Below are 1,153,433 nucleotides of genomic sequence, written 5' to 3'. Positions count from 1 at the left end.
TACTGGACTCAAGTAATTAGTAATTCCTATAGATGTTTTGGAAGAAGCTCCTCTGGTGTTGCAAGAGAATGTGGGCGGCGGTGATCACTTAACACCAGGTGACACGCATTTGTCCTCGTTTTTCAGAAAAAAAAAAGAAGCAATGGACGACAAATTTAACGATAGGAGGGTAATCTTAGAACCCACATTCGAGTTTTAATACCCCTTATTACACAACAGTTGCATAAATAACTATTACCGTCATCATCGGGAAGTTCACCCGGACCAGCTTGATATTTTATTTATTTTTCTAAATATGTGATTTAATAATTTATTGCTAACACTATTTTGTAAGTTTGCAAATTGTACTAACAAATATGGATGTAATCTCATGTATGAATGAATCCGAAATAAATGATTATTATTATATATTTACTATGTTCATTTTAGATGAGATACTAAGCTGTAAGTTAGCGATTTGTTGGTGTGTCCGCAGGCCCCCCATCCACCGGCGACTGGGCGGATGGTGTGTGCCTTTCCCGGGCGCCGACAGATCCGTGGTGTATCACACGCAGCGCCACCTACTGGCCTCCACGGGGAAGCGGCCCGTGCAAGTCAAGACCTACGTGCGCCTCGAGTCTATCATGGCCGCCATCGGGCTCGTCTTCGGCGCTGTCATGCTCTTCATCATGACCAGGTGAGACTGTGCTAACAAGAAATTGATCTAATGTGGAGGCCCATTAGTTTTACGTTACACAAGTTGCCTGCAGAAATTTGAAAATTCCTTTGATCGTAATAAATTGCATTGCCTTTAGCTGCAAGATTCGGTAATTTTGCAAATTCAACATGGATTTTTCCCACTTACTTTACAAGAATTTACCACCCATTCGAAATGACATAGGTACCTTAAAAAATAGAGCGTACACCTTCCTTAAATGCCAGCAACGCTCTTGTGATTCCTCTGGTGTAGCAAGAGAATGTGGGCAGCGGTGATCTTTTACCACTAGGTGACCCGTACGCTCGTTTGTCCTTTTCCATAAAAAAAAAATATGCTTCAGCAGGTTTTAAATAGTACAACTTGTGCCCGGCCTTTTTGAAGATGTTATTGCATCATTTATATTATATTAAATACTATATCCTAAATTTTCAAGGTGTGGTATCGTTTGAAAATTCATTTACGTTTTGCCATTTTTTTTATAACAAATCTTATGAGTTTTTACTGACTTTTCCGACAGTAATTTGGTGTGATGAATCGGATTTCAGAATTGGCTTCATGCGAGATTGGCTGCTGAAGTATCCGTCGCAGTTCTCCCTGGGTTTCATCACCCGCGATGGTCCCAGCGAGGAGGTGATGAACAACTCCTCCTTCGAAGTAGTGCTGCTGGGGGAGGGATGGGCCGAAGGCGCTGATCTCAAAACCAAGCCAAATAAGAGGCTCGCTGCCAAGGTATGGTTGCGACGGGCCTAAGTCTAAAGCCTGATTTACACTTATTAAATTGATAAGTAGTTAACTTAATTTTGAGTAAATCTTAAGTGACAATTTTAAGTGCGCGTCCAAACGTATTTAAGTAGTTTACCTCATTAGTTCACTAAAGATGGCCGCTCAACGCCAGTAAGTCGTAAATTCTGTTCTTAGTTTTCTAATTAGTGAGGATTTGGACGATAAGATGAAATAAGTAGGGAAATAACAATACCAAAAAAGAGGCTCTGGGTGAGAACTTGGATTTTAAGAAGAGATCAATATATATAGTAGTATAGTAGCGGATGCTTTTTATTTTTGATTCTGCTTCCCTTACACCGAAATTGGCGATCGCCATAACAGAAACTATATCAGCAAGACCTCGTTCTTTCGCTTGTTTACTTCGGTAATTCACACTTCTTATGTTCCATAAACATTCATTAAATATATATGCTGCCACAAACAGCACTGTAGTATTTTCTGTCCACCTAGATATAATTTTACAAGGAAATAACCAAACGAACTCTTGAGCCGACACCGATTCGCGAATTTATGCATTTACCTAAATTGTACCTCTCCAAACGTGTCAAGTGATAAGCTCCGCCTACCAACTTACCCGAAAATAAGACAAAATTCTATTCTACTTGACGCAAGTGACACTAAATTTTAAGTGGCAACTTCTTACTAAATTCACTGTTTACACACGACAAGTCAGTTAAAATTTACTTAACTACTTAATACGTGTAAACCAGCCTTAACTCTCCGACTGGCCGATTGGGCGCTGGTTTCTCTAGACAACGTGGACGTGTCGGATAGATATCGTCAGTATGAACGTTGTGAACGATGCATGAACTAATAGATATGATATTTGTTGGGAATTACTTGATGTGGGCAAGTCTTATAGTATTTTATTTTACTATATAAAAAAAATGTTAAAACCGTAGTTTGATCGCATCAAACTACTACGAAGGACGCCACGAGCGTTGCATAAAATGCTATCAATTATTTCTTAAAATTAATAAAACTGTAAATAAATAAACTACATAAATAATCGTATATCGGATGCATCAAACTTAGAGCTTGACTTCATTGTTTGTGTAAGGATGCATAATATAAGTAAATGTAAATTTGACCACTGGCATGTAAAGTTGAACACTAAACCGGTTCCATTGTTTAATCGGCGTATTAGTGTGTTCGTTTGCAAACAAGAATTGAATTCATTTTAATAATACGTGGTTTAATATTGTATTATATAATACTTGGTTCGTGATTTTCTTTCTATTGCTTATATTTTGATACTAGCTGACCTGACAAACGTTGTTTTTCCATATAAATTATATATGTAAACCTTCCTTGAGCTTCAACGAATCTATTGCATATTTCATTGAGATCGGTCGAATAGTTTAGGAGTTATTAGGGAACATACATTCTCTTTTATATAATATATATTTTGTTATTTAGTATATTTTGTTTTTTCTATTGTTATTAATTAGTTTTTGTTGTAATTTATTTATTTATTTAGAAATACCAACATTTGTTGACATTGATGCATTAAATATTTATAATAAAGACTACATAATATAATGTACTTAATGTAACAAACAATTACAGGTATCTACCACATGCTTTAATAAGTTTCACGAAGTAAATATTAATTTAAGAGAAATAAAAACGAAACACTTATCAAGTAATAATGGTTAAATTATTTGGTAATAAAGTATTATTATATAAGACTAAGAAATATAATTATTATGACTAAATTTTACTCACGAAATTACATACAAATAATTTACGTCCTGTATGGACAGAAGACGTGAAATTAATATCTATGTAATCACTATATGTGTTTACCAAGAGAGGAGACTTCTCTCCAAACATACATCTTTGAACCGGTGGTACTAGCGGAACAATTTGCTTCCGGGGATACCTACTAGGGACACGAAAATTTATTTTATTGAGAAGTTGAGGACAGTCAATCTTGTCATTTAAAAGTTTTAATCTATACTAATATTATAAAGCTGCAGTGTTTGTTTGTTTGTTTAAACGCGCTAATCTCTGGTACTACTGGTCCGATTTCAATGATTCTTTCAGTGTTGGGTAGTCCATTTATCGAGGAAGGCTATAGGCTTTTTTTTTTTAAATTAGGGATCCGTAATAAAATTGCTATTTTGTAACACAAGGTGTAAAATCGTAAAACCTATTTTTGCGTGCGCTGCAAAAACTATTGACAATAGAACAAAATGATGTACAGGCTATAATATAGGCAATATTTTATTACTTATAAAACTATCGCGTGAATTATACTTTATATGGCAAAACAACGTTTGCCGGGTCAGCTAGTATAAAGATAAGATCGATTAGAGTTCGCCTGTCTTCTAAGGAAATCATTTTGAAAAATACGAGTCTATTAGAATAGGAAGACAGACTTTTTCTTGAAAGTCCGTTCGAATAAATTAAATGCCAAATAAATCTTTATGAATTCGCTCTATTCTTAACATGTGTGTCGCATAGTGAGGTCTCCAAACTACCGATCCACATTCCAATATGCTCCGTACCAATGAGATATAAAGTGAAATTTTAAATAGTTATTACGAAATACTTTTATGTTTCTAATTAAAAATCCTTACATTTAGATGCCCTAGAGGTAACATACTCTATATGGGGAACGAAAGTTAACTTAGTATCAAATACAATGCCCAGATCTTTAACTTGATTTAACTTATGAATAGAAGTACCATTAATGCCATAATTGTACGCTACGTTACTGCTTCTACGTGAAAAAGTAATAAAATAGCACTTTCTGAATTTAATACCATACTATTATAATGGCACGATAAAGAAATGCTCTCGAGATCTGATTGAAGTCTGGTACAGTTTTCGATTGAATTAATTTCTTTTAATATTTTCAAGTCATCGGCATGGAGTAAGGTTTTGATAATTTTATGGACGTGACGATATCGTTACTAAAAAAATTGAAAAGAAGGGGCCCTAAATGAGAGCCCTGCGGTACGCCAGATGTAATAAATTGTGGAGAGGACTTGAAACCATTCACCACCACAAAAAAGTGGCGACTAGACAAATATGATCTTAACCATTCCAAAAATATGTTGGATAAACCATAAGCTGATAATTTTGCGTTCAATACACTATGACACACTCGGTCAAAAGCCTTACTGAAGTCAGTATATACAACGTCAACCTGTTTCTGTGCATCCAGTAATTCGGTTATAGTTTCACAAAAATCTACGAGATTGGTTGTTGTTGATCTTGAAGGTACAAAGCCACGTTGGACTTCATGTAAGAACATTTTGAAGTGATTTTGTAGGAAAGGACCAATTTAAGGATCAATTTTCCATAATATCATTTCGGAACATCCTGTAAATAATCTAGTAGCCGCGCGTCAGCGTAGGTACTTCGTATTAGTAGGTTCCGTCGTATCCGTTCCGGCTGCTTAAATTTTTTCCTTAATATATAATTTCTTTGTTTGAAAATTTCAATTATTTACTCAAAATTTTAGTATTATTTTACGATTAAGGTGAGATAGCTCTTCCCGTGCGTTCATTAAATGTCTGTATAATTTTGAAAAAATATGAAGTCACAAATTTTGGGACCCCTCTACGCCCCTTGTCACAGTTCGTCTTACCTCCCCCTTAACGTGTGACGTAATTTATAGGTGGCCCCTATTGAGGCGCATCCATACTACTTTAATAACTGATAGTACAATCTAACTGCATGTGTATATTAGTTTTATTGACATGATACTTGTGGTCAGGTGTCGGGTGTCAACCCTGGCTACGGCGCCACGGTGGTAGCCCTGCTGTACTCCGCTATCACGCTGCTTCGGCAACGGGACAGGATGCCAGCGCAGTCAGTATATACTTACATACATTATTCATACATTTTACATAAATTATCTAGCTCCAAACTACGCATATCCTTTACCATGGGTGCCATGGGTGTGATAGTATGATATGATATATACGTGGGTAACACTGAAAATGTTTAGAACTGGCCAGTTCGAAAAACTGCTAATGAAAACTTTTTTTGACTTTCAATTTTACGAACACTTTCGTAACGTAATGTAGTATATTGCATTCATTTGTTTTTGTGAATTGTCGGCAAATCTAAAACTCTTGTTACACGTGAAAATGAACCTAACGCGAGAAAATTTTCGGTCAATGATTTATTATGACTTTCGTTGTGGATACTCAACAACAAAGCGATGATAGGCTGCGATTATCATTTCTTAATGAAGCCCCATCTCGTGCCATTATTTACAATTGGTTTAATGAGTTTAAGCGTGGACGTAAAATCTCAATGATGATCCGCGTGAGGGACGTCCTTTAACAGCGACTACTGAAGATTACATCAGTGCTGTGCGACGCATGATGGAGGAAGATAAGAGAGTGACCTATCAGCAGATACGGGCAACCCTAGGTATGAGTCAAGTTCAAAAAATATTACACGAACATTTAGGCGTCAGGTAGCTTTTTACCAGATGAATTCCCCATACTTTAACCGATGAACAAAAACACCTTCGCATGGACTGGTGTCGCCAAATGTTAGATAAGTTCAACGGCGGTGACTCTAATGCTGTCTGTATTTGACATCGTCACAGGTGATGAAAGCTGGATATGTTGCTACGAACCCGAAACCAAAAGACAATCACCTCAGTGGGTGTATCCTTTCGAGGATCAGCCAACGAAGGTAAAGAAAGGAAGAAGTAAAAAAAGAAGGAAAAAAGATGATTGCCTCATTATTTGGTCTGAAAGGTCATTTCGCGTGTGCTAGAAGATGGAAGGACAGCTACTGCAGACTGGTATGTCAATCGCTGTTTGTCTGTTGTCTTGGAAAAAATTCGACAGCAGCGCCCTCTAAGCAGGATACTCCTTCACCACGACAATGCTACAGCGCACTCCGCAAAACTGACTGTTGAATATTTGACTATGGCAGGTGTCGAGATGATGAGTCATCCGCCATACAGTCCTGACCTGGCGGCCTGCGAATTTTATTTATTCCCAAGAACTAAATATAAAATTCGAGGTATTCGCTTTACGAGCCCTGAAAATGCGGTGAAAGCGAAAATGCCATAGAAGAGCCCCTAAGGAAGAATGGGCCCACTGCTTTTCTTAGTGGTTCCATCGAATACGACGATGTGTAGAGTGGAACGGAGATACAAAGACAATAAAAGTATTGGCAACTTTCTACATTAAGCCGTTTTTCATCTAAACATTTTTAGTGCTACCTAGGTATTTGTTATACAAATGCTGGAACCTGTAATGAACAGTTTAGTTAAGAAATACTATAATGTAATGTTTGGTCTGGTATAGTTACAAGTTCTGGAAGATATTATACTGAAATACACGATATTTGCGCTTTTTTTTCACGTCCGCCGTTCCTATTACTACTAAATCTCTACTTACCCGCTGGTTGTCTGTTTATAGCCTGAACACATGATTGGATTTGGTACTGCCGAACGATCGCACGCGGTCCATATTCGATGGAATGTCACATTGTGCATCGCACAAAATTATCTGTAGTACCGTCCGTGTACGACACCGGATATCCGGTTTTGGTTAACCTATTGTGGTGTGAATTCGGACGGTTCCCAATAAACTATCTACAGATAGAGATAAATTACTACCTTCTACTTTCAGTAATTAGCTGTCAATAATCTGAAGCTGTCCCAATATACCCCATAAGTCATTCTTATCGCCTTATATTGGGACGCGTGAATTGCAATTTCCATACAAACTTCTATAGCTGGTAATTTAATCGTCGTCCCATTGACAGACAGCGTGTACGGATAAGGTGAGTTACCGTCGATAAGTTTATTGGGACAGAAAGTACAACGATATTTACGATTTTTATCTCAAGTAGGAGATAGACTGAATATTGGGAACGGCCGTTAGAGTATTTGACTTCAAGTATATGGAAGTTTAACCGTTTCAGAAGCGGTGTGGTGACGACAGGAGTCGCGTTCAGGAACACGGACATCATAGAGCGGCTACACGATAACCATCTGCATTTTGAAATTATTGACGACGAGAACTTGCATTAACGACCTTCAATATTGATGGCGTGGGTTGAATACTGCTTAGTCAGGTTTTTATTCAACCAATAGTAACGTTTTACTTTAGATAATTTATTCGTCTAGATAGATTGTGACAGCTGTGAAAACGTCGAAATAAAAAGCGGCGTACTATTTACGTCTATTATCAGCAACGTACGCACACTAAAACAAAGTGACACACACACACATAGCTAGAGGTTCTATCTAGACGTATTCATTATCTAAGCATTTTACAATCATATAACAAAGATTATTGAAACTTTTATTTATACATCTCCTCAACTTTTTTCGTCTATCTATCGCATGCCGCTTGACAACCGGCCACGGAGTAATATCACAAATTGAATCATTAATTTCAACTACTGCTATCAACTCAGGCGGGCCGAGTGGTCTAAGGCGCCAGTTGTAAGATCTTATTCCCGTGAGGAGTGTAAGTTCGGATCCCCCACCTGGTTTGTTATTACAATGTTTTTTCATTTTATGAATAAATAAAGCATAATATAATATTTAAAATTGTTTTTTTTTTCTTTCGGTTAGTATGCTGCTATTAATACGTTATTTTGTGAAAAAATTACATCGTGGTTTCAAAAAATGACACAATTGCTTTTTATTATATTATAAATATATCGCATCAGAGAAGTTATATTTGTCAAAATTTTGCGTGCCATTACAAAATGTGGACATTAGATGTATTACCTTTAAGTATCAGGTGTATGTAATTTATTACAATTGACGGACGCAGCTACATTACATTAGGGGATATTTTTGCTGTTGCAGATGAATTCAATTAACTTTTGATGTGATCGAGGAACCGAGGTTGTAAATGTTACCAAATATATTTAGTAAATTATTAACTTTATAAGTTACCAGCCAGCAGCATTTGAGGAGTTACTCTGTAAGCTACATTTTAATGTTTATGCCAGATTGTTTAGCCTATGCCTCAGAATACAGAAAATGAAACAAAATCGCTCCATAGTGTTGTTGCGGTTAATTTCGTTAAATTGAGTTCAATTCATTTAGCAATGGCCGACCCGCGCACTGTTTACGACAAAGAAAATTTTACCGGGTTGTCAGTTTTTAAATAATTACGCCGTTGTGTATCGATCTCACTAGCATATATGCTACCAGGCTTACGAAGAAACCGAATGGGATTACATTTCATGTGTAAGTAGCAAATTTTCAATTAATTTTATTGAATAACCCTAAAAGCGGTAATGTATTGACCGTTGGTAGCACTGAGCGGGGGATGAGGCGCGGGAAGGGAGCTGTCTTGGACACGATGTCCTGCGCACACTGACTTCTACTATATACCACTGGATTGGCGGCTGTCAAAGTGCTTTTGTAAATAGTTTCCCACCATCTATCGATGTTTGCTGAGGTTGTCATTACTAGTTTTAGTACCGCAGACTATCGCTGCATGACCAACAGCGCCAAAATGGCGAGTATCATACTGATATGGCGAATAACAAACTGATAATGGCGAATATCACATCTGCTGGCTATGAAGCGAGAGTCTGCGGTACTAAAACTAGTAATGACAACCTGTACTTTATTACGTTGATTCTTGAAGTCTAAGACACGGAAAACGAACCAAATTAATTCAAAATGCAAAAATACTTCAGAGTATTGTACGTTCCTTCGCAGCCATTTGTATTATACGTCAAAATTAGTTCTCTGGACGCTCGCGAGTGGCGCTTCAAATAGGCACAAAAAAGTTGCTGTCAAACATAATATGGAACAGCTTGTCCAGTGGTATTTATATATTATAGTTCAGTGCCTCCGTTGGAGATATGATGTATCTCTCGTTTTGGTTTGTTTTGTATTCTGAGGCCTTTGCCGAAACAATCTCGCCTTAGAACACCTACTGGTTACTACCTCTTCCAATAAAATAATATTAATATACATACTGTAGTCTATATAACAGGTATGTGCAAGTAATTGTTAGTGATTGATGCGTGCTCTGATGTGGAGTGTCCTTCAGTTAAGGTCAGCGCTGTTCAGAGAAGAAGAGCGACTAGTAGTTGCAGATTGTTCCATTGCATTTTATGTATTGTGAATACTACAAATATCTTAAGCGACCAGTTAGTTGAGTGACTATATATAGCAATAGCGATTTGTATTATTGTATTTATATATTTTGAAGTTTTAATACTAATTGAAGTATATAACAAAGACTAATTTATTAGAAAGTTTTTGTTTTAAACGTAGCGCCCACTGGATTTTTTTACACGGACGGTCCACTAAGTAAATAAATATTTTTCAATCAATTTGATTAGAATTGTATTTGAAATACTTAGTTCCTTTTTGTACATCAGTTAACATTCACAGAGTACGTGACCAGACTTCGATATAACATGAAGTCAAAATGAGTCAAGTAGTAGATATTATATAATTTTAGGTCGAAGGCTAATTCACACATTGAAAAATGAAAATTGTTCACGCATTATCGGGCTGTCAGATCGTCTATACACTAGTTTAATCTAAGTCTATCGGTTCGCCGACCTTCGTTAGAGTTGATCTATATAATATTATGTAGACAATATCTTAATGCAAGCTCAAAGAATATACCTATTGTTGTGAATGCTTATGTCAATATCCATGTTGATCACGCTGTTTTATTGTATTGGTTTCAAGTTTTAATATATTTTTTCTATTGTATACTTTTGTTTTATTCTAGCTTTATAATTGCCGAGCTTTATAATTTTACCATTTTATTAATAATTTTTAACAGCTCAGCGACTGACAAGTTATAGTGATGTCCTAATGAGGTAATAATCGATATGGCTTATTTTTTTTGTAAAAAATATAATAATTATTTTCAAATATTTTATTAATATGAAAATAAATATTATAATTGCAAAAATTATATATAATATGATGATATGATTTGATATTATATACGATATGATGTTGACATCAACCCACCGTCCGACTGGCCGCTATTTTGACATAGTCTCACTCGCAACAAACGCCCGTGCTAGTCGCACGCATTTTAAAATCAAAATAGCGGTCCGCTCATACTACACCAAGGCGGTCTTTCTTACTCCCTTTAAAGAATTTCCGTATTCGCTCACACACAACGCAACAAAGGAGGTGAGTCGCTTACCTACGTTTGCATCCACAAGTAAGAGGGTCTATTTGAATAACTCGTATCGAGAGCAATGATTCGTATGTTAATTTGTTAAGCAAAATATTATTATGAAATTAGAAAAAATAGATTGGTTGATATTGTAGTTTTTGCACAATTTTAAAATAAAGCGCCCAGATGTGCTAAAATACTGTAAAAAATAAATTTTCTCCCTTCCGCAATCACAAAAAAGAGTTATGTGCCAGCTTTTTATAGTATTAGAAAATAAGACCAACATTGAGCCCTACTACGTACATAGAACTTAAATCGCCGTTGTTTTACATATATAGGTAATTTTTTCTAAGATAAAAATAAAAGTAGAAGCAAACTGGTAGGGTTTTGGAATTGACCCCTTAGCATAATTTATATTTTCACGCGTTTAGCAAAACAGTAATAATTTCTCGTACAATCAAACGGCGATATCACAGCACGAATCTAACATAAATGACGTTTTTTGTTTACAATAAACAATCTTGTTTGTCTAGCAACCCGCAACATAAACCGCATAATGATTTATACGACTATTGTAAACACAAGTGGATATAGGCCCTTTTCACACCAAACGAATCCGAATCAATCTGGATCACTCCGAATCAAGTTGAATCTGATTCGTCATCTCCACTCTTTCATACCAGCTGAATCAACCTGAATCTATAAAAATCCTTTCATCTTCTTTTTGTTTTCCTTCTATTAGTTGCTTTTGAGCTATTATCATGGACGCAGTTGTTTTAAATGCAATAGTGTTTCGTAGGAGGCAACGGCGGAAACAGAAAACAAGAAAAGTGTGGATACATCACATAAATAGGAAAAGGCCGGATTTTGGTATGTTTCATCATTTACATCCTGACCTACAAAATGATGAGAAGAAATTCTATGACTTCTTCCGAATGATTGAGGAATTGTTCGTAATACTGCTGGATTTGGTGGAACCTGAAATCTCGAAACTGGATACAAATTATAGAAAGTCTATCACAGCCGAGGAACGACTCGCAAATTGTCTCAGGTAATAAACTGTCAATTAATTAAATCTGTATATATTTTTTATTTTAAAGAACAACATACACTCATCGTTTGAAACTTGAATTAGATATTTGTATAATTAATAAAATCAATTAATTAAATCTGTATATGTAGGCCCCAATAGCTGAGATCGTTAAAGCGTGAAAAACTTTACCGGTCTCTAATGGCAACCATCAATGGCCGAAAGTGCCGAGTTCAATCCCAAGCTCCCCGCACTATTTCCTAAATGGTTTCTTAACAGACATTGTAGGCTGTGGCTCGGATTCCACGTAAAATACGATAGGTCCCGTCTTATCATCCTGTCATCCTGACACAATAAAGGACGTAAAACTAAAAACAAAAAAAAAACAAAATTTGTATATATATTTTTATTTTAAAGAACAACATACGTATTACAATAATTTGAAAGTTGCATTAAATATTTGTATAATTATTGAAATGCTGTGGCGCTGAGGGTCTCCCATTTTCAGGATCAATGTAATGCATTGAGGTGGCAATAGAAGTTGATGAAGCGGGAGAAGTTGGATCGCTATGAGACTCAGACCATGCAATTTGAGTCGGCTGAGACTGCCAGGTGACATTGTGGCCAGATGACGTTGGATTCAGTTTTCCTTTCAAAAACTGTAATGAGTAAAGTTTGAAGTCCACGTTATCAGCAGGAGTCAGGTTTTTCACCAATGGTAGCAAACTTAACAAAAACATCCGGTCGGGGTCGTTGTCGTCCAGCCGAGATGAATAATTTTTTTTCAATTCACTCAAATACTGGGAATCGATATCATCTATTGCAGCTTGCCTTTCCCTCGTAAATTTCTTCTTCTTATTGACTGTAGGATTTGAAGTTTCTGGTTGTTCTGTATTTGCAGCCAAACTATTTTCAAAATTCTCCTCCGCTGTAAGTATGTCTTCGTGGGTTTGGGGTTTCATCCTAAAGTTCACTAACAAATTCTGGCTGGTTGGGTGATTCTTGTTGTACATTCCCAGAAGTGTCTCTTGATTCTGAAAATTGGTCCAAAAATGACATCAAATCATAGTAAGGCCATTTTGTTTTTGATTTTGCCGCAGATCCAGAGGGTTTGTGTTTTTCGTTTCTCTTGACACGCATGTAGTTGGAACGTAGTTGATGCCATTTTTCCTTCAGTTTGTCTCCTGCAAAAAAAATTATAAGGAGAATGTAACTTTATAAATTTACTGATTATTACATTTTATTTGTAAATAGTTTAACAGATTAACCAGGTTTTAATTAACATAAATTGTATTGTTTTTCTTTGTTTGCAGGCATGTCATTACTGGCCATTCGTACTCTTCTCTCAGTTTCTACTTCCGTGTTGGGTTGTCGACCATCCGCGAAATAGTAAAGGAAACAACGAAAGCTTTATGGGATGCTCTCCATCCCCGTTACATGTGTGTTCCTAGTCGTGATGAATGGATGAAAATAGCAAAAGACTATCACGAGAAGTGGAATATGCCGAACTGTATAGGAAGCATTGATGGCAAACATTGCCGTATACAACTCCCACCAAATGCTGGGTCACTTTTTTATTGCTACAAGGATTTTCATTCTGTTGTTTTGCTTGCTGTTGCTGATGCTAACGCTTGCTTTACAATGATCGAAGTTGGTGCTTATGGAAAGGAAAATGATAGTACGGTATTCACACAATCTGCAATGGGGAAAAGTTACAACGCTCGCCAATTGAACGTACCAGACGGCCAGTTCTCATTGCCAGGTTCTCAGTACGAAACAGAGATGTACCTAGTTGGCGATGAAGCTTTCCCTCTCCAAAAAAATTTAATGAGACCTTTTCCACAACGGGTTCTAGATTTCAGTAAAAGAAATTACAATTTCAGACTGTCTCGCGCTCGAAAATCTGTAGAATGTGCTTTTGGAATTCTTACAAAGAAGTTTGAAGTTCTGCAGGTATCCCTAAAAATTGATGTCATCCAAACAGATATGACTATAAAGTGTGCCTGCGTTTTGCATAATTTCATTAAAAAACAAAAGATGTTATGTTGGATCAAGAACTTTTCTCTTGGAATGAAGAAAATAGCCAATCCCTCCCACCTACCACTCAGAGAAGAGGAACAAATGAAGCAATCACAACAAGAAACCACCTGAAAGAGTATTTTCTTCAGCCTGCAGGATTTATACCTTGGCAAAATTGAAATTACCTACTGTATTTACTTGAAAACTATTTTTACTTACTCTACTTAATAAAAAAAAATGATTTTCTATTTATTCTATTAAAATATTTGTGATACACAGTGTGGTATTTGTTGTACAATTCCTATTCATTTATAGCCGACAAACTCAAACATTGCAAAATACAATCAATACGGGCATATGATCTAACATAGAAATAATGATTATTATTACTGAGTACAATATAATTCTTACCTGGAATGTTTAATTCTTCGCCAATTTTCCTCCATACAGAACATATGAGATTTCTATTGCTGTGATTTTTATCACTGGCGTCATAAATCGCACTATTTTCTTTAACTTTTAAAATTAATAACTCCAAGTCCATCTCGTATGGTTGTTCATTCAAGACTGACCGGACGAGGAATCTGACAGGTTGAATCAAGTGCGACCTCGAATCAAACTATTGATTGAACCAGATTCGTCCGGTCTGAAGGGGGGAAAAGAATCCCTTCACATTTAAACGGAGCGCTCGAAGCCGAATCTTGGTTAATCAGATTCAACTTGATTCGGAGTGATTCTGATTGATTCGGATTCGTTTGGTGTGAAAGGGCCCTTAGGTAGCTAGGTTCATACTGTTGTGTCGGAGTCGGAGAAGACTAGATTCACATTAGTAGGTTGTCTTGTGGCACGTTCTATCACGTATATATAAACCGCTCGACTATGAGTGGCCAAAGAGATTGCGCAAATTGAATGTCAATTCACGTCTGCTTAAACAAGAGAGGAGCCATCCGAGCTTAGCTTTTTATTGGCTGTTCCCTTGACATAATTAGCTATGTACAAGGAGTATGACGAAAATAATCTGATGCGCCACTTTAAGCTATTAGATCAAATTCAGCTTCTTTCGCGAAACGCTGGAAACTAGAATATTTACATCATCTTCAAACTAGCTCAAAATGGCATACGCAATCTAATCCAATGAAAATATAAATAATAGTAGTTATTGTAACCGACAATACTTCACCCCGTCACTGGCCGCTTGGCATTGTTGTGTCAACAAATTTATAGTGATGAGAAAGTCAGTCGAATGGTCTTCACCAGTCGTTCGGCTTTGTCCTTTACCTTCACAATAAATATTTTCATATTAACACCTCCCGCGCCATCCATTCCATCAATTAATTAATATTTCTCTCTTTAAAATCCATAGTTTTAAGGCCAGGGGTAATGTTAACGCCATAAATCTATCCTTGCCCTTCTCCTATCACGCCCAATCTCTTTTGCCACTTCGCTGCACCTTCCGCAGTGGCACTGCGCCATTTGCAAGGAGGAATCAGTCGTCCGAAGCCTTGACGCTTGACGTGAAGTCGCTCCACTCGTAACTCGCAAACCAAAGCACCGCGAAAAGAATTGCGAAACACTGAAGAAAATCGCTTGAACTCATTAGACAAAAAACAAGGACCGGATTGTCGCAAGCGGTGCAGCTTCATCATGTCAGTTCCTAGTCCCTTCCATACAGTCAGTTCTTCGCCAGAAGTCCTCTGAACTACGGCTATATTGCTAGCCTGACAATGGTTTTCATATGATAATTATATCATTTTGCCCATTTAACCATTTTGCCGTTATTTAGCTGGCTGGTTAAATTGACAGAAATCTGATAGCTGAATAAGTCCAGATTGGGCGCGAGAAATGTGATTGAACTCTGCTTCTGGTTTGATTTGTACAGTAGCACATAACTGAAGATTGGTTCTTTGTATGTATATTAAAAATATCAATTAAGAAGGTATAGCAAAAAACACGTTATCTATCAAATTACTAAGGTTTAATACATTTTTAAATTCAACCATTATGAAAAATTTTATGTACCATTTCTTAAAATGGAAATATTTTTATCGAATAAAAGTTTAAAATTTCGTCGACAATTCTATTTTCGGTATTATGTGATCTAAAGTTTGCTTTCCGTTGACGACATATTATTTATTTATATATATATATATATATATATATATAAATATATTTACATCATACAATCTTTATGGCGTCATGCACGTCGTGCATCATTACGACGTCCTCCAGTTCCCATTGCTTTTTTTAACATGTCTTAATGAATATTGCTTAGTTTTTCGATTGCCAGCTTCGTGAGATACATCATTTTCCGATAATTTTATTTTTCGCGATATTCTTGCGTTCGAGCCGCAACATTTTTGAACCCCGAACCATGGTCATAAATCATAGGCGTCCTGGATATATTGATCGTGATTTACCTATGGCATCGACTATTTATCGTCCTCATAGGATGAACGACATTTGTGAGTGCGACGTTGCCATCTTTATGTTTACTTTCTCTTTCTTTGATAATCGCTTGTCTGTACATTTATACCAATTTCGTCAAATCTATACATAATTTACGGATGCCTGATATTTTATATAATTTATTATTATCTATCTACACGTATTAGTAACAAGGGATTTTGATAAAGTTAAGTACACAAATAGTTTATAATAAGATAAAGAAAATTAAGCTCCTGTCTCTGAGATTTTTACATGAAAAATCGCATGTTGTAGCTAGAATAACAAGCATATAATATGTTTGTCTAGTCTATTTTTTATTATAAATTTAAGACAAGTAGGTACGTAATAACTTCATTTGTGGGTTTAATATAAATATAGGTATGATAAAATCGGGATTGTATCCTACCATGGCCTGAACCAATATTATATATTATGGATGTCCAATATTATACACGGACCCCAATATCTATATACGGACGCCTAATAGCTATATACGGACGTCCAATAACCTGGCTACTTTAATTATAAAAATACGGCACTATGTGAGGCAGTACTGTTTGGCTACAATCTACTGTATGGTGGAAATACTGTTGCCAATCGTGTTGCACCATATTGGATTATTCCCATTTGTCTCCACAGATTTCCCCGGGACAAATGAGAATTATTAGTAGGAAGAAATATATTTAATCAACTTCTCTTGACTATCCCACTAGATTTGAATTGGACATCCGTATATAGCAATTGAGCGTCCGTATATAGCTATTGGTCGTCCGTATAAAGCTATTGGGTGTCCGAACAGATTATCAACTACTACAACTAATCAATTTAACTAAAACTTCAAGACTTTCAGATCCTTAGAAATTAAAAAACCTGCTGATATATATATCTGTAAAAATAATAAGTTCTGTTATAGACGTCATAGCACCATATCTAGCACTAGTTTTTAATAGCTGAATTGAACATGGCGTGTTTCCTGACCTTCTGAAGTATAGTAAAATTACACCAATATTAAAATCGAGACTCAATTCTGACCCGAATAACTATCGCCCTGTTTCAGTGTTGCCGACCCTAAGTAAAATTTTTGAAAAAATTATTTTAAGCCAAATGCTTACTCACTTTAACACTTATAAGTTACTTCATATAAAACAATTTGGCTTTACTAGGGGACGCTCGACTACGGATGCAGGTGTTGAACTCATCAGGAATATTTTTGAGGCCTGGGAGTAATCACAGAATGCACTTGGTATCTTCTGTGATTTATCTAAGGCTTTTGATTGTGTTCAACATTCAAGGCTGGTCAGCAAGCTATGTCACTATGGTATATGAGGGTCTACACTCGATCTTCTGATCTCATATTTAAATAATAGGATTCAGGGGGTCGAGGTGAATGGCAGGAGATCTCCTGGGACTCCTCTCGGTATGGGGGTACCACAAGGGTCTATTCATGGACCCTTCCTCTTCCTAATTTATATAAATGATCTACCTAACCTTGTAGAAAAAAAACACAAGGTGGTATTGTTTGCGGATGACACTTCACTTATATTCAAAGTGAAACGAAGCCAAGTTTTATATGGCAAAGTAAACAATGCTCTATCTGACATCGTGTACTGGTTTAGCGCCAATAACTTATTGTTAAATAGTCATAAAACCAAATATATTAAATTCACCGCGCCAAATGTCAAAAATGTACATGCGAATATTTTATTAAATGGAGAGGTGGTAAAACCAGTGGAATCTGCTGTATTCCTTGGCATTACTCTTGATTCCAAATTGCAGTGGGACCCCCATATTGAAGGATTAGCGAATAGGCTTAGTTCTGCAGCATATGCGGTTAAGAAAATTAGACGGTTAACTGACATAGATACGGCGAGATTAGTATACCTTAGTTATTTTCATAGTATTATGTCCTATGGTATATTTTTATGGGGCAGTGCGGCCGATATTAATACCATCTTTGTGCTGCAGAAGAGGGCTATTCGCGCGATTTATAACCTAGGTCCTAAAGAATCATTAAGAGAAAAATTTAAAGAAATAAACATTTTGACTGTTGCTTCTCAGTACATTTTTGATGATGTTCTGTATGTTCATAAGCACATTGAGGAATTTTCTAGAAACTGTGACATTCATAATGTTAACACGAGGAACAAACATAAACTTGTTATGCCTACTACTCGGTTGGGTCGAGTTAGTAAGTCTATTGTTGGGCGATGTATATGCTTCTACAATATGATCCCAGAAAATGTACAAAACAAATGTGTTATGAAATTTAAAAGAATTGTTAAAAAACGTTTGTGTGGGAAAGGTTATTATAGCATAAACGATTTTCTTAATGACACCACGGACTGGGAATAAAGCGAACACCCTTAGGCTCTTTAGTTATAAATGTTTATTGTACGATATCACATTGTAATCCATATTTTATATTAAAAAAAAAAGCCCGCTGAGTTTCTTGCGCCCCTTCTTCTCAGGTCTGAGGCAGTCTCTTTTGAATGGGTTGTAGTTTTTGACATTCAATAAGTAATTTTAAATCCTATTTTGAATAAAAATATTTGAATTTGAATGTCAGAAATATTACTAAAATCACCTTATATGTCAGCACTTAGTGCTGGACGTGAATATTGCTTTAAGAACTTTAATAGCAGAATTTTCAGACTTTAGTTGTTATAATTAAGATCACAACAATTACAAATTGGTAATAAAATAACTTTATACAGGTGTATTTTTCAAGTGGAAGTGGATGGCCAAATCCGAAACTATGAGCGCGAAACGCTCGAGTCTCTAGCCCGATTTTGATGAATACTACTATAACATCATTGGATTTTCGAAATATCAATATTCCTAGCCAGAAATCGAACTTCGTTATTTTGAAAAAAAAAGATACACTTGTATTATTATACCATTCGATAGTGTCGGTAACAAGGAAGAAAAATACAGGACGTGTCTTTTTTTTCAGAATCACCGATTTCGATTTCTGGCTAGAAATATAGATATTATTGTTTTGATTAAATATCGTTTGATAATTGTGATCTACTGTTGCAAACGAGCTGGCAACGTCGCAGTTGTGGACGCCAAATACGCGGATCCATAGTCAGGAACTCCCCGAGATATGCAGCTGTCAATATACGCGCGACAGCAGTGCCACACCTGCGCTACGATTTCGTCGCGAACTTTTTAATATATTATTGCAGCCATTTAAGCGATATTTTGACTTCTATCGATATTTGTCCTACGGCTAGTCAGGACCAATGGGACGTAAATGCCACTGGCTATCAAAGTGGCGTCCAGTATGCGGACGCCAAAAGCAGGTGGACGCCAGTTTAAATGCATATTTCTCTTCAGAGGACGTCTAATTGCTTGGGGGATATATATATAAATATATATATATACATATATATATTAGTGTATATTAATGCTTTATAATTTAAACAATAATTATGTTAATATTTATAGATCAATAATTTATTGGCAAATTGTGTAGTGCAACTACAATTTAAGTAGGGTATTTTATTAGGTGTATGAAATAAATAAAACTTCTAAAAGGTTATTATTCTATAATCTTTATTTATACCAAAATATATACAAAGGCAATTTGTTTTATTTATAAATAAATATATATTACACATACCTACAAGTTAGTGTTGCCACTTTAAATGACTAGAGCACTTAATTAGATAACAATATAAGGGACAAGCCGGTCAAGCTAAGTTGGGACTTGAGTCGAGAAGCGACCATACTCCCTCTCCGCGTTCCCCACCCCGCCGTCGTCCTGCGTAGCGTTAGGAACTTAGCACACGTAGATTAATATTCATTATTATACTGTTAAGCTCATTTTCTAACATTCTAGCATATAATAATTACTTAATATTGTACGGAATTTATTAAAATGAAATATAAAAAAGTTCGTTACTATTGCAAGTAAGGAAAAAAGTATTAATTTGTAAGGACATCAAATCAAAGGAAATCAAACAATCGGAAAATTTTATTAATTTGTTTGTTGAATTTGTAACATTATGTTGTATGCGTAGGTACCTTGAAATTTTCGACTTTACGCCTGGTATTATGCAAACTCAACATGTACAAAGTGAGTGTTTTGTGTAGGAAAACTAATTTAATTATTGAAATAATAATAATGGATCATAAATAATAATGAGATTCAGTACATTTCACAGTACAGTGATGGTACAACCGATATCTATTAAATTAAAAAATCTAAAGTACTGACAAATGTACCCATTGACCTGTAAATACCACTGGACAAGCTGTTCCATAATGTTTGACAGCAATTTTTGTACCTATTCGAAGCGCCACTCGCGAGCGTTCAGAGAACTAATTTTGACGTATTTTGACTAAAATATAAATGTCTGCGAGAGAAGCGAACAATACTCTGAAGTATTTTTGCATTTTGAATTAATTTTAGTAGTTTTCCGTGCAATTTATACTTCAAGAATCAACGTAATAAAGTACACAAGTTTTCGTTGTAAATAGTTTTCTTATTTATGTTTGTTTAGCTAAGGTTGTCAATACTGGTTTTATTTCTGTCGCTACATGGCCAACAGCGTCAAAATGGCGAATATCAATCAGGCACAAAAACACTTTGAGAGCCGCCAGCCCAGTGGTATATAGTAGAGGTCAGTGAATGTACCTTAATATAGGTACTTAGAACTTAGCATTCGTGGGCCAACATCGACATCCGAAATAGGATGTCAATGACATTAACAACGACCATAGCTGTACAGAGTATATGACGCACTACCAACGACACAGCCTCCCTTTCTGGTCCAACTATTACCAAGAACCACCCCATCGAACAGAGGTCAAAATATTTTATATACGACAGGGACTCCCAATTACAACGGGGCGACGACCAAGAGCGGAGCAGGACAGCGGCCCGACACCCGCGCCCTGTCCCCACACAGGAAAATTCCCGAACCACTAGCCAATACTTTTTCAAAGTCAAATAAACTTTATTCAGATTCATTATATTAGAATGTTGACAAATATTACACGGATTCCGTACCGCAAGTACCAGTGACGTCGCGTACATATTTGTATATATTTCAAACATGAAACAGGAGAGCCACGCGATACCAAGTGGAGGCAGAACCGGGGACCGTCGAGGAACGGACCGAAAGTGGGCCGGTATATATACCACATTCGAGTGGCGTGTGTGCGAACTGGGTTCTAATTTATTTATAATCTAAGGATCAATGTTACATCACAAACACCGCTTCAAAAGCATACGGCGCTTTTAAAGCGAAAAAACAGAGCAATATAAAAATATTATCTACTAATATAACATTTACATGCGGGTCCATAAGTCCCGTGTAACATAGTCCCGGACTCTCTGATGTCGGAATCATAATAACTTTAAATAATGGCGTCCGCGTCGCACTCGAACGCGGACCGGTCGCTAGAGTTCCTTCTTGAGTTCAGTGGGCGTGTCTGTCGGCGGATCCGTCGGCAGGTCAGCGTGCGTGCGGCGCCGTATCGAGCGAGCGGCGAAGTAGCCGAGTGCTGAGCCGGCCACAAGTGCGGCGGCACCTACTTTGGCCCCGAGCACGGCGCCCAACGGCCCACCCACCATTGCCCCCGCTACCGCTCCGCACACGCCGTAAGCGCCCGCTCGCAACCTACCATACACAAACACACATGAAAACCGAGACACTCTCAAAGCCTCAAAGCCGAGGGTCAGTAGAAACAGTAAATGAAGATATTGAGAATATCCTTAGCACCTGGTTGGATGATACCAATGAATGGTGGAAAAGATTACGTTTTGTACGAGTGGTGAAAAATTGAGTGCAAATTGAAAGTAGGACTTCAAAGGTCTTCAATATCTCTCTGATATTAGTTCACACCAACAGTGACCATGTGGAGTTCACAAGGATATCAATTTAATGTCAGTTTGATCCATAATACACAGGTATAAACAAAAATTCAATCGCCTAAACAATCGATATAAAATATTTAAGTCTTCCGCCACGCATTTCAAATCTTGGTAGTACGTGGAAGACCGTTCCAGGAGTCTGAACAAAATCACAGGAACGTTGCCGGCCTTTAAGGAAGGTGCACGCATAATTTTTTTAAAGGTAGCCATGTCGTATCGCCCCGGATACCCCGCACAAGGAAGCTCTTTCGACAGCTTTGTAATTTGTGGAAGAAAGCTACTTGAAAGCCGCACTGTAGAGGAACGCCACACATCCAGATGGAGAATCACATATCCGTATTAGTGGCGAGTTGTGCGATGGTGGGATTCCTCGGCAGAAATCTGGTGAAACAGCTCTTCGGAACACTCCCCGTGAAAATACGGTAGAAGCCACACAATGAAGCAACGTCTCTTCGCAGCGCTAAGTGATCGTGCCGTTCACAGAGCACTGGGTCTCCGAGATATCGAGCAGCTCTGCGTTCCACGCGGTTACCGGTTTGTGCTGATACTAGGATTTACGAAACCAGAGACGAGAACAATACTCCATATGAGGCGAGACCTGCGCTTTGTAGAGCTCTAAAATGTGTTAATTTGGCTTTGCCTGCCATATGACCGCAGAATTGGCAAATGTATCGAGATTTTGAGACCAAGTATTCCAATTCTAGACGATACGATAAATTATGATTTTTTAGTGCTTAACACGTAAATTGAGTCTTCTGGGAGTTAAATTAAATATGGTTCATTTTACCCAATTCTGCTTTTCAGGAAAATACTCGATAGAAGACAAGTTTCTTTTCATACTTTGTATACGGCATTACCTGTAGGCTGAGGCGTCCATTATTGATATGCAGGTGAAATGCATGGTAGATATGCCAACACGCTCTTGGAGAAATTAAGTGTATATATTATAAGTAAGTATTATAAAGCATGTTTCATAACCTATTATTATATTACATTCTCCGCAAATATTTCTTAGAACATTGAACGTACCTCTCGGCGGCGGCCAGGTGCGAGCGAGCCACTTGAACGTTCTCGGCGGCAAGCTCCACGCCCTCCGACGTGCGAGTCACCTGAAACACACCCAGGGTACATATCATATAACATACAGTAATTCTTTATCTTAATATATATAAATTACGTGACACGTTGTTTGTCCGCGATCGACTCGTAAACTAATAAACGGATTTTAATGGGGATTACTTCATGGAGTGCAGTTTGGTCCAACTTGAGAGATAGGATAGTTTTATTTCGATTTGGGACCCATCATTATTTTTATTTTCAATATTTGTTTTGTATGGAAATATTTTCTATGAGAGAATTTCGTGACGCACGGTTTGACAGTTCCGCTGTGAAACAATTTCATTATAACAACAGGGAGCATTTTTAACGAAATAATTCTTGATGTTTTGAAATATTATTGGCAAATTCCTATAAAACAGTATTTTTTTTATTATCTACAGAACCACGTCTATCGGGTCAGCTAGCAGTGCAAATACACTGCTTGACATAAAGTCAATGTAAAAATCGAATAGATTTCTCATTTCGTGATGGCAAAACTTTAGATCTGAATTTCAATTACAACGGCTCCAAATCTAGAAACACTGGGTGGGAAAAAAAGAGAGGAAAAAATGTTGAAGAGAAAACATCTTCTGACAGGTTGGCCACTTTTTGTATGGGGAAAGAATGATGAATTAGCGTCACGCCGAAGAGATTAAAGAATAGATTTCTCATTTCGTGATGGCAAAACTTTAGATCTGAATTTCAATTACAACGGCTCCAAATGTAGAAGCACTATGTGTGAAAAAAAAGGGATAAAAACTGTTGAAGAGATCACATCTTCAGACAGGTTGGCCACTTTTTGTATGGGGAAAGAATGATGAATTAGCGTCACGACGAAGAGATTTAACCCCTTATTCATAATAGTCTGCTAACTTAAAGCATTGCTAATTCTCTCTCTGTCTTCTTCTATTGACCTAAGTCAGAATGAGATAAAACACTCCTTAGCGGCTGTTTAAAGTTAGCGGACCCATTATAAATAAGGGGGTAAAAATACACATCGCTCCTTTTTAATTAAGCAGGTCGAAATTGTGTAGGCATTCCTAATACGGAAGTTCGATTTTGATGTCTTGTTCAATGTTGACGAATTTTTCCTTAAAAACAGGAGTCTTGTTGCAAAAAAGTGGCTTTTTTTAAAAGTTTCCTTGGCATGTATACAAACTGCTTCATGTGCTTGTGAACTTCCTACAATCAAGGAGCACCACACTAGGCTTGAGTATTTTAGGTGAAGTCTGAATAATCATAGTAGGATTTTAAATCATTTATTGATCTAAACAATATGTTATGTTTTTAAAATGATAACCCTCACTTCTAGGATTAATACACAAATAAAATTAGAAAAACAAAATTTTATGAACGATGCGGGATTTGAACTCCTGAAGCCACAACCTGAGAGTTGAACAAAGCAAACAGAATTTTATAACGAGGCGGTACTCGAACGGTTAGCTCAGTTGGCTAGAGCACCGGCACGGAACGCCGGAGGTCGTGGGTTCGAATCCTGCATCGTACATAAAATTTTGTTTTTCAAATTTTATTTGTGCTTTTTTGATCCACAAATATATGCCACCATCCGACAATATATGGCTCAAACCTGAGAAGAACGCAAGAAACTCAGCGGGCTTATTATTATTAAATAAAATTACAATACAATAAAAGGCAAATGGGCATTTTGTTCGGAGTGTGACTCACCAGCGACCAGTAAGGTGAGTCGCATTTCTGAAAAGTGTTTTTGAAAAAATGGGAAAGATTTTCTGGTTAAATGAGTCTCATTTCTCAAAAGTATCGGAAGGTAAAAAGAAAAGTAGCATATCAAGAATTGATCAGAAAACCAATTTTTGTATATTCGTGTCCTTCTAAATATACAAAATGCTTACAAAACATGCACAAAGATCTATCTACCTAAAAAAATTTTCTCTCAACGTTCTGCGTTGAACCACATAATTTTTCCCCGTACTATAAAATAAATATATTCCGTGAAAAGTTAACCCTAAACCTTAAAAACAAACCTCATTTAAATAATGAACCCGTACCTACTTCGAGAAGCCAGATCAAAAATGACCAACCTTAAGAAATTAAATAGCCTTAAGGCGGTCTCTCCATTGTGGTATAATTAAGAAATGTCTTTTAAAAATTCTTTTTTTTTAAATGAAAATACGGGATGAGAGGAGCAGGACGTTCAAATGATGGTAATTGATCCGCCCTGCCCATTACAATCCAGTGCCGCTCACGATTCTTGAAAAGACCAAAAATTCTGAGCGGCACTACAATTGCGCTAGTCACCTTGAGACGTAAGATGTTATGTCTCATTTGCCCAGTAATTTCACTAGCTACGGGGCCCTTCGGACTGAACTTCAGACCGAAACACAGTAATGTTTACACATTACTGCTTCACGGCAGAAATAGGAGCCATTGTGGTACCCATAATCTAGCCGGCATCCTGCAAAAGAACCTCCCAATGGTGGTACTTTCTTTTCTTTAAATTCTTCTTCGTGGCACAATAGCTATGTATATTTCCGGGATCATGTTGTCACTTCACCTGGTCGCGCTGCGCCAGCGCTGCTGCCTGCACGTGCTGCCAGGCGTCGTGCAAGGCGCGCACCTCACTCTGCAGCGCGCTCCATCCGGCCAAGACCTCCTCGCGCTCCCGGATCGATATCTCCTGCACACCACAACAAACGTTAATGCTACCGTTAAACAACAACAGCCGTTTACAAAATATAAAGTTAACTTGCTCTTCGCTGTCTAGCTATCTTCACACTCGCGAACTCCTCGATTTTTTTTATGGAATAGGACAAACGAGCGTACGGGTCACCTGGCGTTAAGTGATTACCGCCGCCCACACTCTCTTGCAACACCAGAGGAATCACAAGAGCGTTGCCGGCCTTTAAGGTATGTATGCGCTTTTTTTGAAGGTACCCATGTCGTATCGTCCCGGAAATACCGCACAAGGAAGCTCATTCCACAGCTTTGTAGTACGAGGGAGAAAGCTCCTTGAAAACCGCACTGTGGAGAACCGCCACACATCCAGATGGTGGGGATGAAATCCTAACTTGTGGCGTGTCGTGCGAAGGTGGAATTCGGCGGCAGGAATCAGGTTAAACAGCTCTTCGGAACACTCCCCGTGATAAATGCGGTAGAAGACACACAATCAAGCGACGTCTCTACGCTATGCCAAGAGATCCAGCCGTTCACAGAGCACTGAGTCCCCGACTATTCGAGCTGCTCTACGTTGCACGCGGTCAAATGGATCGAGCAGATACTGGGGTGCGCCAGACCAGAGATAACAGCAATACTCCATGTATGGCCGGACCTGCGCTTTGTAGAGCGCTAGAATGTGGGCCGGCTTGAAGTATTGCCGTGCTCTATTGATGACGCCCAGCTTCTTCGAAACCAATTTGGCTTTATCCTCCAAATGGCCACGGAATTGGCAATCGCTCGAGATTTCGAGACCCAGTATTCCGATACTAGGCGCGGCTTTAAGAGAAGTGTTCTCGAAGAGCGGTGATACGACAAATGTTGTTTTTTTAGTGGTAAACGCGCAAACTTGTTTCTTCTGTGGGTTAAATTGGAGAAGGTTCAATTTACCCCATTCCGCGACCTTCTCGAGAGAGGACTCGATAGAAGACAAGTTTCTCCCGGCACTGGTCGACGATTTCCCGAGAGAGACCTGCATGGCCCGTGTATATGGCATCACCAGTGCTGTCGTCTGCATAACAATGTATGTTAGAGGTGTCCAACATATCATTGATATGCAGAAGAAACAGCGTAGGAGATAGCACACAGCCTTGGGGCACTCCAGCATTCACGGGCTTCGGGTTCGAGCAATATCCGTCGACAACGACCTGTATGCTACGCCCAGTGAGGAAGCTGGAGGTCAACTCGCACAAGCTCTCGGGAAGCTCAAATGATAGAAGTTTTGAGAGGAGCGCCTTGTGCCATACACGATCAAAGGCCTTCGTTATATCCAGGCTAACTGCCAGGCCTTCCCCCTTGCTTTGAATAGCCGCCGCCCATCTATGTGTTAGGTATACCAGAAGATCACCTGCCGACCATCCATGGCGAAAGCCGTACTGTCGGTCGTTGATCAACTGCTGACCCTCTAGGTATACTAAAAGCTGGCGGCTAATTATGCACTCCATGATTTTAGAGAGCAGGGAGGTGATAGCAATAGGCCTGTAGTTCACCGGATCCGAACTGTCTCCTTTTTTTTGGATTTTTTGGACAAGGGCTGACTTCCATGAGTCAGGGACTACGCCTTTGGAATAAGAGTGCCGGAATAAACGCGTTAGCACCGGCGTAAACTCAGGGGCACACGTTCTAAGCACGATTGGAAAAATGCCATCCGGCCCGCTCGACTTCCTTACGTTCAACGAAAACAGAGCTAGCCTAACAGTTTTCTGTCTGGACTGTACTTCAGGCATAGAGCTCTGACACCGCGGCATGGTCGACGGTGTTTTTCCGTTGTCGTCAAGAGTCGAGTTGGAGGCAAAAAGAGCGCACAGGAGATCGGCTTTCTCTTTTGCCGTATGGGCCAGGGTGTCATTCCTCATGTGCAACGGCGGCATGGACGGCTGGTTGAAGTTACCGAGAGCAACTTTCGACAACGACCAGAACTTGCGTGTTCCGGTCGGGTAACTGGAAAGCTGCTCGCCGATTTAGACGACGTGCTTAGACTTCGCACGGGCGATTTGCCGCTTAAAAAATCTGGAGGTACGGTTATATTTCCTCTTAAGAACTTTGCAGTTCGGATCCTTTGTGCCCAGCGCCGCAACCCAAGTTCGATACGCCTGTTTTTTGCAGTCAGATGCTGGTTGAACTGACGCATCGAACCAGGGCTGTGATCTGCCACCGATCGGTACTACAGAGCTTGGTATAAAAATATCCATGCCCTGCAGTATTACATCGACTACTGCAATGGCGCAGGCACTAGGAAGGGTAGGATGCAAAAAAGGAACGCATCCTATCCCAATCTGCTGACTTGTAGTGCCAAACGCGGCGGGTCGCTGGTGGTCTGCGACGTTGGCGTCGGATAGGCACTACACTCCTGACCAGGCAATGGTCGGACGTTCCGAGAGGGGCGTCGACAAAGACCTGGTAACCATTGGGATGTGTAGTCAGCAGAAGATCTAATAAGGACGGCATGTGGCTATCCACATCCGGGAGCCGCGTTGGCGACTCAACCAATTGGGACAGACCATACGCCAATGCAAAATTATGCACAGATCGGCCTGCGTAGTCTGTGGTACGTGATCCAAGCCATTCGGTATTGTGCCCGTTGAAATCACCCAAGACTACTATTTCAGCGGAGGGTCTGTGCAAGCACGTCGTCAATTGCCGCTTGAACGCAGCCCTTGAGATTATCGGTTTCTGCGTTACCACTATGGGACCTGTAGACACACGCATAGATGCGGACGCGGTCCTCTAAATCTACGCGGAGCTATAGAGTAGACAGGTCCCTACCCTCAAAATTGCCGAGACGGCGACAGCAGATATCCTCCCTAACGTACACACATACCCCGGCATGAGGTAAAAAATTGTGCTCAAGTTTGTACCCGGGGTACGTTAAATATGACGTATCGCTAGGTCGAGATATCTGTGTCTCCGTAAGGAAACACAATGCCGGCTGCGCCGTCTCAAGGTGGTGGTGGACGGCGTTTAAATTGGAGTGAATTCCCCTGATATTGCAAAAGTCCACGTTGAGCGTGGAGCGGGGTGCCGTGGTGATACTGCCTCGTTTGTCCTCGGTCATGCGCGGTTCTGTGCCCACCCCAGAATACGAATGGCAGCCCGAGCGAGAGTGCTCGGGGAGGGATTCTCCAGCTCTGGTAGAGCCGGTACCCTCCTGGGGTAATATCTTTTTATGGACCGCTCTCATATTTTGTTGGGGGGGGGGAGCGGGGGGGGGATGGCCTACGGTCCTCGACACTAACCTATGCGAAACATAGCGGCACTAGGCCGCTACTTCACGCCGGTATTCTGTGCGAGTGTGGGATTAACCCGGACCAGTCTGGCCCGATTGTGCTGACGTCATAAGACCGCAGCGTGACTCTCCCACTTCTAAAAAGCCCTTAGTCGCCTCTTACGACACCCATGGGCCTGGGACTCCCCAATTCTTTTTACGCCCCGGTGAAAGTACAGGGCAATATGGCGCAACGGATTTTGATGCAGTTTACCCCATCAGTTCTATAATTTTTCACGGTTTATATATCTTAATCTAATATACAGTATGTATTTTACATTTATGAATTAAATGTAGCCACATACTTTTTATAGCATTTGCTGACGATATACAAAACATGAACGAAATCAGTGCACTAATTAGGTCAAAATGTAATTTTGAGCGAATATTAACATGCTGTACATTGTAAAATCGGGTCACGGGGTTACTGGGTCAACACTCAATGATTCAATGAACTTTAATCTTTGCACATCAAAATGCGACGTCGCCATTCCGTGCTCTTCAAGTTCAAAGACACTGGTCGTTTGTCGGATAGAACACAAGCGATGTTGCCTGTTCGCTCCTCGCGGTGACTTCAAACGCGTCGGATCGTCCTACAGCGAAAACACGCGAACAGGCTTAGGGTAGGGCACAATCTATCGATAAAAAGCTTCTTTTAAAGGAAATAATACCCGATTCAAAAAGCTATTAAAATTTAAATACTTAGCGCACAGTGTTTATAGAAATATCATAAAAAACCTTAAAACACTATGCTTACTAAAATACTTAGTGTATTTAATGAAATAAAATGAAAATGAATTTATTTACATTATTTTTTTTGCTTAAGTACAAAACAGATAGTAATTATAAACAAAGGAGTAATAGTTAATAACAATAACGTTTTTAAGCAGTCGTTCGGAAAACTCCCAGCAGCGCCAAATGATCTAGCCGTTCACAGAGCACTGGATCCCCGACAATTCGAGCAGCTATGCGTTGCACGCGGGCGATAGGTTCTAGCTGATACTAGGGTGCGTCCGACCAGAGATGACAACAATACAGGCAGTATCTGGTGTTCCTGCGCTTTTGGAGAGCGCTAGTATCTAGGTCAGCTTGAAGTATTACCGTGATCTTTTAATGACCCCCAGCTTCTTTAAAGCCAATTTGGCTTCCTTGACACCTTCCAGAAAGTGTTCGTAAGAATGAACATTTTATTAATAAGAATTTTTATTTCGTCGTCGCAATTATTCAAACAAATCAAAGGTGAAGCCGACAATCTAGAGGTCAATGTACGTCGTCCCAACAGTACTGCTATCTCTTAGTATATTTATTTAAATATTTATTTTGTTTGAAAATTTCACTTTTTCAATTTAAAGTTTTTAATTAAATAATTAATTTTGCCATAGTTCTGTGGACTAGCATTACTTATATTTTTATTTATTTCATAGGTATGCAGACCATACTGTATATAAATTACGTGACACGTTGTTTGTCCGCGATGGACTCCTAAACTAAAAATTTTTAACATAAAAACAACCGCCTTCAAAAACACTATCCAAAAATAATAGATATAATGTGCACTAAAAAGTGTAAAAATAATTGCGTATTTTTATACAATCTAATTAATAAATCTAATTCTAGTTACGATTATTGTTATTTTTGGAATCGGTGTCCTTCCGCCGCAACCCGCTTTCGCCTCTCGCCTCCTCACGACTCAAGCACATCTCACCTATAACTATGTATGTAGTAACAAACCTATCTTGGATGACACCCACTCCAAAAATTACAATAATCGTAACTAGAATAAGAATAATTAAATAGATTGTATAAAAGTATGCAATTCTTTTTATACTTTTTAGTGCACATTACATATATTGTTTTGGAGTAGTGTTTTTAAGGCGGTTGTTTTTTTGTTAATTTTTTTTTAAGCTATTGCATAGCTTTTATCGCGGGCCTTGAGCGTGGGGACCGAATCCAGAAATTCCGTAACGAAAATAACCTAACACCAAAATTTAAGACTTTTATGGTTTTCTCATGGATTCCAATGTCAGATCTGGACCAAATTACAATAAGACTACTCGGGAAGCACCAGTTTTCAAATAAAAAAAGAATTATCAAAATCGGTTCACCCAGTCGAAAGTTTTGAGGCAACAAACATAAAAAAAAAATTACCGACGAATTGAGACCCTGCTCCTTTTTTGAAGTCGGTTAATAAACAGATTTAAATGGAGATTACTTCATGGAGTCCAATTTAGTCCAACTTGAGAGATAGGATAGTTTTTATTTCGATTTGGGACTTATAATTATTTTTGTTTCCAATATTTGATTTGTATGGACATATTTTCTATGAGAGAATTAATTGACGCACGCTTTGACAGTATTGCTGTGAAACAATTACATAACAACAACAGGGAGCATATTTACGAAATATTTTTTGATATTATGAAATATTATTGGCAAATTTATAAAAAACAGTATTTTATTTATTATGTACAGTACAACGTCTGTCGGGTCAACTAGTAATGTAATAACGTAAGTAATGTAATAGTTATTTATGCAACTGTTGTGTAAAAAGGGGTATTAGAACACGAATGTGAATTTATCTCACGAGGCGAAGCCGAGTGTGATAATAGTATCACATGAGTGTTTTAATACCTAATTATCAACAGTTGCATACAAGACTTTATCTACACCCAGAATATGAATCCTCTAAAAGATTCTGAAAAAGTTAGCTTACTGCTAACATTTAAACACCAGTCCTAGTACTCGTAGTAACCTACTATCATTCATTACTGATTATATACAAATAAACTAAGTATTAATGAAACAATTATTTATTTAAGTAGTAATTTACATTTTGTATAGTGCAATGATTAAAATTCACTCGAATATAATGTTCTTTTGCAGCGTTTAAAATGAATCGCTCATTTTTTGTAAACAAAACAATAAGAAAATATCGAAAAAAAAATGGCGGGGATTCGAATAACCTATTTTTTTTACGGCGCGCGATGTATTGGTAGTGTGGAACGCGCATAAACGAAAAGGTTCTTTTTTTGAAATTCATACAGATACCACGCATCGAGCAATAAAAATATGGCTATCTGTTGAAACTCTTTGCGCATGAAAGGATCGAAAAAAAAACATAGGAGTGTTATTACGAAATTCAGTACAACATTACAACACTCGTTTACATGATGTAATGGTTATAAGAACATTGGGTGTTTTAATGTTGGCTATAAGCTAACTGTTTCAGAATCTTTAATAGAGGATTTATAGCATGGGTGTAGATAAAAACCTTATTAAGCTTTTATGAAAACGCTTACGTAAGCTATACTTGTTAGATCCAGCAGTACGTATTATCAGTTTTTGTTGGTCCAATACCATAATATGTATGTGACGTATTAGCACCGTTTCGGATCAATAATTGCTCGTAAAAACTCTGTGAAAGTGATTATTAAGAAATATTTTCTACGGTGAGATGACTAGATTAAATTGGGTTTAGGTCGCCTTAAGACTAGATTTTTTTTTGCGAAATCTTGCAGCTTGATTGGTTGCGCCAAACTTGCATAACACAGAATCTAATCAGCTTTTTGTAGTATTTTGTATTTATCCCAGTCTTCAATAGTTCAGCAGGGCTAGCACGAGTAAACTATATCTATCTATTTTTCCGTCTTATTTCTACGTCTCTATTGAAGCTAACATTACACACTTATTTCGTATCGTTACGTCAAAAAGAGAATCACAAGTAATTTTGACATATCTGTGGTACGAACTTCAACATGGCAACATAATTTTCTCAGATTTTACTGAATGACAATTAAAATAGAGTGATTTGTCGTCCTACAATATTGTATCGGCGCGTCTCAACAAGTTTTCACATCAAAAAGCAAACCCAAAATAAATTCAGATAAGAAGTGAGTTTTGTCATATTACAAATTTTAATCCAAATCATTACATTAGTTTTCGAGAGTTCATTTAATTCACTGACCTGCAGGTCCACCTGCAGCTGCACTGTGTCGGGCACAATGCCCACGGAGTCCGTCGAGCGCACACTGGCTGCGATCTGGTCGGTAGAGGGCGCGCGGTTGATGGACAGCGGGCTTGTGTCTACAACGGATACACGAGGCGTTACTCACAGCTCAAGAAAGTTAGCTCCCCAGATTTCATCGGCACTATGGGTCTTATAGATTATGTCTTGTGAAATAACGTCACGTGAGTAACGGCTCACCAAACCCCCCAAAAAAATTTTTTTTCTATTTTTGAATTTTCAATACCGCATATCGTTAGTTCGTAGTTTGTTCTTAATTGTTTGCTATAAACATTTGTTTGTTCTCGTTTTTTTTTTATAAATTTGCATTTCATTAAAATTGGTTAGGTTAGGTTATGTTAGAACAGTTAAAACTACTCAGAACTACTGCCAGAACCATTTCCCCCCATTTTTAATTAATTGTTTTTAAATAAACAACAAAAGAACAAACAATTATTTATAGCGAACAATTAAGAACAAACTACGAACTAACGATATACGATACTGAAAATTCAAAAATAGAAAAAAAATTTTTTTTGGGGGGCTAAGTTTGATGAGCCGTTACTCACGTGACGTTATTTCACAAGACATAATCATTATAATAATTACAAAGAGGACATTGTGAGTACATTTTGTGAACATTAAAAATTCTGACGCAATAGTCTCAACTCTCTCAGTTCTTCCGTGCCCGCCATCACTGTCGGCGAACCCCGCGCTCCCCGCCATATCCAGCCGCGCACTGCGAAGAGTGATCCCCAGTTTGAGACGGGACATCATACTCTCACGCTGCCCGGACCTCCGAATGGTCCGAAACTAGCAAAGCCGTTGTAGACAAATAAATATATATGTAAGTAATGATGTCCCCACAAAAATACCTCACATTAGTTATAGGACTGCACGGGACAACATGTTTAATAAATCATATAAAATCAGATTAATTCGATTATGTTAGAAATGTGAAAATAAAAAGGGACGGCAAGAAACTAATTGCCACTCTTGTAAATCAATATTGATTACAGATTCATCGTTTTACAAATAATTTTAATACCAATATATTATATGAAGTGATACAACAATAGTTTTAGTATTTTCACTGTTACAGCTGATGTAAGTCATGATTTACATATGTAAGAAGAGAAAAAGAGTTATTGATTAAGTATACTTATACATATTATTATGCAATGGTTACTAAATTACTGAGCTCACAGATACCAAACAAAGTTTACACACACACCGATCGATATCACGTCATAACTATAGGTAATACTAAGAAATGGTAATTAGTGAGTGAGTATAACATGTTAGGGTGCGTACACACGGGCGGCTCACCAGTACGGAGAGGACGCGGGTGCGTAGACGGCCTGCTCGAGTCCACGAGCGCTATGCAACTGCGCTCTATCACACCTATAATACGTATATAAACTATCATCAGGGCCGCATGCAGAGTTGTTATGTAACCCACGTAACCTTCCAAGTTGCAACAAAGAGTTTAAATTATATATTTCTGTTTATTTCCTAGAATTTCAATGTTTTTCTGCCCTAGAAGCACTAGTTTGGTAATGGGTGGAAGACAGCTCGTTGAAAACAGCACTGTAGAGGAACGCTACACAACCAGATGGTAGGGATGACAGCCAATATCTTTAAAGCGGCTTGCGCCGTGATAAATGAAGCGAGTCTCTACGCAACACTATGTGCCACAAAGCACTGACAATCTGTCAAGTGTTCGAGCTGAGACGGTGATGCGCCAACCAGAGATGACAGCAATACTCCTTATGTGGCCGGACCTGTGCTTTGTAGAGCGCTAGATGTGGACCGGCTTGAAGTATTGCCTGATTGATAAATTATTATTTATAACTAGCTGACCCGGCAGACTTCGTACTGCCTAAATCGATAAATAAAAGACCTAAACTTTTTTAAGTGTTATTACCCGTGTTTTAAGGAAGTTTATTTTACCTCCTTAGAAAGTTAGAAATATATGAAAAATTCTAATTAGTTTTGATTTCTGAACGACGGGGAACACGTCAAAGGAAAATCAAAATTGTTGTTTTTATTTAAATCCGAGAATTTTCATATTTATTCAAACCTTTTAAACCTTCCCTGGACTTCCACAAATAATTCAAGACCAAAATTAGCCAAATCGTTTCAGCCGTTCTCGAGTTTTAGCAAGACTAACGAACAGCAATTCATATATATATATATATATATATATATATATATATATATATATATATAGATTATATTGACACGCAGACGAAGTCGCAGGCCAATCGTAATGAGGACACATTGTATCAACAGGCGTACCGAGGTAGTCCATGATGGCCGCCAGCGTACGTTCCCGCGAGCCCTGCGTGAGCGCGTCGAAGCGCGCGCGGTCTGGCGGCCGCACGCCACGTCGCAACGCCTCCAGCTCTCCGAGCAACGACCGCAGCTGCGACGCCACACGCCGCGCGTGCGTCTGCTCCGAGCGCACGCGTGCATACTGCCCCAGCTCCTCGTACTGGAAAACAATAACATCAAACCTCATGAAGTGGACGTGAAAAAATTACACCTATGAATGTCAATGTTGTAAATATTTTAAGTGATATTTTAAGTTAACACTTCAAAACAGTTGAGCTTTAATTATAAGAAATTACCAAGAATCTTATTGCCACTCTTACACCACAGTACAGCTACAGTTCGTGCAAAGTGACACAACCGAATAACTTTTTTAGTACTTAAAGCTTTCGGTGACGCCGATTATGAAAAGGTGCTGATTAAATGATGCGTGACCCATTAGTAGTCATGTAGGGTTATCAAAAAGTTCGGCATCTGTGATTCTTTTTATGGAAAAGGAGGAAAAACGAGCGTATGGGTCACGTGGTGTTAAGTGATCACCGCCGCCCACATTCTCTGCAAACCCAGAGTAATCACAGTACTGTTGCGTGTACGCACTTTTTTTGAAGGTACCCCTGTTGTATCATCCCGGAAATGCCACACAAGAAAGCTCATTGCAGAGCTTTGTACTACGAGGAAAAAAGCTCCATGAAAACCGCACTGTGGATAACTGCCACACATCCAGATGGTGGGGATGATATCCTTATTTGTGGCATGTTATGTGAAGGTGGAATTCTACTATCAGCTGTGCTGTGAGAGATTGTACATGGTCAATCGCATATGATCAATCTCAATATCATTTTGAAAAATAATTTATATTGATAATTACTTATTTTACTGGAAACAACATTTTGTTGAAACTTTTTCAATATTTGAGTCTAACAGAATTTAAGACCAAGAGATTCCCAATAGATATGTTTTTTAATGATTTATTACGATTATTTTAAATAATATAATATATTTATAATAGGTGATTTGAAAGTTAATTATTATTCATTATAACATGACTTATATTAACCATATATGTTATATACAAAACATTGTAATACTCTCATTAAATGACTAAATAATAATATTTATTTTAAATCAATTATAAAAAAGAACTTGAGACAACCCTATATGCTGCGGAGTATGCCATGTGTTGTCTGCTTTTCATCAAACGTCAAAGGTGATGGCCCACTGTTAATTTTGAATTTATTGAAACAAAAATTGCCCATATCTGATGGTACAGATAACAATATCAAATCTCTATCATATCAATATAATTTCACAGGAAGAGATTTATAAGTCACACAAACACAAACTTTCCAACATCACTAAGAACAAACATGAATTATGAGTGTAGAGTAACTAGCAGCTTAACGGAGATTCTAAAATCTTAATAATCTGTGGTTTCTTAATATTTGTCAACAGTCAATAATTGTTGTTTAGTACTAATCGGATAACTGACTAACTAGACATTTTGAAACAAATTAGACAAATATGAATGATTGGTGAACATATTACTACCTATCAATACCATACTAACGCACTTCCTACCTTGGCGTCAACGAGCCAGACGAGTAGAGAGCACACCTCTTGTTTTTCTTGTTTTATTTTTTATAAATACTATACAGAAAAGCCCTCTGACATGAATTAGAATTCTAGACGTTAGCAGGGAGAAATATGTGATTTTAGATAAACTTTTATCTGCAAATGAAGATCGGGAATACCAAACTCAGAAATGTGTCATTTGATCCAAAAAAAATGAGTCAAGTAGTTATTATTTACAAGTCCTTGAACCACCGAATTCACGTGTTTAACTATTAAAAATAGAACAGTAACGACGTAAGATATTCTACGCGCTATTACAATTGTTGTGAATGAAAAACAGCAAATTAAAAGGGTTTACATATTTAACCACACACCTTTAATATGTTGGCCTTATGCTGGCGCAGCAGGTCTAAGTGATGAGGTATAGCAACATCGTTAAACTTTGTTAGTGATAGTTCAACCCTCTTCAAGGGTAACTTTCCATCTTCTTGCATACTAAATCCTAAACATATATTAACAAAACAAACTTGTAGACCTCGATACTTTGTTCTATTACAGTTTGAATCTCACTTAATTTTATAAACTCACTAAACAATGTTTATTTATGTTACAATTTTTTAACATAATTCGTGTATGTATTACGTTTTACAAAGTGACAACAATAGTCAATAAATTAGTAACAAAGATATTTATACAGTTGTCATTACCCAGCTCACACTTCACAGCTATTGAGGTTTGGACTTTGGTTTGTTTGGGTGTCACAATCAGCTGTTTTGTGCTAAGTTTTGTGACATTGAAAAAAATAATTACAAATATAAGCTTTGTTTATAGTAGCACGAAAGTCTACTTTCTAATGTTTCTATACTGCAGTCTGCATTACACAGATGTTATAGTACCTTCATGTTACACGAGTAAATAAAATAGGTAATTATTTTTTACTCTGAGTTTGCAAGTAACAGCAGCTCGTGTCCCGTTATTTAATGGTATGGTATGGAAATCCCAAAGGAAAGGGTTTTCGACTATTTCGACATCCATACAGCAAAACAAATCATTTAGAAGTATATAAAGAGTACAATAATACCATATACATGGCGTTCATAGATTATGAAAAGGCATCCGTTAGTCAGAGTCATGAATTTATAGGGGAGACGCTCATTCCACCAATATTTAACAGTAGCATATGCAGATATCGTTAAATCCACCTATACCAACAGTAAAGCTAGAATTCAATTGGAATCATTGCGTAACGAATTTGAGTTAAAGAGAGGAGTGCGGGAGGGAGACCCACTGTCTGTTTCTGTTAAAACTGTTTTCCGGAGTTCAAGAAAACATTTATCGTGAATTGAACTGGCAAACATACAAACGGGTCAAAAGTTAACCACCTTCGATTTGCAAATGACTCGACATTATTTGAAGAAAATCCAATAAGCTATATCAAGTAAGAATAAAAATAGAAAATCAAATACCTTAACGACTTGACCTGTAAAAACGTAAGCCCTTATTTTTTAATCAACACCTAATATAAATGTAACATTAAATCATTCTTTGTAAGATATATGAAATCTCACTTGTTAAAATAATATAATTATAAAAGATTTTTCTCTCCAGCAATAGGTGAGTGTTTAGTTGGTCAGATTATATTGAAGAAATCTGGCATTTACAAGGATAAGGCAGGTAAGGCGTTGATCAGTGGCGTAATAATAGGGTGGCAGGGCTGGCAAAATGCCACGGGCCCTCGACCCAAGAGGGCTCCAGCCCAAGACGCCGCGACCTCAAAAAAAATGTTAAGGATCAAACTACCTTAGCAATGTCCAAGCAAATTATTAAATCCATAAATTACAAAAATATTCCTCTAAATAAGTGTCGAGGACAAGGATATGGTGGAGCTCAAAAACTCATAAAAGATGTCGAGCCAATTGCCATGTATGTTCACTGTGCTGCTCACAATTTAAATCTAGTACTCAATGATGCAGTGAGAGGTTATTGATATGCCAATTTTTTAGGGCATAGTATCAAAAGATGGAATATTTTATCAAGTTTTATTATTAAAAAAAGTGAGCTTTCAACTTCAATAACACTAAAAACATTAAGCCCTACTAGGAGGGTAGGGTAGGTTTTTGTTTTAAAAGTTCGGTTAGTTGAAGTCCAAAAAGCGCTATCGAAAACAATTCTGTTAAATTGCAAATCAGATGAAAGAAATGAAGCAATCTCACTCAAAAAGAAGATCGAAAACTACAATTTTATTATGTTATTAGTTTTCAATGAATTTGTATCAAATTTCAGTGTTTTACAGCCTTGATCTATTAAAAACTCTAGAATTTGTTGAGATATATAAAAAAGACAAATCTGAATCAATAGATGATGAATGCATTGAGATGTTATGTCCTATGGATGAATGTGAACTCTTCAATACGCATTTGGTTAGCGTGGGGACTACAGACCATTCCCTCTCGCCCAAGAGAGGAGGCCTATGGCTCTTAGTGGGACATATACAATAATAATTGTAATAATAATGTAATTGAGTACGCTGAAAATCTCGAACTTTATTAGAAATTAAACTGAGTACAACATGATGATTTTAACTGATAAGGCCCCATCAAAAGAACTTGCCACTGGCTGGCCCTAGGATTGACCCTTGGCTCACGCCAGACCTAGTGCCATCTGTGACTAGTATATCTGGGGGCACGGTAGTGCCACCTCCTAGTCAAGCAAAAACTAGCGACTCATTCGTACCATCCTTTTCTCGAAGCAGTTCATGCCATTTTCGAACCACCCTAACTTCGTTGTGGATTGAACTAGAAGTCTGGAAGCCCATTTTCAGTCAGCCCTAACAGGCATTGTATAAACATGGTATATTTAAAATTTCATTCAAAAAAACCAGTAGCTTATGCACTATAACTAGGCAAAGTTTCTTAATTTTGCCTGACTGACTGTCGGACAAAATTGAGAAACCTCGCTCCAGGTGAAGCCCCTTCCTTTCCCCTATCACTCCTTCACAATCTCTCTGTTGTGTCGGTATGGTTTGCAGTTTCATTACCGTTATATATTCACTAGTTTATTAATAATAATAATATTCTAGTGAGGCTTGTTTTCCACACCGAAATAAAGCGACGATGCAGTGTGACGTTATCGTCGTCCAGGTCCAGAGATAATGTAACCGGGTAGTACATCAAATCCTGGCTTAATTAAACTTAACTTTATTGCAACTGACATGCAGACATATTTCAGCCTAATTATTTAATTTTGTTGTGCTTAATTACTATTTATTGTATTTAATTAATTTGCATGCCTAGTTAAACCTGGCGAAACATGTGAATCTGTAACATTGCACTATCGTAACATAGCATATTTATACGCAATTAAAGAATTTAATAGGTTGATTGATTTATATTCGACAATGTACCTACCTAACGGTAAGTCACATACTATTTTATTAGAAAAAGAGTGTAGGCAAATAATCAGTTTTAAAACGTATACGTATAATCAATGAGGTTCTATACATATGGACACATCATTTGCAGTCTGATTTCGGAACGGCAAAAGTGTGCTTAAAGACAATGAGAGCACACTTTTCTCCATAGTCGTTTGTCAACTGTATGACAATCAACAAGTCTAAGTGTGCTATAAAAAAGTGTCCAAATAATATATTCACGACGCAAAAAAAATGAAGGTGTGACCTATCACCGGTAAGTTTATTTTATTCGTATAAAATGGATCGGCAAAGAGCGTAAATAATTTAGTAAAATGAATATTTTTTCATTAAATATGGTACAATTATTGACAAGTATTCACATCCCTTTTTCTCCCGCTTGTCAGAATGAGACAAGGGCAAGGACGCGACAAGCCCACAGTCAGAAATGAAAACCCGTTCGTTCCGAGATAGTGAAAGAGAATTGGCGCTAGTTGATAGCAAGATGGAGATGTTATGAATTTTACAATTCAAATAAGTGGCATTTGCTCGAATCCTTTCCTCGAGGTTGATTTATATATCACCACTAAAAGATTTAATCGTTTAATAATTCATGCTCATAAAGCATGATAAAAGCCTTTTAACATTAAAAGTATCGAAATGTCTTTCGAAATTCAAAATATTTTGTCATTATGTCATATTGAAGCACATACAAAAGTCACAAGAGCTGTCATACCAAGATATGTTGGTGTCCGATTACTACAAATTTAAAAAGCTGTCTATGTCTCAAAGACCTAATTTAACAAAATAAATTTATTTCACATTTTAATAAGCAGTTTTACTTTTGCAGTAAAACTTATAGCAACCCTATTTTACGTCTGGGCTAAAAAAAATACCTATCAGCTACTAAACTGAACAAGTGCTTACATTGTTGCGTATTGACCAATAATATTTTAAACGACTGGAGTAATCGCAGAAATGAACAGAAAAGTTATTTTGGTATCATTTGTGGCATGTCTATATGTATATAACGTCATTGCGTATAATTGTATATACTCTATAAATCGGACAGCATGTCAAGTATTTACATCCTCTTTGTAGACAATTGAAAATTAAAAAAAATATATGCACTGTAGTCTGTATTTATCGTATTCGAATAATCTTCAAATTTTTATTTCATTTCATAATGCCAAGTATTGTTGAAATAAGTTGCAACTTGCAGTAATTAGCAAGCTGTTAAAGCATCAGTTCATTATATTGTATGCTTAATAGGAGCTCGTGTGCGTTATTTTGAATAAAATGGATGTTGATACAGGTAAGAAACTTTCACAGTAATTCTAACCTTAAGATGCAAACTAAAAAAAAATTATATTTTGTACACATTATGCACTTTAACTAGGTACAATTTTAACGTGTGTTAATATGTACATCACTGTATTAAAATTGCAATTTTTTTTTGCTAATGCTACAGACATTAGGTGGCTAATAGTCAATTCTCTGAAAGAGTTTAAATTTGTAATTTCAAGTTACAATTGCAGCATTATGCTTAGCCCATTTTAAATCAGAAGCCAGGTTCTTTGAAGGTTTTCCTTATGATATCTCCACCCAGGTTATAAGGTACTCTAGGATTATTATTACCTAAGTACAAAATATTGCAATTGGCAGGGTATAGTTAGATGATCCAGTCTTTGGTTTTCTTCTGAATGTGGTCATCTTGTGGTGGCCCTGGGTGTATGAGTGGGTTGGCTAAAAACTTACCACTATCAGTGAATAAAGCAGACTGGAAGTCTTATAAGTTCAATAAAATCAGTTATGTATATTTCTAATAGATGAGGTACAAGTACAGATCCTTGAGGTGCTCTGCTTACCAAGTTGTAACTATTTTTTTGCCTCTAATAAGTCTCTCTTTTGTCCTCATTATTGACATCTCTGAATGATTCATGGTCTTTATCCACCCTGAATGATCTTTATTTGTCCCAAAGTATTTTGTCTGTAATTAGTTCAACCATGCTCTCATCAATCAGCCCAGAGCTTATTTTTGCCATGATATGTTTCTGGGACATGTTTGTTGCTTGTAGTATTGATTGTTGTCAACATTTCTGTTCATAATTATTAGTCTTTGTCACATTGGGGGTTCATCTTTAATAAAGTAGTTGGTAAAGGTTAGAATTGGTAAACAGGGCTGCAGACCCAGTTAGGTGTTGATTGCCAAGTAATGGCCACTTTATGTATACATAATTAAAATCACCAGCTATTAATAAAGTATTACGTTATTCAAAAGAATTGTTAATTGAAACGTTTGTGTGGTAAAGGTTACTATAACACAAATGATATTCTTAATGATACCACAGATTGGGAATGGAGTGACCACCCTCAGGCTATTGAATAATAAGTTTAATTGTACAATATTACTTTTTAAACATATTTATTTGATGAAAAAAAAGTTCGCTGAGTTTGTTGCACCCATTCTTCTCAGGTGTAAGGCATTAATTTTGGAATGGGTGGTAGTTTTTGACTTTCAATAAGTGATCTCACATCCTATTTTGAATAAAAATATTTGAATTTGAATATGAAATTAACAGTGGGAGGCTCTTTTGCACAGGATGCCAACTAGATTATGGGTACCACAACGGCGCCTATTTCTCCAGTTAATCAATAATGCATAAGTATAATTGTGTTTTGGTCTGAAGAGTGCCGTAGCTAGTGAAATTACTGGGCAAATGAGACTTTACATCTTATGTCTCGAGGTCACGAGTACTTGTTGTATTGGCACTCAGAATTTCTTCGTTTTACATCAATCCTTAGCAACACCGCATTTTAATGGACAGGGTGTATCAAATACCATGAACTGAATGTCCTGCCCTATCTAAATCAAATTAACTTGTTTCAACATTATACCACAAATGTATCAATACAAATTACTTACTATACAATACTCCCTACCAATAAAAATGCTCCAGCGGGAGTGTTAGCTACTCATTCTGTACCTACTGAATATATATCAACTATGTGCTTCCACTTAGTACAGTAAACAGTACCAAGGACACTTTGTTACCAATATTATTGTAGATGGTTGAGAATGTTGTCTCACTGATGACAACATTGGAGCGCAGTGGTGACCAATCTTTAATACGCAAAATTTATTTTAGCAGAGTGTTGGTGGGCTATGTATGCAAAGAAGACATCTTAAATTTAACATTTTGTGTAATGACTATGACATTATCATTGCTATGGAAACCTGGCTTACAGATGGTTTTTATAATAGAGAATTATTTGATGACCATTATGACATTATTAGGTTTGATCAAATGCTAAGAAAACTAGCGGTGGCGTCCATGATTTTTTATAAAACTACTTGCTACTACTACTAGAAAATCTGAATGGTCTTGTCTTGGCATAGAATCAATTTGGATTACCATACAGAGTAGTACACTAGGATCCTGGAATCTCTGTAAGCTTCACGTTGGTGTTGTTTTATACCACCTGATAAAAACCAGGCCTCAAATACCGTGATGTTCACTACAGCACACTCTAATTATTTAGCTAATATTCAAAATGATAATGTACTTCAAAAAAGGTTCAATAGGTCTTCAAAATGCTGCCTTAGAATTTTCGGAAGAGACCAAAACAAGAAATCTGTTGGTGAATGGTCAAACTGATGGACACATTAAAGCCAGCGAGCCAAACGTTCTTTAATTTTGCTGAGTTGTTAAAAATGTGTGTCACCATTATTGTGACATTGTGTGGGCTAGATTATGGGTACTACAATGGTGCCTATTTCTGCCGTGAAGCAGTCATGTCTAAGTATTATTGTGTTACGGTCTGAAGGTCACCATAGCTAGTGAAATTACTAGATGAGATTTAACATCTTACATCGTAAGGTGACGGGTGCAATTGTAGTGCTGCTTAGAATTTTTGGGTTTATCAAGATACCTGAGCATACCTTGTAATGGGTAGGGCATATCAATAACCATCCCAACGTCCTGCTTGTCTCGTCCTTATTTCCATAAAAAAAAGACAATAGCACACAATTTTTTAAGATCTATTATTGCTGCTTTATCTCAACTTGTTGCTTTCAGCTTATCTGCAGTAGAGATCCCAATAGATGGTTCTTCAACATAGGTCTAAATCTCATAAAGAACAATTCAAAATCAAATATTATTATTCAAAAGAGGATTTAAAATCACTTATTGAAAGTCAAAAACAACCACCTCCTAATCCCTCCATACACACAGCATTACCTAATTGCGATATAATATTGACTCACTTTTTACACAAATTATCTTGCCCCAAGTTAAGCATATATAGCCTGTATTATGGGTTACAAGACAATGATATATTTAATACAATATAAACATAAATTCATATGAACATACATAAATACATTTAAACATCTATGACTCGGAAACAAACATCCATATTCATCATATAAATGCTTGCAACCTACCGAGATTCGAACCAGGGTCCTCTAGCTTAGTAGGTAGGATCCCTAACCACTCCGCTATACAGGTCATATATATATATCCTGTTTATTTCTTTTTAATGTGATATATTTTGTTTTATAAAATGTTTATTGTTGCATGGGAAAAACACTTGTCAAAATTTTATCTGTCTTCTATAATTATTATATTTATCTGTTATAATTATTATTTTTTATTTCAGACGGAAGGACATCGAGGTCCAGGAGCAGATCGGTAAGCTGTGCTCATACTGTTACTATGAAATCAGGAAACAAGCTGCATGAACCCTCAGGGATTCACAAAATTGCCTGCTTTGTCAAGCTGGTATTATTGGTGATAGGAATAAGATTAAAAATTTCGTGGTGGTGATTCAAGTGACCAAGTGATATTGAGTTTGTCCAATAGACTGGTGGATATGAGGAGGGTGATAATCATAGTCATTAAGATAATTTATTATATTTATTTATTATTATATAATATGTACTCGACTATTATACCAAGTAGTTGTTTATGGAAGAGGATCAAGCCATTGTTTGTGATGACCACTATTGCTAACGTCATACATCTTAACTAACGAACCTGCGCGTCATATGAAGTGATCACCACGTCGACACTCTTGCAACACCAACAGGAATCACAGGTGCGGTACCGGCCAGGTGACCCGTGTGGTGTCGTCTTGGAGACACGGCTCCAGGAAGCCTTATTCTTGTTGCATGGTTCAGTATATACTAAGTCATGCTGTACTGAAATCTACGGCTCATTCTGGTAGTAATTTAATTATATCTCGCTGCCGGCATTCTTTACAGCCTGGTATCTCACACGCTGCACGTCCAGGTGATGACACACCACAGAACATACTGGCGATGATAAACTGAATTACTTTGATAATAATTAATGATTGTTGATAATGGTACTACACTATGTGATGACGCGTCAGCGCCTTGCACGTACCTGTGATGCTACCGATTGCTTTCAGGTGGAGTCGAAGATGTCGCACGACGGCTCCAAGTCCCGGTCGCGCTCCAGATCTGGGTCCAAATCGTCGTCTCGCTCCCGGAGCGGGTCGCGCTCGTCTCGTTCGAGATCCGGTTCGGCACGATCTCGCAGCGGTTCGCCTCAAGCGATCTCTGGCGGCAGTCCGAGGAAGTCGAGGTCACGCAGTTCGTCGCGTCGCTCTCGTTCCGGGTCGGCGTCAGCTCGCTCCCGCAGCGGCTCAGCTTCAGTAAAGTCCCGCAGTGGCTCCCGCTCGCGGTCTCGCAGTCGAAGCCGCTCCGGCAGTGTCTCTCCGAGCAGAGCCCGATCTAGAAGCTCCAACAAATCTGTCGGTAAAAGCAGCAAGAACAATTCACCGGCTAGGAGTGTGTCGCCCGCTAACAGGAGCGGGTCTGTTGAGAAGATGGATGTCGATGCTGAAGAGAACGCGCCCTCCCGAACAGGTACCCCGGCATATACACATGTAAAAATGTCATGCAACTTATTTTTTATTTAGTTGTAGTTATTTATCAAGTAATGTTAATAACAAATAAGCTATTTAGTAGTTACTACCAAATTCAATGGCATGTGCAACAAAGCTGGGGCAACGCCATAAGCTGTAGCTTAGCCTTATAGGTATATAAGGCCCGGTTTCTCCTCCCCGCTACACATCTCCTCTCCGCTTTGGTGGAAATAACCCGACCGCTTCGCGGCTAATCTCCTCTCGTCTCCTCTCCTCTCGGCTTGATCCATTTCCACCGAAGCTAAGCGGAGAGATGTGGAAATATCGAAATTTGATTGGTTATCAAAAGATACATCCTCTCCTCCCCGCTTTGGTGGAAACCGGGCCTTAAGCTGTGTTGTGTGTGTGCTTAAGGTTTTCGTGACGAACTAATGTTTTATAATACATATTTGCAGGTTCCCGTGCAAGTCGTTCCCGGTCGGTGTCCAGGTCTCGTTCCCGCTCCGGCTCCAAACACAATTCGCCCGGTATGTGCGGTCTTTGTTAGACCTCTGTATCGTCTGTTTATACGCTTTAGGCACACTACTGGTCTGTATGACCAGTAGTGTGCCTGTGCCGATAGCAACAGATAATTAGTTACATCACATCTAGAACATTCTATATTGAAAGTGCATAAATCCATCCTCCGTTAGGTTTCTTTTACATTTTAAACGTTTCAAAGGATTCACCTTCCTTAAAGGCCGGCAACGCTCTTGTGATTCCTCTGGTGTTGCAGGAGAGTGTGGGTGGCGGTGATCACTTAACACCAGGTGACCCGTACGCTCGTTTGTCCTCCTATTCCATAAAAAAAAAAAAAAGGATTCTAAAATTACAATGACGCGTGTAAATATTTCAAATTAGACACTTGAGATAATAGAAGCCTACAAATGTATTGTCGAATGAAGTTTTATATATGAATTTAAATAAACACGACACAAGCAATTGTAAAATAGATAAACAAAACAGACAGACAAAAGGTAGTTTCGTATTTATGATGTCAGGTAAGGGTAAGTATGTATTCTAATATTATCAAAAAGGAAACCATGAAATTAATTTATAAAAATTATGGATACTGGTGGCAGTAGTGAAGAACCGATACGATGGTGGACTAGTACTAGAGGTGGACTAGTAGACCTTATATATCGTGAAGGTCGGTCACACTACTGGCGTTAAGACTATTTTAAGTGCCACAACAGAAGTTAACCGGCTCGTCTACGAAAGGACTGGCTACTTCCCCGCCCGAACACCACAGACCTGCCGCTTCCTTTTTCCACTCAAAACTCTCCTCTCCGAGTCCGAAAAAACTCTTGGACACTGCAAATCTGCAGTGTTTGATCGCTTCTACTTTTATAAGCTCGTGATTCTCAATGGGTTTCCAAGGAAGACCAGCGTTGTGGATTCTTTCGAAACCACAACTATGCTGAGTTGGGGGCCCATTGGCGTCATTAGATCATAATTAGATTAGTATAACTTTAAGAACTATTATAAGAATGTATAATGACGTCAATAAACATTTTTTCTTTCTTTCTTTAAAATACAGCTTTATCAAACACCTCCCACGTGTTTCTTGTTAATGATTTACGTCACTGTGTTAAAAATGGTTAAATTTTTCATTAACACGGCGATTTCATACTTTATGAGTGCGTATTCGATGTTGCGTAGGTACAATATGGAATTTAGTGAGACGCTCACGCTCTCGATGTTTGCAAGCAAAATATATTAGTTATTTAGAAAAATATAATATAATAGAATTGAATAGAAATTCAAATTCTGGTATATAATGTTACAGTGAATTGATTTTGTTTTTGTTAATAATACTGTTTTCATATATAATAGCCATATTTTTTGTTATTGATGCACTTTCAGACTATGTGTTCCCCTGCACAAATGGATAAACGCACTGCACAAAATATAACATTATTTTTATTCATCCTGAAAGATAATTATATTTTCGTGAAACGCTACAAAGGGATTGCATTCTCTTTAAAAATTGTAAAAGAAAAATTATATTTTTACCCTCTTGTTGCACTAAATCAACTCTTAATCGACTTAAACTCGATCGAATACGCGCTCTTAACCCCTTTTGGCTTATATTGTAGCGATACTACATAGCATTGGTCAAAGTAATTCTTAAAAGAGAACATTAATTTAATAGAACATTATTTAAGTTATTTATTAGATAATTATTGTTAACAATTCAGAGGTGTTCGCGATGTTAAAGACATGATCAAGTCGTCTGCAGGTGTATTTATACACTGAGTATGAAATTTGTTTCTAAAATACAATTATTTTTTTGCAGAAGACGCGCGAGCCAGCCGATCCCGTTCTAGATCCCGTTCTAAATCTGGATCTAGATCACCCATTAAGAGGTCTAAATCCAGATCACGATCAAAGTCAAGGTCTCGATCTAAATCAGGTTCCCGTTCTAAATCTCGATCACGATCCAAGTCTGGTTCCCGCTCTAAATCTAGATCAAGGTCAAAATCTGGATCAAGATCTAAATCTAGATCACGATCCAAATCTAGGTCAAGGTCCAAGTCAGGATCGCGCTCCAAATCACGGTCAAAGTCACGCTCTAAGTCAGGATCTCGCTCAAAGTCCCGGTCTCGCTCCAAGTCAAGATCTCGTTCCAAATCAAGATCACGCTCTAAATCAAGATCTCGGTCCAAATCAAGATCTCGCTCCAAATCGAGATCAAAATCCGCCTCCCGAGCGAAGTCAGGCTCACGATCCAAATCTAAATCAGTTTCCCGATCGCGGTCGCGGTCAAGGTCGCGCTCGAAGTCACGGTCGCGAGTCGGGTCACGCTCAGGATCGGCAAAGTCTGTTTCTAGGTGAGTTTAGTTAATATGCTATGCTGTCTTTAATTTGTTGCGTCCGCTCATACTCTCTTGCTACATCGGAGATAACGAAATATTATAAAGACTATTATTATTACCTTTGGGAAATATAATATAGTGAACTAACAGTGTCTTAGTCGTAATCTTTGGTGTTTGTACGTTCGAACCCCGCATCGTCCATTGAGACACAAATTAAAATTAATAAATACTAGATTAGTATAGGAACTGAAGGCGATTCACTTACATTGTGTGTGTGTGCAGGTCGCGCTCGGGCTCCAGGGCCGGCTCGCAGTCTCCCGCCAGGAAGGGTGAGTTATAATAAACAAATTAAAAAATTTTTTTGAACTCATGTGATCGAACCTGGACCAATAGTGCTTTTGTCACAGCTCTACATTTTGAACTGACTGGCATACATTTATGTCTCTAAAAGACGAATATAACGGCAGTATCTCTGATCCGATGAATACGAAGCCGACTTTACTCATCCGTTCTTCTCGATTCCCATCGGTGGAAGGTCTCAAACTTGGTATGACTGCTTCTGCAAAATGGCCTTTCGCCGAAACCAATAGTGCAGTCGGGTTTGGCTCAATGCTAGTATCTAAGGATGAATATATCAGCTAACTTAAAAAACACTACAACCATACTTCCTGGTCCCTCAAAAGAGTTTTTACTGAGGCGGAATCGAAGCACAGAGGCAGAGTGGACTTTCGCGCCTTCTCAGTACGCAAGACTTACCCACTCGTACGTTCTGGTTACTCGGTAAGGCAGTCCAAGGAAATTTTTGTTGATATTCCGCCACTGCATAGGGACGATGACTTGCTGGTCCATGACGCGAAAGGGAAAGTGATTGGCTTCTTTTCGCGTTTAACTTGAATCTGGATGAGCACGGTGGTAACACCAGCACCACCGCTTATTCTGCGGTGCGACTCAAATGCCGGAGGTATATATGTACTACGTTCGGTTCTAGATGCCAAGAAACGGCGCACAGTTCGGCTCGAGTCGGATGATGAGGGAGAAGCGCCCGCCGCCGAGGAAGCAGCGCCTGCGGACGAGCCACCGCCGCCGGCGGACGACTCGTCGGACGATGAAGTGGCACCCGACAGCAAAAGGTGCGGAACCTTTGAATGTGTTTTATGTAAACTGACAATAACGGACGTGTTCGAAGTAAATCCATCGAACAGCATTATATTACAAATATTGCTTGGTAGATAAAATTAGTAATTTTATAACCATGTGTTGCCTTCAGTAAGGCAGTACAAATTATTAAAGCATGAGGTAGATACCTGTAATTGTTTGTTACATTAAGTACATTATGTTTAGTCTGTATTATAAATATATAACGCATCAATGTTGGTATTTCTAAATAAATTACAGAGCTGGTCCCAGTAACCATTTTAACCAATAAATAGTAGAGATCCGCGTACTCACAAGTAGAACCATTAATTAAAGTAATTTAACGTGTCATAGATTAATTTAGTACCTTAAGTGAATAAATATTATTACCAAAAAAACCAATATATACAGGGTGTCCCAAAGTTTTGGGACATGAAGGGAAAGTACCTTAAATATCGAAGATAGGCTATTTTACTGAAAGAAGACTTTATGTTATTTTTAAAAGTTAGTAATTCTGCATTCAAAGATTTTCTAAAAATTACTTGCCTCGTCTGGGAATCGAACCGACTTAAATGTAAAAAAACACCCCTACTCTTATGATGCCAATCGAAAGAATGGCCAAAAACTAATAACTCTTCTTAAGTAACATAGTATTTTAAAAGAAAGTAGTCAATTAAGTGGGTATTTTTATGTAAATTAATTAATTTAATGCTCAAAATGTGATCCCTCTTGTCTTACGCAAATCGCCAATCTTTTAATGAGTCCGCTGCCTGTTGATTTTCTTATCATTTTATGGTGAATACTCGATATGATATGGCACAATTCTGTTTGTAACTCGCCCACGTTCTCGTATCGCTTTTTGTATAGCATATCTTTCACATATCCCCAAAAGAAGAAATCTAATGGCGTAAGATCCGGGGATCTGGCCGGCCATCTAATCAGTCCATTCGTACCAATCCAAGTAGGAAAACATTCATTTTACGTTGTTCATTTCTTTTAAAATACTATGTTACTTAAGAAGAATTATTAGTTTTTGGCCATTCTTTCGATTGGCATCATAAAAGTAGGGGTGTTTTTTTTTACATTTAAGTCGGTTCGATTCCCAGACGAGGCAAGTAATTTTTAGAAAATCTTTGAATGCAGAATTACTAACTTTTAAAAATAACATAAAGTCTTCTTTCAGTAAAATAGCCTATCTTCGATATTTAAGGTACTTTCCCTCCATGTCCCATAACTTTGGGACAACCTGTATATCTACCTCTAAGTGCACCCCTTTTCATGGTCCTTCGAGCTGGATTTTCAGGACGCTCTGTTAGTTTGACGGAAGAAATCAACAGAAGATACTATAAATTTAATTAAACTCAACTAATAATTTAATATTTAATGAAAGAAGAGGTGAGAGAGCCTTTCCTGATCTTTTGAAATACATAAAATTGTACCTTAGCGTAAATCAGCCGGTTCTTGATCCTGCCTGCTTGCGTGCTTGCTTTGGATTCTCTTTTTTTTGAATGATATTAATCTGTACAAAAAATGGAAAAAAGTGTCATAATTCGTTATCTATATCAATAATAACTTTACATTATGTATTGTAAAACTCATGTGATACTATAATCACACGAGGCGAAGCCGAGAGAACCTACATTCATATTTTAATAACCCTTATTACACAACAATTGCATAAATAACTATTACGCTCATATCTACGGGGTACTCTAAATGTTATTATGCAAAAGGGCTGGAAGGTCAATCACGTTATTGAGAATTTTGAAAAATAACATAGAATCAAAATAATTGCGACGAAGCTGTAAAGACATAATATTGTATTTTTTTTTACTGAAGTCTCATAGTGCACCATGACCAAAGCTATAATCCAGATATCTTACAAACTTTTTTTAAAACGTTATTAAATTAATTTAAATACTGACACACTCTTACACAAATTATCTTGCCCCAAATCCCCTAAGCATAGTATTCTGGGTACAAGACAACGTTTTAATTAATACAATATACTTACTTAAACATACATAAATACTTATAAACATCCATGACTCGGAAACAAACATTAATATTCATCATATAAATGTTTGCACCTACCGGGATTCGAAACTGGGATCTCTATCTCAGTAGGCAGGGTCACTAACCACTGGGTTATAGGGGTCGTCAGGTATTTTTTTTATGAAAATACGAGACGAGACGAGCAGGACAATCAGCTGATGGTAATTGATACGCCCTCTCCATTACAAAGCCGTGCCGCTCAGGATTCTTGAAAAACCCCAAACATTCTGAGCGGCACTACAACTGCGCTCCTCACCTTGAGACATAAGATGTGAAGTCTCATTTGCCTAGTAATTTCATTAGTTACGGCGCCCTTCAGACCGAAACACAGTAATGCTTACACATTACTGCTTCACGGCAGAAATAGGCACCGCTGTGGTACCCATAATCTAGCCGGCATCCTGTGCAAAGGATGCCTCCCACTATATATGTTTTAACAATATTCAAATAGGGTATATTTAGTTGAAATATTATTTTTTCTAATTTTCATCATTATTTATTTTATCTTAAATAGCAATTTTTATTAAATTTGTGCAGAGTAAAAAATATTAAATATACATATGTGCAATGAATACGTGTGAAATATAAAACATCGAAACGCAATATTATTGGTTGAAGCACAGTGTGACGTCAGAATCTATACCAACAATCTATATTGTACTAATAAATATATGGCCGGTTCTTTCCTTCGGTTATACTGCGAGAACTACTAAACAGATCAGAATAATTCTTGTACCATTAAATGCAGCGTGTTTCGGAGAAGATTTTAGTGTATAATATGTTGGTGATTTACTTATTTAGAATCTATTTTTTTTAGCCCGCGCAAAATGGCGCGTTTGAATAGCCGAAATATCTTGCCGGGAAATAATATTTATTTTTTCAATTGAATATGAATGTTTGTATCTATAATTTGATGTGTTTGATAATTTTGAGGATGTAAACAATCAAATTTGAGTATTTTTTAAAATGCATGCATATACCCTATTGTGGTCGACGACAGCCATTAATTGTTTAGTGATAATTGTTAGCGCGGAGATGGCGGGCGGCATGTCGGACTTCGAGATAATGTTGGCCCGCAAACGAGAGGAGCGTCGCGGACGGAGGCGGCGGCGCGATATTGACATCATCAACGACAATGACGACCTGATCGCTGGCCTGCTGCAGCGCATGCGCCAGGCCGCTGACGATGACCGTGAGCTCAACCGCCGCGGCCAGCCCGCCGTGCGCAAGGTGTCGCTGCTGAAGGCCGCCATGTCGCAGCTCATCAAGAAGGACCTGCAGCTGGCCTTCCTCGAGCACAACGCCCTCAACGTTCTGTGCGACTGGCTGGCGCCCATGCCCAACCGCGCGCTCCCCTGCCTGCTCATCCGGGACTCCATCCTCAAGCTGCTCATGGATGTAAGTGATACACCTTACTATTGGTCTAAGAGCCCGTGGACCCCAGACCTACGTTATTTTATAACAGCTGAAAGTTTGTCAGCGCATGCTCACAACACTGTGAGCTGTTTATGCGCTCCGAGCGCGCTCAATAGATATGGCGAACAAACGAATGCTTACCTAGTTCCTCGCCTAATTAATGAATTACCCACTGATGTACGGAACTGTATAAATCCTTGTAATATTAAGAAAAAACTGAAGTCATACTTTTTAAGTCACTTAAAATAAATATATTTACACAATTTATCTAACTGGCACTAATGTTCTGTAGTTAATGTACCTAGATTTAACTCATTGTTAGCATATATTACAAACCCGTGTGGTTTTCTGATGCTAGCTTTAAGTATTTTCTTTTGTAAATTTTAATGTAAATAAATAAATAAAAAAAAAAAAACAAGTGAGTACCCTGGACCATTTTGGAGTTTGGGTTACCGTGGCTTTGGCAGGTAAACGATACTAAAAGTGTATAAAATACCGATCTAAATACATCAAATAATAAAGTGCGATTTTTCGGTATTAACTCCAGAATATTATTAAAATCACGTTTTTCATTAACAGACACTAAACGTCGTGGAAACCCCTTACCAGACACCCTTAATGTTCATCAAATTATAATTTTACTTACGTCATAGTATAAAAGCTGATTTTTATATATAATACTTGGGTAATAAGTAGATGCTGTTTCCTCCTTAGCCAGACACTTGATAGTTCTCTCTGGCAATGAATAACGTGATTTTTAATAATATTCTGAAGGTAATTGAAAAATTGCACTTTATTATTTGATGTATTTAGATCCTCTGTTGGGAGCATGCACTGACAAGTTTTCAGCTTTTATAAAATAACGTAGGTCTGGAGTCCACGGGCTTTTGCTCTATATAATACTCTTTCAGATTTATTTATTTTTGGGAAACAAACAGTATTTAAAACATTTACAAAAATACATTATAAAATTGTACACACATCAATAAAATTTCCACTAATATACATATCATGTGAGCAGTCAAAAAAGAGGATAAACCAAATTAAAAACTTACAAAACTTTAGAAGAAAAAAAAACCAAAGTTTGATCGAACAAGTATGTAAATATATATTATTAAATTTTACTTTATACTTATTACAAGCCCGATATAAAAGTATTTTGAACATATTTAGTACTTGTTGATGGAACATAAAATAATGACTTATTTCTAGTGTCAACCTTAGGACATCTGTAGTGAATATTAACAAAAATGGAGAGTCCATAAAATTGTTAAGAATTTTGGACATAAATGTCATATCTCGCTCTGTTCTACGATTTTCAAATGAGTGTAGGTAAACTGTAGAGTGATCATGGTGAGGATATCTATATTTAAGATGCTTAGTGAACTTATTTTGTATTTTTTTTAAGATCCTTCACATGTATACCACAAAATGGATTCCAAATGATTCAACCATATTCCAATGTAGATTTTACAAGAGATTTATAAAAAAGAATCAAAGAATTAATATTTTTGAAATCTCTACTTGATGATGATGCGATTTTGAACAAAATTATTTTATTTATTAATACGGCTTTACTCACGTTTTATCGGTGTCGGTATCGACTAGTTTCGGACCATTCAGAGATCTTTCATCACGGTGAGTGGAGGGGTTCGCGATAACGTCCCACCTCTTACTGCGGACTTGGGCTCGTAGTGCGCGGCTTGACAGGGCAGGGTGCGCCGGTGATGTCGAGCACGGTATCACTGACACTGTGTCAGTATTGGTGTCCACGGGTGTACAGAATGTATTCACAATGTCCACTACGTGATCATCAGCACTATAGGTCTTATTACGAGACGCAATAAGACCCATAATGATCCGATGAAACGCGAGTAAAGCATAAGGGCCGGCAACGCATTTCTTGACACACCTGTTGTTGCGAATGTCCATGGGCGGTCGCCGCACCTCTCCCTATCCCGTGAGCCTCTTGCCCGTTTGCCCACTATTATATATAAAAAAAGTAACTGAAACGCTTTAGAGAAAACAAACAATGACGTCACCTAAAGCGCGCGTTTAATGTATCACATTTATTCAATGTCAATTCAATTTCACTGAAACATTATTTGACTATTTTCAAATGTATTTGTATTGTATTCTATTTTATAAAGATGTAAATGATTCATTTAAGAAATTTAAAAAATCATGCTGTTTCAATGTTCGAACTACGTTTCAAAAGATAAAAATCACTGCCACCACTTTATATATGGCAGAAACGTAACTCTGTTCGTCGGAGTGCTCATGTCGCCCTATATTTGTATGCAATTTCATTTTAATTGGGCGGTTCACGAGTTTTAGGTGAAAATCATACACACAAACATTTTCTTTTATATAAATAGATAACAAATTAATGGATTTTTTTAAGAAACCATGTAGTATTTCAGTTACTTAATCTTTATTTTGCAATGAGATAAAATAGAGTCATGATGATGCAAGAAGTACCAGTCGTGTAGTGGCCATACTGCCACTTGTGCTGTCTGTTTTTTAGGAGGAGCAGGCCAAAGAGCGTACGGGTCACCTAATGTTAAGTGATCACTTTTAGAAAGGTGTACGCGCGTTTATTGAATGTCGTGAACCCATGTCGTATCGTACCGGAAAAAATGAATAAGGAAGCTCATTCCACAGCTTTGTAGTACGTGGAAGTAAGTTGCTACATAATTGTACTGTGGAGGAACGCCACATCCAGATGGTGGGGATTGAATTGGGTGGGTGAACACACCCCTGAATATAATTCGGCACTCAAATCTGATTCTCGCCACTGTTTCTTACTTATTGTTGTCCCCTTGTTAGTGGATGTGACTTTTTTTTTTATGGAATAGGAGGACAAACGAGCGTACGGGTCACCTGGTGTTAAGTGATCACCGCCGCCTACAATCTCTTGCAACACCAGAGGAATCACAAGAGCGTTGCCGGCCTTTAAGGAAGGTGTACGCGCTTTTTTTGAAGGTATCCATGTCGTATCGTTCCGGAAACACCGCACAAGGAAGCTCATTCTACAGCGTTGTAGTACGAGGAAGAAAGCTCCTTGAAAACCGCACTGTGGAAAACCGCCACACATCCAGATGATGGGATGATATCCTAACTTGTGGCGTGTCGTGCGAAGGTGGAATTGTTATTATCTTATCTTATTCTTTGGAATACTTGATAGAGCCGCAATGATTTCAGTTCCCGTCCATCGACAAGTCGCTGCTGAAGCAGTCCGGCATCGGCAAGGCGGTCATGTACCTGTACAAGCACCCCAAGGAGACCAAGAGCAACAAGGAGCGCGCCGGCCGCTTGATTTCCGAGTGGGCCCGCCCTATCTTTAACCTCTCTACCGACTTCAAAGGTACTCAGGAGAGGGAGAATACACACATTACTTTTTTTTTTTGAAAATAAATTTCGAGACGAGCAGGACGTTCGGCTGATAGTAATTGATACACTCAGCCCATAACAATGCAGTCAACAAACCTGAGCGGCACTATAATTGCGCTCGTCACCTTGAGACTTAAGATGTCAAGTCTCATTTGCCCAGTAATTTCACTAGCTACGGCGCCCTTTAGACCGAAACACAGTAATGCTTACACATAATGCTTCACGGCAGAAATAGGCGCCGTTGTGATACCCATAATCTAGCCGGCATCCTGTGCAAAGGATGCCTCCGACTGGTATTATACATATATATGTGATGGAGGATCCAATGGAGCCTCCCACTGCTACTTGTGTGGTTGTGTATCCGAAAGCATACCAACGGTAACACTTTTACTTAAGACATTGCTGTCTTTTGGGTCGACTGCCAGCGGGCTGAATCTCATAGCCCTATCAAGCATTATGGACGCGACCGCAAACTCCTCTCATTTACTCTTAGAAAGAACCTCCGAGTGGTATGAGGATACTACTACTACCAACACCTCTTGTATGTGCCTGGAGCCGTTATAAATATATCTAGCTAACTAGCGGACCCGACAGACGTAGTTCTGTACACACTTCTTAAATTTTAAAAATCGGTCTAGCCGTTAGGTGGAGTTCACTACTATACACATGGACAGGAGAATTATAAATGGACTGAATTGTGTTGTATCTCATATTCACTGGAACACACGAAAGAAAACATCAAAATTTTGAACCGTTTTGGAATTAGTTGTGAATCTAAACCATCCTCGTATCTACCTGAAGACAAACAGAAACTTTCATTGAAATCGGCTCATCCATTTAGGTGGAGTTCACTATCAACACACGTACAGATGAATTATATATATAAAGATAATGTATCATAAAACATTCATACTCAATACAAACTAGTGTTCTCTCCATGGCTGGCCATAGATCTTTAGGAGAACGACAGTTATTGCTTGGCACGCCGGTGTTCCCCATATGTTGAGTGTGTCTAGTATGTAGTGTTGTGCAGGTGACAGGTGGCAGGGGACCACTGCCGGGTAAAACTCGCGGAATGTGGTAAAATAAACCTTGTTCAATTTCTCTTACGAATTATTTAGAAATGAATTAATTAAAAGAATCTATCTACACCCATGATTTAAATTCTTTGTTAAAGATTCTGAAACAGTAAGCTTATTACCAACATTAAAACACCCAATGTCGTAATAACCATTACATCATCCAAACGAGTGTTGTAATGTTGTACTGAATTTCATAACAACACTTCATGGTTTTTTTTTTCGATCCCTTCATGCGCAAAGAGTTTCAACAAACAGCCACATTCTTATTGCTCGATGCGTGGTATCTGTATGAATTTCAAAAAAAGAACATTTTCGTTTACGCGCGTTCCACACTACCAGAATATGGCGCGTCATAAAAAAACGTAGGTAATTCGAAACCCCGCCATTTTTCTTGAAAAAATGAGCGATTCAAACTTTGACAGCACACCGCCGGATATTTTAAACGCTGCAAAATAACATAATATTTAATTGAATTTTAATAACTGCACTATACGAAATGTAAATTACTACTAAAATTAATAATTCTTTCATTAATACTTAGTTTATTTGTATATAATAAGTAAGGGATGATATTAGGTTACTACTAGGGCTGGCTGTTTTAATGTTAGCAGTAAGCTAACTATTTCAAAATCTTTTATAGAGGATTCATATTATGGGTGTAGATAAAGTCTTGTATGCAGCTGTTGATAATTAGGTATTTAAATACTCATGTGGTACTATTAAACCCATATTCGTGTTTTAATACCCCTTATTACACAACAGTTGTATAAATAACTATAGTATCAGCTCCGCCGTTCTCTCACAGCGATGACCCGCGAGGAACGACAGGCGCGGGACGAGGCCATGGCAGGCGGGCGCCGGCGGGATGATGGACCTTCGGCCAAGCAGCCGCGGACGCTCACTGACTCGCAGCGGTAATGTGACACACACACACACACATTAGAATATAGGAAGGAGAAAACACAGTAATTACACGCACAGATATTACAACGCGCCAGTTTTGTCTTTCAGACTTAGACATCTCTTAGTAATAAGACCGGCACAGGTGAAATGGGCAATTAAATCGTTCCAACTCTATAAAGCAAGTGGGGATGATGGCATCCTTCCTGTCTTGCTGCAGAAAGGATTTGATATCTCCTTCCACATTAACTCAGGATCTACAGAGCGAGTTTTGCATGTGGACACATCCCAGTGGACTAAGGTCAAGGTACTGTTTATTTCCAAGGCTGGTAGAAAGGACTACTCAATTCCAAAGTCCTTCCCACCAATGAGCCTTACCTTATCCTTATTGAAAGGTATGGGGAAGGTGATAGGTACATCAGAGATATGGTTTTACCTGATACCCCATCCACGTTCATACCATACGTTCTATGGATAAGCGACACTGGCCTTACAGCGAACGATCGAGACTCGACTACTGTTCCGGCGCGGGCGCGGGTCGTTGAACTATATTATTTCTGCGCAGGCGCAATATTCACCGGTTGCCAGCGGTGGATTTCCACTGCACAATACTTAATATTTTATGTAAATATTATTCTACATGTTTGAGTGTAAGTCTGTAGTAATTAGTATGCTAGTTTTGGATATATAATTAAGTGTAAATATTAATATTGTTGTTATTATAATGAACATTTGAACATGTGAAGTAAACATTTAACCTAAATAATAATAATAAGTAGTAAGTATATAGTAATAAGTTATGTGTTGTGTAAGTGTATGAGTAGGCCACATACTCATTCGACCACTCAACATCATTCAACCGTCCAAGTACAATTACTGTTAAATGTTAGTTATTCCAAACCGCAATCGATTTGTGCAACTTTTGCCAACAATTTTGTTTCTGTGTGTTTGTGCACATCCTCACAATATACTAAACTTGCTTCAGCAACATTCAACCTTTACAGGTTCATGTGGCGTACAGAGATATTAGTTAGTTTCATAGAGTATGGCAAATATCAATCCTAAATGAATTAATTGATTCTGGCGTCTTCAAACTTCTTTGGTCTCACTTAGGTTTAATTTTATTTTAAGTAATAAATTATTAAAATATATATATATATATATATATATATTGAATTAGGCGTTACTTTGCGGAAATCCATAATTATACAAATGATTTAAGTTTTCTTTAGTGTTAATTCCGCCAATATTTGTTTTTAAAACAATTCGACACGTGTTTCACCTCTAAACGAGGCATCCTCAGGACTTGTTGTCTCGCCAAAATCTGGCACGAGACTGAATCAAATGAACCGGAAGCCGCTCTTTTATACCCTCGTCCCATGAAATGACGCGCTGTGATTGGTCGGCTGTTGTGACGTATTACCCCCGGAAGAGACACGTAACAAAGATGATGGGACTAAATTTGTTTGTTCATTCAACAATGTAAACATGTTATTTTTGTGTTTTATTATTTCTAATAGATCTCAATTAAAAACAAATATTGGCGGAATTAACACTAAGGAAAACTTAAATCATTTGTATAATTAATTATTGATTTTGGGCTACAAGTAAAACACTTAATATAATCATTTTTGGCAATAGTTATGAGAAGAATACTGCTTAGAGCGTTTGGACTCCTTAATATCATTTTCACATTTTTGAAAATGTTGAAAATTTATTAATATTTTCTTCACAGTTCACCCAAAAAGTCCCCGTACTTTGAGGTTACCATAATTGAAAAACTTATTTCAATATGAATTCTTTGGTGGTCGTTAGCCTTGCGTGCTTTGATCCCGGATGCATCTAATATCGTGTACAGAGAAGCATTGTTATAATTCTTTATGAATATCCGCATCCATATGGCCATCCACAACCAAATCCACTTGATACTACCAAGCTACCAGTATACATTTCTTTACGATGTTTAGTAACTCTAATTTAGACATTCCGTCCTCATGTAGCCCATGTTCAACTACATAATATATAATTGCTTTTCTTGTCTCTTTCTAAAAATTTTCTTTAGCAATAGGTTTCAATGTTTCCTCTATTTTTTCCATTATTGTATTGGCAATTCTGGTGTTTGTTTCTGAGTTTCATCTTATTGAATAATAGTTGAAATTGTATATATTAATCATAGATTTACCTGGTTTTAATTTGGTTGTCGCAGCACGGTGCGGCCGGGTGAGCCGGGTTGGGTCGCTCGTGCACGAGTGCCGCTGCCCTCCAACAAGGACTATGTGGTGCGGCCCAAGTCCACCTGCGAGACCGACATGTCGCGGGTGAGTGTCCCCCATGTGTAGGGCGGTGTGGAAGGAATGTAGCACCGACATCCCAAACACATTGAGTCAAAATTATTACTAAGCAACTCTTTTAAATAATCTCATAGAGTGCTGCAGTGGGGAGTGAAGATCAATATTAGTTAATAAAGAATTCACGATTAAAAAGCCTTGCTCCGGGCGGGGTAGTTTGAAATCAATTTATTGTAATATTTTTAGGATACTTGCGATACCGATACATAATTTAAATAAAAATAACAAGTTTTGAATACGACGACTTTATTTTCTAGAGATTTTAATTTAAAATATTTAGCGTTTGAGAAGGGGTACTTAGGAGTAGATATATATATATATATTGGTATAAATATTTTTTTACTTAAGGTACTAAATTAATCTATGACACTTGCTTAATAACTATAATTAATGGTTCTACTTGTGAGTACGCGGATCTCTACTATTAATTGATTATAATGGTAAAAAATGGTTACTCGGACCAGTCCTGTAATGGTTATAGACGAATGGTTAATGGTAACTAGGACCGGACCGATCAATGGTTACACGCGTACTGCCTTACTGAAGGCAACACATGGTTATAAATAATTAATTTTATCTACTAAGCAATATTTGTAATATAATACTGTTCGATGGATTTACTTCGAACAGGCTATATAATAAATATGAACCGCTATGTCTTGTGTCCTTGTGTACCAGAAATCGAGTAATAATATAATAATAATTTATTTATTTCGACCAACAAAGGATCGTAATGTGTTAGTAACAAATATGTTTTGGATAGCGTTGAGTTCATATTGTTTCTGCTGGCCTAGTCGCCAACAGCGTTAAAATCATGTAACAACGCTCAATCATTACGCTACTTAATGAATCTGTTCAACTTTAAATCATATACTAAAAAACTACAAACAGCAAAGGCCCTCGGAGAGATCCTTGGGGTATGCCAAAAAAAATGTGAAAAAAATTGTGTTACACGTGGAGGCACAATTATTTGTGATGACTTTTTTAAGACTTACCACCTAGGTAGGGGGTTAGAGATGCCGTAGTTGAAAAGCTTAATCCTAACTAAGTCTACTCCTAAGTAGATTATGGTCAACTTTATCAAACGCACTACTGAGGTCCGTGTAAACTGTAAATGATATCAGTTTGGATACCGTTATAGACGCTTTCAGCAAAAGTCATTAATAAAACTTATAAGATTTGCACAGCAGATTTGCCACTAACAAAACCATGCTGAGTGTTAATAATGAAGAAGTATGTTCTTTTAAATTCCAAATCATAAAATTCATTCAAAGACTTTCGGATATATAGAAGGCAGAGAAATGCGGCGATAATTATAAACATCAGATTTTTCTCCTTTTTAAAATATTGGTACGACATTAGCTAATTTACATTCAGTGGAAAAAGTAGATGTTAGCAAGCAGTGTGAGAATATAATTTTTAGTGGAATGGCGAGTTGTCCACCACGTTAGTATTTATCTGTGGAATGTGTAATTTTCAGGATTATTCTTAAGATTAACACCACACGCATTTAGCAACCATACTAACCAATAGGAATAATTGTCGCCGCAATCCTTATACAAAGTGTCCGTAGGGTGTTCTCGTAACTTCCTGCACATGACTTTGAGAAAGGCTCGTTAAGCTCTCTCTAAAATTATTAGATGCTATTTTGCAGGTCTTCTCCAGTCTCTTATGCAATACATGACGACTGACTCATAGGGTTGAGACTCTTTCAAATAATTATAATAAGGGGCTAATGCCAGCGTGGCTGATATTTAACGAACTGTCAATGAAAATTCGATTCAGGCAACAATAGAATTGCTTTTCAATCTTGCTGTATATCCGTTACAGATGTTCGTCTCTATCGAACGCTATGTTTGTCTACATTATGAGTGTATGAACAATATTGACTTCAAACATTCATTTTTTTTCTTATTGACAAATTACATATTATACATAAAATACTTATTGTACATACAAAAATTCATTCGAGTTTTACCGTGTACAAAAGGTCATCGGAATACATAATATTATTTAAATTTGAAGTGTAATACTCAATTAATTATAAAAGAAAAAGGAAACAACTTAAAACTACATACAAATATTAATTATGTAGAAAAAAAACAAAAGGTTAAACATTTAGGTGCTAAGACATTATATAAACAACATTAAAAACTAAATAATTTACAAATACCCTTAAAATTAATACTAAAAGTATTTTTGCTTTCTATACAGTGTGGTTATTTTATTAACAAACAATATAACACTATAAGAACGACGAACATATATCGACTAAAGTACAAGATAAATGTCTGTCGGTACAACATTGTAAGTCTTAGCTTCATGGCTCGACACCTTACTCGTCTTGTGATCTGTCAGTATAGCGCGCCATTGTCTCTGTCTTCAGGTGAGCAAGAAGAAGATGACTCGCTACGAGAAGCAGATGAAAAAGTTCATCGACCAGAAGCGGCTGAAGGGCGGGTCGCGACGCGCCGTCGAGATCTCCATCGAGGGCCGCAAGATGGCGCTGTGAAGGACGGAACGAACTGGACTCCTACTACTAAACTGACACTATGACAACGACAGTGTAGTATTAGGTCTCTCAATAGGTACTGGTGTGATGAACGATACGTGCCGACTAGCTGCTATAGTGTTTGGTTCCAGTGTACCACAAAAACACAACGGAACCACCAAAGTTGTGCTGCATTGAAAGCAACCGTCAACATCTCATTACATATTTTATGTCAATTATAAACAAAATCCCATGAAAAATTATATGAATTTGTTTCCTGCAAAAAGTCGGCTCATAGATATTAGGCTATTTGTTTCTATTTTAAGATAAGACTATCTTATATATATGTACATATTGTGTAGTTAATAATGACATCCTTGCTAATATATGAAATTAGTAAAAATAGGTATAAAGCTTAAAACTCAACTTTAAATAAATTTCATGAAATAAACTTACTGAAAGAATTACGGAATCTCGCTCCCGGTTTGAAGAGAAATTTCTCGCGCATGAAAAGAACGGGCGAATCAAACTAGAGAGACTTACTATTGGAGTACAATTAAATTTATTTCATGAAACGGCCTTGGCGGGTTTGTCGAATAAATCGTAAGGTGCGCTACCATATATAAAAGTCGTTTGTGATATTTTAACGTTTACAGATGTTTTATATTACTTAGCAGGCACAAGTTTATAATGTCATAAACATATTTTCATAAATTAAATTCGTGTGCCTATAACATAGTATTTCAAATATTTGCAAGGGAAAGGAAATGTAACCGTCAGCTTGCTTCTCGCGTCTCTTATAGCGGCCATATATATTGGTATCTGTTACACTATTGAACTCATGCAAGCACAGTTTTATTGAATGGCGCCCAATTGATTTTTACGATCATCAAATAAAATGTTACTGAATGGACAAAGGTATCAGCCCTGCCAACGGCAATATTAATGTAGACGGGCCTCGTTTATAGCTCTTTCTCGCTCACAATCAATTGCTGCATATAGCCATACACGCGGCAGCACTGCGTGCAACAAAATCAGTGATTAAAAAACATCTGACTAAGTACAAAATGTATAGTTAAAGTGAATCGCGGAATGTATACTATAGCAACTATCACTGTATATGCTGACTGTACTGTCGCACTACAAGCGGCCATCTTGTATCTCTCCTGTATCCACTAGACGTAATGTAACCTGCCAGGATAATAATATGGTGTGCCCGCTGTTCACATGTTTGTGTGGTGTAATGTAAAATAGATTATGTGAAGAAGAGATTGTGATTAGTTGAGGTTTATTATTAAAGGACTGAAACAGTAACTGTTGGTCTCACTTTAATATACGTTAGTCTTTTATTATCCTTTATGCGTGTATAGTCTAGGAGGAGTAGGGGAATGTATGGCGTTGTAATAAATAAATATATTGTGTTCTTGAAGTGACTCTGGTACAAAATTGACATGTTTTTTTATCTGTGTGTGTTTGAACTGAAGAAGAAAAAATGTTCAATTAAACTGATATATTTGATAGTTGATTTAAAATTTAACAGTTTTTTTTTAATTACTTTGCTAATGTTACTGACAGGCTAAATATAAAAAACAGGAAGCGCAATTGCCAACAAAATGAATGAGAAATTCTGTTCTAAACTGCACATTTATTTAATTATATTTTTTTATCAGTAATTATTACAATGTTAATATCTACTAGCCATTTAGTAGATTTCAAAAAATGTGATTCTATTTAGTTAAAAGATTACTAGAGAGTTCAATTTGCATTTACGTAAGTGCAATTCACAATGCGCATCTTCCTAGCATGAAAATCCCGATAGCAAACAAATTATTAAGTTAGCCTTTCTGACCCGGCTTATTTCGTCCAATTTTTAGAATCAATGCGTATGCCGAGGTACTCTACACAAGCAGAATTGAGAGAGGAGCAGTTACAGGTGAGACATGTTGAATGACGGGTTTGTATAGGTATAGATAATACTAGCCGTTCCCGTTGCCCGCTTCGCTGGGCTAATTTTAAAAGGAAATAATGGACTTTGGAATTCCAAAAATAAGTAGCCATCTAGAATAAATTTCGCATCGAATGGTGGTAGTTTCATGTCGATACGATCAGTGGTTTAGGTTTGATTGAGCTTCAAATAATGACCATTTTCATTATATATATATATATATAGATAGATTGGAGTTACCCAGTGGCACCGAGGAAGCAGACGTTAGGCAAAAAGGAACTATTTGTGTGTTCCAGGTATTTAAGTTTAGATCTATAGATCGTCCTCAGACTTACGTAAAACTCAGCTGAGTTCAAGCTGAGCGCAATCTTTAATTTGGTATTTATATTTATTTGACAGCTGACATTAGGCCGAGCTTAAGCTAATACAGCACAATAGAAAGGTCAAGCACGCCATTCATTATACACAGTACATTGTCGATTATTATTAAACAAACTTTTACAATAGAAATTATAACAGTATTTATCTGATTATTAGTTTTATTGACATAAGTGGAAATCGAAGAATGATGTATGCGAAATGCGGACGTAATAATTTATTTAGTATGAGAAAAGGTACGCATTTTTAGGCCGGTTTCAGTGCTCCACCGACCGTCGGTGCGTACGTCAGTCGCGCTTGTCATTTATATGAAAATTCATTAATCGTACAGTGCTGGACTGACTTTTGATCGACATTCTGAAGTAATTGAAAAAATTTCTTTTCCTTCGCGAAATAATTAATATAAAATGGTAAATGTAATTGTTGTAATGCTCTTTTAGGGACGATTGGGTGAGCATGATATTTACGTCTTCTGTTCCTAATATGTCTACGAAGATAATAAGCAGTAATTAAACTACTCGAAATTCGCGTCCATTTCGTGTACTGACTGTACCAGTCAGGTCAGTTTGTTGGTCAGGAGAGCTATCGGTGACAGCAGACAGTGTATTAAGCGACTTTACGGGAATTTATTTTTTTTTACGGAATAGGAGGAAAAACGAGCGTTGTGGCGTGTTGTGCGAAAGTGGAATTCGGCGGTAGGAATCAGGTTAAACGGCTCTTCGGAACACTCACCGTGATAAATGCGGTAGAAGACACACAATGAACCGACGTCTCTACGCAACGCCAAGTGATCCAGCCGTTCACAGAGCACTGAGTCCGCGACAATTCGAGCTGCTCTGTGTTGTATGCGGTCGAATGGATCAAGCTGATACTGGGGTGCGCCAGACCGGAGATGACAGCAATACTCCATGTGTCACCGGACCTGCGCTTTGTAGAGCGCTAGAATGTGGGCCAGTTTGAAGTATTGCCGTACTCTATTAATGACGCCCAGCTTCGAAGCCAATTTGGCTTTGCTCTCCAGATGGCCACGGAATTGGCAATCGCTCGAGATTTCGAGACCCAGTATTCCAATACTAGACGAGGCTTTAAGGGAAGTCTTGTCGAAGAGCGGTGATACGACAAATGGGGTTTTTGTAGTGGTAAACGCGCAAACTTGAGTCTATAAGACAGAAGTTTCTCCCGGCACTAGTCTACGATTTCCCGAGAGAGACCTGCATAGCCCGTGTATACGGCATCACCAGTGTTATCGTCTGAATAGCAATGTATGTTGTAGGTGTCCAACATATAATTGATATGCAGAAGAAACAGCGTGGGAGATAGCACACAGCCTTGGGGCACTCCAGCGTTCACGGGCTTCGAGTTCGAGCAATAACCGTCGACAACGAACTGTATGCTGCGCCCAGTGAGGAAACTGGAGGTCCACTTGCATAAGCTCTCAGGAAGCCCAAATTATGGAAGTTTTGATAGGAGCGCCTTGTGCCATACACGATCAAAGACCTTCGCTATATCCAGGCTAACGGCCTTCACCCTTGCTTTCAATAGCCGCCGCCCATCTATGTGTATACCAGAAGATCGCCTGCCGACCGACCATGGCGAAAGCCGTACTGTCAATCGTTGATCAACTGGTGACCTTCTAGGTATACCAAGAGCTGGCGGTTAATTATGCTCTCCATGATTTTGGAGAGCAGGGAGGTAATAGCAATAGGCCTGTAGTTTGCCGGATTCGAACAGTCTCCTTTTTTTGAATCGGATAGACAAGGGCTGACTTCCATGAGTCAGGGGCTACGCCTTTTAAACAAGAGTGCCGGAATAAACGCGTTAGGACCGGCGTCAACTAAGGGGCACACGTTCTAAGCACGATTGGAGAAATGCCGTCCGGCCCGCTCGACTTCAATAATATATTCTTTGGTCACTACTAAACTACGAGTCGCATTGTTTTCACAAGACTTCACAAGCAATTAGTTTTTTTCAAGTTAAAAATACAGTCTTGTAGCTTAAGACTAAAAGTTCTTCCTAAAAATAAAATAAAGAAGATATGAATATCATGTTTATTTTAAGTCACGGGATGAGGTATACGCCCATGGACGTCCGCAACAATAGGTGTCAAGAGATGCTTTGCCGGCCTTTAGCTTGTGCCGAAATGTAAGAAATTTAACAGTAAATATCCTATTTTTTACACCTTACAAATAAAAAAAGTTATTGAAAAGAAAAGATAAAAACCCTCTGCTTACACAAGTTTAAATTTGACTCTTTATGACGTAATCACGTCAATGAACTTATCAAAAAACTTATTCAAATAAGTAATATAATCGGCATTGAAAATTATATTGCAAAAAACCCATCATAAAATAAAATATTTTTTTCCTGGAAATGGCAGTGACGGTAATAAAGCTAAGGCCATCATATACTTTTTATATTGAGGAGCCTAGCGAAACTTACGAAAAAAGCAATTCACACGATCGTATGAACTAGAAGCGTGCAGTCATTGACAGATTGACAGTAGACGGCTTTGATCTTAGTATTTACATCCTCTTCGGTATTGAGGTTTTATATATATATATATAACCTCAAAATATGGTTATAATTTTCTATTGATATATAATCGTTGATTCGAATCGATGTTTTAGTATTTGAATCGATTTTGGCAAGATGAAAGTACTAGTCTCGTATAAGTATTTTTAAAGTAATCGAAACTAATTAAAAACAATTATCGTTATAAGCCCTTATTCCTTATATACTATTATATTATTAAATAAATTATAATATTAATAAAATTTTTCGGTATTACATAGTCTAAAGATGTGTTTAACATAATCTAAATCTACATACAAGTCAAAACATCTGTATAGTCAATTGTTCTATAGTTTATAATGTGTATATGCCAACAGATGAATTAGATAACCGTACCGACAGTTAAGTCGTTGCATCGCAATCCCGTATATTGTCAGCCGCATTTTTTGACGCAGTATTCAAATGAGCGTATTAAAATTTTCTAGTGCATTAAAAAAAACTGTTGTTGGAGTACTGTCATATTAAAATATTAGGCGTAAAAGTGGTTTATACTGATTACGAGATCAAAGTACTGCGAGAACCTTGTCTTGAAAACGCCAATGCTCTCAGTAGAATATGGCGGTGATTTATGACGTCATGTTTCCCTAGGGTACTGCGGCAGTATACTGACAGTCCATACCAGAACAAATTTTTCTACAGTGATAGCACAGTCACTGTGCAGTGCTCGCAGTGCTTACTGCATATCGGAACATACCCCATATTTATTACAAGTTGCTAGAATAATTAACGTTTCAGAGTTCATACATACAAACTTGTGTCTTCTATCGAGTCCACTCTCGAGATGGTGGCGGAATGGAGTAAATTGAACTTTCTCCAATTTCACCCCCAGAAGACTCAAGTTTGCACGTTTACCACTTTTAAAAACAACATTTGTCGTATTACCGCTATGTGACAACACTTCCCTTAAAGCCTCGCCTAGTATCGACCACATATAGAGTATTGCTGTCATCTCTGATCTGGCGCACCCCAGTATCAGTTCGATCCATTTGAGCACGTGCAACGCAGAGCAGCTAGAATTGTCGGGGACCCAGTGCTCTGTGAACGGCTGGATCACTTGGTGTTGCGTAGAGACGTCGCATCATTATGAGTCTTCTATGGCATTTATCACGGGGAGTGTTCCGAAGAGCTGTTTCACCTGTTTCTCAAAGCTCATCCTACTTCTAGTTTTGGCCAAGTTTTTGCGACGAGCAGTAATGGATATAGGCAGATATTGCACAATTAGGTATAAGATCGGACGCATTCACTTTTATATTTTCATGCTGGAAAGACGGGCATTCGCTACCCGTTAGGGATAACATCCAAATCGACAAATATTACAATTTGTGTAAAAATAATCTAGTCAATGTTAATGATAATTTTGAATGTATGGAATGCGAAACCTCTAAACACTGATAGTTTAGGTATTTTTTTTTATATAGATCCATTGTATAGTCAAATAGTTGAAATCATGCAACGAAGTGCAAAATCTTCATTAGGAAGAGCTTAAAATCGAGGTATATAATACCCAGAATAAGAAACAAGTGACGGGCTGGAATCTGCATGTTCAGAAAAGTCTTAAAATTTATAGATTAAATTTAAAAAAATTGGTTAATGGCAGGTAAACCTTCCACTGGAATAATATAATATGATCAAATGGTTATATCACGTAAGAACTTTAAAAATAGACTTTTTTATGGAATAGGAGGACAAACGAGCGTACGGGTCACCTGGTGTTAAGTGATCACCGCCGCCCACATTCTTTTGCAACACCAGAGGAATCACAAGAGCGTTGCCGGCCTTTAAGGAAGGTGTACGCGCTTTTTTTGAAGGTACCCATGTTGTATCGTCCCGGAAACACCGCACATTCCACAGCATCGTAGTACGAGGAAGAAAGCTCCTTGAAAACCGCACTGTGGAGGACCGCCACACATCCAGATGGTGGGGATGATATCCTAACTTGTGGCGTGTCGTGCGGTGGTGGAATTCGGCGGCAGGAATCAAGTTAAACAGCTCTTCGGAACACTCCCCGTGATAAATGGGGTAGAAGACACTAGTGTCAAAGAAATGAAGAGACTGTAAAACTAGACATATTGGCTATGCACAAAAAACAATGTAACTTTTCAAAATGTTTGTAAAGAAACCAAAAACTTTAATCACAGACAAAGACGGCCGTTAAAGATAAATGGGTAACAAAAACACGCACAGATAGTGAATATGTTTGCTAACGAGTTTAAAGTACTTCTTCGACCGATATATGCTGACTTAAGAGCTAAATACTGTCATCCTATAATTGCACCCGATAAACCTGTGGTGCAATTTACTCCTAACCAAGTGACTAAAATAGTTCGCGAAATGAAGCGTGCTAAGTCACCAGGTCATGATGAGCTTAGTTTATTACTCTATGGAGGTGAACTATTGCGCATTAAACTATGTAGGCTATACAATTTATGTATAAGATACTGTTACCTCCCACAAGACCTAATGAAGACAGTGGTAGTACCGATCGTCAAAAATAAAACCGGTGATTTGGGTTCAGCAAATAACTACTGCCTATCTCCCTGGCACCATCACTGGTAAATTTTTGGAGTGGTTGTTGCAACCTGATCTGCTGCAAAATATTGTGATTGATGATGCGCAAATTGGTTTCCGTACTGGTCTCTTGGCGGATTCAGCAATTCTTAGCTAAAAGTATGCCGTAGACTATTATGCAAGTCGAGAAACATCAGTGTACGCATGTTTTATGGACTTGAGTCAAGCTTTCGATCTGGTGAATTATGACATTCTCTGGGCGAAATTGTACCGTTCACAGGGTCCAAAAGATGTGGTGGGTCTCTTGACATACTAGTACGGAAACCAAATAAACGCACGTCTTATTCTTATAGACTGCGTAGTACGTCAAGGAGGAATCACCTCTCCGGATCTATTTCATTTGCATGTAAATGATTTGATAGAGGAGTTGAGAACTACAAATATCGGATTCACATCGGTAACACCTGTTTTAACAGTCTCAGTTACGCCGATCACATGTTGGTTTTCAGCCTGTCTATCAAGGGATTTAGGAAGTTGCTTTCATTCTGTGAGCAATATGCCAATGCTCACGGACTGAAACATAACGTTAATGAGTCAGTAATATTGGTATTTCCTGCGGGGAAAGGTCCGAAGGGAAACCTGAGGTTTTGTTGGATGGCTCAGCGGTTCGTGTTGTAACAATGTTTAAATACTTGGGAAATGTTTCTACAGAGTACCTGAAGGATGACTGTTGATGATGATGACAGAGGAGGACACTCTCGATTCATTTCGACATGTTAGCCCGAAGAATACAATAGATACTGCAGTGCCTCCGGTTTGTTGCTGAATCGAGGGTGCGTTATTTCTATTCCGTGATGAGAAAAAGATTTTCTTCTTTCTGAGATAGACTCCGCAAATCTCAGAACGGAATTCTCCAAACGGTTTGTGACGGGATGCCATGCAATATATTTTCATATTGTCTATCTGTAAAACAAAAATAGGAAATAAAAGAAGATGCTTTGACCAAGACGCCTGGCTAGGGCCTGGGAAGAGCTTTTTTAACCTTTCCCGATAGTTTATAAGTTTCATGTATATTTTACTTTTTATCTTTATCTAAATGTATTAGAATATCATTGTATCTATTTGTTTCATATGTAAACTGGGTTGCCATTAAAAAAACTTATTATTATTATAATACAAAAATTGTTGTTCCATAAACAATTTTGTCAGTAGTATCTCTTATTACGATTTACAGATAATATATTATCATCATTTTGTTAAAATGTAATGAGAATGTTAAAATTATAATATTTAAAACATTGTCATAATTTGATACGATACATCAATATTTTATAGTAGTACGGTATATCAAGCGTATATCTTTATATAGGTCAGAATATCGTACAGTACTGTACCGATATTACGATATATCCGAATCGGTTAACACTTATGACTTAGTAATCAAATCAATATATTATTACCTACTCTCGGTCACTAGCAGGCTATTTTAGTTTTTAGTCTTTAGAGTTTAGTTTAAAAAAAAATATGTCGGCTACTGAATTATGATATGACTATGGAGAGCGTATCGAGTTGTAGTTTTGTAATTTATACTATGTTAGTTCGTAGACAAATCATTAATGTAAATAATTTTTGTTTATAACTTCTCTCATTGTTAAATCGTAATAAATTCGTATATAGATATAAAAACATATTTATTACCCGACCCAGTGTTTTGAAGGTGTACGCGTCATTGGTGATCGGGCCTGTGTCTAGTTGGGTTATGTTTTATGTTGAATGATTTGGTGATAAATTGAAAAGTTATAACCATGTCATTTCCACCACGGCCGCCAATGGTTCCATACGGAATTGCACCAGGCATGGTCACCATGCCAATGGCTACTCACGTAAGTTTTTATTCGTCTTATATATTAGTATCATAATGCCTCGTATAGCAATTAATCACCTTTTTTCACGGTGTTGCTATCGACCAAACATTGTACATAGAAATTAGTTTAACACAACGCATATCTAGAGAAAACTGAGATTATTAATATACTGTTCATGTTTAGCTACAAATATTTTTAAACTTTATTTTTAGTCAACAATCTGCTAAAATATATCACATAAATAATATGCTCATCACCATACACATTGACAAACTTATAGGGTTGAGATGAACCTATGTATTGTAACAGATTCAATAAACCATTCATGGTTGTCATTTTTGAAAAGATATCAAAACATCAGAGGCAAGGTCTGATCACCAATCACTACCATTAAAATTAGAAAACAAATACTCTAAGCTTGGTGGTCTACTTTAACACATGGGCTAACTTGTGGTATACCTTCCACAGACCCCACAGTAGGAAGAATAGAATAGATGAAAAGGGCAGATCTGTACCTCAAGTATCAAGTAGAGTGTACTCTGGAGGATATACATAACCTTTGACTCAGTAGCTCCTTACCAAAACCTCTTTAGTATATTAAAGTGATAAAAAGTAGATTGTCCACTTTGAGAGCAACACTATTCAAGCCCAAGTAAAGTAATTTGATCTCTTGTTGCACTCGGGCTTGTAATCTAGACTTCTTTACACAACCCGGGATACAGAAAAACCCTCATCATTAATTGTTTGGTCTTTGGTTTTGATTGTTTTGGTTTGGAATTTTACTATTTGATATATCTGTGGTGTGTTAATTGTTGTTGGTCACTCTCCAGATGATGGTTGGCGCCTATGGAGCTAGCAGCATGACTGGTGGCCGGGGTGCACTGCTGCCTGCACCTCCCGCACCCCCAACCAGCCAAGCCAAACCCATGCGCCTCGTCAGACCACAAAATGGGGCAAATGAAGGACCCCCTGTTACTGTTTTTATTGGTAAGTTGCACATTGGCTGCGGTCTCACACATATATTACTTTCACAAGATCTAGACTGGTAATGAGTATTTATTGCAGAACATCCTTCAACCAATCATCATGAAACTTGTTAGAGAATGTGTCAGGCGAGCATACAGCATATTCAAATTCATAATTGTCTTCAAAGTCACGTACAAAATGGTTCAATATGAAGGTAGACATTATGTTATAAGACCCTACAAGGGCACAGTGTAAACAAAATAATATTAGGAAGTAAGTACCACTTATAATGCATAAGTACTTATATTTATTACTATAGTGTTATCTGTATTACATCTAGTTATAACAATAATAACTAATAATATTAAATTTAAATTAAATTTTTTAAGGTATATTTTCTATAAAATAGGCTTCTGTTTGAGATATGTGTACAATTTTTGTATAATTTATATTGATATGGCTGATGATATTTTATCTCAATATTATTAAGTTCTCCCGTGGGTATAAAGCTTTAAATTAAATTAAATTTAGAGGGAAAATGAACAGAAACTGAAATTTATTTTATCATGGTGATGATTTCTTGTTAAATACTACTCTTGTCTACAAAATTTTAACAATTTAAATCCTGAGGGATTAATATAAGTTAAAACATTAACATAAGTTCTGAGGAACTTGTAATAAGAAAGTAATTTATTTACATTATAATTTTAAACTTTATCATTATAATGCAAAATGGATTTTTGAATGAAACTTTAATTAAAAGCTATGATCCATGAAATGATTACATACTCACAAACACAAGTTGGACTTAACATTGTTCTACTGTTTTCAAATAAAGGCTTGTTTTCAATCAATAATAAATAAGTTGTAATACAATTTATTGCATTTTGTTTTATATTCAATAGATCTGTGATCATTAAAATTAGCATTTCTAACACTGTAAGTGGATGTAGTTACATAAAATAATGTTCACAACATCTGCCATCATTAGTACAAGATCTGACTGACTGAGAGACCACCACCTTTTTTTTTCAATATTTCCTTTAAAATTACATAAAATTGTTTAAACAAAATATACTTGCTCACGCTTAACTAGAGAGAGATTAATTTATTAAAGGCATGGCAACCTCTGCCCGAGGCCATTTTTAACAGGCAACTATAGGTTATTGTTAACAGTACCTGAATAAAATAAGCTTCAATTTTGTATTAAAATTTAAAAAAAAACAGATGACTGTAAATTATCAACACAGATTTACCTGTTTAAACTTGGCAACCCTAATGTTGCAGTGACTGAGGGCTGCCAAACATATTTTTTTCAATTATTTACATAATTTCTTCTAAAATTTTGTACAATTTATTCAAAAAAATATATCGTTGCATTAACACCAGAAAATTAATTATACTAAAGTAAATTACAGGCAATTGCGGCCATTTTTTTAAAGACAACCCTAATACATTGCACTCTAAAGGTTCTTTTAAAATTAGTTTTATCAAAAAAACCTGCAGAATAATCGAGTGGTGGGATCTTAGGCTATTAGGACTAAAATTAGGACAACAGTTTTCTTTGTTAAGTATGTACTTCATTTTAAGCTGCTTTTGATAGTTGTCACGGGACTATATAGACCCCTTCGGAGGGTGTGTGATGCTTCAATTGGATTTTTATTGCCAATACGGTGATGTCATTGGCAAGTGTAGCAACTAGCAATAGTGATATCCTCTGTTTTGAATAGGACAGATGTATGAAATGCGTACACAGGTCCAACCAAGCACTGAACCTTGGGGAACACCAGTAGTGAGAATATCGTCCTTATTTTGGAATATGAGTCAGGCTGAATAGAGCTAAGTAACATGAAGATATTGTGTGACAGCTGGCTTTAATATTCCAATGTCAAGGATGCTGAGGCACAGTTTGTTTTCCAATGTTTGTCTGTCACGCATGATGTACCTATGCAGTTGCAGAGTGGTGATGTGTATTTAAAATAAATAGTAATTTTTCAATTAGGTACTAATGATAAAGACTCATTTATTACAAAACAGTTTTCTCACAAATCAAATTATTAGTAATATTTACTAGGCAAGTTCAAATTCTAATTGTTTGATGAATTGTGTTTGAGTACAGGTTCTATAATGTCCTTTTTTTTTGTTTTATTTATCCAGTCTTTTCCTGCAATCTCTATTGTGCCATCAGTTCACCATTTGGTTGATCTTCCAATGCTTTTGCCTAGTATTGGTTCATTCCATCTTGTTTATTTTTATTTTTTTTTAATGCTCAAAGCTCTGAGCCTTTTGTCTTTGAGAGTTTTAATCATTCCCCAGAAAGCACTGTCTTCTATTGGAGTAGGAGAAGAAGACATGAACTGACTTCAATGACTTCAGCAATTTCTTCTGAGTAATTCAAGTGTTTATTCATTCCTCCATTCATTTAGCTTTGTTTTCAAGTTTGTTATATTTCTATTTAAAACTCCTTTTATCGTTGTCTGTGTTGCTTGGCAATAACTGAATTGGCATTTTGTGGTAAATTTTAGCCAGCCAGCCCCTGGGATTAGTTTAGTGAAACTTTCGTGGAATTTTTAATGTCGTCTAATTGTAGAACTGAGACATCAAAAAGAAAATGAGAAGATGTAATATAACTATAACAGTTAAAGCAACATCGTAATGAGTAATAATGCGTGACATCATTTACTATCATTGATTCTTGTCAGTAAACATGACCAATTTTCTAATAGACCAGTGTCGATAATTTTTGAAACCAAAAAAAGTAATAATTGGATGAAACCCATTGGAAATGGAAGAGAATATAACAAAAATGAAAGGAAAAATAAATTACGGGCGATCTGAGGTCCGGAAGTATTAAAGGTGGGGTATAAAACGGTTTATCTCGATTTCCGGCAAAACTACAAGTCCTATGGAAATAAGTCAAATGGCAATATTTTTTCTTTAATTTTTGTTATATTCTCTTACGTTTCCAATGGGTTTCATCCATCCTCAATTTATAATTTTATATCATTAGTGGTTCATTGGTCTTCTACCGAGGGTAGCCAAACGGAACTTGCGAGGAGTCCGTCCTTCTGCAGTCCGTCCGTCAGCGGGCTGCTAATCATTAACCGCAATAGTTAGTTGAACTATGTTCGGTCACGTGTCGCAGGCAACATCTCGGGGCGAGCGCCCGACGCCATGATCCGCGCGTTGCTGAGCGCCTGCGGGCCTCTGGCTAGCTGGAAGCGTGTGAGCACCTTCGGCTTCAGCGAGTTCCCCGGGCCCGAGGCCGCCTTGCGCTGCGTGAGGCTGCTGCACGACCGGCAGCTGGCTGACAAGAAGCTGGTGGCACGCGTCGACGGCAAGATGCAGGCGCTCGTAGACACCTACAAGAGTACGTATCTGTCAGGATACCTGTGTCAGGCAAAACATACAATCGTTACATCATTTTATTTTAATATATTTATTTATACTTTACTGTAAATAACAAACAATTTATAAACACATATTCCTCTCACAAAAACGCAAGCACTCTGTTGAAATCGTCTGCTGTCCATCCGCAAATAAATCACAAGCAGCGTTGGCTTCGAGAAGAGCGTTGGAGAAAGACCTTGGTATCGGTTGGTTGGTGCGCGCCACAATACGATGAGTCGGACTCGCGAACAATCTGTGCCTGCGCCTCGAACACTAATTGTCCGGTACAAAGATTCTACATAGCTGTTGAGCAAACTCGGTGCATCTATATCACCTAATAAATATAATATGTGCCTACAGCGGAGCAACGATCCCGCATCGACGCGGAGGAGGCGAGCGGGGGTGCGTCCGCGGGCGTAGGCGAGGGTTCCTACCTGGACGCCAAGCAGCGCGGCATGGACGAGAGCGCGGAGAAGAACATCGCGCAGATCTACCGCGACTACCAGGAGGATATCAACAACTACGAGATCCTGCAGAAGGGTGAGAGCAGCTGTGTGCAAATACGTTAATGTATATGACGGGACCGGGTTGTCCATTGATGTGGTAGGCGTTGAACACGACAGCTAGTAAAATTTAGGATATTGACTAGAGGACGTCGCTCTCTCAAATCTAAGTCTTTCAAATAGAGTCCAGTCATCGTCCATTAATTTTGGTCTAGGTCAAAAATCTTTAAATAGGTTATTAACGTCATTATTATCTTTCATTAAAACCGTTTTACTACCAAATAGTATGGACCTATTTTAACTTATATGCAAGTGGGACCACAGTAAAAAGGAACGTTGACGATCTTTAAGAAAGCCCATGTCTTACCGACTTGGAAACACCGAGCACGGAAGCACTCATTCCACAGTTTGGTTGTAAATAGACTGTGGAGGAACCGCACTGTGGAGGAACGCCAAAGATCCAGATGTGATATCCAAGCTATTGGCGTGCCTTGCGGTGGTTTAATTCGGCAGAAGGAATTGGAACATAGTATGTTTCCTTCCTTACGCCATACGCGTATACGCGAGATAGATTATTTTTGTTATAAACTAAAATTGTATTATTGGTCCAGTGTTGCCTATCCCCTGGGAAAAGCCTGTTCCAACCTCAAAATATCAATGCGTCTTAAATTTTTGAATTCATCTTACAATTTCTTCGGGGCTCTTACGGCGAAGGAAAATATCGCGAGGAAACAATCTGCGAAACACCAGCGAAAGGGATCAACGGTTGGTCGGCCAACTTGCACTGGGTTCAAAATGGCTTGACCCCAGGACGCTTTCACACACGATATTCGTGAAAAGTTGAGGTCAATTTAGTATTTAATATAAATATTTATGACAGTTAGTATTAATGTTTGTTTGTGGATGTGACAGAGGAGGCTATCTCCAAGACGGCCCGCGTGCTGGAGAGTGCCGACATATCGGAGGAGAAGCGTGACGTCATCCACCGTGAGATTGGCAAGTTCCGCGAGAGCATGAAGGTGAGCGAGAACGCACACACACACACGCACACATGTACGGGCGACCCGCCGCGACCGCACGCCGCTCGATCCAGACGCGCTCTCGACGCTAACTGCTTGATACGTCGCTATTTGAATAGTTTCGTCCCCAACGCGATCCTTGCTCGAATTTTAAACGATAAGCCGCAATGGCAAGTTATTGAAAGTTAAATGTTTGAAGTGGTTTGATAATAGGCAGTGCCAAGTTAATGGTTGGGATCAGGTCTGGTTGAGTAAAGGTAGCGCGTTCGCTGCGGGTCGCTGAGGTTGCGGTTTGCGGCAGGTCGGCGGCGGCTAGCTGCTGATACCGGTGAGTTAACGACGGCGGTGAGTTGTATTCGTCTTATATATACATATATATCTACCACTACCATCCACCTCACTGATAATCAAGTCCACACAATATATAGGAGGGGCGACACTCCTGCGACTGGCATCGCAAGAGGAATGGGCGCGGTGATCGTAACTATTAAATGACCCGCATGCTCGATTGTCTTTCCTACTTCATAATAAACTCTGATGTTTTGCATAAAAGCTTCTTAAATTTATCATGTTTCTTGTACCTCGAAGGTATTCAGAATTTTGTAACACAATATTGCGAATTAAAATACAACGTTGTAAGTAAAAACAGGACAATGATAATATGGCAATAAGTTTACCATGACCGAAGTAACATCTTTTTCAATTAATCCATTTAAACACTTGATACCTGTTTTTCACTTTTTAGCCATCTTCGAATACCGTGTCTTAATTGCAAACCTTCCATTCTCTATCTTCTCTTTCTTATAAGCAATTTGAGATTGTAGTTTCGTACGTTTGTGATTGAAACACAACAGCAATCTTAATTGTATTCGTATTATGAGTGATAGTCTATTGGTTGGCATGCTGTTAAGTTTACGCTTAATATAAGTAATTTCGACTAAACACTCCATATCGATATTAGATACGTTTGAAAAGTATATTCAGTACTAAAAAACCGTCGTTACGGTCCAAGTGCTTGAAGTTGTCTGTTTCTTAGCGTAAGAAATGTAGATGATAAGCGCGCAACGATGAAAAAGAATGAAACTCGATCTCGTCTGTAATACATAAAAATGTTGAAATTATCGAAAGCTATTATTAGTATAATACATTAACAATATATCAGTAAGAGACGCGTGCTCTTTTACAACCTACGCGTAGCTGACAGAATTTCGGTCAATGACCTTAGTGACCTCAGCCAATCAAAATTCAATCTAATTCAAAAAAGGTCATTGTTCGAAATTGTGGCCGGTTCGCGATCGTACGATGCTAAGTATTGTATCGATCTGGAGTGCGGTCGAGGGTCGCACGTCTACATTTGTAAGTTGCGGACGTGTGGCTCGCTCCCGTGCACTGCATTTTCGCACACTTCGCTTACTTCGTAGATAATCGTCAAATGTCACCGTGTCGTGGATAAATTGGATTTATGAAGTGGAACGTAATTCTTGAGTGCAGTAACGGTTATTATCGGTACATACGAAATGTAAGTGCGGAAATGTGTTGCGCGGGAGCACGTAACCTAACGCGGCGGCATCAGCGAGACAACGGCGCGTGACCAGCGCGGGGTGTGACCAAACCCCACCCGACGCGCCCGCGAGCCATGAGGCGCCCTGCGACGCGTAAGTTGAACCGTTCTGTGCGCGCGACTGAGACGAACCGCCGCTTGCAACTGACCAACACACAACACACTCACACACACACACACACACACACACACACACACACACACTGTTTAAATCGAGGTGGTCGTCAAAGACTTTTTCAATTTTCCGTCAAAGGCACAATTAGTATTGCCAAAGATAACGTTTGCTGTCCGTAGCGTTGGCCACGGATAGCTTTGCCAATTTAAGTGTTGCTGTTCGTATCCAATGATAGCATGTTTTCCGCAGTTTTGACCATTGATTGTGTATGAGATAACCTTTAATGATAAGTTCGAGAGAAGTAAAAGTCTTGTAAAAATGATATATTTATAAAACGATAAAATAAACTGATAAATTCGTAAATGATATGTTAATGAGTTACGCGCGGCGTGATTGATCACCGATGACGAACTGCCTGTTTAAATGACCTAAGTTAATGCTTGTGGAGTAAAAGTGCTGAAATAACAAATGTACGTGCGTTGGCCCGTACAGATTGAGATTATTATTCATTCTAATCGAGTTTTTTTTGATCAGTGGTGACAACTACCTCGAAGTGAACGGTATTTGGTAAGATGAGAACCCATGGCGTTATTTCCCTTCAAATTGATTCCTTTAGAATTCTTTTTGATGTCATTTCTAATATACTAGATACTACTACTCTACTTATTATTAGATATGGACAGGAAATTTAAACCAGCAATACCCGTTCTTAAATAAATAGATATTATTTTACATAGAACAAGAGCAAACTGTACAGAATTCATTTGAACCGTCATTTATAAAAATTAATCATGGAAAATCGTTGGTCGGGCTTTTTTGATTTATTCAGGTTCATTCAAAGATTGTATACTTAAGGATTTTTTTGCAGCCAAAATATATGATATCCGACCGCAAAGGATTTTCTCTCTTGATTCTTTCTTTTTTGGGAAATACTCACACATGTGTCAATAGATGTTGTTTTTATAAAAAAAGGGAACTACTTCCTCCATCTTGAACATGCTTTGCTTTTTTAAAGTTTTTTTTAAATACTGCACCGAACAATAATCCCTGCAAATAACAAACTATGTTTTTTTTTACCAATTACCTACATACACTGTGGATAACTTTATTGTAAAACGTCAGTCAATATCACAATACAATTAATTTTCAAATGACATAATTAACAATTCATAGGTTTTTAATACACCTACACTTTTCATTCACCAAGCTCCGTTCGTTGAAGCTCACACACACGTGTGTGCGGCTCTATATTGCTCGTCAGCACACAATCATCAAGTGAATCCTTCTGCCACTCTCTCACCACCTTCCTCTGGTTTCTCTATCACCTCGGCCGCGAACTAATGTCCGCAGAATAATTTCTATCTCAGATAAATATTTCTACCGATATACCATCGTTCGGTATGGGTAGTAGTCAACTTAAGTCTGCAAATTATTCTAAGTCCACTATATAACAGTTTAAATAAGATATTTTTTTTTTATATCTGTTAGTAAGTTTAAAAGTTGTTCTTCTATAATACAATTACAAAAGTTGTTTCAGTAGGGCTCCATATTGTTTTGTGGAGAATTAATCACACTGTGGGTGATAATGGCAGATGATATTGCATGCGGCAGGTTATTTTATAATTCATTTGAAATAAAAAATGATTTGAGCCGCGATAGTGTGAGAGCGTGGCAGATGATCATGTTTTGTTGATGAATTAATTATTAGTCGACGAGGGTGTGACCCGTGCGTATGAGAGGCCCGTACATTGAGCTGTTCTTGTGCAGGAAGAGGCCCACGTGGTGGGGGGGCGACGTAAGAAAGACTCGAAGGAGGACAAGACAGAGCGTGAGAGGGAGAAGGAGAAAGATAAAGACAGGGACAGGGAGCGAGACAAGGACAAGGAGAGAGACAAGGACAAGGAGAGGGACCGAGAACGTGAGCGCGATAGGGATCGGGAAAGAGAAAGGGACCGCGAGCGGGAACGGGAGCGGGAACGGGAGCGCGAGCGGGACCGCGACAAAGAGCGAGACAGAGATCGCGATAAGTCCGTATCTCGAAGACGGAGAAGTGTGTCCAGGTTGGTATTTCTCTTAACTTTTAACGTTCCATCGGTCCAGATGTACCAATTGAAAATTACAATAGAACTAGCTGACACAGCAACCGTTGTATTGCCATATAAAGTAAGGAAAAAAAATTCAATCATTAAAATTTTTGTGAAATAAAAAATAGATGACGACTGATTCTCAGACAGAGATATCGCACAAAGTTTATCGTACTACAATAATCATTATGTGGATGGAATAGAATAAGTATTAATATCGCGGTACAAAAATAGGTGTTGATCGTAGACGGGTGAAAATTTGAAAAGTTGTATGTGTTTTTTAATGCTGATTCATAATAAAATGAAAAAATAAAAAAAATGACAAATAATAAAAAAAAGTATTTCGGGGTAGGTGACCCTTATCATTTAGGGGTATGAAAAATAGATGTTGGCCGATTCTCAGACCTACCCAAATTTTCAAACAAATTGGTTAAGCCGTTTCGAAGGATGATAACATCGTTTGATAACAAACATCGGGACACGAGAATTTTATATATAAGATAAAAGTCTGTTAAATTCTGTACAAATAAAAAAAAGGACAATGGGATGTTGGCATACAAAAGTTAACGGAAAAAAGGGGCGGGGACTTCAGTCTCTATCAGCCGCCGACGTGATAGTGAAGTACGCAAAATTTTTGCCTTTTTTTTCGAAGTTTTACCCAAAATTTGGTAGATTCCTATTTTTATAATACATGTAGATAATATTTCCAAGACATTAAAATTGTATGAAATATAGTTTTTGCTGATATAAATTCGACTTGAAATAAGAGTCCATTTTAATTTAATAAGAACTTTATCATGCCGGACATTAAGGTTTGCCGCGTGTCCGTCACCAGCGTCCTTTAACGCTGTACATCTGAATCTTCGGTGAAACGCCTCTCCTTACTACTTACTCTTACTTCTCCCAGGTAATGCTCTGCGCTCTTTCTTCTATATCGCCGTCCTTCAGATCATCAGTGACAACATGGCCTACATATTTATTATATAATACATTCATAACAAGTATTTTATTAATTTTAAATACTTTTGATACGATAGTCTAGTAAATGTTTGTTGTTACAGAAGTAAAGATCGTGATCGGGAGCGGGAGCGAGAAAGAGAACGCGAGGAGAGGGAGAAGGAGCGTGAGAGAGAGAGGGAGAGGGAAAGAGAGAAGGAGCGGGAGCGGGAGAGGGAAAGGTAATGTATATTTATGTATATGTGTGATTGTCTATAACAACATCAAAATCCGATCTCTCTGTACAATGAAAGCACACATAGCAAAGATTTTAGGAATTGTTTTCCGTTTGTTTTTCTTTGTTTATTAGCGCACTGCTGTTCTTTTTATTTCAAAAAAGAATTTAAATCCATTTTTTGTCATTCGGACTGGTTTCTTTATTTTATTAATATTAAACTCTTACAGTATACATAACGCGATGATGATACTACGCAGTTTAAAAGCTTTATCGCTGTGTATCAACTGTACAATAAAGAGGATGGTAGACAAGATGCCAACCTACATGAAGAATATTGCCATATACTAACACGATTTTTTTTTCTAAAACATGTTTAGATTTTCTTATAGCTTTTGCTGTAATTAAGAACAATAAATAGACTATATTTAATTATAATCGTAATTCGAATAACAAACTTGAAGTAATTTTAAATTATTTTAAAACATTTCTTAGAATTTATAATTTTACATAGAAGTTATAAATTTATTTAATTAAAAATGTCAAATGAAAGAAGTGTTCTGTAACTGCTCGTACATTTAAACGTTTCTCTCGGGATCCAATGCGATATTGTACGCAGAAAAAGTCGCGGCCATAACCTAGTTATTAAATAAACCAAGTTGACAATTTGTATCATGATTGTTGGACTCTTTCCAGGTAGATACATTTTAATATAATGGGATTCTCATTTAACATTGATACCATAGCTGTGCTCGTATTAATATGTGTTTATAAACTCGTGACACTAATTTAGCCAACTTGCAGAGAGGCGCGCGAGAGAGAGCGGGAACGAGAGGCTCGCGAGAGGGAGAGAGAGAGGGAGCAGCGGGAGAGGGAGCGGTGAGTCACGAGTTTCAATGTTGCTGTGTAGTGAGTTAAATAAATGACACCGGGAAGAGATATTTGTGATTTTAACATCTGGATCCGGCCTACGCGTGCTGTTATTTGTAAGTGATAAGATAGAAATAGCAGCCAGCAGTCATTGACACTGAACAAACATTCCGGTCTGGTGATGGGCTACGTTCTGCTCTCTTACCCAGTTCCCCATCACCTACCGTGTCTGTTCATTACGATTATGCAAGTCGTAAGGAAATTACCTCAAAAAAGATACCAATACACGTTATTTGTCATTCTTTGTATATGCAGACATAAAATATGTATGTTCTTCTAATTGTAAGTTCGATTAATAATCTGGCCAAGAAAGACGATACACTAGGACCGAAGACAAAATTACCGACTTTGCCTGCCTTTTACCTTAAGAAATACTCCTTTATAATACTTCTACAAAGCGCAGGTCCGGCTTAATGGAGTGTTTCTGTCATCTCTGGTCTGGTGCGCACCAGTATCAGCTCGAACCACTTGACCGTGTGAATGTGTGTTTTGAATCGATAAATGTCCACAAATCGTTTCTATTTATTGGAATTAATTACACTCTATTTTACATTTTTTTTATATTTATTATTATACATTACATTCATTCGATAAAAAATGTTAATATGGAGAATTATTATTAGGTTGGACCAGGAGTATTTATTTTACATAATTCTTTATCCTCTATATATTCTAATCGTATAGTAGGCTTTTTGAATAAGGTGTCCTGTACTTTTCCCGGGGCGTAAAAAGAATAGGGGAGTCCCAGGCCCATGGGTGTCGTAAGAGGCGACTAAGGGCTTTTTAGAAGTGGGAGAGTCACGCTGCCGTCTTTTGACGTCAGCACAATCGGGCCAGACTCGTGTGGGTTAATTACCACACTCGCACAGAATACCGGCGTGAAGTAGCGGCCTAGTGCCTCTATGTTTCGCATAGGTTAATGTCGAGGACCGGTGGCCAAATCGCCCGTGCGAAGTCTAAGCACGTCGTCAAAATCGGCGAGCAGCTTTCCAGTCTATATATATTTTTTTTAATTTAGAAGGAGTTAGACATGTAATACTATTATATTATTTTAAAAGATAATCGATTAATTCTGTGATTGCCTGTCAATATTATTATCTAATGTTGTGTCGTCTGCGAAAACAACAATCTCACATTGGCAAATCATTAAAGTAGATGAGGAATAAGAAAGGTCCTAGGATTGAACCCTGAGGCACGCCCATCCGCATTGCAGCTCCTTGTGAATGCACATTATTACTTAGGTACTCATTTCTGAGTTTCTGAGAACAAAAGACACAGATTTTTATATGAGTTGACTTAATTGTAAGATGTATTGGCTTGTAAAAATCAAGATTTAGAAAAACGATTAATATATGACACCATATTAATATAAGTGTTATTTAAAATGTTTGTTTTTGTTTTTCTCGCAGTTCTCCGCTTGTTTTATGTTTTGTATAACTAGATTAGAAAGAGTTATAGCTATAAATGATGCAATATAATAATGAACATTCTAACAATCATATTATTCGACTAACCCGCCTCTTACTATCATTGTTCTTTGTTATTAGGCTGCATTTACTGTACGTCAGCGCTGACCGTCGGTTGAGCGTAGCGCGTACCATACACGCTGATCTTGTTGCGTTTAGTGCTCAGCTGACAGCAAACTTGATTGCGTGTGTACAGTTGCGAACAAAAAGGAATACTTTCTAAACCTCTTTGATATGTAATTTTTATAACGCAAACGATTACGGAATAAATGACGGAGAAGATATCATGTTTACCCAATTATTATAGAGCGACAAATTGAATAAAACAATTAAACAATATATTAGAAATTGTCAGAACACGATTTTTGATGACGATGTTACACACGCGCGTAGTCGGTCGCTCGGTTGCCATAGCGCTTCAGCGCACCGTCGGTTCTTCGTCAGCAATTCATTAGCTCTGGCTAGTGTTTTCGTTGTTATAGCTATGCTCGACCGACGTCAGCGCTGATCGTCGGTCGAGCACTAAATGCAGCATTAGACCAGGGCTGACCAGCCTTTGAAAATGGTAAAAAGTGAAAAAGAAATAATAGTAGGATGAAACCCATTGGAAAAGGAAAATAATATAATAAAAAATTTATGGAAAAATTATTTTCAACACACTTGGTCGTAAAGTGGGCCCTTACATATATAAGGGCCATAAACCGAACTATAACACACACGTACATAATAATGTTACGCAGATTTATCCCTATGAAGTTAAGTCAGTCCCTAACTGCAAATTATACGAGAGTAAATAGAGCATATTCAATTTAACCGGGTAATACAGATTTTTTGTAACATCAATGAGGTTTTATGCCGCTGAAAAACCATTTATATTTTTGGATTGAATAAATGTGTCCCAAGTTAAGACGAATATTAGTTTGGAAAACATATATAGCGCTATATATTATAGCTACTTCTGTGGCGTACATAGTGTGTGTCCCTGCATGAGTCACGCGGCATGGAGCTAACGAAAGAGTGTTTAACGTGACCGACGATATTAATGATACTAGTGTTGATTTAACACTTAATCCACTGTTAAAAGTGAGCTAACTGAATAACATAATCCATATTAGACTCTGTTACCGGTTCTAGATCTTTTATTTATTTTTTACTAGCTGACCCGACAGACGTTGTTCTGTATATAATAAATAAAATAATGTTTTTATATAAATTTGTCTATAATATATCATAACATAAAAAATTACTTCGTAAAATATGCACCCTGCTGTCGTAATGAAATTGTTTCACAGCAGAACTGTCAAACCGTGCGTCAATAAATTCTCTCATAGAAATTATGTATGGACACATCAAAGGAAAAACAAATTTGTTGTTTTTATTTAATTTAGCAGCATTTTCCTATTTATTCACCTTTTAAACCTTCTATGGACAAAAAATCCAAGACCTAAATTTGCCAAATCGGTCCAGCCGTTCTCGAGTTTTAGCGAGACTAACGAACAGCAATTCATTTTTATATAAATAGATTGTATTCTCGACTTTGAATTATTATAATTAAACGAAACATAGTAATACTAGGTTTATAACGCCAACCCTTAAATGGTTGTGAGTACACGCGAAAACACAAACTGAACGTGAACTGTGGGAGATTCATAAATTTTGACATCAGTTCAATTCGAACGAAGGCGGGGTGGATTTCTAGTAGCACCATAAAACTGTTGGCCATTTTGCTTATCGTAAAATATCGGTAAACCTACATCTTGTGCAGCGATAGTGGTCAGTAGTTGCGATCGTCGTGCGTCGTGCGTGCGGTGTTGTATGTGGTACATGTTTGTAGGCCAGTTTTGAATAAGAACATTCTGCAGAATAAAGACGGAATTCAATCAACGGCATTGAACTAACTACATTAACTATGAACAAGAACGATAAGGATCACATGCTGTTGTGTTATTAATAAGTCAGTTGTTAAAAAGTTAATACCTCTAGCGCTATGAACAGTTATATTATAATTTTCTGGTGCCCGCAATCAACATCCCTATCCCCAAGAAAAAACTGATAGTTGTGAGACTATGGTCCTACCGTTAGAAGTGAAAAGATAAAAGTTAGCTTCACAAATTGTAAATAATTTTTACTAAATTTTTATACTAATAATTTCATTTATTCCGTATTTACATGTAAAATAAAAAATATAAATTTTCATATTTTTGTTAAATACGTGACGTATTCCACGTTGGCTCGAGCCTACTTTAGCCGAACGAGCGTCACATAACCGAGCGGTATGGCTCACTCTCATTCAATCCACAAAATACCTCAGCGCACCTAAAGAGTCGCGCACAGCTGCTACATGTTAAAAGCTCTTTCTGTCTGTCATGTTGAAACAATTTGCTGATTCCTGAACGTTAGAAAGTGGTGCTTGTTGTGCTCGAAGTAGTGAAGTGTGGTGAGAGAGTGGCCCGTGGCGTACGGCACACTGAGAGGTGTATTGCGAGGCACAGGTGCACCAAGTGCCAACCTAGAACCGTGAACAGTTCAGCAGACAAATGCTATGTGCGGCTCCACGGACGCTACATCTGCACCCCTACATTCGCACGCGACACGAGATCGCGGCGGCTGCGCGGCCCACCGCGATCCGGTGAGTCACCACACCATGAACTGGAACACTGGCATATACTCCAGAACTACTTTAGGGTCATTGAGCATTTCATTCAACTTTAAAAGATTCTCGTTACTAGCTTTTGCTTCACTTTAACCTGAAGGTACTTGTTTTTTTTCAATAGCTTTTATAGTAAACATTGCAAATGATTTTAATGATTATTTTACAAATAAGACAAAGTTTTAGGTTAAAGAAACAAAATCGAACTATAAAATGATAAATTCGGTAAATTCCTCAATATTCTTAAAACCTTGTACGGAATAATAATAGCAAACAACTCTTAAAATAACACCAAGGTTGTAGGTCTTGATAACATAACAAACACGGTAATAAAAACATACAAAAATGCATTAGTTGCAGCGCTGATATATTTAATCATTTTATCATTTGAACACTTCATAAAAAGGATACGGAAGTTATTAAATAAAGACCAATAACTCTTCTATCTATTTCATCTAAAGTTATTTAAAAATAAACCGAACCCTTAACGGAACAATACGGATTTCAACAAAATATAATATCTACCACAATGGGCACACATAAATAAGTTATTAACCTAATAACAAAAATAGATCAAAAATTTTGAGTAACAGCAGTATTCTTCGATTCGACCCAAGCTTTTGACTGTTTTGACTTTGAAATTTTTATAATTAAATATAATTTATATGAGCTTAGAGGTGTCACTTCAAAATGCCTGGAAATACCTTAGGGCAGTGTACTTGGACCACTCTTTTTTTCTACTATATATTAACTAACGATCTACCGAATATCGCAGAAAATAAGTGCGTGATATGTGCTGATATTACAATAATTATCCCTAACACAAACTCAAAAAGACCAAAGACTCAGTTATAAATGACGACAAACAGGAGCTGACCATGAAAAAACAATTCTAAATTTACGTTAATTATAGATTTTTTTTTTGTTTCAATAATATCGATCCTGGTCTATTTATAATTGTTGCTTTAATTGACATCATTACCTAAATGACATTGCATTGCATAACCGAGGTTGACAAATGTTATGCAACATGATATTAACGGAACCAATTTTTAGTTGTAAATTATGAGGTTGTAATCCAGGTAATTACAGTGAATTTTCTCGTCATGAATATGGCAAAAATGTACTTTATAAATAATATTTATGTAACATAAATTTTACATATTTATGCAAATGAAAACTTTGACTTTAGATTAATATAGTAGAAAGCACTACGTACCGCTCGGGGGAACGTTCAATTCCACTACACTGATGTATTAAGGCAAATGCACCATCAGGAATCCATAACTTTCTAATCTTGGTGAACGATGTGATTCCGACAGCCTTAATGACTGCCGATGGCCCAATTAACTAAATAATTATGTATGTTGAAAATTACAGCGAACGAGAGCGAGAACGCGAAAGAGAACGCGAACGCGACCGAGATAGGGACAGAGATAGGGACAGAGAGCGGGACAGGGAAAGGGGCAAGGGTGAGACCGACGCGCGGCGAGAGAAGGAGATAGAGGAGGAGATCAGAGACAAAAAGAGATTGGAGAAGAAAGCTAGAGAGAAGGAAGCCGCTTATCAAGAGCGGTATGTTTGTTTGTTGTTCTTTAGTTTAGTAGGGAATAAAAAGTATTTAAAGAAGTCTCTCGCCAATTCCACCTATAGCTTGAGGCATGATTGTAGTGTTTTTAAGTTTGCTGGTATTTTCATCATAGGATACCATCGCAATGACCTATGCCTGATAGACACCTGCTTTAGGCGAGAAGCCATTTAGCAGGAGCGGTCAAACCAAAGTTGTAACCCGATACGCACCGAGGAGGGTGGAAGGAAGAGTTCTATACCATGCAGTGCCACATCAGCAACAGCGTCAGCAGCGGCATCTGGAAATTCAGCGAAAAACAGATCTGCCTCCACGGGTAGGATGTAAAAAATACCACATCTCAAAGCAGTCTGCTGACCTATAGTGCCAGGCGGCGCAGTTAAGCAGTTATTTAGTTTGTATCCCGGGTAGGAAGGAGAGGTAAAATATTTACAATCAATTGAATTTATTTCATGTGTCAGGTTACGCAACTGGGAGAGCCGTGAGCGACGAAAGGCGAAAGAGTACGAGAGGGAGACAGAGAGGGAGCGATGCCGGGAGGAGGAGAGAGAGAAGGAGGCAAAGAGACTCAAGCAGTTCCTCGAAGATTACGACGACGAGCGCGACGACCATAAATACTACAAGTGAGTGTTTCTCGTATTGGTATAAATAATGATTTGAAGTGAATACCTCTTCCACTTTTCTCATTAAAGTATTGAAATGACAAACAACTGAATACAATATGAGACCACACCGTAACAATTTTGGATTTTTTCTAATAAATACATATTATGGATTGGTCTTTCAGCTATTTTTTAAAATCTGCTTAAATTCAAATTCAAATATTTTTATTCAAAATAGGATTTAAAATCACTTATTGAACGTCAAAATCTACCACCCATTCAAAAGAGACTGCCTCAGACCTGAGAAGAATGGGCGCAAGAAACTCAGCGGGCTTTTTTTTAATATAAAATATGGATTACAATGTAATATCGTACAATAAACATTTATAATTAAAGAGCCTGAGGGTGTTCGCTTTATTCCCAGTCCGTGGTGTCATTAAGAAAATCGTTTATGCTATAATAACCTTTCCCACACAAACGTTTTTAAACAATTCTTTTAAATTTCGTAACACATTTGTTTTGTACATTTTTTGGGATCATATTGTAGAAGCATATACATCGCCCAACAAAAGACTTACTAACTCGACCCAACCGAGTAGTAGACATAACAAGTTTATGTTTGTTCCTCGTGTTAACATTATGAATGTCACAGTTTCTAGAAAATTCCTCAATGTGTTTATGAACATACAAAACATTATCGAAAATGTATTGAGAAGCAACAGTCAAAATGTTTATTTCTTTAAATTTTTCTCTTAATGATTCTTTAGGACCTAGGTATAAATCGCGCGAATAGCCCTCTTCTGCAGCGCAAAGATAGTATTAATATCGGCCGCACTGCCCCATAACAATATACCATAGGACATAATACTATGAAAATAAATAAAGTATACTAATCTCGCCGTATGTATGTCAGTTAACCGTCTAATTTTCTTAACCGCATATGCTGCAGAACTAAGCCTATTCGCCAATCCTTCAATATGTGGGCCCCACTGCAATTTGGAATCAAGAGTATTGCCAAGAAATATAGCAGATTCCACTGGTTTTACCACCTCTCCATTTAATAAAATATTCGCATCTACATTTTTGACATTTGGCGCAGTGAATTTAATATATTTGGTTTTATGATTATTTAACAATAAGTTATTGGCGCTAAACCAGTACACGATGTCAGATAGAGCATTGTTTACTTTGCCATATAAAACTTGGCTTCGTTTCACTTTGAATATAAGTGAAGTGTCATCCGCAAACAATACCACCTTGTGTTTTTTTTCTACAAGGTTAGGTAGATCATTTATATAAATTAGGAAGAGGAAGGGTCCAAGAATAGACCCTTGTGGTACCCCCATACCGAGAGGAGTCCCAGGAGATCTCCTGCCATTCACCTCGACCCTCTGAATCCTATTATTTAAATATGAGATCAGAAGATCGAGTGCAGATCTTCTTACACCATAGTGGCATAGCTTCCTGACCAGCGTTGAATGCTGAACACAATCAAAAGCCTTAGATAAATCACAGAAGATACCAAGTGCATTCTGTGATTCCTCCCAGGCCTCAAAAATATTCCTGATGAGTTCAACACCTGCATCCGTAGTCGAGCGTCCCCTAGTAAAGCCAAATTGCTTTATATGAAGTAACTTATAAGTGAGTAAGCATTTGGCTTAAATTAATTCTTTCAAAAATTTTACTAAGGGTCGGCAACACCGAGACAGGGCGATAGTTATTCGGGTCAGAAGTGAGTCCCGATTTAAATATTGGTGTAATTTTACTATACTTCAGAAGGCCAGGAAACACGCCATGTTCAATACAGCTATTAAAAACTAGTGCTAGATATGGTGCTATGACGTCAATAACAGAATTTATTATTTTTACAGATATGCCCCATATATCAGCAGTCTTTTTCATTTCTAAGGATCTGAAAGTTTTAATTATTTCTGCTGGGCTAACAACACTGAATTTAAAATTTTGTTTACATTCCTTAACATTTTCCAATAGAAGTGACTCGGCAACACTGGTGGAGGAGACAAATGCATTTAGAACCCTGTATAAAACTGTTTCACTGGCATCATCAGATTATTTCATAATTCTATGTAGCTTTTAGCATCATAACACTTTAAATATATAAGTAAAAAGTAGTTTCTGTCAATTTCGTTGGTATTAATGAAAAATTATCCCAGAGTCTAATCAGCTAGTTGCGTATCTATTCATTAAATAGAAAGCACGCTAAAAACTTAAGTTTTTTTAAACATAAAAATAAAAAGTAAAAGTTCAATATCGAGTGTGACTCCTTCTTGCTAAAATGACAGCTTGTATTCGTCTATATTTCTATTCTTAATTGTTTCTTGTGGAATACGCTCCCACTGCGCAACAATTACATTCCTTTAGTTCTCTGATGTTTTGCGGCGCGGGCTGCACTGATCTTAACTATTCGTTCTAGAACGTCCCAAATGTGCTCTATGGGATTGAGGTCGGGACTTCGAACTGGCCAGTCCAAACGACGAATCCTTACCTCTTGAATATACGCTTCCACGTCGCCAGAAAAGTGAGCTTGAGCGTTATCGTTCATAAAAGTCAAAATTTCTGCAAGAACCGTAATTGCGGGTTGTACGTAAACAGTTAGGACTTCTGATATGTACCGGTGTGCATTCAACGTGCCGTTTTCTATGAAGACTAACTCCGTACGGTCCAGTACATTAACCGTTGCCCAAAACATAAGGGGTTATTTCTTCAAAGCAAACAACTGTGCCCAACGGAACGTGCCCCTTCGCAGTACTCGCCGACTTCGGTCCTCTATACCATATAGTGAAGTACGGTACACAATTTTGAGCGAAGTTAAGTCTAGCAACTCTGTGCTCGTGGAGTAATATAGGACCACGGGCTGGACGGCGAATACACATCGCAGGCAGCGAGAAACCTCCGGTCCATAAACTTTGCACACTTCTCACTTCCTCTAAGAGTCTTTTTGAGGTCGACATAAGGAGATTTGCTATTTCTCAATGCCGGGTTCACTAGGAAGTGGTCAATTCAAAATACTGTGCACATTTGTGTGCAGTTTATAGACACACCTCTTCTAACAAAATCAGTCTTATGTAATAAATGTAATTTTCAGAACTAAAGAGCTTCAGCGTCGCTTGAGTGCGCGCGTTCGTGAGGCCGAGAGCGACGCGCGCGAGCGGCAGCGGGAGCGGGAAGAACTGGACGCGCTGCGGGACGAGATCTACGGCAGTCGGCCGGACGACGACCCCGCCGCACGCGCCGCCTTCGACCAGGTAATACCGGCCGCTGGCCGCCTGAGAGGTAGAGAGCGACGCGCGAGCGGCAGCGGGAGCGGGAAGAACTGGACGCGCTGCGGGACGAGATCTACGGCAGTCGGCCGGACGACGACCCCGCCGCACGCGCCGCCTTCGACCAGGTAATACCGGCCGCTGGCCGCCTGAGAGGTAGAGAGCGACGCGCGAGCGGCAGCGGGAGCGGGAAGAACTGGACGCGCTGCGGGACGAGATCTACGGCAGTCGGCCGGACGACGACTCCGCCGCACGCGCCGCCTTCGACCAGGTAATACCGGCCGCGGGCCGCCTGAGAGGTAGAGAGCGACGCGCGAGCGGCAGCGGGAGCGGGAAGAACTGGACGCGCTGCGGGACGAGATCTACGGCAGTCGGCCGGACGACGACTCCGCCGCACGCGCCGCCTTCGACCAGGTAATACCGGCCGCGGGCCGCCTGAGAGGTAGAGAGCGACGCGCGAGCGGCAGCGGGAGCGGGAAGAACTGGACGCGCTGCGGGACGAGATCTACGGCAGTCGGCCGGACGACGACCCCGCCGCACGCGCCGCCTTCGACCAGGTAATACCGGCCGCGGGCCGCCTGAGAGGTAGAGAGCGACGCGCGAGCGGCAGCGGAAGCGGGAAGAACTGGACGCGCTGCGGGACGAGATCTACGGCAGTCGGCCGGACGACGACTCCGCCGCACGCGCCGCCTTCGACCAGGTAATACCGGCCGCGGGCCGCCTGAGAGGTAGAGAGCGACGCGCGAGCGGCAGCGGGAGCGGGAAGAACTGGACGCGCTGCGGGACGAGATCTACGGCAGTCGGCCGGACGACGACCCCGCCGCACGCGCCGCCTTCGACCAGGTAATACCGGCCGCGGGCCGCCTGAGAGGTAGAGAGCGACGCGCGAGCGGCAGCGGGAGCGGGAAGAACTGGACGCGCTGCGGGACGAGATCTACGGCAGTCGGCCGGACGACGACCCCGCCGCACGCGCCGCCTTCGACCAGGTAATACCGGCCGCGGGCCGCCTGAGAGGTAGAGAGCGACGCGCGAGCGGCAGCGGGAGCGGGAAGAACTGGACGCGCTGCGGGACGAGATCTACGGCAGTCGGCCGGACGACGACCCCGCCGCACGCGCCGCCTTCGACCAGGTAATACCGGCCGCGGGCCGCCTGAGAGGTAGAGAGCGACGCGCGAGCGGCAGCGGGAGCGGGAAGAACTGGACGCGCTGCGGGACGAGATCTACGGCAGTCGGCCGGACGACGACCCCGCCGCACGCGCCGCCTTCGACCAAGTAATACCGGCCGCGGGCCGCCTGAGAGGTAGAGAGCGACGCGCGAGCGGCAGCGGGAGCGGGAAGAACTGGACGCGCTGCGGGACGAGATCTACGGCAGTCGGCCGGACGACGACCCCGCCGCACGCGCCGCCTTCGACCAAGTAATACCGGCCGCGGGCCGCCTGAGAGGTAGAGAGCGACGCGCGAGCGGCAGCGGGAGCGGGAAGAACTGGACGCGCTGCGGGACGAGATCTACGGCAGTCGGCCGGACGACGACCCCGCCGCACGCGCCGCCTTCGACCAGGTAATACCGGCCGCGGGCCGCCTGAGAGGTAGAGAGCGACGCGCGAGCGGCAGCGGGAGCGGGAAGAACTGGACGCGCTGCGGGACGAGATCTACGGCAGTCGGCCGGACGACGACCCCGCCGCACGCGCCGCCTTCGACCAGGTAATACCGGCCGCGGGCCGCCTGAGAGGTAGAGAGCGACGCGCGAGCGGGAGCGGGAACAACAATTATTTATATTATTTTTTAATCTCGACAAATTAATTTGTTTTGTATATTACAGTCATTGTAAGAAACTCTATTTTATTTAAATTTTATTTTATTTAATTTTGACTTTAAAGCCGCGAGTGCCGTGTTGCACTTTGACTTTTAAATACCTTTATATTTTTATATATCATATTTAATTACTAATGTGTTAGGAAATTACTATTTTATTATTATTATAAAATGTAATAATAATTCATAAATACCTGGTAAAGTAAAATAGTTACTTTAATTATTTTTTAAGTTTTGATCTCATTAGTAAAAGTTGCAAATTATGTATGTTTTCCAGAAAGAATAAATATAAAATAAAATAAAAATATCCCGCACCTTTAGCCATGACATCGCCGGGTTATAGCTAAAACATAAATAATGTAATGTAATGCTTCTGAAGAATTGTTACGCTATTTATTTTGATTCGGACTCAAAATAAAACAATTATTAAATCTGTAGTTATTTGTAACAGGCACGCAAGGAACGCGAAGAGTTATACAAACCGCGGCTGTTGGTCGACCTGACGCTAGACCAGGAGCTGCAGCAGGAGCGAGAGAAACAGCGTGCGTCGCAACGAGAGCGAGCGAGACAGCAAGCGCGAGAGCGCGCGGAGCGGGACAGAGAGAGGTATTTACGGACGCGCGCCGAGCGGGACCTGCCCACCGAGGCCGAGCCCATCGACAGTGACGACAGGTGAGAAAGACTGCGACTAATTCAAATTATTCTGCGGAACAAAAACAAATATAAAGTTTCGTACAATTTTAATAACCTTATATTGCGCTATTAGTTGTTAATTCTATTTAAACCCAAAACAAAATGGCTGACAGCATAAAGATTCAATTTATCAATACTATTTTGTCTGCTTGTCTTATCACTACTCTTCGACAGCACGTAATATTTACACATACGCATAATGCTATAGCGTACTGATCTTATGAAGCAACACACTACTATGTAAGAATACAGAGTTATATGGATTTTATAACTGGATATTTGAAAGGTTTTTGAAAAAGTGTCTTAAAATTTACAATTATTTATTGGATACTCCTTACACACATCAATATTTTTAGCAAAGAAGTATTGTTTTATCAAATAAATAAAATAACTAATATTTATTATGTATAATTTGACGTCATCAATCAAAAACTCAAACACGTGACATCTCTATACTACTAAAAAATAAGTAACAGATGATTGATATAATGTGACGTCACGCACAACGGACAACATGGTCATCGCGTTTAGTCAACAAATAAAAAATCGCTTTTTATATTTATATATTTAAAATTCTTGCAGTTGACAGTTTCGCAAAATAAATATTTTAAAATTAATGTCTAGTTATAAGGTATGTATGAGAGATAATTATGTATACAAATTACAATATATTTCCTGCCCATTTTATACTCAATTGCAACTCGCAAACATGTGTAGAACAATTACTGTACAAGTTGTGTAATATATTGCGCCACCCACGTTTTTGACCTCATACAACCGATGTATAAAATAAGTTTTCATACTTAATTTAAATTAATTAATTAATTGCTTAAAATATCCAATTGTTATATCACGCTTTAATTGCATTACTGGTGTGTAGATAATAATTTAAAAAATATTTAATTAGCGGAGGCGGAGCGGGCGACGCCGACGTAGAGATGGAGGAGGAGCCGGAGGAGGGGCGCTCGGGGGACGGGTCACTGACCCCGCCGCGCACGCCGCCGCGACACCGGCACAGGCACCGCAGGCATCGCCACCACGTACGTCCTATTATATTATCAGACTCCAAAAGCTGCCTTCAATCCATCCTCTCAAATCCATTACGCTCAAAAAGTAGGATTCCAATTACTTAAGATAAGGGAAAACTTGAAAGAGTGCTGTGATCTCAACATCAACATAGTTCTAGCATGGATACCAGGCCATGCAGGTATAATCGGCAATGAAAATGCTGATGCTTGTGCCAGGTCAGCTGCTGATACAGGTTCCCAACAACATTCTCAAATCTTCTCTCGTGACTTGTGCTCCACCTTGAAAATAAATATGTTTGAGAGGTGGTCAAACATCTGGCAGGTTTCCAAAACTTCTAAAGGCGTCTTTTATGGTGATATACAACCTGTAATCCCTTTAAAACCGTGGTTCTCAAAATTTAGATAGCCCAATAAATCAATAATATCAACAGTTTGTCGGTTACGCTTAAACCACTCTGCACTCCAGTATTCCTAGCCAAACTAAGAATTAGAGACCATTGTTTATATGACTGTGGACTTGATGAGGGAAATGTAGACCATTTATTCTTTAATTGCCCTTTAATGAAGTCTTCCTTGTACAACTTTATACCTCCTGAAATCCCCCGCCGCACCTCCATGAACCTCACCTTTGTTTTCACTCCTTTTGTAAATCTTTATGTAAATATATTAAATAAAATAATATTAAGTTATAACTAACACAATAAATGTTTTATATAAGTAATATTATCAGTGTTTGTCCATTATAATCTAACAGCATGTATATTTGTTTCAGGTGTAATATAAAAAGATTAATTGTCATAGAAGTAATTTGTATTGTATTGTGTGAATGTTGAGTTATTGACTGTTTGTTGCAGACCGCGTCAGGTGGCGCCACTCCTCCGCGCCCGCCTTCTCCCGACCTGAGCCCGCACGATAGATACGTACGTACACTCGCATTACTCATTCATTACCTACATAAAACTCTATTTAATGATACAAATCGAATGAAATCATTAAATTTAATGTTTTTTTTACTCTTACACAACCAATGTAAATATCGAGCTTGCAAAAATTCTGGAAGAAATGTTAACAATTATAGTTGTTGACTTTCTGTTGTTTTCGATTGAAGTACTAACTGAACATTCCGGTGACTTCGTTCGATTGACAGATTAAACATTTGGTTCGAGAAGTATTTCACTTAAGTAGGCTTTATGAAGAAAAAACTAATAATTCTAGAACTTTAGAAGATATCAATTCCCTTTCAAAACGAGCATTTTAACTCATTCCAAGAAATGCTAGAAACCTAACCGCCGCAGAGTCTAGAAACTATTCACTCTGGGAAATAGCCATTGCTTTTAACCACCTTTTAATTGCAATGAAGGATGGCTGAGGCTCCTCATTCACACATGCGATGTTCTCAGGGCGAGGGTGTGAGTGGATCAACATCGGCCGCACCGGTGGGCGTGTCCGTAGGCGGGGCGTCGGTTGGCAGCTCGCCAATCTCCATCAGCTTCCGCAACAAGTCACCTGCCAACACACCCAACGGTAAACAACTATCATTTATTTATTTATTCAGGAACAAAACAATCTTTTACAATAGTAAGGTTACAAATATACATAAACTAGAAGACAAAACAGTTCCATACATTAAATAATAATTATGTTTACAGTGGACACTAATGAAAAAGAAAACAACATAAATATTTTGAACCAAAAGTGAAAATTACAGAATTACAACAAATAAAACGAAAATTTAAACAGTTATAAGAGTATTGTGAAAAACAGAGAGCCTACCATCAACTTTTAATAAGCGATGCGATTCCGATGCAGTTCAGTTTAGGTACCTAAACTGAATCACTAAAATTCGTACCATGCATTGCTTTTTATTGAATGGCGTTTGGATCGCTTAAGAAAGATGAACGAAATAAATTTGTCTGTGGTCTGCGGTGTGAGAAAGAGATGACGCTCTACAGTCGTTGCATAAGTTTATCTCTCTTGCTCGAACCATATACGTTGCGTTCAAATCAAATCAAACCTAAAATGATATGCTTTTAGCGGTTTTTTTGCGTAGAAAATCCTAAAATACATTTTAAAATTGCGCTTTATAGCGTCAAATTATAAACCATTAAGCCCTTTTTTGTACTTATTAAATAATAGTAATATAAATAAATATAGTTCTTTGAATTACAAATTAAATGTTTGCTTCGGTGTTTTCGTAAAAATAACGAGTTATGAACCATTGATGTCTGATTTGACAGGACCACAGAGTACATTTTTTTTAATTCGTTCTTGCGAACAGGCTATAACCCGGGCCCTTACAGCCTCGTCCTTAGTATTTTCATTTTTGATATTTATTTTCAGTATTTTGTTTTCTTTATTATTATTGTTGTTTTCTTTGTTATTTTTATCATTCATTAATAAAATTTTCCTATTCTGTATGCTTTCACTATTTTTTAAAAGTTATTAACCCACACAATTCACTTTCCTCTAAGGAAGTAGCAACTTTTTTCGAATCGCTCACTTTGACACAAGCTATCCAGTTTAGGTTGAAATATTACCTCATGGTACGAATGAATGAACGAACTAGTTCTGTTTGCGATTCAGTTGATATCATTTTTGACATTTAATTGACATCATCGCGATCTTATCAGTTGATTTGACGTTAACCTAAATTAGATAGCTCTAAGCTAAGCTCTCAAAGTTTTCTGGCAAAGCAACACATCATAAAATTCTTCACACACCTGCGAAGTAATTGAAAGTTTGTCTTGTTGTAAAACTGAATATAAAAAGGTTTGAAGATACTTTTAAAAATAAAAAAGAGTGGCACCCGGTAGTGATAAATGAATGATGTTTACATTAGTGCCTGAATAGATTTCAGTTAAGTCTTTCACGTTTTATTCCATAGACATTTGACCCTTATCTAAAAAAAGTAATGCGATTAAAACTTTATATTAAATGAAGATTCATTTAATATAAAGTTTTAAGAAACAACGTAGTTTTATCCGTGTTTTAATGAGAAACAGGTACAATAAAAGCAGAAGACCCCGGTTTAGTTTTTTTTTGTTCATGTTTAGTGTACATTCTTAAAAATCCGACCAAGGTTCGGTCGTCCAGGTATTATAATATAATTTGCAGTCCCAAGCTATGGATAATTCGTTTGTATGCATATCTTTATCTATTAAGGATTCCAAACAGCCATTGACATTAAATTCAGCATTTGTCACACGGATATTTTCGGTTTTATTTTATTTAGTCGAAAAACGCGACATGTCATGAAATATTTTCGATATTGATATGGTCATTATAGGGTGTTCTTAGGTTAGCTAATTACGTTATAGCTTAAGACAGAAGTACCTGTTCGAAGTAAATCCATCGAATAGCATTATATTACAAATATTGCTTAGTAGATAATATTAATTACTTATAACTATGTGTTGCCTTTAGTAAGGCAGTACGCGAGTAACCATTGATCGGTCCGGTCCTAGTTACCATTAACCATTTGTCTATAACCATTACAGGACTGGTCCGAGTAACAATTTTAACCAATTAATAGTAGAGATCCGCGTACTCACAAGTAGAACCAATAATTATAGTTATTTAGTAGGTGTCATAGATTAATTTAGTATCTTAAGTAAATAAATACTCTTACCATAAAACCAATATATATATATATATATATATATATATATATATATATATCTACCCCTAAGTGCACCCATTTTCAGTACCCTTAAGTAGAGACTAAATAGATTGACCGACTTGGTATTACATGGACCTCACAACTTTTTATGGTATAAGAACTGAGTTGCGAGACTTGGTTTGTTGCAAGTTATGTTATTGATTGAGTATTCGGTATAGTATTTGTAGTATCTTGTATTATCTAAGTCTTAGAATGGCACTCACAAATAGTTGTAAGGAGTTTAAAAAAATGTAAGAATCTTAAAAATATGTAAATAATTTTGTGTTACAGCGGAGATGGGTGGACCTGCGACGGGGGCTACGAGACGAGTGCACGCGGCCTTCGTCGACGACGACGACACGCTCCCGCCACGACACCGACACGGTACGTCACTGTCGCAGTTACTGTCTACAGAGAGAATAACATGACGACCGCACACCGTGTCCTCGTGTTGAACACAGTGTTCTACCTTTTGCCGCGGTGCGCGTCACGGATCGATATGAATTTGATTGAAGATAACTTAATATTTTTTTAAAAGTGGCAATTATTTAAAAAAAATGGCTGATATTTCTCCGCCAACAGCTGTAACAGTTACGCCTCGCGTATCGCAGCGCTGTGTGTCAAGTCCATAAGACCAAAGCTTTATCAGGTATACGGCCCGGTGATTATTCTGGAACAGCGTCCAAAGATCTTTGCTCTTTTTAGTTGGCTATAAACCTTATCTGGTCCATCCTGACTCACAAGACCAGGAAGTTACAAGAAAAATGCTCATCTAGATCATCTGTATGTCAATATCTTTATCACTTACTCCTCCCAACTACATTTATCGATAATGATAAATGGAGAGCCCTTTTTTCCTTCAGGTGTATTGCGAAACTGATAGAACTAGAAAATCGATCGGAATAATACTTATGTCATACATAAGTAGGTTTTAGTAATTTATGGTGATTACTTATCTGGAACCAATATTTTTTTAAGATATACCTAAATATTCCCAATACAAATAATGCAATCAATGACAATTCATACAAAGAACAAGTGTGGGGTACTTAATTTAAATGGCAAAACAACGTTTAGTGGATCATTTAAATTACAACTGTCAAGTACTAATAAATGATAGTTATAATTGTTATTGAATACCATAATTTTTATTATTTATATATTTATTCTATATTATATTTTACATATTTCTTCTTCTCAGAACTGTTTCTTGACTCCAAAGCTACTGAGCTAATGACTAACACTTAAATTTTTTAATATTAATTTTAAATAAAACAATAATTTAATGCAATGTAATGTAATATTTATATTAACAGGTAAAGATAAAAAGGAAAAACGAAAACGAGAAAGCAGCGAAAGCGGTGACAAAGAGAAAGAAGGAGGAAGTGGAAGCGAAAAGGAGAAAGAGAATAAGTCGGCGGAGGAGAAACGGAAACAAGTGAAGAGTCTGATCGATAAGATACCCACGCAGAAGGAACTGCTCTTCCAGTACAAGCTCGACACGGACCAGGTAAGACTGGAAATGAAATCCCTGATGGCCTTGTCCGTTGCTTAGTTGTTTGCTTGGTTTTATCCTCGAGAGGCTCGAATTTTAATGTGATTGTTAATTGTCTGACAGATCGATAACAATCTGATGGAGAAGAAGATCCGGCCGTGGATCAACAAGAAGATCATAGAATACATCGGCGAACCAGAACCCACTCTGGTGGACTTCATCTGCAGCAAGGTGCTCGCAGGCAGCGCGCCGCAGGGGATCCTCGACGATGTGCAGATGGTGACATATATTATATACCTTCATTCATTCATAGCTCACACTCTTTTTTATATATTTTAATCCTGAATGTGATCGGCCCTTCAAAAACTTATGTTGTCAACAGCTCTATGTACTTAAATCTCTGTGGTGAATAGATCAAATCAAATCAAAATCTCGGAGGTCACGGAAATTACACTTATTACTGTCAAAAATTACTTTTCTTGTTTAATTTACCGCCACTTCGTAAAGGTCGAGCTTTAATGATAAGAAGTGGCAAGAAACTCATTGCCTCTCTTTTTTTTTCATACATTCATTTTTTTCATCGTTTTACAAATCATTTATAATTACAATAATACTCAAACTTCAAAATATAGTCAATGCAAGTAATGTCAAAAAAGTATATGTAAATGAATACAAAAGTTATTGACAGTGCATCATCCAGACAAACCGTAAATAAATGAAGGTATTTTGCAAGCATTTTATTAGCTTTATATAAATTATATGATTGACAAATGAGTGTATTTCAGATACTTATGTAGATAGTTTTGCAATACTGAATGTTGACGAAGTGATCACTTGTGTCTCAGGTGCTAGACGAGGAGGCGGAGGTGTTCGTGGTCAAGATGTGGCGGCTACTCATCTACGAATTAGAAGCGAAGCGCGCCAACCTCTCAAAGTGATCACCTGCTCCGGTCGGTCACTACTAAATAACAAACGTACTGTAATTAGTTAATTATAGAATAACTGGTTCAAAATAATAAAGTCTGATTCGTTTCAACAGCCCGAGTTTTAGTCGAACGATCAATAGAAATCAAGGCGTTTGCCCGCTACATTGTACCACACCGGATCCGGATTGGGTCTTGTGAAGAATAAATTAAAATTTGGATTGAAAATTATATATTTCAATAGACCGTTCTGTAATCGATCACCGAGCGGCATCTATTGTGTGATTCCCTGGTGATACGTTCTGGTGGGCATAGTAGTCCTTATTGTGTTCCTACTACCCTGCTATGACCGCATCAATCGTCTCTGATACGGTCATAGCACGGTCATGGTGTGACACTATGCAGTGGGCAGACTGCTTAAAACACTGACCTGTATAAATACCACAGGACAGGCTGTTCCATATGTTTGACAGCAAATTTTTTGTGCCTATTTGAAGCGCCACTCGTGAGCGTCCAGAGAACTAATTTTAACGTGTAATACAAATGGCTGCGAAGGAACGTACAATACTCTGAAGTATTTTTGCATTTTGAATCAATTTCGTTCGTTTTCCGTGTTATTTATACTTCTGGACTCAACGTAATAAAGTACACAATTTTTTTTTGTAAATAGTTTCCCACCATCTATCGATGTTGCTGAGGTTGTCATCATTAGTTTTAGTACTGCAGGCTCTCGCTACATGGCCAACAGCGCCAAAATGGCGAATATCAAACAGGCACAAAACCACTTTGACATCTGCCAGTCCAGTGGTATATAGTAGAGGTCAGTAGCTTAAAACTATGACTGACAAATACTGTGATGTCACAATGATTTATCTGATTGTTTTTGAATTTGAAATATTCATTTTTATTAACTATTGTCGACATTAAACTCAATATTGACGTATAAAAAACATGGTATTTATACTGTAAATAACTCTGTATTTGCACTTTGACAGGTTTTTTGAGTTCCCTGACGAATTTCTACCTCGCTTTTCACGTGATTGGAAATGGGATACCGTATTACCGGATTAACAGTATTTGAAGGAACAGAAGAATTAAAATACAACTGTATAAAAATGGGAAGATCAAAATAATATCTACCAACTACTTATTAATGACTATTCGCCCATTACCACCACGTTGAAATATCAGTTATAAAATTAATATATTTTTTCAAAATTAATGTGGGTGTCTAATCACCACCACCAACCACTTAAAAACTTGGAAAATAAATGGTGTTCTGAGAGTTAACAGAAGGAATAAAAGGAAACTCAAAAATCCTTCAGACGCTTTTAAAATCCCGTTAATATGATAGTGCTATTTTTTATGTATGTATAAAGTATATTATGCAGTATGTATGTTTGGACATTTGCACAGCATACTGATTTGGGTAATCAACTGGGGTTTTGTGATGCTGTCTGTGTCTGGCGGTTATAAGTCTAAATCAATAGAGAAAATAATCTTAAATGGCGGTTTGTACTTCTAACTACAGCAGTACGGTTAGTAAAAAAGTAATTCGAATGTACTATCGCTATATATTTGTGCCATTACATTTTTTCGCGAGTTCAGATGGAAATAGGGTGTGCCAACATAATAAGTCCCGCCATTTTAAACATTTCTGTATTGACTCTTATACGAGTATTAATGTTTGTGTCGGATCGAGACAAGACTCAATGAATTTTCGAATTTATCTGTTAACCGGCGTGTAAATAATAAATAACTATAGACGCCTGCATCTATAATGCTGAATATTGAATTTCTTGGCAATAAATTTTAAGACAATATAATTTATTTCAATCACTGTTTATTGTACGTTTGAACAGATTGCCTTCATTGTGAATTTGACTTGAAAGTGTTGACGTAATTGACGAAATTACGGATTAACTTGGAGTTAGATATTTTTGTTATCATTATAATAAGCAACTTCCCAGTGCTACCTACCACCACGTAGAATTTACTTTGTTTAATTTGACTATTGAGACGTATAGACATTAGACGGAGACGCCTAATAAATTTAAAATGTCACGAAAAAATGTTTATTACAGTACAAGGAAAACTCTTGTCAAATCTTGAGTAACTTTGCTTCTTATAAATTTCAATTTTAATCTATTTACTGTAAAACGGCACCCTATGATGGCTGTTTTGACAATTACAATACAAACACACATAAAGAACAACAATTTACTTCCTTCTAGTGTAGTTATAAAAAAAATCCTTTTGTTCATCCTTAAACAAATAATTGGCTTACAAATTGACAAGTTTTATACATACATTCTAATTTTTTTTATGATTTTTTGAATATTTATCAAATTAAAAATTAAAATTCACTATTATATAAATTAAATGAGTTGTGTATGTAGGTAATATTTATTAATTAACCTTAAAATATAATATAATAATCATTAGATTAGAATGTCGTTTATAATTATTATTGTTTTTATTTTTATTTTAAGGATCTCAATGAGACCTCCTCCAGAGTTTTCCAAGTCTTCCTATCTAGAGTAGTTATCAGTTTAATAAACTTAACGAACGGATAATCGTTAAAACGGCCACCATAGCCCCTCATTAGTTTAATAATGATGTTCTCCTTAAAGAATGGGATTGTAAATAGCGTCATCTATTTCGCTCATAAATTATAATCACACGTGTTGGTATCGAGTGCAAAAATTTATGATTTACGTACATTACATAAGAGTTAATGAATAGATTGTTATCGTAAAATTGTTCATGTATTAATATGCTGACGGTACAAGCCAAATGAGCTGTCATGTCTATTCCCGTTGAGTATGAATACTACGCATAGTGTAATGCGCGGATATGCGATTGTGCGAGCGAGACAGATCTAGTTTTGAACGTGTTGTAACAACGCCTCTGTCGCTGCTGAGTGCATGAGTGAGAGAGACGTTACATGTTTTGTAAGTTCACGATAGTGTTACGGTAATAAAATATAAATATTATTGAATGTGCTGTTGTATTATTCATTTTTGATATTTCCACTAGGAACGCGCTACCAAAGAGGATGTAAATACTACGTAATAAGAGGCAGGACTGCCTAAGTAAAAATTTAAATTGAGTTTAGTATGAAACGTGCAGTTATTTGACATAAGTTTGAAATAGTAGTAATTACAGTATCGCGATTGGCCACGAAGTATAATCCGGCGAAGTTTGAAAGCTAACAGTTGTTTAAAGCGTAGTGGATTTCGGTTATCTCCGTTTTTATACAAGATTATAGCCGTCATCTGTCAATCTGTCAATGACTGCACGTTTCATACAATCGAGTGAATCGCTTTTTTCTTAGGGAGTTTCGCTAGCCTGCCCGCTACGGTTGTCTTTCGAAAATTTTAAATTAAAAAATATGTAGGATCATGAATCGAAATGAAAACTATCCTGTCCCACAAGAAGAAACTGCACAATGTGTACAAAAGTTGATGAAAATCCGCTCAGGAGTTTTGGACTTCATCGCAGACAAACAACGTGACAGGAAGTTTTAATATAAAAATAATTACTTGCCGAATCTGTCCGTCGGAGTAACTACTAGGTATTTATTAAAAAGGAAATTTTAAACACAAAATTATTGTGTTACATTTTATTATCATATCTTCATATTAACTGGTAAATCACCAGAAATTGAATTAGCAAATGTCGAAGGCAAAATAAGACTGAGAAAGATGTTTCATCAATTTTAATTTGAAGTAATAATAATAATTTAACAATATTTCATGACAATCACGAACTAGTAAAAAAAGGAGGACTCCGCGCCGTGATATTAGCAAGTGAAACCTTTATGCTAGTGTGTGTGCGGTTACGGGGTATACCAGGTACACAATTTTTTCTCCCTTAAATAATCATATATCCACAAATACTTTTATAGTATTGTTTTTAGACTTTATCACAACGCACGACGGCATTTTTTAAATATTTTATTGCGACGCAAACTGATATGTCACAGACGATGGCAAATCTCGTAATGGCTGCCGATCGGCTTGTATTACACGTTTACCGGCTTGGTGCCTCACTGTTATGTAAGGTGACACGGAGTCCTTCGTATTTTACTCGTCTGTGATGACAATACAATTTTTCATTACTGTGCTCTAACAACCCTTCAAAGATCAAGGATAGTCGACACACGCGCGTCTGAGCTGAAATAGAGCGTGTTTACTATAAGTAGGGATGAACTAGGATCCCACTTTTGATGATATTCTGAATTCTTAAATATAAATAATTTATTATTACAAAAAAGAGGCTTTATAATAAAAAATAAGCTATGCAACGAATTCTCGATATTTAAAAGTATTTCTCTATTTTAGTTTTTTTTTTTTTTTGAATTCATTAAATCTTTATTTAACCGCATGCCTAGAAGATATGTTCTTTACAATCGAAGTGTCCAGGGGTACTACATGCACCCCAGCACAGACTTCTTGCAGCAGTTGCAGCAGCGAGGCAGCAACAGGCGCGGGCGGCGCGTCACGTTGTAGGAGCGACGACCCTGTAGTGAATCAACACACGATAAGGACCCGTTCACACACTGGACTTCGCATATATTCGCAATACATTGTTATGTCATCAGTCAACGAACCCAACTGAGCTGGTGTGGGACAATTGTTGCTCGTTGGCCAGGTGATAATCACGTATTGAAAACAATCTTATCTTTACCAGTAGGAGGCTCCTTTTTACAGGATGCGGTTAGATTATAGGTACCACAACGGCGCCTATTTGTATCGTGAAGCAGTAATGTGTAAGCATTATTGTGTTTCGGTCTGAAGGGCGCCGTAGCTAGTTAAATTACTGGGCAAATGAGACGTAACATCTTATGTCTCAAGGTGACGAGCGGACTTGTAGTGCCGCTCAGAGTTTTTGGGTTTTTCAAGACTCCTGAGCGGCACTGCATTGTAATGAGCAGGGCGTATCAATTATCATCACCTGAACATCTTGCTCGTCTCATTTTTCTAGTGTATTTGAAAGAAATCGCCCTTTATAAGGTGTCTATGGGCTATAGATCGATGTCTAAGGCCGTATTCACATAAAGAATACAGATCTTCTTCGTCACTCGCCACACTACACACGTTTTCTCTTTCATTCGTTAACTAGTTAGTTATATTGTGTGCATGCGGCCTAATACAAACGTCGCTACCTATATAAAAATAAAACATAGAAAGGTGAGTGGGCATAGCATAGTACTCGTGCCAAAAGGCAGAAATATGTTGTGTGCCATGATTTTGTAAATGCTCACTGATTCCCATATTCGAACTGCAAACATAAGTGGTGAAGCAGAATTCTGAGATCTGGTAAGTGCGTGTCTCACGTCACACGAAGGGTACCAAGATATTTAACACTAAAAATACCTACTTTTTTTAAAAACACAATTTATTTGCTTGGCAGCCCTTTCGGAATTCCCATCAATGTTATATTTAAAATAATGTGAACGATTTTTTCGATACAATCTATTATGGAATACAACAGCCGTTACAGCCCAATTAATAATTAATACTCAGCGTTGGTAACTCCTCGCAAGTAACGTACCGCGTGCGCCGCGAGGTAGATCTCTCCCTTGCTGTCATACTTGGGTCCCTCCGGGATGAGCACGTGGCGGTGGCACAGACGGTTCTAAAACACACAATGCTTACTGTCATGACTTTTTCACGCAATCAGGATCCAGATCTCCGATTATGTATTGGTCTCGCCGCTTTAGTGTGCTTCTACTGTTTCACCTGATTCCTGGCGCCTAATTGGCAACCGTTTACAATATACACTGGTCTTCAAAAGTAAGTATCACACTTTTAAAATTGGGATAACGTTTTAAGTTCGCAAGATATACTTTCGAAATAAAAAGGGCTCCAAAGAGAATTTAATTTTGTACATAAAAACTTTATAGTCGGTAACCTTCTTTTAAGAATTGGCTGAAAAAAAACTTCAAAAACAAAACCATTCCTTTTTCAAAGTGGACGTTTCCGAATTACAAATTTACCATTCACATTTTTCTTTCTGTTTTAAATTTTTTTCAACATCGATGAGTCTTGTTTTAAAAATTTATGCTAAAAAGCACATAACATTTATTTATCATGCCTCTTTCAGTTGAATAATGTGCTAGGATCATGGCTTTTCTGGAACTAGGCATCAGTATGCGTCGCACTGCAAGAATGGTGGGTGTGACGGTACGAACGGTCCAGAAGGTAAAGCGAAGGTACGAAGAGACTGGACACCATCTAAGGAGACCTTGTAATGGCAGACCCAGGTGTATCAGTGCCCGAGAAGATCGTTATATTATTTCCACTGTGTTAAGAAATCGCCACCAAAATGCAGTTGAAGTCCAGCAACAGCTACTTCAGACCCGGAGGGACTACATTACTGACAGTACAGTGAGAAGAAGACTTGCTGAAGCAAATTTGAAACCCCGAAGACCAGCGAGTGGCCCAAAACTCGAGAGACAGCATCGAGTAGCGAGACTGCGATACGCCCGTGAACACATGCAGTGGGATGAAGAGGAATGGTCAAGAATTTTGTTTGCAGATGAGTCTCGATTCTCCCTTTACACTTCTGATGGAAGGCGAAGTGTTTACAGGCGACCTGGTGAGCCCTTCAAGCCTGCATCTCAGAAAGAGTCCAATACGGTGGAGGCAGTGTACATGTATGGGCTGGCATATCTTCAGAAGGTCGCACAGAGCTAGTAGCCATAGAAAATGGCACCCTCACTGGGCAAAGATATGCTCAAGAGATTCTCAATGAGTATGCAGGGCCGTATTTAGCAAATATGGTTGATGGATCGATGCTGATGCATGATAATGCCCGGCAACACACGGCTCATATCGTACAAGAGTATATTCAGGAGGTCAGTATCAGCGTGATGGCTTGGCCATCAAGAAGTCCTGATCTCAACTCGATTGAACACGCCTGGGATGAGCTTGGGAGGCTAGTCAGAAATCGCAGACCACCACCTACTACCCTCAGGGCACTAAAGCAGGCCCTGGTAGAAGAATGGGAGAATATTCCCCAACATCGGCTCCAAAACCTAGTGTTCAGTATGCCAAACCGGCTCGAAGCAGTAATCAGAACTCGATGAGGCAATACCAGTTATTAAAAATTAAATAACATGTAATACATTTTAGTTGAATTTTTTTACACTAAACTAAAAATGTCTATTTTCATTGTTTTATCTTTTTTAAGTTAAAAATGTTACTAATGTATAATTTTAGTTTCTAAGAATTAAAGCCTATAAAAATTGCAACAAAACGTTTTTAATCTTAAATCTCTACCTTCTATAGTTAAGAAAAAAATTTAATTTGAAAAGTGTGATACTTACTTTTGCAGGCCAGTGTAATATTGACACACTTTTTATACAAATTATCTTGCCCCAAGTTAAGCATATATAGCCTGTGTTATGGGTTACAAGATAATGATATATTTAATACAATACACTTACTTAAACATACATAAATTCATATAAACATTCATTTAAACATCCATGACTCGGAAAACAAACATCCATATTCAACATGTAAATGCTTGCACCTACCGGGATTCGAACCCGGGACCTCTAGCTTTGTAGGTAGGATCGCTAACCACTCCGCTATACAGGTCGTCGTTTATATTATGTGGATGGTGCAGAATTCTAGGAATTGGATCGACTCTAGGCAGCCAGTTTTAAATCATCACATTGTATGGATGAGAATATAATATTATTCTAATAATGCCACTTTAAAATAGTATCTGATGGTTTCAAAACCAGTCAAATGTTTTTCCTATTCCTTATTATTCTTACTATTTGAATAACTCGGTGAAAAAGTAAGAACGGGGTTCTTAAACTTATCGTTGAAAAGACAAGGAAATAATAAAAAGTCAAAGGATAGCAAAACTTGGTATGATAGCTCATCGAAAATAATTTTTAGTTGGTCACACGTCATTTGGATGTGTGATTTACCTACGCAATTTGTTTTCTAGGAACTGTCTTCTACGTTCAACCATAGCATTGAATGATCTTCCTTACATGGTGATTTATCTTTTAAAAAGCGCAAACCCAATATGTCTGCAACGCTCATGCTATTCCCCCACCTCAAGAGAGAAGTGAGCATAATACAGAGTGCCGTGGTGGAGTAGTAAACTTTAGTTCTATCATTTTCAGTTCAGTTCAGATCGATATGTTCGAACATATTGAATAGGGCACAGCTTAGACTGAACACAAGTCTGCCTTTAAAATGGGGTGCTAAAGAAAACAAAATTTCATTTTATTAAGATTACGTCTTATAAATATATTTTTTAACAGGACTTATACAGGCCAGACTAGGTTTAGGAAGGCAATTAATTCCCATGGCAATGGTTTCGTAAAAATCCCTTTCATAACTTTTTCCTAAACGTCCCATAAAAGGTGTAAGTTTAAAAAACATCTCACCCGTAGCCTCATGGCGTGAATGTGTCCTCCCTTAGCGTTCACCATGTCCAACGCGTCCGTCCTGTAAGTAACCGTCTCGTTAACGTCTCCCTCTTTCGCCGTCTTCGTGTTGCCGGCCAAAACAGACTCTATTTCCATTTTAAGCGAGCTCATATCCTTGCTGTCATCATTCGTTCTTGGAATCTTTTTCTCGCTCACATACTCTTTGAAAAGATCTTTATTTTTATTTATAAACGCTTTGAATTGTTGCATTCGGTTTTTGTTCGTTTGGGAGAACTTTTTAATAATTGGGGACGCATGAGTTGTTAGAACAGTACCTCTGGTTGTGGAAGATCGCCGCGTGTTTTGTTGGGACAGCTGCTTATTGACTCCAATTCTTAAGAGAATATTTTTGGTAGTTTGGATTAATTGTTTGCTGATATGTTCAGGAGTATAAGATGTGTCAATTACGTTATCAGTTGTATGATTTACTTTATTAGGTTTTTTGTCGCTTCTGTCCAAGAGGCTCTGACTCTGTATTCCACTATCATCTTCTAAAATAATATTAGCTTTTCTAGCTCCGTACAATTTGTTTATAAATTTAATGTCTTGTTGTTTTCCATACACAGGGAAGCCACGTGTCGATGGTGAAGCAGTTTGTACACTGTTGTGTTTTATTTGTTCTGCATAGTCATCGTTGTTTCTTCTTAAATTTAACTTAATTACTTCTAAGAAGTCAGAATTGCCTGAAATGAAATGATAACATTAATACTCTTCCTCCACGAAAAATAAGCTTTGTGACTTCTTGGATAAACCCTCCAGAGTGTGACTGTGCGTTATGATGACCGCGCTGCACCTTTTGTCCCCTGAGTATTTGACATTTTGCTTGATGTATTCATTTCATCGATGAGGAGGATATTGCTACTCATACGATTCATATTTGTTTTCTCCTCGACGACAATCTTTACTGACTGTCCGTCGAATTTGGCTTAAATACCTCTGGAATATGATGAGCTTCACTCAATCTAAGTTTACTTGCAAACGGTACGTGGCTATTGAAGTATCTGCCGGTAATCGGTATCCGATGATACTATGACGTTATTAAGATTGCGGCCCGTGATATCCCGGCGAGCGAACATGAACAGAATTTGGAAGAACCTATTATTAATTATTATTATGAGTTGGGGAGTTAGATGCACTTAAATCCTAGGATCCATTGTGGCCCCTGCTTGCGCTAGCGCGCCTACCCTCAACTTCCTATGTCTAAAAAACGAATGAGCTATGGGAAAATCGAGACTACTGACTAGGAAACGTGTGCCGGGATTTAAATCATATTCTCAAGACCTATTACTTTTAAGAAGCGTAGGATCCTCTGAGGGTCTAAGCTGGGAACTGGAAGAACCTAACGATATAGGTAGTTAAGTAAAATAACTAGGAACAACCTGCTGAAGTCTCCACCATACGCTTGGTGACAGCTAGATCGGCTTCTACTCCAGCTATCGATGTGCACAGCACTAGCACTGACACGTACCACACAATATCTGGCATGTTTATATGTTTTATATGAGTTACAATTGGTGCACGAGTTTATTGTCGCAAATAAATTTTATTGCATCTGTGATACAATTACAATATTCTTTAACAGAAATGTTTTTGTTTAACATTGTACCAACGGATTTCTTTAACATATTGAATTAAATGTAACGAGTGTTCATGTAATTATTATTAATATTTTTTTTTATAACAAGGGACGAGGTGTGCAGGATGTTCAGCTAATGGTAATTGATACGCCCTGCCCATTACAATGCAGTGCCGCTCAGGATTATTGGATAAAGCAAAAATTCTGGGCGGCACTAAAACTGCGCTTGTCACCTTGAGACAGAAAATGTCAAGCCTGATTTGCCCAGTAATTTCACTAGCTACGGTACCCTTCAGACCAAAACACAATAATGGTTACACATTACTGCTTCACGGCAGAAAAAGGCGCCATTGTGGTACCCATAATCTAGCCGGCATCCTGTGCAAAGGAGCCTCCCACTGGTGAACAACAAGTGAGGATCATACAACGTACTCTGTGATAGTTAACATGGAGTAGTTACTCTAGGAGCAGCTCGGATCATGGACGATTAAATCATCTCCGATCTGCTTGATTCTTTGGCGTTGGGTAGAGGTTATAGGTTCTCTCTGCATCTCCTACTACATGTGTCGCAGGAGTGCCCAGACGAGTTTTTGGGTTGACAGCAGCTGCAGTCGAATTCCACCACTTGCATTGAGGTACTGTAAGCAGCTAGACTCCATATTAAAAGATCGCCAAAAAAGTACAAGTGACGTTGCATATACCGATATACGTATGCATTAAAATATTCATTCAAATTAACACCTTATTTCGTGGCAGTAATGTTTAAAGTCTATTGTATGCGTCATAAGAAGATTATGGTACGAAATGTACGAAAGAGTTGTCTCTTTCGCACATGATGATGGATTTTGTTTTTGCAATATTTAGCAAAATAATTAAAAACGTCAAGTTAGTTACTTAATTTTGTTAATTTAAAGAGGCTTACCTGTAATACGACACTCCATTCTTTTAAGTTCAGATATGCTGTTATTTCGAACACATTGTCGTTGCGTGGCGTTGTATTCAAAGTACGATGAAAACACAACTGAACGAAAACTCTGCCTGATAGGACGCGTAGGCAGAGTTTTGCTTCAGACAATTTTCGTGATTGTACGTCATTAACAATGACAAACGTAATTACAAGTCAAAATGCGAAATTTCACTTGCATCATGTTGACGTCTGGCATTCTATAACCGCGTGTTTTGCGAGACATTTCTTGTCTCGCAGAGCCACCTTGTGGAATAAATTATTGGCTTAAGTTTTTTCAAACTGATTCGACTTGGGGTCCTTTAAGCTTAGAGCTTATCTACTCACATCTTAAAGACCAGCAATGCATCTCTTAAACCCTAATGTTGTGGATGTCCATGGGTAGCTACCTCATCCCTCCCCATCACGTGAGACTGTTGCTCTTTTGTCCCTGTTATCAAGTTTTGTAAATATATATTTATTCCAAAATATTTCTCTCAATCGCGTATATTTTTTTATATTATAGTGAGTCCTCAACGACTCGCGACTGACGGCGTAAAATAACTTAACAGTTTAAACGTAATTTTTTCCTACAAGCACTGAAGTAAATGAATAAAATATAATATATTAAAACTTAATCAATGCTATCTCCTGCTTTGAAAACATTCTTCTTCATGGAATCCGTATCCACTTTCACCTTGAAGTGTATGGTGGCATTTTGTTAAGGCGCGTGCCGTTATTACTGTTTGCGTATTACAATTCACTGTTCATTACCCACCGTCCGGTTCGTCGTTCAACGTCAGGCGATGTACTAACGCGCAGTGAATATTTCATGGTAAACGCGTGGACTTCATGTGGCTTACAAGTGGACATCGCGTGGTGTAGGGTTTGGGCATTGTTTAGTTCTGCTCTTTGAATTAATTATTGTTCCTAAGGGTTAACACATCACTAAGCATGCACCTTTTTAGACTGGGCGTAACGGGACAGTCCTAAGTGCAGAGGCTGTCTAGCCGAGGATGAAACGGTCACTCATGTAATCATGGAATGTGCTGGGATAGCCAACCAACGCGCAAAAACCTTAGTAAATATTAGGTCACTCCGGGAAGTGCGAATACTCCAGGAGTGTTCTGAACTTCTGTATCCTTCCAGTTGGGCTGATTGGAATGACTTGCCAACACTGCAACTTGATTGACTTGCAAGTGGACCCAACTTAATGGTCTAATTCCCGAAACAGGAGACCCTTTACCAAAATGCTCTTTGAATTGGGAAGTACGCGTAGGATCAGGGAGTAGCGTATCGGAAATTCATGAGTGTCATTTCCTTGACTAGCTGTCCGTTCAGTTAGGCTTTAAGAATAGCAACACTACATTTTGAAGTTGGTGGCCATGGACTCCATTAAACTACTTAAAAATTACGATATTCCACACTTACGAGTAAAAAAGGATGACTCCGTGTCACAGTGAAGCACCAAAACAAGCCGGTAAACGTGTAAGTACATAGCCCCATGCACACACTTATACTAATACAAGCCGATCGGCCGCCATTATGAGATTTCCCAGATCAGGTTGCGTCGCATTAAATTTTTTAAAAATGCCGCCTTACGTTGTGAAAAGGTGTAAAAACAATACTATAAAAGTATTTGTGGATATATAATTATTTAAGGAAAATTGTGTAACTGGTATACCCAGTAACCGCAAACACACTAGCATAAAGGTGCTTCATTTGCTATAATCACGGCGTAGAGTCCTTCTATTTTTACTTGTCCGTGGTGATATCAAGAACTAATTATACACTGTCGTCATATCTATGATGTAAGGATTACTGATTCTGGAAGTTGCACTAGAATCGGTAAACGCGGGAACATTTGCGTTTCCTTCCACGTCAACTGGATCTGTGGCCGCTCGGCTGTCGTCATGTTTCTCAGCTCCGAGTTCTCGGTCGAGGTCGCTAAGTTCGTGATTGTGGTCGTGCATGTATTGCCGCCGTGACTGTGGCAACCTGAACTGAGGCATCGGCCCTCCACCCAACTTCATGATGACCAGCGCTCCGTCTTTCTCCTCCTGGATGAGTGACTCGCTGAATTTTCGTCGCGATTTATGTTTTGACTGAAACAACGATGCGTTGTATGACTTGAGTTATGTTATATTATGGAAATAAATACTTAAACTATATCTAGCAAAGTTAGGAAACAGTTCCCTACACGTCATTCTTATAGTTTAAACGGTGAGCCTTAAGACTGTACGGCAGAAGTAAAAACAAGACAATGTAAATAATACGATATACAACTACATTTCAGTCTTCATTAGTTGACTTGAACCTAATGGAATGGATAGTTTCCTCGAGCGAAAACCTAAAAAATTTGCTAAACAGCACGCCAGGTGTGTAGGGTTTAACCTATGCGTATTATCCCTTAAAAAGTGTTTTATTTAAATGATTGTACTCTTTACAGTACTCGCAAAAACTTTTATCTATCAGCAATTCAACAATTTTAACAAAAAACAAATAATTTTGCTTTGGATTTTTTGAATCATACCTTTATTAGTTTATATTTGACACTAGTCGTCCCGTCTTTTTCATAATCCGGCTTAGCTTTGGCAAGGTGCTTATCATCAGTGCCAAATAACTGTTCTTTGTTATCTGGTGGTCCATCATGTGATTCAGTGTCTGCTTCGTACCACACTCCACTATTGTCGTCCTCATCAATTTGAGAATTTACATCTACGGTTGTTATTTGATAATCGTCGTGAAAGTCAGTTGTGCCAGAGTTTTGAGGTTTTGTTTCTCGCTGTGTTTCAGTATTTTCATTAGAGTCTGTGCGGAGGTGTATAGTTCCGTTGATCTCGAAGTAATCGTAGTTGTCATTCACTAACTTTTTTTGTAAACTAACGGCAAGAGGATCTGCAGTGGTTTCGAGTGTAGCGTATTCTGAAACTGAGGTATCAATGCTGTATTTTGATATTGCTATGTAAAGGAGTTTTCATTCACATTTATTTTGTCTTTGTCAGTGATTTTGATTTATGACATACGAACGGTCACTCACTACTTTGCCCGCATTGGAACTTTTTAAAGGTAAGTATTTCACTTGTAGTGACACGGTAATAACGCGACCAGAGGGCCTACCATCAACTTTTAATAAGCGATGCGATTCCGATGCAGTTCAGTTTGAGTACCTAAACTGACTCACTAAAATTCGTACCATGAAGTGCCTTTTACTGAATAGCGCTTGGATCTCTTATGAAGAATGAACGAAATAAATTTGTTTGTGGTCCGCGGTGTGCGAAAGAGATGACGCTCTACAATCGTTGTATAAGTTTGTCTCTGTTACTCGAACCATATGCGTTGCGTTTCGAAACCAAAAATGATATGATTTTAGCGGTTTTTTTGCGTAGAAAATACTAAAAATACATTTTAAAATTGTGCTTTATAGCGTCAAATTATAAACCATTAAGCCCTTTTATGTACTTATTAAATAATAGTACTATAAATAAATATAGTTCTTTGAATTACAAATTAAATATTTGCTTAGGTGTTTTCGTAAAAATAACGAGTTATGAACGCACCTCCATTGATGTTTGATTTGACAGGACCAAAGAGTACATTTTTTTTATAGTTCTTGCGAACAGGTTATAGCCCGGGCCCTTACTGCCTCGTCTATAGTATTTTAATTTTTGGTATTTATTTTCAGTATTTTGTTTTCCAAAAAGTCCAATAAAGTATTCTCATCTCATCTGTCATCAATAAAATTTTCCTTTTCTGTATGTTTTTACTATTTTTTAAAAGTTATTAACAACACGATTCACTTTCCTCTAAGGAAGTAGCAACTTTTTTCGAATCGCTCACTTTGACACGTAAGCTATCCAGTTTAGATTGAAATATTACCTCATGGTACGAATGAGTGAACGAACTAAATCAGTTTCTGATTCAATTGATATAATTTTTGACATTCAGTTGACATCATTGAGATTTAATCAGTTGATTTGACGCCAACCTAAATTAGATAGCTCTAATCACGTCGTGGTACGAAATAGCAAAGCAGTACATTTTAGGTTGTCAATTGAATCGCAATAAGAGTTCATGGTAGGCCCGCAGTACCAATAAAATTTAAAAACAACTCGTTTAATGATAAGATAAAGTGTAACAGTATTAATGACATGACATTATTAGGAGCTCACCTTTTGCACTGAGTACTGTGACGCACAAGTGAACAGCTAGGGTTGCTACACCAGCATACAAACTCATTGTTGACTACATCTTCCTGCCCATCTCCCCTTGCGTTGATGTCAGTTCAAATGTAATCCCACTATTCACAAGTCACAACACAAGAGAACTGGTGAATCATTAGAAACAAAGTTATGCTCTTCTATTAAAAAAACATGTGTTGCCCACGTTGTGTGTTTGTTTCGAATTTTTATTTTTAATATTTTGCAATATGAATATGCACAAAACAATGCTTTATAGCTTTGAACGGTAATGGGTTTCTGTATTTTATATTATATGAAAACAATAAACGTAGGTAGACTTGATATCGTTACAGCTATATTGTAGGGAACTAACAATTTTTTTTTATGGAATAGGAGGACAAACGAGCGTACGGGTCACCTGTTGTTAAGTGATCACCGCCGCCCACAATCTCTTGCAACACCAGAGGAATCACAGGAGCGTTGCCGGCCTTTAAGGAAGGTGTACGCGCTTACCCATGTTGTATCGTCCCGGAAACACCGCACAAGGAAGCTCATTCCACAGCTTTGTAGTACGGGGATGAAAGCTCCTTGAAAACCGCACTGTGGAGGACCGCGACACATCCAGATGGTGAGGATGATATCCTGACATGTGGCGAGTCGTGCGAAGGTGGAATTCGGCGGCAAAAATGTTGACTTTGGAAGTATCAAGGCGCAGGAATTCTCAATTTGTGCATACTAGACTAAGAAGTTTTTACAGTCCAGATTTGTGTAATTTTTTAACATCAAATCCTCCGATAAAAACCCATAGAGACATTGATGGGCTTTGAGAAAAACTGTACCTGAAGCTCAATAAGTAGTACGGGAAACAAAAAGACAGCTCATAAGACAATCAGTAGGCTTCAAGAAAATCCTGTCGTCGGTATTCAAGAAGTAGAAGGTACCAGAAATGAATAAAGTTGGATTATCTATAAAAAAGAAATCGATGCCATCAAAAACATAACTTGCAAAAAAAAAAAACAAGTCTCGCAACTCAGTTCTTGTGCCGTAAAATGTTATTAAATCCATGTAATACCAAGTCGATCAATTTGTTTAGTTCCTACTTAAGGGTCCTTCTGTCTTAATTTATTACATAATTAGCTTACCTAAAAACATCCTAAGTGACCATATAAATATTGAAATAATTATTTGCTTTAAATAAATACATTGTATTTTTAATATTAAATTCATACGTGTTTAATGCGATGGCCAAGTTAATCTATTTATTTAAAATATATACATTTACTGCAGATACTTATTGATTTAAAATTTCACTTCTTACGTGTTAACACTATTACACACTTCTTTTTTTTACGAAAACTGAAGATAAACTAAATATAACCGCTTGTATAGTCACTACATACAGCCACTTTGGGGCTGTGAATGCGTTCCAAATCAAGACGTCGCTCGCTCAGGAATACTATAATAACTATTTTACTGATTTGAGTTCCAAAAAATGCGAAAGTCAGTAATGCAGGATTGGAATAAAAATTAATATATCATAAACACGATAAGTGGCAGTATTAATTTTAATCCAGAAATTTGCCGTATAACCTAGGTGTCTATAGTAAAACTAGATCTAAATGTATGTTTGAACTAGATTCCCACCAACATCAAAACGTTGATTAAACTTTTCAGGTATCAAGGACTGATGACTGATGATCAGCATCAGGAGAATCCATTACCACTTAAGCACTATGAATACGTCTAGATATTAATGACCAACTCTACATCTACGTTACTGTGTATAGGTTCGCACAAATTCGCTCTGTTGACAATTCAAATTATTGATAGTGAAAAGTCTCCTAATACTACTGATTTTCATGATTTTCTTACGGTCTTTCCCAATATACTATCTACAGATAGAGATAAATGACTACCTTCTACTGTCAGTAATTAGCTGTCAATAATCTGAAGCTGTCCCAATATACCCGATAAGTCATTCTTATCGCCTTATATAGGGACGGGGGAATTGTAATTTCCATACAAACTTTAGAACTAGCTATACGTCGTCCCATTGACAGACAGCGTGCTCGGATAAGGTGAGTTACCGTCGATAAGTTTATTGGGACAGAGAAGTCAAGGATAGTTACGATTTTTATCTCAAGATAGACTGAATATTGGGAACGGCCGTTAATGATTTGTAACGCAGCATCGAATCGTCGTCGTGTCGGATGCTATAAGTGTGTATTTCACTCATCTCTCATTGTTCGCGCACTAAATTGAAATCTTGTGAAATTGAAATGACATTTATATTTGAACGAAGCGCGGGAGTCTCATTAGATTAGCTTCCTAATAAGTTTCCATTTCAACGCAGCTCTGAGATTCTGTCTGGGTCTCGTTGCCGGTTCAAATCTATTATTCGCTATCTCAATGTTGAGATAAGTGTCCTGAACTTACCAATAATAGTTTGACGAGCGCCTTATAATAAAATAAACGTTTGAGTGTATATTTCGAAATAAATAAATAAAATGGGTGTGTTACTTGTGCCAATAATCATTGGAAAGAAATAACAAACCTTTGCTCTCAAAAGATGTAATCCATGTTAGTCCTAAGTTTGTAATTCCCAAAGTTAAAAGTTAATCGAGTGACGTTGATTGATGATGTGTGGAAAAATATATATTGCTTAGCATAAAGCTATCCAGTTTAGATGTTCTGCGTAAGGAACTATATTTCCTTTGAAAGAACATGAGAAGTAACCCTATTGTACCCAATTTTAGATTTAAAGTCGAAAATCTTATTTAAATCCAAAAGTGATAAAGAAAAATTATAATTTTAATGTTGGGGCAGGCATGCGTTCCTCAAAATTGTATCACTACCATTTTTTTTGTATGAAAATAAGGAACGAGACGAGCAGGACTTTCAGCTGATGGTAATTGATACGCCCTGCCCATTACAATGCACTGCCGCTCAGAATTCTTAAAAATCCCAAAAATTGTGAGCGGCACTACAATTGCGCTCGTCGCCTTGAGACATAAGATGTTAAGTCTCATTTGCCCAGTAATTGCACAAGGCCTTCAGACGGTAATGCTTACACATTACTGCTTCACGGCAGAAATAGGCGCCGTTGTGGTACCCATAATCTAGCCGGCATCCTGTGCAAAGAAGCCTCCCACTGGTACTAGCTTTTGTAAATTCTCGATGAGTACTTCGATATTACATGTGGACGGTGGACACAGATGGATTATCGTGATTAGACACACTTGAAAATGGGTTATGTTCATATTTGCTGTGTTCATTGATCACGTTGCACGCAATCCACTACCGTGCGTTTAACTAGAAACTTCTTGCCACACGTGGAATCACCTGCCGGTCTTATACTTTGTGTAATCTTCTGCCGGTCTTATACTTTGTGTAATCACCTGCCGGTCTTATACTTTGTGTAATCACCTGCCGGTCTTATACTTTGTGTAATCATCTGCCGGTCTTATACTTTCTGTAATCACCTGCCGGTCTTATACTTTGTGTAATCATCTGCCGGTCTTATACTTTCTGTAATCACCTGCCGGTCTTATACTTTGTGTAATCATCTGCCGGTCTTATACTTTGTGTAATCATCTGCCGGTCTTATACTTTCTGTAATCATCTGCCGGTCTTATACTTTCTGTAATCATCTGCCGGTCTTATACTTTCTGTAATCATCTGCCGGTCTCATACTTTGTGTAATCATCTGTCGGTCTTATACTTTGTGTAATCATCTGCCGGTCTTATACTATGAAGAATCATCTGCCGGTCTTATACTTTGTGTAATCTTCTGCCGGTCTTATACTTTTAAGAATCATCTGCCAGTCTCATACTTTGAAGCATCACCTGCCGGTCTTATACTATGAAGAATCATCTGTCGGTCTTATACTTTGAAGAATCATCTGCCGGTCTCATACTTTGTGTAATAATCTGCCGGTCTTATACTGTGAAGAATCATCTGCCGGTCTTTTACTTTGTGTAATCATCTGCCGGTCTCATACTTTGAAGCATCACCTGCCGGTCTTATACTATGAAGAATCATCTGCCGCTCTTATACTTTGTGTAATCATCTGCCGGTCTTTTACTTTGTGTAATCATCTGCCGGTCTTATACTTTGTGTAATCATCTGCCGGTCTTATACTATGTAGAATCATCTGCCGGTCTTATACTTTTAAGAATCATCTGCCAGTCTCATACTTTGAAGCATCACCTGCCGGTCTTATACTATGAAGAATCATCTGCCGGTCTTATACTTTTAAGAATCATCTGCCAGTCTCATACTTTGAAGCATCACCTGCCGGTCTTATACTATGAAGGATCATCTGTCGGTCTTATACTTTGAAGAATCATCTGCCGGTCTCATACTTTGTGTAATCATCTGCCGGTCTTATACTTTGAGTAATCATCGGCCGGTCTTATACTTTGAAGAATCATCTGCCGGTCTTATACACTGTGTAATCATCTGTCGGTCTTATACTTTGTGGAATCATCTACCGGTCTTATACTCTGTGCATCATCTGAGTTTCTTTGTGGAATCATCATCTTCGAAGTGAAAACTCCTTAGACGCGCTGAACACTTTAGTTTGTTAGTATTATATAGGACTGAATCGAAATACTCACCAATTTTACTATAGAAGAGGTGGACAAACTTGCGTATGGGTCACCTGATGTTAGGTAATTACCACCGCCCACCGAACATTCGGCTTACCCGTTGCGTGTAGATGTAAAATATTTTAACAAAATATAATATTTAAGAATATATGAAGAATAAGTAATAATATATGCCATCAAAAAAATAACAGCTGTCTCGCAATTCAGATCTTCTACCGTAAAACACTGTGAGATCCAAGGGTCCTTCTGTATCAGGTTATGACGTAATAAGCTAACCTAACATCATTTTACAGTGACCATATCCATGTTTTTAAATAAATGGATTAACTTGGCCATCACATGACAACACAGTGTATCTTTTTTATTTTATTAAAACACAATAAATTTCACAAGTAATATATTAAATTAGATTATTGTTTAGTGCGATGGCCAGACAATCTATTTATTTAAAATGCGGGTTTTACTTGCACACGAATGGTTCCGTACTATTACTGAGACTTAAATTAACTATTAATTAATTCACAAAAAATATACATAATTAATTATAGTGTTCAAATTAATTAATTTGTGATACGATATATAGTAACGTAACATAGTTTCAATATAAGCTTTCTGTGATTGTTCATATATTGATTGTTGCACATTTACTCTCCCAGGAGTGCCTCGTTCACGTATAAGATAATTTATGATAGTCAGTACGCAGACAGACATACACGGGAAGGCTTTTACGATATGTATCGAGGAATCACTGTCATTCGTTGATCGGGGTCCAACTAGTATAAACTAGATATACTGAGTTCTGTCAAAGACAAAAACATTCTCGTACCGCGATCCAATATCGATTGTTCCGATAATCAAAATAAAGACTAACGGCTGTTCCTAATATTCAGTCTATCACTTACTTGAGATAAAAATCATAACTGTCGTTTACTTTTCTGTCCCAATAAACTTATCGACAGTAACTCACCTTATCCGTACACGCTGTCAGTCAATGAGACGACGTATAGCTTACCAGCAATAGAAGTTTGTATGGAAATATCAATTCACGCGTCCCAATATAAGGCGATAGATTCCTATCATTCGACTTATCGGGTATATTGGGACAGCTTCAGATTATTGACAGCAAATTACTGACAGTAGAAGGTAGTAATTTATCTCTATCTGTAGATAGTATATTGGGAAGGGCCGTTAACCTCCAGTTTATCATAGTTGGGCGAGTTACAAGAGCGACATCTCAAGACAATTTCCTAATATGCAAACATTGGGGTTGAGCAGGTTATCAACTGTAAAGTAGATTCTGTAGATGAAGCTACAACCTGAGAGTAGTGCAAAGCATACAAGATTTTAAGAATTCAGAGGGTCGACGTGAATGGCAGGACATCTCCTGGGACTCCTGGTATGGGGGTACCAAAAGGGTCTATTCTTGGACCGTTCCTCTTCCTTATCTATATAAATCATCTTCCTAATCTTATAGAGAAAAAACATAAGGTAGTATTGTTTACTGATGACACTTCACTGATTTTCAAAGTGAAAAGAAACCAAGCTATGTATGACGAAGTGAACGATATTTTATCTGACATCATGTACTCGTTAAGCGCTAATAACCTATTGTTAAATAGCAAGAAACCTAAATACATTAAATTTACCGTACCAAATGCCAAAAATGTAAATGCAAATGTTTTGTTAAACGGAGAGGTGATAGAACCGGCCGAATCTGCTATATTTCTTGGCATAACTCTATTCCAAATTACAATGGGGCCCCCATATTGAAGGATTAGCGAACAGACTTAGTTCTGCAGCATACGCGGTTAAAAATATTAGACAATTAACTGACATAGATACGGCGAGATTAGTATACTTTAGTTATTTTCATAGTATTATGTCCTATGGTATATTGTTATGGGGCAGTGCGGCCGATATTAATACCATCTTTGTGCTGCAGAAGAGGGCTATTCGCGCGATTTATAACCTAGGTCCGTAAATCATTAAGAGAAAAATTTTAAGAAATAAACATTTTGACTGTTGCTTGTCAATAAATTTTTGATAATGTTCTGTATGTTCATAAGCACATTGAGGAATTCTCTAGAAACTGTGACATTCATAATGTTAACATGAGGAACAGACATAAACTTGTCATGCCTCCTACTCGGTTGGGTCGAGTTAGTAAGTCTTTTGTTGGGCGATGTATATGATTCTACAATACGATCCCAGAAAATGTACAAATTCAAATGTGTTACGAAATTTAAAAGAATTGTTAAAAAACGTTTGTGTGGGAAAGGTTATTATAGCATAAACGACATTTTCTTAATGACACCACGGACTGGGAATAAAGCGAACACCCTCAGGCTCTTTAATTATAAATGTTTATTGTACGATATTACATTGTAATCCATATTTTACATTAAAAAAAAAAGCCCGCTGAATTTCTTGCGCCCATTCTTCTTAGGTCTGAGGCACTCTCTTTTGAATGGGTGGTAGTTTTTGACGTTCAATAAGTGATTTTAAATCCTATTTTGAATAAAAATATTTGGATTTGAATTTGAAGCTATAACCTGAGAGTTATGCAAAGTATACAAGATTTTATGACGATACGTCACTTGAACGGTGAACTCAGTTCGGAGAGAACTGGCACGGAACGTCGGTGGTTCGAGTCCCGCATCATTCATAAAATTTTGTTTTCAAATTTTATTTCTGTACAATATTTGACCTGTAATCAGACTCTTGAGTTGCTGATCACTGCTTTTTGAAACTTTACCGAATTTCACGAATGGTCTAATGGTCAACCTGGTGATGCTTGAGAAATGAGTTTTTGCCAGAAGCAGTAATGCTAGAATATCTCGAGTTGGACCTGCAGAAAAATAATATATTTTGCTACCAGACAATAGCACAAAATGTAACTATTAACCAACTAACTATAACATTTACCAGTGGGAGGTTCCTTTGCACAGGGTGCCATCATGGGTACCACAACGGTGCCTATTTCAGCCGTGAGGCAGTAATGTGTAAGCATTATTGTGTTTCGGTATGAAGGGCGCCGTAGCTAGTGAAACTACTGGGCAAACGAGACATAACATCTTATGTCTGAAAGGGGACGAGCGCAATTGTGTTGCCGATCAGAATTTTTGGGATATTCAAGAGTCCTGAGCGGTACTACATTGTAATGGGCAGGGCGTATCAATTACCACCAGATCAACGTCCTGCTCGTCTCGTTCGTTATTGTCATAAAAAAAACTATTGCACTCAAGCGGCCGGCAAGAAATAATGTCATCTAAACACAAACAGGAAATAATATATATTGAAAACTGAGTTTTTAAGTACGACACAACTTAATTTCATTTGCCCAGCGAGTGGCGTCTAGTCAGGTAGTGGAATGTTTTTTCTCAATTGCGTTTTGTGTGGTAGCGCCATAACATCTACGATTCTTCATCTAATTCCAATTATATTATTATGTTTCAATCAGGGGCGTGCATTGGTTTTCTAGGTTGGCACTGTAGATCTTACTAGTCGTAGTTGCGTTTTAGTCCGACAGTACGACATAAGTTGTATGAAACGCTGCTTGCTTCATATATGCAATCTGTAGACTGCCCACCGTAGGTAGTAAAATAACATTAACTAGTGCTAATCCAAATGTGTTGAGTTTTCTTTAGTATTCATTCCGCCAATATTTATTGTCTTTAAACAATTCGACACGTGTTTCACCTCTACACGAGGCATCTTCATTAGATGTTGACTAGCCGAACTCTGGCACGAGACTAGACTCAGTCAAAACATTTGGATAATTATGGATTTCTGCAAAGTACCGTCAACTTCAATAAATTTTCTTTAACTAGTGCTATATTTATTTATGCACTGGTAGACCAAAGCAGAGATGGGCAGATGACATCGTGCAGTCGGTGGGGAGAAACTGGATCGATCAGGCCAAGGATAGGGAAAAATGGAAAAAGTTGGGGGAGGCCTATACCCAAAATGGTGTCCATAACCAAAGTTATATAGAATAAATATTTAAACTGGTCACTTTAAATAAAATAACACTAGATTTTAAGAACTTTGAATGACTAACATTTGTATGTATATTATGGGTAATGGAATAAATGGCTTACTCTTATATTTATTTAGGTTCATAACAAGGTAGGCACTGCCTAATTGCTTATATGATATGCACGCCCCTGGGTTCAATTGTAAATAACTAAACAATTTGTTATGTTTTGTTCCATTCCATTCCAAAGTGATAATCCTCACTTCTGGAATTAATTACACAAATAACTGTTTGTAAACTACTGTTTTCAGAATAATCTACAGTCAGAATTTTGTAAACATTTATATCTAGTTCAAAATAAATCCGAACTTTTTAACAAATTGTCTTGTATACTATATCGGTTAATAATGAAAGTGTTTGAAATGTTCAATCAGCTGAGCAGGAGACGGTCCCAGAGGCCCGAAGGGTGGAAGGCGGGAGTTAATTTCAGCTGAACGTGTCGAGCTAATGATTTGAGTACACCCCTCTGGGGGTCACCTGGAGCCCGCGCCACTCTACCGCCGCGTCCATTGTCGCCGCAGATGGTTCAACACAATCATTTGGCAAATTGTCATTATCACTGATTGAAGTTTCTTATTGTAATTGATTTAATTACGGGAATAAGATGGACTAGCGGGAGTCGGACCCGCAGTGAGGATGACGTCCCTATACAAAAACAGGAACAATATTTACTCAATGTAATTGAAGTGCTTCTTAGAACATCTACGAAGACAAAATATCATTCTATAATATGAAGGCAGAAAGATATTTCAAATCTTTTCGGCAGCTTATGTTAAAGTACATTCACAATGGGGAAAAAATAAACAATACCAAACGGGGGTGTAATTTTTAGGCAAGAGACGAGGGCCTCCATACACCCGAGTTAGAAAATCGCATTTTCCCCCGAGTAATATATAGTGCTTTCCAATTTACCTAGGAGGAAAATAAAAACGATTAATATTTTAACAAATACATATACATTTCAAGCTAATAAAAGTGGGAAATAGTATTAAAATTATTTTATTGTAATGGGTCTTTGATAATATAATGCAGGTTCAAATAAATTCAAAGTCTTGAAGGGGTCGAAAAGAATATTACCTAGATATACCAAGCTTATAAGAGCATGTTAAAAACAAATAAAGAACGCGAAAACAATTGTTATATTCCGTATTTTTAATTTGGTTGATTTAAAAGCTTTAACTGGATAAAAATATATTAATTTTTTTTTTGTAGGAGTGGAGGACCAGCCATCGTGGGTTCACATGTTGGTCACCGCCGCGGCCGCCCATAGGTTCTCTCTTGTGAACTGTTATAGTTATTTATGCAACTGTTGTGTAATAAGGGGTATTAAAACACGAATGTGGGTTTAATAGTATCACATGAGTGTTTAAATACCTAATTATCAACAGTTGCATACAAGACTTTATCTACACCTATAATATGAATCCTTTAAAATATTCTGAAACAGTTAGCTTACTGCTAACATTAAAACAGCCAGCCCTAGTAGTAACCTAATATCATCCCTTACTGATTATATACAAATAAACTAAGTTCTAATGAAAGAATTATTAATTTTAGTAGTAATTTACATTTTGTATAGTGCAATTATTAGCGTTTAAAATATCCGGCGGTGTGCTGTCAAAACTTGAATCGCTCATTTTTTTCAAGAAAAATGGTGGGGTTTCGAATAACCTACTTTTTTTTACGGCGCGCCATGTTCTGGTAGTGTGGAACGCGCGTAAACGAAAATGTTCTTTTTTTGAAATTCATATAGATACCACGCATCGAGCAATAAGAATGTGGCTGTCTGTTGAAACTTTGCGCATGAAGGGATCGAAAAAAAAAACATAGGAGTGTTGTTATGAAATTCAGTACAACATTACAACACTCGTTTGGATGATGTAATGGTTATTAGAACATTGGGTGTTTTAATGTTGTCAATAAGCTAACTGTTTCAGAATCTTTAATAGAGGATTTAAAGCATGGGTGTAGATAAAGCTCTTTTTTAATGTATCAGGATAAATATTTCGCGAGGAAGCCCATTCTTTGAAGATATTTGACAAACATTTCGTAAATCTACAAATGATGAAAGTATGAGATGACCAGCAAATATCTAACTTGTCAGAATCTCTTAAAGATGACTGACTGATTCTAACTTTTTATTACTATAACATGGTATTTCAAAGTTTTGTTACACATATTTTTTTTCGTGAATTGAATTTAAATTGAGTATACCCTCCGAATCGATTCCATAGATAGAAATAAATCAAATCCAAAAATATTTTATTTCGTAGGTAAATTGCATTACACTTGTATTATGCAGCTCCTACGTAAAGCAGATTTCCATAGAGGTTGCTCTTTTCAAAACAGAATGGTATTACAAGTTCATATTAACAATTAAATTTACAAATCATTTCAATTACATAGTTATATTTTTTTTATAGAATAGGAGGACAAACGAGCGTACGGGTCACCTGTTGTTAAGTGATCACCGCCGCCCACAATCTCTTGCAACACCGGAGGAATCACATGAGCGCATTTTTGAAGGTAGTATCGTCCCGGAAACACCGCACAAGGAAGTTCATTCCACAGCTTTGTAGTACGTGGAAGAAAGCTCCTTGAAAACCGCACTGTGGAAGACCGCCACACATCCAGATGGTAGGGATGATATCCTAATTTGTGGCGTGTTGTTCGAAGGTGGGATTCGGCGGCAGGAATCAGGTTAAACAGCTCTTCGGAACACTTCCCGTGATAAATGCGGTAGAAGACTGTGTGTCTTGAAACGACATCTCTACGCAACTTATTAATGTAATTTCAATTTAATTTAATTAATAATTAATAACATTGCAATTAATTTAATTTCTAATTAATTACTTTTCAATTAATTTAAAGTGATGCAACAAAAATACTCAAACGTCAATTATTAAATTCCTTTAAATAAGAAATAGGTCTCGCAGGTTCTTATTTTTACTACGTACCTTCCGGGCTACTTACCAGAACACTCTGATATTATTCTCATTAGTGCCTTTAAATTTTGTTGTTTGCAGTCGCTTGAGCAATATCAACACACGTGGAATAGAAAGAGTCTGGTGGTTTCTTTATTAGTTCCACTTCACGAAGAGTTGCCTCAATTACTTCTTACGTTTGATTATCTCAACTGAACATTTTTGGGACCGATCCTTTAAAATGACCAAAAATATAAATCAAGCGACATAGTAAGTAATAAACACAAAAAATACATATTAAGTACAGCTTTAGAAGTTCCACTTTTTTAAGAGCCGGTAAATAAAATATTAGTCAAACAACGTCCCAATAAACTTCAAATCTAGGTTTATGATAATCATAATAATATTCAACAATTGACTCACAGGCAAACGTCAATAATTATGTTAATGAATTCAATATGCAGCTAAGTTCTTATCTAACTCTGTCTTCCGCATATTGGGCCAGTATTAATATACACAGTAGTACTTATTATATATGGTATTTTAGTATAAAAGAGCTTTATTTCTTATGTAGACGTTTGATGTTATATAAGTATACGCTTGTAAAGTTTAAGGTTATATCTGCGTCTTATAGTATTTGAGTATAAATGAGTTTGTTTGAGTATTAATTTAATTCTATATTTTATATAATTTTATTATAATTAAGGAACACCAGGAACAGACATAAGCTTATAATGCCTACTACTCGGCTAAGTCGAGTTAGTAAGTCTTTTGTGGGGCGATGTATATGCTTTTACAACAAGATCCCAGAAAATGTTCAAAACAAAAGTATTACGTTATTCAAAAGAATTGTTAAAAAACGTCTGTGTGGTAAAGGTTAGTATAGCATAAATGACTTTCTTAATTATACCACAGATTGGGAATGGAGCGACCGCCCTCAGCTTATTAAATAATAAGTTTAATTGTACAATATTACTTTGTAAACATATTTTTTGATGAAAAAAAAAGCTCGTTGAGTTTGTTGCGCCCATTCTTCTCAGGCCTGAGGCGTTCATTTTGGAATGGGTGGTAGTTTTTTTGTCTTTCAATAAGTGATGTCACAACCTATTTGGAATAAAAATATTTGAATTTGAATGGGCTTATCCCTTTTGTCTACGTCTTATAGTATTTAAGTATACATGAGCTTATATGTTATGTCTCATTTCAGAATCATGTTATATCATGTATGATGGTATGTACCCCTTGGCAGGACAAACAGGAGCCGCTGTGTCACCTACCACCACCTACTCATCTAGCCGGCGTCCTGTGAAGCCATCCACAAAACGTACATCTGTTTACATCATACATTGATTTACTTTTTATATGATAAGAAAACCAACAGCCATATAAACTTAAGATAGTTAACATAATTATAAATAGCCAATTAGTATTCGTATATATTTAGTATATTGTAAAACAATGATAATGTATGAGCATATACTAATTTAAGCTTATAAAATAATTTCTTATATAATTTATTTTCTATAGTTAAGTTTGATTCTGACAATGAACATTTAAGTATAATAAAATATTGACACACTTTTACACAAATTATCTTGCCCCAAACTAGGCATAGCCTGTAGGTACAACACAATGAAATATGTATTACAATATACTTACTTAAACATACATAAATACATATAAACAAACATCCATGACTCCGAAACAAACATACACATACAAATGTTTGAACGTACAGGGATTCGAACCCGGGACCTCTAGCTCAGTAGGCAGGGTAACTAATTGGCCTATATGGGTCGTCAAGTATTTTTTATGTTTTGAAATCGTTAAGGTATTTTGACGTTTGGTGAAGGGCTTCAAATGATTTTTTTTGTCAACTTGAGTATTAAAAAGTAACTTTAAATAGTATTGAACAACAAGTTTATGAATAACCTTTAAGCATATGGTAACACAATAACCATTCAATCAAATCAATCAATCAAAATCAGTTTATTCACGTAGGTCACGGAAACGACACTTATGAATGTCAAAAAAAAATCTTATTGAATCTACCGCTACTTCGTAAAGGGTTGAGCTAATGAGGAGAAGTAGCAAGAAACTCATTGCCACTCTTTTATATCAAGATTTACATTTACATTGATTTACAAATTATTTCAATTACAATATAATATGTAAAATGATGCAATAAACACACTCAAACGACAAATAGTCAATGTCTTACACGAGTAAGTCAAAAAAGTAAATGTAAATGAATACAAAAGTTATTGAGTACAGTAGCTGCATCATCCACATACACCATAAATAAATAAAGGTATTCTGTGAGCATTTAATAAGCGATTATAAATAAATAAATATGTATATTGATCATATTAACATTGATCAATGTTAACTTGTGAACATTAATAATTATGCAAATATCTACAGTCCGTTTACAGTTATGTTCCCACTACCATACTACCTTGACACAGATTAATTCATATAACCTATTGTTTTATTTATAATTCATTCACTAACAGAAAAAAATACGCCTAGTTAATCATGTCAAAAATGATGAAATATATAGCTCGCAATGTTCAAAGGGAAAATACTAATAAAGCTTCTCTGATTTCAATTGAAAATGTTTATCCACGTGTAGCGGCCATGACAGTTATGTCAAAAAGGGCTACGTCAAATTATTAGATACGTATCTATCGAAGATTATTTTTTTATGAAAATAAGGGACGAGACGAACAGGACGTTCAGCTGATGGAAATTGATACGCCCTGCCCATTACAATGCAGCGCCGCTCAAGATTATTGAAAATCCCAAAAATTCGAAGCGGCACTACAACTGCGCTAGTCACCTTGAGACATAAGATGTCAAGTCTCATTTGCCCAGTAATTTCACTTGATATGGCGCCCTACAGACCGAAACACAGTAATGCTTACACATTACTCCATCACGGCAGAAATAGGGGCCGTTGTGGTACCCATAATACAGCCGGCATCCAGTGCAAAGGAGCCTCCCACTGGTAAAGATACGTAAGATTGTTGGAATTGTTCAGATTCCAACTATATTCGTTAAAATATTAAATACTAGCTGCTACCCGCGTCGTCGTGGACACTAAAAAAAATGTCTGCACCGCTACGACGCATGAGGTCACCCAGAGGCGTGCATTGCTTTTCTATCAAGGTAGGCACATTATCTAGTCGTACATCTAACTAGTCGTAGTAACGGTTTATTCCGACAGTACGACATAAGTTATATGAAACGCTGCTTGCTTCGTATACGCAATCTGTAGTCTGCCTACCGTAGGTAGTATATTAAGGCGACACTAAATGCAAGCGACCTTGAGCGATATGACTTCACGGTTGCCGGCCCGTCATCTATGTAACAAAGCCAATATTTTCAAAATTCTTGGGTGGAAAACAGTTTATATGCTTACAATCCTCGTTATTCACTACTAATCTGAATAAATGAACCTACACAAAAAAGTACAAGCTATAAGAATAACTTTTCAGAGAGAAGTACCAAAAAAATGCGTCACGCCATGCCAAAAAACTTGTTTAATTACAAAGAAAAGTGGTTGTTCAAAAAGGCTCGGCAGTGTTAACTATAACCAACAGCAAACATTAGCAACCTACAAATAAGACTTAAGGATATGTGTAACAGGATTAAGTAGTGTTCATAGCTCGAAATGCTATACTTTCACCACAAAACTTGTCTAAAAACACCATGTTTGCGTGTTTTCTGCTTACTCTTCGCCTTAACTTTAACACGAGTGCGTAGAGTGAGGAGGTAGGCACTGCCTTATTGCTTATATGATATGCACGTCCCTGCCCACACCGTATTATAATATCATTGCATTATCTTTCTTAGATTTACATTTTTAATTTGTTATATCTTTTGAATGGAATGTCCGATTTTAATAATTTAAAAAGTATTTTACAAGTATGGAAATGGCCTTCAATAAAATAATAACATGGTTTGATTATTGTTGCCACTTTTATCAACTTTTAAAATGTTAAAAAAGTAGTAATTGCATAACTACAGTAGTTGGACATTATGGTATGGCAAAGTTTTTTTTGTAAATATTGATACGTTCTATAATATTTAGAAAATTATTTGTTCTATCCTCAATAGTTTCCGCAGCGCACGCGGTGACAGATTTTTTATGACAATTTTTTTCACACCTTTTGTTATTATTGCAATTTTATAAGGTATCCCTATGTTTTTTTTTAAAAAAAATATAGCCTATGTCACTCAGTGAAGTTGCAGGTTTCACTTTTTTGAAATCGGTCTCAAGTGTTTCTGCTTCTTCTAAAAAAAATCCAAATGTCAATGCTATCTACTTTTAAATGAACCCCTTGAATGAATGAATATTAATCACTAATTTAATCATTTGTGACATTACCATTTATAGAGCCCATTCCTAATTTCAAAACATCATTAATATTATCTGAATGTCAGTCAGCACAATACAATTACTAAAGATGGTGATGTTGTAGCAACACGGCACACACGCAACCAACAAAAAGAAATTCTTTAGAATATGATTTCGATCGCTGTGCCATAATGAAATCAGGATGTTATCATCAATACATGAATATAAATTAATAATCAAATTTGTGAAATGCTTATAGCATAAATTGATATCAAATTTACTTCTTAACAGCGTACCTAACAGCTAAAGCTTAGTTAACAACTAAGAGATATGCGATTTACAAGCCCTGAAGAGGCGGTGAATGCGTTCCACGATGCCCTCGAGGAACGCGTTCAAGACGTAGGTGTAGTAGAAAATTGGAAAAACTGTTTTAAATACAATAGTTCCAAATAATCCAAGAGTGTGTCAATAGTGAAGCAATATGCTTTAAAAAAACAGTAAATATGTCGTAAACATAACAAGTACCATTATTAGTGGCAATCCAGTAACTAACAGAACTATCTATAGAACCTAAGTAACAAGAACTCGTCGATTGTATCAAATGATTTCAAACAGACAGTAATGAGTTAATATCGAGCACAAATAAATAATAACGTTGCGGATTTAAGATGATGGAACGTGAAACAAAACAGAAGTAATTGTATAAAGCAGCGGGTACGGGCGGATTTACGGCCTACTTCCGGTAAGGTCGACGTGTTTGACACTCGCGAATGATTCGTAGTGTTAGTAACACGAGTCAATTGAGAATATATATATAAAATTTTAAACGTATATTTTGATTGTAACATTACTTACATTGTAGTCAATAATTTACTGATGTAATGTCACGAAAATATATTGGTCTTAGATTGGGCTTTATTCCTTATTAGATTCTACCGCCTGGCCAAATCATCGATTCAAATCTCTAATTTGACAGAAGCAGCCGGAATTGATCAATAGAAAAGTGTGGTTTTTCATGACGATAACACTAGACCACACTTTAGCTGTTAACAGCAAAAATTAAGAGAATTTTGTTATGATTGTCTTGCACAAAGTGGGCATGGATTCAGTTATTTTGAAGACACTGCAAAAGCAAGGTATCAGTCGTATATATTCATATATCGTACTATCGATAAATATACCGACACATCTTCTATAGAAGACCATAAAGGATCTATCGGTCGCGTGGTCTTAGGACTAAAAACAGTGCTGATGATGTTGAAGCTAGAATCCCCCGAAAAAATATTATAGCGAGAAATTAATTATAGCGAAAGACAATAACGTGTACGCTCATAGCTCAAAAATACATTTTTTTATTTGTAACAGAACTAATGGTTAGACTAATTACACGAAGCGCAAGAAGTAACTAGCCCGGTTTCTCGTACCGTTCGCACCAGACGTGAAACGAAGACGGTGAGATTTTATTGTTATTTGAATTATGCCGCATATATCAAGCAGGTTCATTAACGTTTCCTTTAAAATATATCATTTTTATTTTTATCAATGCAGATAGTTGATGGTCTCCTTCGCGTACAGAATGTGCCAACGCAAATCACACCAAATACAGTGTGAGTAGCGGGAGCACTCGACTCGTTCGCGGAACTCGATTGTAACAATTCACTTTGGTTCATTCAATTTCACCTCGCGCACTTCACTCTGCTATAGTTTTCTTAAAAATACGTTATTTATTAAATAACTTTAAGAGATTCTTATAATCCTTTTGTGATATTGCTATTTGAGTATTAAAAGTTGTAGTCAAACAATGGTTATGCTATTATAAGATTCTTAAGCACTTTTGCAATTCAATAATAACATTTTCTCATTTACGATTCGTAAATGTGGATGTTGAGAATAATGGCAAGAACTGCAATATAACATAGTTGTTGCTCTTCAAAGATCTCATTCTTCTTGTGTGTGTTAGGCCACGTGAATAAACAGAGGGCTTTTCAACCGACTTTATTAAGAGGAGGAGTTATTTTTTATTTAAGTTTGTTACTTCATGCCTTCGCCGTTAATAGACCGATTTGCATTTTTTAGAGGAAGTTAAACATTTTGTTTGAACCGGATTCTCATGAGCATTGACGAACCCGGTCGACTTTGAAGCGCTGTAACAGCGGTTTAAATGAATGAAATTAAAAAAAAATGTACGGAAAATTTTTCCGCAAAAGATCATCTACAAGATTGGTCTGAGGTATTTTTTTTTTGTAAAATGTATAAAAAAAAAGTAATAGAGCAAAAAAGTATAAAAAATTTCTCACTTTTATTTAACATATTTGTAGGCGTTACAAATTATGTCTTTACGAATTTTTTGTAAGACGCATAGTTTCCGAGATATCACGAAGAAAGTGTTTCACTCCTTTTTCTAAAATGGCGGCCGGGGGACAATGGTGGTGACCCCACAAACTTGAGGTTAAGCTTCTATTGACACATATCTCAAAAATAAAATTGCGTTCTCTAAAAAATGCAATATTCGGTCCTTAAATTGTATCATTTCAATGGCAAATTGACAAATACTGTCCAACCTTATTCCTGTGTCACTGTCTTCTTTTTTATGTTTTGTCTCCGAAAGGTAACTAAGATTCCGTTGATCATCCGAACATACTTCACAAACTGCGACAGTTAGCCAGCCAACATTGTAACAAGCGTGTATTGCTATAACGACAAGTAATGCTGCTGTAGAATTGGCGAATTACAAAATGGTTGCCATCATCATCATTTAAGCCAGGAGAAGTCCACTGCTGGACAAAGGCCTTCCCCAAAGATCGCCATGACGATCGATCCTGCGCTGCCCTCATCCAAACTGTTCCGGCAATCTTGACCAGATCGTTGGTGCATTTTGTGGGGAGCTTTGCCACGCTATCTAGAAAATATTAAAAAAATAATAATAGGAGGGACACACACGTTGATCAGAACGTTACTTGAAGAATCTAGAGGCTACTAATACTCTCAAATTCAATGTCCAAATCATTAGTCTTTTGGATAGGGGCTAAAACAAGGTCCACTTCACATTTTCATGTCTGACGTGGTAGAAAAAAAATCCTTTTCCTTTTTTCTACCCCTTCGTATGGTGTGTTGTGGCAAAAATAATAATATTTAGTTCAAAGAGATTACATACAATTGAGAAATGATATATACGTCACATGGTGACCATAATTGTTATCGCTCTCTCCAAATAAAGATTATTAAAATAAAATTATAATAAATAGAGGGCGTGTCGTGGTGCGGTAGGAAGCGTTGACACGGGAAGGGCGTGGGTATGATGGTCCAAAGGATGGGTCATACGCATTGCTTATTCAATTGATTTATTCTGTTGCCAAACAATCTTTACAATGCACTTTATATTATTATTATTTTTTGGGTAATAAGGGATGAGACGAGTAGGACGTTGATACGCCTTACCCATTACGATGCAGTCGTCTTCTGTCTCGTCACCTTCAGAGATAAGGTGTTTAGTCTCATTTGCCCAGGAATTTTACTAACTACTACAACATACTAATGTTTACACATAACTGCTTAGCGGCAGAAATAGGCGCCATTGTGGTGCCCGTAATCGAGCCGGCATCCTGTGCAAAGGAGCCTCCCAATCCATCTTTCCAAGACCCTACAAATGATGTGCGACTAAGATCTCAACTAGCGACCAATTCAAAGCCAGACGGAAAAAAATTACTGGTGGTGGCTAGTATAACTTTTACAGGTTAATTCTTAAAACGTCTGCTCTCTAAGAGATCGTAGACACAGCTGTGTCTCAAGCTACCGCCAATGGTCGTTGATAAATCATTATGGAGAGGATATGAAATATCAGGTTGTTACTTGTCAGTTTTAAAATACTGCCAACAATAAGGAAGCTCCTCTCAAAACATACGAAACGAAGCATACATAATATAGTTGAAAAAATTAGAATTATTCTACAATTAAATACCATTTTAACTGATGAAAATTATAATGTTGCTGACGTACTTATATTATATTGACACGAGAGTGGGTCAGGATGTGGAAAAAAATACTCCACTTGTTGGAACGAGTCTTTATTTGCGTTCACATATCTGAATATGCACTTCGCCGGTCTGCCCCTGTTTGATTTGATCCTGAACTTACTAGAAATTTCCATTAACTTTACAAAACCCAAAAAATCCATACACTGGTAGGTCTATGGAACCCGGGTCTACAGCGTTTGAAGTAAACACTTTTCCGCTGAGCTACGAGTATTGCTGACGGAGCTGTCGAAATTATCAATCCCTTGAAGTTTGACAACTCTCTTCATGTACCTCGATGCGTTGCTACGCGATAATATCTTTTTATTTTGGAATAGAAGGTGACAAGGATATGGTTCACCTGATGGCAAGTAATCACCGCCGCCCACGTTCTCCACGCAACACCGGGGGAATTACAGGAACGTTGCTTGTCGGCCTTTTAAGACGGGGTTTTTTAAGGTACCCATGTCGTATCGTCCTGGAACGCTGTATAAGGAAGCTCATTATAAAGTTTGATTGAACGTAGAAGAAAGCTCATGGACTGCAAAGAGCAATACAACACATCCAGATGGTGAGAATGAGGATTTTGAGATACTTTTTCTTGAGAATTACGTATTCTTAGTGAAATGACATTGATCTATTCCGTAGCTATCTGTATTATCGTGTCAAATCTTAGATTAAGGATTGGTTGTCGTTGCGCTCCAACTAGATACCGCACTATCTAAGAACAATAATAATATTTTACATTGAAATTAATAAAATTCAAATACTTACAGATGTGATGCGATCCCAGTGTCTTTTATTATTTTTACAAATTTTACTGCGCAATCCGGCGACTACGCCTGCAGTATCTACTTGGAGTCTTAGGGACTACGCGCACTTATTCAGCGCCCTTTCGCTGAACGAATTTGGTCACACTTATACAGCTCTGCTTCTATCAGCCGCGTACGGAACTTTAAATCACATCTGCACTCTTTAATCTTTTTGTGCATAATGATTACGTCAAATCAATGCAGGAACAATACAGGTCGCAACTTGTCGACAAGGAGTCGCGAACCATCCCTCTAAGGCCTTGGCCACACTAGACGGAAATTCCGTCGCCGAACTTTCGCGGCGGTCAATCCGTTCTATGCGATACCAGCCACACTTTATTTCAGTGGCAGATCATCAGTCGGCTGCCTGCGCTTATATGGTGTGGTCGTAATTCGTGATGGATCCGATAGAAGTGATAGCTATTTATGAGGCATTAGAAGAAGAAACCGTAAATATTGGGTTCATCCCCTAAATACTCTTCGACTAGAAATTGGGCAATTTCATACCCTGTATATGCAACTAAGACTTAATCCAGATAAAACATTCGAATATTATCGTATGTCCATACAATCATTTGATGTATTGCTGAATTTAACCAAGGACTACATTACCAAGGAAAATACAAAACTTAGAACAGCTGTACCTCCCGAAGAAAGGCTGACCGTTACATTAAGGTAAGATACATTTTAAGTAAATAACGCCCGATTTTTGAATTGTGTATTCCAGCTGAGAACAACTTAAGTATCGTTCTGTCGCATTGAAATCTTAACAACTGAATGAGACAAAACGATACTTAAGTCGTTCTCAGCTTGAATACTCAATTCAGAAATCGGGCGTAAGTATATGAAATGAAACAAATTATTGATTAACTACTTAACTTTTTATTGAATAAAATTTCAACTTTAAATTTTTTATTGAATTAAATTGCCGCAACATGTCCTGTATTATCTTAATTAAGTGAACCTTTTCTGAAATAGTTCACCTAATTCCTCCATTGAGTGTGCTGTTTCAGTTTCAGCTGATTCAATTTGACGTACTTGGATTTGGTCTGGTGGAGGAGGTGACTGTATGGTCGAATAGGAGCTTGCACTGTTTGTATTCGAAGTATATCCTTGGTACACCGGCGTTGACGCATATCTTGTAGGTGTATTATATGTTGTAGGTGATTGTTCGTGTGTACTATAGCCAGGATGGTTGTAAGAATACGTTTCATTATGTGACATGTTAAATGAGTTACGATATTTGACTTTATAAATCAAATTCATCACTTCGATTCTGAACTCAAAATTTTGTCTTTCATTTAGGCTCTTAATTTGAGGAAGTAAAGAAAGTAAAAATTTCGTATCGGCATCTTCTTCGGCTGCTTTAGGTGATTGTTGCTTTTTATTCATTGCTGTAATTAAACTCTGTTGAAAGGCTGTCATTTTAGGTTTTTTTTTCATTTGAGAGGTCCCTGAAACTTCAGTTTGAGGTGGAACAAAATTCTCAGTTACAGTTTCTTGTGCGTTTGCATTTCTTGGTTGAGTGTTTGTATTAGTTGATATTTCATCACAAGAATTTTCATTTTGGTCATTATCACCTTCCAGAGCGCTTATGTTCCCCGATGACGCCCGAGAGTCTTTCACCACATCCAAGAATCGCAGCAATTCAAAGTACGAGTTTTTACGTTTCTTAGGTGCTGCACTTCCACTTCTTGAATTATCTTGTTTTTTTTCTTTTACGTAATCTCTTAAGTGCTTCCATTTCTTTTGAAGTTCATCCACTGTAAAATTAAATAATACAAGTATCAACAAAATATCGAAATAACTTAGCTTAGGGTGATATAGATAGTGGCGCCCCTAATATAAAATAATTAATTATAAGTATAATTACTATATCAATACCACATAATATGGAAAATCCGCTTCGTTGACCCCCTCAATACTATATTTAACTATGGTTTCACATAGTGTATTAGCCACTTTTCTGTTTATACGCCGAAGGTGAAAGTTGGCATCACTAGTAAATTATGTAAATCGATGCGAAACATAGTTAAATGTAGTCTTGAGGAATTGACCGAAGCAAATTTTTCATAACTTTGTATATAAATGTTTATTAATTATTTTAGATTGGGGGAGCCACTGGGGAGAAAACGTGATGATGCTGAACGTTTTTTTTGTTACAGGTATTTGTCTACCGGAATGAATTTTAAAAGTTTATCTCACGATTTTTTGATGGGACGATCGACTATTGCAGAAATAATAAAAGAAACTTGTGAAGTAATTTGGAAAGTACTGCAACCACTTGAAATGTCTGAGCCAAATAAGGAATCGTGGTTAAAAGTGGCAGAAGAATTCCGTAAATACGCAAATTTTCCAAACTGTTTAGGAGCCGTGGATGGTAAACATATAAGAATAATTAATCCTGACAACAGCGGATCTACTATTTTAACTATAAAAAGTTTTTTTCAATTGTTCTTATGGCAGCCGCAGATTCTAATTATTGCTTCATTTTTATCGATGTTGGATCTTTTGGAAAAGAAGCTGATAGTAATGTATTTAGAAGTTCAAATTTCGGACAGAAACTTTACCATGACATGTTAGACCTACCCGAGGATAAAATACTCCCCGGTACTACCAGCCCAGCACTACCATTTGTACTGGTAGCTGACGAGGCTTTCGCTTTACATAAACATGTTATGCGACCCTACCGCAATAAAACAATAGACATAGAAAAACGTACGTTTAACTACCGCCTATCTCGTGCAAGGCGTTATGTGGAATGTGCTTTCGGCATATTGAGCAACAAGTGGAGAGTTCTTCACACGGCCATACTTGTTAACCCGGATTTTGCTACAAAGATAGTAAAAACAACATGTGTTCTTCACAACTTTGTACGGAGACGAGACGGTTTGAACTACAATGACGAATTGTTAACTTGTGATCTACCTACATTACCCAATTCTAATACATCTAGACCCTGTAATGCCATAAACGCGAGAGATTTATTTAAAAAGTATTTTATGGAAGAAGGTAAACTAGAGTGGCAACACAACTTCATTTAAGTAGGTAAGGTTACTGATATAATCATTGTTCAGTAGGTTTATATGAATGATAGTTTCAATAAGTACCTACATGCATACGAGTACTTATACTTAGATATACATAGGTATTCGAAAATTAATAAAGAGATAAACTCACCAAGTTCTTGCTGTTTTTTTTCTATTTCACTATCCCAATTGTCGTAAAATATTTTCGCAATCTCTTCCCATGCTCGTTTCTTTGCATTTCTATCCGGCTTTTCTCTAGAGTCCCAAAGGCAAATGTATTTTGCACTTCTATAATAAATCGTTCAGTGTCAAACATCCTGTGCGTGCGTCGTCACTGCGAGTTATCCGCTGAATGTGGCGCGTCGCATACAAATACCTGTAATGCGACGTTGCCGATCTTACGCTGACGGAAGATCGGTGCGCGACCGAGCAGACGCGAACGAGTGAGCAGTCCGCTATCGTCCGCGACGGAACGACCGATCTTCCGCATAGTGTGCCCGATATTTGTATTTTATATGCAATAACATGTATTGGCGTTCCGCCGCGGAAGTTCGGCGACGGCATTTCCGTCTAGTGTGGCCAAGGCTTAAAGAGCTGTTCCGCCGCATTCGACGGCGAATAGCGCTGTACGCGGCGGAACAGCGCCGAACGCTCTCTATAGCATTCGCATAATAAAAACACATTTATCCTCATTTTATGCTGGTTTGCCGCGAATGCTTTCCATTCTGCTGAATGGACGCGGAAAGCTGGATCGACGCGTACACGTCTCCATACAAAATTCTTGTTTTCTATGGACAAAAGCTGAAAAGAGCTGAATAACTGCGCGTAGTCCCTTAACCTAAGTGTCTAATATTATCTTATAAACATTTCATTAAACTGATAAAGCATAAGTTTCTGTCGTAAGTATCTAGTGAAGGCTCCAAACCGAAATACTAAATACAAACGTAACAGAAACTTATTTCCTTTCATACAGTTTCGTATTCACAAAACTGGCCGCAACTGGAAATCATATCACAAACTGGTGCATACGTTCCTCCGTAGACACGTATAATGAAAAAGTAATATGTTTCTCATTGAACGCTAAATTAAAAGTGAATGAAGCGTGGCCGGCGAGATGGTTTGATAAATAATGATACCTCACACACAGACTAGAAACATTCAGTTTAATAAATATATTAATAATAAAAGGCATAAAAGGCATTTATTTTCTCAAAATTGATTCCTTTAGAATTCTTTTTGATGTCATTTCTGATAACTACTAGATACAACTACCGCTTCGGAAACAAATGGTGCTCTGAGAGAGAAGAAGCGCTCGTTTCAATAAAAATATACAATATTGTACAGTCATTTCTATCGCTATAAAATAATCACAATCTAGTCCCAGGCTGTCCGATCATTAAGATATTCAGCAGTGGATTAATAGGATTTGCGACAGAGCCATTTTTGTATAAAACATTTAAATTTATTTATAGATAATGCCTGAACAGTGGCTGGGACTTTATTATAGAAGTGTATACATTTACCCTGAAAGCTATTATGTATCTTATGAAGCCTATTTATTTCCAATCTAATATTAAATATCATTCTTACAGTTATATTACAGTTATATCTGTTATTACATACACTATAATAAATATTACAATTATTTACATAGATAAGAAAAAATATAATTTTTTATTTAGTATTAATAACTGTTGTTATGAGCTGTCTTCATCATTATTGATTGGAACCCATTCTTAGGTATAGGCCTCCTTCAGCTTGTTACATGCCTCTCTGTCCATTGCTATCTTTTTCCATTAGTATCCTGCTGTCGTTTGAATGTCTTCTATCCACCTTTTCCTAGGACGTTCTCTTCTTCTTTTTCCCACTGTCCCTCCCCACATAGTTACCTGCAGGTCCATCTATTGTCACTACATCTTGCTATATGTCCAGCCCACTTCCACTTCAATATTCTTAATAAATATATGTATGTATTATTTTTTGTCATAACAGAATTATTTCATATTCATTTTTTTGAACACACTGCTTACAATATGTATACAATACTCAGTAATAACAAAAAAATACAACATGCTGATTTATTGAGCTAAGCGAAGCGAAGCTGAGCGGAGCTCCCACCGGCTCCAATTGATTTCTGTGTAAAATTAATTCTCGGCCATTTCTGGATCGATTTTAAATATTTTTGAGCTCTTAGAAAGCTTTCAAAATTTTCTAGGTTATTGTCGTGACAGAATTTTGAATTTCGACTTTATTCAATTATTATAATTAAAAACAAACATGATTAACAAATTATTATAAATTAGCACGCGCTATTTATATTTATTTAAAAATTGAGCCGATTGATCAAACCTTGTTTAAATTAATTTTGTTTTGTATTTGTACACAGACTTAGTGTACCTCGGTTCGCTCAAATATATGCCGCAGCGAAGCTGTACAACGAGCGACTAAAGGTGTATCATTGAAGGTTTTTCAATTAATTTAACTGTTTTTTGTCAATATAATATATAATAATATAATATAATATTGACACACTTTTTACACAAATTATCTGTATGGTCAATGGTCAACAGGTTGAAAAAACTGTTAAATCGTCAACAGGTTTTGAAAAAATCGGTTTATGCATTTATTAATAATTTAGGATTTTATTAGGTTTTCATTTCGTCAATATAATATCAAGTCAACGTTTTCGTTCGCAAATTCGTCAATTGTTTTGAATTAAGCTGTTTTAGTGAGGCATTCAATTTCATCATTTATTGCGAGTTACGGACGAAGACGTTGATTGAATTTATTAGCTTATTATGTTGAACAGGTTTTTTCGTTGAAGAAAAACAGTTAATTCGTTAACGAATATATAACTGTTAATAAAAACAGTTTATTGATTTAACCTCTAGTATTTTGATGAAAATTTATCAATACAATAAATACGGCAAGCATACCGCCCTGCCAATAGCGGGGTATGGAGTTATTAATAAAATTGTGAATTGTATGAACATACACAATAACAGTAATCTATTGTCAATTATTTGCTATTTTCGTGTGAGATCTAATCATTGTTCGACAATTTGTAGTTTTACAAAAAAAAAAAAATACAAATATTATAATTTAATAAACACTGCCGTAAGAAACAAATGAATAATTTGGCTTTTTATACGCTTTATATTAGCTTCACCTGTATGTTTGTAACCGACTTCTTTGGGCGCGATTTTGACCCACTTTAAACGGCTAGATTTCGTTCAAACTTTGTAGATTTATCGAGGACCGATGACATTACACTAAATTGATAAAATTATTCAATTTTTCAATTTGCAAATATGATTTTTGTTAATTTATATAATTATCATCTATAGTCGATAAGGCAGAAATTGATGTTAAAGTACTTAATAGTTTTTTAAATACGCTTTTATAGAAATTTAACTAAAAAATGAAAAATAATAGTTAAAAAAAACTAAAATGCGCGCTTTATATAAAATTCAACTAAAAAATAGAAAATAAATTTAAATTGAAAATAGTGTAAATAAAATATATTTTAATGTAAAAAAAGCGTGGGGTGCATTTTAAGATATTAGTAAAATAATAATTCTTCTACACCCCACGCTTTTTTTACAATAAAATATATTTTTTTTACACTATTTTCAATTTAAATTTATTTTCTATTTATTAGTTGAATTTTATATAAAGCATGCTTTTTAGTTTTTTTTAACTATTATTTATTTACTCATCAAATAAACAAAAATATTTCTAAGTACAAATTGACGCATCTTGGTGAACAGTGTTGTAAAGAGCATTCTCTGACTAACTGCATGTCCTTTTTTACACTGTGTCCCGGTGTCGATCAAACACAGTGAATTGCGCGATATGTACTTAGCAACATGTGTGATTATTGCCTGCACATACCTCGCCGTGGTGAGTTACCATACACACAGCACCCTACACACAAGCTGTTTGAGATTCTCATTTAGATCATCCGTGCTTAATATCAGAATTAAAAAAAAACAGTGGTGCCGTGGAATAACTGGTAGGAACGAAGTTTCTCATGCTATTCGAAATATATTTCATTTATAAATATTACAATAAAAATTTCGCTCATAATAATACAAGGTTTTTTTAATGAAAAAATGGGATGAGAGGAACAGGATGTTCAATTGATGGTAATTGATACGCCCTACCTCTCAGGATCCTTGAAAAACACAAATATTCTGAGCGATAAGATGTTAAGTCTCATTTGCCCAGTAATTTCCCGAAACACAGTAATGCTTACACATTACTACTTTACGGCAGAAATAGGTTTTTGGGTTCGTTTTAAGAGGAACTATATAGTTTATGTGTGTGACTAAGGTTAGATACATTAAAGAATAACGCAAAATTTTAGAATCTTGATTAGGTAGGTCATACAAGAATATATTTTTTTAAATTTATGTCCCCATACCCATATTTAAGGTATAAGTTTCACTATCAAGGATTTTTTGAAATTATTACGATTTGTTATTTTCTCTGGACATCAACAGGTCCACACCCTGGTCCCTTCCATGATTATTGTTAGAGCTATTTTTATTAAAATGTTATTTATTTTGATTGCCATGAATTATATCATGTATACTTCGTATCGTGTCCCAACAACGTACACTTTCGCCTTATCGCAAAAATATGGCCGCAGCATAAGAAGTACCAAAAAGCAAAGCAAGCAAAGTAAGCAAAAATGTGATATTAAAACGTATTACTTTATCAATTAGATTAGGTTACTGTTTAAGTAGAAATCTGTAATATAATTAAAAATTGGTAAATAATGTGTTTGGAGTACAGAAAGCGACACACATCTTCAACGTGGAGAGAGACTTCAGCCGGCTGAGCAAAGACGCGGAGCTTAGTAAGTATGTACGTATGAACCAGTGTTACTTACTTTACTGCATGTTATTAATGTGAAGATTGTATGTGCATCAGTTTACTGCGGATTCTTTATAACTTGAATCGATCGTAAATTTTCTAGAGGCTAATCATGGAAAAGGAGAAAAAACGAGCGTACATGTCACCTGGTGCTATGTGATCACCACCGCTCAAATTGTCTTGCAGTACTAGAGGAATCACAGGAGCGTTACCTTAAGTTACGTTATGTTAAGGTCTACGTGCTGTTTTCAAGGTACCCATGTCGTATCGACGTGGAAACATCGCATCGGAAGCTCATTCCACAGCTTGGTTGTAAGTGGAAGAAAGTTCATTGAAAACCGCACTGTGGAAGAACGCCACACATACAGACTGCAGAAGGCTGCAGGAATCAGGTTTAAAAGCTCTTCGGAACACCGCCCATGATAATTGCGGTAGAGGACACACAATAAAGAATGTCTCTACGCAACGAGAGGTGATCGAGCCGATCATAAAACACTAGTTACTCGACAATTCAAATGGTTCGAGCTGATGCCGGGGTTCGCCAGAGCAGAGATGACAGCAATACTCCATGTGGCTGGACCTCAACTTTTAGAGTGCTTGAATGTGGGCCGGCTTGAAGTATTGCCGTGCTCTATTTATGACGCCCAGCTTCTTTGAAGCCAATTTGGCTTTGCCCTCAAGTCGCTCAAGATTTCGAGACCCAGTATTCCGATACTAGGCGAGACTGTAAGGGAGGTGTTTTCGAAGAGTGGTGATACGACAAAAGGTTTTTTTTTATTTATTTTACTCAAATGTCCAGGTGGGAGAGATAATAGCCAAGCTGAAGACTTTCAAAGTCCAGGTGCACCCCCGCATCCGTCTGTTCTACCAGTTGCTGAAGCGAGGCATGATGGACTACCGGCAGAAGCATTCCGACTCGCTCTACAACCCTGAAGCCTACCAAGTCAAGGACCACAACCTGGAAACTAACACTGGATCATAGACGCAGCACCCAGCATTAATATAATGTATCATACTCAAATAAAAATCAATTAACATATGTTTTTCCTTTATGCGATCAAAATCTAATCATATCTCATACGTCATCTATTCTTTTTCTTTTACAAAAGTATCCCAGGATAGGATAGTAGGTACAACATATCACCGTCATCATCATCAGCCGGAAGACGATCTCTGCTGCGAAAAGGACTCCCCCAAAAGATTGACACGAAGACTTAGAGATAGACACGAAGATCGGTCCTGCGGTGCCCTCATCCAACGTATTCCGGCGATCTTGACCAGATCATCGGTCCATCTTGTACCAACCAACGTACCAACACTGCGTCTTCCGGTACGTGGTTGCTATTCGAGGACTTTACTGCCCCAACGGCCATCTGTCCGTCGAACTATGTGCGCTGTCCACTGCCACTTCAGTTTCGCAATCATTTGGGCTATGTCGGTTAGTTTGGTTCTCCTACGGATCTCCTCATTTCTGATTCGTTCTCGTAGGGAAACTCCTCTCCATTGCCCTCTGAGCGACCATGAGCTTTCTCATTAGGCCCATAGTTAGCGACGTTAGTTAGGTACATTTAGTACACAGTTAGTTAGGTGCGTATTCGGAAATTCAAAGGAATTTTTAATAAACTTTATTTTGTAGCAATATGACATGAATGGAATTAATTTTTTTTGACTGTAATGCAATTTTTAAAGAGGATGTAAAGACTACGTAATAAGATTCGGGACTGCCTGATTAAAAATTGAAATTTAGTTTAGTATGAAACGTGCAGTGATATGACATAAGTATGAAATAGCAGTAATTACAGTAATGCGATTGGCGACGAAGTATAATCCGGCTAAGTTTAAAAGCGAACAACTTTTAAAACGTAGTGGATTTCGGCTATCTCCGTTTTTTTTACAAGATCATAGTCGTTATCTGTCAATCTGTCGATGACTGCACGTTTCACACAATAGAGCGAATTGCTTTTTTCTTAGAGAGTTTCGCTAGACTGTCTATTTTTGTCACAAGACTATAGTTGTGACCTAACTCTATGGTTCTGGTCTACATCGTCTCTGTCTGTCTAATAACTACGTGTTTTTTTAGTCAAGCAGTGACGATAATTTTTTTTTTTTAATGAAAATAAGGGTCAAGACTAGCAGGACGTTCAGCTGATAGTAATTGATACGCCCTGCCCATTACAATACAGTGCCGCTCAGGATTCTTGAAACCCCCAAAAAATCTGAGCGGCACTACAACTGCGCCCGTCACCTCGAGACAAGATGTTAAGTCTCATTTGCCCAGTAATTTCACTAGCTACGGCGCCCTTCAGACCGAAACACAGTAATGCTTACACATTACTGCTTCACGGCAGAAATAGGCGCCGTTGTGGTACCCATAATCTAGCGGGCATCCTGTGCAAAGGAGCCTCCCACTGGTGTTTAATTAAAGTACATACTTATTTATTATAACATTTTCATTGATATCATGTTTAATATAAATACACGCAATTTAATATAATTATCATATTTTTTTTTCGTATAATCTCTTAATGTGCCACATCTCAAAGAAAGTTTTACCGCGCTGCGCGTTTTATATATTAATACTAGCTGACCCAGCAAACGTTGTATTGCCGATATTAAATCGCGATTAGATCGCCATACAAAAGTAACTGTTTATCGTAGATGGGTGAATTTGAAGTTGTATGTATTTTTAATGCTGATTCATAATCAAACAAATTAAAAAAAAAAAATAAAAAAAAATAAAAAATAAAAATTCGTGTGGACACCCTTAACATTTAGGTGGATGAAAAATAGATGTTGTCCGATTCTCAGACCTACCCAATATGCACTCAAAATTTCATGGGAATCGGTCAAGCCGTTTCGGAGGAGTTCAATGTTTAACACCATGACACGACAATTTTATATATTACATATAGCTAGTGAAATTACTGGGCAAACGAGACTTAACATCTATCTCTAGTATAGTATATTCGAATATGTCTCAAGGAGACGAGCGGAATTGTGGTGGCGATCAGAGTTTTTGGGATTTTCAAGAATCTCGAGTGGTACTACTTTGTAATGTGCAGGGCGTATCAATCACCATAAGATGAACGTCCTGCTCGTCTCTTTCCTTATTGTCATAAAAAAACTATTATAATTATTAAGAAACAAACTAAAAGACCTTTGTCCTACCAAGTCCTTCATATACCTAAAAAAACTGATTTATACCTACTATTGAACAGTAGATAGGTAGCTATCTACAGTTCAATATTAATTCTATTATATTTTTTTATGAACCAATAAAATAATTTAGGTACAAACTCCACCAAACTTAATTTCGCATGTGTAACTGAAAACGTTTGTAGAGAAATATATTTCGCGCGCAACATTTATTTGTTACCGCTATTCAATATTTCGGCAAAAAAAAGCAACACAATCCGACATTCGTTATTGTGTCGGACACTTCGTCACGTTCTGAGCACACTTCGCTCGTTAGTTCGTCACTCGTGCTTGTGGAGAGACGGTAAGGGCGGGAGGAGGAGGGGGGTGGGAAAAGAGTCAGTCACGGGGCTCACTCGATGTCACTTAAATGTTTTCGATTACAAACATCGATGTAATCAAATACACACAAATCCACAGTCACTGCTTGTGGCAGGGACATGGGACGGGTCGTTCCCTTTCCAATGCGTCATGCTCGTGAACGGGCGCTACTTGTGGTGCCGGATGATCCTTTTACCAGAAACTCTCCTTCAGATTCTTAACATTAAAGTAATTCTATTTTTTATAATTGCTAATAAAATGCTCACAAAATACCTTTATGTATTTACGTTGTGTGTGGATGATGCAACTACCATACTCAATAACTTTTGTTTTGCATCAATTTACATTTATTTTTTTGACTTACTCGTGTAATATATTGACTATATTTTGATGTTTGAGTACTTATGTTGCATTGTACATATATTGTAATTGGAATGATTTGTAAAACTATGAACTTGTAAATCTTGAATAAAAGAGTGGCAATGAGTTTCTTGCCACTTCTTCTCATTAGCTCAACCCTTTACGAAGTGGCGGTAAATTTAACAAGAAATGTATTTTTTTTGACATTCATAAGTGTCATTTTTGTGACCTACATGATAATGTGATTTTGATTGATACAAAAGTTACACTGAAAACTGTCTTTAATTGTGTAAATACGCAGTTACAATTACTTGACAAGGTTCAAGTGAAAAAAATTTTAATCAAACAAATTTTTTCGAGTTATGTTATGGAGAATTGTTTTAACGAATTCTTTACCTATTGTTTATTCATCAAATCAAATCAAAACAATTTATTGAAAGTAGGTATTTCAAATACAGTTTTTCACGTGAAACAATTACAAAATAATAATGTTATTCAAATCAAATCAAATCAAAATTTATTCAATACTAGTTGACCCGACAGACGTTGTTCTGTATATAATAAATAAAATAATGATTTTTATTAATTTGTCTATCATAACATCAAGAATTATTTCGTAAAATATGCTCCCTGTTGTTGTAATGAAATTATTTCACAGCAGAACTGTCAATCCGTGCGTCAATAAATTCTCTCATAGAAAATATGTCCATACAAAAGAAATATCGGACGACGGGGGACACATCAAAGCAGAAACAAAATTGTTGTTTTTATTTAATTCCGAACACTTCCATATTTATTCACCTTTTAAACTTTCCCTGGACATCCACAAATAATTCAAGACCAAAATTAGCCAAATCGGTCCAGCCGTTCTCGAGTTTTAGCGAGACTAACGAACAGCAATTCATTTTTATATATATAGATAGGTACAGGTATAGGTTTATGTATGAAAAAGATATTAACATAGATACGGCACGACTAGTACACTTTAGTTATTTCCATAGAATTATTTCCTATGGTATAATAATTGCTATGGGGCAACGCTGCCGATATTAATACATTATTTGTGCTGCAGAAAAGCGCTATTCGCGGTATTTATAACCTAGGTCCCAAAGAATCATTGAGAGCAAAATTTAAAGAAATTAACATCTTGACTGTTGCTTCTCAATATATTCTTGATAATGTAATGTATGTTCATAGGCACATAAGTGAATTTGTTAGAAACTGTCATAAACATAATGTTAACACCAGGAACAGACATAAGCTTATAATGCCTACTACTCGGCTAAGTCGAGTTAGTAAGACTTTTGTGGGGCAATGTATGCTTTTACAACAAGATCCCAGGAAATGATAATGTTAACATTATTCAAAAGAATTGTTATAAAACGTTTGTGTGGTAAAGGTTACTATAACATAAATGACTTTCTTAATCATACCACAGATTGGGAATGGAGCGACCGCCATCAGGCTATTAAATAATAAGATGATTGTACAATAATACTTTGTTAACATATTTTATGATGAAAATAAAAAGCCCGCTGAGTTTGTTGCGCCCATTCGTCTCAGGCCTGAGGCATTCATTTTGGAATGGGTGGTAGTTTTTTTGACTTTCAATAAGTGATGTCACATCCTATTTTGAATAAAAATATTTGAATTTGAATTTATTATTATTTGAGAACATCGTCTTACTGTTTTTGAAAACAGTTGAAAATTAATTAGATTATGTTTGTTAGTTTTCACTACTATCGTGTGGTCGTGAGCACAAAGGCTGTTTTATATTGACTTTAATATTATTGATTATTCATTCATTTTAACAAGGCTTACATTCTGTTTATTTCATGAAGAAGGTATCAAAGGTATACATTTGGTACATAAATCCTGTTCACTATAAATTACCTGCAGTGTTGATTACCTCGGGGTGTAAGCGTTGTAAGAATAACAATCTTCGCTCATTAGTATGACTTCGTTAGAGTCTCTCGTGTTACGGTAGCAATACTGTATTCACTGCAACAATAGTAGTATTGTTGGACTTTACAAATAAATTTTATATTATCAAACATTTTATGTAAAGATTATGTACTGAATTCAAAATACGGTTATTTCTCAAAGCAAGGTAAGTGTTAAAAACGTGGCTATCTTTAATTTCGAATGTAATTGAATATAAATTATTTTTTTTCACTGCATATACTAGAATATAATGAATGAAATCAAAGAGTGAATTTACCTAATATTACTGGAAAATATCTAATCTATGACTTTATTAAAAAAATGAACCTGATGGTGTAGTTGGAGCGTGGGGCATTTATTTTTGGATAATAACCTCGTGAAAGCAGAGATAGACAAATTGTCGAAGTACATGTACGTACGCACACGAGGTCACTGACATGTGGAATTTTGATTCAACAAAAAATAATTGTCGCGATAGTCGTTTCCGTAAACGTTCTTATAGCAAAGAGCCTCGACCATGATCTCAACAGGCTCTCGCTTAATAACTGGATTAAGGGTCAGAAGGCAGCTGTTTTGGGAATGGCACTTATCGTTGTACTGAACCTAGGCCGGTGGAACTCTATTTTTGAAGTAAAACTTCATTAGGCGCGACTATGAGGTAACTGGACGACAATGCAACGGAACCGGAAGTCCGTTACGGCAAGATGGCGTCACTTTTCTGTACCATCAGGTTTTTGGTTTCTTCGTCGATTATTAGGACAGGCAATGGGTTCGAGCCCATACATCCATATTCGTTACTATTCAATAACATCGTTATATTGATATGTGGTAATAAATAATGTTACTTTCAATTTCTTACTTTCAATTATTTTATTTTATGAGTGAAAATTTTAAAACGTGCGAGTGGTATTAATGAATTAATTATCAATCTTAATATATTTAAATTACGTGACACGTTGTTTGTCTGCGATGGACTAAAGTAATAACCGGATTTTAATGAGGATTACTTCATCGAGTGTAGTTTAGTCTAACGTGAGAGATAGGATAGTTTTTATTTCGATTTGAGACCCATAATTATTTTTAATTCCAATATTTGTTTTTTATAGACATATTAATTTCTATGAGAGAATTTTTTGACACACGGTTTGACAGTTCTGCTGTGAAACAATTCATTATAACAACAGGAAGCATATTTTACGAAATAATTTTTGATGTTATAAAATATTATTGACAAATTCATAAAAAAAAAAACAGTATTTTATTTATTATGTACAGAACAACGTCTTTCCGGTCAGCTAGAATAATATTAAATGACGATAATAATATAATAATAATCAGATAAATGAAATGGCATTATTCGAGGAACGTTTTACTCTTTCATCAATAAATAAGAATAAAAGAGACAATCAAGAACCTAATAATGACTTGACCTGTAAAAGATGTAAGTGTTTTTTTTCTAATGAATACTATCAATATAACTCTATATCATTCTTTGTGTACGGTACTTGCTGATTTTATTAGGAATCATGAGGGTAGTTGTACGTGGTACGATAGCCGATGTCACAATCCCCGCTTGGGTTGACAAGCGGATAGAGGCTTTTGAGCTTTGCTCGGGCGTGGTCGCTAGCACTACATCTGTAATCCGTGTTTACCCCGAGTGATATCCTGTGGTCATCAAGTCTACCACAAGCCTCGTGACTCTCCACCAGTGTTGACGTTCAATACTAGTGTTTTTCTGTTATCATTCATACAAACTTCGCAATCTTGTAAACGTCACCTTGGAATACCAGAGTCAGGACCGTTGGAGCTACTGCGCCGCCGTCACCTGAGTGGCATGGGAGTGTTCAAAGGTTAGTGGAGTACATTTTACTTCCTTCCTCATGATTCTTGGTTGATTGCAAGTCTCTACATAGATTCATTCAGTAAACGAGCCAAAAACCAGCGAACCTATAGGAAACCTTAATACAAAAAAAAAATATTGAAGTAGGTGTTACTTTGCGGAAATTCATAATTATACAAATGATTTAAGTTTTCTTTAGTGTTAATTCCGCCAATATTTGTTTTTAAACATTACGACACGTGTTTCGCCTCTACACGAGGAAGACTGCCTAGCAGTCTCGTGCTAGATTTTGGCGAGACAACACGTCCCAGGCATAGTTCCTCGAACCGAACACTTTGTAAAATAAATAAAATCTCACTTATTAAAATAATATAATTATAAAGATTTTTTTCTATTCTAGGTAGAGAATGAAATACAACTTTGCTCAAAAGATGTGGTGATTTGGAAAAGGTGGCTGACGCGTTTCCAAGAAAAACAATAGCAAAACAATCTAATAAGACTCCTATCTTTTCAAAAAGTGCTTAGTTGGTTGTATATTGTATCTGTTAATTATTCCTAAAGTTAATTATTATTAAGTTTTGCTTCAATCGCGCGTAAAGATTACACGCACACACTTTTTTTTATAAATATGTTATCTTTATATATATATTTCTTGTGTGCGTGTGTATGTCACTGAACTCCTCCTAGTGGGCTGGACCGATTTTGATGAAGTTTTTGGTTGTTCCAGTGAATTTGAGATTGGTTTAGATTCTCAATTCCGTCTATATAATATAATTCTCCTGCTCATATGTTAGTGAACTCCTCCTAACGGCTGGACCGATTTTTTACATTTAAGACGTGTGTACAGTACAACGTCTGTTGGGTCCACTAGTCTATATATATATAAATGAATTGCTGTTCGTTAGTCTCGCTAAAACTCGACAGTGGATGGACCAATTTGGCTAATTTTGGTCTTGAACTATTTGCGGAAGTCCAGAGAAGGTTTAAAAGGTGTAATAAATAAGTAAATGCTGCTTAATTAAATAAAAGCAACAAATTTGTTTTTCCTTTGATGTGTCCATTTCTATGAGAGAATTTATTGACGCACGGTTTGACAGTTCTGCTGTGAAACAATTTCATTACGACAGCAGGGTGCATATTTTACGAAGTAATTTTTGATGTTATGATATATATTTTTGACAAATTCATATAAAAACATTATTTTATTTATTATATACAGAACAACGTCTGTCGGGTCAGCTAGTTTATTATATAAATGTAGGAAATAAGATGAAACTATAATAAAGAGTATAATAATAATAATCTTTATTTGTTTTTATTGATATTAAATGTCCGTAATGCACAAAGGCCGATTCAATATTCGATCCAAATTTAAAATTACTTAAAATATAAAATTTTATGTCACAATCAACCGATACCGAATCTGCATTTCAATTTTTATATATAATATTTATTCAGAACAAAACACTGCTTATAACTATATTTAAAAACTTAGTAATATAATTTCATGATATAAAAACTATCACTACGTAAGTGTACCAAGAATACTGGCAGCATTTACACGTCAGATAGCTGGGCTGATCTGTTGGCAGAATAGAATGAAATAGCCACCACGAGTCTGTACAGCTACAGTTTGTCTCAGCGATGTGCTGACACAGACTCCTGTGTATCCGAGTGAAATATTACAGTTGTGTGCAATAAGTTCATGTGAGCTATCCCGCAGATATATGTTCGCTACTTAAGGTTGTATACTAGATGTATTTATGTTTCACAATATAAGCTTTATGGTACAACTAGCAGCCGCTTAGATTTAGTTCACGTGCAAGTTGTAATATTTGATCTGATTTAGTTCAAAGATTCGGCTAAGAGAACAAACAGGTCTATTATTTTATTATTATTATCTAAAAAAAATGGCTCTGTCATAATCCTATTACTCCTCAGCTGGATTCGTAATTGATCGGACAGCTTGGGACTAGATTATGGTTATTTTATAGCGATAGAAATTACTGTACAATAATAAAAAAAGTGTTTGATTTGAATGAAATACAAATATTGCAGTGGTTACGTTTCATAATTATTATTATAAATTAACATAAATCAATAATCACTGGTACATTCAAGTTGGCAAACGTAAAGTCATACCTAAAAGTAAAGTCATACCTAAAACACCATACAATATAAAATTACAATCTGTACTAATATATAAAGCTGCAGTGTTTGTTTGTTTGAACGCGCTAATCTCTGGTACTACTGGTCCGATTTGAATGATTCTTTCAGTGTTGGTTAGTCCATTTATCGAGGAAGGCTATAGGCTATGTTTTTTTTTGAAAATTAGGGATCCGTATTAAAATTGCTATTTTGTAACACAAGGTGTAAAATCGAAAACCTATTTTTGCGTGCGCTGCAAAAACTATTGACAATAGAACAAAATGATGTATACAGGCTTATAATATAGGCAATATTTTATTACTTATAAAACTATCGCGTGAATTATACTTTATATGGCAAAACAACGTTTGCCGGGTCAGCTAGTAATCAATAAAATGCTAAGAGATAATGAAGTACAAATAACCACAAAAAATTATAATATTAAGAATAAGATTGGTGTAAGTTACCACATCGTTTCAAGTGTATTGAGTAATAACAATATTTTTAATAGCGGTTATTATATTATTCTTCTTGATAAATTACTCAAATTAAAATTAAAATGTCTCTAATTAACTAGTATTTTAAATAACTGTTGAATATCAAACTTTATTATTTTTATTATTATTGGGGAAAGGAACACTTAAATCTGTAGATCTATTGTGCTCCCTACATGTGGTCGGACGCATGCCCTAAGAGCGCTTTCGCACTACCGATCCGAATCCGATCCGTATCCGTGAAAACACGGTCCGAAGTAGTCGTAGAACTATTTCGATGGTAGTTTACGGACTAGATCCGGCTTCCGTCATCTGAGTTCAACCGTTAGAAATACGACTACACCGGACCGTTTTTCACGGATACGGATCGGATTCGGATCGGACGTAGTGCCAAAGCGCTCTCATGATGACTATATTATGCTCGTTGAGCTGGGCAATGTTTAGGTAAATTATTTCTTGCATAATCCTACGTCACTAGCCCCCTTTCAAAAATTTATCTGAGATGAACAGTCGTACAAAACTCAACAGACTTCTTTTTTTTAAATAAAATCTTTATATATATAATTCTTGTGTGCCTGTGTATGTCACTGAACTCCTCCTAGACGGCTGGACCGATTTTATTGAAACTTTCTGTGTGTCTTCAGGTGGATTCGAGAATGGTTTAGATTCACAATTGAACTACCTCCTGAACGGCTGGACCGATTTTGATGAGATTTTTGTGTGTTCCAGTGAATTTGAGATTAATGTGTGTCTACGGGTGGATTCAAGAATGGTTTACATTCACAATTGAACTACCTCCAAAACGGCTAGACCGATTTTGATGATATTTTTGTGTGTTCCAGTGTATTTGAGATTGGTTTAGATTCTCAATTCCGTCGATATAATATAATTATCCTGCTCATGTGTATTTAAGTGGACTCCTCCCAACGGATGGACCGATTTTTCAAATTTAAGACGTGTGTCGGAAATTTCCGACAGGACAACGTCTGTTGGGTCCACTAGTGTCTATATAATAAAATAGCCTGAGGGCTAGTAGTAGCTGCATTCCCAATCTGTGGTATCATTTATGCCCTAGTAACTTTTCGTTTGTTCTTAGCGTTGACATTATGATTATCACGTTATGTTATGTACCAAGAATATATTGAGAGGCAACAGTTAAAATGTTTGCTTCTTTAAATTTTGCTCTTAATGATTCTTTAGGACCTAGGTTACCTATATAGCCCTCTTCTGCAGCAAAAATATGGTATTCATTCAAGTCAAAAAAATCTTTATTCATTGTTAAGCTTTAAAAGTTATTAAGTGCAAGTCAGGATGAAGTACAAAAGTTACAACAGCATTCAAATGAGTATAACAATATTCATTAACAAAATTTAGAACATTAATTCCAACTATCTTTATCATTCAAATAATCTTTCACATTACAATAGGCCTTAGATGTTAATTTATTTTTTACGATACATTAAAAAATTTTAATAGGCAATTTTACGGAGCATAGTAGATGGAATTGCGAGTTTATGCTTGTTTCGAGTATTGACATTATGTACATCACTATTCTTTTTAAATTGGCTAATTATATTATCAGGTATATCTTAGTACTATTTAAATAACTAAAGTAAACCAGTCCAAAGGAATAATGCAAACAATTGACAGGTGCCTGGAAGCACGCTGATTGGACTATAGTTTTCTAAATTAAGTGCCCTTTATAAATAGTTATATTGTATCAGAGGTGCAATACTGATTTGGCACCTTTTCCGTATCGAGCATCTTATTAAGACGAACATTTAACTCTATTTAAATAATACATTGAATTGTTGTACCTATTCATGTATAGATATCTGTTACAGACAGTATTTGCAGCAAGAATGAGTAACTACGTGTTTTATGTGCAAGGAGCCGCTGAACTTATGATACTTGTTTATTTAAAACTTTGATTTATTTAAAATTATAAGCTTTATAGGATTAAGCCATTAAAAGATATTTCTGAAAACTACTCAAATATCCTTGAGCCCATATCAACAGATGCCAAACATCTAGTCACATAAATAAAATTAAAAACTAGTATTTTAAGTGTAACCCATACCACCAACCACCTCAGTCAAATACGAGACAAAAGAATGCTGCTTTGGAATTCAAAATTTTTCATAGAAAAGAGGTTCATTGAAGAACGAATGATCATTACAATATATCATTTCAATCAAGGAAAGTATTTTTGAATTCTAAATTCATTGCACAAATTGAAATTCAAACAGAGTAAAAAGTAAGAAGACAAAACATTTAGATTAGATATTAGACGACCCCTATAGTTCAGTGGTTAGTGACTCTGCTTACTGAGCTAGAGGTCCCGCGTTCGAATTCCGGCAGGTGCAAACATTTATATGAAGAATAATGAATGTTTGTTTCCGAGTTATGGATGTTTCTTTGTATTTATGTAGGTTTAAGTAAGTATATTGTGTTAAATATATCGTTGTCTTGCACCCATGGTTACAGGCGATGCCTAGTTTGGGGCCAAGATAATTTGTGTAAGAGTGTGTCAATATTATTATTATAAGATATCTTAATTTATAAGTATATTTTTAAGTATTTGTTCACCATTTTGCTTAAATTTTAAATAGGCTCTATATCTGGTCGGGTGTTTAACGTAGTTCGCGCACGTAATAAATAAATAGTGAGAAAAATAAAATTTTAAAATCTGCAACGATCAAGCAATAAGGTTTATTTTAAAGGTAAATTTTCCAAGTAGTCTACAGTAAATGCTTCCGTACTATTAGGCATCTCTTAGTCTATGTGGTCAGTGAATATTAGATTGGTATGCAATAACCTGAGCACGGCTGTGCATTTGTGTGTGTAGTTATGAAATACATAGAGACCACACAGGATTATATCACTGCATTTTCGTGTGATTTGATTTTAAACTTTATAAAACTGTTGGAAAGCTGGCAAATTATAATAATAGTAATATCTCTGTGCTTAAAGCTAATTACTAGCGTAAGACAATTTTGCTTTACTAACGATTTCGGCACCTTTTTGAACAACCAAGAAGGGCGCCCAGCTAACTCAGAGCTCCTAAAACTAAAATCGCGGGTACGCTTAATTTTATAATAAACCTGAGAAATAATACTCAGCAGTGTTCAGGGCGTATCAGTAACCAATCAGGTAAACGTCACCCTTTTTAATATTATAGGGGAACTGAACGGAAAAACCTTTTGAAAACACCAGATGCTTCGTTCTGAAGTGGCCAAGGGCCTGGGGAGATGAAGGCAAATGCAGGAAAGGTAGGTATTGAAATATCTGCCTTATAGAGAGGAGATGAAGAGTCAAGGCAAAACTTTAAATATCGATAGCAAAAGTGAGAAACTTTCCCTGCATTGTATGGGAACTAAGGAGAACGGTGGATGTTGAGTTAGTATTGATTTTTGATATGAATCCGAAATACGGGATCGTCATCAACTGCAAGCAATATTTCTTAAAATTAACCAGAAAAAAGAATTTCTTGATTTTGATTAACCTGGGTGTTAATGTTTTTGGGCTAAGATGTAGCTTCGCATATTTTTGAGTAAAATACCAAAAGACAGATAAATGGATAGATAGATACTCGTAGACCGTTAACCGCAATACCATTACGTTTCCAATATTCAGTCTGTCTCTTGTTGTTGCCTACTTGAGATAAAAATCATAGGTAACTATCGTTGACTTTTCTGTACTAATAGACTTATCGACGGTAACTCACCTTATCCGTACACGCTGTCTGTCAATGGGACGACGTATAGTTTACTAGCGATAGAAGTTTGTATCAAAATTGCAATTCACGCGTCCTAATATAAGGCGATAAGAATGACTTATCGGTTATATTGGGACAGCTTCAGATTATTGATTACTGACAATAGAAAGACGGCCGTTAGAGGTGACAATTTGAGCGTATAGTATTGTTGCTATAAAAAAATATTATACCAAGATTGCTAGTTTCCAGACTAAACACCACGCAAACTAAAAAATAATGTTTTTTTTCACGAAAGAACTGTATAATAACATAGTGTAATATCTTGAGCGGTGGTACGATACCCTTCGTGTGGGAGACTGACTCGAACTTGACTTGTTTTCCAAGAGAAATTATATTTTATTTTATTTAGGACAACAAACAATCAGACAAACAGTGTTACTTATAACTAATTGTCCAAATATTTGTATATGTACAATCAACCCCGTTATCCACGACTTACTAATGATAGTAGGGTATATATATCTAAAATATATAAATTACGTGACACGTTGTTTGTCCGCGATGGACTCCTAACTAATAACCGGATTTTAATGGGGATTACTTCATGGAGGGCAGTTTAGTCCAACTTGAGAGATAGGATAGTTTTTATTTCGATTTGGGACCTATAATTATTTATATTTCCAATATTTATTTTGTATGGACATATTTTCTGTGAGAGAATTTATTGATGCACGGTTTGACATTTCTGCTGAGAAAGAATTTCATTATAACAACAACGAGCATATGTTACGAAATAATTCTTGATGTTTTTAAATATTATTGACAAATTCCTATATAACAGTATTTTTTTTATTATCTACAGAACAACGTCTGTCGGGCAGCCAGTATATATATAATAGAAATGGTCTTTGTTTGAGGCTCAATCATGCCTAAACCACTGATCGTATCGACATGAAACTACCACCATTGGATGCGAAATTTATCATAGATGGTTTATGTCTACTTAGTTTTTTTATTGTATTTGTAATAAGGTGAATAAAATTTAATTTATTTCCTTTTAAAATTCGCCCATCGAAGCGGGCGGGAACGGCCAGTTCTTATATATAAGTACTAGCTGACCTGGCAAACGTTGTTTTTCCATATAAAGTATAATTCACGCGATAGTTTTATAAGTAATAAAATATTGCTTATATTATAGCCTGTACATCATTTTGTTCTATTGTCAATAGTTTTTGCAGCGCACGCAAAAATAGGTTTTCGATTTTGCACCTTGTGTTACAAAATAGCAATTTTATTACGGATCCCTAATTTTGAAAAAAAAAACATAGCCTCTAGCTTTCCTCGATAAACGGACTACCCAACACTGAAAGAATCATTCAAATCGGACCAGTAGTACCAGAGATTAGCGCGTTCAAACAAACAAACAAACAAACACTGCAGCTTTATAATATTAGTATAGATTATTTATGGTGTGTGTGGATGATGCAGCTACACACACACACACACACACATACTCACGCCTTGTTCCCGTCGGGGTAGGCAGAGACAATAGAATGCCATTTGCTTCTATCCTTACAAACCTCACGCGCTTCCTCTACATTCATTACTCTTTTCATACATGCTCGCCGGTTGCGGGTGCTTCGGACCTCTCCTTTTCTCAAAACGTCCCCAATTTGATCGACGAATGTTCTACGAGAGAGACCGCGACCGGCTTGCCCACACACACTTGCATTATATATTTGATGCGTCATTCTTTCTTCACTCATTCGCTCCACGTGTCCAAACCATTTAAGCATTCCTTTTTCAGTCCTTGTCACAACATCCTCTTTCAAACCACAGCGCGCTCGTATTACCGCATTCGGAATTCTATCAGTCAGTCTTACCCCACACATACTACGCAGTGATCGCATCTCAACTGCGTTAATTCTGCTTTTATGCTTCTTCTGCCATACCCAACTCTCACTTCCATACATTAACGTGGCGACAAGCACTCCATTATGTACAGCCATTCGCGCTTCTATTGGCACAGTCTTACCGTTTATAAAGGCATGCAGCGCTCCATTCACACAATTTCCCGCAGTCACTCTCCTTTCAATATCACCTTCAAATCTTCCGTCTCTTGTAAACATGCTACCCAAATATACGAATTCTGTAACTTGTTCTACCCTTTCATCTTCAATCGTGATAGTACACTCAGTCAACCTTTCATCCTTCTCAAATACCATCACTTTCGTCTTTCTTGCATTTACTTTCAAACCTCTCTCTTTAAAGCTCCCGTTCAAACAGTCAATCATTTGTTGCAACTCATTTACCGATGATGAAAAAATGACTTGATCATCGGCGTACAAGAGGCACTTAACACACAACCCTTCCATATTGATTCCACATTGCATTTCTCTCACATCATTCATGCATCTATCCATGAATAGGTTGAACAACCAAGGCGACGCTACACAACCCTGTCTGACACCTTTGGAGATATCAAACCAGCCCGTATAGGCACCATTAACACGAACACAGGCTTGAGAATCCCTGTACAGAGATTTCAGAGCCCTTATCAGAAAATTGTCCACCCCATACATAGATAAGACCTTCCATAATTCCTTTCTATTCAACCTTTCATATGCCTTTTCCAAGTCTATGAACGCGCAATATACTTTCTGGTTTTTTTCCAGACATTTTTCAGTGATGCAGCGTAAGGAAAAGACTTGATCCGTACATCCCATTCCCTTCCGAAATCCCGCTTGCACATCCCATACCTTGTCATTAGTCACATTCATTACTCTTTCAATCAATATTCTGGCATACACTTTTCCAACAACACTAAGAAGGCTGATCCCGCGATAATTTTGACATTCCTGCTGCGAGCCTTTGCCTTTATAAATTGGGACAATCACTGCCTTCGTCCAATCGTCTGGAACTTGGCCCTGTTTCCAACATAAATTAAAAAGGCGATGCAGCAGGCTCACTATTAGTCCATCGCCAGCCTTCAACATTTCAGTCGTCACTCGATCATACCCAGCAGACTTTCCCGACCTCATACCTCTTAACGCTTTCATAATTTCATCCAAACCTATTTCATCACTCGGGTCCACAAACATATCTGTTATCTCTTCTTGCTCTTTTTCACTTACATCTTTCTCGTATAAGCTCTCAAAATAATTCTTCCAGCACTCTAGTATCATACTTTCTTCATGTAAGACCTCACCTTGTTCATTCCTAATCAGTTTCATAGATGAATTTATATTTGATGCAGCTACTGTACTCAATAACTTTTGTATTAATTTACATTTACTTTTTTGACTTACTCGTGTGAGGCATTGACTATTTAACGTTTGAGTGTTTATTGCATCATTTTACATATTATATTTTAATTTAAATGATTTGTAAAACAATGAATGAGTTTCTTGCTATTTCTTATCATTAGCTCAACCCGTTACAAAGTAGCGGTAGATTCAATAAGAATTTTTTTTTGACATTCATAAGTGTCATTTCCGTGACCTACATGAATAAAGTTATTTTGATTTGATTTGATTGTATATAAACTAAGTACTTAGCTACTACTTATAAACTAAGTTTACGAGATGTTTCCTGAAGCAAACAGTTTTAAATGTTATTTAACAATTTTAATTTTTCTAAGACTTAGCGCCTATTATGAGTATTTATGCTTTTTTGCATTAAAAGTGTCGGTGTCGTTGAAATTTGCAAAAAAAAAAAGTGCATTGTAGTGTCGTTCGAGAACACCTAGTATTTTGTTGTGACGCGTTTCCTATAATGTTTCACACAAATTAGTGCTAACAGTCTGCCGTGTGTACAAATGTACCGCGGCCGCTGCCAGCGTTGTGGGGTAAATATAGCAGCTACGGTACTGTTCATATTAATTGTACAAGCATTATAATTTGGGAAAGTTATCTACAGTTTTTAATTTGAATTAACAATTAATACTTTATTACTAATGATGTCATTATATAAATGAGGAAGAGTCTTACTCCACTGTATATCTATAGCAGGCTCAATCTCATTACCTCATCGCTACTGTATCGTACTATTAATATGTACTCTATAACTATAACTATGTTTTTACTTATGTAGGTATGTATTACAATGATTAGTAAATTTAATTGAGAATAAGAACCTGTAATACCATTCAGTTTTGAAAAGAGCAACCTTAGAGTATCTTGCTCGTTCTTCTCTAAGGAAGTCTGCCTTCCGAACTAGCTGTATGAAAAGATGACATATTTCAAGTGTAATGCAATTTACCTACGAAATAAAATATTTTTGATTTGATTTACATCAACCCAGCATATCTGCGCTGATCTGCACTGTCTTGCCCCCTGAGGTTCCTATTCTTTACATGAAGTTTAACGGATGTTCGGTCACAACGTAAACTTTATATCGTCATGGGAACGCCTCGTCCGCTAGCTGTCCACTCGCGGACAACAAGTGCACCACTCATCCATTATCAAACCCCTGCCCGCATGCTTGTATTGCGTTGAAAACTTATATAGACTATACTTTGAGAGGATCAATCAATGGGGTGAATCATAAGGATCCAAGAAGACAAGATACTTGAGTTTTATTCAAGGCTCTACCACATTACTCATGTTGGTATTAAACAATTAACTTTGCACTAACTATTAATATAAGAAAGTGTTAATATAGGTGTGAGTTTTTGCGTAGACATGATATTTTAAGATTCCACATGTTCGAAAGTGCTATTGTATCCATTGAGACTGAGATATCACGTTTCGCTAAGTTACCCTTGTTTGGGTGAAGTCGGATCGAGTCGTTTAATGGAGCATGATCTGTGAGATCAAATTTAACTAGTAATTTATCCATAAAAATGATTAAATAAATGATGATAATCGTCGATTAATTTAAATTCGGAATAAAATAATGTAAAACAGTATTTTTTTTTATGGAAATAAGGGACGAGACGAGCAGGACGTACAGCTGATGGTAATTGATACGTCCTGCCCATTACAATGCAGTGCCGCTCAGGATTCTTGAAAAACCCCAAAAATTCTGAGCGGCACTACAACTGCGCTCGTTACCTTGAGACATAAGATGTTAAATCTCATTTGCCCAGTAATTTCACTAGCTACGGCGCCCTTCAGACCGAAACACGGTAATGCTTACACATTACTGCTTTACGGTAGAAATAGGCGCCGTTGTGGTACCCATAATCTAGCCGGCATCCTGTGCAAAGGAGCCTCCCACTGGTTGTTTGTTAATTTGTGATGACTCATTACATAAAAGACAGCAGTAGGGACATAGACCCCACGAAACAAGCGCAAATGTTTGCGCGTGTTATTTGTTCCACGTTTGTTTGTACGCTACATTTTGTATTAGTCTGATTTGCGGCGCGATATATATTGTGATCGCCATTCGTTATTAATTGATGCCGTACTTAGCTGTTGTGCGATCTGCGGTTTGCGGTGGGAGATACACAGAATGTACATTATTGTACCTAGTCTGCCTTAAGTTCTATTACAAATAATAATGATTTTTTTTAAGACTATGTAATTTTAATTAACCTTGAATGTATTTATTCATTTAAGTTTTAGGAATAAACAAAAATAATTCTACATGAAAATGAGTACCCTTGGCTTTAATACAGTACACTTAATCAGTCTAGCCATGAATCTATGGATTAACGCACTGTTTCCATGGGGAAATTTAGTCACTACTTATTCTAGAGATTTCATAAACGACTTGATGTCGGCCTGTCACTTAGATCAGGCCATTTCTTCTAAATTAGACGAGATACAGACTTTAGCTCTTATAAGGTCCAGAACGTTGACTTCTAGCCGAGCTTGGATAGTTCGTGCCATGTGCCAAGGCGCGAACTCGCTGGAAAGGGCAAAATTCTTTTATAAAAAGCGTAACTAGCTGTTGGTTTGGTTTCTCCTACGGCGGAATGTTGTCTGAATTGTCTTTATTGCAGTGGATTAAGGTGCACTTCGAGCAGACTTTGTGTTGCTTCCTGAGTTCCTTCTATTTTATTGGAATGTTTGTACTCTTCGATGGGGTTGTCTATTGTTGTCGTTATATTGAGATTTTATATCATATCTGCCGTTGTTTTTAAGAGTATCGGTCACCCTATGTTTGTGGTTTATCAGAAGCCTCAGAATATTGTATATAGCCCTTATAGCTGGCCGAGCGATTATCATGTCGGGGCGCACTCTTTAACTAAAAGGATTCATTCAGGGCATGTCCTGTACATTGACGATATGAACCAAGCCTCAGCTCTTTTTTGATGATACGCTAAAGATTCCTAGCGGCGATCTTAATTTATCGTTATGTTTTATTTTTTATTTCCTTATATGATTTCGGCAAATTCTAGCTTTAACAGCATTGACAGCCTTTTTAGTACTAACAGTACGCGGACGCCCCGATCTTGTTGGGTCTTCGACGGAGGATATATTACCTTATACGTTGACAAAATCATATTACTGTATAAATCTGTGGGTTTTTTCTGTAATTACAATTATTTGTGAAATTTTATGATAAATAATAAGCACTATTAATATAATTAGCTTCTTTATTGCATTTCAATTAAGTCCAGTTCTGAAAATGGCATTCATGAGAAAACCATATAAGTCTTAAATTGGCATTATGTAAGTATGTGCGCGACAAATAGACGAATAATTCAATATCAAGCTGGTTAGCGTTATCTTGAGTATACTAAATTGGTTAATTTCGATGATTCTTTGGATGGATGTATGGTGAGAGTTTAGTTAGGTTCTGATTATAAGATCCATGACAAAGCAATGGAACTTTTCAATTCTTAGCAGAAAATTACTTAATTAAATAATACTTGGCCGAATCTTTTATATGCTATCCGGATATTTACAAAGAACTGAACCAATACAACAAGAATGAAGGCACAAATTCGATGAATTATTATAACGAACCATGATTATTTAATATATTCGAACCGGGCGTATATCCGCCTTGAGGCAAATTGTCTTCAATGTTGTACGAAAACGGTAAATCAATATTTGTTAAAATAAACGCAATTTTCTTATTGGTATTATTGGTTGTTGGTTAGTATTTCTTCACTCACCATAATGCCTGGCGTCGATTGCGGCGAATCTAGTCGAACCGAAGCGAGCCAATTTTTAATTCTACGTGAGTTTTTAATAAAGGACGTTGTTTATTAGCCTTAGACCGCTGAGGGTATGATATATTTTTTATAAAAATAAATTTATAACCCAAATATTATAATTATAGCTACGAAGGTCACGTCGAATATCATTTCGCTAGAATATTCGTGTTCAGTATTATCTAGTATGTAAAGAGTGCTTGGTAGGAGTTGTTTTACTGACTGCTATGACGTGTAATAAATTACAAGTGGCATAATATTAATGTTTTCTGAATCGCAAAGTACTAACACTAAATCAATTGCTTTCACCCTTTACGTTAAATAATCCACTACACACCAAGCAATTTGATTTACCAGGGGAAGAGTCAACTATGGATGCTGGAATGGCTGCTAAGTTTGACTCTTGGGATGCAATAGCTATTTTTTGTAACCTTTCGAAGGCTTTTGATTGCGTGGATTGTAGTATCCTATTTACTTAAGCTTAAGTTTTCGGTCTTAGTGACAATTATTTAAAATTAGTGACTTCTTACTAAAAGAATCTTAAACAGCTTGTAGAAATTTGCGGTATACAATCAAAAGGCTCCGATGTAGAGATAAGCGTGCCACAGGGTTCGATTGTTGGCCCCTTTCTCTTTTTAGTTTCTATCTACGATCATTCATATATTTAATCAAAATAAAACGGAAGGACAAATGATACTATCTTCACAAATAATAACAATTGTATTAGAGTTCAACTACGATATATGCAACAAACAGAGGTCAAGGTAATGGTAGATTTAAAAACTACAATAGATGCTACGAGTCGCTTTTGCTTCGAAAAAAATCAATTTGATAAACATGCTAACCCTGTCCTCACAATAATATATGTATAAATAATGAATTTACTGTTAGGAACAATATTACTGAATTCAAGAAAAATTGGAGAGGTTGATCCATTCATTTCAAGAAAAAAGAATAAGCTGCACGTGCTGTGTAATAGGTAAACTAGAGTTAAGGGCTCCTTCATAGGTTTTGGTATTAAATTATACAATAAAATACTAGACAATAAAATAGGACTCACTGAGCGCAAATTAAAGAAATACATTAAAGTTTCTTTGAAAAAGAACGGTGCAGTATAGAAGATTCATGGCTATTGTCTAGTTCTGCATAGACCACCTTAAATTGTATGGTGTTAAATACTAAGTAAGGTAAGTTGTTATATGATCTATAATATGGGTGCTTTTTATCAGTTCTTCTCTCTCTGTCAAAGCTCCTTAAGGCGACACTAAATGCCAGCGCCCTGAAGCGATATGAGTTCACGGCTGCCGGCCCGCCATCTATGTAACAAAGCCAATATTTTCAAAATTCTTGCGTGGAAAACAGTTTATATGCTTACAATCCTCGTTATTCACTACTAATCTGAATAAATGAACCTACACAATAAAGTACAAGCTATAAGAATAACTTTTCTGAGAGAAGTACCAAAAAAATGCGTCACGCCATGCCAAAAACTTGTTTATCTTCAAAGAAATGTGGTAGTTCAAAAAGGCTCGGCAGTGTTAACTATAACCGACAGCAAGCATTAGCAACCTACAAATAAGACTTAAGGATATGTGTAACAGGATTAAGTAGTGTTCATAGCTCGAAATGCTATACTTTCACCACAAAACTTGTCTAAAAACACCATATTTGCGTGTTTCCTGCTTACTCTTCGCCTTAACGAACTAATGTAGCTTCATGACATTTACAAAGTGTTTATGCAATATGTTATGTTTTTGTCACTCCCTATGGTAAATAAATATATTTCTATTAAAATAGTTTGGACGGCCGACAAAAATATTTCTTTTTGATAGAAAGTTTAAATACAAGATTGATTTTGCGTCGGGTAGTAAATAATATAAGAGGAATACTTGTGCGATGCGGTTCGACTCTACTCAGAAAAACTAGTCTACGCGAACCATTAAGTACTCAATCTCGGCGAACATAATTCATTTTATACAAAATTTTACTTGACAATCATGAAATCGGAATTCATAGTGAGTAATAGAAAAATATTTTTGCACTTCAATCTTTAGAGCTAATGCTCGTAAAGTAGTTCTTTAGGTCGAGAGACGGCTACATAAAATGGCTTTTTATGATCTTATGCATAAAGTAATTTTTTATTTAAAGACTTTAAATAAATTTACTTTTACTTTAAATTTTACTTTTTTATTTTCTTACATTGAAGTGAAAAGCAGATTGTAGAAGTCAACCTTAAATTTTACCCTCCACTTAACTATCCATCAGATATTAATATAGGTACGTCCCAGGTCAATGCTCTTGTACAACTTCTCTGTACCTACAACTCGAACAGTACCTCCGTAGATACTACTAGGCCTAAACTGCGTCTTTTATTTCCTACAAATAGTATACAGCAGAAAATATTGTGTTATTACATATTAAACGTATTCTTCATCTACCTCCTGTTTACCTATTCAATAACCAGTATCATCATCATCAACCGGAACACGTCCACTGTTGGACAAAGGCCTCCCCCAAAGATCTTCACGATGATCGGTCCTGCGCTGCCCTCATCCAACGTATTCCGGCGATCTTGACCATCTTCATCGTCGGTCCATCTTGTCCTATTGAAAATTTCTTCCCTCCCTTAGACATTTGAATTTTGTGAAAAATTTAGCATTTGCTGGAAAATCCTCGAAAGTTGTATTTTCATTGAGGACATGTAATTCTACTGAGTTGGCAAAAAAATAGAAAAATGTGAGTAAACCGCACAAAAAATACCTCATGGACGATTGGACCAGCTTCTCTCGACCATTTTGTACTATTTTAATGCCTCTTTGATTCATCAAAATACGATTATAAAAGGATCAGATTATATTATAATATCGCATTAAGTTACTTATTGTAATTTCAACATTATTCTTTTCTTTTTATGTATCCATTATGATTTGAATGGGAACTCGAGCTAATAAAATGAATAGATGAGTTTCTTAGAGCCAACCAACCAACCGGTGCGCGCGGGGCCGCTGTCGCCATTACACTGCAAAAAAGGTGACGGTAGGAGAAGGATGAATTTAAATCTACCCACCAAACCTTACAATGACCGAACAAGGTCTGAGGCACACTTTTTCGAACGGGGGTCGTAGTTTTTGACTTTTAATTAGTGATTTCATATTCTATTTTGAATAAAAAAAAATGAAATTAAATAACGCAAGCGTAAGTTTAACTATGTTGGTAGTTAAATTGTTTGCCGCCGTTTTTATTTTAATTAAATGTTGAATAATAAATAGTTTAGTTAGCAGTGGACGAGTGCATTCAAATATTTACAAATCGCCAGCAATTTGGATCAATTTGAGCGGGACCGGTTCAATGAGTGCAATACTTTCATTCAATTAATATATTATTTTGTTTGATTTTATATAAACTGCGGCCAAGTGACTATGACTCGTGCATCAAATTCAATCAATCAGTTCAGTTCTGACTGTGGTTCTGATGATATAACAAGGTTTAATGACATTATTTCAAACTACCTACATATCGGGAAGGCGTGACCTAACCTGAAATTAATATTTATTTTAAATAATTTTTGCTATTTAAACTCAAATTATCAATATTTAAATAAAAGCAAAACACCACTCACTTACTGACTGACTAATTACGAAATCTCAGAAAGTACTGAGCCTACATACTTGGAATTTGGAAGGTAGGTTATTTTTAGGACGAAAATGTCATCTAAGAAACGGATTTGAGAAAATTCTCCCCTAAGGGGGTGAAAGAGAGGGTCGAAAGTTGTATGAAAGTCCTATGTTTTTGATGTTAGAAACGTGAAAATCGACATTTAGGTAATTGACTTTAACTAATAAAAATCTGTATAAGTCATTTTGGAAAATCCCCTTTTAAGGGTGGTAAAATAGGGGGGTAAAGTTTGTACAGAAAAGTTGTAATTATATTTTAATTTTAACTTCTATACGTAGGTTCTTTCTAGGGGACAAGTGTAAGAAGAAAGGATCCAAATACAATGTATAATTCTTCCTATCTTTATCTCATTTTCCCTCACGTTAAATCTTATGAATTTATGTGTGACTTTCAAATCACAACGATGCTAAAGAAATTTTCACTTCAATAATAAAATATTTTTTGAAACGTATTTCAAAGATTTCACTTAGCTTGGTCCTTGGAATCTAATTTAGGCACTTTTAAACAATGGGTGTAATAGAATACTAAATATTATACAATTCCAACAACACGCCCCGACATACTGAAAATAAATGATCTGTCTTTCCGTCTAATCTATTACCAATTTTGACTCTTATTGGATGCAAATAGTTTACAGTTCAGAACATACAGTTAAACAAAATATTACTGAAATATCTCTCACATAAATGAAGTTTCAATTTGTAATATAATGATTAAATTAGTTTAATTAAATACTAAACATTCCCTAATATATGTAAATTCCATACAAAATTGTACAATTAACAATTCGAAATCCACAAACATATCAAATGTACCTAAATACAAATTGCTTTCAAATTTCCCTAAGCTTATTTACAACATCCATGCGATTATAACCTTTATAGGCTCGAGCTTAAAGACGATTATTCGTTAAAGGTGTGCTTTTGTGGGTTCGGGTACTTCATTTGGTCAGAAATTAATCAGAGTAATGTCTTAACCGCGTCACTTGTCCGTATAGAAGCGTAAAATCTATATGGTTAACTTGTCCCCTACTACTGTAACCATTAAAAGGCATACAGGCATTTATTTTCTCAAATTTCTTTCATTATTTTTGATGTCATTTCTAACATACTAGACACTACACTACCGCTTCGGAAACAATTGGCGCTCTGAGAGAGAAGAAGCGGCGCAAGAAACTCTATCAAATATACAATATTGTACTGTCATTGCTATTGGCAATAGACAAGATTATGATTATTTTATTGCAATAGGCAACAGCTTAATCTAGTCCCAGGCTAGATTAGGCTAATCTTATCAATCAGATATTCAGCTGTGGAGTAGTTACGACAGAGCCATTTTTAATAAAACATTTGATTTTATTTGGGACTTTATTATAAAAGTGTATACATTTACACTTAAAGCTATTATGTATCATTGAAGTTTAGAGATAGAACTCGTATTCGTGTAGAACAAGTTTTTATTGGAATGAAGTTCTTTATGACGCATTAAGGCGAAAATGACTTCACGAGTTTAAAGCTAAATATTACGATAAAGTATTATCTCTCGCTCTGCATGAGAGAGAGGAGAAAAGTTTCTTTTTTATGATAATAAGGGACGAGACGAGCTGGACGTTCAGCTCATTATAATAGATACTGCCTGCCCATTACAATGGAGTGCCGCTCAGGATTCTGGCAAAGCCCAAATATTCTGAGTGGCACTACAATTGCGCTCGTCTCCTTGAGACATAAGATGTTAAGTCTTATTTGCCCAGTCATTTCATTAGCTACGGCGCCCTTCACACCGAAACACAGTAATGTTTACACATTACTGTTTCACGGCTGAAATAGGCGCCGTTGTGGTACTCATAATCTAGCCGGCATCCTGTGCAAAGGAGCTTCCCACTGATGGCAGGATGATCCTGTTAGGAGAAAATCTGCTTCTAGTTTTTGGAATAAAAGTTATTATATTTTATACAGTAATAAAATTGTATGCGTATATAGGTGTAGATATTAATATATATTTACTTGTTTGACTTACTCGTGAAAGGCACTTCTTTTAAGTAGTTGTCGTTTGAGTATTTTTGTTGCGTCACTTTTTCATATATTGTAATTGAAATAATTTGTAAAATGTTGAAACTAAGTATTAATTTGAAAGAGTGGCAATGAGTGTTTTGCCATTTATTCCCATTCACTGAACCTTTTGCAAAGTGGCGGTAGATGTAAAAAGAAAAGAAATTGTCATTCATTGACCAACATGAATAAAGTGATTTTGATTTGACTTGGTTTAGATATATTTTTATATAATTAGTGGTACCCTAGAAAAGGGAAACGACAAAGAGGACGTCAAATTAAAAGATGGGAGGACGATTGACCAACAGGATGGAGAAGGTTAGCTCGAGATAGAGATAAGTGGAAGAAACTGGGGGAGGCCTATGTCGAAAGAAAACCTGACCAATAAAGTAGTTGCTGTACATTAACAGCTTTATTATTAACAGCGTTATTTAATTTTGCTTTTTAAAAGATTTAAGAAAACATCTTTAATAAGTAGTGTATGAGTTTAAAATACATGGTCAGTGAATAAAGACTTTTATTATTATTCTCTTTATTACAATTTCATCTTATTTTCTACATTTATATATATAACATATTTATAAAAAAACAATATTACAAATATAAATATAAAAAATAGAGTCCCGCCGGCGTTGGTTCACGACAATTCCGCCGGTGGTTAGGGCGACAGACTGAGGAACTTCCGCACGATGCGTGCCGTTCCCAAAACAGCTGCTTTCTGTAGAGATGATGGTCGAGGCTCTTTGCTATAAGACCGTTTACGGAAACGACTATTGGGACAATTATTGTTCAATCAACATCCTACATGTCAGTAACCTCGTGTGCTAAGTCTAGTTATTATTATTAGATATATTTTTTAAATATTAAACTTTAATGTGTTTCTCTGGTATCATAGATTTATTTTTCAAACTTTCTGCTGACATTACTATCTTATACATATAACTAAAGTCATATTCATGTACTAACCTGTAATCAAAGAAAGTAGTACTAGTAGGTAGGGATAATACTGAAGTTCGAGTTATGAGTGAGTATTGAAGACATATAGTAGGGTCCGCTGCCAATAATACAAATGGGTTAGGAACAGGGTAGCGTCTTATCTCCCGACTCAGTGAGCCCGACTCCCGGATAGCCAGCTTTTTTCATCCAGACGTTATCGGCAAGCCGGCGCTATCTCCACAGGCCCGGCGTGAGCGATGCGATTGAGGGCTGGATGTTTCTGTGATTGGAGAGTCATTGAAACGATTGTTAAATACGAAACGTTCATAGAACGAGTGGTAGAAGCTATATAGATATAGCGATATGAGTACACTGTGTGTAGACAAATTTTCTATAACTATACTGGTCATATCTTAATATACATAAATTACGTGACACGTTATTTGTCCGCGATGGACTGCTAAAATAATGAACGGATTTAAATGGGGATTACTTCATGGAGTGCAGTTTAGTACAACTTGAGAGATAGGATAGTTTTTATTTGATTTGGGACCCATAATTATTTTTATTTTCAATATTTGTGTGGACATATTATTTTATATGAGAGAATTTAGTTACGTACGGTTTGACAGATCTGCTGTGAAATAATTTCTTTGTAACAACATGTTGTGATGTTTTGAAATATTATTGGCAATTTTTTTTTAATATCTACAGAACAACGTCTGTCGGGGCAGCTAGTAATATATATTTCATAAATATTTTCATATATTGTAGCAGAAGTAAATTGTATAATAATAATAATAATGACTAGCTTAAAACGAAAATAATAAAATTGCTGTAGATACTGCAAAGAATATCAACATGTTACAAATGCAATTTATTCCATCGGAAGGGAACTAGTTAGCCCCTGTTTAAAAAAACACGTATCTAAGTGTTAATTTTTTTTCATAATAACGCCGGTTATCTTTATGGTGTTTATCAAGATTATCTCTTGCGCATTTTTGTTATATTTAAATCACTACTGCTTTGAAACGCGGTGATGATTATGTTTTTTTTTTTTAATTAAATAACTACACTTTTAACTTATTGATATATCTTGCCAAACTTTAACAGTTTGTTGGCAAGTTAATGCGCTTAAAAACACATAATTTTGTATACATACTTAACTACTACTTTATTATTATTATTTGAAGAGGGTGGCTATTTCCTGGTCCTAAAAGGTTTCTAGTAACACCGCGTCCAGAATTGGACTATTGTGTTCGCCACTCATACTAAAGCTCATCGTCAAGCCCTACCGCCTTTACGAACCGCAGTAGTTCCTTGACGCGAGTTTTGCAAACACTATCTGGTGGTACGAAGTAGTTACCAAAGATTGTGTTACGCTTATGCATTAGTGGGCCGCAGTCGCAGAGTAGATGAATAGGTGTTTCATCATCCTCAAGGCAGAACCTGCAAGCTTTGTCGCTTCTGATGCCGACCACACTGAGGTGCTTGTTTAGGCGACAGTGCTACTACTAAACTACTACTTACTTTAGACTAAACTATTAGGACTTACAACTAAACATTTACCAATTTTTTTTGACAAAAGTTGTTGAATAACATTGAACAACATTTGCCAACATGTTGCGTTAAGAGATAGAACGACTCATGTTCTTGTCATTTACGTTGAACTTTAACATTTCGTATTCGTTGCTCTTCAAAGGAAATTTATTGTCCAGTATTTAGAGTGCTAAGAGATCTTCAGTATCATATACCAGCGGGGGGCTCCTTTGCCCCTGATGCCGGCTAGATTATGGGTACCACAACGGCACCTATTTCTGCCGTGACGCAGTAATGTTTGCACATTACTGCGAGCGCAATAAAAGTGCCACTCAAGATGTTGGGATTTTTCAAATTTTTAATCTTAAGCGGCACTGCATTGTAATGGGGCAGGGGGTATCAATTACCATCAGCTGAACGTCCTGTTCATCGTGTCTCTTATTGTCATAAAAAAAGATAACAGTGTCCTTGAATGAGAAGGCTTTAAGGAATTCTGATCTAAATGAAAACGGAAATTCATATTATCCCAGATACTTGTCTCTCTTAGCTGGGGCGAACTCCGTTGGCTTACGGTTTGATAAGGAAGGGTCCCTATAACAGACGACGGCAAAATTAAGCTACGTATTGAAAGAGAAGTGTACTTGTAGCGAGCCGGGGAAAAGAGAGGAAAGACCTCTTTCTGGCTTCCTTTAATTTTTTTTTAGTTCTACAGTTTCTATATCTGTGGTCATATGGGCTATAGCCGTAGAGTAGAAACAGAACACTCGAAGGACTAGAAGTTCAGGTTAGTTAAGTGAGATAGTTTTCGAGTAAATAATCCCTTAATTTAACTCTTCTAACTAATTATTTAGGATGAGATGATTATCGTGCAGTATAGGATCTGCCTCGAATCTCTGCTTATGTCTTATGAGATCAAGACGGTATAAATCTTCAGACTGCTGCATCTATATATGTGCAATCTTAATTCTTCTTAATCTTCGTTACACTCTTGGCAGAGTGGTCGTGGTCATCACGGAGTGATTTCTTTTGGGGCAGATGTGATTCGCCGCACGAGCATAAGCCACTTCTCCCTGCTGGCCGACAGTCTGGAACACTCGTTCAATAGACCGCCCACAGCAGACCTAATTTGGTCGGTACATCGCATGGGCGACCTTGCTCACCCTCTGGTGCCCTCCACTTTACAGTGCACGACAAGGCGCTCAAAGGACTCAGACGCCGGGAAACGTGTCCGAAAAACTTAAGAATGCGACCCTGTACTAACACCGAAAGGCGATGTTTTATGCCAAGCTCTTGGAGAATGGAGACGCACGGTCTACGAAACTCCCAGCATTTTCCTCCAGCACCACATCTCCAGAGCATCAATTATCATTTTCTTGTCGCAAAGTCCATGTCTTTTCAATCTAAATATGTGATCAGAATTAACTGAATAGCTAACTGCATGGGATTTGGGATCTAGTAAAGCAAGTTTACAGTAAGCTCACTGTTAATAACTAACATAATAACTTATATAATAATAAAAAGATTACAACGTCACCGCATTCGGTGTCACTACATACTTTTACCAGTGGCAGGCTCCTTTGCACAGGAAGCCGGCTAGATTATGGTTACCACAACAGCACCTATTTCTGCCGTGAAACAGTAATGTGTAAACATAACTGTGTCTTGGTCTGAAGGGCGCCGTAGCTAGTAAAATTAATGGGAAAATGAGACTGAACATCTTATGTCTCAAGGTGACGAGCGCAATTGTAGTGCCGCTCAGAATTTCTGGATTTTTCAGGAATCCTGAGCAGCACTGCATTGTAATGGGCAGGGCGTATCTATTACCATCAGCTGAACGTCCTGCTCGTCTTGACTCTTATTATTATAAAAAATAACTCCCAGTATTTCAAGGAAATAGGCGTGACAAGATTTTTTTCTCTTTTAATTGTGGTGGTGATTAAAGACTGTATTATTACGACATTTTAAAGCATTTAAAGAGTTTCTTTTACATTTAAAGAGTTTCTTGCGCCGCTTCTTCTCTCTCAGAGCACCATTTGTTTCCGAAGCGGTAGTAGTATGTAGTAGTTATTAGAAATGACATCAAAAAGAATTCTAAAGGAATCAATTTTGAGAAAATAAATGCCTTTTATGCCTTTAAGCATGGACTGCACAAGCAGTGATGATAATCGGAATAATTGGACTTGTTACACTCCGGAGATTTTGAAACGAGGACTTAATCATCGTCGTAATCATGAAGCCAGCAAATCCAATCAATTGGCATATTATATTAATTTTTAGTTTCATAAAAAAAAACTACCATCAACAATAAAAATTAACTTCGACTGAACTCAATATCATTGTGTAGCTAATGACATTATATTATAAATTAAAATGAATAAGCCTATGAAATAATAATTATTGTATGATTGATGTTAATTTAAGTTTGCTTGGGATGTATATCTTTTTTTAGTATAGTACAGTATAATATAATTGTTACAGAAATTAAAACGTGAACTGACTATGTATTCCAATATAAGTTTGCATGCCTTATGGGTTAGGATAAGAGCACCTGTTAAGTATAAGCCAACAACATCTTATTATTACCTTATCTTGCAAATAAAGATAATTTGTTTTAATTTGATTTGAGTTGTACTGCCATTAACATCCCCCGCAGGTAATTGCGCTTAGATGTATTGAGTAGGGCCGCGGTAGCGAATACTAACCATCCAATTACTAATAATGTCAATGATTTTACAGATCAAACTAATAAACATTGATATGCTGAAAGGATAGCCTAATTATCCATATTATCATCTGGGTTCTACTTGGACAGGGTACATAAGTCTCCGGGGATTGGGCAAAGTTAGGACCGTTCGCGTCCGTTGGGAACATTAGTCTAAATTATTGTTTAATTAAGACGAACAATGGCCAGAGTAGTATTGACCCACATAGCGCTGGGTGCAGGTGGCGATTCAATATTGGCGTGGTGTTATAAAATTATCTAATAAATTCAAGTCAAATTGTTAAAATAATAGTTTTACTAAACACCACATCGAGTAATTCTATTTTGTTCTATGCAGCCTTGTAATAGAGAATTAAAATTGTCTCTATTATTTTTATTCAAAAAAGGATTTACCAGTGGGAGGCTCCTTTGCACAGGATGCCGGCTAGATTATGGGTACCACAACGGCGCCTATTTCTGCCATGAAACAGTAATGTGTAAGCATTACTGTGTTTCGGTCTGAAGAGCGCCGTAGCTAGTGAAATTACTGGGCAAATGAGACTTAACATTTTATTTCTCAAAGTGACGAGCGCAATTGTAGTGCCGCTAAAAAGTTTTGGCAGGGCGTATCAATTACCATCAACTGAGCGTCCTGCTCGTCTCGTCCCTTATTGTCATTAAAAAAATCACTTATTGAACGTCAAAAACAACCACCCATTGGAAATAGTATGCCTCAGACCTGAGAAGAACGGGCCCAAGAAACTCAGCGGACGTCTTCGTTTCTTCAAATAAAATTTCACGACATTATAAATTCGTACAATAATATTTATTATTAAATAGCCTGAGGGCAATTGCTCGTTTCCCAATCAGTGGTATTATTTTGAAAGTCATTTACGTTGTTATAACCTCCACATAAATGTTTGCTTAACAATTCCTTTTGAATTACTTTGAATAAAAATATTTGAATTTGAAACTATACAGACGGTTATTGTAATACAGAAAAATAGAATTTCATAATGTTATAACCTCGCATTGATGAAGTGTTCACTTCTATCGTGTGCTTTCTCTCTTATTATTAAGTAGTTCCGATGTCAATCTAACGGCTTCATCACCTCATTAGCTAATTTCAATGGTAACATTATCTTAAGAATATTCGGTAGGTAAGTTACCGGCGCATAACTTTAAGTTGAAAAATATTATTAAACAGATAAAACAAGTTCTAGGTGATATTTTAAGTAATGTTTGTAATGCCTATAAGCTATAATGGGTTGTTCTTAGAACTTTAAACAATCTGCAACTCTTGTTAATTTAGTTTAGTTAAGTTTATTAAGTTGCAATCCAGAATAACGTATCTCTCGTAATACCCAAGTATTATAAAATCTCTCAATAAAATGATCATAAACAAAAGAGGTCCATTGTGGGCAACCATTTACTTAGAATTAAGCAAGGAAAGAAGTCGAAAGTTAATAAATGTTATTATAAACAATAGAACTATATTATTAAAACTAGCTTATCCCGGTAACATTCACTACGGTTCAATTTTATAGTATAAAGAAAAATTGTGAAAAAAGAAGATTGAAAAAAGGCAAAAAAGGACAACGGAATCCAGAATAGCCAATGTTGAAATCTTAAAAATTTATTACATGAATGCGAGCAGATATATCGCACAAGCGTCAGAGACATCCCATGTAGGATTTCTTGCAACACTTCCTACAACAAGGATACAAAATCCGGTTACCCGACTTTGTTTTAATAACTTCTTTTTTGGGATTTTGATCCTTGTCATCATCACAAAGGTGTTTGTATTTATCTTTGTACTTTTGCTTGAGACTCTTTTCATCAACCTTCCTTTTCTTTCCGCTAAAACCGAAATTCGGACACTTTTCAAGATTCCCTGATCTTATCAAGTACACATGTTCCATTGTAGCTTTCTTTTTTTTCTCTTTTTCTTTTTGTCTTTCTAGAATCCATTTGTCTAATTGTTGTTTTATTATCTCACGGTTCTTTAAGGCCTCTTTCAGTTTTTTTGACGAGATTCGTTTCTGGTGGAATATGTACAGGGAATCGTTCTTATCTTTTTTTAATTTAGTCCCGTGGCTTCTTCTATTTTCTAATTCACTGCCGCTATCTACCTCTATACCAGCGACTTCTAAATCAGTAACATTATCATTTTTTATTTTATCTTGTAACTCTTTTAAATAATCTACAGCCATTATTGCTTCAGTTTCATTAAAGTTTTGTAATGTTCTCACGTTGCTTTCAATCTCCTCATTAATTTGCTTATACAGGGTGTCTTTTTGTTTCACTAATTCCTTTATGACCTCTTCAGTATTGTTAGAATTTCCGGCGACAATAATAAATGCAAAGTGTAAAATATACAACGACTGTATTTCATGCATTGTATTGTGAAATATCAATTTATGAGTGGCAGCTATATGGAGAGTTGTTCTGAGCGATAAAATATTATTGAACGATGAAAAATAATATTTTATATCAATTTATTTTATTTATTGAAATAGAGATCTATGAATAAGGTTTGTTTTACCTATATTGTTATACACAAATAATAGTAATGTTTTCAAAACATTGTGATCATACGAGTATATAGGTACTTATTATATTTTTATAAATGGGTAGCATTACAGTTTGAAAAATTTAAACAAAATTAAATATTAATTACAATTATAATAATGTAAGTAAAAAAATATAAAGATTTTTCAAATTTCAATATAATCTTAAACCTTTTTTGAGAGTTGAACAAATATACCAGAATTTTTAAATCACTAGTTGGTAAGAGCACTAGGGAGTTACCCACCCGTTCGAGTCCCGAATCGTTCATAAGTTTTGGTACAAATTGTATATTTAATCCCAGAAGTGAGAGAGGTCACATATGAATAAGAAATGGTTTATTTATTTGTTTTTGTTTAAAATTTTGTACAGATACCTACGTAACACTGAAAGTGTTTAGAAAATGAAAAACGACTTAATGTAGAAAGTTGCCAATACTTTTATTGTTTTTCGAAGTAATCTGCGTTCCTCTCTACACATCGTCGCATTCGATGGAACCACTGAGAAAAGCAGTGGGCCCATGCTTCCTTTGGGGTCTCTTCTATGGCATTTTCGTACGCTTTCGCTGCATCGCAAGTTCTTGGGAATGATTAAAAGTAGCAGGGTGCCAGGTCAGGACTGTATGGCGGATGACTCATTATCTTGACATATGCCATAGTCAAATGTTCAGCAGTCCGTTTTGCGGAGTGCGCTGAAGCACTGTCGTGGTGAAAGAGGATCCTGCTTCGAGGGCGCTGCTGTCGTTTTTTTTCCAAGACAACAGGCAAACAGCGATTTACATACTAATCTGCAGTAACTGTTCTTCCATCTTCTAGCACAACTGTCGTAAAATGACCTCTCCGACCAAAGAATGAGTTGTTCATCTTTTTTCCTTGGTTTCGAGTTCGTAGCAATATATCCAGCTTTCATCACCTGTGACGATGTTAAATACAGCATTTGAGTCACCGCCGTTGAACTTATCCAACATTTGGGGACACCAGTCCGTATCTGATGATAGGTCATTCTCTAATCTTCCTCTATCATGCGTCGCACAGCGCTGATGTTATCTTCAGTAGTCGCTGTATTTAAGGACGTCCCTCACGCGGATCATCATTGAGATTGCTGCTTCCACGCTTAAACTCGTAAAACCAATTGTAAATAGTGGTACGAGATGGGGCTTCATTCAAAAATGCTAATCGCAGCCTATCATAGCTTTGTTGTTCAGTAAGCCCACAACGAAAGTCATAATAAATCATTGAACGAAAATTTTCTCGCGTTAGGTTCATTTTCACGTGTAACATGAGTTTTAGATTTGCCGCAATTCACAATTGTCATTTGTTTGACAAATGAATTCAATTAAATTAGGTTACCAAAGAATTCTCAAATTGAAATTAAAAAAAAAGTTTTCATTTTCATTAGCAATGTTTCTAACTGGCCAGTTCTAAGCATTTTCAGTGTTACCACCTAGTCTTGCCATAAATACTGAAACAACGAACAAACAAAATTTTCTATTGCAAATAACATTTATTACTTTTACAGTGTGTTAGTTTAATACATAAATGTAAAACAATTTAAAATATAAAAAGCTTATTCGATGTGGTCTTCATTGGGTGCAATATAGTCCTTTAAACTTTGAGGCCAGTTATCAATAGAAGCACGCTTTTTCCATGGCAAAATTCTCATTTGCCAATCATACGGATTCCAAATTATCATGGCGTTTAGAGCAAGCCGTACTCTCTAAAACTGACCATAAATCATTATCCAGCGGATTAAGAAACGGACTAGACTACGGCCAGTCTTCAGCTTTGATGAAGTCCGAAACAATCGTTTCGCCAGACTAAGTAGTATCACTAATAGTACCTCCACAATTAACGAAGGTCCGCGTATGTGTAACATTCTCCACGTATAAGTCTGATATAAACTTCCATATTTATACTATTATTCTCCCATAACGCAGAGCGATTTGACATAAAAGAAAAACAAGACAACCACCTAACAGGTCGGCGATTCTCTTGTGATTTCTCTGTTTCCATTGCAAGAGATTGTAGACATTGGTGATCACTTACCATCAAGCATTTGAACCTTTCCTCTCATTTTTCTTCTCCGACAAAATATTTAAAGTGATATCCAAGTTTTTCAAATTTTCACGATGTTTTTAATAATTTGTAGCGGTTTGTGTAACAATAAAGCGAGCAAAACCAGCTCAAATACTAAACTAATCACGGGACACGCTTTAACCCGAGATGATATTTTTTTATCTTTTATCGCTTTTTCCACTTGGGTATGGAAGCCACTACTACTTGCTAACTCGAATTTGATTTAGAAACAAACAAGACTCACTCGAAATAATTAAGTCGATTGTTTTCTGAAATTCTATGAAAAAATTTAACTATTTGAAGTCTTACTTCTTCAGGCGCGTTATGTAAAAATAATGAGAGTGAAATTGTATCACTGTGACACAAAAGTAGCAAGTAAAGTAAGGTTGAAGTTGGTTCCTAAGATTTTCTGACGTTTCCGACATTCGTTTTTTTTTTGGTTTCTTTGTCCATTTTTAGGATAGGCCGTACAGCCGTATTCGTTATTTAATAACTAATTGTCAACGTTGCAAGAATTTTACAATATTGTTCTTCCTAAAAACGTAGAATAGCACGAGGAATAATAATAAAATAATTTAGAATGTCTGCCTTTGTTAGGCCAAAGAAGTATAACTTCTTGCATGCATACATAAGTACACACACACTTTTTTTATTGAAGACAGTTAAACGAGCAGTTACAAAAAATATATTGCGGACTCAATTAAAAGCCTACAGGATTTAAACCTCCGCGTGTTTTTATCTTTCATTGTTTTATACATATACTAGCTAAAATTGACAATGGTTCAAGAAGTATTTTTCTGTATACTAAACACGGAACTGTGAACACCTTGCACCAAAAACAAAATGCTAGATAGCAAATAATTCCATGATCGAAAATCTGGGTACACTATTAATAGTGTGTGAAAGTAAAAAATATTTTTAAACTTGAGAGTTTATAATGCCATCTATTTGTGAAATGCGTCAAAGTTAGATCATAGAAACTATATATGGAAATCCAGACTTATATATTAAACTAGCGGACAGACGTTGTCCTGTATACACGTCTTAAATTTAGAATTTAAAGAAAAATCGGACCAGCCGTTTGGAGGAGTTCACGAATATACACACAGGCAGAAGAATTTTATATGGGCTCATTCTCAAATTCACTGAAACACACAAAAATCATCAAAATCAGTCCAGCCGTTTAGGAGGTAGTTCAATTGTGAATCCACTTGAACACACACAAAAAAATTGATTCAAATCGGTCCAACCGTTTAGGAGGAGTTCACTGTCAACACACGTACAGAAGAATTTTATATATAAAGATTTTAAGCCAACTTAAACTATCAGAAAATTGGAGCAACAAACTTACGTAAACTCAGATAGTAATATTTATTACGTAAAAACATGTGCACCTAACATATCACATTATCAATACTGCAAGTGTACGAGTAGATTGTTTAAATATAAAAGTTCACATCGGTTTGAACAAGTGAGTTCCAATGGTAGGGCGTCGGAAACATTACTATGATGAGCGCGCTTATCGTCCGCGCGCCGCGCCCTAACACTCGCTATTTTTGTCTCCTGCCTACTCCTGCGATCCTGGTAACGTCACCTCAATGGAACCCATTAACTTGGCTTTAATTAATTCCCTTATATTCACTTAATTAACTAATTAAATATAAGATGTTACTGGGAAATGTTTTAAAGAGAAACTTTGGACATTATTTTATCCTTTTATGTATCTATGTTCGCATCTCAATGAAAATTGCAATTTGCTAGTTTGTTGAATGCGGATAAATTAATATTTTAACAGGCTTTGAGTAATTTTATTTTCAAAGAATCATTTTTTTTTTATGGAATAGGAGGACAAACGAGCGTACGGGTCACCTGGTGTTGAGTGATCACCGCCGCCCACACTCTCCTGCAACACCAGAGGAATCACAAGAGCGTTGCCGGCCTTTAAGGAAGGTGTACGCGCTTTTCTTGAAGGTATCCATGTCGTATCGTCCCCGACAATTCGAGCTGCTCTGCGTTGCACGCGATCAAATGGATCGAGCTGATACTGGGATGCGCCAGACCAGAGATGACAGCAATACTCCATGTGGGGCCGGACCTGCGCTTTGTAGAGCGCTAGAATGTGGACCGGCTTGAAGTATTGCCGTGCTATATTTATGACGCCCAGTTTCTTCGAAGCCAGTTTGGCTTTGCCCTCCAGATGGCCACGGAATTGGCAATCGCTCGAGAGTACGGGGGGGGGGGAGGGGGAAGTACGGGGGGGAGGGGAATGGCCTCCGGTTATCGACACTAACCTATGCGAAACATAGCGGCACTAGGCCGCTACTTCACGCCGGTATTCTGTGCGGGTGTGGTAAGTAACCTGGACGAGTCTGGCCCGATTGTGCTGACGTCATAAGACGGCAGCGTGACTCTCCCACTTTCAAAAAGCCCGTAGTGACCTCTTACGACACCCTTGGACCTGGGACTACCCTATTCCTTTTACGCCCTGGGGCAGCACGGGGCATTTCATCAGGGCAATCATTTATCCCTCGTATATTAAATGTATTATCATACATTTACATATTTTGTGGAGCTTTAGTTGAATCAATCAACGCATCCATACTCTGGTTAAATTTAATATTGAAATTTTTAAGTGTACTGCGGGTCCGCGATGTCCGAACACTTAGATTAAGACATCTACAGAGCGTGCTTAGCCTTTGCTCACACTTTACCTACGTTAAGCTTGGCTGTGTGTAATCTTTTATTTCGTTTGTATAGTCATTTGACAGCAGAAATTATGCTGAGTTTAAGCTGGGACAGCCCAATGCACAATTCACCTTTTATCGCACTCAGCAAAGTTTTACGTAAGTAAAGGCTTACCAAAGACTAAGTACGCTCTATAGATCTCAACCTTAGACCTGCGCGCCTACCATTAATTGTTATTGCGATTCAAATGACGACCTAAACTGAACTGAAATCGCTAATTAAAAGTAAATGGTAGGCTTTCTGTTCTCGTGTCCGGTGAGTGTACTCACTAGAGCTCCTTATTAAACAGTTTGTGTTAAATTAGAATAATATTATCTAGCTAATTAAGTTCTTTTTACCAAATATGTTTTATGTGATAATTTTTAATTTTTAATGTTTCGTACTCTGTCGCATTAGGTTAAGTCAAACCTGCAAAGCTCTTTTCAGACTACATCATCATAACCAGCCGGAAGACGTCCACTGCTGGACAGAGGCCCCCCAAAGATTTCCATGACGATCGGTCCTGCGCTGCCCTCATCCAACGTATTACGCCGATGTGTATATTTAACGAAAAAAATCTGCTACCGTTGTGTGCCAAGCAGATGTACGACGTCTGGTTTGGCACTGAACGGTAGTTTTGATAGCAGACGACAGACGTCTGATTGGCACCTCGCGGGTTAAGGACATGCTTACACTTCACTGTACGATATATTTTTGTCTTACTATACGCAATAAAACTGAGCTTGTGCTGAGTTCAAGCTGTTCTATATCGTTAGCTGCCCTCTTCCTCCTTCTTCCATTTTCAAAATGTTTCAAATCACTACGTTCTCAAATTGTTTAGATTTACAAGAGCGACATCTCAAGTAAATTTCCTAATATGCAAATATTGGAGTTGAGAAGGTTATCAACTGTAAAATAGATCCTGTAGATGAAGCCACAACCTGAGAGTTGAACAAAGCATACAAGATTTAATAACGGTACGACACTTGAATGGTTAGCTCAGTTGGTTCGAGCACCGGCGCGGAGCACCGGAGGTCGTGGGTTCGAGTCCCGCATCGTTCATAAAATTTTGCTGTTTTTCACATTTTATTTGTGCTCTACGCTCTCCTCTAAACTTTATATCATTTGATATCCATGCTCTGGCATTTTTCTTCTTTCGTAGCATTAATAACGAGATAGTCTCAAATTCCGCATTGTCTTCATCGCTCGATGAACTCTAGTCTATCCATTATTAAATCCATTGTGTCGATCGTGTGCACACTCTTCAAAGATCGCGGTCAACTGGGCTTGTCATATACTATAAAAACTTGCGATTATATTGCGTTATGTGAACGCCATGCATTAGGTCCTTATTTGCTATACTATATAGCTCAATAGTACAGCGTAGTCTTTTTTTCAATGACTTGTCCCTTACAAGACGAGCAGGACGTTCAGCTGATGGTGATTGATACTTTCTGCCCATTACAATGCAGTGCCGGTCAGGATTCTTGAAAACCCAAAAACACTGAGTGGCACTACAACTGCGCTCGTCACCTTGGAGACATAAGATGTTCAGTCTCATTTGCCCAGCAATTTCACTAGCTACGACGCCCTTCACACCGAAACACAGTACCTAATGCTTATACATTACTGCTTCACGGCGAAATTAGGCGCAGTTGTGGTATCCATAATCTAGCCGGTATCTGGTGCAAAGGTGCACTGGTAGTCTGTAAAGAGCTTAATGATAGATGATAGTTGTTAAATAAATAAATAAAAAATATAATGGGGCGAACAATTACTAAACATTTCATACCACAAAGTATTGTGCTGTACTAAAACGCCCTTAATATTGACACGGGAGTGGGTCAGGGATTGGAAATAATACTCCGCTTATAGGAACGAGTGTTTATTTGCGTTCACTTTTTCTGAACTTGCACTTCGCCGGTCTGCCGCTGTTCCTCTTGTGGGCGGCGGTACCTTCAACGCGTCACACCGCACCGAACACTAAGTCTCTTCTATCTTCTTCCTCTTGGAACACTTCCACAGGTCACTACTTCTTCTTCTTCTTTACACTTTCGAGTCAGAACTAGAACTGCCTTAGGCCACGCTTAGTACGGCTTATATACCCCCGGATCCGTTCTATTTTCAAAATGATTCTCCCATTCCATCTTTAAATTTAAATTGTACTAGAAAATTCTTTTAACTATTTTTATCCTGCTTACACATTTTGCATCCCTTTTTTTCTGTTTGATTTGATCCTGAACTTACTAGAAATTTCCTTTAACTTTACAAAACCCAAAAAAAATCCATACACTGGTAGGTGTATCGAACCCGGGTCTACAGCGTCTAAAGTAAACACTTTTCCGCTGAGCTACGGGTATTGCTGATGGAGCTGTTGAAATTAACAATGTGTTGAAGTCTAACAACTCTCGTCATATACTACGAAGGGTTGCTAAGCAACACTGCCCCCTCCCAAGACATGATCGTCCCGATCATCGTAGCTTCCGTAGTACTTAGCCACCCGATCGACATGTACGATTTTTGGGGGACTTCGAGGGGTACGCTGGATCCTGAGAGTCACATCATTTATCCTTGTGATTACTTTGTATGGTCCCTCCCAACTTGGTTGGAGCTTCGGAGACTTCCCCTTTCGCCTTACAGGATTGTGTAACCAAATCAGGGTTCCCTCTTCAAAACTAGGAATATTAGCTCTTCGATCGTAGCGGGTCTTCATCTGTTCACTTGCCTTAAGCCCAGTTGTTCTAATTTCCTCGTAGATATCAACCATCTTTTTCCGTAACTCATCCACATATTCTGTTATACTTTTAGGAGTATCCGGTGGACAGCCTGAGAGTAAATCAGCTGGCAATTTCAGATCCCTTCCAAAATTGGCCTACGCAGGAGTCACCGTTGTCGTCTCGTGTATTGCGCTTCTATACGACATAAGAAACAGTGGAATGTACTCATCCGGGTTATCCTGATGGCTGTCCACTACTTTTGCCAGATGTCGCTCTAATGTTTGGTTAAACCTCTCCACCATCCCGTCCGACTGTGGATGATATGGCGTAGTTCTGGTCTTATGGATTCCCAAGATCTTGCAAACTTCTTGAAATACTTGTGATTCGAAGTTCCGCCATTGGTCACTGTGCAACTCCAAAGGCACACCGAATCTGCAGAAAACTTCATTCACCAGCTTCGTCGCAACGGTAATTGCTTCTTGATTCGGTAGAGCAAATGCTTCCGGCCACTTCGTGAAATAATCCATCACCACCATTATGTAACGGTTTCCAGATTTGGTGACTGGGAACGGTCCGGCCATATCCAGAGCTACTCTTTCCCACGGAGCCCCAACATTGTACAACTTCATAGCTCCTCTGCTCCGGGTCTGAGGTCCTTTGACAGCAGCACAACTCTTGCATTTTCGGCACCAGTCTTTCACATCAGCATGGCAATGCAACCAAATGTAAAATCGTTCTTTAATTTTTGTGAGAGTTCTTCTTATTCCCAAATGTCCACCTGAAGAACCATCGTGATAAGCTCTCAGGATCTCGTTCACCTTCTTCCTGGGAATGACCAGTTGCAGATGGCAATCCTTTCCTTGCGGGGTTTCCCATTTACGGCAGAGCAACCCGTCATGCATCACCAAACTGTTCCATTGTGCCCAGAGACTCTTGGTAGCCGTACTGTGTCTAGCCACTTCAGACCGTTTTGGTTTAAGTGATCCACTTGCTAGCCGATGTAAAAGTGGTTGAAGATCCTTATCATTTTCCTGAGCTCTCCTCATTGCATCGTTGCTCCAGTTCTCGTCGATCCAATCTGTTCTGATCAGCCGGATCATAAAATTCTCTTTCTCCTCCTGACGAATGCAATGTTTGCATTCCATCGGACAAGGTCTTCTAGATAACGCATCTGTATTTCCATGACTTTTTCCTCCTCGATGCTCGATTTCAAAGTCATACTCTTGAAGTTGCTCAATCCATCAGGCCACTTGTCCATCCGGATTCTTTAATTCTAGTAACCACTTCAAGGCGGCATGATCAGTCCTTACGAGGAATTTGCGACCCAACAAGTACTTTTTGAAATGTTGTAATGTCTTCACCACGGCCAGTAACTCCCTACGAGTTACACAGTAGTTTCTCTCCGGCTTTGATAAAGATTTGCTAAAGTATGCAATTACAACTTCTTGATCTCCTCTCTTCTGAGATAGTACTCCACCAATTCCGGTGTTTCTAGCATCAGCATCCACTATGAATCTTCTCTCTGTGTCAGGATATCCGAGGATAGTTGATTCACATAGTCTTTTCTTCAACTCTAAGAAAGCTTGTTCGCATTCTTCATCCCAGGAAAAGGCTCTTTTCTCCTCCGTCAGTCGATGTAAGGGCTTAGCAACATCAGAAAACCCTTTCACAAAGCGTCGATAATAAGAGCATAGTCCAAGGAATGCTCTCAAATGTGTCTTTTCTGTCGGCGTCGGCCAGTCCTTGACAGCACTTATCTTGGCAGGATCCGTCGCAACGCCTTGCTCCGAGATAACGTGCCCCAAGTAATTCACCTGACGTTGAAAGAAGGAACATTTCTTTGGACTCAACTTCAAGTTGGCACCCTGCAGTTTTGCGAAGACTTTTTCGAGCTTCTTGAGATGATCTTCAAAACTTCGTCCCATAATGATTATGTCATCCAAGTAGACAAGGCAGGTTTCTCCCAACATACCTGCCAACACATACTCCATCAACCTTTCGAAAGTAGCTGGGGCGTTGCATAATCCGAAGGGCATTGTTTTGAACTGCCATAATCCTTTTCCGGTTGAAAAAGCCGTCTTCTCCTTGTCTTTAGGGTCCAGATCGACTTGCCAGTAGCCACTTTTCAAATCAAGAGTAGAGAACCACGTCATGCCACAAAGTGAATCTAATGTGTCATCGATTCTTGGCAATGGATAACTGTCTTTCTTGGTTACATCGTTCAAACGCCGATAGTCCACACAAAATCTAGTTGATCCATCCTTCTTCTTCACCAGAACCACTGGAGAACACCATGGACTCGATGACGGTTCTATCACACCATTTTCTTTCATATCCCGAATCATGTCTTCCACTTCTTGTTCACGTGCAAACGGAATACGTCTTGGTCTTTGCCGTATCGGAACAGTGTCTCCTGTGTCGATCATGTGTTTCACCAAACTAGTTCTTCCGATGTCCCCGTCGTTCTTCGAGAACATCCCGGCGTAGCGTAGCAGGAAATTTCTCGCTTTTATTAACTGTATCTTGGCAAGATTGTCCTTACAGCCATCCAGAAGTTTCTGTATGTTCACATCCTGGCTTGCAGCTACGGTCTTCCTCCCTTCTTCACACTTTCTTAACCAAGCTATCTCCTCACAACCTCCTATCACTGTTCCTTTCCTAATGATTTGCTTATCCTCATGAGGATTAAACACGGGAACCATCGCAATTTGGGAGTTTCCCACAACAGTCCTGGCTGGGATCCATTTCGTGTCCGATGTCTCTCTTTCTATTAAAGCGCATTTACAAGGTCTTCCTCTGTCATCTCTTGGCAGGACTACCGGGACTAGGGTCTGCGATCTTGGATTTAAAGTAGTGTCTCGTAAGTACAACACTTTCCCAAAAGTTCCGCCTTTTATTGGAATTTCTTCACCTCCATGCTACAATACATCATGTTTCATGTTAATCGTACACTGATGATTTCGAAGAAAATCCAACCCAATGATGCAGTCATCTGTGATATCCGCGATTACCACTTTTTGCCAGTACAACGTATTACCGATTTTCATGGCCACTATCTTCTCTCCCTGGACTGGTATGCGCTGGCCGGTAGCTGTTGTGAGTGTTAAGTTTGCATTTTCTCGCATATGTCGTCTTCCGATGCTCTCTAGTCTTCTTTGGCTAACGACTGTACGTGAGGCTCCCGTATCCAAAGTGAAACGGCAAGATTTTCCATTTATCATTCCCTCTATAACTAAAGTGTTTCTGTCACATGTCTGCTTAACGAAGATACTTGGGGCTTTGCTTCTTCGACGCATGTGCCACCGCTTCCTTCAAGCTACTATGATGGCTCAGTCGTACGGCTGCTCTTCCTTCGGCGTCCCGTATTCCATCGATGAACACTTGGAGCAACATTTCTTCTATTGCAGCTGGCGACGACTGATATGCTTTACGCACTAGCTTCTCAGCTTCGACGGACCACTGCTGCAGAGTTTCGTTGACCCTTTGACTGCGTTCCTTAAGCTGCGCCCGATACACATGCTCAAGTGTTTATCGCCATAACGTGCCCCCAACGCGTCAAGAAGGTCCGTATAGGTTACTTCCTCCTTCCCAGCGCCGAGTGCTTCCAATACGGAAAGTGCTTCATCACGGAGCGCTAGTGTGAGGGCAGAGTGTGCTTCTTGGTCATTCCAATCACTTGCTCTTCTGACCGTTTCTAATTGTAGCTTGAAGGCGGCCCAGGAAGACTTGCCGTAGTAGGGGGGTACTTTCAAACTTCTGGTCGATGTGATTCCGCAGGTGACTCCTGGGTTGGCTGAAGGACCCCCACACACGACCTTCCTATTGAGCTGATGAATAGTTGCTTGCATCTCCCCCATCTTCCTTTCCACAGTGTCAATCCGGGCGATCTCCTTTTCTACAGTGTCAATCCGGGCGATCTCCTTTTCTACAGCGTCAATCCGGGCGGAGTTTTTCTGCACCACTGATAAAATTTCGTTGGAGAGGCCTTCATGCAGACCTCGCAGCTGCTCCTCCTGTCGACGCACTTGGTCCTCCTGTCGGAGCGCTTGTTCCTCTTGCAAGCCCCGCAGCTGCTCCTCCTGTCAGCGCGCTTGCTCCTCCTGTCGGCGCGCTTGTTCCTCTTGCAAGCCCCGCAGCTGCTCCTCCTGTCGGCGCGCTTGCTCTTGCGTCATGGTGGCCATCTGCTGCATGAGCGCGCTGATGTCTACGGCAGGAGCCTGCGGTGCTAACACGGTCGCACTGAGTCCAGAGCCGGATGCTTGTTGTGATTCGTCCTCTGCCGCTGCAGCTGCTCCCGCTCGCGTGGTCACTCCCTTCTCGTTCCTGGGTCCTTCTGGTTCCTGGTCCACTTCTGACACCAATTGACACGGGAGTGGGTCAGGGATTGGAAATAATACTCCGCTTATAGGAACGAGTATTTATTTGCGTTCACTTTTTCTGAACTTGCACTTCGCCGGTCTGCCGCTGTTCCTCTTGTGGGCGGCGGTACCTTCAACGCGTCACACCGCACCGAACACTAAGTCTCTTCTATCTTCTTCCTCTTGGAACACTTCCACTTTTCACTACTTCTTCTTTTCTTCTTCTTCTTCCTTACACTTTCGAGTCAGAACTAGAACTGCCGTAGGCCACGCTTAGTACGGCTTATATACCCCCGGATCCATTCTATTTTCAAAATAATTCTCCCATTCCATCTTTAAATATAAATTGTACTAGAAATTTCCTTTAACTTTACAAAACCCAAAAAAATCCATACACTGGTAGGTGTATCGAACCCGGGTCTACAGCGTCTAAAGTAAACACTTTTCCGCTGAGCTACGGGTATTGCTGACGGAGCTGTTGAAATTAACAATGTCTTGAAGTCTGACAACTCTCGTCATATACTTCGAAGGGTTGCTACGCAACAATATATATTCACAAATATCTAAATACCATTTGAAAACACATCATACAAAAACAACAATACTACATCATGGCAGATTCATATCTCGTCATCCATTTTAAAGAATGTCCAAAACGTAATTGATTGGAAGGGATATAATCCATTAGTATTAATAATTAAGTCGGGATCTCTTTTAATTAAGTCCCTGTTGAGTGATTTTCAATCATGGCCCACTTAGATAAGTTCTTAAAATGCTTTTAGGGCGTTTGATTATGCAAAGTGTATTAATTACTTGTCTGTCGTAATAAATTGGGTAATTTTTTAATTTTATTTGATTGAGTAGGGCTTTTAAGAAGTACGAAAGACAGTCGCCGGTACACAATCTTGGTGGTACCTTACTATTTGAAGTTCATCCTTTATTCGCTATTATAGTTTGGGTTTGTTATAGCATTGTTATGAGAGTGGGTCAGTGATTGGGAAATAACTATAAACCTTAAAGCCTTAAATTTATTGCGTTCACTTTTCCGAACTTGCACTTCGCAGATCTGCCGCTATTCCTCGTGCCGTTGGCGGTTCCTTCATCAGATCACACCGCACCGAACACTAGTTCTCTTCTATCTTCTTCTTCTTCTCCTGGATTACTTTTCACTACTTCTTCTTCTCTTCCTTCTTTTCCTTTTCACTTTCGAGTCTGAACTAGAACTGTCATAGGCCACGCTTAGTACAGCTTATATACCCCCGGATCTGTTCTATTTTCACAATGATTCTATTTCATTCCATCTTTAAACTTGAATAATTGTACTAGAAATTTCTTTTAACTATTTTTATCCTGCTTACACATTTTCCATCCTTTTGCTTTATTCGGTTTGATCCTGAACTCACTAGAAAATTCCGTTAATTTTACAAAACCAAAAAATTTCTTACATTGTTTGGTATCGAACCCGCGTCTACAGCGTCTGAAGTAAACACTTTTCCGCTGAACTAAACACTTTTCCGCTGAACTACTAGTATTGTTGACGAAGCTGTCGAAGTTATCAATCCCTTGAAGTTTGATAACTCTCGTCATGTACGTCGAAGCGTTGCTACGCGACATGAAGTTTGACAACTCTCGTCATTTAGATCGAAGCGTTGCTATGCGACACTATTCTGTATAGCTTAGAATATTGACACTAATGATATTTAAAAGTATAGATAGGTTACGTAGACAACATTCGGTGTTTGAAAATGATACACTAACTCGTGCATGAATAATTTAACATTGCAATAGCACACTACATTACAACAATTACACGTCAAAGAAGGATAGTAAATGCAATTATCGCAAGCGAAAAAGAGATAACTCTATTTTGCTAATTGCTTCGTATTTGTATAGAGAAAATACAGTTAATTCATCAGATATGATTTTTTACCGTATACAGTGATTTATTGCTAAATTACGATCCATTCATGAGTTCATGTAGTAAAAGTAAAAGCTATAAAGTAGTAAAACTGCATTGAAATTAGGTAGATAATGTGTCATTGATTTTATAAAAAATAATTTAATATTGATTATAATATATAGCCACATTGATGATATCAATTATTTATACATAAAATAATGAAAAACATACAGACACCAAAACAAAACCGAAAGGTATCTACAGGGTCCAATTTTTACAATTTTACTAACGACGGCTCCCAAAAAGTTTTGAGATTACAATTATTATTTTTTGTATCTTATACTCGTATTATTTATGAATGTCTTTTTGTTGAGGGTTTATTACAATAAGGTAATGGGAGAAGAAGAAAATGATCCATTGATTCTTCTGCAGTTAGCAAGGGATATACTGAAAGGGACAGACAGTGTTACTGAAAAAACTCCAACGTAAACAAATAGCACTCACTGTCTACATCCGCTACGTACCCTAAAACTTGTTTTAGTAGTTTGATAGTTCAGCTACCTACATACGCACTTGTTTATTAAAATTATTACATTCACTGCAAACAATTACTTTTTTACATACATTCCTAAATATTCTACCTCAATCATACCGCAATAGACAGCATCAATATTTTGTCATTTCTGTACGTTAATCTATGATCAGCTTGGCGGCGATCGTCGTTGTCATGGCAACATATTTATTTTGTTAGATAAATAATGAAATCAAATAAAATGTTATAATTCAAGTTTTGTTAACTGTGATTTTTTTGTTGATGTAATTCTATGTTTTTTTTTTTTACTTTCGTATCATCAGTGCGTCTTCCCATAATACAAGACGGCATTTTAATGTTGTACCTATATCAAATTGTAAGCAATTCTGTCAACAACAAACGCGTGTTTTCGTATCGAGAGAGCGACTACGACCAAAGGAACCAATTGACTTAATTTAGGAGATTCATTTTCGGCGCGCTAGTGACATAATATCTACCTCTTTTAATACTATAATATCATTGATTGACACTATATAATATAGTCACGGACGAGTAAAAAAATAGTATAGTTTTGGGTCATTCTATCAGACTCGTAAGATGTTCCGTAAGTAATAAGGATTTTTATAGCTATTCTATTTTCTATATTCGTCCTGTCTGCCTGTATGACCGCAGTTTGCACAAAAACTTGCAGGTAGTAGAAAGTTGGACGTTGGTATGGTTACATCTTGTACTCTATTAACTATTCTCGTACATACAATATGTATTTTTGAATCTATATTGTGCCTTCTTTAAGAACCTTTTCCCTCACAGCCATTTTATGGAAAAATCTGCCAACTGCTGTATCATCGAACACATACGACTTTGGGACCTTCAAGTTCAGACCATACTCCCACCTTCAAGGCCGGCAACGCATCTCTTCACCTCTGTTATAGCAGACGGCTACTATTAATTTCTTATCAGATGACCTACATGCCATTTTGCTCCCTCTAATACTATAAAAAAAACATATAAAATACATTTCGAGTTAAAAAGAATTGTGTGAGAAATTTCTTCCCTAACGTTGACACGTTTGTTCAAATTAACACGTAAATACAGTTAAAACAATAATGTTAAATCAATTTTTGTGCTGCAGACTAAAATAGTATTAGTTGTAATCTTATTTCGTCAAACACCCAAAAAGTGCCGGTAATTCTTCGATTGTCTCGCAATATAAAACAATTATTTGTAACGAGATTTCGTCACCCCACAACCTGTCCCCTTCTGTAAGCTGAATGCAAATAATATGTTAGAGTAGGACGCCACGATCTGTAGCAAACCGCTTTGTCGATTGTTTGATTTCCGCAAGCAATGCCGCTACCTGTGCTAAATGTGTTTCGTTTAGTGCTGGGATAGCCTCACTCCCCTGTTATATTAATTTATATTATATTAATATATTTATATTTATGTTATATAAAACAAATATATCTATGTATATAAGCTATGTTTTATCTTTGTTGCATATTTGTATCACTCATTTAAAGTCTGAATCTATAACCTCAACTAAGAAGAATAACTGCAATAAATTCTAAAGAACTTTAAACGGAAAAAGATTATCAAAAATACAACCGACTTCAAAAACACTATTCCAAAACAAAAGATATAACATGCACTAAAATAATATCTTAATTTAATTCTAGTTACGATTATTGTTATTTTTGGAATCGGTGTCCTCTCGCCTCTGTCCTCCTCACGTCGCGCGTGCGAATCAAGCACATCTCACCTATAACTATGTATGTTGTTACAAACCTACCTGACTCTTAACTTACTCCAAAAATAACAATAATCTTTTTGATATTTGATGTCATTTGTCCCACTTTCTCTTCAGGCTCCATATTTTGTTTTTTTTTTCTATTCGTTTTCTAAATGATTATCTCTACCTTGTAAAAACTATGAATTAAACTATTTGCAATAACCATGAAAAAATTGCTTGATCACATATTAGATTTCTGATTTTCTATTTATCGAATTATAAATGTTTGAGAAATATCGATACCAATGTGTAGTGATCGCACATCACTAGAGACACGAGAACCATCACCTATATATTATACGTGTTAGATGTTGGTTCTATCTCGTTAACAATTCGTTATTTCTTTACTAAGTTAAATTAATTGTTGTATTTAGCACTTATGAATGTCTTTGTGTTATATTTGTGAAGATCTGTGATATATAACATAATGCACTACATCTTTAGTTCCACACAAATCCTAGTGGCCAACATCCGGCCAATCTTTCTCGACTCGTAACTATTCAACCATTTTCTATGTTGTACATTTCTCCCTATAAAGTTGGTGCCAAGTTAAACATAAAAATAACAACATGTCATCACACAGTAGGTATACTTATGTGTAAGGTATAATAAAGTATACTTAATGTGATGTGTATACTTAATATTATATTGTTGTCAGGTAGTAATTACCACCATTTTCAAAATTTTGTGGAGAAAATTTATTTTTACTTTTCAGGTAAATTTTACCTTTTTTATTATACATTTAATGCAGAGGCTACAATGTATTAGTCATGTTTGAAATCGATCATCAAGGTGTCAAAAAGCTTCATTTTTGTGAAAAAAGTTTGATCACTTCAACCAAAGTGTATCAAGAGACTGTCTTAGATCGTGTTGTGAAATGTCTTAATAATACGCTTTTAAAAAACTTTGACATTCTAGCTAGACTCTGTCAAAAAGCATGAACTGTTTTTATGGAATAGGAGGACAAACGAACGTACGGGTCACCTGGTATTAAGTGATCACCGCCGTCCATAATCTCTTGCAACACCAGAGGAATCACAGGAGCGTTGCCGGCCTTTAAGGAAGGAGTATGCGCTTTTTTTAAAGGTACCCATGTCGTATCGTCGCGGAAACACCGCATAAGGAAGCTCATTCCACAGCTTTGTAGTACGTGGAAGAAAACCTTGAAAACCGCACTGTGGAGGACCGCCACATATCCAGATAGTGGGGGATGATATCCTAACTTGTGGCGTGTCGTGCGAAGGTGGAAACTACAGATCTATAGAAGCTTGGCTGGAACTCAATATTAAAGGCTTTAAAAGAGCTGAAGCCTGGCCCTTGTCAAGCCCAGATCTGAATCACTTAGAGTACAAATTATGCTAAGTTTTATAAGAAATGGTCTGCTTAAAGCAGCACGACATCAAATCGTTTGTGAAATTTCTAAAACAATCAGTTCCCATGGAAATAGTGACGAAATGGAGATTCTCTGCTCTAGCAGAGAATCTCCATTTCAGTCTACTTGAATAATTTTTTAAACGTATTCTCAACAATATTGCTGAGACTTCAATTAGTATTTGCACATATAGACCAGGGTCGATAATTTTTCAAACCAAAAAAAATTACAGTAGGATGAAACCCATTGGTAAAGGACGAGAATATAACAAAAATTAAGGGAAAAATAAATTACGGGCGATCTGAGGTCGGGAAGTGGAAAAGCGGGGGGTGTTTTAGGGTAAAAAACGTTTTTTTTTTTAAACATTTTAACTTAATATCAAAAAAGCACCCTAATTTTCAATCGAAAATTATGACGTCAAAATATCAGCTTTTTTCAAAAAATTTGGGGGCTTTTTGTTCGTTGAAATATTTACTTTCTGATGGTGTAAAAAAAATAGTTCGGAAAATTTAAGTCCAACAAAAGGCATTTCATAAAGAATTCACACCTGTTATTAAGTAGCAGCAAAGGTTACTACATTGTATTTGACCGTTTAAGACTTTGTACAAAAATATTACTTCGGCAAGAGATCTCCGATCGAGCAATGAAATCATATTAAATTTCCTGAGGCGCTGATGGTACGGGTGTCTATGAGAGAATTCAGTACTAATGTATGCTTATGGTATAAGTAGGTACCTATCTCTATTAAAACAAAGATAAAACAGATAGTAAATTATTATTCTTTTGTTATGCATATTATATTTAGAGAAATGTTAAGTCGTTTAGATATTATATATTATATAGTCGTAGTATTAGCTAACACAAAGCATATTATTAATAACTCCAATTATTATTGATAAACGATCATATTAATGTGTGGTATTTGAATACACATTACTTTCCATAAATTATAATTACATTATAGTTTAAAATTTGTTAGAAAGCAAATTTAAAAACCTTTTCAATCAAATTGGCAGAAACCGCCTTCCGAAAAATTGGTGGCAATTTTTTTTCTATCCGTATAATGGTTAATTGATAAATCTTGTACAACATCGTTACATTCAAATTCACAAATCAAAGTCATTGCGAGCTGAAATTGAAACGTAAAGAGTATTTCGTGCCCAGCCGGTGTGCGTTACGATGGCGGGACATTTATAACTTACTTATTATATATCTATATTATATATTTTTTTTATTTTTTTATTTTACACACAAAAAAGTATTTTACAATTAACTTAAATTTAAGTAGAAATATAAACCCATTCGGATTTAACCGTGTACTACACTCGTCGCATGTTATTAATAACTAAGAGAAAACTAAGAATATACTATATGACATAATATCAGTACTTCAAACTAAAACTAAAACAAAACTTAATTACAATATGACTTCAGAGCATTTATTACAATTAATAACATTAAACACTTATTCAAATTTTTACAAACTTATTATATAAAATGACCAGTTGCCGGCCTTTAAGGAAGGTGTACGCGCTTGTGTATTATAGTTCTCTGTTGAGGGTAAGGTAGTTTTATTACGACATATACAGGATGTTTGTGTTTCATACTTATCTATTTATTATGTAATTATTACTATTTATATTGACACGTGAGTGGGTTAGGGATTAGAAATAATACTCCGCTTAAAGGAACGAGTCTTTAGTTGCGTTCACTTTTCTGAACTTGCGCTTCACTGGTATGCCGCTGATCCTCTTGCTCCTCTTGATCCTTGCTCTTCCTCGCGGCGGTACCTTCATCAGATCACACCGCACCGAACACTTGTTCTTTTCTATGTTTTTATTCTTCAGCTTCTCTTGGATCACTTTTCACTACTTCATCTTTTCCGTTACACTTTCTAGTTTGAACTAGAATTGCCGTAGGCCACGCTTAGTACGGCTTATATACCCCCGGATCTGTGATAATTTCAAATGATTCTCTTCCATTCCATCTTTAAATTTAAATTGTCCTAGAAATTTCTTTTAACTATTTTTATCCTGCTTACAGATTTTCCATCCTATTTCCTCTGTTCGATTTGATCCTGAACTTAATAGAAATTTCCCTTAACTTTAAAAAACTAAAAAAATTGCACTGATAGGTATATCGAACCCGGGTCTACAGCGTATGAGGTAAACACTTTTCCACTGAGCTACAGGTATTGTTGACGGAGCTGTCGAAATTATCTTTACCTTGAAGTTTTGACAACTATGGTCATGTACGTAGAAGCGTTGCTACGCGGCATTGTCAATCTTAGATTAAGGATTGGTCTCCACTGCGCTCCACCTGGATACCACAGGCGTAGTCGCAAAGTGCAACAACTTATTCTACGCCCAAGTGGACGTACTCGAGCCAGTATCAAACAATATGTGACGTTGACGTGCCACATGTTCTGTTAAACTTTGCTAATTATTGAAACTTAAATTGGTTGCTTAGTACAACTTTGTAAAAATATTATTTTCTAAAAATAAATAATAGTTAAGAAAACTAAAAAGTACGCTTTATATAAAATTCAACTAAAAAATAGAAAATAAATTTAAATTGAAAATAGTGTAAAAAATATATATTTAAAAAAAAAAGCGTGGGGTGTAGAAGAATTATTATTTTAATAATATCTTAAAAAGCACCCCACGCTTTTTTACAATAGAATATCTTTTTTTACACTATTTTCATTTTAAATTAATTTTCTATTTTTTAGTTGAATTTTATACCTATAAAGCGTGCTTTTTTGCTTTTTTAACTATTATTTATTTTTCATTTTTTAGTTAAATTTTCTATAAAAGCGTATTTTTAAAACTATTAAGTACTTTAACAACAATTCCTGCCTTATCGACTATAGATGAAATGTATAAATTAACAAACATCATATTTTGCAAATTGAAAACTTGAATAATTTTATCAAATAATAAGTGTAATGTCATCGGTCCTCGATAAATCTACAAAGTTTGAACGAAATCTAGCCGGTTAAAGTGGGTCAAAATCGCGCCCAAAGAAGTCTGTTACAAACATATAGGTGAAGCTAATATAAAGACACTGGGATCACGTATCATCAGTAAGTATTTTGTATTATATTAATTTCAATATAAAATTTCAAGAAGCGTAAGTTACAAAATTTTAAAGAAGCCATTGAGTATCAAGATGCATTTCTTAGGGACAACAAACAGTTCACACATTACATTTATTATTTCAAAGTACAGTAGATATTAAATTAATTCTAGTGAGAACCCACACCGTTATCCACAGGTTAATTTTACAATTACTGGTAACTAATTCATGATAAATAAAAATTTTTTAACATTAATTAAAGTGATATGTACATACAAAAAGAGGAAAGAAATACAAAATTCGACGCCATAAAACCAAATTATTTACAAAATGATATTACATTTAAACAAAAGAGTTACCTAATGAGATTTAACATAAAAAACATATTAATCCTGTCCACTTAAAATGTCATTTAGTTGCTTTTTAAATTTTGTTTTTGTTGAAAAGAAAATGTCAAGGTCATTAAAAAGTCTGTCCTGTGTGTCGACCAATCTGTGCAGTGGGGCGCGACCGCCAGCGTACGTGCGGTAGCGCGGCGTGTGAAAAAAACATATAAAAATACATACACAAAACACATAAAAAAAAAAAATAATAAAAAAGCTATTGTTCTTAGGTAGTGCGGTATCTAGTTGGAGTTCAGCGGAGATCAATCCTTAATTTAAGTTATCAATATATATTCAATTTAATCTTATTTATATTAAATTAGTTAAAATAACAATTAAATGAAATATGTATATTATTATATTATCATTATTGCCTTAATTTAATATTTTGATAACTGCAGCTAATGTTCTATTTTGTTTTTTTATATAAGTATAGTATACTATAAATACAATTTGAAAACAGAATTATATGAACGATGCGGGACTGGAACCCACGACCTCTCGCGTTCCGTGCGAGTACTCTCCCAACTGAGCTTACCGTTCGAGTGATGTATCGTGATAAAATCTTGTATGCTTTGTTCAACTCTCAGGTTGTGGCTTCATCTACAGGATCCACGTTACAGTTGATAACCTGTCTTTGCCTATAGCCTTACATCAATCCCAATATTAGCATATTACCAAATTGACTTGAGATGTCGCTCTTGTAAATCTAAACAATCTGTTATGTTTATAAAGTGATAACCCTCACTTCTGGGAAACAAAATATGGTATAGTTATCGCTGTCAGCTAGGTAGTCCTGCCATATTAACGCTGACAGCGCCCGCAAATAGAAATCTTCGTTCGGCCACTACAAGCTACATTCCTTACCTTTGTATGTAGTAACATGTCATGCTGTACACCAAGAGATGAGTATTATTTTTTATATCATAAAATATTGGTGCCTTTTTTATGAAAATAAGGGAGGAGACGAGCAGTATGTTCAGCTGAAACCCAAAAATTCTGAGCAGCACTACAACTGCGCTCACCGCCTTGAGACATTAAATGTCAAGTCTCATTTGCCCAGTAATTTCACTAGCGACGGCGCCCTTCAGACCGAAACACAGTAATGCTTACACATTACTGCTTCACGGTAGAAATAGACGCCTTATCTGTACAGGACGACGCGACGTCATGATGGGACCAGTACTGCTATGTAGTGAGTGGTCTACCTTCTATCCTTTATAATTTTGGTGTTTCTGGCGTACAACACTTGTACTCTTATTTTTTTAAATTAATGTTACGATATGCTACTTAGCTAGATTGTCTTATATTATGATAACTGGAATTATATTGACTACCAATAGGTTAAGGGTATACACTCAATATACAGTTATATTTAAGAAAATATCAAAACACTCATAGATGACGCATTATAAATTAACCTGTGCTCGTCATCGTAAAAAAGAATAGATTATAAATATATTTATGTACCATAGGGAGTGATAGTAACATAACATATTGCAACAACACTGGGTTAATGTTATGAAGGTGTACGTGCTTTTTTTTGAAGGTACCCATGTCGTATCGTCCCGGAAACGTTGCACAAGGAAGTTCATTCCACAGCTTTGTAGTACGTGGAAGAAATCTCCTTGAAAACCGCACTGTGGAGGACCTCCACACATCCAGATGGTGGGGATGATATCCTAACTTGTGGCGTGTCGTGCATGGTCCTGAAGCTGCATCATTTCGTAAAGGGGCTTTGATACGGGGAGAAGAGCTGATAAGAAACTGCCAGCTCATCTTTTAAATCATATAATAATAACATTGCTTAGCCTTCTTAACATAATGAAGACCATTCTCATTATATATATATATATATATATCCTAATATATATAAATAAATTTGTAGTACAGAGAGTGCATACCTACTCAACTCGGCTATCTAACAAAAATAAGCTAGTGGTACCTAAAATATGTAATTATTACGGTATGCGTAGCATGCAATGGGTAATACCTACATTAATAAATAAATTAACTACCCATATAGCGTCACAATTGTCGAAAAAACAAAAAATCAGGTGAAAAACTTATTGCGAAAATTCTACTTAGTACAATGTTCATAATAAATAGACTTAAGAAATACTGGTAGGGACTTTTAAATTGTCACAAACAAAAACATAATATTGATTTGATAATTTGCGAAACACGAGAATTACTGTCTGAAAAACTGCTGCGCAGTTTGGCAGAATAATATGTATACATCGCTTTGTAATGTTGTATCAGAAAGAAAAAGTTAAAAAAAAAATTACGTGACACGTTGTTTGTCCGCGATGGACTCCTAAACTTATCAACGGATTTTAATGGGGATTACTTCATGGAGGGAGAGATAGGATAGTTTTATTTAGATTTGGGACCCATAATTATTTTTATTTCCAATATATGTTTTGTATGGACATATCTTCTGTGAGAGAATTTATTGACGCACGGTTTGACAGTTCTACTGTGAAACAATTTCATTATAACAACCAAATAACAACAGGGAGCATATGTTACGAAATAATAGTTGATGGAAATATATTTGACAAATTCATAAAAATCAGTATTTCATTATTATGTACAGACAAGGTCTGTTGGGTCCGCTAGTATATATATATCTTAATATATATAAATTACATGACACGTTGTTTGTCCGCGATGGACTCCTAACCTAAAGAACGGATTTTAATGGGAATTACTTCATGGAGTGCAGTTTACTCCAACTTGAATGATAGGATAGTTTTTATTTAGATTTGGGACCCATAATTATTTTTATTTTCAAAATTTTTTTTAAATGGACAATTTTTCTGTGAGAGAATTTAGTGACGCACGGTTTGACAGTTCCGCTGTGAAACAATTTCATTATAACAACAGGGAGCATTTTTTACGAAATAATTCTTGATGTTATGAAATATTATTGGCAAATTCCTATAAAATAGTATTTTTTTATTATGTACAGAACAACGTGTGTCGGGTTAGCTAGTATATATATATATAGATTTTTACCGACTAACTGTGGCGGCGATGGTGGCGTGATTGCTACTAATCCCGTTACATTTAGGCCACCGTTATAAACGCAAGTGATTCGCGAATCGCATGGCACCGCTTGCTGACTGCAACGCAAATCAACTGTGATCACACGGACCGCGTGGTTAAGCTCGCTGCATCACCGTATTTACTAGTGAAAGTATGAGATTATAGTAGTAGTGATTCGACTAATTTTTAGGTACCTAAAGTGTAGTCTGTGAACTTCCTGGACAAGAGACTATTGAAGCTTCATCTGCGCACGAGCATATCATATATGACCAGTGGGTTGCACAGAAAGCCGGCTAGATTATGGGTACTACAACGGCGCCTATTTCTGCCGTGAAGCAGTAATGTGTAAATTTTACTGTGTTTCGGTCTGAGGGCGCCGTAGCTAGTATTTCACTACTACGACTGGGCAAATGAGACTTAGACTTGAACATCTTATGTCTCAAGGTGACGAGCGCAATTGTATAGCCGCTCTGAATTTTTGGGTTTTTTCAAGAATCCCATGGGTAAGGCGTATCAATTACGATCAGCTGAACGTCCCGCTCGTCTCGTACCTTATTTTCATTAAAAAAAATACCACAGATGTTGCAAAACACCTGTGATATCCAGGTTAGTGCGCTTGCTCCTTTAATCAATCTTTTTGTTCTCGCCTTAACTCATCCCGCAACCTACAGTCCACTCGAACTGCACACCAGCTGGTGATTCCTTGAGCCAGATTTACCAAACATACTGTATAGTTGAAAATTAACATAATAAAAATTTATTGATTAGATCAACACATGACAACAGAATGAACTGAGTTATTGGCATTCCAACAACGAAATATAATTATAAATCGGGGAAAACGTCTTAGTATATTTAAACTGTAATAAAATACTCTTTGGCAGTATTATTTATTTGTTTGTTTCGATAACAATAAAATTGTAATATCATAAAAAAAAATAAAAAATGAAATAAAATGTTTGTTTCCTGCCATTTTTCATTTGTTTTTCATTTTGACAAGACGAGTGAATCCGAATAAATTCGATACATTTTATACTTTTATTACAAATGATCAATAAACGCAAGTGGCGAAAAAAATTTGTAGCATTTACGGATCAATGTCAGGAATGTTGGATATTGATTTAAGTGACAGTAGTAGTTTTATAAATTTGTGTAGAAAAAGTAATCAGCATCTCTTACGCTACGTGACGTGGCTGTTTCGAGGTCTATTTTAGATTCTGAAATCCTCACAAACTGAAGTGAGCTTGCGTAACTTAGCTTCAGCTCTTATTCGATCAATTCTTTATAGTTTCTACATCCGGGGTCATTCGGTAGCCGCATCAATATATCTTCGAAGAGAACAAAATGAACAATGGAGCACACTCGATGGTATGTGATTACCGCCGCCCCGGTCGGTGCACTACCAGAGGAGTCACAACAGTGTCGCTGGCCTCGCTGGGTAGATGCGCTTTTTAGTTTAACTGCGGCCCGTATCCCAGAACGTGCTTCAATACGTAATCAAGAGACGATCTCATACTCTTTTTATATGGAAAAGGAAGACATATGAGCGTACGGGTCACTTGGTGTTAAGCGATCATCGCCGCCCACAATCTCTTGCAACTCCAGAGGAATCACAGGAGCGTTTCCGGCCTTTAAGGAAGGTGTACGTGCTTTTTTTTGGAGGTACCCATGTCGTATCGTCCCGGAAACGTTGCACAAGGAAGTTCATTCCACAGCTTTGTAGTATGTGGAAGAAAGATCCTTGAAAACCGCACTGTGGAGGACCGTCACACATCCAGATGGTGGGGATGATATCCTAACTTGTGGCGTGTCGTGCGAAGGTGGATCTCGGCGGCAGGAATCAGGTGAAACAGCTCTTCGGAACACTGGATTCGGTATGCGGCAGAAGACACACAATGTAGCGACGTCTCTACGCAACCCGAAGTTAGAGCACTGGGTCCCCGACAATTCGAGCTGCTGTGCATCTATACATTTACGTATTTACTTATAAACTGTATTTATTAGTATGTGTTAATATTTCACTATTTTAAATAAAAGTATTTTATTAGTATTGTTATTTATTATCTTCGATATAAGGATTCAAAGCCAGTCAAAGCCTTCTCCATTATTTTCCACTCGTCTCTTGCAATTCTTGTCTACATTTATCCTGCTGTTTCTACAATGTCGTCGCTTCATCTCTTATTAGGCCTGCCTCGATTTCTGTAACTTTCTTTAAGCTCTTAGATAATTAATACGTAAAGATTGAGTCTCTTGCTGTTAGACAACCGATAAAGACAATCGACAACATCGCCGAACGGTGTCATCTTCAAAGATAACATTCGGGGGTCGGAGATCGAGTCAATACCAGTGGGAGGCCGATGCACAGGAGGCCGGCTAGATTATGGGTACCACAACGGCGCCTTTTTCTGCCGTGAAGCAGTAATATGTAAGCATTACTGTGTTCCGGTCTGAAGGGCGCCGTAGCTAGAGAAATTACTGGGCAAATGAGACTTAACATCTTATGTCTCAAGGTGACGAGCGCAGTTGCAGTGCCGTTCAGAATTTTTGGGGTTTTTCTAGAATCCTGAGCGGCACTGTATTGTAATGGGCAGGGCGTATTAATTACCATCAGCTGAACGTCCTGGTCATCTCTTCCCTTATTTTCCCTTAAAAAAAGTATTTTTACTGGACTGTTTTACATATAAAGGGATGTATTATCTATGCACAAACAAATAAATACAAAAACATAGCAACCTTAATTGCAACTTTATAACTTCACTAGCTACGGCACCCTTCAGACCGAAGCACAGTAATGTTGACACATTACTGCTTCACGGTAAAAATAGGCGCCGTTGTGGTACCCATAAACTAGCCGGCATCCTGTGCAAAGGAGACTGCCAGGAGATATCTAATAATTTTCCTTAAATCCCAAAAATTATGTTTAAACAATTTGTTGAAGTTTTCACTTCGGTCATGTTTTATGGCTGGCGGTTTTTTTATTGCCTTTGTTGTGGGGAGCACTTTTTAACTTTATGGTAGAAAGCATTATTCCTGGGGACATAATATCCGATAATTTGTTATTATATCATGACGTATACTTATGTATAAATATACTCGTACTTCAAACTTACACGCGATTTAATATTTTTTTTCAAATTCATAAATTTTTATTCATAACTAGCTGACCCGACAGACGTTGTTCTGTATATAATAAATAGAATAATGTTTTTGTATGAATTTGTCAATAATATATCATAAGATCAAAAATTACTTCGAAAATATGCACCCTGCTGTCGTAATGAAATTGTTTCACAGCAGAACTGTCAAACCGTGCGTCAATATATTCTCTCATAGAAATTATGTATGGACACATCAAAGGAAAAACAAATTTGTTGTTTTTATTTAATTTTGCAGCATTTTTCTATTTATTCACCTTTTAAACCTTCTCTGGACTTCCACAAATAATTCAAGACCTAAATTTGCCTTAGAATGGAGAATAACGCAAGAAACTCAGTGGGCTTTTTTTTTGTATAAGGCAATGTAAAATCGTACTTTAAAATTTATTATTCAATAGACTGAGGGTAGTTGCTATATCGCGGTTACTAGATTACTTACCGGATGTTCCGAAATAATATTATAGAAAATTGATTTAATTAGGTGAATTATGTATTTTTAATTTTGAATTTATATCTTGTATTTTAGCTCCAACTGTATAATATGATAATAATTGTCTGTAAATTACTCTGATGCATTTAGCTCTCAATGATCGCGAGCCCTTAGAATAGAATAGAAACACTTTACTAGCAATAAAAAGACACACAAAAACACAATAATTTACAATATTAATTGAAATCTTAAAATACTAAATGAAATAACTTAACAAATATTATAAAAAAACTAGTGGACCCAACAGACGTTGTCCTGTCGGAAATTTCGGACACACGTCTTAAATTTGAAAAATCAGTCCATCCGTTGGGAGGAGTCCACTTAAATACACATGAGCAGGATAATTATATTATATCGACGGAATTGAGAATCTAAACCAATCTCAAATTCACTGGAACACACAAAAAAATCATCAAAATCGGTCAAGCCGTTTAGGAGGTAGTTTAATTGTGAATCAAAACCATTATCAAATCCACCTGAAGACACACACCAATCTCAAATTCACTGCAACACACAAAAAAATCATCAAAATCGGTCCAGCCGTTTAGGAGGTAGTTCAATTGTGAATCTAAACCATTCTCGAATCCTTTTGAATACACACAGAAAGTTTCATTAGAATCGGTCCAGCCGTCTAGGAGGAGTTCAGTGACATACACACGCACACAAGAAATATATATATAAAGATTAAAAATAACAGTGTGAGCGTGATTCCCTGCTAAAAGGAGCTGACTCAGTATATTTTTGTGTTAGTGCAGAAGACACCAACACAACACTGGTTTTCAGCAGCCCCCCGTGACATTTGAAGTAGACAGTTCTTTTAGTCTTCCCATTGCAAAATAATTTCTGTAGGTAGCAAAGGGAATGACTAAATATTATATTTTTTCTTGATTTTTCGTTTTCTTTAATTTATAGTGTAATAAAATAAAAATAAATAAATATCCATCCCATCAAGCTGTTTTTACACTAGACTTATTTCGGACACGCGTTAATGTAATTAACTTAGATTAAAGATTGGTCTCCGCTGGGCTCCACTAGATACCGCAGGCGTAGTCGCAGTGCGGCAACTGATACTACGCCCAAGTGGATGTCTCGAATCTCGAACCCAGCCCAGCCTCGAACAATGTGTGACGTTGACGTGCCACGTGATCTGTCAAACTCTGCTAATAATTGAAACTAAAATGCCAGGGTGCGTAGTAAGACTTGGTAAAAAAAATACTACAAGAAATAAGAAAGACACTGGGATCATATATCATCAGTAAATATTTTGTATATTATTAATTTCAATGCAAAATAACACGAACCGTATGTTACAAAATTTGAAAGATGCCATTGAGTGTCAAGATGCCACGCACACAAGCATCTAATACTTGCCGCAATAAAAAAGCTATTGTCTTTAGGTAGTGTGGTATCTAGTTGGAGCGCAGTGTAGACTAATCCTTAATCTCTAATAAAGTCTCTAAAAAAATCTCGCAATAAAGTTCTTTATTTATTCACAATACACTTTTATTTCAACAGTACCGACCGGTGGTCGTGTTCAGCCCGCTACCGCTCATGACTTACACGTTTCAATAATAATGTTGATCAAGTTAAAGCCGCAACAAGTAACTATCCCGGCATATCTCAACGAAGATCATAGTGGGTCAATATTAACACGCTGTTGTAGACTCGAACGTTCGCGAACCCCGGCCGGTTCGTTTTAACACAAACTGTTTAATTATACCATGATTCATTCATGACTAGAACGGATTCCTTGTTTATTTGAGGTATGAATAGATAATTTGTTATTATTACATGGTTTCCCTTACTTCTGGGAAAACTATTAGTATAGATTGTATAAAAATGTATGACATAACACAAAGACGGCGACAGTATTATATTCAGTAGAAAGGGAAAAGGCAGTACACTACGAAATTACACTAACTCAACCCTATATGGATATTTCACTAAAACTGTTAATTTTAATGACACCGACAGAGTTTCCGCTCTCTTCTACTACTCTTTTCTTTCTACGAAGCAGAGTTTTCGATAAAAGGATTCTTGCGGTAAAGCTCAACTATTCCAAAGTGGTGATAAACGGTGAAATGGACAATTTGTCATTTATTATTGTTAAATTGTTGACTTACTTCTAAAAGTAGCTGTTGAATTTTAAATATTTAAAATAAAGCTTTGTATAAGCCGATCGGAGATGACTTGATCGTCGATGATTCGAGCCGCTCTTCGTTGTATGCGGTCAAATGGAAGAAGCTGGTACTGGGGAGCACGCGCCCAGAGGTGAGAACAGTACTCCATGTGAGGCCGAATTTGCGCCTTATAAAGTTGCAGGCGGTGGCTTTTATTATCTCGCCTTACTGAGTACACCAAGCTTTTTTGAGGCCAGTTTGGCCTTCTCTTCAAAGTGACCACGGAACTGAACGTCGCTCGATATATCGACGCCAAGTATGCCAATACAGGCTGTGGCAGTTAGAGGACTGATCTCGAATCGAGGGGATACGACAAAGGGAGACTTTTTAGTGGTGAACGTACAAACTTGTGTCTTCTTGGGGTTGAATTGGACTAAATTTTGTCGGCCCCATTCCGAGACTTGCAAAGCATAGTCTCGATTTCAGACACAAGTTTGTTCCGGTTCTCGTCGACGCTATCCCGGGACATGTTGGCACGGCCGGTGTAGGAAGCATACCCTGTGCTGTCGTCTGCATAGCAATGAATATTGCTGATTTGTAGCATATCATTGATATTCAGAAGAAATAGCGTAAGGGATAGCACGCCGCCTTGCAGGACACAGGAGGTACAAAAAAAACATACCAGCGAATAGAACCTCCTCCTTTTAAAGAGGGCATGCTTGGTTTTCATACAGACGGAGGGATTTGCGTTATCTACTTGGATATATGTCTGTGGTATGAACGGTCCGTTCAGTGTAACGTATGGTGATGCAAAACAGAACTAAACTTTGAGGTAAGGAAAACGCAATTCTCCCTGAGGCAAGAGTGTATCAATTAAGAAATATAGTTTAGTTACAGTTTACAGATTAAACCATATTCTGTGGATGTTTGTTATGGTTTCTGTGTGAGGTCTAATGTTACAAACATGTTGCATATAAACATAGAGTTTGAGAGATCTGATCACTGAGAAATGACCTTAGCATTATTTTATAGTTAATACTAGCTGACCCAGCAAGCGTTGTATTGCCAAATAAGGTAATAAAAAAAAATCAATAGTTAAAATTTTTGGGGTATTAAAAATAGATGACGACCGATTTTCAGATCAACCAAATATATCGTACATAAAATTAATCGTACTACAATTATTGTATTCTGTTGCCATCTTGCAACCCTATTGCGGATTTGTGGATGGAGCAGAATAATATAAAAATCGCGATACAAAAATAGGTGTTGCAGTGTAAGTGTGTGTGTAGGTGATCATAGATGGGCGAAAATTTGAACTTGTTAGTAATTTTTATACCGTAGTACTAAAATTAATAAAAAATTAATTTTAGTACTACGGACGTAATTTAGGGGTATGGAAAATAGATGTTGGCCAATTCTCAGACCTTCCCGTACACAAAATTTCCTACAAATCGGTTTAGCCGTTTCTGAGGAGTTTGGCAACAAACAACGGGACACGAGAAATTTATATATAAGATATAACATACAGACATAGAGACGGACAGACAAAATTTAATAAATTATCATTTACAAGAAAATACACAATAGACCTCTACTTTGTTCCATAATAATCCCACTCCCATATAGTAATAGGCCTGCGAGCACATAATTGTAAAGTATACAATAGATGTTAATATAATGTAATAAACGATAATTAATTTTGGAGTACTATTTACTCGTCAGTATGGAGTTCTGTGTTTTATTCTGTTCTTCCCTGAAGCTCTGTGTCCCACAGCGCATGGCGACCCTGCCATGAGGCTTGGTAGCCACCAAAGCGGAGAGGAGAGGATATAAGCCGCAAAGCTATCAGGTCATTTCCACCAAAGCGGAGACATGTGAGCTGTGAGAGCTCGAAATCAGTCAAATTATGTCTACGTAAAGCACGCATCACCGCTCTGTCGCACCGCTTGATCGCTGGATGCGGCACAAGATTCTATAAAATCCCAAAACAAGATCCCAGAAAATGTTCAAAACAAAAGTATTAAGATATTCAACGAATTGTTAAAAAACGTTTGTGTGGTAAAGGTTACTATAACATAAATGAATTTATTAATAATTCCACAGATTGGGAATGGAGGGACCGCCCTCAGTCCGCCCACAGAAGATTACTTTGTTAACACATTTTATGATGACAAAAAAAAAAATGGCCGCTGATTTTGTTGCGCCCATTCTTCTCATGTCTGAGGCATTCTTTTTGGAATGGGTAGTAGTTTTTGACTTTCAATAAGTCATGTCACTTCCTGTTCGAATAAAAATATTTGAATTTGAATATAGACAAATGAGACATCTGCTCTCCTCTTCGCTTGATCCATTTCTAAGCTAAGCGAATGGAGGAGGAAATAACGAAATCTGATTGGATATAAAAATACATCTCCTGTCCTCTCCGCTTTGGTGAATATCGAGCGTAAGACTGCATAATGGCGTTTGAATTCTGATAATAACGGCCTGAACTAACGGCAGATTAACTGAATTACGACAATGGGTGGCTCTTCAACAAAAGAAGAGGTAATTATCGCATAAGCAGCATCAGGGAGATCCAGAATCGCATCAGCCACTCAGCAGCAGCAAATGTCGCAAGTGGCGCAGTAGTGTGGTTTCTCGATACGTGTTTTTTGGTTGGATTATTATAGCTTAGGTTAGAAGCACAAGATGCAAATGGTTCAGTTAAAAAAAAAGTGTGTGTGTTATGTTTGCACGCAATAAGTTATACTTCATTGGCGTAACAAAGTAAAATCCTAAAGATTATTTATTCCTCCAGCTATTCTACGATTGTAGAAAGAACAATATTGTAAAAATCTTGCAAAGATGGCATTGACAATTAATTATTAAATAACGAATACGGCTGTATGGGCTTAAACCCTTTGCCTGTCCTAATAATGGACCAAGAAACCAAAAATAAAATAACGAATGTCACAAACGTTCGAAAATTTTCAGGAACCAACTTCACTCTGTTACTTTTGTGTTATAGTGATGCGCGCTTAAAATTTCACTCTCATCATTTTTTCATAACGCGCCTAAAGGAGTATAACTTCAAAAATTAACCCTCAAATTATGAATTTGATTGTTAAATTATCGTGTAACAATATCTGCGCAAGTAAAGTGAAAGTCGCGACTGCAGGTGGTCCATGTAAAGTTAGTTTTAATGAAAGATGTATAAGTTATGTGTTCGTTCGTGTATCAGCTAGGCGGGCTCATATCTATTAAGTTTAACAAACTTACCGCGTTGTTACAAAGCCTCCTCGTGTTCACTTTAATATCGTGTAAACTTTCAATTAAAACGAAACCTATCGATAGTCAAAGTATTACAAAACATAGATTATATCGCGATACCTTCAAACAAATAATTCAAATAAAATTGAGTGTCAAAGTCTTTTTTCCCTATCTTAACGTTTACGAGTGATTTTGAATTTTACAAATCGATATGACGTGTTCGATCAATGTGTAAATGACGGTGGTGAATAGAAGTGACCGCTAAAGTTATATTCTCTAACTACCCTCATCTTGTCTAAAAGTTTCCTTTTTTTTACTCAAAAGTCATTGTCACTCTTTTAATCCAACATTTACAGCTTCATCGTTATATGAACCGTTTCAATCACAATATAATATGTATCAGAAAAAAAGTAAATGTAAATTAATAAATCAAAACACAAGAGTTAAACGCAAATAAATACAGGAAATATGCGAGCATTTTATAAGCGGTTATAAAAAATATAATAACTTTAATTTAAAAAACAACAAATTGTTAAAAAAAATATAAATAAATAAAACACCAACTTCTATATCAATTAATTGATGAAACTTATGTATTAGGCTGGAAAGTAAATTAAACTTCCTACATTTTTTTTTATAAAATAAATATTAATAATAAACCGAAATGATTAAGAGTCACTGATTGAGCGCGTACTAATGTTGCGTGGACGAAGCTAGTTTTTTTTTTGAGGGTAGGAGAATATTTTTACGTATTGAAAACCCCGAAATGGGGACCATATGTCGGGCTCGCGTGTAGACATCCCTACCTACTAAAGACTTCCTCTGGGCTGATAGCCCTAAAGGCTATTTACCAGTGGGAGGCTCCTTTGCACAAGATGCCGGCAAAATTATGGGTACCACGACGGCGCCTATTTCTGCCGTGAAGCAGTAATAATAATATATAATATATTGACACACTTTTTACACAAATTATCTTGCCCCAAGTTAAGCATATATAGCCTGTGTTATGGGTTACAAGACAATGATATATTTAATACAATACTTAAACATTCATAAATTCATATAAACATACATAAATACATTTAAACATCTATGACTCGGAAACAAACATCCATATTCATCATATAAATGCTTGCACCTACCGGGATTCGAACCCGGGACCTCTAGCTTTGTAGGTAGGATCGCTAACCACTCGGCTACACAGTAAGGTGTAACCATTATTGTGTTTCAGTCTAAAGGGCGCCGTAACTAGTGAAATTACTGGGCAAATGAGTCTTAACATCTTACGTCTCTTAACGAGCGCAGCTGTAATGCCGCTCAGAATTTATGGGTTTTTCAACAATCTTGAGCGGCGCTGCATTGTATCAGTTAACATCAGCTGTACGTCCTGCTCGTCTCGTCCCTTATTGTCATAAAAAAAAGACGTATGAAACTCGGGGACTGCCGCGGTAAAGCTATTGCATAGCATTTTTTATCAACTTATGCAATTATAATTATTTATTTTATTTATGCAGTATTTTTTTTGGATAAAATTAATTAAAAAAAAAGCAAACGGGAAGTGAGTAAAATTTAACATGCAAGATTTGATTACAGACAGACAACGGGACAGGTGAAACTAAATAAAAATGCTTGTCATACTAATAAAAATTAAAAAAACGTGATAAAAAATAAAGAAAATAAAAAAAACAAGATGTACCCCAGGCTCGAACCTGGGACCTTCTGCACAAAAAGCATACGTGATAACCGCTGTTCCACGGCAACTGTAATGACCGTGCCGAAATATCTATTATACATCTAGTAAGTAAGTGTTAGGTTATTTTCGTTACGAAATTTCTGGATTAGGTCTCCACGCGCAAGGCCCGCGATAGAAGCTATGCAATAGCTTAAAACAATGTTGCGTGAAGCTAGTATTACAAAGATACAGGTGATCCATTATTAACCTAGTTCATGACAGCTGATTACGAACTTAATTAATAGATAATGAGGCTGTAGCGTTCAATCGCGTCTTATTTATATTTACAGACAGAACAGACAGACTCTCCACCGCTCGCGCTGTCTACAGCTCTCTCGTTAAATCAATCATTAATTTCATTCCGCTAACGTAACTATTTGTTAGCGGTAACTAACTTTGAGAGGTTCCGCTTCGGAGGGCTTTTGTTTAGAGTCAGCTTTAATTATAGACATCTAGTACTGGATAACTTAACGATCTCATATTTAAACTAGACTAACTGACTCGATAGACGCTGTTCTGTCAAACAAAAAGATTATGTAAAAGTTTTACCTGTACGAGTAAGAGGCTCCTTTGCACAGGATGCCGGCTAGATTATGGGTACCACAACGGGACCTATTTCTGCCGTGAAGCAGTATATATGTTTAAACATTACTGTGTTTCGGTCTGAAGGGCGCCTCAAGGTGACAGGGTTTTTCAAGTTTTCTGAGCTGAACTGCATTGTAAAGGGCAGGGCGTATCAATTATCATCAGCTGAACGTTTTGCTCGTCTCGTCCCTTATTATCATAAAAAAAGTATCCGGGAATAATGTATTTATTTATTTATTTATAGGACAACCAGTAGTTGTTACATTCTAATACGCTAAAAAAATATCAAATATTAACAAATAATGAGTTGAATGTACAACAAATTAAGGTGCACAAATTAACATGCACAGTCTTTGCTTCCGTGACACCAAGAAAACAATTAGATAAAATAAAGCAAAAATTATAAAATCAAGAATCGAATTTGAAACGAAGAAAAAACAAGAAGAAGAATATTAATCATTTGGCGCCTAACAATCTCGTAATATTTTTTTTTAAACGCAGGTAAAGAATCTTTAAAAATATCTACTTCACCACAGATGGAGTTATAAAGTTGTAACTTGATAGACGTGGTATGGGAGAAAATTGCTTAAACTTAGTTTTGGCAAATGGCTGATGGAACAGGTCAGCTCCGACCTGCGCACGCCTTGGTACTCGGCGGGGAACTCGTAAGCTGATGGAGTGCACGAGTGATGGACTGTCGAGCTTATTTCTAATTATTTTGTATAAAATTATTAGATCTAGCATTTGTCGTCGAACAGAAAGACTTTTCAAGTTATAGTGTCTCAACTTATCCCAGTACGATGGCAATTGCTTATGTACTTGTGGGGAACTGTTTTTGAATGCGTTCAACTCTTAATTGATGAATGTTGTATTGAGGTGACCAAACAATGCTACAGTATTCTAGATTACTGCGCACATAAGCATTGTACAGGGTTATTTTAGTTGTTGGATTGCGGAATTGTTTTCAGTTACGGATGATAAAGCCTAGCATTTTTAACATTATCAATATGAGGCAGAAACGTTAATTTGTTATCGATGTAGTCATCAATGAGTTAAAAAGGACACAAAAACGTATCTCTGAATGATTTTATAATATGTTATAAAAAATGATAATGATTTAGGTGTATACAGCTTTTATATTATCGTCTTATAATTGCCAATATTTTAAAGTATTAATATGGGTATAGCATGTTATCCTTAAGAAATCCATATGCCATCGATTTTTCTGTAGACCAATATAAGATACGCAATTCCACCATACATTATTTTGTTATAGCTCAAAGCGTTTTCGTTAAAAACTCCAAGATGGCTTATTTTTTTCTGACACCTCCAACATATATCGTTTATATATAAATATGTATACATACTTAACAAATTATTAAATTTAAACCTTCCTAGAGAACCACGCTATCCATTGGTAAAAACAGAATGAAAATCGGTGCAGGAGTTTTTGAGTTTGTCGCGAACAGACGGACAGACGTGGCGAAGGACTTTGTTTTATAATATGTACCACCATCACCCACCATCTGAGAGCCAGTTCACTAATTTGCTCTTCTCTGGAGAAATCTGCCTCCCGAATGAGCTGTAGTATTAAAAAAAATATATATATTTCAAGTATAATGTGATTTACCTATGAAATAAAATATTTTTGATTGATTGATTGATTACCACAGTGTCTGAAGACGAAGGTGAAACGACGCTCTAGTTTAAACCAGTGCGTGACTTACGGCCGTACCCAATATTCAGTCTATCTCCGGTTGTGGCCTACTTGAGATAAAAATCGTAATTAACGTTGACTTTTCTGTCCCACTAAACATATCGACGGTAATTCACCTTATCTGCACCCGCTCTCTGTTAATAGGAGGACGTATAGCTTGCTAGCTATAGAAGTTTGTATGGAAATTGCAATTCACGCATCCCAAAATAAGGCGATAAGAATGACTTATCGGTTACAGCTTCAGATTATTGACAGCTAATTACTGACTGTAGAAGGTAGTAATTTATCTCCATTTGTAGATAGTATATTGGCCGTTACGGTGGCGAATACAATGGCGACCACGTCCCGGAAGATGTTTATAGGCCTTACAAGATGGACCGATTATCTGGTCAAGGTCGCCGGACTACGTTGGATGAAGGCAGCGCAGGACCAATCGTCGTGGAGATCTTTGTAGAGTCCTTTGTCCAGCAGTGGACGTCTTCCGGCTGATGATGATTGATTGATTGATATTTTCATAAGAAAATACGATTTTAAAGCGCATGTAGGGAACGGAACGAATGTATGAGTATGACAGAGTGCCAGTGCTAGGTGGAGTTATAATCCAAGGATGACTCCACGAGCACTATATCCTGTCAGTAGATGTATTAGAACATCAACAAGGCCTGATTTACAATTAAATGCCTTTTGTTCTTTTTTAAGTTAAATATTTAGTTAAACATTAATTTATAATTATTCTATATTTTCTTCTCGCCTTCTCCCCACACACATATTATCTTTACCTCGTAGCTATGTAGTACCCGTTGGATCCCAAGCCAATCAGACCGAAGCATTAGGCTAAGCTTATATGACGCTAAGCAGCGCGGTTGGAGCAATCACATCACGGCATACTGTCTACCGCGGCAGTCTGACATAAAAATTCATTGAATCTATGCGTCTGTCTGTCTCCACTCGCGTGGGTCAACTGATCAGGTTATCAAAGAGGATGTTAATACTACCTACGTAATAAGAGGCGGGACTGCCTAGGTAAAAATTGAAATTTGGTTTACTATGCAACGTACTGATCAGGTTATCAAAGAGGATGTTAATACTACCTACGTAATAAGAGGCGGGACTGCCTAGGTAAAAATTGAAATTTGGTTTACTATGCAACGTGCAGTCATTTGATTTCAAAAGTATGAAATAGTAATAAGTATCGCTATTAGCCACGAAGTATAATCCGGCTAAGTTTGAAAGCGCACAGTTGCTTAAAACATAGTGGATTTCATCTATATACGTTTTTTACAAGATGATAGCCGTCTTCTGTCAATCTGTCAATGTCAAACGTTTCATGCAATCGAGTGAATCGCCTTTTTCTTAGACAATTTTGCTAGCCTGCAGTTTATTACAGGTCTATGAACCGTGCGGTCTTAATATGAACCTTCGCCTTCACCTGGTAGTCCTTTTAGTGTTGTTGATTAATTGAGGTTTCGGTTTTATGGAGCGAAGCTGCACGGAGCTCCCACTGGGTGACTCCAATTGATTTCTGTGTTAAATTGTTTCTCGACCATTTCTGGAGCTATATAAAAAGTTTTTGAACTCTATAGCCTAATCTAGAAGACAACAATAACATAATATGATAAAAGTCTAAGGATTTAAGGTAATAGATGCTTGTTCATCTATTAATAAAAAAAAGTCAAATTTCAAATATCGAAACATTAATTTTAAAACGAGATATCAATAATACGAGATATCGAAATAATCTAGGTTATTGTCGACAGAATTTTGAATTTCAACTTGATTCAATTATTATAATTGAAAACAAACATGACTTAAAAATAATTCTAAATTAGCACGCGCTATTTATATTTATTTAAAAATTGAGCCTATTGATCAAATCACAAAAAGTTTTAATTGTAACACTGCTGACCGATTCCGCTACCTACGCTCGAACGGACGAGACGTGTTTGCGCGCTGGTTTTCGTGGAAATATTACTATCGCAATTTCTTGTATAATTAACTATACGCGCCCCTCTGGCGCGCTCTTAACTATTCGAAGCAGTGAAGAGTTAATACGAGTGTTTGATCTGTGTCGCAGGACATGAAGAGGAGAGCTGCCCTAGCCCCGGTGAGCAACCCTCGGCGAAAATGATCGCCGAGATGGAGTTCGACAGTCCGGCCTCGCCGCCGGAGCCCGAATCCAGACAGCGGCTGCACGGCGGCCTGCCTGACTGAATCGCCGTGATGCGACGACGTGCGGCCGCTTAGCCGCGCCCGGACAGCGGGAGCCCCAAGCCGTTGGCGAGGGCCAACGTTTTCAAGCCGCTACAGGGTACGGTACAGGAGACACCGGGAGCTCAGGTAACGGCCAATCCCTCACAGGTGAGGCCAACCCCAATTATTATCTCTAAGGAGAATTTTTATTTTGATCGCTGGAATCAAAAATTTTAACTTCAATATCCAGCCACATATGGCACAACTCTCCTGCAAGACTAAGGCCGATAAAGAATCGGCCTTAGCTGCGCTCAAGGGTGTGGAACTCTTACAGTTCCACACATATACCGATAAGGACGACACAGCCATCATCTCTGTCGTCCAAGTTTTATATTACAGCTCCGCAGGAGAGCTAGGCAAGGCACTGCAAGAACTGGGGTTCAAACTCATTAATGTTGTCGCCTTCAAGGGCGACGCACTGGTACTGAGGTACCAAGTGACGCTCCCGAAGAGCACTGACATCGGTGCCTTCAGAAAAATAAAATATATTTGTCACCAATCGGTGCGAATATTTAAATACATGTATACATACCATGTGTTCCAGGTGCCAGACATTCGGGCATGCAGAACGGAACTGCAACCACATCCAGTAGTACCAGGTGTTCCAAAGGGCTCCATCATCTCACCGAGAGCATTTTTACTCTATATGAGAGATATACCAAAACCTCCGAACACGGTTCTCGCCCTGTACGCTGATGACACAGCTTAACTGTGCAGCAGTAAGAACATCAACTCTATAGTCTCCCACCTTAGTACAGCCCTCCATTCTGTGAGCAACTACTTCTACAAGTGGAATCTTAAAATCAACGACACAAAGACCGAGGTGGTACTTTTCTCATACATAACATCCCGTAAACTCAATCTCTCATTAAAACCACATTTTAATAACCACCCGGTCGAATGGCAGTCACAGGCTAAATACCTAGGACTTATCCTCGACCGGAAACTTTCCTACACGCCTCATATTAATTACGCCCGCTCTAAGGCACTTACTGCCTTGAGCCTGTTGAGACCCATTTTCTATAGGAATTCCACTCTCTCAACTAGTAACAAGCGTCTACTATACCAGTCCTACATACGCCCGGTCATGACATACGCAAGTCCGGTATGAATTAACACAAACCAAAACAACTATCGTAAACTACAAACTGTGCAAAATAGATCCCTTAAAACCATCTACCGGACCCACCCGCGTACAAATCTTAAACGACTTCATATAAAGAAAAACATCCCAACACTAGAACAACACATACAAGAGGTATCTGAAAGTTTCTACAGAGGGCTACGCCGACTGAAGGACGGAATAAACCCCGCCCTCCGGTCGACTTGTAGTCGTAAGTCACTCACAGAGTACTGCCTCAGCATAAAACGTTACAAACACGCATTAGCACATCACAACTGGTTAGAACTCACAGAACACTAGCGACACACACTCACACACACGCACACTGAGTTCTAGCTAGGTCTGAATCAATGTAAAACCAATATATTGTCAAGTGGTTTAGTTGTAAGTATTAAATATCGGCGAAAACTGGCCTCCTATTTCCTCTCCCTCCTTTCCTTTTCTGGGATCCCCCGCCACCCCACACCCCTCTTATATTTATATATTATACATGTATATACATATCTATGTATTTATTTACCTTAGTTTTAAGTTAGTTTTACGCTCTAGTCATTAGTCTTAAGTCAGGTTAAGTGATAGCAAATAGCCAGGTTTTCCCAGTTTCCTGGATTTTCCCCCACAAACCTAATGTATTCGTTTTTTAAGCATAATAAAGATTTATCCCTCAACACGTAGATAGGGTTGTAGAAATAAGTTTTCTGATACCTACATATACAAGGCTTAATTGTTAATTGCTTAAATAAGTAGATTATAAGTAATTTTGTATATATCTTATTAACAAATATAGAAATTTGTTTTTTTTTGTAACACTGCTATCAATCGAGTGTGATTCGACTGCCAGGTTCTTAGTTATTGAATATGCAAATCAGCACAAGTTTCTCATTTGACCAAATATGGTGCCAAATTCCAAAACATTCTTTTTATTGTAATTGTTTGGATTAATTTTGTTATGTTTTTGTACACAGACTTAGTTTACCTCCCTTCGCTCAAATATACGCCGCGCGGTACGACGAGCGATTGCGGCATCCTAGTAAACTTATTAACATACTATGCTTTTTAGTTTACGTAAGTTACTGCTTGATGGTTTTGCGATTTATCCCCTTGAACCATGGTAGATTGAGGTAAAAGAAATTAACCACGCAGTTATAATGTAGCCTGTTAACAGCTAAGTATAATATATTGAACAAGTATACAACTTACTGTGAGAGGACATCACGTAGAACTCATGCCGGCTCACATATTATATGAAGAATTATTGATGTACGAGACACAGGGCGTGAACGAGTTATGACTGGGGTGACTATTATTTACTCATTTTATTGGATGATTCTTATGAAAAGTTACGAAATAATAATAATAATACCAGGTTACTGACACGTGGGATGTTGAATTAACAATTATTGTCCCGATATTCGTTCCCGTTAAAACGTTCTTATAGCAAAGAGCCTCGACCATCATCTCAAGAGACTCTCGCTTAATAACTTGTTCAGTTACAGAAAGCAGCTGTTTTGTAAACGGCATGCATCGTGCGGAAGATCCTCAATCTGTCGTTCTAACCACCGACCGGCAAAATTATCGTGAACCAACGCCGGCGGATATCTACGTTCGTAATATTGTTTTTTTTTTTTATGAATATGTTATATATATAAGTAGAAACTAAGATAGAATCTACACTAATTATTTTGTCGAAATATAGGCATATTTACATAAATAAATACGATTTTAAAGCGCATGAAAGGAAAGAAACGAATGTATTGGTGCATGACAGAGTGCTAGTGCTAGGTGGAGTAATAATGCTCTACCCGAGGATAGCGACTCTTGTTGTGTAGGTCTATCAGGTATGAGGTCGTAAATAATAATATAAAAAAGTAATAAAAACCAGTCAAATGCAGTCAGATTCGCGATACGAACTTACAAAGTGAATTGTACGTCAAATAACTTCGTGGTTAGTGACCCTGCCTAATGAGCTAGAGGTCCCGGTTTCGAATTCAGGTTCATACATTTATATCAAGAATATGCTTGTTTGTTTCTGCGTTATGGATTATAGGTATTTACATATGTATATATTATATTAAATATATTATTATCCTGCACCTTAAAGGCTTTGCCTAGTAAAGTTTGTGAAAATGTGTGTTTGTATTATTATTAAATATCACTTTGAACTTTTTAATTCTTTCATTAACGTTCACCTTAACACGAGTGCGCAATTTTCATGATAATCAGTTGAGTAGCTTTTCTTTTTTTTATGGAATAGGATGACAAACGAGCGTACTGGTCACCTGTTGTTAGGTGATCACCGCCGCCCACAATCTCTTGCAACACCAGAGGAATCACAGGAGCATTGCCGGCCTTTAAGGAAGGTGTACGCGCTTTTTTTCAAGGTACCCATGGCGTTTCGTCCCGGAAACACCGCGCAAGGAAGTTCATTCCACAGCTTTGTAGTACGTGGAAGCTTAGGCAAATATTACAAACAAACATGCAAACATTGTCAATTTAAATATTATGATTAGTGTTGTGAGATACTGATTTATCAACGCCGAACCTAAATCATTTTCGTCTACAAACTGTATATTCTAACACTTAAAAAAATTTACTAGAATAACAATGAAATCATAGTCACCCCAATTCAGGATTCATAAAGCTAAAGATATAAGATCACGAATATAATTTACATCGTATTGTTCTCGTTTTGTTCTAATGAGACATTGCTCGGAGTTATGGCGACAGATCATCTATAATTAATTCATTTTGCATTTATTAACGTTTTATGTGAGTTCACGTCTACATACTTCCCATACGTTTAAACCTAGGTTTAAATTCGCCCCTCAACAGAATGAAACGATCTTATAACAAACTGCAAGCTAATAATAGCGCTATCGATATCTTCCGATATAATAAAGGGTCCAAGTTTATAAGTGAACTAAAAAAACTGATGTCATAATGCTTACTGTTTTTTTTTAATTTAATTTAATTTTCAATATTTTTTGTTTTTACTAACGTTTTGTTATTTTTGTTTTGTGAATGCTGTATACACTTTATTAGATGTTACACTTCGAACCAAAGTTACAAGTTATGAATAATTATTATTAGTTATTTATAATATTTAATAGTTTATAGTTTTAATAGTTATAATTGCTTAGTGTAAGATCAATAGTGTATCATAATAATAATATATAAATAAATACGTTACACGGTAAATCCCCTCTACGGCAGTTTGCCGTCACTGAAAGCAGCACGCTTTCAAATTCCGTCATCTTCTTCTATTTTTAAACTGAAAGTTTTGTACAGTGATACAGTATAACATGTAAGTCTACTAATTAAATAAATATGATAGTCTACTAATTTTATAAGTGTGAATGTAAGTTTGTTTGTCATGCTTCCACGCTTAAAATCAAAACAACGTCACGGATGCACCCGTAACTTCGAATTAAATTTTGATTATATATATAATATAATCAAAATTTATAGCCATTAATATACCATTTTTTGTAAAAAGGGCATGAAGGGGTTGAAATAAGGGATGGAAGTTTGCATAGGATTTCGTCATTTTCGGAGAAAAAGCCATGAATCTTTGTATTTAGGTACTTGATTAAAAGTCATTTATAATCATATTTTGTTCGAGCATTTTAAAAACTTTGACCTAAATGGGGATGATAAATAAGAGATTAAAGTTCACAGGGAAATACTATTAAAGAGACTGCCCACTATGACAAGGGAGTTTTGATGTTTATTATTTTCAAAGTATCCTTAAAAATAAAAAATGGTACCCAAAGTAACTATACCAAGGGACGAAGTTGGGGGTAAAAGCTAGTAATAAGTAATTTCCAAAAATAACTCTGATGAAAATGAGTTTTTCATGTGTACGCACAGAAACATAATTTATGCTTCACAAGGCAAAATAATTAAAGTATAGCTACTATAATATATAGTTTGAAAAGTGATGGATAACGAGTGCCCTATTTATAAGTCTTTAACGTATAAACTCATTTAGAATTGGTACCAGGTTAACATGAATGTTATGGTAATAATAGAATATTGTGTTAAAGTGTAACAATGGAAACCTCTAGTCATGTCCGATGTACTGATACTGTGTATCAGGACGTTATAAGTTCAGAGGCATGTTCTTTTTTATGTAGGGGCGATAAACGAGCATACAACTGCAGATGATGTGATCACCTTAGCCCATATTATATGGGAACACCAGAGAGACGTGCATGGCAAGGTAGGCACTGTGGATCTAACTAGTCGTAGTTGAGCTTTGGAATATGCAAAGATTGCTTACCGTAGGTATGTCAAGCGAAGGAAAATTTTTATGAGTGAGTGTCAATAGAAGTTGGTTATAAAATAATGGAACCCAATTTTAGTAAATTAACTTTAACTATTTAAAGTGTAACAATGGAAACCTCAAGTCATGTCCGATGTACTGATACTGTGTACCAGGACGTTATAAGTTCAGAGGCATATTCTTTTTTATGTAGGGGCGATAAACGAGCATACAACTGCAGATGATGTGATCACCTTAGCCTATATTATATGGGAACACCAGAGGGACGTGCATGGCAAGGTAGGCACTGTGGATCTAACTAGTCGTAGTTGAGCTTTGGAATATGCAAAGATTGCTTACCGTAGGTATGTCAAGCGAAGGAAAATTTTTATGAGTGAGTGTCAATAGAAGTTGGTTATAAAATAATGGAACCCAATTTTAGTAAATTAACTTTAACTATATATAATTGCCTATATGATATGCACGCCCCTGCAGAGGAGTCACAAGAGCGTAACCGACCTTATAAAGCTCAAAGGCGAGGATTATTTAGTAAGTGACACCGAGCATAGGAACAGTTATATTATATTATATATACAGCTAGATTATGGGTACCACAAAAGTGCCTTTTTCTGCCGTGAAGCACTAATGTGTAAGCATTACTGTGTTACGGTCTGAAGGGCACCGTAACTAGTGAAATTACTGGGCAAATGAGACTTAACATCTTATGTCTCAATGTGACGAGCGCAGTAATTGTAGTGCCGTTCAGAATTTCTGGCGTTTTTCAAGAATCTTGAGTGGCACTGCATTGTAATGGGCAGGGCGTGTAAATTACCACCAGCTGAACGTCTTGCTTGTCTCGTCCCTTATTTTCATTTTAAATTTAGTTTAGATTATCTGTGATCGCGACTCGGACGCTGCGGCCGGACGCCAGTGGCCACATTGTCGCGATAAGGCGAAGATGTGTGTTAAAAATTATTTTTAGTTGTTTCTGTTTCTGAATACCAAAGAAGTGTAGCTTCTTACGTACGTATATGAACATACACCTTATTTACCTTACAGAATTTTTATTTTAGTATAAATACTATAGTGTCCATGTAAATTCAAGGCAAAAGCTGGTATATTATTATGTCGTACGTTTTCTGTGTTAACTATTTAAGAGACAGTGAATTTCTCTCCTCGACTAACGAAATAAGCTGGTTAAGGATGAAAATTTGATCCAAAATTTTACGTGACATGGGTACGAAAAGGACCCTCAGTACGAGGAAGGCAGAAAATTAAAACATAATTCTACATCAGTTGCCCTTGAATATGATTTTAATCTTTAGAGTTTATTAAGGGAGCTCAAGTACGGACTCAAATTAGACAGAGTTGCTGTTTCGAGGCTCGTAGTATCTTCGCAAGTCCACTTCACGAGTAGGGGTCGAAAGTTAATCGGCAAAGTTCGGAAACTCTCGGCCTGAGATTGGACCGAACATTGTACAAATATTTATTAAAGAACGCACTCGAAACCTCAAAGAATACTTGCGATTGTGTTGTCTTGGTCTAGGGTTGTCTCTGCTTCCACCATAATTCTATAAAAATTCCTTGAGTGTATTCCAGCCGATTAAATTTTTTTCTAATTTTAAAATAGTCTTAATTTGTGGTAGGCAAAAATGATAAATAGTTAAATTCAGTCTACCAAAAAAAGTTATGTAATTTTAAATTTGCATACATAGATTGCGAGCGAGCATATTTCCTCTGAAGTCAAAAGCAATGAACGTATTTAGTAATATAAGTTATGTATAATCTTTATATATATAATTCTTGTGTGCGTGTGTCACTGAACTCCTCCTAGACGGCTGGACCGATTCTCATGAAACTTTCTGTGTGTATTCAGGTGGATTCGAGAATGGTTTAGATTCACAATTGAACTACCTCCTAAACGGCTGGACCGATTTTGATGATATTTTTGTGTGTTCCAGTGAATTTGAGATTGGTGTGTGTCTTCAGGTGGATTCAAAAATGGTTTAGATTCACAATTAAACTACCTCCTAAACGGCTGGACTGATTTTGATGACTTTTTTGTTTGTTTCAGTGAATTTGAGATTGGTTTAGATTCTCAATTCCGCCCATATAATATAATTCTCCTGCTCATGTGTATGTTAGTGAACTGCTCCTAACGGCTGGACCGATTTTTCAAATTTAAAACATGTGTACAGGACACCGTCTGTTGGGTCCACTAGTAAAGTTATATTATTCTTTTTAAGTACACTTTTAGTGGATTGAGAACAATAATATAAGATATCTCTTTATATTATATAAACTACATATTTTTATGGTCAGTGTTTGCTTTGAGTAAAAGTTTGAAAGATTATCCTCATATATTTAGCGAAATTTAATTTCAGGTCAAATTATTTTGTTCCAGGTAGAAATTACTTTTGCAAGCACTACCCAAAGGAGATGGAAATCTGTTGGAAAAATGTAATAAGTTGTGATATGATGTACAAAATTTGTCATATTTACGAGTATGTATATCATAATATCAAAAGTCAGCTCAATTCTCAATCTGGTTCAACTTTTCAAGTTATAATTATTCACATTCGCATTGGCCTTTTGGCAGTGACCCGTATAAGTACCACTGGACAGGCTGTTCCATATGTTTGACAGCAAATTTTTCATGCCTATTTGAAGCGCCAATTGCGAGCATCCCGAGAATTAATTTTGACGTATAATACAAATGGCTGCAAAGGAAAGTACCATACTCTGAAGTATGTTTGCATTTTGAATTAATTTCGTTAGTTTTGCGTGTTATTTATATTTCAAGAATCAACGTAATAAAGTAGACATTTTTTTACATAGTTTTCCACCATCAGTAGATGCTTGCTGAGGTTGTCATCACTAGTTTTAGTACCGCAGCCTCTCGCTACATGGCCAACAGCGCCAAAATGCCGAATATCAAACAGGCACAAAAGCACTTTGACAGCCGCCAGTCCAGTGGTGCATAGTGGCAACGATCTGTCATTTTGACGGACCAAACCAAACGCCATGATTTGACAGCTCGAAACAAAAATCACTGAATACAGATTTACGATAACGCGAATGTCTCTTAAAAACTTACACTAGCATACCAATCATAATAGGACTTCAAGTTTTTCCCAACATATAAAAACATTAGTGATTAAAGAGCACCTTTAACTGTTAGTTAATAAAGATTGTAATATAACCTTATTTTTACTAAAACTAATAACTCGGCTCTCAGATTGTCAAAACTTACAGAATTTTGAGAGAGGGACTGACAAGTCCCAATCTCTTAATTCACATCAATTTAGTCTCAATACATTTGGGTATAAGTTAGTATGTTATCGTGTCCGTCTCCTTTAGCTTAATTGACTGGTATGATTGTCGCCTAATTGAAATCGAAATCTAGAAGGGCTAAGGTTGCTTGTGGTGTGGCCGTGGGGCGGATTGTGACCTTCAAGACGTTAAGATATTATGTACCTAGCTACATCTGGTCCATGCTTCGTGTTAGTGAATGGTTTTTTTGTGGTGCTCGGTCAGTCAGGGATTTTTGTGTATATTTTTCATATTATTATTTAAGTAGTACTTCTATTAATTTAAGTTTTTAAATATCACCATTTATTTTATTTCACTTATTATATGATAAGTATCTTTCTTTTAATTTTTATCTCTATAAGGGACGAGACGTGCAGGAAGTTCATCTGATGGTTATTGATTCGCCCTGCCCATTACAATGTAGTGCCGCCCACAATTCTTGAAAAACCCCAAAAATTCTGAGCGGCACTCCTATTGCGCTCATCTCCATGAGGCATAAGATTATAATATTTAAGCCCTTCAGACCGAAATACAATAATGCAAACATTACTGCTTCACGGCCGAAATAGGCGCCGTTGTGGTATCCATTTTCTAGCCGGCATCTATGACGGATCTACCTTTTTTGCCTGATTCAACAAATGATATTTTCATTTATATTATAAAGACATTGAACACAAGAAATTGAAGCTCCATAATATAAATAGTTGTAAAGAAAATGTTTACACGTGACAGCCCTGTAGTTAAATTATTATTTGTTTGGTATTTGTTGTACTGTTGACGTTCTGTTACAAGTTGTTTGAATTATTCGATATACAATCTACATAGATAGGACTTCCTCAAGTTCAGATCGTTATTCCAGTCAACAGTCCTATTGTACGGAGACGTATAATATTGTTTTTAATCTAAATCGGATGACATTAGTCTCAGAGAACCTTGTCTTGCTTATGTACATAATATCCGGACGACCGAGCTTCGCTCGGATTTTTAAGAATGTACAAAGCTTGAACAAGTAAAACTAATAAAACATCTGGATTTGAACCGGGGTCTTCTGCTTTCCGGATCACCCAATGTCCCATCTGAGCTTTTACAGTCTTGTATATAGTGGCGAAATTTACCATTATATTCTAATGTTATGGTAGCTGTTTCTCATTAAAACACGGATAAAACTATGTATATTTTTTTAAAATTGAAACCTCGATAGCTATAGATAAAATTGAAAGCTAGCTAATTCCATTTATCACCCCGAAATCCCCTGTATACTAAATTTTATGAAAACCGATGGTGTCGTTTCCGAGATTCAGAATACATATATATATTTTTATTCAAACATATTGTAATGGTAATTTAACATTGTAACTATTGTCTGATACAAATGACTCACTAATTGTAGTGCTATGGAAATTAAACGAAATTAAAACATTCTTAATATCTAATAAAATTGTTATGTTTTTAAATTGATAACATAAAATTCGTTCATAAAATTTTGTTTGAATACGCTCAGCGCATATACTTTAAGGTTAGTAGCGAACTTGTAACACTATTGGTGTTGCATGATCAACAGAAACTGTTTGTTACATAGAAATCAGAATTTATCACGCCTTTGAAAATAAACGCCTCGGAACTGAGACGGCGCGGCGAGGGCAAGTGACTCATTTGCAAAAATATGTTGAGACCATTAATCAACAACAACCATATTACTGGAGACTGTCTTATAAGCACTAGTACCAAAAATTGATACTTAGAAAAATATTGGTGGCGATTGCACCATTCCCAAGGTGTGATACCATTTTTGAAATTATTTATGTGAACCCAACAAACGTTTTTTAACAATTCTTTGAAACTAATTGAATTAAGGTACCTAACTAAGAGGCTATAACATATATTTAAATTTTGTGTGAAATCATCATCATCAGCGGGAAGACGTGAACTGCTGGACAAAGGTAAAGGTTCTCCAAAGATTTCGACGACGCTCGGTCCTGCGCTGCCCTCGTCCAACATATTCCGGCGACCTTGATCAGATCTTCGATTTATCTTGTGGGGGCGTACCAACACTGCATTTTCCGGTACGTGGTCGCCATTCGAGGACTTTACTGCCCCAACGGCCATCTGTCCGTCGAACTATGTGCCCTGCCCACTGCTACTTCAGTTTCGCAATCATTTGGGCTATGTCAGTAACTTTGTTTCTCCTACGGTTCTCCTCATTTCTGATTCGATCTCGCAGGGAAACTCCCAGCATAGCCCTCTCCATTGCCCTCTGAGCGACCATGAGCTTTCTCATAAGGCCCATAGTTAGCGACCAGATCTGCGTACCGTAAGTCATCACTGGTAACACACACTGGTTGAAAACATACATACCAAGATACTTGAATATAGTATTTTTGTAAAAAGTTTACTATTTTAGTTCATAGGTACAATAATTATGAGAACTTGTGCGTCTCATGACAGTTCAATGAGTTGTAACGCGAATAGAATTTATTTATTTGTAATTATTAATATTAAATTATATTTTTTTTTACATTTTAAAGTCAAAATCAAATAAACTTTATTCAATTAGAATTAAACTAAGCCCTTTTGAATCGTCACTAATAATATTTCTCTTAATAATTTACTGAATCTACCATAAGTTCGGATAATGTAGAGCTCGTGAAAAGAAAATTCAAGAAACTCAACGGCCACTCTTTTTTTTTTATGGGATAGGAGTACAAACGAGCGTAGGGGTCACCTGGTGTTAAGTGATCACCGCCGCCCACATTCTCTTGCAACACCAGAGGAAGCACAGGAGCGCTTCCGGCCTTTAGGGAAGGTGTAGGCGCTTTTATTGAAGGTTTTGATGTCGTATCGTCCCGGAAAACCGCACAAGGAAGCTTATGTTATTCTGATCTATAAGCTATATTATTGTAAAGTTTCATTAAAATCCATTCAGTAGTTTTTGTGTGCCAGAGTAACAAGCATTAATAATCCACGTCACGCTAACGTCATAAGACGGCAGCGTGACTTTCCCACTTTTAAAAAGCTCTTAGTCGCCTCTTACGACAACCTTACTCCTGGGACTACCCTGTTCTGTTTACGCCCCGGGGAAGCACAGGGTAAACGAAAAAACAGGGCAAAAGCTCTGTTTGTGACAGAAAACCATCTGACCATCCACGTAGTGATCGTACGAAAAAGGTGGTCAAAACAGTAAGGAAAAGAATTCGAAGAAATACTGTCCGACAGAAAAAAAAAATTATTTCGGGAGGTGAAGATAGCATTAAAGATGACTTAGGACTTGCAGTGTATCAAGATACCATTCTTGAGAAGGTTGTGAAGCCCCTTAACAACACCATGTTCAATACACAAGAATGGTCCTTCAAACAAGACTGGGCGCGGGGGTCTACGCAGTCTTTTTGGAAACGAACGTTTCGGACTTCATCAGAGCTGAAGACTGGCCGTCGTCTAGTCCCGATCTTAATGTGCTGGATTATGTTTTATGGTCAATTTTAGAGAGCACGGCTTGCTCTAAGCGCCATGATATTTTGGAGTCCCTAAAACAATCCATACATTCGCAGTGAAGAATTTTCCCATGGAAAGAGTGCGTGCTTCTATTGTTAACTGGTCTCAACGTTTAAAAGAATTGCAGCCAATGGAGACCAGTTCGAATAAAATTTTTATATTATAAATTGTTTTATATTTATGTATTAAACTAACACACTGTAAAAGTAATAAATGTTATTTGTAATAGATTTTTTTTACTTTGCTTCAGTATTTATGGCAAGACTAGTTAAATCAAAAGAATTCAATAATTTATTATTATTCATGTTACATTCATGAGATTATAAAATCCTAATAAAATATACATTTATTATTAGGTGGACCAGAATCTATTTTGCACACTTCTTTATCCTCTAAATATTCTTTAATGATCAATTTTAATCGAGGCGACCCCACCTGAACGAGCGTTATAAAGCCGAACGTGACGACTCAGTGTAATTCAGACTTGAAACTTCAATTATCTCGTTAGAAATTCACAAAATTAAGCTAAAATACTTAAACAAAAATTTCAAAATATTCATAATAACTTGATGATATCAACATAATATTACAGTACTAATCATAATTTTGATACGTATTTTACCTTAGTATTGATATACATACATTTATACAGATATTTTACTAGAGAACTAATTAAAAAATTAGGACATATCCTACTAGTACACCTGCAGTAGGTACAGCTGAATACTTTACGCCTAGGTATCAGAATGAATAGATTCTCATTTCGAGATGCTCATAGATATTAATCTATCAGCACAAAATCCTTAAGACAGCCATTAAATATATATTACTTTAATATATAAAGATAATAAGCAATTAGGAGGGGCTTATAGTACACGATTGCCATAAATATTATATTGCACGATAAAATGATAACGCCTTATAATATTTTACGAGCAAACACGCGTTGAGACATATTGACCGATTGAATAACAAACTGAAACGAGGCAATATTCGGATTGTTATTAGCTACAGCGTGTATGATTCAAATATTGTAAAAAAATATACTATCTTCTGTCAGTGACTTTATTATTGTGTAAACAGACCAATAAAGAATATTCAAATATTCTTCTTTTATTGTATTCTTAGTAAATTAATTACTAACATTCAAAGTAGGTATTTAGTACCTACTACTTTGTGCATTATATGAATTATTTGAAAGTGTATTGAAGGAGGTTTTTATTAAAATTGTCTGAGTCGCAGAAGTATATTATTATGATATGTGGTGACTTTAATATTAATTTATTAGAAAAATCCACCGCCAGTATTAGATTCAGATCTTGATAGTCTAAGAGCCCGTTAACCCCAGACCTACGTTATTTTATAAAAGCTGAAAGTTTATGAGCGCATGCTCCCACCCGGTAAGAACAATGGAGGATTATGGAGTTAAGGTTACAGTGGCTTTGGCAGGTAAACGGTCCTAAAGGTGTGTAAAATACCGATCTAAATACATAAAATAATAAAGTGCGATTTTTGGTATTGGTGCCTTACTTTTGTTGCAAATAACACAAATTAAATGTATCACCAAGGACTTGTTTTTGAAACAAACTCACTTTTATTTACAAAGTCAAATAAACTAATAGTAAACATATAATTTACGTATCATACGCCAATTATATTGAATTAACTTTATAGTCTATATATATTCGAAATATTTTATATTGTTACTTAATAATGAATATTAAATGAATATTACTTGAAGATAGTATATAATATTATTGTAGCTGATGTAAACAAGTACTAAATACGAAACAATACATGCGCAGTAGAAATACCAACTACGCTGTGAGGGACCGCGGTAGACTTAACTCACCATCTCACTCGCACTCACCCATATGTATACTGCCTCGCGCTCTCCTACAGCTACCCACACATGCTACATGCTTGTCTGGCAAGGGGTTGAAACTATCAAAAGTGTCTGGCTGATGAGGAAACATCATCTACTTATTACCCAAGTATTATATATAAAAATCAGCTTTTTTACTATGGCGTAAGTAAAATTAAAATTTCATGAACATTAAGGGTGTCTGGCATGGGGTTGCCACGAGGTAAGTGTCTGGCAAGGAATGACGTGAATTTTAATAATATTGTGAAGGTAATATACAAAAATCACACTTTATTATTTGATGTATTTAGATCGGTATTTTACACACCTTTTGCACCGTTTACTTGCCAAAGCCACTGTAACCCAAACTCCATAATGTTCCATCGTTCGTACCTCTGTTGGGAGCATGTGCTGACAAACTTTCAGGTTTTATAAAATAACGTTGGTCTGGGGTTCACGGGCTCTTGCTCTATGACCTCTGGTAGTGTGGGGAGGTTTATGGGCAGCTGGTTTATACTTTTCATTATGTGAGTTACGTCTCAAGGAGACGAGCGTAATTGTAGTGACACTCAAAAATATTTTTATTTATCAAGAATCCTGAGCGCACTGCAATGTACCTAATGAGTAGGGCATATCAATTAACATCGGATGAACGTCCTGCTCGTTGTTCCTTATTGTCATAAAAGAATATTTTTTATGTACAAAACAACGTCTGTCGTGTCAGCTAGTAAAGAATATATTTATTGGCATAATTGATTCACTTTTGGGGACTCTCCTTTAGCGTTCTCACCAACAAACAACAAGTCTTGCAAGCAATAGACATGAGGGTCAGACCGACAAGGATGGCTTCATTAAGGTGGAGCGGAAGAAGAGGACGCCTCCTAGTCATAATCAATGTGGCACAGCACCGAAAGGACAGAACCAGCTCTTGCGTCAAGTAGTCCCAGCGACGTATATCTACGTCTCTCGCTTTCATCAAACCAACAAGGCCTCCGACATTGTTCAGTACTTGGTGGAGAAGACAAGGTTCCCGTTGGGTGTCGAAAAGTTGGTGTTGCGTCACTTTAACTCTTTTGTTGTTCGCGTCCCAACAGAACATATATCGACCTTCCTATACGTGAAGCTGTGGCCGAAGGGGGTCGTGTTCCGCAAGTATCGCGGACGTCGCCGACCGCCGGAACTTACCGAACCAATGCCTCACATCGCCGCGAAAATGTGACGTAGATTTAAGTTATATAAATATGTATGTTAGATTATAAGGTATTTATTTTATGGGCCTTGTAGCCTGAAATAAAATTATAATTATTATTATTATTATTATTATTATATTTTTATAGCAAAGGCAAAGTGATTATTATTATAATGAAATTACCATTCATGATGGCTAGCTATTTATTTCCTTTAAACTAAGTAGGTTTGACTATGTCGTGGTCTTCAAACGCATACATTACTATCTGCAACTAATATAGGTTTGACAATAAAAACATATTAATTAAATTACAATTACATACCTATTTATGTTATAGAACAAACTGAGCTATTTTTATTGCGACCTGGTACTAGGTATATACAGTTTTAGGTTAAGAAGTCAACCCTTATGTCGTTAGAAGAGATAAGAGTCACGCGTTAGAAAGAGATGCAACTTCTAGATAATCTGAATAAAAATGTAGGTTTGTAGCGCTGTGCGATCTGAATTACACCTTATTGTATGACCGCAAGAGTCCCTATTACTTTAATTGATTGAGAGTGAGACTTCCGTACTTGTACTAGTATATATTCATTGGTAAAGGATTGAACATCTACAAACAGTAACAGCGATAGATCGCTTTGTGCACATTGCCGGTGGTCTCGTGAGTGGCATTTCATTTGGCGGCAACTACATTGTGGTCCGATACACGTCGTGTGCAGGTCGAGTAGGAATCTATATTAGAGCCGATGATACTGTTTTAATTGGCTTTGTCCTGTACTCTAGAAAATGTTGTAGAACGTAGGTTTTATAAAAGTACTAACTTTTACTCGCGATTTCGTCCGCGTGGAATAGTTACTTTGGGCAATATTTTAATTTTTTAGGATACTTTGCAAATAATACACACACAAACTGCTCTTTCCGCAGCCGGTGGCGCTCTTCTATGATACAGTGGGATAACCCTTCTCTATGTAAACTTTGAATCCTTAATAGTATTTTCCTGCGAACTATAATATCCTATTTCATCCCCATTTAGGTCACAGTTTCAAAGATGTTTGAACAAATGTTTATAAATAACTATTTATCAAGTGCCTAAATACAAAGTGTCATGGTTTTATTTCCAAAAATGACGAATACCCATACAAACTTCCTCCCTCTATTTCTACCTCTCCATTTAGTTTTTCGCCATTAAAAGTAGCCTATGTCAATTTTCAAATTCTAGTCTCTGTATTAAATTTCATCAAAATCAGTTCAGTTTTCTTAGGCGTGAATGCGTAAGAAACAAACTTACATTCACATTTATCATATTATTATTTGTAGGGATTATTACAAGACTGTATGATCTATGTTTACATGTAGGAAGTTAAATTACTTTAGCATAAGATTACTCCAATTCAAAATAGGATTTTTAGATCACTTAATTATTGAAACTCTTAAAATACCACCCATTCGAAATAGTATGCCTCAGAGCTATTTGTAATAATTAATTTGTAATATCGTACAAAATCATCACCATCAGCCGGAAGACGTCCACTGATGGACAAAGGCCTCCCTCAAAGATCACCATGACAATCGGTCCTGCGCTGCCCTCATCCAACGTATTCCGGCGATCTTCACCAGATCGGCGGTCTATCCAGTTGTAGGGGTCATACCAACACTACGTCTTTTAATTGGATGATTAAATTTTGAGGTATTTTACGATCTATCTTATGTCAAATAAGTTGAATTTGAAAAACAGGAATAAGTTGTCAATTGTCGACTCTATTTTTATGTATGTTTGTTACATGCCGAATGCGACTCTATTTTTATGTATGTTTGTTACATGCCGAATGCGACTCTATTTTTATGTATGTTTGTTACATGCTGAATGCGACTCTATTTTTATGTATGTTTGTTACATGCCGAATGCGACTCTATTTTTATGTATTTTTGTTACATGCCGAATGTGACTCTATTTTTATGTATGTTTGTTACATGCCGAATGCGGCTCTATTTTTATGTATGTTTGTTACATGCCGAATGCGACTCTATTTTTATGTATGTTTGTTACATGCCGAATGCGACTCTATTTTTATGTATGTTTGTTACATGCCGAATGCGACTCTATTTTTATGTATGTTTGTTACATGCCGAATGCGACTCTATTTTTATGTATGTTTGTTACATGCCGAATGCGACTCTATTTTTATGTATGTTTGTTACATGCTGAATGCGACTCTATTTTTATGTATGTTTGTTACATGCCGAATGCGACTCTATTTTTATGTATTTTTGTTACATGCCGAATGCGACTCTATTTTTATGTATTTTTGTTACATGCCGAATGCGACTCTATTTTTATGTATGTTTGTTACATGCCGAATGCGACTCTATTTTTATGTATTTTTGTTACATGCCGAATGCGACTCTATTTTTATGTATGTTTGTTACATGCCGAATGCGACTCTATTTTTATGTATGTTTGTTACATGCCGAATGCGACTCTATTTTTATGTATGTTTGTTACATGCCGAATGCGACTCTATTTTTATGTATGTTTGTTACATGCCGAATGCGACTCTGTTTTTATGTATGTTTGTTACATGCCGAATGCGACTCTATTTTTATGTATGTTTGTTACATGCCGAATGCGACTCTATATTTATGTATGTTTGTTACATGCCGAATGCGACTCTATTTTTATGTATGTTTGTTACATGCCGAATGCGACTCTATTTTTATGTATGTTTGTTACATGCCGAATGCGACTCTATTTTTATGTATGTTTGTTACATGCCGAATGCGACTCTATTTTTATGTATGTTTGTTACATGCTGAATGCGACTCTATTTTTATGTATGTTTGTTACATGCCGAATGCGACTCTATTTTTATGTATGTTTGTTACATGCCGAATGCGACTCTATTTTTATGTATGTTTGTTACATGCAGAATGCTACTCTATTTTTATGCATATTTTTGCCGTTTGTAGCGGATTTTTTTTTTGGAATCTGTGATTAACTGAGTGAGCTCCTTATAATGTATACATGCCTTTATATACACGAAACATTATTTGGTAAATTGGAACTAATGTATAAAAGTTACATATTATTTTATTTATGTATGTAATGTAAGAAATTTAAAATTATAAGTAGTCATAGTAGTAATATCTAGTTGGTAAATCTTTTTAATAAATAAATGGAACTATGGAATTGGCGGAACTATTTTAAACACGTGTGGTGGCCATGTGGTTAAGTGTGACTGTAACCATCCAAATTCAAAGGAAATGAAAGTGCCATCGAGCTGATCTGATCATGAAGCCAAAATTTTTTTTTCGAGAGGAGTAAAATACATTTACGTATTAAAGACCCCGAAACGGGGCCCATATGTCGGGCTTGGGTGTTAACACCCTCTACCGACTAAAAACCTCCTCTGTGCTGATAGTCCTGAAGGCTTTTACAGCGAAGCCGGGCGCACAGGCGCGGGGCGTCTCGGAAGGAGACTCGAACCTCGGACCGCCTGCTCACTAGGCTGGATGGGGAGCCGAAACGAAGCCAGATCCATGTATGCCAGTCGGGCTTTTGTTTATAACAATAATTGTCATGTAGCTTATCGCAATCAACCACACATTGACACCTTCTATTGTGAAATTGACTGTTTGCATTTGCTAGTGAAGTAATATTCAAAATACTAAGAAGCTAATGCCAGTGGCTGATATTTTATGACTTGCATATTAAAATTGGTTACTATAATAGATTAGCTTGCCTTTTCGTTTTTGCTGTCTCTCCGTTGTATGCTCTTCTCTCTCGCAAAAGTTGATCATTCGTCCATGCAGTAGCGATCTTGCAGTTTAAAATTTTTAGTTTGCCGCCTGGATTGGCCGCAGTTAGAACCTACGAAGTTTGTCACAGCTGTTCACTTAGTGCGCCGTGTATCAGATAGATGTCGCTACATTCTTATTATGTTCGAAACTATAAGCACAGAGTAGGGATGGTTACTTACGTATTAACTATAAGTGAGAGTTTGTTCGCAAGTTAACTTGAATCTCTGTTGCTAAGTTGGTGACATCTAACTTCGTTTAACTTTATGAGTTATGGTAGTTGACTTTGGATCTGAATGGCGTTATTATTGACATTTATAGATATTATAGACTAGCTGACCCAGCAAACGTTGTATTGGCATATATAGTAATAAAAAAAATCAATAATTGAAATTTTGGGGTATATAAAATAGATGCCACCGATTCTCAGACCTACCTAATATATCGTACTACAATTATTACATTCGATTGCCATCTTGCAATCCTATAGCGGTTTTGTGGATGGAATAGAATAATATAAAAATCGCGTTACAAAAATAGTTGTAGATCATAGAAGGGCGAAAATTTGAAATTGTATCAATTTTAAAAAATAAAATTAAAAAAAATTGCAAGTATTATATTTAGGGGTGGGTCACCCTTATCATTTAGGGGTATGAAAAATATATGTTGCCGATTCTCAGACCTACCCTGGATATCGCACATAAAATTTCATAAAAATCCGTTTCGGAGAAGTTTGGTAACAAACACCTGGACACAAGAATTTGATGTATTAGATTTAAAGCAGTTTTCGTGCTCTTAATTACAAATTTAAAAAATATTTTAAATACCTTATTTTTCCTCAATATTCATATTAACATCCTTGATAAAATAGGATTAATTTAAGGAAACGGAGAAATGAAAAAACCGGAGCAATCTGCTTTATTTCTTGGCATTACTCTGGATTCCAAATTACAATAGGGCCCCCATATTGGAGGATTGGCTAATAGAATTAGTTCTGCAGCATACGGGGTTAAAAAGACATCACTTGGCGTTGCGTAGAGACGTCGCTTCATTGTGTGTCTTCTACCGCATTTATCACGGGGAGTGTTCCGAAGAGCTGTTTAACCTGATTCCTGCCGCCGAATTCCACCTTCGCACGACACGCCACAAGTTAGGATATCAACCCCACCATCCTGATGTGTGGTGGTCCACAGTGCGGTTTACAAGGAGCTTTCTTCCACGTTCTACAAAGCTGTGGAATGAACGTCCTTGTGCGGTGTTTGCGGGACGATACGATCTTATATCTTTAGCTTTATGAATCCTGAATTAGGGTGACTATGATTTCATTGTTATTTTAATTACATTTTTTACGTGTTACAATACAGTGTGTAGACAAAAATGATTTAGCTTCGGCGTTGATATATCAGTCTCTTACAACACGTCATAATATTTAAATTGACAATGTTTGCATGTTTGTTTGTAATATTTGCCTAAGCTTCCACGTTCTACAAAGCTGTGGAATGAACTTACTTGTGCGGTGTTTCCAGGACGATACGACATGGGTACCTTCAAAAAAAGCGCGTACATATTCCTTAAAGGCAGGCAACGCTCCTGTGATTCCTCTGGTGTTGCTAGAGATTGTGGGCGGCGGTGATCACTTAACAACAGGTGACCCGTACGCTCGTTTGTCCTCCTAATCCATAAAAAAAAGACAATTTTCCGACGTGACGTAGATACGGCGCGATTAGGTAATTTTAGTTATTTTTATAGTATTATGTCCTATGGTATATTGTAATGAGCAATGCTGCCGATATCAATACCATCTTTGTACTGCAGAAGAGGGCTATTCGCGCTATTTATGACCTAGGTCCTAAATTTAAAAAAATAATGACATAAACATCTTGACTGGTTCCTCTCAATATATTCTTGATAATGTTATGTATGTACATAGGTGTATGTAGGCACATAAGTGAATTTGATATAAGCTGTGGTAACTATAATGATAACACCAGAAACAGACATAAACTCATAATGCCTACTACTTGGCTAAGTCGAGCTAGTAAGTCTTTTGTGGGGCGTTGTATATGCTTTTACAACAAGATTCCAGAAAATGTTTAAAACAAATGTATTACGAAATTCAAAAGAATTGTTAAAAAACGTTTGCGTGGTAAAGGTTACTATAACATAAATGTCTTTCTTAATGATACCATAGATATGGAATAGAGCGACCGCCCTAAGGCTATTTAATTATAATAAGTTTAATTGTACGATATTACTTTGTAACCATATATTTATGAAAAAAATTAGTCTGAGGCATACTTTTACGAATCGGTGATAGTTTTTGACTTTCAATATGTGATATTATGTCCTATTTTGAATAAAAATATTTTAATTTGAATATACAATTTCAGTTTTCTGCACTTCGATGTACTCTATTATTTCATTAAAAAGAGCGCCATTTGTTTCCGAAGCGATAGTAGTGTATAGTATATTAGAAATGACATCAAATAGAATAAAAAAACAATTTAGAGAAAATAAATACCTTTAATGCCTTTCTATGTGCATTTGCACAACTCCGTAAAACACATTACTCGCATTAACTACATTACTCTGTGTTCGGCGATATATTTCAAGAGGGATAATTTTTTTTTATAATATTACGTATTAAGATACTAATGATAATGCAACTACTATACCCGTCTAAGGTACGGGGGTGTTTACTTCAAAAGCAACCTGCTATATACTATCTAACAAAAAATACGTAAACACAGGTGTACAGAGACAGAACGATATATCCGTCCTTTACACCTGACGCGACAGCTGTTGTCCGACCGTTACGCCACAGAGCAGGCGAATGTCAAGCCACAGCGCCCGCCTACTGGCTGGAACTAGGATTCATGTTGAGTGTTTATTTATGCTGTGACGACGCATTGTCATGAGGTGCGCACGCGCTCAACTGTGAAATTCTTTTTATAAAACCATTTGCATATTTACAACAATTACAATATATTGCCCCTTAGTTTAATATACTGTTGCTGACCGGACAGTCCTAGTGCTCTAGAAAAATTAAAAATTGTGATGATTTTGTGAATCTAAGTTAAATTCCATTGCAAACGTCTTAAATCCATCCAATTATATCCACAGTGCGAGGTTCACAGGAAGCCGGCTAGATTACAGGTATCACAACGGCGCCTATTTCTACCGTGAAGCAGTAATGTGTAAACATTATTATGTTTCGGTGTGAACGGCGTCGTAGCTAGTGAAATTGCTGGACAATTTAGACTTAACATCTCATGGTGACGAGCGCAATTGTAGTGCCGCTGAGAATTTTTGGGTTTTTCAAGAATCCTCAGCGGCACTGCGTCCTGCTCGTCTTGTCCCTTATTTTCATAAAAAAATGTTTTAAATAAAATAAATAGAATGAAATAAATTATTGCTTAAATAACTCTACCAACTTCGCATGACACTCTACTAATTAGAATATCATCCCCACTATATGGATGTGTGGCATTCCTGTACAGTGCGGTTTTCAAGGAACTTTCTCGCAGTACCAGGTTATGGAATTAGCTTTCATGTGTATGTTTTCCAGGAAGATGCGACAGGGGTGCCTTTATGTGCACGTACACCATTCTAAAAGGATACCAACATTCCGTGAATAATTTGGTTTTGCAAGAGTATGTTTGTTGCATCACTTTACATATCATATTGTAATTGAAATTATTTGTAAAACAATCAAAACATAAATCTTGATTTAAAAGAGTGGCAATGAGTTAATTGCTACTTCTTCTCATTACCTCGACACTTTACGTAGTAGCAGTAGATTCAAGAAGAAAAAAAAAATTTTGATATTCATAAGTGTCATTTCCGTGACCTATGAAGTGATTTTGATTTGATTTGAATGCGGGCGGCTGTGATCACCTAACACGAAGTTTAAGAAACCTCAAACGCTTATTTATCTTATCGGATAAAAAATCGAAAAATAATACCTTTAAATGATAAAGAAGATAAAAACAACAAGAGGCCAAGTGTATCTTCGTGAACAACGATATTTTGTTTTTAAGATTGTATGTATGACGTCATCATTTGGTACACTAAGAACCTAAGTTGATCGCAGCATCTTCTATTCTTTGGGTGTGGAAATGAATCAAGAAAATATGCAAACAATGCTTCTTCTACTGACAGAGGACAGTGTTACCCGTGTCATCTTCATAAAATAGTTATATCACCTTAGATTAAGGATTGGTCTCCGCTGCGCTCCAACTAGATACCGCACGACCTGACAACTTTTCTATTACGGCAACTATTAGATGCTTGTGTGCCGCACTTTGTGACGTCTGCGGTATCCAGTTGGAGCACAGCGGATACCAATCCTTAATCTAAATATATCAAGCTATATTTATAAAATTATATATTTCACTTTACACTCCTAGTCGATAGATCTTTTTTTATGAAAATTAGGGACGAGACGAGCAGGACGCTCAGCTGATGGTAATTGATACGCCCCACCCAGTACAATGCAGTGCCGCTCAGGATTCTTGAAAAACCCAAAAATTTTGAGCGGCACTACAATTGCGCTCGTCACCTTGAGACATAAGATGTCAAGTCTCATTTGCCCAGTAATTTCACTAGCTTCGGCGCCCTTCAGACCGAAACACGGTAATTTTTACACATGGCTTTTATTTTTTGACATTCGTAAGTGTCATTTCCGTGACCTACATTAATAAAGTGATTTTGCATTTGAATTTGAATTTGACTGCTTCACGGCAGAAATAGGCGCCGCTTTGACACCCATAATCTAGCCAGCTTCCTGTGCAAAGGAGCCTCCCACTGGTAAACTATGTGTCAATTGAAACATAAACGAGAACCGTACGTAAGTCATAAGATATTCTAAGCGAAATTTGTGTGCAGCTAAATTTCCCCAAAATATTTCCCCATCCATAAGGCGCAATTTTACACAAACTATTATGCCCCAAACTAGGTACAGCCTGTATGTAGGTAGTATGGGGACAACGATATATTTAATACAATCTATACTCGAAAACACACAACTATATTCATTTCATTCATTCATATAAATGTTGACTCCTACCGGAATTAAGCCCGGACCTCTAGCTGAATAGACAGTATCACTAAGCACTAAGCTATAAGGGTCGTTAGTACTCAATAACCATTTTTCAATGGTAAGTTATCGGGTGATGTAATTAAACCGAAGTGTTTGCCTTTATTTGTTATTATTCATTTTCCGGAAGCAATTCCCACTAAGAAACAATTTGTTTGTTCAGTTAATGGTTATTGATACGCCCTGCCCATTACAATGCAATGCCGCTTAGGATTCTTGAAAAACCCCAAAAATTTTGAGTGGCTCTACAATTGCGCATGTCACCTTGAGACATAAGATGTTAAATCTCATTTGCCCAGTAATTTCACTAGCTATGGCGCCCTTCAGACCGAAACACAATAATGCTTACACATAACTGCTTCACGGCAGAAATAGGAGCCGTTGTGGTACGTATAATCTAGCCGGCATCCTGTGAATAATATTAATTCGAGTTATTTTAGTTCGAGTTCAAATTAAAAGATCATTTTAATATTCAAGGAGTGTCCCACAAGATCGTTTGATTGCTAATTTGGTGGTTCTCCACAGTGCGGTTTTCAAGGAGCTTTCTTCCACGTACTACAAAGCTGTGGAATGAACTTGTGCGGTGTTTCTGGGACGATACGACTTCAAAAAAAGCGCGTGCACCCTCCTTAAAGGCCGGCAACGCTCGTTTGATTCCTCTGGTGTTGCAAGAGAATGTGGGCGGCGTAGATCACTTAACACCAGATGACCCGTACGCTCGTTTGTCCTCCTATTCCATAAAATAAAAAGATATAAAAACTTTGTCTATGTTACAGTTACAATATAAAGGATTAATTTCAAAATGGCCGCCACACATCCAGATGGTGGTTATGATATCCTAATTTGTGGCGTGTCGTGCGGAGGTGGAATTCGGCGGCAGGAATCAGGTTAAACAGCTCCTCGTTTGTGTTTTCAGTGTCATTTCATTCATGTATTCAGGTCTTTCATGGAATAATCTCAATTGGATGGTTTACTATGGTCAATTTTGGCTAGGTATTCTTTTAAATTTGAAAAGGTCAAAGAGGGCTACTCATATTTGACTCCTGCCCACCTCTATGGATAGCTTTAACTATCCTTAAATGTAACCAGTCAAAAGCAGGTGCAGTAACTAAATCTAATGACTAATAAAAGGCATAAAAGGCATTTATTTTCTCAAAATTGATTCCTTTAGAATTCTTTTTGGTGTCATTTCTAATATACTAGATACTACTACCGCTTCGGAAACAAATGGCGCTATGAGAGAGAAGAAGCGGCGCAAGAAACTCTCCCAGCATTCTTTTTTTGCGCTCTTTTCAACAAAAATATACAATATTGTACAGTCATTTCTATCGCTATAAAATAATCATAATCTAGTCCCAGGCTGTCCGATCATTTAGATATTCAGCAGTGAAGTAATAGGATTTACGACAGAGCCTTTTTTTTATAAAACATTTAAATTTATTTATAGATAATGCCTGAACTGTTTAAACATCATCTCTACATTTGAAATTTACAGAGATCTTTAGTTTTCTTTAGCCACTCATGTACGGCCGTTCCCAATATTCAGCCTATCTCTTACTTGAGATAAAAATCGTAACTATCGTTGACTTTTCTGTCCCAATAAGCTTATCGACGGTAACTCACCTTATCCGTGCATTCTGTCTGTCAATGGGACGACGTATAGCTTACCAGCGATATAAAGTTTGTATGGAAATTGCAATTCACGAGTCCCAATATAAGGCGATAAGAATGACTTATCGGGTATATTGGGACAGCTTCAGATTATTGACAGCTAATTACTGACAGTAGAGGGTAGTAATTTATCTCTATCAGTAGATAGTATATTTGGATCGGTCGTTAGTATACAAAATTCAAATTTAAATATTTTTATTCAAAATGAGATGTAATATCACTTATTGAAAGTTAAAAACTACCACTCATTCCAAAAAGTATACCTCAGACCAAGAAGAACGTGCACATCTACTCATGGGCTTCTTTGTTTTAAAAAAAAATATCATTACAAAGTAATATCGCACAGTTAAACTTATCATTTAATAGCCTGAGGGCGGTCGTTCCATTCAAAATCTGTGGTATCATTAAGAAAGTCATTTATGTTATAGTAACCTTTACCACACAAACGTTTTTTAACAATTCTTTTGTATTTCGTAATACATTTGGTCTTGAATATTTTCTAGGATTTTGTTGTAAAAGACTTACTAACTCGACTTAGCCAAGTAGTAGGCATTATAAGTTTGTGTCAGTTCCTGGTGCTAACGTTATGATTATCACAGTTTCTAGCAAATCCACTTAAATCACTCACAGGTATTCGACTCCCTTCCAGTGACTTCCTTCCATACGATAATATCAAATGAAATGAAAATTTATTTATTTCGGAAGTTAAACTTTGCCACTTATTCAAACAAAATAAATAAATGAAAACAAGTATTAGGTTACTATTAAATACAGAAGAAAAAAAAAAGAAATACTAAATGATCTGTGGTCTTCGAAAACTGGAGTCGACTCAGTTACAGTTATGTCCTATTTGAACATAGCACACATTTGAACATAGTACACTTTGTGACCTAATAATGTGACGTTTAGGAGAAAAAACATAAATAATTGTAGTACTAAAATACATATAAGACAAAATTGAGATTTATAAAATGTAATTAATGATAATCTGGTCTGTTGTTATTTGTTAGCATTGTTGAGAAAATCTTTTCAATGATTCGGTAAGCTGACATTGCTAGTAAACAACTTGCTTGTGTATGAGAAAATAAAATAAGAAAATAACCCTTGTAGCAGTGCGAAAGTTGAAGAAGGCGGGTCAAAGCTAACCGGGGTTGATTTACTACGGAGTCAAAAAAATCCAATAAGATAATAATATAGGTCATAAACTCTGGTTGTCTTTACATTCAGGCTTGTCTTACCAAAACTGTAACACACAGACGTACCGCTACCCTACGGCCTACACACACACACAGGCACGCCCCCGGGTGAGAGCTTTCAGAGCTTTAGTGTGACTTTAGCCGTCGCGACGAACGCATGTCTCTCCGCGCGCGTTGTGTTTTGGAATATATCGATGTCGATGTGATGTGAAAAGTGTTCGTGGATTGTGCAGGAAGGTGGGACTAATTTCAATTGTAAGTATTTTCCTAAATAAATTTATAAATTAAATTGTGACGTTCTATTCATAACTTTATCGCTCACTTCCTTAATGCTACAAATATATTTGGCAGATTAAAATATTTTAATGCATATCTCGAGATTAAGGATGTTTGCATCTCTAAAAAATGTAGATTTTAAATCTTAAAATAAACATACAAATTAAGAATTAATCGTAAAATATCTTGATTTTGTTAATTGAATTTCAAAGATTTCTTCTATCTTTCCTTACGAATCAAACTCAGTTAAATCAAAATTTTGTTTTGTAAAATATAATTTTAACCTCATAACAGTACTAATTTAAGATTTCAACTTGATTTTCACCCCACCAAAGAAAAACATCTTGCAGTACTTCTACACAACTAAAAGAAAACCACTGCGAATTTTTGTGTCTGTGATAAAAGGCTAGAACATAGGCTCGGCTTTTTATTATGGTACGGTCACATTAACGTATCGTCTACTGCCTTTTACAACAATAAATAAGGCATTCAGTTTTCGCGGGAAATTATGTGGAGAGTAGAGTTTATCTAGATGTAGCAAAGATCCAGCGGGAAAACCAGAGAGATTTTCTAACTTGGAGGTTGAAGGAATGATTGGCATTGCTGAAATATAGATATAAGTCGTGGCTGTACCTCGGTATTCATTGCTTTAATTATGGACTGAAACATTTGCATATCACGGTAGGGCCACCATACCATTATAGACTACCTTTCATTTTGATAATGCAAACTCTACTTTTAAATGTTTTGTGTCAGTATTTCCTAACTTCTGTCCGCGATACATTTATCCGATCCCGGGAACTCTAACAAATATCTCGATATAAAATACTTAAATTATCTTGTCTGACAACATATGATCAACTAACAGACTAGGTACTTCATGTGTATTTATAATATTAGTTGTTATTCTCCAGAAAGCATCGAATCTATCTTATATCTCACGGTGACGAGCGCAATTGTCTACAATTGACGTTCAGAATTTTAGAGTTTTTCAAGAATCCTGAGTGGCACTGCATTATAATGAGCAGGGCGTATCAATTACCATCAGCTGAACGGACTTACTGTCATAAAAAAAATCCTGAAAAAAAACCCTACTCTTTTGACGGCCTCCAATAGGATTGGATACGTTACAAATTATATAAATAGTACTATCATTTAAGAAAAATAAAATTATCAGTATGAAATTAGATTTCGCTTACATGGCAATCTGATAACTTAAAGTTTTTTGTTCATGTGGGAATATATTTATTTACAACTTAACAACCTGTATATTTATTTTGTTACTTAATGATGGAAAAAGTATCACTACTTGTGTATCAAGAATAATGACAGCATTCCGCATTGGATAGCGAGTCTAATCCTTTGAAATACCAGCGCTTGGATTTCCATTGATAATTGTATTGAACGGAAAAGCGGACCTTTGCTTAGTAAAATCATAATAAATATGTAGGTACATGTCCATGAAAATACCATCAAAATTAGTCCAATATTTTGGAAAATCAACCGAAACCAAAGACAAACATATAAAATAAACATCCCGGCATCACATGTTACGGTTAATGTATTATATTTAAGCTATTTCGACAAAATTATAGATTATACATATAATTTTTTTATACCAACTTAACTCTTTTGCTTTTTTACTGATTAGAATAAAAAAAAACAATTAATTAATATTAAGATAAGATTGCTAAAATATATCAATGATATATATAAATAAGTTAAGCCGTTTCTGAGATCAGCGTCCGCAAATGCAAATTATACCAACGGCAAACAGACAAAAATTTTAAGATCTATTTTTTGCAGAACCGCGGACTAGATTACATTTAAAATCAAATCAAAATCACTTTTTTCATCCAGGTGTACGAAGAGACATTTATGAATGTCAAAAGATTTTTTTTCCTTCCTACACTTACCACCACCAAAGATTGAGCTTTACTGAAGAGAAGTGGCAATCGTTGCCACTCATTTAAATCAACATGATTATGTCAATATATTGCATCAGGAACAGACACATTTCTGCTAGGTTCTGCTTTCAAACTCACATGCAAATAGTGTGTTAAGTATGCGGCATAATGAATTTATTTCGCATGACTCCCGGCGCGAGAGTGAATCCATCGAGCGCCTTGTCGTGCAGGGCAAATTGGAGGGCACCAGAGGGCGAGGAAGGTCACCCATGCTCTTTTTTTTTGAGAGGAGGAAATACAGTTACGTATTTACGCCCCGGAACAGGGGCAACAGAGGGTGATACTTATTGCTCGATGTGTGGTATCTGTATGAATTTCAAAAAAAGAACATTTTCGTTAACGCGTTCCACACTACCATAAAGTGGCACGCCGTAAAAAAAAAGTAGGTTATTCGAAACCCCGCCATTTTTCTTGAAAAAATGAGCGATTCAAGTTTTGACAGCACACCGCCGGATATTTAAAACGCTGCAAAAGAACATAATATTCAAGTGAATTTTAATAATTGCACAATACAAAATGTAAATTACTACAAAAATAAATAATTATTTCATTGATACTTAGTTTATTTATATAAAATCAGTAATGGATGATATTAGGTTACTACGAGTACTACGACTGTCTGTTTTAATGTTAGCAGTAAGCTAACTGTTTCAGAATCTTTTAGAGGATTCATATTCTGGGTGTAGATAAAGTCTTGTATGCAACTGTTGATAACTAGGTATTAAAACATTCATGTGATACTATTATAAACCCACATTCGTGTTTTAATACCCCTTATTACACAACAGTTGCATAAATAACTATTATTATTGACCATAGTACCTTCGTCTGGCATTCTAAAACAGCGCGTTTTGCAAGAAGCTTTTTCCTTTGCGCAGCCACATTGTGAATCAATTACCAGCTACTGTATTCCCGAACCGATATGACGGGATCTTTAATCTGACAACATAGCCCACATTAAAGGCCGGCAACGCAACTTTCAATGTATGGTTTTGCGGAAGTCTATGGTCAGTTTTTCCACTTCCCATCCCATAAGCTCGTTTACCCCTTTATATATAAAAAAAAGGCAAGGTCAATCGACTTCATATTAACAAAGGAAGTTTTCAAGTCGTATATAATTATTATCCTATGTATCTAGTAGTACCTCAGACGTGACACACCAACATACATAAAAACAAGCGGTATATATCTATCAATAATTTATATTTCATCAATAGTTTTTTCCAGTAAATAAGGACTCCGTGTCACCTTACATAACAGTGTAGCACCAAAACAAGCCGATTAACGTGTAAATAGATAGCCCCACGCACACACTTACACTACTACAGGCCGATAGGCGGCCATTATGAGAATTGTCGTCGTCTGTGACAGATCAGTTTGCGGCTCAATAAAATATTTTAGAAATTCCGTCGTGCGTTGTGAAAAAGTGTAAATACGATACTATATAAGTATTTGTGGCCATATATGATCATTTAAGGGAGAAAAAATTTTGTAACTAGTATCGTTCGTAACCGCACACACACAAGCATAACGGTGCTTCACTTGCTAATATCACGGCGCGGAGTCCTTTTTTTTCTCGTCCGTGACTTCAAGTCTATATTTTTATTAGTCTTTAAGTAAATGATCGTGACTATCTCAACGTACATCCAAAATATTTTTGTCAAACCGCGTCTCAAAGAAGAATGGCGAGTTTGCATGTATTAACAACTAGCTGACCCGGCAAACGTTGTTTTGCCATATAAAGTATAATTCACGCGATAGTTTTATAAGTAATAAAATATTGCCTATATTATAGCCTGTACATCATTTTGTTCTATTGTCAATAGTTTTTGCAGCGCACGCAAAAATAGGTTTTAGATTTTACACCTTGTGTTACAAAATAGCAATTTTATTACGGATCCCTAATTTTGAAAAAAAAAACATAGCCTTCCTCGATAAATGGACTACCCAACACTGAAAGAATCATTCAAATCGGACCAGTAGTACCAGAGATTAGCGCGTTCAAACAAACAAACAAACAAACAAACAAACACTGCAGCTTTATAATATTAAGTATAGATAAAGCAAATGAATGAATGAATGAATGAATGAAAACTTTATTAATAACAAACACAAACCACACAGAATAATACAACTAAATAAGACTTACAGAGGTAAAAAATAATAATTAAAAACTTATAGCATAAAAATATACAAATGATAAAAAAAAACAAATGTATGCATAATATTTTAGTGATTATCTTAATTTAAAAGTACTGTGCAGCAGTTATTGTTATCAAAAGGAACTGACTCAGCATCATGCTGCATTGGAATAATACCAACACAGCGCTGATTTTCAGCAGTCCCCAGGTGACCCATTGAGTAACTACTATTGTTAAAAATATATTTAGTTTTATTAAAGGTTCCAAAATATTTTTACATAAATATTAAAATAAAAGCAATTTTAGAAGTATTGTCAGAAACAAACTAGAACTTCGTTCCCATTATGTATTATTAATAAGATATATCTAATTATGTAGGAATTATGCACACAAATTGTGAGATGTAGGGAAATAAGGATGAGATTTGGTGGTAAGTATATCTAAAAAATTGGGAGAAAAAAGATATAAATAAAACAAACTATAATAATTAAGTGCCTAATTTTTATTATTAATACAAGCTGACCCAGCAAACGTTGTATTGCCGAAATTAAAATCGCGACACAAAAGTAACTGTTGATCGTAGATGGGTGAAAATTTGAAGTTGTATGTATTTTTTAATTTTGACTCATAATCAAACAAATTTAAATAAACATGTCAAAAAAAATTTGGCGTGGACCACCCTTAACATTTAGGGGGATGAAAAATAGATGTTGTCCGATTCTCAGACCTACCCAATATGCACTCAAAATTTCATGAGAATCGGTCAAGCCGATTCGAAGCAGTTTAACTACAAACACCGCGACATGAGAATTTTATATATTAGATTATACCAAGACGTGCGGGTACATGTTATTGTTACCGATATATTATAATTGCTTACTATTATGAATCTGCTCATTATAAATGTTTATAATTAAATTATTGTATAAACCTTGCTATTCAGGTCAAATTCAAATTCAAAAACACTTTGTTCACGTAGGTCACGGAAATGACACATATGAATGTCAAAAAAAATTGTTTCTTATTGAATTTACCGCTACTTCGTAAAGGGTTGAGCTAATGAGAAGAAGCAGCAAGAAACTCATTGCCACTCTTTTAAGTCAAGACTTACATTTTAATTGTTTTACAAAATTCATTTCAATTACAATATATGCAAAGTGACGCGACAAAAATACTCAAATGTCAAAAACTGAAAGGCTTACACGAGTAAGTCAAAAAAGTAAATTAATACTTATAAACACAAGAGTTATTGAGTATAGTGATGCATCAATCTACACATACCGTAAATAAATAGAGGCATTATGTGAGCATTTCATAAAATAAAATATGTTATAACTTTATATATACCTTGCTATTCAGGTCTTTAGTAAAATGAACGTAAGTACTTAAAATTGTTATTACCTAGTTGAAAGAATCTTTACAGGTAGGTATCTCATGTTCATGTTCGTTGTTCATAAAATAAATGACTGTATTAATTAACGGCCGTTTTAAATAACCTATCTATCCTTAGTTTAAATTACTAGAGGTAAGACAAATCTATCCTTTTACGCTTACTTACATTTCAATAATCGACATTGAGCATTGGACTATAACTATACTGGACATAACTATGGATAGATAAGATCTTGTTATTAAACGGTGACAGCAATTTATCCGTAACCAGAGATACGTTATTAAAAACGGCTGTTGGCCCTGAAGGCCTTTATAGGACATAGGACATGGGCCGTGGAGGCCGCAAAGACTACGCAACAACAGTCGCGGTTAGAGTCTCCTTAGGAGACCCTAAGGAGACTCGAACCTCGGACCGGCTGTGTGCTTGTGGGAAGGAGAGAGAATGAAAATGAAGATGAAAGAAAAAAAATTTAAAATAACACACTCGCCGGCGAGTGTGGTGATGTTTTGTGTAATGTATGTAAGTGTGTAAGTATGTGTTTATGAATGTATGTAAATTATTTCTTACTGGGGTTTTTAAAAAAAAAACAAAGTGAACTTTAGCTCTTTAAAATGAGGTTCAAAACGAATAAATAAAATAAGATTTAATAAAATGACAACTGACAAGTGGTGTCAATAATTGTCATCACAACAATGTCTCTATGGCATAGCGTTAAATTTTTGCACAACAACTCATTTTGTAACCAATTTTAATATTTTCTTTCTTTTGACTCCCATAAGCTAGAATCTTTATAAATTTTTTATAACTTAATTATAATTTATATCAACTTGTCTATGTAAGATGATTCGTTAATTTTTTAATTATGTGGGTCCATTCCTGCCATACTTCTTTGATACCTTGCGCAATTTTTTACTATAGAGCCGGCTTTATCTTGTGAGCGGGCGGCGGTGATCACTTAACATCAGGTGACCCGTACGCTCTGTTTTCTTCCTCTTCCATATAAAAAGAGTCGAGTTAACCTCCTAAAGACTGAATAGTGAGTTAAACCATAAAGGAGTAATTCATTTGAAATAGTTTTATTCCGGTGAGATTGGTTCAAAAGACAGATTTAATTGAAATTCTCATTGAATTAATGTTGCCGCGAGTCAGTCTCTATTCAAGGCTGCGACGAAACTCCGAGTACGAATAACGGCCGAATTTTATGTACGGAGTTCTCGTAAACGATATTTTTATTTACGACTTTGTATTAACCCTGAATATCTATTTATATACATTGGAAAAGACAAAACAGTTCTCTATACTTTTATACGTTTTATATTAGCTTCGACTGTATGTATATTTAATGCTATGTGTTATCTTAATATACTTAGTCTGGCCATAATTACTGTTACAATTAAAAATAAACAAAATTTTAAACATTTGAATTTGGAATCTGTCATTTTGATATGATTGTTCATTGAGTTTTCTCATTTTGGCGCCAATACATTGTACAATATTTTGCGATATTAAAATGGTGTGGGGTGATAAAGAGAACCGAATCACTGTGATTGCATTACACTAAGTAGGTATGAAGCCAAATGCAATTTTGAAAACTCTCCATACGCTTGGTATTACTTGGTATTAGGTCAGTAATTAGCTGTCAACAATCTGAAGCTGTCCCAATATACCCGATAAGTTATTCTTATCGCCATATATTGGGACGCGTGAATTGCAATTTCCATATCGCCGGTAAGCTATACGTCGTCCCATTGACAGACAGCGTGTACGGATAAGGTGAGCTACCGTCGATAAGTTTATTGGTACAGAAAAGGCAACGATAGTTACGTTATCTCAAGTAAGAGATAGACTGAATTTTGGGAACGGCCATTACTGTTTGTACGAACTATTTGACATGCTGCTTTGAAAAATAATTACAATTAATAAATTGGCTTAAATAAAAAGCAAACTGTATTGTAGTAAATAATTTTCAAGATTTCGTTCCATAAATTTTAGTAAAATTACGATAACCCATACATAAAAAGTGATATTAGCGCCGTTTTTATAGCAAAAGGACGAACCCACCGTACTCATAATTATTACATTGTACATAATAGTGTGTCAAGCATTAAAATAATTCTTTTGATTGTTTTAAAACCGAAATTTAATCTACGGGAACCGTTTTATTTCGAATCCACTGTCCATCCCTTGGTTCATGTTTCTGTCAGTTGCATCTCATATACCTACCGCTATAGTTACACAATTGTAATTATGACAATGTATCTGACTTATGCTCTCTCTGACCTCTACTATTTACTACTGGACTGGTGGCTGTCAAAGTGCTTTTGTGCCTGTTTGATATTCGCCATTCTGGCGCTGTTGGCCATCGCGACAGTCTGCGGTACTAAAACTAGTGATGATAACGTCAGCTAAGCAAACATCGGTAGGTAGTGGGAAAATATTTACAAAAAAAAAATAGTGTCCTTTATTACGTTGATTCCATAAGTTTTTAAGATTCCACGAACAAAATTAATTCAAAATGCCTAAATACTTCAGAGTACAGGACGCTTCTCTCGAAGCCATTTGCATTAAACGTCAAATTTAGTTCTCTGGACGCTCGCGAGTGGCGCTTTAAATAGGCACAAAAAATTTGCTGTCAAACATATGGAACAGCCTGTCCAGTGGTATTTATACAGGTCAGTGTATAAGAATATTCAAGATGGCGGATTACATAATGTTGGCCGTGCAATTACTATTTTTTTTAACAAAAGAATTTAAAATATAGGTAATATTTATAAGAATAATAATATAATTATAGATATTAAGTGGCATTAAAAATATGTTTCTTCTGCATCCTACTTACCCGTCCCATATAATGTGACATATACCACGACCATATAATAGTCTCAAAACGAGGGACTTATAAAATGTAAATGAGCTTCTAACATCGAATACTGGGACGAATTTAAATACAGTTATTATGTTATATAGGCCCTCGTGCTATTTACATATTCATTGGCAGACAATGTGTGCGGAAAACGTTCGTGGCCTCAACGAATACCCTTTATTTTACTCCAGTTTAGTGTCGGGTGGGCGGTCATCTTAAGATACCGAGCAACAGAGAGCGGATGTCCGAGAGCTTGTTAGTTCGACGCTCTAAGATATTATTTATATTACTTTTTGAAGTGAAAACTTCATAGACGCGCCGAGCGCTATGTTTTGTGGTTAATAAATGGGACTTATATGTCACGATCGAGTATGTAGCGCTCGTTCAAGTAACACTTCTACTAAGGAAGAGCGTTTATTCAGAATAAATTTACTGCTGGCTTCAACTATAATTATACGTTAGTATTACATAGATTAAAACGGTAACAAACAGATATTGCACTGGATGCCGGCTAGATTATGGATACCACAATGGGGCCTAATTTTGCCCTGATACTATATGTAAGCATTATTGTGTTTCGGTCTGAAGTATGCCGTAGCTGTTGAAATAAGTGGCCAAACGAGACTTAACATCCTATGTCTCAAAGAGATGAGCGTACTTGTAGTGCCTGCATTGTTGGGCAGGGCGTATCAATTACCATCAGCTGAACGTCTCGTCCCTTTAGATTTTATTCACAATTAAAATTGTATTTGTTGAATTAAACAAGAAATTTATTGATGTGTTGTCATAGGAATATACAAAGAGACATTATATATAGCGCCATCTATTATCGTTTTGTTAGATTATTTCAGTGGGGTCGTTTATTGACTAGGAAGTATTGGCATTGGTCAACTTGTATCTTTAGATAATTTATACGAGACTCTATCTAGAGAGTCTCTTTCTGTTAGGAAACTGATAACAAGTTTAATACTTTAGTGTGCCTGACAAGCTACGTCTTACACTCGCGATTTATATGACTCTTTGTGTTAGTGTGCGTGCATTGCTCAAAATAGAGTTCAACTTTAAACTAATTTTTTTTTGACTTTTTCACAGCTGTCATAGTCTATCTAGACGTATAAATGTTCTAAGACTAGTATAGATAATATAATAATGACGAAGTCGGCCATAAATACTGTTACAATTAAAAATATACAAAATATTGCAAATGAATTTGGAATCTGTCATTTTTATATGATTGTTCATTGGGTATGCTCATTGGCGCCAATACATTGTACGCCAAAATGAGCAAACTCATATGTTGCGATATAAAAATGAAGCGGGGTGATAAAGAGAACCGAATCGCTGTGATTTCGTTACACAAAGTAGGTATGGAGCCAAATGCCATTTTTAAAAACTCTCCATACGCTTGGTATTAGTAAAATGTTTGTGTACCGGACTATTAATAGGTACAATGAGAGCTCGTCTGTTTGTGACAGGAAAAGATCTGACCGTCCACGTAGCGTTCGTACGAAAAATGTGGTCAAAGCTGTAAGGGAAAGAATTCGAAGAAATCCTGCCCGAAAGCAAAAGATTTTATTTACGAACATAGCACCTAGAACCATGTCGCGCATTTTAAATGATAACTTAGGACTTGCAGCCTATAAGAGATAATTTTACAAAGAATAGGGTGGTAAAATCGAAACAACAATTGAAGCGGTACGCAAAGGGATGACGAAGAAAAAAAATTGTTTACAGATGAGAAAACTTTTACCAGTGAGCAATATTTTACTAAACAAAATGATCGCATTTATGCTCAAAGCTCTAAGGAAGCTACCCAAATTAGTCGACAGTGTGCAAATTGGGCACTATCCGACTTCAATGATAGTTTGGAGGGATATAAGCTATGAAAGAGTGACTAATCCATACTTTTGTGAAAAAGGTATTAAAACATCGGCACAAGTGTATCAAGATACAATTCTTGAGAAGGTAGTGACCCCTTAACAACCATGTTCAATTGCCAAATATGGTCCTTTTAGATAATCAACCGGGTCATAAAGCTCTGTCTATGCAGTCTTGGTTGGAATCGATTCACATATAACATAACCTAGCGACATGTAGTCAAGTGGTTAGCTATCCTACCTGCTAAGCTAGAGGTCCCGGGTTCGAATACCGGTAGGTGCAAGCATTTATATGATGAATATGGATGTTTGTTTCCAAGTCATGGATGTTTAAATGTATTTATGTATGTTTAAGTAAGTATATTGCATTAAATATATCGTTGTCTTGCAACCCATAACATAGGCTATATGCCTAATTTGGAGTAAGATAATTTGGGTAAAAAAAATGTGTGTCAAAATTATATTATATTATACATTTTAGACTTCCCCAGAGCTGAAGATTGGTCGTCGTCTTGTCCCGATCTTAATCCGCTATTATGAGTTATGGTCAGTTTCAGAGAGTACGCTGTTTCTTCTGCATATCAATGATATGTTGGACACCTCCAACATTCATTGCTATGCAGACGATAGCACTGGTGATGCCGTATACACTGGCCATGCAGGTCTCTCTCGGGAAATCGTCGACCAGTGCCGGGAGAAACTTGTGTCTTCTATCGAGTCCTCTCTTGAGAAGGTCGCGGAATGGGGAAAATTGAACCTTGTCCAATTTAACCCCCAGAAGACTCAAGTTTGCGCGTTTACCACTAAAAAAGCCCCATTTGTCGTATCACCGCTCTTCGAGAACACTTCTCTTAAAGCCGCGCCTAGTATCGGAATACTGGGTCTCGAAATCTCGAGCGATTGCCAATTTCGTGGTCATCTGGAAGGCAAAGCCAAATTGGCTTCAAAGAAACTGGGCGTCATTAATAGAGCACGGCAATACTTCAAGCCGGCCCACATACTACAGCTCTACAAAGCGCAGGTCCGGCCACACATGGAGTATTGCTGTCATCTCTGGTCTGGCGCACCCCAGTATCAGCTCGATCCATTTGACTGCGTGCAACGCGGAGCAGCTCGAATTGTCGGGGACCCAGTGCTCTGTGAACGGCTGGATTACTTGGCGTTGCGTATAGACGTCGCTTCATTGTGTGTCTTCTACCGCATTTATCACGGGGAGTGTTCCGAAGAGCTGTTTAACCTGATTCCTGCCGCCGAATTCCACCTTCGCACGACACGCCACAAGTTAGGATATCATCCTCACCATCTGGATGTGTGGCGGTCCACCACAGTGCGGTTTTCAAGGAGCTTTCTACCACGCACTACAAAGCTGTGGAATGAGCTTCCTTGTGCGGTGTTTCAGGGACGATACGACATGGGTACTTTTTTTTTGAACATTACCACGCCATTTTTTTGAACCACAGACTAATAAGACCACGGACGTCCATGATTTTTTTTTATTGAACTTTTTTTTATATTAATACGTATTCGACAACTAAAAAAAAGTATCAGGATTATTCATTAGTGTCTCAGCTTTATATTGATATGCTTTTTATAATGTGTAAGAGTAATAGAAAAAAAAATGCAGTTTGAAGAGTGGAAATCGTGTGACCTTGACAGGTGGCTTGAGGCGTGCAAAATAATAAAGACACTGGGATCACATATCATCAGTAAGTATTTTGTATTTTATTAATTATTTCAATGTTACACAAGCTAGGATATCATCCCTACCATCTGGATGTGTGGCGGTCCTCCACAGTGCGGTTTTATAGGAGCTTTCTCCCTCGTACTACAAAGCTGTGGAATGAGCTTCCATGTGCGGTGTTTCCGGGACGATACGACATGGGTACCTTCAAAAAAAGCGCGTACACCTTCCTTAAAGGCCGGCAACGCTCCTGTGATGGTGCTGCAAGAGACTGTGGGCGGCGGTGATCACTTAACAACAAGTGACCCGTACGCTCGTTTGTCCTCCTATTCCATAAAAAAAAAAGTACGGCTTGCTCTAAACGCCATAATAATTTGGAGTCCCTTAAACAATCCGTACGATTGGCAGTAAATAATTTTCCCATGGAAAGAGGGCATGCTTCTATTGATAACTGGCCTCAACGTTTAAAGGACTGTATTGCAGCAAATGGAGACCAGTTTGAATAAGCTTTTATATTTTAAATTGTTTTATATTTATGTATTAAACTAGCACAGTAAAAGTAATAAATGTTGTTTCCAATTGAATTTTTTTTTCTTTGTTTCAGTATTTATGGCAAGACTAGCTATGTAATGTATATTGAGGTCATCCGATTAGTTTTCCAGTTTCAATATCTCAAACAGAGGCTTCCATCCATCTAAGCCCAGTCTAAGTCGAGGCTGGTTCAGTTAGACATCTGCTGAGCTAATTAACGTTGTGTCATCCGCACCTCTGTAGCGCAATGCAGATTCTGTAATCCTGGTACCTGATGCGGCCGTGCTAACTGTCCTCTACTTTGTCATTTCACTAAAATAACATGACTAATCCTTCTTCAGATAGCCATGGGCAAATTTCGTTTACTTGACAACCTGTATAGCCGAGTAGTTAGCGATCCTACCTACTAAGCTAGAGGTCCCGGGTTCGAATCCCGGTGTTTGTCTCCGAGTCATGGATGTTTATATGTATTTCTGTAGTAAGTATATTGTATTAAATATATCGTTGTCTTGCAACCCATAACACAGGCTATATATTCCTAATTTGGGGCAAGATAACTTGTGTAAAAAGTGTGTCAATACTTATTATCGGGGTTTTTATAACCCGCCAAAATTGCTACCATTAATTATTCTTAGTAAATATTGTTACAAATATTATATTTTAATATTCGATTTTTTGAAATTGCAACGCTTTTATTATGTTGGTAACTTCGATCTTTTTACACGTTCGCGCCATTTCACATATTTTTTTCAATATAAATGTTAAATCATAATAATAGAATGGGGTGTTAAAATAAACTAACGCGGCAGTCTAATAACGCGTTTTCATATCTAAGAACAAGCCGATTTCTCTATCGCTTGTTGCCTCGCTGAGCTCAGACGTAACGTGACATTTTTTCATGCGTGCAACCGGCGTTCATCAATTTTATTAGGGGTTATCGCGTTTAAAAATATTAATTACAGAACTTATGAACACCAGTTTTGGTATTTAGTGGGAAGTAGGTAATTGAACTGTACATTCATGGGATAATATAATCTTACTATAGCGCCAGTGGTTGGGAGATCAATACTGATGACGTCACGGGTAACATAAAATGCAAATATACAAGCACTTAGCGAATTGCTCCCGAACTATTGACTGTCGCATAACATTTACGTTCTAGTATGTGAAATTGTTTATGCTCGGTCCGATAACCTCTTTTGATGCTGTGATTGGTCTGCTGGATATAAATAAACTTTTAGGAGACTAGTTCACACGTCTTCCTAACTATATACACACGAAAATAAGCCTTCTAATATTCCATATCTAAATCTAATAAATAAAATTCTCATGTCGCGGTGTTTGTTATCAAACTCCTCTGAAAGGGGTAAACCGATTTATTTGAAATTTTATTTTCAGCCAACATCTATTTTTCATACTCCTAAATGATAACGGTGACCCTACCCTAAATACTCTTTTTTTATAATTATTTTATTTTCATCTTAATTTTTATGATTTTTTAAAGTGATAACCCTCACTTCTGGGTTTGTATTCAGTTTTATTGGGTAGAATAGTAAATGGGTTAGAATCCACGACTCATAAAACGTAAAATTTTGGAGATCCATTATCCTTTAGGGCTAAAAGCATTTATTAATGTCCTTTGATCCAGGTATAAGGCAAAGGATATACCGGAATATATTTCTGTGGGACGCCATTGTAAAATCAGTAACTGAAATAGCTTATGGTAAATACGTCTACCGGCGTTAGCTGAAGGCTCTATAACAGATAATGGTCGCCATGTTATGATGACGCAGATAATTTGAATACATTGATGAGTTCGATTTATAATGTAAGGGTTCTTTATCCTAATAAGACAAAATCTCTTGTTCGTCTTCTCGTTTGTCTGTCGGTCTCTCAGCCGACTTAATAATAAATAAACTAAATAATAAAATCGCCTTATTAGGTCGTCTGTTTGTTTTACTTATAATAATTGAATCAAGTCGAAATTCTAAATTCTGTCTTAACAATAACCTAGAAAATTTCGAAAGCTTTCTATGAGTTTAAAATTTTTTAAAATCGGTCCAGAAATGGCCGAGAACAATTTAACATAGAAATCAATTGGAGTCACCCGGTGGGAGCTCCGCGCAGCTGCGCTCAATAAAACACATTTTAAAGGATTAAAACGCATGTATTAAATATATTTTTATATTAGGTTTTCGCGTAAAACTTAAATTTTTATTATTATTTTACTTATGCCGATTTTACGAGACCTTTGCAGAGCTGTGAGACTGCAAACTTACTAATAATTAAATAAAATACTTTTTAAAGTATTTTATTTAAGAAGCAAATTCCTAAAATCGCGCGCGTTACGTTCATCCTAAACAGAGGCTCCACGTTCTCCTTCCTACCCCGATTTCATCCTGGTTTTCTAAGACTTACGTTAAAAATACTTATCAAAGAATCGGGTATGAAAAAATAATACACAATTCTAAATAAATCTTCAAATGTAATGAAATTAATGACACACACAACTTATCTTGCCCAAAACTAGGCATAGCCTGTGCTATGGGCACAAGACAACAATATATTAAAAACAATTTACTTACTTAAACATAAATACAAACATCAACGACATCCATAATCATTCTTAAGTCTCTAGCTCAGTAGGTAGGGTCACTAACCATTGGACTATATGGGTCGTCTCATATATATGTAACGAAAACTAATATAAGTCCATCTCTGGTGAAGCTACTCTACCGTCAGCTACATAGTTTCACAAAACAAACCTAGTCCAGTTGGCGACTCCTCGGCTCAGCCTCATACATATAACATGACCCCGCCTCAAAGCCAGATCGGCTTGTTTTAAACTATTTCATCTTTAACTCTTTGTAAGTCGGAACAATGCACTTTCCTCGAGATTATTTTGCAGGTTTTGTTTTATCAAAGGACCCGCTCACCCCTGCTGACAATGTTGATCATTTTCCTTCGCGATACATTTTCATTTCCTATTTTTAATTCACAGAACAATATTGTTTCTTAACGCTTCTTTGTACCACCTTTTATTATTTCTGTGAGAAATGTATTTGAATAACGGACTTTTATTATTAAGTATAACTTTAGAATATTAATCAGGAACAACTTCATTTCGTATAAAAAAACTTTTTAATAATTTTATCAAATTAATATATTGTCATCGATCTTCGACAAATCTACGAAGTTTGAACGAAATCTGGCCGTTTAAAGTGGGTCAAAATCGCAGCAAAATGAGTCGGTTACAAACAAACATACATACAGATGAAGCTAGTAAAAAGCATGTAAAATGAGCTGTTTCGTACTCTTTTCAAAAAACCTTTATAATTGTTACCAAATTTATGGCTTTTTTCATGACAACCATTTATTGATGGCCTTATTTTTTGTAGTTATAGGGGCTATAGTAATACACTCTCTGTCGAAATTTTAAGTATAATATTACATTTGTTGTTTATGACTCATGAACGGAATTGAATGTTGGGTATGGCAGAAGAAACATGAATGCAGGATAAATGCAGCTGAGATGAGAGCGTTGAGAAGTATGATAGGAGTTAAACTGAGTGAAAGGATAAGAAATAGTGAGATAAGGAAACGTTGTGGTCTGAAAGATGATGTTGTGACAAATACTGAAAAAGGTTTGCTGAGATGGTTTGGCCCATGTCCAGAAAATGAATGAAGAACGATTGACGAATGATTGGCTAGTCTGAATGAAAGTGTTGGAAGGGGTAGACCTAGGCGGACATTTCGAGATCAAATCAGGGACGTCTTGACAAAAGGCCAGGTTAAGAGTACCCTAAACCGAAGAGCATGTATGAAAGGAATAATGAAAGTGGACGAAGCGAAACAAGTATCTAAGGATCGTAGCAAGTGGAAAGAAGTGGTCTCTGCCTACCCCTACGGGAAAGAGTATGTATGTTGTCTATGAGATACAGCATGCGTCAGCAGAGGACACAGAGAGCATGAGACAGGTGGACGGACAGAAGCGTTTTAATGAAAGGGTATCCGTTGGTATTTTTTATGAAAATAAGGGACGAGACGAGCAGGACGTTCAGCTGATGGTAATTGATACGCCCTGCCCATAACAATGCAGTGCCTCTCAGGATTCTTGAAATAATAATAAAAATGTAACTTTTACGCAATAATTCAATTAATTCCATAACTTCAAGTACCAGTCTTGGGAGAAATTTATTCTCTTTTACCTTTTTGTATAACTAACACATTGTAAATGATTGCGAGGTTATTACTGTATGTGTTGCGTGCATTAATGCGTGTTTTATATAAGTTACAAGAAGTAACTTAGACGCACTTAACATTCACTTCACGTCTAACTTATACACCACGTGCGACTAACTACTGATTTGGTTGGAATTGGAATGGCGGGGATGAAACAACGCGTAAATATGGTGTATTTTATTTAGCTATACGCCATATTATGCGAAAACCCTTCCATTACCTTTTTATATATATATAATTATTCACATATATATAATGAACTGCTGTTTTTTTAAATTAAAATATATGAGTATCATATTTCCGTCATTTTCCGTTCCTTGTAGGTAGGTTCCGCGTAGGTAGGAATGTAATGTATGAAACGATAGTAAATAAATGTTCACCAACTAGATATCTGATGTTACTTCAAATCTAAATGTGAGAGGCTCCTTTGCACAGGATGTCAGCTAGATTACGGTCTCAAGGGCGACGTGCGCAATTGTAGAGCCACTCAAAATTTTTGGGTTTTTTCAAGAATCCTGAGCGGTACTGCATTGTAATGGGCAGGGTGTATCAATTACCATCAGCTGAACGTCCTGCTCGTTCCGTCCCTTATTACCATAAAAAAATCACTCAATATTTTTTCTATTGACACACCTTGTCAGTTCCTTGAATCGTTAAGTTTGTTGTTGCGAAATCCACTGCAGTCCTTTTCGTCGAATTACGATAAGCTATTTAAAATCTTTATAAAAGACATAAGTGTGTTAAGTATTTGCGATGTTAAACTTGAAAACCTTGTTTGTATATTGCCTGCTCCCGCGTTGAAAAAAACATCAGGTTTACTTGTTTACGCGCCAAGTAACAAAAAAAAAAGTTGTTTACCATAAAACATTTGAATGAGCACCATCAAGTTTATAAAGTATTTCAGTATACGAAATAGAATTATTTTTGTGAGTAATCGTCACTTATTATTGAAACATAAATAATGGGATCACTCGGACATACGTGTCTGTCTGGGCAACTAGTATAACATAAATTCAATCGATATAAACCACAGGAAGAAAAAGGAGTAAGCGTACCTACTAGGGAAATCTCACAAGAGCCTTACCGACCGAGTATTTTTGTTGCGTCACTTTGCATATATTGTAATTCAAATGATTTGTGAAGTGTATCTATATATATAAAAATTAATTACTGTTCGTTAGTCTCGCTAAATCTAGAGAACGGCTTGACCGATTTTGCTAATATTGGTCTTGAATTATTTGTGGAAGTCCAGAGGAGGTTTAAAAGGTAAATAGATATGAATATTCTCGGAACAAAAATAAATAAAAACAAAAATTTTGTTTTTGCTTTTATGTGTTCCTGTCGCTCAGAAACCAATTGAAAAAATAGCTTAAAATAACTAATTAGAATCTTTATATCTTTCAGGAAGTGAAAATAAACTTAATTTTAGTTAAGGAAGGTTTACATATATAATTTATATCGCAAAACAACGTCTGTCAGGTCAGCTAGTTACATATAAGAACTTGTAACAACTTATTCTGTTTTGAAAAGAGCAATATTAGAGTTTCTTGCTTATTCTTCTCTGAGGAAAACTGCCTTCCGAATGAGTTTTATGAAAAAATATGATATACTTCAAGTGTAATATGTATTATCTATGAAATAAAGATATTTTTGATTTGATTTGACCATATATATCGTTAAATAAACGTACAATTGAGTTCCAAAATCGAAAACGCATAAGCACGTGGTAGGCGAGGATCGAACCGAGGGCTCAGTGGTAAGAGTCAACTATTCAACCTATTGCGCCGCCGACACAACCGAACCAAACTGAATTTCTAGTGTCTCTAGGTAATGATTACAAAAAATTAACGATTCTTTCATGAGAAACTCAGTGCGTTTCTATAACAAACTCCCATCAAAAGTGACAGAGCTATCAATTCGTCATTTCAAATCTTATATTAAAAAACAATTAATTAAGGAAGCCTATTATAGAATAGATGATTTTATAAATGCCAAGAAAGCTTGGCCAGATGTCGCTCCATCTCGCAATGACAACTTGACAATACCTTAGGTTCTTGTAAACCGGTGTAGAGCTATGACTTGTTTTTGTACAACATAGTACAATAGTGTAATTATGAATACAACTTTGTATTTTTGTATATTAGAATTATTTATTTTGTGACGATTCAATGTGATCCTCGAGATTTTATTGATTAAAGATATTCTGATTCTGATTCTGATCTTATGGCTCTTAGAGAATTCTAACCATCAGCGTGAGTCATTGAGCAGCATGTCACGGACCATCAAGTCAATAGCCCTGCGTGTCTCGTGACATCGTATCATTTAAATAATATGCTAAAAAATTAAAATATGCAAAAATTATAGGCCAGTATAAAGGCTTTCCACTTTAAATTAATTTCTAACTTGACATCCTTTAAAGCCTTAAAAGGCTAAGCTTTGATAAAAATTCGCTTCGACGTAAAACAAGAAAAAGCGTTCGGCCCGACCTGAAAAATTGTGAGCTTTCCCGGCTTGAGCTTTTAGATTTTTTTCTATTTACCATTCATTAGTGCTTGGAATTAAAGATGGATTCTCTAATGGTTGGCCTCTTTACGTGATAACATTGTCTCCTGTTGTTCTAATACTTTGTAAAACGACTCATTAATAAAGGCATAAAAGGCATTTATTTTCTCAAAATTGATACCTTTAGAATTCTTTTTGATATCATTTCTAATATACTAGATACTACTACCGCTTCGTAAACAAATGGCGCTCTGAGAGTGAAGAAACGGCGCAGGAAACTCTCCCAGCATTCTTTTTTTTTGCGCTCTTTTCAATAAAAATATATAATATTGTACAGTCATATCTATCGCTATAAAATAATCATAATCTACAAAATAATGCAAGGAACAAAATAAATGTGTTACGAAATTTAAAAGAATTATTAAAAAACGTTTGTGTGGGAAAGGTTACTATAGCATAAATGAATTTCTTAATGACACCACAGACTGGGAATGAAGCGAACACCCTCAAACTCTATAATTATAAATGTTTATTGTACGATATTTCATTGTAATCCATATTTTTATATTTAAAAAAAAATCCGCTGAGTTTTTTGCGCTCATTCTTCTCAGGTCTGAGGCAGTCTATTTTGAATGGGTGGTAGTTTTTGACGTTCAATAAGTGATTTTGAATCCTATTTCGAATAAAAATATTTGAATTTGAACGGGATTCAGTGGTGATGAAATGAAAGAAGAAAGTCTTTTAATATTATAAGTTGTGATTGCAAATTCGATTCAATTCAATTTATTCATTAAGAGATTATTAAAATAATAATACAATAAAAATAATTATTTAATAATACAATGAAATGATCTGTAATATGGCATGATTTACATTTAAATACTTTTATAAACGAATTATTAAAAAAAATAGTAGTAAATTGTTTTTTTTTGTGGGAGGCTCGTTTGCACAGGATGCCATCTAGTTTATGGGTACCACAACGGCGTCTATTTCTGCCGTGCAGCAGTAATGTATAAGCAGAACTGTGTCTCGGTCTGAAGGGCACGGTAGCTAGTGAGATTACTGGGCAAATGAACATCTTATGTCTCAAAGAGACGAAAACAATTGTAGTGCCGCTCAGAATTTTTGGGATTTCAAAGCGGCACTGCATTCATACTATCAGCTGGTCGTCCTGCTCATCTCGTCCCTTATTTTCATACAAAAAGTGCGGTTTGAGACCTTTCTGCCTAACTACGACCAAGTAATGTCAGTTAAAATTACTACACAGACATGGAAAGCCATAAAGCAGAAGGTAGTGTTAATTAAATAACATCATCACAATCTGCCGAATACCTGCAAGCATAACCTCATTATACTAATGAGTAAAATAATGCGACGACTCAATTATACGGTGAACGGATCAAGATGTATCCATCTCGCTTACTCCTATGTTGTCCAGCCATGGTGCAAGCGTTTTGTCTCAATTTCAATCGGATGACCTATTTTTTATTTAGGTTGAAGATGTAAGGCATATTTTTCTAGAATTTTCTGTAATGAATGCTTTGATTTTTAGTGACCCAAATACAACTTAGGCAGGGAATGTTACAAAATGTACAGGTATCTTAATTGTAACGGACGTTTTTGACTGATTTTAAGTGGCATTATTAACTCATAAGAATAATAATAATATAAAATAATATTTATCGCAGACAGTTAATATCCCCAAGGCAATTTTAATTTATCACAGTTAGGTATGAAACTAGTAGGACGTTCAGTTGATGGTAATAGATATGCCTATTACAATGCAGTGTCACTCTGGATTCTTGAGAAACCCAAAAATTCTGAGCGGTGCTACAATTGCGCTCGTCACCTTGCGACTTATGATGTTAAGTCTCATTTGCCCAGTTATTTCACTAGCTACGGCACACTTCAGACCGTAACACAATAACTGCTTCACGGCTGAAATAGGCGCCGTTGTGGTACCCATAACAAAGACGACATCTTGTGCAAAGGAGCCTTCCACTAGTGAAATCTCCCATCTATCTTGTAAGCTTCAGTTCTCACTTTTTAAATATATACTCTCGAAAAGGGATGTGTTATCCTTAAGGATCCAAGTTATTACTGAACATACTTTGCGTTAGCAATAAAGTTGTAAATTTGTTATGAAATCTTACAATGTTTTGTACAAGTCAATATTATGTGAGGCGTAACTTTACTTTGTGTATCGTAACTTCAGATACTTCAATGTTTCACCCAATTATTTATTCGCTGCGGGCTGATTTTGCTGAATATAAATATGCTGATAGGCTTATTTAAGAAGAATACTCAATATATTTTTATGTCAAACAACAGAAAAATAATTTCTACAAAATAAAATTTCTAAGGCCTTCATTATAAAAATGCTGTTTATTTACTTCATTTCTTACCGTGTGTTCTGTTAATGGGTGTGGTTTTTTTGGTTTTTTGAGTTGTTGTGGACAACGAAATCATTTAAAATATTGTAAAATTCATAAGATGACAAATAGTACTTGTTCACCAAGAGGGAAGGTTAAACTTTTTGCACAAGACGAAGTCGAAGGCCTGAATGCTTCCGAGTAATGGCAAACACACCTACAAGAACAATAAATGCAAGTGATTATAATTTTAGCAAGATAATAGTGAATACAAATTTTACAAATTAAATGAAGCTATTTAAATTCGTTTTAAAAAGTCAATTTATTTTAATATTACAGATATTTTGTATCGTAATTATAAGTAATATGGCAGTCTGTGAACATACTAATTAAAAACTTACTTGTACCAACATATAAAAAAGGAATAGCATGTTAGAACTTGATTTTTATATTCCATTTCTGCCGCTAAACTTAAAAAGTTAATATGAAACGTGCAGTGAAATTTGACATAAGTTTGAAATAGTAATAACAATATGGTGACGAAGTATAATCCAGCTGAAATTGAAAGCAAGCAGCTGTTTATAACGTAGTGGATATCGGCTATCTCCTATTTTTATAATATTATACTAGCTGACCCAGCAAACGTTGTATTGCCGATATTAAAATCGCGATACAAAAGTAACTGCTGATCGTAGATGGGTGAAAATTTGAAGTTGTATGTATTTTTTAATGCTGACTCATAATCAAACAAATTTAAAAAAAATGCGTCAGTAAATTCTCTGATAGAAATAAAGAAAAACAAATTTGTTGTTTTTATTTAATTTAGTAGCATTTTACTATTTATTCACCTTTTAAACCTTCTCTGGACTTCCACAAATAATTCAAGACCTAAATTTGCCAAATCGGTCCAGCCGTTCTCGAGTTTTAGCCAGACTAACGAACAGCAATTCATTTTTATATATATAGATAACCGTCATCTATCAATGACTGCACTGTACATACTCGTACAATCGAGTGAATCGCTGTTTTCTTACGGCCGTTTTCAATAACGTATCTCTAGTTACGGATACATTGCTGTCACTGTTTTTGACATTGTCACTGTTTAATGACAAGATTTTATCTATCCATAGTTTTGTCCAATATAGTTATAGTTCAATCATAGCTTTATGTCTATAGGTTATTTAAATGAAAGTAAGCGTAAAAGGTTAAATTTGTCTTCTAGTAAGTTAAGGTGACACTAAATGCCACCGACCTTGAGCGAAATGAGTTCACGGCTGCCGGCCCGCCATCTATGTAAAAAAGCCAATATTTTAAAAATTCTTGCGTGGAAAACAGTTTATATGCTTACAATCTTCGTTATTCACTACTAATCTGAATAAATGAACCTACACAAAAAAGTACAAGCTATAAGAATAACTTTTATGAGAGAAGTACCAAAAAAATGCGTCACGCCATGCAAAAAAACTTATTTAACTTCAAAAAATATTGGTAGTTCAAAAAGGCTCGGCAGTGTTATACATAACCAACAGCAAGCATCAACAACCTACAAATAAGACTTAAGGATATATGTAACAGGATTGAAGTAGTATTCATAGCTCGAAATGCTATACTTTCACCACAAAAATTGTCTAATAACACCATGTTTGCGTGTTTTCTGCTTACTCTTCGCCTTAAACTAAGGATAGATAGGTTATTAAAAATGGCCGTAAGAGAGTTTCGCTAGGCTGTTTAGTTTGTCAAAGCGCGTTTTCAAAAATGGTTAATCTTGAACTGCTTGTGGATATTAAGTAGGTTATTATTTATAATTGAAAAATTTCAGTACAGTTTGTCAAATCAGTATCTTTTGGGTAGACATGTTCCATCGTATTCTACAGGATATGTATGTTAGTGCACTGAATTATTAAAACATGGAAGAGGATGGTGGTCGCTGAGGGAGCTCGGAGTCGACTCGAGTCGGTTTTATCCAAACGAATGTGACATAGCCGAGCGTGAAAGCTTGGGCTCATTCAATGTCATATGATAGTGTAAATCATAAACTCTTTATCTGGCTAGAAAACATGTAACAATAGGTGTGAATAATTTTAAGGTGTATGTAATAGGCCTTTTCTGGCATGCAAAATTATTCATCGTCATCACCAGCTAGAAGACGTCCACTGTTGGACAAAGGCCTCCCCCAAAGATATCTACGACGATTGGTCTTGCACTGCCCTCATCAAAAGCATTCCGGCGATCATGACCAGATCGTCGGTCCATCTTGTGGGTGGCCTACCAACACTACGTCTTCCTGTACGTGGTCGCCATTCGAGGATTCTACTGCCCCAACGGCCATCTGTCCGTCGAACTATGTGCCCTGCCCACTGCCACTTTACAATTATCATTAAGTATTAAACCATTTTTCATTCCATTTCATTAATTACAAAATTCTAGTTATTATTATAATTGATTTAACATTAATAAACTCTATATTTTTAGCACTTAGGGCAATTTAATAATATTATAAATAAAATAATAATAAAAAATAAACTAAAAAGCCTTTATTGTTTTAACAAGTTTTACACAGAGTAGTTTCGTGTGCCTAAAATTAATTTACTTATGACTACTATCTAAAAAACACATTTGACTATTAACTAGAGTTTAACTAATATACTAACAATTTTCATATCTATTGATTATCGGCAAAGGGTAGTTCGGTTACAACTTGTCTTCCGGCAAAGGCCTCCTCTAAAGTTCTCCAGTCTTTTCTCATTTTTGCAGTGCGAGTCCATGTTGAACCCGCTATTTTCCGTCATCCTCCCATCTCTTAGCCTGTCTTCTTCTATGTCTCTTTCCTTCTAAAGGGTACCATTCTGTGATAAGTCAATTAAATAAAGCGCATCTAAAGATATAAAGTCAAAAACAAAACCGTCCTGAGCTAACTGTAGTTCACTGAACTCACAAAACTGAAGTCTAGCTCGGTCACTTGACCTACATTGCGATCAATTTGTTAAAATATATCTAATGTATGACGCTGAACGTAACACGATGTTACAGTTTCCGTGAACGCCAACTTATGAACAAGCTTCCAAAAGAATATTACTAACTTTTCAATCTATTTCTTCTATGCATATGATAAATTCAAAAGGCATAAAAGGCATTTATTTTCTCAAAATTGATTCCTTTTGAATTCTTTTTGATGTCATTTCTAATAACTACTAGATACTACTACCGCTTCGGAAACAAATGGCGCTCTGAGAGAGAAGAAGCGGCGCAAGAAACTCTCCCACCATTCTTTTTTTGCGCTCTTTTCAATAAAATATACAATATTGTACAGTCATTTCTATCGCCCTAAAATAATCACAATCTAGTCCCAGGCTGTCCGATCATTTAGATATTCAACAGTGGAGTAATAGGATTTACGACAGAGCCATTTTTTTATAAAACATTTAAATTTATTTATAGATACTGAACAGTGGCTGGGACTTTATTATAGAAGTGTATACATTTACCCTTAAAGCTATTATGTATCTTATGAAGCCTACTAGAATTAGTTACAAGCAATCCCTTATTTCTAGTGTTATTATACAAATCAAATCAAAATCTCTTTATTCATGTAGATCACGGAAATGACACTTGTGATTGTCAAAAAATTTTTTTTCTTATTGAATTTACTGCCACTTCGTAAGGGATTGAGTTAATGAGAAGACGTGGCAAGAAACTCATTGCAACTCCTTTAAATCAACATTTACATTTTTATCGTTTTACAAATAATTTTAATTACAATATATGTAAAGTAATGTAAATCTTCAAACCTATCAATAGGACACATACAAAAATGACAAAATTTTATTACTATTAAAGGTTTAAGATTTGCATTAGAGGTGTATTAAATTAAATCATTTTTTAGTTATTTTATACTTGTCAGTCTTCGAAGTTGGTTATTTTTAACATAATTTTTGTATCTTCTCACATTTTAGTGTCATTAATCAGGTAAACTATAATATTTACTTTTTATTGTCATATATTAAATAGTAATTTTTTAAAGCAGATATGTCGACACATATACGACACGCGACACGCAGGCCGACGCCTGCGATAGGTTCCGCGTGCCTTAAACTTCTTATGAGACACTGAAATATCGTGATGAACATTTACTAGGAATAACAGGTAGCCTAAGACCCACTTATCGGCAAACGGTTTGGTTTATAGTTATCAACGGGTTAATAACATAATCTAAATGAAAACTCCTAAAATCCAGTATATAAACTATAGTAACATCATCCACGTAAACTAAAATAATCATAAAATTAAAACTACTGGGCCAAACTATGTCAAATTTTCATGGGACCAAATCGCAAATATTTTGCGTCAAACTTCGCGAATCGCGAAAATCAGATCATAAATCTCAGCGTAATCAGTGCACATACATAAAAAAAATACCAATCGAATTGAGAACCTCTCTCTTTTTGAAGACGGTTACAAAGTGAATAATTGTTAGAGTTCAGTGCCACTTTGTAGTGGCGGTAGTGATAAAACAGACAATCATTTGTGAAAATATAATAGAATTTTTAAGTACACGACAATATGATATAACCATCCTTAAGCCTACAGACAGAGCGATGTTACAAGTTTACGGATATAAAATATGTTTGACTCTGTCTGTGGCATCGTAGTGAATATTGAGAGCCGTGACTACAAATCAGTTATGTACAACACATGTATTTGACTTGCGTATTATAAATTCTAAATAATAACATTTGAATAATTAGCTGATAGGGATTATCGGGCGGTAATGAGCGTTTAGCTTTGATTACTAATTACTAGGCTTACATTAATTATATTATGTAAATATTTAGAATTGAGGGGATTTGTCGCTAATCCAATATACTATAGCGAAGCCATACGCGACTGTGATTTCAAATGACTGACTGTTTCAAAACTTACGTCGACAACTTAGCATTGATAAGTATATATACCATGGAATTAACAATACTTCTGTATAGTATATTTTATATACTTGTGTGCATATTTATACTTTTTCTAATAAAAATATGGGAATGAGACGAGCAGAACGTTCAGCTGATGGTTATTGATACGACCTGCACATTACAATGCAGTGCTGCTCAGGATTTTTGAAATACCCAAAAATTCTGAGCGGCACTACAACTGATGTTTGTTTGTTTGAAAGCGCTAATCTCTGGTACTACTGGTCCGATTTGAATGATTCTTTCAGTATTGGGTAGTCCATTTATCGAGGAAGGCTATAGGCTATGTTTTTTTTTCAATATTAGTTATCCGTAATAAAATTGCTATTTTGTAACACAAGGTGTAAAATCGAAAACCTATTTTTGCGTGCGCTGCAAAAACTATTGACAATAGAACAAAATGATGTACAGGCTATAATATAGGCAATATTTTATTACTTATAAAACTATCGCGTGAATTATACATTATATGGCAAAACAACGTTTGCCGGGTCAGCTAGTTGATACATAAGATGTTAAGTCTCATTTGTCCAGTAATGTCACTAGCTACGGCGCCCTTCATATCGAAACAATAATGTTACACATTATTGCTTCACGGCAGAAAAAGCCGCCGTTGTGGTACCCATAATCTAGCCGGCATCCTGTGCAAAGGAGCTTCCCACTGGTATAATGCACTTACTTATATGTGAGTGGGTGGTTAAAGGTACATTGCTACAATACTTAGCCCCATTTGATTTCGTTCGAGAGTTTCTAAGATATTCCACAAACGCAAAGACAATTAGAGAAAAAAAAATTTTTGACCTTTGTGACCTTATGACTCGTTCGCATGTTCGTTTGTCCTCCTCTTCCATCAAATATGTAACATGAGAATAATAAGAGTATAGTAATAATGATGGTCCGAGGACATGAGAGAACAAATGTGAGAGTTCAGTGAGATACGTTGTCCAATATTTAGGTCGAACGCATCTATTTTATAAATACTCTGACACCGACAAATCGCTTCTTCGTAGAATCGTTGTAGGCCAAGAGCTGGTGACAAGTAAATAGTTTTAAAAATTAAAACCGATTCGTTCGTCATAACGGCAACGTTGTGATGTTCTTTTAGGCCATGATTCCACATCTCCGTTGCTGAATTTTTTTTATTGTATTTGTATTGTAAGCATATTATAATAATGCATAAATACAACAGCGATATAAGTTATTTCTTATCACTAGCACAGACTTCCAAAATATGTAACTATTATGGAAATACATAATTATCTTAAAGTTGACATTTACAATTAAAATAAGAAAGTATAAAAGTTGATCTTAACTCGTTTTAAAAATTTTGTAAAATTCTGCTTGTAAGTGGTCCGTAATAGTGAAGCTTATCTAAATAAAAATAAATTATATTTAAAACTATTTTACGTAAAATTATTTTAGTCCTCCGTGATTGCAGATTATTACTTTTAAGAAGACAATGATTTATATGTTAAATACATATTCTGCTTACTGGGTAGTTCTCAACGTATAATAACAAACATTTTCAATAAATATATAATTCTTAATACGTTTTTCGGATATTTCTATGTAAAAATTGAAAAAAATTTGTATTGATATACTTGAGTTATCCCCCTTATATTAAATAAATAGTAAAAAGACCATGTTGAGTTTATTAAACTTGTAGAATTATTAACGTACGGCAAATGAGAAAATTGAATAACGGGTCTAAATCTGATTGAATAAATTGGGTCTCACGTAGCCACATAAAAAATAATGATCCATATTTTGACTGAAACAAAACAAACGTCATACTCAAATTAATATAAAATATAGTTATTGCGACATAAGCAATATATCATCATCAAACAATTATTTATTTTACCGTTGAATGCTTGACTCCACATCTGAAGGCAACAAATTATAACATTGAATGAGTTTACAAGTAACCTTGCGGATGACGTCACATAACATCATAAACATACTTATTGGAACTATTCGCGGCCGGCTCCTGGCCTATTTTCTCCTCTATAGAATGCTTTTACGTAATGAATGAGCAGCAAATATCTTTAGCCTTGGGAGCAATCTTTTTGATATTCAGATTCCTTGCTTTTTGCGTGTGATTCTTTGGAACAGAATTGAAATGATTTCTATTTTTACATTTTATATCTGTAGAGTATAAAATTTAATGATAATAATCATAGTACAATGCGATTCAATTTCTATAGAAATAAAAAAACTCAAAAGACTGTGTCATCTTTCAATGAAGGCAATACCTTTTTTTTTAATTATTCTGTAATAAACGGATCAAATACGATTTGGACTTTGTAGATACCTAAGATATTATTAGTATCTAATGTTGTAGTAATAAGTTATAGTAATTACTAATTAGGTAAATATTATTATACTTGTACGAAAATTTTACGACGACATGGAATTACTCATAATTTTGTATTTAAACATTTGATGATTACGTTGGTGTTCCGGCGAAAGGAAGTCACTAAAAATATTTTCAACCTATTTTAATAATTAATACATAAAATTGTACTATATTTCCCCGTCATGTTGTTATTTATTTTAGTAATCATACGGGTTCTAGGCAACTTGAAAGTTGTATAAAGTAATAAAAATATTTAATGTTTTTAACAGTGAAGCGAAAAAGGTTTTTAAGGAAGTTTAAATTTAATTTTGTGAGCTTTAATTTTAATTTATCAATATGATATGCAAAGCATAACTTACTTTTAACTAGTACGCCTAAGTCTACTTGGGATAATTTATTAAGACTCACATTAACTAAACTGAATGCAAGTTATTTGTGCGCTTTTATGAGAATACTTGAATAATTTTCAATAATTTAGTTTAGATAACTTTGATTACCAAAACATAAAAAAATGTAGAAATAAAATATTTAGTTTCTATTTAGGTATATCTATAACGAAATGTGTAAAAGACATTCAATTCACTTTGAACCTCCATGCAATCATCAAATGATTGCATAATAATATAAAAAAGTCTGGGTTTCATCGGCATTGAACATGTATTGAAGCATTTTATTACTTCATTAATAAAAATATTTAATAACTCGGGTCCTAAATTGGTGCCTTGTGGTATACCTAATGTAGTAGCTATTAAATAAGATATTTTTAGCCCCTTTAAAGCAACAAATGAACTGAATGAACAACTGACATTTTCAGTGCTAATACTAAGTTAGCATAACATATTATCGTGGATTCCGAGTTAAGTTAGTTGTGTATTAAATTTTTTTTTGGAAATTTATCGAAAGCATTTAGAAAAATTGGCATCACAGCCTTATAACCTTTTCTAATCATTTTGACACAGACAAATTCACATAATTTATATTCAGTCAATTGTTTGTTATTAATTTCACGATGATTATATGTTTTGACTAATCTTACTGCTACAAATAATAAAACATACATTTTTCAAAAGTATTTTGGGACACGAAGACAAACTAGATTCCTGAGTTATTTCATCATAGCTGCACTTTTTAAACTGAAAAAAATCTGCGAGTAGTTTAACATTAGTTTGAATTCTGTATAATACATAGAGAGGTTTCATGTTGTAAATATGAATCTGGTTAAAAAACTATGCAGAAAAACACAGATAAGTCAGCATTACTACTCAACGCTGAAAGAACAACATGATTAGAAAATGCTGCATCTTTACAGTATGAGTATTCAATGGTTGGAGCTTATACTGGGATGCACCAGTCTAATAATAAGTGCAATGCTTTGTCTTTTATCTTTAAACGAGCAATTCTTCTATATATATAATCTGAATGTCGAAAACGACTCCAACGATTTTCATAAAATTTTGAATTTTCGGGGTCGATAAATCGATCTAGCTAGGTTTCAATTTTGAAAAATGTAGTTTTATCCGTGTTTGAATGAGAAACAGCTACAATAGCATCAGAATACAAAGGTAAATTTTGCTACTATATAAGACACTATAATAGCTCAGATGGGAAATTGGGTGATCCGGAGCGCAGAAGACCCCGGTTCGAATCCAGGTATCCTATTAGTTTTTTCTAGTTCAAGTTTTGTAAAGTAAATAAAAATTCGAGCCAGGTTCGGTCGTCTGGATATTATTCTATAATACAAGATGAACGAATTAATACTGCAGCGAATTTTAGGCCAAGCAAATCTCACAGGCTGAAGTCACTACTAATTTAATAACAGATTTCATAGATACGGAAATAGTAATGAGTGAGTACATACCGGGCGGTGGTTGGTCGACCGGCGCTGGTGACGGGAACCGGAGGCGACCAGCTGGCGCGGTGCCAACAATGACCTCAGCGAACACATTGGTACAGGACACACGCTCAAGCGAAGATTTGACGCGGTTTTGACGGCCGTCTATTGGTATTAAGAGTGGCATGTTTACAGAAGCTATGATAAAGCAGTAGAAACTACATTCCTACATCAATACATATTATAAAACGAAGTCATCCATCGTGTCTGTCTGTCTGTTCATTTATTGAAGTAGGCGTTATTTTGCGGAAACCCATAATTATCCAAATGAGTTTTCTTGAGTGTTAATTCCGCCAATATTTGTCTTCAAACTCTGGCAGGTCTCATGCCAGAGTTTGGCAAATCAACATCTGCTGAGGATGCCTCGTGTAGAGGCGAAACACGTGTCGAATTGTTTGAAGACAAATATTGGCGGAACTAACACTCAAGAAAAGTCAAAACATTTGGATGTCTGTCTGTTCGCTATAAATTCAAAAACTGCTGCACTAATTCTCACGCTGTTTTCACTAATAGATAGCGTGGTTGTCGAGGAAGATTTTTGGTATATCATTTATTAAGTTTTTGTATACATTAACGATATTTGTTCAAGGTGTCGTAGAAAAATAAGCCGTCTGGGAGCTTTCAACGAAAACGCTGTCTAAGCCCTTTGAAATATAACAAAGTAATGTATGGTGGAATTGTGTATCCTATATACCTAGGTCTACAGAAAAGTCCGCGATGGCATATAGGCTCTTAAGGATAACATACTATATCTATTGTTTCATCTTTAACTAATTTAATAATAATACCATATTTCCGACTACATTTCTCCCGAATACTAAAATCAAATTTTATTTCTAATAACAGAACAGCGTCTGTTGGGTCAGCTAGTAATATGCGCCCGCATTATTTCTTCAAACTTCGGCGCATTATTACAAATAACATATCTTATATCTTTAAACGAGCAATTTTTGAATATTTATATATACTAGCTGACCAAGCAAGCGTTGTACATTAAAATGTTGATATTAAAATCGCGAAATAAAACTAACTGTTGATCGTAGATGGGTGAAAATTTGAAGTTGTATGTATTTTTTAATGCTGACTCATAATCAAACAAATAAAAAAAATGTCAAAAAAACGCCTAACATTTAGGGGTATGAAAAACAGATGTTGTCTGATTCTCAGACCTACCCAATATTCACTCAAAATTTCATGAGAATCGGTCAAGCGGTTTCGGAGGAGTTCAAAGTTTAACACCATGACACGAGAATTTTATATATTAGATATATAATCTGACTCTCGGAAATGGCTCCAACGATTTTCATAAAATTTAGTATACATGGGATTTTGGGGGCGATAAATCGATCTAGCTAGGTTTCAATAACGTTAGAAAGGTAAATTTCGCCACTATATACAAGACTATAATAGCTCAGATGGCACATTGGGTGATCCGGAAAGCACAAGACCCCGGTTCGAATTCAAATGTCCTATAGGTTTTTTTTTGTTCAAGTTTTGTACATCCTCAAACATCCGAGCAAGGCTCGTTCGTCCGGATATTTTTTTTATTTGTGAACCGAATGAAAATTACGAGTTAAACAATTTATTCCGCCTCGGTTATACAAGTGGAAAGTGTACCTATTAATTAGTTATTTTGAAAAATATTTAAGATAAAGTCATGCATGGCGCGCTTGCCTTATCAACTGTGTGGCGTTTCTATTCAGTGCAGTATTCAAGGAAGTACAATTAAATGACCCTTCAATAAAACCGGCAACGCTCCTGTGGCTCCTCGGGTGTTGCAAGAGCGTGGGTATCGACCGTACGTTTGTCTGTTTTCCTATTCCATAAAAACTGTGAGCTAACTGTGAGCTAGCTAACTCAAGGCTAAGGTTGATAATTAAATCTAGAAATAAATATAATGTAATTTGGAAATACTTCGAAGTTTCCATATTCTAAACAATATGTTATGTTTTTAAAGTGATAACCCCCACTGCTAGGATTAATACACAAATAAAATTTGAAAAACAAAATTTTATGAACGATGCGGGATTCGAACCCGACCTCCGGCGTTCCGTGCCAGTGCTCTAACCAACTGAGCTAACCTTTCGAGTACCGCCTCGTTATAAAATTCCGTTTGCTTTGTTCTACTCTCAGGTTGTGGCTTCATCTACAGGATCTACTTTACAGTTGATAGCCTGCTCAACCCCAATATTTGCATATTAGGAAATTGACTTGAGATGTCGCTTTTGTAAATCTAAACAATATTTTGTTTGTCAAATTTTATTTGTGTTTCCATATTCTTTTAAAGATCTCATATTCCTTCAAGCCCTCATCACATTTACCGTATGGTATAAGGTGTAAGGTAAGTTCAAAATGGCACCCATAAAATTGATGGAACATTAAGTGCCTTCTCGTCTCCTAGGTGTGAACTAAAGTGTGATCCATACCTTAAATTAATATTGTTTACAATGTAACAACAAATATGTTTCCATGTTATTTATTACTGGGCTTTGCGTAAACTAACATTATGCTTTGAGTATTAATAATTAAGGAACCGTACAAATAAAAACATACTGATAATAGATGTAACAACGAAATCAAAACTATCAACCTTAGGAATGCATGTCTGAAGTTAAAACTTTGTAGCTTCGCAGACACACACTGTTTTTTGGTATTTTTCTTTTGGTTTTTAAGAAATATTATAGGTAATATTTTTTATACGCATTAATAAAGTACTAAAGTTTCAATTTATTACGTATTGCCGGTAAAACATATATAAAATTAAATTTATTTTGAACATGTTGGAGTTTTTTTACTACACGGTAGTTTTGAGGGCAAACAACCGATCTAGCTATATCAAAATCCCATCTCGGTGGGAAAAGGGTATTTTTCCGAATTTTCTCGCCCATGGTGTTTCAGGTAGTACTACTAGTTAATTATTTACATGCTTTTATTGTTAATTGGTAATAAAACTCAATAACATTTTTGCAGTGTTTTCTCTCACTCCAAAACTATATCTTCAAAGTCAATGAACTAATGTTTAATTAGTTTATTTATTTTATTATAAATGGAAAACTAACAGATTAGCACAGTAACAGCTAGAAAAGTATATAAATTATTATTTATTTAAAAGTTTATACAGATAGTAGGTAAGTTTACCAGTGGGAGGCTGCTTTGCGCAGGTTGCCGGCTAGATTATGGGTACCACAACGGCGCCTATTTCTGCCGTGAAACTGTAATGTGTAAGCATTATTGTGTTTTGGTCTAAAGGGCGCCTTATGTCTCGAGGTGACGAGAGCTATTGTATTGCCGCTCAGAATTTTTTTTTCAAGAATCCTGAGCGGCACTGCATTGAAATGAGTTGGTATAGAATACCATGAACTGAACGTCCTGCTCGTCTCGTCCCTTAATTTCATAAAAAAAAGTTTAAGTCAAACCTTTTTTCTGTAACAGCAATGCCTTTACATAGATGGGATACTAGTCACTTAGATGTTAAACAATCATAACATTATATGAGTATCTCTTTCTCCTCTACAAATTCTTTCGAAGAAAGTGTGATATAAGAACCCGTACTGTATCCCTAACGTACCTGGTAGTTACGTTACATAAAAGTGGAAGCGTTGGTCTAGAAAAATAAGAGCAACCGTTTAAAGCTCATTATTATACTAATTGCACTCATTAGCTGAAACCTACTTCTGTTGCAAAGTGCCCGAGGAGCCTAGACTTGAGAGAGATCGTAAAGCACGTTAACTATGTATTCTTGCTTTAAAAGCTCAATGGGATTGGGAGTTTTGTTACGTTCTGGCACACTTGTTTCAGCAGTTTGTTATACGCTTTATATTAGCTTCACCTGTATGTTTGTATGTTTGTAACCGACTTCTTTGGGTGTGATTTTGACCCACTTTAAACGGCTAGATTTAGTTCAAACTTTGTGGATTTATCGAGGACTGATGACATTATACTAATTTGACTAAAAAATGAAAAATAAATAATAGTTAAAAAAAACTAAAAAGCACGCTTTATATAAAATTCAATTAAAAAATAGAAAAATAAATTTAATTTTTTCAATTTTAATTTTACACTTTTTTCATAGTGTAAAAAAATAAATTTTATTGTAAAAAAAAGCGTGGGGTGCTTTTAAGATATTAAAAAATTAAAATAATAATTCTTCTACACCCCACGCTTTTTTTACAATAAAATATATTTTTTTACACTATTTTCAATTTAATTTTATTTTCTATTTTTTAGTTGAATTTTATATAAAGCGTGCTTTTTAGTTTTTTTAACTATTATTTTTTTATCAAAACACATCGTTTGATAAGTTCAAAGCTCTATTAAAAGCACATCGTTTGAAAAGCTCAAAGAAGGAAATACCTGTTATGACTTTTTATTATCTAAGAGTATATTTATAAAAAAATCTTATTGGATCACAAAATTAATACTTTTTGCTATTGATTGTGATTTCTATTATTAATAATACTAGATATAAAGAATTGACTTCAAAACATACAATGTGGCTTTAACTAATGTAATAATTATATTTTTGTAATAAATTTCCAGTCACTGTTCAGGTATTTCTGTAAAAAAAAATCTTTTGAAAAAGGCTCCGCTGTAAGTGCTATAATCTACGTGATTTGTCAGCTGTAGTCGGCTCTAGTTGACTAAAGGAGCTACTAACTAAATCTAAATATATATAAAAATGAATTGCTGTTCGTGGCGCGTAAGGCGCGCTGAGATCTTTGTTATTGGAAATTGAATGAGGCTGAGATGTCACGCTTGGCTATGTAACGCTTGTTCGGGTAAAGACTCTGAGTGTATGCCTAGCATAATCTTTGATTTTGTTTTTATAGTTATGTAATATGTATATAAAAAGCTCATCTATATATGTAAAAATGAATTGCTGTTCGTTAGTCTCGCTAAAACTCGAGAACGGCTGGACCGATTTGGCAAATTTGGTCTCTAATTATTTGTGGAAGTCCAGAGAAGGCTTAAAAGGTGAATAAATAGGAAAATGCTGCTAAATTAAATAAAAACAATAAATTTGTTTTTCCTTTGATGTGTCCATAAATAATTTCTATGAGAAAATTTATTGGCGCACGGTTTGACAGTTCTGCTGTGAAACAATTTCATTACGACAGCAGGGTGCATATTTTACGAAGTAATTTTTGATGTTATGATATATTATTGACAAATTCATATAAAAAAAATTATTTTATTTATTATATACAGAACAACGTCTGTCGGGTCAGCTAGTTATGAATACAAATTTATGAATTTAAAAAAAAAAATAAATTGCGTGTAAGTTTGAAGTACGAGTATATTTATACATAAGTATACGTCATGATATAATAACAAAATGTAGGATATTATGTCCCCAGGAATAATGCTCTCTATCATAAAGTTAAAAAGTGCTCCCCACAACAAAGGCAATAAAAAAAACCGCCTGCCATAAAACATGTCCGAAGTGAAAACTTCAACAAATTGTTTTAACATAATTTTTGGGATTTATTGATATATTTATAAATAATATTATTTTAATGATATCAGAGTAAAAACAAGTTGTTTCATATTATTAAACTCATCTTGATCAAGTTTTTATTTCAATCGTGTGGTCTTAACACACACCGTTTTATTTTTGAGATGTTAAATATGTATTTTGAGAGATTACGATACCACAGACGACATTGCTATGTTATCAATAGCTCTCTGCGTACAATTTATAATTTTGATGTAAATTGAACTTTATATATATTTTTAATAGAAAGGGAGGACAATCCAACTTATGGATCGCAAGTGTCAGGTGCTCCACGCCGTCCAGATTCGCTTGCAACACCAGAGGAATCCCAGGAGCGTTGCCGGCCTTAAAGAAATGTGTACGCGCTTTTTTTTTTTGGCAGTTACCTATGTCTTATCGTCCCGCACAAGGAAGCTCATTCCACGACCTTGTAGTACGTGGACGAAAGTTAATTGAACCGCACTGTGGACGAACGCCACACATCCAGATGGTGGGGATGATATTCTAATTTGTGGCGTGTCGTGCGAAGGTGAAACAGCTCTTCGGAAAACTCCCCGTGATAAATGCAGTACCTATAAGACACAGTGAAGTGACGCCTAATTCAATATTAAATTTACCAATGGGATCCTCCTTTGCACAGGATTCCGGCTAGATCATAGGTACCACAACGGCGCCTATTTCTGCCGTGAAGCAGTAATGTGTAAACATTATTGTGTTTCGGTCTGAGCGCCGTAGCTAGTGAAAGTAATGAGCAAGGCGTATCAGTTACCATCAACTGAACGTCCTGCTCGTCTCGTCCCCTATTTTCATAAAAATAAAAATCCAAATTAAAATAATTTGTGTTAAAATAATGTTCCTCGTTAGCTATAATTATGTGGAGGCCCTCGTGTTTCGTCTCGTGACTGCAAATTGCATTTCTGTTACGAAGAGCTCTCTCCCTTTTAACATTTGTAATATAAATGGCATTCTGTTGCGAGATTCTTGTCTGCAATTTTTGTATTTTTATTGATTCCTAAAAATCAATATAATATACAAGTTCGATTGTTCTCGTGAGTCTTGTCTTCAACAATGAAGTAAACAATCCGTCCCGCAGACCGGAGACCAGAGACGACACTGGCAGACCTCCAAGTTATAATGCGGACGAGTTGAGATGACACCGTGCAGACAGACACATTATGAATGCTCTTATCTATTATATTTATTGAGATTCTAATTACTAGATGCTCGAACTCAGTATCACTTCCGAATTGGCTGTTTATGGTGTGACAAAGAGTTATAGTTTTTGTGTCGAGAAAGTTCTCAGACTATCTCTCTATATATTTAACACGACATGAGAATACTTTAGCTCTCTTTTTTGGATTTTTTTCAGACGAGGTGTTGTATGTTATAACATAGTGGAAGTTTATAATATTTTTTTTTATAAAAATAAGGGACGAGACGAACAGGACGTTTAGCTGATGTTAATTGATACGCCCTGCCCTTTACAGGGCAGTGCCGATCAGGATTCTTGAAAAACCCAAAAATTCAAAGTCACTTAATTCTTCATTAAGTCTCATTTGCCCACTAATTTCACTAGCTACTGCGCCCTTCAGAACGAAACACAGTAATGCTTACACATCACTGCTTCACGGCAGGAATAGGCGCCGTCGTGGTACCCATAATCTAGCCGGCTTCCTGTGCAAAGGAGCCGATCACTAGTAGAAGCAGTTCAGAAAACTGTACAATTACATTCAATCATGTATTAAAAATTAATTTATTATATTATTTATATTAAATAATTCAATCAGATTAATATAAATAATTATTAGCATGGAACCTCTAGTACTTATTAAATACTTCTAGTAAAAAGTAGTGATGTTACTAGTATTTATCTCTGACGCTAAGAAACGGTGCATTTTAATGTGTTGCAATTGAAGGTTTTTTGTCCGAAATGATGGACCAGTCGTTAAAACAGAAAGATGCCATTGAAAAAACTATAAATATATAAAAACTCCAGTCTTGCATGGGCATACTCTGTCCAAAATTTCAGAGGTCTATATATATATATACAGCCTGGTGAACGACAGACAGATTGATGAACAGACGAACGGAGTTGTTTAATATTGTTCTCGTTGGTTAAACTTTGGGTACAAAAACTACAATTAAACAAAAAACGGCCAAGTGCGAGTCGGCCTCGCTCTTGAAGGGTTTCGTAGCAAGTAACATTATATAAAAGTTTTTGTAGTTCGTTGTAACGATTTTTGATGTTTTAAAAAAAAAAACTACTTACTAGATCTCGTTCAAACCAAATTTTCAGTGGAAGTTTGCATGGAACATATATACATTGTACATCGTATATTTTTGATAGTTTCATCATTCTCTTATTTTAGAAGTTACAGGGGGGGTGACACACATTTTACCACTTTGGAAGTACTCAGTTTAGAAAAAAATTATATTAGAAACATCAATATAAAGTTCATCCATAGATATGAGTTTGATGAACAAAAATTTTTGAGTTTTAGTTCTTAGTATGGGCAGCCCACAAAATTTATTGCTTTTTTTTATTTTTGTATGAAAATCTTAACGCGCTTCAGAGAATACATCTACTTACCAAGTTTCAACAGTATAGTTCTTATAGTTTCGGAAGAAAGTGTCTTTGACATACAGACAGACAGACATGACCAATCTATAAGGGTTCCATTTTTTGCCATTTGGCAACGGAACCCTGAAAAAGGCTAATGAAAATTTGAATTTCAAAGAATATATACATAAGTTTTGAGTATCTTAGAGCCCATAAAAATGTTCATCCCGCAATTATCAATTAGGGTTACCAAATTATCGTGGTAAATACCATTAATATCAATGAAAGGGATACCTCATAATGGTAAATAATCATGAAACATTTGTAGCTACACAAACTTTTATTACAGCATCTGTTTATTGCTAAAATATAAGTAACTTTATAAAGAACAGTGTTTTCGAGACCCTGTGTTATTGAGTAGGGTTACCATAACGTCTTTTGGGCCCTTTTCGCGATAGTAAACAGGATTAATACTTTCCAGGGGTGCTAATAAAGAGGGTAATCTAAATTTCCTCATGTGCTCTGATTAACTGTAATTTTTTCCCCTTTTGCTGGTTTCCTTTAAATTGAAATGATGGTTTTAAGCGATAGGTTATATCAATGGTTAGATGTCCATGCGTCACTCTGCCATTCTGTTTTTTTTTGCTTGGTCGTAAGACCAAAGAGGATGTAATTATACTACGTGATAAGAGGCGGGATTGCCGATCTAAAAATTTAAATTAAGTTTAGTATGAAACGTGCGGTCATTTGTCATAAGTTGGTTATACTAGTAATTACAGTATCAGGATTGGCCACGAAGTATAATCCGGCTATGTTTGAAAACGAACAGTTGCTTATAACGTAGTGGATTTCGGCTGTCTTCGTTTTGTATAAGATTATAGCCGTCATCTGTCAATCTGTCAATCACTGTACGTTTCATACAATTGAGTGAATCGCTTTTTTCTTAGAGAGTTTCACTAGGCTGGTAAGACTTCGTGGTTGTAGAGTAAAATGTTGTGCGATTGGCTTTTAGTGTTTCCATTACTACAACCAAAGAGGTTCTTTATATAAAACATTAAAATTGAAAAATTCTGAACGCTGAAGTCAAATTCAAATAGTTTTATTCAAAATAAGACATATTATCACTTATTGAAAGGCAAAAACGAAAACCTATTCGAAAAAATATGCCTCAGACCTGAGAAGAACGGAATCTCACTTGCCGTCTCTTACAAGCTATTTTTTAACTTGTGTCAAATCTCGCAAGTATATTTTAAAGCCTTAAACGATTAAGATATTAAATAACATGAAACTTTTATCTTTTGTAGCTCCTTTTTGTAGACAAGACTTCTCGTCTTGTCTCAATTTAACCCCCAGAAATTTGTAAAACTCTCAGGTTATGGCTTCATCTACAGGATCTACTTTACAGTTGATAACCTCAATATAAATTTAGTAATATTTGCATATTACTAAATTGACTTAAGATGTCGCTTTTTCAAATATAAACAATTTGTTATTTTTTTAAAGTAGTAACCCTCAATTCTGGAATTCAATCCAATCAAATGGTGGTTTGAACTATTGAAATACCTCTAAACCGCAATATTGTTTGGTTACATCGCTCGGTAGAGATATCCATAAGCGAGTTTTACCACACAAAGTCGCAGCCGGACACTTGTTTTAAAATATAGATCCATCATTACAATGTTTAATAACCATAAAATAGCATCAGAACGATAATTTATTTCGACTCAAACTATACAATTAAATTACACCCCATTAATTCTAAATGAATGGACACCCTACCGAGGGCTGCCAAAACCCTTCTTATTTATAATCGCCTTTACAATTAAAGCCGGTAATTATTTGGAAAACTTACGTCTACAATATATTGTACTTAGAGAAAGATTGCTTTATTTTATTAAAACTTAACTTATGTAACACTGGCTAGTAAATGAGTAAGTATTTGAAAGTTGCAACGTTGACTCTGAACTATGTAGTCACCGGTTCTATCGTCGCCCACCGCGTAACAATATGAATTCGGTTTTTGAATTCATAAGTACGTTTATTCAATTCTTTATAAAGTCGCCAACGCTGTTGATTCCTCTGGTGTTGAATCTATGTTCTATTAATTTATAATTATGTTTAATTATCATAAAATTAAGGACAGAAACATTAGAGCAGAGAAGTGGGAACTCTACTATTAGACTTCAATGTAAGTCCGCATGGATGCAGCCATCTGTCTGTATCTCATTAACCGCAAAGTTAAACGGTTGAAATGTTGAAAAAAATAATTATACGTATCTTTGACAAAAATATAATTATAATATATATATATATATTTAGGCACTTGAGGTGAAATAGAAATAGAGAAAACTACTACTTTCAACAACAAAATTAGTTACAAAAATAAAATAATTCTAACGTATCAATAATTTAAAGGGATACCAATCTAAATTACAAAAACAGGTTGTCTTTCCAAACGCAAGGGGGTTCGCCCAGCCTAGTGAAACTGTCTAGGAAAAAAGTGATTCACTCGATTGTATGAAATTGATAAATCATGAAAAAAAACCGAGATAACCGAAATCCACTACGTTTTAAGCAAGTGTTCGCATTCAAACTAAGCCGGTATATACTTCGTCGCCATATTGTTATTACTATTTCAAACATATGTCAAATCCCACTGCACGTTTAATTTATACCTCGGCGGTACCGCCTCTTATTACGTTGTACTTGAATACTCTTCGGTTTCGCTTTATACTGGTTGACGTACACGATATTCGTTGAAGCGCGCACGGGCTCATATAATAATAATAATAATTATAATATTGACACACTTTTTACACAAATTATCTTGCCCCAAGTTAAGCATCTATAGCCTGTGTTATGGGTTACAAGACAATGATATATTTAATACAATATACTTACTTAAACATACATAAATTCATATAAACATACATAAATACATTTAAACATCCATGACTCGGAAACAAACATCCATATTCATCACATAAATGCTTGCACCTATCGGGATTCGAACCCGGGACCTCTAGCTTAGTAGGTAGGATCGCTAACCACTTGGCTATACAAGTCATCTATACAGACTCACCGACACCACCACTGCTTGTCATATCCTCGATGACATCTGCTGTCATCCCTTCCACGATGACGTCTGCTGTCATCCTTTCCAAGATGATATCTCCTCACTATGCGTCTAACAATATTGTTAAAACTATACCTTATAGTAAAACAGTACAATGTATATATTACTATCGATGCCAATCAGTGGCTTAAGTGGCTTGCTCTCGTACTATGAAAGAGGGGGAATTTGTCTTCCTCTTTCATAAGTACAAGCGTAACGTAAGCGTAACGTAAGAGTCACTTCATGTTAAGTAATCATCACCACTTGCAACACCAGAGGATCCACAAGAACGTTGCCAGCCAACAAAATTACAGATGAAATAATAAAATATAATACAGAATATAATTGAACAACAAATTACTATTAGATCATTTTTACGTCTAGATAGAGTATGACAGCTGTGAAAACGTCAAAAAAATTGAATTTTGAACTAACCTCCATTTTGAGCAATTCACGTACTCTAACACAAAGTATCATACAAATCGCCAGTGTATCCCCTCGTTTACACCAAGAAACAAGTCAAAAACTTGTTTTATACAAAACTTGTCAAAACATAATTATTTGTTTTTAGCATGTATTACAATTGTCTGAAACCTTCTTGCGTTCACACTGTGTTGCCTACAAGTTCTTATACAAGTATAAAACACATTTGAATTCACATGTACTATACAACTAAGACATGTTTAATACAGTCTGATACATTGACAGCGTTCACACCAACATAAAACATACATGTTTTTAACAAGTATTGTTTATTTTCTTGAAGTTTATGTATAATACTTATTTAAAACAAGTTTTAAACATTTACCGGACAGACCGCTTTTTTATGGTGGAGTGGTCAAAGACATAAGTTATTTATTACTATCAATATCTACCTCGGTTTATATTAAGATACTAGCTGACCCGACAGACGTTGTTCTGTTCATAATAAAAAAAAACTCTTGCGGATGGAATTTTGGCAAAACCGTTCTTAGTTAGTTAGAGGTCAGCTCTACTCGGTGAAAAGAAATTTCAAGTCTTTAGCTCTAATGGTTCCAGAGATATCGTGATGAGTGACTATATACGTGGAAATCTCTTATATATACATATATATAGATAGATAGATTGTTTTGATACTTTTATAATCATTAACAAGCATGAGTAATGCATTAACTACATTTTGCCTTTGATATTCAATGCAAATAGAAAGAAGAATATGAGTCACCAGTAAGTAGGAATCTCAAATAAACAGCCAGGTAACAAAAAAAAGCACGTAAGCCTTCCTTCAGGGCCGGCAACGCTCCTGTTATACCAGAGGACGGTATTGCAAGAGAATGTGTGCGGCGGTGTCATCGCGTATCACCAGATGACCCGTGCGTACGCTCGTTTGTCCTTCTTTTCTATAAAAAAATAATTGCTCAGCTGGAGTGATGGCATTTCAATACTGTGAATTCTGCTAAGAAAAGTACGGTGCTACTTTTTGAAGCAAATTCTCCAAATTTACTGGTCTCATTCTAAGAAAATTTCTGAATCCACTTCTGTCTTCAATTCTTAAATCTATAAATTCAATAAGGAACGATAGGCCCCTTCTTGGTGTCGTCTCCTCAAAAATGATCGCAACCAGTACTTGCGTGGTTTCTTGAATTTCCTTCATTATGTATGATGTACAAGTATAATACACTCATGAAACAAAATTCCGCAGTACCTTCACTTTCTATTGTCTGTACCAGTAGTCAATTGTGTTGTCAAATTCATTAACTTCTGCACTGACGTGTCTTAAACAAGTTTAGCTACAAGTCTACAACAAATATAAAATATGAGATCATATACATGTAGGCAATAATTAATTTTGCCTAACAATTTTGTTAAAAAGTTTTTCTTTGTGAACTGCAGTGAAAAACTACGTGTTCAATAAATTTTGTTTTTTATCATTTATCGGATGTTGGTAGTGTTATTGTTAAAAAGAAACACTTTTGATAAGAAAACAAGCAATGATTGATCTATTTAATTGCATTTATTTATTTTTTTGAGTTTTGGATGGCTATCTTAACTTTCACTTGAACTAAAATTTCGGCTACTGTATTAATAGATAAATAGATATAGACAGTTATTGTGAAAAAAGACATTGTAATGTCAGACGAGGTCGTTTAAATTCAGTTAACATAGAGCGACCAATATTATTTATTACAAAAATTGGTATAGCATGGTCACCCTAGCCAGGGCTGCCACGACCCTTCTTATTTATAATCTGTGCTACAATGAGAGCCTACATTTAGACAAGGGCTCAAGTAAAAGCATTTGCTTAATGATGAGTGAGGTTAAGTTGACACTTGCTATTACTTTCCGGGTCCTTAACTAACTTGGTCATTAAGTTATTTTTTTATAATTTGATGTGGAGAGATGATCAAAAGTTTCAACGGATAGTAAGTGATACGTACTGCTTATATTCAATTCAATTCAAAACAAAATATATTTATTTTCTCACCCAATAAAAACTTAGAATACACAGCTTATCAAAATCTTTATTTAAGCATTGTTTTAATTGTGAGAGACTTTAATTGTTCTTGAAATAGGTAACGAATACCTGTGCTACAAGTCACCGGGCCCCTAGAGCACAAGGTGATGATATAACGGATATACAAAAAATAAATATATTATAATAAAACTTAATTAAATAAAGAAAACTTACTAAGACGAAGAAAGTAATTGATAGGAAACATTTTCCGTTTTGGGAAATACAAACCAGACAAAATACGCCATATCAAAGTGTGTTTAAAAACAGAGAATCGGTATTAGTGTGGGTGATGGTTATGTGTAAGTTTGTGTGTTTATGTGTGTGTGTGTAGTGACTTGGTGTATGTGTTGTACAAAATGTTTACCTTATAATATTAAGTAAGTTTTCAGTTTTAGTGTAGTCCAAGTGTTTCAGCCATTATATATTATATACATACATTAAATGCAAAAAACAAAAAAAATATGAGTTAACTGCGATTGGGCTTGTGGAATTCGTTTAAAACCATAATTATAATCTGTCTGTGGAAGGAAGTGGTTCTGATTGATGCTGTGTAATTGTGGCAACAGTTTCACGTTGAACATAATTCGCGACGTATTTTCATGACTATGTGAGCAGTGCCAATTGTCCTCAAGTAGTCAATGGTGACATAGATATAATCTAGATGAAGCCACAGCCTGAGAGTTGAACAAAGCATACAAGAATTTATCAACGATACATCACTCGAACGGTTGGAAAGACCACTCGCACGGGACGCGAGAGGTCTCAGATCCGAGTCCCACATCGTTCAAGAAATTTTCAAAAGGTCTCAGAAATTAATTTAATTCAATTAATAAGAAATGGTTTTAAATCAAATTAAAAAAAAAAAAATTTGAGTCTTTTTACAAGTCTATCAAATTTAAATGAATATAGTTTCTCTTCAGAAAACGTAAGTTCCAACGATATATAAATTTTCTTGGCCAATATTGATCATGAATGAAGAATGAAACACACAATCCTTCGCTTTCCTCGCGGTGTGGTCATTGTTTGAGCGGGTTTAAATTTTCTACTAAATTGCTGACATACGGTATGTCACATACCTAATTATAGAATAGTTTCAATAATTTTTTGTTCTTATAGTCACTCAGTCTAATGGTCGTAAAACAGTTTAAGAATTATTTTTAAGAACTGTAACCGAGCGTATTTATAAATGCCTAGTTGTTGAATTGAAAACTTCTTAACGCGCTCAGTGCTTTATTTTTTTTGTTTTGAAAGCAGCTGAGTTGCTTTACTCGTCTACATAACGCTCATTCATGTAAATAATAAATATGAATTATAATATGAATAGTTGTATTTTGTATTATAAATCTCGATTTTATTAAGTTAAACTTCTGTGGCGTGGTGGATATAGCAAACAGACAAACATTTCAATTAATTTAATTAATTAAGCAAGTATCTAGTGGCATAATTATTCTCAAATATGTCACTTATATATTATATACTCAAACAATTGCCCACACATCATACTTATCAGGTATAGTTATTTAAGTAACGTTTTGTTCAATATCTTCTGTCGCGTACGTAGTAAATGCAATATAAATAGTACGTAGTAATGAAAACAAGCATATTTTTAAAAGCTATCCGCTAACACTGGCACCACGCCTTATTCATAAGTGCTGTCATTCTTGGCAAAGTTTGAACTTCAACAAAGTTGTGATTTGAGTTAAAACATAAATATTTATGATTATAATATATAAGTTAAGTTTCGCAAATTGAGTTTAAACCTACTTAAGTGAAGAGTGTTTCCCTTCACCATTGTGTTAGCTTTGGTAGCGATCTATTTATATGCAAATTTGAACATTTTAGTACTACAAACACATTATATACTATAATAATTAGTGGCTGTGTATAATTTTATCTAGTTATCTGTCACCAAAAAGAGGCAGATATATACTTCAACTCTTTCATGTCTTCTTTTTAACTGAGTATAAAAAAGGAGGAGGTTATCAATCAGTGTATGTCGAATTGTTACCCACAGTTAAAAATTTTTTCTTCCTTTCAAATGGTATTTTCCCAGATTTGTCTTGTCTGTGCATTAAATATTAAAAAAAAAACAAATTATAGACATTTAATTTATGTAACCTAGGTGTAATAATTTTCTATATTTGATTATTCACGCTTATCACTGAAATAGTTAAACTGATTTGTATTCAGTTTCATTGCATTGTATTAAATAATATGTAGATAATCTTAATATATATAAATAACGTGACACGTTGTTTGTCCGCGATGGACTCCTAAACTAATGAACGGATTTTAATGGGGATTACTTCATGGAGTGCTATTTAGTCTAACTTGAGAGATTTTATTTAGATTTGGGACCCACAATTATTTTTATTTTCAATATTTGTTTTGTATGGAAATATTTTCTGTGAGAGAATTGAGTGACGCACGGTTTGACAGTTCTGCTGTGAAACAATTTCATTATAAGAACAAGGAGCATACATTACGAAATATTTCTTGATATTTTGAAATACTATTGATAAATTCCTATAAAACAGTTTTTTATTATCATCTGCAGAACAAAATATTTAGTTAATGGACAATAAAAAAAACAATAAGTATATTTTTAACCAAAATGAAAATTACAACAAAAAAAAACTAAAAATTTAAACAACAATAAGAGTTAAGTTAATAATTACAAGTTCTAGTAATAAAAGTAAATATATAGTCAAGAACAAGACACAACAACCTTAATTAATTATAAATAATAATATTCAATTTCAAATTTAGATCTGATGATAAAATTTGATGAAGAAAGCCGATACGAAATTCAAAAGAACAAAAGAAAAAGGAAAAGGTTACTATAACATATATGACTTTCTTAATGATTCTATAGATTTGGAATGGAGCGACCGCCCAGGCTATTAAATAACAAGTTAAATTGTACGATATTAGTTTGTAAGTATATTTGTTATGAAAAAAAGAAGCCCGCTGAGTTTGTTGCGCCCGTTTTTCTCAGGTCTGAGGCATACTTTTCGGAATGGGTTTTTTTCTTTCACAATGTGATATCACATGCTATTTTGAATAAAAATTGTTGAATTTGAATATGAATGGTAGCCAGAATTTTTTTATTAGAGATAGTCTAGATAGTTTACGACGAAAGACTATGTAATACCAGATAAATGCAAAAGAGGTACCAATGAAAAGAGGAACCGTAAAGTTGTAGATTAAGCTGGAAGGTAGATATTGGAACTCCTTGATAGAACTTTGTTTTCCTAGCCGTGTTTGGACTTATTGGAAATGTCATGAAGCAGACTCTTTCTATGTATAAATTCCCTTTCTTTCTTTCTTGTTAACGCTACTTGTAGTAAAAATACAAAAAATATATACATACGTGTGCAATTGCCGTATAGACAAATTTAAAAATTTTAAATGAAAACGTAAAAGTTTTACTTTTTCATAGTATATTAATATGTACTGATAAACCTTAAATAGTATCTATAAGTTAAGCCTTTTTCGTTACAATATACTTCTATCAATCGCTTAAATATGTTGACATTGTGGATAGGAAGTGTTATTAAAGATAGAAAGCTAAGAAAGATTATAAGAACACATGCTCGTAAATTAATATGTCTTTAACTTTCTCATGTAAATCAATATCACAAGGCAAGCTCATATTATTAAGACTGAGCGTTAAAAATGAAAATTGGTTTCAGTTATTGAAGTTATACTTCTCTAGGCGCGTTATGAAAAAAATTATGAGAGTGATATTTTAAGATGCACGCGCATCACTGTAACACAATAGTAACAGGTTGAAGCTGGTTCCTATACTTTTCTGACGTTTGCGACATTCGTTATTTTGTTTTTTGGTTTCTTCGTCCATTATTAGGATAGGCAAAGGTTTCAAGCTCGATTAATTGGCAAAGCCATCGTTGCAAGAATTTTTACAATATTGTACTTTCTACAAAAGTAAATTAGCGCGACGAATAAGTAATTTAAAAAAATTTTGCTTTGTTATGGCAAAGAAGTATAACTTCTTGCGTGCATACAGAAGTACATACATACTTTTTTACATTTGTATTTTACGTAGATGAAATGAGTTCATGAAACTCATACGTGAAAAATTTTAATGTTTTATAAAAAAAATGGCCCTGTCGTAAATCCTATTACTCCACTGCTAAATGATCGGACAGCCTGGGACTACATTGTGATTATTTTATAGCAATAGAAATGAATGTACATTATTGTTTATTTTTATTGAAAAGAGCGCAAAAAAAAAGAATGCTGGGAGAGTTTATTGCGCCGCTTCTTCTCTCTCAGAGCGCCATTTGTTTCCGAAGCGGTAGTAGTATCTAGTAGTTATTAGAAACGACATCAAAAAGTATTCTAAAGGAATCACTTTTGAGAAAATAAATGCCTTTTATGCCTTTATGAAAAAATTCCGAATTCTCGTACGTGTCACATACGCAAGTTGCAATAAAAATAACAGCTATGTCCACGTAAATATTAAATCGAACGCTTGTAACGAAACTGTGCGAATAGAAAACAAATCTAGTGACGAACAAACACAACTCACTAGGTTTTTATTTGCTGTCACAGTATTACAATGATCGATATTGTTCTGTTATTTTAGAGATTACTGATTGAGAATCGAATGATATATTGATATACGGGATAAAAGAGGATGTAAATACTACGTAATAAGAAACGTGCAGTGATTTGACATAATAATAATACTTTATTTCAGACCCTTGATCCATAGTACAGACACAGTATAAATTATGTAATTAAAATAAAGTTAAAAATATAAATTACAAATAAAAACTAGGTTGCAATATTTACCCAGCGTCGATACATTTCTGAAAGCCTGTCAGACAGACATCTGATAATGCCGTTATTACACGTCTCAACCCTGGACATGAACGATGCAATTCTTTTACGTTGGATAGAATTAAATGAATCAATCCTAGCCTTCGCGTACATTTCTGAAGCGCTGCAGCAACGTTTCAGGCCCTTTGGAACCTAAAAATGTTATTGTAGGCGACTCGTATGCCATCATGCGACTTCTTAGAATAATTAGTCCAAACCTGACACGTGTAAAACGACTGGCAGAATGACTCAAAGAGAGTAATTCTCACGTCAGGCGCTGAACGGTTAAATTTTCTCGCAATCATATTGGCCACCACACAAAGAGCCCTACGTTGACGCTTGATATCCTCGCTCCTTGAGACAATGTGGCCAAGGTACTTGAAGCTGTCCACTATCTTGACAGGTTGTCCGTTAATACTAACTATAAGTGTGAAATAGTATTAAATACAGAATGGTGATTGGCGACGAAGTATAATCTGGCTTGGTTTGAAAACGAACAGTTGTTTTAAAAGCAGTGGACTTCGACTATCAACGTATAAAATAAAAATAAGCCTTTATTGTTGTTCACAAATATTATAAATGATACTTAACTAAATATTAAATTAAATCTAAATTATATGTTAAGTTAAACAGCTTGTCTTTCGACAAAGGCCTTCTCTAAGGATTTCCACGTCTCTCTGTTTCTTCTATTTGGATCCATTTAACCCCGTGAGTCATTTTACTTCATCAGCTGCAGGTAGTAAAACATAATATATCAAAATCTAATCTAAGAATAATCGATAAAATAGTTAAGAATAGAGAACTAACTCAGCTATTACAGATATACGATCCACACAATTATATAAAATTTGTTACACAAATAACATTTGGAAACAAAATTTTATGAACGATGTGGGACTCGAATCCATGACCTCTCGCGTTCCGTGCGAGTGCTCTTCCAACTGAGCTAACAGTTCGAGTGACATATCGTGATAAAATCTTGTATGCTTTGTTCAACTGTCAGGTTGTGGCTTTAACTACAGGATCTATTTTTACAGTTGATAACCTGCTCAACCCCAATATTTGCATATTTGACTTTGAAATTTGAGAGTTGAACAAAGCATACAAAATTTTATGACGATACGTCACTCGAACGATTAGCTCAGTTGGAAAAGCACTCGCACGGAACGCGAGAGATGGGTTCGAGTCCCACATCGTTCATAAAATTTTGTTTCCAAATGTTATTTGTGTATTAATCCCAGAAGTGAGGGTTATCACTTTAAAAACATAACAAATTGATTAAATTTGTTAATGTGAATGTCTTCAGGAAAATTATAGAATTAAACGCTGCTGTGGTTAATAACTTAACATCAGCTGACCCGTGCGCTCGATTGTCTTTTTTTTATGAAAATAAGGGACGAGACGAGCAGGACGTTCAGCTGATGGTAAAGCCCTGCCCATTACAATGCAGTGCCGCTCAGGATTCTTGAAAAACCCAAAAAGTCTAAGCGGCACTACAACTGCGCTCGTCACCTTGAGACATAAGATGTTACGTCTCATTTTCCCAGTAATTTCACTAGCTACGGCGCCCTTCAGACCGAAACACAGTAACGCTTACACATTACTGCTTTACGGCTGAAATATGTGTCATACCCATAATCTAGCCGGCATTCTGTACAAAGGAATCTCCCGCTCCTTGCTTCCCGCTTGAAGTCCGTATAGAGATAACTAGATTTCGGAGAAGACCTTATAGATTACTCTTATTGTGAGCCATACAAATGACGTATTATTTGCTAGTTCTAATGAGAGGTTGGATCAAACATTGGTCGTTGTTCGAGTACCGGCTCACAGTAACAATTACATTGTACTATCGCATATTCCCACGTGTTGGTTTACTTCCCAGCTTCAATTTGGGTGCTCTAAGTTACAAGCTTAAGTAACAACTATAATAAAATGAATTTAGATAAAAAGAGTAAGAGATACTGTTTTTATCATAATTATTTATATATTCAACTTAATTCTCTGAAAACATTAGCTGTTTTCGTGTTAATTTTCAAAGTGAACTGAGAACCTCCTTTCCTTGAGATCGATTGAGAACTTGATTTTGGCTCGGCAACATGACAAAATGTGTATAAATTATTTTGATGGAAAACATATTTAACGTGCAGACATGGTGTGCGTATAATTTAGGAAAATTTATTTAAGTAGGCGTTACTTTGCGGAAATCCATAATTATACAAATAATTTGAGTTTTCTTTAGTGTTAATTCCGCCAATATTTGTCTTTAAACAATTCGACACGTGTTTCGCTTCTACACGAGGCATCCTCAGGACGGAGGATCCACTTTAAAAAAAACAACATATTGTTTAGATTTACAAGAGCGACATCTCAAGTCAATTTCCTAATATGCAAATATTGGGGTTGAGCAGGTTATCAACTGTAAAAGTGGAGCCTGTAGATGAAGCCACAACCTGAGAGTTGAACAAAGCAAACAGAATTTTATAACGAGGTGGTCCTCGAACGGTTAGCTCAGTTGGTTAGAGCACCGGCACAGAACGCCGGAGGTCGTGGGTTCGAATCCCGCATCTTTCATAAAATTTTGTTTTTCAAATTTTATTTGCAAATGAATATGAATCACGATCCTCAGAAGTGAGGGAACGACTACGAATAAAGAGAATGTAACTTTATATCTTGTTGTGATAAATATAGTATTAGTATTCAATGTTTCGGGTTGTTTTTAAAAAGTGGGGAAATATTTTTTAGCAACAAAGAAAAAAAATGTATATTATATTATATATATTATATTATATTGCATTTAAAGACAGGCTAATACAGACATTACAGTCAGACCATACATTTAAGCTTCATACTGTATTTCTCTCTTTAGATTTCCTGGGAATTCGCAAGCTTCCAAAAAGCACTTATTCTATTGAGTTCCGTTACGATGAAACTTAAGGACTTCAAAGTATTCAAACACTAATTCCCTCAGTGGATCCAATTCATGAAATGCACCAAATCAGCGCTGAATAGAAACTATCTGACAGATAATTCGCTAGACAGTTATAAGGAAGAGAAGGAAGGGAAGGGAAGGGTACAGATGTGGGACGCGACTTGCGTCGACACTCTGGCTCCTTCTCATGTGCAAGGTACGTCAGATGGTGCTGGGTCTGCTGCTTCGACTGCCGAAGACAGCAAGCGTCGCAAATATGTCGGTCTCAGTGAGTCTTACATCATTGTGCCGATTGGATTGAGACTGAGGCACTAGGCCAGTGGGGCCCAGAGGCGCGCAGAATGTACAAATTACTATCTTCGCGCCTTAATAAGGCTGTTGGAAACCCAAGCGCTGGCAGCTATTTTTGTCAACGGATCAGCCTAGCTATCCAACGTGGAAATGCTGCCAGTATTCTTGATATGCTTCCCCGTAATGATAGGTTTAATTTTATGTAATATTAAATATAGTTATAATATTCGTTTTTTTTTAAATTGCAATGTTATAAGGAACTTATAACTTGTACTGTAGTTGAGGTCGCATAGAGCTAATAATACCCAGTGTTTCACTTTTTTGCAACTTATTAGAACGTTGAAAGACAGCACTTGTTTGCTATTTCTGCTATTAGTAAAATCTTTAGCATTTTCTTCGATGTTCACAAGCTGATGTCACGCTAAACCACAGAACAGTTTAAAGAGATCTCCTTTACCTGTTCTGTGTGCAAAAAACGCGCTTAAGACAACACGATCCAACTACAACAACTATATATATATATATATATATATAGTTGTTATAGTTGTTATAAATATATATATATATATATATATATATATATATATATATATATATATATATATATTTGTTATTTTAAAAAGATACCCCGCACTTCTGGGATTAATTATACCAATTAATTTTGTCATCAAAATTTATGAACGAAGCGGGTCTCGAACTCGAACTACTCGAACGTTTGGCTCAGTTAGTAAAAGCGCTCGGAGGGAAACCGAGAGGTCGCGGGTTCAAGTTGCATCGTTAATAAATTTTGATTACAAATTTAATTTGTCCATATATTTTTTGTTTTATATTAATAAAATATTCAGATTCACAATATATAATGAATTTTTATACAGGACGTATATGGCCAAACCCAAAACCATTGGGAACTTTGAGAAGTACTCTAATAAAAAAAGTAAAAAAATCGTAATATAAAATCATAGTCAGGAATCGAACCCATTGATTTTGTAAAAAATACAGCTGTACTATTACAACAATTTGATAGTGTCGCTAATAAAGATCTAATTCTATTGAAAAGCATCTTGAAAAATTACACATACATACATCTTATTATCCTGGTAGCAATGGGTCAGAAGTTAGTCCTAATGGAAATTTTAGTATTAGTGTCAGTCCTTGATATGGAAGCAAATTTTCTTCTAAGTCCGACGTCTTAAGTCGGTGCCAATTACGTTTAAAAATTCCGTTCGATACCTAAAATTTAAATTTCACATCATAAGTTCTAAATACCGGTTTCAACTGGATAATACTCCATTAATCGACCAATCGAGTGCAGTTAAATGGAGAATTTGCAGTTTCTGTTACTTTTAAAATTATTAAAGCTTGTTTTTATCAAATAAATGTTGCTTTAATGCTTAGAAAATTAAATTCCCTATACAATGAGGTTAGTTAAAATCCAAAATAATTATTCAGGTCAAAATTAGGAATCAAAGAAGATTCACATTCAGAATTTTGTTTTGCCATAAATAATAATTCATAATCTGCTCCATTGATAAGCTATCCGCATAGTGAACCCCATGTCTTGTGTCTATTTATGCCCCTTTCTTTAAAGTATATTAGCAATTATAAAACTGAGAACGGGTGCCGCCATTTTGCTGCGAGCCAGACCTCTTTTGTTTCACTTTAAAAGATAAGTGACATTCAGTGTTGATGTCATCCGTGAAAACTTAATGAGTTCTTTTTATATTGGATTTATAATTGAAATAATTTAAAATGGATAAAGCATTTCTGAAGGGATTTTAATAAGAGGAAGTGTGCTTGAATAGTATTTTGAAAAGATAATGTACATGAAAAAGGACTCAATGGGCTTACAGATTCGTATTCTCTGCCTATATTTATCTTTACAGTTTCTTTTATAGAAAAGATTGACCAACGAGAGTACTGGTTACCTGGTCGTACTGATCACCACCGCTAATCGTCTTCTGCCACACCAGAGGAATCCAGGAGCGTTGCCAGATTTTTAGATAGGTGTAAACGCTTCTTCTGAAGGTAGCCATGTCGTATCGTCTTGAAAACATAGTTTGGTTGTACGCAGATGACGAGAATTTTGGAATGCGGCAGCGGAGAGCATATCAAACTGCATTAATATATCCATCACTTATATTTGATAAACTTTTATGTTCCGGCCAGAACTGTACCAGTAAATAATAGTAATCTTAAAGGTCCAAGAAGACGAAAAGGTTAGAGATAGCACAGAGAGGTTTAATTATAGAATTATATAATCAATAAGACTACCGAATCTTATGCGATTACTAATTATGACAGTAATCATCACTTGTTCTCGAAATATCCTTACACAAACAATGAATTTATGCTCTAAAGGTTGATGCGTCCAATATAAATTATTTAAATTAATACAGTTTATAATTTATTACTTTTTGTCACGGACGAGTAACAAAAGAAGGACTCCGCGCCGTGATATTAGCAAGTGAAGCACCGTTATGCTAGTGTGTGTGCGGCTACGGGGGATACTAGTTACACGATTTTTTCTCGCTTAAATAATCATATATGGCCGCAAATACTTATATAGAATCGTTTTTACACTATTTCACAACGCACGACGGCATTTTTAATCTGATCTGTCACAGACGATGACAATTCTCATAATGGCCGCCTATGGGGTTGTAGTAGTGTAAGTGTGTGGGGCTATGTATTTACACATTAATCGGCTTGTTTTGGTGCTACATTGTTATGTAAAGTGACACGGAGTCCTTATTTTTTTACTAGTCCGTGCTTTTTGTAAAATATTTGATAATATTTCAACGCGATTCATATATTGGAGGCAGCGCCTAACAAACTAATTTGTTATGTATATTACAGCTAATGTAAGAAACTCTATTTAAATGAAAACAGTGCCGTTGAATTTCTTGTAAATTCTTCTTACGAGCTCTTACGTTTGCGGATATATAGTAGATTCAGTTATTTAAATTACTTAATTTTTTTAATGAATATAAAAAAGCTCTTAGCATAAGTATATTTGAATAAAATTTATTTAACTTTAATTATGCAAACAACTTATGACATTTTATAATAAAAATAAAACCAATACTGAAGAATTAGATTGATATTTTCTTTAAATTTCGTTCAATGAACTAAATTTCGCTTCTAAACGTAATAATCTCCCAATATCCATACCTGCAGTGTACCTCGTTACATATTACCTTCAAACACGAACATCTACGTAAGAGAATTGTTATTTTAGCCCTAACAAAATATGAAGCACCGTCTCGTAATCAAACAAGCTGGAAATAGTTCGCGCGTTCGCAACACCAAACTATAAATACGTTAACATTCTTTATTTAACGGATGGAAATAGGCTCGTGGCGTCATCACTGTTGCAAACTGTGATGAGTACGATATGATTTCACTGTTTATTCATATTGTACTAACTTCTGTACACGGCTTTGTTAGCGTGTACTAGAACCAGTGGGAGGTTCCTTTGCACCGGATGCTAGCTAGACTATGGGTAGCAAAACTGCGCCTATTTCTGCCGTGAAGCAGTAATGAGTAAACATTACTGTGTTTCAGTCTGAAGGGCGCCGTAGCTAGTGAAATTACTGGGCAAATGAGACTTAACATCTAATGTCTCAAGGTGACGAGCGCAATATTTGTAGTGCCGCTCAGAATTTTTGGGTTTTTTAAGAATCCTGAGCGGCACTGCATTGTAATAGGCAGGGTGCATTATTAAACATCAGATGAATGTCCTGCTCGTCTCATCCCTTATTAAAAAAAACATTTATTTAATTAAGGTTAACAATTTGTTATGTTTTAAAAGTGATAACCCTAACTTATAGGATTAATATACAAATAAAATTTAGTTTAGGTTACTATGTTGAATTTATAACCCGATTCGGACAGTGACAATTGACACACGACTAAGGAAAAAGTGTGCTTACATGATCGCTTCGCATGATCTAGCCGGCATCCTGTGCTAAGGAGCCTCCCACTGGTTAGATCGCTGCTTGTACATTGATGCTTATTGATCAAGAATGTTTTAAACAACTGGAGTAAATAAGGTAATGTATTGATTTCGGCTATGTTTTATACAACGTGATTTGTCTGTGTGTAGAACAACTTCGAGTGACAAGGATATTTCTATACTTTTAACACTCCTATCGGGACAGTAAACATTTTGATCGAACCAGTCTCTTTAACTGTCAGGTCCGTGAAAAAGTAATTGTTACCGCAAGAATATTGTTTTATAACATGTGTGTGACAAGGATCCCTACTGAACTTGTTAATTTAATATAAAAAAAATGTTAACAAAAAACAACTGACTTCAAAAACACTATTCCAAAACAATAGATATAATATACACTAAAAAGTATAAAAATAATTAATCTAATCTAATTAATTAATCTAATTCTTGTTACGATTATTGTTATTTTTGGAATCTTCCGCCGCGGCCCTGCTCTCGCCTCCCGCCTACTCACGGCGCGCGTGCTACACAAGCACACCTATACAAGGTTTGTAGCATGGCTGACACCGACTTGCAATGGGACCACACGAGAAGCACCAGCTTTCAAATAAAATAGAACTATCAAAATCAGTTCACCCAGTAGAAAGTTCTGAGCTAACAAACATAAAAAAAATCATACCGACGAATTGAGAAGCTCCTCCTTTTTTGAAGTTGACTAAAAATAATAACATGCTGTGCTTTACTTTCAGGTATCATCATGGTGTAACCTAGTACAGTTGGAAGCAATAAAGTGTTTAGCTCTTGCACTAGTCTGTGAATTGTGTGTGATGTTGAAGTGAGTGATTGACTCCGGGACTATATCTGTGAATATTGTGTGATGGTGAGTTTGTGATTCAAGATGGCGGTGAAGATATTGATTCTCATACTTGTTGCGGCGGCCTGGCAAGCGACGACAGCTGAAAGAGGTAAGTGTGTGATAAAATAATACTTAATTATTAATAATAATTTGAGTTAGTCAGTAAAGAAAACGATTACATTTTTCATTCATGTCCAAGCTATTGAATTTGCACCACATAAAAACGCATAAAAAGCATTTACTTTCTCAAAATTGATTCCTTTAGAATTATTTTTGGTGTTAAAAAAATTCCAATATATACGATTATAATACGCGAGTGTGTGTTACATTTAAATAAAACACTTTTTAAAGGATTAAAACGCAAGGAATTTTTTAGGGGTAGATCTGGAAGAACGAGATCAGGAAGGTCCTTTAAACTTCGTGTTAACTAAAATAATAATAAAAATGTTACTATTACGCAAAAATCTAATGTAAAAACAAAAAAAAAAAAACATCCAATATATTATAATAATCTTATATACATTATACTCCCTTAGTCATCTCAAGCCGACTTTATCCCAAAGTGTTACATAGCTAAGCGTAACAGCTTCGTCATCAGCCTCATCAGCTGGAAGATGTCCACTGCTGGACAAAAGCCTCCCCCAAAGATTTCCACGACGATCGATCCTGCGCTCCCCTTATCCAACATATCTTGACCAGATCATCGGCCCATCTTGTGGGAGGCCGCGTCTTCCGGTACGTGATCGCCATTCGAGGACTTTACTGCCCCAACGGCCATCTGTCCATCGAACTATGTGCCCTGCCTGCCTCCATTTCAGTTTCGCAATCATTTGGGCTATGTCGGTAACTTTGGTTCTCCCACGGATCTCCTCATTTCTGATTCGATCTCGCAGGGAACCTCCAAGCATAGCCTCTCCATTGCACTCTGAGCAACCATGAGCTTTCTCATAAGACCCATAGTTAGCGACCACGTCTACGTACCGTTAGTCATCACTGGCAACACACACTGGTTGAAAACCTTAGTGTAATAACTTAATTTCATACAATACTTACAAAATAAAGTGCCCGCGAGCCTAAAGAAGTCTTCACTTTAAAAACATTTTATGAAATACTAGCTCATCAGACATACTTCGTACTGCCTCAATCGATAAATAAAATACCTAAATATTTGTGTAAAATAAACTTAAAACAAACAAAAGGAATCCTTTTTATAAAAACAAATAAGAAAAATGCTCGGTACGAATGAAACTTTATTATTATTTTTGATTCATTACACAAGTTTTTTTCCTTACTTACAAAACAAAGTTTTCCTGAAAAACTGGCTATTTATAAGGTTTCAATTTGATATTGATAGACACACACAGTTATGATACAGTCTGTTAATCAATTCAAAGCTTTCTGATAAACTTTTTGTTTTGTTGGTGCGGCTAGGTTCAGAAATTTTACTTTTGGACAAAACTTAAGATTTAAAAATAATCTGATTTATAGTTAACAACTGTTCAAATGAGAAAGTTAATTCATTATTCATTTTAAACTATTACTTTGATTTGATTTCTGAACGACGGGGTACATTTTTATTTAATTCCGAGGATTTTCATATTTATTCACCTTTTATACTTTCTCTGGCCTTCCACAAATAATTCAAGACCAAAATTAGCCAAATCGGTCTAACCGTTCTCGAGTTTTAGCGACCCTAACGAACAGCAATTCATTTTTAAACATATAGGTAGATTATTTATTTATTTATTTGGATCATCAACATTACATATATTACACATTTATATAAACTTATGCTAGGTACAATTATTCTGATATATGTAACAATTAAAGATGAACACATCATTCAATGGTAACAGTGAACAGTGTGATTTATATAGTCAAAAATGTCTAAGTACTAAAATGTATGTATTATGCTGCAATACAATAAGGGCACGCCAGTTTGAATATATTTTTATCTATATATGTTATATTTGTTCTAACAAACACAACTCGGGCCGCTCCCGGCTCAGATTTGATTGAAATATAAATATTACGAAACGTGACAATTTATTGTGCGAATCATTCTTTGCCCGCGCACTTGTTAGCTATAACTCGGTTATTCGGTTTTTTGGCTCGACAATTCGCAGTAAAAATAGTTTTCAATTAATCTGTAGCAGGCGCCGGTTTGTCACTATCCGGTTTTGAGTGATCGTTTTATGTAATGTGTGTGTAAGCCTCGATATCATTTCCGGTATGTGGGTAGTAGTGTGGAGTTAATTCCTTCATGTAATTTTAGATTTTTATTTGTATGAATATATGTTGATTATATACATATTATATATATATTGTCGCGTAGCAACGCTTCGACGTATATGACGAGAGTTGTCAAACTTCAAGACATTGATAATTTCAACAGCTCCGTCAGCAATACTCGTAGCTTTAGCGTAAAACTGTTTACTTCAGACTCTGTAGACCCGGGTTCGATACACCTACCAGTGTATGGAATTTTTTGGGTTTTGTAAAGTTAATGGAAATTTCTAGTAAGTTCAGGATAAAATCGAATAGAAAAAAAGGGATGGAAAATGTGTAAGCAGGATAATAATAGTTAAAAGAATTATCTAGTACAATTTAAATTAAAAGATGGAATGGGAGAATTATTTTGAAAATCGAACCGATCCGGGGGTATATAGGCCGTACTAAGCGTGGCCTACGGCAGTTCTAGTTCTGACTCGAAAGTGTAAAGAAGAAGAAGAAGAAAAGAAGAAGTGGTGAAAAGTGGAAGTGTTCCAAGAAGAAGAAGAAAGAAGAGACTTGGTGTTTAGTGCGGTGTGACGCGTTGAAGGTACCGCCGCCCACAAGAGGAACAGCGGCAGACCGGCGAAGTGCAAGTTCAGAAAAAGTGAACGCAAATAAGGACTCGTTCCTATAAGCGGAGTATTATTTCTAATCCCTGACCCACTCTCGTGTCAATATGTATGTATGTCGGAGATTTATTTGGATTTAAAATCGGGCGTCACGGTGTTGGTATCCACCATGTTATTTAAGTCGATCAGTGCGCACAACCGGCGCGGGCGCTAGCTTGAAGACGAATGCGACTTCTTAATGAGCGCTCTACTGATGGACAATAATAACTAACTTCAATCGTGTCACAGACATTGACGTACATAATGACAACTTCAAATGCACTTTGACAGATGACATTCGCTATCAGTTCAGGCACAATACAAAGAATAGAATTTATTCATAGAGGCAATATTACTATAATTTCTTAATTCTTAATAATAATATATATCTATATATATATTATTTGTATGATAATAGTATTCTATAGATACTTTAATTTATTCTGAAATTAGTATTGACATATTGATTTCAAACATTCAGGATTGAGCGACAGAAGAAAATAAATCTTTATTCCAAATAAAGCTAGCGTATAAACCTGGTAAAGTAATATTATCTTGTGAACTTAGATTTAAAGTTAGAAATATGTTTCCTACAAAATTGAAGAAATGCCCACATAAACATTTAAACCCATATTTCCCTATTAGGAGTACAATTTGTAAAATGCTGGTATAATTTAAGCCAGAAGCATACATAAGACATAAGCTATATTAAATTAAAAAAAAAAAAAAAACAGAGATCTCTAATAAGAATTCAAAAATATAACCCAAGGTGTGAAAAAGTTTGTTATGAAAATCTGTCATCGCGTGTACTGCGGAAATTATTGATGATAGAACAAAAATATGTTCTAAAGTATTATAGAACGTATCAATATCTACAAAAAAGTCCGCGATACCATTTGTCCAACTACTGTAGTTATGCCACTATAACTACTTTTTTTAATTTTTAAAGTCGATATAATTGCCGACAATAATAAAACCATATTAATCATACCTCCGTTCTAGGCCTCATGCCATTTTAAATGTATTAAAGACCAATTACTTACCAAATACTAAAATACCTGTAAAATACTTTTTAAATTATAAAAATCTGACATTTCATTCGAAAGATATAACGAATTTAAAAAAGCCAATCTAAAGAAAATAATGCAACAATAAAATAGCAACTAATTGAATTAAAACTTTTATGTTAACAAAAATAAATCTTTAGTCCGACTAACGGCCGTTCCCAAAATACTATCTACAGATAGATATAAATTACTACCTTCTACTGTCAGTTATTAACTGTCAATAATCTGAAGTTGTCCCAATATACCTGATAAGTCATTCTGATCGCCTTATAAAAACTTCTATCGCTAGTATGCTATAAGTCGTCCCATTGACAGACAGCGTGTAAGGATAAGGTGAGCTACCGTCGATAAGTTTATTGGGACAGAAAAGTCAACGATAGTTATGATTTTTATATCCAGTAGGAGATAGACTGAACTAAGCGAGTGAACCCGCGGGGCATTCCTAGTAATCAATAAAATAATACCAAAACTGCTGAGTAATACGAAAAGTTTTCCCACTTCGCGAAATAACACGTTATTTTCAGTATGCAGTTTTTTTAAACTCATACATTTCACATATTACTAGACTCAATTTAAATCCACGAGGACGAAATCGTGGGCACTAACTAGTATTATATTATAAAAGATAGAAGAAAAGTGTTACAACGAACAGCACTCAGGCAAGACAGGCATATTTGGAAAGATGACAGATGCAGAGCATCCTACTGATAAAAATGAGGAAAAATATAATAATTGATACAATATTAATAAATGGGCCGGGAAAGGTGAAATTGTATAAAATTGTGAAGTCATTCCAGAAATTGCATTGGGCCGGGCGATATTAAATTTACAAATTTCCCTCCCGTTAATATCTTTTGATGATCCGAATTATTTAAATAAGGCAATCTTGTGCGTGAGTGAGTGACATAAATTAATGTTTTTAATAACACGTATCGGTCTGAGGATTTGTTGTTTAATACGTTTATAGAACTACTGTCGGGTTTGAGTGTTAGGAAGGCATATGTAAGTCTCTTTTTAACCGACTTCGAAAAGGAGGAGGTTCTCAATTCGATCTGTATTTTTTTTATGTATTTACACAGATTACGCTGAGCTGTATGATCCGATTTTCGTGATTCTTCTTTAGTTTGATGCGTAATGTTTGCCATTTGGTCCCATAAAAATTTGACATAGTTTGGCCTAGCAGTTTTCTTTTTTTTTTTCATTTCGGAACACTCGTCGAGATGAAGCTGCTAAAAAATTAAAAAGAAAAAACTAATATCTTGAAAGGAAACAAAATATACGTCCTTTTTTAAAATTTCAAAATAATTATTATTAATTATTCAAAGCGACATATTTTTTATGATGATAATGGCAATGAAGACGTACTAAGTGCTGATTTTTTTTTTAAGTTTTTAAAAAAAATGTTTTCATCCACATCTTTTTTAAAAGAAACGCTTTCATTTTGATTCCCATATTATTATAGTTAACGAAAACGAAAAAATGAAAGAGTTCTCTCTAAATAAACGCTTGTAAAACTTTCGAGAGTTCATTTGAATAAAAATACATTTTTATTCATAATGTTGAATTATTTCTTTGTTATACAAACATACAATATTATGCTTAATTTTCCCTGAAGGTATTTTGGCAAAGGCTTAATAAGGCCTTGTCGAAATATTTGTCTACTAATTTTGAAACAAAATTTATATTTAGATCTATTATAACAATTTTCCCGGAAATTTTCCTTGTTTATTCTGCTTCATAGTGTAATTATCAATATATTGTGAGCAATGTTATATTATGATGAATAATAAAACGTTGTTACCAACCAATATTTTTTATTATAAAAATTAGACAAAACATCGGATATAAAATATAAATATATATTAAATATATATATATATATATATATATATATATATATATATATATAATGTTAATATTAACCAGTTGGAGGCTCCTTTGCACAGGTTGCAGGCTAGATACACGGGTACCACAACGGCGCCTTTTTCTGCCTTGAAGCAGTAATGTGTAAGCATTATTGTGTTTCGGTTGAGGGGCGCCGTAGCAAGTGAAATTACAGGGCAAATGAGTCTTAATACTTATGTCTCAATCTGACGAGCCCAATTGTTTTTCAGGAACCCTGAGCGGCACTGCATTGTAATGGGCAGGGCATGTTAATTACCATCAGCTGAACGTCCTGCTCGTCTCGTCCCTTACTGTCATAAAATAAATGAATAAAAATTTCCCCCTTATTTTATTAACTTTATTGCAACGAGGATCACCTGTAATAAAATAGGTTAAAATATAAGGATCTAACTTATTTTTTAAGTTTTACTTCCGTATGCTATTTAAGTTTGTTAAAAAATTTAAGTTTTTATGGATTAAGTATGATATTTCTGTTTTATCGTCCTGGGTACTGTGGATTCAAATAAAACCTGCTTTGTGTGAGAGTTGAGAGAGAAACTTTTCTGAGTACATAAAGTACAGATAGCAAAAACATTTTATATTTATTAATTTTATTTTTTTTAATATGTTTTAATTGACACCGTTTTATACAAGTTATCTTGCCTCAAACTAGGCCTGTGCCTATACACATACTACTAATACATACTAAAATATAGATAATTATCCATATTTATCATTTAGATGTTTGTCCCTACCGGGATTCGAACCCGGGACTAAACACTGGGTTATTAACCACGGATTGGATTCTTTGAAATTTATTGTCAATTATTCATTTGACTTTTATTTCATAACCTCGATTGATTGCCGATATAAAAATAATTATCACAAACTTTTAGAAAACTCGATAGAGATTTACGACAGCTAATATAAAAGAAATTATTAAAAAATCTTAGAATATTAAGAAAAAATAAAGCAGAATGTAAATAAATAAACATTTAAACTCAGATTAAAGATTGGTCTCCGCTGCGCTTAACCGCACTACCTAAGATCTTGACACTCAATAGCATATATCAAACTTTGTAACATAGGCTTTGTGTTATTTTACATTGAAATAAATAAAATACAAAATACTTACAGATGATATGTGAGCCCAGTGTCTTTCTATTTCCTATGGTATTATTCTTACAAAGAATTACTACGTATCCCGGCATTTTAGTTTCAATTATTAGCAAAGTTAAACAGAACTTGTGGCACGTCAACGTCACGCATTGTTCGAGACTGGCTTGAGTTGGGCGTAGTATATGAGCGCAGCGGAGACCAATCCTTTTTGTAAGTATTTAAATTTAAAAGTTCAACGCACAGAGGTATTGAAGTCTGCTTGACAGAGCTGTCATACAGTATGTTTTTAAATTGTATCACACTCAAAATATTCGATAGCCAAATAATAGTACGAGTACGTAATCGAGTACGTCCACTTTGGCGTAGTATTAGTTACCGCACTTTGCGACTACGCCTGCGGTATCTTATTGGAGTGCAGCGGATACCAATTCTTAATTTAAGCATTTAAATAATATATTATTTTGAAATTCAAAGTCTCTACTTATTAACACATTCCACCAAAGACCAGGTTATAACTTCACCAAAAACCGAACACCATTATGGTAATTAAAAATATTTGTACCTAACCCCTCGAGAGGTCCTTCTATTAGTGAGTGAAAAATAATCTTTGTAATAGTAGATAAGTTATTTATATCGTGACTCCAGTCGCTCTCAGATAAAGGATAGTCGTCAAAGTATTAAAGTGACTCTCAAGTGATCCATCAAACTTCTGACCAGAGCCTTATTCTAGTAAAATCGAATTTATCACTTTCCTAGAATATAACTTAGTTAAGTTAATGTACAAGGTAAATCTATGTTATATATTAGTTAGTTATCGAATACTTTGAGTGAGATACAATTTAACTTTTAAATTTAAATACTGAGATAAAGTAGTGGTCTCCGCTGCGCTCATATACTACACCCAACTCAAGCCAGTCTCGAACAATGCGTGACGTTGACGTGCCACATGTTCTGTTTAACTTTGCTAATAATTCAAACTAAAATGCCGGGTTACGTAGTAAAACTTTGTAAAAATAATATTACAAGAAAAAAATTGGAAAATCCAAAAGTGCACACCGCGATCGCTTATGATATATTCTTTAATGTAAATTTTCGAATCACCTGCGTTTTTTTAAAAAAAACGAGAAAGCCTACAGTAGTGATTTTCAAAAGGAACCTTCTCTGCTTAATTCTGAAAATTGTGAAAAAAAAAATTACGTCGTATCGTCAAGTCGTTCTCGAGATATTCGTACCACGCCATTTTTTTGAACCACAGACTAATAAGACCACGGACGTTCATGATTTTTTTATTGAACTTTTTTTTATATTAATACGTATTCGACAACTTAAAAAAAGTATCAGGATTATTCATTAGTGTCTCAGCTTTATATTGATGTGCTTTTTATAATGTGTAAGAGTAATAGAAAAAAAAAAGCAGTTTGAAGAGTGGAAATCGTGTGACCTTGACAGGTGGCTTGAGGCGTGCAAAATAATAAAGACACTGGGATCACATATCATCAGTAAGTATTTTCTATTTTATTAATTATTTCAATGTTACACAAGTTAAGATATCATCCCTACCATCTGGATGTGTGGCGGTCCTCCACAGTGCGGTTTTATAGGAGCTTTCTCCCTCGTACTACAAAGCTGTGGAATGAGCTTCCATGTGCGGTGTTTCCGGGACGAAACGACATGGGCACCTTCAAAAAAAGCGCGTACACCTTCCTTAAAGGCCGGCAACGTTCTTGTGATTCCTCTGGTGTTGCAAGAGAATGTGGGCGGCGGTGATCACTTAACACCAGGTGACCCGTACGCTCGTTTGTCCTCCTGTTCCATAAAAAAAATGTAAAATAATACAAAGCGTATGTTACAAAATTTTATAAAGTGTCAAGATGCCACGAAACAAGCATCTAATAGGTGCCGTCATAAAAAAGCTATTGTTCTTAGGTAATCCTTAATCTAAGTTTTAATATTTTTTCAGTATCTCCCCCGTAGGTGTGGTATAAAGCAATATGTATCACTTGGGGAGAATGCAATTCAACTGGAGCTCCGATGTGCCCTCGACTTAGACGTGCACAATTGATTTTAATTTACAGCCCGCGGTAATGTAATCAGATAGGGAGAAAAATGCAGTGTTAACATAAAGTGATGTGGTTACTGTATCCCTTTGTGCAACATATTCGCACCTCTTTATAATAAACACGTATTTAAAAGTATCAAATTCAAATATTTTCATTCAGAATAAAAAAAAAGGCATAAAAAGGCATTTATTTTCTCAAAATTGATTCCTTTAGAATTATTTTTGATGTCATTTCTAATAACTACTAGATACTACTACCGCTTCGGAAACAAATGGCGCTCTGAGAGAGAAGAAGAGGCGCAAGAAACTCTCCCAGCATTCTTTTTTTGCGCTCTTTTCAATAAAAATATACAATATTGTACAGTCATTTCTATCGCTATAAAATAATCACAATCTAGTCCCAGGCTGTCCGATCATTTAGATATTTAACAGTGGAGTAATAGGATTTACGACAGAGCCATTTTTTTTATAAAACATTTAAATTTATTTATAGATAATGCCTGAACAGTGGCTGGGACTTTTTTATAGAAGTGTATACATTTACCCTTAAAGCTATTATGTATCTTATGAAGTCTACTAGAATTAGTTACAAGCAATCCCTTATTTATAATTATAAATATATATATATATATATTATTGTAATAGGATTCAAAGTCACATATTGAACGTCAAAAACTACCACCCATTCAAAATAGACTGCCTAAAACCTGAGAAGAACGAGCGCATGAAATTCAGAGGGCTTTTTTTTATAAAAGTTTGTTTTACAATGTTTAAACGTACAATAAACATTTGTAATTAAAGGCCTAAGGGTGTTTGCTTCATTCCCAGTCTGTGGTATCATTAAGAAAATCGTTTATGCTATAGAAATCTTTCCCACACAAACCTTTTTTACACGCTATTTATTAGCTTCTCCTGTATGTATAATCATCTTTAAATCATCTTTAACTGATTTATCTAATATTATGAAATTTTCGCATACTAAAGTGAATTTTGTGCTTTTCAGCGTGTATATAGGTTTTAGAGGCCAAACGAGCGTACGGGTCTTCTGGTGTTAAGTGATCACGCCGCCCACAATCATTTGCAACACCACGGCCTTTAAGGAAGGTGTACGCACTTTTTTTTAAGGTACCCATGTCGTATCGTCCCGGAAACACCGCACAAGGAAGCTCATTCCACAGCTTTGTAGTATGTGGATCGCGTGGACCGCCACACATCCAGAAGATCCAACTATTCTTTTAAATTTCATAACACATTTGTTGTTGCGCTCTGATGCTTACACAAAATAATGTCATCAGTCTCAAAGAAACTTTCCGACCAACCTATGAAATAGACTGTGTCAATACGATATGGGACCTTCAAAAAAAGCGTGTAGTAAGAGTGCTTTTGCACAACGTCCGATCAGAGTCGGTTCCGTATCCGTGAAAACATGGGCCGAAGTAGTAGTAGAACTATTTCTATGGTACGAGTAGTTTACGGACTAGATCTGGCTTCCGTCATCCAATTTCTTTCTGTCAACCGTAGTTGTGCGAAAGCACTCTAACGGCCGTTCCCAATATACTATCTACAGATAGAGATAAATTACTACCTTCTACTGTCACTAATTAGCTGTCAATAATCTGAAGCTGTCCCAATATACCCGATAAGTCATTGTAATCGCCTTATATTGGGACAGGTGAATTGCAATTTCCATACAAATTTCTATCGCTGGGAAACTATACGTCCTCCCATTGACAGACAGCGTGTATGGATAAGGTGAGTTACCATCGATAAGTCTATTGGGACAGAAAAGTCAACGATGGTTATGATTTTTATCTCAAGTAGGCCACAATCGGAGATAGACTGAATATTGGGAACGTCCATCCATTCAAGTAGAGGCCTTTTAAAGTTTACCTCCTTAAATGGCCGGTGACTCTTGTGATTCCTCTGGTGTTGAAAGAGAGTGAGGCGGTGATCACTTAATATCTGTTTGTCATCTATATTCAGAACTCTACCGTCGCACCTTCATCACAAGGATGGAAGTGGGCGGTCGCGGTGTACCGTCCGCATATTTATCACTAGAGGCGTGTTTGTATTGTGTTTCGAAGGCTTTAATTTACTTAGCTTCGTGTGACTCCATTAATAAAATACTATTATTTTGGAAAAAGATTTTCGGGTCGTTTATTTCGATGAATTTAAAAAATTTAAAGGTCTTATTTATAACTTTCTATATTTATACATGTACTTAATTGTTGACTTTTCGTTTCTTTATATTTGAGATTTTTGAAAATAAGGTAGAGAACACTAGATATAAGTAAATATACATACTTAGTAACGTACGTACTCTTTTTACTACTTTTTTATCTGTGTTACGTTACAAATAAAAAGTAAAGTGAATATAAATAACTTAGTAAGTTAATGACATGTAAAGTCCCAGCGCGCGACTTTTTTAGAAATATGTTTGAGGTCGGTAAAAATATTTCGGTCGGTTTCTAAAAATATTTTTATGATAATAAGGGGCGAGACAAGCAGGACGTTCAGCTGATAGTAATTGATACGAACTGTCCATTACAATGCAGTGCCACTCAGGATTCTTGAAAAACCCAAAAATTCTGAGCGGCACTACAACTGCGCTCGTCACCTTGAGATACAAGATGTTGAGTCTCATTTTCCCAGTAATTTCAATAGCTACGGCGCCCTTCAGACCGAAACACAGTAATGCTTATAAATTATTGCTTCACGGTAGAAAAAGGCGCCGTTGTGGTACTCATAATCTTGCCGGCATCCTGTGCAAAGGTGCCTCCCACTGGCAAGACTTTCGCGTTTTCTACAATTTGGACATTGATGACTAATGAATAAATTTCATAATACTATGAAATTCTATATTCAAATAATATAAATACATTTATATTAACTTGAATATTTGTATTTCAACTTTGAACGAAACCTTTGTTGATGAACTCGAAAATTTACACATTTTTCACTCACGAATATCACATTTCTAAATTAATTAAAATATCAACGTGTATTATTAGAAATAACAAAACCTTTATAATGTAAGCTTGAAGGAAAACAAGGCTTTCGTGATGTAGCCGCCGTGATAACGCTTGAAAAACAACGTTGGATAAATACGATCACTTTTATATTTTTTTACATTTTCGTGTTTTTCTTTCACTGAGTGAAATAAGCTTAAACTTGTTTTCTATAATGACTGATAGAATTCAGAATGCGGTTATACGAGCGGGCTGTGGTTTGAAAGAGGATGTTGTGACAAGGACTGAAAAAGGAATGCTGAAATGGTTTGGACACGTGGAGCGAATGAGTGAAGAAAGAATGACGCATCAAATATATAAGGCAAGTGTGTGTGGGCAATTCGGTCGCGGGAGACCTCGTAGAACATTCGTCGACCAAATTGGGGACGTTTTGAGAAAAGGAGAGGTCCGAAGCACACGCAACCGGCGAGCATGTTTGAAAAGAGTAATGAATGTAGAGGAAGCGCGTGAGGTTTGTAAGGATAGAAGCAAATGGCATTCTATTGTCTCTGCCTACCCCGACGGGAACAAGGCGTGAGTATAGTCTCATTCTAGAGTATACTCTAGAATGAGACTAGACTATAGTCTATAATGAAAAATATAGAATCATTGATATGAGCAAATGAGAAAATAGCTCTATTATTTACAAAATTACTTTTCGACTTCGCCGGAGTTGTATATACGTTATAATGACCAATGAATTCGACTTTTTAAACAGAAAAATTATAAATAAAAGTATTTATTTTATATATTACCAGTGGGAGGCGCGTTTGCACAGGATGACGGCTAGATTATGAGTAACACAAAGGCGCCTATTTTTGCCGTGAAGCAGTAATATGTAAGCATTATTGTGTTTCGGTCTGAAAGGCGCCGTAGCTAGTAAAATTACTGGGCAAATGAGAATTAACATCTTATGCCTCAAGGTGACGAGCGCAAGGTGTAGTGCCGCTCAGTGTCTTTGGGTTTTTCAAGAATCCTGAGTGGCACTCCATTGTAATGGGCAGGGCGTATCTATTACCATCAGCTGAACATCCTGCTTATATCGTTCCGTACTGTCAAGTAATTTTTTATTTAATTAGGTATAAACAGCCATCGCTTCCCTAGACCATAAACTTCAATTTTATTTAGATAAATTTACGTGTCCGTTAAAATTATTCAATATGATATGTTTCAGTAATTCAGATTCAATTAGTCCCTTATATTATTTCACACAATATAGTCTCGCTTACATAAATAAGATACATAATAGCTTTAAGTGTAAATGTATACACCCAGCCACTGTTCAGGCATTATCTATAAATAAATTTAAATGTTTTATAAAAAAAATGGCTCTCTCGTTAATCCTATTATTCCACTGCTGAATATCTAAATGATCGGACAGCCTCGGACTAGATTGTGATTATTTTATATCGATAGAAATGACTGTACAATATTGTATATTTTTATTGAAAAGAGCGCAAAAAAAGAATGCTGGGAGAGTTTCTTGCGCCGCTTCTTCTATCTCAGAGCGCCATTTGTTTCCGAAGCGGTAGAAGTATCTAGTAGTTATTAGAAATGACATCAAAAAGAATTCTAAAGGAATCTATTTTGAGAAAAAACATGCCTTTTATATAAATGCTTAAAAATATATCCCAAAACTCAAGGTTTCTGTTTTTTGCGCACAATGTTAGCTTCCATCAGCCTTCTATTGGACAATATAGTACGTGTCCCGAATGCTAAGCCAATTTTGAACAATTTGTAAACAAATTAAGTGAGCTACCTAATTGGCTGGGCATATAAATTGTACATTATCGAGTTAAGCTTTCGGTGGGCCTATTCGAAGATAAAAGGCTTAGGGAATACAGATTACTTCTTGTCATTTGAAAATGTTACTGTGTATTGAGAATCAAATTGAGTGATTTTATCTCAAACTTTTTTCGCAGTGTTTTTTTTGTTCCGAGTTTTGTTGCCAGCAATTATTTTTTTATTTCTTCATTCTATCATTGACATGACAAATATACATAAATTAAATTTAGATTTTATTAACGTTACTGGATTTTTTGAACAATTTTCCAAGTTGTAGTTTATGTTTATTCCTCATTTTCAATTTATATGTTAAGCATGATAGTAAACTACACTAATTAAACTGAAAACAAAATTTTGAGAAAAAAAAAAGGTTGAGAACCTCAAAAACCTCAAGAATCAACGATAAGTCACTCGAACGGTTGGCTCAGTTGGTAAGAGCGCTCGCACGGGACGCGAGAGGTCTGGGGTTCGTGTCGTTCATAAAATTTTCTTTTTAGTTTAATTTGTGTTTATTTGTGTATCACTTTAGAACAACAAATTGTATATGATTAGTAAACTGTTTTTTACGTACTTGCTTCCATTTGCGAATTGTTCCATGTTACATATTTGGAGGAGGCCTTTGCCTATTGGCAAACAGATCCACAAAAAATAAAAAAACACAGATACTAGAATAAGTTATTTTATTTCTAATATTTTATGTTTGTTTAGAGTATTGTTAGTTATCTTTGTTAGTTAAGAATAAAGGCTATATTATTATTATTACATATTTAGATATAGATTATTATAATCGATAGACAACAATTTTTTTTATGATAATAAGGGACAAGATGAGCAGGACGTTCAGCTGATAGTAATTGATACGCCCTGCCCATTACAATGCAGTCCCGCTCAGGATTCTTGAAATCCTCAAAAAATCTGAGAGGCACTACAATTGCGCTCGTCACCTTGAGACATAAGATGTTAAGTCTCATTTGCCCAGTAATTTGACTAGCTACGGCGCCCTTCAGACCGAAACACAGTAATGCTTACACATTACTGCTTCACGGCAGAAATAGGCGCCGTTGTGGTACCCATAATCTAGCGGGCATCCTGTGCATAGGAGCCTCCCTCTGGTAGTAATTGAATGAGTAACAAATTCAAATTCAAATTTAAATATTTTTATTCAAAATAGGATTTATAATCACTTATTGAACGTCAAAATCTACCACCCATTCAAAAGAGACTGCCTCAGACCTGAGAAGAATGGGCGCAAGAAACTCAGCGGGCTTTTTTTTAATATAAAATATGGATTACAATGTAATATCGTACAATAAACATTAATAATTAAAGAGCCTGAGGGTGTTCACTTTAATCCCAGTCCGTGGTGTCATTAAGAAAATCGTTTATGCTATAATAACCTTTCCCACACAAACGCTTTTTAACAATTCTTTTAAATTTCGTAACACATTTGTTTTGTACATTTTCTGGGATCATATTGTAGAAGCATATACATCGCCCAACAAAAGACTTACTAACTCGACCCAACCGAGTAGTAGGCATAACAAGTTTATGTTTGTTCCTCGTGTTAACATTATGCCCTTCAGACAGTTTCTTGAAAATTCCTCAATGTGCTTATGAACATACAAAACATTATCAAAAATGTTGAGAAGCAACTTTCTTTAAATTTTTCTCTTAATGATTCTTTAGGACCTAGGTTATAAATCGCGCGAATAGCCCTCTTCTGCAGCACAAAGATAGTATTAATATCGGCCGCACTGCCCCATAACAATATACCATAGGACATAATACTATGAAAATAACTAAAGTATACTAATCTCGCCGTATCTATGTCAGTTAACCGTCTGATTTTCTTAACCGCATATGCTGCAGAACTAAGCCTATTCGCCAATCCTTCAATATGGGGCCCCACTGCAATTTGTAATCAAGAGTAATGCCAAGAAATATAGCAGATTCCACTGGTTTTACCACCTCTCCATTTAATAAAATATTCGCATCAACAACATTTTTGACATTTGGCGCGGTGAATTTAATATATTTGGTTTTATGATTATTTAACAATAAGTTATTGGCACTAAACCAGTACACGATGTCAGATAGAGCATTGTTTACTTCGTCATATAAAACTTGGCTTCGTTTCACTTTGAATATAAGTGAAGTGTCATCCGCAAACAATACTACCTTGTGGTTTTTTTTCTACAAGGTTAGGTAGATCATTTATATAAATTAGGAAGAGGAAGGGTCCAAGAATAGACCCTTGTGGTACCCCCATACCGAGAGGAGTCCCAGGAGATCTCCTGCCATTCATTTCGACCCTCTGAATCCTGAATTTAAATATGAGATCAGAAGATCGAGTGCAGATCCTCTTATACCATAGTGGCATAGCTTCCTGATCAGCGTTGAATGTTGAACACAATCAAAAGTCTTAGATAAATCACAGAAGATACCAAGTGCATTCTGTGATTCCTCCCAGGCCTCAAAAATATTCCTGATGAGTTCAACACCTGCATCCGTAGTCGAGCGTCCCCTAGTAAAGCCAAATTGTTTTATATGTAGTAACTTATAAGTGTTAAAGTGAGTAAGCATTTGGCTTAAATAATTACTTACTTAATTTTTTCAAAAATTTTACTAAGGGTCGGCAACACCGAAACAGAGCGATAGTTATTCGGGTCAGAAGTGAGTCCCGATTTAAATATTGGTGTAATTTTACTATACTTCAGAAGGTCAGGAAACACGCCATGTTCAATACAGCTATTAAAAACTAGTGCTAGATATGGTGCTATGACGTCAATAACAGAACTTATTATTTTTACAGATATGCCCCATATATATATATATATATATAACTTCACAATACATTAATATTTCTGTATATACAGTTTGTAATAGTGTGTGTTCACATTTCAGCAAGCTCATTGCGTTATGAATGACACGTGCTTATTATCGCATAACATTTATTATGTACAAATACTCTGTTGTAGAACTTGTATGAAAATCCATTTACAACGGGCTCTTTCATTTGTATTTTTGTAAGTGTTTTCCATTTTTACACGCTTTATTTTAGCTTCATCTGTATGTATATGTGTTTGTAACCGAATCATTTGGGCGCCGTTTCGTCCCATCTTAAACGGTCAGATTTCGTTCAAACTTCTTAGATTTATCTTAATGTTTTCTATTCTTTCCTTTATATTCTAGACGGACGAACAGTGGTCGTACTAGTCAGATTCCCCTTGGTAACCCTTCGGATATAGAACCCTAAACGAAAAAATAAACACAACATTTTTTGAATAAATATGCTCCGACGGTTAGTTAGTTAATTAAAACAAATAAATAAATATAAATATTGACACAATTTTACACAAAATATCTTGTCCCAAACTAGGCATAGCCTGTACAATGGGTGCAAGACAACGATATATTTAATACAATATACTTACATAAACATACATAAATACATATAAACATCCATGACTCGGAAACACACATTCATATTCATCATAAATAAATGTTTGTAACTACCGGGATTCGAACCCAGGACCTCTAGCTCAGTAGGCAGGATCCCTAACCACTCGGCTATAGGGGTCGTCACTATTAATTACTTTATTAATTACACCGGGTGGTACTCGTATAAATTTCTAATTAAGTTTCCAAAAAAGTTAATTACATGACATAAAATAATTTCCCTTTGCTAATTAGGCTATCTGCAAGTATCAGGGGTCCTCACTCAGCTCAGAACGGTATTGCACTCTCAGGATATTTAGCTTCAATACCTAATTGCCTGAGGTCGTATGTTATAAAAGCCGATGTAAAGGCTCTCGGGGTCGCCGTAAAGCTGTCTCTTATAAATGGAGGTCGGGACAATTTACTGCAGCTCGACACGATTCTACCTATAAAGGTTTTGGGACTCTGGAATGGGATCGAGTTTATATTTAACCTGGATGTACAGCTAGGGACTAAATGAAATAATGGTTTATGATCTCGTGTTGCTATAACACTTGTAACACTACGTTTATTCTGATTATTCACTTTTCACTAATTTTAAGCTTACAAAAAGTAGAAGTTTCTCGGTTATTGAAACTTCAAATTTTCATACTGTAAAAACACACGCAAATAGTTTGCAACTCACAGCCAAGTTTATTTAAGCCTAGGGTTACTATGGATGCGAGTTCTGACGAAAAATTGTTCTGACGAGTTCTGACGGATTCGTCAGAAGAAACAAATGCCTGGTATCCAATGACAGAGTTTACACTGGCAACGACGAACGCGTCAGAACATGCACGACGTCGTACGTCGGACGTACTCGTCAGAACAAATTTTCGTCAGAACTCCCATCCATAGTAACCCTAGCCGACTATGGGAATGCTGTCTTTGCCCTTGTGAACATTTTATTCTCGTTCAATTTACAAGTTATGAAAGAAAGGGTTTACAATATTTTAGGTTAATTTATTTATAATAATTATTGTTTATTTTATCTCTCATAAAATATGAAAGAAATATGAAAGAAAGGGTTTACAATATTTTAGGTTAATTTATTTATAATAATTATTGTTTATTTTATGAGAGATTTGTCATTATATAGCAAATAGACGACTTAAAAACTGTTTATCCTAATGGTGCCTTTCTTTATTATCCAAATTAATAATATTATAAGGATTATCCAGAATGTAGCCGGATTGTGCATGTATTGTTTCTTTCTCCTTCCATTGGTTTACATTTTCATGTTGACTTATGACAAATTCATGATTGTTTTTTTATTATTATGAACTGCACGACGTCCGTCTGGTAAGCTAGTAAAATTTAAATTTAACTCTGATATTTTGACGTTGCCGTGCAAATTTAAAGTAGGAATGGTATCTGATCATACCTACAAGCATCATAATTTATTAGTTATTTCAACAAGTGCTTGGACTTATTACTAATCCCTATAAACTGTCAAAACTAGAATTTTCGATCCTTTAATTATTTTTATAACTAACTTCAGTTATTCGTGCTACATCTGATGACAAAATATTTCGCAACTCACAGCCGAGGCAGCGGGATTTGAACACAGGTTAGTTGACCCGCTGGTATTTGTTTATTTAAGGCTATGGGAATGCCTCTTCTTTGCACTTGTTCTAATTTTATTCTCTTTTTATTTACAAGTTATGAACGAAAGGGTTACAATATTCTAGGTTAATAATTATTGTTTATTTTATGAGAGATTTATTATTATACAGCAAAAGATGAGTTAATTAATTAATTAATTAATTAATTAATTAATCAACTACTAATTCTAATAGTCGATTAATTTTAATGTTAATAGTGACTTTTTCTTTATAGTTCAAACTAATAATATTATATGGATTATCCAGAATGTATCCGGATTGTCCATATGTTTTGTTTCTTTCTCCTTTCATTAAGATTTTCATGTTGGCTCATGACAAATTAATAATAACTTTTTTTTTTTATTATTATGAACTGCACAACGTCTGGTAGCTTAACTTACTAGTAGCTAAGTAATATTGATATAGAAAATTTTATAAACGATCCGGGACTCGACCTCCAGCGTTCCGTGCCGGTGCTCTAACCAACTGAGCCAACCGTTCGAGTGCCGCCTCGTTACAAAATTCTGTTTGCTTTGTTCAACTCTCAGGTTGTGGCTTCATCTACAGGATCTACTTTACAGTTGATAACCTGCTCAACCCCAATATTTGCATATTAGCAAATTGACTTGTCGCTCTTGTAAATCTTAACAATATATTATGTTTTTAAAGTGACAACCCTTACTTCTAATTCATAATTTCTGGTTCATAAAATTTTGTTTTTCAAATTTTAATTGTGTATTAATCCTATAAGTGAGTGTTATCACTTTAAAAACATAACATATTGTTTTGAACTCTGATATTTTGACGTTGCCGTGCAAATTTAAAGTAGGGAAGCTATCTGATCGGCTTAAGTGTTTGAGTTTATCGCGTGTATATGTTATCGATGGCCTTGCGTTCTTGTAAGTGTGGCAGCCAGGGCGATGCCGGAGGTGCCAGCAATATTTAGTGCCTTGTCGAGACGTAGATAACCCGCCTTACATAACCTATACCTCTTCACTCGACAACTTATAACTTAATACGTTAAGTTTGTGCTAAAGTTTTATATTTTACGCCCAAAGAAAAGGGAGTCTAATAATTTGTATCTGTATGTCGGTCTGTGATGCCGTAGCTTCCACATTAATAATGTTTGACCTTATTTGATGCAGTTTTAGTAATGGTTCTTAATTATTTCATATTCATAGTTATTAATTGTTGAAATGAATATGTATAAGATAAATTACTTATGAACTTACGAACTCACGATGACAAACATATGTTTTGAGGTTTTGAATTTTGATTCATATCATTATTGTGTAAGATTTTTCTGAAAATATCAAAACAGAAGAAAATTACGAAGCCATGTCCCTAAATAAATATTTACTTTTTATATTAGAAAACAAGTTTAGAATTTGTCCAAAAACATGAAAAATTATGGCAAAGTTGTCGACTCGTATTAAAATTTAAAAATTTCAATCAGTCTGATTAAAGTATGATTTTCTAAATATTACGGATAGATCTTCTAGGAAAATGCCTTTGTAATAATATGATAACTACGCCGGAAGTGCAATATTAATAATATTATTTTTCGATTTTATGTTTATGCTATATTCAGATACTAAAATTTTGTTACATATGTAAAAAGCATGCTGTGCACGCTATTTATACAGATATGTAAATACATATTATATTGTATAGTATATAATTTAATTCAAAATTTAATATAGTTTGTTGGTGTGCCTAAATAAATAAATTAATTAATTCATACGAATATTCCGGCAGTAATATTGTATGAAACTCTATTTGTAACGTAGTTTCCAGAGAAAATTTATAAAAATCCATTTTTTACGTGTTGGCCATAGCCATAAGGCTACAAATGTTTCAATATTAATTAATAAGTACTGCAAAAATTACAGTTTACACGGTGAAGAAACGTGAAAACTTAAGAATTACAATAATACAGGGTTAAATTTTTTAATTCAATCGTTGTTTTTGTTTTTTGCAGCAATGTCAAATGATAAAATTCTCTGCTGTTGAGGAATAGAACGTCAATTATTATTGAATTACACCTTTTTATTTATTTATTTATTTATTTATTAGGTTCATTTACAATCACTTACAATAATACACACAAATATAAAAAGTAAAACTAAAAACTAAGAACTAAATGTAGTGATTACTTAAAAATAAATACAGCATGCACAGAAATAATTAATTTTAGGTATTATATAGCACTAGCTGACCCAGCAAACGTCGTTTTGCCATATAAATTATTTTTAGAGCTAGACCGTTTCTTGGAAATTACAACAGTACTTTATTTTTATAAAATAAAAGAAATTTTCTAAAATAAACGCCTATCTAAAATAGCCTAAGTTACTCCTCATTACATCAGCTACCTGTCAATCAAAATCGGTCCAGCCATTTCGGAGATTAGCCGGAACAAACAGACAGTCAGACAAAAATTTAAAAAAATGTTCATTTGGTGTAGTAAAAAATAAATGTAGTAAAAAACGGTTATTTCAATATTAGAAACAGACACTCCAATTTTATTTATATGTGTGTATAGATAAGTTAAGAATTTAACAGTGTTTTTAAATAATTAATAAATGAGTAGGTAGCATAGTTATGCACATTAATTTCCAATATCAAATCAAAATCAGTTTATTCACGTAGCTCACGGAAATGACACTTATGAATGTCAAAAATAAAATAAAATTTTTTCTTATTGAATCTACCGCTACTTCGTAAAGGGTTGAGCTAATGAAAAGAAGTAGCAAGAAACTCATTGCCACTCTTTTATATCAAGATTTACATTTAAATCGATTTACAAATCATTTCAATTACAATATAATATGTAAAATGTAAAATGATGCAACAAACACACTCCAACGTCAAATAGTCAATGTCTTACACGAGTAAGTCAAAAAAGTAAATGTAAATTTATACAAAAGTTATTGAGTACAGTAGCTGCATCATCCACATACATCATAAATCAATAAAGGTATTCTGTGAGCATTTTATAAGCGATTATAAATAAATAAATATGTATATATCCATACATATATACTTATAGCATTATTAAAGATTACCAAATCAAATCAAAATATTTTATTGCAAGTCACATTTTACAGTAGGATGGTTGGCACATTAATGGGTAGACAATATGTGACGCCCTGCAAGGGCACAGCAACGTTATACATAAAATAAATAAGTCTTATACATTTTATACATTCTTATACTATATTGTAACTAATTCTCACACTTGTAATAAAAAAATTCGGGTAAATCGTAAAAGTATTTTGAAATTAAAAAAAATTTAAGATGTCTTTTAAATAGAAAAGGCTTCTCTTTATTTTTAATTTCGTTTGGGATGTGATTATAAATTTTTATTGCCATGTGGTGAGGGCTCGATGACACTAATGACATACTTGTTTGGGGAATTTTTAATTTGTTTAAATTTCTATTATTTCGCTTGTTATTTGGTAGTGTTGAGTATAATTCCGAATGTTTTTTAACAAATTTACATGCTTCTAGGATGTAAATTGAAGTAAGAGTTAAAAATATGGTCTACATGAATCCATCTGCTGAATATTTTCTAAAATTCTGATACATTTTTTCTGTTGAATAAATATATCTTTTATTTCACTACAGTTTCCCCATATTAATATTCCATATGATAATCTAGAATGTGCATATGCATAATAAGCAGCAAGGGCAGATTTGAATGACCAATGATGGTACAGATGGTTTTTTTTTCAAATTCTCTCTATTCTATGAACTATGCTCGAAATACGACCTCTATTAATACTAGCATTCACAATAATACCTAACAACATTATCCAATTACAGTGACCATTAAATCCAATAACTAAATACCAAAATTCCATACCGGCACTGTATTAATCAATAGAAATTGCGCTATCAATGTTTTTGTGGAATTTCGTACGTAAGCCGACAGTTCGGAGCAAAGCCGGTAATTGTGCAGCAATGAAGCTGAATATCGTCCGGTATTCAGAGTGGAGTGATGCTATTACAAGAGTAAACCATTCGAACAGTTAGCTGTTGATAGCTTGTATCAAAATATATCAAATTTATTTCTAACATTCTTTGATTACTTAAACTATCTAGATACAGCTTTTTGCTGTTAGGCCGATGCCTATGATATGCATGACAACATACCTTGTTTACTAACGGCCGTTCCCAATATTCAGTCTATCTCTTACTTGAGATAAAAATCGTAACTATCGTTGACTTTTCTGTCCCAATAGACTTATCGACGGTAACTCACCTGATCCGTACACGCTGTCTGTCAAAAGGACGACGTATAGCTTACCAGCGATAGAAGTTTGTATGGAAATTCCAATTCACTAACGGCCGTTTTCAATAACGTATCTGTAGTTACGGATGCATTGCTGTCACCGTAAAGTGACAAAATCGTGTCTATCCATTGTTCTGTCCAATATAGTTACAGTCCAATGCTTTATGTCAATAAGTTATTGAAATGTAAGTAAGCGATAAGGATAGTTTTGTCTACCACTAGTAAGTTAAACTAAGTATAGATAGGTTATTGAATACGGCCGTAAGGCGATAAGAATGACTTATCGGGTAGGTATATGGGAGTGGGACAGCTTCAGATAATTGACAGCGAATTACTGACAGTAGAAGGTAGTAATTTACCTCTATCTGTAGATAGTATATTGGAAACGGCAATTAGTGTACAAATATCTAATAATATATTATCGTGTCCCGTTGTTTGTTACCAAACTCCTCCGATACATCTAAACCAATTCGTTTGAAAATTTTTATGCATATCGGGTAGGTCTGAGAATGCGCCTATATATTTTTTATTTTTTGATATTTTTGTATTTTTATATTATTATGATTCAGCATTGAAAAATACATACAACTTCAAATTTTCGCCCTTCTACGATCTACAACTATTTTTGTATCGTGATTTTTATATTATACATCCACAAATCCGTTACTAACCCAGTAACGGGCAAGATGGCAATCGAATATAATAATTGTAGTACGATATATTTGGTAGGTCTGAGAATCGGTCAGAATATGTTTCAGATTTATGTAATTCGTTATTACTTTACAGCCGACAAACAACATCATAAAATTATTTTTCATGCATGTCTGATTGCCTGTGAGTAGAAACGAAATTATAATTTTTTTTAAGTATGTTGTAGTTATAATGATATGTATGTTGTAGTTTCTGTAGGTAATCTTAAATAAATAAATAAATCTCGATTTGAGATGTTCTTTTGTCGATATACCACCAGAAACTACGAAAATATGACCAAAAGGAAATTTATAAAAAAAATCTTCTTCTTCGTCGGATTACTCTTGACAGAGCAGTCGTGGTCACGTCAAACGACGAACGATTCTACGCCAGTTATCCCTGGCTGTTGCTTCTCTGGCACATGTGTTGAGGGGAGTATTTGTAAGGGCTTTGATCTGGTCTGTCCAGCGTATAGGGGAGCGTCCTCTTGACCTACTGCCGTTGACCCTTCCCTGAACAACAAGTCTCTCTATGGCATGCTATCCACGTCGCGTGATATGTCCGAAGTATCTGAGGATACGGGCTCTGACTATAGATGAAAGCCTTTCTTTCACCTTGAGCTCTTCAACTATCGAGACGTTTGTGCGGCCTTGTGTCCAAGATACTCGTAACATTCGTCTCCAACACCACATTTCTAGTGCGTCAATCCTTTGTCTCTCTCGTTCTTTGACTGTCCATGTTTGGGCACCATATGGTATCTAGATCTTACTAACTGAACTTTAGTAGCTTTGGTGATATTCCTGTCCCGCCATATCCTCGTCAACTTCTGCATTGCAGATCTGGTAATAGCCATTCGCCTTCTAATTTCGTCTTCTGAGCCACCAGTATTAGCGACCAGTGATCCTAAGTATATGTATGACTGTACAACCTCGCAATTAGCAATCTCGACTATATCTGGTGTATTGTTTTGACTTCGATCGACAATCATCATTTTTGTTTTCTGCCGGTTTATTTTAAGGCCATACTGGAGGCTGGTATGCTCGGTACGATGTAATAATTCAGCAATGTTTTCCTTACTTGTCGCTATTAACTTGGTGTCGTCGACATATCGGAGATTGGATATGTTTTTGCCGCCAATTGGTATGCCATCTGTCCAATCTTCTAGAGCTATCCTCATAATGTGCTCCGTATAAATATTGAACAGAAGAGGCGACAAAATGCAGCCCTGCCTGACTCCTGCCGAGGGATGAAGTGGGTCGGACGTGACATTATCCACCTTGACTGAAGCGGAACCATGTTCATAAAGGGCTCTGAGGATTTGCACCAAGTGCTTGGGCACTCCCATCTCTATGAGGATCTTCCATAGTTGTGGCCATTTAACAGAATCAAATGCCTTTTGGAAATCAACGAAGCATATGAAAGTCAGTCTGTTGAATTCCTTTGCTTTCTCTATTATTTGTCTAACAATTAGGATATGTTCTCGTGTACCTTTGCCCTTTACGAAACCGGCCTGCTCTGGTGCTATTTCCTTCAGAATATAAAAAAAAATAATATATAAATAATAATAATGATATTGACACACTTTTACACAAATTATCTTGTCCCAAACAAGGCATAGACTGTACTATGAGTAAAAGATAACAATATAATATTTAATACAATACAGGGCATTCTGGGGCGATAAATCGATCAATCTAAGTCTCAATTTTAAAAAATGTAGTTTTATTCGTGTTTTAATGAGAAACAGCTACCTACAATAGCATTAGAATACAAAGGTAATTTCGCCACTATGTACAAGACTATAATAGCTCAGATGGGACATTAGGTGATCCGGAAAGCAGAAGACACCGGTTCGAATCCAGATGTCGTATTAGTTTATTATTTGTTCAAGTTTGTACATTCTTAAAAATCCGAGCAATACTCGGTCGTCCGGATATTAATCACTTGAACATACATATAAACATCCATAACTCGGAAACTAACATTCATATTTATCATATAAATGTCTGCACCGGGATTCGAACCCAGGACCTCCAAGCTCAGTATGCAGGGCCACTAACAACTGGAATATAGAGGTCGTCAAATAAAACCCCAGAGCTATTTCCTATAAATGCAGAATTTCCAAGCTTGTAAATATCGTCTTTAGTTTGGCTTACAGTGTAAATACAAAAATGAGAGCAGAAACATCTCTCATCTTAGGGGGCAACTCATTTCAAAGTTGGTACTATTCCCCAGTACCTGTTCGTTCAGTATTATAAAGTAGCTCTGCGAGAACCTTTGAGACGTCTCGCCAACATTAAAATGTAAGCTGTCTAATGAAAAGCACATAATATTCAGCGACAAACAATGATTGTACTGTTTTCTTGCTATTCTTAAGAATTTCAATTTGAATCGCTCTGTCGAGGACTAATAATAATTCTCTTAAAGCTCAAAGTATTAATGGATTCAGACGCGATTGTATATTTTCTAATTTTAAAATCAGCTGAGTATGAGACTTTTTAGTGTTTCCAAAGCAGTTTTTATTACGGCAACTATTAGATGCTTGTGTGCGTGGCATCTTGACACTCAATGGAATCTCAAATTTTGTAACATACTATTCGTGCAATTTTACATTGAAATAAATAAAATACAAAATACTTACAGATGATATGTGATCCCTGTGTCTTTCTTATTTCCTGTAGTATTATTCTTACAAAGAATTACTACGCAACCCAGCATTTTAGTTTCAATTATTAGCAAAGTTTAACAGAACATGTGGCACGTCAACGTCACACATTGTTCGAGACTGTATCTAGTTGGAGTGCAGCGGATACCACTTCATAATCTAAGAGTTAACGATTCGTTAGAATTTGCCTTATTTGAATAAGAATGAAATCCCGCAGAAACTTTTGCGTGGGTGATCAATAAACATCAAGTATACGAACTTCCACACTTACAATTTCGTAGTTGGACGATGTCAACACTTTTTCCATCTCTTTTTATATTATTGAAAGGTCAAATTTATTTGTTTGTTCCTATACTGACTTCTGAATGGTAATATGTATGTCCTACATATGAAACCAAACTGTCTCATATAATTATGTTTGGTATGAAAATGTCTTAGAGCACGTGGATACTTTTCGTTTGGGGAAAACAACTACCTTTAAAAAAACAACTTGAAAAACTTAAAAGCATAAAATAACTTAATAAAGATTTAAATTAATACATACTAAATTAATTTATACATATGGAATAGGAGGACAAACGAGCGTACGGGTCACCTGTTGTTAAGTGATCACCGCCGCCCACAATCTCTTGCAACACCAGAGGAATCACAGGAGCACTATCTCTTTAAGGACCGCTTTCATAATCTTTGTTGGGAAAGGGAGGGGGGATGGCCACCGGTCCTCGACACTAACCCATGCGAAACATAGCGGCACTAGGCCGCTACTTCATTGCCGGTATTCTGTGCGAGTGTGGTAATTAACCCGGACGAGTCTGGCCCGATTGTGCTGACGTCAAAAGACGGCAGCGTGACTCTCCCACATCTAAAAAGCTAAAATAAAATTAAATTAAAATATTAGGAGTAATAATCGCGTAAGTGATGCCTTCAACAAGAAGTAATTAGATAATCGAGAGCTATGTCGAGCTGACACTGACAATGTGTGAACAGAAGTCACTACTACCGAACATGATATTAAACTGCTTGTTATGTCGGTGTTGTTCTCATTATTTACACTGTCTGATTCATCTTTGTCTTTTGTAAGAAATAGCGTTTGTATTATTTATGCGGGAAAAGTAGTATCTTGGCACTCACTGTTGCGATTGAAAAAGAGACGATTGTCCATTTTAAAATTACGTGCGTGAGTTTTTTTTTTGTAAATTAAACTGTTGTTTGAGTGCGAAAAATTTACTTGTCGCACGCAAATTATACTTGGCATACATTGGCAAATTTACTTATAATAACAAAAAAACACAATCGAAATAACAAAACTAAATGGAGGTTAACGCGTCTGACTTAACTTGAGTTTAACAAATAAAATTATAATTTAGGTTACATAAGTTTAAAAACGAATATGGAGTCGGAAATAATACATAAATCGTCGCACGTGTTGCACAATATACTATAATGTATGAACACAATAATAATGTCACAGATTTAATAATTCGATTCTGAACTTTCATATGAAAGACTTGTATCTGAAAAGCCAAGTCTACATAATTTTTATTCCATCTATACTATATTTTTTTATAGTCACAAACGCACTCTAGAAACGGTACAAGTTTTGACTTAACACTAGCAAAGTAAACATTATTTAAGTACAAGTACATTGCTTCAAAAGTACAAACTTAATGTGAAAAGAATAAATTTGCTTAGTTAAGAAATTAATGATATTAATGACAAGATGAAATAGTCAACAAGCGGTAACAATTCGGTGTAACAGTCGGCTGAAACATTTGAGAGACGTCTAAGGGGCATTATACGAAACATAACACCCCTACAACCCCACCTTTCTACCACAATCACACCTAAACGACACATCACGACATTATCATATCCGTTACTCAAGCATTTCATAATTTATATCGCAACGTTGTAACGGAATGCGCAGTGTAAGCGATTATATAAATTAACTGTTAGCGTCGCTGATATGATGGTACGGGGTGCGTGATTTACGAGGGGCGGTCAAAAAGTTCGCGGAATGGCGGGGTTGGCGGGGGTGAGGTCGCTCCTCCAGGTAGCCGCTACTTGAGTAACTCATAATTACTATATATGCCAATTTCTAGCCTAATTGGGTCATTAGCTTTCGAGTTACAAACGAGTGAACAAGTAAATCGGGAACAAACTAGCCACTATGGAGAAAATTGAACATCGCGCCGTCGTAAAGTTCCTCACCAAACAAGGAAAAACGCCTCAAACTATTTTGCAAGAGATGTTAGCTGTTTACGGAGACTCTGCTCCTGGTAAAACCATGATTTACAAATGGCACGGCCTTTTCAAGCAAGGAAGGGAGTCAATTGAAGATGATCCTCGACCTGGACGGCCCATTGAGGCCACTACGCCGGAAATCATTGAAAAAGTTGAAAAACTTGTATTGGAAGACGGAAGGTTGAAGAAGAAACAACTTGCAGCATCAGTTGGAGTATCAGAAACCACAATTTTAAATATTCTTCATCAACATCTTGGCATGAGTAAAGTGTGTTCAAGGTGGGTCCCGAGAATGCTCACGCCGCTGCAAAAACGTGAGCGCGTCAACTGTTCCCGCGAGTATTTGGACCGCTGTGGAGAAGTTAGGGAAGAAATTATGGCCCGAATTGTAACCGGTGATGAAACTTGGGTTCACCACTATGAGCCTGAGTCAAAGCAGGAGTCGATGCAGTGGCACAAAAAAGGCACACCACCCCCAAAAAAATTTAAAGTGTCGCAATCGGCCGGAAAGATCATGGCGACTATTTTTTGGGATACTGAAGGTATTCTTTTGATCGATTATAAAGAACGTGGTGTTTCTATAACGGGAGAGTACTACGCTTCCCTATTGGACCGATTAAAAGAAGCTATTAAAGAAAAAAGAAGAGGAAAACTGACAAAAGGTGTACTCCTTTTGCACGACAACGCGCCCGTTCACACGAGTCATGTTGCGACGGCTGCCATTCATCGATGCGGTTTTGAACAACTACGCCATCCACCCTACAGTCCAGACCTGGCCCCTAGCGATTTTTATTTATTCCCAAAGATGAAGAAAGAGCTGCGTGGAAAAAAATTTAGAGACGATGATGAAGTCAAGTCGGCGATTTCGGCGTATTTTGACGCCCAAGACAAAACCTATTTTTTCGACGGTATTAATAAGTTATATGCCAGATCCCAAAAATGTATTCGTGTTAAGGGGGAATATATTGAAAAGGAAAAATAACATAATGTATCATTTCATCTTTTTTCCCAGTCATTCCGCGAACTTTTTGACCTCCCCTCGTAGTTGAGAAATGTATCTTTCTACCCTCAAATGTCATTTATTTTTTCGTATCGCAATGGGGTTATGAGAAATAATGTGTCATTCTTGAAAATTATAGCTTTGATATTCGGTTGAGAGAAGTTATGTTCTTGTTTTCTGCGTAATAAGATATCTTGTATTTTATCTACCTCCGTATTGTATTGCCTTGATAAGATGCTTGTAGGAATATTACGAAAGCAATAACGGATATGACGTCTTCCATTCATAAAGATTCCATAATATAGAAACCTTCAACATTCAGTCAGTGTTTCAAAGTTTAGTTTACATGATATGTCGCAGGTTGTCAAAGCCGTGATATTATAATTTACGGGTTGATTATCAATAGACTTCATCATTTCTTACAATTTAACGGCCTGATTTCAATCTACCGGCAAATTATAATATCACTAGTGAAATTGTAATATTACGAAAATATACGTACGACATATATATACTTTACTTTATACTTAAGTTCGTACCAAAAACAAAATTTGCCTGAGTAGATATTAATATACCAACTTAAAAAAAATATCAATGTTCTGCTTAAAATCAAAATAAGGAAAGGAACAAGCGATTTGCGAAGAAAATTGTGAATTCTAGGAAATTTGTTAACAATTTGCTGTTTTCGTGGATATTTTGATAGTTTTATTTATTTAGTTTCTCATAAATATATTAGGTAGCTGATTTTTTATGGTGTTTAAAATGACGGTGTATATATACGTAAATAATAATAAGTGGTTCACAGTTTTTTTATTTTTAAGCGATATACCTCGCTTTTTAATTTGTTTATTTTATTTAAGGAAAACCAACAGCTAATACAATTTCTATAGATACTTAAATAGTAATAGACAGCCAATTACAGGTTTTCACTAATATAAGTATTATTAAAGATGGTAATTGTACGTGAAAACTATTTTTCAGCTCAAATTCATGCCAATAAAGACACTTTAAAAAGATTATATAACAAAAAACAATACTTAATTAAAAAATTTAAAAAATTTTTTTTTTTGCGTTTTATGGAACAAACGAGCGTACAGGTCACCTGGTGTTAAGTGATCACCGCCGCCCACATTCTTTTGCAACACCAGAGGAATCACAAGAGCGTTGCCAGCCTTTAAGGAAGGTGTACGCGCTTTTTTTGAAGGTACCCATGTCGTATCGTCCCGAAAACATCGCACAAGGAAGCTCATTCCACAGCTTTGTAGTAAATGGAAGGAAGCTCCTTGAAAACCGCACTGCGGAGGACCGCCACACATCCAGATGGTGGGGATGATATCCTAACTTGTGGCGTGTCGTGCGAAGGTGGAATTCGGCGGCGGAATCAGGTTAAACAGCTCTTCTGAACGCTCCCCATGATAAATGCGATAGAAGACACACAATGAAGCGACGTCTCTACGCAACGCCAAGTGATCCAGCCGTTCACAGAGCACTGGGTCTCCGAAAATTCGAGCTGCTCTGCGTTGCACGCGGTCAAATGGATCGAGCTGATACTGGGGTGCGCCAGACTAGAGATGACTTGAATTGACTGCCTTGCCTTGAAAATGCTTGTAGCAAATATGTCAATATCTAATAATCTACTAACATCATTCTCTGTTCTACACGCCCGCCTATAATTGCCCAAAATCACAAAGGCTACATCTAAGAGAAATTTGGAATTTAATATATAAATTTAATTTGTATATAATTCATGGACGATGCGGGACTCGAACCCACGCCTCCCGGGTTACGTTCGGGTGCTCTTAACTGTGCCAACCGTCCGAGTGACGCATCGACTGAAAATTTGAAATTTTACTCAGGTTGTGGCTCTATCTACAGGATCTACTTTTTGGTCGATAACCTGCTTAACCCGAATAATTCCATAGTAGGCAAAATCTGTTTTGGTTTTTATTTGGCGCTGGTAAAAATTCGGCAAATTTTCACCTCGAATGTCAATCTCTCACGCTTCACTTCGCCTAAACGTCCACTACTTGATCAATTATCCCGTGACGTCATTTCACGCCTGTCTGCCCCCTAAAGCCTTCGGTTGCCAAATAGATTCAGTTTACTGTGCAAGTTTAGTTTGACGTGGCAGCCTGAATATTTTCTGTGTTGGTATGGATTAGCTCATATCATTTTGATGTTAATTTATAGACACATATATACATAGGTACATAAAATTAAGTAATATTCGACATTTAATTAGGGATCTGCATGAGGACCGAAGTTCTTCACACCTTTTCTCAAACTCTGAATATTATTTTTTTATGTATATTCATTTTTTTTATAATTAGGAATAATATTTATTACAAATAAAGAGAGTGAGAAAAAGTTAATTAGAGGAGACGAAACGATTACTCCTAAAGTCACGAAAATTAAACAACCAAAGCTAAAAATACCTAGGTATATTTTTAAAATACCCGGTCTTTACACCCTTTTTTAATTTCATTAAAACTATTTTTCAAGGTATTATAAAAATTGGTGATAATATGTTATATTTTAGAATCTTTATACCAGTGGGAGGTTCCTTTGCACAGGATGCCGGCTAGATTATGGGTGCCACAACGGCGCCTATTTCTGCCGTGAGGCAGTAATGTGTAAACATTACTGTGTTTCGATCTGAAGGGCACCGTAGCTAGTGAAATTACTGGGCAAATGAGACGTAACATCTTATGTCTCAAGGTGACGAGCGCAGTAGTAGTGCCGCTCAGAATTTTTGGGTTTTTCAATAATTCTGAGCGGAACTGTATTGTACTGGGCAAGGCATATCAGTTACCATCAGTTGAACGTCTTGATCGTCTCGTCCCTTATTTTCATAAAAAAACGGTGAAACAATCTGTAATATGTCCTGCAGTAATCGCCATTACTTTTGATTGCAAGACTGATATAATAGTAAGGCTAGGTGGCACCAACTAAAATTTGAAATAACAAATATGTTAAAGTACCGCTCAAGCAAAAATTGAGTGGCAACATTTGACACTTTTTAGATGACATCATAACCTTAACTGTTAACCGTAACCGTCCACTCTTCATCGGTTCAAGCTATTGTTATTGTTAAATAGTTGAATAGCGACCTGACAAAAGTTTCAGATAAATATTCGATATTGACTTGATATTTCACATTTTAACCCTAACTTTAACTATGCCAATGAAAACAATGGTGCAAGACATTCCGCAGTTGATATTAAAGTTAAATTTGACTTCAAACTTAGTTATAACAGTTATATGATGGAACCCTGCCTAAAACTTCTAATTTCACGTTGCTTCAGTTTGAGTACAACTTTTTATGCCAACAAAAATGACAAACGCCTTCATTACCTCGATTGATAATAAATTATCATGAGCGACGACAACGTGATAAATAATTAAATTGATTTCAAGTTCCCCGAAAAGATCCTGATATCATCTCCGTCATTCTCCAATCTGTATTCACTAAATTGTCCCCGATTTTTCCCCTTACCCTCAAATTCGATGACTGTTCAAATAACTAAATAACATTATTTGTGCTCGAGATTACCCCATGCTGCATTTGACGTTAAGAGCAGTAACACTTTGCGACCCCTGAACCCCATAAAGTTTTATCCTTTTAACACCCTAGCAGCATAATGGAGACGGTTTTTAAAGCAATTGTAGATAGATATCGTTTGGAAGAAAATAATTTTTGAAGTGAAACTTCTTTAGAATCTTTGTGATTTCAAACCCGATGCAAAGGAAAAAACGACAGGTAAGAGACACAAATACAAAGATGTGTAGGATGAAGCCGGCAAAGAATGAGACAGAAATATGCACACTATTGAAGTGAAAACTTTTTTAACGTCGTTGTCATTTGAAAGTCGATGAAACGGAAAAGTGACAGTAAAAATAGCAGTCACATCAATTCATAATATTTTAACATGGGAGATAATGAGATAGGAAGCATAATACAATGTTTTGGTACCAGGCGATCATAGTTAAAGAAGAGATTGTCTTAAGTATGGCGCGAGTATACCTTAATATATTCTGACTCCAAGCGCACGACGTATTACTACATAGACACCAGGAGAACATATTATAATATATATTAGTGGTGGTAGAACAGTCTTTCATAGCGGTTGAAATCATGTGTCATACTAGCAACACGTACCAGGAATTCATATGCAGTTTAGAGGTTCATGCACCATGCAGGTTTCACTTTTGACATGTGTACTTTGTACACACGCAATGTTTTTTTTGCATTTGAAAAGTTTTTCGAAATTTCAATGAAAACTTATACTCTGTCGCATATCTAAGTTGCAATTATAGTATAATTGTAAAGAAGGTCCCTTGCTGCTTTTGCTTATCTTGAGGTAACTAAAGAACTGTGACAGATGTTTTCTGTCACCTGCAGAAGGTGAAGAGGAAAATAGTTTTTAAGCGCGTGTAGCCCTGGAGAGATTACGTACAGGTACTTGGTAACACAGCTTTCGTGTTAGATCAATGCAAACATATTCATTATGGCATATGTTATATAGAAGCATAACTTCAAGTTGTTCACGCCTGGCTTTTAAATCAAGAATATTGTATTTTTCAAGCAATTGATCATACGAAATATTAGTTTTTGTTCATCTGTTATGCATACTGCTTAAAAATATTTTTTGTATTGATTCGAGATACACACTTTACAGAACACAGGTACATAATATGTAAAGTGGGTTCCAAATTGAAATAGCATATTCAAGTTGTTATCGTCCAAGTGATTTGTATAAAAGTAACAACGTTGAGAGGAAGGGACCCATCATTGAATCTTTGTTTTTCTGGCTTATAAATATTCAATATTGATGCTGGAAGGGGCTAGGGGTAACAGCTTACCAAAACCGTAAGGATTGAGAATATGTCAAAGGTCTACTGTTGTTTTGGGCAAATCTCTGTATTGCCGGTTCAAACCTATCAAACTAGTTCCAACTGGTTTTTACTACGCCACCTTTATTATCATTGTGCAACCTCTCATTCGAATACTTAACAACAGGAGACGGCAAACTAGGGTGAAACTCCCGTGTGTCCCCACACCCGCTGGCTAGTGCACTAAAATCAAATTGTCTCGCTCTGTCTCACGCGGGAATCGAATTGGAGATTGTTTTGGGTTTATTGGGGGATCTATCAACTAATCCTGAATCCGAATTTGTTTGCTATGTACTATATTAATACAGTCTATAACAGTCAATTTCAAATAAGTTGTCATACAATCAAATTACATATTATTAACTGACTCAAAAAAGTAGAAGGTTCTCAATTAGATTGTTTGTTACCTCAGATTTTTCGACTGGTTGAACTGATTTTGATGATATTTTATTTATTTGAATCCATGAGAAAACCACATTATTCTTAAATTTGCATTAGGTTTCCAAACCCAACAAGGATTGTATTAACATTATATTATTAAGTTGTAGAAGAATACGCAATTATTTTTTTACTTTTAAGTGGGTATTATATTGTTTTGACATAGTTTTTTTGTTGTTTGTTTTTGATAAATGTTATGGAACATTAAGTGCTTGTTTGCTAGCAGGTTAATGACGCAATTTTTTTAATAATGTTGAGACCACCACCAGTCACCAGATAGTAAGAGACATTGCAGACTTCCGAAATACCATAATTCTCACGATTATACCATGAGACACGAGCTCATTAATTCCTCTAGCTCTTAAAAATACAAATTACACTGTTATATTGAGTGGCATAAAAACTCTAATGATGATTTTATATACAGCATGCTAATTAAATTTTTACATACGTCGAATGAATCAGCGAATCGTCTCGCATTAATTGCTGAAGTGAAAATTACATTGGAAACGTAATTAGTTCGTGGATATCTCTAGCACTTTAACATTCAACTATGATAAAATATCGAGCCTCGTATCTTTTTTTCACTTACCATCACTTCAGCTCAGTACATTTTACAAGTGGGAGGCTCCTTTGCACAGCGCCTATATCTGCCGTGAATCAGTAATGTGTAAGCGTTACTGTGTTTCAGTCTGTAGGGCGCCGTAGCTAGTGAAATTACTGGGCAAATGAGACAGCTGTAGTGCCGCTCAGAATTTTTGGGGATTTTCAAGAATCCTGAGCGGCACTGTATTGTTGGGCAGGGAGTATTAATTACCATCAGCTAAACGTCATGCTCGTCTCGTCCCTTATTTTTATTAAAAAAAAACACTAAACTGTGAGTATCACAGAACAGTTTAAAGAGATCTTAAAATTCTTTGATATTTTGATTTGCAAAAAAAGATCTCTATAAACTGTTATGTGACTATACTAAACGTTTTTGATAATATTGTTAAAGAAGCTTTTTTTATTTTTCTTGACGTTCATTTTGGTATTGCCATATGGTCATTTTTGTGTTGCCATGCGGCCATTTTTGTATTTTATTGTTTTTAATGGAATGATAACAGTTATTTAGCAAGTGGCAGCCATATTTAAAGAAATAAATTCTATTGCAATGTTATTTACACTTCGCGTACAATATGTAAAATATTCTTAAACATAATATATTTGTCCCTTAAACAAACATATTTTAACGATAGGTATGATGAACAGTCCTTTATGCAGGGGATGCATGGAGGCAGAAGAAACAACACTATATGTGTTTACAGAGTGCAACAGGGTGGGCAAACAACGGGCACTAACTCTCCAATGTCCAGTATCGCTCCCGGATGCCTACAGCAGTCTGAAAAGGCTATCTTTCTGGGACGGCCTGGGCTGGTTAGAATAAGAAGATTGACTGACGCGCACAATGACCCAATCAAGAGGATAAATGCGCATTTAGCCCAATCAAACTAACTCACTCATTTAAGTTTTTAATAAAACATTGAGACCTTTTCTACACAATAGAAAGACAAACGAGCATACGAGTCACGAGTACTCCTTTTTACAAGATGCCAGCTAGATTAAGGATATCCACAACGGTGCCTTTCTCTGTCGTGTAACAGTAATGTGTATGCATTATTGTGTTTCGGTCTGAAGGGCGCCGTAGCTATTGAATAACTGGGCGAATGAGACTTAACATCTTACGTCTCAAGGTGACGAGTGCAATTTTAGTGCCCCTTAGAATTATTGAGTTTTTCAAGAATCCTGAGCGGCACTGCATTTTAATGGGCAGGGCGTATGAATTACCATCAGCTGAACTTCCTGCTCATCTCCTCCTTTCTGTCATAGAAAAAACCTGATGGTCAGTGATCACCGCCGCCCATAATCTTTTGAAACATGAAGGGAAAACAAGACAATTGGAAGTATTTTCTCATAATTGTAACTTGATTTTAATTTGAAATTATTTGCAGCAAAATGTGTTGTTCGTCTCCTCATTATCCAAGTGTATTGAATTTCCTTTGAAATTATTAATATCAACGAGAATCTAATAACGAGATATCTATAATCTTTTCATCGTTGAAAAATTCCACATCAACAGTTTTTGCTTTACTGTACATTAGAAAAAGAATATTTAGTTTGAATATATCGTACATAACTATTGAGTAGATATAATTCTTATTTTCAATTTGCTATATTAAAATTAACAATGCTTCTGTAAAGAGTTTCAAACCATCATAAGTTTTGGGGCTGTACACAGATTTTTTTGTAGTGAAGACACGTTTTTTTATTAATGAAAATAAGGGACGAGACGAGCATGACGGTGATGTTGACGACAGCTGATGGTAATTGATACGCCCTGCCCATCACAATGCGGTGCCGCTCAGGATTCTTGAAAAATACAAAAATTCTGAGCGGCACTACAACTACGCTCGTCACTTTGAGACGTAAGATGTCGAATCTCATTTGCCCAGTACTTTCACTAGCTACGGCGCCCTTCAGACCAAAACACATTACTGCTTCACGGCAGAAATAGGCGCCGTTGTGGTACACATAATCTAGACGGCATCCTGTGCAAGGGAGCCTCCCACTGGTGGTAAGTATATATACTTAATAAATAAGTATACTTATTTGATTTGATACAAGGTGCAGTTCTGAAACTGCTCCATTACGTAATTATTGCGTGAGTTACGTGAGTGATTGTGTGATTGCAAAAAAATCTAAGTTGTATATCTAAAAAAGATACAAAGATTTAAAATCGTAGATATTCCGAGATACTTAAGGCTACTAAAATGGTCTCGGGGATATCTAATAAATGTATGGCAATGCATGAACAGATACGATTTCCATCGAATACAGAACTAGATCAGTTAAATGAGTTACGTGCGTTGAGTTTCGATGAAGGTCTGATAAAATATCAAATGTTGACTCATAATCTATATTTTAAATATATTACACTTGGGGCTGAATTTGTATGGGCTGAATATAGCTAGTGAAATTACTGGGCAAATGAGACTTAACATGTTATTTCAAGGTGACGAGCGCAATTGTAGTGCCGCTCAGAATTTTTGGGTTTTTAAGAATCCTGAGCGGCACTATATTGTACTGGGTGGGGCGTATCAATTACCGTCAGCTGATTGTCTCGTCCATATTTTTTTATAAAAAAAACCTATTATAATGATTAGTCAAGTATAAACGTACGGGCCTATTTCTTTTATTTAGTGTTTTAATGCAAAAAGTAATCTACGTTTCCCGAATACCGCAATTTATTTAATTGATTAATCCGTTAAATTAATATTAATTTATTTCATTCACTAAATTTAATTTTCATCAAATTATTTATTAAAAACACAAATAAAGTTTGAAAAACAACAAAATTTTATGAATGATGCGGGACTCGAACTCACGACATCCGGCGTTCCGTGCCGGTGCTCTAACCAACTGAGCTAACCGTTCAAGGGTCGTATCGTTATAAAATCTTGTATGCTTTGTTCAACTCTCAGGTTGTGGCTTTAGCTACAGGATATAGGTGAGTTATCAGTTTAAAAACATCAATTTCCTAATATGCAAATATTGGGGTTGAGCAGGTTATCAACTGTAAAGTAGATCCTGTAGATGAAGCCACAACCTGACAGTTGAACAAAGCATACAAGATTTTATAATGTCGTTCGTCAACATCGTTCATAAAATTTTGTTGTTTTTCAAATTTATTTGTGTATTAATCCTAGAAGTGAGGGTTATGACTAAACATAACAAATCGTTTAAACCCAAAAAAATCGGTTTTAATTCTTGTGTTAAAAAAAAAAATGCGTAAGAAAATAAAACAGTAAATCTCAATTCGTTATGTTGTCACATGCCAGCCCAAAATGAAGCCGTATGTACGTTCTATGCTCCATCTAACATTCCGTCTATATTTGTAAACTGTGGCTCCTTTATCAGGCGATCATAACAGTAAAGAGCCTGAAATTGTAACTGAAGCCCGGATCCCGCGTGACTAACTTTAAACGTAATGGATTTTCTCTATCTGCAGTTGTTATCTTATTGCAACTCTTTTTGTTCCCGTTTAATAGGGTTCAAAGTCCAGAGGGAAACATTGCTAACATTCATTTTAGAGATGGGTGTTTTTTACTAGTAAGTTTGTTTCAGTAAATGTTAAACTATTTAAAGTGAAAACCTAGTTTAGCGCACTGAGCACTGAGCTATATCACGCTCGTTGGGTAAAGTAATCTCTACGTATTTAACTATTTTTACGAAATGAACAAAAAATTGTTTTATTTCGTATTAGCCTTGCTTTGATGAGAATAACAATTTTTGGAACTGTTATATTATATTCCAAGACATGGATTCGTATGTAAACTATTCATGTCTGTCTTATCCCCCGGAATACACTTAATATAAAAGAGGTCTATTCACGCTATTTATAATTTACGTCCTATAGAATGATTAAGAGAAAAATTTTGACTTGGTGCATCTCAATATATTCATGATAATGTTCTGTATGCTCATAAGCACATTAAGGGATTTGCTGGAAACTGTGACAATCATAATGTTAGCATGACGAACAAACATAAACTTGTTATGCCTACTGCTCGATTAAGTCGAATTAGTAAGTCTTTTATTAGGCGATGTACTAATTGTAAAAGAATTGTTAATAATGTTTGTGTGGTAAGGGTTATTATAACATAAATGATTTTCTTAATGATACAACAGACTGGGAATGGAACAAACTAGATACTATTTAAATATTAATATTTATTGTTCGGTATTACATTGTCATCCATATTTTTATTTGAATTTGAGATTGATTATTTTTAACTTTACAACTTAAAGCTCACAAGCAGTTCCTCCCCAACACGAGCAATGTAATTCTTAATTAATACAAGAAAGGGATGTTAGAAATTCCCCTCCATGTATCAAGTAACGACGAAGGAACTTATACAGTGCCATAAATAAGCTAAATACCGCCTTCAAAGAGACACGATTTCGTAACGAGATCATCGTGAATATTGCTTTATTTTATTTGCTCCTCGCTCTTAGTGTCGCTCTGGTACCGAGGAGCCTTAGTTATCTTGTTTTTAGACTTTCCATGCAAAATTTTTAACTGAATTTAGTCGGTACTGAATTTAAGACAAGTATAATACTCGAATTTAGCATCCTAACAATCCTTACTTCTAAATCTAGATTCCTAAATTCAGAAGTAAGGATTGTTTCTCAATGACTGAATCATTTAGAAGCTTAATTAGAAACGCATTTAGGAGGGTATAATCGCAATTAGTTACTGATTTCAGTCGCTAGTTGCTCTTCGTGCGTGGAGGACGTATCTAAGTCTTATGTTCTTATAATTTAAATTCAAATATTTTTATTCAAAATAGGATGTTACATCACTTATTGAAATTCAAAAAACTACCACCCATTCCAAAATAAATGCCTCAGACCTGAGAAGAATGGGCGCAACAAAATCAGCGGCCATTTTTTTTTGTCATCATAAAATGTGTTAACAAAGTAATCTTGTACAATTTAACTTATTATTTTTTAGCCTGAGGGCGGTCACTCCATTCCCAATATGTGGTATTTATTATTATTAAGAAAGTCATTTATGTTATAGTAACCTTTACCAAATAAACGTTTTTTAACAATTCTTTTGAATAACGTAATACTTTTGTTTTGAACATTTTCTGGGATCTTGTTGTAAAAGCATATACATCGCCCCACAAAAGACTGACTAACTCGACTTAGCCGAGTAGTAGGCATCATAAGTTTATGTCTGTTCTTCTGTTCTGTAATAGTAATAGTAGCCTAAACAAGTTTCAGAGATAGTTTTTGTCAGCAGGGCTTGGGATTTTAAAGAAATAAAATTTAAATCTTGATATGAATTTCCTGTTGAAAGAAATCTTAATGTTACGACCAATTTTTCTTTTGCACTAATACTGTCTCGTAGGAGTAGTAGTATCAAGTAGAATTTGTATCTTGCTTTTGAATAAATGGTGTCATATGATTTAATTATATTATGTCAAACAATCTCGTATCCATTATAGATCATTTATAAGTCTGCTGGTTCTAAAATACCTATTCTCTTTGTAATGTTTGCTAACTTCCATTTTCTTTTTTCAATGATTGACCATGAATGACCCATGATTTTCATTTTCTTTTTTCAATTTTGATTGAGCCGACGGCCAGGGCTAGACAAAGGCCAATTTTTGGTGCCTGGACAACACTGGAGCCATCCTCGTACTTATACGACACGTCCGAATTTGTCGCGCTTTAAGTGGTGACTGATTCAGTAACTAAATTTAGCATAATGTGATCCGAAGCTTCTAATATGTTTCTAAATTTGCTTCTGAATTTAGATGACTAAATTCAGTTAAGTGTAATAACCGCATTTTTCTTATTAATTTATTATATTATAATAACCCATCTAACGGAATAGATATCGACTTTTTGAAGTGAAACTTCTTTAGAATCGTTGTGATTTCAAACCGGAAGCAACGGAAAAACGACAGGTAAGAGACACACATACAAAAATGTGTAGGATGAAGCCGGCACAGAATGAGACAGAAATATGCATACTATTGAAGTGAAACTTCTTTAGCATCGTTGTGATTTGAAAGTCGATGAAACGAAAAAGGGCGACAGTAAAAAGAGACAGACACCATAGATTCATAAGAAAAGTGGGAGAAAATGAGATGGTAAGCATTATACAGTATTTTGGTACCAGGCGATCATAGTTGAAGAAGAGATTGTCATATGTATGACGCGAGTACCTTAATAACGTCATGCGCACAACGTGTTACTACATAGACACCAGGAGAACATAAATTTGGTAGCTGTTATAGTAATGTTTTTCATAGTTGTTGAAATCATATGTCATTCAAGCAACATGTACCAGGACTTCATATGCAGTTTAGAGGTTTATGCACAATGCTGGTTTCACTTCTGACTTGTGTACTTTGTACGCACGCAATTTTTTGATACGCCAGTACATCGCCCTAAGAAACTTCTAAATGATACATTTTTTAAACGTGCGTGAATAACCAAGCTTATAAGGAATACTTTTACTACTACTAATAATTTTATCACTATTAAAATATGTAATCAACTAATTTATCGTTGCGACTTTAATTTAATCCTTTTGTTTTAATTTTTAATCTTATTAGTATTTTTTATGAAAATACGAGACGAGCAGGACGTTCAGCTGATGGTAATTGATGCGCCCTGCCCATTACAATTCAGTGCCACTCAGGATTCTTGGAAAACCCCAAAAATTCTGAGCGGCACTACAACTGCGCTCGTCACCTTAAGACATAAGATGTTACGGCCTATTTGCCCAGTAATTTCACTAGCTACGGCACCCTTTACACCGAAACACAGTAATGCTAACACATTACTGCTTGGGGTCTCCATAATCTAGCCGGCATCCTGTGCAAAGGAGCCTCCCATTGGTAAAATAAAGTATAACAATTAGTGAAAATTTGGAATAAGCCTTCAGTACTTAATTATATACCTATTTGTTAATAACCTAGCTGTTAGTTTTCCGAAAAAAGTAAATAAAAATAACAAACAAGTTAGATATGATGGAAGAATGCGAAGTTTAGTAAAAACATAGAATTAATATCAACACAACTTTTTCAGTGATAGAGTGTGGTATTTGAAAATAATTTGTACAGCGAATACAGAAGTTATTTCACATGCAAAATGTATCCTCTAACGGATAGTACGAGAGCCGAACGCTATTTTAAATGTTAGTCGATTTAAATAAAATACTAACAAAAATAGATTCACTCCAAAATATTTACGTCACTCGCTTTCAGTAAATTGAACGTAAATTATAGAAGTTGCGAAGTTTCAAACATTTACTGGAGAAAACATTAATCTGTTTTTAATTAAAGAACAAGACATTAAGTTGCGAATTTAAGCTTTCGAAAGTTGCGAAGTTGAAAAATTTAACTTAGAGTTCGTTTTTAACTTATTTCACCGACGGCGTACTTATGTTTTGCTATCATTTTGTTTTTTATCTCCCTTCGTCAGCAATGGACATGTTGATGGTTTTCTTCTTTGGGTACAGTGTGATAGATCTCAATGAAGGTTGTTTGACTAAGTTGAAACACACAATTTATTTTATCACAGTCTTGATGAGCTAGTAACGAGAATAGTATTGTTGAATGACCGCTTCTTTAACTGCTTATTTATAAAATTTTAGTCATGTAACGTTCGTTCGGTAAAGTAGGCTCTTGTCGCTTGAAATAATATCGAACAATAAAATATATTCAACAAATATTGACATAGTTTTTGTGCAAATGATAATCAAGTGTACACAATTCATATTGTAGTTACAACAAAGCTATTGTTCCATTTTAGAGAACGATACTAAGAACGATCAGCCAGAACAAAATTTACCAGTGGGAGGCTCCTTTGCACAGGATGCAGGCTAGTTTATGGGTACCACAACGGCGCCTATTTCTGCGATGAATCAGTAGTGTGTTTCGATCTGAAGGGCGCCGTAGCTGGTGAAATTACTGGGCAAATGAGACGTCTCAAAGTGACGAGCGCAATTATTTTAGTGCCGCTTAGTATTTTTGGTTTTTTTAAGAATCCTGAGCGGCACTGCATTGTGATGGGCTCCTGCTCATCTCGTTCTTTACTTTCATTAAAAAAAACTTTAATTATTTACTTTGATCTGTTGCTGATTGTGAGATAGTCTTAATAATAGGGTACATTTTGATCTCTTAGGGTACGGGTAACAATCACTATTAAAAATATTTAACCAACATTAATAACTACTACTTTCCTTTCAAACTAATCACTTCGAACAAAGTTTATGTTTCATATCAAGTGGTACACTAATGCAAGTTTGGTGACTGCCAAACTTATAAACATTAATTTAATTAGGAAGTTAAAGCGAACTCCAATATTTACTATGTTCAATGCAACTTATGAATGTCGCTAATACGACATCAATTTGATTAGATTTGAAATATGTAACAGTTTAGTTGAGAAATTAATATGATATGATAGATATCTTGCTATCTACTACAAACAAGGAACGGTAGTGAAACGAGGCTTTGGCCATTCAGAAATACCTTAGATATATGATACGTCTAGATAGAGCCTCTTACTGTTAGACAACTGATAAAAACACAGGCCAGCAGGCCTACCATGAACTCTTATTGCGATTCAATTGACAACTTAAAATAAACTGCTTTGCTATTTCGTACCACGAGCGACGTGATTAGAGTTATTAAGATGAGATGAGAATACTTTATTGGACTTTTTTGTAAAACAAAATACTGAAAATAAATACTTAAGATGAAATTACTAAAGACGAGGCAGTAAGTGCCCGGGCTATAGCCTGTTCGCAAGAACGAATTAAAAAAAATGTACTCTGTGGTCCTGTCAAATCAAACATCAATAGAGGTGCGTTCATAACTCGTTATTTTTACGAAAACACATAAGCAAACATTTAATTTATAATTCAAAGAACTATATTTATTTATATTACTATTATTCAATAAGTATAAAAAAGGGCTTAATAGTTTATAATTTGACGCAATTGCGCAATTTTATTTTATTCATTCTACATAAGCGATCCAAACGCCATTCAGTAAAAGGCACTTCATGGTACGAATTTTAGTGATTCAGTTTGGGTACCTAACTGAACTGCATCTGATTCGCATCGCTTATTAAAAGTTGATGGTAGGCCTTCAGGAATATTAGTTTAGTGTGTGTGACAAGCTACGTCTTACACTCGCGATTTGTATGACACTTTGTCTTAGTGCGTGAATTGCTCAAAATAGAGGTAAGTTCTAAACTCAATTATTTTGACGTTTTCACAGCTGTCATGGTCTATCTAGATATATAAATGCTCTTAATAGTGATTTTCATTATTATAACACTAGAAATAAGGGATTGCATGTAACTAATTCTAGTATTCTAGGCTTCATAAGATACATAATAGCTTTAAGGGTAAATGTATACACTTCTATAATAAAGTCCCAGCCACTGTTCAGGCATTATCTATAAATAAATTTAAATGTATTATAAAAAATGGCTCTGTCGTAAATCCTATTACTCCACTGCTGAATATCTAAATGATCGGACAGCCTGGGACTAGATTGTGATTATTTTATAGCGATAGGAAGAACAAGACATTAAGTTGCGAATTTAAGCTTTCGAAAGTTGCGAAGTAGAAAAATTTTACTTAGAGTTCGTTTTCAACTTATTTAAATGACTGTACAATATTGTATATTTTTATTGAAAAGAGCGCAAAAAAAGAACGCTGTGAGAGTTTCTTGCTCCGCTTCTTCTCTCTCAGAGCGCCATTTGTTTCCGAAGCGGTAGTAGTATCTAGTAGTTATTAGAAATCACATCAAAAATAATTCTAAAGGAATCAATTTTGAGAAAATAAATGCCTTTTATGCCTTTTCAAAAGATCTAAGAGGAAAACGTGTTGTTTCATTTTTCACTTATTAAATTAAATTACATATTTCCGATGGCTTACTAGACTACATTATTCTCGAATACTTACATCATATATTTTTTCTTTTGACAGAACAGCATCCGTCGAGTCAATTATCTAAATATATATAAATTACGTGTCACGTTGTTTGTCCGCGATGGACTGCTAAACCAATGAACTAATTTTAATGGGGATTACTTTATGCAGTTTAGTCCAACTTGAGAGATAGGATAGTTTTTATTTCGATTTGGGACCCGTAATTATATTTATTTTCAATATTTGTTTTGTATGGACATATTTTCTATGAGAGAATTTAGTGACGCACGGTTTGACAGTTACACTGTGAAACAATTTCATTATAACAACAGGGAGCATTTTGTATAGATTTATTTTACAGGGTATATCAACTCATTCCAAAAAAATATTGAATATTAAATGGCAAAAGGCATTTATTTTCTCAAAATTGATTCCTTTAGAATTCTTTTTGATGTCATTTCTAACATACTAGATACTACTACCGCCTCGGAAACAAATGGCGCTCTGAGGGAGAGGAAGCGGCGCAAAAAACTCTCCCAGCATTCTTTTTTTGCGCTCTTTTCAATAAAAATATACAATATATTGTTATATGTCGTATGTTATGGTAAATAGTAGTATGTTTAAGTTTTTTCTATTTCTGGTGTGATATATTATTTGTAATGTAATGTAGTTTGATTGTATGATTAGTTTTAGTTTGATTTGATTGTTGTTTGCCGTGTTTGTAATTCTTGTTTGTTTGTAACTGTCGCATTAGGTAATACCTGTAATGATAGTTGCTATGTGTGTGAAATAAATAAATAAATATTGTATAGTCATTTCTATCGCTATAAAATAATCGTAATCTAGTCTCAGGCTGTCCGATCATTAAGATATTCAGCTGTGTAGTAATAGAACTTACGACAGAGCCATTTTTTTATAAAACATTTAAATTTATATATAGATAGTGCCTGAACAATGGCTGGGACTTTATTATAAAAGTGTATACATTTACCCTTAAAGCTATTATGTATCTTATGAAACCTACTAGAATTAGTTACAAGCAATCCCTTATTTTTAGTGTTATAATAATGAAAATGACTATTAATTTTTAAGCATCAATTTAAAGCTTAAATCATATTTCACATCTACAGTACTTATAGCTAATCTGAAGCTGCAACTGATTTCGAAATAGGGAATGCAGGTCTCACTGACGAAACTGGAATGAGATTTAATCCCAAATGGGTGATGATGTATGTATAGAGAGAGTGAGGACTAATTGCGACGTCCACAATGGAATCATTAATTGTGGCCCCGAGTTATTAGATCAAGTGCCATTGGAAACTCTGTTGGATTTGGTTCCCTGTTTTCGTTGATATCTTTGTCAACGTGATTAACAATTACATTGATATTTCTATACCTATCTAGCAAAGGGTTGCTGATTCGATCCCAGTTGGGAACTGAAAATCATAGAAGTCGTTGACACATGCCTTTGAATAAGTTTAAATATTTGATGAAAATTACGGAATCATCTCTGTGTTTCATGTAGAATAATTGAGTATATAGAACACCTTTTAAATGAATGTGTCCGATTTCAGCCAATTAGAGACAACATTGTAGGACTTATGTGTTTGAACAGACTTGATATGGGCATGTTTGTAAATATACTTGCCATCCTGCATCTAAGGATGCTTATGTTATTCTTTATTTTGCTTTTCTTCTGTTTGAGTGTTAATGTACTTAGATTATAATGGAGATGACATGTACATAAATAAATAAAAGCCGTTTAAGTCTGACTTTATAAGAAGAAGGCTCAATTCGTGTGATTTTTTATGTTTGTTAGCTCATAATATGAGAAATGGGAATTCCGGGGACGTGAGCGAAGTAAGACGGTCTCACGCTAAATACTAGAAACTTAACATTTGCGAATAAAAAGTATAAAGCCAATCAGCCTCACTCGATTATTGATGAGTTAGATAAGAACAATGAAAGTAAAACTGTTTAATATCACAAAATATGTTGAGCACTTAAGTTTTTGTATATCATAACGTGTTTATTGTTAAGTAATATTTTTATGTATTTCCTAGAATGATATGGTTGCTAGTGCTATTTAGAAGACAGGCCCGATTAGTTACAATGATTCAGGTACTGACAATCAAACCTGTCAGCAAATGCCTAACCATTCACAATAGTCTGCTAACTTAAAGCATTGCTAATTCTCACTCTGTCTTCTTCTATTGACCTAAGTCAGAATGAGAAAAAACACTCCTAAGCGGCTGTTTAAATTTAGCGGACCATTATGAATAAGGGGGTTAATGTTTAGACTTATTGAAATTGATATGAGGCTATAGACAGAATTAATACTAGACCGCGCTGATCCTTATGACGTGTATGGACTTAATTATCTTTTATCATATGCCGTTTAAGATTCCTAACTTAAAACTGTTATATATACAAGTTTTTACCGAAAAATAAAAATACAGACTCCAACTCAATAGCTTTAGATAAATAATTTTATAGTAAAAAATATTTATCACCACAATTTATATTCTTTATTCATGTCATTTTTATTTTCTTAATGATCCTGATAAGGAAAGGAAGTTTTATAAGAATATTGAATTGTAATCGATCTAAGCCATTTGTTATGTTTTGTGATTAAGAACACAAATTAAATTTGAAAACAAAATTTATGAACGATGCGGTACTTGAACCTGCGACCTCTCGCGTTCCGTCAAACTGAACCAACCGTTCGAATGACAAGGCAAATTTTGTTTTGAAAATTTTATATGTGTAATTTAAAACATAAAAATATTGTTTAGATTTGCAAGAGCCACATCCTAAGTCAATTTCCTAATATGCAAATATTAGGGTTTAGCAGTTTATCAACTATAGTAGATCCTGTAGATGAAGCCACAACTTGAGAGTTAAACAAAGCATATAAGATTTATCAACGATACGTCACTCGAATGGTTTGCTCAGTTGGAAGAGCGCTCGCACGGGACGCGAGAGGTCGCGGGTCCGAGTCCCGCATCGTTCATAAATATGTTTAAAATTTTATTTGTGTTGTAATCGATCCATTAAACGTATTTACGTATAATTTTCTAATATTTGTGGCGAAATTTATGTAGCATAATATCTTTACATACGTTACAGAGGTAAACCAATTATACAGACACTTTATAACATAATATTACATCATATTTGGTCCCTACACTGGCATAGCCTGTCCTGTAGGCAACCAATTTACATCCTAAGGTTAACAATATGAACCGAAAGGTCAAAAAGTGCACTCTGTATGCGTGTGTGCGTGTGTGTGTGTGTGCGCTTGTGTCTATGGGTGTGAGTGAGTGTGAGTATCTGATTTATCATGTTACAAACTATTAACATTATATGAATGCTAAGCTATCACTTTAAGAATAGCTATCATGTCTGCATAAGTGAGAGTGTGTAACCATTTCTGTATTTTAAATTTGACCTGATGGACCGAGCAATTTTTAATAGAACATTTTAAATTTACCTTGTTGTATATATATATATGTATGTATATATACCTATAGCATTGTTCGTGTAGTTGAATGTAAATTAAGGCTTTTCCCGAATTCAATAACCAAAACGATCCCTGGTTAGTGCTTACTCAAACTATCCCCGAATCATTATAAACACGCTGCAAAACCCTAATAACATCAATATTCTTCGCCATAACTCAGGCGTTACGCTCCCCCATCCTGTTATCCCTGACACCCGGCCGGAATTATCAGGATCCGAATGATTCATCCCGACACGTTATGTTCACATCATAATATCTTTATCTGGAGGTGTAATGGAGATCGAATTATGAGCTGGAAAAACACGATTTTCATTTTATCAGTATAGAGATATATTAGATATGATGGTGTCATGGTAAACTACGTCTTGTGCATTCTGATGATGGCAGAAATAGGTTTGGTAATCCCCGGTTAGACCCTGCAGATACAGTTTCTACTGCTGCGAAAGTCTACAAACATTTTAAAGTGTCACTGTAACTTCAACATAATGCTGAAAGCGTTTTTATAATCTCGCAATACATTAAACAAACTTCGGGAATATATCACCACCGATGTACTGGCAAAAGATGATCTGCTGTTACAACAAGTGAATTTTTGGGCAATAATATTACATAATTCCTCTCTGATATTTAATTTTTGCACAGCTTTTTGTTGCAATGAAAGGTGTATTAAATATCGCTAATAAATCAATCCATTTATGGTAAAGGATCAAGATTTTTTCATGTTCAGACTTTTGTGGGCAATAACAGTCGGTGCTATAATAAAATTGTAAGCCATAAGCTTTAGCGATGCACTTAAGAATAGAGCTGTAGAATAGGAAGGCAAGTGATGGAAAATAATAAGTGAAAGATCTCATCTCTTATTCAAAAAATATTATGTTTAGTACCTATAATAATAATTAAGCATTTATTTAATTCCATGCATTACAATTGGTAACTTATTAACCTATATATTAAAATACATTTATTACACTTAGATAAATTTGGTTTCCAAGTATTCATTTATTAGAAAGGTTTACCAACTAGATATACAATTAATATTATGACTACCTACTTATAATGTAAAATTTCTTATATTTAATACTTATATATCTAACTTATAGGTATGCACAGCGTTGCCTTATTTTCTTATTGTAAGTTAAGCAATACTGCTACTATTGTACATTTAGTATTACTAAAACTGTAAGTGTTTTTTTATGGAAATAAGGGACAAGACGAGCAGGACGTTCAGCTGATGGTAATTGATACGCCCTACCCATTACAATGCAGTGCCGCTCAGGATTCTAAAAAACCCAAAAATTCTGAGCGCCACTAAAATTGCGCTCGTCACCTTGAGACATAAGATTCTAAGTCTCATTTGCCCAGTAATTTTACTAGCTTAAGTTTATACATCCAAAATATAAGGGTTCAAAAGCGTAATTATTAATTCTAGTTTGTGATTAGCTTAATTTTTATTTGTTTTAATTATCAACTACTTAATTATTTAATGCATGAACCCCGTTCGGGTAAAAGCCTCCCCCAAGGAATGCCATTGAGGCTTTTTAATACCTATGCTTAGAAATGAATTTATAACTATTGACTTGACTCAAGAGTCAATACAATATCTCGTTGGGTAATACAAGTATGGAAACTCAATAGTTTCCATACTTGTATTACCCTCAAAACTCAATAGTTTCCATACTCATATTACCCAACGAGATATTGTAGTCACTACTATTTTGCTGCAGTTTCTTGTTGAAAAATCCAGATGTTATATTTTTAAACTTTAATATTCTACCGGATATTTTGTATCATACAATTATTTACCTTAAATTCTTAATAAATCAGGATGAAAAGAAAAATCACAGCAATCCGAAAAATTCCCACAGGACGTAGCAAGTGGTAAATATATCGTGTTACTTAGGATATATGTAGCTCAGCCTTTGTCTACAAACGTGACCTAATTTAGAAGAAACAACCTATATCTCGAACACCAAATCACTTAGCCCATCACCAAAACAAAATCACTCTTAACACCACTGGATAAGGCGTAATGAACCAGCAAATAGAATTTGGTCAAATTGATTGGATACAACCGTTGAAACATTTGGCCCATTCCAATTTCTACTTTATTGTTATCGATATAGACTTTAAGTTATAGGCATTGGAAAATTTTGTAAACTCACAGAATGGCCAAGAAAATTTGGTGTCTGTTAGGAGATTTTGAACTTTATATCAACCTAAAAGAGTAGTAGATGCCGGTACTATAAAGTTTGCTGAATTCGTGCAAGGCACTTGTTTTCAATCATTCGAGGAATAAAATTCGGGATTGCCCTAACTCCAATACCGGCTGATTTGGAGACAGTGACGTAGGTCATTTTATCTCAACGATCCGAAATTGCTGTATCAGATTACAGCAAGAATATACCAGAAATAAGACGGGATTTTAAGGACTTGAAAGCAATTCTTCGCAGGAAATTGTCGAGTAAGGGCACAATACTTAAAGAAATATCGACACGATTTTCATATTTATTTCAGACCAGGAAAGTCCATTATTTCAAATACTATTGTAATGTCGATGAATTACGTAGTATAAAGTCGTCAAGAACAGTAGTAATAATTAAAATGTTTTCGAAGTGAACACCTATTATGGGATGCTGAGTACTTTCTTTTGTATATTTGATGAGACTGAGCTGCCATGTAATGCTCGTTCGGGTAATATTGGCTGACTTCGACGAAGAAAGGGTAATAATTCAAAACAAATTTGACCAGTGTTATTCTGTAGACAATTATAATTATTTATGTTGTGTTGTTATTTACTTTATGAATATAGATTTATATCGTAGTATCAACCTCCCGTTGATGATGTCAATTTATGTGCGTCTGTGTGACTGTCTGCGTTTTCCCGCTAAACTGTTGGGCCAAATGATCGGATTTATAAATTAAATTATTTTGATATAATCCAGACGTACCAACTATCTTTATATTGTCAATATAGTCTACACCGGAGATATCATCAGTACCTGTTAATTATGAACTCATTCTTAAAGTATCAGTGTACAGAGGTCTTTTTAGAGTTCCGTACCCGAAGGATAATAGAATCACTATAATTATAATAATAATAATTATAATATTGACCCACTTTTACACATAATTATCTTGTCCCAAACTAGGCATAGCCTGTACTATGGATGCAAGACACCGATCTATTTAATACAATATACTTACTTAAAACATACATAAATACATATAAACATCCATGACTCGAAAACAAACATCCATATTCATCATATAAATGATTGCACCTACCGGAATTCAATCCCGGGACCTGAAGCTGTCAAACTATAACTCAGACTTCGCCATCCGCCTGCAGTCCGTCCTTCTGTATGTCAGCGGTTTTAAAAAAGCTATAGTGTGGTTTTATAGAACTTCGATGCAAGTTAAGTCACACAGAAAGAAAAAAAAATATATTATAAAGATATGCTTTACTTATTCATAAATAACTTTGTGGTTCGAACCCACGCACCCTCTCCGAAACCAGAGTTTAAAACTGGTGCCTTAGCCTGAATGATGGATCTGAAAATTTTAGGCAGCGTAGTAAAAGTTTCACTTTAAAACACGATGGTGAATTACAAAAAAAAATATGTTGCAAAAATACTTTTTTGAAACCTTTTAAAAAGTGCATAGTGATTATATATTTTACGAATGTACAGAAACCTTCGACTGAGAGTCCGACTTACACTTGATGGGTCATGTCTTACACGTGGCCAGTCGCTTCTTTATTCTCGACGTAGTCCAGAAATTCCATAGGAACACATCATCACGAAACTCATTCCCGTCAGATGGTATTGGTATGAGCGCTATAAAAGTCGTAGAACACAGTAGCACGTAGCGGCGATGTGTTCTCGCCCGCAGCGCTGTGCGATGGTTTTATTAGAGAATCATTTTGACAAACGAATCACTTTACATTGTTTATATATTCATCTTTATTCATACTTGCGGCTCTGGATTTACGTGGAAATTAATTAGGTGAACAACGTGTTTATAACTGTTAATATTATGAGCTTCTTATAACGTATTTTGGTGACTGTTTTGTGTGACTTTTGTTTGATTGGCTAGTTTTAAACAGCTGTTTTAAAGTTATTCTTGTGTTGGAGCGTTTTGAAAAAATGATGAGAGTGATATTTTAGGATGCGCATCTCTGTAACACAAAAGTAACAGGATGAAGTTGGTTCCTAAAATAATCTGACGTTTGCGACATTTGTTATTTTTTTAGTTTCTTAGTCCATTATTAGGACAGGTAAAGGGTTCAAGCCCATACAGCCGTATTCATTATTTAGTAATTAATTGTCAAAGCCATCTTTGCATAATTTTTACAAAATTGTTCTTTCTAAAAACGTAAAATAGCATGAGGAATAAATCATTTTAATGATTTTTGCTTCGTTAGGCCAAAAAAGTATAACTTCTTGCATGCATGCATAAGTACACACCCACTTTTTTTTAATTGAAGCGCCCGCCCAGAGAGAATGAGACTTTATGTGAGGCCGAATTTGGGCCTTATATAATTCCAAGCGGTGGCCTCAAAATAAGTTATGTCCCGTGTAGTGTTCGGTTCAAACTCACATCATGTTTTTTGTTTTTTTTTAAATGTTATCTGTACTTACAATTATGTTTTCTTGTTTTATTCTTTTAAAGTTAATTATGTACATAATATGTGTTATACAATTGGCTTTTAACTAACATGTCCACTTAAAAATTTCATATATTTTAATTAGACGATTTTTCAACACAATTGTAGTAAATTTAAATTCTATTATTCAAAGACACCATTCCATTAAATTTATCTTTCACGGTGTTTATGGAAGCATGTAATGATGTCCTGTTTCCTTTGACCTGCTCTCCAGTCGAACAAGAGACACTGAAAGTCAAAATCAAAGCAGATATCTCCCCCTATTATCTGAAGCAGTTTTATGTTTTTATACATCATTATGTATCGTATAATTAGTTATCAATAGTAATAATATAATATAATAGTAACTCGGTTACACGTCATTTTATTATTTGATTTCAAATTCATTTAAATAATTTATCATAAAAAAGAAAATATGAAAAGTTATTCCAAATACGCAAAATTCTACCAATTGAAAAGAAAATTGTAATTAACTTACTTATAATATTAAATTATAATTATTAAAACGATGATTATAAAAAAAACATATTCCTAAAAAAATATTCCAAAAACAATACATTTTAAAATGTGCACTAAAAAGTAAAAAAATCTGGTCATCATAATCAGTTCACCCAGTCGAAAGTTCTGAAATTTCACCTTAAATACATTCCTTAAAATCATTAGATGATTTGTTGCGAGAATTGCTGCTGACATAGTTCGTACGTAGTTTGGCAGATTGTAATCATGAAAATATATGTTTTGGCTACTTGAATAAATAAATTTAAAAACGGCAATGCAACTGCGGTTACTCTTATGTTCTTGTAAACTGAGCCATAACCACTGATTATGACACTATGAGTTTATAAATTCGTCTGTAATGCGATAAAAGACGAGATAATTTACTTCGAGATATATTATTTATTGTAAGTACATAAACACAAAACTATTGTACCGATTTTAATTAAATTCTCACATACAGACAGATACAGAGCCAAACTTCATTAGTACCTACTTAAAGCATCTCTCACAACTCAAAACTATGTTTAGTGTAAATTACACATTAAATAGATAAGTTATAGAAATGACTTTTTTAATACTAATAATTCAATCAAGGGGTGTCAAAGCAAATACTTATAAATATATTTTTATATATATATAGCATATTGTTATCATGACTATGTTTTAAATTGTACACGAACGAAGTAAGAGGTAGTAGCTAGTGCTATTTGCCCAATAGATGACGTGACAAAAACATAAGCGGTAAGATAAGACAACAGAGGAATGTTAGCTCAGCGGAGAAGCATTAAAAATAGATTATCTAAGTAAAATACATTAGTTACTTAACCTCTGCAAACATTTGAGCTTTACTTAGAGCCTCTCTAAGGCTTTTCATGTGAAATACATTCCTTCTCGATAGTTTTGTACTTGTAATTTTTAAATAGAATTGGATGATTATATATGGTCAATTGTTAACAGCCGATTTATATGGTAACTCTAAATTGATTTTTATATGGGAAATACACACGTGCTAGAAGTGAAACCTTTAAAAATTATGAAGAATTTTATTATAAAATGATGAAAAATATCTATAAACGTATAATACGTACACTTATACAAAACACCACGGTTGTTGTGATGCCTTTTCTCAAGCTTTGTACTACGCATGCGCGCACAAACACCTATTAACACACGTACAACGCTGTGGCCCAAGCAAACTGTGGGAGTTTGCCTTGAAAAATACATGTGGATGGGGTATGATGCAGAGCTCAAAGGGAACCTCCAACGAACAAAAACAACGCGTCAGCACTTGTATAATAATTTTAAGATGTGCATTGTGCATGAACCTCTAAACTGCATATGAAGTCCTGGTACATGATGCTAGGATGACACATCATTTCAACCTCTGTGAAAGACGTTACTATTACCGCTACCATCTTTATGTTCTCCTGGTATCTATGTAGTAATATGTCGTGCGTATGACGTCAGGATATATTAAGGTATACTCGCGTCATACATAAGACAATCTCTTCTCCCCCTATAATCGCCTGGTACCCTAATGCTGTATAAGGCTTCGTATTTCATTATATCCACCTTAATCTTATGAATTTATGTGTCCGTAAATACCTATTTGTGACTCTATCGTCTCGCTTTTTCGTTTCATCGAGCTTCAAAACACAACGATTCTAAAGAAGTTAAAATTCAAAATTCAAAAGAAGTTAAGTTCAGAAGTTAAGCAAGATACAACTGATGGAAAGCGATGATTGAACCCAAATATCTGAGCGATGTGGTGCGCTCATTATTCAATGTAATGTAACAAAACAAGACAACAAATATTAGTTAAATCACAATAATTAATTAACCCGGTAATTTCAATTACGCGCCCTTCGCACAGTATAATAATGCTTCTATCCTAATGACTGCTTGACGATAGAAAAAGTGCATCTTTTTTACTGATTATAAGGGAGAGATTCTCGTTGATATTAATAATTTCAAAGGAAATTTAATACACTAGGATAATGAGGAGACGAACATCACATTTTGCTGTAAATATTTTCAAATTAAAATCAAGTTACAATTATGATAAAATACTTTCAATTGTCTTGTTTTCCCTTTGCTAAAGATTATTGGCGGCGGTGATCACATACTTTCAGGTTGTTTTTATGACAGTAAGGGATGAGACGAGCAGGACGTTCAGCTGATGCTAAATGATACGCTCTACCCATTACAATGCAGTGCCGCTCAGGATTCTTGAGTAACCCAAAAATTAGTAACCCAAAAAAAGCTGCGGCGCCCTTCAGACCGAATAATGCTTACACATTATGCACCGTTGTGGTACCCATAATCTAGCCGGAATCCTGTGCAAAGGACCCTCCCACTTGTGAGCCTCTACTGGGCAGCCTGTGTAAAGAAGCCTCTCACTAATGGTATTTGCTTTTGGTATTTTAATAACCAATACAGGAAACGTTTCAATGATATTTTTCCAATCCAGCAATTAGAAGACGAATGATGAAATGAACGAAAATTAAGATACGAATGTGATGCACTTAGGATTTTTTATACAATACGGATTTGGAAATTAAGATTGTATATTGAGATGTAGATTCAGGAGCTTGATTACAAATATCATGAAGACTGTATTAAAATTGAAATATTTTATTCAAATGAAGGATTTAAAATCATTTATAAAACGACTAAACCTATGCCCATTCAATATAGACTGCCTCAGACCTGAGAAGAACGGGCGCAAAAAATCGGGCTTAATCTTTAGTTACAATATATTATGTAGAATCATACAATAAATTTATAAATAAACAGTTTAAGGGCGTTCGTTGCATTCCCAGTCTGTGGTATAAATAAGAAAATCATTAATGTTATAGTAACCGTTACCACACAAAGCATATATATCGCCCAATAAAAAACTAACTCGACTTAAGAGAGTAGTAGGCGAGACAAGTTTATGTCTCTTCTTATTATTGTCGTTATTATAGATTTTTTTTGAGTTATGTTGCGTGTTAGTTCCGCTTATATTTGTCTTCAATTCGACACGTGTTTCACCTCTACACGAGGCATCCTCAAGAGATGATGATTCGCGAAATTCTGCCCAATACTCAGTTGTTGTTATTGTAAGTAATCATGAACTATAGAATAGATATTGAAAGCGACTTATATACAACTATGAAAAAGTTAAAATAAAAAATTCAAAATAAGTTCAAAATTGGTAAAGATCTCTCGGACTACATTGGTCCACCGCTAGAAGTGAAATACTTGTATCCACATAACAAGGTACACTCCGGAGGAACACCCTACACATAAAAATAAGAATGATAAAAATAGATTCTCAATGGACGCAGAAATCGGATAACATTTACGGAAATAACAACGAACTTCCTGTTGTAAATTGTATAATATTTATTTGATTTTATTTTGGCATCAAACAGTCACAAAATTACAATTTTAATATTATATTATTACTAAAGAGAAGACTTATAGTGCTGAAAACTACTAATATGTTTCCGTTTGTAAGCTAAGTGATAAAATTTCACTTTTTGTTATATAAAATCGATGTAAATGTAATAATTTTTATAATAAAATAAATTAAAGTTTGAGAAAACTAAGAAAATACGCTTTATAAATAGAAAATAATTTTAAGGTATAGCGATATGTATATTCAATTTATAGCGATAAAACCCACTCCTTTATTGGCCTTACACACTATTCCAGTGGCACTAGAACTGGCGAGCTGGAATGAAAAGTCAATTGGACTGGATTGATCACTTGAATGGAACATTTCAGTGCAGATTCAAATTATAGCAGTAAAATTCCAGCGCTGAACTGGAATAATGTGAACCGAGCATGAATAATTAAAGATAATATGTACCTACTGCTCAATTTCACTTATTAATTAATTCATTCATTATGATTAGAAAACCGAACTAAAAAATATAAAATTTATGTAGAAATTTAAAATTAACATCAATTCCTGCCTTATATAACGATAGATGAAAATGATATAAATTAACAAAAATCTAATTTTCCAAATTGATAAATGGAATAATTTTAACAAATTAATATATTTTCAATAGTCCTCGATGAATCTATAAAGTTTGAAGGAAATCTGGCCGATTAAAGTGGGTCAAAATCGCGCCCATTTGAGTCTGTTACAGACATACCTACTGTGACCCTTACGCTCGTTTGTCCTCCTATTCCATAAAAAATGACATACATACTCGTACCTACAGGTAAAGCTAATAAAGAGCGTGTAAAAAAGATTTTTTCTTTTGAGACTCAGCTGTCACACTCGGCTATTTAACGCTCGTTCTGGCAAAGCTGACGGGGAGCGCGATCAGTCAGAGGCAATTTTATCAGAGTTATTTATACTCAATTATAATCATATAACTACGAGAATTAGAGGAAAGTAGTGAAATCAGTCATGCCCTCGATTTTTAAGAAACTGATAACTGCATATTTAGTTTTTTTTTTAATTTCTTGAACTTTTGACGGAAATCGACCCAAATGATTTTTCAAACAATGTAACAATATGATGTAATTTCATCCTGTATTATTGAACCAATAGATTCTGTTGCTGAAAAGGATCAATCTTTGCAAAGAAATGTTTTACTAAAAATGAAAGGAAATACCTAATTTTTTACTTTATTATTTTTAACCGGAAGAAAACTTACCTCCTTTTCAAAAATGTAATTATGCAATTATTGGTTTATTGTAAATCTAGGGCATGACTCCTTTCGCGACTTTTCTCTAAGTCTCGTTTTTTGCGACTTGGCCATCACCGCCCTTCTCAAAAAACCATATTATAAATATATTTTTTTTTTGAAAATAAGATACGAGACGAGCAAGGCGTTGAGGAAGCTGATGTTGATTCTTGAGAAATAAGATGTTAAGTCTCATTTGCCCAGCAATTTCACTAGCTACGACACCCTTCAGACCGAAACACAGTAACTGGCATAATCTACACTATGGGTACAAGACAACGATATATTTAATACAATATACTTACTTAAACTTACGTACAGATAAACATCCATGACTCGGAAACGAACACCCACATTCACCATATAAATGATTTCACCTACCGGGATTCGAAACCGGGACCTCTAGCTTAGTAATCAGGGTCACTAACCATACGGCTATATGGGTTCATTGTAAATAATAAACATAAAAGTCCACTTCTCTGTTTTGATTCCGGATCTTTTCATAAGATGTTGACCAGACCAAGTGGCGTTGAAACTCAAGCATCTTAATATCATGTACCAATAGCTTACATTGATAGTCCGAAGGAAGTTCGATAATCATAATATTCAAATTCCTTGCAATCAATCATAGAGATGGTTCGAACTGAACGCAATCACAGCCGTGGAAAGTTTCCCGCTTATCTGCCGATGTTTGCTCAGGACCTTAGACCCTGAACTGTGCGGGTTACCTTTCTAAAGAAACCGAGATATATATTTCATGATTATATAACACACATTCACATACCTACCTCAAAATGTATTCTGTAAAGCGTTAAGGACGCTTTAAGTGGTTTTAAATTGAATATCGATCGCTCTCTGTGTTTTAATCCAAAAAGGATTGTCGATAGATTATGTTTTTATGTTCTTTCAGTGATATACAAAAACTCGTATTACGCTCGGATTACGTAGGCGTATGTTTTGTACAGTAAAATATCTTTTTTTTTTTTATTACAAAAGTGGTGAAGTGTGAAGTTGGACTTATACCTAATAGCAAGTAATGCCCCCTGAACGTTTTGCATTTATATATATATATTGCATTTTATATGCACTGCTGCTCAGAATTCTTGAAGTGTTTATTGTTCAGGTGTCAAAAACTTTATTTATCTCAAGAAGAATTATAAATACACTTACTGCGATTATACTATTCTAGTAAGAAAAATATATATATAAATGAATAATGTAAAACAATTAAAAATATAAACAAACAAAACATGTACTGTATAAGACATTACAAGAAGTCTCAAGAGTGATCGCTCTTATGTTATTGTTGCAAAGAAGATTTTCCTCCGTTTTCCTCAGAGGGGTTTCAAAATTGATCTCAAATTCATTCTCTGACAACTGAAGAACTTTGAAATATTAAATCAATATTGTTGTAAGACCGATTTTGAATTTCATACTGTATATAAATACCTCATATTTGACAGCGTTATTTCTAACAGCCGTTCTCAATATTCAGTCTATCTCCGGTTGTGGCCTACTTGAGATAAAAATCATAACTATCCTTGACTTTTCTGTCCCAATAAACTTCTGGACGGTAACTCACCTTATCCATACACGCTGTCTGTCAATGGGAGGACGGAAGTTTGTATGGAAATTGCAATTCACTAAGAATAACTTATAGGGTATATTGGGACAGCTTCAGATAAATACTGACAGTAGAAGGTAGTAATTTATCTCTATCCGTACATAGTATATTGGGAACGGCCGTAAGTAAAACTAGATCTTACACATCATAATATGTAACTCAGGTGTAAACTCCTGAGAAATATTCACATATTTTTTTGTAGATTCGATCAAGCCTTAGGTAATTTATATGCCTAGATAGAACCTCTGGCTTGCTAGATAACTGATGAAAACATGCCAGGTTTATTAGTTTAGTGTGCGTGACAAGCTACGTCTTACACTCGCGATTTGTATATCACTCTGTGTTAGTGTGCGTTCATTGCTCAAAATAGTGGTTTACTGTCAACCTCAATTTCGATCGACGTTGTTATTGGATCAAGCATTCACTATCAATTAAATGCTAAGAATAAGGCTATACAGTATCTACCGTATTAGTTGAAATAATATATGAATAACAAATTTGGCAGACAGCGTTTGATGATAATCCTCGACCTACACGAAAATTACTGCATTGATTTTCTTTATGTGACGATATTATCAGTAAAGTATGCATTTGTTCATGACAACACCACATATATTACATATATACGTGGTAAATAATTAAAAATAGGATGTCATGAAAAGGACACCCACTCATCATTTTTGGAATTGAAATAAATAAACTTACCAAGTTGACCTGTTGGCAACCCGGTTCGTTTTGCGATAGGTCTTAAAAGTGACCGTCTAAAAATAGTAGAAAAAAAGAAGAAACTAAAATTTTGAATTCTAATGGGAGTTTTAAAAGATATTTTTAATTAATTTAAATAGGATATATAATTATGATTTTTATTTATTGAAGCTGTATATTTTCGGATTACTATTATTTTTATGCCTCTGAACAGTTTTGTTTTAGTTAATTGCAGTTTTTTTTTTTTTATGTGAATAAGGGTCGAGACGAGCAGGACGTTCAGCTGATGGTAAATGATACGCCATGCCCATTATAATGCAGTGCCGCTCAGGATTCTCAAAAAACCCAAAAATTCTGAGCGGCACTACAATTGCGCTCGTCACCTTGAGACATAAGATGTTAAGCCTCATTTGCCCAGTAATTTCACTAGCTACGGCGCCCTTCAGACAGAAACACAGTAATGCTTACACATTACTGCTTCACGGCAGAAACAGGCGCCGTTGTGGTGCCCATAATCTAGCCGGCTTCCTGTGCAAAGGGCTCCTTTGCACAGGTAAAGTACAGCTAAACATTGTTTTAAACAAACGTGTGATAAAGGTTACTATAACATAAATGAATTTCTTAACGATACCACAGATTGGGAATGGAGTGACCGCCCTCATTACTTTGTAAACATATTTATTCGATGAAAAAGAAAGCCCGCTGAGTTTGTTGCGCCCATTCTTCTCAGGTCTGAGGCATTCATTTTGGAATGGGTGGTAGTTTTTGACTTTCAATAAGTGATGTCACAACCTATTTTGAATAAAAATATTTGAATTAGAATTTAGTAAACAAGCCTTAATTTGGTACTTTAAACAAACTTATTAACAAATTTTTTCGCAAAATATTGCAATTTTTTGTTTTTTTTTTAATATTCTGTACATGTTTTTGTTTTTTTAATTTGCTGATAAATGTACCAATGTTTCTGCTATAAAAATTATTAGAACATTTATAAATAGAATAGTGTAATTAATACAATCATATCGGTTATTGAAATTTGAGTTTTCAAATGCTTTAAAATAAATAAATATAACATTATTTGATAAAGCCTATTCAAGTAAGCGTGCCTATCTGTGTTGGCACAGAGCACAACTTTCAGTAAGCCAAATGGCGTTTACGATCTGTGTGCAACGTAATATACTGGATGTGGCTTGGGTCTGAACTTAACTGTGGATAACTTGATGCTACTTTGCAATTGAAAAGATTTTTAAGCAAGTTAACTGACAATGTAGGAACCGAACCTGCACTTACGGATATAAATTCTTGTAAAAAAGCCTGTTTTTTAAAAGCAATTGTTAAAATTTATTAACCTCAGTATGCAAAATCCCCGTTTAGTAATTTTAATCACAATTTCCCATCTCGTGAGCCTTTTGCCCTTTATTATATAAAAAAAAATACAGGAAATATTTACATCGCATTTACAAAAAATAGATTGTAGACTTGAAAAACATATAATTAATATAATTTATAAACAAATAAAAAAAAATGATAATCTTTATCAAATACCGGCATTTGTCGTTTCTTGTATGTTCTTTTCTATGAGTTCTACTCTTTCCGAACACAATAATATTATGGTAGATTTAGTAATTTAAATTAAATATTTATAATAAAGATTTAAAAGGTTTAAGCCTATTTTCGTAAATTATTTTACCAAAACTGAAAGAAACCTGTCTGATGACTGATATCATACTATTAAATTATTAGAAATTTCAAGATACACAATAAGCATTCAATTCAATTTCAAAATATCTTTATTAACAAGTAAATTAAGTTATGTACAAAACCAGTGTAAGTAGATCGTAGTAGTACATTATCGTGATTTTAGGTATTGTTTTGTGGGTAGTTAGGCCTAATCTTAATATATATATAAATTAGGTGGCACGTTGTTTGTCCACGATGGACTCCTTAACTTATGAACGGATTTTAATGGGGATTACTTCATGGTGTGCTGTTTGGTCCAACTTGAGAGATAGGATAGTTTTTATTTCGATTCGGGACCCATAATTATTTTTATTTTCAATATTTGTTTTGTATGGACATATTTTCTATGAGAGAATTTAGTGACGCACGGTTTGACAGTTCCGCTGTAAAACAATTTTATTATAACAACAGGGAGCATTTCTTACGAAATAATTCTTGATGTTTTGCAATATTATTGGCAAATTCCTATAAAATAGTATCGTTTTATCATCTACAGAACAACGTCTGTCGGGGTAGCTAGTAAAAATAAATAAAACAGAATAAATTCAGTACAAGGTAAACAAGCGTTGTTAAGTATAATAATTATTGATTCAGCAAGGTTTAGTCTATGTAAACCTTAGATACAATATTACATTTTATATCTCATTATAAACGACGGCTTTACTCACGGTATGTCGGAATTGGTACCGACTAGTGTAGGACCATTCGGAGGTCCTTCATTGAGGTGAGTGTAGTGGGTTCGCAGTGACGTCCCGTCTCATGCTGCGGATTTGTGCTCACAGTGCGCGGCTTGACAAGGCGGAGAGTGCGGGGTGAGCAGCGGTAATGAAGAGCACGGAAGTATTGAGATTATAGTATCACTATTGATGTTCACAAAATGTACTCACAATGTCGACTACGTAATCATCGGCACTGTGGGTCTTATTCCGAGATGCGTTTAACAGCACAGGATTCCAAGTAGCTGGCAGTGACCAATCCTTGTATCTATTAAAATTAGGTCGTCGGTTGATTTCCATGGCTTCCAAAAGCTTGCGAGACACAAAGTTCTTGCCGCGGGTCAATACCTTCACCTTATCGAACCTAATACAATGTCAGGTATCGGAGTTGAGCGCATGACAAATCGTGCGTATAGCCTTTTTAAATAAATACAATAATTAATCCTAGATTACCAACATGTAAGTTTTTTTTAAATAAAATAAGAGACGAGACGAGCAGGACGTTAAGCTGATGGTAATTGATACGCCCTGCCCATTACAATGCAGAGCCGCTCAATATTACTGAAAAACACAAAAATTCTGAGCGGCACTACAACTGCGTTCGTCATCTTCAAATTCAAGTCTCATTTGCCCAGTAATTTCACTAGCTACGGCGCCCTTCAGACCGAAACAGTAATGCTTACACATACTACTTCACGGCAGAAATAGGCGCCATTGTGGTACCCATAATCTAGCCGGCATCCGGTGCAATGGAGCTTGGTAAAAGTGGTGGGTGTTGTCATCTTATTCCAAACAGAAATATAGTGTGTGATTTAGGTCACACGACAGATACATTTAATAAAAAAAAACTATTTTTTTGTTCTTAATTCATAATAACACTTACAAGATATATAATTATCAAAGGCTCTGACTAATCGTTCTACATTAACTGACTTGAGCCAACATTGTTTCTTGCGCACATTCTTCTCAGGTCTGACGCAGTCTCTTTTGAATGGTTGGTAGTTTTTGACGTTCAATAAGTGATTTTTAAACCTATTTTGAATAAAAATATTTGAATTTGAAATTTGAATTCAACCTGAAGAATATTTCACTTTAAAAATAAATGAACGCCTAATGAATATAGTCTTTGTATGTATGTATATTAATCTAACAGTAATCACGATATGGGTAGTGATTTTCTTAGATCGAATACAAGTAAAAACTCTGAGAACTAATTGTACTTAAAAAAGAGCCTTAATTGCTGGTTATAAATCTGAAAATATATTGTCAGCGCTACTTTTACGTCATTATTGGAATTTACACTTTATATTAGTTACAATAGCGTCGAAAGTGATTTGTGTGTGTGTATGTATGAGGCAAGAGTCGTGTGAACATTTCTCACTATTGTTTTTAAGTCTGTAACCTTTTAGTTCGATGAACTATGACTTGCATAGACTTATAAAAGACTAGAAAGTGTCTTCTGTCGATATATTATCATAAAAAAATCTATGAAATTTAAAATTCGTTTACGTTTTAAAAAGAAGGCGGTATAATAATTCGACATTTTTTTCTGTATATTTATCACCGCATATCTACGTCATTTAATAATAATAATAACGAACGATACGAATTTTTCTATTAGTTGAATGGTTTAAAATACAACCTGAGAGTTGAACAAAGCAAACAGAATTTTATAGCGAGGCGGTACTCGAACGGTTAGCTCAATTGGTTAGAGCACGGAACGCCGGAGGTCGTGAGTTCGAATCCCGCATCGTTCATAAAATTTTGCCACTAAAACACTGCCAAATTTATATGACTCGAAATAATTAAATAAATGAAAACTCAAGGTTATATTCAATACTCTCTGTCTATTCATATTAAGTCGCTCGAGTTAAACTGTTATTGTAAGATTCAGTTTATCTTTTGTTAAATTATATAATTTAAATTGTGAGGTCGAATGTCACTACAAAGGGATTTCACAACTGAAATAAAACTCGAGAAAAGCGAAACAGAATACCTTTTGGGGAACTCTTTACGGACTTTTCTTTTTCTTAGCCATTTAAAGGGGTTTTCTTCAACAAAACTCTTTTGTTTTACCGTCAGTGTGATTTCAAGTATTTGTCTTTTTTTATGGAATGGAAGACTTTTTTGAATAAAAAGTATAAAAGTATTTTCAATAATTATATGGTGACTATAAGATATTGTTAGATAAGCTAATTATGTAATAACTTAAGTCAGAAGTACCCTTAAGGAAATCCTATTAATATTATAAATGTGAAAGTTTGTATGTCTGGATGTATGTTTGAACTTCTTTAACGCAAAAACTACTGAATGGATTTTCATGAAACTTTACAATAATATAGCTTACACACCAGAATAACACATAGGCTATTTATAAAACTATCGAGTGAATTATACTTTATATGGCAAAACAACGATTGCCGGGTCAGCTAGTACTAAATAAATTGACAGAATTGGTGTTACATAGATCTCACAATTTTTAACGGTAGATGAACTGAGTTACGAGGTTTTTTTTACAAGTTATGTTTTTTTTTTTGTTTATTTGTTTAGACCAGTGGTAATTACGATAGTACATTTATAATTATTATGCTAATTTACAAGGGTCTTATTACTAAATGCATTACCTTTTAAGGTGAATACCGCATGCTAAATTATGTGTGAAATAGTTACATAAAATAAGTATAAGTTATAAAACAACCATTCTATTATGTAGTGAAATTAAGAAAATTAAAAACGTATTAAACAAATCAAGAATACTTATAAATTATTTATTTACAATACATTATTGCGAAACCTTGGCAACGAATCACTGAATGGGTCTAAGCATTTATAATCTTTTATAATTTTGCATAATCGCGACACAGGTGAATTGATCCCCAAAATAGTTCTGCGAGAAGGTTTTTCAAATAAGTTCACAGGTTTACGTGGGCATCTAGGCACTCTAAAATTAAACATAGACACAAGAAAGGACATTTTTTTGTAGATAATACAACTATATTCATTTCCGGTACCTTTTACTTCTTGAATACCGACGACAGGATTTTCTTTAAGCCCACTGTCTGTCTTATGAGCTTTTCTTATTTTTGTAGGTAGTGTTCCTTTTTATTTCAGTACTACTAATAATTGAGCTTCAGGTACAGTTTTTCTCAAAGCCAATCAATGTCTCTATGGGTTTTCCTCTAAGGCTGTGATGTTACCTTTTTTCACAAATCTGGACGGTAAATGCTTTTTAGCCTATCATATTCAGATACTGAGAATTCCTGCGCCTCAATACTTCCAAAGTCGACATTAGTTATATGTGACTCTCGAAAGTGCCAAGTAAGCTTGCAACACATACACCAACTGCATAACTTTGTAATCTCATCTATATATACAGATAAATAAAATTGGAGTCTCTGTTTGCAATATTGAAATAACCGTTTTTTATTACATGTATATATGGATATATACGGTACATACACCAAAATAACATCTGTTTGTTCCGGCTAATTTCTGAAGTGGCTGGACCGATTTTGACGGGACATTTATTGGCAGGTAGCTGATGTAATAAGGAGTTACTAAGCTACTATTTTTAGAAAAATTCTTTTATTTTAGAAAAATAAAGTAATGTTGCAATGTCCAAGAAACGGTACTCTAAAGATAATTTATATTGCAAAACAACGTTTGCTCGGTTAAAAAGATTATTTATCCAAATGGTGTATCTAGAAAACTTGACCAATATTCCAAAAAAATTTAATTTTTCCTTGACTTATACACTAAACACTAATTCTATTCTAAATTTGAAGCTTCTATGTCTGCTAGAAGTGCCTTAGACTTTTGATGATCGGTCAGTCAGTCAGTCAGTGAGTGAAAAAATTGAGAAACTTGGACTAGATGTAATTCTTAAACTACTGGTTAAAATCGATTGAAATTTTAAATATATCGTATTTATACACTGAATGCTTGGTTACTGAAAATTCAGACTTATTATTTTATCCACAACCAAGTTATAGGGGGTCGAAAATGGCCTGAACTGCTTGTTTTTGCTCGACTTGGCTGGCACTGCCGTACTCCCAGATAATCAAATTCAAAACAGACTAAAGAAATCTTAAATGCGAATATTTCTTTTTACAATTCCAAGTTGAGGATAAAGTTATAAAGGAGTTATTTATTACATTTCGACAAGTTCTACTTAAAAGGCAGTTTTGGGGTTGTGACAACTCCCTCGGGATGATCCTGTAACCCCTCCAGAAATATAAACCGTAATTATTATAGCATTGAAACAAAACAATTTGTACATATTCTGAAAGTGTAGAAATATTGTCGTCGAATGTCGCTTTAATCACAAACAGTGAGATAATGTCATTGTTATCTCGTACACTTTGAATAACGCTCATTTCCGTTTCGCTCGGGATTACGTGTGCCTCAAGTTATACACTCTTTGTGAATTTGTGTCTTTGTTTTGATATCTTAGATTTAATCAGCAAACGATTTCTTAAGTTCTGTTTATATTAATACTAGCTAATACCCGCGACTTCGTGCGCGTGAAAAAGTTACTTTGGACAGCATTTTGTATTTATTAATATACTTTCTAAGTAATACACAGCGAACTGCTGTGGTTAATATATTTTTATAAGCTACCAACTATAGAACTTTCATCCCCTTTTACATCCCCACACATGTCTAAATTTTAAAAATGCAAAAACTAATATTTAATTATTTCTTATTAAGAGCCTAAATATAAATTTTCATGGTGATATCCTCGACAATGACGAAATTTCATACAAACTTCTTTGCCTTTTATTCACGATAAAAGGTAACCTATGTCCTTCCTCGAGCTCTTGTCTATCTTTATCCTAAAGTTCATCAAAATCGGTTCAGTGGTTTAGGCTTGAAAGCGTAACAAACAAACTTACATTCACATTTATAATAAAAATAACGCCTTATTCAATATTTTTTTATTATATACCAAATATTAAATTATTTTTGTCGTTCATTAAATAAACAATAATTTACATGAAATATATAATTTTAATGTATTCAATACATATTTTCTGAAACTTCACTGAAGCTCAATTGATTATGGATAACACATTCAAATCTCAGATTGAATATTTGAACCACACATACGAACTATAACAACAAATTTTACATCAGCTTGTAATAAAAAGACCGACTTTAAACATTTTATTTTTGGGATTGAACGTAAGAGTAAAACTTTTTGGCCTTACAAGTAAACTTGGTATAAAGTTATACAGAGAATAATCCAAGAATATGCCAAAGGTTGACTACATCACTGACAGATATAACAATACAACGAAATTCTTTTTACGAAAATCAAACAGCGTGATTTGACAGAATAAACCAATCATAAGCAAAATGTATATTTGTAAACATTTGGCATATTCTTGGATTATTCTTAGGTACAACTTTATACCAAGTTTATTTGTAAGGCCGTCTAGCTTCACAAACTTGTAAATATTATTTTTGGATTGTTAAGAAAGATTTTCGCGAAATATTTCATATAAACTTTCGGGTAAAAATGAAGAAATACGTAATGACGAGTCAGATTGGCCAGCTCTGGTTGCTCAAAAAATAATAGGCATTAACAGTAGTAGGTTATTTCTTTGTATTATTATATAATATTGTATTGGAATAAATATATATTTATAATCGCCTAATAATTTATAACTCAGCACCGCAACGTCAAGTGTCAAACGGGAGCTACTGAAAATCAGTGCTGTGACCAATTGTCACGGGTAACCTGAGTAGCATCCCTTTTGATACACACTGCCACACAGCTGCTATATATTGATATCTTGGGAAAGTTATTTATTTATTCTTTATATTATATGTATAGGTTACTTATAGTTATAATTTTTCATTGTTATTATTATTTTTGTAGCAATGTAATGTTTCATATGTGTGTCAAATAAAAGATATTATTATTATTATAAGAATAACTTTTTCAACTTATAAATATAGTAAAAATATTTTCATTTATTCCGCTATATATTATAAATACATAAAGTAATTGGATTTTTTAAACATTATTTTCATCAGTTTACTCTCATCTTTACCATTGTTATTGTAACAATTTTATTAAAAAATTAATACAATCTGATATAACTAAAATTATATATAAACGATTTTGTCACATCTATAGAAATATTTATGTATCTGAAATCCCACGCACTGAAATGACACGCAAATTTAGTGCTTTTCCACATTTCTGAAATTCCCACCTGCCAGATAAAACATTTCTCACTTTAAAAATTCACTTTAATGAAAGGGATTTTCACATTATACACAAATTGTACCACACGAAGGGAGGTAGCACAGAAACGGTAAAAAGTCATTGATTTCGTATTGAAAGTCGTTTGGGAAACAGAATGTGGCTTACATAGTGCCGAGCGGGATTTTGTAGAATAATTTATTGAATGAGACAATTTTTGGAATTAGGGCGAGTTGTTCGTCAGATAACAAGACAAATGTCATCTCAAAAGTCAAAAATAATATATTAGAATGATTGTTTTAAAAATGTCTATTCTGAGTCGCGCGGCTGTAACTATTCTGGCTACAAAACTATATATTAGAGCAATATAAAGTCCAGTGTTTTATTTATTTTAAGAAAATGTTACCTTGAGAAAATTACTCTTAAAACAATATTAGTTATAACTCCAGCAGCCTTAATAGTTTTTTACATACGAATCCACCGAATGCAACATAAATATCATAATTAAACTATCTATAATAATTATTACTGTGAAAAGCCTTTTAATATTTACGTTTGAACCAAAATTACTTCAATATCAAACTCATATTTAATGTAAAGCTTCGATTAATCGCGAAACCGTGAAAGCCTTTTCAAACGAGATTAACCCTAACATTAATTGGAATATTTAATTGGAAGTCTATTAATTACTGTGGTATAAAGTTTGGCGATGTGAGGTTCAACAGTTTGGAGAGTTTTATAGGAGATAACGCTATAATCTAAATATCATCACAATTTTCATGGTTTCGCTCTAATAACAAACTCAGGACCTCAATCCAATACGTAATCTTTGATCAAGTTTGTTTTGTCAATGTCTTCATTTTCTTTTATGACATTAAGGGACAAGACGAGCAGGACGTTCAATTGATGGTAATTGATACGCTCTGCCCTTTACAATGCAATGTCAAACAACTGCGCTCGTTACCTTGCGACATATGATGTTAAGTCTTATTTGTCCAGTAATTTCACTACCTAGGGCACCCTTCAGACCGAAATCCGATAATGCTTACACATTACTGCTTCACAGCAGAAAAATGGTGCCGTTGTGGTACCCATAATCTAGCCGGAATCCTGTGTAGATGAACCTCCCGTTGATCTAAAGATTGTAGAGTCTCCATCCATTCAATAAGACGTAATCCTCAGCAAGATATACAAAGATAACCAAACTATCCGCTCCCACTTCCAACTTCCCGCTTCCCGCTTCCCGCTCGCCGCACGCCGTAGATACGCCACTATTTATGTGACAACCTGAATCCTTTCATATCACTCTCTGCTATCTTTAGTGTTTAAGTGTTTATTTTACGCGGTACATCTTTTTGGAGTTGCACTTCAAAAAAAAATTGTGAGTGATTTTTGAAAACGCGCGCTTATAGCGTCACTTTATTACTTTACTACTTATTTTCCGACACCATGAAGCAAGTCGCCATCTGCCTTAAGTATAGTGTGGAATTCATATTTATATATAAACTAGCTGACCCGACAGACGTTGTTCTGTATATAATAAATAACATAATGTTTTTATATGAATTTGTCAATAATATATCATAACATCAAAAATTACTTCGTAAAATATGCACCCTGCTGTCGTAATGAAATTGTTTCACAGCAGAACTGTCAAACCGTGTGTCAATATATTTTCTCATAGATATTATGTATGGACACATCAAAGGAAAAACAATTTTGTTGTTTTTATTTAATTTATCAGCATTTTCCTATTAAATCACCTTTTAAACCTTTTCTGGACTTCCACAAATAATTCAAGACCTAAATTTGCCAAATCGGTCCAGCCGTTCTCGAGTTTTAGCGAGACTAACGAACAGCAATTCTTTTTTATATATATAGATAGTACTATTACGTGACACTGTTAGTATATAAGAACAGGTAACTGGGACAAATATAGTGCTACAGAGTTTTGTATTCAAAATAGTTTAACTTCGTTTAGCTTCTATTAGTTATGGCCCGATAAGGCAAAGATTTAGATCTTTGGACACGTTTGAACTAGCAACTCGTCAATGTAGACTTATAAAAAATAACAAGACGGATACTTGACTCAATAGAGTGAGGCAAGTAAAATTTAGCCAATTCGATTATTGGAAGCCACTGATGTCTTGCGGTAAGCATACACCATCTCTAAGGCTGCATTTAGTGGTCCACCGACGACGGTCAGCGCTGACGTCGGTCGAGCGTAGCGCGTACCATATGCGGTGATCATGTTGCGTTTAGTGCTGAGCTGACAGCAATCTTGGTATGTTTTTAAAGTGATAACCCTCACTCATAAGATTAATACACAAATAAAATTTGAAAAACAAAATTTTATGAACGATGCATGACTCGAACCCACGACCTGAGAGTTGAACAAAGCAAACAAGATTTTATAACGATACGTTACTCGAACGGTTGGCACAGTTGGTTAGAGCACCGGCACGGAACGCCAGAGGTCGTGGGTTCGAGTCCCGCATCGGTCTTAAAATATTGTTTGTAAAATTTTATTTGCTATATAAAATTGCATTATACTATTGCAGTAGTGCTGCAGCGGACCGGCATAAGCCGGTCCGACGAGCGCGACCGACGCTTCTCGTCAGTTTGACGTAGCTGTACGCGCGTAGCGATTCATTAGTGCTGCACCGTATGCGGTCATATGTTTTCATTGCTACAGCTACGCTTGACCGACGTCGGCGCTGACCTTTGATCGACCAGTAAAATCTTGTTACGGATACATTGGTATCACCGTTTAATGACAAGATCCTATCTATCCATAGTTATGTCCAATATAGTTATAGTCCAATGCTATCTGTCGATAGGTTATTGAAATGTAGGTGAGCGTAAAAGGAGCGCTAGCGCTCTACAAAACGCAGGTCCGGCCACACATGGAGTATTGCTGTCATCTCTGGTCTGGCGCACCCCAGTATCAGCTGGATCCATTTGACCACGTGCAACGCAGAGCAGCTCGAATTATCGGGGACACAGTGCTCTGTGAACGGATCACTTGGCGTTGCGTAGAGACGTCGCTTCATTGTGTGTCTTCTACCGCATTTATCACGGGGAGTGTTCCGAAGAGCTGTTTAACCTGATTCCTGCCACCTTCGCACGACACGCCACAAGTTAGGATATCATCCTCACCATCTGGATGTGTGGCGGTCCTTCACAGTGCGGTTTTCAAGGAGCTTTCTTCCACGTACTACAAAGCTGTGGAATGAGCTTCCTTGTGCGGTGTTTCCGGGACGATACGACATGGGTACCTTCAAAAAAAGAGCGTACACCTCCCTTAAGGGCCGGCAACGCTCCTGTGATTACTCTGGTGTTGCAAGAGATTGTGGGGGTCGGTGATCACTTAACAACAGGTGACCCGTACGCTCGTTTGTCCTCCTATTCCATAAAAAAAAGGATAGATTTGTCTACCTCTAGGAGTTAAATTAAGGATAGATAAGTGATTGAATACTGCCGTTAGTGTACACATTTTTAGTATATAAGATAGCACACAAGCATGTTAATATCTCGCATTTATAAATCATATTACAACAAAATTCACGCAATTAAATAACACACGATATATGTGTATGTTAAAAGTTTTCAAATAAAAATTTCTGTTAAACGTATTTCCCGTTCTCGGGAATATTTAAGCCGCGATACGGGCTTGCTCGTGACATTTATCGTATTAAGTATAACTTACATTTTTATGTTTAGTTTCTAGTTTAGCAATGTTTACAAGTCTAATTAATTTCAAGATTTTCAATTGTTTTGTCTACAATTTTGTTTTTTAAAAGCTTTACATTAATTTTTTACCACTTAAAGAAGAAAAATAATATTTAAAAATTAGCCTCGTTCGTGTACTTTTTTTAAATAACAATAAGAGACGAGACGAGCAGGACGTTTAGCTAATGGTAATTTGATACGCCCTGCCCATTACAATGCAGTGCCTCTCAGGATCTTGAAAAACCCAAAAATTCTGATCGACACCACAACTGCGCTCGTCGTCTTGAGACATAAGATGTTGAGTCTCATTTGCCTAGTAATTTCACTAGCTATGACGCCCTTCAGACTGAAACACAGTAATCCTGTGTAAAGGAGCCTCCCACTTTGTCCTCAGGAACGCAGAAGAAATTAAGTTGAATTAATATACACTACATATTATCATGATAACACCAAAATAGCAACAAACAAAAATAAATAATGATCTTCGCCTATTTTTTTTTGTTTACATTAGATACGGTGTGACTTGATTTCTTAAATGTAATCAAAAATTATTGAAGCTAATAATAGTATTTCGACATTAAAACACCTTTTACAAATAGTATAAATAGAATTTATAGATTTAATAGTATTTATAGAGGAAACAAATATATCTAGTGTTCATGTAACTGCAATATAATATTGTAACATATTTCATATATAATTTTTTTGTTACAGGTACGCATCGTATATTTGGAACTCGAAAAATATTGGAACACCGTGTATGTATACGATTCAATTAAAATTTAATCAAGATTAATACTGATCTACAGCCGGTCCACTCGTAAACGTTAATTGAAAAAAATCTCCAACGATTCAGAATTTTGCGTTGATTTTCATCTGCTTCATAGATTACAATTCCCAGATGCTCTTTGACAGTGTAATACAATGACCTCTACTGTATACCACTGGACTGGCGGCTGTCAAACTGCTTTTGTGACTGTTTGATATTCGCCATTTTGGCGCTGTTGGCCTGAGAGTCTGCGGTACTAAAACTAGTGATCTCACCTCAGCCAACATCAATATATGGTGGGAAACTATTTACAAAAAAAAATGTGAACTTTATTACGTTGATGCTTGAAGTATAAATAGCACGGAACGCGAACGAAATCAATTCAAAATGCAAAAAATACTTCAGAGTATTGACGTTCCTTCGCAGCCATTTGTATTATACGTCAAAATTAGTTCTCTGGATGCTCGCGAGTGGCGCTTCAAATAGGTACAAAAAATTTGCTGTCAAACATGAACAGCCTGTCCAGTGATATTTATACAGGTCAGTGGTCTAATACCAAATCAGAATATGTCATCTTATAGAAATGAAACTTCATTATTATGAAGTTAAGTCAATAGGGCTAAAACTTTCAAAAAATTATAAATTTGTTAGATATCAGAGATTTGATTATGTTCGGTGATAACTACTAAATAAAAGGTTAAAAATTTCAATAAAATGTATAGAATTCTTATTCCTAAAAATTTACGTCTTATCCCAAAAAAAAATTACCATGAAATAGTCGAAAAAAATAACTCAATATATCATATATGTATCAAATAATTTAATTTTCATATTTAAATCCAAAATTTAGCCATAAAATTGTTACCTGGTCTACAAGTGTATAAATTTTAAAACAAACGCAAAAACGCGATCATTCTTTTGAAAAAAAAAACGTATCCCGTCTGAAACATCCATTACTGAAGTGCGAGTCTGTCAGATGTCATTAAGTATGAATTATGCCACGGAGATGGTCCCGCCCAGAGCCTTATTAATGACGCGCTCAGATAAACGACTGGCGTAAAAAATGTTGTGGTTCTTCATACAGAATGCGGCTCGAACGCATTTAAGTTTACCTACAATTCAATTAAAATTTAATCAAGATTAATACTGATCTACAGCCGGTCCACTCGTAAACGTTAATTGAAAAAAATCTCCAACGATTCAGAATTTTGCGTTGATTTTCATTCGTAATGACAGATGGCGGTTGGGGCAGTAAAGTCCTCGAATGGCAACCATGTGCCAGAAGCCTTAGTGTTGGTAGGCCGCACACAAGGTGGACGGACGATCTGGTCAAGATCGCCGGAATAGGTTGGATGAGGGCAGCGCAGGACCGATCGTCATAGTGAGCTTTGGGGGAGGCTTTTGTACGACAGTAGACGTCTTCCGGCTGAAAAAAAAAAGATGATACGAATACGTCATTCGAAGCTCGTTGTTTTGCCCTTCCGAAAGTACTTTCGGGAGCCGAAAAATGAAAAAAGAGAAGTACAACGTATTAATTACGTACACAAGCTAACACGTATATTTGTTGTTAGCAGTATTTCTTTGAAATTCATAATTGAGAAAAATATTCGTTAAATATAAAATGTTCCATTCCTGAAATATTCTGATTCATACACATTTTTTTAACTAAAAGTAAACATTTAAGCTAAATTGTATATTTCACCATAAATATATTATGATCAGAAAATATTGTTCCATAAAATCGAAAGTTTTTAAGTATTTCTGCGCCACAAGAAATCACAAGTGCGTGTGAAGAGCCCTTTAATTTAAGGAAATCGACTCAGGCTGTTGTCTTTGATGCCGTGTTTGAATTTTTAAGCGGAATGCATAATTAATATTACGCCTGAAGTATTTTGTTTGATGTATTCAACATAATAGTTTATATTATTATATGAAATCCTCACGCGCAATGTTATAAGTTTTCATGGTTTTATGCAAGGTTATAGGACATAGTCGATAGTATGATAGGCGGTTAATGAACCCCAATATTTACAGATTAGCTTTGTCAACAAGTATAAACAAGCTAACTAAAACATACTGTGTTCCTGTTGTTTAGCGTTCAAAATTCTTTAGACATTCCTTATATTTAAACACGATTCGAAGCTTTTCTAATGTGTGTCTAACGGATATTACATCATATTCATATAGAAGATTTAGACTATCTGATGACAGATAGATGACAGCTGTCAAAAATTGCGTTCCATTCCTTTAAATGATCCTGTTCACTTCAGTTTATGTTGTGCTTAACGACGTTTTAGTTAAACACAAGCTATACACTGTTTTGTAGTAGAAAAGATAAACTCCATTGTAGACATCGTTATTTTAGTCGTCACTGACGTTGTTATAGTTACGTCCACGTGAGATAGTGAGTCTAACAAAACACGTGTTTAAGCCATGTTTAAATTATTTTTTTTTGTAATAACAACGTTTAGATTTAGGTTGTGCGTCATAAGACACACACAATTAGCAATTAATTACTATATAAAACCTGAATATTGTTAAATTAATTTAAATACTGTTTTGTAACTCTGATCAAATAAATATATTTTGTAGTATTTCGTTGTTGGTTCCTTTAAAGCTGTTAAGCACGAGAGAGTAATTATTAAAACATTTAACATATAACGCAATTTAATCTAATTTTTCAATACATTTGCGAGCATTTTTCTGTACTCGAAATACTTTACCAGTGGGAGGCTCCATTGCACAGGATGCCGGCTAGATTATGGATACCACAACGGCACCTATTTCTGTCGTGAATCAGTAATGTGTAAACATTATTGTGTTTCGGTCTGAAGGGCGCCGTAGCTAGTGAGATTACTGGGCAGATAAGACTTAACATCTCATGTCTCAAGGTGACGAGCGCAATTGTAGTGCAGCTCAGATTTTTTTTTCAATAATCCTGAGCGACACTGCATTGAAATGGGCAAGGCGTATTAATTACCACAGCCAAACGTACTGCTCGTCTCGTCCCTTATTATAATAAAAAAAAATACCATAGCTTCGGAAAAATAGGGTTTTAAATAGATTTTAATGAGGAAAATCACGTTGTATTATGGTTGAACGGCATTATAGTATTCTTTAATAAATATTCCAATATATTATTAGGAAATTTTATTGATGTATATATTCTTCGATTTTCGCTCATGCATAAAATCCTCTAATTACCTTTGATAGCTTTATTTCTTAAGTCAAGCGTAAAATATCCCGGTCTTTATTTACGATCTATTAATTCACATCAAAAATATTGCGCCATTTCTTAACAATTCGCCCGAAATTAATTAACAAATAACCTTTAAAAGTTTACCTTATAAAGATCTTAGCGTGACATCCGAATAAAGACTTTGTTTTCTATGAGTTTAAGAATACAATTCCTTGAACAATAAATGAAGACGTAAAAGCACTTTTACGAGACGCCGTTATAGTATTATAGCGCTAAATTCAATGATGATAAGAATCATTTCTGAGTGCGATTTCATGAAATAATTAAACACTTTTACAGCCGTTTAAAAATGTTTTATTGCCAAGAACTTAAGATTCAATATTGTGTGTACTGGCGTGAGCGTGCTTTTATATATTTTAGTAATATAATTATATCTAGAAGTTCATATGATTTAGATGTAACTGTATGTATAAATTCTCATGGTATTTGGTTTAGTTTAAGTAAGTTTTTAATGTTTTTTATTTATTTACTACTCAACATCGATGGTATGGCAGATGTTGGAATCGCGCTCCATCGGCGCGTGCGACCACAGAGGTGCTCAGGTGACGAACGAAGTTGTCCAGGCTCTCGATGGTTGCATCTCTGGAGGTTACCTGATTTCGTACGAAGCGTGGTGCTCCGGGGATGGTGCGGAGTGCCAGCGACTGCTGCCCATGCCAAGATATTTGGCCTTCGGGGACCATTCGACGTTCTCGCCCATGAGTGATATCGGGGGTGGCAATAGGCGCGCCCGCCCGATGGAAATCGCCTGAGTCCTCGCCACGTTGACCTGAGTCTAATTAGCAGATCATTTTTTTGCTGAAGGCTATACAAAGAGCTATAAAATACTAGAAGCCAGTTTCAATCTTATGCAGCGCCATCCATGATCTAAACGACAGTATATTACACGCGTTACCATGAGCGTCTGATTACACATCTTATATAATTACCGACGTACATAAGTGTATTTTCTTTTACATAAATGAATAAAATTAAAAAAATATTAATAGTTAGGTACTAATTTTGTTGTTATAACTGGTAAACTTATAAAGAAAAAATCGCTATAAGAGACAACCACTCCGAAAAATCGCTCCGCCAACGCTTGGAAACAAAATAATTGACAATTGCCAAGTTAAAGTGTTGCGAAGTTCAACTTTGTCATTTGAGATGTTTCTTGTAGCGCTTAATGGATCTCTATTTTGCGGGAACAATAGTTTTAGATAATAAGATAACTGAGATAATGGACCAAGAAAATAAACTAGAACAAAGGCCGAGAGGAAAAGATAGGTTAGATGGTATTATAACGCTTATATTGCTCTTTTTTTTAAGGAAAAGGAGCTCAAACGAGCGTACGGGTCATCTGGTGTTAAGTGATCACCGCCGCCCACATTCTCTTGCAACATCAGAGGAATCACAGGAGTGTTGCCAGCCTTTAAGGAAGGTGTACGCGCTTTTTTTGTCCCGGAAACACCGCACAAAAAAGTTCATTCCACAGCTTTGTAGATCGTGGAAGAAAGCTCCTAGAAAACCGCACTGTGGAGGACCGCCACACATCCAGATGGTGGGGATGATATCCTTGTGGCGTGTCGTGCGAAGGTGGAATTCGGCGGCAGGAATCAGGTGAAATAGCTCTTCCATAATAGTTATTTATGCAACTTTTGTGTAATAAGGGGTATTAAAACACGAATGTGGGTCGAATAACATACTTTTTTTACGGCGCGCGACGTTCTGGTAGTATGAAACGCGCGTAAACGAAAATCTTCTTTTATTGAAATTCATATAGATTCCACGCATCGAGCAATAAGAATGTGGCTGTCTGTTGAAACTCTTTGCGCATGAAGGGATCGAAAAAAAAACAAAGGAGTGTTGTTATGAAATTCAGTAGAACATTACAAAAATCGTTTGAATTATGTAATGGATACTAGGACCCAATGTGTTTTAATAATAAGTTAACTGTTTCAGAATCTTTAATAAAGGATTTAAAGCATTGGTGTAGATAAAAGAAAGAACGGTTTCACATTAAAAATGATTATTAAATATTTTATAATTTAATTCAACATAACGTTCCCTCTGTTAAAGAGTCGCACGTGTAGAAAGGTAATCAATGGGTTGCCCATTACTAGGGCTAAGATCTATAGATCGTACTTCGAAATTGCTCAGACTTTAACAGTGGGAAGCTCCTTTGCACAGGATACCTAGATGCTAGATTTAGGGTACCACAACAGCGCCTATTTCAGCCGTGAAGCAGTAATGTGTAAGCATTGTTGTTATTCCATCTGAAGGGCGCCATAGCTAGTGAAATTACTGGGCAAATGAGACTTTTTATCATTATATCTCAAGGTAACGAGCACAATTGTAGTGCCGTTCAGAATTTTTGGGGTTTTTAAGAATCCTGAGCGGCACTGCATTGTAATGGGCAGGTATTAAATGCCATCAGCTGAACGTCCTGCTCGTCTCATCTCTTATTTTCATATAAAAAAAACGTTAAACTTAGTTAATTGTGATAAAACGCGAACTTTGCTTTTGCATTGGGTTGTCTAGCTTAAGCACAGCATAATTTCAGATGTCAATTGACTAAGATTTTGAAGATGGCTTCTTCTCTCTCAGGGCGCCCTTTGTTTCCGATGCGGTCGTAGTATAATGACATAAAGAAAATTCCAAACGAATTAGTTTTGAGAAAATAAATGCCCTTTTATGCCTTTTACTATAAACTAGGAATCAAAGAGCTTACTCTCAGCTAAGTTTTATGTAGGTAAAGTCTGAGCAATGCCTAATCACGCTCTATATATATCAGCCAATGATTGATGTCTGTCCGTCCATCCGTCAATCAGCGCGCTATACCTCTAAGACCGCAATAAACAGCTTATATTGATGTCTTCTCATACTTTTTCAATTTAAAAATCTGCAAACTTGTGTACAAATACAATTTTAGTTGAAACGTCATGTAAACCCGATTCAAGAATTCACTCAGAAAAATAATATTCATTTTAGAGTGCATTTAGAACAATTGTAATGGAAATATTACGCTCTGTGAGATAAAACCTCGTCCCGTCCTCACTCATAATAAAAACGACAAATACCAAGAAAATAATTTCAAGGCGAGGACCCAATTACTTCTATACTAAAGCTTTAACTACTATTTTCTGAAGCACATAAAGATAACAGATGCAATATTTTTTACATTAACTGCCCCAGGAGTGTCATTTATATCCTGGTCTGTCCCTTCCTTCTTACTCAGAGCAAATACGGCGACATTAACAACCAACGCTCGGTTTTCAAGTGTCATCGTAAAATGGTTCTTGTCGTCCAATATATGATGAACCGCGTTCTTCACACTGCATTGCCGTAAATCGTCTGGAACACGTGTCATTTTATATTGGACCTAATATCCAGTTTACTTGGAGCCTGTGGTTTAAGCTAAATGGTTTTAAATCGCTGTTCTTGTAGGTCATAGATGAGTGGTTAGCTGAGTGGTTGACTTTATAATGTGGGAGTAAATTTGAAACGTGTGTCCAGTATTGATTTTAGATTTAAGGCATAGTTTATTTGCTTTTCCTAAGTAATGGCATAAGGTTATCGTACAGTAGAGATATAATATTATTGTTAATATATGTATAAGTAATGTTATCATGAAATCTATCAGGGCTGGATATCATTATGGTGTGAAATACTGTCTGGCATAGCAAGCCAGAACTATATTTATTATATACACATTTAACATTCACAGATATTTGTATAATACCTTATTAATACTATAAATGTGAATGTAAGTTTGTTTGTTACATAGGCTACATTTTTCCCGAAAAAATTCATGGTTCCCGCGGGATTTGTGAAAAACTGAAATACACCTCGATGAGCTATAACTATACGAATAGTAGGTTTAGTTTTCCATAGCAATCTTCCTCGAAATAAGATTCATATAATATGTTGCGAAGAATGCTGCAACTGGCGGAGAGCCTTTTGAGACACTTCAATTAATTATAGAACTAATTAAAAGAACATATAAAATAATATTGCAGCACTTAACACTCACGACTCCGTTTTGGCACCCAGTTTTATTTCCAAAGAACTTTGTCGCCTCATTAATTTTCAATGATTCAAGTTTCTTAACTTCTGCGGCTTACTCACTCACTTAGATCTGAATATTGGCCAAGTTATACTTAGTTATATACGGAACTAATAGTTTTCCAACGGCTAGTCAAACTTTAAATTGCGTGGTTCAAGTTTAAATTTTAATACGTCATTATCATCAAGATAGATATTTCTATTCGTAGAAATCCGTTTCGGGACCTTTGCACGTTTTCAGGGGGACTGCAGGAAAACGTGCTCTGGAAAGATCACCAAACATCGGGTCTAATAAAATATAAATAAAATGTAACTTTTAGGCAATAACCTAATGTAATAGTAACACTTATTCATTTTTGTTTTAAAAAGTTAATAAAAGAAATTATTGAGTTTTGTTATTTGGCCATTTTCTTCTTATTGTGATGTTTGCAAGTTTTATGTCCTAAATTTGCACATATCTCGAATATCTCGTGGAGTAACTAGTATTTATAATACAGGACCAGCCTAGTTACAATAAAATCATATAAATTCATTAAATTCGTTTTTTTAAGCTTTAAACTTTTACCAGTGGGAGGCTGCTTTGCAGATGATGCCGGCTAGATTATGGGTACCACAACGGTGTTTATTTCCGCCGTGAAGCAGTAATGTGAAAATATTATTGTATTTCGGTCAGAAGGGCGCCGTAGCTAGTGAAATTACTGGGCAAATAAGACTTAACATCTATGTCTTAAGGTGATGAGCGCAATTGTAGTGCGAATCAGAATTTTAGGGTTTCACAAGAACCCTGAGCGGTACTGCATTGTAATGGACAGAGCGTATCAATTACCATCAGCTGAACGTTCTGCTCTATATCACTCCATACTATATACGGGTAATATATCTGCGGTCTTCACGGTGTCGGAAAATTATGCTGATGACCTCGCGCATTGCAAAAAATATAATTAAAAAAATATTATTGCTTTCAAAACTAAAACGGTTTTCAAGGAGCTCTCTTCTATGTACAACAAAGCTCAGGAATGAGCTTCATTTTGCGGTGTGTCTGGGACGATCCGAAATAGGTACCATCAAAAAAAAGCGTACACCTTCCTTATAGGCTGGCGTCGCTCCTGTGATTCCGCTGGTGTCGCAAGAGAATGTGGGTGGCGGTGACTACTTAACACCAAGTGATATACGCTCGTTTGTCCTCCTTTTCCATAAAAAACGTAGTTACTAACGGAAAAGTTGCGACAATTTTAAGTATTTATAGAAAGTAATATAAAAATTGAATAATATTTTTTTATTTAATATCATTTAAATAGTATTAAACTTTAAATTATTTTTTTTATATATTGTGACCATAGATTTGTCCAAATGTTAAAAATATAAATTCTTATATAAAGTTATGGATGAAAATTTCTATTTTTAAATAACTTACCTTCCTAATAAAACAATATGTATAAGGAAACTCATGAATATATTTTGTAGTTTCTACGTTTAACGAAAGACAGATTACATTGACAAAAAAAAATCTTTGGTATATTAACATTACTTATACTGCAGAAAATTTCCTTATTTCTATTTACATAAAAGTAACAGAATACCTTAGAATAAAGAGGTTCACGGAGACAAGATAACAAGAGGTAATATAAACATTCCTGCAGTGACACGTATACGCTACGGACCGCTACGTCGACTACAACAGTCGCTACGAGTAAGGCGCTACGTGATATAATACACGTAGTATATGCTACAGCATGGCGATATAATTTTGTTCCTGTATTGGTTTGGATAAAATATAAAATTGTTGAAAAAATATAAAAAAGCCATTTATACACGTTCATTTCAGAATATTGCCAGAGTGATAACAGCGAGGCTTATCAACGAGGAAGCCTTTATTACCCCAATAGGAAAAAAAAGGCAAAAGGCATTTATTTTCTCAAAATTTATTCCTTTAGAATTCTTTTTGATGTCATTTCTTAAAACTACTAGATACTACTACCGCTTTGAAAACAAATGACGCTCTAAGAGAGAAGAAGCGGCGCAAGAAACTCTCCCAGCATTCTTTTTTTGCGCTCTTTTCAATAAAAATATACAATATTGTACAGTCATTTATATCGCTATAAAATAATCACAATCTAGTCCCAGGCTATCCGATCATTTAGATATACAGCTGTGGAGTTATAGGATTTACGACAGAGTCATTTTTTTATAAAACATTTAAATTTATTTATAGATAATGCCTGCTTACCCTTAAAGCTATTATGTATCTTATGAAGCCTACTAGAATTAGTTACAAGCAATCCCTTATTTCTAGTGTTATAATAATGAAAATCACTATTAAGAGCAATAAAAACCAAGTGAAACGGAAAGCAAGAGCGAAAAAGCCACAAAAGGCATTTTTTTGGTTACGGGTAACTTCATGCTAAGCGACCATTCGTAACAATGGCCGGCTTCTTTACATATTTTGCTAGGTGGGTTGGTACAATAGAGACATTTTTATCCGTCTTAATGTGCAAGCATTTAGCAAGCATTTTGGTGCTAAGCAAGTGAGGCAATTAAGATGCCTATCAGCTTTTTTTTATTTGTTTATTACGGAACAAAACAGTGTCTTACAATAGCACGGTTACAAATATACATAAACTAGAAGACAAAACAGTTCCATAAATTTAATACTCATTATGTTTAAGTGGACAATAATGCAAAACAAAAAACAACAAAGATATTTTAAACCAAAACTGAAAACTACAAAATTACAACAAACAAAACGAAAATTTAAACAGTTATAAGAGTATAGTTAAGAACAGGACACAACAACAATGATTTTATTATTTACAGTTAACAATTGTTTACATTGAGTATAATATCATACCAATCATAATTTTATTTTGGATTCACGCAAGAATATATATGTTTAATAGGCAGACCGTGTTACATACCGTCATATCCTTTACAATAACTTGAGCGTTGAGAGTCTTTCAGGAAAGTGTGTACAAGCTTTATTGAAGATACCCATCTCGTATCGTCTTGGTAACACCATGCAAAACATGTGGCAGAAAGTTCCTGCATGCCACACATGAAAATGCTAGAATGAAGCTAAAATGCTACAATTAGCATTGTAGCATTTTAGCTTGTAGTATGACCGTTATTTATGACCCCCAGTTTATATGATCCTCGTACCAATTTGACTTACCCTTTCAAATGACCGCAAAAGTGGTAATCTCTCGAGTTTTCAACACCCAATATTCCGTTAGTAACTATAGCAGTGGAATATTATCGGTGGCACCACAAATGGAGTATTTTTATTGGTTAACACGCAAACAATCAAGTGCGGTTTTCAAGACGCTTTCTCCCTCGTACTACAAAGCTGTGGAATAAGCTTCCTTGTGCGGTGTTTTCGGGACGATACGACATATGTGCCTTCAAAAAAAGCGCGTACACCTTCCTTAAAGGCCGGCAACGCTCTTGTGATTCCTCTGGTGTTTCAAGAGAATGTGGGCGGCGGTGATCACTTAACACCAGGTGACCCGTACGCTCGTTTGTCCTCCTATTCCATAAAAAAAAACCATTTGCACTCACTTTTCTTGCGTTATTTCTGGCACACATTTTGAATATGAGTTCTGGAATATACGTGTTATCATCGCAGTTAACTCAGGCACACGTTCTGGACACAATGGGAGAAATTCCATGTGGCCACATCGACTCTTAACAAGAGAAACAGTACAATCTGAACAGTTTTTGTCTGAACTGAATTTCATGATGTCTGCAATGCCATGATGTTAAGAGTCAGGTTAAAGGCAAAAAGAGAGTCCAAAACATCGGCATTCTCTTTTCCCACATGTGCCAGGGTGTCATTCCCTGTGTGGTAGTAGCGTAAACGTAAACAGCCATTTTTGAAGTAAAGTTTATTTAGGCACACTGATTTATATATTTTGTATAAATTAAGCCATCACGCCCGACTTCGTAACGCTCGTGTAAAATCAATGAGAATCAGAATTTTCACTTCTGTCGTGTTGTCTTGAGTACACACCGTTTTATATTTTCTCAGTGAACTGCCTTGGAAACATTTGTAATGCTGTTCGGAGTATTAAATCGGTAGGCAACATATTACTGATGTTTTCTCCTGACATTAACTGAGCTGAATAAGTCTCATACCTCATAAAAGCTTCCCAAATAAAACATATGAACATTTTTCCATTAAGAATATTATATTTACAATATTGGAAGTAGTTTTATTCATACTTTTTCGGTTGTAGATCCTTGTAAAAATATTTTTTTTAATTGTGTATTTTTTAATTTTATATTTGCTTAATATGTATGTATACATTTGATAAAATCTGATGCATATTGAATTAAATATAACAGAGCTCGGATGCTAAATACTAAAACGAGGTATTACTTTTTGTATGAAAATAACGGACGAGACGAGCAGGACGTTCAGCTGATGGTCATTGATACGCCCTGCCCATTACATTGCAGTGCCGCTCAGGATTCTTATAAAACCCCAAAACATCTTGAGACATAATACGTTAAGTCTCATTTGCCCATTAATTTCATTAACTACAGCGCTCTTCAGACCGAAACACAATAATCTTAATATATATATTTCTTGTGTGCGTGTGTATGTCACTGAACTCCTCCTAGACGGCTGGACCGATTTTGATGAAACTTTCTGTGTGTCTTCAGGTGGATTCGAGGATGGTTTAGATTCGCAATTGAACTACCTCCTAAACGACTGGACCGATTTTGATGATATTTTTGTGTGTTCTAGTGAATTTGAGATTGTTGTGTGTGTTCAGGTGGATTCGAGAATGGTTTAGATTCACAATTAAACTACCTCCAAAACTACTGGAACGATTTTGATGATTTTTTTGTTTGTTTCAATGAATTTGAGATTGGTTTAGATTCTCAATTCCGTCCATATTACATAATTCTCCTGCTCATGTGTATGTTAGTGAACTCCTCCTAACGGCTGGACCGATTTTTCAAATTTAAGACGTGTGTTCAGGACAACGTCTGTCGGGTCCACTAGTGTTTATATATTACTGCTTCACGGCAGATATAGGCACACCCTCTACTCTACTGATAAAAGAGCCTCCCACTGGTTGTATATATTTGTTTTCATTCCAACCATACTAATTCAATTCATAATAACACACTCAATATTTTTCAATCATTTTATTCCGCCTCTCGGTTTAATGTTAGCTAAGGATTCCAGTGTAATAATTTGTGTAATTTTTATTGTGTAAGTTGTTAAGAAATTATATTGGCGCTTTGCATTAGTGCACTGTTGGAGCAATTTATAAAATAAATGTATAGATGTAATAGCTTTTACCCGTTACTGCGTCTGCGTTGAATAGTTGTTTTTGGTAGTTTTTTTTTTTATATTTTAGGGTACTTTTCCAATAATTCACATACAAACTGCTCTCCCCTGATAGCGCTATTCTTTGACATCCCTTGTCATTGTTGACAGTCTCTTTAATAGTATTTCCCTGTGAACCTTAATCTCTTATTTCATCCTATGTATTTTAAAAAGCTCTAATCAAGTGCCTAAATACAAAGTTTCATGGTTTTATCTTCGATAATGACGAATTTCCATATAACTTGCCATCCTCTATTTCAACCCCTATATTTATTTCTTTGCAAGAAATGGTAGCCTATTTTATTTTTCAAGCTCTAGTCTATCTCTGTACTAAATTTTATCATAAGCGGTTCGGTTGTTTAGGCATGAAAGCGTCACAAACAAACTTACATTCACATTTATGATATCAGTAGGGATGTATTATTGGTTTCGGTGACGTAACCTTCAATATTGCTTGCTCTTAATCTTAATCTACTAAACACGCCAATAGAGAATTTCACTCCACTTAATTTTATATTTGAGAAAATATTTCAGATTTTAGTTGTTTTGTAGAATAAGTTAAAACCTTAACAACATTCAACAGTACAATTGGCGATTTAAACATACCTTTGTAGCTACTGAATGGCGTTAATGATTTAACAAGTTCAAAAACAAACATGAGCCTTACCTAATGTTTACGATACAGTTTATAGATCGTCATAAAATAGTCATAAACTGTTTGTCAGTCAGTACATCATGTTTATAGAGCCAATAAAATATCCTATCTCGCTCTGGATGCGGCCACAGCATAGGCACACACAGTTTATCACTGAAAACAACTTGGAGATGCGTAACGTCAGAAGGTCGCACTGAGAGAACTATGGTGTAGACTTAACATTGACAGTATAGATATAAAATCGCATGACATTTAATATTTCTCAAATATTAATTGTGTATAACCAGTGGGAGGCTCCTTTGCACAGGATGCTAGCTAAATTATGGTTACCACAACGGCGCCTATTTCTGCCGTGAAGCAGTAATGTGTAAGCATTATTGTGTTTCGGTCTAAAGGGCGGCGTTGCTAGTGAATTTACTGGGCAAATGAGACTTAACATCTAGGAGTATGTCTCAAGGTGACGAGCGTAGTTGTAGTGCCGCTCAGAATGTTTTAGTTTTTCAAGAATCCTGAGCGGCACTACATTGTAGGGCAGGGCGTATTAATTACCATCAGCTGAATGTCCTACTCGCTTATTTTTTTCACTTCCGACAAATACCGTTAATATATACAAAATGTAAAAAAAAACTAAAATTATATACCTTCCTCGAGAACCACGCTTTGCATTTGTTATAACAGCATGAAAATCGGTGCAGTATTTTATGAGCTTATCGCGAACAGACAGACAGCGGAGGACTTTGTTTTATAATATGTAGTGATATACATAATTATATATTTATATAATTTACACATAATTATTTGCTCTAGAGTTTAGTACTAGCTTTGCTTGTGTCTGCCTCTAGAATAATCTTTTTATTACAATTAACCCCTAAATATTTGTCTTGTTAATAATTATTTAAGTAACTTATGATAAAGATAACTCTTTTTAGTCTGCTAGCTACTTATAGAATTATCTTAAAAAGTTCATAGTGCATTATTTTGTACGGACCCCAATGAGTGCGAGAACAACTCGTGCTTAACCTTTTCATTAGCTTCACCTGTATTTATGTTTGTTTGTTACCGAATGCAATAGGTGTGATTTTGATCTACTTTAAACGGTCACATTTCGTTCAAACTATTAGTCGAGGACCGATGAAAATACATTAATTTGATAAATTTATTCCATTTTTCAATTTGCGAAATATGTTTTTTTTTAAACAATATTAATTTTTATCTATCGTCAATATGGCAGGAGTTGATGTTAATTTTAATTTTCAACCAGTATCTTTAACCGATTTATCTAATTATTAGGAAATTTTCGAATACGAAAGAAAATTTTCAATTCTACAATACAAATTAAGTGCAAGTTTAAAAAAAAAACTAAAAATCACACTATATATAAAAGAGAATGTATATTTGTATGTTCCCTAATAACTCCTAAACTACTCGACCGATCTCAATTAAATCTTTTGTAATAGATTTGTTTAAGCTCAAGGAAGGTTTAAATATAAAATTTATATGGCAAAACAACGTTTGCCACGTCAGCTAGTTATAAATATATTATAAACCAAACTAAAATTTCTATAAAAAGAGTATTTTTAGTGTTTTTTTTAACTATTATTTATTATTTCGAAATATCGTTAGTATAGCAACCTTTAATTATTAGTTTTATAAACTTGAATACTTGAAAATTTCCAAGATGCAAAATTGTAAACACTTACAAACCGAAATTCTTAAACTGTGATACAACCTACAGGTGCCAAGCTTCGACAAAACGGGCTTTATGTGTAGGAAATAAGATAGAATATTGATTGTTAGGGGCTCTGTGGTGTCATGTCCTGCGATATGGTAGGAAATGAAAGTGGGGTTGCACGTAAACTTGATTTATGTTCATGTACAACGTGTCAAAGTCAAAGTGAAATTGTAATTAATGGAATTGAAGGGACACCTTTGCGTCGGTGCGTCTGTGGTGTTGTAGCAAACATAGTGATATGTTAGTAGCCCTTGCCTATAACCCTTTACGAGGTAAATCATATCAATAGTTAATGTAGTTTCTGATTGATAATGTTTGTTTCTAACATGAAATGTGTTTTAATATAATTTTAGCAGAAAGTAATGAAAATGAAATGAAATATAATATCTTTATTGAACACCACAAAATAATTAAATAAAACTCAAATCGAGAATACATAACAAGCAATAGGCGGTCTTATCGCTTAAGAGCGATTTCTTCCAGGCAACCTGTGCTGATATAGGTTTAGTTGATGTGAAAACAGCAGGTGTTGTTATCGATATACGAGTACATATAATTTAACATACAACTAGCTGACCCAGAAAACGTTGTATTGCCGATATTGAAATCGCGATACAAAAGTAACTGTTGATCGTAGATGGGTGAAAATTTGAAGTTATACGTATTTATAAGGCTGACTCATAATCAAACAAATTTAAAAAAAAAAATACAAAAAAATTAAAAAAAAATTCGTGTGGACCCCTTAACATTTAGGGGGATGAAAAATAGATGTTGGCCGATTCTCAGACCTACTCAATATGCTCACAAAATTTCATGAGAATCGGTCAAGCCGTTTCGGAGTAGTACGGGAACGAACATTGTGACACGAGAATTTTATATATAAGATAAATATTACCAAGAAATGAACTAAAGAATTTGACACAGTGATAAATAATAATTAAGGAGCATTGTTTTCAAAGATTAAAGAGTTTGAGCCTTACTGAATTCAGTGGGAAGAGAATTCGATACTTTAACATCTTGCACAGTAAATGAATTGTTAAAGATTATGTCTTATCAACAGGTGTATAAAGGAAAAGATGATGGACAGACCGAAGATTATGGAACATCTTTTCTAGCAAGAATAATAATTTAAGATTATTTATAATTTTTCTATATGTGTGTTTGTCTCTGTACTCCCCTTAAAGGGATAAACCAATAAGGATTCCGTTTTGTATGTTATTCGGTCCGTTAGTATTACAATTAAATGGAGTAGGTAATTGGCACTATGATTGATTTCAAAGATATTTTATTATTTCTTGTTTTGACAAGACAAAATAAAAAAAATAATTATTGTCAGAGACGCTTATTAAATATTACTACTACATACATCCACTACATCCATTTCGGTCAACGTATTTTTATAATTAGGACAAACAAAAGAAAAAGGTTTTCGGAAGGCGGAGTTCTGAGATTTGTATGAATTTGTAGAGAGCTGCTATTTCGGTATTACAAATATTACTTTGCTCTTAGGAAATGGTAACACTGAAAATAATCGAAAAAAACAATAATTAATGCGTGTAATCCAAAAATAAAGATTCAAAAAATTTGTTAATTTTACTGTCAGTTGATTGCTTTCTAAATTTTTCATCTTTTCTTTTAAATTACATTTTTACAACAATAAAAGCAAATAAATAAATAAATATTGACACACTTTTACACAATTTATCTTTCCCCGAACTATGCATAGCCTGTACTATGGATACAAGACAACGATATATTTTATACAATATATTTCCTTAAACATACATAAATACAAAGATCAATGACTCGTAACATATATATATTATAATATTATATACATCATACACGGACTAGTAAAAAAATAAGGACTCCGTGTCACCTTACATGACAGTGTAGCACCAAAACAAGCCGATTAACGTGTAAATACATAGCCCCACGCACACACTTACACTACTACAGGCCAATAGGCAGCCATTATGAGAATGGTCATCGTCTCTGACAGATCAGTTTGCGGCTCAATAAAATATTTTAAAATGCCGTCAACGTGTAAAAACGATACTATATAAGTATTTGTGGCCATATATAATTATTTGAGGGAGAAAAAACTGTGTAACTAGTATCCCCCTTAACCGCACACACACTAGAATAAATGTGCTTTACTTGCTAATATCACGGCGCAGAGTCCTTCTTTTTTTACTCGTCCGTGAAATCATATAATATTATAGTCTTTCAAAATATTGTTTGAATTAATTGAATCTGATGACTTATACGGGATAAATAAAAAACGGTCAAACGGTTGACATCACGGAGCAAAACTAGTGTATAAGTAATGAAATTCGGACTGTGTAATGAATGTTAGCTCACTGTTACAGTGATACATTCGGTGGCTCGTGTTGTATCTTGTGATTTACATGTGGGTGCATGTGTTCATGTGAATGATAGTACGATTGCCCGACATTACTTTCTAGCTCTTGAATTCTTGCACATAAATCTCGTAATAAATTAGAACATGTAACTTTGAATATTTGTATAATAAAATTTATTGATTTAGGCGTTACTTTGCGGAAATCTATAAATATACAAATGATTTAAGTTTCCTTTAGTGTTAATTCCACCAATATTTGTCTGTACACGAGGCATCCTCAGGACGTGTTGTCTCGCCAAAATTGGCACGAGACTTGAGTCTCGTTTATCTCTCTCTTGTTTTAAAGACAAATATTGGCGGAATTAACACTAAAGAAACCGTAAATCATTTGTATATTTGTATAATATTAAGCCAAAAGTTATTCTTTCATGTACGCCAAATTTAATAATTTTTGAAGGGAAGAGAGGAAAAACGAGTGTACTGGTCACCTAACGTTAAGTGATCACCGCCGCTTATATTCGCTTGCAACACCAGAGGAATCACAGAGCGTTTCCGGCCAAGACACACAATGAAACATACGAGGGGTGGCTGATATAAAATCTACTTTGTTAAAGAAAGTTTTGTAAATCGAACTGGCCACTGCAAAATCATATTATATATTTATTCCTTTTTCAAAATTATAATGCTTATTTTTTTTCGCTTGCTTTTGTTTTTTTGGCGCGGCTTTGATTTCACCATGTCGAAAGAAAATTGTAAAATGATGAAATTTGAGCATCGAGCAGTGATTAAATTCCTAAGTAAAGAAGGAAATACGCCTACGCAGATCAGAGAGCGCATGTTAAAGGTGTTTGGTGATTCAAGTCCTTCTGAATTCGTCATAAAGTTTTGGTCGAAGCAATTTAAACATGGCCGTGAGAGCCTGGAAGACGACCCACGTAGTGGAAGGCCAATTTCTGCTGTTACCGCAGATGATGTTGAAAAGGTGAAGAACCTGATTCTTGCAGATCGGCGAATCAAGCAGTGGCAGATAGCCAGAGATGTGGGCATTAGCAAGGAACGAGTTCATGAAATTATTCACGAACATTTGGGCATGTCCAAGGTGAGCGCGCGTTGGCACCCTAGAATGTTGACCCCCTTTGACAAACAGAGGCGAGTAGAATGTTGTCAGGCATTTCTAGACCTGGTCAAAGGTAAAGAAGAAGAGACTATCTCTCGAATTGTGACCTGTGATGAAACTTGGATTCGCCAGTGGGATCCGGAAAGCAAACAAGAGTCAATGCAATGAAATTTAAAGGAGAAAAGCCGCCAAGGAAGTTCAAGGTTCGGCCGTCGGCTGGAAAACTAATGGCCACCGTATTTTGGGATGTCGAAGGGATTTTGATGATAGATTATTTGCCTAAAAATACTACAATGAATGCTGAATATTATGCAAACTTGCTTGACCAGCTTCGTGAACAAATCAAAGAAAAGCGGAGAGGCAAACTCAGCAAAGGTGTTCTGATTTTACAAGACAATGCTCCTGTACACACAGCCTTAACGGCGAGGTCAGCCCTGAGCAAAAACGGCTTCACAGAAATTAACCATCCACCTTATAGTCCAGATCTGGCTCCCTGTGACTATTTCTTATTCAAAGATTTAAAGATAAAATTGAGGGGTCGCAGATTTTTGACGGACGAAGAAATGAAGGAGGCTGTGACTGACCATTTTGACGAGCAAAATAAAAATTACTATTATAACGGCATGATGTCATTTATTTGCAAATGTCATAAGTGTATTTCACTTGCAGGAGACTATATAGAAAAATAAAGAAAAAACTAGCCATCAAAGTCTTTTCTTTCATAGTTAGGTAGATTACTTATCAGCCTCCCCTCGTACCTACGCAACGCCAAGTTATCTACACGTTCACAGAGCACCCGACAATTTGTTATAAAAGTTGTGTGTGATTGCGAATTGGGCGAGATTCAGAGGCGACCAGCCTCAACCTGCTCCACTTACTGCGTCGCTGACGCATTAATGTAATTCTACCACTATATGTAATGTAATGAAAACTGTTAAACATAAATCATTTTTGTTAGAGAGTACGGATCATACATCTATATATATAAATTAATTGCTGTTCGTTAGTCCCGCTAAAACTCGAGAACGGCTGGACCGATTTGGCTAATTTTGGTCTTGAATTATTTGTGGAAGTCCAGAGAAGGTTTAAAAGGTGAATAAATAGGAAAATGCTGCTAAATTAAATAAAAACAACAAATTTGTTTTTCCTTTGATGTGTCCCCCGTCGCCCGATATTTGTTTTGTATGGACATATTTTCTATGAGAGAATTTATGGACGCACGGTTTGAGAGTTCTGGTGTAAAACAATTTCATTACAACAACAGGGAGCATTAAATATGCGAAATAATTCTTGATGTTATGATATATTATTGACAAATTCATAAAAAACATTATTTTATTTATTATATACAGAACAACGTCTGTCGGGTCAACTAGTATATAATAAAATAGTTGGCTCATACTGTGTGAACAAATTATCTTGTCCTAAACGAGACATAGCCTGTGTTATGGTTGTCAAACTACTTTGTATTTAATTCAAAACACATATGTCAAAACCCTTTAAAAAAAAACAAAAATAAAATAATACACACCATGAATACTTTTGCACCTAATAGCGTGACTGTCGGGTCCATCAAAAACCCTCATTAAACTTTTTTAAATGTGAGAAATTTGTATTTGTTTGTTTTCTGTCTGGGGTCAAAACATGAGAAGGTAGTATGCTTTATGTTCAATCTAAGGTCCCTGAGTCGTATCGGATCGGGAAACTACAGCCAGTAATTGATTCCACAAAGTGGCTGTACGAGGCAAGAAATTCCTTGAAAAACGCGTGGTTATGGAATGCCACGTCTCAACATGATGGTAGCCAGAAGGATGGACCGAATAAGATAATATTTTAGTTTGAAATAAAAAAATACTAATCATTACTCAAAAGTTCACAAATCTGTAAAAATCTTGTGAAAAATAAGCATAGAATTTGTGTAGCAAGGGAAATTCATTATGTGCCAGAGGGAAAATTAGAAAAGTTTTACAAAACATTAATCTTTTTATACTAAATAGACATTTTTCACGAGATTGTTTTGTTTTCAGTTATTATTTAAACAGCTGTGATGGACAAGCGGTATAATTAAATATTTTTCTGTGATCAAATGGTTTGTGAGGCGAAATATATTTCAACAGTTAAACTTTCCATCGCCTCTACCAGTTAGATGCGCTAATTAATAGATAATATCAAATTTTATCCCACGAACGTAGCAAATCATAATAAATTTTTATTCATAAATCTCTAGGGGCTAGGCAGACATGACCTCGCGGGGGTGCCCTTTTCTTGCCCCGCGCTACTCCGTCTCTCCAAGGGAGGTCGTTTGCTATACTTTTATAAATAAAAATACTGCGTTTATTTTCTAATCCAAAACTCTAGACAAAATTTTTGAAAATTATAACTTGTCTCTTCATAATCATCATTATTAGCATCCGGAAGACTTCCACTATTGGAGAAAGGCTTCCCCCAAAGATCTCCATGACGATCGGTCTTGCGCTGTCCTCATCCAACCTATTCCGGTGATATTGACCAGATCGTCAGTCCATCTTGTTTTATAATAATAATAATAATTCCTTTATTTCAGGCTACATGGACCATAAAATAAATACCTTATAGTCTAACATACATATGATATATAACTTAAATCTACGTCACATTTTCGCGGCGTAGTGAGGCGCGGGTTCTGTAGCTTCCGGCGGTCGGCGACGTCCGCGATACTTGCGGAACACGACCCCCTTCGGCCACAGGTGCACGTCCAGGAAGGTTGATATATGTTCTGTCGGGACGCGAACAACAAAAGAGTTGAAGACTACTGCGTGACGCGTCACCAACTTTTCGACCGCGAACCGGAACCTTGTCTTCTCCACCAAGTACTGAACAATGTCGGAGGCCTTGGTGGTGTGGTGAAAGCGAGAGACGTAGATATACGTCGCTGGGACTACGGGGTTTTAAGGGGACCCTACCAACACTTGTCAGCTCTAACTGCCAAAAAAATATTTGGTACGGTTCTTCCTAATCTCAGACTATTTTTTCTTTTTTGTAGCTTTCTCAATGAGAAGTTCCCGAGTTTATTATGAAACAAGTGTAACTCAACTTTAAAGAATTTCCAATCGTTAAAACGTCATATGTAAAACCTGTTAAAGTTGAGGAATTCCTCCAATTTCTCACACATCATACCACAAGTTCAATCGATCATATACAAAAAAAAATATAGATACCAATATCTGGGGGATCAAATGAAAAGAAAACTCAATCGAATTGTCCTTCTTCTTAAAATCAATCGATTGTTATAATTTTTTTTATTCAGAGAAAACGTGGCGAACAAAACGTTCACATGGTGGCATGTAATACACTTGCAATATAGCGCCACTTATGATTCTTGATTGAACCCAATAATCTGTAGCAGTCTGCGGCATCGTAATTGCTTTCTTCACTATGAGACATCAGATGTTATCTCATCAGTCCAATGACTTCACTTGCTACAGCGCCTTTAAATTTGAAACACAGAAAAACTTAAACATTACTGCTTCATGACAGAAAATCTCCACTCAATAAACCTCCCACAGGTAAATAATGTTTCTGTTGAATGAATCAATCGAAATAAAGAACACGTCACCCTGTCAGCCAGCTGTCAGAAACTCAAGTGTCACTCTCCTACGCTCTGTCAATATAATCCCGCTAAAAAATCCCACTCTGTCTGTCTCTTTCTCTGTAGTAATTTACTAAAACAAGTACTGAGTCTTTTCAAGTATTTTATTTATTTTAATCCTTCAGTTTCAATCATATATGAATTGTAAAGGCAAACTTTTAACGAAATACACGGCCGTTAACCTCTCTTAAAGTTAAATTCAATCCAAATAGCAAATTTAAGTTAATCTAAAACAATATCGCCTCACCTCATTAAAAGTTAAACCTTCAACTTAAAATAAACTAATTAAACCGCCCGCAAATACTAAACGTCGGCGGATCACACACAGATAAAAAGGTGTAACTACAACTGTTCAGGGAAACTCTTAACTGTTGCTTACTACGCAGGATTATGACGGTGGTGCAAGTCATAAGACTTTGTAGTTAGTCATAGATGCTAGTTGTTTGATGACGCTAGACGTATGCATAATAGTTATTTATGCAACTGTTGTGTAATAAGTGTGTTAAAACACGAATTATATTGCGAGACAATCGAAGAATTACCGGCACTTTTTGGGTGTTTGACGAAATAAGATTACAACTAATACGATTTCAGTCTGCAGCACAAAAATTGATTAACATTATTGTTTTAACTGTATTTACGTGTTAATTTGAACAAACGTGTAAACGTTAGGGAAGAAATTTCTCATGCAATTCTTTTTAACTCAAAATGTATTTTATATGTTTTTTTATAGGGAGCAAAAGGGCAGGTAGGTCATCTCATAAGAAATGAATAGTAGCCGTCTGCTATGACAGAGGTGAAGTGATGCGTTGCCGGCCTTTAAGGTGGGAGTATCGTCTGACCTTGAAGGTCCCAAAGTCGTATGTGTTCGATGATACAGCAGTTGGCAGATTTTTCCATAAAATGGCTGTGAGGGAAAAAGTTCTTAAAGAAGGCACAATATAGATACAAAAATACATATTGTATGTACGAGAATAAATAATAGAGTACAAGATATAACCATACCAAAGTCCAACTTTCTACTACCTGCAAGTTTTTGTGCAAACCGCGGTCATACAGGCAGACAGGACGAATATAGAAAATAGAACAGCTATAAAAATCCTTATTACTTACGGAACATCTTACGAGTCTGATAGAATGACCCAAAACTATACTATTTTTTTACTCGTCCGTGACTATATTATATAGTGTCAATCAATGATATTATAGTATTAAAAGAGGTAGATATTATGTCACTAGCGCGCCGAAAATCAATCTCCTAAATTAAGTCAATTGGTTCCTTTGGTCGTAGTCGCTCTCTCGATACGAAAACGGTACACACGCGTTTGTTGTTGACAGAATTGCTTACAATTTGATATAGGTACAACATTAAAATGCCGTCTTGTATAATGGGAAGATGCACTGATGATACGAAAGTAAAAAAAAATCATAGAATTACATATCACAGTTAAGAAATCATGAATTATAACATTTTATTTGATTTCATTATTTATCTAACAAAATAAATATGTTGCCATGACAACGACGATCGCCGCCAAGCTGATCATAAATTAACGTACAGAAATGACAAAATATTGATGCTGTCTATTGCGGTATGACGCACGAGTTGGATGATAATAGTATCATATGAGTGTTTTAATACCTAATAATCAACAGTTGTGTAAAAGTTTTTATCTACACCCATGCTTTAAATCCTATATTAAAGATTCTAAAACAGTTAGCTTACTGCTAACATTAAAAAAGCCAGTCTTACTAACCTTATTATCATCCAAAGGAGTTTTATTATGAAAACGGATGATATAATGTCGTACTGAATTTCATTACAATAGTCGTTTGGATGATGTAATGGTTATGGATATTGGGTGTTTTAATGTTGGCAATAAGCTCACCGTTTTAGAATATTTAATAGAGGATTTAAAGTATGGGTGTGGATAAAAGGTCTTATGAAAGTGGAGGATGACAATTTGCTGTTTGACGTGCCTTATTGACGACCTGTTATAGTTAATAAATCATTGTATTTGATGGATGTAATTAATAAATTGTGACAGCAATCACAAACATCATGTTTACGAAGCATTCTTACACAAACAATGAATTCTAGCTCTGTAGGTTGATGCATCCAATATACGATAATTTATATTTATACAGTTAATTCTTTATTACTTTTTATGAAATAATTTACATTATTATAATATAAACAGTCATATATTAGATGCAGCACCTTACAATCTTATTAGTTATGTATATTACAGCCATTATGATTGAAAAGAGTGGCCGATGAGTTTCTTGTATGTTCTTCTCACGAGCTCATCTTTTTACGAAGTAGTTAGTTTAGTTTAAGCCTAATTTAATAAAGTTTATTTGATTTTGATTTTGATATTAGCACTGAGCTCTCTGCTCGTGTTGCTCTCTCTGCCTAAGCAATATCATCGGTGACCTATAAGTGCAGCGTTAGATGTTCATTCTGTGAATGAACTTCATACAGATTCAACAGTCAAAATCCTATACAAGATTGATAAGTTTAGGTTAGTTTTTATTAAGTCGTTAGTTTATGTTAATAAGTTTTTGTTTATGGCAGTAAGGTACGAGATGAGTAGGACATTCAAGTGATGGTAATTGATACGCACTGCTCATTACAATGCCGTGCCCCTCAGGAGTCTTGAAAAACCCTGAGAGGCACTACAATTGCGTTCGTCACCTTGAGACAATATAAAATGAAATGAGACATTTGCCCAGTAATTTCACTAGCTACGGCGCCCTTCAGACTGAAACACAATAATGCTTGCACATTACTACATCACGGCAGAAATAAGCGCCGTTGTGGTACCCATAATCTAGCCGGCATCTTGTGCAAAGGATCCTCCCATTGGTAATTTTTCTTATGCCGAGGTTTTGTTTATTTGTGCAACTCTGGGAGACAGCTGGCAAATATTATAAAAAACCGCCTCAACTCATGACCAACACCACACCGCACCTGCTTACAAGAGTGGAAGTTACGTTTGATTTGTAAGTGCTTACGTCATGCACTAGTTCGGTTCCCGATTGAGGCAATTTGTGTTTCTTTATAGCGGGTTAAGGGTCGAAATAGTACACACTCTGCATTTTATTTTGATGTTGCCAAAAGATTTCCTTATTGGGATCAAAGTAGTATTTGCAAGTAATGGGAAGAGACCTAATGTTTTTTTTCAATATATTAATAAAATTTATGAAATTATTAATGTGTTTCATTATAGTGATCTTTTTTAAGGAATTAAAAATAAAACAATCTTGTCCGCATAGGAGTTACACAAGCGTTCTTCCAGGTTAAGAGCACTTATTTCGATGGTACTCATAAATACCCATGAACACTCTAACTAAAAACACAGCACAATTACACTCCTTCTTTAGTTATGTTGAACATGAAAGAAAATCATGTCATTTATCATTAATTATCGCGGGGAGTATTACTAAGAGATTACCTGATTCCTACTGCCGAATTCCACCATCTCATCGCTACAAATAATGATATCATCCCTACCATCTGCATGTGTGGCAGTCCTCAACAGTGTGATTGAAAGAGATTTCTTCCCGTACTACAAAGCTGTGGAATGAGCTTCCTCGTGGTGTGTTTCTCGGATGAAATGACATGGTTACCTTCCCATGGACATGGATTCCTCTGGTATTGCAGGAGAATGTGTAAATTACTTAACACCAGGTGACCAGTACGTTTGTTTGTCCTCCTTTTCCATAAAAAAATATCTGGTTGTCATAAATTTTCATTAAAGAAAGCATTTAATCAAACACTAGCTTCATTATTCAAGGGATATAAAAGAACAAAGAACATAAAACTATAATCCGGCACGCCATCAATGCACTATTTAATCCAATAAAACACAAATCACATTATCAATGTCGCTCCATCGCTTAATGAGTGAACGGACGAAGATCCCATTGCGAGCTCTAGCTGGTAATATGTCTCCCGCTTTGTATGTCACCCACACTGACCCACATAGCCCCGTGGTAGGTGAACCTACCCCCTGTTAGAGGGTACTGATTCGAATCCTGATAGGTGTAAACAATAATATGATGAATATGTATGTTAATTTCCGAGTTATGTATGTTTAAGTAAATATATTTAAAATCCCGTTTGGCACTTTTGGAGTGCGTTTGACATTTGACAGTAATTTTAAAATTGAATGTGTATATATGTTTATATGTTTTATGTCGATTTTTTTTTGTATTGAATAGATAAATACTATTAATTTTCAAATGAAAACAAAACTTTTAATACAATATGCTTTTATGTTCTATATTTGGAATCAGAGGATGGAACTTCCTTCTGTTATTTATTCAGATCAACGTGAGAAGGAACCTCCAAAAAGTGAATACACCCACTGGCTGGTTGGCTGGAAACACTTATTAAATTTCATCAATAACAGGCATGAATGGCCGTACCTTTAGTAATTGATTGGATTAGGAAGCTTGATCAACCCCTTTTTAGTTGAAGGAACAGAAAACATGAGTAAAAAAAAATAGAATAAGCTCCTTTGCCCTTTGGTTCTAGGACATACGAGTAGGTTCTTAACGTGGGCGATAACGCCCCCTTGTGGGCGTTTGAGACTTTCGGGTGGGCAGTAGAAGACCCAGAGATAATTAGGGGGCATTGAGATGGCGCAGATGGGGCGTGGGTAGATTAAAAAATATAGTCTAAAAAAGCAAAAAAATACACGAAAATACTCTAGAAAAAAACATAATCTCAAAGTGGGCGGTGAGCAAAATAAGGTTGAGAAACTATGTTCTAAGACGATAAGACTTTGTACGTAGTACGTAGATAATACTTTATACATTAAAGTACCCACCTTAAGAAAAACACGTATACCTTCCTGAAAGGCTGGTAAGGCTTCTGTGGTGTTGCAGGAGAATGTGGGTGGAGGTGATGACTTTAAATCAGATGCTTTACTCGGTATCTCCTCTTACATAAAAATATATTTGATACTGATTACTTCACACCTTGCTCAGTAAAAGTGACAGGTGAACAGCGGGACGACAGAGTGAACGCAGAAGGGTTACTTTAAGTGGAAATTCAAATATTTTCATTCAAAATAGGATGTGACAGCACTTATTGAAAGTCAAAAACTAAATTCCAAAAAAAAATGCCACAGATTTGAGAAGATCGGGCGCAACAAACTCAGCGGGCTTTTTTTCATAAAAATTGTGTTAACAAAGTTATATCGTACAATTAAACCTATTATTTAATAGCACGAGGGCGGTCGCTCCATTCCCAATCTATGGTATCATTAAGAAAGTTATTTATGCTATAGTAACCTTAACCACACAGTCGATTTTTAACAATTCTTTTGAATATCGTAATACTTTTGTTTTGAATATTTTCTTCAGGATCTTGTTCCAGAAAATCCCATCGTCCCACAAAAGACTTACTAACTCGACTTAGCCGAGTAGTAGGCATTATAAGTTTATATCTATTATACTCTGGTGTTAATATTATGGTTATGACAATTTCTAGCAAAAACCCGTAACACTTGCAAGTATAACTGCCCAACAAGTTACTAACAATTTGGACTGTAATCAACACTATTTTGATACACGGTCGCGACAGCGCTGTAGTCAGACACCATTATACAACATTATTATATTAATAAGCCCGCCATTATAACAATTTAATGCACATTTTCGTGTCGAAAATCAAATTTACGCCAAAATCCGATGAGCCGTAACACCCTACAATGAGTTATAATTTGCAAATATCAATAGATTATATTGTTAACGAATATTAACCTTAAATCTAAATGGGATACGGCTTATGTTCGCGCGTTAGCAATATTTAATCAATTATTATTAGCGACTGTATAGGCTTGGGGGAATGTAGGTGAGAATTTTACTGAACAACTTGATGCTTGCGGCTTTGGTTATGTTAAATTAAACATTGAAATACATTGGTGCGGTTGTTTGTGTTAACTACTACGCTTTTAGAATAATTAATAGTTAATTGGTTTATTGATACTCAACAATTTGAACGGTAATTGTAAAGTAGGACATTATTAGTGGTCACTGGAGATAAATCGTACAATATTCAAATTGAAAAAACAAAAAAAGCGGTGACAGAAATGAAAAATTATGACATCTTTAGTCGACTCGAGCAGTACACAAATGTGCGTTACTTAACCGAACGTGATGACAAACTCAATAATCACAAATTAAAGTGCTCAGCTCATACAACTCAATTTAAAAATCATTTCAATTTTACCATATAGTTCTACTTCTGAAAAGTTTGCTAGAAACTCATTGCAACTTCTCAAAATTTATCTTTGCAGGTTTAAAATTTTACTTAATATTTGTACAATAAAGATTCTACAAATAGTATGAATGCTGCATTAGCAGTGTTTCTTTTATGACAATAAGGGACAAGATGAGCTGGTCGGTTAGCTGGTGGTGGTTATACGCCCTGCACATTACAATTCAGTGCCGCTCACAGCCTGAGCGCCACTATAATTGCGCTCGTCTTCTTGAGACATAAAATGTTAAGTCTCATTTGTCCAGTAATTTTACTAGCTACGGCGCCCTTCAGACTGAAACACAATAATGTTTACAATACTGCTTCACGGCATAAATAGGCGCCTTTGTGGTACCTATAACCTGGCTGGCATCCTGTGCATAGGAGCCTCCCGCTGGTAGATATTGGTGGTCACTGTAAATAACTAAGGTATTTTAACTATCTTCCCAACTTATATTATAAATGTGAATGTGAGATCGCATGATTGCTGTTTTTTTGTTTGTTTCGTTTGATTTCACACCTTAAAGACTCAACTGATCAACAATAAACTTGTACACGCTTTGTAAGACATATATATAAGGATATAGAAAATATTTTATAACAAAAAACGTGATACGGATTTAAGGCTCAATTCATATATTACAATCGACGGGGAAAGTAAGGTGGGGTACTATAGAGGAAGTGTGTGGTCACGAGGCGGGTAAAGAAGAAAAAATCTTCTTTCGTCTTCGTTACAATCTTTACAACGCTTTTTGGGTCTGCCTTGAGGTATTTTCTTTTGCAGTATCTACTAGAAAGGTGTTAAGATCAACTATCTTTTATTTTAATGATATCTACGGTAAATTTTTTGTTCTTTTTGTTTCCTCCAATCTCCATTCCAGTTTTTATTAGCCTCTCGTGTCCACAACGCTAATGATGTCATTATCCCATTTTATTGTGGTCTACCTCTTATATTTTTACCTTTTCTAAAATGCATCTTGTAACTACTAATTGTCTTGATCTCTCTTCATGTGCCTTTCCCAAAATTTTTCAAATATTTGTTGTTTTGTCCACCTCTGTTTTGCTTATATTGATACATTTTTACTTCTGTTCTGCTACTAATAATATTTTTGGTTTCTATCTGACTTTTTTCATTCAACATACTGTTCCCTTGCGATAGATTTTGTTTCGTTATTAAGAATAGGTAGCACGGAGCTGTTAAATAATTTGCATTTCATACTGAAATGAAAGCTTCATCATTAATCATTTCACCTGTCAGAAGCCTCAATATCTTCTTCAAAAACGAATATTATATAGGTAAGTATATATTATGTATCAGTTTCAGTTATAATCACAATAATTATAAGTGTTTCTCGAGAGAAATCTATATCTATATCTCGGTAACTATTAACTGAAATCGAGATTTCAGTTAATAGTTACCCAGCGGGAATATTTTGGTAAAATTAAATATTGTTATGATATATAACAGCATCTAACCGCTAAAAGCAATTAATGTAACCGCTTAATTGATCTGTGAAATTAAACGTTTGTTATTGGAATGCACACGGCTATTAATGTATTGTTCTTTACCAGCCCAATTTCAATCATTTTGATACAATATTAATTACAGCAGTTTTTCCGAGATTTAAATTGATTCTAGATGTGTAAGTGTGTCGTCTGTAACAATAATATGCATAATTGATATAGTGAGTACAAAATGATTTTCAAATAGTCAAACTCCAGTGATTTTTTATCTAATAATAATATATAAAATTCTCGTGTCGCGTGTTTTGGTAACAAACACTCCTCCGAAACGGCTTAATCGATTTGTATGAAATTTTTTATCGAATCTGCCAACGTCTATTTTTATTACCCCTAAATGGTAAGGGTGACCCAACCCTTTAATGTTTTTTTTATTTTCTTATTTCACCCTTCTATGATCTATCCCTGTTTTTTAATCACGGCTTTTATAATTATTATGCTGTTCCATCCACAGATCCGCAATAGGGTTGCAAGATAGCAATCGAATGCAATAATTTTCTTTTTTTTTAATTTTAAGTACGAAATATTTGGTAGGTCTGAGAATCGGTCGTCATCTATTTTTTTATACCTTGATTAAGTTTCCACTTCTCTCGTGTGAATATTTTATTTTTTAAACAATTTGTAACATTTTTTTAAAGTGCCCTCACTTCTTGGATTTAATTGAAAACAAAATTTATGAACGATAGGAATTATGTGCACGGAACGTGGATTTTTTTTGGTATCAAATTTACCGATTTTTATCTATTAAGTATTTTTAAAGAAATTATCAGGGATTTAGTTGGTTGAGGATTAATTTATCTACATTGCAACATAAACGATAACATTAAAACGAATGTAATAAAAAAGGCATTTATAAATAGAAATGTCGCTTCTTTTCGACATTAGGTGCAGAATATGAAATAGATGGAGCGGTGTACACGATGTGCAGTTAATAGGTGATATCTTAATTTATTCATAAAATTTTTATGTTTCTGCATCTATTAGTATATGAGTTGTGTCTAAATACATCACTAGCTTGCATTTCTAAAATTTATAGTCACTATACGAAACACAGCCAACTGATCAAGGAATTATGCTTAATTAATGCGATTTCTCTTCTCGGGAACTAACATCAAATTTTTTTCAACTAGAAAAATTTAAATACATTATAAATTTATTACTTTCAACATAATATAATTCCCATTCGGATGCACCGATATCTATATTTTAAAGTAATTAATTAATAATTTTATATTATTTTGTTTAGCAGTAACAATCAATTTTTAATCCTATTTAGTAATATTACTAATATTATTAGAATTTTCTTTGATTAAGGCGAGTGTTATTTATTAAAGTAAAACACTTTTAAAGGTTGAAAACGAGATCTAGAAAGGTAAATTAATTGAAGTAGGCGTTACTTTGCGGAAATCCATAATTATCAGAATGATTTGAATTTTCTTTAGAGTTAATTCCGCCAATAATTGTCTTTAATAAATTCGCGGAATTAACACTAAAGAAAATTGAAATAATTTTGATCTGGAAAGGTCTTGAAATAAAATAATAATAAAAAATAAAAATGTGATTTTTAAGCAAAAATCTTACATTAAAAACAATGTAAAATTACACGCGTTTTAATCCTTTAAAAGTGTTTTATTTAAACCAGTTAAACATTACTTAGTGAACATAATTTTACGCCGTTACACGTCCTTCTTGTTTTGCTTAAGTCTATGGATGATAAAGAATCATTTAAAACATTTCAATCAAATGGATTCAATTATTCGAGCAAATGTCAGCACCGTAAGCGTTTTACAAACTTGGGCTGTTTTGTTCGCTTCGAATCATCTTTTCTTTTTTAATTTGGTTCGGAATTTTACATTTATATTAGATGTTTTGTTTGATGTTATTGTTGTAACGAATAAATTGTAAATGTCAATTTTACAAATTAAACACAGACAGAGAGCTATTTGAAGTATTTTTCATAGTGTATATGTTTATTGCAAGTGTCGATATTGCAATTCGACTCGGAGCGACTATAATGAATGTGCGTTACAAAGCCAAGTGCGTTACAGCTCCGTCTCATCCATTACCAATAACATGAGATGCTTAATGGCCGTTTTCAATAACGTATCTCTAGTTTAATGACAAGATCTTATCTATCCATAGTTATGTCCAATTTAGTTATATTATTAGTTATAGTCCAATGCTATCTGTCGATAGGTTATTGAAATGTAAGTAAGCGTAAAAGGATAGACTTGTTTACCTCTAGTAAGTAAACTGAGGATAGATAGGTGAAAACGGCCGTAAATGGCCTTGAGACATTTACAATAATAGTTAAATAATAGTCGTTTGAATAATCTAAAGGCATAAAAGGCATGTATTTTCTCAAAATTGAATTCTTTTTGATGCAATTTCTAATATACTAGATACTACTACCGCTTCAAAAACAAATGGCGCTCTGAGAGAGAAGAAGTGGCGCAAAAAACTCTCCCAGCATTCTTTTTTTGCGCTCTATTTAATGAAATATACAATATTGTAATGTCTTTGCTAAATATAATAATAATATAAATATATTTAAGATTTCCACCTATATATGGTCTCACCACGATATCTCTGAAACAATTAGGTGTAGAGACTTGAAATTAGGTAGGAATATTCCAAGTAGAGGTCAGCTAAGAACTGATTTTATGGAATTCCATCCGCAAGAGTTTTTTTAAAATCACGAACAGAATAATGGCTGTCGGGTTAGCTAGTTAATAATAATTTATTTAAAAGTTTTATATTATTTTTAGTTCCAATAGTTTAATTTTAATTACAATAAATAATAAAGGCATTAATAAGGTAATATTTAACTCGGATATACTAGTAAAACTGTTAATGGAAAATATACCATACCTCGTTAGCATAAAGTTCGAATTCGCCGAATGTCCAGTAAATCTTGTAATATCTTGCCAGTCATGACATGGGAATACCAATCTTATATGATTAGGATAAGAGTCATATTGTAAGAATTGGTTTGTTTTAGATAGATAATTTATCAAAGAGGATAGAACCTGTCCGGACGTGATACCGGGAGATATATTTCATGTGAAGGTGATATTTTTTCTTTATCATACGTATTACAATGCTAATGTAAAAATGCTCCTTGTAGACTTACCGCTAGTTGCAGAAAGCATCCATAAAAATTCATAATAGATCCTACCTACTAAGCTAGAGGTCCCGGGTTCGAATCCCGGTAGGTGCAAGCATTTATATGATGAATATGGATGTTTGTTTTCGAGTCATGGATATTTAAATGTATTTATGTATGTTTAAGTAAGTATATTGTATTAAATATATCATTGTGTTGTAACCCATAACACAGGCTATATATGCTTAACTTGGGGCAAGATAATTCGTGTAAAAAGTGTGTCCATATTAATATTATTATAAAGTGTTTCAACTTTTATCATCATAGAACTTTAACATTGTTATTATTATGACGGGCACTCACGATATATATTTTAAGGATTTAATGCCGATTTTTCGATCCATTTGCATGAAACGTGGTCACAGCGGGACTGAGGAGGCGGCGAGAAACACTTGACATATTGACACTTGACACTAAAAGTACATCAATCTGTCTACTTGGCGCCTAGTTCGTTTTGGTCTTTGATCTTATTCACGACCTTCACTACTGACGACGTCCATACTTTGGGATCTTTTTGTTGCACTCGTACTGCAGAGAGAGACCACGGGATTCCATTTTTGCGCTAGCCTAAAACCATCCTCCCTATTAAAATTGTATATTGCCAATTAATTTTAAACAATATAAAAGGTATTCGTTATGATTTCAATACTTGAACTATTTGGTTTTTAAACATTCCAACTGACGTGCTAAAAATATTAATATGATTAAAATTTACATTTTATGCTTCACCAATTCGATATACCGGCAAGGGTTTGCCTGAAGTGTCCTAGAAGGGGAGCTAATGAGCATAGAGCCAAACCTAACTTTCAAGTGGCTTACGGCCGTTCTCAATATTCACTATCTCTTACTTGAGATAAAAATCGTAACTATCCTTGACTTTTCTGTCCCAATAAACTTACCGACGGTATCACACCTTATCCGTACACGCTGTCTGTCAAATGGGACGACGAATTGCTTACCAGCCATAGAAGTTTGTATATAAATTGCAATTCACGCGTCCCAATATAAGGCGATAAGAATTACTTATCGGGTAAATTGGAAGTGGGACAGCTTCAGATTATTGACAGCTAATTACTGACAGTAGAAGGTAGTAATATATCACTATCTGTAGATAGTATATTGGGAACGGCCGTCGCTGTTTTTTGTACGTAACACTTTCGCTACTAAACCGTTTCAAACCAGCTTGTCGATATATCCCAGTACAAAAGAACGTAAAATATATCTATATACGGCAATAAATCCAGAATTTTCCTAATAAAATTTCTATGTTAGTTAGTTAGTTTGAGATTACAAGAACTCATTGTACTCCGACATTCCACACAAATCAAACCGTAAACTCGCGTAATTAAAACTTAAAATCAACTGTTCTGTTGAAAAATAGCTCCGAATTAAGGGAAAGAAATTAACTATTTGTAATAGTTCGGAACACGCGAACATTCAATTCCGAGATTCTTGTTGTTTGTGTAAAAACAGACCTATTTATATATAGACAGGAGTCAAATTGACGTGTATTGATTGGGTTACTTCGAAGTTTGAGCTTGGACTGTTCTAGGGCTGTCTCCGTGTATTATTTATTGATTAATGAATCATTGTTTTTTTTATCATATCTCCATGCCGTAATTAAGGTACAGGCGACTAGTAACGACCTTTTAATAATGGCTAGAGTGAACTCGAGGTTATTATTCCACCATAATCCATAAAATGTTAAAGATACAATGTTTTTTATTTTTAATCTTTATTTACAATACTTTTATATTATATTCACTCAACACACAAACATTTTACCTAAAATAAAATGATAATTAATAACATAAATATTAACACTTTCAACTTTACAGTTGTAATCTATCTCTGTAATTACCTACATTAAATTTAGGTAATTACAGAGAAACCTAGATAAGAGTACCTAAATTAAAAAAAAAAGAATCGGTCGTATAATGTACACAAAGTAATAGGTGTTTAGTTGTTATTATGTCGTCAGTACGGTAGGTACGGTACTCGGCTTAGAGCTAGTATTTCTCGGTTTTAAAATTTTATCACATACATGTAACCCTCCGAAATCGGCAGTGCCGGAGGGCACTAGATTTTTCAGATACACCAAAACCGAGTGTGCCGCATAGTACCTTACTCCCTCACCAAGTTCTGACACTTATTTTGTTTATAAGATGATTTATTTTGCATTGTCTTATAGCTTGTTTCAATAGCTTTCTTATCATCAAAATGCAAATGCAAACGAAATATTTGAGATCAAAGTGGACAGTACGACAAAACGCCAAATCCATATGAAAGGACCTAATATAAATATGGATTAACAATCACAAGATTATTAGATTGAATACGCTGGAAAAGACTGGCTAATATTGGGCAAAGACCAAATAGTGTGGAAAAAAGTGGAGGAGGCCTCCACCCAAAGAGGGGCCCATACTACTAATTAAACATTTATTATTAAGAAATAGAAAAAAAAATACTATGATAAAACTATTCTCTTTTTAAGTTCTTTTCATATTAGGCTTAAGTTAAGTTAAGTTTACTAACAATAATTATAAGTTTGTTTTAATTTTTAAATTTAGCTTAACTTAATTATGTTATTATGTAATTTAGTATGGAAATAAAAGGCTTTTTTATTTTATTAACAATCACAAGGGTCGTCCCTAAATTTTCAGCCTCAATTGTGTATAATATTTAAATATAAACCTAAAACAACGTAATAAAGTTCTATTTTACATAAGGGCTGCAATAATTGCCGACTTCCGAAACGCTAAGTGTTGTTCCAATGTTGGTACGAGTTGAACACAAGTTTTATCGTCAGCTATCACTCATATTCGTTAACTACTATTATTAAGGTGATTGTTTCGCTATTTCGTGACAAACATAGCAAACCTTGTTTTATGTTTAACACATTTATACAGATAAAAACGGTTTGTGCTTACAACCAACACAACAGAACAGAAGTGAAAACTTTAGTAGGGCCAGGTTCATTTTCATTATCAGACGGAAGACGTCCACTGCTGGACAAAGGCCTCCCCCAAAGATTTCCTCGACGATCGGTCCTACGCTGCCCTCATCCAGCGTATTCCGGCGTTCTTGACCAGATCATCCGGGCATCTTGTGGGGGGGCCTACCCACACTGCGTCTTCCGGTACGCGGTCGCCATTCGAGGAATTTACTGCCCGATGCCTTAATCATACGAAATAAAATTTTTGGTTCTATAATAATAAAGTAATGATATGTATGTCGGAGCGGGGTCATTTGCGCGGCGATAAATCTAACAATCCCCATCGCCCTCATCAACACATTGCATACTTTAAGGCTATTTTCAAGAAATAAAACGAAATATGTGTTAAGTCGGCCTGTTCAACAAAGGTATACTAAGTTTCAATAATTTAACTCAACAATAGAACACAATAGGTACGGATGGAAACGGATAAAAAGCGCAGGTGGTACTACGTGCGACTCCGCCAAAGGCCTTAACACGACTGCCACCAACCTTTAGACTAGTTCTGTCATCGGTTATGAAAGTCACTTTCGAAGTCTAAAACTAAGTGTTACTGTCAAGCGACATGACACAGGGAAGTTCATTCCACAGCTTTGTAGTACGTGGACGAAAGCTCCTTGACTACCGCACTGAGGAGGACCGCCACACATCCAGATGGTAGGGATGATATCCTAACTTTTTCTCGGAGAACATTCCATAAGTGACAATTAAGGTGTAGTGAATTACTCTTAGCAGCGTTCAGCGCACCCAATTGTACAATATAGTACTTTCTCAGTTATGTGGTTAACTGCTAGACTATTAGCTGAAGACGAGAAGCAAAGCTATGTGCCTCAACAAGTGCTAAGATATATAATGCGGGCAACACAATTGATGGCTTTCCCTAACTTGTCTAGTGAAGCCGGATCCCTAGTAATTAATCTTTTAAATTACTTTGCCGTGTACTTGCTCGGAACTACCGAATAACATGGCATTTAGCGTTAAGGCAATGCCTGATGATCCACCCAGTTGATAGCCTGGTTCATAAGGACTTGGAGAAGAATCAAACAATAACTTGTTAAATCTAATTAAATTTATAACTCCTCTCATTCTAAGATTACTTTTAATGTATCACTTTATAAAACCAATTATGCCTGAAATACATTTGTGAGGCGCTCTTGTAGTTTTTACAATTAACATCTGAAATTGATATATTTTCATTAAATATACAAAAATATAAGAAAATAGTAGGTGATATTATACTCAAAGTAAAAAATTGTTAACTCTACATAATAAAATCATTGTTGTTGTCTCCTGTTCTTAACTATACTCTTATAACTGTTTAAATTTTCGTTTTGTTTGTTGTAATTATATATATTATAATATCTTTGTTGTTTTTTCACTATCGCCCATTATGAACATAATTAGTATTTAATTTATGGAACTGTTTTGTCTTCTAGTTTATGTATATTTGTAACCTTACTATTGTAAATGACTGTTTCGTTCCTGAATAAACATAAATAAATAATTAGGCAGAGACAATATAATGCCATTTTCTTCTATCCTTACAAACCTCACGCACTTCCTCTACATTCATTACTCTTTTCATACATGCTCACCGGTTGCGGGTGCTTCGGACCTCTCCTTTTCTCAAAACGTCCCCAATTTGGTCGACGAATGTTCTACGAGGTTTTCCGCGACCGACTTGCCCCCACACACTTGCTTTATATATATATGAGAATGTATCGTGGAATCAAATTAAGCTTTTATACCATTTGACATTGCTGTGGCTAATTTTGAAGAGACTCTAAATATATCGATACAAATTCATTATTGAAACATAAAAACAAAAACATGCCAAACTGTTTGTGTTTGTGTGCGCTTGTGTGTGTTAGTGTGAAAATTGGAGGTGTTTGTGAAATAACGTGTAGGTGATTCAAATCAAATCAAATCAAAATCACTTTATTCATGTAAGTCACGGATATGACAATTATGAATGTCAAAAAAATATTTTATTCTAATTGAATCTACAGCTACTTCGTAAAGGGTTGAGCTAATGAGAAGAAGTAGCAGGAAACGCATTGTCCACTCTTTTAAATCAAGATTTAAATTTTCATCGTTTTTCAAATAATTTCAATTACAATTTAACATAATGTAAAGTGATGCAACAAAACATACTTATACTGTGAGACAATTTAAATATAAGGAATCAAAATATTTTCATATTTCATACTCTATGTTATATATAACCACGGACAAGTTAAAAAAAAAAGACTCCGCGCCGTGATATAAGCAAGTAAATTTACTGAGACGCAAACTGATCTGTCACAGACGATGACAATTCTCATAATGGCCGCCTATCGGCCTGTAGTAGTGTGTGTGCGTGGGGCTATGTATTTACACGTTAATCGGCTTGTTTTGGTGCTACACTGTTATGTAAGGTGACACGGAGTCCTTATTTTTTTACTAGTCCGTGTATATAACACGTTAATTTATTAAATTATATAAATACCTTGATACTTCAGCTAACAGACGTTCCGAAAATTTTGATGTAAGTTTTGGCGAAGTAAAACATAATATGTGCGTTTCAGATTATTGTAGATGGCTTAGATCGCTGTATAGTTAGAAAACGGTTACTTTTTTTAGTTTTTTCCGATATTCTCGTTTAAATTCAATTTTATTTACAAAGAGTTCCACAAAATGAGACTGCTTCAATGAACTGTCTTCATGAGACTATCAATTTTACAAAATTTTATTTGAATAAAAACAAAATTCAATCAACTTAAGTTTATAGTCAGATAGTTATTAAATATTTGATTTAATATTTCTTTTCTATACGCTATGATCAGAAAAATATTTTATTATATATAACTCGTTCGTTACTTCATTTCCGCTTCCGTTTACAGTCGCTCCGCGCGGAAACGAAACGCATCGACAAATAAGTTCAACTGTTCTAAGCTAACTGCGCTTTTCAACAAAATATAGAGATGAAAAACGTAATTAATTTAAGAATTTAAGCTGGATGTGGGCAGCACAGAACCATTGAAATTCAAATATTTTTATTTAAAATAGGTTTTAAAATCACTTATAAAAAATCAAAAACTACCATTTATTCGAAAAAGTATGCCTCAGACCTGAGAAGAATGTTCCCAAGAAACCTCAGCGGAGATTGTCGTGGAGATTTTTGGGGGAGGCCTTTGTCCAACAGTTGACGTTTTCTGGTTGAAATGATGAAGATGATGAATGTGAAAATTTATTAAGGCACGGTAATGTATTATTATATGTGCGAATATTTATAATGGAAATTGTTAAGGGTTGGTAAATAACATAATATTTACCAGTGAGAGGCCTTGCACAGGATGCCAGCTAGATTATGGGTCGCCTATTTCTGCCGTTAAGCAGTAATGTGTAAGCATAGTCTTTCGGTCTGAAGGGCGCCGTAGCTAGTAAAATTACTGGGCAAATGAGACTTTACATCTGATGTCTCAAGGTGAGGAGTGAAACTGTAAAGCCGCTCAAAACTTTTGTGTTTTTCAAGAATTCTAAGCGGCTCTGCATTGTAATGGGCAGGGCGTATTAATTGCCATCGGCAGAACGTCCTCCTCGTCTCGTCCCTTACTATCATAAATAAAATATAATTACTTAGTTCGCTTTGATAAGCTTTTGTCCAGTATTGCACACCATTACTAATAGGAATTCCATAAAGGAACATTAAATTATAAACATATGCACAGACATTGAAATAATTATTTATATTAAAAGTCAACAGCACACCGCAGTCCGAGAAAAAGTACACAACATAATACAACATGGGATTAATTGAAAACGTGAAATCCAATCAAGTAACACTCAAATATGTTTAATTGGAAGCCTTTGTTCGATAATTCGTGACGTCATTATTAAAGTTGTGTCATTAATTCGCGCATCCGCGTCACGTTGTTGTAGTCTACACAGTCTTTGTAATGAAAATTACAGAATACCCGGAGATTTCATTAATTATTTTTCCGTGCCGGTGGGAAAATAATTATAGTTATTTTATTATACAATTGTTGACGTTATTGCTACTATATGGTAGTCTTAGATCTTTATTAGCATCTGCTGAGGTTAATATCAACAGCATCTACCCACCACCAGTGGGAAGCTCCTTTGTACAGGATGCCGGCTAGATTATGGGTACCACGACGGCGCCTATTTCTGTCGTGAAGCAGTAATGTGTTAGCATTATTGTGTTTCGTTCTGAGGTGCGCCGTAGCTAGTAAAATGACTGGGCAAATGAGACTTAATATCTTATGTGTCAAGGTGACTAGCGCAATTGTAGTGATTTTTCAAGAATCCCGATTCACCATTAGCTGAATATCTTGCTCGTCTCGTCCCTTATTGTCAAAAAAAAACAAGGATCTATTGTTTTGTCATCTGCTTATGCTGATTGGATACTTTAAAGGACTTTTAGAAAGGTTCTTATATGAGAAGAAGTGACGAAACCAACAAGATGTTCAATTAATGGTAAGTGAGACAGCCTGCTCAGTTCAATGCAGAGCAGCTTACGCTTCTTGGAAACCCGGAAACATAAGTCTCATCAGTTCTGTAATTTCACTAGAGCAACTGGGACATCATGAGTAAAGTAGCCTGGCTGAATGGGTATAGAACTGTCCAGTGTGAACCTGGAAACACACCGCGACACAGTTAGTTTGGTACATTTTTCTATATTCTCCTGCAGGCGGCAGGGTCATCGGAAATTCTTTCATCAATTTATCTGTCTCGTAGTTCCTCACCAAGAAAGGAGGAAAAGTAATGATATATGTCACAACTTGTCTTCAATCCAGTGGCAACAATATTGCTCAACTTACGGACCAAGTATCGTTAAGTGATTTACTTAGTTTCTGCACCGATTTACTTAGTTCTACAACTAAAATGGAAATGGAATAATCAACCCATTATATTACCAGTAAAAATGTCGTAGAAGGTAGCGTATATATAATATCATTTATACAATAAAGAGTAAAATAATCTGTACATATAAATAAAATAAAATGGGAGTGTCTGTTTGTAATATTGAAATTTTTTACCACATGTACATTATGATTATACGGTACATACACCAAAATATTATTTTTTACAATTTTTGTCTGTCTGTTAGTTTCGGCTAATCTCTGTAATGGCTGGACTGATTTTGGCAGGTAGCGGATGTAATAAGGAGTAACTAAGTTACGTTTAATTTTAGATTTTCTAAAGTTATTTTTTTCTAAATTTTCTAAAGTCTTTTGTTTTAGAAAGTAATGTAATGTTGCAATGTCCAAGAAACGGTCTAACTCTAAAAATAATTTATATGGCAAAACAACGTCTGTCGGGTCAGCTAGTTATTAAATAAATAACATTATTGAGACTATTGCTTCATCATAATATAGTATATGGAAAAAGAAGTAAAAAAAAAAAGATTTATTAACTATAACAGGACCTGGCACCACAAGCAGAACCCGTTCACGAGTTGACGCATGGACCAACCAACGTTCCCTTCGCACATATTTGAGGGAAAGAGACGACTCGCTACACGACGCCGCCGCAAGCATTGCCATTCAGTGATGTATAGGTATGCTCTAAGCTTAAAGCTCTCTAAATCTTATTGGTTCGGGAAAACTGCAGATAGTAATTGATTCCACAAAGGATCAAAAAGTTTTATAAAGATTTTTTTTTCATTTCAAGGATTTTTTAATGTTACATGTTTTTTAATTTTTTTTTTGTGTATTAATCCTAGAAGTGAGGGTTATCACTTTAAAAACATAACATATTGCTTAGATTTACAAGAGCGACATCTCAAGGCAATTTCCTAATATGCAAATATTGGGGTTGAGCAGGTTATCAACTGTAAAGTAGATCCTGTAGATGAAGCCACAACCTGAGAGTTGAACAAAGCAAACATAATTTTATAACCCTAAATAATAAAAAAATGCTGTTTTATAGGAATTTGCCAATAATATTTCAAAACATCAAGAATTATTTCGTAAAATATTCTCGCTGTTGTTATAATGAAATTGTTGCACAGCGGAACTGTGAAACCGTGTGTCATTAAATTCTCTCCAGACAAATATGTCCATACAAAACAAATATTGAAAATAAAAATAATTTTGGGTCCCAAATCGAAATAAAAACTATCCTATCTCTCAAGTTGGACCAAACTGAACTCGATGAAGTAATCCCCATTAAAATTCGCTCATTAGTTTAGGAGTCCATCGAGGACAAACAACGTGCCATGTAATTTATATATATTAAGATGTAAATTGGAATAAGAATTGTACTCATTGTAAGAGAATCACAAAACCCCGCGATGATACCAACGTGGTAGCAAACAAAAATGAAGCGCTTACGAATATCGCTGCAAATGAACCCCGGCTAAACAAAGAACCTAAAGAAATGAAAATATTTAGCAAATGACATTCTGTCCGGGTGACCATCCCGTCCATTACAGAGTATAATTGATGTACTACGGTACAATCAGGAGAAAAAATGTCCTCAAATATGTATACACACAGTGTGGTCACAGCGCAGCGACTTGTAGCTTATCAACGCTAATGACACTAATACCCATATATTCTGATGAAAGAAATGAAATATTTTATTTATTTTAAAATAACCTTTACTGTAAATAATAATAATATTGACACACCTTTACACAGATTATCTTGCCCCAAATTAAGAATATAGCCTGAGTTATGGGTTACAAGACAACGATATATTTAAAACAATATACTTACTTAAACATAATAAATACATATAGACATCCATGACTCTGAAACAAACATTAATATTCATTATAATATAAATGCTTGCAACTACTGGGATTCGAACCCGGGACCTCTAGCTAGTAGGTAGGATCGCTATCCACTCGGCTATACAGGTCATACCATACCATTACATCATTTTCAAGCTGCTGTATTTAAAAAACGTTTTTAAAAAAATCGCTTATTTACTATAATTTATATATGAAATCAGAACATATTTTTTTGGAATATATACAGTATAATTTACTTTATTTATTCACATATTATTATGTGTGATGTGGCACGGGCAGAGCTCACGCTTAAAAAATCACATTGTACGCAAGAGGCCGATCGTTTTGTTTATTATTTTACATTAAAGGTTTCATCTACGTACTGGCTTTAATAAAAAAAAAACCCCAGTCAAAGATATAATACAAATCTGCTAACTGATCTGCCTACACTGTGTCACACAGATAGCGCGCATCGTACGATAGCATTGGTCGCGATTGTACTCACAGTTAATATAGCGCTGCTTTTGACTCCGAATGTTAAATGAATAAAATTTTATGAATAATATTTTTTGCGTTTGTTCCAATTTTTCGCGCCTAAAGTGTAATCAAGCAAATGGGTGCTCTAGTTATTGAAATATATTGTTTTTCATTTTTGTATCTCGTTGATGTACTATGAAATGGGATTACATCGGTTTTGTCGAATATCTACATTCAGCTGAATGAATTAAAGAAAAATAACAGTGACGTAAGCAATAGTTTACTATATTATTATCATGTAGAATAGAAGCAATTTTGCAATTGTTCCCACTTTGGTTTCGTGGTCAATATTATTTGAAATCAAAATGCGTACTATGTAAGACGCTTTCGAGTCACACACTGTTCAATTAATATTAACTATATTATTATTTATAATAAAATCTAATATATAATAGTCTCATACCGCGGTGTTTATAGTTCCTTCGAAACGGCTTGGCCGATTCTCATGAAATTTGTAGGCCTAGTAGTAATAAAATAGTGCATATTGTAGGCCTAAGAATCGGACAACATCTATTTCTCATCCCCCTAAATGTTAAGGGTGGTCCACGCCTAATTTTGTATTTTTGTGACATTATTTTTTTAATTTGTTTGTTTATGAGTCAGCATTAAAAATACATACAACTTCAAATTTTCACCCATCTACGATCAACAGTTAGTTTTGTATCGCGATTTTAATATCGGCAATACAACGTTTGCTGGGTCAGCTAGTTATAAATAATAATTTCATGTCAATTATAACACTTTGGCATATACATTCTTTAATGCCTTTATAAATATTTTATACATTCCTATATAATATATTTTAGCTAATTAAATTCCATAAGTATGGAATATATTATATATTCATCATTCATTTCAAAATCACTTTTCCACCAAATCGCATCAAATAGTCACCAATGTGATACCTGTCTTCTAAATATTGTGTTTACTTCCCTGATGAACTTGCCAATGAAATACTTAACTGATTTTAAATATCACTTAAAATTCAAATGTCATATCTTTTGTGCAAAATATAGCTTTTCTATATGAACATAACAATGACATTCTTGTCATAGGAACATCTTAATATATATAAATTACGTGACACGTTGTTTGTCCGCGGTGGACTCCTAAAGTAATGAACGGATTTTAATAGGGATTATTTCATCGAGTGCAGCTTAGTCCAACTTGAGAGATAGGATAGTGTTTATTTCGTTTTGAGACCCATAATTATTTTTAATTCCAATATTTGTTTTGGATGGACATATTTTCTATGAGAGAATTTATTGACGCACGGTTTGACAGTTCTGCTGTGAAACAATAGCATTATAGTTAACAATAGGGAGCAATGACGTTCTATACATCATATAGAACGTCATTGACAGGGAGAATATTTTACAAAATAATTCTTGGTGTTATTGACAAATTCATAAGAAACAGTATTTTATTTATTATTCACAAAACAACGTCTGTCCGGTCAGCTTGTAACATATATATTTTGCAAGTAAAATAATATTTCATCAATCATTTATTCTTAAAGGTTAGCATTATCGAATCAGTGCTAAACTTTTCCACTCCAAATTCCACGTCAATACATGATGAGAAATTCCCTTAAGGGCTTAAAAAACTCCCGAAAACTTTTCCGAAGGTAGCCGAAGTTGAACAGCAAACGTTATCAGACGGCTCTGTTCGGCCGTAAATCAGTGAACTAATACAAAAAGTGTCCGCGGGCCTCAACTAGCAGCGGTACAGGTGCGCACATTTGATTTACAGCCCGGCCCGCCACAAATCACTCTTTATGTTGTGTTGTAAATTTTGCACGTGACTGTACTCGAATTTCGCAGGTTTGGTTTGTGATAAATATTTTAAAAGCGGTAGTTAGTGGGCAGTGAAAAATTGAAAGATTCCAATTGAAGTGGTATTTTTTAATAAATTATTCACTAAGGGGAGCGTGTTAGCGGTGTGTGTCCTTTATACACCTTCGAGAATAAAAATATTAAATATTTTAGTGAAATTATTTTAATTTGTGCAAATTAATTTTACAAATTAATCCCAGTCTTTTGATGGTATTTTAAAATATATATTTTGGTGGCTTTCATATTTTATGTTATATCTCAAAGGGTTTAGAGAGCACTTTCGTTAAGCTCCCAAACGACTTATTTTTATCCGAAATGTCAACAAATATCGTTAATGTATGCAAAAACTTAATAATTTATATACTTAAACCTCCCCGAGATATCTATTGGTGAAAATAGCATAAAAATTAGTGCAGTAGTTTTTGAGTTAATTGCGAACAAACAGACAGACAGACAGACGCGGCGGAGGACTTTGTTTTATAATATGTAATAATGTGACATATTTATTCTCTGAGTCATGCATAGACATGGCACGACATGCCACACACTTGGATATCATGTTCACCATCTGGGTGTGTGGGGTTTTCTTCAGTGCAGTTTTCAAGGAAATTTCTTCCATTTGAGATCTTCCAGATGTTTGTAATTATATTTTAGGAAATAAGATCAAAAGGGGCTTTTTATAACAACTAACAAACTTTAATACCACTTACTAAAAATTCACAAACAAGCTAATATATTAATAATTAACTTTTAAATGAAATAGATAATTTTTTTAAACTTCTAAGAATAAATTTCAAATAATACCATGACTATTATTCGAGCAGAGATTGGGCAAAGTAACGACCCAATTCGTCAATGGTTGCAGCGGAAATGTGTCGACGCTTTTTTTTTAGAGAGGAGGAAAATACATTTACGTATTGAAGACCCCGACGGGGGCCATATGTCGGACTAAAAACCTGGTCTATGCTGTCAGCCCTGAAGGCTTTTACAGCGACATAGGACGTGGGCCGTGGAGGCCGCAAAGACTTCGCAACAACAGTCGCGGGGCGTCTCCTAAGGAGACTCGACCCTCGATCGGCTGTGTGCTTGTGGGAATGTGTCGACGCTAGGAAGACATTGCCTTTTATAGACATGTTCACCCTGTCTACGTGTCACTGTCAAGATATTACATGCTGATTAGCACAAAAGTGATCGTCCTGCATCATACAAATGACCAGAATGTAAAGATTGTTTCAAATAGCGATGATGAGTGTCTGTGTTGGCTGTGCATTACGTTCGCGATATGTGAATATTTCGGGCCGCGCGCCGCGATGACGACAGCGGATGCTGCGGTACAATCTGACCGCACTCGTAGGGCTGTCACACACAGCGATTCAATTTATTTTGTATTTGCTTTTATATGAATTTAAAATTCTTGATGAAAATTTCAACAAGTTCCATGATGAACATAAATATTTATTTTCTTTTATGCCTGAGTGTTATCACTTTAAGTACAATCTAGCTTTAAGTAGAGTAAAACTAAGAAAGTGTCCATTAGCACTATTCTTATTGTCTCTATTAAGGGGAAGACATTATTTTCTGGTGTTCTTTACACTTAGTACATGTTATTTTCACTTTTCATTGCCTATTACAATAGCTTTTCACTACACTAACTCAAAAGGACTACATCTGTTGAGTTAGTTCCATGTGGAATATATATAATATATATACTACAAAGATTTAAGAATGATTTCATGTTAGATAGCAAAGAGGACATTATTTATTTCTCTTTTTTTTCAATTTCAATTAGTATTGAATAAAAACTTTTTTTATGTACTTAGATTTGTATACCTCAAAGTCTTACATAGTAAGTTGTGGATAGCGTATCTGATTAAAGTTTAATTAATTAGTCTTATATTATGACATTTCTTTATGTACCTACTCTTTAAGTAGTAGTTGTTTGTTTTTCCTACTAAAATAAAATAAAAATAAACTCTTAAACCATACTTTTTGATAGTCTTTTTGTATTTTTCAGTTTGTTTTTAAATATGTATTACGTCGAAAGCAAAAATCCAAGTGCTTAAATGCCATATGGCATTTTAAATTTGTTCTTAGCATAAATTCACATAAAATAGAAAAATATTAAAACGTTGACAGCCCTAGAGAGTCAATTTAGGTCACGGGCTATTCTGAAACCATCGATTCCCATACGTATCTGATGCGAGCGATAAATTTCTAATAATAGAAGTGATGCTCAGGGAAATTTACTCATTCATAAATTACGTACATACTGTACATATACAATTGAATGTATTTAATTTCCTAGGCAGTGAATTTCTTGAAAAAACTCTTCTACTTACTTACACTACCATGGAGATTAGTAACCTTAACCTGCCAATCAAGGCATAAAAAGGCATAAAAGGCATTTATTTTCTCAAAATTCACTCCTTTAGAATTCTTTTTGATGTCATTTCTTATACTACTAGATACTACTACCGCTTCGGAAACAAATGGCGCATTCTTTTTTTGCGCTATTTTCAATAAAAATATACAATATTGTACAGTCATTTCTATCGCTACAAAATAATCACAATCTAGTCCCAGGCTGTCCGATCATTTAGATATTCAGCAGTTGAGTAATATAATTTACGACAAAGCCATTTTTTTTATAAAACATTTAAATTTATTTATAGATAATGCCTGAAATCAGGGTATGTTATTCAACATTCTACAAGAAAACGATGTTCTAAAGAAAGAAAGAAAGAACAATGGCTACTCCTCGTCACCTAGAGACATAAGATGTAAAGTCTCAATTGCCCAGTAATTTCAGTAGTTACGGTGCCCTTCAGACCGAGATACAATAATTTTTAATTACATATTACTGCTTCAAGATATACGCAGGAAAAGGATACGTCACTAGAACGGTTGGCTAAGTTGGAAAGAGCGCTCGCACGAAACGCGAGAGGTCGTGGGTTGGAGTCCGCATCCTTCATAAAATATTGTTTTCAGTTTTATTTCTTTAGATTTATGAACTTCGCATAAGCAATAGTACTTTGAAAATACTGTAGGTGTTTCCCTCCACAGAAATCTTTTGTTTTGTGAATAAAATAAAGAAATGTTCGTGTTCAAGGCATTATTATCGTGAAACATCAATCACGAGTGCCAACGGACAGACATAGATCTGTCTTTTTCTATCATTAGCGTTAATACTTAAAGCGATAAGGACAGAAGATTGATACGTCATTCGTCAATGAAGAGAGTTTTTCTTCGGATAATTTCATCTTATCCGTATTGTTGAAAACCTACTCACCTTAACTAGACCTTGATTTTTACATGTTTTTTATAAGTTTCACCTGTATGTATGTTTGTTTGTAGTCGACTCATTTTTGACCCACTGTAAACGGCCAGATTTCGTCCAAACGTCGTAGATTTATCGAGGACCGATGACAATACATTAAATTGATAAAAATGTGGGAATTGATGTTAATTTTCAATTTCTAACAAAAAATTCTAGTTTGTAGTTCAGTTTTTAGTTTTTTTTAACTATTATTTATTAGCTGAGTGCTTTCATGGATAACCATAAGTGTGTTTATTTAAGATTCTGAAATAAAAATGAACCTGTGAGGAAATGTAAGGAAGTGTTCACGATTTTAGAGGTCTTTTAGAGCATAGAGCTCTCATGTCTGGTCTGTTGCACCCGAGTGACGATACTTCGTCTTGAGCCATTTGGCAGAGTGTAACGCAGAGCTGCTTGAATTGTTGGGGATCCAGTATTATTTGAATGGATCGATGGCTGGACGTAGCGAAGCACACTTTAAGAACTTTTTGACCTGAATCCTGTAGCTAATATTACATCGCATGATACGCCACAAATATGTCCATCATCACCTGCGTTACCAATCTATAGTAAATACCGTAGATTAATAATTTACACGATAATGATAATTTAATGAGTGAAGAAAGAATGACGCATCAACTATATAAGGCAAGTGTGTGTGGGCAAGTCGGTCGCGGGAGACCTCGTAGAACATTCGTCGATCAAATTGGGGACGTTTTGAGAAAAGGAGAGGTCCGAAGCACTCGCAACCGGCGAGCATGTATGAAAAGAGTAATGAATGTAGAGGAAGTGCGTGAGGTCTGTAAGGATAGAAGCAAATGGCATTCTATTGTCTCTGCCTACCCCGACGGGAACAAGGCGTGAGTATGTGTGTGTGTGTGTGTGATAATTTGTGACCAATTTTGATTTGTCAATGTGTTAGATAATGGTTAGGTAGTGTAATATTTAAAATATTAAGAAAAAAATTCCACGTGAGATTGACTTTTTATGACCTGTCACCCGAAATCGGTTACAATAAAAATAGATTCACTTTTCTTTTCTATCTTTTCTTGTGACAGTAAGGAAAGAGATGAGCAGGACGTTTAGCTGATGGTAATGTAGTGCCGCTCAGGATTCTTGAAAAACTAAAAAAAATCTGAGTGGCATTAATCTTGCGCTCATTACCTTGAGACAACATGTTTAGCCTCATTTGCCCAGTAATTTCACTAGCTACGGGACCCTTTAGAACGAAACACAATAATGCTTACACATTACTGCTTCACGGCAGAAATAGGCGCCGTTGTGGTAACCATAATCTAGCCAGCATCCTGTGCAAAGGAGCCTCCCACTGGTATCATACTGTATCTCCGTCAGAGATGTTCTTCTCTCTCGCACCTTTTGTTTTTCTATACGCTAGTGTATTGTAAACTTATGGTAAAACTATGTGTAGTTAAAAGCACACGAGAGTAGGTCGTAAGCTTCATCAATACTTTATACAACTATACTCACCAAGGCAGTTATCGTTTCAAGTCGACTAGACTTGATCGGACTATACCCGAAGAAGCGTTACATAGCCTTGTGTTGCGACTCATTCTCATTTGATACTTAGTCACAAAACATGCTCAGTCATAATGCATCGCAAAATCATTGCGTTCGCAAACATGGCGTACCGTAATGTGACCCCGTATACACCATCCTGCGCCAATCTTCATGACACTTGAAGATGGACGGGCCCATGTGCCTGTAACATAATATAGTGACCATTCCTCAAACCGAAACACAACAGATCAAGTACATCGCTACCGATAGAACTTTTGCCTTGAAGCCGATGAAACGCCTCTTCATCTCCTCTGAAATTGCAGCCCACTAATGCATAAGCGTAACTCCATCCTTGGCGACTACACCCTACTCTCAGATACTGCTTGATATACTCGCGTCAAGAAGATACTGCGGTTCATAAATGCGGCAGGGCTCGACGACGAGCTATAAGTATGAGTGGCGAACATAATAGTTCAATTCTGGACTCGGTGGTACTAGTATCCAATCAGGACTAGCCAAATAGCCACCAATTTCAAATAATAATAATAATACCGATACAACACGAGGCTCATAGATCTCAAATAAACCCAAAGTAACCAATAGTGATTGTTTGTCATATGATGTCATCATTTCCTGACCAATAAGCGTTCAGTCCACGCCCGCTCACTACAGTGGTTGATTGAATTGTTTGCTTTGCGTTATAAGGTGGATTGGAGTCAGTATTGGCATGAATACCATCTGCAAATATTATAATATAGTTCTTCTGCAATTAAATTACTAGTAAACACTATAATCTCTCTCTAAATCTATAATATCTTTTAAATTAATAAATATTCATGTTCATACGCCATTTTATCGCAGAACATAATATTTAATGGCTAAATGGCAAACTGCTACAACATATTTAAAACCAATATTGAAATCTAGTCGTTTTAATACGAGTTTTTAAAGCTATTTTAGATGTGTTGAATAAAATCAATTTACTTTATTAAAAACCAGTAGTCTGTAAAAAGAATTAATTCTGGCTAGAAGAAAATCTCTTAGAATTTAACAATAATTTTGTCAGACTCAACGAACCGACTAATATTGTAAACATACAATCCTTATCTCGACAGCCATAAAGTTTAAATTCCTTTATCACTACTTTGTATACACTACTTTTATAGCAACATTCCCATACACTTTATTTGTATTCTAATAAGGCTCAGTTTTGACTGTCCGAATAAAATTTACCCCTATTTTTAAATATAGGACACGAAGCGTAGCATTTTGAAATGCAATTTTGAAAACTACGCTAACCAGAAACTTGTATGGGAATCTCGAATTTGTATCAGCGTATTAAGACCCGTATTAGCTCGAAAGGTTTCTAAAATTATATTCAAATTTGTTACTACTCTGCCATGTAAGCTTAGATTTTACTGCGCTGGTTTAAGGTTGATATTACATTGGCTGTGTTTGTTGTGCAAGTAAAATTTGAGATACAAGTTATTGCATGTGGCTTCGGCCGAGATTTGGAGGCTTTTGTTAACAGTTGGAGTGCTTACGGCGCCGTACAAGACGCAGCCATTTTAATCTTATCTTGTTTCCAAGTATAACAACCATATTATCTGGCAACACTCGAGTAGCTGGAATATTTTCGCTAAAATAATAAGCATTGATATTAACAAGAGAAGTTTTCTTTTGTAGAATTATTTATTATTGTATTATTAGGAAAGGAACACTAATTCAAGAAATATTTTAAAGCTTCTATGACATAGAAGGCTTACTATACTATAGTAGGTTATATTATAGTTATAGAGGCCAACTAGCGGCCCGCTCCGGTATAAACGCTACGTCCCGCCATTTTAAATCTGTAATATCTTCGAAAATATTCATTTAAATCATATGCTGTAAAGGGTCATATAGAGCTATATTAAATCAACAATGTTTTTAAGGTATTAAATTAAATAAGAAATAATGCTGTATTGGTTAAAATCGCTTCGAAAATAAGCCATTATTTGTCGTAAAAAGTAAATGACAAAAAATGTTAATGTGGGATATTCATAAGAGATAGACATATACCATAGTGGAGTTTTCTGTAGACCTTTTCAATGTGTACAATACTTAGTACATAATTTTGTTAACCTCGTAGGGTTCAGCCTGCGTTTGCAATGTAAGCGGAAAAATGGAATTCGACATCACATTAGAAACCTCAAAAATAACAGTATTTCTAAACTATTTAGTGGATGTTATTATATATATAAACCTTCCTCTTCAATCACTCTATCTATTAAAAAAACCGCATCACAATCCGTTTCGTAGTTTTAAAGATTTAAGCATACATAGGGTTATAGGGACAGAGAAGCATATACTATATAGTGATGATGCATGGTTACTGTCTGGTACTGTGCAGGCCACCTGGAATGGATTATTCATACAACATTTCTGCCTATATATTTGTAAGAACTACATGATGCAGTTTCATCCCAGTTGTTACGTCAAGACCAAACCTTTCAGGGAAGGCTTATCAATACACATAAATAAAATTGAAGTATCTTTTTGTAATGTAATATGAAAGTGTATTCGATACCGATAACAAAACAACAAATTTAATGCGAGGTAATTAGGGATCGTCAAAAAAAAACCCACGTAACGCGAGCTTATTTCCGAAACGGCTGGATCGATTTAGAACTTTGATTTCAAAAGACTGCCACTTCTTCTCAACGTCTATAACAATCAATAAGTCACAAGGGCAAAGGTCGAGCAAAATTGTTTTATGACAATAAGGAACGAGATAATTGATATGCCCTGCCCAATGCAGTGCCGCTCAGGATTCTTGAAAAACTCAAAAATTCTGAGCGGTACTACAATTGCGCTCGTCACCTTGAGACATAAGATGTTAAGTCTCATTTGTTCTCTAATTTCACTAGCCACGGTGCCCTTCTGAATGAAACACAATTATGCTTACACATTACTGCTTCACGGCAGAAATAGGTGCCGTTGTGGTACCCATACTCTAGCCGGCAGTCTGTGCACAGAAGCCTTGCACTGTCATAGATTTATCTAAGGGTTGCTTTTGGCATTTATTTTCTCAAAATTGATTCCTTTAGAATTATTTTCGATGTCATTTCTAATATACTAGATACTACTACTGCTTCGGAATCAAATGGCTCTCTGAGAGAGAAGAAGCTGCGCAAGAAACTCTCCCAGCATTCTTTTTTTTTCCGCTCTTTTCAATAAAAATATCCAATATTGTACAGTCATTTCTATCGCTATAAAATAATCACAATTTAGTCCTAGGCTGTCCGATCACTTAGATATGTATTCAGCTGTGGAGTAATAGGATTTACGACGGAGTCATTTTTTAATAAAACATTTAAATTTATTTATAGATAATGCCTGAACAGTGGCTGGGGCTTTATTGTAAATGTGTATACATTTACCCTTAAAGCTATTATGTATCTTATGAAGCCTACTAGAATTAGTAACAAGGAATCCCTTATTTCTAGTGCTATAATAATACATTCCTATGGTCAGCCGTGGCATGTTTACGTGCGCGGGATGCTACTAGAGTTGTTGATTTAGCTCAAGAAAATCGTACTAATAGTCAAACTTCACATAGACTGAAAAAGAAGAATAAGTTTCAATTAAGGATCGAGTATTTCTTTACAAACTTAGATTAGGGATTAGGGGGGTCTCCGCTGCGCTCCAAATAGATACCGCAGGCGAAGTCGCAAAGTGCGGCAACAAATACTACGCCCAAGTGGCTCGAGCCAGTCCCGAGCAATGTGTGACGTTGATGTACCACATGTTTTGTCAAACTTTGCTAATAATAGAAACAAATGATTAAAGTTTTCTTTAGTGTTAATTCCGCCAATATTTGTTTTTTAAAACAATTCGACACGTGTTTCACGTCTACACGAGGCATCCTCAGGACGTGTTGCCTCGCCAAAATCTGGCACTCGGTGATTTTTGTATAATGATGGATTTCCGTAGAGTAACGCCTAATTCAATAAGTTTTTTTTTTAATAATAGAAACTAAAATGCCGGATTGCATAATATAACTATGTAAAAATAAGACAAGAATAAAGAATGTCAGGGTTCACATATTATCAGTAAGTATTTTGTATTTTTTAATTTCAAAAATAACACGAAGCGTATGTTACAAAATTTAAAAGATGCCATTGAGTGCCAAGATGTCACGCACACAAGAATCTAATAGTTGCCGTAATAAAAAAGCTAATGTTCTTCGGTAGTGCGGTATCTAGCTGGAGCACAGCGGAGACCAATCCTTAATCTAAGCTTACAAATAATACTAAATTAATGATTTTTCGTAAATACTGCGAACTGAGCACACCTCTCTTTGTTAATTCTATAAGGACGAAGTCGTGGATAGCAGCTAGTTTTAAAGTAATTGACTGTTTGTCAAAATGAACAGTTTATACGATGAGCAAGTTAAGTTTGCACTTGATCATAAGACAGGAATCGGGATACAAGATATCTCGGTGTTGGGAAGGCGGTTGATCCGGTAACATGTCACGGGTGTGAGACGTGATCCTGATACCTGCGGTGTGCGGTCATCCAGAACAGGTTGGAAGCATCCTGTTTATCAGCTTGGGTTTTTATGATTTCATTTTTTTATTAAACGTCAATCTTCCCTGCAACACCTGAAAAATAAATAATTATTAGCAATAGCTACTGCCCCAAATTCATCAAAGTATAGGTTCGTTTTATACCTCTCCACCGGGAACTGAATTTAAAAGCAATACCTAAAATTATTAAAAGTGTGGTTTCTTCTCTTTTCGAAGCCAATTTGCTACTGAATGACTTTTTTTGTGGCGCGTTACGTGCTACTTGATTAGACAAAAATTCCGTTGATTTCCGGGGTAAAAAATAGTATTTTCCTTTCCAGGGTCTCAACTTATGTACGTACAAAATTTCATCTAAATTAATTCAACAGAATAAGCATGTGTAAGTGTAATAGAGAGAGCTTCTCTCGCATTTGTAATATACGTATGGACACAAATGAACATATATTTGCAAACTCTTATATATATAACTTAATGAAAGAATCAATCAAATTTAGCAGTTACATTTACATAGACATATTGTTAAACTTAATCATTTCATGATGTAATATATAACCTTCTTAGCTTTTGTGGGTCCTCAAACTAGTGTGGTCATAGAAAATTTATATGTCTAGGTAGATTTTGACAGCTGTGATGGCGTCTAAAAAATTGCGGCGAACTCTTTGCCTCGATTTTCAGCAAACGCTCGCACATTAAAACAAAGTGACTGACGTATCGCGAGTTTAAGACGTAGCTGTCATCCACACTAAAGTAATAAACCTGGCGTATTGTCATGCCCTGCCTAACAGCAAGAGGCTCTATAATGTGTGGTTTATAACAGTACATTGCACAATGAATGGGAGTATTACTACACCTACGTGGAAAATAAAAAGAAATTATTTAACAAATAAATTGTAAATTTGACTTAACAATTTCAACGTAGAGAGCTATTAAAGTGTGTTTGACAGCGCTTAAATATTTTAAAAGCTGTCAGAATATAGTTTGCTTATAAATTGTAACTGGTCAGTGTAGTTTTCGTTCTAAATATTCAAAAGCCGAACAAAAGAGCGAATAAAAAATGCGGTGGTTTTTCATACATTTTCACATTTGTTCGAAGTAAATCCATCGAACAGCATTATATTACAAATATTGCTTAGTAGATAAAATTAATTCTAATAAAACCATGTGTTGCCTTTAGTAAAGCAGTACGCGTGTAACTATTGGTCGGTCCGGTCCTAGTTAACATTAACCATTTGTCTGTAACCATTACAGGACTGGTCCGAGTAACCATTTTAACAAATGAATAGTAGAAATCCGCGTACTCACAAGTAGAACCATTAATTAAAGTTATTTAGCAAGTGTCATAAATTAATTTAGTACTCTAAGTAAATAAATACTTTTACCATAAAACCAATATATATATCTACCCCTAAGTGCACCCCTTTTCAACATTAATAATGGGTTACGATACAACTATCCTCGCCGCATATTTATACGAAATAAATGACGCTTTTGCCACTTGCCAAGACACTTTCGCTATTGTTATTGTTACGTTAACACAGAGACAATTTCGGATCAAGTGTAAAGCCATTTATATGACGACCCATATAGTCGAATGGTTACTGACTTCTAAGCTAGAGGGTTCCCGGGTTCCCAGGCTCGAATCCCGGTAGGTGCAATCATTTATATGATGAATATGGATATTTATTTCCAAGTCATGGATGTATATATATATTTATGTGTGTTTAAGTAAGTATATTGTATTAAATATATCGTTGTCTTGTACCCATAGTACAGGCTATGCCTAGTTTTGGGGCAAGATAAGTTGCGTAAAAGTGTGTCAATATTATATTGACCCAGCTTGACCGATTGCTGACCCAGCAAACGTTGTATTGCCGATATTAAAATCGCGATACAAAAGAAACTGTTGATCGTAGATGGGTGAAAATTTGAAGTTGTATGTATTTTTTAATGCTGACTCATAATCAAACAAATAAAAAAAATGTCAAAAAAACGCCCTTAACATTTAGGGGGATGAATAATAGATGTTGTCCGATTCTCAGACCTACCCAATATGCACTCAAAATTTCATGAGAATCGGTCAAGCCGCTTCGGAGGAGTTCAATGTTTAACACCATGACACGAGAATTTTATATATTAGATATTATTTTAAATATGATATGTTTTTCGCCACAAACGCTTAATAAGCGTTAATACTTTAACAAGACGCTTAACAGCAAATACTATAATCCGGTTGTTAAAACATATACTTTACCAAACAAAATACCTCCCAATTCGACTTAGTACGCCCAGTATATGTGGGCATATTTATAATCGAAATTTTTCAGGGTTGGTAAATAAATAGTACGCGAGGTATAACCTCGCTTATAGATTTTATTAATTATTACCTATAATGTAGAATGAGATCACTGGTAAGTTGAGTCGCATATAAAATATCACGGATAAATCAGAAAATATCTGATAAGTACACTATGGCCGCTTACGGGACTATGACTAAATTATTTGACCTATATGACTGATGTAATAGTTATTTTTGCAACTGTTGTGTTATAATGGGTTTTAAAACACGAACGAACATGAGTGTTTTAATACCTAATGTTGCATACAAGACTTTATCTGCACCCATAATATGAATCCTCTATAAAAGATTATGAAACAGTTAGCTTACTGCTAACATTAAAAAAGCCAATCCTAGTAACCATAATATCTTCCAAAGGAGTGTTATTATGAAAACGGATGATATAATGTTGAACTGAATTTCATTACAACACTCGTTTGGATGATGTTATGGTGATTAGAACATTGTGGGTTTTTATGTTTGCAATAAGCTAACAGTTTTAGAATCGTTAATAGAGGATTTAAAGCATGAGTGGAGATAAATGCTTTTATAACATGATCCCAGAAAATTATGACCCAGTGCTCTGTGAACTGCTGGATCACTTGGCGTTGCGTAGAGACGTCGCTTGCTTGTGTGCCTTCTACCGCAACTATCACGGGGAGTGTTCCGAATAGCTGTTTCATCTGATTCCTGCCGCCAAATTCTGCCTTCGCACGACACGCCACAAGTTAAGATATCATCCTCCTACCTAGATGTGTCCTCCACAGTGGGGTTTTCAAGGAGCTTTCTTCCACGTACTACAAAGCTGTGGAATGAGCTTCCTTGTGCGGTATTTCCGGGAGGATACGATATGGGTACCTTTAAAAAATGCGCTTTCACCTTCCTTAAAGGCCGGCAGCACTCCTGTGATTCCTCTGGTGTTGCAAGAGAATGTGGGTGGTGGTGATCACTTAACACCAGGTGAACCGTACTCTCGTTTGTCCTCCTTTTCCATAAAAAAATCAACTTTAAGCAAAATATGTGCTACCAAATTCAAAAGAATTGTTTAAAAACGATTATTATTTGTGTGGTACAGGTAACTATAACATATATACTTGACTGTGACATATTCGACCGCACTCAGGCTATTGAAATAATAAATTTTATGGTACGATATTATTTTGTAAGCAAATTTTATTTAAAAAAAGAAGTCCGCTGTTTTTTTGCTTTTGCCCCGCTTTTTTCCGGTCTGAGGCATACTTTTTCGATAGGTGTTAGTTTTTGACGTTCAATAACTAATTTTAAATCCTATTTTGAACCAAAATATTTAAATTTAAATACAGTAAAAATATTGCAATGCCACCTTAAATTCGGTGTCACTACCTTAACACATTGTACGGTTATAAACCAGTGGTATATACCTACAAATATTGCACAATATCATCATCATCAGCCGGAAAACGTCCACTGCTGGACAAGGGCCTCCCCCAAAAATTTCCAAGACGATCGCTCCTGCGCTGCCCGCATCAAACGTATTCCGGCGATCTTAACCAGACCATCTTGTGACGGGCCTGCCAACATTGCGTCTACCGACAACACACACTGGTTGAAAATCTTCGTCTTCAGACACTGCGGTATTTGGGACGAGAAGATTTTACGGAGCTTCCCGAACGCTGCCCATCCGAGTTGGATTCGACGAGTGACCTCCTTCTCGAAATTGGACCTGCCTAACTGGATGGTTTGTCCGAGGTAGACGTACTCGTCAACAATTTCGAGAGTACAGTTCTAGAAGCTTAAAGACATCTTCCAACGCTTAAAGGCATCTTCGAACAACTTGTGAACAGCTTGGGCGATATGACATCGCCTTGTCTGACTCCCCGCTGCAGCCGGATAGGCTTCGAGATCTGATCCTGGAGACGGACTGACATGGTGGCGTTTCTACACAAACACTTCAACGCTTCGATATATTGGTAATCAATGTGGCACCTCTGGAGAGACTAAAGCACCGCCCAGGTCTCGATCGAATCAAAGGCTTTCTCATATTCCACGAACGCCAAGCATAGTGGCTGGTTATACTCCACTGTCTTCTGTATAACCTGCCGCAGCGTATATATGTGGTCTATGGTGGTCTAAAGCCTTTTCGGAATCCGACTTGTTCGGGAGGCTGGAAGTCGTCGAGCCTACGCACGAGACGATTCGTGATAACCCTAGAAAACAGCTTATATACATGGCTCAAAAGTGATATGGGCCATATAGATGTTCAAAAGCATTTTATCGCCCTTTTTGAAGAACAGCACCACTATACTTCTGTGCCATGCTTGCGGCGTTTTGCCCTCGAGGATGACAGAATTGAATAGTTTTTGGAGGGTCTTAAGTACAGGGGTACCACCAGCTCAGTTGTAATTCCATCATCACCCGGCGCCTTTTTTTGTGTTTTTAAGCTGTTTTAGGGCCATAATAATCTCGTACAGGACAATATAGTAAATTATATCATAGCTGAGTAACCACGGAGCCCCGGTTCGACTCTCACCCGCCACGTACCAATATGCTTTCGGTTTTAGAATTCATTATGTACGTTTATTCGATGGTTTATAAGGTCAGCGATGCTCTTGTGATACCTGTGGTGTTACAAGTGAGTATATCAAAGTCAAAGTCAAATAAACTTTATTCAATTAGGCTAAGCGCTTTTGAATAATAACTATAAATATTTCTTTTAATTACTGAATTAACCAGTTGAGCTTGTGAGAAGTATATACACTGGCCTTCAAAAGTAAGTATCACACTTTTAAAATTGGGATAACGTTTTAAGTTCGCAAGATATACTTTCGAAATAAAAAGGGCTCCAAAGAGAATTTAATTTTGTACATAAAAACTTTATAGTCGGTAACCTTCTTTTAAGAATTGGCTGAAAAAAAACTTCAAAAACAAAACCATTCCTTTTTCAAAGTGGACGTTTCCGAATTACAAATTTACCATTCACATTTTTCTTTCTGTTTTAAATTTTTTTCAACATCGATGGGTCTTGTTTTGAAAATTTATGCTAAAAAGCACATAACATTTATTTATCATGCCTCTTTCAGTTGAAGAATGTGCTAGGATCATGGCTTTTCTGGAACTAGGCATCAGTATGCGTCGCACTGCAAGAATGGTGGGTGTGACGGTACGAACGGTCCAGAAGGTAAAGTGAAGATACGAACAGACTGGACACCATCTGAGGAGACCTTGTAATGGCAGACCCAGGTGTACCAGTGCCCGAGAAGATCGTTATATTATTTCCACTGTGTTAAGAAATCGCCACCAAAATGCAGTTGAAGTCCAGCAACAGCTACTTCAGACCCGGAGGGACTACATTAGTGATAGTACAGTGAGAAGAAGACTCCTGAAGCAAATTTGACACCCCGAAGACCAGCGAGTGGCCCAAAACTCGAGAGACAGCATCGAGTAGCGAGACTGCGATACGCCCGTGAACACATGCAGTGGGATAATACGGTGGAGGCAATGTACATGTATGGGCTGGCATATCTTCAGAAGGTCGCACAGAGCTAGTAGCCATAGAAAATGGCACCCTCACTGGGCAAAGATATGCTCAAGAGATTCTCAATGAGTATGCAGGGCCGTATTTAGCAAATATGGGTGATGGATCGATGGTGATGCATGATAATGCCCGGCCACACACGGCTCATATCGTACAAGAGTATATTCAGGAGGTCGGTATCAGCGTGATGGCTTGGCCATCAAGAAGTCTCTCCCGATCTCAACCCGATTGAACACGCCTGGGATGAGCTTGGGAGGCTAGTCAGAAATCGCAGACCACCACCTACTACCCTCAGGGCACTTAAGCAGGCCCTGGTAGAAGAATGGGACAATATTCCCCGACATCGGCTCGGAAACCTAGTGTTCAGTATGCCAAACCGGCTCGAAGCTGTAATCAGAACTCGAGGAGGCAATACCAGTTATTAAAAATTAAATAACATGTAAATACATTTTAGTTGAATTTTTAACACTAAACTAAAAATGTCTATTTTCATTGTTTTATCTTTATTAAGTTAAAAATGTTACTAATGTATAATTTTAGTTTCTAAGAATTAAAGCCTATAAAATTTGCAACAAAACGTTTTTAATCTTAAATCTCTACCTTCTATAGTTGAGAAAAAAAAATAATTCGAAAAGTTTGATACTTACTTTTGCAGGCCAGTGTAGTACAAGATACTCAAAGGCCACTCATTTCAATCAAATAGAGTATTTTACAATGGCTGTAAAATTCAAAACAAATAAGTTTGTAAGGTGCTGAATCCAATATTTGGCTCGTGTTTAAATATTATAATAAATTATTTCATAAAAAGTTAAAGAAAAAACTGTATAAAAATTAATTATTGTGTATTAAATATAAGTAATTATAGGTCCCAAACCGAAATAAAATCTATCCTATCTCTCAAGTTGGATTAAACTGCATTCCATGAAGTAATCCACATTAAAATCAGGACACTGGATTTTTATAGATAATAGGTCGACCTGGCACCACAAGCAGCACCCATTCACGAGTGACGCATGGACCGCGGAGATCTTATGAGATCAGCATGCACCCGTATGATGATGGTATGCCATCAGATGACCATACGGGTGGCCTGAGGCTCGTTTGTTCTGCTTTTCCATAAAAAAAATATGGTTTGCACTCCGGGAGTGCCGGCAGAAAATTTGAACTTTAACATTTTTGAATATTTTGGAATGGTTAGGGAATAATTTTGCAAGAATTGCTTTACTTATCAGTATAAAAGTACTATCGTTTTTATGTGGTTAAATATATCTGTGATTATATATATATACGGCGCCTATTTCTGCCGTGAAGCAGTAATGTGTAAGCATTAGTGTGTTTCGGTCTGAAGGGCGCCGTAGCTAGTGAAATTACTGGGCAAATGAGACTTAACATTTTGTCTCAAAGTGGCGAGCGCAGTTGTAGTGCCGTTCAGAATTTTTGGGGGTTTCAAAAATCCTGAGCGGCACTGCATTGAAATGGGCAGGGCGTAATCAGATCATCACCATCAGCTAAACTTCCAGCTCATCTTGTCCCTTATTTTCATAAAAAAATATTTATTATGTCGAACACAACAATGACAATGTATATAACATAAATAAAAAATATATATAATTCAGAACTATTACAATTATTTTACATTAAAAAGAGAACTCCCAGAACAATCAACTATCCATAAGTTCAACGAATGTCTTACGAATTTTCGATCAGGTCACGTGTCCTGACGCGAGTTTAACATTTAATATCCATCCCTATAAAAGTGCTCAAGGCCGTTAACGAAGTTTTTACTTGAAAAAAAAGGTTAAGGATTGATAGAACCTTCTGTCACTTCGCCATATTGCGAGCGTCTTACCTTCACACACCTATGAACTTAGTGGTCAGCGAGGCGGAAAGCTACGTAGGGGACGCGTGGGAACCTTCGCGTATCATGTTTTTGCTACCGAGCACTCATATGGAAAAATATATGTTTTATTATGTTAGAATATTTTAGACGAGAAATAAAATCCGTTAAAAATATTTTTGAAGTGTTTGTGGGTGTATGAAAAATGCCATCATTGCAGTTAAAATAATGATTTACTTTACCGCTCATTATCGATGTCTTCCAGGTAGTTAGTCACATCCGGTCACTGTAATAAGAAATTTGCTCTTAATTCCTATGCTTCTTAATGATTTAGACATATTTAACCTCTTTTTGCAAAGTTGTTAAATAAAGTATGTTATGATACGTTGGACACCTCCAACATACATTGCTATGCAGACGACGCCACTGGTGATGCCGTATACACGGGCCATGCATATCTCTCTCGAGAAATCGTCGACCAGTGCCGGGAGAAACTTGTGTCTTCTATCGAGTCCTCTCTTGAGAAGGTCGCGGAATGGGGTAAATTGAAACTTGTCCAATTAAACCCCCAGAAAACTCAAGTTTGCGCGTTTACCACTAATAAACCCCATTTGTCGTATCACCGCTCTTCGACAACACTTCCCTTAAATCCTCGCCTGGTATCGGCATACCGGGTCTCAAAATCTCGAGCGATTTCCAATTCCGTGGCCATCATGAGGGCAAAGCCAAATTGGCTTCGAAGAAGCTGGGCGTCATTAATAGAGCACGGCAATAATTCAAGCCGGCCCACATTCTAGTGCTCTACAAAGCAAAAGTCTGTCCACAAATGGAGTATTGCAGTCATCTCTGGTCTGGCGCAACCCAGTGCAACGCAGAGCAGCTCGAATTGTCGGGGACCCATCACTCTGTGACCGACTGGATCACTTGGCGTTGCGTAGAGACGTCGCTTCATAGTGTGTCTTCTACCGCATTTATAACGGGGAGTGTTCTGAAAAGCTGTTTAAGCTGATTCCTGCCGCCGAATTCCACCTTCGCATGACACGCCACAAGTTAGGATATCATCCCCACCATCTGATGTGTGGCGGTCCTCCACAGTGCGGTTTTCAAGGAGCTTTCTTACACATACTACAAAGCTGTGGAATGAGCATCCTTGTCCAATGCTTCTGGGACGATACGACATGGGTACACCTTCAAAAAAAGCGCGTATACCTTCTTTAAAGGCCGGCAACGCTCCTGTGATTCCTCTGGTGTTGCAAGAGAATGTCAGCGGCGGTAATCACTTAACACCAGGTCACCCATACTCTTGTTTGTCCTACTATTCCATAAAAAAAGATAGTTAAGTAAAAGACTGTTCTATACATAGACACCTAGGTACTGTAAAAAATCTGAATTAGCTCCCGACTCTTTAGATTGCTTTCTTTTTCTTAGTGTGATTTGAGTATTAAAATTAGTGAGCTTTCTCATACATTTTATATTATGTTCCAATAATTAAGTTTCAGGAAACTATAGGCTTATAAATAATATTCGATTTTGTATAACCGATTAATGTATAACTGTATGTTTGTCTGAATAAATAAATATATTTTTTTAAAGATTAAGCAGATTTGATCTATACAATATTAGGAACAGATCAATAAGCAGTCGCTATTCTAGAATTGTTTATTTTATGAGCAGTTAAGCGACAAAGATATACATTGTAATCGTTTACACAACATGCACGCACATCTTCTTATATATAAAATTCTCGTGTCACAATGTTCGTTCCCGTACTTCTCCGAAACGGCTTCCGATTCTGATGAAATTTTGTGAGCATCTTGAGTAGGTCTGAGAATCGGCCAACATCTATTTTTCATCCCCCTAAATGTTAAAGGTGGTCCACACGTTTTTTTTTTAAATTTGTTTGATTATGAGTCAGCATTAAAAAATACATACAACTTCAAATTTTCACCCATCTACGATCAACAGTTACTTTTGTATCGCGATTTTAATATCGGCAATACAACGTTTACTGGGTCAGCTAGTAATATATATAAATCCAGTGTCCTGATGTTTGTTTACAGTGAACTCCTAAACTAATGAACGGATTTTAATGGGGATTACTTCATGGAGTGCAGTTTAGTCCAACTTGAGAGATAGGATAGTTTTTATTTCGATTTGGACCCATAATTATTTTTATTTCCTATAATTGTTTTGTATGGACATATTTTCTATGAGAGAATTTATTGACGCACGGTTTGACAGTTCTGCTGTGAATCAATCACGAAATAGTTCTTGATGTTATGAAATATTATTGACAAATTCATAAAATCAGTATTTTATTTCTTAAATTCAGAACAGGTCAGCTACTAATATATAAATTATTTGTAGTGTGTATGTATAAAAATAAAAGCCAAATGGAAAAGTAGATAAAAATTTAATATTTTTTTTTATGGAAGAGCTTGCCAAATGTGCGTACGGTACTTGATGTTAAGTGATCACCGCCGCCCACACACGACAAGAGACCGAGCATTGCCAGTCTTTAATAATAATAATAAATTTATTTATTTCAGGCAGCATTACCCATATATTGTTAGTATTAACTTATTCTAGGATTAGTAATATTACAAGGATTTATTTTTAGGAAGGTGGTATTTAAGGAAGCTTAGCTTTAAGGAAGGTATACGCGCTTTTTTGAAGGTATCCATGTCGTATCGTTGTCTTTGAGGGATACGTGTATAAAACTTCCTTAAAAAACGCACTGTAGAGGGAAGCCACAATAAAATATAATTTAGGAATAGTGTGATTAGCAAAAGAATGTTTTTTTAGTAAAAAGCGAGGGGTAATTTATGTCTATTGTAACTTACATTTTAAAAGGCAAAAACAGACATAATTTTTTTAGGTTTAAAAATATTACAAGTTTCACCGTCGTGTATTGTTGTTCAATGTTGCGTTAGAGAGTTGTAAAATTGTGTCCTAGGGCCCTGTGCACATAAAACGCCGTTTGTTTCCCAGCCGTTACACATTATTATCAGTTAACCTTATTTCCGATATCGCCACGATATTCCTTACCACTGACCTTGTAGGGACAAAGCAGGATTCATGCTTCGACGCACACGCCTTGGCTTCTTTACTATACACGATACAAATATCGTGTCGGATCGATTGCACATTTATTTTAGTAATACTAGTTACTATTGATATTAACGACTATTATTAAAAAAAAATCATATTGAATAACACATTTGGAAATTATTGTTTAATATTTTAAAGTCGTCGAGTAAAACTCTTAAGTGTATATTATTATTACTTGTTTATTTAAATCATTCCAAGCAATAGGTGGTAATTTTATCATAATAAATGAACATTTTAGAATATTCATAAAATTTATTTAGATATAAAAAGCAAAGAAAATTATCAATTCAGTCGTCTAGTACTAAATATTAACCATGCAATTTATTTGACGTTCTGACTCTTGTCTGACATAGTCAAAAGTAATGTAGATTAATGTTAACATTGAATTCTTTAATTTAATAAGTTGATTTGAAATATAATTATTTACAATATTATACGTAAATGCTTTCTGCACTTTTTCTTTATATAAAACTTTCATTATGCGAAAACTCATACTCCTCCGAAAAGGTGATTAAAAAGGTACAAAATCTTTTCTTCAAGTATTAAATATTATATAGATGACTTCTAATTTTAAATTCTTATCTTAAATTACATAACTTGTAAGTTTGAAAGGCCATATTGTAACAAAGTACCAAAACTATAAGTATTTTGTTTGACCATCGTCCTTGTCAAAAAATATGAATATGCGATAATTTTTATAGTTGTTGGAGTCTTGCGATATACACATTTTAATCACAATATATATGATATAATATATAAACAGCAGAACCAAAATAATATATAATCTCTTACTCTTATTAAGTGGACAGCATATTAGTTGCTGAATATAGGCATATTTTACTCAAAATTTAGTGTTGGCAATAAACTAACGAATATGGCATGGAAAATACTAAAATATTTGGAATTTTAATGAAAATTTCATATGGAACTGTTATTTTTCATATTTGTCGTTGTACCAAATTTTGAATATCTAAATATCGTTACGAGAGAATGATCGGTTGTTGTAAATATGTATCTGAGATCGACATGCATTGTGTTCGTACCCACAAGGATTCACGGACGGACGGAGAGTGCCTTTGTGTTTTTATGTAACTTAATGATGCTAACCGATCACGATATTTTGTGAAAGTCATGAATGAAAGGCCAGAGTAAACTTTATATCTAAAAGCCATTGGAGAATTTTTCTACTTTTTACGATTACCCTTATTCAACAATGTAGTCTTAAAATTTCCATTGCATTTTCCTTGATTCAATGCAAATGAATGAGACAATATATATATTTAACTCTTAGTGGGACGGGCGCAGTATAACGCGATTGGCTTTGAATTAATAAAGTATAGTTTAAAAATAACTACAAGAAAGGGACACAAGACTCTTAAGACTAGACGACAGATGTGGCAACTTCATTAAGGGGAGTTTAAAAATACGATATAAAAGTATAAAATAGTCCACTCGAGTAGACTTTACTTAAATGAACGTTGCATAGCCTAGCGTGACTACTCAACATCATGATCATCATCATCATCAGCTGGAAGACGTCCACTGCTGGACGGCTAAATGACGATCAGTCCTGCACTGCCCTCATCAAACGAATTCCGGCGATCTTGACCAGATCGTCGGTCCATTATTTGGGGGTCTACCTACACTATGTCTTCCGGTACGTGGTCGCCATTCGAGGACTTTTCTGCCCTATCGGTGAATCTGTCCATCTAACTATGTGCCCTGCCCACTGCCAATTAAGATTTGCAATTACGCGAGCTATGACGGTGATTTCGGTTCTCCTACGGATCTCCTCATTTCTGATTTGACCACGCAGGGAAATTCAAATTCAAATTCAAATATTTTTATTCAAAATAGGATGTGACATCACTTATTGAAAGTCAAAAAACTACCACCCATTCCAAAATGAATGCCTCAGACCTGAGAAGAATGGGCGCAACAAACTCAGCTGGCTTTTTTTTCTATTATTTAATAGCCTGAGGGTGCTCCATTCCCAATCTGTGGTATCATTAAGAAATTCATTTATGTTATAGTAACCTTTACCACACAAACGTTTTTTAATAATTCTTTTGAATAACGTAATACTTTTGTTTTGAACATTTTCTGGATCTTGTTGTAAAAGCATATACATCGCCCCACAAAAACTCCGAACATAGCCCTCTCCATACCGCACCCACTCAATCTAATATAATTAAGAGGCGCAATCACTCCTTACTTAATTTTTCGATGTATTTATTTATTATTTTGAATAACTGTTGGAATACGAGGTTAAAGTAACAAACAAAATGTATTGTTATAGGTCCTTGATATATGCATGCAAATCATGTTCCAGGATTCCTCGACATACAAACATACTGACGAGTTACAACACTCGTATAATATATTGTGCTTAAGAACCGGATCATATTATGATCATACACAAAAACGCAGACGGGTACAGACACATAGACATACACAGATAAGTTAATGAAGATTGATCATACAGGTGCCATAGCTGTGTCAGACAATAATATATTTTATGTTACATCTGTACATTCAGTTTGGGACTAAAAATAAAGTGCTTACTATCCCGAGTATTTATTATTTATTTAAACTACTTTTTATTATTGAAAGTGTTTAATCGATTAACGACCGTTCCCAATGTACTATCTACAGGTAGAGATAAATTACTACCTTCTACTGTCAGTAATTAGCTGTCAATAATCTGAAGCTGTCCCAATATATCCGATAAGTCATTCTTATCGCCTTATATTGGGACGCGTGAATTGCAATTTCTATACAAACTTCAATCGCTGGTAAGCTATACGTTCTCCCATTGACAGACAGCGTGTACGGATAAGGTGAGTAACCGTCGATAAGTTTATTGGGACAGAAAAGTCAACGACAGTTACAATTTTCATCTCAAGTAGGCCACAACCGGAGATAGACTGAATATTGGGAACGGCCGTAAGAGTGGCATCTTCATAGTACATTTAAAAATATCGATTTCTTTTGTGAATATAATAAATTATTAGAATCGAATCGATACAACTCGTCATGTGGTGTGTCTGTGGTTTCAATCGGTGTGATTAATGCGTACTGAATAGTAAATACCTACACGTGATTCGCATCAGCAAAGGATATTTGAATTATTATTATTATTTCAATATCAGTATTAATTAACTACGAATTAACAGTAGTATGAAGTATCATACCTACTTACGATAAGTTACTTATTTTAAGTTATACGTAACTTTTAGAAGAGTGGTGCTCTTTACATTCCCCATAGGCTTAGGCATAGGTAAGCTTCATACAAACCAACGCTACTATCTTATCAACCAAACATTCTTCAAAATTGTTCTTCTCTGAATCTGGGATTCCAACAATAAATATATTATATTATATTATATATATTATAATATTTTTGTGAATGAAAATAAAATTATTCATGATTAATGTTTACATTTATTGAGACACAAAACTATTTGTAAGTGGCCCAAGCTCCATTCAATGTTGGTCATTCATTTTATTTATTTTTGATGGTTTGATGATTGATGATTGTTGATGGTAATTGATACGCCCTGCCCTTCACAATGCAGCGCCGCTTAAGATTTCTGAGCAGCAACTGCGCTCGTCACCTTAAGACATTTCACTAGCTACGACGCCCTTCAGACCGAAACATAGCAATGCTTATACATTACTGCTTCTCGGCAGAAATAGGCAACGTTGTGTTACCCACAATTTAGTCGGTATTCTGTGCAAAGGTGTCTCCCACACATTATCCCTTTTTTTTGTGTTTGATTGAAATCAATACACGGTAACTAAAGGTTAAAAACCAAAAACACCCCGTAAGCAATAGAGTACAATATATAACTTCAATCCTAATATAATACTAATGTAATATAAAATAGAACCATGTCGATCTTCAAGTTGATTCCCGAGGGGTGGGTGTACTAGATACTAACGAAGTTGCAATTTGCATTGCTAAGCACATTACAATCATAAACATACTTTGGGCTGTTGTCTAAGTGCGGGTAGTACAAAATTATTATCTACGCATACATAAACTGAAGGCTGACTTTATATGAAACGGTTTATATATAACCGAAACAATAGTAATTAAAATATGTTGTTGTTGTAAAATCAGCCGGAAACCGCTCTCTCATTTAACTCAGTCACATGCCAGAATTTGGAATACATCAATATCTCCTGAGGATGCCTCGGGTAGAAGATAAAGTAAGTAAAGTGTAAACTCAAGATAACTCAATAAAATTGGATAATTATGGATTTCCGCAAAGTAACGCCTAACTAAATAAATTTATTGAAACGCATCATAAAAGTTAGGTGGTGGTACTGTAGCGCACTGCGATACAACCCCGAACATAATATCGCTCTGCACACGTCATTGTGGTGGATAGAATGTCTTAAAATCTTACTGTGTATGTATTATATTTTTTATGTTAAGGAACCCTGAAAATGAGAAAATCTAATTTGTAACATTATATAAAGCGGCAAGGCTTTGATAAAGGCTGTATAGTAAGGACAATCTTCTAACAGCAAACTCCGTAAATATAAATTGAGGGATACAAAATAATAAGATAAAAACCTTCCGAAAACGAGTTCTATTCAATACTTATTTGATATAATGTATATGGAAAGGTTATGTTTTATACTTAAGTTACTTTGTAAATTATAATATAATACAGGGAATAATATATTTTGTGTAAGTGAGTGTCCCGTGGGAGAACTGTGTAGCGATCCGTGCAGAAGGTTCGGCACTGTGAAATTGAATCTTTTTTAGACTAAGAGTTAACGGTTAAAAAGTATTTGTGAAAATTTTGCACAGTTATGATATAATACAGGATTAAATTGTAATGTGACCCCTACAAGTAGCCCAAGCAACTTTAGGATATAAAAGTATGTAAAATATATTTTAAAGTTTGTTCCAATAAAATATAATCTTTATCTATTCCACTTCTGATATAAGCCCAATAAAATTTATTGAATTAGGCGTTACTTTGCCGAAATCCATAATTATACAAATGATTTAAGTTTTCTTTAGTGTTAATTCCGCCAATATTTGTTTTTAAAACAATTCGACACGTGTTTCGTCTCTACGAGGCGCCTCGTGTAGATGCGAAACACGTAATGCCAAATAATTTGGTATTTTATGCACAAACGCATGTCTGTTTTATAAATAAATAAAATTTAGGTATGGGATGCCTATAGTATATTGATCTAGTATAAAAAAGATAAAAAAACCTTACCAATGCACAGATAAAAGCTAAAAAAAGCTTAGATAAGTTGAGCAATCAGCGCCCACAATACCAGTATTCATCGACATATCCTCAGTCCATAGGGCTTAGGTGGACAAAAAATTTGTAGAATCAGGATTGAGTAGATTGAATCTGATTATTACCTAACATTGTTTTGTCATCAAATAATATTCCGGTTCAAGTTTCATTGCTTTTATATTTGCTCTTATCAGTACACTTTAAACAAAACGCAACTTAAGTTTCCAGTTGCAAAAGTTCACTATCTCTAAGACTACAGGTAAAGGCTTCATTTCTTGTTCCACGTGATGTCATTTGCGTGATTACTGAAGTGTGCAAATAACGCGATTATCTTTGTATTACTTGTGTTCTTTGGATGAAATCCTTGGGCTACTTTACTATGTATAGAGTATGACGTCACGGGGGACCCGAAATAAGCGAGACTCCAAAGTGTCGGATATGATTTCTTTTAACAATTATTTACGCTGAACTAGTCTTCCTTAAAATATTTTTTAAAAACTTTTTCAAATAATGAGGAGGTAATCGAGTGGGGATTATTTAGAAGTGAAAACTCTCCGCACGTTGGGCCCTTTGCGGTGGGGAAAAGCACTGACAACAAGTGAGCACCATGCAAATGAAATTATTGTATCTGTATGACAACTTCATTGACTGTATGACTGACATAAAGCAGAATTATAATAAGTTTTCTTTTTAATAATAATAAAACTTTATTTCAAAATAACCACAGACTCAAAATCTTATTAGACTTCTTTTTGTAAAACAATTCCAGTGAAATCTTAATATACTTAAATATCTTTCCGTAACGTGTTGGTAATTTGCCAGAATTTTGGAAAAAACATATGTTTCTTTTAGTAACCATACCCCACAATATAAGACTTTCAATAAAATGATAGATACTAATTTGAGAATTTTATGTATTATGTATGTACACCGATTACGCTGAGATTTATGATTCGATTTATGTGATTCTTCTTTAGACTGATGCAGAATACACTTGTCTACGTGGATGATGTAATGTTAGTTTTTCTATGACTTTCTTAGAAGTTTTCATTTAGGTTGATTATATTGTCGCGTAGCAACGCTTCGACGTATATGACGACAGTTGTCAAACGTCATATCGTGCAGCAACGTACATAACGAGAGTTGTCAAACTTCAAGACATTAATAATTTCAACAGCTCCGTCAGCAATACTCGTAGCTTTAGCGTAAAAGTGTTTACTTTACACGCTGTAGACCCGGGTTCGATAGACCGACCAGTGTATGGAATTTTTTGGGTTTTGTAAAGTTAATGGGAATTTCTAGTAAGTTCAGGATCAAATCGAACAGAAAAAAAGGGATGGAAAATGTGTAAGCAGGATAAAAATAGTTAAAAAAAATTTCTAGTACAATTTAAATTTAAAGATGGAATGGGAGAACCATTTTGAAAACAGAACAGATCCGGGGGTATATAAGCCGTACTAAGCTTGGCCTACGGCAGTTCTAGTTCTGACTCGAAAGTGTAAAGAAGAAGAAAAAGAAAGGAAGAAGTAGTGAAAAGTGGAAGTGTTCCAAGAAGAAGAAGATAGAAGAGACTTAGTGTTCGGTGCGGTGTGACGCGTTGAAGGTACCACTGCCCACAAGAGGAACAGCGGCAGACCGGCGAAGTGCAAGTTCAGAAAAAGTGAACGCAAATAAAGACTCGTTCCTATAAGCGGAGTATTATTTCCAATCCCTGACCCACTCTCGTGTCAATATTAATATTAATCCGTGTCCTGATAAGTGGGTCTTATGCTACCTTTTATTCATAGCTAAAAGGTTCTTCATATATCACTGTCTATACACTTCATATAATAATATTCATATTTAAATGTCTTAAAAGAACGTGAAATAGAGATTCAAACAGCATTTTTTGGCGTCATATCCTTTCCCGTTTCTTGGGATCCCGTTTATTGTTTATGGCACCATTTACTATATGACAATATAATGCAATGCAATGTTATAGTTTACAGAATAATCTATTTCAGACATGAGACACCAAAAAGTATAAAATAACTTAATTAAGATTTAATTTAATGCACCTCTCATGCAAACCTTCCTGGGTACATTACCTGGGTACCTTCAAAAAAAGCGACTACACCTTCCTTAAAGGCCGGCAACGCTCTTGTGATTCCTCTGGTGTTGCAAGAGAATGTGGGCGACAGTGATCACTTAACAGCAGGTGACCCGTACGCTCGTTTGTCCTCCTATTCCATAAAAAAAACCTAATACCTCATACCTTTAATATGAATAAATTACTATTATTTGTATGTGCTATATATTGATAGGTTTGAAGTCAATATTACTATATTAATATGTTGATAAAAATAGTTTCTAGTAACAAACTACACACTAACGGCTGTTCCCAATATTCAGTCTATCTCTTACTTGAGATAAAAACCGTAACTATCGTTGACTTTTCTGTCCCAATAAACTTATCGACGGTAACTCACCTTATCCCCACACGCTGTCTGTCAATGGGAGCACGTAGAGCTTACCAGTGATAGAAGTTTGTATGGAAATTTAATTTCACGCGTCCCAATATAAGGCGATAAGAATGACTTATCGGGTATATTGGGACAGCTTCAGATTATTGACAGCTAATTACTGACAATAGAAAGAAGCAGTATCTCTATCTGTAGATAGTATATTGGCAACGGCCGAAGTGAACTGCAAGACCTTACAGTATTATTGGATTGTTTTCTGCGTGTATGTAAATTTAAATTAATTAACTCCACCGGGTCTAAAAACAACCATTAAGAAATAAAATGCTAAGGGTCATAACTATAAGGAAATAAAGATTATTCCTATTTTTGTGATTGTATAAGATGGTTGTTTTGTAGGTGAATAACGGGTTTTTATTTATTCATTACTTACTAAAACTTTTTGTCGTTTAATTTCTAAAGACAAATTAATTAGTAAGAATAAAGTTACATGTTATTAAAATCATAAACCTGTCGTATCTCTTCGTTCAACTTTTTTCTGTATTAATATAAAGTGTCGTGCTTTTCAATGCTAATTAAGAAGTATCAAAAATCCCATGGAAAAAATGACGACCAACCAAACCCGTAAATATTCAGGGGGTCTGAAGAGCCCTCGGCATTCAACCAGCTATCCGGAGTGCTCTCACGACCCCTTTTCTATTATTTTAGGAGAGGCATTCACAATTTCAAGATTGTAGGAAAATAAGAAAAATTGCGAGGCTCATTTTTTTAACACTGATCCCGAACGTTCATTACGAGTTTTCTTATATTTATTTGCGTTTCACGTAATTACAAATCGTGCAGCAGGTAAATACTTGAGTGGGCGCCTATAAGTGTTGTTTTCGTATTTAAATTTTAACTCCTAATAGTATGTTTATTGTACCGGCCTTACAAATAAACTAAAGGTACACCAGGTTTATAAATATGATGAACATAACAAAAACCTGATGATTCCAAAACAAATATTAATATTTAAAAATGCAATAATAATTTTCTTGAAATCTGAACAATTGGCGATACAATTGCTTTTCCTTACTTCAAATAGAAAATTAACATTTTTTTACGATACATACAAGATAAGGTACTATTGTAATAGTAGAAAGTCTTATCGGATAGATCAAATTATTGTATGCATGTTTTGAAACGCCAGGAAAAGTGTAGATTCCGAGTTTGTTTTATTATTTTTATATTTTAAATAGGAAGTTTTTTGTGAGTTCTTCGTATGATTGAGTTGATGTCACATCTAAGTGTTATAATATGTAAAAGGAATGCGCGATCTCGAAACTAAGTATATAAATAAATAATCTCGGTAAGAACCAAATGTGTTGAAACCAAATCTACCAGTCAAATGTTTGCAGAAACTGTATGATGAAAATGATATAAATTTATTTAGAAACTTTTAAGAAAATATTTCATCAATAATTATTAATTAATTCGTTGTAGCAAATATATCTATTAGGATGTCATTGTCAATGTTCACCACTGTCGCTGTTTCAATGTTACGGTAGTTTCATTCAATATGGGAGCTGCTTTAAATATATATAAATATATCTATAGATATATAAATATATATTTAATCAAAACAAATCTTATAACAATATTTACAATACTTCGACTACATAAAATTAAAACTATCATTACGTGGAAGCGTACCAAGAATACTGGCAGCATTACCGCGTTGGATAGCAAGGCTGATCCGTTGACCGAAATAGCTGCCAGCGCTTGGGTTTCCAGTAGCCTTATTGAGGCGCGAAGATAGTATTTTGAACATTCTCCGCGCCTCTGGGCCCCACGGGCCAAGTGTCTCGACACCAAACGGCACAAAGATGAATGACTCACTGAGACCAACATATTTGCGACGCTTGCTGTCTTCGGCAGTCGAAGCAGCAGCCCCAGCACCAACTGACGTAACTTGGACATAAGAAGGAGCCAGAGTGTCGACGCAAGTAGCGTCGCACACGAGCGCCCTTCCCCGTGCCCAAGCCACCAGCGTCATTCCATCAGGACGCTTGCCATCGCGGCGGGTAATACCATTTGGCTCTAAAACAGCTGGTATATTAAGAGCGACAAATGCCCTGCGGATGACTTCATTAATGCTGGCGTGACGACTGATACGGACTGCCGATTTTAGGCAGGATAACCCGTGGCGTCCAAGAGCATCTACCTGAACGCCACATCTACATTGATGTGGTTCATTCAGTTTTATACCTAGCCGGAGTGATACGCATATTGACAATGTCATATTGTCAAGTAGCGTTCCAATCGGCGCAGAAGGCAAGGCTTGTAACCAAAATCCCGACTCATTTTCTGTCACGGCCAAAAGACGAGCACGCTCTGTTATGTCAGTAGATGAGATCAAAAGATCATCAAAGGCTGACTTACAAAGAAGTGCGTCCCATGCTTTTTGACACTTTAAATCGTCTGGAAAATTTTGAATGTTTGCAATATTTAGCCAAGCATTGTTAGCTTCGTTCAAATACACAATCTCTGAGTTACCTGGTACATGATTTACAATTCTAGTAACCAAAGGCTGCGCACTATGAACTGAAGATAGAAATGGTAAGGCAACGCCCGAAACTTTGCGAGTACCCAAACCTCCAAACCGTATCGGTAAAGAGGCTTGAGACCATGCACGATCTGTAAACGCGCAATTCAAAACGGTTTCGAAAAAAAATTTTTAAGTGAAATATCAATCACATCAAGCAAATTTGGAAATTTCCATAACGGGCTAGACCTTAAGAGGTACGTAAATTTTGGAACAAATAAACAAGACCGAATAATAGTTAAGGCCATATGAGAATTAATTTTCAATAATCTGTCCGAAACGTTATTAAATTTTTTAATGTGATCGTTTAAGATCGTTGGAATTGAAACAGGAAATAATGGAGCTCCAAGAAGGTGAAGTGAATTCTTATCCAAAACTTTAATATTGGGGGCCAGAACATTAAATTTATTGGTAATATCAACCCGGTCTGAAATTTGGAAATTTTCGCCGATAAAAAGCTCGCATTTTGAAAAATTTAACTCAAGGCCGATTGAGCTAAAACTTTCTATTACAACTTTCAAATCATCTAAAACAGAGTCTACTTCACCACCCAAAGTACCATCATCCAAGTACCAAACATTAAATTTTGATTTTAGTTTCGTTATGGCGGAATGAATGGCAAGGCTAAATATTGCTGGACCAAGAGGGTCGCCTTGCTGACAGCCAACAGAAGACCAAATATTATGAGTTTTGAATAATAATTTGGATGGTTTACTATAACATTGCCAAATATAATGATAGATTGAAGGAATTGAATTTTTAACTTCTCTCAGCGGACCTCCCCTATTAACAGAGTTAAAAGCATTTTTCACATCTAATTTTAAAAAGACATCACCAGAGTTCCTCTCCAAAAAAGTTCGCGCAGCGTGGACTGCAGCTTCGCAACCACTTTTGCAGCCGAAACTCAACTGAGTTGGAATGAATTTAGTTGATAGGAAAGGAGAAATATGTTTACAACAAATTTTAGAAACAAGGCGTCGAAATGTGCAGCCCACGGCTATAGGACGAATACCACCATCTTTTTTCTTAAGATCACATGTATTCGCACCATATAAAATTTCGGTAATTTCGGTATTAACTTTTCCAGAAAGCATGAGATTTACTAAGAGAACAATGTCCTCAAGCAACGCTCTACCCGCACCCCCTGTGGAAGGACATACCAGATGTTTAAGATGCTGGAGTGTCAGTCCATCGGGGCCGCCGGCAGAACCAGTCTTAAAGGACATTATTGCTTTTAGTACATCACCACCATTAGCCCGTAGATGATTATCGGAAAAAGATGGTTCCGGAATAGCACAATTAGCATCTGGTGATGGGTGTTTACTTTGTAAAGCCAAAAGTGTTTCATTTGAGTCGGGTGCCAGGATATCATTTGAAAAAAGTATAGATGCAGCACCTTTCACGTCACCGTCATTAACTTTCTGTTCTACTTTTCGAAAAATGTTGAATTTTGAATTTTGGTTACTATTTAAAATATTGCCAAAGATATTTGGGTCAGAACAATTTGATTTTATTTCCTGTGTGAGTGAACTGTGGTCATCTTTTTTTGCATGTAAAGTTGAATATGCGAACATGAACAAATGCTCCCAACTATCTTTTGAATTTTGGTTTACTGTAGATCGAATGACTTTGGAGAGTGCAGTTGCAACAGTAATGCGAGTCCCTTTTGGAATTCGCTTTACTACTGGAACCGAATTCTTTAATTTTCCTAATAATTCCGAAAAATTTGTTGTAACATGATATGCGTTATTTGTCGAAGGCAAGGTGCTATAATGTATATCCGAAACTAACGCGGAACTGTGCTTTTTACCGGTGTGAATTTTTAAGCCTCTTGCACCTCTAAAATAACGTGTAGGAGAGCATAGGTCACATTTCACAAGATCACTGGCTTGGCTACAAACATTGTTTATGATGTGATTATTATCACTCATTAATTCACTATTCACTATTGGTCCATTTAACAGTCACTTCACACACAAGCTCAGCTATTGGTCCTCGAATGACACGAACTGCGCGTTGCTATGTGCAGAAGACAAATCTGAAAACAATAAATACCTTAGCAACTATATTAACAGGACAAAAATACTTAGGAAATATACTATCCCAAAACATTTTGATGGGTAGCCACACCGACACACCAACAGACAAATTGTACCGATGCAGCACCACTTTCTGAGGCTGGGATGGGACAGCATGCGCTGATATGCAGCGAAAATAATCTGAAACAGAATTAAAATATGGATCAGTAGTATGTTCTGCGTGACAGCTCAATGACATAACTTTCTATTACAACTTTCAAATCATCTAAAACAGAGTCCACTTCACCACCCAAAGTACCATCATCCAAGTACCAAACATTAAATTTTGATTTTAGTTTCGTTATGGCGGAATGAATGGCAAGGCTAAATATTGCTGGACCAAGAGGGTCGCCTTGCTGACAGCCAACAGAAGACCAAATATTATGAGCATATGGGAGCTGTCTTTCTGTTAATTCGTTAGTATCCATCCCTACTCTGCGCAAATAGTAATGGATGATACCTGAATTTATTCCAATTTTAAAATTCTAATTGTTAATATAAACAAAGATAGATATTTATGTGTTACGCTGTCTTATACGCTAGTGCGCCCATGTCATAATATCTGCTTGTGGTGAGCATTAAATCTAAATGATTAACTATAGAGGTAGAGTTCCGCGAGTCGGAACGTTTTATTTGGTGTTATCCTTTCAAAAATTCCTTTATTGAAGCCATAACCTGAGATTTGAACAAAGCATACAAGATTTTATAACGATACGTCACTCGAACGGTTAACTCAGTTGGTTAGAGCACTGGCACGGAACGCCAGAGGTCGTGGCTTCGAGTCCGTGCGTTCATAAAATTTTGTTTTTCAAATTTTATTTGTGTATTCATCCTAGAAGTAAGGGTTATCACTTTAAAAACATAACAAATTGTTTAGATTGCTTTATTTGTACAAAGTCATTTACAACCACATAATATGAAACTCTCTAGTCGAATAGAACATCGAGGATCGTTGCTCAAATGTATATACTGAATACCCGAATGTTGTCTTTGTTACATTACACCTCGTAATACCGCGGCACTGATTAGTACTCTATGTTATATAATTAAATTATATAATATAGTAACCTTAATTACATTATATAGTAACCTAATTATTTTATATAGTAACCTTACGTTATATAATTAAATTCATTTCGTTGAAACCTAATTCAAAATAGATTAGCCGGAGCATTAAAAACACAAAAAGACTGACACTATAATTCCTTAAATCGTTATCTGGTTTAAGTTTAAGTTTAAGTAGTAAATAAACCACGAATATGCTGAATGTTGACAATATCACTGACAATACTGTCTGATAATTCTGAAGTTTTCTGAATGTCAGACAGCCTTGCAATCAAACTATTATGGAGAATATCATAAATATTTAGATGTTTTGTTTCAATGCGGATTTGTAATTTATTTTAAAAGCTCATGGTCGATCAGTGGGCATGGAGGGGGCTTAGCTCGAAAAGGAGGAGATCCGTAGGAGAACGAAAGTATACATGGACATGGACGTTCACGGATGGCCCGGGGGGGGGGGGGGGGGGGGGTAGGTGGTAGTAAAGTCCTCGAATGGCGACCACGTACCGGAAGACGCAGTGTTGGCAGGCCCCCCACAAGATGGACCGATGATCTGGTCAAGATCGCCGGAATATGTTGGATGTGGGCAGGACCGATCGTAATGGAGATCTTTGAGTGAGGCCTTTGTCCAGCAGTGGACGTCTTCCGGCTCATGATGATGAATAATTGGATATAGGCAATTGATTTGAATTCATAATAGTGCGAAACAAAACCTTCATTCATTAGCAGCCCGGGAATAAAACCAATAATTCCGCAATTAATCTGAAATTTTAACAAGTCTGAGTAGTTTGTGAAAACTGTTTTCAGTAAACATTGAATGGCCCGTACGCGTATTGAAGCGAGTGCAGGCTAATTTCGACCGTGTTGCCTTTTGTTTTGTACGAGAGCTTGAGTGCAGTGTCCATTGTAGCGAGGCTTGGAGTGGATAACATTTTCAAGTGGAGAAACATGTTGGATTTTTTATTCCGCGGAAATTCTTAGTTCTTTAGAATCTGCACAAGTTTTACAAAATGGTATGACGTAATGACGTAACGCAAATGACGTAAAAAATCCTTAACGACAATTGGACGATTTAATTAAAGTTTTTTTAAATGAATGTTATTATTTAGACCGATATACTCTAAAATAGTTAGAGGCTTGACTGTAATTTATATTCAAGTAAAAAAATAATTATTTAAATATTTTGGGCCCCACTGATAAAGATAGCGTGCGTGTTGGAAAAACAGTTATAGTTAACGGGATATAGGTAAGAAAAAAGCAAATGGTAACTATGTCTATGAAAGAACGAGAAAAAGGTTGCTGCCGATAGTCTATAAGTGCTTACTGTATCATAATATATAGTATGATATATTCTATAAGCTTTATAGTAACAAATAAATTTGATAATTAAATTATAAATTTGATAATTACCTAATTGAAAAAATCTTAACATTACTGAATCCATTTCTGCCATTTCCTTTTGTGTTTTAAGCAAATGAATAACACTACATTGATGAAAATATTATAATTCCGTCATTTCTGTTGAAACTACAAGTCTATAAAAAGATCTAGAATTTTTATTTCTACACTCTTTCCACATATCCTCAAAATTTATGAGAATAATTCAAATAAGTAACCAAGTTTTTTGTTTAATATTTGCATCTTTTACAAAATAAAATTCCTACATCATCTACTTTACAGTTGATAACCTGCTCAAACACAATATTTGCATTGGAGATTAGGAGATTGACTAAAGATTTCGGACTTTCAAATCTAAACATGAAGCCACAGCCTGAGAGTTGAACAAGACATACCAAGATTTATGAACTATACGTCAGTCGAACGGTTGGGTCAAACGAAACAACGTTTGGCGGGTTTGTGTCCCGCATCGATTATAAATATGTGTAATTAATCCCAGAATTGGGGGATATCACTTTAAAATAGTATTAAGTTGAGTGTATATGGGTATGTATATGAGTTACCCTTTTAAATGAGGTGCGTATTCATCAATCTGTTACTCTAAAACTTATCGCTAGCTAAGCGCAAGTGGCGACAGGTCCGCGAGTCCACGTTCCTGCTATCAACTTCCGCGCCCCGCGATTGCCGCGTATACCGCGATTCACGCGTGACCAAGAGCGTTATCAATTAATTAACTTTCGATTAGGTTAACTAAGTAGTCATGTGTAAAATACTGTTATAATAAAAATATAAATAAGAACAATTTGTTATGTTTTTAAAGAAAAATTTGTGGGTTCGAGTCCCGCATCATTCAAATCAATTTCATACAATTTTGTTTTCAAATTTTATTTGTGTATTAAAGGATTAATAGGAGGAAGTGAGGCTTATCACTTTAAAAACATAACAAATTGTTTAGATTTACAAGAGCGACATCTCAAGTCAATTTCCTAATATGCAAATATTGGGGTTGAGCAGGTTATCAACTATAAAGTAGATCTTGTAGATGAAGCCACAACTCGAACGGTCAGCTCAGTTGGCAGAGCATGGCAATATACTATATAACTAGCTGACCTGGTAAACGTTGAATTGTCAATTAGACAAATAAAAAAAAATTTTGGGGTATACCTAAAAATAGATGTCGACCGATTCTCAGACCTATCAAATATATCATACAAAGAATTTATCATACTTTAATAATTATTGTATTCGAATGCTATCTTACAACCCTATTGCGGATCTGTGGATGGAAAGAATAATATAAAAATCGCGATACAAAAACAGGGGTTGATTGTAGAAAAGTGTTATTTTGAAGTTGTATGTATTTTTAATGCTGAAACGTAATAAAATAAAAATAAAAAAAAATTTAAAAAAAATAAACTAAAATATTTAGGGGTGGGTCACTCTTATCATTTAGGAGTATGAAAAATAGATGTTGGCCGATTTGAAGACCTACTCTATATGAGCACAAAGTTTCATACAAACCACTCCAGCCGTTTCGGGGAGTTTGGTAACAAACATGAGGACACAAGAATTTTATATATAACATAAAAAAATATGTTGAGATGTTAAAATAAGCACAATGAACATTAATTGTTCGTATGAAAACCCGCATCACATAACCAGTTAACATTGTCTCACGTAACTCGCTACAAGCAGGGTCGAGCTGACCCCTGGGCATTGTGAGGCTTGCTAGACCCTCGACAGCAGACGAGGGGTTGTTTTCTCGGGGGATGGACACAGATATGTTGATGCTACAGTTTTTAAAGGAAACTTATTATTTGTCGCTGTTTCGAAGATGTTTGAGATAAACCAAAAAGTAATTTTTTTTTTTTTAATGAAAATAAGGGACCATTATGATGCAGTGCCGTACAAGATTATTGAAAAACACGAAAATTTTGTCATTTTGTTTGTTAAAATTACTCAATTGTAAAAACATCTCATCTGTAAACAAAATTTTACTGTGATCTCCCTTTGCGTACCACTTCTATAGTTGCATCGATTTTACCACCCTTTTCTTTTTTAATTTTTAATTTTAAATTATTATTATATTTATAATTTATCAGTCAAGAAATAATCCGTGCGTCTCTTATACGCTGCAAGTCCTAAGACATCTTTTAAAATCGCGACATGGTTAAAAGTGCTATCTAGATAATTTTTTTTGCTTTCGGACATGATTTCTTCGAATTCTTTCCCTTACTGCTTTGACCATCTATTTCGTACGAGCAGTGCGTGGAAGGCTAGATCATTTTCTGTCACAAACAGAGGAGGTCTCACTGTACCTATTAATTGCCCGGAACACAAACATTTTACTAAGACCAAGAGTATGGAGAGTTTTAAAAACTGCATTTGGCTCAATACCTACTTTGTGGAATGCAATCACAGCGATTCGGTTCTCTTTATTACCGCATTCCATTTTAATATCTCAAAATATTGTACAATGTATTAGCGCCAAAATGAGAAAACTCAATGAAATCTCATATGAAAATGACAAATTCCAAATTCAAATGTAATATTTTGTTTGTTTTTAATTGTAACAGTATTTTTGGCCAGACTAAGTACACTCATCGTAAAACTAATTTCGTAAGCAAAATTAAATAATACCTCTCTCATCCTGTCACTCCAGTAAACAAAAGTTTTGTTGTATAAAGTGGTCACTTGTCCCTCGAGGAGGTGGGTCAGTTAACCCTCGACTGACAACGGGTTGATGGCGTCCCCAGGGTGGAGAGATACGGAGAGTTTGTTCAGATGTCACATTACTGATAGCAGGGACCTTTATTAAGATAGGATTTTTGTAATAAGATTTTATTTGACTTGGGTGAGTCGTTTTCGCCGAACGTAATAACTGTCCAAGTAAGAACTGAAGTTAATGTATTTCTTATCAAATAACGATTCATGTAACTGCGCGCTTTACTTAAGGTTCTAACCTTGGTATATTAAATAACTGTATGGAAGTAGGCAAACGCTTAACGTAACATATATTTAACATAATATGACTACAGAAAAATTCAATTAATTTTATTCAAAGCTTACCGCAAATATACTCAAAAAATAATTATAAAAATATCGTTATTCAAGTAACAAGATGTACATCTTACGCGTTACACATTCGCATAAAAGCCTCTTTAGACGAGAGCCTCTTACCGTTTAAATATTACTCTTTTCGTGCGTTTCTCGGAGTGACTGACGCTTATAACTTTATATTTAATATTGAAGGGTTTGTCTGAGTGTTTTTGGTCTGTTAGTTCGTGGTCTTAAACTGAGTGTGTTATTATTTATTTTAATTGGAGTTCAAATGTAGAAAATCTTATTTAAATTTAAAGTTAGTAATAATATTTAAAATAAAACTAACATTAAATTAGTCTTAGTAAAGTTGTATTTTATATACTTCTAAGACCCTATTTGCTATTGCAGGAATTAAGTTGAATTACTTTCTTTTCTAAAAGGTTCATAAATCATACGATGAAAATTATTATAGTTATCGTATTAGTAGCTTTTGCGACTTAGTTCGTGTCAATGGAATTCCTAACTGTTATGGGATAAATGTAGTTTATGTCCTTCCCTTTACCGCGAACTTCGTTCTATTGTTGTTCCTCTGGTGGTACACGAGAAAGCGGTGCGAGCTCTTGATACCATAAGTAGACACTTTCCTACTATTTCATTAAAAAAAGATGTGTCCATCAGCAAAGCTTCTTAATTTTTTTGCCCTTGTTTTTAAAATAATTACGTTACCACGTTATAAATATTATCCATCCAAGATATATATCAATAAAAATAAATATATAAATACCACAGTGTCTGAAGACGATGGTTTTTAACCAGCGTGTGTTGCCAGTAATGACATACGGAACGAAGACGTGGTCGTTAACTATGGGCCTTATGAGGAAGCTCATTGTCGCTCAGCGGGCAATGGAGACGGCTATAAAGTTTCCCTGCGAGATCGAATCAGAAATAAGGAGGTCCGTAGGAGAACCAAAGTTACCAACATAAGTTATCGACGGACAGATGGCCGTTGAGGCAGTAAGTTCCTCGAATGGCGACCACGTACCAAAAGACGTAGTGTTGGCAGGCCTCCACAAGAGTGACCGACGATCTGGTCAAGATCGTCGGCCAGAGCAGCGCAGATCCGACGTCTTCTGGCTGAAATGCTGATGATGATGAAATTTCTATTTATTTTCTCCTGACAAAAGACCATAAAACTAAAACAGTACAGCAGTATTACATTCTTAACAGCTGGTATTTTGTGACGAGCTGGTGTCTGAAGTATATTAAAGGGAAATGAAATAATATTTTTTATTGCGTCGAATACAGTATATATTATATTCGGCTAATTCATATAAGCAGGCCAAAAATTTTAAAAATTATTATGGCTATTTATTAAGTTTATCGCCCATTGCGTACCTAGGACTGTACTTAGCTTGATCTATTTAAAAAAAATACTTTCAAGTCTGTTTGGTATGCAATAAAGTGTCTATCTATATACATATTAATATTTTTATTAATTATTAAAAAATCCATAACACAAATTTTTTGCCCATTAACCATTTAAACCAGAAAATTGCTTGGGGTAACTTGTCTGATATGATAACAACTAAAACTATAAATGTATTCAACCTTATAAAATACTTAAATCTATTTTTTGTTTACAGGTAATTCACAACATTGCTAAGGCTTCACAACAGACGGTATCGGTGAGATAAGAAATTCCACAGAACGAAACAAATCACCGAACAAAGGGTTGAATCTAATTAGCACTTTACTATAATTACTGACAACAAATGAGCCCAGAACTGGTCCAAAATTGCCAGCATCTAAAGTTAAACTTCTGTTTTCCATTTCATTAACATATCACAAATTATCATGCAAAGTGCGTAATATAATGAAACTATAATAAGTAACTATTAGGGTTCCACACGTAAAGGGTAACTAACGCGAATCCTATTAATAAAACTAAGCTGTCAGTCAGTCCGTCTGTGTATCAGCTGACATTATCTCATGAACCGTAACAGCTGAACTGCTGAAAATAAAAACAAGTAGAAATTCGAAACTAGCTGAAACACAAATTAAAAAATGTTTTTTTTTTTTACAAAAGTATCTGAGCCACACAGGAGAAATTGTAATGTTGATAAATCCTTTGCAACCAAAGTTTATGGATGATGCGGGACTCAAACCCACGCCTTCGGCAGCCGAAAGCACACATCCTTTAGAAGACGTTAACACACACACACGCCCGTGGAATAAAGGGAGAATTTGACAAGGGAGGACAACTCTTGCAATATCATACAAAATAGGCAACATTCACCAAATATAAATGTTACTGCTATAGATAATCATAATATAAAGCTCAAATATTGTTTACCAGAATATACAAGGTATCTCAAGTAAGGAATTAGAAATTGAACTGTTTTTGAGCTGCTGTAATATAGATATATTATGTATTACAGAACATTGGCGTAAGAGTCATCAGTTCCAGTTTAGTTTTAGAGAACATAAAGTAGTCAGTTCGTTTTGTAGAAGTAGGGCAATACATGGAGGTTCCCTAATTATTATTAATAATAGATTAAAATGTAAAAATAGAAGAGATATTGTTAATCTCTCTATAGAACAACTAATTGAGATAGCTTGTATAGAACTAGAGCAATTTATTATTGTAAGTGTATACCGCCCCCCCACTGCATCATATGAACAATTCCAACATAGAATGGAGGAGGTACTATCAAAATTTAGTAAAACTAGCATGTCAATTATAGTGTGTGAAGATTTTAATATAAACTTGCTTGAACCTTCGGCCAACTGTACTAGCCTTAAAAATTTATTTCAAAATTTTAATTTGTTCAATGTATTTTGGGAACCTACTAGAATCACTTCTACAACAGTAACCTGTTTAGATAATATTTTTACAGATGTTACTATTACTAGTAAACTCATAATTAATAATCTTCAGTCTGACCATAGTGGGCAACTTATAAAACTAAATACAAGATTGGACAATGTCAGACCAAAAAAGGTGACGATTATACCAGTTACGGGTAGCCGTCTTGAGAGGTTTAGAAATAATTTGGTAAATACGATACCATTTTTACACTGTGGTGAAACTGCAAAATTTCACTATAACTTAGTCTTCAATTCCTTCTGTGAGGAATTTGATAGGATTTTTACTCCAGTAAAGGTGACAGTAAACAACAAACATAGTTTTAATGATTGGGCAACAATGGGTATCCACAAAAGTCGTAAACGGTTATATGACCTTTATTATGAGAAACATTACAATAATAGTGAAGAATTTAAAATATATGTAAAAAAATACTCCAAGCTCTTTAAAGTAGTTTGTCATGAAGCGAAAACACGTTTCATTGCAGATAAAATTAAAAACAGTAATAATAAAGTAAAAGCGACTTGGAGTGTAATTAACAATGAAACTGGTAGATCGAATTGCCGTAACACCTCTATCTGTTTAAATATTAATAATCGCGTTATAAATTCGGAAATAGAAATTGCAAATGAATTTGATAAATACTTCTCCGAAATCCCGATTGTCACGACCAAAGACCTTAACTCTTCGCCAAAAGCAGCATATGATATGCTTAAATTACACGTACCAGTATCTTCCACTGATTTGAAATTTAAGTATGTTACAGGTAGCGATATAATAAAAATCTTCAAATTAATTAACCTAAAAAATACAAAAGACCTATGGGGCCATTCGACTAATATTGTAAAAGACATACTTGACATTATAGCACCTGAATTAGCAATAATATTTAATGAATGCATAGATGAGGGTGTGTTCCCTGACCTCATGAAATACAGCAAAGTTATACCTTTGTTTAAATCGGGCAGTTCTTTTGACCCTGCTAATTTCAGACCTATTTCAGTGCTGCCTGTTTTTAGTAAAATTTTTGAAAAACTTTTGCTTCAACAATTACAAATGCATTTTTGTAAATTAATGAACAAAAATCAGTTTGGTTTCACTAGGGGCTTATCAACAATTAATGCGGGTACTAGACTCATTGAGCACATCTTTGACGCCTGGGAAGAGTCACAGGATGCATTGGGCATTTTTTGTGATTTGTCTAAAGCATTTGACTGCGTCCACCATGAAACTTTACTCCTAAAACTAAAGCATTATGGAGTGAAAAATAGAGCCCTAAATCTGTTAAAATCATATTTAAGCGAAAGAGTTCAGATAGTCGATGTAAATGGCAAACGGTCTTCGGGTAAACCTGCGGAAATAGGTGTTCCACAGGGTTCTATTCTCGGTCCTTTCTTGTTTCTTGTATATATTAACGATCTACCATTTGTGGTAGATGAAAGCCATGAGATTGTATTGTTTGCTGATGATACTTCACTTATTTTTAAAGTGAAGCGACGTGCGGATATTGATGACGAGGTAAGCAATGCACTCTCAAAGATAGTGCGTTTGTTTGAGACGAATAATCTGCACTTAAACAGTAAAAAAACAAAGTGTTTACGGTTCATTACACCAAACACAGCGGAGGTACAAACCAACGTACTTATAAATGACCAGAGATTGGAACTTGTGGACACTACGGTCTTCTTGGGTATCACGTAAGATAAAAAGCTTCAGTGGGGTCCACATATTACCCATCTAGCAGAAAGACTCAGCTCTGCGGCATATGCAGTTAGAAAGCACTAAAAATAAGGATAAAACACTAGAAATAAGGGATTGCTTGTAACTAATTCTAGTAAGCTTCATAAGATACATAATAGCTTTAAGGGTAAATGTATACACTTCTACAATAAAGTCCCAGCCACTGTTCAGGCACTATCTATAAATAAATTTAAATGTTTTATAAAAAAATGTCTCTGTCGTAAATCCTATTACTCCACTGCTGAATATCTAAATGATCGGACAGCCTGGAACTACATTGTGATTATTTTATAGCGATAGAATAACACTGTACAATATTGTATATTTTTATTGAAAGGAGCGCAAAAAAAGAATGCTGGGAGAGTTTCATGCGCCGCTTCTTCTCTCTCAGAGCGCCATTTGTTTCCGAAGCGGTGGTAGTATCTAGTAGTATAAGAAATGACATCAAAAAGAATTCTAAAGGAATCAATTTTGAGAAAATAAATGCTTTTTATGCCTTTTAAGGGGTGTTCCAGCTTTTACCCCGGGTAGAAGAGGTGGGGTGTATCAGCCAGAGGGGATATCTGTGTCTCGGTCAAAAAGAACAGGGCCGGCTTCGCAGTCTCCAGATGGAAGTGGCATTTAAATTAGATTGATGCCCTCTGATGTTCCAGACATTCACAGCGAATGTGGAGGAGGGTTCTTTGAGCCTCTTGCTCTGTTTGCCCTGAATCAGCACGGTTTTACCCACCAGATAACGCGGGGCAGCCCAGGCTTCCACCATTTGTTCAAAGTCTGAATTGTGTTCGGATTCTCCGGGACTGCTGAGTAGTCTATTTTTCCCTTTTCACGCTGGTTTTAAGTGAGAGAGTGGTATTTTTCCGAGCATGGTACTGCCAGTCATTCATAATTCTTAAGCCTTTATATTCGCCCTTGCTCGAATGAACGTCAAAGCGTAAGTATCAAACATAGAGACCTACCAATTTATGAACGAAAACCCGAGACCCCTCGGGTTTCGTTCGAGGACTCTTACCAACTGAGCCAACCCTTCGAGTCCCGCATCGTTCATAAATTTCGGTTACAAATTTAATTTGTATTATTTATTAAGAAGTGAGTGATATCACTTTAAACATAACAAATTGTTTAGAGCCATTAGAAGTTTTCACTTCTTACATGCAGCTCTACGCCTGTTTTTTTTTAAACTATATGATATAAGCAACTACGGTATTTCTTATCAAAAATATCTCACACTACAGCTAACATACAACATTTTGTAGTACCATTACTTTTATAATGAAACATGTGTTTAAGAAGAAATGAAAGCACCTGCATTAATTAATATCCGCTGTTGATTAAAATTCACTCACAAAAATATAAATTTATTTCAGCTTCTGCGTTTTCGCTCATTTCTGATTCATATTTCATCATCATTATGCTCCAAAGTTTAATACAACTGTTTGTACCCGTCAAATTTTTACTATGCGATAAAATAACTCAGTCCAAAATTATTATGAAATTCCACGAAAATGCAACAGAATGCTTATTAAAAATTCACACGTAATATGAAAAGTTGCAAGGTTGAAACATATTATATTCTACGTTGAAACTCAAAATATATTCTAAATATGAATTAATAACGTTGCAAATGTGCGCGTGTCACACCATTCCGCCATTTTGTAAATATATCAAATTACACTTCTTAGTTGTAATGAACAACTGTTTAGCACGATATCTTGTGTTGCGATATTTTAATGCTATTTAACGAATACACAGCTATTTTACTATTCAAGAAAATTCCGGCATTTGCGAATTAAGTAAGTTTAAGTTTAGGCTTGACCGGGCATATATTCAAAATTTTATTAAATTAAATCTACACACTTACATGTATAGTGAGCCTTATTACATCGTTCTTAGGGCCATAAACCGAATATAACATAATATTGCACACTAGAGCTTAATAGAATTATCCCTACAGTTAAGTCAGGACCTAACTGCAAACTATATGAGAGTAAACAGGGCATTTTCAATTTAACCGGGTAATAGAGTTATGAGTATAAAAACTAGCGCGCCATTTCCCATAACGTTCAATTTTTTTTGTCATATTTGTTACTATGTGGTAAATAATTGTGATAATGTCAAGTTTTAGTATTGACGATAAACAATTGATAGATATAATATATAGCCATAAATACTAAATGCAGCAAAAAAATGTAAACGAAAGCCTACAAATCTAGAGAAAAGTACTTAGCTACTACTACTTTTGTTTATTTTTTAATAATTTTTGTTACATTTAATTTAATTTATTACTTTAAGATTTATAATGTAAATTGAAGGTGTGTGTTTTTATTGTTAATAAAGTGTTTCTTTTCTGTTCTATTCTACTACAATAGTTTAAAAATGTAACTTAGCTCACTAGACACTCGGCTGATTTAAGATTACTGCGACCCACAGCCTCGTGTATAATGAGTATCTTAGCTCACTAGACACTCGGCTGACTTAAGATTAATGCTACCCACATCCTCGTATATAATGAGCAACTTAGCTCAATAGACTCTCGGCTAATTTAAGATGACTACGAAGCACAGCCTCGTGTATAATGGGCAACTTAGCTCACTAGACACTCGGCTGATTTAAGATTACTGCAACCCATAGCCCCGTGTATAATGGGCAACTTAGCTCACTAGACACTCAGCTGATTTAAGATCACTGCAACCCACAGCCTCGTGTATAATGAGTAACTTAGCTCACTAGACACTCGGCTGACTTAAGATTAATGCTACCCACATCCTCGTATATAATGAGCAACTTAGCTCACTAGACACTCGGCTGATTTAAGATTACTGCAACCCATAGCCCCGTGTATAATGGGCAACTTAGCTCACTAGACACTCAGCTGATTTAAGATCACTGCAATCCACGGCCTCGTGTATAATGAGCAACTTAGCTAAGATAATATTAAAATTTTACAAGAACCGATATACTTTTTAAAACAAATCTCGATTTAATATTGCATCGGTATACATTTGCGCTTTGTTACTTGTTAGCGAAATTTTTACCTACTGTATGTAGATAACTTTATTTCCAAATGGAATATTTGTCGCTTAGTTACTTTAAATGGTGCTTTTGCACATTTACTATTCCTTTTACCCGGCGTTGGGGCCCCTTTTGCTATCTTTTTTGCTGCACATTTAAGCTATACTATTCTTGTGAGATGCTTTATAGACCGTTCTTTCTTCGGTGGTCAAGCAGTACTCAACATCAGCTGGAAGACGTTCAGTGCTGGACAGACGACTCCCCCAAAGATTTCCACAACGATCGGTCGATCACCCTACGTATCATCCATCCATGACGGCGATCTTGACCAGATCGTCGGTCCATCTTGTGTGGGGCCTACCAACTCTGCGTCTTCCGGTACGTGGTCGCCATTCGAGGACTCTACTGCCCCAACGGCCATCTGTCCGTCGAACTATGTGCCCTGCCCTCTACCACTTCAGTTTCGCAATCATTTGGACTATGTCGATAACTTGGGTTCTCCTACAGATCACTTCATTTCTGATTCCATCTCGCAGGGAAACTCCGAGCATAGCCCTCTCCATTGCCCTCTGAGCGACCATGAGCTTTCTCATAAGGCCCATAGTTAGCGACCACGTCTGCGTACCGTAAGTCATCACTGGCAACACACACTGGTTAAAAACCTTCGTCTTCAGACACTGTGGTATTTGGGACGAGAAGATTTTACGGAGCTTCCCGAACGCTGCCCATCCGAGTTGGATTCGACGAGTGCCTCCATCGAGAAATTGGACCTGCCTAACTGGAGTGTTTGTCCGAGGTAGACGTACTCATCAACAATTTCGTTAGTATAGTTCCCAATTGTTATGGGAGTAGGCGCGACATGGACTTTTGACATGATCTTCGTCTTGTCCTCGAGGATGACGGTATTGAATAGTTACTGGAGGGTCTTAAGTACAGGGATACCACAAGCACTCAGAAGCTCAGCTGTAATTCCATAATCAACCGGCGCCTTGTTGTTTTTAAGCTATTTTAGGTCCATACTAATCTCGTACAGTCGTAATCTTTGGTATAGTGTCAGGTTAATTTGTCTCTTGTGTATAGGTATATATATATACTCAAGAGCCAAATTATCTATAAAGGCTATAGAACCTTATTGGTAACAGATGCCCGTACGGTCGGGTATATTGCTATATTGGATGCAGCACTTTAGAAACTAATTTGTTATATTACAGCCATTGTAAAATACTCTATTTGATTGAAAAGAGAGTTGAGTTTCTTATAATATTATTCTTCTCACCAGGCCAACTTTTTCCGAACATATGGTAACTTCAGTAATTTATAAGATATATTTGTAGTTACGATTCAAAAGCGCTTAGTTTAACCCTTATTGAGTAAATCGACATGCCGGGACACGCGCGGTGTGGCACCATTTTCTATTTGACTTGGACTTTGACTTAATGTCTCAAAGTGACGAGTGCCGCTTAGAATATTGGGTTCAAACAAGAGTCTAAGTCACTGAATTGTTGTTGACAGGGCGTTTCACCTACCTTATTACCTAATTCTAGGCTTGCGCACTTTTGCGATATTTTAATGCTATTTAACGAATACACAGCTATTTTACTATTCAAGAAAATTCATTTGTGACTTAAGTAAGTTTAAGTTAAGGCTTGACCGGGCATATATAATTCAAAATTTTATTGAATTAAATATAAAACAAAAATCATATACAATATTTTAAACACACTTGCATGTATAGTGAGCCTTTTTATGCTACTACCTACGTCTTGCGCACTTTTTTTCTTAAAAGAAAATGACAAAATGCAGCAGACTCCTCAATGACATTATCATCTCGTCACCACAAGTAGCACCTATGCAGATCATGATTGATTGGAAATTCTTGATGATGGCGATATTTTAACTTGGAAAGAATAATATGTTGCATGCAAAGTTTTGCTGCCTCATCAATGGTTTACTCGTGTATTATTGCTAGTATATATTAGCAGGCGTTAAAAACATTTTTGGCAATTTATGCGAATTAATTAACAACTTATGAATAACGTAACAACCCAGCTGAACTTCATAGTCTTTTTTATGGAAAAGGAGGACAAACGAGTGTACTGGTCACCTGGTCACAGCTGTCCACATTCTCTTGCAGAACCAGAGGAATCACAGGAGCGTTACAGGCCTTGAATGTCTTGTGTTCTAATTTTATAACAGTGTACTAAACGGTGGTCTCATGCCGTTGCCATATGGCAACGTACGCAGACAGGAGAGTGACAGGAGAGTGACAGGAGAGGGACGCGCTTTTTTGAAGGTACCCATATCGTATCGTCCCGGGAACACCACACAAGGGAGTTCAGTCCTCTGCTTTGTAGTACGTGGAAGAAAGCTCCTTGAAAACCGCACTGTGGGTGACCACCACATTATCCTGATGGTGGGGATGATATCCTAACTTGCGGCGTGTCGTGCGAAGGTGGGATTCAGCGGCAGGAATCAGGTGAAACAGCTTTTCAGAATACTCCCCGTGATAGCTTGTAATAGTATCAAGCTAATGTAAAAAAAGCCTCATCTACTGAGGTATCTATACATAAAAATAAATGAAGCTCATTGCAGGCTCCTCAACTAAATCCATATAATAAGATTTAAACTATACTTTTACCAGAACATCGATTCTGCCCATTTCTGTTTTTGGCTAATCTCTTATACGGTTGGACTGATTCTTAGGAAACTACTCGTATTACATACAGATTGATCATGATGTACAAAGTAACTTTGGCTTACATACAGGCAGGTCGCATAAATACCGCTCGTTATGTTACGATTTTCTTACTACTTCTTCTCATTAGCTCAACCCTTTATGAAGTATTGGTAGATACAATAAGTAAAAAAATATTTTTTTGACATTCATTAGTGTCATTTCCGTGACCTACATGAATAAAGTTATTTTGATTTGATTTGTTTGTTTTTCTTTATAAAAATAAGGGACGAGACGAGTAGAACGTTCAGCTGATGGTAATTGATACGCCCTGCCCATAACAATGCAGTGCCGCTCAAGATTATTGAAAAATCCAAAAATTCTCAGCGGCACTACAATTACGCTCGTCACCTTGAGGCGCCCTTCAGACTGAAACATAGTAATGCTTACACATTACTGCTTCACGGCAGAAATAGGCGCCGTTAACCCAAAATCTAGCCGGCATCCGGTGCAAATGAGCCTCCTACTGGTAAAGAAAACCCTTTCAAAATTAAGAAATAAACCGACGTGAAGCCGACACTCGCTTGTCTATTGTTTCACATAACAATAAAGTCACGTTACACAGCTTACAGTGACGACGAACTAGTTAAGATGCGATGTCAATCTTTGTGGTTTAAAGTTAGCGAGCATCGGCAGCCGACGCTGAATACTAAGTTATATATGAAAATGAGAAAATATTTTCCATGAGGAGAATAACTTGTGTACAGAGTTCACTTAATGGGGTGTTAGGTAGTTATTTTATTTATTTTTTAGTTTTTATCGACGACCCATGTAGCCGAATGGTTAGTGACATTGACTACTAAGCTAGAGTTTCTGGGTTTGAATCCCGGTAAGCCCAATCATTTATATGATGAATATGGATGTTTGTTTCCGAGTCATAGATGTTTATATATGTTTAAGTTAGTATATTGTATTAAATACTAGCTGACCCAGCAAACGTTGTATTGCCTATTTTAAAATCGCGATACAAAAGTAACTGTTAGTCATAGATCGGTGAAAATATTAATATTTTTTAATGCTGTCTCATAATCAAACAAATTAAAAAAAAAAAATTGGCGTGGACCACCCTTATCATTTAGGGGGATGAAAAATATATGTTGTCCGATTCTCAGACCTACCTAATGTGCACTCAAAATTTCATGAGAATCGGGCAAGCCGTTTCGAAGGAGTTTAATTACAAACACCGCGACATGAGAATTTTATATATAAGATATTATCGTTGTCTTGTACCCATCGTGCAGACTAGAACTGGATTTAACTGGTTATGTGCGACTTAGTATCAACCAGGAATGACGAAACGTAATTATATAGAAACAATTTAGTGAGTACTACATCGCGAGACAAGCAAGCTTTATTGAAGTGAAAACTTCTATGGCCGCGTTGGGCACTTTGTGGTAGTTCGCGTCACCGACATGCTTATATCTATATCCATACTATGCTATGCTGATGCTGTGCAATGTTGAAATAGTGGATTTGTTTGAATAGTGTTTGCACTGTTTAATTGTAGAATCATTATGATAATTAAACATTATCAAGTGCATTAAAATTTATGTTAATACAAATACTACACATAAATTGAATTTCAATTGATTTGTATTTGAATATGTTTGCATTTTAAAATGCATATAATTTTTGCTAGGAGTGTTATCAGACGTAAAAACCAGATTCATGTTGATAATCTATCTTCTATCTATATATATAAAAATGAATTGCTGTTCGATAGTCTCGCTAAAACTCGAAAACGGCTGCACCGAATCGGCAAATTTAGGTCTTGAATTTTTTGTGGAAGTTCAGAGAAGGTTTGAAAGGTGAATAAATAGGAAAATGCTGCTAAATTAAATAAAAGCAACAAATTTATTTTCCCTTTGATGTGTCCATACATAATTTTGTATGAGAGAATTTATTGACGCACGGTTTGACAGTTCTGCTGTGAAACAATTTCATTACGACAGCAGGGTGCACATTTTACGAAGTAATTTTTGGTGTTATGTTATATTATTGACAAATTCATATAAAAACAATATTTTATTTATTATATACAGAACAACGTCTGTCGGGTCAGCTAGTTTTAATTAAAAAATGATGAAATTCAAAATTTTAATTCTGAAACAATTAAGTATTCATCGGCAAGACTTCAATTGGCAGTCTTCAAAACTGCAAATTTATTTTTTATATTAGTGGGGTGAAAGAGACCTATTTGTAATTGAAAGTAAAATTTAGCTGTCCATGCATATTCACAATACCAGAGGCCAAGATATACGTTACGCTTACGGCGGTCTTTTTTCGTCATCATCATTCCGCCGGAAGACGCCCATTGCTGGAAAAAATCCTCCCCCAAAGATCGCCATGACGATCGGTCCTGCACTACCCTCATCCAACCTACTCCGGCGATCTTAGATCTTGATCTTAGGTACTGAATTAGCTATGTGGCTGTGTGAGGTGAAAAATATCTTACGTAAGGCGCAGATATGGAATGTCAAACATCAACACCTCTGAGCACTGCTCGCGCTAGAAGATGCCTATCGGAGATGATTTAATTCTAGAATATTCGAGCCGCTCTTCGTTGTATGCAATCAAAATATTGTAGGAATTGGTACTTGGGAGTCCCGTCCAGGAGTGAGAATTTTCACCTCTTTTATGTTTTACGTAGTTTTATTTATGACAATTAGGTACGAGACGAGCAGGACATTCAGCTGATGGTAATTGATACGCCCTGCCCATTACAATGCAGTGCCGCTCAGGATAATCAGAAACCCCCAAAAACTCTGAGCGGAACTCATTAACCACTCATTTCACTAGCCACGGCGCCCTTCAGACCGAAACTTACCTCTCACCTCTCCATTTATTTTTATTGTATTCGTTTATTATTCATTGTTAGGAGCAAAAAACAGTAATATCTATGAATCCATGGACGTACCCTTAACTAAAATATTTAAACTGCAATTAAATATAATGCTGCCAAAACATTTGATAGACAACAAGATAGACAGATTCAAATTAAATAATCGTATTTTGCTATACAATGTAGTATTCTTGTGCGTTTAGTACAAATATATTTTTAAGTTTAAAAAATAAACGTCAATCCTATTTGTATAATAAATTAATATGTACTCGTTCAGCTATAGCTGTAAACATATCTATTATAACTGTTATCAATTTTGTATCAATCAATGGAGACTTTATAGTAAATAATGGAACTATTAAATACTGAAAATATCATCTCAGTTTACGGTATCCCATAGACATTGTTCTAAAGCAGACAGAGCCACAAGCCCGCACTAGCTAAAAGAAACACTAAACACGTTTTATGTGTCAAACAATAAAACGAAGATGACGTCATTATTCGGGTGAACGCAATAAAATTACAATTTTGAACTTTATTATCTTAGCAGTAAGCGCGATCGTTACGATTTGAAACGTGCCACAGCAATAAGCTTTTATTGCTTTTATGTTTATGTAGAAATATGAGATTAGATTATTATTTTTCTATTGAAAGATAGATATACTTAAGAAATAATATAAAACATAATAATATCTATTCCCGATCATCTTTATTTTGTTGAAATACCCTTCAGAAACTTACGGGTTAAAGAACTTTCAATCTGCCCGTTGAGGTGAGTTTCTGCAAATGGAGCCCTCGCATAGCTCTCGAATGCATTTCTGTTTCCTCTGCTGTTACTAGAAACCATCTTTGGTGACTTACCATCTTGCGTTTTTTTATATTAGTGAGAGGCTCCTTTGCAAAGGATGCCGGCTAGATTATGGGTACCACAACGGCGCCTATTTCTGCCGTGAATCATTAATGTGTAGGCATTTCTGTGTTTTGGTCTATAGGGCGCCGTAGCTAGTGAAATTACTGGGCAAATGAGACTTAACATATTCTCATGTCCCAAGGTGTCGAATGCAATTGTGTATTAATTACCATCAGATAAAAGTCCTGTTCGTCTCGTCCTTTATTTTTATTAAAAAAATAAGTCACAGTTATCCAATCACAAAAAATTTAACTAGCACATAAGTGTTTTGTATTTCTTAAAGACAAATACGATGAAGTTAAGACCACACAACTGTGGCTTTCTGGCGAGAAGTAAGAAATTCGAAGTCTCCTTTAGTCAGACCGAGCTGACTTTGCTGAATGATCGCGTATAGCCAGCCAAACGTGACAGCTAAGTCTTAGTCAATATCTGCAATACAATTCCCGCTCAATACCCCTACAGAATTTTTACTTTGAACAATTAGCAGCACCTGTAAGTATCAAGTTGAAGCATCGAAGCCTTGAAGCAAAGAATTTGTGACAAATATAAAATAAAGGGCTGATTTTTGGATCAAAAGATCATAATTAGTAATTTTATGCCAATATGGGTCGAGACGAGCAGGACGTTCAACTGATGGTAATTGATACGCCCTGTCCATTACAATGCCGTGCCGCTCAGGATTCATGACAAAACTCTGAGCGACACTACAATTGCGCTCGTCACCCTGAGACATAATATGTTAAGTCTCATTAGCCTAGTAATTTCACTATCTACGTCGCCCTTCAGACGGAAACACAGTAATGCTTACACATTACTGCTTCACAGCAAAAATAGGCGCCATTGTGGTACCCATAATCTAGCCGACATCCGGTGCAAAGGAGCCTTCCACTGGTAAAAACTATAATAACAACAAGGCAGCAACGTTAATAATTTAAACGTGAAATTTTTCATATGCCTAAAATTAATTTAGGAAGGCAATTTTCATCGCTTTGACAATTTCGAGTTTAAATTTTCGGATGGATGTTACCTCTGTCTTATATATTAGTAAGTCTATGCAATAGTTTCCAGTGAGGGTAGATGAGGGAAGACATTTCAAAGTTGCTACTTGCTATCGATCTCAACTACATGAAGTATCGGTACAACTTTCAACTCATAAATATTAACAACTTCCGTATCTTAGTTTTAACTAACTTTCACATAACACAAAATTTGTGTTGAATTTTAGTATCAGATAGCGTCCTTTAATTTAATTTGTTCACTAAAATATTGCTCACTTTAATAATGCACAAAAATCAAAAATATGATCTATTATAATTTGACTGGAATGGAATTAAAAGTTTTGGATTGACATGATCCGGTTTTTTTAAGACTAACTTTTACCCGGGACTTTGTTCGTATGCAATAGTTACTTTGGGCAGCATTGTTTATTAATTAAATAATACACATAGTAACTGCTTCAGTTAATGCATTTTTATAAGCTAGAATCTTGAGAACTTTCATCCCCCTTTTTTATCCCCACACGGGTGTAAATTTTAAAAACGCTAGAACAAATATTTATTTATTTTTATCAAATGCCTAAATACAAAGTTTTGTGGTGTTATCTTCGATAATGACGAACTTTCATATAAACTTCCACCCCTATTTCAACGAAAAGTTAGCCTATGTCCTTTTCCAAGCTCTTGTCTATCTCTGTACTAAATTTCATCAAAACCGGTTCAGTGGTTTAGGCGTGAAAGCGTAACAAACAGACTTACATTCACATATATAATATTAAAGTAGGGATTACGAACCAGGGCTCCAGAACTCGGTAAACATCAACGTAGTTCCACAAACAATTAATTATACGCTCTAGCTGTCAATAAACTCCTTCTTAGTAGGTATAAATAATACTAATCATATTGTTGATGCAGCCGCCGCCCGCAGCTATATCGCTTGTTATAATCGCGCTGAAAGTTCTCCAGGAACGCTTAGTCACTGTATCTATTAATGCATCAAGATGGCCCTTTATATTTTACCCAATCAATAAGAAAGAATAGATTAACTATATTTGTTAAAACGTATTTTAAGCCTATCGAACGTTCGATACAATTCGTTATTCATAATCGTAAGATAAATCTCTCATACCTAATACGTCTCTTTAGTACGCAATGTTACCATTTCGTACAAAAAAACATGATTTTAACTAATTTAATGAGGAACTGTCAATGGAAACAGACATCTTTTCTATGTCAGTGGTTTGTCAGTTGTCAAAAGTCGATGTCAAAAATTAAAGCTTTGAAGTCTGTCGGTTGTCAATCTATGACGGATATCCAACAAGTTTGAGCGGGAAGCTATTTATCACATTATTTAACGAACAGCTGATGTCAGCCATGGTTTTTTGCGTTCGAGTGCTTAAAATAGGTTTATAGTAGGGTCCTGGCTACTATAAGTCACGTCAGCTTTATCGAAGAGATAATGAGCGTTTTAGCTCTAATATGCGATTATGAATACTATTTTTAACAAGCGCATATTAGCGATGTTTTAAATCTCCGTTAAGTCATTATGAATAAGACAGTAAAAATATGTTTATTCAAAACATAGGAAGTCATAATTACATACCATATTGCAATAACACTTGATTATCGTCATGAAGCTACGTCAGGTTGTAAAGGGGCTTTGACAAGGGGAGAAGAACTGATAAAAAACTACTGGCTTCTACAACCACCTGTTTTTTTTGCCTCGCACAGCCACTTTGTGGAGTCAATTACCGGCCTTCAGGGACCTTCAAGAAAAGAGCATAAGGGACTACGCGCACTTATTCACCTCCATTCGCGTTTCGCTGAACGATTTTGGTCACACTTATACAGCTCTGCTTCTATCAGCCGCGTACGGCGTCGTAAGAATGAGAATAATGACAGCGAACAGCGCTGTACGCGGCGGAACAGCGCCGAGCGCTCTCTATAGCATTCGCATAATAAAAACACATTTATCCTCATTTTATGCTGGTTTGCCGCGAAAGCAGAATGGACGCGGAAAGCTGAATCGACGCGTACACGTCTCCATACAAAATTGTTCTATTCTATGGACAAAAGCTGAAAAGAGCTGAATAAGTGTGCGTAGTCCCTAACCCCTACTTAAAGGTGCCGGCTTATATATCTATTCACCCATGGTGTTGCGGATGAGACGAACCTCACCATACTACAACATGAAAGCCTTTAGCCCTTTTGCCCCCTCTTATATAAAAGATCAACCCATCTTAATTCATATTATCAAAATTGGTTAGTCTTAAAAATATACATACAAGTTTAGGTGGCCTATACAGAATAAGACACAATAAACACAGTCAACAAGTAATCAGGTTGTTTATGTAATTGAAAGTCATATCATAATCGAGCTTATAACACGAGACATAAGGTCAAATTTCCTCTACGGTGGTAGGCTTACCTATCGAAAATACCAACACTGGCGTTTCGTGATTTTCGTAACAAAATGAGGACCTCAGATGCCTTGTAATTTGCATAAATACTTAAATTTTGTATTAAGTTATATAAATTTAATAAAGTTAGTAAAAAGTAGAATAAAGTAGAAAATATCATACTCATATCATATCATATTGATTGAAGTTAAAATTATTTTTATCTTTTATTGTTGGGAATTACTGAGAATCTGCTATCCGTCCGTATTTCTGTCAGCGGGCTGTATCTTATAAACCATGAATGCAATAAATAGGCAGCTTGTGGCACTAGTAAAAAAAGAAGGACTCCGCGCCGTGATATTTTCAAGTGAAGCACCTTTATACTAGTATGTGTGTGTGGTTACGGGGTTACAGAATTTTTTCTCCGTTAAATAATCATATATCCACAAATACTTTTATATTACTGTTTTAACACTTGTTCGCAACGCACGACGGCATTTTTAAAATCTTTTATTGTGACGCAAACTGATCTGTCACAGACAGTAAATCTCATAATGGCGGCCGGTCGGCTTGTATTAGTGTAACTGTATGCGTGGGGCTATATATTTACACGTTTACCGGCTTGTCTTGGTGCCTCACTGTTATGTAAGGTGACACGTAGTCCTTATTTTTTTACTCGTCCGTCGTGTGTGTATTACTGTTTCCAATATAGCAAAAAATAAAAAATGCGTTTCCGTCTCGGGCACGAATAATTCCGTTTCTTCATACAAAATATGACTTAAAGTAAGTATGTAATCCGATGGTACCCTAGAAAGGAATTAGAAATATTTAAATATTTTTAAATAACTATTTTTGTTCATAATATGTATATTCGCAGAAATATTTTATATTACCCCCGCCTCCCCTATCCACAACATATTTTTCTAATATTACTAAACTATTTATTGTAGTGTAATTCAATCATTTAACCTTTTATACCCATAATATTAACGATTTACTGCCTCATAGAGCGTTATTAAAATAGTTTAACGTATGTAACGAAAGTTATAGTGTATTAACGAATACATTAGAGAGACTTGTTAAGGAAATCTCATCTATAAATTGTAGCTCGTACGGTATATTTTTGTATAATACCTATTGTTATCACCATAATTCAGCGATAGTAAACAGGATATTATGAACTTTGAAGGCTTTTAGGGAATTCTATTAATTTATCTTTTTAGATGCTTGGTGCTGAAATGTTTCTCAATTCACAACTTGAGGATGTATTAAAAACAACAAGATAATTATTATTTCTGGATCTCATTTCAATGATTACCAGTGGGAGGCTCCTTTGCACAGGATGGATTTTGGATCCTACAACGGCGCCTATTTCTGCCCTGAAGTAATAATGTGTAAGCATTATTGTTTCGGTCTGAAGGGCACCGTTGCAAGTAAAATTATTGTTCAAATAGGACTTAACATCTTATGTCTCAAGGTGACGAGCGCAACTGTAGTGACGCTCAGAATTTTTGGGTTTCTCAAGAATCCTTAGCGGCACTGCATTGTAATAGGCAGGGCGTATCAATTACCATCAGCTGAACATCCTGCTCGTCCCGTTAGTTACTGTCAAAAAAAAATAATATTCAAAGTGAAAAGAAACCAAGTTTTATATATCGAAGTTATATGTTCTATCTGACATAGTGTAGGTACTAGTTTAGAGCTAATAATCGAATATTAAACAACAAGCAAGACTTGACAAGAAAACTTGTCTCGTGCCAGAATTTGGCTAGTCAAAATCTCCTGAGGATGCCTCGTGTAGAGGCGAAACACGTGTTGAATTGATTACTTAGCGGAATTTATACTCAACAAAAATTTGGATTATTATGGATTTCCGCAAAGTAACGCCTAATTCAATATATTTTATCATAAAACATGTCATCAAAGACATAAGTCAAATAAGTAAGCAGCACCCGTTCACGAGTTGACGCATTGAGGGAAGAAGACGAACCGGCACACGACGCCGCGGCAAGCAATGCCATTCGGTTAACATGACGAACCATGTTATAGCATACCTACGCATGATTACTAAAAAACACAAAATTAATGCTAACAAAGCTATCCCACAATTAATTATTCTATATAATGCAATTACAGTTGATTCTATAATCTTTATAAACCAAAAGAATATACAATATTTATGTTACGTTCGATTATATAATCTCAATATAAATAATTATTAGGTGGACCAGGAGCATCTAATTCCCATACTTCTTTATGTATTTTTTTATGATCATACGGAAGGAGATGAGCAGGACGTTCAGCTGATGGTAATTGATACGTCCTGCCCATTACAATGCAGTGCCGCTCAGGATTCTCGAAAAACCCAAAAATTCTGAGCGGCACTACAATTGCGCTCGTCACCTTGAGATATAAGATTTTTACTATTTGTCCAGTAATTTCACTAGCTACGGCGCCCTTCAGACCGAAACACGGTAATGTTTACACATTACCGCTTTACGGCAAAAATAGGCGCAGTTGTGGTACCCATAATCTATCCGGCATCCTGTGCAAAGGAACCTCCCACTCGTAAATGTATGTATTCTTCTCTTATGTATAATTATTATGAGTAATTATTCTTACATACATTACTTAGTTCAATATAATATTATATTCCAGACTAAAGGCAGTAAAGCTCACCAAACCATTGAATGAAATACCTATTAATGTGTGTATTAATGTGCCGCAGCTAGAACGTAATCTATAGCCAAAACCGCGTGAATAAACTAGTAATTTGAAAGCAATACAAATGGCTGCTTTTAGCCAAATCGTTTTCGCGGTTTTGATTCTTATTTGAACTTGATAGAGACGGACGTATACGGGTATTAATGGGTGTGAGGGGGATGGAGCTATTCAGAGAAAATACGTGTACTTTCCGAAACGTGGATGCGGTTTTATCTGGAATAGGGTTGGCACGTAAATAAATGTTGTTTTTAAATTATAGCTATGCATTTAGAACGAAGTTAATTTTAATAAATTAATAAAGTATAAACCGTGTATGTAGGAATAACAAAAAGTCGATTGTTCACATTTTTTTTTCTTTTAATTTCTTGCGCCGTTTCTTCTCTCTTAAAGCACCAAGTTTATCCATGGTTGTAGTGACTTAATTGAAGCTGGCGTCAATGTCAGTAAGTTTTGTGAAAACTCATTCATCTATATTATATCACCTCCCAGGCAATAAACGGCGCTAAACAACCTATTAACAACAATGAAAATTACTTCTCTTGTCAACGTCAGTCACTCTCGAATAAGTTGTTCTAAGTAGACGAACGTTGGAATAAATTAATTCTGAGAAATTATATTATAAGCGAAGCCGACTTCGATAAAAGTAAAAGTTGCGTGCATGTCACAAGGGAAACCTGCATTGTGCATGAACCTCTAAACTGCATATGAAGTCCTGGTACATGTTGCTAGGATGATACATGATTTCAACCGCTATGAAAGGCATTACTATCACTGCTACCATATTTATGTTCTCCTGGTGTTTATGTGCTCCTGGTGTTATATAGGTCTTGTGCATGACGACACAATGTATTAAGGCATGCTCGCGTCAAACATAAGACAATCTCATCCTCAAGTGTCTCGCTTTTTCGTTTCACCGACTTTAAATACACAACGATGCTAAAGAAGATTTAACTTTAAAAACTATCTTACCTACGTTACTTACTTCGTTTATTTAATTTTATTTTTTGCTTATACACCTTTGTATTCTTATGAATAAGACCAAGTTGTGTGCCCATAATTTGATCTACTTACGCTAGTGATAATTTAAATTATTTCTATGCTTAATTTTTGTATTTAATATGATGTAAATCTGTTGGTGAGCCCTCTATAGCACAGGTAGCGTAAACGTTAAACGTAACCTTGTTGGAAGTTACATTGGAAGTTTCACTTCAAAATAATTAAAAAGAATTTGTTATAGTCCTCTGAGAGTACAGGGTCCATCGTGGGGAAAAGCAAGCAAATTCTAACCGTGCTCGAGACATGCGATACGGCTGTAGGTTCATGAGCCACTTAGCTTCTAGCACTTTTGCCCTATGCTTCCCCGGGGCGTAAAAAGAATAGGGGATTCCCAGGCCCAAGGGTGTCGTAAGAGGCGACTACAGGCTTTTTATAAGTGGGAGAGTCACGCTGCCATCTTATGACGTCATCACAATCGGGCCAGACTCGTCCGGGTTACTTACCATACTCGCACAGAATACCGGCGTGAAGTAGCGGCCTAGTGCTGCTATGTTTCGCATAGGTTAGTGTCGAGGACCGGAGGCCATCCCCCCCTCCCCAACAAGATTATGAAAGCAGTCCTACAAGAGATATTACCCCAAGAGGGTACCGGCTCTACCAGACCCGGAGAATCCCTCCCCGAGCATTCTCGCTCGGGCTGCCCCTCTTATTCTGGGGAGGGCACAGTACCGCGCATACCAAAGGACAAACAGGGCATCAATACCACGGCACCCCGCTCCGCGCTTAATGTAGACTTTTGTAAAATCTGGGGAATTCACTCCAACTTAAACGCCGTCCACCACCACCTTGAGACGGCGCAGCCGGCCTTGTGTTTCCTTACGGAGACGCAGATATCTCGACCTAGCGATACGTCTTATTTAACGTACCCCCTTTCACCTCTCCAAATTTGCTAAGAATATGATAGTAAAGCTTTAGGTGTCCATTTCTAGCATAGAATTTACTTCATATCTTGACAGGCTTTAGTAGTTTGTTGGGAGATTATACTTGTCGCAACTTCTATTACGCTATATATAATACAAGTGCTGACCCAGCAAAGTAAATCAAAAAACATAGGTAATCAGTTAAAATTATATACAAAAACCTTTTGCCGAACCGGTCCTGTACAAGTTGCTAGGATGACACATGATTTCAACCGCTATGAAAGATATTACTATCAACCCTACCGTAGTTATGTTCTCCTGGTGTTTATGTAGTATGAGGTCGTGCGCGTGTGACGTCACAATGTATTAAGGTATACTCGCGTCATACATATGACAATCTCTTCTTCAACTATGATCGCCTGGTACCAAATAAAAATAAAAAAATAAATTATCAAGAAATATAAATTAAATAAATTATGATAAGTAATCAGCATAAATGATATATACCAAAACACGCTGCATCTGCTGGTGTAAGTATTATTCCAATCAGTTCAGTAGTTTTCGCAGTATTATCAAAGGAAAAAACGGCTCTCCATTTATTTGTATAGATATAACAAATAATCAATGTAAAACATCAATTTAACGACTATATTACACGTTATTTAAACCTGAAAGTTGTATTTTACTCGCGTTAAAAAAAGAATTATAACACAAGTAGATACATTTATGGACAATCTGCCTAGAACGTTCAAATGTTCTTAGATTCCTCAACGATATAATATAAGCAATACAGAAGCAGTTAATATTTATGAGTTGAAAGTTGTACCGATAGTTAATATAGTTAAGAAGTTGTGATCGATAGCAAACTGAAATGTCTTCCCTCGTCTACCCTACTCACTACACAGGTGAAATAATAGATATAGACAGAGAAAACCATTTATGAACCATAATATAGATGAACACGTTTAAGCGCGCGATATTATGACATCACTTAGGTATTTCACGACTTTTGAAATCTATACTTCTATACTAATATTATAAAAAGGAAAGGTTTGATTGTTTGTTTGTTTGCATTGTATACCGAAATTGAACCGATTTGAATAATTCTTTCACTGTTGGGAAGCTACATTATCCCTGGGTGTATTAAATTTTCAAAAAAATATATTTTATTATTTATTTGAAAATTTATATTTAAAAAGAAAAATACAAAAAATATTTTTTTATTATATGACGTATTTTATACAATCTAATTAATTAATCTAATTCAAGTAACGATTATTGTTAATTTTTGGAATCGGTCACTGCAACCCGTTCTCGCCTCTCGCCTCCTCACGACTCAAGCACATATCACCTATAACTAAGTATGTAGTAACAAACCTATCTTGATCAGAACCTAACCAAACTATCTTTGAAGTATATGCTTTAAAATAAAAGAAGAATCATCGACATCGGTTGGCGCGATATTGAGTTATTCGTAAATTTATCATCCACTTTGCTATACGCATGCATAGCAAAATTTAAGACTTTTATAGTTTTCTCATAGATTCCATTGTCAGATCTAGACCAAATTATAATGGGACCACTCGGGAAGCACCAGCTTTCAAATAAAAAAAGAATTATCAAAATCGGTTACCGACGAATTGAGAACCTCCTCCTTTTTTGAAGTCTGTTAAAAATAATTAATATTGTATAGTCTTCTATGGTATTGATTTGATATAACATATTAAGAAGATCCCTGGAATATCTAAAAGGAAAATATTTAAATCATGTATTCTGCGGAAAATATGGAACTCAGACATGGGGCTCATAAGCTAATATTCTGGATATTGAGGACTAAAAACTTGCAAACACAGCATTGAAAGAAGCCTACTTAATATTGAAATACAGGACAAAGTACGGCTCTGAACAATAAAAAAATAACTGAACAAATGTAAGATTCTACATTCCAAGTCTAAAACAAATAAACTTTATTCAATTAGGCTAACTTAAGCGCTTTTGAATCTTCGCTATGAATATTTCTTTCAAATAACTGAATCTACCATATGTTCTGAAAATGTAGAGCTCATGAGAAGAACATACAAGAAATCCAACGGCCACTCTTTTCAATTATATAGAGTATTCTACAATGGCAATAATATACAAAACAAATTAGTTTGTAAGGCGCTGAATCCAATATATAAATTGTGTTTGTTAAAAGCGTTTGAAATACCAAATATTTAACAAAAACTAATAAAGTATAAAATATATAAAGTATCCTTCATCAACCTTTAGAGCTTGAATTCATTGTTTGTGTAAGGATGCTTCGTGAACATGATGGTCGTGATTACTGTCATAATTAGTAAACGCATCCAACCAATAATCTGATTTTTTTGAATATGTCATTAAAACTTTAAAATGAAACTTGGGTGGTCATTTAATGAAGAGCAAAGGAGACGAATAGGCAAAGACATGACAGAGTGATAACCAAGACAAAACAAAAGAAGAAAGAGTAGAAAACGTCTTAAATGGGAAGATGATATTAAAAAAATGGCCGGTTCACATTGGTCCAGTGCAGCTATAGATCGGGTATTCCGGAAAATCTTGGGGAGACTGACCAGCAAGGAAATCAATAATAGTAGGAATACTGGTAGAAAATATGTTATTTGTACTATTTCATGTGATTGTTATTTGAGCTTGTTATATAAACGACACAAACAAAATAGACCAGTGGGAGACTCCATTGCCCAGGATGCCGGCTAGATTATGGGTAATACAACGGCGCCTATTTCTGCCGTGAAGCAGTAATGTTTCGGTCTGAAGTGCGCCGTAGCTAGTGAAATTACTGGGCAAACGAGACTTAACATCTTATGTCTCAAGGAGACGAGCGCAATTGTAGTACCGATAAGAATTTTTTGGATTTTCAATAATCCTGAGCACTACTTTGTAATAGGCAGGCCGTATTAATAACCATCAGAAGAGACCTGCTCGTCTCGTGTGTTATTGACATAAAAAAAAGATTATATGATAAATAAAATACTTTCTAAAGGATTAAAACGCGTATAATTGTAACTGTGTGGGAGGAGCCCCCACGCAACGTGAAAACGTGATCTGGAAAGGTCTTGAAACGTCGGATGAACTATAAGAATAATAAAAATGTTACTTTTACGACGCAAAATCTATTATGTGTAAACACAATAACAGTTATACACGTTTTACTCGATTCAAAAGTGTTTTATTTAAATGTGTATAATTCACGTTAATTAAAGAAAATACAAAGCTATATGCTTTAAATATTTCAGCTGGTTTGACGGGCTTAGTGATATATCCCAGTTTCATGTGAAAAGTTAATAGTACAAACAGACACCTACATTATATTTCTACTTATTGAAACGCTTAGACCAAAATACCGTGTACTAACATAGTAAGCTGTCCAATATTCTTTTATTTAACAAGTTCCAGTAACAACTACGTACTATAAAATAAATCGTAAAATTCAAATCAATATTGCAAGTTGTAAAACAGCACTTGAGTGCAACACCGTACGAGCCCGGAACGTTGCTCATACTTATTTTACGAGCGGCAGCAAAAGTTTGAACTTTTCACATACCGATGCTAAGCTATAAAGTTTCATGGAAATATTTTATGAGAACCACTTAAGTGCAGATGAATTTTTGGAAACTTGTTGTTATGAGCTAATACTATGAATACAAAAGTTAAGGAAACGTCAGATAAGTACAATGTGTATAAATAACTTATTAGTAATATACAGTTATTTGAAATAATTTTATAATATTATCCAAGTTTTTTTTATGGAATAGGAGGACAAACGAGGTCACCTGTTGTTAAGTGATCACCGCCGCCCACAATCTCTTGCAACACCAGAGGAATCACAAGAGCGTTGCCGGCCTATAAGGAAGGTGTACGCGCTTTTTTTGAAGGTACCCATGTCGTATCGTCCCGGAAACACCGCACAAGTAAGTTCATTCCACAGCTTTGTAGTACGTGGAAAAAAGCTCCTTGTAAACCACACTGTGGAGGACCGCTACACATCCAGATGTTGGGGATGATATCCTAATTTGTGGCGTGTCGTGCGAAGGTGGAATTCGGCGGCAGGAATTAAGTTAAACAGCTCTTCGGAACACTCCCGTGATAAATGCGGTAGAAGACACACAATGAAGCGACGTCTCTACGCAACGCCAAGTGATCCAGCCGTTCACAGAGCACTGAGTCCCCGACAATTTATTGAAGGCTGCTTCTAATTGTCTTAAGACTTTATTAAAATATCTGTGATAACATAAATTGCAACACAAGCATGCATAAATTACTTTTTAATCCCATATATTATATATAATATTACAAATCGATTTATGCGATTGGTGTATCTAGAAAAGTGGACCGAAATTGTAAATTATTTAAGTTTTTCATTGACTTATACACTACACAATTATTCTACACTGGCCTGCAAAAGTAAGTATCACACTTTTCAAATTAAATTTTTTTCTTAACTATAGAAGGTAGAGATTTAAGATTAAAAACGTTTTGTTGCAAATTTTATAGGCTTTAATTCTTAGAAACTAAAATTATACATTAGTAACATTTTTAACTTAAAAAAGATAAAACAATGAAAATAGACATTTTTAGTTTAGTGTAAAAAAAATCAACTAAAATATATTACATGTTATTTAATTTTTAATAACTGGTATTGCCTCCTCGAGCTCTGATTACAGCTTCGAACCGGTTTGGCATACTGAACACTAGGTTTCGGAGCCGATGCTGGGGAATATTCTCCCATTCTTCTACCAGGGCCTGCTTTAGTGCCCTGAGGGTAGTAGGTGGTGGTCTGCGATTTCTGACTAGCCTCCCAAGCTCATCCCAGGCGTGTTCAATCGGGTTGAGATCAGGACTTCTTGATGGCCAAGCCATCACGCTGATGCCGACCTCCTGAATATACTCTTGTACGATATGAGCCGTGTGTGGCTGGGCATTATCATGCATCAGCATCGATCCATCACCCATATTTGCTAAATACGGCCCTGCATACTCATTGAGAATCTCTTGAGCATATCTTTGCTCAGTGAGGGTGCCATTTTCTATGGCTACTAGCTCTGTGCGACCTTCTGAGGATATGCCAGCCCATACATATACACTGTCTCCACCGTATTGGACTCTTTCTGAGATGCAGGCTTGAAGGTATCGCTCACCAGTTTGCCTGTAAACACTTCGCCTTCCATCAGAAGTGTAAAGGGAGAATCGAGACTCATCTGCAAACAAAATTCTTGACCATTCTTCTTCATCCCACTGCATGTGTTCACGGGCGTATCGCAGTCTCGCTACTCGATGCTGTCTCTCGAGTTTTGGGCCACTCGCTGGTCTTCGGGGTTTCAAATTTGCTTCAGCAAGTCTTCTTCTCACTGTACTGTCACTAATGTAGTTTATCCGTGTCTGAAATAGCTGTTGCTGGACTTCAACTGCATTTTGGTGGCGATTTCTTAACAACTGGAAATAATATAACGATCTTCTCGGGCACTGGTACACCTGGGTCTGCCATTAGAAGGTCTCCTCAGATGGTGTCCAGTCTCTTCGTACCTTCGCTTTACCTTCTGCACCGTTCGTACCGTCACACCCACCATTCTTGCAGTGCGACGCATACTTATGCCTAGTTCCAGAAAAGCCATGATCCTAGCACAATCTTCAACTGAAAGAGGCATGATAAATAAATGTTATGTGCTTTTTAGCATAAATTTTTAAAACAAGACCCATCGATCTTGAAAAAATTTTAAAACAGAAAGAAACATGTGAATGGTAAAATTGTAATTCGGAAACGTCTACTTTTAAAAAGAAATGATTTTGTTTTGAAGTTTTTTTTCAGCCAATTCTTAAAAGAAGGTTACCGACTATAAAGTTTTTATGTACAAAATTAAATTCTCTTTGGAGTCCTTTTTATTTTGAAAGTATATCTTGTGAACTTAAACCGTTATCCCAATTTTAAAAGTGTGATACTTACTTTTGAAGGCCAGTGTATTCCAAATTTGAAGCTTCTTATGTCTCCTAGACTTGCCTTAGACTTTTGGTGATCGGTCAGTCAATGAGTGAGTGATAGTTCTTAAACTATTGGTTCAAATTGACTGAAATTTGGAATATACATTATTTATACAATTTCTGCTTGGTAACTGAATTCAGCCTTTTAATTTTATCCACTAGAAAGTGATAGGGGGTCGAAAAAGGGTTTTGCTCGACTTGGCAGTGTCATGCCCTCTGATGATATAATGGATCAAAAAATATGTCATATTTAAATAAAATACTTGCATGATTTTAGTATGTATTTTAGAACACACAGAAAGCATACTTTAAAGCAATATTCAATGTGCAGTATTAAGTTTGTTACAATTTGATGTATAGATTAGCATTTTACAGAATCTACTTCACATCATAGACGGGTTGTTAAATAAACGGTGCCTTTTACAGGCCGTTTCAATAAAGCAATGAATTACACACCTTTTGGGCTATTTAATTGATTCAGGCGAGGGAATCCATTGAAATTTATCAAGGCACGTAACTGGGTGAAATACTTCTTTCAACACTCGTCACTTCAACTTAATACGATTTTTTTACTTTAAAATAATTTGTAAGTTTCTCAAAGTCAAATAAACTTCATTCAATTAAGCTTAAACCAAGCGCCATTGAGTCGTCACTATATATCTTTTAAGCAAATAGAAAGAAAAATAGTTCCAATAATAACAAAGTGTTAATGACACTACGTTTTGTCGGTCTGCATGTAGAATGCATTTCTCGCTTCATCTTAGAGCTAACTCTAAGTAGCTCCTTCTAACGAGTACTAGAGTAACTCGCCGTAAAGACTTACACTCGTCCTCCATTGAAGAATCGGTCCACCCTGTGCCCCCGACCAAACGAATCAGACGACGTTTGTCTGGGGAAGTTATCGTTCATGTAGTAGTGTTCAGTTCATTAAAAAAACCTCTTATAATGTTGTAACAAATGTAAAATCTAAGCCAATGAATCTTAACTAAAGAAATCAGAACCAAAACATTTTTGAGTGATCCATATACTATGTATTGACGCCCTCGCAACCTCCCTTGCTGTCAGATCACCTCCTCGAAAGGAATATTCCTACCAAATTTCAAGTCTTTGGCGGTTCCATAGGTATAGTGATGAGTCAGTAGATAGGTGGAAATCTCCTCTTATAAACATAGATTTGGCAGATAGCTAAGTGAATCCGTACATTACCAATCGAATAAATAGCATTAAGAACAATATGCTACAACTGTGGCTACAACGATATAATGTATCGTAGCGCGTATCCGTTACATTGTAGCGTGACGCGTAGCCGTTACTTAAATATTTGACAAACTAAATATTTAATAGAACTAATATGATAGATATGCAAACTTTCTTCACAGTACGATGAATGACTGGCTTAGGGGACTCGTAAGCCCTCCGGCACTCTTAAATTACTAAAGATTTTTCAATTTCACAAATGTGGCAACCGTCATATGTTAAAAGGGTTTTATATAACACCTTCTTGGAAAGTTCTGTGGCATTGATGTGACAATTGGGCCGAAAATGCGTCATTTATTATGTGCAATTATGCGAGCAGAAAATTTGTATGATAATCTATTTCTAACGTGGCTTATCGGGCCAAAAATATGTATAAGGCCAAAAATATGATGTTATTTTTTTGGTTTGGATATTTGATTCTGGACAGTTACAAACTAAAGACAAGTTTTCGTAGCTGCCCAGCTTTACACAAATAACGTAACACTTATGAAAATTAAAAATAAACGAAACAGCAAAGATAATAGAAATGTTTTAGAAGAATTCAAATATAAGAAAAAAATTGCGAATGTTGATGTATTCAACTCTATCTTGGGGCAGGGTGGATAAATTATAACTCGTTGGGCGGCACATATATAATATATAATGATATTAGCAATAGAAAATAATACACATTACACATTATGAAAATAATGTTAGTGATGCCTGCAAGGGTGCATTTTGCAAGCACTAGGAGAGACTGATGACCTCAATGCACTCGAAAAGCATTTTCTCGAGAGCGATACATTGTAATGCCTACTAGATACAAATATTGTAGTATCTTGCAATGCAGATGTTAATTTAACAAATAGAATGCAGAGCGCTGTTATAATTCCTTTTTTATAGCCTGTCATATAAATGATAGCTGCCCTGGGTAATTATTAACCATCAAAATATTAATATAAGCAAGTACACGTTAGAAATGGATTTTTACACAATTCGTCTGTTTCGAATTTTTCCGCATTTACTCAATTCGCCTAATGCATACCTTAGTAAAATCGATAGCTTTCTATCCATATGTGCTAAATGTACTATTGTTAGCTTGCAGTATGCGACTGCCGTATTACTATTACTAAGCAGAAACCGCGCTATTTGCTTTGAATGTAGGAATGCTTGACTACCCGTTTGATGCGGTTTTGTTCACTTAAGTGGTATTTGTACAAGAATATCCAATTATATTATAATAGAAAGCGTTGTATTACTGCAGCTTATTGAGAAGAATTAACTACTTTGACAATGTACTGGATGATCGTGAGTATCTTCGTCAGAGAATGAATGTTCTAGAAGATATACTCAGCTGAAATTCAGCTATTAACATATTGAACTAATTGTAATGCTAAATAATTATAAACACAATAGCTTTAGGCCTCCGCCAAAGATCTCCACGATGATCGGTCCTACGCTGCCCCCATCCAACGTATTCCAGCGATCTTGACCAGATCTTCCGGTACGTGGTCGCCATTCGAGGACTATTCTGCCCCACCGGCCATCTATGTACCCTGCCTACTGCAACTACAGTTTTGCAATCATTTGTGATGTGTCGGAGGTTCTCCTACGGATCTCCTCATTTCTAATTCGATCTCGGAAGGAAACTCCGAGTACAGCCCTCTCCATTGCCCTCAGAGCATCCATGAGCTTTCTCATCAGGCCTATAAATAGCGACCACATCTGCGTACCGTAAGTCATCACTGGCAACCCACATTGGTTGAAAACCTTCGTCCCAAAACTTAAAAGCTGTTGTGGTTGTCGTGACTGTTGCTATTTGATTTATATAACAAAAAACGTTTTTTTGAAGTGGCTGGTCCTCAGATCAACCAATTACCTCATTATCTGGTACTAACAAATCAGCTGGCTGAATATTGGGTCTAGGGAAGAAGCCCCAACCCACCAAACCCGATCTGCACCTCACTACCTATTAGATCATAGTTAATGACTGATTGTAGATTACCAATCTCTATACTACTGTAAAATATTCAATCAAACCCACGTATACATGTTCTTATGTACTACAGTATCGCTTTGTACAAACCTTGACATAAGTCTCCTATCTAATTCCTCTTCTCCCGGAGTATCTCCTCCAAAAAGCTCTCTGTCCCTCTCACACAGAGCTCTCTTTTCGCCGTTTCGTGGCTTGGAACTGTTCCAAAACATTTTATGGACATTGATGCCTTGCATGTCATATTGAGAAATCATGTCTTTGCAAATAAAACAATATTATTGATATGATGAAAACTACGTACGGTTCAAAAGAAAAGCCAAATTTACATTTTCTCTTAATACGTGAAAGTACTTGAATTTGCTACAATAACATATTACTTCCCATTAAGAATTATGTGACGACAGCAATCTTACGAAAAACATTCACGAGCTTCTTATGTTGTTCGTTTAAGGTTGAATTTCCTTTGAGCCGGGCGCAATTTTCAGCGGAAAATTGCAACGCTATCAAGGCATCTCATACACGTCGTATTACAGGGAAATAAAGTTGAAAATTGTTTATTTTAGTGTTATACCGCAGGTAATGTAGGCTATGTAATAATTCTACAATTAAGCAGACGCCTGGAACACGAGAGGGTAACATTACCGCTCAAGCTATAGGCGTAAGCGGCTTTATATTTCAAACGACGTATATCTATCATTTATTTTAATAGAGCAATATTATATTCGATTTTGACATTATTTACATTGAAATTATTAAAAATTCAAATAAAAAAATTTTGTTAAATCAAATCAAATGGTTGATGATAATTATTATGATTTATTTCTTAAATTACTTTACTCATTAACATACACATGAAAATCTTTTCTGAGTTTTAACTTTCCGCAGACATGTGTCAATAATTCTGTGATTTAGATACAAAAACATATCTAGGGATGAGCGAAATTCTTGAACCCACTTGAACCAGATATACATTTGTTTGTCAACATTACACCTAGGTATCTGATTACGAAAATTTTGTAGGAAATTCTTTCTTCAAAATGTGACTTGTGCCTCAGATTGGTTCTTGACCTTACTGCCATACAGCCAATTAGCGTAACAACAGCGTGTGCTGTCTTTTTGCGCTCTTCAGTCCTATAGTACCTATTTTTTTATGGGGAAGGAGGACAAACGTGTGTACGGCCCTGAAGTGATCACTGCTGTCCACATTCTCTTACAACACCAGAGGAATCACAGCAGATTGAGTAAACTAATTTATCTGTGTTGTAAGCCGTGTGATAAACTGAGGACGACTTAAAATTAATCTTATTAGTGGTATTTATATATATATATTTATTTATAGCTATTTCTTTAAAATTTATTGACAACGTGAAACACTTCTCCTTTTTATTATGTGCCAACAATTTAAAAGAAAATGAATAAAATATTATTCAAATTACCATAAAAAAACTCGAAAATCTACACGCAATAATATTAATAAAAAATATTCTTACAAAGATGGGGTTTTAACAATATAATGTAAGCGTGTTTATCGTCCAATCGCAACAGCACGTAACTTGTACCAAGTCCTCACAACACAGCTCAGAAGCGAAGATTTATGAGCTGACCCGAAATGAAATTGAGTCGACACACACTTAGACGATTACCGCTAATACACTGACGTTTCTCAACGATGCCGATTTATCGATGCTGAATTACACGATGGCATTTATTTTGGTACGAAATTAAATTTGTAATTATAAATTCGCTCTTAAAATAATCTTAAATGTTAAAAACAAATTTACAATATGTGCTACCAGCCTGTCAAAGGGGGTCCATCCGTTTTGGACAGATCCTGATATCAACCCTGGCGTTGGCCACGCCAGCGTGGCTATCCAGTAGGGACTCACGAGTGCTCGCGACCGATCAGTGGCGCACGCGTGAGCTTTGATCGTCACCCATTTCACCGAATAAATCACAACATACTAAAGGTCATTGCGAATAAAAATGTTGTTTAATACCGCTGTGCGAACTGAATTGCACCTTATTGTATGGTCGTAAGAGTCCCTATTTCTTTCATCGATTTTCCAGAGTGAGCCTTCTGTACTTGTACAATTATATATTATTTGGTACAGTTTTCATTTCTGTCGTGTGGTCTAGTCCACGAATCGTGTTGTTCATCAAGAAACAATTCATACATCCTGTACTCTTGTTACCAATGCCAAGACGTAATTAAGACAATTTTTGAATCGCAACTCAGAAACGGCTATATCTCCACTGATGTAGTGTGGCTCGTAATATTTAGTGTTTCAAAAAACTTAAGTGAATTGTAATTTAGTATAAATTTAATTGTAATTTATTATAAATTTAATTGTAATTTAGTATAAACACATACACTCACATACACTTGCAAGGGTAATAAGAATACTTTTTTTTTAATTAACATTTTATAAAAAAGATAGCTTTAGTAGGTAATCGGGGAACCATAATACATCCACTCCCACTCAATACCTTAGGGAGGAGGGGATGGCTGAAAAACAGCGCTGCATGGAAACATAAATCCATGATTCCATGTCAGATGAAGCTGAGCCTTTTCTTTTTGCCTGTGTTTCATCGCGTAGCCTAATTATTCATTTTATTTTGTGATGTTTTGTATGGCAATAAAGCATTTATTAATTTAATTATTGACGAAATCTACGCACAAAAACTAGCATGTCTGCTTGTAATAAATATAGAAATAAAATAACAAATTGTAAACTAAACGAGTACTAATAATCTGTTGTTGTTTTTAAAATTCAAAATATCTATATTGAAAGTGAGTTGTATTCACAGTGGTACGTGAAGCCTCATTCAGCGTAGACAATAACAATTATTTACTGCAGCCTTTGTTCAAGTTCCAATTAGTCTGTCGAGATATTATAGTGAACAACAGTTCTGTTGCAGTAATATTATTTTATTAAAATAATGCCACGAAAGTTATTTGAATAAAATACTTTTACTGGAATTGTTTATATATTTTTAAGCAATTGTAGTGTAAATTTAATAAAAATAAAAACTAAATTTTATTCAGAAATATTAGTATTTACTGGTTTAGCATTGCTTATTTGCTCAAGTATACATACAGTACGAATACATACAGTATTTTTTTTTATATGAGAGGGGGCAAACGGGCAAGAGGCTCACGGGATGTGGAGAGGTGAGGCAACCACCCATGACATCCGCAACAGCAGGTGTGTCAAGAAATGCGTTGCCGGCCTTTAAGGTGGTATGCTTTTTTCTTGAAGGTCCCTAAGTCGTATCTGTTCGGGAAGACCGCTGCCGGTAGTTGATTCCACAAAGTGGCTGTGCGAGGCAAGAAATTTCGAACAAAACGCGCGGTTGTGGAATGCCAGACGTCTACGTGATGGGGATGGTACTTTGCACGTAATGTCCGGTGGTGGAATTCGGCCGCTCGAATCAACCCGAACAGCTCCTCTGAGCACTCCCCGTGATAAATGCGGTAGAAGATGCAGAGAGAACCCACATCTCTACGCAATGCTAGAGAATCAAGCCGATCGGTGATCACTTGATCGTCGGTAATTCGTATGAAAAACATGCGGCCTTACTGTATAATAAAATAGAAAAACTCAACAATATATATGCAAAGTCATACTATGAATGAAAGAAAATAATAATTCAGTGGTTGAAGTCTTATAATTATGTCATCATACAGGATACAGACCTACTTATATTACCTAATCAATTTGTTATGTTTTTAAGTGATAAATCTCACTTCTAGGATTAATACACAAATAAAATTTGAAAAACAAAATTTTATGAACGATGCGGGACTCGAACCCACGACCTCTGGCGTTCCGTGCCAGTGCTCTAACCAACTGAACTAACCGTTCGAGTGACGTATCGTCTTAAATTCTTGTATGATTTGTTCAACAGTTCTAGTCCGGATCGTTCATAAAATTTTGTTTTTCTAATTTCATTTATAGTACCTAAGTTAATCTTTAGTGTTCTAATATACTAAAACACACACACACACACACATTAAGATACATACATACACACACCCACACATACACACACAGCACTCAATGTTTAGATATATATAAATCAACTTTATGTTATTATTGTTAGTAGTTTTCTTTCTATCATTCTTTAATATTTATCTTAAGGTTATTTATTATAACATCATATTATGTTTTTGCTATGGAACAGCGTTTCCTCCTACGACAGGTAACTCAAACTTAAAAGGAGACCCCAACACGAGTAGTGTATGTTTTTATATTTTGTTGTTATAAAATGTTATTATTATTAATTGCTTTCAATGGTTAAGTGAAATTTGGTAAAGGCAATAATAATCGTTATTATAAGTGTAAGTCTTGTTATCTTCTTAAGGTTAATTAATCAATCAAATGTCATGTAGATGTTAGATTTGTTACATGTCCTGTACTTTGTTGATCATTTATTTTGTAAAGCGAATGTATGTGTCAGGAAGACTGAATGGTTAAACTATTTTCCTTGTAGGGAGGGTAGACGCAAGGAAAATCGTTTCTTAAGGGAAAAAACTAAGTCCAGCTTATGTTGTAAATAACAGTTCAAAAAGTTGCCACAGTGGCGCTGGTGTAGGCACAGGGTATGGAATGAAGTATGGTGAATGTAGAAATTTTAACATCTTGACTGTTGCATCTCAATATATTCTTGATAATGTAATGTATGTTCATAGGCACATAAGTTAATTTGCTAGATACTGTCATAACCATAATGTTAACTCCAGGAACAGACATAAGGTTATAATGCATTCTACTCGGCCAAGTCAAGTTAGTAAGTCTTTTGTGGGGCGATCTATATACTTTTACAAAAAGATCCCAGAAAATGTTCAAAACAAAAGTATTACGTTATTCAAAAGAATTGTCTAAAACGTTGGTGTGGTAAAGGTTACTATAACATAAATGACTTTCTTAATGATACCACAAGCTGGGAATGGAACGACCGCCCTCAGGATATTAAAAAATAAGTTTAATTGTACAATATTACTTTATAAACATATTTTTTAATGAAAAAAAAAGCCCGCTGAGTTTGTTGCGCCCATTCTTCTCAGGCCTGAGGTATTCATTTTAGAATGGGTTGTAGTTTTTTGACTTCCAATAAGTGATGTCACATCCTATTTTGAATAAAAATATTTGAATTTGAATTTGCACAAATTGATGTGTGCCGAGTTAAAAAAAATAATATTATTGTCGACTAAAGTAGTTAATTATGAAAAATTTCAACAACTTCCTCTATACAAAATATATAGGGAAACGTGCACCTAGAATAGTTATATTTTATATTTGTCGCTTCTTTTAAGACTTACCCTGATGCTACTGTTGCGCCACCCTAATTTAATACATTTTGACAGATCCTTTTTTTTATAAACAGATGATTCTCCTTACCACTACCCACCATATTTCGATGCTATACCTTTTTCCAGAGACATCATACGAGGACGCATGACTGGTCAGAATGGCCCCAAGAACGTCGGGCATAGGAAACGAACGAAGGTGTTTCGGTACTCATCATGGCTCGGGTGTAAATCAGATAAGCTCAGGGTCATTCAATACGCTTATAAAGACGACCCATATAGCCCAGTGGTTAGTGACCCTGCCTACTGAGCTAAAGGTTCCGGGTTCGGATCGCGGTAGGTGCAAAGATTTATATGATGAACTTTATGTTTGTTTCCGAGACATAGTTGTTTATATGTATGTTTAAGTAAGTAAATTGTATAACATATAGCGTCGTCTTGTACCCATAGTACAGGCTATGCCTAGTTTGGGTTAGATAATTTGTGTAAAGGTGTGTCAATACATATTTATTTATTTATAATAAAGTGAAAAAATTTTTCACTACAAAAATACTATTTAGCAGTAAGCGGATAAACAGAATGACAAATAATTTCCACACATAGTAGAGTAATATTCAGAAGTCATATCTCCCAGTACATTCAATGCCTAACCAAATACAAAATTGCTTGGTAAGTGGCTGTCATGCGCAGGACACTTGTAAAAACGATATGAAAGCCTGAATTCGGGAGGCTTTCAAGGAAATCGACCGACTCTCTATGTGTATTGAGATTAATTGTTTGTGAGAACAGTTTGCGTATTTCGGTATGACGTCCGGATTGGATGTTTGCCTTTGCGGATACAAGGCAGTCAATTGTTTTGAGATAAGACTTGGTCTGGTTGGTTTTTAACGTTTATTAATAAATCGTTTTTATTAGCTTGACTTTTGCGCTGTCTGTTTATATACAAACATCAATCTCAGAATATATCATCGTAATCTAAAATTTTATCGATTTCAACACGTGCATATTTTTCAAGAGCTTTCACCATATTATTTACCAGTGGGAGGCTCCTTTGCACAGGATGTCGGTAATATTATGGGTACCACGACAGTGCCTATATTTGCCGTGAAGCAGTAATGTGTAAACATAACTGTGTTTCGGTTTGAAGGGCGCCGTAGCTAGTGAAATTACTGGGCATATGAGACTTAACATCTTACGTCTCAAAGTGACGAGCGCAATTGTATTACCGCTCAGAATTTGAATTAATTTTTGCGTTTTTCAAGAATCCTGAGCGGCATTGTAATGGGCAGGGCGTATAAATGGCCATTAGCTGAACGTCCTGCTCGTCTCGTCCATTATTTTCATACAAAAAAACCAACCTAACTCCGACCAGGAGGTTCAGAGAATTCAGGGTATATTCCCAGACTTCTCAATTTGTTATAATTTATAGTATTCTATTGATAACAATTACACATACAAAATCTGTTTCAATAGTTATAAATAACAAAAGATTTGAAATTTCAACATATTTATTGCATTTTTTCTGTAAAACCTATCGAATGACTAATTAAAACTCATCAGCCTGTTATAACTAAACTTAAGTGCTGCATACAATCTATCTGCTCACATCAATTAATGAAACCATGAACTCTTCAATAAAATTGAGAGTGTGTTTCGGCTCAAGTGACCCGTCAATATCGGTGGGCGGCCGGCTAGCTCACATTGTTTCACTAACTACCGTCATAACAATTAATTATTATCTACAAGCCTCGCACTGGTACAATAGAGTTTTCCGGCAGGGAATCAAATGTACTAAGAAGAATGATTTATATAATTTGTAGCAGGTTATCAACTGTTAAGTAGATCCTATAGATGGAGCCACAACCTAAGATTTGAACAGGATTTACTAAAATTTACAACCACAAGCGTACTGGAGCGGTAGGCTCAGGTGGAAGGTTCCTTGAGGTAGCGGTTTCGAGTCCACCATTGTACATAAATTTTGGTTGCAAATTTACTTTGTTTGATTAATTTCTAAACTAGCCACACTAGCTAGACACTACAGTTTATTTTGTTCTAACGAAAGAAAATTTTCTATTCTGTATTCTTTTGTAGGAGCGTTGGTACCCTTTAAGATTTACTTTGACGTTTGGGTTTGTTTGACGTACCCTAGTATCTATACAGAATTATCAAGTTCATTTCACAATTAAGCTGTACTCGGAAGAAAGTTCCTTAAGAACCACCGTGCATTTCAAATGTTGAGAAATATTCTAATTTTCCGTAAAGAAGCCCGCCGAGTTTCTAACGCCCGTTTTTCTCAGGTCTGAGGCATACATTTTGGAAGGAGTGGTATTTTTGAAGTACATTATGTGTCTTCATATTATACGTTTTTGAATACATATATATGAATATTCATTTGAAAATAGTACACTCGTCCTTGGAAATATAACTAAGACATTAATCTTAGCTCGGTTATCAAAGATGTTATCAAAGCAAGTTAACATCTGTTTAGCAATCTAATCTCAACTCTGTAAACAATGAACGGATGTATATAACACTGTACATAAGGATTTAAATGAAGCCGCTCTTACTGCTCCAAATTTAATAAAGCTACGGTTTAACATTTTTGATATAAATAAACTAGATGTGACATGAACCACAAATTATTGATTTATGTTTTTTTTTGAAGTGAAAACATCTTAACGCATGCTGAATACTTTATTTTGTAACAATCGTAAATTTATTTTTTTATTTTGACACACACAAATAATTTTGCTTCAAACTAGGCTGTACTACTTAATTGTTAACAACTATGTTACCACGATTCATACAAATAAAACATTTCATTTCAATTCATTTCACTATGGGTACAAGGCAATGATATATTAAATACAATATACTTACTTAAACATACACATAAACAGCTATGACTCTGAAACAAACATCCATATTCATCATATAAATGATTGCACCTACCGGGATTCGAACGCGGGACCTCTAGCTTTTAAATAACTCTAAGCCGTAAGGTTCGGGTATGTACCGCTCGTTAAATGAAGTAATTAATTAATTTAGTCTTAATGTCTTTTTTTTTTTAATATACTGTTAATCTTGCTGTAGCAATATATGCAATAAATTTTAGATGCCATTTTAGTAATAACGTAACTTTTGAAAAAATACATTTAGAAAAAGTCCAAAAAGCTTAAATAAAATCAATCAATGTAATGATGTTAATTTACTCCATGAGTAATAAGTTGTGTGAAAAGATTCTTAGCATTATAAATGACATTTTCTCAATGGATTTTTACATTTAACTACAGTTACAAGACGCCGTTGCTTTTGAAATTTTGAGACTTCTGATAAAAAAACAGTAAAAAGTAATTTTGGCAGTCCCCTCTTTATGTTAACCTGACCCTGTCTTAAGAATTCTGAAGAGACTGAAACAGGTGAAAAATGTTTTGCCTCGACATATCCACATCTAGTCATATCCAGAGATGTTTATCCATGATATATGAACCGAACAGTGTTGATGCTTGCGTGTCGAAAATAATCCGCGAAACCACGATTAAACCGATTTAATCCAGCTACAGTAATACTACGAGATTTATCGTTGTATTTACTATAAAATAATGACAATCACTTTATTTCACTATCGAATTGTATTGTTACAAAAATCCAATATTGTTTTCAATCTATTTATTGTAAATTAAAACTTAAAAGTAGAGATTACCCCCTCACGACAGAGCAGCCAAGACTTTTTGATATGAAAACTTAAGGCACGCTGAAAATTTTGCGTATATTGAATGAAACTGAGCCGTCACGATCGACTATGTAACACTCGTAACTAAGTGGGGCTAGCTCGAGTGAGTCGTATTTAATTTTTACTTCTATCGTGTGGAAAATGAAAAGGAAAATGCACACCGTTTTTCTACTTCATCAAGAGGTCATTGGGGTCAACTACTCGGGTGGAATGTAAATATTATACTATATTTAAAGATTTTTTTTCTTGAAAAACTATTAACTGTGTCACGTGTGTGTCACGGCTTTCCGAACCAATAATTCCATTCCAAACTTAAGATAAAATGAAGTATCGTTTAGGCGGTTGATAGTGCAGGGCCAGGTGGACGGGAAAAGAGGACCACCCACGCGATTGGCGCATCTGATCAAACCAGTGACCCAGATACATGTGGTGGAGTACTCCCGCAATGATACACACCGCCAAAATTGGAGGAGCATCGCACGGGACGCATTGCGACCCAAGACCAAACAGACCAACGACGACTAATGTTGCGTCATTTTAGCAGCCACGACACAAGAGTGACCGAGTGAGAAGAAGTGTCACATGGCACCGCTGATCATCTTTTACAATAGCTTAGGAATCAAGGGCTGAGTGATACTGGTTTTACAGGTTTTTCTGGGTTTATCTTCGAAACATAAAATTTATCAAAATTAGGTTACACTATCACATTAGCCTTACACTCTTGAGTCTCATATATTCCAAGCAGATCCACGTGCATTTGCCCGATTAGATATCTTTTTCATGGAATAGGAGGTCAAGGTAGCAAACATGATGTACATTTGATTAAAAAGAGTGAAAAAAAATGTTAGGAGAGTTTCTTGCGCCGCTTCTTCTCTCTCAGAGCGCCATTTATTTCCAAAGCGGTAGTAATGTCTAGTATATTAGAAATAACGTCAAAAAGAATTGTAAAGGAATGAATTTTGAGTAAATAAATGTCTTTTATGCCTTTCTTTACATGTGACCTGATGCCATGTAATCTCCGCAGCTCTAACTCTCTTACAACACCAGAGGAATTACATGGGCATTGCTTGCCCGTTACGAAGATTCATCGGTGCACTTCTTCTTTTAATTTAACTTAACTGATTGAATCAGAATCAAGAATTACAGCAAGCTTTCCACAATACGTCAGTAAGATCTGCATTCATTGCAAATGGTTTAAAACTTTAACTTTCAACATTAGCGCCAACGATGTGCATTTGCACAGACAAAATTTAAAAAAAAAGTATTTTTGGCTTCAGTTACAGTTTTTTTATATGTATTTAATGAAATACAATAATATGTTATTGTAATCGAAAGATAGGAATAGTAAAAATATAATAACATCTAGAAACTGACTGCAGCGCCACCAACCGGAGTAATTGTACATTTAATCCAAACTGACTTACAAACTTTAAATACGCACAAAAATTCGTCTAAAACCGTTAAGAAATAAGAGGCTCAGTGATATTATACATTCAGAATAACTGTATTAGGATAATACAATAAACCAGGTATATTAATATGGACTACCCAATCAAAAAATAATAATATTAAGCTATGAACATAATGAAATCCACTCGTATGAAGCGACCGCACAATGTTGATGCTTGTACACTCGCTCCTAATCCGCAAAGCCAGGCTCAAAGTGGTATAATCTGGCTATAGTGTTTCATACGAACGCTATTAATAGTAATATCTAGTAGGGCTGTCAAGACTTAAATTATTATTATTGTTTAATAATTTAATGTAGCACTTAATTGAGTTCACATGATATATTTATATATGAATTGACATTAAATAGTGAACGATTTTTTTAATTAACTAAAAAAGCAAAGTTTTAAATTTTATTCTTCACTAGCTGACCCGATAGACGTTGTTCAATTCTTTATAAAAAAACTCTAGTGTGGTATTTCCTAGAATTTTTAGCTGACCTGTACTCGGCGAGAGGAATACTCTTAACAAATTTTAAGTCTCTACACTTTATGGTTCCAGAGATATCGTGATGAGTATACAAATTTGGAAATATATTATATTATATTCTATAATATATAGAAGATTAATACTACATAATAAATTTTCATGCAATATTATTATTTTTTTATGACAATAAGGGACGAGACAAGCTGGACGTTCAGCTCATGGTAATTGATATGCCCTGCCCATTACAATACAGTGCCACTTAGGGTTCTTGAAAAACCCAATAATTTTAAACGGCACTACAATTGTGGTCGTAACCTTGAGACATAAGATCTTAAGTCTCATTTGCCCAGTACTTTCACTAGTTATTGCGCCCTACTACTTCACGGCAGCCAAGGCGCCGTTGTGGTACCCATAATCTAGCCGGCCAAAACTATGCCGAAGTATTTTTAAGTATCACTGAAAATAGATCAAGATTTAACTTATATCAATACAAGCTTTTAGTATCATAGCAGTCCATTTTTATTCTTTTTAGAATTTATTTATTTTGACAAGGAACAACAGCCCTATAATCTTTTAATGCCAAACTTTTCCTCATTTGGGATAAAGTTTTGAAAAACGCCGATACTTAATATGTGTATATTTAGTTAAAAGCAGGTATATATTATTTTGCAAATATCGGACGAGTTATTAGATGTATTTTAAGAAAAGATATGATAAGATCATTTATTTGTAGTCCTGGGTAGATGTTTAGACATAGATGTTTCAAATCACAATAAAAGTTCTCCATTCCTTGCCCGCATGCTGTGGCGTACAAATAGTAATTAATAACAAGTCAAAAAAATATATTTATACACAATGACAGTGAATTGATATACATATCAATAATTGAATATTTTGAAATAACGTAATATAACAAGTGAAATTGGTAAAAAGAAATTAAATTAAGTAAAATGATATTTTAAAAAATGTTAATTGAGTGTTGTATCTGAAAAGAAGTCTTTTATGGAATAGTACGATTTTGCACTAGCACATTAAATAGTTTCTTTTTTAAAACACGTCAACTTAAGTTCTGTGATAGTTGTAGGTATCTTGTTAAATATTCTCGGCGCCATTTCAAGAACACTATTGTACAAGCTGTGTTGCTGCCACGTAAACGTAATCTATTCTTGCTTCTCAAATTAATATTGTGGATTTCAGATGTTCTGACAAATGTATCAGGGTTAGTTTTTACAAATAAGAAGATAATTAAGATAGAAGAAGATAGATGACATTATAAGTTGAGGTATTTAATGAATATATTATACATGTCGCAGGTATATTGTTAAAGCCGTGATATTATAATTAACCGGTAGATCGTCAATCGACTTAATTTCTTACAATTTAACGGCCTGGTTTTGGTGACATTGTAATTACACGGGTACACTATAGTGATATTGTAATAAATCTAGGTACATTACAAATGAAGTAACAGAAATTTGCAGAACAATACTAGTAAACATTGGAGTCAATTCGGTTCTGGCACTCGCAGGCCCCTGCCGCGGCACGCTACGCTCGGCACGTGCGTTGTGGACAAAAGTCAAAATTTGTTTCTGGGACCTACTATAAACATAGCCCGATACAATTAGATAACAATTAATTGATTACACTAATTCATACCTAAAAAATAATGACTATACAATTGATACAAGAAACAGGCCAATCAGAGACGGCCTCATAAACTAACGACCAGTAAAAGTGTCAAAATATCATTGACTTACAATGTCACTATATTGTACCCGTGACATTACAATGTCACTAAAATCAGGCCGTTAAATTGTAAGAAATGAAGTCGTTTGACAATCGAGCGTTAAATTACCATGTCACTAATGAAATTATAATATCACGGCTTTGACATATACCTGCGATATATATATTATATAAAGCACACAGACGGCGTTGGAAATTATATTCCTCAGCAATCACAATAGGTACAGAACCCCATAATATATCGTTGCGAAGGTCTTGATGAGAAAAGCTTAAAATCGTTTGGGTTTCTATGTCAAAAGCAATTCAAGTTCAAACATTCCCATAGAGTATTCCCATTGAAAATGAGGTTTTCTTACTAAAACGTGTCAACAATAAATTAAAACTTAGAAAAATTGAAGCATTTTTCTTAGTCTTAACAACCATTCAATAATATATTTAATTTTTACACGCTTTTTATTAGCTTGTAGCCAATATGTATATTTGTTTGTAACCGACTCATTTGGGCGCGATTTTGACCCACTTTAAACGGCTAGATTTCGTTCAAGCTTCGTAGATTTATCGAAGACCGATGAAAATACATTAATTTGATAAAATTACTCCACTTTTCAATTTTCAAAATCAGATTTTCGTTAATTTATATAATTTTTTCATCTATCGTCGATAAGGCAGGAATTGATGTTCATTTTACATTACAACCAATATCTTTTCAACGAGAGCGTGTTTATAGTTATTTTAAACTACTTTTATTCTTTGAAAAGATAACTTATCCGAAATAATTGAACATACTGTCGTCGTGTCGAGCACTCATAACTCTCCAGTAAACAGCAGGGTGGGTGATAAAAAAAACCCGACAAATAGCGACCCAGTCGCGAAGTGGGCTATTTCTCAGAGATCCCGCTCCTTGAACAAATATGGGACCATCTTTAAAATATAACTCGAAGCGAATGGATTTATTGTAGAATATGGCGCTGGGAAAATCTTGGTTCATTTGCAGGAAATATACTGTAAATTTATAGTTTATTTTAATATAAAAGTGAATATAACAGTAGATTTTTTATTTCATTTTTACTTTTTGAGTCTGGCGATATCCAAGTCCATTTCCTGTTATTTCGTTTTTTGAAAAAGGTATTCATTACTTTGAGGTTGTTTGCTACAAAAATCTAACAGCATTTGTCCTCTCTGATTTCTGGTAGCTTGTATCATTAATAGAATATTGTAAGAAAGTAAGTAAGTATATCTTTATTTACATAATGTAAGTAGAATGAATGACTGAGGTGTAAATATAATTCCAAGATCAACTATAATCGTGGCTAAAGTTATATGAGCGGTCTACAACGTTACCCAAAACACAATAAATTAGCGGATAGTTAAGAGAAACAATTAACGAGATCGGTAAATAGAATTTAGGAAGAGATTGATGAGACTAATTGTTTCGTACTCGATTCCCGGTTCTGATTTGTTCCGAAACTGGTTCCTGAATTAAATTTTGTCCATTGATTAATTGGAGCTGTTATTAAGTGTTCATTTATTAAACTTTATTGCTATTCAAATTTAATTTGTGCCAATACTAAATGTGCGATGTGGGACTCATAATCGAGCCTTTTGGGACACGCCCCAGCGCTCACAGCATTAAAAAAATATATACTTTTTTTTATATAAATAAGGAACCAGACGAGCAGGTCGTTCAGCTGATGGTAATTGATACGCCCTGCCCATTACAATACATGCCGCTCAGGATCCTTGAAATACCTAAAAATTCTGAGCGACACTACAATTGCGCTCGTCACCTTGAGTCATAAGATGGTAAGTCTCATTTGCCCAGTAATTCCCCTTGCTACGGCACTCTTCGAACCGAAACACAGTAATGTTTACACATTACTGCTTCACGGCAGAAATAGGCGCTGTTGTGGTACCCATAATATAGCCAGCATCCTGTGCAAAGGAGCCTACTACTGGTGAATACCTAGGTAACACTGAAAATGTTTAGAAAATGAAAAACGGCTTAATCCCTAAATATACTAAAGTATAATAATTTTATTAAATATTTTCAAAGTTCTCTCCACAACAAAACCTCATGCGTCTAAACCAATAAATATAATAAACTAAAAAAACCAAGTAATTGTAAGGCTATGATTTGCTATCGTGAATCGTGTATACAAAGAATTTGTCTTAAATCGTTAATATTGAGGTTTCTAACATCATTTTTGCTAACAGTTTGCAAGAGAGACACTTCCAAAGTGTTAAAAAGTCCCCCCCCCCCTTTGTAACTACTAAACTAAGAGAATGATAAAACCTAAAAAAATATAATATGATGTACATCACCATGCAAAGTTCCACAAAAAACTGGTTTGAACGAGATCTAGTAAGTAGTTTTTTTTAATACGTTATAAATCGTTACAACGAACTACAAGAACTTTAATATTATGTTACTTGCTGCTACGGAACCCTTCTGGGCGAGTACGACTCACACTTGGCCGCTTTTTTATTCCTCATTAACAGTTATAACATACCGAAGTTGAGTTGCAGTAGAAATTTATGCTATAAGTTATAGTTAGTGATTGAATCATTATTAAAAGTATACATAAGTATTTGAACATATAAATAAAATCAGAGTGACATAGATGGATAAACAAAAAACCGCAAATATATATTTTAAATCAGTCGTTGAAACTTTAATAAACAAAATACAAAATAAAGTGACGCAGGCGAGTTGTTATGTCAATTATCAAAAATAACCACAACTGTATTTCAACTCGAAAATCATTTTTGTTCAAACGGAAATTCTGATTAAAAAAGTTGAACAGTTGGACACGAGTGAAGTGCGCGACATATCGCCACCTGATATAAATATTGAGAGTTCGACGTTCGTTAATGAGAATGCGGTTGTTTGGTTGATGCAGTCACATGCTAGATACATATATCTACAGACGGAGCCTTACCATTCAGTTTGTGTTTTGCCTGGGCGTACATACAGACAAACTGAAACACATATTTTTGAAGTGAATACTTCTTTAGCGGCCTTGAGCACTTTTTTGTGATGGGAATAGAATTTTAAACTCGCGCCAGGACACGTGGCCTGATAGAAAATTCGTAAGACACTCGTTGAAACTATGGATGAAAGATTAATGCTTCTAACTGATTATAGTTCGACTATTTCAACTAAATGATCATGGACAAGTGGTTTAATGGGTGAAATTATGGGTACCACAACGGCGCCTATTTCTACCGTGAAGCAGTAATGTGTAAGTATTATTGAGTTTCGGTCTGAAGGACGCCGTAGCTAATTGAATTAAAGGGCAAATGAGACTTAGCATCTTATCACTTGAGCAGATGATTTTTTGGGTCTTTCAAGAATCCTGAGCAGCACTGCATATTAATGGGCAGGGCGTATCAATTACCATCAGCTGAACGTCCTGCTCGTCTCGTTCCTTATTGTCATAAAAAAATCTTTATATCTGCTGTCAAATTAAAATTAAAATAATTATGTTTATTCCAAATAGGATCTTGAATCACATATTTCATTTTGTAGGATCTTGTAATGTACGAATGTGCGGCTGAACGAAAATATAGAGATATTTTAGTTTTCATTTCTAGTTTTATATTTGGGTAACAATGTTTGACTGAACAAAAGGAGAAATGGTGTGGAATTATGAAAAGGAATCCTCATAATTTTGGTATAAGTACCTAAATAAATGGATAATAATAGTTTACAAATTATTTTATTTGTTGTGATTTCTTAAAAAAGCATGTAGAAATTATTGAAACAATATAATTAACAGTTTGATTACCAAACATTTACACAAATGATTTAAGTTTTCTTTAGTGTTAATTCCGAAATTATTTGTTTTTAAACAATTCGACACGTGTTTCGCCTCTACACGAGGCATCCTCAGGACGTGTTGCAGTGTAGCAGTCTGCCAGCAGTCCTGTGCTAGATTTTGGCGAGACAACACGTCCTGAGGATGCCTCGTGTAGAGGCGAAACACGTGTCGAATTGTTTAAAAACAAGTATTGGCGGAATTCCGCAAAGTTCTTCGATAAATTAACGAGATAAGACGGAGCCTAACCATAGTTTGCGTGTTGCCTGGGCGTACATACAGACAAATTGAAACATATATTGGAAGTGAAAATTTTCATTAGCGGCATTGAGCACTTTTCTTGGGATGGGTAAACAAGTTTATTCAAAATTGGATCTTGAATCACTTATTTAACGTCAAAACTATTGCCAATTTAAAAAACGACATTTAAAAAAGGATCATGTAATGTAATGTATACTTCGCCCAACAAAAGACTTACCCACTCGACTTAACCGAGTAGTAGGCATGATAAGCTTATGTCTGTTTCTCGTGTTAAAAGACTAGACCGTAGACCCAAAATAGGAAATGAAATATGCATTTCAATTGCTAGGCCTTATCATTTTTTTTGCTAAATTTTCAGCAGAGTTAATATGTCCGCCAAAAACTGTCACTCTGTCTAAGCCTTTAATGTATCACAACAAAAGCAAGTGTATGTGATGAAAACTGTCTGTTTGTATGTCACGTGTCAATTGTTGTTCGCTCCAGGGTTGTTTCAGTTAAGTGCTTTCAGATGTACATTAGTTGCACACAAAACTGCGGCTGAACGAAAATATAGAGATATTTTAGTATTCATTTCTAGTTTTATATTTGGGTAACAATGTTTGACTGAACAAAAGGAGAAATGGTGTGGAATTATGAAAACAAATCCTCATATAATGATCAAAGCATTTTACGTAAGTGTTAGACTATTTGGTATAAGTACCTAAAAAATGGATAATAATAGTTTAAAAATTATTGTATTTGTTGGATGTGATTACTTAAAAAGGCATGTAGAAATTATTGAAAAAAAAATAATTAACAGTTTGATTACCAAACATTTCTTAAACTGAGCTAAATTTTTAAAGAAGTGGCATTTATAACTTACTTAAATAAATGCCTAAATTTTGCACGAGAAAACCTTTATATAAGACATGAAATCAATCGAAATGTTACGGGTAAGAAAGTAAAGAGTGAATGTTTAATTTTAATTTAATTTCAAACATATTAATTAAGAAAAATTATTTGAAATCACTTATTTAACGTCAGCACCATTCAGTCCTATTCTAAAATGTATGCCTCAGAACGGAGAAATACGGGCGCAGGAAACCCAGCGGGCTTATTTTTATGAAATTTCTTTACAATTGAATTTATAATTTTAATAGCTAAAGGGCAGCCGTTTCATTTACAACTCATGCTATCAATAAGAAAGTCATTTATGTTAACCTTTACCACTAACGTTTTTAAACAATATTAAACATATATTCGTTTCTAAGCCACAGCGCGAGTTTGTCTCGTAGCGTAATGGGCTACGCTTAAAACCAGCGCTGTAGCATTTGCTACAGCAAACGCTGAGCGGTGTCCATTTTCGCATCATTCTTGATTGTATCGTTGATTATGTAATCATTTTCACAAATATTATTTTACTTTAAGTGATACTCTTATGTTACTTTAAGGTGTATAATAAAACTTTGTAAATTAATTTGTGTGATATGATATAAAAATATGTCTATGTCTAAATAATTTATTCAAACAAAGCAAATCTTATAGCTACATTTACAATACTATGATTACTTTAAATTAAAACTATCGTCACGGGGAAGTGTACTAAGAATACTGGCAGCATTTCCACGTTGGATAGCTAGGCTGATCCGTTGACTGAAATAGCTGCCAGCGTTTGGGTTTCCAGTAGCTCTATAGAAGCGCGTAGACAGTAGTTCGTACATTCTTCGCACCTCTGGGTTCCAAGGGCCAAGTGTCTCGACACCAAAGTACACAAAGATGTAAGATTATTTTTATTATAAAAAAATATTTAACAATTCCCTAAATCTAAATGAAAATATAACCGTTCATATATTTGTAGTATTATTTATACTTACTTTTTTATGTATTATGCTCTAAATTAAAATACTACAAACTAGAAAGGATATTTGAAGCAAATAAATAATAGAAAATTGTTCGCTTAACAAAACAGGAAGGAGCGGGCAATTAGAAGCAGTGAGTGGTTTCATATTTTAACAGAATTCCGACGTAAATCTGCCAGAAATATTCCTAGTTTCCATAATTTAACAAATGTGCCAAGTTCGCGACGACACTAATAGACAATTTTCTATCTCACATCGCTGGAAATATACGAAACTGCATTCTGTTATGGTTCTGCGAACGAATAATATCATGGTTTTGTATTATTTTAGTTGGTTTAATTTATCCTACATTTTATAAGCATAAAGAGCCGAATTAAATCTTCACACAGTATGATTGTGCTCTTGTTTACAGTTAAGAAGAGATTTAGACTTTTTAATTGGGGTCTATTTTGCGTGCACGATTGAGAAGTTACTCCAACCAACCCAGCTATTTCCAATAGCAGTTCAGAACATTCCTGAGATGTTTGCGAACTTATCGGAATCTTTTATGGAATAGGAGGACAAACGAGCGTACGGGTCAGAGCGTTGCCGGCCTTTAAGGAAGGTGTACGCGCTTTTTTGGAAGGTATCCATGTCGTATCGTCCCGGAAACACCGCACAAGGAAGCTCATTCCACAGCTTTGTAGTACGTGGAAGAAAGCTCCTTGAAAACCGCACTGTGGAGTACCGCCACACATCCAGATGATGGGGATGATATCCTAACTTGTGGCGTGTCATGCGAAGGTGGAATTCAGCGGCAGGAATCAGGTTAAACAGCTCTTCGGAACACTCCCCGTGATAAATGCGGTAGAAGACACACAATGAAGCGACGTCTCTACGCAACGCCAAGTGATCCAGCCGTTCACAGAGCACTTGTGGTTAGCCACTTCTAATCATTACAGGATCACATGTTGACCATTGCATCTTCAACCAGATAGTCTCTACACTGTCCATTACATCAATTATTGTATAATCGTGCTTGTTTATTGATTAGCCGTTACGGTGCTCCTGCTCACTATAAAACGTAAATTGTATCTACTTAAGCAAATGAGTTGACGTGTGAGTTTGGGAAACAGTACAACTTTCGCTTCTTTCAAATACTTGTGAGGTTTGCCAATCAAAAAAACTTGTGTAATAAGTAATAAGGGTATTAAAACACGAATGTGGGTTTATATATAATAGTATCACATGAGTGTTTTAATACCTAATTATCAACAGTTGCATACAAGACTTTATCTACACCCATAATATGAATCCTCTAACAGATTCTGAAACAGTTTGCTTACTGCTAACATTAAAACAGCCAGTCCTAGCAGTAACCTAATTTCATCCACTACTGATTATATACAGATAAACTAAATATTAATGAAATAATTATTTCTTTTAGTAGTAATTTACGTTTTGTATAGTGAAATTGTTATTGCTGCGTTTAAAATATCTGGCAGTGTGCTGTCAAAACTTGAATCGCTCATTTTTTGTAAACAAAACAATAAAAATATCGAAAAAAAAAATGGCGGGGATTCGAATAAAATATTTTTTGTAAAGGCGCGCGACGTTATGGTAGTGTGGTAATTTAAATTCATACAGATACCACGCATCGAGTTATATGAATGTGGCTGTCTGTTGAAACTCTGCTCATGAAGGGATCGAAAAAAAGGACAGGAGTGTTATTAAGAAATTCAGTACAACATTACAACATCCGTTTGGATGATGTAATGTTTTACTTGGGACATTGGGTGTTTTAATGTTGGCAATAAGCTCACTGTTTCAGAATCCTTAATAGAGGATTAGATAATAGATAGGAGGTGTAGATAAAGTACCTTACAACTCAGTGTTACCAGAAGAAAGAATTACCTACTTACGTAGGTACAATATTTATGTTTGTTTTATTACATTTTTTCAGCTACTTTGTTTTTGAGATAGATGTACACTGTTGTAATTTAAAAATTAAGGAATATATGTAACTATGACTACAATAAAAGCGGCACCTAAATTGACCGATTGACAAGCCCTATTTACTACCTGTAGGTATGTTTATGTTATTTTTTTGAAAATAAGGGACGAGACGAGCAGGACGTTCAGCTGATGGTAATTGATAGGCCCTACCCATTACAATGCAGTGCCGCTCAGGATTCTTGAAAAACCCAAGAATTCTGAGTGGCACTACAATTGCGCTCGTCACCTTGGGACATGAGATGTTAAGTCTCATTTGCCCAGTAATTTCACTAGTTACGGCGCCCTTCTGACCGAAACACAGTAATGTTTACACATTACTGCTGCAGATATATAATAATATATATACAATTGGCGCCGTTGTGGTACCCATAATCTAGCCGGCATCCTGTGCAAAGGAGGCTCCCACTGGTAAAGTCAGAGTGACATACGCATGATGAAAGTGCCCAACTAAACAATTTTTCACTTTAATATTTCTCTATGAATAAGTTTTTGAACAATTCTTAACAAAATGCTATTACATAAACACATCACACGCCAGAGTTGCCCAGTTTCTCATCAACTTTATTAACTTAAGTCTTTCAGGCAAGCTTTTAGAAATTCGTCTCCTTCCAACGCATAATCAAAGTCCCGAAATAATATTTTAATCTGCGGGAACTGTCGCAAAAAACCCATTAACATCGTCATAAATCTAACTAGATAGTGTACGTCACAGTATACATTATGGACGTTCAATCAGCGTCCTTTATACTGGTATAGATTGACCCACACCAACACAGAACACCCACACCAACACACCTACGCCGAATAAATCACGGTCTTTGTTGCTGCAAGATACTGACAGTCGAGAAACTGCTTATCATTATTCATTTATACTTATTTTTTTACTATGAATCTGCGAATGGGTTTATATTTTTCTCTTTTAGATGGATCTGTGGAAATGTCTTTTAATGAATCTTCTTTTGCATTCTGTTTGATATAATTTAATGTTTTTGATACCTGAACTAATATAATAGTTTTAACTTCCCGCTAAGAAAATTGAAAGTTTCGAAAATTCTGCAAGTTATTGGTTTTTTCCCGGTTTTCGAAAATCGTTGGTGTCCGTACGTGTGTATGTATGTATGTGTGAGTTTGTATGTAAACCTCTTATAGCTTTTGAAAGGCTCTACCGATTTTATCGCAGTTGGCGCCATTCGAAAGGGCTTGACCAAGCTAAGATCTTCAGTACAATTTGATAACCGATTACCGTGTACCGATTCGGACCGGTAGATTTAAAGAAATCTCAAAAAAACAACGAAATTTCTTTTTTATATGTGTATTTTTTTGGAATTTTAAGCTAACAGCTACATCAAAAAACCACGTTGCTCGCTATCATACCAATTAAGATCGGTTGATTCATTTGTAAGTTATCGTTGACAAAAGAAAATTGAAACTCAAAGATATTTTTATGAGGCTTAAAAAGTCAGCCGCCAACTGAGTGAAAATCGGTTCATTCCTTCAAAAGTTTTTTCGTTTGAAAATTCAAAAAATAATGAAATGAAATATATCTTTATTGCACACCACAAAATAATTAAACATAACAAAAATCGAGACTACAAAAAGCAATAGGTGGCCTTATCGCTTAAGAGCGATTTCTACCAGGCAACCTGTAATGAATTAGTTTTAGTTGAAAAGGTAACAGAAGGTGGTGTTATCGATATGCATATAATTTAAAGATACACATACAGTAAATAATTCCAAGAAAAGAACTAGTAATGAATTTGTCACAGTAATAAATAATAATTATGGAGTAAAACAATAGTTTTGAAAGATTGGAGAGTTAGAGCCTTTCTGATTTCAGAGGGAAGAGAATTCCTTTCTTTTCTAAGCTTTCACAGCAAATGAAATGTAATTTAAGAGTAAAAAAAAGTTCTATGGAAAAAAGTAAAAAATCGAAGGTGTAGATAATAAAAAGATGTACAACTTTTGTTTTAAACCAAGTTATTGGTTTTTTATTTTTATCTTTTACAAAAAAAATTTAGATAAGTTACCTTTTTATGTCCAAAATACACTGTAATTTATTTGAATTGAAATATATATTTTTTCACCTAATTTTGACTCTAATATTGAAAAAGAACCCTTATTTTAAATCGAAAATTCAAGTGCGCTAGACACCTTGAGACATAAAATGTTAACTTTCATTTGTCCAGTAATTTCACTAGATACGGTGCTCTTCAGACCGGAATACAGTAATGCTTACACATATAACAGCTTCACGGGAAAAAAACGCGCCGTTGTGGTACCACTGATCTAGCCGTCATCCTGTAAAACATGCCTCCCACTGGTAAATGCCCATAATGCCCTTAACATTATTAAGAGTTCCATGAAAATGTAAAGAAATTGCGATCAATCCGTCTCTGCTCCTAATATTTTAATGTAAAAGTGAAATAAATATGGTTCTGAGAAAGTTTTTCACTTAGTATACGTAACTTCCAGGATGTGATAAAAATGTATTCAATTTATAACGAGTTGGACGACAAAGTTGGCTGGTTTCCTGTTTACATATTATACTTACTTAATTTAAGTTCTGGTTGAGTTTGGAAGTTTGTTGGTAGTTTTAATAAGCTCTAGTTATGAAAAAGATTAACTTCATAATCATTATGCTATTTTTAGTAGTTATTTTTATATATAACAAAATAATCTTGGTCTGAATTCATTCCATCAAATTGACGGCCTTCTATCACATCCTATACTTTAGCCCCTTCGAGTCAAATCTTATTTTTACATTCGAATATCGAAAAGAATCGATGGCGTAAAAGGTACTTTTGACTCTCACGACGGATCCCCCGGTTGGATACTCGTCGGTCACGCACCAATTTGTATTCAAAGTCATGTTATGTATGTTTTATGCTTTATAAGATCGGCAACGCTCTTGTGATTCTGGCCGCGCTATAACATGACATCAGAGGATCCGCATGTCACTCATTTGTCCTCCTTATCCATAAAAAATGAATTATTCTCAAAATCCCTCTTTTTCTTTGTTATGGAAGAAGGAGGACAAATGACGACGAAAAAGCTTACTTGCCACCTGGTGTTAAGTGATCACCGCCGCTCATATTCTCTTGCAACACCAGAGGAATCACACCAGCGTTGCCGGCCTTTAAGGAAAGCTTTTTTTTAAGGTAAACATGTCGTATCGTCCCGGAAACACCACACAATAAAGTGGAAGAAATCTCCTTGATTTATGCACATTTTCATCACTTGAGGGACTTTTGTGGAACATTTCGTGTTTGTAGCGTCAGTGCCTAATAATTTGTCCCTCCGCTGACGAATAACCAAAGAACTACCGATTATTTATGAATGGGTGAATGTATAAAAATAAATAAATAAAATTATTACGATCTGACACTGTTAATAAAAATCCGCGTTCATCTCATTCGAAATATGAAATGCTCTCATATATAAATTCTCTCAACTAGATTTCATGCCACAAAATTAGTCTGCGTATAAATTCAATTTTCCATCAAATTTACATAGAGATCGTAAAAACGGCTACAGAAGTAATTTGTATAATATGATCGAGTCAAACGATTATCATTTCTGTTGCGTTCGTATAAGCTTTAGTCGTGATAGCTTGAGAATTTAATATATATTTTAAAGGAATTTCTCTTGCGCAAAGTTCGATAGGAGTTCAATATTGTAAATCATCACGTTAGGAAATAGCGCTATTCTTAGTGTTTTTTTTGCGGCGTCATGATTTCAACCGGAAGACGTTCACTGCTGGACAAAGTCCTCCCCCAAAGATCGCCATGACGATCGGTCCTGCAGTGCCCTCATGCAACGTATTCCGGCGATCTTGACCAGATCGTCGGTCTATCTTATGGGAGGACTACCAACAGAGGACTTTGCTGCCCCAACTGCCATCTGGCCGTCGAGCTATGTGCCCTGCCCACTGCGACTTCAGTTTCGCAACTACTAGGGCTATGTCAGTGACTTTGGTTCTCCCACGGATATGCTCATATCAAGTCTTCTTGGAAAGACAAAATTCTCTTTGTTGCCCTTCGGTTGCAGAACCGTAAAAAGTTTTCACCACGAGCAACACAAAGTCAGCTATTAAGTTCAGTTACCAGTATTCCTTTTAAAATATACGGAATATTCCGAGAAGTTGAATTTACGAGGTAGCTATAATATTTCAGTTTTATCAGATCCAATATTCTATAGTTACCAGAAAATTTTTCACAAATTTAATTGAGATGAAAATTGTACGTGCATCGATACAGTTAAATCTTTTATGTTTTTATTTGTTGAAATATTTTTTGTTAACTCATATTTCCAATTATATTTCGGTTCTAGGATATTGACTATTGTACTCTTAGAGCTCGGACCCAGTTATTAAATGAAAAGGTATCACCACTTTTAAAATAATTCTGTACCAACGTCATCTACTAACCAAATGCAATCACGTTTGAATGAAAGTTTGAATTTGACGAACTTGTTGTTCGAGTAGTGTAGGTGTCAGCAAGAGGCTCCGGGTTTTAGCTCTATAAGCTCACTGCACAATTTAATACTTTTTGTGGTGTAAGAAAAAACCCGAATGGCTACTGTTTGTGGTATGTCTTCAGTACTTCAAATAAAATGGGCAGATTTTTTAAAATAAGTTCATATACGCGACTTACTATTAACCCTACTTATTACTCATGTAAGTAGAATAAACTGCCTGAAAACACATAGACTTAGATTACTTAACAGGCTACCTGACAGCAGAATAATGAATGAATGAAAAAACTTCATTTCACTAAAACATATGTATTAAAGTTATGGTAGCACATTTAGGCAATCAGTGACCAAATTTTGATTTGTCGATGTGTTAGATTGTTATACACAACACAAAGGAGCTCCTTATCAATCCTGGCTTACTGTTTCCAATTACTTACGTGAATTATAATCAGTTAGAGTAACAACATATTCACCAGTGGGAGGCTCCTTTGCACAGGATGCCGGTTAGATTATGGGTACCACAAGAGCGCCTATTTCTGCCGTGAAAAAGTAATGTGTAAGCGCTACGGCGCGGCTACGGCTACGGCTAGTTAAATAACTGGGCAAATGAGACTTAACATCTTATAACTCAAGGTGACGACCGCACTTGTAGTGCCGCTCAGAGTTATTGGGTTTTTCAAGAATCCTGAGAGGCACTGCATTGTAATGTGCAAGACGTTTCAATTACAGCGAGCAGGACGTTCAGCTGATAAACGTCCTGCTCGCCTCATCCCTTATTTTCATAAAAAAAAATTGTAAGTTTTCTGGTTTCAGTAGAGCTATCTCCGTTTCTTTAGAAACACCCAAAAGCATTCCCTAAAATTATAACGATGAAGATATTCAGCTTGTGTCATTCCAAACAAATCGCGCCGTAAATTCAAAGTTTAACCTTTTAAAAACTATTGCAATAAAAAAGAAATATTCCTTGGAAGTTGGGTCATAAATGAGCAACTTGGTAATTGGTCGTTTTGCGAACGATTTATGATCGGTAATCTTCGGTGGATCTCGGTTACACTGCGGATATGTAGATGTTCGAGCAAAATCATATTTTGTTGTTCGACTTTATGTCCTATCCAATTCGACTTAAATTCAAGTATCATTTGTGTAGAGATCCGAGTTATGAGGAAAACAATTTCATGAGAATTGAGCTAATGGAAATAATTTCTTGTGTAGTAACGAGTGTTATTCGACCAAATCCAAAGGTGATAAGCATTTTGAAATACTCCGTAGCGTGGTGACATTGCATGGCTAACTAACGTGGCCTTTAAAAAAACCTCGGGTTTTCCAATTATCTTTAGCGGCAATGCAGCTGAGCGTCTTTATCGTCTCATGACCTTTTCTGATAAAAAAAATTCAACCTAACTTACAAAATATGTGGACCATATTCATTTCAATTAAATCTTTTTGTTAAGATTTAGAAACCCCTATGTTTGACCCACGCTAAAATATTAAAAGTATATATAACTCTCTCGCGTTTTAGTCGCTAGTAAACAAACGATAAGAAGTCTATCCTTTTCTCAAATTGCCTTTTTTTTTCTTTTAAGGAGGGGGTCTTCGGATACAGACTGAAGAGAATGCAATTTCACATTTGTAGGTTGGTCCGTTCCCGTTACATCTGGGCACCTTCCAGTCTAAGAAAGCGTCAACGTATATCTGGACCTCTAGTATAGCTGATATCCAGGGGTGGGTGTTATTTTCAGTTTTCATCAGATAAGCCACTTGTCCGTACACCAAATCTTTGTAAAATGAGGTCCTGCTCTAGTGGGTATTATACTCTTTTAAGCTAGTAAGTTGGGTTTAAATTATTTCAAACTTTAATTATTTACACAAAAATATTTTACACATTTTTTTATCGTGCGGAAAGTTATTCGTTTCCGCACTTGTGCTTTTTGCTTTTTTTTCTGTACAAAACTTTCTCATGAAATTTATATTTTTTTTTAATGGAAGAGAACACAAACAAGCGTACGAGTGCCGTCTAGATTTTGGGTACCACAACGGCGCCTATTTCTGCCGTAAAGCAGTAATGTGTAAACATTACTGTGTTTCGGTCTGAAGGGCGCCGTACCTAGTGACATTACTGGGCAAAGGTGACGAGCGCAGCTGTTGCACTGCCACTCATAATTTATGGGATTTTCATTAATCTTGAGGGGCGCTACATTGTAATGGGCAGGGCGTATCAATCACCATTAGCTGAACGTCCTGCTTGTCACGTCCCTTATTTTCATAAAAAAAAACACCGCATAAGAAAGTTCATCCCACAGTTTTATTTTACATGTTAGACAGTCTTTTGAAAATCACACTATAAATGTATAGCCAAAATCTGTATAAAAAAAGAATAATATCTCTAACGGAGAAACAGCAAGATAGAAAGTGTTAGCGAATGTTTTGATACTTAAACCGATTTTAAGATTAAACGATTGATAAGCTTGGCAACAGTCAACCACGCTTGGCATTAGCTTCGTAGTATTTTGAATATTAAACTACCCACGTATAGCTACCAAACTCATTCACAAATCAAAATTGGTCACTTGTTATCTGGCTGTCAGGGATTCTATACGCTATTATATACTAAGTCTACGGTAATAGTTGATAGCCGATTGGTCACACTGCACAGCGACGATTCCCTCCACTGGTTAATCACAGCGACAAAAACAAACAAAAAATATACTCACTTGGCGATCAGAAACACCAGCCGAGCGACTCAAATAAAATAGATTTAGTTGTATATATTCTTCCTCTGATACTCACCATCCATGACTAAACAAATACGACAGGGTACTAAAGTTTTAATAATATGTGTATGCTAATCTTAGACTGATAAAAATGATAGACAGTGCCGCAGTGAAATTGATATCATATACTTTTGACTTTCTCTATCTTTTTATAACTATAGAATGACCAAGCGTAGATAAAAAGTTCGTTTATATATCAATGTACGCATGTTAGAATCTATACTTCTTTGGTATATAAAAATAACTACAAATTTTCATCATGCGTACATCAGTGACTTAATAACAAACAAAATAGAGGAACTAAATATAATTGATACATATTTAAATCCAATTTTTTTTTTCAAATTCAAATATTTTTAGTCAAAATGGGATTTAAAATCACTTATTGAATGTCAATATCTACCAGCCATTCAAAAGAGACTGCCTCAGACCTGAAAAGAATGGGCGAAAGAAACTCAGACGCTCTCTCTCTTTAATTAAAAATAACTTAGTTAACACCATTGATACAAAAAATATGTAAAAGAAGTTACACATAATATTGTGCTGCAATTGCGGATTCTGAAATATAGTTCGCTGACAGACACTCGGACGGTTAGATAGGGAAGTCTTAGTGATGCACTGACTGTTAATAACCCTTCGGGTACGGACACTTATAAGCAAGACATACACGCATAAGGTATCTGAATAGTACAAAATAAAAAAAAATCTTTATCAAATCAGTTAAACGATATCATTTCAAATATGAGTCATCAAGTTCAGTTTCGAATGGTCCATCTATTTTATATAATTGGTCTATGGCTCATGAAGCTATCCGAAATTATACATTGACAAAAAATGAAACAACTTTTACAATGTCGTCCTTTCACGGTTTCCTATTGGAAAACTTTTCATGCAAACTTTTTACAATAATGATATTGTTCGAGCTATATGACAAGTAATATTCAGTGATGCCCGTCTTCCTATATTTAACATGTAAAGTTGAAATTTTTAAGATTTCTTGAAACAAAGTTCTTTTGCACGACTTAGATAAGTGAATTTTCAGAAAATATTACATAACGATAATTGGCTAATTAATTTATTAGGTTATAACAAATTAGTTATAACTATAGAGTTAGAATACACACTTATACTAACGCATAGACAACATCACAGCATGATAATGCATAGCCAATATTGAATTGTCAATGTGTGCGTTAGTAAGTGATTCAATGTTTAAAATATCAAAGAGCTAATGCTTAACGTCGCTGTTTGTTTACAACTTGTCAATAAAAATGGGTTACAGTAACTATAGATACGCTTACCTTTTCTAATTTGCTTTATATCTCCATAAGGTTTATTTTTCTTTATTTTCCGTCTTGTTCATCTATACGTTAATAAGTCTATGGTCATTGACGACCTGTATAGCCGAGTGGTTAGCGATCCTACCTACTAAGCTAGAGGTCCCGGGTTCGAATACCGGTAGGTGCAAGCATTTATATGATGAATATTTTTGTTTTTTTTTTTGAGTCATGGATGTTTACATGTATTTATGCATGTTTATGTGTATGTATATATGTATTTATGTATGTTTAAGTATGTATATTGTATTAAATATATCGTTGTCTTGTAACCCATAACACAGGCTATATGCTTAATTTGGGGCAAGATAATTTGTGTATAGGTGTGTCAAAGGTGTGTCAATATGTAGTTTATGTCAATAGGATTAACTAGAATAATACTTTCTTTAACCCGTACTCGATCAAGTTTATACTTCTATGATCTAAATAACAGATTTTAATAATTGCAGCGAAAGGAACTTCTCTTGTAAAGAAAGGTAGCGTAAGTTAGTAAAAAGTGTGAGTCGCTAGCTCAGAAAGTGAGGAATTTATATCTACACACACAATCCATTTTTATTATTAGTACTAGGCTCACATAAATGATATAGAGGTCGAATAATCTATTTTAAGAGTGATGGATGACACGTACCTTAGTAAGCATTATTCATTAAATATCTTCTGCTACTAGCTGGTTCTATACCAAAATGGTTCTATACACAGTACCAAGCACGCTACTATCGCCAAATTATTTCTTTATCACCATCACGCCTTTGGCATTGTCTGTTGAGGGCTTAGGTAATGAAACCACAGAACATACTTCTTTCTGCAAATACATGAATAAAAAATTATGCGTGAGTTTCGCGGAAAACTCTCGAAAACAATAACAGCAAAAATATCATATTTGGTTTTGGTGAAAAAAACAATTTTTGAGTTTCAGTTCTAAGTATGGCCCCCCAAAATTTATTGTTTTTTTTCTATTTTTGTCTGAAAATCTTAATGCAGTTCATAGAATACATCTACTTACCAAGTTTCAACAGCATAGTTCTTATAGTTTCGGAAAAAAGTGGTTGTGACATACGGACGGTCAGACAAGCATGACGAAGCCATAGGCGTTCAGATTTTTTCCAATTGGCTATGGAAACCTTAAATTTGCCTGTAAGAATTTGTATTGCTATGAAGTGATCCTTACTTAGGGAGGTCGGAGCTAAACCGATGTAATAAAACATTATACAAAGCATTAATTTCTATCGCTTCGTTTAATACAAAGTTGCAATAATTTCTCCATTAAACTCCAAGAAAGAAATATCCATCATAACAAAATTGGACATATTAACTTTGTTCCAGGAACATGTAAATCACTTATCCCGCAAAACGGCCGGGATATTATCCGCGACATTAGCATCTTCCCGCCACATAAATCGGTGGCTAATTTCACAACTTTTTGGCACTCGGCGAAAACCACAGAGCGTTATGAGGCAAGTTTGTGCGGTGATTTAGCAGGTTGATGCCTCAATGCGGGACTTTGACGAAATAAGTTTTTGTTTTGGTTTTAAAATGAGCATTTCGTGCTTTATCACACTTTTACTCGTATAGTGACTGTGTTGTATAACGTATTTTATACGACTAAAGAACCATCGTATTAATTTTTAACCGACTTCAAAAAAGGAGGAGGTTCTCAATTCGCCGGTATTTTTGTCACCTCAAAACTTTCGACTGGGTGAACCGATTTTAATAATTCTTTTATTTGAAAGCTGGTGCTTTCCGTATGGTCCCATTGTAATTTGGTCCATGAGAAATATCATAAAAGTCTTAAATTTGCTATACATACTTATAGCAAATTGGATGATAAATTTACAAATAACTGAATATCGCGCCAACCGATTTTGATGATTCTTTTTTTATTGGAAAGGATATACTTCAAACATAGTTGGGTGAGAGTTTGGTTAGGTTTTGATTACGGAATCCATGGCAAAGTAACGGAACTCTTCAATTTAGCGCTTACGTTCATTGCTGCATTGAAAAATTTAGTATATCTGCACATATATTTAGACAAGTTGTTAGTGTACTTCAAATTCACCAAAAACGAAAAAAAAAATAAAAAATATACAATAATCGTAACTAGAATTATATTGAATAAAAATACGCAATTATTTTTATACTTTTTAGTGCATATTATATCTATTATTTTGGAATAGTGTTTTTGAAGTCGGTTTTTTTGTCAAATTTTTTTTAAACTGAAAATTTCTTTGGGCGCGCTAAACACTTTATATTAGAGGTAATGAATGAAACGTAGCCACCACGCTCGGCCATGTATATCGATCGCCGATAGTGGGCTTATTTTTTACCCTCCTCGTTCTTGTAGAATTATATTGTTAATTGATAAAATAATCACTCTGTATAAAAAGCAACAATAAATACTTTTAGTGTTAATATTGAGGGTATTCGTAATTCTTTAGTTTGTAATGTTGTTCATATAGGTAATGTCTTAGCACCTAAATGTTTATGCTTTTGTTTTTTTTCTACACAATTAATATTTTTTTGTAGTTTTAAGTTGTTTCCCTTTTATTTCATTATTGATTTAGTATTACACTTTAAATTTAAATAATATTATGTATTCTGACGACCTTTTATACACGGTAAAACTCGAATGAGTACCTATATGTATGTACAAGAATTTTGATATTTATAATATGTAATTTGTTAATAAGAAATAAATAAAAAAGCTTATCCTCCAAGCGTAAGTGTCATCTGGAATGAAGTGATCACCGCCGCCCAACCTGTCTTGTAATATAAATTAAATTTAAAATAGCTCTGATTTCTGTTAACAAAAAGTAATATTTCGATTTTGTTATTAAAACTATTTTTACTTGTTTTTATTTCATCGTAAATGTATTATAAAATATTTTGTATCCCACAGGAGATAGTTTAATTTCCTTAATCAGGTGTACTGAGGTGATCGGCTTCACCTGGTGCCAAGAATCTTGGAATTCTTGGAATCACTGACATTCTCCCCTCGACAAATAATGTACTATTTTGCTTTTTGTAAATATTATTCTTAAAGAGTTAACTGCTGTACTAAAAAGTGTATTTTGTACTATTGTTTTGGACGTTAAAATATCTTCATGGTATGTCTATAAATATCAGAATAATAAATAAAATTCCTTTTCCAGAGAAGCGAAAAATCGTGAATTACTTTGAATAGTTCGTTGAACTAAAGCTCCGACGAAATATTCTCTTTGTAAATAAAAATTCATTTGGAAACTGATAACTCGTCAGTCTCCACAATGTCGGAATGCAGTCAGATATTTGCACAATTTAATGTAATTTTTCACAATGTGTCGAAACTGTGAATGTTGTTGGGCACTAGAATAAAAATTAATATGTTGCATGTATATAATAATGGGCCTTATGACTAAGCTCTTTGTCGCTCAGAGGGCAATGGAGAGTGCTATGCTCGGAGTTTCCCTGCGATATCGAATCAGAGAATAAGGAGATCCGTAGGAGAACCAAAGTTACTGACATAGTCCAAATGATTGCGAAACTGAAGTGGCAGTGGGCAGGGCACATAGTTCAACGGACAGATGGCCGTTGGGGCAGTTAAGTCCTCGAATGGCGACGCAGTGTTGGTAGGCCCTCCACAAGATGGACCGACGATCTGGTCAAGATCGCCGGAATATGTTGGATGAGGGCAGCGCAGGACCGATTGTCGTGGAAATCTTTCGGGGAGGCCTTTGTCCAGCAGTGGACGTTTTCCGGCTGATGATGATGATGCATTTATAATATGATTGTGTATATCTTTGAATCAGCTCTAACGATAAGGATGATATCTACTGAAACATGGAGATTTATGGGGGTGAAAAACTGAACTGTGGGAAAACGACTTTCACCGAGTTTTGTCCTTATACCTTAAGACGTTGTTTTATTAATCTTTAAAATTATATTTAAAACAAATGGCCGCCGCGAATTCGTATTTTATAACCACGTGAAAAAAAATTAAGATTAATGTTACATTCGGGAACACTGTTTTTCATTATGGCTGGAAGTAAGAAATGATTCAAAAGCGTCGGCTTCTTCAGTGTCTTCGTTTAAAACTTAGTCGTTCTTTTGTAATTTGTGATTATTAATTAATCGACTTGACTTTTTCAACTTTTATGACTTACTATGTAGTACTTATTCTATTTCTGTTATTTTTTATTTTTGATCTTAGAAATTTTGATCTAAGAGACAGTCGGCTCTAAGCTGCTCTTAGTACTATTAAACATATTCCTTAAATGTATCGCTTCTGTTGAATTGTTTTGCTCTATATTATAACAACACATACATTGTTTTCCTCTGTTTAAGTTAGTCAGGTGACAGGCCCATTCGCTGAGCAAAGAAATATTCGAGGCGATTATCGATCTAAGTATAAATGTTTCTTTTAAAAGATTGATAAGGAAATAATATACTTTTCATTTGAAGTTAACTTACAAGTCACACATTACTTTATAACTAGCTGTTACCCGCAACTTAGTCTGCATTTTAAAGTGTAACCATATATTTGTACCAATGCTGCGCATATACCTATTATATAAAAAAAAATATAATATCTATCAACGTTAAGGAGGCGTTCTTAAGAAACGATTTAATTCGATCGCTTTTTCCCCGAATAACTTTGCAAATCCGACTACCACGAGATAGACTTATCATTTTTCTAAGTTAATATATAGCCTTTGACACTCACAAATAAAGTGGCTTTCTATTGGTAATAGAATTTTTAAAATCTCTTTTTCTCTTTATGGTATTACTTATATTTAGTATTAGCTTAGAGGTGGGTTTGATTTTACCAGTGGGAGGCTCCTTTACACAGGATGCCGCTTAGATTATGGGTACCACAACGGTGCCAATCTTTACCGTTAAGCAATAATGTGTAAATACTATTGTGTTTCGGTCTGAAGGGCGCCGTAGTTAGTGAAATTACTGGGCAAATGAGACTGAACATGTTATGTCTTAAGGTGACGAGCGCAATTGTAGTGACGCTCAGCATTTCTGCGTTTTTCAAGAATCCTGAGCGGCAGTGCATTGTAATGGGCAGGGCATATCAATTACCATCAGTTGAACGTCAAAAGCTATAAGCCTTTTAATATAACTTATGAATCTATCATCCAAAACTATTTGTTCAAATCTGACTAATAGATAACAAACAAACTGAAAACCTTTCCAGCTTTAGAGTATTTATTAGTATAAGTTACTAACATGGTCCTTTCATATTTTACCAACCTATTTCATTCACCTTCTAACTCAGAATTTATGTAATTCATTACGTCCGTCTTTGATGTCTCTATGACGGTATCTTTAATTAATTAATCCGTAGTTAAATATAATGAAGCACGGCCGTCGATATGAAATTATAGCCCACCAACGTATAATTATATTTTCTTGATTGCTGCTTTAATATTTATTACTATATAACGGTTCACATCGATAGCTGCTTATTTATTTGGTTCAAATATTATACCGAAAGCAGAATTCTACAAACAGCCATCCTGTCAAAATGTGAATTTTAATTTCATGAGTGTTGTCACAAAAGAGGAAGCGGACGGTCTGAATGCTCTCGAGTAGGGCAATCAAACTTCATCTCAAGTGGTTAATACAGTCAAGCTAATATGTATACAAATATATATTATTGAATGACACTGAGTTGTCACGCTCGGCTTTGTAATGCTATAGCTTGTGCCTATTTGAAGAGTCCTGAGAACTAATTTTGACTTATAATACAAATGGCTGCGAAGAAACGTACAATAATCTGAAGTATTTTTGCATTTTGAATTAATTTCATTCATTTTCCGTGTGATTTATCAACATAATAAAGTACACAATTTTTTTTTGGAAATATTTTTCCGCCATCTATCGATGTTTGCTGAGGTTGTCATCACTAGTCTTAGTACCACAGACTCTCGCTACAGGGCCAACAGCGTCAAAATGGCGAATATCAAATAGGCACAAAAGGACTTTGACAGCCGCCAGTCCAATGGTATATAGTAGAGGTCAGTGTCCTTAGCACACACTTTTGTTTTAGTGACAATAATTGTAGCAATAATATCCAGTGTGTCAAAATTTCAGCTGTGATACTATTAGCTGTCTACTGTGCTATTAGAGACCCCGCAAACTGCAATAGTTAATAGCTATAGTGTACCTGTAACATCTCCATTATTTTTTGAAGTTATACTTCTTCAGGCGCGTTATAAAAAAATTATGAGAGTGAAATTTTAAGATGCGCGCTCATCACTGAAACACAAAAGTATCAGATTGAAGTTGGTTCCTAAAATTTTCTGACGTTTGCGACATTTGTTTTTTTTTTGGTTTCTTCGTCCATTATTAGAACAGGCAAAGGGTTCAAGCCCATACAACCGTATTCATTGTTTAATTAAATTAATAATTAATTGTCAAATACATCTTTGCAAGATTTTTCTTTCAAGCACGAGGAATAAATCATTTTAATGATTTTTGCTTCGTTAGGCTAAAGAAGTATAACTTCTTGTGAGCATACAATGCAATACAAAAACAATACAAAAAATGCTCTGAAACCTTACCTGCACTGATATCCATAACTACTATTGTAGCGGGTGTGAATCTCAAATGTTAGACTTTCTATAACACTATATTATCATATAACCTTATATTATCATCGTCCAATATTGTTTGATTAAGTATCATAATATCAAGTTCGGCAATCTCTCGTAGTATAATCGAAGCTCGTGGAACATAAGCTTATCAATATTGCGCCACAGCACAGAAGAGCCGGTTCGTCGGGTAGGTTGGGGAGACGTGCCTGTACACCTAACTCGCGGCTTACTCAATAACTTGGCAGCACTTTTTAATCCCTGTTCTCGAGTAAGAACAAGGGTTGTTTATTTTTCATTTACAAGGAAACCCTCGATTCTTTGCGAGGAAACTTGTGCTTAAGGTTTTCCAACTTTAAAAGAAGTGCTCTGAAGAAATGACGTAATCTTATTTATTAAATATACAACTATTGACAAAATACAAATAAGCTTATATGATGTATCCCGGATATGGCTCAAAAGAGATTTATTCAAATCATTATTGTCGCGGAACTTAAGCATTGTTATTACTATTACCTACAAGTACTCAAAACGTTATGCAATTTTTTCATAGCTGATATTTCGATCCCGAAAATTCACACTTCGCGATACATTTAATTGACACCGGTCACTCACTCGGAAACAATAATCATTTTAATATTTTACATATATGTGAAAAAGAATTTCGCTTGAATGTGTTTGAGCAATTAGAAATCATAAAACACAAAAATAACATGTTAAAATTGTTGAATGAACAAATAATTTGGTCCCTTCACCATTGTTACGTATCTCTTCCGGGGGTAATACGTCACAGCAGCCGACCAATCACAGTGCTCATTTCATGGCATGAGGGTATAAAACAGCGGTTTCCGGCTCATTTAATTCAGTCTCGTGGCAGATTTTGGCGAGTCAACACGTCCTGAGGATGTCTCGTGTAGAGGCGAAACACGAGTCGAAAAGTTTAAAGTTTGAAAGTTTGGATTTCCGCAAAATAACGCCTACTTCAATAAATAATCTTGACAATCTAAAAAATCTGTTTTAAAAAGTACAAATCTGTCAACGTAACGTGTATGTGATTCCATTCAGTCTATTGTGCACCAATTCCCCGCCACTTTTGCGCTTTTTTTTATTATTAAACACGTCTTTTTTTTAACTTACACAAAGTAAGTCAAAACGCTTGAATAACTCTGGCGCATCACTTTACATACTATGTAATATAATGTACAATGTAGCAATGAGTTTTTTTTTTCACTTTTTTCACGCTCAATTTTTCCGAAGTCGTGGTAAAATCTGACAGTCATAAGTGTCATTTCGACCTCATTGAATAAACGATTTTTCTTATATTTTTAACTGGCCATTGTGATAACAAGTCATTGTAAATGATTCTCACTCTAGATAACAAAGGGGATGTAAATACTACGTACAACTAAAATTAAAATTAATTTAGTATGAAGCGTGCAGTGAGATTTGACATAAGTTTGAACTTGTGATTACAAATGGGCGACTAAGTATAATCCGGCTAAGTTTGAAAGCGAAAAGTTGCTAAAAACGTAGTGGATTTCGGCTATCTCCGTTTTTAACAAGATTATAGCCGCCATCTGTCAATTTATCAATGACTGCACGTTTCATACAATCGAGTGAATTACTTTTTTCTTAGAGAGTTTTGCTAGGCTTCAATTCTCAACACAAATCACGAGCAACCTCTACACGTTTGTACAATCGATTAGTATCGGCTTTAAATAAATAATGCAATATCATGAGAATCTATAAGAATCATAACAGAGTTTGTTGAAAATCAATACAAAATGTAAACGTGTTTTACCAAGTTTTCGGCTACCGTTTTCCCGATATCTTTACCTGTTTCTTCGCATGCGGCTTCATCTCCTTCACTGTTTTGGATAACCTTTTATGTAATAGCCAACCCAATAAGTTTTTACATACATCGAGCACATTTTAATACATAAGTCAATACTTTGGTTGGTATCAAATCGGGCAGTTGCTTGTTTTCATTCAAACTAGTCAAAACATAGAAAGTAAGCAACTGCCCTTGAGACTTCATCGTGTTTTTTTTACAGTTTTTCACCCAGAGCTTCTTGCTTCTTATAACATAAATATTTAGTTTATGTTATAAGCAAAACCGGGGAACATTACTGGTGGATACCAGAAATGGTAAGGATTAAGTTAGTCGGAAAGACAATAATTTTAGTTTAGTTTTCCTATAATTTAAGTGTAGCGATCTAGTTTTATTTCATGAATTTGAATTAAAACGCTGATATTTTTATATTAATAGTATCATTCAACGTAATTTGATGACCTTTAAGACTACCAAATTATTTAATAATTTTTATACGTACTTATTCAATAACTTTAGCCAATAACAATTCAATCTTTGTTGAAAAACCTAATAAGAACCACCAAGATATATAAATAATTTTTTTCGACACATAAACACAGTTTTGTAAACTAGCTGAACTAATGAATGAAAATATCTTTTAAGAATATTAAGTAGCGTAAGAACCTGCGACGATAATGTTGTAAAGGATATGTAGCCTTAAGAACTTGATATTTTCAAGCACAAAATATAATATAACGCTTAAAACTAAACCTTGCTATCGAAGAGGCCCGGGTGATACTAAGTAAATTTGACTTAAGCATCAAGTAATAATTGTAAACACAGTTAGACAGGAAGTTAACCGGCAGATTTACATTTCCAAATTAAATAATCCGGGGTCAAGCTGACCCAACCCTTGATTTAACCTAAGGGCACAGATTAGCAATAACAGCGATTGCAAAGATATCTTACAGTTTCGATTTAATATGTCCTTTTTAATTGCTAAATCTTTTAAAGTGGATTGTGTTATATTTTATAATAAACCCCCAAATGAAATTAAAATATTACCTATTAAAAAATTTAAATGTATCGTAAAAAATAAATTAACATCAAAGGCCTATTATAATGTGAAAGATTATTTGAATGATAAAGATAGTTAGGAATTAATGTTCTAAATTTTGCTAATGAATATTGTTATACTCATTTGAATGCTGTTGTAACTTTTGTACTTCATCCTGACTTGCACTAAATAACTTATAAAGTTTTACAGTGAATAAAGATTTTTTGACTTTGATTTTGACTTATAATTTAAAACGTAAATAACTAGCTGTTTCCATAAAAACAAAGGATTATAATCCTTTATTTGATTGATAATTAATTATCAATGGGAGCACTTTAATAATTTTAACTGTATCCGTCTGTTTGTCTGTCTGTCTCATAGTGTAACTATATCAAATGTAACAACTACAATTTTTTATAAAGTAACCAACGGAAAATATTTATAAAGTCACCCACAAGAATCCATGTAAGGTCGGTCGGTCTATCCGTGGGCACGAGATCGCACTTAATTATTTACATTATAATTAAAAGACCTAAACTTTTGTATAAAATAAACTTAAAACAAACAAAAGGAATCCGTTTTTTAAGTGTTACCTGTGTTTTAAGGAAGTTTATTTTTTACCTCCGTAAAAAGTTAGAAAAATATAAAAATTACTAATTAGTTACTCATTTTAAACTATCATTTTTATTTGATTTCTGAACGACGGGGGACACGTCAAAGGAAAATCAAAATTGTTTTTATTTAAATCCGAGGGGGAGTCTTGAATTATTTTATCCAAATAATTCAAGACCAAAATTAGCCAAATCGGTCCTGCCGTTCTCGAGTTTTAGCGAGAATAACGAACAGCAATTCATTTATATATATATATATAGATAATGACAAAATCTATTGAACAAAAATTGTGAATTACAATTTTTCATGAGAGTATCTTTTTGAGAAGTGTAAAGTATGGAACTCTTCGTATACGGCTCGAGTCTACCTCGAATTTGACCAATTTTTGATCATAACTTTTGCTGTATAGCTGTTATTGCTAAGCTGTGTCAAGGGTAGAATTACACTTACAATAAAATTACATCTGTGATACAATTTAGGGACGTTTATATTTTAGGGCAAGCGTTTGAATATTGAGACACATTAATGGCATTTTGAATTATTAACTACTAGCTGACCCGACAGACGTTGATCTGTAAATAGATAAAAAAAATACTGTTTTATAGGAATTTGCCTATAATATTTCAATACATCAAGAATTATTTCGTAAAAAATGCTCCCTGTTGTTATAATGAAATTCTTTCACAGCAGAACTGTCAAACCATGCGTCACTAAATTCTCTCATAGAAAATATATCCATACAAAACAAATATTGAAAATAAAAATAATAATGGGTCCCAAATCGATATAAAAACTATCCTATCTCTCAAGTTGGACCAAACTGCACTCCATGAAGTAATCCCCATTAAAATCCGTTCATTAGTTTAGGAGTCCATCGCGGACAAACAACGTGTCACGTAATTTATATATATTAAGATTATGTATATTATATATGAGGTGGTAACATACTGGATGTCAATATAATAATAGGTACGTAGCATGCTTGGACAAGTGGCGTATACTTTTCAGCCCCAAATCAGAGTCTTTTGACTTAGATTAAAGATTGCTCTTCGCGATTGCGCTCCTACTAAATATCGCACTACCTACTAACAAAAGCTTTTTTAGTACGACAACTATTAGATGCTTGTGTGCGTGGCATCTTGACACTCAATGGCATCTTTCAAATTTTGTAACTTACGCTTCGTGTTATTTTACATTGAAATTAATAATATACAAAATACTTACTGATGATATGTGATCCCAGTGTCTTTCTTATTTCTTATTGTATTATTTTTACAAAGTTTTACTACGCAACCTGGCATTTTAGTTTCAATTATTAGCAAAGTTTAACATGTGGCATGTCAACGACACATTTTTTTCGAGACTGGCTCGAGTACGCCCATTTAGGCGTAGTTATAGCTGCCGCACCTTGCGGCTACGCCATCGGTATCTAGTTGCAGCGCAGCGGAGGCCAATCCTTAATCTAAGGGGCTAACATACGAACTGATCATCATGAAATTCTCACAGAAGAAAAGCACTAGCAAGAAAACCGAAGCCTTAAGTCTTAGGAATGCATAATTAATTGTAATTAAGATGAATGGAAAATATAATAATATACTATTTGGTATGAATCATTCTTACACCTTGCCTTGGAAACTAAAGCTTAGAAGGAGAATATTTCTATATAATGCATCATTTTTATTTAAGATGTAGCAGGGTTTGTTTTCCAAGAAGAATATTGTTGAATTTGCATAAAGTATGACGTCATAAGATATTAGCTACGTAACATTGTTTTGACGTCATGTGCGAGGTTCACGTGCTACATGAAACTTGATTGGTACAAGTTAGAAGTGCCCAGCGATTATTTTGGATTCGGCTGAGAATATCTTGCTTATATTATTTTAATTATATTATTTTTCAGAAGAAGCTGAAATATTTTTATAACGACCCCTTCCATAACGATATTTAAGCATTCTTATTCTCAGTAAGATTATATTTGTTTTTTTGTTTGTTTCAGCTATCTTTATTTTCTGTTTCCATAATAAATCTACTATCGTCCATCTTAATATTATATTTTGAGGATACAAAATATAATTATGCTATTTATTACCTCACTAGTTACACAAATGATTTGAGACAATACGTCCTGAGGATGCCTCGTATAGAGGTGAAACACGTGTCGAATTGTTTAAAGACAAATATTGGCGGAATTAACACTAAAGAAAACTCAAATCATTTGTATAATTATGGATTTCCGCAAAGTAATCATAATCAATAAATTTACCTCACTAGTTTTTACTAAAAGTCATTACGGTAATAATATATTAGAATGATTTTGCGACTTGCACCAATATTTTGTACGCTTTAAATAATTACAATGAAATAATTTGAAAAAAAGATAACATGAGGCAGGTGGCATCCTAAAATTATAGTTTCACGTAATCCTGTACTAGCAATTCGATAAATTAGTTTTTTTTTTTACTGTAATTAAATACAATAACATTTTAAGTCTCTTTGGCGCATTTGTGGTTTTAGATAGACATAAATTCTTTAACCGTTAATTAACATGTTCTGTCAACAGTGCACCCACGTGGTTAATTTATCGTATCTTAATGGAAAACGTATAATTTTAAAATAAAACAAAAATAATATGGAAGTTAAAAGAAACACCAAGAATTAATATAAATAATTTTCCACACTGCCACACACATTTTCCCTACTGCCAAAATAATTTGCGCCTTAAAATTGCATCCAATGCACACAATACTAGAATAACTTGAATTGCTATCGTATTTGACTCGAACCAAGCCACACTCGGTTCTTTTCCACAAGGGTTCAGGCGTAGGTAATCCGAACACTTACGTATAATTCTTGTTGATGCTGAAGAATATATACGCTATAAAGCTAGTTTTAAATTTACTTACTGAATATGAAAATATGGCTCTAAGTGTATTTTAAGAAGAGGTATTTTATAAGTTCAACTTTATATTATACACTATATTAATAAATTGTAGTTTAAAATATATTTTATAGTTATCGCTCCCATGATATGTACATACATAACATATACTCATTCTCCCGTCGGGGTAGACAGAGACAACAGAACGTCTCCTGGTTCCATACTTACAGCCTAAACAGACCGTCGGATTTGCTACGCCCCAACCATCAGGCGCGGTCCAGTAGCGGAGCATTTTTAATGGTATGTCATGTTGTCCATAGGACAAAATTATTATAATTACCGAGTACGACGCCGGAGCAATCGGTGCCAGCAATTCTACTAATATATTTTATTCATTGGTGAGGCGCCCAACGGACCGATGGTCCGGCCGTACCAAATCCGACCATGTCTTTGAGTTATTACAAATCTCACGCGCTTCCTTGGCATTAATTACTCTTTTTATGCATGCTTGCCGGTTCTGATAGTTAAGATAATATCAGATTTTTTTACTATTCACAGAACAGCGTCCGTCGGGTCAGTTATATAGTAAGTAATAAAGGGAAGAATTTTTTTATCAAAAAGCTCATCGTTACGACGCGGCGACATCGCCAACAGTCGAACTCGTATTGAGCCTTTAAGTTTATTATATCATTATTTTTGAATTTAGTTTACATATATTTCAAATAGATTTTTTTTTCAAACAAAATTGTGATAACCCTCACTTCAGGGATTAATTACACAAATTCAATTTAAAAACAAAATTAATTTGCGTAATTTTTTTGTAGTTATATTTGTTAAAGTTTCATTGAAAAAAAATATGGAAGTGAAATTAGTCAATATTTCACCTCTATCTAGTATTATTGTATCTATACTAATGCAGTATAATTTATTACTTGCGTATTTATTTATACTTAAACTTTTTATATTCGTAATACCTTCGATATTTCTTATATGTGAGTCGTCATCGAATATTTTTTTTCTCAAATCAAATCAAATCAAAAATATTTTTAATTCATAGGTAAATGATATTACACTTGAAATATTTCATTTTATAATACGACTCATTCGGAAGGCAGATTCCCGTAGAGAGGAATGAGCAAGAAACTCTCAGGTTGCACTTTTCAAAACAGCTTAGGTGTTACAATTTCTTATATTTAATGCAATTTACAAAACATTGAAATTACAATATATGTAAAGTGACGCAACAAAAATACTCAAACGTCAAAAACTATAACGCTTACACGAGTAAGTCAAAAAATAATAATTATAAGCACGAGAGTTATTGAGTACAGTAGATGCATCAATCCACACATACCTTTAAATAAATAAAGGCATTATGCGAGCATTTTATTAGATAAAATATATAATAACTTTAATTTTAAGATAATTAAAGGAAATAAAAAAAATTAAACAGACTGGGTGGTCTACCGGGAGGTAGCAAAATCATCGTAGGAAGCCGGCTAGAATATGGGAACCGCAACGGCGCCCATTTCTGCCGTGAAGCAGTAATGTGTAAACATTACTGTGTTTCGGTCTGTAGGGCGCCGTAGCTAGTGAAATTATTGGGCAAATGAGACTGAACATCTTGTCTTAAGGTGACGAGCGCAATTGTGATGAAGCTCAGAATTTTTGGGTTTTTCAAGAATTCTGAGCGGCACTACAATGTATGGGTATATATAATATTTTCATAAAAAATAGCTTTCTATACTAATAAAGTATAATTTATTACTTGCGTATTTATTAATACTTTTTTCTTATATAACATCTTTCATCTTTCTTATGTGTGAGGCGTCATCGAATAAATTGTTTCTCATGTAACCTTATCCTCTTTATAATATTATCATATTTTGCCTACAGATCACGCATCTGCACTAGTTGGTCAGACGGCTCGCCTACGCTGTCGGATAGATGGCAGAACGTGCGGTCAGATGCACAGCATCAAGTGGTACAAGTCTGACGTCAGAGTGTACGTGTACTCTGCCTCGAGTGGCGCCGGCATCAACAGACCTGAGGGTGATATGATGGACAGGTAAGTGGCAGCCATTATAACGTATATTAGCTTCTACATCCCATACTGTTTGCTACTCATTTACCCTTTGATTTCTTTTAAGCAATTACCGTTCAAATCTTATATTATTCGGTACTCATTTACCCTTTTATTTCTTATAAGCAGTTAGCTTTCAATTCTTTATATTGGTGGCTACTCATTTACCCTTTGATTTCCTTTAAGATATTAGCGTTCTAATCTCAAACTGTTCACTTTTCATTTAGCCTGTGAATTCTTCTAAGCAGTTAGCGTTCAAATCTTATATTATTCGGCACCCATTTACTCTTTGATTTCTTTTAAGAAATTTGCGTTCAAATTTTATATTGATCGCTACTCATTTACCCTTTGATTTATTTTAAGCAATTAGCGTTCAAATCTTATACTGTTCACTAAACATTTACCCTTTTATTTCTCATTAGCAGTTAGCTTGCAATTTTTATATTGTTTGCTACTCATTTACCCTTTAATTTCTTATAAGCAATAAAACTAGCTTTCAATTCTTATAGTGTTCGCTACTGATTTACCCTTTATATTCTCTTATAAGCATAATATATTCTGATCCCTGTACTTTCTTACAAGCAGTAATACTTCATCTAGATCATCTGTGCACCTCGGAGATAGATCAGAACTCTCAGAGTTGCACTCCGGAACAAACATCATCAAATATCATAAACGAGTATCACATAGATTATGGTAAACACAACGGCTCCTATTTCTGTCGTGAAACAGGAATGGGTAAGCATAATTGTCTTTCGCTGTGAAGGGCGCCGTAGCTAGTGAAATTACTGGGCAAATGAGACTTAACATCTCATTTCAAGTTATAAGCTATGAAAGAGCGGAGTCTTCTAACACAGGCGCTATAGTGTTTAAAAGGAGGCTCCATTCATGAAAATTAATTTATGTACATACTTGATAAAGAAAATAACCGTCTGTATTTATATTTTGTATGTCTCAAGGTGACGAGCACAATTATTGTGGTGCCCCTTAGAATTTTTAGGTATTTTCGGCTCGATCCTGAGTGGCACTGCATTGAGGGCAGGGCGTATCAATTACTATCAGCTGAATGACCTGCACGTCTCGTTCCTTTACGTAATAAAAAAGCCGTTCTTTAAAGACGAAATTGGTGACGGAAAGCGTATGTTACATACAAGCAATATATTTGAACTAATACAACGGAAACACACAATATGCGAAAACTATTAAATGGTCTAAAATGTTCACACTATTGTATAGTAATTATGTTATTTTAACACTGTAAGTTTTCCAAATAAAATAAAAATAAAAACAATTAAATAAACTTCAATGCATGAACTCGGGAGTAAGAAGCTATTATCAATAAGATATTTAACAACAGTGTAGCACAGCTAAACAAGACAATATTGTCTTAATCCGAAGTACACGTTCTAAAATGGAAGACCCTACAGCTAATTACCTCAAGGATAATTCCAGAGACTTGTTACAAATCCATTGGGAAAATCCCTTGAGCTAATTTGAGATCGATTGATTCCAAGCGAACCGTCGTTCCAGCGAATAATTCGCAAGTTTCTTTTTGTATCGTTAGAATCTTATGCCAACTACAAATTATCGATATAGGGTGGCTATTTGAGACATTGCTTATCCAAATCCCCATTTTAAATATAAAAAAAATACTACTACTAAAACATTAATTTTACTACTCCTTAGTAATTGAAAAATTTAGAATGTCACTTTATTCTTTATATAACGGTAAGTAATGGTAATTGATAAAAGAATCTTCTGTCCAAATAATGTAAAGTAAGCCATTATTCATTGTCGTCATCATCATCAGCTGAAAGACGTCCACTGTTGGACAAAGGCCTCCTCCACAGATTTCCTCTACGATTGCTGCCCTCATCCAACGTATTCCGGCGATCTTGACCAGATCCTCGGACCATCAGTCTACTATTACTGACTACAATAATAAATTTAGCATCTTAATTTAGCACCACCAACCGGTAGTACGTAAGTTTGCACTTAGCCAAGACCTTTCCAGTATACTGTGTTTCTCGCCAATATTCTGCAGTTTCCTCCAGATCACATATTTAGACCTCCAATCTTTTTCGTTGCCTTTCTCTTGCTCCTACCACTGCCACGATCTTTAGACCATTTGCCTTACAAGACGTGACCTATTTAGGCTACCAGTCAAATTTTATTTAAGATACTTCTTGGTACACTTTATGTCGCAACGCCTATTCTTTCTGAGATATTATTATGTCACCTCGTTTCCATGCTATTTCAGCACACTTGGAGATTTTCTATGTTTTTTTATACTTAGTTTTAACTAAGATATTTCACCAGTTATGTTTAACCCAACAATTTTTATTTGACCCACTTGAGATGTGGATTTCACCATTGGGAGGCTCCTATGCACAGGATGCCGACTAGATTATGGGTACTATTTCCACAATGGTGCCTATTTCTGCCGTGAAGCAGCAGCAAACATAACTGTGTTTCGGTCTGAAGGGCGTCGAAGCAAGCTAAATTACTAGGCAAATTAGACTTAACATCTTATGTCTCAACGAGCGCAATTGTAGTGCCGCTCAGAATTTATGGGCTTTTGAAGAATCGTGAGAGGCAATGCATTGTAATGGGCAGTGCGTATAAATTACCATAAGTCGAACGTCCTGCTCGTCTCGTCCCTTATTAACTTTAAAAAATAAAACATTCTGACAAATTCTGCTGAAAAGAGATTTTTAAAAGTGGATCATCTCTTGCGCTTTTCTCCACCTTATGTATTCCATAATTTTTCTTCTTAATTAAGATTAATATTAGAAAAGGAATAAGGTAAGTCCGGGGTAGTTGGCCATAGCTTCTCTTAATGCTGTTTAAATAATCTTTACAAAATTGTATATAAATTTTTAGTTGAAATTTAACTTTAAACAATCAACTTTGGAATAATTACGAACTATTAAAACAATTTTTTGTTTATTTAAAAAAAATCTCATAAATCACGTTTGGCAATCTCTCCCGCGGTATCCGGGTATGATGACCCTGGCATAAGGTAAGATGGCCATATTATTATTTCTATTCCTAGCATAATTTTTGATCTAATTGCATATTTTTTCTCTTGCCCTAGATCATTGGATATACATCTAAAGTTTCTCAACCGAATACAAACTACCTAACAGCGAACTTCACCCGTGAAATCCAATTGATTTGATTCAAATTATATATTCATAGCATTGTTATCTGGTGACTAAACCATGAATATTTCAAACCAAATCTTACGTATACGCTTTTATAATTAAATATCTTAAATTAAAATCCGAGTCGGTCAAGCGCGAACTAAGATTGTATCCAAGTTAAAGTTACTGCCCCTATCAGATATAACTTAAGTTAATTAAGTTACGGAAAGTTTTTTGCTTTGCTATTTCAAATCTGTTTATCTCTTCGGTGCGTCGTTAAGTTGGCTTTATTATAAGTCAAAGGAATCGCTGTTTGATATGTTGTCAGCTCTTAAAATATTTTTTTCAAAGTAACTACAAAAAAAAAAGAAACCGTTTCTCGATTCATTTTTTTTTATATTTGTTGAGCTTCGACATTTATGAAAAGATATGGAATTTTGTTTTGATAAAAATACAGATTTCCAACATGAATAAAATAATTGAAAATGGAGGTAACTCAGTAGTTATAATAAAAAAAATCTGTTCTTTTTTTTAGTCTAAGGTACAAGTGTTATATACGCTAAATAAAAATAAAATTGTTATATTTGTAGTATATATTTAATAGAAAAATACAAAATCTATTCGAACCAATCTCCAAAAAGGTAGGGCTGGTTTTGATGAGACTACCACCGGCACTTAGACTATAATTGTCATCTATTTAAGAATAAATAAGGTATCACAGACAAAACTCACAAGATTGCCAAATTCGCAAACACAAATGACATCGCGAAATTGTAGTAAAATGGAACAAAAGTCGTTATATTAATAAATAAATATTCTGTTATTTCCAGTTATAAAAATTTTGTTAAAAATGACTAAGTCGGCCCCAATATTCATCATACTAAAAGCTGAAGTAAAAACGTTGAATTCTTAGAAAGCTAACCTTTTAGAAAAGTGCCTTCGAAGCCGAATCGAAAGAGGAAACTAATATTTCAAATATGCTTAATACGTTGAATAATTTAGACAAACCCGGCTGCCAGCACTTGTAAATGTCATGCCACGTATGCCGGCAGCCAAGTTACGGGACTTACGGCGTTATCTCAAAGTGTTAAGACTTTATTGATGGCATGCAATATGTTTTAGAAGTTGTAGAATGTAGAATGAGATTGAATGGACTTATTACGTGTGCAGTTACTTGCTCTTGTACATTATTGCTATTGCTTTCAGAGTCGAATATTTTTAACGGAATGAATTCATACTAAAATATAAACTTAATAATAATATATATGAGATAAGAAATATAAGCGATTTTAAAAATTCTATTAATTTTAGTAAACTATATCAGTGACTAATATGAGTTTTAATTATGTAACTTTTTTTTCAATAAAATTGTAATTATTATATTATTGGTTATAACCAGCGTATCAAAATTTTGCTTTAATATACTCTAGTTCTATTAGGCATAAAAGGCATTTATTTTTCTCAAAATTGCCTTATGCCTTTTATGCCTTTTTATTAGTTGGGCGTGGCCTGTGGAAACGATTGAAGAATTATAAAATAGGCTGTATTTCATTTTGAAAACCGAAGGGAAGATTACCAGTATATTAATTTACTACTAATGAGTATTCTTTTAATTTTATTACTATTCTTCTGTGTGTTATTATAAAGACCATCGAAGCTTTCATGATGGATAAGTTGAGGTTATTTTTATTTTTAAATCCAATTAGCACGGGAGCGCCTTGCTGTTAATCGGGGAGTTATTAACTGAAATTCCTACAAATGATCATTAGTTTATTTATCAGCATAATCGGGATACCTGAGAAAAATGCGGTACAACACTAAGATTATTAATACGTCTAAATAGACAATGACAGCTGTGAGAACTCGAAAGAAAATTATGTTTATAACTAACCTCTATCTACAGCAATTCACACACACTAACACAAAGTGTCATACAAAACGCGATTGTAAGACGTGGCTTGTCACGCACACTAAATTAATAATGCTGACCTGTTTTTATCGGTTGTCTAACAGCAAGAGACTCTATCTATATGTATAAATTGTCTTAGGTACATCAAATCATCAATATATCAGGCGCTTGAGTAAGTCCCAAATTTTCTCTTGGGCTCCTTTACTATTATATTTTTTAGGAATATGAGCATAACAAGCATACGCGTAACTGGTAACTGATTGTAACCGCCATTCATTCTATATTTAAAAAAAAGCTGATAATCCCAAATACTCAGGATTAATTCTTAAATGTAGTAAAATGTAACTCAAACTATCACAATATAACTACATAAAATATCTCAAATATTCTTGGCAATTTCTGTCTCGAACGACAACATAATGCGGGGGTCTTTCGCAAAATCTAATCTCAGCAGTATTTAGTTTGCTTTCAGCCTTCCTTAAGCATATAATTATAATCAGTTGTATAATTATCAGAGGACTGTGGAGTACACTCAATGTTTATTCGTAGCTTTATAATTTACTCTAGAAATAAACTTTTCGTTATTGTGAGTTATGCTGAGTGAAATCAAGTTAAAACTTCATTGTGAAATATCGCTGAGTAATCCGCAGTGAATATCAAACCGAACAAGGGGCTTACATTTAGAAAATAATTACATTTTGATTCTTAGATTAAGGATTTGTGTTTTGAGCTTTTTATTACGGCAACTATTAGATACTTGTGTGCGTGGCATCTTGATACTCTATGGCATCTTTCAAATTTCGTAACATACGGTTCGTGTTATTTTACAATGAAATAAATAAAATACAAAACACTTGCTGATTATATGTGATCCCAGTGTCTTTCCTATTTTTTTGTAGTATATTTACAAAGTTTTACTACGGCATTTTAGTATCAACTATCAGCAAAGTGTAACAGAACATGTGGCACGTCAACGTCACACATTGTTCGAGTATTATTAGTTACCGCACTTTGCGAGTTCACCTGCGGTATCTAGTTAGAGCGCAGCGGAGACCAATCCTTAACATATGTTTTCATTCTTAAATAAATATTTCAAGTATCAACAACAGTCTACACTCTCTAAATAAATACAATAACACTGTAATAAGTTCCCACAGACTTATAATTGTTGTGAACTTCTTCCCCTATATTTTGTGCTGAATATTTTTTTTATGAAAATAAGGGATGAGACGAGCAGGACGTTCAGCTGATGGTAATTGATACGCCTTGCCCATTACAATGCAGTGCCCCTCAGGATTCTTGAAAAACCCAAAAATTCTGAGTGGCACAACAATTGCGCTCGTCACCTTGAGACATGTTAAGTCTCATTTGCCCAGTAATTTCATTAGCTTCAGCGCCCTTCAGACCAAAACACAGTAATGTTTACACATTACTGCTTCATGGCAGAAGCAGGTGCGTTGTGGTACCCATAATCTAGCCGGCATCATATTCAAAGGAGATGGTAGATAATAGGACGTAATATTTATAAGTATGACATTATATAAAGACCTGCCAATACTAAATATTTTAAACTTGTTATGCCTATTATGTGACAAAGTCGAGCCAACCGAAGGTATTGGACGAAGCAAAATACATTAATATATTACTTATTGCAATGGCATATAATTGTTTTCAAATGCCAAGTAAAAATTAAAAAAAAACGTAAAAGGGCGTAAAAGGCCTTTCAATTTCTCAAGTATTTAGAGTACTATCTGATGCAAATTAAAGCAACAACACCGCTTCGAAAGCAAGAGAGAAGAAACGGCGCAAGGAACTCGCGAAGTATTTATATATTTCTTGCCCTTTTTTTAAATACAATTTGTGTCATATCTATTGTTGCTATAATAATCCAGTTCCAAGCTCTCCTTCGCTTAGATATTCTGCTGTTGAGTAGTAAGACTTACAACACAGCCTTTATGTTAAATTTATAAGTGATACTACAACCCAGGAAGGGGGTGAAAACTACTAGAAAATCCTGTTGGTATTGTTGACTCCAGTATCATTTTATGTAAATTAAGTAAGTTAAATAAATAAACTTGATATCAAGATATTTAAATAATGTATTTACAAACACGATCGCTCAGGGTTGCCTGCTTGTAAAACATCTATTTGAAATCCTACTGATTTTAAACAATTATAACCTTGATTATAGACTAGAGTTTTGAAAAACAAAGTGTGCGAGACAGATGAACAACTCTAACAGAGATACAGCAAGATAGAATAGGAAAGTGTATCTTTTGTAACTGTAACCGATTTTACACGCTTTTTATTAGTTACACCTGTATGTATATTTGTTTGTAACTGACTCATTTGGGCACGTTTTTGACCCATTTTGAACGGCCTGTAAACTCACATTAACTTCGTAGATATATCGAGAACCGATAACCGTACATTAATTATTTGATAAAATTATTCCATTTATCAATTTGCAAAATAAAATTCTTGTTAATTTACATAATTCTAAATTTATCGTCGATAAGGGAGGAAATGATGTTAATTTTAAATTTCAATCATTATATTTACCCGATTTATTAGAAAATTTTCGAATACCAAAAAGAATTTTGTGCTTTTAAACGTGTTTATTAGTTAATTTAATTAATTTTAATTTAATTTACACCTTGTGTTACAAAATAGCAATTTTATTACGGATCCCTAATTTTGAAAAAAAAAACATAACCTATAGCCTTCCTCGATAAATAGACTACCCAATACTGAAAGAATCATTCAAATCGGACCAGTAGTACCAGAGATTAGCGCGTTCAAACAAACAAACAAACACTGCAGCTTTATAATATTAGGATAGATTAGTATAGATTATTGGTTGACATGTCTTAGCAGGCAGTCATTCTATTCAAGTCAATACCAGTTACTTTTGAATGTTAAACTAGCTAAAGCCATACATTAAAAAATCAAAATTGGTCACGAATTATAGGAGCATGGCTGTAATCTCTGGTCTACCGCACCCCTGTATCAGCTCGATCCATTTGACCGCGTGCAACGCAGAGCAGCTCGAATTGTCGGGTCCCAATACTCTGTGAACGGCTGGATCACTTGGTGTTGCGTAGAGACGTTGCTTCATTGTGTGTCTTCTACCACATTTATCACGGATAGTGTTCCGAAGAGCTGTTTCACCTGATTCCTTCCGCCGAATTCCACCTTCGCACGACACGCTATAAGTTACGATATTTTTTCCACAATCTGGATTTGTGGTGGTCCTCCATAATGCGGTTTTCAAGGAGCTTTCTTCCAAGTACTACAAAGCTGTGGAATGAACTTCCTTGTCTGGTGTTTCCGGGAAGATACGACATGAATGCCTTCAAATAAAGAGTGTACACCTTAAAGGCCGGCAACGCTCCTGTGATTCCTTTGGCGTTACAAGAGAATGGGGGCGGCGGTGGTCACTGAACACCAGGTGACCGTACGCTCGTTTGTCCGCCTTTTCCATACAAAAAAAGAATTATCGGGCTGTCACATCGTCTAAAGTCTAAGCGCTAGTGTTTTCCAATTCTATGGCCTTGACAGACATTTTTGACAGAAAATCTTTTAACATTTAATCCATCAAACACGTAATAAGCCCAACTCTGTCGCACCCAGTAATGCACTCACTACAGTAATCTAACTGGATCTATTAAGCGGCGGTAATGGCATTGAAACTGTGTCCATTGTACTGATTTGGAAGAGAAGATACAGTTACAGAATAGTTGGAATAAATAGTAGTTAAAATAAACACGCATTTTATAGAATTTTTTTGTTTGGTTTATATATAAAATCTTGTGTTTTTTAGTTTTTTTAAACATCCACTTAATTTGCATTGTTGAATAAAAAATTCTCTCCTTTCTCTCTCCTCTCTCTTAATATTAGATAAATCCGTTGTAGATAATGGTTGAAATTTAAAATTAACATCAATTTCTGCCATATAGACGATAGACGAAAATTATATAAATTAACAAAAATCTTAAATTTTATCAAATTAATGTATTGTAATCAGTCCTCGATAAATCATAGATGAACGAAATCTGGCCGTTTAAAGTCGGTAAAAATCGTGCCTAAATGAGTCGGTTACAAATATACATACAGGTGCAGCTAAAAAAAATCATGTGAAAAATCTTTTGTTTAGGCGCGCTTTATTAGCTGTGACGCTTCTCTACTGAGCGCTATCATTCTGATATATCTCAAATAATATCATTATTTTATGAAAATTAACCTGCTTGATAAAATTTTCACTTGTATCCGTTGATGTACAATATACAACTAGACTTACTTATGATCACACTCAAAACTTGTCTGAAGCAAAACATTGCCTAGCCGTCTATTTGGCAGAGTTTTCGTTCAGTTGTGTTACGACCGCGCTTTGAATATAACCCCACGCAATCATAAAGTGTTCAGCAAAAAACCATCCAATTAATAGCGTATCTCATCCTAAAAACGATGGAGTGTCGTATTTCAAGTAAGTGCCCCTTAAAATTAACAAAATTGTGTCTTTAATTATTTTACTAAATAATTCTATTTCATTTGCTAAAACAAAATGTTCTTGTCTTTTGTTCGCGTCCGAGCTTCTAACGAGATTACTGCAACGAAGTAAGGTGTTCATTTGAATGAATATTTTGATGTTAACTGTACTATTATACATTTACACCGTTATGTATAAGTATATACAACGCCGCTCGGATATTTATTGACAACCTTTTAAGGCAATTAATAGTCTAGTAGATTATCGACAATGTTAGAATCGTATGGTATATGTACAGCACACACAACGTCTTTTAGTATACTAATGGGAGGCTACCAGTGGGAGGCTCCTTTGCACAGGATGCCGGCTAGATTATGGGTACCACAACGGCGCCTGCTGTGAAGCAGTAATGTGTAAACATTACTGTCTTTCGGTCTGAAGGGCGCCGTAGCTAGTGAAATTACTGGGCAAATGAGACTTAACATCTTATGTCTCAAAGTGACAAGCGCAATAATTGTAGTGCCGCTCAGAAATTTTGGGTTTTTCAAGAATCCTGAGCGGCACTGCATTATAATGGGCATGGCGTATCAATTACCAACAGCTGAACATCCTGCTCGTCTCGTCCCTTAATTTCATAAAAAACAAATTACTTTTGCAATATCTTCGAAGCATGCAAAAGGAACACTAAATTCAATAAGAATAAATATTTTTATTTTTTGACATTCGTAAGTGTCATTTCTATGACCTAAATGAATAAAGTGATTTTGAAATTGAATTTCAAATATTGAGTTCTTTTTATAAGTATTATATTTTCTTTAAACCAAATCATTGTATCTTAAGAAGTTTTCACTTCGAAAACTCTACAGCTTAATAATATTAATTAGATTATACTTCTGTATAATATTCCTATAGAATATGAAAATTAAATAAATGAGAATAGATTATATTTTACACAAAGAATTAACAATGGAACCATTACTGTTGCTAATAATTTTTCCATGGATGTATTTCGTTGATACAATTAAAAATTAACTCGAATGTACGGCTAGTCCTTGGACTGAATAAATCTGGAACCATTTTAGTTTCAATATTAGTGCTCAGCACTATTTTAGATTTATGTCCATTATGCTATTAACTCTACTAAATTACGCCTGAATTCAAAATGTATATTACCGTATCTCCGACGTTTTCACGTGTGCTTGCACGAGAATGCTCTTAAATTCCCGATAGATTTTTTATTTCTGTCTTTATGTTGATGTTCTTACAGCTTATTAATTTATATTTATTTAATGTTTTTATCAAAATAGGTCTTACATTACCTTTTAGATCGAGTAAAGTAAAAATGGTGCCAAAGAAATACTTATTTGATACGTATATATATATACGTATATACGTAATAAGAAATTTTACTACCAGTAATCTGATTCACAATAGCTTATCTTTTAAATGAACTGCCGAGTATAACCAAACATAGATATTTAAAAAAAAAAAAAAAATAATTTGATAATTTTATCCTACAATGCGTAATCAGTAGTGTCTCCAAAGTCAAAAAAACAATTGAAAGACTTACGATATTTTTGGATTTTTAATTTTATAATCAGATGGAGAGTGTTTGCGGCGAGGCGAGCGAAAGACATAAAAGACCGCTCGCTGCATAAGACCTAAGTTCGTTACTTAAACTTACTCTGCGGTTTAGTACTTGGACTTGCACTAAGACTCCTCGAAAACTTTAATCCTCTTAATTATAATTAAATTATTAGCAACATCTAATAGAGTTGTGAGCAAATGATATACAATTTCTGTTTGCATCGCCTAAAGATGTTTCCACTTCGAAAGTGGTTACCGTGGTATATGTTTTCACGACGCGGTTTCATTTGCTTAAAACCAGCGGCTCCTTATCGTATTCCGTATATTACGTAAATAAAGTAAGAATCACTTAAAGCCACACTCAGAGGCTGAGAATTAAAACCAGAATGCATAATGAAACAAATCTGCATTCATGTTGCGAGGGACATCACAATATTTGTCCAGTTGTAACGTTCCCAATGTAACTGGATTAACTAACTTGCTGATAATGTTCTACGTGAGGGTAGGCGAGATCACGTTGAGCAGTGTGGAACAAGACAGTGCCTCAAGCGGGAAATTATTGTGCGTACCACTGTGGTAATACGTTGTCAAAATTAATAACCTGTTTAGTGCAAGCAGTTCTGACAGAACTGGTTCCATACCATAATAGCTGTATGTAAAATTTTTAACACTTTTTCTAAAGAATCGTTTTGCATGCATGGCAGCCATTTTGGAATTTTCCATATAAAAATATTATTATTTGTTTTTGTTATAGTGGCAATAAATTTTTATGTTTTGCTGTTACGCCTTATGAGTACATCCCGTTGACAGAACTAACAGAAGAGTTCCAGATTTTTAACATTTTTTACTGTTATTAGGTTTTTTGTACATTCTTAGGCAGATGCTGGTATTATATTATTTGTAAAAGTTGAGTTTTTTGCCACTGAATCACACAGTGTTTGCAAACTTTTGGATGAAATTTGGCTCACATTGAGATACTTTTTAAACTGTTATACTCGAATTATTGAAATATTTATATTTATTTATAAACTAATATTTGCATTAATTAAATTATTTTAATTAATACTCTTCAGCTTGTACATTAGACTAGCTATAAAGTTGTCTGTTGGATTTAAATTTATATAAAATTGTGTTCCACAAATTATGAGAACTGGGACACTATTCCATTCCTGAACCCCAAACTAGTTTTAGCTTAATGAAATTAACTTCTAACTTACTAAACCACGTAGTTACTCGTCTTCTAGTATAATTTGTATGTGGGTTTTACAATACTTACATTAGTGTATGACTTCAAAAATGAGTTTAAACAATATAGGATTTAAAAAAATATATTGAAGTAGGCGTTACTTTGTGGAAATCGATAGTTATACAAATGATTTAAGTTTAGATTTAAGTCTCGTGCCAGATTTTGGACAACACGTTCTGAGGATGCCTCGTGTAGAGGCGAAATACGTGTCAAATTGTTTAAAAACAAATATTGGCGGAATTAACACTAAAGAAAACTTAAATCATTTGTATAATATAGGATTTATATTTCGCTTCCAGAGATAACATCTCCGGCACTCTTAACCCAGTGTACAGCTAAGCTAACCGTTCTCTGATTATCTTATATATCATCCCTTCTATATCTAGTCCTAATCTTTTGTTTTTACCTAGCCCTTATGGGCATCACACATCTTCGGATAAAATCACGCCACAGTCTTTTTAGCTTCTGCATGATGTTTCACGACAGCTACCAAGTGTAGTTTTTGCAACATCGATGAACAATTTGAGTTAGACTCAGTTAAAAGTCTTCTTGCTGGAAACTTATCGCTTCCCAGAAGTATAGGACACACATGAAAATAGAAATTGTCAGTAGGATTTGATTCATCATGTTGCGAACTACCAATTTCGAGTTCGCGATGAGGCGAGCATCTCTGCGTTACGATCATGGGAGCTGCAAATTCCTTTTTCTGAATCTATACGGAACTTTAAAATTGGTAGAGCCTTTTGCTTTTAACTAAAGGTTTGTATAATATTTATCATCTTTACTTACACTGTACACACACACAAACTAAAAAGAGAATGACACTCTATTGGAAGCATTCATATTTTATATTTAGTCTCAAAAATATAGACGATAAAATGCAATTATAGTTAGTTCAGAGTGGGGGGGCCAGGAGACTCAAAGCACAGCTTCTACCTAGTTTAAGCTCCTGTCTCCCAACTGTAGCTTACCATTTTAAGAATAAGTATTGCTGTACTATTGTAACTGTACTACATATTGGGAGAAATATACTTATTTGATTTATATTTGAAGAGGTTAAAACTATTACGAATCTAAATTTTTATTTTATATGACGTATGACTAGTTAAAATAGGTTTTCTTTCATACTGCAAGCAAGCTTATAATCTTAGAGTTACTTAGATCACTGTCAATTAGTTGTAAAGCGAAAACAGTAAACGCGTATAATATGCAGCAAAATAACACGACTTAGTAGTTAAAACTACCTTCATTATGACAAGCATTTAAACTGTGCCGTAAAGTTGTACAAACTTTAGATTGTACAGTTTGAGATAAATTAACCTTACACTAAAAGGTGATCCTAAACTTTGTCTTATTAAGTCCGTGAGTAACGGCTCTGAGGGAACGTTTTATGTTATGAGACACAACACGCAATGCTTTGAATTTTTTGCGGAAATTTTAAAATAAATAATATCTGAAAGGTTGTTTTTTTTACTGTCTGTAGCTTAATCGTAGCAATTGGTGACTATAGAATACTGCAAATTAATTCATGAAAAAAAAATTTAACAAAAGTACAACCAACTTCAAAAACACTATTCCAAAACAATAGATATGCACTAAAAAGGATAAAAAGAACTGCGTATTTTTATACAATCCAATTCTAGTTACGATTATTGTTATTTTTGGAATCGGTGTGCTCCCCAAGCGGCCTCACTCTCGCCTCTCTCCTCACGTCGCGCTTGCGACTCAAGCACATCTTGCCTATAACTATGTATGTAGTTATAAACCTACCTTGGCTGACTACAGTTGAATGTTTCACTACATATTTTATTGGAAAGCCTAGAGTATATATAAGCTTAGGATTTCACTCTCTAGGTTTAACTTTTGCGAGTAAACTGATCCTGAAATGATCATCATCCTGACTTCCACTGCTGGACATAAGTTTCACCCAAAGATCGCCATGACGATCGGTCCTGCGCTGCTCTTATCCAACCCCTACATCCCTACCAACATTACGTTTTCAACATTCGAGGACGTTGCTGCCCCAACGTCCATTCGTGCGCCGAACTATGTGCCCTGCCCACTGCCACTTTAGGTTCGAAATCTTACACGGTGTTTATGCCGGCACTCACATTAAAAACGAAGAATTCTGTCAAATCAAAGCTCTGATCTGGTTACCAGCTCTTCGAAGTTGTGAAAAGCATGCTAATGCCAAAATTCTCAGTACAAAGAATTAATATAAAAATGTTATTATCACGCCCAGTGCGTCTTAAAAAACTTATAACTGGATGTATGTAGTATTTTTTAAACTTGAGCTTATTAAAAGTACAAATACCCACTTCCAAACTTTAACACAACTTTAATTAAATCTGTGTAATATGTAAACAGGAAAACATCCAACTTTGTCGTCTCTCTCTCGTTATAAATACATTTTTATCACATCCTCTATGTCACGTGTACTAAATGAAAAACTTTCGTGTTACATAATAATTAAACTGCATTTTAATTATAAGTTTCAGGTTAAATTATTTTGCAGATTTCGAAACATAATAAGGAGGTTTCAGTGTATTATCAGTTACCATTTTATAAGAGTAAAACAGAACTGTTAAATTAAATTAAAAATCGTTAGGCTTCAACCTTTTTTGTTAAATAAGTAAGGTATAGCTTTGACGACCTGTATAGCTGAGTGGTTAGCGATCCTACCTACTAAGCTAGAGGTGCAAGCATTTATATGATGAATATGGATGTTTGTTTCCGAGTCATGGATGTTTAAATGTATTTATGTATGTTTATATGTATGTTATATGAATTTATGTATGTTTAAGTAAGTATATTGTATTAAATATATCATTGTCTTGTAGCTAGATCTTATGTGTAAAAAGTGTGTCAATATTATTATATTTTATTATTATTATTATAGCTGATAGAAAATATATTTAGTGAACTACATAGCAGAATTGAAAAACGGTATGGGCCTTAATCGGAATTAATAATAATTAATAATCAACTGATCAATTATCTATCCGGAATACGTTGGATGAGGGCATCGCAGGACCGACCGTCGTGGAAATCTTTGGGGGAGGCCTTTGTCGACAAAACTTCATTAAGGCGAGATTAATAATACGAATTACAACTTTTGTTTTTGTTTTACATTTATAAATTTAATTGCATCAATTTCTCTTGTACTGTGATCTGACTGAATAAATTTTCTTCGAAAGTCGAAAATAGGCGTGCATGCTAGTGACCGACATTGAGAGAAATTCAAAATCATACTTATTTTGTATTAAACGTGAATATTAGACTTAAAATATACTGGCGTACACATTACGTGACAGCCCGATAGAACGTGACCAATTTTGATTTGTCAATGTGTGTGTTAGCGTGGCTGACTGTTTACGACTTATTAATAAAAAAATCTTACAATAACAGCTGATTCGATTCCTTTTCTATCTTGCTGTATTTCAGTTAGAGATAATCTTTTCTCCTGCACGCTTTTTGTATAAACGCTAGTATATTGTAAGAATTGCTATTTCCACCGAAAGAATAAATCATTTATTTTATGGCAAGAGAAGAGACGAGCAGGATGTTCAGCTGATGATGATTGATGCGCCCTGCCCATTACTATGCAATGCCACACGGGATTCTTGAAAAACCCAAAAATTCTGAGCGGCACAACAATTGCGTCATCATCACCTTGAGACATAAGATGTTTACCCAGTAATTTCACTAGCTACGGCGCACTGCAGACCGAAACACTATAATGCTTACACATAACTGTTTCACGGCAGAAATAGACGCCGTTGTGGTACCCATAATCTGGCCGGCACCCTGTGCAAAGTAGCCTCCCACTGGTAAATTGGTAAACTAGTTAGACGGCGAAAGGAGGAATTTAATAAAAAGTAAGAATTCATGTGATGTCTGTTATTATTACAATAATGATTAAACATTAAAAGCCTACATCCTAACACCTATCAATGTGACTCTGGTGCCCACTATTTGTACATAAATATCTGGCGTGCATCTCAATATCGCGTGAAATGGCTCAATTAGCCTCGTAAATGCACTGAATAGCCAATTGGACACAGCTGAATCGCCCAGGGTCCCTAAATGTTATTGTACTGAACTCGGATGTTACGCTTGTGGCACACTGATTGCGATTCTGATGCTATATTTGGTAGATACCTGTTTGGTTTGGGAATTATAACGAAATAAATTTTAGTAATAGAGAATGATTTTATGCACACAATTACTAATTGTTCGCCCTGGTTCTACACGTATAGAATTTGATCGATAAATTTATATAGTACCTAGTCTTGCCATAAATACTGAAACAAAGAAAAAAAATATATTGCAAATAATATTTATTATTTTTACAGTGCGTTAGATTAATACACAAATATAAAACAATTGAAAATATAAAAAGCCTATTCGAAGTCGTCTCCATTGGCTGCAATACAGTCCTTTAAACGTTGAGTCCAGTTATCAATAGAAGCACGCACTCTTGCCATGGAAAAATTCTTCACTACCAATCGTACGGATTGTTATAGGGACTCCAAATTATCATGGTATTTAGAGCAAGCCGTACACTGTAAAACTAACCATAAATCATAATCCAGCGGATTAAGATCGTGACTAGACGATGGCCAGTCCGAAACGTTCGTTTCCAACTAATATAATATTAATATTGTTCAACTTTAAAATTACCAGATAAACAAAACATAACCAAAGTGCAACTATCGAAAGCAAAATGCTTATAGCTCTGTTGGTACATTTACATAAATGACTGTTTTGTGCATAACTGTGTTCCATTAATAATAGGATTTAATTAGAGAATATAATATTATAGAAGCCGAAGAACCCTGCAAAATATTTTTCTATTTGTTTTTCTTAATTAAAACAGCTTTTCAGACTTTCTCCACGTCCTCACTTTAAAAATACGTTGAATGACCAACGCATACATGTAAATAGCAATTATGTTTTGTAGTAGAAGGTGTTGTGTCTATAAAAACAAGACCCAAGGTACGTGAATGCCACGTCGCGACATCCATAAAACGTTCTCTCCGCGATGTTTACGTGCCTGTGGATGTTTTTCTACAAAAGCTTTTATTAATACTATACGTTTGTTATGTTTTTAACGTAATAATCCTCACTTCTAGGATTAATATACAAATAAAATTTGAAAACAAAATCTTATGAACGATGCGGAAGTTGAACCCACGACCTCTCGCGTTCCGTGCGATCTTTGTTTGTTCTTCTGCCAACTGAGCTAACCGTAGCAGGTATTTTTTTCAAATTTTATTAGAATACTATACGTAGTCTTTTTGCAATGATTATATATGGACTGAGTGTAATAAAACAGTAGTATATTATTTACCAAGTGGAGAACGTTAATAGTTCCTATGAGGGTGCAATTCTCGGCCCAATGGCTATACAGCCGAGTTATGGAACGCATCGTCTCCCAAGTCTTCATAATAATTTCAAATTGAAGGCAGATAATAAAGGAAAATTGCAGCCAGTAATTGATTCCACATAGTGGCTGTCCGAGGCAAGAAATTTCTCGAAAAACTTTCTGGAATTTCTAATTTTGACCTTATGTCCGATGGTGGAATTCGGCTGCTGATAATAACACAAACAACTCCTAAGAGAACTATCCTTGATGAATGCGAAGAAAATCTCTACAGCATGCATTCATCTTCTTCGAAGAAGCTGTACTGAGGAGCGCCCACCCAGAGGTTAGAACAGTACTCCATTTGAAGCCGAATTAAGCTGTGACTTATAAGTTACATGTGGCTTCAAGCTCTTTAGATGACAATTTAGTGATTTAAACAAGTGACAACGGAACTTAATGTCGCTCGATATATCGACGCCGTGTATTCCAGTACAGACTGTGGCATTTATAGGAGTGATCTCGAATTGAGGGGATACGGCAAAGCGGGGATTTTTAGCAGTGAAAGCACAAAATTGTGTCTTGTTTGGGTTAAATTGAACGAGATTTTGCTAAATTTTACAAGTTATTCGGTTGCAGTCTCGATCTTAGACACAATCGATCGATCTGCGATGTCGTCTGCATATCGATGAATACTGCTGATTTGCAGCATATTATTGATATGCAGAAGGAACAGTTTAGGGCAAAGCATGCACCCTTGCGGGACACCGGCGTTTATGGGTTTTTAAGTCGGAGCATGTCCGACGATAACAACCAAATTCTTTCTCGTTTCTTTGTTGACTCGCGCCAACTATAACCGAACGAGCGCTACATAGCTGCGCTCAGACTTGAAGACACACTAAATAAAATGACCGACGCTTCTTAAGAAAATATCACATAAAAAGCATACCTAGGTATTACATATTTTATTTATTTCTAATTTAAATAACATAATGTGTGATGAATGATGTACAATATGGCCGCAATGTGAATAATTTAAGACTCTTATAGTGAAAAATGATCAGTTTATATTTATGATATAATATATTTTATTTATTAAGACTAACCGATAATAAGTAATATTTTTCCTGGTACAGATGCAGGTTATATAATAGTAACTAATAGTTATGAGTATTTATACTAAGTCACTACTAACTCGTCGCTTGTTTATAAGTCACATGTTAGTTGTGATGTTAAACACGGCTGTCACTTCTAGTATATTCGTATTAAGATATCTATGGCGCATGAACGAAAACAAAATTGGGATGATGATGTCATCGTTAAGTACTTACGTCTCTCATCTTTCAGTGGCAAGCACACCTATCTGCATAATGCCAGTTTTAATTGCCTGTCCGACGTTTAAAGCGTTTTGTCATTAATTGAGTTTTGTTTGTGCTATTTGATTTTTAATTAAGTCCTTTATTATTTAGTTAAATCCTTTTAATACTGCGCTTACATTCATTTCATTAAAAACAGTAACATTCATTTTTTCCTTGAAAAAGTTCGTTTTATTGTAATTGCTTTATATGAATCTTGAATGGGACTCATTCTTAAATACGGTTTACTTAAATTTTGTTTCATGTGCTAAGTTTAAGGTTACATTATACAGTTTTTTATGTTTTAAACTGAAACTTTTACTACATCGTCTCAAACTTTTTCGTCTGTGTGTTGCATGTCGCGTGACGGTCGGGCAGTACCACGTTCGCAGCAGCTGACCGTGTAGTGTATAGACAAGTACTCATTTGTGCCAGTTCTCCACGCTATTTTGTTTGTTTTTGTCAGTGTTGTTATTAGATAAATGTCTATAATGTGAAAAAAAGTTTCACTTTTACCATGGTTTTATAAAATCACACAATCCTTTTTTATTGTAGCATTTATATACGTGGATATATTATTGTGGGCGTGTGTACTCGAGCACAAATACGCTTTCTCCCACTTCTTTAGATTTAGGTAATGAAGGCTTAAGGCGACTATCCCAAGAAATTGCCAAAATAGCGCATAATTAAAACCATTTCTTAACGGATTCTATAAAGCTTTTATTTTTCTACAGTCTACAGAGTATTAGAAGAAAATTCATTTTTTCTTTACATTTATATCTTCAATAGACATTGCGAAAAAAATTACCAAAATACCCCTTTCTAGAGCCATGTTAAAGCCAATCTAGATAAAAACTGTATGAAAAATTATTCACAGTTTACCAATACTATTTAACATGACAAAGATTTTTTTATTTTTGTAAAGAAAATTGTATTATGTTTGTAATAAATTAAAAATGGTTCTAATTATGAATTAGAACAATAGCGATTTTGTGCAAACGAGGTAACCTAGCTCCGCTCGATTCCTCGAGGCCGTTGGCTCGGTTTGGGAAGGCCTTAAGGGGTCTTCCCAGTACAAGGTATGACATATGGCTATGGCACCATACCAGGTAACACTTAAGATTCTTTAAGAAGCTGTCACTTATTTTTTTCATAAATTATTACTGACCAATGTCATTTTCGGTCAAAAATTCAATGGCAAAACAAATGAAAAACGAAATAGAAATATAATTAATAAAAATAGGAATGTTAGTAATAAATTTTAGAATAAATTAATGACTCACTTTTTCACATGAATACGAATCCTTAGAGCTGGCTTAGTATGCATAAAGTACAAAGCATCTATTTGAAGTCAGAGATACCAACAATAGAGACGGTGCCGAGAATCAGGGGCTAGTCAAACAGCAAATGGCGAATATAAAATAGAGCAGAGATTCGCAACAAACAAAGAAAGATGAATGCAAAGTTAATTTCGCAAGAGTTTCATAGTTTCTCACAATATGAACTTTTCGTATGAGGAATCAGGCTGCAATATAACGTGGAAAGGAGCGCAATATTCGGCCAAATATACTTTAAGATAAATGTTTGAGTTTGCAGAAATTTATAAGATATTTTAATACTCTCCCAAGCGCAAAATATAAAAATTTATACTAATGTAATGATATATTTTCTCAAACTATATGTACTACTCTCTACTCATGCAGAAGCTTAAAATCCGATCAAGTGCAAGTAAGAATTGCATAAATAGGATTCCGTACCATCGTACAATATAATATAATATTGTGTACTTTCTAAATATTTTTGTAAAAGAAAATTTTATTGGCGTCATTAAATCTTTGAATTTGCTTCTTCAATAGTGAGAGACATTCAACTAAGGCAATGAAACGAAATTTCGGATAGAGTTTGGTGTTGTAGCTTCATATCTATCATTTTCATCCAAAGTTTTATTTATTTAAGTTCCTGTATCCCCTAGCTGGGACAGAGGGCACCCACAGTGCAACTGCATCGCGATAGGTTCTGAGAATCTCTTTTAATTCCACTGTCTTTCCGATGTCTTTCGCTTCGTCAATGACAGTCCACCGCAAGGTTTCCTTTGGACGGCCACATTTGCGTTTTCCTTGAGGGTTTCCGTCTAGGCCTCGGTATATGGTTGGGATCCATCTGGAGGGTGTGGCCAATCCAGCTTCATTTGCGGCATTTTATCTGTTCCTTGATTGGGACTTCATGTCAGCGTTGCCAAAGATGATCGTTGGAAATTTTGTCGTGCCAATGAATACCAAGGATATTGCGACGGCATCGGTTAACGTAAGCCTGAAGTTGATGAGAGATGGGCTTGGTGACCATCCACGTCTTACACCCATACAGCAATACGGTCTTCTTGTTGGAACGGAATGTCTTGAGCTTAACTCTCCGTGTCAGTTTACGTGATTAAGCATCGAAGCCGTGCAAAGGTTGCTCGTACTTTCGTGATCCATGAAACGATATCTTGTTCAGTCCCTCCCGCTGCGTCACAAGCGTCCCACTGAGGAGTACTGCACACCTCCAGACGGTGGGGATGGTATCCATAATTATGCTCATGAGTCAGAAGGACAGGCGAGTATTAGTAATAAATTTCCCATTTCCCTTCGGTTAGGGGACCCTAAAAATATACATAAATAACACAAATAGATAATATCTTAGATAATTTATACGTATAGATAGAGTCTCTTGATGTTAGACTACCGATAAAGCCAGGAATATTAGTTCTTGTGTGCGTGACAAGCTACGTCTACTACGTCTACGTGAATTGCTCAAAAAAGAGATTAGATCTAGAGTAAATTTTTTTCGACGTAGTCTATCTAGACGTGACATGATCTAAGGATAATATTTTAGTATTTCCTGCCTTTATAGTAATGGAACAATTTAAGGAAAAATTCATCATAGACTGATATAAGTAAATCGATGTTGTTTTCTGTGAATGTTCAAGATATAACATATTCCGCTATACCTCGACTCACTGCAAATATCCTCTTACATTTTATCACTTTGGGAATATTTTAAAATTCATAGTTTACAGTGAATACATATTTTAAAGGAACTCCGAGATAGCTTCACAGCGTTTAGACTCGAGTGCATTGGAACCTATTCTTTGACGGTCGAGGCGCGCTCACTCGGAAAATACCGGCTCAATCTGGCTGTGTCCAGTTTGAACCGGAGTAGGGCTGCTACGATTTCTTTATATCAAATATGTAGTTTATAGGTGAATAATTAAAAAGGCTCCTTAAGCAGTTCCGGGGTTTGAAAGTTCGATAAACTTATGATTCCTTTGTTACTATAGATTATAGAGTTTGGTCGGAGTTATGGTCGTTTGGTATTAAATGATACCGTATTACACTTCTTGCACTCATCACCTTGAGAAATAATATTTTAAGTCTCAATAACCTAATAATGTAAATAGTTACGGTGCCCTTCAAAAAGAAACACAATTAGTCTGCCATCAAGCAGACTACAAGGTACTTGGTGAAAGAAAGGTGACAGAAAAGGTGATCGGTGGTAGCCGGTATTCTCTGCTAAAAGCCAAACGGCATTTTTTTTCTCAGAATTAATTCCTTTAGAATTCTTTTTGATGTAATTTCTAACACATCTGCTCTGCCAGCATTCTTTTGCGGTCTTTTTAATAAAAGATTCAAAATTGTACTGTCATTGTAATTGCTATAAAATAATCATTATCTAGTCCCAGGGTGTCCGATCACTTAGATGTTCAGCTGTGTAGTATTAGGATTTACGAAAAGCCATTTTTAGTACAACATTTAAATTTATTTATAGATAATACCTAAACAGTGATGGGACTTTATTATAAAAATGTATACATGAAGCTATTGAAGCTATTATGTATCTTATGAAGCCATAATGAAAATCACTAATAAGAGCAAAAAGGTAATGATATATCAAATTTTCATTAATGTACTGACCCTGAACAGTCATGTTATGGAGTCTCTTACTGTAAAAGCTCCAATCGGTCCTGTGTTTTTGCAAAGGTACTTTGGAAGGGGTGATTATTTACAAGGTGAATAGAATACTAAATCTTTTAGGCTCATAAAAAGAAATAAGTGTTCCATTTTTGAAAGCACAAGTATTTTGGAAGCCCGAAGAACATACAAGACGTATTGATGTACTTCGGGCTTCCAAAATATAAGGGCTTTAAACGCGCATATTAAAACGACGACCTGTATAGCCGAGTGGTTAGCGACCCTGCCTACTAAGCTAGAGGTCCCGGGTTCGAATCCCGGTAGGTGCAAGCATTTATATGATGAATATGGATGTTTGTTTCCGAGTCATGGATGTTTAAATGTATTTATGTATGTTTATAATATGTATTTATGTATGTTTAAGTAAGTTTATTGTATTAAACATATCGTTGTCTTGCAACCCGTAACACAGGCTATATGTGCTTAATTTGGGGCAAGATCTTATGTGTAAAAAGTGTGTATATATTACAATATTATATATTATTATCATTGACATGATTTTTTTTATGTGAGAGGGGGCAAACGGGCAAGAGGCTCACGGGATGGGGAGAGGTGAGGCAACCGCCCATGGACATCCGCAACATCAGGTGTGTCAAGAAAGGCGTGGCCGGCCTTTAAGGTGGGAGTATGCTTTTTCCTTGAAGGTCCCTAAGTCATATCTGTTCGGGAAGACCGCTGCCGGTAGTTGATTCCACAAAGTGGCTGTGCGAGGCAAGAAATTTCGAACAAAACGCGCGGTTGTGGAATGCCGACGTCTACGTGATGCGGATGGTACTTTGCACATAATGTCCGGTGGTGGAATTCGGCCGCTGGAATCAACCCGAACAGCTCCTCTGAGCACTCCCCGTGATAAATGCGGTAGAAGATGCAGAGAGAGCCCACATCTCTATGCAATGCTCGAGAATCAATAAAAAATATGATTTGCATATACGTACATATAATTTCGATGAACAATAGTATATTTTACAAGTAATAACACGACTGCAACATGTGGAAATTATTTGAAATACAACGATTAAATTTAATTAATAGTTTATGTAAACGAGATTCGTTTAATTAACGATATTATGAAATACGTCAGAACAGGTGAGTCACACTTAATGAATACGATATTCTGAATGTGATGATCAATTTAATTATTGTGTTTAACGTTGCTTGATTGCCGGTACGTTTTAATTTCGAGAAAGATTATATCGTTATTTTGGTTGAGGATTTATATTATAACTATCTGATGTCCGCGACTTCGTCCAATAAGATAATGTTTTTTTTTTTAATAATAAGCAAGATCGGAAATGAAGATTATCTCATGTCCTATTTCAGTTTCGGTTCCCGTTTTCGCTCCAGTTCCCAACATATTATCTATACTAATATTATAAAGCTGCAGTGTTTGTTTGTTTGTTTGTTTGAACGCGCTAATCTCTGGTACTACTGGTCCGATTTGAATGATTCTTTCAGTGTTGGGTAGTCCATTTATCGAGGAAGGCTATAGGCTATGTTTTTTTTTCAAAATTAGGGATCCGTAATAAAATTGCTATTTTGTAACACAAGGTGTAAAATCGAAAACCTATTTTTGCGTGCGCTGCAAAGACTATTGACAATAGAACAAAATGATGTACAGGCTATAATATAGGCAATATTTTATTACTTATAAAACTATCGCGTGAATTATACTTTATATGGCAAAACAACGTTTGCCGGGTCAGCTAGTTATATTATAAATCTTATTTCGAAGAAGATTGTTATGGCAAACTAAACCTACTATTGGTGTAGTTATAGCTCATCGACGTGAATTTCAGATTTTCACAAATCCCGCGGGAACCATGAATTTTTCCGGGATAAAATGTAATGTAGCTTTAGTCTATCGTTGTACCAAATTTCATCAAAATCGGTTCCGTAGATCCAGCGTAAAAGCGTAACAAACAAACTTATATTCACATTTATGATATTAATATGGATTTGATTGAGTTTGGAGTAGAAATAATATTATGGATTTTTTTTATCACCCAAACTTAAAGATAGATATAGCACACACCCAGAGTTGTCATTGGGACATTTAAAGCAATCAAATCAAAGTTTAAAATTTGCATTAATGTCGACTTAATATTCCTCAAGTAAGTGTATTAAGTGTAATTGTAAAAACATATTTTTGTTGCAATAGAATGTTGCATTTTCTTTGACTAACGCGATTAAAATTTGGTTGAATTAGGTATTTTTTTTTAAATAAAATTTCCTTGAAATTCGATACAAAAATTTGCATTTGTGTGTCAGAGTTATTTCAGTAACCACTTTGAACTTGCCCATGTCTGAAGTACCGAGGGTTCCATTAGCATGAAATAATAATATAGCTACGAGAGTGGGTCAGGGATTGGATAGTAATACACAGCTTAAAAGAACGAGTCTTTATTTGCGTTCACTTCCTCGAACTTGCAGTTCGCCGGTCTGCCTCTGTTCCTCTTCAGATGGCGGTGCCTTCAGCAGATCACACCGCATCGAACACTCGTTCCTTTCTATCTTCTCTTCACTGAATCACTTTCCACTCTTCATACTTTTCCTCTCTTCCGTTTTTTATTTCTTTTCACTTTCGAGTCTGAACTAGAACTTATGTAGGCCACGCTTAGTACGGCTTATATACCCCTGGTCCTGTTATATTTTCAAAAATGATTCTCTTTATAAATACTTATGCTCTTAGCTACGATACTTTTTGACGGAGCTGTTGAAATTAAGTTTGACAACTCTCGTCATGTCCGTCAGAGCGTTAGATAAGTGATTAATAACGCGACAATATGAACATAGAATTTAAGTACTTATATTTTTGCTATCAATACTATTAAGGCGACACTAAATGCCAGCGACCTTGAGCGATATGAGTTCACGGCTGCCGGCCCGCCATCTATGTAAAAAAGCCAATATTTTCAAAATTCTTGCGTGGAAAACAGTTTATATGCTTACAGTCCTCGTTATTCACTACTAATCTGAATAAATGAACCTACACAAAAAAGTACAAGCTATAAGAATAACTTTTCTGAGAGAAGTACCAAAAAATAGCGTCACGCTATGCCAAAAAACTTGTTAAACTTCAAAGAAATGTGGTAGTTCAAAAAGGCTCGGCAGTGTTAACTATAACAAACAGCAAGCATTAGCAACCTAAAAATAAGACTTAAGGATATGTGTAACAGGATTAAGTAGTGTTCATAGTTCGATATGCTATACTTTCACCACAAAACTTGTCTGAAAACACCATGTTTGCATGTTTTCTGCTTACTCTTCGCCTTAATATACTTGAGTCTTCATATCATATTCTGATCTTTGTTTCTGATGTTTTTTCCATTATTTATAGTTTTACTAACTGCTTGCTATAAGACCAAGTGGATCGCTGATTTTGATGATTTGGAATGGAAAACCCTTCCTAGATAAAAGGCATGACGCCAGATTTCATATTCCTCTATAATAATGTCGGTACATGACGTTTGCTTATTACGAACAAAATTTAGTAGTTTTAATCGCATTTATGGCAATTATGTCTATCATGTTTATTCAAACAAAACAAATCGTATAACTATATTTATAATACTATGACTACATAAAATTAAAACTAGCATTACGTGGAAGCGTACCTAAAATACTGGCAGCATTTACGCGTTTGATAGTTAGGCTGATCCGTTGACCGCGATAGCTGCCAGCGCTTGGGTTTCCAACAGCCTTATTGAGGCGCGAAGATAGTATTTTGAACATTCTCCGCGCCTCTGGGCCCCACGGGCGAAGTGTCTCGACACCAAAGGGTACAAAGATGTATGACGCTTGCCGTCTTCGGCAGTCGAAGCAGCAGCCTCAGCACCAACTGACGTAACTTGTCTATCATAATAAATAAAAAAGTAAATACAATTTCCTACAAACTTCGCAATACGATATGCTTACTTCTTATACACATATTATTAATCGCTGTCGAAACCACCCTGTAGGTACATTTAGCATACTTGTATACTTCAGTTCGGGTCAGTCTGTACCTAACTATTCAAGAATCGTTTACCAATCGAATGAAAGCCCGGTTCATATATGAAGATTTGTCTAAATGGTTGGTCGTATAAACAAGATGTATATTCAGCTCGCGTTGACCAAAGTGTTTGGTTAGGCGCGGACAGGGCTGTTTATTGTCGCCCTAAGGGTGAGCTTGGATAAATTGTATATATTGCAAGTTTCAAGCGGACAGCGGAAAGAAAAACATACTTTTTAGCGTTACACAAATTTCATATCGGAAGCGTTGCAACTAGGAATAGAATTTAAGCGTCTTTTTGTGTCTAAGGCATTTTATTTAAAGCGCTTACATGGAAAATATACCAGAAAACTTATCAAAATAAAAAAAAAAGCATTTCATTCTACAAAAAGTTAATTTATTTCACTTATTATTCATATGAGTGGCTGAATTAGTTAATCTTGATATGATAAAATTTGTAGCTTTAAAAAATTTATAATTATACTTCTAACTTCTCTCTTCTTAAAATCACGCTCAAGAGTCATTTCCATTTAAGTCTGTATAATAAGTCTGTAAGCAGTAAGTGAAGTATTTCGGTATCCCAGAATTTATGTAACAATGGTTGCGAGACCCAAATACGATCTTTTATTGTACTAAAATAATAGTTTTTTACCGACTTCAAAAAAGGAGAAGGTTCTCAATTCGACTGTATTTTTTTATGTTTGTTACCTCAGAACTTTCGACTGGATGAATCGATTTTAATGATTATGTTTTCGTCAATGTCTTCCAATGTAGGTTTGTAACTACATACATAGTTATAGGTGAGATGTGCTTGTGTCGTACGCATGGACACCTATTCCAAAAACAACAACAATCGTAACTAGAATTAGTTTAATTAATTAAATTGTAGAAAAATACGCAATTTTTTTATACTTTTTAGTGCATATTATTGTAGAAGGGTTTGGTACTTTAAACGCACTTAATAAATTTGAAATATCTGTATTTTACAGTTTCCACTAATAATAATAATAATAACTGACTAAATACAATTTGGGCAGCGTTACCCCTTACTATTCACAATAAGTAATGCCTACTCAAACGTAGCGCTCTGGCTTATATAGGGTACGACCGTCTACCATGATGATGCTACCAACTGTTAGTTGGCACTGCTGTAGTGCCAACTAACTTACACGAATCAAGTTAACTAAATATCTGAATATTAAATTCTATTATTATCATTTCTAATTATAGTGATAATATAATTACTAACACAGTAAGTAATTAAATAAATGTAATTATTAATTGGGATTTCTTATGACAGTTCATGACGTTGGTAACGCTTTTTAACACATCAACTAATGAATATAATATTGCTGACATTATATCAATTGTTTCAGAATAGTTTTGTCACTGACCTCTACTATATACCACTGGACTGGCGGCCGTCAAAGTGCTTTTGTGCCTGTTTGATATTCGCCATTTTGGCGCTGTTGGCCATGTAGCGAGAGTCTGCGGTACTAATACTAGTAGTGATGACAACCTAGTGGACAACATAGCTGGTGGGAAACTATTTACAAAAAAAAAAATGTGTACTTTATAACGTTGATTCTTGAAATATAAAGAACACAGAAAACTAACAAAATTACTTCAAAATGTAAAAATACTTCAGAGTATTGTACGTTCCTTCGCAGCCATTTGTATTGTACTGCAAAATTAGTTCTCTGGACGCTCGCGAGGGCACTTCAAATAGGCTCAAAAAATTTGCTGTCAAACATATGGAACAGCTTGCCCAGTGGTATATAAACAGGTCAGTGAGTTTTTTGAAGTCGGTTGTTATTTTGTTATATAACGATCATTGCTGAACCAGTACAAGCTGATATCTTGTCCCGTACAACGGAAAGCGAAGCAACATAAATACTACGGCGCGATACGAATACAGAGATCTGAGATTTGTACAAGAACGGCGTTTGCATACAGTGCACAAATACTAGCTGGCTGATACGGAGCATCTAATGGTTTTTACTGCTGCTAGGTGAAACGACTTACGTGCATCTCTTTTAGATGATATCTTATTTATAAACGACTTCATCAGAAGAGGGTGGTTTTCAGAGATTAAAACTTCCTTAGTCCTTCCCCGGAGCATTAAAAGAATAGGGAAGTCCTAGGGTGTCGTAAGAGGCAACTAAGGGCATCTAAAAGTGGGATGCTCCTTTGCCCAGTATGGCTAGATTATGGGTACCACAACGGCGCCTTTTTTGCCGTGAAGCAGTAATGTGTAAGCATTATTGTGTTTCGGTATATAACTATTTATCTTTGGTTTTGCAATTGTGTTTATCTGTTGTAAATTTTGCTCTAACTGATCGTGCTCCCTTAGTCTACTTTACCCGTATGAGCGTTACATAGCGTGACAGCTCAGTATCAATCAATAGCCACAAAATTAAATTATTAAACGTGCCTTTTTTATGAGAATAAGGGATGAGACGAGCAGGACGTTCAGCTGATGGTAATTGATACGCCCTGCCTATTACAATGCAGTGTCGCTGAAGATTCTTTAAAAACCCAAAATTGAATACCATAACAGCGCCTATTTCTGCCGTGAAGCAGTAATGTGTAAACATTACTGTGTTTCGGTCCGAAGGGCACCGTAGCTAGTGGAATTACTGGGCAAATGAGACTTACCATCTTATGTCTCAAAGAGACGAGCGCAATTGCTCAGATTTTAATTGTTTTGGTAAGATTTTAAGTTTCATTTGCCCAGTAATTTCACTAGCTACGGTGCCCTTTAGACCGAAACACAACAATGCTTTCATACTTTACGGCAGAAATAGGTGCCGTTGTTGTACCAATAATCTAGCCGGAATCCTGTGCCATGGATGATGCCTCCCACTGATATTATTCCTTATGGCTTTCTGTTCACATGTGATCATCATCAATAACAAAAAAAGCTTCAATCTGCTATAAAGTAATAAAAAGATTGTTTATCTCAATTAAAGTTTAAACATACACAACATTCTTACCTCAAATTCTTTATTCGGTAAAATGTTTGTACGTGGGCATCGTCGAACAAGGGTTTGAATATTTCTATTTCCAAAAGCCTCTACAAAGGCTATATAAAATTCCAGCCTCTGGCATACGCTGCTCTGTGGTCGGCGGTCACTTGCGACACAGAGTAAAAGTAACAGTAGCGAAATCAATGTTATTGTGGGTCAATAAAAAATACATTTAATTAGGAGTCGAGTGCTAACTGCAATAGGCATATGAAAACATGCAATATATTAAAACTATTGACATTTCTACAATCTTTCTGAGATCTCTGACTGGGAGTTTTTGACATCCTGATAGCAAAGTTATTTGTAACTTTGCAGGCCAAAATAGGGGTCCAGGGTTCGGGTTTAAGTTCCTGCTTCGTTTCTGCAAAAATATGAATATTTTTGTTTCTGAGTAAAAGATGTTAAAATATTTATTTGTTTTTTGACAGAATAAGGTATAATAAATACCAAGAGTGGATTAACTCCTTTTTTATACGATGAAATACCTAAGCTGTTGTCTCGACTTGACTTCTAGTAGTTAGAAATATGCACGGATTGTCCCCAAAATATTCTGTAAGGCGTTGTCGAATAGCCATTCACAGCTCAGGTCGTACGCTTAATAATATTGTAAGTATAAAAGTATTAATTTGATAAACGATTTTACTTAGCAATTAGTGAAAGTCTAGAGACTTAGTATTCAAACTAGTTAAAATTTTACTATAGGACATGTCTAGCTTATATAATTTTTATGGCCATCCAACTCGAATTAATCCACCATATTTTTGAAGTTATACTTCTTTAGGCGCGTTATGAAAAAATAATGATAGTGAAATTTTAAAATGCGCGCGCATCACTGTAACACAAAAGTAACAGGGTGAAGTTGGTTCCTAAAATTTCTGACCTTTGTGGCATTCATTTTTTATTTTTGGTTTCTTCGTCCATTATTAGATAGGCAAACGGTTCAAGCCCATACAGCCGTATTCGTTATTTAATAATTAATTGTCAAGACATCGTTGCAAGATTTTCAGTATAATTCAAAGCTTTCTGAATTCGGTATTTTTAGTTCAACCTTAATTTCCTGCTCTGTGACACTGACCAAGGCGGCGGTCACGTTTCGCTTTTATGATGTTCCGGTCCGAATCGTAAATAGGTTTGCGTTACGTTTTTATGAAACATATCTTTTTAATGTTCACCTCTGCTTCTGGATAATGTGCTGATGTAATTTACGATTTATTTAGGCGGGAAAAGGAGTTTATAATAATGAAAATGGATGCTTCAGCTCCATTTGTAATATTTTACTAGAATCTTCAATTTTTTTTTTATGAAAATAAGGTACGAGATGAGCAGGACGTTCAGCTGATGGTAATTGATACGCTCCTTTGAAAAACTCAAAAATTCTGAGCGGCACTAAAATTGCGCTCGTCACCTTGAGACATAAGATGTCAAGTCTCATATGCCCAATAATTTCAGTAGCCACGGCGCCCTTTAGACCGAAACACAGTAATGCTTACACATTACTGCTTACGGCAGAAATAGGTGCCGTTGTGGTACCCATAATCTAGCCGGCATCCTGTGCAAAGGAGTCTCCCACTGGTGAAATCAACTTAGTGTAACCTCTTTCAAAAATTTTTACACTTTGTACCTTAGTAACCGAAGACAAATAAGTATTATGAATTTGCGTCTTTTCTCTTACACAAATAAAATTTCAAAAACAAAATTTTATGAACGATGCGGGATTCGAACCCACGACCTCCGGCAATCCGTGTCGGTACTCTAACCAACTGAGCTAACCGTTCGAGTACCGCCTCGTTATAAAATTCTGTTTGCTTTGTTCAACTCTCAGGTTGTGGCTTCATCTACAGGATCTACTTTACAGCTGATAACCTGCACAACCCCAATATTTGCATATTGGGAAATTGAGTTGAGATGTCGCTCTTGTAAATCTAAATAATATGTTATATTTTTTTTTTAAAGTGATAACCCTCACTTCTAAGATTAATACGCAAATAAAATTTGAAAAACAAAATTTTATGAACGATGCGGGATTCGAACCTACGACCTACGGCGTTCCGTGCCGGTGCTCTAACCAACTGAGCTAACCGTTCGAGTACCGCCTCGTTATAAAATTCTGTGCGTCTTTTCTCTTGTTATGCACACATATCGAAGACATAACTTAAATCTATTTTGAATTGAGTTTTCATTTATGTATTGCGGCAGGTTTTCCATAATGCTTAGCGTTTCATTCCAATCATGAACTGATTAAAAAGAAGATGTTGCCTAAGTAAAAATTGATGAAGCTGGGCTGCCTAAGTAAAAATTGAAATTTAGTTTAGTATGAAACGTGCACTTAAATGGCGTTGGGCAGGACATATTTGTAGGATGGACAATAATAGATGGACGAAGCGCCTAACAGAGTGGGTACCACGAGAGGAAAAAAGGAGAAATGGGAGACCACGTAAGAGATGGAGAGATCTTTAACAACAGATGTGGATCCCATTAGATGCTGACGGCACGAGAAAGAGATTTTTGGAAGGTTTTAGGAGAAGCGACTACTACTTTTAAATACAAATAAAATGAAACTAGCATAATAACATATTAAATTAATTAAAGTCATAAATGTATATAGTTCAAACTAGAGTAAGATATAAAACAAAATTGTTGTAGTAGAAAAATAAAGGCTATTTTTATTTAATTTATTTTATGAAACGTGCAGTCATTTGATATTAGTTTGAAATAGCAATAATAATAGTATGGTGATTGGCGACTAAGTATAATACGGCTTCGTTTGAATGCGAACAGTTTCTTAAAACATAGTGGATTTTGATTGTCTCCTTTTTTTACAAGCCGTCATCAGTCAATCTATCAATGACTGCGTGTTGCACCATCGAGTGAATCGCTTTTTTCTCGGAGAATTTTGCTAGCCTGCAGTTCACAAACGAAATTCCGCTTAGTTCATTGATGAGACTTAAGCCGTTACCAATATTCATATATCTATTATCAATATCTCTTACTTGAGATAAAAATCTTAACAATCGTTGACTTTTCTGTCCCAATAAACTTATCGACGGTAACTCACCTTATCCGTACACGCTGTCTGTCAATGGAACGACGTATAGCTTACGAGCAATATAAAGTTTGTATGGAATTTGCAATTCACGCGTCCCAATATAAGGCGATAAGAATTACTTATCGGGTACATTGGGACAGCTTCAGATTATTGACAGCTGATTACTGACAGTAGAAGGTAGTAATTTTCCTATATCCGTAGATAGTATATTGGGAGCGGCCGTTATGAAATGAAGTGGAGTTTCATGCAAACTTACCGTTCCGTGAATACTGGAGTTCAAGTTTTATCTAATCTTATCAAATACAGTTCAAAATAAGTTTTTATAGTTTAATCTGATAATATGGTTTAAGTTTCTTTTTTCAGTTTTTATTTCAAAAGTTGTGTATATATTTTATATTAAACTATTGCATTTTTTTTATCATGGGGAATGTTCCGAAGAGCTATCACGTGATTCCTATCGCCAAATTCTACCTTCTTACGACAAACCACTACCTTGTCATTTTGGTTGTTTTGGTTGTCATTTTCACCATGTGGAGGGAGGTGTGAAGTTTTTCCACATTTCGATTTTCAAGGATCTATCTACCACTGCCTTGAAATTCTGGAATCAACTTCATTGAATAGTGTTTCAGGATAAACCGATATAATATGGATCTTTCGTTTTTTTAACTATAATTTTTTTTTGTGTTTCAAATTCTGACTGCAGACATTGTGAACTACTAAAATAAAATGAATTAAAATGCTGGGTTTACATATGACGGCATTTCATAGATTATTATAAAAATAATCACGTTTAGAGGGTTTAACTCTAACCACAGGATTGGTACAGGAGTATCCCATTAGTGTTAATATTTTTGTCAAAATACGCGAAGGGTCAAAACGACCGCGAGGAAAATAGTTTTGCAAAGGTAAGGGTTAAAAGGAAAATATAAAGCTTAATAGAAGTAAGTGTATCGTAAAGAGTTTTGGGGTAAATTATATCCAGAAATTTATAATGTATTAAAGTTTTAGACTTTCGTATGAAAATCGCTGAAACGAATTAACATATTTTAGCCTGCAGCAACATGGAGGGCCTTGTGATTTTAATACATCAAAGTAATACGTATAATCTAGTTTAATAATATCAAGTACAACTTTTATGTGTAAAAAAATAGTATGTAGAATCAAGAAGTAGCAACGTGAATAATTTTTAAGTAAAATTCGGTATGCTTAGGTCGTGGCAGATCTAAAGAAAATAAGTACTTACTTCAAATCTAAGATAAAAGCATCCTCATGAATAAAAGTAGGTACTGAGACTGCTTAAGTTTATACAGCAGATATTGATGATTGCGATCAGAAGACCTGGACATGATTAGGTTGTAAACGTGTTGAAGGGAACCAGGTCAAAAATCAACAATGAGAGTGCTTGTATGAAAGGGTTAATGGAAGTGGTAAAATATTTTTCAGAGAACTTTCTTCCTCATACTACAAAGCTGTGGAATGAGCTTCCTTGTGCGGTGTTTCCAGGACGATACGACATAGGTATCTTCATAAAAGCGTTCCTTAAAGGCCGGCAACGCTCCAGTGATTCCTCTGGTGTTGCAAGGGAATGTGGGCGGCGGTGACACAACACCAGGTGAACCGTACGTTCGTTTGTCCTCCTTTTCCATAAAAAAGAAAAATGTCGGGACTGTGACATATAATGGTTTGCCCTATCTGTTTATCTGGAAAATAAGGACTATTGCTTGTGTAGTTTTTAACTGCCATTTATCTAATACTAGCTAATGCCCGCGTCGGCGTAGATAAATGGTTTCTAAAATTAATAAGCAAATTTGAAAATGATGACTATCTACGACTTATTCCAGTTCCGGTTCCCATTTTCGCTCCCGTTTCCAACAATATTATATTAATCTTATTTCAAGGAAGATTGCTATGGGAAACGAAACCTACTATTGGTATAGTTCATAGACGTGAATTTCAGTTTTTCACAAATCCCGCGGCACCAAGGATTTTTCCGGGATAAAATGTAGCCTATATTATTTTCCAAGCGGTAAAGTATCTCCGGCGTAAAAGCATAACAAACATATTTTGGTTCACATTTATAATATTAGTATTATTATAGTATGGATTTTTAGGCGCTATTCAGTGTGACGCAGATGGCTTCGTAGATATCCACGATGGATGGTTTTATGTATTTATTAAACAGGCAACAAACACTTAATTCATTTTTTATCTACACTGCTGTGACCACGGTCCACGTAGGTGCATGACCTCTTCCTTTGATTCACGTTTGATTTTCTTCATGTATCCTAGCCAGGATTTCCAGTTCCTTTAATCTATTCACTTCGGTTTAAGTCTACCCGACTTCATCTTTCAGATACTTTTGCGGAGTTTATTTCCATACTTAAGCGTTCTTCACTTGTTTCTTATGCGTATTAAAATGCTATTTCACCTTTATATTCGAAACGACGACCTTCGCACGACACAACACAAGTTAGGATATCATCCCCACCATCTGGATGTGTGGCGGTCCTCCACAGTGTGGTTTTCAAGGAGCTTTCTTCCTCGTACTACAAAGCTGTGGAATGAGCTTTGTTGTGCGGTGTTACCGGGACGATAGGACATGGGTACCTTCAAAAAAAGCGCGTACAACTTCCTTAAAGGCCGGCAACGCTCTTGTGATTCCTCTGGTGTTGCAAGAGAGTGTGGGCGGCGGTGATCACTTAACACCAAGTGACCCGTACGCTTGTTTGTCCACCTATTCCATAAAAAAATATTACATTTAAAAAGCTGCCCGTGCCCCTTTAAAATGGTCATAAATAATATTACTTCAAATTTCATCATACTAATCTAAGCAATTGGAAGGTTTTGCTATTTTTGTCCGGAAGCTGTTTAAAATTTTTGAAGAGTTGTACGCGTTCGATATGAGCTTGGCATTCCAGAAACCTTACAAATAACTTTATTTACATTTTAAACATTTTCATCATAAAACTTACATATCTATTCAGAAAACTTTTACAAAGAAAACAGGGTGGTATTCGCTTTACTTAAATCAAATCTTAAATCTTAATATTTCTAGGTTAAAATATCACAAAATAATAATATTTTTTATATACCCTCATTTCAGAAAAGTTAAGCTTTTAGAAGAAGTAGCCAAAATATATGTGGAAAACCAACATGACAAATAGCTTTGATGTTTTGATTAACAGGAGTTAATAAATAATAAATAATTATAGGTGCGATAATATTATGAGAAAAGATTTTAACTGTGTCCTGAATGCTGTTCGGTTTTTCAATATGATTGCTAAATTTGTTGAAATTAACCAAGATATTATGGATAAATAAGATGGTGGAGTGAGTTTATTAGAACATTAATTTTTTTGGTTATTATAATAAGGTCCTAAATTTTAAAATTCCTATTAAAATAAAGGTATTTTATATTTTTTTTAAAATAATTAACGCTCAAACTAAAAATTTTCAATTACAATTTTTTTCATCAACCAAAAAAGACTCGACTTCACCACCAAAAGTACCATCACAAATATTATGGCGAATGAATAGCGAGGCTGGATATTTCTGGAACGAAACGGTCAGCTTTCTCATAGCTAAAAGAAGGATTGTGTGGTTTTATGAAACCACGGTACAAGTGAAACTTTTTTTCACATTATAGACATTTAACTAAAAATTTTTCGAATAATGTTCCATTAAGGGTATAAAAATCGCTTTATCAATCTTAATTTTATGCTTGGAAAATTGGAATGATAATGGGAAATAATAAAAACAATAAAAATAGCGTGGAGCACTGGCACAAATGAGTAATATGTATTCTATGCACTACACGGTCAGCTCCTGCGAACTATAGGCACCGCCCGACCGGCACGCGACATGCAACACACAACCGAATAAGTTTGAGACGATGTAATAAAAGTTGCACTTTAAATATGATTTTATTATTTAGATTATAAATTAGATTTGAATAATTTTGATATTTTATTAAAACAATATTAAAAATAAACTGATATCAGAGCTGAATTCCCCTTTTATCTAAATTGAAAGAATTTTTCAAATGCACAATTTTTCTTATTGTTTCAAATAATTAAAAATATTATTTATAAGTTGAATGTGATCAGAGTCCATCCCTGTGTTAACAGAATCACTTACAACTGTCCCAACAAAAGTTGTTTCGAAGAAAAAGTTTGTGAATGCATCGCCTTCTCGCAAGTAAAACTAAATGCAAATCTTATTATATTTTAATGAATAAAATTATATCTCAACTGTTACGTGCTTAAAACTTATATACGTCGTCATTTTGTTTTTTCCGGTTTACAATGGAAAGTTGAAAAATTATTCACTAGAAGAATTTATTATGGCAATTTTAAGACATTGTTTAGCTGTACCAGTGAAAATATGATATAAGTAAGCATCCCTTCTAACCAATATATGACCTAAGCCATAACATAACGTCACGATTGTAAATCGCTTATTAATGAACGTCAAAAAATACCACCCATTTGAATTGTTATGTCGCAACCTGAGAAGAACGGGCGCAACAAACTCAGCGGGCTTTTTTTATTTTTCAACGAAATTTCGTTAAAACTTATTATTGAAACAACCTGAAGGAGGTCACTCCATTCCCATAAAGTTACTAATTTTTGGTAATTTTCTGGAATCAGACTTACTAACTCGAATTAAACGAGTTGTAGGCATAAGAAGTTTATTTTAAGACACACCTACAGATTTGAACATTATCCCTGCTGGACGAAGGCCTCCCCCAAAGATCGCAATGACGATCGGTCTTGCGCTGCCCTCATCCAATGTATTCCGGCGATCTTGACCAGATCGTCGGTAAATGTTGTAGTCTATCAACACTTCATCTCCCGGTACGTGGTCGCCATTTGAGGACTCAACAGCCCCGGTCATCTGACCGTCGAACTATGTGCCCTGCCCACTGCCGCTTCAGTTCATTTTGCACTTTACATGTACACACACACACATGTACACGTACACAGTAATATTTTATGCTGAGCTAGCTGAAATAGTAAAATTAACAGAAAATATAAATATACAAGTAGCTGTGGACAACAACATTACTAAAACTTAACAAATAAAGAAATAAATTTAAAGTAATAAATACACAAGTCTTAATTGTGTTTATGTATATTATGTTAATTTGTTAGAATAGTACCTTAAGAAGAATTTCGGTTTCGACATAAATATTTTGATAGATAGCTTTAAAGCTTTGATAATGGAGTCGAGAGAGAATCTTTTAATTTACACAGCTACCGATTGAGAAACAGTGAGAAAGGGCGAACGTTGCATGAAATACATAGCCATGGAGCGAGAGTAGAGAGAGAGAGAACGAGAGAGAAAGGGATATCGAGACAAAATTCACGCTGTTCGTTGATGTATTCGTTTATTGCACGCATGAGAAATATTTTTTATATTAATTAATTGTTTTGTCGTCGGTCCTTGATACCGCTAGAGTGTTTTCAAAATAAGATATCTTGAAGTTAAAATGTACTAAATGAAGGTTAAAATAACGTTAAAAGATTGCGTTTCATACATAGGCTAGGTTAGAGGCTAGATAAAGCGTTGGAAAACAGTTGGAAGTATTTCCTCAAATTACTCATCTGAAACAGTCATAGTTGGAATCGTGCCATGAAAAGAACCCTTTGGAAATAAACCCTTAATAAACTACTCAAGCACTGGATATGGATACCGCTGCAATTCTTCATTCATTCGAGTACCGCCACATTGTAACTAACACAATACTCAACAATTTTATATCTTTTGTTTCGAGCCGTTCGATACGTCAACGTATATCTACGTAATTGGAGATATAGCAGGCATTACACTTCGAGGCTTTGTTCGATCTGCTAATACTGCTGTCATTCGAAGTCTAAGAGATAGGTAGGATTTTATCTGACTTATTGATCAAAAAGTTTTTTCAAACATAATAAACATTTATTTAGAAATATGTACTTACCAGTGAGAGACTCCTTTGCACAGGACGCCGGCTAGATTATGGGTATCACAACGGTGCCTATTTCTGCCGTGAAGCAGTTATGTGTTAACATTACTGTGTTTCGGTCCGAAGGGTGAAAGGGCGAGGGTCGCAGCTATTGAAATTACTGTGCAAATGAGACTTAACAACTTATGTCTCAAGATGACGAACGCAATTGTAGTGCCGCTCAGAATTTTTGGGTTTTTCTATAATCTTGAGCGGCACTGAATTGTAATGGGTAGGTCGTATCAATTACCATCAGCTGAGCTTCATGCTGGTCTCGTTCCTTATTTTCATAAAAATAAACTACAAAATTTTAGATACTTTCTTTAATCGTGTTAATTGTAATAGTTGTTAATTAAATTATGTGTACCAGTAACACACAATCATACATTATGTATGGGCTGCATGCCACGTAGGTATGTAGCCGACATACCTATCTATGGGGTGCACGTTTGCATACAAATTTACGCGACTAACATGCTGCATATGTATGTCTGGTGTGCGCTCCGCCTTATCTAGAGTTAGGACAAGCGATATTCATTATTTTTATCTACTGTAATCGCTGCTTCATTTGTCGATATTCAATCGCCAGATATCGGCCTCAAATTTTCGATTCTCGAAAAGTGTGCAATGAGCATCCTTGTGCGGTGTTTCCGGGACGATACGACATGGGTACTGAAGGTACCAAAAAGCGCGTACACCTTCCTTAAAGGCCGGCAACGATCTTGTGATTCCTCTGGTATTGCAAGAGAATGTGAAGGTGATCACTTAACACCAGGTGACCCGTACGCTCGTTTGTCCTCGTATTTCATAAAAAAATCTAATTCATAGACTTACAATATACTAGCGGATAGACAAACAACGCGTGCAAGAGAAAAGAAAATCTAGCGGAGATACAGCAAAAAAGAAAGCGAATATATTGTTTCTGTAACCGATTTTGATTGACAAATCGTAAGCAGTCAGTCACGCTTGTCATTAGCTCCTTAATATTTTGAATATTATTAAACAACTAGCTAACGCACACAATGTTAATGTCATATCGGGCTGTCACGTCGTCGATACACTAGTATATTCTAAGTGTGTCATATAAAAAGTAGGTATGTGATTCCGGCAGATGTTGTACTAATAATACTAAAGATACTCTCAGAATTATACCCATCATAATTTCGTCAACAGGTGTAATATCAAAATCTTTGAAATCCGCTCTCAAACTTTTAGATCTTCACGAAAATACATAATATATTCCCTTACAAAAATCAATAATTATAGATACTTAGATAGAACCCAAATTTTTTGACAATCCAAGACGAAAATCATACCAATCATCATTCATTAACACACAACTCATTAACATCACATCTTCATACACAAAACACTTGAACCAAGTCACTTGGCATATGCCCGTACTTAAGTTCATTACCGACCTAAGGTCGAGAACAAAAATCTGTTTTAAAATAATAATAATAAAATATTTTATTTGCACCTAAAAACTAATACATAATTTAATATATTATAATTCTCATGTCGCGGTGTTTGTAGTTAAACTCCTTCGAAACGGCTTGACCGATTCTCATGAAATTTTGAGTGCATATTGGGTAGGTCTGAGAATCGGACAACATCTATTTTTCATCCCCATAAATGTTAATAGTGGTGCAAGCCAATTTTTTTTTTTAATTTTTTTTACATTTTTTTTTAAATTTGTTTGAGAGTCAGCATTAAAAAATACATACAACTTCACCAATCTACGATCAACAGTTACTTTTGTATCGCGATTTTAATATCGGCAATACAACGTTTGCTGGGTCAGCTAGTAATATAATATAACTTAAAATTTAAATGAAACATAATAAATTAAAAGTACTTAAACCAAACATCAGCTGCAAATAGGCACAAGCTCGGCATATGCTGACACACATATCATGTATGTCCAGCGCCGATCTTCCGCTTCAGCTATTCTGTGACCTTGTACCTTTCCCAGTACTGAAATAGGCTATGATTTGTACATTTTTTTTTTAAAATTAAAAACAACCATAATACAACAACAATACCAAAACCACTATTCCAAAACAATAGATATAATATGCACTAAAACGTATAAAAATAAATTGCGTATTTTTATAGAATCTAATTAATAAATCTAATTCTAGTAACCATTATTGTTATTTTATTGTTTATTGTGATCTAGACAAAATTGCAATGACACGGGAAGCATCAGCTTTCAAATAAAAAAAATAAGGAATTATCAAAATCGGTTCACCCAGTCGTAAGTTCTGAGGTAACAAACAAAAAAAATAAACATTGACAGACGAATTAAGAACCTCCTCCTTTTTTGAAGTCCGTTAATTAATAAGTAGTAACTCATTTATACTCACACATATTAGTAGTATTTAATAAGTATGATAGCTCTTGGACTACTTGGCTTCAGTTGTCTATTTCGTTTCCTTTGTTTCGAATGTTCTCGAAGCGACATCCTCTCTCCTATTTTTTTTATCAATAGATTTACGTGCACTTTGGCGCTTAAAATAAGTCACGAAAGTGACTACATGAAAGAGTGTTTAGTACTTTTACGTAACGTATTTCATTTATGTGAGTTCTAGCGTTACTTTTTAGGAGCTTTTAATTTATTTATTAACGAGCTGTCTCATGTCGTGAATAAAGTTTGTCTTTTTACGGGATAGCAGGAAAAAAAGCATACAATATGTCATGCAATATGTTAACCGGTTTAAAGTGATCAACGCCACCCAAATTCTCTTGAAACACCAAAGAATCAAGAGCGTTGCCGGCCTTTTAGAAAATGTTAACTTTTTTTTAAAGTACCCATGTCGTATCGCCCCCGAAACATCGCACAAGGAAGCTAATTCCACAGCCCGGTTGTACATGGAAGATAGTTCCTTGATAACCGCCACATTGATATGGAAATTTATGGCATAACGGTATAATTTAGATAAAAGTATGCGGTATTTTTTTTCAAAGCTCCATCCTTTCTTGTAAACTCCGCACAAGGAAGTCTGTTCGACAGTTTGTTAACCACTTTAGAGTTCCTTAAAAGGAAATGGATGATGTCTTTGTGTATTAGCGCGTGCGTAGGAAAACATATGATAGGTATTAAAAATTAAAAACAATAGACAGATGGTCTGCAGCTGGGGGCCACTACTTATCCTCTAGGAACTCCTCTGCTAAAGTGGGTGTTACTGCCCTCTCGGCGTTTGTAGAATGAAATATGATTGGAGTTACACCAAACTTTGATGCGATGCGATTATGTCGTTGACCACTGATGAAGTATTATTTTAATATTATATGCGTATTGCTTGCGAACTGTTCAGGTGCCCGGTGACAGTTTTATGATTAACCAGCTCAAGAGTCAACTGGCCTTAGATTAACCAATCAGGTATATAATAGATAATACATAATAGATTTAAGGGTAAATGTATACACTTTTATAATAAAGTCTTTTAAATTTAAATGTTCTACTAAAAAATGGCTCTGTCGTAAATTCTACTACTCCACAGCTGAATATATAAGTAATCGGACAGCCTGGGACTAGATTATGATTGTTTTATAGCGATAGAAATGACTGTACAATATTGTATATTTTTATTGAAAAGAGTGCAAAAAAATAATGCTGGGAGAGTTTCTTGCGCTGCTTCTTCTCTTTCAGAGCGCCATTTGTTTCAAAACATAATTGCCTTTTATGCCTTTTACCAATGCGTCTGTTGTCTATGGGTATCTCTCTATTTTTTTATTTTTTTATTTTATTTTATTTTATTTGGAAAACTTACAGTGTTACAATGACTTAATTACTATTCAATAGTGTGAACATTTTACACCATTTAGTAGTTTTCGCATATTGTACAGGAAGTGTCTGCACTATAGTTTGCCATAACAAAAAATTAGAACATAGAGAATATACAAACGCATCCACTTAGTTTGAGATGTTCTGTGACCACTTCCCGTCATAAATATGTTAGTTGATATAGTTTTCAGAGATATTAATATTTTATAACATTTATCGTCTGTTCTCTTCAGAGATTAATGTTTTTCAATACGCCGGATTAATTTAAACGTACAAAAAGCAATCTTTAAAATCAATAATACTGAAATCCCATCAATCAGCGGCAATCACTGCCCAAATGAGTCTTATTATTAAATACCAGGGAGGCAATAACCTTCTTTTATAAATATTTTTTTATGGTGTGATACAAGCTTTTCTCCCCTGATTTGGTGCGCCTTAATCTCATTACACACTCCCACAGGATTTTCGGAATGAAATGGTACCTCTCTTACATTTTTACAGTAGATTAAGGGGGAACAGGCCGGTCGTTATGTAACGAACGATGGAGAAATAAAGACAAGAATGGACAGTGACGATCCAATGATCCTTAATAATATATATATAAATAGTGTGTGTATGTGCTTTATTAACCTATACTTTAAGTGTTCAATAAAAACGAATTATTAACTTTTTAGTAAAGTCATTCGAATGATACAAATTCTTTTTCAAAATGGTCGCCATACAAAATAAAACACATCCTTCTTTAGGCAGCTCACGCGCTCTTAGTGTGACTAAAAAGTTTTCACTTCAGAAAAGTTTACTTTAAAAAAGTATAGAAAATATACATTAATATTTTATATTGTATTAATACAGAACCCATTGTGTACAAATTCAACTCGCACGTGACCTGTTATTATTACTTTTAGATGTACAGAACCATAAAAAAATACGACCTTAATTTAAAACTACCAGGGCATCATATATATGTAGCAAGTTACATCCCCCGTATAATTACGCACAGCAGCAAAATATTTTTCCATTCCGTTGATTTGCAGGCTTCGATGTGTAAGCTCGATACAGGTTACATAATGGATAATCAATAGTTAGTGTTGCGACATTGTAAGCCAGGCGTGTATACAACGATCATGTAAAAGATTTTATGATAATTATCAGATAAGCCTTATCGTACGAGTTAAATTATATTTTATATTTGAATAATATTCTAATCACTTTAAGTTATTTTTTATGTCTTATTATACTTATATTCCAGTTACAATTGTTTTACAAAATTGAAAGCTTTTTTTGCATGTTCTTTCAGTAAGTTATTAGGTTTTAAATTAAAAAAAAAAATAACAGAAAAACAACCGACTTCAAAAACACTATTCCAAAATAATAGATATAATATGCACTAATAGTATAAAATTAATTGCGTACGAGTATTTTATACAATCTTTTTTTTTATTGAAAAGGAAGACAAACAGGCGTACGGGTCACTTGGTGTTAAGTGATCACCACCGCCCACATTATTTTGCAACACCAGAGGAATCACAGGAGCATTATTAATCTTTAAGGTGTAAGCGCAAAGCGCTTTGAAGGTACCTATGTCGTATCGTCCCGGAAACACCGAAAAAGAAAGTTCATACCACAGCTTTGTAGTGCGTGGAAGAAAGCTCCTTGAAAACCGCACTGTGGAGGACCGCCTCACCAGTGGGGATGATATCCTAACTTGTAGCGTGTCGTGCGAAGGTGGAATTTGGCCACAGGAATCAGGTGAAACAGCTCTTCGGAACGTAATAGATGTGGTAGAAGATACACAATGTGACGTCTCTACGCAAAACCAAGTGATCCAGCCGTTCACAGAGCACTGGGTCCCCGACAATTCGAGCTGCTCTTCGCGGTCAAATTGATCGAGCTGATACAGGGGTGCGCCAGACCAGAGATAACAGGAACACTCATTGTGTGGCAGGACCTGCGCTATGTAGTGCGCTAGAATCTAATCTAGTTAATTAATCTAATTCTAGTTACGATTATTGTTATTTTTGTAATCGTTGTCCTCCCGCCGCGACACCGCTCTCGCCTCCTCACGTAGCGCGTGCGAATTAAGCACATCTCATCTATAACTATGTATGTAGTTACAAACCTAACGTGGCTGTCACCGACACTCGACTGGAACACACGGCTTAAACTATAACGAAGTATATTATAATCAAGCAAGCTATGTCAAATATAGTTCCTACTTTGTAATATGATATTGTTTAAACGTAAACGTAGCTACGTAAACATTAAGCCTTTGTTGCTCTTAGCCTCCTCAAAGACCCTCGTTCACATCCTGTTTTCTCTGTGGTATGCCTTCTCTAAGAGGTTATTTTACACTTCATCAAACAGGTATTCTTCGATATAATTTATTAGAGCTCGAGCATGTAGATGGCCAAATCTTGACTAAAATATATAAAAAATGTAACTATGTTGGAACTAGTAAAGGCATTTACAATTTTATTTATGGTAGAGAAGAAAAACAAGTGTACTGGCCGCCTGGTATTAAGAGATCACAGCCCCCATTCTTTTGCAACACCGGACGAATCACAGGAGCGTTGCCAGTCATTAAAGTTGGTGTGCGTACTTTTTTTAAGCACAAATATCGTATCATGTTGGCAACACCGCACAAGGAAGCATATTACACAGTTATGTTGTACGTAGAAGAAAGTTCCTTGAAAATCGACTGCATGTGGTGAAAATGAAATCCAAGTTTGCAGCGTGTCGTAAGAAAATGTGTTTAATTGTGGCTGCGTTCTTACATCAGGTTTTCTTAGATTACGTTTATGTTACATTTAAAAAACACACTTTTAAAGTATTTAAACGCATGTAATTGTAACTGTGTTTTTACATAAGATTTTTGCTTAAAAGTTACATTTTTATTAAAGTTATTTTAACTTACCCGACGATACAAGATCTTTCTAGATCTCGTTTTGAGGGGGACTGCAGATGAAATGAGTCAAAGATAGTATTTGTCATAATTGTCATTATAAAGTTTAGCGCCATTTATTGCCTCAGAGGTGGAATTTGCTATAGAGAGATTTTTGACAAAATTTACTGACAGTGTCCTCTTCTTTTTTGGTATGTGTCTGGGACTGCTACCCCAATTTATAACTAGAAATTGTTAAAAAGCTTTTTAAGGTTAATAAATATGAGCATATTATGTAATGTGTTCAGTTATTCTATTGTTGACAGTGACAGGTGCACAGGGTGAAGACGTCTATAAAACGCGATGCCTCCCTGGCGGCGACACATTTCCGCTGCAACCGTTGACGAGTTAGGGCGTTACTCTGTCCGATTACTGTTCGAATATTAGTCATTGTGTCATTATAAGAAGCTCAGCAAATTGATCTATTTGATTTAACAGTTAATTATTTAGGTGTTAGCTTGTTTGTGAATTTTTAGTAGGTGGTATTAAAGTGGATGGATGGATCTGATTTCCTAGACTATATATATACTATGTATTTATAAAATTGTACTTAAAAACATGTAATATAAAAGTAAAATATAATACTTAAACAAACAAAGGTTTCACGCCAAAAAATTCCAAAATATTGTTACTGCAAGATTGCATATTTTCAAAGGTTAAGTCGGGCAGACTGAAGCCTTATCCGCCAATAAAAATATTACTTGACACGACAAAGTTGGACTCACAACTTATAAACTTATTTCTCAAGCTATGACTAATCCTAGTGTTAAGCCAAAAACTATATGGCACAAGAAACACTCTGCACAGGAAGTTATTTACCATTGTAACTCGAATCAAAAAAATATATTATTTTTATAAAAAATTTAAAAGACCTCATTTCTTAATACATACTGGAGTTACATTAATTGTGCTGCCAGCATACGTATTTCAATGCGATAAAACGTTGCCGTAATATAAAACAAATATTTTAAAAATGGCCAGTCCAATTTATCATTACCAATGTTTAATAAATCACCAAAACGTTCAAAGACGAAACAAGAAGACCGACCGATTTTTCTATAGAAAAGTAATAATCCGGAAATGATCTCGAAGTTATCTCGAAGTTGATTCGATTATAGCAATAGTGACGACACGTATCGCGAACTTAATCTCGGAGTTGTATAGAAGTTTTTATTGTGTACTCGCTTGTAATGTGGTGGAATTAAATGTAGTTTTGTTTTGATGCTTCAGAGTTTCATACGAGATAATATTATGGTACTACTACCTTCGTAAACTTCGTATCTTAGGTATACAACATTTTAGCTTATTTTACTTTATTCGACAAACCAACAATATGTATGCACAAATGTAAAAATATCAACAAGGAGACTTAAAACAAAAAGACACACAGCAAAAATATCAATAACTGGTATGTACAAAAGATTTAGAGACATACAGATTATTTTAGTAGTGTAACAAAAATAATAGTAATTTCTACAAATTACTCCCTTACGCAGGGAGTCAATGACATTATGACGAAAGCAAATATGTTGTTGGTACGAACTGTACGATTAGGGATTTTACAATTGAAATTTATTTTTGGTAATAATGAAGTATCCGTTTGATTATTAACTATTTACTTATATCATTTACATATGACATCAGTGAAAACGTCGAAAAAAAATGAGTTTAGAGTTACCCTCTATTCGGAGCAATGCACGCATACTAACACAAAGAGTCATAAATGTCAAATACGCGAGTGTAAGACGTAGCCTGTCACATACACTAAACTAATATTCCTGATCTGTTTTTATCGGTTGGATTTATTATCGGCCATGTCTGACAGACATACGGACGGCCGCACAGCAAGTATCCATCCTTACTCTGTGGTTTCAGTGATACCTTCACCTACCTACAGGGGTTTTGAAAACTATAAATTTTCTATGCATCTCAACAATTAAGAAAATGTTATATTAAAATGAAATACTTTTTAAAGGATTTATCATCACCATCATCAGCCGGAAGACGTCCACTGCTGGACATAGGCCTCCCCTAAAGATCTCTAGGATAATCGGTCCAGCGCTGTCCTCATCCATTCCGGCGATCTTGACCAAATCATCAGTCCATCTTGTGAGGGCGTTACGAACACTGCGTCTTCCGGTAAGTGGTCGCCATTCGAGAACTTTTCTGTCCCATCGGCCATCTGTCCGTCGTACTTTGTGCCCTGCCCACTGCCACTTCAGTTTTGGAATCATTTTGGGCTATGTCGGTGATTAAACGCTGATTTAGGATTCTAATCAGTACGTTTAACTTTACGTTATACGTTTTAACGCGTATAATTAATTCTTACTATATTTTTTAGTTTTCAGGGAGATACGCGTGCTGCAAAGATAACTAAACGTCGGGTTAAATAAATAAATTATAGAAAAGTATAATACTCGCGTTAATTAAAGAAAATACTAAAATGCTTAGATAAATAATAAATCGCGACAGACAGCTAAAGATAAGAGGGAGTGTGTGTGTTACAATTGTTGCTAGTTTAAGTTATGATAAAAACTAAAGTGGCAAATTCGAAAATCCCTGTCATTTAACACAAAATATATTTCTTTAACTAAAGTATTTATTTTCACACTTTACTGTGTTATATGAAACACTACTATTATGTTATAACAAACATAATAGTGGATGTGACCTTCTATTAAGTGAGAAACACCTGTGCCAGAAGGCCACGCTCTTCCATATCAATTAAAATTAACAGTACCAAAAACTAGGGATCACAAATTTAGTCTAAAAATATAATGTAACAAAAGAAAAATATACAAACAGGAAGTCTGTGTGTGTGTGTGTGTGTGTGTGTAAAACACTAATTGTTGTACTATCAAGAAGGTATACCTAAAATTTACTCCGTCTAATTAAATAGCTCTTCCATTTCCTCATGATTCATGGATTTCAACCAAGTGGTTAAACTTCGTCTACATTCCACTTTGTTACGCGTATAGATCTTGAGTTTTTCATTAATAAGGTTATAACATGTTCTGATTGTTTCATAAACTGTCGCTTTGCAAAAGTGGTCTTTACACTAGTTGGCTTTTATATCTTATAAGATGATACGAAAAATTTTCATGTTACCATTTTATAAGGAAGTATTCAACATAACATAAGCTCGACCGTTGACTTAGAAGAAGCTAATGTCAAGCGTGGCTGACTGCTTACGACTTTTCAGTCAAAATCAGTTACAGTTATAATATTTTGCTTTCTTTTTCTTTCGCTTTCGCACTACGTCCGATCCGAATCGGATCCGTATCCGTGAAAATACAGTCCGCTGTATTCGTTGAACCATTTTTAACAGTTGACGGAAAGAAATTGGACGAGGGAAGCCAGATCTAGTGCGTAAACTACCATAGAAGCTCTCTTAGTCTTTACGTTAGTATATTGTATGAACTCGACATACGCAGCTGCCTGTCATGGCAAGTTCGGCCAAGGAAATGTATCTGGCGATACGTAACAGGCAAGTGGTTTAATATTTTTTTTATTAAATTGGTTGTAAAATATTGAAAGTTTTGACTTTCTGACAAAAGCACCTCTGAGAAGTAATATAAAGTGATATTCCATCGAATATATAAATGTGGAATTGGGAAGAAAATCTAAATGGGTTATATTATGTAGATGGTCTAGAAATAATAACAATATTGGTTATATAAGCGCGTTACAACATGTTACGTGACATTTTTTGCCAGTTCAATCTAGCTAGTAAGCTGCGTAGAAGAACTGAGTTTCAAAAACAAACTAAATAAGCAGCATATTATGCAACCTCGTCCGCTTTTGAATTAGGTTGAAATTTATAAAGGGTCATAGCAAAGGAATTTCGTATAACCTCAATAACGCATGGAAACCAAAATGAATCCTGCGGGATCGAAATAAATCTTTCCCTCAGAGGACAAATCGAGAAAACCCTCATCTTACAGCTGACAATGAATGACGCGATAACCGTGCTATAATTCATATCAACCTCCGTTATAAATATCTGGCATTTCCATACAGAGAGCGCGCCAACTAGGCGGCTTAAACACTGTTTATAAAACTGATGTATTACAACTACTATTCCTACAAGTTCTATTCCTGGATTTTATTCATTTGACTTGCCTTCTATGATTTAATCTACTTCAATACAATACTTTTTAGGATTGAAACTTTTGTGTGAATGAATTTTAGCAAAACTTCGGTCCAATTTGTGAAATAGGTCACTCAGAGTCGAATCCAAATCGCTACGTTAGCGAAGCTCCGTAAAATATTTTTGTCTCTAATATTACAATGTATCAAGACTAAAGTTTTAAACCAGTGTGTGTTACTAGAGTGATGACATAAGAAACACAGACGTGGTCGTTATGAACCTTATGAGAAAGCTCATGGTCGCTTAGACGGCAATGGAGAGGGCTATGCTCGGAGTTTCTCTGCCAGATCGAATAAGATATGTAGGGGAACCCAAGCTGTTGAAGTAGTAAGGTCCTGAAATGTCCCCATCACCGATGATCTGGTCAAGATCACCGGAATTGGGGTGATGAATGCTTTGGGGGAGGCCATTTAACTGCAGTGGACGTCTTCTAGCTGAAATGAATGAACGAGTGAATAATATTCGACATATTAAATCGGAACTTTCGGAATAAACAAAATAAAGTTATTTGGATTTTTTATTGTACATAATATAATATTATGACTATTATATTATGAACTTATATGTCAAATAGATTTCGATACAGAGAAGTTTTTCTCAATTAACAACTCTATAATAAACAACAAAAATCATGAAGCGTTTTTGTAAATGCAATCTGTGATAGGACACCTTTATAGCGGCCTTGTATTTACATACTAGAGCTCGCCCGCGCGGCCTACGGACGCCTGATTTACAGTCGCCTCTCAATGACAGATGTAAATCATAAGCGATAGCGACTTAATTGAAATTTATGATCATCAAATTTTCATTATGAATTTATTTTCGGTACTTTAAATTTCGCTTTCATTTATAGCATAAAATATTAAGTGAAACATTATTTTGAATTCAAGATTTATAATCTCTGATGACAGCGGGCTGTAGTTCATGAACCACAATAGCTATGAAATCATCGCAGATTTATTTCTAATCTATGCTTATTATAAATAATAAAAATAAAAGCGGATCATAAAAATAATAATAAAAGGGGCCTTTCATATAACTAAATTTAAATACTATAATATGTATCATGCACTTGTCTGTTTGCAACAGTGATCTATTCTCATATAGCAACAGTATTGCCCTTAAGAGCCAACATAAGCTGGCACGTAGCGTTTTATTATATTTTTATATTTTGAATAATCGAGTTTTTTATGCAATGTTCGTCCGAAGCAGTATTACCACCGAATTTATTTCTGTAGTGGCAGTAAAAAGAGATTTAACAGTACGAACAGTACTGCTACTACATCTATTTCTGCCTCAATACAGCGGTTCACTATTACTGTTGTGTACTGGCTTAAAAGAACTTTGGGTGCCAGTGTAATATTATATGTTTTTGTGATTTTTTTTATGAATATAAGGGACCAGACGATCTGGACGTTAAGCTAATGGTAATTGATACGTCCTGCCCATTACAATGCAGTGCCGGTCAGGATTCTTGAAATACCCAAACATTCTGAGCAGCTCAACAACAGCGCTCGTCACCTTGAGACATAAGATGTTAAGCCTCATTTGCCCAGTAATTTTACTAGCTACGACGCCTTTTGGACCGGAACACAGTAATATTTACATATTTCTGCTTCACGGCAGAAATAAGCGCCTTTGTGGTACCCATAATCTAGCAGACATCCTGTGCAAAGGAGCCCACTGGTAAACGGTAGACTGCACTGTACAACCCTAGCAGCCACACACTGCAACTACCATCTTTGACGATCTTGCTATTTTGGTCAGAAGACAGCTTAGATTGAGGGGTACACCGAACATAATGATAACGGGTAGCTGCTATTACGATCTATCGATCGATGGAAGGATCTTTGCAACACATTTCGACGTCGGAATTAAATTGGATTGAACCCATCTGATTTGAATTAGATATCTACCAGCAATTCTGATTGTGGCAAAGAGTAAAGTGATGACCGTCCTTGCCATAACAAAGGGAGGTTTGCCCGTTCCTATTTTTTATCCATTACAAATTAGAAGAGAGCTCAGTAGTGCACCAAACAGGATAGAAGAAGAAGAATTATTTAGGGAATATTAGGACAAATGAGCCTACGGCCGCTGCCCGTAGCCTCATGCCTCCGCTTAACAACTTCCGTCAGTTAAATCAAGTCAGTTCAATTAAACATGCCAAAATAAATACAATCGTTACAAGTTCATATCTTGCACCAAACATTCTCTGACATTTGCGGCAAGAATTGGAAATGTTTCCATCGTGTGACAGTTTTTCAAAGTCTTTCATGGGATTGATTTATTTTCTTTATCGGTTTCTTGTAATAAGCTCAAATTTTTCCGCTTTTGACACAAAATTTAAGGTTAATTGAATATGTATTTTCTGCACACCCAGATGTTTCAGTTACTATTAAGCGTATGGTGTTATTATTTTCAAATCAACCATTGTATACAAAAGTGGTCATTTGGTAAATTTACAAAGAAAAATTCAGAATAGCACTAACACTAACTATGTGAGAAGGTGACTGAAGACAGCCTTTGAAAATAGCTAAACGACTTTTTTTATGGAAACGGAGGACAAACGAGCGTGCGGGTGACCTGGTGTTAAGTGATCACCGCCGCCCGCTCCATCAGTGGGCTTATTGGAATGCTATTATCTTATATCGGTGGGCTTATTGGAATGCTATTATCGTAACAAAGGCGTGTACAAGAAACTTATTAAACTGGTGGATAGAAGGAATGTGTTAGATCTTTTGTTTTTAGACAATATTAAGACATAGATTCTCCATCCTTGCTATCAAAATTTCATAATATTATAAACGTTCCTCCAAGGTGAATAAGAAAATATGCCTATTCTATGTTTGTAGTTTTTATTTAAATTTAAAATGTAGGAAATATCTAAATTTCAATGATTCTCTTGCTACGTAAACGAAATCTAGTAATGCAAAGTTGTGGGTGTATATAGGAATCGATGACTAAGCGACCCGTGCATTAAATTTTGCAATAGTTGAACTTACAGTATCTTATGAAACTTAGAAAGCAAATTACAAAGCAACATTTTTTTAATTTCACTATCAACAGATTGCGCTTTTACTAATAACTAATTAATTAATAATTATCTTTTACAATTAATTACGAAAATCTAAAATAGATAGGCTAGGTTATTGGTACCCCAACGGTGCCTATTTCTGCAGTGAATGTGTAAATATTATTTCGTTTCGGTCAGAAGGGTGCCGTAGCTAGTGAAATTACTGGGCAAATGAGACTTAAAATGTTATGTCTCAAGAAGACGAGCGCAAATGCGGAAGAAAGCGGCACTACCGCTCAGAATTTTTGGATTTTTCAAGAATCCTGAGCAGCACTACATTGTAATGGCGGGCGTATCAATTACCATCAATCTCAATCTCATACTAAAAATAACGGCTAACATTAGCTTTTAAATAGTGCTTGAATCAGATGAAGAATTACAAAAACACAATTTAGATAAAGAATTATAAAGAGATTATCCAAACTGTTACCACAAGTTCACAAAGAAGATTTTGTAATAATAAATTGGATGAGAACGTTTATGGACTGTAAAGCGAGTCAGGCCTAGTCAATAAAGTCGGTAATTTGCTATCAGTGCAGGATTTGAGATGAAAGGAAATGTGAGGCTTCACATGAACGGTAGTCACGTACGGTGGCTGTATCCGTGTACAATGCTCTTCGATTGCCAACTCTTGGCTTGTAACTAGCTGGCTATCTTGCGTCAGGTATATTCTTAAGGAAATATTCATAATCCTATCAGCTAAAAAGTCTAATGTGATAATTATTATTATATGCCAAAAAAAAATTCAACAAAAAAACAACTAACTTCAAAAACTCCAAAACAATAGTTATAATAATAGGTATGCACTAAAATGTATGAAAATAATTGCGTATTCTTATTCAATCTAATTAATTAATTTAATTCTAGTTACGATAATTGTTATTTTTGGAATCGGCATACCACGGGAACCACCACTGTACCACTCATTCATGGCATCACGGTAACCAATAGGTTAAGGTTACTCATTCATGAATGAGTAATTCGAATAATATGAGAAACAGATACTAATAATAATAATAATAAAGCATTTTTATTGAAGAATAAAGACTATAATTTCATATATCTAGGATATATAAAATCTCCTCCAACTTTTTCCATCCATTTCTATCTTTGGCATCCCCGCTCCCGGTCACTACTGTGAATTTGGCTAGACCATCTTACCATCTTTGGCGAGGTCTTCCCCTGTTTCTTATGCCATTCTTACGTCACCTTTCTGTGACCTTTTTGTTCCAATTCTCCTTCCCTCTACTCATATACCCAGTCCAATTAAATTTTAGTTTCCTGATATTTGTTCCTATGTCTCGAACCTTTGTGCGTTTCCTGATTTTTTTAACCTTACTTGGTCTTTTTCTTGATCCCCATCATGCTTCGCTCCATCGAGTGCTGGAATAAGTTTAATTTCTTCATCTTTAGTAAGGGCCCATGTTTGTTTTCCATACATCAATACACGGAAGAGAAGAGGGGAGAAACAGTTACTATAATTTATTTATTTGTATAGATTTCAGTAATCCAATGCATAACAGCGATGATAAGCGTTGAACTTAGTTGATGTGATGTAACACCGTTTGGTAGCGAGTTACGAGAAAGTGGACAAAGCTCTCCAAAAAGAAACATTTTTTGATCGCAATCGATGAACTGGCATGCTCGATCCATTTGACTACGTGCAATGCAGAGCAGCTCGAAGTGTCGGGAACCCAGTGCTCTGTGAACGGCTGGATGACTTGGCGTTGCGTAGAGACGTCGCTCCATTGTGCGTCTTCTGCCGCATTTATCACGGGGAGTGTTCCGAAGAGCTCTATCACCTGGTTTGGTGCCGCCGAATTCCATCTTCAAACGACAGGCCAAAAATTAGGATATCATCTCCACCATCTGGATGTGTGGCGGTCCTCCACTTTGAGCTTTTCAAGGAGCTTTCTTGCACGCACTACAAAGCTGTGGAATGAGCTTCCTTGTGCGGTGTTTCTGGGACGATATAACATGGGTACCTTTAAAAAAAGTGCGTACACCTTCCTTCAAGGCCGGCAACGCTCCTGTGAGTCCTATGGTGTTGCAAGAGAATGTGGGTGGTGGTGATCATACTTAACACCAGGACCCGTACGCTCGTTTGTCCTCCTTTTCCATAATAATAAAAAAAATGCATCACAATCTAAGCAACGCATGAATGACTAACATACAAACAAAAACCTTAACTGATAGATACAAAATAATCGAATCGTAGTCAAAGTATTAGTTTAGTAAGGGGAAACCGTTATGCCGCGAACTATATAAATTACCTTAGCCTGAAAACGTCGCATATATCTTTGGGTTATTTCAATTTAAACTAGACATTTTACAGTACAGGTGACAGTTCCCAAGAGGAAGTGTCGCGAAATGTCACTGAAAATAATATTCGTATAATATTTACGATGAGGGAAATGATATTGAAGAATGCTTTGTTTTGTAGAGTATATTTAGCTGTGGGAGTTATAAATTCTGACTTTGAAATGCAAATGATTTGGAAATATATGGACACACCATTATTTATTTAGGTTGAATAAATTATGGTTGAACGAGTCTCCTGTTTTATTCAAAATAACGTTACTATCGTAATATTAGAAACCAAAATACATGTTTAATAAATAAAATAACTTGGATGTTACACGACGCCATGTTATGTCAATGTCAAACATGTCACTGTAATTTTAAAATTCTAAAGAAGATGGATAGTGTTACATTTGTAAATTGATTGATGTTACCAGCGTATAAAACTTTTTTACTTTAAATCGCTCTGAGAGAGAAGAAGTGGCGCAAGAAATTATATTATTAAATTATATTTTTAATTATTTGCAGACAGTACTATCAGCATAGACAGCTAAACTAGTATGAAATGTAAACTAGTATGTGTGCGGTTACGGGGTATACCAGTTACACAATTTTTTCTCCCTTAAATATATCCACAAATACTTTTATAGTATTGTTTTTACACTTATTCACAACGCACGACGGCATTTTTAAAATATTTTATTGCGACGCAAACTGATCTGTCACAGACGATGGCAAATCTCATAATGGCGGCCAATCGGCTTGTATTACTGTAAGTAAATGCGTGGGGCTATTTTGGTGCCTCACTGTTATGTAAGGTGATACGGAGTCCTTATTTTTTTACCCGTCCGTGTGATTGCATTATATATCTGGTTACTGTAACAATAGAATTGACTTTTAGCCAGATTAATATAAATATTTGCTCATCACTTACTCTTGCGAGAGCTTTTGATAAAACAACATATAATGATAATGTTACATGGTCAAACAAACAACAAATTTAGATAACAAAAGCTTTGTAATATATAGACGGCAATTTGATCTGACTCTTAAAGAGGATTGACTCGTTTATATACAGATTTCACCACTTACATAAATATTCCATGTAAAATTTTATTCCATGCTATTTTCTATGCTGAGATGGTTTGGACATGTCGAGAGAATGAATGAAGAACGATTGACGAAGAAAGTGTATAAGGCCAGTGTGAATGAAAGTGTTAGAAGGGGAAGACCTAGGCGGACGTTTCAAGATCAAATCAGGGACGTCTTGGAAAAAGGCCAGGTCAAGAGTACCCTAAACCGAAGATATATGAAAGCAATTATGAAAGTGGACGAAGCGAAACAAGTATGTTAGGATCGTAGCAAATGGAAAGAAGTGGTCTCTGCCTACCACTACGGGAATGAGGCGTGATTATATGTATGTATGTAAAATTTTAACTTGATACTTCGGCGACTGGCGGACAGACGTACAGCAAACTTACCCCACCAAGGTTTCCTGTTTTGGGTACCATACCCAAAATGCAACCAACGGAAATCCAATCACCATCTCCCTCTGATCCTCCAAAACTCCGATCTCGGTTGCTCCGTTCTCATAAATTGCAATACAACTAATGTTTGACAGTGTATTTATAACTGCATCTTGTCGCTATGACAACAATTAATAAAAAAAAATAGTGTTCATCCACCAGTGAAATCTTATCACGGCAAGGCTAAAAATCAAATCAAAATCATTTTATTAATGTAGGTCAAGAAAATGACACTTATGAATGTCAAAAGTTTTCTTTTCTTATTATATTTACTCGCACTTCGGGACAGGTTGAACTTTAATGAGAAGAAGTAGCAAGAAACTCATTGCCACTTTTTTAAATCAATATTTACAGCGTTACCTTTTTACAAATCTTACAACCTAAAAAAATACTAAAATGTCAAATACTTAAGGCCTTACACGAGTACACAGTCATAAAATACTTTGACGCATAAAAAGACAATGTAAATGAATACGCAAAAACAACAGATAGAAATAAATAAAGGTAAATTTTTTTTAAACCAAAAATATGTATTTTTCACTGGTTCATTATTTGTAATATACATTTAAAACTAGATTATATAAAACACTTCCAATGATATATCAAATCATTGTTACAATAACGATCTAATATTCATAACTTCAAGCTGTTCCCTAATAACAGACTGCTTTATCACCGTTTACCAACTATTATTAAGTGATAGAATATTTCAAATTGTCACACCCATTCGCCGCTAAGTAACCTACACCTCACCTACACTTAGCCACTGACTTGACAGCTTGCGTGTGGCATTATTGTCATGTCACCAGCTTGATAAATAGCTGCTACGTCATACGCGGTGAGGCGTTAACAGAAACGAATTTAGATTTAAATAGGTGCTTAATCGAGCAGTATATGTTTTAATGGAATACGAAGATAAAAAGTGAAGAAAGGATAAAAACAAGAAACCTAAATAACTGAAAACAAAATAAATTTGGCTTATTACTTAATTGATTAAAATAAATAAATAATCAGATTGAAGCAAAACTTTTTTATTATTCATAGAAAGATTAAAGATTGGTCTCCAACTAGATATCGTACTTTTAAAAATTAAAATGAGATTTGGAAAGGTCTGGTTAACTAAAATAATAATAAAAATGTAACTTTGACGCAAAAATCTAAAGTGAAGATAATCATTTAATCCTTTAAAAGTGTTTTATATAATTGTGTAACACTCGCGTTAACCAAAGAAAATACTAGGTACCGTACTACCTAAGAACAATAGCTTTTTTATTGTGGCAATTTTATACTGTTGTGTATTGGCTATTTGTAAAGATGCTTGTGTACGTGGCATCTTGGCACTAAATGGCATCTTTCAAATTTTGTAACATACGCTTCGTGTTATTTTATATTGAAATTAATAAAATACAAAATACTTGCTAATGATATGTGATCACAGTGTCTTTCTTATTTCTTGTAGTATTATTTTTACAAAGTCTTACTATGCAACCCAGACTTTTAGTTTCAATTATAAACAAAGTTGAACCGAACATGTGGCACGTCAACGTTACTCATTGTTCGAGACTGGCTCGAGTAAGCCCACTTAAACATAGTGTTAGTTGCCGCACTTTGCGACTACGCCTGCGGTATCTAGTTGGAGCACAGCGGAGACCAATTGCGGAGAAGAAGCCGTCACACACGGGAGGCCTCTTCTCCTTGTGAGCCAACAGTTATTACGACCATGTTCTGCTTTCAGTTACTTTTCCACTAAGTTATCTTTGAACCTATGTATCCCCATGTACCCAAAATATAAAAAAAGGGAAAATAATTTTTCCAACACTATATTTATATTTCCTATTTTTTTTTCCTAATAACAAAAATATCCCATATTCAAATATATAAGTGTATTTCTTTCTTTATCATATTTTATGATACCTGGTGTGTTTAATAATCCTGGTGGTAATGATGGAAGGCTAAAGATATAAAAATATTGTATTTTTTTTATGAAAAAGGAGGACAAACGAGCGTACATGGTGTTAAGGATCACCACTGCCGACATTCTCTTACAACGCCAGAGCAATCACTGGAGCGTTGCCGGCCTTTAACGCCTTTTACGCCTTTTTTACGCGCTTTGATATTGTTATATGTTATATTATGTTGTGTTTGTTTTGGGGCAGCGCCGCTAAATTTAAGTTAAAAGAATTACAAGTAATACAAAAGAAACTAATTAAAATACTTTTCCATTATCCAACACCTACAGACAAAGTTTATAAAGAGCCTAAATTTATGAATATATTACAGTTACACAAATACACAACCTGCATACTAATTAGGAAAATTATAGACAAACAGATACATTCAGAATTAACATTTACAAAAAATAAACAAATACAAAATAGACGCAATAATGACCACTTCATACTACCAAAGCCAAGGACCAATTATGGACTGAAAACAATTACATATGAATGTGCTAAACTGTACAATGGACTATCTTCGGATATCAATGATGCAGGCACTTTTAATTTATTCAAGCTTCGTTTAGCGAGATTATACATCTTAGCAGATGATACTTCCTTTTTCTAGTGCACACACTTATATTTAGTTTTATACCTATGTTTATTTAAAGGACAATTCATAGATTATCTATATATATAAAAATGAATTGCTGTTCGTTAGTCTCGCTAAAAGTCGAGAACGGCTGGACCGATTTGGCAAATTTAGGTCTTGAATTATTTGTGGAAGTCAAGAGAAGCTTTTATAGGTGAATAGATAGGAAAATGCTGCTAAATTAAATAAAAACAACAAATTTGTTTTTTCTTTGATGTGTCCATACATAATTTCTATGAGAGAATTTATTGACGCACGGTTTGACAGTTCTGCTGTGAAACAATTTCATTACGACAGCAGGAAGTAATTTTTGATGTTATGATATATTATTGACAAATTCATATCAAAACATTATTTTATTTATTATATACAGAACAACGTCTGTCGGGTCAACTAGTTATTTATAAATACAGTTCTCATGTAAGTGACAGTTTGTAATGTTTTTAATGAGAATAAATGATCCTTAAACCGATTGTCATTATTCCTTGTTAAGTATGCAAAGTTTTAATTCAACTCAACGTTTTGCAGTAGGCGAAATGCTAGCTCTACTTTTCTGTTTACTTAATACATAGATAGAATGTAAGTTATACACAGCGTATATTAAACGATTTTTATCAGTAAAGAGTAGAAAATTTAGTCGTCTATACTACCCTTAACGAAAAGTTTAAATATGTATGTACAGAAATTACTTGTATAAATAAAACAATTTTCCTTGAACGTAGACATATTCCGGGATTCATAAAATATGTACACATTTGTCGTGCTCTCGAATTGTTTTGTTAAAGAGGGTATCTATTTATTTATTATGAGCTTATAACTTTATCACATTATTATGTTATTGGCCTCTTATTGTTTATCATATCTTGAGTATGTTAAGAATTAGTTACATTTGTTTCTTGTTTTTTTTTAAGAATAATGTCAGGCTAGAGCAGAAATTTTGGCAAAGAAGAACAAAGGATTGTGTGGTTTTATGAAACCACGGTAAAAGTGAAACTTTCTTTTTTTACTTACCTTTCTTTTTTTTCTCGATTTTTACCCTTAATGGAATTTATTTCCAAAAATTTTTAGGTATATGTCGTATGTCTGTAATGTTCGCATTATAGACATATACCTAAAAATTTTTCGAAATAAATTCCATTAAGGGTATAAAAATCGGTTTATCAATCTTAATATCTTTTATACTTGGACTATTACTGTTACATTCCAAATGAGTAATAGTCTATACACTATACGGTCAGCTGCTGCGAGCTATAGGCGCCGCCCGACCGTCACGCAACATGCAACACACAGACGAAAAAGTTTGAGACGATGTAATAAAAGTTTCACTTCAAAAACTGCGAGAAGCTAATAATGTGTAACTGACGGTGAAAGTTCGTAAAGGGGCTTTGACAACGTGAGAAGAACTGATAAGAAACTTTCAGCACGTCTTAAAGGACTGAAGATGATTTAAAAATAATATAACAACTTCTCCTGCTTAAAATCATATTATATAATATTAGGTGGCCTGCGTAGAACTAGACAAGAACCCTGCATCATTATCCTCAATATAATCTACTACATCAAATCAAAACTATTTTTCATTATTGAATTTACTGCCACTTCGTAAATAGTTGAGCTAATGAGAAGAAGTGGCAAGAAACTCATTGCCATTTTGATTAACATTTGCATTTTCATCATTTTACAAATCATTTCAATTACAATATAATGTAAAGTGATGCAACAAAAATACTCAAACGTCAAATAGTCAATGCCTTACACGAGTAAGGCTAAAATGTAAATGTTAATTAATACAAAATAAAAGTTATTAAGTACATTAGATGCATCACCCACACACACAATAAATATAAAAAAGTATTTTGCGAGAATTTTAAAAGCGATTATAAAAAAAATTACTTTTATGAATCTGAAGTGTGAGTGTGTCTGTTGCATCATTTTACATTTTACATATTATATTGTAATTTGAAATGATTTGTAAATCGATGTACTTAATGTAAATCTTGATATAAAAGAGTGGCAATGATATTCTTGCTACTTCTTCTCATTAGCTCAACCCTTTACGAAGTAGCGGTAGATTAGAGATTCAATAAGAATTTTTTTTTGACATTCATAAGTGTCATTTCCGTGACCTACGTGAATAAACTGATTTTGATTTGATTTGATTTGAAGCAGAGTTACTGGTAACAGTACTATACTATAGTAAGGCCTCTTTGCCAAAGAAGCTTTAATATACTTCTTGAATTTGTGCTCAGTGAGTCCTAGTATTATAATATATAGATTATCAGCCCCTATATATTACAACTTCAGAGACATCGCGAAGGGAATACCTACTCATTAAGTTATACATAATATAATAAATAATACCCTTTTCTGTTGGCATGCAGTGCAAATATATTTGTGTTTCCGCTTGAGGGTAGCTGGTAAAACAATTTGGCTACTCAAAAATAACAAGAGCCAAGAGCATCATCTTCTGTTTAAAAATCCCAAGGGACGTCTTACGCTTAGCACCTCACTATTACCAATATTTTTACCAGCAGAAGGCTTCCTGTGCAAAGACAGGATGCCGGCTAGATTATGGGTACAACAACAGTGCCTATTTTTACCGTGAAAAAGTTATATGTAAACATTATTGTGTTTCGGTCTGTAGCTAGTAAAATTACAGGGGAAAAGAGACGTAACATATTATGTCTCAAGGTGACGAGCGCAATTATTGTAGTGCCGCTCTGAATTTTTGAGGTTTTTTCAAAAATCCTGCGCGGCACTGCATTATAATGAGCAGGGAGTATCAATAACTCATTAAACAAGTCTCGTCCCTTATTTTCTTAAAAATAACAAGACGTCAAACACAGCGGTATTATTCTTATCTTGTGACTACTTGAAAAACAACGAGAAGAACCAAAGTTTCAACAATGAAAGCAATCAATTAAACAAGAATACCAATAGCAATTTTTATTGAGAGCGACAAAAAGGCGTGAGACGGACAATATAAAACTCGAGTGGAAAATTCCACTCGAATCTTCTTTTACTGAATGGGCCGTGAAATTCAAAGTAATGGAAATGTAATATTCTTCTGTGCTTAATTATTTAAGCGCACACATGTAGCCCTAAGTGCTAGGTGTTTAATTTTTTACAACTCACTGTGTGTGGCATTTGAAGTTATTGGAGTGATACTCCTTATTGATAAAAGTTTTCCAGTAAAAATATCACGTTACTTACCAGTGGGAGGCTCCTTTGCATAGGAAGCCGGCTAGATTATGGCTACCACGACGGTGGCTATTTCTGTCGTGAAGCTGTTAACATTACTGTGTTTTGGTTTGAAGGGCGCCGTAGCTAGTGAAAATACTGGGCAAATGAGACATCTTATGTCTCAAGGTAACGAACGCAATTGTAGTGCCGCTCAGAATTTTTGGGTTTTTCAAGAATCCTGAGCGGCACTGCATTTGTAATGGGTAGGGCATATCAATTACCATTAGCTGAACGTCCTGCTCGTCTCGTCCCGTATATTAATAAAAAAAACGCTTTAGTCGTCATCTCTCTTCCACTCCAACAAGAATATTACGACTACTCGCACAGATGTCATGCTTCTTTAGGCTTTCACTCTGTCAATACAACATAACATGGTAACCAAGAACTCAGAAGTCTTTATTACAAATAGTTTTAACTTTTTTTACTGCGGCAATATTCTCACCAGAAGCAAGTCATTCGAAATAAATGTGAATGATATAATTCGACCAATTGTATTACGAGGGCGGCACTAAAAATTTCGGGAATCAAGGAAGTGACACAACATTACTATTTAAAAATATATATATTTCTTTTCAAAGTATTCTCCGCGAAATTTGACACATTTTTCCATACGATGGAACCAATCATTGAAGCAACCATTCCATTCGGAAGTTGGGGTCTCCGAAATGGCCGTTTTGTATGCGTCCATAGCTTCTTCAAGTGATGAAAATCTCTGACCACGCGATTTATTCTTTATTTTAGGGAAAGTATAGAAATCATTAGTGCATAGGTTGGGGCTGTACGGCGGATGGTCTAATAATTCTATGTTTTCTTGATCTAAAAACTCTTTTGTTCTGTACGCGGTGTGAGAACTCGCATTGTCGTGATGGAGGATGATGCGGCGGTTGCAGTTCTCTTTACGGAGTTCAAAAACGACCTGTGGCAAACAAATGCTAGCATACCATTCTGCATTAACCGTTCTTTGTCCCTCAAGAAGAATAGTCGCAACTTGACCGGTTTTGGAGACAAACGTGGCCACCATTTTTTTTGCAACACTCAGTGAACGAACAATTTTTGTTGGCTTTAACTCATTTTCGAACACCCAAACTCGTGACTGGTTTTTTTCGGGTCCGTACGTGTATATCCAGGATTCGTCACCTGATACAATGTTGTATATAGCATTTGAGGTACCTGCCTGGAATCTTTCGAGAGTTCTGACGCACCAAGTAACGCGAGCCGCTTTTTGCTCTTCACAGAGCAAATGCGGTAACCATCGGGAAAACGACTTTTTACACCTAATTGTTCATGCAAGATTATTTGTATTTGACTCATGTCAATGTCTAAGGTTGCCTTAATTTCGCGGTATGTCACATCTCGATCTTCCTCAATCAGCTTACGCACAGCATCAACGTTTTCTTTGGTGACTGCAGTTTTTGGACGACCTTGGATCCGACCTTGGACGACCATCACTAAACTTGATACGTCCACGTTGAAATTCAGCAAACCAGCGATAAATTGTGGTTTTGGTTGGGGCTTCATCACCAAATGCAGAAATCATCCGGTCAACACACTGTTTTTGTGTTAAACCACTTCGAAAGTCATAATAAATCATCGCTCTAGAATTTTCACGAGTCAATTCCATTTTCTTAACGACTAAACAAGTTTGACAAGACCTTGTGGCAAGACCGAGAATATTTTTTAAATAAATAAATGGTATTCGATTTTTAAAACCAAGGAGTTTTCAATTAAAAAAATTTTAATATGACAGGAACAGTGGAAATATTCCATTCCCGATACTTTTAGTGCAGCCTATGTATCAACTCCGTTCCTACCTGATTTCCCACTGTACCACATGAATTTTTAATACCTTATTTATGTGTATTTGATTTTGTGTGCACTTTTATCCTCAAAATGCTGTTAAGAATTTATGTCGTCATGTTCCCAGAAAAGTTCACACAACATTAAGCCGCTACTGGATCATCTGTTTATCCATTTTCCTCACGTTTTCAAATATCTAGGAACACGAAAAACTGCTCTATTTATTATTAATTTAGGTATAGCATAAAATGGTTTCTAAGTATTTGAAGTCATAAATACTAAATCTAATTAAGTTGACATCATAAAACAATCTAACACGTAGCATAATGCGATATGACCACGACTTCATCGGGCAGCGTAGCGGCAGCTGAATAAAATAAAAATAAATATTAGAGGCTCGTTTGACCTACTATCCCAGATAAAGGTTTGCATAAGATGTACACTGTGCATTTAGTATAGCCTGCTATAAAGTATGTTTGCACAAACCTATATCTCCCTCGGCCCCCTCGCCCCGAACGTGCGCGTAATTCTTTATGATATAATCCAGTAAGCCGCTTGTTTACTTTGCTGGGCCACGAAAGTAGCGGGCTGATATGATTTCTATACGTTTATCAATTTAAATAAAACTAAAAGCTTGCAGAACTAAAATAACAACTTTTTATTATTGGTTTTTACTTATAATAAAAATGATAACGCGATATATATCTGAGAATACAATATATACAATTTTGTTGATCTCTCCGTTTTCTCTAGCTAAACTCTAAAACGGCTAAAATATCGGGTCTTTAACTGGCTGCTAGCTACCGTGTAGAAAATTAAATACTTTTGCAATCATATATAAAATGTTTAGAAAGTATCAAGATGGATTGTCATTGGAAAAATTGTAGGGACCTTTTTTACAGGATGTATAACTACACCCGATCCCAAATTATCAGCAGGGTGCTTGAATTAATCCCTGTAATAGGGTCAGTACTCTCATCAAACTTATAGTATTCAATCAATAATTTTTATGTATTTTTTGTTATTTATATGTTTATATATAATTAATATTTAACTTTGTAAGGTAGATTTAAAAAAGGATATCGTCTGTCGGGTATTTTTTTAACATTTAAAAGTTTAATGAATTTTCTAACATGAACGCTATTCTAAGTGCCACACTGCGAACTCTAATCTCCCACAGCGATAACAGCCTTCTTCAAACACGAAATCCTTAAAAATTACCCCCAACAAAAGCCTTTGTCATAACTCCCTTGATAAAGTGTGTAATTTTTTTTGAATATTTCCTTTCGGGTGCGTTTTATAAGCCTTATCTTTTTCTAATTGTGCTTCAGGCCTTTTAATTGTATTATACAAATTATGTTTGAAGCTTTCCGTGTTCTTTATTACTACTGAGCTTTGGGTTTGTGTTACAGAAATAATGTTGACATTTGTTTGGTATGTATTTTACACTGGCAGAAAATTTGTCGAATGATGAGACTATTACCGGGTTCGAATCCCGGTAGGTACAATGGATGTTTGTTTCCGAGTCATGTATGTTTAAATGTATTTATGTATGTTTATATGAATTTATGTATGTTTAAGTAAGTATATTGTATTAAATATATCATTGTCTTGTAACCCATAACACAGGCTATATATGCTTAACTTGGGGCAAGATAATTTGTGTGAAAAGTGTGTCAATATTATTATTATTATATATTTACAAGTCAAGATTTGAAAATCAGATGATCTATTGTAGAATCGTCTCCACGTTATAGGTATTGAAAGTTACAAGTCTTATTAATTATGTTGATAGAATCTAAGCGCGATTAAATTCTTGACTGACACCAACACTGAGGGTACTGTCCGTTGACTTATACAATATATTATATATCTTCTCCTATCTTCTATATATATTGTAAAAATGGTCTTTATTTGCAGCTATTTCACGCCTAAACTACTGATCGTATCGACATGAAACTACCATCATTCGATGCGAAATTTATCCTTTTCTTATTGTATTTGTTATAACATGAATAATTTTTTATTTATTTCCTTTTAAAATTTGCCCAGCGAAGCGGGAACGGCTAGTATATTAAAGAAAATAAATTGCAGTGTGTCGGTAATCTTAAACTACTTGACCGAAGTGATAACTTTATCAGGGCGTGTTCATGTTACGACACAACTATTTTATTGTTTCTAACTTTATATATATTTCTATTCATATATTTGATCGTTTTATAATAATAATAGCGATCATATAATATATGTTCAGCTGTGGACCTCTTCCGGCTGATGAGGATGATGATAATGATTTTTGATCGTCAAGGCAGTTTGTAAGAGACTTATAAAACGGGCCAAATGCGATTCAGCCCCGAAGATTCCTAAACCAACGTCCAAATCTATTTAAAAAGTTATGTATTAAAAGAAACATGTTTTGATTTGCATGGCAACAATTTTCTATTAGGGGTTTTTTGTATTTAATTGTTTGAAATTATAGTGGCAGTATAATACAAGCACTGTTAAAATTTCACTTTTCAAGTTATTGAGGCTTATGAGATACAGCTTATCGGCAGACAAACAGACGGCGAGATGGACGGACATTGTAGATTTAGCTTTAAATTCTTACATTCGTAATATCGATAGCTTGTTAAGGACCCCAAAAGAAAATTATATTAAATTGCTTGGTTGCTCACCTTTTAATTAAGATATTTATTACAATTTGCGTAAGACAGGAGGGATCACATATTGAGCATTTAATTAATTAATTTACAAAATATACCCACTTAATTGACTACTTTCTCATATCTATATATCATAAAAGTAGGGGTGTTTTTTTACATTTAAGTCGTCCCAGACGAGGCAATCTTTGAATGCAGAATTACTAACTTTTAAAAATAACATAAATTCTTCTTTCAGTAAAATACCCTATCTACGATATTTAAGGTACTTTCCCTTCATGTCCCATAACTTTGGGACGCCATGTATAAAAATGAATTGCTGTTCGTTAGTCTCGGTAAAACTCGGGAACGGCTGGACCGTTTTGGCTAATTTTGGTCTTGAATAATTTGTGGAAGTCCAGAGAAGTTGGAATTGGAAATTATTCTAATTCTATTCTCGCTTTGACAGCAAAAACAATTTCATTACAACAGCAGGGTGCCATATTTAACGAAATAATTCTTGATGTTATGACAAATATTATATTATTGACAAATTTATTAGAAACATTATTTTATTAATTACCAGCTGACCGGACAGACGTTGTTCTGTATAGAATAATGTTTATATATGAATTTGTCAATAATATATCATAAAATCAAAAATTACTTCGTAAAATATTTACCCTGCTGTCGTAATGAAATTGTTTCACCGCAGAACTGTCAAACCGTGCGTCAATAAATTCTCTCATAGAAATTATGTATGGACACATCAAAGGAAAAACAAATTTGTTGTTTTTATTTCATTTAGCAGCATTTTCCTATCTATTCACCTTTAAAACTTTCTCTGGACTTCCACAAATAATTCAAGACCCAAATTAGCCAAATCGGTCCAGTCGTTCTCGAGTTGTAGCGAGACTAATGAATAGCAATTCATTTTTGTATATATAGATAGACAGAAAACATCTGTCGGGTCAGCTAGTCATCAATAAAAGAAAAACTAAATACAATTTCGGAATTTTTTATTTAATTGAACTGTGAGATTTTGTAACTTATTAAATATCATAATTTAAAAACACTTAACTTTACAAAATTTATAATGTTTAACTTAAGCGGCCCTATCTTTAGGACTCATGGAAGCACAAAGGGTAATTTATCATCAGGAATCCTTATTCCTGAGCTTTAACAGTTTGGGCTGAATTAAATAATCCGCAAATGTTAGATATCTAAAACACTCTTTATCAAATAAAGAGTGCATTACTATTCCCGCTGTGAAAACAATAATAAAAACCTATAATCATTGAGAGCAAAATTTAAGAAATAAACATTTTAACTGTGGCCTCTCAATATATTCTTGATAATGTTATGTAGGCACATAGCTGAATTTTCTAGAAACAGGCATAACCTTAATGTTAACACCAGGAACAAACATAAACCTATTTATTTATTTTATTTTATTCGGAAAACTTACAGTTTACACCAATACAGTTTATTATTAATTCAGTTATATTATTATGTATTAACTTACTGTAAAGAAAAATATAGTAACTTAGAAGTAAAATACAACAATATTATAATGCCTACTACTCGGATAAATCGAGTTAGTAAGTCTTTTGTGGGGCGATGTATATGTTTTACAAGACGATCCCAGAAAATGTTTAAAAAATGTATTACGAAATTCAAAATAATTGTTAAAATACGTTTATGTGGTTGAGGTTAGTATATTTATATAACATAAATTACTCTCTTAATAATAGCACAGATTTGGGATGGAGCGACTCCCGTCAGGCTATAGAAGCCCTCTGAGTTTCTTGCGCCAGTTTTTTTCGGGTCTCAGGCATCCAATTTCGAATGCGTCGTAGTTATTGACTTTCAATAAGTGATTTCATATTCTATTTATAAAATATTTGAATTTGAATGGGTTATTCCAAAATAGCCGCCAAGAATATTAAATTTATTTAAAAATACATACTTTTCAACTTGATGGTACGGAACGCTTCGGTACTTGAAAACTAAACGTTAATTGGATTAAATTTCAGTATTAGCTTATTTATTGTCTATAAAAGTAATGTCCATAATAACTGTGATCGCAGATTGAAACATTTGAGCTTCCAATATAAATGAATCGCTAGATTATATCATAATGAACTTAAAATAAATTAGCAAAACTGTAATTTCAAAAGTAGTTTTAATAAAATGAACAGTAATGTTTTAGTGTTATGGCGGACTATAAACGCAGCTAGCTTCGTACCTAATGACCGATTGGCTTTTATTTTTTATGCTTTTATTGCTTTTTATGTGTTTTGGGTAATAAAGTTTTAATAGTAGCATTTTCACGACGTTGTTTTTATGTCTTTTAGTACTCGGAAATATGTGAGATTTTGCAAGGTTGTCACCTATTTCCTTCAGCTGACGACACGCTTTTCTAATCTTTACTCTTTTTGTGCGCACTGTCCAGCAGTTAATTTTGCTATTTTCGTGATACAAGGTATAAATTATTTATGAATGTTTTATAAGCAATAATGGAAAAAAAGTCGGTTATTCCAAGAACGTTTGAAAGCAGTATCAAATTGTATTTTTAATTTTAAAATCTACGAATAAAATTTGAAAACTAAGTTTTATGAACGATGTGGAACTCGAACCCACAACCTCTCGCGTTCCGTGCGAGTGCTCTTCCAACTGAGCTAACCGTTCGAGTGACGTATCGTGACAAAATCTTGTATGCTTTGTTCAACTCTCAGGTTGTGGCTTCATCGTCAGGATCTACTTTACAGTTGATAATCTGCTCAACCCCAATATTTTCATATTAGGAAATTGACTTGAGATGTCGCTTTTGCTCTTTTTAACTTTTATTTGTGTCCTAGAAGTTCGGGTTATCACTTTAAAACGTACCAAATTGTTTAAAATGTAATCAATGTATATTGAATTTGCCTCTATGATATCATGGGTACTTCTGAGGTCTGAGGTATACTTTTTCGAATGGATGGTGGTTTTTTTTGGATAAAAATATTTGAATTTAAATTATGATTTTACGTCACATATCAATAAATAAGATATGAAATACAGACAAGGTTCCAATTGATGTCATAAAGAATAGATAACAAATGGAAATTAATTTATTACATGATTTTCATTTAACTTTTCATATACATTTAACTAGCCGATCCGACATACGCTGTTCTGCCAATAGAATCTTATATCTTTAAACGAGCAATTCTTGTATATATATATATAATCTGAATCTCGGAAACGGCTCCAACGATTTTCATAAAATTCAGTATGCAGGGGATTTCGGGGGTGATAAATCGATCTAGCTAGGTTTCAATTAAAAAAAAATAGTTTTATCCATGTTTGAATGAGAAACAGCTACAATAACATTAGAATACAAAGGTAAATTTCGCCACTATATACTAGACTATTATAGCTCAGATGGGACATTGGGTGATCCGGAAAGCAGAAGACCCCGGTTCGAATCCAGATGTCCTATTAGTATTCTTTTTTTTGTTCAAGTTTTGTACATTCTTAAAAATCCGAGCAAGGCTCGGTCGTCCGGATATTAAATATTATGATGAAAGTACGAGAATAATATATATTTTAAAGCTATTGGAAATATGATATCAAAGTATATGAGTTAATAATTAAACAAAATGTATTTCTGATTGATTTTATAATATTATATAGTAATAAAATAATAAGGATTAATGAATATAGTATGTTATCCTTAAGATAAAGACATAAGGTCCCGCAGACTTTTCTGTAGAACTATATAAGATACACAAATTCCACCATACAATATTTTGTTATATCTCTCAAAGAGCAGAACACAGAGTAGACAGAATTTTCATTTAAAACTCGCAGACCTTCCTCGAGAACCTCGTTTCATTCATTGGTAAAACCAGCACGAAAATCAGTGCCGTAGTTTTTGAGTTTATCGCAAACAGACAGACAGACGCGGCAGAGGAATTTGTTTTATAATATTTAATGATATAAAAGAAGATTATTTTTTTTGGCACATCTTAGAGGTCAAATTTGCAATTCTATTCGCTAATTCTAAATAAGATTACCATCTTTTAAATTAGGCAATGATAAGTTCATTAATCGAATTAGAGTATTTTTATCCAAAATACGATCATAAATTATTGAACGTCTAAATCTGCCACTCATTTAAATAGATAATAATATATCACGGACTTGAGAAGTACAGGAAAATAAATTTAGAGAGCCACTCTTTTTGAATAAAATTTCGTTAGAATATAATTTATTCAATGAATTTCCTGGGGTCAGTGTCTGTGTTATATCAATTAGAACATCTTTTACCATACAATCGTGACAATCCTTTTTAATTTTTCAATACAATCTAATGATACCTTAAATTCCGCCTTGTTGTTTTTTCATATATTCTTAATTCATTAAATTATTAAAACTTGCCGACTCCAAATAGGAAATGTGCCAGGGGAAGATATAATACTACCTTTAACTGATAAGTAAATAATAAAAGTCATTCTGACGTTAATTCGTTGAAATACATATTTATTTAAATATCATGAATAAATATCTTTATCTATTTCTAATTTCTTTATATTTTATTTCATTATATATTTTTTTTATAAGTCTATAATACAGAATGCCCCTCCCACCCGCATGCGTGCCCTAGAGTTAGGGGTTAAACGCGTGCTTAACCAAAAAATCAGCTCCTATTGAAGCCTCGACCAAACGAGTCGAATAGTTGGTAATATAGAACCGTGCTGGAAATAATTTAACACGTGTTTCACCTAAGCAAGAGGCCCCATCAAGACTTGTTGGCTAGCCGAAGACTGGAGCGAGCGTCAACTTGTTGACTTTAACTCTAATTATCATATTATAATTATAAGTGAATTGTACTCGTAATAAGTTAAAACATAAGCTCAAACCAATCACTACGTTAATATCTCTAATGATTGGCCTAAGGCAAAGGGGGACATTCATATTATTTATTCGTAGCACGACAACGGATTATTAGGTCTACGCCCATACTACGAGTTTGTACCCGTGTAGCACGCGGCGTAGTACCTACATTCAACCCGTAGACACCTTGTAATAAGGGAACCTTTTCATTATCAATGTTAGCAGGTGTTTTGAAATTACATAGGCTTAAATATATAAAAAAATGATTAGCTTGTGACTTGAATACAGATTTTTTTATTCGATAATTTGTTGTAATCTTAACAATAACATAAATCTCTTGGCTAGTAGTTTCATTCGTCTAATTGTATTAAAAAAAAATACTAGATGAAGTAAAATCTATTATGACGTAGATGTGTACCAATAATACTGGTAGTATTTTTGCGTTGGACAGCTAATCTGATCAGTGCCAACCCCTGTCGACGTAAGTCGCGTCCCACACCAGCGCCCTTCCCAGAGCCCAAGGCACATAAATCATATTAATTTATCTTGAATTATTGGTATTATAATTTATGTCACTATGAACTCAGATTTTAAGTTAATGACATTAATTTACTAGTAAGTGCAGATTCTAGACAACTAAATTTGGAATCGAGGATTTTTACAATTTAATGAAATAATCTTTTTTTTTATCTTCACTGTCCGTCCATCTTTCTGGCTGTCATCGAGTAAACTTAAAAACTACAAAGTTGCGTAAGGAGCTTCCGTGTGCGCTATTTCCGGGGCGATACGACATGGGTACCTTCCCTAAACGCCGGCAACGCTCCCGTGATTTTTCTGGTGTTGCAAGAGAATGTGGGTGGCGGTAATCACTTAAAAACAGGTACGCTCGTTTGTCCTCCTTTTCCATGAAAAAACTACAATAATTAAACAGTACTGTTCTCACTATAATTAAAACCAGAGATGGGGAAATCTAAATAAGTAAAACTTTTTCGTAAGTATTGTTATAATGCCCACTCATGTTTGTCAAACAAAAATTTTTCAAAAATGAATATTAGTGGCACGGAACCTTTGTATGTAAGTCCGACTCGGCTTGCGCGTTTTTCTTTTACAGTAACGGAACTCTGACAAAAGAACGATAGCACAATACTTATAAATATCCATGAGGTATACGAACATATTCAGTAAACAGTCTAAGTACTGCCAATATCTACTTCCAGATTCACCTTCACAGTTCAATGCGTCACAAATCCTTTCCGCACAGATGGTTGTCCCTTTCGCTTTTCTCATTCCACTTTCTTACTAACTACCTCGCTGTCTCTTTTATTACATTGGTTATATTTCTTGCCGTCGCCTTGGGAAATTTTATGTTATTGCTGAAAATAATTTGACTTAAGCAATGATTACTAAAATTATAATAAATGTTTCCTTTTTCTTGTAATGTTTTAATAAAATACAAAATAAATTTGCCTTAGTTAATATAACAAATTTTCCAAGGTTAGAAAACTAAAAGTAATTGAAATAATGAATTTAGATTACAAAAACCAGACTAGTATTAATAAAGTCTTCTATAGTTATTATAAGCAAGCCTTCGATCATAAAATATCTTCTATGACTTTCTTTAATTTATTTTCTGCCATAACAAGTTTTGATCAGAAGAAATTATTATAAAACCAAAGGAAATCGGCAAACGAAAAAAGGATTATTAATATAAAATGCATGACAATTTGAAAAAAGTATTGGTTAAAAAGTTAATGGTTTTGTGGAATCAAAGAAATATAATTATTTTTAGGAAGTGGAAACCACGACAAAACTGTTGAGCCGCTTCAGCATTAACCCGACTAATATACTGATAGACAATGTATGTTAAAAGCTGTGATTTTGACACTATAAAAAATTTAATTTTTTTAAATTATATTTATTAATAACTAAACAATACTTACATCGAATTTTCCCTCAAATCCTTCATGAAATGAGAATTATCCTTGTTTAGAAATGGATCAGGAATACTAACTGTATAACCACGTCTGAAAGCTGGTCTGAGCCGTTAGTCGAAGCTACTGCTTTGGAACTGAGAATGAGCCAGAATTTCCTGGAAATATTTGTAATGTTTCCAATAATACAATCCTTAGTTGATGCCTATGTTATAAAATAAACCTAAGTCTCAAATTCAAGCCCTCAAGATTCAGTAATTTCTAACACAACATTTAGTCATTCATTATTGAGCATCACAATCACCATATGGAAGAGCCACACAGACGAGGCTATCAAGCAATGATGAAGTACAGAAATAACACTCAGTAATATATAAGTGACGCACACAATTGATGAGCTCCGAAGCTCATATTTCACGCGAGTCGCTTATATTTTAGCACCTTTATTGTCTTCGCTTAGTTTTAATGTATTTGACCTCAATCACACCGCATAGTTATTTTTTATCTAATGTGAATTTGAAAACGTACCTCAATGAATGCGTTATAACATTTAAATGTACACTCGATAATATGTTTTGCTTCTAATTACATTATGCGTACATATAACGACAGTATAGTCTGGTTATGTTCAACTTAAGAGTAAATAGACATTGACTGGCTGCGTGAGTTATATCTTTGTACTCAGAATCAATTTCCATCGAAAGAAATTGAGGAAAGTCGTTTTGTCAGTTATAAACAAAATAATAGTCGCTAAAGCTAAGTTAAGCCATACTTGACAAGTCAAGCGTTATAACAGCACAAGACAAAGTGTAAGTGTGTGTAGGAATATGCCCTGAATATGATATTTAATTACACAAATTGATGAAATTAAAATAAAAAAAAAAACTTCAATATCAAATATGCAACACCTACTGTTTATAAAATAGCGTTAGTTGTATCTAACTTAATGAATATCGAATATTTTTAGAATAGTTTCACGCTGGTACGATAAATTATTTTTAAAAGTAATTTATTGTGCCAGCATGAAAGTATTATAAATCTTCACAGTAATTTAAAATTAAATTAGTATGTCATTATTGCGCGACGGTGTGAAGAAATCCAGTTTTATATGAAAAGTAGTTTCACAAACGGGCTTTTATTGCCAGTGGCCTGGTTAATGTCGCTACTCGGGCTGGCTTATCCTCGATATTAAATGTGAAATATTCACAATTATTATCAAACTTCCTGTTAATTCTATTTGATATTTTTAGCGGGTATTTTAGAAGTTTCATTTGCTACTTCTCCACAGCTGATGTTCTTCTCAAATGAATTATATGACGATTGTGTGACTGTAATAATGAATTGTATGGAAAAACTATACAAATGTATAAATAAATGTTAATCTTTTACGGTTTTAATTTTTTCCGTCCCTTTATAAAATACAATACCAAAAGAGGATTTAATCATTTAAGAATATTACTGGCACATTTATGAAGTGTTATGGTGCGTAAAAAAATTATTCCAAATTTAAATTTAAGACATAGTCGGACTTTAACAAGAACTTCAGTTCATTGCATATCGTGGCGGGAATCGTTGATAGTTCGTACTTAAATCGTTTTTAGATAATTATTGTTGGATTGTCCTATTTCCTTAATATTTTTAAATAAATAAATTACTCCGCAAGCACAAGGATGCTAGACTTAGCTTCGCTCGAAATTGTGCAACGTGGACTCAAGAGAACTGGGGTAGAGTATTATTCTCGGATGAAGCGAGAATATAGTGAGGACCGACGTGGGCAAGTACTGCGAAAACAAAGGGACATTTCATAGAAGTTTGCTTTGAACAAATAGCCCTTTATGGTGGAGACTCAGTTACGTTTTGGGCAGCGATTAATTTATTGGATTTATTCTTCATAGAAAACGTCACTTTGAATTCACATCGGTAAATATCAGACGTCCTAATTCCTAACATACAACCCGCATTAACGGTTCTTAGAGAAAATTTGTTTTTAATGGACGATAACGCTCACCGTCTTGCTGATGTAGAAGCGTATATTCAAGATGTAGGTATTCCTCGTTTGGATTGGCCAAATAAGAAATCTGAATAAAAAACTTTATTGATATATAAATATATTTTCCAAAAAAAATTGAAAATAATATAATTACGCTACGGTGTGCAAGGGTGCCACTAAGTAGGACAGTTTTTAGCCTTTATTGCATGATGCAGTAGTTTGAACAGTTTCAAGTGGCACTCAGAACAATTTCATGAATAATGTGTGTCGCAGTTATTTCATTAGCCGAATAATTTATAACATGGACGATGACGACTTTATTGTTAAAGTATAATAATAATTGTTGAAAATTATAAGTTGTTCACTAATTTTGTAGATAGATTTAATCTACTGACTTACTAATTATATTATGTAATATTCTATAAGGTTTAATAATAAGATAAGTTACTTTCAAATTTACAATCAAATATTTTTATTCAAGATACTGGACTGTATAAGGCCTGTAAAAAAATGTATACTGACAATTACTAATATTATTTAGTACTTGTGAAATCATTATTAAATTACTTTAACAAGTTAATGAATATTTTATTATATATGTACGAAATTCCTGTAAGGAGGTTGTTGTTTCCAACTCAACACATTAAAAATTTCTATTAATTCCCATAAAATAAAATAAAAACCATAATCCATACTGAACTATGTTTTAAAATTGGTCAAAAATAATTCTAACTAAAACAAACCCGGAAACAAACCGAATTAAAATATTGTTGTTATAAAATATGTAAATGACAGCGCTGTTTCGCGGACGCCATTTTAAAACTTCGTTCCATATTTTCTTATATTAACGACTCACAATTTTATTCTGTTCCCAATAATTTGTGATAATGGATGTTTAACAATTTCAGCGGAAAGCCTTCGTAAAGCGTCACGCTTTATGGACCGTTAAAGTTTTAAGCCGCGTCGCTTTACAGCGCTTTGTTTGCTTTTAACACTTATTGAGAAGTGGCGTAAAAATATTATTTTATAAGTTCTTTATGGAAGCACGTAACAGATCAAACTTACAACTGAAGTTCTTGTTGTTGTTATAGAGAAGAAGTTCTTACTTTTAAGCACTTCTTAAAGCGGAAGGCAAATTTGGTTGCAGGCATCTCTTAATAAAAATAATTATTAAATAAGATAAATGTTTTATTGGCAAGAGAAATACCATAAAAGCAAAAATTTTTATATTATGAAATAAATGGTTCAGTAAGGAATGTTATTGTTTTTAAGAAGGTAATTTATTTGCAACTAAATTTTTTTTTTTTGTGTTACTAAGGGACGAGACGAGCAGGACGTTTACGTGGTGGTAATTGATACACCCTGCCCATTATAACGCAGTGCCACTCAGGATTCTTGAAAAACCCAAAAACTCTGAGCGGCACTCCAACTGCGCTCGTCACCTTGAGACCACCGCGCCCTTCAGACCGAACCACATAATGCTTACACATTATTACTTCACGGGAGAAATAATCTAGCATCCTGTGGTTTCTTTTTGGTAATCGGTAGTGAGTTTCCCTTTTCCGCATGAACCTCATAAGCAGTCTGTTATGCGTCAGGTAGGAGAGTATTTTATTAACCGTTTACCCGTTTTACAAAAATACAATTTGATGATCGCTTTCAGGGTCTCCCTTTTTATATGCTTTATATTAGCTTCACCTGTATGTTTGTATGTTTGTAACCGACTTCTTTGGGCGCGATTTTGACCCACTTTAAACGGCTAGATTTCGATCAAACTTTGTAGATTTATCGAGGACCGATGACATTACACTAAATTGAACTAAAAAATGAAAAATAAATAATAGTTAAAAAAAAACTAAAAAGCACGCTTTATATAAAATTCAACTAAAATATAGAAAATAAATTTAAATTGAAAATAGAGTAAAAAAAATTATTTTATTGTAAAAAAATAGTGGGGTGCTTTTTAAATTATTATATTAAATATATTTTTTTTACACTATTTTCTATTTAAATTTATTTTCTATTTTTTAGTTGAATTTTATATAAAGCGTGCTTTTTAGTTTTTTTTAACTATTATTTATTAGAGTCGTAGTACGCCCCATTGTGCATCACTTTTAAGTATAGCGAGGTAATGTATGTATGAAGTGATGTAGCAATGCATTGATGAAAACTACAAAGTTTAATTTCAGCTATTTTTTTTTTAATTCCAAATTAATCAAAACAATATAATTATAAAGTCCTCGGTCCTTGATGCTAATCCGAAACAAATAAAATAAAATATCACATTAAGATATTTGTAATCAGTAGATTGTTTCTAATAGCATTGAATCTTGTAAGGATTAATTAGAAAACCTCGCGAACAATCTTCTTGTAGAAACATCGAGTTAGGAACAGACCGCGTCTGCTTCGGACTCTTCCTGATCGACTTTTAGTTTCTGATTACTTTGTTTAATACGAGCGTCCGCTTGCGAATTCAACCGCGTAATTTCGTGGTACTTTGAGTTATTATGGCCCATACAATATTATGTCCATAATTACAACCAGACAGAAAGTATATCATTTATTACGCACAAATATGCGGGTTGAAAAGGTGTATGAGAACTCATTTCTAACGTTATCTTCATTCTTTTCGTTCGAATATCGAATGTGTGAAAGTGAAATCTAAAAACTAATAAATGGATTTTAATGGGGATTAATTCATGGAGTGCAATTTAGTCCAACGTGAGAGAAAGGATACTTTTTTATTTCGAAACCCATAATTCTTTTTATTTCCAATATCTGTTTTGTATGGAGATATTTTCTCTGAGAGAATTTAGTGACATACGGTTTGACAGTTTGGCTGTGAAATAATTTTATTATAATAATAAGGAGAGAATAAAATTCTTGATGTTATGAAAAATTATTGACAAATTCTTAAGCAATATATTTTGTTTATTATTAAGCACAGAACAATGTCTGTAGGGTCAGCTAGTATATATATATAAACTCAGTGTCTAAACTAATAAACGAATTTTAATCGAGATTACTTCATGGAGTGCAGTTTAGTCCAACTTGAGAGATAGTATAGTTTAAATTTTGATTTGGGACCCATAATTATTTCTATTTCGTTTTTTTTTTGAATGGACATATTTACTATTAGAGACTTTGTTGATGCACGGTTTGACAGTCCTGCTGTGAAACAATTTCATTATAATAACAGGGAGCATATATTATGAAATAGTTCTTGATATTATGAAATAGTATTGACAAATTCATAAAAAAATAATTTTATTTATTATGTACAGAAATACGTCTGTCGGGTCAGCTAGTCTATACATACATATATATACCTATGTATTCCTCACGATATCACCGAAAGCATAAGGCCCAAGGACTTTAAATTTTGTAGGAATATTGCTTTCGAGTGTGTTAATTAAATATAATCAAGTGAAATCGTTACAGAGTAAAAACTATACATTTAATATTTCTTAGAAGAATAAATATGTTGTACACACAATACTGAAGCCAAAAAAGTACTTTTTAATAATTTATAGTTTTGTTTTTATCTATAATATATATTAACGTATTATTTTTGTCCACAGAATGTCAATATCTCACCAACCGAACGCCACGTTTGCTGAACTAGTGATCACGAACGTGCAGCCGCAGGACGAAGGTGTCTTCCGATGTGAAATAACATATCTTCAGGTCGGAGAGGACTGCAACACCGTGCAAGTCACAGATTTCCACACATACAGTAAGTAACCTACGATTGTTCATAATATATAGGATAATATCCGAAGCCACTGCATTAAGGTTAAGGGCTGAAGCTCGAAAGTTTGTAGGGGTTAATTTCACAAGTAAAACAAATATAAAAGGCATAAAAGACATTTATTTTCTCAAAACTTGTTCCTTTACAATTTGACGTAATTTCTAACACTACCACCGTATCGGAGTCAAATGGCGCCCCAACGACAGAAGAAGTGGCTCATGAAACTCTCCCAGCATTCTTTTCTTACGCTCTTTTTTAATAAAATAAACAATATTGTACTGTCATTGTTATTGCTATAAAATAATCATAATCTAGTCCCAGGCTGTTAGATTACTTAGATATTCAGCTGTGGAGTAGTAAGATTTACGACACAAACATTTTTTAATTAAACATTTAAATTTATTTATAGATATTGCCTGAACAGTGGCAGGGACTTTATTTATTCAACCTTATATAACCTTGAAGCTATTATGTATTGTATGAACCCTACTAGAATTAGTTACAAGCAATCCCTAATTTCTAGTGTTAAAAAAATGAAAATCACTATTTAGACCAAAAGGGTGACGATTTTTGTGAACGTATATTAAATTTTAACAGGAAGAAAAATGTTACTTTTACTTCATACTACTGACCTAGGTCTATTATTGGGTGAAATATATGCTTTTGTAACAGGATCCCAGGAAATATAATATATAAAAAAATATATTATGTTTTGCGAAATGCAAATTAATTGTGAAAAGACGATTGTGTGGGTAGAGATCACAATATAATAAGGGACTTGGTGAACACCACGTCTTTGGAATGGAGAGATAGTCTGCTGACATTCATATTAATTAATTATATGGAAAAGTTATTTAAAATGGAGTCTGCTGATTATTCTGCGCCTGTTCGGCCTGCCTACTCTCAGGACTATCTTTTAGATTGTAAGAAAGAGATAATCTATTTTATCATCTTGATGGTCATTACATGCACACATTTGATAAGGTAGAATCGATGAAAGAAATACACCCTTAATTTATATATTATTCATATTTAATTAAAGATTACTGGCATGCCTTTCAGTGTTCTATTATTATTTTTTTCAGAAACGTTCTATCAGCCGAGAAAGACAATCAAAATATATATGACGAGGAAAGAACCTCTGTATTGATTTCAAAGGTGTGACGTCATTACTGTTGACATCACAATTGCTGAAGATCACTCATTGGTTCTTCCAAAGAAAACTACACGAATAAGTATTTTATTACTTTCGTTTATTCAACGGGCAGCGTTACGACGTCCCAGAGAGGTCCATACCGTACGACAGCCCGAGCCCGACTGACTCAAGTGTCTTTTTTTTTTTTTTTTTTTTGCGCCCAAGCAAGGGAATGGGCTACCCTCCGGGATAACGACGGGAGGGAGGTGGTGAATGCTCATGCATACCAACGCAGCCTAAGTCTGCGTTGGTTATGTGGGACTCACGTGAAACCTAGGTGCCTACCCACTAAACACCACCTGCAGTTGGCTTTGGGCAGGTGCCCTCTAAGCCTACATCGAAGGCGACCTTCTCATGGGGAGAGAGAGGCGCAAGCGGCACTCCCTATGGAGTTTCCGCTGGGATGATGACTCAAGTGTCGACCGTGCGTCTGTATTTATAGGACCCGGCGCACGTGCTTATCCACGTGTTTTGAAATGCGGCCGTATTTATGGGGCTAGGTGCACGTGCACGTGTTTGCAATTCATGTTGTTTATACAATAATTCACATCACAATGTAATCAAAGGATAAATTATGAATTAATTTTAACTAAAATTTGTTAAACTGAATTATTCTCGTTTTTATAATAGGTGTGTTGTAGTATTTGCGCCAAAATATACAAAAAAAATATTTATTGTATTATAGCATCAATTAATATTTAAGTTGAAAACAGGCATCCAATACATGGCTTGAAGACATTTCTATAAATAACATATTAATATCGGGAGATTGTTCTGGAAAATATTAGTAAAGAGGGTCGAAGATAATAGAACGGAGTTAATTTGCAGCGCATATCGTAAACGACTATAACCGATCACATTGAAACAAATCCGCTTTAGGGAAGTTACCGCATATGTTTGTATCGATATTGATAGATATTTACGCATTAATCTATAATTTTAATAATCAATTAACATGTATGATGATAACGACTAAGTAAAAAAAGCGCTTCTATATGCTAACGAAGGTATTTAACCAGTGTGTGTTGCCAGTGATGACATACGGAACGCAGACGTGGGCTAACTATGGGCCTTATGAGGAAGCTTATTGTCGCTCAGAGGGCAATGAAGGGGGTTCGGATGCTCGGAGTTTCCCTGCGAGATCGAATCAGAAATGAGGATATCCGTAGGAGAACCAAAATCACTGACATAGCCCAGATGGTTGCAAAACTGAAATGTATGTATGGCACAAGGTGCTCCTCTCAAAACTTCCATCATTTGGGCTTCCCGAGAGCTTATGCAAGTGGACCTCCAGCTTCCTCACTGGGCGTAGCATACCAGACGTCGTCGACGGTTTTTGCTCGAATCCCAAGCCCGTGAACGCTGGAGTGCCCCAAGGCTGTGTGCTATCTCCCACGCTGTTTCTTCTGCATATCAATGATATGTTGGATACCTCCAACATATATTGCTATGCAGGCGACAGCACAAGTGATGCCGTATACACGGGCCATGCAAGTCTCTCTCAGGGAAACGTCGACCAGTGCCGGGAGAAACTTGTGTCTTCTATCGAGTCCGCGTCGAGGTCGCGGAATGGGGTAAATTGAACCTTGTCCAATTCAACCCTCAGAAGACTCAAGTTTTCGCGTTTACCACAAAAAATCTCCATTTGCCGTATCACCGCTCTTCGACAACACTTCCCTTAAAGCCTCGCCTAGTATCAGAATACTGGGTCTCGAAATCTCGAGCGATTGCCAATTCCTTGGCCATCTGGAGGGCAAAGCCAAATTGGCTTCTAAAGAAGCTGGGCGTCATCAATAGAGCACGGCAATACTTCCAGCCAGCCCACATTCTAGCGCTCTACAAAGCGCAGGTCCGGCCACACATGGAGTATTGCTGTCATCTCTGGTCTGGCGCACCCTAGTATCAGCTCTATCCATTTGACAGCGTGCAACGCGGACCAGCTCGAATTGTCGGGGACCCAGTGCTCTGTGAACGGCTAGATCACTTGGCGTTGCGTACAGACGTCGCTTCATTGTGTGTCTTCTACCGCATTTATCACGGGGAGTGTTCCGAAGAGCTGTTTAACCTGATTCCTGCCGCCGAATTCCACCTTCGCACGACACGCCACCAGTTAGGATATCATCCCCACTATCTGGATGTGTGGCGGTTCTCCACAGTGCGGTTTTCAAGGAGCTTTCTTCCACGTACTACAAAGCTGTGGAATGAGCTTCCTTTTGCGGTGTTTCCTGGACGATACGACACCTTTAAAAAAAGCGCGTACACCTTCCATAAAGGCCGGCAACGCTCTTGTGATTCCTCTGGTATTGCAAGAGAATGTGGGCGGCGGTGATCACTTAACACCAGGTGACCCGTACGCTCGTTTGTCATCATATTCCAATAAAAAAAAAGCAGTGGGCACGGCACATAGGTCAACGGACCACGTATCGGAAGACGTTGTATTGGTAGGCCCCCACAAGATGGACCGACGGTCTGGTCAAGATCGCTGGAATAGGTTGGACGAGGGCAGCACAAGACCGCTCGTCATGGTGATCTTTGGGGGAGGCCTTTCTTCCAGTTGAAATTATGATGATGATGATACGCTAACAAATGTAAATTATGTGAATGCTGACAGAACGGGAAAAAATGGGAGAATTGTTAATTTTATTTAACTTTTAAAACATTAACAAAAAAAATACCATAAAATTAGTATTACTATTTATTTTATTCTTTTGCAATCAACGTATTTCCAACAATAGACAATTCATAAGATGGATTCTTGAAAACCTCTCCTTTCAGCAGGATTACCTTTGTTAGCAATATATTACTAACATGTAATAGCCATCCCTAACTTTATGGGCATTTATTTGTAAAAGGTGATAAATGTTATCTTTATCGATATATTATCGATACTACCCCATCACTTTTTAACCGTTTTATTGCCAATTGGGTATTACGATCCCACCCCACTATTCCATCGAGGTGTGATTACCTCTCTCTTTCATCCACACCCATATGGATATTTGTATCTTACTCTATTTCTATGAAGAAAAATGAACGAGGGTAGTTTATTCGATGGGTTCGTTTCTTGTTTTGAATTTTGTCTCGTCTATTATTTATTTTATTATAATGTATCGATAGTGTGGAGGAAAATGGTGCTTTTGAAAATAAGATACGGTTTTCCGAAAGCGGTTCAGGATATGATAACTTTCCTTTCATCGGGTTATATTTTCTAGTTTGTGTCAGAGTGTACTCGTTTAAATTGTCTTTACATATAAATACAATGAGAGATATTTGCATATCAGAATACCAACTTGTAAAATGTGTGTCTGTCTGTTATGGTTTTGTTTTAAATATCCTTAGCTGATAGAACTTGTTTTGACGGAACTTATGCCAAAAGAATTCTCATGTTACAAGACGTCAGTTGTAGTAATAAAAGAGTCATACCACCGCTTTGGCAAAAAATAGTACTCTGAGATAGAAAATATGGCACAATTAACTTTGCCAGAATACTTTTTGGGCCCTTTTCATTTAAGTAAAACTAACGGACTATATACAACTTAACAATTAAATTGGGTAAGAGCAACAGATGTTACTACTACTGTTTGGCAATTTTCTTTAATACCTCCTTTAAAGTTTTCTACTACATTCTGTCCTCAATCTTTCTTTCCTAACGTGCTTCAGCCTCCAAATTTCATCCTCCAATATTATTTGTATTCCTATCTGCTCTTCCGTTACGATGATACTTTTTATAGGCATCTTCGAACCATTTAACTTTCCCACTACTGAGTATGTCCAGTCCAATTTCATTTAAGTTTCCTCAAGTAATGTGGGACAGGTGTCTTTATCTTATGTCTCTATCAATATGTAAGTCTTATTAATGTGTTATATTACCGTAACGTGTGAGCCCTTCTTGATAGAACGACCCCACGTGTGATCACAAGACATCGTATATTAATTAAATATATATCTCCTTTGTTCTATATTTCATTCAGTTGTTGTTGCATATTACTTCTATTTTATATTATCTATTAACTATATTATTTGTATAAGCCAAAGTCTGATTTCTCTGACGTCAACTGATTATCCGCCTCCTTTTCGTTTGTCACTTCTTCGCGCCTAAGTTTTAAATTTTAAATTATTTATTTTCCGTTTTTTCGATACCAATAAATGTTATCCAGATTACATTTATTTTTATCTGAATTGATCTATATAAATTTTGCAATCACACGAAAAATCACCGCGCTATCAAGTATAGGTCGGTTTCACTTGCGCGAGCGCATAGACCATTACGCGCGGTACCTAACAAAGGAACCCAGCCCAGGTGTAAATTTAAAATCAAGACTATTTAAGCTTAATAGTTTTCATTATACTCATCTTTATGTACTGGGCACGTACAGAGTACGGGATGTTTCACTTGCGGTGTGATTTTAAAGACAATTCCGGTCAGAAATGCTACTTTCGACTGTGTATCTTACACAATTTCGGAAGATAATTATATGAAAATACCTAAGAAAACTTATAAGGTTGCGCTGCTGTATTAGTTAACCCTTTTTGCGTCGCAAGGGAAATCCTACAAAAGTAATGAGGTCCTAGTTAATATGCATTTGAAATTGCGTAATCAGATATTTCACCTTACTATAACTACGAATATATAGAATTGAATTGTCTGTTTAAAAAAGCATTCAATAGCATTTTTTTTAAAATATTAAAAAAAAATAAAATAAAAAAAAAACATTCAATAAAATGTTGTTTAAATATTTCGAAAATAGACTACGTATAGTTCATAATATTTTTATTTATTTATTTATTTCTTTACCACACTTACGTCTAGCCTTACAGGATATTCCTAATGCGCTAGTGTAAGATTTAGCCTAAAAAATAATGTAACATCTAAAATGAGCATTAATTAATTATATTACATCATATACCATAAAGAATATGGCCTATGTTTCACATCAAAAATAAGTTCCGTTTGTGTTGATTCATATACATCTACACTACTATATTATAATGCCTGTGTATGTAGCTTCTTTAACCTATTCTTTTACTTCTATAACTTTAACTAACTTTTCAAAGATTTTTTTGATATTTATTTAATTAATCATTGAGCAAAGTCTCGGAATGGGGCTGACAAAAGTTTAGTCTATTTAAACCCTAACAACAAGAAGTTTGTGCGTTTACCGCTTAAAAGTCTCCCTTTCCTATACATAAACAACGTATCCCCTCGATTCGAGAGCACTCCTCTAACTACCACACATACATACTGCGGCTGCTGTTTTCCGAACCAATACGAGTTAAAGACCTTCAAGAAAAGATCATACTCCTAACTTAAAGGCCGGCAACGCGTTATTTGCCGATGTTGTCGATGTCAATGGGCACTTGAGTCACCATTCCCCATCACCTCTTACCCGTTTCTCCCCTCGTATAAAATAAATCTGTTATTCAACAATAGCATTTGTTCTATCCATATAGTTACATGATATCGGTATATATTTAAAGATAGCTATTTTAGTTGAGCACTCATTGACATTGTCTAAATATTAATAAGGGTCCAGCTCAGAATGGATGAACAACAGTGGATCGCAGGATGGCCTCTATAAATCGCATTGTTCCCGCCCTCTGGTTGTAGCTCGAATGGGTTTATAGAATAGCTAAATCTTTATATCGAGACTTACAATATTTTTGAAATTGTACTTCTTGATGAAATTAAAAAAAAAGTATTTTGGTATTTTTATAACCACAAAATATATTAATCTTCAAATAAAAATTTGAAAAACAAAATTTTTATGAATGATGCGGGACTCGAACCCACAACCTCCGGCGTTCCGTGCCGGTGCTCTAACCAACTGAGCTTAACGTTCGAGTGACGTATCGTCATAAAATCTTGTATGCTTTGTACAACTCTCAGGCTGTCGCTGCAAAATATTAATCTTATTCTTCTTCTGCCTGCCCTAAATCCCATTATTTGGGGTCCGGTCCCCTCACTTGCCAAGTTGAACGATCTTGAGTTTTCTATTCTGGCAATTGGGCTTTCCTGAGGTCTCGCTTTATGTTAGACCACCAGGTCGATGGCAGCTGCCCTCTACCTCTTTTCTGTTCCGGTAAGTTTAGAGCAATTTGCACTATATGGTCTTCCCCTCGTCTTTTCACATATCCATACCAACGGATGCGGTTTTCGGTGATTTTGTCGACAATTGGTGCAACCTTGAAGTATGTATTCATTACGAATTTTCTCCAGCCGTGTTACACCTCCCGCCCACCTTAGCATCTTCATTTCGTTTGTATGTATCTTTTGATCATACGTCTTCTTTGTAGTCCAACGTTCAGACCCATTTAATAGAGCAGGACAGATTGCCGTTTTATATATAATACACTTTACCTTTAGATTTTATGGTTATACGTGGGTTGCACAGCACACCAGTGAGTGATCTCCATTTTTGCCACGCAACGTTCAATCTGTGGGTCACATTAGCTGCAACATTAGCATGAGCTGTGAGCACGGAGCGTAGGTATTTAAATTTCTCTACAGTGAGAATAGGTGTTATCCCTAAGTAGATGGATTTAGGAGTATCATTTCCATAAAACGAATCAATATGTTTTGTAAAATTATTAATAAATTAAGAAGTATAATTTAAACACGATTCTACTAATTATTTGATTAGGTTAAATATTTTACATCTTTTGTGCAACATTCGAGTATTGACGCGAGACAAAAATTTAAACTTATTTTTCTTTCGTTAGGCCAAAAAGTATTTATTATTATTTTTCACCGTAGAGTTTTGAAGTCTGAGAAGGCGGGGTTGCGGGCAATAGCTTGTCAAAAATAAGCCCATCTGTGTAATGCTAGTCGGATAGATTGTTTGAAGATAAATGTCAGAAGAGAACAATTGGATTGAACCCACAAATAGATTGCGCGGTTGGATTGGCCTCGATTTGTAAACATTATCCACATTAATTTATCCCTAACAATAGTTCGTTTATATAACATAGTTTTGTCCGTCATTGAAATTCCATATTGGTTCTCGATATCTGAAAAAAAAACAATTTGTTATGTTTTTAAAGTTATAACTCTCACTTCTAGGATAAATTTAAAAAATAAAAAAAAAACAAAAAATTTGAAAAACAATTTCTTATAAACGATGCGGGTATCGAACCCATGACCTCTGGCGTATTTATTTGTGTATCTGAAGAAAAGAGTTATGTGCTCTACTGATTTTGATGGAACTTACTAATTGGGAAAATTTTAGTTTTTTAATTTAATTTTATTTTTATTATTTTTTATTTTCGGGAAAACCCGATAAAGCCATAAGCCTAATTTTTCTGGGATTATCCAAGTATCTTCCTCTATTTATTATTATTTGGAGTGTCGCATCCAAAGAGAGCCAACTCACAGTTTCACAAGGTTTGTATAAGTATTACCGCCATAAAAAAATATAATTAAAATTAATATGTATAGTAAATAAATGAGTTGAAGTATAAAATTGTTTCTTATTCAAAATTGTTAAAAAAAACCGTGAAATAATTTGTGTCCGAGTTCAACTCCCAATTAACCCATTTAAAGATCTAGAATGCCGAAAACTAAAACAACATCCTCACGTATGGCTGGCTTGCATAGTTACCATATTCCATGTACGACCCAACCATGATATGAACTTCTTTGAGCGGTGTTTGCGGTTGTGGCTTGAGGTTGGACGTGGTTCAAAACACTCTTGAATTTTTTTTATGAAAGTAAGGGACGAGACGAGCAGTACGTTCAGCTGGCGGTAATTGATACGCCCTGCCCATTAAAATGCAGTGCCACTCAGGATTCTTGTAAAACCCAGAAATTCTGCCTATTAGTTTCATTAACTACGGCACCCTTAATCGAAATACAGTAAAGTTTACACATTACTGCTTCACGGCAGAAATAGCCGCCATTGTGGTACCCATAATCTAGCCGGCATCCTGTGCAAAGGAGCCGACTAGAGCTGTTAAAGCATTAAGCAGAGCTAAAGTAAAATTATCATACAACTAAATCAACTAGCTAGGAATTTGTAACTGATGGTTAGTCACAACACAAATTAACTCTACCTTTACTCATATCACACAGTTTTAATTCCAAATATATTTACAAAACAAAAAATAAAATATTAGTACAGAGGAAGGAAAGCGAGAAGCGATGCATTTTTCCAAGCAATTTATTTTGTTCTACACTGCGGGCTGAGTGTAGAACGGAAGGACGTGCGCGATGCGAACCAACAATGGATATGATGTACGGCCTTCGCGTCATAACACCCTTGATATATTACTGTGTCTTAAACGCTGAGAATCACTGGGAGTAAACGAGTTATATCAGCTCTGAACTTTGACTTATGCTAAATTCAAACGTTACGTAGGTACATATCCGATTCAAACTTCACACAGAATTATAAAATAGAAAAGGTATTGTCAAATAGCAATTGAACTAACTTGTTATGAAATGACGTATGACGTCGCTAACTATGGGCCTTATGAGAAAGTTCATGGTTGCTCAGAGGGTAATGGAGAGGGCTATGCTCGGAGTTTCTCTGCGAGATCGAATCAGAAATGAGGAGATCCGTAGGAGAACCAAAGTTACCGACATAGTCAAATTCGGAAACTGAAGTGGCAGTGGGCAGGGCACATAGTTCGACGGACAGATGGCCGTTGGGGCATTAAAGTCCTCGAATGGCGACCACGAACCGGAAGACTCAGTGTTGGTTGGCCCCCACAAGATGGACCCACGATCTGGTCAAGATCGCCGGAAACGTTTAATGAGGGCAGCGCAGGACCGATCGTCGTGGAAATCTTTGGGGAGGCCTTTATCCAGTAGTGGACGTCTTCCGGCTGATGATGATGATAAAGTGACGCGTGTTATCATGGGGGATATAAATAATTGAATACTGTATTAATGCGTGCGTAGGAAAACATATGATATTAAAAAAGATAATTAGTTATGATAGTTTGTTATAAACAATAGACAGACATACCTGAGATTCCGAGAAAGAGATGGTCTGCAGCGGGGAGCCCCCGCTAATCCTCTAGGAACTCCTGGGGCTAAAGTTGTATTACTGTCCTTTCGACGTTTGTAGAATGAATTAAATTGCGTTACACCGAGTAATTTGATGCGATCCGATTAGGTCGTTGACCACTGATGAATTAATAATTTATATGCGTATTGCAATTTGCGATTTGCGTCGGATTCTGTTCGGTTCTCGTGGCAAATTTATTATTAACCGGCGCGAGAGTCAATTAGCATTAGAGTATTAAAACTTTCATGAGTCATTATTAAATTATTTTTTTGATCCGGCTCTACTCACCCATTATGACCCATAGTGCCGATGATCACGTAGTGGACATTGTGAGTACATTTTGTGCACCCGTGGACACCAATAATGCCACAATACCAATGCGTCTGCTGTTTATAGGTATCTCTCTGTTTCCACAAGAATTATATGCACTATAGTTTGCCATAGCAAAAAATTACAACAAAGAGAAAAAAATTACGGCACAACCAAATACAATGAAATTGAATGTAATTTGAACAATATTTTCATCTACATCAGCTTTGCAGTTTTGGGTAGTTAACATATTTTCATCCACCGTCCCTGAAAGTCCAATCCAAATATTTTCTTACCGTTACTGCTACTACCTCTTCTATGAGGCGCTGCTGAAAGCCAGTGTTGTGCTGGTGTCTTCTGCACTGGCCAACAATGCACCGAGTCAGCTCTTTAGGGGCACTAGGAAGCACTTTAGGGAATCACGCGTTGCACAGTTCTTTTTAATTTTATATTATTTCTATTTAATATTTTAGTAATTTTTGTCACCTATTTCTTTAATTTAGTATTTTAAGATAGTAATTAATACTGTAAATTTAGGGTGTGTGTTTTTTATTGCTAATAAAGTGTTTTCTATTCTATTCTATTCCTCAACATAATTTTTATTTTACTACCTACTTCATCATTGTTTCTTAATTTGTCTCAGAAATTAACATTACTAGCTCTCACTACGCATCACATACCGAATTCATTCTTCTACTGCCGACTTTCGCTTAGATAGCATCAGAATCAACACTCCTTCATTAACAGCACATGCCTTGTTAGAAATATTCTGACTGCATAGCATCGTTTACTTTGTAACCTAATTTTATTCTCCTTTCGACGTTACCTTCGCTGTTTCTATCTGTAATAAAAAACTTCTCAAATACACATTCCACATTCGCACGACACGCTACAAGTTAGAATATCATCACCACCATCTGGATGTGTGGCGGTCCTCCACAGTGCGGTTTTCAAGGAGCTTTCTTCCTCGTACTACAACGCGGTGGACCCGGTGTTCCCGGGACGATACGACATGGGTACCTTCAAAAAAGTGCGTACACCTTCCTTAAAGGCCGGCAACGCTCTTGTAATTCCTCTGGTGTTGCAAGAGAATGTGGGCGGCGGTGATCACTTAACACCAGGTGACCCGTACGCTCGTTTGTCCTCCTATTCCATAAAAAAAAACATACTATTTCACTTCTTACACTGTCTCAATCAAAACATTACATTGTTTCATACACTTGTCTTCCAACTCTCAAATTCCATTGCTTTCGTCTTACTCATGTTTAGTTTCATTTCATTCATTTTTAATACCTCATAAGCAACTGTAACTATCTTCTAAAGTTTTTCCACCGATGAGAAACAAAAACGTCAATTCGACTGTACTTTTATTATGTTTTTTGCCATATCTTGATGCTCATGGACTGATCTGATTATGGAAATGTTCGCTTCAAAGGGTTATATTCCTAGATTTGTACCATTGTATTAAATAGTTTTTTTAGGTACCATAAGCCTATAGCTCAGTATTTTTAAAATGGTGTTAATATTCTTAATAATAATAATGTGAGAATTGTGCTATTTGTGTTATTAGTTTCACTTCTGACGAGATATATACAAGTAAACTAAATAAATTTAGTTGTATTCAACATCAACCCCAAAAAGAACCATAAAATAGAAATCAAACTACTTTATCAACACCATCGGGACTTCATAAATATTGAAAGTCGCCCCAAGTCCTTTGTCCCGCAGTTCTAAACTTCAGCGCTCGTAAATATTACATTTATATGTAAATTTCATAAAACGCTCAATCTGCGTCCAATCAACCACCAAATGGCGTTTTCAATTTGCTTAAAGTAAGATTTTAATGTACTTTAAGCGATCCGGTATCGAGCAATCATAAAACAGAATACATTAGGGTGAGCGGCTATTGAAATAACTTCAAAGCTCGATAAATTAATACTTATAATATAATATACGTTGATTTATTATGTTTAACAATAAGCTTTTAAGAATATTTTATATGATGGAAATAAACAATCTAATTGTATCATGAGTTTGCATGACGTATTAGAAATATGTTGCTTGACACCGTATTTCATTTAGAGGCGGGTCATTTCTGTCCCTAAAATATGGCGTGAGATGCGGTGATTGTTCAGCATCATAAACGGGCGCTGCTTGTGTTTTCTTGTCGATACTGTCATCGAGTACTTTCATTTTTTTGTTATCTACATTTCACATATGAGATGAAAAAAGAGAAAACTCAGCGCTTGTCCACAATCTGCCTGCAAAGAATTGTGCGATACTTTGGCCACATTGCTCGCAGAAATGACAATAATTTGGAGCGTCATATGGTGACGGGGAAGGTAGAAGGAAATAGACCGAGAGGCCGGCGTCCCATACGGTGGCCTGACCAAATTTCCAATGATCTGGTGCCAATGAATGTTGCAATACATCAGGCAACGGAACGCAACCAATGGCGACAACTAGTGGACAAGATCAGATGGAGTCACGATCCTCAGCAGTGAGGGAAACGACTGAGAAGAAGACATTTCACATACTATCTTTATTTCTTTTTGTTATTCTACATGTTTCAGTATTTTGCTGCACCACTTTGCATACATTGCATAAAATATGCACATACCTATATAATTCTCACTTATATTTGAAACGAAACTACACGGAATTATTTGAATTTATTGAAAAATTTATTAAAAGTACATCAAATTTCGCAAAACCCTCTAAGAACAAATATTGATTTACATATATGAAAGAGTTATAGGCATAGTCTACGCTATGGGTGCCAACTTCAGTGAAACCACTTGACATAACTAATATTTATCCTCCATCCAGCAGAGCGGAGACAATAAGTGCAGATCTGCAACATTTATTAGCTGTCATACGCAAGCCGAGCGTAATATTAAAATAATACCTAAGACTCTGGGAATAAATGTTTTATTAGAATGAAGGCCTTGCACTAGGCACTAGGCTTGGATTTGATTGTTCTAGATTTAGGTCAATGCACAATGCCCCATTGTTAAATACTGGATGCAATCTATTCTATCATGTGGATTTTATTTAAATACTTTTAAGAGGGCGTACGAACGACATTTATATTTATTTAGCATTGGAATTAAGATGACCCTTTATTTAAAGACTATAGGGTATTACCAAACTATTTTGTAAGTAGCTGTCCAATTTCGGTCATAACTCCTTAAACTTACAATAGTGAAGGGAAGTATAGTTTACAATAATTTCATTTACTCATTATGTGACATGGCAGTGAAAGTTTTATATTGCATCCATTCTAGTTCCCCATTAATAATAAAAATTTTACGATTATTGCAACTAAGTTCTTTAATACATCATGAAGTAGGAGTCAACTTTTTTAAAAGACTGCTCCTGCAATTCCTCGAGAGAATTTTGGCGGTGGTGATCACTTAACATCAGCGACCCGTACGCTCATATTATGTCCTCCTTTCGCATGAAAATAACTGTTAAGAACCATTAAGTATTTATAAATAATACTTCTCATAGCCCAACACATCTCTGGGAAAAATTGTAATTTCGATCATCTGGGAAGATATAAATAAATAAATACTTACCATATGGTTTGACACAACAGCCGGCAGCTACCCTAACGTGAATCCCTCGTGCCTAAAATCATAGATAAACCTTAAATGTGGGATATTCTATGGCCCTCGTTAACATCGTTCTGCCGGCTAAACGGCTCCGTACTAAAATATTAACATTTGAAAAACCAAGAATATTAAGCTATGATCTATAAAATGTCTCTTAGTTCAGCGTGCCGATTGGCAAAGGCCTCCACCAATAATTTTCACTATTTTCTGTTTTAGGCAACTCTTCTCCAGTTAGGTCCTGCTGTGAATTTTATTTCATCTTCCCACCTTGGGTGCTGTCTTCCTCGTTTTCTTTTGTCATCTCTTGGGTACCATTCTGTAACTCTTTTGTTTCATTTCCCCACTTTATCCCGCATTGCAAGGCACAGCCCATCTCCACTTTTTTTGGTCGACTCATTTAAGTATATTGGTAAGTTTCGTAATTTTCCTTAGGTCAGTGTTTCTAATCTTATGTAGTTTATAACCGGCCATTCTCTTCTCCATTGATCCCTGTGTTACGGCAATTTTCTCTCTCAACGCTTTGGTTAGGGTCCAAGTTTGGCAGCCATATGTCCGACAAAACCTTAAATCTAAATTAGATTTGTGCCAAAAACTAGAGTCCTGTAAGTACAGGTTAACAAAAAAAAAACTTGTATAATTTACCTATACATGAAAACCTTATAGAGTTGTAGACAGTAGATCAAAGTAAAACTGCTGTCTCGCCTTACTGAGCATATCATACTTCATAGACAATAATTTAACCTTCTATGAGACTGAGGAACGATAATTTATAATATCGAAGCCAAGTAGGCCTCTGCAAGGCTGTTGCAGCTAAGGGAGGGTTCATAATTCGAAGGGGCACGAATAAATGACATTGTTGTGGAATCGTAAGATATTGACATAGAAACAGCACTGTGTACTTTAAAAATCACGTTATATTTAATTTGTTATTAGCTTCACAATTTCCCATAGAGGCAATTTATTATACCCCTATATAGAACTGTATCATTTTATTCAACCAAACAAATCTTTTAACTATAATTTTACAATACTATGATTACATTAAATTAAAACTATCACTACGGGAGAGCGTACCAAGAATACTGGCAGCATTTCCACGTTGGATAGCTAGGCTGATCCGAAATAGCTGTCAGCGCTTGGTTTGTCAGTAACCTTATTGGGGCTAGAAGATATACGTAGACACACACAGAATAAGTACTTTTTGTGAAACAATAATTAAACAAAAACATAAAATAAAATGAATATCAGTTACACACACACATACACACGCCTTGTTCCCGTCGGGGTAGGCAGAGGCAATAGAATGCCATTTGCTTCTATCCTTACAAACCTCACGCGTTTCCTCTACATTCATTACTCTTTTCATACATGCTCGCCGGTTGCGGGTGCTTCGGCCCTCTCCTTTTTTCAAAACGTCCCCAATTTGATCGACGAATGTTCTACGAGGTCTCCCGCGACCGGCTTGCCCATACACACTTGCCTTATATATTTGATGCGTCATTCTTTCTTCACTCATTCGCTCCACGTGTCCAAACCATTTAAGCATTCCTTTTTCAGTCCTTGTCACAACATCCTCTTTCAAACCACAGCGTGCTCGTATTACCGCATTCGGAATTCTATCAGTCAGTCTTACCCGACACATACGACGCAGTAGTCGCATCTCAACTGCGTTAATTCTGCTTTTATGCTTCTTCTGCCATACCCAACTCTCACATCCATACATTAACGTGGCGACAAGCACTCCATTATGTACAGCCATTCGCGCTTCTATTGGCACAGTCTTACCGTTTAAAAAGGTATGCAGCGCTCCATTCATATAATTTCCCGCAGTCACTCTCCTTTCAATATCACCTTCATATCTTACGTCTCTTGTAAACATGCTACCCAAATATACGAATTCTGTAACTTGTTCTACCCTTTCATCTTCAATCGTGATAGTACACTCAGTCATCGGCGTACAAGAGGCACTTAACACACTGAATATTTGAATATCAGTTACTTTTTAAAAATTAACATGAAACAAGCCCGCTAATACGTTGACTGATGAATGGATAGCAGTGACTAACGGCCGTTCCCAATATTCAGTCTATGTCTTACTTGAGATAAAAATCGTAACTATCGTTGACTTTTCTGTCCCAATAAACTTATCGACGGTAACTCAAGGTTAGTTACCGTCCGTACACGCTGTCTGTCAATGGGACGACGTAAAGCTTTCCAGCGATAGAAGTTTGTATGGAAATTGCAATTCACGCGTCCCAATAGCCAACAGATTCAGATTATTGACAGCTAATTACTGACAGTAGAAGGTAGTAATTTATCTCTATTTGTAGATAGTATATTGGGAACGGCCGTAAGTAATAGAGCCCCGTTGGCACTCATTGGATACGGAACCACGAAAATTTAAACGATTCATTAATTAGTCTTTTCGTTTTAGAGTAATAACCCACTATTGGTTTTAGGTATTTTCAGTTGACAACATTGAAAAAATACAAATTCTTATTGAAAAATGTATTTCAAAATGTAAAAGCAAAATGAGTTGGAACCCCAAATCCCAAAAGTCAATAACAAAGACGAGTTGAGCAAAGAATTGTACGAAGTGAGCTAAATCGTTAGACTCTATCGTGGCTTGAATTTCACAACGAATTACACTGTAGTGATGTGGCACTTATCGGCCATATCGATGTTATATTATTTTGTAATACCGAAAAAGTACGCGAAGAAAATTTTTATTAACTGATGACATTCGAGAATTAAAGAATGTTTAAGCTAAAAAACTGAAATGAATGTATTACTGAAATAAATATATCTTGCAACATATTTGTTTTGTAACTTTTATCATTGCGGAAATTTTACATAGTAATTATTATGACGGGTACTCGTGATATAAATTTTATTAATTGGATGCCGATATTTCGATGCAATAGCACGAATCATGTTAAATCTAGTGAGTTTATCGAGGTAAAAAAATACTACTTTCAATACTCAATTAAAATGGTATAAAGTTTTTTGTTTACTCATTCAACACAAAAAATTGTGATGACAAAGAGAACATTCTTATTTATACTTAAGATATAGGTTTAAATATGGTTTTGACTCCATAACTAGCAGTGCTTTTCCAGTAGCTATTACACACGACTACAACCGAGTTGGTATAAATAAAATATATCGTAAACCTACGTTTAGAGCTAATTATCTAAGTGTGTATTAAAATTCAATATCCGGACGACCGAGCCTTGCTCGGATTTTTAAGAATGTACAAAACTTGAACAAAAAAAAAACTAATAGGACATCTGTATTCGAACCGGGGTCTTCTGGTTTCCGGATCACCCAATGTCCCATCTGAGCTATAATATATATATATATATATATATATATATATATATATACAAGAATTGCTCGTTTAAAGATATAAGATGAATGTATCTCACATTTAATCGTTTTGGTTTGAATGAGTAACAAACATCCAACCAAAAAAAAAATACTGATTTATAGTGTATAAATCCCTTATATAAGTGTATATTATTTATCATATTTCAAATCTTTGCAAACTAGTCTACATAAAGCTATCGATACTGTCACACCACTAGTCAATAGAAACGCCGCCTATTTCACGTGACATTACGCAACTTGACCCACAATGAGTGCCCATCACTAGCCGTATGGTACAATATATCCGAACTTTGCTGTTTCAAGATAATTATCTTCTCACCTTCCTGTCATTACCTACAATGACTTCATTATTATATTCGAAGGCTCCTGTAATTTCAGGCCTAGTAATTTAACTTATTTGTTTAAGTCCTGGTTCAGCGCACCATTCCAGAATGGCAATATAAGGCTTAAAACTGAAGAAGACGAGACTGGATTTATATGGTTAGTGTTCATTAACCGTAAACGAGTTTTGAAGTGAAAGATTTTTCAGATTTTTTTTTAAGTATATACGTCATGAAAATATTTCAAGTAAAGATTTTCCGAATGACCGCTCTGGTACGGGTAAGTCTCTTTGCTGTCACGGGTTTCTTCATTTAACAGGAATTTGGAAATTAAATCAAAATTATTCATTATTTATTAAAGTAAACATAAGCTTGTTAAATATGTTAACATAAATTATGGATGAAAATTATGTGAAAGTTATAGTTAAAATACAATTGTTAAATTCTTATAAAATTAATATTAATTTAACAATTCGTTTGTTTGTATATATTATGACATTCTTTAAAAAAAATACTATTTAAAGGTATAAAAAGCCTGTAAATGAAAACGGATCTGCAAAGGTAGAAATATCGGATAAAATAAAATATGTAAATGTAGCTCTTACGATAAAATTATTTCGAATAAAAATTCTTCCATAAATATTTTTTAAGCCCAAAATAATGTTATCAAATCTGTGAAGCTTAGAAATTTCAATACTTATCTTTTTAATAAAAAAAAAAGTGGCAAAATGAGCAACATGTCTTTGAATAGGTGACTATTAGTAAGTGATGTGCCTAGTCTGTTACAATGGTTGCCATTCAGGAAGACGCAATATTTGGAGGGGCATCCCAATACATTGAAACATAAGGGTAAGCCCATTATTTTTACTAGCACTCTGCAAACCAAAGCACAAAAAGGAGTGTTCCGAAAAGCTCTTTCACCTGATTCCTAATATTAGCCATATTCCACTTTCGCAGGACACGCCACAAGTAAGGATATCCTCCCCACGATCTGGATGTGAGGCGGTCCTCCACAGTACGGTTTTCAAGAAGCTTTCTTCCACGTACTACAAAGCTGTGGAATGAGCTTCCTTGTGCGGTGTTTCCGGGACGATACGATATCTACCTTCAAAAAAAGCGCGTTCACCTTCCTTAAAGGCTGGCATCAATATTGGATGTGGGCGGTGGTGAACACTTAACAACAGGTGACCAGTACGCTCGTTTGTCCTCCTTTTCCATAATAAAAAAAAACAGAAAATGCCGTCGTGGTAGTACAGATATAGTTAGTGCCCAGAGCTCTTACACCAGAAAGCTATCTTGAGCACATCCAAAAACTGGTTTAGCTTTAAAATGGCTATGACATACATATTTTAGAACCACATTAACGAATCTCCCCTTTGCCCTCCTAATTCATAAGGAAATCAGTTCATAGAAGGATTGAATTCATTTTCTTACAGCCCTTCTGCCTTCCTTTGTATATCTTTGCGTTGACAAAATTAATATTCATTATCATAAAACGCAATCTTTATTCAAATAAGAATTAATAATAATTCAGCCATGAACTCTGTAAGAAAACATTTTACAAAATGGCTTGCTTGGTTTATATTTTTACAACATTTCCTTAGATCTCTAGATCTCTTAGATCTCTGTTACCAGTGGGAGGCTCCTTTGCATAGGATACCGGCTAGATTCCCTGATCTGTCCCACAACGTCCCTGATGTCCCTGATCCACAACGCCTTCTATTTCTACCGTGAAGTAGTAATATGTAAACTTTACTGTATTTCGGTCTGAAGGGCGCCGTAGCTAGTGAAATTACTGGGCAAATAAGACTTAACATCTTATGTCTCAAGGTGACGACCACAATTGTAGTGCCGCTCAGTATTTTTGGGCTTTTCAAGAATCCTGGACGGCACTGCATTGTCATGGGCACGGTGTATCAAATACCATCAGCTGAACGTCCTGCTCGTCTCGTCCCGTATTTGCAAAAAACAACCTATTTTTATAAAAAATCATATCTTAGAGGCCCATAAAGATGCTATCTGGGGGCTAGCATCACAATGCCATGAGGTACATAATAGCCTTATAGTAGATGCAATACGACCTGAATCACGTCACCCGGCATTCATCGCCCTGATAAAATAGAAAGTGATCGAACCGAAAAGTTCCACCCGTTCCATCCGTACCGGTTTTAATTTTGGATTCGGTTAAAATTGATTTGTATTAATTTTTTTATAGTGTAAACATTATGGGAGTTGTTTTATAACCGTTATTGACTTATTATTTTAGTAAGAGTTGTAACGAGAGAGATAGAGATGAAACTGTGCTATGACAAACGTCTCGGCGATGGGAAAAAAATGGGTTTTTTCCACAAAACCTTTGTAATGAACATAAATAATCAGTATCTTTTTTGGATGAAAAGCTATCTATGTATTTAAATGTCTACAATTTACAATTTACGGTTACAATTTTTTCGGTTATCATTTCAGTATCTTTAATCGGTTTGTAAGCCTTATTGCTACAATTTATTTAATAATTATAATTGTGCAATTTATAATAGTGTAATTTATGATGTACATCTGTGAAAAGCCGACTTTACTCGATTGAGCATTACAAATCCGAACGCGAAAGCTCGCTGTCATTCAATAACCAAAAAATAAAGTGCTTAGCGGGCCTTTAGAAATTTTTACTTCAACAAATAATACTAAAAATAAAGTTATTAATGGAATCATTATTCTCATGACCTACTTTTACCACACCACTTAAGTACTCATTTAAATTATAATGTCCTCTTTGAATAGAATTCACTTAAAATTTAATTTAAACCTAAATCTGCTATTTTGGAAGGTTATTGTAAAACCTCACGTACTCAGTCATGTATTACTTTTTTAATTTAACATTAAGTATGCAGTTAGTATCATTCATGAGGGGGAGAAAAATAATGGCTCCTCCAAGGGTGCAGTTTATTTCCACAGTTCATCTCTTTTGCGATCATTACTGAACTCTTGATCTCACCCAAGGTCTTTCCAATTATTTCGTTTCGTCAATGACAGTCCACCACCAGATTTTGCTTAGGACGGTTACACTTGGGTTTTTAAGGGTTACAGTCCAGAGCTAGCTTAGTTATATGGTTAGAATCCTTTCTGAATATATGGCCTTTCCAGCTCAGATACAACTTTTTTTTCACGGAACTTTCATCCACCTACGACCAAGCTGTGGAATGAGCTTCCAGCACGTGTTTCCAGCACGATACGACAAGGTACCTTCAAAAAAGCGCGTACCCTTTTTTAAAGGGCCCGCAATTCTCTTGTCATTCCTCTGATATTGCAAGAGAATGTGAGTGGCGGTGATCATCTTAACATCAGGTGACCTGTACGCTCGTTTGACCATACAAAAAACGGTTTGCACACCGGGAGTGCCGCCAGAAGTAAAAACTTGAACATTAACGTTGTGCATTTTTGAATATTTTGAAATTGCTTTATTTATCAGTATAAAAGTACTGGCATTTATGAGGTTAAATGCAATATTCATTTATTGCGCTTTCGTAGACAAAAATGACAATTTATATTACATAAAAAATTTAAAACTTTAGAACTATTACAATTATTTTAAAATAAAAAGTTTATGTCTCAGAAAAATCAAATTTCACCCATAATTTCAACGACTGTCTTACAAATTTTTTGTCCAGACGCGAGTTCAACATTTTATACCCATTCTGAGAAAAGTTGCAACTCCATTAAAGAAGTTTTTTTTTTCAAAAAAAAAAGAAATCATCCTTCGATATTTTTTGGGTTAACAAACAAAATTGAGGTTAGAAGAAAAGTCGTTTTAGCTATGTATTTATTAAAAGTAATTAGAGGTAAGATACACAGTCCTAGGCTCCTGGAGTCAGTACTGCTGTGTGTCCCTGACGCGTGCGCTGCGGGTGCTTAACGCGATGTCGGAACACTTAGACTTGTTCTCGTGTTCTATGAGTGAACTCACTAGAGATACGTATTGAGTAGTTTGTATTCAATAAGAATAACATTATCTAGTTAATTAAGTTTTTCTATTACGAAATGAGTTTTTAATTGGTAATTTTACTTGTTCCAGTAGATGGTTAAATAAATAAATAAATGTTAATGACTAATATTTAAAAAGAAGTTAATTTCTCATAACTTGGAGCAAACGTATTGCGAACTCGAGCTGCCGACAATTACGTACGGAACAGTTGATTTTTAGTAATGATTGAGATTTGGTCGCACGGAATAAATATACTTGCGACACTTTTGTCCAGCTATTCATTATAACTTGAATAGAAGTCATTAGACTGTCAGTGGCAGTGGATAGTTCGACGGACAGATGGCCTTTGGGGCAGTAAAGTCCTCGAATGGCGACCACGTACCGGAAGACGCAGTGTTGGTAAGCCCACCTCAAGATGGACCGACGATCCTGTCAAGACCGCCGGAATACGTTGGATGAGTGCAGCACAATACTGATCGTCGTAGAAATCTTTGGGGGAGGCCTTTGTCCAGCAGTGGACGTCTTAAGGCTGATGATGATGACTATCTTATATTACTTTTGGTGCCTGGTGGGTCATTTATGAACATATATGACATATTTTAAATAGTTATTATTTTAAATATATATTTACTCATATAATAATACATTTACTTATTTACAGCATGTTTGTAGATTGATACATCTACTGTACTAAAAAACACTTTTGAGTTAAACTTACTTACACCTTTGGGAGTGAGCTGGTGAATGCGTGACGAGAGCATTACGAAAAGTGTGATTGGGGCGAGAGTTACGTGTCGAAGTCAAAGTCAAAGTCAATTAAAAAACTTTATTAAATGAGACTTAAACTAAGCGCCTTTGAATAGTCACTATAAATATTATTTTTTAATTACTGAATTTACCATATTATGTTCGGAAAAATTTAAAATCGTGAGAAGAACATACAAGAAACTCAACGGCCACTGTTTTCAATCAAATAGAGTATTTTACAATGGCTGTAATATACAAAGCAAATGAGTTTGTGTGCTGCATCTAATATATGTGTCGTGTTTAAATAATATAAATTATTTTATTATAAAGTAATTAAATTAAAATAATTAAATAAAAAACTGAATTAACTGTATAAATATAAATTATCGTATATTGGAAGCATCAACCTTTAGAGCTTGAATTCATTGTTTGTGTAACTTTGTGATACTTCAGAAGCAATGAATTCAGTTTCGAGAACGGTGATTTCTTGATGAATTATTTATTTCATTTCGTTCTTGAAAATTTTTATAAAATAATATGTTATTTTACTTCAGTCGAATGGTCTATTATAGCACACTCGTTTTTTTTTAATGATGAAACACATCTTTAATTTTTTTTTAATTTTGGCGCATCACTTTACACACAATGTAATATAATATAAAATGCCGAAACTTAAAATAAAGAGAGTAGCAATGAATTCTTTTTTTGTTAATTTTTCCACTTTTATCTCTCTCAATTTTTCCGAAGTGGTAGTAAAATCTTTGACATTTATAAAAGTTATATTGACCTAATTGATTAAAAGTTTTTTCTTGTTATTTAACTGGCCATATTGATAAAATCATTGTAAGTTATTCTCAATCTACGTAACAAAGAGGATGTAAATACTAAGTAATAAGAGTTATTACTTTAGTATGAAACGTTTTTTTTTATGAAAATAAGGGACTAGACGAGCACGACGTTTTGCTGATGGTAAATGATACGCCTTGCCCATTACGATGCAGTGCCGCTCAGGATTCTTGGGAAACCCCAAAAATTCGAGCAGCACTACAACTGCGCTCGTCACCTTGAGACATTTGATGTTACGTCTCATTTGCCCAGTAATTTCACTAGCTACGGTGCCCTTCGGTACCACAGTAATGCTTATACATTACAGCTTCACTGCAGAAATAGGCGCCGTTTTGGTACCCATAATCACGACGTTGAAATTACAACAATAATCACGTGCACCGAGATTTGACATAAGTTTGAAATAGTAATTACAATTGGGCGACTAACTATAATCCGGCTGAGTTTGAAAGCGAACAGTTCCTTAAAACGTAGTGGGTTTCGGCTATCTCCGTTTTTTTACAAGATTATAGCCGTCATCTGTCAATCTATCAGTAACTGCACGTTTCATACAATCGAGTGAATCACTTTTTTCTAAGAGTTTCGCTAGGCTCATATATAAACTAAACATCTTGATATGTCATAAAGTGACGACGGATATCGAATTCATTTATATGGTATTAAAATAAAAAACTATGGTATCATCATTAAAAAATGTCAATAGTAAATTAATTTGAAGTATGTTTGTTTTACCAAAATAACAACTTATGAATAGTTAATATGAATTTTATACCGGTCTAGTTCCAGAATGCCAATGTCAAAAAAACTGTACGTTTTTGGCCGTGTGACAGCTACGGATAAAACAATAAAACGTCTTCAAAGCTTACGCCTGGTTTTGCCAACTCAAATAAAAGACTGTAAAATAAATACGAAAAAGATACACATGACGTTATCTTTGAAAAACCCTTGAAGAAAATCGAGGCATAAATTATAATAAATATAAAACAATTTTAATTAATAAAGAAACATCACCAAATTAATTTTTTTATAACAATAAAGGACGAGACGAGCAGGACGTTCAGCTCATAGTAATTGATACGCACTGCCCATTACAGTGTAGTGCCGCTCAAGATTCTTAAAAATCCCAAAAAATCTGATCGGCACAACAATTGCGCTCGTCTTATTGAGACATAAGATGTTAAGTCTCGTTTGACCAGTAATTTCACTAGCTACGGCGCCTATAATTACTACCTCACGGCAGAAAAAGGCACCGTTGTGGTGCCCATAATCTAGCTGAAGTTCAAAGGAGCCTCCCACTGGAAATATAGAATTCTGCTCTATCGCGCTCTGCAGCCTGAACGTCTCGATGAATTTTAGCTTCAAAGTTGTCGTTAGAATCGTATTAATTGTGAAATTAGCACCGGGTATAAATTTTGAATCAGAACACAACATAAACTGGGCTATACTCCATGCGGCGAAAGTAGTAACAATTTAACTGGCTAAATCTCAAGTTCATTCAGTTATAAAACTAAAAATTATATAAAATAATAAACCGTAATAATTCTAAAAACAAGACGATGAAGAAAGAAAGTCATAAGTCAAAGAAGTCGTCATGCCCGATTGCAGTTAACTTAATAACGTAGCTTTGTAGCGACAATCGTAATCAAAGTCAAATATTTTATTCAAAAAAAGATTTAAAATCACTTATATAAATAACGTCAAAAATTATTATCAAGAAGTGACAGGTGACAACGAACCGCAAAGTTTAATAAAGTAAATATTTTTTTAATTATTAATGTTACTTGTCTGAGTCTGACTTTGTCATTTAACAAAACAAGCAGAACACTGAATAGTTAAATTTAAAATAAATATTATATCCTTCTCTGAGGAGTCCCAAATGATTTGATAAAAATATTCATTCAAATACAAAACACAACAAACACAAACTAAATCAAAAGCGAATTTCAAATTTCTGAATTCTGCCACAAAATATTGTGTTTTACGATTGTACAGAGTAGAATATACACAGATTATAAAATTTTATGTGATGTCATTCGAATAATATATAAATAAGAGAGTTTATTACTTATAAAAAATTGCAAAAATACAAGTTAAGCGTAAGCGTATTGAATTAAAATGTATATATTTTTTAAGATTTAGTGCCCGAAGAGTATTAACTCACAGTGTTGCCCCAGGTTTAATTTTGCGGCCACTTACCAAATATCTTTTCGGTTTACAAATTCATATTCATCATCAGCTGCAAGACGTCCACTTCTGGACAAAGGCCTCCCACGACGATAGGTCCTGCGCTGCCCTCATCCGACGTATTCTGGCGATCTTGACTAGATCGTCCACCGATCGGTCCACCTTATGGGAGGCCTACCAACACTGCGTCCTCCGATACGTGGTCGCCATTCAAGGACTTTTCTGCCCTACCAGCCATCTATCCGTCAAACTATGGGCCCTGCCCATTGTCACTTTAGTTTCCCATGTGGTGTCGCACCAGAATGGCACCACCCCATCTCTACCCGTGGGTGTCGTAAAAGGCGAATAAGGGATACAAGAAACGGAGGATTGGCAGCAGTATCTTTCGTAAAGAGCACCCCCATCTACTATGATCGCTAGCCCGCCTGCCAAGCGCTGCGATGATATAGGCTAAAACCTCCGAAAAACATGATAAATATAATTCATATTATGTACGTTCAATTAATGCTTTGTACGGTAGGCGAGTAATTCCTCTGATATCCACTATGGGCCATAAAAAAATTGAAATAGATAACAATGTACTGTTGTCCGTTTTAATTCTGTTTTCCTCTTGTTACTGAATGCAATTTATTATAAACAAACAAAAATAACAAATCTGATATGAACTTGTTTTTATTCATATTTCTTTTAAATGAGATTCATTTGCAAATATAAGCATGATAGTGCTTGCTATTTGGACCGGCTAGTACAGTTTACTTTTTAATTATAATAGTAATGAGTATCATTGAATGCTGCTTTTATCTCTTCGTTGCCAAAGAAGAATAGTACCACAACCATAGCTAGTCCTGCCAAAGCTTTTAGATACCTAGAGGCATTTTCCAATATTTAAATGCGACCGAATCTCCCCGTCAGCACTATATCTTTTACCTTTAAACGAGCAATTCTTGTATGTATAAATATAAAATCTGAATCTCTGAAACGGCTCCAATGATTTTAATGAAATTTAGTATACAGGTAGTTTCAGGGGCGAGAAATCGATCTAGCTAGGTTTCAATGTTAAAAATTGTAGTTTTATCTGTGTTTTAATGAGAAACAGCTAGAATAACATTAGAATACAAAAGAAAATTTCGGCACTATATACAAGACTATATTAGCTCAGACGGGACACTGGGTTATCCGTAAAGAAGAAGACCCCGGTTCAAATCCAGATGTCCTATTAGTTTTTTTTGTTCAAGTTTTGTACATTCTTAAAAATCCGAGCAAAGCTCGGTCGTCCGGATTTTTAACCTATTATCCTCTAAACTATTTAAAAGTATCCTTTCTCAATTTAACCTAATTGCTATTTAAATGTAATTAACAAATAAACTAGTAAAGTCTTTAAAATAAAGTCACGACGACTTAAGTTTAAGTTTGCCAATAACGCATTTGTCGCAGCGTAACGTTTTTTACTCTGTATATGTATCTAATCTGTTGTAAGCGTAAAGATCTCGCCACATTTTATATTTAAATGATAAATAGAGGAACAATACAAATCGTTTCGTAAACAAATACGTGTGTGTTATTTATTCAACTATTCTGTTTGGAGTGAGTGTTTGTTCGAATAAATAATTATTATTTTTTGTATATTACTCACGAGCGATCTACACTTGCCTAGTTTGTTTTTAATAAAATATGCATTTCCATAAAACACTACAAACTAATATCTCTAGAGTAATTTTAAATGATTTTTATTACAAGTCCTAACATATATTTGTTTTTTTTTTAGTTTTGGTTTAACGTTGCCTTCTTAGAATAAATTATAAGGTATACTATATTTTGTTCGTCTGTTTGTTATCTGTCTCTCAGTTCCTTTTCCTTAGGATTGCATTTAAGTATCAAGTACAACGTCAGTCCCTTGAAGCCAAAAAATTCATATTCCAATAAATATGCTGTACAGCTAAAATTTATACAGTATGTTGTATGTTGCCCGCCCGCACTGCGTTCGTTTTCGGCTTCTTTTTTTATGGTAAAGGATGACAAACGAGCGTACGGGTCACAGGAATCACAGGAGCGTTGCCGCCCTTTAAGGAAGGTGTATTACTTCGCCAGTAATGAACGATCAGTTAATAACACTAGTTATTGTAGCCTGCAGACAGTACATAAATACAATTAAAACATGGATTTTTAAACCTAATATTGTAAGACTAATATCTACCCACAAAATAAAGAGATCAGCGCGTTTGAGGAAGTTTTCACTTCAATTAAAACCTCAAATGCTCGGCAATAGGAAGTGTGTAATGAAATTAGTATTATTTATTTATTTATTTAAACTATTACTAATTTATTTACAATATTTTTTATATATCATCCCACTGCTGGGCAAAAGCCTCCCCCCTTCTTTTTCCATTTGTCCTTATTGTATGTTGTGCGTGACCACATTACTCTTTCGTAATTTCTCTTCTACAGGTCTACCTCTTCTTCTTTTGGCGTCTAATGGGTACCAGTTTGTTATTATATATCAACCGAATTCTAAATACAAAATAACGTTATTTTTCTATATTAAGTAGATGGAAAACATGAATGGTTGATCCTGACAAATAGTCACAACTATTGACCGATGCCCAGTCAAATAAACCAATCGGACACACGTCAAGCTAATCGGTTAATTTATTAACCGGTTTCATCCGGCTCGCGATGAATGTAGCAATTTTGTTAATTAACGTCCCATTGTTTTGTTCCAGCAAAGTTTTAGTTCAATGGTTTACTTTTCAAATTTAGCTTGCAGCATACGTATGACTTATAAACTATTGAAACTCGGTTTATTTCTAAGGATTTTATATACTTAAATAGGATAAATTACCTAATGATATTAACATAAAAGATTTTGTTAAATTAATGATATGAATATAATTTAGTTTTGCTAGTCTGACGGATGATCATCTATGAGATATCTAGACTGATTTTAACGAGTTATAAAGTTAACGTAATTAAAGTAAATGAATTAGGATTCCGCTTAAAAAATAAATTCAATATCCAATAAATTGTAAACAAATATTAACTAATATCTCTAACGTTTTAAAGTTGATTGAAAAAAATAGCGATAGTTGAATAACATGCATATCAGGTGTTATGTCATTACTACTACTTGTTCTGTGACATATTCTCCGGTACTGCCCCGGACCGAAAATGCACGTATTTTACTATGACGAACTGTACACTTTATCCTATCACATTCGCTAAGTATTGATATTCAACAAGATATGCCAAAATCAATGTACAATCCACGCTTCACAACTTCTTCTCTTCATATCAGTCGGTAGACGTCCTCTGCTGGACAAAGGCCTCCTCAGAATATCTCCACGACGATCGGTCTTGCGCTGCCCTCGTCCAATGAATTCCGGCGATCTTGAACAGATCATCGGTCCATTTTGTGGGGGGGCCACCAACACTGAGTCTTCCGATACGTGGTCGCCATTCGAGGACTTTACTGCCTCAACGGCCATCTGTCCGTCGAACTATGTACCCTGCCTTGTATGTACTTCAGTTTGGCAAGGCCTTCCTGATAAGGTCATATTAGTTAGCGACCACGTCTGGGTATCGTAAGTCATCACTGGCAACACACACTGGTTAAAAACCTTCGTACCATTTTATTATTTCGACTGAAGGATTAACATCCATGTTCATGAAATAAATGAAAAAAAAGAAAACCCTCGCCTTCGGCAACTATGGTAAATCATTCATATTGATTATTAAAACACTCCGGAAAGTATAAGTGTAGAGTATTTTATGTTTCCCCAAAAATATTTATTGTTGAAACCTTTTACTGGTGCAAATAAAACGAATTGTCCCGTATTTCCCGCAAGGGTGTGCTCCCGATACATATTTATTCACGCTGGCTCGCTTCCAGGACGTTTGTTCAAGATAAGCTGCGATTGACGCAGGAAACTCTAGACGGAGCCAGCATCTTTAGTTATTTAGAAATTTATAAAGCTATATTTATTTTTTTTTTATAAAAGAAACAATTCAATTTCAAATTTATTTATAAGAATTTTGGATAGCTTAAATAAAATTGGAATCCAGGAAGAAATAATTAGTATGTATGTTGTCCCTTTGTGAATCAAAGAATCCAGGTGACATCAAATAATTAAAACCAAATAGTTAACAAGCAAACAAACCAGTAGAAAACATACTACTTCAGATGGAGGCGTGGGAATTCCACCAGTGGCAAGTTTTTTGCACAGAATGCCGTCCATTTTTTCGCCATCAAGCAGTAAGCATGTATAACTGTGAGAGTATGCAGAATTTTGAGTTCTATGTAGAATCCTGAGCAGCACTATATTATTATAGGTAGGGCGTATCATAAGGTAAGGGTCTTGCACGTTTTGACACATTTTCTCATAAAAAATAATTTTTATAAAATTTATATAATATAATGTCATTTTAAATAATGTTTATTATAATAGAGAGACGGCTGAGTCTCATTAAATACCAACAAAAGAAGTACTCAGTGAGCCTAAAAAACCTTTCCACTTCAAAAACTAATAAATACGGAATTAGTGTTAGTCTCTTTATCGAATACTAGATGTGAAAACCTGCTTCGCTTGGTAATTTTTGATTGTATAGTTATTTGTTAATGTTAATAATCCATCACATTTACGTCACAATTTTTGCCAAAAAATAATTTCTAGATCTTTCTAAAAATGTATAAAATATTTTCATTTGATTAGAATAAAGGTTTTTGCATTTGAATACTTTGTATATAATTCTAGAAATCTCTAAATCATATTAGAATTTTACAGAACAATCCAAGTCATTTTAGATTAATGATAATTTATTTTGGATTTGTTAGTTTTAGAAGCGAATGCTCTGTCTATTTATATTATGTCACGTAAAATCCGTGGAATTGTAACGCAGTCAAATCTGGAACACTTTTGTAATGGTCTTTAGTGATAACATTTCCGTGCGGTTGTATTGTCTACAGCTTTTACAAACAAAACAAATAGGAGCTGGAATATGATGAGATTGTTCGTTCAGAACTTCAAGTGTCGAACAACGGGTCGCAGATTCGGTCTTCATGCTGTATATGGCATATTTTACCAATATGCCCATTGAATGGGTACAATATCGGTACTATTCAAATTCAATTTTTTTTTTTATTAAAATAAGATCTGACATTTGTGACAGTCAATATCTACCACCCATTCCAAAAAGAATGCCTCAGACCTGAGATGAATGGGCGCAAGAAACTCAACGGGCTTTTTTTTTCATAAAAATCAAATATTTCATTAAACAAAAGCAACTTAAAATGAAGAACAATCTGGTCGTAAATAAGATTTCAAGTAATTTACAGCGTCAGCTGTTTCTAAATAAAGAAAAAATTTTCTCATATATAAGCAACATATCTTTTATAAAATTTGACAAATTATGTTGATGCTAAAATGCCTATAAATAAGTAAGACTCCGAAAGTCGTAAGTTAGATTTCTAAAATAGATTATGTGGGCGTTATCGAGCAATGCTGAGTTTTTTATAACGAAAATATAGGCGTATACTTTCTTAACATTTCTGTCTGAATTGAGACAAAATATTATCTCAATAAGAATTATATTTATAAACATTTAGCAATAAGCCTTAAGTTTGTCACATAAGATAACTCTATCGGAGTGTTTTTCGACATTATTGGACCTCGGAGAGTTAACAATAAGCGCCAACTTATACCCAGTCTGAACGTAACAAAATTCTCCATTATTTATTTTAAAAGGGGTGGAATATACACGTCACTCGAAGAGGTCCTTGCCAAGATTTATTTCATGGCAAGCGATTATCTGTAGAGAGATAGGACTTCTGCATATAGACAAAGAGCTGGGAAATATTTTTGCACAACAGTTCGATGCAAATGATAATTTATTTTTGGATTTTTTTTGTCTCTATAGCACTTTAGATACCAAAAATAGATTATGACGTTGATGTAATTGTACTTATTATGCACTGTCAGATATTTTCGTACGAGCGTACGGGACACCTGGTGTTAAGTGATCACCGCCTCCCAGATTCTCTTGCAACAGAAATATCACAGGAGCGGCACTTAAAGAAGGTCATGTAATTTTCCAGAAGATTGCAGTACCATAACTGCATTAAATTTCAAACTATTAAATTTAAAGTGGGTAAATTTATAAAGCATTAGAAATTTATTTATATATATATATTGAAACTTTCAATTAATTTAATTTCTTTGATTCGTTCACAATCATGCAGCAAAAACCAGGTCAAAAGTTCCCATTATAAGAAATATTGTATGCAAGGGTGGTGCGTTTTGATCGTGGTAAGTTTATGCACTTTATGTACCTCCCGTATATTTCCTAACTTTTGTACCTAAATGAAATATGTTTGCATTAAATAATTATTGTATTAAACTCACTCACATTTTTAATGACTAAATTATGAAATATTAACATAAAATTTTTAATAGATGACAAATTACTACAAAACATTACTGTGTTTCGGTCTGAAAAGCGCCGTAGCTAGTGAAATTACTGAGCAAATGAGACTAACATCTTATGTCTCAAGGTGACGAGGGCAATTGTAGTGCCGGTCACAATTTTTGGGTTTTTCAAGAATCCTGAACGGCACTGCATTGTAATAGGCAGAGCGTATCAATTACCATCTGCTGAACGTACTGCTCGTCTCGTCCCTTATTATCATATAAAAAAAATTATATGGGGTATTTTTCCAGAATATTGTTAATAAAACACAATATGAAATAAACTTCTTCAGCTCTTGCACTAGACTGGTACATTGCCAAAAGTGGATAGTTTTTGTGACACATCTGTAAATAGATTATATCGTATAAGTTATTGATGATCTGTTTCCCTTTGTGAAGTTTTATCAAAGAGATCTTTTCATATGATAATCTTGTTTATATGTTTTTTCGTCTAAATTCTTAGGATTAAGTTATTTATTGTTACTTTTCAGGTAATATCGTTTCTGATTTACTTATTGACGATTGAGATTTGCTAGCTATACGAAATGGAAAACTAGAAATTGTGGGATTATTAGCTGTCAAAATAATAGTAAAACCATACCCCTTGTTTTAGGTCAACTCACCTCATACTAGGTTTTGAAACGTCAAGAAACTTTACATTAATTATTTCTATCGATCAGTGAACAATGAAGATTATGATAATCCGTGGCAATAAAATCCATATATTATTACTATTGCATATAGGAAGTAGTAATTGCAACGCGGGACAATATCATTACAATTAAACAAAAGGGAATTTATATAAAGAAGGAGTCCGCCTCATGATAATAATTCCAATTAACCCCAAACGGATACATTGTTCTTTTATGTTTCTATATCTACATTACGGCTTCAGCAGCAGATAAATTTTGATTGAAAATAATCGCCAATCTTGTCACCACACGTGAAGCTCATATTTTTACAAAGTATCAGTAGTTAGTTTTATGAGCCTGGTCTTAATCATGAGTTCACAATTCTTTTTGTATACGAATACTTGATTTGTTGTTGAAACGACGCTATATGTATCCATTAAACTTAAGAGTTTCCATCATCAGGTATAATGTGTGTTACCAATCAGGGAGTTATACCCTTTCAAACGAAAATGAATCAAATCAGACCATAAATGGTGATATTAATGGCGATTTTCTTGTGATAATGCGTCTCCGCAGCGAGTCGTTCTGGAGTCGTCTGCGCGGCGCTCAGAATCGTATCCTTCGAACCATCGGTGATTGCCCAGATAGTCATTTCTTCAGGCATTGGTTGTCCGTGTACCACAGCGAGAACCAAAAATGACCGCGTGTAATTTTATTATTTTTAATTGTACACTTTTGTTTTATATTTTATATCTTATGTTTTAAACTTCACTTATATTTATATCTTATTTGTAATTTAATTTTGTAATATTGACTTGCTCTGAAATAAATGAATTATTATTATATTATTAACAAGTTCAATATCATAGTATAAATAAAGTTGCCGCCCGCTGTCTGTCCCTATCTATGCTCTGTAAAACCACGGATTGGATTTTGATGCGGTTTTTTTTAATAGATAGAGTTATTCACGAGATTATTATGATGTCGTCAATAAACACATTATTTGCTCTAACATTGTGTTCGCTGGCTGAACCCTACGAAATAGATCAATTTATATTGATGCAAATTATAACCCTGGCAAAATTGTATAAAAGTGTATCGTATAGTTATTGATCCTGCATCAACGTTTAGACTTTGAATTAAACATTAAGTTGTGATAACTGTTTAAATTTGAAAATACTTAAAAACAACGACCTAGTAACAGCTTGACCAATCAAGTTAGGATATCATCCCCACCATCTGGATGTGTGGCGGTCCTCCACAGTGCGGTCTTCAAGGAGCTTCCACGTACTACAAAGCTGTGGAATGAGCTTCCTTGTGCTGTGTTTCCGGGAAGTTACGAAATGGGGACCTTCAAAAAAGCGCGTACTCCTACCTTAAAGGCCGGAAACGCTACTATGAGTCCTCTGGTGTGGCACGAGATTGTGGGCAGCGGTGATCACTTAACACCAGGTGACCACTACGCTCGTTTTTCCTCCTATTCCATAACAAAAAAAAAATACTTTCAGAAACTGCTACTTCGACCACGGATGGACCATCGCCTCAGTCGCCAATAAGGGAAGGGACAAACGATCCTCACACGACATAATCGCAATTTATGAAATTCTACTGAATGTTTTTAATTGAAAATGCTACCGTCTACTTTGAATATATATTTTTTTTTTATTTAAAAAGGGAAGTATGAAAGAAAACCGAGTATTATCCGGAACAATTTTGCTTTTAAAAATATTTCTGTTCTAGAAATAATAAAAGTACGCTTTTCTGCGTGAATTTTCAAACGTTTGACAAGAAATAGGACTTAAGCAACAAACAACGTAAAAGGAAGCTGAAATATTTTATATTCAACTTTGTGTGTCAGGAAATCCGAAGAAAGTTAAGAAAAGACTCGGTACATAATTGTCTCCTTCAGACTGTAGTATAGTCATCTCATTATAGGATTTCGATATGTATACCGCGCGAGACGACACCGATACGATAATTTGTTTTGGTTTGAATTGTCATTGAAAATGTCTGAAGGGAATCGTTAGCGAATATTCACAATCAGATGGCGCATTATTTCAAATAACTTTTCAAAATAAAAAACATTTCTGTAATACGTAGAGCTTGCCACAATAAATTAATGAAAATATCATTTGAATTGGTTTAGCTAAGATAAACGTGAACAAACCAACAGAAAAGCCGACAAGCAGTCCAAAAATTTAAAAAATAATTCTAATGCGTAGAAGGCATAAGAACAATATGTATAAAATGTAAACTGTAACTTTAATTTTTAAATATAACGATTCTTCATAATTATATTAATATGTATTGTACGTATTTTTATTGGTTATTCTTTATTTGAATTTGTTGTGGGCGAAGCTAGTTTCACATTTTTGCTGCAGGTCCTTCGGATGGATTTCGCTTCAATAATACTATCTTTTGACAGTTTTGCATTGGACGGCCATGCTTCCGTTTTAATTAAGGATTCCAATATAGGGCTTGCCTCAGCATACGACTAGAATTATTTACGTGAATTACATTCTTGATGTATGACTATTTAGCTCTATTTGTGGCGTATATTCCAGATTAAATTAGAGAGTTCTCAAAGATAATAATTATATATTTATTCTATAACAAAAAGTGATGAAACAAACAAGTCATTTAACTAATGTGCATTGTAATGTGCAGAGCGTATGTGCCCTGCCCGTTTAATTCCCACTGATTCTTGATTGAACCCAAGATTATTTTATTTACCATTGGCATTATACCATTGCGTCGTCACTTATGATAAAATATGTTAAGTATCATTAGCCTGGTAGCTTCACTCGCTATGACACTCTTCAAGCTGAAAATGTGCAAATATAACTCCCATTGGTAGAATTTATCAGGGTCTCTATTTTTTTAATAAAATAACCAAAGCCAAAATGACAATGTGAGTATACCATTTTACTGTCAATATCGTCCACGTTAACGCGATAAAGCAGCAATAATACTATGACTGGATCATGTGTGAGAAAATATGTCCCATATATAGTTTATGTTCCCGATCATAATATTCATGCAAAATATTAATGTTTTTCTCGGATGTACATACAGACAAAGATATAAGCAGACAAAAAATTCCATAAAAAGCTTTCCATGTAGAGCTAGTATTCATTAAAAATCATTTAAAGTAAAGTGGTCACTTTTTGCGATTCAATCGTTAAAACTTTCGAGAGATTAAATTCATTTTTTATTCATTATATTATATATTTATTCAAATAGCACTACTACGATATAATTTGTGTTGTATTAGGGTTTATTTTAAGATTATTATTTTTATAAGGTGAAAAGTTAATTTTTTATTTATTTCACTCGGCTTTACTCACGGTTTTTCGGGGTGGGTACCGATATCGTGTTCGTCATCACCACCAGCGCACCACGTACCCACTGCCGTGTCCAGCCGCGCAGTACAAGCACAAATCCGCAATATGAGACGAGACGTTATCACGAACCCACTTCACTCACCCTGATGAAGGACCTCCGAATGGTCTGAAACTAGTCGGTAGTAAAAAAAAAAAATACGAATATTAATATTTCACCATCTATATATATATATAAAAATGAATTGCTGTTCGTTAGTCTCGCTAAAACTCGAGAACGGCTGGACCGATTTGCCTAATTTTGGTCTTGAATTATTTGTGGAAGTCCAGAGAAGGTTTAAAAGGTGAATTAATAGGAAAATGCTGCTAAATTAAATAAAAACAACAAATTTGTTTTTCCTTTGATGTGTCCATACATAATTTCTATTAGAGAATTTATTGACGCACGGTTTGACAGTTCTGATGTGAAACAATTTCATGACGACAACAGAGTGCATATTTTACGAAGTAATCTTTGATATTATGATATATTATTGTCAAATTTATATAAAAACATTATTTTATTTATTATATACAGAACAACGTCTGTCGGGTCAGCTAGTAAAAAAATAAAAATATAAAAAAATCCTGAACCAATAGTAATAATATCGTAGGGTGTAAATGTAAAGAAGTGACGATCAGAGCGAATCGGAATCATTTCCATAAATAAGTCTCGAGTGGCGGTTAACGACATTTTTAACGTTTTTAACGATACGACTCGTTATCTTGCCCCCCTTTATTAGGATTGAGAGTAACGGGTGCTTTTTTATTGGTGAACGTTTGTGGGCAAATCACCTCCGCTATTGGCTCATGGAAGCTTTAAATGTTAACCAATTCGAGAGGTCTACCTTCAACGTAATGTCTTGTAGTGCTACTGCTTAGTTTCAGTATCAAACAATTATCAACTTTTATGTGTTTGCAGTATGTTGATATCCTTTGAGAGTTCATTTTATGGCAGTTGAAATCTGCATTTCAAGTTTAGTGAATGCCTAATTTATTTTTACTGTGCGCATAATTAATAAGAAAATTCTGCCCATTGTCACGAATGTATACCCTGTATGGTCAGTATAACAAGGATTCCTTAGATATTTTCGATTCCTCAAACTTTAAAAAAAATATTCTTGAAAGAGATATCTTTAATAATATTACCCAAACAGGATCTTAAATCTATGCTTACTAATTTTGCTACTATTTTATGTATGCAATAAAAACATAAGTGTGTTGTTATCGTAATTAAGTAAAATTCTGTGCATGCTGTGATTTCCTGTAAGTGATAAGACACTTAGCATTAATTTAATTGTATTGTTTTTATTGTTGTTGGAAATCCTAATAAAAAAAAAAAAAAAAAAATAGCTTCTTTTTTCTGCAATTTCGGCATTTCAAAGTAACACAAAAGTTAACTACAAAATACATATATCATAGTTTTTGTACGCTTTGTAAAGCCGTGATGGAACACTACCTATGATATTTAGAAAAAAAAATCTAATATCAAATACAACTATCGGATTTTATCGTAAATGTAATCTACATGGGCCGTGACGTGGAACTTACCAATATATGAATCATAACCGTATACACTCCATAACCAATACGTCTGCACTCAAACCAAATACCACAAAAAGTTTCATATATTATTATACAAATTAAAAACATTACTAATCTAATAATACCACCGAAACTTTTTATTCTAGTGGTCGAGGTTCTCATTCAGTTTTGTAATCAGAGACAAATGTTTTTTTTTATGAAAATAAGGGACGAGACAAGCAAGATATTCAGCTGATGCTCATTACAATGAAGTGCCGTTCAGGATTCTTTAAAAACCCAAAAATTCTAAGTGGCACTACAATTATTGCGCTCGTCACCTTGAGACATGAGATGTTAAGTCGTCCGTTTGCCCAGTCACTAGCTACGGCGCCCTTCTGACCGAAGCACAGTAATGCTTACACATTACTGTTTCACGGCAGAAATAGGCGCCGTTGTGGTACCCATAATCTAGCCGGCATCCTTTGCACATGAGCCTCCCACTGGTACATCTCGTCTTCATAATCCATCTCCCTCTGTTAGAGGTCATTCGAGTGCACTCGTCCACAGGATATCGATCACATAGGAGATCTTCCGCGCTATCTAAACAAACAGACTACTTGTACTAGACAGTAAATATCACAACATTCCATAGACGGCAGAGATATGTAGCGAAAACATATAGCAAATGAAAAAACAATATACGGTTAAATTGATAATCTCATTTGTTGTAACCTTGTTTTACTTTAAGGGTACCTTCTTGTACGATATTACGGAGCCCAATGTATAAGAATCTGTTTCTTAAATTTTATCGCATTCAGATCGAATGTCATCAAAATCTGTTCCAAGTTTAGTTTTGCAACTCAGAGACTGCAGGTCTTAATCCTAAACATGACGCTTCTTGGTATGAATCGAGTGATAAATATTGTTACTTAACCACAATGTCTTCCGAGAGTTTCTTAGAAGTATAAAACGTTGCGTGCTAATCCTGACACGCAACTTACTCCATAGAAACTATTGCCTTGTTATTTAACACGAGCTACATTTAACAATGCTTACCTGCGATTCATTCTTACACTGAGATCTATAGATGGCATATCAACTTTACTTACGTAAGACTCAGCTGAATTCAAGTTTAGCACAATCTTTCATCTCGGTGTATGAATCTTGCAAAACACGCGGAATGCCAGACGTCGACGTGATGCGGGTGGTACATTGCACGTAATGTCCGGTGGTGGAATTCGGCCGCTGGAATCAACCTGACATTGAACTGCTATTTGTTCGACTTATAGACTGAATATAGTTTGAATGCTTATAAATAAGTACTTCAACTTAGCTCTCAAGATTAGTCTGAGCAAAGTCTAAAGTTCGCCCTATACATCTCAGCCTTAGATTATAATAGGTAACTTTCAACTTTCAGGTCATTGTTAAAAAACTAAAGATAAACTTAAAGATACATCAAAACCGTTCCGGCTATTTCTTTATTTCCTTTATAACAATATTACACTAATATTTTATGTATACAATCGATAGATCAGCGAAATTTGCCGATGGAAACACAAATGAGAATCGAAGAATCTTCAAGTCTAAAAATATTCTAAACAAAAAGTACAGTTCAGCTAATGTAAAAAAAATTTTTATTATTTAATCAGTAAAACCGAAACTTTGTATGTTCCTTGAACAATATGTAGCTGCAACATCAAACTACATTATTTATTTTTATTTATAGCTTACCTTACATCTATACACTTAGATATTTACTTATCATACTACATAATCATATTTTACTGTCGTAAACAAAATATTGAAAGACCTTATCCACTTCAAAATTATATTTACACTAGTTTTCCGACCGAATGTTACTGTTGATATATCATCACGGAGGTATTTTCCAAAAAGTTAGAAAAATTATTACGAAAATATTTGAATTACAATATCAAGAATTTTAAATCTTCAAATCCGAACAAAATACCTAGTCTAAGTGTCTATACGTAATAAATAGCAGTGGTAAAAGTCGATACATCAGTATGGGCGTGGCTGAACGCGCATGGAGTGAGGCCAACTCGAATATGTAACTGTCGAAGAACTGCTCCGTACTAAGTTACTTTGTACTTGGATTTATTTGTGTACAACATAAAATAAAATTCACATTAATTTTATTACGAGATTGAATAATAACTTAAGGTAAGTTTACTTTACAATAGATTCTATTTGTGTTATTTAATAAGCGCGAAGTAAAGTTTAAAACTTTTTCTGCCTTACAAATAAACTGGGTGTAAAGATATACCTGAGGATAAACCAGAATAGTTGTGATAACCAAAATAATGTGTAGAATAGTTGTCACTTATAACAATTTGTTTAAAAGAGCTGGCATAGATATTTTTCGGCATTCTGCCCCATGTTTGCCCCATACTAGTGGGAGGCTCCTTTGCACAGGATGCCGGCTAGAATATGGATACCACAACCGCGCCTATTTCTGCCATGAAGCAGTAATTTGTAAGCATTGCTGTGTTTCGGTCTGAAGGGCGCCGTAGCTGGTGAAATTACTGGTCAAATGAGACTTAACATCTTATGTCTCAAGGTGACGAGCGCAGTTGTAGTGCCGCTCAGAATTTTTGGGGTTTTTCAAGAAGATTTTTCCTGAGTGGCACTGTATTGTAATGGGCAGGGCGTTGATGAATACTTAAACATGATCATCATCTACTTTAAGATGTTGAACTTGATCCAAATTTAACGACCAATGGTTAAACATTATTTACATTACTTTAGACCTTGGTAATTATTTACATCGGAGAGTTCGTTTTATACCTAGCAATATGAAGACTCTTTGATATCAAAAATATTTCAGAACTCTTTTCTACTTTGATTATGTTCTAAACTATAATTTTTATATTTTCAAATAGAACTTGTTCGTACAATATGCACGTGAACCCATCCCGATATATAATCATGGAGCAGTTCAACAAAATTATCAAGATAACTTCGATATCGACATTGCAGATGTCAAATGGATGTGATATGGAATTTAAAATAAGCTCTATTGGAATTCGTATGTTCGCGTAAATTGAGAATGTTTTGCAATTTATGTGGAATAGGTATTCTGTATGTTTGAACTGATAACTAAAATATTCATGTCATGATTTGTAGTACTGAATTGAATTTGAAGATTTTTTTAATGGAAAAGGAGGACAAACCAGTGGGTCACCTGGTGTTAAGTGATCATCGCTGCCCACCTTCTCTTTCAACACCAGAGGAGCCTTGCCACCCTTTAAGGAAGTGTACGCGCTTTTTTTGAAGGTACCCATGATGTAACGTCATGGAACATCGCACAAGGAAGCTCATTCCACAGCTTTGTTGAATGTGAAAGGAAGTTCATTGAAAAACGCACTGAGAAGGAACGCAACAAATCCTATATAATTATTATATGATATCGTAATTGATTGATATGTCGTGCAAAAGTGGAATTCAGCGGTAGGATTCAGGTGAAACAGCTCTTCGGAACACTCTCCGTGATAAATGCGGTAGAAGACACACAATGAAGCGACGTTATAAATGCGTAGAGAACGCAACGCCAAGTGATCTAGCCGTTGACAGAGCACTGGGCCACCGACAATTCGAGCTCTGCATTGCACGCTGTCAAATGGATCGAGCTGATATTGGGGTGCGCCAGACCAGAGATGACAGCAATATTCCATATGTGGCCAGACCTGCGTTTGTAGTGCGCTAGAATGTGGGCCGGCTTGAAGTATTGCCGTGGTCTATTTATGACGCCCAATTTCTTCGTGGCATCTTTGGCTTTTTACATATAGAGATCAAGAAGTTTTGTGTTTATAAAAAAAGACATACATAAATATAAAAATTTCCTCTTTATAATATCATAATAGACAAACAATATCATTTAAATAATTTGTTAAAGTAATCTCATTAAAATAAATTTCAGACCATCACTCCATTTACAAAACATCCAATTACAGAATTTCAATAGAGATTTGTATTAAAAGGCCTGCTTTAAAACTCAAGAAGCAACTTGAAACATTATATAAATATCAATTAAAAGCTAAAATCAAATTAAATATGACTCGGCCGGACTCGTGTAATTAACCCGTAAAGTTGGGGCGTTAATTATGCGTTGAACCGTGGCCATACTGACGTGGGTTCGCTTAACACTTTAATATAACTGGCTTTTTAATTAGGGAATGATATGGGAGGGTTATTACAGCTATAATTATCTTATGCATTATAATCAGGTGCCCTTTAAATACCGCCCTTGACAGAGAGCTGTGACTTATTATAGTGACATTTTATGGAAGGGCTTTGAAATTCAGATCCGCAACCTTCGTTGACTGAGGGGTGCGATCAGTCAGAACAAAATGTATTAATGAAATAAAACACAAATATAATTATTTATATATAATAATTACTTATAAAAATGAAAAAATAGTTATTTTAAATCTTCGTCATAAATTGGAAAATACATAATTTGACCAGTGGGAGGCTCCTTTGCACAGGATGCCGGCTAGATTATGGGTACCACAACGGCGTCTATTTCTGCAGTGAGTAATGTGTAAGCATTATTGTGTTTCGGTCTAAAGGGCACCGTAGCTAGTGAAATTACTGGGCAAATGAGACTTGAAATCTTTTGTCTCAAGGTGACGAGTAGATATAGTTGTAGAACCGGTCAGAATTTTTGGGTTTTTCAACAATCTTAAACGGCGCTTCATTGTAATGGGCAGGGCGTTCAATTCGCTCGGTCGGAACTCGAGAGGGTGCGAGCGTTCCTTTACATATAAAATAACGAATTATTTATATTTTGCTTTTGTCAAAGTTTTTTTACTCCTTAGCTAGGTTTGACAGGTTGATGTGGACAGAAACACTAACTTTTAAGTCATCCAATGCCACTATAACCATAAAAAAAGACAAAGTATTTTAAACCGGCCCAAAACGACGTCGTAAAAAATATTTCAAGAAAATTGCTTTTCTAATTTATGCTCAGTCGCCACTTTTAATTTTCTACCTTCTTTGTTGCATAATTGGAAATTCCTCTTAGCTACAACTCACAACGAATTACTCTTGAAATGGTTTATTTAAACTAATTATTATGAACCACGTTCTTGACGCAGCTTTCCTTTAAATTAACGGTAGTTATTTGTAGGTTATAGTCCAGAAAGATTTGTTAAGTTCTTAATTATTTGTATAGCGTTGTTTAACTATAAGCAGTGTTTCTTGACCTATTTTTTAAGTTTACTAGCTGACCCACCAAACGTTGTATTGCCGATATCAAAATCGCGATACAAAAGTAACTGTTGATCGTAGATGGGTGAAAATTTGAAGTTGTATGTATTTTTTAACGCTGACTCATAATCAAACAAATTTAAAAAAAAATTTGGCGTGCACCCTTAACATTTAGGGGGATGAAAAATAGATGTTGTTCGATTCTCAGACCTACCCAATATGCACTCAAAATTTCATGAGAATCGGTCAAGCCGTTTCGAAGGAGTTTAACTACAAACACCGCGACATGAGAATTATATATATTAATTGATTACCTATTACTTATTAGTACTAGTATTTCTGCTTTCTTATTATAGTTATGGTGACTTCGTCTGCGTTTTATTTGTTTCATGCTCACTTGTTTTTTTTTTTAATTGCTACCAGGCAAACAAAAATGAAGGGTGTACTCTAAATATACTATGTACCTACACGAGTTGTACTATAATATTGACACACTTTATTTATCTTGCCCCAAACTAGGCAAAGCGTGCCTAGTTGGGGGCCAATATACTTACTTAAACATACGTTAATACTTTTATCTACACCCATGCTTTAAATCCTCCATTAAAGATCCTGAAACAGTTAGCTTATTACCAACATTAAAACACCCAATGTCGTAACAACCATTACGTCTTCCAAACGAGTGTTGTAATGTTGTACTGAATTTCATTCAACACTCCTTGGTTTTTTTCGATCCCTTCATGCGCAAAGAGTTTCAATAAACAGCCACATTCTTATTGGTGGATGCGTGGTATCTGTATGAATTTCAAAAAAAGGACATTTTCGTTTTCGCGCGTTCCACTCTGCCTACACACGACTCGGAAACAAAGACACATATTTATGATATAAAAGTATGCACATACTGGGATTCGAACCCGGGACCTTTAGCTTATTATATATGCCTATTCTTATATAGGTCGATGGACTTACAGTATAATAGCGTATAGATGAAGAACATAGGTAGTGGAGATACAGCAAGATATAAAAGGTAAACGAATATCCCAGAAAATGTTCAAAACAAAAGTATTACGTTATTCAAAAGAATTGTTAAGAAACGTTTGTGGGGTAGGTTACTTATAACATAAATGACTTTCTTAATGATGGCACAGATTGGGAATGGAGCGACCACCCTCAGGCCATTAAATAACAAGTTTAATTGAACAATATTACTTTGTAAAACTATTTATTGATAAAAAAAAAGCTCGCTGAGTTTTTTGCGGCCATTCTTCTCAGGTCTGAGGCATTCTTTTTGGAATGGTTGATAGTTTTTGACTTTCAATAAGTGATGTCACATAAAATTTTGATTTTGAATTTGATTTTGAATATTGTTACTGTTACCAAACTAGTTAACGCACACAATTGACATACTTAAATTGGTCACGATATATCGGGCTGCCACGTCATCTATACAGTAGTATATTCAAAGACTATAATAGTTAAGAACAGTACAAAACTATTTGAAGTGTAAACATGTCAATTAAACACACAGTAAATACAACAGTGACTGGTAAGCCTGATGCTACACGGGAGTTTAGGCCCACGATTTATGTGCTTAAGATATAAATTGTTGGCTTGCTTTACGAACTACCAGGCTTGATGCCAAAATGCAAATCTTTGCTGATACGGCCGAATGTAGGTGAATCATATAATGTTTTGAATTGTTATTTAACTGTTAATAAATTGCTGAAAGTTTGTGCATTTGATTAGATTTCCAGTGAACTCCACCTTCACATGACGCGCCACAAGCATTGATGTCATAATCACCATCTGGATGTGTGGCGTTCCACTACAGTACAGTTTTCAGATTCCTTCTGCTACGTAAAATCAATTTGCGGAATGAGTTTCCTTGCGAGGTGTTACCAAGTCGATGAGTCATGAGTCAATATCATCATCAGTTCACCCGGATGACGTTCACTGCTGGACAAACCAGTGGGAGGCTCCTTTGCACAGGATGCCGACTAGATTATGGGTACCACAACGGCGCTTATTTCTGCCGTGAAGCAGTAATCTATATGAATTACTGTGTTTTGGTCTGAAAGGCGGCGTAGCTAGTGAAATTACTGGGCAAATGAGACTTAACATCTTATGTCTCAATGTGACGAGCGCAGTTGTAGTGCCAATCAGAATTTTTGGGGTTTTTCAAGAATCCTGACCGGCACTGCATTGTAATGGGCAGGGTATATCAATTACCATCAGCTGAACGTCCTGCTCGTCTTGTCCCTTACTTTCATGAAAAAAAAACAAAGGCCTCCCCCAAAGATCGCCATGATAATCAGTCCTGCGCTATCCTCATCCAACCAATTCCGGCGATCTTGACTAGATCGTCGGTCCATCTTGTCCATCCAACCAAAACTACGTCTTCCGGCACGTGGTCTCCATTAAAGGACTTTACTATCCCAACAGCCTTCTGTCCGTCTAGCTATGTGCCTTGCCCACTGCCACTTCAGTTTTGCAACTAACTATGCTATGTCGGTGACTTTAGTTCTCCTACGGATCGCTCATTTCTGATTCGATCAAGACACGAGTAACATTACACCTTGCCAAAATGCCGGCATCCTTTGATTCCTCTGGTGTTGCTGGAGAATGTGGGCGGCAGTGATCACTTAATATAAAGTGGACCCCGCTGCTCGATATTTCTCCTCTTTCATAAATAATTCTTGATTAGAAAAACAGTAATCAGTAAATATTTATATAACTTGTCCAGACTGACCGATCCACCAACGCAGAGCCCTAACCACTGGGTCTTCAAACTTGAAACTTTGCACAAAAGTTCTGTGCTAGCAAGATTAAGGATTATTTCAAAGTAGGAGCATGAAATTGCAAATAAATCATTAATATTGGCTTTTTAATCAACTTCAAAAAAGAAGGAGGTTTTCAATTCGTCGGCATATTTCTTAAGTTAAAAAATCATTATTTCTAAGTTTAAGGTTTTGACGTCGTCATCTCATAAATTCGTGGAATAATTAGAAAAAAAAAAATTATTAAATTGGTCCAATCAGAATGTTTACCCTCAATTAATCGTTTTTTTTAACTATCATAACAATAATTACACAAAAAAACATATTTTGACATAACTGTCTTTACCTATTCAAAATAATTTATAGTAATTAATATTTAATTACTTATTTATTTATTCTTTGCAAAATATGTTCTAGGTTAGTTTTAGTTATAATTTTTCTTTTTTATTCTTATTTTTGTAGCAATGTAATGTTTCAAGTGTGTGTGTCAAATAAAATATATTATTAATAATAATAGTAGTAATAGGTAAAACATACAAATTACAAATTGTGACCAATATAATTGTTATAATTTGTAGTTAATTACATAATTTAAAATAAGAATAAAAAAAATATAAGAATTTAATGGTGTAATATTTACGTATAGTATATATTATACTGTTGTAGAAAATTATTAGTTTTCACTGTATTTTTTGTACATTATTTTAAATATAGTTTTGGGTTCAATTATTGATTCCAACAAACTTTTTTTTTCTGGAAATTCATATTCTATGAAGATAATTGGAAAAATACTCGTATTATAAAATTCAATGATGTGTTTTTTGAGATGATTAATATTACGTCTCACTTCGCTGTGTCGTCTTCCATATTTTTCCAGCTATATTAAAAGGAAACATTGGCAGCTTTGCATACAAACGTTCTACGACGACTATTTTTTTTATTTTAGCCTAAGATTAATATCATTTCATATCTTCTTTAGTATCGTTGTGATTTGAAAGTCGACGAAACGAAAAAGAGAAAGACACATAAATTCATAAGATTTGAGGTGGGAGAAAATGAGATGGGAAGCATTAAACAGTGTTTTGGTACCGATCATAGTTAAAGAAGAGATTGTCCTATGTATGACGCGAGTATACCTTATATTCTGACGTCATGGAGTCAGGAGAACATAAATATGGTAGCGGTGATAGTAATGTCTTTCATAGCGGTTTAAATCATGTGTCATCCTAGGAACATGTAGTAGGACTTTATATCCAGTTAGAGGTTCATGCACAAAGCAGGTTTCACTTCTGACATGCGTACTTTGAACGCTTGCATTATTTTTCTTCATTTTAAGGAAGGTAGAGGGTTATTCAACAAAAAATTCATGGTCGGCCGAAAACGGAGGCCTAGCTTACAACTCTGACAACAAATACCGAAAAAATTTAAACAGTTAGTTACACAGCATAATTCCGTTCAATTCAGTTTCCAAAATTTCATCACTATTCACTATTTTTCAGATGAAATTGTCGAGACTAAAGCCGATTTTTGAGCTTTTTACTCAGGACTTTAGTCGGGGCTGCATTTGAAGTTGGTTTTTGACACACTGATATTTGTTTCACCGGCGTTAGCGCGACAGAAGTATTGTGTATAAATTCATAATTAATTTGTGAAATATTTCTGCGTAATGTTACCTCTTAAGCCAAACCGAGTTGTGTTAGGCTTAGCTTGTATGTGGGCAATGATACCATGGATAAAGTACTCTTGTACTTATAACACTCAATGACGTTTTTCATATTTCAGTTTACTTACTGGTACTTAAAGGAGAACATATTGACTTGATTAGCTTAATTATTAGGCAATTTGTTGTTTTTTTTAAAGGAAAATATTACACCAATTTCATAATATGCAAATATTGGGGTTGAACAACACCAAACTGAAACAACCTGAGAGCTGAACAAGACATACAAGATTTATCAACGATACGTCACTCTAAAGGCTGGCTCAGTGGAAAGAGCGCTCGCACGGAACGCTAGACTTCGCGGGTTCTAGTCCCGCATCGTTTATAAATTTTGATGTCAAATTTAATTTATGTTATTTATTAGGGTTTTCTAAGACCATTGTAGAATTAATGAGCCCTCAAAAAAGTTCTTTGATGTCATTCCATACATTTTCGTTCTCAAAGTGCGCGAGGCTACGGAATTCCACCAGGCAATGAACAAATTGAGCGAGCTCAAGTTGTTTTTCAAAGTTGATAATTTTACGCTTCGTACGGAAAGTTGTTCAGTTCACTCCACTAATACACGTGTGGAACTTTAGCCAGCGGGGCTTAATTGTGTAGAGCTAGGAACACACTTGACGAACTACTTACAATACTATAAAAACTTTTATGTTACCAATGAATAGGATCGTCTAATTTAGCATTTCTTTTATCAATACAATTTGAAGGACTTCTCTTTTAAGTTTGCAAATCCTTAATTATTTATTAATTATGGACTGTAAGAGGTGGGACGTTATCGCGAACCCACCACACTCACCCCTAATGAACGACCTCCGAATGGTCCGATACTAGTCGGTACCGACACCGACAAAGTATAAATAAATAATTTAATAATGACTCACGAAAGTTTTAATAATTTAAAATTTTAAATATTGTGTAAGAATAGACCGCTCTTTCCAACACATAAGAATGCTAATAAAAGGGTTAATTAAGTTATATAATTTTAATAAGTCACTTAATGTTAAGTGATGGTCGCCACCTATATTCTTCTGCAACCTCAGAGGATTTCCAGAAGCATTCCTGGTCTTTATGAAAGGTGAACGCGCATTTTACACCCATGTCATAGCGCCTTAGAAACACCACGCAATGAACTCTTTCCATTGGAAGAAAAAACATTCATAATAGAAATGGCTCGATAATTTAAAATTAATTAATCCCATTACCAAGTGTGTCTATAACATTATGTACGTTGAAAAATAAACAGAGCATTATTAGTAAATGTATCACGCGTATAACTTTTGTAATACTCGGCTGTTTCTCTGTTCTTGCTCTGTAATCCTTTCGGTTACTTTGTAGGATTACGAGCCCTTCGAACTTGCGTAACGACCAGCGGATACATTGTCTTGTATTAAGTGTGTACTAACTTAATGAGAACTCTTTCAGTTTTATAATAGTTATAATTTCATAATTTATATCGTTATAACTGGAATCGTCAGATGTTTTCGATTATTATTTTAATTCGTTTAATTTATATTAATTAATTCGTTATTATCTTAAATAATAACGAAGATAAATTTAATAAAGATGACATAAAAATTATAAAAGGAAAAAAATATTTTTACATTAATAATGAAAAATAACTTCTTTTTTTAATGAAAATAAGGGACCAGATGAGTAGGACGTTCAGCTGATAGTAATTAATACGCCCGGCCCATTACTATGCAGTTTTTCGATTTTTAAGAATCCTGAGCGGCACTACAATTGCGCTCGTCACCTTGCGACGTAAGATGTCAAGTATCATTTGCCCACTAATTTCACTAGCTACCGCGCCCTTCAGATCGAAACACAGTAATGTTTAAACATTACTGCTTCACGGCAGAAATAGGCCCATACTCAGCTGGCATCCTGTGCAAAGCAGCCTCCCACTGGTGAAATTCTGTAATCATAATGCGAGATACACGAGTCTAATTCTAAATCTGTAATACCCTCTCAAACGCGAACTCAAAAGACATCATAAGCATTTCTCTTGGCATAAGTTCTGAGACAGACACTGAAGATAGGAATATAATTAATATAATACATACTAGCTGCCGCCTGGGACTGCACCCGAATTGATTTAGCTTACCAGTTGAACTGACCATTTTTTTCTTCCTTACTTATAACAAACAAAAAATTCATCTCATTACAAAAAAAAACAATCAAAAATTTGAAAGAAAGGGAAATTTATAATATAGTTCACAATTCCAATCCCATTGGGGAATCCCGAATTTGTGATTTTCTATAACAAATTGAAACCTTGTTATCAAATAAAGAAACCGAAGTCTGTCAAGTAGAAACAGTTTCTGGATAACATTTGCTATACAATGTTCCGTATATCAAATAAGAAATAAAAAAGCCGAGAAGTGCAAGTTTGACTGCCACACAAAGTATCCCTCATCTACTGATGAAATAACCATAAAAAAAACATATCCTAAACTATATCTATACAAATATTATAAAGCTCAAGATTTTTTATTTGCTTGTCCGAACGCGGTTATTACTGGATCTATGCATTACTGGATCTGTGCTATAACACGTGCATTCGATATATATGTTAATAAGTAAGTATGTTATGACGAATAGTATAAGCATTCTATTAATAGGCTACACCTCTTAGCTAGCCTTTAAGTTGTGAAGTAGAAGGGAAGTAACAGGGCTACTGAACTATGTATGCATAGTATCGCTTTATAGATTGGTAGATCTAGAGATGCGCGCTGAAGCATAAGAAAAAAAATTAACAATAATATTAGTATCTATAAAGCCTTAGTTATATTTAAACCAAACAAATTATTTATTTTGGAATAAAAGCCCATACAAGATTACGGTATCACCTTCTGTTAAGTGGTCACCGCCGCCTATGCTCTCCTACAACGCCAGTTGAATCACAGAAGCGTTTCCAGCTTTTACCAGTGGGAGGCGCCTTTGCACAGGATGCCAGCTAGCTCATGGGTACAAAAACGGCACCCATTCCTGCCGTCAATCAATAATGTGTAAGCATAACTGTGTTTTGGTCTGAAGGGCGCCGTAGCTAGTGAAATTTCTGGGCAAATGAGACTTAACATCTTACGTCTCAACGTGACGCAATTGTAGCGCCACTCAGAATTTTTGGTTGTTGAATAATCCTGTGCGGTACTGCATTGTAATGGGCAGGGCGTATAAATTATCAACTCAACGTTCTGCTTGTCTCATCCCTTATTTTCATAAAAATAAGACTGTAATCGTGCTATTTTTGAAGGGTAAAATGTTCTAACAACTTGGAAACAACAAGCTAGGAAGTTCTTACCATTTTGATTTTAGTCTATTATTCAGTTCTCGAGCAAGAAAGTTTCTTGAGAAGCACACTGTAGATTATTATAAGACTGAGGTCGAAGATCACGAAATCGCAATAATCCTATAACTTGCAAACTCAGAAGTTATGTGTAGTACGTGTCGACATTGTAGCTTAAGTCTCAATTATATTGTATACTTTAAAGAAGACATTAACTATGATATTTTATTAACAAGCGTGTATCGATAGCGGTATTTTTTAATGAAAATAAGGTCGAGACGAGCAGGACGTTCAGGATTCTTGAAAAACCCAAAAATTTTGAGCGGTACTACAATTGCGCTCGTCTCCTTGAGACGATGTTAAGTCTCATTTGCCCAATAATTTCACTAGCTACGGCGCCCTTCAGACCAAAACACAGTAATGTTTACACATTACTGCTTCACGGCAGAAATAGGCGCTGTTGTGGTACCCATAATCTAGCCGGCATCCTGTGCAAAAGAGCCTCTCACTGGTAATTTGGGATGCTTTTTGACAGTTATTTACGTTTGTTAACCTACACCCATGCTTTAAATCCTCTATTTAAGATTCTAAAACAGTTAGCTTATTGCCAACATTAAAACACCTAATGTCTTAATAACCATTACATCATCCAAACGAGTGTTGTAATGAAATTCAGTATAATATTACATCATCCGGTTTCATAACAACACTCCTTTGTATTATATTATGGTTACTGGACTGGCTTTTTTAATGTTAGCTTGTTTAATGTTAAGCTAACCGTTTTAGAACCTTTTATAAAGGATTCATATTATCGGTGTAGATAAAGTCTTGTATGCAGCTGTTGATAATTAGGTATTAAAGCACTCATGTGATACTATTATCACATTCGTGTTTTAATACCCATTATTACACAACAGTTGCATAAATAACTATTACAGAAAGTTTAACAGTGACAACGACTAGACTTTTTCTTATTGTCACTCAAACTATCCTTATAACATGTGATGCGTGGCACTATAATGATGACATTAACAGCCGTTTTCAATGACCTATCTATCCTTAGTTTATCATACTAGTGGTAGACAAATCTATCTTTTTACGCTCACTTACATTTCAAAAACCTATCGGCAAATAGCATTGAACTATAACTAATAATATAACTATGTTGGACATAACTATGGATAGATAAGATCTTGTCATTAAACGGTGATAGCAATGTATCCGTGACTAGACATACGTTATTGAAAACGGCCGTAAATGAACAAACGCGTAGAGCTATCTAACCTTAATCGTAAAAACGTAAATCTAAAATTTAAAATTTAGTATTGAAATTTTTAACCAAACAAATTATTTATTCGGGAAACAATTTAAATCACCCTACGTGGTCGCATAATGGACAACACGAAGTACCTGATAGTGCCTACGCTAGGGCGCGACTACTAGATTTCTTACAGGCTGTTACGAAATGATATTATGGTAAATAGATTTATTTAAGTGAATTATGTATATAGTAATTTCTTTGATTAACGCGAGTGTTACACATTTAAATAAAACACTTTTAAAGGATTAAAACGCGTGACTATAAAGTAGTAGACGATTAAAACTTCATCTGCAGTCCCCCTGAAAACGAGATCTGGAAAGGTATTGAAACGTCGAGTTAACTAAAATAAAAATGTAACTTTTACGCAAATATCTAATGTAAATCCGTCACAATTACAAGCGTTTTAATTCTTTAAATTTGTTTTATTTAAATGAATTATGTATTTTATTTTTGATTTGTTTTGTATGATATTACGGTTAATAAATTCTACCCGTGTATTTATTAATTGAATTTCTCCATTGTAGCGCCAAACTTTATAATATTTAATAATTAATACTTTCATTCATTTATCTGATAGGTATTATACCAGTACACACCAGCTCCTTTGCACAGGATGCCGGCTAGATTATGGGTACCACAACGGCGCCTATTACTGCCGTGAAGTGATAGTGTGTAAACATTACTGTGTTTCGGTCTGAAGGGCACCGTAGCTAGTGAAATTACTGGGCAAATGAGACTAAACATCTTACATCTCAAGGTGACGAGCGCAATTGTAGTGCCGCTCAGATTTTTTGGTTTTTCAATAATCCTGAGCAGTTGTAATAGGTAGGACGTATCAATTACCATCAGCTGAACGTCCTGCTCGTCTCGTCCCTTATTTTCATAAATAAAGCTTCAGAATAAAAATACACATATACATGAATATTATATTGGTTATTATTTTTCTCAAAAGGCATTCATAACGACAAAAGAAGCATTCATCTTAAAACTTACAGTATAGTTTATAATAATAATAGTAGTCTAGAGTCTTCATAGATTGTTTATATTATTATTAATTATAATTAAATACATTGTTCTTCATGCCTAATATAAATTTACAGTCTCAAAAACAGAAACAAAGAGGCACTTTTAAATTAAATTCCTCTGGATGGCTCACTAGGAAACCCTGTGCAGAGCCAACCAGTGAGTACCGTCTGCTATGTAATTATATCTTATAATAAGAACTGTATAAAATTAAATAATAATAGATAAAGCAAAGTTAATATTAATAATTTTATTATATAAAGTTAATAATTTTATTATATAAAGTTATATTAATTTTGACTTAGTAATTTTCTCGATCTTACTTTGTAAGAAGAGAGGTACGCAATTTTTATTTTATTATTTACTTGGTTATATATTGAAGTATATTATATATAGAGTATATATTATATTTTATATTATAGAGTCCCCATAGATATCGTTTGTATTATTTAATTGCTGATAGTCCACACAATACTTGTATTCCCAACTTATACAGAATGTAGCAAAGTTGAATGATAAATCAACTTGACTTCCGATATCGCTGGAATGTTTCGCATTTCGGTAAAATATAAACTTTTCAGTTTGGAAAAATGAGTTATGCAGATTTCCTGCTGTAGTGTTTTGAGAAATGTGTTTCTTTGTGTTAAGGATATGGACGAGATTTACTTGCAAATGTTGTTGCTAGTGTGATTTGAATCTACATATGAAATCTTTTGAATAGAGTCAAGTACTATTGGGTTATAATAAGGAACAGAGCTTTATTAGCGGCCGTTTTCAATAACGTATCTCTAGTTACAGATATATTGCTGTCACCGTTTAATGACAAGATCTTATCTATCCATAGTTATGTCCAATATAGTTATAGTCCAATGCTTTATATCGAAAGGTTATTGAAATGTAAGTAAGCGCAAAACGATAGATTTGTCTTCCTCTAGTAAGTCGAACTAAGGATAGATAGCTTATTAAAATGGCCGTTAATATTTTATTAAACTGACTTTTGTTTCGTCTATCGGCAGTTATAGTAAATGGGGTGAAACTTCAAATTCATTTTTTTTATTCAAAGTAGGATTCAAAATCACTTATCGAACGTTAGAAAACTACCACGCATTCGAAATAGTGTAACTCAGACCTGAGAAGAACGAGCGCAAGAAACTCCACGGGGCTTGGTTTTTTTCGTGGTTGGACCTTGGCTTTCTTTTGGTTTGCTGAACTTGATGATTTTGAGAGATTGACAGCCATAGGTACGTACATAGTCATTACTGCAAGTAAGAGTTCTTAAATAATTTGTATAAAAAAGGAATTAATCGAGTCCATATGTTTCTAAATAATTTCTTTAGTATTTAAATAGCATATTTTAGGAAAATAAATACATAAAATGTCAACAAAGTGTCTCCAATATCATCAAAACATAAACTAAACATTTGAAGACAATTAATCACAGCCTTATATAATTTAATTATCAAAACACAACTGTAAACAGAAAACAATGCATAATATAATCTGTATAGTGTCAAAACATTACACAATCTGTGGGTTGATTTAATTCGCTCACACAAACTCGTTGACACATGACAGCGGGCTCATAAACGCACTGACAGCTGTCATCACACGTCAGTTACGGCGGAGTGTGTTTCATCTTGAATTGCTTTCCTTGCGATTTCATTAGAGGTGATATATTATGAAGCGAACTTTATGAAGAATAAATGATTTGAAAGTTTTCGTTGAAATCTATATTTAGGATAGATATTTAATGTGCTATTTTACTGATTTATTTTGTGTGATATTCCAATACTATATAGCCGATTGGCTAGCGACCCTACCTACTAAGCTAGAGGTGCCGGGTTCGAATCCTGGTAGGTGCAAACATTTATATGATGAATATGTTTGTTTCCGAGTCATGGATGTTTATATGTTTTAATGTATGTTTAAGTAAGTATATCGTATTAAATATATCGTTGTCTTGTAACCCATAACACAGGCTATATATGCTTAATTTGGGGCAAGATAATTTGTGTAAAAGTGTGTCAATATTATCTTATAATAATATTGACACACTATCTATATTTTATAATTATTATATTATTGTCAGAACCTTTTTAGTTAAATTTCTTACCATCCGGAATACAGGTACATAAATAAAATAGTGAAAAATATGCGAGTCAAACAGCGAACTTCGAACATGCAAACTGTTGACCGATAAGCATAATTATACGCTAAACGGTATTTTTTTAAAGTGTTTTCCATCAGTTACAAAATGCGGACACCAAATTTCAGATCCATGCTGGGTGGTTTAATCGGTCAAGCAGACTTTTTGATCAAGGAAATTATTAGAGTTAGTTTTGTAGCGCTTTGTAGAGCGCTATAATGTGCCTGCCAACATGAAATATTGTCGTGGCTCTTCCTAATACCTTTTTTTAAACAACAAATAATAGTAATAATAGTGACACACTTTTTACACAAATTATCTTGCCCCAAATTAAGCATATATAGCCTGTGTTATGGGTTACAAGACAACGATATATTTAATACAATATACTTACTTAAGCATACATAAATTCATATAAACATACATAAATACATTTAAACATCCATGACTAGGAAACAAACATCCATATTCATCATGCTTGCACCTACCGGGATTCGAACCCGGGACCTCTAGCTTAGTAGGTAGGATCGAACAAATAATAATGACATTGCAAGTCTTTATAAAATATTTTAAATGAATAATATTTGTCAACACAAGTAGCCTTATTAAGGTGAGATAATGTCATAACATCAAAAAGCATAATCTTATTAAGACGTAATTTTTGAATTGCGAACATAATTACATCCAATAAAATGAAGCCAATCAGGTGACGTCATTAAGTAGGAGTGGAACGATGATTGGCTCCAGTGAAGGTAATGTCGTGGACAAAAGTGTTATTGGCGTAACTTATTTGTTTTGTTCGATTCTTTTACAAGACTAGTAAGTGAGTCAATTATTGTATTTAGGGTTCACCTTGACAAGTGCCGTTTGTGTTATGTTATTATGTGAACTGCTAATAGGTCTGATTTTCTGATTTTCAATAAACTTATTATTTTAAAATCCGAAACAAAATAAAATAAAAAATCTTTAAGTAATTTATGACTGGCATATTTTGAATTTTTAATTAATGTTTGACATTCAAAAGTGCCTGTTATGGCCTAATTGAAATAAATATTTTGAATTTTTTAACTCAATATTTAAGCTTAAAAAGCTGTTTTGAAAGATCTTTCAAAACTGAACTTAAGTACAGTAAGCTCAAATTGAATATTTTCACAATTAAATTAATTCTTAATTGTTGTAAAAAAAATGTATTCTTAGAGGCAAGGCACCGGCCTACATTAAAATTATTTACTGGTATGGTGACCAGTAACTTATACCTAGTTTTTTCATAAACTTAAAATACAGCAATATTTTCAACACAAAAAGTAGGTGAAATATTTAAAACTTTGCAAACAACTGTACTGATGACTCCGATGAGAAATAAGAGCGGCTTATTATCCTTATAAAGCCATGTATCTCGTTAGCTGGAACTTTTTGTACCAATAAAGAACTGAAAAGGATTCATTTTAAATGTATTACCGAAACAAAGCTGATGTTATAATTTTACAAAAACGCCTTATTATTAAAATTTACCAAACAATACTCCTAGCCACCGTTCAGGCATTATCTATAAATAAATTTAAAGGTTTTATTAAATAAAAAATTGCTCTGTCGTTAATCCTACTCCTCCACAGCTGAATATCTAAGTGATTGGAGCCTTTGTGTGAGTGAAGGACTATATTATGATATATCTCGCGCCTTCTTCTCACTCAGAGCGCCATTTGTTCCCGAAGCGGTAGTACTATTAGAAATAATATCAAAAATAATTCTAAAGGAATCAATTTTGAGAAAATAAATGCCTTTTATGACTTTTATTAGGAAGCAGAGATAGAAGTGCGTCATCTGCTTAGGTAAATATCCTGGAACCCAACATTCTTAAGCAATCTTGGAAGAGTAGTAAGATCTTATCAAAGTAATAGCCGCGAGTTTGACCTTTCGAATAAGATCTTAGTTTTAGTATTATTCGTATAGTATAGTATTGTTTTGAATAAAACAAAAAGTATTATCTAATTTCACATTTCCACTAAACTGTACAAATTATTTCTCTATTACGAATTAATCACGGGGCAGAGAGGACCAATAGACATAATTTAGGGACGACAAAATGTTCAGATAGGTTTTTAATTAGAACGCTAATTCTCCTAAAGTACAAGAATTTCATTTATACTTTATTTCCGTTATTACATAAATTATTTATTTTACTATAATAACATTTATTTAAAAAATAACGCTTATTAACATAGTAATAAGTATTGTTTTTGATATGAAATTGTAAATACTTATAACAATGGCTACATGATGTAACAACTATCACAAAGTGGAAACGATCCTACCTACTAAGCTAGAGGTCCCGGGTTCGAATCCCGGTAGGTGCAAGCATTTATATGATGAATATGGATGTTTGTTTCCAAGTCATGGATGTTTAAATGTATTTATGTATGTTTATATGAATTTATGTATGTTTAAGTAAGTATATTGTATTAAATATATCATTGTCTTGTAACCCAGAACACAGGCTATATATATGCTTAACTTGGGGCAAGATAATTTGTGTAAAAATAGTGTCAATATTATTATTATTATATTGTTATCGGGCAGTGCAACCGATATTAATACCATCTTTGTGCTGCAGAAGACGGCTATTATAACCTGGGTCCCAATTTTACAATAAAACAAATGTGTTACGAAATTAAAAAGAATTGCTTAAAAACGTTTATTATTATAACATAAATGATTTTCTTGGTTCATCATCAGCTTGGTTATAGACAGTCTCTCAAAGAAAAATTTAAAGAAATAAATATTATGACTGTTCATTGTCAGTACATTTATGAAAATTTAATATATGTTCACAAAAATCGTTACCTTTTTGCTCTTAATAGTGATTTTCATTATTATAACACTAGAAATAATGGATTGCTTGCAACTTATTCTAGTAGGCTTCATAAGATACATAATAGCTTTTTAGGGTAAATCTATACACTTCTATAATAAAGTCCCAGCCTCTTTTCAGGCATTATCTATAAATAAATTTTAATGTTATATAAAAAAATGGCTCTGTCGTAAATCCTATTACTCCACTGCTGAATATCTAAATGATCGGACAGCCTGGGACTAGATTGTGATTATTATATAGCGATAGAAATGACTGTACAATATTGTATATTATTATTGAAAAGAGCGCAAAAAAAGAATGCTGGGAGAGTTTCTTGCGCCGCGTCTTTTCTCTCAGAGCGCCATTTGTTTCTAAAGCGGTAGTAGTATCTAGTAGTTATTAGAAATGACATCAAAAAGTATTCTGAAGGAATCAATTTTGAGAAAATAAATGCCTTTTATGCCTTTTTAAAAATATTTGAATTTGTACTGCCAGGCTGATCTGTTGGCCGAAATAACAGCCAGCGTTTGGCTCTGAATTTGGACTATATGTGCGGAATCATTTGTAAAATGTCCGTGTCTCTGTGTCCCACGCCTTAAGTATCCCTGCGCAAAAACTAACTGAGAATATTTTCAATACTGAATGAAAATCTCTGTCGTAAATCTTACTACTCCACAGCTGAATATCTAAGTGATCGGACAGTGTGGGACTAGATTATGATTATTATATAGGAATAACAATGAAAGTACAATATTTTAAAGATCACAAAAAAAAATGCTTTCTTTCACTTTTTACTTTACTTCTTCTCTGTCAGAGCGCAATTTGTTTCCGAAGCGGGAGGTAGTATTAGAAATGACATCAATTCTAAAGGTATCAATTTTGAGAAAATAAATTTAGCCTTTTAATGGCTTTTATTTGATACTCACTGAGATCGAACTTATTCCTATAATATATTCCTGACGTTTACTGTTATCGTTAACTGAAGCAGTACCCTTAGCACTAACTGAAGAATCCTAGATATGAGAAGGATGTGTGCCAGAGTGACACGTAACGTACCACACTAGAGCCCTTCCCCAGGACTAAGCCACCTGCAGAATATTTAGCGCTTTTGAATAAAACGCCTGGCATCTTCCATTGGTCTGGTGTTGCGGTGATCACTTACATCAAGTGATTCGTGCCATAATTTAACCTCATCTTATATACAAAAAAAAACTATAAATATCAAGGTTACTCATAGATTTCATGGTTTATCAGTTTTTTTTTTTTTCATAAGGAGACTAATCTAAACGAACGAATAATACTGCTTAGTAAAATAGTTTTTACAATTACTATAATTAAAATGTTTTCAACCTTGTCCACAGTAAAACCAAAGTCGGTGGAAGTTAGAAGTGGAGATGGAAAGGTGTTTGCCGATGGAGATACGTACGGTCCACTGCTGGAGCGATCCAGGGTAAACGTGACGTGTCTGGTGTCGGAAGGAAAACCACAACCAAAAGTGATCTGGTACTTCAATGGAAAGGAGAGACTAGATGGTGAGTAGAGATCCAGCACCATTATCTAATAATAAAATAATTAGCGTGCCGATTTTATTTTTAATGAAACTACCTATATATGCTTAAAAATTTGAGGCCAAAACAGTAGCCTGAAGAATTTACATCTGTTTTTCCGTTTGCCTAATTGTTTTGGCCTGCAATCTCAGAAACGGCTAATATAAATGAACGCGGTTTTTCACTGATATATTAGAAAAGGACGAAAGAAAATAACAAAAATATTTGTGACGTTAAAGTACAGTACCTACATCTATGTACAAAATACTTAAAAATTAAAACGTATAAAATTAAATGTAAATTTATGGAATATTATTTTCTATACGTCACAAATGGTCCCAACTCAGCATGTTTGCTGTTTTTAAAACCATCGCTGGTCTTCCGTTGGGCTATTTGGTAACGTCGCCTTAAAGATTATAACTGGTTAAAGGTTTTTTTTTATGGTATAGGAGGACAAACGAGCGTACGGGTTGTTTACCTGTTGTTAAGTGATCACCGCCACCCACAATCTCTTGAAACACCAGAGGAATCACAGGAGCGTTGCCGGCCTTTAAGGAAGGTGTACGCGCTTTTTTTGAAGGCACCCATGTCGTATTGTCCCGGAAACACCGCACAAGGAAGCTCATTCCACAGCTTTGTAGTACGTGGAAGAAAGCTCCTTGAAAACCGCACTGTGGAGGTTAGGCTGTAACCTAAATCTATTCTTAAACCTAAACAGGTTTCACTTGGCTTGATTTTTGTTCCATTCCAATCAATTCAAAATCTCAATGTTAAGTCAATTGACATATTACGTTGGTGAGCCGCCGGCTGTTGTCTTCCGGGACCTACTCGACTCTATAAATCTTCAAGTCTCGAGCATACTCTCATCTCAAAGGCAGGCAACATATCTCTTGACGTCTCGTATTAATATACGTGGGTAGATATTTTTGAAAGTCGGCTACCCACGACTTAAATCCCCTACAATTTTTTTGCGTTCCTGATGAATTTCAATGGCCCATTTATTTTTTGATCTCATTTAGGACACATTTAGTTCCTTATATGATTTTGAGCCACAGTAAACTATAGCTGCGTTTAGTTCGTTTTCTTTAAATAACTATGAAAACGATCTGTGAACTACCTCACCCCAAAAGCCGCGCTACGCTATTTTAAACTCCTCTGGTTTTGCCAGAGCGAATAGGCGACGGTGATAGCTATCTTAGTATATAGTATATATTAGTTATATATATATCCTTTTAATTCCTGAAAATGGCTCATAGAACCTTTTTAGTATGTATATAATTTTAATCGCAATTTTTTCGCCAGTCGCCGATCATTTGTTTTTACTAGAGAGATAAAAAACCTAATCCTATTTTGTAAGCAGTTCCATTTCTGTGGATTTCAAGTTTCTACAAGAGCACGTTTCATACTATAAAGACATAATAAACTTGCACTGTACGAGACACGAATATACACTCTTTTTGTCAATTAGCACACATTGATAACACTTATCCAACGGGCTCACATAATTTATATGTTTAGGAAACTTTAACATATAAAACTTTCTACATGCTACTTGGAACTTTTATCGTTTCATGTCACATATTATTTGCTGAAGATACTTCAAACGGCATTCAAAGCGCGACATAAAACCGATAATGTACTTACCGATAAATATTAATGTCAAATATATTATATTGAGACATTTTATTCTTAAGCATACACAAAAGTCTATAAGTACGTATATAAATCTGTTTGTACAAAATTTGATAATAATTATCATTAGAAAGGAGTATTTTTGTAGCATTATTTAGCCTGTATGAATTATTAGGTATAAGAATTCTTGTCTGTGGTTTTTATCCCATTAATTTCGGAAACAGCTAAACTGATTTAGATGCAGTTATCGGTCATTTAATTGTGGTTTATATGGGAACGGTGTGCGTCACACATGAAAACGTGTTTCTGGGTCACTTTCGTCATTTTAGGAACCTTAGCGCTAAAATTTCAATGTTTTAGCTCCAGTATTTTAGGGTCTTCGTTGATGAATTTGTGGGATTAAATAATTTTATGGATTTTTACCAACTGAGAAACCGTCCGAGTGACGCATTGATCGTAAATCTTGATATCTTGTTCAACTCTCAGGTTGTGGCTTCATTTACGACCTTCTTTACAGTTGATAACCTGCTCAACCCCAATATTTGCATATTAGGAAATTGACTTGAGATGTCGCTCTTTCAAATCTGAACAGTTTATTATTTTTAAGTGACATCACACACTTCTGGGATTAAATATACAAATTTAATTTGTACCAAAAATTATGGACGATGCCGGGCTCGAACCAGCGCTACTTGAGTTCCGTCCGAGCGCTCCTACCGACTGAGTTAACATATAAAAATTTATGATCGATACGTCACTCGGATGGTTGGACCAGTTGGCACGTAAAATAAGTTGTCAAAAACTAAAAAAAACGAAAAATAATTGTTGAACTTTTCATTAAGAAATCCGTTGTAGATTGTTTTAACAGGAAAATATCTACAACTAATTTGCAAGAGAAACGACTCAAACCTGAGAAGAAAGCGCCTAAAAACAAAACGAAATAAGAATAATAATAATGCACAATAATTACTTCACTTTGTGTTTTTCATGTTCTGGTTGGTATCGTTGTTTAATTTCTTCCATAGATTAAGGATTGGTCTCCGCTGCGCTTTAACTAGATACCGCAGGCGTAGTCGCAAAGTGTGGCAACTAAAACTACGCCCAAGTGCTCGTACTCGACCTAGTCTCGATCAATGTGTGTTGTTAACGTGTTACATGTTCTGTTTAACTTTGCTTATAATTGAACTTAAAATGCCAGGTTGCGTAGTAAAACCTTGTAAAAATAATACTACAAGAAAAAAAAAAAAGACACTGGGATCACATATCATCAGTAAGTATTTTCGTATTTTATTAATTTCAATGTAAAATAACACGAAGCGTATGTCACTAAATTTGAAAGATGTTTAGTGTCAAGATGCCACGCACACAAGCATCTAATAGTTGCCGTAATTAAAAATCTATTGTTCTTAGGTAGTGCGGTTTCGAGTGGGAGCGCAGCGGAGACCATTCCTTAATCTCATATCAGAATGAATTTCCTCGCGCGGTATTTTTGGATCGATGTGATATGTATGTTCTGTCAAAAAATATTAACGCTACTGAGATGTTGTTGGGATGCCAACCATTATATTTAATAACAAACACAATTACTTCATAAAGGCTTCTGAATTCAAATAATAAGCGGATCTATTTTAACTGGAACATTCCAGAACGTTCCACACAAATCACACAATTCAGCTCATAGTCTATTCCATTTCTGTTATCTAGTAATAAATTATGAATCGGGAACTAATTTTGTATTCAGTGTTAAATTTGCTGGTACGAGTAGTTAGGTCATCGAGATTAGTGAACCTTTGGCTGGGCGGAATGTAATTATTATTACATCCCTACGGTTTTGTATGTAACTAACTTTATCATTTTAGTTAAAACGACCTAGCATGCGCCTTTCATTTTTCCGAGTATTTTTTGCTTGTATGGAAATATATTGTAGCAATTTTGAAAATTAGAAAGCTATCTGCTAGTAAATACTATAAAAAAAGACGTGTGGCACTCGGGGACTGCCGCGGTAAAGCTATTGCATAGCATTTTTTATCAAGTTATGCAATTATAATTATTTACTTATTTATTTTATTTAAGCAGTATTTTTTTTTGATCAAATTAATTTTAAAAAAAGCAAATGGGAAGTGAGTAAAATTTAACTTGCAAGATTTGATTACAGACAGACAACGGGACAGGTTAAACTAAATAAAAATGCTTGTCATAATACTAAAAATTAAAAAAACGTGATAAAAAAAATAAAGAAATTAAAAAACATCAAGATATACCCCTGGCTCGAACCTGGGACCTTCTGCACAGAAAGCATACGTGATAACCGCTGTTCCACAGCAACTGTGATTTTCCGTGCCGAAATATCTATACACATCTAGTAAGTAAGTGTTAGGTTACTTTCGTTACGGAATTTCTGGATTCGGTGTCCACGCTCAAGGCCCGCGATAGAAGCTATGCAATGGCTTAAAAACTTTTCATTGTATAAGTATTGGTAAACATTCGTATACCATAAGTAAAGTAGAATGCTGTTATTTTCACATTAGTATTAGTTGCTCGAATCTAGTCTTCAAAATGTCCATTTAACAAAGATCGAAACAATACTGTAAGTCTTATATTAACTGGGCATAGCTTTACTAAAAATATTATATTAGCTTATGTTCATTGGACTAGTATTAGTGATCGGACAGCCTGGCACTAGATTATGTTTATTTTATAATGATAGAAATGAATGTACAATATGGTATAGTTTTATTGAAAAGAGCGCAAAAAAATAATGCTGGGACAGAGTCTTGCGCCGCTTCTTACCTCTCAGAGCGCCATGACATCAAAAATAATTCTAAAGGAATTTTGAGAAAATAAATGCCTTTCATAAAATAAATCCATATATTGATATATATTAATCCAATGTCCCGATGTTTGTTTCCAAAGAACTCCTAAACTAATGAACGGATTCTAATGGGGATTACTTCACGGAGTGCAGCTTAATCCAACTTGAGAGATAGGAAAGTTGTTAGTTCACTTTGGGACCCATAATTATTTTTATTTCCAACTATTTGACCCGACAGACGTTGTTCTGTATATAATAAATAAAATAATGTTTTTTATGAATTTGTCAATAATATATCATAACATCAAAAATTACTTCGTAAAATATGCACCCTGCTGTCGTAATGAAATTGTTTCACAGCAAACCGTGGGTCAATAAATTCTCTCATAGAAATTATATATGGACACATCAAAGGAAAAACAAATTTGTTGTTTTTATTTAATTCCGAGCATTTTCCTATTTATTCACCTTTTCAACCTTCTCTGGACTTCCACAAATAATTCAAGACCTAAATTTGCCAAATCGGCCCAGCCGTTCTCGAGTTTTAGCGAGACTAACGAACAGCTATTCATTTTTATTTATATAGAAGCTATCTATCACATAACATATATAAATGTCTATAATAAATGTCTATATAAATGTTTTGTATGGACATATTTTTCTATGAGAGAATTCTTTGACGCATGGTTTGACAGTTCTGCTGTGAATCAATTTCATTTTAACAATAGTGAGCATATTTTATGAGATACTAGCTGACCCAGCAAACGTTGTATTGCCGATATTAAAATCGCGATACAAGAGTAACTGTTGATCGTAGATGGGTGAAAATTGAAGTTGTATGTATGTTTTAATGCTGACTCATACTTAAACAAATTAAAAAAAAATGTCCAAAAAATAAAAAAATATAAATTTCGGGCCACCCTTAACATGTAGGGGGATGAAAAATAGATGTTGTCCGATTCTCAGACCTACCCAATATGCACTCAAAATTTCATGAGAATCGGTCAAGCCGTTTCGGAGGAGTTCAGTTTAACACCATGACACGAGAATTTTATATATTTGATATGTTATGAAATCATAAAAAACAGTATTTTATTTATTATGTACATCTGTAAAAAAAAGTGGGTAATAATTATGTTCATGTATGCATTATACAGATTTGAGCTGAATACCTTTTGTACTACAATTTCTCGGAAAGCGCTTTCATGTCGACGTCACAAGGCACAACGGAGCCGAAACTGACGGCATTTATTTCATTTAAATATGCGGATAGAAAACTAATTGTATATATTGGAATCCATTTATAAAGTGGTATTTTTGCTTTATTTTATTTTTTTGTATTGCGATTGAATATTTACGTAAACTTAAACATGTTATCGTAAATGAAAAGATTTAAATAGCTCTTTAAGTTCGATTTTTAAAATAATTTGTTTTTCAATTAACTCTGGCGTACTGAGGCCTTCGGTTTCGCTTCATGTCTACAATATTTACAGCCTAGTAAAAATAACTATCATGGCGAATGTTCATCAATGTACAAATTGCTAACTTCATAGAAGTCTAAAGGTCTTACTAAAACGTTGGTTATGACTTCCCAACAATGACGTTCCATATATGTACGGACATTTCATTCGCGGTCTGAAAGCGGAACGGCAAAAGTGTGCTTAAGGACAATGTAAGTACACTTTTATTCTTAGTCGTGTCACTGTCGTAATTAAAATTGAACTAAATAAATGTTTTACATTGCTGATTATTGACCAAGAATATTTTAAACAGCTGGAATAAATGCGGCAATGTATTATGGTGAAATTTGTGGCATGTTCTATATTTAGGCTTTGTTTTTATACGACGTGCATTGTTTATAAGTGAGTGTCCCGAAGATCTGTTTCACCAGATTCCTGCCGCTGAATTCCACCTTCGTACGACACGCCACAAGTTAGGATATCACAGGAAGCTTTCTTCTACGTACTATAAAGCTGTGGAATGAGCTTCCTTGTGCGGTGTTTTCGGGACGATACAACATGGGTGCCTTCAAAAAAGCACCGTCCTAAAAGGCCGGCAACGCTCCTGTGATTCCCCTGGTGTTACAATAGAATGTGGGTTGCGGTGATCACTTAACACCAGGTGACCCGTACGGTCGTTTGTCCTCCTTTTCCATAAAAAAACTATGTATAGAATGTAATTGTTTTCCAATAAATTTTTAATCATAAACCTTTTATCCCGGTTTGGCGTATTCATCCTTTGAGAAAGATATTAAATCGTTGGATACTCTCCCTAATAAACTAATGTCCCGATGTTTGTTTCCAAAGAACTCCTAAACTAATGAACGGATTCTAATGGGGATTACTTCACGGAGTGCAGCTTAATCCAACTTGAGAGATAGGAAAGTTTTTATTTTACTTTGGGACCCATAATTATTTTTATTTCCAACTATTTGACCCGACAGACGTTGTTCTGTATATAATAAATAAAATAATGTTTTTTATGAATTTGTCAATAATATATCATAACATCAAAAATTACTTCGTAAAATATGCACCCTGCTGTCGTAATGAAATTGTTTCACAGCAAACCGTGGGTCAATAAATTCTCTCATAGAAATTATATATGGACACATCAAAGGAAAAACAAATTTGTTGTTTTTATTTAATTCCAAGCATTTTCCTATTTATTCTACTTTCTACTCATCCTTTTCAACCTTCTCTGGACTTCCACAAATAATTCAAGACCTAAATTTGCCAAATCGGTCCAGCCGTTCTCGAGTTTTAGCGAGACTAACGAACAGCAATTAATTTTTATTTATATAGAAGCTATCTATCACATAACATATATCTATATATATATATATATATATATATGTTTCGTATGGACATATTTTCTATGAGAGAATTCTTTGACACATGGTTTGACAGTTCTGCTGTGAAACAATTTCATTTTAACAATAGTGAACATATTTTATGAGATAGTAGCTGACCCAGCAAACGTTGTATTGCCGATATTAAAATCGCGATACAAGAGTAACTGTTGATCGTAGATGGCTTAAAATTGAAGTTGTATGTATTTTTTAATGCTGACTCATACTTAAACAAATTTAAAAAAAATGTCCAAAAAATAGAAAAATATAAATTTCGGGCCACCCTTAACATGTAGGGGGATGAAAAATAGATGTTGTCCGATTCTCAGACCTTCCCAATATGCACTCAAAATTTCATGAGAATCGGTCAAGCCGTTTCGGAGGAGTTCAAAGTTTAACACCATGACACGAGAATTTTATATGTTTGATATGTTATGAAATCATAAAAAACAGTATTTTATTTATTATGTACATCTATAAAAAAAAAGTGGGTATAAATTATGTTCACGTATGCATTATACAGATTTGAGCCTTTTGTACTACAACTTCTCGGAAAACTGACGGCATTTATTTCATTTAAATATGCGGATAGAAAACTAATTGTAGATATTGGAATCCATTTATAAAGTGGTATTTTTGCATTATTTTATTTTTTTGTATTGCGATTGAATATTTACGTAAACTTAAACATGTTATCGTAAATGAAAAAATTTAAATAGCTCTTTAAGTTCGATTTTTAAAATAATTTGTTTTTCAATTAACTCTGGCGTACTGAGGCCTTCGCTTTCGCTTCATGTCTACTATTTACAGCCTAGTAAAAATCACTATCATGGCGAATGTTCATCAATGTACAAATTGCTAACTTCATAGAAGTCTAAAGGTCTTACTAAAACGTTGGTTATGACTTCCCAACAATGACGTTCCATATATGTACGGACATTTCATTCGCGGTCTGAAAGCGGAACGGCAAAAGTGTGCTTAAGGACAATGTAAGTACACTTTTATTCTTAGTCGTGTCACTGTCGTAATTAAAATTGAACTAAATAAATGTTTTACATTGCTGATTATTGACCAAGAATATTTTAAACAGTTGGAATAAATGCGGCAATGTATTATGGTGAAATTTGTGGCATGTTCTATATTTAGGCTTTGTTTTTATACGACGTGCATTGTTTATAAGTGAGTGTCCCGAAGATCTGTTTCACCAGATTCCTGCCGCTGAATTCCACCTTCGTACGACACGCCACAAGTTAGGATATCACAGGAAGCTTTCTTCTACGTACTATAAAGCTGTGGAATGAGCTTCCTTGTGCGGTGTTTTCGGGACGATACGACATGGGTGCCTTCAAAAAAGCACCGTCCTAAAAGGCCGGCAACGCTCCTGTGATTCCCCTGGTGTTACAATAGAATGTGGGTTGCGGTGATCACTTAACACCAGGTGACCCGTACGGTCGTTTGTCCTCCTTTTCCATAAAAAAACTATGTATAGAATGTAATTGTTTTCCAATAAATTTTTAATCATAAACCTTTTATCCCGGTTTGGCGTATTCATCCTTTGAGAAAGATATTAAATCGTTGGATACGTAGCAGCTCTCCCTAAAATTCTCTTTGCCATTTTAATATGTCCTTCACAAAGGCCTACGCTGCATTTCGTTGGGAGACAATTTAAAATTCTGATCAGTTACTTATTGCATGATAAAGTGTCTGTCACTAAAACTTACGTAACGAAATCAGTAGAGGTTTAAGTAAAACAAATATTTATTATTATTTAATACACTTTTTTTAACTTAGTATCGGTTAACTTAGATTTATTTATCAACTGGTTGTCTGCAACTAAGTGTAATGTAAGTGTAAATTTAAATATTAAGTGTACTTAGTGAAACTGTTTAAGGAGACATCCTTGTGTCCATATTTCTATTTTTACTTTATCTACTTTATGTTTAAGGATGTATCTGTATTTGTTTCCAAATAAATAAATAAATAAATAACTTAGATGTTGGAATCCCCACGTAAGGAAACGGCATTATGCTTCCACTCGATAAAAGCCCAAATCCTTATTAAATTAAAAATATTTACACCGGTTGAGCCGTTTTACAGATTAGTTTGCATAAACGCATAGACAAAAAGACAACAATTGTTATAAACCACGTATACAGCCTGAAATAGTGCAGGGTAAATGCAAAATTCACAGTTGAATAAAAAAAATTCACTGCAATAATTCGTAAAAATTATTCATAGTAGATCATTATTTAAAAGAAAGGGATTAAATATTTTATCAGGCTTAAAAAACCTTCGCTTGATGGACTATTTATAACCGGCATCGATATAAGGTTTTCCCCTACCAAAATAAGATCAAACTAAGGCAGTTTTCACTTCAAAAATACATTATACTATTGTACGGAACATGTGCTTGTGTAAGCCCAACTTGCACTTGACTTAAAATTCCTAAAAAACCTAAATGAAGTCGGGGCGAACGACTGTTATAGTAATAGGATCAACACAACCCCGTCGGTCGTTATAACAAAAAGACTACGAAATACACATTGTGCCTCCGAAGCGCTCCGAACGTATGAAAACGAAATATCCACAGTCCCAAATAACTGGAATGAAAACCATGCCGTACAGAGTCTATCCTATCAATATTTTTCACTCAGCTGCGTTCCAAAAAAGAAAAAGGCTCGTAACGAAATTCAAACACTGGCTCGGGGCTGTTGCAGATCTATGATACTATAGACTGTTGTACAATTTTTTTATAACAATAAGGGACGAGACGAGCAACGTTCAGGTGATGGTAATTGATACGCCCATTACAATGCAAAAGTTCTGAGCGGCACTACAACTGCGCTCATCACCTTGAGACATAATATGTTAAGTCTCATTTGCCCAGTAATTTCACTAGCTACGGCGCCCTTCAGACCGAAACACAGTAATGCTTACACATTAAATGCCGCAAAGCAGGCAGAAAGAGAGGCCTCGAAAATATGAAACAACAAGACCAACTATGAGGCAGGAATAGTCAGATAGTAAGGCTCCTACAACCATTTTTTAGACTAGTTTTAAAAGGAATGATAGTTTTAATAGTTATTTATGCAACTGTTGTGTAATAAGGGGTATTGATAATGTGGGTTTATTTGAGATTATAGTATCACATGAGCGTTTTAATACCTAATTATCAACAGTTGCATACAAGACTTTATCTACACCCATAATATAAATCCTCTATTAAAAATTATGAAATGGTTAGCTTACTGCTAACATAAAAAAGGCAGGCCTAGTAACCATAATAACCAAAGGAGTGTTATTATGAAAACGGATAATATAATGTTGTACTGAATTTCAACTCGCCGTTGTGGTACCCATAATCTAGCCGGCGTCGGGTACAAAAGAGCCTCCCACTGGTTGAGTACTAGGTTGAGGCTAGCGAACTTTATGAGATTTTATTGGTCCCACACTGGAAGGGCAACTAACAGTAATCTCAATATTATAGTCTACTGTCCGTCCGTCAGCATCTCATCAACAGTAATAGGTATACAAGTAAAATTTTGTTAAAGTTTATAATTAAAAAATATGTAAAGTATATAAATACGTGTGCGTCCCGGGACGCGCGACTGAAATGATAACTTAAACTAATCTAAGTTGAACTATTTAATGTTGAAATTTCTTAAGTTGAGAAAAGCTAAGGTTATTACTTACTTATATTTTATGTATATTATTATGTTATTTATTAATAAAACCTTTTATTGATAATAAAATATATTTTATTCTTAGTTACAATACTTGAACACGTACATTAGAATTTTGTGTGTTTACATTACTAGTATTATTAAAACAATTGGTTAGAGTGAGACAGGAGGGGCCTATGCTAGAGCCTACCGCTCTCGTAAGCATGAGAAAAAAGTATTTTTATTATTACTCCAGTAAGTTTTGATCGATCGAACTGATCAGTAGCTGATCAATATCTTTAAACAAAGTGCTCTCTGCGCTTATAAATATTCGCATCAATAGTTAATATACTTCTAATAATGCATAGCTCTATACTTCTCATCGGGTAGTTGTCAAAAATGTCGTTTTAACGTCGGTCTAATGACGTCACATCCGATACGAGACGTAGGCTTTGTGTAGTTCTACATGGCCTTATTTTGTTGTGACTCCTCTAACGGACAAGAATTTCCAATTTCATTAAAATAATTGAGAGAGAAAAAACTTTTAATACTAATTAAATTTTATCCATAATTTATGAACGATGCGGGAATCGAACCTATGCCTCTCGGGTTCCGTCCAAGTGGTCTTACCAACTGGCCTAACTGTTCGACTGACGGATGGATCGTAAATCTTGGTATGTCTTCTTCAACTCTCAGGTTGTGGCTCTATCTACAGCATCTACTTTACAGTTTATAACCAGCTGAACCCTAATAATTGCATATTTAGAAATTGACTTGAGATGTCGCTCTTTCAAATATATATGGTTCCGTTCAAGCGCTCTTACCAATTGAGCTAACTGTTCGAGTAATACGGGTTGCAGACCAAGAACTAAGCTAAGTTAGTTGAGCTTAGCTCGCATAGCTGACGCAGTTTTCCATACTTGTGTGCAGACCGCAAACTATGCGAACTAAGCTATGTAAGCTAACTAAAATATGCGAAGCTAAGTTAGTTGTGTATGCCGCTGCGCAGCTACACGAGCTAAGCTAAGCCCCTCCCACTACCCCGCACACCCTTTGCACATCCTTCGCCAGTGCTGTCCAGTGTCCTGGCAGTGCTTTGGCGTAGCTGTTGGTGTGCTCGCTATTTATTTCTAGCTTAGCTTAGCCTAGCTTGCTTGGCATTGCTTAGTTTAGCCTTGGCATAGCTTAGTTTTCGGTCTGCAACCGGCTTTACGCATGGATTGTAAGTCTGGGTATGTCTTGTTCAACTCTGAGTTGAACAAAACATACTAATATCATACATTTGTATATGTGTATTTGTATAATTGTATGAATCCTACAAGTATCCCTCACTTTAAAATAACAAATTGTTTAAAACCTCAGTAAATATTGACAAACATAATATTCCTAAATAGTGTACAAGGCTAAAGATTACTTACTCATAGTACTATTGCTCGAAATAATAGTCCTAAGTAATAATCCATACACAAGGCTAAGTTGTAGGTGACAGGTGCCTCCAAATTGTGAACCCACAAGACAAACAATGAGTCAAGAATTTTCAGATAGTAAGGCGCCTATATAATAAATCCACTCGATCATTTTTTAGAGTGGTTTTAAAAGAAAATATGGTTTTAATAGTTATTTATGCAATTGTTGTGTAATAAGGGGTATTAATACTCGAATGTGGGTTTATTTCTGATAATAGTATCACATAAGTGTTTTAATACCTAATTATCAACAGTTGCATATAAAAATTTATCTACACCCATAATATGAATCCTCTATAAAAGATTCTGAAACAGTTAGCTTACTGCTAACATAAAAAAGGTAGTCCTAGTAACCATAACATCATCCAAAGGAATGTTATTATGAGAACGGATGATATAGTGTTGTACTGAATTTCATAACAACACTCGTTTGGATGATGTAATGGTTATTAGGACATTGGGTGTTTTAATGTTGGCATTAAGTTAACTGTTTTAGAATCTTTAATAGAGGATGTAAAGCATGCGTGTAGATAATAGTAGATTGTTAACCAAGGGTCGAAAGAATCAATTCCCGCAGTATTTAGACGCCCGAGCACAGCGAGGGCGCCCATAGTCCGAGTAGGAATTGATTCTTTCGACCCGTGTTAATCACGCTACTTTTCATTTCGAATATCAGGAAAACAAAAGTAGTTGTTTATCTAAACTATTTATTGATAATATATAATAATATTAGTTGTACCTATTTAAAATTAACTGTCAAAAGTACAATTTGTGAATTTAAAAGTTACATTTCGTTTGGAATGTTTATGCTGTTTGATATATTATAACAAATTTGGCTGTTCTGGATATCTGTAAAAGTAGGAGACTGCTATTTCATCAGACGATGGATTCCATGGCGGATACAGCTTGGAAGTTGTCGGCTGAGGCGAATTGGGGCGTATTTTTATAGTTTCAGTTAATTTGGTTGAAATTTTAGTTTTATTTTGGACTGAATGCTCAATGTAGCCTTCGGTGACTGTGCTGGATTTCCAGCCTCCAGTTTTCTTTACATAAAACTCTTCACAGCTGACAGCAGTTCTATTTTTAAAGTTCATTCCGGCCCTTGGGTGGGAAGTAATTTGTATGAGTTTTTCCCTCTCTATTGAGGGAAGCAGCATTTTCCACCCAATAATCAGATCAATACAACATTACTTTCCAAGTATGAAAAATGAAAAGGTTAGTAAACAACAATGTAACAATAACACATGAAATAAAAATTATCGATCCCATCGCAATACGTTTAAAATGTCAGCGTCACGTATTGGAGCGAAACGTCCATTGAATTTGGATTTCAATTTGTTGATCGGCAGATATGCGAACGAATAGTCTGAATAAAAGCACTGGAATGGTGTTTAAATGTTAATAAAACGTCACGGGTGGGAATTGCAACCGTTAGTCTGTGATATGAATTGGAAGTTTATTAGTGGCGGGTATATGTGACGATGTGTTGATTGTTGTAATGCTGTTAAAACTTACCTAAATTATGAAAGATTATGCATAAAAAACAAGGAACCCTTATAGCATTACTTTGTTGTACGTCTATATGCATATAATAATAATGTTAACAAACGGAAAAAAATAAACATAAACCTCTACTAGTCGGTTAAGTTGCGTTAGTAAGTGATGTGTGTGCATTAATATCATGATCCCAGAAAATGTACGCATAATTAATGTATTATAAAATTATAGCAAAAAAACAACTGATTTCAAAAACACTATTCCAAAACAATAAATATTATAATATGCACTAAGAAGTATAAAAATAATTGCATATTTTTATTCAATCTAATTCTAGTTATGATTATTATTATTTTTGGATATTTTTTTTATTTGGAAGCTGGTGCTTCCCGTGTGGTCCAATTTCAATTTTGTCCAGATCTAACAATGACATCCCTGAGTTAACCATTAACCGAACGTTCTGAAATAACAAACATAAAAAAATAAAAAAAGATACCGGCAAATTGAGAACCTTCTTTTTTGAAGTCGGTGAAAATTTCAACAATATTATTGAAAAACGCCTGTGTGGTAAAAGTTATTGTAGCATATATGAATTTTTTATGATTTGAATTTTTTGGAGAATCAGCTCACATAGTAATAATACAAAACTCACACAGTAATGCTTATGTTGTTAACAACGATAATAAACTTTATATAGTATAATTGATTTGCCTTTCTTGCTCTGAAAACTCGGGAAAACGCATTTTGCCCGGATATGAGATCTATCTGTCTCCGTCCAAAATTTCAATGCCGAAAAAGCAAATCTTTAAAGCCAATTCCGACTTTCTCGTAAATGCGTATAAAAATTGCTTGTTTAAATATATAAGATATTAATTTATCGTTATATTCGTTAAAATATCTTTATAAATATTATATACGAAAGTATATTCCCCTGGCACATTTCCTATTTGGGGTCGGCCCTCTTGATACAAGATCGCCATTATTGCGATCTTAGGTCATTACTGTTGTTAGGCCTAGCATGGTCATGTCTTTCTTAACTGTCCTAGTCCAGGTAGTTGGTGGGCCACCTCTTATGACTCTTCTCGTATATTATATACGAAAGTGCTGCAAAATAAATAAATGATCAACGAAATACGAAATTGGAATTAGTGTAGTATTTCTGTGTTGTTTATTCGTACAGACACCATTAAATAGTCGCGATACGAACTTAGCGAAAAGCGTAATGAAATTGTGGTTTCTAAACACGGCGGCCATTTGCGTCCCAGTTTAATAATTCCTATATTAATTATTGCACTGAGATTGTGCATTTAATTTGGTTTATTTAAACGAAAACAGAGATTCAGTAGAATAGATTCAATTAGAATAATATTATCTAGTTAATTAAGTTTTTCTTTTACTAAATATCTGTAATGATGGATGGAGTGTGGTTCTATAAATAAATAAATGAAAATAATTTTGTTTGACACTTTTCTTATTCGTTTTAAATAATGCTAGTTTTAATCCGTGGCTTCGCTCGCGTTGAATTTTTTTATATAAGACGAGGCAAACCGGCACAGGATTCACATGATGGGAAGTGGAGAGGCGTAATGAGATGCGTTGCCGGCCTTTAAGTTGGAAGTGAGCTCAAAGTTTGAAACTCCTTGGGTCCTAAGTCGTATCGGTTCAGGAAAAGCCTGTAATTGATTTGACAAAGATATCCTTAAATACACAAATAAAATTTGAAAAATAAATTATGAACGATGCGGAACTGGAACCCGTGACCTCTCGCGTTCCGTGCGAGCGCTCTTCCAACTGAGCCAACCGTTCGAGTGACGTATCTAAACTTGTAAATCTAAACAATTTGTTATTTTTTTAAGTGATAGCCCTCACTTCTGTGATTAATTTCACAAATAAAATTTGTAAACAAAATTTATAAACGGCGCGGGACTCGGATCCGCGACCTCTCGCGTTCCGTGCGAGCACTATTCCAACTGAGCCTTAAATGGGTGTCAAAATTCAGAATAATTTCCTGTCAGGTCATCCAGGTTCGACCAGGTTTTTGTAAGAATTTCAAAATGTAAAATTCAATTTAGTTGAAAATATTGCTTTATTAAAAATTTGCCTGATTTTGGATCTCTTCATTTCTGTCTCTCTGATATCGCAGGGAAACTTCGAAAATAGCCCTCCCCATTGCCCTCTGAGCGACCACGAGCTTTCCCATAAGGCCCATAGTTAGCGACCAATTCTGCGTTCCATAAGTGATCACTAGCAACATATACTGGTTGAAAAACTTCGTCTTCAGACACTGCGATAGGTATTTGGTATTTATTCCATTGCAAATCAGTACTCATACTTAGGCGTACACGAACGCAATTAGTGTTCTCTTGTTTATATAACTGTACCACTTCTGCACGAACAAATTCATTTTGAGTACGTAGTCCTTAAATAAATATATGTTTTTGGTATGAACCATCTTTGTAACATCAAATTCAAATTCAAATATTTTTATTCAAAATAAGATGTGAAATCACTTATTGAAATTTAAATAAACTACCACCCATTCCAAAATGAATGCCTCAGGCCTGAGAAGAATGGGCGCAACAAACTCAGCGGGCTTTTTTTTTCATCAAAAATATGTTTTACAATTAAAGTAACATTTACAAAGTAACAAAGTAACATTGTACAATTAAACTTATTATTTAATAGCCTGAGGGCGGTAGCTCCATTTCCAATCTGTGGTATCATTAAAAAAGTCATTTATGTTATAGTAACCTTTACCACACAAACGTTTTTTAACAATTCTTTTGAATAACGTAATACTCTCGTTTTAAACATTTTCTGGGATCTTGTTGTAAAAGCATATACATCGCCCCACAAAAGACTTACTAACTCGGCTTATCCCAGTAGTAGGCATCATCAGTTTATGTCTGTTCCTTGTGTTAACATTATGGTTATGACAGTTTCTGGCAAATTCACTTATGTGCCTATGAATATACATTAAATTATCAAAAATATATTGAGCATCATTGATCAGCTGTAAACATTAAAAAACCACATGAAAATCGGTCTATATCCAGGACTATTTAACTCAATTTTTCATCGTTTAAAAAGAATACTTATTTTACTGAATAACGCGTAAGTTCATGTCATATAACATTAACTCTACTTAATAAGTTTGCCTGAAACCAAAGTGAAGTACAATCGCGAACAATTTGAAATTTCAGCACAAAAGCAACAATGTATTGTGTAAAGTACAGTCGCAGTCACACATTCCACACGAGATTCATTAGATTTTAATTGAACCCAGTTATTGAAGTTACTTAACAGTTAAGTTGGACTTGCAACTTGCAACAATGATGCTGGGAGCTCTACGTAGGTCTATTATGCAGGTTTAAATCTGGAATTTTCGTCCATTTTGATTGTCAAACTCTGGTTGGTATTATCTAGAAATTTCGGGTCAGGACATGTCACATCGTGTATTTAAGTTTGATTCTATTTTAGTTTGAATATTTAAAATTTAAAAAAAATCCCTATCTATGGAAAAGGCATAATATGCCAAGGCATGCATCCCTCTTTCTTAATCTGTATAATGAATTTTACGTAAATAATATATTTTTATTAAAGTATGATTCGAATGAATAATATAGGAGTGTAAAATTTATATTTTAAATATATTCAAATTCAGATTCAAATATTTTTATTCAAAATAGGATTGACATCACTTATTGAAAGTCAAAAAACTACCACCCATTCCAAAATGAATGCCTCAGGCCTGAGAAGAATAGGCGCAACAAACTCAGCGGGCTTTTTTTTTCATCAAAAATATGTTTCACAATTAAAGTAACATTTACAAAGTAACATTGTACAATTAATCTTAATTTTTAATAGCCCGAGGGCGGTCGCTCCATTCCCAATCTGTGGTATCATTAAGAACGTAATTTATGTTATAGTAACCTCTACCACACAAACGTTTTTTAACAATTCTTTTGAATAACGTAATACTTTTGTTTTGAACATTTTCTGGGGTCCAGTAGTAAAAGCATATACATCGCCCCACATAAGACTTGCTAACTCGACTTAGCCGAGTAGTAGGCATTATAAGCTTATATCTGTTCCTGGTGTTAACATTATGGTTGTGACAGTTTCTAGAAAATTTAATTTAAATATCATTTACTTACAATTTAAAAAATTATTAAATTTACCTCTTTTTTCTGTTCGGTGATCTCGACAGTGTGCTGCAGCATAAGAACTAAAACTATTTTGATAACCTTTGTAGGACTGCTATGACTTGGATTGCGTCACTTTATAAAATTACATGCAGAGTTTTACACTACTCTGTCCTTTAAATTGGACACACAAGATGGACCGACGATCTGGTCAAGATCGCCGGAATATGTTTTATAAGGGCAGCGCCATGGCGATCTTTGGGGGAGGGTTTTGTCCAGCGGTGGACGTCTTCCGGCTGAAACGATGATGATGATGAAATTGGTATGACTGCTCACGGCGCCACTCTTCCTCATCGTTGCTCTGTCACAATATGTATTTATTACACATAATATGAGAAGTGAAGATTTGATGGATAAATCCTAGGCGAGCTTAGCAAGTCTCAAATCTCCTTTGCACAGGAAGACGGCTAGATTATGGGTACCACAACGGCGCCTATTTCTGTGTTTCGGTCTAAAGGGCGCCGTAGCTAGTGAAATTACTGGGCAAATGAGGCTTAACATCTTATGTCTCAAGGTGACGAGCACAATTGTAGTGGCGCTAAAATTTTTTGGGTTTTTCAAGAATTCTGTAAGGCACTGCATTCAAATTCAAATATTTTTATTCAAAATAAGATGTGACATCACTTATTGAAAGTCAAAAAACTAACACCCATTCCAAATTGAATGCCTCTGGCCTGAGAAGAATGGGCGCAACAAACTCAGCGGGCTTTTTTTACATCAAAAATATGTTTTACAATTAAAGTAACATTGACAAAGTAACATTGTTCAATTAAACTGATTATTTAATAGCCTAAGGGCGGTCGCTCTATTCACAATCTGTGGTATCATTAAGAAAGTCATTTATGTTATAGTAACCTTTCTTTTTCGTCCTGCTCGTCTCGTCCCTTATTGTCATAAAAAAATACGAATACCAGCTTCGCCTCACTTTTCTCGATAGTAAATGAAAAATATAAATTAATATCTGTATGGACGTTGAACTGACCACGTAGCTGGAAACTTTAACTGCATTCTATTTAAATTATAATATAAAATCTGGAACGACAAGCGTCGAGGGAAATCAGAGCTCCCGTATGCATTCATTTATGCTCTTAATTAAATTCCATACCTTTCTAATGCACCCTTCGCATTATAGCATGCATTGAGCTTGTGAACTTAAGGCGCTCCGGGAAGCATAGCGCGACATTTATCGGCAAAAGCGTTGCATCAAATTAAAAACTGATTAAATGCGAGTCGAATCCGCAAACGAAGGGGTTATGAACGATGCGGGACTCGAAGCCGCGATCTGTGGGGTTCTATCCGAGCGCTCTTCTAATTGAGGCAACCATTCGAGTCGAACAAGACATACCAAGATTTACGAACGATACGTTACTTTAATCTTTTTAATTGATTGAAACATAAAATACGTCGAAATACGAGTAATACGCCGAGAGCAAGGTCGCGGCTCATAATTTTTATGACAATTTATGAAGGTTTTTTAAAGCCAAACTTCATAACTCTATAAAATTAGATAAATTTAAATGTCAGCTTGTTTTTTTTTATGAGAATAAATGACAGGACTTTCAGCTGACGGTAATTGATACGCTCTGCCCATTACAATGCAGTGCTGCTCAGGATTCCTGAAAAACCCAACAATTCTGAGTGGCACTACAATAATGTAATAAGTCATGTTTAATTGGAGTATTGTTTGTGTAATGTAATGTTTACACATTATTGCTTTATGGTAGAAATAGGCGCCGTAGTGGTACCCATAATCTAGCTGGGATCCTGTGCAAAAGAGCCTCCCACTATTCCAAAGACCTTGTTGGAAGGATCGCCTTAAGTGTAATAGTCATATTCATCATAATAGTGAATAGACTTTAGTACATAAAATATAGATAATATATAATATAAGTGCGGGAACGACACAGTTCCTTTTATCAAACCCTACTGGTACGAGAGACGCTTTTAAGCAATTATATTTATAGACGATAATACAAGTGCATTTATTTTGCGATTGGTAGTACTTCCACGACCCAACATGTCACAATATTTAGTTCCTCTGCTAATCAACTGAATGCAATCCAAATTGCAAACACGTTTCATTTCAAAAAATCTCGGAAGAAAAATTTCAAGCTCCGAAATTTACAAGTGCACATCAAATTTGAATACGGAAGCTCGTCGGTTACGGGTGACACAGTGACAGACAAACAAGCGGTATCCATTTGCATATTAGTGTTAGTGGTTCTCTCGTTGCAGTACTAATTGAGTTCTGGACCACAGCTCCGTCCTCGCCAGTCTCCTACAGATGGATACGGTATCAAGTCATACGAGGTAGCGGATTAAAAAAAATTAACATATATTCAAGCGAAAAATTAAAAATAAGATCCGACAGGAAAAATACAGGTCAATTGCTGAATCACTCGGATATCAATTTCCTTATAATATAAATAAAAAACATGAAAATCTTGTCACACCAATAATGCAGTGGGCAGGGCACATAGTTCAACGGATAGATGGCCGTTGGAGCAGTTAAGTCCCTCGAATAGCGACTACGTACCGGAAGACGCAGTGTTAGTAGGTGATGACACACGATGACCGACGTTCTGGTCAAGATCGCCGGAATACGTTGGATGAGGGCAGCGCAGAACCGATCGTCGTCGAAATCTTTGGGGGAAGCCTTTGTGCGCGAGAACACTTGCGAGAATCTTCATTTCTCATTACATTTTGTTATCTTAGAATTTCTGGCTTTTACAGAACCCCGATCTTGTGTAGATATAGATTTTCGATAGAGGATGTTATGGAATATTACTGATACCACCCTGTCTGTGTAGGCAATCACTGCAATTCGGTTTTGTTTACACCCTATTTCATTGTTGTGATTTAATATCTAAAAAAAATATGAAAAAGCGGGAAATTATCGAAGTTTCAAACATAATAAACGCGTTCCAAATTATTTCAATTTAAAGAAAATTGAGGTTCTTAACTATCTATATAGCCAGACTAGCTAAAACAAAAAAATACTTGTTTTCGATAAATCACATTTTCTTGATTTTACTTTAATAGAAGAAGTACTCATTCACCTGCAAAAGGTGAAAATATAAGGATATATAACGCTATTTTTTCCTTGATTTGATTTAAAAGTTTTATGTGAGTGACTGTTATACGATCTTAACAGAGAGATGGATGATGAATTGATCATGTTGGACACACATCTCCTATCTTATCTTATTAAATTTATGGTGATCCATGATTGAGAAAAAATCCGCAATTTTCGATGTAATTTTTCAACTTTCGATAGTGGCCTAAAACTGCTTAGCTTGTCACTTGTACCACACGCAAACCTCAAGGAGTTTCCAACATTTTAGCCGTGTTGACTAAGACTTAGTTCGGAGTTATCTTTACGAGGAGCACGTTATTATTATACTTCCATCACTTTCACACGTTTCCTTGCAAACACAACTTCGAATAAATCATAAAAGGGGTTTTTAACGCGTATTAGTTTTATTTTGATGCATTATTCACTGTTATTAGCATGCACAGAATTTCATTTTTTTAATAAAAATAAGGGACGAGACGAACAGGACGTTCAGCTGATGGTAATTGATACGCCCTCCCGGTTTCATGACTACTACAATTGCGCTCGTCACCTTGAGACATAAGATGTTAAGTCTCATTTGCCCAGTAATTTCACTAGCTACAGCGCCCTTCAGACGGAGACACAGTAATGCTCACACGTTACTGCTTCACTTCTCCCACTGGTATCCCATTTATACGTAAGTAAGGCTATGTTCTCACCTCTGAGATATGTCTTTCGTGGCATGGGATGTCGATATAAATCCGGGTTAATCGCGATTACAACAAGTGCCGAAATTTTTAGAGTTGTACATCCATGTCACGGTGGAGTAAAATATTATATTTTATCAAAGATAAAATTGTATAAGATTCAAATTTTTCAACTCAAATTTTACTGTAACCATTTTAAGATTTGTACGTTATCTACCTTATTTAAGTAAGCACTTTGCACTAACAATGTAAGGACGCAATATGTAATTTTTTGGTTTCACTGGCGGTGATTGCGCTAGTAATTGGCATCAAGCTAAAGATGGTCACAATTTTTTGGTATTTTTGTTGCATCATCATCATCTTCAGGCGGAAGACGTCTACTGCTGGACAAAGGCCTCCCCCAAAGACCTCGTCTAACGTATTTCGGTATTTGGGACGAGAAGATTTTATGGAACTTTTCAAAACGCTGCCCCTCCGACTTGGATTCGACGAGTGACCTCTTTCGCAAAATTGGACTTGCCTAACTAGATTGTTTGTCCAAGGTAGACGTACTCGTCAACAATTTCGAGAGTACAGTTTCCAATTATTACGGGAGTATGTACGGCATGACATTTGACATGATCTTCGTCTTGTCCATGTTCATTTTGTGATCATATGTCTTAAGTCTTCCATTGTCTCAATCATGATTTACATTTTATCGCATAACTACATAAAATGTAATTAAAAAAAATGTCAAACGATTAAGTTGAAACTGTTGATTTGGCTTTAAATTTATTACTTCTTGTCTTGGGTAGATATTGAAATGTATTATATCTCATTGATATGTGTGTATGACATGTGTATATCACATTGATAAATGTAATTTCTTTGACATAAGTAAATAAAGTGGATTTTGATTTGGTTGAATTGGATTTGATATTTTTATCCATTCCCTACTTTTGACATATCAGTAACGGATCTATGAATGTTTTGGTGATCTATATTTTCAATCTATCTACGGGATGACGTATGCGTATTTTAAAATTTATTCGAATTGAATTTGGAATTAAGATTGACATATTGAAATACTAATACAGATTCAGAATTGATTGAAAGTCTGACACGCGACATATAGATTACAAATATAGACGACATTTAGATCATAAAAATAGAATATGGTCATAAGACTTTTATTTTTATTCGTAGGTTTATTACTTAAGCAACAAAAACACTCAAAATCTTTAAAACTGAGTTTAAATCGAATCGTAAGTAACCGAAGTATTCCTAATATTTCACGAACAAAAATATTCAAGGAAACAAAGTTATTTGAAACTCTTAAGAGGTTTCGGAACGATTGAATTTAAAATGAATTGAAGTGTGAAAACTTGAGATTTCGCAATAAGGCAAGTAAGAACGCGGGTGGAGCGAGCCGAAGGGATTGTAGCGTCAGCATTTTTTACTGCGAATGGATGGATTTATGTAACAGTGCGACGAAATCAAATCTATACTATATATATATTAGTATATATATATATATATATATTAGTATATATATATATATATATATATATATATATACTAATATTATAAAACTGCAGTGTTTGTTTGTTTGTTTGAACGCGCTAATCTCTGGTACTACTGGTCCGATTTGAATGATTCTTTCAGTGTTGGGTAGTCCATTTATCGAGGAAGGCTATAGGCTATGTTTTTTTTCAAAATTAGGGATCCGTAATAAAATTGCTATTTTGTAACAGAAGGTATAAAATCGAAAACATATTTTTGCGTACGCTGCAAAAACTATTGACAATAGAACAAAATGATGTACTGGCTATAATATAGGCAATATTTTATTACTTATAAAACTATCGCGTGAATTATACTTTATATGGCAAAACAACGTTTGCCGGGTCAGCTAGTATATATATAATATTATAAAGCTGCAGTGTTTGTTTGTTTGTTTGAACGCGCTAATCTCTGGTACAACTGGTCCGATTTGAATGATTCTTTCAATGTTGGGTAGTCCATTTATCGAGGAAGGTTATAGGCTATGTTTTTTTTTTTTCAAAATTAGGGATCCGTAATAAAATTGCTATTTTGTAACACAAGGTGTAAAATCGAAAACCTATTTTTGCGTACGCTGCAAAAACTATTGACAATAGAACAAAATGATGTACAGGCTATAATATAGGCAATATTTTATCTCGGTATTTCCACCGAAACGAGATAAACGCGGGTAAAACCGCGGGGCACAGCTAGTATTAATATAATTTAATTAATTTATTAATCCATTCATCGAGACTTTTAAGTATTACTAGTCTAAGAAAGAGGTTTTATGCTAATAATTGTAATTAAGTCGAAATTTCGCGATACTAAAATTAACTTGAATAATTGTAAATGTCGAGGAAAATACAAAACCCGTCTGTTTTAGAGGTTCGTACTGAAGGATTTAGTAACTAGAACCCTATTACTATTCAGTGTTCTAACTAACCGTTACCAGCAGGACGTTCAGCTGATGGTAATTGATATGTCCTGCCCATTACAATGTAGTGCCGCTTAGGAGTCTTGAATAATCCCAAAAATTCTGAGCGGCAATTCACGATTGCGCTCGTCACCTTCAGCCATAAGATGTTAAGTCTCATTTGCCCAGTAATTTCACTACCTACGGTGCCCTTCAGTCCGAAAAAATTTTTACAAATTACTGCTTCACGCCAGAAATAGGCGTTGTGGTACCCGTAATCTTGCTGGCATCCTGTACAAGGGAGCCTGCCGCTGGTGCTAATAGTGCCCTAAGCGTTATTCGTATACTTAAGTATATCAAATAAATATGTGCACAAAAATTAAGCAAATTAACTTACCAATATGCTAACTATAGTTATTTAATACTTTAAAGGAAATTAAAAATTATATTCATAATAAATGCAACACTTAATTAATTAAACTCGATATTCGAGCAGGTGTTTCTGAAATGTTCAGATAGAATACTTTACGAGCTGAAAGTTGTTCAGTTGCTTTCAAATGTAGAAAGTTACCGTGAAAGTTTCAACTAAAATTGCACTCATATAATGTAACAGAATTAAATGCGCACTAAATTATTGGTATCTTCCAAGTTCTGAGCAATCACCAAAGAATCGCTTTGTAACTTATTGTTTGATAATTGTTTTTTGACACAGTTCTTACATTGTGACTAATAGTTTTATGCATTGACAATATTTTCTGGCTGGATCACTTGGCGTTGCGTAGAGACATTGCTTCATTGTGTGTCCTCTACCGCATTTATCATGGGAAGTGTTCTGAAGAGCTGTTTCACCTGATGCCTGCTGCCAATTTCCACCTTCGCACGACACGCCACAAGTTAGGATATCATCTCCACCATCTGGATGTGTGGCGGTCCTCCACAGTGCGGTTTTTCAAGGAGCTTTCTTCCACGTACTGCAAAGCTGTGGAATGAACTTCCTTGTGCGGTGTTTCCGGGACGATACGACGTGGGTATTACTTATTATACGACCTTCAAAAAATGTGGACGGCGGTGACCACTTAACACCATGTGAACCGTACGCTCATTTGTCCTTCTTTTCCATAAAAAAAAAAATATTCATTGCGTGAATTATTATTTTGTCTGTGTGCTTAATAAAAATGGTTTGTGCATAAGAACATATGACAGAAGTGAAAACGTCATCAAAGTGAGGTAAATAAATTGAAATAGAATTACTATGCTCACCTAGCAGATCATCGTTAGTAAAAAAGCATACTCCCACCTTTCTTGACACCTGTTGTTGCGGATATCCATGGACGGTTGCCTCACCTCTCCCCATTCCGTAAGCCTCTTGCCCGTTTGCCCCCTCTTATATATAAAAAAAGCACTCCAATAACTTTTCACTTCACATATCTAACATGTGCCAGTCTGCTTTAAGGGTTCCGTAGTGATCAAATAAAGACCAAATTAAACGATCCTGCACCCAACGGGGAATCTTTTCCATCCGGTACTAAAACTGTGTATACATCTGTAAGTCTGCCTATTTGCAGGATCCTCCTCACAATTCTTCACCTATGCCACTGATTTTGAGCTTTTTTCTTCAAACAATTTTTTTATTTCTAATCAAATCGGTCATAGATCGGGAAATTCAGTTATATACCAGTGTTAAGCCCTTAAACATTGTTAACCCATCCTATGTATGTCCGATGAATACACTCAATTCAATAGGCTCTTGTCTCCATTTTGCATAACACCATCCTCATACGTCTGCAAGGACCTATATGAGTGGGCCCTACACTGTCCTTTATTGATTCCCTCCGCACTGCGTACTTGTAACTGCCAAGTTCTATCATTTGAAATATAGAAAGAATATAATATTTGGCTGTAGACAAAATAAACGAGTTAATGTTATAGATAGATTAAAATCAGTTCTTTGTGACCTTCTTCATATATGCTAAAAGAACTGCACAACCATCAACACGACTTCAAGATTTTAACTGACAAAACGTGTGCAACGTAGAGCAACTCGAATTGTCGGGTCTCAGTGCTCTGTGAACGGCTGGATCACTTGGCGTTGCGTAGAGACGTCGCTTCATTGTGTGTCTTCTATCGCATTTATCACGGGGAGTGTTCCGAAGAGCTGTTTAACCTGATTCCTGCCGCCGGATTTCACCTTCGCACGACACGCCACAAGTAAGGATATCATCCCCACCATCTGGATGTGTGGCGGTCCTCCACAGTGCGGTTTTCAAGAAACTTTCTCCCTCGTACTACAAAGCTGTGGAATGAGCTTCCTTGTGCGGCGTTTCCGGGACGATACGACATGGGTACCTTAAAAAAAAGCGAGTACACCTTCCTTAAAGGCCGGCAACGCTCTTGTGATTCCTCTGGTGTTGCAAGAGAATGTGGGCGGCGGTGATCACTTAACACCAGGTGACCCGTACGCTCGTTTTTCCTCCTATTCCATAAAAAAAAAGGAAGCAAGGTATTAAATATAACATAATATTGACCCCTCGTGTTGCGGATCCATGGGTGGTTGCCTCACCACTCCCGATCACGTGAGCCTCTTGCCCGTTTGCGTCTTATCTTATATATAAAACTCTCATGTCCCGGTGTTTCTTACCGAACTTCTCCAAAACAGCCAAGCCAATTTGTTTGAAAATTTGTGTATAAATCGGGTAGGTCTGAGAATCGGCCAATATCTATTTTTCATACCAAAATTGATTCCTTTAGAATTCTTTTTCATGTCATTTCTAATATACTAGATACTACTATCGCTTCGGAAACAAATGGCGCTCTGAGAGAAAAGAAGTGGCGCAATTTTTGCGCTCTTTTTAATAATAATATACAATATTGTACTGTCATTGCTATTGCTATAAAATAATCATAATCAAGTCCCAGGCTGTCCGATCACTTAGATATTCAGCTGTGGAGTAATAGGATTTACGGATTTACGATATACCCTTAACTGATAAGGGTATATCGTAAATATTTATTTTTATTTTATTTGACAATTTTTTTATTTTTATTTTATTATGATACAGCATTAAAAATACATATAACTTAAAATTTTCAGCCATCTACGATCAACACCTATTTTTGTATCGCGATTTTAATAATATTATTCCATCCACAGATCCGCGATTGAGTTGCAACATGGCAATCGAATAAAATGATTATTATATTACGATAAATTTTATGTACGATATAAAATTTGGTAGGACTGAGAATCGATCGTCATCTAGTTTTTCCCCAAAAAAAAATTTTATTACTTTATATGACAGTACAACGTTTGCTGGGTCAGCTAGTTATATATAAAAAAAAAACAGTGAAACACCAGGACTAAATTGATACCCCCACCGAAGTAATTTTGTTTAAACTATCAATGATTTGATGTTTACAAATTGAAGTTCTATTTAATCAACTACTAGCTGACCCGACAGACGTTGTTCTGTATATAATAAATATAATAATGTTTTTATATGAATTTGTCAATAATATATCATAACATCAAAAATTACTTCGTAAAATATGCACCCTGCTGTCGTAATGAAATTGTTTCACAGCAGAACTGTCAAACCGTGCGTCAATTAATTCTCTCATAGAAATTATGTATGGACACATCAAAGGAAAAACATATTTGTTGTTTTTATTTAATTTAGCAGCATTTTCCTATTTATTCACCTTTTAAACCTTCTCTGGACTTCCACAAATAATTCAAGACCAAAATAAGCCAAATCGGTCCAGCCATTCTCTAATGTTAGCGAGACTAACGAACGGCAATTCATTTTATATATATATAGATATACGTCTCATATTGTCATTCCAAGCCTCATTTCCAATCTTTCATTCATGAATCGTCCGCTTTTGTTTGTTAAGCAATTGTTGAGTGTGTGCTCAGGTCAAACTATCGGCACCAAAACTCCATTATCTCGGATATAAGTAACAATTAGGGAAAGGTCGAGCCGATATGTTATCACCCACATAAATCGAATTACAAGTCTATCAATAGACCTTTCCTTGAAAAATAGAATTATTTTATCTCGGATTCATTGACATGTGTTGTAAGAAAGAGAGCTTGGGTATAAATATGATGACAATCTTTTTCATTTTTTTTCTTTTCATTTCATCATTTATTTGTAGTCATGAGTATACATAAGATGTTACAAATCACAATAAAAGTTCTCAATTCCTTGCCCGCATACTAATAATAATAATTAATAACAAGTTGTCACAGAAATACATATATATATATACTAGCTGACCCGACAGACGTTGTTCTATAGTTAATAAAAAAATACTCTGTTATAGGAATTTGCCAATAATATTTCAAAACATCAAGAATTATTTCGTCAAAACTGCTCCCTGTCGTTATAATGAAATTGTTTCACCGCGGAACTGTCAAACCGTGCGTCAATAAATTATCTGATAGAAAATATGTCCATATAAAAAAAAATTTGAAAATAAAAATAATTATGGGTCCCAAATCGAAATAAAAACTATCCTATCTCTCAAGTTGGACGAAAATGCACTCCATGAAATAATCCCGTTAATAAAATCCGTTCATTAGTTTAGGAGTCCATCGCGGACAAACAACAAACAAACGCGTGTCACGTAATTTATATATATTAAGAGATATATATATATATATATATGCAATGTTAGTAAATTGATATCTAATTAATTGAAATTAGTAAAAACATTAGCTGGTAAGTAAAAAACCTATTTCAACTAATATTATACGGGTATGATTTTTTGAATTAACCTTTGTTGGTAGTAAATTTACAGAGCTAAAACAAATTAACCGATCTAAAAAATGATTTTACCTATAGTTAGTTACATTATGTGCGAATAACATAGCCTTTATTAGTTACAAAAAAGAGAAAACTTCATTTATGTAACAAAAGTTGCAAGTAATTGCCGATGCTAGTAAATTCTTTGCGAAACTAAATATAGTGATTGTATATTAGCATATGGATTCTTTTTTAATTTATTTGCATTATTTTAATTTACAGCTTACTTAAGAAACTTGAAACATTTCTTACACCCGTATTTTAATTTGATTGAAATTATAAGGTAAAAAGATATATTTACTGTCGAGGAGCTTAACAGAATTGTTCAAGCAGAATTACAATCTACTGATGTAGAGCATTTTGTGAATCTTCCCAAAAGACACGAGTTTTTGGAGTATATACTCCCATACATACGAAAAGTAAAGTGTCATACATATGTGTCTATTATTAGTGTATTTAAAAAAAATGTAGAATGATGAAGCGATAAGTATGTGCCTATTCAACAGAGCGGTGGTTACCTCTTCTAATTAAGGCTCAACTTTCCGGAAGTTTGACAATCATAAGGCGTGTTATTTTAGGAGAACATGATTAAGTAATATTATAATGTATACTTCTGCCTTAAGGTGAGAGTATACTCTCTTCTAGAACATTCGTAAGGTTTTCCAGTTCGGGAAAACCACAGCCAATTGATTCTACAAAGAAGCTGTGCAAGGCAAGAAATTTCTTACAAAAGGATTCTAGGATGCTAGACGTCATTTTGATGTAATGTCAGATGGTGGAATTCGGCCGCTGGTATCAACTACTCTAAGCACTCCCTGTGATAACCAACATCGCCAAAGAACGTCGATGATTCGAACCGCTCTTCGTTGTATGCGTTCAAATGTGGTACTGGGGAGCCACCCAGAGGAGGAAACAGTACTCCATTTGAGGCTGAATTTGCGCCTTATGTCTTGAAGTGAAGTAATGTCTTGCTCTACTAGTACACTAAGCTTTTTAGATGCCAATTCGGCCTTCTCTTCCAAACGGTTACAGTAATCTACTTTGCCGTTAATAGCGTGCTCAACCCTAATAATTGCATGTTATGAAATGGAGTTAAAATACCGAGCTATTAAATGATAAGAATTTTTATCTTCAAACTTGTGCCTCCAATTCTTCAAAAATAAAAATATTCAAAATAAAAATTTAGAAATTAATTTCTCAAAGTGAGAATATTCACTTGAAATATTTAATAAGATATTAAATATCTTTAATTATTGTTAACGTCGATTAAATCATTACCATCTTGTCAAAATTAAATAGCATTATTAACTATTGCATCAGAAATAAAATATTTCTAGAAATAAGTGGAATATTATGGTCTTTAATCACGTATCGGTCTTAATTGATGTCCCAAAACTCGATTCAATTGTGCTAGAGCGCTCGTCTTTAAATAATTGATTTAAAAAATAGCAAATAAAATTCAATCTAATTAGTTGAAAGCGTGTAGTTTAATCCAAATATAAGGAGTCTAGAGAGAAATCTATTGAGTTTTTGTAAGAGCCAGTTATATTTCACGAAATACTTGAAACTGTTCGCAGCAGATGTTGGTAAATGTTAGCAAATTTTCACTTCATTGACTTGTAGTTTCCTTCTTACGATAGTGTTGCCTTTCGCATATCGATGATGACGAATCGTTCTCTTTTTAGGCGAACAGCTAGTTACGTTTCTAGCTATTTTTAGCACTTTTCCAAAGAATTTTGAAAAGTGCTAATAATAGCATATTTGAGACATGCTAAAATAACTTTGACGTTTGAATGGATCTTTGAAATTTATAATACTGTCCTCGCGCATAATGATGAAAAGGGTATATTTAGTGTGTGAAGTCTACGACCTTCTAATCTAATCAAAGAACTAAGAAATGATAAGAAATAATTTTTAATAATTTTTCTTCGTTCTAATTAATAACGTTTATATAATAATAAAAATTATCTAATATGCATATTTTTATATCATAAACCTTGCATACAGCATTATTGTGCTTCGGTCTGAAGGGCGCCGTAGCTAGTGAAATTACTGGGCAAATAAGACTTAACATTCTATATCTCATATCCATATCTCAACGTGACGAGCGCAATTGTAGTGCTGCTCAGAATTTTTGGGGTTTTCTAGAATTCTGAGCAGCACTGCATTGTAATTGGCAGGGCGTATCAATTACCATAAGCTGAACATCCTGCTCCTCTCATCCCTTATTGTCATAAAGAAATACAGTAAGTAGCAGCATCTTAAAAAGCGATTTTAAGATTCAAATGAATATTAATTTATTTATATTTTATTTAAATATATAAATGGGTATATTATTGAAAAATAAGTAAACCTAGCGGATTAATGTAACAATTAATACGAACTTTCGAACTATCGATAGAATGATCCCATCACTATTTAGTATCGCACTAGATTAGGTAAGGTCCGAAACGGTTTTATTTTGCGTTGCTAATCGAATCCGTTGATATAAATCCCTTCGTTGATAAATATATACGGTTCACTTGGTTTCTATTGCCTTTTTATTTATATTGGCTTTGACATTTTATTGAGAATGAAAACCTAAGGTCTTTGTTCGAATGCATTGGCTTGTAGAAGAATGGTTTAGAGGAATGGTTTAGTAGTAATATAAATAAATTTATCTGGGAGCGGGATTTACTCTGAAGTTTTTAGTATATAATTAATCAAAGTGAGATCTTTTGAGGTCTTGTTCTTATTTGAAGGTTAAGTGATAAATTTACTTTTTTTTAGAATACTCTATCTTGGAGAGACAGATATATTTGGAAGAAGCTAAGACTGTATGAAAGTACGTGTCTCTTTTTTGTCTAGCCCATCAGGCCTTAAGGTGGCATTTTGTTTATAATGAAAACAGTTACTTAAGAGAAATTATATATTATAACTAGCTGACCCAGCAAACGTTGTATTGCCGATATTAAAATCGCGACACAAAAGTAACTGTTGATCGTAGATGGGTGAAAATTTGAAGTTGTATGTATTTTTTAAATTTAAAAAAAATGTCAAAAACATTAAAAAAAAATGTCGTGGACCACCCTTAACATTTAGGGGGATGAAAAATAGATGTTGTCCGATTGTCAGACCTACCCAATATGCACTCAAAATTTCATGAGAATCGGTCAAGCCGTTTCGAAGGAGTTTAACTACTAACACCGCGACATGAGAATTTTATATATTAGATATAGTTTACAGCAGGTGTTAGTTTTTGTTTCATTCGGTTTACTTCTAAATCCCTTTTGACTCAATATTAAAAAATGGATGGCAAGTGCGAAAAATCATCAAGAAGTAAGTAATCTGCGTATGAGCTTGAAAACATTTTTTTAACTGTGATATTTTTTTATAAGAAATAAGAGACGAGCCTATTACAAATTTGTGTATTTCTGTTGTTTAGCGTTCAACAATCGCTAGACTAAGAAACATTAGATATTATTCACGAAACTCACATTTCTATCGGGCATGGAGGTAGAAATAGGATGATGAAAGAGCTCAAACTGAAGTACAAAAATATTACTAAAGAGTTTGTGTTGTTGTATTTGGCTTTGTGTGAATCATGTCAAAAAAAGTGTTCCAAAAAAGGGCTAGTAGTCAAGCCTATAAAAAGTAGTGAATTTAACTCACGATACCAAGTCGACCTAATCGACATGCAAACACAAGCAGGCAATGATATTAAGTTCATCATGGTGTATCAAGACCACCTCACCAAGTTTATGATTCTTACACCATTAAAAACAAAACGAGCCGAAGAATTCGCATACCATTTGCTGGATATCTACACAATATTTGGAGCTCCATGCATTTTGCATAGTGATAATGGCAGGGAATTCGTAAATAAAGTTATTGTCGAACTATGCCTAGACGCTTGTCTAAGGGTGACTATGATAATGACAGATAGATGACAGCTGTCAAAAATTGCGTAATGTTCCTTTTATTGTTCCTGTACACTTCAGTTTTAACAACATTTTAGTTAAACACAAGCTAAACACTGTTTTGTAATAGAAAAAGATAAACTTCAATTTAGACGCCGTTATTGTTAGGTCACTGACGTTGTTATAGTTAGGTGACTGTAAGTATTTCATTAAATTATTTGCTAGTCTCGTTGTTTGAAGATAATAAATCTGACCCCTATATTTCATGAAACAATGTTATCTCCCCCGTATATGTTTATTTTAACAATAGAATATGCACTTGTATCCCTTAAATTAACCCACATAAGATAATTTCGGCCCGTAAAGTTTGAAGCAAATAATAATTTAGGTATTTGTGTTTGTCTCGGGACCCGTGAGGTTTGCCTAATTACAGAATAAACGCGCCACAGTTCAACAAAATGCTAATTGGCACATTTACACAATCCTTATATTACACGAAATTATGATCTAATATATAAAATTCTTGTGTCATGGTGTTAAACTTTTAACTCCTCCGAAACGGCACGGTAGGTCTGAGAATCGGACATCTATTTTTCATCCCTCTAAATGTTAAGGGAAATTTTTTTTTCACACGAATTTTTTTTTAATTTTTTTTTTAAATTTGTTTGATTATGAGTCAGCATTAAAAAATACATACAACTTCAAATTTTCACCCATCTACGATCAACAGTTACTTTTGTATCGCGATTTTAATATCGGCAATCAGCTAGTATTTATCTAAGTATGTTTCTGTAAGTAGATAGTTTTGCCGCGCGATCGCAGTAGTGTGTAATTTTTGTCATAAAATACTTTTTTTTTAAAAGGGACGAGACGAGCATGACGTTCAGCTGATGAAAAAATGATACGCCCTGCCCATAACAATGTAGTGCCGCTCAGGATTCTTGAAAAACCCAAAAATTCTAAGCGGCACAACAATTGCGCTCGTCACCTTGAGAGATAAGATGTTTAGTCTCCTTTGCCAAATAGTATCACTAGCTACGGAAAAATTCAGACAGAAACACAGTAATGTTTACACATAACTGCTTCACGGCCGAAATAGGCGCCGTTGTGGTACCCATAATCTAGCCGGCTTCGTGTGCAAAGGAGCCTCCCCCTGTCTTTCTATACTATTACGCCAGTGGAATCCGATGAAGCAGCTTGGGAGCGCCTTTTTGAATGTCTCGAGACTGGCTCGAGTACGCCCACTTGGGCGAAGTATTAGTTCCCGCACTTTGCAAATACGCCTGCGGTATCTAGTTGGAGCGCAACGGAGATCAATCCTAAATCTAAGAGTACATATGAATTCAAAAACGGAAAACACCTTAGTAGGTATCGGGCGAGGGTCAAACCGGGGGCTCCGTTGTGAGAGTCAACAAATCAACTTACTCTGTCACCGATCGCTATTAGTAAAGAATAATAATAACTTTAACTCTTTTTGTCAAAATTGTAGTTTTTAATAATGGGAATCGAACCCGCACCAAGTTATTAAAAAACGTTGAAGTCATTCGACAAACGACACCTTACATTACACACTGAACTATTTTAAAGAACTTTCATTTCTGCAAGTTCTACCTTTTGTGGTTGTCACTTTGATAAATGTCCTGTTTGCGGAAATTAAAAGAGGTTTTAGTGTAACATAATACCTGGACAAGAGATGATTTATGTTTTATACTTTTGTGAAGTAATTATTGTGAAATAGGCATTGGGTAATGGAGCGGGAAGTTCTCAGAATATGTGTTTTAAGTTGCTGTTCCTAATCGATCTAGTTCTTTCGAAGCTTCGAGACGTTTAACAAAATTAGTCGCCGATAGTTTGCTAATAAGTAATGAAGACTTAGAAAACTTTGCCAGCGCAAAATATTATTTCTTAAGTTAGAGATTGTTTATGCAAAAGTAATAAATTTACGAATTATAACTTCGGTTCAAGAAAATATTGAATGACTTTCGTAATGATAGCACAGATTGGGAATGGAGCCCTCAGGCTATTAAATAATAAGTTTAATTGTACAATATTACTTTGTAAACATATTTTTTGATGAAAAAAAAAGCCAGCTGAGTTTGTTGCGCCCATTCTTCTCAGGTCCGAGGCATTTGTTTAGGAATGGGTGGTAGTTTTTGACTTTCAATAAGTGATGTTACAACCTCTTTTGTCACAATCATATTTGAATTTGATTTTGACTTTAACTATCCAATTTTTTTCATCCAAATTCCGACACGAGTCTGATTTGAGAGTCAAAATCTTCTAAGGATGCCTCGTGGAGAGGTTAAACCCGTGTCGAATTGATTGTAGACAAATATTAGCGGAATTTACACTAAAGATAACTCAAAATAAAATTGAATAATTATGGCTTTAGGCACATTAACTCCAAATTCCGCTCTCAGGCTATTAAATAATTAATTTTATTGTACGATATAACATTGTAACCGAATTTCTATCAAAAAAAAGCCCGCTTAGTTTCTTGCTGAGAAAAACGGTCTCAGGTCTGAGGCATACATTTTGAAATGGGAGGAGTTTTTGATATTCAATAATAAATAATAGTGATATTATAACCTTTTTTAAATAAAAATATTTGAATTTGAATATACTATTCAAATAATATCATTATCTGGTAAATTTAAGTAATATTTGATAGCTCCAATCTTAGAAAGCGTGATAAGCGATTCCAGAATTCTCTAGAAGTTTCACTTTAATGATTTGTAAATACCCTCAAACAGGGCTGCGATAAACTTCCGTATTACAGCGTCAGCCGATAGTTATGAAGGTGGAAGTATTATTATGAACGTTAGACAAATTATAGGCAAGAGTTTACACGTTGAATTATATTAAGCTGGTTGGGTATTTATTAAATTTAAAGACTATCACACAACTCTCGTTCTAGAGTTCGGCGAGTCAGTTTACCAGTGGGAGGCTCCTTTGCACCGGATGCCGGTTAGATTAAGGGTACCACAACGGTTCCTATTTCTGCCGTGAAGCAGTCATGTGTAAGCATTACAGTGTTTCGGTCTATAGGGCGCCATAGCTAGTGAAATTACTGGGCAAATGAGACTTGACAACTTATGTCTCAAGGTGACGAGCGCAGTTTTAGTACCGCTTTGAATTTTTGGGATTTTCAAAAATCCTGAGCGACTCTGCATTGTAATGGGTAGTGTGTATCAGTTACCAACAGCTGAACGTCCTGCTCGTCTCGTCCCTTATTTTCATAAAAAAAGGCTCCCTCCAAAGATCTCCACGACGATTAGTCCTGCGCTGCCTTCATTCAACCTACCGACAATCTCAACCATATCAACGGTCCTTCTTGTGAGGGGCCTACCAACACTACGCCTTCCAGTACGTGTTCGCTATTCGCTTGCATATATTTAATCTAATTTCCGTAACATTGTTACAGGACAAACGATAACAGAACAGTCATCGGTGACGCACATGCTGCCGTTCACAGTGACTCGAGCGGAGCTGGCGGGGGAGCTTGTATGTAACGTTTCCTCTACTGCGTTAGACCAACCCATCATACGGAAACTTAAGCTGGATGTCAGAGGTAAGTTAGTACTTACACATAAGTTTCGGAGGTACCATTAACAAGTTTGATTCACTTTGCTGATAATTCTTTTTATAATCATAAAAACAGGTTTATATTTCGGCGCCTACTCCTACCTTGGCAGTGCCGTAGCTAGTGAGATTACTGGGCAAATGAGACTTAACATCTTATGTCTCAAGGTAACGAGCGCAATCGTAGTGCCGTTTCGAGTTTTTGGGTTTTTAAATAATCCTGCGAGGCACTGTATTGTAATGGGCAAGGCGTATCATTTACCATCAGCTCTTTCTCCTCTTATTGTCATAAAAAAATATTTGGAAGAAAAATTGTATGACAATTTCTAATAAATTGAAACTGTCAGTGTCTAATTAAATGATATAAGAGTTACTCACCATCAAGCGAATGTCGACCTACATGTTTATTATGACTATAGGAAAATGACACGATTCAATTTATTGTCGATTGTACATGGATTAGATTAGACGTAGTTCTTGGTAACGCGAGCCAACTTTAGCCAAACAAGCCTAACATAGCTGAGCGTGACTGCTCAGTCTCATTAAGATTTCACTTCAAAAATTGGGATGTTGCTGTACGCCTAGCAGATGTATTACATCGAACTATTTTGTATAGATAATAATATCCACGAAATTATGGGTATTAGAATCTATATATTATTTAAATGGAAAAATTAACATTAGATTATTTTTATTTTGCAAAATCTGATGGGATCCGGTGGCGTTCTTCAGAACTGTTTGACTTGATACCTGCCGCCTAATTCCACCGCACGACACGCCAAAAACTTGTATATAAACCCAACGTTCTGGACGGGTGGCGTTCCTTCACATAGCTATTCATATTCAAATTCAAATATTAGGGGTTAAAGTGTGAAATTGGGGATTTGTACTGAACAATTGATTTTTTTTTAACTAACAAATTTATTTAATCAAAATAATTACCAGTTTTAATATTTATCTATACATTCCTGCCATCTAATAGGAAAGCCATTAATGCCTTTGCGATAGAACTGTGGTGATCTAGATTTGACAACCAGTGTGGAAGCATTTTGTACTGCCTTCTGAGAAGAAATCTTTTTATCACGTAGAAAATTGTTCAAATTACGAAAAAAATGGTAACCATTGGAGCAAGGTCTGGCGAATACGATGGGGGGCGAATGGTTTCTAATTGCAGTTCCTGTAGAATTCAAACGGTCTCACATGCTGTATGAGGTCTTATTCAAAATAAGATATGATATTACTCTTTCTCTACTTATTACTCATTTGAAACAGTATGAATACGAATCTCAGCGGGTCTCTTTTTTTTTCATAAAAAATATTGCTACAATCTAATATCGTACAATAAAAGTTATTATTTAATAGTCTAGGGGCGGTCGCTCCATGCCTAATCTGTGATATCATTAAGAAAGTCGTTTGTGTTATAGTAACCTCTACCACACAAACGTTTTTTAGCAATTAGTTTGAATTTCCTAATACATTTGCTTTGAACATTTTCTGGATCTTGTTGTAAAAGCATATACATCGCTCCATAAACGACGTACTAACTCGACTTAGCCGAGTAGTAGGCATAGTAAGTTTATGCCTATTCCTGCGTACATTAAGGTTCATAATGAACCTTCCCTCAACGAACGAACCCATGGAATTTACTTCCTTGAGCAGTGGTTTCATGTTGATACGTAATTTTCTTCAATAAAACGCATACCGTCATACCATTCCAGGTGACCGTTTGATAGTCCAAAAAACATTACTTCCTCTATCAAGTTCCATAACTGCTACATAGTATAAGTACTATGTTATATCATCCACAGGTCCATAAAATTTCCACGTTATGACAATGCGAGATATTTACATAAAATTATAATAAATTAACAAAAGTCTGTCCTAATACTGAGTTATTGCGACTGAATCACTGAATCTATTCGCATATATTCTAACCGTGCCATAACTACTGTATAATTTAATAAAATATTTTAGAAAGAAGTTCTTTACGGCTCGTAGGTACGTAGTGGCGACAATGACTTCACCAATAAAAGGCATAAAAGGCATTTATTTTCTCAAAATTGATTCCTTTAGAAATCTTTTTGATGTCATTTCTAATAGCTACTAGATACTACTACCGCTTCGGAAACAAATGGCGCTCTGAGAGAGAAGAAAAGGCGCAAGAAACTCTCCCAGCATTAATTTTTGCGCTCTTTTCAATAAAAATATACAATATTGTACAGTCATTTCTTTCGCTATATTAATAATCACAATCTAGTCCCAGGCTGTACGATCGTTTAGATTTTCAGCAGTGGAGTAATAGAATTTACGACAGAGCCATTTTTTTATAAAACATTTAAATTTATTTATAGATAATGCCTGAACAGTGGCTGGGACTTTATTATAGAAGTGTATACATTTACCCTTAAAGCTATTATGTATCTTATGAAGCCTACTAGATTTAGTTACAAGCAATCCCTTATTTCTAGTTTTATAATAATGAAAATCACTAGTAAGAGCAAAAAGGTGACGATTTTTGTGAACGTATATTAAATTTTCAAAATGCGTATGATGTGACGATAAAGCTTTAGTCACAATCTCTCCCCCTCTTCACAAAAGAGAGAGAAAGTAATATTATTTATACTCACACGGCGTACATTTGGTATTGCTATCAGGTGCATATTCTTCTTTGCTCTGTCCCGTCTTAGATAGGGTTGGCTCTCGTAATCTTCTTACGCCATGACATTCTGTGTAGGGTTGTCGGGTTGGAGAAATTTTTTACTTATGAGACGAGAGGTTGTACTCTGTCTCTCTTTTCCCTGGGATGTTTAAGGTCCATAAAATTTCCACAAGACAGCTTCACTATATAGTCTTCATCACGTCTTTTATATGTGACCGTATCACCTGAGGTGGCTCTCTGAGCTTTTCAACTATAAGGGCTAGTTTAAAAGATACGTTATGGTACCAGGTGCACATAACTTAAAGTAATTAATTATTTATATATTTTATTTGAATACCTTGAACCAAGATAGAACTTGTATTTTTCAGATAAATTAGTAAATAACGCAATTTTTAAGTACCTTGACAACTATTTAATTTTGGAGTCCACTGTCTTGTTTTTTTATTTTATTTTTTTGTTGATATAGCGACATTAGTAATACATAAAATTTGTATTGTGATTAGGCGCTACAGATTGTTATCAAATTCAAATTCAAATATTTTGTTTCAAAATAAGATTTTAAAACATTTATTAAACGAAGATTTGACGTCACAATGTACCAGCCTTTCAAATATATATAATATAAATATATTATAACACTAGAAATAAGGGATTGCTTGTAACTAATTCTAGTAGGCTTCATAAGATACATAATAGCTTTAAGGGTAAATGTATACACTTCTACAATAAAGTCCCAGCCACTGTTCAGGCATTGTCTATAAATAAATTTAAATGTTTTATAAAAAAATGGCTCTGTCGTAAATCCTATTACTCCACTGCTGAATATCTAAATGATCGGACAGCCTGGGACTAGATTGTGATTATTTTATAGCAACTGTACAATATTGTATATTTTTATTGAAAAGAGCGCAAAAAAAAAAGAATGCTGGGAGAGTTTCTTGCGCCGCTTCTTCTCTCTCAGAGCGCCATTTGTTTCCGAAGCGGTAGTAGTATCTAGTAGTATAAGAAATGACATCAAAAAGAATTCTAAAGGAATCAATTTTGAGAATAAAATGCCTTTTATGCCTTTTTATGCCTTTAATATATATGCCTCGGACCTGAGAAAAACATGAAACTGAGCGGGCTAATTTTCTTAAATAAAATTAATTAATTGAATTGGCCTTCACAGTCAAATTACAGACAGATGGACTGAGCCTTTCGGTCTTCCTTGCTGTAAATCATAAATTTTGAACGACAAGATAGCCTCACCTTTTTTAATTCCGTAAAAAATTTTTTAAAGGCGTATTATTGACGAAAACTTAATTATGAACCATTTCCAGTCCATTACTTTCCCATCTTCTGCGATATTTCACAAACTAAATTTAAACTAATTTCCTCCAGACATTAGCGGTGTCCAATGTCACGATATTTGCTATATTATATAGAGCCTTCGATATTGCAAGGTGGTAAAATTTCCAACCCCAGTACCCTTAGGGATGTGCGAGTGTATCGATGTCGACACTTTTAATGTTATAATTTTTCTGTCTATTTTAATACGTCTAACGTGTTCCTGTACTTGAACTGGTTGTAACTTTAATGACATCCATCCTAGTTTGCTATAAATATAAGTATCTAAATACACTTCGTTCTTTATCATCTTCGGGATAGAATTAATACTCGTAGCGTAAAATCTGTCATATTACATTTGTTTCTCATTTCAATTATTTTTGAAATATTTAATAATTCTAAATTAATATTGAATAATATCAATTGCTTTGGTAATTCAAAGAGAAACCACATGAAGTTGTGTCTTCCAGACGTTGTAAATGTTATTTAATTATTACGTAAGTGTAATTCCAAGCATTGCTTATGCACCCTTTTTTTATAGTTGAGGGCAAATGTGCACACATAAGGTTAACTTCATGGTTTGTGATCGTCTCACCAGAGGAATCAGAAGAGAGATGTGTTATAAAATTATAATAACTTACATATGAAAACAAAAATCTAAAACAGAATATGATAGGTGGTAGGTAAGAATCGAGTGGGAGCTTACAAGTGGGGGCTTCATTTGCACTAGATGCTGGCTAGATTATGGGTACAACAATGGCGCCTTTTTCTACCGTGAAGCAGTAATGTGTAAGCATTATTGCGTTTCCGTCTGGAGGGCGTCGTTGCTAGTGATACTATTTGGCAAAGTAGACTAAACATCTTATGTCGCAAGGTGACGAGTGCAATAGTAGCCGCTCAGCATTTTTGGGTTTTGCAAGACTCCCGAGCGGCACTGCCATGTAATGGGCAGGGCGTATTAATTACCAGCAGCTGAACGTCCTGCTAGTCTCATCCCTTAATGTCACAAAAAAAATGAACCGGAGGCTCCGTGGTTAGAGTCAAAGTTTTCAGCTGTTACGACACCAACGCTTTTGATAAATATGACTGTTAACTGATAATCACTACGGGGCTTAAAGCATCTGACTTGTCTATGATACTAAAAGTATTACAACGAAAAATCATCATTGTATTTTTGTACAACCGTATTATATTAAGAATGACGATATTTTAAGCATCTAGTCTTGTAAAAATACACTTATAATAAATTAGTAACAAAACTTTGCTCGGGAGTAGAAAACGTCGGACTTAGACAGAATAAATGTTATGTCATTTAGCATACTTAGCGGCCATTGCGAGCTTAGAGAGAATGAAAAATTACGCTCGAGGTATGCAAATATATGTGAAGGGGATTAATTCGCATTGTGAATTAATTGTGTGAGATCCACTCTGTGAAATAAACTCAAATTTGTAGTAGTGACTTGATTTGATGTGAGCTATATATTTTTAATACTAGTTTGTTATTTCATATTCATATTTTTAAAATTAAAGTTTATTTTTTACAATCGTTAATGAAATGCTTGCAAAATATTTTTATTTATTTACGATATGTTCTTGCATCTACTGTGGATCTTGGATCAATAACTCTTGCTTTTACATTTTAATTTACATTTACTTTCTTGACTTACTCGTGTAAGACATTGAGTATTTTTGTTGTATCAATTTACATATATTGTAATTGAAATGATTCGTAATTCGATGAAGCTTTAAAGGTTGATTTAAAAGAGCGGCAATCAAAAACTTAAAGCTCAACCATTTCCGAAGTACTGCTAAATTAAAAAAGAAAAGAAAACTTTTTACATTGAAAAATGTTATTTCCTTGACCTACCTGAATAAAGTAATTTTGATTTGATTCGTACTAGGCTTTGCCGAGGGCTTATCAGCCTTCAAGGAAAATAGAAATAAATTAAAATCATTTAAAAATCCTGTAAGTTTTCGGCATCATTTTAAAAATATTAAGACAGTCATATAGATTGTATATAAATAGTTATACACCAGTGTCATTTTCTATCATAATATTCAATCTTACACAATAAAACAAATTAAAAACACGTTAGAAATAAATTTTCGTACCACTTCTGTCCTCATATTCGTGTACGTAATAAATGACGCAGTTTTAACACTGTTGTAACATTAAGACGAAAACACTGTTTGAAAAGACGAGCAATACGTTCGGCAGTTCAGAGCGACATTGTTTTTACGCTCGTAACTTTGAGACGTGTTAAGTCTCTTTAGCTAACCTTAACCGAAACACAATAATGATTGGAGATTATTGCTTGATGCAGGATATTCGAGCTATTTATAACCTAGGTCCTAAAATATAATCATTGAGAATTTAAAGACTTAAACATCTTTACTGATGCCTCTCAATATATTCTTGATAATGTTATGTATGTACATATGCCCATAAGTAAATTTGCTAGAAACTGTCATAACCATAATCTTAACAATACGAACAGACATAATATACTTATAATGCCTATTACTCGAATAATTTGCCTATTAATATTTAATAATAATACTAAGTATTTTGTTCTTCTCAGGTCTGAGGCAAATTTTTTAGAATGGGGTGTAGTTTTTGACTTTCAATAAGTGAATAGAAGACAGAAAAAGCGCCGCTTTAGTACCCGTCCTGTGAAAAAATGCCTCTCACTGGTAAAGGAACACTTTCCGCGAAGGTGTTGTAAAAAATTTCGTCTTTAAACTTTTTGTAAAGATGTGATGAATAAACATAAAATCATCGATAAATAAATTTTGATAACACCACTACGCGACACTATCTCGCCACTTATTAGCAGTAGACTCGCAATTTATCGAGCTGGCTCGGAAAATTGCTCCGAGTACATCACTCACTTAAGTGATAGCTTAATTCTATGCAAAATGTATAGCGGGAAGGGTGGCGTGCTTTCTTCAAACAGGGCCGTACTTAGTTTCAAAAAAGGTCTTTATTGAATTAGGCGTAATTTTGAGGAAATCCATAACCATCCAAGTGTTGTGAGCCTTATTGAGTGTAAAGTGTATTTCTGAGTCTCGTGCCTAAATTTGGCAAGTCAACATCACCTGAGAATGCCTCGTGCAGAGGCGAAATACGTGTTCACTAAAACGGATTGACTAAAAGAAAAATTTTAGCGGAATTTACATTCACAACATTTGGACCTTTCATCATCATCATCAGAAGACGTCCACTGCTGGACAAAGGCCTCCCCCAAAGATCTCCGAATTGATCGGTCCTGCGCTGCCCTCATCCAACGTACTAGTTCTTGACCAGAACCAGACCATTTGGATCTTTCAGGTCATTTAATTTTGTACAGAAGATGAGGACAAAGGAGCATATCATGTGACGTAAATATGCGCAGACAACGCCACAGCCAAGAACTAGTAAAGTTTCGTGACAGACTACGGTCCTGTCCAGTGTGTAGGTTCTATCTAGTGACAATTAATAATCAAACTTCCATACTTGATCGTTTGTTTAACATAAACTAATCCCGTAAAGTGCTTTACAGTTTGGGATACTTGATAGTTCCTAGATTTATTGGATACTAGCCGGGCCTGCGGTTTTTCATACGCAATGAATATTATATGCGATGCATAATTAATAAAAGTATAATTTTTGAATAAATTATTATACCCGAAGACGCAATGTTGGTAGGCTTGACAAGATGGACCGACGATCTGGTCAAGATAGCCAGAATACGTTGGATGAGGGCAGTGCAGGACCGATCATCGTGAAGATGTTCTTGGAGGTCTTTGTCCAGCAGTGGTCGTCTTCCGGCTGATGATGATAATGATGGTTAGATTTGACACCTAAAGAATCAATGTTTAGGTACAACTACGGAATTTTATTGAGAGAACCTAAGTCAAACGTAGATAGACAGTGAAAGATGATGTTTTGTGTTTTTTTATAATATTATATTATAGCTTGATTATATAATGAACAAAAGAGAGCTATAATGGAAGAAAGAGGAAGAGTTTAATCAATACTATTTTACAGATTTTAATATGTTTCTCTAGCCATCTTACCCGTCACTTTGATAAGGTCATCACTCCACCTCATTTTAGGTCTACCTCTGTATCTGTTAACTGAGGAACCACTCCATATTGTGACTTTTAAAATCCATCTTTGGTCTGGGACCCTAGCCACATGTCCTGTCCATTGCCATTTCATTTTTAATGCATGAAATAAATGAAATATGGCGCCAACAAAAAGAACCATTAAATTGAATCAGTAATTAAAAAGGTTAATATTTTTCCACAATAATTAATCCACGAACTACATACACGCTTTGATAGCTCTATCACCGGAAGCAATACTAATAATTTTCTTTGGTAAAGGCGTGTAATTGTCTTTGTAAATGGTCCGTAATATGTTATTTATCAACTAGAAGATTTCCCGTAAGAAATACATTGTTTCTATGTCATATATAAGCTATAATAACTCAAGAAAAACTTAGGGTCCAAAACGTCACTGACCTCAGAACTTAAAACTTCTTGAGGTACACTAAGTATTTTATTTGTGGATATTAAATGGGACTGAGCTGTCACGTTTCGCTATGTATCGCTCGTTCGGGTTAACAAGTTGCTTTATTTTCAAAGTGTAGCAACAAAAGCATCCAATACATTCTACCTACTTCAGTTAGTGAAATAAAATTAAGAAAGGTAATAATCGTTAATAATTTAAAAAGAAAATGTATGAGTTATTAAGTACAGTGGATGCATCAATGTCGAATTCAAAAGTCAAAAATGTTGTTTATATATGCAGTAGTTGTTGTAATAATAAAATAAAAATAAAAAAGCCTTTTATTCCCATACTAAATTACATAATAAAGTTAAACTAAATTTAAAAATTAAAACAATCTTATAATTATTGTCAATAAACTTAACTTAACTTAAGCCTAATATTATAAGAACTTAAAAAGAGAATAGGTTTATGTTAGTAATTTTTTTTTCTATTTCTTAATAATTAATGTTTAATTAGTAGTATGGGCGGCCCCTCTTTGGGTGAAGGCCTCCTCCATTTTTTTCCACACTATACGGTCTTTGCCCGATATTAGCCAGTCCTTTCCAGCGTATTCAATCACATCATCAGAAGTTGTTATACAGACTATAAATAAATTAAGATATTATACGAACATATTTAGCATTTGAACACGTATTAGAAAATACAGCCTTAGATAATTAATACGTCTAGATAGAGTCTCTTGCTGTTAGATAACTGATAATAACAGGCCAGGAATATTACTTTAGTGTGCTTGACAAGCTACGTCTTACACTCGCGATTTGTATGACACTTTGTGTTAGTGAGCGTGAATTGCTCTAAATAGAGGTTAGTTCTGAACGCAATTTTTTGTCAATTTGCTGTCATAGTCTATCTAGACGTATAAATATAGCTTATTCTGATCCCTGTTTGATATTGTTCAAAAGATTTTTGAAGCGAATACTTCTTTTAGCGCGGTACGTATATTTTTCGATGAAATAAAATCTCTGGAATCGCAACACCATTACGAGACGCAGCTATAGTGTTTGCATATAGCAGACCATGAACGCGTCTATATAAATTAACATTTTTTTTTAAATAATTAAATTATTTATAATTTTTTTAGATGGGTACTACGGTTATTTGTTTATGAATTGTATTTTATTAATTATTAGAAAATTTTAAATTCATTTAATTTTCTTTTATGAATCATCGTTAACAATCTTGACAATATTTAAATTTAAACACACCAAAATAAGTTTTCACTTCTGTTGGCACTCGCGGAGTGCAACCCGTAATTTTTTTTCTGTAATTTCATCATTTTATAAAACATTTTACATTTTCGTGTATTTGAGCTTCCTACATTCCTCTAAACAATTTGTTATTTTTTAAGATAATTACCCTCACTTCTTGGATCAAATACACTATTTAAATTTGAAAACAAAATTTATGAATGATGTACCTACCCTGCGACCTCTCGCGTTCCGTGCGAGTGCTCTTCCACTGAGCTCACAGTTCGAGTGACGTATCGTTGTTAAATCTCATATGTCTCGTCTGTCTAAACATTAATTATACCAAAACCATAAACTTACACTACTATCGACGGCCTGACAACTTGATAAATGTATGTAGGCAGATGCATGAATGTAAAGTGACCATGATAATGTCAATGGAATAATTTGTAACCTGTTAATATTATATTGTTTTAGTCATAATATTTTTATTATATTTTTAGTATTTTTTTTATGGAATAGTAGGACAAACGAGCGTATGGGTCACCTGGTGTTGAGTGATCACCGCCGCCCACATTCTCTTGCAACACCAGAGGAATTACAAGAGCGTTGCCGGCCTTTTAGGTAGGTGTACGCGCTTTTTTGAAGGTACCCATGTCGTATCATCCCTGAAACGTCGCACAAGGAAGCTCATACCATAGCTTTGTAGTACGAGGAAGAAAGCTCCTTGAAAACCGCACTGTGGAGGACCGCCACACATCCAGATGGTGAGGATGATATCCTAACTTGTGGCGTGTCGTGCGAAGGTGGAATTCCGCGGCAAGAATCAGGTTAAAGTTAGTAATTGTAATATAATATAATTACATTCAAAATCTTAGTGATGTCACTTTATTATGAAGTTTGTAGTTTCGTATTATTAAGATTGGTAGTAGGTAGGTATTGGTGGTAGATAGTAACGGTTACGAATTGCCCTCAGCCATTGCGCACTTCGTGTTGAGACAGTCGAAAGTATCGGACGTGCCGGCTGCTGGTCACCCAACTACCCGATTGTTCTAAATCATTAAGTGTTACTTAGTTGTGATTATAGTTAAATTATTGAATATATATTCTATTCAAGTGATTCGTAAAAGTGTTTTATTAATATATTGTATCTAATATAAATATATACTATACTATGGCCAAAACATTTCAATTTCTTTAAAAAATCAGACACTATAAAATGGAAGCCTTCTTAAATCAAAGTCGATAACCAAACGTACATAACCTTTTACAGAGCTTATTCGTCCATCACTGAAAAAAGATAATCAAATAATTCAATATTATAATAATAATTTTCTCAGATTTCTCACCCATAAAATACCTTCAAAGAACTTGACGAAAGCGCCTTTGGCTAAATTAACGAGCTGCTTCCCTAAGTAATTACTTATTTGTCCCCAAAGCTATTGGGTGGCCAAATAATTATGATTTTCCTTCATACTGAGCGACAAATACGAGATATATAGTTGTTATTAATTTAGTGAAGCGAGTTATATGGTTTTATTTGTGTTTTCTGTTAGTTAGATATTAATTTTGTGTATATTTCCTCTATGAGGACTTTTTATTAAGATGTATATTATTTAAATTCTTAGAAATGAGCATCCGCCTAAGACAATATATTTACTAAAACATAATGTACCCATGAGTCGGAAACAAACATCAGATTCGAACTGGAAACCTCTAGCTCAGTAGGCAGGGTCACTAACCACTAGGCTATATAAATCGTGTTTTAATAATATCAAATATTTCATAAAAATAAATAAATTAGTGCGTAGTGCTAGTTACTAAGTGTTATCTTCCTGGAGGGCAGGCCACTAGCTTACTACAATGACTCAGCACAAAGATTTTACCAGTAGGAGGCTTCTTTGCACAGGATACCGGCCAGATTATCGGTACCATAAGGGAGCCTCTTTCTGCCGTGAAAAAGTAATGTGTAAGCATTACTGGGCAAATGAGACTTTATTGTAGTGACGCTCAGAATTTTTGAGATGATTTAAGAATCCTGAGCGACACTGCATTGTAATGGGCAGGGCGTATAAATTACCACCAGCTGAACGTCCTGCTCGTCTCGTCTCGTTTTTTCATAAAAAACTGCTGTGCAGACATTATAACAAACTCATATTAATATATAAACTCATGTAATTATATTAACTTATATAATTATCCAAAAAGTTTCATGAAGGTTAAAAACACACACTTACACTTATGAATGAATAAATGAATGAATGAAAACTTTGTTAACTAACAAAAACAAACCACATAGAATAATACAATTAAAAGGGACTTAGATAGGTTAGAGAAAATTAATTAAAAACTAATAACACAAAAAAATACAAAAGCAAAAAAAAACATTCTATATGTACAGGCATAACATTGTAGTGATGTTCTTAATTTAAAAGTGTAGCGGTCATTGCAATGAAAAGGAGCTGACTCAGCGTCATGCTACGCTGGTATAATATAGCACTGATTTTCAGCAGCCCCCTGGTGACCCATTGAGCATAATTTAGGACCTTATGAATGCCAAAGCTATAATACATTTTACCATTTACCTCAACTTCGGAAAAATTTGACTTGGGAGAAGAAGTGGCAAGAAACTCATAGCCACTTCGTTTATAATTATATCTTTTAAATTTTCTATGTAGTGATTCAGAAAAATATTCAAACGTTTTAACTTACTTAATTAAGTAAGAAAATAAAAATATAACTCAACCAAATAACAAAAGAGGTTTCAACCAAATAACAAAAGATTCAAATGGTGGCTCAAAGGGCAATTGAGAGAAAACTGGGAGTTACACTGAGAGACCGTAAAAGAAATAAATGGGTCAGAGAGTAGAGAAAAGTGAGCGATGTAAGCAAACGTGTTGCGAAATAGAAATGGGAGTGGGCTGGCCATGTCGCCCACAAGCATGGCTCGTGGTGCAAGGCAGTGATAGAATGGAGAACGTGAGAAACGCCTGAGAGGAAGACCGCAGATGCATTGGTACGACGATATCAAAAGATTGGCGGGAACAAAGTGGTTGGAAACTGCTCAAGACCGGAAAAGATGGCATAAGATGAATTAGGCCTACACCTTAGAGATTGAGAACGGCTAAAGAAGAAGAGGCATAAATAACAAAAGAAGATGTTGTTCTACACTTTATATAATGCTCTCTAAATACCTGTTACAAATAGCTTACGAAACTCACTTTCTAAATAACTGAATCTTTATTTTAAATACGAAAGCCGAAGCACCAAAGTTTATCCATCAAATAGTTAATTTAAATGGACTTGAACTAGTCCCGTCTCCGCACCGTTATTGACAAACTTCTGTCGAATCGCTCGTAAAACAGTTTGTAACACCTGACTTAGATTGCCTTTCGTTTGACGACACCTGGAAACTGTTTTAATTTTTAAAAACTAAGCAATTAAATTTATTGTTATATAAGTATTATTTCATTATTTTATCCCTTGCAAGATATGGCCGTGTGTTAAGATTTTTTTTATAGTTCTAATAATAGTGACTAACAATAATAGTAGTGAAGTACTGCATGATTTTTTAAATGAAAAAACGAAGTAAGAAGAAATTCGTTTAATTAAAAATATTTTTGTATGAATGCACATCCGAACTTTTTATGACTAAATATTTCACGTCTAGCGAGAAATTTGATTTGTACGAAAATTTGTGAACGATGCGGGACTTGAACTCGAGCTACGCCCCAAAGCTCTTACCAACTAAGCCAACAGTCCATGTGACGCATAATCCGTAATTTTTGGTATGTTTGTTTAACTCTCCGGTTGTGGGTCCATCTACAGGATCTACTTAACAATAATTGCATATTAGGAAGTTGACTTGAGATGTCGCTCTTTTTAATATAAAAAAAATTGTTATTTTATCCTAGATATAATATTTTTAATCCCAGATGTGAAGGGTTATATAAAAATGACAAATTGTATACAGACAAGATAGTAAAGCAACTGTTACGAACCAAACTTAAAGAGAATGAAACATTGTAGGTCGAACTGATCTGAAGGTAAACCTGGAAGGTAGACGTATGCATATAGAAGGTATATATGCAAATGTTTTTTAAATGAAATATTTCTTTTCAAAATAGGATTTAAAATCACTAATTGAAACACAAAAACAAAACATTAAAAACTACCACGTATTCAAAATAGTATGCCTTAGACCTGAGAAGAGTTGGCGCCAGAAACTGAGCGTGCATTTTTTTTAATTTCGTTACAATATATGCAATATTGTGCATAAAATTTATAATTAAAGAGCCTGAGGGCGTTCGCTCTATTCCCAATTTTGGGTATCATTTAGAACTTACTCCTTATATCGCCACGTCATCCTACAACAGCTATTTTAAAGTATAAAATCAAAAACTTTGACTTCATTTTGATAAACTTTATCGTCGGACAAAGGCAATATAGTTCTCCAAAGTTCAAGATAAACTTCAATAGGAAATCCCCAACGTGTACCAAATGTTTTATGATGTAACTCTGTTTGACATAATTTATTATTCCTTCGGGAAGTATTCGATGCTCCACGATTCCTATGTCATTGAAAATATTGACTTCTGAGCTTGTATCACGAGCTCAACGTTTGTTTACTTATATCTTTTGTGATCTTGGACTAATATATACTATGTCGTACTTACAAGTTTGTGTTTTCACCACTAAATAATGTCCCTATGTCGTATCCCCTCGATTTGTGATCACTTCTCTTACTACCACAGCATGCATAGCTAGCATAATTTGTCAGCTCTATGGTCAATTGGAAGAGAAGAGAAAATTGGCCTTAAAAAGATTGGTCTACTCAGTAAGGCGAAACAATACTTCACTTACATACCATCGCCTTCAACTATCATAATCATCATTTCATTCGGAAGACGTGCACTGCTAAACAATGGCCTACCATGACGATCGCTCCTGCGCTGCCCTCATCCAACCAATTCCGGCGATCTTGACCAGATCATCGGTCTATCTTGTGGGGGGCTATCCAACTACGTCTACGTCAGCCCCAACGGCCATCTGTCCGTAGAGCTTTGTGCCCTGCCCACTACCACTTCAGTTTCGCAACCATCTGTCTATGTTGGTTACTTGATTCTCTGTAGGACAACCTTCAAATATATAAGGCGCAAATTATAGACACTGTTAACATGGAGTACTGTTCCAGCACGTTGTACCAGCAGCCAAATTTCTCCACCGGTCAAAATGCTTAATTTTAACCACATGCCGATATCTGGCATTCTACAAGTACGCGTACTGTGGTAAAGTTTTTATCTTGCACATTTTGTGGAATCAATAACCGGCTGCAGAATTCCCTAACACATACGACTTAGTGAATCTCAAGTTTAAAGCATACTCCTTAAAGATCGGCAACGCATCTTTTAACCTCTAACTCTAAACGCGCTGCGGATGGCCATGGGCGATTGCTTCATCACTATTCTTTTTTATTTGGTTTGCAAAATATTTGTAGCAAACATCTTTCACTGCTTAGAATATTATATTTATATTCCACCTTCTTGGAAAATTCCCTAGCATCGATGTCACAACTAATCAAAAATTTCGAAATTTATTACGCCCTAATATGCATTCGGAAGAAATTTATGAAACCTGTTTTTAAGTTTATATTCTTGCTCATTCAAATTTATTTCCTTGTAAGTATATTTATTAAAAAGCACGATTCAGTGGATTGTGCGATTACACAGCTTGGGTATATGGAGGCACTCGATTACGCCTTGGGCCTGCAAACGGCACTCTCGCAGGAATCATAAACTTTCTTCCTTCGGTGATATACCTACTATTAAGCACTTCATTTGTTCCAGTTCCTCCCAACAAGATCGCGATATCCGGAGTGGGTGAGCACGTCACGCAAGGCACACTTCTGACTCTGATGTGTGTGGTCTCCGGAGCCCGACCTGCAGCAACCATCGAATGGTACAACGGAACCCATCTGCTCTCCACTGACTCACACAACATACAGGTAACATCATCAAGATTTAGATTATTCGCATTAACCACCAATAGGGAACCAGGTAGACTTCTTTGCACAGAATGTCTGCAGATGAGCACCACAGCGGCGTCCTTTTCTGCCCTGAAGAAATAGTCCATATTTCTCCAGTGGGAGGCACCTATTTCTGCCGTGAAGCAGTAATGTGTAAGCATTATCGTGTTTCGGTCTGAAGGCCGCCGTAGCTAGTGAAACTACTGGGCAAATGAGACTTAACATCTAATGTCTCAAGTTGACGGGCGCAATTGTATTGCCGCTCAATATTTTTAAAGTTTTTAATAATCCTGAGTGGCACTGCATTGTAACGGGCAGGGCGTATTAACTACCATCAGCTGAACGTCCTGCTTGTCTCGTCCCTTACTGTCATAAAAAAGAAGTAGACTTCTTTGCACAGAATGCTGGCAGATGGGCACCACAGCGCGCCCTTTTCTGCCCTGAAGAAAAAGTCTGAAACACTATTTGATTTTGGGTTTGAAAAGGACCATAAGCTAGTGAAGTTCAGTGGGAATCAAGTCTTCTCAGATCGGCTTGTCTCTATTGAGTTGCTTAGAGATTTGGGGTCCCCCTATTGGTATGTTGTGATGAATTATTCAGTTGAGAGAGAGAGTTCAGAGGAATCGAGCCGAACAAGCGGAGCGGACGGACGTGTTTAACGATATAGTCATAGATTTATTTTTTACTTATTTCCAACTTTAAACCTAACTACTATTCACAAACAGTGCATTTTTAATTACTCGAAGTGTTAACTCAGTTTTGTGTGTTGCGCACGCGTGACTCGAAGTCGAAACCTGTTTTCTTGGTGAAGTATAAGGGTGCGTACATACCGACGATACATATTATTACAATCTGTCTTTTAAGATTACATAACAAAAATGAACATCATCCGTTCTCCTGCTAAAAAGTCAACTAAGACAAAAAATATATCAGCTGGAAGGAGCAGTAATTCCCAACCAGATCTCTCGAACGCTAGCGAATTGGAATCAGACACGGACAGCGTCTCCTCACGAAAAAGGAAAACACCAGAAAGTGATTTTACATACCAACTTGATCAATTTAAAAACGATATCATGGAACTACTATTGGAATCCAGCAGAAACCAGGCTGAAACCATAAACACTATAAGTGAGAATATATCTTCCATGAAAGAAAAACTACAAGAAGTAAACACTACAATGGACTTACTAATGGCTGAGAATAAAAATATTAAGGAACAGATTGTAGCGTTATCAGACACTGTAACAATAAATAAAGGGAGCATTAAATCTCTCCAAAATGACCTCGCCCAGCTTAAAATGAATACTAACTTATCATCAACGTCTACATTTCCATCGCAAGCTACTTATGATAACTTAATGTACGAACTTAATGAACGCATTGAAAGGAAAAAAAATGTTGTTATAGTAGGCATTCCTGAGAAAAATTTTGAAAATGTTGAAGAAAGACGTGAAAATGATAGGCGGGAGATAGAAAAAATCACAAAAACCATATACCCAGGTTGCCCAAAAGCTGTCAGAGTACAGAGGCTTGGAAAATATAATGCCACTAAAGCACGCCCTTTAAAAATATGTTTTTCCACATCAGAAACAGCAATAGCTATATTGCGTAATAAAAATAATATTAAAATAGATGGTGTTCGAATTTACTCTGACCAGACTATACAACAACAGAAAGAAATGAAAAACCTTGTATTAGAATTGAAAAATAGACAAGAAAAAGGCGAAGAAAACCGGATTATAAAGTATATTAAAGGGTCCCCGAAAATAATAGAACAGAAGGCAAAAAACTAAATTATAGAGAAAATACATTAAATAGTACTACTAAAATAACACATGAACTAACAAATAACTATAAAGATATTACAACTACAACAAAATCAATATCGATTCTTTATGCTAATATTCGAAGTATTGCGAAACCCGGCAAACTTGATGAGTTAAGATGCATTATAGAAACATTCAAAACAAATGTACATATCATAGTGTTGACAGAAACATGGATTAAAGATGAGAATGAAGCAGTAAGATTAAGTCTACCAAATTACACCCATCATTATAATTACAGGACATCGTCAAGAGGTGGTGGAGTTTCAATATATGTCCACAAAAATCTTAAACATGAATTTTTGGATAGCCAGTGTGAAGATGGCAATCATTACCTATGGATACATCTAGAAAAACTATCAATGGACATAGGAGCTATTTATAAGCAACCAGCATCAAACGTGCAAAAATTTCTAGAGACATACGCAAGCCATTTATCCAAAAAAAAACGTATCATTGTATTCGGAGATTTTAATTTAGACTTGCTCAGCAAAGAAAAAATGATCAAAGAGTATAAGCATGTCCTAAAAGAGAATGCCCTGAGGATACTTAACAAAACAGATAAAGAGCACAGTACCCGAATTACGAAAACTTCCAAGACTATACTAGATCACGTATGTACAAGTCTTAAAGAAAACACCTTCCATATGGCTCTCATAGAAAGCTCTATGTCAGATCATAAGCAGATATATTTAGAGGTAAAAAGAATCACACCTGAGCGGCCTTCACGGACAAAGTACGAAGCAATTGATTTTACTAACTTATACAAAACTGTTAAGACCAATATCACCACCAACTTAAGTAATGAATATTCTTTATTGGAAACCATCCTGTTGCAAGCTATTACTGAAAACAAACAAATAAAGACCAAAGTCATGAATCCCCTGAGCAAAGATTGGATCAACAGAAAACTGATCGAGTCAATAAACAAAAGGAATTTCCTGTGGCATTCTCTAAAGCAAGCACCACAAGATGAGAACCTTAAGAGAGAGTTTGTGCAGCAAAAGAGTCTAGTCCATAAAAATATTCAACAAACTAAAAGTCAATATTATTTAAAAGCTTTTAAGAAGTGTGAGAAAAACTCCATGAAAATGTGGCAACTGATAAATAGTTTGGCTAATAACAAGATTCAAAAATATATTCCTTTAAAATTAAACACATCTTCAGGTCAAATCAATGAATCAAAAGAAATATGTGAATGCTTTAATTTATTTTTCTCTAATATAGGCATTGAACTTGCCAATAAAATTCTAAACTCTAAACAATGTAAAGAACCTATGATTTTCTTAAACAATGCACAAGAATATAAAATTAGACTATCTTATCTGAATCCTGCCACTACAGAAGAAGTAGTCAAAATTATTGACAACCTTGATACAAACACTAGCACTGGCATAGATGGCATGAGTACAAAAGTGATTAAATGTGTCAAAGACGTTATAGCTGAAAAACTAACTCACTGCATCAATAGATGCTTAAATGAAGGGAAATTTCCAGATTCCCTTAAAATAGCAAAAGTGATTCCTATTTACAAGTCCGGTGATAAAATGGATCCCAGTAATTACCGTCCAATATCTGTGCTTCCTATCTTATCAAAAATATTTGAGAAAATATTACATAATCGACTCAATGGATTTCTTACATCTACAAATTTTCTTTTCAAAAAACAATATGGATTTCGTTGTAATTCTAATACTCTTGCAGCAACAATTGACTTAGTAACAAAAATTTATTTTATTTATTTATTTATTTAATATTTTTAAGAAAGCCAACAGCTGGTTTTACATACATTAAAATAATTAACAAACATAATTCGTTCGAGCTAATAATAGGCTTCCACATGTACATAGGAACAAGTATAATATTATTAAATGTAACATATTAATTACAAACAAACAACACAAGTATAATTAAAAATTATTAAATAAAACTTCATAAAATTATTAAATAAATTCTTCTCGCACTCCTATCGCCAGTTGAGAGCATGATCAAAAAAGAGTAATTTCATTCCTAATGTTAATTTGTTAATCACTGCTAAATTGGTTTACCAAATGGGCTCTAATTGAATTAATACTGGAGTTAAAGACATCAATATTATCCGTGTCACAAAAATGATTGAATGACTGCATAGCTCTTAAAATAAATGTGTTCCTTCTATAATTTGTGCGACAGAATGGTACAGCAAAGATATGCTGTTGTCTTAACATTCTACTAGGGGCTGCCAGACAGACTTTGGTCAGTAATATAGAACAGTCAATCATACTTCTTAGTATTTTGATTAAGGTGATTATATCAGAAATATCTCTACGAGCTTTGAGTGATAGAAGGTGGAAGCGCTTGCAGCGTTCTTCATAGCTTACATTAGGTATTTTAAACTTAAAGCCTAGATATCGTGTAAACTTCCGCTGAACCCTTTCAATTCGATTAATGTGTTCAGCATACATTGGGTTCCAAATTTGTGAACCATATTCAAGATGGCTGCGAACGAAAGAACAGTAGAGAATTTTTAATGTTTTCATACTTTTGAAAGGTTTGGCTGTACGTATTATGAAACCTAGTGCTTTAGACGCTTTAATGATAGCCTGATCAATATGTGGTACGAAAGTTATTTTGCTATCATGGAAAACACCTAGATCATTTGTTTCGTTTACCACAGATAGAGGTTCCTGTTTTAAAATATACGTATGAGGGAAAGGGGTAGGCTTAGTAGTGTAATGCATGTAGAAACATTTGGATACATTTAGGTCTAATTTGTACACGGTACAATAGTCATCCAGTCTATACAAATCTTCTTGAATGCGTAATGCATCTCTCTTATTATTTGCTATACCAAAAATTTTCATATCATCTGCAAACAAAAGGTAATTCGAATTTTTAATGAATCGTCCGATGTCATTTATGAAAATTATAAAAAGCAGAGGTCCTAGTAATGATCCTTGAGGGACCCCAGAGGGTATATTTTTCCAAGAAGAGCAGTAACCATTGAGAACAACAGCCTGTTTTCTATCAGAGAGATAAGATTTAAACCAATTGTATAAATCGTCACGGATACCAAGTGCTGTAAGCTTTTTGAGAAGAATACAATGGTCAATTCGGTCGAATGCTTTCGTATAGTCCATGTATATAACATCAACTTGATTACCCTGTACCATTTGTTCAGATATGTAGTCATTTAGCACTGCTAAGTTTGTGACGGTAGAGCGTGCTTTTAAAAATCCATGTTGACATTGATCAAAAGCCGAACTAAATGTTTTGTAAACTTGCGTGAACACAAGTCTCTCAAGAACTTTTGCAAATAAGCTAAGTTTGGATATTGGCCTGTAATTTTCTACATTTTCCCTTGAACCTTTTTTATGTATTGGAGAGACATAAGCAGTTTTCCATTTGAGGGGAACCAAACCTTCATTGAAGGATCGCTTAAACAATAATGATATTGGTAATGACAGCTCGAAGGCACATGCCACGATAAATTCAGCTGGTAAATGGTCAGGTCCTGAAGATTTTTTCAGATCTAATGACTTAAGGAGTTCATATACTTGTTTGCAACTGACTTCTAGGTTCCCCAATTCAAAGGCCGGATTTGATGATGGTGGAGGCATTTGAGAGCTAGGCGATGAGTTGGATAAAAAAGTAGTATAAAAATAGTCTGAGAACAGCTCACTAATATCATCTCCTTTAGTACAACTTTTGTCTTCAAATGTCATTATGGATGGAATGGTACCACGCTTACGCCTATCTAGGACGTATGAAAACATTTTTTTGGGATTAGTACATATGGATTGCTCAATGTTGTTCATATAATTATCATAACATTCCCTTTCAGTTGCATCAACACGTTCTCTGAGAACTCTGAAAGAGGCTTCGTCTGATTTGTTTCCATAGACTTTGAACTTTCTAAAGAATTTGAATTTTTCTTTAATCATTCTGATTAGAGATGAAGTATACCACGGGGGATATTTAACATTGCGCGACTTACATTTAGGGACAAATTCATCTCGCAATTTATATATTATTTTGTAAAAAGAGTCAAGTGCTTCATTAATGTCGCCTGAACAGACAATTTCCTCCCAGTCGACCTCTGACAATATTTTACGAATTTTGTCGTAGTTGGCACGCTTGAAACAGTAAAATTCGGTTTTTTGAGGTGATAAGGGCTTAAAATCCAGGGAAGGCACTACACATATAGCTTTGTGAGGCGAGTCCTCAGGTACAAGCGGAGTAGCACACTGGAATACTGATACAGAGTCATTTGAAAGTACGAGATCAAGTATACGGCCGATATTGTTTGTTACGTGATTATATTGTTTCAAACTACACATATTAATATTATCAGCAAAATCGAAGTAAATCTGTTTGGTTAGATTATGCGGAATAAGTCCATCCTCAGAAGATGAAGAAACCCACTGAATTTCACTTAGATTGAAGTCACCTAGTACTAGAAATTTGTCATCTTTGTAGGTGTTAATAAGTGTGAGTAGCTGGTTTTGAAAGTTTGCTAACTGAACATTAAAGGAATTACCTTCCGCCTGATTACAGAGGTAGACTGAACATAAGTGAATGTGGGTGGCTGTGGTTGTTCGAGTACGAGGTATAAATAACGTAACCCACAGATCTTCAGCTGATGAACTCCAGCTCGGGTTGCCCCGGGCATGTATTGTGTTCTTAACAGCAATGAGTACACCTCCACCCTTTGTTTGACGAGTGAGATCGTAGTTACGGTCGTTTCGCCACACATTATACGTTTCATTAAAAAGTTCACTGTCACAAAACATATCGTTGAGCCAAGATTCAGTTAAGACGATAATATCATAATCGCTCATACAGACGTTGCGATAAAAAACATCCGTCTTTGTCCGCAGTCCTCGAACATTTTGGTAATATATTTTTAAGTTACCCATTTTAATAGTAAATTATAATAGCTGTATGACACAAACTCAAATAAGGTGTTAATATAACAGACTAATGCAATAATAGGAAATACAAATAATTTACTATAATAATAACAAAACTGGTCACTGACAACTAGGTAAATAGCACGATCGTTAGTCTTGAATGGTAAGTTGTTAACAAAATAAAAAGTCATCGTTAAGTGTAATTTAAGTTCACTATCTGATTTATAATCTGACCGAGTGTTTACGACACACGAAAACTCACTCAATGAATATAATAGGTATAAAAGTAAATTCAGATTTAAATTATATTTACGGATAAACATCACATACACAAAGAAGCACCCAGAAAATAAATTAAGAATTGTTTGTATTATTACGAAGTGATTAACAAATAAAGTGTCTATCGTTAGTGATTGAATAAAACTTCGATAGGAATGCGAGTAGTCATGAAGAAAAGAGTTACAATGTTGGTTATTGGTTACTATACACAGAATTAAATATACTAATTGATTTTTGATAAGTCTTTCTCTGATCTTATATGTAAAGGGGGAGAACTGTCGGTGAAACGCACCAGTATTTTGCCATGCTGTACCCAAATATACTTGTAGTTTTTTTCCTTTGCTAGTGCCTTGGTCTGTGAAAGGAGCTGTTTATTCCGAGCTGTAAGATGGTCGTTAATAAAGATGTGCTCCTTTCCTTCGAATCCTACGTCCGATATATTAAGACCCTTATAGGCACGCCCGGCTGCAACGAAGTCTTCTTTAGCATATCGGTTTATGAAAGAAATAATAATTGGTTTGTTTTTGGTGTTGTTTCCCTTGCGTACTGGTACTCTGGTTATAAAGTTAACTTTTTCTTTGGACACTGGATACAATATTTTAGTGCCAATTTTTCCTAATAAATCATAAAGATTTTCGTTCGGCTTTTGTGGGACTCCTTTAATTTCCACATTATTGGTTCTTAGCCATTGCTCTTTAGAATTGAGATCTGTTTCCAATTGGAGAACCTTCTCCTTGAGGTCTTTGATCTCGGAATGAGATTTCTTCATATCGGAGATAGATTTCTCAACGGTCATGATCCTGCACTCAAGCCTATTTACTTTCTCAGTGTTATCATGGACAGTTTTTTTAATATCAGATATGTCCCCTTTGATGCTCTGAACCTCGGACAGAAGGGTAGTGAGTGGAACTAGTTGAAGCGCTAAGCCATCGAGACGTTCCATTATCTTCTCTAGACTTGGAGAACTAGGAGACGAACACATATTGGATTTGCAATCAGGGCAGCGCCAAGTCTGTTTTCTTTCCCCCAACTTCCTATATCCCGTTAATTAAACTTGGGATTGATCAAAAGAAAATATCATTAGGAATATTCATTGACTTAAAAAAAGCATTTGACACAGTAAGCCACGAAATCATGCTAACAAAATTAAAAAACATTGGTGTTTCTGGTTCTGCATTTAAAATGTTCAAATCATATCTGACAAACCGATATCAAATAGTTAAAATTAACAGAGTTGAGAGTTTACCCCAACTCATCACATGTGGCGTTCCTCAGGGCTCTATTCTCGGCCCATTATTATTTCTAGTCTATATAAATGACATACATAAAATCGGCCTAAATGGAGATATCACGCTGTATGCTGATGATACAAGTCTATTTTACTTTGGAAATACTATAACAACAATAATAGAACAAGCACAACATGATTTGGATCTACTACACACCTGGCTACAATGTAATTTACTTACTTTAAATACACCTAAAACAAACTACATATTATTCACAGCAAAAAACAAAAAAATTGGAAGCCATAATAACTTAACCATCAATGGTGAAATAATAAACAAAATAAATAAAGAAAAATATCTCGGTCTGATACTTGATAGCAAACTCACATGGAAACCGCATATAGAATATATCCGTAAAAAGTTAACATCACTTACAGGTGCAGTACGTAGCATTGCACGATGCTTCCCAAGGCAAGTGCACTTCACTATTTATAATTCTATGGTCAAGTCTCACTTAGATTATTTAATTGAAGTTTGGGGAACTGCGTCAAAGACTAATTTACAACCGCTACAGATTGCACAAAATAAAATTATTAAATCACTGTTCCGATATAATTTCTTAACACCATCCGCAAAAATTTACCAAGATACCGAAATCATGAATATTTCTCAACTCTATAAGTATAAAACGTGCGTTCTTATTAGGAAAATTCTATCTAAAGAGATACATTCCCAAGTGACATTTACAAAAACATTCCAAATACAAAAAAGGATAACTCGACAAGCAAATAATATTTATATAAAAACACCTAGAACTAATTACGGAAAAAAGAATATCATGTTTGAAGGGGCGAAACTTTACAACAGCCTCCCCAAAGACATTAAAGAAATCAAAAGCTTAAATACTTTTAAAAAAAATATTAAAAGAAAACATTTAAAAATATAATATTTAAAAATATAAATAAAAAATTGTTACAGTTTAAAAATAAGTAGATGAATAATTGTTGCTGCAGTGTAGTCAAAGCTTTATAATATTTACAAATTGCGAATGACGGTCTGCGCATGCGCATCGCGCCGCTCGATCGCGTAATTCACTAAAGTTCTTGTATTATTGTATTCAGAATTGTGTCTTTAGTTGATATTCATTAGTGTAGTGTAGGTAACTTATTTATGAATGTTCTTTAGATTATAATTTGTATAGTTATTTCTTTTTAAGTGTTTCATCTAGTGTGTGTTTACTGTTTTTTTTTTCCACTTTACTTACTCTGTTAATGTTTATAGTTAAAGAAGAAAAAAATAATCGATATATTTTAGATATTGTTATATTCTCACGGCTCGCATATTATATTATATTATATAGTAATTAGAATATATTTTCTCTATAAGTGAATATTGTAATATTCTTCTGAGAAATAAAGTTCTTAAATCGTAGTTACAACACATGCAGCTGATGTTCACCTCCGGATTTCATGTCTAAATTTATTTTCTTTCATTTTATATTATCTATAACCGACATAACTTAGAAACCAACAATTATTTCACTCCAAAGGGCGGTAACACCTCTGTTATCTCCTCGAATTGTGGACTTTGATATTTTAAATCCTAACCAGAAATCTAAAAAAATATCAAAACTCTACGAAACATGAAGGTTTGACGATCTGGTCAAGATCGCCGGAATACGTTGGATGAGGGCGAAGGGCGAGGGGAAGGCTTGTGTTCAGTGGACGTCTTCCGGCTAATGATGATGGGCTTATATTTTCCATTTTGTACAGCAACATATTAATAATATTTTGAGTATAAGTAGCCTATAAAACTATGGATTAGATAAACTCGTGTATTAGCATAGTACGAAAGTTTATTTATAAGCCAAGTGTTAACTGTACGTAACGTGATAATACGATTAATTCTGCGTAACATTTTTCTCAGAATATCTATTCATTGAATATCGTCATAGATTTTCAATTTCTTACAATACGGTAATATCCATTTTTGTCTACAATGTGTTCAACAGACTGGATTATCAATAGCTCTAACAATCGTCCAAGGATATTTGATTCCATATCTTTTTAAGTGTAACTTACTGGCCGTTCGTATACCTCATAAACTGTTATAGCTAGAACTATTAATAATTTGTTATTTTAAAAGCTATAAACCTCACTTCTGATTTATTATACAAATTAAACTTATGACCAAAGTATATGGACGAAGCGGGACTCGAACCCGGGCCTCTCGGGGTTAAAATTTAATATTTATATAGTATAAAGTACGGTGTTTATATTGTCATTAAATTTAAAATGTTTTGAATCATGGTAGGCTATGTTCTTATAAGCGATCGAAATCACGTTTTTTATACATTTTTTTTACAAAATAGGAATAATTTTAATAAACAAAAGTCCGCTGTAACAAGTTCTCCTCAAAAGCTAATCAAATCAAAAGTACTTGAAGGTTTTCAAATATTTGAGCCGACAGCGTTTAATCTAATTTAAATCAATTTATTTCATTGAAAGCACTTTCTTGCCTTCAATTATTCAATAATTGAGAAATGAATTTTGTAGTAGAGTTTTATGTAGGACTGGCGTTCACTTATGGTACAATTGATCGTTATATTTTTAGGATTATTTACCCAAATGCTAACCAATGTAAATTCTATCACTGAGACTTCGATTACCGGAAGACGTAGTGTTGGTAGGCCCTTACAAGATGAACCGACGATCTGGTCAAGATCATCGTATTACGTTGGATGAGGACAGCGCAGGACCCATCATCATGGTGATCTTTGGGGGAGGCCTTTGTCCAGCAGTGGACGTCTTGCGGCGACATCACATCAAACCTTCAAGCTCAGAGCATACTCTCACTCAACGGCTATAATATACACTATAATTTGACATTCAGTTTTGCAGATGGCCATGGGTGGTCTCATTTTTACCCTTTTATTTGCACATATTTTATCCTTAAGATTGAAAAGAAGTAAACCAAATCTAGTCTATGCAGTTACACTGCTGCCTTATAAATATATATTTTTAGTAATTTCAAGAAGGACGGCCGAACTGGAATCCACGCGGTTGGACTTTGTTAGTATATTACACGGCATGGAGTGGCCTATAGCTTTTTTTTTAAATTATACAAACGCTGGCAAATGACACAATGAAAGAGAGAGAGTGAAATTTTCATGGATAGTAAAATACAGCCTAATTATGTATTTTAAGGTACATGTAATTATTAGTATTCTGAAGTACTGAAAGTAATGAAGTAAGTAAAAGTAATATTTAGCCTACGTGTAATACAAATTAATATAAATTTAAATAATTTACAAGGATTCCAGTTTTATATCGATAAAGCTACGTTCCATTTATAAGCTTTAAAGTAGAACTATGCGATTGCACTATTGTATTTATTAAAAATATATATTATACGAAAGCTTATAAAAATAAATACTTTATTATTTAAACTTTCAGTACAGATCATTACAGTTACAACAAAAAATTGGTCATACTTTTAAAGATGATAATCAAAACATACTTTGCATTAAATTTGGCTTAACATGATGACATGATACCTAAACCACTTGCTTAGTCATAGCATTTCTTTAGCTATACTCAGCTTTTTATAAGAATTAGGACTTAGGAAATGAGTTTTTTTGCTATTGGCCGGAGTAATGACCCTACGTATTTTATATTTGATATTTATATTATTATCTTGCTATTAAGACCTCTACTGCGTTGAAATCGAATTCCTTTTAATTTTGTGCCTAATGGCATGTCTCTTGGACTGTTTTTTCCTTTTCCGTGTAACCTGTCTAGCGTAGTAGATTCCGTAATGGAAGTCATAAATAACGATTGTACCCACAATTAAAACGTTTACTGGTATATTATATATGATTTATATACTATTATCATATTTCATTGAACTATCATTACACTATCTGTATTAAAATTTGAATCTTTAGTTTTGTAAGCAATAGTTAACTTATTCAACATGTTTGTCTTTTTTATGTTATTATGTGTAAAAGTTAACGCTCCATCAGTTTGTTATCGTAATGAAAGTATAGTAATCTCTGATATTATTGAAAGTTACAGCGATGGATTAAAAAAAATCATAGATAAAACTTTATATTTAATTAATAAAGAAGTCTCCATAGCTCTGCTTGTTCTACAAACCGTAGCCGTCAGCACCTCCAGGCTCCAATAAGTCAAATTCAATAAAGTTCACAAACGAACGTAACAGTTTCTTACTCCCAACATAAATTCTACCTTTAATAACAAACTCCATCTTACCCTTTTATTATCAAGAAGATAAAAACAGCGATGTTGACAAACTTCGATTGAAATTTCCGGTTGAATTTTATATTTGTGAATTGGTGAAAACAATAGAATTTACTGTAGCAATTATTCTTATAAGAAAACTTAATAATTCATTTTAAGTTTATGTTACTAGGAATGTTAAAAGATAATTAATTGAAGTGTTTGGATCGAACTTGACATTTTTTAAAAACAGTAAAGAAGTGTCCTATAACATTATATTTTTTGCCGTAGATAATTTATACGTCTAGGTAGAGTCTCTTACTGTTACACAATCGATCAAAACAGGAATATGAGTTTAGTGTGCGTGACAAGCCACGTGTTACAGTCACGATTTGTAGGACACTTTGTGTTAGTGTGCGTGAATTGCTCAAAATAGAGGTTAATTCTAGCTGTCATACGGCCGTTCCCAATATTAAGTCTATCTCTTACTTGAGATAAAAATCGTAACTATCGTTGACTTTTCTGTCCCAATAAACTTATCGACGGTAACTCACCTTATCCGTACATACTGTCTGTCAATGGGACGACATAGCATAGCTTACCAGCGATAAAAGTTTGTATGGAAATTGCAAATCACGCAGGGACAGCTTCAGATTATTGACAGCTAATTACTTACAGTAGAAGGTAGTAATTTATCTCTATCTGTAGATAGTATATTGGGAACGGCCGTAAGTCTATCTATACGTATAAATGATCCAAGTTTTTTGCTTTTCGCTTAGACTGTCACCTAACCTTTTTTTTTAGCTATGAACTTAAATATTGATTTACTTGATAAACAATATGTTACGGAGAGGATCAATCAATGATTTGTTGATATTAAAATCTTGTCCAATATTAAAATGACCATTTTAATTCGGTTTTCGTTTATTATAAACATAATTGTTTGTGTGTTTTAAAGAATACATAGAAGCAAAGAATAAATTGAATAATATTACACACACTTATACACTTTACCGGTAACATATACAAGAGTGTAAAACCTATTCCACACACAGTTTTATGAATGATTGTGTTTTGTTTTTGCAGCTTATTCCAAAATGGCTGCTCTCCAAATTAAAGTATGTAGAAACAAACTTTAAAAACACATACTTTATAAGTAATTAGGCTATAAGAATATAAAAATTTTAGTTTTAGGATTGAAAATGGCCTAAACTTTTTAAAAGTCGACTATTAAATGAATCTCTTGATGATTTTTATGACTATTGAAGATTTTTTCGTATTCTTACATCACGGATTAAAAAACTGAGAGCAAAATATTGACCCAAATTTCACAAGTACACATAAATAAACAACCTAGATATAAATTACACCATATATATTACACCGTACCAATGTTTCTTCTTGATTAAAAATTCAATTAACAAGGATCCCTAAAACGTCCCGCAGTCATTTCTCACTGTCAGCCCCGCTTCACGAAGAGCCACTTTCTAAATCTTTTATACATCTTAGAGGTATGTGCTGTTGAGTTAGCAATTATTATTTTATAATTATTTTTGTCGGAGAATATTAATGTTAGACTTACAAGGGTGCTAAGGAGAGTAAAGGTATTTTTTTAATGAAAATAAGGGACGAGACGAGCAGGACGTTCAGCTGATGGTAATTCATACGTCCTTCCTATTACAATGCAGTGCCACTCAGGATTCTTGAAAAACCCAAAAAATGCTGAGTGGCACTACAATTGCGCACGTCACCTTGCGACATACGATGTTAAGTCTCATTTACCCAGTAATTTCACTAGCTACGGTGCGCTTCAGATCGAAACACAGTAATTGTAACACATTACTGCTTCACGGTAGAAATAGGCGCCGTTGTGGTACCCATAATCTAGGCGGCTTCCTGTGCAAAGGAGCCTCCCACTGGTAAAATCATTGAGCTGAGTCATTGTAGTAAGCTAGTGGCCTGCCCTCCAGGAAAATAACACTTAGTAACTAACACTACGCACTAATTTATTACTTTTTATGAAATATTTGATATTATTAAAACACGATTTATATAGCCTAGTGGTTAGTGACCCTGCCTACTGAGCTAGAGGTATTCCCAGTTCGAATCTGATGATGATGAATATGGATGTTGCATATGCCTAGTTTGGGGCAAGATAATTTGTTTGAAAGTGTGTAAACATTATATTGTTACTAGCTGACCCAGCAAACGTTGTATTGCCGATATTAATATCGCGATACAAAAGTATCTAACTGTTGACGTAGATGGGTGAAAATTTGAAGTTGTTTGTATTTTTTAATGCTGACTCATAATCAAACAAATTTAAAAAAAATTGGTTTGGACCACCCTTAACATTTAGGGGGATGAAAAATAGATGCTGTCCGATTATCAGACTTACCCAATATGCACTCAAAATTTCATGAGAATCGGTCAAGCCGTTTCGGAGGAGTTCAATGTTTAACACCATGACACGAGAATTTTATATATTAGATAATAATATAGGATGCACAAACAAATTCACTGTAAAATACTCTATTTGATTGTAAAGAGTGGCCGTTGAGTTTCTTGTATGTTCTTCTCACGAGCTCAAATTTTTCCGAACATATTATGGTAAATTCAGTAATTTACAGAAATATTTATAGTGACAATTCAAAAGAGCTTAGTTTAAGCCTAATTGAATAAGTTTATTTGACTTAAGTAAAAAAAAAGTTTAAGGTTCATAATAATATTTATGTCTATCCGAAACATTCGTGAATGCAGAAAACAGATCTAATATTAAGTTGAATGGATATACAATGGTATCTGCTTTTTGTAGACTTAAGCAAAAGCGTGGTGGGGTCTGCATTCTAGTCAGAGACTATATTGAGGCTGTAAAATTTGATGTCATGGATGAGCTATGTGTAGAATATTCTTTCGAATGTTGTGGTTTAAGAATACCAAAGCACAAATTAATTGTAATATGTCTATACAGGACGCCGAATTCGAACGTTGCTGAATTTTTGAATAAGCTTGATTTACTTTTACACAAATTAAGATATTGGGAGACCAGTAATATTGTGATTGTTGGTGATTTTAATATCGACACTCTAAAAAATACTAAAACGAATCTGGAGTTTACAAATTTATTGCGAAATTATAATTTTTTTAAACATATTAATGAACCTACTCGGCAAAAATCCTGTATGGTCAATACATCTTTGTTAGTGATATAGAAAATGCCACAGGGGAGATTCGTCAGTTAGGCCTATCGGATCATGACACAGCACAATTCTTAGTAGTACCGACAAAAATAAATAATTCAACACCGTCGTATAAGTTAATTTTCAAAAGAGATTTATGTAATCAAAACATAAACAAATTTAAGGACTGTATAAAAAGTCTTAACTGGATAGACGTGTATGATGCCCAGAAATTGGACGAATCTTTTGATGAATTTTACAATACATTAATCATATTTTATAAATTATGTTTTCCTCTTCTTAAGTATAAAATTAATGTTTCAAATTCAAAAATAAAATGGTTGTCCAGAGGTATAAAAAAATCATGTGCAACAAAAAGAAAATTAAGGTATCAATATTATAAGAATAAAATACCTGCCAACAAAAACAAATTTAATAATTATTCAAAGATTCTCAACAAGTGTATAGCTCAGAGAAGTAGTAACAACAATTATATACTTTACTTGAAAAATAAATGCAAAGCGTCGTGGAATGTGATTAAAAATAAAACTAACTCTAATGTAGGAAGTATCGATGAAATTAAATATGAAAATAAAATTATAAATAATCCAACTCAGATTGCTACTATTTTTAATAATTATTTTATAAATACAGTCACACAAAGTCAAAGTCAAAATGTAAAAAATAAAAAACCTACATATAAATTAAAACATAACAATTCAAATATTTTCTTAATGCCAACTGATGAAATGGAGATAATAACCGTTATTAAGTCACTTAATAATTCAAATTCCACGGGCTGCGATGAAATAGCAACAAAGGTAATAAAGGAATGTGCAAAGGAACTAGCTCCAGTCCTAGCCTACTTAATAAATCTATCTTTTGAAGAAGGTACTTTCCCATCAAATTTAAAAAAGGCAAAAGTAACACCTTTACTCAAAGCGGGTGATAAAAAGGATATTAACAACTATCGACCAATCAAACTCATTCCTGTTATCTCAAAAATTTTTGAAAAGATACTGCACAAGCGATTTACATCTTTTTTAACTAAACATAATATCATTTTTGAGGAACAAAATGGTTTCCAAAAAGGAAAATCAACAACTTTAGCGTGTTTTTCGCTAATAAAAGAAATATCGGAATGCATGGATACAAAAATTCCAGTAACATCAGTATTTTTTGATATGAGCAAAGCTTTTGACAATGTTTGTCATGAAAAACTATTAGATAAATGCGCTCAATATGGTATTCGAGGTCTAGCAAATGACTGGCTTAAAAGTTATCTTTCAAACCGTACTCAATACGTTGAAATTGCTAAATTAAATAATAAACAAGAAGTAATACCTTATCGATCAGAACTTAGACTTAAAACAAAAGGTGTACCACAAGGAAGTATATTGGGTCCACTTCTATTCATAATCTACATAAACGACTTACCTAGCATTACTACTAATAACTGTACTCTTTTTGCTGATGACATCTCTATTGTAATTAAATGTAACAATGAATTGACATATGATATAGAAATTAATAAAACAATAAAGGACACAATTGAATGGCTTACTGAAAATAACCTGACTGTAAATATAAAAAAAACAATGTATATGCAGTATTATAATAAGAATGGGAAAGGAAAAGATATTAATGTTAATTATCATAATGAGAATATTAAAGAAGCACAACTTGTCAATTTTCTTGGTATTTCTTTAGACAGCAACTTGTCCTTCAAGTCACATGTTGACAAAATTAGCAAAAAAATTAACCAACATGTATTTGTCCTCAAACGCGTATCAAAAACAATAGGTGAAAAAACAGCGCTAATGGCATATCATGCATTCGTGGTTTCAGCTTTAAGATATGGATTGGTCATATGGGGCGCGTGAGAGCTCGGTGAGCATAGGGCATTTATTTATTGGACAGAAGAAGTGTATCAGGGCGGTTTGTGGAGCCGGCCCCCTAGATTCTTGTCGACCGCTATTTAAAAAATTGAAAATTGTATCGCTGCCATGCTTATACATTTATGAAATAAGCCTATTTGTTCAAAAACATATGTGTGATTTCTATACAAAAAAAAGCCAGAAGGTTTTAAATACAAGGTATCCAAATAAACTCATAATGCCCTTCTGTAGAACTGCATCTTTTAGTAGAAATTGTTTCAGCATGTCTGTGAAAATATATAATAAATTGCCCAATGAATTGAAAGATTTACCGTTCAAAGTTTTTAAAAGAAGACTGCATCAGTGGTTAACAAATAAGTGCTTCTATAGTTTAAATGAATTTTTCAATACAAAATGAATTAGTCTATTTGATAATAATATATGTAAATTAAAATACTTTTATGACATTGAATTTGTTAATATTATACATAGGTACTAAATGAATTATTAAGTTATTTACGTCTCATATTATAGTATTATATAAGTATTAAAATTTCATTTTATAAATATTATTGATATCATTGTGAAATCCGACATGTTTCAATATAACAGTACGATTAGTGTTTAGACAATTTTGTAACATATTTTGCATGTCAATTGACGAAACATATTGGATTATCCATTATATTGTTAACACCTTAAGTACAATGTTTCCTGCAAATAAATTTCATTTCATTTCATTTCATTTCATTTCATTTCATTTCATTTCATTTCATTTCATTTCATTTCATTTCATTTCATTGCTGGTTAATGTTTGTACAAATTAAATTTATTTATTTTATTGCAGTTAAAATAGTTGTGAGTGGAATTATATTGAACTCTCTATATTTAAAAATTATATTCTTCTTGCACTAACAAAATGCCTACTGTGTAATGGAAATAATAATGAACTGAGATGAATAATTTTATGATTAAATTATACCAGTCGCTTCTTAAAAAACAATATTCTTATTTGAACAAAAACGTTGGTCCTTACACATTTTTTATTTATTTATTGAGGAAACAAACAGAAATATGACTATATCTACTGAAACGTCCGGGCAACTAGAGCGGCTTTTTTCTTTAGACAGTCAAACGTCCAGGCAACCAGAGTGGCCCAGTCGACTTGCGTATTTATTTTGTGTTATAATCTGTAGTATGAGTGAATTAGCTTGTCAAATACGATTTTTAAGACTCTATGGTAAGTAATTGTAATAGGCTTATCTTTAAATATCAAGTATCCGAGCAAAAATTAATTGAAAATCGCTTTGCGGGGGGAATTGTCATTTGTTTATTTTTGTAGTGTCAAGTGTTTTGTTATTGTTTTGTTTATCATGTAAGTGTAATATTTTAATTACGTATTATATTTGTTTTATATATGAAATTAATCCTCATGATATCTAGTTTCCGATTTTATCTACAGATTACATATAAAATTCTTCTTACGACATTAAATCGACAAGTTATAACAGTATGATCGATACTACTTTATCGATTTGGTTTAAATATCAAATTTTTATTGTAATCCAATTAATTAACAGTAAATCATTGCTTGTAATAGGGACAAAATATCATAAATATAATGTTTATAATATTCAACAATCTGGATGTATTGAGACAACCAAGTATTTCACGTTTTACTTGTGCATTCCGCAGATAAATTGTAGGTATATACTAAGAATGGGTGCTTTATTTTAGTTTAATGCAACAATCCCGTAAGTCGAAGTAATGACATATTAATATCAAAAAATAGGTTATATAGTCTATTTCAATAATAATCAAGTTTTATTAATATGTGCGCTAATATTTTACATAAAAACTTAATATAATGAAAATGTTATCACATTTCTACCTATAATCTCGATCTTTAACCTTTTATTTATATATAAGTTATAAAACATAATGTAGCTAGAATAGTTTCACTCTTAACAATAACGTTATACGTTAATAATAATTATTGTATTATGCGACCATTATATTGCCTATTCGCTTAGATCATTATTTTGTACGTCTAGATAGACTATGACAGTTGTGAAAACGTCGAAAAATATTGAATTTGGAACTAACCTCTATTTTGAGCAATTCACGCATACTAACAAAAAGTGTCATACAAATCGCGAATTTAAGAGGTAGTTGTAACGCAAACTATACTAATATTCCTGGCCCGTTATTATCACCAGTGGGAGGCTCCTTTGCACAGAATGCCAACTAGATTATGGGTACCACAACGGCGCTTATTTCTGCCGTGAAGCAGTAATGTCTAAGCATTATTGTGTTTCGATCGGAAGAGCTAGTGAAATTACTGGGCAAAGGAGACTTAACATCTTACGTCTCAAGGTTGTACGAGCGCAGTTGTAGTGCCAATTAGAATTTTTTGGGTTTCCAACAATCCTAAGCGGCACTGTATGGGCAGGGCGTATCAATTACCATCAGCTGAACGTCCTGTTCGTCTCGTCCCTTATTGCCATAAAAAAATATTGGTTATCTAACACCAAGAGACTATCTAGACGTATTAATTATCTATGTTCGTTTAGTTTAGACTGAATCGGTTCGAGCTTCGTAGTAATAGATTTATACTACGAGCTACTACGAAACTACGAGCTACGAAAATTTATTTAAGAGCAAAAAATAAAAGCTTACAAAGATTGCATAATATCTTTTATTCATCCCAAAGTAAATTAAACTAAGAACGCAAATAAAAATACTGAGATAAAATCCAATTCATCGCGGGCGTTAGTTTAAGCGGCGGTGATTCCCGAGCTCGTCAGCGGAATGACAGAGCGTCGTTATTACAACAAAAACATTGAATGGGTAACTTACAGTGAATCTCGTAGAAATTGTTTTGAGAGTTTTTGCTGAACTGAAAACCGCTTACAGAACCGTTTGTGTTCTCATATACCCGCATTTTATAGAAATTGGTTCTGTGATCTTATGCAGCGTCGATTGTGAAAAGCAATTTTGAAGTTTCACGGACTACATGCAATAGAGCGGATACTTCAAGCCGAGCCACATTCTAGCGCTCTATAACGCAAGCCCGACCACATGATATAGAGGATTGCTCCAATATTGTGTATGTCTCTTGGTTTTTCTTTTCCTCTAGGGAATATAATATTTTTTTATGAAAATACGGGATCAGGACATTCAGCTGATGGTAATTGATACATCCTGCCCATTACAATGCAGTGCCGCTTAGGATTCTTGAAAAGCCCGAAAATTCTGAGTAGCACTATAATTGCGCTCATAACCTTGAGACATAAGATGTTAAGTCTCATTTGCCTAGTAATTTCACTAGCTATAGCGCCCTTCAGACCAAAACACACTAATTCTTACATATTACTGCTTCACGGCAGAAATAGATGCCGTTGTAGTACCCATAATCTAGCCGGCATCATGTGCAAAGGAGGCTTCCACTGGTAATTCCCCTCTCCCTGTAATTCTCAATAAAATAGTTTATTTATTTATTAAGACTTACCAACTAGATACATAATTTTACATATACGAAAAGTTAAACATTAATAAGTGTTACTATTTACATATCTAAATTAAAGATATGCACATCGTTACTAAACTAAAAAACTAATGCTAAAAACAAATTAGAAAAATAGCAATAATAAATTTACAACTACTACTAATACTACATAGTTACTAATCTATATTTAAGCCTTTTAATGACAAGGACACCTGTTTTTTGTAAAAGTTAATATTTGAAAATACATCGATGTTATTATCTAATTTAAATATTTTATTATAGCTTATACATATGAGTTGAATGGGAGAGTTTAATCCGTAGTTATTTCTATAAAATTTAATAAATATTGGGGAATAAGTACCTATTCGACAATTAAATGACGGTACACAAATGCCAATATTTTGAAGAATATCTGGACAGTCTATAAGATTGTTTATGAGTTTTTAAAGAAAAATCAACTGGGCCGCCTTTCTACGCATTTCCAGGGAATCAATTTTAAGATTAATTAGCCTTTCTTGGTAATCATAAATATGATAGGTTTTATCGATATAATTGAGTCTAGACACGAATTTTTTCTGCACTGATTCTATTCGAGCTATGTATTTTTTGTAGTATGGACACCAAATTACTGAGTTATATTCAAGGATAGGACTTACTAAAGAATTAAACAGTATTTTTAGCGACTCAGTGGATTTAAAGTCTTGATTATTTCGAAAAATAAAACCAAGCATTTTATGACTTTTTTGTGCAATTTTATCAATGTGGCTGCTAAAACTAAGTTCATTGTCTATTACGCCTACGTAAGTACGCCTAGATCTTTAATTTCATCAGTATTTTTAATCAAAATGCCATCTATATTATACGTGGTTTTAAACTTTATATGCTTCCTTGATATTTTTAAATGATTGCATTTATTTTTATTAAGCTGCATAAGGTTTGTAGCGCACCAAAGTGACACACGATCGATATCATTTTGTAGCTTAGTTTGATCAAGACGGCAATTCACTGTTCGATATATTTTTAGATCATCGGCATATAATTCTTTTTTTTTTATGGAATAGGAGGACAAACGAGCGTACGGGTCACCTGTTGTTAAGTGATCACCGCCGCCATTCATAACTAGAATCAATAATATTTTTTGAAATATCGTTAATAAAAAGTGTGAAAAGTAACGGGCCCAAATGAGAGTTTTGGGGGACACCAGAAAGTTGCTGAAATTCATTGGAATGATATCCACTGAGTTTGACAACCAGTGGTCGATGTGATAAGTAAGTTTTTAACCACGCTAGAATATGTTTCGGAATTGTGTATATATTTTTAAGCTTTTTTAGTAATATGTAGTGATCAACTTTGTCAAATGCCTTACTTAAATCAGTATAAATTACGTCAACCTCATTTCCATCGCTTATTTTATCTATAATTGATCCAGTAAAATTTAACAAATTTGTAAGAGTGGATCGATTTTTTACGAAACCGTGTTGTTTTTCCGTAATTAGATGTTTAGTTTGCCACGAAATGTGTGGATAAATAAGCGATTCAAATATTTTTGCAGGGGTGGACAAGACAGTGATAGGCCTATAATTTTTAATATCACATTTGTTGCCCTGTTTAAAAATTGGTACTACTAGACCTCGCTTCCATTCCGTCGGAAAGAATGAATTGTCTAGAGATGCATTGTAAATGGCTGTTAGCGGCAACGAGAGTTCAGCTGCACAACTTTTGTAAAATATAGAGGGTATACCATCAATACCAGCTCCTTTATTTTTATCAAGTAAAATTTATTTACGTTTTACCTCTTCAATTTTAATTTGTAATTTGTAATAATCGTTTTTCAAATTAGTTCTTAATAAGCTATTTGACGTAAATGAAGAAGATAGTGGTTTTATATAAACCGAAGAAAAATATTCTGCAAAACATTTTGCAATGTCATTGCCGTCGTTTGCTGATATATCATTATATTTCATAACTGCAGGAAAGTTGGAATTATTGTCTCGCTTAGATTTTATATAAGACCAGAATGCTTTTGGATTTGTCTTAATATTGTTTTGAATTTTCATTATGTATTCATTATAGGCCTTATTTAAGATTACTTGAGTTCTGTCTTTTAATAAATTATACTGTATTTTATCCATTTCATTTTTATAATTCTTGTATCGTCTACGAAATTTTTCATTTTCATTTAGTAACCTAATAAGAGAATTTGTAAACCAAGGAGGGTATTTCGAATTTCGTTTACGCTTTAGGGGAATATGCTTTTTGATAAGTTTGTTTAGCACAGAGTAGAATTCTAAAACCATTTTATCAACGTCCATACCGTCGACAAATATAGATGACCAGTTTGTAGATGACAGTTCTTGTTTTATACTTTCATAATTCCCTTTATGAAAACTAAATGGTTGCTTATAATCAGATTTATTTACATTTTATTATAATGTTACCCCACTTGTATTATATATCTAGCCCTAACTCAGACTAATGATTAATTCCACTTTAAATTAATATGCTGGATAGTTTGAACTAAGAACGTGTCCATTAACACTTTTCTTAATGTTTCTAGTAAGGGGAAGTCACTCTGTCCATGTGTCTTTTATTATCACTATTTTTGTACTGTTTTACACTAATTTACTAAGCACTATACTAACTCAAAAGGTTTTGTTCATTTTAGTCTTCTTACGCCGCTTCTTCTCTCTCAGAGCGCCATTTGTTTCCGAAGCAGTAGTAGTATCTAGTATATTAGAAATGACATCAAAAGGAATTCTAAAGGAATCAATTTTGAGAAAATAAATGCCTTTTATGCCTTTTCACTATATTAGTGTTGTCAAGGAGACGGATTGTCTCGACATTTACGTGATGATGAAGTCTATGCTGATGAGTTTCAGTGTATTTTTGTATAACTTTATTAACAAACTCGATGCTAAGATCCCTGTTTCGGTTCTACCAAGTCTGTTTCTCGCGACGACGTGCTCATATTGTCGGGGTATCCAGTATTTTCTTGGCTCTGTCGCTTGGTGTTGCTTAGATCACATCATTGTGTGTCTTTTACTTCATTCATCACGGGCAGTACTCTAAACAGACGTTTGACAGGATTCTTCTACCAGAATCCTATTTCTACTTCCATTATATTCTACATTCACGCCACAAGTTTAGATAATTCTCACTTAATGGATGTGTGACAAAACTGTGGGTTTCCTCTAACAAAATTACCTGCAAGATTTTCCATGTCGATGTGGCTTGGGTACCTTATCCCCCATTTCAAAGGCTGGCAATGCTCCTGTAATTCCTCTGATATTGCAATTTTGGGCGGTGGTGGTCACTTAATATCAGGTGCCTTTCACAATCGTTTGTTTGTTTGTTATTTCTCTTTCATAAAAAATTCAACATCTGCTTCATTCTACCTTTACTAATATCTAGATAATCATGCCTGCCAACTAGATGTGTGGTGGTCCTCCACAGTGCGGTTTTCAAGGAACTTTCATCCACGTACAACAAAGTTGTGGAATGAGCTCCCTTGTGCGGTGATTCCGGGACGATACAACATGGGTTACATCAAAAAAAATGCGTACACTTTTTAAAACGCTGACAGCACTACTTTGATTCCTCCGGTGTTGCAATGTGGGCGACGGTGATCACTTAACATCAGGGGACCCGTACGCTCATATGTCTTCCTCTTCCGTAAAGAAAAATTCCCCAATCATTTAAAATGACTCATTCATACAAAGTGGAGAATATAACTGAATAAAGATGTCATAAAACAAATCTTAGCACAAATAGAGTAAGTTGGATATCACCAAATTTCTTCTAAATTCTAACAACGTTATTAAAATTATAATTACCCATGATTGCTATAATTAACAATTGCATAACATCATTTTTTATTTTTATTTTAAGTTCTTCAATTTTGATAAGTGGTTGTTTGCTACTAGGTGTAATTTAAGTGTAAATTTATATATTAGGTGTACTCACTGCTTAAGGACACATCCTTATGTCCTTATTTCTATGTCATTATGTCTATCTTGTATTAAGGTTGTATTTGAATTATTCCAAATAAATAAATATACACTGACTTATAGAATAGACACCAATGAAAAAAATCAAGTCGTAGACGCAAAATGTTATACTTTCTTTGGCAACAGTTATCTTTGTAGCTGAGCCATCTCTAAGCAAGCCTTAGAGGATTGATTTGACAATCTAATCACTGAATAATTAATTGATGGTTGATTTATGAGCTTAATTAGTTAACTTCGATCGGTGATTAAGGTTAACGACGGATGCAATATGTCGTGTGAAGGCTTTTGAGGAACACTATATAATATATTTAGTTTATTACAACAGCCCAAGGCTTTTGGGTTATAGTTTTGCTTTTGAGAAATAATTTATAACAATTTGTTATATTTTAAAGTGATCACCTTAAAAAATAACAAATTGTTTAGATTTGAAAGAGCGACATCTCAAGTCAATTTCCTAATATGCAAATATTGGGGTTGAGCAGGTTATCAACTGTAACGTAGATCCTGTAGATGAAGCCACAACCTGAGAGTTGAAAAAAGCATACAAGATTTATCAACGATACGTCACTCGAATGGATAGTAGGAAGAGCGATAGCACGGAACGCGAGAACTCGCGGGTGGGAGTCCCGCGTCGTTCATATTTTTTTATTTGTGTAGTCAAACATGGACATATTAAATTAGTAATGCATTATCGGGCTGTCGGGTCGCCTATACGACGGTTTATTCTAAGTCTATGATTGTAACATTAACAATAAATTAAAAAAAAAAAAACAAGATTACAAATTGCAACGAAAAATTTTTATAGTGTAGTGTTAAGCTTTTTTCTTAATTTAAGGTGGCCATCTTAGATTTCAAATGTGATTCTAAATTATTTAACTGCTATCTCGAAAAGCATGTAAACAATATCATTTTTAGTATAATGATAATGTTTCGCTGCGGCCATCTTAGATTTAACCTTCAATTTAGATGGTCGTATCTAGGCAGTACTGCTATCTATATTTTCAAATAATTTAGTTGGTCGTATCTAGACAGCTACTTACTATTTATATTTTCAAATAATTTATGCCACGAATTATTCAGTGAACACAAACTTGTTTTTAATTGCTCCCATATCACCAAGGTACGACTACGATTCCGGAGTTACACTAGAACTCCACATTTCGCTCTGTAAATATTTAATGGGTCTCGTCTTACACCGTTTCAGGCCTTTAATTAATTTCACTTCTAATTGAGGCTCTCTCAAGTGGTTTTACCAGGAAGTATAAAGGAAAGGGAAACACTTATGGAAGGGAAAGTCCAAATTGATATGAATCGAGTGAATGAATATGTGTTATGAGTTGGGGTTAATTTGATTGCAGGTGTTAATGTTTGTCAACCAATGAGGAGCTGTTTGAATACTTGGAAATGTCTCAAACCAAATACATTCTAAATAATCATATAAACTTACAAGCAGTTGCGATATATATAACATTTTGATGTAAAACTTCTTTAGGTGCGACTTGGGGGTAACTTAGAATTTTTTTCTGATGGAAGTAACGCTCACTAAAAAAGTCAATTGAAACAATTTTTTAAGCCGTTATAATTTTATAGTTATAGTTTAGTTTTATAGTTAAAGTTATAAGTTATAGTTTTATAGTTAAAAAACATTTCAATATGCTTAGTAATATTTTTTGAAAATCTCCAAGTGTATAATTTGCTTATTTATTACTACTTTTGTAATAAATGATATATAAGTTTAAGTTATCAGAATTTTTCTGACATTTCGTTAATTTGTTTTTGGTTTCTTCGTCCATTATTAGGATAGGCAAACGGTTCGATCCCATACAGCCATATTCGTTAATATTCAATAACAACGTGATATTAAAATGTGCGAATGGTATTAATGAATTATAAATAGAATATAAAATGAAAATAATAGTCAGTCAAATAAAATGGCGGAATCCCAGGAACATTTTACTCTTTCGTCAATAAAAGAGAAAATCAAGATCCTGATTAGCCGTAACCAAAATGGAATTAATGCTGTATTGTTATTTTGTTTCGGTTGGCGATGAACAAAAGAAAGCGTCGATATCTTCTCAAAGATGTATATTTGTCTGTGTTACGGCCGTTCCCAATATACTATCTACAGATAGAGATAAATTGCTACAGATAATCTGAAGCTGTCCCAATATACCCGATAAGTCAGTCTTATCGCCTTATATTCGGACGCGTGAATTGCAATTTCCATACAACCTTTATATCGCTGGTAAGCTATACGTCGTCCCATTGACAGACAGAACAGTGAGCGACCATCGATAAGTTTATCGGGATTACGTTAAGTACGTAAGGTCTGGCGGACCCCAGTATCAGCTCGATCCATTTGACCGCGTGCAACGCAGAGCAGCTGGAATTGTCGGGGACCCAGTGCTCTGTGAACGGCTGGATCACTTGGCGTTGCGTAGAGACGTCGCTTCGTTGTGTGTCTTCTACCGCATTTATCATGGGGAGTGTTCCGAAGAGCTGTTTAACCTGATTCCTGCCGCATAATTCCACCTTCGCACGACACGCCACAAGTTAGGATATCATCCCCACCATCTGGATGTGTGGCGGTCCTCCACAGTGCGGTTTTCAAGGAGCTTTCTTCCTCGTACTACAAAGCTGTGGAATGAGCTTCCTTGTGCGGTGTTTCCGGGACGATACGACATGGGTACCTTCAAAAAAAGCGCGTACACCTTCCTTAATGGCCGGCAACGCTCTTGTGATTCCTCTGGTGTTGCAAGAGAATGTGGGCGGCGGTGATCACTTAACACCAGGAGACCCGTACGCTCGTTTGTCCTGCTATTCCTTAAAAAAAAAATACGATTTTTTCTCAAGTAAAAGATAGACTGAATATTAGGAACGGCCGTTAACAGTATAACAATTATAGTTTCTTGTCTTCGGTGTCATGTGCAAGTAGTTGAAGTAGAATAAAATGAATGAATGTTGTATTTGACATATTTTGACTTTGACTTTGACTATTAAATGAAGAATGAAGTATGATTGACATCGTAGGTGACAAAGTAATATTGGAGTAGATTGTGATTATTTTATAGCGATAGAAATGACTGTACAATATTGTATATTTTTATTGAAAAGAGCGCAAAAAAAAGAATGCTGGGAGAGTTTCTTGCGCCGCTTCTTCTCTCTCAGAGCGCCATTTGTTTCCGAAGCGGCAGTAGTATCTAGTAGTATAAAAAATTACATCAAAAAGAATTCTAAAGGAATCAATTTTGAGAAAATAAATGCCTTTAATGCCTTTATTTGATTGGTCGAGGTGTATGGCTCGATATAATAATATAAAAAAAGAAAGTACAGAGTAAAATATTACTTAAAATAAAATAATATGAATTAGATGTACCTTGATGAATTGAAAGGTAAGCAGACAAGCGAATGGAAATGTAAGGTTTCTTTATTTTTTTTATTATAAAAAATATTTAGACGTTTTCCCAAAAAATTAAAATTTTCAATTAAAAAGTGTAATATTCATAAAAACTGTAATATAAACTTCAAGTACGCAATTATAATATCTTTTGTAAATTTCACGCACATTTGTATATTTCACTCCGCCATCTGCCAGACTTAATCAGAGTCATTAAAGATGAAAATTAAATTAAAACTTAAAGTAAATGTTAATTCTGAACAAGGCAAGAGCCCTCGTGGACTTTTTAACTGCGTACATAATTAATGGCACAAATTAACACTACGCCTTCTAACTTTACAGGGTGGCCCATTGGAACTGTCACAAATTTATTGGAGTTTAATAGCAGTAGTGTTTCTGTGTATTTATCAAATCGATCAAATAGGAGTAGCAGTGGTCATTGACTATTAGGTGATAAGTGTACTCTTTGGTCCTCTTTTTCCATAAAAAATAAAAAAGTGTGTGTGTCAGCTCCGACGCACGACTGGAATCTACTCCTCGAGAACGATTGTCTTTAAACACGTACTAAACAAAATCAAGTCCAATGGAGTCGGTTATAAACAGACATACAGCTGAAGCTAATAAAAGCGTATTAATTAAAAAATCTAATAAATCCTTAACGCTCAAAATATGTCAGGAAATGCCCAAATAGAACTCCTGTTAACAGCGGAACTCAAAATTCCAATTTTAAAAGGTCCATCAAAGAAGTTACATTTTGGCACGCCTTAATAGGTATATTATACATGCGTAAGCTATCACGCAGTATTCTGTGTATACTGCCTATAAACAAGTATATATATACACACACAACACACACACAAACACACAGAACTGAAAAGTAAAAGGTGCGCGAGGAATGATGCACACCAAAAACGTTACTATCCCATTTGATGAGTAGGTTTTACTCTCCATATTATTCTCATACTGGGCGCCTTATATGAAAAATCGATTCTTAAGGAGTAAACTCCAAAAAGAAAACTATGATATAGAGCCACAGTTCACTCTGATTAATCTATTAGTAAAAATAATGATAAAGAATCAATGAAACCTTAAAAACCGGCCAAGTGAGAGTCGGACTTGCCCATGAAGGGTTCCGTAGCAGCAAGTAACATAATATTAAAGTTTTTGTAGTTCATTGTTACATTGATCGTTGGTTTAATAAATAGTGCATTATTTTTAAATTAAGGTATTGATAATAAGATTAATAGAAAGAATTATATTAGATACCTCAATATCATTTTTAAAGATCTAACCATAGATATATCTATCCCCCACACACGTATGGGTTTAATGAAAAAAAAATTGAGTTTCAGTACTTAGTATTAAAACTTATTGATTTTTTTCAATTTTTGTGTGAAACTCTCAATGCGGTTTACAGAATACATCTACTTAGTAAGTTTCAACAGTATAGTTCTTATAGTTTCGGAAAACAGTGGCTGTTACATACGGACCGACAGGCAGACAGACAGACATGATGAATCTATAATGGTTACGTGTTTTGCTATTTGGCTACGGAATGCTAAAAATATGAAGAAGTAATAAACGTTGGTCGTACGAAATATTTTTCGACTGACCAATAATTTGTGATAATATAATTATTTAAAAGGACTTTGGCGGCAATCTCTGTTTCTGTTCTATAATTGACTACAGATTATTTTTTTGTCTGTGTATGACTATTCTGTGTTTGCTTTATAGTATTTTACTTAATATACTCTTTGCTTTTTCAATTCGATGGATTCTCTTTTTTCTACTTACTATATAAATAAAATAAAGGCCGTTATGATTTGAGTTTCATTCCTGAAAAACTATATACCCATTACCAGGTTATCTTTACTTTTCTACCAATAAGAGTGTACTGTTCACCAAGAAGAAAATATGAGCGAAACGTCACGTGGGTTTAATTTGTAGGCAGGAGACGAAGTCAAGGGCCCCACCCCAGTAGTGGAATCGCACTTTATACAGCCTTTGAGGAAAATGACATCCAATTATTGTAATTTTGGCAAATAAATCGAATATATCAAAATTTCCAAATGAACGCAGAGTAAGATACAAGCCCATTGGATAGTTCTAAGAAATGTTTTAGAAGCTGTGATATAGTTTGGGCGAAAGAAAAAAATCTTTAACGGAGATACAACAAGATAGAAAAACAAAGCGAATCTATTGTTTCTGTAACCGATTATGGTTGACAAGTCGTAAACAGCCAGCCACGCTGGGTTCCTTAGTGTTTTGAATATTAAACCAGTAGCTAACTCAGACATTGGCATTTTCGGGCTGTCAGATCGTTTATGCGCTAATATATTAAGTTTATGATAAACTTTATCTAGCTAGTTTCATTTTTCATCAAAATATTTAATATTCAAACAAAAAAACAAGTGAAAAACATGCAAGAATTGGATTTCCATATAACTTTTTTGCTTCCATATTTGTACGTATAATAATGACGTAAGTATCCAATTTTTTTCATCCAAATTCTGGCACTAGACTGTTTGGCCAGTCAACATCTCCTGAGGATGCCTCATGCAGAGACGAAAATCGTGTCAAATTGATTGAAGTACAATATTAGCGGAATTTTCACTCAAGATAACGGAAAAAAAAATTGATAACTATGCATAACTTCCTTGTGCGGTGTTTCCGTGACGATAAGACATGGATACCTTCAGAGAAAGCACGTACACCTTCCTTAAAGGCCGGCAACGTTCCTGTGATTTTCTGGTGTTGCAAGAGAATGTGGGCGGCGGTGATCACTTAACACCAGATGACCTGTACGCCCGTTTGTCCTCTTTTTTCCATAAAAAAAAAGGATTTTCGCCTACTTCAATCAATGACGTAAGAGACTTTCCGAGCAGTTGTAATAAAAAAGAATTTTCTTCTGTCAAGATATGCGTGAGTTATGATAGCCTCATCTGCGTTTGGCCATCGCGGAGATTAAAGGAACATTACTGAGATAAAACGATAATTAAATGCTGCGACAAAGGAAATTATGAAAATTTAAACGCTGATATTAATTCTGTCGTATTTATGCGAAACTATTAGTATGGAGTTACGCAAAACGAAAAAGAGGCAGACCTACTACCAGGTGGATCGACGAATTAATTGCCTTTGAAGGAGTACTCTGAACCCGATCAACAGCTGATAAAATATTTTGCAAGAAAAAGGGGGAGGCTTTCGCCCAGCCCTTGGATGTATATATACTGTTATTCTAGTATAAACTAGAATTTATATTAGAATAACAGTTTTCACAAATAAAATTTGAAAACAACAAAATTTTATGAACGATGCGGGACTCGTGGTTCTTTGTGTATTAATCCTAGAAGTGAGGGTTATCACTAAAAAAAACATAACAAAATGTTTAGATTTACAAGAGCGACATCTCAAGTCAATTTCCTAATATGCAAATATTGGGGTTGAGCAGGTTATCAACTGTAAAGTAGATCCTGTAGATGAAGCCAAAACCTGAGATTTGAACAAAGCATACAAGATTTTATAACGGTATGACACTCGAACGGTTGGCTCAGTTGGTTAGAGCACCGGCACGGAATGTCGGAGGTCCAGGGTTCGGTCCCGCAGCGTTCATAAAATTTTGTTGTTTTTCAATTTTTTTTGTGTATTAATCCTAGAAGTGAGGGTTATCACTTCAAAAAACATAACAAATTGTTTAGAATAACAGTTTTGTATAGTTTAAAGTAGTTTTAATGCTTAAATAAATAAATTAGTATGGAGTTATTTGAAGAGAGGTGATTCAAAGTCAAAGTTAAATAAACTTTATTAAATAAGCTTAAAATAAGCGGTTTTGAATCGTCACTGCAAATATTTCATTTAAATTACTGAATTTACCTTAAGTTCGTAAAAAGTTGAGCCCCTGAGAAAAACACACAAGAAACTCAACGGCCACTCTTTTTTAATCAAATAGAGTATTTTAGAATGGCTGTAATATATATACATAACAAATTAGTTTGTAAGGCTCTGCATCCAATATATGAGTCGTGCTTAAAAAATATAAATTATTTCATAAAAAGTAATTCATCTCTTGACTTTAATTTGATAAGCATTTGTGCGCCTAAAATCGTTAGTTTTCAATTTTAATAGCATTTTGTTTCATCTTTATTCAAAATAGGATGTGACATCACTTATTGAAAGTCAAAAAACCCATTCCAAAATGAATGCCTCAGACCTGAGAAGAATGGGCGCAACAAACTCAGCGGGCTTTTTTTAAATTACAATTAAACTTATTATTTAATAGCCTGAGGTCGGTCACTCCATTCCCAATCTGTTGTATCATTAAGAAAGTCATTTATGTTATAGTAACCGTTACCACACAAACGTTTTCTAAACCATTCTTTTGAATAACGTAATACTTTTGTTGTGTTTTTTTTTGTCACACTTTTACACAAAATATTTTTGTCAAAACTAGACATAGCCTGTTCTATGTCATACATTGACAGTATCACAATAAATAACTTAAATATAGATATGAATTTACACTATACTAGCAGAATATATATTGATTAATTTCACGGTGTCCCAAATCGTAAAAAACTTACTGTCATTATTTTTTCTAAGCGCGCCGTAAGAGGTATAATTTCAAAAGCCTACAAAACTTTTTCAAATCAAATCAAATCAAAATCAGTTTATTCATGTAGGTCACGGAAATGATACTTATGAATGTCAAAAAAAATCTTATTGAATCTACCGCTACTTCGTAAAGGGTTGAGCTAATTAGAAGAAGTAGCAAGAAATTCATTGCCACTCTTTTATATCAAGACTTAGATTTAAGTACATCGATTTACAAATCATTTCAAATTACAATATAATATGTAAAATGTTAAATGATACAACAGACACACCCACGTCAAATAGTCAATGTCTTACACGAGTAAGTCCAAAAAAGTAAATGTTAATTAATACAAAAGTTATTGAGTACAGTAGCTGCATCATCCACATACACCGTAAATATATAAATAAAGGTATTCTGTGAGCATTTTATAAGCGATTATAAATAAATAAATATGTATATATCCCTACATATATATACACATAATAACTTTTAAGAATCTGAATCCGAGTCTCCGGCAACAGGATCATCCTGCCACCACAAGCAGCGCCCGTTCCCGAGCATTCTGCCTTGTGTTTTCAAATTGCATTTCTGAATGAGATAGACAGACGACATTACACCAAAGAAGTTGTCAATTAATTCACTTAACATTGTACAGACTGCACGAATAGATAGAGCCTCGTAAACAGAAGGCAGCAGTCCAATAGAGATTTAAAACTTGTACCAGAGTTATTTACAGGTACAATAGCGACGTTTGCAACGTTTAAAAGAATTAATTGGGCGCTGTTTAGTTTGCTTTGCCGTGTAGTGCTGGGATTGTATCGATAAACTAGATTATTCGAATTGTTTATTGTAAATTCATGGTATTTTTTTGTCATCTATTGTAAATGGTGCAGATATATCTTTTATTAAACGCAGACTTATGTCGAAGGCTTAATACAGTATTCAAGATTACGTAAACGATAATATAATGTGGAATTGAGTTGTATTATAGTTCTTGTAATTATGGATCTTATGGTTCAGACTTGTATTATTTTACTAGTTTGCATTATTTTTAAAATATATATGTTTAAACTTTTATGTAATTAGCATGTGTTTCACCTTGACTTTAACTATTAGTTAGCAAAAATACCGTGTAATTTTAAGGTACCTCCATCATTGGCAATTGGTTGTAAATATGATCTTTCCGTAGTAATAATATATTTGTTAAATATTTCGAAAGGCGATGCGGGATTCAAACACGCGCCTCTTAAGATACTTCCCAGCGCTAGATTAGATACTTACCATCTATGCCAACCGTCAGAATAAATATAAATGAGTTCGTAAGAGCTATATTATTAAATCCCAGAAGTAAGGGAGATCACATAAAAAAACAGATTGAATATATTTTTATCGACTCCACCAAATAGTGTGCACATCCCTTTAGATAATCCTATTACGCTAGTAGGCTGCATTTAAAGTATACAAGTATTAAGTCGTAAATGTTTTCCTTTGCAACTCCGGGATGGATTGTATGCGAAATAATAGTGGGGCCTGCTAAAGTATGGCTGTAGAGTGGAGTTCGTTTAGTTATTAATTGATTTTGTAATAGAAAGAGATTTTACATGCGTTGTTTTGTTTAAAAAACTCATAATAAAATACGATTTGTGCGAGATCGGTTCATTTTCGAAGTGAAAACTTCATTAGCATTGTTGTATCATTGTTGTGACAGACACATAAATTCACCAAAAGGTTTTTATTACTTGTTGTTATACTGACAAAAGTGATACACTACTACAGTTTTTGTAGTAGTAAAACCCTTTCAAAGAAAGTAAAGAAGGAAAAGCAAGAAAAGAAAGACAAGAAAGAAAAAGAAAAGAAAGAAAGAAAAATGTTTATATGTAACGTATTGTAACTACATGTTAATACAAAATACATAAGAAAGAAACAGAAACTTATTGTCTTATGTCTCAAGGTGACGAGCGCAATTGTAGTGCCGCTCTGAATTTTTGGGTTTTTCAAGAATCCTGAGCGGCATTGCATTTTAATGAGCAGGGCGTACCAATACCATCAGTTGAACGTCCTGATCGTCTCATCCCTAATTTTCATAAAAAAAAACTGGAATATTGATTATCTATACGTCACAAAGTGGTCCCAACTTAGCGTGTTTGTTGGTTGGTAAACCAGCGCTGGTCTTCCGTTGGGATATTTAATGACATCGCCTTCAAGATAATATAAATAATGATTAATTTTAACTTGTTAACTATAATTTAGCTATCAAAAGGTGGAGTGAACATTTAGTGAAGGAGAAATAAAAGTGTATTTGATAAACATTATAAATATATATTGTCACTAAAGTTATCACTTGCGTTCGTCAAGAGAAAGGGGAAGCGACTAGCGCAGCTAGTCTTTATGCTGATCATTACGTTTTACAATTATAGTAGGGTGTCCCTAAAATATCCATCCTCAAAGAGCTTCGTATTAAAGACAGACTATCGACAATTGTGCAACTAAGAATACTGAAGTTCTTTGGTCACTTCTCTAGAAATGAGAACTCGATTGAGAGACTGGTAGTTCAGGGCAAGGTGGAAGGCAAGAGAGCACGCGGTCGATCGCCAACCCGCTGGATAGACGCCATCACAAAGGCTACTGAGTCCACCATAGTCCAGTGTACTCGCAACGCCTCTAACCGTCAGAAATGGAAGCACATCGCCAGGAGATCTACCCTCAGAAAGGATATCGACCCACCGAACACCCCACCATGTACTTCGTCAGCGCAACCACGACCACTCTGACAAGAGTGTCCGACTAAGAAGAGATCCCTAAAATCGTCATCCCCTCCCTTGTAATCTAAGACTAATAAAAAAATATAAAAACACTACACACGTATAATTAACACAAATAATTATTGTGACTCAACCTGGGAGTTCAACAAAGCATACAAGATTTTATGACAATATGTCACTCGAACGGTTAGCTCAGTTGGAACAGCACTCGCATGGAAGCCGAGAGGTCATGGGTTCGAGTCCCGCATCGTTCATGTAATTTTATTTTCAAATATTATTTGTGTATTAATCCCAGAAATAAGGGTTATTACTTTACAAATAATAATAATAACTTTTATTTCTCACCAACAACCAAAATTACAATATAGCGAAAACTTAAATATACAGGGGATACATAAGTTTTGGTCGTGGATCGCTGGTGCCTGTGGTAGGTAATAAAATACCTGTATTACTCACCAGGTCACCAGGATTCCACTTTTAGACAGTGACTAAAATGCTTGAAATTCCAAAGGATAGAGGTAAATCTGTGTGTGTGTGTGTGAGAGAGAGAGAGGGTGTATGTGCAAACATGCGTACCATACAAACAACAAATTGTTTAGTTATAGTTAATTTTTTTTTTGGATACGGAGCCCTGAGCACCGGGCCCCTATAATAGCGACCCCCAGTACCTCCCACTATAACATTTCCGCAGAGCTTTATTTAGAATCTGTGTAAGGCTTAGATTTTTCTCTTTTCAATTAAATACATCTTTCCACAAGCAGCGATTAAACTTTTACGGTTTAGCGACGCGGCGCGAGTTCTGTTTTATTTTTGTGCTGTTTTCTGATGTTTAAATATCGTTTATACAAAGTGCTTAGACTTTTTTAAAGTAGACGGAACAAACAAATACGAGAGAAATTGCTTTTTTAAGTGTTTAAATCATTTTTATACCATTAATATGATAAACAAAATCTAGGGGCACGGTAGTACCTCTGCCAAGTCGAACTAAAACAAGGCGTACGTTGCATGGCGGTACCATCCTTTTCTCGAAGCAGTTCAGGCCATTTTCGCCCCCTTTATCTTCGTTCTGCATAAAACTAGGATTCTGAATTTTCAGTTACCAAGCAAGTACTTATTGTATTTTTTTTATAAAAATAAGGGACGAGACTAGCAGGATGTTCAGCTGATGGTAATTGATATGCCCTGCCTATTACAATGAAAAAAACATAATTATACTGTATTTTACCAGTGGGAGGCTCCTTAGAACGTGGGTACCACAACGGTGGTAACAACCTATTGCTGCCGTGAAGCAGTAATGTGTAAACATTACTGTGTTTCGGTCTGAAGGGCGCCGTAGCTAGTGAAATTACTGGGCAAATAAGACTTAACATCTTACGTCTCAAGGTGAGGAGCGCAATTATAGTGCCGCTCAGAATTTTTATGTTTTTTAAGAATGCTGAGCGGCACTGCATTGTAATGGGCAGGGCGTATCAATTACCAGCTTACTTATCAGCTGAACGTCCTGCTCGTATCGTCCCAATTAGTTTTTTTTATTAAAAAGTGATCACCGCGGCCCAAACTCTCTTGTAACACCAGAGAAATCAGGTAGGAAACTTTACAAAGCGCCAAAAAATACTCCAAATGAATTAGAAAACCCCAGACACATTGGCACATGGCGGTCGAGGATCGATCCGGGGGCTCCGTGGTGAGAGTCAATGGTTCAACCTATACGCTACCGATGCTTTAAAAAAAGTATCAAATAATAATAATAGTAATATAAACATAGCTCCGGTGCAATGCTTAAACCAGCAGAATCAACCGATCTGTTCAACTGATAAACTCATAGAAGAAGGTGGGTAATCTCACGAGCATTCGGTAGGGCGAGTGGGGAATCAGATCAGGGCAATTTGCCCCTTATATCAAGTTTATCTCGCCAGGTAATTGACCTGGTCGTCGGAATGGGGAGTAGATGCTTCCCTTTGATGTCATCATCTTCTTATAAGACTCAAATTCAGATGTTCTCTTTGGGATTCCATTTGTTAACTAAGACTTCTTTAAGCACGATTGAATGCGTGAGGAAAGCGTTACTAAACGTGTGATCGGATGAGGCGGAAGTTGAGAAGTTGATATCATTAGGTGAAGATAAAAAGAGAGATAGTTACGTTTCGTATATTACTGTTGGGGCATCGTTACGCGAACGGTGATTTCTTGATTATTTCACTCTAGAACAGTTTTATAAATTGACAACTGTTTATAAATAAAATTTTAAAAAAAGTATTTTCGCACAATCGTTTTTTTGAAGTTATACTTCTTTAGGCGCGTTATGAAAATATTATGAGTGAATTTCAAGATACGCGCGCATCACTGTAACACAAAAGTAACAGGGTGAAGTTGGTTGTTAAAATATTCTGACGTTTGCGATATTCGTTATTTTTTTTTTTTGGTTTCTACGACCATTATCAGGACAGGCTAAGCGTTCAAATAATAAATTTTCAAAGCCATCTGTGCAAGTTCTTTACAATATTGTTATTTCTACAAATGCGTGCTATTCTATAGCACGAGGAATAAATAACTTTGTGAATTTTTGCTTTGTTACGCCAAAGAAGTATAACTTCTTGCGTGCATACTCGTACATAAGTGCACACGCACTTTTTTTATTTGTATGGAGCTTTATTGGCGAAATAAGATAATTAAAAGTACAAAATGAATACATGGCAACAGATGTCTTCTCCAGCGTTATCTAAAAATACAATAAGAAAACAATTGTAAGAAAAATTGCGGTTTGTCTGAATACTCTGTCTATCTTTTTAAAGTCCAAGATAAAGTTATGAACTCTTTTTAACGTTGGCGGTCTGTTTGATGTTCTTTGTTTCAATACTGTTGCTTTGATTAAAAAGTTTCGAGAATGTTCGACTTTCGTAACTCCCGCTCAAAAACTCAATGATCAAAAAAAAAAATTTTTATTCATATTGAATTCAATTTGAACGCTATTTATTCGCCCAAATGCCAAATCGAATTTCTCTATTCTCTAAAAGAGTACAGCGATTACGTTACTATACGAAACTTTACTTAACAAATATTCAAATTCAAATATTTTTATTCAAAACAGGCTGTGTTATCACTTATTGAAAATCAAATACCAAATACCAACCATTCGAGAAAGTATTCCTCAGACGTGAGAAGAACGGGCGCAACAAACTTAGCGAGCTTCTTTTTTTTATAACAGAATATGGTTATAAAGGAAAAGCGTACAATTAAACTTATTATTTAATAGCCTGAGGGCGGTCGCTCCATTCCCAATCTGTGGTATCATTAAGAAAGTCATTTATGTTATAGTAATATTTAGCACACAAAGTTTTTTTTTTTTTAATTTTTTCGATTTAGTACGATATACATCGCCCCACAAATGACTTACTAACGTAGCCGAATATTAGGCATTATAAATTCACTTATGTGCCTATGAACATTCATAACATTATCAAGAATATATTGAGAAGCAGACCTTATAATCAATATTAATTAAAAGTGTAATTAAAAAAGTCTCTGTGCTTTTTAACATCACTTGCATTCTTATAAACGAATTACTAAAGGAATATTAGGTACTGCCCGCGTCGTCGTCCGCGTTGACGCTATAATAATTAAAAGATTTTGCTGCGCGGGTCCACCCACACCGCATTATTTTCTTTAGACTGACATTTTTAGATTCATTATATCTTTTGAATGGAATGTCAGATTTTAACAATTTAAAAATTTATTTGCAGGTATTGAAACGGTCTTCAATAAAATATAGGATATATATTACATTTCCTAAATATATATATAGGTTGTCCCAAATATATGGGACATGAAGGGAAAGTACCTTAAATATCGAAGATAGGCTATTATACTGAAAGAAGACTTTATGTTATTTTTAAAAGTTAGTAATTCTGCATTCAAAGATTTTCTATAAATTACTTGCCTCGTCTGGGAATCGAACCGACTTCAATGCAAAAAAAATACACCCCTTCTTTTATGATGACAATCGAAAGAATGGCCAAAAACTACTAACTCTTCTTAAGTAACATAGTATTTTAAAAGAAAGTAGACAATTAAGTGGGTATTTTTTTGTAAATTAATTAAATTCTCAAAATGTGATCCCTTTTCTCTTACGGCGATTTGCCAATTTTTTAATGAGTCCGCTGCCTGTTGAAATTCTTATCATTTTATGGTGAAAACACGATATGATATGGCACAATTCTGTTTGTAACTCGCCCACGTTCTCGTATCGTTTTTTGTATAGCATATCTTTCACGTATCCCCAAAAGAAGAAATCTAATGGTGTAAGGTCCGGGGATCTGGCCGGCCATCTAATCGGTCCATTCGTACCAATCCAAGTAGGAAAACGTTCATTTTACGTTGTACCTTTCTTTTAAAATACTATGTTACTTAAGAAGAGTTATTAGTTTTTGGCCATTCTTTCGATTGGCATTATAAAAGTAGGGGTGTTTTGTTTTTTACATTTCAGTCGGTTCGATTCCCAGACGGGGATAGTAATTTTTAGAAAAAATTTGAATGCAGAATTACTAACTTTTAAAATAACATAAAGTCTTCTTTCAGTAAAATAGCCCATCTTCGATATTTAAGGTACTTTCCCTTCATGTCCCATAACTTTGGGACATCCTGTGTATGTATGTATATATATATATATAGGAAATATAATAGGATTAGGATTAATACAATACATAATAATAGTTTCTACAGCGTACGTAATGACAGATTTTTATAACTATTTTTTCACTCCTTGGGTAATATTATTGCATTTTTATTAGGAATTCCTATTTTTTTTTAATTGTTATATAGCCTATGTCACTCAGTGAAGATGTAGCGATCTAATGGTGGAAGATATTCGTAATCAGTCCAGTTTTTATGTGAAAACATTACATACATACATACAAAAACACAAATGTTTCCTCTTTGTAATATTAGTTAAGATAACACATATATTATTATTTATGTGATTCAAAATCAAATATAATGTTTTTTTTTGTTTCATGTTAACATCGAGTAGACGAGAGAAACAGAATCGGTAAGTAAATCAAAGCATTTAACACAATAGAGATATTTAAAAAGTTATAAATTATCATCATTCATTTTAATTTCGCAAAGTTTCGCAAAATTACTTCGACACGTACTTTGCCTGTGTACGAGGAATCTACAGAAGTTGTTGGCTTCTTGTTTGAGAGATTTAATTTACCCTCGTCAAATTCATAATTCTTTTTTTAAAGCAATGGATTTTCGAAAAATAACGCCGCATTCTTTAAATTTTTACTGAATATTTGATCTGAATAGTTAGCAATACACCTTATATAACATACTAAAATATTATCGTCACTATTTGGAATGTATTTGGCATTTTTCCATAGTGAGTTTTAAAAGAAACTCTGTTCTACCCACAACCAAGCTATGGCTAGAAATTCCTTGTGTGGTATTTCCAAGTCGATTATAAGCTTAAAATAATAATAATAGCACAAAAAACAATGCTGGGAGAGTTTTATGCGCCGCATATCTCTCGTAGAGCGCCTATTGTTTCCAAAGCGGTAGTTATATTAGAAATGACATCAAAAAGAATTCGAAAGGAATCCATTTTGAGAAAATATAGGCTTTTTATGCCTTTTGATTTTCAGAGTATTTCCAAGTTGGTAATGATCACTGATCAACTGGTAATAATAATTTTCCCCCCAAGTTCGTAAAGAAGATGGAGTTACTGTTAATTTGTAACGTCTTATGGTAAATTAAACCATGAAGTGGAGAAAAGAACGCCTTTTTCGATTTAATAAAACAACAATTTAACAGTTCAGTCAGAATCAGTTTTCTTCTAGAAATTTTAATTTTGGCAAGAAACAGTAATATAAATTCTTTTGAGATTTATTTATCAACGATATCATAATAATAAAGGAAAGGTTCGCAAACCTTAATAACTAAAGAATAAATAGTAAAAAAACACATATAGAGAAATGAGAGATAATCCCAGCATCCGAAGGCTCATTTTTCAATCTTAGGCAGGCGTAGTTAAACGGGCGGGGAGAATCTTCTGTAATCGATTATGAAACAGGAAATATAGCTTAGACTTGATAGTTTGATGATAAAGACACTTAAGCGTATGTTACAATTTTTTGAAAGATACCATTGAGTGTCAAGATGCCACGCACACAAGCATCTAATAGTTGCCGCAATATAAAAGCTATTCTTGGTAGGTAGTGATAAAATTAAAATGAAATGGTGACCAATAATAATCAAAATATTCAACATTGCATTCAGTCAATATATTCACAACGCAAAAAAATAAATTAGATAGTGATATAAATACAAGACATTTAATATTTTTCTGCCAGCGCATTTGTACGGCATGATAAAAAAAAACGTTTAGTATGATTTTAATAATTTGCCTAACAATATTATTATGAACTAAAGTTCATTCAGAGGTGTACTATCTCTGCGTTCCTATTGTATGACATACTAACCCCATTTCATCCGTAGCTAAGGTGTTTTACGCTGCATTACTAAATATTTCTAAACGGTGCTCCACATTCTCAAATAGTTTTCCATTTCTCAGAGCGACACGACATTCGAAACGACTTCGAATCTCACTTTTGAGGCGACGCGCTTTGAGAACGGCCGGAAATTCATCTGCAAAGCTGTCAACGACGCGATGAGAGAAAATAACGATCATCCTATTCATGCGACCAGGGAACTAGAAGTTTGGTGTAAGTAATTTATTGTGCACTATCTCTAATAAGGAAGTATTTATCGGAAAGATTTTTTGATACTTACTCATGTCAAAATGTTTGACGTCAGCATAACAGACATCACAATTGTTGATTTCCTGGTGACCACTCATGATTGGAACATCGAAAGAAAACTGCTCGAGTATTTGATCCCCTTGTATAGTCCACGGGCAGCGCTATGAAGCCCCAGAGAGGTCCGTACCACAGCACGAATGCTTCGAGTGTTGCCAGTGTGGCGGTATTAATAGGGCTCGGCGCACTTTCAATTCATGTTTTTTAACAAGAATTTCATATCACAATCTAGGATTTATGAAATAATCTTAACTAAAATTGTTAAATTGAATTATTCTCGATTTTATAATAGGTGTTTTGTAGTTTTTGCGCCGATATATATAAATACATAAATAAATTTCGTTTATTTCAAAGATTGCATATAGATTATAGTGGTTGAGAGTTCCCAGTAAGTTGTCTTAGGACACTTGTATTGGGAATATCTCGCAACTTTCTTAGCGGATACTTAATACTTGATAAACAATGTAGAAATAAACAAAAATGATTAAAAAACAAATTTAAAAATAATGTAGATATAATTACTAACACAATTAGATTATATAAACGTTTTATTATTATTAATAATCACACCCTTAAAACAAATCTGAAAACTGTGTGCATGTGGGTTTGAGTTTGGACCTTTAATTGGGTTCCATCTTTAGACTGCGTGTGCTTGTCATGTTAGTCTGATCAGAAGATTTTCCACTATATCATGAGTAAGAAAAGTAAGTTTCTTTTAAAAATATAATATTATGTTCATTCTGAGCGTTATTTTGAATTCAAAGCGTAGCGAAGAATTTTAAAGTAGAATCCGTAGCGAGTAATTCAATACACACTATTTTTTATTACAACTGATTATAAAAAAAAACTTGAAACTCGTGTGTGCAGACTGAAACACACTTAACGAACTCGTTTTTAAATATTAGATACATTAACTTACTTAATTGTAGACTGGGTGAAAAAAGAATCAAGAGAAATGAAAATAAAAAAAAATCAAGATGCCCATGATTTTTTTTCAGCGCTCATTGCCGCCAAAACCTAACCAGCCAGTATCCTTGTCATCAAATGTTTCACCTCTTTGGTTTATCTATACTATAATATTATAAAGCTGCAGTGTTTGTTTGTTTGTTTGTTTGTACGCGCTAATCTCTGGTACTACTGGTCCGATTTGAATGATTCTTTCAGTGTTGGGTAGTCCATTTATCGAGGAAGGCTATGTTTTTTTTTTCAAAATTAGGGATCCGTAATAAAATTGCTATTTTGTAAGACAAGGTGTAAAATCAAAAACCTATTTTTGCGTGCGCTGCAAAAACTATTGACAATAGAACAAAATGATGTACAGGCTATAATATAGGCAATATTTTATTACTTATAAAACTATCGCGTGAATTATACTTTATATGGCAAAACAACGTTTGCCGGGTCAGCTAGTAGGTAATAAACAGATACTAGAGAACGCATTTCAATTGAGAATGCTCTAACTCTAAAAAAAAAAACTGAATTTGTTCCTGCTATTCTCTAAAGCAAATTTTTTTCGGGGTGTTTTTGCGAACGTGATAAGGGAGCAGAGAATCTAATGATCAGTGCACACGCGTTGTGTGCGGCATTGAATACACTAGTGGATAAAATAATTATAATAATCATTTATTACCCATCGTAATGACAAATATTTACATTTTATTCATATCTGCATAGTAAATGTTTATTAGTATTAAAATTTTAAATGTTTCGGATATGTAATGTATATATAACTTGCAATGAGACTCAAAGGTAACCGGGATGTTATAAAACACTACTGCGCTAGTGAAGAGCAGTGTCTTTCAATACAGGCATTAATTGCTATCTGAGGACAATAGCCCAAATTATGTTAATGTTGGATTTAAATAATGTAAATAAATATATTTTGATATGATTTGAGTGAGGTAATTAAAAGTATAAACGTTATGGGCAAGAGTGTTGAGAAGAAACTTATCAACTTGTTAATTATATTATAGAACCGCCTTGTACACTGTGTACTTTAAGTAAATTGATGCAGTATTTATATTATTTAATTTGGTAAATCAGTTAAACTATTACAAGTAGAATTAAATAGCAATGCAATGCCTTGATACAAACAAGACATTTATTTGATGCTAAGTGATACAATCCTGCCCTCTATAATTCAATGGGTAGTAATGGGGCAGTCAAATCAAATCAAATCAAAATCAGTTTATTCATCTAGGTCACGAAAATGACACTTATGAATGTTAAAAAAAAAATATTTTTCTTATTGAATCTACCGCTACTTCGTAAAGGGCTCAACCCTTTGAGAAGAAGTAGGAAGAAACTCATTGCCACTCTTTTATATCAAGATTTAAAGTAGTAAAGTAATATTCTAAGCCTCATTCTAAGTCACCTAAGATGATAAGTCTCATCAGACGGCGGCATTAATGATTTCTTTGCAATTATTATATTTCGGATAGCATCCTTTTGGGTGGCTCCACTAGAAACAAAATTATTGCTATTTTGTCTGAGAGTACATGAACAATACCATTTTTAAATATTGGTTAAATGGGCATCATTGTAACAACCATTAATAGCTGTACACATCGAATGTTTTTTTTTAATTCAAATTAATATCTTAATATTCATAAATAGTTATAATTATTTAGTAATTTTGACTGATTGTAATTCTAATTTTGACAATATGGATGTGTCTGAAATAAACATTTATTATTATTATTATAAGCCCCGCATTTTACACATACACACACACACACAAACACAAATAGCCCGAGTAATTTTAATTATTTTTAGGTGGTATCTGTCACTAGATTATTATGTAAACAAATTATAAATAGGGCATTATAATCCCAAAGTTGGCAAAATCACAATTTAGGGTTAAGATTTGAAAAGAGTCATATCAAGTCTATCAACTGTAAAAAAATCCCTGAAGATAGAGAAACCCCTGAAAATCCCTACTTATATTATAAATGTGAATGTAAGTTTATTTGTTACGCTTTTACGCTGGACCTACAATAATTTGGTTCAGCGATACACGAGAGCTTGGGAAAGGATATAGGCTACATTTTATCCGGGAAAAATCCATTGTTCCCGCGGGATCTGTGAAAAACTGAAATTCACGTCGATGAGCTATAACTATGCCAATTAGGTTTAGTTTACCATAGCAATTTTCCTCGAAATAAAAAATAATATGTTGAGAACGGAAGCGAAAACGGGAACCGGAACTGGAATAAGTCACGAGATAATCTTCAATTCCAAACTTGTTTATTATTTTTAAAAACATTAGAACGACAGTATATCAGAATTTGAAATAATCGATATAAGCAGTCTCCCCTTAAGTTTCATTAAGTCGACTCTACCAGAAGGCTCAATCTTATTCATCAAACTGAAGAAATTTTATTTTCGAACAAAAAAGGCAGTTTCAAAATGGACTGCCGTAAGAAATGTGTCATATAAACATCATAATAATACTAAACTTTACTAAGCTCATACCGTGTAATAAAACTAACATTAATATTCATAAATTACAATTTTATATTGCAGACCCGCCGATAGTCCACGTCAGTCCAAGCAACGTGACCGTAAGGGAGGGTAGCAAGATATTACTAAAGAGCGAGTATGAGAGCAATCCGTCATCGCTCACGCATGTTGTGTGGTGAGTTATAACACTTTTACAATTATAACATTTGCTGTTTAAATTTGGAATTACAAATTCAAATGTATTTGTTTCTGTTCATGCATTTTATCTATAGTTCCAATTTTTACAGCATATCAAAATAAAATTATACCACTTATTGAGTCGTTTGTTTGTTAATTCGTTAAATAGTAATAGCAACTAAATTTACGAATAGAAAAATAATATAAATGAAATATTATGATTAAAATTAAAACCATCTACAAAAAAGGAAAGGATTCAATGAAACGTGTTACATAATATACAACGTCTCATTATGAATTGATAAAAAAGTAACTATTTTTTAGTATTATTTTACTATTATAGTGACTAAAAACTAATTAAAATTACAAAACAGTAAAATAAATGGTAATTATAAACGAATTTATTCATTAATAAGTGTAATCTGTTAAATTTTGGCCTGACTGACAAAATTTGCTAGATATTTTCTTATTACTTTATGAGAATTGACCAAAATATGTTGTGTTTCATAATATCTTTTTGACGTTTTCGCTTCTGTCTTATGCTCTAGCGTAAAGTTTTTTTGTTTTTGAAGTGAAAACTTTATTATCATCGTTGTGATTTGAAAGTCGATGAGACGGCGGCAGCAAAAAGAGACAGACATATAAATTCATAAGGTTTCAACGTGGGAGAACATGAGATAGGAAGCATTATACAATGTTTTGGTACCAGGCGGTCATAGTTCAAGAACAGATGGTCTTATGTATGACGCGAGTATACCTTTATATATTCTGACGTCATGAGCATGACGTATTACTAGATAGACTCCAGGAGTACATAAATATGGTAGCGGTGATAGTAATGTCTTTCATAGCGGTTGAAATCATGTGTCATCCTAACAACATGTACTAGGACTTCATATGCAGTTAAGAGGTTCTTGCACAATTTAGGTTTCACTTCTGACATATGTACTTTGTAAGCACGCAATATTTTTAGTAATAAAGAGTTCCTTATTTCCTAGCTAGTGTTTATGCACCTCTAATTCAAAGTAATACATGCAGGAAATCCCCACACAAAGCGTAGAAAAGTTGAAATACAAGTTCATGAAAGCCTCAAAAGCACCTGAGTAGCGGAAAGTTCTGCCACTTTCGTACGCTAGATTAACTCTGGTTTAACGTCGTTATAAATGTTCTAAGTTGGCGACGTTTCTAATTATAATGAGACTAGTTGGAAATGTGGATTTTTTAAATGTTATTAAAAGTCTTCTGTGAATTTCTGTAACTTGGAAGTGGATTTTAAATATAAGTTTTTATATATATGTACTCGTTTTAAGCCGACTTCAAAGAAGGTGGAAGTTATCAAGTCGTCGGGTTTTTTTATGTTTGTTAGCTTGGGACTTTCAACTGGGTGAATCGATTTTTGAAGTCGGTGTCAGCCAGGGTAAAACTTAGTCTACACCAACAGAGTTAAATTAAAAAAAGAAAAAATTGTTCACAATCGTTAGAAACTTAGTTGCAGAAGAGATGTGCTTGTGTCGCACGCGCAAGTGACAAGGCGAGGTTGCGGTCGCAGCGGGAGGACACGGATTCGATTAATAAGATTCTATAAAAATACACAATATTTTTTAGTGCATTTTATATTTATTGTTTTGGAGTAGTTTTTTTTTTTTTGAAGTCGGCTGTTTTTTTGTTAAAACTTTTTTTAAGTCAATGCTCTCATATCATGATGACCTAGTAACTGTGATTTAATAATTCGTTGTAAGCCAGTGAATAAAGTTCCACCTATAGATTAACTGTGCATCCAAATGGTGAATAGAGTATTTGGCATATAGTGGTACGTAGAGCGAAGCTGGATTTCAGGCAAAATTTATCAGTTGCCCAAAAAGTAACTCAAAGTAATATAAAATTGTATCCAATAGCCAACCTACGCATGCCATTTTGGCGCGCTTGGTGAACGAAAATCTTGACGTCATAGTTCATAGCAACAAACAAGTTAACAAGCGGAGTTGTTTGGTTGAAAATTGGCACAGCTGCCATTCTTTTAAGGCGACACTAAATGCCAGCGACCTTGAGCGATATGAGCTCACGGCCGCCGGCCCGTTATCTATGTAACAAAGCCAATATTTTAAAATTCTTACGTGAAAAACGTAACATTTTAACAGGTGCTAACAGTTTTTATGCTTACAATCCTCGTTATTCATTACTTATTTGAATAAATTCACCTACAAAAAAAGTACAAGCTATAAGAATAACTTTTCTGAGAGTAGCACTAAAGAAATGCGTCATGCCATGCGTAACAGGAGGATATGTGTAACAGGATTAAGTAATGTTCATTGCTCCAAATGGTATATTTTCACCACAAAACTTGTCTAAAAACACCTTATTTGCGTGTTTTCTGCTTATTCTTCGCCTTAATTCAACCTTTTGAAATATTTCAAATTGTAAGGGATTATTTAAACATTCATTTCAACTAAATTATCATCTCAAAAATTGACGAAAACTTGTTAGAATTGATTTAAAATATATTTAACTCTTGTTTAATCTAACTAAATGAGTAAATACCCTATTGGTACAATAGAAGACGTAAAATAACTAGCCGTCACAGACAGCTGGATTCTTGATAAATCGAGCGAATACGTTGCTGGCGGGAAACTCGTCCAAGCTAGTACGGTATACCAGACCGGAGATGAAATCAATGCTCTATATAATGTGACCAGACTTGTGTCTTTTATGGTGCTGGTATGTGAGTCGGCTTTAAGTATTCTCTGTTTTTTTTTTATGAAAAGTAGTTATAAGTCGACGCGATGGTGAATTATGGGTGTCCTATCTTGAGACAAAAACTGTTAAGTCTTAGTAGCGCATTAATTTATCTAGCAATGGCACCTTTTAAATTGAAATACAAAAAAACGATTATAAAAAGGCGCTGTTCTGTCTCATGTAGCAGATATCCAGACGGTAATGTATTGCTTGATCCATTGTATGTCCATGGGCAGTTGCCTCACCAAGTTTCATCACGTGAACCACTAGCACTTTTGCCCCCTGTTATATAAAAAATGCTAGATATATGAAGTCATCAACCAGTCTTCAAAAGACCCTGTTTATTCAAAACCGTTATAAATTTAATTTGTATAATTAATCCCAGAAGTGAGAGTTATCACTTCAAAAATAACAAATTGTTTAAAAGAGATTTGATTTCAAAGAGCGACATTCCAAGTCAATTTCTATATATGCAATTATTGGGGTTGAGCAGGTCATCAATTGTAAAGTAGATCCTGTAGATGTTGGAAAGAGCGCTCGGACGGAACAAAAATTTTTGCTTACAAATTTGATTTGTATAATGCTTATGATGTTGGAAATATATTTCAGGTACCGCAACGGAGAGCGTCTGAATGTCAACAGCAGCCACTACGAAGGTGGCACCACTGATCAACACGCACTTATCATCTTGGACGCGAATGGCGATGACCTCGGCAATTACACCGCACTTCTCGCTAATGTTGTCGGCAATGGGACCACGCAGGAGACCATCAGCGTCAACGTCTTGTGTAAGGATTTTATTTACTGCACTAAGGGTTTTACTATAAATGTAAAATAAGCAAACCTCCTGATGGAATTTCCCTGGTGGATTGGGCAAGGGGAAGGGCGCTGGCGTGGGACGCGACTTGCGTCGACACCCTCGCTCCTTCTCATGTCCAAGTTACGTCAGTTGGAGCTGGGGCTGCTATTTCGACTGCCGAAGACAGGAAGCGTCTCAAATATATCGGTCTCAGTGAGTTTTACATCTTTGTGCTTTTTGGTGTCGAGACACTTGGCAAGTGGGCCCTAGAGGCACGGAGAATGTACAAGGTTGTTTTTTATGAAAACAAGGGACAAGGCTCCTGCTCGTCTTGTCCCTTGACCTTTAGCTGATGTTAATTGATACGCCCTACCCATTACAATGCTGTGCCGCTGCCGCAGGATTTTTAAAAAACCCAAAATTCTGAGCGGCACTACAATTGTGCTCGTTACCTTGAGATATAACAAGTTAAGTCACATTTGCCCAGTAATTTCACTAGCTACGGTGCCCTTAAAACCGAAATACAGTAATGTTTACACATTACTGCTTCACGGTAGATATAGGCGCCTTTGTGGTACCCACAATCTAGCCGGCTTCCTGTGCAAAGGAGCGTCCCACTGGTACTATCTACGCGCCTCAATAGGGCTACTGGAAACCCACGCGCTGGCAACTATTTCAGTCAACGGATCAGGCTAGCTATCCAACGCGGAAATACTGCCAGTATTCTTGGTGCACTTCCCTGTAATGATAGTTTTAATTTAATATAATCATAGTATTGTAAATATAGTTATAAGGTATCGATTTATATTATAGAAGACAAGAATAGTTGAATTTCGTATTATTCACCTCGTTTTAATATTGACTTGAGTATTCACTTCTGTTACGTGTTCACTGTTTTTTACTGAAATTCTTTTCACTGTTCCTTTTTACCCGACTGCGCCAGAAAGAGGGTTATGGAGGGAAATGAAGGCTTAATGAATTGAGAGCACATAACTATATTACATTGCAGATTACTCTCAAACTACTTACTAGAATGGGTCACTGCTACAATTTTTCTTGTATTTAAAAATATTTATTTATTTATTTAATACATCACAAAATCCACCGAACTTAAGTTAGGTTATAATAATACTATTGTAGAACTTAGTTCTAATAATGGATTTACAAAATTTATTGTTAAAAATACAATGACCTCCTGTTCTATAATTTACCTACCCCTGTAATCGACTACCCGTTTGCACTAAACTTGGTAAAGTGTCTAAAGACTATTATTTAGACTATTTTGATATTTTTGGTATGGATTTGACGCTTTTATTCATCGCTTTAGTAACTTTGGTGATTCTTAAGTGCAAATTAATAATTTACCCCCGATAGATAATTAATTAAACTTCGACTTTTTTCACAGATGTGCCGCAAGTCCGTCTCGCGATGATTCCTGAAAGTCCAATCTTAGAGACAGAACACAAGAACGTAACCCTCGCTTGCGAAGTAGTGTCTGGTAACCCTCAGATCCTGGATGAAGTAATATGGTATCTGGATGGAGAGATACTGAAACAATTGCCTGAATGTAATGGAACCGATGGTAAGTTTTTATAAGAAGAGGTGACGAGACCAAAAGACGTTGAGCTGATAATAAGTGATAGACCCTGGCCTGAAGCTTGGAATTTTCGGAGAACACCAAATTTTCCCAGTGTTCTGTGAACGGCTGGATCACTTGGCGTTGTGTAGGGTTGTTTCTTCATTGTGTGTCTTCTACCGCGTTGTCCTAACATTATATTATAGTCCTGATCCTGTCGCCGAATTTCACCTTCGCATGACACGCCGCAAGTTAGGATATCATCCACACCATCTGGATGTGTGGCGGTCCTCCAAAGTGCCGTTTTCAAGGAGCTTTCTTCCACGTACTACATAGCTGTGGAATGACATTCCATGTGCGGTGTTTCCGGGACGATACGACATGGGTACCTTCAAAATAAGCGCGTACACCTTCCTTAAAGGCCGGCAGTGCTCCTGTGATTCCTCTGGTTTTGCAAGAGATTGTGGGCGGTGTTGATCACTTAACACCAGGTGACCCGTACGTTCGTTTTTCCTCCTATTCCATATAAAATCCCCAAATTACGGCACGCGATTACGATCGTCACGTTAAGACAACATCATGGTAGACGGTCGTGCCCTATATAAGCCAGTGCGCTAAGTTCGAGTATGCATAACTTATTGTGAACTCTAAGGGGTAACGCTGCCCAAATTGTGATTATTAGTGGAAACTGTAAAATACAGATATTTCAATTTTATTATATGCGTTTAAATTACCAACCTTTTCTACATTTTGTTCACATATAGTTTATTTAGCCATTACACTAGTTACACTAGCCTAATTATTTTGACAGTTGACAGTGTTTAGGTGACAGTTGGTTGACGCTTGAGGGCGCTTGAGTACCACAGAGCAAGCAACCATGGGTTCTATACTGGTTACACCGAGAAAGTCGCAAATCAAAACGTTTATTCACTACAAATTTAAAAAATTATAAAAATCATAGCGTACATACGTATTGGGACAGCTTCAAGGTCACAGAATGGCTCAAGCGGAAGATCGGCGCTGGACATACATGATGTGTGTCAGCATATGCCGAGCTTGTGCCTATTTGCAGCTGATGTTTGAGCTTCTTTTATTTTTATTATATTTAAGTTTCATTTTAATTTTAAGCTGTAATATATTTTGTTTTAATAAGTTTACTTTTGTTAATTACACATTTTTTAGCTGCAAATAAAATATTTTGTTATTATATTATTATTACTAGTACCCGGTATAGAATTGAGAGAGAGAGAGAGAGAGAGAGATATTTTATCGCTATCATATAATAATAAAAAGTACAATCTTGTCGCTACAAACTCTTGAGATGACTTTTCAGCATGAAGATCCCTCTTTATTATTGTTAAAACTATTCTTTTTTTATGAAAAAAAGGGACAAGACAATCAGGATGTTCATCTGATGGTAATTGATACGCCCTGCCCATTACAATGCAGTGCCGCTCAGGATTCTTGAAAAATCCCAAAAATTCTGAATGTCACTACAACTGCGCTCGTCACCATGAGACATAAGATGTTTAGTCTCATTTGCACAGTAATTTTACTAGCTACACATTACTGCTTCACGGCAGAAACAGGACTTCTAGAAAAGATTTATCATAATAATTTAATCTCATGTATTTTTTATAAAAGAGGAGAACAAATAAACACACACGTATCCCCTGATATTAAGTGATCACCGCCGCCGACATTCTTCTGCAACACAAAAGGAATCGCAGGAGCGTTTTCGCCATTTTAGAAAGGTGTACGTGGTTTTCTTGGAATAAGAGGCCAGAAATTAATTTTCTCACGTAATTTAATAATTTCAGTAAGCCTTTGCAATGAGGTAGACCCGTCGATGCTGCTGCTTCAGGACACCACGAAGAGTTTCCATGGCAACTACTCCTGTAAGGGCAGAAATTCTGCTGGTTGGGGCAATGTCAGTCTGAATTCAGAACTCGTTGTTAATTGTGAGTTGTATTCATAATTCGTAATGAACCTTAAACTAAGTGGCAATAATTTCATTCATACAAATTATTGTCTAGTTTCAAACAGGGATAGTATATTGCTGTAGACGACCTGTATAGCCGAGTGGTTAGCGATCCTACCTACTAAGATACAGGTTCCGGTGTCGAATGCCGGTAGGTGCAAGCATTTATATGATGATTATGGATGTTTGTTTCCGAGTCATGGATGTTTAAATGTATTTATGTATGTTTATATAAATTTATGTATGTTTAAGTAAGTATATTGTATTGAGAGAGAAGAAGTGGCGCAAGAAACTCTCCCAGCATTCTTTCTTTTGCGCTCTTTCCAATAAAAATATACAATATTTTACAGTCATTTCTATCGTTATAAAACAATCATAATCTAGTCCCAGGCTGTCCGATCACTTAGATATTCAGCTGTGGAGAAGTAGGATTTACGACAGAGCCATTTTTTAATAAAACATTTAAATTTATTTATAGATAATGCCTGAAATGTGGCTGGGACTTTATTATAAAAGTGTATGCATTTCCCCTTAAAGCTATTATGTATCTTATGAAGCCTACTAGAATTAGTTACAAGCAATTCCTTTTTTCTAGTGTTATAATAATGAAAATCACTATTAAGAGCAAAAAGGTGACGATTTTTGTGAACGTAGAAGCTTTTGAGTTTTTTTTTTTTTTCATTTATGTTTCAGACCCACCCGGACCAGCAAAGCTAACGTATTCCCCCTGGAGGGTGGTGAAGGGAAAGTCTTTAATATTGAGCTGCAGCATACAGGAGAGGGGAAGGCCAGAAGCTCACAGGTTTGATACAAGCTATTTATCTAAATCCATGCCTTAAGACCAACCAATAGGACACTTTACAACGACTCCGATATTCGTTTGTCTCTCAGTGGACTGTATCCTAAAAACCGAATTGAAATTATACAAATTAAATTTGTAATTAACACATTAAGTTAATGAACGATGCGGGACTCGGAATTGGATTCGTCCGAGTGCTCTTCCAGTTGAGCCAAACGTTCGAGTGGTTCGTAAATCTTGGTATCTCTTGTTCAACTCTTAAGTTGTTGCTCCTAGAATAGAAAAGTAATACTTTTGTTTCTACAATAATAATAGATTAAAAAAATACATAAACTTATAATATATAAGCGTATACATATTCGGACAGCCCGATAAATATTATATTTACATTGTAAAAATTAAATTTTTAATCAAAATTTTTAACTAAGCTCTCATTCGGACGGAACCCGAGAGGTCGCGGGTGCGAATCTCTAAATCTGTATAATTAATCTTTGAAGTGAGGGATATCACTTTCAAAATAACAATTTATAAGTTCATAATTCCATTCTCTCTAAATTACTCCAATTACATATCCATTGCCGCTGAAGTTTAACAACTTTTGAAGTATTTGAAATCAGTGTTTTTCACCGATCAATAAATTTCAGATTTCGTTGGCACCGCGGCAACAGAGTCGTCAGTGACATCGTGTCACAGAACTGGACCATAGATCCCGTCACACTGGATCACAGGACAAACTTCTCCTGCCACGGAATCAACGCCGCGGGTGGCGGGGAACCTGCTTTTGTTAATATCGACGTCCTTGGTAAGAATTGTGGGAATATATATAGAAAATACTTTACAGTTTGGCCACTTCCACTTTTACTTATAATTTATATATTATATAAAAATGAATTGCTGTTCGTTAGTCTCGCTAAAACTCGAGAACGGTTGGAGCTATTTGGATAATTTTGGTGTTGAATTATTTGTGGAAGTCTAGAGAAGATTTAAAAGGAAAATGAATACATATGAAAATGCTCGGAATTTAATAAAAACACAAATTTCATTTTTCCTTTGATGTTGTCCCCCGTCGTTGAAAAATCAAATTGAAAGAATAGTTTAAAATGAATAATTAGTTAGAATTTATATATCTTTCCAACTTTCTCTTCAGGTGAAATATAAACTTAATTTTAGCTCAAACAAAATTTGAAAACAAAATTTGTTTTGCCATAAGAAATAAAGATTTTTATAAGTACTACGTGCTAAGTCATGTGTGTACGCGGACGAAGTCGCGGGTATCTACTAGTATATCTATATATATAACATTTAAATATAAAAAATTCGTGTCACGTTGTTTATCCGCGATGAACTCTTAAACTACTGTTCCGATTTTAATCAAGTTTTGCACACGACGTGCAGTTCGATCCAACTTGAGAGAAAGGATAGTTTTTTTTCGATTTTCGATTTAGATTAGTAATTTTTTAAATTTTAATACTGTATGAATAATTCTATGAGAAGTTTTTGACGTACAGTCTGCTGTGACATTATTTCATTGCAAGAACAGTGAACAACGAAATAATTATTTTAATTATTGAATTTCTATAAATTTTGAAATCATTAAAAATTTTTTAATAATTGGTTTAGTGAACGAAAGCACATCGGCCATCTAATTTAATATATAAAATATAATACAACTCTCTCAAAAATATATTAGACAGCCTTCACAGGACGTATTGAGGCTTTCGGCTTATCGAGTCTCGACGGAAACTGGCACTACTTTATTTTTATATTAAAATATACATCTACTTCTTTTTTATGAAAACGACGAGATGAGCAGGTCATTCAGCTGATGGTAATTGATACGCCCTGCCATTACAATGCAGTGCCGCTTAGGATTCTTGAAAAACCCAAAAATTCTGAGCGGCACTACAATGGCGCTTGAGACGTAAGTTGTTAAGTCTCATTTGCCCAGTAATTTCACTAGCTACTGCGACCTTCAGACCGAAACACAGTAATGTTTACACATTACTGTTTCACGGCAGAAATAGGCGCCGTTATGGTACCCATAATCTAGCCCGCATCCTGTGCAAAGGAGCCTCCCAGTGGTAAGAACTCCCAAGAACTTTTCACTATTTTAAAACTCGAATCATGTCTTATAATGTCATGACATTGAGGTATAAATAATTGTAATATATTATTTGTTTATTTCAGCTCCTCCAAGTTTCAAATATGCGATGAATCATTACAGCGGGGCTCTCTACAAATCACAGGTAGATCATAATATTTTTGATAGAAAAGTACAGATAACGCGCAAGTTCAAAGCAGAGTTCTGGAATGCGATAGTGTTGTGACCTAATTATAATTGGTAACGATAATCATGAGTGTGTCGATAAATTTAAACAATACTTTAAAGTTTACCAATTTATACTCGCTTAATATGATGAAAAAATTTTTTTATTGATATTTTCATCATTTTAACTTAATAATTAACTTCAACACACAATGACAAGTATATTTGCTGTATAAAATGAGATTTTAGTTATTCTTTTCAATAATGTCCAACATATATTGACTGTTGAAAATTTTTAAAAAATGTAATTTTTACACTTGTATTCTTGATTTTTTTTTTTTGTTTTAGTCGAAAAAGTCACATCTTAGTTTGACAACATCCTAATGTATTTATTTGTTTGTTTTTTTTTTTGTGTAGAACATCTCCCTATCATGTACAGTGGAGTGCGCCCCTTTGTGTAGCGTACAATGGTTGAAAGACGGTGAGATCATCGACCCGAGCAAGACCGACCGTTACTACGTGGTCGAGAGGAGGATTGAACCGCAAGTCAATCGAAATGATTTTGAAGCGACAGAGTCCACTTTGGTATGTGTTACTGCTATATCCTGAATCCGGCTTTTTACTTATTAAATTTTAAGTTTAAATTTTATTTAATATTTTATTATTATTGTTCGTGGCCCTTGAATATAAAATAAATAAATTTCATCATCACATGTGAAACTATTTCTATTTTTAAACTAGGTATTTTGATTTGAAAACCATACAGTGTGTTTCAACATTTTGGCTTCAATTATACAATTCCAGCACTGGAACATGACCGCGTGGCCGGGCGGAGTGCTGTCTCGCTCGGCTGACACGGCACGCTACTCGTGTCGGTCGTCACGTAACGCGGCCGGCCCTCCTGTCAACAGCACCACTAAGTTTGCTGTCGAGTGTAAGTCTTCCGACACTAAATGCCGGCGACATTGAGCGATATGAGTTCACGGCTCCTATGTAACAAAGCCAATATTTTCAAAATTCATGCTTTAAAATTTAACATTTAGCAGGTGCAAACAGTTTAATTGCTTACAATCCTCATTATTGATTACTAATCTTAATAAATGTACCAACACAAAAAAGTAAAAGCTTTAAGAACAACTTTTATGAGAGCAGTATACTAAACAAATGCATCATGCCGAGAAATAACTTGTTTAACTGCAAACAAAACTGGTAGTTCATAATAGCTCCGGAGTGTTAAGTTTAACTAACAGCAAGCTTAAGCAACCTATAAGTAAGACTTAAGGATATGTGTAACAGGATAAAGTAGTGTTTATAGCTCCAAATGCTATATTTTCACCACAAAACTTGTCTAAAACACCTTGTTTGCGTGTTTTCTGCTTACCCTTCGCCTTAACTCATTCTCTTTTGCATTGCTTTTTTAAAGGTACCTTTGCCGTTTCGTATTGCTAAAATACCACGCAAGCATTATGTTTACAATTGAATCACGAAATTACAATTTTATTCATAAATTACTTTTTCTTTACCTCGCGCTACGAAGTTTATACATATTCATTAATAAATATTGTTTCCATAAATTTGGCCAGATTTCTATTATTTTTCAGTAAAAAAGATCGAAGTGTATTAAAAGTGAATTATAATAGGCTTAAATGATCACAAAAACTTGAAATACGTTTGAGTAAATCTAAAGTTTTATTATTCTGTGGTGAATTATATTAAACATGATAAAATTCAATTTAATACCTAGCGATCATTTTAAGACATAGCCTAAACCCCTTTGATTTATATTTTTCAGATGAACCTGAAAACATAACGGTCACACCAAAGGTGGTATCTGTGATAGAGAATGAGATTCCAGCGAAGGTGACTTGCGCAGCCAAGTAAGTGTTTTTATTTTGTTTAAAAAAAATTCTTATTTGTATTTAAAAAGCTTAGTTATTTTAAATATAAATTAAAAATATTAACAATTAACCTTAGAGATACTTTTCATAAATTATAATATCTAATCTGTTCATAAACATAAAGAACTTTGCCTTTATTTACGAGAAGGATGCTCCTTTGCACAGGATGCCGGCTAGATTATGGGTGTGGTACTCTACCTACCTACCAACGGCGTCTATTACTGCCGTGAAGCAGTAATGTGTAAGAATTATTGTATTTCGGTCTGGAGGTTGCTGTAGCTAGTGAAATTACTGGGATTAGAGACTTAAAATCTTATGTCTTAAGGTTTCTCTAGAATCCTGAGCGGCACTACATTTGTAATGGGCAGGGCGTATCAATTACCATCAGCTGAACATCCTGCTCCTCGTAGCATCCTCCCTTATTGACATTAAAAGAAGATATTTTTGTTTAAATTCGATTTTTGTTTCCAGGGGATTCCCAATGCCGAGCTACTCGTGGCGTCGGGAGCAGCCAAGCAAAAGTACAGCTAAAGATCATACGAATACGTCTCTAATTTTGTCGTCATCCAACACTCTGCTCCTCGGTCCAGTGGCAAGGAAGGACGCTGGTAACTACGTGTGCGAGGCGTACAACCGACACGGTGCTGTCAATACCACGGTCTTCTTGGATGTTATGTGTAAGTATACCTTGGGATTGTCTTCTTTTAGCGCTTTCCTAACTATGAACGACGACGCGTTGTCTTCTCAACCCTGTGTAAGAGCGGAAGGAGGATCTCAGGGCTAAGCCCTATACCATGGTATTTCTTCTCCCAAGACATTGGGAGAGTCTTTGGATTTTATTTTGGGATTGATCGCTATTGGTTTGGGACACGACGATTTTTTTATGAATTTTAAAGATTTTATTTTTGTGATTCAGTCCTTTTTTCTCGTTTTCGGGGTCTTGTGGGATTGTTGTCCTACTCTTCAGTTATGTAGTGCCTAAAACGTTAACTTTCTTCGTCCGGGGGTCTTGCATGTCGTGGGTCAATCCCCACCAGGTATTATTGTATGGAACCATCTGCTCATCGGATCACCTATGATGGCTATCTGTCTGCTGATAAAACAGTTATTCGACTGATGTAATCCCGGGCCATCTCCTGATATTCCATAGGCAATCTTTTCTTCTTCTCTTTCGCTACACCTTGCACATTATCATGAGCTAAAGCAACGTGTCTGTGGTGTCTGAGCATACGGCCGAAATACTCTAAGATTTTCTGTTTTCGGATTTATAGAAAATTTTTAGTCGTATTTTGAGTCATGCTGCCTTGCTGGAGCGAATACGCTCGTGGGTACCGGATATATGCGCGAGAAGGCAGAAACGACAGGGACTGTTCATACACACGCCTTTTACAGTTACATAGAATAATTTAACCAAGCTCTAAGATAGGATTAACTTGAAAGTAATTACCAAGAACTTATATTTAATTTAAGTAAATAACTGAATGAAAGTACAATTCATTGTTGCAGTTGTTCCTGAATGCGGCATAAAGCAAGTAGAGTTGGACGGTGAACAAGTGCTTGTTTGTACAGCTCATGCCAACCCCAGTGAGGTAAATATTTAGTGTAGAAGTCAAATTGAAGCAAATGATTCTCGTAACAAGAATAGTTGAAATGTTTAATAAATGAATAATATTGAACAAGTAACTATAGTGTTGTATTTAAAAACTTGTATGAAATTCAACACTATAGTTACTTTTTCTATATATTATACAACATCTTAAGCGTTTGTCTGTGCGTTCGTGCTAGCTTATCTCTAAAAGCTCATCATTACCATATTTTTTTATGAATATAAGGGATGAGATGAGCATGATGTTCAGCTGATTATAATTACGTACGTACGCTTTGCCCATTACAATGCAAAGCCGCTCAGGATTCTTGAAAAACCCAAAAATTCTGAACGGTACAACAATTGTGCTCGTTACCAAGCAACTCTGTAGGCGCGTCTCGACCCTGCGAGAGGGATGTCATGGGTACGTCAAATAAACTAATTATACCTCTATATCTCTTAAAGAAAGGAGGAACCCAGAATCATTATGTTGTCCATCTGTCTGCCTGTCAAGACATCACTTCTCATGTACATAAGTACACAACTGTTTTACTAATTCCAAGCGTATGCAGAATGAAATCACAGCGATTCCGTTCTCTTTTTCACCCCAATCCATTTTAATATCGCAAAATATTGTACAATGTATTGGCGCCAAAATGAAAAACTCAATGAAAAATCATATAAAAATGACAGATTCCAAATTCAAATGTAATATTTTATTTATTTTTAATTGTAACAGTATTTATGGCCAGACTATACACCTATAATAGATGTACCCGAACAAGCGTTACATATCTGAGTATTTTTATGTAATTATAATATGAGTTGTACCTATTTGCGTACAGCGTTTGCTCAGATCACAGTGTTTTAACGTTATTCATTCGCTTGAGACATAGTGTCAACTGATTTCATTCTTATAATACAAAAAGATTTGGTGAGCTATTTTTAAATTGCGTGATCTCATTGATATAATTAGCTAGCTTCAATTTAAACTAACACATGACAAGTTCTATTTTAATTCAGTGTATTTGATAGCTCCACTAAGAAATGAGCTTGAAAGGTACTTATTTTTTATTGTTTATTATGTTTCTTTTATTGATTTATTTGAGATTGGAACTTATATTAAATTTGTGAATTTGACGTTTGCAATGTTTAGATATTAGATTAATTTACAAACAATGAATTAAAACTCTAATGGTTGATGCATTCAGTCCCTATATTTAGTACTAGCTGACCCGGCAAACGTTGTTTTGCCATATAAAGTATAATTCACGCGATAGTTTTATAAGGAATAAAATATTGCCTATATTATAGCCTGTACATCATTTTGTTCTATTGTCAATAGTTTTTGCAGCGCAAGCAAAAATAGGTTTTTGATTTTACACCTTGTGTTACAAAATAGCAATTTTATTATGGATCCCTAATTTTGAAAAAAAAAACATAGCCTATAGCCTTCCTCGATAAATGGACTACCCAACACTGAAAGAATCATTCAAATCGGACCAGTAGTACCAGAGATTAGCGCGTTCAAACAAACAAACAAACACTGCAGCTTTATATATTAGTATAGATTGTTACAGTTTAGTTGTTTTCACTTTTTATAAAATATTTAAAACGCTTTTGAACTTTGAACACGATTAATATATTGAATCTAAGTACAGTTCTTACCTTACAAATTCATTCTGTATTACTAATTTAAAATGCTTATTGATTTGAGAGTGGTCATTGAGATTCATGTAGGTTCTTCTCACAAGCTCTACTCTATCCAAACATATTGTAGATTCAGTAGATTAAATGAACTGCGTAATGTGTAAACATTACTGTGTTTCCGTCTCTAGGGCGCCGTAGCTAATGAAATTACTGGGGAAACGAGAAATCGCATCTAATGTCTCAAGGTGACTCTAATGTGACAAGGTACCGCTCAGAAATTTTGGGTTTCTCAAGAATCCTAAGCGGTAATGCATTGTTATCGGCAGGACGTATCAATTACCATCTGCTGAACGTCCTGCTCGTCTCGTTCCTTATTATCGTAAAAAAAGACGCAGGTAACGCAGCATAGTACAGATTTCGATTCAAAAGCGCTAAGTGTAACCCTATTGGACTAAATTTTGACTTTAACTTTATTTCGAGCAGTTGAATAAAACTAGAAATGATTTTATTAATAGTGAATAACCTGTATCATTTGTACATCTGATAAGTAGACGATAAAAAAATTACTCGTGGTACTATGGTGCACTTTATAACGTTTATAATCTTATGTATAAAATTCTCGTGTCCCGGTGTTTGTTACCAAACTCCTCCGAAGCGGCTAAACCAATTTGTTTGAAAATTTTTGTGTATATCGGGTTGATCTGAGAATTGGCAAACATTTATTTTTCATACCCCTTAATGATAAAGGTAATTTTTTTTTGACATGTTTTTTATTTTTAATTTACTTATGTACTTACTTATTAATTATTCGGCATTAAAAAATACATACAAATTCAAATTTCTACGATCAACGCCTATTTTTGTATCACGATTTTAATATTATTCCATCCACAGATACGAATTAGCGTTTCAAGGTGGCAATCGAATATAATGATTATTGTAGTACGTATATTTGGTGGTCAGAGAATTGGTCGTCATCTACTTTTTATACCCCAAAAATATTAATTATTGAATTTTTTTATTAGTTTATATGCCAATAAAACGTTTGCTGGGTCAGCTACTAAAATAGTAATTTTATTATTGTATCACAGGTGACACTGTAATAAAAACTGGAGTATGAATTGTATCACGCATAACATTTTGATAAAATCTGAAGTATTTATTATTGTACACAGGTGACGTTTAAATGGAAACTTAAGAATGACAATGACTCACTGACGGACGAGAAGATCTGGGACTCAAACGGCCAGAGCTACCTCCGACTGAGTGCTGGTGTCGAAGTGTATCGAACCTACTTGTGTGTGGCCAGCAACTCTGTGGGTGCATCTCGACCCTGTGAGAGGGATGTCATGGGTACGTCAAATAAACTAATTATACCTCTATATCTCTTAAAGAAATGAGGAACCCAGAATCATTATGTTGTCCATCTGTCTGCCTGTCAAGACATCACTTCTCATGAGCTTGTTGAAATTTACAGCAAATACTTACGTCATAATATACAAATAAACGGACTTTTGTGAGTCTTCGGCTTAATAATACTTTAAATTACGTTATGTAGGTTCACGAGGTGATTCAAACATGGCTACTACTTAGAAAAATTACTTCCTTAAACATTTAATACTTATCTTTGTAATGTCACATTAATGTGACATTGTCGCCCTTATTGGACATTGTTGAAAGAAAGTAACGTAAGCAATTTGTTTGCGCGCGTGCGTGGTTAAGATATTAATATTATTGTGAAATCAGTTATGGCTTAAATAATATGCCGACGTACCTGGTACTCCTGGACGCGATGTTCTTCAGGTGGGGACCGTCTTCTGAAGGACTTCATTAATTATATTAAGAATTTATGCGAATGTGATGATTTGCGTGAGAACTACATTGCTCAGAGACAATTTTGGTAATGTTATCAGGCGGCGAATTAGACAACTGTCATTATGTTAACGTCACAGATATTTCTTTGTCTACAGGAATCGTCGACCATAAATTAGCCACAACCAAATAACATTTAAAATAATAATTGCGTCGCATCCACAATTATTAAATTTATTAAGTTAAACACATGGAAGTTTACATAGAGATATATTAACATTCACTTATACCTCTCAAACCTGGGCATTTGCTTCGAGATCTCTTACAGCAGATACTGTTACGATGAAACTGCTAAACAATTTTAGAATATATAGTTTCACTATTCCAAATCTCAGACTTCTGCTAGCCTGCTATATCTATCATTTTTCTTTATCTCTAAGATATTATACAGAAAACTGACAAGCCTCTTCTTAAAACTGATCATGTTACATATTAAAATTTAAGACTGCATTTATAGTATCTGTTTTAAATTTGCAGCAAACTTGGAAAGCTACAGTAAGTATTTAGAATATTTAACAGTCATTTGGACAAATGTTTAAGTAATTTCATCACAATTTACAGCATCATCGCTTACAAAATCAACATTATTACAACTTTAGAGTATAATTTAGTAGTCATTTAATGTATGAAACGTCTATGAAGATTAAAAAATATTTTGTATTTTTTTTTTATTTATTTTTTTATTTTTTTAGTTATTATTTGGATAAGTTCTCGAACTTTCATTCACATAGTGAATTTTTTGTACTACGTAAAAATAGCATTAATTTATAATCTTTTTTTTTTATGGAAAAAGAAGAACAAACCAGCGGTATGGGTCACCTGGTGTTAAGTGATTACCGCCGCCCACATTCTCTTGCAACACATGAGGAATCATAGGAGCGTTGCCGTCCCTTAAGGAAGGTGCACGCGATTTTTTTGTAGGTACCCATGTCGTATCGTATTCCCGGAAACACCGCACAAGGAAGCTCATTCCACAGCTTTGTACACAGTACATGGAAGAAAGCTCCTGGAAAAGCGCACAGTGGAGGACCGCCTCACATCCAGATGGTTGGGATGATATCCTAATATGTGGCGTGTCGTGCGAAGGTGGAATTCGGCGGCAGGAATAAGGTGAAATAGCACTTCGGAACACTACTCGTGATAAATGCGGTAGAAAATACACACAAATCTCATCATTAAATACCACGGAATAATTAACAGTTACCGAACGCACTTTAAATAAGAATTAATTGCTTCATAAAATATATTGGTGAAATCATGCCATGTACAGTTTACTCAGGAAAAGCAATACTGGCTATTTGTCTAAATAAAAGCTGTCATTACAGGTACCAAGGCTTGGTGGCGCGACCAACAGAAGCTGATACTCATCGGAGGTATAGCCCTCGCTATACTTGTGATCACTGTCATACTATGCATCATTATCATATGCATCTGTAGGAGGATGAGGGCGAAATCCAAGTGTAAGTATTCAGATGATCAGGAAATAATGAATAATATGGAGAAATGTTAAGTAATGATATAAAATATTTTTTTAAGAGAATTGTTCAAAAACATATGTGTGGTAAAGGTATAAGCAACCAATCAACGAATGTTTATACCAATACTCTTTTCTCTTTTTAATGGCTGATTGAAAATATTTTTTATACTTTAAATGAATATTTTAATTAGTGATAAGTTTTTGCATGCTTTAACATAAGCTGGATAGCGGCAAAATCAATAAATTCATTTCATTTCAACGAACCAGCAAAAAGACGAGAGAGTAGCAGACACCCTAAACTCTTTAATTATAATTTTTTATTGTCGATATTATATTATAATTCATATTTTTATAAAAAAAAACCGCAAATTTCAATTTCCGGGAATCATTCACATATTTTTATTCAAAATATGTCTTAAAATCACTTATTGAACGTAAAAAACTACAACCCATTCAAAATAGTGTGCCTCAGACCTGACACGAACGGGCGTATAATACTCGACGGTCGGTTTATTTTAAATAATGATCTTATTCTCGATTTTGCTTTTCTATTCCAGCGTTGTCTGACAATCTTTTCATTATTTAATGATGAATTTTATATGTGAAAGTAAATCAGTGATATTCAGGATAATTATTCCTACAACAGCAATGTATTACTTAACGTTACTCCGTTAAACTAAGGCTTCGCTTGTTTCAGCATTAATAATTAGTGTTGTAATGCAACTTTTAATTAAATACAATTTAAAAAGGCTGTATGTGTTGTTTGTCTGTTCACTAATAATTGTTGATAGATGTAACATTATTAATTTTTTTTATTTTTTTTCTGGATGCTGCTAACTTACTATTGGATGTTACTTAATCTAGACAATAGTCCAGTTGAACTGGAGGAACGAGAGAAGTAAGTATCATGTACATCAATTCATATTTTATTTCTATTTCTTTGAAAATGGTTGATTTTGAAGTTAGTAATAAAATAAATTAAATATTCAAAATGTTTAATACTTTATCTGTTTGTAGTACCAAATAATAATTAACGATACATATATTAATTGAAATAATAATATTTCTGGCTTCAAAGTTAACTTTCGTATTATTATTTTGTATGAGTAAATGTGATATTACGCACTACTTATAAGCAGTAGACAGATCCTTTTTTAAGAAGATATATGGGCTACTGATATTATTATCTATATATTTTTCTTGACAATGTATCCCAGTTTTACAGGTAATTCCCAATTTTTATAGGCGATCTAATACATTTCATACTCCCTCAACATTCAATTGAAATTAGTTTTATCAATAACACATACAAGCAGTGGGATCTTGTGCTATGATATGTCACTTTTTAACTTTAACTTTAACTAAGCCAAGGAATACGATGGCGCAACACACACCACAGTCTATGTTAAAGTCATCGATACTGTTAACGTTAAATTTTACTTAAACCTTAACTATAACAGCTAATATGATGCAACTCAGCCAAAGAGTTGCTAATATTCACAAACAAACAATATTTTCGAGGATTTTCATAGTTATTTAACATCAGTCACGTACATATAATTAATTTACATAGTTATTTATCATCAGTCACGTACATATAATTAATTAACATAGTTATTTACCAACAGTCACCTACATAATATAATTTAATTCCATAGTAATTTAACATCAGTCACGTACGTACATATAATTTAATTCCATAATTATTTAACATCAGTCATGTACATAATATAATTAATTTCCATAGTTATTTAACATCAGTCACGTACATAATATAATTAATTTCCATAGTTATTTAACATCAGTCACGTACATAATATAATTAATTTCCATAGTTATTTCATATCAGTCACATACATATAATTTATTTCCATAGTTATTTAACATCAATCAAGTCAAAATCATGATAACGTCAAAGTTGCACCAAATTTTTAAATATCTTATTTACTACCTTTATGTTTGAGAACTTATCAGTTCTGATATATCTATCATTATTGGATACTGGGATACATTGTGTAACAAATTATTGTACTTATAATATGTATATTTATATGTATCTTTTTGGTATTTATTGTATTCAAATAAAATTTCCAGCAACGCCTTTGGTCCGAGCAGATTCATGGCACACGATATCAATGCCTCCCCGAGGCTAATAGTCAACTCAATCACAGGTCTATTTGGGTTTGGGTTTTCGTGTGGCATTGTATATTGCTTGGACCAATGGCTAATACAACTAATTTTATATCAGATTACTGCATGAATCAAAATATTAATATTGTTTCAAAATGCTTTGCTATCCCCAAAACTAAAGAAAATATAAATGAGAAAAACGGAGTGCGCTTAAAACCACACGAAAGAACGAATTACAAATATGTTGAGTGAGCCAATCTTCCTTAGTCGACTTGAGCCGACTTTACAGCCACAAAATAAAGTACTCAGGGCGCTTAAAAAAGTTCAACTTCAAAATTAAGCTAATTATATTCTGGAATCTTGGAAAAATAAATAAATATATGTATTTTAGTAATTTAAATATATATATTTTTTTAATTTTTGTCAGTCTTATTCTTGAGTGGATATATTGTGAGCTTTGGAGCTCACAATATTAGTAATTTAAAACTAAATTTAATCTTTTTCTCATGTTATAAAGTAAAAAAAATAAATGGATAGTAACTTCTGTTTAACTCAGGCAGAAACACAAAAACTTTTTGATAATTTCTCGCTCAAGTTTTACCGCAGTTATGACTCATTACAATATTTGTTTTTCTATTTCTGTTTCTTTTCATTAAAAAGTAAAACTTGATTCTGTTATTCTGTCGGCATAAAATTAACCCAAGTAAGCTGTACGAATATAATTTAGAACCTTAGATTATTTATACGTCATGATAGACTATGACAGCTGTGAAAACGTCGAAAATAATGAGTTTAAACCTAACCTCTTTTTGAGCAATTCACGCACACTAACACAAATTTTCATACAAATCGCGAGTGTAAGACTTAGCTTGTCACGCACACTAAAGTACTATTCCTGGCCTGTTTTTATCGGTTGTCTAATAACAACAGAATCTATCTAGACGTATTAATTATCTAAGTTTAGAACCCCAGTCCTTACACCAATGCAGTACACAGACATATTAACACTTATTAACATTACTAACATTTTCCAATTAGGTTTCTAACAGCACTGACACCTGATGTCCTAAGACTGACAACTATTAACAGTTCAGGTATACTTATATTATATATCGTTTGAAGAATGCTTTCCTTTGCCTTTTGAGTTGCTTTAGAATTTTTGTAGTTGAGACTTAATCTGAGATCTATGGAGCGTACTTAGATTATATTTGCTAGTGAAATTACTGGGCAAATGAGACTTAACATCTTATGTCTCAAGGTGACGAGCGCAATTGTAGTGCCACTCAGAATTTTTAGGCTTTTCAAGAATCCTGAGTGGCACTGCATTGTAATGGGCAGGGCGCAACAATTACCATCAGCTGAACGTCCTGCACGTCTCGTCCCGTATTTTCATAAAAAAAATGCTCAGATTTTATTAAAGTAAAACATAGCTATCTGTAAGCCTAGCATAATCTTTTATTTCGTTTTTATAGTCATTTGACAGCAAAATATTCCTGAGTTTAAGCTAAGACAGCCAAATACAAAAGTCTAGTTCGTGTTTTAACACAATCAGCAAAGTTTTAGTCTAAGTCTGAGCAAAGTCTAAGTATGCCCTATATACCCTCACCCTTAGTTCTTTGAGTTCACCATCGCATGTATTTTGGAAGCATTCTTCTTAATTTTCTTATATTATTATTTTTGAAACTTATTTTATTTAGTTATATTTTTTTTTATTATATTTAGTATAACGTAATATTATTGATAGGTAACATTTGAGCCCATCGTTTGTGTTTGTGTCTGATTTTAACTAGTGTTATAATATGTTAAGTAATATCTATTTTATTTTGTTTTTGTCCTTTTAATATATATAATTTTAGTGACAACTTATGCTGTTTAATTGTGTGATTACTAAATTGAACCATTTCCTTACTATAAATGCTCTACATTAGTTTTTTATATTTTTCATCCATCACTATTTACTCGAACATTGTGTTATTATTTTACCATAAGTTGCCATTGACTGACAAAATTAACATCAAATCTGACATGACATCAAATTCGAGCATGATTTTCTAACATGTTTTTATTTTTTTTAACTAGTCCGGATGGTAGCTGTCTAAACGAAGTATCAATAGCCCAATCTATAATATCGCAAGCTTTACCTGCTTTATCACCTCGTCTTAATTTGTCATTCAGCCCAAAAATATCTGATAGAACTAGGCTAGTTGATCATCAGAGTGATTCGCACATAGAAATGAATAAATTCCAAGATCGATCCACAAACAGCTTGCAAGCAAGTTTGACTCAGCTAGAGGCTACTATTAATGCTAACAAGGTAACTAATACTGAAAGTGCTGATGATAACGAGAAACAAAATGACACTGGATCTGATAAAGAAAAACCTCAGACAATATCATCACCCAATAAATGGCCTCTAAAACCTGGAGTTTTAGTACATGTAAATTCAAATCATACTTTAAGTCCTAAAAATCAAGCCAGACTTCAAACCAAAAGAGAAGTTGAAGCTAATGTTGATAATAATTTGGGATTATTAGAACGCCAAAAAAATGATACAGATGCTAATCAAATATCAGGTACTCCAAAAATACCAGAAAAACCAAGAAGAACACAGAGAGTAATGACTGACTTGTTAAAAACTTTAAGAAGAAAAAGTGATTCTTCTGACGAAGGGAGTGGTAGATACAAGAAAATAAATAAAACAAATAAAAGAGCAGTCACGCTGATGAGCCTCCATAAAAAATATGGGCCTAGGAAAATTAAATCACTATTTCAAAGTGAAACACCGAATGTAATTGTTACTGAAGGAGGTAGTTATTTTAATACTAATTCTCAAACACACAGTTAAACTTTTTCAATATTATATTAATTCAATATAACGATATAACCACATTCGCATATTGTACATTTTTTTCACATATTTTTTGTTTCCACAACGTCACATACTATTATCTTAATCAAGTCCACTTTTCATTCATAATATACCATTTTGCATGTCTTTTACTTGTGTAATAGCTTATTAAATCAAACCAATCTTATTAATTGCACAAAATCTAAATAAGTGCAATTTATTACATTAATTTCAGCTTTATCTTTAATTAAATTTGCTAATTGCACTACGTTAAATCATTTAACTGATGTGGTCTATTTATGTTTTGCATTTTGTTTGTGGCATGTTTTAGTTGTATCATTCAAAAGGCCAGATAGAATGAATGTTAATGCTAGAGTAGAGCCTTTAAAAGAAAATCAAATAACACGAAAAAGAAAAAAACCTGGACAAAGTAAGTACGCATGATATTTATTCTATTTACTGCTTCGTACTAATATATAACTTCTAGAATTTTAATTCGTTATTATTATTGTAAAAACGATCTAAAATAAACGATATAAGAACCTATATAGTTCAATGAAGACGATTTTATAATGTTTCATTAAAAAATTCTTAACACCTAAAATGTAATCAGCGTCAAATTAAGTATACCTAGCGGGTAAATGGCGATATAATTTTTTTATAAATATTTAATTATAATAAATAATTCTTTATTATTTCAGGCCCACCTACGAATGGCGTAGATAATGCAGCAAATGGTAATTTAGGAACGGACAACCCGGGTCTGTACGAGAACCTTCCGTTCCACGGCTTACAACAACCCCCTAATAAGGTAATTATTTGAAAATATCTTTCTGATATAATTTCCTGTAAAAGCTTCTGTTTCATAATAACAAATAGACTTAAAGAAAGATAAAATTTTAAAGTTTTATACAATTGTGATTCTCTCATAGTTTTTTAGTCATTTATTTCTTTCTTTAGGTTTTAAACCTTAAGCCAGAGTATTTGTGAAATGTCGAGTATTGAAATTATTAATATTTTGTGTTGTTTAATTTAATTTAGTTCTGCTTGTTTTATTAATTTGCATTTTTTTTTCATGTTTGTTTGCTTAGCCAATACAAGCCATTCATCCTAGAATTAAAGAAACTAACACGAAACTAAAAGGCACTAGTGTTGAGTCATTACAAAAGCAACTGACTACTAACCCGTCCTTTGTACCGAGGATTGTTTGTCCGCCATTTATTCACAATGCTGCAAAATATCCCCCGACAACAGCTGAAAATCCTGAATACTCTACAGTTTATAGAACGCCAGTACTGTCCCCTATACAACAAATGTTTCCATTGCAACAAACTGTTCTTTTGAACCCATATTTACCACCAATGCCAAATTCTTATCTTAAAAGATTTCCTACGATAGATGAGGACTCGAATATTGACTCTAGAAAGTTTAGTTCCTTAAATACAAGAAGTTTTAAAGCTAAACCACCAAAGTTTCAATCTATGCGAATCGTGAGAAAACGAAATATAGAAAAATTTTATCCGAACACAGAGTATGGTGAAAATTTCAATGAAATAAATAACAATCTTAAAAATTCTGAATCCGATGATGAAAAAAATGATCAAGAAACTAATATTTATGAGAATTATCCATCACTCTTAAGAATTAAGTCTGATATCAGTGGTGTTGAAAGGTTTGAAAATTTAACAGATTCTATTCAGATTTATGAGGAAACTGGAAGTGAAGAAAATAACTTAAATGCCTCAGTTACGTCATTGAATAGACCTATTCCAGCACCAAGAACAAAGATAACACCAATATCATCACCACTAAGAACTGATCACGTATATGTTAACTTGTCAATGCCATTGATAAGTATGACCCAAAATATCTTCCAAGATACTGTAGATGCACCTATCAGAACAACCAGATCGGAGGAGAATATATCAAAGTTTGTACCGCTTAAAATAATTGATAATGTTATTAACACAAATGACACTAATCATGCTGAGAAAAATAATGAAGATAATGATGATAATTCAAAAAATGAAAAAATTATTGCGGATAAGCCGAACATTGTTGGTGCAACACCAAAGGGAACATCAATAATTTTGCCCTCAACTTCACTTGTTAAATCCGTAGTTAATCAATTAAATTGTCAAAATGTGAACAAAGTCGCTAAAAAGCAAGCTATCACACCAAAGCCCTTACAAATACCAAAGCTAACAGAAAAACCTGTGCCAAAGAAATCATTGAAACGTAGCAACTCTGTAGCAAGTAGCGTTTGTAGTGGTGAAGTAGATCAGGTATATGCGCTTTTTTTTATTTTTTATGCATCTATCATGTTCGTGGGTTTGAGTATGTGTAATAAACTAACATTGTCATTTTCATTTTTCAGAATACTAACATTCTACAACATCAGTACCTACAAAAACGGAACCATTTTCCAAATATTAGTTCAAAGGGAAAAAATAAGAAAAACTTTCAGATTCCACTTCAAAAGCATCATAGTTTTTGTTATTTCCAACCAATCAGAGTAGATAAACGAATACCAGTTGATCAAGAGAGATCTTATCATAACACTATAGGTCCTGTTATATACCAACCGACAGACAATACGGCTCAGTATTACACTAAAACCTTGAATAGAACTAGAGAAAAGAATAGTCAGAAACTAAATCGTTTAAAGAAATCAGAAAGTCTGAGAGAGAAGTTGTCTTGTGTAGGTGTTTATGATAATTACGAAAAGCCCAATTATCCTGAACCAGAATATACTGATTCAGAAAGAAAATCATATTTACAATTATTAAAAGGCAATTACATATCAAACTCATCGAGACACATAGAAAATGATCAATATAATTCAAATCTTAATACTAGAGAAGATAAGAAAAATAAGAAGTTAGTTTACGCAGACTTAGCTTTAGGTAATCATAATTTAAAGTTTAAGAATACAGTCAATTCCAATAGACATTTGTATGATACTTATACTATAGGAAATGATAGTGCTAACAAAGATACTAATATTGCTTATAAGAGTAATGTCGGAAGTAGTCAAAGAAAGGGGCAGCAGAGGAGCGAATATGCTACTCTTAAATTTAATGAAATAGACGTTTAACATACAGGTGAGTTACTCAATTTATATTAATATAACAGCGTTATATTTAATTACCTCGATAATTATATAGATGAACATGAGGATATATCATATGCTTAACCATATTTGAAATTATACAAACTTAAAACTAAAGCTAAACTAGATGTGCCAAAGCAAATTCGTAATTATTGTAAAATATTCTTATTTTCTGATATTTTAAAACTTTGTTCCAAATATTTTTCTGTTACGGTACTGTTAAACAAAACATTAAATCTTAGCTTAAATAGAAAAACATAATATTTACTTCTAATTATTTAAGCACGTGTGTATATAGTATTAAAATATAAGAATACTTTTTATTAAAAGGCATAAAGGGCATTTATTTTCTCAAAATTGATTCCTTTACAATTCTTTTTGATGTCATTTCTAATAACAACTAGATACTACTACCGCTTCGGAAACAAATAGCGCTCTGAGAGAGAAGAAGCGGCGCAAGAAACTCTCCCAGCATTTATTTTTTGCGCTCTTTTCAATAAAAATATACAATACTGTACAGTCATTTCTATCGCTATAAAATAATCACAATCTAGTCCCAGGCTGTCCGATCATTTAGATATTCAGCAGTAGAGTAATAGGATTTACGACAGAGCCATTTTTTTATAAAACATTTAAATTTATTTAAAGATAATGCCTGAACAGTGGCTAGGACTTCATTATAGAAGTGTATACATTTACCCTTAAAGCTATTATGTATCTTATGAAGCCTACTAGAATTAGTTACAAGCAATCCCTATTTCTAGTGTTATAATAATGAAAATCACTATTAAGAGCAAAAAGGTGACGATTTTTGTGAACGTATATTAAATTTTCATATTTTTATCGTTTTAATATATTGTTTTTATAGAAATACTGGAATAAATATCTTAAATCAGAAATATATTTCACACTAAAGGGAGATTTAACAATTTGTTATAATTTAATATTATTTTATATAATAATAATTCTCTTTTAGTTTTGTCCCAGACCTTACTATAACCAGGCTTGTGTCACTCCCCGTGTAGGTATCTAAATAGTAAGTACGTGTGGCAGCCTCTAAACAGTAGGCCAGCCAGTCGGGACTCACGAGCGAGCTTTGACACACGAGCGAGCTTTGTTTGTCACCTACTTTACATGGAAAAATAGATAAACATAAATAAAGCAAAGCATATTAAAGGTCATTGCGATCGAAATTTATTTTTTTAGCTTCCTAAAGACGCTGAAACAATCTAATTTAAAGTGATTATTATTATAATGAAATTACTATTTATGATGGCTACCTGTCTTATACCTATACTATGTAGGTTTGACTATTTCATGGTCTTCCAACGCATATATTACGATCTACAACGAATGTAGGTTCGACAACAAAATAATTTTGATTCAAAATTACGTTTACATACCTATTTATATTTTAGAACATACTGAGATATTTTTATAAGATCACCTTATACTAGGTAGGTATACTGTTAGGTAGAAGTCAACCCTGATGTCGTCAGAAGAGGTAAGAGTCACGCGATAGAAAGAGAGGCAACTTCTATATGAATAAAATTGTCGGTTAGTAGCGATTTGCGATCTAAATTACACCTTATTGTATGGCCGCAAGAGTCCCTACTGCTTTAATTGATTTCGAGCAGTGAGACTTTCGTACCTGTACTATTCTCTGGCTTAACATCAAAAACGTATGCATACAATTACAATTCAATTTTTTTCAAAAATTTCACTCGTCCTCACTATTTTCAGGTAATTACTATTAATTTCTAATTAATTATGTAGGTAGTACCGTGTAAAAGTAAGGCCCTTTCTCCTTTACTATTACTGGCATAAGCAAAATTTAAATTTGAATATTATATAATTTAAATATAACACTTTATAAAGGATTAAAACGCGAGTAATTGTAACTTTGTTTTTTTGTAATTGTATCTAAAATAATAATAATAATGTAACTTTTACTCAAAATCGAATGTAAAAACACACGCGTTTTAATCCTTCAAAAAGGGTTTTATTAAAATGTAACACTCGCATTAATCAAATAAAATACTTGAATATATAACATAATTAACTAATAAATACTACAATAATGTAACGTAAGCAATAGGCATGATTTTAATATGTTGTGACGTTTTCTTTTCTTTTCTAGGATCGCTTTGCTAAGAGTCAGACATACATTTTTTAAATAAAGGTAATTTGGTCATTCTAATAATGTTATCACTGTGCTGTCAATAACCGTTATGCTTTAACGTTATGGGTTTCGTGATTAACAAAGCGAGATTTGAAGCACTCATAAAATTATTAATATTGCTTTAAAAGGTTTTTGTAGAACTAATAAAAAAATAAGGGGCCGGGAGTGCCGGCAGAAGTGAAAACTTGAACAACGTTGTGTATTTTTTAATATTTTGGAATGGTTAGGGTATAATTTCGTACGAATTGCTTATATTATTTATCAGTTGAAATATACTAGCATTTATGTGATTAAATACAATATTCATTTCAGAACTATTACATTTATATTATAATAAAAAGTTAATCTCTCAGAAAAATCAACTTTCGTTCATAATTTCAACGATTGTCTTACGAATTTTCGATTAGGTCACGTGTCCTGACGCGAACATAACATTTTATACCCATCCCAAGTGTTCAACACCGCTAAAGAAGTTTTCAATTCAAAATTCTGGTAATTAAACTACTTTAAAATCGTTTGTAGACGCAATTCAAATACATAATGAAATGATTGATTCAATAATATGTAAATATAATCAGATTCAAACTTAAAAAAGTGTGTGTGTACTTGTGTATGCACGCAAGAAATTATACTTTTTTGTTAACAAAGCAAAAATCCTTAAAATTATTTCTTCTTATTGTACGTTTGTAGAAAGAACAATATTGTAAAAATCTTGCAACGATGGCTTTGAAAATTAATTATTGAATAACGAATACTTGAACCCGTTGCCTATCCTAATAATGGACGACGAAACCAAAACAAAAATAACGAATGTCGTAAACGTCAGAAACTTTTAGGAACCAACTTCACCCTGTTACTTTTGTATTACAGTGATGCGCGCGCATCTTAAATTTAAAAAAAAATTTCACTCTCATCATTTTTTCATAACGCGCCTAAAGAAGTATAACTTCAATCGTGAATATTGATTTATATCTTTTCAAGATGGCCAAATCTGAGTTTAACATCTTTTTATAATTACCGTTAATAAAGTACGTTTAACATCATTTTCCCCCATAATCCTAGAAGTTAATATTTTAACCCTCTAATATTTTCACAATATTTTATAAAATAAGTAGATTTACAATAGATAAATATTAATCCAAAACCGGGTAATATATCATCAGCATGTTATTTAACACCGACTGGATAATTATTTTACTGGCTTATCCTATTTTAAAGATATTTAAGCTATGAATAGTAAAAAACCGGACAAAAGCGAGTCCGACTCGCCTTCCGATACCACCACTAAACGATTTTAAAACTTTAAGATAACCGATGCACGCGTATGAAGGACTGAAGAAAATACAATATTTTACAACTCTTGACAGCCGTTAGATAAAAATATCGATAATAATGAAAATAAATCGAGTCTTGTAATTAGAAGTACCTCCTGTACAGTACGTTCCTGTTTGAAAACGAAATAGACGAAAGTAAAGCATAAACAACAGATTATAATTCTAAAAATGACTAGGCTATGACTCTATTACAAATTTAAAAAATATGGCTTTTAAAATGTTATAAATATAACTACAACGAGAATGCAAATCAATAGCCCGCTCGCACGGTCTAGACTCTAGAGTTAGTGTGCGTCCTGAGTCACGGCGGACCGCGTATAGCGTACTGTAGATCGAGTCGATACCTATCCTTAGCGCAAGCGGAAAAGTTTATCAACTTTGAGCGCATGTGTTTATTTAAACAACATTTTTTTGGAAACAAATTCTCACAGAGAATTAATAAGAACCTTCTGAAAAATGGTTCCTAACTTTAAGGTAACTTTTTTATTAGAACTGATAATATATGAGTTCAAAAAAATAACATCATAACATAATATGTAAGGTATTGTTCATAATCTTCACCAAGAAAGTCAATAATTTACGACATTTTACTTCACTATCCGCGAGTAAAAAACAAAATGCGCGTATTAATGAGCGCATCCGCCAGTAGAATGCGCTGTGAAATGTGCACGCCCGCTCGCACTCCGGACACGTTCAAACATGTCGAACATTTGTTTAATGCGCCGTTCATTCCGCCTGCGCGGTGCGCTGCCACTCAGGACGCAGCCTTCGGGATTAAACTAAGCGGAATTTAAACTTCATATAATTATATTTATTCATTTAAATAGATTTAGATTTCCGCAAAATTCCGCCTATTGCTTCTAAGAACCGATCAAACCAACTTTATTACTTTAGTGTGCGTGACAAGCTACATCTAACACACGCGATTTGTGTGTCGCTTTGTATTAGTGTGTGTACATTGCTCAAAATAAAGGTTAACAGTCCACCTCAATTTTAGATTTTTAGATCCTTAGATCATTTATACCTCTAGATAGACAGTGACAGCTGTAAAAAACGTCGACAGTTAACCTTCACTTTGAGCGATGCACGCACACTAACACTAAATGAGATACAAATACCAAGTGTAAGACGCAGCTTGTCACGCACACTAAAGTAAAAAACCTGGCCTGTTTTCATCGGTTTTCTAGCATTCTTTCTTATTCATTTCAACAAATATAATGATAATTACTACGGATGATGGTAAAATAAAATCCTGAATAAATAAATATTATTAATAGATTTAAATCCGCTTGTTCTATAAACCAAAATAACTGTAGAGGTCCAAATTATTAAAATAGTAATATTTTTTTTAATCCTTTCAGCCCTACAGACCAGACGACCAGTTCATATACGCAGATGCGGACATGAAGGACTACGGTCCAATCAACTATAAGGCGGCCTCGATATACGCTCAGATGAAAAAAGTCAAGGATCAACAGAAAATGCAAGAAATTTACGACAAACAAAACCCCGATGACGATATGTTATAGTTTATTTTTTACACTTTACTAAGCTGTTCGAAAAGGGATCACTGCTCGTGGAGTTAGTGTCATTAGCAAAGCAAGGAATTTTATAAATGAAAGCATTTTTTGGATACAATCAATCAAAAAGCTATTTATGATACATGTCTGACGCTGAGATATATAGGGCATACTTAGACATTACTTACATAAAACTATTAAGCGATTTTTAATTTGGTATTGGAATGAGACTTAACATCTTATGTCTCAAGGTGACGAGCTCAATTGTAGAGCCGCTCAGAATTTTTGGGTTTTTCAAGAATCCTGAGCGGTACTACATTGTAATGGGTAAGGCGTTACCAATCACCATCAGCTGAACGTCCTGCTCGACTCGTCCTATAATTTCATAAAGAAAAACTCGATGCGATGTTTGACCTAACGTTCTAGATTAGTCTGAGGAAAGTGTAAACTGTACGCTCTATAAATTGGTTGGTGTAACGAATTTTTTTTTTAGAAAATATCGTCAAACAGCTTGGTGTTACTGGCTTAGCTCCCTGTTTCTTAATATCTTTGAGCTGCTAATTATTTCTTATTTTAGTTTGTATTTTATAGTCAACTGAATTGATTTTTATTTAAAATACAATTTATTAAACTAAGGCTGGGTTGCACCAACAACCTAATATTAAAGCACCGGTTAAGCGAAAAATTGGTTTGGTTTGTTGGTCATTTGACATTTTTCAGATGACATCATATCTTAACTGTTTACCGTAACCGTCTAATCTTTGCCGGTAAAATTGTTAATGTTAAATAGCTAAATAATAGCGATCTGTCAAAAGTTTCATATAAATAATGGATATTGACAAGATATGTCACATTTTAACTTTAACTATGCCAAGGAATACGATTGTGCAACACATTGCGCAGTCTATGTTAAAGTCAGTGTTACTGTTACCGTTAAATTTGATTTAAACTTTAACAATAACGGCTAATATGATGCAAGCCAGCCTTAGAAAAGTATGTTCCAGTTGACGGATGTTTTATCTAGATATTACTGATTTACTGAAACGTATCATCTTATGTGTCAACGACATGGTTCAGAATTCGGTACGATCAGATCTAAGACAAAATGACATCCGATCAGACTAATATCAAACATTGAAGCTTTGGGAATTTTAATCACTATACAGCGTGTTACAAAATACCCCGCAAAAAATATAGTTAATTATCAAAGCCATAAATTTTGACAACCCTAGTAAGCTGTCATGTTAGGGAACCAGATTATTAAACAGAAAGGCCTGCGTACCTATTTTTTACCTAATAATTGTCTACTTTAATAGTTTTTTTTTTATTTTTCATTCATAAATGTTTGCTACCTCAATACAAGGATGTCATTATACTCAAGTAATGGCTTTAAAAAATGTCTTGTTGGAGAAAATGGTTATGTGATGGACCGTTGGTTGCTGAGATGGAACAGCGTGTTGTATTGGTTTTCGCATCAGTGATACCAACGATGGTGCGAAATGCCACACAAGCCATATCCCGACGAGCGAGGTTGTGTATTGAGCAAGGCGGAGCACACTTTGAGCCGTGTCTGTAAATTTCACGTTTATTATGAAAAGTAAGTATTCGTTTAGGTTAGGTCTCTTAAGATTTTTGACGTCCCACGATTAAGGTCGAAATGTAGGTAATTTTTTTTTATTCTTTAATTTTACTAAAATAGTGTTTGCACATCAGTCAAAATAATATTTTATTTTTTATCTTTTTGGGTATGTTATTCAGCGTTACTACAGTTCTTAAATATGTAAATGGACTCGTTATAAGGCCCCATTTAACCTCCAATCGGCTTTACGGGTAGTTTTGTAACACCCTGTATTATTTTATTAAATTCTATTATGGTGTCATAAAACAAAAGATATGCATATATTTTGTTAAAGTTGTTTGTCTGTAACTCGATTCTGTTGACTATATAATTAAATGCTTGCAAATGTTTATTGCTTTAGCCGGCCTAAAATCTCACAAATTGTTAAGTTATTATCGTTAAGAATTAATACAATGAATAAATTTCTCGAGTTGCGTCCACATTACTTAAGACCTAATATCTCATTATACAATTGCCAAATGAATTGAGACCGTTTTCAACGTAGAATATTATAGAACATTGTAAACATTGATAAGTGATTTTAGATGGAGCATTGCTTTAATACTAATGATAAAAGAAAATTTATTGAAGTTGGATTTCTTTGCGGAAATCCATAATTATCCAAATGTTTTGAGTTTTCTTTAGTGTTAGATATAAGTATAGATATTGAGTCTCGTGCCAGTCAACATCTCCTGACGATGCCTCGTGTAGAGGCGAAACACGTGTCGAATTGTTTAAGGACAAATATTGGCGGAATTAACGCTAAATAAAACTAAAACATTGGATACTAATGATAAAATTAAATAAATCTATCCTCTTCAAACAAGGCCCTTAAATTGCTGGTAGGACCTATTAATAATTTGAATAAATGCTGATAAAATGCATAGTTCTAAAACTAATACGAATTTTAGTAAGTATGCAACAATATTAGATTACTATATTAGAAAAAAATACTGATATTTATAGTTAGTGTTCAGTAAACCAGTGGGAGGCTCCTTTGCACACTTGCACTCCTTTGTACCACAACGGCGCCTATTTCTGCCGTGAAGCAGTAATGCGTAAGCATTACTGTGTTTCGGTCTGAAGGGCGCCGTAGCAAGTGAAATTACTGGGAAAATGAAACTAACACCTTATGTCTCAAGGTGACGAGTGCAGTTGTAGTGCCGCTCTGAATTTTGGGGTATTTCAAAAATCCTGAGTAGTAGGCCATCATCCAAACGACCTGCTCGTCTCGTCCCTTGATTTCATAAAAATAAGTAAAATTGTAATAAATTAGAATAAATTTTATCGTGCAACGTAAACCAATGGATTGCGTTTGCAGATTTCTGTGGATACAGTAAAAAAAAAAATGTTTATTTTATTACTCGTTGTTTTATCTTTGCAATGCTCTATGTAAGATATTAAATTCAATTAATGTAAATGTGTATAATAATGACATTGTAAATAATAGTTTTCGTATTGTGAAAATATAAGGAAAATTGTTACACTTTTAGCAAAATGTAATATTTGGATAGAGTAAGTGACACTATATGTTTTAAATGTTCAAAATGGTTTGAAATGTTGTTCAAAATGTTTTTGAAAACAATTTATAACAATTGCAGTTAGTACACCTTCGTAAGATGATCTTTGAGGCTCGATGTATCGAAGCTGTTATACACAAATTTCATATCTCCGTCCAACGGAATTGCTTAAAATATACCAAATTACTTAAACTAAGTTGAATGAGTCCAAAGATTTTGACTTAAGATTAGTTTAGGTCATGTGAAATGCTTTGTATTGAATTCATCGAGAATTATAATTCAATTATTTTTTTTTTAGCTTGACTCTAGAATAATTATGACTGCTTTTATTTTAACCACTTCATTGGATTAAACAATTTCTTACTTTTAAAGTGATATCCCTTAATTCTGGGATTAATTAAATCAAATTTGTATTCAAAATTTATGAACGATTAAGGACTCGAACCCGCAACCTCTCGGGCTCTGTCCGAGCGCTCTTCCAACTGAGCCAACCGTTCGACTGACGTATAGTTCGTAAATCTTGGTATGTCTTGTTCAACTCTCATGTTGTGGTATCCATTCCGAGAGGTCGTGGGTTCGAGTCCCGCTTTGTCCATAAATTTTGGTTAGAAATTTAATTTTTGTGTTTACTTTTTATTGAAAGAAAATATTTTGATTCCATGTCCACTTGATAATGAACTAACTTTATTTTGCCTATCTCTAAATAGCTCTCCAATAAGTGCACGTTTAGGTTTTGAGTAATTTACAAATCTATTTAGCCCACCTAACATTACTAAGCATAATATTTTTTACTATATAAATCATACAATTTACCCTTATTTTTAAATAAAACCAAAATACTATAGAACTTTAATGTATTTCATAAAGAAAGCTTAACTTTACACATGGACATAGCTACAATGAATGAAGAATTTTGTAATATTTTCTTTTTTATATTTTACATATTTGTTCTTAATAAATTGTGATTATGACAAATACAACGATTTTAATTTTAATTTGCGCACTCATAGAAAAATCTTGTCTTTATAAAGAAATTGTAAAGTCTCTTTCACATAGAATTAGTCAAAACACGTTTTTAACTAAGAGAAACAATTTTTGGCATGTAGCAAAAATAAGTTATTTATTGCTGTGCTTAAAATGGGTATTTCTAAGAACTTGAGACGACAAAACATTCATTTTAGTACACCGTTTTAAAATATGGTAACTTAATTACTTAAAAATCTATTTAAAAGTAGTGTTGCATATAATAAAACATAATATTCAATGTCATTTAACATTCGTAGCAGCATAACAACAGAATTGACTGTTTTTTAAGTTTTTAATAAAGAGTATTGATATCATTTGAAATAAGTAACCGCTAACCGCTGCGGTATTCTATGTGAAAGATGCTTAATACTTAAGACTAATTTAGTATGCACAAGTAAGGTTTATTGTACTAATGTAAATAATAATAAATTAATGTAATAAAACTGGAAATTATCAATGAGTTGATAATTTTAGAGTTTATTCGTTATAAATGTAACTCATCACAAAATGTTTAATATACATGTAAATTATATGAATTAAATTTGATTAAATAAATTAGTACCTAGCCACTTATGATAATTTCAGAAATCGAAGTTGAATAATTGAAATAATCCTGAACAACTCTCGATATCAGAGAGAATGTGAAATGTTTAATTTAAAAAAAAAATAACTGAAGCCACTGTTTCGGAAATTTCGATACAATACAAAATTTATACAAGTATAAATTATCCGTAAATATGCAATCACGAAAAAAGTATGGTCTGTTTAATCTAATTATTATTGTAGGAAATTACTCTTGCCTAACTTAAGAACAGTTAACAGAATTTAATTAGTTTAATTCATATGAATATATTCATGATAAGTTTTGTACATAATGCAATTTGTTGTAATAATAGTGTTCATAATAAATAATTTATGGATTTTTCTTTTGTGTTTTATTATCTATTCTCATGAATTATTTATCCTGAAGACTTAAATAACAAGTTAAAACCGTTTCAAAGAAACTGGGGCAAAAAGAGAGTTGAAAAAGACATATTTAACAAGATTTATCAACGTTATGTCACTCGAACGGTTGGCTCAGTGGAAGAGCACTCGCACGGAACGCGAAAGGTCACGGGTTCCAGTCCCGCAACGTTCAGAAATTTTGTTAATTAATTTAATTAATTAAAAATGAAATTACCGTCATTCAACACACAACAGGTAACTAAAATTTCAACTAATTTAACCGAAGCGCGTGCCTTATTATAATTTGTGAACTTATTGAAAAAAAAAAAAACAAAACGTAATACCACTTGGTGCTTGCCACAATGCTGTTTACAACAAAATTTACAAAATTAATGAAAATCGCATTAAAATCGGTTTAGCCGTTTTGAGATAAGTGTAAACTAATGCGAAAATACGGGGGCAAAACTTTTTAACACTATAAAAACATAACTTGGCCTCATTTCCATAAGAACAGTGTCAACATTCTGTATGAATTCTTAGGTATTATTTTTAAATATTTAATGTACCCACATTTACGAAATTTCAAAATATATAGATTTTTACCAGTAAGAGTACTTATTAAAAATACTATTTTACCTCTCAGGCTCAAAAATGGTGTCTTTGTATAACTCTTGAAAATTTTAGCACATTAACAATATAAATTTTAATCTAACAAATAACGTCTTCGGTAGTATAGTGGTAAGTATCCCCGCCTGTCACGCGGGAGACCGGGGTTCGATTCCCCGCCGGAGAGAATATTTTTTGCTTTTAATTTTTTTTTTATTAATTTATGTAGCTATATTTTTGCTTTTATTTTTTTTTATTAATTTATGTAGCTATGCTAAAAAGTTAACTAGCAACTGTTTTGAATATGATTTTAATATAAACAGACGTCAGAATGCGAAATACCACCCGTATCTTGCTTTTTCGAGAGACTCTTGCCTCGCACAGCCACTTTGTGGAGTCAATATTACCGGCTGCAGTTTTACCGAACCGATACGACTTAGGGACCTTCAAAATAAGAGCATACTCCTAACTTAAAGGCCGGCAACGCATCTCACCCCTCCTCATCACTGAGCCTCTTGCCCGTTTTCTCCCTCTTAAATAAGAAAGATGTATTTCGCATTTCAGACAGTTTAATAGTAGACTCCTCAAAGAGATTATTATTTAGAAAGAAGGAAAAATTTACAGAGTGAATTTTTACGATGCGCGCGCACACCGTCACGCAAATTCGACATCCTGATGTTAGCTGGTCAACTAGACCATTTGTATCATACTTCAGCTATTATAAGCCTCTTGTAAGTCATTATGTATGAACCACATCCAATGGACGAGAATTAAATAAAATTCAATATGTATGAGTTTAAAAAAAACATTGCGTGCGTACAAAGTACACATGTCAGAAGTGAAACCTGCATGGTGCATAAACCTCTAAACTGCATATGAATTCCTGGTACATGTTGCTAGGATGACACATATCAACCGCTATGAAAGAAATTCCTACCACCACTAATATATATAATAATATATTCTCCTGGTCTCTATGTAGTAATACGTCGTGCGCTTGGAGTCAGAATATATTAAGGTATACTCGCGCCATACTTAAGACAATCTCTTCTTTAACTATGACCGCCTGGTACCAAAACATTGTATTATGCTTCCTATCTCATTATCTCCCATGTTAAATAAAATTATGAATTTTAATCACTATACAGCGTGTTACAAAATAACCCGTAAAAATATAGTTAATTATCAAATCCAAAAATTTTGTCAACCCTAGTAAGCTGTCATGTCAGGGAACCAAATTATTGAACAGAAATACCTGCGTACCTATTTTTTAATTTTTCATTCATAAATTTTTGCTACCTCAATACAAGGATGTCATTATACTCAAGTCAGTACTTGGTTGGCGAGATGGAACAGCGTGCTGGATCGGTTTTCGCAAAATTACAAATAAATTAATTAATTAAAAATGAAATTACCGTCATTCAACACACAACAGGTAACTAAAATTTCAACTAATTTAACCGAAGCGCGTGCCTTATTATAATTTGTGAACGTATTGAAAAAAAAACACAAAACGTAATACCACTTGGTGCTTGCCACAATGCTGTTTACAACAAAATTTACAAAATTAATGAAAATCGCATTAAAATCGGTTTAGCCGTTTTGAGATAAGTGTAAACTAATGCACAAATACGGGGGCAAAACTTTTTAACACTATAAAAACATAACTTGGCCTCATTTCCATAAGAACAGTGTCAACATTCTGTATGAATTCTTAGGTATTATTTTTAAATATTTAATGTACCCACATTTACGAAATTTCAAAATATATAGATTTTTACCAGTAAGAGTACTTATTAAAAATACTATTTTACCTCTCAGGCTCAAAAATGGTGTCTTTGTATAACTCTTGAAAATTTTAGCACATTAACAATATAAATTTTAATCTAACAAATAACGTCTTCGGTAGTATAGTGGTAAGTATCCCCGCCTGTCACGCGGGAGACCGGGGTTCGATTCCCCGCCGGAGAGAATATTTTTGCTTTTAATTTTTTTTATCTTGCATTTTCGAGAGACTCTTGCCTCGCACAGCCACTTTGTGAAATCAATATTACCGGCCACAGTTTTACCGAACCGATACTACTTATGGACCTTCAAAATAAGAGCATACTCCTAACTTAAAGGCCGGCAACGCATCTCACCACTTCTCATCACGGAGCCTCTTGCCCGTTTTCTCCCTCTTAAATAAGAAAGATGTATTTCGCATCTCAGACAGTTGAATAGTAGACTCCTCAAAGAGAAAGAAGGAAAAATTTACAGAGTGAATATTTACGATGCGCGCGCACACCGTCACGCAAATTCGACATCCTGATGTTAGCTGGTCAACTAGACCATTTGTATCATACTTCAGCTATTATAAGCCTCTTGTAAGTCATTATGTATGAACCACATCCAATGGACGAGAGTTAAATAAAATTCAATATGTATGAGTTTAAAAAAAAACATTGCGTGAGTACAAAGTACACATGTCAGAAGTGAAACCTGCATGGTGCATAAACCTCTAAACTGCATATGAATTCCTGGTACGTGTTGCTAGGATGACACATGATTTCAACCGCTATGAAAGACATTCCTACCACCACTAATATATATAATAATATGTTCTCCTGGTGTCTATGTAGTAATACGTCGTGCGCTTGAAGTCAGAATATATTAAGGTATACTCGCGCCATACTTAAGACAATCTCTTCTTTAACTATGATCGCCTGGTACTAAAACATTGTATTATGCTTCCTATCTCATTATCTCCCATGTTAAAATTATGAATTGATGTGACAGTTTCTTTTTACTGTCGCTTTTTCGTTTCATCGACTTTCAAATCACATCGATGATAAAGAAGTTTTCATTTCAATAGTATGCATATTTCTGTCTCATTCTTTTGCCGGCTTCATGCTACACATTTTTGTATTTGTGTCTCTTTCTTACCTGTCGTTTTTTCCGTTGCATCCGGTTTGAAATCACAGCGATTCTAAAGAAGTTTCACTTCAAAAAAACATGTATGCAAATCACACGTAGAAAAGTGAAACCTTCAAAAGATTTGGCTTCAAGATAATAAGACGAATGTAAAATTTCGGAAAGAGGATAATTGTAGGTTTTAGTAATGATCATAGTGATACGATATTTGATAATTATTTTACATTTTATTCATATAAATATTACAAAGATTTATTTAGACTCAGATCTTACATTTTTGATAATAATAATATAAGATGCTTATGGTAACTAAAATATCAAATAAATACTTTGGTCTTAATATGATCAATATATCTTTGGAATACTGCGTCAATTACTGTTTTTGATCTTGTTGTTGATACAGTGCGACTGCTGCACATTTTTAAAATAAATTTCGTCCAAAAGCTCAAACACCGCGGTATCCGATGCAAAATTTACATTAAACCTCTGAACTGCATATGAAGTCCTGGTACATGTTGCTAAGATCACACATGATTTCAACTCAACTCCAACCGCTATGAAAGACTTTATTATTACCGCTACCATTTTTATGTTCTGGTGTCTATTACGTCGTGCGCATGAAGTCATCATATATAAGACAATCTAATATAATCGTCTGTTACCAAAACACTGTAAATTGCTTTCTTTCTCAATTCCTCCTTTTACTGCCACTTTAAATCATTTTTGGTTATGTTTAATACCTTTTTTATTACAATATTTTTCTATATACAAATGTAAAATAGCACGTGGAATAAAATTTTAAGGATTCTTGTTTTGTTACTTAAATTTATTAAACCTGGATTTTTGTTTGGAGTGGGTTAATACAGTAGCGCGGGACAGTTCATACAATTCTTCAAATATTGGGTATAAAAGGTTGATTTAACAGGACTCCTAAGGCACCATAGAAGGGATCAGGCCCAAATTGAGTACTTTTGGCACTAATTCTTGCTAATTCGTCAGCGCTTTCATGTGGGAGGGAGTGGGAGGCTCCTTTGCACAGGATGCCGGCTAGATTATGGGTACCACAACGGCGCCTATTTCTGCCGTGAAGCAGTAATGTAGACATTACTGTGTTTCGGTCTGAAGGGCGCCGTAGTTAGTGAAATAAATGGGTAAATGAGACTTAACATCTTATGTCTCAAGGTGACGAGCGCAGTTGTAATGCCGCTCAAAATTTTTGGGGTTTTTCAAGAATCCTGAGCGGCACTGCGTTGTAATGGGCAGGACGCATGAATTACCATTAGCTGAACGTCCCTTTATTTCATAAAAAAATAAAACATGTCCTGGGACCCAAAAGTATAAGTAAGGTTTTTAACCAGTCCTCTCTTAAAAGGATCTCAAATACAATATTATTGTTAAATTCATATGTTTTGGTAGCATGGCGTCACTAACCAAAAAAATAAAATATAACAAATTGAAATCTAGAAAGAAGAAGACTCTGTGTTTTTTTCTACCTATTGCTAGCATTTTTTATGTAGTAAGTAGTACAGTATCTATAGGTCAGCTCTTTCAATAAAACACATTTTTGAGTATAGATGTTTATTTAAATTTAAAATATCACAGTTAATTTTGTCAATCATTGTCTAAGGAAAAGTTTTTCTTCCGTCCGTATGACTTACATACAATTCTGACTTTCCAATTGTACCACCTAATCTAACTAGTACCTTATTGTAAAAAAATAATTAACACTACTACATAGCAACCTATATTTCATATTATATGAGAGAGCTTAAATAATTTATACGTCTAGAAAGACTCAAAAACTGTGAAAACGTCAAACAAAATAGCAGCGAACTGTCAGCATCTATTTTCAGCAGCACAAGCACACTAATACAAAGTGGGAATAATAAACTTGGCCTGTTGTCATGCGTTGGCTAACAGCAAAAGGTTATATCTAGACGTATTAATTATCTAAGCCTCTCAGTTATAAGTTTTTCTATAAATCTCACCGTATGTATTTTCTGCTTATGGTCTATGTGGTATAAAAAATATGTAAAAACTTTCTAATGAATATATTACCTGCTAGCTTAACCTGACCACGCTTCGAAGTAACTCAATTATTAAAGATATTTTTAATCGGATTTCCTTAAATTCTTTGCTTAGTGGGCGAAATCGAAAAAGAGGGAGCATACTAAAATCCACGCCAATCAATTTATTTACTGATTTTGATTTGAATAAGAATTGTTTTTGAACTCAAAAATACGAAGACCGCCGAGCCTCAAGTTGAATTATCACTATCTATAAAAACCTGTATTTTAATAGTTTTACATTTTTTTAATCAAATAATTCTTACCATTGTCATTTAAATCACACCAGTCCATGTCACAGATTAACAAAATGGCACTTCATACGAGTATGTATATTAGCAGGTGTAGAATTATATTATCCCATAATTAAACTTAAATTATGATGTAGCATGAAACTTAAAAAGAGACAATAATAGGTAGATACATGCAACAATATCGTGCCTCTGACAGATTTTATTGAAAATCGACTAATAGATTACTAAACTGTATAAACAATTTATTATATAAGATCTACATTACCATAGTGATTAGCAATCTTATCCTACTACTGACATTGAGATGGAGATTAGTAAATAATCCAATACACACTACAAGGATTAGTAGTAATCTTAACAATATTCAAAGTTTACGTTACAATATTTCAGTGTCGCTGTAGGTACATTCCTTATTTACTATAATATTATTATGTCGTAATCAAGAACGTCGAGCCACATAATGTTTCAGTACTCGTCTTGCAATCTTCAATGCATCAATGATTCCAATCGCGCGGCGTGCAGTGCAAGTGCGGTCGAGTTCGGACGCCGGGCGAGAGCCGAGCAGGCAGTCAGTAAGGAACTATCGAGCGAGGCGGTTGTTTCGCACACGCATGCCGGAAACGCCACGTTCTTATTAACTATCAAAAGGCTTTGTAAAGTGTATCTACCATTACAATTGTAACGTTTATAAGACAGCTGTGTCTTAGTTGCTGTCGTGTTCAACGCTCATAAAAAATGGACAACCACGAAGGAATTATCCTTGGAAAGGTCTTGATGAGAAAAGTTTAAAATCAGAGTTTAGGTTACCAAGTGGTCAAACATTTACCATAGAATTACATTGAAAATGAGGTTTATTCACTAGAATATGCCAACAATGGCTAAATTGGCTCAAAGCCTAAACACATCATCCAATTTGATTTGGCCGAACCATTGGACACGGTCTGGTAGTGAACGATATTCAATGGTATGTCGCACAAAATTATTATTATTACCGTCCAGACCGTGCAAAGTAAGAAGTCCGATGCTCCGGCCGTTCCAAATCCGATCATGTGATGAGGGTATAAATCAGGCATACACGAAAAGGAGAGATGCAAGAGACGGGTCATCACTAGTAACACAATAACATGTACAACGTTATGAAGTTATACTAAAACTATTTTTCGACGATTTTCATTTACTGCACTCAAGGGACGACCAGCTCTTTAATAAACTATTTGATATTCGCCATACACTGACGGCAACAGTGACTCATGTGTGTGATAAAAACGGCGTGAGATAAAACAATCATAAACTGATAAAAACAGTTTTTTCCGCATTCGAATATATCGTGTGAATGAAATAACTTCCTTATCCAGCATGCGGAAACTATTAACGAATTAAAATGAGCCATTATCACACATTCAGATAAACTAGACATACGTGATGAAAACCAAGTACCTCCTAAACTGAGAAATGATTTGACGCTGAGATCTGTAGACTTTACTTACGTAAGACTTAGCTGAATTGACGCTTAGCGTAACCTTTTATTTCGTTTTTACAGTCAATTGACATCTGAAATTATGCTGAGCTTATAATAAGAAAGCCCAATACAAAAGCCAAATTCGCGTTTTGTCACACTCAGCTAACGGCCGATCCCAATATACTATCTACAGATAGAGAAAGACTTCTACCTTCTACATTCAGTAATTAGCTGTCAATAATCTGAAGCTGTCCCAATATACCCGATAAGTCATTCTTATCGCCTTATATTGGGACGCGTGAATTGCAATTTCCATACAAACTTCTATCGCTGGTAAGCTATACGTCGTCCCATTGACGTGTACGGATAAGGCGAGTTACCGTCGATAAGTTTATTAGGACAGAAAAGTCAACGATAGTTACGATATTTATCTCAAGTAAGAGATAGACTGAATATTGGGAACAGCTGTAAATCTATGTTCGCTCTATTGATCTTAGCCTGAGAGTTTTTGGTTTTTGCAATTATAAGGCTACGAACAACATCTTATACAGTATCTAATTGAGCAAGCTTGTGTTAAGTTTTGTAAGTCTACACGACGAATGAATATCTAGCGCGACCGTATGGCCTAGACTTATTGATTTTAAAAAGAGCGCAATAAAAGAATGCTAGGAGAGTTTCTTGCGCCGCTTTTCTCTCAGAGCGCCATTGGTTTCCGAAGCGGTAGTAGTATCTAATATAATAGAAATGACAGAAATAAAGAATTCTATAGGAATCAATTTTGAGAAAATAAATGCCTTTTATGCCTTTACTGAACCCCCGACTGAATCAAATGTACTGGTTAATCAGCAACGTAAAACTCAGCTTAAACCATTTGACACGTGAGAATACTACATGAGGCATCCTCGTAAAGTACTCTCGTTACAGAGTTCAGCGTATGTTATTATTGTAAAGTTGTTAGTTGCATTCTGCGTGTAGATTGTAGACTAACAAATTTTAGCAGAATTAATACTTAAGACAACTGATACCATTAAGATTGCTATATATTTCTGTAAAATAACGCCAATACAGCTATTTCTTATTTTTTACAATTTCCAGTATATTCAAAATCGTCTGATTGCATCCTAAAACAAGTTTTAGGAGGTATTTGATTTATATGTATTAAGTCATAACAACAGACACACAACAATTAAAAATATATTCAAATGAACAATGGCTTTAAAACTAAATTTGTATCCAATAGACGAAAGTAAGTACATTTTCAAATTTCTGCTCACGAATTACCCCTGAATCCAAGATATTCTTTTAGGAACAACTTATGACTAGGTACATTAGTGCTTAAATAGAAATAATAGAATATTGGCCTTAATCTCAAATAACATAGAAGTCATATTCGCCTCTGCCGAAATACACATAATCAGAACACCACTTCCTCGCCTGAAGGTCCGTAGAACAGCAGGCGGGGTACGCAAGTCTGGACTTGGTCAGTTTTGCACATCGCTGACATAAATCTAGCAGCTCATCCTAGAACAGATAAAAGAAATAAACCCATAAATTTCTATGGTTACATTTGAGTATTCTACTTTTGATTAGATTAACTTGATAATTTGTGCTCAGGGAGAACTCGAAAATTTAAAAAAGATTAAAGCTTCTTTGACGTAGAAGGTTTACTATATTATAGTAGTTTTTATAGAGGATTATGAATAAGGCATGGTTCTTGTCTGGTTCTGCGTAGGCTACCCAAAATTGTATAATATTACATTAAATAACGTTAAGTTGCTATATGTTTTAAGAGATACGATGGGAGTTTCTTATCTTCTCCCCATGTCAAAGCCCTTTTACGAACTGATGTAGTTTCACGACGTTTTCCAAGTGTTGTTGCAATATATTATAATACTGTCACTCTCTATGGTAAATAAATACATTTCTGTTTCTATTTCTATTTGCATTACAGAGATGGCTTCGAGAATATTATGTCATATTTAATACCACTTTAACTCATTCAACTTAAAAAATAAACTAAAACGTCTTACTGGTGTACATCTAAAATGTGTTTTTACGAATATTGACACACTTTTACACAAATTATCTAGCCCCAACGACATATTTAATATTACCTTAAATATTAATAGAAGCATCCATGGCTCACAAACAAACATCCCTATTCACTATATAAATGTTTGCACCGACCGGGATTCGAACAAGGGATCTTTAGCTCAGTAAACAATGACAGTGACCATTAAACGAATGACCTATCTTTATATATATATTTCTTGTGTGCGTGTGTATGTCACTGAACTCCTCCTAAACGGCTGGACCGATTTTGATGATTTTTTTTGTTTGATCCAGTGAATTTGAGATTAGTTTAGATTCTCAATACAATCGACATATAATTCTCCTACGTTTGTTAGTGATCTCCTCCTAACGTCTGGACCGTTTTTAAAGCTTAACACGTATGTACAGGGCAACGTCTGTTGGGTCAGCTAGTATGTTATATAGTTGCAGGCGGTACCTTGACTCTTGAAGCCATTAAAAAAAACTGTTATTGTAAACAAAGTAAGTAAGTTATTACAAACTAAGTCGAATAAAACGTTTCATACGAACGCTGCCTTAACGATCAGAGATATAATATGATTGTTTTATATTACATTATATTTATTAGATACATTCATGTGGCAGGCAGCATTGTAACAACATCCAATATGATTCCACTGGTGAATGTAGACGAAGTCGCGGGTAACAGCTACTTATATTATAAAAATGTTGATAATAATAATAATGAGGTTACTGACATGTGGTATGTTGATTCAACAATAATTGTCCCAATAGTCGTTTCCGTTAACGGTCTTATAGCAAAGAGCCTCGACCATCATCTCAAGAGGCTCTCATTTAATAACTGGATAAAGGGTCAGTTACAGAAAGCAGCTGTTTTGGGAACGGCACGCATCGTGCGGAAGTTCCTCAGTCTGTTGCCCTAACCACCGGCGGAATTGTTGTGAACCAACGCCGGCGGGACTCTATTTTTTATATTTGTAATATTGTTTTTTATAAATATGTTATATATATAAATGTAGAAAATAAGATGAAATTGTAATAAAGAGAATAATAATAGTGATCCGAAAGCTGATCGAAGTATACAAATTTTTAATGATAAGTTCTCTGCTTTTCGGTATAAGCTTCGGAAATTGATATGTTGCTAGACTATGTGGCTTGTAATATTTTAGTTCTGCCGTATTTAGGTAAAATAAGTTTTGATAATTTTAATTAATTTTCACTTAATAGAAACAAATTATATAATTGTATTGTTTCTCATTTTATAATTGTATTGTACTCGTATTATATTTTACACAAATAAATTTTAAAAAACAAAATTTTACGAACGATGCGGGATTCGAACCCACGACCTCCGGCGTTCCGTGCCGGTGCTCTAACCAACTGAGCTAACCGTTCAAGTGCCGCCTCGTTATAAAATTCTGTTTGCTTTGTTCAACTCTCAGGATGTAGCTTTTTTTTGTGTATTAATCCTAGAAGTGAGGGTTATCACATTAAAAACATAACATATAGATTATATTTTTATCTTAGTATTAGTTCTTATGTTACACTTAAAATTCAAAAATTATGTATAGGTATGTTATACTTGCATGTGGTCGTTGCCTGTAAGTGCAATAATACTTAGACTTGTTTAGAATAATATTTAATGTAATTAGTTAGTGATTGTGCTGGCTATTCTAATATATAAATAAATAAATAAAATATCAGATGATAAAATTCAATATTGTCAAAGACATAATTGTCTCAAATACATGTTTTAATCTCTTTAAATATCGTTAATGTAATCACGCCCTAAAAATATCAGCTATGTGACCCCCGATATAGTTTAATCTTAACTTAGTTGAGTTCTGGTCAAATTTGGGCTGGAGGGCGACCACTTGTACTGATAATAAGTTCTTTTAATGGCTTAGCAACAGTAGATAATGTAATATAGTTCGTTTGAAATTATTAGGAATGACGGATGATTAGATTAACACTGGGTTATTTTCTATGTTATTGAAGTGAATGTTACCAACCAATATTGTTCTACGAAGTAGAAATATTTTAAAGGCAAACTAACAACCAAACAGCAAAATTTTGCAGAATCTCCCATTAATTGACGTTCGATCTTGTTACGAGAATACGTATCTTACGATTTCCCCAAATCGGAACGCGATGGACACGTTGTTTGTCCATCGCGGACAAACAACATATCACGTAATTTATATATATTAAGATATATATACATATATAAGCTATTAATTAACACTAATTTCATCCTTTTACATCTAGGCCACTGACCTGTATAAATACGACTGGACACGCTGTTCCATATGTTTGACAGCAAACTTTTTGGGCCTATTTGAAGCGCCACTTGCGAGCGTCCAGAGAACTAATTTTGAAGTATAATACAAATGGCTACGAAGGAACGTACAATACTCTGAAGTATTTTTATTAGATTTTGAATTAATTTCGTTCGTTTTCGGTGCTATTTATACTTCAAGAATCAACGTAAAAAAGTACACATTTTTTTGTAAATAGTTATCCACCATCTATGTTGTCCAGTTCCGTTCCGTTTAGTACCGCAGACTCTCGCTACATGGCCAACAGCGCCAAAATGGCGAATATCAAACAGGCACAAAAGCACTTTTACAGCCGCCAATCCCGTGGTATATAGTATAAGTACAGTATAGGTCAGTGATCTAGGCCCAATAATCTAAAAAGGGTATCCGTCACCTTTAAGTTTTTGACATAAGGTCCCTTGTATCTTCGTTATGTTAACAAAACGAGTTTAGGGTTACTGTACAAGTGGACCATTTTTCTGGGGGATACTGTGATAATTTTATCTTCTTCTATTAAATAGGTCAATAAATTATATATGTTATTAAAATTCAATACAAATATTTTTATTCAAAATAGGATTCAAAATCAATTATTGAAAGTCACATACTACAACGAGCGCAAGAAATCAGCAACCTCCTTTTTTTTATAAAATTTACTCAGTTTGTAATATCGTACAATAAAACAGCTTGAGGACGGTTGCTCCATTCCTAATCTATGCTTTCATTAAGAATGTTATTTATGGTAAAGCAACCTTTATCACACAAACGTTTTTTTAGCAATTCTTTTCAATTTCCTAACACGTTTGTATTGTACTTTTTCTGAGTTTTTGTTGTATTCTATATGCTTATACATCATGGATTAAAATAATATCTTAAATCGCCCTTTAAGAATTGCAATTGATTATATAAATCATTTACCAGTGGGGATCTGCTTTGCACAAGATGCCGGCTAGATTATGGGTAACACAACGGCGCCTATTTCTGCCGTGAAGCAGTAATGTGCATCACAGTGTTTCGGTCTGAAGGGCGTCGTAGCTAGTAAAACTACTGGACAAATGAGACTTAGCATCTTACGTCTCAAGGTGACGAGTGCAGTTGTAGTGCCGCTCAGAATTTTTGGGTTTTTCAATAATCCTTACTGGCACTGCATTGTAATGGGCAGTGCGTATCATTTTCCATCAGCTGAACGTCCTGCTCGTGTCGCCCCTTATTATCATTAAAAAAAAAACTTTCGTTAGAGAACTTACGTCAGTGTGACATTCGGCAGATTGTGTGAAAAGACCACTGTTCTTGGACAGCCACGGCGGCATGGCGAGTGACTCCTGCACCAAACACGACGTGCATACTATCACAACTATACACGCGATGGTGATATTCTGTAAAAAAAATGTCTCTTTAGTAACAGGTTTATTTACAATTTTGATGTCAAACTTGTTTAAGCACGCTTTACTTGGAGTGTAAAGTGGTGAATGCGCAACGAACTCTAGCGTTACGCGAACGGTGATATCTTACTTGGAGAGTAGACTAATGAATGCGTGACGAGAGCGTTATGAACCATTGCTAGCGTTATGAACCATTGCTAGCGTTATGCGAACGGTGATAATTGACTTGGAGAGTAGACTGGTGAATGCGTGACGAGAGCGTTATGAACGAACGCTAGCGTTACGCGAACGGTGATATCTTGACTTGGAGAGTAGACTGGTGAATGCGTGACGAGAGCGTTATGAACGAATGCTAGCGTTACGCGAACGGTGATACTTGACTTGGAGAGTAGACTGGTGAATGCGTGACGAGAGCGTTATGAACGAACGCTAGCGTTACGCGAACGGTGATATCTTGACTTGGAGAGTAGACTGGTGAATGCGTGACGAGAGCGTTATGAACGAACGCTAGCGTTACGCGAACGGTGATATCTTGACTTGGAGAGTAGACTGGTGAATGCGTGACGAGAGCGTTATGAACGAACGCTAGCGTTACGCGAACGGTGATATCTTGACTTGGAGAGTAGATTGGTGAATGCGTGACGAGAGCGTTATGAACGAACGCTAGCGTTACGCGAACGGTGATATTGTTGACTTGGAGAGTAGACTAATAAATGCCTGACGAGAGCGTTATGAACCATTGCTAGCGTTACGCGAACGGTGATACTTGACTTGGAGAGTAGACTTGTGAATGCGTGACGAGAGCGTTATGAACGAACGCTAGCGTTACGCGAACGGTGATACTTGACTTGGAGAGTAGACTGGTGAATGCGTGACGAGAGCGTTACGAATGAACGCTAGCGTTACGCGAACGGTGATATCTTACTTGGAGAGTAGACTAATGAATGCGTGACGAGAGTGTTATGAACCATTGCTAGCGTTATGCGAACGGTGATAATTGACTTGGAGAGTAGATTGGTGAATGCGTGACGAGAGCGTTATGAACGAACGCTAGCGTTACGCGAACGGTGATATCTTGACTTGGAGAGTAAACTGGTGAATACGTGTTTAAGCACGCTTTACCTGGAGAGTAAGACTATGTAGAATAGTTTTTGCTGTGGAAATACTTAATAATAATTATATATTAAACTTTAAAAAAATATATACTATATATTACATAAATAATACTAATTAATGGAAATGTATCAATGAGGAAATCCCTCCCCTGGCAGGGAGTGTGCAAAGCGGGGCGGAGAACTAGCAAATTGTCGATAAATTTTGCACAGAATGAAGTTTGTTGATTATTTACTATTTTCATGAGTTTATTTAGTATTGTTAACCGAAAAACTAGTTTATATAAAATACTTTTCAAGGGATTAAATAAAACATTGCGGATATCAAACACATTACTAAATTCAGCAGTGTGTGATGAACTTCCAAAATTTTTGCAATTGGATAGTAAGGTTTCCACCAAAAGTGACACGTTGAAATTAAAAAACAATAAAACCTTAACCAAGATGAAGCTCTTAAATATACAACAGCCGGAATCCAATTATCTCTAAATTAATATCCAAAATTAAATCAAATAAAATTAAAAGAATTAATGGCGCTAAACTTCTTATTGTCAAAAATTAAAAAAATGACTCGACACTTGTCAGCCTTAATCCAACGAAAAAGTAGATCTGGAAAAACGGATCACCGAATAATCAATACATAAATTATTATCGACTATCTTATTAAATAAATCAGTTTGTACGTTCATTAAGTATTTTATTTAAAAATTGTACCTTATAAATACTAAACGAAATAGTAAACTTGATTTAACTAATAATAAAATTGAAAATAAATATAGATACTTACATAAATCTCGAACGATTTTAAGTACTGTCAGTGTTAGGTACTAGTTAGGGTTGCCAGCCCTACTATATAATATAGTATCCTAATATTTAAGGTGTCTATTTACTATTATTTCAAAAATATAACTGCATAATATAGTAACCTAATATTTAGGGTGTCTAATTATTTACCTATTTAACTATTTACTATAATTTCAAATATATAGTAAGCGAAACTACTATATTTTATCAGCATACAAAGAGCATATTTGCTGTGATGAACAAAGTGGAAAAATAAGGGCAAAAGAGCCAGTATCGGCGCATGTGTAGATCTTATAAAAGCTCTAAAATTAAAACCTATCAATAAAGCCTCAAAGCAATAAAAAATATTCAAATCAAATCAAATCAAAATCAGTTTATTCACGTAGGTCACGGAAATGACACTTATGAATGTCAAAAAATAATAATTCTTATTGAATCTACCGCTACTTCGTAAAGGGTTGAGCTAATGAGAAAAAGTACCAAGAAACTCATTGCCACTCTTTTATATCAAGCTTTACATTTACATCGATTTACAAATCATTTCAATTACAATATAATTTGTAAAATGTTAAATGATGCAAGAAACACACTCAAACGTCAAATAGTCAATGTCTTATACGAGTAAGTCAAAAAAGTAAATGTAAATTAATACTATTTATTTGAGAAATATTATAAAAAAAAACTGTATTTGCATTAATACCCTGTCTACTATATTTTTTGAGTACTGAACCTAAAAATACTATAATAGGCCTAAAAAAAAGTCTGGCAGCCCTAGTACTAGTGTTGGGTTGAAAAATTACCAGGCGATAAAGCAACTCCTTTATCGCTTCAAACAATTTTAAATAAATAATTAAAAAACATTGCCACGAGCAAGCATCAGTTGGCAACAAGAATTGAGGTCACGATCCAAATGATTATGATTTATGGAATCACTTATTGGCATCTAATGTCCTAATTTCATCATTCCTGATAACTGAAGGTACTCTTGGTACTCTATCGAGAAACAATGCTACTGGGGGTGGGTCAGAGGTCCGATGATTCTGTCAAGTACGTCATAGTCATTGATATATCGGAGTTTAAATGGAGCAGAGGACTGTAAGAACCAGAGCAAAATATTGAGGATATATAAAGGATAGTAGATTATTATTAATTTAACAAACAGCAAATAATTGTAATAAAATATAAAGAAGTTGTCAATATTTTCATATTTAAATTAGATTTAAAAAAAATTGAATTAGGCGTTACTTTGCGGAGATCCATAATTATACAAATGATTTAAGTTTTCTTTAGTGTTAATTCCGCCAATATTTGTCTTTTAACCATCACGAGATTCAGCATATTAATAATAACGTGTTAACAACTTCTTGACTAGTCATTTAAAAATTAAGGCTTTTGTTTGATTCATTAGAATTTTCAAAGATTGGAATCTGTAATTTTTATATATTTGCGCCAGCCAATACATTGTAAAATATTTTTCTATATTAAAATGGGGTGGGATGATAAAGAGAACCGAATCGCTGTGATTGCATTACACAAAGTAGGTATGGAGCCAAATGCAATTTTTAAAACTGTCCATACGCGTGGTATTAGTAAAATGTTTGTGTACCGGGCTATTAATAGGTAAAATGAGACCTCTGTTTGTAACAGAAAAAGATCTGGTCGTTCGTACGAAAAAGGTGGTCATAGCAGTAAGAAAAAGAATTCGAATAAAACCTGTCCGAAAGATAATTCCTAGAACCATATTTTAAAAGATGACTTAGGACTTGCAGCCTATAAGGTTCGAATCCCGGTAGGTGCAAGCATTTATATGATGAATATGGATGTTTGTTTCCGAGTCATGGATGATTTAATGTATTTATGTATGTTTATATATTGTATGTTTATATAAATTTATGTATGTTTAAGTAAGTATATTGTATTAAATATATCATTACCTTGTAACCACACAGGCTATATATGCTTAACTTGGGGCAAGATAATTTGTGTAAAAAGTGTGTCAACATTATATTATAATATTTTAAGGCACGTACTGGTCACATCTTAACTGATAATTTAAATTAGAATTGGGTTGTAAAACAGAAACAACTACTGAAGCTCTACGCAAAGGGAGGTTACATAAAGATGCTTGTTTACGGATGAGAATTTTTTTACAATTGAGCAACATTTTACCAAACAAAATGACCGTATTTATTCTAGTCCCGATCTTAATCCGCTGGATTATGATTTATGTTCATTTTTAGAGAGTACGGCTTGTTCTAAATGCCAAGATAATTTGGAGTCCCTAAAACAATCCGTACGATTGGCAGTGAATAATTTTCCCATGGAAAGAATGCGTGCTTCTATTGATAACTGGCCTCAACGTTTAAAGGACTGTATTGCAGCCAATGGAGTACACTTCGAATAAGCGTTTTATATTTTAAATTGTTATATATTTATGTATTAAACAAACACATTGTAAAAGTAATAAATTCTATTTGCAATAGATCTTTTTTTTTTCTCTTTGTGTCAGTATTTATGGCAAGACTATATATTATTCAAATATAGACTTTTGCTCTTTTCATTTATATGAAACTTTTTCAAATTATTAATAAAATAATTAAGAAAGAACTTTACTGAACTTAAAAAAAACCTACATTTTGTGACTGGGCAACAGCTGAGTGACATAAAAATTGGTTAATCGTACCTCAGATTGTATTAAAATTTTAGGAACAGTCTTAAAATTAAGAATAGTTCAGATAACATCAAAACTACATTGATAATGATAAATAATGAAATTGGCTAAAATTCATACATAAAAACCTGAATATAAATTAAATTTAAATGTACAAAGTCTTCAGATCTTGAATTAACTAACATTTTTGAAGAATTTTCACTTAATGTTCTGACAACAACAAAACGAAAACTAAACTCTCGGATAAATGGAAAATGTCATCAAAATGAATAACTTGTAAATAAAATAAGTCTTACAACTCAGATCTTCTACCGTTAAAAGTTGTGAGATCCATGTAATACCAAGTTCATCAATTTATTTAGTCCCTATTTAAGGGTGAGGTCTTGAGATTAGTTATCACGAACCAATTATTTTCGTATATTTTTTAATTTCTTGGTCCATCAAAATTTTCTGGCGAATAAGTGTCTGATTCACGGCCATTCCCAATATTGTCTATCTCCGGTTGTGGTAACTATCGTTTCTGTCCCAATAAACTTATCGACGGTAACTCACCTTATCCGTACACGCTGTCTGTCAATGGGAGGACGTATAGCTTACCAGGGATAGAAGTTTATATGGAAATTGCAATTCACGCGACCCAATATAAGGCGATGACTTATCGGGTATATTGGGACAGCTTCAGATTATTGACAGCTAAATCGGCAAATTCGTAGTTCAAATAATAGTAAATTATTCTATGAACTTTGATAATGATATTTGTGACATGCTAACTAAATCCGGGAGTAACTACAATATTTTAAGAAACCGTTGACACGTGTGTGGTACACGTATATATATATATATATATATATATATATATATATATATGTATGTATGTATTATATATGTCGGAGAATTAGAATATAAAAGTAATATGGCCTGTATGATTATATTCTACTCTGTGTATTGGGCTGAACTGATGGCGAACGTCATCTTTCAAAGTGTGTTTGAAGTTGTCACTGTGTACGTCACTGTAGGTGACGTGATTGAAGTTAGTTATTATTGTCCATCAGTAGAGCGCTCATTGAGAAGTCGCCTTCGTCTTCAAGCTAGCGCCCGCGCCCGTTGTGCGCACTGATCGACTTAAAACAACATGGAGGATACCAACACCGTGACGCCCGATTTTAAATCCAACTTAATCTCCGAGATATATATATAGCACTCTCAAATTAATATTTTTTTATGAAAATACGGAATGAGACGAGTAGGACGTTCAGCTGATAGTAAATGGTACGCCCTACACACTACAATGCAGTTCCGCTCAGTATTCTTGAAAGGCCCAAAAATTCTTAGCAGTACTTCAATTGTGCTCGTCAACTTCAATTGTGCTCGTCACCTTGAGACATTTGCCCAGTAATTTCACTAGCTACGGCGCCCTTCAGACCGAAACACAGTTATTGTTTACACATTACTGCTTCACGACAGAAATAGGCGCCATTGTGGTACCCATAATTTAGCCGGCATCATGTGCAAAAGAGGTACCTCTCCTGCTCCCACTGGTACATTTAAGTTTTTTCTTTATATAGAATATATAAAGAAAAGAACTAAAATATGACTCACGTGAAGGAATATAAAGAGTATAATATATTCGAAATGAAATGATTTATTTGTATGAATCGTGGTAACATAGTTGTTAACAATTAATTGGTGTACAGCACAATTCGCCAATATATCGGCATACAAATATTTGATTGTCAATATTGGAATTTTTATATTTATACGTCACTAATAAACATTACATAGTTTTAATTCTTGAATACTTTTGTTAAATATACGTGTTTTTTGTAGTTTAGTATTTTCCATAATATATGTGTTTGTTTATACAAAAAAAAAATTGCTGTTTAACTATAGCTGGTTATGAGATACAGTCACCTGACAAATATACAGATAGATTAACGGACCTATGTTGACGGACAGTGCAATCTTACTTGAGAAAGGTCAAACAGTCTTCTTGCTCAGCAGGGCAAATAAATACTCACTAAATGCTGAACCCTAAATTGGATCCATTCTTAAGGTGCAGTGTCTGAATAACATTAGTGTTGCTACGCGGAAACCTCATAGATTCCGGTCAATAGTAATGAAACTAATTAGATATTATTTGATCAAGTGGTAGTGCAGCTTCCATCTAATGTTATCAATGGAAGTACAAGATAGAAAGTCCATATTAATTGCTGATAATAATATTTTCGATTATTCAGTTATATTAAATCAAGCATTTGGATACTATCTAATCGGACAGACAATATATTTATGTTGTTTAGTGAATAAACAAAACAATGTTTGTTTTCAAGAGAATGTTAAAAAATATAATAAGTATTTATCCTACTTTATGCCACAGACCCAATAACAACCCTCGCAAAAATAATTCATCCAAAAGTCACTATCATATTGTATAGCTACATCTCAAATCATATGATATCCTGTACTGTTCATATTTTTAATATATATGTACATATTTTTGTTTTTATTATTAGTAAACCAAATTTTAATGACCTTATTATTACTGAAATGAAATTTTATTTGCAGAAAACATTGTGTTAACATAATATTATTGATAATCCAATATGTTTCATCAATTGACATGCAAAATATTTTACAAAATTGTCTGAACACTACTGTTATACCGAAACATGTCGGATTTCACAATGCTATCATTAATATATTATATAAAATTAAAATTTAAAGATATTATAATATGATACGTAAATAACTTAATAATTCATGTAGTACCTATGTATAATATTAACAAAATTCAATGTCATAAAAGTATATTAATTTACATATATTATTATCAAATAGACTAATTCATTTGGTATTGAAAAAATCATTTAAACTATAGAAGCACTTATTAACCACTGATGCAGTCTTCTTTTAAAAACTTTGAAAGGTAAATCTTTCAATTCATTGGGCAATTTATTATATTTATGCATGTAACACTATTCACATCTGTAACTGGAAAATGGCGTTGTAAGCTGGGTTACAGCAGCTACTATAGTTTTAATTTATATTTCCAAAATATTTTTTTCTTTTACTTTTCCTTTACCAAAGTATATACTTACGTTTATATATACTCATGTATTCTTATAATTTTTATTGATATTACTAATTTCAAACGATATTACAAAATTAATTTGCATAACTACAAAGACACACCGTGTGATTTAGCTGGTGCTAATAATCGGTTTCTGGTTTCTGAGAAACATCGAAATAATAAGCCAATTAGTTTTAATCATTTAATTACACTCTTCAATGAAACGAGTCAATATGTACGCACTTGCGTAGATGATATTGTGCATTTCAGTAATAATTTAGATAATTTTGACAGTTTAGTGTCAAACGTAGTAATTGTAGTAGCCTGCTTTGATAGTAATATTATTATTAGGGTTACTGATTAGTTTGTAGCAAACATTGATAAGTAAATTATAGGTATACAATGTATACATGTAAGTATGAGAATACGTGATGCGAAAATGTTTTATCTCCTTTTAAATACATTTCGCGCACAAAGAAGTCGAATTTAAATCAATATTTGGCATACTAAAAGTTCACATGGATGCGAAGTGCAAGTAGCTAAAACGAATAAAAGTATGCATTTTAAACCATTAAATTAAATAGTTATTGTTGATGAACTATAAACAATATCAAGAGTAGTAATGTCAGATAAATTGCAGTTGATTTGTTTTCTCCTCTTTTGTGCGTATGTACGAAAATCTTAATGTAATAAAATATATTTATAAGTAGGTAGTGTGTGTATTTTATATAGTGGGCGAATGGTGTTTTTCTTTTTTGTCTAGAAGTCATAATTAATAAAATCTCCTATACTTTTATGTTACCTGGAAGGGATTGCCCAATAGCGACAAGATCATTTAATTTTACTGCCATAACTCTGTACCAATTATAATATTCTTCATGGTGTAATAAAATTTTTAATTCAATAATTCATCATTCGTTCAAGTAACTTCGTTCAGTTTGACGATCTATGAGGACATTTGATAATATATCTCTGCTACCATGGATTGAAAATTTTCGTCCGTATACTATAAAACTAGTCAAGATCGTACCTAGCGGTTCGGAAATCGAAGGTCTCGTCATTGTTCTATTTTTTTACATATGCGGGCAGGGCTCTCATCTGAGCCCTAACTATTGAATATATTTATAAATGAAATTGGAACTTGCTTTCAAAATTCTAAATTTTATATGTTTGCTCCTTTATCCTAGCTTAAATATTTCTCATAATTTTACAATCCTAATATAGTTTATATTGTATTTCGTTGTTTATGTTTATACCATTGTTAATACCCTTTAATTTATCTATTCTCTAATCCAATTTTTTTTCTAATTGAAAAATTATCCTGTTCACGTCCATTTCAAAATTGATTTTGATTTGCACCTTTAATTGGGCTGACAACTAAAAAGATATCTGTGTCAGTTATTAGGAAATTGTATTGGTGTTCATCATATACTTCAATAATATACTGAAGGCCCTTTAATATCGCGGCTATATTATTACACTTGATACAGAATATAGTTATTAATCTCTATCCTACCTAGAAACAGTTCATATTACCTATGTCAATATTTTATTACGAGAATAAATCGGAGATTAACTACAAACATAAACCTTATTCATGAATACTATTGCGTGAATACGTAATTATTTAGGATTAGCACATGTATTATCATATTATATCAATGATCATAGATCAATATTTAAATCTAAAATTGCAATCATAAATTTTATAGATTAGATTATAATAAATATAAGTACTTTAAATAATTGATGTTTTGATAACTGTCCTTTTGTTGGATTATTAATAATGAATAATGATAAGCTTTGTAATGTTACAACATTTTTAAGACTTCCATACCTATAACAGAATAAAACATACTAAAAATAAATTATTATGAAATTTTTAAGTTACAACTTTTGACGAGGGCTTTCCAACTATATATTATAATATATTGATTAGACTATTAATATAACTAGAGTTCAGACTCGAAAGTGAAAAGGAAAAGAAGAAACAGAAGAAGAAGTTGTGATAGGTGGAAAGTGATTCAGGAGAATAAGAAAAAAAGATAGAGCAGAAAAAGATAAAGAAGGCATCGCAACAAGAGGAACAGCTGTAGACCAGCGAAGTGCAACTTCGTGGAAGTGAACGCAAATAAACTCGAAGACTCGTTCCTTGGTCCTTAATAGCTGACCCACATTCGTGACAAAAAAAGAACAAAATCACAGCACCTTATGTGAAGTGAAGATCACTGCTGCCTACACTCTCTTGCCATACATGAATCACAGGAGGGTTTCCTGTCTATTAAGTGTTTGAACGCGTTTTGGTTTTGGTTTCTCATGTTATAAAGTCGCCAAACACATCGTAATTATTACATAGTTTGGAAGTATGTGGAAGAAAGATATATTAGAAACTCTGTGGGATGAGGTCAAAGTCAAGTCAGGTCACTTAGTGTCTCGCTCAATTAGTGATCCCCAGTTTCTTCGAAGCTAATTTACTATCGCCTTCCAGATAATCACAGAAGATACACAGAATAAACTATTTATTTTAATCGTTTTTATTTAATGGCCTTATTTTTAACAGGGGTAAATATATAATACACTCTTAAAACAACTAGCCGATGATCCAACTTCAACCCTAAATAAATTTCATTTCTTAAAAGGCTTACCAAGTTTTTTTTTCGTTTGCTGATTATCTAAAATCTAAACCATCTGACAAACAGTCTGAGAATAGAATGTGATAATGTTAGTGATCACAAATATAAAAATGAAATTTGAAAAGGAATTTAAATACTATTATGACTTCACAGCAGAATTAAGTTGGTTTGACATTAGTAAGTTTGGTGTTTTAGCTACAAATATGTCATCCACATACAAAGTTAACTTATTACAATCAATGGTCAAAGAATCAATGGAATTGTTACGTAGAGTGAGAATTGTAAGTTATTGCACTTGTTTCAGGGGGAAACACCACTCTGACTAATTTTCTCTGTATAACACAACTATCGCTTAGAATATCTTTCGACTTGGAGATCCGTTTGATTGAAGATGTTTGTTTATATTTCAGTCATCAGCTCTCGTTGAGACCTATCGAATGCTTCATAAAAATTGCGTCAAATATCAAAATGATAATTAAATGACGATTATAAAGGGTGGTATAGTAAGGATCATATGTTTAATACTTTGTTCAAAATATACTATATATGTGGAAAGCGCTGGTTAAAAGCAATCTAATGCTACCCATAAAACAGAGTGAAGAGGTGCCAGGAACGTAAACGAAGGAAAGCACCACATAAACGGCCACGTCAATAATATGTCCATCTGGACTTGGGTGACGTAAATTTTATGCTCTTTCGAAATACCAACAGGAATCATCTTCCACTACTAAATCATACTATGCCAGACGAAGTAGGGGCTATAATTGATTTCTTTCCTGATAAGATGGAAAATGTTGCGATGAGTAATACAGAAGTATAAAAAATACAAAATATGAAATCCAAAAGAACTTTTTGTTCAAATTTATCAAAGAAAATTTTGAGATTATGTACCTGACTGAATAATGTGAAAACTTGTTAAGCAAAACACACGGCCGTGTCAACAACACAACCTCGTGTTTTTTTTTGTATTACAGATTATGTAATTAGATTACGATTTTGTTTCTTTTGACCTTTTGACCTTTATTATACAGAAAACCTCACACGTTATACGCGTGGGCGATAGTGAGACCCATGCCTAATAAATAATTATTATGTAACTGATAGTAGTAATTTTATATTGCAGTTAAGTAACAGATAATAATTTATTAAACATAGCTACATGGTTTCTATTTGAAATAATTTCGTAAATATATTAAGAAAGAATAATTATTATGTTAAAGACAAAAAGCTAGAATACTAAAAAAACTAAGGCAACTATTTTGGTTTTTGTTTGGTTTAAAAAGATGATAGTGTCGTAGTAGCGATGTATAATAGCTTGAGGCATAATTCTTTGGTAGAAAGACACTACCGGGTATTGGACATAAAATTATATCGGTATACACAGCGATCATTTTCGTTGAATACAATCCCACATAGCGAATGGTTCTCAAGCTCTCGTTATATGGAGGGTCCCACAAGGGTCCCGTTTGGGACCGTTACTCTTTATTTTATATATTATTGGACTTCCTTTTACATAAAAAATAACTAAATAAATAAACTAAATATAATATAAGTAAATAGAAAATAAATACAGGAAGTAACTAACTCAATCTCGGTGTAGGGTTAAGTTTATTATTAGTTAACCGGATAGAATAAATCAAACACTAAAGGCTTTTATAAACGAAAAAACTGCATTAATTAATTGGTGTATCCTATTCTGAGAAAAGCGTGCACAAACAAAAAGACAAACCAGAAAATAAACAAAAAATTCTAAAAATAATAATTTGTTGTCGGTTATTAAAGTATAACTAGTATAAATTGATGCTTTTTAATATACACGACACGCATACTATTTTATTATCTCAATAGATTTTTCTTTTATTTAAACAATTTATCTAAGTCTTCAATTACAAGACTAATTGTGTGACTTACTAGTTAGGATTATTTGTTTGGCGTGGCTGAATTGCTATTTACAATAAAAAAAAATACTAGTAAATTATGAAGCACTCCAAAAATTAATAACTGACACCTCCTGTATACAGCGTGGCGCAATATTAATGGCAAATAAAATTAAAATAAATAGTTGAAATTTTAATATAAACGAACAAATTATATATTTTTTTTAAAATTAAATTGTAATCACCCTTACGTGGTCGCTACTCACCGACGAGTTCAGAACGGCGTGTGACAAGAAGGCGTCAATACCTACGCTAACACGCGGCTACTACATTAGACAGGAGGCTACTACATTAGACAGGATGTTCCGCAATGTTATCATGGGAAATTAATTTATTAAGGTAAATAATGTCCTTTTTAAAGTCTAGTATTCATTCTAATGTCTAATATCGGGAGCACGGCAGTGCCAATGTGCTGTGAATTCAAAAGAATGTTTGAATGTTTCTTACTCAACACACGAAAACGACAGATTATTAGCTGGGTTAGCAGAAAGGATTTGTTTTATTAATGTTATGTCGACGCGGATGAAGTCGCGATAACAACTAGTAAGATATATCACTTTATACTTTTTAAATACTCTTATTCTTAAAAAAATTAGGGAGGTTGTGTTATAATACATAAGACAGAAGTTGATCTTTACAGAATATTATGCATATGTCAATAATATTTCTTAACATCAAGAATTAATTCGTAAATTATGCTCCATGTTGTTAAAATGAAATTGTTTCACAGCAGAATTGTCCAACCGTGCGTCAAAAAATTCTCTCATATATGTCCATACAAAACAAATATTGGAAATAAAATAAATATGGGTCCCAAATGGAAATAAAAACTATCCTATCTCTCAAGTTGGACTAAAGTGCACTCCACGAAGGAATCCCCATTAACGAACGGCTCGTTCATTAGTTTAGGAGTTTACTGGAAACAAACATCAGGATACTGGATGTAAGAGGGAGCAAAGAGGCAAGAGGCTCACGTGATGAGAAATGTAAAACAGCTGCAACACCAGGGGTCAGGAAATGAGTTACCGGCCTTCAAGGAGTAAGCTCTAACCTTTTTTGGTTTAGGGAAACTGCAGCCGGTAATTGTTCCATAAAGTTGCTGTGCAGGAAACCATTTTCGGTCGAAGTTTACTTGTGGATTTATGACATTTTAATAGAATGTCCGGTGGTGAAAATGAAATCCTGAATACACTAATAAATAAATAAACTCCTCTTAGCGCTCCCCGTGAAATATGCAGTAGAAGATGCTGAGAGATAGCCAAAAGATTCAAACCGATCGGAGATTACTTGATCGTCGATAATTTGAGCCGCTCTTCACTGTATGCGGTCAAATGGAAGAAGCTGGTACTGAGGAGCACCCGCCCAGAGGTGAGAACATTATGTGTGACTGAATTTTCGTCTTTTATGACGATAATAATAATACGCATTCTGGCAAAAGTTCAGCTCCTAGCTGGTGAGTTTCGTGAGCCCCCCTAAGAGATCGGCGGAAGAACATACAGATCAACGATAGATTTATAGTAATTTTATTTCCCGTTGGTCAATCTACGGGTACGCATCTCTGAAGCTATAAGTAAACTTGCCGTAGTATGCCTATTATTATAATTTATGGACAAATCATATCAAAATGACTTTATTCATGTATGTCAAAGAAATAACAGACACAAGATATTTTCTTCTACTAGTTACCACCAATTCGGAAAATTTTCAGCTTTAATGAGAAAAAGTGGCAAAAAACTCATTGCCACTCTTTTAAATCAACTTTTACAAATTCGTCGTTATACGAAATATTTATAGAAAGAAAAATCCTCAAATGTCTTACACGAGTAAGTCAAGTAATAAATGTAAATTAACTATTAATAATAAAAAAACACAAGAGTTATTGATTACAGTAAATACATCAATCCAAGCACACTGTAAATAAATAAAGCTATTATGCGAGCATTTATATGAATTTAAATATAGCAAATAACTTTATTAAGAAACATGAAACTGAGTTTCTGATAACAGTAAACCAGCCAACCACAAGTAACGCCCGTTTACGAGCATGGCGCATGGACCAGCTATCGCCGCGCTCGACCATATTTTAGGCAAAAGAACGATCCGCCCCCCGACACTGCCGCAAGCTATAGCAATTATGCGAGCATGACGAAGTCTGTCACGGGAACTCAACCAATTAACCTAGAGGACAATTTTTATCTATATATACCCACTAAATTGTCAACCTCTTGTTTTACAAAAAATGAGAGTGACGTATTTTAATTAGTAGGTAACTCATACTGCAAAGTCCACGACTAAATATTACCAGTGATGTTGAGCAAAGCTATAAAGTAAATTAATTAAAATAAGGAGATCATTTAAATTGATTTATAAACACATATTTATTGCTGAGACCTGTCAACAGCGAAAACAAACCATTAAGATAATCTCAGACACGACATACCTAATAACCGTTATCTGTTACTAATAAATAATTTCTATAAATACATAACATCTTCTCTCTATATATTCATATTGAGTTTAATATAATTAATTAATGTTTGCAAGCGAAAACCGAGGTGGAATAAAACCAATAACATTACAAATACTGTGATAGTGCTCTCTCGTCTATTTCACAAAAGCATATATGAAGTACCCAGTGATCTTATATTATGATGGTACGGAACACATCGCAAGCAAGTCCGACTAACACTTGAGTCCTTTTTTATTTAGTTAGTGAGAGAAATTGCTATATAAATTAAAAGTTCAACGGACAGATGTCCGATGGTCGGGTCCGGGGCAGAAAAGACCTCGAATGGCGACCACGTACCGGAAGACGCAGTGTTGGAATACGTTATTAGTGAATGCTACGGGATCGAAGACACTCGCGATATGCAAAGAACCGTACGCCAAACTTCTTCATCTTCATATACTCCTCAATAACCCTTTACCATTAAATTAGTTTTTGCATGTGTCCTAAATGTTTTTGCAGGCAATTCTGTTGGGATCGTGGGGAGTTTATTACAGAATCTAACAGATTTTCCCAAAAATAACTTATTTGCCTAAGTGGTTCTAAAAGTGGGTTTGGCAATTTAAATGTTTAAGTCTTGTGTTAATGTTATGCAGTTTCCACTTTTTTAACATCTTTATGAATATTTTTCCTAGTATACATAACATTTTGATAGATATATACTGATGACACTGTAAGTAAATTTCTTTAAACAGATTTCGTAATGAATCTCGACTTCCAAGACCGCACATAACGTTAACAACTTTCTTCTGTAAATAAAGATGCTATCAATATAGGTATATCAGAATACTTTAAGGCATAATATTTGATAGCAGCCTTGTTTTTCAAACGGCGCAGGAAGCTGAACTTAATTTGTATGAAAATTTCTCAATATGGGGGCGCCATTGCAATTTAGAATCTATTGTAACTCCTAAGAACACTGAATCAGAATCTAAGTCTGGGGTTACATTATAAATAATGACTACTAAAAATAAAGTTTTACTGTTTGTTATGTTACATTTAGTAGAGAGAATTAAATACACTTTTAAGATTTTTTGCGGCAAACAGAATGCAATAACATAAACACTGACTTCTTGGTCTCTGAAAGTCTCGTGTGCGTGAAATTTCACAGACCTTTCAAGTCCACAACCAAACCAAAGTAGAAAAAGATGTTAATAGAGAATTGCCTGGACGAGCACTGCATTATAAATTTACGTCACTCAAATCAAATCAAAATTGTAATTTAAATGAAACTTGTATGTCAGTAGTTACATATTTTTTCGATTCAGTACGACTTCGGCAATTGGAAAAGGTTTTAAAAATTATTTTAACTACGATTAACACCACTTCGCAAAAGATTGAAATGAGAAAGGTTAGTTAGTAGAAGAGAAGTTAGAAAATCATTGCCGCTTTTAAGTCAATTGTACAAGTTGTAGATTTTAATTAATCTGTGCAACGAGAAATAAAAATTATTACTCAAAAATCACGAACCGCTCAAGCATTAAAAAAATTAACAATATTAAAAAAAGCCTTGATTTAAAAACATGAAACAGATTTCTCGATGATGACTGGATGACACAGGATGACTGGATATCATTACAAGTAACGCCCGTTAACGTGCACGACACAAAGACCACCCTTGACCATATTTTAAGGCACAATCAAATAAAAAAGAATGTGTAACTTTGTAAGCAATGCTTGCCTAAATCTCTCTTACAATAAAATTTACCATATGTTTAAATGTGTATGTTATTTTCAACATAACGAAAAGTAGATTATGTAAAATTTGGGGCAGCTTGAAGAATTGTCCCCCTCTGTTGCTTTATTATAATAAGAAGAGTATTCAATGCCAAATTTGGCAATCGCTCGGAATTTCTAGACCCAGTATGTACGATACTGGTCGAGGCATTCAGAAGAGTGTTGTCGAAGAGGAGTTATACGACAAATGAGGTTTTTAAAGGATTGATTTGTACACTTGGCTTTTTGGGGAGTTAAACTGAATAGGATACATTTTGGCCCATTCCGAGACCTTCTGAAGGGTGGTCTCGGAATGGGAATTCTTCCGGCACTGTTCAATAATTTATTAAGAGAAACCTTTATGGCTAGTGTATTATGCCATATTATTAAGTGAGGCCAATGTGCAAGTGCAAATCTGTAAAATAAAGTGGGAAGCTACTTTGCACAGGATGCCGGCTAGATTATGGCTACCACAACGGCGCCTATTTCTGCCGTGAAGCAGTAATGTGCAAACATTACTGAGTTTCCGTCTGAAGGGCGCCGTAGCTAGTGAAGTTACTGGGCAAATGAGACTTAACATCTTACGTCTTAAGATGACGAGCGCATTTGATTTGCCGCTCAGAATTTTTGGGATTTTCAAGAATCTTGAGGGGCACTGCATTGTAATGGGCAGGGCGTATCAGTTACCATCAGCTGAACATCCTGCTCGTCTCGTCTCTTATTTTCATAAAAAAAGAAGTAGTAAGGGGTACTTTTACTAATATTAAAAAAAGACTTGTTTGTTTTGTCGGCGCAAATCTCTGGAGTTGGATTTAAATAATATTTTTATCAGATTCATGAGAAAAAAGCTATGTAGCATCAGACCACCTGTCAGATAGTTTAAAATATTTATTTATAAAGAGTGAGCCACAAGGAAATCCATTCCCGATTTACTTTAACCGCTCAGGTTCATCATAATCCATAGTACTTTCTCACAATTAATGTCCCCTTTACCAGGTAACTTCAACAAACTTAACTTTAACAATCTTTGTTTTACAGAAGAGGGCAATTCGTGGCATATATAATATGAAACCTCGCGACTCATTGCGTAACCGTTTTAAAGATATAAATATATTAACAGTAACTTCCCAATATATTTATGAAAATGTATTGTACACGCATAGAAACAAAGATAATCTGCTGAAAAGAAATGATATACATAACATTAATACAAGATACAAGAATAAATTGTTGATTCCAAGATACCAACTACAAAAACTTAACGATTCTTTCATGGGAAACTCTGTGCGTTTCTATAACAAACTCCCATCAAAATTGACAGAGCTATCAATTCGTCATTTCAAATCTCACATTAAAAAACAATTAATTAAGGAAGCCTATTATAGAAAAGATGATTTTATAAATGCCAAGATAGCCTGGCCAGATGTCGCTCCATCTCGTAATGACAGCTTGACATTACCTTAGGTTCTTGTAAACCGGTGTAGAGCTATGACTAGTTTTTGTATAATATAGTGCAATAGTATAATTATGGATACAACTTTGTATTTTTGTATATTAGTATAATTTATTTTGTGACGATTCAATGTGATCCTCGAGGTTTTATTTGAATAAAGATATTCTGATTCTGATTCTATTTCATTTACAAAAGACTGTATAGGAATTTTCTGACAATAATAACGGTAACACAACGAAGCAAAAAAACGTTAGCGAAATGCGATTAAGCTTTCTATAAGATATGAACACGACTCTGTTAAATTTGCGATATTGCGTTGTGTCTTCCCTACGGAAAATACCACCATATAATTGAAATAGAAGCAGCTATCTGTTTGTGTGTATATTAAATTAAATTTGTGCCTTTTTAATAATTATAAGTATACATATTGAAAATATGTATATATTTTCTTTAAGTAATTAGAGGTAGGGTCCACGCAAATTAAACCAACGAAAGAGTGAGCAAAATTCAAATCACTCCAACTATTTCTACGCGGTTGAAATCGGGTTGCCTTTCCTATTTAATAAAAAAAACTATACATGAATTACTTCAGTAACACCTTTATTTCTACTGCGAGTAATTAAACTAATAAAATAAAACCTCTTAAAGTTTAAAGCTAGGATAACTGTAACTAATTAATCTATGTGTAACAAACTGGTTATTTTAAACAACTTATTCTAATTCACATATTCTTACCACTGCTTATTATAATAACTATTAATGTTAATTTTTGTTTAAGTAAATTCACAATACATACACTTATATTTGCGATCGCCATTTTCACTTAGCCAACTTAATAGAGCACCGGCACCAATAACTTGTAAGTCAAGTCTGCCAACAAATCGTCTGCTTTATGTTATCTACAGCTTATCAGCCAAGTATCATGCTTGTTTTGACTGTCGTGATCGATTCGTGAATTTCCCCAATTAATTACAGAAGCTCTTGCACATACATATTTTCTTAATAAAAGCTGAAATTCTTTGTAATTGATAGCTTTCCATTTTTTGGAAATATGCAGGCCCGTTAAAAGTCAAATAATAGTTTTTTGTAAGCTGTGCGAAAAGTTCAAAATGTCTTAATAAATCTAATTTAAGCCCACTTGTTTAGTATAGGGTATATTATTAGTATACAAGGCAATATTATAAAATAAATGGAAGAGAGGGTGTACGAGCGTACGGGTTATTTCATGTTTAGTGATCTCCGCCACCCAACTTCTCTTGCAACACCAGATGAATCACAGGAGCGTTGCCCGTGCCTTTGAAAATTGTACGCGCTTTTTTTGAAGGTAGCCATGTCGTATCGTCCTGGAAACGTGCTTTGCGCCACGGCGCAAGAAAGCAAGTATGTATTAAATTTTTATTACCAAAATATGTCAGTACAAATATTACAATTAACGAAGAAATAATACAATGTGTTGACTCAAACGTATTGATAGGAATAACTTTAGATTCACGTCTGCAATGGAATCCTCATATCACTACCTCATCAGGAAGACTCATCTAGGCTGTTTTTGCTGTTAAAGAAATAAGATTACTGTCTGATGTTGAGACAGCAAGGCTTGTATATTTCAGTTACTTCTATAGTAATATCTCAGAGTAGGGATGGACACTTACGTGGGGATCAGCAGCTGATATTCATTACATTTTTGTATTGCAATAGAGAGCCACACGTGTCATTTATAAATTAAGACCTCGTGAATAAGAAGTGAACACTTAGCAGAATTATTATATTTTTATTTATATTAACAATATTCACAAATTTCAGCCGGTAGCAGCTACATACGCGACCGGGCAGGGGGTGCTAAGTATCCCCGGGTTCGACAACGCTACAAACGAAGGCAGTGTTGGTAGGCCCCTCACAAGATGGACTGACGATCTGGTCAAGATCGCCTGAATACGTTGGATGAGGGCAGTGCAGGACCGATCGTCGTTGAACTCTTTGGGGGAGGCCTTTGTCCAGCTGTGGATGTCTTCCGGCTGATGATGATGATTCACTTAGAGATTTAAAGAAATCAATACAGTTGCTTTCCAATATATACATGAATAATAGTGTTTATCACAATATAAACACGAGAAGTAAAAAAAGCCTTGCTGTTCCAAATTTCAGACTTCATAAAACTGTTCAAACTCCCACATCATGTTACTGAACTTCCGTTACATAAATTTAAGCTTAAGAAAGCGTATTGCAAAGTTCAGGAATATTTAGACGATGAAAATGTATGGATACTATGAAAGCTGTAAAAGGATGATAAAACTTACTGAGTATCTCGCCGGTTCTTCTCAAGGCACAAGACCTTCTGGTAGTCCCTTGAACCGGGGGCATCAAAATTGGCTTTCATAATCGTACAAATCTACCTAATAATCCTAATAATCGTACCTAAATGAATAAAGAAATTTCATTCCATGCACTTACGAAAAGGCTCGTCCATGGATACTAAAAATGTGTTACGTTTTACCACATGCAATGAAAACTGCGCTTAAAATATCATGTATATATTGTAAAAGTGACTTCAAAATCGAGTCAAATGTCTATATAAAAATATACGAAGAAACATACTCCCTAATGACTGACTTTGTGCTCAAAATGTTGTGCTACACTGGAGCTCATTAGAACGATTTTTTTTTAATTGGGGCTGTTTTCGATTTCGCCCTCATTTTTTTTTATGGATTAGGAGTACAAACGAGCGTACGGGTCACCTGGTTTTAAGTGATCACCGCCGCCCACATTCTCTTGCAACACCAGAGGAATCACAAGAGCGTTGCCGGCCTTTAAGGATGGTGTACGCGCTTTTTTTGAAGAGACCCATGTCGTATCGTCCCGGAAACACCGCACAAGGAAGCTCATTCCACAGCTTTGTAGTACGTGGAAGAAAGCTCCTTGAAAACCGCACTGTGGAGGACCGCCACACATCCACATGGTGGGGATGATATCCTAAATTGTGGCGTGTCGTGCGAAGGTGGAATTCGGCGGCAGGAATCAGGTTGAACAGCTCTTCGGAACACTCCCCGTGATAAATGCGGTAGAAGACACACAATGAAGCGACGTCTCTACGCAACGCCAAGTGATCCAGCCGTTCACAGAACACTGGGTCCCCGACAATTCGAGCTGCTCTGCGTTGCACGCGGTCAAATGGATCGAGCTGGTACTGGGGTGCGCCAGACCAGAGATGACAGCAATACTACATGTGTGGCCGGACCTGCGCTTTGTAGAGCGCTAGAATATGGGGCGGCTTGAAGTATTGCCGTGCTCTATTGATGACGCCCAGCTTCTTCGAAGCCAATTTGGCTTTGCCCTCCAGATGGCCACGGAATTTTTATCTTCTTAGTTTAAATTATTTAATGATAACAGTAATAATGGTACATTCTTTTTTAAATTTCTGATTGTTTTTTGTACTTTATAAGATACACCCCGAGGGTTCCCTTGCCGAAACCCTTCGACTACAGATCCCGATTTTTCGGCAAACATTTATATCATAAGTATATCTACAGTCCAGTCAGTATATTGTCGCGGGCGGCTATCGACCGTTTTCCAGAACAACAACATCAAATGAATCACTTTCTCTAGACACAACAGATAGGTAGAAGTCAATAACCGACATTGTGGTACGGTACAACTAACGCGGTCATGCCCGACACTTATATATTAGGTGTTACTATTATGTTTAAAAAAATAAACATTTGGACTGTTGCTTCTCAATATATTCTTAAGTTTCATATGACAAAGTAAAAAATACTCTATCTGACATCGTGTACTGGTTTAGCGCCAATAACTAAATGTTAAATAGTCATAAAACTAAATAATATTAAATTTACCACGCTAATGTTACGGAGAGGTGGTACGAGTTAAACCAGTGGAATCTGCTATATTTCTTGGCATTATTCTTGATTCCTAATTGCAATGAGGCCCTATATTGAAGGATTAAGTTAAAAAATTTGACAGTTAACTGACATAGATACGGCGCCGTGCCGCGACTAGAATTCTTTAGTTACTTTCATAGTATTATGTTCTGGTATATTGTTATGGAGCAGTGCAGCCGATAATAATATCATATTTGTGCTGCAGAAGAGGACTATTCGAGCTATTTGTAACCTAGGTCCTATAGAATCATTAAGAGAAAATTTTAAAGAAATAGACATTTTGACTGTTGGTTCTCAATATATCCTTGATAATGCTCTATAATTGAGTAAAAACATATTGAGGAATTTGCTAGAAACTATGACAATCATAATGTTGAATGAGGAACAAACCCTATGCCTACTACTCGGTTAAGTCGGGTTAGTAAGTCTTTTATTGGGCGATGTATATGCTTTGACAATATGATCATCAGATACAAATACAGATACAAAACAAATGTGTTACGAAATTTAAAAGAATTGTTAATAAAAAAAACTACGTTTAAAAAAACCGACTTCAAAAACTGAAAAGTATCTGACGAGGTAAGAACCTCTGTATTGTTTTTAAAAGGTGTGACGTCATTACTGTTGACATCACAATTGCTATCTTGCTGAAGATCACTCATTGATTCTTCTAAAGAAAACTACGAGTAGGTATTATATTACTTTCGTTTATTCAACGGGCAGCGTTACGACGTCCCAGAGAGGTCCGTACCGTACGACAGCCCGAGCACGACTGACTGCAGTGTCGATCGTGCGGGCTGTATTGTTACGACCCGGCGCACGTGCTACTTTGTGTGTTGTAGTATTTGCGCCGATATATCAAATAACTAAAAATTTTATTTAATACACCTTTACTTAAATATTATTAAAATAGTATTATTTATATGTACTACCTATTAATAGGTTTTAATTCGGTGCCAAGCCCTAAATAAAATAAAACTTTATATTATAAACAGCTTACTTACTGTAATTATTAAGGTTGTCTGGCCACGCGTGTCTGTCCACTTGGGTTGTTATTTTATTATCATAAAATATTAATAAAATGTTATATAATAAAATATGTAGCATATACAAATAATATTATTTTATTAATATTAAAGGTAAATGTGTATTAAATTTAATTTTTAGTTATTTGATACTTTTCAGTTTGGGAAGTCGGTTTTTTTAAACGTAGTTTTTTTTATTGATGTGAAACATGTATAGGCGGAGGGTAAACCTTATTGTTGGCGTGGCGATACAGGCCGTGGCGACGCTTCGCCACGCTATATTGTTGTTAGCGCCATCTATATTATGTATTACGTAGTACTTTCTCTTGTGGTAACTTCGAATTTCAAAAAAATTGTGGTAAGACAGGACTTACATAATTATTTTAACAATTATATAACATCATCTTCTGGAAAAAATTCGTAATATTGTATTTTTTTATCATGCCATACTTAGTTCCTGTCATAATCTGTACTTTTGTGCCTATTACTTGTACAAAATAATTTCGATGTTTCACATCTGCCGGGCGTCCCGTGACGGCTCACAATTTTTTTTTACTTTTTAGTGTCAATTAATAATTATAATATATAATCAACCTGAATGAAAACTCCTAAAAAAGCCGTACACAAAAAATAATTATATCATCCAGGTTAACAAACATTTTCATAAAAAATGTTCACAAAATGAAAACTACTGGGCCAAACTATGTAAATTGGCCAAATGGCATCTATACTGCTGAACGAAAGAAAAAACATAAATCTCAAAGTAATCGGTGTACATACATAAAAAAATACTGATCGAATTGATAGTCACCTTTCCCACACACAGGAGGAGGTTCCTCCTGTGTGTGGGAAAGGTGACTATAGCATAAACGATTTTCTTAATGACACCACAGACTGGGAATGAAGCGGACACCCGCAGGCTCTTTAGTTAAAAATGCTTATGGTACGATAATACATTGTAATCCATATTTTATGAAAAAAGGCCCGCTGAGTTTCTCGCGCCCGTTCTTCTCAAGTCTGAGGCAGTCTATTTCGAATGGGTGGTAAAAGTTTAGACATCTCTGACGACAGAATTGAAAACTTCAAGAGCCAATGATTATAATTCGAAATCACCTACATATTATTGCATAAGGCGGCATCTAGGGGCCGGTCGTGTCCTTTCCTAGAATATTGTCGAAGGTAACGATAGCTGGTCCAAGCTCATCCGCGTGAACTATTGTAGCTTGTAGTAACTGGATCCAGTGATCGAGAACGATACTTTTGTTGTTTTTAAATGTAACACGGTCACTCTGGTGTGTGGTTACCAGACAACCACAAAAATATAAAATGAAACGAGATAGCTGATGAGCTAGCCAATTTTCTTCAACTTTCACTGAACATAAATTCTTTAGTATTGGAGAAGCCCTAACCTGTAGAGCCATGAAGAATCAGGAAACCCGCGAAACAGCTAATCTTTGGATTTCGTTACCACGCTTTATAAGAGGTGGGATGACTTGTGAATGACTTTGCATAAACTGGGCCAGGAGTCAATTACGATGCCTCATAAGTTTGCTAACTTAAAGGACACTTCTGCCAAGAGGCCTACGAAGACTTTAAACAGATTCTACTGGAGTGAGAGGCCACCAGTGAGAGCAGGATAGATTAAAGCCCTAGCACTCCAGCCAGAGGACCTATCCCACTTGAACCCCTTGAGGATTCTGCGTTAAGGGTTACATATAGGTATTGAGGATGTGATTTATATTCATTTAAGAGCGTTGCAAGGAGAAGCTTGATGTTTGATCTCCTCATCACAACGAGTATGGTTGTCATTAGGGCGTGCGTCTCAAGTCAGTACGGGCCGTCATGTAGGGGCCACAATAGATCTGCAGATGTGTTATAATCCCTGAGATTAATAATGATAAACAGTACACAGTACCTGAACAGGTCAATGATTGAAGTACGCCGAGAACTGCGTTGCCCTCGAAGTTTGGGTAGGAGGGTTGTGGATTACTGGTGCTGAGTACCTACCTAATTATTTTAGCTTTTAATACATTTTCTACATGATTATTATAATTCTTTATAAATCCACGTAATTTTTATGTTTATACCTATTAATACTTATTTAGTATGAACAACATTTCATATACCTTTTGTCCACTACAATCTTTAAACAATCATTATTGTGCTCATTTAAGTCTGAGAAATCTGTTGAATAAACATACAGCTTCCGAAGGACAGCGTCTCGTTAAAAATAAACTACGATAAAGAGATCAAAGTGGACGTAAAACAAAACAATGTTTAATTAATTTCAAGCTGTGACTTGTATGTCATGCGTGAAGTTGATTTGAAGGTTGTCAGGGAAAATTCCATCTGATATATATTATAGATTTCAAATTGAGAGTAACGTTGGATTGTGTCACTCGAAAACAGTGCACGCAAAGAATTCTGATAACTATCAGAATGCCACTTTAGATAAATTCGGACAACGGGGAACAGGGAATCCCTTTTCTATGCCACAATCATTCCAATTATGTTGCAAGATGATTCTGTAGTAGCAACCTTGGAGTAAGACGCTGGAATAATAATAATTAAATGGGTTAAGAAGGCGAACTGAATGCATGTGCTATACATGGCAGTACCTAAAGGAGTCCCACACCATTATGTTAGAAAAATATTATATTATCACTAGTATTACGAAGAGATGTTTGATCTCATTTTCGCCGCCGAATTCCACCTTCACACGACACGCTACAAATTAGGATGTCATCCCCACCATCTGGATGTGTGGCGTTCCTCTCCAGTAGAAGCAGAGGGCAGAAGCTAAGGAAGCATCTGTTCAAAAAAAGTCACAGTCATCCACAGATACACATTACCCTCATTAAGGCCACAATCACGAAAGTAATGGTCTCAAATTCTAAGTTTTGCTAGAATACTGAAGTACAAGCGTAGTTAAGACGTAAACGGCAATTAGTTGATATTACTGATTTATTGGGAATCCTTAATTAGGAGAACCAAGGTTTTTGAGGTATTTCAGATTGGAGCTTTCCATAAAATTTGCCTCTTGAAGTTTTGGAAACTTGCTATAAGCTGGACCAACTCTTATACATCTTGGGTTTCAGGATGGTGCACAAGTCATGAGAGACAATTTCAAAATATTGAGTGGAACCTGTTTCATTACCATGGATGCCTGAAGAACCCGGAATCCATGTTTAAACTATGTCAATATTGAAGTCGTAGCACTTTTTCAAAGATTATTCTATTTTCTTTTTTTTAGTTTAATTGGAAATTTACTTTTTGATCGAAATGAAGTTGAGAAAATTGATTATGCAAATAAATGTTTATGCAAATTAAAACTTTGTCTTTGACTTTAAACTAAACGTCATAAAATAATGGTCAAAATTTACTCTTTAGTAAACTTTATTACTTCACAGTTATGCTAAAATTAATCGTTTTGATTAGTGTTTCTTCCGATTTTTTTTAAAATTAGGAAATTAATACTCGACACCATTGGTCACTGCGAATCATACGTAAGTCTTATCTAATTATTTTTGAACAAAGCGCGCCTTAAAGCTAAGCTATTATAGTTTCTGTGTCGGTTGACTTTTATTTTAATATTTTTAATGTAGGTAACATCGATAAGAAATTTATACTTAAGCATATTAAAATGACCCTACGTGTTCTCCCAGATTCTCCTTCGCTACGCGAAATCGGACAAGACTCGTAGTTCTCTGAAAATTGTATTTCGATATTATTCACACGTTATACACGTGAGACTTATCAATATATCCATATAATAGATATGGATATCAGTTTAGTATCGCGTGGAATCGTATTTAGATCCATTGTGTTTATTGCCTTAACGCGTACCTAAAAGCCGGCCTACACTGATACGTGGCGTGGCGAGACGCGTGATAAGACACGCATCACACCGGAAATACACACGTCATCCACGCAAAACAACTGCGTCTGTGTGACGTTGCCGTTTCGCTACACACGCGAAATTTCGGTACGCGTCTGTGTGGTCTTACGCCCGCGGCTAAGATACAATTATAACTCTATAACCCTAGAAATAAGGGATTTCTTGTGACTAATTCTAGTAGGCTTCATAGGATAGATAATAGCTTTAAGGGTAAATGTTTACACTTTCATAATAAAGTCCCAGCCACTGTTATTATTATTAGGCATTATCTATAAATAAATATAAACGTTTTATTAAAAAATGGCTCTGTCGTAAATCCTATTACTCCCCAGCTGAATATCTAAGTGATGCCCGATCACTTAGATATTCTGCCTGCCTGGGACTAGATTATGATTTTTTATAGCAATAGCAATGACAGTACAATATTGTATATTTTTATTAAAAAGAGAGCAAAAAAGAATGCTGGGAGAGTTTCTTGCGCCGCTTCTTCTCTCTCAGAGCGCCATTTATTTCCGAAGTGGTAGTAGTATCTTCGCTTCGCTTGCCGATTGTAGTAAAGTGGAGACGTGTTTTATTTTGCTCCGCAAATAACAAATAAAGAATACTGTACAAAGTGGTTATTAAGTGTAAATCTAAACATTACTATAAAGTGTATAGTTAGTTCTATCAGTGTTTGAAAAATCAACTCATATACTCATATCACAAATATAAAAATTTTAAAAGACAACGTTAACAAGTTTTAAACCAGTGACAGTGCAGTGAGTCATTCGTTCGTGCCTCGCGTCTCGCCGCTCGCTTCTCGCGACCGCGCGCCGTGCTGCGTTTACATCGTGCCGTGCTGCGTTTACACCTTGCCGTTAGTTTAGTAATCAGTGTTACCAACTACGAAATTAACTTTCAATCTTTCTACCACCTTTACTATTACATTTTAAGATACGCAAACACAACTACATAGCTATACAATGGAAGATCAGTTTCAAATATTATTTGAAAAAATTAAAATTGAGATGCAAAGCCAAACAGCAGAACTGAAGGAATCTATTACAAAAAGTATTATGGATTAAATGGAAGAGAAATTAATTCCTTTAGTGGAAGAAAATAAAATCTTAAAAATAAAAGTAGAAAAACTAGAAAAAGAAACAGAGTTCCTGAAAAGAGCGGAGAAGAAAAACAATACTATTGTATTTGGCCTGGAAGAAAAAGAAACGTCAACCTATGAATTACTGCAAAAATTAAAGGAAAACCTGAAACATGATCTAAATATCAATATAGAAGACTACGAAGTCAACAAAATTTATCGTTTAGGAACTAAGAATAGAGATTACAACAAGCCGCGGCCGGTACTATGTTCGTTTACAAGCAACATGAAAAAGAACGAAATAATTAAAAATAAAAAGAACTTGAAGTCAATTAACATTAGTGAAGATTACTCAAAGGAAGTTTTGGAAAAGAGGAAAACTTTGCAAGCAGAGCTAGCTAAAGAGAGGAAAAGAGGCAATATAGCATATTTCAAATATGACAAACTAATAGTGAAACAGAACATACATAGCCAAGAGAAAAGAAAAAGAGAATTATCTGCTTCACCCGCCGCTTATAATGTAGATTATAAAAAACAACAGACTACTTCCTCAATCAAGTCAAACAGGACAAATGCCTTTGATATGATGAGGTCGAGATCCAACTCCCTTTCTACTATATCTAACATAAAAAAACAATAACAATTAAAAATCGGCAAACGGAAACCAAAACCAACCAAAAAAACTAACAACGAAACAAAAATTCTTCAAACTGCCCCAAGCCGACTGGTCCTCGTGGGGCATAGAGACCACAACCCTCCAACAATAAGAAATAACAATAAAAATTATAATTACAAAATACACATCGCAGCCCTCAATGTACTTACCTTGAAAAATGAAGAAAATCTCACAGAACTAATGTATGCTTTAAAACACATCAAATGAGACATTATTGGCCTAAGTGAAGTGAGAAGAATGGGGGAAAATATCATTTCTTACCCTGATTACTTGTTTTACCATATAGGCGAGACCCCGGGCCTTCACGGGGTTGGATTCATAGTAAAAAAGTATATATCAAATTACGTGGAAGGATTTGTAGGTATTTCGGAACGTATTGCCATGCTGAATATAAAATTACCTGGTAATAAAAATCCTTGGTCTATTCTACAAATATACTCTCCAACCGCACAATCTAATCCAGAAACAATAAACACATTCTACCTTGATCTAAACAATGCAATCCAAGAGCATGGCCATAAAAACCTCATAATAATGGGAGACTGTAATGGTCAAATCGGAGATAGGCGCCCAGGAGAAGAAAAGGTACTAGGACCATACAACTACAGTGACAAAACTAGAAGTAGAAATGGAGAACATATCACTAACTTTGCACTACAAAACAACTTAACCATCTTAAATACTCTGTTCAAGAAAAACAATAAAAACATGTGGACCTGGATCTCACCTGATCGTAAAACAAAAAATCAAATTGATTTTATAATGACTAACAGAAATAGCTACTTCACTAACTTCTCCGTGATTAACAAATTGAACTTTAACACTAATCATAGATTAATTAGAACAGAACTGGTAGCAAATCAACCAAAACAGTCTAGACCAAGACGAGGCCCAGGAAATATAAAGCTTGGGAAATATCAGTTAGAACAAATAACAATCAATATAAGGGACAAATTCATAGACTTTCAATCTAACGCAAAGGAGATGGGTACGCAAGAAAAATACAACTGGATAGAAAACACCATAAAACCCAAATACAACTAAATGCAAATACCAAAGATGAACCAAGAAAATGGTTGACAAAAAATACCGTAAGACTGCTAGAAGAGAGAAATCACTTAATCAAAGCCAGAGATACACAAGATAGAAGAAAACATTTAACGAAGATTAGTAAAGAAATTAAAGATAGCATAAGGAAGGATAAGAAAAAAAGTAGAATGGAAATCATAGAAGCGTATATAAGTAAAACGGGTGGAGTCAAAAAAGCATACAAAGAATTGAAGAATTCAAATGATTGGATCGTTAAAATGAAAGATGATACTGGAAAATGGAATCATCGCCGAACCGACATATTGGGAATTGCAACATCTTATTACAAGAAATTGTACAAAAGCAACCCAACAACATGTGAAAACACTTTGGTGGGTACTTCAAGCGTTTCTAGCATTCTTCAAGTTGAAGTCGAAAAAGCTATAGTCACCCAAAGTGTAGATAAAACACCGGGTCCTGATGGCATAAGCAACGAATTCCTGAGAAATTACAAGGAAGTTTTAATACCTGTCCTTACAGAGATGTTTAACACTATCTTAAACACTGAAATAATACCTCAGCAATGGACAGAGTCTACCATTATTCTGCTCTATAAAAAAGGAGATAAACATGATATTGGTAACTATCGCCTTATCAGCCTAATGTCAAATATTTACAAAATCTTCGCGATGATCATTTTAAAACGTATTGAAAGGACATTGGACGAACATCAACCGATAGAGCAGGCTGGTTTTCGTAAGGACTACTCAGTGATTGAGCACATCCATGTAGTTCGTCAAGTTTTAGAGAAGTACAATGAATACCAGCTTACATACTATATAGCATTCGTCGACTACAGTTAGGCATTTGACTCCCTAGTACACAAAAATATATGGGAAGCATTAGCAGGGATTGAGCATAAATACATTCGATTAATAAAAAACGAATACAGTCAAAGTACAGCCAGAATACAACTAGAAAAGAAGAGTCATCCATTCAAAGTAGGAAATGGCGTTATGTCTAACGACTGTCGGGAGATCCCTTACCTCTAAAAATATTTTCAGCTGTTTTAGAATCAATTTTCAGACGAATCAATTGGCAAAATTTCGGGATCAATATAGATGGCGAATCATTAACGCATTTGAGATTCGCTGATGACATAGTGCTATTCGCTAAAACATTCGAAGATATGAAAACTATGATAGAAGAACTTGCAACAGAAAGTGAAAAAATAGGGTTAAAACTCAATCCAGACAAAACTAGAGTGATGACAAATGGGAAAAAAGACATGATACAATTAGGAAATACTGAAATCAACTATACTGATGAATTCATATATCTGGGACAGCTCATAACTCAAAAAAAACCTATGCGCGAGGAAGTAAAGAGAAGAATTACGAACAGCTGGAGAAGATATTGGAGTTTGAGAGAGGTTAGGAAAGACGAAAAACTTAATATTAATATCAAGAGCAAATTGTATAACACCTGTATTTACCCGTTCTGATGTATGGCGGCCAATCATAGACTTTAACTCATGAAATGATTACCAAACTCGCAACTTGCCAATATGCTATGGAGAGAAGTATTCTGAACGTGAAAAGATCAGACAGACTAAAAAAACCGCGTCATCAGAAGTAAAACAAAAGTCATTGACGTCAAATCCAAAATTAGAAGACTCAAATGGAGATGGGCTGGGCACATGGTAAGAGGACATGACAAATGGAGTAAGAAAGTGACAAGATGGTATCCCAGGGAAGGGAAAAGGAAAAGAGGTAGAACCCAGAAAAGATGGGAGGACGATATCAGGGAAGTGGCAGGAGTAACTTTAAACAGTTAAAGGAGGAACAGAGTGGCTCAAGAAAGACACGAATGGAAACGGTTGGAGGAGGCCTTTGCCGATTGGCAAACAGATTCACAAAAAATAAAAAAAAATACAAATACTAGAATAAGTTATTTTGTTTCTAATGTTTTATGTTTGAGTATTGTTAGTTCTCTATGTTAGTAAGAATCTGAATAAAGGCTATATTATTATTATTATTAACGACAATTCAAATCAGCAATTAATAGCACATTGAAACAGCATCAACTTAATTAATGTTATTTAATTAAATTTAAACTTAAATCTCATTGTTATGAAATTAAATATTCTCATTGGAGACTTATATGTAACATCATAATAATATTGTAAGCAACATCTGTTTGTAATAACTACTTTTCTTTCTTGTTACCTAACACTTAAATAGTAGCCCCTGGACATTGTCGTTGGTTATGCAATCAGTACTATTTATGTTATTTCTTCCTCTAATTCATCTAGTATGTAATTGTTTTGTGTCCCAAATAAAATAAAATAAAATAAAATTATTATTATTAGTAGTATCTAGTATATTAGAGATGACATCAAAAAAATGTAAAGGAATAAATTTTGAGAAAATAAATGCCTTTTATGCCTTTTTTAGAACGTAATTTAAAACCTCAGCCATCTTTCCTAGGCCTTGTCCACATACAAGGAAAAGTGGCAAATGAATAAGGTCTACCTTCTCTTTCACTCACCGCGCTATACATATTCTTTCTCTTTTGCCATTTTTCGTTTTACCCGCAAAATGTGGACCTACCTTACTGTATCATTCAATACAACTGATGCGTCCGCACGACAAGTTAATCCACGCATCAGGTATAATTTGGCTAAATCAAGCACTACTGGTGCTGAGAATTTTAAAAATTATAAATCATCGTGGTAACGGAAGTTGGTAAAAATCAATGGAATGCTACTCTTCTTCTGTTAACGGTAAATTTGATTGAGCAGTTTTTAGCACAACTTAAAGGATGAGACAGACATGGATAATGGTGACGTTGATCTTAATTGAAGATTATACTAGAGTAAAAAGCCAAGAAGAAAGAGTCGATAATGTTTGTATGGAAAAATCTACAAATTTTCCCTCTCAAGATTACTTTTCTGGGCAGGTGAAAAAAATTATTACTATAATCCCACTTGATGAACCTCATTGACCATCTTCTTATGACCATTGTTATAATCGCCAATTTAGTGGCGACAGGTCCAGTCAAAGAAAAGTACCATTTGCAAACAAATCGTGTTTCAATTCACATCTTAACCCTGAAACTTGAAATGGTATCCTCTTCTTTCTGCGGCAGAAGACACACAATGAAGCGGCATCTCTACGCAACGTAACCGTATCTATGCCAGGTGATCCAGCCATTCACAGAGCACTGGATCCCTGACTATTCGAGCAGCTCTGCGTTGCACGCGTTCAAATGGTTCGAGCTAATACTGGGGTGCGCCAGACCAGAGATGACAGCAATACTCCATATATGGCCGGACCTGCGCATTATAGAGCGCTAAAATGTGGGCCGGCTTAAGCTGTCTGATGTCCTATCCTTGGAGGAAAGCTAGTATGATTTTTAAAAAAACAATATAATTCTTTTTTTAAATTGGTTGAAACATGAAATAACACATTTCTGTGACCCTATGTAATAGATTTATCTTAAACGAGCATTGACTACGACTTTGTTCATTGCTCTCTATATAATTCTTTTACACAACTGTGCTATATGTTACATTTGTAATCATTTGAATTTATAACACATAATATAATTAACGTGCTATCACGCTACAACCAACAAAATCCTCTTTTATCACCTTCCTTCATTCCTTTTAGTGCCTTCTACGTGATGTGCACACAAACATACAAACAAACTGATATTATACAACTTTATTATAATATTTCATTATTATCTATTGATATAGCAGGAAAATACTGGATGCAAAAGGAAAAATAGAACATTTTGGAAAAAACTGGAGGAGGCCTTTACTCTAACGAGATCCACAACTCAAATAAATAGAGGCATAAGCAAGTAATCTTACTAACACCAAACAATTAGAATTTTATCTTTCCTAGTAATACTACTAATAATTCACTTTGTGTAAAAAGAGTTATGATATAATATATATATATATATATATATATTATATCATAACTCTTATAATATATATATAATAACATATTATAATATATATATATATATTATAATATGTATAGAATAGATAGTTATAGAGTTGCGTATCAAAATAATCTCATATAGATTTTACAAAAAAGGTTTAAACTTTATCTTAAATCATTTATACGTATAAATAGATTGTGACAGCATTTCAAAAAGAAACGAGTGTAGTTGGAAATCACCCCTCATTATCAGTGGACAATATAGGCATATTATATAAACGGATACGCCTTATGCCAATGTGGACTTAAGGTCGACTTTTGTTGGACTTTTAGGGACATACAAATAATAATGTAAACAATGATTTCGGAATAATATGCTCAGAGATATTGTTAATACCCCTGGTACTTACGAATTGGCTTAATTCATGTCGACATTAAGGTGTTTAATCGTAAAAATCATTCAAAAATACGCAGAACCTAAGACTTCACCATCATGTGATCGCCGAGGCTATCCGTCTCTTCGATAATACTGACTTTAAAGAAGATAAGCTGACTGTGGGAGGAGGATGATGAAATTTAAATTGTCAATGACTAATAGAGAATATCCACTTATGCGAATTACATAAAGAAGTATTCAACTTGTAGAAGTTAATCATTGGTCTATAACTATACCTCTATAGGTATTAAACAATTTTATTTGCAAGTTAAATGACACGAAACATTGTGTAATAAACGGCCTAACGAAGCGAAAATCGTTTAAATGATTTATTCCTCGTGCTATTCTGGGTTTTTAGAAAGATCAATACTGTAAAAATCTTGCAAAAAATGGCTTTGACAATTAATTATTAAATAATTAATACGGCTGTATGGGCTTGAACCCTTTGCCTGTCTTAATAATAGACGAAGAAACCAAAAACAATAACGAATGACGTAAACGTCAGAAAATTTTGGGAATCAACTTCTACAACCTGCAACAACTTTTGTGTTACAGTGATGCGCGGGCATCTTAAAATTTTACTCTTATAATTTTTTCATAACGCGCCTAAAGAATTATAACTTTAAAATCATCATACAAATGCCAAATCCGTTTCGCAACAATCATTTTCTTGTGATAATTGGTGTTTTTTGCAGACCGAATTTCTTCTGATAATTTTACAATCGACTTCAACAAAGTAACTATGATAAAAATCAAATCACGCTCTTGTGAGTCCTCTGGTGTTGCAGGAGAGTGTGGGCGGCGGTGATCACTTAACACCAGGTGACCCGTACGCTCGTTTGTCCTCCTATTCCATAAAAAAAAAAAAAATGACACCTGTATTAAAGCACGTATTTGTTGTTAATCATAGATTCCTTCATCATTTCATAGAAATAGTTTATAGTATACCTACTTTAACATTACATGTGTCTACAGCATTTCTGCGCACGGGTATATACATATATAATTCATTTTTATTACTTTTATGTATAGAAATAAGAATAACAATAAAAAGAATCTATATAAAATAAAATTTGCTTTTATGACAAAAAAATGGGAAAATTAAAATTAATGAAAATACATAGAGATGATCTGATAAAAGATACCGAACAACAATTTGCGATATTTTCTTGCAATTGAAGTTTTAAAATAGAGTTAAAATGTTTATAAATAAACAGTTTCACTTTTCCTATCATGTTCAGTAGAAGTTTCTCTTATTCACCCCCAAATATAGTCTCCCATCAGGCATTCATTAAATTTTCTTTAAATTTTTCCCAAATAAGAATGTATATGTATCTTTAGAGATATTCTAGTCGCTCTTTCAAATCTAAACAATTTGTTATTTTTAATGTGATATCCCTCATTTCTGACTCCTCATTAATCATTATCGCATTTAATTGACAAGAAACGAATAAGTGACAGCATTTAATTGTCGAATAAGTAATTATTCCCCAATATTTATTAAATTTTATAGTAATAACTAGCTGACACAGCAAACGTTGTATTGCCCTCATAGTTAACAGCTGTAGTTAATCCACTAAGTATAGGTAGCTAGAATAATGTTCCATTTTTACCTCCTGAGAAACAAAGATTCTAATTAGTTATTCATTTTAAACTATTCTTTCAATTTCTGAACAACACAAAAATCAAAATCGTTGTTTTTATTTAATTCCGAGCATTTTCATACTTATTCACCTATTAAGCCTTCTCTGAACTTCCACAAATAATTTAAGACCAAAATTAGCCAAATCGGTCCAGCCGTTCCCGAGTTTTAGCAAGACCAACGAACAGCAATTCATTTTTATATGTAAAGATTACGGATGAAACTCTCCCATTCATCTCATATATGTATCCTATAACAAAATATTTAAATTAGTAGTAAATTCATATTTTTTATTTTTCTAATTTGTTTTTAGCATTAGTTTTTTAGTTTAGTAACATTGTGCATACCTTTAATATAGATAATCTTATTCGTATATTTTAAATTATGTATCTAGTTGGTAAGCCTTAATAAATAAATAAATTAAATTATACCAACTAACAGTACGACCCAATTGGTTACAAATTAAGTTTCAATAATTAATCACTAATTAATTAATGGGGGGGCATATCCAATGACGTTCTATACAAATAGACAATGCACCTCATACAAAATCAAAGCCGAAATATGGCACATGCAACAAATGACACCATAAAAACCTTCGACTGCTATGTCTATACATTTCTGCGTTTACTCCAGTTGTTTAAAATATAATTTGTCAATAGGCAGCAATGTAAACACTATTTCAGTTTCAGCTGCTTATTTTGAATTAAGAACCCGATTTGGACAGTGACATCAGTGGAGTAGCAGTTAGGTATTTTTTTTAAATCCAGACAAAAACGTGGGTTCCTATAAATTTTACGTTCGTCAGTCTGTCCCATTTTCCGATCAAGATCTGTTCAGTCGGAGTTTTTTACGTTTTTATCAAAAATAACACTCATGTTAAGTATAAAGGGGAAAGTTTGTATGTTTATTTATTGGCTTGAATTTATATTTGTTACTTACGTTATTTGTACGTAAATAGTCATGGGATACTCATCCCAACTTACCTATCCGGAAGTTGTGGTATAGTATACGGGTATGCGACCCCGGCTCCCCTAGCTATTACTGTCCTTATCCTTGCCCTCCTGGGCGGTAATATCCTACATTTCCTATTTCCCACTTTAACTTACCAATCTTCCTTTCACACCACCTATCTTTCCCTTTCCCTAATCCTACCCTCTCCGCCAATCCAACGTCTGCCGCGCGGATGGATGCATGGCTAGGGGCAAGCCTAGTCGTTAGCGTGCCACACTGCCCTGGGACCGGGCGACCCAGAATCAGGCTAACCTTACCCTGGCATGCGGGGCTCTGCTGGGGTGGACAAACCTTTCCCTTGCTATTCGTGGGAACGCAATGGAGACTAATAAAAATAGGTTATTTCGCCAAAATGGCGGCGATATGGTTCGCCACCCATCACGTCTCGTTTCTCGCGGGGGCGAAAAGCGGCCCATGGAGAGCCGCTTTGCTACGTTGAATGTAAGAGGAGTGGATGATAAGGTAGATGAAGTATGTCAGATGATGGATGAACGATCCATAGATATTCTATGCGTGAATGAAACGAAGAGGAAAGGATGTGATACCACGGTTCATGGTCCCTACACGGCATACTGGTCCGGAGTCCCCCAAACCAGTCGAGGCTGTCAGGGAGTTGGTGTGATTCTTTCCGCTCGAATAGTAGAATGTGTGATAGAGCATGAATGTGTTAGCCCAAGACTCCTCTGGATTAGGTTAAAAGTCGGACTCACTCGCTTGTTTATCCTTGGGGTCTATGCACCGACGGATCTGTGCGGATGTGGGTCATTAAAAGCCAAAAAAGAGAGAGAGGAATTTTGGGACAGTATGAGAGAGGTCTTGAATAAATGCGGAGAAAATGAACGGATCGTGATGTTAGGGGATTTTAATGGGTGGGTTGGAGTAAAGCGTGATGGGTATGAAGGAGTTCTGGGTATGTTTGGGGACGAGAGAGTGAATGAAAATAGGAAAAGCCTGCTTGAAGTATGCTTGAAATGGAATCTTTGCGTGGCCAACACAATGTTTAACCACAAAAAGATCCATTTGTATACAAGAGATGAGGGTGAGTCTAGAAGTATGGTTGATTTTGTAATTGTAGATGAAAGACTGAGAAAGAAAGTACTAGATGCTCGGGCATACCGCGGTGTAGGCCTCGACACAGACCACTTCCTGGTCATAGCCCGAATGCGCGGCCTTTTTAAACGTTGGCGACACCGACGAGCTGAGCCTACGAGTGTTTTGGACAGAGTAAAAGTGGAAAATCTACAAGAAAAAGAAAGGAAAGACGAGTATGTAGAGAAACTGAAAGAAAGTTTTAAAGGCATAGAAGAGATAAGTGTGATTGAAGATTTGTGGGAGACATTTAAGAAAGGGGTCGTGAATGTTGCTGTTGAGGTATGCGGGGTAGCTAAAAGAAGGAAAGGAAGAAAGAACTATAATTTGTGGATGGATAAAGAGGTACAAATGGCGGTGCAAGAAAAGAAGAAAGCTTGGTTGGATTGGTTAGCAACAAAAGCTAACCAAAAAGTACAAAAGGCAACGGATGACGAGATAAAGGAAGCAAGAACGAAGTATAAAAGATTGAAATCAGCAGCGAAAGCAGTTGTGTCTAGAAAGAAAGAAGAACGAAAGGATGATTTTGATAGGAGGCTCACTGAAGATTTCCAGTCAAACATTATGTTCTTCTGGAAATCCATGAAAACAGCCAGAGGAAAAACGTCTACCTCGGAGCTCAGTATAATCAGGAGTCAAGATGGGAACATTATAAGAGGAGAAGAATGTGTGCTAAAGAGATGGAAAGAGTATTTTGAAAGTTTGTTTGAAAGAGAGGAAGTGCATGAACAACATCCGGCAGCTTCTATTGAAACTAATATAAATGTTGATGAAAGTGAGATAAGCATGGATGAAATAGTGAAAGCATTGAAAAGTATGAGATTAGGTAAAGCTGCAGGGTATGACAGGATTACCGTCGAGATGCTGAGGGCTGGTCAGGGCATAGTGGCTAGCCAGCTGTACCGCCTCTTCAATTTGTGCTGGCGAAATGGGCAAGTACCAGGAGACTGGTGCAAAGCTGTAATCGTGCCATTGTATAAGGGAAATGGGTCACGACAAGACTGCAGAAATTACCGCGGTATAAGCCTTCTCAGCGTCGTCGGTAAATTGTATGCAAAAGTGTTGATTGATAGAGTTGTGAATGAAACAGACGAAAAAGTATGGGATGCACAAGCGGGATTTAGAAAGGGAATTGGATATACGGATCAGGTCTTTTCCTTGCGGTGCATAGCCGAAAAGTTTTTGGCTAAAAACAAAAAGGTCTATTGCGCGTTCGTGGATCTAGAAAAGGCCTATGATAGAGTGGCGAGGAATGAATTGTGGTCAGCATTGTCGACGAGCGGTGTGAGCAGTGTCCTCATACGAGCATTGCAATCTCTTTATAGAGATTCTAGTGCTTGTGTAAGGATAAACGGGGCATACACTGAATGGTTTAATATCGAAAAAGGTGTTAGACAGGGGTGTGTAGCGTCACCGTGGCTGTTTAATCTGTTCATGAACAATTGCTTGACAGGTTTAAAAGAGAATGACAGTGGTTTGAGAATGAATGAGTTACTCGTCAAATGTTTTCTCTATGCTGATGACCAAGTATTACTTGCATCTTCAGCCGAGGAGTTGCAAGAGATGGTAACTGCTATGAATGGAGCTTTTGGTAGAAAGGGAATGAAGATGAATATAAAGAAGACGAAAGTGATGGTGCTTGAAAGGGATGAGGTAGTGACAGACTGCAATATCGTGATTGGAGATGAAAAAATTGAACAGGTGAATGATTTTGTGTATCTGGGTTCTAAATTTACAAGAGATGGAAAGTATGAGAGTGATATTGAAAGAAGAGTGAATGCAGGAAACATGGTGAATGGAGCTTTGCACTCCTTTATGAACAGTCAGAAGGTGTCTAATAAGGCTCGCTTGGCTGTGCATGAGGGGGTGTTGGTTCCAACACTCATGTACGGAAGTGAAAGTTGGGTATGGCAGAAGAAACATGAAAGCAGAATAAATGCAGTTGAGATGAGAGCGTTGAGAAGTATGATAGGAGTTACACTGAGTGACAGGATAAGAAATAGTGAGAAAAGAAAACGTTGTGGTCTGAAAGAAGATGCTGTGACAAAAATTGAGAAAGGTATGCTGAGATGGTTTGGACATGTCGAGAGAATGAATGAAGGACGATTGACGAAGAAAGTGTATAAGGCCAGTGTGAATGAAAGTGTTGGAAGGGGTAGACCTAGGCGGACGTTTCAAGATCAAATCAGGGACGTCTTGAAAAAAGGCCAGGTCAAGAGTACCCTAGACCGGAGAGCATGTATGAAAGGAATAATGAAAGTGGACGAATCGAAAGAAGTATGTAAGGATCGTAGCAAGTGGAAAGAAGTGGTCTCTGCCTACCCCTACGGGAAAGAGGCGTGAATTTATGTATGTATGTATGTATGTATGTTATTTGTAAGTTACGTTCTTAAGGGATTTGGATTTAAAACGTTAAGGTAAGGTTTAATGAGAGAAACTAATACTCAAATATAATATTTTTATTTAGATAAAATAATTAGTTAAACTGGTTATTTAAATGTTGAGGTCCTTGAAATAATTTAAATTTGTCTTTTAGACTTAGATATTTTTATGGTATATATATGGTAAGCGGACAGCAACATTTGTTTGTATGACAGCTTTTGTCAAATTTTAAATGTAGTTAAATCCGAAAAACTTAAATCTTTTAGTGTTGATATATAAATATGCTTATTTAGTTTGTAAATTTCTTCACATCTCTTTCTTGCCACCAACTGGCGCCAATTTTCTTTCATTATCTCGTATACGGGAAAGCTGAAAAATAATAAGCTTTTACATATTTACGATGTGAACAAGTATCAATTATCACTAGGTTACGATACTTCCGTGATAACGTGTAATTAGCATTAGTATGTAAGCGTTCGCGTTCTTGTAAGCCGTTCACATTACACGAAATACAATATTCAATGTTCACTAGGCCTTTAAAAAAAATTTAGCAAATAAACAACGGACTTCTAAAAACACTATTCCAAACCAATAGATATAATATACACTGAAAAGTATAAAAATAATTGCGTATTTTTATACAATCTAATTAATAGATCTAATAATTACTATCCATCTAGTAACATAGAACATGGAAGCACCAGCTTTCAAATAAAAAAATAATTATCAAAATCGGTTCACCCAGTCGTAACAAACATAAAAAAAACATACCGACGAATTGAGAACCTCCACCTTTTTTGAAGTCGGTTAAAAAGAGCGACTCTATTGTTTTCATTTCTGACTGTGTCCTTTCATCTGTCTCATTCTGATAAGCGGATCTTGTCTGGGGACTTGTCAACAATTAACACCATATTAAATGAAAAAATATTCGTTTTATTAAATTACCTAAGCTTTTTGCATATCAATCTTATATAAATACCTTACCGATGATAAGTCACCACCAAGCCATCTTTTTTTTGAGTCGTTAATGTATTATTTAAGCACTTTTAATAGTACACTTAGGCTTGTTGACGGACACACAGTTGACACACGACTAAATAGAAAAGTGTGCTTATATTGTCTTTAAGCACACTTTTGACGTTCCACTTTCAGACTGCGAATGATATGTCCATATGTATAGAACGTCATTGGGAATATCACTTTGAAAATAACAAATTTGGTTACATTTGAAAGAGCGACATCGCAAGTCAATTCCTATTATGCAAATATTAGGATTGAGCAAGTTATCAACTCTAAAGTAGATCCTGTAGATGGAGCCACAACCTGAGAGTTGAAGAAGATATACCAAAATTTACGACCCATGTGTACTCGAACAGTCGGCTCATGGGAAGAGCACTTGGACGGAAGCCGAGAGGACACGTGTTCGAGTTCCGCATCGTTCATAAATTTTCGTTACAAATTTAGTTTGTATAAATATCCCAGAAGTGAGGGATATACTTTAAAAATAAAAGATTGTTTACAATTGTTTATTTAAAAAATCGGTCAATCGATTTTAAAAGTCGACGTAAGTTTTTTTTATGACAATAAGGGACGAGACGAGCAGGACGTTCAGCTGATGGTAATTGATACGCTCTGCCCATTACAATGTAGTGGCGCTCAAGATTAAAAGATAATATTAGTATTATTAAATATTAAATTTAAAAAAATATTAAAATTATTACATCCAAAAATACAAACATTCTCTAATAATTTTAGATTCTCTTATCTCTATATTGTTATTGGCCTTGTTTTATTACAAAAGTATATAAAGGTCGAAGATAAATGATTTGGCGAAACTAATCAGTTTAATCCGGTTATAAGCACTAGAATTGCTAAGCGATTAAAATTATTACTTTTTTATGATAATAAGGGACTAGACGAGCAAGACGTTCAGCTGATGGTAATTGATAATGCTGCCCATTACAATGCAGTACCGCTCAGGATTCATGAAAAACCCAAAAATTCTGAGCGGCACTACAATTGCGCTCGTCATCTTGAGACAAGATGTTAAGGTTCATTTTGCCCAGTAATTTCACTAGCTGCGGCGCCCTTCAGACCGAAACAGTAATGTATACACATTACTGCTTTACGGCAGAAATATTCGCCCTTAATTCAAAATAAGCTTTCTAGATCACTCATTGAATAAAGAGAGGGTTTGCAGACTGATAATGGAAGCCGTGTTGGTTAACTTTCTCCGTTCGAGAGCGATCGCGAACGGGCGCATGAACATAGAATAATAACGCTCAGAACGATAGTTTCATTCATAGTTCCTGTCATTAAAGAAGTAACATTATGATTTATGTGTGCGTGACGTCACGTACTTACTACTTCTAAGCGTTATTATTCTATGCGCATGAACATCAAGTGACATACCAAAGGGTCTTAAGATTAACCAGAGTCAAACCCTGAAGTTTCATTACAAAAGAAGATAAAGGTAGAAGATTAAAAAAAGAGAATCGAGATCGAAGAGGAGAAATGAGCATACGGGTTACCTGGTGTTAAGTGATCACCACCGCCCACATTCTCTAGCAAAACCAGAGGAATCACAGCTGGCCTTGTAAGATAAAAGATGTACGCGTGTTTTTTCCTACCCATGTCGTAAAGTCCCTGAAATACAGCACAAGGAAGCTAATTCCACAGCTTAGTTGTACGTGGAAGAAAATACCTGGAACACTGCAATGTAGACGAACGCCACATCGCCGGATAATGGAAATTATATCATAATTTGTGGCGTGCAAAGGTGCAATTTGGCGGCAGAAATCAGGTCAATTAGCAGTAGAAGACACACAATGAAGCGACCTCTGTACGCAACGCCAAGTGATCTAGCCGTTCACAGATCCCCGACAATGCGAGCCGCCTTGCTCGCGGTAAAATGGTTTGAGCTGATACGAGGATGCGCTAAGAGAAGCTGGGAAGTGTTATCGAAGAGCGGTGATACGACAAATGGGATTTTTAGTGATAAACGCGCAAACTTGAGACAAAGTCCATTTTACCCCATTCCTTTACGATCTTCTCAAGAGCAAACACGATAGAAGACACAAGAGTCTTCCGGCACTGGACGAAGATTTCCCGAGAAAGATCTGCATGGCCCATGTAGTCCCATCACGATGCTGTCATTAGAGGCGAACTATACATCGTTGATATGCATAAGAAACAGTGTAGGAGATAACACACGCCCTTGGGGAACTCTAGCATTCACAGGCATCGGGTTCGAGCAATAACCGTCGACTACGACCTGTATATCCAAACTAACTGCCAGCTCTTCTCCCATGCTTTCGAGAGCCGCCGACCGAGCAGCGGGCTATCAGCGGATCGACTCTCTCTTTTGCCGTATGGGCCAGGGTGTCATTCCTCATGAGCTGCGGCCGAAATTACCAAGAGCAGCTTATCTGCCAGCTTCGCTCAACAATTTTTGCAATGTAATATAACGTGACTTACAATAATAATTAATTAATGAGTATTGTATTAAATTGATAATAATTATCAGTATGATAACTTTACAGTTATTAATTGATACTTCTTATCTTAAATTAATTAAAACTCCAAATTAAACCTTGTAGGTACCGAAAAATCAACCTTGTCATTGTAATTATGTATTTTTTTTATGGAAGGGAGGACAAACGAGCGTACGGGTCACCTGATGGTAAGTGATCACCGCCGCCCTTGCAACACCAAAGGAATCACAGCAGCGTTGCCGGCATATACGTATTTTCTCATTCCGAGTCAAACGGACTCCTTAATGAATCTGCCCGCTGCCTAGAGCTGAGCGAGTTTATTCAACTCTTTCGGCTCGCTGAGTTAAATGGAGTCCTTTATGGGTTCGCTCCGCTCGCACTGGCAAAATCATGGAGTTATCTCAAACACTGTCTCTTCTTCATATGAATCATATATTGGACTTCTCCAACATATAATGCTATACAGACGAAAGCACGGGTGATGCCGTATATACTAGGGACATCGTCGACTAGTGCCTCTTTTGCGAAGGTCGCGGACTGGAGTAAATTGAATCTTATCCAATTTAACCCCCCGAAGACATATACGAGAAAAGAAGAAAGTATAAGAAAAAACCCCTTCTCGCCTAGTATCGGAATACTGGGTCTCGAAATCTCGAGAAATTGCCAATTGCGTGGTCATCTGGCGGGCAAAACCTAATTGGCTCCGAAGAAGCTGGTCGTCAATAATAGAGCACGGCAATACTTCAAGCTGGCCACATTCTAGAGCATTACAAAGTGCAGGTCCGGCCGGTTTGCCATCCGTGTAGGTTCTATGTTATATATGATTCTGATGTAACGAATAAACCATGTAAACTAGTGGCTAATCTCGTGATGACATAATGCACAACATAATGATTATTCCTCGACCCCATACGCGATACAGCCAATATCAACTTGATTACACCGAGCATGAGGCGTGGCTGTCACTCCTTCACGACACGGCCAAGCGTTGATAAGTTTCACATTCGATTAATTGACATAATAGGTTAAAAGTTAAAGATCATATTAATATTAAAATCATCATATTTTAAAATGTCTTATATTCTAGGATGAAGAATATACCTGGATGTGACACGCAATCACATGGTGCATAAACAAGAACACAACATACAAAAACTGTTAAGTTTAAAAAGCAAGAATTTTTTTTTCATAGATTCTGTTTATATCTTACTCTAACACGTCGGTTGAAATTGATATTAATTTGTAAATTTTGCATGATTGACATTAATTTAAGTGATAAAATTTTGTGTTAATTGAGGATTGCATAATTAATTTTATGGAACAATGTGATATGTTTTATATAGAAGCCGGTCAACCTACTTCGGGACCTGAGTCGAGAAACGACCATTCTCGCTCTCCGCGTTCCCCACCCCCCGTCGTCGTATTAGTAGTAAGGAATATAATAAAATATAAAATAGTTCGCTACTATTGCAGTTAAGGAAATGAACTATTAATTTTTAAGGACATAAACAATCAGGATTTTTGGAGTTTACTCCTTAAGAATCGATTTTCATATAAGGCGCCCGGTATGAGAAAAATATGGAGGGTAAAACCTACTCATCAAATTGCATAGTAACGTTTTTGGTGCGCATCATTTCTCGCGCACCTTTCACTTTCTTTTATTTTGAAGCTTTATTATATTATTGAAATTGATTTATTATTATACTTTCATAAAGTTAAATGAAAATTCTATAAATTATGGAAGAAAGTGGTGTAAATAATAGTGCCGGAAAATCTGATAAACACGTGGGTACTAAGTAAGTTACAATTCATACATTAATATGACATGTATTGTATATATAAACATGTGTGCTTTGTATTTATTAAATATTGAATTATCAATATAGTTCATACAAGTTTATATGAGCTATGCACATAATTTAATGTATAATTTAATATGGAGAGTATTTATAGCGCATTTCACGCCAAATAGACAATTTTTACCTAACCTATTATTTAATTATTTTAATATCTATTTTTTTTAAAGTTATTATGATTTATTTTCTATTAACTATTTTTGTAGTTTCAGTTATGATAATTTATGATTCGATAATATAATTATAAAGATGGAATCATGTAAGATCTACTTAAATGTAAAATATTTGATATATAATATAGCCAATACGTAAAAAACGTAAATAAAATAAAATATATATATATATATATATATATTCTTTTTTAATAAATACGCTTTTATTAGCTTCTGCAGATTTTCTGTTTGTAACCGACTCCATTGGACTTGATTTTGTTTAGTACCTGTTCAAAGACAATCGTTCTTGAAGAATTAAACTCCAGTCGTGCGTCGGATCTGATACACACACTTTTTTTTAATTTTTGTGTTGAATTTGAAACATTATAATATTGTATATGTACCTTGATGTTTTCGACTTTCCGCCCGATAGTCCAACATTAAACGTCCTATAACTCAAATAGTATGAACGAAAAAAAGTTTGGTTCCAAATTTTTAGAGAACAAACTGATCTATTAAAATGGGTGGATGCATTTTTTTATTTAGTTAATATTTTAAGAGTTATCGGCCGAGATAGAAAAATCGGTTTCATGAAATTGGCCATAAATCGTGAAAATAAGTTTTACAAAAAGCTTACAGGAAATAAAAGATGCGAAATTTTATTTTCCACAATAATGGTTTTCATAACTTTTGCTAAGTGCATAGTTTGTGAGATATCGGCAAAACTGTTTTTCAAGAGCTCCATCTGGATCTGGCAGTATTTTGTGATTTTATGCTAAGTGACTTTAAAAAAAAGCTTTATAAAAAAATTGGATCGAAAATTTTGAGCTAGGTTATATTCTATTTTTACTGGCCTACTTGATTAAAAGAGCTTTTGTTGAGTTTTTCTTACTGACCGTAGTTCCAGAAGTGTCATTCGAGCCATGTCCCGAGCTAAGTTGACAGACTTATACATAAGTACGATTAATTTAAATAATTAAACTTTCGGCGAAAAAAGGTTGATTGAATAAAATTGGTACGTTACGTGATTAAATTACACCACATTAAAACATGAGTAATAAATAATAATATTAATTATTATCGCCATAATGAGTACATATAATATGACCCTTAATATTATTTATATATAAAGCTCAAATTATCTGAGTAGAAAATCAGCTGGTAGTTTTTGACTTTCAATAAGTGATGTCACATCCTATTTTGAATAAAAATATTTGAATTTGAATTTATCATTTTCAGAACAAAGGCCACGCTTGTCCACCATTCTAATGATTTTATAATTTGCCCAGTTATAGGGTTATTTGTTCCTTTCGAGTGTAGACGTGCATGGCAAATCCAGTTTGCACTTCATCCAAGTTTTTATTAGCTTCGCCTATTATCTACGTATCTATGTATGTTACGGAATCTTAGAACATGATTTTGACCCAATTTTCAAGCCCGATTAACTCAAATATTTGCCCACGTGTAATGGAGGCCTGACATTACAATATTTTCACCGTACGAGGATAACCTGGAAATTAACATAATGTCACCACAGACAATATAAGAAGAATTCCAATTGTTAAAGGGAAATTTCTTAAAACGAATCAAACATTTTATTTGTGGAAATTGAAATCGATCCGTCACGCTGTCTTCACTCGAACAAGCGTTGCATACTCTGGTATACTGCTTGCTTGAACCTCCTAAGCAAGCAGTAAAAAAACTACAAGCGGTGAACGTATGATACGGTTTAAGTATGATTGTTTTATCATAGTGACGGAGCGGCTGTTCCGCCTTTCCAACCATATTTACCTATTCCGTGTGTGTATAACCATTTACAAATGGATAGATACACATACTTAATATCAACATTGTTTACAATTAGGTACAATACTACCGATACGCATGGATTCAAACTTTGATATCTTTAATAATTACAAATATCACTTGTATTTGAAGGTTTTTGGACATACGGTGGAAAAGAAATCCCTTCTCAGGCCAGGCTTCTATTTATGACACGTTACTATAGTGCAAGGCAGCAAAATTCATCGCGGAGTTCCATACGTTATTGCAATAAGAGCGCGACTGTCAGCTGTCGAAGCTTATTTCAGTGAGATATGATCCGTCAAACATAGGCGCGGCGCGCCTGCCCCGCCCACAAGGCCATTCTAATCTCTTTAAACTGTTCTGTGGGTATACCAGAAGATCACCTGACGATCGACCATGGTGAAAGCCGTACAGTCGGTCGTTGATCAACTGTTGACCCTCTAGAGGTAGGTATACCAAGAGCTGGCGATTAATTATGCTCTCCATGATTTTGGAGATCACGGAGGTATAGCTATAGGCCTGTAGTTTACCGGATCCCAACTGTCACCTTTTTTTGGATCGGATCGACAAGGGCTGACTTCCATGAGTCAGGGACTACGCCTTTTTTATATGAGTGCCGGAATAAACGAGTTAGCACCGGCATCAACTCAGGGGCACACGTTTACGCATAGAGGTCTGGCACCGCGGGATGGTCGGCGGTGTTTTTCTTTTGTCGTCAAGAGTCAATTTGGAGGCAAAAAGAGCGCACAGGAGATCGGCTTTCTCTTTTGCCGTATGGGCCGGGGGGGCTTTCCTCATGTACGACGGCGGCAGGATCGGCTGGTTACCAAGAGCAGCTTTCGACAACGACCAGAACTTGTGTTCCGATCGGGTAACTGGAAAGCTGCTCGCCCTGTAGTATCACATCGGCTACTGCAACAGCACAGGCACTAGGATCATCCGAAGGGAAACTGACCTTTCCCCAAGGGTAGGATGCAAAAAAGGAACGCATCTTATCCCAGCAGGCTATCCGCATCCGGGAGCCGCGTTGGCGACTCAACCAATTGGGACAGACCATACGCCAATGCAAAATTATGCACAGATCGCCCTGCGTAGTCTGTGGTACGTGTACGGGGAAATGGCCTCCGGTCCTCGACACTAAACTATGCGAAACATAACGGCACTAGGTCGCTACTTCACACTGGTATTCTGTGCAAGTGTGGTAATTAGCCCGGACGAGTCTGGCCCGATTGTGCTGAAGTCATAAGACGGTAGCGTGACTCTCCCACTTCTAAAAAGCCCTGAGTCGCCTCTTACAACACCCATGGGCCTGGGACTTCCCTATTCTTTTTAGTAGTCAGGTTGGTGGTTGATATTGTTTGTTGTGACTTTTACCTGACCAATGAGCATTCTCATAATAATGCTGTGTTGGACGATCACCGCACATAGATAATAATTAATACCTAGACATATTTTTTAGCTATTCAATGTACCAATAAGTAGAGGTTATCTATGGCTCAAATATTATAAGTTAATGAGGATTAACTTAAATACAATAACGCCTGTTTTAAAAGGGTAGGTAAACATTAATTAGGTTTTGACGTTCGAGGCAACGAATAAATAATTATAATAAAAAAAAAATAAACTTTTATTGCGTGATCTTGTTAAGACGGGCAGCAATCTTTTATGTCACCTACTTGGTCGCATTCTTCATTTCTAAAGGTCGTATCCGTACTTCAAAGTTTTTGTAAGTTAGTGACTAAAGCCTTCCGGTCCTCGGCTTTCCTTATTGCGGTCGTAAGTGGTAGGCCAGTGATTGTCTTGATCTGTTCCAACCATCGGCTAGTAGATCGTCCGCGTGGTCTTCTGCCCTCCACCTTGCCTATGACTATCAGTTTGTCTAAATTACTGGGAAGGCGTCGATCAATGTGGCCAAAATACCCCAAGATCTTTTGATAGCAGATTGTGGACAATCCAGTGCCAATGCGAATTTGCTCCAGGATAGACTTGTTTGTTCTCTTAACTGTCCACGGTATGCGAAGCATCCTTCTCCAACAGCACATTTCAAACGCGTCAATCTTTTTCCTCTCTGCCGCTCGGATCGTCCACACTTCAGATCCATAGAGGAAGATTGAGAAGACTAAGGTATTTACAAGTCTCTATTTGGTTGTATTAGAGATCTTTTCTTTTTTTTAGAGAGAGAATTCGTCTTGTGATAGGTCCCCCCCACCCCTCCCTTGTCTGAAAAGATCCGAGGTACCCAAATTCGCTTACAAATTCCAAGTCCGAAAGTTCGCTAGTGCTAGCAATTTCACCGGCCCTGTCGATTTGCATAACTTTTGTTTTTGACTTGTCAATACTAAGTACGGACTTAGTTTTAATATTTTATGAATTCATTTAAAATGACACTGATTGAAAACAAAATTAAACTGACAATCTTCATCTTCTTCGTCATCCCTTCACTGTTGAGGATCCTGACTCCGTAGACTGTCCACAGCACGCTTCCATCAGTTACGTTCGCTGGCCTGATGCACTGCTACAGTGGATTTGAAACCGCGACAGTCCCGCATCGTTCATAAATTATGGTAACAAATTTGATTTAATTAATCCCAGAAGTAAGGGATATCACTTTAAAAATAAAAAATTGTTTTATATAAAATCCACTGTCATTGTATTATATAAACTCAATTTGTGGGATTGCTTTGTGATTTTAATAATTTTGTAGTAATCATGTGTATGCTGTAATAAGGTTCGTAATGCTCATCAAAATGGCATTGCTTACGACGGCGTCGTTTACCGGGTCGTAATCTTCCCTCAAATATGTGCGACGAGAATGATAGCTGGTCCACGCGTCAACTCGCAAATGGTTGCCGCTTGTGGTGCCAGGTCGACCTGTTATAGTTAATAAATCATTGCATTTGTTGGATGCGATTACTAATTATGACAGTAATCACGACCACTAAGCATCAGTACACAAACAATGAAATCAAGAACTATATTAAGTTAATGCATCAAATATAGGATAAGTTATATTTATGCAATTTACTTTTGATTACTTTTTATGAAATATTTGATTTCTTAAAACGCTTTTTAGCTTTGAACATGATTAATACATATTAAATGCAGCACCTTACAAACTAATTTGTTGTGAAGGTGTTAATATTACAGCCATTGTAAAAAAAACTAACCAACTTATTCATAATGGTCCGCTAACTTTAAACAGCCGCTTAGGAGTGTTTTTTCTCATTCTGACTTAGGTCAATAGAAGAAGACAGAGTGAGAATTAGCAATGCTTTAAGTTAGCAGACTATTATGAATAAGGGGGTAACTGATATAAGACAGTGGCCGTTGAGTTATCAGTGTTCTGACGAGCTCTACTTTTCCGAACATAATATGGTGCATTGAGTTATTTAAACGAAATATTTAGAATGACGATTCAAAAGAGCTTAATTGAATAAAGTATAATTTATGAACGATACGGGACTCGAACCCGCGACCTCTCGCGTTCCAACCGCTGTTTCCACTGAGCCAACCGTTCGAGTGACGTATCGTTGATAAATCTTATATGTCGTGTTCAACTCTGAGGTTGTCGCTTAATCTACAGGATCTACTTTCCAGTTGATAACCTGCTCAACTCCCTCATAATTGCATATTAGGACATTGACTTGAGATGTCGCTCTTTATAATCTAAAATATGTAAGAGTTGAACAAGACATACAAGATTCGTCACTTTAACGGTTGGCTCAGTGGAAAGAGCGGTAGCCGGGAGGTTCGAGGGTTCGATCCCGCATCGTTAAAAAATTTTGATTCCTAATTTAATTTGTGAAAATCCCGAAGTGAGGGTAACCACTTAAAAGCGTGTGTTTCAACTCCGACGCACGACTGGAGTTTACTCCTCAAGAACAATTGTCTCTGAACAGGTACTAAACAAAATCAAGTCGAATGGAGTCGGTTACAAACAGACATACAGCAAATTCATCAAATGTTCCGCCTTACGACTTATGAATTGTCAAAGCGCATGCCGGTTTGCGTGGGTAATGAATTCTTTTCGCATGGATGGATTTATTTTGGTTGAGAGGCACTGATCTACGGTTGATAGGAACGAATTCTCTGCTGATTGCTTTTGCGTTCGCATTACCAGCCATTTTTCAACGAGCATTAACACCAACTCCGTTTGGAAATAGAAGCTAAACTCGCAGTACTTCATTTTGAGCACCTAATTCAACATATGACAATTTACCTACCGCCCCATTGGCTAAGCCATCAGTGACATCGATGTTCGTTGTTATCATGTATGGCTTATCTACAGCGAAATTAATTTCGTAGGATAAACCTCCTGTGTCGATAGTACTGAGCTTATGAAGCTTTATGGGCTATTCGCGCGATTTATAACCTAGGTCCTAAAGAATCATTAAGAGAATTTTGTTTTAAGAAATAAACATTTTGACTGTTGCTTCTCAATACATTTTTGATAATGTTCTGTATGTTCATAAGCACATTGAGGAATTTTCTAGAAACTGTGACATTCATAATGTTAACACGAGGAACAAACATAAACTTGTTATGCCTACTACTCGATTGGGTCGAGTTAGTAAGTCTTTTGTTGGGCGATGTATATGATTCTACAATATGATCCCAGAAGATGTACAAAACAAATGTGTTACGAAATTTAAAAGAATTGTTAAAAAATGTGTGGGAAAGGTAAAGGTACAGGAAAAGTATTATAGCATAAACGATTTTCTTAATGACACCACGGACTGGGAATAAAGCGAATACCCTCAGGCTCTTTAATTATAAATGTTTATTGTACGATATTACATTGTAATCCATCCATCCATTTTATATTAAAAAAAAAGCCCGCTGAGTTTCTTGCGCCCATTCTTCTCAGGTCTGAGGCAGTCTCTTTTGAATGGGTGGTAGTTTTTGACGTTCAATAAGTGATTTTAAATCCTATTTTGAATAAAAATATTTGAATTTGAAATTTAGCTCTTGCAACCCTTTCTTTTTCGCGATCACCATCACATCCTATTATTTCATCATCAGCAATAGAATTTGATATTTCACCAGATGAGCTTTAAATTCTTAAATTGTAACTATCAACTGAATGGTTGTCATTGAATAAACGAATTCCAATAAGACAACGTTCTTCCACTTCTACCTCTGAAAAGAACCTCGATTCAATCATTTGCAACTGTTGTTCATCCAATTGATCCCATTAACAATCTTTGTCAACAGTGATAAAAATTCAGCATTTTCTTGTCGCATGACTTTATTCAATTCATAAAAAGCAATTCCTCTCCATAACTGCTGACCATCGAATCGCTGGATTTTTTGTTTAGAAATGGGAGTAGCTCTAACAGGTGGGAATTGCCTCAAATCGCCAATGAGAATTATGTGTAATCCACCGAAAGCAGTATTAAAATTGTTTGTTATTTCTATTAGTCTAAGATCAAGTCATTCTAACATTTCTACCCCGATCATGCTGATTTCATCAATTAGTATCATCTTGACGTACTTGAAGAATCTCTAAGATCTATATAAACCCTTGATCTCGTTTGATAATGGTGATTGAAAACTCGAAAACGTGATTTTGAATGCAGTATGAACAGTCGTGCCTCCTATAGCAACTGCGGCCTTCCCTGTAGATGCATAAGCAAGATAAGCGTTACACTAACCATATGTATCAGTAAATCGATTACAAATTTCCATGATAAGTTTAATTTGGAATGTTTTCCCGCATCCAGCAGGACCAGTCAATTAATAGTGATTTTTCTTATGGTCAGGTATCGAAAACTGTTATGTTGTCGTATCACTCGATAGATTCAGTGTTCGATTTGGAAATACCAAATAGTTTATGAAAGTGACACTAGATGACGTTTAATCTAGAATTATTTGTTTATAATTTGAACTAAGATAACGGGTGTCTGTAGTTCGACGGCATCTAATAAAGTTTACTAAGGAAACTAACTTTCACTAGCCACAACACTTCTTATTGCAAAATAAAATAATTTTCAAAAGTAACGCTAGGTGGCCGACAGGAAAATACAATGCTAATTGTTGCCTTATTTGTAAGCAGACAAAGTCTGTTTTTATTAAATTGAGAAAAACGTTACTATCAAATTTTGATGAGCAGATTTTACTTTCCATATTTTTCTCATGCCAGGCGCCTTATATGAAAATCGATTCTTATGGAGTAAACTCCAATAAACTCCAAAAATTGTTTAGAACATAAAATAGTAAAACTTCACAGGGGTTGTAAACGTTTTTATTTATATATTTATATCTGTAGAAGACCAATGTAACGAGCGTCGGGTCGCTGAGCGCTATGTCTCGTGATAGTAATGCGGAGCGGTTTGCATGAGCCACTGTTTGTCTATCCGCATGATGTCCCGCATGTACACCTTATCTCCGGAGCTCTGCACGCTGCCAAACACTAGCCTGCAAAACATTTTAAGTAATAAGTTTTCGTATTTTTGCAGGGCGGTGTCGGAATTTGTTGGATTATAGAATTTATTAAAACTTGCTAAACTACTGTGAGTCTCTTGCACGTTTGCCCCCTTTATTATAAAAAAGCAGTCAAAAATATCACATTGTGTACCCATGTTTAACGTAGGTCATTAGACAGTGATAGGCATTTCAGATTACAGGGGCCGCCGGATTAGACAGAGACCGGATTACCGGAGTTCACTCTAAGAGCGCTTTCGTGCTACGTCCGATCAGAGTCAGATCCGTATCCGTAAAAACACGGTCCGATAGGAGTCTTAGAACTATTTCTAAGCTTGACGGAAAGGAAAGGAAAAAAATGACGGAAGACGGATCTAGTACGTAAACCATGATTTCACAGATACGGATCGGACTCTGATCGGACGTAGCACGAAAGCGCTCTTAGAGTGAACTCCGGTAATCCGGTCTCTGTCTAATCCGGCGTCCCCTGTAATCTGAAATGCCTATCACTGTCTAATTACCTACGTTAAACATGGGTACACAATGTGATATTTTTGACTGCTTTTTTATAATAAAGGGGGCAAACGTGCAAGAGACTCACAGTAGTTTAGCAAGTTTTAATAAATTCTATAATCCAACAAATTCCGACACCGCCCTGCAAAACTTATTTCGGATTACCGAGGGTCCACTGTATTTTAATTTCGAGGTAAAGGTGAAGGTACGAATTTGGCAACGACAAGACAAGGTTTGGTCACCCTCCGCTTATGTGATTCCTCTGGGGTTGCAAAGAATATGGGGGGAGGTGATCACTTCCCCCAGATACCGCACGCACCTTCTAGTGAAACGCGGTTTCTATTCAACACTGTTAAACTTTCTTTTCCTCCTTCCATACAGCAATATATTATCTCTTCGTCTCAGTGTATTTTAGTGAGTTTATTACGGACACCACGTTGGCACCGACTTATTGCCGACATAATTTCGCAGTGAAATATAGCCCTCATTGTTTGAAATTACATCAGCATTATGAATAGTGTTTGTTCTTCTTACATTCTGAATATAATTCTTTTTAAACATTATGGAACTTCAAATTTTAATGCTAAAAGTTTAAAATTTTTCACTTATCGCCAGTCTCTACATTTCACAATTATTTTTTATTTATTTATGCTATTCAAGTATGGTTATGATTTCCCGCGACACCATTATCAAATGCAAGATCCGTAAAGCCAATTCGTGCAATCGTTTCGTTACATTAGAGTGGTGTTACTCACCACTGTGGTTGTTGCTGGTGGTAGAGGCAGCTATCTGGAGATATATGGAGCTCGGCACCTCGCACGCCACGGTAGTGACCTTCGATGCCCAGCGACGCCGCCTGCGGGAATAACCCAGAAACCACGCACCGCATTATACGTTCGCATTTCACTGTGAATACAAAAAGTGTGTGCGTGTAATTTTTACGCGCGATTGAAGTAAAACTTAATCATAATTAACTATAGGAATAATTATTAACAGATACGTATATATACTTTTTTTGCTTATCTGAAAGCTCATAGAAAAAATTAACGAATGTCGCAAACGTCAGACTGAGAACTTTTATTCATTACTAGCTGACGCGGCAACGTTGGTTTGCCATATAAATTATTTTAGAGTTAAGCTGTTTCTTGGATATGACAACATTACTTTATTTTTCTAAAAAAAACGTAGCCAAAGTTACTTCTTATTATATCACCTACCTGCCAATAAAAGGCCCGTCAAAATAGGTCCAGTTATTTCAGAGATTAGCCGGAACAAACAGACAGATAGACAGACAAAAATTATAAGAAATGTTATTTTGTATAAATGTAGTAAAAAACGGTTATTTAAACATTACAAACAGACCCTCCAATTTTATAATATGTATAGATTTATTACAAAGTAGTCACAAATGAAAATATACACTTGGAGATTTTCAGAAATATTACTTGAGCAATTTGAAACAATTTTTAGAACCATTTAATTATAATGGTTAAAAATTGTTTCAATTGATTTTTTTCTGCTGGAAGTACTAACGTTACTTCCGTCAGAAAAATATTCTGAGTTACCCCCAAGTTACGCCTAAAGAAGTTTTACTTCAATAAAAGCTCTTTATTCGAATACTGAAACCGTGAATATGGAATGATAATTTATAGGGAATTATAGGGAGTCACGTCTCAAGAAATGAGAACTCGGTGGAGAGACTGGCAGTTCTCGCTGGATAGACGCCATCACCAAGGCTACTGATGCCACCATGATCTAGTGTACTCGCAACGCCTCTAACCGTCAGAAATGGAAGCACATCGCCAGGAGAGCTACCCTCAGAAAGGATATCGACTCAACGAATACCCCAACACGACCACTCTGACAAGAGTGTCCGACTAAGAAGATAAGGGGGTACGTTCACAGCTTAGATCATTCATACGTCCAGATAGACTATAACAGCTGTGAGCACGAGAACTAACCTCTATTTTGAGCAATTCACGTCCACTAACACAAAGTGATATACGAATCGCGAGTGTTAGACGTAACTTATCACGCACTAAACTAATATTCCTGTTAATGAGTTACTTGCCACTTCTTCTCATTAAAGCTCAAGCTTTCCGAAGTCCTAGTAAATGTAAAAAAAGAGAACTTTTGACATTCATAAGTGTAAACAATTTGTTATGTTTTTAAAGTGATAACCCTCACTTCTAGGATTAATACACAAATAAAATTTGAAAACAAAATTTTATGAACGATGCGGGACTTGAATCCACGACATCTCGCGTTCCGTGCGAGTACTCTGCCAACTGAGCTCACCGTTAAAGTAACGTGTCGTCATAAAATCTTTTATGTTTTGTTCAACTCAGGTTGTGGCTTCATCTACAGGATCTACTGTACAGTTGATAACCTAGGTTATCTCAGTTGGCAGAGCACTCTCACGGAACGCGAGAGGTCGTGGGTTCGAGTCCCGCATCGTTCATAAAATTTTGTTTTCGAATTTTATTTGTGTATTCATAAGTGTCATTTCCCTATTCCCAAGTGACCTACATGAACAAAGTGATTTTTATTTGATTTGAAACTGTTTACTATGCCATTTAAACTTTTTAGATAGTTTTAACATCTAGACAGAATGGAACAGCTGTGAACACGTCGATCAAAATAGCGGTCGAAAGAGTTAGCCTCTATTTTCAACAAAACACACACACACACAAAGTGACTGAATTATCGCGAGTGTAAGACGCAGCTGCCATGAGAGGCTCCTTTGTACAGGATGCCGGCTAGATTATGGGTACCACAACGGCACCTACTTCTGCCGTGAAGCAGTAATGTGTAAGCACTACTGTGTTTCTGTTTGAAGGGCACCGTAGCTAGTGAAATTACTGGGCAAATAAGACTTTACATCTTGTGCCTCAAGGTGACGAGCGCAGTTGTAGTGCCGCTTAGAATTTTTGGGGTTTTTCAAAAATCCTGAGCGGCACTGCATTGTAATGGGCAGGGCGCATCAATTACCATTAGCTGAACGTCCTGTTCGTCTCGTCCCTTATTTTCATAAAAAAAAGTAATAAACCTGTCCTGTTGTCATATGTTGCCTAAAAGCAAGAGGCTCTATCTAGACGTATAAATTATCTCAAGCTCTATTAGATATTGTACAGTCAGTCAATCTTTTACATATGTAATAGATTCTATGATATATACCATATAGTCGTAATAAGCTTTTGTCATTAATTTACAATTCCATTTCCATTTTCCATTTCAACCGGAAGACGTCTACTGCTGGACAAATGCCTCCCCCAAAGATCAAACTGACGATCGATCCTTCGCTGCACTCATCCAACCTATACCGGCGATCTTGACCAGATCTACGGTCCATCTAGTGGGGGCCTACCAACACTCCGTCTACAGGCCTTTACTTGACTTTACTGCCCCAACGGCTATCTGACCGTTGAGCTATGTGCCCTGCCCACTGCCACTTCAGTTTCGCAATTATTTGGACTATGTCAGTAACTTTGTTTCTCCTACGGATCTCCTCATGTCAGATTCGATCTTACAGGGGAACTCCGAGCATAGCCCTATGAGCGACAATGAGCTTCTTCATAAGGCCCATAGTTAACGAACACGTCTGTGTTCCGTATGTCATCGCTGGCAACACACACTGGTTAAAAACCTTCGTCTTCAGACACTGTAGTATTATGCCGATACGAGTTAGACCGACGAGTAGGTAACCTTTTTCCCGAAATTGGACCTGCCTAACTGGATTATTCATCCAAGGTATAGAGGTAATTTACAATTACCTGAACCAAATTCCGGAGCATCGAACTTAGCGTTCTCCATATTGAATTTTTCTTTAACCAACTTTTCTAAGCTTCTTCGAATCTCGCAAGCCTGAAAATACAAACATAGGTATTTGTTACAATAAAAAAAACACTTTAATTATTAAGAATATTAAATATAATTATACTTCGTTGCCAATACTTTAATTACTACTACTTCAAACTAATGTCAAATGACTGTACGTTTTATACTAAACTAAATTTAAATTTTTACATAGGCAGGGATATTACATTACATCCTCTTTGGCAACTTTGTGAGACATAAAAGGCATAAAATGGCATTTATTTTCTCAAAACTGATTCCTTTAGAATTCTTTTTGATGTCATTTCTAATATACTAGATACTACTACCGCTTCGGAAACAAATGGCGCTCTGAGAGAGAAGAAGCCGCGCAAGAAACTCTCCCCGCATTCTTTTTTTTGCGCTCTTTTCAATAAAAATATACCAATATTGTACAGTCATTTCTATCGCTATAAAAAAATCATAATCTAGTCCCAGGCTGTCCGATCACTTAGATATTCAGCTGTGGAGTAATAGAATTTACGAGAGAGCCATTTTTTTATAAAACATTTAAATTTATTTATAGATAATGCCTGAACAGTGGCTGGGACTTTATTATAAAAGTGTATACATTTACCCTTAAAGCTATTATGTATCTTATGAAGCCTACTAGAAATAGTTACAAGCAATCCCTTATTTCTAGTGTTATAATACTTAAAATCACTATTAAGAGCAAAAAGGCGACGATCTTTGTGAACTTCTATTAAATTTTCATTAATGTACTGACAATGAACAGTCATAATAGTTATTTCTTTAAAATTTTTACAACCCACGAAACGGATGTAATCCACACTCTCAAACCGCTGATGGAATCACGCGTACAAAATCCAAGGACGATGAAGGTCATATCAATTTTTGGATGACATCTGCAGTCTACATGGATGGCATCATGGATGGCATCGATCCTGATGGGACGCTGGATTACATCCATCTAGAAAAGGCTTTTTGCTAAGGAGGCTTGTATCTCTGTTGATAAACTGACCTTCTCCATGACCTTATAATTGATGTAATACTTCTGACACCAGGCTTTGCTCGCTTTACGAGCCGCCTGCTCGCTCTGTTGTGACCCCCTTAACTTGATGTACGCCTCTAGTATGTTTAGATACATTATTATATCCCCCTCCGACACCTAAAACAAAATCATACATTTAATTAAGTTTAGATAGAGCCTTAAGTTTAGACGACCTGTATAGCCGAGTGGTTAGCGATCCTACCTACTAAGCTAGAGGTCCCGGGTTCGAATCCCGGTAGGTGCAAGCATTTATATGATGAATATGGATGTTTGTTTCCGAGTCATGGATGTTTAAATGAATTTATGTATGTTTAAGTAAGTATATTGTATTAAATATATGATTGTCTTGTAACCCATAACACAGGCTATATATGCTTAACTTGGGGCAAGATAATTTATGTAAAATGTGTGTCAATATAATTATTATTTATTATTATAGAGCCTCTTGCTTTAAGGCAATGCATGAAAACAGGCCAGGTTTATTACTTTAGTGTGCATGACGAGCGATTTCATCTTCGTGTTACACTCGCTATTGGTTAGGCATTTTGTTTTAGTGTGAGTGCGTTAAAAATACGATATGCTATTTTGTAGTTATTTATGCAACTGTTGTATAATAAGGGGTATTGAAGCACGAATGTGGGTGATAAGAGTATCACATGAGTGTTTTAATACCTAATTATCAACAGTTGCATACAAGACTTTATTTACATCCAGAATATGAATCCTTTAAAAGATTCTGAAACAGTAAGCTTACTGCTAACATTACAACAGCCAGTCCTAATAGCAACCTAATATCATCCATTACTGATTTTATACAAATAAACTAAGTGTTAATGAAAGAATTATTTATTTTAGTAGTAATTTTGTATTGTTCAATTATTAAAATTCACTTCAATATTATGTTATTTTGCAGCGTTTAAAATATCCGGCGGTGTACTGTCAAAACTTGAATCGCTCATTTTTTTTGTTTGTTGAAAGCGCGTAAACGAAAATGTTCTTTTTACTTTTTTCAATATTATTTATTTTTAAATGCATGATAGCAGCACCGCAAAAATTATAATTATAAAAAATTTGCATTGCAAGAATATGGATATGATTATCAAGCTGGCTGAGAAGGAATTCTTCCATTTTTGAAATCCAAGATTTTTTGTTCCGTTAAAAAAATAAACCAGACAAATTAAGTAATCGTCAACGACGTGTTTGCTGAGCTATTATACCTCAAAATTGTTCCTCCGGGACAGTTTAGCGGCCACATTGAGTTTTCCGGTTGTCTGTTTGTTGAACACGGTGTCTACCTGCAGCATTGACACTATACTGAGCATCTCATCTATACACCCATATTCACCTACAAACGATAAAAAGGCTATATTATATATATATTATTTTCTCTATTTTGTCACTTCTAAGACTACCACCGCTTCGGAAACAAATGGTGCTCTGAGAGAGAAGAAGAGACGCCAGAAACTCTCCCAGTATTCTTTTTTATTGCGCTCTTTTTAATAAAATATACAATATTGTACTGTCATTGTTATTGCTATAAAATAATCATAATCTAGTCCCAGGCTGCCACTAACGGCCGTTCTCAATATTCAGTCTATCTCCGGTTGTGGCCTACTTGCGATAAAAATCGTAACTATTGTTGACTTTTCTGTCCCAATAAACTTATCGACGGTAGCTCACCTTATCCGTACACGTTGTCTGTCAATGGGAGGATGTATAGCTTACCAGCGATAGAAGTTTGAATTGCACTTCACGCGTCTCAATATAAGGCGATAAGAATGACTTATCGGGTATATTGGGACAGCTTCAGATTATTGACAGCTAATAACTGACAGTAGAAGGTAATAGTTTATCTCTATCTGTAGATAGTATATTGGGAACGGCCGTTTGGAGCCATTTTTTAACAAAAAATTTAAATTTATCAATAGTTAATGCCTGAACAGTGACTGGGACTTTATTATAAAAATGTAATTATATTTCAGTGATAGAAGATAATACGATAGGCAGCATACGCAATTTACAATTTTGATAATGTTATGTATATATATTGACAGAACTTACTTTAAATTCTCATAACCATAATGTTAACACCTAGAACAAACATAAACTTATTATGCCTACTATTCGGCTAAGTCCAGTTAGTAAGCCTTTTGTGCGGCGATTTATATGCTTTAACAACAAGATCGCAGAAAATGTTCAAAACAAATATTATAAGAAATTCAAAAACAATCGTTAAAAAAAGTTTAAAATAATCGTTCGTTTGTGTGGTAAAGGTTACTATAACATAAGTGACTTTCTAAATGATACCACAGATTGGGAATTTTATTGTACGATGGATACATTGTAACCATATTATTATTATTTTAGTCTGAGGAATACTTTTTCGAATGGGTGGTACTTTTGGACTTTCAATAAGTGATATCATATCCTATTTTGAATTAAAATATGTTATTATCACCATGACGTCATCTTAAGGCGCGCTGCGAAACCGAAACACATTATTGATTGCACATTACTGCTTCACGAGGTACAAACGGGCCCACCTAGCTGTCATACTGTGCAATGAAGCCTCAAACTGTATGTTTCATCATGATATTTGGAAGATGCTTGCTCCCTTATTCATAATGGTCCGCTAACTTTAAAAATCCGCTAAGGAGTGTTTTTTCTCATTCTGACTTAGGTCAATAGAAGAAGACAGAGTGAGAATTAGCAATTCTTTAAGTTAGCAGACTATTATGAATAAGGGGGTTATTGTCTATATGTCCATTGATGGTAATGAGATTATATAAATATTATGTACTTGTGGTTTTTGTTTATGAAAATAAGGTACGAGTCGAGCAGAACGTTCAGCTGTTGGTAATTGATAAGCCCTGCCCATTACAATGCAGTGCCGCTCAGCATTACTGAAAAACCCAAAAATGAGCGGTACTACAACTGCGTTCGTCACCTTGAGACACAAGTTGTCGAGTCTCATTTGCCCAGTAATTTACGATACACAGTAATGCTTACACATTACTGCTTCACGGCAGAAATAGGCGCCGTTGTGGTACCCATAATCTAGCCGGCATCCGGTGCAAAGGAGCCTCCCACTGGTGGTGGTGCGCTATGAGTGATGATGGTGCCCTTCAACTATTCAAGGTCAAGTTGTTAGCAATAATAATTACTATCATGCCTTGCACTCACTACTCACCACTGTTGCAGACCATCTTTGCCAACATGGGTCTGAGCGGCAGTTCCGCCATCTTGTGCCCGTCGTCGGTAAGCCCCGCCTCCTTGTCAACGGCGCGCAATGCGTACAATGTTTCCAGTGCCGCCAGAGTACTCTTGGCTGGCGGTGGACTTGGGAACGTAAACCTATAATTATTTATTTACTATAATAAAACACTTGGTGACAGATAACGTAAGTGAATTTTGCCAAAAAACATCTATCTACAGCAAATACCACTTCCGACGCAACAAATGGCGGTAAACTTCATAATGACATATACTATCTTGACTCATTTCAACCGTAGTCCTCTTGAAAACGTGATCTAGAAAGGACACGAAACGGCGGGCTAACTAAAATTATAATAATAATGTAACTTTTACGCAAAATCTCATGTAAAAGCACAGTTACAAAATCACGAGTCTTAATCCTTTAAAAAGTGTTTTATTTCAATGTGTAATACTCGAGTTAGTCACAGAAAATACTATTTATTTACTTTAATATTTTCTTATATATTAAACGGATTTCAGGCACTTCTATAGACTTCATTATTGGACTACTTAAAACCAGAGTTACATTGGTGCCACACTATTATAGCTAAAACTAAAAGTTAGTTAAGACATAGAGATTGAAGAGATATAAGTTTAAAAACGGTGGAATTCGAATTCGGGTTCGAATCCCGTTAGGTGCAAGCATTTGTATTATGAATATGGATGTTTGTTTCCGAGTCATGGATGTTTAAATGAATTAATGTATGTTTAAGTAAGTATATTGTATTAAATATATCATTGTCTTGTAACCCATAACACAGGCTATATATGCTTAACTTGGGGCAAGATAATTTGTGTAAAATGTGTGTCAATATTATATTATTATTATCATAATTTGATGTCTATTGTTATATCGGTAATAATCAATAGAAAAAAAACACCGTCAACAAAGCATTTAAATGGTGATTCAAGATAATGTGGATGGCAGTGGTCACTAAACAACAGGTGACCCGTGCGATTGTGTGTCCTCCTCTTCCATAAAAAAGTAAATCTCATAAGTCTCAGTAATCTGTAAGTAGAACATCTTCGCGATGAATCGACATGAACAAGATCAGTAGGGAAGATGCTGTACTTAATCGGGGCCGTGTTCAGTACTTTGTCATTGCGAACTATCACATACAGACGGACGGGCAGACAGCTTAGCAACGGAAAAATAATTGCTATTGGTTGCCCTTATGACAAACGAGCGTACGGATTTCCTGATCCACAGGAGCATTGCCGGTCTTTAGGGGAGGTGTACGCGCTTTTGAAAGTACCCATCGTCGTGGAAACACCGCACAAGGAAGCTCATTCCACAGCTTGGTCGTACGTGGAAGAAAGTTCCTTGAAAACCGCACTCTCGTGGTGTTCCACACATCCAGATGGTGGGAATGATATTCTAATTTGTAGCGTTCCGTACGGAGGTGGAATTTGCATTTTCAGTAAGACACCCTATAAAGTAGTCACCTCAGCACGTTGTGTATCCCGAGAGCTTTGAGTAGCAACAGTACGCTGGTCAGGTCAGTTCGGCACATCTCCGGCGGAACAGATTCTGGAAGTTTATCGTATTCGGCTTCTGTATACAGTCTGAAAACATAACCAGTTACGATAAATTGTATTAAAATGAAACAGAGAAGCCTTCACCTATTAATTTGGAAGATAATTTTGTTGTATTTCTATAGTAGTAGTAGTAGGTAGTTTAGATTATGGCAATCCAATATTAGAAAATTTATTGAAGTAGGCGTTACTTTGCGGAAATCCATAACTATCCAAATATTTTAACTTTTCTTGAGTGTTAATTCCGCCAATATATGTCTTCAAACAATTTGACACGTGTTTCGCCTCTACACGAGGCATCCTCAGGAGATATTTACCCGCCAAACTCTGTCACGACACTCTAATCTCGAGCGAAGTACGTGTCGAATTGTTTGAAGATAAAAAGATAAAATATTGGCGGAATTAACACTAAAGAAAACTCAAAACATTTGGATAATCCAATATTATATATTTTGTATAACCATAAGATCTATCGTTCACTCCTTCTCTATGCCCTGCACTTCTTACTACACCATTGTCTACTGTCAAGTTAACATCATATTCCTTTCTGTATCTAACTAACCTTAATAAAAATAATATAATAATAATAAATCTTTATTTGTTGCAAAAAAAATGCAATTTTGCTTAAAATTACCCTCGACCCCCAAAATAGGATAGCCCGTGCATGCGCATGGTGGTCATTCTCTTCCCAGTTGTGCATTGTAAAATGTCAAATAACAAACATCAACATATTTTAAGGTCTAACCATGGAAGTTATGCAACAAATTATGAACACAGAAACTATTTTATATATAATTTAGGGCTAGTGTTGTGTGTTTGTGTGTGTATGTGTGTGTGTGTGTGTGTGTGTGTGTGTGTGTGTGTGTGTGTGTGTGTGTGTGTGTGTGTGTGAGTATGTGTTAAGCTTTTTATTTATCAAATGCTATACCTAATATAAGTAGTGGTTAACGAATAAGAATTTCAGTAGCTTCGTAATTTAGGTTTCTCAACATGTTCTTGAGTTTATGTCATATAATGTGTCATGTCAATAAATACGTTCTATCTACAAGAGATTCTTATTTATCGCCACTCTCACAAGAGCACAGTAATAAATAACAGCAGTTATATAAATGTAATTATTAATTGGGATATCTTATGGCACCATGAGGTTGGTAGCGCTTGTTAACACATCAACTAATCAATATATTAATATTGCTGACAATAATGAGGACAGTGACAGCAATATACTTGATCTTAGATCCCTCCTCCTCGCGTCGTTTTCCTCATAACTGAGGGTCGTGACTCCCCCACTGCATCAGTTTCTCCCGTACAATTTCCCTCCATCTGCTGCGATCCTTTTCTTCATGAAGGACGTTGTGGAAGTTGATGTTCAGAAAAGATCGTATTTGGTCCGACCATCTCTTGAGACTGCGTTCTCTGGGACGTTTACCATCTACCTTGCCTGTCACCATCAAGCTGTTCAATATTGTGAATCTCTGTACGAGCAATATGTCCGAAGAATTCCAGAACCCTACGAAAGCATATAGTGAAAAGTCTAGTTTTGACATCAAGCTCTCTCAGAATAGACACGTTGGTGAGAAAGGCCGTCCATGGAACCTGTAGCATTTTTCTCCAGCTCCACATTTCAAAGGCGTTTATTCGGTCTCTGTCGGGCTTTTCCAGGTCTCCGCTCCATAACTAAATATGGAGAAAACTAGGGAAGTCACCAATTTGGTTTTGTTTTTCGCATGATGTTACTGGGACATTGCATTTTTGGTCATGATCTTAGATTACATACTGAGAAAATTTCTGTAATGGAAACCTCATTTATACTGCTCTAAATCAGTGTTCCGGCATACAATACCTGTAACAGTAGCCGCGATTTGTCCGGGCTGCTCGCGCGGCTCGCTGTATGGCGTTGTGCTTGGACACCGGGGACACGGTCAGGCACTCGACACCCAGCTCCGGAGAGAAGTACGGTAGCTTATGGAAGCCGCAGTCTATCACTGAAAGAGGAAATGCACACTGTTTAAGTAAATATTTGTCTGGTAAACCGAGATGCATTTCTTTATGTCATTATCATCATCAGCCGAAAGACGTGCACTGCTGAACAAAGGCCTCCCCGAAATATCTCCAAGACGATCGGTTCTGCGCTGCCCTCATCCCACCTATTCTAATCATATTGACCAGATTGTTGGTCCATTTTGTGGGGGGGGCTAACAATACTGCGTTTTCCGTTACGTGGTCGTCATTCGAGGCCTTTTTATTGCTGAATTTAGTTCTCCTACGGATCTCCTCCTTTCTGATTCGATTCTCGATACCCTGCATTGCCATCTCTATTGCCTTTTGAGCTACCATGAGCTTTCTCATCAGGCCCAAAGATAGCGACCACGTCTGCGTATTGTAAATCATCACTGTTAACACACACTGGTTGAAAATCTTCGCCTTCAGATACTGGTATTTGGGTTGAGAAGATTTTACGGAGCTTCCCCAACACTGCCAATCAGAGTTGGATTCGACGAGTGGTCACCACGGACGAGTAAGAAAATAAGGACTCCGCGCCGTGATATTAGCAAGTGAAGCATATTTATGCTAGTGTGTGTGCGGTTACGGGGTATAATAGAGACACAATTTTTTCTCCCTTAAATAATCATGGCCACAAATACTTTTATACCATCGTCTTTACACTTTTTCACAACGCACGACGGCATTTTTAAAATATTTTATTGCGACGAATACTGATCTGTCACAGACGATGGCAAATCAAAAGTGTAAGTGTGTGCGTGGGGCTATGTATTTACTCGTTTACCGGCTTGTTTTGCTCCACTGTTATGTAAGGTGACACGGAGTCCTTCTTTTTTTACTCGTCCGTGGTGGTCACTAAATAAAGAAATAGTCCATAAAACCTGGATGATGTCTGAATATACTATAAAACTTGTACGTCAATTAAACTCACCATAAACAACTCCAGGTATGGTAACACTGGTCTCTGCGATATTTGTGGACAGTATCACCTTGCGGACGTTCCGCTCGGCTGTCTGGAACGCCTTTATCTGCGCGTACAGCGGCAGGCTCCCGTACAGGGGCAGCACAGACATGTTTGCGGAGGCGACACCAGACGGGAACGTATTGCGGTGGGCATTCCGTTCGTTGTTCTCGTCTGCGTACACGCGAAGAGTTTCTAATGCTGATGTTATTTCTTCCTGTAAATTGCGATGTTCCAGTAAACCAAAATAACTTTTTCGTATCTCCTGCTCAAAAATGACATATTCTGAGACTAGTATGCATGATATGAGTGTACTAGGAAACCATGTTTGTCATTCTGTCTGTCTTTGTATGTAATTTTTAGGGATTTGTACATAAAGGGTTACCAATTAGGAACCCTACTAGTAAGACTCTGTTGTACATTTGGTCTCGTGTCTTTCAGCTAGATAAATCTAATAAAAATTAATTAAATAAATAAATAATGTTGACATTCTTTCAAATAAAGTAGCTTGACTCAAACTAGGCATAGCCTGTACTATGTGTACAAGACAACGATATATTTAATACAATATACTTAGGTACTTAATAATACATAAATATACATAAACATCCATGACTCGGAAACAAACACCATGTTCACGCTAGCACCTACCGGGGTACGAACCCGGGACCTCTAGTTCAGTAGGCAGGGTCACTAACTACTGTGCTTTAAGGGTCGTTAAATATGACCAGTATGAAAAGAAACTAAGTTGTAAACTAAACTTGTGGCCAAAAGTTCGCGACGCAAAAAAAGTATTTACAGAAGTACCTACAGCGTACAGAATATAACGCTATATATTTATAAAGTATACAGCGATATATCTTACGTTGCAACAAGCTGCCTTCAATAAGCATTTCAAAACTAAACAAATTCCAAAGTATTATTAAAGATCTTTCATTACAATACAACTAGAGTTAAATCAACAATGATTTGAAACAATTATCAAAGAATTTTAGGTATAAAAATTATATCTTATTCAAGGTTAACTTACGGACGATGTCAGAAACGCCAGTATATCACCGAACGGCTGGTTTTCGTGTATTTTGATGACCGTGTCGACCGTCGCCTTTACATAGTCCGCAACTGGTTCTGAAAATACGCGCACACGAATATTTAAACATCAATTTAAAAAAGAAGAAATTTAAATACACTAACCTTTAGCTTTACACAAGGTTCGACGGACAGATGGTCGGTGGGGCAGAAAAGTCCTCGAATGGCGATCACGTACCGGAAGACGTGGTGTTGGTAGGCCCCCCACAAGATGGAACGACGGTCTGGTCAAGATCGCCGGAATACGTTGGATGAGGGCAGCGCAGGACCGATGGTCATGGAGATCTTTGGGGGAGGCCTTTGTCCAGCAGCGGACGACTTCCGACAGATGATGATGATGATTCCCTTCTATCATTTTTACGTCTAGATACACTGTGACAGCTGTGAAACCGTCAAAAAAAATGAGGTTGACAGTTAACCTCCATTTTGAGTAACGAGATGCTTATCACGCACACTAAAATAATAAACCTGGCCTGTTTTCATCGGTTGTCTAGCAGCAAGAGGCTCTATCTAGAAGTATAAATTGTCTAAGTGTATGCCATAAACTAATACATAGTACTAGCGTAGCTAGATGAACAAAGCGAGCGAGGGAGAAGATAATCTAATAGAGCAAGATAGAAAAGGAAATCTTATCTATTGGGACTGTAAACAATTAAGATTGCCAAGTCGTAGTAACTCCAAAAACTATCACCCATTCGAAATAGTATCATACCTGAGAAGAACGGGCGCAAGTAACTCAGCGAGCTTTTTATTAACTCATATTCGGAGTGTGTCATTTCACTAGTGTTGTGGGACATCACTAGATCGTTTTTCAATATGGCATCTTTAAAACTGCTAGCCGTAAGCATATATTAAAGGCATAATTGAAGTCTGAGTTTTTTATTATTATTTCTATTTTATATTCATAATGCGCCGACCACAACAGCTCATAGTGAACAATGTTCTCTTATTTTTAATAATACAGTAAAACCGTTTATTAAAATTTAACGTTGTTTCGATTTAGTTTCAAAATTTAAGCTTGTCCATTGATATCTTCAACTTGCAACGCTTTCAACGCCCCGGATATTAATGGTCCCTGTGCAGAGGAGGTGTGCGAAATAATAGATATACGAATAAATTTCAAATATAATAGTGAAAAATGATGGTCATATTATGCCTCAATTAAAAAAACAGCATATTGGTTTAAATATGGCATACATACCGATGAAATATATTTATTTAGATATAGATAGGCATCGCTTCATTGTGTGTCTTCTACCACATTTATCACGGAGAGAGTTCCGAAGAGCTGTTTCACGTGATTCCTGCTACCGAATTTTCACACACACCTTCGCACGACCCGCCACAAGTTAGGATATCATCCCCACCATCTGGATGTGTGGTGGTCCTCCACAGTGCGGTTTTCAAGGAGCTTTCTTCCACGTACTACAAAGCTGTGGAATGAACTTCCTTGTGCGGTGTTTCCGGGACGTTACGACATGGGTACCTTCAAAAAAAGCGCGTACACCTTTTCCATAAAAAAATGTATAGCTGCAGGTTATGGAAAAGTTTTTAGCAGTTAGCCGTTCTAACTAATTATTCGCTAGTGGTCTTGAAGTCACCTGTGTGGCGACCTTCTTCTTCAGACTTCAATAAACTTGTCGCATTGGATGTTTGACATCATTAATCGACTCACCTTCAACATAGAATACGTCGATGGGATGCGTTCTTCCTTGCATCGATAAAACAACCGAAGTATCTTTCCCGCCGCTTTCCTTTATGTTAAAGAAATCCTTCAGGAAATCGGCGTTCATAGTCGCCGACGAAACTATTATTTTCAAGTTTTTCCTTTTCTGAAAATGTACAGGCATGTACATTATTATTTGTACTGTAAAGCCACTTTTTATGGTGTTGCAGAGAGATAATGTTATGGTTCCGTAACCAAAGGGATCCCTAGACCACTAAAACATCGCTGTCCGTCCGTGTCTGTATGTCAACGTAATGTGTCTGTGTGTCAACGGAATGTGTCTCATAAAACATAACGGTGGGAATTTTTTTAAATTTGATAGAGTATCTATTAGTTTTGCCGTTATTGAGAAAAAAAATAAAGACCAAGAAACAAATTCCAAAATATCCGCCACTTAAATAGATTTAGTCCAACTTGAGAGACAGGATAGTTTTAATTTCGATTGAGCACCGATAATTATTTTTATTTCCAGTAATTTGTTTTGTTTGGACATATTTTCTATGAGAGAATTTATTGACGGACGGTTGGACGGTTGTGCTGTGAAACAATTTCATTATAACAACGGGGAGCATATTTTACGAAATAACTCCTGATGAAATGAAATATTATTGAAAAAAACAGTATTTCATTTACTGTCGGGTCAGTAAGTATGTACATATATTAAAATATGCTTACTTTTGCAATCTTCTTCAGCAGTCCCATCACAACATCGGTCATTTGCGATCTTTCGTGAACCTGCACAATATATCAAGGCAATCAAAATTTAAAATTTTTTTATGGATAAAATGGTGATGAAACCAGCAGGACGTTCATCTGATGGTCAGAGTGATACGCCCTGCCCATTACAACACAGTGTCGCTCAGGATTCTTGAAAAACACAAAATTCTGAGTGGCACTACAACTGCGCTCGTCTGGTGGAATAGCAGGACAAACGAGCGTACGAGTCACCTGATGTTAAGTGATCACCGCCGCCCACATTCTCTTGCAACACCAGAGGAATCACAAGAGCGTTGCCGGCCCTTAAGGAAGGTGTACGCGCTTATTTTGAAGGTACCCATGTCGTATCGTCCCGGAAACACCGCACAAGGAAGCTCATTCCACAGATTTGTAGCACGTGGAAGAAAGCTCCTTGAAAACCGCACTGTGGAGGACCGCCACACATCCAGATGGTGGGGATGATAACCTAACTTGTGGCGTGTCGAGCGGGGGAATTCGGCGGCAGGAATCACGTTAAACAGCTCTTCGGAACACTCCCCGTGATAAATTCGATAGAAGACACACAATGAAGCGACGTCTCTACGCAACGCCAAGTGATCCAGCCAACTAGCCTACTTAACTTTTTTCCATAGGACTTGTAGTTTCGCCGGAAATCGAGATAAGCCGTTTTTTTTACCCTTTCCACTTACTCACCCGCAATTTATTTTTCCTTTTTGTTATTGTTTTTGTTACATTCTCATCCTTTTCCAATGGGTTTCATCCTACTATTATTTTTTTGGTTTAAAAAATTAACGACACTGGTCTAATATTTTACCGCGTCATAGTAGCTACAGTGGCTGCTACAGTATCGCGACGTAGCTGCAGTGGCTACAGTATCCCTACGTATGCAACAGTTCTCGTAGGCTAGACATAAACAAAAAACTTATTGAGCGAAGACCTACTTTCTGCGTTGAATAAAAACTACTCGTATAAATAATAGAGGTACAAAGATACGAACTTATTTTTTTACTTTTTAGTGCATAATATTAGATAGAAGTCTTTAATGTCATTGTAACGTATGCACGTTTTTTTCTTGAAATAGATTTTTTTATTGCTAATAATACATACTTGAGAAACATCTTTCTAGACGTCCGCGTCGTATCGAATGAGGCATCGCCATATTATTTTGAGAAACTTTATCAATAACACTTATTCGCACTTGTTGATTAGCCTCACTAGCTTATTTAAAATTTACAACACAATCTAATACAGAACAAGAACCATTATATTTTTAAATTAACACCTTTCAACACACAGAACTATAACAATAAAAAGACTTAAATTTAAACGCAAACGTTGAATTTGACAGGAGACTAATGGACACTAAATTGTTTCAATACGGTTTCATGGTCTTCATCTCTTCCCTCTCTTTCTCGCACCTTGGTTTTTATGTAAGGATAATTATCTCACTTTCACACAGGGTTCTCCTATTACGGTAGTAGAATAAGTTTATGTTTTCCAAAATGTGAACAGAAAAGTTGTACGAAGCGTTTTTCATGTGTTTTTTTCTTGGCTTTTGAATACTTTAACCAAATGTAACTTACAAATTATCAACAAACAAAATAATATTAAGATTTAAAAAAAAATTATTGAAGTAGGCGTTACTTTGTGGAAATCCATAATTATACAAATAATTTAAGTTTTTCTTTAGTGTTAATTCCGCCTTAGTAGTTAGGTTTTGATTAGCACTCACCTCGTCTATAATGATGCAGGAGTACTGCATAAGTAGAGGTGACGCAAACATTTCTCGAAGCAGCACACCTTCAGTCATAAACTGAAAGAGAACAGTTACAGTTTTATAAACTTTTCGTCTCTTCGAAATATCACGAAGGTACCAAAGAGGATGTAAATACTACGTACGAAGAGGCAGGACTGCTTAAGTCAACATTGTAATTTAGTTCAGTATGAAACGTGCTGTCATTTGAAATAAGTTTGAAATAGTAGTAATTACAGTATAGCGATTGGCGACGAAGTATTTTCCAGCTAAGTCTGAAAGCGAACAGTTGCTTAAAACGTTGTGGATTTCGGCTAGCTCCGTTTTTTACGAGATAACAGCCATCATGTGTATATCTATCAAGGACTGCACGTTTCATACATTCGAGTGATTCGTTTTTTTCTTAGAGAGTTTCGCTAGTCTAGTAGGTACTTTTATGATTTGTAGTTACGGTTCATTATTTGGCAGATAATATAGATGTCCACTTCTTCTAGGCTATATATAGGCTATCTTCCACAGGTGCGGTTTTTAAGGAACTTTTTTCCACGTACAACCAAACTTTGGAATGAGCTTCCTTGTGTGGTGTTTCCATGACGATACGACATGGGTACCTTCAAAAAAAGCGCGTACAGCTTTCTAATAGGCCGGCAGCGCTCCTGTGTTTCCTCTGATGTTGCAAGAGAATTTGGGCAGCGGTGATCATTTAACATCAAGTGTCCCTACGCTCGTATGTCCGTCTCTTTCATAAAATAATTGAGGAATTCTTGAGATGAGAACCAAATTATACCACCGGTCTAATAAATAAATTCCGTATTTTGATATGATATCAATCCCGCATCCTGTTGACGTCTGGCATTTCGAAACCGCACGTGTCAAATCATATGTCAGCTACTGTATTCCCGACACGGTACGACTTAGAAACATTTGAGCTTAAAGAATACCTTATTAGAATACTCCCACCTGAAAGATTGCCCCCGTTTGCCCCATCTAATATAAGGAAGTTTAATCTACAGTTTGTTTATACGTAGAAAGAAATTCCTGAAAGACCACGTTGTGGAGGAACGTCAAACATCCAAGTGATGGGAATGATCAGGGATCAGGCTAAACAGATCTTCGGATAGTCCATACGTATATTGTAATCCATACATGGCCAGACCAGCCTTATAAAGCGCTAACATGATGGTTATCGAGTCTAGCTTTCACAGACATCGGCACTCAAACTAATCATGAATTCTATACATTTTGATATAGTTTATTTAATAATTAAAATACAAGATGGGCAAAACAGAGTACTAATAAAACAAAATTTATATATAGCTCTTAGATTAAGGATTGGTCTCCGCTGCGCTCACAGGCGGAGTCGCAAGGTGCGGTCACTACGCCTAAGTGGACTTACTCAAGCCAGTCTCGGACAACGTGCGACGTTGACGTGCCACATGTTCTGTTAAGCTTTGCTAATAATTGAAACTAAAATACCAGGTTGCGTAGTAAAACTTTGTAAAAAATAATACTACAAGAAATAAGAATGACACTGGGTTCACATATCATCAGTAAGTATTTTGTATTTTATTAATTTCAATGTAAAATAATACGAAGCGTATGTTACAAAATTTGAAAGATGCCATTGAGTGTCAAGATGCCACGCACAGAAACATCTAATCGTAACCGTAATAAAAAAGCTATTCTTCTTAGGTATTGCGGTATTTAGTTGGAGCGCAGCGGAGACCAATCCTTTATCTAAGATATAGCTAGTATTTATATAAATTTCAATCATACAACGCAATACGGTGTCACTGACGCGGCCGGTTTGTTGACGCGAACCCGCATGTTTATCCCCTGCTGCCTTTATAATTATATTCTTTGCTTATGCTCAAATCTCACAACGTGCCTAAAAAAACCAAAGGTATAATAAAATTTTACGAACGATGCGGGACTCGAACCCAAGACCTCTCGCGTTCCGTGCGAGTGCTCTCCCAACTGAGCTAACCGTTCAAGTGACGTATCTTCATAAAATCGTGTATGCTTTGTTCAATTCGCAGGTAGTGGCTTCATCTACAGAATATACTTTACAGTTGATAGCCTGCTCAACCCCAATATTTGCATATTAGAAAATTGACTTGAGATGTCGCTCTTGCTTATCTAAACATTTTGTTATGTATTTAAAGTGATAACCCTCACTTCTGGGATTAATACACAAATAAAATTTGTAAACAAAATTTTATGAACGATGCGGGACTCGAACCCACGACCTCTCGCGTTCCGTGCGTGTTCTCAAATTATTTTTTTATTAATTTGTTTTATTTTACCTAACGGAACCAGCTTGGGTTTAAAAGGAAGTGTGAAAATTACTGGGCCGTGCGAGAACAATGTTTGGGAAACACTGGGTTATGCACTTGTATATTATTGTCAATCTATGGGCAAGTATAAAGGAAATTACGGAATAAGTTATTGGTATTCTATTACAAGTATATAATGGAGAGGAACAAAGATCAATATTTAGACAACAGTCTTTTAAACATATTTAATAGCAATACTCAGGCTAAGGGTATGCTGAGACACAGACGACGCAGGTTCACGAAGAGCAGATTTTCTTTTAACATATTACATAAGCACTAAGAGCTACGTACTGTTATGAAAACAAAGACTTAACTAATCACTTTTATTTTCCAAAATGTAGAATACAATATTTGGAAGGATCCCACTTTTCACTTCTTGCTGTTATGAAATTAGAAATACAACTCACCGCGCGACACTAATGTCGCGGTTTTATATTAAAATAAATCTTTAGGTCGTGTGCATGTTTTTACCGCTACTTCTTAGAACGGATCATTTAATTGAATTAGTGCGTTGTGAACTTTGTTTGTATTATACTTATCATCCAGACTATTCGAAAAAGACATTATTAAGAGTTAATACTAGACATCGCAAACGTTTCTTGCTGCGTCGCAGTATACTCTGTGACCTGTGTGCCTCGCCTTCCCTGCCCTGCAAAATCTGTACTTTACTGTTCTGCATTACCTGCGTTTGAGCATAACGCTTAGCCTTAGATAGCTGTTTTTGACAGTGACACTAAAATCCAAATGCAAGGCAAAATCCAAAATGGCCGCCATGCAAAAAACTTTTTTATGTAGGACGATACGGAACCGTTCCAGTGCCCGACCGTCTAACGTGAGTCACCTCAGTGAATCATTCTCGAAATCAAAACAAAATCAGCGCGTCACTTATATTGTAGGTGGTAATGACTAATTATGATAAATAATAAAATTACCTTATCTTGTTAGTTGTAATGTTTTGGTGTATGTAACTGGCTGTTGGTTCGATTGCACTAATATTCATAATATTAAATATATTTTTAATACAGTTGCTCAAAAAGTGGCGTATTGCAGAGACGTATAGCGTTCGGGATGTGGGCTTTTTCTTTACCTTTTCCGAACTCGTGCGTTATCTTTCCCAACTGTCAAAATAATGTCTATTAAAAAGAAAAACGAACCACGAAGTTTTTACCAAAAAGAGTCATAGAAGTTTTTATGTTTCATGCAAATATTTCTAAAAAGAAGCGACTAATTTGTTTCAATATCAGATTTAAAGATTTGATTCAATTAGTTGGGTTAGATTTCATTTCATCTCATTAAATTTCATTTTCATTTCATATCAATAAAAAAAATCTACTAAAGACTTGGCTGTATGGGCATAGTTCTCTTTGCCTACCCAGAATGGGTGAAGAAAACAAAAAAAAAATCTCTGCTTATATTCTTATACGGTTGGCGCCATCACTGTCAACCCTCACCTACGGCTGCGCCTCGGCTCGGGTAGACATTTGTCGGAACTCTTTGCAATGACAGACTTTCCGCACTCGTAATGCAATCCTATTCCTTAATCTTTCAGAGGTGGTTGTTTTGTACTAAGGCAATTTAATTACAACAATATTTAAAAAAAAACCGCAAAGTTTTTCGCGCTACTACGCGTTTTTCTCAGGTCTGAGCCAAAAATTTTCGAATGGGTGGTAGATTAATTAGTCGTAGGCTAAGTGATTTATCAAATAAAAATCTACACGTATGATAAAATATTTACAAAGTAGTAATTCTGTCCATTGATTGTTCTTTTGAAGAACACTTGACGTATAATTTAATAACAATACCAAAGCCAAAAAAGTAGTTTATATAATTTATGTCTCTTAGTCTGTATCGATTTTTTTTTATAAAAATAAGGGACGAGACGAGCAGGACGTTCAGATGATAATTGATACGCCCTGTCCATTACAATGCAGTGCCGCTCAGGATTCTTGAAAAACCCAAAAATTGTGAGCGGCACTACAATTGCGCTCGTCACCTTGAGACATAAGATGTTAAGTCTTACTTGCCCCGTAGTTTCACTAGCTACGGCGCCCTTCAGACCGAAACAGTATTGTTTACACATTACTGCTTCACGCCAGAAATAGGCGCTTGTATAAATAGAAATATTGTTGGTACCCATTCTCTCTCTAGCCGGCATCCTGTGCAAAGGAGCCTCCCACTGGTTACCTGATGTTTGTACAAAACGCAAAAACGACTGAATAATTTGAATTGAAATTTTGCATAAGTAAATATTAACAGAGATAGGCTACAAATTATCATGCTAGACACAGACAAAGTATTTTTGCGTGTTATAACGTCCACGCAAACGACGTCGCGGGAAGCAGCTAGTTAATGAGTATTGAGCAATTTGAATATAACTCTCTTCTCCGTAGAATAACTTTGTTTTGTGAACTGATCAAGATTCACTACAATGCTGAAAAGTTTTTGTTCGAGCATAAAATCTTATTTATAACATGCGACAGGGCTTCAAATTTCTGAACTATCTAACTATATGACCCTTAAAGTACGGATTGGATATTCCAAACCTTAATTATCAGCCTTTCTAGTACACGAAGCGATAATTACCAGTGGGAGGCTCCTTTGCACAGAATGCCGGCTAGATTATGGGTCCACAACGGCACCTATTTCTGCCGTGAATCAATAATGTGTAAGCATTACTGTGTTTCGGTCTGAAGGGCGCCGTAGCTGGTGAAATTACTGGGCAAATGAGACTTAACATCTTGTCCCAAGGTGACGGGCGCAGTTGTAGTGCCGCTCAGAATTTTTGGGGGTTTCAAGAATCCTGAGCGGCACTGCATTGTAATGGGCAGGGCGTATCAATTACCAGCAGCTGAACGTCCTGCTCGTATTGTCCCTTATTTTCTTTAAAAAAAAAATACTGTCACAACCATAGATTCACAATATATTACTAACGTATAGACAAAGCGCGCGAAAGAAATGGACGTCTCTAGCATATTCTGGCAAGAATAACAAAATAACACGATTACTCAGTTCAGTCAGTTACTTCGAAACCAAACAAAACTCACAAATTCACAAATCCTATATCGATATTTCCTCTAGTTCTTACTCTGTTTTTTCATATTAATATTGTCTTCATTTTACATTGACCAAATAAATAAATTACTGCATAAAAATCTCAGTTTAAACACTCGCCTCATAACATATTACCTTCCTGATCGCCCAAGCCCTGATAACGTTACCTCATATTAATTTATCGCTATCAATTTAATGACATGCCCCACGCGCCACCCAGCGTACAATAAGGGCCGGAACACATTAGCGCGGCGCTGCGCGGCGCTGCACTAAGTGTCATAATATTATTCCAACCTTACAAACTAATTTATTTTGTAGTAGCTGACCCGACAGACGTTGATCTGTACATAATAAATAAAATAATGTTTTTTATGAATTAACTTAATATTTATCAACCCACATAAAAATAATCTGATAGATAGCTAACAACTGTAGTTAATCTACCAAATATAGTTAGCTAAAATTAAGTTTATTTTTACCTCCTGAGAAAGTTAGAAAGGTTTAAAAATTCTAATTAGTTATTCATTTTAAACTATTTTAATTTGATTTCTGAACGACATCAAAGAAAAATCAAAATCGTTGTTTTTATTTAATTCGGAGCGTTTTCATATTTATTCACCTTTTAAACCTTCTCTGGACTTCCACAGATAATTCAAGACCAAAATTAGCCAAATCGGTCCAGCCGTTCTCGAGTTTTAGCGAGACTAACGAACAGCAATTAATTTTTATATTATTACATATAAATATATACAGCCATTGTAAACTACTCTATTGATTTAAAAGAGTGGCCGCTGTGTTTCTTGTATGTTCTGCTGCAGAGGTCTACTTTTTCCGAACATTATTGATTATTATTAATGCAAATGGCCGCCTGAGAAATAGGAAGTCGACGAGAAGGGTTGAGTTACTTTTTCTTACATTTTATTATCAGCAAGTTTTGTATTATTTATTCAATTTTAAATGGTCATATTATATTAATTACATATTTCTTTAACATTTACATTATGTGTAAATGATACCAAACTGGTGGTGCAGAGTCTGGCATGGCCCTTAGCGCCTAAACTATGTTTTGACTTTTGACACTTATCAGCGACATAGCACAGATAATGTTTAGGTTTGAACATATTTCATTCACACTAACATCGTAAAAAATACAAAATATTAGTCTATGGTAACGATAAACGATAAGGAATTCGAAGATTTGTTAGAGTAGGATAGTTGCGATATATTCGGAGTATTGTCGTATCGTTTCGAATGCATTGTTGTCGATTTTGCGAGTAGACCTCCTGATATAGACATGACGCGAGCTGCCGCTTACTGCAGTTGCAATGCGATAGGTACCGTCTAGCGACGTGAAGCGAGTCGCAACGCAGCGCTCTAATGCGGTCCGGCCTTAAAGCAGTAATAAGTTTATGTAACCGAAGCACCTGACCTTCACATTGCATGAATGGCATTGCTTGACCCCCGACCAACATTCATGACACGATCTTGATACGTTCAGCTTTAATACTAATGGTGCACCGTCTGTGTGATTTATGAAGTCTACTTCATTTACTCGCCAAAAGGTCACGACATTTCCGAACGTTAATAAATTGTTGTTTAAAAAACCGGCCAAGTGCGAGTTGGGCCCGTAACCGAATGTATCACTACCATCGTAAGGACGCTATAACACAATGTACTTATTAAAAATGTTTACAAAATAATAATTTAGGATTCAGTGCCTGAAAGAAACTTAACGGGAACGACCTATTGATGAGACTCCGTTTTACGTCCTTACCTCCGTCAGGGGGCGTGTCAAATTCAAATATATTTATGCAAAATAGGATTATATATATATACACTTATTGAAACTCTTGATCCGGGCGCCCTCTGACTGTGTTCATACAAAATTCACATAATTTCTGAAATCCTGTCGATACATTTTGACTTGAAAGGACAAACAAACATACTATCACATTGTGTAATATTCAAGATTGAATGTTTGGATAATAGCGAAAAAGTCATTATTAGACAATAAAGAACACATTCTCATTTTAATACCAATGAAATTTAAATTATAAGAACTTATTTTTATACTTAGTTACATGCTAAATTGCGTATTGGGTATATGTAGGTATATTATTATAGGTATTTATGCAACTGTTGTGTAAAAAGGGGTATTTAAACACGATTGTGGATTTATGATGTGGGATAACATGTCATATACATATTATGTAGTCAAAGTATTACATGAGTGTTTTAATACCTAATTAACAACAGTTCCATACAAGACTTTATCTACACCCATAATATTAATCCTCTATAAAAGATTCTGAAACAGTTATCTTACTGCTAACATTAAAAAAGCCAGTCGTAGTAACCATAACATCATTCAAAGGAGTGTTATTATGAAAACGGATGATATAATGTTGTACTGAATTTCATTATAAAACACTCGTTTGGATGATGTAATGATTATTAGGACATTGGGTGTTTTAATGTTGGCAATAAGCTAACTTTTTAAGAATCTTTAATCCGAATGTCTGCGCAGAGTTTTAGAATACTTCGGTCACATCGCAAGGAAGGACGATGGAAACCTTGAGAGGCTCATTGTGGTCGGCAAAATAGATGGGAAGAGGCCTCGTGGACGCAGTCCAACACGATGGTCCGACCAGATCCGCTCCGCCCTCGACTCTACGGTTCACAATGCCTTTCACACCGCCAGAGACAGGAATAGATGGAGAGCGATCATACGTGAGAAAGTGATACAGAGGGGTGGTCACGACCCTCAGTACTGAAGATTACGACGCAGGGAGGAGGAGGAATAGAGGACTTAAGGCAGGGGTGTAGATAAAAGCCCTATTTACAATAAATTTCTTCCACGAATAGCACGGCAATAAACTGCGGAATAAGCTATTCGCACAATTCCAGATCGATACAACTTGAGTAACTTCTTTCTGTTTATACTTAAATTTACGAACGATGACGAGGATTCTAGACTATGCCTCCAGTGCTCTTACCGCTGTCCGCACTTGACCAATTTCTTATACGGAGATTTTAATCACATATAATAACTAGCTGACCCAGCAAACGTTGTATTGCCGATATTAAAATCGCGATACAAAAGTAACTGTTGATCGTAGATGGGTGAAAATTTGAAGTTGTATGTATTTTTTAATGCTGACTCATAATCAAACAAATTTAAAAAAAATGTCAAAAAAAATAAAAAATAAAAATTTCGTGTGGACCACCCTTAATGCTCACAAAATTTCATGAGAATCGGTCAAGCCGTTTCGGAGGAGAACGGGAACGTACATTGTGACACGAGAATTTTATATATAAGATTAACACATTTCTTTAATCATAATATATCGGTCAAACCCGTTTTTAATAAATAATTTATACACTTAACTTGATGATTAAAAGGTGGACATTATTGAACAAATTCAAATATTTGAATTTATATGTTTTCTAAATAATTAATTTTTGCGTTAGATGCATATCAATATGCGTATCGCCATAAAATATTATCACTGGTATGATTATTTGGTCATTAAAATCATTATGAACTTGTGAGTTTCGGCGAACAATTTAAACAGAATTTGAATATATTTTTTACTTAAACCTTCACGAACCACAATTCCAGTTTCTGGCGTTCTCTGCGCTGTCATGGCGGCTGCGTAGCCCACATCCTGTCCCAGCACCACGCCTGCTTCCTCAGCCACGCGATTCGCCAGCGAGACAGCTGCCACCACCCTCGGCTGAGTAACACATACCCGGTGACCGACATCGCGTAGATACTGCAAAAAAAAACAGGACATGAAAGGGACCCTGTATTCGGCCTAAGTTTTACTATCAATACGTTCCATTTTTAATATGAGAAGACTCATGTGTGTTTAACCAGTGTGTGTGTCGCTAACTATAGGCCTGATGAGAAAGCTCATTGGCAATGGAGAGAGCTATGCCCGGAGTTATCCTGCGGATCGAATCAGAAATGAGGAGATCCGTAGGAGAACCAAAGTCACTGACATTAATGTCTTTTGAAGAGTGATTTTGGTTCTGTCATGACAGTCCAAATTAATGCGAAACTGAAGTGGCAATGGGCAGGTCACATAGTTCGACGAACAGAGGGCCGATGGGGCAGTTAAGTCCTCGCATGGCAACCACGTAACGACGCAGTGTTGGTAGGCCCCCCACAATATAAATTATAATAATAATTCTTTATTTGCATAATGTGTGTATACAAGTTAACAAAATAATTGTATACGATTCAACACATAAGCCAAAAAGGGCATGCAAATTACATTACATCCATGTCATTATCTTTATATATATATTTCTTGTGTGCGTGTGTATGTCACTGAACTCCTCCTAGACGGCTGGACCGATTTTGATGAAATTTTTTGTGTGAGTTCAAGGGAATTCGAGGATGGAGTGTGTCTTCAGGTGGATTCGAGAATGGTTTAGATTCACAATTAAACTACCTCCTAAACGGCTGGACCAATTTTGATGATTTTTTTTGTTTGTTTCAGTGAATTTGAGATTGGTTTAGATTCTCAATTCCGTCCATATAATATAATTCTCCTGCTCATGTGTATGTAAGTGAACTCCTCCTAATGGCTGGACTGATTTTTCAAATTTAAGACGTGTGTACAGGACAACGTCTGTTGGGTCCACTAGTATTATAATAAAATTCTAAGATTACAGCACATAATATTTCATTGTAACATTATATTAGCATCTACACAAAATATACATGTCATATACATATTATGTAGTCAAAGTTAAACACAAGATTATAAAAAAAGAAAATCACAAATTTAAAAAGTCGGATACAGCATATAAATTGTAACTAATTAGCCATTGATATAATTGAGTTTTAAAAGGACCGATATTCAACATTTTAATAGCATCGGGAAGTTTATTAAATACTAGCTGACCCAGCAAACGTTGTTTTGCCATTTAAAGTATAATTCACGCGATAGTTTTATAAGTAATAAAATATTGCCTATATTATAGCCTGTACATCATTTTATTCTATTGTCAATAGTTTTTGCAGCGCACGCAAAAATTGGTTTTCGATTTTACACCTTGTGTTACAAAATAGCAATTTTATTGCGGATCCCTAATTTTGAAAAAAAAACATAGCCTATATATAGCCTTCCTCGATAAATGGACTACCCAACACTGAAAGAATCATTCAAATCGGACCAGTAGTACCAGAGATTAGCGCGTTCAAACAAACAAACAAACAAACAAACAAACAAACAAACAAACAAACAAACAAACAAACAAACAAACAAACAAACAAACAAACAAACAAACAAACAAACAAACACTGCAGCTTTATAATATTAATAGTATAGATTTGAATACACATGGCATGACAATTTTTAGTAAACAAAGTAGTCCTGGGTGCTTTTTTGTGAACAATTCTATTTGGATATCGTTGGTCGCGGTCATACATTTCCTTAATACGATCGCACGACACATCGTCGTGGAGATCTTTTTTGGGAGGTCTTTGTGATGAAGAGGCTCATGTGATGGCGAGTGATGACGCAACTGTTGGGCCGTTGCTTCATCACAGGACATCTGCAAAGGATAGATTTTCCAGCAGTGGGAGTGTGCTCGAAACTTAAGGGTCCCCAAAGTACTGCAGCCAGTAATTGATTTCAGAAAGAAGCTGTGCAAGGCAAAAAGAATAAGGAAAAAAGACGTCAACATAATGAGGGTAGAATTTCGCATTTTGAATATCCGGTGATGGAATTCGGATACTAGTATCAACCAGTACCACTTAATGTAATACTGACTCATAATCAAACAAATTAAAAAAAAAAAATGTCAAAAAAATTAAAAAAAAAATCGTGTGGACCACCCTTAACATATAGGGGGATGAAAAATAGATGTTGTCCGATTCTCAGACCTACCCAATATGCACTCAAAATTTCATGAGAATCGGTCAAGCCGTTTCGGAGGAGTTCAATGTTTAACACCATGACACGAGAATTTTATATATTAGAATTAGATGAAAATTAGTGATTTCTTACAAAATATAGTGTCAGTGAAATATATTAGCACGCTAAAATCTTACATCGCATTGGCGAATATTGATTAGTCAACGATTTACAATTTATTTACACTTCGCCGTAGACAGTGATTAACGCTTGAAAACCCGATCGATAACGCTTAGTAAGAGAGACCAATTATAAATTGTAACAAGTTATACAATTCAAATGTTATCAGCACTTGTAAGGAGCACTGATAACGCTATATTACACTCACACAGATATCAATGCGATGACACTTGCATGAATCATCAGGCAGAGAATGCGTAGGTGACATCAAAAAACTATTATAAAAAAAAGAAAATAGACCTACACTTTGAAATTATTATTTTTTTTTGAGGATGAATGAACGTTTTGTGCTAAAAATTTTAATTCTGTGTTTTTTTTATGACAATACGGGACGAGACGAGCAGGACGTTCAGCTGATGGTAATAGATATGGCTCTAAAATTGTGCTCGTCTCCTTATATGATATAAGATATTGAGTCACATTTGTCCCAGTAATTTCACTAGCTACGGCGCCCTTAAGACCGAAACACAAAAATGCTTAAACATTACTGCTTCACGGCAGAAAAAGGTGCCGTTGTGGTACCCATAATCTAGACGGTATGCTGTGCAAAGGAGCGTCCCACTGGAAAGGTGGTTTTATTATTTATACATTTGTTATTTCTGCCATCTCAAGGGAAAGTCATTTACGCTTTTGCGGTATTTCCTTTGGTACTATTTAAAACATACATACAAAATCTAAATTGTATACGTTATCAATAACATGTAGTTTCGTTATTATTTAAACTACCTACAGTTAGTGGAGTGGGAGGCTCTTTTGCACAGGATGCCGGCTAGATTATGGGTACCACAACGGCGCCTATTTCTGCCATGAAGCAGTAATGTGTAAACATTATTGTTTCGGTCTGAAGGGCACTGTAGCAAGCGAAATTACTGGGCAAATAAGACTTAACATCTTTTGTCTCACGATGATGAGCGCAATTATAGTGCCGCTCAGAATTTTTGGGTTTTTCAAGAATACTGCGCGGCACTGTATTGTAATGGGCAGGGCGCATCAATTAACATCAGCTGAACGTCCTGCTCGTCTCGTCCCTTATTATCATAAAAAAAGTAGTCACATAAATATATTAAATATCTAGATGATCTAGTTTTTCTTTTTTCTGGATGTTTGCTGATTCCTTCGTGAATGGTGATAATAATAATAATAACTTTTATTTCTCACCAACAACCAAAATTACCGTATAGCGAAAACTTAAAAATACAGGGGGATACATAAGTTTTGGTCGTGGATCGCTGGTGCCTGTGGTAGTTAATAAAATACCTGTAGTACTGGTCACCAGGATTCCACTTTTACACAGTGACTAAGAAGCTTGAAATTCCAGAGGATAGAGGTAAATGTGTGTGTGTGTGTGTGTGAGAGAGAGAGAGAGAGAGAAAGAGAGAGAGGGTGTATGTGCAAAAATGCGTACGATAGGGTGTTCTCGGTTTATAGGTGTACTAACTATCCAAGACCTCCAGAAGTCTCTCTGTGTGACAGTAGTCTTGCAAAAGGAGCCATTCGTGTGCAGTTGACCGACATTTGTACCATATATATATACCATATATGTTTAGACCATACAAACATAATACCTTGTGTAGCTTATTATAAAGGTACGGTCCCAGAAACAGAAAGAATCTGCGGCTAAACTAAAGCGATACTTCGATGGTGAGCTGATTGAGTACCTAATACATAAGACATTATCTCATTAATGCCATGTATTAGGTACATGTTTAGTATCGGAATACTGAGTTTCAATATTTCGAGCAACTGTCAACTATACGGCCACCAAAGTCAGAAAGGCTCCAATAAACTGGGGCTCAGTTGTAAGCAAAACATTAAGGCGAAGAGTAAGCAGAAAACACGCAAACAAGGTGTTTTTAGACAAGTTTTGTGGTGAAAATATAGCATTTGGAGCCATTAAAACTACTTTAACCTGTTACACATACCCTTAAGTCTTACTTGTAGGTTGCTAATGCTTGCTGTTAGTCAAAGTTAACACTCCAGAGCTATTATGAACTACCAGTTTTGTTTGCAGTTAAACAAGTTTTTTCACGGCATGATGCATTTGTTTAGTATACTGCTCTCATAAAAGTTGTTCTTAAAGCTTTTACTTTTTTGTGTTGGTACATTTATTAAGATTAGAAATCAATAATGAGGATTGTAAGCAATTAAACTGTTTGCGCCTGTTAAAATCTTAAATTTTCGACGCAAGAATTTTGAAAATATTGGCTTTGTTACATAGGAGCCTTGAACTCATATCGCTCAAGGTCGCCGGCATTTAGTGTCGCCTTAACATAAGCCAAATAGTATTTTGTTCGACCGTTTTTCTCCGAATCACTTTCTTAAAACTACCACGAAAAAGTCTTTTCATTTTCTGGTTAATATAATTATAATATTAACACACTTTTACACAAATTATCTTGCCCCAAATTAGGCATAGCCTGTACTATGGGTTGCAAGACAACGATATATTTAATACAATATACTTACTTAAACATACAAAAATACATATAAACATACACGACTCAAAAATTATTCCGTATTTAAATTTGTAAAATAAGATTTTTGTTGATTTATATAATTTTCAACTACCGTCAAAGGCAGGAATTGATGACGTTAATTTTAAATTTCAAAATAAATTTTCTGTTTTATAGTTTGGTTGTCTATATAAAAAATCACGCGTTTTTAGTTTTTTTAACTACTATTTTTTTTATATCACTTAACGAATACATACGTGACAACTACATTTCGATTATTAATTAGTACTCGTATGTAGGTAGCGACGCAGCACTCCCTGTCATGTGACACGGGCGGCTATTCAATGTTATACTCACACGCAAAACATGTTAAATAGGTTAAAGTTTTATAAAAATCAAATGAGAAGAACAGACATAAACTTATAATGCCTACTACTCGGCTAACGGCCGTTCCCAATATTCAGTCTATCTCTTACTTGAGAAAAAAATCGTAACTATCGTTGACTTTTCTGTCCCAATAAACTTATCGACCGTAACTCACCTTATCCGTACACGTTGTCTGTCAATGGGACGACGTATAGCTTCCCAGCGATATAAAGTTTGTATGAAAATTGCAATTCACGCGACCCAATATAAGGCGATAAGAATGACTTATCGGGTATATTGGGACAGCTTCAGATTATTGACATCTAATTACTGACAGTAGAAGGTAGTAATTTATCTCTATCCGTAGATAGTGTATTGGGAACGGCTGTAAGTCTTTTGTAGGGCGATGTATATGATTTTACAACAAGATCCCGGAAAATGATCAAAACAAAAGTATTACGTTATTCAAAAGAATTGTTAAAAAATATGTGTTCGGTAAAGGTACTATACTATAACACAAATGACTTTCATAATGATACCACAGATTGGGAATGGAGCGACCATCCTCAGGCTATTAAATAATAAGTTTAATTGTACAATATTGCTTTGTAAACATATTTTTTTGATGAAAAAAAAGCCCGCTGAGTTGGTTGGGCCCATTCTTGTCAGGTCTCAGGCATTCGTTTTGGAATGGTAGATTCTGACTTTCAGTAAGTGATGTCACATCCTATTTTAAATAAGAATATTTGAATTTGTCCTTATAATCTCCAACCGACTCATACATCACTATATCGTTTGCTTCTAATTAATAACACAATTATTAATCAAACTGTTACCGGAACAAAAATCCGCTGTAACACAGAACCTTTTGGTAACATTAATTGAGTGTGTAAAAACAATTCAACATTAATTTATTGACAAAGCACAGTTCAGTTGACAATCGTAACAGTCTCAATAGCGACTTTGTTCGACTTGGAACAATACAATAAACCCTTACGGCCTTTTAAATAAACTTGGTTTAAAGTTATAACTGAGAATAAACCATGCAAATGTTGACTTTATTGCTGTCAATACAATGAAAATTCTGATGTTATTATACGTCTGAATAAAACAACATTAGCAAAATTTTTATTTTATTTTTATTTATTTATTTATTATTTATATATATCATAATTAAATACATTGTTCTTCATGCCTAATATAAATTTACAGTCTCAATCTCAAAAACAGATACAAAGAGGCACCTTTAAATTAAATTCCTCTGGATGACTCACTAGGAAACCCTGTGCAGAGCCAACCAGTGATTACCGTCAAATGTCTATTTGTAAACATTTTGCATATTTTTGGTTTATTCTCGGGTATAACTTTATACAAAAAATTATTTGTAAGGCCGTACGTGTTTTAATACTTCAAGAAACCTGGTCTTGACATTCACGAGCGCGGTTAAATTTTTTTGAAGGTAGTAATGCAAAAATAACAAAAGAAATATCGATTTCCACAAGCCCGAATAACAATAATTCCCTTTGAACATGAGAGAGTGCAGCTGGTGTAAAATAGCATGTAGATATTCCTCACTCCCCACATATAACTCCCCGTGATTCTAATATTTGAATTAGAATTTCCATGGTCATGACAAAATTTGCATGGCGACAAATCAAAAAATATTCGAATATTGCATTTTATATAAAACTAGCTGACCCGACCTCTAACTGAACCTTCTGTATAATAATCTAACACGCTCGAGTATTCAATATGACCTTTCCTTTGCATTTAAAGATCTGATTTTGACATCAATGACACTTTGTAGCATCTAAACAATAAATATCTGCAACGTTATATTATTTCCACTAATTGTCTTTAATTACATTTCTTTAAATTTGTAGACGCGTCTGACAAAGCTAAAAGGAAGAACATATTTTTAACTTACCGCTAAGTTGAAAGTTTTCGAAAATTCGAGAAGTTATTGGTTTTGCCCCGTTTTTCGAAAATCGAGTTTTCATCAGGTCTCGACGGTTTTAAGGTACGTGTGTATGTATGTATGTATGTGTGTGTATGTTTGTAAACCTCTTATAACTTTTGAACGGCTTGACGGATTAAATCACGGTTGGCACCATTCGAAAGGGCTTGACTAAACTTAGATTTTGAATAGACTACGAAATTTTTTGTTCATTTTCTAACAGCGTCGAATGCCGCCAACCGCGTGAATATCAGTTTTTTCATTCAAAAGTGATTGCCGTTTGAATATTCAGAAAATTATTGATGATTGAATGATTTGCGCTTTGATGAGCTCTTCGAGCATAAAACAACACAAATTATTTTTTGAGCTCTTCGAGCTCAAAATCGTCATAGGTATGGAATTTGGGAGGGTCAATATAGGGTCACTCGTTTTCCTAAGTTTTTTCTAAAAGCTAATCTGCAAAATCTAATATCCCCAGGAAGCTTCAGTAAATCCCTGTTTAGCATTATAGCCTCCCCTACTATAATAAAGGCGAGTGAATCGCTTCGAAGAGCGCACGAAATACGGTTTCAGTAATATGGCGTCATATAGTCGCGATCGACTCCGCCCATCGGGCGATAAGTGGCCTGATTAAACTATTCCAAGCGTTATAAATTTGGAGATTACTCAATCGCCGCATAATATATGCCTTGATTGACCCCATTGGTTTCAGTGTGTGGCCTGGCCTTTACGTGATGCGTGCACAAACATACAAACAAACACAAACATATATAAGTATTTATTATTTTTAACACGAACTGTCTTTTTTATGACAATAAGGGACGAGACGAGCAGAACGTTCAGCTGATGGTAATTGATGCGCCCTACCCATTACAATGCAGTGCCGCTCAGGATTCTCGAAAAACCCCAAAAATTCTGAGCGGCACTACAATTGCGCTCGTCACCATGCGATGCTAAGTCTCATATTATGCCCAGTAATTTCGAATGACTGAAACAATAATGCTGACACATAACTGCTTCACGGCAGAAATAGGCGCCGTTGTGGTTCCCATAATCTAGCCGTCATTCTGTGTAAAGGAGCCTCCCATTGGTAGGTCACGAGGGGCTGCTGAAAACCAGTGTTGTGTGGGTGTCTTCTGCACTAAAACAACTATGTACTGAGTCAGCTCCTATAAGGAATAACGCACCACATAGTTCTATTTAATTTTTAATAGTCTTTTTTATCTTATTTTATGTAGTAAAGAATTATATATATATATATATATTAATATTGTCATTGAAAGAAATGGTCTTTGTATATTTTTTATTGCTAATAAAGTAATTATTATTCTATTGATTCTAAGTATATTCTCTCTAAGAATATTTGTATTCGTTGCAACTTATTGCACCCGTCATTAATTAAAATCTTTAATGTAAGGATTCGGGATTTCAATGATTTTTATACTTATACTAGCTGACCCGACAGACGTTGTTCTGTAGATAATAAAAAATATACTGTTTTATTCGAATTTGCCAATAATATTTCAAACCCTCAAGAATTACTTCGTAAAAAATGCTCCCTGTTGTTATACTTAATGAAATATATGTCAAACCGTGCGTCACTAAATTCTCTCATAGAAAATATATCTATACATAACAAATATTGAAAATAAAAATAATAATGGGTCCCAAATCGAAATAAAAACTATCCTATCTCTCAAGTTGGACCAAATTGCAATCTAGGAAGTAATCCCCATTAAAATCCGTTCATTAGTTTAGGAGTCCATCGCGGACAAACAACGTGTCACGTAATTTATATATATTAAGATTATACAAATTATAATAAAGCACGGCAAATATAGACCAATTATAACGAAAATTTTATCGTAAACTTGTAATCTTTGGCGGAAAATAAAAATATTACATGAAAACAAATGTATGAAGTATTGTTTACATTCCCTCCATTTTACGTCAATATTTATTGTATTATCGATAAATGCGCGTTTTATGCAAAAAAAAAACATAATTACAAGTCAAAGAAATAACATTCTAAGTAATTATAAGGTGGATCATCACGTTTATTGTAACACTAGAATTATCTAATAAATAAAATTCTCGTGTTATGGTGTTAAACTTTGAACTCCTCCGAAACGGCTTGACCGATTCTCATGAAAATTTGACTGCACATTGGGTAGGTCTGAGAATCGGACAACATCTATTTTTCATCCCCCTAAATGTTAAGGGTTTACACGAATTTTTATTTATTTTTATTTTTATTGACATTTTTTTTTTTAATTTGTTTGATTATGAGTCAGCATTAAAAAATACATACAACTTCAAATTTTCACCCATCTACGATCAACAGTTACTTTTGTATCGCGATTTTAATATCGGCAATACAACGTTTGCTGGGTCAGCTAGTAATTATATGGAATTCCTATCCCCAGAGTAGAGATGGTTGGAGATCTGGGCGTAGTTTTTGACACCCAATTAACCTTCAGAGATCATATCAACACATAGTAGCAGCTGACACATTTAGAAGATTGGGATTCGTAATGCGAAATTCTCGAGACTTCCATAATCCATTCGTAAAACGTTTACTATATTATGCCCTAGTCCGTAGCAAACTGGAAACAAGCACCTGTGTCTGGAATCCTTACGAGAAAAAGTGCTGACTATTATAAGAAAAAGCGCAGAAGGCCTTCCTAAGATACCTGTACAAACGTTGCTATGGATATTATCTTTTCATGAGTTATCTTAGGTTGTTAAGGTTTCAATTCCCTGGAGGCCAGGCGGACTTGCAACCAGCTAAAAATTATGTGTCGAAGTTTACGAGGAGACGTTGATGCTCCATATCTTCATGAGCAATTGTGTCGTGTACGTCTCCCTAAATTAAATAATCTTCGCCCACGAAAAAATAATAATAAATATCTATATTTATAAAAATGAATTGCTGTTCGTTAGTCTCGCTAAAACTCGAGAACAGCTGGACCGATTTGAAAGAACAATGGCGAAATTTTAACCGTCTAAGGTTAGGATAGTTACAAAAAAAACTTCGTAGATAAATTGACTTGTTAGATAAAATTGTATTGCAAAAGGAACCGGGGAAATAAATAAAATATTTATTTCATTTTCACATTATATGCTGTCACGACTATAAAATCACATCCATTTTAGGTTAGATCAAGGAAAGCTATCTGTCAATATGACTGACAACGATGAGCGAGTGATCAATGAGTTTCTAATTTCTATACCTGTCACCTATGATCTACCGAATGCTAATAATACCTATCAATTATAGTTACCGCTGTTGTGTTGTTTTGTGCTTTCTTTATTTTAATAAGTAGTTTCTATTTTACATGGCTTGGTTTTGGACTTGAATAATATCTTTCTCTCGTTTTAAACTCTGAACCTCATTTTGAACTACTTCTGCTCTCCATTACCGGACTATGATATGCCCCACGATTTGGTCTAACGTACGCTGTTTATATAACAATAAACAAAATAAAATATTTTGCTTGTTTAATTTACTGCTACCTACTTCTACAAAATAAGATCTTGGATTGAGAAAAAGACATTAGAAAACTAGGTACTTATTTTACCAGTTTTTTAAGATTATAAAAATGGAAGTACTTAGTTTAAAAGTCGACCCGAGCCTTAAATTCGGGCGTAGGTTAGGTACACTTTAGAAGTACCCACGACTATGGATTGCGCATTTGACTTCCCTCTTATAAAATTACTTATAAAGCTATGGACAACCAACTCTGGTTTGTTGCAAATAAACTGTTATTACCATTGCATCAAGTCACAAGTTTCCATTTTATCATAATATAATAATACTCAGAGAACTTGTTGACCGTAGACAGTAGTACCGTAGACGTTAGTAATTAGGTAGGTATTTATTAACTTTTTGCCTATGGTTACTAGTTCCTATCCTTAAAGATTTTTGGAATTGGTGTATTCAGTGTTATTGTTGTTGGAACATGTTGGTTGGAATATTATACATAAGTATAATATAGTTAGAACGGTAAAGTAATAAAAATAAAAAACCTAACCTAAAAACTCAAACAAAATAATCATTTATTTCTCCATTATCCCGGTTCCAAATTAAAAATGAATAATGTCAGTAGATGCAGAAAATTATAGAGAATTAATTAGTACACGTTGACTTTTCTGTCCCAATAAACTTATCGACCGTAACTCACCTTATCCGTACACGTTGTCTGTCAATGGGACGACGTATAGCTTCCCAGCGATATAAAGTTTGTATGAAAATTGCAATTCACGCGACCCAATATAAGGCGATAAGAATGACTTATCGGGTATATTGGGACAGCTTCAGATTATTGACATCTAATTACTGACAGTAGAAGGTAGTAATTTATCTCTATCCGTAGATAGTGTATTGGGAACGGCTGTAAGTCTTTTGTAGGGCGATGTATATGATTTTACAACAAGATCCCGGAAAATGATCAAAACAAAAGTATTACGTTATTCAAAAGAATTGTTAAAAAATATGTGTTCGGTAAAGGTACTATACTATAACACAAATGACTTTCATAATGATACCACAGATTGGGAATGGAGCGACCATCCTCAGGCTATTAAATAATAAGTTTAATTGTACAATATTGCTTTGTAAACATATTTTTTTGATGAAAAAAAAGCCCGCTGAGTTGGTTGGGCCCATTCTTGTCAGGTCTCAGGCATTCGTTTTGGAATGGTAGATTCTGACTTTCAGTAAGTGATGTCACATCCTATTTTAAATAAGAATATTTGAATTTGTCCTTATAATCTCCAACCGACTCATACATCACTATATCGTTTGCTTCTAATTAATAACACAATTATTAATCAAACTGTTACCGGAACAAAAATCCGCTGTAACACAGAACCTCTTGGTAACATTAATTGAGTGTGTAAAAACAATTCAACATTAATTTATTGACAAAGCACAGTTCAGTTGACAATCGTAACAGTCTCAATAGCGACTTTGTTCGACTTGGAACAATACAATAAACCCTTACGGCCTTTTAAATAAACTTGGTTTAAAGTTATAACTGAGAATAAACCATGCAAATGTTGACTTTATTGCTGTCAATACAATGAAAATTCTGATGTTATTATACGTCTGAATAAAACAACATTAGCAAAATTTTTATTTTATTTTTATTTATTTATTTATTATTTATATATATCATAATTAAATACATTGTTCTTCATGCCTAATATAAATTTACAGTCTCAATCTCAAAAACAGATACAAAGAGGCACCTTTAAATTAAATTCCTCTGGATGACTCACTAGGAAACCCTGTGCAGAGCCAACCAGTGATTACCGTCAAATGTCTATTTGTAAACATTTTGCATATTTTTGGTTTATTCTCGGGTATAACTTTATACAAAAAATTATTTGTAAGGCCGTACGTGTTTTAATACTTCAAGAAACCTGGTCTTGACATTCTCGAGCGCGGTTAAATTGTTTTTGAAGGTAGTAATGCAAAAATAACAAAAGAAATATCGATTTCCACAAGCCCGAATAACAATAATTCCCTTTGAACACGAGAGAGTGCAGCTGGTGTAAAATAGCATGTAGGTATTCCTCACTCCCCGAATAATCCCCCGTGATTCTAATATTTGAATTAGAATTTCCATGGTCATGACAAAAGTTGCATGGCGACAAATCAAAAAATAATTGAATATTGCATTTTATATAAAACTAGCTGACCCGACATACACTATACTGTCAATAGAAAAAAATATGGAGTAAGTATTCCCAAATGGGAATAATCTAGTGTAAAGCCATCGGAAATATGCAATCAAAGTTAAAAATGAAACAAAAACGTATTTCTGAATGATTTTATAATATATGTAGTAGTAAAATTATAAGGATTTATATCGTATTTGTGTAAACAGCTCTTACAAATACCGCTATATTAGTTTTTAAAGTATTAAAATAGATATAGTGTGATATCCTTAAGAGATAGACACATGCCTTTCGTTGAAAAAATATGCCATGTCCACACATTTTTTTCTGACAAAAATATCGTTAATGTATACATAAATTGCAGACAAAAACTTAACAAATTATATATTATATATATACAAAAACTTCCCTCGAGAACCACTACCCATTGGTGCAGTAGTTTTTGAGTTTATCGCGAACAGACAGACACTCAGACAGACGCGGCGGAAGACTTTGTTTTATACTATGTAGTGATTAATCAAAAAAATCGACTTGTCGATAATTAATACCTCTCAAAGTAATCTTCATATTTTAAACTACCCGGGACCTCTAACTGAACCTTCTGTATAATAATCTAACACGCTCGAGTATTCAATATGACCTTTCCTTTGCATTTAAAGATCTGATTTTGACATCAATGACACTTTGTAGCATCTAAACAATAAATATCTGCAACGTTATATTATTTCCACTAATTGTCTTTAATTACATTTCTTTAAATTTGTAGACGCGTCTGACAAAGCTAAAAGGAAGAACATATTTTTAACTTACCGCTAAGTTGAAAGTTTTCGAAAATTCGAGAAGTTATTGGTTTTGCCCCGTTTTTCGAAAATCGAGTTTTCATCAGGTCTCGACGGTTTTAAGGTACGTGTGTATGTATGTATGTATGTGTGTGTATGTTTGTAAACCTCTTATAACTTTTGAACGGCTTGACGGATTAAATCACGGTTGGCACCATTCGAAAGGGCTTGACTAAACTTAGATTTTGAATAGACTACGAAATTTTTTGTTCATTTTCTAACAGCGTCGAATGCCGCCAACCGCGTGAATATCAGTTTTTTCATTCAAAAGTGATTGCCGTTTGAATATTCAGAAAATTATTGATGATTGAATGATTTGCGCTTTGATGAGCTCTTCGAGCATAAAACAACACAAATTATTTTTTGAGCTCTTCGAGCTCAAAATCGTCATAGGTATGGAATTTGGGAGGGTCAATATAGGGTCACTCGTTTTCCTAAGTTTTTTCTAAAAGCTAATCTGCAAAATCTAATATCCCCAGGAAGCTTCAGTAAATCCCTGTTTAGCATTATAGCCTCCCCTACTATAATAAAGGCGAGTGAATCGCTTCGAAGAGCGCACGAAATACGGTTTCAGTAATATGGCGTCATATAGTCGCGATCGACTCCGCCCATCGGGCGATAAGTGGCCTGATTAAACTATTCCAAGCGTTATAAATTTGGAGATTACTCAATCGCCGCATAATATATGCCTTGATTGACCCCATTGGTTTCAGTGTGTGGCCTGGCCCTTACGTGATGCGTGCACAAACATACAAACAAACACAAACATATATAAGTATTTATTATTTTTAACACGAACTGTCTTTTTTATGAAAATAAGGGACGAGACGAGCAGAACGTTCAGCTGATGGTAATTGATGCGCCCTACCCATTACAATGCAGTGCCGCTCAGGATTCTCGAAAAACCCCAAAAATTCTGAGCGGCACTACAATTGCGCTCGTCACCATGCGATGTTAAGTCTCATATTATGCCCAGTAGTTTCGAATGACTGAAACAATAATGCTGACACATAACTGCTTCACGGCAGAAATAGGCGCCGTTGTGGTTCCCATAATCTAGCCGTCATTCTGTGTAAAGGAGCCTCCCATTGGTAGGTCACGAGGGGCTGCTGAAAACCAGTGTTGTGTGGGTGTCTTCTGCACTAAAACAACTATGTACTGAGTCAGCTCCTATAAGGAATAACGCACCACATAGTTCTATTTAATTTTTAATAGTCTTTTTTATCTTATTTTATGTAGTAAAGAATTATATATATATATATATATTAATATTGTCATTGAAAGAAATGGTCTTTGTATATTTTTTATTGCTAATAAAGTAATTATTATTCTATTGATTCTAAGTATATTCTCTCTAAGAATATTTGTATTCGTTGCAACTTATTGCACCCGTCATTAATTAAAATCTTTAATGTAAGGATTCGGGATTTCAATGATTTTTATACTTATACTAGCTGACCCGACAGACGTTGTTCTGTAGATAATAAAAAATATACTGTTTTATTCGAATTTGCCAATAATATTTCAAACCCTCAAGAATTACTTCGTAAAAAATGCTCCCTGTTGTTATACTTAATGAAATATATGTCAAACCGTGCGTCACTAAATTCTCTCATAGAAAATATATCTATACATAACAAATATTGAAAATAAAAATAATAATGGGTCCCAAATCGAAATAAAAACTATCCTATCTCTCAAGTTGGACCAAATTGCAATCTAGGAAGTAATCCCCATTAAAATCCGTTCATTAGTTTAGGAGTCCATCGCGGACAAACAACGTGTCACGTAATTTATATATATTAAGATTATACAAATTATAATAAAGCACGGCAAATATAGACCAATTATAACGAAAATTTTATCGTAAACTTGTAATCTTTGGCGGAAAATAAAAATATTACATGAAAACAAATGTATGAAGTATTGTTCACATTCCCTCCATTTTACGTCAATATTTATTGTATTATCGATGCATGCACGAATGCGCGTTTTATGCAAAAAAAACATAATTACAAGTCAAAGAAATAACATTCTAAGTAATTATAAGGTGGATCATCACGTTTATTGTAAGACTAGAATTATCTAATAAATAAAATTCTCGTGTTATGGTGTTAAACTTTGAACTCCTCCGAAACGGCTTGACCGATTCTCATGAAAATTTGACTGCACATTGGGTAGGTCTGAGAATCGGACAAAATTTATTTTTCATCCCCCTAAATGTTAAGGGTGGTCCACACGAATTTTCTTTTTTAAGTTTTTTTGACATTTTTTTTAATTTGTTTATGTTTCAGCATTAAATAATACATACAACTTCAAATTTTCACCCATCTACGATCAACAGTTACTTTTAATATCGGCAATACAACGTTTGCTGGGTCAGCTAGTAATTATATGCAATTCCTATCCCCAGAGTAGAGATGGTTGGAGATCTGGGCGTAATTTTTGACACCCAATTAACCTTCAGAGATCATATCAACACATAGTAGCAGCTGACACATTTAGAAGATTGGGATTCGTAATGCGAAATTCTCGAGACTTCCATAATCCATTCGTAAAACGTTTACTATATTATGCCCTAGTCCGTAGCAAACTGGAAACAAGCACCTGTGTCTGGAATCCTTACGAGAAAAAGTACGGACTATTATAAGAAAAAGCGCAGAAGGCCTTCCTAAGATACCTGTACAAACGTTGCTATGGATATTATCTTTTCATGAGTTATCTTAGGTTGTTTATGGCCGATTTGGCAAATTTAGGTCTTGAATTATTTGTGGAAGTCCAGAGAAGGTTTTAAAGGTGAATAGATAGGAAAATGCTGCTAAATTAAATAAAAACAACAAATTTGTTTTTCCTTTGATGTGTCCATACATAATTTCTATGAGACAATTTATTGACGCACGGTTTGACAGTTCTGCTGTGAAATAATTTCATTATGACAGCAGGGCGCATATTTTACGAAGTAATTTTTGATGTTATGATATTATATTATTGACAAATTCATACAAAAAAACATTATTTTATTTATTATACGAGTATACAGAACAACGTCTGTCGGGTTAGCTAGTTATAAAATAATAATAAACTTTTCGTGATCCCGCTTCATCGCACCTATAGGTGACATGGCTCGGGCAACGGCAACGAGGTATACCTCGTCCATTGGTATCTTTCAACGAACTCTTGGACAAGAATGCTCAATGTTATCCATTCAATGATGGATGGACTTCCTACGCGGCGAGCATTGAAATTGTATAATTAATTCAATTAATATTCCTTTTTTGTTTGTAATTTTTCCATTTTGTGTTTCGTCTAATTAGTTTAAGTGGCACTGCCGTGCTAATTGGACAGTAAATAAATAAAATAATAGGCCACGTCTAAGAACGAACCCGAGATCGAAAGCATTGCAGATATGTTGCTGTAAAAAGTGCGTGCTTTCCCTACGTACCACGCAAATGAATTATTTTACCGAATATCAATTTTACGTTATAAGTAGAAATGTTGCTATTTGAAAACAAATATAAGTGATAAATATTTGTAGTTTCACTATGTATATTTTGTAAACATACGTCTAGATAGACTGTGACAACTGTGAAAACGTCGACAAACTATTAACCCTCTATTTTGAGCAATGCATGCACACTAATACAAATCGCGACGTGTAAGACGTAGCTTGTCGTGCACACTAAAGTAATTAACATGGCCTGTTGTCATGCATTGCCTAACAGCTCTATCTAGAATCTAGGGTTGCCACCCCTAATCTATAAGTATCCTACTATTTAGGGTGTCTACCTACTATCATTTTAAAAATGTAATATTTCACCCCTATAGCCAAGTGTTAGTGACCCTGCCTACTGAGCTAGAGGTCTCGGGTTCGAATCCTGGTAGGTGCAATCATTTATATGATGAATATTAATGTTTGTTTACGAGTCAATGGATGTTTATTTGTATTTATGTATGTTTGAGTAAGTATATTGTATTAAATATATCGTTGTCTTGTATCCATAGCACAGGCTAAGCCTAGTTTGGGGCAAGATATTTTGTGTAAGAGTGTGTCAATATTATTATCTTATATGACCCGGCAAACGTTGTTTTGCCATATAAAGTATAATTCACGCGATAGTTTTATAAGTAATAAAATATTGCCTATATATCATCCTTGCCTGTACATCATTTTGTTCTATTGTCAATAGTTTTTGCAGCGCACGCAAAAATAGGTTTTCGATTTTACACCTTGTGTTACAAAATACCAATTTTATTACGGATCCCTAATTTTGAAAAAAGAACATAGCCTATATCGAGCCTTCCTCGATAAATGGACTACCCAACACTGAAAGAATCATTCAAATCGGACTAGTAGTACCAGAGAATAGCGCGTTCAAACAAACAAACAAACACTGCAGCTTTATAATATTAGTATAGATTATTATTATAATATATCTTATCTCTTCGATAGTGGCTCTATGAATATACTTCTGTGACGCACAAAGTATATTAATAGAGCCACTATTGGTCTGATAAAAAAAGAAAAGAATTAATGGCGTTCTGTAACTTAAAATTAGATTGAAATTACATTTAGGGTTCCATAAAAATGAAAATCTATCAATAAAAGCTCAAAACACTAAAAAATTATTTAAATTTTTTGATCTTCAGGCGCGTTATGAAAAAATCATGAGAGTGTAATTTTAAGATGCGCATCATTGGAACACAAAAGTAACAGGTTGAAGTATTTTTACTATTTATTTTTTATTATTTACTAATAATCCAACAGCTTTATATACCATTACAATAGACTTACAAATAATTTTACAAATATGCCAATTAAGGATTAAGAATAATAGTAACAAAACTTTAATAGGTATAGGTACATCTGTTATTTTATGCTAATATTATTACATACGTTAATAATAATATTATTTAAGAGGTGTGTGTGTGTGTAAATATATATACAGGATGTCCCAAAGTTATGGGACATGAAGGGAAAGTACCTTAAATATCGAAGATTGTTATTTTTAAAAGTTAGTACTTATGCATTCAAAGATTTTCTAAAAATTACTTGCCTCGTCTGGTAATCGAACCGACTGAAATGTAAAAAAAAACACCCCTACTTTTATAAAACCATAAAATAACAGATGTACCTATACCTATTAAAGTTTTGTAAATATTATTCTTAATCCTAAATTGGCATATTTGTAAAATCCGGGATCTGGCCGGCCATCTAATCGGTCCATTCGTACCAATCCAAGTAGGAAAACATTCATTTTACGTCGTTCCATTCTTTTAAAATACTATGTTGCTTAAGAAGAGTTATTACTTTTTAGCCATTCTTTCGATTGGCATCATAAGAGTAGGGGTGTTTTTTTTTTACATTTAAGTCGCTTTGATTCCCAGACGAGGCAAGTAATTTTTAGAAAATCTTTGAATGCAGAATTACTAACTTTTAAAAATAACAGTCTACTTTCAGTAAAATAGCCTATCTTCGATATTTAAGGTACTTTCCCTTCATGTCCCATAACTTTGGGACAACCTGTATAGTGTAGGTGAGTGAGGGTGTGGGTGATTGAGTGTTTTCGTGTTTATGTTATACAATTTTACTTTCGTGTGTTTTATGTATTGAGATTTCGTGTAAAAAGCGTTACTTAGGCGTCGCAAAAATGTCAGTACCTGCATACTCGGTATTATATAAGTGTGTTATACTTTTTAAAATACTGTTCTGGGCATAATTTGTAGATACTTGGGGGAAGTGAAACTCGTTCGTAAAAAAGTGTTCCTAAAATTTTCTGACGTTTGCGTCATTCGTTATTTTTTTTTTTTGTTTCTTCGTCCATTATTAGGACAGGCAAAGGGTTCAAGCCCATACAGCTGTATTCATTTTTAATAATTAATTATTGCCGTCAAAGCCATCTTTGCAAGATTTTTACAATATTGTTCTTTCTAAAAACGTAGAATATCACGAGGAATAAATAATTTTATTTTTGCTTCGTTAGGCCAACGAAGTATAGCTTCTTGCGTGCATACATAAGTACACACACACTTTTATTTTAAATTATTCCCTGTCTATATCTTTTCGGGTTCGCAATCATCTAGATTATACATATAAATTATCTGAGATTAATAATACCAAAGATATTTTTATATATCTTTTACTGTATTCATTAAATAATAACATTTAAAATATTTAATTATTACAATCATTGTGTTTAATAATTTACTCTGGTGAATGTTACGGTGACTGATCCCGCTCCGTTAGTCGACTCGAGCCACTTCTACCTGAACAAGTTACTATCCGAGCGTGACTGCTCAGGCTCATTCAATATCCTCAAAATAAAGCGCATCTAAAGTACCCGTCACGAGAAGCTATAAATTATGTAAACAAACATCTTTAAAAACATTTTATACTGCGAGATAATAATAAATTGACCATATTCAATGGACATGAAATATAGACGGGTTATATGAAAGTAACAACCTATTTAATTTAGTCGGATCATATTTTAACGACGCAAAACGCTATCGTTTGTGTTTCTTGGTACCGGAACGCGTCCGTCGCAGGGATTGTAAACTATCGGGACGCCATTTTGAAAGAAACGCGTCATTCGAGTTTCGAATGCGTACGAGTTTGTTTCATTGCTTTGCATATATCGCGGATCTGATTGTTATTGTTAATTTTGTTATTATTTCGTTATCACTTTTTTATTGTTGTTACTTTAATTGTTGCGTTAATTTTATTTGTTATTACGTATAATGGAGCCAGTAGCCAGTACATCTAAGGAAATAAATTCGCCACGAAAAAAACATCAAAAGGTGCGTAATACAATTTATCTAAAATATATAATAAGTAAAAAGAAAGAGTTGTTTGTTCAAACGCGCTAATCTTTGAAAACTTAAGGTTAATGTTAGAAGTAGGTTTTAAATTGTGAAGTAATTGGTATACCTGGAGATATAGCTTGAGCTTCATGTGACAAGTGACTACAGGTGATTTTTACAGGGGACGAGCTTTACGGCTAATGAGAAAAATATGGTGATCAACGTCTATAAGTACGTGAAAGAAAATTAGCCATCGAATGAATATCCCTACAAAACCGAAATAAATAAAAAAACAGCATCGATTTTGGGAAATGGCATAGCATCTGTGAATAATATATTAAAAGAATATAAATCAGAAGAGGTAATAAAATCACCTATCAAGTCTAAAGACAGACCTAAATTTTATCAGAAAGTAGACGATTTTGATAAATCCGTAATTAGGAAAACTTCACAGTTTCTTTTTAAATGGCCAATTACCAAAAATTCCCAAGATTCTTCAGGCAGTCAATGACGATGAAGATTTGCCAAATTTTAGCGAAACAACTCTCAGGCGGCTAATAAAGCATTTAAACTTTAAATATATAAAACGACAGCGAAATAACGCACTTATTGATAGAGATGACATAACAATATGGCGGCGAAAATATTTGAAATCTATTAAAGACTATAGACAACAAAATCGCCAGATATTTTACATGGATGAGACATGGGTGAATGCAGGTTAGTGTGTTTTTTTTTATTGCAGTGATACGGCAGACTACCGTTCTTAAGGAATATCACAAGTGTGTATTAATAATAATATACTTCAACTCTTTTACTGCGCAAGACGCTAATTAACAAATGTTTAATTGTTTTTACAGGACATACCGTAAATAAAACTTGGGTAGACAAACAAGTTAAAAGTAAGAAGCAGGCTTTCCTAGAAGGACTTAGCATTGGTGCACGTAACCCAACGTCAAAAGGTAAACGATTAATAATTACCCATATCGGCAATGAGAACGGTTATGTAGAGGGCGGTGAAAATATATTTGAATGCATGAATCAATGGATGCAACAAATTTTGAACAATGGTTTGAAAACGTTCTCCCAAAACTTGGAGAAAATACAGTAGTGGTAATGGACAATGCACCATACCACTCAAGTCGTCTTGAAAGTATTCCTACTACTGCCTGGAAAAAAAATGATATACAAAATTGGCTTGTAAGTAAGAATATTTCTTACGACGACAATGAAATTAAGACTGAATTCCTGCTAACAGTAAAAAATGTTAAAGACAATTTCAAAACATATGTAGTGGACGAGCTCGCAAAAAAACATAAGGTGGAAGTATTGAGACTGCCGCCATATCATTGTGAGCTTAATCCAATTGAGCTAATTTGGGCCAACGTAAAAGGATATGTTGCTCGCAAAAATACATATTTTAAATTTGTCGAGGTAAAACAATACAAGAGGGACTGCAGCAGATTACTTCGGAAAATTGGAAGCGTTGTATGGAGCATGTTATCAAGGAAGAAGATAATTTTTATTCCAAAATCGATGAGATGATTGATAAAACTGTAGACAGCTTCGTGATACATGTCACTGATTCTGACACAGAAATGGAAACATCTGAATCTGACGAATAATTTTTCTTAAATAATATATGTTAATTAATATTTGTTACTTAATAATTTATTAAATATTAAACAAATTCATTTTTTTTGTTGGTCCAAATGTTGTGAACTCCTGAAAACTTGTTTACAAAATTTATAGCTTCTCATGACGGTTACTTTAGAGAAGTTTTCAGTTCAAAAAAATATCAGTTCGTTCCAGTGGTCTAGGAAGAATTCAGTGACATACGCTAAAAAGAATACCTCGTTCTTCCTTTAGAATTCTTTTTGATGCCATTTATAATATACTAGACACTACTCCCGCTTCGGAAACAAATGTCGCTCTGAGAGAGAAGAAGCGGCGCAAGAAACTCTCACAGCATTTTTTTGCGTTCTTGTTAATCAAATATACAATATTATATTGTCATTTATGATAATTATTTATGATAATCTAGTCCCAGGCTGTTGGATCACTTAGATATTCAGCTGTGGAGAAGTAGGATTTACGTCAGAGCCATTTTTTATTTAAAAAAATTATTATAAAAGTTACAAAGACATTTACCCTTAAAGCTATTAATATGTATCTTATGAAGCCTACTAGAATTAGTTTTTTTTATGGAATAGGAGGACAAACGAGCGTACGGGTCACCTGTTGTTAAGTAATCACCGCCGCCCACAATCTCTTGCAACACCAGAGGAATCACAGGAGCGTTGCCCGCCTTAAAGGAAGGTGTATGAATCCCTTATTTCTAGCGTTATAATTTATTTTTTTTTATATGAGAGGGAGCAAACGTGCAAGAGGGTCACGTGATGGGGAGAGGTGAGGCGAACCGCCCATGGACATCCGCAACAACAGGTGTGTCAAGAAATGCGTTGCCGGCCTTTAAGGTGGGAGTATGCTTTTTTCTTGTCCCGAAGTCGTATCTGTTCGGGAAGACCGCCGCCGGTAGTTGATTCCACAAAGTGGCTGTGCGAGGCAAGAAATTTCTAACAAAACGCGCGGTTGTGGAATGCCGTGAATGGTTGTGATGCGGATGGTACTTTGCACGTGTCCACGGTGGTGGAATTCAGCCGCTGGAATCAACCCGAACAGCTCCTCTGAGCACTTCCCGTGATAAATGCGGTAGAAGATGCAGAGAGAACCCACATCTCGAGTACTATTGTCTAATAAAGTTCTTATTTAGTTCAATTGTTGGCAGGTCGCGTTGCTAGACGAAATAATAGTTTCATAGTGGCCTAACATCCGCTCTTGATAAGCATATCATACACGTTTTAAAACCAATAATAATGGCCCATTATCATATCATTATTAGAATTTAATGACCTTTGCTGTTATGTAAAGCCCGGTTTCGTTTTAATTATTGACTAGCTATGTCACGCGTTTTCACCTGCTTTTAATTATCAGCGGGAGACTCCTTTGCACAGGATGCCGGCTAGATTATGGGTAACACAACGGCGCCTATTTCTGTCGTGAAGCAGTTATGTGTAAGCATTACTGTGTTTCGGTCTGAAGGGCGCCGTAGCTAGTGAAATTACTGGCCAAATGAGACTTAACATCTCAATGTGACGAGCGCAGTTGTAGTGGCGCTCAGATTTTTTTTGGTTTTTCAATAATCTTGACGGCGCTGCATTGTAATGAGCAGGGCGTATTAATTACCATCAGCTGAACGTTCTGCTCGTCTCGTCTCTTATATTCATTAAAAATAAATTAAAAACCGGTCAAGGGCGAGTCAGGTCTTACAATAAAGGTTCTATAGGTACCATCTTATAAGATACTAGCTGTTACCCGCGACTTCATCCGCATCTAAGTACCAGTGTAACCATATTAGTTGGTATTCTAATGCTGCCACATCCAACTTATCAAACATTTGAATAGTTATGACGATGTAACAGTTGCTATGAGAAGAAGTGGCAAGCAACACATTACTGCTCTTTGAAATCAACATTAACTACATCATCGTTTTACGAATTACTTTATTTACAGTATAATATGTTAGGTGAACGGAATTAACTGACATAGCAAAAACCATAGCCTCTAGGAAGTGGAAGTGGGCGGGCCACGTTTGTCGTAGGTCAGATGGAAGATGGGGCAAAATGTTGTTGGAGTAGAGACCAAGAAAGGGGTTCAGGAATGTTGGGAGACAGCCAGCAAGATGGACGGAGGATTTGGTGCGAGCGGCTGGAAAGGACTGGATGCGGAAAACTCATTACCGCACAAAATGGAGTATTGCTGTCATCTCTGGTCTGGCGCACCCCAGTATCAGCTCGATCCATTTGACCGCGTGCAACGCAGAGCAGCTCGAATTGTCGGGGACCCAGTGCTCTGTGATCGGCTGGATCACTTGGCGTTGCGTAGAGATGTCGCTTCATTGTGTGTCTTCGACCGCATTTATCACATGGGTACCTTCAAAAAAAGCGCGTACACCTTCCTTAAAGGCCGGCAACGCTCTTGTGATTTCTCTGGTGTTGCAAGAGAATGTGGGCGGCGGTGATCACTTAGCACCAGGTGACCCGTACGCTCGTTTGTCCACCTATTCCATACAAAAAAAAAAGGGATCGACTCCTAAAAAATGCTGTTCGAAACTCCATTTCACGTTCTTGTGAGCACTGAAATATCGTGACGACCGTTGGTTAGCTTCGAACGACAGGTATCCTAAGACCCACTTATCGGCAAACGGGTTAATACTTAAGGCGACACCAATGCCAGCGACCTTGAGCGATATAAGTACACGGCTGTCTGCCCGCCATTTATACAACAAAGCCAATATTTTCGAAATTCATGCGTGGAAAACGTAACATTTTCACAGTTTATATGCCTACAATCCTCTTTATTCATGACTAATCTGAATAAATTTACCTACACAAAAAAGTACAAGCTATAAGAATAACTTTTCTGAGAGTAGTTCTAAACAAATGCGTCATGCCATGCGAAAAAACTTGTTTAACTGCAAAGAAAAGTAGTAGGTAGTGGTAGTTCAAAAAGGCTCTCGAGTGTTAACAATAACCAACAGCAAGCATTAGCAACCTACAAATAAGACTTAAGGGTATTTATAACAGGATTAAGTAGTGTTCATAGCTCCAATTCCTATATTTTAAGCATCAAATTTGTCTAAAAACACCTTATTTGCGTGTTTAATGCTTACCCTTCGCCTTAATAATAATATATAATCAACCTTCACGAAAACTCCTAAAGAAGTCGATACTATAATTATATCATCCAAGTAAACAAAAATATTCATAAATAATGTTAATAAAATGAAAAAGTACTGGGCCAAATTATGTCAAATATTTGTGGGACCAAAACATCAAACTAAAGAAGAATCGTGTAAATCGGGTTATAAATCTCAGCGTCCTCTTTTTTGAAGTCGGTCAAAAATGGTTCCGGTGGAGTACTTAACATGTACGAGTACGTTATCGTAAAGCAAAGTGAAGAAGAATAATGCTTTCGATCTCGAATCTCAGTAGAACCATTGAAGCTGCCTTTCCTTTAAGGCGAAGAGTAAGCAGAAAACAAGCAAACATGGTTTGTGGTGAAAGTATAGCATTTCGAGCTATGAACACTACTTAATCCTGTTACACATATCCTTAAGTCTTATTTGTAGGTTGCTAATGCTTGCTGTTGGTTATAGTTAACACTGCCGAGCCTTTTTGAACTACCACTTTTCTTTGAAGTTAAACAAGTTTTTTGGCATGGCGTGACGCATTTTTTGGTACATCTCTCAGAAAAGTTATTCTTATAGCTTGTACTTTTTTGTTCAGATTCAGTTCAGATCTCATTTATTCAGATTAGTAGTGAATAACGAGGATTGTAAGCATATAAACTGTTTTCCTCCCAAGAATTTTGAAAATATTGGCTTTGTTACATAGATCGCGGGCTGGCAGCCGTGAACTCATATCGCTCAAGGTCGCTGGCATTTAGTGTCGCCTTAAGTCCTAATTTTTCTATGATATCAGGATATCAGATTACGATGACTTACGATAAGTTTATGTAAAGATGTAATAGATACTGCTATCAGTAGTACAAGACAATATTTACACAATAATGCGTAGCGGCTGGTGGCGTGATTCACGCGAGATAGCAGTGATTGATCTGCCATGTCTGCCGCTCTGTCTAGCACATAGACTGATTACGCGTGATCAATTTTGATTTGTGCGTTACTTTTTTTTATGAAAAAAAGGAAAATTAGGGACGAGACGAGCAGGACGTAAAGCTGATAGTTATTGATACGCCTTGCCCATTACAATGCCGCTCGGGATTCTTGAAAACCCAAAAAGTCACCTTGAGACATAAGGTGTTACGTCTCATTTGCCCAGTAATTTCAGTAATTACGGCGCCCTTCAGACCGAAACACAGTTTAAACATTACTGCTTCACGGCAGAAATAGTCGCCGCCACAAACTAGCCGGCATCCTGTGCAAAGGATCCTCCCACTGGTGGTGTGCACAACTAGTGGTTTAATATTAAAAAATAATAAGGATGACTTGTCAATAATAATCAGGTAACAATACAATTTTTTGTCTTGCTGTATCCGTAGCAATATTGTGTCAATATTATGTAATATTTCGAGAATGTGTTACATATAAAATGCTTCAATGTCTTATATTTTTAGGGAAGCCAATTTAATATCTAAGCTAACTTACGTTGTGCTGTACATAATAAATAAAACCTTTTTTTTATGAATTTGTCGATAAAATTTCATAATCAATAATTATTTCGTAAAATATGCTCCCTATTGTTATACTAAAATTGTCAAACAGTGCGTCAATAAATTCTCTCAAAGAAAACATGTCCATACAAAACAAATATTGGAAATAAAAATAATCATGGGTCCCAAATTGAAATAAAAACTACCCTATCTTTAAAGCTAGACTAAACTGCACTCCATGAAGTAATCCCCATTTACATCCGTTCATTAGTTTAGGAGTCCATCGCGGACAAACAACGTGTCACGTAATTTATATATATTAAGAAGATATAATGAAAAGCTAGGTATTTCCCTTGTAAGTTCAAGAAGACCACGCGATGGCTGAACCTACATAGGTTTAATAGAAGCCATATTTGATAGCACTTCCATTTTTAGTTAACACCAGCCCATTAGTGTAGGTCCAAGGTTGCTTTATAAAATACAGACATAACTAAACAGACGTATAGATTGAATTAAGTATAAATATATTAAGTTCACCTTCATGGTGCTCCATGGTCATGACCCTCATGGTTTTTATGCTACTTGACAGTTAGCGAGAGCAAGGTCTACATGGCACGTCATTTTAGGAGGGTATTAATCTAAATCTAATAAATCTTCTTAGGGCGCACTTTATTTTGTTGGTATTGAATAAAACTGAGCTGACCGACCAGAAGTTTCGGCAAAAGAGATTAGATTTCTCCCAAGACTGGAACGTGAAGCCATTGAAATTAAAAAAACACCTTAATTTCAAGTTTAGGTGAAAAAGATACCTAAACTGAACTGCATCGGAATTGAATCGCTAATTATCTGCTAGCTGTCGTTATCTTTTTTAATTAAATCATTTTATTATGCAGATAAATGATTAAATGAAACGAAGGCACTATTTTTATAGTACCTTTTCAACTGCTTTCTAAAAAAGGAGGAGGTTTTAATTTTATTGTTCTTTTTTGTATGTTTAGTGTAAGTTTGATATAACTTATGAAATGGTCTCATTAAAAAAAAATGGAGTCTAGTGTTTCTTATTTTTAATCGATTTCAAAACGGAGGAGGTTCTCAATTCGATCGGTATTTTTTTCACCGATTACTCTGAGATTTATGATCCCATTTACGTAATTCGTCTTTAGTTCGATGCGGAATAGATGCCATTTGGTCTCGTAAATATTTTACATAGTTTGGCCCAGTAGTTTTATTTTATGAATATTTATTATGATTTTTTTTGTCTACGTGGTGATATATTTGTTATTTGTGTACGGCTTTTTTAGGAGTTTTTATTCAGGTTGATTTTAATATATTATTATTATTAACTGACACTAAAAAATAAAAATAAAAAAGATCTATACGCTTAAAAAACCGACTTCAAAAACTGAAAAGCCTCAAATATCTAATAATTTAATTTAATATACCTCTTCTGCAATTCTTTAATATTAATAAAATACTATTATTAGTATCTGCTACATATTTCTAGCTTTGAAGTCAGTGCCAAACTAAATGTAATAGTAGGTACCTACACTCGCCACACGTGACTTTGAGCGGGATAGCTTCAGTTTTTGATGTCAGTTTTATTTAAACGTAGTTTTTTTCTTTTTCAACAATAAAATAAGCATTTTTATACAGAAGACGAGTTGAAATAGCAAGATGGCGGATCTTAAAGGCATAAAAGGCATAAAAGGCATTTATGTTCTCAAAATTGATTCCTTTAGAATTCTTTTTGATGTCATTTCTTATACTACTAGATACTACTACCGCTTCGGAAACAAATGGCGCTCTGAGAGAGAAGAAGCGGCGCAAGAAACTCTCCCAGCATTCTTTTTTTTTGCGCTCTTTTCAATAAAAATATACAATATTGTACAGTTGCTATAAAATAATCACAATCTAGTCCCAGGCTGTCCGATCATTTAGATATTCAACAGTGGAGTAATAGGATTTACGACAGAGCCATTTTTTTATAAAACATTTAAATTTATTTATAGACAATGCCTGAACAGTGGCTGGGACTTTATTGTAGAAGTGTATACATTTACCCTTAAAGCTATTATGTATCTTATGAAGCCTACTAGAATTAGTTACAAGCAATCCCTTATTTCTAGTGTTATAATAATGAAAATCACTATTAAGAGCAAAAAGGGGACGATTTTTGTGAACATATATTAAATTTTCATAAATGTACTGACAATAAACAGTCATAATATTTATTTCTTTAAATTTTTCTTTGAGAGACTGTCTATAACCAAGCTGATATATAGCACGAACAGCTCTCTTTTGCAGAGCAAACACTATATCAATGTCAGCAGCATGACCCCATAGTAATATACCGTACGTCATGATGCTGTGAAAATAACTAAAGTACACTAATCTAGCGGTCGCAACATTCGTGTACTCTCTAATCTTTCTAACTGCATATGCCGCAGAGCTGAGTCTATCTGCTAGATGGGTAATATGTGGACCCCACTGAAGCTTTTTATCTAACGTGATACCCAGGAAGACCGTAGTGTCCACAAGTTCCAATCTCTGGTCATTTATAAGTACGTTGGTTTGTACCTCCGCTGTGTTTGGTGTAATGAACCGTAAACACTTTGTTTTTTTTTTTTTTTAGTGACGTAATAGTCCGCAATCGCTCCGGAAATGAATAATTGTATGTAACCCGATAACGATACAGCTTATCATGAGTTCAATTAACGTAAACCATAAGACGATAACTGGTTATCAAATTTATTGAACTTCATTGAATTTTGAAATTGAAAAAGACAAAAAAAACATTCACATATAGGAGCGGATGCGACCTTCTGTTAAGTGAGGAACACTTATATGTGTGTGTAAATGTGCACACTCTCCGTACACTAGTGTTATCACGCCATAGTGATTCTTGTTTGACATTGTTAAAAAGAACGTTTATAATGATTAAATCTTTTAATTTATTTATTTGTAATATCTTAAAGTGGATAAATATGCCCTGGAGGTCTGTTACCAAAAACGAAAGCCGAAGTTTCGGTCCAAAACGAAATAACGACGAACTTCGAATTAAATCCTATTACCAAAGTAGTTCGGATCCGATTAGTGCGGACGGATTTCGTTTCGGAACCTATACACAACCATACAAAGTGAAGGTACAAGGGTACAAGGTAAACGAAACACGAAATGTCTAATCGCCACCTTCGTATCGAAACACTTTCGTCATAGCAAAATGTACGATTCGTCAACCGATACTTCGTATTTCGATTTTGGCAATAAGGCTCCAGGCATGGTTATGGCCATGCCTGTAGCGGATACTTATTCTCATCCAAGCATCATGCTCCTTACATTTGCTTTAATGATCTTAAGGCCTATCGCAGATGACACACTTTTTGTGCTATCGAGTCTGCGGCACACAAAGTCTGCATTGCGCGCAAAATGTCTTTGGCAGATATTACACAGACTCAACGCATACGAGTCACGACTTACACTTTCGGTCATTTTCTTGGCAGAACTGTAGGGATACACGCAATGGAAGTACAGAGATTGCGTTGTATTATTTCGTACTTGATATATTGACAAAAAAAGAAGAATTAGAGTATTTTGGGTTCATCCTATTCTTTAAGAAAGATTATTAAAGGGACTGTTTCATTTTAAACATTCAATTCTAAAACTATATCCAAATAAGTTTGCACGCTTCATCTCACAATTTTCTTTATAAATTTCTGTCATGATAATCTGCCAAAGACGTATCATACAGTGCTGGTCTGTTTCCTATTTCATGAATCATCATGATACATCGAGACCTAGATCAGAGACAGCATTACTCCACATCTCGCCGGGCCTCCGCTTTGTAGAGCGCTAGAATGTGGCCCAGCTTGAAGTATTGCCGTGCTCTATTTATCATTTTTGTTTTTATTTCGATTTTGCTTTAGCGTGACGTCAGTATGCAGACGGTAATTTGTAAAGTAAGGTGCTGTAGTATATATAGCGAACAGAGTTCGCCTGGCAAAGATTTGTCCTTGCCACAAGCACACAGCCGATCCGAGGTTCGAGTCTCCTTACGAGACGCCCCGCGACTGTTGTTGCGTAGTCTTTGCGGCCTCCACGGCCCACGTCCTATGTCGCTGTAAAAGCCTTCAGGGCTGACAGCATTAAGGAGGTTTTTAGTTGGTACTGGGTGTCAGCTTAGGCGGACATCCAAGTCCAACATATGGGCCCTGTTTCGGGGCCTTCAATACGTTAATGTATTTTCCTCCTCTCCAAAAAAAATGGCTTAAGAAGTCTGAGTGTATAGTTGGACCTGGCATGAGGCTCCCTATACCATCGCAAGGGTTTAGAATATAAATAGCCTAAAGGCGATCGCTCCATTCCTAATCTGTGGTATCAAGAGTCATTTATGATACAGTAAACATTAACCACATAAACGTCTCACATCGGGGACAGAACCGAAAAAATAGTCATTCCACTAAAAAGTATTCCTTTGCGATACTTACGAAATACACTGTATCAACAACCATAAAACAATAACTTCGTAATTCAGTCGAGCGTCACGAACGCTTGATAATAATATTTTTATTGCATGTCGGTTCAACTTTATCACAGGGAAACATTGTTGAGGATTTAAAACGTGGCACGTGGACTTGCGCCGGATTAAATTTGTAACAATTAGGGCCAAACTAGACACCATACAGACACCAGAGTCAAGACGCGTCGGAGCTGGTCGCACCACCATATTGGTTGCGCAGCCAAGCAGAAACCAGGCGAGTTACTCCCTATAGAGCTGTACCTAGGTAAAACTGAAAATGTTTAGAAAATGAAAAACAGCTTAATGTAGAAAGTTGCCAATATATATTGTTTTTCGAAGTAATCTCCGTTCCTCTCTACACATCGTCGCATTCGATGGAACCACTGAAAAAAGCAGTGGGCCCATTCTTCCTTAGGGGTCTCTTCTATGGCATTTTCGTACGCTTTCACCGCATCTTCAGGGCTCGTAAAGCGAATACCTCGAATTTTATCTTTAGTTCTTCGGAATAAATAAGTCGCAGGGCGCCAGGTCAGGACTGTATGGTGCATGACTCATTATCTCGACACCTACCATAGTCAAATATTCAACAGTCCATTTTGCGGGGTGCGCTGAAGCATTGTCGTGGTGAAGGAGCTTCGAGGGCGCTGCAGTCGATTTTTTCCAAGACAACAGGCAAACAGCTATTGACATACCATTCTGCAGTAACTGTCCTTCCACCTTCTAGCACAACAGTCGCGAAATGACCGTTCCGACCAAAGAATGAGGCAATCATCTTTTTTCCTCGACTTCTTCCTTTCTTTACCTTAGTTGGCCGATCCTCAAAAGTATTGTATGTATTATCACGCCTTATCCCATAAGCCACAAACAAAAAAACAACCGACTTCAAAAACACTCTTCCAAAACAATAGATATAATATGCACTAAAAATTATAAAAATAATTGCGTATTTTTATACTATCTAATCAATTAATCTAATTCTAGTTTCGATTATTACACTGGCATTAAGCCTTTTATGCCTTTAAGCCTTACATATTTGTTGCCTGTTAATTTTATTTTTACTTTATTTTGGTTGGTTACATACTTATAGCCCAAGTAAGCTTATTGGAAAAAAAACGGAACAAAATGTTACATACAACTTTTTTTCCTGATAATTTTATGTTGACCATATTTTGTAATTGATAAATAGTTTTCTCGACCTTTGTAATTTAAAATAGGCAAATAATAAGTAAGAACCAAAATTAATAAACTTAACTGTCTCGAATTTCTATAATATTTTGTTTAATACACTCTTTCTTTTGCGTTCCTCTAAATTTGTCCATAACTGTATAAACGGCAACAGAACTCTCACGGTCGAGCACTGTTGGTTCTACAGCAGTGTTTCCCAAAGTGGGGCCCGGGGGGATATTTGATAGTTAATGGGGGCAATTTAAAAATGGACTCGACAAGACTTTAACCCTTTCGCTTGGGTTATCTAAATGCAATGCTAGATATCGACAAATTTAACAAAAAAGGTAAATTCCAAGAATGTGCAAGAAAACTTTTAGTACCGTTTCCATCATCATATTTAGCTGAATGTGGATTTAGTGCTGTAAATGATTTAATGATAAAAAAATTAGAATCAACTTGATATAACACAACGTGGAGACTTGATATTAAAGCTAAGTAAATTGGAACCTAATACAAAATGTCTGTGCATCCAGTATCAAGCGCAAGGGTCGCAATAAATGAATATATAAAAATCAATATTAAAATTATTTTCAATTCAGTTTTTCAATTTTGAAAATTTTGAAATTTTACTTACGATGTTTTGATAACAATTTTATAGTGATAGCTTCCTAAGCCTTATCATTTATATTTCTTAAGGCAATAAAACAATTTTTAAATGTTTAAGATAATGTATGGGGGGCATAAAAATTTTAGAAATTTAATATTTCTAATATTTTCGCCCCTGGTGGGGCATGGCCTAAAAAGGTTGGGAATCACTATTCTACAGTTACTACTTTAAGCCCGATCATAACTCCTGTAGAAGTAGTATTTTTATGATAGTAATTGTTTAGCTGATGGTAATTGATACATCATGCCCATTACAATGCAGTGCCGCTCAGGATTCTTGAAAAAATCCAAAAATTCTGAGCGGCACTACAGCTGCGCTCGTCACCCTGAGGTACAAGATGTTAACTCTCATTTGCCCAGTAATTTCACTAGCTACGGCGCCCTTCAAAACGAAACACGGTAATGCTTACACATTACTGCTTCATGGCAGAAATAGGCGCCGTTGTGGTACCCATAATCTAGCCGGCATCCTGTGCAAATGAGCCTCCCACTCCCACTGTATGAGGGGCATAAAAATTTTAGAAATATTAAGATGGGGCATGGCATGAAAGTTTTGGAAACACTGTTCTACAGTTACTACTTTAAGCCCGATCAAAACACCTGTAGAATTAGTATAGCCATCTACGTAACATTGAATTATAGGCGTGACGGTTGCCCAATTATCAAACAAAACGAAATAAAGACAGTCGTGACGGGTAACTTAACATGAAAACAATAACAAGTACGTAACGAACCGTGTCAGTCATGAAATATCCTCCAACTATTGACCCTGGCAGACGTTGTCCTAACAAATAACAGTTCATTATGATTTTTAACCGACTTTAAAAAAAGAAAGTTCACAATACCCACTGTATTTTGTTCTAAGATTCCAAAAATAACAATAATTGTAACTACTTTATTATTTGCAATAATTTGATTGAATTTTAAGTAGTCTAATATTTTTCAATTATTTTACTTAGAAGACTACTATCTAAAAATAAGTTTATTAATGTTGTAGAAGAATACGTAATTATTTTATTACTCTTTAGGTGCATATTGTTCTTACCAGTGGGAGGCTCTTTTGCACAGGATGCCGGCTAGATGATGTGTACCACAACGGCGCCTATTTCTGCCGTGAAGCAGTAATGTGTAAACATTACTGTGTTTTGGTCTGAAGGGCGCCGTAGCTAGTGAAATTACTGGGCAAATGAGACCTAACATCTTATATCTCAGCTGTCGAGCGCAATTAAAGTGCCGCTCAGAATTGGTGGGTCTTACAAGAGTCCTGAGCGCACGGCATTGTAATGGGTAGGGCGCATCAATTACCATCAGCTGAAAGTTCTGCTCGTCTCGTCCCTTATCTTTCATTTTAGTTCTTTTTATTTCTTTTACATTGCACTAAGCATATTATAGTGTATTGGAATTGTTGTTATGAAGTCGGTTCACGATCAAGTGACCTCCTAACGGCTTGATTCTTTGGCGTCACGTAGAGGCATATATCACGGGGAGTGCTCAGTGTAAAAATATTTAATAGATAACCAAAAGAAATAAGAGAAGAGACAGTGTTAAATAAATTATTAACACTTAACAAAATATTGTTTTTAATTAATAAACGAAGTGGTAACTCGCACCAATACTATTATATATTTTGTGATTATTTTTACAACATTATCTCTTAGCATTGTGTATTGTAGGGTCTTCTAGTAGGCTTTACGTTTGTCAAATCAAATAAAGCAGTAATTATTGATTGTGTTAGGTTTATAATATTGTGAAGCGAAACAACAAAAATATTTGCATGTCTGTCAGGTCGAAACATGTGCCTGCTCTTAAATTTGTAGCAACTTTACTTGTGAATGTTTCTGGCATATAAAGAACTTTGACAGAGCAGGTACCTAAGTATACCAGCAGCTTAATTCCACCACCGGATATTAACGTCAAAATGCAAAATTCCACCCACATCACGTTGACAGCTGGCTTTGTACAACTACGCGTTTTGCGAGAAATTTCTTGCCTCACACAGCCACTGATTGTGGAATCAATCACCGTCTGCAGCGTAAAACTGAAACGGCTTAGGGACCTTCGAGATTAGAACATACTCCCTGTCCCAACTTAAGGGCAGGCAACGCATCTTTGATCCCTGGTGTTGCAGGTGACCATGGGCGGTTGACTTACCATTTTCCATAACGTGAACCTAGTGCTCGTTTGCCCTTTCTTATATAAAAAAGTCATAATTTCAGCCGGAACACGTCCACTGCTGAACAGAGGCTTCCCCCAAAGATCGCCATGACGATCGGTCCTGCGCTGCCCTAATCCAACCTACCCCAGCGATCTTGACCAGATCGTCGGTACATCTTGTGGGGGGCCTAAAATTCAATTATTTTTAACAATTAGAGAGAAAATTTGTTTTTATTTTAAAACGCTTTACATTGAAATTTATTTAATTCTCGTCTATTAAGTATAGTTCAATATGAGTTATAAGAGGCTTGGTAGCTGAAGTATGATACAAATGGTCTAGAAAATTTATTCAAACAAATAGTTTTCTCTAGTGTTAATTCCACCAATATTTCGCCTCTACACGGCATCCTCAAGAGATGTTGACTCGCCAAACTCTGGGACGCGACTGACCCAGTCTCTGGCACGAGAATTAACACTAGAGAAAGCTCAAAACATTTGGATACAAATGGTCTAGTTGACCAGCCAACGTCGGGTCTAATTTGCGTGACAGTGAGCGCACGGACCGTAAAAATTCACTGTGATAATTTTTCCAAAAAGGATTCCAGTTTTTAAGTTTTAAGTGCAGAACCCTAAAAGAACGATTCAAAGGTTAGAGGTATTATTAGAGAAGAGTACAATGTATGTTATCTTAATGTATTTCGTAATTAGTTAAATGGTTTTAGTTTATCTATTGTAATAATACTGGCTGGCCTTGGCTTAACTAATGTCGCGTAATCAAACACTAAAATGATACGGGCTGGTGTCTACTTAAGTAAACTCCAAAGGTCAAAGTCATTAAGTCATAGAAAATGCGAGAGAAATGAGCTTTTAGCTGCCAACCGTTCGAGTGACGTATTGTTCATAAAATCTTGTATAGTTTGTTGGCTGGTTGGCTTGGTTGGCTCAGTTGGAAGAGCGCTCGCAAACGCGCGATCTCGCGGGTTCGAGTCCGGCATCATTCAGAAAATTTTGTTTTCATATGTTATTTGTGAAATTAATCCCAGAAGTTAGGGTACTTTTAAAACATAACAAATTGTTTTAACTGAAACACGTTTTTTTTAAATTAATATACAGAAGCCGACTCGCACCTGACCTATTTCATAACGATATCGTTAGATTGATAAGAAATTCACAAAAAAACACTATACAGTTTATCTTAATCAATTTCGACATCAGAATTCAACGATAGAGAGAACTTAGCAAAAACTGTTATAATTTTTTTTAATAAAAATAAGGGACGAGACGAACAAGACGTTCAACTGATGGTAATTAATACGCCCTGCCCATTACAATGTAGTGCCTCTCAGGATTCTTGAAAATCCCTAAAAATCCTGAGCTGCACTACAATTGCGCTCGTCTCCTGGAGACATAATATTATGTTAAGTCTCATTTGCCTAGTTCAATTTCGCTAGCTACGGCGCCCTTCAGACCTAAACATTATAATGTTTACACATTACTCCTTCACGGCAGAAATAGGCGCCGTTGTGGTACCCATAGTCTAGCCGGCATCCTGTGCAAAGGAGCCTCCCACTGGTAAATATCATGGAAAGTAAGTGCGTAAAATAAAACAAATTAATAAATCCCGAAAGAACTTTAATTATTTTGGCTGTATGACTGACGACTTAATTATTAAGAAAAAAAAATACAATAAAAGCAACGACACAATGGATGTCATCTATCCATTGTAACATAAACTATCAAAAAAAATTACCAACAGAACTTACATAACTATATCCGTATTACTATCACATCAACAATCAACAAATGACATTATACAGACAGCGTTAACTTCACTTCCCCACTGACGGTAGTGCTAATAATTAGATCATTTATACGTCTAGATAGGCTGTGGCAGCTGTGAACAAGTCGAAAAAATAGAGGTCAACTGTTAACCTCTATTTTGAACAATGCACGCACACTCACACAAATACGACATACAAATCGCGGGTGTAAGATGTGGCTTGTCGCGCTCACTAAAGTAATAAACCTGGCCTGTTTTCATCGGTGGTCTAACAGCACAAAAGGCTCTATTTAGGCGTATAAATTATCCAAGTGCTAAGATGAAGTTGAAAGGCAAGAAATTTAACTTCCCTGAGCCCAACTTCATTGAAACACTGTATAGATTAGCAGTGTTTAGAAAAACCTACCTTAAATAATAAATTTGTACCAAAAAAACCCTGCAATCATGAAAATTTACTTAAGCCTGGGAACTTAAAATTGTGTTAATAATTAAATAACTTTAGTCTCAAAATATTCACGGTGTCATTACAAAAACTTAATTTAAACATGGCTTAGACAGCTTTTTGTTAGACAGTGACCTAACTATAACAACGTCAGTGATCTAACAATAACGACGTCTAAAATGGCATTTACCTTTTTCTATTACAAAACAGTGTTTAGCTTGTGTTTAACTAAAATGTCGTTAAGCACAACATAAACAGCAGACCTGTACAAATACAATTAAAGGAACGGAAAGCAATTTTTGACAGCTGTCATATATTTGTCACCATAAATCTAAATCTTCCTTATGAATATGATATATCCGTTAGACACACCTTAGGCAAGCTTCGACTCGCGTTTAAATATACCTAAGCAATGTCTAGCGATTGTTGAACGCTAAACAACAAAAAGGGACAGATTTGTAAAAGAACTTTTTTAAAACAAGTGCACGGACTAGTAAAAAAAGAAGAACTCCGCGCCGTGACATTAGCAAGTGAAGCACCTTTATGCTAGTGTGTGTAGCGGTTACGGGGTATACCAGTTACACAATTTTTTCTCCCTTAAATAATGATATGTCCACAAATACTTTTATAGAATTATTTTTACACTTTTTCACAACGCACGACGGCATTTTTAAAATATTTTATTGCGACGCAAACTGATCTGTCACAGACGATGGCAAATCTCATAATGGCGGCCGATCAGCTTGTATTAGTGTAAGTGTATAGAATTGTTTTTACACTTTTTCACAACGCACGACGGTATTTTTAAAATATTTTATTGCGACGCAAACTGATCTGTCACAGACGATGGCAAATCTCATAATGGCAGCCGATCGGCTTGTATTAGTGTAAGTGAATGCGTGGGGCTATGTATTTACACGTTTACCGGCTTGATTTGGTGCCTCACTGATATGTAAGGTGACACGGAGTCCTTCTTTTTTTACTCGTCCGTGAACAAGTGTAACTTTTTTGTAATAACACCGTCAGTTTTAAATAACAAATAAAGACAAATGAGGCACAATTGCTCATATAAACCATGGGCACAGCTAGGCGGACTAATTACCAACATGTGCTGAATAGGCTTTGCAGGCAACTGCTTATGAGGATTCGTATGACATTACTCGTACAAAAATGCAATTTCATATAAATGAGTGCGCGGCACTGAGCAATCAAGCGCAGTGCATGTATTGTAGTTTTTGTTTGTTTAAAAATTATTAGAATTTGTTTTATCAAATAATGCTGCCTGGAAATTTAAATTCCCTATACAATGACGTCAATTTTATTCCAAAATAATTTTCCAGTACAGCTTGAGTTAAGGAATTAAAACAAATACAATAAAGCTGACCAATTTCGGCCATTTCTTTGCTATCGAGGGCTTAAAATAGGTTTATAGAAGGGTGAATACGATTATGAATAACCACTTTTAACAAGCGTATATTTACGTCTTCAAACCTCCGATAAGTCATTAGTAATATGACAATATTCGTTTGAAATTATCATAAATCAAATAAGCCGCACTTTTCCATGAAGTAATCTAAGGCGAACTTGTGTTAATAATATAATTTCCTTAAATAAATTCATTCTTTTTATTTTATCATAAAATTGCAAATTTATCCACTAATATATTATATTCTCCGATTATTTAACACTATTATTATATTATAACTTAAACAACAAATCTATAAATATTAATCATATTAAACTTACTTCGCATATTACAAATTGCATGTTAGTACAAAATGACGTAACTTGTATTTTTACAGAACTTATCTTTCCGGATATCGTAAAACACTAATAAAATACAAATCCATTTAACAACACTAAGCGAGATCTAAAACATATTAATATATATATCAAACATAATTAAAACAACACTTAAATCAATCTTATAAATATAAAATAACCCGTTTACAGTATCGGGCATTATCTGTGGCTTTTCAATAGCCCTTCGTTCAGTGGGGAAGGAAAGATTGCCGCAGATTGCTAGTGCTTACAAAAATCAGTCGTTTCACTAGCGATTTTATTAAAATATACTCTTTATCTCTATTGTATTGGCATAACGGAGCCCTAATTCACAATATCACATTATCAACGTGTCCAAAGGTTACGACTTACAGCTAGTGGCCAAATAAAAAAAATAATGGGATTAGATTCATGGACGGCGGAAAGAGAAGACTGCATGATAATATAAAGATAAGCTTGGATGTTGAAACTGAAATATGACACAATATGAAAGTGCCTGAAAGAGTGACATTCATTTGTTATAAATATTCGGGCACAAAAGTTGTAATAAAAAACATTTCTTACGTGTTTATTGTTTAGCTATTTAATATTTTGACCGGGCTAGTCACTATTCATCTAACTTCGAAATTGACCGACTTCCATACATAATTCACCTAAGAGTGAATTCACATAAATCCCTACCTAGTGCTCTCTGAGGTCATAAAATAAGGAACTTCTTTCCAAATATTTAAGTTAATAGCCCCAGAGATTTAAATTGATGAATGTTAATCAGTCCATCAGGACAAGACATTGGGCATATATTATTATTTTTATCTAAATTCTATCCCGTTCAAGTCCGTACCGTCTACAAGTTTAAATTAACTTCAATAAGAAGATAAACATTTGTTTTCCTGGGAGTAGTTACGGAGGAGTTACACTGGTAGCTATATTTGGTCCACATTTTTACGTATTACATGAGGATCAATCACGTCATAATTCTAATTGTATACTTGTCAGAATCGCTCTAAATGTTTGTCAATAAAGCGGTTAACGACTATTATTGTCGACACTATGTTGTGGATTGACTTTCCAGCGAAAAGCATTGAAATTAGAAATTCTTGAATAATGTAAACACTTCGTATGTTCTATTGATATTATGAATTTTTTCTCACAGGTTTCTTAGAGATGATATTAAATTCCTTAAAATACTTAAATCTCTTTATATTATGTAAAATTCTATGTCGTGTCTTACTGTGTTTTTTTGTCTTCTCGTGTTCAAGGGCTTTATCGTTTTCGAAAACATTTTTCGAAAATTTAATAAACATATTCTACAACTATTTAAAACATAGATAGTGTTATATTCTTCCGTGGTACCCCTTTACGTCCGAGTACAAAGCGCAATTGATGCTTAGCGAGACGATTAAACAACTTTTCGAGTTATGAGTTAGCTAAGATCGGTTGCGAAAGCGTGTAGGCGTATACCATGAGCTAACTTCGAACTTCAGTTGATGTCGCACATAAAAATAGTTTTATAAGCAGCTTTATACGCCGTTCGGTAGGCACGAGTGAACATAACATTGACCTAAATACGCTCTCCTACTTCACTGGCGATGATATCAAGCACCATTTGACTGCAAAAAGACCAAGCGCTATAAAACAATTTTTATAATACAATTTGAACATTACTAATACGAAAATTTTTGAGGCATCTCATAATTATAGATATTGGTGTCTGGTTTCCTCTAAATGTTTTTTATTGAAATTTGTGTTGGTATGAGCAGATTGAAAAATTACTGCTCAAAATTATATTTTGAGTTGATGAGACATTACTAATACACCATTTTGATTCAACTAATAATTTATGGGTTTTGTTGTTGGTTTTATTATGGTTTCGTTTCCTACAAATATAAACAGATTGTTATTTTTAAGTGATATACCTCACATCTGGTATTGAATATACAAAGGAGGATGGCGATAATGGACTCACATAATTAAAAAATTAATGAAGCATCGTACAAGCATAAGTTTGTATTAATTATAAACTTAAGTTTATACAAAAATATTGAGGCGCTAAGATATGGGAGTCAAAAGAAATAAATTATTATAATTTTTAAAAAAAAAGAGATCTCGCACTAAAAGGAACGTTTTGCGCAATTTTTGACATCTACATTTTTTGACATGTTGTTATTATTTATTTATATGGATGTTCCGACACCATCATACTTTCTATACCTACTCAAATCGGTAATTCAGTAGTAATTCAAAATAAGATTCAGTAAAATTCAGTTTTTTGATACTTAAATCAGTAGGTAAGTATCTTTAAAAGATTAGAAACCTGCTTGATAAAAGAATGAATTGTGAATCCTCAATTATTAGCTGCTGGCCAACCTTCCAAATATAATATATTATAATATTATCTTTTAGCAGACAGTAACTAGGCATAGACATCAGATACAAATTATTGATTGACCAATAGATATTAAATAATGATTTTAGGTTATATTTTACTTTTAGGTAACACTGTTTTAGACTTACTTACGATTTGCTTTTTTCTTAGTTTTGATACGTTCTACAATCTATACTAATATTATAAAGCTGCAGTATTTGTTTGTTTGAACGCGCTAATCTCTGGTACTACTGGTCCGATTTGAATGATTCTTTCAGTGTTGGGTAGTCCATTTATCGAGGAAGGCTATAGGCTATGTTTTTTTTTTCAAAATTAGGGATCCGCAATAAAATTGCTATTTTGTAACACAAGGTGTAAAATCGAAAACCTATTTTTGCGTGCGCTGCATAAACTATTGACAATAGAACGAAATGATGTACAGGCTATAATATAGGCAATATTTTATTACTTATAAAACTATCGCGTGAATTATACTTTATATGGCAAAACAACGTTTGCCGGGTCAGCAGTTGTTAATAAGTTTCCATGACGTACGCCACTTCTTTCAGTGGGTCCCAAAATACATGCATTCTCGCCATCCTCCTTTAACGGACGGTTGGCTCAGTTGGTAAAAGCACTCGGACGGAACCCGAGAGCCGCGGGTACGATCTTAGAGCTTTAACCAGACAATCTCTGTGGTAGATTCTTGGATAATGATAAATTTTATTATTAAAAATTTATTCAATAATTAAAATGCTAGCAATGTATTTTCGTCAGTGGAGATCTTGAGTAAAATATAAACAGTAAAATTTATTAATTTGTCGTGTTCGAATAATTAATGTTTATGGTAAAGTTGTCTCATTTTTAAGTATATATTTAATATTTTAATTTTCATTAGATTTGACAAATTCATAAACACATTTATATGTTGTAGGTACCAATTTATAGAAATATTTAAAAGCAAAAATAAATTCATTTAATGTATGCATAAATTCCGAACTGCACCAAATTGGATAATTATTTGTTTGTTTTTATAAACTTTCAAAAATTTAATTAACAAATCTAGATGCGGAAATTGTCTAAAAAATTCTAAGACCGAGCAAAGCTTGTACGGATTGGCAAGATTGTTTAACAAAATATTAACCGGGACGTGGGGTCGTATAATTAGTTATTTCAGTTTCTCCTCTCTCAGCACCATTTTCTTCCAAAACGGTGGTAGTGCTATTCTTGATATCAAAAAGTATTTATTCGTTTTTCAAAATTTGAGAAAATAAATGCCTTTACGTATACAAAGCATTTATTAGGCATGGCAGAGGATTAGTCAAACTGTGATTATCAAAACGAAATAAAAATTTAATACAACTATATTATCCTCTCTTTTTGTAACTTGGGTAGATATTAGTTACGATGTTTTTAACTTATGTTTCAATAGACAGTTTTAATTTGGAGTGATTTTTGTGCCCACTTTATAAAACAGAAGCTTATTATTATATAAAAGAAATAAAAATGTACTTTCTCCAACATTTTACAAAACTAAAATTATTTATTTCGTTGAAATATCAAAACCTCATTTTCTAATTCGGTTTCGTTTAAAGTGTTATCTTCATCAATTTCAATAATTATTATTCTTGCATTGCAAAAAGTACATTACATTAGATTACATGAAAATTGCAAGACTGATTAAAGTTCGAAGTCCACTCTTACTGCGTTTGATTTTACCTATTCAAGTTGCAATCAAATCTCTTAATAATTGGTCAATTAGCAGATCAGTTAAAACAACTGTATTAACAAAGAGATAATAATTGATTGCCCTATAATTATATCTAACTACCTACATATGGCCACTTGCATGATAAACAGTTTTACGTCACACATTTGAATAACTATCGAAATACCGTACAGTCAAAAATATCGATAACTTACATACAAATTATACCAGGTACAGTCGATTTCGCCGAATAATTTATTAAACTCTTAACATCGATAAACAATTCGCATCGTCTAAATAAACCAACATTCCTACAATAGAAACACTTCTTGGACGTATTAAATCAATTCCCACCTCAATTTTCACAAGTTTTCAAACACCTCCACCGGCCATAACGTACGAACGAATATTTTCTACTAAATATTCAGACACTCCGGCCGTTATTACTAAAGAGATGTAGCCCGAATAATGTACTGCCTTCAGGAACGGCCAAGTCTTATCACAGAAAATGGCAAGTGACAATAAATGTAAATAGCTATGTGGATTCACTATTCGCCAAAAACCGGTCGCGAAGAAGAACTTACTAGATTTAAATGCAGTCTCTCGTCTAAACACATCATATTCCACGCAGTTCTCTAGCATATTTTGATACATATCTATATACCTGTTCCAAGCTAATGAAGATAGCACCATTTGTCCGGAAAACAGTCCTATCACTTGTACAATCCTTTGAAAGGACACTTTGGTTTTATACGATATACCTATTTCAGCCGTGTGATCTTTCTCGATGTCTTCAGCTGAGTTTATTTCTTTTAACTGGTGATACGGCAGCGTGCTAACTGGTGTGCCTTTATAGCCTCTTCTCGGTGGGTTATTTTTCAAGTAGAACACTATTCCTATCATCATTGCGATGACTCCGAGTAAATCACAAATGCCATCAACCCAGTAACCCATAGTGCCCACCTCCGAGCGTTCGCCCTTTATATGTTTCCTCTCTCTGGCTACATGACCATCCAGATCATCCAAAAACATTCTAATTTGAAACAATACTATCCCAATTCGTCGTGCTGCCAAATTCTGACAAGTCAACAATTTTGCACCGACCACAGCGATGAAAACATGGGAGAACGAGATCATATTCGGTGTCAGAAACAGCATTTTCTCTGATATGCCCAAAGCCATGTCTAGTAGAGAACAAAGTGGGCCATATATGTAATGATTTATATGATCGACCATCAAGGCTTTCACAGTAGGATGACATAGTGGGTTTATATTACAAGGTATCAACGTTACATCTTCGTAATTACGCTGAACTATTGTATTGTGCGTCGAACTATCTTGCGTGGTATTCACTGCTTGTTCGAATATATCTAATGTAAAGTTATTTATTCTTAGAAAAAGCAATGTGTCCATATATATACAGTATACGACTACAACAAACAGAAGAAGTGTCAAGATTTTACTCGCTTGAGAGGAAGGCCACATCATTTTGAAATATAACTCATGTGCATACAGATTTATATTATTTATATCCAAACACGAAGATTACACGTTCCGAAATTATCAAACATCACAACAGTCGCATCTGTGTCGAAAGCATTACCTAAATTCGTGAATTAAAATTCGGTTTCTATTTATACATTCGGCGTTTCTCTCAGAAGCTCAATAACACCAGATGTTTTTTTCACCGTTAGCTAACACTTGTCACTGTTAATATATCCATCGCACTGCACATAATATTATTTCGATTGCATACTAAGGCCACATTGAGTTCCGTGAGATGTTGTCCAAACAAAAGGCCTTATGACAGGTTTGTGAATGAATGTTTACATATAACGAAACTGTATGTTTGGGAATCGTCTCGTTTGCGTGTGATGCGCACGCAGTCCGCCTGTGAAGCCAATGCGGGCTTGAGTGTCGAGTTGTCGACTGCGACTCACTACTGCTCATTTTGTTCAGTGGCGCGGCGTACAGGGGGCGAGGTTGCCAGATGCGAGTAACAATAAGTCGTAGAATACTGAATACGTAAAAGGATTAGCGGCCGCCGGTGGTTTATTGATTACGATATCGTGTTTCTTATCTGTATTGTAACAATTATTAACTATTGAACTGTTCGGGGACTCCCTTGCACAGAATGCCGTCATAATAACGGCACTATTTTCTACTGCCAATCAGAAGTGTGCAAACACTTTTTTTTTGTTTTGATTCAAAGTGCAGCCTACTTATTGGAACTACTGGGTTAACATCTGGTGCCTCACGGTAGCTAGCGCAATGCGATGCTACTCAAGAATTGGGTTTTTCCAGAATACTGAGCGTCACTGGCATGCCATATCATTTACTTTAAGACATTCACCTTCTTTATTTTAAATAAAAAAACAAATTAAAAACCAATGAACGCAGTTTTGTTTTTTTAAATTAAAATGTTACATCTCCAATACAAGGTAGTTCCCATCCATGTTGCATAACCGTGGGACGCCCTGTTTATGATTTAGTATGTTCACTTATTGTCAAGTTATAAATAAAATCTCTAAAAGTTTTAGATTAACGATAAGGTCACCTAATTGTTACCATAAATGTAATGTAAAAATTGTATCATTATTTTTCGTGCAACAAAAGCATTCAAAGTGTAAATCTACCCACTCTAACACTGCAGTTACGACGACTTGGGTGGCAAATACAAAACAATTAAATTAAGATATAAAAGTTGTACACATTAAAATAAATTCTTTTAATTTCATACCATTACCGGTTAGTCGTAAGGCTACCATAATTTTCACGCATCTGGCAACTCGCTACCAAGTTACGACGTAGACTCAAGTTTCACTGTTGTACTTTTTAGAGTGATGAGAGATCTAAGTCGAAGGCACGCTCTAGACCGGTTTGGGAAGTAACCGACTTAATTCTTTAAACATTGGTTTCTGTGCCATAGACTGCGGAGCTTCTATTTTTCATTAGACTAGACGACCATAGCAAAGTGGTTTGTGACCCTGCCTACTGAATTTTAGGTCCGGGTGTTCATTAAGTGCACACATTAATTATATGTATGATGAATATGGATGTTTGGTTATGAATGATTAATGTTTATATAATAATAAAATATTTTAATGGCAGCTAAAAACTTAGTACAAAAATACAATAATAATTGCTTAAAATTAAATATAAACATAATAAAATAAAACTACCTTGACATCAGCTGCAAATAGGCACAAGCTCGGCATATGCTGACACACATATTAAGTATGTCCAGCGCCGATCTTCCGCTGGAGCAACTATCGCCCGAAATTAATTATCAATCCAAATCCAGTGTTTGGTATCCGCGATTGATATTTTGATAAATATCTTGAGTTAAGCATTCCAATAATCAATCCATAGATAGAGATTTTAATCTCAACAATCACACAATCTCTGAGAGGACGGATCATAGATTAAAGATTGTCCTCTGTTCGAAAATGGCAGTTTTGTGTTGTCAATAAACAATCGGACTATTCTGACATGTGTTTTGATTGGTGAAAACAGTCGCAGATTGCTATCCTAGAAGTTCGTCGGATTACAGTATTTTTTTTTATTTTACATAATAATATAATTCTTAATTATCGTGGATTGTGGTTACGTATATTTCAGCTTATGCCATTCCTAGTTTGGATTGCCCCAAACTATTATTTAACGATTAGTTGTGTAAAAGTGTATGAACAATATAATATTATACGATAGGGTAATTCGACGATGATTAAAATATAAAGTTAACGAGGTTTTATAATCATCAATAGCATCTCTAAGAAAATAAAAACTTTTTTAAGCACGCCTTAGCATTAAATTTTGTGGATTGAATGCGACGGAGCTGTTACGCTCGACTAAAGAGCGGCATTAGTCAGAGCAAATTTTATACACGACTTTTGTATATAATATTAGTTTACAAAAAAAAATGTTTTATTTCGTGTAACTTAGTTCGCATTATTTGAAATTCGCTCCTACCATTTTTTATAGAAAGAAGGGAGAGGCGTTGAGCTTATAGAAATATCAGAGAGGGCGCTTATAATAATGTGTAAATATTAATTACGAATTAACGCCGACTATGTCAAAATTTTAGCTTTATTTTTAATTTTTTTATCGGTTCATGAAATACAACAGACCGCTCATAGACAAACAAACAAAAGTAAAGCGGATTTAGGGTACCGTTCGGGTAAGGAAACGGAAAAAATAATCAGTTCAAAACACACAATGAAGCGACGTGTCTAAGCAACGCCAAGTAAGCTAGCCGTTCACATAGCTCTGGATCTCCGACAATTCGATTTCGAACAATATTCTAAATCAAATATTTCTATTCAGTACAGATTTTAGAATCACTTATTGAACCGAAAACTACCACCTATTTGAAAAAGTATGCCTCAAGCCAGCTAAAAAAACTCAGCGGGCTTTTTTAAATAAAATTTATTTGCAATATAATATCGTGTACAATAAAATTATTAGATCATTTATACGTTTAGAATCTAGATAGACTATGACAGCTGTGAGCACGCCGAAAAAAAATGAGTTTAGGACTTTGTTTTGAGCAATGCATGCACATTAACACAAAGGTCATATAACTCTCGAGTGTAGGACGTAGCTTGTCATGCACACTAAAGTATCAAATCTGGCCTTTTTTTATCGGCTGTCTAACAGCAAGATACTCTATCTCATAGTTTCTCAACCTTATTTTGCTCACCCCCCACTTTGAGAATATGTTTTTGATGTGAAACATCTATAGCCGCACGTAAAACCGATTTCTGGCGTGGCGACGCATGCCGTGGCGACGCATGCCGTGGCGACGCATGCCGTGGCGACGCATGCCGTGGCGACGCGTCGCCGACAGTAATACCGTCCTCAGAGGCAACATCGAATATAACTATTACCGAAGTCACTGATTAAACGAATTAAGTAGTCACGATTTGAAATAAATTCGTATATTTTTGTATTTAATAAAAATAAATGTTTATTCAATAAATAGTCATCGTTATCTGGAAAAAAATCGTAATATTTTATTTTATCATTATGACATATTTAGTTCCTATCACAATATGTTATTTTCTGCATATTACTTTTACAAAATAATGTCGATGTTTCACATCTGCCAGGCGTCCCGTGACGGCTCACATTTTTTTTTAGAGTATTTTCGTGTATTTTTTTGACTTTTTAGACTATATTTTTTAATCTACCCACGCCCCATCTGCACCATCTCAATGCCCCCTAATTTTCTCTGGGTCTTCTACTGTCCCCCCGAAAGTCTCAAACGCCCACAAGGGGGCGTTATCGCCCACGTTGAGAACCTATGCTCTATCTAGACAATAAATAGAGACATAATTGAAATAGCCTGAAATAGCAGTATCCATTTCCAATGTATAATATAATAGGCCACAGTTATTATTGAAACCCATTTATGTTACCACATAAACGTCTTTTGAATTACGTAACACATTTGTTTTGTACATTTTCTGGGATCGTAGTAAAACCACACAAAGTGGTTAAAGTTTCTATAACATAAATGGCTTTCTCAATGATACAACAATGCGTGAATGGAGCGACGGCCGTCAGGTTATTTGTTAATAAATTTTGTTGGATGAGGGCAGCGCAGGACCGATCGTCGTGGAAATTTTTGGGGGAGGCCTTTGTCCAGCAGTGGACGTTTTCCGGCTGATGATGATCCTCAGGAAATGTTGACTCTCGTGAAGAGGCGAAACACGTGCCGATTTGATTCAAGACGAATCCTATCGGATTTTACACTCAAGAAGGCTCTCAACATTTGGATGTTTCGAGCTGATATTGGGAGGCAACCATAGAAGGCCAGGTTTCTATACCCAGTATTCCGATACCAGACATCAATGGGAGTGTTGTCGAAAAGGTGAGGTTAACGCGTAATCTTCTGGAGGTTTAATTGAACAAGGTACATTTCGCGACCTTCTCCAAAGAGTTGACGGTTTCCCGAGAGAGACCTGCATGGCCCATGTTTACGGCATCATTGTCATCATGAGATTCGATAATGTTATGTTATGACCATGTACGGTCCATGTATTTATAGCAATCTCCTGCACGAAGGTACATAAATATCATAATTTATACAGTAAAATAAGCGACAACCATAATTTAAACACAAGAAATAACTACATTTACTTAAATATAACGATATTTGTTAAGGGGTTGGAAAAAAATAAGCCGCCTAGGAAATTTCAATATTCCTTTCTATATGTTGTGGTACTTATCTGATAAAAATGTTGTATTTTTTCTGTAATGTGGCCAATAAATAAATATTTTGAATTTTTTTACTCATCATATTAACCAGTATCTGCCATATCGTCAAAAAAAAACTTCTGTGAGTTTACATTTTTCCTAAAATTGAAATTAGGAAAAATTTGTTCCAACAGTGATTGTTATGAATATAATATTTTTTTGCAAATGTATAAAACATCAACAATGTTACTTGTCCCTACCAAACTACTTTCTTCACAAGTCCAGTCCAAACAGGGACTCATCGCTCACATAATCCTGGAATGTGCGGGGGTGGCCAACCAACGGGCAGAAACCTTAACCAATATGAGGTCGATCCAGGAAGTCTGCGAACACCCCAGAAATGTTCTGAACTTCTGGAAGGAGCTGGGCTGGTTGGAGTAACTGGCCATTACTGCACGCAAAATGGACCCATGCTAGTGGTCTAATTGCGGAAACAGGAGCCCCTATACCATACCATACCATACCATACAGGGACTCATGAGGAAATGAAAACGTCTATCTTCACTTGATTTGAAAGGTACTATTATCAATATAATATTATAAAGTAATATTTTTTTTTATTTATTGAGCTGGTTATAATAAAAAATACTGTTTTATAGGAATTTGCCATATTATTTCAAAACATCAAGAATTGTTTCGTAAAAAATGCTCCCTGTTGTTATAATGAAATGGTTTCACAGTGGAACTGTCAAACCGTACGTCACTAAATTCTCTCATAGAAAATATGTCCATACAAAACAAATATTGGAAATAAAAATAAATAATGGGTCCCAAATCGAAACAAAAACTATCCTATCTCTCAAGTTGGACCAAACTGCACTCCATGGAGTAATCCCCATTAAAATCTGTTCATTAGTTTTGGAGTCCATCCCGGACAAACAATATGTCATGTATTTTATATATATTAAGATTATAACAATATACATACAAAGTTAAAAATCAAAACTGGCTCTAGGAAAGTAGAGGTGAGAGATTAATTTTTCTAAAAATTTCAAATATTAGAACATTTTATTAATAATTTTTGGCAAGTGTGCATTTAAGTAAAAAAATAAAATGTACATACCTGAGGCACCTGAGTAGACTTCCCGCAACCTGTCTCGCCAATCAAAATCAGAGTTTGATAGTTCTCCAGCAAATACAATATGTGGTTCCTGTACTGAAATACCGGAAGCTTCTGGCGTTGTGTTTGTAACGGCAGATGGTGGTATCGGTTGTACACAACACTGGTTTTAGAATCATTGTCTATGGATAAGGCAGAGTCTATGTTTGGATTAACCAAGGTCTCTATAGTTCCATCTTTTCTTTTTACCGGATATAGTGAGTCATCACCTAAAAATAATAGTATTGTTACTATAGTTACTAACAAAGATATCTTTACATATTTCTAGCTGACCCAGCAAACATTGTATTGCCATATAAAGTTTTTTTTTTCTTTCCTTTAGGGAACATATTATAGTTATTATAATGTTGCTCCAGTTGCATTACAATCTAGCCTTAGCTAAGACTAATAAGTAATTTTACTTTAACTTGAACTGCTAGATAGAATAAACTAAGAATGTGTCCATTAACACATTTCTTAATGTCTCTATAAAGTAATTAAATAAAATTCGATAAGTAATAAAAATTTTTGGGGTATAAAAAATAGATGACAACCGATTCTCAGTCCTACCAAATATATCAAATTTATCATGACTACAATAATTATTATATTAGATTGCTATCTTGCAACCCTATTGCGGATCTTTGGACGGAATAGAATAATATAAAAATAGCAATACAGAAATAAGTGTTGATCATAGACGGATGAATTTGAAGTTGTATGCTTTTTATAATGCTGAATCATAAAAAAATGAGAAAAAAAAATTTGTCAATAAAAATAATATTTAGGAGTGGGTTCCCACTTATCATTTAGGGATATGAAAAAGGGCTGATTCTCAGACCTACCCGATATGCACATAAAATGTCATACAAATCAGTTTAGCCATTTTGGAGGAGTTTGGTAACAAACAAAGTGATGTTTTATATAAATAGATAACCAGCTAGCTGTGCCTGGGTTACCCATGTAAATTATGCAATATGTGTGTGTAATAAGAAATAAGTATATAATATACTATTCAAATGTGTCAAAAAATAGTGTTGAGTGAATGTAGCTCAGGGCTATCTAAATCATCCCCAATGTATCTTGCATAATTTTTCAGTTTACAAGTTACAATTTTTGAAGTAAAAACTTCTTTAGACAAACTGAGAACATTATCCCCCTTATTCATAATGGTCCACTAACTTTAAACAGCCGCTAAGGAGTGTTTTTTCTCATTCTGACTTAGGTCAATAGAAGAAGACACAGTGAGAATTAGCAATGCTTTAAGTTAGCAGACTATTATAAGGGGGTATGTAATTAGTATTGAATTAGACTGATCTGTCACATTTACCAAATATGCTTAACGTTCCAAACTCGACAGTGTACCTAGACTAGCACTAGATTTTTCAGATACACCAAAACGGAAAGTGCCGTACAGCACCCTACTCCCTCATCAAGTTCTGGCCTTTATATCATTTATAACATGGTTTATTTTGCATGGTCTTATAGCTTGTTTCAGTAGCTTTCTGATAAATTCACTTAAATCATCCTAACTGTAAGAAATCTATTGCTACATGTAAAATAATACAAATCTAGGCGATCTGAGGCATACTGATCAGAGTTTCCTTACTAAGGGACAAAATTTACCAGAGTGATTATACACAATGATTCATCATTAGATATATATATTGTAAATGTAATTACTTTATGAAAATAGCACAAAAAATTATTACATTTTATATTATTAACATTGTTTTGATTTAGTTAGATATTCATCACAGAGACAGCAATAACTGAGATAATAATTATTATGTGCCTGATATTATTCTTAATTAGATGAATAGTATTAGTAAGAACAATAGTGGTCAGATTTAATAGGTCAGAAAAAATAGCAGGCGGTATTTTTTTCCTACTGAAAAGTATATTTGGAGAATCATTTTGTCAAGAACGTTTTGCAGAATACATTTTTTTTAAATTGTGTCATATATATAGCAAGCATGTATGAAGAAGAAGAATGATATATATAAGCAAGAATTTATGTATGTTTAAGTATATTGCATTAAATATATCATTGTCTTGTAACCCATAACACAGGCTATATTATACGCTTTACTTGAGGCAAGATAATTTGTTTAAAAATTGAGTCAATATTATTATATTATTATTATATATATAGTAACTTTCATATTCTATTATATTTTTGTACAAAAAATGTAACTCTGAAAAAAGTTTACGCACGATGGGTAATTTCCTAGGGGGTAGAAAAATGCTTAACCTTCAAAGTGAAAAAAACTCAGCATTGTAAAACCTACCTACCTGGCTTTTGGAAGAGAGGTTTTCTTCCAAACATTCTCAGTGTATAGCACCTATGTATCACAAGAATCACATAAAACTTTGCAATGATAACTTAACATAAAACATATCAATAAAAAGTCTTAATTTAAAATTTGCGATACATTGCAAAGTATAAGGATTTCATCTTGTCCTTTAATAAAATATTAAAGTCTAAACCTATTTCTCACTAACAAAAAGTTTTTTAAACAGCAAATTCTCATAAAGTTCGGCAAATTTCATAATAATAACATTGGGAATTGGGATTAGCATTTAGCATTTTAGCCGCTTGCGGTTTATTTTGTTATGTCAATGTCATGTGATGTACGTATTTGTACAATTTTGCTGTCACCCATAGCTGTCAAGCGTCTAAAAATGCGTTCCGTTTCTCATACCGAAAAGTAAACTTGACCGCATATTCCATTAATCATTTATTGATTACCACTGATTTCAATAAAATTAATAATCAAAAGAGTTTGGAACACTATTATCTATAAGTTAGTATTGCTTCTATTGTAAAAGTTTGTTTTTAAACAATATCCAATCCGTAAAATATCGAGGTCCGATGATTTCGCAGGGGCGTACATTATAAACAGGGTGAAGAGTCGTTAGTGTCCAGGGATGAAAGCAAAAGACGATTCTTTATCAATAATAATACAATTAAATACAATTCTATTCTATTCTTCATACTGTGGCTTCTGTGGAAGACACACCACAGATTTGCCAGTATCAGTAAAGTAGACTACCAAGCTATGAGTGTTAAGATTACATAAAGTTTTAGTTTCTTATAATATCTGAAACAAATAATATACATGCTATTACACTATAAAGAACATACACAGATAGAATTACTTAAATTATTAATTAATATAAGTACTTAATGATATTTACAATTTAATCTTATTTATTTTAATATATTTACACAAAATATTTACAAAAGGAGTGTAAACTAGGGAGAGGAGGCATTTAATGGCGGTTGGACGGGGGACTTCAGCGGGTATATAATTGTACAGAGAAGATTGCATTAAGGGACAACTGAAGAACAAATGATCCATGTTACCCTCATCAAGGCCACAATCACATATGGAATGATCTCTTATTCTAAGTTTGGCTAAAAAAACTGGAGTGCAAGCGTGGTTTAAACGTAAGCGGCATATAGTCGAGATTATTGTTTTACTATGTATCCTACATTTTGAGAACCAAGGTTTTAGAGGAATTTCTGGTTGGAGTTCTCCATAAAATTTTCCTTTTGAAGTTTTAGAAACTTGCCAAATGTTTGACCAACTCTCATACATCATGGGTGTCAGGGTAGAGCACAAGTCATGACTGAATATTTCAGAATACTGAAAGGAACCTGAATGAGCAGTTCAATACAATTATTATTGTTCGAATTCTTATAAGCGAAAAATATGGATGGCAATTGGCATTGACGTACGGCATTAGTGAATAGACATTTGATATCAGAATTCAGACCATATATAATACACTATATACCTATATATATTCAGACAGCAACAGTTGCAAAATATTTAAATTATTGGCGTACTGTGCCATCTAATTATAATATACCGAACTATTTCGACACCTGAAACTCATAATTAATTTAGTTTGCAGGTATGGAGTGAAATGACCCTGGGGCGGCCGCGGTGCGGCGCTTAGAATATTAAATATTTGGTGCCTGTGCCTATTTCCTTCTGATATTTCTATAGGACCTATATTTCATTGTATAAGAAGACAAACAAGGTGTTTTAGTACATAGAGTACATACATAGAAATACTTGAAAAAGAGTATTTTGACCTTATTATTGGCAATTGCGTTAAAGCGCCACCTGTACGTTGAGTGTGGAAACTTTTTCCTCATGTGTTTAATAATCATAAAGTTAGTATACTAGCGACAAACACACTCCTTATTACGGCGGGTCTAAATTAAAAATGTTCATGTGTGCTAGCAGCATAGCGAAACTCTCTCAGAAAAAAGCGATTCACTCGATTGTATGAAACGTGCAGTCATTGATAGATTGACATATACTTCGTTGCCAATCACCACTGTAATTACTACCTACTATTTCAAACTTAAGTCAGATCACTGCACGTTTCATACTTAAGTATCTAAATATTTTTACGCAGTCCCGCCTCTTATTACGTAGTATTTATATCCTCTTGGTGTGCTAGTTTTATAGATGTGTTACTGAAATAGTGAACTAACACATATTTTTTAAATGAATGTAATCTTTAGAAAATACAGTGTTTACTGCGTGGTATATAAAATGTAATACAATATAAAATATTATTTTAGTGAAAATGTTCTACGAAAATAAGCACCATGAAAGCAGTAGGTATAGAGTATATAGTAGAAGACTCAGTATTTACCTATGAAGTGTTTCTTTATTTGAATAATTGTTGCTGTAGATAACAACACAATCTAATACGGAACCCGATACTGTTATATTTTTAATTAATAACCGTTAAAACACAGAACAATACGATAAAAACACTAAAAATTAAAATGCGGGCCAATTCGATAGGAGACTAATGGACACTAAATTGTTTCAAAGTGGTTTCATGGCCCATCTATTCCGTCTCACTCTAACACATGGTTCGTCTATTACGCTTGTATACTAACTTTATGAGACAAACACTCTCCTCATTACGGCGAGACTAAATTTAAAATGTTCATGTGTGCTAGTCTTACAGATGTGTTAGTGAGTTAGTGAAGTGTGTAGTATTTTGCTTTAAGGCAAAGAATATACGTAATAGTTGAATAAAGTTCAAAAGATAAAAATCACTGCCATCAGTGCCACTTATACACAGCATTAACGTAACTACACTGGCCTTCAAAAGTGAGTATCACACTTTTAAAATTTGGGTAACGTTTTAAGTTCACAAGATGTACTTTCGAAATAAAAAGGACTCCAAAGAGAATTTAACTTTGTACCTAAAAACTTTATAGTCGGTAAACTTCTTTTAAGAATTGGCTGAAAAAAAACTTCAAAAACAAAACCATTCCTTTTTCAAAGTGGACGTTTCCGAATTACAATTTTACCATTCACATTTTTCTTTCTGTTTTAATTTTTTTTTAAGATCGATGGGTCTTGTTTTAAAAAATTATGCTAAAAAGCACATAACATTTATTTATCATGCCTCTTTCAGTTGAAGAATGTGCTAGGATCATGGCTTTTCTGGAACTAGGCATCAGTATGCGTCGCACTGCAAGAATGGTGGGTGTGACGGTATGAACGGTCCAGAAGGTAAAGCGAAGGTACGAAGAGACTGGACACCATCCGAGGAGACCCAGGTAATGTAATGGCAGACCCAGGTGTAGCAGTGCCCGAGAAGATCGTTATATTATTTCCACTGTGTTAAGAAATCGCCACCAAAATGCAGTTGAAGTCCAGCAACAGCTACTTCAGACCCGGAGGGACTACATTAGTGACAGTACAGTGAGAAGAAGACTTGCTGGAGCAAATTTGAAACTCCGAAGACTAGCGAGTGGCCCAAAACTCGAGAGACAGCATCGAGTAGCGAGAAGTCAAGAATTTTGTTTGCAGATGAGTCTCGATTCTCCCTTTACACTTCTGACGGAAGGCGAAGTGTTTACAGGCGACCTGGTGAGCGATACCTTCAAGCCTGCATCTCAGAAAGAGTCCAATACGGTGGAGGCAGTGTACATGTATGGGCTAGCATATCTTCAGAAGGTCGCACAGAGCTAGTAGCCATAGAAAATGGCACCCTCACTGGGCAAAGATATGCTCAAGAGATTCTTAATGAGTATGCAGGGCCGTATTTCGCAAATATGGGTGATGGATCGATGCTGATGCATGATAATGCCCGGCCACACACGGCTCATATCGTACAAGAGTATATTCAGGAGGTCGGTATCAGCGTGATGGCTTGGCCATCAAGAAGTCCTGATCTCAACCCGATTGAACACGCCTGGGATGAGCTTGGGAGGCTAGTCAGAAATCGCAGACCAACCACCGGGCACTAAAGCAGGCCCTGGTAGAAGAATGGGAGAATATTCCCCAACATCGGCTCCGAAACCCAGTGTTCAGTATGCGAAACCGGCTCGAAGCTGTAATCAGAGCTCGAGGAGGCAATACCAGTTATTAAAAATTAAATAACATGTAATACATTTTAGTTGATTTTTTTTACACTAAACTAAAAATGTCTATTTTCATTGTTTTATCTTTTTTAAGTTAAAAATCTTACTAATGTATAATTTTAGTTTCTAAGAATTAAAGCCTATGAAATTTCCAACAAAACGTTTTTAATCTTAAATCTCTACTTTCTATAGTTAAGAAAAAAATTTAATTTGAAAAGTGTGATACTTACTTTTGCAGGCCAGTGTATTTACGTCGGAGCTTGTCACCCTTATACTTACACACATACATTCTATTTTATATCGTATATATATAAAAGAAAGTCGTGTTAGTTACACCGTTTATAACTCAAGAACGGCTAGACCAATTTTTCTGTTGTTAGATTTTTTGGATTTCTCTTAGTCCGGAATAGGATAATAAGTAATAAAATATCAAAAAAATTACGAAAAAATATTATAAAAAAAATTATTTTCTGATACATTTTGTATGGATTGACATTTTGATGACATCTCGAGAACAGAAAGAATTCAATTAAGTTTTTTGTTAGTTTCACGCTGCATGAGTAATAAAATACAACAGACAGTGCACGTCATGTTATTCAAGTTGACTGGTTGGTGTGTTTGTTTCGAGTTTCTATTAGCTTATTGTGCCGATATTATCATTAATAATGTCACGACCAAGACGATCAAATTATTCCCGTCAAAGACGTAATTCAACTAGGATTCGAAACATTGTGAATGAAAGGACTGAAGAAGAACAAGAAATTGCAGGTGAAAAGAACCACGTTAGTATGGATCGACTTCGTGCTATGAATCACAAGCACAATGCGAAGCAGCCCGTAAAACGGATCGGCTGGCAATACAAAATCGTCCAGTAAAACCTCAGAGATCAACAACTAGATAATTTTCGACGCTCAAGAAGAAATTTATGAAGTACTGATTTGAATCGAGGAGCATTTCGAACTGTTTGAGAGTGGGAAACTACCGAATCACGACATTTTCTAGCAAACACTCAAAAATACAATGTTTATTTCCAAGTGACCCCATTTGGGGCAGACATTATGTAAGAAAGAGCACATTCAAGGTATTTATTTATTTGTATACTTACACACAATACAGTAGAAGAATAACATACTTGTAATATCACTTCGAATTTCCACAAATAAAACGAGGATGTCTTCGATAATAACAGATTTATTGGTGCATGTGTGCACGGTTCGACAATCAGTTGGCAACCAGCTTTAAACATTTCAAGGCTTACAGATGACGTTTGTTTTCTACAAACGTCAACTGTCATTCTTTTAATGTTTCATAAAAATAAAAACTTCTTAACAACAAAGAATAGACAAATATTATGTAACCGATCTAGATAAATTATACAAATTATAGTAATAAATTGTGTAGGTATACAATTGATTCTTACAATCGGCCATCCTATTAAAGTGAGTCCTCGCACTTTTAGAGTTTCGTTCTTATACTTTCTACTTTGATTTGAAACTTAATATAAAAATATATATAAATACTCGTATATGGTTTACAACATATTTTGATATTATTTTATTTGACAATTACACTATATAACATAATAATTAAATATATTAACTTACATCAATTAATTTATTCAGTATCCTAATAGTTACAATCAAATAGTTTAACACTTCATATTCATATCATTATCAATTCATTCACTTTCTACTTATTATTCTATAGTTCTGATCTGCGAACATCTGTGCAATTAAGAGGCACTGTCCGCTCAGAACATATCTCAATCACGGTCACAATCCCTTTTCGCAATCGCGCACAGTCTGTCGTGATCTGCAGTTATCTATGCGTGAAGCACTAACTGCTCACAACCTATGCTTTCAGTGATTACACATGTATAATGAAAACTATCGCTCTCTTTCATTTTTGTTTTTAATTTTTCGTTGTTAATAGCCGCAATAATCAGATTCTAGTATAGTCTGTCGCGATCTGTGATCATCTGTACGTTATGCACTGTTCACTCGTGACCCATACCATCATAAAATATACATGTATAATCTATCTCAATCTATTTATAAACTAATCAATCAATTTTAGTTGAGTTCTTAATTAGAATCACTGTTCGGTCTATGTACATGATGTATTGATTGATTATTTACATCATTATTTAGAGTATTATTACAATCATCCTCGTCACTGTCGTACTCCTTTAAAATTTAACCATGGGTTTATCTTATCGATTGAGACTACGTTTTCATATATTTTCTTCCCTTTTTAGTAAGAGGGGTGTCTTCTACTAAATATCGATCATTGGGTAGAATTTTGATAATCTTATAGGGCCCATGGAATTTTTGTATTAATTTCTTGGATTTCCCTAATCTATCCTTATCGAACAACGTCCTTTCTATCCTAATAAGGTCACCTATGTTATATTTTGTAGGTAATTTTCTTCTTTTATCGAAACGATTTTTGGCTACGTTCTGTTCTTTCTCAATTTTATCCATAGTCTTATTTCTTAACTCTATCATATCATCTCCACTAACTCGCTCAATTGTCTCATTAATGACATCGCTTAATATATTTTCTGACGTGTTCGTTACTTTATAGCCGAATAACAATTCAGATGGGCTTTACCGGTTGTTTTGTTAATCATAGTATTTAGCCCCAGTTGAACGTCGCCGACATATTCGTCCCAAGTGTTGTCATTTTTGCCGTGACATTTGGTACTTAGGGCATCCGATATCGTCCGATTGAACCTCTCCACCTGACCGTTCGCTCGCGGAGTCGCCACCGCATTTAAAATATGCTTTATACCCATGCTAGATGTAAAACTTTTGAACTTTGCGCTCGTAAAGCACGTTCCGCGGTCGGTAATTAGTCGCGAAGGTACCCCAAAATAACTAAAATGTTCTTTAAATATACGTATAGCCGTGGTTGTCTTTGTGTCTCTGACCGGTTTAATAGTTATAAACTTTGTTAAAGAGTCGATTTCTACTAACAGGTATATATTTCCTCTCCGCGAACGAACGAACGGGCCCAAGTGATCGGCATGCAGGGTATGGAAGGGGATATCAGGTTTGGGAATGGGATGCAGCATTCCCTCTTTAGCTCCACCGGGTGTCTTATGGTAAGCGCATTGCGCAAGCGGCAACACATTTCTTAGTAAATCGACGCATTTTAGGAAACCAAAATGAACTTTTTAGTCTTTTTAATGTTTTCTCATAGCCGAAGTGACCTACGTCATCGTGGTTCATTCGTTGCAGTTGCCACCTAACGGACTTTGGAACTAGCCACTTAACACCATTGTCCACTATTTTGTATACGTGATCGCCTTTTAATTGGTAATTTTTTGTGGACGTCCGCAATAAACTGTGTTTCTTTATTTGATAAAATTTCTTTAATTCTCATAACGTCTTCATCAGCACTTTGCACTGTCGCGATCCAATATTTTTCTTCGATAGCAAGCACATCAATGACATGAGGTCTAGCAGTAACTTCAGGCTCAGTTACCGGAGCGCGACTGAGGGCATCCACGTGCGTCATTTTTATACCGGATCTATACTCGATTTCATAATCAAATTCCTGGAGTTGAATCCACCAACGCCCTATTCTCGGTACTAAGTCTCGTTTAGTCATAGCTGTCCGTAGCGCATTACATTCAGTTATCATTTTAAATTTTAAACCCAACAGATACACGCGAAATCTATTCAATGATGATACCACTGCTAACGTTTCTAAATAATAGGTGTGCATTTTTTGTTCATCGCTAGTAGTTTTCCGACTATAATACGCCACGGGCCTTAAAAGCCCGTCACTATCACGCTGCATTAAAATGCCTGCAATGCCATATTTTGAGGCGTCGGTGTGCAACTCTGTCTCCAGTTTTCTTCTTAACCAAAAGAAGCGGAATTGGATGCACATATGACATCCGCATCAAGCATCTCCTTAACCATTGATCGAACCAGTTCTCGCTCGGGATAGGATAACCTATATAGCCTATACACTACAGGGGTTGAATCGGTTAACTCAATTTCCATTTTTTCTATATTGGTAAAGCCTATATCCTTTAAGTTGGTGGAAAAACATTCATTATACATCAGTAAAGTCTCCTTCAAACGTTCAACTTTATCTTTAGATAGGTTATTACCAACATTGAGTGAACTATTTAAGTCTGAGTTACTAAAATCCAACAGGTTTACTCTTTTACAATCGTTTGTGCGTAAAGCTCGCGTTATCAACATGCCACTTTCTAGCCATATGGGAGTCTTAGATAAACCACGAACTAATACGACTCCAGTCCCATTAGTCATAGTATATTCGCCAGGCATCAAATAATATTCTTTTCCCGGATATCCGCGTAAGGACCCATGTATATAAAATGTACCGGAATAACGATCTTTTTCACAAATAATTTTTATAACTATCATGTCATTTGGGGGGATCGAAATATCTTCAGATAGCCGTAAACATAATTTCTCAGGCGAGTTCCGTTCGAAGATTAATGCGTCGCTTGTTTTTGTTATTACGATTCCCGGTTGCTCAGTGAAGCTATGCCCAATTAACAGTGCGTGCTTGACAACTGTATCATCTACTACATAGCTTTCGACTGTTTCTGAAATACCATGAATGTCTATTTGCACAATAGCCTTACCTAATGGTACGACAACATGGTTTCCTATGCCGCGCGTAACTGGTAAATGACCATTATTTGTCCACTGAATCCCTAACGCTTCGATATGGCGTATAAGAGTGCACTGACTACTTAAGTCCACATATCCTTTTAGAGGTTGGCCATTCAGTTTCAGGTCAACTAAATATTTGTCGTTACTTGTACTAATCGTATCTAATTTCATAACCGACTTTTCTTTGGAGGAATCTGACTTATTATTATCATTAGCTGGTAATTTCGGACAATTAGTTGATAAATGTCCTAATTTATTACAAATATTACATTTGAGTATTTTCTTAGTACATCTGAAACTATAATGGCCAGTTTCATTACAGTTGTAACAAACTACGGGTCCTGTATTTTCGCGCGGACGGCTAACTTTTTTCTTGTCATTGTCTTTAACCTAATTTCCGAATCTCGTGGTTGTTGTTTCATCGATTGAAAATATTCCAATACTTGTTCTGGCTCTTTACATTTCGCAGCTTTAGCTCCTAACCTCAATGATCGATCTTCTATGCCGTGTAGTAAGCAGTCCACTGCACGTTTTCCTTTTATCTTGCAACGGTTCAAAAGGTTTATTTTATCATAATAATATAGTTCCAAAGAATCATTATATTTAGCTTTTCGGGATAACATCTCAGTCAACAATTCAGCGTAATCATCACTATGCGGAAAGGATTCTAACAGTTTAACTTTCCACTCAGGCCATGAAAACGACATTGACGGCAGTGTTTGATACCATGATTTTGCTACGCCACTCAGTTTAGGAAGTGCATAGTGAATTATCTGATCTTTACCCCACTTATATAATCGTGCACATTCCTCCACTTTGCTAAGCCAAGAATTAATAGTTTGGCCTTTGATCATGGGATCAAACTCTGGAATAACATTTCCTAACATGGGGAATTTATTTCCTTCCGGACGGTTATTAGAAATAGATTCAATCAATTTTGTCAATAATAACTGCGTAGTACTATCATTAAAATCGGAACGACTCACGTGTGTACGTCTCGGTGAAATGCTTCTGGATCGACGTCTGCTCGCGGCGATACTCGGTGTACCATGGCCCCTCGATGACCTCGCACGTCGTCCAGAATATTCATCGCGTGAACTGCCACCATGTTCGTCATGCGGTGAACGGACTGTACGTGTCCGTTTCCGTTTGTGTCGAAGCTCGTCCGAACCTTGACTTCAACTGGAATGACGACGACGTTGTGTTCTTTTTACATGAACCTCTGATTTTGTTCTGCCACGCGTCGTACTTCGAAATCTGCGATCACGCCTCAGTCTCGTTGAATGACTCCTGCTCCGACTTCTAGACTTCGTAACCTTAGATTTTCTTCTACGGCGTTGTTCACGAGTAGGTGTCATACGATCGGAATCACTATTCATATTTTCGCCACTAAAAGATCTTCAATTTTTTTATCACCACAAAATGGCTTTGGCGCGGAAATTACAAGTAGATTTTATTGATCCCACTTCTGAAATGTAATATTACTTCGAATTTCCACAAATAAAACGAGGATGTCTTCGATAATAACAGATTTATTGGTGCATGTGTGCACGGTTCGACAATCAGTTGGCAACCAGCTTTAAACATTTCAAGGCTTACAGATGACGTTTGTTTTCTACTAACGTCAACTGTCATTCTTTTAATGTTTCATAAAAATAAAAACTTCTTAACAACAAAGAATAGAGAAATATTATGTAACCGATCTAGATAAATTATACAAATTATAGTAATAAATTGTGTAGGTATACAATTGATTCTTACATACTATACTTATTCCTGTGTATTATGTATGCTAATTCTATTAAAAGTGTTTATAAATCAGTAATACGGACTTTGCTTTTGATATTGTAGATATAAGGACAGATTCACCATCGGATTCGATCATTGCAACCTCTCGAAGATGCACAGCATAAATTTTTTCAATTATTCTTCATGGGCAACATGGAGGAATAAGTTGTTCGATGTCAAGAGATAAATGCAGCAATGATCATAGCAATTCTTCAAGATCTGCAGCAAGCTTCATGAACATTTTGCATGTCGAGTTAGCCCGCAAATCTTTCCTTTCCGATCCGTCTCGCATTCGCTCTGACCATTCAAATCTTAAGCACAATCCTTGAAAGTTTGTGGTCTGAATCTAGAATCCATTTCCCATGTTCAATTAATTATAAGTGCTAATTATATATCACGGGATGGTAGACAATCTATTTGCTTTTGCGCATGATAATAAAACGGTTAAATATGTCGTCTATCAGAAGGTGCTTCACTGAAGAGTGCAACCCAAGCACCAAAATACACAGCCAATAAAGAATCATTAACGAACTTGATTTTTTTATTTCCTATTAAGATAAAGAAATTAATTAAATCCAAAATCTGTTCATTTATTGCCTCTTAGGCGGAACAATGTTCGCCGGGTCAGCTAGTATATTATATAGATACATTACAGAGAGTGAGTGAACACAATGTTATGCCTTGATCACACGTACCGAGTAAACCGGCGAGACAGTGCTCTCGGTCGAGTACTCGGTACGTATAAACATAGCGCCGAGTGCACGGCCGAGCGCCGAGGCCGAACAAAGTGGCGAGACAACAGCTCGGCTGCCGTTCTACCTACTAGACCGAGTTACCACCCTCCCGCTTCCCCGCACTGTCTCGCTCACTCACTCGGCAGGTTTGAACGTGCACTGTCTGTCTGTCTCGCCGCTCGCCACTCGGCCGCATGATTGTCGCGTCGCTGCACGTGGTTTTTTTGAGTGCAGTTGTTTATAACAAGTTAAAATGTCTACAAATATCAAATGAGACGTCGAAACAACTATTAAATTTATACAGTTATATAAACTAAATCCGTGTCTATGGAACTTTAAATCACCTGAATACAAGATAAAGCAAAAACGGGATGAAGCATATAATTAGTTAATGGAATGAATATAACGGGATTCGGTACACTAGAAGTTAAAAACAAAATAAAAAATTTACGGTCGACGTACCAACAAGAAAATAAAAAAATTCGAGAATCACACATTTCGATCGATTTCTATACACATTAGTGTACACTTCAAATATTAAATGGCTGAAAGAGATGGAAGAGGTGTTTTCAAAAGATTTAAACAAAAATTTTTTTGAAAACGTAAGTATTTTTTATTGCTACTTTTTATGTTATAATGTAGATAAGGGAGACTGGGGACACTTGATTCCCTATTTTTATTTTTATCGCTAATTTATTATATTTTTTACCGTCGTTGACTGTATTATACTTCCCGGTTTATAATTTCAATATTTATCAAACATTCGAAAGAGGCCAAGTTATTATTATATTTCCGGTCATAAATTGATAAATTATCAACTCTTCCTGATATAATTAATATCAGGGAGAGTAGTTTTCGGCCGAATTACCATGAAAAAATACCAGTTCACCGTACATTTGGGAGATTTCTACTGTTATTACCGATTAAAATATCTATAACATCGTTAAAATATGTCGCCTAGAGATGAAGTGTCCCTAGTTTTCCCTATTTCTTAAATAAAATTATGAAATCATTCTGTTTTGCCACGATGCGGCACCTGCCCCACTGAAGAACTGCATATTTATCTCGAAGCTCCCTTGCTGTACGTGCTGTATTGTTGGTGCTATGATCAGTGATAGTTGGCAAAGTAGCTATAAGTTCTCCCATCCAACTTCCCTCAGAAACGGATCCTGAATCTATATCTTCTTCATCAACACAACCCCTTGGAAAGTAATGGCTGGGACTTGTGAGACGTAACCAATTGTGCAGCGCACATGAGGCGCGAATAATTTTATCGGTGGTTTCGTCATTAGTGGTATGGGTTTTTGAAAAATTCTAAACCTGCTTGCCAGAATACCAAATGGATTTTCGACGATTCTCCGTGCTCTAGAGACTCTGTAATTGAATATTTTTTGTTTAGTTGAAAGATTTGTGCCACTGTATGGTTTTAATAAATATGATTTTAGTGGAAACGCATCATCTCCAACTAAAAATCCTCCTTTTGGAAGCACATTATTCTCAAGATCACTACGTAATTCGCTGTTTTTGAATATCCCCCCATCTGAATTTCTTCCATTAGCCCCAATATTTACATATTGAAAACAATAGTCATGATCCACCACAGCCATCAAAACCACACTGTTGGAACCCTTGTAATTAAAATATTCACTTCCACAATTCGGTGGTGCTTGAATTATCACATGCTTCCCGTCTAGTGCGCCGTGGCAAATAATTTATTTTCATTTCACAGATTCCTGGTCTTACTAATGAAGACACAGCTTCTCAGGACAGTAGCTCTGCTACATCTTCGCATCCAAACATCAACCAGGAAGTATTAGCTAATACAAGCAACGACCAGCAAGCACCAATTACTGTAACTACGACTGCCACTGGAAATACTGCGAGAGCTAAAAAGAGAACTAAAGAAATTTTTCAAGCTGTTTCTGATCTCAAAAAGTAAAATGATGGTATAAATTCTGAGAGTGAAACCGTATTTGATGTGTTTGGAAGGAGTATTACGTTACAACTTAAGAATTTATCGGCAGAGAATGCTCTAATAGCACAAAGTAGAATCCAGAATATTCTGACAGAATTTGGGATAAAAGAACTTAGACAAAGAACTACTTCGTCTTTTTCTAATCACAGCTACCAAACACCGTCTTCTGTATATTCAGACACGACTAATGACTATTATCAGTTTGATGAAACTTATGTGGATTCTCCGCCACAACTACCAACACCAGCTCCCTCTACATCGCAAACAATCTTTGCTGCAACATCTACTCCAGTGCCTAATGTCAACGCTACGCCAGATTCTATAAGCACTAATGACATCGTAGCAGCTGCGATGTTTGCAGCTATGGAAACAGATGGAAGACAACAAGTTTGATTTTTATTTTTGTCTTTTTTGTACCCTTTGTTTGAAATTAATAAAAAAGTAATAAATTCACTCAAGTTTTATTTTTAGTATGTAAGAAAAAAGTACGTCCCTTTAAATAATTTTCCAAATAAGTAAATATTGCATCCATGACTTCCGGTATGAGTGATGATATTGCAGCCCGAGATACTCTGTAAAAAGCCTGCAAATAACGGTAGCTCGCGCCAGTTACCAAATAGCATAACGCTATATGTACTTTAGTCTTTGCAGTTATAGCTTCTCTCATGACTGTATCTTCCCTTTGTATCAATGGAGTAATATTTCCTAACAATGTGTCAAAATGTTGTACATCCATTCTTAAAAGCATTCTAAATTCATCAGGATCTTCTACCTCTAATTCATTAAAAACAGTGTTTGTGGCGACAAAACTAGATCTTCTCAACATCCATGGCCTTGTCCAAATGCGGCGTTGCTCCTTTTCCAGCAGTTCATTTAATTCATCTACTAATAGTGGAATAAGTAACTTTGTATATTTTCTAATTATCTTTTTACGATCCATCATATCCGAATTTTAGTCTCAATAGAACTGAACTGACTGTGCTTATTTCAAAACGTGTGTGAACAGCTACTCGCTTACTACACTGTCTCGGCCGAGAAACATTTTACTGTCTCGCCGGTTTGCTCGGTACGTGTGATCAAGGCATTACTGCCAATGACTGGCGAGTCAAGTATGTTATTAGAACATCAGTTAATTAGCGGTTAACCATCTGTTTTCGGTAATCACTATTGATTCATGTAACTCACTAGGGCTGTTCATGTTTCATTCAAGCACGGGTATAATTAAACCTATTTTAGTAGCAAATGTGGTGTCCACACCACATTATTTAGCAGTGGGAGGCTTCTTTGCGCAGAATGGATACCACTGCGGTGCTTTTTTCTGCAAGCATATTTTTTTTCATGAAAATACGGGACGAGACGAGCAGGACGTTCAGATGATGGTAGTTGATACGCCCTGCCCATTACAATGCAGTGCCGCTCAGGATTCTTGAATAGCCCGAAAAATTCTGAGTGGCACTACAATTGCGCTCATCACCTTGAGACATAAGATGTTAAGTCACACTTGCCAGTAATTTCACTAGCTACGGCGCCCTCCAGACCGAAACACAGTAATGTTTACACATTACTGCTTCACGGCAGAAATAGGCGCCGTTGGGTACCAACCCATAATCTAGCCGGCATCTTGTGCAAAGGAGCCTCCCACTTGTAAAATTCATTTTGTTACGGATACGTGATATATATATTTTGTTCATCTCGTTAGTTTTTCTCATTAAAAACATTTATCTTAGGCTTAGCACGCACTGCGATTAAACGCATGCTTTTAAACGTCAGTCTGAAAACGCAAAAAAATTAACACATAGCTTTCTATACAAGCGCACGCATTAGCGACTTTTTTCAGTGACTGATTTTAAAAACGCCACTTGCAACATTTTGATCGCGGTTTGTAAAAGCGTGTTTTTTTTGTGCCCCATAGTATTAGTACGGTGGCGCACGCACGGCGGTTAACCGCATTCGGTTTCTATTCAGGCTCGACTGGGCGAGCGCAGAGGATAGATATTTATAATAGGTGATATTACCTTACGAAATGCAGTGCTATATTGTAGAAACTGGCCCACAGATTGTAATTATATGTCAAAAGTTCCAATGGACATTCTTTAGTAAATAAACTCATCTGCCGTACGTCGTTGTACATTTTGTAAAAATATCCTTTCAAATGTCTTTGATCTGTTAATGGGTGTACCCAGTACCTATGGCGACGCTGATTTACGTTTTCTTTTTTCGATTTGGAAAACCAAAGCCGCAACAGATGCTGCTCGCCAGAAATCCATGGTGATAATGGAATAAAATTAAGCAAAACGCCAACCGCAGTGCGAGGTTGTATGCGATTTTGCGTTTTCAGCTATTTCTAAACCGGTCCGGCAAGGGACCGCGTGATTGGTACGGTCGCGGTCGGATGAAATTTCATCATAATAAAAGGCATTTATTTGCTAAAAATCAATTTAATCGTTTAGACTTCTTTTTGGTGTCAGTTCAAACACTACTACCGCTTAGGAAACAAATAGCACCATGAAACTCTTCCAGCATTCTTTTTTGCGCTGTTTTTATTAAAAATTAAATATTGATAATAAAAAAATATATATTATAGCTACAAACATTTGAGTAGAGAACAGGTTTATTTAGATTTATATTATACTTCACCTAAAGTATTTGCACTTGCAAATGTTCCACCGCAATCTGCAGTTGCGCGTTGGTGCGCTGAATCTAAACGTGGAAGAACATGTCTCGAGCTTCTTTGGAACTATTACAACAGAATCCTGAACATTTCTAAGCTCGACTTATAACCATGGATGAAACGTAGTTACTCCATTAATATCCAGAAACAAAATGTACACTAAATGGCCTAAAACCTCCCAATTGCAAGATTTCAAAGTTCTCAAGTTTTCAAGATTCTTGGCAAAGGGGAGCTATTCAGCCTCTAAATTTAAGTAGCACAAAACCTTACTGTTTTAAATGCCTACTATGTAAACTACTTTCATAATATGCATTTGAATAAAGGTAGGTTATTTGCGCATAACAAAAATTCGTTCTAACAGATATTTTAGATCGTTAGTGATCTTCTCTCCATCCAGCCTAACGAGCAGACTAGGCGGTCCGAGGTTCGAGTCTCCTTCCAAGACGCCCTGCGCATGTGAGCTACATTTTTGACCTAAAAGGTTTCGCTGTAAAAACCTTTAGGGCTATCAGCACAAAGGAGGTAGTCTTTAAACTTGTTTTGTGTACTTATTTCTTGTTAATTATAAATTGCTCGTACCAGCCCTATAACAGGTGCCTACTCCTTCGAGACCAGCGATCAATAGAATCAAATTAGATTTAAATTTATGTGCGGTTTGTTAATTGTTGGCACTTTGTAATTAGTTACAATCACATTGTATTCATATTCTTGGTGTTATGGGGGAACCGCAAACTACACCTAGCAATCGTATTATTACAGGCTACATACATTGAAAGTTTTTTTTAGTTGGCTACACTTACAGCAATGCATTAACGATATAATATTTTAGCTTAGCCACTTTAAACACGCCAGCCTATTACTATAATACCTTTTAGTAAGTATGTACCTACCTAACTATACAGCATTTTAATATAAAATAGAATTATATTAATTATTTTTTTAACATAGAGTGACAATAACATAGCATAATGCAACAATACTTGGTAAATGTCATGAAACTACATCAGTTCGTGAAGGGGAGAACCCCTTCCCATGTCCAGAAGGACATGGGGAGAAAACCTTCAAACTCCCAGCCCATCTTTTAAATCATTTAACAACGTAGCCTACACATTATAAATGTAAATGTAAGTTTGTTTGTTTCCCTTTCACGCCTAAACCACTGAATCAACTTTGATGGAATTTGGAAAAAAATTAATGGAGGGATTGAAATAGCGGATCGAAGTTTTATGGTAGTTCTTCATTATCGAAGATAACACCATAAAACTTTTTATTATAATACACTTGATAATATATAAATATATTATATTTAGTCTAGCGTTGTTAAAATTTCGACCTGCAACTGCTGGTATAGCCTCTATTTGAGATTATTTCCTCTGCTAAATAAGCCTTTACTTAGATAGCTTTAATAATTAAACAAAAAGAAACAATCAGACTCATCTTATCCACATATTTAAATTAAAATCTTGTAGTTTATTTCCTTTGTAATAGAGACGAGTTTATGAGTTGATTCCGTCTCTGAAATTTGATAACTTTTGTTTGCGAATATTTTTGCGAAGGGAATTAATTAATACTTTCGGATTGGTAAATTGTAAAAGGACCGCATAAAGTGTGGAGCATGGAAAAAGTACTGAAATCTATAAAAAAAAGGATTGTGTGGTTTTATGAAAACATGGTAAAAGTGAAACTTTTTTTCACATTGTAGACATTTAACTAAAATTTTTTGGAATAATATTCCATTAAGGGTATAAAAATCGCTTTGTCATTCTTAATTTTTTACTTGGTAAATTGGAATGATAATGGGAAATAATAAAATTGCAATAGACAGGGTTAAGTTGAAACTATTACAGGAACCCTTAACTGTGCCAAAGATACTCTATAATTAAACCATAGACTTAGGGTATATATAGACTTTTTAATTCAATTACGCATTATTTTATGCGGATATCTATACTTTTTCTAAGTTGTTATTTTTATTGAGAGTAAATTCCGTTAAGTTTGTCTTAAATCAATTCGACACGTATTTCGCCTCTACACGTGGCATCCTCAGGAGATGTTGACTCGCGCAACTCTGGCACGAGACTGTCTCACTCGGTCAGTATTAAAAATACTAAGGAGCTAACGACATGCTGAATGTTAACGGCTCGTTGTGATGTGCTGTATCCGTTAGAGATTTTCTTCTCTCTGGCACGCTTTGTCTATATATCGTAAGTCTACGATTGGAAGTAAGCTTCTTACAAATAATCATAACTGAAACACAGTGTTTGCAGTTGCACACTAATGTTTGATAGGCGATGGCAGAAGAAATCTTGAATCTTGCCGGCAAATATTAAAATGTCGTAATTTGAATTTGAATGATTGATGAAACATTAATGCTTAGCTTTTTTTCAAAATTATGGGGGGACGGCGCGTACGCAGTCCCCACTACCAAAAATTACGCGTCCGAGTTATCCGCATTAGGGATAATCGCAGAGGTCAACCCGACCGCAGTGCAATGGAAGGGCCTCGCTCTGGGGGAACCGCCAAGTAGACTAAGTCTCCAACTAATATTTTTATTGAACTCTGTGTCTTAGCCCTGGTTGTTTACCAAAAGCAAATAAAAGTTTCACTTTAAGAAATAACAACATTTACATTAAACACTGACAAAAACAAACTAAACAGCGTGGAGCACTGGCACAAATGAGTAGTAATCTATACACTACACGGTCAGCTGCTGCTGCGATCTATAGGCGCCGCCCGACCGTCACGCGACATGCAACACACAGACGAAAAAATTTGAGACGATGTAATAAAAGTTTCACTTTAAAAACGTTTTTGTTCATTTCATTCTTTTTTTATGTTGGTCATCTTCATGGGGGGATAAGGTTATCATGATAGAAGGCGTTCTTGCCCTTTACATTAATGTCTGACTGTAGTTGAATTTCAGGGTTTCGCATCTACTCGAAGCGAGACAGCTAAATTTTTGACAGTGTGTACTATTAGTATTGCCGCTACATCAAAGATAAACTAATTTGGCTAATTAAAAAATGGCCGCCATACCAAAACAAAAATACAGTGTGTGATTGAGATTTGAGACCACGCGACAGAAGTCAAAACTTCGTCAGTGCGAAGTCTAGTTTATAGCACGAACTACATTATACCATAGACTTAGTAAGTCTAAGATGTAGGTATTCCGAGCGAGTCTCCCTTAGCCGCCTCGAGCCGACTTTATGTGAACGAGCGTTACATAGCACATTGTGACAGTTTAGTGTCATTCAAGAACCATAAAGTGCGCAGTGCATCTAAAGTTTTCACTTCAAATATGTTTCTTGTACATAAGTATTAAAAGGAGTAATATTTACCTTACTAAAAAATTTAACAAGTTGACAGTGTATATAGTCAGAAGACAAAGAAAAAGGAAAGACAAATTACTTACTTGTTTTTTCCCCCGTTTATTTATTATGTTTTCCCCTTACTTTCATTCTGTTGCGCCGCTCTAGCGCTACGTGTCTACTATTACTTATTTATAATTTTTAACATAATTCGAATTTCATATTTCAAACAATTTAGTAACCAACGATCGTGACTTGGAGAGTTTAGTTTATTAGTGGTATGCTTAACGTGACCATTTATTTTTTCGCCAGAGTGGGACATCTGCGGTATTAAATAATAAAAAAAAACATTATAGTGTCACGGGCGAGTAAAAAAAGAAGGACTCCGCGCCGTGATATTAGCAAGTGAAGCACCGTTATACTAGTGTGTGTGCGGTTACGGGGGATACTAGTTCACAATTTTTTCTCCCTTATGTAATCATATATCGACAAATACTTATATAGTAGCGTTTTTACACGTTTTCACAACGTACGACGGCATTTTTAAAATATTTTATTGAGACTCAAACTGATCTGTCACAGACGACGACAATTCTCATAATGGCCGCCTATCGGCCTGTAGTAGTGTGTCTGCGTGGGGCTATGTATTTACACGTTAATCGGCTTGTTTTGGTGCTATCCTGGTAAGGTGACACGGAGTCCTTATTTTTTTACTAGTCCGTGTTTAGTGTTTTACAATTTTTTTATTACATAAGATCTCAGAACACAGAACAAACTCTGTATTCTGAGTAAAAAACTAGAATAATCAAAGCACTTAACACAAGATAGTTAAGTAGGCACGCACGACCAAGTAGAAGCGCGACTAAGTCGTAATAATTGTCGGCTGATTTACTTTTCAAAATATGGCGTCTTCTTCCCGTGAGGGGCGCCCGCGCCGTACCACTATTACCAGTGGGAGGCTCTTTTGCACAGGATGCTGGTTAGATTATGGTACCACAACGGCTCCTATCTCTGCCGTGAAGCAGTAAAGTGTAAACATTATTGCGTATCGATGTGAAGGGCGCCGTAGCTAGTGAAATTACTAGACAAATGAGACTTAACATCTAATGTCTCAAGGTGAAGAGCACATTTGTAAAGCCGCTCAGAATTTTTAGGTTTTTCAAGAATCGTGAGCAGCACTGCATTGTAATGGGCAGTGCGTATCAATTACCATCAGCTGAACGTCCTTGCTCTTTTCGTCCCTTATTTTCATTAAAAAATGTCACGAATTTTGAGCGGGAAAAATACATTTTAAATTATCGTTTGGTCTGTTTGCAAAAGCAATATATAGGGAGTATATTGGTCTTTGTGGGGACACCGGGACAGACTGCCAGAAAGCGGGACTGTTCGGCCCAAAGCGGGACGTATAGACACGTTAGGTATGCGTGACTTACATGCACGGACGAGTAATTTTTTTTATTATGAATTCTATAAGAACATAAATAATGTAGACGAATAAATGTTTATAATGAGTTCAAAGAAAACTACACGCACTGACTTTGAAGCGCGTTCAGCACTCTTCTTTATTTTCTTTATTTTGTGGGGATTGAAAAAGAGACTGAGTAATTTAATTTAGTAGGTGTTCGAATGGAAGTAACATAAATTTTTTCATTATAACATACAACACGTGAACTGTGTCCATGGTTTTATATATTAATGCCATTCAGGAAATTAAAAATATTATATTGCATCAGTTGTTCTAAGTTTTTACCAAGCTAAGTAGTTCTATTGAGTTGAGATAGATGGCGCTGTTAACCATGTTTAAAATACAGGCCTAAAATCAAATTTTTACTAGCGGTTTTAGGTTTACAGTCACAAAGTGTGGAAGTTAAAACACAATTCACGCGTTGTATGTTGTAATTATTTCATATCACTACGGCTTACTAACAAAAAATAACCATTAAATGTTTTCATTATTATAATTCAATATCATTAAATACACAATTTAATTAATAAATCTAAACTTCTTAATTCAAATTAAATTCACGAAAATGATACAATTAAAAATAACTTCAATATAAATTAATTCAATAACTTCAATTTAAATTTCATGAATGGTTACTGGTTTGTCTGAACAATAAGAAACTTTGTTATTAGGCTTTAAGTTATTCACACTTGCATTTGACTGAAGAATTTACTTTTAATTTCAACATTCAACACAGCTTTTTTGTAGGATGTAATATTTTGTGTTGGTGTGACATCACTTGAGACTTCTTCTCCATGCTTTGGGGTATCTTCTCCTTATTTGGTGTACAGATCTAAAAATAAAATCAAATAATATTTATAGAAAAAAAAATTAAATTAGATACTTACCCCCTTATTCATAATGGTCGGCTAACTTTAAACAGCCGCTTAGGAGTGTTTTTTCTCATTCTGACTTAGGTCAATAGAAGAAGACAGAGTGAGAATTAGCAATGCTTTAAGTTAGCAGACTATTATGAATAAGGAGGTTAATGTTTGGAGATTTTATTAAGGTATTTTCACAAAATATAATATTCAGGAATTTAAAACACATACAAAGTAATAAAACAAAATTGAAAAGAATTATAACATAACATAATTTCTACAAGTCAATAAGATTAGAAAAAAAGATAGGTAAGACTGTCAAATGGTTCCAAAACTACCATATATCTTAGTTTAAGTGTGCATGGAATATTAGTTTAAGTGTGTGTACACTCGCGATTTGTATGACACTTTGTGTTAGTGTTTGTGAATACCTTAAAATAGAGGTTAGATCTAAATCAATTTTTTCGACGTTTTAACAGCTGTCACAGTCTATTTAGATATTTATTTATATTTTATATGGTCATAGTCAAACAAACTTTATTCAATTAGGCTTAAACTAAGTAACAACTATTAATTCAAAAAATCATCACTATAAATATTTCTTTGAAATTTAATATACCAAAAGAAAAGGTGAGCTAGTGAGAAGAATATAGAAGAAACTCAACAGCCACTCTTTCCAATCAAATAGAGTATTTTACAATGGCTGTATTATACATAACAATTTAGTCTGTAAGGTGCTACATCCAAGATATCAATTATCATTTATAAGGCTGCTAATAGACATACAATCCAACATACCACAATGATAAAACCCTAAAAACCACTAACGGCCGTTCCCAATATACTATCTACAGATAGAGATAAATTACTACCTTCTACTGTCAGTAATTAGCTGTCAATAATATGAAGCTGTCCCAATATACCCGATAAGTCATTCTTATCGCCTTATATTGGGACACCTGAATTGAAATTTCCATACTTACAAACTTCTATCGCTGCTAAGCTATACGTCGTGCCATTGACAGACAGCATGTACAGATAAGGTGAGTTACCGTCAATAAGTTTATCGGGCCAGAAAAGTCTTCGATAGTTACGATTTTTATCTCAAGTAAGAGATATACTGAATATTGGGAACATCCGTAAGCTGGTCACTTAAACTTAAAAACCTCAAAATAAAAAAGAAAAGCATCTACCGTATGTCATTTACTGTTATGTAACATATATAAAATAATTTTAATTCTAGACATCTTTGTACCATACAAGCCTAACAGGCCTATATGGTACAAAAAGTATGGTACTATAAGTTAAAATTATTTAAGTGTAATACTACATTCAGTCATACTAAAAATAACAAAAAGTTTAGAAATATTAATTTGGATAGTCTAAAGAGATTACAAAATTATTAGATGACTGAAATGGTGGCTTGATTTATAAGAAAAAAGACAAGTGATGGTGAAGACTCTTATTATATATATCAGCTATTATAAGACTACAACAAGTCTGGCTATGTCATTAAGTTACATCTACTAACTGGTTGATTCAATATGACCCTGCAAACTGGAAACACTGGAAAGCAAAACATAATGACTAACAGCCGTTCCCAATATACTATCTACAGATAGAGATAAATTACTATATTCTACTGTCAGTAATTAGCAGTCAATAATCTGAAGCTGACCCAATATACTCGATAAGTCATTCTTATCACCTCATATTGGGACATGTGAATTGCAATTTCCATACAAACTTCTATTGCTGGTAAGCTATATGTCGTCCAACAGATAGTGTGTACGGACAAGGTCAGTTACCATCAATATGTTTAGTGGGACAGAAAAATCAATGATATTTACGATTTTTATCTCGAGTAGGCCACAACTGGAGATAGACTGAATGTTGGGAACAGCCCTTAAATAAGAGATAAAGTGATGTCATACCATTATTGTTTTCTTTGCACTTTTAGACTGGTGTAATATGGGCCCATTCTCTTTGTCACTGGTTTTTATTAATTGTTTTACGAATTTAGGTATACTGGATTTAGGCTTTTTTGTGCTGTCATTCCGTGGAAGTGGAGTATGTGGCCTTTCCTTTATGTAGCTAGCAATAGGACTGGATATGTGATCAAATTTGTTAATTTTACTCTGTGTTTTCATTCGACATGGAGACTTTGCTTTAATTGAAAGTGGTGTCTTAAATAAATGGTTTTTTTCAGTTAAAGGTACTCTCAGATTGACTTCTTTTGTGTTTCTTATAGGTGTCATGTAGCTTTTCACTTTTGAAGTGCTTGTAGTATGTGAGTTGTCATGCTTTGTTTTCTCTTGTAGATTATAGTATTTCAACCTGTTTTCATCCATAGATTGAATTTGAGGATCATTTAATTCTAAATCTTTCATCAACTCCTCACATGATTCAGCCTTTTTTAATGTAGCAGTAGTGTCATATAATATGCCTGTCTCATTACTCTCTGTGTTCATATTAGATATCATTTTCTCTAATTGTATGAAACTATCATCAACAGAGAGTGAAAGTTGATGCCTTTTTTCATGTATTTTAAGTTGTTCCTCAACTGGCTTAGTAGTATCTATTTCAGAGCACATCTTCTCTAATTGTAAGAAAGTATCATCATTTGCTGTAATGTCACCATCATTGGATGTTATATTTGCAAATACATCAGATATTTTGTTTGTTGATTTTTCTGTATATTCTGAGATATTGTTTAAATTTGACATTTCCACTGATATAAACGAATTAGTAGATAAAACTTGATTATTTCCAAAACAATTTGATGACATTGCAGTAATTTCAGAATTATCAGTTCCAACAGAAGGAGTTGATAATTTTGCAGCAAATTCAGAATCAGTAGGTGAAACAGAAGAATTCAACGATGTTGCAACATGTTCAGAATCAGCAGGTGCAACAGAAGAATTCAATGATGTTGCAACAAGTTCAGAATCCGTAGCTGAAACAGAAGAATTCAACGATGTTGCAACAAGTTCAGAATCAGCAGGTGCAACAGAAGATTTCGATGATATTGCAGGTAGCTCAGAATTAGCATGTGCAACAGAATTCAACGATGTTGCAACAAGTTCAGAATCAGCAGGTGCAACAGAAGAATTCGGTGATATTGCAGCTAGTTCAGAATTAGCAGGTGCAACAGAAGTATTCAACAATGTTGCAACAAGCTTAGAATTAGCAGGTGCAGCAATAGAATTTGACGATGTTGTAGCAAGTTCAGAATTAGCAGATGCAATAGAAGAATTTGATGCTGTTGCAGCAAGTGCAGAAATAGCAGCTCCAACTGAAGAATTTGAACTTTCTGTTGAAAATCTTTCTGGTTCTGATTGCACTTCTATTAGCCTAAAACTATCATCATCCATATTTTTATTCTTGTTCTTTTTTCGGTTCCTAAAACAAAAATAACATAATATTTAAAGATAAATACAGATTGAATGGTAAGGTAACTTTTTTTATTTATAATAACACATTCAAATTATCTATTAATACAGCTTTACTCACATTTTTGTCAGTGTAAGTACTAACTAGTTTCGGACCATTCGGAGGTCCTTCATCAGGGTGAGTGTGGTGGGTTCGCGACACCGACAAAAACGTGAGTAAAGCCGTATTAATAGATAATTTAACAATGACTCACAAAAGTTTTAATAATTTAAACACATTCAAAGTTCAATAAACACATTGAAAGATACAATCACACTTAGTGGATGCTGTTCATCTATGGTTTGTTTATACTCAATCATATTATTAGGTAGGTATATGAACAGGGGCGTGCATTGGTTTTCTAGCAAAGGCAAACTGTAGATCTAACTAGTTGTAATAGCACTTTATTCCGACACTACGACATAAGTTGAACGAAACGGTGCTTGCCTTGTATATGCAATCTGTAGACTGCCTACCATAGGTAGTAAATTAACTTTAATACTAGTGGTATATTTATTTAGGATCATAACGAGGTAGGCAGTGCCTAAATGCCTATATGATATGCATGCCCCTGTATATGAATGAATAAAAACAAAAGGAATTCTCTCTCTCTCTCTCCAAGTGAGACCACTTTCTTGATGTTGACCTATTTTTAGATTACAGCAGTCTAAGTATGAATCTCAATTTTTTTTTATTTAAATTACAGAACTGATGAAAAGAACTTTTAAATTCAGCCAGTTGTTCTCTATGCAAATTGATGCAACAAAAAACTAAAACATGCATCAATCCACACACACTGTAAACAAATGAAAGTGATTTGTAAACATCTCAAACTTGTAGTATAGTATAAAGAAAACATAGCTACAAATTTTATAACAAAAAAACAGATTTTGATGACAGGATCAGCCAGCCACCACAAGATGTACCAGTCCAGTTTCTAGGTGTTTGGCATTCTCATAATGTATAAGGTACAAATTACAAGTGCCATATATTTATTAATGAGCCATTGCTGCATCCACAATCTTATTTTTATATCAAGTTCTAGTACAAAGCTAGAATGAAAAAATTGTTGAATAAATTTTCCAAGTGATCAAAACATTTGTACCTAACATAAATTACACCACTATTCAAAGAGATTCAAATTATAATCTCGATCAAATATAACAATTATCTTCACCATAAAAATATAGCATTCATTCAAACTTCCCACCTCATATATTAAAGTGTCCACATCATTGTACACAGAAACCTTTAACAATAGTGGTAAAAAATACTTAAGAGGCCGGCAATGGTCAAATCACATGATTTGTTAATCCTTTTGTGTTTCAGGAGTATTAGTGTTGGTGATTAGGTACTTAACATCAGGTGAGACACAGGCTAGATTCTCCTCCTAATCCATTAAATAAGGCCCATAATTTTGAAAAATATTACTTTTCTGTAGGTAGGAAATATAAGGGGATCAGGCTTATCCGTTAATATTTTATAACACTAGTTTACGATCGTAGGTATAATAAGGTAGAATTTTGGATTGAACTTACTCTAATATATATTTGTATCGGTCTAGATATATTGCTTTTTTGACTTCCTTTAGAGTGATTTTTCCAAAGAATATCTCGTCGTCGCTGAGTTCTTCTTCAGGTGGTTGTGACATATTTAAAGGATTAGATTCAGTCATAACTAAATAATTCCTTAATTCATATATCACGAACGAATCACATAAAATAACTATAACGAAAATAAAAACAAAATAACGACTTGTCTCTACTTCTATGACGTTGATTTTAAAATTTTAAATATGAAGTTGTTAACGGAACTTGACAATTCATGAATTTAGGGATGCGAACTGAGATCGACTATTTCTTATTCGAATCGATATTGAAGTAACAAAAATAGAAATCGATACCTTCGTGAACAGAGATTCGATATTTTGTGTTCATATTTTTTTTTTATATTCAGTGTAATTTTTCACTTACTTAAAACGTACTTGAATTCACAGCCACGTATCGAGTATACGTGGCTGTGAATTCAATTTCCTTTGTTACTCTTTAATAGGTTGCATAAATAAAAAAATACTTTTGTAAATAATAATAATGTACTTAAATAATAAGAAGCGATGTGGCATATTGACCAGAATTGTTGGGGTTACATATTTATAGAAGAAATTGTAAAAGGCCTTTGCTAAAAATAAGCAAAAAGACACGGCTAGAGGAAATGTAAATTTTATTTAATTATCTATCTATAAAAATAATTTAAGTAAAATACAATATAAATCTTGTCTGAGTCCGGCCTATCTAATTTTTTATTATGTTATGGTAATCACAATTGCCAGATCCATCATTCAATTGGATTTATTCAGCAAGTCGTTTTTCCAAGTTTATTTACAAATAATCATAAATTCTTTAAAAGAATAAGCGAAATTCAATTTTGGGTCGCAACTACATAACAAATGACGACTACCGAAAACTATGGAACGCTAGGGAAAGAGTAGGTGTAGCGAGAAAGTCGAAGATATGGGAGACCTTTATAAAGCTTTCGAATTCATTTTAATTTATTCTTTCATTCATCATGTTTAGGTACCCAATAAAGTATATTTGCATCGTGGGTCATCACATGATTCACGTGCTTTGTTTTTTTTATTGAAGAGAGGACCATGTTACATGCGAGTGCCATCGCAGTAGACTGGAGAGACGGTTGTTTCTAAAAAGCTTGGACAGCACTGGTAACTGTAACTTGTATTACAATTCCAAAACTATTACGACGAAATAATTTTAAATAAATATTTATAGTAAATCTTTTAATTCAGTGGCGATAGCATCCGCTTAAAATGAGTTATTGATTAAAGAGTGCAACATACAATAAACTGTGTAAAGATCGAGTTGGTGATAACATATTTTACAAGACCCGACAATAGTTTATGTAATCGTATATTTATCGATTAAAATAAAACTAGAAAGTGAATCGAAAAGAGATGAATTTAGTAAAATTGATTATCGACCTCGATATGTTTGTATTTAGAATTATTAAAATTCAATTTGAATCGGTTTTTAAATCGACACTTTTCGGACAAAATCATTTTTCTTTTTTCTTCTAACAGTGCATATTAAGCGCATTTTGCCATTAAAGAGAGGAAGTAAGTTACAAAAGGAAAGAAAAGGAGAAGGAAATAATTATAAAAAGTGTATGTGTACTTATGATTGCACGCAAGAAGTTATACTTCTTTGGCAAAGCAAAAATCTTTAAAATTATTTATTCCTCGTGTTATTCTACGTTTGTAGAAAGAACAATATTGTTACAATCTTGCAACGATGGCTTTGACAATTAATAACGGCTGTACCGGCTGAACCCTTTGCCTATCCTAATAATGGACGAAGAAACAAAAAAAACGAATTTCGCAGACGTCAGAAAATTTTAGGAACCAACTTATAACTATTCAAAGAGAATTTAAATACTACGTATAAGAGACAGGAGTGCCATATAAAATAATGAGATATGTCTTGTATTGTATTGTACTAAATTGTGATACCAACATTAACGACTAATGACGTAATATCAGAGCTGCCAATACAATAAATATATAGGGTTGGAATCAATCCATAAGTTTTATCGATTTATATATATATATACAGGGTTACCTCGTAAGTCAACCTAGATCCTTTATGAGCCTATAGTTGAATTTAGTTGATAGTTGATTTCATAGTTAAATCATTTCTGACTGATTTGACTATGAAACATCCTATCCTAAATACAATGGTTTTCAAGATAATCTAATTTTAAGTATTTTTCATAAAAAGTCCGTTTTTTGCCTTTTGTTGTATCTCTTTTTTGTCTGAGCCTCTGGTATGTTGTTTATACGTTTTATTTTAGAAGATGAATTGCTCTATCCATTTCAATTAAAAAAAATACGGTTGCAGGATAAAATGAGTCGTGAAAGATGGAGAATAGTGAAAAATCAAACAAAAAAAAACCTAAGATGTGTTTTTCTTTAAGGGATACTTAAAAAAAAGTATATTTGCAGATGAGTTTAAAAACATCTCCAAAGGTATAACATTATAGGGTAACATCAAAACCTCACAAAATAAAACTTAGGTAAAAGGTCCCCAGGTAGCAAAAAATCCGGTCTTTTGTTAAGTGTCCTTGTTTGAAATGGGATAGATGCGAGCGAGATGTCATACGTTTTGTGTATGTGGGAGCAAGAAAAGAGATAGTTTGAGTTACTTTGGATGACCATACAAAATATTTTAAATGTTAAGAAAAAAACAATTTCCATAATTAAACTTTTTTAATAGCTTTGTTTTGTGTTGTGTAATAGTTTCGGCTTAGACAGTCCTTGGTATTCGTTTTTCAGAAGTTGCAACAAATGTTTTTGAAGTCGTGGCGTGGGTCCTGAACCTGAAATTATAACAGAAATAATTAGTTATCCCTAATTTTTAGGCTTAAAATATTTTTTGCACATCATGTACACTATAATATAATAAAAATGATTTTAATAATAATTTAAAATAAAATATCGACAATCGATAAAAAAGTGTCAAACACTACAGATACATTAAAATATTATAATTTGTACTCTAAGATGAATTAAATCAATACTCTATCACTTTTAATCACTTAAAGCATTCTTTATTAGCTTATTAATAGTTCTTTAGTGCTTACCTTTCTTTGTCCAAAATAATTTAGCCATGAAAATTCTCTTACTCTGAATTACTCTTAATCTGACCGGCCAGATTTTAAAACACATATTATACAACTATTTTTTTACATTGTATAGCTGAGAAATGTCTTACGCAATAATTCTATAAATGATTAAGCAAATTACCCTGAATAATACACAAATAAAGTAAAAGAAAACGACAATGCATAACAAAAAATATTAACAGTCACTTTTATTTTGAATGAATGACATGTCATATGACATTTAAACCAAAACAAACAAAAGAGTCTAATATATGTTAGAGCGAGACAGCTCATAAAATATACCGTCTCAACTCTCAACCGGCTTCTGAATAGATTTTTAATATTTATCTATGTACTTATCTAGGCTGTATAGACTTATAAATCTGACGCAGCATCTTAGCAAATGAGTAGAAATTATACATGCGTAACATTTGAATACCAAATTGTGCGAGCCTCTTGAAAGGCGGAAAAAATTTAAGGAAACTTTGAAGTAAGTTTAAAAATTTTAAAACATGACGCGGAAATATATTATGAATTAATATACACACATTAAGGAATACACAAAGACACAATAGAACCGCGCCAGTCTATTTTTTGTATAACAAATTTTCTTAAAAAATTATTATTAATATACGGTACTGTTACTACTCCCATAATGTTCAATTTGAAATATGTTTCAATTGCTATTTGCTACTGATTGTTGGCTGCCATCTGTCAAGTATGAGATTTTTATGAAAGAGCGCCATCTAGTGACTGTAGAGGAAAACACCATAGCGCTCTTTAGACGCCATACAAATAGTAGTAAACTTTGACGCGATCGAATAGGTAAAAAATCTCAACCTTGGCAATCGGAACAGCCACTCACAATTTTAAAGTAACCTTGAAAAAAAAAATATTTGAAAATATAGCAGAAAATGTGGAACAACAACATGAATAGAAGGTACAAGTTACAAAAATTCGAGCTTCATCCAAGCAACCAAGGTAGACTAAACTAAGCTTTTTCGATACAGCAACTACAACTTTGAACTTAAGTTTAAAAAGAAAATAATATGTTGAAAGTAATCAGATCTCATACGAATCGCAATATTTAGCATTCAATGTCGGAGTCTGACATAGCACAAATAAAATTTAACAAAATAGATACACAACGCAGTAGCAAACATCGCAAAGAATCTTCTATTAAGACATTCACGACGGAGGTCATTCTGTAAATGAGGTTTTAAATGATGGAGCCAAAATTAAAACACAAAATGCTCAAATAAAATAAGCTTTTAATTTATTTTTTCTTAATGACAGTACACAGTACATATATTATTATAACAATTACATAATTGGTACTATCTAAGAAATTAAAATGCTTAATTTTTCTAAAATAAAAGAAATTTCTAAAATAGACGTAGCCTTAGTTATTCCATATTACATCAGCTACCTGCCAATAAAAGTCCCGTCAAAATTGGTCCAGCCAATTCAGAGATTAGCCGGAACAAACAGGCAGACATAAATTGTAAAAATTATTTTGTTGTATATATATATATATACATGTGGTAAAAAAGGGTTATTTCAATATTATACACAGACACTCAAATTTTATTTATATTTATAGATGTTTAGATTATATTACATGACCTCTAATCCACTTATGTTCACTTGGAACCAGTAGCAATAATGCGCCATGCGAGTAGTGAATTAGTTACCAACTAATTTCCCTCTCTCTCATCCAGTGGGAGACAGATACAGAAGTATATAGTATATTTACACGTTATTTTCCTTTCCTCTGCATGTCTTAGTTACCTTTTATCTACGGGGTATTCCAATAGGGACTTGACAATTTTGAATTTAGTTTGTGAACGCATTTTTTCACTTAATATCGAACTGTCACTGTCATTTTATTCCGTAGACATAACATTTTCATTAATCATCATCAGTGGCCGCTACTTTAAGAGCGTTTACTCCGATTTTCGGTAGTAATTCTCGCCCTAGTAGACAGGCAGTAATAAGTTTAGTGAAAAAGTTTGAGTCTACATATTCGTTGTGTGATGTGGGTCCAACGAATAGACCGCTGCAAACGTGCCCGCGGTGGCCATATGAGTGAAGTCGAGTTCCATTCATAAATGCTTTGAATGCACTTCAACCCGATTATAAAGTTTTTAACATTCTCCAATGGTTTTCATTTTATTTTGAAAAAAAGTTGTCAAGTCCTTATTGGAAAACCCTTTACAATATCACAGTTTGTCGCAAAAACACTAATAAAAGATAAGCATTTCCTCTATACAATACATCGATTGTAGTCGTAACAAGTGAAATAGCCCCCTTTCATTTTAATCTACATTCTGTTGCCACAAGATGGGCGGGAAACTTGTTTCCATTTTCCTTTTTTTAAGCTCGTTAGCAGGCTAAGGCAATCACTGGGGAGCCGGCTCTTTGATTGTCTTTGAGGATCTTTGTAAAAAGGTCGCTGTTGATTTTTACATTAAAAAAGTTACTGTTTCGTTTATTTTTTTTAACACAAATAGAACTTGGTTAGATTTTAAATCTCATTTAACATTGTTTGAATGTTGTATTTCTTGTTGTATTAATGTGTATACTTTATTTCCATTTATTTATTTAATTCAGAGAGATCTCCATATATATTAGTAAATGTATTAGTAATAATATTTCTTATGTACTACGTTAGTATTATTAGTGGAATATATTTATAAACCTAGAGCTAACTGTATCCAGTGTTTCTGAAAGGAACAGTCAGCTCTAGCGGCAATCATCTTTAGGATGCTGTTACTGCTAACACGAAGACGCTGCAACATGGAAACCATTCACAGATGCCTCAGCAAACATTCCAGAAGTGCTACAACGCCATGGTAGGGGCTACCATGGCGTTGCAGCACTTCTGGAATGCCTCCTAAACGCATTATTTTATGTGACACGTAGAACGCTATAAGCCCCGCGCGAATATGACACCCACAAGCCGCTCGAGTAAAAAGACTGGCAGATTGCTTTGAATAATAACGCTTTAACATTATTTATGCTTCGAGCAAACTTGCGGGCGAGCATATTACTCCTCACTGACAGCGCTCTACGCTCCCGCTCTATGTCATAGTCATCTCTTAAGTCATTCGAAATGATGTGACTTAAGTATTTGACTTTATCAAATATACCAGCAGTACCATATCATCTGCGAAACTAAGATTATTACAACAGGTTTCATCTATGTGGCATCCGACGTGTGTGCTGCTCAGTTCCTCAATCAAGTGATTTATATAAAGATTCTAAGTCCATTCCAATCTAACACCACATTCTAATCGATATTCTTCTGACAGAGCATCCATCCACCTAAGCTGATTTTTTTGATTGGTATACCAATACTTGATTGGGGCAGTGAACTAGCACTCCTGCACTTCTCATCTTGCCCCAAAGTACTGGATATGACACCAGGTCAAACGCCCTAGACAAGTCAAGAAAGCAGGCAAACACTGAGGTTTTCCTATTGGTATAGTATCCAACAGTATGCTTTAACGTTAATATAGCACTTTCCGTTGACGTACCATACGATTTAAATATAATTACCAAGTTGCTTATTGAGCAAGCTGTCAAGTATCTTAGCCGCGGTTGTAGCAAGGGATATGGGACGGTAGTTGCTCATGTCATTTAAATGGCAAAAATGCGTAAGTTACCTACCTAGTACATAGTAAGGCCTTTGATTAGTTTATGCTGTAAGTAATTTGTAAAAACGTTAAAAAACTATATAAAAGCTATTTGTGAAGGCTTTTAATTTGCCCAAATGTAGATTTACCTATGTATTTGTATTGAGTGCTGTTAGCCACCCTATGAAAATAAAATAAAATAAATTAGGGTTTTATGTAAACAAATATTAAACAGTGATTGTCGTGTGAACGAAATCCTGTGATTGAATGGTTAGATTGCCATAAAAATAAAAATATAACTATGAAGTAAGAATATTATTAATTTCTTTGTTATTTAAAAAGGTATAAGTTATATAAATAATCATATTTCCGTCCATACAAATTATGTTTGTATTGATGAGAAATGAGTGAGTTTTCGTAGTAGGTCCCCAGTAGATTGTGAGAATTTCTCGATTTAGCAGTACGTACGAGTGCACAGATTTATTTGTGGTAATCGCCATATATCCTTCACAAATATAAACCCTAGATCTACAGCACAGTAGCTCTATTTTAGAAATTATACTACAGATATGATAGGTGGAAGTTCAAATAAAAATTAATATATTTGTCACTAAGCAAAAATAAAATTCAAATCAGTTCTTAGTCAAACCAAAACAATGCTTTGATTGACATGAAGTAAAAACTATACTTACGAGGAAGCATACCAAGATTACTGGCAGTATTTACGCGTTGGATAGCTAGGTTGATCCGTTGACCGAAATAACTGCCAGCGTGTGAAACACAGTAGCCCTATTCAGGCGCGTAGATAGTAATTTGTGAATTCTCCGAGCCTCTGGGTCGGGCCAAGTGTCTCGATACCAAAACGGCATTAAGACATGAAGACTAAGAATGACATATTTACCACTTTACTGTCTCCGGCAGTTGAAGCAGCAGCCCCAGCACCAACTGATCCCAAAACATTTAAGACAACTTTAAATTTTGGCCAATAATTGATTCTGGATTGAGATAAAATAATAACAAATGTTTCGTACAATAATTATGTATTTTGATTATCAATCTTTTTAATACAATACTTACACAGACAATAACGTGTTTTGCTACGCATCGATGTCAATATAATACTTAAACTATTGATTTGTACGAACTTACTCGTACAGATAATTCACAAGTTTATTGCATTTAGCAAGCAAGTGTCAATTCTGAGATCGTATCACGAGCGAATGCTTCTTCCAGTACAGTATGATTTAGAGGTGTTTAATACTCCATACCCGAAAGGTATACCAACGGGATCCTTGTTAATATGATTCGACTGTTCATCCTTCTGTCCTTAAATAATTAAAAAATATTTTCAAATGTCGAATTGAGTGACGGTCACTCAAGTGCAGTCCTGTTTCCCCATTCCAAAGTTTTCACTTCAAAAACTTCAACGACCGTTTTTCGTGATATGTCGTAGTTTATTTGATGAGACATTTTCAGATTTTTGTACACATTTGTTAGAAGTATTTTCAGACGATGATGGTTTTTAACAAATGAATTCCAATGAGACAATGAACTATTTTTCATTAAAGTCGTAAATAATTGATTGCACGTTGCAGACTGCATTGTGAGTCCGCACAGTAGCCATAACTTAAGTTCACTTTCTCGACGGCGCGTATAGTATTCGCACTTAATGGCATAAAGGAACGATACACTCTTCATCACCGTAGTTACTAGTAGCCAGCCCCGACTTTGTCCGAGATTAATTTGAAATAGAATTTCAGCAAGAAAAAAACTGAAATACGATTTCCATCGCTAATATCAAATACATTTTTATCACTACTATTAGCTGACCCAGCAAACGTCGTTTTGCCATATAAATTATTTTTAGAGTTCGATCGATTTTTCTCCGATTTACTTTTTAAATCTGACCTTTTTTTTATGGAATAGGAGGACAAACGAGCGTACGGGTCACCTGGTGTTAAGGTGGAGGAATCACAAGAGCGTTGCCGGCTTTTAAGGAAGGTGTACGCGCTTTTCTTGAAGGTACCCATGTCGTATCGTAATACTCCCTCTAAGTCTTTTAATATTTCGGGTTAGTATAGCTTATGACAGTCACAAAAATGTGGATTGGTAACAGAAATTTCAAAATCGGTTCAGTACATCCAGAGATTATCATTATTAGAAAGTATTTTATTTTTTCGTCAATATTTCAATTCAAAATTTTTATATTATTTTCCTATTCGGGACGGAGACAAATACAACAAATTGAAAATCATGAAAATCGGTCCAGCCGATCACCAGTTATAAGTGTTCGAACGTAAAGATATACTTACTTACTTACTATATTGGCGTATGTGTTATTATTTAGTGGTTTTTGCGTGAAGAAGTAACAAACATATGCACAAACTCATAAACTTTCGCCTATAAAATAGTAGTGTGATCAGTATACTTCGAAGGCATTAATCAGGGAAGTTGGGACAATCACTCTTTAAACATATTTATATTTATCTACACTTATGTTTATCTGGTACCAATAAATGCATGCTGTATCTGCCTTAAAAGATAATGCATTTAATATTAACTTTAAAATTAATACTTGTTTTTATGTAATTATCACTCGTGGATTAAATAAATAAATAAATGTAAACAAAAAGCCCGCTGAGTTTGTTGCGCCTGTTTTTCCCAGGTCTGAGGAATTCTTTTTGGAATGGTTGGTAGTTTTTGACTTTCAATAATCGATATCAATTTTGAATAAAAATATTTGAATTTGACCTATATATGCCTTTACTCCTAAAACTAAAGCATTATGGAGTGAAAAATAGAGCCCTAAATCTGTTAAAATCATATTTAAGCGAAAGAGTTCAGATAGTCGATGTAAATGGCAAACGGTCTTCGGGTAAACCTGTGCGAATAGGTGTTCCACAGGGTTCTATTCTCGGTCCTTTCTTGTTTCTTATATATATTAACGATCTACCGTTTGTGGTAGATGATAGCCATGAGATTGTATTGTTTGCTGATGATACTTCACTTATTTTTAAAGTGAAGCGACGTGCGGATATTGATGACGAGGTAAGCAATGCACTCTCAAAGATAGTGCGTTGGTTTGAGACGAATAATCTGCACTTAAACAGTAAAAAAACAAAGTGTTTACGGTTCATTACACCAAACACAGCGGAGGTACAAACCAACGTACTTATAAATGACCAGAGATTGGAACTTGTGGACACTACGGTCTTCCTGGGTATCACGTTAGATAAAAAGCTTCAGTGGGGTCCACATATTACCCATCTAGCAGATAGACTCAGCTCTGCGGCATATGCAGTTAGAAAGATTAGAGAGTACACGAATGTTGCGACCGCTAGATTAGTGTACTTTAGTTATTTTCACAGCATCATGACGTACGGTATATTACTATGGGGTCATGCTGCTGACATTGATATAGTGTTTGCTCTGCAAAAGAGAGCTGTTCGTGCTATATATAAGCTTGGTTATAGACAGTCTCTCAAAGAAAAATTTAAAGAAATAAATATTATGACTGTTTATTGTCAGTACATTTATGAAAATTTAATATATGTTCACAAAAATCGTCACCTTTTTGCTCTTAATAGTGATTTTCATTATTATAACACTAGAAATAAGGGTATGCTTGTAACTAATTCTAGTAGGCTTCATAAGATACATAATAGCTTTAAGGGTAAATGTATACACTTCTACAATAAAGTCCCAGCCACTGTTCAGGCATTGTCTATAAATAAATTTAAATGTTTTATAAAAAAATGGCTCTGTCGTAAATCCTATTACTCCACTGCTGAATATCTAAATGATCGGACAGCCTGGGACTAGATTGTGATTATTTTATAGCAACTGTACAATATTGTATATTTTTATTGAAAAGAGCGCAAAAAAAAAGAATGCTGGGAGAGTTTCTTACGCCGCTTCTTCTCTCTCAGAGCGCCATTTGTTTCCGAAGCGGTAGTAGTATCTAGTAGTATAAGAAATGACATCAAAAAGAATTCTAAAGGAATCAATTTTGAGAAAATAAATGCCTTTATGCCTTTATGCCTTTATGACTTACGTAACATCATATAAGCATGTTCTCGGATAGACTTAGTTCTGCGGCAAAGTGAAAACAAAATATCGGTAAGCACTGACTAACTGACACAGATTGACTCTTCTGCTGAAACTGGTGGGTTGAAAAAAATACGACACACGAATTATGGTGGGCATCTTAACAGAATAATATACCACTGCATAAATATGTTTTGACAGTCGTACGTGTAAAGGCTGTCTGGGCAAGACCGTATAACAGTCACGTAACCCTGCTATGTAAGTATGTAGCCGACCAACGGACCAAAATCATCAAAAATACGAGGTCACTCCATTAAGTCGGCAAACACTCCAGGAATTTCTGGTTGGGTTTACAGGCCAACTTTGCCGGAAAATGGATCGAATTCAGCAATCTAATTGTGGAACCTGGAGTACCATATTATACCATCTTTAAATGATTTAAATTTGTTAAGTTCAAGAAGAAATAATAATCTGTACGTGCCTTGTGATAGGTTACCTAGGGTTAAGGGATCCTTCATTGGTCTTGGAATTCATTTTTCAAATAAAATACCAGCCAATATTCTAGGACTCACTGAGCACAAACTAAGGAAATATAAAATTTATTGAATTAGGCGTTAACTTGCGGAAATCCATAATTATACAAATGATTTAAGTTTTCTTTAGTGTTAATTCCGCTAATATTTGTTTTTAAAACAATTCGACACGCGTTCCGCCTTTGCACGATGCATCCTCAGGACGTGTTGTCTCGCCAAAATCTGGCACGAGGCGCTGCTGTGGCAAATTCATGTTATGTTATGGTCACTCCCTATGGTAAATAAATATATTTCTACTCTATTCTATTCATCATCCCAGCCAATGTACCGCTAGCTTTTATATTAAAGATTCATTTCATCTCTCTACCGCCGCGAGTTCAAGAAGTCACTCAATTAAATGTAACTCAAATAAATATTAAACGGGAAGTCCGAAACATGGCTTTATAATATTTTAATTTGAGTCAAATACATAATTTAACAAATTATGCAAAAGTTAAGAGCTTAAAATGTAAATTAGCTCTTTTTGATGCTAAATAAAAACTTGTTAATCCGTAGATAAAGTTCTCGTTGAAAATTCGTCAGAGGAATTTATTTTTGGGTTCTGGATTCGAACGTAAAACAACGAGAACCCGATGAACAAAGACTCCGCTGTTTGTGCGTCCTCTCATCTCTCTGGAATGCTGCATCTTAAAATATTTTTTTATGGAAGAAGATATTTGACTTGAATTCCTGTATCCTCTAGCTGGGGTAGAGGGCATCCACAGTGCATCTCCATCGCGATCGGTCCTGAGCATCTCTTTTAATTGCATTCCAGGTCTTTCCGATGTGTTTTACTTCTGCAATGACAGTCCGCCGCCAGGTTTGCTTTGGACGACCACGTTTGCGTTTTCCTTGAGGGTTCTAGTCTAGGGCTTACCTCGGTATATGGTTGGGATCCCTCCGGAGTGTGTGGCCTATCCAGCTCCATTTGCGGCGTTTTATCTGTTGGTCAATTGGGACTTCATGGCGGCGTTGCCAAAGATGATCTTTGGAAATTTTGTCGGGCCAGTGAATACCGAGGATATTTCGAAGGCGTCGGTTAAAGAAAACTGAAGGAAGAGTATATAATACGGGTCACCTGATGGTATATGATCAACGCGGCCCATGCTTTATTTATCAGAGGAATTACAAGAACGTTGTCGACCTTATAAAGCGTCGTATAAACGAACGTAATATGAACACGCAAACGCATTGATACGTAGCGGACCCGGATCAATTTTTTTTTAATATATTTGTTTAAAACGTTACTTCTTCTTCTTCGCGTGCCTCTCCGACTAGCGAGGTTGGCGGTCAGCTTTGTAGTTTCAATTGTTTGTCCTTCGCGAGGCGAAATAGTTCTGCCGCACTCGCGATGCCAGTCCACTCCAGGATGTTGCGCAGCCAAGACTTTTTTCTGCGACCTACGCCTCTTCTTCCGGCAACTTTTCCCATCATAATGAGTTGTAGGAGTTTGTAGCTCTCGCGCCTAAGCACGTGCCCCAAATGTGCAACTTTGTATAAAGTTGCATAAGTTGCATAAAACTTTACAAATTTACATTAATATAACAGCAAACCAAAGATCACGAAGATTTGTGCGGATTGCAAACACGAGTTGAGTTCATAATGATAAATGAAATTAAGAATAGAAAAACTTAATTATGTACATAGTACGCAAAGTTTACAAACAAAGCATAATTAGATTAGGTTCGCATTCAACCGGTCATCGCTGATTCATATCTGTATGCGAAAGCAAAAGCTAATAATATATAAAAAAAATAAAAAATAATAACGTAACTACGATGATACAGAACCGTTCGTGTACCACGTGGCTCACACTTGAATATATAGTATAAATATTTACATATATTTTATTATTTATTTATTTTATTTTATTTTATTAGGAAAACAAACAGTAATACATGTCATAAATAGGTTACAAAAAATATACATCTATTAACCATTTACAGTTTTCGCATATAAGAGACTATAAGCGTGTTACAAATAATTAACAAAAATATAGTATACTAAGTTGTTTTCATGTAGTCCATTCAAGTTATTCATGTAGTTTGTTCACGAATAAAGATGTCCCCTGAGTCACTAAAAAATAAAGGCTCGATTTCTCAATCTTGTTAACGACTGACTTGACATCTATGGGCTTCGCCTAATGCGCCAGATGGCCAGGATAATTGGGAAAATAGCGAAATTTTACGTTTCGTCCCTTTCAAGTAATTACTTCTGCGAATACTTAGGGGTATGTTAAGAGGCTTGTTCATCAACATAAAAAAATTCCCTATAGTATCACTGTATCTGTTTGGTATAAATAATTCCCCAGCGAGCCCTGCATGGCCGATTCACTTCGATTCTCCAGTACAGCTTCTTTCTATATCCAAAATATCATAGCCTAGTCGCCCATGCGACTATATTTTATAGTCGCATGAGCGACTAGGCTATGATATGGATATGGATATGGATGATCCAACTTCGTTAAGACCATATAGGTTGGCATATCAATCACTTGTTAGACGCCTCCAACATACATTGCTATGCAGACGACAGCACTGGTGATGCCGTATATACGGGCCATGCAGGTCTCTCTCTGGAAATCGTGGACCGGGAGAAACTTGTACCTTCTGTCGAGTCCTCTTTTGAGAGGGTCACGGAATGGTGTAAAATGAATCTTGTCTAATGTAACCCCCAGAAGACTCAAGTTTGCGCGTTTACCACAAAAAAAACCATTTATCGTATCAGTGCTCTTCGACAACACCTCCCTTAATGCCTCGCTTAGTATCAGAATACTGTCTCGGAATCTTGAGTGATTGCCAACTCTGCGGTCATCTAGAAGGCAAAGCCAAATTGGCTTCGAAGAAGCTGGGCTTCATAAATAGAGGACGGCAATACTTCAAGCCGGCCCACATTCTAGCGCTCTACATAGCGCAGGTCCGGCCACATATGGAGTATTGCTGTCATCTCTGGTCTGATGCGCCTCAGTATCAGTTCAACCCATTAGACCGCGTGCAACGCAGAGCTGGTTGAATTTTAGGGACCCAGTGCTCTGTGAACGGCGTATCACTATGCGTTGCATCGCTTCATTGTGTGTGCTGTTTGACCTAATTCCTGCCACCAAATTCGACCTTCGCAAGATACGCCACAAATTAGAATATCATCCTCACCATCTGGATGTGTTCCTCCAGAGTGTGGTTTTCAAGGAACTTTCTTCCACGTACAAGCTAGCTGTGGAATGAGATTCCTCAAGTGATCACCACTTAACACCAAGTGACCCGTACTCTCATTTGTCCTCCTTTTCCATAAAAAAAATTCTATACATAATCTAGCCGGCATCCTGTGCAAAGAAGACTCCCACTGGTAAAACTGGCTGTTTCCCCTGACTAGCTTAGTTACCTGATCGCATGATAAAATAAAATAATAATGTACGCAAAGTTCCGAAATATAATATTGAACCCACGCATTTCCGTTGTTATTTGTTTTACAAACAGGAGCAAATAACATTACGGGTCAGTAATGCTTGAGATATTATTTGTGGCAAAATATACGAGCATAAATTAATCCGAAGGCTTTGCCACTCGTTTTCAAAGATAAAAAGGTATTCTTCAAATCAGAATACAGTCGAATGATGTATCATTACTGGATCTGACGAATTTTTGTAAAAGTAACGAACATTTATTGAATTAGGCGTTACTTTGCGGAAATCCATAATTATACAAATTATTTAAGTTTTCTTTAGTGTTAATTCCGCCAATATCGCCAGACAACACGTCCTGAGGATGCCTCGTGTACAGGCGAAACACGTGTCGAATTGTTTTAAAGACAAATATTGGCGGAATTAACACTAAAGAAAACTTAAATAATTTGTAAAAGTAACGAACAATAAAAGTTTGGAAAATCTAAATGTGCATGCCTTAAGCGCTCATATACCCTATTTTTTAAAGAACATACAGACAAATTTTCCCTATACTTATATATCCCTATTACTTTAGTTAAAATTTTTCATATAATTTGACGTCTATCGTCAACAAAACAAAAGAAAATAAAATAAATAATTTAAATCATGATTGAGCGAATGATTATGGTATATCCAAATAAATAAAAATAAAACCAATTTTTTTTAATGTAATTAAAGTAAATAATTGATTTAATTGTTTTTAGTAAGTTCAACAATCATTTATCTCTCTGACGATGTGCTTTTTATATCATTTATACGTACAATATAACTATTATATACGATTTTATGCAACAAAACGTTGAGATCTTGATTTTTAGGCCCTCGTAGCTAAAAGCATACAAAAGAGTGTGTTTGTAATCATTAATTTAATTATATATTTATAATCTAATATATAAAATTATCGTGTCACGGTGTGCGGGACCGAACTCCTCCGAAACGGCTCGACCGATTGTCTTGAAATTTTGAGTGCATATTGGGTAGGTCTGAGAATCGGACGTCATCTTTTTCATCCCCCTAAATGTTAAGGGTGGTCCACACGATTTTTTTTTAATTCTTTTGACATTTTTTTTCAACTTTGTTTGATTATGAGTCAGCATTAAAAAATACATACAACTTCAAATTTTCACCCATCTACGATCAACAGTTACTTTTGTATCGCGATTTCAATATCGGCAATACAACGTTTACTGGGTCAGCTAGTTATTTATATATTTTTACAAAGAATGATAATATAATAATATATTCAAATAATATCAGAAATATTTTATTTCGTAGATAAATTGCATTACACTTGCAATATGTCGTTCGGAAGGCAGATTTCAATAAACTTTATTAAATTAGGCTTACATAAAGCGTTTCTGAATCGTCTCTATAAATATTTCTTTTAAAATACTGAATCTACCATTTTATGTTCGGAAAAAGTTGATTTCGTGAGAAAAACATACGAGAAACTCAACGGCCACTCTTTTATCAAATAGAGTATTACAATATACAAAGTTTGTAAGGTACTGCAAATTATTTCATAAAAAGTAATAAAGATTAGACTATATAAATATAAATTATCGTATATTGGATACATCAACCTTTAGAACTTGAATACATTGTTTGTGTAAGGATGTTTCGTGAACATGGTGGTTATTATTACTTTCATAATACATTGAAACTTGGTTAAGTGGGACCTGGATAAGTGAGAAACCTCCATAACTGGAACTCATGCTGAGGTCCCAACACTTTGGCACTGAATTACCTCTGTTAGTGGGACGAGGTAAACCTCTATATCTGGGATTTGTTCTTTCGATTTATCATCATAGATAACATTGTTTGTTTACTCATTCTTATTCTACCCACAAATTCCACACGTAATTCCAAGTACGTAAGTACAAATTTTGAGCTTCAATTACCTTCAGTTTTAGTTTCGCTTTACTATCATACAGATGTTTATTTGAAAAATGTCAAAACGAAAGCTACAATCGTTATCATTACGTGAAAAACTGAAGTTAGTACTCATTTACATACATTACACGTTATTTTATTTAATGATCGCACCTGTATAACTGAAATAACCTGTATTCTCACCTCTATTAATGGAACCCTCTGTAAATGAGACAGATATTTATTTATACCTGTATATCTGAGACACTGGGTAAGTGGAATACCTCTATAAGTGAAACGACATTGCAGGTCCCTTGATGTCTCACTTAACCAGGTTTCACTGTAATTAGTAATTGCATTCAACAAATACAATGATTTATTAACTATAACAGGTCGACTGACGGTCGACAGGTCGTGAACGCTTGCTGCTTGTGGTGTCACACATGCAGCAAGCGTTCACGAGTTGACGTATGGACCAGCCATCTTTACCTTCGCAAATGTTTGAGGGAAGGAGGCCCGGCATACGACGCCGCCGCTAGCAATTCCATTTCAGTGAGCATAACGAACCATGTTATATAGGTATCTATGTAATATTCGAAATGTTAAGGTTATTTATGTTTTTAATTGTTATTGTTGTAATTTATTTAAAATTTACAATATCTAGTAGCTCTATATCCGTGTACTTTTACATAAAAAGGTGTCTGTGTCAGAGGTATGGTGCGCAAAAACGTCTGCTGCTACGTTTTCAGTGAAGTGAGCCAGCATTGTGTACGGATAGAAAAATACTCTTTTCATACAGGTTTCTCTGTAGGCTTGTTTTTCTTAGAATGTTCGCATTTTCTATTTATACTTTCGTTGTAATGTAGTGTCTATCTTACACAATGTGCATATAATCGCTTATCTATATACCATCTCAAATTATAAATTAATTTTGACAACTTTTTTGACAAAGGAACGATAGAATAAGAAGTAAAGATTTAAATATTTCTGATTAGACAGTGATATTTACTTATTTAACAGCCGAAAAATGTTCACTGCTGGACAAAGGCCTGCCCCAAAGATCTCTACGACGATCGGTCCTGCGCTGCCCTCATCTTTATTCGCTCCACATCTCTAATTCCAACTTTTAACAATATGGCTCTCAAACTAACACCTATTATGAAAAATTAAAATTTATAACATTAAAAAAAAGATTATCAAGTTTTATGTGTTATTTTTTGTTTTTGTGACATAATATGAACTAATAACTAATAATATACATCTGCTAAACCTAGCATTTTATTTGTTTTTTACTATCACATTAAGTTATTTTTTAAGTTTATGGGATTAGCGTTAACAGAAAATACATTTTTTATAAAGACCACAGAGCCGAAGCTAAGGACGATAAGCCTGCTTTGGACTCGCCACGCAGAGTGGAGTAAAATAGAAGCAAATACTTAACCTCTATTTTCAGCACCGCACGCACACTAAAACAAAGTAAATGACGTATCGCGAGTTTAAGAAACAAAAGTTATAAGCCAGGCCTGTTCACATGCATAGCCCAACAGCAAAAGGGTCTATCTAGACGTATAAATAAAAAATAGGAGTACAGTGGATTTTCTGTAGCTGTACTGCCCCGGACATATTTTACTACCAAATAAATATATAATATCAAGCTCAAAAGTATTCCGTATTTGCTGTCCGTACATCTAATAATTTGTGCCAAGCGAAGCGTCACTTTTAATCTCAATATTGAGATGAGGACAATACGAAACTACAACAGTCTGTCTCTCTTGCACCGATATCATCACCTCGAGTGTCTCCCTCGCACCTGACAGATGTCATATACGTGTTGAAAGAAAAAAAAATTACAAGCGACAACCCAGATATTTTTGAATGGTTAATATTGTTATAATTTGTTGGTAGATCCAACTTTTCTATGGAAACAATACATATTTATTATGAAATTTTGTTGTTTGTAAAATTCATTTGTAAGCGAATATTTTGTGTGAAAAAAAAAACAACTATAAAATCAGATGTTGGCTTTATTATTAAATGGAAATTCGAGTCATTTTTTAATGGGATAATGGGATAAACTAGTGTATAGGTATGTTATTTTTTTTTGAAGACAATAAGGTACAAGACGAGCTGGACGTTCAGCTGATGGTAATTCATACGCCCATCACATTGTAGTAACGCTCAAAATTCTTGAAAAACCTAGAAATTCTGAAATACAATTGCGCTCGTCACCTTGAGACAAGATGTTAAGTCTCATTTGCCGAGTAATTTCACTAGCTACGGCACCCTTCAGACTGAAACACAATAATGCTTACACATTACTGCTTCACGGCAGATAAAGGCGACGTTGTAGGCAGTCTAATGACTTGGTCTTAATCATTTATTGCTCACTGATTATTTCTAGTTTCTTCTCATCTGAGTCACGGTGGTGAATAGTTCAGGATTTCCATAGTTTTGACGGTGTTATTACAAAAATTATTTAAACATGGCTTTGAGACATGTTTAGTTCGACAGTCATCTAACTATAACAACGGCAGCGACCTAACAATAACGATGTCTAAAATGGAGTTTTTCTTTTTCTATTACGAAACAGTGTTTAGTTTGTGTTTAACTAAAACGTCGTTAAGTATAACATAAACTGAAGTGTAGGAAAGGTATGGCCGCCATTTTTATCAGCTGTCATCTATCTGTCACAATATTTTATTATTAAATATTATTTTTATTATTAAATATTTTTCTAACAACGATATATAAAATTGAAAAATTATATGAATATAAGCTGTAATCTATTCGTTAGACACGCCCTAGACAAGCTTCGACTCTTGTTTATATATAAGCAATGTCTAAAGATTGTTGAACGCTAAATAACCGAAAGACACATATTTGTAGTGGAACTTTTTTAAAACAAGTGTTCAACGCATGTTCAACTATTTTCTAATAACACAGTTTCTATTTAAACCTGAAGATTCAAAGTGATTAAGCATCGCGTTAGCAACTTCGGCGATTCTTAACTTAAGTGCAATCGGTTATGACGACTTTCTCGTTTTAGGGTTTATTCATTTTCAAATTACACAAAAACGTTACATTCTAGCGCTGTACAAAGCGCAGGTCCGGCCACACATGGAGTATTGCTGTCATCTCTGGTCTGGCGAACCCCAGTATTAGCTCGATCCATTTGACCGCGTGCAAGGCAGAGCAGCTCGAATTGTCGGGGACCCAGTGCTCTGTGAACGGCTGGATCACTTGGCGTTGGGTAGAGACGTTGCTTCATTGTGTGTCTTTCACCGCATTTATAACGGGGAGTGTTCCGAAGAGCTGTTTAACCTGATTCCTGCCGCCGAATACCACCTTCGCACGACACGCCACTAGTTAGGACATCATCCCCACCATCTGGATGTGTGGCGGTCCTCCACAGTGCAGTTTTCAAGGAGCTTTCTTCCACGTACTACAATGCTGTGGAATGAACTTCCTTGTGCGGTGTTTCCGGGACGATACGACATGGGTACCTTCAAAAAAAACGCGTACACCTTCCTTAAAGGCCTCCAACGCTCCTATGATTCCTCTGGTGTTGCAAGAGATTGTGGGTGGCGGTGATCACTTAACAGCAGGTGACCCGTACGCTCGTTTGTCCTCCTATTGCATAAAAAAAAGCGTTTCTTATTTTTGAAGTTTTATTATTGAATTAGTTTGAGTTTAAGCAAGTTAAACATTTACCGCCTCCACCGCCAAGAGGTACTTATGTTCTGTTCTGATCCAAGATTTATTACACCGGGTGGTGTCACTTTTACAATTAACACGAATCTAACGAAATGAAGCTTAAAATCATCGAGTCGTTCAGGCCACAGAGCGTGTGAAATAATTATACATACATATTTATGTACTCTCGAAACATTACCACTCCTTCTGGCGCAATCGGGTAAAAAAGAAAAATACTTCAAATTTCGTGTTGAAATACACAAGCTCATAGGCTTATCCACACTGTGCATTTTCATCTTCATCTTTCTATTCAACTTAAATATTATAAAGTTTTTATATTTATATAATTACTAGCTGATGCCCGCGACTTCGTCCGCGTACATAAAGGGTTTTTAAAGACAAAAAGCAAGTTTGGAACTGTAGATTATCTCATGTTCTATTTCAGTTTCGGTTCCTGATTTATCTCCCGTTCCCAACTTATTATATGAATCTTATTTCGAGGAAGATTGCTATGGCATACAAAATCAACTACCAATAGTAGGTATAGCTATAGCAATAACTATGAATTACGACGTGAATTTAAATTTTTCACAAAACCCGCGGAAAACATGGATTTTTCCGGGATCGCTGTACCAAATTTCACCAAAATCGGTTCAGTAATTATTATTAATTAATTTGCTCTAACTGACTTCATACTCGGTATGTCAGTGTCAGGTCAGTATTACTTCATGTGTACAGAACATATCCAAACACGTCTGTCTAGACGGTAATTAGTTTATTAAATTCCACTATGTTTGTTTAGAGTTTCGGTTTATTTGTCTTTTTGCTTATATAAATAAAGGTGTCTTCACAAATAATACTATTGTTGAAAGTTATTCCCAACTTAATAGCAAAGTTATTGTAGTGTATTTTTATTTTTTGAGTCAATTTCAGTAAGTATTATATTAACTCTTTATTCTGATTCTGATCTCATTGTAAATTCAATATGGCCGCCGCGCCACAAAATGGTGGATTACAGATTTTTTCACAATCTCTCTTATGGGTTAAAGGGCTAGGATTATCAAATTATATTGACATATGACTTTGCGTCTCAGGGTGTGTTTTCTGAAAAACTACTAGAAGGGAAGGAGAAACGAGCGTACGGGTCACCTGTTGTTAAGTGATCACCGCCGCCCACATTCTCTTGCAACATCAGAGGAAACATAGGAGCGCTGCCGGCCTATAAGATACTTGTATGGGTTTTTTTTAAAGGTAACCATGTCGTATCGTCCCGGTCACTGCACAAGGAAGCTCATCCCACAGCTACGTTGTAGGTGGAAGAAAGTTCCTTGAAAATCACACTTTGAGGGAACGCCACACATCTAGATTGTGGGGATGATTTCCTAATTTGTGGCCAACTCTGCCATTATTGGATAATTTTTTTTTATGGTGAATATATACAACCTTACAGATAGCATACATTAATTAATATGTACAACATCATGAATTAATTGACACGGGTGACTCAACAAACATTAAAAAAGGACTTGAGTTTCCAGATATTCGTCATAAATTCAAAAAAACGCTGATAACAAGCGCTTTCTTGTTGAAGATACCTTTAACACTTAACGTATTTTGTCTGGAATATAAAGTAGACGGTTATCCAATTTCATTCGTGAATTGAAAAGGAAGATTTTTTAGAAAGGGGTTTAGGGCTTACAGTACTATTGAGCTTAAAGATAATATGTTATGACGTATTAATGCTGTAGATATAAAATTGAAATGTCAGTTCTTACACAAAGGTTTTTACGTTTTGAACAAAAGCGCTTATGTATATTATTACGATATAAAACACTTTTTGGGAGGCTTTTTTGCACGGGATGGTGGCTATTGTGATTTAGATTGAAGTGCGACGTAGCTTACCATCATTTCAGCCTGAAGACGTCCACTGCTGTACAAAGATCAGGGTGATCTTGTCATAATCGCCACAAATGTGGGTAAGCGATCGCAGTTGATGGTGGTGCTCTCTCGGAAGGATACTGCTGCTCGTCATCCGTTCTTTGTATCCCTTAGTCACACCACACATACACCTTAGATAGTAAAATCACTGAATTAACAAGATTTTACATCTCATGTCTCTAAGTGACGCGTGATTGAAATGCAACTCAGAATTTTGCATTTTTCAAGAATCCTAAGTCTTGTAAGACTGACTACAATGCAATGTTGAGATTGAGAGAGTTTCGAGATGATATACATATCATCTCGAAAAAAAAAACCATTACTAATCATGTTATGTTTGTAGTAAAATATCTATATTCGCTCATGTATAAGAAACTATGTATAAATAACACCCCGAGCTTTCTTTAGATGTACTATCAGCATCATTATCGCATAAACCAATTCGCAAGAGCATTTTCTTCCGACTTAGATCACAATAATTAAAATTTTAGGTTAGTTTTAACTAGCTCTTAAGCTCCAACCAAATGCTATATAGATATACCTTATGAACGTCGCTATCCAATTCAATAAAAAGCAATAACAACGGATTATGCATAGATATAATATGGAAAATTAAGGCGAGAGATGGTCGTATTGTATAATTTATTATTTTTGAAAAGGAACCAGTGTCTACGTAACAATTTGAAATTGGTAATAATCCTAATGAATTGAAACTGATTTGACTATTAACGGCAGGTTACCGGAGCATTGTTGGTAGGCTTAACGCGTGCATTGGTTTTCTAACAAGGTAGGCACTGTAGATATAACTATAGAAATAGGGCAATTAGAAGTGTTTATAATCTACGTAGCCGTGATACATTGAGAGAACTTTTCAAAAAAATAAATATAATGACGGTGCCTGGACAATATATATATGAAAATATTATGTATGCTCGAAGAAATATTAAAAATTTTGATAGAAATTGTGATAAACATTGTTTTGATACGAGAAATAAATATAAACTAGCATGTCCAAAGTACAGATTGTCTAAAGTTAATAATTCTTTTATGGGCCTATGTATTAAATGTTATAATAAATTACCTGAAAATATTATGTCTTAAAAAAAAAAAAAATTATTGAATTAGGCGTTACTATGCGGAAATCCATAATTATACAAATTATTTAAGTTTGAGTCTCGTGCCAGATTTTGGCGAGACAACACGTCCTGAGGATGCCTCGTGTAGAGGCGAAACACGTGTCGAATTGTTTTAAAGACAAATATTGGCGGAATAAATAATTTGTATAATTATAAGTCTTAGTGAAAATAAGTTTAAGTTTGTTATTAAGCGCATACTATCACAAAATGCATATTATATGATAGAAGAATATTTAAATGACAAAATTATACGGAACAATAATTGTAATTTAGTGACACAACAAAATAAATAGATGTAGGTAACAGGTATTATATGTACAATACCATCGTTGACATTTATATTTTATATTTTTATTATTGTTACATTTATATTTTTACGATAGTGTATTAAATTATTCTATTGCATTTATGACGTGGAAAAGTGTATTCTATATACCTACTTTCAATAAATTGTTTTGATTCATTGATTGATTATATAGAGGTATTTGCGCTATAGTTCGACAGCGCTAGGCCTTGAGGTCCCCATATTGAAGTTTTATTTTTAAATTTCGTTATATATGAAGTGTGATTTTTAGTCTTTCTTTAACTATTATTGAATGTATGTAACGGTATATATGTCGCAGGTATACTGTCAAATCCGTGATATTATAATTTCACGGTAGATTGTGAATCGACTTCATTTCTTACAATTTAACAGCCTGGTTTTAGTGACATTGTAATTTCACGGGTACACTATAGTGATATTGAATGGCAATGATATTTTGACAATTTTACTGGTCGTTAGTTTATAAGGCCGTCTCTGATTGGTCAGTGTCTTGTATTTATTGTATACTTATTATTTTTGAAGTTATACTTCTTTAGGCGCGTTATCAAAAAATGATGAGAGTGTAATTTTAGTCACTGTAACACAAAAGTAACAGGTTGAAGTTGTTTACTAAAATTTTCTGACGTTTGAGTCATTCGTTATATTTTTTGGTATCTTCGTCCATTAATGACAGGCAAAGGGTTCAAGCCCATACAGTATTCATTATTGATGAATTAATTGTCAAAGCCATCTTTGCAAGATTTCTACAACATTGTTCGTTCTAAAACATAGAATAGCACGAGGAATAAAACGTTTTAATGATTTTTGCTTCGTCAGGTCAAAGAACTTTTTCTTTTTTTTAACTTTGTACTTATGTAAGTACACACACTTTTTTAGTCATGCATTAGTGTAATAAACGAATTGTATAAATACGAAATATCAGGTAACAAGGTAGCACCTAAACCAAATGTAAAGATCTTCAACTTAATATGTACTTTAACTTAAAAAATTATAAAGACACTTAGTGATTTAATTTCTTTCTATAAAACACTACAAATAGAGCACGTGAAGCAAACTCCATTTCATAGATTTCCTTTATCGAGATATGTTATTTTTTAGTTTTCGTAATATAATTACATCTGTGGTACAAAGATAAATTGCTTAGGGCGTGTATGATATTGTTGTATGATAGATATTATTGAAGGTAAACATAATACTTTATTTTGTGGGTATTTCATAAAAAGGCTGAGATCTATAAATCGTATTTAGACTTTACTTACGTAAGCCTTAGCTAAGTGTTAGCTTAGCATAATTTTTGTTGTTGTTTTTATTGTCATTTGACATCTGAATGCTTAACAGCCCAATGTAAAAGTCAAGTTCGCGAATTATCACACCCAGCTAAGTTTACGTAAGTAAACTCTGAGTAAAGTCTAAGTAAATACTCGGCAATACTTCAAGCCGGCCCACATTCTAGCGCTCTACAAAGCGCAGGTCCGGCCACACATGGAGTATTGCTGTCATCTCTGGTCTGGTGCACCCAGTATCAGCTCGATCCATTTGACCGCGTGCAACGTATAGCAGCTCGAATTGTCGGGGTGGGTTGCGTAGAGACGTCGCTTCATTGTGTATCTTCTACCGCATTTATCACGGGGAGTGTTCGGAAGAGCTGTTTAATCTGATTCATGCCGCCGAATTCCACCTTCGCACGACACGCCACAAGTTAGGATATCATCCGCACCATCTTTATGTGAGGCGGTCTTCCACAGTGCGGTTTTGAAGGAGCTTTCTTCCACGTAATACAAAGCTGTGGAATGAACTTCCTTGTGCGGTGTTTCCGGGACGATACGACATGCATACCTTCAAAAAAAGCGCGTACCTGTGATTCCTCTGGTGTTGCAAGAGATTGTGGGCGGCGGTGATCACTTAACAACCTGTTGTTAAGTGATCACCGCCGCGGGTACCTGTACCCGTACGCTCGTTTGTCCTCCTATCCCATAAAAAAAAGTACGCTTTATAGATCTCAACCTCAGTTGGATGACATATTCTATGTATATTATTATTATTGCGAAAATGAGCACTTAAATCTGTAGATCTATTGTGCCCCCTACATGTGCTGGGTGCCGCCTTAGTTATTATAGTAATTATTATGCTCGATGTTATGAGGTGGTTGGGAAACGCTTAGAGAATTTATTCCTTTGCATAATCGGAGTTATTGATTGTATTAAAATCACATCCTTCACCTTTAAGAGGAGCAGTATGCTCAGTCCATGGTCCAATGAGTACATCAAGTAAGGTAGGCAGGCAGAGGCTGCCTAGATATTGAGGGCTTTGAGGCATTTCGCCCTCATTGCGGCGATGGTCGAAATTAAAAAGTTCTGTCTCGACAACAACGAAAATTTCGAAAGCTCAGAGTTCAGAAATTTTTAAAATCTCTGGACCGATTTTGGCTGAGAAACAATTTAAGACAGAAATCAATTGGAGTCCCAGCCACTGTTCAGGCATTATCTATAAATAAATTTAAGTTTTTTTTTCGTTTTAAATCGCTCTGTCGTATACATTGAGAGAACTTTTCAAAAAAATAAATATAATGACGATGTCTGGACAATATATATATATATATAAAAATATTATGTATGCTCGAAGAAATATTAAAAATTTTGATAGAAATTGTGATAAACATTGTTTTGATACGAGAAATAAATATAAACTAGCATGTCCAAACTACAGATTGTCTAAAGTTAATAATTCTTTTATGGGCCTATGTATTAAATGTTATAATAAATTACCTGAAAATATTATGTCTTAAAAAAAAAAAAAATTATTGAATTAGGCGTTACTATGCGGAAATCCATAATTATACAAATTATTTAAGTTTGAGTCTCGTGCCAGATTTTGGCGAGACAACACGTCCTGAGGATGCCTCGTGTAGAGGCGAAACACGTGTCGAATTGTTTTAAAGACAAATATTGGCGGAATAAATAATTTGTATAATTATAAGTCTTAGTGAAAATAAGTTTAAGTTTGTTATTAAGCGCATACTATCACAAAATGCATATTATATGATGGAAGAATATTTAAATGACAAAATTATTGGGAACAATAATTGTAATTTAGTGACACAACAAAATAAATAGATGATAGGTAACAGGTATTATATGTACAATACCATCGTTGACATTTATATTTTATATTTTTATTATTGTTACATTTATATTTTTACGATAATTAATTAAATTATTCTATTGTATTTATGACGTGGAAAAGTGTTTTGTATATACCTACTTTCAATAAATTTTTATGATTGATTGATTATATAGACGTATTTGCGCTATAGTCCGACAGCGCTAGGCCTTGAGGTCCCCATATTGAAGTTTTATTTTTAAATTTCGTTATATATTAAGTGTGATTTTTAGTCTTTCTTTAACTATTATTGAATGTATGTAACGGTATATATGTCGCAGGTATACTGTCAAATCCGTGATATTATAATTTCACGGTAGATTGTCAATCGACTTCATTTCTTACAATTTAACGGCCTGGTTTTAGTGACATTGTAATTTCACGGGTACACTATAGTGATATTGAATGGCAATGATATTTTGACAATTTTACTGGGAGTTATTTTATGAGGCCGTCTCTGATTGGTCAGTGTCTTGTATTTATTGTACACTTATTATTTTTGAAGTTACACTTCTTTAGGCGCGTTATCAAAAAATGATGAGAGTGTAATTTTAAGATGTGCGTGCGTCACTGTAACACAAAAGTAACAGGTTGAAGTTGTTTACTAAAATTTTCTGACGTTTGAGTCATTCGTTATATTTTTTACATTAAAACATAGAATAGCACGAGGAATAAAACGTTTTAATGATTTTTGCTTCGTCAGGTCAAAGAACTTTTTCTTTTTTTTAACAGTGTACACACACTTTTTTAGTTATGCATTAGTGTAATAAACGAATTGTATAAATACGAAATATCAGGTAACAAGGTACCACCTAAACCAAATGTAAAGATCTTCAACTTAATATGTACTTTAACTTAAAAAATTATAAGGACACTTAGTGATTTAATTTCTTTCTATACAACACTACAAATAGAGCACGTGAAGCAAACTCCATTTCATGGATTTTCTTTATCGAGATATGTTATTTTTTAGTTGTCGTAATATAATTACATCTGTGGTACAAAGATAAATTGCTTAGGGCGTGTATGATATTGTTATATGATGGATATTATTGAAGGGAAACATAATACTTTATTTTGTGGGTATTTCATAAAAAGGCTGAGATCTATAAATCGTATTTAGACTTTACTTACGTAAGCCTTAGCTAAGTGTTAGCTTAGCATAATTTTTGTTGTTGTTTTTATTGTCATTTGACATCTGAATGCTTAACAGCCCAACGTAAAAGTCAAGTTCGCGAATTATCACACCCAGCTAAGTTTACGTAAGTAAACTCTGAGTAAAGTCTAAGTAAATACTCGGCAATACTTCAAGCCGGCCCACATTCTAGCGCTCTACAAAGCGCAGGTCCGGCCACACATGGAGTATTGCTGTCATCTCTGGTCTGGTGCACCCAGTATCAGCTCGATCCATTTGACCGCGTGCAACGTATAGCAGCTCGAATTGTCGGAGACCCAGTGCTCTGTGAACGGCTGGATCACTTGGCGTTGCGTAGAGATGTCGCTTCATTGTGTTCTACCGCATTTATCACGGGGAGTGTTCCGAAGAGCTGTTTAACCTGATTCCTGCCGCCGAATTCCACCTTCGCACGACACGCCACAAGTTAGGATATCATCCGCACCATCTGGATCCTCCACAGTGCGGTTTTCAAGGAGCTTTCTTCCACGTACTACAAAGCTGTGGAATGAACTTACTTGTGCGGTGTTTCCGGGACGATACGACATGCATACCTTCAAAAAAAGCGCGTACCTGTGATTCCTCTGATGTTGCAAGAGATTGTGGGCGGCGGTGATCACTTAACAACAGGTACCCGTACGCTCGTTTGTCCTCCTATCCCATAAAAAAAAGTACGCTTTATAGATCTCAACCTCAGTTGGATGACATATTCTATGTATATTATTATTATTGCGAAAATGAGCACTTAAATCTGTAGATCTATTGTGCCCCCTACATGTGCTGGGTGCCGCCTTAGTTATTATAGTAATTATTATGCTCGATGTTATGAGGTGGTTGGGAAACGCTTAGAGAATTTATTCCTTTGCATAATCGGAGTTATTGATTGTATTAAAATCACATCCTGCACCTTTAAGAGGAGCAGTATGCTCAGTCCATCGTCCATTGAGTACATCAAGTAAGGTAGGCAGGCAGAGACTGCCTAGATATTGAGGGCTTTGAGGCATTTCGCCCTCATTGTGGCGATGGTCGAAATTAAAAAGTTCTGTCTCGACAACAACGAAAATTTCGAAAGCTCAGAGTTCAGAAAATTTTTAAAATCTCTGGACCGATTTTGGCTGAGAAACAATTTAAGACAGAAATCAATTGGAGTCCCAGCCACTGTTCAGGCATAATCTATAAATAAATTTAAGTTTTTTTTTCGTTTTAAATCGCTCTGTCGTAAATCCTGCTACTCCACAGCTAAATATCTAAGTGATTGGACAGCCTGAGACATAATCTGTTTTGTTTATTATATATCTGTACAAATGTATGTATGTATAATATTTGATAAGACAAATTGCATTATTGTTAGAATTCCAGCATATTATATAAAATACTCATTCTTCTTAATCGGTCACTCTTGTCAGAATGGTCGTGGCCATTCAGATGATGCGACATTATTCGTCGTTAGTCTCTTTAGTTTTGGGTCGCACTGCCTCACGCGGGATGCTCCTCCACTTTTGACAGTTGGTAGCATTGCGGGAGCACTCCACCACAGGTGACTTGGTCACTGCTTTGATCAGATCCGTCCATCGAGTGGGTCTGAATCCTCTCGCTCTTTTCCCCTCCACCTGGCCTACACTACCATCCCTCAATCGATCCTTCATTTCTAAGCATGGTGCATTTTTATAAATTAGTAAGACCGAATTTGTTGTAAGTAATGGTCACCCTACATTATTCCACATATAGGTACAAAAAAGTTATTTTCTTAACAAATATTGCCCCGGGCCGTTGTTTGATTGTAACCGCGGCTCCCGGTGGGTTTGCACAGTGTTTTAATGGTTCCCTTAAATTTTAATTATATCTTTAACAAATCCCTTTCACGTGTTTCGGATTTACGCTTGGAAAAATATTTGATATTTAAGGATAATACTTATATATATAATACTTAACTCACGCGTTTTATAATGTAAGCTGGTTATTTGTCACCATGGCAGAGCTATTGTGTTCGAGGTTGCATCACCAAAAAATTAGGAACGTTAAAGTTCTAATGTCTTTATTAAGATGGCAAGCATCCTGATGGAATGACACTGGTGCCTAGGTCCAGAGGTAAGATCGCTGGTGTGTGACGCGACTTGCGTCGGCACTCTGGCTCCTTTTCATGTCCAAGTTACGGGCCGGGGCTGCTGTTTCGACTGCTGAAAACAGCAAGCGTCGCAAATATGTCGGTCTCTATGAGTCATACATCTTTGTGCCGTTTGGTGTCGAGATACTTGGTCCGTGGGGCCCAGAGGCGTAGAGAATGTACAAAGTACCTAAGACTACTTACTGGAAACCCAAGCGCTAGCAGCTATTTCGGTCAACGGATCAGCCTTGCTATCCAACGTGGTAATGCTGCCAGTATTCTTGGTACTCTTCCACGTAATGATAGTTTTAATATGATGTAGTCATACTATTGTAAATATAGTTAGAGGATTTGTTTTCTTTATTGAGATAATTGTTAAAGTTATGATTCTTATAGCACGTTTGGAATACAGATCAGAGTGTATTTTTAATATGTAACCAAGTTTCGTATACATAAATAATTATTAAGTTTTATTCAATCATAATTATTTATTAGTGTTCTTGAGCATGTGAGCTGGACATAAATGTAGCTCACCGGATAGCTTTATAGAGATAGATAGAATAAGCGTCCTTGTGAGGTTTTTAAAAAAAAGCCGTATACCTTTCTATAAAGCCAGCATCCTTAAATTTTCAGCTGTTGGTAATGAATACGGCTTGCCCATTACAATGCAGTGCTGCTTAAGATTCTTGAAAATCCTTAAAACCAAAATAATTGCGCTCGTCACCTTGACACAAGATGATAATTTTCATTTGCTCAGTAATTTCAATGGCTACGGTGCCGTTCAGACCGAAATACTACAATGCTTACACATTACGGCATCCTGGGCAAAGGAGCCTGGTAACCCTCCGGTAATTCCTCTGGTGTTGTAAGAAAATGTGGGTGGCGGTGATCACATAACATCAGGTGAAACGTACAGTCGGTGGTTGTCCTCTTCCATAAAAAAGATAAGATTTTTAATCTGTACAAACACACAGTTTGGGATGTATACGTTATTAATAAGATGCTGAATGTGATGTAACAAATAAAGTCCAAAGCTTCACGTAATATCTCATCGAAACAATAAACACAGTAAAATATTAGCTTCCTTATTTATAGCATAGGCAGCTTCACCCTTCAAAGATCATCAGTTTATAAATAGGCCTTTACATGGAGCGAACAAATGACAGGATATTCTCAACCCAATATTATATTATAATATAGTAAAAATAACTAACACACTTTCACGCAAATTATGTAATCCCAAACTAGGCACCGCCGGTACTATGCCGGGATTCTAACCCTTAACTTAGAGGTCAGTGTATGTGCTGATTTAAGTTAATATCTGTTGTCAAACAGATTAATGGGCAATAATTCTCACTAAAGAATAATAACAGTAGATGAAAAACTTACGACCACGCCGACGCGAGGTAGTGTATACTCAATTGTTGATTCTCTTCGTGTATTTTGAAGGCTTTGGTTGTGTTATTAAAATACAAGATATTTATGGTTTTTTCCTCTTAATTTGGAAAAATGATGAGTTGTACTTTCCACTGTAGGAATTTATCCAAAGTTTTGGCTTGATTATAACCCGTATGGCGTAAATAATTCACGAACGGTCATCAGTTTTCAGATAATAACAACAATAATATGAATTCGATAACGCATACACATTATATTTAAAAATATGTCTATCTAAAGTGTCGATGGCGCAGTAGGTAGAGTTATTGACTCTGACCACGGATCTCCCGGTTTGATGCTCGCCCAAGAAGTACCAATTTATTCGAGGGTTTATAAAGTCGTTCTTGTGATGGTCTAAATGACTCAAGGCTACGGTAATCACATACCATCAGGTAACCTGTATCTCTTCATCATATGTCTTCCCCTTTCATGGGAAAACATTTTGAATAATAAGAAGGTAAACCCTTAAATTCGCGTTCACGTTACGGTATCCTAACCACAGTGCTACTTTCTCCTCTTCGCAATTTCGTCTTGCTTTCGCTAAAAGCTGCCCTGCTAAGATATATTTATTTTTAAACTATTTTCTTTAATTTTTAAACATATCGATGAAGTTGGCCATACTATTGAAATAAATTAGGATTTGGAGAAACGTAGCTGTAGAACATCGTAGCCACATCTACAGCGTAGGACATTTGCATAGCATGCGGCTACGGTTTGACATTAAGTGTCTCATTCATGTATCGGGAACAGTTTGTGCCATAGTAGTCCAAGAAGATAAATATGCACTTGATTGGCGTCACCATCAAATTAACTTCACGAAGGGTTCAATGCCAGAATTAATCAATATTGTTTTTAATTATTTTGTTGTTATAGCGAAATTAGCAATACTAATTTTTAAATATAGATGTCAGTACATCTCCCCTGGGATACAAAGTGAAAACAGATGCTATAGCTATGCAGAATCTCAGATGTACCAGCCATTACCACCTCTCCTTTACCCTCTGAGCGACCATGAGCTTTTTCATAAGGCCCATAGTTAGTGACCACGTCTGCGTACCGTAAGTCATCATTGGCTACACACACTGGTTGAAGACCTCCGTCTTTAGACACTGCGGTATTTGGGATGAGAAGATTTTACAGAGCTTCCCGAACGCTGCCCATTCGAGTTGGATTCGACGAGTGACCTCTTTCGCAAAATTGGACAGTAGATGTATCAATCCAGACAATTTTCACTATTGATATAATAACACTAAAGATTTATTTATAATTTCTTTTCAGACCTGAACAATCTATGCGATATGCACGAAATTTTGAAATTCCGTAGGACTAGTCTTCAAAACAAATGTGTCACACAAAAAACATTTGATTCAAACAGAAATATGACATACGAATATAATACACAGCCTAAGCCAAACTATACAGATCTTCTACTATGGGTGCAAGACAACGATATGTTTGATACAACATACATATAAACTCGGACTCGGAAACAGACATCTATATTCATCACATAAATGTTTGTCCCTATCGGGTTTCACACCCGGCACTTCTATAGCCCAGTGGCCAGAATCACTAACCACTAGGCTATATTCGTCGAATAAGTTGTAAATATTTTTTTGAATGTAATAAAAACATGATTGATGAAATCTCCATAACCAAAGTCGCGGCTTCTGCTTGTTTTAATAACAGTAAATATGAAAACACTTCTCTTATTCCATCCAGGGACCCTACAAAACTATAATTACCTTACTGTAGAACTATTGTTACAGAGAAACTGTTTTTGTATTTGCATAAAAATGTATAATCACATCCCAAAGAAAATAAGAGAGGTATCGTCAAATAGGAATTTCTCATCTATATTGCAAATATACCTTGGTAAAAACTGCTTATATTCATTATTATTCTTTACAATAATTAAACAATTGACATATTATAAGAATACGTAGGTCACATTAAAAGTTTTGTGTAACTTAAAAAAACATCATGTTATAACCAAAATAATATTAATATTATGTTTATTGCTTTTCAAAATACTCTCCTTTACATTTTAAACACTTTTTATGTGATCGAATTATTATTTAAAACAGGAGACCCACAGATCTGAAGGCATGTTTTCTACGTGCTGATTGAACGCTGTCACTGCCGCTTCGGAATCGGTAAAATTGAAACCTCTCGTCAAATCTTTGATTTTGGGGAAAATACAGAAATCACAGGGTGCTAGGTCGGGGTTATGTACAGGATGGGTGACGAGTTGTACTTTTTCCGAAGCTAAAAATGACTTAGTTTTGTTGGCCGTGTGTGAAGAAAAATTGTCATGTTGTAGGACTTTTTGGTCGTCTTTCGCGAACTTTTTTAAACACGCTGGGTAAACAAATGGAAGAATACCACTCGGCATTAACACTCTTTTGATCTTCAAGTGAAATTGTGCAGATGGGACCCGTAGCAGAGAAAAAAAAATGCGATCATGTGAGCACCATTCCACGCAAGCACGCTCCGCAGTCAGTTCAGAAGAGATCCAACGACAACAAAGTTTCCGAACTTTCAATTCTTCGTGTAAAATTTTCTGAATTTGGCTCATACCAATCCACAACAGTCCTTGAATTATCTCATAGGTAGTTTGCGGGTTATCTTCACTAAGCTGCTTAACAGTATCCACATTATTTTCGTTGACGGCAGGTGATGGCCGCCCTTCACGAAATTCGTCATGTAAAGAAACCCGACCTCTCTCAAATTCAGCAAACCATCGAAGCACGGTGCTCAAGCAAGGTGCTTCTCTCCCAAAAGCATTTTGAAAACGAGCGGCACAGTCTTGCGGAGAGAGAGAGAACTTTTAAAATCATAAAAAATCGCTCTAAAATCTTTTCGATTTAATTCCATTTTCGTTACGTACGTAGAACTTTGGTGTGTGATAAAAAACAATTGACAAATGTTTTCTTATTACTATGAAGGTTGCAACGTTTCAAAAAATATAATATTCGAAATTCAAATAGTTCCGATTAGCTAGAAGTGCAAAGCTTTTAGTGTGTCAGATGTATAATGTAAAAATAAATAATACTACTACTATTCATAGAAATAATATTATTAAATAGTTTAAAATTCGAATTAAATTGATGTTTATGTAACTAGTCCTTTTTTAATGTATAATTTATTTTGTATCATTTGCACGTCATAAATATGGCAAACATGTACTTTATCATATTTATATAACAATATCAATTTGGTATATTTATATCATATATTATTTATACGTCTAGATAGACTTGACATCTGTGAAAACGTCAAAAAATATTATGTTTAGAACTACCCGCTATTTAGAGTAATTCACGCACACTAACACAAAGTGTCATAAAAGGCATAAAAGGCATTTATTTTCTCAAAATTGATTCCTTTAGAATTCTTTTTGATGTCATTTCTTATACTACTAGATACTACTACCGCTTCGGAAACAAATGGCGCTCTGAGAGAGAAGAAGCGGCGCAAGAAACTCTCCCAACATTCTTTTTTCTGCGCTCTTTTCAATAAAAAACTTTCATACAAATCGCGAGTGTAAGACGTAGCGTGTCACGCACACTAAACTTATATTCTGGCTTGTTTTTATCGGTTTTCTAACACCAAGAGGCCATCTAGACGTTTAAATTATCTATGCATATAAAGACTTTGAAAATACTGTTATTAAGCACAGCTGGATGTAGACATGGGTCTATTAGTACAAATACATTTATAATAAGATAAATCTAAATTGACTATGTTCGATAAAACAGAACACTCAAACCAATAGCAATAAATTGAAAAATACTTTTACTGGATATCGTTACGCGTCTAGTTCACAGAACGGATTAGATTCAATATAGAATAGCTTTTCAGCAGACAAATCTGTTTCCAATAAAATGTATGTACAGAGTTTTCATATCTCTTTCCCGTATTTAGAATAATGCTATGTGGAATTGATTTTATCTATTAATATTTTTCATTCGACTTCAAAAAAGGTTGTCAGTGCTGTATGTTTTTTTTACATGAAAATAAGGGAAGAGACGAGCAGGACGTTCAGCTGATGGTAATTGATACGCCCTGCCCATTACAATGCAGTGTCGCTCAGGATTCTTGAAAAACCCTAAAAATTCTGAGCGGCACTACAACTGAGCCACCTTGAGACATAAGATGTCGTCTCATTTGCCCAGTAATTTCACTAGCTACGGCGCCCTTCAGACCGAAATACAGTAATGCTTACACATTACTGCTTGACGGCAGAAATAGGCGCCGTTGTGGTACCCATAATCTAGCCGGAATCCTGTGCAAAGGAGCCTCCCACTGGTGGTGGTGGTCTGTTACTTCTCACGGATTTCAAAATTTTTTAAAGAGGAAATTTCTTTAGGCGCACTGTTCACCTTAGCACTTTACTTCGTGCATCTTGAATTACATTGGGGTGTCACGCTCGGCTATGTTACGCTTTTTCGGGTAAATTCGGCTCGGATAGTAGCTACAATACTCCAGTAGCACTAAATACAGGGAGTTTTACTATACAGAAATCACATTCTCTAGACGTCAGGAGGCGACAGATAGACACCTATAAGGCGTAGTACCCTCAAGGGATCAAGTGGGATAGGTGCTAGTCTATAAACACTAGGAATTCAGGCACCTCTCTCTAGCAATGGCACATACATACAACAGGCATATCCTGATTCCATTGAGTGTGATCCTATGTCTTCGGTAGTCTCACAGCATAGTATCTTCAGACTGGATTCGCTGATACCAATTTTGGCCTTGAGCATCCACCTTGAAAGAACTACTGTGATGATTTTTTTATTTTAAGTTAAAAAGTATAAACAATTTGTCATTTTTGAGGTGATTACCCTACACTTCTGGGATTAATTATATAAATTAAATTTATGAACGGCTAATATGCAATTATTCGGGTTGAGCAGGTTATAAAAGCCGTAAAGTAGAACCTGTAGATGGAGTCACAACCTGAAAGTTGAACAAGATGTACCAAAATTTATAACCCACTCGAACTGTTGGTTCAGAAAAGAAAGCTCAGAGGGAACCCGCAAGGTCTGTAATGTAAAACCAAATTTGTAAATTGGTTTACTTCAATAATTAAGTAATTTAGTACAATACGGGCATCCCTCTACCTTTCTCACTTCTCAAAATTATTATGTAAAGGCATTTAAACGCTTTTATCTTCTCAAACTTGATTCCTCTAGAATTATTTTTCATGTCATTTCTATGTTATATAGTTCTACGTAGATATTCAGCTGTGGAGTAGTACGATTTACGACGGAGCCATTTTTTAATAAAACATTTTTTTTTTATAGGTAATGCCTGAACAGTGGCGGGGACTTTTTACCCTTAAAGCTATTATGCATCTTATGAAGCCTACTAGAATTAGTTGCAAGCAATCCCTTATTATTAGCGTTATAATAATGAAAATCTATTTAAGTAAGTAAAAAAATGTATATAAATATGTCTACACGTCTGTGTATATATTATAATATTAACTAATCATTAATTCTCAGGTGTAAGTTATTATGTAAGTTCATATTCTACAACGAATATCCAGGTTTTCCTCAGTTTTCCTGGACTCCTCCCCCTAAGCAATCTTAGGGGGAATAATATAGTTATTATTGTCTTAGTTTATAAATTTAATAAAGTCTAATAAACACGTAGACAGGGTTATAGAAATAAGTTTACTGATGCCTACACAAAGGCCTACATTGTTAATTGCTTCTATAATTAGATAGTTAGCTCTTATGTAAATATTTAATAGTCAGTAAAGAAATTTGTTATTTAACCCGAGAGGTCGTGGGTTAGACACCCGTATCGTTTATAAATTTTGGTCAAAAATTTAATTAGTATAATTATAAATTATAACTATAGAGATGGTTAGAGAATTTTTAAAGTAACATTATGCGACATTTCGTACAAAAGCAAGATTTCACGAGCATATTATGTAATGTTAAAATTATGTGCATTTATGTAACGTATTTCTCTTGCGCCGGATGCAACGGCAACTAAACTAAACACATTTGCATATTCGCTGGTCCTTTATACTGTTGTTGGTATTATTAAATAACAAGCGAGGCTTAAAATTAAACCCTGTTTTATTGAATTTGTTCTTGAATTATGTTTATTATTGATACACTGTTGGTTGATCAAAATATTATGGCTTTGTGAAACACGTTTTTAAAACTAGAAAATATTTTTGAAGAAACGAGTCTAACTAGCAAAAGTTATTGTGTTACTTTCATGATATAATACTCCACCTGGTGTATTCTCTTCTCACAAGCCTAACCCCTCGTTCAAACCAAGGTATTATACATGTATCAGACAATTAAATTATTAAAACTTATTCTTTATATTATTATACATTATTAAATTATCTATTTAAACTTAACGCTTTACTCACGTTTTTGTCGGTACCGACTAGTTTCGGACCATTCGGAGGTCCTTCATCAGGGTGAGTGTGGTGGGTTTGCGATAACGTCCCCCCTCTTACTGCGGACTTGAACTCGTAGTGCGCGGCTGGACAGAGCGGGGGTTGCGCCGGTAATGACGAGCACGGTATCACTATTTGGTGTCCACGGGTGCACAGAATGTACTCACAATATCCACTACGTGATCATCGGCACTATGGGTCTTATTGCGCGACCCGTTTTGTAACACAGGTTTCTAAGTTGGTGGCAGAGCCCAACCCTTGTCTCTATTGAAATTAGGTTGACGGTCAATTTCTATGGCTTCTAACAGCTTGCGAGACACAAATTTTTATTGCGAGCCAGTACTTTCACCCTATCGAACCTAATATAATGTGATGTGTCGGAGTTTAGACCGTGCTCTGCCACTGCCGAGGTATTGCTTTCTAACTTACGTACACTGCGGATGTGCTCGGTGAGTCTGGTTTTTATGTTGCGTCCCGTTTCACCAATGTAGCTTTTGCCGCACTCGCATGTAATTTCGTAGACGCCAGGGCTCTTCAGAGGGTCTTGATCCTTAGGAGATAGTAGAAGACTACCAATTTGCGTCAGGGGGCGGAAAATTGTCCTATATCTACGGAGTAATAAGTGTCCAATTTGATCCATTACCCCTCTCATGTATGATAGATATACCGGGACCCGTTCCACATGTTGAGGCCGCTGTTTGATGGTCGCGTTTGCCAGTCGATAACACTGTCGCCAGTTGTAACCATTGCTCTCCAACACTTGCCGCACGTGACTCAATTCTGACTCAATGAATTGCGAATCGCACAGCCGAAGGGCGCGATTAATGAGAGTGCGTGGTACAGACGACGAAATAGCCACTGGTAAGGCAGAGCTCTATTAAGCCCATGTACTCAGTAGGTAGCCGTAGAAAAGAGACGCCAGGTCGAAGCTATTTTCACTAATGTACCAGTAGCAGAAACTATAGATATAATTAAAAAACATTTAATTACCAATAACATACCTACTGAGTACATGGGTTTAATAGAGTTCTGCCTTACCAGTACCTATTTCGTCTGGAGAGGGGATTTTTATCTGCAAATAGGTGGAGTGACAATGGGCTCACCTATAGCACCAATCGTGGCCAACATATTTTTGGTACATTTCGAGGAGGAAGCGTTGAAGAGTGCGCCAATAAAACCAAGATACTGGTGGAGATATGTAGACGATGTGTTTGCCATTGTTCCCAGGAAAGGAGTAAGGATGTTTTAATATATAATGTATTAGACAAGTTTCTTGCAAATTTGAAATACAAGTTGTAAGCACTGTTTTCAAAATACAAAAACATAAAACTTGTTGTAGAAAAAATTTGTGTAAAACTTGTCTGATGAAATTGTTTGTCAAGTACCTACTAGTTGTCTACATGTATATTATCTCATGTTTTATACTTGTAGGCTTGTAGCTAAACTTGTTTATGACATGTCAGTGCAGAAGTTAATGAATATTTCTGTTCAATTGACTACTGGTACTGACAATAGAAAGTCGATACGATCAGTGGTTTAGGCGTGAAAGAGCCTCAAACAATGACCATTTTGATTATATATGTATACAAGTGACCAGACGAGTAGGACGTTGAGCTGATGGTAATTGATACGCCCTGCCCCTTACAATGCAGTGCCACTCGGTATTCTTGAAAAACCCAGACATTCTGAGCGGCACCACAATTGCGCTCGTCACCTAGAGACATAAGTTGTTAAGTCTCATTTGCCTAATTATTTTCACTAGCTACCTTCAGACCGAATCACAATAATGCTTACACATAACTGCTTCATGACAGAAATAGGCGCTGTTGTGGTACCCATAATCTAGCCAGCATCCTGTACAAAGGAGCCTCCCACTGGTAAAAGTGCTTCGTGAACGGCTGGATCACTTGCCGTTGCGTAGAGACGTCGCTTCATTGTGTGTCTCCTACCGCATTTATCACGGGGAGTGTTACGAAGAGCTGTTTGACCTGATTCCTGCCGCCAATTTCTATCTTCGTATGATACTCCACAAATTATCTAGAACCATTTTCTTGAATTCAGTCATATACACGTCGAAAGTCTCTGTTTAAAGAGACTAGGAGCTTTTTGTTTTGTTTTATTTTACTATTTGTCATTATTACTATTAATAATAATTACTCTTTTTATGTATCTTCTTGTTTTTAAGTTTAGTTTAGTAGTTAATTATTTTTAAGTTTAGTTAGCATACTACTATAGACAAATAAAATTTGAAAAACAAAATTATATGAACGATGCGGGATTAGAACCCACGACATCCGGCGTTCCGTGCCGGTGCTTTAACCAACTGAGCTAACCGTTCGAGTACCGCCTCGTTATAAAATTCTGTTTGGTTTGTTCAACTCTCAGGTTGTTGCTTCATCTACAGGATCTACTTTACAGTTGATAACCTGCTCAACCCCAATATTTGCATATTAGGAAATTGACTTGAGATGTCGCTCTTATAAATCTGAACAATATGTTATGTTTTTAAAGTGATAACCCTCACTTCTAGGATTCTCACTCCGGCGTTCCGTGCCGGTGCTCTAACCAACTGAGCTAACCGTTCGAGTAACGCCTCGTTATAACATTCTGTTTGCTTTGTTCAAGTCTCAGGTTGTGGCTTCATTGAGACATAACATATTGTTTATACTACTATAGTATTAGTTTAGTTCAGGTGAGGTGTCACCCTTGAGGTTTATGTGTCACTCGGGGGTCACTGAAGATCATCGTTGCAACACACTTGTGTTGAAACACATGCTGAGTGGCTCCTTTTTTAAACACCACACGTTTCTATATTTTTAAATTGCTTCATTTTGTTATTTGTGTGTATGTTGAGATAAATGTTTTTTTCTTTCTTTATTTATTTATATTATAACTAGCTGACCCGGCAGACGTCGTTCTGTATATAATAGTTAAAATTATGTGTTTATATGAATTTATCAAAAATATATCATAACATCAAAAATTACTTCGTAAAATATGCACCCTGCTGTCGTAATGAAATTGTTTCACAGCAGAACTGTCAAACAGTGCGTCAATAATTTCTCTCATACAAATTATGTATGGACACATCAAAGGAAAAACAAATTTATTGTTTTTATTTAATTTAGCAGCATTTTCCTATTTATTCACCTTTTAAACCTTCTCTGGACTTTCACAAATAATTCAAGACCAAAATTAGCCAAATCCTTCCAGCCGTTCTTGAGTTCAAGCGAGACTAACAAACAGCAATTCATTTTTATATATATAGATATAGTAGTTATACTATCACTGATATTATTCGGCTGACCGTACATTTAAATGTCTGTAATCCACATGCCAAAATATCGATACATTTTCAATTTACCTGAACCATTCAGAGGCTACAAAAGAACGATTTTCATTCGTGCCGTACCGAAGGATTCCAATTTTTCCCGACGCGTCCAGACCGTTCTATCACTCTTCTAAATTAAAGATAGCCTCATGTGTTATTTCGAATGCAGATGTAATGTTTAAAATAGTTCAAATATAGGAAAGATTAAATTTTCTCCTTATCTCTAAATTTCTGATGGATACATTTAAATTTTAATTAAGAATAGGAACTACGTAACTACAGACAGTATCTCAAAGAAAAATTTGAAGAAATAAATATTATGACAGTTCATTGTCAGTAAGTTTATAAAAATTCTCTAAACGTTCTCAAAAATCGTCACCTTTTTGCTCTTAATAGTGATTTTCATTATTATAACACTAGAAATAAGGGATTGCTTGTAACTAATTATAGTAGGCTTCATAAGATAAGCTTTAAGGGTAACTGTTTTTTTTAATTTTTTAACACTTTTATAATAAAGTCCCAGCCAATGTTCAGGAACTATCTATAAATAAATTTAAATATTATACCACCTCACTTTCTCTCTCTAAATAGTGATTTTCATTATAATAACACTAGAAATAAGGGATTGCTTGTTACTAATTCTAGTAGGCTTCATGAGATACATAACAGCTTTAAGCCACTGTTCAGGAATTATCTATAAATAAATTTAAATGTTTTATTACAAAATTGCTCTGTCGTAAATCCTACTAGTCGACAGCTGAATATATAAGTGATACGACAGCTTGGGACTAGTTAATGATTATTTTATAGCGATAGCAATGACAGAACAATATTGTATATTTGATTAATAAGGGCGCAAAAAAAAAGTATCCCGCGAGAGTTTCTTGCGCCGCATCTTCTCTCTCAGAGCGTCATTTCTTTCCGAAGTGGTAATAGTATCTAGTATATTAGAAATGACATCAAAAAGAATTCTAAAGGAATCAATTTTGAGAAAATAAACGCCTTTTATGCCTTCTTTTTTTTTATGAAAATAAGGGACAAGACGAGCAGGACGTTCAGCTGATGGTAATTGATACGCCCTGCCCATTACAATGCAGTGCCGCTTAGGATTCTTGAAACCGCCAAAAATTCTGAGCGGCACTACAACTGCGCCTGTTACCTTGAGACAAGATATTAAGTCTCATTTGCCCAGTAATTTCACTAGCTACGGCGCCCTTCAGACCGAAACACAGTAATGCTTACACATTACTGCTTCACGGCAGAAATAGGCGCCGTTGTGGTACCCATAATCTAGCCGGCATCCTGTGCAAAGGAGCCTCCCACTGGTAGGTTTATCTTTTGCTTTGTTTTACAGTTATAGTTACAGTGTTATTACGAGTTGGACTATCACAAGAACGGTTCTGTATCATCATACTATAAGACAATATAACACTGTCTATTTTCTTTATCAAGTATGTACAAAATAAATCTATATTTATTATATTTATCTAATATAATATGCAATAATAATCATGTCCCGGTGTTTGTTACCAAACTCCTCCGAAACGGCTGCACCGATTTGTATGAAATTTTGTAGGTAATGACAAGGTTAAAATAAATATATATTTTTTAGTATTTTGAAAATTTATTTTTTATTTTTAATTCATTATGATTCAGCATTGAAAAATACATACAACTTCAAATTTCCGCCCTTCTATGATCTACTATTAGTTATTTTTGTATCGCGATTTTTTCCGAATATGTTCCAACCACAAATCCGCTATAGGGTTGCAAGATGGCAATCGAATACAATAATAATTGTAGTACGATATATTTGGTAGGCCCGAGAAGCGGTTGCATCTATTTTCTATACCCCAAAACTTTTTTTTTAATTACTTTACATGGCAATACAACGTTTGCTGGGTCAGCTAGTATACTATAATACTTCAATTCTATTTACTATCTTTAAAGTAAGCGTGTACCCTTTTCCAAAAGGGCGACCACGCTTAACTTTCCGGGACAATACGACATGGTAATTTAAAAATTTTGCGCATACACCTATCTTAAATGCCGGCAACGCTCCTGTGTTTCCTCGGATGTTGCAAGAGAATGGGGGAGGCGGTGATCATTTTATATCAGGTAACTCGTATGCTCATCTACCGTAAAGAAGAACTAATTGTTCTAGAGTTTTCTTAAGTGACTCGATATCCGCGTGTCGCTTATTACGGGTCTGTCTTCTAAAACTGACCGTGTTTTGTAGTCCAAGGGTACAGATCGGGGCAACACGAGGGCCAGTCCTTACCTATTTTAAAGTCCAGAACGTTGACTTCGAGCCAAGCATGGGAAGATTGTACTTTGTGACCAAGTGCGGTCTGAATAGTCCAAGGTATATTAATGTAATGTAAAATGCGTATTGCTAAGAGGTTTCACAAAACGATCTGAGATAATTTATTGAAACACTTTCGCTGATGTTTTTACTACTTCCGCCATGGTCTTCTCTCGCCGAGCCCACAAGAGCGCGGTGGGCGAATGTTGATCGGGACTTTTCGTCCCCTGCAGCAGGTGTCACTCGCCGCCCGTGGACGGGTGGGTAATTGGGGTGGGAGCGTTTGCTCCCTGTGTCTTCACTACTTGAAGCTTTATGGCTCTTTTATAAGACCCTCTCCCCTCCCAAACTATAGCTGACATAATATAATTACCACATTTCACTTCTTTTCTGGAGTGTTAAGGAAAACACCCCTTTTCATTATTATGATATATTAATAAAATGAAAAGATTTTGTCAAATGGCGGGAAATCGGGAAATGAATGAAGTTTCTAAATTTTTTACAATATTTAGGACAATATTGTTATTTATTTACATTTATTTATTATATTATACACTAGTTAATTGATAATATTAGCTCTGGTTGATAAGCATAAAAAGGTTTAATTATATTAAAATTAAAAAGTGATGAATGCTTAAACCACAAGTAATAAATGCCATTAAGTAACTACAAATTATTTTAAAAGATACAACTCTACAGTGTGACGAATACAATATTTTAACATCCCTTTGTTTCCATAGTAAAAAGGTTCGGTGTTTATGTAGTTTGTTGCTAGGTAGGTGGGTAACTTGGCAACGGGTGCTGATGTATGTTATTGACAATAACTTACGTCTCCGTAACTTCACGGGACGACTCCTTGGACAGAAGTGAATTGGAGATGTCTAACTAATATTTTGCAAATTCAATTTTATTTTAATCAATTTAATTTAATAAATAATCAAACCCATCTTTGAGAATTTAATATCGTTTTATGATGACAAGCATAATACAGGTTACTTTATAATAACTGTTCATACTACTTAAGTATTTGCAGCACCAAATATTAACAAGAATGGCCATGAAGAATATAGCGTTGTTTCTGTTTTTAAAGTACCCATTGATATATGTACTCATATTAAGTACATAAAATTAAAGTATATATTGAAAATAGTAACACTCTGAAGAAAGTTTGTTTTTTGTGTGAGTGTGTGTGGAAAAAAATCCGAAATAAATTTTCTGAACGCCATAAATCTAAATAAATATATGCGCCAAAAAAAATAACCTTAATTGGAGATCGACTACGGAAATCAGGTTCGAAAACTCTTCAAACTTTCACTTTGACATAACGTGTAGAATTCTCACAATTTTGGCACATCTTAAAAGAGCCATTCAGTGTAGGATATTTTCGACAAGTTAAGCTGATCTGCACTGTAATCATATATTAGAGTAGAATGGGGCGAAATTGTTTGTGTACGATACGGTTCAAATTGAAAATATTTGAAGTGTTAACGACAAATAAAGTTTTTCTATTAGTTACTAAGATGTTCGGTTTGATAGCAAGCTATGAACTACAACGTGATGAATACTCACATAACGGATTGGCAGGTGAATGAAATCCGACAGCTTGCTAGGTTTATTTGCTTATAAACGAAATAAACTTCCCACCTTAAATTCATCGTAACCTTTAAAAAGCATCAGGATCTACTAAATAATAAAAGAAAGTCATACATAAATAAAAAAGAAATGGAAACCTCTCCATATTTTTTCCTGTTCTCGTTTCGACCACGCTCCGGACACCAATATCCCAATAAAACGGACATTAGGCGTACCTGACGTATGACTTTATACCTGGCTATTTTCGCTTTTATTTACACTGTAGATTAATTGTGACAGATATACAATACAATTCGGGTTTTCAGACCAACCGTCTTTTATCCGGCGGAGGTATTTGTTGGGGATATTTGGCTGATAATGTTAAACCAGAAGATCTGAATGATTAGAATATCGTTAAGGTGAATATAATTACGATTAAAATAAAATAGAAATTTTGTTGCTTTTATGCAATAAATAATTACTATTTATCGAATTAGTTCTAAACTTATAATCATAAATATTCTCACTCAGAAACTCTGATAGAATTAATTAATCGTCCGTCTGCCCGTCTATCAAGACCATTTTTTCTCATGAACATCAACGGTCTCATGAAGCTGTAGTTCAAGGTTTTAATTCAAACCAATCAAATTATGAAATAAAATTTATCGCCTTCCAGAAAGATTAACTACACAAAATCAACTTAATATACAGACAGCTACATTTAGACAAAAACGAAATAAATATTTTGGTGCAGCGCTGGTTTCCAGCCTTAATTAGGTTGTAAAGAGAGGGCAAACTAATAAATATTACAAATATTTATTCAATATATATGACGAGGAAAGAACCTCTGTTTGTTTTTAAAAGGTGTGACGTCATTACTGTTGACATCACAATTGCTATGTTGCTGAAGATCACTCATTGGTTCTTCTAAAGAAAACTACACGAGTAGGTATTTTATTACTTTCGTTTATTCAACGGGGCAGCGTTAAGACGTCCCAGAGAGGTCCGTACCGTACGACAGCCCGAGCACGACTCACCCAAGTGCAGTTTTTTTTTTTTTTTTGCGCCCAGACAAAGGGAAAGGGCTACCCTCCGGGATTACGAAGGGAGGGAGGTGGTGAATGCTCATGCATACCAACGCAGCCTAAGGCTGTGTTGGTTACTATGTAACTGTAAAAAAACGTAAAACTACTCAAAACATTGTCAACATAAGCCTACCGACGCGGTCATATTAAACGCCTGTATGCAACGCAAAACTCTTCAAGATATACTTGATAGGTATTCAAAAATTTTACATTTACAATTTTCATCTTTACTCGAAAAACCTAACAAAACACGAGACATAAACAACATACATTCAATTACAATCCAGCTGAAACAAAAGATCAAGATCTCTCGGCAGCGAGGCGCTAAAATCTGGTTTTATAGCGAAAAAATCCGGTCAAATCCGGTTCGCGGCGGTTCGGCCAGTGATATATTAGGGACAGATGTACTTAATGGCTAGATAAGCTATAAGATACGCAATTCGGATTGTTTAAAGTAACTGATAGCGTAATATGGGATAAGGGATGTGGTCGGGCCTGTTTCATTGAATTGCGTTGATAGAATGGATAATCTAGTAATAAAATATACGATATGTGTTTTTATTGGAACAGAAGGACAGGAGAGCACGCAGATTACCTGACGTTAATTGTTCTTCGACGACCACGTGCCTAGAATTTCGTACCCAATGGGATCAGAAATCCTATTACTGAGAATCCGATGCCCAACCGTCTGTCTGTCAATGGCTTGTGTTTCATAAGCAGCAATTGCTTTTTTTATGCAAAAGGAGGACAAACGAGCCTACGGGTCACCTGGTGATAAGTGATCACCGCCGGCTACATTATCTTGCAACAGCAGTGGAATCACAGTGTTGCCGGCCTTTAAGGAAGGTGTGCGCTTTTTCGAAGGTATCATGTCGTATAGCTAGACAACTGATACTAAAAAAACAACTAATAATAATTATACAAATAAAATTTTTAACCAAAATTTATGAACAATGCAGGACTAGGACCCGAGCCTCTCGGGTTCCGTCCGACCGCTCTTACCAACTGAGCCAACAATTCGAATGACGCGTGGATCGTAAATCTTGTTATGTTTTGTTCAACTCTCAGGTTTTGGCTAGAGACACTCGAGAGAGACACACTAGAGGCGCGGGTTCGAGTCTCGCATCATTCATAAATTTCGGTCACAAATTTAATTTGTTTAATGAATCCCAGAATTGATGGACTTAAAAATAACAAATTGTTTACAACTAATAAGAACAACGCTGTCGATTTTTAAAATGGCCGCCATGCAAATATTTTCATTTTTTATTTTTAAAGTATATTAGTATAAAGGATGTAAAACAACTACATCGCAAGAGTGGGGGGACGCAATTAGCTCATGATTCTGAATATAATGGAACTTTTTCAATCAAACAAAACGAACAAAAAAAAGATAACAAAAATAGTATCGCGACAGCATAATATGCTAAAAGTGTTCTTTAGTCAATTGTTGAAATGTCCATAAAAGATTTTGATATTTTTCATGACACAGTGACTAGTCTGAAAAAAAAAACTAACCGCACATTTCTGTTCGTAAATAATAATATTATGTTAGTTGATATTCATACAAACTATTTCTTCGTTATATTGTATCTATTATTTTTAGTAATTTGCTTAAAATCCTTGTTTAATTTGTAGGTCGAACTGTATTTTGTATTTAAATTAATGTCTTGCAATGAGAGTGGTGTATGCACCAGTAAATGGCATTCATACCAGATTATGTACCTTATTATTTTTACCATAATTATTTTTAATGTTTTGTATGTAATGCTGTTGGTGTGTCAATAAAAAAATGATGTGGTGTCGTGGGACACCAGGTAGGAACGAAGTTACTTCGGCTAATGTAGAATCGACACAAATTGCAAAAAAAATCGTGCTCAATTATATAAATATATAAGGTGTTTATTCTACAATTAATGACAATTACGAGAAAGAGAAAGGTATTACACACTACTCGCTTGTGTATGCGACTGTCGCGCCTGCGCACGTCTCATTTAACGGTTTTATTCCACGCACTTTTCCACGCACGTTTTTCCACGCATTTTTTTTACGGTTATACTATCACATTTTTTTCAGTTTGGTCGCGCAGCAAAATCCCTATCCCCTCCAAGCCTGCCGTAAGGAACTTCGTTCCAATATATAAATAAATAAATGTCCCTTCTACGTGTATAGTGTGTATGCGAACGAAGTCGCGGGGTATCATTAAGTCTTCTAAAGTTGATTTGTGTAATAGTCTAAGAGATATAAGAAATGAATAATCCGCTCCGCTTCTCTTTCCGCCTCCTCCTAATGTATCTGTAATTCTTATAATAATTTATGCCAAATATTTAAAATAACAAAAAATTTTGTTTAAAATCGAGCTGAACAGAACAAATTATTATGGTCTTACCTACTACCTGCCGGGTATATCTACTTCAAACATATACTTTATAACTAACTAAAAATTATATAAATAAACTAGCTGACCCAGCAAACGTTGTATTGCCGATATTAAAATCGCGATACAAAAGTAACTGTTGATTGTAGATGGGTGAAAATTTGAAGTTGTATGTATTTTTTTTATGTATTTTATTTAAAAATGTCAAAAAAAAAATCGTGTGGACCACCCTTAATATTCAGGGGGATGAAAAATAGATGTTGTCCGATTCTCAGACCTACCCAATATGCACTCAAAATTTCATGAGAATCGGTCAAGCCGTTTCGGAGGAGTTCAATGCTTAACACCATGACACGAGAATTTTATATATTAGACTAGCTGACCCAGCAAACGTTGTATTGCCGATATTAAAATCGCGATACAAAAGAACTGTTGATCGTGGATGGGTGAAAATTTGAAGTTGTATGTATTTTTAATGCTGACTCATAATCAAACAAATTTAAAAAAAAATGTCAAAAAAATAAAAAAATAAATTTCGTGTGGACCACCCTTAACTTTTAGGGGGATGAAAAATAGATGTTGTCCGATTCTCAGACCTACCCAATATGCACTCAAAATTTCATGAGAATCGGTCAAGCCGTTTCGGAGGAGTTCAATGTTTAACACAATGACACGAGAATTTTATATATTAGATCTTCTTAACATACTGCCGATGCACTAACAGATATTCTATACAATTCTTTTATGTTTTAAAGTTTTTAAATTTACATTGGTCACAATAGAATCTTTTAATTTATCTCATGTCTTGGAGGAAGAGAATCAATCATTAACAGCTTGCTGATAATTGGTTTTGCAATATTAAAAAGATTATTTAAACACATGCTGAAAAATAATACTCGATTCAGAAACCAGAGTGGATGAACCCACGACCGATTCCAAGAAAATTCGATTTATGTCCGAATAATATTAAAAAAATCCTCCCCGTTCAAATCTTGGCACCACAGTTCTAAGTAAATCATATATCTTTGTGCCCGACATCAAAGGAAGATGGAGTAGATGCATTTATATCTCAACTAGGCACTGTCGCTGCTACGGCCACAGTACATAAAATACAGTTTAAAGTCTCGTCTGCCGTTAATTATAAAAATATTGCATCAACTTTAGAATAGAATATTCAACTTTTACTTTAAAATTTTTAGGATGTGGTCGTAAAGCGAATGAATTCCAATAACTTGAAGTTAGCCCATAAATATTTCTCTAGTATTGTATGAAATAATATAGATATTCAAGGTTATTTTAAAGAATAGATTTATTTAAATAGAACACTTTTTGAAGGATTAAAATTCGTGTAATTGTATTGGAATTTAAATTAGGTTTATTTATTTATTATTTACTTTAACTCGATGTTTCATGACTCATCAAAATTTTACAATTTTATCATGTAGTTATAATACCCTATTGATTTCACTGAGATGTCTCTACGACTTATAAAATCTCTCAAAGTGAAATTAGCCCAATAATACGTAGTTACGACCCAAGCAATAGAAAAACTGCTTAAATTTATACAACTAAAGTTTCTGACTCGATGAAAAATACGCAAAAAAAATCATAAGCAGAAAACTATGACACACTTCAAAACATAATATTATAATATAGGTGTTTGAGGTAGCACACCCCTAATAAGTGTTCTAGCTCTGAACCTCCACTGAACATTTTGACCTCTCTTAAAAAGTTTTGGACTTTTTTTTTTGAAGAAAACCACAACTTACTTGCGTACCTACATCGTAGTACACAATGCAGTCTTTTTGTATTAACGAACTATATTCTTTTAACTGTGGCACTATGGAAATCTGCTTCATAAAATCGATATTTGAAGAGCTTATTGTTTATGGCGATAGTCACACCTCTTATTGCAATATTATGTTGAAATACATATTAACATACTAGGTTCTGCCTAGCATGTATGTATATACGAGTTACACTCTAATAAGTCATACCTATTCAATAAAACGTAATTTCCTCCTCAATAATTTAGTTACAATTTATGTATTTATTTAAAGATTTCTGTGGAAAATTTATTTCATTATTTGAAGTCATAACTAGTATAGATATCCTATGCACTTAATTTCGTGGATATACCATGAGACTAAGCTGTCACGCTAGTTCGATTAAAGTAGGCTGGAGTGGACAGGGGGATCAGATCACAGCTGTGCCGATTTTTTTTTTACACACTTATAATATTATCTTTTGTAAATGTTATTTTACTGTAGGGGTATAGAACAACAAAAAAAAAATTGTATTTCGAATTATTAACGACGCATTTATGAAGGTTTCACTTCTATCGTGTTAACATTGTTTTTTCCTTTTAATCATTTTGACGATCTAAGTTATAAATAGCGTGAATAATTTTCAAATAATATCTCATAGGACATAATAATACTATGAAAATACCTAAAGTAAACAGGGCGAGCCATAATTATGTCTGTGAATTATCTTATATTTTCGTATGCTGCATAACTGAGACTTTTAGTCAATACTCCAATGCGTGAGCCTATTGTAGTATGTGTTCAAAAGTAATAACAAGAAATAAATCGGATTCGGCAGGTTTTAGCTCCTCTCCGTTTCACATAACTCTGAGACTATATTTTAACAGTAAAATTACAAACAAAACTAAGTCACCAGACAATGTAAGACTATTGTTGACTTCGTCATACATAAGTTGTTTTATTTTCACTTTACGACGTAAACAATACTATCTAATATTTTTTTAACAAGATTAGGTATAATAGATCAGTTATTAATAGGAAGAGGAACGGTCTGAGAATACACTCTTGTGATAGGGGGTCCATTGAAATGACTCCCAGGAGTTCTGACATTCACACAAGGCTTTAAGAATTTTATTGTTTAAATAGCAAACCAATGGATCGAATGCGGAGATAGTATACTTCCACTTGAAAAGTCGCTAACATTTCACATGACCAATGGTTACGGAGGTCCAGGGGCGACAGATTTGTACTTCCCATAAGTCACTTGTGCGTTTTGCCGCTCTAACATAACAAATATAGACATTAATATATTAATAAAGTACGTTGTTTTAATTAATTATCAAAAAATAGGCAGTGAGTGAGAGAAGAAATGTAAACTTAAAAGGTCCGACATAAGAAAGGTTAAGTAAGTCTTAAGTTCATCTAAAAGTTTTATTTTACACATATATAATAATTTTTAAGATAACCACAAAACTTTCCTATTACAAGCACATAAGAATAAACATGAAATTTTCATAGTCTGCTCATAGCTGGCATTTACGTAACGTACAGCCTACTCTTTTTATAATCATTCGAATGTGATGGTATAGTACAGGAGCCGGCTGTGTTCAATCATCTTAATATCTATTGGTATTCATATCATCAAGAGGGTATGGGAATTTTGTATTTATGTGAAACTAAGTCATGAATCTCTTTTTTCATGGGAAATTTAGTTATTGCTTGTTCAAGAGTTTTCTTTGGTAACTCGATGTCGGCGTGTGGCTTAAAGTAGTCCATGTCTTCTAAAACTGAACTTAATTTGGAGTCCAAGATATTCAGATCTGGGCTAGACGATAGCCTTATAAAGTCTTGAACGTTGATTTCAGCCAAACTTGGGCAGTTCGTGTTTTGTGACCAGGTGTATAATATTGCTTGAAAGTACAAATTACAAGTAAAAGAAACTTTTTATAACAGTAGGGATTGATAAGGGCATGTTCTTTATGTGGACGATAATCACAATTCTTCAGTTCTTTTTTGATTATACGCTAGAAACTTCCTGATAATTATTTGTTTTTCTGGCTTTAACAGTATTTAAAGCCTTTTTAGTTCTAACAGCACGCGGCTGCCCTGATCTTTTATAGCCTTCAGCAGAAGACGTTCTGGCATATCTTTCATTAGTACGCACTATAATTAAATTAATTAATTAGTTACTATAATATGCACAAATGATTGATATTTAGCTTATGAAATGCCTTGAAAAGTATCAATTTGAAATGTATTTGAAAAATTTGAATGTGAAAGACAATCTCGGCAATTTGGTGTTCTTTATTCTCCATTATATTATTGCGATATTTTTAATCTTGAAAAAAAAAGTGTGAATTTGAGAAAAATTATCGTAGTTTACAATATATATATGTCGCGCTTAATTTGAAATAAAAAATAAAAATTTTGAAGTTTTTAAGATTTATATGATTATATTATTTTTATAGTCTCTATATTAGGTTCATACTAAAGGTGATAGGGCGATTCACAAAAGTTATTGCTCCATCTATATTTATTTATATACTAGACTGTGAAGATCGAAATTGCAATCCAATACTCCATTTGCAACTCTTGTCACTCGGTTTATGTCATCGTTAAAACTACACAAAGACATAGTGTGTTAGAAGATGGCATAAACTCTCAAACATTACAGTCTAGTAGATAGATTTTTGAAAATGGCCTTCCAGTAATCTGAAAATTTTATACGTTGATTAATCACTCCACTTTAAAAGAGAGTGCAGTACGTTCTGCGTGTAAGCCCTTACTTCACACGTGGGATGGTTGTAGAATAAAATATGATTATTCCGAATTTACTTTATTTAATTCATTTCCTCCATATAATTTTATATCTTTTATGTTACATTAAATATTAGACCGAAGGCCGACCGTTGTTACTTCACTCTCTAATCTATTCTGTTCATATCGATTATTTACTCATTCACGTCATTTTCGAATTTAAATAAATTCTCATTAGCTTTACGGCCAGCAATGAGTTCTTACATGCGTATAAGAACTCCTTGTAACAGTACCATAGATTCCTTAGCCAGTGACATTAAAGAGCAAATCCAAAGGCGGCAATTTCAAATATAAATACTACGTAATAAGAGGCGGGGCTGCCTAAATAAAAAAGGAAAAGTTTAGTATGAAACGTACAGTCAGATTTGACATAAGTTTCAAAAAGTTATTACAATTATTGAGCGACGAAGTATAATCCGGTTAAGTATGAAAGTGAAAAGTTTCTTAAAACTGAGTCGATTTTGGTTATCTCCGTTTTATACAAGATTATCGCCGTCAATCTATCAATGACCGCACGTTTCATACAATCGAGTGAATCGCTTTTTTCTTAGATGGTTTCGCTAGGCTGCTATTCTGTCTAAATCGATTTTTTTCTCATTCGCGTCATCGAATTAAAATTATTATTCTTTAGCTTTTCGGACAACCTCATGACGATGAGTTCTTATATGCGGACTAGCACTCCTTGTAATGCTGATAAGTAACATTAGATCCCTTGGTCAGTGACATTCAAGAGCAAATCCAAAGGTGGCAATTTCAAATATAAATATGTAAGAGATCTATAGAAAAAGTGTCAAAATCCTACAAATAAATATGTTCATCGGTACAAAAATCCAACCTCAATAAAATAAAGTCATAATAAAATTTCCCAATCAGCGCACGGCCTATTCAGAGCTGTAATTTCAAAGGTAGCCGATATTAAGGGATCTCCCGGGGGGCTGTAACCTTTTGACCTGTGATTCCACGTAAATATTTGAACACGTATATTTCCCTAATAAAAGATGTTGCCGAATTGAATGCTTAGTACAGCCCTTTTTGGATTTAGCAATGTTTTCAAATGTTTCATTATAGGAAAATGGTTATTTTGTCATGTTTATGGTAGACATAGAAATAAGCTAGCTGCGATACTATTTTATTTTGTGGCGTAACGTAATAAACATTGTTGTAACATGTGAACCTTAGATTAAGGATTGGTCTCCGCTGCGCTCCAACTAGATACCGCACTACCTAAGACAAATAGCGTTTTTATTACGACAATTATTAGATGCTTGTGTGCATGGCATCTTGACACTCAATGGCATCTTTCAATTTTTTAAACATACACTTCCTGTTATTTTACATTGAAAATAATAAAATACAAAATACTTACCTACTGATGATATGTGATCCCAGTGTCTTTTTCATTACTTGTAGTATTATTTTTACAAAGATTTACTACGCAACCTGGCATTTGAGTTTCAATTATTAGCAAAGTTTACCAGTGCATGTCGCACGTCAACGTCACAGATTGTTCGAGACTGGCTCGAGTATGTCCACTTGGTCGTAGTATTAGTTCCCGCCGTTGACACGTTGAAAAATTCCGGGTTGCGAAGTAAAATTTTGTAAAAATCAATCAATGCATCAACTGAAGAACCCTGAACATGAGGAGGAAAGTGTCATAGTAACTCTTTTTTTTTATGGAATAGGAGGACAAACTAGCGTACGGGTCACCTGGTGTTAGTGATCACCGCCGCCCACATTCTCTTGCAACACCAGAGGAATCACAAGAGCGTTGCCAGCCTTTAAGGAAGGTGTACGCGCTTTATTTGAAGGTACCGATGTCGTATCGTCCCGGAAACACCGCACAAGGAAGCTCATTCCACAGCTTAGTAGTACGAGGAATAAAGCTCCTTGAAAACCGCACTGTGGAGGACCACCACACATCCAGATGGTGGGGATGATATCCTAATTTGTGGCGTGTCGTGCGAAGGTGGAATCTCTCCTCACAATGATCCACCTACTTGTGACTAAAGTTCCAGCATCATAAATTTATTCAAATTCATATAAACAATATGTTATTTTTTTAAAGTGATAACCCTCACTTCTGGGATTTTTTACACAAATTAAATTTGAAAAAAAAATGTATGGAAATGATGCGGGACTCGAATCTCGCGTTCCGTTTGAGCGCTCTTCCACTGAACCACAACCTGAGAGTTGAACAAGACATACAAGATTTATAAACGAAACGTCACTTGAACGGTTAGCTTGCGCAATTTTATATTATAATTTTATTCAATATATAGAATTTTTGATCGCTTATTGATCGTCAAAAAACTACCACGCATTAGAATATATATGTCTCTGGCCTGAAGAACGGTCTTAAGAAACTCAGCGGAAGTCTATTTATAAATAGAATTTCATTATAATAAAATTTATTAATTAAATGGCCTAAGAGTCGCTCCATTTCCAATCGATGGTATCATTTATGTTATACCTATAAGGTGACATATATTTATATGTCACCTTTACCACATAAATGTGTTAATAATTCCTTTGTTTTGAACTTTCTCTTAGATTATGCTGTGAAAGCATATACGTCGCCCAACATAACTCTAACTAACTCTATTTAGCCGAGTAGAAGACATAAGAAGTTTGTGTTTGTTCCCGGTGTTAACATAACGATTATCATAGTTTCTAGAAAATTCGATTATGTGCCTATGAACAGACATACATTAACATTATTGATAAATTATGTTAATTTCTTTAGGACCTAAGTTATAAATTACACTGGACCTATAAATAAAAATTAATTCTTATAAATTATTCGTATTTTCTTTTGCCACACGCCAAATTCTTGACAGGCTGTTAAAAAAGTATATAAAGTATGCGAAATAACACGCCATTCGGTCGTCTATGCTCAAACCTATCAGAACGTGAATATCCGGCGTACGTGATAAAAACTCTCATTTGAAGGCAATGTCAAAATCCTGAACGCAATAAATTTTGTTTTCAATATATCCCGAATATTCTGTAATAAAACAGCTTAAAAGGATCCAACATTGACATTGTTCAAACACGTTATTTTATACACATACAAAGTCCCCTTAAAAATTAAAACAGGTCCGAAGTTAATCATTGTTGTATGCGAAATCCTTGTTTACTTTCAATCTTAAGGTGCCAGTTATAAGCGATGGCGTGGGTGGTAGATAGATGATGAAAAATGTTTTTTTTTTAAGAATAGTAGCATTTTTAACAGCCTGCATCTCGTGTGCATCTCAGTTCGTGATATATACTTAGTGTGGGAATAAATACAGTTACAATTAAAAATTAACAAAATATTACATTTGAATTTGGAATTTTATATTATGATTGTTCATTGAGTTTTCTCATTTTGGCGCCAATACATTGCATAATATTTTGCGATATTAAAATGAAGTCGGATTAAAAAGAGATCTGAATCGTTGTGATTGCATTACACAAAGTAGTAATGGAGCCAAATGCAATTATTATGACTCTCCATACGCTTGGTATTAGTATAATGTTTAATATTTATGTACTAAACTAACACACTATAAAAGTTATAAATGTTACTTGCAACAGCAATATTTTTTCTTTGTTTCAGTATTTATGGCATACATACATACATACATAAAATCACGCCTCTTTCCCGTAGGGGTAGGCAGAGACCACTTCTTTCCACTTGCTACGATCCTTACATAATTGTTTCGCTTCGTCCACTTTCATTATTCCTTTCATATATGCTCTTCGGTTTAGGGTACTCTTGACCTGGCCTTTTTTCAAGATGTCCCTGATTTGATCTTGAAACGTCCGCTTAGCTCTACCCCTTCCAACACTTTCATTCACACTGGCCCTTTCCATACTTTCTTCGTCAATCGTTCTTCATTCATTCTCTCGACATGTCCAAACCATCCAAGCATACCTTTCTCAATTTTTGTCACAACATCTTCTTTCAGACCACTAGGTTTCAGCATTTATGGCAAGACTAGTTATATTATATATCTCGCGCAACTTCTCCTTCAACTTCTTTAGTCGCATGAGGGAAAAAAAATTTACGGATGAAACGCAATAATAGTAATATTAGCGTCACAAAGATGTGCAGCGTTTTTGTCAAAGAAGAGGGAGAGTACGATTGAGACCGATCGAGAGAGAAACACATAGGTACGAAGCGACAGTAGGGAGCAAGCGAGCGAGAGAAATATCGACAGAGAGAGAGAGTGAGATAGAGCAAACGTTGCATCACGCACAGTGCCATGGAGCGAGAGTGGGAGAGAGCTAGTGAAATAGGGCGAACGTAGCATGAAGACATAATATAATATATATACAGCGTATAACTCGAAATATTTACCAATAAACACTTTGACGTCACTTGACACATTTGACAGCATTTTGAAAATACTTTACTATATAATACTTTTCTTACTTTAGTAATCATAAAGATTTAGTACAAGCACAGTAGTACATGTGTCTACTGTGGTACAAACTAATACGTTAGAGTTTTGGGATTATACACTCATCAAAAAAGCAACATGCATGATATTACAAATTTACCATTTATATTAATTTATTTCTTAGTCTTTATTCACTCAAAGTTCTGATGACATACTGGCTGGTTGTAAAAAAATTTCGATTATGTTTTGTTTTTTTCATAAAATTAAATGAAAGGGAATTTGTTTCAATTTAAGTGCGTTTTAATTGCTACGTTTAGTCTTGATTTTATAATTTTACCAACCATTTAAATAAAGTTAGCGACGTCATTTGACGGCAAATGAAATGCAAGGATCTGTAGGGATGTTGCAAGCGGGAAGTAATCAATCTCAGGTATCTCGGCATTTTGGCATTCATAGATATTATTTGTCGTCTTTGGCAGCGCTACAATAATACAAGGGAACCCGCTGAACAGCTATCAGGCCGTAAAAGTAGTACAACCACTCGGCAAGACCGGTACATACAACTGACTGCCAGACGCCAGCCGATGTTAACCGCTCGAGAGATAAGTTTAAGGCTACAAAATTCAAGTGGTGTTGATGTAAGTCCCCAAACTGTGCGAAATCGACTGCATGAGTAAAGCCTACGAGCTCGACGCCCAATTAGGTGCCCACCGATACGTCACGGGAATCGCGCTCGTCGAAATGAATGGTGTAGAGAACGCAGAACAGGGACCCAGGAACAATGGGATAAAATTATGGTTTCCGATTTAAGGACTTGGGCGGGGTGACAACAACCCAACAGCTGAAGGATTTGCTACAATAATTCTGACCCGGGAGTGGGTCAGGGATTGGAAATAATACTCCGCTTATAGGAACGAGTCTTTATTTGCGTTCAATTTTTCTGAACTTGCACTTCGCCGGTCTGCCGCACCGAACACTAAGTCTCTTCTATCTTCTTCTTCTTGGAACACTTCCACTTTTCACTACTTCTTCTTTTCTTCTTCTTCTTCTTTACACTTTCGAGTCAGAACTAGAACTGCCGTAGGCCACGCTTAGTACGGCTTATATACCCCCGGATCTGTTCCATTTTCAAAATGATTCTCCCATTCCATCTTTAAATTGTACTAGAAAATTCTTTTAACTATTTTTATCCTGCTTACACATTTTCCATCCCTTTTTTTCTGTTCGATTTGATTCTTACTAGAAATTTCCACTAACTTTACAAAACCAATGAACTTACTAGAAATTTCCACTAACTTTACAAAACCCAAAAAAATCCATACACTGGTAGGTGTATCGAACTCGGGTCTACAGCGTCTAAAGTAAACACTTTTACGCCAAAGCAACGAATATTGCTGACGGAGTTGTTTAATTATCAATGTCTTGAAGTTTGACAACTCTCGTTATGTACGTTGCTGCACGATATGACGTTTGACAACTCTCGTCATATACGTGGAAGCGTTGCTACGCGACACTGCCCCCTCCCAAGACATGATCGTCCCGATCATCGTTGCTTCCGTAGTACTTAGCCACCCGATCGACATGTACGATTTTCGGGGGACTGCCAGGGGTACGCTGGATTCTGAGAGTCACATCATTTATCCTTGTGATTACTTTGTATGGTCCCTCCTAACTTGGTTGAAGCTTCGGAGACTTCCCCTTTCGCCTTATGGGATTGTGAAACCAAATCAGGGTTCCTTCTTCAAAACTAGGAACATTAGCTCTTCGATCGTAACGCGTCTTTATCCGTTCACTTGCCTCAAGCCCAGTTCTTCTAATTTGCTCGTAGATGTCAATCATCTTATTCCGTAACTCATCCACATATTCTGTTATACTTTTCGGAGTACAACCTGAGAGTAAGTCAGCTGGCAATCTCAATTCCCTTCCAAAATTGGCGTACGCAGGAGTCACCGTGGTCGTCTCATGTATTGCGGCTCTATACGACATAAGGAACAGTGGAATGTGCTCATCCCAGTTACCCTGATGACTGTCCACTACTTTTGCCAGATGCCGCTCCAATGTTTGGTTAAACCTCTCCACCATCGCGTCTTCTGTGGATGATATGGCGTAGTTCTGGTTTTATGGATTCCCAAGGTCTTGCAAACTTCTTGAAATACTTGTGATTTGAAGTTCCGCCCTTGATCACTGTGCATTTCCAAAGGCACACCGAATCTGCAGAAAACTTCATTCACCAGCTTCAACGCAACGGTGACTGCTTCTTGATTAGGTAGAGCAAATGCTTCCAGCCACTTCGTGAAATAATCCATCACCACCATTATGTAACGGTTTCCAGATTTGGTGACTGGGAACAGTTCGGTCATATCCAGAGCTACTCTTTCCCACGGAGCCCCAACATTGTACAACTTCATAGCTCCTCTACTCCGGGTCTGAGGTCCTTTGACAGCCGCACAACTCTTGCATTTTCGGCACCAGTCTTCCACATCATCACGGCAATGCAACCAATAAAATCGTTCTTTAATTTTTGTAAGAGTTCTTCTTATTCCCTTCTTCTCCCTGGGAACGAACAGTTGCAAATGACAATCCTTTCCTTGCGGGTTTTCCCATCTTCGGCAGAGCAACCCGTCATGCATCACCAAACTGTTCCATTGTGCCCAGAGACTCTTGGTAGCCGTACTGTGTCTATCCACTTCAGACCATTTTGGTTTAAGTGATCCACTTGCTAGCCAATGTAAAAGTGGTTGAAGATCCTTATAATTTTCCTGAGCTCTCCTCATTGCATCGTTGCTCCAGTTCTCGTCGATTGAATCTGTTCTGATCAGCCGGATCATAAAATTCTCTTTCTCCTCCTGACGAATGCAATGTTTGCATTCCATCGGAAAAGGTCTTCTAGATAAAACATCTGCATTTCCATGACTTTTTCCTCCTCGATGCTCAGATTTAAAAGTCATACTCTTGAAGTTGCTCAAGTCCTTCCGGATTCTTGAATTCTAGTAACCACGTCAAGGCGGCATGATCAGTCCTTACGAGGAATTTGCGACCCAACAAGTACTTTTTGAAATGTTGTAATGTCTTTACCAAGGCCAGTAACTCCCTACGAGTTACACACTAGTTTCTCTCCGGCTTCGATAAAGATTTGCTAAAGTATGCAATTACAACTTCTTGATCTTCTCTCTTCTGAGATAGTACTCCACCAATTGCGGTTTTGCTAGCATCAGCATCCACTATGAGTCTTTCCTCTGTGTCAGGATATCCGAGGATAGGTGATTCACATAGTCTTTTCTTCAACTCTAAGAAAGCTTATTCGCATTCTTCATACCAGGAAAAGGCTCTTTTCTCCTCTGTCAGTCGATGTAAGGGCTTAGCAACATCGGAAAACCCTTTCACAAAGCGTCGATAATAAGAGCATAGTCCTAGAAATGCTCTCACATCAGTCAGTCTCTCACTGTCGGCGTCAGCCAGTCCTTGACAGCACTTATCTTGGCAGGATCCGTCGCAACGCCTTGCTCCGAGATAACGTGCCCCAAGTAATTCACCTAAAGTTGAAAGAAGGAACATTTCTTTGGACTCAACTTCAAGTTGGCACCCTGAGTTTTGCGAAGACTTTTTCGAGCTTCTTAAGATGATCTTCAAAACTTCGTCCCATAATAATTATGTCATCCAAGTAGACAAGGCAGGTTTCTCCCAACATACGAGCCAGCACATGCTCCATCAACCTTTCGAAAGTAGCTGGGGCGTTGCATTATCCGAAGGGCATTGTTTTGAACTGCCATAACCGTTTTCCGGTTGGAAAAGCCGTCTTCTCCTTGTCTTTAGGGTTCAGGTCGACTTGCCAGTAGCCACTTTTCAAATCCAGAGTAGAGAACCACGTCATTCCGTAAAGTGAATCTAAGGTGTTATTGATTCTTGGCAATGGATAACTGTCTTTCTTAGTTACATCGGTCAAACGCCGATAGTCCACACAAAATCTAGTTGATCCATCCTACTTCTTCACCAGAACCACTGAAGAACACCATGGACTCGATGACGGTTCTATCACACCATTTTCTTTCATATCCCGAATCATGTCTTCCACTTCTTGTTCGCGTGCAAACGGAATACGTCTTGGTATCGGAACAGTGTCTCCTGTGTCGACCTTGTGTTTCACCAAACCAGTTCTTCCGATGTCCCCGTCGTTCTTCGAGAAAATCCCGGAGTAGCGTAGCAGGAAATTTCTCGCTTTAATTAACTGTAGTTTGGTAAGGTTGTCCCTACAGCCATCCAGAAGTTTCTGTATGTTCACATCCTGGCTTGCAGCTACGGTCTTCCTCCCTTCTTCATACTTTCTTAACCAAGCTATCTCCTCACAAGCTCCGATCACTGTTCCCTTCCTAATGATTTGCTTGTCCTCATGAGAATTAAACACGGGCACCATCGCAATTTGGGAGTTTCCCACAACAGTCCTGGCTGGGATCCATGTCCTGTCCGATGTTTCTCTTTCTATTATAGCGCATTTACAAGGACTTCCTCTGTCATCCCTTGGCAGGACTACCGGGACTAGGGTCTGCGATCACAGATTTAAAGTAGTGTCTCTTAAGCACAACACTTTCCCAAAAGCTCCGCCTTTTATTGGAATTTCTTCACCTCCATGCTTCAATACATCTTTTTTTATGTTAATGGTACACTGATGATTTCGAAGAAAATCCAACCCAATGATGCAATCATCTGTGATATCCGCGATTACCAGTTTTTGCCAGTACAACGTATCCCCGATTTTCATGGCCACGATCTTCTCTCCCTGGACTGGTATGCGCTGGCCGGTGGCTGTTGTGAGTGTTAAGTTAACATTTTCTCGCATATGTCGTCTTCCGATGCTCTCTAGTCTTCTTTGGCTAACGACTGTACGTGAGGCTCCCGTATCCAAAGTGAAACGGCAAAATTTTCCATTTATCATTCCCTCTATAACTTAAGTGTTTCCGTCACATGTCTGCTTAACGAAGAACCTTGGGGCTTTGCTACTTCCGGCCAGCGCCCACCCCACTGCCCTGGCCTTTCCTAGTTTTCCTGCTGCTCCACCGGTGATGTTATGACCGCCGCATCCTTCCTATCTTGCGTTATGCTCTCACGCCTGGGGCAAGTGCTCCTAATGTGTCCTCGCTCCCCACACCCATAGCATACTGGGTTATATGCTTGGCTTCGGCTCGGTCAAGAAGGTCTGTGTAGGTCACTTCCTGCTTCCCAGCGCTGAGTGCTTCCAATACGCAGAGTGAATCGTCACGGAGAGTTAGTGTGAGGGAAGAATGCGCTTCTTGGTCACTGCAACCGCAGGCTCTTCTGACCGTCTCCAATTGTAGCTTGAAGGCAGCCCAGGAAGGCTTGCTTAAATTTCTGGTCGATGTGGATCCGCAGGTGAATCCTGTGTTGGTTGAAGGACACAAGACCCTCCCACTGAGCTGATGAATGGTTACTTCCATCTCTCCCATCTTCCATTGAAAGTTTTCTTCAACTTTGTCCATCTTCTTTTCCACACTGTCAATCCGGGCGATCTCTTTTTCAACAGCGTCAATACGGGTGGAGTTATTCTGCACAACGGATAAAATGTCTTTGGAGAGGCCTTCATGCAGGCTTCGCAGCTGCTCCTCCTGTCGGCGTGCTTGTTCCTCCTGTTGACGCACTTGCTCCTCTTTCAAGCCCTGTAGCTGTTCTTCTTGTCGGCACGCTTGTTCCTCTTGCAAGCCCCGCAGCTGCTGCTTCTGTCGGCGCGCTTGTTCCTCTTGCAAGCCCCGCAGCTGCTCCTCCTGTCAGCGCGCTTGCTCCTCCAGTCGGCGCGCTTGTTCCTCTTGCAAGACCCGCAGCTGCTCCTCCTGTTGGCGCGCTTGCTCTTGCATCATCGCGGCCATCTGCTGCATGAGCGCGCTGATGTCTACGGCAGGAGCCTGCGGTGCTGACACGGTCGCACTGAGTCCAGAGCCAGATGTTTCTGACTCGTCCTCTGCTGCTGCAGCTGCTCCCGCTCGTGTGGTCACTCCCTTCTCGTTCCTGGGCACTAATGGCATCTTTCCAATCCCACTTCTGACACCAATTGACATGGGAGTGGGTCAGGGATTGGAAATAATACTCCGCTTATAGGAACGAGTCTTTATTTGCGTTCACTTTTTCTGAACTTCCACTTCGCCGGTCTGCCGCTGTTCCTCTTGTGGGCGGCGATACCTTCAACGCGTCACACCGCACCGAACACTAAGTCTCTTCTTCTTCTTGGAACACTTCCACTTTTCACTACTTCTTCTTTTCTTCTTCTTTACACTTTCGAGTCAGAACTAGAACTGCCGTAGGCCACGCTTAGTACGGCTTATATACCTACCCCCGGATCTGTTCCATTTTCAAAATGATTCTCCCATTCCATCTTTAAATTTAATTTGTACTAGAAAATACTTTTAACTATTTTTTATCCTGCTTACACATTTTCCATCCCTTTCTTTCTGTTCCATTTGATCCTGAACTTACTAGAAATTTCCATTAACTTTACAAAACCCAAAAAATTCCATACACTGGTGTAGGTGTATCGAACTCGGGTCTACAGCGTCTAAAGTAAACACTTTTACGCCAAAGCTACGAGTATTGCTGACGGAGCTGCACGATATGACGTTTGACAACTCTCGTCATATACGTCGAAGCGTTGCTACGCGACAATTCTATTGGGAGCGAATACCGCAAGATGACATAAACAGTCTCATTAATTCAATAAATAACCGTTGCTTAGACTTTTTTGATGTGTGTAGGTAAATTGGTGAAACAATGTTAAAAATAAGTTTCTTTGTATGTAGATACTAATTTATATAAATTAAATTAAAGTAATTTTTATAAATTATTACAATATCATTAAAAAGTTTAAATAATAAAAAAAAATTGTAGGAATTGGTGATAATATTATCCATTATTTACACATTTTGTATGCTTTTTAGTAGTAATCGTCACGGGACAGTCCCCGTTTGACAGTTTTAGTTAAAATGTAAGTATCCACCCCTACTCTGTGCTTATAGTATCTTAATATTGTTACATACCGACGAATTGAGAACCTTTTTTGAAGTCGGATAAAAATCGATTTTCACAGAAAAAAAATATAGCAATTTCAGGTTAATGTTTATTTTAATACGCCTGTAACTTGTACCACACGTGTGAAACGATGCATAATTTTCACACTTTATTTTAAACTCAGCTGATATTGAAACTTTTGCTATTGAAATTTAGAATGAACTTTAAATTATCTGAGTGAAAATCCCCGCGCCTTATTTGTCACCAACGTTCGCTTGAGATGGTAAATTCAATAGATTTTGAATTCGTCTATTATTGATGGCGGTTCGAACGTTAATATGCCGGATAGCCTAATGATAAGGTACGGTCTCAATTGAAGTTTACAGTTACTCCAATTTATTAAATCCTAATAGCACAGAGTAGGGATGGATACATACGTATTGACAGAGAGACAGCTCCTATACTAAGACCACAGAATAGGGATGGATAGTTATGTATTACCAGAGAGACAGCTCCTATACTAAGACCACAGAATAGGGATGGATACTGACGTATTAATAGAGAGACAGCTCCTATACTAAGACCACAGAGTAGGGATAGATACTTACGTATTAATAGAGAGACAGCTCCTATACTAAGACCACAGAATAGGGATGGATACTTACATATTAATAGAGAGACAGCTCCTATACTAAGACCACAGAGTAGGGATAGATACTTACGTATTAATAGAGAGACAGCTCCTATACTAAGACCACAGAATAGGGATGGATACTTACGTATTAACAGAGAGACAGCTCATATATTACTAAGACCACAGAATAGGGACGGATACCCACGTATAGACAGAGAGACAGCTCCCATACTACGACTGAAACTACTGTAAGAAACTTTGCAACAGCAACAGTGGTGAGCAGCAGCAACTAACACAAATAAGTTTTATTTAGTTCGTAGATGCGTTTCGAATGTGTTGTTTTTGTGTCAGGTTGTTGACACAAGATGGCGCTTAGCACAAAACTTGTTGTAAATAATGTCTGAGAGTAAGTATACTTACGATAGTAGTGACATTAAAAAAATTATGGCTAAGGGGAAAGTTGTGATTTCTCATCTTCCTTGCTAACTCTTCAAAGACACTTTTGTAGATGATTATGGGACTTTTAGCACTTCGGAGGTCGAAATTGAAGTCAAAATGCATCTAATACTAGTCCCAACCACTGCTCCATGTCTTATTCTTATGCTGTCATTATTTTAAATTGACGACCCGGGCATACCGGTAGGTAAAAAATGTATTTGATGGAGTGGTGAATGTTTAAAATATGTATTTATGTATGGAAATCGTATGAAAGATATCGTTTTCTTATCAATAATACAGTCCGGGGCTTAAAAATATCACCAGTATATAAAGGCAAATTATCTGATCATGGGCTATATTGTTGCCATTTTCGAAAGGATCTCAATTATATTTTTTAGTACTTTATTGATATTGTAGTATTTAGATTAGGTTATAACAGAGGACATGAATGCTCTAATGCTGTTTGCTATGCTGCATTTATGCTGCATTATACGAGAACTCTTTATAATTTCGGGTTGAAATAAAGCTTAATTTCATCCCCTTATCTCTTATCCATTGCTTATATTTGTTTAACGGTCCTCAGCAAACGTATAGATGAAATGACATAGTATTGTTTAAATAAATTTTTGAAGTATAAGTTGTAATGCTTCCTTAGGCGCGAAAGACACTTTATTTTGTGGGTACTAATAATGCGTTGCCGGCCTTTAAGGTATTAAGTATGCTTTTTTCTTGAAGGTCCCTAAGTCGTATCTGTTCGGGAAGACCGCTGCCGGTAGTTGATTCCACAAAGTGGCTGTGCGAGGTAAGAAATTTCGAAGAAAACGCGCGGTTGTGGAATGCCAGACGTCTACGTGATGCGGATGGTACTTTGCACGTAATGTCCGATGGCGGAATTCGGCCGCTGGAATCAACCCGAACAGCTCCTCTGAGCACTCTCCGTGATAAATGCGGTAGAAGATGCAGAGAGAACCCACATCTCTACGCAATGCTAGAGAATCAAACCGATCGGAGATGACTTGATCGTCGATGATTCGAGCCGCTCTTCGTTGTATGCGGTCAAATGGAAGAAGCTGGTACTGAGTACTGAGTACTAAGCGGGAGCACCCGCCCAGAGGTGAGAACAGTACTCCATGTGAGGCCGAATTTGCGCCTTATAAAAATGCAGGCGGTGGCTTTTAGTGAAGTACTGTCTCGCCTTACTGAGTACACCAAGCTTTTTAGAGGCCAGTTTGGCCTTCTCTCCCAAGTGACCACGGAACTGAACGTCGCTCGATATGTCGACGCCAAGTATGCCAATACAGGCTGTGGCAGTAAGAGGAGTGATCTCGAATCGAGAGGGCGACTTTTTAGTGGTGAACGCACAAACTTCTGTCTTCTTGGGGTTGAATTGGACTAAATTATGTCGGCCCCATTCCGAGACTTTGCAAAGCATAGTCTCGATTTCATACACAAGTTTGTTCCGGTTCTCGTCGACGCTATCCCGGGACATGTTGGCACGGCCGGTGTAGGAAGCATACCCTGTGCTGTCGTCTGCATAGCAATGAATATTTCTGATTTGCAGCATATCATTGACATGCAGAAGAAACAGCTGAGGGGATAGCACGCAGCCTTGCGGAACACCAGCGTTTATGGGTTTTAAGTCGGAGCATGCACCGTTGATAACAACCTTGATGCTCCGATCAGCCAAAAAGCTAGTGACCCATTTGCACAACTTCTCGGGAAGCCCTAGGATGGCAGTTTCGCTATAAGCGCTTTATGCCACACCCGATCGAAGGCCTTCGCTATGTCCAAACTCACCGCCAACGCCTCTCCCTTCGACTCAACCGCTTGCGCCCATTTATGGGTGAGGTATGCAAGAAGATCACCAGCTGAGTGACCCTGACGGAAACCGTACTGGCAGTCGCTGATCAGCTGGTGCCCCTCTAGTTATCCCAAGAGCTTGCAGTATTACATACAGTATTGTGTGACAAAGTATTATTTACAGTACATTTTCTACTACTACAGCCTTAATTTTCTCCATAAGACTAATATTTTATGTTTGCAATTAATATACCGATGGTTGAAGATAGCGAGTGACGTTGTTTCTTCACATCAAACCGTATTCAAGACGGAAAATGGAGGTTCCTCTGGAGTGTAGTTAGTACATGAAATATTTCTCTCTTTTCTCAATGTAACAGTTTCTTAAGTTCTTTACTATATATGGTCCGTATTCAATAACGTATCTCTAGTTACGGATATATTGCTAACAACGTTTAATGGCAAAATCTTATCTATTCATAATTATGTCCAATATATTATTAGTTATAGTCCAATGCTGTCTGTCGATAGGTTATTAAGAACGGCTGTATATGTGTCATCACTTTTCTCCATTGTATTTGGTACTATTAAAAGTCAAAGTCAAAGTTTTAATTTGGATAAACATGATGATTGATGGTTCATAAATATTATAAAATACACTAGCTGACCCGGCAAACGTTGTTTCGCCATATAAAGTATAATTCACGCGATAGTTTTATAAGTAATAAAATATTGCCTATATTATAGCCTGTACATCATTTTGTTATATTGTCAATAGTTTTTGCAGCGCACGCAAAAATAGGTTTTCGATTTTACACCTTGTGTTACAAAATAGCAATTTTATTACGGATCCCTAATTTTGAAAAAAAAAACATAGCCTATAGCCTTCCTCGATAAATGGACTACCCAACACTGAAAGAAGCATTCAATTCTGACCAGTAGTACCAAAGATTAGCGCGTTCAAACAAACAGACAAACAAACACTGCAGCTTTATAATATTATTATAAAGTACATTATACACACACTTTTTACACAAATTATCTTGCCCCAAATTAAGCATATATAGCCTGTGTTATGGGTTACAAGACAACGATATGTTTAATACAATATACTTACTTAAACATACATAAATTCATATAAACATATATAAATACATTTAAACATCCATGACTCGGAAACAAACATCCATATTCATCATATAAATGCTTGCACCTACCGGGAATCGAACCCTGGACCTCTAGCTTAGTAGGTAGGATATAGATATAGGTGATAACCCTCACTTCTAGGATTGATACGCAAATAAAATTTGAATTACAAAATTTTATGAACGATGCGGGCCTCCAACCCACGACTCTGCCTTCCGTGCCAGTACTCTAACCAACTGAGCTAACCGTTCGAGTGACGTATCGTCATAAAATTTTGTATGCTTTGTTCCACTCTCAGGTTGTGGGTTATGGGTTCGAGTCCCGCATCATTCAATTTAAATTTAAACACCAAAATTACTTCAAAAGAGATATTTTTAGTTTTTATAATTATAATATAATTAATATTACCCGTAATATAAATAACACTATGTAAGTTTGAACTCGTGAGCCAACCATCTTTGTGTTGTGAAGTGCTGATGGAGGATATGACACGCAAAGTGAATACTTTGATTATAAAATAAATGTACTGATTTTTGCAGGCTTTTACTAACCTACATTTTATGTAAAGTCTAACATAATGTTTTTATTCATATTTCAACAGACTTGCTCGTAAGGTGAGCCTTATTACATCGTTCTTAGGGCCATACACTGAATTATAACACACACTTTTACCAGTGGGAGGCTCCTTTGCACAGGATGCCGGCTAGATTATGGGTAACACAACGGTGCCTATTTCTGCTGTTGAGCAGTAATGTGTAAGCATTACTGTGTTTCGGTCTAAAAGCGGCGTAGCTTGTGAAATTACTGGCAAATGAGACTTAACAACTTAAGTCTCAAGGTGATGAGCGCAGTTGTAGTGCCGCTCAGAATTTTTGGAAGTCAGAAGTCTTTCAAGAATCGTGAGCGTCACTGAATTGTAATGGGCAGGGCGTATCAATTACCATCAGCTGAACGTCCGGCTCGTCTCGTCCCTTATTTCCATAAAAAAAACACGTGCATAATTATATTACTCACTAGTGCATCATAGAATTATCCTTACAAAGTTAAGTAAGGACTAACTGCAAATTATATGAGAGTAAACAGAGTATTTTCAATTTAACCGGGTAATACAAGAAGTAAATGTGAAATCAAACAATCTGTGAAATTCCGTTAAAAAACTATCCAATTACGTTTTGAAAATTGTACATTCACCAATCATTTTAGAAATTAAACGATTTATGCAATATACTAAGTCTGGCCATAAATACTGTTACAATTAAAAATAAACAAAATATAACATTTGAATTTGGAATCTGTTATTTCTATATCATATCCATATTATTTCTATGTCATTTTTATATGATTGTTCATTGAGTTACAATACTGCCAATACATTGTACAATATTTTGCAATATTAAAATAGAATGGGGTGATAAAGAGAACCGAATCACTGTGATTGCATTACACTAAGTAGGTATGAAGACAATTCCAATTTTTAAAACACTCCATTTTACGCTTGGTATTAGTAAAATGTTTGTGTACCAGGCTATTATTAGGTACAGTGAGACCTCCTCTGTTTGTGACAGAAAAAGATCTGGCCGATCGCGTAGTGTTCGTACGAAAAAGGTGGTCAAAGCACTAATTGAAAGAATCCAAGAAATCCTGTCCGAAAGCAAAAGATTTTATCTCGGGAGATGAAGAGAACCATATCACGTATTATAAAAGATGACTTAAGACTTGCAGCCTATAAAAGACGAACTGGTCATTTATTAACTGATAATTTAAAAAATAATAGGGTGGTAAAATCGAAACAACTACTGAAGCGTTACGCAAAGGGAGGTCACAGAAAAAATTTGGTTACGCATGAATTTTTTTTTACAATTGAGCAAAATTAAAACAAACAAAATGACCATATAAATATGGTCATTGGCATGGCTCAAAGCACTAAGAAAGCTTCCCAATTAGTCGACAGAATGCAACGTGGGCACTATCCGACTTCAGTGATGGTTTGGTACTAGCTATGAAGGAATGACTGAGCCATACTTTTGTTAAAAAGTTATCAAAACATCGGCACAAGTGTATCAAGATACCAGTCTTAAGATGGTAGTGAAGCCCCTTAACAACACCATGTTCAATAACCAAGAATGGTCCTTTCAGCGAGACTCACCGCCGGGTCATATAACTTGGTCTAAGCAGTCTTAGTTGGAAATGAACGTTTTGGACTCCATCAGAGCAGAAGTCTGGCTGTTGTTTTTGGTTATTTTTCTTTTGTTTTAGAAAGTACGGCTTGTTCTAAACGCCATGATAATTTAGAGTCCCTAAAACAATCCGTTCGATTAGCAATGAAGAATTTTCCCATGGAAAGAGTGCGTGCTGGTATTGAGAACTGGCCTCAACGTTTAAAGGACTGTAGTGCAGCCATTTAAGACCACTTGGAATAAGCTTTTTATATTTTAAATTGTTTTATATTTATGTATTAAACTAACACACTTTAAAAGTAATAATTAACGTTATTTGTAATAGAATTTTTTTTTCGTTTCAGTATTTATGACAAGACTAGGTATATTTGTTTTTTACTTAGCCTCATCTCATAATAATATACTAGGTATATGCAAAATATTATGTCACTAATAAAAATTGGGTTTTGATATGAATATAATATAACTACAATTGGTCTATATAATATATTATTATAAATATAACTACTTTACAGATCTTCGATACAGTAAGATAGAAAAGGAATGCAAATTTATTGTAACTGTAACTGATTTTGATTGAGAAATCGTAAACAGTCAGCCACGCTTGGCATATTTAGCGTCCTTAGTATTTGAACATAAAATCCGTAGCTAACTCACACATTGATAAATCAAAATTGGTCACATGTTATCAAGCTTTCAGGCCGTTTATCCGCTAGTATATAGTAGCGAATAGAATATCCTATGTCTATGCTATTAATACATTTTTGCATTATTATAGTAGTACTAGGCTGACCCAGCAAACGTTGTATTGCCGATATTAAAATCGCGATACAAAAGTAACTGTTGATCGTAGATGGGTGAAAATTTTAATTTGTATGTATTTTTTAATGCTGACTCATAAACAAAAAAATTAAAAAAAAATTGTGTGGACCACCCTTAACATTAAGGGGGATGAAAAATAGATGTAGTCCGATTCTCAGACGAACCCAATATGCACTCAAAATTTCTTGAGAATCGGTCAAGCCGTTTCGGAGGAGTTCAATGTTTAACACCATGACACGAGAATATTATATTAGAGAATATATTAATTAGTAGTCTTTTGCAATATTATGGTAGCATAATATAATATGTAGATGTCACTCAAAACGAAGAATTTTTGAATACTTGCATTTTTGTCTACAATATATTATTTTAAAATATAAAATATTTTATACTATACTAGTCATAATTTAATTTTTTATGTAGTTTAATACTAATCTATACTAATATTATAAAGAGGAAAGATTTGATTGTTTGTTTGTTTGCGTTGAATAGGGTCCGCAACTACTGAACCGATTTGAATAATTCTTTCACTATTGGGAAGCTACATTATCCCCGAGTGTTATAGGCTATATTACATTTTCAAAAAATTAGGGATCCTACTAAAAGTCCAGTAATGCATCCTAAGGTGTAAAAATACGTACGCGAACGACGTCGCGGGGTATCAGGTATATTTTATACACATATTCATTATATTTTTTGGTTGATAGTTAAAGATATTTTGATAAAGTGAATTTACATTATGGCATCAATAGGCAACTTTGTTCTCTTAATTTTAATAATAATATATAGTTGTCATTTATTCTTACGAAAAGTTAACTATGCTTTTTACGAACATTATCAAATTCAAATCAAAATCACACTATTCATGTAGGTCATGGGAATGATACTTACGAATGTCAAAAAAAATTTCTTGTTGAATCTACTGCTACTTCGTAAAGGGTTGAGCTACTGAGAAGAAATAGCAAAAAAGTCATTACCACTCTTTTAAATCAAGATTCACATTTTCATCGTTTTACAAATCATTTCAATTACAATATAATATTTAAAGTGATGCAAAAAACATACTCAACCGTCAAATAGTCAATACCTTACAGGAGTAAGTCAAAAATGTAAATGTTAATTAATACAAAACAAAAGTTATTGAGTTAGTTATAGTAGCTGCATCATCCACACACTCCGTAAATAAAAACAGTTATTCTGTGAGCATTTTTACTAGCGACTAGCTGACCCGATAGACGTTGTTCTGTTTATAATAAATAAAATAATGTTTTTATATGAATTTGTCAATAAATATATCATAACATCAAAAATTACTTCGTAAAATATGCACCCTGCTGTCGTAATGAAATTGTTTCACAGCAGAACTGTCAAACCGTGCGTCAATAAATTCTCTCATAGAAATTATGTATGGACACATCAAAGGAAAAACAAATTTGATGTTTTTATTTAATTTAGCAGCATTTTCCTTTTAAACCTTCTCTGGACTTCCACAAATAATTCAAGACCAAAATTAGCCAAATCGGTCCAGCCGTTCTCGAGTTTTAGCGAGACTAACGAACAGCAATTCATTTATATATATATATAAATACAATAATACCAATCTCTAGTATATATGACGCTAGTAGACATTAAGAGGGTGTACTGTTTTGACAAAAATATTAAGGCACTCAGACTATTAGCAAGATTTCTACGCTCATGTGCCAAACCATCTCGTGTCTGAATCGGTCCCTTTTGAGCCCTGTGTTACAATCCACTATTCCCTTCCCGAAAGCGCTCAACGTATTTAAAGAAGTTGTAGCTCTATGTTGCAATAGAAGGAAATGTCTTTTCGATTCGATGAGGTCGTTAAATCCTCTGGGATCTATACAACTGTGGAAGTATATGGAAAAATATCTTTAACATTACATAAATACGTTTTTTACGCTAAAACATTTCACTTGTTTATTGAAGATTTTTAGGTCGGTCTCTGAGGAAACAAAAATCGGAATAAGGGAAGGTTATCTCAATGATCTACACTACTATATTAATCTGTAGTATCTGTATGTGCGTACGAATTTTTACGAATTCTTAAATACTAGCAGCTGACCTCGAAGTTGTTCGCGTGTTCGACATAGCGTGGTTTATAAGTAGTGAAAATATGTATGTCTGCATATAGCGTGACAACATGTAGCCTAATAGTTGTCTTAAGCTCTTTATTAAATTTGAAAATTTTGAATTTAACCTTTTCAGTAGTTTGCCCGCCGCCGGACCGCACCATAGTATCGCGCACTCGGTTGGTCATGTCTATGTGTCTGAGTCACTGCTTTGATTAGATCCGTTCATTGCGTGGGTCAGCATCATTTCGCTCTTTTCCCCTCCACCTGGCCCTGCACTATCAACCGCTCAAACGATCCTTAATTTTTGGAGATGTGGCCAAAGATCTTCAGAATTCTTAGTTGCACAGTCGGCGATAGCCTTTTTTTATCTTCAGTTCTTTCAAGATGGAATTGATGGTTCGGAAAACCGTCCAAGGGATCTACAGGAGTCGCCACAAACATCACCACGACAACACCAGCCCGCTCTTAATACACTAGCTATTTTAGGAACCAAATCGAATGGTGTTATTACCCATCGCGATGGCAAGCGTCCTGATGGATTGACCCTGGTGTCTTGGACATAGGGAATGGCGCTGGTGTGGGTCTTGCGTCGACACTCTGGATCGTCCTCATATCCAAGCTACTTCTGCTAATGCTGGGACTGCTCCCCCAACTACCAATAAAGCAAACCTCGTGGGGCCAGGGGCGCGGAGAATTAAAAATGTACTATCTACGCGCCTCAACAGGGCTTCTGGCAACCCAAAGCCAACGGATCAGCCTAGCTATAAAACACGGAAATGCTTACTAGTTTTCTTATTATAGTTCCTCATAGTGATAGGTTTTATTCACATATTTAGTATTGTAAATAAAGTTATAAGCAAAAAAGATGAGTTAAATAAAACTAAATGCATCATTATTGAAACTTCTAAGGCTCAATCTAGTATTTCTAATGTGGAAAATTCTGGAAGTCCGCCAAGCCGACTTTGAAAAGTAAATTCCCTGTAATTTGACGGGAACATAATAACAGAGAAGTAAGGTTAAGCTAGCTCCATATTGCCATGTCTAGACTGGCAACAGACGTGTCTAAAACTTCACAGAAGATTATCTATATAGTGGTTACGAAACGCCTCTATACCTACAAATATTTATATAAACTGCATTTTTTTTGTAGTCGTCAATACATTTATTTATTTATTTAAGCCTTAAGACTACTTTTAACTATACAAAACTGTTATTCTAATATCAGTCATCATTGTCAGCTGTTGATCGGGTCCAGAGTACTCTTTCAAAGGAAATTAATTCGTCAATCCACCTGGTGGTAGGTCTGCCTCTTTTTCGTTTTGCGTACCTCGGATACCATGATGTGACCAGACTACTCCAGGTATTTGCTAGATTTTCTTGTTATATGTCCTTCCCAGTTCTATTTCATTCTTTTCGTTACTCTTGCTACATCTTGTAGTTTACTTTTTTGTCTTATGTTTTTAATTTGTATCTTATCTATTAACCTTATGTTTAAAAAACATCTCTCCATGTTTCGCTGTGCTTTTTTGACTTTCCTAAGCTGACTCCTATTCAATGCCCACGTCGGACAGCCATACGTTAGGAACGAGATTATAAAGCTATTGAAAGTCTTCGTTTTTAAGCTTACAGGTATATCTCTGAAACGTAATAGATTTTAATATGTTACGTTCTAGAACATTTTGTCACGTACAACTAAACTTACTTAACTGTTTTCGCAGTGATTTGTATGATTTTATAGTCCATAAACCTGTGATGTTTATAGTAATTGTAATATTTTGAGTAATGAAAGTTTTTGAAATAACTTCTTGCAATATATGTATTGTATTGTTTTTCAGGTCATTATGCATGTTGAGTTAGCCTGTAAATGTGGTATACAATCTATATCATAGATACTTAAGAGTGTGTTTTAGAATAAGGATTAATTTTGTACACAACTTTGGCTTCCTAGTTAATAAATTATAAATAAAACGGACATTTTTAACTGGCAACCCCGGTTTTGTATTTATATTATAAAAAAAAAAACAGATGACTACAATTCATCACCAAAAAATGTACCTGCTGTACACCTGGCAACCTTTATTTTGCGGCTGACTGAGAGCTGGCAACCATATTTTTTCAATTCTTGACATAATTTCCTTTAAAAACACGTACAATTTATTAAAAAAAAACATATAGGTGCAATTTACATCAGAAAATTAATTATACTAAAATTAATAACAGGTTCTTGCGGATTTTTTTTATAAGCATCCTATCACTAATAATTTGCTTACTCCCTATACGTTCAATTAAAAATAGTACAAAGAAACACGTACCTGTAGAATCGAGCGGCGGGATCTTGGTCAACTTTATATCTATCTCTTTATATCTTCAATATAACTCAATATGCAATGTTTTTAAAGTGATAACCCTCACTTTTAGGATTAATACACAAATAAAATTTGAAAAACAAAATTTTATGATCGATGCGGGATTCGAACCAACGACCTCCGGCGTTCCGTGCCGGTGCTCTTACCAACTGAGCTAACCGTTCGAGTACCGCCTCGCTATAAAAATTCTGTTTGCTTTGCTCGCAATAAAATTTTATTTGTTCAATATAACTTTAAACATGTTATGTACCGGTTGAGTAAAAAATGTGTTGTGCATTTGACAAATGATTTAAATGACATCATAAATTTAACTGTTAACCGTAACCGTCCAATCTTCACCCATTAAAGCTATTATTAAATAGTGATATAGTTAAATAGAGACAGTTTCAAAATATAAATATTCGATATTAACTTTATAGCCTAAGATCCCACTGCCTGATTCTGCAGGTATGCGTATTTTTGATAGAACTAATCATAAATGAACATTGAGGCAGTATGCAATGTATTACCGATAGTATATAATTAATTAGTTAATATATTGAGACAAAATTATTCTGATATAAACTATATGTGCAACTATTTGTTTTTTTTTTTCAATAAATTTTACTAAAATTAATTAAAGCTAATTGAGGCCATTTTTTTATAGGCTAACTTCTTTAAACCTCCATAACTTTCACAAATAAAATTTGAAAAACAAAATTTTATGAACGATGCGAGATTCGAACCCACGACCTCCGGCGTTCCGTGCCGGTGCTCTAACCAACTGAGCTAACCGTTCGAGTACAGCCTCGTTACAAAATTCTGTTTGCTTTGTTCAACTCTCAGGTTGTGGCTTCATCTACAGGATCTACTTTACAGTTGATAACCTGCTAAAAACTTTAGAAATATAACATATTGTTCTCCATAACTTTTGTCCACAAACGCTGAGCAATAAGTATTTTTTTTATTTTGTTTAAGAAGATTCTACTCTAAATACTCTTACATAGATTAATATAGGTATTTCATTCTAGAGCACAGGCCCATACATCCATCTCCATTAAAAGCATAATTTTTGACTTAAATGCACCGCGGGCGTATTTGAGGCGATAGGCAAGTAATATTTTCATAAAAAACGTTCCATATAAAAGTTAGGATTTGTACAAAATGAATATTTTAGTTAAACGATGCGGCTTATGAAACAACAAACTATTTATTATTTGCCTGTTTATTAATTACGTTGCAATTATAACGTAGTTTAAAATCGTTACGTAGACAATTTATTGTTAAAAATATTTATTAGTTAAGGCTGCGTTTAGAATGGTGTTTTATTGTGCATCATACTCCTGTTGTTTTTTTATATTTTGTCATCAACGGAAGAGTTAAATAATACTGGCTATCAACCGTATAAATCAGTTCTTGTTTTAATAAAAATTGAAAAGAAATCTCCTTTAGGCGTGTCGAGAACTTTTGAGAACAATTTGTTGATGTTTTAAAGTGATAACCTTCACTTCTGGGATTAATTACACAAATTAAATTAAATAAATATATGATTCATAAATTCCAGAAGTCTGGGTTATCACTTTAACAACAAATTGTTTAGATTTGAAATAGCGACATCTTAAGTCAATGTGCAAATGTTGCGGTTGAGCAGGCTATCAACTGTAAAGTAGATCCTGTAGATGAAGCCACAACTTGAGAGTTGAGCAAGACATACAAGATTTATCAACGATACGTCACTAGAACGATTGGCTCAGTGAAAGAATGGCACGGAACGCGAGACGTCGCGGTCCATGCCGTGAGTCGCGCTTCGTTCATAAATTTTAGAGTAGTAGGCATTATACGTTTGTTTGTTCCTGGTGTTAACATTACTTTTATGACAGTTTCTAGCAAATTCACTTATGCCTATGTACATAAATAAAACTATATTATAAAAGATCAATACCAAAACAACAGGATTTAGTTTGATAAAGTTATTATGGATCCCTATTACATGGACCCTTGACCTTTTGACCATCCAACAGTTCTCATTGAAATACATTAAGGATTCATTAGAAGCCTCATGACGTCACTGGAAGCCAATCACGTTGACCAGCTGTCACCAGAACGCAACAAATAAACGGATACTTAATAATTAAATGAAATGAAGCTCAGTGTGCATGCGGCCTCATTTAATAGTGTTACCAATCTATCTCCAATATTTAATTTGTATCTACACGTGCGGTCGCTACAAGTGATCAACTGAAGCGGTTTAAAAATTAAACATAAATAATTTAAGTATAAGTTCATAAATCACAACACATAACTTCGATTTTATTCGTTGGCGTGAAATCAAGTCATCAATAATTCACTTAACTTAAATTACACTTTTAGTAAAAAATGTACCACGCCCGAAGCCATGGAGAAAACTTCTATGTTAGCAGGAAATCAAAAATCCTTAAGTGAATCTATGACTAATTGTACAGAAAATTTAAGAATCTGGAATTAAGTCAATTGCGTAAGTTAATGAAAGAGTTTTGAAATGCAGTTTTAGCACTAATATATAGACTTTTATAATAAAGTCCCAGCCACTGTTCAGGCATTATCTATAAATAAATTTAAATGTTTTATAAAAAAATGGCTCTGTCGTAAATCCTATTACTCCACAGCTGAATATCTAAGTGATTGGACAGCCTAGGACTAGATTATGATTATTTTATAGCGATAGAAATGACTGTACAATATTGCATATTTTTATTGAAAAGAGCGCAAAAAAAGAAAGCTGGGAGAGTTTCTTGCGCCGCTTCTTCTCTCTCAGAGCGCCATTTGTTTCCAAAGCGGTAGTAGTATCTAGAATATTAGAAATTACATCAAAAAGAATTCTAAAGGAATCAATTTTGAGAAAATAAATGCCTTTTTTATGCTTTTTTGCACGACCGCAACACAAAACTAAAATGTTTAATAATTATCAAAGCGAATATAAAACGATATTTCGATCAAAAAAACTGTTTAACAATGATGATGTCAACCAAGATAAAAAAGGAACCAAACTAGTTTAAAATTAAATAAAATTTGTAACCAAAATTTATGAACGATGCGATACTCTAACCCGCGACCTCTCAGGTTCCGTCCGTTAACTTTAACATGTTTAGCTTAAAGTTGACTTAGTTCTAATTAACTAGTTTTATTCTTATAAAATGAATTAAAACTAGTTAATTAGAACTAATAATTTAATAGCAAATCTCTAAAAGCTTCGAACTTAAAATCTTCTTAATGTGACTTTTCACTACTTATATACTTATACTTGCTCTGGTTTTGCTGTTTTTTTAGGAAGAGAATACTCACTGCAGCCCATATTCTCTTGGAGGAATCACAAGAGGGTTGCCAACCTTATAGAGCTTATGAACATAATATAAAAAGGCATTTTAAGTTTCAGAATATCCCTAATTAATATTAATTAAAATTAAAAGGTTTATTTGGTTCAAAAAGTTTACAGAGATCTTATAAGTAAAAACAATATGAACACTAAAGATCCAAAATGGTGTCTAGTCAGCATTATGTTGGGAATTTAACTTCCCAACGCTGGTATTCTTTAGACACCATAGAAGCCACACTTCAAGAATTAAATATTTATAATAAAATGCATATCTATATATATTGAAGTGGTCTGGGATGTCCTGTGATTTAAAACTCTTTGATTGACTAAATCGCTCTTACTTATAACTTGTACTCCAATTCAACGCTAACCAAATACAATATCCAGTACGATCCGATACGTGAAACAAATTACAATAATTATAATACATATTAATAATTTATTGACCAATATCGATATGTATGATTTAAAATATAATTAAATATTGTATTATGAATTTACGATTTGATTAATTTTAAATGTTTATTCAATTCAGCGAGATATATTAAACAGATTGATAGAAACTTTCGTACCAAGGAAGTTAATAATTTCTTTAACAATTCAAACCTTCTTTCTAAATAGTTGTCCATGTTTTAAAAATATAAGGATATGATTTAATGTTTATTAGAATCATTAGTCAAAATATAGTTTTGATAATTTTTGTTAGCTTGTTTGTACACGATAATTTCAATGAAAATGATTAGAAAAATTATTCGCTTAAACTCATAAATGCATTTGTAAACAGTCATAAAATGTTAAAAAAAAATGATGTGGTGTCGTGGGACACCAGGTAGGAACGAAGTTCCTTCGGCTAATGTAGAATCGACACAAATTGCAAAAAAAATCGTTCTAATATTGCTATAATCGTTATCATATATTAATATAATAATATTGATAATATATACACTACTCGCTTGTGTATGCGACTGTCGCGCCTGCGCACGTCTCATTTAACGGTTTTATTCCACGCACTTTTTTCCACGGATTTTTTCTTACGGTTTGACTATCACATTTTTTTCAGTTCGGTCGCGCAGCAAAATCCCAAAACTTCGTTCCAAAACAAGTAGGTACGCAAAAGTGTCAAAAAGTAAATTACGAAAGAAATTAAAAATATGTTAGTAGGGGATGCTATGGTCGCAGAGACTCGCTTGCATATGTAAGGAACCTCGCATCAAACTTCTTTATCCTCAATATAATTAATAATTATATTAATAAAATAATACACGGATCCTTAGAACCTAACATAATATCTAATTTAAATTTCTCCATTCCAAGATGTTTACCAAGACAACCGATTAATAAAATATTTTCAAATAATTACTCTAGAACGAATGTGAAACAATACGGTCCTTATAATAGAATATCTACAACATTCAATGATATCAACAATCATGACGTTGACATTATTCACGACACGTTTAAGTCATTTAGAAATAAAGTTTTAGAAAAAATAACGACCACGGTAGATATAGATTGTTAATGACTTATTAATTCTTAATTAAATTTTTTGTAATTCCATACTCACCACTTTATAATTATTTACATTGTATAGTTTCTAGAATTAAGATTTATTACTAAGTTACTTAATTTTTTCATAATTAAAATGCTGAATGTACCTAATTAGAATAACCAACCTAGAATTAGTATGTAAGTGCAAATCAAATGTTAATGTTAAGTTGAGTAATTGTTGTTACATCTTAAATAAATAAATAAATAAATAATATACTCTACCACTATAATTACCCCTTACCAAAAAAAAAAAAAAATAGTGTGCCTTGAATGTTTTGTCAGGCAGTTCTTTTATGATCGTATCAAGATCTTATTATAGAATTTCCCAAAAATGTTCAATGAATGCAATTTTCACCGATGGTATTATAGCAACCTCACCGTAACCTTTAATGATAGATACCAAAAGGTTCATACACAAAAAAAATATTAATTGAAATAATACGCTAAAATTTGCACAGAAAATAAAAGTACGCGGTAATAGATTCAACCCTGTCCTCCATAAGTACTCCTGGTATTTCCCTGTCTATTTAAACTAGAAAAGTTTGACCTTTCATGCAAGTACTCTTAAAGTAATTAATTGAACAAAATTGATTCCTTGAGAATTCTTTTTCTTAATTATTAAATTCATAACACCAAAACAAATGGCACTCTGGGCGAGAAGAAAGTGCGCAACTCTCCCAGAATTATTTTATGCGCTTTTTAAATAATAAAGAAAAAAAAACATTTAGTCTGCAGTCGAGTAAAAATATTTTATTATTAATACAGCCATTGTAAAATACTCTGTTAATTGAAAAGAGTGGCCGTTGTGTTTCTTGTAGGTACTTCTCACGAGCTCTACCTCTTCCGAACATATGGTAGATTCAGTAATAAAAAAGAAATATTAATTGACGTTTCAGGAGCGCTTAGTTTGAGCCTAATTCATCATCAGCCGGAAGACGATGACGAAAAAAAAAATACTTACCATCAAATTATTTGGGTATTAAATAAGACTAATAATAATAAGAGCGCGCTGTGGTCTGAAAGAAGATGTCGTGATAAGGACTGAGAAAGGAATGCTGAAATGGTTTGGACACGTGGAGCGAAAAAGTAAAGAAAGAATTACGAATAAAATATATATTATGTCATATAAGGCAGGTTGGTCGCGAATGGACATTCATCGACCAAATTGAGGACGTTTTGAAAAAAGGAAAGGTCTGAAGCATCAGGAACCGGCGAGCATGAATGAAAAGAGTTATTAATGTAGAGGAAGCGCGTGAGGTTTGTAGGGATAGAAACAAGTGGCGTTCTGTTGTCTCTGTCTACTCTGACGGGAAATAGGTATGTATTTATAAATGGTATGTGTGTGTGTGTGTATGTGTGTGTGTGTGAATAAGTCTTAGCTGTCACGCTCGGGTATAGTCCTGTCCAGTCAACAAACGTAGCGTGATCAGATAGAATAAAGTTAACCAGAGTTATCTCTTATACACAAATATGATTATAAGCAATTTGTTATTTTTAAAGTGATATCTTATTATAAAGTGATATAATACAAATAAAATTATATAAATGTTGGTAATTCGTAAAAATACAACAAAAATAACGTATTTCCTATTATAAACCTCGACTTAACCTAAACCAAGCATCGCTTTGGGAAGAACAATTACACTACAAAATGTATAATAAGACTAGCTGACCCAGCGAACGTTGAATTGCCGATATTAAAATCGCGATACAAAAGTAACTGTTGATCGTAGATGGGTGAAAATTTGAAGTTGTATGTATTTTTTAATGCTGACTCATAATCAAACAAATTAAAAAAAAATTGCCGTGGACGACCCTTAACATTTAGGGGAATGAAAAATAGATGTTGTCCGATTCTCAGACCTACCCAATATGCACTCAAAATTTCATGAGAATCGAATTTGGTAGATTCAGTGAATTCAAAGAAATATTTATAGTTAAGCTTCAAAAGCGCTTAATTTAAGCATATTTGAATAAAGTTTATTTGATTTTGACTTTGACTTTGACTTTGTACTATAACTGCATTACCTTTACGTATCATAAGGATAAGTTATTGTTTTACACAAAAAGCACTTAACTTCAACGAGGTATTCGAAATCGAACTCCACGACCCAGGTTGTGTTATAATAATAAAATTGTTTGCACCTACCGGTATTCGAACTCGGTTCCTCTAGCTCAGTAGGCAGGTACACTAACCACTTGTCTATAAGGGTCTTCTAAATCAAGCCTTGACAAGTGTCCATGTATGTCAAGTACATCGGACATCTTATATAAATATATGTATATATTGTTGACAGTGACAGATGGACAGGGAGAAGACTTCTATAAAAGCGCCGTCTCTCTAGCGAAGACACGCTCCATTCCCATAAGCACACAGCCGGTCCAAGGTTCGAGTCTCCTTATGAGACGCCCCGCGACTGTTGTTGCGTAATCTTTGAGGCCTCCACGGCCCACGTCCTATGTCGCTGTAAAAGCCTTCAGGGCTAACAGCATAGAGGAGGTTTTTAGGCTTACGCGGACACTTACCCTACCGAGCCTGACACATGGGCCCCGTTTCGGCGTATGCAATACGAAACTGTATTTTCCTCCTCTCGAAAAAAAAAGCATCGACTCATTTCCGCTGCAACAGTTGACGAGTTAAGGCGTTACTCTGCCCGATTACTGTTAAATAGAAGAATATTAAACATTGTGTAATTCGTAATTTATTCTCAGAAGATTAGTTTCTTTTTTTTTAAGTTTTGTAACGGTTTTCTATTTCATTTTACAGTAATTATTTGACGTTAACTTATAAGTGAAATATTAGTAGGTGGTATTAAAATTTGTTGTAAAAAAAACCCCTTTTGATCTTATTTCCTACAATATATATTTAAACATACGAAGCTAATATAAAGCGTATAAATAAGCCATCTGCTCGTTTTATCACTTACTCACACTCACCTTAAAAAACTGTGTTTTTGGAGGAAAACATTTCTGGCGTTTGAATTCATTTGTTACCCGTTGCTTACTCTGCCCATAGACAAAAACAAAATGGCGTCATCAAGAGATCCATTTGCGCACGTCTCTGTGATAGATTAGCTTTGTAATTAAGAAAATTCTTCCTTAAAAACTGAGCATCTGTCTTCATTAATCCCGTCGAATCAGATCTGATGAATAATTATGTAAATTGTATGTTAATTGATCAAACATTTTGTTTATTATGTTTTTAAGGAATTACTTCGTTTTTAAGGGAATTTTGTACTTTAAATTACTTTATTGTATCCTATTATGAAACTTAAGTAGGTAAATAAAGTATAACTCACTAAAACCAACCCATTAGTAGTAAATTGCAATTCAAAATCAAACGAGAATAAGCCTATAATGAATTCAGTTATAAATGTGTAACACCCGCGTTAACCAAATAAACCACAATGTGTGGTCCTTAATGTCTTATGTGCTCACTTTATAACAGAGTACTAAACGGTGGTCTCATGCCGTTGACATATGACAACGGAAGCAAACAGGAGGTAATGATGGATTAAGCGTGGAAGATATTTTTTATGGAGTACCTAAGAAAATTCCTTGGAACGGCAGTTTTGGCTAAGGTTTTTGCTTAAGGCTGGGTTGAACCAACGAACTTTAGCAAAAACAAACATTTGATTGACCATTTGACAATATTTAGATGACATCATAACTTTCACTTATAACCGTACCCGTCCAATCTTCGGCGGTTTTTTTATTAAATGAGGCTCACGGGATGGGTAGGGGTGAGGCAACCGCCCATGGACATCCGTAACACAGGTGTCAAGAGATGCTTTGCCCACCTTTAAGCCGGCCGGTTAAAGCTATTGTTCATGTTAAATACCTATATATTAACTTAACACTTTTTAACTTTAAATATGCCAAGGAATACGATGGGGCAACACATTTCGGAATCCATGTTAAAGTCAGCGTCACTGTTAACGTTAAATTTGACTTAAATCTTAATTTTAACAGCTAATATGAGGCAATCCAGCCTAAGAGTTTATGGCTAAGTAGTTTTCGCCAGTTACAGAGTGTTGTAATTTTAAATCTTATGCGTCTTCCAGTTGACTTGAAACAATGAAATGAATTGATTTATTTGTATGAATCGTGGTAACATAGTTCTTACATACATAATTGATAGGTGTACAGCAAATTCGACAATATATCGGCATACAAATATTTGATTATCAATATTGGAATTTTTATATATTTTATACGTCATTTATACACGTTACATAGCTATAATTCAATAATATAATAATAAACATTAGTTTGTAGGTACCTCTCAAAAAATAACATTTCAGTACTATTATTTTTGGCTTAAGAATTCTTTTAAACTATAGAAGCATTTATCTATTAACCATAATTTTAATTTTTTATGCATTATTGTTTTAGGCATCTCTCTAATATTCCTTGGAAGGTGGTTAAAGACCCTAATACACATAACATTTGCGTTATTTTGATGAAGCGCTGTTCTACAGTATGGCATCAAAAGGCGAGTTGGATCTCTTAATCCTAATATGGAATAGTTCTTTGCTGGTTTAAAAAGTTCACCATGTTTTTTATAAACATACTAATCTCTAATATATATAGACCAGTAGTCAATGAATCTTGAAACCTTTAAGGAGCTTCTTAAGTATATCTACATGTTAGTGCAATCTAAGCTTGAAATCAATTAGCATATAGGAGGAGATCTCGAGTCATCCAGAGCGAAAGTAGAATTGACAATCTTTGACAATATGAGATACGCAAGATTTATTAATATTAGAAGTGAAAACTTCTTTACCATCGTTATGATTTGAAAGCGAGACAGTAAAAAGAGACAGACACAAATAAATCCATAAGATTTAACGTGGGAGAAAATAAGATAGGGAGATATACAGTGTTTTGGTACCAGGCGAGTATGCCTTAACATATTCTGACGTCATGCGCACGACGTATTACCACATAGACACCAGCAGAACTTAAATATGGTAGCGGCAAGGGGCGTGCAATCAATATAGGCAAATAGGCATAGCCTACCTCAATAAAAACCTAAATTAAAATTATATAGCACTAATGTTATAGTTAATTTAGTTTAATTTGGTTCTATTATTCTATAACCAAACTTCCACTAGGTAAACACCCACCCTGAAAGTTTCACCTGACGCTAAACCTAAGGTAGGTAGTTTTACATCGGCTCAAGGGAGCTATACTATGTAAGGACATAGAAATTATTTAGAAAAAGTGTTCGTCGAAAGTTATACGACTACAGAAGAAGGTGCGCTGTTTAGATATCAAATGTTCCTAAAACATGACTTCCCAATTTACCAGCGTATGGTAAGCATGCCTACTGGCCTATTATTGGCCCATCGCCTAAATCTTAATGAATTATGATTTCGTGTTTACTGTTTGTACAATGAAATAAAATAAATGAAGTTGCGGTGTGTTGTGTGATAGAAATAGGTACCCATTAGGTTATTCAATTATAATAGAGAAATTAGAGTGTGCCATTTATGGTACACAGTTTGCATTCGAACAAAAATAAAAATTGTTTCTTTCAATATGTAGGCCGATACAAATTAATATTACCTACTTGAGATATCTGTGATGGTGAAAATTTTTTTCGATCGCTATTACTTTACAATACCTACAAGTAACAACACGAAGAACACCGCAAAAACAGTGGTAAGCGAATTAATATCATTATTACCTACTAAATATTAGACCTACTGGCAAGTATATGTAGAAAAATATATTAGTTTTGAATGATAAGCAGATCGATTGTACTGTGTAATTTGTATTTTGAGTTCATAAGTTTGAAAATTATATGGATTGAGATAAAAGTTGTTTTTAAAGCTACAAATGTTTCAAATACATGTTACCTATTACAATAATAATTAGAGTTCACATTGGATCAAGGATGAGTGACAACTGCTGCCTCTACTGGTGACTTAAGAAATATGAATGTACACAATACAATATCACGTCATTATAATATTATTAGTGATCGTGAAATCGATGTTAAATTTATGGACATCATAATTATGCATGAAAAATCTACACAGTGATTGCAATTTGTGTCTTTACCGCTAGAGGGCGGCAAAAAAGAAAATATCTATTTCATAGTTAATTTTAATAACACAATAATTAAAAAAAAATACGCGTACCTATTAAAGTTATGGAGCTACAATAGGAAAACCAATTAACATATTCTGAAGCTAATAAGAAAGCGGACTCTATATGTAATTTTTGAATATTTTAATTTAAATCATAACACAAAATTATTTTGTAGAAAATATACGTTGAATAATTAATTAAATTAAAATTGTGCTGTGCAATACCTAAATTTTTAACTACATAATTTGTTACCTAGAGTGATAAAAACTAAAATATTAGGTTGACCAATTAATGGTACCGCAACTATACGCGAAACACAAACAACTTCAATATTTTGACCTCAAAACCTGGCGCTGTCGGACTAAGCCCAACTACAACTAGTCTGATCTTATATATTTGATGCCGATATTTCGATCCAATTGCATGAATCGTAGTCACGTCGGAACTCGGAAGTTTGATGTTCTTGCTGGAAAACCAATGCACGCCCCTGGGTAGCGGTGATAGTAATGTCTTTCATAGCGTTTGAAATAATGTGTCATCCTAGCATCATGTACTCCATATGCAGTTTAGTCAGAATATATTAAGGTATACTCGCGTCATACATTTGACAATCTCTTCTTAAACTATGATCGCCTGGTACCAAAACAATAATGCTTCATATCTCATTTTCTCCCACGTTAAATCTTATGAATGTATGTGTCTGTCTCATTCTCTCGCCGGCTGAATCCTAAAAAATTTACCTTTGAGTTTGAGTCTCTATCGTCTCGCTTTTTCGTTTCATCGAGTTTCAAATCACTACGATCCTAAAGAAGTTTCACTTCAAAAATGTTTAAAATAACTCAGATATACAGTACACTGTAAATAATAATATAACAAACCGAACTTAAATTATATTCTTTCATTTCATCGTTAGGACATAATGCTAAATATGGAATTAGTGTTTTGTTATCGGTTCTTAAAGAGTTCAAATTCAAATTCAAATATTTTTATTCAAAATAAGATGTGACATCACTTATTGAAAGTCAAAAAAACTACCACCCATTCCAAAATGAATGCCTCAGACCTGAGAAGAATGGGCGCAACAAACTCAGTGGTCTTTTTTTTTCATCGAATAAATATGTTTACAAAGTAATATTGTACAATTAAACTTATTATTTAATAGTCTGAGGGCAGTCACTCCATTCCCAATCTGTGGTATCATTAAGAAAGTCATTTATATTATAGTAACCTTTACCACACAAACGTTTAGTTGTCAAGAAATTCCAAAAAAAATCTAGAAAAATCAAAGTGAAAGATTCCCTTACATAGTAACAGGTTCAAATATATTTATCAATAAAACATGCCCGTATATGGATACAATATTGCATAAAAATTACAACTCGATGTCGGTAGAGAGCTTTATGAGCTTTGCAACAAACAATAGATATTTAAACATACAAATAATCTAATAACATTCTCTAGGTGACCATTAAAAGAAATGTGAAATATTATTATTGTAAAAATTTTCGATGCGACTATTACAACAATATTATTATTACATAAACATGACCCGAAATTTTGCTACATGATAAATAAAGTCCATTATGTTCACACAATGAAGTGAAGGCAAGGAATTGTGCCTCAAACATTATGATAATGATAGACAGATGTTAGACAAACTAGATACCATTTCATGTTCACAATTATTGAAAAATTTTAATAAATTATATAATTAATTTCTTAAGATATTAAATAAGTTCCGGCTTAGTTTGAGCTCCAGTCTCTCGCCAGCCTACCGAAACTCTCTAAGAAGAAAAAAGCATTTGTATGAAACGTGCAGTGATTGATAGATTGACAGATGACGGTTATAATCTTGTAAAAAAAGGAGATAGCAGAAATCCACTACTTTTTAAGCAACTTTTCGATTTCAAACTCAGCTGGATTATACTGCGTCGCCATATTGTAATTACTATTTCAAACTTATGTAATATAATAACAAGTAATTAACTTGAGTAATGTTATGCAGTAACATTAATTTTCAACAATATCAAACCCACGTGTGAAAAAAACCGACTTATAAATATCATTCTTAAGGTTCAATATTTGATTTTTGTAAATAACTAAAACGTATAAAAGAAAATCTATTTTTTTTATGACAATAAGGGATGAGATGAGCATGACGTACAGCTGATGGTAATTGTTACGCCCTGCCCAATGTACTGATCAGGATTCTTGAAAATCCCAAAAAATCTGATCGGTACTACAACTGCGCTCGTCTTGTTGAGACATAAGATGTTAAGTCTTATTTGCCCAGTAATTCCACTAGCTACGGCGCCTTTCAGACCGAAATACAATAATGCTTACACATTACTGCTTCACGGCAGAAATAGGTACCTTTGTGGTAAAATGATAGACGCTTAAATTTTTTGTAATAACGTTACGAAGATGATCACAAAATTACGTCTAAAAATCCATATGTGGTGGATTAGAATGATTATTTTACATTATCCAGTTGACGATCTCCATCAATTGATAGCAATAGTGATGAACGTTATCAAACACTCAAAATATGTGGCTGAACTGTGTCATGCACAGTATACAGAGTGTCCCAAAGTTATGGGACATGAAGGGAAAGTACCTTAAATATCGAAGATAGGCTATTTTACTGAAAGAAGACTTTATGTTATTTATAAAAGTTAGTACTTCTGCATTCAAAGATTTTCTAAAAATTACTTGCCTCGTCTGGGAATCGAACCGACTGAAATGTTAAAAAAAAAACACCCCTACTTTTATAATGCCAATCTAAAGAATGGCCAAAAACTAATAACTCTTCTTAAGTAATATAGTATTTTAAAAGAAACCCTGTATATAAACCCTGTATACCATAGTAATAAGCCACACGGCTTAATACTTACTAGAAAGTATTAACAGATATCCTACTAAGGAATGTTTATACTTAAATTCTTCAAGTTTACGATGAGCCAAACAAAATGGAGATGACGAAGCTGGAAAGTTCCACTCTATCTATTTTATTACCAAAGGCTGCTATATGTACTTTTGTGTTTGACCTTTTCGGAGGCATTGAGAATGGATGGCTGGCTATAAGATGTACTGTCAAAATTGTCCCTCGTAAAAACCCGCGGAATTATCTCGCACATGTCAAATTTTTGCTCGACTGTTTGTTTCCATTATGTCAGAATCTTCTTTTGTTCTTTTATTAAAATTAATTAAAATATTAAGCTAGATTGTCTCGAAAAATAGCAGTACAGTTTAAATGTACTTATAAGCTGTAAAGTATGTGTTTTTGATACTATCAAAAATAACAGAAAACCAAATTTTTATTTTGTGCTCTATGTAATTAATAATTAACTTTTTTACATGTATTTTTTAAAAATACTAGCTGACCCAGCAAACGTTGTATTGCCCTAGTAATAAAAAAAATTCAGAATTAAAATTTTTGTGTATAAATAATAGATAACGACCGATTCTCAGACCCATGAAAAATATCGTACTACAACAATCATTATATTCGATTGCCATCTTGCAATTAATAGAGTTGTTAATAGAGAGTACAATCACACAATCGTTCTCTGCACCCTCGAGAACCTCGGACACGATATCCATATTGCTGAAATCATAATTTTGTGCGGCGGCCATCTTGGATTTCAAAAATGATCACAAAATCGTTCTCTGCACCCTCGAGAACCTCGGACACGATATCCATATTGCTGAAATCATAATTTTGTGCGGCGGCCATCTTGGATTTGAAAAATGATCATAAAATCGTTATCTGCACCCTCGAGAACCTCGGACACGATATCCATATTGCTGAAATCATAATTTTGTGCGGCGGCCATCTTGGATTTCAAAAATGATCCCAAAATCGTTCTCTGCACCCTCGAGAACACCGGACACGATATCCATATTGCTGAAATCAAATATTTTGTGCGGCGGCCATCTTGGAGTTCAAATATGATCACACAATCGTTCTCTGCACCCTCGAGAACCTCGGACACGATATCCATATTGCTGAAATCATAATTTTGTGCGGCGGCCATCTTGGATTTCAAAAATGATCCCAAATTAGTTCTCTGCACCTTCGAGAATCTAGGTTTCGATATCCATAATGTTGAAATCAAAATTTTGCGCGTAATATTACATTTCTCTCATACGTCGATAAAAAAGATTTACTTCAAAAATGCATAAAAAATATTATCAGAGTAATTCCGTACTCTAGCATAACTGTAAGTTTTAAAAAATATTACGCGGTCCTTCTGGACCGGCGGTCGTTGACCCGCATCGCTCGGTTCGTTCTCAGCCATGCCCGACGCCCGTGTCCATGCGTACCTAACGAATCTAACGTTCGCGCAATTTTTACCTAAAGTGTTGGGAAAACCTCGCCTTAAAATAAGTTGTGAAAGCCTCAATGCCTGTCGAGTGTCCACTGACTGCACACGTTTTTATCTCTAGTTAGCTTAGTTCACCAAGCAGCTCATAACAATGGACAACTTCATAAGAGAGTTCATAAAATATCAAGCCAGCCAAGAAGTTATAGGAAACTGGACACTACCTTCATTTTCTGGAAGCATATTGAGTCGTATTTTAAAAATATCATATATTTAGTCCGAATACTACTTTAGTTATTTTCATAGTATTATGTCCTATTGTATATTGTTATGGGGCAGTGCGGCCGATATTAATACTATCTTTGTGCTGCAGAAGAGGGCTATTCGCGCGATTTATAACCTAGGTCCTAAAGAATCACTAAGAGAAAAATTTAAAGAAATAAACATTTTGACTGTTGCTTCTCAATACATTTTTGATAATGTTTTGCATGTTCATAAGCACATTGAGGAATTTTCTAGAAACTGTGACATTCATAATGTTAACACGAGGAACAAACATAAACTTGTTATGCCTACTACTCGGTTGGGTCGAGTTAGTAAGTCTATTGTTGGGCGATGTATATGCTTCTACAATATGATCCCAGAAAATGTACAAAAGAAATGTGTTACGAAATTTAAAAGAATTGTTAAAAAACGTTTGTGTGGGAAAGGTTATTACAGCATAAACGAGTTTCTTAATGACATAACGGACTGGGATTAAAGCGAACACCCTCAGGCTCTTTAATGTTTATTGTACGATATTACATTGTAATCCATATTTTATATAAAAAAAAAGCCCGCTGAGTTTCTTGCGCCCATTCTTCTCAGGTCTGAGGCAGTCTCTTTTGAATGGGTGGTAGATTTTGACGTTCAATAAAAATAAAAAAATTTGAATTTGAATGATCGTAGTCTGCTGAAAATTTCAGAATAAGCCTTCAACAGATTCAACCCAGCAAGATGTATCAAAAATCTAACTTTTATGATCTTACTTAAATTATCTAAAGCATTGAAAGATGTCTGAAATACAATGTTATTTCTTAATTAGTTCACTCGCTGATTAGCATCAAAACGTCTTGAATCATTATTGCTGTATTCATATAAGACTGAAATTTAGTATTTGTGCTAGAAATCTATACAATCCATTGAATAGTGTGTTTATATTTAAACAGGCACTTCATCAACGAACCCGCCAAAATGAAATAAAATATCATCAAAAAAATTTACGTTTAGTTGGATCCAAAGACTCATAATTCAACTTGAACTCATATTGAAATTATTACAAAATAGATATGACATGCTCAAGGTAGGTGCTTAATGTGTCTAACAAAGTTTCAATTCGATAAAATCTTGCATTTAGTGGACTTTTTATCGACCAAAACCTCGTTTATGATAACCAAAAAAAAAACGTGCGATAATGGACACAGTCTCAATCATTGGATCACGTTTGACATAAAGTGTTATACGTCACGGTGTTAGTTTTATTTTGTGCGTTAACCTTTACTAAGGACTAAGTAGACAGTTAAGTACAACGAATTATTTATGGTTTTCGAAGGGAGAAAATTTTATATAGGTATTTATGACCCAGTGGGAGGCTCCTTTGCACAGGATGCCGGCTAGATTATGGGTACCACAACGGCGCCAATTTCTGCCATGAAGCAGTAATGTGTAAGCATTACTGTGTTTCGGTCTGAAGGGCGCCGTGGCTAGTGAAATTGTAGTGCAGTTGTAGTGCGCTCAGAATTTTTGGGGGTTTCAAGAATCCTGAGCGGCACTGCATTGTAATGGGCAGGGCGTATCAATTACCATCAGCTGAACGTCCTGCTCGTCTTGTCCCTTATTTTCATTAAAAAAAAATGATGATTAATATTATGTCTACAATTTACATCACATTACATTTTGCTGTGATAATCTATGAAAATTACCTGATGATAGTTGGTTTTTTATATCTTATTGAAGTAATTCCTTATGCATTTTGAATGTACTGAGCCTAAGATAGTGGAGAAGAGTTATATTAATATCTTTATTTATTTTATCGTATCCCAAACATATAGTATAGAAATTTATGTAGTACCTATTATGTAGATATTTAGTTACAATATTTAAGCAACGAATCGACCTATATAATCTCAAAATAAATCTCATTTTTGTTTATCGCACCGTGTTGAATTATTCGGAAACCGTAATATAATATAAGGGAAACCTGTTATTAATATTGTTAGTTATTTATCTAATCTGTAATATGCTGTTGATTTTCTTAATAAAATAAAACGAGAGAGATAAATAAAAATAAGAAAGAGCTAAAGATTACCGACACCAAATGTCATTATAATTAAAATACCCAAATCACTTCTTTTATCAATTTTTATTTATTTTGTCGTTAGCGGCTAATCTTCAATAAACAGTAAACTACACTAACGCGAGAAGTAAAAGAGCCCATATAATTGAGCATAACATTGACAGATAGCCACGTAAGCGAAATCTGCACGAAAGTCGCGAAAGGCCGTTTGATCTGTTTAAAAGACCGTAACCATTACTTTGAATTCCACCAATCCAAAACATTCAATTTCCCAGTACGAATCACAGCGAAATCACAAACAAAAAGATTGGACGGCAGTAACAGGCTGGTTCAAAGATTTATCAAGCCATAAAACACTCGTAACAAACAATACATAACTCTTGCCTCGATGTTACCACTCTATAATTGAGATACACTGGTTGATGTTGCCATTTTTATACTTCAGCCAGATTTGGAAATTAAAATAGTGTTTCGCATCGGATTTTGGAATCTTATTCGTAAGGCCGGCAATACACGTCTTGTTCTCACACACATACAAATACATTCACGTACTTATGAATGAAATACAGAGGTGTGCATAAAATTTATGAACAATGCGTGGGTGATGCGTTGGGGTGTAAATATAATTTGAAAATAAAATATATGAACGATGCCATTTATCAACGATACGTCAGCTCAGTGGAAGAGCGTTCGCGCGGAACGCGAGAGGTCGTGGGTTTGAGTCTCGCATCGTATATATATTCAACCTTATTTTATTTATTATTCTTATTATTCGTTTATCGAGTCAATCTGCGAAGGCATCAAAATCATGTTACAACTATAGTTTTTCAGATACTTAAATTTTTTTGCCATTCATCTGAAAGATAGCCCTTGTGGAAGTTCTACGACGGACTCTGATCGGACATAGTGCGAAAGCACTCTAACTGGAACCGATTTCGATTGACAATTAGTCGTAAGCATTCAGCCACGCTTGGAATTAGCTCCTTAATATATTGAATATTAAACTAGGTAATGCAGTTATTACACTTGACTGAATTTAGTCATCTTAATTCAGAACCAAATTTAGAAAAACATTAGTAGCTTCTGATCACACTGTCCTAAATTTAGTTACTGGATCAGTCACCATTTAAAGCGCGACGAATTCGGACGTGTCGTATAAGTACGAGGATGGCTCCAGTGTTGTCCAGGCACCAAAAAATTGGCCTTTGCCTAGCCCTGGCCGTTGGCTCAATTAAAATTGAAAAAAGAAAAAGAAAATCATGGTTGAAAGTTAGCAAACATTACAAAGAGAATAGGTGTTTTAGAACCAACAGATTTCAGAAATGATCTACGAATGGATTCGAGACCGTTTGACATAATATAATTAAATCTTGTGACATCGGTTATACAAAATCAAGATACTATCTCTACTAGATACTACTACTCCTACGGGGCAATATTAGTGCAAAAGAAAAGTAGGTCGTAACACTAATATTTCTTGCAACAGGAAATTCATATCAAGATTTAAATTTCATTTCTTTAATATACCAAGCCCTGCTGACAAAAACTATCTCTGAAACTTGTTTAGCCTATTGTTATTATTCGGGAACATAAAACTAAGATACGTCCAGAACCACTAGCGACTTAAATCTAAATGCAACATAAGCTAAATGCGATTACACTTCCCTAAATGCGTTTCTAATTAAGCTTCTAAATGATTCAGGATTCAGAAACCATCCTTACTTCTGAATTTAGGAAGCTAGGTTGCTGAATGTATTATACTTGTACTAAATTCAGTAACGACTAAATTTAGTCGACTAACTTCAGTTAAATGTAATAAGCGCATAATCACTGGCTAACATACACATTGACTAATCAAAATTGGTCACTATACTATAGTGACCAATAGTACTGTCTAAATCTATGGTATTGTCTGACAAAACGTCATCCCGTCATCATAACTTATATAAATATATAATCAAAATAGTAAATTCACAACTTTTCCATTTTTTTCCTAAAATACATTCGACCGTACCAAGGGTGGATCGCTAGTTGAAACTCTAAATTTCATTTTTGGGCTTCATCATTTCAAAGTCTGAAAAAGTGTGCACGATGTTGAATTAAAATCTCTTTGAGTACGCTAGATGGATTTAAGCTATTCAAAACTTTTGCCAGAAATTTAAATAAAACTTGTTATTTTAGCTTCTCTGATTACTTAGGAATGTTTAAAATGTGGAATTATAAAAACGTTAACGTTTTTTAGTAACATTCCAGTTAGTCGAGCACTAGGTGAGTGATGAAATTATTTGCTCATAATTATTGTGATCGAAAAAGTGGGTTTATTTTGACGTTCAGAAAAGTTTTGTTTAATCCTTTTTTGAAACAAAATATTGAAGTTGACCTGAGTCGTAATAACAAGCATGACAACTTGCATATTAAGGCGTGAGTTGTTTTGCATTAACTTACGCTTTGTTTTATAAAAAAATGGCTCTGTCATATTACATCCTACTACTCCACAGCTGAATATCTATGCGATCGGACAGCCTGGGACTAGATTATGATTATTTTATAGCAATAACAGTGATAGGGAAATATTGTATTTTATAATATTTTATTTTATTAAGAAGAGCGCAAAAAAATATTTTTGGGAAAGTTTCTTGCGCCGTATCTTCTTTCTCAGAGCGTCATTTGTTTCCGATGCGGTGGTAGTGTTTGAACTGATATCAAAAATATTTGTAATGGAATCATTTTTGAGAAAATAAATACCTTTTATGCGTGCTCCGCGTAGATTTAAAGGACCGCGTCCGCATCTATGCGTGTGTCTACAGGTCCCATAGTGGTAACGCAGAAACGGATCACCTCATGGGCTGCGTTCAAGCGGCATTTGATGACGTGCTTGCTCAGATCCCCTCCGCTGAAATCGTAGTCTTGGGTGATTTCAACGGGCACAATGCCGAATGGCTTGGATCACGTACCACAGACTACGCAGGGCGATCTGTGCATAATTTTGCATTGGCGTATGGTCTGTCCCAATTGGTTGAGTCGCCGACGCGGCTCCCGGATGTGGATAGCCACATGCCGTCCTTATTAGATCTTCTGCTGACTACACATCCCGATGGTTACCAGGTCTCTGTCGACGCCCCTCTCGGAACGTCCGACCATTGCCTGGTCAGGAGTGTAGTGCCTATCCGACGCCAACGTCGCAGACCACCAGCGACCCGCCGCGTTTGGCACTACAAGTCAGCAGATTGGGATAGGATGCGTTCCTTTTTTGCATCCTACCCTTGGGGCAGAGTTTGTTTCCTTTCAGATGATCCTAGTGCCTGCGCCGTTGCAGTAGCCGATGTGATACTGCAGGGCATGAATATTTTTATACCAAGCTCTGTAGTACCGATCGGTGGCAGATCACAGCCCTGGTTCGATGCGTCAGTTAAAGCAGCATCTGACTGCAAAAAACAGGCGTATCGAACTTGGGTTGCGGCGCTGGGCTCAAAGGATCCGAACTGCAACGTTCTGAAGAGGAAATATAACCGTGCCTCCAGATTTTTTAAGCGGAAAATCGCCCGTGCGAAATCGAAGCACGTCGTCAAAATTGGCGAGCAGCTTTCCAGTTACCCGACCGGAACACGCAAGTTCTGGTCGTTGTCGAAAGCTGCTCTTGGTAACTTCAACCAGCCGTCCATGCCGCCGTTGCACATGAGGAATGACACCCTGGCCCATACGGCAAAAGAGAAAGCCGATCTCCTGTGCACTCTTTTTTCCTCCAACTCGACTCTTGACGACAACGGAAAAACACCGCCGACCATCCCGCGGTGTCAGAGCTCCATGCCTGAAGTACAGTTCCGACAGAAAACTGTTAGGCGAGCTCTGTTTTCGTTGGACGTCAGGAAGTCGAGCGGGCCGGATGGCATTTCTCCAATCGTGCTTAGAACGTGTGCCCCTGAGTTGACGCCGGTGCTAACGCGTTTATTCCGGCACTCTTATTCAAAAGGCGTAGTCCCTGATTCATGGAAGTCAGCCCTTGTCCATCCGATCCCAAAAAAAGGAGACAGTTTGGATCCGGCAAACTACAGGCCTATTGCTATTACCTCCCTACTCTCCAAAATTATGGAGAGCATAATTAACCGCCAGCTCTTGGTATACCTTGAGGGTCACCAGTTGATCAACGACCGGCAGTACGGCTTTCGCCATGGTCGGTCGACTGGCGATCTTCTGGTATACCTAACACACAGATGGGCGGCGGCTATTGAAAGCAAGGGGGAAGGCCTGGCAGTTGGTCTGGATATAGCGAAGGCCTTTGATCGTGTATGGCACAAGGCGCTCCTCGCAAAACTTCCATCATTTGGGCTTCCCGAGAGCTTATGCAAGTGGACCTCCAGCTTCCTCACTGGGCGCAGCATACAGGTCGTTATCGACGGTTATTGCTCGAATCCCAAGCCCGTGAACGCTGGAGTGCCCCAAGGCTGTGTGCTATCTCCCACGCTGTTTCTTCTGCATATCAATGATATGTTGGACACCGCCAACATGCATTGCTATGCAGACGACAGCACTGGTGATGCCGTATACACGGGCCATGCAGGTCTCTCTCGGGAAAACGTCGACCAGTGCCGGGTGAAACTTGTGTCTTCTATCGAGTCCTCTCTCGAGAAGGTCGCGGAATGGGGTAAGTTGAACCTTGTCCAATTTAACCCCCAGAAGACTCAAGTTTGCGCGTTTACTACTAAAAAAACCCCATTTGCCGTATCACCGCTCTTCGAGAACACTTCCCTTAAAGCCTCGCCTAGTATCGGAATACTGGGTCTCGAAATCTCGAGCAATTGCCAATTCCGTGGCCATCTGGAGGGCAAAGCCAAACTGGCTTCAAAGAAACTGGGCGTCATAAATAGAGCACGGCAATACTTCAAGCCGGCCCACATTCTAGCGCTCTACAAAGCGCAGGTCCGGCCTCACATGGAGTATTGCTGTCATCTCTGGTCTGGCGCACCCCAGTATCAGCTCGATCCATTTGACCGCGTGCAACGCAGAGCAGCCCGAATTGTCGGGGACCCAGTACTCTGTGAACGGCTGGATCACTTGGCGTTGCGTAGAGACGTCGCTTCATTGTGTGTCTTCTACCGCATTTATCACGGGGAGTGTTCCGAAGAGCTGTTCAACCCGATTCCTGCCGCCGAATTTCACCTTCGCACGACACGCCACAAGTTACGATATCATCCCCATCATCTGGATGTGTGGCGGTCCTCCACAGTGCGGTTTTCAAGGAGCTTTCTTCCTCGTACCACGAAGCTGTGGAATGAGCTTCCTTGTGCGGTGTTTCCGGGACGATACGACATGGGTACCTTCAAGAAAAGCGCGTACACCTTCCTTAAAGGCCGGCAACGTTCTTGTGATTCCTCTGGTGTTGCAGGAGAGTGTGGGCGGCGGTGATTACTTAACACCAGGTGACCCGTACGCTCGTTTGTCCTCCTATTCCATAAAAAAAAAATATTATGTATCGCGATTTTTATATTACTCTGTTCCATCCACAAATCCGCATTAGCTATTAAGAATATGATGTTTACTTTTTGACATAAAGTCGCTTAGATCCTATTCTTGTTTTGTTACGAGACTTGTCACGTATGTAAAGATTTTACTGAGCTTGCATAAGATACTTTTATCTATAGTGTGATATATGTAATAGATAAATATGTTAGATATAGTAAGAATAAATAGTATGATAGATTTTAAAACATATTTATATGAAACTAAGTATATGTATAATTACAAAATTTGAAAGTTTAGTTTAAATTTTCTTGGTGATCTATATCTGGTGGACGTGGACTCTAATAGTTCCCTAATAACACCTCAGGGAGGGGGGCGGCTGAAAACCAGCGCTGCTTGGAGTGATGAACGACGAGTACCAGAAGCTGAGCCGCTACCTTTTGTTTTCATTTTAATTTGTAATCTGTAGCATGTATGTTATTCTGTATTCTTTTTTTCTTTGAAAACAATTTTTTTTTTTTTTTTTTTTTATGGAATAGGAGGACAAACGAGCGTACGGGTCACCTGGTGTTAAGTGATCACCGCCGCCCACACTCTCCTGCAACACCAGAGGAATCACAAGAGCGTTGCCGGCCTTAATAATATAAATGTGATTTTAAATTATTTATTTTAATTGTATAATTAGCTTCTTCAGGCGTGTATTATATTATTAAACTTGTACACATAAAATCGGATGACCCGTGCGTTTATTTCCATGACGAAACAAGTACACATATTATTTTCATTAGCGCTCGTTGTAGGGGACGTTTTAAAACAAAATGTCGCCAATAATTGTCCAATTTTCATTATAATTTCGCTCTGTAGTCTAGACAAGCGCCGTAATTTATCTACGTTGGGACCTCGCGGAAAAAACTCGTGAAGATCGAGTAGCTGTTAGCGGAATGGTTCCGTAGCGAATGTTGACACATTGAAGAGCGTATTTTATTAAAGTTTTTTGAGAGTGTGAAGCTTATTTAAATTTATACCATCTCGATTGTCTTTTTTTATACGCTTTATATTAGCTTCACTTGTATGTTTGTAACTGACTCCTTTCGACGCGATTTTGACCCACTTTAAACGGCCAGATTTCATTCAAATTTTGTAGATTTATCGAGGACCGATGACAATACACTAATTTGATAAGATTATTCCATTATTCAATTTGCAAACTAAGATTTTTGTCAATTTATATATTTTTTTTCTATAGTCGATAAGGCAGGAATTGATGTTAAAGTACTCAATAGTTTTAAAAATACGCTTTTATAGGAAATTTTACTAAAAAATGAAAAATAAATAATAGTTTAAAAAAACTAAGAAGTACACTTTATATAAAATTAAACTAAAAAATAGAAAATAAATTAAATTGAAAATACTGTAAAAAAATTATATTTTATTGTAAAAAAACCCCACGCTGTTTTGTAGAAGAATTATTATTTTAATAATATCTTAAAAAGCTTTTATTTAAAATAAGGAACGAGACGAGCACGACGTCCAGCTGATGGTAATTGATACGCATTACCTATTACAATGCAGTGCCGCTCAGGATTCTTGGAAACCCCAAAAATTCTGAGTGGCACTACAATTGCGCTCGTCACCTTGAGACGTAATATGTTAAGTCTCTTTGGACCAAAAATTTTACTAGCTATGGCGCTCTTCAGACCGAAACACAGTAATGTTTACACATTACTGCTTCACGTGCAAAGGAGCCTCCCACTGGTAAAGAGTATAGGAGACGTGCGGAGATTGCGATGCCATTTTTGAACTCATTGGAACATTATTCTAAGTTTTAACTACCATTGCATATGCCCAGACAGGCATGCATACACGGGTAGGACACGCGAGGGACAGGTGGGTCGTCATACTAACATAATCTTAATATTTATATAAAATGCGAATGTTCGTACGTATGTCCACGGTATTCTCTATCATCCGCAACTTCGATCACATTCCCGTTGGGATGATCCCTGGGTCCCCTGGTGTGCATAGGGGAGTTTGGTCGGGATGGGTGGAAGTGAGTGGTTGTGGGTGGCAAAAATGTGAAATTATATACATCTGTCCTTCTCAAACTAATGTAAACTTCTGTAAAATTCTGAAAATCTCGGGTATTATCTAGAAAGTTCCAGAATGTGTGCAATTGATGTAATGAATCTAGAGTGTTCTAAGGCATTCTGGAATTATCTAGAAAGTTCTAAGACTTTCTGGTATGATCTCCAAAGTTCCAAAATGCGTACAACTGATAATAATAATTAAACATGCGATGTAATTTTATCCGAGCAACGCCGGGTTTCGCTGCTAGTATTGTCTAAAATATTAAATTTTGTGCGCTGACAATCGTTAATTATATAATTCAGTCAATTGTTAACCAATCCATAAATTTTTAATAATATTACAGTTTTCTCGTCTTGAGAAAGTTTTTCGATTGTGTCGTGATTAAAGATACTCCGTTTATATTTTTCCTTTAAATTCTTTGAAGATTCTATGAACTAATAGCGATTTTTATTACAATAAGGTTCAAGACGAGCAAGACACTTAGCTCATTTTAATAGATACGCCCATACGCCATTACAAGCCGTTCAGGATTCTTGAAAATTCCAAAAGTTGTGAGTGGCACTACAATTGCGCTCGTCTCCTTAAGACATAAGTATATTAATTATTTATTGAAATTTAATAATTGTTCTTGACAACAGAGAATATTTGGCCCTGATAAGTCTACAATATAATCGAAATGCTGTTAATTTTTTTTTTTATGGAATTGGAGGACACACGAGCGTACCTGTTGTTAAGCGATCACCACCGCCCACAATCTCTTGCAACACCAGAGGAATCACAGGAGCGTTGCCGACCTTAAAGGAAGGTGTACGCGCTTTTTTGCAGGTACGCATGTCGTACCGTCCCGGAAACACCGCACAAGGAAGTTCATTCCACAGTTTTGTAGTACGTGGAAGAAAGCTCCTTGAAAACCGCATTGTGGAGGACCGCCACACATCCACATGGTGGGGATGATATCCTAACTTGTGGCGTGTCGTGCGAAGGTGGAATTAATATTATTCAAACAATCTTTGAAAAAAAAAAGGTGTAAAGTATTGAAAATAAGAAAGGAATGCTGAAATGGTTTGGACACGTAGAGCGAATGAATGACTAATCAAATATATATAAAAAGCCTAATTTACACGCATTAAGTTGTCAAGTAGTTAACTAAATTATGATTTAATTTTAAGCGATTTATATTTAAGTTAATTGTTTTCAGACATCCAGAGGAGTAATTTAGTGAAATAGTCGCAACTTATGACTTCACTAAAATTGGACCTGTCCAAACGTGCTGTAGTTACCGGCGGTGGTAGCGAGTGGTGCGAAGCGCGCGCGGCTTCCCGAAAAATACACAAAATTCTGTTTACGTGCACACTAAATTTTAACTTGCAAAGTACTAGATTAAAAATTAGTTAACTACTTGACAGTTAAATGCGTGTAATAGGCTTTAGGCAAGTGTGTGTTGGCAAGTCGGTCACTGAAGACTTCGTAGAACATTCGTCGACCAGATCCCCATGTTATGAAAAGAAAATGTCTGAAGTACCGGAAACGTTGTGTATGTGTGAATAGAGTAATATAGAGGAAGCGCGTGAGGTTTGTAAGGATAGATGTAAGTGGCGTTCTGTTGTGTCTGTCTACCCCAAAACGAAAAGGCGTGAGTTTAGGTATGTATGCATCTTCTAAATACATATAAATCCAGTGTCCTGATCTGTCCTGATCCGCAACCTGAGAGTTGAACAAAGCAAACAGAATTTTGTAACGAGGCGGTACTCGAACGGTTGGCTCAGTTGGTTAGAGCACCGGCACGGAATGCCGGAGGACAAGGGTTAGAGTCCCGCATCGTTCATAAAAAAAAAATGTTTTTTCATTTTTATCAGTGTCCTGATGTTTGTTCCCAGTGAACTCCTAATGAAAGGATTTTAATGGGGATTACTTCATAGAGTGCAGTTTAGTCTAACTTGAGAGATAGGATAGTTTTTATTTCGATTTGGGACCCATAATTACATTTATTTCCTATATTTGTTTTGTATGGACATATTTTCTATGAGAGAATTTACTGACGCACGTTTTGACAGTTCTACTGTGAAACAATTTCATTATAACATCACAAATACACATGATTAATGTAAACTATTCTACACACAATTATCCATTTTGTTACTTAATTTATTACAAAATAAAAAATATGAAAACACTAATATAATGTCGCTTTAGGAATACTATTTTTTATTAATATTATTATCACCATGCAGTAAAAAACGTCATTAGACAACGGGTTCCTAAAAAAGGGGTGCGTTGTCTCTAAATTGGGTGAACATTAAACCGTCAATTTTCTCAGCGGACAGAGAATAATGTAGCTATTTACATGTTCTGTTTGTTTTCCTTTACTTTTTCAAGCTATTAAAGTGGTATTAAAAAGTAGAAACGTAGATAGATAGGTTATGCGTTAAGCTCACTCTTGACGAGGGACGATCAAACAAAGCAAAATTTACCAGAGTTTATACGCGAGTAATAATTATCCTTACTAATATTTCATATTATAAACGCGAAAGTTTATATGGATGTTTGTTACTGTTTCTTGCATAAACTACTGAATGCATTTTATTTATTTTATATATTCATGTATTGGAAACAAACACTATTACAATAATAAATATTAACAGAACTCACACTTTCACCTGTGAAGTTTCAAAATAATAAACGATTTTTTTTTATGGAATAGGAGAACAAACGAGCGTACGGGTCACCTGGTGTTAAGTGATCACCGCCGCCCACATTCTCTTGCAACACCATAGGAATCACAAGAGCGTTGCCGGCCTTTAAGGAAGGTGTACGCGCTTTTTTTGAAGGTACAAGGTCAATATTGCTTTGTGCAGCAACTCTGGCAATATAGTCGAATTACGAATTTGAGTCACTTGGCGTTGCGTAGAGACGTCGCTTCATTGTGTGTCTTCTACAGCATTCATCACGGGGAGTGTTCCGAAGAGCTGTTTAACCTGATTCCTGCCGCCAAATTCCACCTTCGCATGACACGCCACAAGTTAGGATATCATCCGCACCATGTGGATGTGTGGCGATCCTTGCAAATTGCGGTTTTCAAGGAGCTTTCTTCCTCGTTCTACAAAGCTGTGGAACGAGCTTCCTTGTGCGTTGTTTCCGGGACGATACGACATGGGTACCTTCAAAAAAGCGCGTACATCTTCCTTAAAGGCCGGCAACGCTCTTGTGATTCCTCTGGTGTTGCAAGAGAATGTGGGCGACGGTGATCACTTAGCCACAGGTGACCCGTACGCTCGTTTTTCCTCCTATTCCATAAAAAAAACGAGTATACATTTATCCATATTTTTAAAAATTCATATGTACCAGAAAATGTAATCTAAATTCGCCTTAAGTAGGTTCCCAGCTATTATTTTTATTTATTTTGTTGGCAGTGAATGTGTTAACTAATGATGAGGTTTAAAAATAAAATAGCATATATATCACAATATTATATAGAAGGTAGGCCATAATTTATAAGGATACAGTGTGAATTGTTATAAATATAACGATAAGTGTCAAGTAAGTATGAAAAAATCCTCCCATCTGCGAGCTATTCTTAATAATTTATAATAAGACCAGCTTTCATAAATAAGTGCTTACACAAAATTTCGAATCCACAAATTGTATGATGAAAGCAAATGAAGAGTTTATTATTATTATACTCATTTTAGCAGATGTTGCTAATCGCAGAAATGTATAGTCATTGGAATTAAACCAAGATGTAAAATTTCAGCTCAATTAGTTCACAACAACAAATTTCCCAACTTAGCTGCAAGTTTTTTTTTATGAAAATAAGGGACGAGAAGAGCAGGACGTTCAGCTGATGGTAATTGATACGCCCTGCCCATTACAATGCAGTACCGCTCAGGATTATTCAAAAACCCAAATACTCTGAGCGGCACTACGACACTAGATGTTAAGTCTCATTTCCCAGTAATTTCTCTAGCTATGGCGCTCTTCAGACCGAAACACAGTAATGTTTACACATAACTGCTTCACGGCAGAAATAGGCGCCGTTGTGGTACCCATAATCTAGCCGGCATCCTGTGCAAAGGAGCCTCCCACTGGTGAACTCCCACAGATGCAAACGACGTAGCATATTCGTAATAATTATCATTTGAATGATCTTACGTTGCCCCCTCCTTATAATTACTCATTACAATTAGAGACATGTCAATAAACTAATTATATTTCGAAAAATATTTAAAAAAGACATGTACAAATGAAGCAAGAAGAGAGAAGAGTTAATAGTTCTTTAAACGTTTTCAAAAGAAAAACAGTGTAGTATTTGCATTGTATATGTTTAAGCTGTCAGTAAACAAATTTAAAAATTCAATTCAACGAAAACTTTATAAAAAAAGTTTACTATAAAAGAACGGATTACTTAGATCATAGTTTCTGAACCTTATTTTGCTCACCGCCCACTTTGAGAATATTTTTTTCTAGAGTATTTTCGTGTATTTTTTTGCCTTTTTAGACTATATTTTAATCTACCCACGCCCATCTGCGCCACTCAATGCCCCCTAATTTTCTCTGGGTCTTCTACTGGGCCCCCCCGAAAGTCTCAAACGCCCACAAGGGGGCCCACGTTGAGAACCTATGACTAAAATGATAAAAAAGCTTGGGAATGAACTTGTTTTAATAAAACAAAACATTATAAATTCTTAGAATAATATATTATTTTTAAAACAATATTATTATCTTGCTCTTATTATTATTGGAAACCAAAAAAGTGACATTCAAAATGATCAAATATGATTTTAATGACTAAAGATATTTTGACTTTGACTTAGCATAAAACAACCGAACATAATATAACTTAATACTAAAATATGTATAATCTTGAAAAGGCACTCAAGGAAGAAAACATTACAGAGAACGTTAATTATTCCAAATATTTTACATTAATATTTGGGAAACACTCTCTGAGATAATTTAGTATCGACCGGATGCTCAGCCTGTGGCGGAACAATACGAAATTCTTACATTAATACAGCCTTCTCAAAGACAATGCTAATCCAGATTCACAATGTCTGGATGAGGCATTCTATTTTACAATTTATCTTGGTTTCGAAAGAATCTCAAAAAGGCGTCTTCGATTATAATTGGTGTCATTCAAACTATTGCTGATTGGAAAATGGCTATATTTAACGAGCACAATTTCTTATCACTTTTCAATGTATCACTTTCATATCTGAAAACCAACTTTATGTTAACTTATTTTTTTTATATTTTACCATAGCATATGGTCATACCATACAATACTCAAAGAAGCCCAGATCGGCGAACGATTTTTATTTTATTAGCTTTTGAAATAGCAAAACAACTGTTTATTTCTTATCGTGCTCATCAACTTCCTTGATATTACGTATATTTTTTTTTAATTTTATTTAAATGACACTTAAATATTTCAAACACATTAACAATGCAGTAAGTAATTAGTAATTACCACATCCATAATTTTATACGCCAAGAACCTCCATATTTTCGGCCCCATTTAAGACCGTCATTTTCAGGCGATTTGCCGTTTCCTTATTCCATTCATATAAGATTGTGTTTTGTACGAATTTTCCTATTGTTTGGACTTCATTGCAAATCTCAAGATGTTTTACTCACTATGCCTGACATTTAAAATAATTATGACCTCATTTTGTAATTTGGTTCTATTAATTTGTTAATACTCAACTAGAAATTATTTGTGTGAAACAAGTAATATGCTCAGATCGAATAAAATGTATGTAGCTTAATAAAACTGTTAGGTTTCTAGAGTTTCTTGCGCCGCTTTTTCTCTCTCAGAGCGCCATTTGTTTCCGAAGCGGTAGTAGTATCTAGTATATTAGAAATGACATCAAAAATAATTCTAAAGGAATCAATTTTGAGAAAATAAATGCCTTTTACGCCTTTAAGGCGAGGTTGGTAGATCTGTTTTTTTGTAGACATGAAGAATTCTAGCGGACTGAATACCATTTCTCCAGTCATGCTTAAAACGTGTGCCTCACCGTTGATTCTAGTTCTGATATCTGTAATACCTAAGGCAATGTCTTGGAATGCAGGAATCCGGAAAGCCTCAGTTCTATTGCAATAACCTTCTCCAGAAAAATCATGAACCTCGAGAGTGGCTTTTGCTATATTGGCCTAATACATAGATGGGTAGCCATTGAAAACAAGGGAAAAGGCTTGACTAGTAAGTCTAGATGTAGTGAAGGACTTTGATCGAGAGTGGCACAAGCACTTCCCACGAAGCTTTCATCATAATATGGGCTTCCTGAGTTTTTGAAAGCGGAGTATCAGCTTAAAACACAATCTGCGGTAATCTGGAAGGCAAAGCCAAACTTAAAGTGATTATTTAACATCGGGTGATCCAATACCTTTTAGTTTTCATCATTGCAAATTTTTGAAGGAACTACATTTTCCATACTAAGATACAAATAATGGATTATTGTTATTTAATATTTAAACACAAATAACATTTGAAAAACAAAATTTTATGAACCGAACTCTGGCGTTCCGTGCAATGCTCTAATTAATTGAACCAACCGTTCGAGTGACGTATCATCATAAAATCTTGTATGCTTTTTTCAACTCTCAGGTTGTGGCTTCATCTACAGGATCTACTTTACAGTTGATAACCTGCTCAACCCCAATATTTGCATATTAGGAAATCGACTTGAGTTGTCGCCTTTGTAAATCTAAACAATTTGTTATATTTTTTAAATTGATAACTCTCAGTTCTAGGATTAATACACAAATGAATATTATTATAATAAAAAAATCGGTAGTGTTTGAGTTGACATGGAACAAAGACACAATAAAACCTTTTCTCTTTAAGTAAAACTATTAATTTGAATTTATTAATATGTATTTATTTCTGCTAATCAAATCAAAATCAGTTTATTCACGTCACGGAAATGACACTTATGAATGTCAAAAAAAAAAAAAATCTTATTGAATCTACCGCTACTTCGTAAAGGGTTGAGCTAATGTGAAGAAGTAGCAAGAAACTCATTGCCACTCTTTTATATCAAGATTTACATTTACATCGATTTACAAATCATTTCAATTACAATATAATATGTAAAATGATGCAACAAACACACTCAACCGTCAGATAGTCAATGTCTTACACGAGTAAGTCAAAAAAGTAAATGTAAATTAATACAAACGTTATTGAGTACAGTAGCTGCATCATCCACATACACCATAAATAAGTAAAGGTATTCTGTGAGCATTTTATAAGCGATTATAAATAAATAAATATGTATATATCCATACATATATAATTCAGTCTTTATCAACACGTCACGTCATTTATTTTCTTAACCGGTCCAAACTTTATTATCTATTCTCAAAAGTTATATATTCTTATTTAATCCGTGTAATATCTGTTTAGTATTTGTGATAACGAGAGCGCAGTGTGTAAGGTTGGCAGCTGAGCTGTTTGTGTGTCTATTTGGTGAAAGGGTGTTGTTTGAGCTCGCCCCCCGTCGTATCACGCCCTGCGGTTGGCGTGATGAATTAATTAGGTTTTTATCTGATTCTGTTTTAAGACAACCGCAGCTTTATTTCATAACGAGAGGCAATTCATGACAATGCGTCGATTTCACCAGTAGGCTCCTTTGCACAGGATGCCGGCTAGACTATGGGTAAAACAACGGCGCCTATTTCTGCCGTAAAGTAGTAATGTGTAAGCATTACTGCGCCGTAGCTAGTGAAATTACTGGGCAAATGAGACTTAACATCTTATGTCTCAAGGTGACGAGCGCTATCGTTTTGCCGCTCAGATTTTTTGTGTTTTTCAAGAATCCTAAGCGGCACTGCATTAAGGCGTATCAAATACCATCAACTGAACGTCCTGTTCGTCTCGTCCCTTAATTTCATAAAAAAAGAGTTTTTTTTTTATGAAATATAATTGGGTTTATACACAAACGGCGTGTGGCCAAGGCTTAACCCGAGTTGACGAACGTTTTATTTCGACTAACGAAACTTTATTTTTGAAGTTAAAACCTTAAAGCGAATTTTGTGGATATTGCATGAGACAGCTATCAGATCTCGTTCATGTAAAGTCGGCTTGAGTCGACTCAGGGAGACTCCCTCGGTGAGTTGAGTTGAATTCAAAGACTTATTACTATACTATCAAGAAGAAGAGAGTGAAGAACATCTCTAACTAATTATTTTTTTAATTAATTTAGGTTATTTCTCTCCCTTGAATAGAATTACCAGGGAATATAATAGTCATCACGATGAAGTCGACATATTTGATCACAACTTACACAAATTTAAAAAATATATTAAAACGGTTCTTTCAAGGGAGGGATGACCTCAATCGTTATTTTTCGATAATATTTTGTGTAAATTTATATTAAGATTGTATTCGTAGATATATAATATATTATAGTTCTTATTTTATTTTGTGGCTTAATTTAATTGAATAGCATGACATTTTTGCCTTTAATTGAGGCATCACTTACCATATGAATGTTATTGTTTTTATATTGTACTGTTTTTATATTAGAGTATACCTTGTAGGCGGAATTTAATAAATAAATAAACAGAAAAACGGCAAGATTGAAAAAGAAAACGAATCAAATGTTACTGTAACCTATTTTGATTGAGAAATCGTAAACAGTCAGTCACGCTTGGTATTAGCTCCGTAGTAATATAAATATTAAACCACTAGCGTACGCACACATTGATAAAATTGGTTACACACTATCGCGCTGTCAGATCTTCAATACGTTAGTTTATTCTAAGTATAGGGTTGTATTTCGTATTATTAACCTCACCTTGAAGTTTTTATTTTTGTTAGACCAATTGGTTTTTTAATTACACTAATCCTGATTTATTCTTAATGAAAATTTGATTGGCTTCAAAGAAACTGGACGTCATTAATAGAGCACGGAAATACTTCAAGACGGCCCACATTCTAGCACTCTACAAAGCGCAGGTCCAGCCACACATGGAGTATTGCTGTCATCTCTGGTCTTGCGCACCCCAGTATCAGCTTGATCCATTTGACATTTGATCATGGGGCCTACCCCTAAAATTGATATTCGATATATCGTGGCATTAGTCGTGTCGAATCCTACTCTTAGTTACATCGTATTCAATGTCGAAACGATGATTGAACGAACGAAACATTTTTCGATATTATCGTTCCTAACCCTACTCTTAGTTGAAAATGTCAGAGACGAATATTCGAATTCGACAAACAATCAAACGTCATTTTTACGATAATCTCAACGACACCTTATAAACTGTCGTTGCTATTATCGTTTCAAGTTGTATAGATATATTTGCCATACAATATACATACTTAAAATAATTATATGTGATTTACTATTCAACAGGATTTATTTACTACAAAGTAATTTAAGTCATTTAGTTGATCGTTTATGCGTAGAAAACTAGAAAGTAATGCAAATGGCCGCCTGAGAAATAGGAAGTCGACGAGAAGGGTTGAGTTACTTTTTTTACATTTTATTTTCCGCAAGTTTTGTATTTTATTCGTCAGTTATGTTATTTATTCAATTTAAATTGGTCATATTATATTCATTACATAAATTTTGAATATTTACATTTTGTGTAAATGATGCAAATTGGTGGTGCAGAGTCTGGCATGGTCCTAAGCGCCTAAGCTATGTTTTGACTTTTGACACTTAGCATCGACATAGCACAGATTATAGTTTACGCATAATTCATTCACTCTAACATCGTAAAAAAATCAGAATATTAGTCTATGGTTACGATGTTGTTACGATAAACGATATGGAATACAAATATTTGTTAGAGTAGGGTAGGTCCGATATATTCGGGTTATTATCGTATCGTTCCGAATATATAGTTATCGATTTTGCGAGTCGACCTCCCGAGTCCGATCCGTATCCGCGAAAACACGGTCCGATGTAGATGTCGAACTATTTCTACGATTGACGGAAAGAAATCGGATGACGGAAGCCGGATCTAGTGCGTAAACTGTCATGGTACTCTTGTGGTTTTCTATATTGTTTTGTTCTAGGGGCAATACTAATTCGCTCTTTGTCAAAATTGGAACGAAATTTGTTGAAGTTTGTCTTTTTGATATAAATTTTCTTTACCTTATCATATTAGTATTTTTTTACTTTTGTCTTACATCGAGATTCAATAGACGAAGCTCTTTATATGCAAATCTGAACGTACGGGCATTGCATATTTTATTAAGATCTTCAAATAATACCCTCAAAGTTAAAATATGCCTTGTAACATTATTTAATTTTTAAATATAGTTGTCAGGCCTACAAGAAATGTAGCCAATATTTGTTTTTTTAAGAAAATAAAGGACGAGACGAGCATAAAGTTCAGCTGATGGTAATTGATACGCCTTACCCATTACAATGCAGTACCGCTCAGGATTCTTGAAAAGCCCGAAAATTCTGAGCGATTGCGCTCGTCACCTTGAGACATAAGATGTTAAATCTCATTTGCCCAGTAATCTCTCTAGCTACGGCGTCTTTCAGACCGAAACACAGTAATGTTTACACATTACTGCTTCACAGCAGAAATAGGCGCCGTTGTGCTACCCATAATCTAGCCGGCTTCCTGTGAAAAGGAGCCTCCCACTGGAAATGCTACGAAGGTCACTCCGTGCGTTAGTGAGAATCAAGAAGTCACTTACTGGTGTAACAATATTTAATAAGCCTTTATTGATTCCAATCATCTTTATATACCTACATATTTTCTTAAGACTCGGCGTATATTAAGTTGAATTATTGGAACCCCACTCTTCGTATAGGCCTCCTCCAGCTTACACCATGTATCCCTCTTCTGTGCTTTGCCTCTGCATTCTTTTCCTGCCGTTTTTATTATATCATCAACCTATCTGTTTCTTAGGCGGCCTCTTTTTCTTTTGCCAGATTGTCCTTCCCAAATTGTCATTTCAACTGCACACTTTCTGTTCAAGAATCTTACCAAATTACCTGCCCTGTCTCTGTGTTAGAGCCTACTTAAGAGCATCTATTAGTATTGCCGTTTTCCTAATGTTTTCACTTCTAATCTTTTGAATTTATCTTATTTCCAACAGATTCCTTTCCATCGATTTCTGGCAGGTGGCTAGTTTTATTTTTACTTTTGTATGTCCACGTTTGATAGCTGTATGTGAGAGTTGGTAGAATGCAGGTGTGATAACTATATATATGAAATTAAGAGGGACAGAACCTTTTAAAATTTCTGTTAAGCTCCAGAATTTTCTCCAGCTTATTCACCCTGCGTTCGACTTCTTCCAGCTGGCTATTATCTCCAAATGATAATAATTTTCCGAGGTCAATGTAGCTATTTACATATTCCAATGGTTTTCCGAGCTAACTGATTTTATTGTGCTTACTGTTTATAACTACCTAGTATACTGCCTTGGTTCCATCAGGATTCATTTTGAGACAGACCTTCTTATTCTCCTCATCTATGGAATTTATCATTTTTTCGAGATTTTCACTTGTTTCAGCAAACAAGTGGATATCATCAGCAAATCTCAGGTGTGTAAGTCGTTTAACTTTTATGATAGATCCATACGCTGACCAGTGTAAGGTAAAGAAAATGGGTTGTTGTAGTACAGCTATAAAATCATAGGTGATAGAGGATCATCCTGTCTTACTCCTAGGTGGATTTGTATGTTCGCTTCCCGTTTTACACTGACTTCAAAAAAGGAGGGGGTTCTCAATTCTTCGGTATGTTTTTGTATGTTTGTTACTTCAGAACTTTCGACTGGGTGAACCGATTTTGATCATTCTATTTTTTTTTAAAGCTGGTGCTTTCCGTGTGGTCTAATTGTAATTTGGTCCAGATCTGACTATGGCATCTATGAGAAAATCATAAATGTCTTAAATTTGCTGTAGTATGTGGGCGACAAACTTACGATTAACTCAATACCGCGCCAACCGATTTCTATGATTCTTTTTTTACTGTATAGGATATACTTCAGAGATAGTTTGGTGAAAGTTTAGTTAGGTTTTGATTATGGGATCCATCAAAAAGTAACGGAACTCTTCAATTCTTAGGAGCAAATAAACAATACTCTTCCGAATCTTTTTTTTATGTTATCCAGATATTTGAGTCACCTACCGTAACGTCATTATGGTCAAGTGATTGTCGTAATCGAATATGATGATCAATAGAACTTAGCTCCTTTTGCTTTGACATCATGTTCTTGTTAATTATGCATTATAATACTAGAAAATTTTTAAACGTCTTGCTCGTCAACTCGTGTATTCAATTCAATTAATGTTTAGTTTTTTGTTCTTCAAATAACAATTAATATCTTCTGTTGTTTTCAATGACTTAGCTTCTGATTTTAATGTTATTGTACTATTCACTTTTCTTAATGTGTGTGGCTCTGACATTTTCTAAATGTTAAAGGTCCGAAGCATCCGGTACTGGCGAGAATGTATAAAAAAGTAATGATTGTAATTATTTAGCAAAATGATTAAAAACATCAGGTGAGTTACGCAATTTTGGTAATTTATTAGGGCACTTACCTAAAATTACGACACTCCACCATTTTCGGATGCGTTTGGTTTAATCTGTTATTTGGAAAGTTTTTCACTGAATGCTTTGTCATTGCGTGGCGTTGTATTCAAAGCGCGGTTCCAACATAACTGAACACAATCTTTGTCTAATAGACGCGCGGGTAGAGTTTTGCTTCAGACTTTGAGCCATTTTGTGAGTTTAGTTATTTATTTACGTCAATGCATTGAACCCAAAATTTTGAGTGGCATCCCAAATACGCTCTTCGCTTTCTGACAACTGTTATTGTGTTAAGTATTAGTAGCCCAGTAATTACACTCCGTGCCTTTCAAACCCAAACACAATAATTCTAACACATAACTATGAAAGTATAGTAAATATATATTGGTCTATAAGAGAAAAACTTGAGTACATTTAACGAGGAACTAACCGAATGACTGTCTAACTGATTTATTAACGAGCACCAAAATCCTTGAAGCAGCTCGAAAATGTACGCTTACTGCAAATTCTTGCGAGACGATCCGTGGTTCGATACAATTTTCTGATAACTTCTTATTTTATTGCATAGAGTGACACAATAACCAGACTTTTAACTATATTACTGTCGGGTAACTACATTCTGAAAGTATACAAATTTATTTTGTACCAAAATTTATGTACGACTCGGACGGAACCCGGGCCCCTCCGGTACTAACCATATTTAATCCCAGAAGTGAGGAATTTCACTTAAAAAATGTGTGGCGGTCCTTAAAGGTACCTTTCTTAAAGGCCGGAAATTCTCCTGTGATTCCTCTGGTGTTGCAAGAGAATGTGGGCGGCGGTGATCACTTAACACCAGGTGACCCGTTCGCTCGTTTGTCCTCCTTTTCTATACAAAGAAGAGCGATATTTAAAGTCAATTTCCTAATAGTATTATTAATTCCTTAACATTATTCCTAATTCAAGTTTGAAAGTACCATTTAAATTCACTTATGTAAAAATCATACAAAACACTACCCATTCAAAAATATATACTTCAGACCTGAGAAGAAGAGACGCAAGATTTTTAAAGATAATTTCATTACACTTAAATTTATTATTATAGGCTGAGGGTGGTCGCTCCATTCCCAATCAGTAGTATCATTAAGAAATTCATTTATGTTACAGAAACCTTTACCACACAAACGTTTTTTAAGATTTCTTATGAATTTCGTAACATGCCTACGTGTTACGCCCAATAAAATAATTATTAACTCGAATTGTGCGGTGTTTCCGGGACGATACGACATGGGTACTTTCAAAAAAAGCGCGTACACCTTCCTTAAAGGCCGGCAACACTCTTGTGATTCCTCGGGTGTTGCAAGAGAATGTGGGCGGCGGTGATCACTTAACACCAGGTGACCTGTACGCTCGTTTGTCCTCCTATTCAATAAAAAAAATGCTAAAATCGGTTATTATTTGTTAACGCAAGCAAAAGAATTATATAAATAAGTTGCTATAATTATAGTGGTAGTTATACGCACTATAAAAGTATCATATAAAAAACGAAAAAGAAAAATATTTAAAGGTCTTAAAAACAAAAAAGACAGTTATTTTCTATCAATTGAAAACGAATCACGAATATGTGAATGAAACTGTAATACCACAAAGCGCGCCGACATAACTGGTTCGAACCAGTTTGAGCGGGTAAACCGGATAAGCTTTACAAAGGTCTCGCCCGGACAGAAATGTACTGATATTATCCGGCACTTTTATTACAATGGATCTTTAGTATTGGAACTTTTCAATGAATCTGCAATATTGTGAAGAAGTCGGTTAGTTTGTGGGTTTTTTATTTTTTCTTTTTGTTGCTTAATGTTTTTATAGTTGCGTACCATATTAAAAAAGTGAATATTCTATGAAAACAAGGTAAACAAATAAAATGAAACAAGTTATATTTTCCAATGCCTCTAGTAAAATTTACTTTGACAGATCGCGCTACCTTACGGCCGTTCCCAATATTCAGTTTATCGCTTACTTGGCATAAAAATCGTAACTATCGTTGACTTTTCTGTCCCAATAAACTTATCGACGGTAACTCACCTTATCCGTACACGCTGTCTGTCAATGGGGCGACGTATAGCTTACCAGCGATACAAGTTTGTGTGGAAATTTCAATTTACGCGTCCCAATATAAGGCGAAAAGAATGACTCATCGGGTATTTTGGGATAGCTTCAGATTATTGACTGCTAATTACTGACAGTAGACGGTAGTAATTTATCTCTATATGTAGATAGTATAATGGGAACGGCCGTAAGTCGATTCGAGCTGACTTTACTTTAAATTCATAAAAACACTTCAAATTTAAAAATATTTAGATAGAATGTGAGAAAAATAGCTCTCGAATTTCAATTACATTCAGTTTCTAGATTCAAAGTACATGAAGCAGTTTACGGCATCCCAGTTTACGAACAGTGGCAATTCCCAGCGAAACATGCAAAATATTCGCTTAATTTAACAAGCTGTATTCAACAATATCAAAATCAACAATACTACGAAATCTGTTTACTTTTCGCTTCAACTATTTACAAGTTAGCAACTTCAATTGTATCCCACTTCGGATTGGATGTTGCGGGGCAACGGAAAACTTCGACAACATTATCTTTGTCTGATTACGTCAATATCATATTACAAAACACCGGTCATGTCCTAGATACATAGCACTTTGTACTTGTAATGTACTATATATAACAATATGTACTTTTTAAATACTTTTGTAGAAGAAACATTTGTTTTAATATTTGTATGGCCATCATGGTTTCTGTCAGTGATGTTAATACTTCTTTAAGCTCGCTAGGCACCTTATTTTGTAGGAATTGACCAGAATAATCCGTCGACCTGGTTTTGTAGCCGTCATATAGGTAAAATCGGCTCGATTCGACGCCCAATGTTTCATATAATGATGTACCACGAATATAATTTATTAAATAAAATTCCCGGAATGGAGTATAATGAACCCTGTCTGACTTAACCACCAGAAGACTCAAGTTTGCGTGATTACCACAAAAAAAACTCAATTTGTCGTATCACCGCTCTTCAACAACACCTCCGATAAAGTCTTGCGGCCTGTATCGGAATACTGGATCTTAAAATCTCGAGCGATTCTGCCCATTCTGCGGTCATCCAAATTTGCTTCGCGCCAAATTCGGCGCCATTTTTTTTATACAGACAGTAAGGGACGAGATGAGCAGGACGTTCAGCTAATGGTAATTGATACACCCTGCCCCTAACAATGCAGTGCCGCTCAGGATTCTTGAGAAACCCAAAAAATTCTGAGCGGCTCTACAATTGCGCTCGTCACCTTGAGACATACGATGTTAAGTCTCATTTGCCCAGTAATTTCACTAGCTACGGCGCCCTTCAGACCGAAACACAATAATGCTTACACATTAATGCTTTCCGTAATTTCGTACCCATAATTTAGCCGGCATCCTGTGCAAAGGGGCCTCCCGCTGTTAATAAAAAATATTATTATCATAAAAAAAGTATCATGGACAATTGTCAATGTACTAAGAATCAATTTGTTGAACATTGTTTTTACATATCGATTATTTTGAGAAATGCGGGTATAGCAAACAGATTAATAGAGTTCTTTCTTAGACTTAATTATTAAAAATCAATATTTAAAGTTAGCTGAGGTATTGCCTAATTTAAATTCAAATAATTTTATGTAAAATAGTACTTAAATCCACCTTGTTGAATGCTGAAATAACCACCCATTAGAAAATTTATGCCTTAGACCTGAGAATCAGAAAACTCAGTCAGTTTTCTTATAATAAGAATTCGTTACAATTTTTCTTATTGTAATAACCTGATATTATTTATCATAGATAGCTTTTCGTTATCGTAGATAGTTCTGAAAGAAATTCCTGGATTCCCTTTTGTTGAAAAGTATTATAAAAATATGTTATTATTATTTTTTGTACTCAAGATGTTACAAAATACAATTTTATATTAAACAAAAATCTTATGTAAATATGAGTAAATACTCAAAACTTTTCATAATAAAATATTATATTGATATCACCTTTGATAATTATAAATTTCCTCGGGAAAACAGAAAGTATTCTCGTTTCCAACTTAATACAAACTCCGTACAACTTAATTCAGTGGTTGTTAAGTACATGAAATTATAAGTTATGGAAACTCATTCCAGAAAGTTGGAGCACGTTCCCTAAATATGGGAAATTTGATTTCTTCACAAGCTAATGTTGTTGTTGGTTGCGGAATTCGGTAATGTTATAAACGGCTGCAGCGAAATTTTATATTTTATTTAACTGTTTCGGTAGTTCCTGCTAAATTGCTGAAGACCTTACAAGCGACCCTTCACAACCAAAGTTATCTAGTTAGATTAAGGAAGGTCTTAGAAAGAGGTTTATATACATCGGAAGAGGGAATTGGTACAGCAAGTTACTTATTGATGAAATGTATGGCAAGTAGTAGTTTTTTCAGTTCTTAGACCTAGGAAAGGATTGATCACATATACATTTTACTATAGAAATATTGGGCCTGATGGGAAAGCTCACGGTCGCTCAGAGGGTGATGGAGAGGGCTATGCTCGGAGTTTCCTTACGAGATCGAATCAGAAATGAGGAGATCCGTAGGAGAACCATAGTCCAAATGATGGCGAAACTGAAGTGGCAGTGGGCAAGGCATATAGTTCCATGGACAGGTGGTCAGTGGGGCAGAAAAGTCCTTGAATGGCTGTAAGTGATGACACAGTTTATGCATATGCATGGTAGGTCTCCCAAGACGGACCGACGATTTGGTCAGCCAGATCACCGGAATACGTTGGATGAGGGCAGCGTAGAACTGATCATCGTGAAGATCGGTGGGAGAAGCCTTTGTCTAGCTGTGGACGTCTTCCGGCTGAAGACAATGATGATAATAATGATTGACATCAAATTCTAGAAACAAGCCTTTTCAAAACTAGCTGCTCTCAAAGGTAAAAACTTTAAAGTTTCATCTTGGATCGCTGATAGTTTTTTACTTTCAATAAATGATTTTATATCCTATTTGGAATAAAAATATTTGAATTTGATGAAGCCGTATCGAATAACACACGTCTCAGATTATTTTGAAACTGTTACATAAGGAAAGGTGATACCGTGGTGAGGGTGCGAGGGTAATCTCGTTGGGAGTAAGACAAAGTATCACTTCACAGAAACAATAACCTTTCTGAAATGCTACTCAGGGTTCGCTAACGTGTTCTTAAGTGTCATCAGAAATTCATTGAATAGCTTATCGAAAAATCGTATTAAATATTTGATTCGAGGAACATGAGAAGAATAAATTTTAATAATGTTATGTTGTTATAAAGATTCAATCAGTTTCCGTGAAGATTTTCCTCACACCTATCTAAACATTTTATAGAAATGAGACTTTGATCTCAAAGTCAAAAATACTTTATTGACATAAAATCAACAGATTGCTTGTTAACGTCAATCGCTGAAAATACATGCTGATTTCATAAAAAAAATTCACAAGAAAGTTGTCCAAGCCATTTGGCATTTGTTTTTTCATAATTGATCCCTGCAGACTTACTTTTGATATCATTTAAATTACTATTACCGATTCAGGATTACACGGCGCTTTGAGAGACAAAAAAGATGCTAGAAACATGCATAATTTTACATTTTACATAACATTTATAACACATCTATTTAAAAAGTGCTAGTTGGTTCCCTGTAAACAGGGATTGTAAAGCAGGACCTGACAGTAAAAAACCTGAAATATAAATTAAATCAATACTTTCTGTCAAAACTCAACTAATGTTTTAATTAATAAAGAAATAAAAAAAAATATTTTCACTCTCCTCGTCCTTCTTGCAGTGTTCTATTGTTTATAAATAAAATAATCACTCTGTAGATAAAGCAACAATACTTGTAGTGTTAATATTGAGGGTATTTGTAAGTTATTTAGTTTGTAATGTTGTTCATAAAATTTCTTAGCACCTAAATGTTTATGCCTTTGTTTTGTTTTGTTTTTCTTCTGTATAATGAATATTTGTATGTAGTTTTAAGTTGTTTCATTTTTCTTTAAAAATAAGTAATTTAAGTAGTTAATTAAGTATTAAACTTTAAATTAAATTAATATTATATGTCTTCCGACGACCTTATTGTACACGGTAAAACTCAAATGAGTTTATGTATGTACAATAATTGTGTTACCTATAATATTTTGTTTGTTAGTAAGAAATAAATAAATAAAAATAAAAATAAATCTTAACGACAAATAGGCTATACAAGTAGAAAGGGACGGTGCGGTGGCGGCAAAAGACGCTTGCCGGGAATCACTTGGTAAATTATTATAATAAAATAATTTTGTTTTTTACTGTCCTAAAAAAAAAATAGCTTTTTAAACCCAAGGGATCGAAGTACGATCTGTATTCGGAATGTGAATAATGTTAAATAAACTTTTCAATCACTATAGACATTCATTTTTAAGCAGGACCACTCACATGCCACGTATATATCACTTATTTAACTATGTATAATTAATAGAATGCCTAGATTTGAATGAAACTGGATGAATTCAGGTTTATCGGTTGGGTTCATATCATAAACAGCTATTATTAGACAGCAAACATTTTGACAAAGTTCGTTTTGCTGCTATATCTACAAAATATAAAAAATAAACTAGCAAATGCAACTTAGAAAATTTATGTAACAAAAGTATTAATAGAGACTGACTGAAATTCCTAAGTTCATACAGTTCATAAAGACGCAATCTTCTATGATTGCTACTGAACCCCAGTTACAAAACTGTGATTTATTGATTCAAACCTAGAGCCAAGTTGAAAATATGATAGAAAGTCGTTCAATCATTCTAAAAGTTCTTTATTTGAGTAAAAAATATATAGAAAGTACATTACTTGACAGAGTCAAAGAAATAGCAATCTTAAAGGAGACGGGGATTTCTGGGCCAAAATGTAGTAAGTTGAGATATGGTTTAAAAAAATGTCATGTTTTTCTATTTAAAAATATACAAAATTAGCCTAATTCACAATCTAGAAAACGAGAAATCATAAAATTAAGTTTAAATTATCTTAAAATTCACGATAAAATGGGAGATCGATTTTAAAAAAATGATGTTAAAAAAAATATCAACTTAATATTATAAAGAAATCGATCGAAGAAAAAGTCAATTCTGAATCTCGTTTTGTATTTTTTTATCTGTGCTGACAGTGACATCCACAGAATTGTCTTGAAGGTCGATTGTCAATCACTCGTTTCATAACTACGCGATTTGTCATTTGAGTGTTTCGCGTTCTTTTATTGATATTTTCCTTCTTTCTATTTAACTTCATATCATCATATCATACAACAAAATAACAATCGCATTTCAAAAATCTGATGTTTTAAAATAGGTTGTTGTCCATATATTCATAACGTCAATTTTACAAAACCTCCTATAACGCAGCTTTCAGATTGCCAAAAATCCTCAAATTTTCAGTGATGCTTTTTTAATTTATAAGCTATTTAGTGACACTAATTTCATCCTTTTACATCTTGGCCCAATAATGTATCAAGTATAAAGGGTATCCGTCTCCTTTAATATATTTCAACATTGACATTGCCTTATAGAAACGATGTAGTCAATGATTATGTTTTAACATCGGAGATTTAAAAAACTTAATAATAACAGATGGTTGATACTTTAGTGTATAACTGTGGAGAGGTAGGTAATAATAATAATAATTCCTTTATTTCAGGCTACATGGCCCATAAAATAAATACCTTATAGTCTAACATACATATGATATATAACTTAAATCTACGTCCCATTTTCGCGGCGATGTGAGGCGCGGGTTCGGTAGCTTCCGGCGGTCGGCGACGTCCGCGATACTTGCGGAACACGATCCCCTTCGGCCACAGCTGCACGTCCAGGAAGGTTGATATATGTTCTGTCGGGACGCGAACAACAAAAGTGTTGAAGTCTACTGCGTGACGCGTCACCAACTTTTCGACCACCAACCGGAACCTTGTCTTCTCCACGAAGTATTGAACAATGTCGGAGGCCTTGGTGGTGTGGTGAAAGCGAGAGACTTAGATATACGTCGCTGGGATTACGGGACGCAGGAGCTGGTTCTCTCCTATCGGTGCTGTGCCACATTGGTTATGACTAGGAGGTTTCCTCTTCTTCCGCTCCACCTAAGAAGGTAATACTTGTTTAGTAAAATATTCAAAATATTTAGCTTAACATTAAGTAATTACTGATGGCAAAGTTAATCCTAATAGTTTTACCAGTAGGAGGATCTTTTACACTGGATGCCGGCTAGATTATGGGTAACACAACGACGCCTATTTTTGCTGTGAAGCAGTAATGTAGAAGCCTGTGTGTAGGTCTGAAGGGCGCCGTAGCTAGTGAAATTACTGCGCAAATGAGACTTAACATCTTATGTCTCAAGGTGACGAGAGCAGTTGTAGTACCGATCAGAATTTATGGGTCTTTCAAAAATCCTGAGCGGCACTACATTGTAATGGGCAGGGCGTGTCAATTACCATCAACTAAACTTCCGGCTTGTCTCGTCCCTTATTTTCATAAAAGAAATATTATTATTGAAGGTAGGTTGAAAATAAAATACTTGTAACGATTTGTTCAAAGCGGTAATTAGCTTGTGCATATTTCATTAATGGCCATCTTAAATTTGTTTAGCAAATAGTGATGGGGCATTTTATATCGATTATACGTTTCGATAAACGGTAGGTAAATTTTTCTTGTTTTGCCAATGGACGAAATTAATTTATTCAAGTGATACGGATTTGTACGTAGAAAAAATGTTGTCATATTTTCTGAAATGAAATCTTGAATTGTACTATAGATAATTCGATTTTGGTAGGATTGTGAGAACATTATAATTCTTAAAGAATTTTTATGTTAAATTAGAAACACGTTATTCAGTTTTTTATAATGGATCTGTAATTGAGATAGGTTTAGGATGAATATATTTATTGAAGATTTGATGCCCACGTTGATCAGATGTTAGGGAATTTAATATTTTTCTATCAAGTATTTCACAATCACATTAAATGTTATACAAGTAATAATAATAATAATTCTAGAAAAAATGAAATTAATCATGTTGGCTCGTTAACAATGGTCACATGAAACATCTAGAGATTTTTATGAAAATCTTTTAGATAAAAAAGTATTTGATACGCCAGGCCGATTACAATGCAGTGCCACTCAGGATTCTTGAAAAACTCCACCTGTTATGAGTTACAATTGCGCTCGTCACCTTGAGACGTAAGATCTTTAATCTTGTTTTACCCAGTAATTTCACTAGCTACGGCAGCCTTCAGACCGAAACACAATAATATTTACACATTACTACTTGACGGCAGCAATAGACGCCGTTGTGGTACGGTATAGATAAAAAAAATCCTCAGAGCTCTTAATGATTGGTTATGTTGATTGTATCTTTTATCATTCCCTATGTTCGGTAAGCTAATATTTATCATACAATCGATTGTATTCCTTAGAAATCTAAAAGGAGTATACTTAATTAATGCCGGATGAAATTGTCGTTACCTATTTTCTATCTGTACCGCAGCATTTATGTTGAACTGATTGACATTTTAATATCGTACACAGATTTCACGTGAAGTTTCCCATATTGATATTATATACTAAACTTTTATTCACTTATTCGTTTTCACTTTTATTTAAATATGAGATAATTCCCTGTTAAAGAGACACTGTGGAAAGCTTTGGTCATCAAGTTGTCCACGATGAATCCGTTACTCATATATTTGTATTACGTGGACCATGCACTTGGCCACGCGACTTTCGGCTGAAAATAAAAATCATGATAATACACTAATAGAAATGTTAAAGGTGATATTCCTTGAGGGACTGTCGCTTATAAACCTATATCTCAAATATATAAAATTCTCGTGTCATGGTGTTAAACATTGAACTCCACCGAAACGGCTTGAGCGATTCTGATGAAATTTTGAGTGCATATTGGGTAGGTCTGAGAATCGGACAACATCTATTTTTCATCTCCCTCAATGTTAAGGATGGTCCACACGAATTTTATTTTTTATTTTTTTGACATTTTTTTTTTCAATTTGTTTGGTTATGAGTCAGCATTAAAAATACATACAACTTCAAATTTTCACCCTTCTACGATCAACAGTTACTTTTGTATCGCGATTTTAATATCGGCAATACAACGTTTGCTGGGTCAGCTAGTAATATTATATTATGATACAAGTAAGCTAAGTTGCTCATTATACAAGAGGCTGTGGAGTGGAGTAATCGTTATTCAGCCAAGTGTCTGATCAAGTTTTTTTTTATGACAATAAGGGATGAAAAGAACAGGACGTTCAGCTGATGGTTATTGATACACCCTGCCTATTACAATGCAGTTCCGCTCAGGATTCTTGAAAAACCCAAAAATTTTGAGGGGCACTACAATTGCGCTCGTCTCCTGGAACATAAGATGTTAAGTCTCATTCGTCCAGTAATTTCACTAGCTACGGCGGCGCCCTTCAGACCAAAACACAATAATGTTTTCACATTACTGCTTCTAGGGAGAAAAAGGCGCCGTTGTGATACCCATTAACAAGCTGGCATACTGTGCAAAGGAGCCTCCCACTGGTGTTGTTGCTCACGAGTTTCATACTCACTTCTTCAACACACTTGCAAGGAAATAATATATATGAATAGCATAAATCGTTTTGAAATAATCTGAGCGGCATTGTAATGAGCAGGGCGTATCAATTACCATCAGCTGAACGTCTGACTTGTGTCGTCCCTTATTTTCATTAAAAAAATATTATTATTGAAGGTAGGTTGAAAATAAAATACTTATAAGGATTTGTTCAACGTGTACATTTGCTTGTGTACGTTTCATTGTACTCATCAAAGTAATTTATAAATAGTGATGGAGCAGTTAATATCTATTATTCATATCAATAAACGGTAGGTAATTCTTTCTTGTTTTACTAATGAACGAAATTAATTTATTCAAGTGATGTGTATGAAATATAAATCGTTTTGAAAATTATGGAAAATGGCTCGCAAATTTTTCTTTTGCACTCGCCAAATGTAAGATGACTGATTACATATAAGCCATAGAGCCTACTTTAAAATTATAATATAGTGATAAAATGCATATATTTCATAAAAAATATTCAATTAATACTTAATCACTACTTACTCGTTGGTGGTCTATTAGACACATGCTAGGCGAGGGTTTATTATATTATATATTATACTAGCTGGTAACCAGTTCGCTTCACCTAATCAAATGCATCATATACAAAATTTCATATCAAAAGTCAAAATGCTTTTTGTTACTTACGATTTTTGTAGAACAATAATTATTTCGTTTTTGCCTATTCTTGTAATAATATAATGTCACAGCAAAACTTTCAAACTGTGCGTCAAAAATTTATGTCATATAAATTGTTCAGAAATCGATTTGAAAGTAAATTTAAGATGAATCAACGAACAAAAAATATCCAATCGGCAATCGCTCAAGTTAAATCAAATTTCACAAAGTGTGCGAAATTTGATTAAAATCAGTCCAGTAGTTAAGGAGTTCATCGCGCACTAACAACGTGACACGAAATTTATATACTTTTTTTTATACTTTTTACTAAGCTTGCCAATTATAAGCAATCACATGTTTTAGAGTACACCAATCCATCCTACTAGTATAATATATTAAAATGCAAAAGTATGTAAGAATGTCTGGATGTATGTTTGTTGCTCTTTAACTCAAAAACTACTGAATGGATTTTAATGAACCTGTACAATAATATAGCTTATACATTAGAATAACACATAGGCTATAATTTATAAAGCTAAAGTGTGAATTATCCAAAATAATACGATAAGTGTCAGTAAGTAGGAATAAATTTGCAATCTGCGAGGTATTCATGCTACAAACAAAAAAATAAAACACAAACACAAACATAAAAATAACAAAAACAAATTCTGAATCGCTAATAACTTGGGCATTCGATGTCACAAAAGACTCAATATTCTTCCTTTATTTCTTTAGTAGCGGGGCGTTCAATCAATCAGTTAATTATTTATTTTTGAATAAGGTACATACAGAAAAATGCTATTGTTAACAATATTTAATTAAAATTTTCCATGATTGTTCACAAAATGTCGAGAAACATATAGGCTAGGGTATAACATAGGGCATAGTACTTCCACGCAGACGACGTTGCGTGTATCAGCTAGTTCCCAATAAACTTGACTGTGTGAAAACGCGATTGAAACGGCAGGACATAAATAGTGTACGAATAAAACTCGCATATTTGAAATACTAACAAACAATGGATGGGATCCATCATTATAATGAATAATACTTTACGTATTGAATGTACAATTAAATTGAAGTACCCTCAGCGTGTAGTGGTCAGAATGCTTTGACAAAACATAACACTAGTTATGTTGTTAGTTGAATATTGTTTCTACGTCAGTTTGTTTGTTGTAGTGAGCTATTTTCTAGATACAATATCAGTTTTAGCATTATGCTTATCAACATAATATCAGCAATGCAGATATACAATTTCTGCAAATAATAAGCCAATCGAATCGAACGTTTTTTAGAATTTTCGCTTATTGTTGTCGTAATTGTATACGAGTCCTCTGTTTGGCCTTTATGATTGAGACATTTTAAGCATTTTGAAGTACTGTAACACTTATTCAATTAAAAAAAGCAAAACAGAGAGACACATTTTTGATCTAGGGTTAAAAACCAATGAGAAAAGAGTCGAGGACGTATTTTGAAAAAATGGCGCTTATGTAAATTGCCCTAGTGATGACTTCATTAATTAATGCTGGCGTGATGATACGGCCAGGTGATTTTAAGCAAGATGATTCGTGACGTGGGCAGTGTTTGGAAAGCTCCCTAAATCTTCTAATCCCAAATACTAGAGTGTCTGCAGACGACGTTTTCCAACTAGTGTGTATTGCCAGTGATGACTTACGGTACGGAGACGCTTTGGAGTTTCCCTTTGAGATCTAATCAGTAATGAGGAGATCCTTAGGAGAACCAAGGTCACTGACATAGCCCGGATGATTGCGAAACTGGAGTGGGAGTGGGCACTGCACATAGTTCGACGGACAGATGGCCATTGGGGCAGTAAAGTCCTTGAATGGCGATCACGTACGTCAAAACATTTACATATTGGATGTTTTTAAGATAAGGTTACTATACATAAATTATTTTCTAATATACATTCAATCAAATAACTATTGGGAATGGATGACTTGTATAAGGTTCCAAATTACATGTTTTGTTTTTTTTGTTGTTGTTAGATTGGCACAACTGTTTTTCATTTTGAATATTCAAAATAATATAAAAAGAATACTGGTTTTAGTTAGATTTTATCAAGTGTGTATTGCGTATTTTAAAATGTACAAATGAGTTTGCCATAATGTAACGAGAACTAAACTCGATTGCGGAAAAAGCGTGTAAATATGTTTTGATTACTCAATTACCGTTGACGTATCGGTAAGTGTATCGTTTCTTAAGGACCATACTTTGAAGGCGATAAAATAAATTTAAATTAATAACGAACATTTTCTGTTTTATTGATCTTTCCCGGTACTTTTTGATGGAGTATTTAAAAAAAGAATAAGCCCGTTGAGTTTTTCTCAAGTATTTTTGAATGAGTCAGGACATTGAGCTACTCGAATTCTCGAGGATCCAGTGCTCTGTGAACGGTTCGATCATTTGGCGTTGCGTAGAGACGTCACTTGTGTGTGTCTTCTACCGCATTTATCTCGAAGAGTGTTCCGATGAGCCGAATTCCACCGGCGCACGACACGCCTCAAATTAGAAATATCATCCCCACCATCTGGATGTGTGGCATTCCTAAGCAAGGCGGTTTTCAAGGAACTTTCTTCCACGTACAACTAAGCTGTGGAATGAGCTTCCTTGTTTGGTGTTTCCAGGACGTTACGACATGGGTACCTTCAAAACAAAGCGCGCACACCTTCCTTAAAGACCGGAAACGCTCCTGTGACTTCTCTTGTATTGCAGGAGAATGGGGGCGGCGCAAATCACTTCACATCAGATGACCCGTACGTTGGTTTGTCTGCCTTTTCCATTAAAAACATTCATAGAGTTACTTTAAAATTTTATACTGAATTTTGAAAAAGCAACATTAATCTTATTACGAATTATATTAGTTCATTATAACTAATACAAAGTTCAGATAGTGCCTTATAGAACCCGCACGGCAAGGAACGGAATATATAATATTTCTGGTAAATTTAATAAAATGTTTTTCAACTCTCGTTTAGTTCTCATTAGGTGTATTCATGTGCTCGTTAGAGAATATAAAGAAAAGTTGACTGAATTTATTAAATTGTTGAAATCCAAATAGGCGAATATAGATGTAGAAATATATTTATTTATCATAGGGAGTGACAATAACATAACATATTGTACCAACACTTGATATATGTCATGAAGATACATCAGATCGTTAAGGAGCTTGTACATCAGGAGAAGAATTGATAAGAAAGTCCCAGCTCATCCTTTACCAGTGGGAGGCTCCTTTGCACAGGATGTCGGTTAGATTATGGGAACCACAACGGCGCCTATTTCTGCCGTGAAGCAGTAATATGGCAGCATTATTGTGTTTCGGTCTGAAGGACGCCGTAGTTAGTGAAATTTCTGTGCAAATGAGACTAAAGATCTTATGTCTCAGGGTGACGAGCGCAATTGTAGTGCCGCTCTGAATTTTTGGGTATCTCAAGGATCCTGAGCGGTACTGCATTGTAATGGGCAGAGTGTATCATTTACCATCAGTTGAACGTCCTGCCCGTCTCGTCCCGTATTGCCTTAAAAGGTCCTTTAAATCATGTAACTTAGCCTACTTAAGATAATATTATACAATTTTAGGTTGCCTGCGCAAAACCAGACAAGAATCATGCATCATTATCATCTATATATCTACTATACTATAGTAAGCCTTCATTGTCAACGAAACTTTAATATATTTCTTGAATTTGTGCTCAGTGAGTCCTAGAATATTGGCTGACCTATGAAAGAGCCCTTAACACTAGTTAACTTATTAAAAGTACAGTTTATTCTTTCTCCTTGAATTGAATGAAATGAAATCACAATTTTTCTCGAAATATATTGTATCTATATATGCTGTGTACTACACAAGTTCGTGTAAATTGTAAAAAGCTTCGAGCTTAAAACGTACCCTATAAGTTCTATTATTTTAGGGCCTACTTTAACAAAATGCCGTTTGTTTTAAGAATTCCATGCCCGAAGGGTAAAGCATAACGAACACCCACGTCTATCCTCGTTCGTCTGTCTTTGTGACAGTTAACTATATGATGTCATATATTTTTTTAAGCATAGGAGAAAAATACATTTACGTATTGAAGAACCCGAAACGGGGCCCATATGTCGGACTCGGTAGGGGGTGTGTTTGCGGACATCCCCTACCCCTACCGACTCGAAAAATCCTCTGTCAGCCCTGAAGGCCTTTACAGCGATAAAGGACGTGGGCGTTGCAGGCCGAAAATGCCAGGCTCGGAAGATCCGAGGTTTGACCTCGGACCGCCTGCTCGCTAGGCTGGATAGAGAGAAGATCATTAACGATCTAATATACGTGTTAGTCCAATGGAGTTTAGGTTTGAAGAGACTTCGCAATCGCCGGTGAGTGCGGTAATATATATATGTGTATAGGTGTGGTATGTGACTATTTGTGTGTAGTGTTATTGCATGTGTGTGATTTGTGATATGAGTGTGAGAGGTGTAAAACGATTACAGGACGAGAACTATCTCGTCGGGCTTCTAACAAAGTGTGCGAATTGAGATATATCAAGTTGCGGGCCGCTGGCCATCGTCAAAGTGACGAGTGGCAGCGGCTTGTTGTAGTGATGGTGTTGGTGTCGCGTTTGCGATCGTAATATTGTCGTCCGGGTCGACTAGTCCGTGTCGAGGTCGCCTCTGTTTGTTGAGACACTAGACCAAAGCACATGGCTCCCTCACCAAGATATTAGGGTGCTCGGCCGCCTTATCAAAGTAGCGTCGCGATATCTCCTTGAAGTGTTGAGCGATTCGAGAGCAAGATCTACTTGACGAACGAACCACGGCGCTCCGGTGGCCGGTTCAGAATACATTGCAAACAGTCATAAATTGTACTAGCCAGACACATACGGCCTTACAAATAAACTTGGTATAAATTTATACCTGAGAATAAACCAAGAATATCCAAAACGTTGACTATATCGCTGACAATAGCATCCATGGTTATAAAATAAATTAAAAAAAAAATACAAAAATATATTGCTAACAACACTGTCATTAAAATTATAATTCAAAAGTTTTTCGAATATCAGGCAGCCTTGCAAATAAACGCTGCAAAAGTTATACATCCGACTAAACCAATCAGCAAAGCAAGTAAAAAATAACTTATGAATTATATGCATTTTTTAGAAGCTACCATGCCGATTCGATCTGGAAGTATCATGAAAAGAAGAGAGAGAGTTTTCCAGTGTTTATTTATGAGGCTAACAAGACCATGACCTATTGAGAAGAAGATTTGCTCTGAATAATGGCGCTTCCAGGTCGACTCGATTTTCGAGCGAGACACCTCAGTCTCATTCAAATATCAAAATAAACTGCTCAGCTCAGTCTACTTCAAACAGTTCTACTCCAAAAAAAACTATTTACTTCAGTAAGTATTGAACATTACGGTCGCCCCAACATATTGAAATATCGATAATAATAAACCTGCAAAACTGCAATGCAGGGATTTAAATATAAATAATAATAATTCTACAACTCTACAGTGCAAGTACCGTAATGTCGATATTAATAAACCTGCAAAACTGCAATGCAAGTATCGATAATATCGATAATAATAATTCTGCGAAACTGCAATGCAAGTATCGAAATATCGATTATAATAAACCTGCAAAACTGTAATGCAAGTATCGAAATATCGATTATAATAAACCTACAAAACTGCAATGCAAGTATCGAAATATCGATTATAATAAACCTGCAAAACTGTAATGCAAGTATCGAAATATCGATTATAATAATCCTACAAAACTGCAATGCAAGTATTGAAATATCGATAATAATAAACCTGCAACACTGAAATGCAAAGATTGAAATATCGATAATATTTGCCTATATCAAATATCAAAATAAACTGCTCAGCTCAGTCTACTTCAAACAGTTCTACTCCAAAAAAAACTATTTACTTCAGTAAGTATTGAACATTACGGTCGCCCCAACATATTGAAATATCGATAATAATAAACCTGCAAAACTGCAATGCAGGGATTTAAATATAAATAATAATAATTCTACAACTCTACAGTGCAAGTACCGTAATGTCGATATTAATAAACCTGTAAAAGTGCAATGCAAGTATCGAAATATCGATAATAATAAACCTGCAAAACTGCAATGCAAGAATCGAAATATCGATTATAATAAACCTGCAAAACTGTAATGCAAGTATCGAAATATCGATTATAATAATCCTACAAAACTGCAATGCAAGTATTGAAATATCGATAATAATAAACCTGCAACACTGAAATGCAAGTATCGAAATATCGATTATAATAATCCTACAAAACTGCAATGCAAGTATTGAAATATCGATAATAATAAACCTGCAACACTGAAATGCAAAGATTGAAATATCGATTCTAATAATCCTGCAAAACTGCAATGCAAATTTTGAAATATCGATAATATTAAACTTGCAGCACTAATATGCAAGGATTGCAATAACAATAATAAAAAAACTTGTAACTCAGCTATGCAATAAATTTAATATCGATATTAATAAATTTGCAACTCAGTAATGGCTTATTATTCAACCCAATACTGATCATTTCACGTACTAAAACACTTAAGCAGAAATGCCCCACAAGCCCCTTGAATTCCATAATTCTTACTACAACGTGGTCTCATACGTATTCATTATTCATAGCTGAAGCCTCATTAGGCAAGGACAATACAATTAAAGCGACATTAACGTGACGCTTGGCGCTTGGCCAGTATAAAACTGGATTTTATTGGTAGGCACTGGAATTCAGTAGAATTATAACGGGATACGTGGTGCGAGACGAAAAAGCTTTAGAGACATATTAGGAATGGAAAATTTTAAGTGCCCGTGCATTAAGGCAAAGGGTAAACAGAAAACACGCAATCAAGGTGTTTTTAGACAACTTTTGTGGTGAATATATAGCATTTGGAGCTATGAACACTACTTTATCCTGTTACGCATACCCTAACGTCTTACTTGTAGGTTGCTAATGCTTGCTGTTGGTTAAAGTTAACACTCTAGTACTATTTTGAAGTACCAGTTTTCTTTGCAGTTAAACAAGTTTTTTCTCGGCATGATGCATTTGCTTAGTATACTTCTCTCATAAAAGTTATTTTTGTAGCTTTTACTTTTTTGTGTAGGTATATTTATTCAGATTAGTAATCAATAATGAGGATTGTAAGCAATTCAACTGTTTGTGTCTGTTAAAATGTTACATTTTCGACGCATGAATTTTTAAAATATTGGCTTTGTTACATAGGAGCCGTAAAATCATATCGCTCAAGGTCGCCGGCATTTAGTGTCGCCTTAAAATAAATCCACATTCATACTTATTGCACGCCTCAAAAGCGAAGCGTGAGTTCTACTCTCGACGTGTCAAAAAAGCAATTTTCTCGAAACTGAAATTGATTTTTTTTATTTATATCACAATCATAAGTGGTAAGAAATAAAAAAATAAAAAATGCTCGTATTGATTTTACTGACCTATAAACTATAAAATTTTGTACGATAAAATTTAGTGACGCTCATCCAAGTTTACGTGTCTTTCAATGCTTTGAGTTATGATGTGCCAGTGTTTTAATTGAAACAATATAAACACATTATTCAACAGTTAAGCTTATAGGTTGTACTCCAACTGAGTCAAATTCACTCACATTATACGCTAAAAACATTTCCTTAAACTGTACCCTCTATAAAACATTTTATTGATCTATTTAAATAGGATTCGAAAAGCAACTCCACTCATTTTGTTCCATTGTTTGAGTTGTCCTTAATTAAAATCGACTGAGATATTAGTTTTCACCTGCAAGAGCCCTCTTTATATCATTCAGAATTTATTTCTATGAAGGTCTTAAATTTAATCATTTTTAATTACAACGCCTTTGTTCGTGAAAACATAAATTCGTGTTCTTCAAAATTAAATGTATTGGCTAGAGACACACTACTATATATCTAGAAAATTTTACTTTTACTCAATAAATACAATAATATATTGTAACATGAAATTTTTATTGATTTAAAACAGCTTTCTTTACTCCCAGTTATCCAGTCTTGGTACCGACTAGTTTCTGCTACAGTGACTGCTGAATCTAGCGGTGGGTGATTATGAGATATCATAATGAAATTAGTAGATACTGATTTTGTAGGCAATTCTGTCCGCGAGTAGACGCAAATCAAAGCAAGCGAAACACAATAGTTGGTCGGGTCATTTCGGATTGGGTCGGTTGAGTCAACTAGACTAATAATTTTAATTATTTTCTGAAAATCACATGGAAAGTTTCTATCTTTAAGCCAAACAGCCGTCAGCGACTTTCGACTTTGAATTCCTCTCTTCTTAATACAACAGGATTAGTAATACTAATAAGTAACGTCATTCGATTATGAAAATAAATTTGTTACTAATTTCATAATCGATTACATTAGTAATACAAAATAATTCGATTACAGTAATCATTCATAATCGTCATTTGCGCTCGTAGTGCGTGGCTTGACAGGACGGGGGAAACGAGGTGCACCGGTGGTGATGACGAGCAGGTGTTCACGGGTGCACAAAATGTACTCACAATGTCCTGTATGTAATTATTGGCACTTTTGAACTTATTCGGAGATGCGTTTAATAGCATGGGCTTCCATGTAGGAAGCAGAGCCCAACACTTGTCTCGATTAAATTTAACAAGAAAATTTTTCTGCCAATCCAAATGATATAAACTTTTGCCTATCATGTGGTTGGTGGATTGAAAGGCAATTGACATGTATATATTACATTATTGAGACGACAATACAGTAATAAGTTAGGACAGTGACTGGCTACAGAATTTATTATAATTGTTTATTAATTAGATGAGCGAATCGTCACGATTTTCGGTTACGCGCCATGTTGTTTTTGATTTAAGTGCAATTGACTGATATGATAACTGACAACTCTGACATTTCAAGTCTATTAAATACATTCATCAATGGATTTATACACTTACTGCAGGTACTTACTCATCGTAAGTTTCACTTCTTAAGTGTGTACAATATTACAAACACCCTTTTTTTTGCTTACATCAGTAAAAGATATTATATGTAGGCACAAATTTATTTTTTATTTAGACCGAAAAAAGTCTGTCGGGTCGACTAGTCGAATACAAAATGCAAGTGTAGAAATTAACATAAAAACTTCGACAACGTTCGAAAGAGTTCATCGTCTAAATATTTGAACACAGGGAAAACATTTCGCGTTGTCAAACAATGCATAGTTAATGAACAGCCTCTCTATAGATTTTTTGTGAATGCTTTTCGAAAGTGAAATGTTTTTATAATTGCAAAACAATGGTTTTACCAATTCAATTATTTCTATGTTATTGTGAATTGACGTGGATAAAATGAGAAATTTACTTAAATACTAACCCTGACCTGATAAACTTTGTTCTGTTCGACAGTTCTGACAGAAGCAGTTATTCTAATGTGTTCTTTATTGTCATTTGGATAACATTTCCTTGTTTTTTCAAAGTTGGTTTCTCTTTGGTTTGGATTGGTCCCCGGTGCGCTCCTACTAGATACCGCACTAACTCAGAACAATAGCTTTTTATTACGGCAACTATTAGATGCTTGTGTGCGAGGCATCGTGCACTCAATGGCATCTTTTAAATTTTGTAACATACGTTTCGTGTTATTTTACACTGAAATTAATAAAAGACAAAATACTTACTCATGATATGTGATCGCAGTGTCTTTCTTATTTCTTGTAGTATTATTTTTACAACGCAACCCAGCATTTAAATTTCAATTATTAGCAATGCTTAACAGAACATGTGGCACGTCAATGTAACACATTGTTCGAGACTGGCTCGAGTAAGCCCACTTGGGCTTAGTATTAGTTGCCGTACTTAGCGACTACGCCTGCGATATCTAGTTGGAGCGCAGCGGAGACCAATCCTTAATCTAAGTTATTATGTATCACTCGAGAGATAGTGCGATTCCCAATCAATATTGCCAACATTCTCGGTGAATACGTCAAAATAAGGAGGTTGACATCTCTATTTTGAGCAATGCAGGCACACTAACGCAAAGTGATATACAAATTTCAATGCACACAAAAGTAATAAATCTGGCCTGTTTTCATCGGTTTTCTAACAGCAAGAATTACTTAGAATCTAGATGAATAAATTATCTCAAACAACTACGATTTTTTTACTGATTTTTGGCATCCGAACTTCACACGTAACAAGCTTAAATACTCCACAACACTTTAACTTTCTGTAGAAGCAGCTGGCGTGTGTCACTCCGCGCTTTAGGTACGAATACATACCTACCGGCACATGGAATCCTCGTGGCAATAAGTGGGTTGTCTATCGCTCAGCGCAATGCGTACCGCTTTCGTTCTAGTCCACTGGAGTTAAAAGTCTTCCCAAACATAGAGAAGCATAAAATAGTTTTAAAAAAATATGAAGACATAAGACACAACAGAAGTATACCTACAACACCAATACCAGCTTACAATTTGCAACAATAATAACAAGAAGTAGATTAATTAATTAGATTAATTATATTGTATTAAAATACGTAAATATATTATACTTTTTAGTGCATATTTTATCTATTGTTTTGGAATCGTTTTTCTGAAGTCGCTTGTATTTTTGTAAAATTTTTCAATTGAACTGAAAGTAAGATGAAAAATAATATTTTTATTGCAATTATATAAAAGGTTCAAACAAAGTGGTGGATGTCATCTTATATTCAGTGCATCCTCTTCCGTAGCCATCTATTTTAGCAGTATGAAAACTCTTATATTTACAATTTAAATCAATACAAAATAATACAGGGACAGAATACCAATAAAAAATATGTGTGCAACTCACACGTGATAGGTACCTTAAAAAATGATGAAGAATTTTTTTATTAAATTGATGAAAATCTCTACAAACGTACAATACGTACACGTACACAAAACACCACGGTTGTTGTAATGCCTTTTCACAAGCTTTGTACTACGCATGCGCGCAAAAACAAGTATTAACACACGAACATGTGCATGAACCTCTAAGCTGCATATGAGGTCCTGGTACATGTTCCTTGTATGACACATGATTTCAACCACTATGAAAGACATTACTATCACCACTACCATATTTATGTTCTCCTGGTGTCAACATAGTAATACGTCGTGCGCATGACGTCAGAATATATTAAGGTATACTCGCGTCATATATAAGACAATCTCTTCTTCAACTATGATCGCCTGGTACCAAAACACTATATAATGCTTCCTATCTCAATTTCTCCCACGTTAAATCTTATGAATTTATGTGTCTGTCTCAATCCCACGCCGGCTGAATCCTACACATTTCTGTTTGTGCCTCCATCGGCTCGCTTTTTTGTTTCATTGAGTTTCAAATCACAAGAAGTTTTACTTCAAAAGCGCAGATCAACATATTGACATTCGGAAAACTTCAGCACTTTGATTGTATTGACAGTGTTGTCAGCGTATCATCGTTTTTCATACTCTTGGTTTATTCTCAGGTATAACTTAATACAAAGTTTATTTGTAAGGCTGAAAAAGTTTTAAATCTGGAGTAACTTTACTTTGCGTTTCTTAATAACACACTCACTGTTTCAGTACCAAAAGCAATTATAAACGCCCAATTCCCTCAAATTGGGTAATATCGATCACAATCAAGCCACTATATCTTCTAACGCGAGGTGATACATCCGTTTATCCAAGTATTAAATCTCATTGTTCAAAGTGTTAATTTATCTGAATTTATTGCCCTCCAATTGTGAATATATTAGAGTTGGGGTAAAAGTGTGCTGATTTATACCGCGGTCCGGAGAGATATAGGCCGGGGGTTGGATGGTCTTGAAATTAAAATATTCATTCATTCATTGAACTGAAAACATTATCATGCTTCGTGCTGATTATAAAGAAAAATATAATTAATTGTTATTAAAATCTGTAATATTAAACGAGCATTTTGGTTTAAAACGGAATGAAATGTTTCATTTATAAAAGATTAATTTTTTGTTCGTGCATTTAATAAGCACTTTTTTTTTACAAAAGGCAACAATTGCTGTGCAATGTACATACGTTGTATTATTTACCTTGGAAAATCCTAAAAATAAGTTAGTCTTAAAACCTAAGCATTGTAGGTGGTATGTTAAACAGGCAAGTATGAAAGAAAAAGAAATACTAGGTCTCATGTTGATTTATTTATTTAATTTAGCTTATATAATGAGTAATAAATAAATAAAAATCTTAAAGCTTGACTAGAAGTTTCTAAAGCAAATACTATCAGTTAAATCTATACTGTATTTATATCATATGTATGCTGCAGATCTTTCTGAAGACATTAATGTGCTTAACTGAATTTCACAAACATTTAAGAAAATACAAAACTCTAATAATTATACAAAAAAATTGCTAAGAAGCGTGTATTGTAAAGGTAACTGTGACATAAATGATTTTCGAAATAAAACCGAACCTAGGAAGCCTTAACATGAGTTTTATTTTAAAAAAGAGGCATGCGCCATTTCTCAGGGTTCAGGCAAATATTCTCAAATAGGTTGTACATTTCGATGTTCAATAATATGTGATTTTAAGATCCTATATTGAATAAAATATTTCAATTTGATTTTTTTCCAGCTCCATTGCATAGAGTGCAATCAAATATTTCTTTGTAATAAAATATTATAAATATATAAATTAACTAACAAATATTAAGAACAGTTTCTAACCAAAATAAATAAAGTTAGTATTTCTAAACGATCTCCTGGACTACAAGACCATTCGGATCCCGTTACGACTGCTTTTATCCGGTTTGTCGCTTCTTTACAACAAAATGGCGGCGCAATTCAGACTATCAACTACCCCCTGATCTCACCGCAATACGAATTTAATTTTTATTTATTGGCTCCTTTTAAATTTTCTTTAATTTCACACGGAAATTAGGTTGATATTAGTACTGCGAACTGTCGTCGTACACTTTAGAAAGATTCACGATAAAGCGTGTTGTTGTCAAGTCTATCAATACTTTACAACTCCATTTGTGATGAGGTCGATATTCTTAAAGATTAGTTACTTACCTTTAAAAAAAATGTTACGAGATTGTTAGGCACCCATGAATATATTTTTTAATGAAAATAAAATAAAATAAGACTAGACGAGCAGAACGTTCAGCTGATGGTAATTGATACGCCCTGCCCATTACAATGCAGTTAGGATTCTTGAAAAACCCAAAAATTCTGAGCGCCACTACAACTGCGCTCGTCTCCTTGAGACATAGGATGTCAAGTCCCATTTGCCTAGTAATTTCACTAGCTACGGCGCTCTTCATTCCGAATCACAATAATGTTTACACATTCCGAATCACAATAATGTTGACACACCAAAGGAAAAACAAAATTGTTGTTTTTATTTAATTCCGAGTATTTTCATATTTATTCAAAGCTTTTAAACCTTCTCTGGACTTTCACAAATAATTCAAGACTAAAATAAGCCAAATCGGTCCAGCCGTTCTCGAGTTTTAGCGAGATATAATTTTAAGCGTATAAGAATGTGACATCTACTTGTTGATAAATAATCTGTTCAACAACCCAACAAGATGTGAATTGAAGGCATTCACCCTCATGCAGTCACCTCGTTCAGGAGTTGTCTGACTGAAGGGCGCTGGCAACCAAATGTACTCATCTGGATGAAACGTGATAGGGTCAAGGCAACCCACTGGAGAAAATAGAAGGAATACTACCTAGACTACCAGAGGTGTTATGGAGGGAGGGGCGTTCAAAACCCTTCTTCTCCCGTTGGATTCGTAGAGGTTTGACACCAGATACAAAAAAGGAAAAGTTGCTTGTTGACCATTGTTATATATGCCAATTTATTTTTTATAAAAATTGTTTATTAATTAAGAAATTTAAGAAATCCAAATGTCTTTAAACAATTCGACACGTGTTTCGCCTCTACACGAGGCATCCTCAGGACATGAGGACTTGCCAAACTCTGGCACTAGACTCAAGTTGACTTAACTTGAGTAAACACTTAAGAAAACTTAAAACATTTGGATAATTATGGAGTTCCGCAAAGTAACGCCCTACTTCAATCAATTTAAAAAATATTATACAAGTCTAAATAAAATTATTTTTGAGCATCTGCATGCACAAGTTATAACTGTTTTGAAATGGAACGATATTACGATATTAAAAATTCAATTTGATTGCAAAAAGCTCTGATGAAACAAAGTAATGTCCAGCTGATATTTGATTGATGCTCTCGCGAACTTTAAATTTCGCCTCACTGGTTTTAGTTTAACATTTAAATGAAACATTCTTATTGAGGATTTGTTATACATAGTGTTAGACCAGTTGTACCAGTGGGAGGCTTCTTTACACATGATGCCGGTTAGATTATGGGTACCACAACGGCGCATATTTCTGCCGTAAAGCAGTAATGTGTAAGCATAATTGTGTTTAGGTCTGAAGGGCACCGTAGCTAGTGAAATTGAACTGGGAAAATGAGACTTAACATAATATTATGTCACAAGGAGACGAGCGCAATTGTAGTGTCGTTAAGAATTTTTCGGTTTGTCAAGAATCCTGAGCGGTACTGCATTGTTATGGGGGTGTGTTAATTACCATTGGCTGAACGTCCTGCTCGTCTAGTCCCTTACTTTCATAAAAAAAATATGAAATAATAGAGTAATTTGTTAAAAGCAAACAAGAATAGAGTCTCGAATCTTCTTAAATATCGTCAGTATTTCACCAATCATACTGTATAAATTATACGCACAATTTTAGTTTAAGAGTTCCTCCTCCTGCAGAAGACCTTTCATTTTTATATGAGAGGTAGCAAACGGGCAAGAGGCTCACAGGAGTGGTGGTGCAACGTCTCATGGACATCCGCAACAAAAGGTGTCAAGAGATGCGTTGCCGGCCTTTGAGGTGGGTATGCTCTTTTCTTGAAGGTCCCTCAGTCGTATCGGTTCGGGCAAACAGCAGCCGGTGGCTGTGCGTAGCAAGAAATTTCTTGAAAAACGCGTGGTTGTGGAATACCAGACGTCAATTTGATGCGGGTGGTGTTTTGCATTTTGACTTAATGTCCGGTGGTGGAATTTGGCCGCTCTGATTAATCCGAACAGCTCCTCTGAGCACTCCTGTGATTAATGCGGCAGAAGATTTAGAGGGAACCCACATCTCTACGCAAGATCAAAGAGTCAAGCCGATAATGACTTGATCGTCGATGATTCGAGCCGCCCTTCGTTGTATGCGGTCAAATGGTAGAAGCTGGTATTGGGGAGCACCCGCCCAGAGGTGAGAACAGTACTCCATGTGAGTCTGAATTTGCGCTTTATAAAGTTGCAGGCGGTAGCTTATAGTGAAGCACTGTCTCGCCTTACTGAGTACAGTAAGCTTCTTAGAGGCCTGTTTGGCCTTTTCTTCGAAGTAACCACGGAACTCAACGTCGCTCGGTATATCGACACCAAGCATGCCAATACAGGCTGTGGCAGTAAGAGGAAGGATCTCAAATCGAGGGGATACGACAAACGATTTTTTAGTGGTGAACACACAAACTTGTGTCTTCTTCGGGTTGAATTGGACTAAATTTTGTCGGCCCTATTCCGAGATTTTGCAAAGCTCAGTCTCGATTTCAGACACAAGTTTGTTCCAGTTCTCGTCGACGCTATCCCGGGACATTTTGGCACGGCCAGTGTAGGAACCAAACCCTGTGCTGTCATCTGCATATCAATGATATGCTGCAAATCAGCAGCATTCATTGCTATGCAGAAGAAACCTTTTTTAATGAACTAACCAAATACTGTTAATAATACTGTTTAGCGAAAGAAGTAACAAAATCTTGAAGAGCCGAGTTCACTAACAGACGTTTAAATAATTAACGACATGCACTTACCATTGATTAGGTATTTTAACCGATTGATTAACTTAAAGGAAGTAATGCAAGGTTAACCGTTGTTTTGCTCCATGACGTGGTAAATTGTTTGACATGTCTGTTTCAAAATAAAAATGCAAGACGTTTTGAATTATATCATTGAAGAAGGTATTGGATTAGATGATTTAAGTGTTCGCTTCTGTTTTTCTTCCATTTTCACTTCCAAAAAGGAAAATAACGCAATGACAAAATCATCATGCAATTTTTGTTTACTTGTTTCTTTGGCAATAATAACAATGTCAATTATATTGACAGAATGTTGCTGTTTTAAGAAGTTGACGCTATGGACATAACTTTGATGAAACAAGCGTTTAATTTTATAGCATCCATTTTTGGATGACATTTAGTTAAAAGTAATTATAACGATCATCTTTACGTAGTAATGTTTACCCAATTGAGTCATTTGTAACTCATTCGTTAAAAAACGCTGGGTTAGCAAACTATAAATAAAAATACATGGTGAACACCAAAAATCGTGGTTTGTTTAAGCAATTGTTAGCTGTTAACCGATCGGTTACGTAATCAATGATTATACTGCACTTAATGAATTAACATCTGCTACAGTAGCGGTAGACAAACTGCATTTCCTCGAAATCTTGCGATTTGCTAAACTTCCAAGCCGTCCCAGAATAGTTTTAATAATATTTCATTTATCTTATCAAATTTTAAATTTTAAATTCATTGTATTTAAGTCAGAAACGTCGGGATACTTGTGTTTGAGTTCAACACAGATATTATAATAATGGAAACGCCTCCTCATAAATTTGCATCTCAATAAAAGAATCTGATGTAATTGCCTGGATGTGATTATATCTTGAAATCGTGGTTAAAAAAGTGTGTATGTAATAATTATCTACGTACGATAGTAGTTTTGTAAATAAAGATTTACACAGTTTTTCTAGGCAGCGTTTTAACGCCTACCGCTTTTAATCTTTCCATATTTTCATTTTGCATTTATGGGATACCAAAACATGATTTTCTTACTTCATTTTTTTGTGCCACGAAATGTTTACCATGTATTTCTCCATTATGTCCATATATTATATGTAATGTTTATAATTTTTAACGCTAGTTCTACTATGTCACTCTTTTCAGTTCTGCATCTGATTGTTGTTTCTAATTCTATTAATATTTTAAAGTACCTACATGTGTGATAACTGTACGTCAACACCGGAAGCACTCAGGTATTTTTTTGTTATTGTTCGTTGAAAAAAAAAATATTGAAGTAGGCGGAAATCCATAGTTATACAAATGATTTGAGTTTTCTTTAGTATTAATTCCGCCAATATTTGTCTTTAAACAATTCAACACGTGTTTCGCTTCTGCACGAGGCATCCTCATGACGTGTTGTCTCGCCAAAATCTGGCACGAGACCTTGTCTCGTGTTTGTTGTGTTGTTTAAAGACAAATATTGGTGGAATTAATACTAAAGAAATCTCAAATCATTTGTATTATTGTTCGTTGTTTTTAGCTCATTCCGTGTTTATTTTTTTTGCTGCATTATCTCCGTATTTTCAATACCACCTCTACGCTTTTCCTATACTGGGTTCAATTTCGTTTTCTGTTTAGTTTGTTGAAGAAATAAATTGTCCTAGATAGATATTAAAGAATATGTTCAGTGAGAATTGGTATTTCTAGATTATTCATTATTAATTTTGTATTCAGTAGATTCATAGTAAACTGCTTTTGTTTGACTATCATTTATTAATTTATTTTCGTTGCTGAGAATTCCTTCAATTTTATTTTCGAATTCACAATATACAAATAAACGCTTCTAGTTTATATTATATCACTGTTATAATACCAAATTCATTTCAACTCGGCTCGTGAATAATTTTAAGTGTTATTTCGTTAAACCTAGGAGAGCTAAATTTGTTAAACCATATTTAATATAAATCATAAATTGCATAATAATTTTTGGTTCTGGGTAAAGCGATTGTAACGTTTGGCAAAGAGTTTGGAAATCTATTTTATATTTCACGGTGGATGGCTTTATTCACATTTTTCATGTTATTTTCGGTTGACGGGACCATATTGCGCCTTTGATATCTCTCGTTGCATCACAGGGAACTAAACAGAACTATATCTTTTGTATCCATAGATATAAAACTGATATTTTATATATTGGATGGGGATAGTGACTAGTTTTTATTAACCTTTAAAAATAATAGAAAAGTTGCTAAAATAATTTGATTTTTTTGACTATTTACATCCATATTGTGGTTTGTTTTGTATATAAAACCAGTTTACTAGTGGGAGGCTCCTTTGCATATGATGCCGGCTAGATCATGGGTACCACAACGGCGCCTATTTCTGCCGTGAAGCAGTAATATGGGAGCATTATTGAGTTTCGGTCTGAATGGCGAATTAAAATAATGTTAAATTTTTTTGACTATTTACATCCATATTGTGGTTTGTTTTGTATATAAAACCAGTTTACTACTGGGAGGCTCCTTTGCATATGATGCCGGCTAGATCATGGGTACCACAACGGCACCTTTTTCTGCCGTGAAGCAGTAATATGGGATTACTGTGTTTCGGTGAAATTACTAGGCAAATAAGACTTAATCTTATGTCTTAAGGTGACGAGCGCAGTTGAAGTGCCGCTCAGAATTTTTGGGTTTTCAAGAATCCTAAGCGGCAAAGCATTGTAATGCAGGCACGGCGTATCAATTACCATTACCTGACGTCCTGCTCGTCTCGTCCCTTATTGTCATAAAAAAACTTATTAACTCGACGTTGTCTTGTCCATAAAGTAATTTTTATGAATCTTATGAATACCAAGTAAAAGAAACTTCAATAACAATGCTGTAATCTCTTCAGACAAACCGAGAAAAATTATAAAACCAATTTTTTTTATTCCAATTATATAAGTACTATTTATGTGTAAAATATTTTTTTATACATACAGACACGAATTAATAATTAAAAACGATTAAAATAAATATAAAATACACTTTTAATACTTTCAACGCATAAAATTATCGCTTCTGAACAAAATGTCTTTCATAACTTAAGTTGGGCCGAAACAAGATAAATCTACGAAGCCAAAGAAAAATTCCTATTTGGGATTTTCCATTATAAAACAATTTCAAAGTAAACATGAGGCAGGATCCATCAGTGTCGACTTTGCAAAAACTCTTAAATCGTTGAAAGCATATTCTTGTAACGCACTTTCGATGTTTTAAAACCGTTAAATATTGGTTCTTGAGTTGATATAGGTGCGTTAAGGCTGCCCACACATTACGTTAAGAATTGAGGCAAACTTACAAAGACGTCGAGATGGATATGGATATACCATCTTGAAAGAACATCTATGTTATTGATTAAATCCTTAGATGACTTAAACGTCCAGATAGAGCCTCTTGCTGTTAGACAATGCATGACAACAGGCCAGGTTAATTACTTCAATTGTTCGCGGAATTTTTTTTCGACGTGTTCACAGCTGACTCAGAATATCTAGACGTATAAATTGTCTAATCTTAAGATTAGTAGACAGACAGACAGATTTAAATCTGTGCTTTCCATTCAACTCACCAAGATTTAATGCACTGTTATTAGATAGGTTAAGAAGTAAAAAAATTATACAAAGAGACTGTGTCTATAATGTTATAAGATTTCCTGATATAATAAACAAAATACTTTTGCAAAATACATATTTTTTATTTAATTTGCACTTACGATCGTTCCCAATAAAAATCGTAACTATCGTTGACATTTCCAATAAATGACAGTCCCAATAAACTTATCGATGGTAACTCACCTTATCCGTACACGCTGTTTGTCAATGGGACGACGTATAGCTTACCAGCGATAGAAGTTTGTATGGAATATGCAATTCACGTGTCCCAATATAAGGCGATAAGAATGACTTATCGGGTATATTGGGACAGCTTCAGATTATTGACAGCTAATTACTGACAGTAGAAGGTAGTAATTTATCTATCTGTAGATAGTATATTGGGAACGGCCGTTAAATAATTGGTACGTCTACGTTTTTTTGGACGTTTTCACAGCTTTCACAGATATCTAGATGTATAAATAAACTAAGAATGGAACAGTAGCTAGATGTCCCAAGGTTACGGGCGCAAATAACGATTCCGAAAACCCACCAAAAACATTGTGGAGGAACGCTGCACAACTAGGTGAGTAAGTCAATCCGTAGTCGAAAATGCATTCCTAGTTCCTTAGACGGGAAATTTTGTAGACATGCATGATCTGATGAATAAATAATATGAAGAATTAATAAACTAGATCTCAATATTTTAGTGTTTCTGTTGTGTATTACAACTAGCGATGGTAATTCGATATAAATATTTATTTAAATGGACTGTACTTTATTATTTTATAATTTAGGAATTATCGTGAGTCCTCTTAGATCCCTACCTCCATGTGCAAAATGTGGACAAAGATAAAATAGTGACCACGAACCTTAAATTTCCTCGCCTCTTCCTGCCTCGGATCCAGCACCTTAACTTCCAGCTCGTAGCTCAGTAGAAGTTCGTCACGGACGTTAAAAGGAGACTTATGAATCGAAACCGTTACGTAAGATGCAACAATAGAACAGAGGGGTTTTCAAAGTACAAAGTGGCAGCACCTCTTCTTCGCAGTGGTCGAAAACTCTCGACTTGTGTCTATCGTTCGCACAAGCCAGTAGGTGTTGACAGCTGTCACTTCGACAAGATGAGGGTAGTTAGAATTTATATTAACTTTAGCAGTCACTTCTATATACAACCGTAATTTGCACATTGATCGAACAGTTTCAAAAGAAGCAATAAATTCAAAAGAATTAAGCAAGTAGAACAACCCAAATTTAAAGGAGGTTATAATACCGCCGTAGAACTGATTACTCCTTAATGAAACCATGTTTTGCAGCTGAATTTGGGCTAAATGGAATTGTCGAGAGACGCACTCTTACATACTATAAATTCCCTTTATTTGGCTTCCAAAGTTAATTTTTCTGAGCATAATAAAGTTGAATTACATAATTTAGTTCAATTAAATAATAATAATAAATAATTATTTAATAGTAACGGTGTGTGCTGGTGTTAGAAAGAAAGGTAGACCGGTAACCTGCTGGGATAACGATATATTAAAAATAAGCTGGTAAAAATTGGAAGACATATGGTGGTATAAATTGGAAAATAAGAGCCACCCTCACATAAGAGGGGTTTTTGCATGCCTGCAAGGTTTTTAGTATTATATAATTTATATTTTCAAGTAATTTAATGAAAATTATGCATCACTTTACACATCATCTAAAATCTAAATGTTAAATAATCTAAGAAAATATTATGTCTGTAATTTTTACTTTTTATAATGCGAGAAATAAAAGGCTTTTTAATAACGGAGCGTGCTTAACACGATTGAAGTGAAAACTTTTTCAAGGCGAGGTTAATAATACTACCCTTTTATAACAGGTTTGTGCGTTAACGTTTAAGGGGTATAATATGTTCTCGACACTTGAATGTACTTGAAGGACGCGGCAGCCCCGATCTTTTATGATCTTCGGATGTATGTATTCTATTGACTAGTAGTTTTGATCTGCTTCCATACTCACTTTGTGCAGGGCGATCGCTACAATCCAAATGTTTTGAGTTTTCTGGACTGGCCTGCATTCTCGTGCGTTTGGCGAGTCAGCATCTCCTGAGGATGCCTCGTGTAGAGGTGAAACACGTGTCGAATGGTTTAAAGACAAATATTGGTGGAATTAACACTAAAGAAAACTCAAAACATTTGGATAATTATGAATTTCCGCAAAGTAACGCCTACTTCAATGAAATTTTAAAATAAAACAATTTTGTTTTATTTGATACTCGTTGAAAAATCGAAGTTTCTCACATAATAAACGCATTCCAAATTTGAATTTTTAGGCTGGTATGCATCAAATTAGCTGTTATAGTTAAGGTTTAAGTCAAATTGAACGTTAACAGTAACGCTGACTTTAACATAGACTGCGGAATGTGTTGCACCATCGTATTCCTTGGCATAGTTAAAGTTGAAATAGTCAATATCAAATGTTTATTTATATCTTTTGACAGTGGTCTATTTAGCTATTTAATATTAACAAAATCTTTAACCGGCGAAGATTGGATGGTTAGTTAAAGTTACGACGTCATCAAAATAATGTTAAATCATACAACTCTTTATTTGCTAAACCAGCATTTTAACAAGCTTTGTAGGTACTTATTGCATAATTTGCTTGTGCAACCCAGCCTTCAAGTTTTTACAAGATTCATAGGCAGTCTAGTTAAAGATGATAACTCTAGCATGTCCATAAAAAAAGAGTTATTGTACAACCGGGCAATTAAAACATCCTCAATATTATATTCTTAATAATGTTATATATGTACATAGGCACATATTATGTGCATTTGCTAGAAATGGTCATAATCATAATGTAAACACTAGGAATAAACATAAACATATAAGACCTACCACTCCGCTGAGTTAGTAAGTCTTTTGTAAGGCGATGTATATGCTTTTACAAAAAAAATACAATACAAATGTATTACGAAATTCTAGATTTGACTTTATTAATGATAAAACAGATTGGGATTGGAGCGACCGTCGTTAGGCTATTAAATAATAAGTTTAATTGTACGATATTACATTGTAACCATATTTTTATGACAAAAATCCCGCTGTGTTTCTTTTCAGGTGTGAGGCATACTTTTTCGGATGGGTGGTATTTTTTGACTTTCTAGAAGTGATAATATCATATCCTATTTTCAATAAAAACAACTGACTTTGAATTTGAATCGTGTTGTGGTACGATAGCACCAAACACGTGTGATTTCGACATATCTAAATACAAGTACCAGTATGCAATGGAACGCACCGGTGCGGCAGCAAAGGGAGCGGGGAGGAGGGGGAACGCCACTCTCTTTCGTACTGCACCACATCCTTGCTCCATCTAGGGTGCGAGTTGAACTACTTGTATTTATTGATGACTTTATGCAAACGTATTTAATCTAAGTTTATAGAAACCAGAACTCTAGCTATCACTAACTCTAGTTAATCTCACATTTCTATTATTTTTTTAAGTTTCTCAAGAGCTTGCAGTAGCATGGATCTTTATCGTAGTTCTGAACATAAAATTAATGTCCATATACACATCTTATATAGCATCTATAGATACACACGCTTGTCAAGCGGAGCTAGTTATATACAAAATACATAATCTAGCTATGTCGAAATTCCGACATGTTATGAGTCGGTTAAAAAGCAAATCTCTAGCGTGTTCGAGAAACGTCCATTAACATATCAATGCAAACTTCTTCTTAAGCATTTTCGTTTGGTGCAAGTTATGAGCGATTTGCGCCCCATGGGCTAGACGTTGTTACGCGCAAGGTAAGCGTGCTACGCAAAGTTAGTTTGACGTCCTAAGAGCGCGTCTACACTGGTCGTACACGTATCGACGTAATGGGTATTCAACAATGAGAGAATGTTACCGATTCCTAACTGGTTGTGAATTGAGGGTACGAGGACGCCGAGGGCGTCAAATTATCTGAGCGATCCCACTGATGAATATCTCCCAAGTGAGTACATAGTGATTTATGCTACGTCTAGACGAAAAAGAAAAGTATAAAAAAATATAAAATAATATATTTTTTTTCCGAGAGAAGAAAAATACAGTTACGTATATACGCCCCGGAACGGGGCGTAATATGTCGGACTCGAGTGTCCGCGCAAGCGGACACCCCATACCCACTAAAAACCTCCTCTATGCTGTTGGCGCTGGAGGCTTTTACAGCGACATATTACGTGGGCCATGGAGGCCGCAAAGACTACGCAACAACAGTCGCGGGGCGTCTCCTTAGGAAACTCGAACCTCGGACCGGCTGTATGCTTGTGGGAAGAAGAACACGCTCGCCGGCGAATGTGGTGATGTTTTGTGTATTGTATGTAAGTAAGTATGTATGTAAGTAGTGTAAATGTTTGTGTGCGTGTATGTTTGTGTTTGTGTCTGTTTGTGGAGTGTGTTTGAGATTGTGTAAGTGGTGTATGTCAGTCCGTCAGTCAGTCCGTTTGTGAGTGTGAGTGGAGTGAAACGATTACAGGACGAGGACTAACGTCTCGTCGTGTACCCAGAGAATGTGTGGTGTATCTAGGTTGCGGGCCACTGGCCATCGTTAGAGTGACGAGTGCCAGTGGTTTGCGGCGGTTGACCGCGCATTTAATAATATATATTCATAAAAAACGCTATCCAGTTATAAAACCACATTAAGCTTTTTTGTCTACTCAAAAAGATTTTTAACATAATGCTACAGTTGTATATCTAAACCTCTCAAAAAAGTATTTGGTTTAATTTTATCATAAATGTACAGCCTATTTGTTAGTCAGCACAAACAATAATAATCCCATGTTCAGTTAAATCAGCTCACTAGACATATTTGCCACAACAGTGGTCAGATATATTTATAAATCAATGTATTAAATTATATTACAATGAATTTCCTTTGTTGAATTGTGAATTTGTACTTTTGTCTTGTTTGTACTTTTTAGTTGTAACAGATAGCTTATAACTTGGACCACACGATAAACGTATGTATATCTGCATCTGACGTTAGATCCGTAGTTAGCATATTTCGGTCTAGAATCTAGATTTTGATTTTGGACTTGCATAATGCTTATACTGTGACTTAGAACTAGTGCATCTGTTTTACCATATTGATATTACAAGAGTGTTATTGAAATGGAATATCTTACGCTTGGAAGACTTATCCAATATTAATCTATTCAAATAATAAATTGGTGAATGCCTGATCGGGAATGCCAGAAATTTAGTATGGAATAACCTTTATTGATTTTCGGATTTGGATATATATATGATATGGATATTAATTTTGTATTTGACGTTTAAGCACCATGGGTAATGTTACAATAATTAAATTATTATGTGAAATTAAAATATATTACAACTGTTTTTAATTACAATCATAATTCTTAAATTTTAATATCGTAAAATCAAAGACAAATACAACAGCTGTCCAGAGTATGTAATATAATATATTTTTTCTTAATTTACAATAATATTAATAGTTCACGAAGTGTACCAAAGGGTTTCGCAGAAATAAAACTTTTATTCGTATTATTCTTTACTCTTCCATAATTTTTCGTTACATATTATTCATAAGCATAAAAGCATAAGTAGCTGGTGGCTTGGGCACGGGAAGGGCGCTGGTGTGGGACGCTACTTGCGTCGACACTCTGGCTCCTTCTCATGTCCAAGTAACGTCAGTTGGTGCTGGGGCTGCTGCTTCGACTGCCGAAGACAGCAAGCGTCGAAAATATACTGGTCTCAGTGAGTCATACATCTTTGTGCCGTTTGGTGTCGTGACACTTGGCCCGTGGGGCCCAGAGGCGCGGAGAATGTTGAAAATATCTATCTTCGCGCATCAATAAGGCTACTGGAAACCCAAGCGCTGGCAGCTATTTCGGTCAACGGATCAGCCTAGCTATCCAACGCGGTAATGCTGCCAGTATTCTTGGTACGCTTCCACGTGATGATAGTTTTAATTTTATGTAGTCGTATTATTGTAAATATAGTTATAAGATTTGTTTTGTTTGAATAATACATATTACAATAAGCATAAGTTGAATTTTGATATACTAACAATACACTACATACATATTACATATACAACTTTGATTTACAGATGTTTCCTGCAGCTTTGCAATTAAAGTTCTTTACAATGTGTAAAATGTACATATTCTTTTAGATTTATTAAATCGTGGAGATTTGACAAAATGTAGTTATATAATATCTAATATATAAAATTCTCGTGTCGCGGTGTTTGTAGTTAAACTCCTCTGAAACGGATTGACCGATTCTCATATTTTGTGTGCATATTGGGTAGGTCTGACAATCGGACAACATCTATTTTTCAGCCCCCTAAATGTTAAGGGTGGTCCACGTCAATTTTTTTTTAATATTTTTGACATTTTTTTTAAATTTGTTTGATTATGAGTCAGCATTAAAAAATACATACAACTTCAAATTTTCACCCGTCTACGATAAACATTTTATATTATTCTGTTACTTCAACAGATCCGCAATAGGGTTGCGAGATGGCAATTTATTTCTTTATATGGCAATACAACGTTTGCTGGGTCAGCTAGTATATATATATTTCTTTTGTGCGTCTGTTGTAACTGAACACTTCCTAAACTGCTGGACCGATTTTAATGAAACTTTCTGTGTGTCTTCAGGTAGATTCGAGAATGGTTTAGATTCACAATTGAACTACCTCCTAAACGGCTGGACCGATTTTAATGATCTTTTGTGTGTTCCAGTGAATTTGAGATTGGTTTAGATTCTCAATTCCATCCATATTTAATATATATCCATAATTCTCCTGCTCATGTGTATGTTAGTGAACTCCTCCTAACGGCTGGACCGATTTTTCAAATTTAAGACGTGTGTACAGGACAACTTCTGTTGGATCCACTAGTATATATATATTAGATATTATATGTGTATAGCTTATTTTGCGTGGTGGGGTGGGAGGCTACTTTTACCAATCCAATTCCTCAATGTAGTTAATCAAACCTTCTTTTATTAGATACCCCAGAAAGCGTCCATACTCAAGATAAGAGGAAACAGCCGCTCACGTTCTGCTGGAATGCAGTGAGGTGGAAAACTACAGGGCGAAGCACCTGGGGTCACCAGGCGCTCTTCGGGAAGTCTTCCGAGACGTTAAGAAGAAGACTTCTTGGAGGAGCTTGGCTGGTTGGAGTAGCCTCTACCACCCTTACACGCAAAATAGGCGCATATGACGTCGAGTTGCGGAAAGGGCCCGTATGAAGAAGAAGAAGTATAAGAAGCGTCCATACTGGAGAAATGCTTTATCTTTAATATAAAGCTTAATATGAAGGTATCGAAACCCAATTTTCTTGGACGACTAAAGTTGACAGGTGTCAAGATTGTAATTCTTATCTATGTTGTATGAAGCTTAGCGCCATCTGTTGTGTCACAGGTAGTATTTTCTTTGCGGCTATTCAGACCGTTTTCTAAATTTAAATTTGAATGATTTTTAATAACTTCACGGTTTTGGGAACATTGGGGCATTTAAAAAAAATTTGAATTCAGTTAAGCATGCGTTTACTGAGTTAAACACACGCGTTCTTAACTTTCCAAAAGTGGTTTATTAGATCGCTATAAAACGAACTTTCCATTTTCCGATCGCTATAAAACATCTACCAGTGGGAGGCTCCTATGCACAGGATGCCGGCTAAATTATGGGTACCACAACGGCGTCTATTTCTGCCGTGAAGCAGTAATGTGTAAACATTAATCTATTTCGGTCTGGAGTGTGCCGTAGCTAGTGAAATTACTGGGCAAATTAGATTTAACATCTTATGTCTCAAAGTGACGAGCGCAATTGTAGTGCCGCTCAGAGGATTCTTCAAAAACCCAAAGTTTTTCAAGAATCCTGAGCGGCACTTACTTGACGCCGGGAGTATGTTAGCGATACAGTCAGCTGTGTTAAGCGGCCGAATTAAGTCAGTCGCGCGGACAGACCGGTTTTGGATACGATACGGTCACGTTGGAGAGAGCCGCGCGATCATCACTTAGATACGAACGGACTAGTTAACCTAACATTGTAATAACTTTGTAAATTGTTCTTCACGAAATAAATAAATTAATTACAGTCGTCTGGACTTAATTGGATGCCAAGATTTTCCATTTAACAAGACTAGGGCACTGGGCACCTCAATCTAGGTAGGGAAATTCTAACGTGAATCGTTATAAAGTCAGTGTTTGCAAGAAAAAAATAGCTAACAAATCTAATAACGCTCCTTTTAATATTCAAGAAACTGCACCAGTATTATTTGAAAAAGAAATCTAATAATTTAACAATTTAAACAAAAACTTACCAAATATAAGTGCGCTTGACTACTCAGTGCCGTGCGCTCATTTATATGAAACGAAATTGCATTTATTGCCATACCAATCCTATTAACTCTTTCGTTTTCGTATCGATTTGAGGAAAGAAAGAAGAAAAAGAGGAAGTTCTTAAGTTCTTAGTGAGACATAGCGACCAAAGAACACGTCCATTGCAGTGCTCTGCTATCACGCGATGCGATGACACTTTTCTTTTCACAATTAGGAGCCAATTAACACTTTTATGTCAAATACAGAGTTTCCAATATTAAATTATTTTTTATTTTATAACGAACATTTTATATTAAATCAAGATTAATCACTTATGAATGTCAATAGCTTAGATAATTTATACGTCTAGATAGAGTCTCTTGTTAAACAACCGATAAAAACAGGCCAGGAATATTAGTTTAGTGCAGATAAGCTACGTCTTAAACTAGCGATTTGTATGACACTTTGTGTTAGTGTGCGTGAATTGCTCAAAATAGAGGTTAGTTTTAAACTCAAGTTTTTCACTGTTTTCATAGCTGTTATTTAAATGATCTAAGATCAAAAGTTATACTTTTTAGCCAATGACATATGGACATATCATTCGCAGTCTGATAACGGAACGGCAAAATTGTGCTTAAAGACAATGTAAGCACACTTTTCTCCTTAGTCGTGTGTCAACTAACAAGCCTAATTATGCTATTAAAAGAGCTGAAATAATACATTAATGACTCGAAAAAAAGATGCTGTGACTTATCATCGGTAAGGTTATTTTATTTATATAAGATTGATATGCAAAAAGCGGATGTAATGAAAACAATAGAGTCGCTCTTTTTAACCGACTTCAAAAAAGGAGGTGGATCTCAATTCGTTGGTATGTTTTGTTTGTTACCACAGAACTTTCGACTGGGTGAACCGATGATTATGCTATCCGGATATTTGAGTCACCCATCGTAACGTCGTTATGGTCAAGTTATTGTCATTCTCGAATATATTTAGATAGATGATGATGTTAAATGGAACTCCTTGACGACCTACAGTAAGGGTGCGATCCGTGGCAGAATTTCTGTCTGTAATAAAATTGCAATGCACTTACGTTCAGTGCTGCATTGCAAAAATTAGTAGATCTACACAAATTTAGACAAATTATTAGTGAGTGTAGTTCAGATTCACTAAAAATCTAAAAAAAAAATTAACAAAAAACAACGGACTTCAAAAACACTATTCCAAAACAATAAATATAATAATATGCATAAAAAAGTATAAAAATAATTACGTATTTTTATACAATCTAATTAATAAATCTTATTATAGTAACGATTATTGCTATTTTTGGAGTAGGTTGTTTCTATGTTAAATTGTTTTAAAGGCCTAGAGTGAACAATGATTAGCAATATTGTATTTTGTGTAATGTGAACGTGAACGGCTTACAATACTTGAACAATTACATACTAGTGCCATTTCTACGTTATAACGGAAAAATCGTTAGCTAATGATAATTGATACTTATTTACATCGCAAATATGTAATAGCTAATATTAATAATAATGAAAGAGAATTGGCGCCAGTTGGTAACAAGAGAGAGATGTGAAGAAATTTACAAACCAAATAAGCATATTTATATTTCACCACTAAAGGAATTAAGTTTTTTTAATTTAACCATATTTAAAATTTGGAAAAAAACTGTCATACAAATATATGTTGATGTCCGCTTACACTATAAATACCAAAAAGATACCCTGGTAAAGATATCTAAGTCTAATAGACAAATTCTATTTAATTCAAATAACTTGACATTTGAATAACCAGTTTAACTAATTACTTTATGTAAATAAAAATATTATATTTGAGTATTAGTTTCATTAAAGGTTACCTTAACTTATTAAATCCAAATCCCTTTAAAACGTTAAGAAGTTACAAATATAAACACAAGCCAATAAATAAACATACAAACTTTCCCCTTTATAATATGAGAGTGATTTTTCATTGAAAACGTAAAAAACTTAGATTTTGATCGGAAAATAGGGACAGACTGACGAACGTAAAACTTATAGCAACCCTCTTTTTCGTCTGGGCTTAAAAAAACCCAACTGTTACTCCACTGATGTCACTGTCCAAATCGGGTTCTAAATTCAAAGTACGCAGCTGAAACTGAAATGGTGTTTACATTGCTGCCTATTGACCAATACAATTTAAAAAAATCTGGAGTATTTGGTGTCATTTGTGGCATGTGCCATATTTCGGCTTTGATTTTGTATAAGGTGCATTTTCTATATGCATAGAACGTCATTGTTTTTAGCATTTAATACTTACATACTTAATACATACTTCGAGAAAGGTTAAGATTTAATGAGAAGAACTATAAGAAAAAATATAATATAATATAAAATAGTAGGCCATATTATACTCAATGTAAACTCTAAATAATAAAGACATTGTATTTGTCTTGTTTTTAACTATACTATTTTGTAATTTTAATAAGTTGTAAAAATACTCAATTATTTATGATTTTACAGATAGATATATATATATAGATAGCTATAAGTAGACTTGATAAACTAGACGTTTATTGAAGTAGTCGTTACTTTGCGGAAATACATAATTATTATCCAGATTTTGGCGTGACAACACGTCCTGAGGAAGCCCCGTGTAGAGGCGAAACACGTGTCGAATTGTTTAAAGACAAATATTGGCGGAATTCGAATTGTTTAAAGAAAACTCAAATCATTTGTAAAACTAGACGTTTTCTAGTTTTATTAATTTTAATAGTCAACGCATATGGATTCACAAAATCAAAGCGTATGTTATCTAGCGAGTGTCGTCAAGGCCGAGTGGTATTTTGTTAAGGCAGCAACGACTGCCTGAAACAATACTTGCTCTTTCTTTGTTCGACACAACCCCGCTGCGAGAAGAGTGTTTGACCTGAGATTTGGAACCTTAGGGGAAAACACATTTACGATATTGCGACTTCAGAGAGTTGGCTTTGTGGATCATTTTTCGTTTTTGAAGTGGAAACTTCTTAGGCCGCGATACTTAGGGGCACTTTTTGGTAGGGGACAATCTTGTGGGTTTACGTCACCGACATGCTCATGATTGGCGCACGCGATAAATGAATCCTAAAATGATAAATATATATAGGTACTTTCTCGATGGGTGAATTTCGTGACTTCGCGTCACCGAATTGCTTATATCAGTATATCTGTAGCTATTATACAGCTGACGTATTGTGCAACATTAGTGCTGAGTATACCTTATAAATGAAGTTGAATGGATTTAGTGAAAAGTTTAATGTGTATATTCCGCGCATTGTTGAAATAGTATTTTTGTTTGATTAATATTTTTTTGAAAATAAGTTTAAAAAATGAATTGAAATTAATCATTTAATCGTGACACATTAATCACTAGTTTATTTCTTGGAATTATTTACTGTATGTTTATGTTTAAATTATATGCATATCGATAACATCACCTTTGGTTATCTTTTCAAATAAAACTACTCCATTACAGGTTGCCTGGAAGAAATCGCTCTTAAGCGATAAGGCCGCCTATTAGTAGTGTAGTCTCGATTTTTATTATATTATTTTGTGGTGTGCAATAAAGATATATTTTATTTCATTTCATATAATTGTTTTTAATCAGTATGAAATATAAATTTTTAATACTAAAAGTTCTAAATTTTCGCTTCTATCGGCAGTCTTTACAACTGCCAATTTTTTTATATAAGGGCAAATGGACAAGAGGGACACATGGGAGCTGCCTATGGAGATCTGCAACAAGGGTCATGAGATGCGTTGCCGACCTTTAAGTTGGGAGTATCATCTAAGCTTGAGGGTCCTTAATTCGTATTGGTTCGGGAAATCTGTAGCCGTTAATTGTGTCCACAAAGTGGCTGTGCGAGGCAAGAAGTTCCACGCAGAACGCCAGTAGAATTCCAGACGTCGGCATTATGCAGGTGGAATTTTGGACTTTGATAATGATTAAGACTTTTATAATTTGATAATCGTAATGTCCGGTGGATTAATTCAGCTGCTGGCAGCAGCCCGAAAAACTCTTCTTATCACTGCATTACACTACACGTGGTAGAACATACAGAGAGAACCCACATCTCTATGCGTCTATTTATAATCTTACTTTTTGGCATGATTAAAATCAAGCATAGGCCTATCTATAATTTTGAATTGGCTTGCAGTTGTCAGTATTTCACTGGCGTTTAAAGGTCCTACCCTGAACATATTTTCGACAGAAATCGCAACAGAAATTGCAGCAACAATCGCTCGTCTGTTCCGCTCCAAATTATACTTGCAAATTCTTAAAGTTTTGCGCTCACGAAACTGTATAAATGGGAATATGACCTAGTATTTAAAACAAAAACATCTCTTTTGTAAAGTTTTAAGTATAAGTCGTAACAAACAAAATTGTGCCATGCACTTAGCATAATTAAGTGATTAATTTTTGTATTAAAAACATTTCTGCATGCAATAGAATAATATTGAATCGTGTAATTATTTTTGACATGAAACTCGTGAATAAAATTAGTTTTTATGCTAGTTTTGGACAAGGACAGGTTGAATTTACTTGTCGGAACAAATCAAGTGTTCAGTAAGTATAATTTTATTCAATATATTCCTAATAAATTATGATACGATATTTGAATTAAGTAATAAATTGCTGTTTTATCGTACTATCGTTTTTTTAAACTAAAACGTCATTTGTGTGAGAGTTCGGAATGAAACCTTTTCAAATGACATGAGAACATTCTAAACATAAAAAAATATATGACATTGGATGTTTTGGCTCAAAATTGTATATTCATTTAGCTAAAAATGTAAAATTATAGATTTATTTAAATATAGAAATTTTTGGACATGAGTTCTGACATGAAATGTTAGAAATATATTTTATCTTACAATAACTTCATTCAATATTTCTGTACAAAATATGTTTGGGAAGTTTTGTGCTTATGATTAGCTTATGATTAGTGATTGTCGTCTTTATGTCCGTTTGTATATCCTTTTATAACATTTCCTTATCTTAGTCTGTATTTCGTTTTATAGTTTTGAATGACGTTCATGGACTTCGATGTATATTTAAGACACCCGACAGACACTGTTCTGTCAATAGAAAAAAGATTATGTAAGTATACGGGAATAATGAAGTCGAAAAGCTTTTGGAAATGTGTAATCAACGCTAATGAGTTAAAAATGAACATAAAAACGTAGTTCTGAATGATTTTATAATATGTAGTAATAAAATGATACATACATACACAGTCACGCCTTGTTCCCGTCGGGGTAGGCAGAGACAATAGAATGCCATTTGCTTCTATCCTTACAAATCTCACGCGCTTCCTCTACATTCATTACTCTTTTCATACATGCTCGCCGGTTGCGGGTGCTTCGGACCTCTCCTTTTCTCAAAACGTCTCCAATTGGGGTCGAAGAATGTTCTACGAGGTCTCCCGCAACCGACTTGCCCACACACACTTGCCTTATATATTTGATGTGTCATTTTTTCTTCACTCTTCTTCATAATTAAATGATAAGGATTAATATCGTATTTGTGTGAACAAATTTTATGTTAAAGATTTATAATTGCCATTTTATAAAGTATTGAAATGGATATAGTATGTTATCGTTAAGTGATAGACATATGCCATCGCGGACTTTTCTACAGACCTATATAAGATACATAATTCCACCACACATTATATTGTTATATATCTCAAAGGGCTTAGACACCGTTTTAGTTGAAATCTTCCAGATGGCTTAGTTTTTTCTGACACCTCCAACAAATATCGTAAATATTTCCAAAAATTTATACAAAATCTTAACGAACGTTAACTGGTGGAGAGTCACGAAACTTGTGGTAGACTCGATGACCACAGGATATCACTCGAGGTAAACGTGGTTTACAGATGTCACTACATCTGTTGACACTTCAACGACCACACCCTAGCAAAGTTTAACAGCCTCTGTCCGCTTGTCAACCCAAGCAGGGTTTGTGTCATTGGCTAGCACGCTAGGAGCACGTACAACTACCCTCATGATTCCTAATAAAATCAACAAGTATCGTATAAGTTTAGTTTCTGAGTCTCAGTTTTAGATTAATGTACTAGAAGATCGCAAGCCGATCGACCATAACAGAAGCTGTACTGTCGGGCGCTCATCAACTGGTGACTCTTATTTTATGATCTGATGATGATGAGCTTTCCAAAGAGTGCTAGGAGGTATTGCCAATGGGCCTGTAATTCTCCATGTGCTGTGTGTGATGTTGACGACGTACTTAGATTTTGTACTTATCTCCTTTAAATATCGACAAAAGTTTCAGTGATGCTGTGCTCATCATCACCGCGCACTACGAGCTCAAATACGCAGTATGAGACGGGACTCTATCACGAACTTACTACACTCACCCTGATGAAGGATCTCCGAATGGTCCGTTAATAGTCGGTACCAACACCGATGATGACCCGTAGGTAAGGCCTTTAAATAAAGTAGGTATATCGCTTTTATTTTAAGCTGAGAGCGTACCAAGTGTAAATAAATAAAATTTTAAAGCAAAGCGAATAAATTAAAGTTTAAAGCTAATTTTTTGATTACATAATGATATTTTCAAAATTTCAACTAACAAAAAGGAAATTTTGAGGCACTATTCATAGTGGTGCAGTGAAATTTTATATGTGAGGATAGAACGTATGCCATTTATAATCAATCCAAAAAGCTGTGGCTATATGTTGACGGGAACAATTGCAAAATATGACTCAGAATAGTGTGAATTCCATCCATAATTTTATTCAAGTTTTCGACAAGGATCACCAGAGGCACCTGAGAACGTCCGTGTTTTTTTATGAAAATAAGGGATGAGACGAGCAGGACGTTCAGCTGATGGTAATTGATGCGCCCTGCCCATTACAATTCAGCGCCATTCAGGATAATTGAAAAACACAAAAATTCTGAGCGGCACTGCAACTGCGCTCGTCACCTTGAGACATGAGATGTTAAGTCTCATTTGCCCAATAATTTCACTAGCCTCGGCGCCCTTACGCCCCGATATACAGTAACGGTTACATATTACTCCTTTAGGGTAAGATGTCCAATAAAAAGCTAACGTATAACATATATATATATATATATATATATATATATATATATATATATATAACGTAACCTGCCATAAGTACTTCGTCCAGTCGTCCTAATGTGGGATCACAATATATTAAAACTATTATGGAATTAATTTCTTTATTAATTATATTCCATTCCTTTACATAATACTTTCGATATCACCACATCACAGCACCACAAATGTTTGTATTTAAAATTATTTTAACTTTTAAAGCAGTGGACATAATACTGTTGCAAAGATAAGCGAATATATGCAAAATCGCGACACGTGTAAATTTCATAAGCAATTAATCAAATCGTTAATTACTTAAGTCTTAATTTTTTTTTATTAAGATTATCAAAAAAGTTTATTGCTGACACCTCAATTTTTTTTCATTTGATAATTCGAAAATTACGCATCAAAGATGGAGGAAATTAAGCAAAGAGGAAACGATTAGGAAGCGATCTCAGCCCATGCGTTTAATCGAATTTAATATGCGTGTAACCGTCAATTTTCATCAATTTCAAGATATTTTCTTTTAACTATTTTCTCTCTTTCTCTGCGGTCTGTCGGTCTGCGGTCATTCCCTAATGACTGAGGATTCCGATCATAGTGGACGGAGGATGCTTGTGCTGTGATACATGTTATGATTTGCCTCTATCGGTGTCTGTCCATTGCCTCTCTGACAACTAAACAGAGCTTAGCCTTTCCGTTCCGGGAAACTCAGATCGCGTGGCATGTTCTGTCAATGCTTATTATTTTACGTGTAGCAATATATCACTTATAATAAGGATGATTTGAGTGAATGTATCAGAAAGCTATTGAAACAAGCTGTAAGACCATGCAAATAAACCATCTTATTATCTGGGTTAGAACTAGGCGAAGGAGTAGGGTGCCGTACAGGACGCATGGGTGATCTAAAAGATCGACATCGCACCTGTAATTCCTCTAAAAAAATGTGGGCGGCGGTGATCAGTGAACATCAGCTGGTACACTTGTTTATCCTTGCATTCGATAAAAAAAAAGTGCTTAAAAGAAAACAAAATTTACGTTATTATGGTTTACGTACCTATTGACACTCTTTCTAGGATTTGGACCTTAGATGTACAGTATATTTCTAACAATAGCATCTTTCAACCAAGTACTTCAAGTATTATGTTTTCAGACTTGCTTGGCGGCATCATGTCTTGGGGAGTGCCCACTGATAATATAACTTGTAAATGAAAGACATTGTAACATATATGCTTTAATCCATTTTACGCTGAGTACACACCATGAGCATTATGTAATATCAAAGTCACATTTGAAATTATCAAACAATTTATTAACCTTATTACAATAATGGATGAGTATATTTTACAATGAATGAATTTAGAGTACGCAATATTTTCGAGAACTAGATATCTCAACTGTCGCATCACTAGCCTTTTGACGATATTGATATATTTAAACGTTTTTGTTTTTTGAAATTAATCCTCTTGACGTGCTAGCAATCGTATGATATTAATTTTAAAATTATGTTCAAAAAAACACAAACTGTACTGATGCTACTAAAGCGCTACCTCCACGAAGCGTTATTATAGTCATGCCAGATATTCTATGTACATTGTCATAGAAAGTGATTGTTTCTCTCGAATGAACAGCGATGAGCACTTTGTAGAATGAATTATTTTCAATAAAACAATTTTCAAGACGAGTCGTAGCGATCGAGCGGACATTCCGTTGCAAGGTATCATGGTCCCGAGTCATCTTGCAGGTTCCGTATAATCGGTGATGAGATAGTGAATATTGAATATCGATAGAAGGGCGGGATTGTCTCGATGCACTCGCTCATGGAGGTAGCACCTTACTCTGGCTCTGCCAAATGAGCGTCATACACAGCTGAGCATGACAGCTCTGTTTAATCACTGACCTGTATAAATACCACTGGACAGGTTGTTCCATATTATGTTTGACAACAAATTTTTGTGCCTATTTGAAGCGCCACTCGCGAGCGTCCAGAGATTTAATTTTGACGTATAATACAAATGCCTATGAAGGAACGTATAATACTCTGAAGTATTTTTGCATTTTGAATTAATTCCGTTCGTTTTCCGTGATATATATAATTCAAGAATCAACGTGATGAAGTACACATTTTTTTTTGTAAATAGTTTCCCACCATCTATCGATGTTTGCGGAGGTTGAAATCACTACTTTTAGTACCGCAGGCTCTCGCTACATGGCCAACAGCGCCAAAATGGCGAATATCAAACAGGCACAAAAGTACTTTGATATCCAGTCCAGTGGTACATAGTAGAGGTTAGTGTGTTTAATACAAAACCGTGAAACGTCACCCTGCCAGAACTTAAAATATTCTTACCATGTGTATTAATTTTGAAATTTCATGGTTCACAAATTCTGGACGGTAATATTCCAATTCATTCCCAACACCCAAAAATAGACATCGTTATATCATTATGAGATAGAAATTTTTTTTCAGCGTTATCTGTTAGGATTGAAATCTGTACAAGCCTTTTTACACTAGGTGACCTTTTGGCCAACCAACTTTTTGTGATATTGAATATAAATTTCTCTTCAATGCTGATGAGATTTAATTAAATTTAATACTAAACACGTATTCATAGTCGCATTTACGTATTTCTCATACATCATGTATTAATTTAGAAATATTGACATATTTTTTGAACCTTCGATCCACTTTGAGAAATATTAGTAAACCAAAATAACTATCGTAGGTATTTTATTAATATAAGGCGGGTCACCCACGAGCGAATAGTGACATTAAAGTGTGTTTTTATTTTTATTAGTTTACTTTTTAGATATTAATTTTATTTAAAAGACAATAGTGCCTAAAGCTAACCATATTAAATGAATTTTGGCTCTGAATATTTTATAAGTTAAAAACACAGTAGAATCACTTGTAAACAAGTATTCAAGACCGCAAAAAAATCAAACATATAAATAAAAATATACAGATTACAATTTAAAATATAAATATTCCGCGGTAGTGTTCAAACTGGATAATATTCCCATGGATAAAAATGTCAGTATTACTAATATTTCTCGATTCTTAACCTAAATGACAAGCTCAATAGTAAAACACTCATTAATTACATCTAGCCACTGAATGAATGCAAAATAATGCTTGAACGGGAATATATATATATATACGGTAATAAAATATATTATAACATGGAGCTAAAAGAGAGAGGAGATAACTCTTAGCCATACTGCGTGAAATTTATAATAACAACAAATCCATTAAGCATTGATAAAGTCCCAATTAAAATATTCAATTCAGTAAATCAGCGTAAAAGCGACAATGTGTTGTCACAAGTTTATTTAAAAATATGATGCGTTTTTTAAAATATGACCCAATTATAATTTTCCCATTCACAAATTGACAGATTTCACTATAAAAAGTGTCACACAGATATAAAACCAGAAGATATAATGTCTATTTACAGGCAATCTATCTTATATTTTACCCCTTGCCAACTCTCGCCTGTAAGTACTTACACAATTATTATAAAAAAAAAACGACAGGGCGACCAATTTTAAGTCTCAATAGCCCAGTAATTTCATTTGCTATGGCACCCTTTAAACCGAAACAATAATAGCATAAACTCATGATCGGATTTGGTTTTATACATCGGAGTGTCTGACGGTCTGGTAGCGGACCATTTTTAGTTTCCATTACCGTCAGGACCGTACCGAGTACAACGCCGGACTTATATCACCGGACCATCCAACAGTCCGGCCGTAGCAAATCCGACCATTTGCTTATGCTATCATTGTTTCGGTTTGAAAGGTGCCATAAGGTTTGCAAACAACTAACAACTAATCAAATAAACAACTAGTGGGAGGCTACGGCGCCTATTTCTGCCGTGAAGCAGTAATGTGTGAACATTACTGTGTTTCGGTCTGAAGGGCGCCGTAGCTAGTGAAATTAATGGGCAAATGAGACTTAACAACGTATGTCTTAAGGTGACGAGCGCAGTTGTAGTGCCAGTGCTCAGAATTTTTGGGTTTTTCAAGATTCATGAGTGGCACTGCATTGTAATAGGCAGGGCGTATAAATTACCACCAGCTGAACGTCCTGCTCATTTCGTTCCTTATTTTCTTGAAAAAAGCAACTGCTTAAAACTGCAAAACGGCCACTGTGGTACCATCCTAGCTCGTATCCAATACAAGGAAGCGTCCCACTGGTAACGCATACATAATAAGTATTGGAGAAACGCAGGCTTGTTCAATTGGAATATTAATGAATTTCCTACGTTTCGCCTACTCACCTTTAAATTTAGAACAACCTTCGATGATAAATAGCTTCGTAAAATCTTTTGTCGCTATCGAGCTCCTCTTTCTTTGAGCTCCCCGTAGCATAATGACGTGAAAACATTAATCTAAAGGAAACTATATTCTTACACTAAGAAATATTTAATTATAGACTTGGCAATACCTTACGTTATTTTATTCAAAATGGCATAAAATTATAAGGCACGGTTGAGTACTTGACTAAAATTTATTATTATTTAAGATAGAAGGACGAAAACCACGGCTAAAGTGTCTATCTAAATTTAAGGGCTACAGAATACGTACGACTTTTTGAAACGGATATTTAGTAATTCACAATCTAAAGTGTTATAATTTTAATAAGCGGCAATGCCAAAAAACAGTGGCAGCATGATTTTTTGGCTTAAGTCCTCATTTTGAAAAGTAACTTCAAAAACTGTGAACATTTATTTAATGAGGAAATAATGTAGATTCTCTAAAAATAGTTTTCAGTCAATGTCTTTTAAAAGGTAACAAAAAGTACTGAATTAAATGCTCTAACGGACCTTGCTTGACTTGACGTAAGTTTTA

At 35.2% G+C, this 1,153,433-nt stretch overlaps 12 protein-coding genes, 4 long non-coding RNA genes, 3 other non-coding genes and 1 pseudogene across 25 annotated transcripts; 10 read left to right on the top strand and 10 right to left on the bottom strand.

Moving 5' to 3' along the window:
• The first annotated feature begins 356 nt into the window (after positions 1 to 356).
• LOC126976050 (saccharopine dehydrogenase-like oxidoreductase) lies at positions 357 to 8,024 on the top strand. The gene is given in 6 exon segments (XM_050824194.1): positions 357 to 362; positions 476 to 498; positions 500 to 676; positions 1,243 to 1,426; positions 5,211 to 5,305; positions 7,391 to 8,024. Coding segments are annotated over 6 exon segments (594 nt in total). The 3' UTR covers positions 7,500 to 8,024.
• Positions 8,025 to 19,625: 11,601 nt separating this feature from the next.
• Positions 19,626 to 37,666, bottom strand: LOC126976021 (uncharacterized). 2 transcript variants are annotated; one of them, XM_050824166.1, is made up of 7 exons: positions 37,306 to 37,666; positions 35,327 to 35,522; positions 34,355 to 34,429; positions 32,987 to 33,105; positions 25,600 to 25,722; positions 22,998 to 23,077; positions 19,626 to 21,714 (listed from the first exon to the last, which is right to left on the bottom strand). In XM_050824166.1, exons 1-7 carry the CDS (start codon positions 37,423 to 37,425, stop codon positions 21,495 to 21,497), a joined length of 933 nt encoding a protein of 310 aa, XP_050680123.1. In that variant the 5' UTR covers positions 37,426 to 37,666; the 3' UTR covers positions 19,626 to 21,494. The 2 variants fall into 2 exon arrangements, with proteins under 2 accessions (XP_050680123.1, XP_050680124.1); XM_050824167.1 differs by lacking the exon at positions 34,355 to 34,429.
• Positions 37,667 to 41,483: 3,817 nt separating this feature from the next.
• LOC126976222 (protein IWS1 homolog) lies at positions 41,484 to 65,226 on the top strand. The gene is made up of 12 exons (XM_050824462.1): positions 41,484 to 41,655; positions 45,003 to 45,034; positions 45,777 to 46,236; positions 46,691 to 46,762; positions 48,574 to 49,108; positions 49,376 to 49,422; positions 50,082 to 50,223; positions 53,311 to 53,680; positions 56,903 to 57,065; positions 58,979 to 59,087; positions 61,280 to 61,391; positions 63,808 to 65,226. The coding sequence occupies exons 1-12, from the start codon at positions 41,640 to 41,642 to the stop codon at positions 63,931 to 63,933; spliced, it is 2,184 nt and encodes a 727-aa protein (XP_050680419.1). The 5' UTR covers positions 41,484 to 41,639; the 3' UTR covers positions 63,934 to 65,226.
• Positions 65,227 to 72,836: 7,610 nt separating this feature from the next.
• LOC126976159 (RNA-binding protein 25) lies at positions 72,837 to 107,115 on the top strand. Its single transcript, XM_050824381.1, has 19 exons — positions 72,837 to 73,197; positions 74,010 to 74,166; positions 77,291 to 77,515; positions 77,896 to 78,075; positions 78,951 to 79,057; positions 82,501 to 82,793; positions 83,879 to 83,995; positions 84,793 to 84,867; positions 90,415 to 90,609; positions 91,084 to 91,245; positions 94,331 to 94,490; positions 96,769 to 96,989; positions 97,918 to 98,050; positions 98,893 to 98,958; positions 99,439 to 99,562; positions 101,988 to 102,080; positions 103,013 to 103,206; positions 103,315 to 103,470; positions 104,037 to 107,115. Exons 1-19 carry the CDS (start codon positions 73,120 to 73,122, stop codon positions 104,127 to 104,129), a joined length of 2,829 nt encoding a protein of 942 aa, XP_050680338.1. The 5' UTR covers positions 72,837 to 73,119; the 3' UTR covers positions 104,130 to 107,115.
• A 705-nt stretch (positions 107,116 to 107,820) lies between these two features.
• LOC126976192 (uncharacterized) lies at positions 107,821 to 114,061 on the bottom strand. The gene is made up of 4 exons (XM_050824444.1): positions 113,958 to 114,061; positions 112,537 to 113,261; positions 109,674 to 109,757; positions 107,821 to 108,639 (listed from the first exon to the last, which is right to left on the bottom strand). Exons 1-4 carry the CDS (start codon positions 113,974 to 113,976, stop codon positions 108,547 to 108,549), a joined length of 921 nt encoding a protein of 306 aa, XP_050680401.1. The 5' UTR covers positions 113,977 to 114,061; the 3' UTR covers positions 107,821 to 108,546.
• A 2,652-nt stretch (positions 114,062 to 116,713) lies between these two features.
• LOC126976209 (uncharacterized) lies at positions 116,714 to 119,569 on the bottom strand. The gene is made up of 3 exons (XR_007731854.1): positions 119,270 to 119,569; positions 117,631 to 118,028; positions 116,714 to 117,202 (listed from the first exon to the last, which is right to left on the bottom strand). It is a non-coding gene; the product is annotated as an uncharacterized LOC126976209 (long non-coding RNA).
• Positions 119,570 to 146,849: 27,280 nt separating this feature from the next.
• On the top strand, positions 146,850 to 148,975 carry LOC126976214 (uncharacterized). Its single transcript, XR_007731861.1, has 3 exons — positions 146,850 to 146,966; positions 147,864 to 147,935; positions 148,744 to 148,975. It is a non-coding gene; the product is annotated as an uncharacterized LOC126976214 (long non-coding RNA).
• A 99,976-nt stretch (positions 148,976 to 248,951) lies between these two features.
• Positions 248,952 to 679,085, top strand: LOC126976199 (T cell receptor beta variable 29-1-like). The gene is made up of 5 exons (XM_050824453.1): positions 248,952 to 249,075; positions 306,312 to 306,527; positions 539,659 to 539,830; positions 619,434 to 619,588; positions 678,907 to 679,085. Exons 2-5 carry the CDS (start codon positions 306,461 to 306,463, stop codon positions 679,083 to 679,085), a joined length of 573 nt encoding a protein of 190 aa, XP_050680410.1. The 5' UTR covers positions 248,952 to 249,075; positions 306,312 to 306,460.
• On the top strand, positions 300,885 to 300,958 carry Trnas-aga (transfer RNA serine (anticodon AGA)). The gene has a single exon. It is a non-coding gene; the product is annotated as a tRNA-Ser (tRNA).
• On the bottom strand, positions 564,313 to 954,155 carry LOC126976185 (ceramide phosphoethanolamine synthase). 2 transcript variants are annotated; one of them, XR_007731851.1, is made up of 2 exons: positions 950,912 to 954,155; positions 564,313 to 564,513 (listed from the first exon to the last, which is right to left on the bottom strand). XR_007731851.1 is itself a non-coding variant. In XM_050824432.1 (1 exon), exon 1 carries the CDS (start codon positions 953,717 to 953,719, stop codon positions 952,604 to 952,606), a length of 1,116 nt encoding a protein of 371 aa, XP_050680389.1. In that variant the 5' UTR covers positions 953,720 to 954,155; the 3' UTR covers positions 945,770 to 952,603. The 2 variants fall into 2 exon arrangements, 1 of the variants encoding a protein (XP_050680389.1); XM_050824432.1 differs by lacking the exon at positions 564,313 to 564,513 and having other exon boundaries at positions 945,770 to 954,155.
• Positions 735,670 to 738,058, bottom strand: LOC126976049 (uncharacterized). Its single transcript, XM_050824192.1, has 3 exons — positions 736,339 to 738,058; positions 735,808 to 736,134; positions 735,670 to 735,764 (listed from the first exon to the last, which is right to left on the bottom strand). Exons 1-3 carry the CDS (start codon positions 738,056 to 738,058, stop codon positions 735,670 to 735,672), a joined length of 2,142 nt encoding a protein of 713 aa, XP_050680149.1.
• Positions 738,681 to 739,439, bottom strand: LOC126976048 (uncharacterized). The gene has a single exon (XM_050824191.1). The coding sequence runs from the start codon at positions 739,437 to 739,439 to the stop codon at positions 738,681 to 738,683; it is 759 nt and encodes a 252-aa protein (XP_050680148.1).
• On the top strand, positions 815,298 to 815,369 carry Trnad-guc (transfer RNA aspartic acid (anticodon GUC)). Its single transcript has one exon. It is a non-coding gene; the product is annotated as a tRNA-Asp (tRNA).
• On the top strand, positions 817,082 to 817,153 carry Trnad-guc (transfer RNA aspartic acid (anticodon GUC)). Its single transcript has one exon. It is a non-coding gene; the product is annotated as a tRNA-Asp (tRNA).
• Positions 820,876 to 858,634, top strand: LOC126976047 (uncharacterized). Its single transcript, XM_050824190.1, has 6 exons — positions 820,876 to 820,987; positions 821,820 to 821,902; positions 847,332 to 847,413; positions 855,470 to 855,841; positions 857,083 to 857,941; positions 858,217 to 858,634. The coding sequence occupies exons 1-6, from the start codon at positions 820,876 to 820,878 to the stop codon at positions 858,632 to 858,634; spliced, it is 1,926 nt and encodes a 641-aa protein (XP_050680147.1).
• Positions 881,188 to 962,179, bottom strand: LOC126976168 (probable ATP-dependent RNA helicase DHX35). 5 transcript variants are annotated; one of them, XM_050824401.1, is made up of 16 exons: positions 961,887 to 962,179; positions 959,556 to 959,821; positions 908,818 to 908,982; positions 899,799 to 899,879; positions 898,025 to 898,084; positions 897,299 to 897,455; positions 895,565 to 895,662; positions 894,505 to 894,751; positions 893,413 to 893,554; positions 891,480 to 891,599; positions 889,969 to 890,132; positions 887,996 to 888,123; positions 886,749 to 886,895; positions 885,667 to 885,757; positions 882,649 to 882,749; positions 881,188 to 881,374 (listed from the first exon to the last, which is right to left on the bottom strand). In XM_050824401.1, exons 1-15 carry the CDS (start codon positions 961,918 to 961,920, stop codon positions 882,679 to 882,681), a joined length of 1,971 nt encoding a protein of 656 aa, XP_050680358.1. In that variant the 5' UTR covers positions 961,921 to 962,179; the 3' UTR covers positions 881,188 to 881,374; positions 882,649 to 882,678. The 5 variants fall into 5 exon arrangements, with proteins under 5 accessions (XP_050680358.1, XP_050680356.1, XP_050680359.1 ...); XM_050824399.1 differs by having other exon boundaries at positions 882,649 to 882,799; positions 961,887 to 962,178; XM_050824402.1 differs by having other exon boundaries at positions 882,649 to 882,799; positions 961,883 to 962,176.
• An 11,498-nt stretch (positions 962,180 to 973,677) lies between these two features.
• LOC126976221 (uncharacterized) lies at positions 973,678 to 975,614 on the top strand. The gene is made up of 2 exons (XR_007731869.1): positions 973,678 to 973,788; positions 974,916 to 975,614. It is a non-coding gene; the product is annotated as an uncharacterized LOC126976221 (long non-coding RNA).
• Positions 975,615 to 980,227: 4,613 nt separating this feature from the next.
• On the bottom strand, positions 980,228 to 980,363 carry LOC126976233 (U1 spliceosomal RNA; annotated as a pseudogene).
• Positions 980,364 to 983,085: 2,722 nt separating this feature from the next.
• Positions 983,086 to 988,692, bottom strand: LOC126976172 (uncharacterized). The gene is made up of 3 exons (XM_050824407.1): positions 988,436 to 988,692; positions 985,400 to 986,867; positions 983,086 to 983,437 (listed from the first exon to the last, which is right to left on the bottom strand). The coding sequence occupies exons 1-3, from the start codon at positions 988,570 to 988,572 to the stop codon at positions 983,333 to 983,335; spliced, it is 1,710 nt and encodes a 569-aa protein (XP_050680364.1). The 5' UTR covers positions 988,573 to 988,692; the 3' UTR covers positions 983,086 to 983,332.
• A 2,465-nt stretch (positions 988,693 to 991,157) lies between these two features.
• Positions 991,158 to 991,767, bottom strand: LOC126976219 (uncharacterized). Its single transcript, XR_007731867.1, has 2 exons — positions 991,551 to 991,767; positions 991,158 to 991,286 (listed from the first exon to the last, which is right to left on the bottom strand). It is a non-coding gene; the product is annotated as an uncharacterized LOC126976219 (long non-coding RNA).
• Positions 991,768 to 1,153,433: the final 161,666 nt, after the last annotated feature.

The sequence above is a fragment of the Leptidea sinapis genome, chromosome 39, assembly GCF_905404315.1.
Source record: "Leptidea sinapis chromosome 39, ilLepSina1.1, whole genome shotgun sequence".
Classification (NCBI taxonomy): domain Eukaryota; kingdom Metazoa; phylum Arthropoda; class Insecta; order Lepidoptera; family Pieridae; genus Leptidea; species Leptidea sinapis.
Note: the sequence above shows the minus strand (reverse complement) of the source record. Positions and strands in the feature narration are given on the sequence as shown.

Excerpts from the sequence above, each read along its gene's own strand:
- LOC126976222 (XM_050824462.1), top strand. Across the intron at positions 46,237-46,690 it reads GAACGCGCCCTCCCGAACAG|GTTCCCGTGCAAGTCGTTCC; the intron begins GTACCCCGGCAT and ends ACATATTTGCAG. Across the intron at positions 46,763-48,573 it reads CTCCAAACACAATTCGCCCG|AAGACGCGCGAGCCAGCCGA; the intron begins GTATGTGCGGTC and ends ATTTTTTTGCAG.
- LOC126976159 (XM_050824381.1), top strand. The coding sequence starts at position 73,120 with ATGTCATTTCCACCACGGCCGCCAATGGTTCCATACGGAATTGCACCA. Across the intron at positions 74,167-77,290 it reads CCCTGTTACTGTTTTTATTG|GCAACATCTCGGGGCGAGCG; the intron begins GTAAGTTGCACA and ends CACGTGTCGCAG. Across the intron at positions 98,051-98,892 it reads ACCGCAGGCATCGCCACCAC|ACCGCGTCAGGTGGCGCCAC; the intron begins GTACGTCCTATT and ends TGTTTGTTGCAG.
- LOC126976168 (XM_050824399.1), bottom strand. The coding sequence starts at position 961,920 with ATGTTTGGAAGAAAACCTCTCTTCCAAAAGCCAG. Across the intron at positions 894,752-895,564 it reads TGGCGTTTCTGACATCGTCC|GAAGAAATAACATCAGCATT; the intron begins GTAAGTTAACCT and ends CGCAATTTACAG. Across the intron at positions 893,555-894,504 it reads CATACCTGGAGTTGTTTATG|TGATAGACTGCGGCTTCCAT; the intron begins GTGAGTTTAATT and ends TTCCTCTTTCAG.
- LOC126976172 (XM_050824407.1), bottom strand. The coding sequence starts at position 988,572 with ATGACTGAATCTAATCCTTTAAATATGTCACAACCACCTGAAGAAGAA. Across the intron at positions 986,868-988,435 it reads CGATACAAATATATATTAGA|GAACCGAAAAAAGAACAAGA; the intron begins GTAAGTTCAATC and ends TTTTTGTTTTAG. Across the intron at positions 983,438-985,399 it reads GTGCAAAGAAAACAATAATG|ATCTGTACACCAAATAAGGA; the intron begins GTATGACATCAC and ends TTTTATTTTTAG.
- LOC126976185 (XM_050824432.1), bottom strand. The coding sequence starts at position 953,719 with ATGATGTGGCCTTCCTCTCAAGCGAGTAAAATCTTGACACTTCTTCTG.
- LOC126976199 (XM_050824453.1), top strand. The coding sequence starts at position 306,461 with ATGGCGGTGAAGATATTGATTCTCATACTTGTTGCGGCGGCCTGGCAA. Across the intron at positions 306,528-539,658 it reads AGCGACGACAGCTGAAAGAG|ATCACGCATCTGCACTAGTT; the intron begins GTAAGTGTGTGA and ends TTTTGCCTACAG. Across the intron at positions 539,831-619,433 it reads GAGGGTGATATGATGGACAG|AATGTCAATATCTCACCAAC; the intron begins GTAAGTGGCAGC and ends TTTTGTCCACAG.
- LOC126976192 (XM_050824444.1), bottom strand. Across the intron at positions 109,758-112,536 it reads TTCACGCCATGAGGCTACGG|AACCGTCTGTGCCACCGCCA; the intron begins GTGAGATGTTTT and ends TGTGTGTTTTAG. Across the intron at positions 108,640-109,673 it reads TCTACCTCGCGGCGCACGCG|GGTCGTCGCTCCTACAACGT; the intron begins GTACGTTACTTG and ends GATTCACTACAG.
- LOC126976047 (XM_050824190.1), top strand. The coding sequence starts at position 820,876 with ATGTTTCAGTACTCGTCTTGCAATCTTCAATGCATCAATGATTCCAAT. Across the intron at positions 847,414-855,469 it reads TACAAACGAAGGCAGTGTTG|AAAAACTAGAAAAAGAAACA; the intron begins GTAGGCCCCTCA and ends AAATAAAAGTAG. Across the intron at positions 857,942-858,216 it reads GTTCGTCAAGTTTTAGAGAA|ACGAATCAATTGGCAAAATT; the intron begins GTACAATGAATA and ends ATCAATTTTCAG.
- LOC126976021 (XM_050824166.1), bottom strand. The coding sequence starts at position 37,425 with ATGCAAGAAGATGGAAAGTTACCCTTGAAGAGGGTTGAACTATCACTA. Across the intron at positions 35,523-37,305 it reads ATAAGGCCAACATATTAAAG|TACGAGGAGCTGGGGCAGTA; the intron begins GTGTGTGGTTAA and ends ATTGTTTTCCAG. Across the intron at positions 34,430-35,326 it reads GGCCATCATGGACTACCTCG|GTGTGATAGAGCGCAGTTGC; the intron begins GTACGCCTGTTG and ends TACGTATTATAG.
- LOC126976048 (XM_050824191.1), bottom strand. The coding sequence starts at position 739,439 with ATGTGTTCGTCTCCTAGTTCTCCAAGTCTAGAGAAGATAATGGAACGT.
- LOC126976049 (XM_050824192.1), bottom strand. The coding sequence starts at position 738,058 with ATGTTTTGTGACAGTGAACTTTTTAATGAAACGTATAATGTGTGGCGA. Across the intron at positions 736,135-736,338 it reads CAAAAAGCTTACAGCACTTG|ATGATATGAAAATTTTTGGT; the intron begins GTATCCGTGACG and ends TTTTGTTTGCAG. Across the intron at positions 735,765-735,807 it reads TACAGCCAAACCTTTCAAAA|CCATCTTGAATATGGTTCAC; the intron begins GTATGAAAACAT and ends TTTCGTTCGCAG.